At 42.7% G+C, this 1,153,433-nt stretch overlaps 4 protein-coding genes and 1 long non-coding RNA gene across 8 annotated transcripts; 2 read left to right on the top strand and 3 right to left on the bottom strand.

The window, feature by feature from the left end:
* Window positions 1-310,961: 310,961 nt before the first annotated feature.
* On the top strand, window positions 310,962-349,199 carry LOC144258067 (putative tRNA methyltransferase 9B). The gene is made up of 3 exons (XM_077806405.1): window positions 310,962-311,115; window positions 314,408-314,581; window positions 348,178-349,199. Exons 1-3 carry the CDS (start codon window positions 310,962-310,964, stop codon window positions 349,197-349,199), a joined length of 1,350 nt encoding a protein of 449 aa, XP_077662531.1.
* A 19,665-nt stretch (window positions 349,200-368,864) lies between these two features.
* On the bottom strand, window positions 368,865-387,848 carry RFC3 (replication factor C subunit 3). Of its 3 annotated transcripts, none has more exons than XM_077810219.1 (9): window positions 387,683-387,848; window positions 384,525-384,662; window positions 382,413-382,480; window positions 377,966-378,063; window positions 376,380-376,561; window positions 375,851-375,987; window positions 375,631-375,729; window positions 372,195-372,264; window positions 368,865-369,185 (listed from the first exon to the last, which is right to left on the bottom strand). In XM_077810219.1, the coding sequence occupies exons 2-9, from the start codon at window positions 384,591-384,593 to the stop codon at window positions 368,994-368,996; spliced, it is 915 nt and encodes a 304-aa protein (XP_077666345.1). In that variant the 5' UTR covers window positions 384,594-384,662; window positions 387,683-387,848; the 3' UTR covers window positions 368,865-368,993. The 3 variants fall into 3 exon arrangements, with proteins under 3 accessions (XP_077666345.1, XP_077666332.1, XP_077666338.1); XM_077810206.1 differs by lacking the exon at window positions 387,683-387,848 and adding an exon at window positions 387,449-387,673; XM_077810212.1 differs by lacking the exon at window positions 387,683-387,848 and adding an exon at window positions 387,496-387,642.
* Window positions 387,849-439,946: 52,098 nt separating this feature from the next.
* Window positions 439,947-940,443, top strand: STARD13 (StAR related lipid transfer domain containing 13). Of its 2 annotated transcripts, XM_077810186.1 has the most exons (18): window positions 439,947-440,011; window positions 545,836-546,755; window positions 595,560-595,706; window positions 606,659-606,817; window positions 669,757-669,790; window positions 883,705-883,776; window positions 886,127-886,208; window positions 899,372-899,435; window positions 905,508-906,892; window positions 908,883-909,056; window positions 912,623-912,782; window positions 917,699-917,897; window positions 924,843-925,050; window positions 926,209-926,323; window positions 927,169-927,390; window positions 932,637-932,854; window positions 935,974-936,150; window positions 937,751-940,443. In XM_077810186.1, exons 2-18 carry the CDS (start codon window positions 545,997-545,999, stop codon window positions 937,866-937,868), a joined length of 4,293 nt encoding a protein of 1,430 aa, XP_077666312.1. In that variant the 5' UTR covers window positions 439,947-440,011; window positions 545,836-545,996; the 3' UTR covers window positions 937,869-940,443. The 2 variants fall into 2 exon arrangements, with proteins under 2 accessions (XP_077666312.1, XP_077666320.1); XM_077810194.1 differs by lacking the exons at window positions 439,947-440,011; window positions 545,836-546,755; window positions 595,560-595,706; window positions 606,659-606,817; window positions 669,757-669,790 and adding an exon at window positions 767,569-767,737.
* On the bottom strand, window positions 561,724-580,962 carry LOC144261057 (uncharacterized). Its single transcript, XR_013345126.1, has 5 exons — window positions 580,759-580,962; window positions 579,494-579,555; window positions 567,826-567,875; window positions 566,811-566,838; window positions 561,724-562,619 (listed from the first exon to the last, which is right to left on the bottom strand). It is a non-coding gene; the product is annotated as an uncharacterized LOC144261057 (long non-coding RNA).
* A 23,538-nt stretch (window positions 940,444-963,981) lies between the features above and the next one.
* Window positions 963,982-1,026,997, bottom strand: KL (klotho). Its single transcript, XM_077806379.1, has 5 exons — window positions 1,026,239-1,026,997; window positions 979,146-979,656; window positions 975,585-975,853; window positions 970,961-972,077; window positions 963,982-964,319 (listed from the first exon to the last, which is right to left on the bottom strand). Exons 1-5 carry the CDS (start codon window positions 1,026,995-1,026,997, stop codon window positions 963,982-963,984), a joined length of 2,994 nt encoding a protein of 997 aa, XP_077662505.1.
* Between the last annotated feature and the right edge of the window lie 126,436 nt (window positions 1,026,998-1,153,433).

Below are 1,153,433 nucleotides of genomic sequence, written 5' to 3'. Positions count from 1 at the left end.
GTTAGGCACCTAAATACCTTTGAGGAGCTAGGCCAAAGTCGATAGGGAAAGAAAAGCCTTAGCCAAAGGGACTGATCCTTTTCTATTTAAGTGAATGCAAGTTTTGCCTTTGACTTCAGTGAGACCAGACTGGGCCCATAGCTTTATCCACAAAATACTTTTGAAAGACTTCATAAGCCAATTTAAAAAAATACCCATTAAGGATTTGCTCCAGTCAATTCATAATTACCAGCAAGAATTTGTTACTATCATGATGATAAGCTATGTAATATGGACTGTATAATTTACTAATGAAATACCTTCTCCTTGTGACTTTATTGCCCTCTCCTAATAATTAATCTTCTGGATAGATTACAAAGTGACAGGCTGTAATTTTAATGTAATATTTAGAAGATGATCACCCACGTTTAGACATTTTGATAAGGTTATAGCACAGCTCCCTAATATTAATTTTCACCAAAGAGGAATTATCTCCTTATTGCACTTTATCCACCATTTGCTTTATGTCTTGGATTATGTAGCATATTTATTGTAAGACTATGCCAAATTTGCCATTCCAGGGAAATTTTCTGAGTGTCTCTCTTACTCATGATTTAAGATGCAATGACTAATTTACCCTTTAAATATAATGTACAGTAGGGTCCAATTTGGTAGTGAAAAACATGGCAATGATGGCTTCTGAGGGTGTGTCCTCACCACAGGTTAGCTTAGTCCTGGTGAGAGCAGCCACACTGCAAAGCCTGACCTGAGTTAGAATCATAGAATCATAGAATATTAGGGTTGGAAGAGACCTCAGGAGGTCATCTAGTCCAACCCCCTGCTCAAAGCAGGACCAACAACAGCTAAATCATCCCAGCCAGGGCTTTGTCAAGCCGGGCCTTAAAAACCTCAAAGGATAGAGATTCCACCACCTACCGAGGTGTGTCCTCCCTAGTTACTGTGTCCTCATTGGTGCTGCACTCACTAGGGCACATCGCATGGTTCTTTGTGCTGCAATGAATTGTGGGAGAATTTCTCTATCCATCTGGGCACACAGGTGAATTTGTGGCAAGGCACTGGAAGACTATTAGCACTTGAGAGATTTAGCCTTGTCTTCACTGCAAAGTGGGTGGATTATCTGTTTAAGTGAAAGTAGAACCTGAGATCTAACCCTCACCCCCAGCTGGTCTAGCTAGGCTGTGTTGAGAGCATCATTAAATGTTTTTATGTGTGGATGAGAAGAGGGTTAGAGGCAACACACAAGGGGGAGCCTGAGCTAACTCTGCAGTGAAGACATACTCTGATTTTCCAGGGATGATCCACGACACGACACTTTCAGTAGTTTGCGAGGAATAAATTGTGCAACTCCACAATCCCTGCCTGCCCATGAATCCCCATAACATAGCCATATGCAGGAGTGAGTTGTCTTGCTCTTGCAGGAGGGAAGTAGGGCTGGGCAAGGGTTGGAAATGGAAAGAGCCCACCTCCTGCTCCATTACTCCCTATGCCCTATCTAGTAGACGATGTGTCAATGGGCACTGCAGGCCTCACAGGTTAATCCAGGCACTGATTTAGAGCAGCGGGCCCTTCACAGCAGCATGTTTTGTGGCAGAATCTCTGTTAGGACTTAATACCAAGTAGGAGATTATTTCAACTAATCAGTTCCACTCTAGATTGCTGGGCAGCAGCAGCACTCGTGTGGTCAAAAAAGTATTCTTCTATTCATCTGTATTTAACACACTTCAGACATAGCCAGGAAAGCACCTGTAACAATAAGAGCTGAGGACAGATGTTAACGCATATGTTTTCTGTTACAATTTTAAATGTCATACCACTGTAAAACAAAAAGTAATCATGACATGGCCCCCATGGTGCCCTGGTAGCCACACTCCCTATCACAGGGAGGTTTAGGAGAAACAAATATTAGACTGGTGAATCCTAGCTCAGATCTTTAGTGGCATCTCCTCTATGAGAAGGTATTGTGTGAAAGGATCTACAATGATATAGAGGCTTGTTAACTTCTACGTAAAATATGCAGAGTTGCCAACCATCTCTGGACACAAAGGCTACCAGTTACATGATGAGTTACACAGTTCAGTAGCATATCTGTGTGCCCCCACTGCATTCTGCTGAGGGTGACTAACAGCAGGTGTGGGGAGTGGATGAGTTGCTCCTATATCACATCACCTGCTGTGAGGATTTGCCACTCCCACCAGCAGCAAGACTCTCACACTACTGCTCCTAGCTTCATCTATACTGGCTAAAGCAATTACTTGTCTTCCCAGGTCATTCAGAATATGGAGTGAGACTAATTTCTACTCCTCTACACACCTGGAGGTCTGACAACACAGACGGACCCATGTTGCACTCCTTATTCATACAAAACGCCCACTGAGTTTAATGCGATTTTTACCTGTGTAATGCCTGCAAAATTAGGCTCTTACCCCTTTCTGCCTACAGAATTACCGAATTAGGCCCCGATTGTATATACCGCAACACATACACATAGTCCACATTCGCCAATTTATTCTAATCTGTAAAAATAGAATATTTCATATTCTTCTTTCTGACTTTCTCTATATTTGTCCACAAGACACTCTATTATTATGAACACAACTAAGTGCCCTAAATGCAGTAATTTGTTTATGCCTACACACTTTTCAAAGATTGAATTTCTCTCTCTCTCTCTTCCCCTACATATCTACTCATGTATCTGTCTAAATCTATTATGGTAGGGGCTGGTAATACCACTTATTATTAACATTGCCCAATGCTTCCTGTTATAAGGTTGTGTTTTTAGTTGCCCATAGCTGTGCCAAACTTTAACTGTTGGGCTGAAATTTTCCATGCAGGGTCAGGGAGCGGCACAGACAGCTTCAGTGCAAACAGAGCTGTAAACAGGGAAGTTTGGGTGGGAGTTTGTAAGGGGAATTTTGGGGGAGAACTCAGAGCCAGGCCAAGGAACAGAGAGGCTAGTGAAGGGAGTGTGGGGTGGGCTGGCAGTATTTTGGTGCTTGTTGGGGGTTTGTTTTGCTGTGGGTGGTGGTGTTTTGGTTTGGTTTGTGTTTCCCAGACTAACAGGACTTAGGTGGGAAGGCGATGACAGACACAGAGGCAGCAGTGATAGTGACCCAAGTAGTGGAAGACACAATGAAGATGACTGGATGTAGAAGCTGTGGCATGTAAATGATCCTGGAGGGGGTACCTGAAAAGAGTTTCGTCTGCATGAAGTGCTGCCTGATAGAGCTGATGGAAGAAAAGAGCCAAGGACTGGAGATACAGGTGGAAACTCTGGTTGAGTGTAGAAGGGGGTTCAAGCAGATGATGGAGCAAAGACATGAAGAGGCTGAAGGGAAAAGCTCAGACTTGCAGATGGAAGCAGGACCAAAGAACTCTGAGGGGAGACTGCTGGCTGAGGAAAGCGGACAGTGGAAGCATGTGACTAAGAGAACCAGGCAGAGGAAAAGGCGGGCTAATGAATGAGAAACAGAGCTCAGAAACAGGTTTGCGGAGTTGGAAAAGGAAGAAGGGGCACAGCAGGTGGTCACTGAAGGTGAGAGGGCAAAGAAGAAGAGAAAAGCAGCTAGTCCTACAGGAAAAGGGCAAGAGTGAATGGAGATAACAACACCAAATATGAGTCCCAGGAGGATATGGGATAGGTTGCAGAGGATTGCAAGGGACAATGGGAATCAAGAGGACTTGCAGCCAGAAGGAACAGGGGATAGACTGGAGAATTGCACCATCACCAGAGAAAGGCAGGTCTATGTGATTGGGGACTCCTTACTGAGAAGAATAGGCAGGCCTGTAACTAGAGCTGATCCAGAGAACAGAAGGGTATGCTGTCTGCTCGGTGCTAAGATATGGGATGTGGACCTGAGGCTGAAGAGGATCCTAATGGGAGTGGAAAAGAATCCACTGATCGTCCTTCATGTAGGAACAAATGATAGGGCTAGATTCTCACTGGAACGTATCAAGGGAGACTATGCCAGGCTGAGGAAGACGCTTAAGGAAATCGAGGCTCAGGTGATCTTCAGTGGGATTCTGCCTGTTCCTAGAGAAGGGCAACAAAGGTATGACAAGATTATGATGCTCAACAGATGGCTCAGGCACTGGTGCTATAAGGAGGGCTTTGGGATGCATGGCCACTGGGAAGCATTCATGGACAGAGGACTGTTCTCTTGGGATGGACTTCACCTGAGTAAGGAGGGAAATAGACTTCTAGGATGGAGGATGACACAACTGATCAAGACAGCTTTAAATTAGGAATCTGGGGGAGATGTCAAGGTAATCTCCACACCGGATTTTAACATTGAGAGGGAAGAAAATGAAGTAAGAAAGGATACAGCCATGGGTAGGAGAATGGACATAAGGAGGAAGACTGGTATGTACGCTACCCTAATAGGTGATACTGGCGGTAGAATGTCTGTGCCTAATCGGGTAAAGAATGTGAGAGAGGCCAAACAGCAAAAATTAAGATGTTTGTACATTAATGCGAGGAGCCTAAGTAACAAAATGGAGGAACTAGAGCTACTGGTGCAGGAAGTGAAACTGGTGCAGGAAGGGATAACAGAAACATGGTGGAGTAGTAGTCATGACTGGACTACAGGTACTGAAGGGTATGTGCTGTTTAGGAAAGACAGAAATAAAGGCAAAGGTCATGGAGTAGCATTATATATCAATGATGAGGTAGACTGTAAAGAAATAAGAAGTGATGGAATGGATAAGACAGTCTGTCTGGGCAAAAATCACATTGGGGAAGAAAGCTACTAAAGCCTCCCCTGGGATAGTGTTTGGGGTGTGCTATAGACCACTGGGATCTGATTTGGATATGGATAGAGACCTCTTTTATGCTTTTAATGAAGTAAATACTAATGGGAATTGTGTGATCATGGGAGACTTTAACTTCCCAGATATAGACTGGAGGACAAGTGCTAGTAATAATAATAGGGTTCAGATTTTCCTGGATACGATAGCTGATGGATTCCTTCACCAAGTAGTTGCTGAACCGACAACAGGGGTATGCTATTTTAGATTTGGTTTTGGTGAGTAGTGAGGACCTCATAGAAGAAATGGTTGTAGGGGACAACCTTGGTTTGAGCGATCATGAGCTAATTCAGTTCAAACTAAATGGAAGGATAAACAAAAATAGATCTGTGACTAGAGTTTTTGATTTCAAAAGGGCTAACTTTAAAAAATTAAGGAAATTAGTTGGGGAAGAGGATTGGACTGAAGAACTTGTGGATCTAAAGGCGGAGGAGGCCTGGAATTACTTCAAGTCAAAGTCGCAGAAACTATCAGAAGCCTGCATCCCAAGAAAGGGGAAAAAATTCATAGGTAGGAGTTGTAGACCCAGCTGGATGAGCAAGCATCTCAGAGAGGTGATTAAGAAAAGGCAGAAAGCCTACAAGGAGTGGAAGATGGGAAGGATTAGCAAGGAAAGCTACCTTATTGAGGTCAGAACATGTAGGGATAAAGTGAGAAAGGCCAAAAGCCATGTAGAGTTGGACCTTGCAAAGGGAATTAAAACCAATAGTAAAAGGTTCTATAGCCATATAAATAAGAAGAAAACAAAGAAGGAAGAAGTGGGACCACTACACACTGAGGATGGAGTGGAAATTAAGGATAATCTCAGCACGGCCCAATATAAAACAAATACTTTACCTCAGTCTTTAATGAGGCTAATGAGGATCTTACGGATAATGGTAGGACGACAAATGGGAAGGAGGATATGGAGGTAGATATTACCCTATCTGAGGTAGAAGCCAAACTTGAACAGCTCAGTAGGACTAAATCAGGGGGCCCAGATAATCTTCATCCAAGAATATTAAAGGAACTGGCACATGAAATTGCAAGCCCATTAGCAAAAAAATTTAATTAATCTGTAAACTCAGGGGTTGTACTGTATGACTGGAGAATTGCTAACATATTCCCTATTTTTAAGAAAGGGAAAAAATGTGATCAGGGTAGCTACAGACCTGTTAGTTTGACATCTATAGTATGCAAGGTCTTGGAAAAAAATTTGAAGGAGAAAGTAGTTAAGGACATTGAGTTCAATGGTAACTGGACAAAATACAACATGGTTTTATGAAAGGTAGATCGTGTCCAAACAACCTGATCTCCTTCTTTGAGAAGGTAACAGATTTTTTTAGACAAAGGAAACACAGTGGGTCTAATTTACCTCGATTTCAGTAAGGCATTTGATACAGTTCCACATGGGGAATTATTAGCTAAATTGGAAAAGATGGGGATCAATATGAAAATTGAAAGGTGGCTAAGGAACTGGTTAAAGGGGAGACTACAACAGGTCACACTGAAAGGTGAAATGTCAGGCTGGAAGGAAGTTACCAGTGGAGTTCCTCAGGGATCGGTTTTGGGACCAATCTTATTTAATCTTTTTATTACTGACCTTGGCACAAAAAATGGAAATGTGCTAATAAAGTTTGCAGATGACACAAAGCTAGGAGGTATTGCCAAGACAGAGAAGGACTGGGATATAATACAGGAAGATCTGGATGACCTTGTAAACTGGAGTAATAGTAATAGGATGAAATTTAATAGTGAAAAGTGCAAGGCCATGCATTTAGGGATTAATAACAAGAATTTTTGTTATAAACTGGGGACGCATCACTTGGAAGTTACAGAGGAGGAGAAGGACCTCGGAGTATTGGTTGATCACAAGATGACTATGAGCCACCCATGTGATATGGCCATGAAAAAAGCTAATGCAGTCTTGGTATGCATAAGGTGAGGTATTTCCAGTCGGGATAAGGAGGTGTTAGTACCGTTATACAAGGCACTGGTGAGACCTCATCTGGAATATTGTGTGCAGTTCTGGTCTCCCATGTTTAAGAAAGATGAGTTCAAACTGGAACAGGAACAGAGAAGGGCTACTAGGATGATCCGAGGAATGGAAAACCTGTCTTATGAAAGGAAACTCAAAGAGCTTGGCTTGTTTAGCCTAATCAAAAGAAGGCTGAGGGGAGATACGATTGCTCTCTATAAATATATCAGAGGGATAAATACCAGGGAGAGAGAGGAATTATTTAAGCTCAGTACCAATGTGGACACAAGAACAAATGGATATAAACTGGCCATCAGGAAGTTTAGACTTGAAATTAGATGAAGGTTTCTAACCATCAGAGGAGTGAAGTTCTGGAACAGCCTTCCAAGGAAAGCAGTGGGGGCAAAAGACATATCTGGCTTCAAGACTAAGCTTGATAAGTTTATGGAAGGGATGATATGATGGGATAGCCTAATTTTGGCAATTAATTGATCTTCGACTATTAGTGGTAGATATGCCCAATGGCCTGTGATGGGATGTTAGATGGGGTGGGATCTGAGTTATTATAGAGAATTCTTTCCTGGGTGTCTGGCTGGTGAGTCTTGCCCACATGCTCAGGGTTTAGCTGATCGCCATATTTGGGGTCAGGAAGGAATTTTCCTCCAGAGAAGATTGGCAGAGGCCCTGGGGGTTTTTCGCCTTCCCCTGCAGTGGGGGGCATGGGTCACTTGCTGGAGGATTCTCTGCACTTTGAAGTCTTTAAACCATGATTTGAGGACTTCAATAGCTCAGATATAGGTTAGGGGGTTGTTACAGGATTGGGTGGGTAAGATTCTGTGGTCTGTGTTGTGCAGGAGGTTAGACTAGATGATCATAATGGTCCCTTCTGACCTTAAAGTCTATGAGTCTTGAGTTTTTCTCAGGTTGAATTTTGAGGGGGAAAATTTCAGCAGAAGGGTTTAGTTTTTTCCAAGAATAAGGCTAGGGAAAAATACATTGTTTTGCCCATGTTAAAAACATTTAGCAAAAGATGTAGCACTCCCATACTTTTGATAGGGCCTTTATATTTGACAGGTGGGTAGCCTTGGTTTCTGGGATGTGCCATTTGCTATTCCCAGGAAAATCTGCCCAAATTTGGCCAAATTAAAAGCCTTTGAAAAATTGCAATTCACACATGCTCAGTAGAAACTTCTTAGATTTTAGCAGCTAAATTGCCCAAAGATTCCAGCCACACTGGGATACTCTAGCTGATCACTGACCAGGATTTTCCCTGCAATTTCAGCTTGGGCTGCTGCAGGCCATGTTGGGTCTGGGTACCTGAACTGAGAGCAGGCAGCCTGTCTCTCCTGCGGTCTCAAAGACCCTCCAGGTGCATATAGGAAGCAGGAAGCTGCCTGATTTGAATGCAAATGGGGCAACAGCTGGACCTGTGGGCGGTGGGGGAGAGAAGGGAGTAGATTGGCACAAGAAGCCTATGCGGGAGGAGAATGGGTGGCAGAAACTGGGACTGTCAGTTGGGCTGAGGGAGAGCAGAACTGGAAGCTGAGGAAGGAAATGGGGGGAGCACTGCAAGCCTGTTGATGGGAGTAAGACAGATTGGATGAGGATCTGGGAGGTGATACTGGGGCTGGCTGGGCAAGGAGATTGGGAGTGAGAACCATCAGGTAAGGAAAGGAGGAAGATCTGTTGAGTTGCTGGGGTGCAAGGGGAGAACTGGGACTGGCTGGGCAAAAAAGACTGGGACATGTAGCTGAAACAAGGCACACCGAAATTGCATGAGGAGCCCAGGGAGAATTGGGATTGGGAGCACAGGTGTGGGATTGTGAATGAAGTCCAGAGTGGGGAAAGAGAGACAGATGAGATGAAGACTCAGGAATGGGGAAACTAGGACTGGGCAAGGACACTGGCATTAGAAGTGGAGGGCGACTAGGAATGATCTGAGAGTCCAGAGGGGTGAAACTAGGACTTGCTGGTCAGGAACCTAAGAATGGGAGAAGAAGCCTGCAGAGTGGAAACCAGGACTGACTAGATGAGGAGAATGGAACTGGCATGAGGAGCCAGGGGTGAGAAAAATACAGGACTGGGATAAGGACAGGTTGGAGGGAATGGGGCAGAATGGGTCATACTTTGGGGGGGGGATGGGCAGAAGAGTCTATGCTCATTAGAGTGCAGGCAACACCAGAATCTGGAATGGAACCTAAGATTCGTGAGTCTTGCCATTCCTCTGCTATCAGCAAATATCAATGAAACCCATTGGGAAAGTGTCCCATCCCACTCTAGTGCTGGTCCGCATACAGGATGACAATCTATTATTGCAGTGTTATTTAATTAGCTCAAGTGGCAGATGTCTGTGTGGTCGATTTAAAGGTTCCAACCCTGCTGATCACCCGTGAGTGTCAATGTGTTGCCACTTGATGGCATTTCAGTTCTTTCAGTTTGCTTTTTTTAAACAGGAAATTACACACAAAAATATGTTAAAATAGCATTGTTAAGGTTGCAAAGTCAAGCACTCAACAGCTAAGAAATACTAAAATTAAGGTTGCCTGCACTCTGAAAAATAAAGTCCTGGGCCTCTCAAATTGGGCACCCAAATTAATGGAAATTCTTTACTGTAATCTCTCTATTCCTCAGTTCCACGTCTGTACAATGGCATAATAATACCCCTTCATCTTATGAAGGTGTTGTGAAAATAAATCAACATTTGTGAAACTCTCAGATTCTATAATGATGAATGTCAGAGAAAAAACCATGAGAAAATTAATAATTCTGTCTTCAGAGCAGGGTTTAAAGAGTGTGCAGTAAATAAGGCCCAGGGACACACACTAAACAATGTGGATAAAACAAAATATTGAATAACTGCTCATCAAGTGCTTTGGATGAGGCAGGGGTCCTGTGGAAAAAATAGGATGTGATCACGGAATTGAAGATTGATATATAAACATAAGGGGGCTAAATTAAGGTTCCACAGGCAACTTGAAATCTGGCATTTCCTAACTTTTGAATGCTTGACTTTGCAACCTGAATAAATGTTCTTTCAATGTAGATTTTTGGTATGTGATTAGATTAGATAGATAGTGTGACAGGTTTGGTCACAGATACCCTTTTGGGACTGTCCCCTGATGTACCTCTGAGCCCGTTTTCCCTGCCAGCTTGGGACTTCCAGAACCCTGTCTTGTTGAGCCAGACATGCTAGCCTGCTGCAACACAGACCAGGGTCTGGTCCACACCGCCAAAGCTGCAGACTTAACTGAAAACAGCTCAGCAGCTTACCTGTCTCCAGCGCCCAGACACCCAGTTCCCAATGGGATCCAAACCCCAAATAAATCCGTTTTACTCTGTATAAAGCTTATACAGGTATATTCATCAATTGTCCGCCCTCTATAACACTGATAGAGAGACATGCACAGCTGTTTGCTCCTCCAGGTATTAATCACTTACTCTGGGTTTAATAATAAACAAAAGTGATTTTATTAAATATAAAAAATAGGATTTAAGTGGTTTTAAGTAATAACAGACAGAAGAAAGTAAGTTACCAAGCAAAATAAAACAAAACATGCAAGTCTAAGCCTAATACATTAAGAAACTGATTACAGATAATATCTCACCTTCAAAGATGTTTCAATAAGCTTCTTTCACAGACTAGACTCCTTCATAGTCTGGGCCCAATCCTTTCCCCTGGTACAGTCCTTGTTAGATCCAGCAGACATCTCAGGTGGTAAGCAGGGGTTTTCTCATGACTGGCAGCCCCTTTTGTCCTGCTCCACCCCCTTTTACAGCTTTGGCAAAAGGTGGGAATCTTTTGTCTGTGCTTGTCCCCACCTCTGCTTCATCAGTGGAAAAGTACAAGGATTAAGATGGATTCCAGTATCACATGACATGGTCACATGTCACTGTAAGACCCCTCATCTCCATTCTTCCTGGGCTGGCCCACATGTACACAGAAAGGTTTGCATGTAAATAAACCATTTACAACCAATTGTCCTAGACAATGGGAGCCATCAAGATTCTAAATCACCATTAATGGCCCACACTTTGCATAATTACAATAGGACCTCAGAGTTATACTTCACATTTCTAGCTTCAGATACAAGAATTATACATGGCTACAAATAGGAAGAATATAGTCAGTAGTTTATAACCTTTGTTATGATACCTTACAAGAGACCTTTTACATAAAGCATATTCCAGCTACCTCATATTCACATTCATAAACATATTTCCATAAAACATATGGAGTGCAACATCACAGATAGATAGATAGATAGATAGATAGATAGAAATAATTATGGTGACTTGTCTAGAGAGTAAATAAGTGTATTTTATATCCAGCAAAGGAGCCAAAGTCGTTACTGTAAGCCAAAGAGATTGCAGTCAGAAACCTGGAAGACAGAAAGGTTGTAGGCTTAAATCCAGTATGACCTACTTCTCCCACTCTATGACCTCAGATAGGTAACTGTACATGACTTCCCAGGGTCTCAGTAAACTTTTAGCTGTGAAATTAGATTTTTTTTAAATGCAGATTTTCATTGAAAACCAAAAATAGAATCTGAATCGAACTTTCTAAGGTAAATAAATCAGAAAAAAAAAAGGAATATGCCTCATAACATCAATGTAGTTACAGACCAATTTGCCACAAAGAAATCACTGCTGGCTGTAATTTACCATACAATCCCCAGCCTCTGAGCAATCCCCCCCAGCCCCCCCCCCCCCGCCCCGGTCACAAAAAGATAAGGAAATATTTTAAAATGCTTCTGGAATCTAGACGTGCCAAAGTAAAGACAATCATATTTACTTGTGCTGGGTGTTTTTTGTTCTTCAGCTAACCTTACAGACCCTTAGGGCCATGTCTTGGAAGGTGCACAGTCCTGCAGGAGTTGCGGTCACTCAGTATGTAACAAGAAGCATCCTTCCCCACCAGACCATAAATTTCAAATCTATCCTGTTGATAGCTTTTATATTATTGGTTTGGTTCTTAAGGGCTAATCTAGCTTCTTCATGTGGTATGGTTCCTTTTCCATAACATTTTATTCTATGAACTTTTCTTGTAACAGTGTCATATCATTAAATTCAATACAGCATCCTATGGAGAATCCTGTTAAAGATCTGTCAAACAGTTCTTTCTCTGTTGTGCCTTTGGGGCTGAGCTCAGAACATCAGTGCTACTCAGATGTAGTTTTGATGTTTTAACACATATTCTAGGTAAACATAAATTACCAACAGGTGTAAAAATGGCTCTAGAATATTGTACAGTGCAGTCAGAAGGATGCATTCCTTCCTGGAAATGTAACATAACATGCAAATGTGAATACACTCCAAAACTGCAGAATCTAAATATTGTGTCCATCTAACCTGGTATCTTGTCTTCTGACAGTATCTGGTGTCAGATGTTTCAGAGGTAATGAACAGAAAAGGGCAATTTATTGAGTGATCCATCCTCTATCATCCACTCCCAGCTTCTGGCAGTCAGAGATATAGGGACACCGTAAAGTTGTGGCAACTCACCTCTTGTAAGCACCTCCTACTGGCCGGGTACACGCCTGCACTCTCTGCTTTCGTAGTGCTCTCTGCTGGCAGTTTCTCTTTTCAGATGGGTTTTCAGTGACTCAGCCCTCCAGCTGAGACACTCACAGTCTGTATGTAAAACAAGCAGAAAACAACCCCCTTCCAGGGTAACACAATCCAACAAATGGTTGGCACCTCCCCGAGTTCCTCAGTCCCATCTCTGGGCCTGGGTAAGCACTTACCCCTTTCTAGAGCTCCAAAAGAAACTTGTGGCCAATGGCTGAGGAGGCAACTCTGCCTGTGGCCAGTGAGGGGGACCCAGGCCCGTCCACTACTCTGGGTCCCAATACAGGGAGTCTACAACTAGCAGCCACCTGCTGTTTCTTTTACTATTGTCTATGACTGCATTCCCTGGGCCTCTTCCCACTCTGTCCCATCAGCTTTTTGGTTCCCTGGCCCCTTCTCTGTTTAAGCAGGGTCTCTACCAGGCCTCCTTGCCTAGACAGTCTCTGTCAATCTCTCTGCCTTGTTCTCTCAGGGTTCTTTCTCACAGGCCCCTTCACCTAGAGAGCTTAAAACAGTCTCTGGCCCTTCTTGTCAAAGCTCTCTCTCCCAGGCCTCTGTGCCTGGAGAACTGCACAGTCCTATCCTTACTTAGGCAAGGTTTTGCCCCAGTCTCTGTACCTGTGGAGTCTCGCAGCCTTCTACTCCTTCTGGTCTCAGCCAGCGACTGCTCTTTCCAGCTGCCGCAGCTTCCTCAGACAACCAGGAACATCATGCTTCCTCCTCTGGTTCCAGCCAGCAACTGAGCTGTCCAGTCCCTGTACTGATATTGGCATAACTATGTCTTTCAGGGGTGTGAAAAATCCACACCCCCAAGAAGTGTTGCTATGCCAACCTAATTCCCGGTGTAGACAGTGCTCGGTCTATGGAAGAATTCTTCCCTAGACCTAGCAATTGCCTCTAGGGGAGATGGATTAACTACAGTGATAGGAAAACCCCTCTTGTCACTGTACTGAGTGTCTACACTGAAGTGCCACATTGGCACCACTGCAGCTGTGCCACTGTAGCATTTTAAGGGTTGACATAGCTGAGGGGAACAAGAAGAATGTGTCCAGCACTGGTGCAGCTGTTCGGTGAGGCAGAGTGGGAAGGGAAAGCTCCTTGCCTACTCTTCCCCTGCCTTGTGCATTCATGCAGTGGCTGGGCACAGCTGAGCTCTATGTTTGTACAGGTAAGTAAGAGGGAGTGGAGTAGTGGAAACAGCTGAAAAAAATAATTGATTATATAAGTACATATAGACCAGAAAAACAGAAACAGCAAATTATTGTTATACAGAAGAAAATGACATCCATTCTTTGGGACAGACAAGGTATAATATCTTTTGTTGCAGAAGAGGTCACTTGAAATGAAGTGGGCAATTGGGGGTTAGATTGCTATGCATAAAATTTGAAGTGGGCAATTAAGCGAGGCAAGCAGCCTGGTGTGTTGTTACAAATTGTTGTAATGAGATATAAAACCAATGTTCCTGTTAAGTCATTGGCTTTTGATGTTTAGCAGAGTTATGAATTTAAGTTCTCAGGGTTGCCTTTTGAAGGTGTTGTTGCAGTTACCCTCTAGAACTTGAGGACAAGTATTGAAAGATCAGATATAGAGTTATTGCTTTGTGAAAAGTGTTTGTCCATGGGTGATATGGTGTTTTTGTCTTTTATCATTTTTCTGTGTGAATCCATTGGAGAGCGTAGTGATTGCCTGGGTTCACCCACATAGTGTTATTGGGGCTTTTGATGCACTGCATGAGGTATACCACATGTGTAAAGCATGTGGCGGACCCATGAATTTTAAAAGGCGTGTTATGTGGGCTATGCACCATCATAGCAGTGGAGATACGTCTGCAGATTTTGTATCTGTTGTTCTGGCAGGTCTGGCGCCACTCTGCTTTCTTCCAGACATAAAGAAGAGCTTTATATAGTTTGAAAGTTTTTATCTTTCACAAATAAAAGATATTATTTCACCAACCTTGTCTCTCTCAAACATTCTGGAACAAACACAGCTACAACAACACTGCAATCAATCCTTTAGTCATGTATTTTAATCACACACTTCCCCAAAGCAATACCAGGCTTCATGGCAATCTCCTCTTATTTCATTTATTTGAAACAGTGTCTTACTTATTTTCAGTAAAGCATAAATATTTGTTTGGGGGTATAAATGTTATTCACAGAACATCAGAGAACCATATAAACAACAATTCCCTGGCAGGAACTGGTAACATTAAGCTTTTGCCAGGAGGGGTCACTGAAGCAAACATTGCTGACCTATGTGTAACAGGGTTAAGGGGAGGTGATTGTAAAATGGGACCCTACCCCATCCTAAGTTATCTCAGTGGGACAAGAAGCAAACCATTTCTCACCATCCCTACATGACCCAGAAGAACAGACTGGGCATGGTTTCCCACTTGTGGGAAAGGGTGCCACACTAGTAATTCCAGGGGACTTCCCTCCCTCTCATCTACCTACCGAGGCTACACTAGCAAGGCATTGCCTGCTAGGTCCCCAGAACACTTGGGGATTGGGTTTAAAGTCGCAACCCAGTTACTCCTGGCACTTGAGGGATGTCACAGCTGCTCTTGAGACCCAGGAATGGGCCTGACTACTGAAGACTATGGCAAGGGAGCGTCCAAATCACCTTGCCCTCTCGTCACAGTACCTCCTCCCCAGCGTCAGATCCATCTGTGAGGTGAAGTGCTCCCACCCAGTTAGTAGATAGATTCCCAATAAGTAACATACTCCTAACTGGGGTAGTAGTTTTATCTTGAACTAAATTGTTAAAAAGGACACACACATAAAACACCCATAGGCGCCAACTCTGTGGGTGCTCTGGGGCTGAAGAACCCATGGGGAAAAAATGGTGGGTGCTGAGCACCCACTGGCAACTCCCCATCAGAACCTCCCCCTCCCTTCTGCACCTCCTGCCCGCCAGCGGGCCCTGCAGATCAGCACCTCTCCACACCTCCCACCTGCTGCAATCAGCTGTTTCACAGTATGCAGGAGGCTGGGAGGGAGGGGAGAGGAGCAAGGACGTGGTATGCTTGGGGGAGGGGGAGAAATTGGGTGGGAAGAGGTGGGACAGGGTGAGCAGGGCTGGGAAGAGGCGGGGTGGGAAGAGGCAGGGCGTAGGTGGGGCATTGGGGAAGGGATGGAGTGTGCGCGGAGCACCGCCCGGCACTTTGAAAAGTCGGCGCCTGTGAAAACACCAAATAAAAAAACCCAGCTTTATCTTTTTCAGGAATAGTTTAAAAATGGAAGAAAACTTGTTAGCAGGTTTCAAAATATACTAAGCAGTTGAAAGGTTTTAAAATATACTAACGCAATCCTGACACTATTTCCCAGATGAAAAGACATACTAAACTATTTATTCTATCTGTCTATATAACCTCCCTCCCCCTTTCCCCACACATACTTTAAACGGTAACTCTCTTTTCCATGGGGTGGTGAAACTTGGCTCTTCTGTTTGGTAGTGCCAGCTGGGGTGTGTGATGAGGATAATGCCCCGCTCCCTGAGTTATGGCTTCACTCAGAGTTCCACACAAATTATCACAGCAGCGTTCAGACCACCCCTTTTCTTCTTTATTGTGCAAGCCCCAAATCTTCCCCTACAACAAAGACCCTGGTTCAAAAGGTCACTAGATGTTGTTCCACAGTGAACGAAGAAGACCCGCTTCCCAAGCGCGTGAATGAGCTGGTTGAGTACTCACCAAGGGAGTGGCCCACTCACCACCACCACCACTCCCCGCACTGAAGCGTCAACTGAAAAGGAGAGAAAGAAAAAGCGATCTCTGAGCACTGGCCTCCCCCGCCTACAGCAAGGATGGGGCTGCCTTTGTCTCAGGCTATACACAGCTCATGCAAGTCTTTGCCTCAGGACTGAACCGGACAAGCTTCTCTAGAACCAGCTGAAGTTACTGCACAGGACTCGCCGCCTTCTCCATGGACTCAGGGCTTGCTCTGAACGCCTCCAGGTCACGGCTAGTCATGGGTCCCTGCATGGCTGGTCTTAGGGCAGTATGGTGGTGGTGGTGGGTGTTACTAAGCTCCCGTAGTTCATCTCCTTCCCTGCTGCTCCTCTTACTCTCCTCAACTGGGATCTCTGTAACCACACTCTATAGGCCCCTCCTTTCTCTAGTGCTGTTGTTCACTCCCTTCTTCAGGGTCCTTCCCTGCTGGGTCTGTCTCCTTGTTCACAGTGGGTTTTCCACTGTCCTCACAGTGGGTTTTCACTGTCCTTTCCATTGACCTTCCCCTTTGTTCCACTCTTTGGCTCTCTCTTATACTTGTCACTGTGTCAGTATGCAGCTGTCCTCCAGTCTCTCACACTGTTTTTATACTCCTTGCTTCCAGCCACCACTCCCTCACCCTACTTGGTGCTGCTCCCTGTCCCCCTTTTCCCAGCAGATACTGAGGCTAGCATCCAAGCTGGGGCTCCCTGATTTGACCCAGCTGATTGGTCAATCAGACTGACTTAGGGTACTGGCTACTTCACAAAGGCACTGTTCTGGAGCTCTCTGATTGGCCAGAGGTCCTGTCAGTCCAGCTACAGACTCCTCTTTGCCCCTTACCATTTCTCCTGGTATGGTGAGGGGACCAATGAACCTTCCCAGAAATTTTAGTAGGGGGCTAACTGTCTTACATATGTCTCTAATGCTTCTTCCAGGAACTGTTTCTCCTAATGAAAATTAAAAGCTTCTAGCCTGACCTACAAATGCTGTCACACAGGAAAGGAATGAGCAGATTAATGGAAGTTTTAGTTACTCTCCTTACTGCTAATGGCAGCAGATAAAGTGGAGGGAACATGCAAATTGATTAACAGACCCTTGGACATCTAGACACCATTGCAAACCAGTAGGCAACAAAAAATAAACTGTTTTACTGAGAAACTGCTGATTAATAAAAGCCCCAGTCCAGTAAAAGACATGACCCAGAGGAAAAGGAGGAGGCTAGGTAGCGAGTAGAACAGACGATATTTATGCATGACTAAGAATTTTAATCACAGAAGCATAAATGACAAACTCAGGATCACTGGCAATAAAAATAGTTGACTTAACAAATGTTAGGCAGCTCTTGTCAGAGGAAACAGTTCTGAGCATGAGCCTAATTGCGTATTTCAGATCTGTACAAATTAACATTTTTTAAAGCCTTGGATATTCTCAGGTGATTTTCTGGGTAAACATTTACAGTTTTCCAGGTCCTTTCAGTGAATCATTTATTATCAAATGTTAATTCCTCTGTTTCAGAAATTATACACTGGAAAACAGAATATGAAACAGAATAGAAACCAGAATGCAATAATTTGTCTTCAGAAATGAGACAAAAAACTTGACAATTAACGCAGTACTCTATTTTGGGTGCTCATGATGTTAAGTGTATTTCTTATATAAGTTCTGTTGTTTGAACAGTTCCTAGGGGCAAACATCTGTCTATGTGAAATTTTATTAAGAAAACAGCTTCATTTAAATCTTCAATCAGAACCCCCTCATGCAAATGTGAAACAGTCAGGGGAAAATCTTAGCAACTAGGTGGCTCTAAATTGACCCATTTTTACTTTTCAGTCAACTCAGGAGTAGTTGTAACACACAGTTCAATATCCATTCAAGCATAGTCATTTTCCTTTTTAAGACAAAGTATCAGAGACATACCAATAACTTAAAGCCTGTTCTATGCTCTGACTCAGCATGAAGAAAAGGAGGCGTACTTGTGGCACTTTAGAGACGAACAAATTTATTTAGCTTTTGTGACCTACAGCTTTTGTGACCTACAGCTCACTTCATCTTCACATCGACCAATGTGATATATGCCATCATATGCCAGCAATCATAGAATCATAGAATATCAGGGTTGGAAGGGATCTCAGGAGGTCATCTAGTCCAACCCCCTGCTCAAAGCAGGACCAATCCCCAACTAAATCATTCCAGCCAGGGCTTTGTCAAGCCTGACCTTAAAAATATCTAAGGAAGGAAATTCCACCACCTCCCTAGGTAACGCATTCCAGTGTTTCACCACCCTCCTAGTGAAAAAGGTTTTCCTAATATCCAACCTAAACCTCCCCCACTGCAACTTGAGACCATTACTCCTTCTTCTGTCATCAGCTACCACTGAGAACAATCTAGATCCATCCTCTTTGGAACCCCCTTTCAGGAAGTTGAAAGCAGCTATCAAATCCCCCCTCATTCTTCTCTTCTGCAGGCTAAACAATCCCAGTTCCCTCAGCCTTTCCTCGTAAGTCATGTGTTCCAGTCCCCTAATCATTTTTGTTGCCCTCCGCTGGACTCTTTCCAATTTTTCCACATCCTTCTTATAGTGTGGGGCTCAAAACTGGACACAGTACTCCAGATGAGGCCTCACCAATGTCGAATAGAGGGGAACGATCACGTCCCTCGATCTGCTGGCAATGCCCCTACATATACATCCCAAAATGTCATTGGCCTTCTTGGCAACAAGGGCAAACTGTTGACTCCTATCCAGCTTCTCATCCACTGTAACCCCTAGGTCCTTTTCTGCAGAACTGCTGCCAAGCCATTAGGTCCCTAGTCAGTAGCAGAGCATGGGATTCTTCCATCCTAAGTGCAGGACTTTGCACTTGTCCTTGTTGAACCTCATCAGATTTCTTTTGGCCCAATCCTCTAATTTGTCTAGGTCCCTCTGTATCCTATCCCTACCCTCCAGCGTATCTACCTCTCCTCCCAGTTGAGTGTCATCTGCAAACTTGCTGAGGGCGCAATCCACACCATCCTCCAGATCATTTATGAAGATATTGAACAAAACCGGCCCAAGGACCGACTCTTGGAGCACTCCACTTGATACCGGCTGCCAACTAGAAATGGAGCCATTGATCACTATCTCTTGAGCCCAATGATCTAGCCAGCTTTCTATCCGCTTTATAGTCCATTCATCCAGCACATACTTCTTTAACTTGCTGGCAAGAATACTGTGGGAGACCATATCAAAAGCTTTGCTGAAGTCAAGGAACAACATGTCCACCGCTTTCCCCTCATCCACAGAGCCAGTTATCTCATCATAGAAGGCAATTAGATTAGTCAGGCATGACTTGCCCTTGGTGAATCCATGCTGACTGTTCCTGATCACTTTCCTCTCCTCTAAGTGCTTCAGAATTGATTCCTTGAGGACCTGCTCCATGATTTTTCCAGGGACTGAGGTGAGGCTGACTGGCCTGTAGTTCCCAGGATCCTCTTTCTTCTCTTTTTTAACGATGGGCACTACATTAGCCTTTTTCCAGTCGTCCGGGACTTCCCCCGATCGCCATGAATTTTCAAAGATAATGGCCAATGGATCTGCAATCACATCCGCCAACTCCTTTAGCACTCTCGGATGCAGTGCATCCGGCCCCATGGACTTGTGCTCGTCCAGCTTTTCTAAATAGTCCCAAACCACTTCTTTCTCCACAGAGGGCTGGTCACCTCCTCCCCATGCTGTGCTGCCCAGTACAGTAGTCTGGGAGCTGACCTTGTTAGTGAAGACAGAGGCAAAAAAAGCATTGAGTACATTAGCTTTTTCCACATCCTCTGTCACTAGGTTGCCTCCCTCATTCAGTAAGGGGCCCACACTTTCCTTGACTTTCTTCTTGTTGCTAACATACCTGAAGAAACCGTTCTTGTTACTCTTAACATCTCTTGCTAGCTGCAATTCCAGGTGTGATTTGGTCTTCCTGATTTCACTCCTGCATCCCCGAGCAATATTTTTATACTCTTCCCTGGTCATTTGTCCAATCTTCCACTTCTTGTAAGCTTCTTTTTTGTGTTTAAGATCAGCAAGGATTTCACTGTTAAGCCAAGCTGGTTGCCTGCCATATTTACTATTCTTTCTACACTTCGGGATGGTTTGTCCCTGTAACCTCAATAAGGATTCTTTAAAATACAGCCAGCTGTCCTGGACTCCTTTCCCCCGCATGTTATTCTCCCAGGGAATCCTGCCCATCAGTTCCCTGAGAGAGTCAAAGTCTGCTTTTCTGAAGTCCAGGATCCGTATTCTGCTGCTCTCCTTTCTTCCCTGTGTCAGGGTCCTGAACTCGACCATCTCATGGTCACTGCCTCCCAGGTTCCCATCCACGTTAGCTTCCCCTACTAATTCTTCCTGGTTTGTGAGCAGCAGGTCAAGAAGAGCTCTGCCCCTAGTTGGTTCCTCCAGCACTTGCACCAGGAAATTGTCCCCTACCCTTTCCAAAAACTTCCTGGATTGTCTGTGCACCGCCGTACTCTCCCAGCAGATATCAGGGTGATTGAAGTCTCCCATGAGAACCATGGCCTGCGATCTAGTAACTTCCATGAGTTGCCGGAAGAAAGCCTCGTCCACCTCATCCCCCTGGTCTGGTGGTCTATAGCAGACTCCCACCACGACATCACCCTTGTTGCTCACACTTCTAAACTTAATCCAGAGATACTCAGGTTTTTCTGCAGTTTCATACTTGAGCTCTGATCAGTCATACTGCTCCCTTACATACAGTGCAACTCCCCCACCTTTTCTGCCCTGCCTGTCCTTCCTGAACAGTTTATATCCATCCATGACAGTACTCCAGTCATGTGAGTTATCCCACCAAGTCTCTGTTATTCCAATCACATCATAATTCCTTGACTGTGCCAGGACTTCCAGTTCTCCCTGCTTGTTTCCCAGGCTTCTCTGCCATGTACATTGGCCAAACCGGACAGTCTCTACATAAAAGAATAAATGGACATAAATCAGATGTCAAGAATTATAACATTCAAAAACCCGTCGGAGAAAACTTCAGTCTCTCTGGTCACTCGATTAAAGACCTAAAAGTGGCAATATTACAACAAAAAAACTTCAAAAACAGACTCCAACGAGAGACTGCTGAACTGGAATTAATTTGCAAACTGGACACCATTAAATTAGGCTTGAATAAAGACTGGGAGTGGATGTGTCATTACACAAAGTAAAACTATTTCCCCATGTTTATTTCCCCCCTACTGTTCCTCACACATTCTTATCAACTGCTGGAAATGGCCCACCTTGATTATCACTACAAAAGGTTTTTTTTCTCTCCTGCTGGTAGTAGCTCACCTTACTTGAACACTCTCGTTACAGTGTGTATGGTAACATGTTCTCTGTGTATATAAAATCCCCCTACTGTATTTTGCACTGCATGCATCCAATGAAGTGAACTGTAGCTCACGAAAGCTTATGCTCAGATAAATTTGTTAGTCTCTATGGTGTCACAAGTACTCCTTTTCTTTTTGCTGATACAGACTAACACAGCTGCAACTCTGAAACCTGAGTCAGCATGATTATTCATGGGAGCTGAAAAAACAAACACCGCACATTAAATTGACATTTGTAATTGAAGTGAAAGGAGAGAGTTTCCATATATTACAATGCCGATGGAGTGCTTTCTCTGGGATATAAAATGAAGAGAATCCAATAAAGGTATGAGAACATGGATGAGGCTTCCTTCTTAGAAAATCTAATCTAAAGAATGAGGTGAGTCTTCTTGACTCATCAGGTTAAGAGAGAGAGGATATGTGATAAAATGGATAATGGAAGTGCTAGGTATGTTACATCTGAGTGGCCTGATTCTCCATTGCCTTTTATTTTGTGCAGTAAGTAGAGCTGATAGGAAAATTTAAACAAAAATGAAATTTTGATGCAAAAGAGGAACAAAATGTGTGTGAAAAATTTGTGCACAGGTCCAGCACAAGGTCTATGCCACATTTCATAAATTTTCAAAATTGGGCTAAATGAAATCCAGACTCTGTAAGAACATAAGAATGGCCATACTGGGTCAGACCAAAGGTCAATCTAGCCCAATATCCATCTTCTGACAGTGGCCAATGCCAGATGCTTAAGGGGGAATGAATAGAACAGGCAATCATTGAGTGATCCATCCCCTGTCGTCCTCTCCCAGCTTATGGCAAACAGAGGCTAGGGGCACTCAGAACATGGTGTTGCATCCCTGACCATTCTAGCTAGTAGCCATTGATGGACCTATCCTCCGTGAACTTACCAAGTTCTTTTTTGAACCCTGTTATAGTTTTGGCCTTCACAACATCCATTCCCCTCGCAACAAGTTCCACTGCTTGTGAACAGTTTTGTGAACTTTTTTCTATTTTCCAATCAGCTGAAGTAGTCATTTATACCTGTGCACAATGCCAAAACAGAAAGGTCGTGTTTTCCACTCACTTTCCCCCGATGTTGCTGGATAAACAGGATGAAGTGAAATAGAAAAATCAGGCACTTTAGCTGTAATTTGAGAACAAAGAACTTTCCTAAATATCAGAAAGTTTAGTTTTTTAAATGAAGTAGAATTTATTATGGATGATGGGGAAAATCCCTGGGTATAAGTGTCTGCAATGCCATCAACTTTAAAGCAGTTGCACCTGATTATATGTGAGGTGAACTTAGTCCTATACTTTCAGAAAGAATTTGCAGTTTTTACTCATTAGTGTGGAAGCAACTGATACAATATAGAATCATAGAAATAGAGGCCTAAGAGGGACCTTGAGAGGTCATCAAGTCCGTTCCCCTCCACCCCGTGCTGAGGTAGGTACAAGTAAATCTAGGCCATCCCTGACAGGTGTTTGTCTAACCTGTTCTTAAAATCTCCAGAGATGGGGATTTCACAACCTCCCTTGGAAGCCTGTTCCAGAGCTTAATTACCCTTATAGTTAGAAAGTTTTTCCTAATATCAAACCTACATCTCTCTTGCTGCAGATTAAGTCCATTACTTCTTGTCCTACTTTCAGTGAACATGGAGCACAAATGGTCCCTGTCCTCTTCATAACAGCCTTTAACATGTCTGAAGACTATTATCAGGTCCCCTCTCAATCTTCTTTTCTCAAAACCAAACTTGCTCTGTGTTTTCAACTGTTCCCCATAGGTCAGGTTTTTTAAACATTTTATCATTTTTGTTGCCATCCTCTGGACTCTCTCCAATTTGTCTACATCTTTTCTAAAGTGTGGCTCCCATAATTGGACGCAGTACTCCAGCTGAGGCCTCACCGGTGCTGAGTAGAGAAAGACAATTACCTCCGTTCTCTTACATATGACACTCCTGTTAATACAGCCCAGAATATTAGCCTTTTTTTCCCAAATGCATCACATTGTTGACTCATATTCAGTTTATGATCCGCTATGGTCCCCTAGATCCTTTTCAGCGGTACTACCACATAGCCACTTATTTCTCATTTTGTAGCTGTGCATTTGATTTTTCCTTTCTAAGTGTAGTAATTTGCACTAATCTTTATTGAATTTCATTTTGTTGAATTCAGACCCAATTCTCCTATTGGTCAAGGTCATTTTGAATTCTAATCCTGTTCTCCGAAGTGCTTTCAACCCCTCCCAACTTGGTGTCATCCATAAATTTTATAAGCACACTCTTCACTCCGTTATTCAAATCAATAATGAAAATATTGAATAGTACCAGACCGAGGACTGACCCTTGTGCGATCCCACTAGATATGTCCTCTCATTTTGACAGTGAACCATTGATAACTACCCTTTGAGTGTGGTTTTTTAATCAGTTGTGCACCCACCTTATAATAATTTCATCTAGACCACATTTCCCTAGTTTGCTTATCAGAATGTCATGTGTAACTGTGTCAAAAGCCTTACTACAATCAAGATAAATCTCTTCTACTGCTTCCCTCCATCCACTAGGTCAATAAGCCTGTCAAAGAAGTAAATTAGGTTGGTTTGGCATGACTTGTTCTTGACAAATCCATTCTAGCTATTTCTTGTAACCCTATTATCTTATAGGTGCTTCCAAATTGATTATTTAATAATTTGTTCCAGTATTTTTCCCGGTACCAAAATTAGGCTGATTGATCTCTAATTGCCTAGGACCCGTTTTGTTCCCCTTTTAAAGATGGTGTCTTTAAAGATGGTTCCTCGCTCTCGACTGGGGAGGGAGGCCACTTCGCCTCACTACAGGCAGACAGCAAGTAACAGTCTATAGGGGAAACTCTGGCCCTCTGGGTAGGGCAGGACCACAAAGAGTCTTTAGCCTGCAGCCACCTGGCTGGGGCAAACAATAATTCACAGCTTGTAAGGGAGCTCTGTCCCTCTGGGCGGGGCAGAGCATAGTCTATGGCTCCACAACCTTCTGGCTGGGAGCGAGCCCAGAACACATCCCAGGCCTTCTGGCCAAAAAGAGGGGGTTTGGCCTTCATCCAAGGGTGGGGTAAGCGGCAGAGCAGGCAAGGAGACCTGGCCCACCATACTCCACTGGGCCCCAGCCCAGGGCCCTAACAGTGGCAGATGGGTCTGCCACTGGGTCAGCAGGGATCCTCCCAAAACACGCTGACTCACTCTCCAGCAGCCGAACTGGGCTAAAGTCTGGTTCCCCTTGGCTATTTCCTACTACAGTCTGGGTGTAGGGCTCCATAGTCCAAAGATCTTCTGTCTCCTCAGGATACTTGGCTGCCGGCAGTCCCCACAACTCCTCAGGGCATTTGTCTGATTATGGTCCTGGCAGCTCCTCAGGATACTCGGCCGTCTCCTCTAACTGCAGGGCATGGCTCCACTTGGGGTTTGGTCCGGAATCCTGCAAAGATCTCCGCTCCCTGGAAGAGATGTCTGCTCCCTCCGGTGGTCCAGCCCCAACTGAGCTCCAGGGCTTGTCTTTTATACTTCCGATCCTGTCCCAGGACTTCTAGTGCTGAGCGTGGAGCGGATTCGGCTCCGCCCACCAGGGGGAGTGTAAAGGTGCCTCACGCTCCAGTTCAGAGGGAGGCCACTTTGACTTGCAACAGATGGGTATTATGTTTGCCTTTCTCCAGTCCTCAGGGACCTCACCCCTCCTCCATGAGTGCTCAAAGATAATTACTAACAGTTTCAAGATTGCTTCAGCAAGTTCCTTAAGTACCCCAGGATGAATGTCAATATGCCCTATCAACTTTAATATATCTGGTGCAACCGCTGCTGGGATTCTGTGTCCAGTTCTGGTGTCCATAATTCAGGAAAAATGTTGATAAATTGTAGAGAATTCAGAGAAGAGTCAGATGAATCATTAAAAATTAGAAAATGTTCCTTATGGTGATGGACTCAAAGTGCTCAATCTACTTAGCTTAACAAAGAGAAGGTTAAGGGATGAGTTAATGATCTACATGGGAAACAAATATTTAATAATTGGCTCTTCAATCTAGCAAAAAAAGCTGTAACAGGATCCAATGGCTGGAAGCTGAAGCTGGATAAATTCAGATTGGCAATAAGGCATACATTTTTACTGGTGAGTATAATTAACCACTGGAGCCATTTACCAAGGATCGTATTGGATTCTCCATCACTGACAATTTTTTAATTCAAGCTTGGATGTTTTTCTAAAAGATATGCTCTGGGAATCATTTTGGGGAAGATCTATGGGCTGTATTATACAGGAGGCCAGACTGCATGGTCACAATGGTCCTTCTGACCTTAGAATCTATGAATGTACAACAAGCATGGCTAAAAAGCATAGTGTGTCAGGCCAATGCCTGCGGTGATGCCACTGGAAAAGCCACATAGCCTTGAGTTCTAGCACACAGTACCTCTCTGGGACCAGGGAGCCAGAAATAGGTGATTTAGAAGAGAAATATCCCTAACTCTTAGATGTACATTCACCTCTACAGATGAGAAGCAGCAAGTCCCATGAATAGGGTATTGGACTAAGAAACAAAACACTTACAGTCCCATTACTGACCTATGGTGTAATCATGGACAATTAATTTCAGTTCCCTGTACCTCAGATTCCTCATCTTTAAAATGGGGTAATTATACTTACTCTCCTTCATAAAGTTCTTTGAGATTGATTGAAGAAACCCACCGTAACAGCTAAGTAGTAATTCTAGCTATCCTTTTGTATGAAATACTGTACTGAAAAAATTAATTCTTTCAATAGTGTGTTTTATATTTTTGGAGAAGAGAGAACTTTAGAGAGGCAGTAGAGAAAATAAATGATTGAATAAATAATTAACAGAATATATAACAATTGTATAATGGTCTGTATACTACAGGAGATGATGAAATCTTGATAAGACAGCCTCAGTCACGCTCCAGATGACATCAGTAGCAAACTCCCATTGATTATGTGGCACCAGAACCGGACCCACAATGAGGTATGTAGCCCGCTTTTGCAAGTTACTGCTGCCAAGCATAGCAGTAATTTGCAATGTGTTTTTCAATAGAGTAGAGACATCTGATGTGTGGGTAGCAAGAAAATTAACTGCATTTGGCCTTGACTTCTCCCACATTCTGCCTTCAGCATCTTCTAAGCCTCCCGTGGTTGTTTTCTATGCAGGCTTACTGCCATAGGTTGAGTGATAGGAGCACACCATTTAGGTGTTTTCATTCATATAGTGGGTGTGCTTAAGCAGCTGCTTTTGCCCTTAATTTGTTTACCACTTATTCATTTTTCATGCACCCAAGTCTATTTCTGTACTAACTTACTACAAGACATATGGCCCTTTCTGGCTGAAATCCTAGCCCCAATGAAGTTAATAGGAGTTTTGCCATTGAGGTCAGTGGAGCCTAGATTTTACCCTCTGTCTTTATCTCATCTTGTGCCTAGTACTCTATCACCCCACGTTACTTTCAGACTCTTCTGCAATACTCAAGTACAATGGACAGAGTCCATTCTTACTAAGTCAAACCCTTAGCAGGTCTTAAAATTGTGCTATATGGTGATTCATCCATTGCCATTAGGTGGGGAAAAACAAAACAAAACCAAAACACATTTTAATGACTAATTTGCATCTCATGATTTTCAGATTATTTTCAAAATTACAATATTGTTTTTTTCTTCTAAAAACTCCATATTATCATCTGAATATATAATTGATATACATGGCCTGCTAGATACATAGCCATAAATATGTTTAAAATCATTATACAGTTAAGAATAAGGGTCAGTGACATAGGGGCAGCAGGGAGCTGGAAGCTATTAACTTCAACAGGAACGAGACCAGATAATTTCCAATGAGGAACATGTTTTTTTTTATTCCAGCCTCTTATGCTGTTGGGCATATGTAAGAGACTGTAAAACAGCTGCCAGTACACTTTAATTCAGATTCGATGGCCATTGAATTTAACGGGGCCAGGATTTCACCCTTGGATCATGGGAGGAATATACCGATTGCATACTTTTATAAATTCCAATATCCAAATATTGGGACCCTCAGAAATATTAAGTCTATTGAAATCTTAATTCCAAATAGCCAGAAAGAAACGCTTCATATCTTATGCACTCTGCCAATGTTTTGAACAAAACCGATGCAGATTTCCGTTATGAAGCACATTTCTCTCTACCATTATCTAAAACTGATAACATGTTCTTTATCTTTTCAAATCTTTTTAAACAGTTAATGCTTTTTACCACCAATATCCTGTTAACTGTGACTTCATCACTGTGAAATGCTGATGCAGTTATAGTTCACTAAACTGGAGCAAAAGGCCAAGTGCTATTGGCATTAGATAGCATATAACTATTTAGGTATACTAAACAATGACCCTTGGTAATTTGTTGACTCTAGGCAACTGAGACTATCAATACAGTTTCAGAGATTAGGCTTCAGTTACTGCATCTGGAACCAGTAATAAATTCAGTGAAGTGGCTTTTATAGTCATTGCAGCCAGAGATTAAAATCCCTGCTATAATAAAGACTTTACTAGCATCTAAGACATTTACATTAAATTGAAATTATCCCTAGGTCTCATGTTGTCAAGGTTCCTCCCCCACTCTGAACTCTAGGGTACAGATGTGGGGACCTGCATGAAAAAACCTCCTAAGCTTATCTTTACCAGCTTAGGTCAAAACTTCCCCAAGGTACAAAATATTCCCCCCCCCTGTTGTCCTTGGACTGGCCGCTACCACCACCAAACTAATACTGGTTACTGGGGAAGAGCTGTTTGGATGCGTCTTTCCCCCCAAAATACTTCCCAAAACCCTGCACCCCACTTCCTGGACAAGGTTTGGTAAAAAGCCTCACCAATTTGCCTAGGTGACTACAGACCCAGACCCTTGGATCTTAAGAACAATGAACAATCCTCCCAACACTTGCACCCCCCCTTTCCTGGGAAATGTTGGATAAAAAGCCTCACCAATTTGCATAGGTGACCACAGACCCGAACCCTTGGATCTGAGAACAATGAAAAAGCATTCAGTTTTTTACAAGAAGACTTTTAATAAAAATTAGAAGTAAATAGAAATAAAGAAATCCCCCCTGTAAAATCAGGATGGTAGATATCTTACAGGGTAATTAGATTCAAAAACATAGAGAACCCCTCTAGGCAAAACCTTAAGTTACAAAAAAGATACACAGACAGAAATAGTTATTCTATTCAGCACAATTCTTTTCTCAGCCATTTAAAGAAATCATAATCTAACACATACCTAGCTAGATTACTTACTAAAAGTTCTAAGACTCCATTCCTGGTCTATCCCCAGCCAAGACGACTACAGACAGACACAGACCCTTTGTTTCTCTCCCTCCTCCCAGCTTTTGAAAGTATCTTGTCTCCTCTTTGGTCATTTTGGTTAGGTGCCAGCGAGGTTACCTTTAGCTTCTTAACCCTTTACAGGTGAGAGGAGCTTTCCCCTGGCCAGGAGGGATTTCAAAGGGGTTTACCCTTCCCTTTATATTTATGACACATGTATATATGCTTTAATTAAAATTATGGTGGACATAATCATTGTTGCCAGGTCCCAATGCAAATCTCCGCGTTCCTGTATTGTCAGATACTACTGCAGCATCATCCATCCGCACTTCTTCTGGGTCCTCCAGAGATCACTCTGCAGATCCAGGTATGTTCTCAGGTAAGGAATGAAAACTGGTTGAATTGGAGGTAGGATAAAACATTTGTAATTAAAACATTAAGGATCTAACACATTTATATTAAAAGTCTTTACTAAAAAAACAAAACTATGTTGTGGCAAAACAAGTCTAGCAAGCTCTAGTACAGGTAACATAATAGAAAGAAAAAGAGGACAGCACTTAAAAGCCAAATCACTGCCTCAAAGGGAGAGAGAACACTGCAAACATTGCAAGCAAATATTGAATCAAATGAACTGAAAGGGAGCATATTAATGAAGCTAAAGCAACACTGACTAAATACTGAACTCTCGTTATGAATGACCCTTATCGCAATACAAGATCAAACATTTAAACAGCATTATGTGGGAACAAATGTAACAGGAGACACCAAGCTAGCATTCATTGGTATACATTAGATAAGGAGACATAGACATTATCTATCTTACACAGACTTCACATTCACACTGTATGATCAATAGTCCAGACTGGTGTTGCATGGGGAAAAGCTGACTGACTGGGGCCAAAGTTCAGAGTGTAAGAGCGTATATTTCATTTAAACAGGTTATGATGATGGAAATCCCACACAGAATTTTCTTAAAATGTAAGCTAAAGCCCTGTACTTCCCTATTGTAAACGATGTAACAGAAGACCACAAAGACAATCCTTGTACCATATAGGCATTACATAGTATATTAGTCCTACTGGTGAAAAAAAATGCAGACTTGCAGTTCATAGCAGATGTCTTGCTCAAATATGAGGAGTCTTACCATGTTCATCATTGGCTCCATTTCCTGTCCTTGTGTTTGTCAGCATCTGTATCTGTCCTGGCAACTCAGGATATTATTAGGCAAACTAAGAACACCCGCAGAGGCCTTAGGCTCTCAAAGCATCGATATCACTGTCACATTTCAAAACCATCAATTACATTAAAAAAACTGCCTCCTTCCATAGTCACAGCAGGGACCCTGATACCAGCTATTTAGTGCTGGTATCATCATCCCCACTGTACAAGTCACACTGGGTCACCTTATCTGTCTAAATGGCTCATGCATCCTTCACTGGCACCTGAATTGCTTATGCAAGGGATGCTGTACTGTTGTCTAGTTATCTTCAAGGAACTTTCTATAGCCCCAAAGTGTGAAAAGTTCTGACTGGATTTGGATACTGCACGTCAGTGGACAGAAAAGCAATGCAATATAAGCCGTTCCACAGAGGTACCCAACGGCAGTGCATTTCTGCCATGCTGTGGTAAACCAGTTTCCTAGATGTTTGGCAGCATGCTGACCATACCAAGAACTCAGAGGCAAGCACAATAGGTGCTCCCAGTAAAAACAGTCACAAATTTCGAATACGTACGAGGATTCCTATACAGGGGCTGCCAGAAGTAAATGGTGCAAATATCCTAGACATATTTGCTTTATTTGGCTTACACACACACACACACACACACACACACACACACAAAGATAATCACAACATTTCCCAACCCAGCACTTAGGAGCAGTCCCATCCAGGTGGATGAAGGTAACAACATCCCAGTAAGAAAAGGAGTACTTGTGGCACCTTAGAGACTAACCAATTTATTTGAGCATAAGCTTCCGTGAGCTACAGCTCACTTCATCGGATGCATGCATTGGAGCTGTAGCTCACAAAAGCTTATGCTCAAATAAATTTGTTAGTCTCCAAGGTGCCACAAGTCCTCCTTTTCTTTTTACGAATACAGACTAACACGGCTGCTACTCTGAAACATCACAGTGTAACTGCTCCACTCTGTCCTCCCACCTGCAGGCCACAGCTATGTGCTCTTGTTGCAGTTACTACTGGCCACCTGCAGGCAACAATGCATGCTTCTATCCAGCTTTCAGGCCTTCCTTCTCAAGCCCCAACCCCTGCTCTCAAAACTGCTGTCTCCAGCCTGCTACTCCAGCTCGCTTGCAGCCTGTGAGGCTGTCCTGAACCCAGTCCCCTCAGACCTCAGGTTGTACTTCCCTTTTCTGTGCTGGAAGGCCTATGGAGCCCTTTGCTGGCAGAGTAAGAGTGCCAGCAGGATCATTACAATATGACTACAGCACCAGTATCCTCCTTTATGAGGTGCTTTGATACCCTAACTACCTAAGGCATAAAGAAAAGGAGTACTTGTGGCACCTTAGAGACTAAGTTCTTGGTATGGTCAGCATGCTGCCAAACATCTAGGAAACTGGTTTACCACAGCATGGCAGAAATGCCCTGCAGTTGGGTACCTCTGTAGAAGGGCTTATATTGCATTGCTTTTCTGTCCCCTGAGGTGCAGTATCCGAATCCAGTCAGAACTTTTCACACTTTGGGGCTATAGAAAGTTCCTTGAAGATAACTAGACAACAGTACAGCATCCCTTACATAAACAATTCAGGTGTCACAAGTACTCCTTTTCTTTTTGCGGATATAAACTAACATGGCTGTTACTCTGAAACCTACCTAAGGCATGTTTCACAGTATTGCTTGCAAAGGCCAATGCACCTCAGCAGACTGTATTTTGGTTGATGTGGCAGATATGTTATGCTGTGACAGTTGCACATATCACACACATCATTTCATTAGGTGTATGTTTCATAACAGAAAATCATTACAGAGTTTGGCACTGTTAATAAGCTCAACAATGACATCAATTAAGGTTAGGACTTTCAATGGAGCCTAAGGGAGCTCAAATGCTTTTATGTAATAAAGCTATCACATTACTAGTAGGAGAGTGCTACGTTAATATCTGTGGTAAGCTGAATATGCACCATGTGAAGCAGACATTTCCAGAAACCTTAGGAGACTCAGAGTGCTTGTTAAGTTAATAAAAACGCTATGCCTTCTCTCCAATCAAACGACTGCACAGAGCTTACTAAATCTATCACTGTCACTGAAAGGAATGTGATAACTTAAACAACTGGGGTTTGGGCTTTTTGGGGGGGGGGGTGTTGTATAAGGGAAAAACACTGTATCAAACACTATCCAATTCCCCCCAAATTACTGTTAGGAGCAGTGTTGCTGAAGAAGTTATGATCAGTGACCTTTATCTTTGAACACAGTGATGTTATATAAGAACTGAAGACAGAGCTGCATGTAGTGAACCAAATCCAGATCTGGTGTAACTCCACTGCTTTCAGTGGAGTTACAGCAGGCATGGATTTGCTCCTGTATGCAAACATTGGTCATTTAAGTGGAAGCCTAGATAAAGTCAGTGCTCTGTGGTAATATGCCAGTCACTGACAAGATTGGAATCTTCAGATTGTGGGGAATGTCTATTATGATGGCTACAGCATAGAAATTTAGTAATATGTGCGTTTTTCTTTAGTCACTTGACTTCATTCTCCTCTCATGCACAGTGGTGTAAATCAGGGGTAAGGTCATTGGAGTCACACCAGTGTAAAACCAGTATAATTGAATGGAAAAACAGGGCTACTGCATGTAAAAATGTTGTGGTCTCAGTTTGCACTGCAACTGAGCAGAGCAAGAGTTCTAAACAATGATAAATGTAAAAGTCAGTTACACTGGTGTTTCTAGGCTGAAATTTTAAAAGACGAGTTCTTAACGTTAGGCATCTAAATCTGTATTTAGTTTTTTAAATATAAATAGCCATATTTTCAAAGGTATTCACTTTAGGCACTCAGATTTGAAAATTTGGACCATAGTCTCCAGAGCATCACTGAGGCTAGAGATGTATTTTGAGTTTCTCATACTATTCAGAATGTGGAGCTCATTTATAAAAAATTATCATGCTACCTGACACCTTTTGAAAGGCATGGCACGTGTATTGTAGTAAACAAAGCAGGCATACATTAATTGGTTTGTTGATAATTAATAAAGCTGACAGATTGGTTGCTGACGTAGATTTAGGGCACACTCTCATCAACAGGTATAACTTTTAAAAAAATCACAAGTACTAAAGCCAAACAAATAAATATCTGGTTTTAGTCCTGGGTTGGATGTTTGAAACTTTAACCAAATGAAAAGGGCACTCAAAATTCCTTTTACTAGAGTAAAGAGTTTACAGTAACTGTCCCTTACCTAGTAATCTACAGTCTTGAAACCTTAACCACCAGTCTTTCAGCAAAGTTGTATTTTATGTTTGTTTGTTTGTTTGTTTATTTGAATAGAAGCACAGTGAAGTTAACCCCTCAATTTCAGGAAATCCTCCAGAGAACAGGCAGAATGTTATGGCTTTCTCATTTGCCTTTAATTTGTAAATGCATTGCTTCCCTAGTGTTCCCCATGAACTGTAACAGCATCCTTTTGCTAGAATTGTTTTGGTTACAGCTGACCCATTGCTTCTGTTAGATAAGTGTTATTCTCTTTACAGTGGTTTGTGTTAACATAATATTCTCTATGGATGGATTTGTGCCTCATCCTGAGACCCTTCACAGCAATGCTAATCATCTTGGTTTCAGTAATTTAATTTAAGCAATCAACAGCACACAGACTCCTTGTGGTAACAACTGTAACGTATTGTCTATTGGCTGTGTGTGTCAGTGCTGTAGAATGTGCTAGGGAATATCTAACCCCTTGCTAAAAGTAACTCAGCTGAGTTATTTCATATTTGAATGTCCTCAAACTATGAAGTCAATGGAAGCTGACTGTGCTCAGCATCTCTCCAAATTTGGCAGTTAGCACTTATAAGGTCATCTCTACTACAAATTGAAATGTCATAGGATTGACCTCGCTGCAGCACCCACCAGGAAGCAAACCTAGGCGTGTGACCCTGCAGTTTACCTGATCTGAGGATAACTACTTATTCAGAAATAAAATGTGTATAAAAATCTAATAATATAAGTAGAGGCATGCAAATACAGTCTTGTTCAATCTCATGGGCAAAAGGTGATTTTAAATGTTGCAATGTGTCCAGTATAAAGGAGTGTTGTATAACTATATTTGTTCTCATTATTAGCTTGCTAGTGATGGCAGGCAACCAAAGTACGTTTTATGGCTAAACGTTTCCCCCCTCATCAACGGTTGATTGCAAAAGTCACAAAGGAACATAATTATTATTGCAGGTTTTATAAAGGTGCATAGCTTTGTAGTACACAATGATAAGGAAATGGATGTAAAACAATAAGAGGGCTTAACTCTTTGTTGCATCAGTAGAATTTACTGATACCAAATAATGCAAAATTGAAATTACAAATTAATGTATGCTACATTATAGTATACAAACCTATTACAAACACTATGACTGAGTAATTTATTAAATAATACCAAGTAACTCAAACAAATACTGAAACTTTTACCATCAATAATACTAGCAGAATTTACAAGGGCCAGTTTAGTGCACAGAATTAGAGTGGTTATGCTCTGTTACCTGCAAGGTGAGGGCAAGTTCAGTGCTGACCCCGCCTGGAAGTCTTCTGCGGTGTGTTTAGCAAAACTGCAGAATGCATTTCCTTTCTATTGACTATCTGACTGGCCTGAGTTCTTGTTTATGTGCTAGCATCTTCCTAGATTCATTGATGACCGGCATGGTCATCCATCAATTATTGCACGGCTTCTTGCTCACATAATTATAGATGGTGGGTGTGGATCCATCACTAGCTATGGCAAACATCTTAGTCCTCATAGGCTCTAACTCAACCTCATAGGTTGAGCTGTGAATTTAGGAACCACTGGTGCAGGTTAATATGATGTACCAGTACATCACATTCAGAGCTATAGCAGGATACAGTTGTGGAGAATGAGGATATCTGTATTTCTAATTAATTTATGTACCTCAGTTTACCTACTAGATATTATTGTGTCTGACTGCATGGATTTAAATCATTCTAAAGGGACTGTTAGGAAGAGCAAACAAGAAACAAAGCTATGATAGAGAGAAAATACCTCCAAGCCCAAATGGACTTGCTAGAGGTGCCGTGGTTATCAAACAGTGGGACTGCAACCCAGAGATCTGGTCTAAGAACAGTTGAACTGCAGGGCTCCACCCTTTAGAGAGGTGAAAGAAGCCAGGCCTGTCACCTGAGGGGTGCATTCAAGTTGGAATACCAAGGAAGTCTAAAGCACCACTCACCCTGTAACCATGGCAGCTGCCTTTTTCAAAAACCCTAAACTTAGAACTGTAACCAAGTTACTGTGCTCTGTGTGTGTGTGTGTGTGTGTGACCATAACAGAGATCCCCTAATGGGGGTGGCTACTCCCAGAGGAGAAGGACTACTGGCCCACATCGTCAGCCTGAGAGGAAAGTCAGGCGAGGGGGTATGCTTCCTGCTTGGGGATGGGGAGAGGAGGCAAAGGGCTTGAAGTCAGCAGCACAAGCAGGAGAGCCACCCTCTTACAGTAATAACAGCGACGTTCTGCTGTTACTGAGTTCATGCCTGCAACATCATTTCAGGGATTCTGCCTGCTTATACTCACCCACCACAAAGGAGTCTGCAAGTCACCCAACAGTATTCTGCCTTTACATGGAATATGTATATTAACACAACCTTTCTTATCCACACTTGAGCAACTTATTATCATAACCATCAGCCATTGTGGGATATCTACTGTAATCATGCTGCTACACAAAGCCCTGTCCCTGGATTCAGCAGGGTTTGCAATTCTCTTTCCATTCACAGCTACTATCACATATCTACATGCATGCAAAATTATTAGGCTAACAATAAGAATACTCTTGTAGCTAATGCACTGGCCTGGGATTCCTGAAGCCAGGGTTCAGTTCCCAGCTCTGCCTCAGACCTGGTGTGACCTTGGACATTCACTTGGTTCCCAGCCATGCCCATGCTTCACTTGAAGCATGTGAATGGTCTCACTGAGGTCAGTGGGAAAGTGCTGTGCGCGCACTAGTAAGAAAAACTAGGGAATAGCGTAACAGGATGCAGCCGTACTTACCAGCAGAAATAGAGGGAGGTACAGCAAGCAACAGCCAGGTGTAAAATGACCACTTAGGAATACAGCTGCTTGTCTCTACCAAATTTAAATAGTTAACCACCAGAAAGCCATGCTAGAAAAAAGTCCCCTTAAGAGGTCAACCCTGAACTAGAGAGAGTTAGCAGGGATGAGGCAGTCATGAAAGAAGGTATGTTTGGGGAGCGGGGTTGTTTCTGTGTCTCAAGGCAACATGTCACAGGCATGTGAATCCATATTTAGGCAGATTTTTTTCCCCAGAGGTACTGAGTACCAATAGTTACCATAGTCTTCAATGTGAAGTTTGAGTGTTCAGCACATCCGAAATTCATACACTTAACTGGATGTTTAGTAAGGATTTTAGAACCAGATCCACTAAGGGACCTAGGCATCTACATCCTGCCGCCTAATCCTGTAGATGCCTAAACTCACTTGGCACCAAACTTTTTGCTGTAAAAGTCCCTATGGCACCTAAGTTTCTGCCTCTGGGCACATGCACTGGTGCCTCACTCTAGGTGTCCAAATGCCTATCTCATGCCTCATCCCTAGCGTGATCCTCTAACTGGGAGGAGATAGACATTCCCCACCTATCTTGCCTGTGGGTCTGAGCCAGTAGGTATGCTTAAGGCACACCTAACTCCACACAAAATGGCTAGAAGCAGAAGGAGGCATCAGACTTCCTTGTAACCTTTAGCCCAGTGATTAGGTTGATCACCTGGATCTGAGAGACCCCAATTCAATTCCCCTCAAACATGGATTTCCTACCTCTCAGTTCAGTGCCCTAACCACTGGCCAGTAGAGTTATTCTTTATGTAGCCCCCTTAATATTTAATTATTTAATACAAAGTATAATAGCATCAACAGGAAAGATTGAGAAAAGCCCATACCCCATAATCCAGTGGTTAGGGCCTATTGATTAATTTTGGATAATTAATGTGTTGAAGGAAATTGCGATCTGGTTGCAGACAAACAAGCAGCAAGAGGCTAAATTCTTCAATTAAATTATTTACTTCCAATTAGTCACTGACCTAGACAAATTAGAGGATTGGGCCAAAAGAAATCTGATGAGGTTCAACAAGGACAAGTGCAGAGTCCTGCACTTAGGATGGAAGAATCCCATGCATCGCTACAGACTAGGGACCGAATGGCTAGGCAGCAGTTCTGCAGAAAAGGACCTAGGGGTTACAGTGGATGAGAAGCTGGACAGGAGTCAACAGTGTGCCCTTGTTGCCAAGAAGGCCAATGGCATTTTGGGATGTATATGAAGGGGGATTGCCAGCAGATCGAGGGATGTGATCGTTCCCCTCTATTTGACATTGGTGAGGCCTCATCTGGAGTACTGTGTCCAGTTTTGGGCCCCACACTACAAGAAGGATGTGGAAAAATTGGAAAGCATCCAGCGGAGGGCAACAAAAATGATTAGGGAACTGGAACACATGACTTATGAGGAGAGGCTGAGGGAACTGGGATTGTTTAGTCTGCGGAAGAGAAGAATGAGTGGGGATTTGATAGCTGCTTTCAACTACCTGAAAGGGGGTTCCAAAGAGGACGGCTCTAGACTGTTCTCAGTGGTAGCTGATGACAGAACAAGGAGTAATGGTCTCAAGTTGCAGTGGGGGAGGTTTAGGTTGGATATTAGGAAAAACTTTTTCACTAGGAGGGTGGTGAAACACTGGAATGCGTTACCTAGGGAGGTGGTGGAATCTCCTTCCTTAGATATTTTTAAGGTCAGGCTTGACAAAGCCCTGGCTGGGATGATTTAGTTGGGGATTGGTCCTGCTTTGAGCATGGGGTTGGACTAGATGACCTCCTGAGGTCCCTTCCAACCCTGATATTCTGTGATTCTGTGACCTCTGTTCATGGGCATGTTTCAAACCAACCACAGAGTAAACAAACCAGAACAATGTTGGTGAAGCTAGTTTAGTCACTCTGTCTGTTGTGAGGTTTCATCTCGTGTAGATGTTTTATGGATAGATTTGTGTGCAGAGATAAGCTGCATGTGCTGACCCCCTCTTTTTGGTACGAATGCATGCAGAGTGAGCAAATACATCCTGGGCGCCTAGCACTACTTCATATGTGACCTGAGACTCATCTCTGAAACTGATTTTATTATGGTGTAATGGCACTGACTAGAGTGGAGTGATGGTGGCCTTTTGTATATGAACCTTTATTGCTTACACCTGCGGTGGCTGATAGGCATATGTTTTCCAGATAATAAGCCACTTGGATTTGAGAGACTGTCAACATAAATGGATTCTGGAGCTCACCACCTTTGCCATCCCACCCATGGGGCAGGTGTTCCCACAGCCCCTTGTCTTATCTGATGATTCCCAGGTAATAAAGATATAATGATCTTTTTGCATGAAGAATAAATCTAGTGCTGTCCTGTTCCTGTAAAGAGGAACATCAAAACACACAGGCCTGGATTACCCTCTCCCACAGTAATACCCACAGGAGGAGGTAAGGCAGGGAGGATCATCTTGCAGAGTTTCCCCCAGCTCATTCTGTCAGGGTGGTGGTTGTCCATATTTGGAGTGAACAGGGGATTCACTATAACCCCAAGCCCCACTCACCTCAGGAGAGATCACGGAAGATGCTCTGGGCCATAGGCTTCTGTGAATCAGGGTGGGGCAGGCTAGGGTTGCCAACCCTCCAGGAATTAAAGATTAATCTTTAATTAAAGATTATGTCATGTGATGAAATCTCCAGGAATATATCCAACCAAACGGGCAACCCGGGGCAGTCCCACCCCCACCCTCTGTCTGGGTCCCTGATAATATGGCTCCATTACAACCATGCTGCCAGAGCTTCTACCTTGTTCCTGGAACTCCTCTCACTTACCCAACACAGAGGGAGTTCCATCCTAAAGGTAATACAGCATGATGAAGTCCTCACTCAGGCAAACTCTGAAGGACTTCAAATAGTTTTGCTTCAGTGAGGGAGGACATGACTGGTCCCAATAATATTTTATAAGTGGTCTGATTTGGAGGGGCCTTGTAGTAGTCAATTAAATGACCCAGCCAGTCATCATGCATCAGAGTACATTTTTTCAAACTTTTATTTAAGCATAAATAAAAAGGATACAGAGTCTTTGAGCCTAATTATCCTTTTACTTACCCCTATATAAATGAGGAGTTATGCTACTGAAGTCAATGTAGTTTCACTAGTATAAAACCACTGAAAAATGAAAGTCAGAGGAGACTCAGGCACATTGTGTCAAGTTAAATTATAAATAGTTTATGTTCAGATGAGGGGAGGAACTAAGGACTGAGGTCTGCGTTTGGCAATGCAACACACAGATAGGCCACTGGCGTGTCAAGACCATTGCCTATCATACTGACCAAGATTGTCTCATTGTTTCCATGTACTCCCCATCAGTCTGTCTGTATCCATCTGTTGTCGCTTCTCTTAGACTATAAGCTCCTGGAGGCAGGGACTCTCTCTTTGTTTTGTGTTTGTACATTGTCTAGATCAACAGCATCCGGGCCCATGACTGGGACTTGTAGGGGCTATGGTTATACAAACACAGCTGCTACAACTAAGAGTGCTGGGGGTGCTGCTGCACCCCCTGGCTCGACGTGGTTTCCATCGTATACAGGGTTTACAGTTTGGTTCAATGGCTCTCAGCACCCCACTACAAAAACTGCTCCAATGCCATTGTATACAGATAAATAATAATAACAATTTACAGCCGCTCATTTAGCCCCAAACATAGGGCTAACTATTGGTTGAATATTGCCCGCGTGCAGATGTTGTGTAGGTCTGGAAAGCTTCCAGCCATAGGCCTCTCAGAGCCACATCTACCACAGCCTGACCTGCCTGACAGACAGAGGGCTATTCAGAATCCCTTTTTGCTTGCAGTTGTGCTCATATGTAATACATTTGTGCAATCTACAGTGGACCATCCCAACAGGAGCTAGAACTGGACAGTCCTCAACAGCACTACATTGAATAATAACATTTGGAATTTCTATAGCACCTTCTCTCCAATGATCTCAAAGTATTTAATATTCATTCACGAATTTAGCTCACTGACCCCTGGCTGATGAATAATATTAGTCTTATTTTACAGAGAAAGAAACATATACAAAGCTACAACGCAGTTCTTTTCTGAGTCTGTAAAAATGGTATCCGTGGGTTCTATATTTATCTGTCCAATGAGTTCCATATCAAATGTGCTCAGTTTACAAATAAAAACATGTTTTTCTAACTAACATCCCTGCAAACTCAACCTGGGATTTGAGAGGCAAGTGTGATGCTTTCCTTTTAGTATATTAGAAACAGCAATATAAGCCCTGAAGGCCATAAGAGGCCCTTCATATTTGAAGCCCTTTGAGCCCTGTGCAGCTTCATTTTTCTCCCACAACTGGACCTATTGGAACATAGCAAACAATTGTATTGACAATACATAAGGAGGAATAGAATCCAGTTCACAGCCATATATCTGCGCTGCCTGTGTGGGGTTAAAAAAAATAAAAATGTATTTTTATTCCAAACTTAACAGATAGAATTCTGCATACACACTGGGAGCAGATCTGTTGACTAAGAAGGTGCCATTTGTACATAGCTGCTTTTGAAGGTAGAATACTATATTAAGTGGTTTGTGCAGAGTCCCACACAAAATGGGAGTCTCCAGATGCCCAATCCTGTACTTGTACCCCATGATTGTCTGTGCTTGCTAAAAGAGAGAGAATATATCATTAAAGAAAGAATATGCTTGACATTACGTTTTTATTTGGTCACTCACAAAGAAGCAGCTTGGTTTGCCAGTTACGTTAGGACTCTTTGAATGGTAGTGTCACTACACCAACAAGTGTGAACAAATTGATATATAAAACAGGATGGGACACATAAACAGGGGAATCTCAAGTAGGAGTAGAGAGGTTATTTTACCTCTGTATTTGGCTTTGATGTGACCACTGCTGGTCAAGTTCTGGTGCCCATGATTCAAGAAGGATGTTGGTGTATTGGAGAGAGTTCAGAGAAGAGACATGAGAAGGATTATAAAACTTGCCTTAGAAAGACTCAAAGACTCAATCTATTGAGTTTAACAAAGAGATGGTTAAGGGATGATTTGATTACAATCTATACATACCAAACGGGAAACAAATACAGTAGAGCCCTGTTTAACCGAGCCTCCATTATTCGGCTCTCCATATTAACCAAAGCATCAGCTGCCCACAGCTGATAGTGGCAGGGTTCCTGGTGACAGCCCCAGGCGGCTGGGGCTCCCACTGACAGCCCTGGGGAGCTGTGGCTCCCTTTGACAGCTGGAGCCCTGGCTTCCCATTCTCTGGTTTATCTGGATTTTTGGTTATCTGATCTGGCCCCAGCCCCAGCTGGATCAGATAATTGGAGTTCCGTTGTATTTAACAATGGTCTCTTCAATTCATCTGAGAAAGGTATTACCTGATCCAATGGCTGGACATTGAAGCTAGGCAAATTCAGACTGGAAATAAGGGGTAAACTTTTACTGATGAGATTAATAGTCCCTACTGGCCTTGGAACCTATGAATCGATAGGTATGAGGTTGGGAGTTGGCAGAAGGCCTAAAAGAGACAAAATCAGCCTAATTTTTGGAAAGAAAGGCTCTGAAGACCTGGAACAAACCATCTCTATGAAATTATATCTTTTTATAATCCTACTTCTGCAAAAAATAATCTCTGCATTTAGAAAAAGATCTCTGCAAATAGAATTTCTATTTATTAACTAACATTTCTTTGTTAAGAAAACAAGAAAAGTTATTGAAATGTACATGGAGCGGACATTTTGTCTCATGAGCAGAGTTCCAATGCTTTGATATAAAGCATTACTATTTCCTCAGAAATCTATGATGCCTTGTCTAGTGTTCATTGATTAAAAGGGTTTAATATAAGAAGCCTTTCCTTAAGTGCTTTCCAAAATTATTTTGATAGCAATCTGCTGTTGTGACATCAATCACACGTCTGTATGATGTGGAATAAGAGTTTGAGGGATTAATCTCCAAGATTAAGATACCTGGTATGATGGAAGGAATTTTACATTCTTCGTACTATGCTTAATAATCTAGCCCAAAGTTTTAAGTGAGTTTGATGATCTTTACGTAGTTCTGCAAAACTGCAGTCCATTGTAGTGCCATTACACAGCTCTGGTTCTGAATAATCGAGCTGAGCAACCTTCCTCCTAAACTGACTGTTCTTCAGATGTGAATTAACTCATAGCACTACAATAAAGTTTTGTTATGAGTGTTATTTTAAATGTGTTCGGATTAAAGCTGCCATCTGATAGCTGCTAAATCTGGGTGTAACTGGGGCCAGATTCATTCCTGCATTAACATACATCATCATATGGACAGAGAAGAAGAAGTTTGTGCCTCCTCTGTGAAAGGGCTAGCAGGAGCCAGCGTGGCCCACTAGGGTAGTCCTGAGGGCTTTCCTAACTTGTGCTCCTGTTTCACTGGGCCCAGTATTTATAATAAGGCCCCCTTTCTCATGTGGGATACCTTCACCCACTCTCTGTCCTGCTCACAGCCTTCCCAGAATGCCATCTAGGAGGAGACAGAGGTCCCTGGGTCTATGGGCATTCTCTGGGAGGAACTAACACGAGAAGGGCCACAGGACAGTGTTGAATCAGGCCCCAGGGGTTTTAACATAAGCTTGTGAGTCCCAGTACAAAATGTGACCTTTGAAAACTCCCCTTCATCACAATTAAGGATTTGATACAAGAAACCACCTTTTTGGCTTCTTGAAAATCCAGATTTGCATTTTTTGGTCAGTTTCACCAGCATTGCAATTTTTTTTTCCAAACACAATAATAATAGTGACTCATGCTGCAGCATTCCAAGTCTCGGGCTCTTACAGCATGTCCATAAACCAATAAAAGTGAGTGACTGTGACTGAATACGGGGCAGGGCAGTTGGAACATTACGATTTTCTTCTTTATTGGTAGAGTTGATGTTACAAATTAAGATCATAGTAATATGCCTAGCTTGAGGGTCATTAGTAAGATACACATTAGTCATTTGCTTTTAGCCTGTGTGTCATCTCATGCAGCTAACCCTGGTCCAAACCCATCCCCCCAAGCTTGGCCCAGCTGCCACATTCCAACACATTTCTGTGACAGGCAGGTTATTTTGAACCTTCATTTTCTATTAAAAGAAATAGATAGTATTCAATACTTCCAATCTGCTCTTTTTAAAGTAGAAGCTGAAAGCTCACAAAGGCCTAGTTACAAGAGAAAAAAGTTGGAAAGAAGAGGCAGCCGGGCTGAAAATCCTGAAGGGGGAAAAAGGGTCTTGAGCGAATGTATTTAAAAAAAGAGACTGTCAGCACTCAGGCTCTCTGGTGGCTGGGTCACTTAGAAATTTCATTTTCTATCAAAAGAGAATTGAAAATATCTTCTTAATGGAAAATGAAATTCCTTAATGCTCTGGCAACCTGAGAAACACAGAATGAATAGCTAGGCCAAGGCCAGAGGGAGAAATACCAGGAACCCTGGACAGGGCCAGATTCTGGAAAGAGCAAGGATGAAAACACTCTCCATTGCCCTGAATCATTTGGTACATATTTTCTCTACTGCTCTTAGTATCCTCTTACAAAGTTTCTCAAAGCAGGATCCTCCCGCCCCAATAAATCATATTCAAAGTAACAATCCCCACCATCCCCAAAACAAAACAGAGTTCCATTGAAGGAGCTAGCCAGAATTCAGAAAAGATTCATTGCATGAGTTCACAGTTTGGAGGCCATGTGTAGAGATTGTTCATGCCAGAACTAAGGCAGATTTAGAGCTCCAAGCAGAGATATAAAGTACCTGTCTCAGGTGGGGAGCTGAGCTCTCTACCCTCCTTTACTAAATCAATAACGCTAGTGTCATAAATACAAAGGGAAGAGTAAACCCCTTTAAAATCTCTCCTGGCCAGAGGAAAAACCCTTTCACCTGTAAAGGGTTAAGAAGCTAGGATAACCTCACTGGCACCTGACCAAAATGACCCGTGAGGAGACAAGATACTTTCAAAGCTGGAGGGGGGGAGAAACAAAGTCTCTCTCTGTCTGTGTGACGCTTTTGCTGGGGACAGAACAGGAATGGAGTCTTAGAACTTAGTAAGTAATCTAGCTAGATATGCATTAGATTCTGTTTTCTTTAAATGGCTGAGAAAACAAGCTGTGCTGAATGGAATGGATAGTCCTGTTTTTGGTGTCTTTTTGTAACTTAACGTTTTGCCTAGAGGGATTCTCTATGTTCTGAATCTAATTACCCTGTAAGGTATTTACCATCCTGATTTTACAGAGGTGATTCTTTTTCTTTTTCTTCTATTAAAATTCTTCTTTTAAGAACCTGATTGCTTTTTCATTGTTCTTAAGATCCAAAGGTTTGGGTCTGTGTTCACCTATGCAAATTGGTGAGGATTTTTATCAAGCCTTCCCCAGGAAAGGGGGTACAGGGTTTGGGAGGATTTTGGGGGGAAAGACGTTTCCAAGTGGGCTCTTTCCCGGTTATATATCTGTTAGACGCTTGGTAGTGGCAGCAATAAAGTCCAAGGGAAAAAGGAAAATAGTTTGTACCTTGGGGAAGTTTTAACCTAAACTGGTAAAAATAAGCTTAGGAGGTTTTCATGCAGGTCCTCACATCTGTACCCTAGAGTTCAGAGTGGGGAAGGAACCTTGACAACTAGAGTTACAACACACCCACGCAATCACACAAGAAAGCCCCTTTGCACAGCTAATAAGGTATCCAATGGCAGTAGTCCCTATGCTCCCCCAGGGAACAAGCTAGTAATAAAGGAATGGAGAGGAATGAGGGTTATGCCCAATCCCATGAGGGTGAAACAACCTGTTCCATTCTAATAATGGAACAGATTGCACACACACCCATTTACAATGGCAATACCAAGCAAACCTGTCTGCCTAAGACATAGTCTGTCTGGTGATCATCCAGGGGCAGGGCAGCTGTACCATGTCTGGGATTGGGGTGGGGAGAGGGTGGGAAAGAGTCATTTTGATCACAAGACAAGAGGACGTTTTGTACTTTGTGACTAAGTAAGCTGACACTAAAATCGCAGCTGACTCATAGCCCGGATTTCTCATCCAAACAAAGCCCCGGATCCTGGCTAAGTGCTCAGTCCAACATAGTTAATGACAGACCAAGGCCTAAAGAGTGTATGCTCTAAAAGGGAGATGTAACCAACAAGTGGGTGTATGGAGGACCAGGGGTGCATGCAGCAGCAGGAGGGAAGGAAAGATCAAGGTAACACAGTAATAGGATGCTTCAGCATCAGCTACCTGCCAGCACAATTCATGGTATAATAAGCTGCTGTTGTGAAAATATGAGGGGTATTCTAGGCCCAACAAGGGATAAGATTTTACTAAAACTCTAACAGTTAATTGAGCTCACTAGTTGTGTCAAGTAATCTATGGTTTACTCCCACTGTAGTCACCGTTCATTTTTAACCCTTCGTTAAACACAAGAGAAATCAGCTGAAGCATTTAAAACTTAAAAATTAAGTAAGGCTTTCATTGCAACAGTTTCCCTGTCCCTGTATCATCATGTAGTCATTTATCGTCTTACAGTGGGAAATCCCCTTGACAATCTTTTTAAATGGCATGAACTGTTCTTAAAAGAAAACATTCATTTAGATCAGTGGTGAGCAACCTGTGGCCCACGGGCCACATGCAGCCCGTCAGGGTAATCCGTTGGCGGGCTGCGAGACAGTTTGTTTACATTGACCATCCACAGGCACGGCCGCCCACAGCTCCCATTGGCCAGGAACGGCGAACTGCAGCCACAGGGAGCTGCAGGCGGCCGTGTCTGCGGACGGTCAATGTAAACAAACTGTCTCGCGGCCTGCCAGCGGATTACCCTGACGGGCTGCATGTGGCCCGCGGGCCGCAGGTTCCCCACCACTGATTTAGATGGTCTGAGCTGTTGTAGCTGTTGAAATCCAATCCAGCTTTCTTTAAGACAAACGTAGGAAGTGGAAGGAAGAGCATAGAACAGCTAGCATATGCAACTTCTGTCTCTGATGCTGACTATCACAGGCAACCCAGCCACTGGAGAAACACAGAAGCAGCACATGGTCTTATTAGCTAGCCTGAGTATGTTGACACTCCAATTAAAAACCCGTGATTGGCCTGTGCCAGGTGACTCAGACTAACAGGGCTCGGGCTGTGGGATGTTTAATTGTGATATAGAGAGTCTGGCTCGGGCTCCAGCCAGAGCTCTGGGAACCTCACAGGGTCCTACAGCCCAGGCTCCAGTCTGAGCCCAGACATCTACACTGTAATTAAACAGCCCCACCGCCTGAGCCCCATGAGCTCGAGTCAGCTGGCATGGGTTTTTAACTGCAGTGTAGACATACCCACTGAGGCTGAAAAACTTTTACCAGAGACAGATTGTCTAAAGCATTATTTTACCTGGTCTTTCCGGTCCCAGGCCTGTTGCAAAGCGAGGTATTGTCTTGGCCAGTTAAACCAAATTCTTTTTGGACAGAAGGAAAAAAGAGAAAGAAGGAAAGCAGAGCGATGAGGTAGGGGGAAGAAGCCACTAGTCAGGGAGTGGGAGACTGCAGGAACTGGGGACACAAATCCCAAGTGTTTAGGATTTAGCCAAGCCAATGGAGTCTATGTCATCATTGGAGTTTTTTTCCTGGCTCAGTCTGATCAGGACACCTTGCAGGCCAAAGATGAAGGCCCAATAGTTGCGATAGATCCCTGGAGATGGTGGGGACTGCACCAGTGATGATGGTGAAAATGGCTCCTTCCAATCTGCCTATCCTGCTGTCTCCATTTTGCTTTTTCAGTGACCCCCCTACAATATTCAATGTCCAAAAAGTGGTTGCAACTCTGTTCTATTAAAACTAAACTAAACATTGACTATGAACATTTTCTCCCATTTCTTGGATCTTTCAGCTTGTTATGTCAAGCCATGGCTTTACCAGGAACCATGGAAACCCCTTATCACAGGGTTTGAAGGGTTTTTTTTATTTTTTTGGTTTTTGTATTTTTTAAATGTAATCCAGTTTATAACTAGTCTGAATATTTTGCTTACTTTATAGCAACTTTACATGATGGGTTGAGTTGGACTTTAGCTACTTCGGGCAACTCAACTATAAGCCTCTTCCCAGGGCCGGATTAAGACCTTTAGAGGCCCTAAGCACTGAAAAGATTATGGTGCCCCCCTATATGTAATTCAAAATAAAAACAATACTATACTGTAAAGTAAAAATTTATTTTTTGAAATGAAAAAACTTACATGTATGCTGAAATTAAAATAGTTTCTTTCTAGATTTTCTGATTGCAAAATTCTGGATAAGTTCATTGAAGCTGACTCGATGAAGCATGTCCGCTTCCATATACAATAAGGGGGGAGGGATAGCTCAGTGGTTTGAGCATTTGGCCTGCTAAACCCAGGGTTGTGCGTTCAATCCTTGAGGGGGCCATTTAGGGATCTGGGGCAAAAATTGGGGATTGGTCCTGCCTTGAGCAGCAGGTTGGACTAGATGACCTCCTGAGGTCCCTTCTAACCCTGATATTCTATGAATAGGAAAAGTGAATCAAGTCTGTCCTGATACATTGTTGTTCTCTGAGAGTTTTTTATTCTTTTCAGCTGAGAAAAATAGTGTTCTGCAGAGTAGTTAGTAATCATCAGTGTTAGAAAAATACATAATGCAATCTCTACATTTGGAAATACACATTGTATTCCGTCTTTCAATATTGTGTCATGAAGATCAATGTGACTGAATTTCATTTTTCCTGTTTCATTAAACTTTGCACGCATATAACAGTGGAACTGCCGTACTTCTCCACAGAGATTCAGGTTCAAGTCAACAGGGTATGAGTCAACTAGCTTTTGGGAACCTTGTGAATATTGTTCATCAGATAAGTCCATATCATTTAGAAAAGAAAATCTACTTGATACTTCTTTGTACACTTCACCTCTCCTCTTCATATGAGTGTATCAATTATAATGTAGTAAGTAGTAAGTAAGTACGTGAAATTTGTCTCTAGGATTCAATGCTGTTTCTGTTGTGGGGATAAGTAATAAAAAGAGAACAGAAAAATGGGGGAAGAGTGTGTAGTGGAGTGTAAGGAAGTCTAACAAAGTTCTGATTTTTCCCATGATGACTACTTCGATGTTTTTTTTTGAAATATCAAATTTTTTCAAAAAAAACCCCACATCTCTTTTTTTTGTGCCCCCTGCTTTGCTGGTGCCCTAAGCATGTGCTTAGTCTGCCTATTGTGTAATCCAGCCCTGCCTCTTTCCAACATCAATTAGTAATCACAATAATCTCAAACCATTACATGTTTGAGTGTACTCACTGTACCGTCCTTTCTTTCAGATCTTCCAGGGTTTTGATGGTTTTTTAAACTGGAACTTTAACCTAGTTGTCTTTCAAATGTTTGATAACTCCAGTATTCCAAGAAGGTCATTATTCTTGGTTGCCTTTCCAGTGGTAATTCAGTGTTCCCATCTCCTGCCTCTGTCAGATGACAAGAAACTTTGCACACTTTATAAACTATCAGTAAATATACCTTTTACATTAAAGTCATTAGTTTAGGTCCACTGCAGTATATAGCATTAGCATTTGCATAGCATTAGTATATATCATCACTCTTAGCAACTTGTCATCCTGTTGGGACACCAACAATCTCTTAATAATTTGCCCTTTATAGACTGGATCCTTAACATAAAGAGTGACCAAGACATTTCTTTCTGGAAACCTGTTTTTAAATTCTCATTAGAAGTTTTCAATGTCTCTTGTCGCTAAGTACTGCTTATCTGCACATAAGACACAAAAGAGGCAAGGGGATTGTTCTTGTATGTCTTAGTCCATGTGTGTGCTACATAGGTATGTGACTAGAATTATTGATAGACATTTAGTGGAGGTTAGTGATAATCACATGCCTCTTCATAACCCCTTCTGGCACTGCTGAAGGGAGGCACACAAAGTTGTTGTTCATGTGGGCTTGCAAACATATTGCCTGCAGTTCTGAATAATTCCTCTGAATGTACATCACCTGAAGTACATTTGAAAGCCATTTATACCTGCCAGAGTTTACTTTTGCTGTCGTTATCCTGTATATTCTTGTTTCCACTAAGTGCTATTGCCCTCAAAGCAACAGTCATAAAGCCTGTGCTAAAGCAAATGACAAAAGAGATTCAATGCTGTCACAGCCATTATTTTTCATGACAACAGCCAAATGATGCTACCATACATACGGATGTAAGCAGGATCTGAATGAATTCTCCACTGACAGCTAGCTGGGGGTGGGGGAACAGATTTCAGGAGCAAACTGTATTTATATGAACACATCTACTCTGCTTAGATATCCAGCAGATAAAGCAGTGTTGCTCAAAGTAATCAACTTTGGCCGGTGTTGGGTTACAAATCACTTTAGTATTGAATGCAGGGGTAGTGAAATTCTGTTACATGGGCCACGGGTGAACAAGGGGCTTGGGGAGGCTAGCCCCAGCTGGCCTGCCCCTTCTGTCCAGGGTCCTGCCCCTCTCCCGCCGGAGCCCAGAGCCTCCCCCACCAGCCCCAGGCCACCCGAACACCCCCTGCAACCCCAGAGATCCAGGCGGGCAGGGAGCTGTGCGCAGCCCCCAACCCTAGCACAGCGGACGGTGCGGAACTCAGCATCCCCAGGCTTCAAACACCAGGCAGGCAGGCAGGCAGCATGAGCACTGGCTCCAGCTGCCCGGAGTCCCTGCCTGCAGACCCTCCACCTGCCCCAGGCCAGTGGGGAGCCCGGGGGGTGGGTCATGGGCTGGGGGTTTCTCTCAGCCTCCACACCCCAGGGTTTCTCTCAGCCTCCACACCCGCCGTGGCTCCCCACAGCTGCCCAGGCTCGCCCACCAGGCTCCATGCTGGCCCGGGCGAGGGTGAGGCCTTGGGGGGAAGAGGAGGGGAAGGGGGCAGGGTTTTTTTAAAAAAGTGGGAAGGCCCTGGCCCCTAGCTCCCCTCAGTTCCAGCACCCTGGCTCAGGCCCCGGCCACAGGGGAAGGGAGATATTGTTGTTGTATGAATAAAAGGGAGCAGAACTGTGCTTAACCTGCCTCAAATGAGGGGGTCACCCTCAGCTGAAAGGACCTTGTTAAGCCAGGGGCTCGAATGCCAGAGCCCTGTGAAAATAAGAGGGGTGGGGAGAGGTGTCCCAGCCATGAGGTGTGGACTTTCCCCAAGGGTCCCTGGTCTGGTTTAACCTGTTCCTCTCCACTGTTCAAAGAAGAGCTAAATAGGCTTCATGAATCATAGAATCATAGAATCATAGAATATCAGGGTTGGAAGGGACCCCTGAAGGTCATCTAGTCCAACCCCCTGCTCAAAGCAGGACCAATTCCCAGTTAAATCATCCCAGCCAGGGCTTTGTCAAGCCTGACCTTAAAAACTTCCAAGGAAGGAGATTCCACCACCTCCCTAGGCAACGCATTCCAGTGTTTCACCACCCTCTTAGTGAAAAAGTTTTTCCTAATATCCAATCTAAACCTCCCCCACTGCAACTTGAAGCCATTACTCCTCGTTCTGTCATCTGCTACCATTGAGGAGCCTCTTTATTATTTTAAATGCTCAGTCGAAGCTGAAATCAGTTGTGGTGGGACTGTGTTTCTGCCCAGCCTTCTAAGAGCTAAAAATTACTGGGAGACTGATGTGCAGAGGTCACAGCAGAGAGGCAAGTGAATGAGTGGCTGGTAAGGTGGTGAGCAGAACGAGTAGCTGGCAAGCCAGCAGAGAGGAACTGCAGCTGGCAGGATGGCCAGCAGAGAGGAACTGCAGCTGGTGGGGCAGTCAGGTGGCAAGAAGCAGCAGCTGGCGGGGCGGCCAGGCGGTGAGGAGCAGCAGGTGGCGGGATGGCCAACCAAAGCAAGTGCTCAGATTGCAGAGCAAGCAAGGTGCCTTCTTCCACAGGTGGGAGGTGAACTGTGATGCGCCTCACACAGATGCGCCTCTGAACCCTGGGTCCTCTTGGATCAAGGACAACCACTGTGAGTGGGGTATAGTGAGCGAGCAGAGGGGCACATAAAAAGAACTTTTAGTTGTAAAACTCAAGAACATGAGGTGGAAGACACTGTCCCACTCACTCTAGGGTGGGTGTCCTGTTCACAGTTTTATGATTATGAATCCCGCTTGTGGCATTTCCCTAATTAATGTCGGGTGACTTCCCTCCTTTCATTAAAAGTTTCCTTTCTACACTGAGACTCTGCTTACGAATGCGGAAATATTGCCTCTCAGAGGTGCCCAGGGGTGGTGTGTAATTTTCCCAGGTTACTGGGTGGGGGCTCGAGCTGGTTCAGTGTTGTATTGTTGAAAAGGAACCCCTAGATATTGAACCCTGCCCTGGTTGCTGCCAGCTCCACCTGGCAGAAGTGTTTCACGGATATCACTAAGTCTCCTGCCTGTGACTAGAGAATATGAAAAGTAAAGGAACAATACAAGACAGTTTAACACACAGGCCAAATGTGTCATCCACTCCATTAGCAGTTGCCCACCTAGACAATAAGAGCCTGCTACTGCTACAAGCTAATGAAGTTCCAACTTTAGCTCTCGTGGTAAAGATCTGATTCTGAATATCCTGGGTTCTATGCCCACTGGCAACCTATGAGGGACAGGAGTTACTAAAAGGGAAGAAAGAAACAGCCTCAAGTATTTATGACATGTAGTTCTTAGGTTTGTCGCTATCATTAAGTCATTTTCTAGCTTTAGATGTGTCTACCTAGCCCATGATGAAATTGCATTTCTACACCTCTGTTTCCCCTTTGAAGTAAATCCACTGTCTTCCCCAGGTGGAGAAGTGATATAGGCATTGGGGATTTGGCCCTCTGGCTAAGGAACTACAGGAGTCCAGCCCCTTTTGGGAATCAGCCAAAATACAAACACTATTAATGTAAGAATTCACACATGCACTAGCAGGCTCAATAAGTCCTTCTGCCACTTATTAAATAGCCTTTTCACTGGCCTCCCCAGACCATTCAGTACCTTGCAAGACTCAGCTCTCTATCTCATGGTGCAGCAGTTTCTTCCACACCATCTCCAGGGGGCTCTTTCTTCTCTGGGCTCTAGCCCTGAGACCATATACCACAAACAGGCTGTCTGGCCTCAAACTCTGCTTCATTCCTCACAAAGCCACTTGCTACCTTGCCTCCTTCTTAAGACCTCTTAAAAGTCTCTCCAGTTTACAAACCCCTCCCAGGGTCTTTCTGTGGCTCCAGTTACAAGCTTTAGCTCATGCAGCTCTCACAACAATGCTACAGTCTCCTCTTTTTGTGTGACTAACTTTTTTATTGATTTTCACAAAGAAATAGATAATGCAAAGTACAAAAACCATAATTGACCCATGGCTTGTATATGTTTCTGAATACCACACACTTCATGGGATCTCCAGTAGACCAGACAATACAAAACCAGACCACGCTACAAAGACATAACATATTAGGGAGAGGGCAACAGTAATGAAATAGGAGTAGACATCCATGAATAGGGAGAGGACCATGGGAAAGAGGGGAAAAGAGAAGAGGTTCAGTGGAATGGAGGTCTGGCATTCTTTGAGCCATCTCAATATTTTTTATCCAAACATAGCTAGACACGGGGTCCAAATTTCTTCAAATTCATATAATTGCTCTTTCATACTGAGTCCAGGTTACTTCTTATAATTCCTAGGAGGACTTCTGTCAATCACATAATCTAGGACTCTCAATACCCTCACCAAAGAGGTGGGCTAATCAGGCAAGGACGGGCTGAGCTCAACCCTTTTAAAAGGCTCACTTCCTCTGTGGTGGTGGTGTTATGGATTTGGGAGCTGCTGGGACTCATAATTTTATCACTGTGCTATGGGATGCTCCCATCTGAGCACAGTTTGATACCTGCTTGACTTTTCTACTCTTTTTTTTTAATCATCCTTTGTGGCTACTCAGTGGTACCAAAAGAAGCTTTACCAGTAAGCTGACTTTCCAGTTATATCATACTGTCCTTGATTAAACTCAGTCTGTATCTGAGACTCTTATCCAAGGGGATTACTTGACAAATGATAGCTGTGTCTCACTTCTGCAACAATTCCTTCAAAAGCCCACAGGATTTAGATGCAAAAATTCTAACATGGATGCACTGCAGAGGAATCTCAGAACTATTGTTCAGCATGTGCACCACTCATTGGCTCTTTTTTCTCCAGCAATTGAAAACTGTATTTTTACCTTCTGATGTTATCCTGATTTGCTAGTATACAAGCTGATTATATTTCCCTTGTATTTTATGTAAATGCTGTTATGTGCATATACTTTTAGTTATGCAAGTGAAAGATTTGCTTTACCTTGCATTCTTCAGTGAAGGAGTACAAACACCAAATTCAAACAGCAGATAAAACAATATCTATGCACAAAGCCCCAATATCTATGCCTTTTCTAGGTTGGAATGGTTGTCAGCTACAGTAAAACCATGGACAGATTCTGCAAAATAAGCCAATAATGTCTCTCTCTGTTCAGCTCATCCAGGGTTTAGTCTGAGGTTTGATCCAAGAGAAGTGCTACATTTGGAGAAGAGCCCGTATCTGGGGATTTTTTTCATTTCCATCAGATGTAAAAGAGACCCAGTGTGCTGCCAGATGCAGTATAGGTCCTGGCTGACAGCTACTCCAGATGTCTGAGGTTGCACATACCACACCACCAACTGTATCTTTGAAAGACCTGTTCAGTCTGGGAGCCAATGCTTCATATGTTGCAGAAACACTTATACTTGAAAAATATTCTCTGGATGGCATAAGGTGCTTTGGTGCCAAATAGTTTAAAAGCTCTCTAAAACATATGTGCGTTACTTTGCGCCGAGGCACCAAGTCCAGTACAATCATTTCAGTACAATGTTACGATGGTAACTGCTTCAGAATGATTGAAACTATTTTTCTTTTTCATATGTCTTTGAAATAGCAAGTTGCTGTCTGGCAAATGAGTTTGGTTTCATAAAGCCTGAAGGAAAGGTGGGAGAGACAGAAGGTGGGAAAGGACTTCTGACTAGAAAACCACTAGGATTAGCAGGGGTCTGATGGAGAAGCTGGACACTAGTGGAGCTGAAGCAACACTGTTGCAGTCACACGTCTTTCACAGCTCTTGATGTCTTCCAAAAATATCCCATATACATATTACAGATGTTTTAATGCTGCAGAAAAAAGCAAGAGCCTCCTTCTTTGCTCTTCTATTGATCCATTTTTTATAACTGGGACATAGGACTCACTCACAGTTCATTACATGTATTGTCATATGCAGCACAGTGTACTTTTCTGTGCATCTTAAGTACTTGCATTAGTGCTGATGTGCTATTTCCTTCTCTTATCACCTTTCAGATGTCACACTTCACTATCTTGAGCTACCTCTATAGCTCACCTCTGATCTTCCACTGCACAGCTGTCCTCTTTATTTCCTTTCTCTAGTTCTGAATGGTTCCTCTGTACTGTCACCTTAATCAGATCATCATCTACAACTGAGAGCTGATAGCCAAATATACCATTTCAGGGTTTGTCACTCTGTGCAGTGGTCCTTACGTGTTTATTTTTAATTGAACACACTATTAAAATGTTCAGATTTTTTTAAAAAAAACCCTCTCATATTTCAGCTTGCTCTTTCCATACTAACAGATTTTCTCTCTCTCTCTTCCATATATATATACATATTAGTTGAGCTGGTAGTAACCATACCAATGATTTTGATATTTTGGACAGCTGTGGGTACTGCATAGTATATGATATGCTTCTAGCAGCAGCATCCTGCATTCCACTAGAAAGCTTTTGGATGCTGTGTGACAATGGGAAGAATGCCTTTTTTACTCTTCTTTCCCTCTCCCTCTCTTCACCTGGTCTTATTAGCCTCCCTTGGGGTCAGCACTGGTAGCTGTAACTCTTTCAAACACACACCACAGCTGTTGGCCAGTACCTTAATGCCTTAGGCTACCCTGAGGACTATTTCTCTGAGACAGTGTCTAATGTGATTGCATGTGTTTCATTCCCATTTTTTAAAAAAGCCTTCCAACTGATGTACTGTGACCTCTGTCTGTTGCTTTCATGTTCAACTGAACCTTGTAAAAGTCTGTTTTTTGAGCGAGAACTTTTATAAAGCCTGTTTTAATTTTTTTTTCCCCGCATCCGCAATGCTTCTACCTGTAGCCAGCTCCAGGGCGCCCCTCTCTCGAAGTGTCTGGCCTCAGGCAGCTCTCTGCCATGACTTATGTTTAGCCTTCAAATGCGAGTGGAGCTACTCTGTGGTTAGTGCAGTGACAACATTCAACTGTTACTTGTACTTTTCCGCATTTTAAAGGTTGTTTTTAAAACAATAACCTTTAAAAGAGAGTCAACTCACTTTATCGCACCAGGTCTCCCAGCACTTGAATTATTCCTCTGTATGCTGGGGCCTACAAAATGCTAAGTCTGGCTCCCTCTCTCAAACACACACATAGACTTACAGCAGCTAACTGGTTGCATGAACAGGAAAGAGAAAGTGTAGAATATGCAGAAGAAATATTCCTACATCTTTGAAAAATGAAAGTCCATTAATTAATCAGCACTAAAAGTGATTACCTATTAGCAACCGCCCTGATTCATGTCAGCCCAAGTAGGATTATCAAACATATAAATGGAATTAGGGATTAAATACAAAGGTCCTGATTCTGCCCTTAGCTACGCTGGTTTTACAGTGTTATAACTCCATTGACTTCAGTGGGGTCACTCTTAATTTAAATTTCTGTGCATTCAAAACATATGAAAAGCCAGAATTAAAAACCAAATGTGCACCATTTTGCTCCAATAGAAGTCATTTGAAAACCCCTATTGTCATTCATGGAGACAGACTTCCATGCTACATTTTTAGATTTGTGAGATGTGCATGCATTCATTGTGTTATCACGTCCTGGATTTTCATTAGAAAGAAACTGCATGCAGAAAACAGGTACTTATGAGTAGAGCTGTGTTGATCACTGATTTTTCATTTCACTGAGGCAAGGTGAGTGAGGAAATATCTTTCATTGGACCAACTTCTAGTTCAATAAAAGATATTACCTCACCTACCTTGTCTTGCTAACATCCTGGGATTGCCACGGCTACAGCTACACTGCATACAACAATGCAAGTTTTTGTTTCATTGGCAGTTCTGAAAAAATTGAAAAAAAGTTTCAGTTCATGTCAAACCAAAACTGATTTTTTTTAAAAAAAATTTTGGCATACCAAAAGCATTGGAAAAACTTCATTTTGGGTTAATGGAACTTTTTGTTCTACCTGCAATGAAACATTTCATGTTGGGCCACTGTTAAGCTTTTTTAAATGCAAAGAAAATGAAGGACTAGCTTCACAAAACTGAGACAGAGGAGGTGGTGCCTCCCTCCCACTTGCAATCATTTAACCTAGTGGTTAAAGCAGTCACCTGAGATGTGAGAGAGCAAAGTTCAAATCCCCACTCTAAAGCAGGGCCTAGCACCCACCCATTCCCCCTCAGAGGGAAGTGCCATAATCACTAGTCTAAAGCGTTATTTTCACACACTCTCTCTCTCTCTGGCCCAATGACTACTCAAGTGTTTTATACAAAATGGAGCAGCTTCAACAGGAGAAACTGAGAGAGCCCCGTTAGAGCTCTGCAAATCTGCGGGTGTTCGCTTTATATCTGCGGGTGTGGACATCTGTGGACCATTTCTGCGGATAGCAGCGCAGATGTGGATAGCAGCGCGGAGCCAGTTCGCGGAGAGCCGTGCTGGCAGTTGTGGGGAGCCTAGGTCCCTCCACCTGCCCTGGGTGGAGGGTCTGGGGGGCAGGGACACTGGGCAGCGAGGACTGGGGGGCAGAGACACTGAGCAGGAAGGCGGGGGGGGCAGGGATATTTGGCAGGGGTCCTAGGGGGCAGGAACACAGGCTGAGGGCTGCTCGGGCTTCCCGCCCAGGGCAGGTAAAGAGTCCGCCACGGCTCCGCATAGCTGCCTGCCCATCTCTTATCATGGTCAGGTGGGTGGCTCTGAGCCGCCCCCTGTCCGGAGCTGGGTCTGGGAGAGTTGTGCTGGCAGCTATGGGGAGCCTTGGTCTCTCCACCCACCCTTGGCGGGGTGGCTGCGGGGCAGGGACACTGGGTGGGGGCCCAGGGCAAGTGGAGGGTCGGCCGCAGCTCCCCACAGCTGCCAGCATGGCTTTCCCAGACGTGGCTTCAGCTGGGGGGACGGCTCGGAGTCGCAGCCCAGCCACGGTAAGAACCGGGCAGGCAGCTATGCAGAGCCATGGCAGACTCTCCTCCTGCCATGGGCAGGGGGCCCGAGCAGCCCCCGGGCAGCTCCACAGGTCTCCCCCTCCCCCAAGACAGGCCAGCGTGGAGCCATGCAGTGCCACGGTGCACAGGAGGAGCTGAGAGAGGCTCCCGGCCATGTCCCCGCCGCCCCTCGCTCCCCGCCCAGCCGAGGGCAGGTGGAGGGTCCACAACTCTGCTCCGGCTCCCCACAGCTGCCCACGCGGCTTTCCCTAACCATGCTCTGGTGGGGGGGTTGCCTCGGAGCGTCAGCCTGGCCCCCAATGTCCAGCCCTGCAAATCCGCGGATATCTGCAGATGCCTGCATCCGTGGATGCGGATATCCGCAGATAATTTTTGCAGATCAGATGCGGATACACCTTTGTGTATACACACAGGGCTCCCACATACCCTATAGACTAGTGGTTAAGGACAGGAAGACCTACATTCAAGTCCCTACTCCAGAAGTGAGGGCTCTAACTACTGGGCTAAAAGTTATATGGGAAGCACCATTACCTCATCCTCCTCCTGTTTTCTGAGTGGTGCCTCAATGCTCTTGTGAATTTAGGCTGAAAAAAAATCAAAATATTTCTGAAGTTTTCTCTTCTCATTTCAACCCAAACAGGTGGCCAAAATCTACATAAACTTGCAAAATTTTTCAGTTGACTCAAATCTGTTTTTCGGCAAAAAAAAAGTTTTAGCAGAAAATTCCGCCCACCTCTACCTATGAGTGCAATTTTCCATTTTCCAAGCACAAATGTCCTTTTGTACAGGTCTTTGGAAATCTGGAGAATTCAACAAATGCATGTGCAGATTCTTCACAGACATCCAGTGTCCAAAGTACGGCTCCATATGTCAATGATGACATAGTCTATTATCATTCACTGCGATTCTGGTTTTCATCTGGACTGATCCCCTGCTTTTAGTATTCCCATGTCAACGCTTTATGTTGATACACAGCATTATTGACAAAAATGACATTTTGTCTTAGCAAATGTGCATAATCTGCTAGTCAAGATGTCTTAAAAACTAATCAAAAATGCCTACAAAATATTCCTGCTTAAATTTTGATTTTTTAAGAAATATATTTCCCAACTGTTGTTCTTTGATTTGTTATATCTTTTAGGAAAATAGAAAGTATCAGTCCTTAAAATCTCACCAGCATTACCATTAACTTACATAACTTAATCATCCTACATTTCTGTGGTAATTGTTTGCATAATATAAACAGCAGAGGTGATCAGATAACACAAAAAGTGATTCACTAATACTTTTATGCAAATAAACATGAAGTTCATTCTCCTGTTATTTATGGGCTCATATTGTTTGCCCTTTGGAGAATTAGGATGGATACCAATTTATTCATTCAAATTGTTGTGAATACTGAAAGTTTCAGGAAATTGAAAAGCATAAGTGATTATTGGTTCATGAATTTGTACGGGAAATGCCTGTTTTTCATTATTAGCTGTTAATTGCTCTCCTTTTTAAAAAGTTTGTCCTCCCGTCTGAGAGCAGAAACAACATCATGTTAAATTGGGTGACCAATTAATTGGTGTGAAAAGCAAATAACTAAATTGAACGGTTCTCTAACAACCCATAGGCTGAAATTTCTTCATATAAACTGTGCAGCAAATACTCATGGAAGATTAATATATTCTTAGAAATCACTGTCATCTTGTAAACAGTAAAAAGGGCTAAATTCCTCTATTTTACTTGCAGTGAATAATTTGACCAGTTTTAGGAAAAGGCCTGACTATGATACAACATTGATTGTACTGTATCTGCCTTTTCCCCAAAGTAGGAAGTCAGGTAGTTACTCCACATCTTTTATGAAGGAACCTTATAAATCCCCTCAGTTTCCCACCAGTTTTAGTTTACAAACCCATCCCTTTACCCAGCTTTACAGCTGCTCCTTTACATCATAGGAGGACTGGACACAATTCTGTCTGGCATGCTTGGTGCTCTAAGGATTCCTTTCATCGTCCTTTAAAATTCATTTTCTCTTTTTCAATATTCCACTTCAAGCATCACTCAGGCATTTTATCAAAATGTATGATTTCTCTGTTTTTGTTGACAGGAAGTTTAAGCTTTACCATCTCCCGTTACAAAGATTTTTATTGAAGCTTTGAAATTGTTATTCAGTGAAGTGAAGTGGTAAATCTGTCCTCATCCATGGTGTGTTCAGACTACTGACTGGAACATTTTGGCTGACATTATTAAAAAGAAATCTAACCCCAATCTATTTTATTTTCAGTTTTCCTTATCTCCAGTGATGTATGAAATTTCTTTTAGGTTATTACAAATCTTCATCCGAATTTTTTTTTACCTTGTCATGCTGAGGCAGTCCTCTGTTATGTTGCTATTTTCACTAGTGCAAGATCATGACCTGAAGCTTGATACAGTGAACACATTTGCCTGGCTTTGGAGCCAAGCACATTTTTTGCTCCAATGAACCCCCAGCAATACGGTGCTAAATCTTGGTCCCATTGACGTAACTGGGAGTTTCGTCTGACTCAGAAATTGACCCAAGGTTTTGTTGAGACAAAGGGCATGATCCATAAATCGTGTAAACTGACTTTGATGGAGCTCTGCTGATTTGTGCTGGCTGAAGATCTGGTCTGAAGTGTTTGGAACTTTGTCCGTAGCCTTTCTAAACTATTTGTACATGAGGTCTCTACTGTGTTTTTCAGACATAGGCCCACATTTGGGGCAATTAGGAGGCAGATCACCCAGCAGCAGTTCAAGACTGGGGTGTTCTCCACCTGTGGGGGAACATCTTACCTGCCCTTGGCATATTGCTGAGTGAGGGGAGTCCCAGCTAGATCCTGACAGGATGGAATATGGACCCCTGGGTGGTATATCATATGACAATGGGGGCTATGGTCTGGTAAAGTTTGAGAACCACTGCTCTAGGAGGCAGTGAGCATGTAGTCATCTTCCCGAGGGGTCACCAAATGAAATTAATAGGCAGCAGATTTAAAACAAACAAAAGGAAGTATTTTTTTCACACAACGCACAGTCAACCTGTGGAACTCCTTGCCTAAGGATGTTGTGAAGGTTAAGACTATAACAGAGTTCAAAAAAGAACCAGATAAGTTCATGGAGGATAGGTCCACCAAAGGCTATTAGCCAGGATGGACAGGGATGGTGTCCCTAGCCTCTGTCTGACAGAAGCTGGGAATGGGCGACAGGAGATGGATCACTTGATGATTATCTGTTCTGTTCATTCCCTCTGGGGCATCTGGCATTGGCCACTCTTGGAAGACAGAATACTGGGCTAGATGAACCTTTGGTCTGACCCAGTATGGCCATTCTTATGTTCTCTATGCCTAGCCACCTTCACTGACCACTGGGGGGAGGGAGGCTGGACTACTGCCCCACCCCTCCCTGCCCAACTAGTACCAGCAGCAGCCCTAGGCTTGCATAGTCCTTAAGTAACCCCCGTGGAGCTGACTTTGGTTTCTGGATGTCTGTGCTAATAATTCAGGGAGAGGCATGTTGTCCCCGGGAGGCAGGGGACCAAGGGCAGACTCAGAGTCCTGAATGCGAGACAATTGAGAGGCAGATAGGGGAGACACTAATTTGAGTGAGAGAGGTCTCTGTCAGCTCAGGGGAGTTACTGCAGCATGTCCTTGCAAGGTCACCAGTACACCTGCTCAAAGGAGGAAGATGAGAAAGAGAAAAGGATTAAAGTGAGAATGATTGACAGGTTAAGCCTAGGGAAATGAGTTAGCCTAACCAGTGAGGGAGGTTCTCCTGATAGGCTCCTCAGGGGCTGGCCTATCAGGAGATAGGAGAGGCGGAGGTTGTAAGGAGAGGAGGAGCCAGCACTGAGGGGAGGACATGCTTTCTGGTGAGCTTGGGAGTCCTATGCCTGCATGCAGGGTCATCCCTGAAAACTGGCCTCCAGATACTTGGAAGCAATAGTCCTAAGCTTGTTCTGGTCCCTGTTCATGGTAGCTCTTGGTTTATAGGGTTCAGATTGGAAAGCTCCCATTTAGTTTAGGACTAATTTTGCCATTTGCTCTCTAGCTAAAGCAGTTACCACGTGGCAAGAAATACTTCTTATTGCTTGATCAGGAGTTCCTGCTTGCTCTAATCTACAGTTGGGCTTTATAGAATAAGAAATTAGGATTTTGTCAATTATTTGTCTATAGTCTGCACCTGTTCCCTGAGTCCCTCTATGGGGAGACGTACCTCAGTGGCAAAATCAGTAAACGTTTGGCAGTGAAAATTCTACATGACCAGCATAGGATAGTGTGGACCTCAACTGAGTCCCCTCCTACAGCTGCTGAGGGAACCAGACCAGGATCTGAACCTGAGGCTCATCCACTTCATGGAGACTGTGAGTGCATCAACTCTTAGTTAGGTAATCAGGTCCATAGTGGATAGGTTCTTCCAAACAGACTGTATAACTTGCTCTCTGCTACCACTGAACACACCACCCTCATCAGCCAGCTAGAGCCCCAGCATAGCACATGTATCAAGGTGACCTTATTCCCCTCTGGCGTAAGTCACAGGGTTGGGCACCAGTGACCCTCAGAGTATGCGTTTGCATTGCTAATTAATGTTCACCTTTTGTTGAATACAATTACCTGGTTTGATATATTGTTTATGTCTCTGTTATTTCTTGGGAGTCCCCATATATGAGGTGGCTGGTTAGAGGGTTAGACAAGAGTTAGAATTTTTTTCCTTTCCAGCAGCACCCCTGGTACTTCCACAGAGAAAGAGTGTGTGTTTGTGTATTGGGACAAGATGAAGAAAACTCTCAGCTGAGGCTGGAGGAAGGACCCAAAGGAATCCATTGCCTCTCCGTCAAATCTACAAGAACAGTGGTCCTAGAGGAGGTAACTGGGTAGGATAAGGGCATTACATTTATGCTCAGGGGACAGGTCACCTCACAGATTAGGGAAAGTAAGAGAACAGGATTTTACTAAGACATAGCTGGTGAAATCAGTAAAAATGAGAGAGGAAAAAAACCCTCTACCTCTTCCAAAATATTCCTAGATCCAGTCTCTACACATGCCTCTTTCTGCAACAAAACTCTCTATAGCTCAAACACTGAATGCAACGTGGCAGCTAATTAGGTAATTATAGTTATTGTCAAGAATAGAACCTGTTATTGTTGAGTGACTGTGATGATGCGAGACTCAAGTGTGTGTTGTTGGCTCAGTTTAAGAAAAATGAAGATGCAAATGAAGGGAGCTTGTCTGGTTCAGATGAAGATTTATTAGTGAATACTTTTCTCCCTGGTTTTGGATCATTTCAGTTATTTTTCCCTGCTAAAGCATTTAGCCAATCATTTTTCTGTCCTTTTTACTTTGAGAGTATAAATGTAAGAATTGAATTTCATTTAACAATAGAGGAGTTTCTCCTGTCACTCAATCACTTTGTGTCAAAAGTTTTTTAATATCTTGCCCTTCCTCATTGAGTTCAATGGATGACACGAAATGGCCCAGATAGTCTGGCCAAAGGAAAGAGGTATCCAAACTACAGCTCACCTGAGGCTCCACAGCACCATAAGCAGATGCAATTTTGTGTTGAACTGACTCAAATCAAAGCATTTTGATTTGGTTCAAACAAACAGAAATATTTCAACAAAAAATATCAGAGTAAAACATTGTGACATTTAACCGAAGTTTTTTGAAAACTTATCATTCCACATAAGATTGTGATATTTCAACTTTTCCCCCTACATTAGAACAAAAATAAGTGTTAAAATATTGGAATTTCGCACAGGTTGGAAATTCAATTTTTCATTCAGCTCTAGTCTACGCTCCCTGTCCTTGCACTCTCCACAAAACAGTGAGGAGTAGCCCACACCAAACCCCTGCCTTCAGCCGGCTGAGGGCTTGCCATGGCCAGGAACACATTTCACCCCATCAAAGGGTGTATCAGTGACTGTGTTTCCTCTGAAATCTTGGAGGCACAGTGAGTGCCTCAGTCACTGTACTGCTGGGAATTTCCTCTGGGCTGGTGCATCTCTATGCTTCCCACTAGGATGTGCTCTAATTTAACACCACAGTTTAGTGTTAAGGGGCCGCTAACAGGGAGTTTTCAGAGGGAGTTCTCCAGGTGAAGGAGGAGCAAATAGGGGACCCTTGGGATAAGTGGCTGTCTGTAGTGTGTGTTTGTGTTTGGGGGTTACGTGCTGTGTGCTGAGCTTGTGTTTGTTTGTTTGTTTGAAGGACCATGTGCTGTGGCTGGCAGTTGGAAGCTGTGAGCTTCTAAACAAGGTTTGAAATCTAGAAGCCTCTGTTCATTGGCTGAGCCTTAGTCAGGGCGTGGGGCTATCAAGGAGGCCAGGGCTTTATAAAGCAGTGAGCAAACGACGAGGGAGCTTTGCAACCAGGGGCCGCTAACAGGGAGTTTTGAGAGGGAGTTGGGAAGGGGGCAAAGTACATTTGCCATTCTTTAAAACCTTTACACTAAACTATAACAACTTCTTGATTTAAACAAAAAACCCACCATTAACCAAGGTAATGGTAGGAGAAAATGCAGGCAGAAGCCCAGCAGCAGAGTTGGGGCTATCCTGTTTATTGCACTCAGTGTAGCATGCATGATTAACGGCCCTGTGGGCGGGTGGCATATGCGTGCATTCGGTGCAAGGAGTGCCTGGCCCTCAGAGACCATGTACAGGCTTTGGAGGCCAGGGTGGCAGAACTGTAGGAGCTAAGGGAGGCAGAGAGGTATGTTGATGAGGCTTTCCGGGACACTGTAGATTTGTCCCACCTCCAGTCAGACAACCCCTGCGTCATTAAGGAGGATGAAAGGCCCAGAGAAAGAGCAGTCAACGGGAACAGAGGGAAATCTTCCCATAGTTGGGACCCTCCTTCCAGATGATGTTGGGGTATCCTCTCATACTGAGGTTACCTCTCTGGGGGAGGGAACTCCAGTCATTAGGAAAAGGCAGGTGTTCGTAATGGGAGATTTGATCATTAGAAACCTAGATAGCTGGGTTTGTGATGACCAGGAGAACCGTATGGTGACTTGCATGCCTGGTGTGAAGGTTGCGGCTCTCTTGAGGCATCCAGATAGACTTATGTGTAGTGCTGGGAGGAGCCGGTGGTCATGGTACATGTAGGTATCAATGACATAGGGAAGGGTAGGAGAGACGTCCTGGAGGCAAAATTTAGCCTGCTAGGAAAGAGACTGAAATCCAGGACCTCTATGGTGGCATTCTCAGAAATGCTTCCAGTTCCACGTGCAGGGCCAGGTAGGCAGGCAGAGCTTCAGAGTCTCAATGTGTGGATGAGACGATGGTGTAGAGAGGAGGGATTTAGATTTATTAGGAACTGGGGAAACTTTTGGGATAGGGAAAGCCTATACAGGAAGGATGGGCTCCACCTAAACCAAAGTGGATCCAGACTGCTGGCACTTAACATTAAAAAGGTTGCAGAGCAGTTTTTAAACTAAGAGACGGGGGAAAGCAGATTGCTGCAGAGGTGCACGTGGATTGGACAGAGACTTCTCAGAGGAGAGTCTATTGATAGAGATTCTCTAGTTTTAGTCAGGAGGAGGGGATGAAAGAGGACAAAGTATGGGCCAGATCAGACGAGAAACATGCACCTAAAGAATCTGACACATCAGAAAAGGGCAGACAAATAAACAGTGACAAGTTTTAAAGTGCTTGTACACAAATGCTAGAGGTCTAAACAATAAGATGGGTGAACTAGAGTGCCTCGTGTTAAAGGGGAGTATTGATATAATAGGCATCACAGAAACCTGGTGGAGTGAGGACAATCAATGGGACACAATCATTCCGGGGTACTAAATATATTGGAAGGACAGAACAGGTCATGTGGGGGGTGGGGGGCGGCAGGAGTGGCACTACATGTGAAAGAAAATGTAGAATCAAATGAAATTAAAAATCTTAAATGAATCCACATGTTCCATAGAATCTCTATGGATAGTAATTCCATGCTCTAATAAGAATATAACAGTAGGGATCTATTATCGACCACCTGACCAGGACAGTGATAGTGACGATGAAATGCTAACAGAGATTAGAGAGGCCATCAATAAAATAAAAAATTCAATAAAAGTGTGGGATTTCAATTATCCCCATATTGACTGGGTACATGTCACCTCAGGACGAAATGCAGAGACAACATTTCTCGATACTTTAAATGACTACTTCTTGGAGCAGCTGGTACAGGTACTCACGGGGAGGGGGGGGACTCTTGATCTAGTCCTGAGTGGAGCGCAGGATCTGGTCCACGAGGTAATTATAACAGGACTGCTTGGAAATAGTGACCATAATATAATAACATTTAACATTCTTGTGGTGGGAAGAACACCTCAACAGCTCAACACTGTGGCATTTAATTTCAGAAAGGGGGACTATGCAAACATGAGGAGGTTAGTTAAACAGAAATTAAAAGGTACAGTGACTAGAGTGAAATCCCTGCAAGCTGCATGGACACTTTTCAAAGACACCATAATAGAGGCTCAACTTAAATGTATACCCCAAATTAAAAAACACACTAAAAGAACTAAAAACGAGCCACCATGGCTTAACATCCATGTAAAAGAAGCAGTGAGAGATAAAAAGGCATCTTTTAAAAAGTGGAAGTCAAATTTTAGTGAGGTAATTAGAAAGGAGCATAAACACTGCCAATTAAATGTAAAAATGTAATAAGAAAAGTCAAAAAGGAGTTTGAAGAACAGCTAGCCAAAAACTCAAAAGGTAATAACAAAATGTTTTTAAGTACACCAGAAGCAGTACATTAGTACACTGCTAAACAACCAGTGGGGCCCCTGGACAATCAAGATACAAAAGGAGCATTTAAAGACAATAAAGTCATCGCAAAGAAACTAAATGAATTCCTTGCTTCAGTCTTCATGGCTGAGGATGTTAGGGAGATTCCCAAACCTGAGCTGTCTTTTGTAGGTGACAAATCTGAGGAATTGTCACAGATTGAAGTGACACTAGAGGAGGTTTTGGAATTAATTGAGAAACTTAACAGTAACAAGTCACCGGGACCAGATGGCATTCACCCAAGAGTTCTGAAAGAACTCAAATGTGAAATTGCGGAACTATTAACTATGGTTTGCAACCTGTCCTTTAAATCAGCTACAGTACCCAATGACTGGAAGATAGCTAATGTAAAGCCAATATTTAAGAAGGGCTCTAGAGGTGATCCTGGCAATTACAGACCGATAAGTCTAACGTCAGTACTGGGCAAATTAGTTGAAACAATAGTAAAGAATAAAATTGTCAGACACATAGAAGATCATAATTGTTGCACAAAAGTCAAGATGGTTTCTGTAAAAGGAGATCCTGTCTTACTAATCTATTAGAGATCTTTGAGGGGGTCAACAAACATGTGGACAAGGGGGATCCAGTGGACATAGTGTACTTCGATTTCCAGAAAGCCTTTGACAAAGTCCCTCACCAAAGGCTCTTATGGAAATTAAGTTGTCATGGGATAAAAGGGAAGATCCTTTCATGGACTGAGAACTGGTTAAAAGACAGGGAACAAAGGGTAGGAATAAATGGTAAATTTTCAGAATGGGGAAGGGTAACTAGTGGTGCTCCCCAAGGGTCAGTCCTAGGACCAATCCTATTCAACTTATTCATAAAAGATCTGGAGAAAGGGATAAACAACAAGGTGGCAAAGTTTGCAGATGATACTTGTCAAGGTTCCTTCCACACTCTGAACTCTAGGGTACAGATGTGGAGACCTGCATGAAAACCTCCTAAGCTTACTTTTACCAGCTTAGGTTAAACTATTTTACCTTTTGCCCTTGGACTTCCACTGCCACCACCAAACGTCTAACCGGGTTTATTTTTGAGAAAGGTTGTTTGGAAACGTCTTTCCCCCCAAAATCCTCACCAAAACCTTGCACCCCCCCTTCCTGGGGACGGTTTGATAAAAATCCTCACCAATTTGCATAGGTGAACACAGACCCAAACCTTTGGATCTTAAGAACAATGAAAAAAGCATTCAGTTCTTACAAGAAGAATTTTAATAGAAGAAACAGTAAAAAGAATCACCTCTGCAAAATCAGGATGGTAAATACCTTACAGGGTAATCAGATTCAAAACATAGAGAATCCCTCTAGGCAAAAGCTTAAGTTACAAAAAGACACACAGACAGGAATATCCATTCCATTCAGCACAGCTTATTTTCTCAGCCATTTAAAGAAATCATAATCTAACGCATATCTAGCTAGATTACTTACTAAATTCTAAGACTCCATTCCTGTTCTGTCCCCGACAAAAGCATCACACAGACAGACCCTTTGTTTTTCCCTCCTCCCAGCTTTTGAAAGAATCTGGTCTCCTCATTGGTCATTTTGGTCAGGTGCCAGCGAGGTTATCCTAGCTTCTTAACCCTTTACAGGTGAAAGGATTTTTCTTCTGGCCAGGAGGGATTTAAAGGTGTTTACCCTTCCCTTTATATTTATGACAATACTAAAATGCTCAAGATAGTTAAGACCAAAGCAGACTGTGAAGAACTTCAAAAAGATCTCACAAAACTAAGTGATTGGGCAACAAAATGGCAAATGAAATTTAATGTGGATAAATGTAAAGTAATGCACATTGGAAAAAATAACCCCAATTATACATACAATACGATGGGGGCTAATTTAGCTACAACTAATCAGGAGAAAGATCTTGGAGTGATCGTGGATAGTTCTCTGAAGACGCAGTGTGCAGAGGCAGTCAAAAAAGCAAACAGGATGTTAGGAATCATTAAAAAAGGGACAGAGAATAAGATGGAGAATATCTTGTTGCCCTTATATATATCCATGGTATGCCCACATCTTGAATACTGCATACAGATGTGGTCCCCTCATCTCAAAAAAGATATACTGGCATTAGAAAAGGTTCAGAAAAGGGCAACTAAAATTATTAGGGGTTTGGAACGGGTCCCATATGCGGAGAGATTAAAGAGGCTAGGACTTTTCAGCTTGGAAAAGAGGAGACTAAGAGGGATATGAAAGAGGCATATAAAATCATGAGTGGTGTGGAGAAAGTGAATAAGGAAAAGTTATTTACTTGTTCCCATAATATAAGAACTAGGGGCCACCAAATGAAATTAATGGGTAGCAGGTTTAAAACAAATAAAAGGAAGTTCTTCACTCAGCACACAGTCAACCTGTGGAACTCCTTGCCTGAGGAGGTTGTGAAGGCTAGGACTATAACAGGTTTAAAAGAGAACTGTATAAATTCATGGAGGTTAAGTCCATTAATGGCTATTAGCCAGGATGGGTAAGAAATAGTGTCCCTAGCCACTGTTTGTCAGAGGGTGGAGATGGGTGGTAGGAGAAAGATTACTAGAACGTTACCTGTTAGGTTCACTCCCTCTGGGGCACCTAGCATTGGCCACTGTCTGTAGACAGGATACTGGGCTGGATGGACCTTTGGTCTGAGCCAGTATGGCCATTCTTATGTAAATATGCTAAGGAAATACCGGTTGTGTTTTCAAATCTTCAGAGTTGACACCATAGGATAAACCAACCATAAATGTTGATGAGAAAAAAATATATTCGATAAGGGCACAGAGCCATATATGATTTATCTAACATGAATAGCCCTGTGACGCTGGCAGACCAGGTACCTAGGCTCCTCACTGAACAGTGACAAATGCATAGCTGGAAATCACTGTGGCTCACTTATAAGAATTTGTTTAGTGTTTAGACTTTATGAAAAGCTTGTGAGTTGCTGCATGTATTAATCGCACTTATACTATCTATATCCCTTGTTAAAAGGTAATATTTAAGTGTTTGTTTGTAACCATAACAGTGTTTGCTATGAAACTGGAACCCCCCTCTCCCCAAGTCAGGAGAGAAGCATTAGCAAGTGTGAAACACTAGTTTACAACAAGAGGTGTCATCTCCTGCCCCAAAAAAGAAGGCCTATAGACACCAGATGAACCCTTGGGGAACATCAGTGGACAAAAGACTTTGTTGATTGCTCCCTCCATGCCCATGAAGAGCGGCTGCACACAAACCGTCATTCCATCACAATTTGAACACTGGGGGATGGGAATAACAATCCTTGACCAGAAGGAACTGTATCACTATGCTACTTGGAATTTGGAGAGGGCAATATTTCTAATCATAAGCAAGGATCCCCAAGCTCCTTAGCATGGGCTAGGCCTAAAGGACATATAGAGTTTCCACATTACAGCAGCTTCTATTACTTTTTGAAACCTAAGACTAATTAATTTGTGTATGTACGTTTACCTGCTTCAACCTTGTAAATAACTCTCATTTCTTTTTCTTAGTTAATAAATCCTTAGATAGTTTATTACAGGACTGGCTACAAGTGTCTTTGCTGACAGAGCTGAAGTACTACTGACCTGGGGTAAGTGACTGGTCCTTTGGAACTGGAAGTAACCTGAATATTACTGTGATTTTTGGTATAAATGACCATCTACCACTAAGCCCAGCTTGTCTGGGTGGCAAGATAGACTGGAGTGCCCAAGGAGACTGTCTGTGACCCCCTGTTAAAGGCTGTTATAGTGCTTGAGGAGTTCATATTTGACACTTGATTGGTGATTTAATTATAGAACATACAACCAGTGTGGGGTTTGAGCCCTGGTTTGTAACAGTCTGCCCTGAGATTTGGACCCACATTCATGAGCCACTCCAGACAGCTTGATAAGCCCCACTGCCTGGAGTACTCCCAGGAGGAAAGCAAGCAGAATTTGGCCTATAATTTCCATAAACACTTTTTGTATTTAGAGATGGGTCCATGATCTCTTTCCCTCAGATCACTGAAAATAATCTCCTAAGGAAGCACTGGCAATTACTCCATATAAAAAATATATTGAGCAGATGTTTAACTTACACTATAATGAAATAGTGCCAATAGTTCACTTCTTGAATTTTTTGTTGTTTTGTGAGGATCGAGTGCCCAATAGCTATAATTGCCTATTAAAAATGGTCATATGATCAAAAGATAGGATTGGTCCATAGTGAAGCTATGGGGGCACTTAGAGCCAAATGCTTCCCTCACCTTCTAGGGTGGAAGGGAACAAAAATGGACAGAACAGGGTAACAGTGGCTTTGCAGCATGCTTGCCTCTCTTCCTCTCCTCTCTCTGTGTTCAAAGCAAGGAATGGGCTCTGCATGTGAGGAAAGGGTGTTCCAGGGGAGAGGGAAGCTGCTCTCTGAAGCACTGTTCTCCCCATTGACACTACAGAGATTTACAATGCAAATTTCTGTCAGCGTTAATTTATGCTGGTCTCCACATTCCTGAGTGACACCATCCCTGAGGCACAGCCAGATTGGGAAGTACACTGGAAGCAGGGGTTCAGCTATGAAAACAGGATGGTAAGGAAGTACTGCAGCGACCAGAGTCTCCATGCAAATGGCCTTTACATTCTCCCAAGAGCTGTGGGTTTTGCGGGCTGAGTTCCCTTGTCAGTTCTGCGGTGGGGCAAGGCCCAAGAGAACAGTCAGTCAGAAACTCTGAGTCCAAATTCACTGATATTACAGTCTTTGGGGGCAAGTCACTTAGTCCAGGATGTTAAAAAATGGGGGAGAACGGAGGGTGCCTAAAGTGAGTGTAAAAATAAGTGGCCTGTTTTCAAAACTCCCCTCCAAAATTGCAGCCCATCTTTTGCTAGCACTCAGCAGCTCCCATTGACCTTCAAAGGGAAGCATTAAAAATCAGGGAAGATGCTGGCTGCACAACCTTAATTCTGTGTATGCATTACGATTAAGAATATGCATTATGAGAAAAGGCCACATCCTTGGGTTTGGTGCAGGACCAGTGTGGAGGTGGGGGAATAGTGACACTGAGCTGTGCTTTGTTCTGCATTTTGTAAAAAGGAAATAATAGTACCGCAAGCTCAGAGATATTGTGTGAATAAAATCCTTTGTGTTCGTGGATGCTCAGATACTACCCCCTAGAAAAGCTTAAAAAGGAAAATAAAATACCTTGTCCAGGGCAGGTTTTAGGTGGTGTGCATGAGGCATGTGGGTCACAATAATAATATCTAGTTCTAATCTTTTCATCTGTAGATTTCAAAGTGCATTCAGTGAGGCAGTATGATTATCCCCATTTTACAGATAGGAAAACTGAAGCACAGACAGGTGACTTCCTTCCACCCAGCAGGCCAGTGGCAGAGCCAGGAATAAAACCCCCAAGACCCCACCCACACTCACTCCTCTCCGCCCCTCCCCACATCGCTCACCCTTACGGCCAGTAAAAAGGGGAGGGCATATCCCTACCGCTTTTAGAAGACATGGGTCCATGGCCCCTTGGTGCCCCCCCACATTCCAGTGCCCCTGCATGACAGGTGAGAAGCACTGGGAGGCATTGATGGGGGGCTGCCAATGGGTGCCGAGCACCCACCATTTCCCCCCCCCCATGGGTGCACCTATGAAGCCCTGAGCACTATGGAACTGGTCTCTATGCCAGGCTCTGTGGGGCCAGTATGGATTGAAGATTTTGGGGTGGTCTTATCTGGCCCTCAGAGGCAGCAGATGTACCTTTGTCCACACCCCACTCGGTTTCACTAAGAAGAGATCTAGTGCAGGTGATCATATGGCCCAGTACGTGATCATCCCCTTTCAATGGGAGATAGGCACCTAAATACCATTAAGGATCTGGGCTCTAAACCTTAAAGCTGTGCAAAGGGAGTCTCAAATGCTACTGAAAATTCTCTATCCCTTACACTGGTGGAAGCGTTTTAAATACCTGCACATAGTATAAGACAGCAGAAGATCAGGTCTTCTACAGCAATAACTGTGACTCTCTCAAATTGAACTTGAGACACTGCAGAAGTGTGCTTGGACCCTTGCAGTTTATTATTGTAACTTCGAGGAGTGTACCCTGAAATTTCCATTTGCATACTAATAAATGCCTTCAGGTAATACAATTTATTTATGCCTTTTTGCATAGAAACACTCAGAAACTTCATACATAGTCATGCTGCATTTAAGGAATGCATCACTAAACTTCTAATTAGGGCAATGATATTTTCCCAAAAGATTTTTTAAAAAGCCTAGGGGTAGAAGAAGCCTATACGCTAGTGTTTCTGGGAATGTAAATGTGCCATGAGGGCTCCACATGAAAGTGGAAAATGCGAAATACAATGGATGAAAGAAAATGAATTAGAAGAACTTTTCTTGCAGTATTATCTGCTTACATGACAGCAGCAATATAAGGTGGCAGAAAAAAGGTCATAATTGATTTAGTGGCTAGACGCATCAATGCAGAAAAAGATCACAGTGATGCAAGTGAAACCATGCGACAAACTTCCAGAAATGCATCAGGACTTGAAAGGAAACAGCAAATACCACCTGGAGCATGATAACCATATAAACTGAAGCAGACAACACAAGAACATCATGATCAGAAAGTCCTGGACAGTTATCCGCAAGTATCATGCATTGAGATTTAAGGGGGGAAAAGCATTTAGAGACAAACCACCATCATAGGTGGGCATTTGAGGGAATTACAAAACATCTCAAGATTTTAAAGGTTCCTCATATCCAATAAGCTACCACATTTACCATTTCCTGGTGGTAAAGGTGTATTGTTTATTTACTAGAAGGCCTGAATCAATTCCCCACCAACATTTATGCTGGTTGGCGATGCCCATATGGATACTGAGGGCGCTGAACGAATATGCGGGCTTGGATTTTCAAAGGGATATAAGAGAGCTAGACTCCCAACTCCCATTGAAAATGGGGCACTGTTAATTGTGTTGAGACACTTTCCATGTCACAGATTAACTTTCCCATACTTCCTTATGCCGTGTGCACAGGTGCACACACAAAGAGCCGGCTGATTGGGGGTAGTGATCCAACACAGCATGAGAGTCAGAAATTGAGACATGTCACCCAATGGCACACTTTGAAATTTAATTCTATGCACATTATCAAAATAGCAGGAAGAAAACTAGTGTGGAATATTACTGCAGTTCTTAGTTATGGTGTAGAGCCAACATTCTGTTTGCACTGTGGCTTTAAATGTAAGAAGTCTGTCTGCTAGAGGGCAGGAAAGATTCAAGAGGAAGGAATGCTCTGCTTTCCCTTTCATGGGGTTTGTAAATGTATGCTTTGTTAGTTATTTTCCTTAAGCAAAAATAAAAAAGTCAAAGACAGAAAGTATAGGTTTTGATCTTTGTGTATGTAAAATATGATAATGTACCCAGCAAATCTACTCATGAGTCATTTCAGCATCTCCTCCCTCTTTTCTCCTACCCTGGCTTTAAGAATATATTCTTGTTTCCAAATGACAATGTATAAAATGAGGTCTAACAGTCACTTTTTCCTTCTTTAAGTGATTTAAGAAAAATACAAACCTGTTCCTTTTGAAAAACAAATGGGAATCACCCAGGTAATGCTACCAGTGGTCTCAAACAGTAGTCTCTGGATTGCCATATCAGATGCTGCTTTTTAGCTTTGCTCTCTGAAAGGAGGTGCTGTCCCCTTAATCCTGAAGCAGCCCCCACTTCCCAGCTGATCACACACAGAAAACAGATTAGTGGAGGTGGGGTGGTGTATGTTGGTGGCCAGGACTGCAGCTCAGGAGACAACAGCAGTTATGAATATAATTTCTGTTTTCCCCACCACAAAAACATCTCCAGGTTGGAGGGTTAACTGCTTCTGTTTCCCTCCTGACTTCTCTGGATAAGTGGAACCAGCAGGAGGTATTATTTTGTTTTGCCTTTAAGTCGATTCAGTAATATGATCCACTACTTGAACTTTTTTTCCTTTAGATTTTTAAAAGAATAACCCTTCAGGCCCAATATCAAAATGGCCTTGGTCCCCACAAAATACTTCTCAAATATGAATTGAGATATTACTATATATGAAGATTCATTAAAGTGGTTGTACTGCTGAAAAGGATCTGAGGTTTATAGCGGATCCTAAATTGAATGAGAGTCAACAATGTGATGCAGTTGCAAAAAAACACTAATATCATTCTGGAGTATATTACCAGGAGTGCTATATGTAAGACAAGGGAGGTAATTGTCCCACTCTACTCTGCACTGGTGAGAGCCCAGCTGTAGTACTCTGTCCAGTTCTGGGCACCACATTTTGGGAGAGATGTGGACAAACTGGAGAGAGTCCACAGGAGAGCAACAAAAATGATAAAACCTGACTTATGAGCCATGTTTACTCTTGAAAAAAGACTGAGGGAGGACCTGATCACATCTTCAAATATGTGAAGGATTGTTATAAAGAGGACAGGGGATTCTCCATGTCCTCTGAAGATAGGACAAGAAGAAATGGGCTTATTCTGCAACAAGGGAGATTTAGGTTAAACGTTAGGAAAATATTTCTCATTATAAGTGTAGTTAAGCTCTGGAATTCACTTCCAAGAGAGGTTGTGGACTTTTTAAAGAACAGGTTAGACAAAACACTGTCAGGATAGTCTAGGTTTACTTGGTTCTGCCTCAGTGCAAGGGGCTGGACTTGATGACCTCTCAAGGTCCATTCCATCCCTACATTTCTTTAATTCCATGCTTACTGCTCTGAAAGCTGTTAGGCAGTCTTCTCTCTACCTCTTATAGGAAAGGCCCAATGCTATAGCCTCTGTTGTTGTATGTCAGACATCTTCTTAGGAGAACACTGGGCCAATCAGACTTTCAGCCTGTTGAAACAAATACCTGCATGTTCTTCAAATACTTGTAGATTGTTATGATGCCTCCTCCTACTTACTGAATTGGTGGACAAATTAATCATTTCACTCTTATCCTTGAGAAAGACTCTACGCTTTCTTGCTGCTTTTCTCTGAACTGCCGTCAATATGTCTAGGCTTGCCAGAAAGGGAGAATTTGTGGTTGCTTACCTGGAAAAAGTTTCCCTTCTTCAAAGGCATAGATCCACAGATCTTCAGTGTGGGTCATCGCCTGTCTATAACTGTAGGGGACAGAATCAAAGCTGATTGGACGGCTGACATGGACAGCTGACAAGGAACCAACCTCCCAATTCCAGAGCACCCCTCAGTTTTGAGAGGTTTCTAAAGCTAGCCCTACTGGACCATGAAACAAAAAACGAATCTCTTGCCCTGCCTCAGCACCTTACAAAAATTCTCCTCAGCAAGAGAACATTATGAACAAGAAAAATTTAACTGCTGCAGAGGACTTTAGTCATAAGTGAAAGATCTTTTCTTTTCAGGGAGTGCCAGATCTGTGGGAACTTTCCCTTCTTCTAAGGGATAAATTTGCAATTAAGCGACCACAAATTCTCCCATTCTGTCTCAGGGCTAGGTCCACAGATCCTCAGTGTGGGATTTTCTCAGAAGTGACAAAATTCTCAGGGAGGGAACAAAATAATATCATTGAGAGAAAGGATTCTCTTACATCCGATGAAATGAGCTGTAGTTCACAAAAGCTTATGCTCTAATAAATTTGTTAATCTCTAAGGTGCCACAAGTACTCCTTTTCTTTTTGTGGATACACTAACATGGCTGCTATCCTGAAACCTGTCTTACTCTACGGAATCACCAGTGTACAGAACCCACCTGCCAAAGGCTATGTTGGCTGAAGACAGTATCTATCTTGTAAAACTTGGTAAACGTATGCACGAATGATCATGTTGCAGTTTTACAGATTTCATGCCCTTGTCCTTTATCCAGGGCTTTGGAGCAGAGCCTGGAGCTGTAGCGTGGAGTGGCTTCAGAGCAGCGGAGCTGCAGGTTTTTGCCTGGAGCTGGAGCAGAGCTGGAGCACAGCTCCAAAGCCCTGCCTTTATCTTTCATGCCCCTTTCTCAGCCCATGATGCCACCACTGCTCATACTGAGTGAGCTCTGGTGCAGATTGGAGGATTGATTCTTTGGTGTGTACATGTCAGCAATGCACTAGTGTATTCATCATGACACTGATTATTTTGATGTTTTAGCACTGCATTTTCTTGGATGAAATAAAACCAGTAGGCTGTTTCTTACTACTTTTCTGATAAAACTTTAAGGCTCAGCTCACATCCAGCAAATATCATAGGTTTATCCTTTGGTTAAGAAGGATGTGGACAAAAAGGCAGGCAATGAGATCTTTTGTGCTCAATGAAAAAAATCAAATTTACTTTTGGAACAAAGGTGGGATCCATTCTCAAACCATCTTATCTTTGTGAAAGATGCTGCAGGATGGATCAACTGGAAAGCCCCCACACTAATACCTTTCTTGCTGAAGTGATAACTATCAAAAAATTTTGATAGTCAAGTAATAATGAAATGGATTTCATAGTTTCAAAGGGTACCTGCATTAAGGCATCGAGCACAATGTTCAATTCGAGACCTGAGCTCTATGCACCTTGGAGGACAAAATAGCTGAACTGCTATAATGAAGTGATATATGTCCTTATGGTGGGAAATGGAAGATTTTCTAGATACACATACTTTCAAGGTATGATATCAAAACCATCTTGTGGAAGCTCCAAAACACAGGACACTTTGGCTACATGATGATGAATGTCTCTTTCAACACCAAACTTTGAATTCAGACCAGATCCTTGAGTGAGCCCTGCCTGTTGATTGTTCTCCTAGATGCTATCAGAGTTTCAATGAGACCAGCAGAGTAACCCTTTCATTCTAGAAACTCTTTGAAATGCAAAGCTGCTGTATTAAACTTGCTTTGATTTTGGTGAAGAATTGGACACTGGGATAACAAATCTGGCCTTGGATTTAGGAACAATGTGGGCTCCACTGGCATGTTTATGAGGTTGGGAAACCACTAAGATCACGTCTACTGCCTTCTTTCTGATCCTCTATTTATCCGGATGATGGACACTGGGGGAAAAAGCATAAAGTAAGTCCTTTGGCCACTTGAGTAACAGGAGATCTATCCCTAGGACTTCTGGCTCACTTTTTTGAACCTTCCAGTTTGCCTTGGATTAAAAGAGATCCAGCACCAGAAACCTTAAGTTTTTGATGATCAGTCAGAAGGATTTGTTGTGGAGAATCCATTCCACCTGATAGTTTCTTTCTGCTCCACCAGTCAGCTTTCGTCTTGCTGGTTCCTTTGATATGCAAAGCCCTGATAGATCATAAGCAGGCCTCTGTCCACTGAATTTATAATGCTGCTTGCTTTTGTACAGTTCTTGACCTTGAAACCCTGAAAATTTAGATATACTATTGCTGATGTGTTGTCAGTCACTACCAGACTATATGACCATTTGGCAACACTGGGCCAATTCTTGAAGAATTGCCCTCAGCTCTAGAAAATTTATGTATTTCTTTCATTCCAAGGAGGACCATGTCCACTGAACTCCTGACTTCTTAGAGAACACTCACCATCATTCTAGACTGGCAACTGTTATGACATACCTCTCTGGCTCAGTCATGGCCATCCTTCTCTGGACTCATCCACCAGTTTGGGGATTTCAGCACAAGTGGCAGAATATTCACTTTCCAAGATGAAAAAAATTCAGAAAATGATGGGGGGGAGGGGAAGACGCAGAAAACTCTGGAGAGTTCTCCTATACATTTCTTGCCCAAGGCAGTATCCCTATGCAGGACACGATCATCCCTAGAACTCTCATCAGGGTGCTTGCTGACATCTTTGGGCATCTCCTCACTGATCTTGTCCCATCTTTCAGCTGACAAATATTTTGTGGGCCTCTACCAACACTCAGAGATGAATTAGGCACTGAAATGGTTAAAGACTACTCTTTCTAAAATTTACTATAAATCCATGTTGTTGCAATATTTGGATCATTGACCAAGTCTCTCTCGTGGACCCCTCCTTGGACAGGGCTCTGTCTAGAATGTCATCCAGGAAAGGTTATATCTGTATCCCCTTTTGCCCGAGAAAAGCCACTAGAATGAGGACTTTCATGAACACTCGAGGCACGGATGATGTCATAAGATAATACTTTGTACTGAAAATGATCAGTCCCATGAGTGAATAGCAGAAGTCTCCTGTGCATCTGGTGAACTGGTACATAAAAATAGGCCTCCTTCAAAACAAATGACCACCACCATTATGGACTCCACCTTGAATCTGGTCCTTCTTATGAACTTGCTCATGTTTCTTAAGTCAAACACCACTCTGTCCTCTGCAGATCTCTTGTGTACCAGAAATAAGAGTGAGTAGTAGCCAGAAAACATCTCTGCCTTGGGAATTCTCTATTGCACTGATTCACAAAGGTGATCTATGGTCTTTAGCATATTTTGCTTCTTTTATGGATTTAAGGATAGTGAATAAGGGAGAAATGATCATTTGGAATCTTTGAAAATTCTATGCTGTACCTTTGTCGAAGCATACCCAGGACCCATCTATCTGACATGGAGGGAGATCCTTGAATTTTAATAGTCTTCCCCATAGGTGTTCCTCATCAGAACTCTGACCATAGTTAGGCATTGTTTCTAGTGTTAGAATTTACATTGTGGGAAGACTGGTCTCTCCCCTTTTCAAGGTTAGGCATGTTTCATTTGTCTTTGTTGTAGTTTCACCTTCCACACTTAGAGGAGTAACCATAAAAAGGATATGTAGACATGTAATAAGGCCAGGTTGTCATTTTCCTGAATTTGGAGTTAGGAAGATTCTGTAAGGTCTTTTTTGGATGTATCTGAGGATTCTACCACCACTTTGTCTAACAGCTCCCCAAATAACTGACATCCTGAATATTTTGAAGCTGTTAATGTGATTTTTACCTGTATATCAGCCTTGCAGGCTCAAACAGAGGTACCATCTGGTCACAGCATTGGAGGCCATTGCATGTGCTGAAAAAAAAAAATCAAAACAACTCTGGTTGCATCAGTTATGAATTCTGAAGTCACTGAGATTTTCTTTAACTCTGAAACTAACCATGATGATTCCTGCAGTCTGGCTGCTAAATTGTCAGGCCAGGCCAGTACTGCTCTTGCAAAATATGTTCCTGCAGCAGAAATCCTCAGAGAGGAAGACACAGCCACAAACATACAGTGCAGGGATATTTCCATTCTGTAATCATTAGGGTCTGTGACGGGGTTTGACTCACCACCACTGGCACCTCACGCTGGGTGCTCCAGGAATTAGCTCTGTCCATCATGGAGCACCTTTTTGTGTGTGGTGCCTTTCCCTTTGTCTGCTCTGCTGCTTTGGGGACCCACATTGCTCCCCGCTTGGCAGCATCCTCTTTAGGACACTGCCCTCTGGCAGTGCCCACTGCTCCGGTCTCACCCCCTTCCAGGGGTTTGGTGTTATCAGCAGTCTTTGATCTACATGAGCTCTAGTGGTCAACTGCAGCTTCAAAGTCTAGCCCCTTTTTCGCAGGGGCCAGCCACAGCCTGTGTCAGACCACGCTCCTCCTCAGCCAGATGTAGTAAAAGGGGGTGACCCAGGCCCACCCACTACTCTGGGTCCCAACCCAGGGACCATCTAGCAGCAGCCTCTCTGCCCTCCTTCTCTCCCCTTGTCAAACTATTGTCCCTGGGCCGCTTCCCCTTTGGCCCTGTGCACCTGCTCAGCCCTTTGTAGCAAGGCCTGCAGCCTGGGGTTTTCCTTGGCCGGAGCTCCCCAGCTCCTTCCACCCTTCCCCAGCACTGCTCTGTCCAAGGTGCTACCTTTCCGCTCAGGAGCCTCCCTTACCAGTGAGGGAGAGACTGCCCTGCTCCCTAGCTGGGCAGCCTTTATATAGGACCTTGCCTGGTTCTGATTGGCTGCTGGTTCACGCAGCCTCTCTGGCCTGGTTCAGCCCTTTTCTCAGGGGGTGGGGCTCTGCCCCACCACAGGGTCTTTCAGGAAAATGTTGCCTTTCATTGGGATAGCAGCATCTTTAATGAGTTCTGAAACTGCCCCATCCATTTTGTGGAGAGAAAATCTGCTTTGTCATGGTGCCTATCATAGGATTTTTTGGCACGCCTGAACAATCTCAGTCTGTCAGTATTTCCCCTTTGGCTTGAATTACTTTTTCCAAAAAGATATGAAGGGGAGTGTGAGATTCAGATTTTGACTGAATTGGAAAATACTTTTTTTTGTAATTTCTGTATCAATCACCACTTCGTTGTCCTTTAGAATCTTTTCTAATGGGCTCGAACAGAAAACCCGGAGTATCTAATCAACTTCCATAATATTTCAAATGATTGGGTTGGAAAAAGGGCCTCTTGCTTTGCTTCATCCTGTGATTCAGACTCTGAGAATAAGAATTCATGTTCCACTTGTGAAGAAGATCCTGACTTTCCTCGACCTTTTTTCTGTCTTGGATTTAAATTGACTAGATTTTCTAGCCTTCTTTTCTTTGGTAATGCCCATGAACATGCTGAAAATTAATTAAATGATGATGAAGCTGAAGAAGAACCACTCACAAACAATTCTATTCCTCAACTGTTTGTTCTTTCCATATACGAAAACCTTGTGAGCAGACTGTTGGTGATGGGTCGGAGGAACTGCTAATGCAGAAGAAGGGCCAGTTTTCTCCTACGTTTCTGAGTTAATTTCTTGAACCCCTTTTCCCATTTTTAAATGTATACTTCATAGGGAAGGTGGGGATTTGGAACTTGAGTCAGACGAGGAATCCTGCAAGCCTCTTCTGCTAGCAGGTTTCTCTTTATCCTTTCCCTTTTTGAGAGTGGATAGCATGCCTGTAAGGGGACACTGTAGCTGTTGCAAGGAGTTCACAAGATGGCAGCCACTGAGGTAAACACACTTTTCATGCCAAATCCAAGAGCGTCCTAGCCCAAGAGGAAATTTCTTGCTGAGATGGAGATTCCCTTCTCCCCTCCAAGCAGAATTCCTGACTTCCCCTGGGGCTAAAGGAAGTAGAACAATTTGTGCAACAAGGGAAGAGAGGGTAGGATGATGAAACGTGTGCTGCAGGAAGGCTCATTTCCAAAACGGTCTGACTGGCCACGTCTTGCTCTGTCTGTGCTGTATTTAGCTGATCCTGCTCATGGTTTCCCTTTGCGGGCCTGTTGCCTTTGGCTGTACTTACCTTCTGAGGCCAAAGGGCTCTCTTAATATGTCCACTGTCCCTCATGGCATTCACAGCCTGGCTATCAGACTTGCTGTTGGTGGGGAACTGTGGCCAGGGTAGGGCAGCCAAGTGAAACCTTTCCAACCTGGCGGATGAGGTGACCGGAGTTCACAAGGCACAAGCCTCTCCTTCTGCACCCTGGAACAGGAATACAGAGCAGGAGGAACACAACCTCTTGGTCTCCTGTTTGGACCTTTTTCCACCATCCTCCTTGCCTAGTACCTGAGCAGTCGGGAACAGGGAAGAGGGGCACTGTGGTAATTCCAGGCATGAGACAAACTGCCTCTTCAGGATTATTGTTTTGTTTTTTTAATGCTTTCGTGCAGTAGGTGCTGGATCCCCCTGACCTGCCAGTAGCTACAGGAGGAAGAACAAAACTGATCAGCAATCAAATCATTTTTAATTCTGCTCCCTACAGCTGCAGACAGGTGACAACCCATACGGAGGATCTGTGGATCTAGCCCTGAGAGACTTCTATTAATTGTTGAAATCACAAAAAAATTAAGCATTTAACAATTTTAATTTTCACAGTTTCAGGAAAATAATGGGAGTTAGAGCTAGGGCAGCACTGACAGTGGGTTGCAGGGAGCTCCCTGTTCTAGCAAGAGGCCCAAGATATCTGGGTGCAAGGGAGGCTGCAGTCCTAGCAGTGAAACAGAGACCAGGCCACAAGGAGGACGACAAGATGCCACAGCTCTGCAGGGGCTGCCACCCTGCTGCTGAACAGCTCCTGCCTGGGGATAGCCCCCACACGCCCAGCCATGAGTGACTGAGTGGGGCTATGACAGTAGGGCTGCAGGCGGTTCTCTGCATGGCCGTGGGGCTGGTGACCCCTGATCTTTATGGGGGAAGGCCCCCGCTTGCTGAGTGTTATCAATGGATTTTTTAAATCGTGTGTGTGTGTGAGAGTGAGAGAGAGGTGAAATTGATATTTACCAATTACTAACCCTTTAAATCAAATCAATCCTACCAACCCTAAATACATCAATATTTTCCTGGGAGTGTGGTGCCCAAAGCTGAAAACAGTAGTTGCCAGAACCAACAACTTCCTTGCACCTTGCCTCTGCATATGCAATCCCAAATCACTTGGCCCATCCCTGTCACACTGCATTGCAAGTTTGTCTAATTTGCTATACTTCATAATTCCAATCTTTTCTGAAGAGCTGCCCCTGTGTCTGCAAGTGCCTCTTATCTTGTGTGTCTAAAATCTCTAGACCAGAAAATATCTTCATATTTTTGACAAGTACAGTGCAGAGCACACTGTCAGTACATAAAATAAAACAAGTCTTTCACCACTACTGCTTTCCCCCCCTCACACCAAAATCTTTCAGATTTTCCCTCTGATTTATTTGATTTTTCCAAGATGAATCTCAGCTTATTTTTGCCCTTTGTTTCAAATCTCTGAAGGTCCCATTCATATAATTTCTGTATCCATGCTGTACTTGTGGCACCTTAGAGACTAACCAATTTATTTGAGCATGAGCTTTCGTGAGCTACAGCTCACTTCATCAGATACATACCGTGGAAACTGCAGCAGACTTTATATATACACACAGAGAATATGAAACAATACCTCCTCCCACCCCACTGTCCTGCTGGTAATAGCTTATCTAAAGTAATCGTCAGGTTAGGCCATTTCCAGCACAAATCCAGGTTTTCTCACCCTCCACCCCCCCACACAAATTCACTCTCCTGCTGGTGATAGCCCATCCAAGGTGACAACTCTTTACACAATGTGCATGATAATGAAGTTAGGCCATTTCCTGCACAAATCCAGGTTCTCTCACTCCCTCACCCCCCTCCAAAAACCCACCCCCATACACACACAGACTCACTCTCCTGCTGGTAATAGCTCGTCCAAACTGACCACTCTCCAAGTTTAAATCCAAGTTAAACCAGAACATCTGGGGGGGGGAAAAACAAGAGGAAATAGGCTACCTTGCATAATGACTTAGCCACTCCCAGTATAGAGACTGGGAGTGGCTAAGTCATTATGCAAGGTAGCCTATTTCCTCTTGTTTTTCCCCCCCCCAGATGTTCTGGTTTAACTTGGATTTAAACTTGGAGAGTGGTCAGTTTGGACGAGCTATTACCAGCAGGAGAGTGAGTCTGTGTGTGTATGGGGGTGGGTTTTTGGAGGGGGGTGAGGGAGTGAGAGAACCTGGATTTGTGCAGGAAATGGCCTAACTTCATTATCATGCACATTGTGTAAAGAGTTGTCACCTTGGATGGGCTATCACCAGCAGGAGAGTGAATTTGTGTGGGGGGGTGGAGGGTGAGAAAACCTGGATTTGTGCTGGAAATGGCCTAACCTGACGATTACTTTAGATAACCTATTACCAGCAGGACAGTGGGGTGGGAGGAGGTATTGTTTCATATTCTCTGTGTGTATATATAAAGTCTGCTGCAGTTTCCACGGTATGTATCTGATGAAGTGAGCTGTAGCTCACGAAAGCTCATGCTCAAATAAATTGGTTAGTCTCTAAGGTGCCACAAGTACTCCTTTTCTTTTTGCGAATACAGACTAACACGGCTGTTACTCTGAAATGTATCCATGCTAGTGTTCTGCTGCACCCAGTTAAGTATCAGCTGTGAGTTTAATTAATGTGCTATTAATTGTCCTTTCCAGATTATTGAAAATATTAAGGGTGGGCCTAAAACAAATTTCTATTACCCGAGTTGACAATTAGTTTTTTTTGATACTCTGCTGCTATCGCATCCCTTTTCTTATGGTCTTTCTGCTAGTTTTCAGTCCACATGACAGCTAGGTCAATCTGAATTAATTCAGAGTAAGTTTAATGAAATACAGTATAAGTGCTTGACACATCATATATATATATATATATATATATATAGATTCTATAAATATCTATTGCTTTTTCTCACCCGCTGCTTCAGCAGAGCTATCAAAAGAATCATGTTTGTCTGGCAAATCTATTTTTATAAACTTACTTATTGCTCATGGTTCCATTATCACTGGAAGTTTAATGTTTTTGGGGCCTGATTCACCATGTTACTCCAGTTTTATGGAAGTGGTAACTCCACTGAGGCAATGTAGTGGAGAATCAGGCCCTTTAATTATGGGATTTGTTCCATTATTTTGCTAGGTTTATATTTTTTCTATTTTATAATATCAGATAAATGCCTTAGGCTGGACTCTTAGAGGTGCTGAGCAGCCACAGCTCCAACTGAAACCAATAGGTTCTGCACATACTTGGCACTCTGGACGTTCATGGATCCTCAGCTGGTGTAAGTTGGTGTTGCTCCAGCGAAGTGGGAGTTTGCTCCAGCTGTGGATCTGGCCTGGGAAGTGCATATCTAAATAATTACTGAACTCCTCAGGTGGTTGAAACCATCTGACAGGAGGCCTCTTTTCCCAGGAGAGGCATAAGGTGTGCAGTAAACAATGTCCGAGGAAAGCACTGTCTGTCATGTTAAATTACAGGCCCAATAATAGGGCTATTGCCATGAAAAAAAGTAAACAGGATTTCTTCCTATGGGTATCTATTGGTAATTCTAAATTTGAATGCCTTCTACCTCTGTGACTGTTACATAACCAGACAGTTTTGAGTACTGTATGTTACTCTTGATTGTGTTATTTTTGCATGTGAATTGCTCAACCGTTTCACTTTTTAATTTGTTTACTTGTAGTTATATTTAACCTTATTGTTCTCAGTATGTGTTTTAAGGCATGACATGACATACAATCATTTCCTTCAGAAAGATGGACTTTTTACCTGCTGAAAACTTAGGATTCCACCCCCAGCTCTGTCTATTTAATGTGATTTTAACTATTCATGTTGTTTCAATGCTTTATTTCAGTGACTTTCATTGTGACCTTCCATTCTTTTCTCTGTTTGAATATTAAGTGAGTACGTATGTTCATTTATCTACGGGAAAACATTTTTAACAGATGGGACACCTATTTAAAAATTACAACGGAAGATTTGAAATAACAGCATGTAATAGCCTCCAAATCTGTGAATCTCTTCCTCCCTATCAAGCATGGAATTAGAGATATGATTTAATTTAGACCACACAATTCTTATTTATTTTGATTAGACATATGAAAAGGCACCTCCCCAAATCTCTGGGGTAAGATTTTCAAAGGAAGGAAAGGGTAGTGAGGCATCCAATTTTCACTGAAAAAAAATCAATGGCCTAGTTGCCATTTGTGACTTTCTAACTCTTTCCCAGCTGTCTTGCCAGGTCTTAAAATCACATACAAAATTATACAACTAAGCATCTGAGTCATCCACACCTCTTCACAAAAAAACAATGATCATCAAATACCAACAAGCAACCAGTACTCCATAATACCTCAAACTATACCCCATCTCTTCAGCACTCTCATCCAGCCTCACAGCCTGGGAAAACAGCCCTTGTAGTATGCCTTGAATGAAGGGCAACACAATTCAGGCTATTTTGCACCGAAGGAGGGAGGGATTTTGTTCTACTAAAGAGAACTGAGTGCAACTATGGCAATGATTACAGACGTAGAGAGAGAGTCACTCAATAGGCAGGTCCCAGACCATATAGAGCTTGCTAAATTAAATCTATCCCAGAAACTAACCAATCATCAGTACACAGCACACCAGCTATATCATGTACACCCAGTAAGCCAGGCCACTTAGCAGGTAAGCAGCCATGTCCTGCACCAATTTCAGTTTTTAAGTAGTTTTATTGTATTGTATTAGAACGAGCTAGGGTCTATTTGCAGCCAACCTTCACACCTGGTGCCAATGAGAGGCTCCCATGTGTGGCTCTGGCCAAAAAGACAATGCCTCACATCACTGATGACTGCCCTCTGACCAAATTTGATGGTGATCTGAGGGCTCTACACTTCACTGATGAGGCTGCTGCAGATTGGCTTGACAAGCCTTGCATTCAGTAAGAATAGATTTATGGTGTATCCTCATGAAGACCCCATTGTACCAGTCTGATTTTAAAGTGAGGAACAATTAGAGATGACAGAAAAAAAACCCAGAAATATTTGGAAAAATGTTTCCCATTTTTCTGATGTTCCATATGGAAAAAATGGGGAGTTTGGGGGAAATTGAAAAGAAACTTATGAAATATATTCTCAGAATTAATAGTGAAAGAGGAAGGAAAGGGGAAAAAAGAGCTATGCTAGCATTTCCAAGACTACATTCATAACTCTATTATATTATACTGGTACGTAGGATCGCTAGTTCTTTCTACAGTTATGACACCATATATGATAATGCAGTGCTAAAGAGTCTACTATTGTGACTATAAAGTTTGGATATATATCCAATTTTACTGTTGGTCCTTAATGTTGTACTCTGCTAACTACATTATAGGAAGTTCCTTTTTCCAAGCTTTTTCTCTAGAAACATGAAATTCTTCTGTATCTGCATGATAACGTTAGGTCAAGTTTATTTACATACTATTTCTGAGCCCAAAGGGTATAACCTTCCTTTTTGTCTAAACAGTATCGATGTTTTCCATTTTCAACATTTTCTACTTTTCTCATATTTGACAACAGGCAAAAAATACAATTAAACACCTTTGTGTGTAGCTGAAGCACCATCCCCAATATTAGCAATATATTTAGCATTATTACTTGATTCCAAACTAAATTTATGCTTATTTATTTAATAAGCATACCAAAATGCGCTAACTAAAATGATATGTAATACATTTTTCATTCTTAAAGAATGAAACAACATTTAGTTTTTGATAAGCAAGTAACTATTGCAGATATTTCAATTTTTTCCCAAAATTCAGTGGTTTTTTTCCCCCCACAGAAACAAAATTCTTTCCCCCCATGCCTGCAAAATTTCCAGAAATTTTGAATCTCTCGGCACAATCCCTCCCTAAGCAGGGTAGCGCTGCAGCATGCCCCATTCAGAATTATGGATAACTGTCCTAATCTTGCCCATGGTGTTCAACCAACTAATGCCATTAGTTACTCATGTAACTTTTTGCATTTGTAAAGGCTTTCAGATCAATTATGCTGCACTATGATGGACCATTCTGCCCTTGGAAGGAATATTGTATCTATCAGCATATTTAAAGCCAAACTGATGTCTTCATTTTTTAATGTTATGTTTTTAAGTGCAGTTCTATCCTGAAAAATGACTATGTAAACCTTTAGAGAGAAAAGGTAAGGTAATATCTTTTATTGGTCCAACTTCTGGTACTGAGAGAGACAAACTTTTGAGCTTACACAGAGCTCTTCTTCAGGTCTGGGAAACTTACTCAGGGCAAGTCTACACTACAAAATTAAGTTGACTTAAGTTACATGGATGTACAGCCACCGCAGTAATAAAATCGATTTTTCATGGCCACACTATGCTCTTTCTGTTGGTAGTGTGTCCTCACTAGGAGTACCAATTTAACAGACAGTGTGGGGCATTGTGGAGACTGACAGCTTGGAGCCCCGCCACCCTGGGGCTTACAGATGGAGGTGGGGCTTCAGCTGTCATCTCTGGGGTGGCAGGGCCCCACCAGGCTGATTCTCAGAGCCCCACCACCGTGTAATTGGTGACTTACATCAGTGGGAGGGACATTTTAGTGTAAACATTTACAGAGTTAGTCAACGTAAGCTGCATAGGTTGACCTAACTCTGTAGTGTTGCACAGGCCTCAGCATCACAGACAAATACCAGATGGAACAGATTGTTTAGCATAAGTAGTTAACACATATTTCAGGACACAATTCAAGGTGAAGTGGCCCATTAACACTCTTTCATTCATAGGGAGTAAAGGAGTTGTGGGGGTTTCAGCAGGTTATAGATTGTTGTAATAGTGATCCAGGGGATTAAAATATCATTGATGTATTGCAGGCATATCATTGGTTTCATGGTGATTAGTTCAGAAATTCTTCTAAAGGTGACCCATGAAGAGGTTGGCATATTGGAGAGCCATCCTAGTACCCATGGCTGTACCCATGGTTTGGGCAAAGTGTTTGTTGTTGAATGTAAAATTGTTATAGGTGAGAAAGAAGTGGATGAGTTTAACAATGTATTTGGGGTGGATATCAGAGTGTTGTCTATTGTCTTGTAAATATTTGAGGCAGGCAGCTATGCCATCATTATGAGGGATTTGGTGTGTAGGGAGGTGACATTGATGGGGCAAGGATGGTGTTCTGGGGGAAGCCTGTTGTGTCCTGGAGGAAGCTGGCCTTTGTGTTGCGAGTGGTTTGAGGATGGTTTTCAGGAGTCCCAATATTCTTCAGTGAGAGTGCTGTGGCTAGATATGATGTGTCTGCCTGGTTTCCCTTGTTTGTGTATCTTGGGAAGCATGTAGATGGTTCTTGCGGGGAGGGGGGGATTGTAGACTCTCTTGGAGTTGTTTGGGGAAGGATTTGATGATATCCTTAAATTCCTGAGTAAATTGTGGTGTGGGGAGTCTTCTTTATAGTAGGTGGTTTCCAAGTTGTCGGTTGGTATTTTTAACATAGTCATCAAGGTTGAGAACTATGATGGCACCACCTTTGTGTGCTGGTTTGATCACTATATGGTGGTTACATTGCAGGGTCTGTGTAGCTGTACTCTTGTCAGTAGAGAGATTGTGGTGGATATGATGTTTGTTAAGAAATTTATAGCCAATATTTTTCCCTGAAGCAATCAATGTAACGATTAAGACTGTGGTGTCATTCACTCTGTGGTGTCCAGTCAGATTATTCTTTTTTCTTATGATTGTCAGTGGGGACATGGTAATTGTGAGTGGTGTCGTCATTGTTGTGAAAGAGTTCTTTAAAAGTGATTACTCTATATCTGATCTATCAGTCCTCATCCTCACAGGAGGCCTGCACAATACTTTCAAAAGACAAGTCTGGGAGCTTAAATTCATAAATTTGCTAGACTAAAAGTCATGGACTGAGCAGAGAAACTGAATTGATGGCCTATTACAACAATTGACAAACACACACCACCTCCCCTGCCCCCGCCACAACTGCTTTGTCTCTCCACCAACACTCCCTATGAGTGTAAGAGTGAGTTAATGGGCTACTTCACCTTGAATGGTCCTTGAAATGTGTTAACTATTTATGCTAAACAATCTGTTCCATCTTGTATTTAGCTGTAACACCTTGAGCAAGAAGAAAAGGAGTACTTGTGGCACCTTAGAGACTAACCAATTTATTTGAGCATGAGCTTTCGTAAGCTACAGCTCACTTCATCGGATGCCATGGTATGCATCCGATGAAGTGAGCTGTAGCTCACGAAAGCTCATGCTCAAATAAATTGGTTAGTCTAAGGTGCCACAAGTACTCCTTTTCTTTTTGCGAATACAGACTAACACGGCTGTTACTCTGAAACCTTGAGCAAATTTCCCAGACTTGAAGAAGAGCTCTGTGAAAGCTCAAAAGCCTGTCTCTCACCAACAGAAGTTGGTCCAATAAAAAGATATTACCTCACCCATCTTACCTGGCTAATATCCTGAGACCAACATGGCTACACCAACACTGCATATGTAAAACTTTCACCTTCTTACTACTCATTTTTGCTACTTTTAGGTATTCAGAATCAGATCTACTCTAATGACAAAAAAAAATTTAATACTTTTCAATCCTGTTTGCCCTGCATCGCCAACACAGTTAAAAGAGGGAGCTGGATTCTATTCCTTCTGAGCCCTGTCAGAATTATTTAAATTCCAATCAGAGCCAATTATAAATTATAGTTAGCAAATTCCAATCACAGATACACATCTACAAACATATGGAAGGCTGTAAGATAAATAGGTCTCAGTGAAGGCTTACTCTATAGACATTGATGTTGCACAGATGTCACCGAAGTCCCAATTGGCCTGAAGAGTTTTTAGCACGAGTGATGATGCACAAGGAAAGAAAGGATCCGGGCTGGCTTTCACACCTCAGGTTGGGCTTACAGGGTTGACAGTAAAGAAAAAGGAGTACTTGTGGCACCTTAGAGACTAAGCAATTTATTTGAGCATAAGCTTTCGTGAGCTACAGCTCACTTCATCGGATGCATACTGTGGAAAGTTTAGAAGATCTTATTATATACACACAAAGCATGAAAAAATACCTCCCCCCACCCCACTCTCCTGCTGGTAATAGCTTATCTAAAGTGATCACTCTCCTTACAATGTGTATGATAATCAAGTTGGGCCATTTCCAAAACACCTTTTTACCATTAAACAGTCAGGAAGATGTTGATACACAAGATGGAATTGCACTATACCAGTTTTATAGTCACTCTTCTCAAATGAACTGCAATTTAATGCACTATTTTTAAGCTACACATTATAATATCCTTACTATGCAAAGCATAAATGTGGAGTGGGTATAGATCCTAGGATTCAGGAAATTTCAGATTGCAAAGTCCGGTTGGGTTTTGACTCTCCACTCAATATAATCTCTTCCTACTATCTTGCATAATGACAGGTTTCAGAGTAGCAGCCGTGTTAGTCTTTATCTGCAAAAAGAAAAGGAGTACTTGTGGCACCTTAGAGGCTAACCAATTTGAGCATAAGCTTTCATGAGCTACAGCTCACTTCATTGGATGCATACAGTGGAAAATACAGTGGGGAGGTTTTATATACACAGAGAACGTGAAACAAATGGATGTTACCATACACACTGTAACGAGAGTGATCAGGTAAGGTGAGCTATTACCAGCAGAAGAAAAATACCCTTTTGTAGTGATAATCAAGGTGGGCCATTTCCAGCAATTGACAAGAATGTGTGAGGAACAGTAGTGGCGGGGGGAATAAACATGGGAAATAGTTTTACTTTGTGTAATGACACATCCACTCCCAGTCTTTATTCAAGCTTAAGTTTATGGTGTCCAGTTTGCAAAAAAATTCCAATTCAGCAGTCTCTCGTTGGAGTCTGGTTTTGAAGGTTTTTTTGTTGAAGAACTGCCACTTTTAGGTCTGTAATCAAGTGACCAGAGAGATTGAAGTGTTCTCTGACTGGTTTTTGAACGTTTTAATTCTTGACGTCTGATTTTTGTCCATTTATTCTTTTATGGACAGACCCTACGGTTTGGCCAATGTACATGGCAGAAGGGCACTGCTGGCACATGGCATATATCACACTGGTGGATGTGCAGGTGAACGCGCCTCTGATAGCGTGGCTGATGTGATTAGGTCCTATGATGGTGTCCCCTGAATAGATGTGGACACAGTTGGCAACAGGCTTTGTTGCAAGGATGGGTTCCTGGGTTAGTGTTTTTATTGTGTGGTTGCTGGTGAGTATTTGCTTCAGGTTGGGGGCTGTCTGTAAGCAAGGACTGGCCTGTCTCCCAAGATCTGTGAGAGTGAGGGATCGTCCTTCAGGATAGGTAGTAGATCCTTGATGATGCATTGGAGAAGTTTTAGTTGGGGGCTGAAGGTGAAGGCTAGTGGCGTTCTGTTATTTTCTTTGTTAGGCCTGTCCTGTAGTAGGTAACTTCTGGGTACTCTTCTGGCTCTGTCAATCTGTTTCTTCATTTCAGCAGGTGGGTACTGTAGTTGTAAGAATGCTTCATAGAGATCTTGTAGGTGTTTGTCTGAGGGGTTGGAGCAAATGCGGTTGTATCGTAGAGCTTGCTGTAGACAATGGATCGTGTGATGTGGTCTGGATGAAAGCTGGAGCCATATAGCAGTCAGTAGGTTTCTGGTATAGGGTGGTGTTTATGTGACCATTGCTTATTAAAACAGTAGTGTCCAGGAAGTGGATCTCTTGTGTGGACTGGTCCAGGCTGAGGTTGATGGTGGGATGGAAATTGTTGAAATCATGGTGGAATTCCTCAAGGGCTTCTTTTCAATGGGTCCAGATGATGAAAATATCAATGTAGCGCAAGTAGAGTAAGGGCATTAGGGGATGAGAGTTGAGGAAGCGTTGTTCTAAGTCAGCCATAAAAATGTTGGCATACTGTGGGGCCATGCGGGTATCCATAGCACTGCTGCTGATTTGAAGGTGTACATTGTCCCCAAATGTGAAATAGTTTCTTCTTCTTACTATGTCTATGAGCTCTTCCCTTCTCCAGGCCTTTCTGATCCAACTCCTCTCCCCTCCTCCTTCTTAGATGACCCCATGACATTGTTTGTGCAGTCTCTCATGATCCTAGCACCTGTCCAATTAACTCTCACAATGCATGAGGGGGATCTGAAAGGTGTTCAGTGAAGGACACAGGATAGGTAACAGCTAGAAGCCAGTTTACAAGGACTGTGCTGGAATACAGAGAAAAAGTTTAACAGAGTGGAAAACCAAAATGTTATTAGGAGGTTGTAAGGAATGATGGATTTGAAGGAGGGAGAGAGTAAATGAATATGAATGATTTGGAGACATTTGAGATCTGAAACCTATTTCAAAAACCCACAATATATGTGCTATTTCTTTTTAATGTCTGCAGACATTCCAAATCAAAGGTGATGTATGCATATTGCATAGTACCAGAGTACTTTTACTTTGTCCAAAAAACACATAGAAATGATCTTCAGGATGGTAGGAGTAGTAAACAAGTGCCTTAATTGACAACTTTGAGCCTAGTAATGCCTCCTAATTCAAGCAAACTCCTGTGCTGTTGTATTTTACTCTATAAGAGATACTGGGCCAAACAGGTTTTACGCTGGGGATTAATTTGTCCTTCTACATACAATACAGTTTTCCTTTTCGTATTCCAACTCTTTCCTTGCAGAGTGCTGTTAATTCCCTTTCATTCATATCAATGGATGAAAAAAATACAAACATTACAAAACAACTCAGTTATTAAAATAACCCAAGATCCAAAAATTCAATTCATTTCCATTTTATAGCTAATATTATAATGTTTATATTAAAATGTCAGCCAATGATCTTGTAATCAAGCAATTGTCAGCTCTTCTCTTATGAGTTTTCACAGACAAAGTTTTGTCACTTTGACAGTGAGAAAAAAAATCACTCTGCTGAAACTTAGCACACAAGGAAGTCTTTGCCTGGCAGCGAGTTTTATTTTTACCAGTTTAATAAAAAAAATCAAATCAGTCATGTTTCAGAGTAACAGCTGTGTTAGTCTGTATTCGCAAAAAGAAAAGGAGTACTTGTGGCACCTTAGAGAGACTAACCAATTTATTTGAGCGTGAGCTTTCGCGAGCTACAGCTCACTTCATCGGATGCATACTGTGGAAACTGCAGAAGACATTATATATACACACAGAGACCATGAAACAATACCTCCTCCCACCCCACTCTCCTGCTGGTAATAGCTTATCTAAAGTGATCATCAAGTTGGGCCATTTCCAGCACAAATCCAGGTTCTCACCCTTCCCCCCCCCCCCCAACACAAACTCACTCTCCTGCTGGTAATAGCTTATCCAAACTGACCACTCTCCTTACAGTGTGTATGAAAATCAAGGTGGGCCATTTCCAGCACAAATCCAGACTTTCTAACCCCCCCCCGGGAACACACAAACTCACTCTCCTGCTGGTATGCAACCGATGAAGTGAGCTGTAGCTCACGAAAGCTTATGCTCAAATAAATTGGTTAGTCTCTAAGGTGCCACAAGTACTCCTTTTCTTTTCGCAAATCAGTCATGTAATTTTTGAAACTCTGAGCAACCACAAAAGGTATTTAGAATTCTCACGCTTTTTTGTGCTTGTAGGAAACAAAAATGACTTGTTTTTTAATCTTCTTTATTCTGGTGAAGCTATTTGGAGGTGGTGTTCAAAAACTATTTTAATCCAGGTAATTTTAAAAAAAAGATATGGAATAAGGGAAATTGTGTCCATCTCTTTTTTTCTTTTAATCGGTTCAAACAACTAGGCCTGAACATGAGATACTGCTTCATTGAGTACAATTATGACACAAATTAACAATTGCACATGCACTGGAAAAAATGGTTCTATTTTAGCTTGAGGCATTAGGGCCTGATGCAGAGCCCACTAAATCAGTGGGAGTCTTTCCACTAAATTCAATGGGCATTGGATCAGGCCCTTACTCATAATAAGCCATACACTGCATATTATATGTGCCTGCTTTTACCATGATTTTTCAACATAGCAATGGGCAGATCAGTTCTTATAAAATAAGGACCAACTCAACCTCCTTCCTTTTTCTGAGCTGTTTTTAAAATTCAGAATAGGCATGCTTATCAGGCAGCTCCTATGCTTTCATCTCTGCCCACAATATTAATGCTGGTTCAAATGCTTTGTAGAAAAGTTTTCCAGGGGAAAAAAGGCTCTCAAAAACAGAACTTTTTTGAAAAATTGTTGACACAATTTTTTTCCATTTTTCCCCACAAACACTTTGGTGACATTTTTGCTAATATTTTTAATCAAAATCATTGTGTTTGAAGTCATTAGAGAATGGTTTTATCTACTGAAAACATGTCTCTCACTAATTTATAAATTATAACTAACTTTATAATTTCTAAGCCAGTTTGGAGAAATATTTTGATAAAAAAAATTTACAGTGTGTGTGTAAAATGAAAATGGGGATATTTTGAACCCAGCAAAATGGAAACAGTTTTGAAATTACTCATGACATTCCCCCCCCCATTTTCAACCAGTTTTACCCAATATAAGCCAACAAACTCATCTTCCCATTGATCTGCTGATGAATGCCCAACGTACCGCTCTCAGCAAACACTCCTTAATCCTGCTCCTTTCAGGCCCTCCCCCACAACATGGTGCTGCTTGCCTCCCCTAGATTTCTTCTAGCTCCTGCTCTTAATTTTTAAAATCTCTTGTGGAATCCAGCAACCTTTTAACTGTAGTTTTACCACACTGCTTTAATTGAATGAAATCTCTTACTTGCACTGCAGGTAGGTAAAAACATCAAGTTCTAGAGAAGGGATCGGCAACCTTTGGCACATGGCCTGCCAGGTAAGCCCCCTGGTTGGCCGGGCCGCTTTGTTTACCTGCTGCATCCGCAGGTTCAGCTGATCGCAGCTCCCACTGGCCACAGTTCGCTGCTCCAGGCCAAATGGGGCTGCGGGAAGCAGCGTGGGCCAAGGGAGGTTTACCGTTTCCCCCCCATCTAAAAGTAACATTCTCTAATACCAGATGGCTATTGGCAATAGCCACTGTTACTTGTTTGGTTAGTAGTCCTCATGCCAGATACCGCTGTAATAGGGCACCATGGTAACAGGCATATTGTAAGAACCTACACAGATGCATGTCTGAGCCAGAAGAACATGGGTTCAAGCACAGTATTGATAATAGGCTACTATCTAATGCTGATGCTTCAATGCAGTAGAATGGAGTGCTCCACTACCAGAATCTGTCAAAGAGCTCCAAAAGGCAGGAAATTTACCAAGAATTATAAAATTAGATAAAATTTAGTTGCAGTGCAGCTACCTATAAGAAATGCAATACCAGATGCTGAACTATATTGTGCCTTTTAGCAAGACTTTTAATACTGTTGTAGTTAAATAAATCAGAGTCCACAATGCCTCTATCCTCCTTGCACTCAAATTCCTTCTGGAGACTCACTTCTACCAGAACACCTATTGGAAATCAGCTTACTGACAATAGCTGGTTTGAGTGTACTTGGGAATGGTTTAAATATGTTTTTAAAAATCATGTTCTCACACCATGGATCCAGTCAACCCGATGACCAATCTATTTGTTATTGTTCTAGTTTTCATCTGTCTCTCGTCTATTTGCACCGTGCCTAGCACATTATAGGTGCTACCTAAAACAAGTGATAAGTAATAACATACTGTGGGGCTATTAACTGTAAACATTTTGACAAACTGAAATGCCATTAAATGTCTCTTGTTATGGTGTATATTGGTTCATAGCAAAGTGTGGATATGAATCCATATTAGTATCACCTATCTGTATTAGAGAAGAATCCAGTTCCCAATGTAGACTAGGGCCCCATTGTGCCTAGCATAGTACAGACATATAGGAAGACAGTCCCTGGCCTGAAGGTTTTACAATCCAACAGCCCCAACCTGCAAAGAGACTTATGCACTGTGACTAGTCTTACTGACACCAACGGGACTACTCAAAAAGCATAACATTTAGTACAGGGCATAAAGGGCATTTAGTCTTAGCAAAATTGAGGCCTATGATAGCCAAAATGTATTAATCTTGAGCAAAGCAGATAATCAAATCCTTTCATTATTTAGAACCCTCACTTCCTTAGTAGCACAAAGTCATATCCTATAATATTTCTCTAACCCTGTAATGACAGCCACAAAAGAGAAAACAAAGGATGGACTTCTCAAATTCCAATTGACTTCACTGGGAGCAGTTAGACTAGTTGTGAAGGGTGAAACCTATGGGATAGAAAGGTTCAGAGCCAATAAGTTACATCAATTGCACCTATGCCATAATTAGTTGGTTTGCAGCCAGATGTGTGGAACTAAGAGGCATCAGGAGATAACTTAATGAAAACTTGGGCCTCATAGAAGAGAGTTCAGTCTGAGGCAGGAACCAGAGTGATTCCTACGATGGGGTCTGGGCTTCAGGGAAATAGATGCTTCAAGGAAACAATCTGAGGGGCCAGTGCTCAGTACCAGAGCTGGGGAGAATACTCCCAAGTAGCTGAGAAAGGAGATTGAAGACAGAGCCCACAGAAAGGGCTGATTTGTTGAGACTTTGGATATTAGTTTACCTCAAGAGGGAGCTGAACTTGATGCTTCTCAGCCAGGATGCTAAATTGCACACAGAGGCAGGTGGTCTACAGTAAGTGCTGTAGGTGTAGACTCCTGCAATTCTGTGACCTGACAAATGTGAATGCATATCATAATGCAATACAGTTATTTTGTGATTTTGAAGATACTTCATGCTCATTTTGGAATTAATTGGAACAATAGAAAATTAATATTTTTCCATCACTTCTTGACTGACAAATATTTGTGGGTGTTGAGGTTCCTTCCCCACTCTGAACTCTAGGGTGGAGATGTGGGGACCTGCATGAAAGACCCCCTAAACTTATTCTTACCAGCTTAGGTTAAAAACTTCCCCAAGGTACAAACTTTGCCTTGTCCTTGAACCCTATGCTGCCACTACCAAGCGTTTTAAACAAAAAACAGGGAAAGAGCCCACTTGGAGACGTCTTGCCCCCAAAATATCCCCCCCCCCCAAGACCTACACCCCCTTTCCTGGGGAAGGCTTGATAAAAATCCTCAATTTGCATAGGTGAACACAGACCGAAACCCCTGGATCTTAAGAACAATGAAAAATCAGGTTCTTAAAAGAAGAATTTTAAAAGAAAAGATAAAAGAATCACCTCTGTAAAATCAGGATGGTAAATACCTTACAGGATAATCAGATTCAAAACAGAGAATCCCTCTAGGCAAAACCTTAAGTTACAAAAAGACACAAAAACAGGAACATACATTCCATTCAGCACAGCTTATTTTACCAGCCATTAAACAAAAGGAAATCTAACACATTTCTAGATAGCTTACTTACTAACAGAAGTTCTGAGACTGCATTCCTGATCTGTTCCTGGAAAAGCATCACATACAGACAGACAGACCGACCCTTTGTCTCTCCCTCTCCCTCCCCCCGATTTGAAAGTATCTTGTGTACTCGTTGGTCATTTTGGTCAGGTGCCAGCGAGGTTCTCAGCTTCTTAACCCTTTACAGTTTAAAGGGTTTTTCCTCCGGCAGGAGGGATTCTATAGTACTGAAAACGGAAAGGTGGCTACCCTTCTCTTTATTTTTATGACAGTGGGTCAGGGACAGTATTCCTGTTCCAAGGCCTGAGGATGGTTAGGTGTGTACAGCTACAAGGCAGACTGAAAAGAAGCTTAATTTCCTACAGACATGACTGGGCCTGCAAGGCTGAATAGCAAATGGCTTTTTTTGTTACTGGATGCTGATTCAACCTGAAATGGAATCACATTAGAGGTTTCTTCAGTGTCTGTATGCAACCGTGGGGGTTGCATTTACATAGTGACCATAGGAAGAATGTCTACAAAGGGAAAAATAAAGCAAGTTAGAAAAGCTAAAGATATTTTGTATTTGTTTAGTTAGTGGGAGAAACCCTTACTATGGTTATAAATTTCAAACCTTTTAAAAATGGTACTGCTTGATGGGAACTGGTGGGGGCTCAGCACCTTTTAAAATCACTTATTCAGGTGCCTAATATGGACTGTGGAGCCTCACTTTAAGCATCCTCTTTTGAAAATCTTGGCCTGAATACTTCCCTTCTATCACTTACCCACATAAACAATTGCTCTAGCTATGACAGATGTTCTATCTAGGATGACAAATGGGAGGGAGAGCTGTTCCTTGCAATCATAGTCCAGAGCAGGGATGGCCATAAGACAATCTTGCTAGGCTTAAAACATCAGGCTATGTCAGGTGTCCTCAATCTCCAACTGCTGCATTACCTCACTTGATTAGTTCCTTTAAAAGAATTCCAAACTATCCCCACAACTCTCAGATAATAGGCCTCCTCGCTATACACAAGCTCCCTCTTCTTCATGTGGAGCTACGAGATGAGAGGCCAAAAGATTCTTCTACCTTTTTACTGCTTTTCCAGGGGCCAAGGTTGGTTTCTGCAGGTGCCAGGTGTATGAGGGAGGTAAATCCATTGATCATATAGCACATCCTCTGAGGGACTGGGCAAATGCTGGGGCCTGCCATAAATCCATGAACTAACCTCTTACTCAGTGGCCTCCTCTGCAAACACATTCTCTTCACACAAACCCACAAAGCAGCTCAGAGTCTGCAACTGCTGGCATCACCAGCACCTGACTCCTGAAACTGTAAAGGTATAGTTTCCCCAGGGTTGCTGGGAGACTAGATGAAAACATGATCATGACCACCCCCTTTCTACATGGGCTTTAGAACTGCTCTTGTCATAAATAATTTGAGAATTATCCCAGATGAAGCATAAACTATAACAAAACTGAATGTGAAATACAGCCTTGTAGGAGGTAATCTTTGTGATGGGGTAGCTAGAAATCTTCAGCCTGGTAAAAGTCAATTTTGTGAAAGTTGTCAAACTGACAGGGTTGGAAACAGCAAACTTCTTTAGTCCATGGGTACAGCACATGTAAGGTTCTCTACACCACACATGCCTCCAGCTTGTGCCAGAGATGCCACCTCTAGCAGCAAGAAGATCATTCAGCAATCAAGCTCACTTAGGTCTTGGCCTCTGCTGTGACTGTGAATAAAGGTACAAATCAGTGTCCATGGTAATGGTATTTTCCACCACATGGACACCTGTTCTCTCAAAACTGGGTAGACATCAGCAGATGGCCATAATGACTCCCAATCACTTCTGACCTGGACAATGTTCAAGTAATGAACTGAATATGAAGGACTCAGTCACCCATTGCCAATCCACTAAACCAGGCAGTCTCCCTGGATCTTTTTTATTCCTCAGAATTCACTAAAATAGCTTGAATACACTTTTTTTTTTTAATTGAAGAGCCCTGGAGTTTAGGCTCTCTGCTGCTTTATATATAGGCCAAAGTGCTTTTCTGCAGGATTGAAGAGGGAATTAATCAGCAAAGTTGACTGCAACCTCCTTCAGAAACAAAATGTTAAAAAAATCAACTACTGTATTTTTATGGTATGTATGAGATTAAGAACTGATTTAGTGCCTTTCAGCATGTGACTCACGTTCCCTTGTAACTTTATATTGCAGATTTTATCTTTCCTCCTTTGATTTTAGTCTTTACACACAAAGAGCCCAGTCAGTCCTGAGTAAAATCCCAGTCTTGCTGATGGGAAAACTCCACCAGCCAGACATGCCACGTGTCATGTAGCTTATGTGACACTCAGGTGTTTGGCAGCCCTGTCATGCCTGCCCACCTCTCAGGTATGATCTTACAGAGACACATCCTCCTTTACAGTTTATGTTTTAACTCAGGGGAAAGTGCACTCAGTTGAGAGCCAGGAGATTGTGGATTCTGGTCTCCTCTTCTACTCACTGGGGTTAGTTTTGTGCAGATCACAACTCTTATTACTGAGCAAGACCCTACACTCCTCCCCTAGGAGTTGGCCCGTATCATCCAGCCATTTTATAAATAAGGTAACAGTTTGTACAAAATCACTTCAGGCAGAACTGTGAATAGAACTAGAGCCTGTAATATGACAAGTCTGATCCACATATCACGCTGGCTTTCAGAATTAGTATGCCAAATCTATGTCCTTTGCTCTAACCCAGCTTTATCCATCAGACCATACTGTGCCAGAGAGTATGCTCCCAGAGCCAGCAATAGATAGGTCTGGTCAAAATTTCATTTTCATGAGTAGTTTAGAATGAAATTACAATTTTTTGGTTCTTTCAAAATTTGTCTGGAGTGTTTGTTATTTTTAAATAGGAGAAACATGAAAAATGGGGGGAGGGGAATTTAGAAGACAAAACAGGTCAATTTTCATTTAGTTTTGTTTAGAATCTTCTTGAAAAAGCCAAAACATACGACAAAAAAATTTACCTCCCCACCCCTGGCAAAAGCTATGTAGGCCATTGCATAAGCACAGAATTGCTGGGGCTTAAGAATGTATCTTCCACCCCTAAAGTGGGGGAGGTCTAGGTTGGATATTAGGAAAAACTTCACTAGGAAGATGGTGAAACACTGGAATGGGTTACCTAGGGAAGTGGTGGAATCTCCTTCCTTTGAGGTTTTTAAGGTCAGGCTTGACAAAGTCCTGGCTGGGATGATTTAGTTGGGGATTGGTCCTGCTTTGAGCAGGGGGTTGGACTAAATGACCTCCTGAGGTCCCTTCCAACCATAATATTCTATGAATGCCTCTGCACCAGCGCCTCCTACAAGGGATCAGATACAGACTGGCTCTGCAGCTCCTGCCGAGTGCCTCTTGCACTGGAGTATTCCCCAGAGGCCCTATATAGCTGGTTTGTACCCCATTTGTGCCGTTACACCTAGTGCAAAAGGGCAGCAGGGCAACCACACATGAGGCTGAGAAAGTCCCTGCTGCATGTGGATCTCCAGAGATAAATGGGTCCTGTATTTATTTTGATTTCTGCTACCTGAACTCTTCCTATTCCTTGCTATTCTTAGATCACGTTGGTTCTAATATTAACTGTAAAGAAAGGTAAACTGCATTCTGCTCCTCCTTTACATATATCAGACAACCACATTGACCTGAAGAACGTAAATGTTCAATGCTAGCAACAAGACATTTCTTCCACCAGCAATGTAAGACCCTAATCAAGGCCTACAGAAGCAGGGAATGCAACACTGTACTACTGTAATGCATCAGTAACACTGAATGCCAGCTGTGCCAGTCAGCTAGACTGATCTTAGACAAAACAGCTAGTAAACTAGGCTATAAGAATCTTTCTAACTTGGATTCAGTTCAGCTATAGACAGAGTCCATGAAAACATCCAACAGCCATCTATTTTTCTTTTCTCATTTTTGTTTGGTGTGTGGAGGGTAGATGTTTTTTTAAAGTTCATTAATATACACCGTACACAGTTATTTACAAGTCACCTTGTTACAGCCTCTGACAATGTGAAATTCCATAAGAATGTTTGAGCACTCTGCTTTATTGCCTTAATTTACAGTTTTCATGTGTTCATTAAATAATGAATCATTAACTATATACACACACATTCATTAATGTGTCACAGCCCTGTTTAAGTCCCCTCCCCCTGCTGGCTATTCACCAGGCTGCTGTGTTTGGGTCCTACACATTGGGCCTGTGTGCTCTTAGGCTTCCCTTGGTCCATGTAGGCTGCAGCTGTCTCTCTACTTAACCTCTCTGGCACCCTCACTGGGAACAGGCTCTGTTTGTTACCCACTTCATCGACATGGGATGTAATGGTTCAGCTGCGCTAAGCACCCAGGAGCTGAGCCCCCATACCCCAATAACTTAAGCACATCCTTTCCTAGAGCTCCACACATGGAGGCATTCCAGTTTACAGTTCACCTATCTAGGAACACATAATTGGAGCATGTGATACACAGACTTTGCTAATGATTCCAAAACTAAAATTCTGGGGTCCACCAAGCAGAGCCAGCACTAGACTCGCTGGGGCCCAAGGCAGAAAGCAGAAGTCCTACCATGTGGAGTAGCAGCCCGGGGCCCTGAGCCCCATCACCCGGGGCTGAAGCCAAAGCCGAAGCCTGAGCAACTCAGCATCACAGGGGCCCCTGTGGCATGGGGCCACAGGCAATTGCCCTGCTTGCTACCTTCTAATGCCAGCCTTGGCTTTCATATGCAGAAAAACATTTGTTGTGGCACAGGTGGGCCGTGGAGTTTATAGCATGTTGAGGGGGCCTCAGAAAGAAAAAGGTTGAGAATCCCTGCTTTAGAGATTACAAGACAGATTCAGACAAAACAAAAAATACACCTATTACCCCCAAGGAGCTTAGATTCCTGGGGCTCTTTGTGCTGGTAGCTCAGGGAGAGGCATGCTGTCCCGGGTAGGGAGGGGGAGCCAAGGCAGACTCAGAGTCTGCTTGGCAATCAATAGGGAGTGAGATGCCTTTCCCTGGGAGCTCAGGAGAAGGGACAAGTCATTTTGGAGCATTCTGGAGCCAGCCTGGGAAAGGGCAGGACTGGCTGTGTGGGGAGCTGGTGAGTTACAGGTCTGCAGGGAAATTGTTTGGAAGAGCCCCCCCATGCCCTGAACTGTGTCCTCAAGCCAGGGTGTCAGGGTTTGGGGATTTTATTACCTGCTTCCCCATGAAATCTGCAGAGGGACTTACCACCTTATCCCATTTGGGAGTCTTTTAGGCTGTACTGAAACCAGTCAGCCACATAGCTAACTGCTGCACAGAAGATATTGTGGTCAGAGGTCAAGGGCCACTACAATGTACTCATACCAATGGGACACTAATTGTACATTTGCTATATCAGGTCATGCGACTGGGGAAATTCACAGGTGTTATCAGCATGGGCACAAATGACCCTGAGAATACTGTATTTATCTCCTGTTTAATATTATTACTGCATTATATTGTATGTGCTTGTGTTATTTCTTGGAAGTCTCCAACTATCTGGCAAGAAAATGGGGTTTACCCTGTGATTAGAATTTTCCTCCCAAACTGCCCTGGTGACCTTGCCAGAAGAACCCAGGCCTGTCCATCAACACTCGTAAGGAGATTGGTACTAAACAAGGTAACCAGATGGATAGGGGAGCACTGCACACCTATTTGCCCTTTTCTACGTCAGTGTCCATACCACTCTGGAGCAGACTTTAGACTCAAGAGCCGCCTCCATCTTCTTTGGCACAGCCTTGATTTCTATTTCTGGAATAGTCTCCATCTGTTTCTAAAATGGCTGGTGAGTAGTGGGAGAGTCTACCTTTTATAAAGTTGCAGTCCCTTCTGTCATGTGACTCCCAATCAGGTGTTCAAATTCCTGCTATCAAGTGATCCATTGCTTAGTTGCCTGCCAGTTTGGGCAAAGTGGTTTAGTGGTCTGGCCACCTTGTTTGTCCAATCGGGCTTCTATTTCAAAAGAAGACTGTCAAGGTTTTATGACCCTCATTGTTAACTCTGAGTTACCACTCTTCAGAATTTCATCCCAAAACTGAAGTGAAAAGACAGCAGAGAAGGCAGACTAGCCTTTCGATTCAATGGAATTTACAGTTTGGCAGAGAGTTCATAAATTGTATAAAGAGTTTCCCAAATTATCACAGTATGTAAAGCTTTTTGAAGATGTAAAGTGCAAAGCTTTATAACAGTTTACATTTTGCTTTCCCCTTAATAAATAGAGTCTATTGTGCAGCCAAAGTGTCAGTCAGCAAATATTTATGAATCAAAACAGGATAACACCAAGTAGCTGATACTAATAACATTAGAATGGAAATACAGCTCCTGTTTGTCGGTCAGCCAAATACTGACCCAGGCCCAATGCTTTTCTTTTGCCAAGACTGCTGAGCTTCGCCAAGCCTGTGATTAGCATTGAAGAGGAATCATGTGCAGGTGCTTTGTCATTCCCTGCCTGTGATATATGGAAGATTACCTGAAAAGCAGGTACCTGGTGATTACTCATGTTCTGAATGCCAGGTTCTGTGCAAGGAGAAGCCAAGTTTCTTGAAAGAGCAACATTATCTGAAAAAAAATCTGAAGAGTGGTTAAGAGTTATAAGTATGTGTGGGAGCTACAAAGGGACTTAGGTATTGAAATGCTGAGCATCACACAGGACTAGAAAAATCACAGGCACAACACTGAGATCCACAAAGCTGAGTTAGGTGCCTAGACTCCCTATACAAGGAATGGGGAGAAACAGGCATCTAAAAATGCAATCCACAAAAGCCAGCACACTAGGCAGGGAGCTGCCTATGCAAGCCAATGGGGGATGCTGATGAGAGGTGTGTGCACAGCCTTGTCCTCTCTTGGAGATAGGCAGCTATGCCTGGGCTGCTTGGAGATTCCTGTTTAGCAACCCACAAATGGGAATCTGCTGCCTGGAGTCAAACGACTTCAGCACCTGAGGCATTTCTTGTGGTAATGACTTAGGCATATGCCTCATTCCACACAAAATGGGTAGAGGAGGAGGTAGTGGTGCCCACTTTATAACTTTCAGCCCAGTGGTTAGAGCACTCATCTGAGACATGAAACCCATGTGCCATTCCCCCACTCTGCCTGAGAGGAAGAAAGGATTTGAACAGCAGTCTCCTACATCTCTGGGGAGTGCTCTCACCACTAGGTTATGGGATCGTCTGCTATGGGACTCCTTCAGTCTCTCCCGTTGAAGTCGCTCCACTGTGGAGCAAATAATGGAAGTGATTGTAGCAGGGGGCTGGATGCTGGGTTTCCCACCTCCCAGATGGATGCCCTAACCACTGGATGACAGTCATTCTCGCTGACTATTCCATCATGAATAAATCATTCATGAGTCTGGGTGTGGGGAAGAGACTATCCCAGAACTCAAGGGTGAAAACACCCTCCAGAGTGATGGGAGTTCCTGCTCAAATCATTTTTTCCCCTCAGGTAGAGAGGAAAGAATTAAAGCTGGCTGTCTCACATCTCAAGTGAGTGCTCTCATCAATGGGCTAAAAAGATAAGGTAGGCACAACCCCCACCTTCTCCTCCCCCGCTGTTCAGATTTTGAAAGGGATCCAATCCAGTAGGTGTGCTCAGAGGCCATCTACCAGGTCAGGCCCCTCACACAAGATAGGTGGCCAAATGCCTATCTCGTCCTTGCACGTGATTTGAGCTTAGGTGGGAGATAGGCATCTGGACACCTGGAGGGAGGCAGCAGCATGCACGCTCAGAGGCAGAAACATAGGTGCCTAGGCAACTTTTACCCTGAAAACTCAGGGGCTGAGTGAGTTTAGCTACTCATAGGGGTCAGCAGGAGTTTTGTGAATTGCTGTGGAGCCAAAACTAGGACATAGGCACCTAAATACCTTTGTGAATCCCACCCTAAAAGTCTACTGTCTGAAGGCTCCTGGAGGAGACTACCCCTGTGCTAAAAGGTATTCAACAGACCCATCCACATCCTGCAGCCTCACAAGAAAATACAAAATTAAATCATAAAAATTCATCAAGTAACCAGGGTTCTCTAGCAAATAGTTTGCTGACTTTTGTTTTCTGTGGATTGGACTAGCATCAAGTATTCTGAAAGGATATGACCAATCTCTCCTCTGCACATTGTTCAAACAGAGGAATGATTAAACAGAACTCATTTTTATTCAAAAGGAGTCCAATGAGTGTTTTAGTTCATATTAAATGGAAAATACAGAAAGTGGAAGAAATACTGTCATCTAAAAAAGCTAAACTTTATCATTGTAGCGATCTCCTTTCACCTCACTCCCAACAACATAGTCTCATTGTTAACATTGCTACCATCTCTGCAAGGTGCCTTGAGCTAATGTGCTAAAGAAGTGCCATGACAGATGGATATGAAATAATAGTTTTAATACAAGTACGGACTTTAAAGTACTATTCACGTTCACAAAACTCAGCCAATCTACGAAGCATTAAACAGACCCCTTTGTAGCTCAGAGTGCTGCTGCTGCCTAGAAATATTTTAATTCTATTAGGTGCAGTGACTTTTTAGCATAAGGCCAGGATTTCACTCTAGGACTCAATGATAGGTATCTCTGCTGAGTCTTAGAGGTTAGATCAAGAGTATCCCATTAGGTTCAGTCTAGAAGTACAAAAGCAGTTGGATCTCTCTGGGACAGGGGGATGGTAACTTGTTTGTGAGCAGCTCACTGTTAGGAATACATCACATGACATGTCCAAATAAAAGAGCTCTCATACCAAATCCTAAATATTACATTCATCCAATCAGGCCACAGATTGATTTCCATTGACCTATAAATTGAAAGTTCTCTTTCTATGAAAATTCCCCAATATTCACTTAAAAATGGCTGTTGTGGTAAACATTTGAGACTCAATGTGTAACCCTTCTGCCAGGTGGTTAATGGCAGCAATAAGGACTGGGTTTAATATTTCTAGGGTCCCTCTTGACAAATAACTAAACTGGCTTAAGCTCCCCCACTCAGAAAAACTAAATGCACCCTTCCTGGGTCCCCCTCACAGGCAGAACTTCCCTACTTAGAAGCACTGGGGGATTGTGTACAATAAGGGATTATTTATTAGGGGAAGAAAACAGACAAACTTTGGAAGATACAGCAACACAGTACAGTAGAAGTGCAGGGTTACAAACACCAGAGTTATGAGCTGACTGGTCAAGCACACCTCGTTTGCAACCGGAAGTACGCAACTGGGCAGCAGAGACAACAAAAGCAAATACTGTAGAGCACAGTACTGTGTTAAATGTAAATTAAATAAAGGGAAAATTAAAAGAAAAGATTTGGAAGGTAAGGAAACTGTCTGTACTTGATTTAAATTAAGATGGTTAAAAGCAGCATTCTCCTTCATAATACAGCTTTGAAACTTTACTAAGTCATGTTCAGTTGTAAACTTTTGAAAGAACCATCGTAACATTTTGTTCAGAGTTACGAACATTTCAGAGTTATGGACAACCTCCATTCCCAAGGTGTTGGTAACTCTGAAGTTCTACTGTATATACAAATAAAGAGTAAAATATCTGCCTCTTCCAGTAACTCTGACAAAAGTCCATCTAACTCCCTTCCCACCTATTGGTGACCATGTTTCACATGTAACAGACTCTTGACCACATCACCTCACTTCACACATGCCCAAACCCACTAGCAGTTTTGGACTGGCCTCCATTTGCAAGGAAGCAGCTTGCCTGGTACCACCTGGAGGTAGCATCAGCTAACCCAGTTTAATGGATTCAGCTTTTTTAATGTCCTGGATAGGTAGGCCCTCACGAGAGCCTACTCAGATTTGTTGTTTTCCTCAGCATCCTCTCACACCAAAGTCCTTAGACTGTATTGTTGCCCCACAATACAAAGCCCCACAGGAGGGGAGTCAAGAGCACTTAGGACCCTTAAACAGAGTCTAGGCTGCTTAAAAATGAGCTCTTTGCCCTCTTTAGGAGCCACCAAAATTCAAGTACATTTATAGGCATGACGACTTCCCAAGTGTCACTACCAGGATTATGGGGAAGGTAGCCTATGCAAATGAAGATCTCTATAGCAGCATTTTCCCCCTTTTCATCAATAGAGGGCTCTTTCCACTCTGCAGTGTCTCATCACAGGACTTTCTAATGTATTTGCTGGAATACTAATGGAGGGCAAATGGAAAAGGTTCAAAGAATCAGAACAAAGTTTCAAAGTAATATTTGTGTAATGTATTCTCAGCTCTTTCCAGTTCCAATTCTGTCCTTGACTCACTGGTCTTGGGAAAGTTACTTAACCTCTTTGCCTCAGTGTTCCCCCATCTGTAAAGTGTGTATGACACTTGCTAACCTGCCTCACAAGATGTTTTGAGGATTCATTAGTTTAATTAACTGTGGAAATGTGAAGAATGACATAAGTGTTAACTATGATCATAAAACTAACTTGGGTCCACCCTCTCAGACATGACATGAGACATAGCCAAATAGGTTGTTATACTCCCTGTAATCAACAGCCTGAGTAATGAACTAGGCTTACACAGTATCCTGAAGCTCTTTGAAGTGGTTTTGCCCCTATTCTTTCTGCTTCTTGTGCCTGACATTCTGTGGCAAAGAAAATACTAGACAGACATTTATTATAGTATCTTTTAAGATCATATAGCCTTTCCCCTCTCCCCCCACTATAATTAACTTGAGTAGTTTGTGTTTGCTGGTACCAAGCTCTCTTATTGTCAACCAGTTCCTTTCAGTCTGGCTTCTCCTATGGTTGGATCCTCTACTTTCTGGATCACGACTGTCTGTAAGTAGACACCTTGCTGATGTAGCCTTTGGCTCTATTGCTCAACAGATGTCTGTGGAGTTAAAATCTCCCACACTGACTCAGAATACATTTTGCTTGCTTGACATTCATTAGATTGCTTTCCATTTGAATATATGTAGGCATGTCTCCTTTATGCATTGCTAAACCACATGACTAAAATAGTTTAAAAAAAGGACTATAGTGAAGATCTCAGATGCTTTGACGACAAGGCTATACATGTGAATAGATAGAAAACTTCCCATAAACATTTACAGGGGAGAAAAAAAAATCACTAAGGACCAAAGAAGGGCTCCCAAGTTTCTGGTAGCTCCTGAGCAAGACTAATTCATATGCTGACTAGAATGTGCTCTATGAGTACTCTCTCTGCTGTTGAGCAGAACTGTATAATTACAATAAGAAATGCCACTTCATATGATGCGTGAATTCTCTAATCTGAGACACTCCCATGCAAAGCACAAGCATAGCAACTCATATGCCATGTTCTTCAGGGGGGTTTTGTTTTGTTTTTTTTAAAAGAAACAACAGATGTTTTCCCATTTACAGCATTAATCACTTTACTCATTTTACAGTCTTCTGTAGGCCTTCATTTTGCTGTAATTCAAAGGAGATATTTTTGTTACAAAAGAAAAAAGGAGAAATATAAGATAATAGTATTCTGGTTTTGTATTTCTGTGAGACCAAGTCATCTATTCAGTCAGATTTTAAAGTCAGAATGGTCCACTATGATCTCACACAGTCTGATCTCCTGTGCTTTAGTTAATCCCTATGTAAAATCAGCCTAAAAATACTTACCTTCAGTACTGCACAAGGGGCATCATCATCAATTTGTTTGTCACACATGTTAAGATCCTTAGAGAAACACTATTCAAGTGCATATCATTATATGGTCTCAATCATATGTACTATATATCCAATATTAAAATACATAAATTATGCAGTAACACATTGATTATAATGCTGACCTATTGTGTTTGGTCCTTATATGGTCTGCATTGCCATGCCTTGCTTTACCCCTGTGAGGCTGTAGTTTCTCCATTTCACAGATGGGGAACCCTGGCACACACTGGCTTCCTCAGGATCACAGAAAATCTGTAGCAGAGCCTGGCACTGAACCAGAGTTGCCCAGCCCTAAGCAAGTGGCCTGACTACTGGACCAGCCTAACAGTTTATATTCCTTATACTAAGATAGTATGGCAGGGACAATAGCAACTCCATATCTGAGGTTGCACTCAGTTGCCCTGCTTCAATAATTTTTGAAAGTTGAGACTAAAGCATTTATTTTTTTTTTTGGCAAATAGTTTATTTGCTGAAAAACACAGTTTCAGTTGTCCTGCAACTATTAGTGAATTTGTGTGGAATTCTGCACATAATTTCAACTGAACCAAAACAAAACGTTTCATTTCAACTGCACCCAACATTGTTTTTCAGTCATTTTTACAAAAGCAAAGGAGCTGCATAAATACATGGGGGGTGTGAAAGGAAGGGAAGAGGACATCCCTTATAATGCTTAGCCCACTTGTGAGGGCAATCTCAGGTTCAATTCCCTACTCTACCTTTGCAGAAGCATTTCTTACAATCTGGGCTCTGAAGTGGGTCTTCAGATTCCCCTATTGAAGCTGTTGCATGGTGTATAAGTAATTAGACATTTGAGCAGAGACTTGAACTTGGATCTTCTATATTCCTTGGTTCAATGATTAGGGATTGTCCTTCATAATGGCAATTTGTAGTCATTCATAAAGACAATGACTAGTCCAAGGACTAGGGAAAGACTGAGAATGATTCTATAGCCTGGTATTTATGGCACTCACCTAGGGTTGCTGGCACAGACGCACTGCCCTAGTGTTTTGTGAATTTAGTCCTTTGCTGTAGTAAAAGTGCCCAAAGCAAAATATTTCAGGTTGGGTCAAAATGAAACACTTTGTTTTGACCCAACTTGAAGAATTTTCAATTCACTGCAAAATTTCAAAGTTTTTCATTTTTGATGTAACAAAAGGAAACTTTGCATTTTTTGGAATTTCTAGTGAACTAAAAAAGTCCATTATTCATCCAGCTCTAGTTAGGCATAGTAAGGATGGGCTTCCACTCCACACTGGCAGAGAAGGAGTTAATTGAGCCCTGGGGAGGCTGCATGGGAAGCAACCCATAGAAGAGGGGCTGTGAAGAACAGCCAATTTGCAGGCCCATATAAAAAGAGCTGCACAGCACAGTAGGGTCAGTTCCTGCTGGGAGCCTGGGGAATAAGGACTGTGTCCCTGGAGGGCAGAAAGACCTGTAAGCATCTTGAACACAAAGCAGTGGCTGGCTATGGTACTCTGTACTTCAAAGCAGAACTGTGAAACCCTCATATTCACCCCCGTCATATAATTGATATCTTACATGGCATGCTTTGTATGAAGTTATGAGATTTTGCTATATGGTTGTTACTGAAATATGTTGTTAGTTTGTGAATCTCTACTGCTAGTTCCCCAGTGACAAGGGTGCTGATCCATTCCCAGGATGTTAAGTGACCAGTAATCAGCAGAGGAGTTGTAAAGGGATTTACAATGCTGTAAGAGGGCTGCACAAGAATCACAATTGGGGATTGCTCAATTCTGTGACTCAGCAAAGCCCACCAGTACATGTCTGGGCTGGTATTTTCTAGACATGTGGACTGAGGATACAAAATAGGGGACAGTGGCATCATGCAGGGGCCTCTCCTCCCCCCACTTATTCTGGAAGCAACAAGAATGCTGGGAAGACAAAAACTTGAACTGAGGAGACTGGTCCCAGGCTTAAAGAGGAAGCCTGTGTATTAAGAACTGCAACCTACCTACAACATCCAGTGGGGTGAAAAAACTGCTTGATCCATAACACTGCTTAGTCTAAATCTTAAACTTTATTCAGATAGCACACTTACCAAGAAAAAAAGTATCTTGGACTTTTGTCCAAGTTTTTCCTTGTGCCTACCATTTATAGATTTTTTTAAATAATTTATCTTTATGTAGTTAAGAAACCTGCTTTATATTTTATGTAAAACAGTGTTTTTTGCTTGAAGTGCTTGGGAAATCTCAGCTCAGTTTACAAAGGCTAGTGTGTGTACTCTCCACATTGAGGGAGGAGAGGAGTGGGTAATAAACATGTCCTGGTCAGAAGGCTGACCAGTGTAAGATTGTACAGTTCTGGGGTGCAAGGCTGGGGACATAGAACATTTGCTGGTGTCTGTGTGATTTGAGAGTGGCTTTGGGACCATTCATGCAATTTAGCTGGGTGTGGGGCTCCACATGTTGTTGTGCTGAGTGATAATAGCACCTGGAGGAGTTTGTGGCTTGTCACTAGAAAAACATTGAGAGACAGCCCAGGCTGGAGAGTTAAAGGGGTACAGTGGTACCACAGTTCCAGGTTGTACCCTGGAGATCCCATGACACTGACTCCTGTGGCTGAGCAGCTGAGGCCTTGAGATGAGGGCAAAGAAGGTGCTGGGGCCATGGGAAAGTGGCCCAGGGAAATAGAGCAGTATTGACTGAGATTACAGAGAAGCAGCAGCAGGCTGCTATTTATAGTCATTGGGTTGAGGCCCATAGTAGTGAGAGTGAACCTGGGTGCCCTCCACTTGCCACTGGTGAAGTGGCTGGACTGTTAGACAGTGATACCGACCTCTGGAAGGGGGAAGACAGATGACTGTGGGGACAGGGAACTGATGGGCAGGATCCCCTGGAAGAACATGAAGAGGAAAGGAGTCCAGGAGAGCTGGCTGTATTTTAAAGAATCCTTATTGAGTTTGCATGAACAAACCATCCCGATGTGTAGAAAGAATAGTAAATATGGCAGGTGACCAGCTTGGCTTAACAGTGAAATCCTTGCTGATCTTAAACACAAAAAAGAAGCTTACAAGAAGTGGAAGATTGGACAAATGACCAGGAAGGAGGATAAAAATATTGCTCAGGCATGCAGGAGTGAAATCAGGAAGGCCAAATCACACTTGAAGTTCCAGCTAGCAAGAGATGTTAAGAGTAACAAGAAGGGTTTCTTCAGGTATGTTATCAACAAGATCAAGGAAAGTGTGGGCTCCTGACTGAATGGAGGAGGCAACCTAGTGACAGAGGATGTGGAAAAAGCTAATGTACTCAATGTTTTTTTTGCCTCTGTCTTCATGAATAAGATAAGCTCCCAGACTACTACACTGTGCAGCACAGCATGGGGAGGAGGTGACCAGCCCTCTGTGGAGAAAGTGGTTTGGGACTATTTAGAAAAGCTGGATGAGCATAAATTCATGGGGCTGGATGCGTTGCATCCCAGGGTTCTAAAGGAGTTGGCAGATGTGATTGCAGAGCCATTGGCCATTATCTTTGAAAACTCATGGCGATCGGGGGAGGTCCCGGATGACTGGAAAAAGGCTAATGTAGTGCCCATCTTTTAAAAAGGGAAGGAGGAGGATCTGGGGAACTACAGGTCAGTCAGCCTCACCTCAGTCCCTGGAAAAATCATGGAGCAGGTCCTCAAGGAATCAATTCTGAAGCACTTAGAGGAGAGGAAAGTGATCAGGAACAGTCAGCATGGATTCACCAAGGGCAAGTCACGCCTGACTAACCTAATTGCCTTCTATGATAAGATAACTGGCTCTGTTGATGAGGGAAGAGCAGTGGACATGTTGTTCCTTGACTTTAGCAAAGCTTTTGACATGGTCTTACAGTATTCTTGCCAGCAAGTTAAAGTAGTGTGGGCTGGATGAATGACTATAAAGCGGATAGAAAGCTGGCTAGATCATTGGGCTCAGATAGTGATCAATGGCTCCATGTCTAGTTGGCAGCTGGTATCAAGCGGAGTGCCCCAAGGGTTGGTCCTGGGGCTGGTTTTGTTCAATATCTTCATTAACAATCTGGAGGATGGTGTGGATTGCACCCTCAGCAAGTTTGCAGATGATGCTAAACTTGGAGGAGTTGTACATATGCTGGAAGGCAGGGATAGGATACAGAGGGACCTAGACAAATGAGAGGATTGGGCCAAAAGAAATCTGATGAGGTTCAACAAGGACAAGTGCAGAGTCCTGCACTTAGGACGGAAGAATCCAATGCACTGCTACAGACTAGGGACCGAATGGCTTGGCAGCAGTTCAGAAAAGGACTAGGGATTACAGTAGACAAGAAGCTGGATATGAGTCAGTGTGCCCTTGTTGCCAAGAAGGCTAATGGCATTTTGGGCTGTATGAGTAGGAGCATTGCCAGCAGATCGAGGGACGTGATTGTTCTCCTCTATTTGGCATTGGTGAGGCCTCATCTGGAGTACTGTGTCCAGTTTTGGGCCCCACACTACAAGAAGGATGTGGAAAAATTGGAAAGAGTCCAGCAAAGGGCAACAAAAATGATTAGGGGGCTGGAGCACATGACTTATGAGGAGAGGCTGAGGGAACTGGGATTTAGTCTGCAGAAGAGAAGAATGAGGGGGGATTTGATAGTTGCTTTCACCTACCTGAAATGGGATTCCAAAAAGGATGGGATCTAGACTGTTCTCAGTGGTAGCAGGTGACAGAGCAAGGAGTAATGGTCTCAAGTTGCAGTGGGGGAGGTTTAGGTTGGATATTAGGAAAAACTTTTTCACTAGGAGGGTGGTGAAGCACTGGAATGGGTTACCTAGGGAGGTGTTGGAATCTCCTTCCTTTGATGTTTAAGGTCAGGCTTGACAAAGCCCTGGCTGGGATGATTTAGTTGGGGATTGGTCCTGCTTTGAGTAGGAGTTGGACTAGATGACCTCCTGAGATCCCTTCCACCCTGATATTCTTGGAGTCTATGGCTACCTAGCCAGAGGGCTAAATGGGGACGAGGATGCTGTGTTTCTGAGAGCTGAGAGAAGAGCCATAAGCAGGAGTAGACAGAGTGCCAGTGTGTAGACTGTGGACACGGGTGTCAGCTTCAAGCTATTTCCCAGCATGACCAGGAGGATGTGGCAGTCTGACGAGGAGGGTTGTACCCTGTGACATAGAACTTAATCAAATTTGCTTGATCGCAAACAAAATAAAGCTATTTATTCTTGGGGTACACGTTTGGGGATAAATCATTCTCTTAAGTAGAAACTCCTCTGGAGGGGCCAGGAAAGCCTACAAGGGTCCCTCTGCTTTTTTCAATTGGGAGCATATGGTGTGCTTCCTCATGGGAAAAACAGATGTTTCTTACAAATCTTGCAAATCCCAGGAAGTCCATGAAAGACATAAAGCCATCACATGTAGGCTCTGGCCATACAGCTCTGCCTCCTCTCCCTTAAGGGACGTTAAGATTAATGTCACTTCCCCAGCACAGAGAGAACTTTGCAGTACAGTTAATAGAGCTGAAGGCTGACTATCAGTATTACTCTGGATTATTGGAAGGGTGCTGAGAGGAGGCAGGGAATTATGTGCAGTGATGTGATTAGATAATGGCATAGAGAATACACTTATAAAGTTTGCAGACAATACCAGGCTGGGAGGGGTTTTGAGTGCTCTGGAGGCTAGGATTAAAATTCAAAATAATCTGGACAAACTGGAGAGATGACCTGAAGTAAACAGGATGAAATTCAATAAGGAAAAATGCAAAGTACTTCACTTAAGCAGGAACAATCAATTGCACACATACAAAATGGGAAATGACTGCCTAGAAAGGAGCACTGTGGAGAGGGATCTAGGAATCATAGTGGACCACAAGCTAAATATGAGTCAGTCTAACACTGATGCAAAAAAAAACCACACACACAACCAACACCCCATTCTGGGATGTATTAGTAGGAATGTTGCAAGCAAGACACAAGTAGTAATTCTTCTGCTCCACTCCATGCAGATTAGGTCTCAGCTGGAGTATTATGTTCAGTTCTCTGTGCCATTTCAGGAAATGTGGACATATTTGAGAAAGTCCAGAGAAGTGTGACAAAAATGATTAAAGGGCTAGAAAACATGATCTGTGAGGAAAGATTGAAAAAATTGAGTTTGTTTAGTCTGGAGAAGAGAAGATGGAGAGGGGACATAAGTTTTCAAGTACATAAAAGGTTGTTACAAGGAGAAGGGAGAACATTTGTTCTCCTTAATGTCTAAGGATAGGACAAGAAGCAATGGGCTTAAATTTCAGCAAGGCCAGTTTAGGTTGGACATTAGGGAAACTGTCAGGGTGATTAAGCACTCAAATAAATTACCTAGGGAGGTGTGGAATCTCTATTATTGGAGATTTTTAAAACCAGGACAAACACACATGTCAGGGATGGTCTAGATAATACTTAGTCCTGCCGTGAGTGCAGGGGACTGGACTAGATGACCTCTCAAGGTCCCTTCCCATCTTACAATTCTATGTGCATGTCCAAGTAGAACAATGTATAGCAGCTATGAAGACACACTGAAAACCATACCCCTATAAGGCCTTGCTTAAGATGAGAGAGACACCTACAAACATAGGCCCTTATCTATGATTGGAACCAAGATAGAACCAGAGCAGAGGAAAGAAAAACATTGAAACTTGCTGTGTCTCAACGTTCCATGCATGCTACATGTTATAGTGCTTAGATTTCCGTTTGCGTCACTGTTTTCCCAACACTGTGTTCCTGAGGACTTCCTGCAGAAATGTAAATTCCCCAGACAGATGGATAGTACAGGCAATTGTTTTCTATGCCATCATTTTGTTGCTTCAGAACACAGCAAAATGCTGACTGATTTTCAATGACTACGAAAAAAAATATCACAGGAGGAGTCAAGATCATGCAACCAGAGCTTACTACAGACAGAAAAGAATATTTTTCCCTATGCTCACGTTTAATCTCACCAAGGGGGGAAAAAACCTGACCTCACATGCTGTAAAGACCTCCTGCATGCCAGTCTTAGCCTGCATTAGTCAGATGCTTTTGTAAACCAGTATCTGCTTCAAATAGTGCTTAAATAATCATGGAAATAATAAAGAAAAGGAGGACTTGTGGCACCTTAGAGACTAACCAATTTATCTGAGCATAAGCTTTCGTGAGCTACAGCTCACTTCATCGGCAATGCAGACTAACACGGCTGCTACTCTGAAACCTGTCATTATGCATGGAAAGACTGTGACCCGACTGTAAGAAACATTTAATCCTCAAAAAAATGCAGGTTCATACAATACTCCTGTACAGGATTTTAAGCACATCTTTCCCCTTACCACTTTTTCCTCCTCAGCCCCATTTAATACAATTTGGTTCCCTCTGCAATATATTATGTAATATTTCTAACAGCATAACAAATTAACTCCATGATTCTTAAGGTCCTGAGTTGCTGGGGAAGTAGACAAAGTCTGTATTTTATTTAATAGTGATGAGAAAATTTTGCAGATTTCTATGAGGAACAGAAAAAAACGGTGGCCAGGCTGTGACATCTTTAATACAAAAATGTAGCCTATCGATGGTGCAGATGATGTGGATCAAGATGGAGCATCATATGCTAGGACCTGTAGGCACACCTACATATCAGTAATAAGGCCAACAACCACCTTCTCCCCTTTATACAAGCTCCTGAATGGTTACCTGAACAGTACTGCAGTACAATAAAACTTTTTGGGGTATGAGGGAGTGAGAGGTCAGTTTGCTTCCTCTCCTAACATGGAAACACTCCATTTCTCCACAAATGCTATAATTTTGCTCCTAGTCATACTATTGTCTGGTTAAAAGAAAAGGAGTACTTGTGGCACCTTAGAGACTATCACCGGAGCCATTTTATCCTACTTATGCAAAGGACAGCAGGAATGGCAGGATAAGTTGCCATTAAGTTATAACGATTGCCTGAGTGTGGGGTTTCTTGGAGGATGGTACCTGGAGCTTTTCTCCTGTCTAACAACCCGATTTCTCTTCGAAATGCTTTACTCCATTGTCAGAGAAAAGGAATAAAGAAATCCCACTGTTGCTTCTGAACAATTCTATATAATGATGTACCATCCGGCCAGCTTGCTGTCAAGCTTAACAGACCACTTTAGGACAAAGGATCCAATGGTACTATATCTGCCAGCATACTGAGAGATTTATTCAGAAGCCTGCATCTTTGTTCAGTACAGATGGTGAGTGTGAATAGTCAGCCAAACCTGTCTCTCCATTGATCATAGCACCATACTAGAGCCTGGCAGGGTTATCATCCCCAATGGCTTCACTTCAAAGTTTCTGTATCAGACAGAGTGCTTCTGATCTATGAAATGTGTCAGGGTTTCGGATTAGAATCTCAGCGCCCCCCTAGCCCCTCCCCCCCCACACACCCCAGCACATGCTTAATGTTAATGGAACTAGTCAGGGACTTAAAGTCAATAGGGCTACCTACCTGCTTAAAGTTAATCATGTTTGTAGCCACTTTATGGGGTGAGGTATAAGTTATATTTTGGCCCTTGATTCAGTTACAATCTAATTCTTTTAAAAAAATGCATAAAAGGGAGTCACTCCAGTGACATCCTCAGTTTTCCTGATCCTCAAGCATTGTAGAGTTGCCAGTCAGGCTCCTGAAATGAATGAATCCTTTTTGAGAGCCTCCTAAAGATCAGCATAGATAGCAGTCTGGCATCACACTCCCTACACAAGGGAAGATCCCTCTAAGGCAGCCGTCAGGGTAAGAAAACAGAATAGGAAATTTGGGAAAAAACTTAAGTCCCCCCCATGACGTGCCTTTGGATCATACCCCAGCACACCAGCCTCAGAAAGAAAGTTGTAATTCTATTGAAGTAAACACTTGGAATAAACCAATTAAAAATATCTGATGTTGTTCACTGGACTAATTTTATATGCAAAGTAAAATTTTAAGTCAGTTTCTGATGAAAGAATAAAATTGCTATCAATAAATCCTGGGACCAAATGATTAGTTACAATGATCTAGTGTATGAAGGAATCTGCTCAGTACATTATTAATCAACCTGTTGAAGAAAGTGATTTTGACTGAGTCTCTGAATTTAAAAGGCCTTCACTAGAAAATTTAAATTCCTGAAGTGATTTGATCTGGTGGGCCAAACAGAAAGAACAGCAGCCTGTTGAATCTGCCCTCTCCAGCTACATCTTCCGCTGTCTCTTGTAAACAGGGCTGGCTCTAGGCACCAGCGAAACAAGCAGGTGCTTGGGGTGGCACATTACTAGGGGCAGCATGGCCGGTGCTGGAATGCTGCCCCTAGTAATGTGTCCCTACCACCCCAGCTCGCCTCTGCCTGAGCACGCCACTGCTGCTGTGCTTCTCCCCCCTCCCTCCCAGGCTTGCCCCGCGTGAAACAGCTGTTTGGCGTGGCAAGCCTAGGAGAGAGGGAGGAGAAGCCAAGCGGTGGCACGCTCAGGGGAGGCAGCGGTGGAGTGGACGTGAGCTGGGGTGGGGAGCGGTTCCTCTACCCCCCCATTACTTCCTGTGCTCCCCTCGCTCACCTCCACTCCGCCTGTTCTCCTGAATGTGCTGCCTCTCCCTCACCTGAGAGGGAGGGAGGAAGAAGCGGAGCGGCAGCATGTTCAGGGGAGCAGGCTGAGCAGAGGTGAGCTAGGGCAGAGGGTTGTGGGGGGGAGCTGCAGGAAGCAATGGGGGGGAAAATGTGGTATGGCCGGGGGAGGAGGCAGGACTGGGATTTGGGGAAGGGGTTGGGAAGGAAGGGAGTTGGGGTGGACCGAGGGGCAGGGCATGAAAAAAAAGCAGGGGCAGCCAAAAATTTTTTTGCTTGGGGCAGTAAAAATCTTAGAGCGAGCCCTGCTTGTAAAGGAGGGCAGTTTAGCAAAATTGTCCAGGCTGCTTTGTCTAAATTTTTAGAGATTCATCAGACCTAAAACCTTTTCACTGAAGGGGAGAAAAAACAAAGGCATCCCCCTTCTAGCAAATTTCTAAAGTATTTATGTTCCCATCTGGAACAGAGATGCTTCTAAAATCCTCAGAGGGGTGAAGCTGCACATTCCATGATTCTTCTGTTTCTAGGCACCATGTGAGCTGGATTAAGGTTCCCAACTCAATCTTAAGTAAAATTAAAGGATCTGAGCTGCCTGCAAGAGAAGCAGCTTGTGTTAGGGAGGGAGAAGAATTCAGATGAAGGGAGGGAAAAGAAAAAACCACACAGGCATCTGGACTGAGAGAAGAGATCATGAAAGAGGTTCTTGGTTTGGAGGTGTATGTAATTTTGGAGGCTGCAGAGTGCTCAAGTACACCCAACTTCTAAGGTGCCAGTAGCATGCCAAGTGTACCACGATGTGGGGGGAAGTCAACTAGTCTTTGTAGGCACTAGCCTTGGTAGATCCCAATAACCACTCAGACACTGTTCCAAGTGAAAGGGTATTTTAATAAGGCTAGCAGGAAAGGGAAAGATTGCAAATACCCTAGGTACAGAGGCTTAAACAATTACAGCTCAAAGTGAGCAACAGTGGTAATTGTTTGGGCTTCTGGGGCACTCCAGTTGAGAGTTAGGGCTCTTCAGACCTAGCATGTGGTGTGTCCTCTCTAGTGCAGTCTCTATTCAAACAACTAGGAGCTTGCAGGTTCCAGGCCAAACTCAGCGTCTTTCATTGGGGCCCTTGCATGCTGGCACCCTGCCCAGCCGGTAATGCTCCCCCATAAGTTCCACACAGACCAGCCTCCAGCTGTAATCTCCAGCAGTCACTGCCTGTTCCACAATCAGCTCTGGTTCAGGACCCTTCTTCCCTCCTGCTCAGGGGAAAAGGGAAATGCAAGGGGGAGAGGGCTGATGGAGTTTTAGACCCCTGTTTAGCAGGACCCTCACAAGTAGAAAGGGAAAAAGTGATCATTTATACTTACTCCTTCCATCTTTCTTCCCCAACACCCCAGAAACACAAACAGGCTAATGGTTCTCTGCCCACTGTCATTCTATTATGTGCAGTGAGGCCCTAATTTTGCAGAATTTGACGTGCTTGACTTCACTACAGTAATCCCATTGAGTTCAATAGGGCTACTTGCAGTTGTAAAGGCATTCACGTGAGCAAGCATTTTCAGAATCAGGGTCTAAATTCAGATCCATTCAATATTCCCAGTGTTTATTATAGAAAGTGTTGAAAATGGCCACTAGGCCACCAGCTGCTGAAGAAAAGTTCAGGGGTCTCCTTGGGGAAACAAGAAGAACATAATATCCTACATATCTTAAGGAACTTTAAACATTATATTCACATTAGTAGAGAAAAGGTATATCTAAGCTTTTCCCTTCTATTTCCATGTCTTTTGACTTGGAATTATTCTGTAGTGCATAAACCCCTGAAAAGAGCTACATACACATAATACATATTATTAATACCAATGAGCTATGTCCAGGTATGTACCTGTATGTTAGAGGGGCAGTTTAAGTGGCAAAAGGTATCAAACCATCACAATGCACTCAGGAAGCTAATGGTGAATTTAATAGCATATGCCCTGTTGTGTCAGATATCTCTCTCTATAACAAACTAGTATAGACACCATCGTTTAAAGTTATTTGAATTTCCTAGAGTTTAGTTGAGCTGATTCTTGAGGGTTTGAAAAGGCCAGGTTGCTCCTCTCTTCCTCAATTAGAGTGTAGAGTTATTCATACTTTAGACACTTACTGATACAAACGGATATCTTAGGAACCCCTTTAGAGTTCCAGAAACCTTTGTTACAAGCATGGGATTGCAATATTGATTTGGCAGTATGCAGCTCTTTTTGCTAGCAACATGACATACAAGAGGATAGGCAGCCCATTTGCTTCCTTTGTCAGCTTTTTTTACACAACCATCTATTTTAACAATTCCTTGGGTAAACCTGGCAGCTGGAGGGGTCAGATGTCAAAGCCTGGATTTTACTATCATTCTCCAGCACTGGCATTTGCTATGGCATTGGCTTATTTCTGGGTAATTTATTAGTTAGGCAATAAGTTGGTCACTGTAGCCTCAGCTATCTAGCCATCTAGCCAAGAACTACATGGCTGCCATTAAAAAAAAAATTCAACATTGTACACATTCTCCTTATCTTTAGGCTAAGTAGTAACTGCAATAGCTCGATAGTGGGGTGTGGTAACTCCTTAGTAATGTACATTTGTTACTACTGACACTGAACACCCCAAACTGTAGAGTATTCAAAGCATACACCCAAGTCTGGATCTGTGTTTGTAGATACACTAGATGCCTGTAAACAGTATAGAAATGGCAGGTGCCCAACATAATACCAGTGGCTTGAGTTAAAGATTAGGGTGTGTCTTTTAAAAAAAAAATAAATAAACATGCACCATACAGTGGAGCCACATAAACCTGATGTTTGGAATTGTTTTTTTCAAATAATTTGAAAGCATTGCAGTGAAGTGCTACTGAAATCAGTGACAGATATACAGCCAATTTTGGAACCCTTCCTCATGACTTTAGTGGAGCCCCAGTACTCACATCAATGTTTTTTAGCATGAATAAGGGATGCAGAATGGGGCCCTAGTAGAGAGTTTTGAAGCTTGAACAAGTTGCACCTATTTATAAAAGACGGTGCATGTCTGTTATGTTGTGCCGAATTTGGTAAGGCTTTGTGAATAAGATATCAGAACTGTGTAAGAGATGCACATTTTCCCCCACACTAGCTTTCATGGATAAATATAAGAAGAATGGATGAAACCTATTTACCCACCTACAAAGAAGGGTGAAGCCCTTGTATGATCAGTTGGGTGTGGATTAAGCTGGTATTCCCAGAGATCAGAAAGACAGAGCCTCTAGAAAGAGGGAGGATCTTGTATTCACTATGGTCACAGCCCTTATTTGACCATGCAGGGAACAGAGGGGGTGCAAGTCACACCCCTTATGGCCCAGCAGAGATTGTGACTCTGGCTAAGATGGAGAGAGGCAAAGCTACACACCTGGTGCTCCCTGCCATGAGCAAATGAGTGGGGAGGGGGGCAGGGGAAGAGTGAGGAAACCTTGCTCTGCTCCGCACTGACTGGCCAAAGTAGCTGGCTGGGCACCTAGATGGGAGAGTGAGATACTTCATCAGAAGGGTGGAAGCAACTTACTCCTCCCCCAGAACAAGGGGGAGCAGGGGAGGACTGTAACTGAGTTCTCATGCATTATCTCTGCCTTGCGGTGTTGCAACTACAATGCCCCCCCTTACTCAGGGCATGGGGTATAGTGAAAAAATAGCCCAAAAGATCTTTATAAAGGTTTCACCCTAGAAGGGGCAGTATGACAGGGCACAACTCACCACTGCAGCACCTCCTGCTGGCTGTCCAAGGAATTAGCACTGCACCTTCTTCTGGTGGTGTCTCACCCACTGTCACCACTGTTCCTGGACCCATGTCACTCCCAGGACCATAGCATCCTCTTCAGTGACACTGCCCTCCAGCTGTGCCACACTCTATATTCCTCCCACTTCCAGGCAGACTTGCAGTCTACTGTCCAGCCACTCCCTTCAGTAGCAAACTGCAGTCCACAATCTAGGCAATTCCTTCAGTGACAAACTGAAGTTCACTGTCTAGCCACTTTCTTCAGTGGCTCCAGCACCCTCTTTGCCCTTGCATCAGGGCCTCAGTCTCCAGATCCCTGCAGCTTACCGGGGCTGTCTTTAGCTCTCTGGGTCTCTTCCTACAGCACTGCTCTGTCCAGGGTGCTTGCTGCCCTCTGCCTGCAAGGCAGCCAGTCCTCCTCCCTTTTCAAGCTCCAGGGAGTGACTGACCCTGCTCTGTTCTGCTTCCCTTCTTATAAGGGCCAGCCTGGCCCTGATTGGCTGCCTCCTGCGCAGCATCCCTAAGGCTGTTTTTAACCCCTTTTCTGCAAGTGTGGGCCAGATGCCCCATCACAGGCAGACACATGGATTTTATAGAAGTACAGCACATAAGCTGTGCTTACAAAGATGGGAAGAAAGACAGAACTCTGAGGTACAAGGACTACCCACTACCTACCTGTGACCTTTTATAAATAGACTGCTCTAGAAAAGGTTTGTGTAGCCTTTGCCTAACTGAGACTGAGTAAATGTGGTATTTCCCCTCTCTTTCTTAAGTAACTGATAGTTCATTAAAAAGCACCCAGTTTTTGGATCTGACTGTTAATTATGGGGAACAAGTGTTGACTGTGTCTTAGCGAAGATTTTCTACCTTTGGGAGAGAAATAGAAATAAGTGGGAAATCATAGTTTCCTTCTTCTTATCCCACCAACTGCGAGTCAGATCATCGTGCAAGTGTCCACTTCCTTTGTCTGCCCAAGGCAGCACTAAGGTCTACTTGCTTACCATCTTTGATGCAATCCATCCCTTGCTTCCTTTAGGTCTCTTTCCAACTACCTTCTCCTGTCATGCTATCTTCACCCAGCCATCTTCATTCATCCTCTGCCTGTGTCTGAACCAGCGAAGGTGCACTGCCTGGATTTTGCCAGCCACCTCATGGACTTTGACTTCTCTTGTAATACTAATTTCAAATTCTCTCTCTTTGTGTAACTCCTCTTATGGTGTGAAGACATCTCATCTTAGACACCTCTAGGTGATGAATTTGCCATCTCTTTATTGCCCATGCTTCTGCATCATACAGCGTTGTGGGGTGCACAATTGTTCTACCCAGTGGGGCTTTCAGTTTCAGTGGTATAGGCTTTTCGTACACAACACATACAATGTTATTCCACTCTTTCAGCACTTCCCAGTCTGGACTGTATCTCACATACAAGCTTGCTGTCTTCCATGACCCAGTCACCAAGGTACTTCAACTGGTCAGTCAGGTTTAGTCTCTCTCCATTAATTTCTATGTCCACTTTCCCTGTAGCACCTCTAGTGACCCACATGACCTCAATCTTAGTAATGTTCCTTTTCATCCCATGCCATCTTAGCTGGTCATACCACTGGGGATCCCAGTTTCCGTTGTTTGCCAATAAGGGCAGGGATGGGAAGGCTGTGATTTTGATCCAACAAAGTATCACAAAAGGCAGATTTTGAGGAGGTCCCAGCTGGTAAAGAGTGAGCTTTCAAGTCCTTGTGGTGCTGGGACCTGGTGACACACGATTACAAACATTTCCATGGGTTCTACACATAGTTTTGTTTCACTTCTTTGGCTCCTTTCATATAGTGCAACACTCAAGAGCAGCCTGCTTGTAAAAGGGTGAGTCTGAAAGTCAGCTGTGGCCATGACTCCACAGTCCTTTCAGTCACTCCATTCTAGAGGGGGCCCTGTTGGGTCAAATACAGCAAGTCTCAGCCCCTCCTGCATGTTTCCTCTTCTCCCCTTGGGGCTCTGTTGCTACAGAGGGGGTGGGGAGAGCAGGGTAAGGGGACCCAGAGTCCCAACCCAGAGGAGGGGTTGTAGTGTTTGCACCACCTGTTGGTCCACCCCAAATTACACTCCCCCCAGGTCTCTTCTTATCAGGCAGGCTCCATTTGGGTTGTAGTCACAGTCTTTGTAGTAGCAGTTTAGTCAGTCTTGGGAGAGGGGAAAACATCCCACTCTTCGGGACCTCTCATGATTTCCCCACTCTGAAGTGGTGGGGAGGGGGGAGACAGGGAAATCACTGCTTCTGGAATGGTCTTACCAGTGCCATAGTCACTCTGCCCACGGCTCCAGGTGTCAACCTCATTTCCTGGTGCAGCCCGTAGCTTCCCCACCTCCCCATCCTCTGGACTGACAGTGCCCTTTTAAAGTTGTCCCTTCACCTGGGGCGTATCTCACAGTTGCTGAGGGGCGAGGCCTCGCTAGCTGGATATTGCTCCATGCCTTGCTCAGGTTTAGTGTGGAGCTTGTAAACCCCATCACACTGCTGCACACCACCGTTCTGATATATCTATGCAGTTGCATATTGATGCCTAGATATCAGGGGAGGGAGTCAGAGCAGATGTGTCATCACTGCAGTTTCTAAAAAAAGAATGAAAGCTATTAATCGGAAAAATAATTCCATTATTACTAAGAAGAATGAAGATTGCAGGTAAAACGCAATTGAAAGCAAATGCATCACCGTGTATTCTGAAATATTCATTTCTATGAACTAAAGCTAATGTTCATTTATATCGACTAAAGGTGCTTTAGATTAATATTGGAAACTTCTATATGAAATGCACTACATTTTAATTATTTCTTGCTTTGCCTGGTATATGAATGTTGTGATTACCCTTGAAAGGATATCACCACGGGTGATTTATGCAAACTCAGTTAGCTCTATGACTCTAACAGTTTCAGTTAAAACAAGCAATGGAGGAAGTATGCGGCTTTCATGTAAGCTGTAGATCATCATTATTTTCAATAGCTAGTATGGTCAGTTTACTTAAAGCATTACCTTTAGTCAGTGTTCTGGAACCAGTCCTTTCACAGAGCAACAAATCACTGAGGGAGAAAAAACTCAGAGATTTGGCACCATGGCCTTAGATTTAGGACTATAATAATGCCATAAAGTAATCTGTTTCATCTGCTGTGCTTTGTTTAGCTTCAGCATATTTTGGCCCACACTTTTATAGTTTGACTGTTAATGGCTGAGCTGGCCAGAGAGTGTATTTAATAGATACAATTTTCTGATTGTGTTAAGCTCTGTATGGTCCATCTCCTGGAACTGTGGGCATTTGGATTTAATTGTAAAGCATTTGTACTCACTGAAACCGAGTTAGTGGAGATGCCCAATTGGCTCATTTATCTCAATGACTTAAGGTATCTGGAGGTCAGAGGTTTTTGTGGTGAATCCCAAATATCCTGTTTCTCTAATTACTAATTTGGCTATGGTCATTTTAAATCTCATCTAGAGTTGGCAGCTCTTTCCTAAACCTAATCCAAAGCCTGTCAGAGTTTGCTTTCCTGGTCTGTGAGGAGCTGTTCTGTGATTTCCTGTACAATGAAAGGACAGGCAGTAAAGCCTGCTTTTACTGGCAGCTTCATTTTAACCCCTATTTAGAAACTCTCAGTTATAACATTTCCTTGCTACTTCAACGTCTTAAACTTGATAAACTTGCCAGGAGTCTCTGGGTAACATTTAATGTGTGCAGTGATGCAGAATACAGGCATCCTCTTCTCTTATATGGTGGTGGAGCCTGCAGAAGCAACAGATCATAGCAAGTGATGCTTTATCTTGACCTCAAAGAACATCCACAACATGCTGGCAACTATCATTTTCACTGTGCCTCCACATTCCTGATGGCAGCTGGATGCTTTGTAGAACACATTTTGAACAGCCCTGTGTTAAGCCAACTGGAGGTATTAGTATTATGCCTGAATGTCAGAACTAGAGTCGAGCAAGAGGACAGGATTCGTTTTGGATACCATTTTATGACTTTTCATGTTGTCTGTGTTTTTCTTATCTGTAACTCCCCTGCCTGAATTTGGGTAAACAAGGTCGATACAGAGGGTCAAACACAGTAGTTCTATCCCACATACAGAGTCTAGTCATTTCAAATTGCTCTCCATGGAGCACTAGACAAAGGCCAGCATGAGCCCAGCTGATTTCTCTTGATGACTCCATACCCAGCAGGGGATCTCCCTCAAAGTCTCTCCTATTCTGGCTTCTACCTGCAGCCACTACTGAGTGGCTGTCTTTGATATTAGGTATTATAGCTACAGCTAACATGAGAGATACTGTTTAAGCAACTGCAACAGTTAAGATTGGCACTGTGCAGGTAGGTGGACCTTACAAAAGGTACAGCAAAAAGTAGAAGGGATTGGAAGGGACACAGTACCCATTACTCATGGGGAGTTGAGAGGGAGGAAACTGAGTGAGAAATCAAGAGACAAGAACAGAGCACAATAGGCTACTTGAATTTAGGAAGAAGTTGGTTTAGGACCAAGGACGAGAGTTGGAGTGTGCGCGCATAGTACTCTCTCTCACTCACTCACTCACCTGGAAGATAATGTGTTGGGCTGGGAGGACAGGTCTGTCTGTGGTGGAGTCCGACCTCCTGACATTTTGTTGGACCCAGTTTAGGCCCTGTTTTGTCTGAATCTGCCGCTGCTTAAACTATCCTCCCTAGATAGATGCATTTTTTGGTTATGCTGCTAGTGTAATTCAGTAAAAGATGGCTACTGATATATTTGTATTTTACATCTGTCTGTAATTTGTGTTCCAGTGTAACTGGTATTAGTGGTATAGAGTGAGTCACTGTGCAAAAACATTTTGTTTTAAAGTATGCCATGCAAAGTGAGGGGCGTGTTGTGGCTGAGCCATGCAGATGGGATTGGGGGCGGAGGGCCTTGTCATTGGCCAGGCAGAAGAGATGCGGGCAGGGAAAGGAAATGGAAATGTGCCCTCCCTCCATTGATTTTCGGGGTGTCAGCATGAGTTAGAGGCAGACAACTGGGCCTACTCACCATTTTGACAATGTGTTCTAGAGGGGTTGGGAGGAAGGATGACAAATATATAAATATATAAGAACCCATATTCAAGAGGTTGAGCAGCAAACACTGCAGTTTATTGAGGATGAGAATCAGGTTGAAACATTATATTCTGAAAAGCAAACAAAAGAATTAATTGAAGAGCAGGCAGATATCAGAAGAGCTGTTTAACAGATAAAACACCAGACTGAATGAGAACAGTGCCATCAAGTTATTAAAGGTAAATGGATCTCCGTTAGTTCCCCCACCCACACAATTTGAAACTTTCTTTGTACCAATAGCATGCACAATGGAAACATATACTAATTAGCAAGACCCCTAGACAGAAGTGAGGGGCTACATTCATAAAGGGACCAAATGAGGCACCCAACCGCCTCTTTATGAATGTAAGTCCGAGATCTAGGTGCCATTTGATATTCACAAAGCCACGCAATAACCTGCTGTCTTTCCCTGTGCATGAATTCCCATTGGTGCCTACGTTTCTGCGAGTGGGCATGTGCAAAGCGACCTTAAGTCCTGACACTGCTGAGTTGCTCAGCAGCCTAGCTCATGCGTAAGCCCCAGTGAGATTCCCCCACGTATCTTCCCTACAGGGCCTGATCTGATAGTTTGCTCAGTGCACCACCTAACCTGCACAGAAGACAGTCAAGGACAAGCAGGTTAGGAATTTGGGGGGCACACAAAGTATGTATGTGTGTCAAATAGTCCAGCACCTAGGGCACTGACATGAGCTGTAAGAGACAGGTTTGAATCCCCTTCTGCCTGATTTGGAACAAGAACTTAGGTCTGGATCCACCAAGGTATTTAGCTGCCTAAGTCCTGTTTTAGGCTCCACTGCAATCCACAACACCCCATTCAGCTGCCGCCTAACCCCGTAGGCTCCTAAGTTCTCTCAGTGCCTGAGTTTTGGTAGTAAAAGTTTCACCTAAGTTCCTGCCTCTGGGCATGCACCCTGCTGCCTCCCTCTAGGTGTCCGGACATTTATCACCCACCTAGCCCCCAGCACAATCCAAAAACTAGGGAAAGACAGGCAGAGGAGCATCTATCTCACCTGCAGAGTCTCATCCAGTGTCATTCAAAGTGTGGCCAAAGGAGGCCTAGCTTTTAACTTTTAGCCCATTGGTTAGAGAACTCACTGGGGATGTGGAGGTTCAGTTCCCCCTTCCCTCCTGCTAGGCAAAGAGAAAGAAGACATAAGTTCAAATCCTATCTTGTAGGCAAGTACCCTAGCCATTGAGTTATGGGATATTCTGCAGGGGGGGGGTCTTCCCTCAATCTCTCCTGCTGAAGTTGTTCTACTTGGATAAATAATTAGAGTCATTGTAACAGGGGGGCTGAATGCTGGGTCTCCCATGTGGGTGCCCTAATCACCAGGCTACAGAGTCTTGCTCGCTGTGACCCAATGACTCAGTAATTGTACACAGTGGAATAGCTTTGCCAAAGTGAAAGAGCTTCACATTGCAATATCCTTTAACTTGGTGGTTCAAACACTTGCCCCAGAGGTGTAGCTGGACCCGGTTCCAATCCATTCTCCCCTTTAGGCAAAGGGGGAATTGAACATGGGTCTCCTAGGTGAGTGCTCTAAACACAGGGCTATAAATTGGACACCGCCTCCTTCTCCAGCCATTTTGAGTGGAGAGAGGCAGAGTCCTAACCCATTCTCACAAGAAATGACTTACATGCCCAAGCTTCCTGACTCCCGGAAAACATGCTGGCTTTGGTGGATTGCATTGTTAGGTGCCTGTCTCTCAATTCACTGTACTGGAGCCCAGGTGCCTAACTCAGGCTTTGTAGATGGCCATGTTGTTCCTGTGATTTTCTAGCTAGCTAAAAGTTAGGCACTGCAGTGCTGAGTGTCACAATGCCTACATTCCTTTCTGGATCCAAGCCTACATTCCTTTGAGGGGCAGGACTTAGGCCACACCCCTCTCCATGCCATTTCTGATTGGCTAGCTTTGGCAGCTCCCTGCTCAGCTTGCTGACTTTTTTGAATGCCATTGTTAGGGGCTTGACTTTCCCCAGGCAGTGCATAGGGAGCCTCATTTAGGTCTCAGGGTTCCACTACATGGCAGAGCGCCTCACTGTCAGGCACTGCAATGCTGAGCCCAGTTCCCCTTTGGGAACCTAGCCTTTGTGTACTGTCCTCTCCGATGCCTCTATCTGGCCCTCAGGGTGTAATAGATGCCAACCTGTGTAATTCCAGGCCAAGCACCCACAGGCATACACGAGAGCGCTGAGTGAATTGTGTCCTGCCTTTGGAACTCAGCCCCCCTTGGTCTGCCAGAACCCAAGCCACGCAGCACTGATTTAAGTTAGACACTTTTGTTGGGACGAGCATTTGGTTGATTGATTTTTGTCTTGTCTTGTCTTGTCTCTTTTATTTTCGCTAATTTATTTTTGGCAGCTGCCATGGTTTAGTAGGTACATTGTGGAAAATGTTATATGGCTTGGGTCAAGTTCATCCTTGGCACAACGTGGCTGAAATCAAGATAGTTACATCAGGGATGAACCTGGCCAATTATGTTTTTAATCTGTGTGAATGCCACTTCTAGCATTTGGTGCTCTAGCAACTGTAAGTCATTAAAAAGAAACAGAGAGACAAGGTGGGTGAAGTAATATCTTTTACTGGACCAACTTCTGTTGGTGAGAGAGACAAACTTATAGAGCTCTTTTTCAGGTCCTCAAGCTCTGAGTAAGCTTGTCTCTTTCACCAACAGAAGTTGGTCCAGTAAAAAATATTACCTCACCCACCTTGTCTCTCTAATATACTGGGAGCAACAAGGCTACAACTACACTGCAAATAAAAATACATATTCAGGGCCAGATCCACAGCTGGTATAAGTCAACATAGCTCCACTGGAATGACACTGATTTACCCCAGTTGAGGATCTGGCCCACAATGCCTGGGCAAGATGACATGAACACTAACTTTTGACTGTTTACCCAGTGTGTCCCATTTAGGTACTATCCAAGTCCTGGACTCTTCCTTTCTATGCCTTAAGGAAATTTTATAATTGCTAGCAGCTCCCACTCTTGTCTTTCAGTACAAAAAAAGACATTTAGTTTGCAGGATTACACAGTATTAGAAAAGTGACATTTTCATTTTTCCTCAAGTTCCATAAAATGTTTGTAAAACATGCCAAGCATTGCTCCCTTGGTTTCTGAATGACAGGTAAGTTATAGTAACTGAAAGGAAAAGGTACAGGTTAGATAACTATTTCTACAAAACTTTTTTTCACTGTAAAATTTTCTAGCAGCAGCTGGTATTTTATTTATCGTATTATTGAAAAGTTTGGGGCTTTCACTCGTCTTTCACCTTTTGCATCAATAAGGGGGGAATGGCGTATATTTGACAAACATACTTCATTTTGTAAAACAATACACTTTCATGGCATTTTTGCGTAATTCTCATTTAACACTAGCATCACAATCCTGGCTGAGATGCCTTTTGTGAATGTTCACCAGGCAGCTGTGTTTGGATCAACACACTAGATTGGAGTGCTCCTGAGCTCCCCAGATGTGGGCACTGTCTTTGGCCTTTTGGGCATACATCCCGGGCACAGGCTGCCTGGTATCCAGGGAAAGGGACCCTACTGTCCAGCTGCCTTTTGTCCCAGTATTAGTGCTGAATGACCTCCTTCCCTGAAGTCTCCCCAGTAGACCAAGCACACCCTCCACCCTGCCCCCAGATACTCCAATTTATAGTTTAACCCTTCAGGAACCATGTGATAGTTGAAGCAACTAACAGGGATTTTGCAGAGGGATTTCTAAACTGAACAAGCTTTACTCAGACAAGTCACAAGAGATACACAGATCTAATATAACAACTGCATGCAAAAAACCTGCCTCAGTTTCCTCACCACTCTTGAGCATTCTTTGGGATTTGGTCAATGTCTTTTCAGGGTCCCAGGACCCTCCTCATTCCTGCCCAGTCTTGCCTTTTTGTTCTGGTTGGTGAGGGCATGACTAAGAGCAGATCTTGTCCTTATATAACTTTCAGTTCCCTCTGTCATGTGTCCCTCCTGGTCAGCCTCCAAGCCTCTTTCTTGTGACCAAAGTCCCCTGACAGATGGTCAGTTGCTTGTTGCTGCCCATCTGGAGTCCTAACGAAATCTGGTTTCTTGTAGCTTTGGCTACACTCTTTAGCATACCCATTGCGTTGCCAGGGTAAAGTCCTTCAATTTCTGTCCAAGATGTAGATAAAAAGACAACAGGGAAGATACAGGACAGTCTTGCAAACAAAATGGTATGCATAAATCAAAATGGGGTTTGTAGTACAATATAGGTACATATAGACATAAACTGAATTGTCAGAACTAGGTTACTAGTTTAGCAGAAAGTAAACAGCACTACAGCACTAACATTAACTCATCGGCCTTGTTTCTTCCTCCAAGCACAATCCTCCAAAGTGTTGTGCAACTCCCACAGGAGACGGACTACCTTCATCTTCTAAGGCCACAACTCTGTGTGGATCCTAGGGATATTTTCATTAAAGCCAAAGTCCTCCCAAGAGGCACTCAGCACCACAGCACTGAAACAATGAATATTCTCCTTGTCAGAACCATAAAAACCCTTATCTTCTACTATCATAAATCATAGGACTGGAAGGGACCTTGAGAGGTCATCTAGTCCAGTCCCCTGTACTCAAGGCAGAACTAAGTATTATCTAGACCATCTCTGACAGGTGTTTGTCCAACCTGCTCTTAAAAATCTCCAATTACAGAGATTCCACAACCTCCTTAGGCAATTTATTTCAGTGCTTAACTACCCTGACAATTAGGAAGTTTTTCCTAATGTCCAACCTGAACTGCCCCTGCTGCAATTTAAGCCCATTGCTTCTTGTCCTATCCTTAGAGATTAAGAACAACTTTTCTCCCTCCTCCTTGTAACAATTTTTATGTACTTGAAAACTGTTATCATGTCCCCTCTCGGTCATTTCTTTTCCTGACTAAACAAACCCAGTTCTTTCAATCTTCCCTCATAGGTCATGTTTTCTAGACCTTTAATCATTTTTATTGCTCTTCTCTGGCTCTTTTCTAATTTGTCCACATCTTTCCTGAAATGTGGCACCCAGAACTGGACACAATATGCCAGCTGAGTCCTAACCAGCGCAGAGTAGAGGGGAAGAATTACTTCTTGTGTCTTGCTTACAACACTCCTGCTAATAAATCCCAGAATGATGCTCACTTTTTTTGCAACAGTGCTACACTGTTGACGCATATTTAGGTTGTGGTCAACTATGACCCCCAGATCCCTTTCCACAGTACTCCTTCCTAGGCAGTCATTTCCCATTTTGTACATGTGCAACTCATTGTTCCTTCCTAAATTGAGTACTTTGCATTCTTCTTACTGAATTTCATCCTATTTACTTCAGACCATTTCTCCAGTTTGTCCAGACCATTTTGAATTTTAATCCTATCCTCTAAAGCACTTACATCGCCTCCCAGCTTGGTATCGTCCGCAACCTTTATAAGTGTACTCTCCATGCCATTATCTAAATCATTGATGAAGATATTGAACAGAACCGTACCCAAAACTGATCCCTGCAGAACCCCACTTGTTATGCCCTTCCAGCTTGACTGTGAACCACTGATAACTACTCTTTGGGAATGGTTTTCCAACCAGTTATGTATCCACCTTATAGTCGCTCCATCTAGGTTGTATTTCCCTAGTTTATGAGAAGATCATACAAAACACTATCAAAAGCCTTACTAAAGTCAAGATATACCACATCTACCACTTACCCCCATCCACAAGGCTTGTTACCCTGTCAAAGAAAGCTATCAGGTTACTTTGACATAATTTGTTCTTGATAAATCCACGCTGACTGTTATTTATCACCTTATTATCTTCTAGATGTTTTAAAACTGATTGCTTAATTAATTTGCTCCATTATCTTTCTGGGTACTGAAGTTAAGTTGACTGGTCTATAATTCCCTGGGCTGTCCTTATTTCCTTTTTTACATATGGACACAATATTTGCCCTTTTCTAGTCTTCTGATATCTCTCCCGTCTTCCATGACTTTTCAAAGATAATCACTAATGGCTCAGATTATCAACTCAGTCAGCTCGTTGAGTATTCTAGGATGCATTTCATCAGGCCCCAGTGACTTGAAGATATCTAACTTATCTAAGTAATTTTTAACTTGTTCTTTCCCTATTTTAGCCTCTGATCCTACCTCATTTTCACTGACATTCACTATGTTAGACGTCCAATCACCACCAACATTCTTGGTGAAAACCAAAACAAAGAAGTCATTAAGCACCTCTGCCATTTCCACATTTTCTGTTATTAATTTTCCTCCCTCATTAAGTAATGGGCCTACCCTGTCCTTTGTCTTCCTCTTGCTTCTAATGTATTTGTAGAATGTTCTTGTTACCCTTTATGTCTCTAGCTAGCTTGATCTCATTTTGTGCCTTGGGCTTTCTAATGTTCTCCCTACCTACTTGTGTTATTTGTTTATATTCATCCTTTGTCCTTTGGCCTAGTGTCCACTTTTTGTAGGACTCTTGATTTTTAAATAATTTACGATCTCCTGGTTAAGCCAGGGTGGTGTCTTGCCATACTTCCTTCCTTTCTTATGCAGTGGGATAGTTTGCTCTTGTGCCCTTAATAATGTCTCTTTGAAAAACTGCCAACTGTCTTCAATTGTTTTTCTCCTTAGACTTATTTCCTATGGGATCTTAGCTACTGACTCCCTGAGTTTGCTAACGTCTGCCTTCTTGAAATCCATTATCTTTATTTTGATGTTCTCCCTCCTACCATTCCTTAGAATCATGAACTCTACCATTTCATGATCACTTTCATCCAAGCTGCCTTTCACGTTCAAATTCTCAACCTGTTTCTCCCTATTTGTCAAAATCAAATCTAGAACAGCCTCTCCCCTAGTAGCTTTATCCACCTTCTGAAATAAAACATGGTCTCCAATACATTCCAAGAACTTGTTGAATAATCTGTGCCCTGCTGTGTTATTTTCCCAACAGATGTCTGAGTAGTTGAAGTCCCGCATCACCACCAAGTCCTGTGCTTTGGATGATTTTGTTGGGGTTTAAAAAAACATCATCCACCTCTTCTGCCTGGATAGGTGTTCTGTAGTAAACCCCTACCATGACATCACCCTTGTTTTTTACCCCTTTTATCGTTACTCAGAGACTTTCAACAAGTCTGTCTCCTATTTCCATCTCAACCTCAGTGCAAGTTTATACATTTTTAATCTATAAGGCAACACCTCCTCCCTTTTTTCCCTGCCTGTCCTTCCTGAGCAAGCTGTACCCTTCTATAGCAATATTCCAGTCATGCGTATTATCCCACCAAGTCTCCGTGATGCCAACAATGTCATAGTTGTGCTTATTTTACTAGCATTTACTGAGTTCTTCCTGCTTATTCCCCATACTTATCACATTAGTATACTGACATCTAAGATACTGATTTGATTTCTCCCCCTAGTTTTGTCTTGTCTCTCCCTTATCCCTGCCATAGCAACCTATGCTCTCCCCGAATTCCGACCATGTTTTTGACTTACCTGTAGGCTTTGGTCACCTGCCCCCTTTGAACCTAGTTTAAAGCCCTCCTCTCTAGATTAGCCTGCTCTTCCCCTTCCTCGATAGGTGGACCCCATCTCTGCTTAGCAGTCCTTCTTCCTGGAACAGCATCCCATATCAAGGAAGCCAAAGTCGTCCTGGCAACACCATGTTCACAGCCAGGCATTCACCTGCAGGATGCATCTATCTTTGCCTGCGCCCCTACTGACCAGAAGGATCGAAGAGAACACCACCTGCTCTCCCAACTCTTTCACCCATAGTCCCAGAGCCCTGTAGTCACTTCTGATTTGCTAAGGGTCATACCTCTCAGTATCATTAGTGCCCATATGGATGAGTGCATGGGGTAGTAGTCAGAGGGCCAGATGATCCTCAACAATCCCTCCATAACGTCTCAGATACTGGCCCGTGGCAAGCAGCATACCTCCCAGGATGCCATGTCAGGGTGACAGATGGGTGCCTCCATCCCCCTCAGAAGAGAGGAACAAACCACCAGTACCCTATGTTTTCCTCCTGGGAGTGGTGGCTGCAATCTTCCCATGGCCTTGCTAACCCTAAAGTGACCTTTGGGCTCTTCCTCTCCTCCTTTCCTTACCACCACCACTACAGCTATTTGTCTTCATTTAGGAACATGTTGGCCAGGAAATGTTTTTCTTAAGTACACAGTGTTTTCCCACCTTCCATGGGACATGGAAGTGCTTACAATGTTGGAAGGAATATAAGGAATAATAGGACAACAGTGTGTTTTGCAGAAGAATTAGGTATGGGATTTTGCTGCTGTGACCTGCGGCATGCTATGATCTGAGCACTATACCAGTCATTGGACTACATCCTTTGGAGCACATATCATTAGGACAGTAGGTCACTGGAGTGCAGGTGGATGCAGCTTTCTTTTCTAATGTAAGACCTATAATTACCCAGAATATAATCTTATAGAATGTGTTTTATACTCATATTTGAAAAATTTGCTTCAAATGTTATCACTCCAGTGACCCAGCGTCCCAGTACCTTACTCTTCAAATAATGTACTTCAGGGAGCAGTGCTTGGATCACAGTCCTCTTTGTTACAACAAGCGGAATGTCATAAACCACAAACTGAATGGTATTCTTTGTTCAGCTACAGCAGGTTTTAGCAATAAGAACAGAGTGCTGGATTTGCTACATGCAGGCCTGTGATATTGTCAGGATATTTTCTATGGCTCAATAAAAAAAAAAAATCATCCCAGTTCTCCTTTCAAATGCACCACAAGAGTGGCTAAAGGTGCTACTTTATTCTTGGTCATTTTAATTTGCACTCTGTTTTTATTTGTATTATAGTATTTAAAGAAATAGAGGAAAATATAACAGTAGACAATGACGACTTATGTTCCAGGAATACTAATCTCTTGTAACCCTCACCTATGGTAAGTGATTAGGATAAGAAACAACAATCTGTTTGTTACTGGCCCTCCTGTGTGTTGCACATTTATTGCAAGTTACATCACATTATTCAATGTTTGTTACATGCAGACTTTTTGCATGCTAAAGGAAACCTGACTTTTCTACGATGACTCTTTATACATTAGGTCCAATATTTTTAACATGATAAATGTTTTTCAATCAGATACGGTAATTTTGTTAGATCAAAGATCACTCGACGATTACTTTAATTATTGCCATTAAAATTAGCTGTGTTTGAAACTCAAATGTTGCTTCCTGTTTAAAATACAGTTTGTTAGTTAACTTTAAAAAATGTTTCAATGTAGTTTGATTTGTAGGATTCATGCTTTATTAATCAAAGAGGAATTACAAGCTCATGAAATACCAGCTAAAGAAGGAAAGCATTCTTCATTAATAAAAGCAATTAGTGATTTATCCAGCTGTGTGACCAAGCAGTCTGGCTTCTTCTAGGAGAGGCCCTTGGCATGTAAATATAGCCTGTTAATTGTAATAATCAAGGCAGGAGACTAAACTCTGTCTGTATTCTTTTAATTGTCCTCTGTTCATAATTAAATATCAGTTTCAGGTTTCAGAGTAGCAGCCGTGTTAGTCTGTATTCGCAAAAAGAAAAGGAGTACCTGTGGAAGTTTCAGGTATACTTTGAAAGAAGATAAAAGTTTGATTTATTCCAAAATCATAGCTTGGCAGAAGCTCAGATTACTCTAGATTTAAACATTTCTAAAAGATGTTGTTAGTGAAAGCCTGTGAACAAACACAGAGTGATGGGACAAAACTCTTCCTAGCATTTGTGTTTCTTTAGTTTCCAGTGTGTGTTCCCACCCTGCCCTCTTTGGTCCAGCTTTTGTGAAGAGACAAGCCAGTGCTATAGTGTACGTTAGAGGTCTCCAACAAGCTATTGTGGCCACATGGCCACACTGTCAGAGTCAAATATACAGCTCAGGAGTTTCCCTTCAGACCCAGACAAGCTGCAGAAAGAACTCCCACCCAGTTGTTATTCAGGAATTCTATTCCCATTGATCCATAAGGCTCAGCTAGAATTTGGGTCAGGCTTCACTGTGATGCATTCAAACTCCCTCCTGGGACCAGTTGTTGGTCCTTGGATCACTATACATGGCTATTTTTAAGTACAATATGGTTTGTCCTGGTGTAGAAATCAAGGCCAGATAATTATTGCACAACAGGTTTCACTAGTTTATGTGTTGATCCCCAAAAACGTTTCTACCACACCATCCAGTCACACACTAACTTTGTAGTATGCAGTGTTGTTGTGGCCATGTTAGTCCCAGGATATTAGAGAGACCTGGTGGGTGAGGTTCCTTGAAATATGTGTTAACTACTTACGCTAAACAATCTGTTCCACCTTGTATTTAGCTGTGACATGCTGATTAAGTTTCCCAGACCTGAAGAAGAGCTCCGTGTAAGCTCGAAAGCTTGTCTCTCTCAGTAAGGGCTAGTACTTACCGTGGCACAGCTGCACCAATGCAGCTGCACCGCTGTAGCACATCTGATGAAGACACTCTAAAGCCGATGGGAGAGAGCTCTCCTGTTGACTTAATCATTCCACCTCCACAAGAGGGGATAGCTATGTTGGCAGGAGAAGCATAGAACATAGTGTTGTCTACACTGTTGCTTAGGTCAGTGTAACTTACATGGCTTGGAGGGGTGGCTTATTCACACCCCTGAGCGACGTAAGTTATAACTAAGTAAGTGGTAGAGTAGACAAGCCCTAACTTTGTTGCTTATTAGAGTGCATACAAACTAAAGAAAAGGGGCAAGGATTTATTAACACAGAAGCCCAATAGAGAACTTTACATGCTAAAAACATCCATATTGACAGAATCCCATCAATTTCAGTGATATCTTAGCATCACCAAGGTGGAACTTGCAGCATACTTGAGTGCTTTCCCTTATTCTTTAAAGTTAATATACAGTTTGTGGGCAACCCAGCTTATCAACTCCCCTGCCCCCTAACTGTGAACCACAGTATACTTTATGCTTTAATGCACCTTCTTCAGGGAGCATTTGAAAGTTACAGGCCACATTCTCTGCTGACTTACATTATGTGCATCCCCATCACAGTGAACTGCATTGGGTGCAAGTCAGCATAAAATGTGGCCCTATACCTTTTACTCAGGCAGACTTCTCCAGAAAGTCACAATCTGTACTTCTGAATACAGTTTCTTCCTAACTGTATTAGGCTTAAAGGGGAAGTGTCCTCAAGCTCTGGGCTAGACAAAATTAATTTAATTAACAGATCTTCAGATAGTAGTTGTCCCAAATAGTATACAAAGTTAGACTACATCACTACATATCTTAAATGTTACTTTATGTACAAATATTTTACAAGAACAAGGTTAAAAGGGACAGAATGAAAAAAATTGATTAAAGCTATAAATGCATATGCATAGACTAAACATTTTATAATACTTTGTTATAGGTCTTTCCACTTCTCAATTAAGTCTCCCATTCATCGTTGAGAAATGAAGGCACAAACGGCTAGATTTTTAAAAGTATTTAGGTTCCTGAAGATGCAGATACTTGTATTTCAAAAGTGCGTAGGCACCTTACTCCCTTCCAACTAGGTTGCCTATCTGCAACTTTAGGCACTCAAATACATAAGAAAATATTTCTTATGCCATACTTCCCACTGTTATGGAGTGTCTCTTTATATTAAAATAAAACCTATTATGCTCCAGCTGGTGAAATATATAGATTAATCTGAAATCTCTAAAAGATTAGTTCTGACCTTCATAGATACAGGTCAAATTTATCCATGAAAGGAAACAACTTAAACGTCTACAGAAAAAAAGCATAAACCCATTAAAGAATAAATTGAATGCACCCAGGCTGAGTATTTCAGATCTCTCTTGCATCAAATTGGATTACAATCAGAGCAAAACATTTTAAAGGACCGCAGCTGCTGGGAAAATAACAGTTATGCGTTGGTTGTAGCTTGGTGCAGAAATGCTCATAATACTATTCCACAGTAATACTATTTACTCGCTTTCCGTACTGAAACACAACCTGACAGCAATCTGGGCAAAGATAATATTTTTCCTAATTGCCTGTTGTGATGGTTTGGGGGACCTACCTATGTTCAACATATGAATCCCAGTTTGATTTTATGCACTTTGTATTGTTATGCCTCATGTTTGCATCACACTTCTTGTGCTAAGGAGAGGGTGACTGGGGCCTGTGCATCTGCTTCTTGAAGGGACAGTCCTTACGGACCATCAACAACTGGATACACCTTGCCCGAGCAGAATAAAGCGTAGCTGCAACTGCAACCTAAGTGAAACCAGTTCTCAAGAGGAGAATGGAAAATCCCATAAATCGGAACAAAGAGACAAAAGTGTCAGTACAAGCCTTTTAAAACCAGAGACTGAGAAGTTCAAGGAAAGAAATACAAATGGACATGCTTGCTGAAGAAGAGGAAACTTTTGATTGCTGGCCCACCCAAAGCTGAAGGACGTTAGCTGTAGGGGCCCATCTTCCAGAGGAGAAGGCATGAACTGGAGGAGTGAGGTCCCGGAGACTGTACTTGGAACTCTGAAAGAACATTGACCCATATCCCAAAGAATATTCAAGAGTGATGAGGAAACTGTCAGGAAATGGCATACAGGTGTATATTGTTTTCCACAGATTTGTATCTCTCTTGTGCTGTCTAAAGATTAGAGTGATTGTTTTAGAAATCCTTCTGAAAACTCTGTGTGTCTATTTGCTTCTACTATCACATGTCTCTGGGAAGGAGCTCTGAGAAGGGTACACTAAGCTACTGGGGAGTCTTGGGAAGGGAGGCCACTCACCCAGAAATAAACCAGAGAGTCCTCTTTCTGAGAGGTTTGTCCCCCGTCCGGTACTGGGGCCAAACTGGGATGGTTTTGTCTGGCATCATATTGGGGATGCCACTCCACCTCGTAAAAAATGAGACACAGACCCCCCAGGAGGCGTGACCTAGTATGCACCATGCATACGAGGTCATGCCATTAGGGGCAGGCCCATGCATTTCCAGAAATACCAGAATGTCAGTATTCCAGGAACATGTGAGTGGCCACCTGAGTCTGGGGAGGGGAAGATGGGCAGCTGGACCATGAGGTCCCAAATCCTAAGAGGAATAGTAGACAGAGAATCTATGCCCAGAGTGAGCCGATTGATCAAGGAAAGACAGAGCTGGAGCCAGTCCAAACAAAAGGAAAATTTAAAAGCACATGGATCCAGCATTGGGAACCAACCACAGCAGTGAGTGTCCAGGGGGGAGAGCTCAAGCAGGGTTTAACAGCTTATAAAAATATCCTGAGGCTCTAACAGAAGCCACTAAACGTTAAAGTCTGGTCCATAGCATTTAGCATTTACTTTATAGCCTGGCCTGTGCTGGAAGTTGCCTGAGGAGGCATAATCCTTCCCCAAACTCTGACACTCAGAGAAATGAACTTGCTATACTAGCCTTTAGGATGCCTGCTGTGTACTCATGTACAGTCAGCTCTGTGGGCTGATGTGATGGAGAGGGCTAAGACCATGGCCGGTCTTCTTCCCCAACACAAAAAAAAATCGTCCTAACTTTTAGGGGCAATTTGTGCTTCTAACAAGGTGCAGAATCTATGCTCTTCACAGTGCAGACCCTGCAGTTGACACTTGCCTTTCTGCAGGCTGCATAGTAGATATGGAGGGCTCCTTGTGCTCCCCCTCTGATATGCAAGAGCCGGGGACAATCTGATCATGTAGTACCAAGTGAAAGTCTTGCTCTGGCAAAGTCTGGACCAAGTGGGCATTACAGTGGTGGGGTATTATAAACTCCATATAGGCCTACATGGGCTGAGAGGAAGGATTATCTGGTGGTTAAGATTTCCTGTGTGGTCTTGGGCAAGTCACTTAATCTCCCTGTGCCTTAGTCCCCCCAATCATTAAAGATGAGATAATCCTTCCTCCCCCATCTGTCTGTCTTGTTTATTTAGACTGTATGATCTTCAGGGCAGGGACTGTCTCTTACTATGGATTTTTACAGTGGGTAGCACGTGGGCCATGATTTCAATTGGGGGCCACCAAGCAGTACTGCAATACAAATAAGTGCCTCGTCAGCTCTCTGCTGGGCTCTGACAATTTCTATCCGGAGAGCAATACCGGGAAGTGACTATGCAACATAAAGAGTTACTTGAAAGCAGAAGTTATATGTTTCCAGGAATGCAGAAGAAAGGCAAGTCTTGTCTGGAGTGTAGAAACCTACGATGGCGTCTGGAATGCACAGACAACCAGTACCCAGAATGGCATAACATGCCCATAAAATTAAATCACAGACCACAACTGGAAATAGTGGGTTTAAACCTATTACGAAAAGACTGTTAAGTGTCATTTTTGTAATCTAAATAATAATGCATTCTACCTTATATTTTATATCATTTTAATAGTAAAGGGAGAAATGATGCATCAGTAGCTATTTTACAGCTGATGGGCATTGATCATATATAATTAAAAATGTTTTCTCCAAATGAAATGGATCTTAAACCAGTGCAAGAGGATGTTGGCATGTTTTCACATGAGGCACTGTTATCGTAATTTTGTTACATAGCAATGCAAGTTACAGAATTAAATGTTAAAGTTACACAGACCAGTGGATAAAGCATTTACCGCAAATGTATCTGGTAAAGTGGGCATGATTTGTTTAAAACATTGCTTGAGCAGACAGAGTAAACAAAAAAGATTTATCTTCAGCTTAACTTCAGTACCCTACTTTAATTTTTTTCTCCCCTTAACTTTTCCCTTGCTGAAATTTAGTGCACAATAAAAGGACCAGATTAGCAACCCTTGGATAATGAAATCCTGTATCCACTATGGCACAATAGATTAAACACAGCAACACCTCAGTCTTTGCTATGCTGTTCCTCTAACAGGATTCAAAAAAATCAAAGGGCCTGATTCTCAGTTCCTCTGTTTGGCAGGAATGAAGGGATTAGGGGGGATGTGAAGGGGAAAGGCAAATGTGACTATAAATTCCCCATAGTCTCTGGCTGTTCTAGCTGTCCTCAGATGTGAATCAGAGCAATCTGATCTTCTTCCCATACCCTTACATGGGCCAAATAAACAGAGGACAGCCTTAACTTAGGGTCTGCTGGCCACACCTCTTCTCTGCCCTTAACACACTCCCCTTGCTGATGGCTAGAGTAGGACAGGTGTAGACCTCTTACTCCAGCTGTACACTGGGAGGAGGCCCCCTGTGCAGTGAATATTCTCAGGGGCAGTGGCATATTAACGCCTAGGCCGACAATTTTATAGTAACAGCCAGAGGCTGCTTCCCCCAGCGTCAGTTTGCGCCCTCTTCCCTGGCCCCGCCCCAACTCCATCCCTTCCCCACACCCTCCCTGCCCCATTGGTCCCCTTCCCCAAATCCCCACCCCAGCCCCGCCTCCTCTCCTGAGCGTGCCGCGTTCCCCTCCTTCCCCCCTCCGCGAACCTGTTTCACGCACAAGCACTAGCAGGGTGCAGGGAGAAGCAGGACCCAGCGGCACACTCAGGGGAGGAGGCGGAGGCGGAGCGGAGGCAAGGTGGAGGGGGGGACACAATTTTTTCTGGGCCTAGGGGCGGCTAAATCATTAATCTGCCACTGCTCAGGGGGGCTGTTTTTGGCCCCCTTAAGGACTCTTATGCTGCCAGAGTGGCATAATCGGGTCTTAGGGTAAGAGAAACAGGACCATAAACTAGAGATGGAAAAGATTTATTAGCTCAATTGTTCCCTAATGTCTGTAATACTTCTGTCAGCTGGTGTAGGCAGCAACAAGGATGGGTTCAGTATCTAGGGGTTCCTCTTAACAACACAAAGTCAGCTTAACTTCAGTACCCAGAAAGATAATGGAACAAATAATCAAGCAGTTTGCAAACACCTAGAAGATATAAGGTGACAAGTAACTGTCAGCATGGAGAAAAGGAGTACTTGTGGCACCTTAGAGACTAACCAATTTATTTGAGCATAAGCTTTCGTGAGCTACTGCTCACTTCATTGGATGCATACTGTGGAAAGTGTAGAAGATCTTTTTATACACACAAACCATGAAAAAATACCTCCCTCCACCCCACTCTCCTGCTGGTAATAGCTTATCTAAAGTGACCACTCTCCTTACAATGTGTATGATAATCAAGGTGGGCCATTTCCAGCACAAATCCAGGGTTTAACAAGAACGTCTGGGGGGGAGAGGGGTAGGAAAAAACAAGGGGAAATAGGTTATCTTGCATAATGACTTAGCCACTCCCAGTCTCTATTCAAGCCTAAATTAATTGTATCCAATTTGCAAATGAATTCCTTCAGCAGTCTCTCGCTGGAGTCTAGATTTGAAGTTTTTTTGTTGTAAAATAGCGACTTTCATGTCTGTAATCGCGTGACCAGAGAGATTGAAAGTGTTCTCCGACTGGTTTATGAATGTTATAATTCTTGACATCTGATTTGTGTCCATTTATTCTTTTATGTAGAGACTGTCCAGTTTGACCAATGTACATGGCAGAGGGACATTGCTGCACATGATGGCATATATCACATTGGTGGATGTGCAGGTGAACGAGCCTCTGATAGTGTGGCTGATGTTATTAGGCCCTGTGATAGTGTCCCCTGAATAGATATGTGGGCACAGTTGGCAACGGGCTTTGTTGCAAGGATAGGTTCCTGGGTTAGTGGTTCTGTTGTGTGGTATGTGGTTGCTGGTGAGTATTTGCTTCAGGTTGGGGGGCTGTCTGTAGGCAAGGACTGGCCTGTCTCCCAAGATTTGTGAGAGTGTTGGGTCATCCTTCAGGATAGGTTGTAGATCCTTAATAATGCGTTGGAGGGGTTTTAGTTGGGGGCTGAAGGTGACGGCTAGTGGTGTTCTGTTATTTTCTTTGTTAGGCCTGTCCTGTAGTAGGTGACTTCTGGGAACTCTTCTGGCTCTATCAATCTGTTTCTTCACTTCCACAGGTGGGTATTGTAGTTGTAAGAATGCTTGATAGAGATCTTGTAGGTGTTTGTCTCTGTCTGAGGGGTTGGAGCAAATGCGGTTGTATCGCAGAGCTTGGCTGTAGACAATGGATCGTGTGGTGTGGTCAGGGTGAAAGCTGGAGGCATGTAGGTAGGAATAGCGGTCAGTAGGTTTCCGGTATAGGGTGGTATTTATGTGACCATCTTGTCATGGACAAATTGTGTCAAACCAACCTAACAGTTTTCTTTGACAGGGTAACAAGCCTTGTGAGGGTGAGTGGGGGGAAGCAGTAGATACGGTATATCTTGGCTTTAGTAAGGCTTTTGATACCGTCTCGCATGACCTTATCATAAACAAAGTAGGGAAATACAACCTAGATGGAGCTACTATAAGGTGGGTACATAACTGGTTGGAAAACCATTCCCAGAGAATAGTTATCAGTGGTTCACAGTCAAGCTGGAAGGGCATATCAAGTGGGATCCCACAGGGATCAGTTCTGGGTCTAGTTCTGTTCAATATCTTCATCTATGATTTAGAGAATGGCACGGAGAGTACATTTATAGTTTGCAGATGATACCAAGCCAGGAGGGGTTGCCAGTGCTTTAGAGGATAGGATTAAAATTCAGAATGATCAGGAGAAATGGTCTGAAGTAAATAGGATGAAGCTCAGTAAGGACAAATGCTCCACTTGGGAAGGAACAATCAGTTGCACACATACAAAATGGGAAATGACTGCCTAGGAAGGAGTACTGCGGAAAGGGATCTGGGGGTCATAGTGGAAAGCCAAATATCATTCAACAGTGAAACACTACTGCAAAAAAAGCAGATGTCATTTTGGGATGTATTAGCAGGAGTGTTGTAAGCAAGATAAGAGAAGTAATTCTTCCACTGTACTCTGCACTGATTAGGCCTCAACTGGAGTATTGTGTCCAGTTCTGGGTGCCACATTTCAGGAAATATGTGGACAAATTGGAGAAAGAGAAGAGCAACAAACATGATTAAAGGTCTAGAAAACATGACTTACAAGGAAAGATTGAAAAAGTTGAGTTTGTTTAAGCTGGAGAAGAGAAGACTGGGAGGGGGCATACATTTTCAAGTACTTAAAAGATTGTTACAAGGATGAGGGAGAAAAAATGTTCTTGTTAACCTCTGAGGATAGGGCAAGAAGCAATGGGCTTAAATTGTAGCAAGGGATGTTTAGGCTGGACATTAGGAAAACCTTCCTAACTAGCAGGATAGTTAAACACTGGAATAAATTGCCAAAGGAGGTTACGGAATCTCTGTCATTGGAGATTTTTAAGAGCAGGTTAGACAAACACCTGTTAGGGATGGTCTAGATCAGTGGTTCCCAAACTTGTTCCACCACTTGTGCAGGGAAAGCCCCTGCCAGGCCTAGCTGGTTTGTTTAACTGCCGCGTCCACAGGTTCGGCCGATCACGGCTCCCAGTGACTGCGGTTCGCTGCTCCCGGCCAATGGAAGCTGCTGGAAGCGGTGTCCAGTACGTCTCCCGGCCCACGCCACTTCTGGCCGCTCCCATTAGCCTGGACTGCGGCCACTGGGAGCCGCGATCGGCCAAACCTGCAGACGTGGCAGTTAAACAAACCAGCCTGGCCTGGCAGGGGTTTTTCCTGCACAAGTGGCAGAACAAGTTTGGGAACCACTGGTCTAGATAATACTTAGTCCTACCATGAATGCAGGGGATTGGACTAGATGACCTCTCCCAATCCCTTCCAGTCCTACACTTCTATGAAAACAGAGCTGGTTTGAGCCCCCACCCAATAATCTGGAAAAACTAACCACTCCTGGGCACCTCTAAGAGGCAACACTTCCCCACTCACAACCACTGTGTCTAACAGAAGGCAAACACAGCATTAATTTGCGGGGGGGGGGGGGGGGGGGGAACAGTGCAATAGTAATTTGAAAGTACACAACCAATATATAATACCCCCACCCACAATATAGACTAACAAAATTAAAGGCCAGAAGAGACCATCTTGATCATCTAGTCTGACCTCCTGCACATTGCAGGCCACAGAACCTCACCCACCCACTCCTGTAATAGACCCCTAATCTCTGGCTGAGTTACTGAAGTCCTCAAATTATGATTTAAAGACTTCTAGTTATAGAGAATCTGCTATTTACACTAGTTTAAACCTGCAAGAGACCCATGCTGAAGAGGAAGGTGAAAAAAAACCCATGTTCTCTGCCAGTCTGGCTCAGGGGAATTAGACTGAGAACAGTAACTTCACACGGGTCACAGAACAGCCATGAGATAGAAACAATTTGTAGTCATTACTGGCCCGAGTTGGATGTAAACAGATGACCTAGAATTAGGAGGTGCCGTTTCATTACAAAATCCTTCAACCATCTAGTCCCTCAGTATATGCAGTTCAGGTTAAATTATACTCTTATTCTCATCAATAACAAATCAGCAGGGATATGTCTGATAGCAAGTACGGACAGCAATCTGTTGAACATACATACCTATCATGAAATTTAACTTTGAAATAGTGATAGACCCAACTCAACACCATTTATCAAATTCCTCTGTGAACTTCAGAGGTTTGACGTATACCTATTCCATATCTCTTCTGCTTTGGAGTTTTTCAACTTTTAACAGAGCACTCACCTGTGAGACCACCTCTGAGCAGCAGGGTGCAGTATCACAGTCCTTTTATCACCCCTAGTGCCCCCTGCAGGCCAACCTTGTTGGGTCTTCAGAGGGTTGACCCTCTGGCCAAGTCACAAAGTACAAATGAAGCCCTTCTGGGGTATTAAGGAGTTCAGTAAACAAACTATCTACCCTCAGTAGGGTCTTCAACCCCTGCTCTGGGCCCTTTAAATTCATGCTCCCAAATAAACCCTGTCCCCTTCTTGAGGTTACGCCACTTCACCTGTGGCAGGCAGTAGGAGAACTCAGACCACCCACTACTCTGGGTTTTAGCCCAGGAATCCTATAAACAACACCCACTTGCTGCTCAATTCAATTAATTTATGCTCCTTCCCTGGACCTCTTTAGCTTCACCCTTACCTTAGGTTTAAGGTTCTTAGGTTCTCTCTCTCATTTTATTTGACCCAGAAGAGCCCTGATTGGCTACCCCTTCTAGCCTTTGGAGGACCAGGTTTCTGTGATTTCCAAAATGGTTGCTCTAGAGAGTCCTTGCTAGGTGACCTTGGGAGACCCACCTTCACTATTCTTTTTTCCCTCAGCTTGGGGTGGGGTATGGCAGAGCAACCAATATGGGATTTTGGTCTAATCACAGCACTGGGAGCCAGGAACTTCTGAGATATAATTCCTAACTTTGACTCCGTCTATTATTATTGTTCTATTTATAATTTTAAAGAAATCATGTGTTTGTGAAGTGCTTCAGAGAACATGCATGGAAGCCATGGAAACCTATCTGGCCTTAAGATTAAACTCGATAAGTTTATGGAGGAGATGGTATGATGGGATAACATGATTTTGGTAATTAATTGATCTTTAAATATTCATGGTAAATAGTCCCAATGGCCTGTGATGGGATGGGGTGGGATCTGAGTTACTACAGAAAATCTTTTCTGGGTATCTAGCTGGTGAATCTTGCCCATATGCTCAGGGTTTAGCTGATTGCCATATTTGGGGTCGGGAAGGAATTTTCCTCCAGGGCAAACTGGAAGAGGCCCTGGAGGTTTTTCGCCTTCCTCTGTAGCATGGGGCATGGGTCACTTGCTGGAGGATTCTCTGCTCCTTGAAGTCTTTAGACCACGATTTGAGGACTTCAATAGCTCAGACATAGGTGAGAGGTTTATCGCAGGAGTGGGTGGGTGAGATTCTGTGGCCTGCGTTGTGCAGGAGGTCAGACTAGGTGATCATAATGGTCCCTTCTGACCTTAGTATCTATGAATCTATTAATCTAAGTTTAAATATAAAGGCTAGATCATGGTATGTAGGCACAAACCTGAACTGGGGGTGATATAGAGCCTCCCAGAGCTCTCTGATGGCATGCTAAAGGACCAAAAACATTGCTATGTCCCTTTAAATAGTGCAGTATACTCCTCCCTGCCCCTCTATGCAACTGGCCAGCTCTGCTGATTTGCCCATGGAGATGGGAGGAGGATGGCTGAAGCCAAGGCTCCACCTATTTTTGTCCCTCATCATATTTTTACCTGAAGTTAATGGATTGCTAACACATGCATTGGTGGATTTTCCTCAAGCATTTGTTCCAGGCTACTAATGGTTGTGATTTATCCTAGGGATTAACATTGGCAATTAATTAACTTGAGGTAAAAAACTCTAGTGAAGACCAGGGCCAGATTCTCAATGATTGCAGTTCATGTGCGCAATACAGGAACCACATGGGGTAGGAGCAGAAGGAGTAGGGGTCGGTAGGAGAGCAAAGATGACTTTACACAACCTTTGTGCCTACTGTATTCTGGGCCCTACTGGGGTCCAACCTGAGGTCACTAACTTACTCTTAGCGTCTCATGGCCCGTAAAATAGCCAGCATTCAGCAGCAGTCTGGTCACATTCTCTCCTGGCCTGCCTTGGCACAATCCCTATGGATTGAGCTGTGAAGGAGACCTGTTGAGAGCCACTACGACAGCTCTATGCCAGAAAGGTGCCATCTTCCACAGAGAGTATTGCCTGGTGACAACAAAAAATTGGATCCTCATTATTTTACCCCTTTCCAAAATCAAAATGTTAAGATGAAAGTAAATTTATCCAGGCGCCCATTGCTATATCACTTCACCTCAGTGCATTTCAATAGGTAAATCTTAGCAATGGAGGAAAAATTGGAACTGACTGGGCACATGGCCTGCAACACACAGTTATGAACTACAATTGCCTATATCTTTAAAAAGTCCAAGCAATAATTTTCTCTGCCACATATGCTTGATGAAGAGATCCCTACGGTATAGTATAAGATTTTTCTCTGCATCTCACTCTTATTATAAACAATTTCCCCCAGATATTTATGGATGTTTGTAGAGTACTATATTCCATGTCTCCATTACCAATAGATCTCTAGCAAATTTCCGGGGCGGTATCAGGCCAGAATTTTCCCTTCTCTTCTCTTTTCTTGAAGGATCTGAAGCAAAATCAATCTCAGATGTTGTGGTGAACTTTACAGAAACGTAAATATTCAAGACTCATTTGTTTTGAGGAAAAGGTCTCACACGCATGGAGTAAGATTTTGTTTTGAGGCAGCATATGAGAAGTACTAAACTGCCTGCAGATAAATACATATATTTGATCACACACTTCATACAAAATTAGGGATTAAGCATACATTCGCTGTAACTGTTAATTAAGAATGAAACACAGATGTCTTTCCAGGCATGCATTTCTATGAGAAAGGAATGTGTGAATCTAATATGCAAGTTATGGTCTTGTGCCCAACAAAAGCTGGCACAGCCTTAATTAGTCTTGTTAAAAAAAACAGTTATGTAAAATCCATTATTATTATTCATGACTATTCTGCTACTTATCAGGCCTATACTTAGATATAGAACTGTGTACTGGCATACAAATTTGTTTTCATGCACTATTCTGTCTATATTTTGTGTATTCTGTGTACAGAATTCTGCAAAGTTACTGTGCGAGAGAATCATTGCCTAGACTCAGATTGAGAGAGAGAGAAAGGAATGGCAGAGCTGTTTATACCTTTTTCACAAAGGTCAATCCGAAGGCCCCTGTCTCCCACTTTGGGGCATAGACAGAGGTGAAAGAAAGTCAAGTGACTTACCAATATGCTGGGGCCAGCTCTGGCCCCAGAAGGGGCGGGGCCTAGGGCAGAAGGGGTGGGGCTGAGGGGGTCAGACCCAGCCCCAGCCCACCCTGTAAGGTAAGTTCCCTCCCCACCAGGGTAGCAGCAGCAGCCCGGGGCTCCAGGGGCTATTTAAAGGGCCCGGGGCTCCCCTGCTTCTACTGCCCCGGTCCTTTAATTAGCTGCCGGAGCCCTGGGGAAGTGACGGGGCTCCAGTGGCTATTTAAAAGACCAGGGTGGCAGAGGCAGCTGGAGCCCGAGCCCTTTAAATAGCTCCTGGAGCCCCCGTTACCCCAGGGCTCTGGGGGCTGTTTAAAGGGCCTGCGGCTCCCCTGCTTCTACCGCCCCGGTCCTTTAAATAGCCCCTGGAGCCCCACCGCCACTACCCCAGGACTCCAGCAGCGGCGCTCTGCAAGCAATTTAAAGGGCCTGGGGCTCCAGCCAATACTGGGAGCCCCAGGCCCTTTAAATTGCCCCCTGGGGAAGCCGGGCTGCCCCAGTATGGTGCACCGGCTCTTGCCAGTACGCCGTACCAGGGTGTACCGGCTTACTTTCACCTCTGGGCATAGATAAGTTAAATGGAAGAAAAAAGTCAACAAGGAATAGAGGACGCTTCAATTGACAGCTAAAGCAAACTCACTGATGAACAATTCTGAACAATGATCTATGTTAATGAGCAATTGGTGTAATTTAATTGAACAAATGAGAGAGAGATTTCCAAAGGTACACAGGAGAGCTAGCCAGCACCCAAGTCCCATGGGCTTTCACAGGAGGCTCCCAAATTTTCTTTTGTGCCTTTGAACATCTCCTATTAAGTTCCTAGGACAGTCTCTACTACAGAGTTTTAGAAAAAGAATTTGTGAGAATTAAAGTTACAATCCAGACTCCTAAGATGTGAAAAGTATTTAATATGCCATTAAAAAACAGGAAAGCAAAAAACCCTTACAAGACATATACAAAAATGTATTTTCCTATCTTAAGTTCCCCATTCTCCTATGGATAATTACCTAACAAAACAGAGCAGCTGTTTCCTGATCCAGTTGTGAGAGGTGCACCTGAAGACCAGATAGTGGTGAACTGAAAATGCAAGGCTTCACCACAGAAGAGAGAGATATGACCTCCAAAACAAAATGGAGCCCTCATCAATACAGTAGCTTAGCTAGGGAGGATGTCATAGGACCAGATCCAGAGCCCACTGAAGACAAGAGAAAGGTTCCCATTAATTTTAGGGGGCTTTGGATCAGCCCCTATTACTTTGAATCAGTTCCTCACCATAAATCCAGACAGCAATTTTGAAGACCAGATGAAGACTCAGTGGTAGGACTCAGTGAAATAGACAGTAGTGAAAAACACACTGCCCTAGAGACAAGTGTTCTTGTTTCCAAACAAGCAACTATTCCCACCTACTCACAGTTTACTTTCTTTATCTCTATGTGAATGATACCTGTGTCTGTACCTAATATTCCTAGTTTACCTAACATTATTATGGTGTCTAAGTGCTAAAGAATCCTTAAATAATCAAATTATCCATCTAGTCTGATGGTAACTGATACTAAGGGTTGAATAATAAATTCTCAAACTAATTAGGAAGTCTTTTAAACAGTCTACAAAATTTAAGCTTTTTGCAACCACATAGTACCTTTTTGAGGCCCAGAGCTGTCAGAGGGTTGATTGTAATTGATAATCCATAAAGTTAATTGTTCCCATATGATTGGTGATCAACCACAACATGAGTGCGTAAGAGCATAGTAATGGATGTTTTGATGGGTTTCTGTGCTAAATGCAATTTGCCTTCAACAAGCCAACTCCTCTCTTCTGTTGGACAGTAAATAAAGATTTAAGCTCTCCCCTAGAGTTTTACCTAGAAAGGGAGAGCATATTTTATATTCTATGTTCAGTTAAAAACCTGGGTTTAACAAAATTCATAGTTTAACTGCACATGATACAGTAATAATACTACTTCATACTTACATAGCACCTTCCATATCAAAGATCCTTACAAATGATTAAGCCTCAGAACACCTCTTTGAGATAAGTAATTATTATCCCCATTTCACAGATGAGAAAATTATTAGTACCACTCCCAGGTGTTTAAAAATCAAGAGATTCACTTAGAAATATTGAGATATTGTTAAAAGAACTGAACAGTTAATTTTTTTATTTGCCTTTTGGTTTTTCATCCTTTAAGGTGAACTTGGGACACATTTTCAAGCTTTTCTCCACAACCATGAGAGCTAAAAACAAAAACAAAATGATTCTCCCATAATTGTACAATTCCAGGAGCTGGAGCTTTAAGAAAAAACTAACATAATGAGACTCACAATAAAATCATGAGGGTTGACAAAAGAAGGCTAATGTAGTGCCAATCTTTAAAAAAGGGAAGAAGGAGGATCCCTGGGAACTACAGGCCAGTCAGCCTCACCTCAGTCCCTGGAAAAATCATGGAGCAGGTCCTTAAAGAATCAATCCTGAAGCACTTGCATGAGAGGAAAGTGATCAGGAACAGCCAGCATGGATTCACCAAGGGAAGGTCATGCCTGACTAATCTAATCGCCTTTTATGATGAGATTACTGGTTCTGTGGATGAAGGGAAAGCAGTGGATGTATTGTTTCTTGACTTTAGCAAAGCTTTTGACACCGTCTCCCACAGTATTCTTGTCAGCAAGTTAAGGAAGTATGGGCTGGATGAATGCACTATAAGGTGGGTAGAAAGCTGGCTAGATTGTCGGGCTCAATGGGTAGTGATCAATGGCTCCATGTCTAGTTGGCAGCCTGTATCAAGTGGAGTGCCCCAAGGGTCGGTCCTGGGGCCGGTTTTGTTCAATATCTTCATAAATGATCTGGAGGATGGTGTGGATTGCACTCTCAGCAAATTTGCGGATGATACTAAACTGGGAGGAGTGGTAGATACGCTGGAGGGGAGGGATAGGATACAGAAGGACCTAGACAAATTGGAGGATTGGGCCAAAAGAAATCTGATGAGGTTCAATAAGGATAAGTGCAGGGTCCTGCACTTAGGATGGAAGAATCCAATGCACCGCTACAGACTAGGGACCGAATGTCTAGGCAGCAGTTCTGCGGAAAAGGACCTAGGGGTGACAGTGGACGAGAAGCTGGATATGAGTCAGCAGTGTGCCCTTGTTGCCAAGAAGGCCAATGGCATTTTGGGATGTATAAGTAGGGGCATAGCGAGCAGATCGAGGGACGTGATCGTTCCCCTCTATTCAACATTGGTGAGGCCTCATCTGGAGTACTGTGTCCAGTTTTGGGCCCCACACTACAAGAAGGATGTGGATAAATTGGAAAGAGTCCAGCAAAGGGCAACAAAAATGATTAGGGGTCTAGAACACATGACTTATGAGGAGAGGCTGAGGGAGCTGGGATTGTTTAGCCTGCAGAAGAGAAGAATGAGGGGGGATTTGATAGCTGCTTTCAACTAGCTGAAAGGGGGTTCCAAAGAGGATGGCTCTAGACTGTTCTCAATGGTAGCAGATGACAGAACGAGGAGTAATGGTCTCAAGTTGCAGTGGGGGAGGTTTAGATTGGATATTAGGAAAAACTTTTTCACTAAGAGGGTGGTGAAACACTGGAATGCGTTACCTAGGGAGGTGGTAGAATCTCCTTCCTTAGAGGTTTTTAAGGTCAGGCTTGACAAAGCCCTGGCTGGGATGATTTAACTGGGAATTGGTCCTGCTTCGAGCAGGGGGTTGGACTAGATGACCTTCTGGGGTCCCTTCCAACCCTGATATTCTATGAAGGTATGGAGATTTTTAAGTCCAGATTTTTAAAGGTATTTAGACACCTAACTCCCACTGATTTAGATAGGCACCTAAATAGCTTTAGAAATCTGGGCCTCCATAACCTGCCTAAGGTCATTCAATGAATGTATGGCAAAGTAGCAGAAGCTAGACATCCCAGCTTCCAGTTACATGCCTTAACCACAAGACCATCTGTCAGGGTTCCCTCCCCACTCTGAACTTTAGGGTACAGACGTGGGGACCTGCATGAAAGACCCCCTAAGCTTATTTCTACCAGCTTAGGTTAAAACTTCCCCAAAGCACAAGTTCTCCCTTGTACCTTGGATTAGGTAAACGCTGCCACCACCAAGTGATTTAACAAAGAATCAGGGAAAGGACCACTTGGAGTCCTATTCCCCCAAAATATCCCCCCAAGTTCTAAACCCCCCTTTCCTGGGGAGGCTTGAGAATAAACAAGATGAGCACAGACCAGCCTTGGGTTTTTTTATGACACTAAAAAAAACAATCAGATTCTTAAAAAAAACCAGAACTTTATTAGAAAGAAAAAAAGATAAAAGAAGCACCTCTGTGAAATTAGAATGGGAGATAATCTCACAAGGCAATTAGATTCAAAACAGAGAATTTCCCTCTAGACAAAACCTTAAAGTTACAAAAAATTGAAACCAGGAATACACCTTCCTCTCAGCACAGAGAAAATCACAAGCCAAAACAAAAGATAATCTGACGCATTTCCTTGCTAAATACTTACTAAGGAGTTGGAGTGCTTGCTTTCTTGTTCTGTCTCCGGCAAAAGCCACACAGAACAGACAAAGCCTTTTTCCTCCCTCGGATTTGAAAGTGTCTTGTCCTCGTATTGGTCCTTTTGGTCAGGTGCCAGCCAGGTTACTTGAGCTTCTTAACCCTTTACAGGTAAGATGTTTTTGTGCCTCTGGCCAGGAGGGATTTTATAGTACTGTATACAGACAGGTGGTTACCCTTCCCTTTATTTTTATGACACCATCTTTCAGAGAGCTTTCTGAAGACAGATGAGATTATAGATTGCCACCTGCTTCAGCCTCACAGGCGAATTTCATCCACGGTGCTTAATTTTTGAGGTTTAAAAAAAACCTAACTTTTCAAATGTAGACTTCATCAAGCACATGTAATAACATTGTATATGTTATCAGATCTATGTCCTTTCTATATCCTTAAGTAGCTCCAGCTCCAAGCCCTACCTCTTTGTATTTAGACACTCATTAGTCTTACTGGGGCATAATGCTTCCAGGAACTCTTGCTGGAAAGGTGCTTCTTTACACAACTCCCCAGTGTGAGGTAGAGTGTATTGGGACAATTAGTGAAGCAATTTTCCTTGAAGGGACTCCAGGAGATTATGGCAGTTTTGAGAGGGGCAATGCCATTTAAATTACTTGAGAATAAGCGAGCACAGAAAAGGCCACTAGCCCAGGATACAGTTATCAAAAGAACTGGAAGTGCTCTCAGATTACTATGATTGTACTGAAAATTTAAAATATTTTTATTTTAAATTTAAGGGGGAAAACTGACAGGAAACAGGCAGTCAAACTATTGAAAAGTAAATTTTTGCTTTTGGCAAAAAGCTTTTGTTACTTTCTTCCTAATCCTACATTGGGGTTGCGTTCTTGAAAAGGGCAATGGATACTGAAACGATGAATACCGAGGAATTTTTTCCCATAAGAAATAATGGAATAAGGGGGGGAATGCATTCACAACTTCACCAAACTCGTCTATGACAATGCTCTTTTCGCCTAAACGGTGTATCTTTTTACAATGACAGGTTATACAGTACATATTTTACACATAAAACACTGAAAAAAATAATGTAGAACCTTACTAACACCGTTCAAACACATAGTACATTTTAATACAGCAAATACAATACAATAAGACAGTACAAAACAGTGTCAATTACACTAAACTTAGGTAGGGGTGGTGGCTGGGTTTTCTTGGGCTGGCTTTTCCGTGGCTGGCTTTTTTGGTTGCAGAAGTCTTTAAAAAGGATTTTATCGATGTCTGCTCTCCTGCATGGCTCTTTGAACAATAGATCTCCTTGTAGCAAGCCACTGCATCATTGACAGCCCTGGAGACTTCGGCAGACCATTCACGAAAAGGATCACCGCTCTGTATGATTTCCATCATCTCATCCAGCAATCCAAAGAAATGGGAGAGATTCTTGGCTTTCTGCCTTACGTCATCGTCATCCTTGCTTTCTTCGGATATCCGTTTTTGGTCCAGCTCAATCAGTTCTTCATTTGTCAGTTGCTCAATGTGAGACTCCAAGAGCTCCTGTACATCATCTTCCTCCACCTCCTTGAAGCCAACATCCTTCACCAACTTGACAATTTCTTGCTTGAGAGCAGGAACGGCATCAAATCCCATTAAGCTGTGGACAGCATCTGGCCATGCACCGTGCCGTTCATACATTGAAAAGTGACCTCTTCCCATGACACGTCAATGTTTTCCATGCCCTTCAAGATGTTGTAGGACTTCCAAAACTCCTTTACACTGGGCTTTCCTTCACCTGCCATCTCCTTAATCAGCATGGAGAACGTCCTCTGTAGGTAATAAGCCTTGAATGTGGCCAGTAGACATATAACCCTTCTGCCCGTCACAGTTGGCAGCAACTAGGGCCGGGTTCAGTATCTAGGGGTTCTGTTCCAATAATACAATGCACAACCAGCTCTAACCCCAACCCAGTGACCTGGGACAAACATATACCACCCCCCTGGGTGACTCTAAGAGGCAATACTTCCCCTCTTGCAAGCACAGAGTCTGAGTGTAGCAAAAGCCTTTTAATAACAGAGAGAAACAATGTGGCATTATGTTGGGGAAACACCACCAACAGGATTCATAACACAAACCATGAGCAAAAACCCACCCCAAGCAAATTGGGTGGTGTCCTTTCCCTTTGGTTCTTGAGTCCAGCAACCCAAAAGTCACTCAAAGTCCAACAACCCCAAAGTCCAGCAATCCCAAAGTCTCTGGTTAGTCCAGAGTTCAAAAGTTCATCTGCAGAGTTTTAACGCCCCCAGCCTGTGTGGAAATGGCCGGGGGCGAGTAAAGGGGCACCTTACATGCTTTAACGGCCAACTGCCCCGGGGGTTTCTGCTGCAGCCTTCACTGCCAGCCATTCCTCTCCAGTAGTCATCCAGCAAGCCACTCCGCCAGCTGCTCCTCCCCAGTAGCTGTCCTGCAAGCTGCTCACAAATATATCTTCAGGCCCCCTACTACTTAACACAATACTCAGTGATTTCAGTTCTTTAGTGATTTCAGCTCACAGTAGGGGAGCCCCAGTGCTGGTGCACCATTCGCCAAAATGAATTCAGCTCTGCAATCTGTAACCAGACTCCTAGTAGAATTAAAATTAGCTCTACTATTACACAGTGGAGAGAGAAGGCAGTACAGTTGGCATTTAAGGCCCTCAGAAGGGACCCATACCACAAGGTACAAATGCCTGTCCCCAGCCTCTCTTCCTTCACTGAGTTGTGGAACCCATGTCCCTTGCCTAGCGAGTGCTACTTAGTTGATGGCGAGTCCCTTCATCATAACAAAAAGCCAAGTACAGTTCCACTGTCCTTGATTCACATAATCAGGATACTAACACTTTATTCTTCCTGCCCCAATAACAGAGAAACTGGGGATCCCACAGCAGCCAAAGTGACCATCTAGGTGGGGTGGGTATGCCTATGCAAATGAGATCACCCCTTGAAGTTCTTTTCCACAACCCACCAAAACTCACCACCAGATATCAGGGTAGAGCTCATCCTGACTCTGCTTACAGATGCATACAGTACTGTACTGTGCAATAGGGGAATGTTAGGTTTTAGTACCGTTATACAAGGCACTGGTGAGATCTCACCTGGAATACTGTGTGCAGTTCTGGTCTCCCATGTTTAAGAAGGATAAATTCAAACTGGAACAGGTACAGAGAAGGGCTACTAGGATGATCTGAGGAATGGAAAACTTGTCTTATGAAAGAAGACTCAAGGCTCTAAAAGAAGGTTGAGGGGAGATATGATTGCTCTCTATAAATATATCAGAGGGATAAATACCGGAGAGGGAGAGGAATTATTTAAGCTCAGTACCAATGTGGACACAAGAACAAATGGATATAAACTGGCCACCAGGAAATTTAGACTAGAAATTAGACGAAGGTTTCTAACCATCAGAGGAGTGAAGTTTTGGAATAGCCTTCCAAGGGAAGCAGTGGGGGCAAAAGACCTACCTGGCTTTAAGATTAAACTCGATAAGTTTATGGAAGAGATGGTATGATGGGATAACATGGTTTTGGTAATTAAATATTCATGGTAAATAGGCCCAATGGCCTGTGATGGGATATTAGATGGGGTGGGATCCGAGTTACCCAGGAAAGAATTTTCTGTAGTATCTGGCTGATGAATCTTGCCCATATGCTCAGGGTTTAGCTGATTGCCATGTTTGGGGTCGGGAAGGAATTTTCCTCCAGGGCAGATTGGAAGAGGCCCTGGAGGTTTTTCGCCTTCCTCTGTAGCATGGGGCACGGGTCACTTGCTGGAGGATTCTCTGCTCCTTGAAGTCTTTAAACTACGATTTGAGGACTTCAGTAGCACAGATATAGGTGTGAGGTGTTTTGCAGGAGTGGTGGGTGAAATTCTGTGGCCTGCGTTGTGCAGGAGGTCAGACTAGATGATCATAATGGTCCCTTCTGACCTAAGTATCTATGAATCTATGTGTACACAGACAGACAGCTGCAGCAGCACAAGAGCCAGCAAACAGAGCTGTAAACAGGGGAGTTTGAGTGGGAGGTCTGTTGGAGAAGAAGGTGTTTGTAGGTATTTGTACTTGTATTGGTACTGGCATTTATAGAGGCTTGTAGGGGCAGTGTGCTGGGAGAGAAGCTGAGCCCTGATTAGGGGGCAGGGCTTCTCTACTGGGGTCCTATAAAGGTAGCCAGCCAGTCAGGCAGCGGCACAGGAGACAGCAAACAGAGCTGTAAACAGGGGAGTTTGGGGGGAGGAATAAGAGCCAGGCCAAGGAACAGAGAGGCTAGTGAAGGGAGTGTGTGGTGGGCTGGCAGTGTTTTGGTGCTTGTTGGGGGTTTGTTTTGCTGTGGGTGGTGGTGTTTTGGTTTGGTTTGTGTTTCCCAGACTAACAGGACTTAGGTGGGAAGGCAATGACAGACACAGAGGCAGCAGTGGGAGTGGCCCATGTAGTGGAAGACGCATAGAAGATGACTGGATGTAGAAGCTGAGGCATGTACATGATCCTGGAGGGGGTACCTGAAAAGAGTTTTGTCTGCATGAAGTGCCGCCTGATAGAGCTGATGGAAGAAAAGATCCAAGGACTGGAGATGCAAGTGGAAATTCTGGTTGAGTGTAGAAGGAGGTTCAAGCGAATGATGGAGCAAAGACATGATGAGGCTGAAGGGAAAAGCTCAGACTTGCAGATGGAAGCAGGACCAAAGAACTCTGAGGGGAGACTGCTGGCTGAGGAAAGTGCACAGTGGAAGCATGTGACTAAGAGAACCAGGCAGAGGAAAAGACAGGCTAGTGAAGGAGAAATAGAGCTCAGGAACAGGTTTGTGGAGTTGGAAAATGAAGAAGGGGCACAGCAGGTGGTCACTGAAGATGAGAGGGCAAGGAAGAAGAGAAGAGCAGCTAGCCCTACAGGAAGAGGACAAGAGTTGATGGAGATAACAACACCAAATATGAGTTCCAGGAGGATATGGGATGGGTTACAGAGGATTGCAAGGGACAATGGGAATCAAGAGGACTTGCAGCCAGAGAGAACAGGGGATAGATTGGAGAATCACACCATTGCCAGGAAAAGGCAGGTCTACGTGATTGGGGACTCCTTGCTCAGAAGAATAGACAGGCCTGTAACAAGAGCTGATTCAGAGAACAGAAGGGTGTGCTGTCTGACGGGTGCTAAGACACGGGATGTGGACCTGAGGGTGAAGAGGATCCTAATGGGAGCAGGAGAGAATCCACTGATCGTTCTTCATGTGGGAACAAATGATAGGGCTAGATTCTCGCTGGAACATATCAAGGGAGACTATGCCAGGCTGGGGAAGACGCTTAAGGAAATCAAGGCTCAGGTGATCTTCAGTGGGATTCTGCCTGTTCCTAGAGAAGGGCAACAAAAGTGTGACAAGATTATGATGCTCAACAGATGGCTCAGGCACTGGTGCTATAAGGAGGGCTTTGGGATGTATGGCCACTGGGAAGCATTCATGGACAGAGGACTGTTCTCTCGGGATGGACTTCACCTGAGTAAGGAGGGAAACAGACTTCTAGGATGGAGGATGGCACAACTGATCAAGAAAGCTTTAAATTAGGAATCTGGGGGAGATGGTTGGGAGATGTCCAGGTAATCTCCATGCCGGATTTTAACATTGAGAGGGAAGAAAACGAAGTAAGAAAGGATATGGCCGTGGTTAGGAGAATGGACATAAGAAGGAAGGGTAGTGTACATACCAGTCTAATAGGTGATACTGGCAGTAGAATGTCTGTGCCTAATTGGGTAAAGAATGTGAGCGAGGCGAAACAGCAAAAATTAAGATGTTTGTACACTAATGTGAGGAGCCTAGGTAACAAAATAGAGAACTAGAGCTACTGGTGCAGGAAGTGAAACCAGATATTATAGGGACAACAGAAACATAATGGAAAAGTAGTCATTACTGGACTACAGGTATTGAAGGGTATGTGCTGTTTAGGAAAGACCAGAATAAAGGCAAAGGTGGTGGAGTACCATTGTATATCAATGATGAGGTAGAATGTAAAGAAATAAGAAGTAATGGAATGGATAAAACAGAGTCTGTCTGGGCAAAAATCACATTGGGAAGAAAGCTACTAGAGCCTCCTCTGGGACAGTTCTTGGGGTGTGCTATAGACCACTGGGATCTGATTTGGATATGGATAGAGACCTTTTTAATGTTTTTAATAAAGTAAGTACTAATGGGAATTGTGTGACCATGGGAGACTTTAACTTCCCAGATATAGACTGGAGGACGAGTGCTAGGGCTCAGATTTTCCTGGATGCAATATCTGATGGATTCCTTCACCAAGTAGTTGCTGAACTGACAAGAATGGATGCCATTTTAGATTTCGTTTTGGTGAGTAGTGAGGACCTCATAGAAGAAATGGTTGTAGGGGACAACCTTGGTTTGAGCAATCATGAGCTAATTCAGTTCAAACTAAATGGAAGGATAAACAAAAATAGATCTGTGACAAGCGTTTTTGATTTCAAAAGGGCTAACTTTAAAAAATTAAGGAAATTAGTTGGGGAAGTGGATTGGACTGAAGAACTTGTGGATCTAAAGGCGGAGGAGGCCTGGAATTACTTCAAGTCAAAGTTGCAGAAACTATCAGAAGCCTGCATCCCAAGAAAGGGGAAAAAAATTCATAGGCAGGAGTTATAGACCAAGCTGGATGAGCAACCACCTTAGAGAGATGATTAAGAAAAAGCAGAAAGCCTACAAGGAGTGGAAGATGGGAAGGATTAGCAAGGAAAGCTACCTTATTGAGGTCAGAACATGTAGGGATAAAGTGAGAAAGGCCAAAAGCCATGTAGAGTTGGACCTTGCAAAGGGAATTAAAACGAATAGTAAAAGGTTCTACAGCCATATAAATAAGAAGAAAACAAAGAAAGAATAAGTGGGACCACTAAACATGGAGTATGGAGTGGAAGTTAAGGATAATTTTGGCATGGCCCAATATCTAAACAAATACTTTGCCTCAGTCTTTAATGAGACTAATGAGGAGCTTAGGGATAATGGTAGGACGACAAATGGGAAGGAGGATATGGAGATAGATATTACCACATCCGAGGTAGAAACCAAACTTGAACAGCTTAATGGGACTAAATCGGGGAGCCCAGATAATCTTCATCCAAGAATATTAAAGGAATTGGCACGTGAAATTGCAAGCCCATTAGCAAGAATTTTTAATGAATCTGTAAACTCAGGAGTTGTACTGTATCACTGGAGAATTGCTAACATAGTTTCTATTTTTAAGAAAGAGAAAAAAGGTGATCCGGGTAGCTACAGGCCTGTTAGTTTGACATCTGTAGTATGCAAGGTCTTGGAAAAAAATTTGAAAGAGAAAGTAGTTAAGGACATTGAGGTCAATGGTAATTGGGACAAAATACAACGTGGTTTTACAAAGGTAGATTGTGTGAAACCAACCTGATCTCCTTCTTTGAGAAGGTAACAGATTTTTTAGACGGAGGAAACGAAGTGGATCTAATTTACTTCGATTTCAGTAAGGCATCTGATACAGTTCCACATGGGGAATTATTAGCTAAATTGGAAAGATAGGGATCAATATAAAAATTGAAAGGTGGATAAGGAACTGGTTAAAGGGGAGACTACAACAGGTCACACTGAAAGGTGAAATGTCAGGCTGGAAGGAGGTTACCAGTGGAGTTCCTCAGGGATCGGTTTTCGGACCAATCTTATTTAGTTGTTTTATTACTCACCTCGGCACAAAAGGTGGGAATGTGCAAATAAAGTTTGCAGAAGACACAAAGCTGGGAGGTACTGCCAATACAGAGAAGAACCGGGATATCCTACAGGAAGATCTGGATGACCTTTTAAATTGGAGTAATAGTAATAGGATGAAATTTAATAGTGAGAAGTGCAAGGTCATGCATTTAGGGATCATTAACAAGAATTTTTGTTATAAACTGGGGACGCATCACTTGGAAGTAACAGAGGAGAAGAAGGATCTCGGAGTATTGGTTGATCACAGGATGACAATGAGCCGCCAATGTGATATGGCCATGAAAAAAGCTAATGCGGTCTTGGGATGCATCAGGCAAGGTATTCCCAGTAGAGATAAGGAGGTGTTAGTACAATTATACAAGGCACTGGTGAGACCTCATCTGGAATATTGTGTGCAGTTCTGGTCTCCCAGGTTTAAGAAAGATGAATTCAAACTAGAACAGGTACAGAGAAGGATGATCCGAGGAATGGGAAACCTATCTTATGAAAGGAGACCCAAAGAGCTTGGCTTGTTTAGCCTAATCAAAAGAAGGCTGAGGGGAGATAGGATTGCTCTCTATAAATATATCAGAGGGATAAATACCACGGAGGGAGAAGAATTATTTAAGCTCAGTACCAATGTGGACACAAGAACAAATGGATATAAACTGGCCATCAGGAAGTTTAGACTTGAAATTAGATGAAGGTTTCTAACCATCAGAGGAGTGAAGTTCTGGAACAGCCTTCCAAGGGAAGCAGTGGGGACAAAAGACCTATCTGGCTTCAAGACTAAGCTTGATAAGTTTATGGAAGGGATGATATGATGGGATAGCCTAATTTTGGCAATTAATTGATCATAGAAACATAGAATATCAGGGTTGGAAGGGACCTCAGGAGGTCATCTAGTCCAACCCCTTGCTCAAAGCAGGACCAGATCTTCGACTATTAGTGGTAGATATCCCATCACAGTCCATTGGGCATGTTAGATGGGTGGGATCTGAGTTACTACAGAGAATTCTTTCCTGGGTGTCTGGCTGGTGAGTCTTGCCCACATGCTCAGGGTTTAGTTGATCGCCATATTTGGGGTCGGGAAGGAATTTTCCTCCAGGACAGATTGGAAGAGGCCCTGGGGTTTTATTGCCTTCATCTGCAGCGTGGGGCACGGGTCACTTGCTAGAGGATTCTGTGCACTTCAAAGTCTTTAAACCACAATTTGAGGACTTCAATAGCTCAGACATAGGTTAGATGTTTGTTACAGGAGTGAGTGGGTGAGATTTTGTGGCCTGTGTTGTGCAGGAGGTGAGACTAGATGATCATAATGGTCCCTTCTCACCTTAAAGTCTATGATTCTATGTGTTCCATTTCACGCCGGTCCTGATCCGTGCAAATGACAGATATGAGGATCAGGGCCAATGTAAATTGGAACACGTTCCCCTATTCATGAGCGACAGATATCTGAAACAGTGGATAAGGGGGAGACTGATACCAGGGAACCCCTGTACAGCTTTTCCTGTCACTCTACACCTCTCTCTCTCTTCATTTGCATCTTGAAATATCGCAAGGACATTTATTTTTTGCCTAGACTATGCTCAATATGGAGAAAAAAAGTTCCATTTGATTCCAGATATCTTGGGTGAAATCCTGACCCCACTGAAGTTAATGGGCGTTTTCACCCCTTATGTATCTTTCTCACCTCACCCTTCCTGTGGGTCAGCTACACTGAGATTAAAAAAAAACAAGGCACAGAGTATCAGAGCCAGGGACAGATGATTTATGCTGCAGGGCTAAAAATTGCACTGTAGAAGTTCAGGCTCAGGTTCTGAGACCATCACCTTAGCATGGTCTCAGGGCTTAAGCTCCAGACCGAGCCCAAACTTCTACACTGCAATTTTATAGCTCCACTCCCTGAGTCAACTGAGCCAGGCCAGCTGTGGCCCTGCTGTGGGTCTTTTATCGCTGTCTAGATGTACCTGTAGGCTCCTCTTTCTGGAATAAATTTTTGTTACATTTTGTTTACGTATTTTATCAAAAATCCTTCAGTGCTATCAGTCAGGTATGGCATTAGACTTCCACCACTGGTGCTTTATCTGTGTTCCATCCTGCTCCAGAATTTTGCAGGTCATCTCTAATCCATGGAAATTTATGAGGATGAAGAGGAGACGCATGGACACCTACTAGCCAATTCACTGATAGTTGAGGACCAAAAATTGTGACGTTCTATTAGGCCATTGATAGAATGGTCTGTTGGAGGAACAATATTTTTCCACCGACCATCTTTGAAACTTTTAAGTTCCATTAAAAAACAAATGTGGAGAATCATAATTGATCCTCACACCAACAGGAAAGCTGTGCCCCATCCCAGAATTGCAAGAGGTACTCAGCAGTCTTCAATATGGGTAAAATTTCCAGATATCTCCATCTCTAATCTCAACCCAAACACCAGATCAAGAGTGTGCCCCGTTGTATGAGCTGAGCCAGAAGACACCTGGGATAGTTCCATGGTTGACACATGCCTATGAAATCCTGCACTGTTTTGTTACCCTCACATGCATAACATCTAAAATTTGGCTTTAAGCTGTCCAAAGAAAGTGCTATGTCTTTTTCTTTATTCCACAATGTGATTAGCAGACTTGGGGTGCTGCAACAACAACAAGCAGGTGGTGGTTTGTATATTTGCTGGTGTTTTATCTGTTAAAAATAAAAGGGAAATGCTTTTTGGCTTATTTTAGCAGTACTGTGCACATTTGTCCCTGCCTTGAAACCACACTACCATGAACCTTTGAATTATGTTGCCTTCAATGCATAGAAGAGATTTTAGGCTGAGTAATCAGGGGGGGGGGGGAGGGGAATCCACAAAAGTATGTGTCAGAATTGAACTAATTAGAGCTGAAAATATGACTTGCAATATTCCCCAGTGCTGTCACCTTTCTGCTTTTCGGGATATAAACCTCTTTAATTGCAAGCCAAATATTAAGGAAGCCTATTGTATTCTGAACATCTACTGTAAACTTCCATGCTAATTTAATCATAGATTTAAAAAAGGAAATGCTGCAGGAAGCTAGTCTCTGACTTACATTTACTTCGAATATTTAGAATCAAAAGGAACCCTTCTCCCGCACTACTAAAATAGTGCACAATATCTAGGGGGAAAAATAAATTTCCCTGCAATATTGCAATATGCGCAAAGGTGAAAGTCACATATTTTAAATTAACAGTATAATGACAACACTTTAGGATAGTTATTTATTTATTTTATTCCTGGTTCCTGTTAGAAAGTTTGGTACTTTCTAGGCATCTTGGTATAAGAGGGTGCTAATGCAATTCTCTGTGATGTTATGGACCAAAAAACAAACAAACCCATTGTCCTAAAGGGCTTCTTAAGCAAGTGGGGAAAGGCTTAACGAAAACCAATGTCTGGAAGCTAAACCCAGACAAATTCAAATTAGAAATCAGACACACATTGTTAGCAGTGAGGATAATTAACTGCTGGAACAAACTACCACGGGAAGTGGTGGATTCTCCATCTCTTGACATTTTCAAATCAAGACAGGATGGCTTTCAGGAGGATACTCTTTAGTCAAACAAGTTATTACGCTTAATACAAGATTGGATCAGACTCTGGCCTTAAAATCTATTAATCTATTTTTCAGCACCCAGCTCAACTAAAGCTACCTTGCCATGAAGAAAACTCTAAATATTGCCTGTTAAGATTTCCATATATTTCTATTGTTTATGAATGTTTTATATTTCAAAGTCTCATCTCCAGTCCTTAGCCCATTGTTCTGGGCCACTGATTAGAAATAAAACACTCTCTCTCTCTCTCTCTCATTATATTACTTACATTTATACAGAATCATATAAGATTAGGGTTGGAAGAGACCTCAGGAGGTCATCTTGCCCAACCCCCTGCTCAAAGCGGGACCAACACCAACTAAATCATCCCAGCCAGGGCTTTGTCAAGCCAGGTCTTAAAAACCTCTAAGCATGGAGATTCCACCACCTCCCTAGGTAACCCATTCCAGTGCTTCACCACCCTCCTAGTGAAATAGTGTTATCTAATATCCAACCTAGACCTCCCACACTGCAACTTGAGACCATTGCTCCTTGTTCTGTCATATGTCACCACTCAGAACAGCCGAGCTCCATCCTCTTTGGAACCCCCCTTCAGATAGTTGAAGGCTGCTATCAAATCCACCCTCACTCTTCTCTTCTGCAGACTAAACAAGCCCAGTTCCCACAGCCTCTCCTCATAAGTCATGTTCCCCAGCCCCCTGATAATTTTTGTTGCCCTCTACTGGATGCTCTCCAATTTGTCCACATCCTTTCTGCAGTGGAGGGCCCAAAACTGGACGCAATACTCCAGATGTGGCTTCATCAGTGCCGAATAGAGGGGAATAATCACTTCCCTTGATCTGCTGGCCATGCTCCTACTAATGCAGTCCAATGTGCCATTAGCCTTCTTGGCAACAAGGCGCACTGCTGATTCATACCCAGATTCTTGTCCACTGTAATCCCCAGGTCCTTTTCTGCAGAACTGCTGCTTAGCCAGTCAGTCCCTAGTCTGTAGCAGTGCATGGGATTCTTCCATCCTAAGTGCAGGACTCTGCACTTGTCCTTGTTGAACCTCATCAGATTTATTTTGGCCCAATCCTCTAATTTGTCTAGGTCACTCTGGACCCTATCCCTACCCTCCAGTATATCTATATCTAGAATAAAAATCTCAGTATTGGAGAATCCAGAAAAAAAGCTTTCTTTATTTGTAAACAGCGAAACATTGACACTTCTCTCTTTTCAGCATTTTTCTGGTGAATATTTAGATTATTTGCTTCAAAAAAAAAATCAGGATTTTGCACAAATACCATCTTTACGCTGTTCCCTGTATTTACAGATAAATATGACAAAATGCCACCCTGGATCATGATTTATTAAAGACCTTTGCTGAGGGAGAAGTCTCATTGTACCAAGAGCTGTGCACTGATATTGATCTTAATTTAAAGTAATCAACAAGGCATTTATTATTTTAGTGTGCACACTTCTGCAGGAAAAGCTACAAAATATAGTTGAACCAGGAATTGAACCCAGGCTGTCTCACACCCACAGCAGTGTCCAGTGTATTAGACCACCCCTCCTACCTTTAACAAGGTCTGCCCTGCCCCCATTATAGCCTTCCTCTGGGGCTCCCCCAAGACTAGATAGCTTGGAAAAGGAAAGGGGTACATCAGAATGCAGAATACTTGTGTCAATCCCCAAAAAGGGAGGACAACAATCTTACTGCAGAAGGACACTTCCATAATACAAGATAGAAATATTTGATGGGGACACTCCCTTTATCTGAAATAGTATGCACCAAGGGGGTTAGTTTAACAGGTGGTGAACACCAACAACTCCACTGACTTCAGCAGGAGCTGCAAATACTCAGCACATCTGGCTATCAGGCCCTAGGGATGTCCGTACTCCTTGATAAAGAATCTACAGATTGCTGGTGGGGAGAGGGGCTGGTACATTATATCACTTCTGAATTAGAATTCAGATACTACACGAAAAAGCACTTAATCAAACCCATTGTCACAAATTAACCTTTAGAAAAGGAGTAGTTTTTATTGTACTGAACAAAAACCCTTCATGAAACGGGGGAAGAAAGTCTGAACCATGATGCTCTAAATCTCCAGCTCAGATTGTGACCTTTGGGTTCTAATTACATGAGAGCTTAATATGACATGTGGCATTTTTTAACCTTTGAGGTTTTATTATAATAAAATTCCTGCGATAAGTTAAAGATGCAGGATTTTACAGGTTAAAAAGCTTTACTAGGAACTTGCATATTCCAGATTTAACTGTCTGCAAGCACCACAGTATGGAGTAGGGAATTACTTTATAATGATACAGACACATGAACTGTTACCTCTGGGTTATGCAAATTATATCTGAGACTGGTGTTTATTATTACCATAGCACTGTTCAGATCTTTTTAGTTAAGGCTGTACATATATTTTTATTATAAAACCTGTTTTTAAAGGCTGAATTATTTTATTTGGTTGTAGAAAGTTGGTCAAGGTGGAAAAATGGGCATGTAAGATCTTAGCCTGAAAGATATTTTTGTTTCAATATGTAATCTAGAAGATCACTGATTTACGACTGCCTTGTGTGTATGTAAACTTCAAAGACCTGGCTGAGGACTCCTATTGGAGCCTGTCCGTACGGCTCATTAATAAGACATGGGAGTTATCCTAGGGGATGAATGCTCCCACAGACTACCAAACTGGTCCAAAGCGTTTTTTTTTTTAAATGAGCTACTTTTTGTACTATATTTAGGATTTCTGTGGAATTTAAATTTTATGCCAAAATTAGGAGAATTCTATAGTATGTTTAAGTGTGTTCTGCACAGTAGTAAAAACATCCAACATTCCATATCTCAGCAGAGTTCACTGTTAGCTGCAGAATGTCAAGATCCCTAGCTTTTCAAAGTGTCATGGTTCTTAAATGATCCTATTAAATTTTTAACACCGCGACTGAAAGAGCTTCTGCCTCCCTGCCAAAAATGAATGGACTGGAAACAATGGAGGACAGACTGTTCTTGAAAAGGTGTCTAAATTATGTAGCTCAAACATTTTCTTACACTGTCATGTAATAGCTTTCTTATCTGAAGGGTAGTTCCTTCCAATACTCTCATGGCAAACAGGTCTGAGGGAATGGAGGCCTGATCTTCAGAGGACTTTCAATGACGTTATTAATAAATACAGCCATAAGTCACAACGTGTATTTTAATAATCCTTTAAATATGCTCCTCAGGAGAATTGTCAGGCTTCATGGCCAACTTTGTCATGAATGTCCTAGAGTATGAACTAAGAGAAACATGAATAAGGAATCTTGTCCTCTATGAAATCTGTGCCTTGCACAATGGCACTCTTTCTATTTTTCATCCTGTAATTTGGAGAGCACAGAGTATTGTTCAGTTTCACTGTTGCTTTCTTCCTGCTCCTTGGGCAATTCTAAAAACACCTGGCAAAGATGTTAAATGAGCCTAACTCCACTCATGATGCTGCTGTCTGGAAAAACAGCCTGAAGCATACACAATAAAGCAGCTTCAACAGCAAACTGCAAACATGGTAAAGGTGGAAGTCAAGGCACTACCCCCAAACGAAACATTGTTTGCATGCGACCTAATCTATAAACAACTTTAATTGGAGAAATAATCAAATAGCCACCATACCTAAGATTAGCTCTAGAATATTCTGCACAGACAGAAGTTTAGAAGTGAAAAGGCTGCATGCAATTAGTAAAACTCATTATGACCTAGCTGTCTGATCCAGTGAGTCAAGTTTTATATAAACTTTCAAGTAGCAGAGAAGAACAAATTGATCAGCAGCCCACAGCTAAGTATAAAAAACGGTTTCCACACAGAGAGTTAGATGTTTGGGGTGGGGGACATGTAATTTTCCATGTAATCCTTCTCCAGGTTAAGCTAGCAGCAACAAGGGCCAGGTTCAATACCTAGGGGTTCCTTTCCATCGATACAACACAAAACCAGCTCAAGCCCCAACCCAGTAACCTGGGGAAATTACACACCATCCCTGTGCACCTCTGAGAGGCAATACTTCCCCACTTGCAAGCACAAAGTCTGAATGCAAAAAAGAAACTTTTAATGGAAGAAGGGAATTCACCCAGCATTAATTAGGGAAAATGCCACAAGTGAGGTTCATAATCATAAAACTGAGCAGGTCACCCACCCCAGAGTGTGTGGGGCAGTGTCTTCTGCCTCATGTTCTTGAGTTCTACAATCAAAGGTTCCTTTTCTGTGCCTCTCTCTGCTCCCTCACCTTGCTTGCTCTACCAGCTGAGCACTTTCGTTGGCTGGCCGCCCACCAGCTGCTGCTCCTGGCTGCCCTGCCAGCCGCTGCTGCTCCTCGCCGCCTGGCTGCCCCCACAGCTACGGTTCCTCACTGCTTTGCCAGCTGCTCATTCTGCCCTCTGCCTCACCAGCCACTCATTTGCCAGCTGACTGTCAGTCACCTTCTGCTGCCACCCACCTCTCTGCTGTGACCTCTGCACAACAGTCTCCTTCAGCTCTTTGCAGGCTGGGCAGAAACACAGTCCCACCAAAAGTGATTTCAGCTCTGATTGAGCGCATTTAAAATAACAAAGAGGCTCCTAATGAAACCTACTTAGCTCTTTCTTTAACAATGGGGAGGAACAGGTTAAACCAGTCCGGAGACCCCTAGAGAGAGAGAGAGAGAGAGAGAGAGAGAGAGAGAGAGTGTCCACACCTCCTGGCTGAGACACCTGTCCCCACCCCTCTTACTTTCACAGGGCTCTGGCATTCAAACCCCTGCCTTAACAAGATCCTTTCCGCTGAGTGTGACCATTTGGGACAGGTTAAGCACAGCTCTGCTCCCTGACATTCATACAATAATGACAACACATTGATAACAGCATTTCACTACCCCTACATTCAAGAATAGATTTAAAAATTTTATTAAAGCTAATGTTAAAAAATTATACAATACATAGATTGGGAAAAGAGTGTCTGTACATCTGGGTATAGTGCTTAATTTATCCACAAATATAGTTAGTTTTTAAAAGTCGTATGATACGTAGGGTACATAATCAGCAATAACCCAAATTTAGGTGACAAGATTTAACAATACAGTTTAGATATTAGAATCTGAATACTCATGAATACATCACTCATGAAAAGCTGTGCAGAGATTTGGTTGTGGACAGAAAAATATATAAATGAGTGGAGATTGTCCCTCAGTAATTGAGAATTAGGTTGGTTGTCCATTTAGAAAATACAATCCATGAGGAAAGTATTTCAGTTACTTTCCTCACTGTGCTTTCCATCGGCACTCCAGCTCATCTCTCCTGGCATTGCCGATGTTCGGTGATGTGTTCTATGGCATCCAACACCATGAGTTGCCACATCAGCCAAGCATAGCATTGACTGATTCCGCATTCCCTCAGCACTTGCCCATTACTGGGGTCACATGTGCCTAAGGCTCCAACAATCAGTGTTTGTATCTGGATACTAAAGTGATTTGTAACCCAGAACCAGCCAAAGTTGACTACTTTGAGCAACACCGCTCTATTTCCTGGATGATAGATTTAATGATTCTAAGGAAGGAAGGAGTGAAAGCAGCAGAATAAGGATAATGGACTTCAAAAAAAAGCAGACTTTAACAAGCTCAGAGAACTGGTAAATCAGGCCCCCTGGGAAAAAAATATAAGGGAAAAATGAGTTCAGGAGAGATGGCAGTTCCTCAAGGAGACAATATGAAAGGCACAACTGCAAACTATTAGATTGCAAAAGTAAGATAGGAAGAACAATAAGAGACTAATATGGCTCCATAAGGAGCTCTTTAATGACCTGAAAATCAAAAACAAATCTTACAAACAGTGGAAACATGCTTAAATTGATAAGGAGTAGTACAAAACAACTGCATAAGTATTTATGGACAAAATCAGAAAGACTAAAGGCACAAAATGAGTTACAGCTGGCAAGGGACATAAAAGGCAATAAGAAGAGTCTCCTCAACAGCCTGCTACCTATATGTCATTTTGTCCTTGGTCCTGCATGATACATCCTTCCACTGACAGTGCTTTACAACAATTAATAAATAATAATAAATATGATTGTGATGTTTTGACCACTGCAAAATCCTACCTCAGCACCTCATCATGGCGCAGTGGTGACCTTGGCCGTCTGACAGCTATGATAGCGGGGCATATGCCCTGTAAGTCTAACCATGCTACAAAGGTGTTGTCCAATCCAGGGAGGGGGATTGCTCTCTCAGAGAAAAGAGTGCTTTTCCTTCTCCTTAGAGGTTGAAGGCTAGCTAAGCTTGAGGAGGTACGCATGCCTGCCTGCCTAGCCAGTGGGATGGCTTGAAGTTAACGGCTAAAACAACACGAGTAAATGGGTCTTAGTTCCCTGCGTGTCATCAAACCGTTCTACAGTGGCGGAGCTGTTGCGGTTCAATGACAAGACAGCACAGAGCTTTAAGCAAGCAAGCGAGCTGGTCTGCTAACGGGCTTCTGCCTGTCAGCATTCCACCTTCCCCTTTATTCTTTCTCTCCCCCTGCGCATTACATTCTCCAACAGATAAAAGGAATACACTGGCTTTGTTTAACATTCTTATTTACCAATTTCTATCTACCGCATTCCTTGCTCTCGGGCCTTGAGCCCAGTCCTGGGAGGCTTCCCACGGTTCATGTCATCTGGGCGAGATTCTAAGGTTCGTGCCCTTGAGAAGAGCTGTGTGTGCACAGCTCCTATACAACACTCCGGGTGTGCCCTGAATGTTGCCAAGCTCATGAACCTTGTATGAATCCTACACGGAGCGGAAATTGAGCGACGAGAGGTTGCTAAAAATGTCACATGCTAGGCCAACATGGAAAAGGACAACCCTTGCTGTGTATACTTACAATTGTAGGTTGCTGGCAAGGGAGGAAACGTTAAACCATCTGATGGAGGAGAAGAAAAGGATAAGATGTGATATCCTCAGTGTCTTTGAAACCCGACAAAAGAAGGAGTTCCAAGTCAACTGGAAGGATGGAAGCGCTGTGAGGCTCAGAAAGGGAGATGGCGCTAGAAATGTTGGAGGATTTGGATTTATCGCCAGTATGGATTGGTCTTTGAAAGTCATATCATGCCAACTAATATCATCACATATTGGTGTGCTGCATCTTCAGATGGAACCAAAAGCTACCCTCAAGGTCATCCAGGCCTACACTCCCACAAGTGCAAGTGAGGACAAAGAAGTGGAAGAATTCTACCGAGAGCTCAAAGGAGCCCTCACGCAAAAGTCCACTTACACTGTCATGATGGGAGATTTCAACGCCAAGGTCAGGCGAGGGAAAGCTGGCGAAAAGTTCATAGGGAGATACGGCAGCGGCGAAAGGAATGAAAGAGGAGAAAGGCTGGTAGCGATGGCAGAAGCGAAAGAACTGTACGTGGCAAACACCTGGTTCAAAAAGAAGACTGCAAGAAGGTGGACGTGGATCATGCCAAACGTGAAGAGCAAGAATGAAATCGACTATATTTTAGTCAATAAAAGGTGCATTGTTCAAGACATCTCTGTGGTGCAGCCTTTCAACACCAGCAGTGATCATCGCCTGCTTAGAGCGAAGTTGATTTTTGACGAAGCGGTGGAAAAAAAGGCGTTACAGATGGCAAACAGGAAACAGCAGCCAAAGACATTCGATGAAGCAAAGCTGAAGAAAGCGATTTCTGGGTTTGACTGGAGCCAGACAGAAAAGTGTGATGAGGACTATAGTATCTTTGCTGACAAGCTGAGACATTGCATAAAAGTAGCTGAAATTGAAAAACTGAAGAAGGCAAAGGGAAGAATCTCGAATGAAACGAAAAGCTTGTTGGAGAAGCAGAGAAACATGAAAAGGAGCTCGGATAACAACCTCGAGTACTCCGTTCTGTGCAAGCTTATACGGCGAAAACTGAAGGACGACTTTGAGAACTTGCGGAAAGAAAAGCTCCTCAAAACAGCTGAATCACACAAGAGCCTCAGGACCTGCAAGCAGGAATTGACGCAATATAGATTGAGCGTAACAGCATTGAAGAACAAGGATGGAGAGATAGTAATCGACAGAGCAGGGATGGAGGAGGTCTGCAAGGACTTCTATACAGAACTGTTCAAATCAAGAATCAACGTCCCTCTCCCAATGCTCCAAGAGTCAGAAGAACGCGTCCCCCCAGTAATCATCAGCGAAGTCCAAAGCGCATTACACCAGATGAAGAAGGGAAAAGCTCCAGGCAAAGATGGAATAACATCAGAAATTATTTCTGCAGGAGGCAAAAAACTTTGGAAGGCCCTCGCTTTAAGATCTAGTCAATATCTTGAAGAAGGAAAAATACCATCAAGCTGGAAGGAGTCAAATACCATCTTGCTGCATAAGAAGGGAGATGGAGAAAATCTTAAGAACTACTGCCCTATATGCCTGCTCTCTCACATCTACAAGCTCTTTACAAAAGTGATAATGAACCAACTCTCACAGAGTCTGGATGAACAACAGCCGAGAGAGCAGGCAGGGTTTCGAAGAACTTTCAGCACTATCGACCATATATTTACCCTTAGCCAGCTCCTAGAAAGAGCAAGGGAATACAAACTCCCACTGTGCATTGCTTTCGTCAACTATGAAAAGGCCTTTGATAGCGTCAAGTTTAACGCAATTAAAGGCGCTCGCAGAGCAGGGCATTAACACGCAGTACATCAGTTTGTTGAAGGAAGCAAATACTGGATGTACAACGGACATTACTCTCTTCAAAACTCCCCTCCGCATCCCAATTGAGTAAAGCAAGGAGATACGATTTCACCAAAACTATACACTGCCTGCCTCAAAATGGTTATGAACAAGATCAATTGGAGGAGCGGTGTCAACATAAACGGAGAACGATTATCCCATCTCAGATTCACAGATAACATCATACTAATTGCCAAAAGCACCAACCAACTGCAGAGCATGCTACGAAGACTCGACAAGAAAAACAGTCAGTTCGGCCTGAAAATGAACCGCTGCAAAACGAAATACATGCGATCAGATGTCTTACGAAAAGCCCGAATAGCGGTAACAGGAGAAGAAATTGAAGAAGTGGAACAGTACATATATTTGGGCCAAGAAGTTAATATGTGCCAAGACCTGAACAGAGAACTCTCGCAAAGGATTCGGGTATGATGGTGTGCATTTAATTCCACCAAGGATGTCCTCAAAGGAAAAATTGACAAGACCACACAAACAAATATCTTCAATTCAACAGTGTTGCCAGCCATGCTCTCTGGCAGTGAAATGTGGGCACTGACAAAGAGAGAAGAACAGCGGCTGTCGGTAGCTGAAAGGGCAATGGAACGAGCTATTTTGGGAATTTCCCTTCTGGATCGCATCCCAAATGAAATGATCAGAGAATGCAGCGGTGTGAAAGATATTGTCATGGAAAGCAGACATAACAAGATGTGATAGGCGGGCCACACAGCACGGCTCACTAACAATAGGTGGACCGCAATCATTGCTGAGTGGTACCCGCGAGAACAGAAAAGATCCCCAGTCGGCCTCGAAGAAGATGGGAAAATGACATTGTTAAATGTTTCGGACGAATGTGGAGGAGAAAGGCAAGAGTGCGAGAAGAATGGCGGACTTGTTGTGATCAGAGCAGTCTTAACAGCTGAAAACCAATCGATTCAGGTGATCAAGGTGATGTTTTGGGTTCCATCTCTGCCTGCTCTGTAACACTGGGGGTTTTGTGCTGTGCAGCTATGATTCAGATCTCTGACACCAGTAGCCTGCCCACAAGTATAAGGTCTCACCCTGGCTCTCACTAGCCTAGGTACACTTTGAAGGGTGACACCAACAGCCTTTCCAGTTCCGGGTCTCCCTAAATATGTCCTCCCCAAGCTCTTAATAACCAGACACTCAGACTATTCCCCTCTGGTTTGTCACCCCCAAGGTGTGAAACCAGCCCCCGCAGTTATCAACTCACTTTGGCACACACACTTCATACAGTTTGCATAACAGAGAACTACTTGGGATGAAAATAAAAAACAGTGTATTTAACAGAAAAATCTCAGATTCAAAGATGCACCCGATGAAATGAGCTGTAGCTCACGAAAGCTTATGCTCAAATAAATGTGTTAGTCTCTAAGGCGCCACAAGTACTCCTTTTTCTTTTTAAGGATGAAATAGTAAGGGAAAGCAAACATACGAGTTACACAGAAAACAAACAAAGATACAGCCTCAGGCTTTACAAGTTCATATTAGATAAAATCTCTTTTCTAATAAGGGTTACCTATTACCTTATAACAGTTTCCAAGTACACTACCTACAGGAGGGATCCACTATTCTCAGACAATCCCCCCAACTTCTAGATGCTCTTCAGTTCAAACCCCTTCCATTTTAAAAGGGCTTGCTCTTTTTTCATCAGTCACCATAATATTCAAAGTAGGGAAAGCTTCCTCCTTGTCTTAGTTTTTGAGGTCTTAGTTCTTTTCAATTTCAAGCTGTTCCCATTTCCTTTGATGGTTCCTCACTGTTTTTTCCTGGGCTGGACAATGGATAGGTGCTTGAAACCAGTCTCGTCTGGTTGGAGAAGTAGTTCCCCAGAGCCGGATTTAGGAGGCAAGTGATCCAGCAATCGCCTGAGATACTGGGCTTGGGGAGCGCCGGGCTCAGATGCTGTTTTTGTTGTTAGCGACAAAAGGGAAAATAGAATGTTTGAAGTAAAAACTTCAGGTATTCCATATGTGGATTCATGTTTCACTAACCTCTAAGAATGTTCTGGACCTTTGTAGAATCTCATGGAACCTTCCGGACTCTCTGAGAACTACATTTTCCTCGAACCTATTAGAATGTTGTCAGCCATGCCCTTGCGGATATATAAGGGGTGGGGCTTTGCCAGTCAGTCTTATATGACAGGGATAAATCATGCAATAAAAAATAAGGTATTCAAAAGTTTAACAAACGGAGGGGGAGCTGAAGACACTCCTCGCCTGTGGCAGTATTTGGTCTAGGGCCTGCCCTGATAGCCCCTCCCTGCCTGATTATTTCACCACTTTTTTGTGAAGTGGTGCTAAAGTCGTACCACAGTTACAATTTTTTATGTATACATACATAACCATAACCTGAACACATACCTCATGACAACTATTACCTTCTGTGCATTACAAGCTTTTCATATCCTCTTACAGTAAAACATAGCATGCAAACAATTGGTTTAACAGCTTATTTTTCAGTGTTTGAACCTTCTGTTCTTCCCTTAGCGTGTCTGGGCCCTGATTGTCACAAAGTGAGGAGCCAAAACTCCATAAGACTGAATGCCTGTGCAAACTAGGTAAGACAAAAGGACAAAGTGCCATCATTTTAAAGTCTAAATTATTGGTACACAAAATCCAGAGTTAACAACAATATAGATCTGGTGAGAATGGAGAATGAAATTGTTCTAGCCGTCTTATCTCTCTAGCTTTGTCAGAGTCAATACAAAATCTGTACATTTCCCCTTGTGGAAGAAAATCTTGAATAATCTGCAGAAGTAACTGGATTTTATTATTTGTATTATGGCAGCACCTATAGAAGCCCCACTGTGGAACCACTGTGCTAGGCATTGTACAAACAGCCAGACTCAGCCTGTCATACCATATGTTTGTACATTGTCTTTCACAACTGAACGGGGCCCAATCTTGAAGTGAGGCTAGTAAGTGCTATCAGAATATAAATAATGATAATGGTAAGGTTTAAAACCTTGATTCAGATGTACAAAACATGAAGGCAATTTGAAAAACAAAATATAAAAGTTTCCACTCTGTGAAAATTAGAAATCCCCAAAACAGAACTTATTTAATGGATTTGACATCAAAGGAGGACTGTTCTGTTTTTCAGTTTTAAATCCATCTCTTAAAAAACTCAGTAACTGCAGACATCCAAGAAAGCATGTGCCAGATTCCCTGCTACCTCTAGGTTATGTTAGAATCCAGTTTTGTTTTATTCCCCATGATTATGATCAGAGCTTTCTTCATGTCTCTCAGGAGATTTCCAATTATATTTCTTGTATTGCACTTTGGGCTACAGGTAGAAGTAAATGATGGAAAGATATGATTTCTGGGGAAAATTTAGTACAGGATATAGAAGGCATAGATATAATAGTTGGAAGCAATTCTTTTTTGAGAATTCTTGATGAAGAAATTCCTACTAAGAAGGGAAAATTCTGAAAAATGAAGAGCTGGGAAGCTGTCTTCCCAGAGCACCACATTAGCATTAGCCTCAGAATTATATAAATATTTGGAAAGGATTTCAAATTCTTTTCAGATTTCAGTGGACTGGTAATAGGCTTAGATTCCTTATGCTGGAATAAAGCGAGAGTGTTAGCATTCTTCCTTTACTTTAGCTTATTTGCCAGCATTTTATTCGTACCTGTTTCTGTCTTCTTCAATATAATACTGCTGTTTCATTCTTAGAGGAGAGGTGTTCATATTGCAGACAAAATACATATATACACACATGCAATCAATACAAAAATCATAGAAGTGACACAACACAAGCTTAACATTATCATTTAGTTTCACTGCACACAGAGGTGAAAGTAAGCCGGTTCGGTCCGGTACAGCATACCAACAAGAGCCGGTACACAGCCGACCGTACTGGCAGGGGGCAGCTTCCCCAGGCCAGCAATTTAAAAGGGCCCTGGGCTCCGGGCAGCAGCCTGGGCCCCTGGCCTTTAAATCGCAGCCAGAGCCCCACTGCCGGAGTCCTGGGGTAGCGGCCGCGAGCCCTGGGGCACCAGTGGCGATTTAAAGGGCCCGGGGCTCCCTGCCGCCGCTACCGCAGTGGAGCCCCATGCCCTTTAAATCATCGCCAGAGCCCCGGGGCACCTGGCCGCTGTCACAGCTACTGCTACCATGGGGCTCCAATGGGTGATTTAAAGAGCTCGAGGCTCCCAGCCGCCGCTTCCTCAGCCAGAGCCCCTGGCCCTTTAAATCGCTGCTGGAGCCCTGGGGTAGCGGCAGCAGCCAGGAGCCCCAGGGCTCCAGCGGTGATTTAAAGGGCCCAGGGCTCCCAGCAGCCACTACTGCAGCAGAGCCCCAGGCCCTTTAAATCGTGATTTAAAGGGCCCGGGGATTTAAAGGCCCCGCCCCTTCTGGATGAGGCCTCGCCCCGCTGCTCAGGACCCCGGCCCTGCATACTGGTAAGTCCCTTAAGTTACTTTCACCCCTTACTACACACCAGTCAGGGTTCCTTTTCCCCACATCTTCTTTGTTATTGTTTATTTAGGGCCCACTCTTGCAACTTGAAATACACAAGCAGACTGCTACTCCTACATAGAACCCCAGGGCAGCCCCAATAGAGACTTAGTTTGTGAGGTCTTTAAGGCTTGGACCTTAACTTTATGTCTGTCTATAAAGTACGTAGAAAGACAAGATGGGTGAGGTAATATCTTTTATTGAACCAACTTCTGTGGGTGAGAGAGACAAGCTTTCAAGCCATACAGATCTTTTCTTCAGGGCTGGGAACCCATAGAAGTTGGTCCAATAAAAGATATCACCTCACCCACCTTCTCTGTAATATCCTGGGACTGACATGACTACAATGACACTGCATATAAAGTACCTAGCACACTGTTAGTACATTCAAATATATAAAACATAATAACAATTCCCACATATAAACTAAGTTAACTTAGAGTTAACGTTGTTCAAATATATTCCATCATAATGGGCAAGCAAATAATAGGCTAAGACAACATTCCCCCCCAGGAAAAGTCTCCAAGCACTAGCCCACTACCATCAAAATTCTCATCCACACCAATACCATCTCTGACATATACACCTACAGTTCAATAATGTTAGCACCTCAGTGCACATATCAAATAGCTGTAAAGAACCTGCTAGTCATCAATACATAAATATCTTTTGTGGCATCTGCTTGGGTAGTGGAGCATCTAATTTTGGCACTGCGTCTATGGTGATAAAAAGCTAAGTAGTGGAAGAGATGTATTGAGTAAAATAAAGCTCCAGGTCAAGAAACAGCAAGATTCTTTATAGAATTTGTTGAATTCAATTAATCCCATACAACTGCTAAAGAGCAAGGAGTTTATCTAGTTCAGTCTATGCCTGGAGCCAAGTAGAAGAAACTCAGAGATTGAGACCAAACCAATTACTTATTAACCAGGTCTAAATTTTCAAGAGACACCGGGACAACATAGAGGCTGCTAGTCCAGGTTTAAAAGTATTGTCACTGTTTTGAGCAACATCAGTAGGCTTGGTGCTGCCCAAAATGTAGGAGAAAACTAATCCCTTCCCCAAAGATCTTAAAGCCTGCATTTTACGCCCACTTTTAGGCCTCTTTACACTGCTAAAGTGGTGTAACAAGGGTTAGTTTAAATGAGAATCAGGCTGTAACATTCTAAATGAGACAGATAATGTATCCGACAGGCAATAAAATGGATGACCATGGTGATACAAGTGATGAGTGTATTCAGTATATCTGGGCCCAATTCACTACAACGGAATTACACCATCGTAAAACTGGAGTGCCCCATTGGCAATCAGGCCACGTCTTATTTACACTAGTATAAATCTAGAGTAATTCCATGGAAGTCTGTGAAATTACACCAGAACAAAAGTGGCATGAGTGATAGCAGAGTGGGACCAATGTACTAATGGAACTGTGGCATTGTGCAATGTGCAAATGTGCTAATGTGCAAATGGAACACTTTACTGCATGCCACTTAGATTTATTATTCTGACCAAGGTATAATTTTTAACCAAACATTTATTTATAAATCTGATTTTTATATACATAAATGTTGGGCTTATATTATCAGTATACAAAATGACACAAAGTGGAACTTTATGAAATAAATGGGGGAAATGTACTCAAATTTCAAATATTTATAGTTAATTGCAATGCTAATTTTTCCAATATATAAATTCAGATTGTGAGCCTCTCATAAAAATGCTACAGTCCAGTTATACAAAAGGAGAATTCTGTTGTGGGTTATTCATAGCCTGAGAAACTAGGTTTTTTATATAAAACAGAATGAACACAACCTTGTCACTTGGTTCTCCTATTCAAACTACACAAATTCTTTGGAGAACTTAGGGTTACACTGGGCTATTGGTTGGTCTAGATGTGAGATCGGAACATATTCAAATGGAGTCAGAAGAAAGTAGAAAAAGACTGGTGAATTGCAACCAGAGATAAGTGAAATTAATAATTTCCATCCCACCTGAAATTTTAATATTTCAACATTTGTTTTCATCCTAAATCAGCACAAAAAATCATAATGAAATTTTTCACAGAATGAAATATTCCCAAAAAACATTTATTCAGAAAGAGTGAAATATTTCACAAAACATTTCAAGAGTCCAAAAATCAAAATATTTTGTTATGTTCAACTGAGATAAAACACTGTTTTGAGTCAGTTCAACAGTAAACTATTTGCCCATTGTGGTACTTGACCTCATGGAAATTGTAGTCAGAAGCCTGAATCCCCCATTCTCCTCTATGGGCCAGGCTCCCTGGCCAGTCTTCATTTCCCTTGATGCACCCAGAATTATGCAACTTTCCTAGTGCACCACACAGCCTGGTCATTGGGGAACTGACATCATGGGAAATGTAGTCTTCCAGGGACCCTGGCCTATAGCAGAGAATCAGGGCCCCGCAAGGCAATACCCCACAAAAGGGAAACAACTTATTGTTTTGTTGAACTGACCAATTCAGGTCAAACCAGCCTAAAACAGAATATTTCATGCCCTTTCTCCCTGATTTAAAAATTTCAACAAAATGGAAAATTTCAGTGCTGCGGAAACTGTATTTTACGTCAGAAGACCATAACAATGGTAAATTTCCATCCAGCTATTATTACAACTAATTGGAACTGGATCTGCCCCAAACAGATGGTTCCCCCAACAAACCATCTCCTGACAAAAGTGTTCATAATCCATGTGCAGTTACTATATGATTCTAATATGTTGGGCCAGATTCACAGGACAGTGAGAGAGTGGGTAAAGCCTACTTACTAATGCAAAAATTTGGAGGAAATTCCATGAGGTTGCTATGAAGTATTCGTCTTCCCTGGTTTTTTTTCCATTGACTTTTCCTGCAGGAAGGCATGATCTGGACCATGAAGATAGAGTTTAATTGCACATTTATGCAGAGTACATCTTCTCTTTAAACAGAATAGTTTGCGGCCAATACACCAATCCTTGCCTTGTCATATCTTTTTAGAATATTTTACATAAGTGTTTGAACTGTATTATGTACAACCACTTTCACAGTAGTTCACCTGAGTCAATACGTAGGCCATACTTATAGGACAGGGGTCTCTATCCTGAGAAACAATGACTCTGAAAGACTTGAGGTCTTGGTTTATACTTAGCTGAACATGAGCTCCTAGAGCTATGCTGTCACTACATGGGCTAATATAATCCCTGGATGTATAAATAGGGGAATCTTGAGTATGAATAGAGAAATTATATTGCTTCTGTATTTGGCACTGGTGCTACCACTACTAGAATACTGTGTCCAGGTCTGGTGTCAGCAATTCAGCAAGGCTGTTGATAAATGCGAGAGGGTTCAGAGAAAGATTAAAAGGATTAGAATCAGGAAACTCAATCTATTTAGTTTAACAAAGAAGGTTAAGGGGTGAGCTGATCACATTCTACACATATTTACATGGGGAACAGAAATTTGATAATAGGCTCTTCAATATGGCAGACAACAGTCTAACAAGATCCAATGACGGGAAGTTGAAACTAGACAAATTCCAATTAGAAATGAGGAATAAATTTTTAACTGTGAGAGTAATTAATCACTGGAACAATTCACCAAGTATCATGGTGAATTGTCCATTACTGGGCGATTTTTAAATTAAGATTGGATGTTTTTCTTAAAGGATCTGCTCTAGTTCAAACAGGAATTAATTTGGGGAAGTCCTGTGGCCCCTGTTATACAGGAGGTCGGATATATGAGCAGAGCAGTCCCTTCTGACCTTAGAATATCTGAATCTATAGCCTTTGACTCAAGAGACCCAGGTTTGATTTTTTATTATGCTACCAATTTCCTGTGTGACCTGGGGCAAGTTGTTTACTCTTTCTGTGCCTCAGTTCCCAGTTAGGACAATGGGGATGTTGTGAAGATAAATACATTATAGTTTGTGAAACTAAAGATACTATAATGATGGGGCCATTTGTAAACAGAATTCATGGCCTCGGGGCTGAACTCTGTCCTCCTCTAAACACCATAGGCTTCTCTAACGCACTGCCCATTTATCTGAGTTGAGTGCTGGATCTAGGATTTAGCCCTTTGTGAACTGAAAAAAGATGGCATAAATTTCAGTGGTATCTCAACATGTGAGAGGAAGAAATCTTGTTATACTGCACTTCATATAGTTCAGTCCATTCAAGACAATCTAATTTATATTTATTAAATGAGACATCATTCTCAAAATGACAGCGTTTCAGCCAAAGACATAAACAATGTTTCTCAAGACATAGGCCAGAAGCAACACAGTGCTTTAAATAATGCTTCCTGTTTTTTTCAGAATCCTCATTCCCAGTTCCTAATGATCTATATAATAGGGAGATTTACTGATATACATTCACAGTGCTCTTCAAGTCACTTCCAAGTGTGAATTAGTTTCTTCAAATAACAAACCTTTCATTTTCACTAGTTACAATGTTGCTTTAGGTAAATGCCTTTTTCAATCATGTAAACATAATATGAAGGTGAGATATTAAAAATCCAAGTTAGACTTTCCAAGTATGTTATCCAGTCCTGAAGATGAAAGAGATCATACCCTAGACTACCAGATTAATATCAAATATGCTTTTAAATGTTTACTCTTCAAATATAACTTATACTGGTAATATAAATTTAAATCAATTGTTTTTGCTAATTCTTTAAATAATTCTTTAAACCATTAATAGTAGCAGGAAGTAGATGTAATAGCCTGGCTCTGGGTTTGATTGGGATATTAATTGAAAGGATTTGAGAAATCAGCCTACAGTAAAGTTTTCTTTGTGTACAAAATGTTGCAATGAACACAAACTTTCGTTCAAAACAAGAAAGAAGCTAAATTGAGAGAGCAAAACCAAAGGGGTTCTCACTCTCTTATTAATAGGCTGAGTGTCAAGAGAGGGGAGAAAGGAATTTGTTTTAATCTCATCTGAGAAATAGCAAACATACCAATTTTAAAAGAAACACATTAGCTTACATTTGAAACTGCCAGTATTGCAAGGACAGCAAACACAGGTAACATCTGTACATACCTGTTGAACCAGACATTCACATTTTTTTAGATTTTACCCCTGTTTAATCCATTAACGCCCCGATCCTGCAAATACTTAAGTATGTATGTGTAGTGGTCTCTCGCTCTCAAGTGGGGAGAGAGGCCACTCCGCCTCACTGCGCCAGGTCGCAGCACCCGGGCCCGGCTGCCGGTGTGGTGTATAAACAGTCTCGAGCTCTGCAGCCCCCTAGCAGAGGTAAACAAGGAACAGCCTGGTGCTCTAGCCCAGCGGCTCTCAGCCGTTCGCGGCTCAAACCCGGAGCCGGAGCCCTAGCGCCCCCGCGGGGCTGAGGCCGGGAGGTGCAGGGCTCCAATCCCCGGCGCCCCGCCATCGCTCTCCACAGGGCTGAAGCCGGGAGGCATGGGGCTGAATCCCCGATCCCTGGCGCCCCGCTGCGGGGCTGAAGCCGGGAGGCATGGGGCTGAATCCCAGAGCCCCGAGCCCTGATTCTCCCTGTGGGGCAGAAGCCCTGAGCTCATCGGCAGAGTTGGGGACATGGAGGGCATTGCCCCCTCCCCCGCCAAACGGCAACACAAGAGCAAGACAGTCCCGGTGGCAGCTCCGCACCTCCCCCCAGTCTTCTCTCCCCACCCTCTGGCGAGGTCGGAGGCGGGAAGCGGGAGCCAGGCAGGGCAGGGCAGCCGCTGCTGTGGCTGGTGCCATGCGTTCCCTCATCTCCTGCTGGTGCCTGGATTGAAGCTGCTCTTCAGCTCCCAGCCCCCTTTGTCCCTGGGGAGGCAGCCGGTAAGAGCCGCTTGGGTGGGAGACCTGGCTCCGTGGCTGGCAGACCCCTCCCGGAAGAGGGACCCACCGCAAGGGAGCACTCCCATGAATCATATCATATCAGGGTTGGAAGGGCCCTCAGGAGGTCATCTAGTCCAACCCCCTGCTCAAAGCAGGACCAATCCCCAATTAAATCATCCCAGCCAGGGCTTTCTCAAGCCTGACCTTAAAAACCTCTAAGGAAGGAGATTCCACCACCTCCCTAGGTAACGCATTCCAGTGCTTCACCACCCTCTTAGAGAAAAAGTGTTTCCTAATATCCAACCTAAATCTCCCCCACTGCAACTTGAGACCATTACTCCTCGTTCTGTCATCTGCTACCACTGAGAACAGTCGAGATCCATCCTCTTTGGAACCCCCTTTCAGGTAGTTGAAAGCAGCTATCAAATCCCCCCTCATTCTTCTCTTCCGCAGACTAAACAATCCCAGTTCCCTCAGTCTCTCCTCATAAGTCATGTGTTCCAGTCCCCTAATCATTTTTGTTGCCCTCTGCTGGACGCTTTCCAATTTTTCCACATCTTTCTTGTAGTGTGGGGCCCAAAACTGGACACAGTACTCCAGATGAGGCCTCACCAATGTCGAATAGAGGGGAACGATCACATCCCTCGATCTGCTGGCAATCCCCCTTCATATACATCCCAAAATGCCATTGGCCTTCTTGGCAACAAGGGCACACTGTTGACTCATATCCAGCTTCTCGTCCACTGTAACCCCTAAGTCCTTTTCTGCAGAACTGCTGCCTAGCCATTTGGTCCCTAGTCTGTAGCAGTGCATGGGATTCTTCCTTCCTAGGTGCAGGACTCTGACTTGTCCTTGTTGAACCTCATCAGATTTCTTTTGGCCCAATCCTCTAATTTGTCTAGGTCCCTCTGTATCCTATCCCTACCCTCCAGTGTATCTACCACTCCTCCCAGTTTAGTGTCATCTACAAACTTGCTGAGGGTGCAGTCCACACCATTCTCCAGATCAGGGGTCCCCAATGCAGTGCCTGCAGGTGCCATGGCACCCGCCAGGGCATTTTTGTGCGCCTGCAGGTCATCCCGCCACCAAAACGCCACCGCCGCGTGTCACCATTTCTTGGCGGCATTTCTGCGGCGACGCTTCTTAACCAGCAGCTGCATTTCGGCGCCCGCCACAGTCTGCTGGAAATAGCAATATGCTATTCCCACAAGAAAGGCTGGGGACCACTGCTCCAGGTCGTTAATGAAGATATTGAACAAAACCGGCTCCAGGACCGACCTTTGGGGCACTCTGCTTGATACCGGCTGCCAACTAGACATGGAGCCATTGATCACTACCCGTTGAGCCCAACAATCTACTCAGCTTTCTATCTACCTTATAGTCCATTCATCCAGCCCATACTTCTTTAACTTGCTGGCAAGAATACTGTGGGAGACCGTGTCAAAAGCTTTGCTAAAGTCAAGGAACAACACGTCCACTGCTTTTCCCTCATCCACAGAGCCAGTTATCTTGTCATAGAAGGCAATTAGATTAGTCAGGGATGACTTGCCCTTGGTGACTCCCAACCAGCACACAGCCCCTAGCTACTCCCTCCCTGCACCCTGAGCTACCCCCTGCCCGCACACAGCCCCCAGTACCCCTCTCCCTGCACCCTGAGCTACCCCCTGCCCGCACACAGCCCCCAGTACCCCCTCCCTGCACCCTGAGCTACCCCCTGCCCGCACACAGCCCCCAGTACCCCTCTCCCTGCACCCTGAGCTACCCCCTGCCCGCACACAGCCCCCAGTACCCCTCTCCCTGCACCCTGAGCTACCCCCTGCCCGCACACAGCCCCCAGTACCCCTCTCCCTGCACCCTAAGCTACCCCCTGCCTGCACACTGCCCCCAGTACCCCTCTCCCTGCACCTTGAGCTACCCCCTGCGCACACACAGCCCCCAGTACCCTTCTCCTTGCACCCTGAGCTACCCCCCTTCCCACACAAACCCCCCTTCCCTGCACGCTGAGCTGGGGGCTGAGTGCAGGCAGGGGGTAGCTCAGGGTGCAGGGAGAGAGGTACTGGGGGCAGTGTGCGGGCAGGGGGTAGCTCAGGGTGCATGGAGGGAGTAGCTAGGGGCTGTGTGCTGGTTGGGAGTCACCAAGGGCAAGTCATCCCTGACTAATCTACCCCTCTCCTTGCACCCTGAACTACCCCCCTTCCCACACAAACCCCCCTTCCCTGCACGCTGAGCTACTCCCCTGTGTACACACTGCCCCAGCTACCTCCTCCCTGCACCTTGAGCTACCCTCTGTCTACACACAGACCCTAGCTACCCCCCTCCCTGCCCCCTAAACTGTTTTCAAACTTTTTGAGTTAAGCCCCTGACCTTTGAGCTATAATTTTTGGTTGCGTTCCCCCACCCCCTCGAACCCAAACAGGCTGGGTGGCCTGCTGAGGTGAGTCGGGGGTGGAGGTGGCACTCCCTCCCTGGATCCCGCCATGCGGAGGTAGCTTGAGACCCCCTGCCCCTCCCAAACAGAATTCAAACTACACCTGTGCCCAAGACCCCTGCCCTGAAGCCCTCCCACCCCCGCTGGGCCCTGGAGTTTTTATAGCATGTTGAAAGGGGCCTCAGAGAGAAAAAGGTTGAGAACCCCTGCTTGAGCCCCCTCGGGCAGGGCAGAGCAGTAAGCAGTCTCTAGCCCAGAGTCTCCCAGCTCAGGCGGCAGCCAATCAAGAGGGTACAGCTCTGGCCCTCTAAGTGGGGCCGAGCATAAGCAGTCTTTAGCCCACAGCATTCTGGCTGGGACAGACAGCAATTAACAGTCTGAGACTCTGGCCTTTTGAGCAGAGCAGAGCAGGGAGTGGGCTTTAGCCTAAGCCTCTTGGCTAAGGCAGCCAGCAAACACAGTCTAAATGGTCACCATCTTGTGACAGGGCAGGCCACAAGCCAAGTCTGGTTTCCCTGGGATAATTCCTACCACAGACTGGAGAAGGGGTTCTGTGGTCCAAGGGTCCTCTGTCTCCTCAGGGTATATATTGCAGACAGCAGTCCTGGCAACTCCTTCCCAGGCTCAGTCTCCTCCGGAGGTAGGGTAGGGTGCTGCGCTGAGCAGTGCAGGCTCGGCGGCAGCAGCAGACTGGAGAGGTTTGTCTCCTTCTGTGGCTCCCATTCAGCTGAGCTCCAGGGCCCTCCCTTTACTTCCAGTTCTGCCTCGGTACTTCTGGCAAGGTGGGCGGGGTGAGTCTGGCTCCACCCACCAGGGAGAGTGCAGTGGTCCCTTGCTCTCAAGTTCGGAGGGAAGCTGCTCTGCCTCATTACAGTATGTAACTTTACCCCTATGAGTCATCTCCCCGCTTAGTCCTCATGTGAGTAAAGTATGCACTTAAATGTTTTCAGGATCAGAGCCATAGGCTCAGATCCAGCAAAGCACATAAGCAGATGCTTGACTTTAACCAGGTAAATATGTCCTTTTAAGCCTGATTTAAGTACTTTTATGAATAAGGAGGAACATGAGCATGTACTTCCAGGCTCAGATTCATAGGCGCCAACTCCGTGGGTGCTCCGGGGCTGGAGCACCCACAGGAAAAGAATAGTGGGTACTCAGCACCTACCGGAGGCCCTACCAATCAGCTCCTCCACACCACACAGTGCCTCCCACTCGCCAGTGATCAGCTGTTTAGCAGCATGCAGGAGGCCCTGGGGCAGACAGGGAGGAATGGGGGCAGGAAGAGGTGGAGCAAGGGTGGGGTGTGCTCGGGGGAGGGGACAGAACAGGTCAGGAAGAGGCAGGGTGGAGGTGGAGCGGGGAAGAGGCAGGTCATGGGTGGGGCCTTGGGCGAAGGAGTGGGATGGGGGTGAAGGCGTGACCCGGGTGGAACAGGGCTCAAGCACCTAGAGAAACCAGAAAGTCGACACCTCTTGCTCAGATTTTAAGCTCTTTGGAGCAAGGGCTTATATTTATCTTCTGAGAAATGGATCTTAAAGTGCCCATAAACCAATATCATGTTTTAATGTCTCAAAAGAGATTGTAGAATATGTTTGAAGCATTTTTCCTTCAAACAAACAGACACCTTTGCCCTTGAAACAAGCATGGAAAATTTCAGCCCAAAAGGAATTTGAGGAAATTAGGAGCAATTAAACAAGGGAAGTTAGCCTGGAAGCTGGAACTCAGCCTGAGCTACAGCATGTGTTCAGCAAAGCATGTTATAATAACCATTAAAATACTGAAGTCAGCACTGCCTCCACACCACCATAACACCGGGTGTAGACTATCAATGCACAGTAATGCCAGAAGTCACTGAGTGAAGCAAAATACCTCAGCATGGGGTTGTTTTAATTAAAGTTGTAAGCAAAAAGATCATACTCAAGAGGCTCATTAAATGACAAGGAGGGGTCTAGACTGACAGATTTTTCTGTCAAGATGTCTACCTGTTTTCTCTGGTATTTTACATATCAAAACATTTTTTCCCTTTCTAGCCTTTGAGCACTAATTCTTCCTATATTTTGACGAAGCTTCCAAGAAAGACAGGCCATTGTAGTTCGCATGCAGTTTCAGGACTCTAATATGCTCTGATGGGTAAAACATTTCTGCTGTCTCACTGCAAGAGACATTTATGAATGGATGGGCTGATAAAGCTTATTATGTGCCTGAGATAGCCTCAGAAGAGCCAGAGAATACAACTGTAGGTGAAAAATGTCTGTTCTTGTGAGGGTTTCTTAGCAATAAATTGGATTTTCAATGCAAAATGTATCTCATTTTATGGAGAAAAAGCAATCAGACCTTTGAGAGTCTACTAGCAGTAGAAAGAATTAGGAAAATAAGCAAAGACAGACAGCATGTTTTCAGAGTCACACAATGCATCAAAGGGAAAATAAATCAGAATCTAATTGAGGCCCAGCCTTCTGTATCTTTTTGTTCTGGTTCACCTGAGGAGGGGAATGCTAGTTTTCTAGTATTAAGTGCTGTGGTAACTGGGACTGAAAAAAATACAGTTTTTATTTATCTCAGTATTAAAACATGTATTTCATTAAATACATTTGAAAATATAATAGTCTCTAGTATTCTAGAATCTTAAGGATAAAAGTCACAGCTACTGTTTATGTTAAAACTTGTTAAGTTGTATCTAAATAGATGGATGTAAACAAAATTATTCTTCAGGGCTTAGTTCTGAGACAACTGCTATTTCTCCTGTATGAAATCTACTCCCTAAGGAGATGCAAATTATTTGGTGGTACTTAATGGCCTTGTGGTAATTACTATGCCATTTGAGTTCTCAAAATTGCAATATCTAGTGTATAACCATGGCATCAAAATTTCATATAGCTGCATCTGAAATGAGATGCTTAGACAGGGAGTTGTAAAATGACATAATTTGATATATATAATTGTAGCATGAATTCAGCTACAAGCCTTAGGCCACCACCAGTTCAATAAGGGATCAGACACAGGTCAGTTAGATGCTCTGAACATTTTATTCGTAGAGAGCTGCAAGTCTTCAGAACAGTTTAGAAGAGAACTGATGCTCACAGTTATACATTATGTACTGATATACTATTATCAGTTATAAATTGAAAATAGTTTTAGCCCAGATAAAGCCAAAGGGAAACAATTTAAAGGTAGGATCAGATTCTGCAAATCCTACGTATGTTGAATAGCATTTATTCACAAGTAGTCCTGTAGGACCACTTGTGTGAGTAAGTGCCATTTTGCATGATTAAGTGTTGCAGATTCTGGCCCTAAATAAAGAGGAAATGGAGATCAAACCAGAATATATTACAGAGTTATTTTGGCTAGTCCCTTATTCTGGCATGGATGAGGGAGCAATCCAAAGCCCTGATTCAAGAAAGCACATACTGAACTCTAAGCACTTGCTTAAGTCCCATTGACTTAGAATTTGAGCACATGCCCAAGTGCTTTGCTGAATGAGGACTCAAATAGGGAGACTGTGTTTCTCATTGCTGAATACAAAGGCCCATTCCTTCTCTCACTGAAATCAGTAGGAGTTTTGCCATTGACTTCTATGGGAGCAGGATTTGGCTCTTACTTCTTACCGCTATATACAAGTTTGCCTGGATTGCACTACATATGTAAGAATAAAAAAATAGTGTTTAACTCCTTGGATCATTCCAATGGCATCTTAAAGGCAGTGGGTGGGATATTACGTTTGTTAAACACCTCACAGCATCACTTTTAAGATAGCACTGGAAAGGACCCAACACATATAGTGGCCTTTCTGATGCCCCAATCTCCTCCTAGCACCACATTTCATATTTTGTGTGCTCTTGGGCTGCACTGCAATCTGAGGCATAATGCCCCAGCTCATAGAAATGTGGGGCTGAAAGGGACCTCAAGAAGTCATCTAACCCATCCCCTCACACTGAGGCAGATTTAAATATACCTAGACCTTCCCTGACAGATGTTTGTTCTTAAAAACCTCCAGTGACAGAGATTCCACAATGTCCCTGGGCAACATCCCTGTTCTACTGCTTAGCTATCCCTATAGTTAGAAAATTTTTCCTTATATCTAACCTAAATCTCCCTTCCTGCAAACTAAACCCAGTCCTTTTTTTTCTACCCTTAGTGGACACGGAGAACAATTGATCACCGTCCTCTTTATAACAACCTTTACATATTTGAAGACTGTTATCATGGCCCTTCTCCTCTCTAAACTGAATATGCCCAGTTCTTTCAGCTTTTTCTCATAGGTCAGGTTTTCTAACCCTCTTATCATTTTTGTCCTCTCCTCTTGACTCTCTCCAGTTTGCCCATATTTATCTTAAAATGTGGTGCCCAGAACTGGACACAGTACTGCAGCTGGGGCCTCACCAGTGCAGAGCTGAACAATTACTTCCTGTATCTTACATATGATATTCCTATTAATATATCCCAGTATGATATTTGCCTTTTTTGCAATAGCATCACATTGTTGCCTCATATTCAATCCGTAATCCACTATAACTAGGGCTACAATTCTTTCATGGAGGTTGCAGCGATCACGGATTATGAGACTTTCCGCAACCTCCGTGACTTCCATAGCAGCTGACTTCAGGGCCACCAGAGCAGCTGGCCCCAGAAGTAGAGTTTAGTCCCAGGTATTTTTGGTAAAGGTCATAGGCAGGTCGCAGGCTGTGAATTTTTATTTATTGCCTGTGATCTGTCCATGACTTTTACCAAAATACCCTGGACTAAATATTAGCCTTAACATAACCCCCAAATCCTTTCCTGTAATATTACCACCTTGCCAATTATTCCCCATTTTGTAATTGTGCACTTGATTTTTTTCCTTCCTAAGTGCAGTACTTTGCTTTTGTCTTTATTAAATTTCATCTTGTTGATTTCAGACCAATTCTCCAACTTATCAAGATCATTTTAAATTCTAAACATGTCCTTTGAATTGCTTGCAACCCCTGCCAGCTTGATGTCATCTGCAAATTTTATCAGCATGCTTTTCACTCCATTATTCAAGTCTCAATAAAAATATGGAATAGTACCAGAACCAGGACGGACCCCTGCAGGACCCCTGTCATAGGGCCCTCAGTGGCTGGGGAGCCTAGTGGCTAGATCATTGGTTAGGGAGGCTGTAGGGCAACTTGACTCCTCCTTCTCCCTCAGGTCCTGGCCCAGGGTCCTGTGTCGCTCAACCCCAAAACAGGGGAGATGGATCTTTCTCCCAGACATGAGGGGGTGTTCAGGGCCTGTTTTCCTGGCCTGCTCTCTATGCAAGTCCTCTTAGTTTGGGGCATGGCCCCGCTAGTCCAGTTGCCCCACAGTTGGGGCTTATCTGTAGGTTCTCCTTGACAAGGGAAAATTTACTTGCCTCCAGTGGCTGCTCTGGCAGGCAGGCATACAGAGATCTCCTGCCTCTTTGCCAGTCAGCCCCTGACTGAGCCAGGCTCCCTTCTTTTCTCCCCCTCCAGGCCTGGTATTGGCTGCAGGAATAACGGGGCAGGGTTAGATGAACCACAGGTGTTTTTTAACCCCTGCTGTGCCCAACTGCAGTCTCTCTGCTCCTTCACAACCCCACTTATGTCCTCCCAGTTTGACAACAAACCATTGATAACTAGTGTTTGAAAATGGTCTTTCAACCAGTTATGCACCTATCTTAAAGTAATTTCATCTAGACTACATTTCCCTAGTTTGCTTATGAGAATGTCATGTGGAACAGTGTCAAAAATCTTACTAAAGTCCAGGTATATCACTTCTACTGTTCCCTTTTATTCACTAAGCCTTGGTCTACACTAGGAGTTGAGGTCAAATTTATTTAACCTTGCACCTGTCCACACGACAAAGCCCTTTTTTTCGACTTAAAGGGCTCTTAAAATCAATTTCCTTACTCCACCCCCGACAAGGGGATTAGCACTGAAATCGGCCTTGCCGGATCGAATTTGGGGTACTGTGGACACAATTTGACGGTATTGGCCTCCGGGAGCTATCCCAGAGTGCTCCATTGTGACCGCTCTGGACAGCACTCTCAACTCAGCTGCACTGGCCAGGTAGACAGGAACTTTTGAATTTCAATTTCCTGTTTGGCCAGTGTGGCAAGTTGCAGGTGAGTGCAGAGCTCATCAGCAGAGGTGACCATGATGGAGTCCCAGAATCGCAAAAGAGCTCCAGCAGGGACCGAACGGGAGGTACAGGATCTAATCGCTGTATGAGGGGAGGAATCCGTGCTATCAGAACTACGTTCCAGTTTTCAAAATGCCAAAACATTTGTCAAAATCTCCCAGGGCACGAAGGACAGAGGCCATAACAGGGACCCAAAGCAGTGCCGTGTGAAACTTAAGGAGCTGAGGCAAGCCTACCAGAAAACCAGAGAGGCGAACGCCCACTCCGGGTCTGAACCCCAAACATGCCACTTCTATGATGAGCTGCATGCCATTTTAGGGGGTTCAGCCACCACTACCCTAGCCGTGTTGTTTGACTACTTCAATGGAGATGGAGGCAACACGGAAGCAGGTTTTGGGGACGAGGAAGATGATGATGATGAGGTTGTAGATAGCTCACAGCAAACAAGCGGAGAAACCGGTTTTCCTGACAGCCAGGAACTGTTTCTCACCCTGGACCGGAGCCAGTATCCCCAAACCCACTCAAGGCTGCCTCCCGGATCTTCCAGGCAGAGAAGGGACCTCTGGTGAGTGTAGCTTTTAAAATACTATACATGGTTTAAAAGCAAGCATGTTTAATGATTAATTTGCCCTGGCATTCGCGGCTCTCCTGGATGTATTCCCAAAGAGTTTGCAAAAGGTTTCTGGGGAGGGCAGCCTTAATCCGTCCACCATGGTAGGACACTTTACCACTCCAGGCCAGTAACACGTACTCAGGAATCATTGTAGAACAAAGCATTGCAGTGTATGTTTGCTGGCGTTCAAACAACATCCGTTCTTTATCGCTCTGTGTTATCCTCAGGAGAGCGATATCATTCATGGTCACCTGGTTGAAATAGGGTGCTTTTCTTAAGGGGACATTCAGAGGTGCCCATTCCTGCTGGGCTGTTTGCCTGTGGCTGAACAGAAATGTTCCCCGCTGTTAGCCATGGGGAGGGAGGAGTGTTGAGGGGGTAGCCACGCGGTGGGGGGGAGGCAAAATGCGACCTTGGAACAAAAGCACATGTGCTATGTATGTAATGTTAACAGCAAGGTTTACCGTGAAAGAGTGTATCCATTTTTCTATAAAATGTGTCTTTTTAAATACCACTGTCCCTTTTATTTCCTCCACCAGCTGCATGTGTTTCAAGGATCACAGGATCTTCTCCTTCCCAGAGCCTAGCGAAGATTAGAAGGCGAAAAAAACACACTCATGATGAAATGTTCTCTGAGCTCATGCTGTCCTCCCACACTGACAGAGCACAGACGAATGCATGGAGGCAGACAATGTCAGAGTGCAGGAAAGCACAAAATGACTGGGAGGAGAGATGGCGGGCTGAAGAGAGTAAGTGGCGGGCTGAAGAGAGGGCTGAAGCTGAAAGGTGGCGGCAGCGTGATGAGAGGAGGCAGGATTCAATACTGAGGCTGCTGGAGGATCAAACCAATATGCTCCAGTGTATGGTTGAGCTGCAGGAAAGGCAGCAGGAGCACAGACCACCGCTACAGCCCCTGTGTAACCAATCGCCCTCCTCCCCAAGTTCCATAGCCTCCTCACCCAGACACCCAAGAACGCGGTGCGGGGGCCTCCAGCCACACAGCCACTCCACCCCAGAGGATTGCCTAAGCAACAGAAGGCTGGCATTCAATAAGTTTTAAAGTGCTGTGTGGCCTTGTCCTTCCCTCCTCCACCACCCCTCCCGGGCTACCTTGGCAGTTATCCCCCTATTTGTGTGATGAATTAATAAAGAATGCATGAATGTGAAGCAACAATGACTTTATTGCCTCTGCAAGCGGTGATCGAAGGGAGGAGGGGAGGCTGGTTAGCTTACAGGGAAGTAGAGTGAACCAAGGGGAGGGGGGTTCATCAAGGAGAAAGAAACAGAACTTTCACACCGTAGCCTGGCCAGTCATGAAACTGGTTCTCAAAGCTTCTCTGATGCGTATCGTGCCCTCCTGTGCTCTTCTAACCTCCCTGGTGTTGGCTGTGCGTAACCAGCAGCCAGGCGATTTGCCTCAACCTCCCACCCTGCCATAAACGTCTCCCCCTTACTCTCACAGATATTGTGGAGTGGACAGCAAGCAGTAATAAAAGTGGGAATATTGGTTTCGCTGAGGTCTAACCGAGTCAGTAAACTGCACCAGGGCGCTTTTAAACATCCAAATGCACCTTCTACCACCATTCTGCACTTGCTCAGCCTGTAGTTGAACAGCTCCTGACTACTGTCCAGGCTGCCTGTGTATGACTTCATGAGCCATGGCATTAAGGGGTAGGCTGGGTCCCCAAGGATAACTATAGGCATTTCAACATCCCCAACGGTTATTTTCTGGTCTGGGAATAAAGTCACTTCCTGCAGCTTTTGAAACAGACCAGAGTTCCTGAAGATGCGAGCGTTATGTATCTTTCCCGGCCATCCCACGTTGATGTTGGTGAAACGTCCCTTGTGATCTACCAGTGCTTGCAGCATATCGAAAAGTACCCCTTGCGGTTTATGTACTCGCCGGCTTGGTGCTCCAGTGCCAAGATAGGGATATGGGTTCCGTCTATGGCCCCACCACAGTTAGGGAATCCCATTGCAGCCAACCCATCCACTATGACCTGCACATTTCCCAGGGTCACTACCCTTGATATCAGCAGATCTTTGATTGCGTTGGCTACTTGCATCACAGCAGCCCCCACAGTAGATTTGCCCACTCCAAATTGATTCCCAACTGATCAGTAGCTGTCTGGCATTGCAAGCTTCCACAGAGCTATTGCCACTCGCTTCTCAACTGTGAGGGTTGCTCTCATCTTGGTATTCTTGTGCCTCAGGGCAGGGGGAAGCAAGTCACGAAGTTCCGTGAAAGTGCCCTTACGCATGCGAAAGTTTTGCAGCCACTGGGAATCGTCCCAGACCTGCAACACTATGTGGTCCCACCAGTCTGTGCTTGTTTCCTGAGCCCAGAATCAGCGTTCCACCACATGAACCTGCCCCATTAGCACCATGATGCCCACATTGTCAGGGCCTGTGCTTTGAGAGAAGTCTGTGTCCATGTCCTCATCACTCTCGTCACCGCGCTGACGTCGCCTATTCGCCCAGTTTCGCTTTGCCAGATTCTGGTGCTGGATATACTGCTGGATAATGCTTGTGGTGTTTAATGTGCTCCTAATTGCTAAAGTGATCTGAGCGGGCTCTATGCTTGCCATGGTATGGCGTCTGCACAGAAAAAATGCGCAGAACGATTGTCTGCCGTTGCTCTGACGGAGGGAGAGGCGACTGACGACATGGCTTACAGGGTTGGCTTACAGGGAATTAAAATCAACAAAGGGGGTGGCTTTGCGAGAAACAGAATGGCCCCCTCAAGGATAGAACTCAAAACCTCAAGGATAGAACTCAAAACTGGGTTTAGCAGACTGTTGATTTCACGGAGGGAGGGAGGAGAAAATGAATACAAAACAAATCTGGTCTATTTCTTGTTTTGATCCACTTCATCTATCTTTATACATCTAGCTGGCAGCAGACTGTGCAGTACGACCGCTAGCCATCGTCAACTCCTGGGTGCTCAGCAGAAGACGATGCAGTATGAGTGCTGGCCATTGTCTTCTGCTGGCTGCAGATTAAAAGTACAGTACTGGTAGGACTGAATCGCCATGAAACAAAACTTAAAAGGGAAATGACTTGGCTGAGTCACTCCCATGTTTGCCCAGGCGCCCCGACTTCATTGAGGTTGGTTAAAAGAACACCCTGGACTACGTCAACGATGGCTACCAGTCATACTGCACTGTCTGCTGCCAAAAGGCAATAAACTGCTGCTGTGCAGCAATGCAGTACTGCGTCTGCCAGCACCCAGGAGACATACGGTGATGGTTAGCTGAGCAGGCTCCATGCTTGCTGTGGTATGGCATCTGCACAGGTAACTCAAGAAAAAAGGCGCAAAACAATTGTCTGCCCTTGCTTTCATGGATGCAGGGAGGGAAGGGGGGCCTGACGATATATACCCACAACCACCCGCGACAATGTTTTAGCCCCATCAGGCACTGGGATTTCTACCCAGAATTCAAATAGGCGGCAGAGACTGCAGGAACTGTGGGATAGCTACCCACAGTGCAACGCTCTGGAAGTCGATGGTTGCCTCGGTACTGTGGACACACTCTGCCGACTACATGCACTTAGAGCATTTGTGTGGGGACACACACAATCGACTGTATAAAAACACTTTCTACAAAACCGACTTCTATAAATTTGACCTAATTTCGTAGTGTAAACATACTCTAAGATAGTTACACTATCGAAGAAAATTATGCAGCATTCATGTTTTCCTTCCCCTGCTTCTTTTCTCTTGTCTCCCATTTTTAGTGTTTTTAAAAGGAAATTCAATGCAAAACAACTATATAAAAGCAAGTTTCAGAACAAAATTAATGCAAATTGAGAATTAAAATTCACAAAAGCTGAGTTTATTATTTTTGTAAACCCCCCATTGGGCTAGGTGCCTCACAAAAACAATTATGGACCTTGTCCCTGCTCTGAAGAACATACAGTCAAAATTATGGTTCCCCCAAGCAACAGTAACTCAGCCACTCAGCACATGTATAGTCATGCATGCATATATTACAACTGTTAGTATAAATAGATCATCTTTATCACCAACCACATTTCAGGGCTGAAAACCAGCGGTTTGGCTTCGCAGGAATAAAAAGGTTGATGCTTGTGCAATACCTCATCACTTGAAGTCTCATAATAGAATTTTATTTCCAGCCTCCTAAGGCACAATGGTTTGCTGGTAGTGTCACCTTCCCACTGTTACAGGAGTGGTTAGAGGAAGGATTACTAAAATAAAATAAAAACAGCATTTTTGAAAGAGGACAAAAAGAAAAGGAGTACTTGTGACACCTTAGAGACTAACAAATTTATTAGAGCATAAGCTTTTGTGAGCAGCAGCTCACTTCATCGGATGCTGAAGTGAGCTGTAGCTCACCAAAGCTTATGCTCTAATAAATTTGTTAGTCTCTAAGGTGCCACAAGTACTCCTTTTCTTTTTGCGGATACAGAGTAACACGGCTGCTACTCTGAAACCTGAAAGAGGAAAAACTCAATTAATTCTTTAAGAAGATTTAAAGAGAGAAAGTATTGAAAATAGGTCACAAGTTTTCTCCATTTGATCAGAGTCGCACCATAGTCCAACACAGCACTACTGAAGCTTCTACATTTAAATGACTACTGGCTCATGCTTTCAGGATTTGGAACAATTTCATCACAGAGACATGTGAAGGAAGAGAACGTACAAGGCCGGGGTGGCTGAAGTTTTGTTTCAGTGAACAAACAGGCTGTTCTCCACAATTTACAAAACAAACTATATTAATAGGCCAACATTTTCAAATCTGATGTAACAGAGCGCTATCTCAGGGTGCACCCCCTTGTGGCACAGCATGGTCCTGCAGGCACCCTGCCCTCAGCTCCTTCATGGTTCTTGCAATTACTTACTCATAGGCCAGAATACTTAAGTAAGAACCCCCGCTGTGGGCCATATTTATTAAGTATTTTTCAGTACACAGGCACTTTTGTCCGTCAGTCCCAAACCTTTCTTCTCCTTGGTTCAGGAGTCCCACAGCCCTCTTCCCTGAGGCCTTCCCTAGTAGGTATTTTTAGTAAAACTGAGCACCTACAAATCATAGTGAAGTCGATGTGAGCTGAAGCTATTCAGCATCTTTAAAAATCAGACCATTTATATTTATAGAGAATCAAAAAATCATAGAAATGTAGGGCTGGAAGGGACCTCAAAAGGTCATCAAGTCCAGCCATCTGCACTGAGGCAGGACCAAATAAACCTAGACCATCCCTAACAGGTGTTTGTCTAACCTGTTTTAAAAACTTCCAGTAATGGGGATTCCATAACCTCTCTTGGAAACCTATCCCAGCAGTTAGCTGCATTTATAGTTAGCAAATGTTTCCTAATATCTAACCTAAACCTCCATTGTGGCAGATTAAGCCTATTACTTCTTGTCCTCCCTTCAGTGGACATGGAGAACAATTGATCACTTTCCTTTTCATAGCAGCCCTTCACATATTTGAAGACTGTTATCAAATACTTCCCCCTCCCTAGCTTCTTATCTGAAGCCTAGGTCCTGATCAACTAAATATGGACCTAGGAGCCCAACTTTGAGCACTCTGCTTTGAAAATTTTGCTAAAATGCATAAATTAGCATATTCTTAACACAAAGTATTAATAAGCAAAAGGGGTTGATACCAGGCTCAGGCCTGGTAACACTGTTTCCAAAGAGATGCAGCAGAACAAAAAGGGATTCAAAGACAGGTAGTAGAAATAACGAAAAACTTGGAAAGATTTCCATTTGAGAGAGACTAAAAATTATTATGATTATTATTTGTATTGTGGTCAGCGTGAAGTCAGAGCCACCTTTGTGCTAGAGTTTACAGTCTAAAAGCAGATTCATAAATTTTGTTTAGAGAGCAGGGCCCGGATAAACAAAGGGACTCAGTGTTGCAGTGCCTATATTGTAAGGGCCTTGAAAGTCACTGGAATCCATAAACCTGAGTGAGGTACCTTGGTTCCCTATACAATGAATGAGGGGGTGGGGGAACAGGTGCCTGAGAATGAGATCCGCAAAAGTCGGTATGCTAGGCAGGCAGCTGCATAAACTACCCAATGGGAAGTGCTACGGAGAGGAAGTTCTGAACCCTGCTCGTCTCACAGAGTAAAGCATCTAAGTCTGAGCTGGAGGGAGGTAGCTATCTCTGTGTGCAGTCCACAGCAGGGAAACCCTCTCCTGGAGTCAGGCGGCTCAGGCATCTATGACATTTCTTGCGAGAATGGTTTAGGTGCCTGCCTTGCTCCACACCAAGTGGCTAGGAGTGGGGATAAAGAGGAGGAGGAGGAGGTGGCCTTCCTGATAATTTTTAGCCCAGTGGTAAAGGTATTCATCCAGAGTGTGGGAGACTCTGGTACAATTCCCCCTTCTCCCTGACAAGTAGGGATTTGAGCAGTGGTCTCTCACTTCTCCGTGAATGTTCTAACTATTATGTACTGTGACAAAGCTCTGTCCTTGCCTCCATGGGTCCCCGTTTCCTGGCAGATTTTGCTAGCCTCAGAGGTTCACTGTGACCCTCCACGTAACCCTTCTCTCTCTAGAGACAAGGGTCATGGTCTACTGAGCCATTTTCATCATAAGCCAGCGAGGGAGGTAAGGAGAAGTTATTCTTCCTTGCACAGTCTCTGTTGTCTCCCAGTCTCAGTGATTAATCAGGGGGCAAAGGTGGGCGGGGGGGGGAGAGTCCGGGCCCACCCTGTACTCTGGGCTCCAGCCCAGGGACCCTAATAGTAACAACTACGGTAGCTGACCTTTTAGAAACATAACATGTACAATTCCCTGGGCTACTTCCCCCACAGCAGCCCTCACTTCCTCAAACTCCACTTCACCCTTACCTCAGGGCCTCCTTCCTTGTGCCTGATATGGTGTGTACTACTCAGCCTCTCCAATTTGAGCATAAGCTTTTGTGAGCTCACTGTAGCTCACAAAAGCTTATGCTCAAATAAATTTGTTAGTCTCTAAGGTGCCACAAGCACTCCTTTTCTTTTGTGAATACAGACTAACACGGCTGCTACTCTGGCTCCTGTTAATACATCTCAGAAGGATATTAGCCTTTTTTGTAACTGCATCATATTGTTGTCTCATATTCATTCTATGAGCCACTATAATGCCCAGATCCTGTCCCAGAGTACAGTGATCACTTGTTTGGAGCCTGCTCCTGCATGGTACTGAGCACTTCCAGAGAGGAGTTGAGTGCCCTCAACTCCCATTAATTTCGATGGGAATTGAGGGTACTCCGCATCTCAGGATGAGGCCCAAACACAGCTCCTGTTGAAATCAGTCACTTTATATGCACTCAGGAATTTGACATGCCAACCACCATGTGGTCCCTCTCACAAACCTATTACACACCTCATATCCACATACAAAAGTGCTCCCAATGGCATCACTACTAGAGCTGTACAAGTCATTGATTTTTTTTGGTTTGGTAGCCAAATTACCCGTAAAATAAAAAAAGAAATTAAAATAAAGAACAATCAGGTTTAAGAACAATAAGGCTGAATAAGGATGGAGTGGGAGAAAGAAAGAAAATGAACTGTCGGCTGTGGGAACTGAAGAACTGAAGAAGGATGAGTGGGAGAAAATGAGAACAATCACAGAGAATTAAAAATAAACCCCACCAACTTTTCATGTCAAAAGCTCACAAATAACAAGCTGATTAACATCGAACAACTCTTCCCAAGTTCTATAGAAAGAGCATTTGATGTTATCATCATGTGTTTTATGCATTTAATAATCACATTTTTAATTGGAACTTGCATAATTTAATATGTACTAAGGTCTACTACTTTACCATTAGAGTCTAATTAGTAAATCTTGGAAAGGAAGGAATGCAAGCTGATGCTTTGCTCAATAAGCTTGTAACAGTGCTGGAAGAATATCCCTAGGATTAAATGCCAAGTAAAACTAAAGCTTTATTAATTTTCAGTGAACTCTGCCACAACATATTAACCATGCAATTATTTTAAAAGCTGAGTGGCGTTAAACTCCCCACCACCACCTCTTACCTCTCCCCCACTTCTCCTTTCACCCAAAGTAACAGAGAGAACCTCATCCCATTAATCAATAATATACTCTCTTCACAACATCCTGGAGAAGGAGCTCTGCTTAAACTTAAAAAAGTAAATGAGACAAGACTGATATTATTAAAATAGGCCAGGCTAATTGTTCAGTGTGACAACCTGAATTCAGACCATCAAGGGAAGAGTAAGAAATTCTCTTCTAGTTAAATTGACTGAAACACTGTGCAACACTGGAAAATAATAAAGCACAATTAAAAGTGAAAGTGACCTGCGGCTTTAAGTACCCAAGTACTGTTTTAATGGAACATGAAGACCATTTAAAGGTCAATGCCTTAGGAACAATCTCCTCAGTACAATTTATAAAAGGAAAATCTCTGTTAGCTTTAAATGGACCTATCTTGTAGTTTATAAAAGTGAAGTGTTCTCTTTTCTGAAGGAAACCAAGAAAATAAATATACAGTACTGAATAGCCCAGTTTTCCTAATGACAGGCTTCAGAGTAGCAGCCGTGTTAGTCAGTATCCGCAAAAAGAACAGGAGTACTTGTGGCACCTTAGAGACTAACAAATTTATTTGAGCATAAGCTTTCGTGGGCTACAGCCCACTTCATCAGATGCATAGAATGGAACGTATAGTAAGAAGATATATATATACATACAGAGAACATGAAAAGGTGGAATTAGCCATACCAACTGTTAGAGAGCTTATTCCTTCACTCTCCCACTTCCCTGATCCTTCTCGCATGAACAGAGAGCAACAATACCCGAAGTCCGAAGGCGCAAACAATTCGATGTTTATTGGGGTGAACTTCCAGCAAGCTTAAATACAAGTTCCTTTTCCTTATTTTCGCATCCCAACTTACTTCCTGTTTGCCCCTAATTTATATAGTAATATTCTTAGCTATACCTTAACCAATCATTCTACTGAAATTTAACCAACCAATCCTAACATATTGTAACATGATTAGCTAACCAATTATATCCCACCACCTTAATTAGTTTACACCCAGCAAAATTAATTATACAGCAGACAGAAACAATCACAGAACCAGACAGAGACCATGCCAATAAACAATAGCAAAGTGAGAACTATAATGACAAAACAATACAGAAATGAGGATTTCACAACTACATCTATAAAGACATAGGAGTTTCCCAGCTGTGTCTATTGATAAGTGAGTTCTTACCAGACAGAAAACTATCAACCTCAATTTCCTTTTACATCTTCTAGGCACTTCCCTTTCTCTGGAGGTGATAGGCACTATCAGGACAGGATTGTATTCCTAACAGCCCAGTAGCACCTCCTTTCAATGTAACTACTTGGGAATGTGAGGATGTGACCGGTCGCTTCCCAGCTTATGGCTGCCTCTGTCGCTTAGCCAAAGGCCTTAGCCTAAGAACAGGGCCTCAGACTGTCACAATAAGAGAAGGACCTTACACTGGCAGACAGTGATTTTGATTCTTTCTTTTATACCTCTAACTAGCCAAGTGATAAGAATACATCTAAATTCTTAAAGTACAGGCCTTTGCAGACAGGCCTGAATATCTATATCCTAACACCAACTGTAAGAGGTATGGCTAATTCCAGGACACACCACACGATCCATTGTCTACAGCCAAGCTCTAAGAAACAACCACATTTGCTCCAATCCCTCAGACAAAGACAAATACCTACAAGATCTCTATCAAGCATTCTTAAAACTACAATACCCACCTGCTGAAGTGAAAAAACAGATTGACAGAGCCAGAAGAATACCCAGAAGTCACCTACTACAGGACAGGCCCGACAAAGAAAATAACAGAATACCACTAGCTGTCACCTACAGCCCCCAACTAAAACCTCTCCAGCGCATCATCAAAGATCTACAACCTATCCTGAAAACTGATCCCTCACTCTCACAGATCTTGGGAGACAGACCAGTCCTCACTTACAGACAGCCCCCCAACCTAAAGCAAATACTCTCCAGCAACCACACACCACACAACAAAAACACTAACCCAGGAATCTATCCTTGCAACAAAACCCGATGCAAACTCGGTCCACATATTTATTCAAGTGACACCATTATAGGACCTAATCACATTAGCCACGCCATCAGGGGCTCGTTCACCTGCACATCTACCAATGTGATATATGCCATCATGTGCCAGCAATGCCCCTCTGCTATGTACATTGGCCAAACTGGACAGTCTCTATGCAAAACAATAAATGGACACAAAAATTGACATCAGGAATCATAACATTCAAAAACTGGTAGGAGAACACTTCAGCCTCTCTGGCCACTCAGTAATAGTGGCAATTTTGCAACAGAAAAGCTTCAAAAACAGACTCCAATGAGAAACTGCTGAGCTTGAATTAATATGCAAACTAGATACCATTAACTTGGGTTTCAACAGAGACTGGGAGTGGCTGGGTCATCACATATATTGAATCTATTTCCCCATGTTAAGTATCCTCACACGTTCTTGTCAACTGTCTAAATGGGCCATCTTGATTATAACTACAAAAGATTTTTCTCCTGCTGGTAATAGCTCTTCTTAATTAATTAGCCTCTTACAGTTGGTGTGGCTAATTCCACTTTTTCATGTTCTCTGTATGTATATATATATATCTTCTTACTATATGTTCCATTCTATGCATCAGATGAAGTGGGCTGAAGCCCACAAAAGCTTATGCTCAAATAAATATGTTAGTCTCTAAGGTGCCACAAGTACTCCTGTTCTTTTTGCAGTTTTCCTAAGACACTCCTAGCAATCAGAGTTTCAAGTCCTTGGTTCAAGAAGAACAGCTAACTATTCTAAATGGCATGACAGTTAGACAAGGGAGGTCTAAGAGTATCGTGCTTGTCAAGTATCATAGTTTCCAAAACCCTTTTTTCTTTGGGCGAAATGATGACTGGCCCAGTACAGATTGGGTAGCGGGTACAAAAAGCCCGTACTTCTCAGAACTCCTACACAGAAAGCAGCAATTAGCTGGTGGACTTCCCTTCCTATGTGTGAGATGGAGAGCACACTGTTGATGCTGGCAGTATTCAGAAGGCATTTCTGGGTGAAACTGGGAATGGCCACTACCTATCCCTTCTGTCCCCTGTGCCTCAGACAGTACAAAGGAGCACTCACAGAGTGCAAGCTACAGCTTTTCTGTAGGAGTTGCAAAGGCCTCTGGTGAATGCACATCCCACAACGCACATCAGGGCATGATACCGGGTCCTGCCCTACCTGGGTACTAATGTCTCCAGTCACTGCACCTCTTTTTCTCAGCCATGTGCACAGCTCTGCATCTAGAACCTTAATTTCATCCCTTCTCCCTAGAGACCAGCTGTCTTGACTATACTGGGGTTGGGACTTATAAGACTAGGACTTGGGGGTCAGAAGCACAAAGATACAGCTGTGAAAATGGAGTATTTCACCTGTATTTGCCATTATACTGCATCTTTCTACTGGAAATAATCCTTCTGCAGTTGAAGTCTTCTCAGTCCAATCCAATCCAATGCATTTTCTCTCCCCTGTGTGAACTCTGGATTACTGTACTGTGTTCTACATGGGGCTACCCTTGAAAATCACTTAGAAATAACCATTAGTGGAGAATGTGGCTGCTCTCTGACTTGGTGTTGTTAACCAAAGGAGACATAATACTCCAGCTGTTCTCTTTTACACTTTTGGCTCCCAAAGAAAACAGTACTTACTGGGAGAGTAGCTAACATGGTGGAGTGTGATGGGTGCAGACTTCTCAAGCAAGGATCCAAGCCTGCAAAGCCATGTTCACATGAGTAGACCCATGTCAAAAACTATTTCTATGCTGTATTTAATGTTTCATTTTTTTTTCTCACCACTTAGCTAGGTGCTCTACAAACACAGGGAGACGCAACCTCTGCCCTGAAAGTTTATAATCTCGTTGACTATTCAGGAGAAGAAGACCTGCTCCCATGAATATCCATTCCCTGTTTACTAGGTTCACAACCTTCTTGATCTTCACAAACCTTGGTCCTGACCATTCAGCTATGTCTGTCAGAAAAAGTCCTTTCTCACACAAACATCCCTATTGACTACAGTGAGCCTTCAGCCATGAGTAAGGACTATTGATCTGAGAAAAGTTTTGCAAGATCAAGTCAGTTGTTTCCTATTATTTAAATCTATATTGAATTTAAAAAAATAAACCTACATTTGTATCTATCTCAAGGGAAGCCTATGCTATGTATTAGCCAGAGTAGAATACCCCATTATCTCACCCCCAAAAAAGCTAGGCTGGCAGAAGCAGCCACTGTACACATAAGGCATAGTTGAAACATGTCTTCAACCATTCCTTAAGAGATGGACAAAATCAGTAGCTTAAGACAGGAGGCCTTCTAAAAATGGATCAGAATTTTATTCAATACATTAGGGAATTCTTTGGGGGTGGTCTTTTAATATTGGAGTTTGTCTAATAAAATTGTTATCCTGTACAATACAGGTTTCATGTCTATCCAGAATCTCTTATTTCTCTCTCTCACTCACTCTCTCTGTTCTCTTTCTTCTGCTTTCACAGTCACTCTGTATTTGTTTTTCATTCTCTCTACTCTGTTCCATTTCATATACTGTGAGTTCATTGGATTGACTCCCTGCCCCTTCTCTGATCTCCCCCCCGACCGCCACAATTTATCCCAAGCAGAATAACACCCTGGCTTGAACTTTAGAACCCAGGATGTTCAAGTCCATCCAAAAATAGACAAAATTCTTTTGTCATTATAGTAAAGTGCCATGAGGTTCTTGATAAGCTATTCGATGGTATTATTGATATTTTAAGATAAAGAATCTCCTCTATTTTTTCTCCAAGTACAGTTCATTCATGGTATATTGAGCATGCATTCTGTGCCCAGACAGTTGAGTATCAGACACAGCTGATCAAATATAACCAACAACTTAAATTCAGCTCAATACTTTTCCCATTGTCTGTAAAGGAAATGAGATTTTTATATATTTTATCTAGGTATTTCTTCTGAGTTACAAACATAGGGATAAAACAGGAAGCTGGGTTGATTTACTTCCATCAAAACTGTAAAACAGTTTGTAACAGGGGCCTGTCTCCGCCCATGTCCTCTTCCCTGCAAAAACTGCACGGACTCCATCGCGTGTGCTCTCAGTGAAACTTTATTTGGATACCCCTTCACCACTATCTCCACAGTTCCCCGTGCTCCTGCCTATTTACAATATTTGATGAGCTTTAGGCTCTCTCAGCAGGACCTGAGGGGAACAGAGGTCTCCCTGTTCTGGGGCCTCTGTATGACTAGACTCAGGTAGCCCTGTTTTTCTTCCTCTCCCCCTACTCTCTCCACCTGTGCTTCCTTCCTGTGCCTCTTTTATCAGCCCTGGGCTGATGGGTCCAATTGAGTTCTTACCCCACCCAGCCCACCAGCTTGATCAGATAATTACCCAATCAGCTTCTCCTTGAGCACTAGTTAGCACCCAGGTGATCAGAGTGCAGGCTCACCTACTCACTCCCTGCACTCTGCCACAGAGCTCAATATACTTACTTCTGTACTAAAACAAGTACCAACCCTTAAAAGGATGGGTGAAATCCTGGCTCAATGGAAGTCAATGATAAAACTTCCATTGACTTCACTGCGGCCAGGACTTCACCCAACATTTTCACTGATCTCCCCAACCACTAATAGCTCCAAAACTACCACACCTAATATGCTATCTTATGGTTCCATATAACACATAAGTATAAATGATGTACTTTTCATCAGAAAACTCCCCACAATGTTTGACTAACCTTATGAAAACAAAAATTGTTTCATCCACCATTAAAATGGTGAGAATAAAGAGTGCACAGCAACACCACACAGCAGTTTAGCAGAGGAAATTGTGAAGAATACCATCTCCAGTTGAAGGGTCAGGACTGTCTTGTTTCTGCTGAAAGTTGATATAACAAGAACCAGACTACACCACTGTAGTTCAACAGTGACCCACAGAGACGTGTGACATTACCAGCACAAATTCCTGTTGCATAAAACTTTAGGAACACCTTTCAATTTTCTAGTGGGATGTGTGCTTGATTTGGTTAGTCTGTGACCTAATATATATATTATAACCTCCCAGACAGGTATGTCTAAAAAACATTTGCAGGCACACCGCAATTTTGCCAATTACAAAAATGCCAGAGTAAGTGGATTTTGGAGAGAACGCCATTCTGTGTTCCCCTTACTTATTCTCAACATGTATGAATGTACCTCAGGCTAGAGGTAAGGGGAATTGCAACTGAGTGACCTTTTTGAGCTACCACATTAATGAGTCAAATGCCTGCATGGATTAGGGTGATCAGATACCAAGTGTGAAAAATCAGGACAGGGGAAGGGGGGAACATGTGTCTAAATAAGACAAAGCCCCAAATATTGGGTCTGTCCCTATAAAACCAGGTCACCCTAACACAGATAGATATACAGGCCAAGACAATAATCACCTCCAGACTTCACAGAGCTTGTCTACAATTGGAAATTTACTTTGTTACAACACGACCTTGAAGATTCATGATAACAAACACAATATTCAAAACTCAATGTAGACAGTTAACATGGTTAACTCTGTGGTTCTCTTTACGGTTTACTATGACCCGCTGACATGGTGGTAAACACAACAACAGTCCCTGCCTATAGGAAGTGCTATGTTGTGTTTAGCATCATGTTAGTTACTGTGACTCCATGGGGTCATATTCTAATGCAAAATACTCTCCTAATGTGAACAAGCCCACAGACAGCAGAGCAGAAGCACTTAGAGAAGAATGAAAAATAAACTACAGAAACATGGCTTTCAGCAGGCAATTTTAGGGCCAGGTTGTGCCTGGCTCTTGTAGCAGTGTGTGGGTGTAAAGGAAGAAGTAATGAGCCTTTCCTTCCTTCACAGCTTTTATACAGGAGCCTGGCGTTATAGCAGTCCCTCTGCACAGTGAGTGCACCCTCCTACTGCCCCCTAGAGTGCAAAGAACTCAAAAGGAAACAGGGAAGAAGAAATGTCAGAATTGCAGTACGCACACGACCCCTGCATGGTGGATAACTGGGGGAGGCATTGGGCTTCCTCAGTAATAATCCTTCTGGCTATTGCGTTGGGGTGGTGTGACTCTGCAGCACCCCAACACATCCCATTCATAAACTACATTATCAGGCCACTTGTGTTTGATCTACACTGGCTTCAAATATTTATTTTCAAGGTGGTAAGAGTCTTTAAAATGAAAGCATTCTTCTCTTTACAATGGACTCTTCATGGCAAACGTATAACATTTATCTTCGCTGTCCCCCCAGCGCAGCAAATGAGATCACCTTGTTCTAGACTGCAACTTCCAAAACAGCAAACTCTCTATAACTTTTCATCTGCCCAGATGCACTACAAAAGAAGAAAAATATATTTTTACAGACAGATGGCTGGAAGGATTTTCCATGAGTGCTGCTACATTTGCACTCACTGTTCACAGAACAGGGTTATATCACACTGACTTGACTACCATTACCTCTAAGTTAACATGAGATATAACAAAGTAGAAGATAGGAGTACAAACCAGCTGATTTTAAGCAGAATGCATAGTAATGATAATATAGGCTATATTTTCTCAGCACCAAGCTACCCTAGGTGCAAAAAAAGTGGGAGGACCATCAGACAGCCATTTATGGTTTCCTGATTCTCAAGAAGCGTGGCCCTGACTCCGCTGACAGCTGGCTATTTCCCGGGGGTCCATACAGCAGATGAGAAATGATTCTAGTGGAGCTCTGCTCTGGTTTCTTCTCCCAGCTCCCACTGCTTAAATTCCTTACGTTGGGATAGCACCAGCTATGGCAGCTCCTCAACGGGCTAGTTTCAGCCAGATTAGGTCCCCTTTGCACCACTCATATGCAAAGGGGACAGAACTGGGGCTGAGAACCAAGCCCACAGAATACACTAGATCTCAACACACTTTGCAAAGGTGGCTAACCATTATTTCCCTCATTTTATGGGTGGGGTAACTGAGACACTTTGGGTATGTCTACACAGTAAGTGGCAGCCCACAGCAGTGAGTCTCAGGTTATGTCTACACTGACATTAAAAATCCGCCTCTGGCTCATGACAACTCATTCAGGCTCATAAGGCTTAGGCTAAGGGGCTATTTAATTGTGCTGTAGATGTTCAGGCTCCGGCTGGAGCTTAGGCTCTAGAACCCTGCTAGGTGGGAGTGTCCCAGGCTCAGACTGCAGCCTGAGCCCAAACATCTATGCTGCAATTTAACAACCCCTTAGCCCAAGCTCCATAAGCCTGAGTCAGCCATGGGTGTCTGATTGCCATGTAGACGTACCCTCAGAGACTGGGTCCACAGACTCAGATGCGCTGGGCTCATGCTACAGCGCTCAAAATAGCTGTGTAGACATTGCAGCTTGGGCGGAAGCTTGGGATCTGAAGCCCACCTCCTCCCTAGGCTTCAGAGTCTGAGCTTCAGCCTGATCCACAACATCTACACAGCTATTTTTAGTGCCATAGGGCAGGCCATAGTCTGTCAACACAGACTCTGAGACTCACTGCTGCAGGCTGCTGCATGCTGTGTAGATGGACCCAAAGAGAAAGAAGGCTCAAGTATGCAAGAATGACCTCTAGTTTGGGTTGCCTCCAGGCTGGATTCCAGACTTCGGACACCCCAGATGTATAATACTAAGTATACAAAGATGGGGGCCCCCAAAAAATGAGAAAATCTGCAACGTGAGAATATCAGGCTTGTAGAGTAAGTCAGCACCAGAGTGAGAAATAGAATCCAGAGTTAGAGCTTGTTGGGAATTTTCTGTCAGATAGAAAAATGCCCTTTTTGCAAATTCAAATTTTTCAGCAGGAAAGGTTCAGTTTTGACTAAACTGTTTTCCTGTGGAGGCTTTTCCTTCCAGGGCTTCCAGAAAACCCCCTCGCTGCCTACAGGGGTGAAAGGTAGAAGATGGGCACAAGAAGGGCACTTGCAGCAAACATCCCTGGAGGCCGCAATATTTGTGTTTCAAGAAGAGTTAAAAGCTTATGAGCAGAGCTGTTTATTTTAAAGTATACAAAGAATGATGGTATTGGTCAAGGAAGTGATTCATAATCTCTGGGCTGGGGCACATGTCATTGCTTGAAACATGAATCTCAATTATTGCTCCAGTCTCCTCCTCCTCCTCTTGCTGCTCCTGCTGCTGCTTTTTATGCCAGTTGAGTGATATGTCAGTATATTAACCTCACTAGTAAAACCTAGCCCTTGAGTGTAATGAAAATCTCTCCTTTATCTGCATATAAAGAAGATTATATTGCTACATTAGCTAACAGAGTCTTCCACTGTAAGCTCTGGTTTAGGTCCTCCTGATCCTACACTGGGATACACACAGGCACACATCTCAATGCAGGTTTGGTGCCTTACCGGGACCCTATCCACCTATATGCTGGTGCAGCACCTAACACAATAGGGCTCCTGATCCTGACTGGCACCTCTTGGCATTACCAAAACAGGAGTCAATAAAGCAATAGTAAATCATATTGAGGAGATATGCATGCTTAATCAATAACTCTTCTTAATAAGTTCCAGTTGTTTAACTTATTGTCAGCATCTCAGTTTGAGGCTGGTGTTAGAATGGGGTTGCTTGGGTGTTAGGGGAGGATGTCACTGAGCTCATTGGCAAAATATATGAAAAGCAGGCTCCGGTAACATGCATAGATAAAGGCCTAAAATTTCAATCTTGTCCACTCATTTTTGGAGGTCTCCAATTTTTGGAGTACAGCATGGGACACCTAGGGGTTGAAGTTCCATGCATGAAGGGCAGGGAGAGAGAAGCAGAAGAAAGCGGGGGCTGGGAGAGCAATATACCGCAGCAATGTGGAGTAGGGAAGAGTATTATGCAGCTGCTCTGAAGGAATTAAAGGAGGAGAGGCCAGAAATGGTAGGAATCAGATAGATGCCATGAGGCCACCACAGTCTCAACTGGGGCAGGGGGTGACTAAGAGATGGAGAAGAAGACTTCCACGGGTTAGATTCACAAGGGGGACTTAGGTGCCTAAAGGAGAAGTTAGGCACCATAGGAGTTCACAAACCCACCTAACCCTGCCACCTAACCCTAGTAGGCACCCAATTTGCCAGTGGTGAAGTCATCTAAATTTCATCCAGTGGGCATGTACAAAGCCATCTAAGTGCTGATGGCACAGAGCAGCTTGGCAGCTAAATCATGCCTAAACCCTAGCAGGATTCTCAAACTAGATGTTCCCCTGCTATGTCCCCTATGGAGCCCAATCCGGCAGGCGTGCACTGAGCTCACCTAACCCATACTACCAGAGAAGAAGGTGATGATAGTGATCCCTTCATACCAGATAGCCCATAGTTAAAGCACTCACATGGGATGTGAGAAACCCATGTTCAAATCCCCACTCTGCCTGAGTAGGAGCAGGGACTTGGGTGTAAGGGTGTGGGGGGGCAGGTCTATATCCTCCTTAGCATTTCATGTGACAGGACTGACCTAGCTTAGGAGCCTAACTCCAGGTGAGGGATCATAGATATGAATCCCAACCAGAGAGAAGGTTCTCCCTTCAGCCTGGAGTTAGGTGTCTAACTGCCTTTGAGGAGCAGAGCTTTGGCCACACCCCTCTACTCAGCATTTCCTACTAGGTAAATTAGGAGGTTCTCTGCTCAGTGTGCTGGCTTCTATGAATCTCTTGTTTAGGTGCCAGAGTAACAGCCGTGTTAGTCTGTATTCGCAAAAAGAAAAGGAGTACTTGTGGCACCTTAGAGACTAACCAATTTATCTGAGCATGAGCTTTCGTGAGCTACAGCTCACTTCATCGGATGCATACTGTGGAAACTGCAGAAGACATTATATATACACAGAGACCATAAAACAATACCTCCTCCCACCCCACTCTCCTGCTGGTAATAGCTTATCTAAAGTGATGATCAAGTTGGGCCATTTCCAGCACAAATCCAGGTTTTCTCACCCTCCGCCCCCCCACAAACAAACTCACTCTCCTGCTGGTAATAACTTATCTAAAGTGATCATCAAGTTGGGCTATTTCCTGCACAAATCCAGGTTCTCTCACCCCCTCACCCTCCTCCAAAAACCACACACACAAACTCACTCTCCTGCTGGTAATAGCTTATCCAAAGTGACCACTCTCCCTACAATGTGCATGATAATCAAGGTGGGCCATTTCCAGTACAAATCCAGGTTTTCTCACCCCCCCACCTCCATACACACACAAACTCACTCTCCTGCTGGTAATAGCTAGGGAGAGCGGTCACTTTGGATGAGCTATTACCAGCAGGAGAGTGAGTTTGTGTGTGTGGTTTTTGGAGGGGGGTGAGAGAGTGAGAGAACCTGGATTTGTGCAGGAAATGGCCCACCTTGATTATCATACACATTGTGAAGAGAGTGGTCACTTTGGATGGGCTATTACCAGCAGGAGAGTGAGTTTGTGTGTGTGGTTTTTGGAGGGGGGTGAGGGAGTGAGAGAACCTGGATTTGTGCTGGAAATGGCCCACCTTGATTATCATGCACATTGTAGGGAGAGTGGTCACTTTGGATAAACTATTACCAGCAGGAGAGTGAGTTTGTGTGTGTGGTTTTTGGAGGGGGGTGAGGGAGTGAGAGAACCTGGATTTGTGCAGGAAATGGCCCACCTTGATTATCATACACATTGTGAAGGGAGTGGTCACTTTGGATGGGCTATTACCAGCAGGAGAGTGAGTTTGTGTGGGGGGGGGCGGAGGGTGAGAAAACCTGGATTTGTGCTGGAAATGGCCCAACTTGATCATCACTTTAGATAAGCTATTACCAGCAGGAGAGTGGGGTGGGAGGAGGTATTGTTTCATGGTCTCTGTGTGTATATAATGTCTTCTGCAGTTTCCATGGTATGCATCCGATGAAGTGAGCTGTAGCTCACGAAAGCTCATGCTCAAATAAATTGGTTAGTCTCTAAGGTGCCACAAGTACTCCTTTTCATTTTGTTTAGGTGCCTAACTCTCCCCATGCCTGCTATACGGTGCCTGGTGCCTACCTTGGGGCTGTGAATTCCATTAGGAAGCAGGGCCCGTAAAAGTAAGCGGCTGCAATGCTCGGCGTTGTGACACCAAACTCCCCCTTGTGAATATCACCCCATGTGAGAGGGCAGGAGCAGAGGTGGAGTCTGGAGAAGAGTTGTATTAGTGGAAATAGGTGAAAGGAGTGGGAAATGTTGAGAAGGCAAGAGGAACTGGAGGTGAGGAAGGTAGGCTGGAGAGGAATCATGGCTTCTCCTGACCACTAATGAACATTGCTTCAATAATTAATTAATTAATTCAATTGAAGCCTTGAAGAAATGGGTGTTTTCCATAGAAACTGATGTATTTTCAGTGCATCAGACTGCAACGATTAATCTGGCTTCTGGTCAGACTAGTCTGTGGTTTTGCAGCCTGCTGTGGCACAATTCTTTCCGTGCTCCTGCCTTGCTCCAGGGGTGGTTGTAATCTGCTACTTGTCTGTACTCATGGCCACTACATTGGTGAGGGTGGAGCCCACACTTCACCCACCCACTTACTTGGGTGGGGAGGAGGGCAACCCTAGCAGTGACATTGTACATCCACTTATTCCTCTACTCAAAATATGGGAAGGCCACATGGAAGGTACAGTCTTACTTATACCCGTGCATAATCATGTAGCCTGGCCTATATTCTAGCCCTTAAGGATTTAGGATGAAATTTGGTCATGGTCACTGTGGGAGGAATGCTATGTTTATTCACTCACTCGCACAGGCATCTGAAGATTACTCACTGCCTTGACCAAAGAGCCTCCCTCCCCCAAACAACACTGCAAGAGCTAACTCACATTTATAAATGACTGTATATACTTTACTGCATTCTCTACCGAACAAATCTTTCATTTTGTCGGCTAATTTCTTTTTAATGTACTGGCTGCTATTATTGCTTGATAGTGATAAAAGACCTGAAGCAATTCAGAGAATTCAAGAGGAAAAAAAATCTTTGTTGGATGGGGGAGCATATTTAATGCATGCAGAAGGTGTTAATTAAAAATCTCTTCATCTGATATTATAGCCCTCAAATCACGAGTACTTTGAGTCCTGAATGTCTCAGTTATCATCGTAGAATATATCTGCCATGGCACCCATTTCTTTCCCCTCAGGCATAAGTATAAAATTAAAAATAGGTATTTGGAACAAGAATGCTTTGATCTAATTGAATTAGTTGCCGGATCAAATCCTAATGTACCCACAATTTGCTGATCTCATCCCTCCCTTCTGGCAAATGATACTAATGGACACTTTAACCTACTAAGAGATTAGCTATAAAGTAAGCTGCTTGTTCAGTGCATGACATATCATCATACTAGTCCCAGCAAAAAGTCAAATCTGCATGTTTTGTAAATGACACAGAAAGAATCAACACCATTAAAATTTGGAAGGTATTTTTGCCTCATGTTTTTCTTTTGCTGGTTGGTGCACACTGCACTGTCTAAAGTTGAAAATCAATTAATTTGGAAATGATTTCTTTTTAATCCCTCTCCTTTGTGGCTCCAATTTCTCTTCTGTTCAGAGAATGAGAACAGTTTGCAGTGGAGAAATGCTAAACATTAAGTCTGAAATCTAATAGAGAGCAATACATATCTGGGTTACATTGAAAACAAAAATATATATGTTTTTCAAAGCAGGAAAATTGTAAAGCAAAAATTGTATATGTGTTTTTTCACCCCAAAGATTTTTACTATGAAACAGTGAATTCTGCAAATGAAAATAGGCACCAGTCATCAGTGGAAGACGCATATGGAATCTGAAATAGCAAAGTAAGGGAACATTAAAAGTTTGGCATAGAAAAGATGGGTGAGTAATTTAAGATCACTCAGGAAGAAGTGTGATTTGTTCATAAAACTGTTATGAAAAAAATTGCTACAATTGTTCCTCTGGTAAATAAAAATTACCATAGCAATTCCATCTTCAAAAAGACATGCATATATTTTAGCTGAGAAAAGTTTCTCTACAATGTTTTTCTCTTATAATGCACTTCTCTACTATACTATTCTCTTTTTCAAATACATTTTATATGCAATCCTATGAGTTTCCTGGTATTCATTTCTACACATTGCTCTTTGGACTGTCCCTTAGCCTTGACCTGAAAGGACTGCCTGGAGCAGGGGTTCTCAAACTGGGGGTCAGGACCCCTCAGGGGGTTGCGAGGTTATTACATGCGGGGTTGCGAGCTGTCAACCTCCACCCCAAGCCCCGCTTTGCCTCGAGCATTTATAATGGTGTTAAATATATAAAAAAGTGTTTTTAATGTACGGGTACGGGTTGCACTCAGACACTTGCTATGTGGAAGGGGTCACCAGTAAAAAAGTCTGAGAGCCACTGGCCTAGAGGATGAGAATATAGCTCAGCCTTCATACTTAATAATCCCTAGTCCTCTTCACTGACACAGTTGAACTGGGCCAGTTCTGACTGTGATTTTTGTGATGTGGACAATTAGTAAACAGTTATTCAACGGTCATAAAGCCATCCGATACTCATTTGTGGGCTGGATTCTAAATGGTGTCTTAGAAGTGAATGGTTTTATAGCCAATTATAAATACCTGAACATATGTGCTTGTACATTCCATATTTTTAAGAGATAGAAGGTGGATATTCCAGATATTTACATAGAGAAGGGGAGCTGCTCAATGTTTGTGTTTAAACACAAAGTGCTAGACTGTTGAATTTAACCACAAGCCCTGAGTAAGTGATGGTGTGGACTCAGACTGTCCAAGGAGGCAACAGGAGATTGAACCTCAGTGGTTTTCAGTATTTATTGACTGGGAACACACCTTAAATTTCTTTAAAATTCTAAGTCAGACCTTTCCAAATGAAAAAGTCTCTAATCTCCATCAGACTCACTTGATATGAGGTTGATGGAAAAGGAACTGAACATCATGGTTGAAAAGTACATCTCAGACAAGCACATAGTGGCAAAGAACAATACTAACATGGTTTGTGATCAGTTCTGGGGAAGCTTTCTCTATAAGCAACAAGAACTTATCCATTAAACTTGTTCATTCAGCTTTGGACCTAGTTCTACATATACCGATGTAAATCCACTGAACCCAACAGAATTTCACCAGCATAAAACTGCTGGATGTAAGAAAGTGGAGAATCAAAGACCGTGTATCTTTAGTATATGGTCTATATTTATCTTGACTAGCTCTTCTTGCATCTTTGTCACCCATGCATATGTCAATGCGTTTCTCACCCCCTCAAACCCTATTACCTGGAATGAAGGAAAAGAGCATCCAAATGGCTCTTCAGGAGTATAGAGGTGACCAGTAATTATTGCTACTGACAGGTCTGAAATTTGGCTCTACTTCAGCAGCTAATGGGAACCTATTTAGTGTACCTGCATCCATATGTTGCCTCCACAAGGTTATTTCAATCTGAAACCTTCTATCCATTCTACGCTTAGTTGATTCAGATGGCCAAAAATATCAGCAAGGTTAACCTACTTAGCACAGCAAAAATCTGTGAGAAAAAATCAACAAACATTGATTCCTTCAACTTGAAGATTATCTCAAGTTCATCTCTTACTTCATAACCTCTACAAGGATCTTTTCTCAATAAAGACATCCTGCTTCTGTTAGATAAGAGCAAGCTCTGATACCCTGCCCCATTTCTCCACATAGAAAGACAAAAGTAGGGTAAAGTATGCGTGCTGATGCAGTTTACCAATTTCCCATTTTGATCAATCTTTTTTTCCCAGTTCTTTGCACATTGTTTTGACCATAAGAGAGTCTCTGTATCAATGCCCTGAGTTACCAAAATGAGCACTGAAACAAACACAAATTTGATTGCAAATGCTCCATCTGTGCAAACAGCAATATATCACTGGTCTAAAGAAGAATTTGTTGCTTTTACACACTGGCATTTGTCTCACGGAACTGGTTTGCTCTGGTTATTCACTTCAGCAGCTCTTTCAATAAAAGAAGGAAATTCTCATCCACAAATCTTATAATCAGCTGAGTGTGGTCACTTATATCCAGTGACTCAATCAACTGAATTGCAAACCTTCTCTCTGATATTGCTTCCCTGCTACCCAGAATTCTACATCATAAACTCAGAGAAATGTAGGGCTGGAAGGGATCTAGAGAAGTCATCAAGTCAAGTCCCCTGAACAGAGGCAGGACCAAGTAAACCTAGACCACCCCTGACAGGTGTTTTTTCAAGCGTTTTTAAAAACCTCACATGATGGGGATTCCACAGCTTCCCATGAAAGCCTATTCCAGAGCTTAACTACCCATATAGTTAGAAAGTTTTTCCTAATATCTAACGTAAATCTCCCTTTCTGTGGATTAAGCCCATCACTTCTTGTCCTACATTCAGTAGACATGGAGAACAGCTGATCGTCATCCTGTCTTTAACAGCCCTTAACACATTTGGAGATTGCTACCAGGTCCCCCCTCAATCTTCTTTTCTCAAGACTAAACATGCCCAGTTTTCTTAACTGTTCCTCATAGGTCGGGTTTTCAAAACATTATAAATTTTGTTGCACTCCTCGCACAGCTGTTAATATGCCCCAGAATGATATCAGCCTTTTTTGCGCTGTATTGTTCACTCATATTCAATTTGTGATCCACTAAACCCTCAGATCCTTTTCAGTAATACTACCATCTAAGCAGTTATTCCTCATTTTGTAATTGTGCATTTGACTTTTCCTTCCTAACTGTAGTACTTTGCACTTGGCTTTATTGAATTTCATCTTGTTGATTCCAGACCAATTCTCTAATTTGTCAAGGTAATTTTGAATTCTAGTACTATCTTCCAAAGTGCATGCAACCCCTCCCAGCTTGGTGTCCCTGATGCTGGTCGACCAGGTGCCAGCTCATGCCAAAGTCCAGGTCCTCACTGAACAGTGACAAATGCATAGCTGGAAACCAGTTTGGACCTGTGGGTTAGTATAAGAATGTGTTTAGTCTTTATGGAATGTTTGTAGGATGCTGCATGTATTAATCCTACTTATAATATCTGCATCCCATTGTCATGCTGTCTAGAGTGGCTAATGACCACGAGTGCCAACTTCAGGGCAGACTGTCAAGAACCAGGGCAGAGACCCCAAACTTGTGATATGTTCTATAATTGGATTTCACCAACACAGCAACAAATGTGAACTCCTAAAGCACTATAACTGTCTTACCATGGAGTCACAGACAGTCCCGATGGGCATTCCAGTCTATCTTTCCACCCAAGCAAGCTGGGCTTAGTGGTAGAGGGTTGCTATGCACCAAAGATCATAAAATATTCAGGTTGCTTCCATCCCAAGAGACCAGGGACTTACCCCAGCTCAATTTGTACCTTAGTGCTCTCACCAAAGACAACGCTTGTAGCCCGTCCTGTAGTAAACTAACGAAAGTTTTATTAACTAGGGAAAAGAAATGAGATTATTTTTACAAGGTTAAAGCAGACAAACATATACATACAAATGAGTTACAGTATATGGTTTTAAAAAGTGATTGTTGTAGTAATCTGGCAGCTCTGAATGTCTTTTAGAGACAGGTTGACCCTAGGGATCTCTGCTTCTGTTTCATAGCTCCAGTCCTATGAGAGTCCAAAAAGCAAAAGAGATGAAAAATTTTCTTGTGAGCCATTTTTATTTCCTTCTCCCAGAATTCAAGCTGATGGGATGTGCCCTTTTGCACATCGCCTCTTCATAGGTGTGAGGGGGCAATTAACAAAGTCTTCGTATTGTGATGTTCACAATGGCACATTTAGTTTTGACAGGGCTTCTTGTTTTGATACTAGAATAAAATGGCACTGTGTACTTTTATTTTTTTCATTTGTAATTGCCCTATTGCCTTTGAGAATAATGGCACTCTATTATTGCATGTGAGCTGCATTCATTTTGTTACATTCCCTAAATTTGTGCAGATAGTATAAGGCCTCATGCAACTTACAAAGGGACAGATTGTTCCTATTTCTTTCAATTACATGAGTTTGAATGTACTGTTCACAAATGAAGACACTTGCATTTTTCTTTTTCCTAATTAGAAAAATTACAATTAATTATGTGGTTTAAAGTATGATGTATTTTGTTAACATACTTCTTTGATTTAATTATCAGTACCATAGGTTACTTTTTTTTCTATTCTAACGTATTCAAAAGACAAGTACATAACACACATGCACACACCCATCCTGTAACGTCTGTTTTTTATTGTGGTTGCTAATTTAGATCCAGATTGTCACAGAAATACAAGTCTACTTGAACCCTCTAAAGCACCCCCACTTTTGATAGCACCCCTACTGGGGGCCTGATCCAAAGCCCACACACGTTTTTTCGCTTGATTTCAACGAGCATTGGATCAGGCTTCAAGTTCAGAACCTCCCTCATGTGCCTGTGCAATTCAGTACTGCACAGCTACATATGCTTGCAACCTTGACTTGCATGTGTGCATCAATTTCTATGCTTACACTGGGCACGTGCAGGAGTGCTGCAACAGTATGCTCTTTCATGGCATGATGATTAGTCATGAACTCCTTGACAGGGCCGCCTGGGGGTGGGGGGGCAAGTGGAGCAATTTGCCCCAGGCCCTGCACACAGGGCAGGGGCAATTTCAGCTGCAATTCGGTGGCGGGTTTTTCAGCCCCTCTCTTCCTCATCGGCGGCACTTCGGCGGCAGTTCAATCACTCCGCTTCAGTCTTCTGCAGCAATTCAGCGGCGGGTCCTCCTGTCCTCTTCTTTCTTCGGCAGCACAACTTGGGTTTTTCTTTTTTTGTTTCTTCACCGCTTGGGATGGCAAAACTAACTTTTCTATGGAAGGGGTCCCCAAAATTGCATTGTCTCAGGCCCCCTGAATCCTCTGGGCGGCACTGCTTCTTGAGCATGATAGATTGCAGGGCCACTCATAGCAGGTCAGACTCTGGTACCAGATATGGGCTGGCTACAGAGCTTCTTTAGAAAGAGATATACCTGATGTGTCCTACATAAGATCCTTTAATGTACTAGTGGCTATAGCTATTACAGTGGAGTCGCATCTTACACAAGGGTTAGGTTCTAAAGTCAGCGCGTAAGTCAGCGCGTTTGTGTATACAACCCTGTACAGTAATGAATAAATGCATAATGTATACAGTAATAATAAAGAGTAGATATGCAAAATATAATTTTACAGTACTGTATTTTTAATTACAGGGGGTTGTCGGGGCTTGATGTTGATCCAGGAGACGGAGGTGACAGAGTGCTTGGGTGACGGAGAACGAGTCGTAGATGAAATGGTTGGCTCTGGTTCAGCTCAAGAAGTTGATTGCGTAGGCTCATCTGCTGCTGGTTCTTTTTCCTTGAAAAACATGGTGATCGGCAACTGTCACTGTTGTCTCTTGAGCTGCTCAAACATTTCTTGATCCAGTCTCAAATCATCTGAAATACTATCTGTGATTTTGAGGCTTCGTTCCATAGAGGGATCTATTCAGAAATTAAATCATTCTTCATTGCCAGATGCAGCTTCACCAGTAGTCTGCACGTTTTTGAGGTTGAAGCGGTTCCTAAAACTGTTAAGCCAACTTTGGCTGACTTTGAATTCCTTCTCATCAGAAGGCTGTCCCTCTTCGGTGGGAGGTTTGAACAGCGTGTAGAGGCTAAGAGCCTTTTCTCGCAATGTGTTGCCATTGATAGGCACACATGTACAGTTCATGTCTTCCAGCCATAAGTTTAATGCCTTTTCAGTCTTCACTAACGTCTTATCACGCACCTGGCTCGTCACCTTAGCAGTTATTGGAGCACTTGATGACATGGCTTGACGAATTTCTCTCTCTCGAATCTTATGGCATGGATGCCAGATTCGCTGCGGCCATATTTACGCCCCACGTTGGAGACTGACATACCGTCTCTCAATCAGTCCAACACAGCCAGTTTTTCCTCCAGCGTTGGAATAGATCGCTGTTTTTTCAGCTGAGCACCAGATGAAGTAGTTGGCTTGCATTTAGGGGCCATGTTGTACGAAAAATATATATCTTTAAACTCTAGAATCACACTCAGCATGGCGAGATGCTCACTATGATAGGCACGCGGGAACTGAGACCAACTGAGGGAACAGCTGATTCACGTCTCCCATCCTACGCTCACGCCGGGGCATACGCTCATTGAGTGGAATGGTGGGCAGAATCTCCCACACTATTTACAGGTATCTTGTTATTTTTCTTTTTTTTTTTTTTTGCCGAGAGCATATAGTTGAATTTGAGTAAGTTAAATGCGCATATGATGCGACTCACCGGTACAACCTCGGGACAGGTATGTTGCACACAGTGCCACCTAGAGGCTGAACATTATAGTACAGTTTAAGCATTCCATCACAACTCACCCTTTAAGTTTTAAATTCCTCCCATTTACAAAATGTACGTTATCATGCTATCTTCAAAGTTCAGTACAGCTCAGTCTGTTAAGTGTCTGTGAATCATATTGGTTTTCTAATTACACAACCCAAATATGTAACAACTTGGTCATCTGACTCTCCAATAGTTACAATGACTGTCTTTGGTTGGTTTGGTATCTTTGAGTCCTCTTCTTGTACTCCATCCACCATCTACAGAGTTTGGTCTGTTGATTGTTCTTTCTGAGAAACAAACTGTAGATGCCGATGTTTTCTCTCTGCTGTCGGTCTCGATAACATGTGAGCTGGAACATAAATACTTTTTCTGTATGAGAGCTGGAGTTGTCTATCCTTTTTCTCCATCCAGTTTGACACAAACAGAGTCACCAGGTTCTAAACCTGGCAGTTCTCCAACTGAGTGACGTCTGTTATAAAAGTGTTTGTAAGCTCCTTTTGCCCTTTTATCCAGTTTGGCTACTGTCTTCATGTCAGGCCATTTTTGAGATAGGTTCTTTTCCAAAGTGAGAACAATAGTTCTGAGTTATCTTCTCATTTTTGCTGATGCCTGGCCACCACACTGACTGATTGGTCTGTTCACAGCATTTAGTTAGTCCTTGATCTCCATCATGGATGAGGCTTAGGATTTCTCCTCTCATTGCATTTCGAATTACTTTAATAATGAGTCCATTTGACTCACTTAATTGTCCACATACCACAAAGTAGTCTCTTATCATTTCCTTATTGTCCTTTAGATATTTGGATCAGCCAGCACTAATGTAACTTAGAACTTCTTGAAGAAGTGTCTGCCAAGGTTGCTTTTTGTAGCTGGTGTAGTCTCTTTTCTGATACTGGTCTGTAGGCATCCACACATCTCCTAACATCATCTTCGCACTCACTGGTAGTTGAGTGTGATGCTGGGCTTCACAAGAGAGTGTCCACTATTACCAGATTTTTCCCAGGAAAGTATTTAACCATTGGATTAAATCTCATTAACATTATCAATAGATGTTGGCATCTCAGTATGAAATTTGATTCAGGTCTTTTCTGTTGATGAGCGTTTATGGTCTATCAGTGTAAAAAAATCCAGTTCACATAGATATTTGTAAAAGCTCTCATATGCCCATGAGCTTGCCAGTCACTCCTTTTCAATCTGTACGTGTGTGAGAACCAAATACAACTGGCTTCCTCTCAGAGCCATACTGTTGCAATAGCACATCCCTTAGGCCATAGCTGCTTGCATGCACACTGACCTTTGTGGTTTTGTTCACATCATAGTACTTGAGAATTGGAGCTGTTGAGATCATTTCTTTTATTTTTTTGAAGACAATTTCTTGATTTGGCCCCCATAGCCATGACTTGTAGGGCTTTAATGGTTCATTCAGGGTTTTTGTCACTGTAGAAAGATCTTGAAAGTATTGACCAAGGTTATTCAACATCCCCAGTATGTGTCTTCGTTCTGTTACAGTTGTTGGTACATTCAGTTCTCAAATTGCTTTTACTTTCTCAGGGCTAGGACTGATTCCATCTTTGTTTATTGTCTGTCTCATAAACTCAATTTGGTGTAGATGGAAAATGCACTTTTCCTTGTTTAGCTTCCGTCTGGACTGACAGATTAAGCTTACAACTTGTTGAGGGTTTGTTATGTTCTGTCAAGGTTCCTCCCCAACTCTGAACTCTAGGGTACAGATGTGGGGACCTGCATGAAAACCTCCTAAGCTTACTTTTACCAGCTTAGGTTAAAACTTCCCCAAGGTACAAATTAATTTTATCCTTTATCCTTGGAATATCCACTGCCACCACCAAACTCTAACTGGGTTTACTGGGAAATGTAGTTTGGACACGTCTTTCCCCCCAAAATCCTCCCAACCCTTGCACCCCACTTCCTGGGAAAGGTTTGGTAAAAATCCTCACCAATTTGCATAGGTGACCACAGACCCAAACCCTTGGATCTGAGAACAATGAAAAAGCATTCAGTTTTCTTACAAGAAGACTTTTAATAGAAATAGAAGTAAATAGAAGTAAAGGAATCACCTCTGTAAAATCAGGATGATAGATACCTTACAGGTTAATTAGATTCAAAACATAGAGAATCCCTCTAGGCAAAACCTTAAGTTACAAAAAAGACATACAGACAGAAATAGTCATTCTATTCAGCACAGTTCTTTCCTCAGCCATTTAAAGAAATCATAATCTAACACATACCTAGCTAGATTACTTACTAAAAGTTCTAAGACTCCATTTCTGTTCTATCCCCAGCAAAAGCAGAGTACCGACAGACACAGACCCTTTGTTTTTCTTCCTCCTTCCAGCTTTTAAAAGTATCTTGTCTCCTCATTGGTCATTTTGGTCAGGTGCCAGTGAGGTTACCTTTAGCTTCTTAACCCTTTACAGGTGAGAGGATTTTTCCTCTGGCCAGGAGGGATTTTAAAGGGGTTTACCCTTCCCTTTATATTTATGACATGTTCTTTCATGAAAAACCCATATAACAAAATATTGTCCATGAACACTGGAACTCCATTTGTTTTCATTAACAGTTCTGCCATCTTTCTTTCGAAAATTTCAGGTGCACTAGTAATACCAAAAAGTAATCTTTGAAATCAAAATCTCCCAAAAGGTGTGATAAATGTCATCAGTTTAGCACTCTCTTTGGCTAAAAGACTTTGCCTGAATTTACTTGAGGCATCCAGCTCAGAGACCACTATAGCTCCTTTCACTTTGGGAAGGAAGTCATCCAGTGCTAGGATGGTTCATCATTGTCTCTTAAGGTCATTTGTACTGGATCTCCTTTCAAAAGTCCAGTATCACTATCAAGTTCTTTCACCTTTTTCACTATGACAATCATGGCTGCCACACTGAGGCTGAAAAGGTTGTTGGTCTTTGATCATTTGATCACATGCACTCTTAATGCATAGTTTTGTCTTCTATGGTGAACTGGCCCATTAAGTTCAGAACACCTCTAGGACTAGTCAAGGCTGTGTCAGATTATTTCAGCTCTGAGAGGGGTTGAAGGTGATTGTAAGTCCCTTCTGATATAACTGTCATGTCTGCTCCTGAGTCAATTTTAAAGTCAACATTCTTTCCATGAATATTCAGTTTCACCCTCCAGGCAGGCTCTGTGCCATCCCATGTGATACATCCCAGAAATGATGGCTCCCTAACTGCCTTAATGCAGCAAATAGCTGCAAAATGTCTGTATTTTGTGCATTTATTACATCTCACACTTTCGGCTGGACATAACTCTCTTGGGCTATGAATTGTTCCATATCTTGTGCATCTAGTCTGAAAGGCTTTGTAATCATCCTTGACTTTGTCTCTCCTTGTCTCAGGGGCTTTATAATATTGACATTTAGCACTCGTGCTGTGTTTGGTTTCTGTTTTTCCAGGTTTGTCACGTTTGTCTTCCTGCTTCACAAGTTCAGACTGCTTTGCTATTTGAGTAGCTGTGTCTAGATTTAAATCTGTCTTTAATTGTAGCTGTTGTCACAGATTCTTGTCTGTAAAACCAACAACCAATCTCTAATATTTTCATGTTTTACAGTCTGACAATCACAGTTTTCTGCCAATGCATGTAAAGCACTGATAAAAGATTCAACAGATTGCCCTGGTTCCTGAATTCTCTGGTGAAAGTACCCCTTTCATAAACCACTTTTCTTGAGGTATAAAGTATGCATCAGACATAGTCAGAACTCTGTCGTAGTAATCTGTGTGACTGTCTTCAGCAAAAGAAAAGGATTTAAAGATATGCTCTGCCTGATTTCCCATAGAATAAATTAAAGACAATTAACTGAATGTCTCCAGTTTCCTTTATAGAGTTTAGTAGCAATGTGAAACCTTGCAAAATGCTGCTTTCCATCTGTCCATTCTGAAGCTGAAGTTCTCTGGGACACTGCATGTTGCTGAGATCCTGCAACCTTTGTTGCTTTTTTTTCCTCTTCTGTTTGCATCCTTTGTTGCTGCTTTCCTTCTGTTTTTGTTCTCCTCTGGCCCCCATTAGGCTGCTCCTAGCAGGTCAGGCTCCTGTACCTGGACTGGCTACAGAGCTTCCTTTATAGAGAAATATGTCCTTCATAATATCCTTTAATGCACTGCTGGCTATAGCTATTACCATTTTAGGTAAGATATCTTATACAGGGCACCACCTAATGGTTGAATATAAATAAAGTTTAAGCATTCCATCACAATGACATATGGCAATAAGGAACATAGCTCATAGAATATGTGGGTCTTTACTTCCTCAGTATTCTACAAAGGTACAGTGATAAACTAAACCAAGAAACACAGGTCTGATTCTCCACTGCCCTTCACTTTGCACAGTCATTTGTACCTGTATAAAATGACCTTGTTTCTAGCCCCACAGCATCTGCTTTGCACTTGAAGACTGCTGCAAAGCAACCAGAAACCCAGCTAGCTGAGGATTCCCCGAGCATGGGTCAGCATAGTGGCTCCTATTGTGCCTAGCACAAAGGAGTCTCATGCTTGATTGAAGCATGTAGGTTCTATTGTAATACAAATAATAAATACCACCACAATACATGGTAAGAGACCAGTAAATGTTTAAACTTGGAATTAAATTTTAAACCTACTTTTTGACCGCTCAGAAACTCGTGTGAAATGGAAATGCTGAGAGGTTCTAAACTTCAGTAGGGCTGAATCTGAATCCTTCCCACACTGTCAAATGCTCTTTAGGCACAAACAAAGCTCTGCCATCCCTGTCACTCCTGGGCCACTCTTTGCATGGTCTCTGTGGTGTTAAGTCACATAAGTTTTCCCTTGCTGAGTAATGTTCAATGGAGGAATTCTTTTGGTTGGCCCCTTTTTGGTGTGTTCCTCCCACTGCCCAATGACACACTTCTGGCTTCATTCTTAACACATATCGCACATAGTTACATTTGCTTTGCTGGATAACTTTAGAGAAAAGGGGTTGTTGAACACTCTGACAAATCTCGGGTTTTGTTATAAATTAATTCCATTTAATAGCTCATATTTTTCTAAGGAATTTGTTTTCAAAGGCATTTAGATTTCTGTTTGTACCTTTGATGGATTTCCAGCTTTCACATCCATATGTTAACATGGAAATAACTTTTGAGTTGAAGAGTCATAATTTGGTCTTTCAGTTTTAGCTTTTTGATGACTAAACGTTGTTGAAGCTGGTGAATGCAGCTACCGCCTTGCCAATTCATGACATTATTTCCTTCTGGGGCATTTTATCATTAGCTTCCCCGAAAGGGGAAAGCTGGCATCCCATATGCTGTACACTACGGACAAAATTCTGTCTGCCTTGGCATAGGAGCACTAGATAACAAAAAAGGTGCATGAGGCCAGACCCAGTAAAGATCTAAGTGCTAGACTTTGGGGCCAGCTGGTTCATCCTGCAGTGCTCCATAGCCCCAAAGAGGCACTTGCAGCTAGGCGTACATCTGGCAGCAGAAACTGGGGGGCCAGGCACAATGTTGTTTTCAAAAGGAGGAGCCAGGCGTATAACAGAGCACACCTCCTTTCAGCCACTGCAGCTCAGCAACCCTGCTCCCCAGAGCACTCCAGAGAAGAACAAGTCCACTGTCCGACTCAACTGTATTTTTTGTTTTTGACTTTTTTACACTATTTACCCAAACTTACCATTTATTTGCAAAATGGAGATTAACAGCAACTAAGTGATTATTGACATTAGCAATCATAAGACAGCTGAATAGTTCCACCCATGCGCACACTTTGAAAGTCTACAAAATTAATGTCCACACACAGACATTTAAATCTGAATTTAAATCACAGTAAAAGACAGTCTTGCCCTGAAGCAGTTTAAATAGACAAGACTGCCAAAGGGTAAGAGAAAGGAAGAACTTATGTTGTTGTCTTGGTTTCTTCATGTCTACAAATCATTTTGCATATTTCATGCAAGGAGACTTTTTAAAAAGAACACAGAAAACAATTCTTTCCCACTTTGGAGGAAACAAACTTGCAGCAGATTTCAGTTCATACATATTGCAAATGTCTTTCCCTGATAAACTTGATCATCAGGCAAACATAATTCCACTTCTGATTATAGTAAGTAGAACTATACTGACCATCAAGACTAAAGTTATAGAGTTATTCTTATTTTAGTTTCAGAGTGGTAGCCGTGTTAGTCTGTATCAGCAAAAAAACCGAATACTTGTGGCACCTTAGAGACTAACAAATTTATTTGGGCATAAGCTTTTGTGGGCTGTCTATAAGCAAGGACTGGCCTGTCTCCCAAGATCTGTGAGAGTGAGGGATCATCCTTCAGGGTAGGTTGTAGATCCTTGATGATGCGCTGGAGAGGTTTAAGTTGGGGGCTGAAGGTGACGGCTAGTAGCGTTCTGTTACTTTCTTTGTTGGATCTGTCCTGTAGTAGGTAACTTCTGGATACTCTTCTGGCTCTGTCAATCTGTTTCTTCACTTCAGCAGGTGGGTATTGTAGTTTTAAGAATGCTTGATAGAGATCTTGTAGGTGTTTGTCTCTGTCTGAGGGGTTGGAGCAAATGCTGTTGTATCTTAGAGCTTAGCTGTAGACAATGGATCGTGTGATGTGGTCTGGATGAAAGCTGGAGGCATGTAGGTAAGTATAGCAGTCAGTAGGTTTCCGGTATAGGGTGGTGTTTATGTGGCCATCACTTATTAGCACTGTAGTGTCCAGGAAATGGATCTCTTGTGTGGACTGGCCCAGGCTAAGGTTGATGGTGGGATGGAAATTGTTGAAATCATGGTGGATTTCAACAATTTCCATCCCATCTACAACCTATCCTGAAAGACAATCCCTCACTCTCACAGATCTTGGGAGACAGGCCAGTCCTTGCTTACATACAGCCCCCCAACCTGAAGCAAATATTCTCCAGCAACCACACACCACACAACAAAAACACTAACCCAGGAACCTATCCTTGCAACAAAGTCCGTTGCCAACTGTGTCCACATATCTATTCAAGGGACATCATCATAGAACCTAATCACATCAGCCACACCATAAGAGGCTCATTCACCTGCACATCTACCAGTGTGATATATGCCATTGTCAAGGTTCCTTCCCACTTTGAACTCTAGGGTACAAATGTGGGGACCTGCATGAAAACCTCCTAAGCTTACTTTTACCAGCTTAGGTTAAAACTTCCCCAAGGTACAAATTATTTTACCCTTTGCCCTTGGTTTTCCACTGCCACCACCAAATGTTTCTCTAGGTTCCTGAGAAAGCATTGTTTGGAAATGTCTTTCCTCCCAAAAATCCTCCCAACCCTTGCACCCTACTTCTTGGGGAAGGTTTGGTAAAAATCCTCACCAATTTGCATAGATGACCACAGACCCAAGCCCTTGGATCTTAGAACAATGAAAAAAAGCATTCAGTTCTTGAAAAGAAACACTTTAATAGAAGAAACAGTAAAAAGAAAAGGATCACCTCTGTAAGATCAGAATGGTAAATACCTTACAGGGTAATTAGATTCAAAACATAGAGAATCCCTCTAGGCAAAACCTTAAGTTACAAAAAAGACACACAGACAGGAATATTCATTCTATTCAGCACAACTTATTTTCTCAGCTATTTAAAGAAAGCATAACCTAATGCATATCTAGCTAGATTACTTACTAAGTTCTAAGGCTCCATTCCTGTTCTGTCCCTGGCAAAAGCCTCACCCAGACAGACACAGACCCTTTGATGTTCTCCCTCTTCCCAGCTTTTGAAAGTATCTTGTCTCCTTATTAGTCATTTTGGTCAGATGCCAGTGAGGTTATCCTAGCTTCTTAACCCTTTACAGGTAAAAGGGTTTTTTCCTCTGGCCAGGAGAGATTTAAAGGTGGTTAGCCTTCCCTTTATATTTATGACAGCCATCGTGTGCCAACAATGCCCCTCTGCCATATACATTGGCCAAACTGGACAATCTCTATGCAAAAGAATAAATGGACACAAACCAGACGTGAAGAGTTATAACATTCAAAAACCAGTCAGAGAACACTTCAACTTCCCTGGTCACTCAATTTCAGACCTAAAAGTCACAGTTCTCCAACAAAAAAACTTCAAAAACATACTCCAATGAGAAACTGCAGAATTGGAATTAATTTGCAAACTGGACACCATTAAATTAGGCTTGAATAAAGACTGGGAGTGGATGGGTCATTACACAAAGGAAAAACTATTACCCCATGCTAATTTCCACAGCCCCTACTGTTACTCACACCTTCTTGTCAACTGTCATCTATATCTGATTATCGCTGCAAAAGGTTTTGTTTGTTTGTTTGTTTTGTTTTTGTTTTTTTCTCCTGCTGATAATAGCCCACCTTAATTGATTAGTCTTGTTAGAGTTGGTATGGCAACACCCATTTTTTCATGTTCTCTGTTTATATATTTATCTTCCTACTGTATTTTCCACTGCATGTATCCAATGAAGTGGGTTTTAGCCCACGAAAGCTTATGCCCAAATAAATTTGTTAGTCTATAAGGTGCCACAAGTACTCCTTACTTTAGTGTAATTAAGGGGAAGGTACAAGATAGATTTTTTTTTTAAACTAAGTTTTCAGTAGTGGTCTGAGTTATGATTATATTGTCTGTTAGGCAAATCTCTTATCAGGATATTGACTTACTCTCCTAGTTTTCAGGCCAGCCAGCCCATATATCATTTGAAAATATATCTGATTAGTTTATTTCTTTAGCCAAAGAGTGAATGAACAGGAAAAAGTAAGAAAGGTTAAAATATTAGTTATTGATTTTTGGCAGGCAAAATTAATAGAGGTTTCTCCTCCTCTCTAGTTAAATCTATGCTCCAGCTAAAGCCCTTCCTTCATTTGGAAAGTGAAAGGAACACGTACAAGTCCTTAGTATTGCTTCTTTGTGTGAACCAATTAAATCAAAATTTTATTCTTCATAGGAGGTTGACTTGGTATTTGGGCTGCTGATCTAAAACGTTTCATTTCATTTATTCTATCAAGGAACTCCTGGCCCAGCTAACAACACTATTTTCTTAGCTTGGGTTTCCAGAGTTTCACAGCCTAGCTTGATATGAGTAGATAAATCATGATTGCATAAGAATCCGAAATAAGATGTATATATTTTAATATGTAGCAAAAAGGAAACTACTGACAAATTTTAATATGTAGCAAAAAGGAAACTCAGTTACCTAGGATCCAGTCATCTTAAAACAAGTGAAATTTCCATAACCTGAACATTTCTGATTTCCTACAAGCCTAATGTGACTACTGACATATACGGAAAGAGCCTTTAGGAAAAAGCTTCTAAAATCTTTTTCAGTTTTTTTTTTCTGGCCCTGGGTGCACACATAACAAAGACGGTGCAATATAACTACTCATGACTTACAACGTTAGAGTCAACTTCATTTTTCTGAGTTATAATAATGAATCACTATTAACCTTCCATGCCTACTCAGGTGAGACCCTTTTCTTTACTTACTTGATCAGTTCATGACATGGTATTGCATTCCCTTTCTTCTCCCTAATTATTGGTTTTATATATATTTTTTAAAACAGCATCAAAACATTCACCATCTAATATCTCAAAGTCCATGCATTCCTACCTGCTTCAAAGTTTATATTAATAGTTTTTCCTCTATAAACAAGATATTACACCTTCTAGGTGGTTCCGATGCGTTTTTTTTTTACCACGGTTTCTGTTATTATTCCCCATGTGGTTTTTCATTTGTATTTTATCATACATTTTCAGTAATTCAAATATTCTGGGTCCAATTCAGTGGTTCATTAATGTTGCTTTGCACTGCACTGGTGGCATAAAGTCTAGTCCATTGTGAGTTTGTATCTGGTATTTCCTTCACAGCCCTTATGAAAAGTCTTTGTTCTGGGCCCCAGTACCTCATTGCATCCTGTCTTTTTTGTGTTTAGAGTAAAAGTATTTAAAGTCACTCTTAAGGTTGTAACCAGATTCCATTACATAAAATCTATTTTTAGCCCCCTTCCTACCCCTCCATATCTTTGACTAGCAACATCAATTTGACCTGACAACTGCTAGCTTTATTCTAAAGACTAAGTAGATTTTTTCAGTGAAGACTGAGGAAAATTCTTCAGACTGTTTTTTGAGTGACTGGTCCTTTAATATAGTCTTGTTTCTTATGTTTCTTTGTGTCCCTCTATCTTAAAAAGTCTGCACTACCCCCAAAGTGGCATTTATGCCATCTGTGAATTGTGGGAGCACAGCCTTCTGAACTGAGTGGGCTGGAAGGAGTCAATGGTGTAGAGCTGGCTTTGATGGTTCTATTCCAGCCATGAGTTTCCCCACACCAGGAGACTCTCTACAGCCTAATTAGAATAGCTTTAAGCCAGATCTGTGTTTACAGAGCAGTGCCTTCTCAGTAGGTTTGCCAACCCTCCAGGATGGGCCTGTAGTCTCCAGGAATGAAAGATTAATCTTTCATTAAAGATTATGTCATGTGATTAAATCAGGAATTCGAACAACCACAATTGGTAACCCTACTTCTCAGAGGCCATAATATAGCCCTATATCTTACACAAACATTCAAATGATAATACATAGACAATGAAGAACTTTCATGGAGAGCTCCATTTACATGTAATGCAGTCTAAGTACCTTACAAGTACAGAAGCTGATCCTGCAGTCTTTATTTACCCAAAGCTTTCACAGAAGTCAGTGGGAGTTTTGCCTTTGCAAGGACTGCAGCACTGTGCCCTTGAAAAGAAAAGGAAGTCACCAAAAAGTGAGCCAAGAGTAGTCAATAATACAACATACAAAATAAGAGGAGACAAAAAGCTTGGTTCTACAGGGGAAGGAGTCTTCATTAAGACCATCACAAATTCAAAAGGGATCAGCAAAGAACTGTCAGAATTGTAACCTATTTATCTTTAATAGAAATTATACCAAATTGGAAATTGATTTTGTTATTTTTTCCTATAAGAAAGGAAAGTTACAAAAAATGTAGTAAGGTACCATCCCATTAGCTTACTGTTCTCACAAACAGTTACAACCTGTTTGTGAAGATGGGTTTCAGAGTAACAGCCGTGTTAGTCTGTATTCGCAAAAAGAAAAGGAGTACTTGTGGCACCTTAGAGACTAACCAATTTATTTGAGCATGAGCTTTCGTGAGCTACAGCTCACTTCATCGGATGCATACCGTGGAAACTGCAGCAGACTTTATATACACACAGAGATCATAAAACAATACCTCCTCCCACCCCACTGTCCTGCTGGTAATAGCTTATCTAAATTGATCATCAAGTTGGGCCATTTCCAGCACAAATCCAGGTTTTCTCACCCTCCACCCCCCCACACACAAACTCACTCTCCTGCTGGTAATAGCCCATCCAAAGTGACAACTCACTACACAATGTGCATGATAATCAAGGTGGGCCATTTCCTGCACAAATCCACGTTCTCTCACCCCCTCACCCCCCTCCAAAACACACACACACAAACTCACTATCCAGTTGGTAATAGCTCATCCAAAGTGACCACTCTCCCTACAATGTGCATGATAATCAAGGTGGGCCATTTCCAGCACAAATCCAGGTTTTCTCACCCCCCCACCCCCATACACACACAAACTCACTCTCCTGCTGGTAATAGCTCATCCAAAGTGACCATTCTCCCTACAATGTGCATGGTAATCAAAGTGGGCCATGTCCAGCACAAATCCAGGCTTTCTCACCCCACCCCCCCTTTTTTTCTTTTTTTCCCCGGGGACACACACACACACAAACTCACTCTCCTGCTGGCAATAGCTCATCCAAACTGACCACTCTCCAAGTTTAAATCCAAGTTTAACCAGAACGTCGGGGGGGGGGAGGGGGTAGGAAAAAACAAGGGGAAATAGGCTACCTTGCATAATGACTTAGCCACTCCCAGTCTCTATTTAAGCCTAAATTAATAGTATCCAATTTGCAAATGAATTCCAATTCAGCAGTTTCTCGCTGGAGTCTGGATTTGAAGTTTTTTTGTTTTAAGATAGCGACCTTCATGTCTGTGGTTGCGTGATCAGAGAGATTGAAGTGTCCTCCGACTGGTTTATGAATGTTATAATTCTTGACATCTGATTTGTGTCCATTTATTCTTTTACGTAGAGACTGTCCAGTTTGACCAATGTAAATGGCAGAGGGGCATTGCTGGCACATGATGGCATATATCACATTGGTGGATGTGCAGGTGAACGAGCCTCTGACAGTGTGGCTGATGTTATTAGGCCCTGTGATGGTGTCCCCTGAATAGATATGTGGGCACAGTTGGCAACGGGCTTTGTTGCAAGGATAAGTTCCTGGGTTAGTGGTTCTGTTGTGTGGTATGTGGTGGTTGGTGAGTATTTGCTTCACTTTGGATGAGCTATTACCAGCAGGAGAGTGAGTTTGTGTGTGTATGGGGGTGGGGGGGGAGAAAACCTGGATTTGTGCTGGAAATGGCCCACCTTGATTATCATGCGATTATCATGCACATTGTAGGGAGAGTGGTCACTTTGGATGAGCTATTACCAGCAGGAGAGTGAGTTTGTGTGTGTGGTTTTTGGAGGGGGGTGAGGGGGTGAGAGAACGTGGATTTGTGCAGGAAATGGCCCACCTTGATTATCATACACATTGTGAAGAGAGTGGTCACTTTGGATGGGCTATTACCAGCAGGAGAGTGAGTTTGTGTGTGGGGGGGTGGAGGGTGAGAAAACCTGGATTTGTGCTGGAAATGGCCCAACTTGATGATCACTTTAGATAAGCTATTACCAGCAGGACAGTGGGGTGGGAGGAGGTATTGTTTTATGATCTCTGTGTGTATATAAAGTCTGCTGCAGTTTCCACGGTATGCATCCGATGAAGTGAGCTGTAGCTCACGAAAGCTCATGCTCAAATAAATTGGTTAGTCTCTAAGGTGCCACAAGTACTCCTTTTCTTTTTGTGAAGATGCTAACCAATAGCATCAGTTATGGAGAATTTGATATGACAATCCCCTCTATTTGGCAGAATTCACTCAATTTCCCATCGTCAACTTGTATATCAAATCCTAGCATTGCAGTCCTTGTGTACCCAAACCCCCCTGACCCAGTGGGAGTTTTGGATGCATAATGTCTACAAGATTGGACCCCTCACAAAATAAAAGTGTTGAAGATCAAATAAAATCATTTGCCTTAGCTTTGTGTACTCATTAATACTCAAGGCTATGTTGGAAGTAGTACAAGAACAAAAAATGGAAAATGGGCATACCTGAATTTATAGATGTAAAGGCCAGAATGAACCATTGTGATCATTTAGTATGACCTGTATAATACAGGGTATAGAATTTCACCCAGTAATTCCTGCATCAAGCCCATTAATTTGTTGTTGAAGTAGAGCATATTTTACCATATCAACAATTCTAAAGACAGCAACAACAAAGTATTAAAAAGTCATTATAGAATAGAGGTAGAGAAAGGAGTTTGGTAATACAGCTCCATCTTATCTGCCTTTTTCTTTGCATGCTTGGAGAAAGTTTCCAGAAGGTTAGAGTGCAGTAAGATTAGAGTGAGAATAAATGAAGAATACCTATGCAGTGTGCACATGAAAATGAATTTCTTGTGTATCCAGAGGCTATAGGAAGAGAGTAATAAATTACCTTCATGCAGCAAGCAAGGAATGCAAAGCTAAAATAAATATGAAGAAAACTAAAGGTGACAAAAAACATTTATGCACAAGACAAAATAATCTTGGTAAATGGAAAGTAATAAAAAAGCTGAAATGTACATTTACCTTGGACAGCTTTTCAGTTTAGAAACTGATGATCATGAGAAAAAAATTATAAAGAAAACCTTGGCTAGATGGAGAGCATTTGAAAGGATTAATTTGGTTCTGAAAAGCAACCAAAATATCCTTTATAAAGGAGGTTATTGAATTAATAGATATTTCGCTCTCACTAAGACATATGGAAGAGAGAGAAAGATGGAAGAAATAATGCAAAAGTTGAACATAGAATGAAAAAAGTATGTTACATATTATACAGCGGAACAGAGAGACAAACACATGGATCAGAGAAAGAGTAGATGACATCACTGGGTCAAATCCTGACGTGCTTGCTTAGTTTTTACCAGCAAAATACCACATTTTTTTAATTGAGTCATCAAGATACACAGGCCCAGATCCTCAAAGGCATTAGGCATATAAATACCTTTGAAGACTGGGTATCAGAGTTAACCATGTGATCTTGTTGCTGTTGCATTGTCCTTCCTCACCCCTTCTCCTCATTATTTATTATCTTTTTTACCACTTGTGTGATGTCTCAAACTAGAGTGTAAGCACATTGAGTCAAGGTCAGGGACCATGCCTTTCTGCTTTTCCTGTGAAGCAAGCATCTAGTATGCTTCTGGATGTTGTAATAATAATAATATAAAATTAGAAGGGATCATTCAAGTTGTACCTAACTGACCAAAGAAAGAATCTCTTAAAATAAGGAATGAAATTAAGAATGAGCAGGGAAGTCAAAGAAATGAACTGAATGAATGCTTTGGTAAAAAGAAAAGGAGTACTTGTGGCACCTTAGAGACTAACCAATTTATTTGAGCATGAGCTTTCGTGAGCTACAGCTCACTTCATCAGATGCATACCGTGGAAACTGCAGCAGACTTTATATATACACAGAGAATATGAAACAATACCTCCTCCCACCCCACTGTCCTGCTGGTAATAGCTTATCTAAAGTAATCTTCAGGTTAGGCCATTTCCAGCACAAATCCAGGTTTTCTCACCCTCCACCCCCCCCACACAAATTCACTCTCCTGCTGGTGATAGCCCATCCAAAGTGACAACTCTTTACACAACGTGCATGATAATGAAGTTAGGCCATTTCCTGCACAAATCCAGGTTCTCTCACTCCCTCACCCCCCTCCAAAAACCCACCCCCATACACACACAAACTCACTCTCCTGCTGGTAATAGCTCATCCAAACTGACCACTCTCCAAGTTTAAATCCAAGTTAAACCAGAACATCGGGGGGGGGGGGGGAGGAAAAAACAAGAGGAAATAGGCTACATTGCATAATGACTTAGCCACTCCCAGTCTCTATTTAAGCCTAAATTAATAGTATCCAATTTGCAAATGAATTCCAATTCAGCAGTTTCTCGCTGGAGTCTGGATTTGAAGTTTTTTTGTTTTAAGATAGCGACCTTCATGTCTGTGATTGCGTGACCAGAGAGACTGAAGTGTTCTCCGACTGGTTTGTGAATGTTATAATTCTTGACATCTGATTTGTGTCCATTTATTCTTTTACGTAGAGACTGTCCAGTAAAAGTAACTTGTAGATGAGATTCTACTAAAATCAACTGTGAAGTACTAACTTTATAGGGATGCCATCATGAGATAGAATGACAGCAAATTAACAATGGTGATGAAACAACTATTCATGTTAATTGTATTTCAAATAATTTATTAGCTTTACCTAAAATTACCACATAATCTTTTATTATATAAGTACTGTCTAAGTATATGTCACTAATATATCAATTGTCTCTGTGAGCGCAACTGCATTGTAATGAAGAATAACTATTTTTTTCTATTTTCTTAAGACTCTTAGCAATAGATATTTGAATAAATGTAAGACAGCATCATTCTAATAAATGACTGTAGGGAAAGTAAGTGTGTGGAGTGTGGAAGGGAGGCAGGGGACCAGAAGTTATTAATCAGTCACCTAATTTAACTTTTTTTAAAAAATCTTGAGAGCCTCCAGGACTATGGGTATGATTCAATCCCCATTAAATCAATGGAGTTTTGTCACTGACTTTAATGGTAGAGGGATCAAGTCTTGTTTGCCATCATAATCACTGATATCATGACAACAATACTATAAACTACATATTATTACTTTATTTTTATTGTAGTGGCACCATGAGTCCTCAATCTATTTGTGCTAAGTTTTGAACACACACAGAACAAAAAGATGGTCCCTGCCCCAAAGAGCTTAAATTATATTCTTCAAACAGGCAAACACTTAAAATATGAGGTACACAGAAGCATATTTTCCACTGGTTTCTTTCAGCGTTTCTGTCATTTGGCTTTCCAGAATCACCCCTTCTTGCAGCGTTGGTGAGATGAAAAGCATTGGATGACAGTTTATAGCTAGAAGATCAACTGGCTATCAGAGAACATTATTCTAATTTCTTACCTGGTTCTAATGTCTTGTGTCTCTCCCCCTCCCTCCCCCACAAATCGTCTCAAGGCAAGGATTTTTTTTCTTTTTTTTTACCACTAGATGGTAGTAATAGGTAGCTGCTTGCCTCCCCCGCCCCCCTTTTTGTTTACTGTCTCTGAGCAGTGATTGAAACACTGATTCCATTTAGAATGTTTGCTGCATTTTATTCAATGATCAAATCATTATCCAGGTACAATAAATCTAATATTCATTGTTTGCAAAATACCCTTTGCTATTCGTTACTAATGCCCTTGTCTATATTCCTACATTCTCACTCACTGTACATGTATCTGCGAGGTGTTTTAGAACAAAGACAAGGCCTGATCCTGCCACCATGACTCTTGGGAGTAAGCCTTTCTTGTCTGTGTAATCCCATTGACCATTTCCTCTTGTGAGTAAATATGGCAGATTGAGCACACAATCTGTAATGGACATTTCAGTACTGATGTGTTGTTTTGGCAATGGCAGTGGGTCCCTCCCTTGATCATCAGTCCCTCAGTCAGACACAAGGCCAGCGATCCTCACTTCTTCAAGCAGTAATTTAGAAGTATGTCCTCATTCTCCCAGCATCTGAGGTCTGACTCTAGCTTGTCTTTCATATTTACCCCACCACACACACACACACACACACACACGCTTTTGTTTTCTTTTTTTTCTCATTGCAACATAGTCAACTACAATAACCCCTTTCTGATTCTTTCAAGGCAAGGCAGTCAAACCCTATGCAATTTGTAGCATGAATGAGCCAAAAGAGGGTGCCCGAGGAGTAGATCAACACTCAGCACCAGATAATGAATGGGTCCGTCCTGTGGCTCCTGTTCCTCCACTTGTGGGCAGGGCCTGAAGTCGCTCAGGCCCAGATCCACAAAGGCAGCACGGTGCCGGAGTCTGGCGTTTAGGCACTGAAGACAGAGTTTTAGGCTCTACGGAGGTACACTGCTGCCTCACGCTAGGCACTTAGATGCCTGTCTCTCCTAAACCCCAGTGTGATCCAGGGGAAAACAGACATTTGCTCACCTATCTTGGGTGCGGGGCCCCATCTGGTAGGCAAGCTTGGAAGCTGCTTACCAGATTGGGTCCCGTTTAAAATCTGAAATCTAAAAAGGAGGAGCAGGAGGAAGAGGTGGCTCCCACCTTGTAACTTTTAGCCCAGTTGTTGGAGAACTCCCCTGGGGGGTGGGAGATCCAGGCTCATTTCCTTCCTCCTCCCCCCCCCCCGCCTGAGGGGGAGAAAGAATTTGAACTGGGGTCTCCCTCCTCTCAAGAGAGTGCGCTAACTGCTGACAATGGGCTATTCTGACATGGGGCTTCTTCAGTCTCCCCTGTTGAAGGTGTTCCACTGTGGAAAAATAATTAAAGAGTGATTGGAGCAGGGGGACTGGACCTTGGGTCTCCCATGTGGGCATGTTAACCAACAGGCTACAGAGTCATTCTCTCTCTCTCTCTGGCTCAAAGAAATAATTGACAAGTACCTGTATAAATCACAATAGGAAAAAATACAATGAATTATACTATATGGTACATGTAACAAAACTCCCATTGGCTTCAACAGGGCTTCGGAGAAGACTTGTATTGCACTAGCCTGGGCAAGCAGCATGATCCTTGCACGCTCAGCTAGCACACTGATTCGGCATTGTCGGGCTGTCATTAAACCCATATTATGGCTCAGCCCTTCGTGTCTCCTACACCCAAAACTGTCAGTGATTTTTAGTGGGAGTTCAGGTGTAAGGAATGCAAAAGTGGATCCAAAGTCTGCTCTGGTGTAAACTGGCACGATTCCATTGAAGCCAGCGAAGTTACTCCATCTAACACCAGGACATAAAATTTCAGTACAGTTTTAGTTTCTAAAAGTATGTATAGGGACACTTCAGGTTCAGTTTTCAGGTATGTTTCAGCTGAGCTTGATGCATATGAGGGCAAAGATGCTGTCAAACTCCCTTTCTACCTTCTGGCATTCTCTGGCCCACAACAAAGCAATTTAACCAATGGTGTAAATTAGAGCAGCTTCAGGAACCCTGAAAGAGCTTATGTCAATGACATCCCTGTAGCTCTAACTTTCACTGGCGCTAGGTGGCTCAGACTCAGAGAGCTGTAAACCATCTTCCTGACAGTCCAACCTCTCCTCTGCACCTGAATGGACCTCATGTAGGTTGGAGAATCTGCCCCTAAATATTCAACCTTAAATTCTGTATTTCCTGACTTCTGATTGTTTATATGTTTAACCTTAACATTGCATTAACAACAGTTTGTCTCAATGAAGTCAAAATTTTACCTTAAATGCACTGTTACTCAAATAGAACTGTATATCATTTCAAACCCTTATCTTCTGAGCACTCTGTCTCAAGTGTAATATTGCTGCAAGAATAACAATTTCATTCCTGGCACTGCCAAGAATTTTGCTGAAAATTAGAGGAAAAGAAATCATAAATTTTCAGTGGCTTCAAATGCAGGAGCAGCTGCATGATTTTTAAATTGGGCATGTTTTGCTCTGGAGATGAAGCATTAATAACACATTTTTTTAAACTGTAAAATTTTCAACATCCTCACTGACTCCCATTGGCATGTAGGTCATCAACATGTGCGGTACTGAATCCGTTTGACACAAACACCATCCCTCAGAAATGAGAGAAAATACAGACAACTTCGGCTGTCTCAACCCTAATATTACTCTTTGCTATTGATAAAGTACAACTAAAGTAGAGTTTAGTGAGCTCTTGTTCACAATTATATCTTGAAGAGGTGTTTTCATAATAATTTCTATATTATAAACTGACTATATCAGATTAAATAACATACATTGTAATAAGCATGAAGGCTCCTCCAATCCTTCGAACATATGTGCACGCCCAACTTCACTCATGAGAGTAGTACCGGTGACTCCAAGAGGCCTGTACATGTGAATAAACTGCATACTATTGGGGCTTAAATTACATAGCCACATAAACTAACATCAAATATCTAATCGGGCATAATTAAAATAATGGTACATACAGAAGATCAATAATCTTTAATTAGAGAGCAAATATTTTTTTAATCCTATCAGTAAAACTAATGTCAAAATCACGTCATTCCTATCCATCAGAGTATGACTGAGTACGCAGATTGTCCAAAGCTGAATTCTGATTCATTGTTTGGGGTTTCTTTATTATGTCACAGGTATACACCAGACAATAAGTATATTCCTCCATGTATTGGTGTTGAAAAGGAATTAAACCCTTGCCCCTGCTACCTCTGTGCTTTCAGTGAAGTCAATGGAGCTATGCCAATATACACCAGCTTCGGAGCTGAGCCCACAGGGTTTCAGAGCTTCAGGTGGTTAAACAGAAAAACAGAAGTGACATGCACTTTAAACAGCCTTACAGTTTTAACTGAAAAGAGGTTTTCTTTCAAATATTAGTATTTTTTGTAAACTTTACATACTTCATTACCATCTCCAAGTATATTCAGTAGATGATAATTAGCCAAGAAGTGTTCTGTGATATTTTTGTATTGATGCAAAACAAAAATAAACTTTATCAGAGAAAATTGTATGATCTTGTGTTTAAGGCATTTGCACTGGGATTCAGGAGATTTGGGCTCAGCTGCTGGCTTTACCAGAGACTTCTGGGTGACCCTGGGCAAATAAATTAAGGCCTGATCTTGCTCCCATTCAAATCAATGGAAAAATTCATATTCACTTTAATGATGCAGCATCAAGCCCTTAATCTTGCCTTAGTTCTTCATCTGTAAAATGGGGACAACACTTACTTTCTCCCACAATGCCTGTCTTGTCTACTTAGATTTGTACAGCACTTAGCACAATGGGGCACTGATCTCAGATAAAGCAAGAGCTGGTCGTGATCATGACTCTTCCAACAGACCATTTTTTTAATAGACAATGCAGCTTCTACAAAATCAAAATTTTCTGCAGAAAAATTTAGATTTTGCCAAAATGTTTCAATTTTCCATCAGGAAATTGAAATAAAATATTTCCTTGCAGGAGAGTTTGACCTTAATCAAAATACTTTGCTTTGCTTGAACTGGCCCCAAAATGTTTAATTTCAAGACAGTTTGACTTTAACCTGTGTTTCCCTACTGTGGAGCATTGCATCATGGGAGTTGTAATTCGAGGCCCCATTCTCTCCTATGGGCTGAGCTTTCTGGCCAGACTACATATCCCATAGTGCAGTACAGTCTTTCCTCTGACTAAGCAGCGTGTACTTCATGGGAATTACATGTTTGCAGGTGCATGTAGTCCTGTCAGGGCACCTGGCCCATGTGGGAGAACGGCAGCATCAGGCAACCTGAAGAACAACTTCATGAGGCTATGTGCCAACATAAGAAAATGCAGTTTAATGTTGTACTGACTCAAAACAAAAGGTTTGTTATTAGAATTTCCTGTGGGATGCAAATTTTGCTTTTCACTCAGTTTTAGTTGAGGCCTCTAGAGACTACTCTAATACAAATAACACTATATCGTTTTAAATGAATAAAATAAAAACACTTTTTAGCAGGCAATCATAGCCAATTTAATTGTCATTTGTTCAATAACATTAATACTTTTTCACTAACATCTTATTAAAAATAAATTCATACTAGAATACAAAAGGAAACCAAAACTCTAAGACTGAAAATGGCCAGTTCTTCTCTGCTGACTGTGTTACATTTCAGTGCATGTTACATTTTGTCTTTGCCTGATTCATGACAGGATTTTCAATGTGAAATGTTCAGTATACTGTAGGGGTGAAGTCTGCTCTCCGTTACAGTGGTACAATCCCATTGACTTCACTGTCAAACCCTGAGCCTTGAATTCCATTCCAGTGACTGTATATATGCACACACTGAAGTCAAACATGGTTTCTATTGAAACCCTTTGGGACATAATTTCAGGAGTCAGTCACAATGCCTAAAAAAGGAATTGTAGTTGTTGTTCAATATGGTTTCCTCCAGACAATTGTCATCATTAATCAAGATTCTTGCTTTCACTGCCAGTGTGGTTGCTTCTTCTGAGTTGTTATTTCAGCAAGATAGAGGACAAAGAAAAGATCATTTTTAAAAATAAATCCCAGGAAAGGTTATTATACCATGTTGTGCTATTGCTTGGAGTGCTTTAAAATTGGCAGCCAGCTGATGTTTTGGATTCAGATTGCCGTGCTAACTCTTGAGAGGGTAGCGATTTTACAATATAGTAAGTATAGCCTGAAGACATAATAAAAGATAATGAATCAATGTGTTCTTACCAGCAACCAGGTCTTTTCCTTCACACTGATTATGAGAGGATGCATTTTCTAAAAGGCACAGACTACTTATAGCTTTGTGATTTATTGAATTGACAGCTCTCTGAGATATTGAATTAATATCTACCTATATGCAGCACTATCACTCATGAGGGCAGATTTTTAAAAGCCTTTTTTTTTATCTTTGATTTGTTGAAATTTGGGTCAGATAACTGACTGCAATACTAGAATACTACTAAAATAAAAAAAAATCAAACACTGTTTTTCACAAGCAGTGACTTTTCTTTTTTATGCCGAGGAACTTCAGAGTATGAGAGATCCTACCAGGTAATCAGGCTGGCTGTTTAAAAATCAATGGATTGATCAAATGGTGGAAAAAATAGTAAGAAGGTAATTGAAAATACCTCCTGCCACTACGGTGTCAAAGGATTCTGTTATAGCAACAGAAAGCGGTGAAAAAGCTCTACTGAAGAAAAGCTTGTCCTGATATTGAAATCCTGTCCTTGCTATTGTAGCTATGTGAGTTGCTTTTGCTTGCTCATTTCACATTATTAGCTATCACACTGAAGGCAAATTTCTAATAAATGGATAAAGCTTTTAGCATCTTATTTAGTATAAACATGAATCTGTGTATGTATAAATCACAAGATAGATCTAAGTTTGAAGAAATTTCTGAAGATGTTACAACCATTCCTATAGGTTTGGTGGTGGGATTGTACTCAGTGACAAAGTTGCTCCCAAATCAATTTACTCATTTATTCATCCCCTGCAAATATTATACAGTGCTGTTACTGATAAGGTCACGCTTGCTTGCAAGGACACCTTCTCTGGGCACATTTTATAATTAAATCTGAGCCAATGGATCATTGACAAACTTTGTATCTTGCCCCTTGAGTTATTCATAATGAGTTTTATTGCAATCAAGAGGATCTGAAATGTAGAAAGATATAAACATTGAGCTTATCAATCAAAGGTGGAAAAGCTGCACTGGATTTAGCTAGGTAATTGCAAATTTTCAGTTTCTTTAACAAATTCCATACAAAAAACTACATTAAAAGAATGTTACAGATGCAAAGTTAGGAGATGATAAAGTGAAAGTCTTTTGATGAAGGGAGAAGAACCAGAAGACAGTCATGCAAAGCAAGGGAAGGCAAGATTCTGTGAGTTAGGGTACGAGTGTCAAAAGCAACAGAGAGGGCTACATAGACTGAGGTCAGTGAGCCGTGAGATTTAGCCAAGATAGGTTGTTCGAGATCTCAGTGAGAACAGTTGTAGTGGACGGAAGACGGAAGAAGTCAAACTGAAGGGGAACTCTGATGGAGCTATAAGATGAGAACTCAAAACAATGACTGTAAATGGTATATTTGATAAGTTTAGAGAAGAAGTAAGCTGAGACAGCAGTTCAGGGCAAAGGTGGGTTTTGGAAGATGGAAGACCACAGAATTGTATTTTGAGGGTAACGGGACAGAAGATAGAGTATTTCAGGAAAAGGGAGAGGGAAGTGGGGGGGAGGGGCACAAAGGGTAGTAGATGAGTGTGCCTGTATTTGATATGGCACCCAGTCAGATGGAGGCAAAGAGCAAGAGAGAAACCTTGGCCTCAGTAGCATGGGCAAATGATGAATTTACCCTCACAATTCTCCCAGAAGGCCAGGAATTGTTATCCCGGTGTCACAGATGTGGAACTGAAGCACCAAGAGATGTAACTCACCCAAGGTCACCCTGGAAATTTGCAATTACCTAGCTAAATCCAGTGCAGCTTTTCCCCCTTTGATTGATAAGCTCAATGTTTGTATCTTTCTTACATTTCAGATCCTCTTGATTGCAATAAAACTCATTATGAATAACTCAATGGGCAAGATACAAAGTTTGTTGACGATCCATTGGCTCAGATTTAATTATAAAATGTGCCCAGAGAAGGTGTCCTTGCAAGCAAGCGTGACCTTATCAGTAACAGCACTGTATAATATTTGCAGGGGATGAATAAATGAGTAAATTGATTTGGGAGCAACTTTGTCACTGAGTACAATCACCCTGAATCGGGGAAAAACAAAAACAGATCTCTTGGGAACCAGAGAATGCCTTACACACAAGACCATTCATCCTCTTCTGTTGGACCCCTGCCTCGTTCACTGCACACTACAATACTTCCGTGAGAATGAGAATTAATAAGACATCCGCCTTACTAAAGAGATAACATACAGTTATTAGTGTGTCAAATTGTTAACAATGATGCAGAAAAGGCAGAAGTGTTCAATAAATATTTCTGTTCTGTATTTGGAGAGCAGGGTGATGTACTTGTATCACACAATAATGAACTGCTTTCCAGTCCACTGGTAAATAAGGAGCAGAATCTAGTAGGGATAAACATTTCAAAATCAGCACACCCCGATAAATTGCACCCAAGAGTCCTAAAAGAGTTTGCTGAGATCTCTTTTGATAATAAGAGATGATAATTTTTTTAAAGATCTTGGAATTCTGGGGAAATTCCAAAAGAGTGCTAATTTTGGCTAATATTCAAGAAGGTTAAGCAGGATCACATGGGTAATTATAGGCCAGTTACCCTGACATCAATCCAGGGCAAAATAATGGTAAAATGTACATGGGATATCAATCAATAAATGTACGATGTGGCTGGAGCAGCGCCCCCTTATGGTCCTTCTTGGCACACTGATGCGAGTTGGGGTCTCCTGAGGATGTGGGAGGAAGTCTCTATCACCGGGGTCCACTGAGGCAAAGTCCAGCCACTGGCTAATTGTCTCTTCAGTCAGATCCCCTTGTAGGCAGAGCTGAGGGGCTCAGCTGCAAACATTTCTACAACCCAAAAGCACACATAACTCAGTAGAGGGTTATCCCCCAGTCTTCTGTGGGCAGGAGGGGCATTCCTGCCCTTTCCTTCAGGCTTGGTTCCCAAACAGTCTCTGCTTCAAGGTGGCTCACTCCTTGGAGTCTCACTGTTCCTCCTCAGTGGCTGCTCTGGCTAACAGGCCTATCTCTGCACCTCCACAAGTGACACTCCCTTTAGGCAGAGAGGCAGAGTTCTGTCCTCTTTCTTGGCCAGTCTGCAGCCCTGAGGAGCTAGGCTCTCTCCTTTTATTCCCTCTCCAGGCTTAGCATTGGCTGCAGGTATAGTGGGGCGACACTATCTGGGCCCAAGGCTCTCCTTAACTGCTTCTCAGCTAATGTGGGGCTACTTTGCCCCATCACACATCCCCCTCATGACCCCATTATGGCTTTCCCCCATACCCCCTGAAAAATCAGCATTCAGGTGGGCTTTTCTGGCCCTGCATTGAACTCAGAAGGAGAAGGGCCGTAGGGACAGATACCACCTTATACATTAGGGGTTGGTGTCCTTCATGGCATGGAGCCAATGCAATGTGGCATAGTCAGTGACAAAGGTAAAATGATTGCCAAAAAGATAGTATCAGAGGAAGTCCATCACCCACTTCACAGTCAATACTTTTTTGATTACAGAGTGAGCCTTCTCCCTTGGGAATAATTTTCTAAACAGGTAGAGGATGGGGTGTTGTTTGTCTTCCACTACCTGGGATAAAGCAGCCCCTAATCTCACCACCGAGGCATCAGTCTGTAGCAGGAATTCGCTGGTGACATCGGAGCTATACAAGACTGGTTCTCAGCAGAGGTGTGCCTTAAGGGTTTGAAAGTCCTCTTCACAAGCATTGGTCCACTAGATCTTCTTCGGGCTACTGTTTGGAAGGAGATCTGTAGGAGGGGCCACAATGGTTGAGAAGCTTGGAATAAACCTTTGGTTGTATCTGGCCAGTCCTAAGAAGCAGCATACCTATTTCTTTGAGGCTGGAATGGGACAATTCCATGGAGCAATTCTGGAGGGCTTAGATCTTATCCAGACCTTATCCCACAAAGATCACACCTTGTCCTTTCCCAGAGTGTACCTGAGGTAGGTTGTCTCATTTTTTGCTCAGCTGGCATTTAGTGGGGTTTGTCGTTAGGCCAGCTGCCTTGAAGAACTAGAGTATGGTAGTTACATGTTTTAAATGGTCTTCCCAGATTTGCCTATGGATCTATGGATTACAACATCTTCTAGGTATGCAGCAACCTACCCACTATGGGGCCAGAGGACCTGGTCCATCAGTCCCTGGGATGTGGCTGGGACCTCATGTAATCCAAACAGCTTTGTCTGAAATTGAAGAAGACCAAAAGGGGTGGCAAAGGCTTTTTTCTCCCAGGATGCAGGTGTGAGGGAGATCTGCCAATACCCCTCGGTCAGATCTAGAGTGGTAATATACTCTGCCTCACGTAGCTGGTCAAGTAATTTATCATCAGAGAGTAGAGTATGCATCAAATTTCAATATGGCATTCTTCTTTCATATGGCTTGGGTAGGTAGCAACGACTACAAATTTATATCTAGATTTGATAGCCAGCACATTGCCGCAGCAGTGAGCTCATGAATGTCCTTCAGGCCCCTGGAGAAAGAACAAAGGGGACACTCAGATATGATGTGCTCCATCGTTTGTGCCTGGTGACCCCAGTCGCATACAAGTGTTTACCTCATTTTCCATTTTAAAAGGGTTTGTCCACACCTCCCATGACATGTCCTGATGTGATTCAATCTGCATCAATCTTTCCAACATAAATCAAAACCCGGTGGTTCCTTGGCAGGGTCAATGATGAGCTCTTTGGTTTTAGTGCTTGAAACACTCCATGTGACTCTCCAATGAGCCTCAGCGTTGAAGATGGATGTAAGGGTCTTGATGCCATTCCTTAGAGGGTTGCAGGATTTTAATCTTGTCTTTGTCGGGTTCTGCAGGTCATCATGCAGCAGGATACTTGCGTTTGCATTGACATAGTTAAGAAAGCAAGTTGTCTGAGCAGCTATCCTAATCTGTGAAGGCTGGATGTGCAATAGGACCAGGAGCCAGTTGACTGGAGTCAATTTGAGTGACCCTGACACTACGCACACAGTGTTATTGAGTTGAGTATCAAGGAGTTTAATGTGACTGCTGTGAGACCACACAGGCACAAAATATTCAGCTGCAGAATATACCAAGGCCATTGTAGCAGTTCATAAGGTCAGTGGACTGGAGCCCTATGATGTTCTGGCCAGTTTTCTAATAAGCGTGACACGAGATCTGACCTTATTGCAGGTTTTCTCGAGGTGCTGTCGAAAGGTCAAACTCCAGTCCAGTGTAATGCCAAGATACTCTGGGTCAGCCACATGGCTGAAGCTCTCACCACAGAACTGCACATCAAGTTTGGGATTAGACATTTTATTGTTCAGATGGAAAGTAGTTACCATGGTTTTTTTCAGGTTAGGCCTAAGTTTCCAGCATTGGAAATAATCACCTATTGTGCTAAAGATCTCGGGTTTGGGTGCAGCTGATGGCATAAAGGATTGTACGCAGAACAGCTAGGGCAATGTCATCCACATACATAAATTTCCTTGAATTTGTCGCTGGTATAACCACGATGTATAGATTAAAAAGTATCAGGGCCAGGACAGAGCCCTGAGGGATGCTTGAGTTAAGAGTTCTTGGTCTACTGACCTGGCCATTAAGATGTACCTTAAAGTGGCGGTCCCTGGTCATCACTGCCAAGAGGCAGATCGTTCGCCAGGAGTGAATGACGCGGGAGATCTTGAGGAGGAGGCCCTGTCTTCAGACGGTGTCGTATGCTGAGGGAAGATCAACAAGGGTGATTCCTGTCTTTGATTTATGTTATAATCCCACTGCAATGTGGCCAGTAAGTGAAGCTATTTGGTCACAGCAGTTCCTCTTCAGGTGAAATCCTGCCTGCTCTGCTGGGAGGATGTCTTCAATAATATCAGATGGTGGAGTAGCGTCTGTTCCATGAGCTTGCTGATGGTTGAGAGGAAAGAGATGGGGCAGTAGCTGGCTGCATCCTCTGAGGATTTCCCAGGCTTCTATAGGGCAACCACTGTTGCCTGACACCAGCTTGTTGGCACTTCTCCGGTTCTGTCATGGCAGTAAAAAGCACTGCCAGCCATTCCCATCCCTGTCTCCCCAAATTCTTGAGAAATTTTGGAGAAATGCCATCAACCCCTGCAGCTTTCTGACTTTTGGTTTCCGACAGCACAACAATCATCTCCTCAACAGAATACGGAGAGGAGAGGAGAGATTCGTCCAGGCATTTTTGAAGGTTTCTGTGGAATTCCTGCAGGACCTTCTGGTGTGTAATCTTGTCTGTCAGCATCTTGCTATTAGAAAGATTAGAGGTGACAGCATTTGTGGTCACCTTTGCCGGGTGTCGCATTACTGGCTGGGATCCTCCAAGTTGCCACAAAAGAGCCCATGCCTTGCGGCCCAAATGGTTGAAATCAAGGCTTTGAACAGTCTCTTTCCAACTTTCCAGGCACGTCGAATTTGAGGACTCAGGAAGCACAATGGGTTTATCTGGGTCACCACTCCTTTCATATTCCCTCAGAAGGGATGCAGGTTCTTTTGTCCAACAGGGGGTGAAAGCCTTGCGGTGACCACACGGGATGTACTTCTTAGCGGTCGATTTTAAGATCTTTGTAAAACTGCTGAAATTTCTAGGTATCGGTTCAAGCCGTGAGATCCTATGTTCTTTCTCTGAATTGTAAGCGGGCCAGTCGGCCTTGTGGAAATTCCAATGCAGCTCTGGCACCAAGCACGGAAGAGGCACTTCCAGACCAATCTGGAGGATATTTGGGCAATGTTGGCTATACAGGAAGTGACTCAGGATGATTCTTGTTGTGGCCAGTGGGATACCTGGGCTGTGACGGGTCACAAAACACAGGTCAGGGTTGTGATATGTTGTCCACCTTGCAGACGGAAAAGATCTGGATGGCTTTGGATCATGGAGTAGGTGGAGGTCTTCGAGAAAGGCCCATTCTGTGATCTGTTCCCTCCTGTGTCATTTGAGCAGTATCCCCAGTCTTTGTGATGGCTGTTAAAGCTGCCTACATAAACGGCCGGATGAGAAAGGGAAGGGAAGATGGGATCAGGCCATATGATGTTAGGTGGCTTGTATATGTTTAGTGTAATGATGTCCCTGATTCTAACTATGTTGATCTCTCTTCCACCTGTCGATGATTCTTCCAAAACTTCCACATCCTCTAATCCATTTTGCATTTACACTGCTAGTCCATGTTTTGAATGGCTGATAGCAGCAAATTTGGTATAGCCATAGATTTTATGTCTGGCAGCTTTATCTTCTTCTTTCAAGTGTGTTCCTTGAAGGGCCACAATGTCAATGTGATGGTCTTTGAGGGTCCTCAAGAGGTAATCCGCTTTTCCCCTGGACATGCCTTCTACATTAAGTTGGTATATTCGAAGGACTGGCCCAACTATTCTTTTTTGGTCCTGAAAAGGGTGGTCTGAGGAAGTATAATCGTTATTACTTTCACTGGGAGGTTGGTAATATGACGTCCAGTGGCCAATTGATGACATTGGTATGTTAGTGAATTTGCACAAAGCACAGAGCACGAAAAACACCAACACTGAACAGAAGCACCACGTGAAGGTTGTCATATTTGCTCCCAATTTGGCATTGACCTTCCTGGAATTGATGCAAATATGATTGGTTCCACTGGGCTTAGAGACCAGCACTATTGGGATCTTTCAATCACTAAACAATTCTGCAATTACTCCTAGCTCTAGCATTGACTGAAGTTCTTGACTCCCAGTTCCTCTTATCCTCGGGGGAAAGGACTGTGGATTTTCTCTGACTCAGTGTTCTGGTTCAGTTTGGATGTGATTGTAAGTTATTCCAGGCTGCAAAGAAAACAAAGTGGAGAAGGCAGTGATCAGCTGCTGGTCCTGGGCCTTCTGTTCTGTTGCTCTTGATTTTGATCATCCCTGAGGGTTTGGTATTGTGGGCCCAATTCAGGTAGGGGGCTATAAAAAGGCTTTATTGAACCTTCCATGGTTTTCAAAGATTCACATGGTAAATTTGCTGGAGTTTCTGTCTGTCTGGTTGCTGGATCTCGTAATTCACAAGCCCCCCTCATGATATCACCTCATCAGGCCCTTGCCAGCAGGCTTGCAGCTTTGACTGTGCACTTGGAAGTAATAAAAGAACCTGATCCCTGGTTTGAAACACCCAAAAGCAGGCCCCTTTACTATAGGCTGCTTCCTGGTGCTCTGGGCATGTAGAAAGTTCTCCCGGGCAAACAAGCCGAAAGCTTCAAGCTTCTCCTGAAAGTTCAGAATGTACTATACCACAGAATGTATGCATCCGATGAAGTGAGCTGTAGCTCACGAAAGCTTATGCTCAAATAAATTTGTTAGTCTCTAAGGTGCCACAAGTACTCCTTTTCTTTTTGCAAATACAGACTAACACGACTGCTACTCTGAAAAATATACCACGCTAGTGGCTTGAGGTGACTGTCCTCCCCATATCTCCCAAATGAGTTCTAAAATTTCTCATGGCTGTCTGCCATATAATAGCTTCAATGGTGAGAAACTGGTGGAGGACTGTGGTACCTCTTGTATGGTGAACAGGAGGGGAGGGAGCAATTGGTCCCAGTGGCAGATATTCATAGCAATGAACCTTTGTAGCATATTCTTTAAAGTCCCGTTGAACCTTTCCACCAGCCCATCAGTATGGAGATGGTGAATGGAAGTTTGGAGGGTCTTTATTTTCAACAGTCAACATAGTTATTTCATTGTCTGGGACACGAAGTTTGTTCCCTGTTCCATTATAATTTCCTAGGGTACCCCAAACCAGACAAGACCTTCACAAGTTCAGAAGTGACTGCTTGGCATTCATAGAGCACAGGGGTATGGCTTTAGGATACTGGATGGTCAGTTCATGTCTACTGTACTGGTAGCCTGCAGGGCACTTTTCAAGGGGGCCACCGATGTTCACTCCAATGCATTCAAAGGGGATGCTCATCAGTAGGAGGTGACCTGGGGAGCTTTCTCTGGTGGTTGGGGTGCCATGAGCTGGCACTCTGGACACAAGGATGTTCCCATATTTTGTACCTTATAGACCATTTTTTTTGGCCTGGAGTCTAAAATTCAAGCCAGTGTTTTCATCCTTCCAAGGTGCCCAATGAAGGGGATGGTGTGGCACCAGCCGTTTGACTGCCCTCCAGTAGGTGTCAGAGTCACAACCAGGATGTGGGCTGTTGGGCCTTATGGTTGGAGCCATGGGGGTAGCCAGGCCTGTAGGTTAGAGCTGAGCTGAGCAATAATCAAAGATCAGGACCATAGGACCTCTGGGGGCATAGTTGACAGCAGAGGATCAGCTGTGCGCTGTGCACTGCCTGTAGGTCACCTCACGAAGATCAGTGATGTCTCCCACGCCAGCAAGGTTCACTGGTTTATGCAGAACTGAGGGTGGAGACTCAGGAAGGGAGCCTTATTGCTCAGGAAAGGTCCTGAGAATCCCTCAAGAGATCCCTAAAGTATTCTCAGTCATTGCTGATAGTAATGAGATAAACGAGGGATGGGGCCAGGCTGACCATCCCCTCTGCCAGTTGGGTCATTTGCATTCTTACAGACAACCATTTTTTCTGTAGAATTTGCATCCTGTCTTAAAGGGACACAGTTAATTTCCACAAGCATATCACGAACAGCGTCCTGAAAAACTGGGAACTAGAGTGTGGTACCCTCCGTTACCCCTTTCTCTGTCCCTGAGAAGTCAGCTGTGTGACTACTCCCCTCTGGGAGGTCAGTTACACAGTTCCTTCTCTGTATCTGTGTTCCAGTCTGTGTGCCTCGGTGTAAAGTTGCTGAATCAGCCACTCTGTCCTGAGCATCCTCTCCCAAGTGACCAGTGAGGGGACATTCCTGTACTCCCCCATTCTTTCCCCAGTTTCCTTTCCTGGGTCCCCCTCCAAGACACATCTCTCTTTGCTCTCTAGAGTGGGATCTCTCCGTCTGTAGAGGGCTCACAGCTAACAACCTGGACAGTTTTCTCATTGACAGATCCCACACCCCCATCCCTTACTGAAATGGTGTTGCCTTCAGCTGCTGTGCAGGAGCTGGTCTCGACTACCCCCACACCTAGAAGCATACTGCTTCCCCCTGCTGCAGAGGAATTAAAAAGACTCTGTTCCATTCCTTTAGCAATTCCTGGGACTTTACCTTTTTCCTCATGTGTCCCAGCATAATATTCTTTCTTGCTGTGGGTAAACACCTTAACAGCCTGAGCTACATGGAAAAAATCATTTCCAATTAACATGTCTATGGAGTTATCATCCACCACATCCACCCACAATTCAATTTCTAAACCTTCAGTTTCTATGTGCACTTTGGCCAAAGGCACAAGAATCCTGAAACCTCCAGCTAATAAAAGATCTGCCATCTGTCCTAGCAGTTTGTCACCTTCTTGAATTATACTCTGCTTGACCACAGAAATTTGTGCACCTGTATCTTCCCACCCTAAGTATTCCTTGCCATTAATCCGGACAACCTTTATGTGCTCCATGCCTGGTTTTGCAGAGGCTAATCCCACAAAACCAGTATGGTAAGTGACAGGCGCCTGAGGGGCTTCTGTGCTCAGGCCAGGGCAGCAGCATTAACATGGACTATTTGCTGCCTGCTTCCTCCCACCACAGGGCACTTGTTCCTCAGGTGATCAGTGGAATTACAGTGAGAGCACCTTTGGGGCTCTCCTGTTTTCACAGGAAATTTGGGATGGTTCATGAGTGGCTGGGAGACCATTCTTGTAACTCAGTTGGGTGTGTCCCTGTCTGTGGATGTCCATGTAAGCGCAGTGCCTACCAAAGGTTTCAGAGTAACAGCCGTGTTAGTCTGTATTCGCAGAAAGAAAAGGAGTACTTGTGGCACCTTAGAGACTAACGAATTTATTTGAGCATGAGCTTTCGTGAGCTACAGCTCACTTCATCAGATGCATACCGTGGAAACTGCAGCAGACTCTATATATACACAGAGAATATGAAACAATACCTCCTCCCACCCCACTGTCCTGCTGGTAATAGCTTATCTAAAAGCCATTTCCAGCACAAATCCAGGTTTTCTCACCCTCCACCCCCCCACACAAATTCACTCTCCTGCTGGTGATAGCCCATCCAAAGTGACAACTCTTTACACAACGTGCATGATAATGAAGTTAGGCCATTTCCTGCACAAATCCAGGTTCTCTCACTCCCTCACCCCCCTCCAAAAACCCACCCCCATACACACACAAACTCACTCTCCTGCTGGTAATAGCTCATCCAAACTGGCCACTCTCCAAGTTTAAATCCAAGTTAAACCAGAACATCGGGGGGGGGGGGGGTAGGAAAAAACAAGAGGAAATAGGCTACCTTGCATAATGACTTAGCCACTCCCAGTCTCTATTTAAGCCTAAATTAATAGTATCCAATTTGCAAATGAATTCCAATTCAGCAGTTTCTCGCTGGAGTCTGGATTTGAAGTTTTTTTGTTTTAAGATAGCGACCTTCATGTCTGTGATTGCGTGACCAGAGAGATTGAAGTGTTCTCCGACTGGTTTATGAATGTTATAATTCTTGACATCTGATTTGTGTCCATTTATTCTTTTACGTAGAGACTGTCCAGTTTGAGGTGCCACAAGTACTCCTTTTCTTTCTACCAAAGGTTTGTAATTTGACATCAGCATCACACGGTCAGAGACAGCCCAGATTGGTGGGTTTGGAGGACATCAGTGGTCCCACTGTCCAGGTCGCACCCCGTCACAATTGTATACACCCAGGGGACAGTGCGAAGTCTGCATTGGCAAACTTCACCTTGAAATTTCCTAATGTCTCAGTGCTTCACTTTGAAACCTTAAATTTCTTTTAATGCAGTTTTTAATGGAATTTCCTCTGAATTTTAAAAGCTGTATAGAATGATGAAAATTGGAGCCCATGTGCTCCTGTTGTTTGACAGTCAGTGATAGAACTCGCCATACAGCAGAATATGTGTAATCGCTAAAGCAAGATCTTTGCCTCATTCCATATACATATTTCTACATCACATGGAAGGAAGCAGGATTTCCACAGAACTCAGCCTTCTTTCATCCTATAACAGGGGACACTGATGTCTTGAGTGCCTCCTACTGCTGCGAGTGGTGCTGCAGTCCTTTTCCTGATACTGGCGCCCCCTGTAGATTATTGACATCACTTGTCAGGTCTTCAGTGCCTTGGCCCTCTGGCTGGGTCATACAGTCAAAATGAATCCCTTTCAGGGTAACAAAAGTCAAAGAGAACTATCTGCCCTCACCAGGATTTTCAGCCCCAGTTCTGGGCCCTTTGAATTCAGCCCTTTGCTCTGGCTTTCAAAAGACCCTTGATCCCTTCTTGGGGTTTACACCACTTTGCTGGTGGCCTGTGGAGGAACTCAGGCCCATCCATTACTCCAGGTTCCAACCAGGCACTCTATAAACAGCAGCCATGTACTGTTCACTTCAGTTCACTGCTGCTGCTCCTGTGGGCCTCTTCCCATCTGGTCCCTTGATCATCTTGTCTTATCTCAGGGTTAAAAGTTCTCAGGTCCTCTCTCTCCCAGCATAAGCAATTGCAGCCAGAACCAAACTCTAGTTTTCCCTTGAGCTACTTTGGACAGAGAGGAGCACCCTTCCCTGACCCTCCAGGCCCAACCAGGAACTAACCTGCTAAGCCTCTGAAGCTCCTTTGGTCTGAGCCTGCTGGCCTCTGATTGGCTTCTTCTTTGAGGATGCTCTAGGCAGGCCCAGAGGACCCACCTTCACTGCTCCTTGCCTGGGATGAGGTACAGTAGGACCGCTTGGCCTCCTTTAAGGAGCCGAAAAGGCCAGGTTCACCCCATCATACATACACACCTTTACAGACTATCTTGCATAGTCCTCTACTTAGTCTGATATTGCGCTCCACCTTTTTGTGTTTACATGTTCACATCTAATAGAATACTAAAACATCTATTCAGTGGAAATTTTCACTCAACTTATATACTCATACATGTGTTGTTCCATGAAAAGCTGGAAGATGGTTATATTCATTTAACATAATCTTAAGTGCCAATGCACAAAGTATGTTATTTAAACCTTTACAAACTAGCCAAATCAAATCTGATTTTCACTAGACCAATGAAAGGCAAATCTATACTTCAGGGACAATGTCCTTGCCAAAAAAATTTTCAGCATCTTCTATTGAGCTGCTAGTGCTGTTCAAATAAAGATTGGGAAAAAATCTCAGCAGCAAAACTGCTTCCTGCTCCCCCAACTCCTTCCAAGCTAGCAAATGGCTTAACACTTTTTTTGTGTGAAACCTTCAAAAAAAAAAAAAATACCGATCGCTATCTGGGAACAAGGATATCAAATTTCAGCTGAAAAGGTAAAACTTTGAAAAAATTATTCATAAGCAACTGAACATTACCCTTTGTATTAGAAATACGGAGGTAACTTTAATGGTAGGTATCAGTGCATGTGCCACCTATAATCCATCATACTGATATTGTCACCAACCACAACAAAGTATCTAGATCAGGGGTCGGCAACCTTTCAGAAGTGGTGTGCCGAGTCTTCATTTATTCATTCTAATTTAAGGTTTTGTGTGCCAGCAATACATTTAAACGTTTTTAGAAGTCTTTTTAGTGTTTTATAGTCTTTCAATAAGTCTATAATATATAACTAAACTATTGTAGTATGTAAAGTAAATAAGGTTTTTTAAATGTTTAAGAAATTTAATTTAAAATTCAATTAAAATGCAGAGCCCCGCAGACCGGTGGCCAGGATCCAGGCAGTATGAGTGCCACTGAAAATCAGCTTGTGTGCTGAAGGCCATAGGTTGCCTCCCCCGATCTAGATTTACAGTGGCAATAGTTAGATGCAGGCATATCCTCTAATAGTAGCATCAACTACTGGTCATCTAATAATGTAATATTAATTGATTCATGTGACTAGCTGGCCATCTATTCCAATTATCTTGTTTTAAGTAAAAATAATGGGTAAGATTCTCTGCTGGCCTAAACTTGTATAACTTTATTGAAGTCAATGGAGCTAGCATGTCTTATGTCATCCGAGAATCTGGCCCTGTATTTGACATTATTATTCTCCAATCTGTGTTGTTGTTGTGATCTTCTTGAGTCCTTATACTGACAGCCAATAGGAATGACACAACCTATTTCAATCCAGTTTCTTGAGATAAAAATATGCTCATATTATACAATAAACACAAACTGTCTTTCGCAGCACAGTATATAATGCAATGTGAGAACAAAAAGAGGGTTCTATCCTGCAAAGAGCAGAATGCTTTCACCTCTCACTCTTGACAGCAGTGGGAGCTGAGGGTGCTCAGCACCACACCGGACAAGAAAGTGCTGATGCCATGATAAAGATCTATGTACAATATAAAAGTTGCTAATATGGTAAGATTTTTAGACCCTGATAGAAAGATGAATGAAATTAATGGGAGTCCTTGAATTGATTACAATAGGCTTTGGATTGGGCCCTTATCAGATAAGCAAATTCCTGCAACGATTTGATTGACTTCATCTCTCATATATGCTCCTAAGAAATGAAATCCCCAGAACAGTAAAAATTAGGCTCAGAAAACATATCGTACTCTTTATGTTGATAATTTTTTCAAAAACTTTTGTAAGATTTACAGGCACCTTTCAAACCAGTTTTACCAGCCATGCAAGTTACATACCTCAAATTTTTTTAATTGTGCTTCAAGCTACAAATCTATTGTTAATCATCTCTCTAGTCAAGTATCCATTCCTGGTAATTAAAGTGTGGTTTTGTACAGTAGATTGAACAGTACACATCTAACAATACACTTCCACTATAAAACAAAGGGTCAAAGTTAACAATGAATGGGCAGTGTCTGTTGGGTGGGGTGATAATGAGCAATGGAGGATTATATGTTAGTGGGGAAGTGACTGGATCCCCAGTTTATTTCCAGACATTCTAATGTTTTGTTTTGAATTGAAGAATTATGTGAAAAAAATGTAACTGTGTTTGGAGCCATTCACTGCATTCCTTTGAAACATATGTTCAACCTTAACTGCTTTTATTTATGAATTTCCCAAGTTTTTGTATGAGCACCAATAGCATCTGATATAAATGGGCATAGTTCCATTGACTTTAATGGAGCTGCAACAATGTACTTTGAGGATGTGGCCTCCAAAGTTTAAGTTGGGTTGTCATATAAGGCAGGAATAGCCTCCTCTGGAAGACCTTTTGAGGCTCAGCAAAGCAGAACTCCATTCCTCCAGATTGGGTAAGTGCATAGGATGGGAGAGGAGGGAGTTATAATTGGGTGCGGGGTGAGGGAAGCGCATAGCGAAGGTGAACAGAGAGTGAGGCTTTTATTTACATTGAAAACTTTAAGCTCTTAAAGTTTTATAGCTAAAAAATGTTAAGCATTTAAAATGATAAAAGACCTGACCTCTCCTGGGTCAGAGCAATAACTCTTTATATTACCCCCGACACAAGCAGCCCAGGAGCAAGGACACAAACTTGGGACCCGATCCTGGATACTTGTACTCAGGTGAGTTGCCCTTATTCATGCAGAGACCCACTGTAAAGGCTGAATTGTGATGACCCTACATAAACCAAAAATAGCAGTAAAAAGTGATGGGAGAGAAAAAGAAAGAAAGATGAGGAGAAAAAGGAAAAAGAAAGAGAAAAGAGAGAACAGGGAAAAAAGAGAATAGAGAAAGACAAAAGAAGAGAAATATACAGAGAATGAAGGATAGACAAGAACAAGGATAGAGAAGGGACAGCGAAGTCCACACATGTGAGGTTAGGACTACTCACCTAAGTAAGAGTTTGCAGTCTGAGCCCTTGTAAATCCCACATGATAGGACAGGTCAGCCACGCAGAATTTAGCCTCTGATTCTGCAACTGCAGGGGAATCCCCTGAATTTACACAGCTCCCCATGGAAGGAAAGGGTCTCACAAAGACACATGCATTTAAAAGACTGGGCCTTACTTTGTTGTCTTTGGTACAGTAGCTTTTTTTTTTTTTTTTTTTTGCAACATCATCAATAAATTTAAATAAATATTGAAGAAATGCTGAAATTGAAACATATTCCTTTTCCTATTCTGGTATATTTGCTTGGTTGTTCTATAAAGAGGATTATATAAAGGATTTACTGTAGGGTTTGTATATTTTATGCAAAAAAGTATATTTCCCTAGACAGTTTGCTTTGTTTCTGCAGATGCTGAGTTTCTTCAGTTTGTTCTTGTGGGTTGGTTTTAAAGGTTTTTTGATGCAAATAGGCTGTTGCTGGAGATAGTCTTCTGGATTTTTTTTACTGCTGTTAGTCAAAGATAATTCTTTCTTTCTCCACACCGGGTTCATGTGACTCAGATTCTTTAACAAATGTACAATAATAACACTTAGTTCATATGTAGCACTTTTCTTCTGTGGATCTCAAAGCACCTTACAAAGACAATGAGTCACCAGGAGAGGTGAAATGACTTGCAGGTCAGTGCAAAACTGAGAACTGAACTCAGGTCTCCTGGCTATCAGTCTAAGAGTCTACCCAATGGACCAGTCTGCTACCAGAAAGGGACCCCTGCCAGAAGAGCAAAGAATAACGCAAAATAAATATTTTTGTCCAACTGGACAGAGAGATAATTCTTCCTTAAGAAGAATTCACTAGCTCTCTGATCACTGACCACATGCACAATGTCACTGTACTATATGCTACAGTTGATTTGCCAGTCCTTTTTACCCTGTGTAGCGAAAAGTTCTGTGGTATTTTGTTTTATGGTGTTCTTTTGTTTTTCTACTTCTCCTGATTTGTACTAACTGTAACAACCTACTTCCTTTATCTTTTTAATGCATTAATTAAACTAATGATCTTGTTTCCTCAACCTATTTTTAATACTCTATTAAAAATAATTACAGCAGTTCCTTGCCATTCTACATTAACTCCGAAAAGCAGGTGCCACAACAATAACTGCTATTAATACAGCCATCACCTTTATATTCACGACTATCCTTTACAGCTTTGAGGAGAATTGTCCTAATGGACCAGGAAAATGCAACTAACACTAATGGAAGTTACATATCAAAGTGGGATTATAGGCCTGATTCTCCATGGTCTTGCATCTTGTGTAGCCATTCACACACATCCAAAGTAGGTGGGAGTGCTACCAACTCAAGAGGGCCTGATTTGCTTCTCATTTCCAAGGATACAAACCAGGAATGACTCCACTCAAAGCAGCAGCATTACATCTGTGGAAAAGTAAGAAGAGAATCAGTTAAAGTTAAATGGCTACAAAAGACAAGAGACATCTGTAAATCAGAGGGGCAAGCCCCCACTCACCAATCATCCTAAACTATCCCTTCGTCACTTCAGTTTTATACTGTGTCAATCTCACAACACTGGCACATAAATACTTTTTTGTGTTAGAAGTGTTATTAGCATACTCAGAACATCTAATGACAGGTTTCAGAGTAGCAGCCGTGTTAGTCTGTATCCGCAAAAAGAAAAGGAGTATTTGTGGCACCTTAGATAAATTTGTTAGTCTCTAAGGTGCCACAAGAACATCTAATATTACATATAATAGAGATATGAGAATATCTGCATATTTTACAAGAAACTCCATGAGGGAAATGTTGCAGATTTTTTGTTGGGGGGGTAGGAGGGAGTAGTGTTTGTTCTTCTGCAAATCTGACCAGAGAATGGCCTGCAAAAACCATAGATCCACCAGATCTACAGGGATCTTCCAGATGCCCCTTGTGCAGAGGCCCTGGGCCTCTAAACTGTTTCTAGGTACCCTGACTGACCCTTGGCTCACTGACAGCATGACTCCAGTGGAGTGCTGCCACCAGGAACTATCATGGGCCCCTTCCCTTACGGATGGGCTGAACACCAAAGCTATGACTCCATTAGTATTAACTTTGGTGCTGAATCCCTGCAAGGTTGTAAGCAGGATGATGCATGGAGAGTACCCATCCGCTTCCTCTCCTCTCACACAGATTCCCATCTCTGTACAAGAGTTTAGACTGGGTGTGACGTAAGCATGGGAATCAGCATTAGGTATAAGAAACATAAATGGCTGCCTCGGGCATTACATTTTTACGGTGGCTCTAGCTCAACTGCTCCTCTCCATAACCAAGACAACTTTTCATGGCCTGGCTGCCCCTTTTAAAGTACCCCACATGCCAGCAGCAACAGCAAGCCAGAAGTTATCATGACAGTGCAGCTCTAGCTCCGCTGTCTCTGGTCAAGATAGTTCTGGGGGGCTGGTCATATTGAGTGATCTTCCACCCTAGTTGTGGTACCCTTGTCACACCCAGGACATCAGAACCCCAAGCACCAGCCTGTGTGGGACAGGGGGAACAATAATATACAATTGACATTCTCCTCCCATCATCCTACACCCTAGGTGGAGATTTGTGGCGTTTTGTCTTCTCTGCTCACAGCCATTGATGGGGTGATCTTGGTGGCTGTCTGGAGGAAGGCAGATCCTGGATCTCCCACATACCTCAGCCAAAAGTTACTTGCAGTTGTGGTGCTTCTCTGAGATCCCTGGAGGTGCATAAGGACTGAGGGCGGGACCGCGCAGGGAACTATAGTGAGAAGAGGCCAGCTTCTCCCACCCCTACTCTAGTACTCCTAGTACTCCCAGAGGAGGGGAAGAGGAGCAAAGTCTGCCCCCAAATCAGAGTGAGTCAGCATGGCGCACTCAGGCCCCAGCCAGCTCCTCCCGGAGACATGTACTACACTAAGGATGGCAGAATCCGGCCTAAGGAGATCCTAAAGGTAAATCTACGGGCCCACGGCGTCAAATGCAGGCATTCCGCTTCGGGGGCCTTCTCCGGAGCCCCTCTGCATCTGCCAAACCCTTCCCGGTCAGGAGCACGTGGAGGGACCCCCCTGCAAGGTTCCCCCGGGTAATCCCCCTCCCAAACACGAAGGCTGGGCCTGCGGCGCCGCTCCAGTGAGTCACAGGACGAAAGGCTCCAATAGGGACCCGAGCGAGCCCGTAACCTAGGAGAGCAGCATTGTTTGGGGGCGGAGGAAGGGCGCCGCGCCACGCCGGGTGAGGCTCCAGGGAGACTGGCCCTGGGAGTGAGCCCCACGTGGCCACTGAAGCGCGCGCCGCCTCCGGACAGCCCCCCGCCCGGGGACGGCACCTGGACCCGGCGCCCAGTGCCTGCCCGGCGTGCGGCAGGAGGGAGTCGGGGTGAGTAGCCGCAGCGACTGGAGCAGGCGGGCCGGGCCGGGCCGGGCCGGGCGAGCCCCGCGCGGGGAGGGGGCCGCTGGCGCTGTGCGGGGCGAGAAAAGGAGCATCACATGAGGGGAGACGCAGCGGCGTTGCCACTTGACTGGCTGCTTGTGCAACGCGTATGGCGGGAGAGGGGAGTTAGTGTCTGGTGCACAAGGTCGGGGGGCGGGTGGGCATAGCCTGGTCCCACCTGAGGGAGGGAGGGAGGGGTGGCCTTGCCCAGCGCTGTCCCACCCCACCGCCGCTGGTGCACGGGAAGCTGCCGAGGTAGTGCCGGGCCGGCCAATTCTAGCAGCCCTTCCAGGGTCGGAGCAGGGGGTTACACCACAGTGGGTGGCATGAAGTTCACCGGAACAGACCGTTGCCCGGGGGAGTTGGAGGGAGCTGGTCCTCCCCTCCGCGCTCGTAGAATAATTAAAATCGCTGCTTTCGACAATGTAAATCAGTTTCCCCCTGCTCCCGCCGCTGGGAAGCCCGCGGAGCATCTAGCCCGCGTTTGCAGAGGAAGTTCTGCAGTTGCAAACTTCAGTTTTACTCAGAAGCAGACCCATGGGCCTTGATTCTCAGTGACTCGGTTCCTGAAAGAAGGGGAAAGGTGCTTTGTAGCTGGGGTCCTCTAGACCTCTCTCTAGTGTAAATTTGCATGTGAGCTGCTTCCTCGGGCCCCTCAGGGGCACGGGAAGAGTAATAGTGCAGTGCCTTCCAGGCATGCCCTCTCTTTGCCCTTGGCCTGTCCCTGACATCCCAGCCGGGAGCAGGAACAGTACAAGAGTGCACAAGGGAGGGGCAAGGCGGTGGAGAATCAGTCCTGGGCAGGTCATCTGAGGTAAATTTCATTCTAAAGTGTAGAGTGCATTAGTGTTTCAGGTTTGCTACAAAGTATCTGAAAGACATTATTTTGCATTTCTTATCTGTCTTAAACATAGCTGTACCAATTTAAATAAAATAGTAAAAACATAATTTGCATCTGGACTAAGAAAGCATATGCTAAATTTAAGAAATAAGCTATCCCAGTAATTTGCATCCTAACATGCCATGTAATCTTATTTAATATTTACTTTGCAGTATTGCATAGAAGCCAGCCAGGTCAGTAACCTATCTTGCTAGGTTTTGTAAAACAATATAGTAAACGGCAGTCCCTGTCCCAAAGAGCTTACAGTCTAAAAGACAAGATGTAACAGTGTGTGAGACAAACAAGCAGGTTAAGGTGCGATGAGAGTAACATGAGGTAACAACAACAAAATCCCACAATAGCATGTGCACAGTTCTTAGTCAGGAGCCACACACACAGTTTCCCTTTCAAATGGGGGATTCAACATTTGGTGGAGTGTGAATTGCAGGTTGGCAGGAGCAGAGCTTATGAGATTGCTGCCCACTGTGGTATCACACCTACCTCAGTCCATTGGTATTTGCTTTTGTAAGTAAGTCAGTGCAGACCGGATGAAACCCCCTTACTCAAGGTGTGGAGGAAAAGGTGGGGAGAGGAAGTGGCTTGTGGGATAGCTCATGGCAACTGGAGCTGTGCTGCTAAGGAGCTGGAAAGGGCAAAGGGAGTTGTGTTCTTATTATTAAGGCACGGATAGCTTGTATTTAACAGCTACGTTATTTTTAGTTAAACATTACATAACACAGCAATGAGAGGCTTCTGTAGGCTTCAGTCTGCCACAGTCTGTGCTCCACCAAATGGTTCAGAACTCCACCTTCCAAAATGGAGGATGACCTTTGGTGTCTGCCACGGCACCTCATGTCTTTACACAACAATAAAGCTACTCCACACAGTGGTGGGACAGGAGCTAGTGTGTAGGCACAGTGCTCCTGTGTACATGATCCAGGCTCTGGTAGATCTCCTGTGTAGAGCTTGGTTCTAGAGGCAGAACATGACAAAATCTTAACCTTAATTATTACTGAAAAATTGCTTACTTTCTCATTTTACCATATACTTATAAAATAAATCAAGTGGAATATAAATATTGTACTTAGTTTTCAGGATATAGTATATAGAGCCATATAAATAAGTCATTGTGTGAAATTTTAGTTTGCACTGACTTTGCTAGTGCTTTTTATGTAGCCTGTTGTAAAACTGGGCAAATATCTAGATGAGCTGATGTACCCCTGTCACATTCTATGGCTTGGGGGAACATACTGTAAGCCCATATTCCTCATTTTCATATAATCGTGATCTTACACATAAAGCATGCCTTGTAAGGTATAAGGGAAAAGGTTATGATCTGCTGAAAGTCATTTCTCTATCCACATATGTATATCATTAATGCATATGAAGTTATGAGAATTGTGTAGTATGGCTGCTGTAAGTTGGGGAATCAGTCAGATATTAACTCCCCAGAGGCAACAGCAAGGAAAGTAACTAATGCCTGGGCAGGGTGTGAAACAATCCATCAACAGCCATTGTCCAGCAAGGGAGCTACAATGCAATGACTCACCTTCATGAGGCCACACCAGAGGAATTGCTCAACCTTGCTGGGTGACGGAGCAATACCCCCCAGGCATGCCTGGACTTTTGTTCTACAAGCACATGGACTGAGGGTATAAAACAGACAGAGTGGACACATACTGGGCCCTTCTCCTGCCCCCACCTATGCTGCAAACAACCAAGATACTGAGAGGAAGACAAGACTCCAGCATAGGAGATTGGCCCAGGTTTAAGGAGCAAACCTGTATATTAAGGACTGCAAGATCCAGTGGGGTGAGAAAAACTGCTTAGTCTAGATGTTGCCCAGCCTAATAGGGTTGAGAGTTTAGACTGCGTGCTTATATTGTATTTTATTTTATTTTGGTAACCACTCTGACTTTTTGCCTTTCACTTAATATCACTTAAAATCTATCTTTGTAGTTAATAAATTAGGGTAGAATAAACAAATTTATTAACTACAAAGATAGGGTAGAATAAACAATCTTTGTAGTTAATAAATTTGTTTGTTCTACCTGAAACAGTACATTTGGTTTAAAGCGTGTCAGAGATTCCTCTCGGGATAACAAGCCTGGTGTATATCAATTTGTTTGTTAAATTGACAAACTCATATAAGCTTGCAGCATCCAGTGGGCATAACTGGACATTGCAAGATGGAGGTTCCTAGGGTTGTGTCTGGGACTGGAGATATTGGTTAGTGTCATTCAGTTGCACGATCCATGAAGCAGCTTACATACCAGAGACTGTGCGTGAACAGCCCAGGAGTGGGGGCTCTCACAGCAGAGCAGGGTAAGGCTGGCTCCCAGAGTCAAGGATTGGAGTGACCTAGCAGATCACTGGTCTGGATAACACCAGAGGGGAACATCACAACCCCCTGGAAGACCTCTGTGTACTCCCAGAGGTACACGTACCCCTGGTTGAGAACCACTGGAGTAGTCTGTGAGATGATGATATGGCCCTTAAAAATAAATCAGTACAGCTAAAAATCTGCCCTCCAAATCATGCACATAAGTCCCATGGGCTTCAGAATTTGGTCCATTGGGTACAGCTTGGTTTTATTTCTATGTCTGTGTTAGAGAAGCTTGAGGTTTCCAGTGAATTTTAATTAAACAAGATACAAGTAAATGATTATTTGAAATTGGTCTCTGTGAGTAAGCTCATATAGACATAAATATTTGTATTGAATTACATTTTTTTAATATTGTGTAGCAGAAAGATGAAATCAAAGCCGAACTAAAGAGGTTAGTGAAACATGACATTTTAAATGGGGTATGGTGATGGTTACAGTTTGCCCAAAAGCTGAAGCAACTACAGTGTTCAGAACATTCGGGTTGGAAGAATATTGCTATGGCAACAAATTACTTTTATATTCACCTAAAGCAAAAATAGATCTCTCTCTCCCTCTGCGGGAAGCACATTTTAAAGTGCTTGAAAGATTAAAGGTGATAGGCAGAAACAGTTGCATGAATATATTTTCATTTTTGTTCATTTGCTTTATATATATTTCTGTATGAATCTGAAATGTAGAAATAATTTAGAGCTAGAAGCATCTTATTGCCAAAATGTAGGAATTGCTTAGGTAAGTGGGGGGAAGGGGAAAGTATAATTCAGACAGAACTTCTCTTCTGACTGTGGTATAACATGTTGGGCTTTAATTTATTAAAAGAAATATTCCCAACAGTCTTAAAATAGAATTTTTGTATATATTTGACAAGACTCTTCTCGCATGACCCCACACAAATTTTTTATTCTAGATCAGCTACATTGTATGTTACACTAGTGGATTTTCTGGCAAGACAGAGATTAGTTCATTTCATCTTTTATTTTTCTTTTGAAAAGGTATCTGACTTTCATTTTTCTGAAAGTGAGCAGCTAGCGGGGCTTTGTGCCTGTGTCTCAAACGGTGAGCCTATGTGCAAGGGGGCAGAGTGGCTGAACAGGAGCCGTGTGTCTCATTAGGAAATACCCAATGTGCAAGAGGCCCTCTGCTGGAGCCACAGAGTTGGCTGTGCACCTTGCTCATCCCATTGGAAGACCTGGCAGAGGGGACATTCTGGTGTGGGCCAGGGCAGACATGGGTATATTGGATACAGGAGGGGGAATAAGAAGGTGTTCTCATGCCCTGGCTATTCTGCATCCGTGCAGTGTCTCAGATGCTATTGCATCAGTTACCCTGGCCCCATCAGCCCCTGAATAGTTGAGGTAGAGGTTGCCTCCCTTCAGTCCCTGTGCTCAGTTTGGATCTTTGTTAGCTGGAGATTGAGGCTGCATGAGGTCTAAATTGAGGTCCAGTCTGGACAAGAGTTAGCTAATTTTGTTTCGTTGGGGAAACAACGAGAAGGAATGATAAAATACATAGCAACTCCTTTAATTGGCTGCGGGTGGCTGTTACTTGTGAATCATGTTTACAATATAGGATAGCTATTAGAACAGAGGCTACTGCTGGATGTGCAGGTAGCAACCACATCAAGAATACTTTTTACCATCTGTACCTGTTAAGGTGAATGGGACCTTCCATTTCATGCTTAGACCAGGTCATGCATATATGTGCCTTTGTCACCTTGAGATTATACTACTGTAATGTACCTTAACAGGGCAAAAAAGTATATAAAGGTCTATTCTCTGTTCTCCTACAGACTTTTTATAGCACTCAGATGGCATGAGTGGGCTGTAAAGGCAGCTCATCATCCCATCAGAAATATGCCTAAAGGATAATGCAGAGTTCAAAAATTCTTCCACAGCCCCATCAACCTTCTAGTTGGCTTGCTAAAAAAGGAATGTTTCTTAGTGACAATGGAACTCTTAGGAAGATCCAACTACTGTAAGTATGTTGAAGTTTGCTCTCAGCAGAGTTAATTGCAGGATTAGGGCCTTTGTCATGTTTATCCATACTTTGTGCCAAGCATATTCAAACAGAAGAGATGGAAAAAGAAACCCTCTAGCTCAGTAGTCTCAAGGAACACCAAAGCAACCTCATGGTTGAGAGACCATGCGCAAAATTCTCCTCTCAGTTACACTAGTGCAAACTCATTGACATCAAATGAAGAGGAAAGGATTACAGAGGCCTTTTAGAGGTGCAGCCACTGGAGGGGGTGAGAGGGACTAGTCTTTTTACATCCAGTGATGACCCTCTCCAAATTGCTGCAGGACTATTGATTCTCACTCCTGGTTTCCCCTGATTTCTCCCCAGCTTTTAGTGTGGTTGTACCATTGCCTTGAATGGGGTTCCACTGGTAGATCAAATGAGAATTTTGACTCTGTCACTAAGGATGGGGGTAGCATAAGCCTCTCATACTCCTCCATCCCATGACCTTTTTCAAAGAAACTGGGATGTAATGTAAGTTCTCTTTTTCTCTTTGTGCCTTTTCTCTCCCTAGAAAAGGTGGTAGAATAGGGGAGGCGGCCTCTGCAGCACATGTACACAGATACCTAAAAGCATAACTAGGGCCCCTCATCCCACTTCGTAAAAAATAAGTGGGTCAGAGTGAGTTATAGACTGATCTTTGTCTATTTTTAATAAATATCCAAGTAGCTTGTATTTACTAGTTTCATCCCCCCATTCCCTCCTACCTAGTTTTGAACAGTCCTCCAAATACTGCTCAGCATTGCTTTTAGATGTTTAGGATTATGGTATTTTGCATGAATATAATTCTATGGGGCTATGCTGCACTTATAGCCTCTTCTACCCTTTCTTTCAGTGTGGGACCCAAAGGAGGATGATACCAGTATGTTCTGGTAACAACTATAGCATTGGCTCCCAACAGTAATAGATTGATGGATGCCTATGATAATCAAATACACAGATAGTGAATTTTCCCGTTTTTGTCAAATCCAACTGCTGTTATTTTATAATAGCAGAAATTATTGTATATTAACTCTACGACCACATTGATAATGCACATGTGTGTGATAGATCTTCTTCTGTATTAGACTTAGATCAGTTGTACTATCAAAGAAAAAAAATCTGCAAAGGTACCATTATAGACTGTTGTTGGGGTTATTTAATAGAATTGCTGCATAAGGGTCTCTCTTTTTTTTTTTTTTCTGTTAAGCAGACTCGTGCAGAATATATATATATATCTCCAAATGCCTTTCTTCATTGCTCTACTAGAAACACAATGGCATCTATGACCCTGTTTAGAGGAAAAAAGCTTCTGTTTGTCTCCTGCTCTTTCTGTCAGCATTCACACAGTAAGTTCTCTAGAAATCCCTGAGGTATTCCAGTGTCAGACCACAAAGCCATTTCTGCCTTTTAGAAAAATAATTGTGTTTCAAGGAACAGAGACACTGGGGAATGTTCCTGTGAAGTAAAGACTTGTAGCAATGCAGATACAGGAACTGAAAGGTTGGTGGGGGAGGGGTAAAAGACTGAAACAGAAGCAAAGTAAAAGGAGAAAATACATATATTCTGATTTTAGTTACTCTTGTGAAAATCCAGAGTAACTCCATGAAGTCAATGAAGTTCGCTGGGGTAGTGCAGATCAGAATATGGCCTTGCATGAAGAAAAGGTGAGCAGTGATCAAGAGAGACAGAAGAAACTCTAACCCATACCGACAGCAGAGTATTTTGGAAGGAAAAATAAATGGGGTTATGAAATGTTCCTTCCTTCTTCCCAAAGTATTAAAAACAATTTGGATCAAATTCAGATCTGAATAAGCAAGTACACATCCTACTGATGTAGATTATTTATTATAAACATTGCAGTAACTCGATCAGGCCTTCTGTGCTAGGGGCTGTACCAACACTTAACAAAAAGAATGGTCCATGCTACAAAGAGCTTACAATCGAAATATAAAAGAAGAGACAAACAAACAGATGGGGGGAGCACAAGGTAACAATGAAACAAAATTGGTCAGCATGATAAATACTGGTCAGACAGTACACCAGCTGCTTAATCTTTGTCAAGTTTTTGTCAGTTTCTCAGAAGAGATGTAAGAAGGGATTTGAGGAGGATAGAAGTTGTGCCTGCTTATAGCAGGGCTGATGTTCTCTCTCTGTCCTAGATTCTGTGCTGAACCCAGTTTTTACTGGGTTCTCTGAGGGGGCCACAAAGGAGTTGGTTGCAGCTCCCAGATTCTGGGGCCAGTTATATACTGACCCTAATGTAGATTAGAGCAGCTTGGGGACTGCAATAAACTTTACTGGTTGGCTATGGCCCGCAAAAGGAAGCTCTGCCAACTTGGGATTGCCAGAGCACAACACTCCAGCTACGCTCTCTTTCTCCCCACCCCTGCCATACACCATCCCTACAGCTGTAGGAGCATTTAATATTTATAAAACAACTATTTTCAGGTTGTTTTTAGTATTCACACTTACAACCCATCTAATCCCACAGCTGTAAGAAAGTATTGGTACAGTGGATAGTATCCGTTCTGCCTGATTTTCTTCTTGTTTACCTCAGTGGAGTTACGCCGGTGTAAAACTGGAGTATCGGTGAGAAGAGAATCAGGCCTAGATTGTCCAGCTCATGTAAACAACTGTGAGGGGAAAAAACAACTCTCTTTTTCTATAACAAAAAAGGTGTTTAGATTTTCCATGCTTCATCTTCCTGAAAGGTGTATTGTTGAATGCTAATCTCTAATTGGTTTAGCTCGTGGGAACCGTTGCCTCTTGAACTTCACATTCTTCATGGATTCTGTGTGACTTTTCAGAGGGGAAGGACACTTTTCATGCTTCACATGAAGAAACCAATAATATGATCTCATCAGGAGATGAAGGCGTTCGAAGTCCAGATTTCCAGTCCCATTGATGCAGAATGTTTACTTGTCAGATCTCGTTTGTTGTCAGTGTTCAAATGCATGTAATTTCTTGCAAGACAGGGTTTTGGAATGTGAGGCCCCAGCAGTAATGAAGGACATTTATATGGTGGTTGAGCAGATAGTATGCTTTTTTTTTTATAAATTGACTTAGTAAAATCAACACAATGCCAGCATTAGTATTCAGATTAAATTTAGGCTTCTATGAACAGGCGGTCATGCAGTCAATTTCTTAAGCAAAATCTTCAGTGTTAGAGTATGCCTCTGGTATCTCAGATATTTCATAAGAAGAGCACAAGGCAATTTTCAGTATGTTGGGAATGTTCAACCTTAGACTGAGATCCCATTTATCTGTAGAGCACACTGAATTCCTGGTATCCTTCTACTCTTTGACTCTTATCTGTTTGTAGCAAAAGTAATTGGTGTATACTTCAACTATTCTTGTCTGACTGCTGCGCATGTAGTTTCTTTAGGTCTTGTTGAAAGCCGGATTAGGAAATACATTACTTAAGAGCAGAACTTGAAACTAACTACTATTAGGATGTCTACACTACAAACAGAGGTGACTGCCACGTATGGAGACAAACCCAAGCTAGTTAGCTCAAACATAAATAGCAGTGAAGCATTGGCAGAATGGGTGGCAGCAGGGGCTGGTCACTCAAGTGCATATCCAGGGTCCTGGGTAGGCTTGTATAGCCCATACTGTCATGGCTTCACTTCTGTTACCATTTGAACTAGCTAGATCAAAGCTAGCTTGAGTGTCTCTCCATGTGCAGCAGTCAGACTTCTGATTGCAGTGTAAACATACCCTTTGGCTGTTATGGATTTTGGATAAAATCCATAAGTCCTTACTCAGGTCCCATGTTGTCCACTATATCTGTGAGTGTGCAGCATATTTGCCCTGCCTTCCAGCCCTGAGGAGCTGTTCTGCAGGGTTCCAGCCATAGGTTGTCTTAACTTCTGCTTGTTTCCCCCATGGTTTTGGCGAGAGGGAATCGGAGGAAGCCAGATGACTTGCAAGCCCTCTCCGTTCCTCACCATTTGAGGAAAGGATGGGCCTGCTGAGTTATCTCGCCCCCTCCAGATTCCCTCTTCCCCAAGCCATGGGGGAAGCCAGCAGAAGTTAAGACAATGGCTTATTAATATCACGTTTTCCCCCCTCCACACTGTGGAACATCTCCGTAGGTGGAAAGGCAAGAGACGCCCACATGGTTGTCTTTTGCCTCCTGAAAATCCCCCAGGATCTTTGCAAACTTCAGGGGTGTGTGTGGTTTAAGTGTTTGGAACACCTCACTACTTCTCTAGGGGGAAAACTTCCCTTTCCCACTGTGAAAAAATTCTTAGAAAACTAAATGTTAACTGGTGTGCACTTCTATTCTAAGTTCATATTGAAAATTCCCAATTAGCCTCCTTTCTGGAGACAAGGAGACATGGTAACACATTAAGGGACCCTGCTTAGGGGAAAGAAGACTCCTCAAGTTTGGATTTTGAATTTCCTCATTGTCATTCCTTTAGGACAGTGGTTCCCAAACTTGTTCCGCCGCTTGTGTGGGGTAAGCCCCTGGCAGGCCCGGCCGGTTTTTTTTTCTGCTGCGTCTGCAGGTTCGGCCGATCGCGGCTTACAGTGGCCACGGTTCGCTGCTCCAGGCCAATGGGAGCCGCTGGAAGCGGTAGTCAGTATGTCCCTCAGCCCACGCCACTTCCAGCCGCTCCCATTGGCCTGGAGCAGTGAACTGCGGCCACTGGGAGCCGCGATCGGCCGAACCTGCGGTCGCGGCAGGTAAACAAACCAGCCGGGCCCGCCAGGGGCTTTCCCTGCACAAGCGGCAGAACAAGTTTGGGAACCACTGCTTTAGGAGGTGGTATTCCCCTATGGAACTAATATGGGGCTTGCCCCCATAAATTTGCATATCTTGATAGATCTTTGGAGGCAAGGACCATCTGCACAGAAGCCTGGTGCCTCAGCACATCTTCCTCCAATAGAGTGGAGGAAGATGGAGTGGAGCTCTTTCATGATTTGTACTGCCAATGCCTCCCCCCGCCGGCCATCTGGTGGGTATACTAGTGAGCCTTCAGCATGGAAAAAAGTAGTTCAGAAAATCTTTGCTTGGTTACAAAACAGAATAGAGAGAAAGCAGCACAGCTGCTATAAATTGTGCCTCTGTAACCTATTAGAATTCTTTGAAAAATATCCACAAAGTAGGGCATAAAAGAACAAATGGATATAATTTTAGCCTTTCAAAAGGCTTTTGATAACGTTCCTCAGAATGGGCTATTAACAAAACTTGTTAGCCATGGGGTGATAGGAGAAGTCTTATCATGGATTAAAAACAGATGGGAAATAAAGTGGAAGTAGGAATAAACTGTCCATTCTCAGCATGCAGTGAAATTAATACTGAAGTGTACCAGGGAGCAGTACTACCAACAGGAGCAGTGTTTAATACATTCATGATCTGGAAATGGCTTTGTGAAAAAGCAGATTCACCGCTAGAGTGGTTGGGTGTAGCATAATGTATCTCTGACAGGCACTCCCAGCTGATGGCCTCTCTGATGGTCCGCCTCGTCCCATGACTTTGCCCTGCAGCCAACCCTTCCTAGGTAACAGCCTCTCAAAAATAAAAGTCTAATATCCTTGTATCAAGATTCCAGATCTGACTCTGAGCCCCATGGTCCTTGCATCCTTCCGACGGGGCTCTCCATCGATCCATATCCCTATCTCAGAGCTTCACACTGCTTTCTCCTGTGGCTGGTAGGGGAACCGAGGCCTTCCCACTATACTGGGTTCCAGCCCAGGGACCCTATAACTAGCAGTCAGCGACTGTTTCATCCAACTCCTTGCTGCTGATTCCCTGGACTTCTTCCTGCTCACCCTTTCTCAGGCCTTCACCCCCCACAGCCTGTCTAGGTTCACTCTTCTTCTCAGGGCTAGGACTGTCAGCAAGTTAGGTAGACTCACACTAGCAGGGCTTGAGCTAGTGTATTAAAAATAGCGGTGGCACACGGTGCCTCTGGCAAAGACTGCGGCTAGCCACCAAAGCTCAGACCCATGGGGTCAAGTGGGCCTGAGCTGCTGTGTTCATTCTGCAATTGTTAGCACACTAGCTCAAGCCCCACTAGCATGAGTCTGTCTACCTGGGCTGGGAGCTTCACTCCCAGTGCAGTATAGACATATTATCAGGGCTGTCCCCTGGAATCCCCTAACAAACCCAGTCCAAAGGTGCAAAACAAACCAATTTCTGCTCTCCTCAGGCTTGGCCCTTCATGCCTCTTAAATGCCCCCTGCTGTTCTTCCACTGAACAACTCCCAGAGCTCTCTCCCTGGAAGTCCAGATCATGCCCTTTTATCAGGGCTTACCGCTGGAACCTGCTCCACTTCCCGGGAATGCCTCATCTCTGTCCTGGCCTCCTGCCTAACTTGTCTGTTCAGGAGAGGGTCCCAGGGCTTATTCTCTCTCCTGGGTTTCCTCCTTGACCCTCCGAGTATCTTTATTCTCTGTAGTCTCAGACAGTGACTGCAGACTCTCCATGTAGCCCTCTGCTTCTTGCTTCCTGTTGATGACCATCATGCACTGTACTTTGTATCTTGTTCATGATTTAGAGTCTCACGCCCTTCCTGGTATTCTTAAACTTTTTAAAGAGTTGCAGAAGAGCTTTTCTTATTTTCCTTCTATTCTTGATGTTACAAGGAAAATTGTTACATTAAGACCTGAGTTTTCTATATAAACACCTCCTTCACTGGTACAGTCGTTATAATTCCAGATGATATGATCTACTGCGTCCTGGGTTATGCATAATTCATCTTTATGCTTGTTAATTAGAAATAAATTACTATTTAATCTGCAATGCTGTGTTAGAATTCTTAATAGAACCGCTTCGCTCTTCCTCTCAGGGCCTTGGATTACATCACCATTTTCAACAGTTGGGCATACTTATTGGAATGTTTTTCCCTTCATTTCATTTGCTCACAGTTCTTGCCATTCCTTCCTTTATCTCATTTTTGATTAGGTATTAAAATTTCAGTTTGCTTAAGGGGATTCCTAAGTCAACTTGTGCATTATCAGTAGCACTTTTTGCCTGTTTGTCCGCCTAGTACAGGTATCCCCACGTGCACCAGGATCCCTGCTAGTACTATAGTTATAGCCAGTTGTGTGCCTTGTTTGGTTGTTAGCAGTAATACTTCATTAAGAATATCATTTCTGCTGTCAGATTTACCACCATAAATTGCCCGCATCCCTGACAAGGAATCAGAGAGGGTGGCCACGGTAGCTGGCCACATATCTATAGCTCAATTTAGTCCTAGCATAATCCCTGTTAACTTTATCTGTCATTATGACTGAGCTATTAACCTTGCGGCTTCCTTGAGTCCAAGTGAGTGCACACAGAAGGCTGTTCCCACTCTTCTTGTTCCATGCTATCTGCATATATTTGGCAGTAGTGTCCCCATTTATCACAAATACATAGATTTGGTAAATATACAAGATATAGCAATCTTCTCCTTTTATTAATTTAATTATATAATTCCATGTCTGTCTCAGGGGATGGTTTTCCAATGATAAAATATTTTCCCATAGCTATAGATTTTGGTCTTTTTCAGTCCTTTCTTTGCATTAAGACGCTTTATCCACTTCTATACAGTAACTCCTCACTTAACGTTGTAGTTATGTTCCTGAAAAATGTGACTTTAAGCGAAACGATGTTAAGCGAATCCAATTTCCCCATAAGAATTAATGTAAATAGGGGGGTCAGGTTCCAAGGAAATTTTTTTTTTTTTTGCCAGACAAAAGGCATTATATACATTTTAAATAAGCAATTTAATACAGGGTATTAAACAGGCTGGCAGCCCCCCTATCAACTCCCCTACGTGCTCCCCCTAGTGCCTACTGCCCGCCAGCGGACCCCACGGATCAGCGCCTTCCCCTGCCTCCTGCCCGTGGCAATCAACTGTCTTAGGGCGTTCAGGAGGCTTTGGGGAGAAGCAAAGACACGGCGCGCCAGCTCCCCCCCCTCCCCTGCCTTCCGCCCACAGCAATCAGCTGGTTTGCGGCGTTCAGGAGGCAGGAGAGGGAGGGGGAGCCTGCGTGCCGCATCCTTGCTCCTGCCTCCCGAACGCTGCACACCAGCTGATTGCCGTGGGCAGAAGGCGGGGGAGCAGGGTGAAGGTGCTGATCTGCAAGGTCTGCCAGCGCGTGGGGTGGTGGGGGCGTAGGGAAACTGACGGGGGCTGCCAGCTGTGGACAAAGCAGACGGCCAAATGACGTTATAGCGGAGCATTGCACAACTTTAAATGAGCATGTTCTGTAATGGAGCAGGGACGTAAGATCGAAACAATGTTAAGCAAGAGGATGTTAAGTGGGGAGTTACTCTACTCTACTTTTGTGGGGAATTTTGATATTTTTTTTGTCCTACCTGACTTCCACTTAATCCCCAACAATCATTATATATTATTAGGGTCATGTTGTTGTCTTTGCAATTGTCTACTACTTTGGCCCAAAAAGTTAAGTCTAGGAGTTTCATTCTAAAAATGACCGGAATTTCACTGGCTGCTATCTGTAGTACACACACAGGTGTAATAATGAAGGCATCGCATGCAATACGCAATGCCTGCGCTTGGATATAGTCTAGTTTTCTCAGATTCCCGATCACGGCTGACCGAAAGGCCTGGTATCTATACTTAGTAATTGCTCTAATTAGAGCTCTGTATCACATTATACCATCATTTTCTTATCCACTCCCTAAAATGTTCCAGAGATACTTTTAGTTAATTCTACCTTTGTACCTTATCTTTAATATTTTCAGTGTGGTCCCTCTCAGTGAGCTTGTTATCAGATATCTCACTTAAGAATTTGTAATTTTTTACTATATTTATCTGTTGGTTATATAGATATAACTTTAAATCTTTTGGATTTTGTTGTGAAGATCATTCCCTAGTTTTATCTGCAAAAAGAAAAGGAGTACTTGTGGCACCTTAGAGACTAACCAATTTATTTGAGCATAAGCTTCCGTGAGCTACAGCTCACTTCATCGGATGCATACTGTGGAAAATACAGAAGACGTCTTTATACACACAAACCATGAAAAAATGGGTGATTATCACTACAAAAGGTTTTCTCTCCCCCCACCCCACTCTCCTGCTAGTAATGGCTTATGTAAAGTGATCACTCTCCTTACAATGTATATGATAATCAAGGTGGGCCACTTCCAGCACAAATCCAGGTTTTCTCCCCCCCCGCACACCCCCCCCAAAACCCACTTTCCTGTTGGTTTTTTGGGGGGTGGGGGGGAGAAAACCTGGATTTGTGCTGGAAATGGCCCACCTTGATTATCATATACATTGTAAGGAGAGTGATCACTTTACATAAGCCATTACTAGCAGGAGAGTGGGGTGGGGGGAGAGAAAACCTTTTGTAGTGATAATCACCCATTTTTTCATGGTTTGTGTGTATAAAAACATCTTCTGTATTTTCCACAGTATGCATCCGATGAAGTGAGCTGTAGCTCATGAAAGCTTATGCTCAGATAAATTGGTTAGTCTCCTTTTCTTTTTGCAAATACAGACTAACACGGCTGTTACTCTGAAACCTGTCATTAGTTTTATCTGTGGAGACCTTGAAGCCCTACCTGTTTCCCCATTCTGTACTCCTTTTAAGTGCATTGTTTTTATGACACTTTCAAGGTTTCTGGTTTTGGTCTATATGGCACAGTCATCGGCAAATAATGTGATCACTAGTCCTCTATTCCTCTCCTTAGGGAAGCCATTTATCATGATGTTGAAGAGGGTTGGGCTAATTATGCTCCCCTGTGGAGCTGAATTTCCAATTGAATATACCTTGGCAAAAGTAACCTTATTTAGACTTTTGCTTACTACACTACAGAGTTAGGTTGATTGTAATGCGGCTTATGTCCACCTAAATACATCAGTGTACACACTACAGCCTTGCTTCTGCCGATGTAAGTGCCCTACTACACTGACATAATAACTCCTCCTCCACAAGAAGTGTAGGGCTTATGTCGGTGTAGCTAGGGCAGACGCAGTGTCCATGTAGATGCTGCGGGTTACTTACATCAGCTGTTGGCTGTCATTCTTGCCATCTTGGAGCTGTGAAATTGACAAGAAAGCCTAGTTTCCCCACTCCCAGCTGAGCTGCTGCCTGATTTCCCTGCTCCCAGCCAGACTGCTGCCCATGCTTCTGGCTTCCAGCCCAGGCTCCCTGCTCCCCTCAGGGAGCCCTGCTGGCCCCCAGATTCCTGGCTTCCTGCTCAGAGCCGGGCTGCTGCCAGTGCTTCCCGTTGAGCTGCTACCCGGGCTTCCAGCTCCCCACTCTGCTGGGCTGCTGCCTGGGCTCCCCACTGGGAGCCCTGCTGCCCACTGAGCTCTTAGCTCCCCGCTTCCTGCTAGGAGCATGGCAGGTGCCCGGGCTCCAGGCATGGAGCTCCCTACTGGGCGCAGCAGGGAACCGGGAACCCAGAGCCTGGGCAGCTGCCATGCTCTCGGTGGGGGGGTGGGCGGGAAATGGGCTCTCAGTGGGGAGCTGAAAGCTCAGGGGGGTGGAGGAGCGGAGATCTGGAGCCTGGGTGACTGCTGTGCTCCCGGCAGGGGAGCAGATGGACTCTCGGTGGGGAGCCAAGAGCCAGGGGAGGAGAGGAAGCCAGGCTCCCGGTGGGGAACCAAGAGCTGGGGAGCAGCTGAGGCTTTCAGTCCCCCACACTGCCCCTCGTAAGTGGTTGGAAGCACTCCTGGTGAGGACACATACCACCAACGGAAGGAGGGTAGCGTGGACATGAACCACCACAGTAATTACTGGGGTGGCTGTAAGTCAACATAAGTTTGTAGAGTAGACATGCCCTTAAGAAGCCCCTTATCTATGGGCAGCACGTGAACCACGGGTTGGGGGAGGCTAGCCCCCAACCCTGCCCCTTCCACCCAAGGCCCTGCTCCTTCTGCACCCCCTGGAGCCCAGAGCCCCACCAACTGCAGCCACTGGGCCCTGCCCCAGGCTGGCTATTGCCCGCAGCCCCGGAGCACCGGGAGGGAGAGTGTGCGACAGTGCCGCTGTACCCCCCCCCAGAGCACTGGGAGAGTGCACGGCGGTGCTGCTGCCTTTCCAACCCCAGGAAGGTGGGCGGCGTGGCCCCAGCCCCTGAAGTCCAGCGGCACTGCTGAAGTGGAGCCCTGGGGGCAGAGTGTGGGCAGGGCCACGCCTGGCTGTTTGGGGAGGCACAGCCTCCCCCACCCGCTGCCCATGCCCTTATCTATCTGTACGTTCTTCCTAGAATACTCATGGAAGCCAATTTATGTAGTAGTCTTTCTCTATAACCCATGTCCAGGAAGTTTACTATAGTGAATTCTTTGGTTCTCATGCTTTTTTATGCTTCTGTCTCTATCCTTACAATGTGGTTAATCTCACTCCTACCCTGTTTTGAACCCATTTTGATTACATCTAGGAACCTGTTTCTTTCTACGTGGACTTCTAATCTCCTTACCATTGTTTCCATGGTTTTATCTAAACATGCTGTGAGTGCAATTGGTCTGTGTGCCTCAGGTCTTGAGTGCAACTTACCTGGTTTCCTAACAGGGATGATAATCACATGTTTCCGGTCTTTAGGTATTTCACCTTATGCTATATATTTTTAGTATCCCTCTCAAGCTTCCTTCGCTTAAGTGTTTAAGCATTTCAAAGCTTATTTTGTCCTTGCTGGTGCAGTGCTTTTGCTCCTTATAGTTTTTTGGTGATCTTTCATATTAAAGTTTTCATTTAAAATAACTGCTGCTCCTCCCACCTCTTCATGATTTCATAATTATCATTAATGAACTTATTTTTCTCTCCCTAATTTCTATCATCCGATCCTTGTCACTACTGACGTTTTGAAACATGGTGCCCAGATTTTCTGCTTTATCATTGTTGGAGCTTGTTACTCCGAATACTGCAACTCCTAAGTTTGGTATTATGAGGTTCTTACTCTTTATGCCATTCATTTTCCTAATTTGTTTAAGTATTGGTATCTTAGCTTTCCTGCAGTAGATTCTCCAGCCTTCTCTTTTTGTCTTTTATATAATCCTTTGTGCAACTGCCTTTTTAAATATTTCATTGTCTTTGCTATTTAAGGATTTTTTTTTGCAGTCTTATTTGCTTTATTCCTTTCCTTAATTACCATTTCACATTTCTTGTTCCACCATCATATATGTGTAAATTATATATATGTCTTTATGATTCCCTTAGTAATAGTCCTACAGAATTCCTCAAAATCTTCATTTATACATTGCTCAGTCACATTGCCCTCACTTCTGTTTCAAATGCATTTCCAGTTTGCTTATTTTTAGATTCAGGTGGGGATATTATCTTCATCTTCAGTATTTCCTTTCCCTTGATATGTAAGTAATGTTAGGAAGTGGTCACTACCAATTCCCTCTTCTTTGTAAATTTTCCAGCTGCATTTACTTGCTATGGTAAGTAGCTAGACGCTATTCCCAGATCCAGGCATGAGACGCTTCCGTCAGCTGTATTGAACCTGGTGAGGGCTTCATCATTTAATATTACTAAATTATTCTCTTCAAAGAATTGCTCTAAACATTTTCCATTTTTATCACTTTTCTTACTTCTGAACAATCTGTTGTGACTGTTCATATCACCACAGATAATGAATGGGCATGTGACATCTGCAGTTCATTCTTTCAGGTCCATAGCCTCTAGTTTCCTGCTGTCAGACTTAAGGCCTGGCAGCTGCACCTGCTCAGTATTCCTGACACCCTAATGAGCCAGCCAGGCTGCCTGATGGACCCGCCCTGTCTGATTGGCTGAGGAAGCCAGCAGGCTAGTTCTTCAGCTCAGCAGCAGCTCAACACACTCCCACAGACTCCCTGTGTTTGTCTCTTGCCCTGCTCTTTCACAGCTCCAGTTAGCCTTGTTCCCATCCTTGCTCCTGCCCTCCTTAGCATCTGGCAATCTTGGTCTGACCCTTGACTCAGAGTCGGACTCAGGAATCCGTCTTGACCTTTGGCACTGGTATTTGGCTTTGAGCACTAGGCTTCACTGCCTACAACCCAGTTTTCTGAGACCTGCATGGGTCATAAACATTATAAAGTCACAGAGACATAGAATTGTTTTGTATCATTATCTCAGTAGCATTATACTCAATATTTAGCTTTTTAACCTCTACTTCAGGGGTTCTCAAACTGTGGATGGGGACCCCAAAGTGGGTCATGACCCCATTTTAATGGGGTCACCAGGGCTGATGTTAGACTTGCTGGGGCCCCGGGCCAAAGCTGAAGCCAGAGCCCCACCACCTGGGGGTGAAGCCGAAGCCCAAGTTATATGTCCTCTGCCTGGGGCTGAAGCCCTTGGGCTTTGGCTTTGGTCCCCCCGCCTGGGGCAGTCGGGATTGGGCTTTGGGCTCCCCCAACCTGGGATGGCAAGCTCAGGCTTCAGTCCCCACTCCTGGGCCATGTAGTAATTTTTTTTGTTGGAAGAGCGTTGTGGTTCAATGAAGTTTGAGAACTGCTATTCTAATTTAAGGTCGTTCAGGCTTTCCTTAATGCAGGTTTCAGAGTAGCAGCCGTGTTAGTCTGTATCTGCAAAAAGAACAGGAGTAATTGTGGCATCTTAGAGACTAACAAATTTATCTGAGCATAAGCTTTTGTAAGCTACAGCCCACTTCATCGGATGCATAGAATGGAACATATAGTAAGAAGATATACACACATACAGACAGGTTTCAGAATAACAGCCGTGTTACTCTGTATTTGCAAAAAGAAAAGGAGGACTTGTGGCACCTTAGAGACTAACCAATTTATTTGAGCATTAGCTTTCGTGAGCTACAGCTCACTTCATCGGATGCATACTGTGGAAAGTACAGAAGACGTACTTGCTCTCCTGCTGGTAATAGCTTATGTGAAGTGATCACTCTCCTTACAATGTGTATGATAATCAAGGTGGGCCATTTCCAGCACAAATCCAGGGTTTAACAAGAACGTCTGGGGGGAAGGGAGTGGTTAGGAAAAAACACGGGGAAATAGGTTACCTTGCATAATGACTTAGCCACTCCCAGTCTCTATTCAAGCCTAAGTTAATTGTATCCAATTTGCAAATGAATTCCAATTCAGCAGTCTCTCGCTGGAGTCTGGATTTGAAGTTTTTCTGTTGTAATATTGCAACTTTCATGTCTGTAATCGCGTGACCAGAGAGATTGAAGTGTTCTCCGACTGGTTTATGAATGTTATAATTCTTGACATCTGATTTGTGTCCATTTATTCTTATGCTCAAATTGGTTAGTCTCTAAGGTGCCACAAGTACTCCTTTTCTTTTTGCACACACGTACAGAGAACATGAAAAAGTGGAGTAAGCGGCTAATTAATTAAGATGATCTATTATCAGCAGGAGAAAAAAACTTTTGTAGTGATGATAAAGATGGCCCATTTAGACAGTTGACAAGAAGGTATGAGGATACTTAACATGGGGAAATAGATTCAATATGTGTAATGACCCAGCCATTCCCAGTCTCTATTCAAACCCCAGTTAAAATGGTATCTCATTTGCATATTAATTCAAGCTCAGCAGTTTCTCGTTGGAGTCTGTTTTTGAAGCTTTTCTGTTGTAAAATTGCCACCTTTAAATCTATTACTGAGTGGCCAGAGAGGTTGAAGTGTTCTCCTACCGGTTTTTGAACGTTATGATTCCTGATGTCAGATTTTTGTATTTATTCTTTTGCGTAGAGACTGTCTGGTTTGGACAATGTACATGGCAGAGGGGCATTGCTGGCACATGATGGCATATATCACATTGGTAGATGTGCAGGTGAACGAGCCCCTGATGGCGTGGCTAATGTGATTAGGTCCTATGATAGTGTCACTTGAATAAATATGTGGACAGAGTTGGCATTGGGCTTTGTTGCAAGGATGGGTTCCTGGGTTAGTGTTTTTGTTGTGTGGTGTGTGGTTGCTGGAGAGTGTTTGCTTCAGGTTAGGGGGCTCTCTGTAAACCAGGACTGGTCTGTCTCCCAAGATCTGTGAGAGTGAGGGATTGTCCTTCAGGATAGATTGTAGATCTTTGACAATGCACTGGAGAGATTTTAGTTGGGGGCTGCGGGTGACAGCTAGTGGCGTTCTGTTATTTTCTTTGTTGGGCCTATCCTGTAGTATGTGACTTCTGGGTACTCTTCTGGCTCTGTCAGTCTGTTTTTTCACTTCAGCAGGTGGGTATTGTAGTTTTAAGAATGCTTGATAGAGATCTTGTAGGTGTTTGTCTCTGTCTGAGGGATTGGAGCAAATGCGGTTGTATCTTAGAGCTTGGCTGTAGACAATGGATCGTGTGGTGTGTCCTGGATGGAAGCTGGAGGCATGTAGGTAAGTATAGCGATCAATAGGTTTCTGGTATAGGGTGGTGTTTATGTGACCATCGCTTATTAGCACCGTAGTGTCCAGGAAATGGACCGCTTGTGTGGATTGGTCTAGGCTGAGGTGATGATGGGATGGAAATTGTTGAAATCATGGTGGAATTCCTCAAGGGCTTCTTTTCCATGGGTCCAGACGATGAAGATGTCATCAGTGTAGCGCAAATAGAGTAGGGGCATTAGGGGACGAGAGCTGAGGAAGCGTTTTCTAAGTCAGCTATAAAAATGTTGGCATACTGTGGGGCCATGGGGGTACCCATAGCAGTGCCACTGATTTGAAGGTATACATTGTCTCCAAATGTGAAATAGTTATGGGTGAGGACAAAGTCACAAAGTTCAGCCACCAGGTTTGCCATGACATTATCGGGGTACTGTTCCTGATGGCTTGTAGTCCATCTTTGTGTGGAATGTTGGTGTAGAGGCCTTCTACATCCATAGTGGCCAGGATGGTGTTTTCAGGAAGATCACTGATGGATTGTAGTTTCCTCAGGAAGTCAGTGGTGTCTCGAAGATATCTGGGAGTGCTGGTAGCATAGGGCCTGAGGAGAGAGTCCACGTAGCCAGACAATCCTGCTGTTAGGGTGCCAATGCCTGAGATGATGGGGCATCCAGGATTTCCAGGTTTATGGATCTTGGGTAGCAAATAGAATACCCCTGGTCAGGGTTCTAGGCATGTGTCTGCACAGATCTGTTCCTGTGCTTTTTCAGGGAGTTTCTTGAGCAGATGGTGTAGTTTCTTTTGGTAATCCTCAGTGGGATCAGAGGATAATGGCCTGTAGATTGTGGAGTTAGAGAGCTGCCTAGCAGCCTCTTGTTCATATTCCAACTTAGGCATGATGACGACAGCACCTCCTTTGTCAGCCTTTTTGATTATGATGTCAGAGTTGTTCCTGAGGCTGTTGATGGTGTTGTGTTCAGCACGGCTGAGGTTATGGGGCAAGTGATGCTACTTTTCCACTATTTCAGCCCGTGCACATCGACGGAAGCAATCTATGTAGAAGTCCAGTCTGTTGTTGCAATCTTCAGGAGGAGTCCATGCAGAATCCTTCTTTCTGTAGTGTTGGTAGGAAGGATTCTGTGGGTTAGTATGTTGTTCAGAGGTGTGTTGGAAATATTCTTTGAGTCAGAGACATTGAAAGTAGGATTGTTAGGTCACCGCAGAACTGTATCATGTTTGTGGGCCTGGAGAGACAGAAGGAGAGACCCCGAGATAGGACAGACTCTTCTGCCGGGCTAAGAGTATAGCTGGAAAGATTAACAATATTGTTGGGTGGGTTAAGGGAACTACGGTTGTGGCTCCTTGTGGCATGTAGCAGTGTAGATAGTTTAGTGTCCTTTTTCTTTTGTAGAGAAGCAAAGTTTGTGTTGTAAATGGCTTGTCTAGTTTTTGTAAAATCCACGCAAACTTCCTCATGGATAGAAGGTTGGTTGTGAAGATGTAGGCATCCGTACTCTTTCCTGTTTCTCTGTCTTGTCCATATGTGCCACAGTTGGGATTTTATTGTCTAGTGTCTCTATTAGCCAAATCTTTTGTATGCATGTTATTATCAGGCTTTGTTTTCATATCCATAATACTTTTAATTTGTACCCATGCACCACTAGGCTATGGGCATTCCAGCTGAAAATAGTTAGCACCATTCTTTTAACCTTCAATGTTTCCTCCACTTAAGAAAATATGAAGTCTTTTCACTGATATGTTGCTTACCTGAATGTACTTTTCAGCACCTTTTAATTATAACTCTAACTTTCTCTGTGTTTTTCCCTGTGTGAGACATCCAATTTATTACTTCAATCATAAATGCAATGAAGCTCTCTCTTTCTGTAAGTAATATGTCCTCTCCTTTTACCCCATTGTCACTCATTACTTCCATCCCATAATTTGTTGCTGGCTATTCCATTTCTCCAAATCAGGTTCTCTTTGTTTTTTCTTTTTTTCTTTTAAGTATCTCCTAGTAACTTCTTCAGCTATAATTAATGACTTGGTGGTTTTGTTACTCACTTTGTCTCAGTACATCCCCCCGCATGCGGAGCTGAATTTTCCTTCACAGTTGCAACATTGTTGTTCTGTCCCTTCCTCACAGTTTCCGTATGAATGTTCACTTCCACGCTTGCTGCTCCACATTTTTACTTTGAAATTGTTTGCTACGTGACCGAATCTTTGGTACCTGTAACCTCTCACAGGAGGAGTATATCCAGAAGAACTGATACGCTAACGTTCCTCTATCTGGTAGCATTCTTCCCTTAAATGTGAGCAGCACAGCTGTCGAGAGAGCTTGCTAGCCCCTCTTCTACTGATTAGCCTCTTGTATGCACTGTTGTTGTAACATGTAGGTCCAAGGATATCAGGGAAATAAGGTAGGAGAGGTAATATCTTTTACCTGTGGGTGAATGCTTTTCACAAAGAGGTTATTCTATATCTGACCCCTGAGTCCTCATCCTCAAAGGAAACCTTCACAACTCATTCAAAAGACTAGCATTGGAGCTTAAATTCATAACTTTGCTAGACACTAAATCCAGTGTCTCTATTCACTCCATGATTTTTATGGCCTAATACCACCACCAGTAACCCACTAACAATCCCCCACCAGCTTCTTCCTACCCCCAACCCTTTCCTCCCTATGGCTGTAGGGGTGTTAATGGGCCACTTTACCATGAATGGTCCCTAGAAATGTGTTTACTATGTCATACCTTGTATTTAGCTGTGACACTTCAAAACTTGGTTCCCAGACCAGTTTGTGGAAAAATACTGACATTCCATGATGGAGTCCAGAGACATTTGGTCTGGTCACCTGCCCTTGCAGTGTTATGGAAGCCATTGTTTACAAGCTGGCCAAAACGCCCATAGGAAGGTTAAGCTATTCCATTGTCTTTGCTGATGGCCCATCAGCCCTGTCTGGCTTCTTCATTGTTGTACCTGAAAGGCTGGCTGTGGGTGTTCTCCAGAGTAAGCACATTTCTGTATGGATCCCTAATATCACTGTGAAGAATATGGGGTGCAGTGTCACAACTTTCCGTTAGGGATTGTCTACACATACAGTGCTGCCATGGCACAGCTGCAGCTCTTAGGGAAGACGCTACCTATGCTGACAGGAGAGCTTCTCCACCTAGGTACTCCACCTCCCTAAAAGGAGGTAGCTAGCTTGAACCAAACTGTAAACCCTGTATATGATGGAAAAGACTTCAAGCCTGGGGGTGTGGCAGGACCCCTAGTTCCAGCACCTATGTGACTGGCTCTAGACAGGGTTTGTTGTCTGCACACAGTGGTCCAGATCCTTAAATAGTGTGGTCTTATGGTGAAAACTCAGTTATTAATTGTGACTGCTAACACCTTACCAGAGGTCTGGCACAGAGTAGGCCTCCTGTAACCTGTTTGGCACACTTGTTTTTTGCAGTGTGGAGAGAATCCCCTAACCAGTTTTGCCTGTCATTCCTGACACCTTTAGTACCACATAAGCCCCAGCTATTGATTTTGGGTTTTTTTTATTTTGTAACTTGAGGAAGCATGTAGGAGGTGCCTATGATGGATCTGTGGAGTGAGAGTAAGGGAAAAATGTGGTAACTGGAAAACTGATTGCATTATTGTTATCATAATAATCAAATTTTAACAGTTAATAAAATACATGCAGGAATGAAAAACAGTTCTAAAACATAGATAAATCAAAGTTTAAATAAAAATGTTTCAAAAGTTTTTAAAAATGGAAGCTTAAGTTTAAATATAATAAAATAAAACAAACCAGGTAAGAGTTAAATATTGCTAGCATTAATTATAAATAACACAGAGAAACTAGGATTTAATACATACATATATATGCTTTATTCAGATATGAGGAAAATAAGAACTATTTGGATTTATGCTAACTAGGGTGGTTACAAAGTTTATCAGTCCCACTGACTCCATATTGTGAACATTCTTCCTCCCTCATCCCAGGGGATAGCAGTGCACAATTGTCTGGGTGTATCATGAGAGTTTACCCTGAATTATCTGGAGTAAGCTGGAGTCAGAGACAGACTTCCAGACAAGATGGACCTTGGTCTATTCTCATATGTCAGTTGCTTTGTTCATAGAAATAAAACTTGCCTGCAGTAGCGTTAGGAGCAGTTGACTTCATTGCAGTTTGGTGACATAATGTGATCTAAATTTAATAATTTTTTGACTGTGCCTGTTAATAATATTGTAGAATATGGTATGTCAGTAGAGAATAACTTTACTCATAAGACTTTTCAATTTTCCAAATGAATAACTTAGCGTTGTAATTAAATGAAAGACACCTTCCCTTGTTATAAAATAATTTCTGTGCCTTCTGAAATGTGGCTTATAGTTAAGGCTTCACTGTGTAATTTATATGCACACCATTATTTTGGACTGGATGGCATCAGAGCTATTCATCCTTATGTCATAAGCCCTATATTGGTAACAGCTAATGGAGATTCTCCTTTGGCTTAAGTGGAAAGGGTCTCTACTTTAGGAAGCGTGGGGAGAAAAGTAACTTTTGTGTCCCCTTTTTGGCTCCCAGGGACTAGTCAGGGAGTTGGCCAGGCGTTGGCATAAGTTATTGTAGCCCATAGCTTCTTTAACCTATGCCTAGTGGCATAAGTCACTGAAGGACATTCTGGCAGCTGAAGACTGCTGGGGCATACAGATGCCATCTTTGCCCAAGGCATATCCTCTGTACTAGGGGCTGGAAGGTGCGTGATGATTAAGTACAGTGGCTCTATGCCCTTCAGTGGTTCCTCTGTGCTGAAGGAAATTGTCTACCAACTTAGTTGCCTTTATGGTCGTTTTGTGTAGGCAATGCAGGAGGCCCAAGATCCGCCCCACTTTTATTGTTTTATTTATTAAGTACAGTACCTTAAAGTACTTTAAACAAAAATGAGGTCCCGTCAGAAAATTCTAAGGTCTGTTAATGCAAAAATGGTGGTTTTGTTTTTGTTTTCTCTTTGTAACACTGTGTCCCACCTGGAACTTCTTGTACTGCATGCATCCGATGAAGTGAGCTGTAGCTCATGAATGCTTATGATCAAATAAATTTGTTAGTCTCTAAGGTGCCACAAGTCCTCCTTTTCTTTTTGTGGATACAGACTAACACGGCTGCTACTCTGAAACCTGAATAGACTGTGAAAGTTATACAGACTTAACCAGCTCTTATTAGGTCATGACATCAAAAATACCCATCTTTCATATCATCAAGCCATTTTCAGTTGCCATGGTTTGATCTAATAGTTATTCTAGGCAATAGCTCTGTAAAGCAGGAAATGATTGTTTTAGCAGAGGAGACATATTTCAGATACCAGGAGGTCTTAATATCTGTCTAAGCAGCAAAGGTTTTTCTTTTTTGCCTGAGAACTCTGGATTTAATGGCATACTGCATGGAACTGGCTCTTTAACATCAAACAGTTCTGAAGTATGTTTCTATACAGGAAGATACAAGTCCCCTTTATACACTAGCTTGTAATTATTTCATTGTCTTTCTTTATGCCAATGAAGAAAAAATTTAAAGGAAAAATGAGGTTTTCTTTTGCCAATGTCCTAACTTCGGCACATAATTTTACTGAATTTCTGGCTCTGTGTGTGCCATATTACCCTGTTAGGGCAAGGGTATAGATTCTAGAATGTAGGAAAGATTGCACAGGCAGAAGAATATACCGTTCTTAGTATTTTGGCTGTAGCCTTGTTTACATGGAATCTTTCCTTGCCCATTTGAAGAGTCTCCTTTATTTTGAGTTTTAAAACTGTTTATTCCAAAAGGCCTTCGTCATGGTCTATTGTAATATTTTCATCTATTTACCCTGTTTTATATAAGGGCATAGAAAGCCACCAGTAAACACACACTGAAGAAATAAATACATTTCCTGATAACTTCTTCTGCAATCCCATAAGTGACACTTGGTTTGATTAGTGAATGTTTTATTGGAACTCGTTCAGAGGCATTCACTTGTCTTGCAGACTTAACAGTGATGCCAGATATAAATGAAAATAATAAAATGTAACATGTAATTCTTTATCCCCACATCTCAATTGAATTGCCAAACTTTTTTTACAGAAATTTACAAGATCATACCAGGGTGGATTTGATTTAAATCAAATTGATTTAAACCATGATTTAAATCACTAGTCAGGAAGATGCAATTTAATCATGGATTTCTACATAAAAGTGCATTCTTGTTGGTTGTTATAACCTTAACACACATTCTTCAAAACTCTGAGATAGATGTAGGTTTCATTTTTAGAAGATACACACTATACATTTTTAAGTGATTTATTCTGAAAACTTTTCAGATTATTTTTACAGCTATATCAGAAAATGAATGATTGTTTGATTATTTCATTTACCAAAGGTAATTGAAGCAGATATTTATGAAGTCATTGGGAGGTGAACTATCTCCAATTCAACAGGTTAATCATTAATATTTGGAATATTTTCTTGTTGTGCTGTATTAGGAGGAGAACATCACTAGACAGACATTTAAATTGTTTCAGTTACCTAAAACAACAATGTTATGGATTTTTTTCTTCAACAGCAAACATATAATATTTTAACAAAACAAACATATGTATTTTTGAATTTTGTTAAACATACAAGTTTTTTAAAATCAAGTTTGTTTTTGTTAAAATTGTTTTTAACTAAAACAGTTACATGAAATATTAAAAAAAAATTAAATTGACAATGTCAGCCAGGTCAACATGAGAAACTTAAAGTATTGGCTTCTGCAGCTAACTCTCAGTCGTCCTCACCTTCATTTTCCTGTTTGTTCATAATCTGGAAAAGAAAAACAAGCTTTCCTGCTTTTTCAGGTCCCAAACAATTTCTCAGTTTGGAATGAATTAGTACAAAGGAAGAAAATATTCTTTCTACACTGGCAGAAGAAGTTACTGCTGTTAAAAGTGAGATTATTACTTCAACAGTCTCTGAATCCAAATGCTTAAGTGACTTTGACCAGTTCACTGGTGCGACTTTCCTTAAAACATCATCAGAAAGCATATATTTCTTGAATGGTTCACCCTTAGCTCTGAAGTTTATTATAGTTGGCATTATGGAGGGATGATTGCTAGATGTCCATGTCATAGCCAACCCCTCTTCTTCAGCAGTTAAGATTTGACCCTGGTTGTGAGTGTTCAGAATATTTGCAAGAAAATGAGCTGGAGATAGTGCTTGTCCCATTCGTTTTTTTAAAGCTCATAATTTAACTCTGTCATTGCATATTTCTCTTTTTAAGATCTCACTCAGTTCCTTCCAAATTTCAACCGTATCAGCAATAAAACAGCAATTTCCCTGCATTTTGTTCAAGGCTACAGAAATAGGCTTCAGGGTACTCAGCATGTGTGAGACATTCCTCTTAAGCCCAATGTTCAGAACTTTGGCTGTGACAGTGCCATCTATTTTTTCATGATTTTGTTCACAAACTGTCCTCAGATTAGGCCAGTTCTTGATATAGTGCTCAAAACAGTCCACTACTGAGTTCCATCGCACGTCTTGTGGGAGAGCTAGCTTGGTTCCTCCCCCTTTTTTCAGAGCAGCTACTGCAAAGTGGTTGTTACGGAAGTATTTTGCAATTTCAACAATATTAGCCTTTATTTCTGGAACACTGAAATCTTTGGCTAGGATGTGCATCAAATGAGCCCTGCAACCGTATGTTATTAGCTTGGGACTCTCTTCACTCTCTTCTTGGATACATTTGCAGCATTGTCTGTGACCAAGCTGCGTACTAGACATTCACATTTTTTTTCCACAGTTTGTTATAGCTTTTACTGCTACTTCTTGTAAGTATTCTGCTGTGTGTGCATTTCCTGATCTATCAATTTTCTGTAAGGAAGGCATTCCGTTCTTCTGTTGTCACACAAGCACATAGAACAGGATCATTGTGGACATTGCTCCACCCTCTAGACCTTTTGCATACTGCTCAATTTCTCTTTCATACACTTTACTGAGCATTTTGCCTGCGACATCTGCTCTGTTGGGTGGACTGTATCCTGGTCTTAATGACTGAAGCATGTTAATGAAGTGTGGGTTCTCAATCCTAAAGAAAGGAGAGTTTGGTGCATAAACAAACTGGGCAGTTTTTTCATGAATTACCTCTTTTTGTAATCTGCTGGTTCTTATCACAAACTTATCTTTGGTTGTTTCACAATGATGGAGATTTCTTTTTCTTTTTGCTACAGGTGATATACTGTGGCTATGTGACGTACATGATGTGACTGAAACACGATCATTGGCAGATAACTCTGAAACTATAGAAAATGATGGTGATCCTGAAGGTGGATAGTCTTCAGAATCCTGTATGTTGAGGATGGATTCTCCTAAACAAAATAAGTCAATGCAGTTATTTAATTATTATTACCATACTGCTTATTTAGTATTACTCATTACATTCACTGATACTCAGTACTACTTTAAAGGTAAAATTGTGAAAGGAAGATCTGACTATTTCAGCTATTTATTTTTTACCACAACTGCATCTAAAATGATAGTACCATAGAGTAACAACTATATTTTTTGCTCAAACATGAGAATTCAAGAATAGTCCAGAAGGAAGTCAAGCAGTCCTTAAGAAAGAAGTATGAAATAAAAAAGTTTACCAACCTAAACATCCTGCATGTTCAGACATGTTCCGTTCATCATCTTCAACGCGGCTTCCTCCTGAGAAGGAACACTTTCATTCGGGAAACCAGGCCTTGCATTTCTTTGTTGCACTGTTGGCATTTTGCACAAATGCCTATCTTACCCACAGATAGAGGAACTTCATTAAAATATTACCAAACTGGGTCTCTCTTATGGCCTGCTGGCATTATAGGTTTTCCCTCCTAGTGAGAGAATGGCATGGTAGATCTCAAATCAGTGACAGCTACACTCAGAAAGACCTCAAGACTTCTGGAATATGCTACTCAAACAGTTTCACTTTTGTTTCTACTGCCTGTCCCTCCCTTCTCACATTTATCTCCAGACTTCTTCGCCTTGTCCAGATCTATTCCGCCCCTAACCATCTTCTATTCATAGAACTTTTTGAAACTTTGCACTTTTAGAGAGAGGTAAGGGATTGACTGTGTATACACAAATTTGCAGAGGACAATAGAGTTGAGGTCTGTTATTTCTCACCTCTCTATTTATTTATTTTATTTTATTTTATTTAAAAACATTTTTGCTGTTAACAAGCATGTTATCTCTGGAGGCACAAATCCACAATTTGAGAACTGCAAAACTAAGCGCATCTGATGGTATCTTCTAAACTGAGCACAAGTACTCCTTTTCTTTTTGCGAATACAGACTAACACGGCTGTTACTCTGAAACCATTTGGTAGATAGAAAGATTAACCTAAATAATCTATACAGAAGCCCCTGGAACCCCATAAGATTGGGTCCCTAATCCATGATCTATTGGAACATTTACAAAACTTTTCTTAAACATTATATGAATATATCGCCTTATGCTATAGAATTAGACTTTATGATCCCTAGTCCACGATGGGATATCTTTGAGGAATAATGTGTCTTAATTAAAACTATCTTTAGGTAGGTTTTTTTTCTCAAAAAGCATTTTATCAAATACATCCGATTTTAAATAAAAAAAATGATTTTTTTTAATTTAAATAATTGATTTTTATCCATCCTGGATGATAGCATAGTTCCTGTTTATAAGGGCTATTTTGTTATATATCAATACATAATGGACCTGATTTTTCATCCCTTTGCCCTTGAGTAAAACTAGTGTAACTCCATTGATTTATGCTTGATTTATAGATTTATTTAGTCTTGTCAATGTGGGAGTACCTGCCAGAGCTTTCATTGTTTTTACACAGTTTCAAAGCTGTTGGCTTGTCTATTTCTAACAGAAATAAAAAATATTGGAAGCGAATTTGCTTTCACAATGTGACTTTGAAAATGATGCTTATTGGCATTTCTGGTTTTATGTAAAATGTGTGCATGTATAAAAAGCCCTTTTCTTTAGCAATAATTTTGGGGGCAAATTGCTCTGTGGTATAAATATAGAATACATACTTTATCTAGCACCCCTACTCTACTTGCTCTACATTGATGACATCTTCATCATCCAGACCCATGGGAAGGAAGCCCTTGAGGAATTCCACCAGGATTTCAACAATTTCCACCCTACCATCTACCTCAGCCTGGACCAGTCCACACAAGAGATCCACTTCCTAGACACTACAGTGGTAATAAGCGATGGTCATGTAAACACCACCCTACACCAGAAACCTACTGACTGCTATACTTACCTACATGCCTCCAGCTTTCATCCAGACCACATCACACGATCCATTGTCTACGGCCAAGCTCTAAGATACAACCGCATTTGCTCTAATCCCTCAGACAGAGACAAACACCTACAGGATCTCTATCAAGCATTCTTAAAACTACAATACCCACCTGCTGAAGTGAAGAAACAGATTGACAGAGCCAGAAGGGTACCCAAAAGTCACCTACTACAAGACAGGCCCAACAAAGAAAGTAACAGAACGCCACTAGCAGTCACCTACAGCTCCCAACTAAAACCTCTCCAGCGCATCATCAAGGATCTACAACCTATCCTGAAGGACGATCCCTCACTCTCTCAGATCTTGGGAGACAGGCCAGTCCTCGCTTACAAACAGCCCCCCAACCTGAAGCAAATACTCACCAGCAACCACATACTAACCCAGGAACCTATTTTTGCAACAAAACCTGATGCCAACTCTGTCCACATATTTATTCAAGTGACACTATCGTAGGACCTAACCACATCAGGAGCTCATTCACCTGCACATCTACCAATGTGATATATGCCATCATGTGCCAGCAGTGCCCCTCTGCCATATACATTGGCTAAACCGGACAGTCTCTACGCAAAAAAATAAATGGACACAAATCTGACATCAGGAATTATAAAATTTAAAAACCAGTAGGAGGACACTTCAATCTCCCTGGTCACTCAATAACAGACCTAAAAGTGGCAATTCTTCAACAAAAAAAACTTCAAAACCAGACTCCAACGTGAAACTACAGAACTGGAATTAATTTGAAAACTGGACACCATTACATTAAGCCTGAATAAAGACTGGGAGTGGTTGGGTCCTTACAAAACCTAAATCTAATTTTCCCCATACTAGTTTCCCCCTACTGTTACTCACACCTTGTCAACTGTTTTGAAATGGGCCACTCTCTCATTACCACTACAAAAGTTATTTTTCCTCCCTTAGTATCCTACTGTTAATTCAGTTGTCTCGTTAGACTGACCTTGATAAGGCAACTCCCATCTTTTCATGTATTTATACCTGCTCCTGTATTTTCCATTCCATGCATCTGATGAAGTAGGTTCTAGCCCATGAAAGCTTATGCCCAAATAAATTTTAGTCTCTAAGGTGCCACAAGTACTCCTCGTTGTTTTTGGCGATACAGACTAACACGGCTACCACTCTGAAACCTGAACAGATTTTGGCTTCAGTGTCTTGAATGTGTGCATAACACCCTTTTTAAAGAGAAATGCTCTATATCTATAGTATAAAGGCATGTGTATAATGGAATGGATTTGTGCACATTCTTCGGAGAATGGGCCAGATTCACAGATTTTTACATTACTTCTGTAATGCAAAGGTTCCATAAACCCAGTTTAACTGGCCTAGAGCAGCACACAGCAGCCAGGGGATAGTGGTTAATATTGCACAACGCTGGCAAAATCTTCCCGAGTAACCTGGCTGGGTACTTGGCTGAGGAACCTGTACGGAGGAAGAAAGTGGATTCCTTCCTCCATGCTGTGGAGTCTTTCCAAAGCCCTTCTGAGCTGAGGTTTCCATAGCTATCTACAGGACCTGAATGCCCAATTTCCATTGGGATTGTGAATCTGTATCTTTTAGGCAACTTTGAAAATCTCAGTCCATGAACCTAGTGCTCCCATCTGTGATATGAAAGGGTTGGAACATAGTTAAGTGATGAATTCCCTCTCCCCAGGCTCCCCTCTGCTCTGTCCTATCCCTTTCTTTTCTATTCCTGTCCCCATTTCTCCACAACAGCACTCCGGGAGCTGCAACATACATACTTCCTTGCTTTGGGAAGGGGTACATTCCTTTTATACAGCTGTCGCCAATCTTAGTCCTTCTCACACACCGGCATTGCAACAGCTACCCTGCATGTGGTCCCCTCCAAATCTATGGAGGGGAGAGCAGGATTTCCGCCATCCTCACAGCTTGGATATTTTGAAGACACAAGTAATTGCTTTTTATTTTAATTACTTTACATTTATTGTGACTGTTTTTATTATGTTGAATAGCACCCTGGCAAGGGCAGAGAAATGTTTTACGAAGCTGTTATGTGTTAAATAATATATGCAGATGGGACCATAGCTATAGCTGATGTAAATCAGCTCCACTGAAGTCAATTTATGCCAGCTGAAGACTTGGCCCATAACTTTGTGGTGAATACCTAAGGCAATATCCATATGTTAGTAATTTTTAGGAGCTCGCTTATAGCTTTACAACGCCTGTAAAATAGAGGGGTGTTGTGGAAATGCTGATAGGCTTTTACAAAATACGTACAGTGCCAGATTCCTTGCTCGGTCATATTGGAATGAAGCCAGAGTAACTGTTGATGTCTGAGTTACGCTGTCAGAGATGAGAATCTAGCCCACAAATGATTGACAACCCTTAAAGCCTAAATATTGGTTTTGAAGTCTTTATGGATTTCCCTTTGAGTCTCTCTCTCTCTCTCTCTTTGTATTGTGATTGTCTTGACCTGGCTCACTGCAGTAATTCAGGGTTTATTCATGGCGCTTCCTCGTTTTTTATCTTTGTCTGAAGATAGTTCTAGAAGTTTTGTTTAGTTTCTCTCAAGGCAAAAAGAAATGCTGCTATCATTTCCTTTGTGTGGTAGAAACCAATGGAGAAGAGCTTCCTTGTCCTGGAGATCTCTAAGGTTTTTTAAGTACTATCTTTCTAAAGCTGAAAGGGTTTGCAAAATGATGATCCTCTTTGTCTGTCTGTTTTCATCCCAACAACAAGGGCCTTTGGGTTATTCAAGTGAATATTTGCAGACCGGTTAAATTCTCGAGGCCTACAAAGCCAGAGCCTTGTGACTCAGCTGTCAGAAGTAATTTTGTAGTCAATATCTATATAGCAGCCACTTGGAATTGGCTGTGAGTGGAGGACAAGACAGTAGGCACATAGGTTGTATTATCAAAGGCAGCTGAAAGAGTGGAATCCTGCAGGCTGTATTTTTTTGCATCTCCTGTCTGGACCATTTTAGTGCTACCGTTCAAGTTCTGATGATCCTTCCTGTGTGGATGTAGGCTGCTTTGTGTCTTCACCTTCTCTGTGCTAGTCTTCCCTCAAGCTCAAGTACTGGCTGTATATTAAATCTATTGTGAAAGCAGTTCTGTACGCAAATATTTGAAGTCCTGTTCTGCTCCTGTTGATGTCACATGGAGTATGATTGGTCCCTAACTTTATCAGTTTTGGCCATGCTGTATATCTTGTCATGTCAGTAAAGTTGTTGAAATTGACTTGAATACTAATTCCCGTCTCTTTTTCTGTGTGCTGGTGTACATCAGAAGATACAAAATTTTCAAGGATAATAGGTCAGTAAGTAGATAGAGCCCAGTGTTTTTTCACAAATGTGAAGCAACATGAAATAAAACAAACAACCTATAAAATGGGGAAAAAACAAAATTCCTGTAGCTTCCTGTTCCTCAGGGCAGGGTCCAGCTTCTCACTCTGGGCATTGGGCCTGGATAGCCTGTCTGCTCCTGTGTCATGACAGGCTGGACATGGGGCAAAATTTAAATGATGGTGGTATGTCCTGGCACACAGGGTTGCAGCACCACTCAGTCAAATTTGGCCTATCCACTCCCCCTGTCATTATGGAGGGGCAGACAGCCCAAACCTAAGCAGTGCTGCCACACCATGGACCAGGTGGCAATACCCAGGACGGGGAGCCAGGCCCAGCCCTGCAGGACAAGAGCCACTGCTGACAGCTGAGTGCAGGATGGGCATGCTCTGAAACCTAACTTGCCCCCCGACCCCATGGCTTTCCTACTCACCCCCGAGGCAAGACTTGACACATTTTCCCTGCAGATCTCCTGTAATAGAAAAAAATCCAACAAAATCCCCCCCCAAATAAAATGAAAAAATTATAAAAAGAATGTCAGCATTCTATCAGTAAGTTTATTCAAATGTGCAGTGCAACTGTGTTCTCGGTTTGCTTTTGATCTTCTCATCCTGAACAAAGCTATTCAGGTTAGTCCACCTTTGATCATTTTGGCTTCAAAACTTATTTTTCACCAATTCTTCCTTTATATTCATTTCCCCCGTTTTGGCCCAGATTCCACAAACACGTACGTGCACAAGTAGTCCCATTGAAGTCTATGAGGCTATTTCATGCCTCAAGTATTTTCACGACTGGGATCCATTTTTGTATGCTGGGGTGGATGGACATAGATTCTAGTTTGATATAACTTTTTGGTTTATTATGTACATTGTCCCAGACACTGTTGTGAGATAAGTGTTCTATAAACCAGTTGAGGACCTGATTCTGCCACCCTTAAGTTAGATCAGTGTTACTCCCAGACTGCGGTGCACGAGCCACAAGTGGTTCTTTAATGTTTCTCCTGCAGCTTTTTACAACACATGTTGTTAAAACACTGTGCTTTAATTATTAATCAATAAAGATGCTTTTACTATGTTATTAGTGCAAGTTCATAACTTAGTTGGTTAAGTTAACTTATTTGCTCTGAGAATTGTGTGTGTGTATATGTGTATGTATATATATATTTAAACAGCATGATGGGAAATATTTAGTTTTTTATATATATAACTAAATATTTCCCCTGTCATGCTGTTTAAATATGAATTGTACTATGGTAAATTCACACTACTGTGCCTCTTTTGGGTAATGTTGATTGCAAATTTGGCTCCTGAACCTCTGATGTCTGAATATCAGTGGTTTGTAACTTATTCTATAAGTAGTCCCATTATTACTGGGCATCAAGAAAGGTGGTAGAATCAGGCCCTAATTAAGTAAATGAATTAAGTGAAATCCTGTCCCTATTGAAGTTAATGGGAATTTTGCCATTGACTTTAATGGGACCAGGATTTCACCTCTAAGATTTATTTTTTTCTAAGCTGCTGAACTTTCTCTTTTCAGTCCTTACATATATTAGATTTCCCATCTTTCATCTTCTAGGTATTTTCCTGTTCATCTTGTTTATATATTTCTTCATACACTTTTCTTCCCTCCCTCCCCGTTTTGTCTGTTGTCAACTAGGCATACTGATCTTTGCTGCCCCTTGGCTACCTGCTCGACTTTACTTTTAGTGTGTATGGTATAAATCAATATTCTAGCAGATAGAGAGCAGAGGTAGCAAGAGAACCTTCGGTAATGGAGCTGTTTTACAAAAGATATATTAAGATGGGCAGTGGTTTCATTTTTAGACTAGCTTATGTTTTTATGACAATTTAAACATAATTTAGACGTCAGGTTATCGACTTCTATTTCATTACTGCTAATCTTAATTGCTGTTTTGTAACTGCTTTGAGTTTCCATTTACTATATGCTTTTGAAAGCTGTGTAATCAAATAAAGCATGTAGTGACGTGTTTATTTAAAACATTTTATTTCAGAAGCAAACAAATGAGCTGTTGCATTACAAAAGTAGCAACTGTCACAAATAAAATACAGCACTTGGTTTGACTAAAGTTGTGCAAACTCTTTTATTATAGAGATGCCCTTTTTAAACTGGTTGTAGGTTTAGCGAGGAAGGTCCATTTCCTTTCTGCCCACCTGCTCACAGGGAAAATATCAGGCAAGGAGCCCCTGTCATCCACCCATGGCTAGAGTAAGAATCAGGGGGGTAGCTAGGGAGTGGGCAGTTTATTTGACCTTACTCCTACATTCTCCAGTAAGTATGATCTCAGTGCAGCCTTCACTATGGAGTTGCTGCTGCTGTCTCCAGAATAACAGCTGTGATCAAACAGAGATCAGAAAACACAGATGAGATTGGGGATGATCCAATAGCATTATAAATCTCTTGTATCCAAAAGACACAGCTAGATTTGTTAGAGGTGCCATATCATCACACGTATAGGGTGGATTAACAAGAACATTGAACAGTATTTGTTTGTAGTAGTAGAACAAGAACAAAGCTGTATCAACAAAGGAAGGCCCTGATCCTGCATGTGCAGTTGTTGAAGTCTGCTGCATGGGTGTGGGAGAGGAAGCTGCTTACCTGGGCAGCTGGCAATGTTTTCTCCTCTTGTTCGCTGCCATCTGCCTCCAGGAAGCAGCTTTAGTTACTTCTGCATGAATCAGGGGCAACTTTTTTTTCTTTCCTTACAGCTGCTCTGAACCCAAGTGAGAGGGCCACAATCCAACGGTAATCAGTCTGGCCGTAGCCCTCTGATAAATAAAGGGGGGTAGCTCCCTTTGGTGGACACCCAGCCAGCCAGTTAGCTGTAAAATCCCTCTTGGTAGCTGTTTCCTACTTGCTTTACCTGTAAAGGGTTAAAAAATCCCCCAGGTTTTAAAAATAATAATAATAATGGGCATCTGACTAAAAGAGCCAATGGGTGGGTTAGAACTTCTTAAAATTGGGAAACAAACTTTCCTTTTGTCTGTTGTTCTCTCTGGGCTGCAGGGGCATGGAGCAGCAATGCTATAAGCAGGAATGCTGTGTAAGGTTTGAACCAGGTATGAAAAATTGTCTTCCATACCTAGAAGGAATCATTTGGATAGGGAATGTTTAGATAAACGCGGTCAGGTTTATTTCTTTATTTTGGCTTGTGGATCTCCTCTATGCTAAGGTGAAAGGGCTGAGAATATCCCACAGGGAGGAATTCCCAAGTGCTCCATCTGGGTCAAAGGGGGTTTTTTGCATTTGGGTGCTGACAGCGTTCATCAAGTCAAGATTAAAGAAAAGCTGTAGCCTTGGGAGTTTAATATAAGCCTGGAGTCGCAAGTATTAATTTTTTAGAATCCTTGCGGGCCCCCACCTTCTGTAGTCGAAGTGGCAGAGTGGGGATTCAGCCTTGACAGGCCCCTACCTATGTGTCGCCCACTCTGTCATCATTTCCCTTTTATGTGTCTGCTTGTAATATTGAGGTGTTGCACAGACATTTCCACAGGGGTAGACTGTTGTCGACACTGGCAATGCCTCATTGTGAACTAGGTGCCTGATCCTGTTTGGGGCTACTACTCCTCTGCTCTTGTTGCACTCAGTTAGATGTGATGGAAGGCAGCACCTTTCAGGATCATGTCCCAGCCAATGTTCCCTCTAATTTTTATGTCCATGTGCGGAATGAGTTTTGTTGTGTGCACCAATATGGAGGTGATGTGGTGGAGCTGGGGCCAACGGGTTTGGACAGTCTGTGGGAGGGGACTCTGGGTGGGGCAGAGGGTTGGGGTGCGGTGGGGGTGTGGGCTCTGGGGTGGAGCTGGGGATGAGGGGATTGGGATGTAGGAGGGGGCTCAGGGTTGGAGCAGGAGGTTGGGGGGTGAGGGCTCCAGCTGGGGGTGAGGGCTCTGGGGTGCAGGCTGTCCTGGGGCAGCAGGGAGAGAGAGGAGTTCCCACAGCCCTCTCTTGCTGCAGCAGCTCGCGGTTGGGGGAGAGCCTCTTCTCCTGAGACGCAGCAGCTCCAGTAGGGCTAGGCCAGGCTGTGGGCGGGGTACCTCTCCCCAGCCATGGCAGCTTCGCCTGGGCTAGGCCAGGATGGGGGGCGGGTGCCTCTCCCTTCCTGTGCGGCCCTTGATAGCCTGCTGCGTGGCCATGCAGCTTAGAAGGAACTTAGGTCCCAGCTAGGTTTGCATAACCTCTCAAAACACACATCCATGTCACATGCGGCAGGGCAGGATATGGTATCAACACAACTATCTTGGAACCCATCTATTATCCACCAAGGCAGCTGTGTTCATCAGGAAGGATGAAGCAATTAAGGCCTGGACTGAAACTTTCATGAGCCAGAGGAAGAGCATTTTCAGCTAAAGATCCTCATCTGTGGGACCTTCTGCTGGATGACATCCAAATGAGCCTAATCCCTTACTGATTTCAGGTCCCATTGCAAAATCCACCTTTGCTCAAAAGCCTTCCTACAATACCAGCGCCTGTGGGGAGGGCAGAAGAAGGAAAGAAAAACATGCCAAGTCTAAGCAGCTAAACCAGAAATGGAAAGTATAAGGATTTATGTAGTACACATTACTGTTTTGTAAGTATGACCTACGTTCTTTGATCCTAGATATATACATTTACATTTAGCTGTATTAAAATGCAAATTGTTTGCTTGTGCCTAATTTACCAAGCAATCCAGATCACTCTGTATCAGAGACGGCCTCCTCATTATTTACCACTCCCACAGTTTTTGTGTAATCTACAGACTTTATCAGTGATGATTTTGTTTTCTTCCAGGTCATTGATAAAAAATGTTAAATAGCATAGGGCCAAGAATTGAGCCTTGCGGGACCCCCCTGGAAACACACCCGCTTGATGATGAGTCCCTGTTTACAGCTACTATTTGAGACCTATTAGTTAGCCAGCTTTTAATCCATTGAATGTGTGACATGTTAATTTTATATTGTTGTAGTGATGGCGTGGGCTCTTTCACCCCCTTGCACAAGTCACAGAACAAACTGGTTTGTAATCCTTGAGTTATCTGAATGATTGCTAAGAGGAGTGTTGGGTCCACATTTCTATCTGAAAATGTCATGTATTGAAGAGCCCTCGGAAATGCAGATTGCATTAGTCATCTCACTAAACAGAGAGCTCAGAATATGAAAAATTCACCATGTTTAGTTTCTTGATAATCTGGTCAGCCTACTTTTGTACATAGGTTTTTGTTTTGTTTTTTAAATACAGGGTTCTATACTAACAACTATTTCAAAGGATTTTTGTATATGTCTCAGACAATTCAAAGGATGCCAATCATGTCACATACTATTTTACTAAATTGACTCACTGTGTTTGCATCTATGCAAAGAGAGACAAGGTGGGCTATTAATATCTCTTATTGGACCAACACAGCTACAACGATACTGCAATCTATAAAAAGACTCAGTCTTCAGTGATCAGAGGCTCATCTTATATTTTCTTCCCTCTAAAGATTTTTTCCCCCCACAAAACATTGAAAATGTAAATGTGGGTTCATTGGTTATTGAAATTTCTTATAAACTTTAATCTTTCAGGTATACTTCAGCTATGCAAAATGCAGATTCTGAGTGTAAATATTGGTGTGGTTAATGGAAATTGCATGCATAAATGCTTAAGTATGAAGCTGAAAACGACTTCCTTTCTTTGTTCCTAGCAGCACAATCCCCTTTCAATGCTTCAGGCTTGATGGGAGAGGGGTGGGCGGGGGAGGGTGTCGGAGGGTTTGGCCATAATGCAGCATGTAAAGAGAGATTTTTTTAAAAAAGAACTGTGGAAGAAAAAGTGCAAAATTCTTATGAAATACAGTTTATTATTTTTAGTTTTTCATTTGTATAAACATGCCCATTTTATAATAGTACAAAGTAGCACTATAGCATTCAATCCAAGATAATCCAATTACTGTTTCACTCTGACATGTCTCACTGTTGTATAGGATAAAAATAAAAGAATCTCAAGCTTGATCATTCTATGGCTTTGTATACACATTTGATCATGTAAATAAATTGTAGGAGTGTATGGAGGTGCCCCCTATTTTCCTGTCCATCTCTTTAATGTGTTGCTATATAAAGTTCTGTACCATCAAAAGAGATTATGAAATTACTTCTTAAAGCTAAAACTATTAATGAAAACACTTATTGCAAACAAATTTGTCAGTGTCTCAAATAGCTGGAACTTGACTTTCTAAAAAGCGGTGTACCACTGTGCAGAGTTTAATTTAGGCACTTGGGGTTTTGCATGACAAAGAATATGATTTTGTAATTTCACAGAAATGCTGCAGGTCAGGCTCACAGCTTGTTCTGATGGAAGTGCATTTTGGGGGGCTTATTTAGTTGGATGATGGTGCCACCAAGCCTCTGCAGTAGTTGCCTTGTTTAAAATTTATATGCCATTTGGCATGCTGCTATCCGGCAATGTCAGAGTCTGCTATAATCTGGGTATTCATTTTTATGTCCATTTACTTGGTATTAATACTCATACTTACTTAGCTGTCCTACAGATTCAAAATGTGGTATTGTACTGACTATTTGGCACTTTGGCATGTTTCTACCCTGCACTCTGCATGGATTTACTGAAGAGGGATTTGCAGAATGGTTTGAAAGACTATATTATATTTTCTCTGCCTACTGGGGGTTGGTTTGTTTTTTGTTCACATTTGTTATGATCTATATGTCCAGAATAGCATCAGCTTTCTCGGAAACACTAAGATTTGTTGCAGTGTCTCAAAGTGAAGTTGAATTATACAAGTCCCTCTGCTGGTTAGGTTTCTGGATCAGGCAGGCAAGGGTTATATAGGCTTGTTAATTACCAATGGCGGCTGCCATTGTGTGTTTTATAAAAATTCTCTTTCGATGACAAATGAATTGGGCAGGCCATCCAATTTTTGTCATAATTGTAGTTAAATAAAATTAGGGTTTCTGTTTTAAGTTTTAACCATTAAACGTCCATAAAACCCCCCGATGATGATAATGATAATAAAATTGGTGATCATAAAATTAACATAGGCGGGGGTCGGGGGGGACACCAGAAATGGTTACTTGTACCTAAGGACTTGTGTACACAGAGCAGTAATGAGGACTACAGGGTTTGATTTCTAAAGTACATGAATGCATTGCACATAAATTGGACTGTACATATCCTGCACTATTGGCTCCATAGTACACTTTAATATAATGCTGTTTTAAACAGTACAATGTTAAAATGCACTACAGAACATTACAAAGAGATTATTCCTTACAATATATACAAAGAGAGAGTCCCCAAATCTCCCAATTTTTGGACATCTACATAAAACTCAAAAATTGCAAAAAATGAAATTAATAAACCCCCCAAAACAGAAGCCCACATATACCAACAGAGGTGACAAACCACATACAGACCTCAGAAATCTTTCAGGGTAGAATAGAATCATAGAATATCAGGGTTGGAAGGGATCTCAGGAGGTCATCTTGTCCAATCCCCTGCTCAAAGCAGGACCAATCCCCAATTTTTGCCCCAGATCCCTAAATGGCCCCTTCAAGGATTGAACTCACAACCCTGGGTTTAGCAGGCCAGTGCTCAAACCACTGAGCTATTCCTCCCCCCGCTCTGAATATATGAATCGTATTTGGAAAGAAACTGTTCCTGCACTGGGACCACTAGGGAGAGAGATGAGTGTTAATACCCATCCTCAAAGAGGCTGAGTTTGGGGGGCCCTGCTGACCCAAGAAGTGAACAACCAAGCTTGGTACCAGATTTTGAGGATCTGCCACCAGCCCAGCCCTCTTTCTGTTGGAAGGAGAGGCAAAACCTGACCCTATTTGCTTAGTGCCAGCCACATGATGCCCCTCTTTTTTTTTTTTTTTTTTTTAACCACAGTCATCTTTGTACAAGCATATTTTTACACTTATATTATCATTTTTAAGACCAGAACATTGCTGGTACAGGTACAAGATAAGGAGAAAAATTAAACAGTCCTAAAAATGCTCAAGGTAATAATACCTATTTAATGGAGAGCAAAAAAGATTGTCACCTTCTCTCACAAAGTAGTAAAATAGCTATGTCAGAGATGTTGGGCTGGTTTTTTAAGTGCATTAGGCCAGCTTTGCACCATTCTGCTGGTACAAAGCTACCCTAAAAACAAATTTACCTGCTGTTGGAAATTTCCCCTGTGTAGCTGACTAGCAGCTGCTCTTATGCCACCTCTCTAGTCAGCACATGGGGGAAGGCGTCTCTGTGTCCTGTTGCCAGAGTGGTTTGTTGAGACCTTAGGCAGCCAGGTCTCGTAAGATTCTGCAGGCTGTTCCAAACTTCTCTTGGAGGAGGGGTGGACCAGTGCAGAGTAGCTCTCGGGTGGGAGGTAAAGTGTAATGGTGGCTTCAGGGATAGTCAATTATTTTTTGCCAAGGTCCATATTTCTTGGTGAAGGTATAGTCAAGGTCCAGACTCCAGAGAAAATAATAATTATTATAAAATAATAAGTAAATAAAAACATTTCAGGGTCCATTGAAAAGCATCTGGCGGTCTGGATTTGGCCCACAGTCCGCCTGTTGACTACCCCTCTTTAGGCTACCTTTGCACCTCCCCATTCTGATTTGTACTAAGTGCTCTTGAGCTGAAGGTCAAGATCTTGCCCAAGATTTGCACCATCCTTGACAACATTCACTCCTGGAACTATCTCCATAACCACAAGCATTCAAATAGTGATAAGAATTTCAATTAACTAATAATTTTATAATCTGGAGGGGACAGAGAGACCTCACAGGTAGCTCTGAGGCAGATAAGAATTGGCATTTTATAAAATTTGGAAAATCATTACATTTGGAAAATCTCTGTCAGTGGAAGATGTTTCTCTAAAAGAGGCCCTGTATCAGAAGGTAGCCCCCTTACATTAACAATCCCAGCCTTTACAGCCCACATTAAGTCATAGTTTAGCTAGTCAAATTGACGTCATTGACCTCTATCCAAAGTGGAGAATTATTTCTTGATTAAGATCAAAAAGAAAAAATCCTACCATTTTATTTAAAAATAATTTCAAGAAATCTTTCAGAAAAATAGAAATTGCAGCACACACAGGAACAAATTCTGCTCTAGATCCAGAAGTCCAACTACAACCTCTCCACACTGGGATGGGGCAGGACTGCATTATAGCTGAGTGGATTGGTGAGCTGGTGAATTGGCGTTTCTGTCCTAGTTCCCCAAACAAAGTGAGGTAACTCAGGCTTTTGGGGGCTTTCATCTCATGAGGACAGTCGTAGGTTTCATAAAACATACATAAGTAAGAAATAATCACATATGAAGACAGCCGCTTATAATTAATCTTAAATTGTTTGATAAGCACCAATTTAATCTCATTTTCAATAATCTTTTGCTAAATTTGGCACAATTTTATGAGACAAATGATCAAGGTGAACTGGTGCTGTGTGCCTCTTAATTTTACTTTTCACCCAGTCCTTCAGAGGAGCATATTTTATTTTGTATAAGGTAATGGTTTGTGTACTAAATAAAGTATTTACATTCTCAAAAGCCCTGCTTATGAACAGCATACAGTCCAAATATAATTGATATTACATAATATATACACCACAGAAGCTGCCTCTTGCTTAGTGACTGCTTAGTTCCTACTAGTTCTCCCCACGTACAGGAACTTTATTCCCAGAATGCCTTTCTGGATTGGGCCTTTACATTTGGCAGAGACAAGCAGCCACAGTTCTAAAGTGGCTATTCTCTAATTAGATGCTGCTTCTTTCTTTCTTCCAGCTGGTAAGTACTCATAATTCCTATTACATTTTCCTCTAATTTTCCTTTTCTTATTCCAGAGGAGAGGGCATCTTTACATGGAATACTTGTTAAATTATTTTGAAATTTCTTGCTTTTTTTTTTTAACATCTAAAGTAAAACTTTGTTTCTCACTTTTACCTGTCACGTACCTATTTTTTTTTTTGTATTATTGTATATTTGTTTGTTTTAATGTGTCTCAAATAGGGAACAAGTCTTAGGATGTTCATCGTTTGAAAGTAAGGTGTGCTTAGCAGGTGCAAACTTGAAAACTTAAACTCCTGCTTTTAAACATAAAATAAACAATACCTTTCCATCACTCCCTTTGGCTGGTATCAGTCTACAAGTTATTTCCTCCTGTGTAATAAACTGATAGCAAACCTTTGAAATGATGTTGCAGGTTCTTCAAGGAACAGTTTCCCTTTTTATTTCTCTCTCAATACATTTGACAGTACATCATCTTCCCCTTGAAATTACCCCCAGCAGAGCATTTCAACTATTTCATTCTGCATTTTTCTGAAGGCATTTTTTTTTTCTACAAGCTCCTATAGCAGTTTGGTTATTATGAAGAGTAATAATAGTAATTAAAAAGCCCTTCTCGTCCAAAGCTCCTTACATACACTAATGCATGTGATTTAATTTTAGGCCCATGAATAGTCCCATTGAATTCACATTCAGCAAGATTACTCTCACATGCAGAATTAAGTACCTATATACGTGCTTACAGGATGGTGATCTTAAGCCTCTGTAACAGCCAAAGAGGAACATATTGCTGTGTAAGAAAGACTAAAGAAAGACAACTAATGGTCATTACTATTTCTCTGTTTCTTTGTATATGCATTTCTAAGGTAGTCATCATTGCATTATCTAAACACCATCACTTACATTAAAAAGAACAATAATGGTCTTCCACGATGGGAAACCACTTCTCCACCCCACTCCTATGCTTTAAGACATTTTCTTGGGAACATAAAAATAGCCATACTGGGTCACACCAATAGTCCATCTTGCCCAGTATCCTGTCTTCCAGCAGTGGCCAATGCTAGATGTTTAAGAGGGTATCAATAGAACAGGGCAATTACTGAGTGATCCATCCCAGCATCTGGCAATCGGAGGCATAGGGACAACTAGAGCATATGTTGCATCCCTGACCATCTTGGCTAATAGCCATTAATGGACCTGTCCTCCATGAAATCCTCTAGTTCTTTTTTGAACCAGATTACACTTTTTGTCCTTCACAACATCCCCTGGCAACGAGTTCCACCGGTTGTGCGTTGTGAAGAAGTATTTCCTTTTGTTTGTTTTAAACCTGCTGCCTATTAATTTCATTGGGTGACTTCTTGTGTTATGTGAAGGGGTAAATAAGATTTCCCTATTCACTTTTTCCACCACACCTTTCATGATTATATAAACCTGTATCGCATCCCTCTTTTTAGTTGTCTCTTTTTTTTTAAAGATGAACAGCCCTAGTCCTTTCAGTTTCTCCTCATATGAAACTGTTCCATATCCTTAATCATTTTTGTTGCCCTTCTCTGTAACTTTCCCAACTCTAATATATCTTTTTTTGAGATGGGGTGACCAGAACTTCATGCAGTAGTCAAGGTGTGGGGTGCCATGGCTTTATATAGTGGCATTATGTTATTTACTTTTATCTATCCCTTTCCTAATGGTTCCTAACATTGTTATGTTAACATTGTTATTTTTTGACTGCCACTGCACAATGAGCAGCTATTTTTGGAGAACTATCCACAATAACTCCAAGATCTCTTTCTTGAGTGATATCAGCTAATTTAGACCTCATCCTTTTGTATATGTGGTTGGGATTATGTTTTCCAGTGTGCATTACTTTGCATTTATCAACATTGAATTTCATCTGCCATTTTGTTGCCCATTCACCCAGTTTTGTGAGATCCCTTTGTAGCTCTTTGCAATCTGCTTTGGACTTCACTGTCTTAAGTAATTTTCTATCATCTGCAAACTTTGCCTCCTCACTGTTTATCCCTTTTTCCAGATCACTTATGAATATGTTGAACAGTATGTTACCCACTTAATTTAGGGCACCCCGCCTATACCCTACCGAGAGCTCAAGGCGTGACCTGGTCAATTTATGGCACCCTGCCTATACTCTATGGGTCTGTGGAAACTTTTCCTTAGAAAGAGCCTTACACAGTTGTGCTCTAAACCTCTATTTGTTATCAACACACACAAATAAATATATATATATATACACCAAGCAAATATCTTATCCTCACCACTCCCTATATACAGACAAATTTCATCTGATGACCAGTCAGGATCCACTCATCTGGGGGTTCCCGGCGATGCCTCTACACATCCCGGTCACGTAGAGGGGTCAGAGTTCCAGCACTTGATGTTGCACTGTCGTCCGGAAATGGTTCCCAAAGAGCATTGTTTTTCATTTACATTATATATGTAAAACCATCACATTATCCCACACTCCTAAATAAAAATTTTAACCAATTACATACTGGCACCTATGTGTCCTTCTTTCTGCCCAAGTTTTTTTTACATTTTATCTTTCATGCCCAGATTATAACAAATTATTAGTTGTGACCTTCTCCGTTTAGGCAGATGGTCAACATAAAAACACTGGTTAGAGCTTATTTTACCATTTATTGAGTCTCTCTCTCTCTCTCTATCGTCCCTAATTTCCTAGTGCCTGGGTGTCTCTACTTTATAACCTTGGTGGTTTTAACACTCGTTAGGGACATTCCTCTGATATGGGCGGGGTGCTTTATCAGCATCAGAACAATTTTTTTTTTTTTTAATTTTACTGTGTACCCCTGGTGAGAACCACTGTTCTAGGTCAAGGCATAGTAATCCAATCTAAAGATGACAAAAGGATGGATTGCTGTGGCTCAGAAGTGCAGAGTGTACTAGAATTGGCTGTGGGTGTCTCCTCTGGTGGTTGTAATGACTTCCATCAGCACGCAGGGATTGTAGTTCAGCAATGATGTTATTAAAGGATTTTCTTAATGGTGATGGCCCTGATTTTGCCACCGTTTCTGACCTTGAAATTATGCTGGGTCGTCCTGTTAAAGTATTGTTTACACCGTGGGATACTTCTGGGGGAATTCTGCACCACTGTGCACACACATTTCATGTGTCATGCATATTTTAAATATTTTTTGCAGAAAATAGCTTCTGCTGAAAAGTTGCTGAAGTTCCACCTTTTGCTCACCAGAGGGTGCTGTGGCACTAGAACAGAGCAGCAGCTCCTGCTAAGCCCCAGCTATGATAGGGAAAAGGAAGAGCTTGCCTTCTTCACAGTGCCTGTCGGGCCAGGTCAGAAGATGGAGTCTATGGAGAGAGAGACAGCGTGAGGCTGCTGTGGGGTGAGACAGGGGCTCATAAGGGCTAGTGGGGGAGAACAGACTGGGGTAGTTGCTGAATGGGAGTAGAGATGCAGGGCCACATGGGCGGGGTGCGTGTGTGGAGAACTACAGGGGGTAAGAGAATGGCTGAGTGGGAGCCCAGAGACACATGGTGACAGGGGCAGATGTGCCTGACCGAATGGGAGAGGCTAGGGGTCAGCCAGAGTCTGCATGGGGACGCTCCCTAACAATCCCTCCCCACCCCCCCAAAAAACCTGTTCCATGCTTTTCCCACACATACCCAACAACCCTTCAAGTTCATACCCTGGCTCCTTCCCAGCAATTACTTCCCTCTCCCTCAGCTCCTCTGTTATCCCTGACTACCCCAATCCTTTGCACCGCTTCTGAGGGGTGCGGGAAATACGGTTCTGTACTGTAGTTTAAGTGAATTATTACTCAGTTCTGTATTAATATATGCCTAGTAAAGAAATCTGTTTGTCAAAAAAAAATTCCTGAAACTTTTTTGTTGTCTGTATTGTTACATACATACTTGCTGACAGATATTTTGAAATAAATTACTAAAATAATTGAAACTGGTGTGATTATATTGTGTTATTTTGACAAATAAAATATGTTGAATTTTGAAGAATTTTGAAATATTTGTTTACAGATTTTTTAAAATTTTTTTGGTGCAGAATTCTCCCAGGAAAAATGTGAGTAAGTGTTGCTGAATTGGACGCAAAATTAGCAAGTCTTAGTCATGAGGATAGGTCTTGAGTGTGAAACACCTATTTATATCATACAATGTTGTATAACGTCAGAAAGCAACACCGATTAAACAATGCTTTTTGCCTTAAAAATCCCAGTTTTTTCTCTTTGTTTATGATGATAACTCATCCCAAGTTGTAAATGGAGATTCAAAACTAACTGAATAATACTACTAAAATTTTATGGTTGTATTTTAGAAAACGAGACCACACAGGTTTCTGAGATGACTTTGTTTGTTTGTTTTTCCCTTTCCGCTTCTTTAGGACTGTTGCACTGGGTTCAATGAGTTAGTGTAGCCTTTTTGTGATGGAGAAGGAGGCAAGCCAGTTGGAGAAGGACCACGTCCATAGAGTGTATGAGAAAATTGCTCCTCACTTCCATGATGCACGCTACAAGGCTTGGCCAAAGGTACAACAGTTCCTTTCAGATCAGGAACCAGGCAGCCTGATTGCTGATATTGGTAAGTTGGGTCCCTGAGTATGACAACTGTTTTAAAAAAAACTATTATTATTTTTTTAGTGTTGATAGTGATCAAAGCGAGGCATGCCTCTTCTCTGTATTAAGCAGTACTTTTTGGCATGGTCAGAGTCAACTTGCCTTAGGCTGCAGGGTTTGAAATGAGTGCTCATCTGCAAATGAGTGTGTTTTGGAGCTGGCAGGTACGCTTTTAATCATCATAGCCTGGCTGCCTATCAAATTTGCCTCCTGCTGCCTGCTCTCCCTCTTTCTTCTATAATGGACCTGCTTCCAGAGCCATCCATACATATGTACAAGCCATGTGGCTGTGCAACTTTTCCCATTACCTACTTGTGAAGGAGTGTACCAGGCCTTTGTGTCCCCTCGCTGGAGGGCCCACGGTTCTACCATACTCTGCCCCAAGAAAGGAGTAGTGAAGATGGGTCCTTCAGGCCTGCCTAGAGAGGCTGCACAGAAGCAGCCAATCTCAGCCCAGCAGTCTCAGCTAAAAGGAACTACAGGGCCTTAGCAGGTCAATAGGACCAGAAGAGCAAGGAAGGATGCTTCTTCCTGGTCACAGGAGCTTGAGAGAACCAGAGGATGGTTTGTGGTAGCATTTGCATTTGGTGAGAAGGAAGAAGATCTGAGAAATTCAGCCCTTAGGGAAGAGTGAAGAAAAAGGGGCTACGTGGGAAAAGGGCCAGGCTAGCAGTAGTGAACTGGAGGCAACTGCTGTTGATAGTGTCTCTGGGTTGGGACCTGGAATAGTGCGTGGGCCCTGATTCTCCCACTGGTGAAGTAGTCTAAGACTCAAGAAGGGGACAAGGCTTAGAATCCCAAAGGCAGGGCAGGATTTAAAGGGCCCAGAGATGGGGCTGAAGACCCTGCTGAAGGCAGGCAGTGTGTTGAACTCTTTGCTATCCCAAAAGGGGCTCATCCATTTGACTGTGTAAGTTGGCCAGAGAGCTTAGCCTCTGAAGACCTACAAAAAAAGGCTGACACCCTACTGAAGGCACCAGAGGCCGGAAAGGCCTGCAGTATCACACCCAGCCATAAGGAGGTACTTGGGAGGTGAATGTCCTGTCACCACTATTAAAGGAAAGTATGAAAGGACTAAATAGCTGAATAATGTTGCAAATAATTTTCCCTTTTTTATTTTAAGATGTTAGTGGATATGAAAAGTTTAATATATAGTATAAATAACTCTGGAATTTGAAATTTTCAATTTTTCTAAAGTTAAAGCATGGACCGTGCCAGGGCAATTTTCCCTATACTGCCGTGCCAATGTGCTTCCATGCCTGCAGGGACAACAGGTGCTGGCCAGCTGGTATTTTTCCACTGTCCTCCTTCATTCTTTAAGAAGTAACATTGTCTACAAGGATGCTAACAGTGATATGGACACCTCCCCATTAGAAACTGAACTAAGACCATGGAAGGATTTCACGTTGACCACCAAACAGGAGTCTGATATGGCCAGCTCATGACCTGTGCTGGATTCAAACTAAAAATAAATAGCTTCTCTACTCCTTTTTCAGATTGCTAAAATCATCTCTCTAGACCCTTTCTTTTTTTCCTTTCAATTCTTAGGGTGTTAATGAAAGTGAAATATCAATAACAATGGCTTGGGCCAAACATGTAATGTCTGATTTTACACAGACTTCTCTACATTGCTCTGTGTGCGTACACTGGGCTTTCTGCTTTACGTGTCTCTGTTATTTCTGAGTGTTCTCATGAATGATTGAGCTAATTTCATAGTGGGTTTTAGTGTATTGTGAACTGTGAAAACATAAGGGATACCATTCCTCTGGGGCCAGAGACCTGTGACTGGCTGGCTGATTAGCCCCACCTGCTGCACCTGAGAAAGAGTTGGAATTTAATTAACTCACTCTTGGAAAAAGAGGGCAGAAGGAAATGGAGAAGAGGATTGCAACAACCTCCAGAAAGCTGAGGGACCAAGGGCTATGCCCTCAGTAGACTGCTATGGGAGCTATTACACAGAAGAATTGCTCCAGGAACCACATGGACAGAAGGGAGATACTGTAGGGTCTTTTTATTTTGCTAAGCCTCTGAGGTGTAAGAGCCGGGAAATGTTGGTTACTGAAGTTACTGGTGTGTGGGACAAACTTGGGGAAAAGGACTACTTGGTCTCCACAGACTTTGAAGGAAGAGTCTGCAAGGTTTTTTGATTTGTTTAAAAACACTTAAAATAAATCAACTAACCCTGCTGGAAACTGCTTCTTTGGATTAATTGAGAGAGCTCAGACAGAATTAATCCAGGGAGTGAGCTGACTCAGCAAGAGCAAAGCCTGGTCTGGTCGGAGGAGGGCTCTATAAAATAGGCCTCATCCTTTTACGTGAACAAATACATAGCATTATGAACCATCAAATTGAATTTTGTCTGTGAAATAAAGAGGATTTGAACTGAGGTCTCCAGAAGTGAAAGGCTATTACATTAACCCAAGGCACTTCACTCCCTTTTCTTAATTTGATCTGTGATTTCAATGACAGTCATTCAAGCAAGAGGTGAGAAGTCACATTTGGTAACTTCTTAGATTTTTTCAAACTATCAGACTTAATAGTATAAGGATTCAGATACCTGAGCCCCAGATGAAAATGTTAGCAGTTAAAATAGTTTAAGTTGAAAGTTTTGTTATATTATTTCAACACAGAATTATTGTAGTGTGGGAAGGCTGTACATCTCTACATCAGAAGCATACAGTTATGAAGAAGAAACTGCAGGGAGATATCAGACAAAGAAAGTTCCAGTTGTCATGGCAACAGCAATTAGCAGCAGATAACAAGGAAACAATGGGTTTCACAGCTTGGTCTGATAGTGATTTAATTATTTAGCCTTCTAATTTGTCTGTTTGTTTGAATACACAGGAATAATTCAAGGCTGTGCTGCTGCCATATGATGCTTTAATACAGTATTTTTGGTCTTTTACAAGCAGAAGTGTAATAGCGTCATAACATAAATGTTATTGATTCTGTATGCCACGAGAAAGCCAAGATAAATGCTCTTTAGCAAACCCATCTCATCACTTAACGTCACACAGCAAAGAACCCACTGTTTGACAGATAGGAACAGTCTGTGCTCATTGTGCTAAAATGATCACAAGCCACAATAAATTCCACTATAATGTCATCTTGGTTTTTTTTTTTTTTTAAATGGGCAGAGAATTTCAAATTATTGAGGTCAGACACTGGCACATTTCATTGCTCATGTCAGGAGAATATTCTCTTGCTTATAGAAACTGAAAGACACTCTTTTTCTCCTCTTTATTTTACTACTTCAGGCTGTGGAAATGGCAAATACCTTCATATCAATTCTCAAACCTATAAGCTGGGCTGTGATTACTGCTTCCCTTTGGTGGAGTCAGCACGAAATGATGGCCATGAAGTAATGGTGTGTCATAGTCTGTGCCTGCCATATCGGAATGAGTGTTTTGATGCTGTCTTATCCATTGCTGGTAAGTTTTGTACATTGGCAATTTCTGTTGGCCAAAATTTCAAAGGATAATCCTGTTTGGAGCTTTTAGGCTGGCTTCACGGTCTCTGCCAAGTATTTTGGCAGAGGGCAACACAAGACTTTGGTGCATATTTCCTTGGTCCACCCATCTAGTTACACCACTGGAAACCATTCCCCAGTTTGCCAATGCAAAATGGGGCTTGCAGTGCTGTTAGTAACTTGCTAGGGTAGGTTTCAGAGTAGCAGCTGTGTTAGTCTGTATCCACAAAAAGAACAGGAGTACTTGGGCACCTTAGAGACTAACAAATATATTTGAGCATAAGCTTTCGTGGGCTACAGCCCACTTCATCAGGTCCTATTTGGGCTTTTCGCAGTGGTACAAATATGAAATGCTGACCACTTGCCCACAGGAAAATATGATGAAAAGCCACTCAGGAGCCAGCAAAGGAGTCTCTGGTTGTCATAAATATAAAGGGCAGGGTAAACACCTTTAAATCCCTCCTGGCCAGAGGAAAAACCCTTTCACCTGTAAAGGGTTAAGAAGTTAAGACAACCTCGCTGGCACCTGACCAAAATGACCAATGAGGAGACAAGATACTGGAGGGGAGGGAAACAAAAGGTTCTCTCTGTCTGTGTGTTGCTTTTGCCGGGACCAGAGCAGGAATGCAGGTCAGAACTCCTGTAAAAAGTCAGTAAGCAATCTAGTTAGATATGCATTAGATTCTGTTTTGTTTAAATGGCTGATAAAATAAGCTGTGCTGAATGGAATGTGTATTCCTCTTTTTGTGTCTTTTTGTAACTTAAGGTTTAGCCTAGAGGGATTCTCTATGTTTTGAATCTGATTACCCTGTAAGGAATTTACCATCCTGATTTTACAGAGGTGATTCTTTTACTTTTTCTTTAATTAAAATTCTTCTTTTAAGAACCTGATTGCTTTTTCATTGTTCTTAAGATCCAAGGGTTTGGGTCTGTGTTCTCATACGCAAATTGGTGAGGATTTTTATCAAGCCTTCCCCAGGAAAGGGGGTGTAGGGCTTGGGGGGATTTTGGGGAAAAGATGTTCCCAAGTGGGCTCTTTCCCTGTTATATTTGTTAGACGCTTGGTGGTGGCAGCAATAAAGTCCAGGGACAAAAGGCAAAATAGTTTGTACCTTGGGGAAGTTTTAACCTAAGCTGGTAAAAATAAGCTTAGGGGGTTTTTCATGCAGGTCCCCACATCTGTACCCTAGAGTTCAGAGTGGGGAAGGAACCTTGACACTGGTAAAACAGGTTTATGTGGGCCCTGAGTTGCAGGGCCAGCATTCATTCAGCCACAGTAGTGAGAGGTGCTGCCAATTTACTAGCAAATGAAGGATTGAGACCCAAAACTTACCATTTTTTCCTGTTGTTGAACTCTTAAGATGCTTACAGGGCTTGGTAGGGAGGCAGGGGCAGAGTTATCTTGCTTTTTAGTTTGTCAGAAGGTGGAACCCTTATCTTTTTGGACATGTGGAAACCCCGTATTTGTACATTCAGATCAGGTAATTACAAGCTGCATGTTTCTATATGCAGGAAGGTGCACATGATAAGGGAACCCACTGGAAAGATGGCACTGATGGCTTTGTACGTTTAGCCAGGGTTTTGGGTGAAGTTGTGGTAACGTTAATTTCTCAGTCGAATTTGTAAATTGCATGAAATAGCTAGCTGTTCAATACTTGACAAATATCAGTCACTACAATATATTGTGAAATTTTAAAATAATCACCAGTCTTCCATCTTTTCATAACCTGCTGTAGTCACCTGCATCACCACCAACTCCTGTCTCCTCTCTGCTCTTAAGGCTTCTTTTATTTTGTTCCTCTACCCTTTTCAGCTCTCCGTAATGGGAGAGGACGTCTGTCCTTTCTCCTGTAACTGAGACGTCAAGTAAGAGTGAGGCGGCAGAAACTTCTATATCCTTCACTACTTCTCCTTAGAAGCTATGGGGCTCTCCTATCTTTGGGGCAATCTTCAGGAAATTACTTAACCGACTGTCCACAAGTCAAATAATCATAGTAAAAACAGGCTTGATTAAAAATAGAGAAATAGTGGAACTAAAACAAAAGATATTGTTTGCTTAGCAGAGGAAGATTTACTTTTCCTATAAATTAAACAAGATGAGACACACTTAGTTTCATTAAAGCACAATTAAATGTGAATATCTTACATCTCTTTAAATCAATCACTGATTAGGCTGACAGCTTCCACTCCCTGTCTCAGAAAGTCTTTCTTTCAGCCTCTTGGGACTCTGGTTTTCAAATCCCAGATCCATGTCAAGTTCTTCGACGTTCAGAGGAGCTTCCAGAGTTCATTATCATACTAGATACAGTGTTCTGTTCTGTGTAGGTATTCATGCTCATCACTCAAGTATCTGAGCACCTTCCACTAGTTTATTAAGCAACATGACGACACATTGTAACATGTTTGTTCTCTCATCCTTTCCTCAGTTGGAGAAGTGTGTGTTGCTTGTGTGTGCAGGGGGGTGTTTTTCTTTGGAAATTTTTGTGTGTGTGCATGTGTAATGTTAACACACGCACATTACGTTATGTTTGTTAGAGAAGGCAAGGTCACCGACATGTGGCTTGCACTTAGAGCAGAAGGTGGTGAGGTTTGTAATGTTCCTTAGTTCCCATGGAAGTTTATTCCACAGTCTAGGGCCAACCCCCAAGACAGCTTTGTCTTCTGTACAGAGTTTTTCTCAAAGCGCAAGTTCTTGGAGTAATAGGATTATGTGAGAATCTCAGCTTCTGGTTGTAACTTTTTTTTTTTTTAAAAAAAAGAAGCTTCTAGCCCACATGGTTGCTGAGAAAAGCTTAAAAACGTGCACTTTAAAGGATCAAAAACCAAAAGGCAAATAAAAAGAACTCCAGTTTTCTTATTCCAATCTCATGATTTATAAGCCAATCTCATGGGTTTTGGACCTGACTCATTTTTATTTATTTATTATGAGCAGTGGGTTTTGGCAATACTGCAGATAGCCCTCCCCCCCATCTCTGAGTCCTATTTGTCACCACATAATCTTCTGAAGATAGATACACACCAGAGGTGATGGTAACCATTTGCATTCCCTATCTTCCAGGAGATTGTTGAGCGACAGGAATAAGGTCTTTCAGCAATGCTAAGGCCAGGACTAGACTAGAAACTTTTGCCAGCATGGCAATGTTGATTAGAAGTAACTAATTTTTTGCCACATTTCTATGCCAATAGAAGCCCTAATGTAGATGCAGATACACTAGCATAAAAGTGCGTTTGCCACTATTGCTTATTTTGCTCAGGGAACTGGTATAACCTACACCAGCAAAAGCGCTTTTTGATTAGTACCATCTGCATCTATATTCAGAGGATTTTGCAGTAAAGCTACACTAGCAAAACTTATAAGCATAAAGTAGATCTAAATAGATTCCTTTTAAAATGCTTAACTCCTAACAGGCAAATCTTCCACAGTTCTTTGCCTGCATTTGGAAAGGTATCTTGTACATTTTCCCCATTTACTCATAATATAATTTTATTCTAGTTTAAAAATCTTCACTGACAGAAACCAGCCCCTTGATCACAGTCACACATACTGGTGGGTTTTTTTGTGATTGTATGCATCACAGTCCCAACCCTGTCCCATTGAAATCACATGGAGGTTTGCCATTGACTTCAACGACAGTAGGATTGGCGCTCATGTATCTCCCCTTCTGTTAAGGAATTATTAATACTGTCTAAATCCACTTGGCATATCTATAGCTGTTTCAAAATGGCTTTATCTCTATCCTAGTGAGATCATGCTCTTTATGAACATAAGAATGGCCACACTGGGCCATTGTGACATTCCCCAGGGTACAATCTGGACTGTTGAATAGCTGTTCCTATCAGTTCTCCAGTCTGGGGTGCCTTTTACACTGCCTCACTGTTAAAGCAACCGCTCCTGGCCTTGCTCACACACACACACACAGAGCTTCTAACATACAAACTACTCCCAACTATACTGCAAGGGTGCTTCAGGTAGCCATTCCTGAATTATATTGGAGAATGACACCAGCAAATTCTTAGTCCTAGACTTGTCCCCAGAAATATGCGTCTTGTACTGCCCAGCTGTTTCCTTCTGTGCAGTACAAGCTCATAGAAAGTATGTCATCTCAGTAATTGAAAATGCTATGCACAAACCATGTGATCTTAAATCTTCTTAGCATATGTGCAACGTGCCTTATCCATCACCGAATTTGGTCCACTGGTTGGATCATTAGTTTCCCTGGCTTGGGCTGGGTACTGATGGGGAGTTCGACTTGAACGCTGATCCATGCGCCCCATTGGGAAACTTAATTTCAGATAACAAACACTTTAATCCAAACACACACTGGTGTAGATAAAACAATAAAACAAGTTTAACTACAGAAATATAGATTTTAAGTGATTACAAGTAATGAGGCATAAAAGTCAGAACTGGTTACAAAGAAAAGGTAAAATGCAAACTAATACCTAACTTACCAAGCTTAGCCCTGGTCTACACTAGGAGTTGAGGTCGAATTTAGCAGCGTTAAATCGATTTAACCCTGCACCCATCCACACGACAAAGCCCTTTTTTTCGACTTAAAGGGCTCTTAAAATCTATTTCTTTACTCCACCCCCAACAAGGGGATTAGTGCTGAAATTGGCCTTGCCGGGTAGAATTTGGGGTAGTGTGGACGCAATTCGACGGTATTGGCCTCCCATGGACTATCCCAGAGTGCTCCATTGTGACCGCTCTGGACAGCACTCTCAACTCAGATGCACCTGCCAGGTAGAGAGGAAAAGGCCTGCGTACTTTTGAATCTCATTTCATGTTTGGCCAGCATGGCAAGCTGTAGGTGAGTGCAGAGCTCATCAGCAGAGGTGACCATGATGGAGTCCCAGAATCGCAAAAGAGCTCCAGCATGGACCGAACGGGAGGTACGGAATCTGATTGCTGTATGGGGAGAGGAATCCGTGCTATCAGAACTCCGTTCCAGTTTTTGAAATGCCAAAACATTTGTCAAAATCTCCCTGGGCATGAAGGACAGAGGCCATAACAGGGACCCGAAGCAGTGCCGTGTGAAACTTAAGGAGCTGAGGCAAGCCTACCAGAAAACCAGAGAGACAAACGGCCCCACCGGGTCAGAGCCCCAACTATGCCACTTCTATGATGAGCTGCATGCCATTTTAGGGGGTTCAGCCACCACTACCCCAACCATGTGCTTTGACTCCATCAGTGGAGAGGGAGGCAACACAGAAGCAGGTTTTGGGGACGAGGAAGATCGCTCACAGCAAGCAAACGGAGAAACTGGTTTTCCTGACAGCCAGGAACTGTTTCTCACCCTGGACCTGGAGCCAGTATCCCCCGAACCCACCCAAGGCTGCCTCCCGGATCCGCCAGGCAGAGAAGGGACCTCTGGTGAGTGTACCTTTTTAAAATAGTATACGTGATTTAAAAGCAAGTGTGTTTAATGATTGATTTGCCCTGGCATTCGCTGCCAGTACAGCTACTGGAAAAGTCTGTTAACGTGTCTGGGGATGGAGCGGAAATCCTCCAGGGACATCTCCATAAAGCTCTCTTGGATGTACTCCCAAAGCCTTTGCAAAAGGTTTCTGGGGAGGGCAGCCTTATTCCGTCCACCATGGCAGAACACTTTACCACGCCAGGCCAGTAGCACGTAGTCGGGAATCATTGCAGAACAAAGCATTGCAGCATATGTTTGCTTGCGTTCAAACAACATCCGTTCTTTATCTCTCTGTGTTATCCTCAGGAGAGCGATATCATTCATGGTCACCTGGTTGAAATAGGGTGCTTTTCTTAAGGGGACATTCAGAGGTGCCTATTCCTGCTGGGCTGTTTGCCTGTAGCTGAACAAAAATGTTCCCTGCTGTTAGCCACAGGGAGGTGGGAGGGATTAGGGGCTCGCCACACGGTGGGGGGAGGCAAAATGCAACCTTGTAATGAAAGCACATGTGCTATGTATGTAATGTTAACAGCAAAGTTTACCGTGAAAGAGTGTACCAATTGTTCTAGAAAATGTGTCTTTTTAAATACCACTGTCCCTTTTTTTTTTCTCCACCAGCTGCATGTGTTTCAAGGATCACAGGATCTTCTCCTTCCCGGAGGCTAGCGAAGATTAGAAGGCGAAAAAACACACTCGCGATGAAATGTTCTCTGAGCTCATGCTGTCCTCCCACATTGACAGAGCACAGACAATTGCGTGGAGGCAGACGATGTCAGAGTGCAGAAAAGCACAAAATGAACGCGAGGAGAGGTGGCAGGCTGAAGAGAGTGAGTTGCGGCCTGAAGCTGAAAGGTGGCGGCAGCATGATGAGAGGAGGCAGGATTCAATGCTGATGCTGCTGGAGGATCAAACTAATATGCTCCAGCGTATGGTTGAGCTGCCGGAAAGGCAGCTGGAGCACAGCCTGCCACCACAGCCCCTGTGTAACCAACTGCCCTCCTCCCCAAGTTCCATAGCCTCCTCACCCAGACGCCCAAGAACGCGGTGGAGGGGCCTCTGGCCACCCAGCCACTCCACCCTAGAGGATTGCCCAAGCAATAGAAGGCTGGCATTCAATAAGTTTTAAACTTTCAAAGTGCTGTGTGGCCTTGTCCTTCCCTCCTCCACCACCCCACCCGGTGCTTCCCTCCTCCACCACCCCTCCTGAGCTACCTTGACAGTTATCCCCCTATTTGTGTGATGAATTAATAAAGAATGCATGAATGTGAAGCAACAATGACTTTATTGCCTCTGCAAGCGGTGATCGAAGGGAGGAGGGGAGGGTGGTTAGCTTACAGGGAAGTAGAGTGAACCAAGGAAGTGTGGGGGGGTTAATCAAGGAGAAACAAACAGAACTTTCACACCGTAGTCACGAAACTGGTTTTCAAAGCTTCTCTGATGCGCACCACACCCTCCTGTGCTCTTCTAACCGCCCTGGTGTCTGGCTGCGCGTAACCAGCAGCCAGGCGATTTGCCTCAACCTCCCACCCCGCCATAAAATTCTCTCCCTTGCTCTCACAGATATTGTGGGGCACACAGCAAGCAGCAATAACAATGGGAATATTGGTTTCGCTGAGGTCTAAGCGAGTCAGTAAAGTGCGCCAGCACGCTGTTAAAACGTCCAAATGCACAGTCTACCACCATTCTGCACTTGCTCAGCCTGTAGTTGAACAGCTCCTGACTACTGTCCAGGCTGCCTGTGTATGGCTTCATGAGCCATGGCATTAAGGGGTAGGCTGGGTCCCCAAGGATAACTATAGGCATTTCAACATCCCCAACGGTTATTTTCTGGTCTGGGAATAAGGTCCCTTCCTGCAGCTTTTGAAACAGACCAGAGTTCCTGAAGATGCGAGTGTCATGTACCTTTCCCGGCCATCCCATGTTGATGTTGGTGAAACGTCCCTTGTGATCCACCAATGTTTGCAGCACTATGTAAAAGTACCCCTTGAGGTTTATGTACTCGCCGGCTTGGTACTCCGGTGCCAAGATAGGGATATGGGTTCTGTCTGTGGCCCCACCACAGTTAGGGAATCCCATTGCAGCAAAGCCATCCATTATGACGTGCACATTTCTCAGGGTCACTACCCTTGATATCAGTAGATCTTTGATTGCGTTGGCTAGTTGCATCACAGCAGCCCCCACAGTAGATTTACCCACTCCAAATTGATTCCCGACTGACCGGTAGCTGTCTGGCGTTGCAAGCTTCCACAGGGCTATTGCCAGTCGCTTCTCAACTGTGAGGGCTGCTCTCATCTTGGTATTCTGGCGCTTCAGGGCAGGGGAAAGCAAGTCACAAAGTTCCATGAAAGTGCCCTTACGCATGTGAAAGTTTCGCAGCCACTGGGAATTGTCCCAGACCCGCAACAGTATGCGGTCCCACCAGTCTATGCTTGTTTCCCGGGCCCAGAATCGGCATTCCACAGCATGAACCCCCCCATTAGCGCCATAATGCCCACATCGCCAGGGCCCGTTCTTTGAGAGACGTCTGTGTCCATGTCCTCATCACTCTGGTCACCGTGCTGCCTACTCGCCCGGTTTCACTTTGCCAGGTTCCGGTGCTGCATATACTGCTGGATAATGCTTGTGGTGTTTAATGTGCTCCTAATTGCCAAAGTGATCTGAGCAGGCTCCATGCTTGCCATGGTATGGCGTCCGCAGAGAAAAAAGGCGCGGAACGATTGTCTACCGTTGCTCTGACGGAGGGAGGGGCGACTGACGACATGGCTTACAGGGCTGGCTTACAGGGAATTAAAATCAACAAAGGGGGTGGCTTTACATCAAGGAGAAACAAAAACAACTGTCACATAGAATGGCCACCTCCAAGGATTGAACTCAAAACCCTGGGTTTAGCAGGCCAACGCTCAACCCACTGAGCGATCCCTCCCCCTGGTATTCGAGGCAGGACTGAATCTCCATTAAACTTTTCAAGGTGCCCCTGACAGACCTCACCGAAACAATTGTTGGCCGTTGATTTCATGGAGGGAGGGGGGAGCAAATGAATACAAAACAAATCTGGTCTATTTCTTGTTTTGATCCACTCCATCTATCTTTTACATCTTTGGCTGGCAGCAGACAGTGCAGTAGGACTGCTCGCCATCCTCATCTCCTGCCTGCTCGCCAGGAGATGGTGCAATACAACTGCTGGGAGGACTAAAGAGAATGACCTGGTCAAGTCACTCCTATTTCAGTCCCTGTGCCCATGTCTGCCCAGGCACTCCTCACCGACCTTACCAAGGCAGCCAAGAGCACCTAGGACATGATGACGATGGTTATCAGGCCTGTTGCACCGTCTGCTGCCACAAGGCAATGAACTGCTGCTGTGTAGCAATGCAGTACCACATCTGCCAGCACCCAGGAGACGTACGGTGACAGTGAGCTGAGAGGGCTCCATGCTTGCCGTGGTATGGCGTCTGCACAGGTAACCCAGGAAAAAAGGCGCAAAACAATTGTTTGCCATTGCTTTCATGGAGGGAGGGAGGGCCTGACAACATGTACCAAGAACCGCCCGTGACAAAGTTTTTGCCCCATTAGGCTTTGGGATCTCAACCCAGAATTCCAATACATGGCAGAGACTGCGGGAACTGTGGATAGCTACCCACAGTGCAATGCTCCGGAAGTCGACGCTAGCCTTGGTACTGTGGAAGCACTCCACTGAGTTAATGCACTTAGAGCATTTTGTGTGGGGACATGCACAATTGACTATATAAAAACAATTTCTAAAAAACTGACTTCTATAAATTCGACCTAATTTTGTAGTGTAGACATACCCTAAGTGAATTCAAAGCAAAGATTTCTCTCACCGCATGCTTATAGCCATTTGACTGGATCTTTTTGGCCAGTATCCCTCCCCCAGTTCAATGATGCTCCTTAGAGATGGGGGGGGAGAAGTAATTTGTGTCCTCTCTTCTCACTTATAACATTTCTGTTCTTTGAGAATCCTCTCCAGCTGGGGTTCAGGCGACAGCAAGTCTGTTTGCCAGTAAATTTCTCACTCACCCTTCTTGCAGCCATTCTTTGGCAGGTTAACCAGGTGATAATCCTTTTTATTATGCTCACACCTGGCAGAGGCGTCATTTTGCTTATTGTCTCTGAGGAACTATTTTGTGCCTGCTTTTCTGAAATTGGAGCATGTCTCAGTAAAGTCATACAGTAGAGTTTTATAATTTTACGTACAACGTTGTCACACATATTTTACCAGGACAATAATGTTCAGCACATTGAGTTTTCAAATGATACCTCACAAGGCATGCTTTGTACAAAATCCATTATAGTCTTGTAAAAGTGGTGAACCTAGAGGTACAGTCTGTCACAGCCATCTAGCCTAGTATCTTGTCTTCTGACGGTGGCCAATGCCAGGGGCTTCAGAGGGAGTGAACAGAACAGGCAATCGTCAAGTGATCCATCACATTGTCCACTCCCAGTTTCTGGCAGTCAGAGGCTAGGGGTTGCATCCGTGACCATCTTGGCTATTAGCCCTCCATGAATGTATCAAATTCTTTTTTGAAGAGTTATACTTTTGGCCTTTAAGGCATCCCCTGACAATGAGTTCCACAGGTTGACTGTGCGTTGTGTGAAGAAATACTTCCTTACATTAGTTTTAAACCTGTTGCCTATTAATTTCATTGGGTGACCCCTGGTTCTTGTCTTATGTGAAGCAGTAAATAACACTTCCTCATTCGCTTTCTCCGCACCATTCATGATTGTATAAACCTCTGTCATATTCCCCCTCAGTTGTCTGATTTCCAAGCTGAAAAGTCCCAATTTTTTTACTCTCTCCTCGTAGGGGAGCTGTTTCATACCCCTAATCATTTTTGTTGCCCTTCTCTGTAGCTCTTCCAATTCTAATATATATATTTAGATGGGGTGACCAGAATAGCACACAGTATTCAAGATATGGGTATGCAATGGATTTATATATGGATGAAACCTTGTTTAACTCTCCTATATATTGAGTTCCTGGACTACTTGAGGTGGGGGCAGTGTTGAGACCAAGCTTTTTCTTTTAATTAAGATATGCCATTTCTTTCCTTTGTATGTAAAGGCAAAGCCATCATGTGCTGCTTCTTTCTCTCTCTCTCTCAGCCAGATACTCTGATAATTTGGAAATAAATAGAAATTACTTCACTATTTGATCAGTTCCCTTGTCCCACTAGGAGGAAAGAAACTGCTGGAATGAATAGCAAAGGGCTTCCCTTAAAGTTAATGCCATTCTATGAAAGCTAACTTCAGTTTAATCTGTCATATTTTTGGCAGTACAGCAAACTAAACAGAGGGCCAGATCCTGAACTGGTGTAAATGTGCCTAGCCTCACTGAAATCAATGGAGCTATGCCAATTTGCACCAGTTGAAGACTTGGCCCAGTGTAGCTAGGAAGACTCTTCTGCCCACGCTACTTTTTTCGTTGGAGAAAGCTTTAAGAATGTTAGCAAATGGGGAAAGATCTGAACGTGTGAAATGAGAGTAATTAGCCTCTCTGTGACAGTGAAATCAGAAGAGTATCGGTTGTGACTCATCGGGCATATTATCACGCAAGCCATGACACTTCTTCTCTGCATGGAAGAGATTGTTAGAAAAGGGATCGCTTTTTATAAAGGGAAAAATTCTCCTGTCAGAGCCGTATTGCAAATACCTGTTGCCTAGAAAACTCTTGTGAAATGTGTTAGTTGTCAATACTACAATATAGAAATCTGCTGAGACGTTCTGCATTAATGGAATCCCATTCTGACATTTTATCACAATGAGGAATTTTTAAAAGCACTCCACTGAAGTTGAAAGGCCTAAAATTAGCTCCACTAGCTGTGGGTGGACATCATATTCTATCCTTTGCTCTAGCTGTCTCTTTCTCTTTCATCACCCTGCCTCTTCACAACCAGGAAGAAGGCATGCAAGGTCTAAACAAAATGCAGCATGCCACTGCTTGTGCTTGTGTTTGTGCTCATACAGAGACCTGCTGCCCTGTTGGGTGGTTGTAAGGACATCCAAGAGAGAGATCTCGGTTGTCATTGTTGCAGCCCAGCTTGCAATGGCAGTTTAAAAAAATGCAAAATGGTTTAAATTACTGTGTGTATTCTAATACAAGTCAACTGTTATTTCTTTCAGGAGTCCTTTTAACGCCTTCAGTGTTCCCTGGGGCTTTCATGGGGATTCTTGCCTGAAGGGCAAGATTCTGATCTCACTTACGTTGGTGTAAATCCATAATTAACTCCAGTGATGAATGCCAGATTTAAACCCATATAACTAAGGCTCTATCAAAATCACAGTCCATTTTGGTCAATTTTGTGATCATAGGATTTAAAAATCAGAAATTTCATGAGTTCAGCTATTTAAATCTGAAATGTCATGGTGTTGGAATTGGAAGGGTCCTGACCCAAAAAGGAGTGGTGGGGGGGTCACAAGGTTATTGTAGGGGGTGTTGCGGTACTGCTCCCCTTACTTCTGTGCTGCTGCTGGCGGCGGCACTGCCTTTAAAGCTGGGCAGCTGGAGAGTGGCGGCTGCTGGCCAGGATCCCAGCTCTGAAGGCAGAGCTGCCGCCAACAGCAGTGCAGAAATAAGGGTGGCATGGAATGGTATCGCCACCCTTACTTCTGTGCTGCTGCCTGCCGAGCTGGGACCTCAGTCAGCAGCTGCCATTCTCTGGCCACCCAGCTCTGAAGGCAGCAGCGCAGAAGTAAGGGTGTCATGGTCTGGTGTTGCCACACTTACTTCTGCACTGCTGCTGGTGGGGCGCTGCCTTCAGAGCTGGGTGCCCAGCCAACAGCCGCCGCTCTCCAGCTGCTGAGCTCCGAAGGCGGCACAGAAATAAGGGTGGCAATACCGAGACCCCCCGCTAAAATAACCTTGTGACATCCCCACCCCCAAAAAAACCTCCCTTTTGGAACAGGACTCCCAGTTTGAGAAATGCTGGTCTCCCCCTTGAAATCTGTATACTATAGGGTAAAACCACACCAAAGGCCAGATTTCACAGTCCATGACACATTTTTCATGGCTGTGAATTTGGTAAGGTCTTATGTCTAACAGCAAGTACAGCATTATACAGAAACCAATGACAAACCCACAGTATAAAGTGGTGTAGGTGACCCTAAAAACAGCCTTTACACTTTTTTTTTTCTTTTTTTATTTCACCATACACTCATGCCTCTCTGCAAACAATTTCAAAAGCTCTACCAAACCAGAGTGGCAGCGTGGTAAACATTGCACAGTTATAAATGATGGTGCGAGGCAGAGAAGAATAAGGTCCCCTCTCTATTCAGAGACCATTCTATTACATAATTTCTCTTTTATTATTATTATTATTTATTGTTAATAGCAGTGATGATGCTTAACTTTTATATGCCCCAATCCTACACATGCTTAACTTTTATCCATGTGAGTAGTCCCAATTGAAGGCAGTGATTCATCTGAAGTCAATGGGAATACTTTACTCAGATGGACGCTCCCACTTCCTGACTCTTGTTTTTAAGAGTTCATCTGTTCCTGCTGCATTTTCTCCTCCTAAAGTCATAATCCTCCCGTTGAAAATTATAATTATTGCCACAGCAACTAATTTTTATATTGCAAACAGGGGATTAAGGTTTTAGGTGAGTAAGAGATAGCAGGAGAAAATGAACTCCTAAACCACAAAATCGTATTTTTATACAAATGTATATTACATTGTGCTCCATCCTCCAGTTTCCAATGTGATATGCTAACATGATGTTCCTAAGTGCAGGAGTTTTAATGGAAGCTCACAGTCTGACTAACGAACCCCGCTGCATAGTCCTCTGCAGCCAACATCTTGGAGTGCTTCTATGAAAGGAAGTAAACCAAGAATCCTATTACTTATTATGGTAAACCCAAAGGACCCAGTCAGGACTGGGGTCCCATTGGGATAGGCATTAAATAAACACAGACACAGGTACGGTCCTTGCCCCACAGATCTTGCAGCCTAATTGGAAGATGGTAGTTGCAGTTTTTGGTGGGACTGGCAGGACATCCCTGCAGTCTGTTGCTGAGGAGTGCTGTCCTTATCAGCTCACACCACTGCCTATCAGTGGAATTCTTGCTAACTGTTATGGGCTAACTGTTCTTTTCTCACTTACACTGGTACACCAGGAGTAACTCCATTGAACTTCTGTGTTCTAGTGTCCCTGGCACTGACAGATCTTTGAAAAGAGGCAAGTTGTAATGGATTTATGAAGTAAATTATAAGTTTACTTCTAGTGGATGTTACACAGGTAGCTCTGCCTGGTGCATCCCAGAAAGCTCGACCATGCTATTAACTAGAGTTGCTGCCTCCTCCTTCCTCTAGGAACTTACATCAATGGGGAACAACTCTATCTCTAAGCTTCCCTATTCTGTTACAAGTTAGAGCATTGTAAAACAGGTGTGAGCCCAGAATCAGGTCTTGTGTTTTTCCATGTTTCCATTGGACTGTCAGTGGCCTGTTAAGCTTTTTTCAATTTAATTATTCATTTTAGATTGTCATTGGTCATTGGTGGTCTTATTACTGCTGTCATGTTGACAATCTATCTTTGTTTCAAATCTTAGCCACATGCACTTAACAATCTGTTACCTGGTTACTAGGGCTTGGCCATCTGTTCCATGTCATTAAGCTAAGTGACAGCTTGTCACTGACTGAGCAACTTGTAAATATGACTGTTGTCCTCCAGTCGCTCACTGCACAGAACAACACAGCTATTGCTTTAGAATAAGGAAACAGTTTTCAGGTTTAAACAACCTTCACAAGATTTCTTCTCAAGTTCATATTGTCAGTCTAGAAGTTCTAAGGAAGCCAAAGCACAGAATTTTCATGGTATAACTCAATAAAATCACTGCCCTGCTGCACAGGGCACTAAAACAGCTCTAGTCTTTACTTGGGCAAAACTCCCATTGACATCAATAGGAGCTTTATCTGAGAAAATGTGGTGACTTTGGAGTAGGTTATGCTAACTGTAAGAAGAGGCAGAGGCAAACCAGGACAAGGGATCATTTTAAATTTTTAGAACTTTATAAGGGGAAACCCCAAAATTGTACCAGGGACATAAATAATATAGAACATTACCAAAGACTTACTACTTAATATGGTTAGATATTTGGCTCTGTGTGTGTGTGTTTTCTCCCTGTGTGCTGTCCCAGCTCTGCGCAGACAGTTGGCACAGCAGACCTCAAGCGAACCGCCCAATGTCCACAAGATCTGTTAAGGTACGAAGGCACCCAGCCAGGTTTATTGTTGACGAGGCATGGGAATAGCACCTGGCAGACTCTACAGGGATACTAAGACATGTATACCCATGACAATGGATGCAACTCAGTCAGTGGCAGTACTTACCACTGCTCGCTAGGCTGGCCAAGGATACTCCCTCTGAGATACATCTTTATACCCTGATAAAAGCAAGTTGCGTACTGTCCTCCTGACTTATCATTTAGGAGGGGTCAATGTGTTTCTGTTATCCTTGGGGAATGTTTTTGTACCGTCCTTAATATCGGGATGTTCTGGTACCACTTGATACCGGAATGTGTTTGCATGACAACTCGTGTACTTAGCACTTCTTAGGAATGTGTATTTCTGCAATATCAGCCCTGTTCTTGCCAGATTCTGGAGCAGGTCCTGCCACAGGCCTCTGATACAAGGGTTTATGTCTCAGGCTCTCTTCCTACTACACTTATAATAATAAACAACTGTAGGTTACCAACACATTAACTGTTGTGAGCTTGTACATGCTGTGCAGTTAGTACCAAATGCATTATTATTAATGAGAGATCACTGCAGAGAAGAATCAGCTTTTCCTCTCCTTGGCTATATGTCCAACTGTCCTGTTCTTTTGCTTCTCTTGGACTTGAAGTGCTCCTTAGATTCAATGTTCTGTGGCTGTACCTCTTTTCATTGCGTTCATCCACAAATGGGGTTTCTTCACGCCTTGGGCCCTCGCTTCTCCATTTAGGCACCTTTGAACTGTTTTCCATCAATAGATGTTCAAACAGTCATTCTCTCTGTTCATATACTTGAGATCCTTTGTGGATGGGCTTCTTGTTTTACTGCTTCCAGGATCTGTTTTCATCTAACAGAACTTTGTGATCAGTTCTCTTTGTCAGCAATTCTATTTCCTTTCAGTTATTTTCCCTTAATACTATTTCTGGTACAGCTGTAGATTTTATTTCCCTTTACTTCCCTTCTCTAACAGTGTCTGCTAACACACCCAGGTATATTTTTGTTTCTGCTTCTTCTGACCTGAAACCTTTCCTATTTTCCTTCTTTCCTCCTTCTCACTTCCTAGTCCCCTACTTTTATTCTCCTGTTGTTTTTATTTTATCACCTCCCCTCCTACCCAGGATCCAGTTCATCCACCAGCTCACATCTCAATTCTTCTTCTTCCCTAGCAGTTTTTTTGTCCAGTTGCCCACCCCAGCTCGAGCTGCCCTTTCATTGGCTGTTTCTCACCCCAGGACAGTGTTCTGTGCTGCTGCATTGCAGGTGCTGGTGCCAGGGTGAGGGTTACTATAAAATGACTGCAGGGTTGCACCCTGCATGGAGAGTGTCGTGAATAATGTTATAGCTGTTTCCTTCCTCACCTTATGCTCCATTTAAAATCCCAGCCCCCTCCTTGGGCCTATCAGTGAGCAACTCAGATTGCTCTCCAGTAACCCCCTCATCCAGCTGATAGAGCAACACTGAAAGGGAGCCACAGCTGTCTGTGTTAAGTACTTACGCTGAACAATCTGTTCCACCTTGTATTTAGCAGTGATACTCTGAGTACATTTCCCAGACTTGAGGAAGAGCTCCGTGTAAGCTTGTCTCTCTCACCAACAGAAGTTGGTACAATAAAAGAAATTACTTCACCCGCCTTGTCTCTCTAATAGACTGTCTCAGTGAGTGTCATTCCAGGCTCACACTTAGCAATAAGCTCTCCTTGTTACAGAAAAGCAATTTAATATGAAGAAAGAACCAAAGGAAGGGAAGTATATGTTTGTAATAGATTTACCATTTGAATCATGAGGTTGCCTCAGTGGGACCAGTCCTGCAGACCTGACTGAGGCAAAATTTCAATTGATCTCAGTGTAAATTTAGGATGACTAAAGATTATGGGATCAAACCAGTGTAAATTCTTTGAGAATAGAATTAAGTAGAGAGAGAGATAAGAGGCTCAAAAAGGATTTTCCCCCCCACCCCAGCTTTTTTTAAACCCAACTCGCTGATATTTTACAGTGGTTACCCCTACCTCCCTGTGACCAGGGAGTCTTTTGGTGATGCTGACTTCACCCCTTTATAATTGCGCTTAACTTTAAACACAAAGTAATCCCTCTGTAGCCATTGTAGCCTGATTCTTAAAGTTAGGCACATGAGTGAGTACCTTGCTGAATCAGGGCCTTAATAAACTGACAGTTTATAATTATAATTGTTTATATTAAGATTGCATCCACATGTGTTAAGTGCTGTCCCCAAATATAGGAAAAACCTAAGATGGCAGGAATTTCACCATCTAAGAAATTTGTAAATGGGTATGTTGTGGGGAAAGAAGTAATTCTTTGGAAAATAATTTAATTTTAGCTAGTAAATTCTCTGCAGTAAGTCATAGGGAAAAATAATAATAAACTAAAATGCCAGACATTCTTTTAATACTATTGTAAGGAGGAAAATGAAATTGTATTTTACTTGGAATCCTAAATTCTGTATCTATTCCGAGTGTTCCTATTACTGGAACTGTCAAAAATAAAGTATATATACAGTCTATAAAAAAGGCTCTGAGATAGTGATTCTCTGATCCTTGAATATTTTCAAATGCCTCCTAAAGGGATTTAACTTTAGTATAAAAATTTACAAAGTAATTTCTGAATACACCATTTTCCTTGCAGTTTAACAGGGTTTAAATTGAATCAGTGACCTAAAATGCTCATTTTGAAAAGTACTGCTTAAAAAAAAAAAAAAAAGTTGTGGATGCTTTCAGTTTTGTTCTTTGAAGACAGCTGAATGGCATAGACAATGTAAGATACACTTTTGCCTTTTCTAAATAATCCCTTTTAGTAGGATTAGTCACAGTATTAAATTAACAGAAGAAGCAATTAATTATATTTTTATGAAGTGAAGAAGAGGAGAATCTTTGAAATGCTGTCCCCCCCACCAGCATTTCATCTCAGAATTACATTATGCATTTTTCAGATGTGAGAAATCTTTTAGTCTTCAATTTAAATGAAAGTGCTGGGATGAACAGCACCCAGTACAAAATTAATTTGGAAAGACTTTTAGATCTGCTGGGGAGAGTTGACACCTGGCTGAAATTAAAAGGAATGTGTAATTTAGAACAACTGTTAGTCTACAAAGAAAGGTGCAAATAGTTTTGTTAATGCAGACCCCTGTCAATTAAGTTTCTGTTTGGCCATAGATATGTTACAGTATACCCTACTTCAATGGGACTCCTCATCCATGCAGGTGTCCACACAAGTGCAACTGTTCACAAGAACAGGATCTAAGTCAGGACAGAATACTTTGGTCCCAAGAAGAGCATAACCAGAAAGTTAGGAAACTTTAGCTCACCCAAATCAAGTAGTTACAGCCTGGATCCACAAAGGTACTTAGGTGCCTAAGTCCCAGTTCCACAGTAATCCATAAAACTCCTGCTCAGCTGCTGTCTAACCCTGTAGGTGCCTAAACTCACTTAGTGCCTAAAGCTTTTGCAGTAAAAATTCCATCAGTGCCTATGTTCCTGCCTCTGAGCATGTGCATGATGCCTCCGTCTAGGCAGCCAGAGACCCATCTCCCGCCTAAGCACCAGAATGATATGTGAACCAGGGGAGGACGGGTGCTCCTCTATCTATCTTGCTTGATTTGGTATGTTGCTCATAGGCTGCCTCTCTCCCCACAGAATAGCTGGGGCAAGGGAGGATCTCCCTTATAACCTTTAGCCCAGTGGTTAGGGTGCTCACTGGGGATATGGGAGACCCCTACTTCAGACCCACCACCCCACCCCCAAATGAGAAGGGATTTGAGGAGAGAGCTGCTACCTCTCAGGTGAATGACCTCACCCCTGGACAATGGGATATTCTGATATTCGGGCTCCCTCAATCTCTCCTATTGAAGTTGTTCCACATTAATTAAATAATTGATGGAATAAATAAATATGAATTTTGCCAGAGAAAGAGGGAGACTCTTTCTATGGTCTGATGGTTAAAGCACTCGCTTGAGAGATAGGAGATCCCTCTTCAAATCCCTTCTCCTCAGGCAAAGGGAGGACTTGAACCCATGCTTGTCCACTTTTCTGCTGAGTTCCCTAACCACTGAGCTAAAGGTTATAAGGGAGAACAGCCTTCCCTAGCTGTTGTGTATGGAGTTAGGCAGCTTCTGAGCCTGCCACCCTGACTCAGGCACCTATCTCGGGAAAAAGAGTGGTTCTCTCATTGGCTCCTGAGGCGGTTCCTGGTCTACTGTGCTGGCTTTTGTGGATCACATTTCAAGGCACCTACCTCTCCCAATTCATTATACAGGGGTCTAGGTGCCTAACTAAGGCTTTGTGGATTGCAGTGTTATTCCTGTGATTTTTCTAGGTGCCTCAGAGTTAGATGTTGCAGTGCTGAGCACTGCAATGTCTAAGTCCCTTTTTGGCTCCAGGCCTTTGTATCTAGATTTCTCCTTCACATTGACTTGTTTGGGGGAATTGTAAAATTCAGTGTGTTCCTACTAGTTCCCATCATGTACTACATGGTGTAGGTTCCTAGCTTTAACCTTTCATACACCGCGACCACACAATGCTATCTTTTTTTCCTAAGGTGCCTGTCACAATGGTATCTAAGCACTGAATAAGTTACAGAGGGCATTGAGTGCCGCAATAGACAAAGAACAAGGTTTTCAAAAGGGACTTGTGATTGATTTTTGGGTACCTTAAAGGGGCTTCGTGTTCCAGAAAGTTCTGAACACATAACCTCTAAAAATCAAGTCCCTTTAAGATGTCTTAAAGTTCAGGAGCCAGAAGTCACTCGTCACTTCTGAAAATCATGGCCAGAATTCTCAAAGCTTCCTCTGTTCCTGGTGTACGAGCTTTTTGTTTTGTTTTTTTGTTTCCTCTTCATCCCTTTTTCTTTGTTTCCTTCTCTCCATTCTTCCCAGTTGTGGGTTACTCCTGCTTGAAGAAGAGGCCATCAGTGGGTGAAGATTAAAGCTCCTGTTGAAACCGAACTGTGTACGCCATAATGAGAACATGCTTTCTCCCAATGCATTTAGACTGTATATAGTAACTAACCCATTGCTATACAGAAAGTTTGGGGCAGCTCCTCACCTGGTGAAATCAGCATAGCTCTATTGACTGTAATAAAGCTGCACCGGCTGAGAGTCCGGACCTCAGTGTTTGTCATTCTAATGCAAACCAGGGCCACTCAGAGCCAGCCAGAGACATCAGCCAGTAAGAGCAGAAGCAAGCAAAGCAGGGACTGGATGGAGGGGGTAAAATGGGGGCTAACTGGGCCACCTCTACCCCCAGCACCCAGAACTGTGCAGGCTTGAAAGACTTCCCCTGCCCCGCACTCTGAGGGAAGTCCAGCCAGTAGGAGCAGAATCAGCTAAAGCAGAGACCTTTGGACACTTAGAGAGCTTTCCACAGTTTTGACTGAACTTTCTCTGCTCTGTACTGTTTGGCTGCTTGCTCCAAACCTCCAAGTCTCTTCACTTCAGATTCACTCTACTACCCCTCTTCCTTTCTTCTCCCCTGCTGTGCCCTCTTCCCCCTCCCTTTTATTTCCATTTAGCATAAACGCCCTCCACACACAAAATTGTGGAACTGACATGACATTTGGTGCCATCACATTGTTCACTCAGCTTGTGTGTTCCACCCCTTCTACCACCACATGTCTGTCTTGTTTATTGATATCGTAAGCTCTTTGGGGTAGGGACTGTGTACTATTCTGTATTTGTACAGTGCCTAGCACAATGAGGCACCACTCTTGGGGTTGGCCCCTAGACACTGCTATCATAAACATATTAAATAATAAATAAACTCATAACTCCATGGTGGGAGCAGAGGTAGAGGCCTTAAACAACTGAGGTACAGAATTTCCTTTAATTATTACCAGTATAGAGGCTATAACACTGTCATAAATATAAAGGGAAGGGTAAACCCCTTTGAAATCCCTCCTGGCCAGGGGAAAGCTCCTCTCACCTGTAAAGGGTTAAGAAGCTAAAGGTAACCTCGCTGGCACCTGACCAAAATGACCAATGAGGAGACAAGATACTTTCAAAAGCTGGGAGGAGGGAGAGAAACAAAGGGTCTGTGGGTCTGTCTATATTCTGTCTTTGCCGGGGATAGACCAGGAATGGAGTCTTAGAACTTTTAGTAAGTAATCTAGCTAGGTACGTGTTAGATTATGATTTCTTTAAATGCCTGAGAAAAGAACTGTGCTGAATAGAATAACTATTTCTGTCTGTGTATCTTTTTTGTAACTTAAGGTTTTGCCTAGAGGGGTTCTCTATGTTTTGAATCTAATTACCCTGTAAGGTATCTACCATCCTGATTTTACAGGGAGGATTTCTTTATTTCTATTTACTTCTATTTTTATTAAAAGTCTTCTTGTAAGAAAACTGCATGCTTTTTCATTGTTCTCAGATCCAAGGGTTTGGGTCTGTGGTCACCTATGCAAATTGGTGAGGCTTTTTATCCAACATTTCCCAGGAAAGGGGGGGTGCAAGTGTTGGGAGGATTGTTCATTGTTCTTAAGATCCAAGGGTCTGGGTCTGTAGTCACCTAGGCAAATTGGCGAGGCTTTTTACCAAACCTTGTCCAGGAAGTGGGGTGCAAGGTTTTGGGAAGTATTTTGGGGGGAAAGATGCGTCCAAACAGCTCTTCCCCAGTAACCAGTATTAGTTTGGTGGTGGTAGCGGCCAATCCAAGGACAAAGGGTGGAATATTTTGTACCTTGGGGAAGTTTTGACCTAAGCTGGTAAAGATAAGCTTAAGAGGTTTTTCATGCAGGTCCCCACATCTGTACCCTAGACTTCAGAGTGGGGGAGGAACCTTGACAAACACACAGGTGTGTAGTTCTAATTTTTTCCTGTAAAGGAGCATCATATACATACGTACTAGTCAATTCCTTATCATTGATACAATTTAGTAATGGAGATCATGGCAGTCATGGATTCTGTGACTTTACCAGACCTCCATGACATCTTCGGCTTCAGCTGTCAGCGCCTGCTGACACTGGGGCCAGAACCAGGGCTGACACTGGGGCCAGAACCAGGGCTGTGCACTGTACCCTCCCTCTCCCTCCGGCACAGCTGCTCCCGTGGCTGCAGTTGGCACCGGAGCCTGGACTGTGTGCCCCTGTCCCACAGCTTTGGGGCTGTGCCTCCTCCCCTTGTGGCTGGAGTTGGGGCTGTGCCCCCACCCCATGGCAGTGGGGCTTGGGTTGTCAGTCTCCCCTAGGGGCTCCAGCTATCATCCCCTCCCCCCACCAGTTCTGCTGCCCGGTTGCAGGCACAGGCTCTCATGAATTTTTGTTTAGTGCTTGTGACCTGGCCATGATTTTAACTAAAAGTAACCGTGACAAAATCTTAACCTTCCTTATCACACTTGTGAATTGTTCATCCATCATTGATGTGCAGCAGCTTCTGAGATGAATCAGAGCAGCAAAGCTAAACAAGTTTAGAACAGAAATTGAATAATACCTTCTGCAGATCAGCCAAAAGGGGGAATTTAATTTATAATTACCCATGCTTAAATTTAACTGTGACACTTGGAACAAAACTCCTACTTAGGAGAGAGACACTGAATCGCTAACCCTCAAGATAGTGGCTAATTTTAGAATGTAAAACACCTTCAGGACTACCCATTTACTTAAGAAATTCAGGGGGTTACCACAGCATGGTGGAGGTGGAGTAGGGCAAAGGACCAGTGAGTGGGTGGTGGAGGAGTAAAAACCACTGATTCATAGAGTCCAGGGTTGGAGGGGACCATTGTGATCATCTAGTCTGATCTCATGTATAGCACAGGCAATAGACCTTCCCCAAAATAATTTCTTTTGAACTAGAGTATATCTTTTAAAAAAAAAATCCAATCTTGATTTAAAATTTGTCAGTGATGAAGAATCCACCTAACATCTCCTCCACCAGTAATCAGGCCCTGCTTTACCCGGCTGCCCCATCTCTTGCCAGGAGCCAGCAGCAGTCCAGTGACAGCAGAATAAGCTATGATGGGGAGAAGCTGGCACAAACATAAAAACATAAGAATTGCCAGATTAGATTAGACCAGACCACTGATTCACCTTGTCCAGCATCCTGCTCATGAGTGATCAGCATCAAGTGCTTCATGGAAAGGTGCAAGGACCCCTACAGTAGGTAGTTATAGAATAAGGAAATTTGATTAGAAATTTTTGTCCTAACCCACAGTGACTAGAGGTTGGCTTATGTCCTGACACATGAGATCAGTTCCAAAACTCTTTGCTTTTGTTTTTTTAGCAGTTTTTATAACACTGGATGCAACTTTGTACAGCTCTGTGCAAGCTCTGAAGGTGCAAGCAGAGGCAGGTGAGTGGTGACAGGCTAGTTCACTGAGAGGGAGGGCTCTTTTCTAGTGGTCATGGGGAAAGAGGCTACACTGAGCAGCTGAGAGGGAGTGGAAGAAACAGAGAGAAGGGACTGCTGCACGCAGGGATACAGAGGAGGAGAGACACAGCAGTATAGCTAACTCACTCCCCTCCCTCACCATAGCACCCTAAGGATGAGCGTGTGTTTTAATGGTCGATGACCACAATTGTTTGGGAAGTTGAATATACCTTTCTGAAAGAGAGCACCTCTGGGATTACAGCACGCTTAAGCACCATGCTGGGATTCTAGTTCAGTACTGGCTGTAAAGTGCCGCCTACTAACGTGCGAGCACCACTTTTTGCAGCACCTAGATTTTGCCTTGACAGTCTCCCATCCCAGAACAGGCTAGGCCCACCCTAAGTAGGTTGTGAGGTCCAACACACAATCAATGGCTGTAGGTAATTTAGGCCCTACACTGTGTTTTCCTCTACTAGACAGTACACAAAAGTTAACCAGTAACCTCTATTCTTCTTTGAGTGCTTGTTCATGTCAATTCCACGGGCACGGTAGCAGGAAGATTTTTTCCATAGCAGCATCCATCGGGTCGGCCTGGGCGCCCCCTGGAGTCATGACTCCATGGTGCTCAATATAGGGCCCTGCCGAACCTCCACTCCCTCAGTTCCTTCTTGCCACCAGTGACGGTTAGCTGGAACGTCCCATAGCCCTTGCTTAAGCAATTGCCTCTATCTTCGTCATTTGTATATAGTTGGTCGTTAGTTTAGAGTTAGTTGGGGGTCTCACCCCCGCTTCTGAATCCCCAGAGCCATGGTATGCTGTGGTCCCCTGTGAGGTCTGCACTAAGTGCATGCCAAAGAGCGACCCTCATGCCTCTTGTTTAAGGTGCCTAGGAGAAGGTCACCAAAAGGACTGTTGTAAAATCTGCTGTGAGCTGCATTCCAGAATTCTTAAAGAAAGGGAACAGCGACTTAAAGTGCTACTTATGGAGGCAGCTCTCTGCCCCTAGTTGGATCCGGGGTCAGGGGACCCCGCTCCCAGCATGTCCTCATGGATGTGGAGTGCCCCAGCACCATCATCCTGGGAACTGGTGCTGAAAAAGGACTTTTCCCGAGATGCTCGGCACCGGAATGGCTCCTCCCGCAACCACTCAGCAGGTAGGCACCGGTCTCACTCACCGGTGGCTTAGAAGAAAAAGAAGCCGGAGAGGGTTCGTTCTCCCTGAGCTGAATCCAAGGAGCCGATGACTGTGAGATCCCAGTCGGGCCACAGCACTAGATCCCCGGGGAGGGCCATGTCGACTCCTGTTGACTCGAGGCCTGCCATATGCGCCGGACCCTAGTGGCCAGCAACTGCCACTCCCCTCAACTCTGGAGGCTTTTGCAGCGGCTCAGGACTTGCTGACTCCTTGCTCAGGACTCCTCCCCCTAGGATGGAGGAGACACCAGCACCTTCGGCACCACCCCACCCCACAGGTGCAATCAAGAGGGAAGCCGGCAAGGATGTCCCAGTGCTCTCCTTCTCCACAGCACCCTCCGACACCAGCTCCTCCAGAGAGAACCCAGTCGGTTCCCAAGCTCCCAATGATTGGTGCCCTGAAGTACGGCTCCTCTGTGGTCTTCCTTTTTGGAGACCTCAGAGTCAGAGTCTGACTTCTACTCCTACCACTCCAATAGAAGCAGGAGCCAGGAAGTCCAGGTCCGCAGTGCAAGAGACGGGCTTACCCAGCATCGTGGCTGCCGCAATGGCAGAATCCATCATAGTGGCCCTTCTGGACTCCCTGGGCCTTCCACCAGAGCCAGACTTTGGTAGTTTGGCCACCTTTATTCCGCCTTCAGCCGAATGACCAACCACTGAGCCGCCACCACCTACGTCAACGGCTTCAGCACTGAGGTCAGCTTCAGCACCATCGTGGCACCGACAGAGGTTCCAATACTGATTTTGACACTGAGTTCGGAGCCGACAGCCCCAACACCGAGGGGCATGGCACCGTCAGTGTCTGCACCTGCTTGGGACCCCCGAGAGTCATGGGACCCCTTGGGTGCGGACAGCAGGGAGCAGCCACCTTTCATGGGGGCCTCCTTCTCGTCGCCGGACAAGGCGCTGGCAGGCACTGCCATAGCCCTGGCGCTTGAAGACAGCAGGGTGTTACAGCATCTGCTGCACCAAGTTTCCCAGGGTCTGGACATCAAGGCAGAGGAGGTAGTCGAGGATTCTGATCCCAAGGTGGATATCCTCACGCCCTCTGGACCTTCTCGTATTGCCCTGCTGCTCATAAAAACCATCGTTGACACAAGCAAGACCCTGGTCTGAAACAGGCCATTTGAAAGTGCAGTTGAGGATGGCGCATCAGAGCGAGATCTGGATCCACCCCGCCTTACCTTTTTGTCCCGACTATCCCCTTTCTACCCTGCATGGTCCCATATTACTTCAGACCACTGGGTGCTCCACACAATAGAGAGGGGAAACTCCATCCAATTCTGTGCTCTCCTGCCCTTCCACCCTTTTTTCTCAACTCTCTTCAGGGACCCCTCTCATGAGCAGGGGCGGTGGAAGAGGATCCTCAGGAGCAGAAGGGTAAGGGCTTCTATTCCCAGTATTTCCTAATACCGAAAGCCAAGGGCGGACTCAGGCTCAGGCTCATCCTAGACCTGCAAGAACTCAACAGGTTTGTGAAGAAATTCAAGTTCTGCATGGTCTCCCTGGTCTCCGTCATCCCTTCATTGGATCCAGGAGACTGGTATGCCACCCTCGACTTGAAGGATGCATATTTTCACATAGCAGTAACTCCGTCCCACAGAAAATACCTCAGGTTTGTGGTGAACAGTACCCACTACCAGTTCACAGTCCTCCCATTCGGCCTGTCAGCAGCATCTTGAGTGTTCACCAAGTGCATGGCAGTCGTGGCCACGTTCCTGCGCAGGCGACACGTACAGGTGTTCCCGTACCTCGACAACTGGCTGATCAAGGGCCGATCCAGGACTCAAGTGGAGATGCAAGTCGCCTTCATAAGAGCATCTTTCCACAAGTTGGGCCTTCTGCTGAATGAGGGGAAATCAACACTGTCCCCAGTTCAGAGGATAGAGTTTGTGGGGGAGGTACTGGACTCAACACAGACCATGGCATTTCTTTGGGAAGCAAGATTTTGAGCCCTTGGCAACATCATTCGAGGTCTCAGGCAGTTCCCTACAACCACAGCAAGGAATTGCGTGAAACTTTTAGGACACATGGCTGCTTGTACCTACGTAGTACAACATGCCAGACTCAGACTTCAACCTCTTCAGTCGTGGCTAGTGTCAGTGTATCGGCCAGTCTGGGACAGCTTGGACAGGATCGTAACCCTGTCTCGCCCGGTACTTGACTCCCTCCTGTGATGACTTGACCCACAGGTAGTAGGTGCAGGGGTCCCCTTCACCAGCCCTCAGCCATCGCTCTCACTAGTAATGGATGGGTCAGCCTTGGGCTGGGAAGCACGTTTGGGAGACCTTAGGATACAAGGCCTCTGATCTCAGGCAAAACTCGCTCTCCAAATCAATGTCAGAGAGATGAGAGTGGTATGCCTGGCATGCCAGACTTTGACAGGGAGATGTGTATCACTTATGACAGACAACACCACAGCGATGTTTTATATCAACAAATGGGGTGGGGGGAGGGTGCACATGCCTCTCCCCTGTGCCAGGAAGCCCTCATGCTGTGGGACTTCTACATAGAGCATTCAATACACCTGCAAGCATCGTACCTCCCCAGAGTACAGAACAAGTTGATGAACTATCTCAGCAGGTCGTTCTGCGGCCACGAGTGGTCCCTTCACCCGGATGTTGTGAACTCAGGGGCTTTCCCCAGATTAGACCTGTTAGCCACGCGACACAACAGGAAGTGCCAGCAGTTTTGCTCTTTCCTGAATCTCAGCCCGGGTTCCATCACGGACGCGTTCCTCCTCCCATGGGGAAGCCATCTCTTATATGCGTTTCTGCCTCTCCCTTTCATTCAAGGTGTGGAGGGAGCAAGCTTCGGTGATGTTGATAGCTCCAGCCTGGTCCCGCCAGCACTGATACATATCACTCCTGGAAATGTCCATGGAAGCTCCAGTCACCCTACCGCTCTTCCTGAACTTATTAACTCAGGATCACAGCCATCTCCAACACCTGAACCTCGAGTCACTGCACTTCACAGCATGGAAGCTCCATGGCTGAATCTGACTAAGCTTTCTTGCTTGGATCAGGTTAGACAAGTCCTCCTTGGCAGCAGGAAGCCCTCCATGAGGGCTACCTACCTTGCCAAGTAGAAGAGATTTTCAATCTGGTCAGCGCAGCACCGTTCGTCCCCAACGCTCACCTCTGTGCCACTTATACTGGACTGTCTTCTCCATCTCAAGCAGCAGGGACTGTCCATGTCGTCAATAAGGGATCACTTGGCCGCCATCTCTGCCTTCCACTCAGACGCAGAGGGCCACTTAGTCTTTGCTAACCCTGTGGTTAGCTATTTCCTTAAAGGTCTTGACAGGCTATATCCGCATGTCCGACAGCCTGTCCCGGTTTGGGACCTCAATCTGGTCCTTTCCAGACTCATGGAACCGCCCTTTGAACCTTTGGCGACGCGCTCCCTACTCTGTCTCTCATACAAGGTGGCGTTTCTGGTAGCGATAACCTCAGCCAGGAGGATGTTTGAGCTCAAGACCCTAACATCAGAGCCCCTTTATACTGTGTTCTCTAAGGACAAGGTTCAGCTCAGGCCTCACCCAACTTCCCTCCCCCAGACGGTTGTCTCCCAGTTTCACATCAACCAGGACATCTTCCTCCCTGTATTCTATCCTAAGCCACACTCTAGCGGCAGGGAGCAGAGGCTTTGCTCTTTAGATGTCCACAGAGCGCTAGCCTTCTACATCGAGAGAACGAAGCCATTCTGGAAGTCCGTCCAGTTATTTGTGGCAGTGGTGGACAGAATGAAAGGTCTGCCTGTCTCTTCTCAACAGATTTTGTCATGGATCATGTCCTGCATCCGAGAGTGCGACAACCTGGCTGGGTTGCCTGCTCCTCCGATCACCGCACACTCCACCAGGGCACAGGCCTCTTCAACAGCATTCATGGTGCAGGTTCCCACCCAGGAAATCTGCAGAGTGGTGACATGGTCCTCCATCTACCCTTTCACCACGCACTATGCGATCGCCCACCAGGCCCAAGACGATGTGGCCTTTGGACAAGCAGTGCTCCAATCAGTGGATGACTCCAAGCCTGCCTCCTGAATTTGGGCTTGAGAGTCACCTGATTGGAATTAACATGAACAAGCACTTGAAGAAAAAACGGTTACTCGCCTTCTCGTAACTGTTGTTTTTTGAGATGTGTTGTTCATGTCCATTCCAATACCCACCCTCCTACCCCTCTGTCGGAGTAGCTGACAAGAAGGAACTGAGGGGGTGGAGGGTCAGCAGGGCTCTATATTGAGTGCCATGGAGGTGCAACTTCAGGGGGCACCGAGGCCGACCCTGCGGCTGCTGCTAGGGGAAAAATCTTCTGGCTACCGTGCATGTGTGCGCACACGCTCCTGATTGGAATGGACATGATCTCACCCTCTGTGGAGAAAGAAGTGGTTAGGGACTATTTAGAAAAGCTGGACGTGCACAAGTCCATGGGGCTGGATGCGTTGCATCCGAGAGTGCTAAAGGAGTTGGCGGCTGTGATTGCAGAGCCATTGGCCATTATCTTTGAAAACTCATGGCGATCGGGGGAAGTCCCGGACTGACTGGAAAAACGCTAATGTAGTGCCCATCTTTAAAAAAGGGAAGAAGGAGGATCCTGGGAACTACAGGCCAGTCAGCCTCACCTCAGTCCCCGGAAAAATCCTGAAGCACTTAGGGGAGAGGAAAGTGATCAGAAACAGTCAGCATGGATTCACCAAGGGAAGGTCATACCTGACTAATCTAATCGCCTTCTATGATGAGATTACTGGTTCTGTGGATGAAGGGAAAGCAGTGGATGTATTGTTTCTTGACTAGCAAAGCTTTTGACATGGTCTCCCACAGTATTCTTGTCAGCAAGTTAAAGAAGTATGGGCTGGATAAATGCACTATAAGGTGGGTAGAAAGTTGGCTAGATTGTCGGGCTCAACGGGTAGTGATCAATGGCTCCATGTCTAGATGGCAGCAGATATCAAGTGGAGTGCCCCAAGGGTCGGTCCTGGGGCCAGTTTTGTTCAGTATCTTCATAAATGATCTGGAGGATGGTGTGGATTGCACTCTCAGCAAGTTTGTGGATGATACTAAACTAGGAGGAGTGGTAGATACGGTGGCAGGTAGGGATAGGATACAGAGGGCCCTAGACAAATTGGAGGATTGGGCCAAAAGAAATCTGATGAGGTTCAACAAGGATAAGTGCAGGGTCCTGCACTTAGGACGGAAGAATCCAATGCACCGCTACAGACTAGGGACCGAATGGCTAGGCAGCAGTTCTGCGGAAAACGACCTAGGGGTGACAGTGGACGAGAAGCTGGATATGAGTCAACAGTGTGCCCTTGTTGCCAAGAAGGCCAATGGCATTTTGGGATGTATAAGTAGGGGCATAGCCAGCAGATCGAGGGACGTGATCGTTCCCCTCTATTCGACATTGGTGAGGCCTCATCTGGAGTACTGTGTCCAGTTTTGGGCCCCGCACTACAAGAAGGATGTGGAAAAATTGGAGAGAGTCCAGCGAAGGGCAACAAAAATGATTAGGGGTCTGGAACACATGACTTATGAGGAGAGGCTGAGGGAACTGGGATTGTTTAGTCTGCGGAAGAGAAGAATGAGGGGGGATTTGATAGCTGCTTTCAACTACCTGAGAGGTGGTTCCAAAGAAGATGGTTCTAGACTATTCTCAGTGGTAGAAGATGACAGGACAAGGAGTAATGGTCTCAAGTTGCATTGGGGGAGGTTTAGGTTGGATATTAGGAAAAACTTTTTCACTAGGAGGGTGGAGAAACACTGGAATGTGTTACCTAGGGAAGTGGTAGAATCTCCTTCCTTAGAAGTTTTTAAGGTCAGGCTTGACAAAGCGCTGGCTGGGATGATTTAATTGGGGATTGGTCCTGCTTTGAGCAGGGGGTTGGACTAGATGACCTCCTGAGGTCCCTTCCAACCCTGATATTCTATGATTCTATGAACCGTTTTCCCCCCTATATTGTGGGTGGTATCTGCACCAAGAAGGAAATGGGGTTTGATCTGCAAAGACCTTACTCATGCTGAAGTCAGTGGTTCTGTGACAGAATGTGCAGGACAGAACTTTTATTTCATATATGGCAACACTTATTCTGTTTCTTTCACTTCCCCTAAACCCTCATTATTCTTATGGTTGAGGACAAAACTGGTAATTTCAGCCAATGGGATTTTTTTTTTTAATTTTAAAACAAAACAAATAAACACCACTTTTCATTTAAAGTATTGGTCACTGTCCTATTAAGACATAAATATATTTCAAGGTCATGGCAACAGGGCCAGATTCTGGCCTTTTGTTAAGGCTCTTTTGTGGTGTTCTGGTACCTTAAAACAACCTTAAAGGTAGCTTGACTAACTAACTCAGGAGTTCCCTGGAAGCATAGAGCTAGCATATCAATTCCTATGCCCCCTGGCTCTTGTGTAGGGAGTGCTGCTGGAGAAAGTGGGGTAGGGTGATTGGACCACTGCTGTGCTCTGCTGATCCATGATTGTCTGACTGGCCCTTTGGGGGTTGGTGCTCCTAGTGTAACTTAAGCAGTCCTGAGGCTTTAAGAGAATGAAGAATCAGGCTCAATGCTGTTTAATTTGGTGCTAGTGGAGGGTGAAATCAGGTTCAAAATGAATATTTATATATCCTTGCCAACAAAGTTAAGAAAGCAAGTAGGTCTGTCTTTGAAACAAGACCTTATTGTAAATTAACTAATATTTAGTTATATGTAGCTTCCCTCTATAAATATTTGAATATTAAAGAAAAAGTGAAATATTTTTTCCCATAAGCAGCCTGCTTTGGGTGGCTGGGAGTGTTCTAATTGTGGTCCCTGACAAGTGTACCTTTGGTTAAAAAGAAAAATGCATAAGTCTCATGAGGATCTGAGATTTAAGTGCAACTTGATGTTATCGTAGGAGAACACTTTCTCTTTGCTTCCTCAGGTTATGCCTTTTTGAATGTAATGAATGCATCACTCAGGGAATTTGAAACTTACTCCTCATTTCCACACACATTCATTGTACCAACACTAAACTTTTTCTAAGCATCTGAAGGTTTTATTAATAAACTGTAACCCTTTAAATGCTACTGGAAGCCTTTTAAATTAAAATGACCATAATGTTTCAATGTCAGACTCTCAGCTATTGCTGTAGAATTTGAGCATTTTTGGAATGGATTTCTGTTCTTCGAGAACCAGTGAAACATACAGGCAGAGTAGCTGAATAACTAGATGTTGAAAGAGCCTATTTCTTTAAAGATTAGCTTTTGATCTTCGCATTGCTGCAGAGAAGGTGAATTCATCATTCTTTCAGGCAGTGTTTCCCTATTTTAGCTTGATTCCATGCTGTTATTCTTTTCATTGTAGAAGTGTCTCTTTTTTTCTTTTCTCTGAGGGAAAGCAGATCTGACTGGACATTCCTCACCCTGACAGATAAGGATGTGCTGAACATCTAGCTATGCTGCCAGCATTTGTGCACATCCATTTCTGTAAGGGGGGAGACAGTGTTCCCCAGTGAGATGTATAATTTGCATATGGGGGCAGGCACTTCAGCACTATAACCCAAAGTTACTTTATCACCGAAGCTTGAGGTGATAGTGCATAAAAACACAGGCAGTAATTTGTGTGGGCATTTTCACTAAAGAAAATTTAGGGAACAGGTTGGATAAAAATAACAAGTAATACACATGAGCAAAACCATTTCCATACCCAGATCTCATGAAGATGTGCAGTCATAGCTTGTGTTCAGCATCTTCCCCATCACAAATGTTCACAACCTCAATGTTCTGTTTGACTTCTCTCTCTCTCATCTTCCTATATCCAGACTTGCATCAAATTTGGTTGCTCTATCTTGAACAACTTCTTTAATATTAGTCCTTTTCTCTCTGCCACTACTGCTAAAATCCTTGACTGCTCCTTAGTTATACCTTGCCTTCAACGTAAATATGGAATTCATACCCCTATTACCAATCAGCCAAATCCTGAAGTCCCTACTCTATACCAGAATCTGATATCTGTTATTGTCTAGCATGGAATTTTTCCAATATAATTAAGATCAGAATCTGGCCCTCAGTGTTCACTCAGGCAAAATGCTGTGCCAGATCCTGAGCCCTACGCAGGTGGTATTTGGGCACATTTTTTACTGATGTCAGTCAAATCCTGAACTCAGTTCTGACTCAAGCAAAGCTTTTGTGGGTAAAGTCTTTGGGGGATTTGCTCGAGTTTGACTTCAGAATTTGGCCCATCCAGTGACAACTATTTATTGCAACATTCTGTAAATAACTATCCACCCAGACACAGCATAAAGGGGAGACTCGTAGACATAGGAACATTTCTACTGTGCATGCTCATTATGCAATCTTCACATAGTTACGTCTTTGTTTAATCAGAACTAATTTGTTTTCACACTTGGCTTCAGTGAGGACTATGGCCATGTTAAGTTTCAAACTTCAGCCATTTTTTTCAGTAGTGTTGTCTAAAAGAGTGAGATGATAATTTTTTGTGATAGGAAAATGTATTTATTTTTCATTTTCTCATAACTTTAATGTGGCCTAAAGCGTTTTGGATCAAGCATGGAGAATTTCAGCTGTGAAGGTGAATGGTTCAGAAAGTTATGAACATAAAAACAAGACCATATCATAGTAAAATAATAATAATATAGCACTTCTTATCAGTAGATCTCAAAACACTTTACCAATGAGGTAATAAAAATCGTTATGCTACTGAAACTACCAAGTTCTCACTATCCTTTAACTATTGATAATAGCATATATATTTTACTAAATAAAAATAGGACTGTAATTATTCAACAAATTATCTTTAACACTGTGAACTAGCAAGACTAGATGACTGGTAACTGGCTATGGACCCTTTCACTGCTATATCAATGGTTTAAATTCACCCAGAACTAGTAGTGACAGATTATCTTTATTGTATTAGTTGTTCAGTGGCTGTTCAATTACTTAAGCAAAATGAATAGGTGATTTCAGTCCAGTTTTTATTTAACAGGTGTCCACGTCACAATAATTGGCATCCTTGTTTCACTCTTATTGGAATAAATTTATATAGAATGGGTAGACCCTTATTCCTTTAAAAGCACTCTCTTCAGACCACAGTTGAGCCATGCTAACAGGGTAAAAAATAGGGAAGCTACCAGTTTTTTCCTTATTTCATGGGTAAGTGGAACCGCAGTTGCTGTCAATCTGGAACTTGTCACTAGCACCAATACATGCATTTTAATTTCATTGTATTTATAAAATAAATCTGCTCTGAGTTCCTTTCACATATGGAAAGGCTGTAGCATTGTGTAGTACAGTAGAAGACCAATGATCCTTTCCTGGGGTTCAAACCAATGTGTCAGAACCAGTATTTTTCCGTGTTCTATTCATTAGTGACTTGATGGATATTTATTCACTTTATATGTTCTGTTCCAGTGATCCACCATTTTTCAACAAAGGAGCGGCGTGTGCGAGCAATAAAGGAGATGGCTCGCACCTTGAGAGTAGGTGGCCAGATGATGATATACGTGTGGGCAATGGAGCAAAAACGGCGAAAATTTGAAAAGCAGGATGTCTTTGTTCCTTGGAATCCTTCACCACCTTCCTGGACCTTGAGTAACACTTGTTCGTGTGGAATACAGAAATCAATTAATCAAAAGGACAAAAGGCAGGCTTTGAACCAACACTCCGCTAAGTTAGCTGGCACTTTGAAAGCAAGAAGCTCATCTTTTGTGAGGGAGAAGGAAACCATGCAAAACTTATTTGAAAAATCCTTGAGATGGTCTCTCTTTTCAGGATCACTTGATTCAGTATTAGACTTGAGTAATCAGTGGCACCAAAGAGAGCTTAGCACATTTTCCAATTGCAATATTCAGCTGGATGAATCAAACAGGGGAAAGCTTTTTGAACAAATCAGGCAAGGTGGCTTCATGAAGCATATTTCCAACTTGTCTTTGCGTTGTAGGCAGAATTCCGAAGATAAGGCTTCTGAAGTAGCTGTAGAACCAGGGTCACCTATGATATTTCACCCAGTGCCTTTCAAAAGTTGTTGTTCAGAATTAGGCCAGGACACTAAGCAGCCCCCAATGTCTCCAGCTATAATTCATGACTGCAGCAGAGTGTGTTTACCTGACCTGCTTTCCCATCAAAAAGATATCAAACAGCAACTTAAAATAGATTATCACCCAAAACAATCAGCTTTCCACAAACTCCAAAACAGAAGCAAAACAGACAGCTCTCTACAGGATACAGACAATGATTGTTCCATGGCCACACGGAACAAACAGCTGCAAAGGAGTCCAAATGGGGCTTGTCTTAGGTACTACCATGTTTTTAAAGAAGGGGAGTTGGTTGAACTGATTGAACATCATGTTCCTGAGCTACATGTTATTCATTCATACTTTGACCATGCAAATTGGTGTGTGATTGCAGAAAAGATTCATGTGTGGAAGATCTAGGGGAAGATTTTCAAAGGCACAGATGCCTGACTACATTTGAAAGTCAATGGGAGTTCGGTGCTTGGTGTCTTTGAAATCGTCCCCCAAGCTTTTTATCCCCATCTTGTGCTTTGACTCTCTCTGTGACTTTTGTTTCTTTTGTTTTGTACTTGACTGTCACTTTATCATTTTATAGAAACATTTCCTTCTATAATGGTAATTTCAGCTTGGATACATTTTAAGATACATTGGATATGATTTCAGGTTGGATACATTTTTCCAGGGCTTTTTAATAGTAGCTGTCAGTTTTGCTTTTTGTTGTTTTAGAATAGTTAAAATGCATTTATAAGTTTTCCCTGTTGGGATGTTTTTATATGAATATTAAAGATGTTTGTTATTCATTTATAATAATTTATTATCTTTAATGTCTTTTTATATTTAAAATGTATTATGTGTTGGGGCTTGGAGTAATATAAGGCTGATGGTACTTTGAGAAGGATTCATTATTTTATTACAGTCTGCCTATCATTCTATATGATACCTCAAGTCACAGTAGAGAGACAGTCCTCCTAAAAGAAGTACCAGGTATATATAACCCAAGTACCAGAGACAGTAGCTGGGGACACCCAGTCGGATAAGTTTAGACAGCTCATCTGTTGCCCCCTAATTGTCACAGGTAAGAATACAATGGACCTACTCAAGTATATATCACAACATAACCTCCCACCACCACCACCCAATAAATCTTAAATCTGTGTATTTCTCTGAGTTTGACATGTATGTTCAAAACAAAAATCTTCTTCTTCTCTGTCACAAAATCTGGGAGAAGAATCAAGGGAATTCTTAATAAGCCATTTAAATTGCTAAAATGAATGATGATGATGATACAGAAAAATGCTTGGATGACAACAGGTGAATGCAAGGAAATAGTATTTATCAACACTAGCATGCAATCGTTATGCTTTTAAGACTTTTTTCATCTATAGACAAAGTTTTCTACAAGGGAGGTAAGTTTCATTATTCCCGTTTTACAGATAGGGAAACTTGCTCAAAGCCACATAGCAGGTCAGTGGCAAAAATCATCAGTTATTGCTGTCCCTAATGGTCACTGCTTTAGGTGGTTTGTGTTCTTCCTCCAAAGGTTTTCGCTAGTTTCTTTTCTTTAGGTTCTGGAATCACGAAACTAAAAAGTAATCCTGTTTTCTCACTGGGGAAAGACACTGTCATGTCCAGTGCCTTAGGAAATTCTTAATGTGTCTTACTAAGAATTTAGCCTTATGTATGTTGTATCTTAAAGAGTAGTAAAGAACTGTACAGTAATCAATGTTTTTAATGTAACTTTAATTCAATTTGGCTGTAATATCTCTAATGAAATTTTCTCTACTTCCTGAAATAGAATTTATGTAATCTGCAGAGTACTGTGCTACATATTATATTTGCAGGGAAACAGACTGCTTAATCAAATTGATCTCTTCCATCCATAGTGTCTGTTTCCACAATACTGGGCTTTTTCCCATGATGTTAGTACTTTTGTGCAAATGAACAAAAATCATTATTAGCTTCAAAATATAAATACAGCTATAATTATGTTATATCATTGTTCCACAGTGAAAGGATTTTAATAGTTTCCCGAACTGTGACTTTGTAATGTATTAAGTGGCAGTGATGTCATTCTACTTTACAGACTTTCACTAATGTGTCATCCATTTTCCCATTGTTTAACAGATTGTTAACCTGCAGAAAAGCTATGGATAAGTGTGTTTGTCTGGAGCAGCCAATCTCTCCCCTTGAACTCTGGTATTTCCAGAGCAATCTGATCCATTGTTCTCCCAGAAAATGTTCAGTCCTCCCAGACACCAACTAAAGTATCTCATCTTGACTTTCTTCTCCCAGTTACAAAGTTGCACCCTGCTGCTCCTACTAATGGTAGCATCCACCCCAGCTACCAGTTGTCTCCCTCCCTGCTCCAAAATGTGATATGCCACCATCTGAGTTCTAATACTTCTGGTCCTGCTGCTGTTCCTCCTCCCACAGACATGTGCCTGAACCGGACCCACGTGACAGATGGTAGCCAGCTTATCTTAAAGGAATTTTACCTTCTGTAGAAATACTTAGGTTTCTAGCAACTTCTGTTCTTTATGTGTGCTTCTCAGAGAAATTAATTTCTCGAGTGAGGGCCTACCTTCATGCGCATGGTGCTACTAAGAATGTTGATTAGTCAGCCTTAGAGAAGAACAAGAAATAATGACTTTTGGTCCAATGCTGAAGTGGTGAGTGCCTTCGACTCCTATGAAGTCCAGGGGCAGTTTAGGGTACTTAATCCGTCACAAATCATGTTCAGCACCTCACAGGATAGGGCCCTAATTATGTGAGGTTTGCAGTAGAGAAAATAAAAACAGCATTAACATGGACAGAGGAAAAAGGCAATATTATAGGACAATATCCAAACATCGATGCATGTTTCTAAACGTTCGCAAGCCGAAACTGCCATTTATAAAGGAGTGTGTTTTCTGTGGTTACCATTGACAAAGCCCAAGAATCAGTTATCTCAGGATTTACCACTTTATCAGGAAGGCAAAATCATACCTGGAGTTGCAGCTAGCAAGAGATGTTAAGAGTAACAAGAAGGGTTTCTTCAGGTATGTTAGCAACAAGAAGAAAGTCAAGGAAAGTGTGGGCCCCTTACTGAATGAGGAAGGTAACCTAGTGACAGGGGATGTGGAAAAAGCTAATGAACTCAGTGCTGTTTTTGCCTCTGTCTTCACGAACAAGGTCAGCTCCCAGACTACTGCACTGGGCAGAACAGCATGGGGAGGAGGTGACCAGCGCACTCTGGAGAAAGAAGTGGTTCAGGACTATTTAGAAAAGCTGGATGAGCACAAGTCCATGGGGCCAGATGCACTGCATCTGAGAGTGCTAAAGGAGTTTGCGGATGTGATTGCAGAGCCATTGGCCATTATCTTTGAAAACTCATGGTGATCCGGGGAAGTCCCGGACGACTGGAAAAAGGCTAATGTAGTGCCCATCTTTAAAAAAGGGAAGGAGGAGGATCCTGGGAACTACAGGCCAGTCAGCCTCACCTCAGTCCCTGGAAAAATCATGGAGCAGGTCCTCAAGGAATCAATTTTGAAGCACTTAGAGGAGAGGAAGGTGATCAGGAACAGTCAGCATGGATTCACCAAGGGCAAGTCATGCCTAACTAATCTAATTGCCTTCTATGACGAGATAACTGGCTCTGTGGATGAGGGAAGAGCGGTGGACATGTTATTCCTTGACTTTAGCAAAGCTTTTGACACTGTCTCCCACAGTATTCTTGCCAGCAAGTTAAAGATGTATGGGCTGGATGAATGGACTATAAGGTGGATAGAAAGTTGGCTAGATTGTCGGGCTCAACGGGTAGTGATCAATGGCTCCATGTCTAGTTGGCAGCCGGTATCAAGTGGAGTGCCCCAAGAGTCGGTCCTTGGGCCGGTTTTGTTCAATATCTTCATAAATGATCTGGAGGATGGTGTGGATTGCACCCTCAGCAAGTTTGCAGATGACACTAAACTGGGAGGAGAGATAGATACACTGGAGGGTAGGGATAGGATACCGAGGGCCTTAGACAAATTGGAGGATTGGGCCAAAAGAAATCTGATGAGGTTCAAGAAGGACAAGTGCAGAGTCCTGCACTTAGGATGGAAGAATCCCATGCACCGCTACAGACTAGGGACTGAATGGCTTGGCAGCAGTTCTGCAGAAAAGGACCTAAGGGGGGGAAAAAACCTTTTGTAGTGATTGAAAGGCCTCCCCCACCCCCGCTCCCCTGCTGGTAATAGCTCACCTTACCTGATCACTCTCGTTACAGTGTGTACGGTAACACCCATTGTTTCATGTTCTCTGTTTATATAAATCTCCCCACTGTATTTTCCACTAAACGCATCCAATGAAGTGAGCTGTAGCTCACGAAAGCTTATGCTCAAATAAATTTGTTAGTCTCTGAGGTGCCACAAGTCCTCCTTTTCTTTTATCTAAATATGCATTTTCTATATAAGAAAAGATGGAGTTCTTCGAGTGCTTGCTCATGTCCATTCCATAGTAGCTGTGTGTGCTAGCCACATGCACTGGTGCCAGAAGTTTTTCTCTCAGCAGTGTGGAAGAAAAACGCAGTTTTCACTTTTAGGTTGTTTGCAACGAGTCAGAGACAGTTTATTTTCAAGCAATTGCAAGGGGGAGAGTGCACATGGTCATGGCTTCCCCCTTCCTAGGCAGGTCTCCGCCAGGTAAACAATTAGGGCAAGCATTTATGCCTTTTGTTGCATACAAAATGATCAACAGCCAAGTCTTGTTTATACGTATTCCTTCCTGATATCTTACTGTTTTAAGCAGTTCCTGCTACAGTCTGCATTTCATTTTTATCTAACACAAGGTCAAAACAGCATCTCTTACAGTTTTTCCACTCACTTCCCACTCGCCCAGGCCCTGCCGTAAAGTCTCCCGTTATTAGAGTTAGCCTGACTTTTGCTCTATTCCTAAGTAAACTAAGTTGTCTGCGTTTAAAATTTCCTTTATCCCTTTTTCCGCTTTCACAGCAGTATCCTTAGGGGTCTGGCTCTGGTGTCTCCTGGAGTGGCGCCTGCATGGCACGGTATAAAGGGCACCACCGGCTCCCCCCACCTTCAGTTCCTTCTTGCTGCTAGTGATGGTGCTGGAACATCTGCTGCTTCGGCTAGCGTTGTTTCGTTTTCTGTTCTTGTGAACTTTGAAAACCTTTAATATATATATAGTTAGTAGTTTCTTAGTTACCCTGAGTAGTAGTTCTCAACTTTTTGTTAGTCCCAAACAGGACTTGGACGGGGCATGCCCTGGTCCCCAGGCTATAAGCCCTGCAATCATTGCAAACGGCCTATGCCCATTAGCGATCCACATACCAGCTGCCTAAGGTGCTTAGGCAAGGGGCACATAAGTGACAAGTGCCGTATCTGCAAATCCTTTAAACCTAGGACAAAGAAGGAGCGCGATATCCGTCTAAGAGTGCTCCTAATGGAGTCGGCACTTACTCTGGCACCAGAGCAGCAGTCCGACTCTGCACCGAGCACCGCAGCCTCCATGCACAGTGCTCCGTTAGTTCCAAACAAGCCGGCACCAGTCCCTTTCCATGGCTCTGGTGAAGAAGCCGAAAAACACAGGGAGGAGAAGATCTATCTCCTGTAAGGGAAAGGAGAGGGCTGGGGGTTAGCCACCTGTGCTGGACAGCTCAAAGCCCCCATTGGGAACTCAGGCCCCAGCTCAAGTCAAGTGGTGCAGCCCATCCCATGCTTTGCCTGAGACCCCAGATAGCGGTGCAGGCCCAAGCCAGCTTCAGGTGTCATCGACATCTGAAGCTCTTCGAGCGGCTCAGGAGATCCTGACGCTCCCAGTGCTGCCCACAATAGCTCCAGCAGTACCCTGGTCTCAGGGAAAACCTGTGTTAGGACCTGTGTGTATGTCCCTGTCTCAGCAGCACTATTTCCCATTGAGAGGGACATCCCACCAGTGTTCACCCACCCACAGCTGCCAAGCCTCAGGAATGGAGATGCAGGCTCAGTGGAGCCCTCTTCAGTCCCCACATCGGGGGCACCGATCAAGGGACTCGAGGCGTACCTCGCTGGTAGATTGGCGCAGACCCTGTGAGGCACGCGCCACCTGGCAAGAACTCTGGGACCAGCCCCGACCATCTCCAAGGGCCCAGTATGATACCAGGATCGATCGGGCACCAGAGACCACTGATTGCTGGGCCGTCATCACCTATCTCCAAGAAGGAGGTCGCCCTACTCAAGACGATCCGGCAACCAGCCCGTAGTAGCTCCTGGTCCCGTTCAACGTCCCAGTACCAGTCGAGTAGCGGGAGGCATGGATCGCTGGGTATACGCTGCAGATCCACCGAACGCCATCGATCCGTGAGAACCCGACCAAGTCAGTCTCACTCGGACAGGTCAGCTTCGGGATGCAGCGACCAGCACCAGTCGGACAAGAACCTCTGCTCAGCCCAGTCCTGGTCGTCCAGTACCGACCACTCCACTGGTGGCCCCAGCTCGGAGCGTGTTTCCCTGACTGCGGGACAAGCCCCGGTACCGGCAATGCCGACTATGTTATCAGCACCAAAACCTGTCCAATGGCCCCAAGTGCAGTGGCTGGTGCCATGGTATCCATGGAATCCTTGGCGGTTCACCCAACCTTCCCAGGCTGCCTGATTTGTGTCGGGAGCCTCGAAGAGGCCAGCAGCCTCGGTATCCCATCCCCCTCCAGTGCTCAAGGCTTTGGGGGTAAGACCGCACAGGTTCAGGAGGACCCAGGGCAGTAAGCTGCTGGACCACCAATGGACATGGAGGTTCCCGCAGCATCATCATCGCTGGATGAGGCTATCACGGGGCTACTTCTGCCAGTTCCTCAGGATGATGCTGAAGCACACCAGAGACTTTTGAAGAGGGTCGCTTCTAACCTGGGGCTTCAGGCAGAGGAACTGGAAGAGCCCTCGGATTCTCTGTTTGACGTCCTCTGGTCCTCAGCTCCTGCCAGGGTGGCTCTACCCCTTTGTGAAGGGGTTTCCAAAATCACTAATGCCCTGTGGCAGACCCCCTCTTTCCTGGCCCCTATCTCTAAAAGGGCTGAACACAAGTTCTTCGTCCCAACCGAAGGGCGTGAGTACTATTATTCCCACCCAGCCCCTAAGTCCCTTGTGGTTGAAGCAGTTAACCACAAGGAGAGTCAAGGACAACCTGGGCCACCCCCAAAAATAAAGGCTTGAGGAGGCTGGATCTCTTCGGACATAAGGTTTATTCGTCTTCCAGCCTTCAGCTGAGAGTGGCCAACCACCAAACCCTCCTTGGCCGATATGACTTTAATTTGTGGCAAGCCATGACCAAGTTCAAAGGGTCGCTCCCTGAGGCTTCTAAGAAGGATTTCCAAGCGATCCTCAATAAGGGCACAACCACGGCCAGGGCGGCCCTCCAGGTGGCATCGGGTGCTGCTGATGCTGCTGCCCACAACATGGCTTTTGCTGTGTCTATGTGACGAGCCTCCTGGCTGTTTCTCTATGGGTTGTCCACCGAGGCCCAGCAGTCCTTGCAGGACTTGCCCTTTGATGGCAGTGCCCTATTTGAAGAGCAAACAGGCAGCAAGTTGCATGGCCTCAAGGACTCCCACACAACCCTGAAAACCCTGGGTCTCTACGTCCCAGCCCCAGTGTGTAAGCAGTTCAAACCACAGCAGCCTGAGAGCCAGGGTAGCCAGCCTTGGCAGGACCAGCCCCACAAACGAGCCCAGGGCTACAAGCGCCACCTGCCTCCACCCTCTACCCAGTCGGGATCGACCCGCAACAAGCAAGGAGCCAAATGGTTGTTTTGAGGGTGCGCCCGAGAGCAACCTACCAAACTATTCCCAGATCCACCTTTCCCTTTTCCTCCCTGCTTGGGCAGTTGTAACTTCAGACTGCGGGGTCCTCAGCACAGTGGAGCAGGATTATATGCTACAGTTCCTTTCTATCCCCCTTCGCACCTGCCTTCCCCATCCCTTTTCAGGGACCCCTCTCCCGAGAGCCTCATAGCACAGGAGATAAAGTGGTTGCTCCAGCTGGGTGCAGTGGAAGAAGTTCCTCTCGAGTACAGGAACAAGGGGTTCTATTCCCAGTACTACTTGATCCCAAAGGCCAAGGGTGGTCTACGGCCCATCTTGGATCTGCAAGCCCTAAAGATGCTAAAATTCCGCATGGTCTCTCTGGCTTCTATTATCCCCTTTCTGGATCCGGGAGACTGGTATGCCGCCCTCGGCTTGAAGGACTCATACTTCCACATAGTGATCTTTCAAGGACACAGACTCTTCCTCCGGGTTACAGTGGGACCCCCACCACTTCCAGATTACAGTCCTCCCATTCGGTCTGGCGATGGCACCGAGGGTGTTTACCAAGTGCATGTCAGTGGCAGTGGCTTACCTCAGGCGCTGGGGCATCCAGATCTACCTGTACCTTGACGACTGGCTTGTCAAGGGTAGCTCCAGGTCTCAAGTCTAGAGGGATGTTGTGATACTTCAAGCCACGTGCCGCTCTCTGGGCCTACTGGTAAATGACAAAAAGTAAACGTTAGTGCCAGTGCAGAGGGTAGAGTTTATCGGAGCTGTCCTCAACTCGACCTGCGCCAGAGTGTTCCTGCCACTGGAAAGATTCCATACGTTGACGAACTCATCACGGAAGTCTCCGCATTCCCTCTGACTACAGCCAGGGTCTGTCTGTGCCTGCTGGGCCACGTGGTCCACCATGCCAGGCTCTGGATGCGCCCCTGCAACAATGGCTGGGGATCGTCTATTCCAAGTCCCGAGACCCGTGGAAAAGATAGTTACCATTTCCCAGGCGATACTTACCTTGCTGCGATGGTGGACCAACTGGAGGACAGTCCTGGAGGGGGTTCCGTTCGACAACCCTCCTTACTCCATCAGGCAGATGTCAGATGCCTCGGACTTCAGCTGGGGTGTGCATCTTGGCATTCTCTAAACTATGGGGATGCGGTCCCCTGAGGAGGCGTAGTTGCACATAAATGTCAAAGAGCTCCGAACAGTCCGGATGGCATGCAGAGTCTTCCTGCCCCACCTGTTGGATAAGGTGGTACAAATCCTGATGAACAACAGAGCCTCAGTGTTCTACATCAACAGGCAAAGGGGAGCACATCCATTGACTCTCTGCCAAGAGGCATTCCATTTCTGGGATTTCTGCATCAGCCACAAAATCCACCTGGAAGCTCGTCACCTTCTCGGCATCAGGAATATGCTGGTGGACCAGCTCAGCAGGCAATTCTCCTCTCACCACAAGTGGTCACTCCATACAGAGAGAGCCTGCACAATCTTCCAAAGGTGGGGAACTCCCAAAGTGGACCTGTTTGCTACCAGACAGAACAGGATATGCCACCGGTTTTGCTCAAGGCAAAGTCTGAGCAATGGCTTCCTCCTGTCAGGGAGCCTTATATACACATTCCCTCCGATTCCACTCATCAGCATGGCCCTGGCAAGGATCAAGAGAGACAAAGCCCAGATTGTCATGATCACCCCGGCGTGGCCTCACCAGCATTGGTTCAGCACGCTCATGAACCTGACAGCAGCCCCTCTCTGGGCCCCGCCCAACGACTGGACTTGCTGTCACAGGACTACAGTTGGCTTTTACACCCCAACCTTGGCTCCCTCCCCCTCTCAGCGTGGCTGAACCCAGAGGAGTGAACCTGTTTGGAAGGGGTCCAACGGGTCCTCCTGGAAAGTAGGAACCCTCAACTAGACTGACTTACCTGGCCAAGTGGAGGAGGTTTTCCCACTGGTCCCACAGTGGGATCTTAACTTAGTCCTCTCTAGACTCACTGGCCCACCCTTTGAACCGCTGGGTTCCTGCTTCCTTTCCCACCTGTCATAGAATCATAGAATATCAGGGTTGGAAGGGACTTCAGGAGGTCATCTAGTCCAACCCCCTGCTCAAAGCAGGACCAATCCCCAATTAAATCATCCCAGCCAGGGCTTTGTCAAGCCTGACCTTAAAAAATTCTAAGGAAGGAGATTCCACCACCTCCCTAGGTAAGGCATTCCAGTGTTTCACCACCCTCCTAGTGAAAAAGTTTTTCCTAATATCCAACCTAAACCTCCCCCACTGCAACTTGAGACCATTACTCCTTGTTATGTCATCTGCTACCACTGAGAACAGTCTAGATTCATCCTCTTTGGAACCCCCTTTCAGGTAGTTGAAAGCAGCTATCAAATCCCCCCTCATTCTTCTCTTCCGCAGACTAAACAATCCCAGTTCCCTCAGCCTTTCCTCATAAGTCATGTGTTCCAGTCCCCTAATCATTTTTGTTGCCCTCTGCTGGAAATTTTCCAATTTTTCCACATCCTTCTTGTAGTGTGGGGCCCAAAACTGGACACAGTACTCCAGCTGAGGCCTCACCAATGCCGAATAGAGGAGAACAATCACGTCCCTCGATCTGCTGGCAATGCTCCTACTTATACATCCCAAAATGCCATTGGCTTTCTTAGCAACAAGGGCACACTGTTGATTCATATCCAGCTTCTCGTCCACTGTAACCCCTAGGTCCTTTTCTGCAGAACTGCTGCCTAGCCATTTGGTCCCTAGTCTGTAGCGGTGCATGGGATTTTTCTGTCCTAAGTGCAGGACTCTGCACTTGTCCTTCTTGAACCTCATCAGATTTCTTTTGGCCCAATCCTCCAATTTGTCTAGGGCCCTCTGTATCCTATCCCTACTCTCCAGCGTATCTACCTCTCCTCCCAGTTTAGTGTCATCTGCAAACTTGCTGAGAGTGCAATCCACACCATCCTCCAGATCATTTATGAAGATATTGAACAAAACTGGCCCCAGGACCGATCCTTGGGGCACTCCACTTGATAGCGGCTGCCAACTAGACATGGAGCCATTGATCACTACCCATTGAGCCCGACAATCTAGCCAACTTTCTCTCCACCTTATAGTCCATTCATCCAGCTCATACTTCTTTAACTTCTTTCATGGAAGGTTGTGTTCCTGGTGGCAATGACGTCGGTGAAACGGGTCTCCAAAATTAAAGCCTTGACCTCAGAGCCTCCATACATGGTGTTCTGCAAAGATAAAGTTCAGCTGCAGCCCCACCTGGCCTTCCTGCCAAAGGTGGTGTCCCCCTTCCATATGAACCAGGACATCTTCCTCCCAGGGTTCTGTCCCAAAGAGCACAAGACCAGTGAAGAGAGGCATCTCCACGCCCTGGATGTCTGGAGGGCCTTGGCTTTTTACTTGGAGCATACCTGCCTTTCCATAAATCAAACCAATTCCTCATTGCTACAGCGGATAGGAGGAAGGGTCACCCAGTGTCCTCGCAGAGGATTTCCAATTGGATTACCTCGTGCATAAGGACCTGTTACCACCTGGTGGGTGTTCTGCTGCTGCCGATTGTCAGAGCCCACTTGAAATCGCAGGGGTCTTTGGCGGCCTTCCTGGCACACATCCCTATCCAGGACAGCTGTAGAGCCGCAACGTGGTCCTCTGTCCACACGTTTACCACTCATTATGCCATCACTCAGCAAGCCAGGGACGACACTGAGTTCAGCAGAGCTGTGTTGCAATCTACACGTATGTGAACTCCTATCCACCTCCCAGGGGTACTGTTTTGGAGTTGCCTAATATAGAATGGACATGAGCAAGCACTTGAAGAAGAAAAGACAGTTACCTTTTCTGTAACTGGTGTTCTTCGAGATGTGTTGCTCATGTTTATTCCTCAATGCGCCCTCCTTCCCCACTGTAGGAGTTTCCGGCAAGAGGGAACTGATGGTGGGGGGAGCTGGCGGTGCCCCTTACACCGTGCCATGAGGGCTCCTCTCCAGGGGGTGCTAGAGCCGGTCCCCTATGGATACTGCTGAGGGAAAAACTTCCGGCACCAGTTCATGTGGCGAGCACACACACCTAATATGGAATGGACATGAGCACCACATCTTGAAGAACACCAGTTATGGAAAAAGTAACTGTCTTTTACTCCAGGGCTGTCTGATATCACTAGCAAGAAGCGAAATGTTCATGAGAAGCAATTTTGTTTTGTTTTGTTCTACATTTTTCCCAGCTGGATCAAGAGAGCTCCAGACAACTTTGCTACAACGCTAATTGAAAATGGCTTTTATTGCACAGTGGCATGTGACCTTTCTCAGCAAAACAGAAACCAGCTTGAAATGCACAGTGAACAGCAGCCCGATGAGCTTCAGAAATAGCTACAAAGCAGTGGTTCCCAGCCTTTCTGAGCTGGAGCCTCCCACTAATTACAGTGAATTGGCCTGTGACTGTCCCTCCCATCAACATGTTCTATCCCCGCTTCTGTTTCTTCCCTCCTGTTTGGTGCTTGCTCTCCATGAAACCATCTGCTCTTGCTCCCCTCCCCCATTTACTGACAATCAATTAAAACATTTAAAATTCAGTTGTAAAGCAGCTGGGGTTCATGCTCTTCCGCAGCTAGCTAGTCACTAGAATCGGGTAGCACAGAGACAGTTTGAAGTGACCCTCAACAGAGCACAGCATATGTAGTAAGACTTCAATACTAATGCCAGGAACTAGTATCAGAGCAATTATAATCACAGTGGGAACATTGTGAATAACATAGCAAAGGTAATAAATATAATAAAATTAATTGAATTAGGCTAGTTTTAGATGCTACTGTGAGTTGTTACTGAGCCAGAGAGTGAGAGAGAATGACCCTATAGTCTGGTGGTTGGGGCCCTAACCTGGGAGGTGGAAGACCTAGGATCCACTACATTGATTCCAATTGCTCTTTAATTATTTATTCAAACTGGAACAGCTTCAATAGGAGAGATTGAGGGAGCCTTACATCAGATAAGCCCATAGCTCTGTGGTTAGAGCAGGCTCTATGCTCCTCACTGGTGGGAGATGTCCTGTTCAAATCTGTTTTTCCCCAGTCAGGCAGAGGGGGGAATTGAACCAAGGTCTTCCACAGCCTGGATGAGCCTGCGAAACACTGGGATAAAAGTTATCAGGTGGGTATCACCTCCTCTGGCTATTCAGCAAGGAGTGAGGCAGAGCCTAACTCATTCTCATAAGAAATGTCTTAGGTCCCTAAGCCACCTGACACCAGGAGACAGTTCCCAGTTGTGGCTTGCTAGCAGAGACAGGCACCTACCTGAGAGGGGTGAGACTTAGCACTCACCCCTGTCATTAGCATCTCTCCGTGGCCAACTTAGGTGGCTCCCCACCTAGCATGCTGGCTTCTGTGGACTGCATTCCTAGGCACCTACCTCTCCCCATTTGTTGTATAGGGAGTGTAACTCAGGCTTTGTGACACAAATTGTTCCAGTGATTTTTCTAGGCACCTGAAAATCAGATGGCACAACACTGTGTGTTGCAAAACCCAGGTCCCTGTGGTGATCCAGGCCTAAGTGCTTACAGCTATTAAAAAGAGGAACAGAGACACTTACAGCTGATTAAGCTTCTTTCTAATGTCTCGGGGCAGAAGTTCCCCTGGTGAGGAAGAATGGCTTGACAAAGGGCTTGACAAAGCCCAGGCTGGGATGATTTAGTTGGGATTGGCCCTGCTCTGGGCAGGGGGTTGGACTAGATGGCCTCCAGAGGTCCCTTCCAACTCTGTTATTCTATGAATGGAGACACTTTTCTGAGCTGCAAATGGCTCCCTTTTGTCAATGTAGGCAACTATAGATGCATTGGTACCTGCCTACCAGACCTAAGAGTGAGTCTGATGGACCTTACCAGTGTGACTGGAACGATGACTTTGACAAGAATAGCTCAGCGATACAGGATTTAGTTGGTTGTGGTAGGAAACGCTTACCACACCACAGCGGTTGGAAAAAGAGGATACAGAGAAACAGTGGTACTCAGTGCTTTTGAACAAGGAACTTGGAAGTAGAGCCCTGCAGCAAGCTGGGGATCCCACAGGATCTGCTGCCATAATAGCAGGAGCGGGTGGGAGCAGGATTAAAGAATAATCCCACACAAGGCTCTACTTGAAAGTTTTGAAAATGTTTTCCTACGTCTTATGGACCAGCACAACTACAACACTTGTTACAGCTTTGCATCCCCTCCCTTGTGTCCTCTTCAGGGGCTTGATCCTGCAAGATGCTGGGCACCCTAAACTTTCATTGCATTCAGTGAGCATTGGGAGCACTTTAAAGTCTCAAGCCTAAAAGCGTACCTTCCTGTCAATAAAGTCGTTTACATGATACAGCATCCTGTATCTACATCATCCCATTTGTCTCTCACCACATTAAAAACATGCAGCTATTCCTGATCACTCTTTAGGAGTTCAACATATACACTGCATGTAAATGTGGTACAAGCAAATCTGACAAAGGCCTTCTTAATTGCAAATAGACTAATTCTTCAGCCGTGGAAAGCAAAGTGCTTAAAAAAAAATGCTGATTGGCTTAGGGCCCTGAGTGACCTGGCTAATTTTGAGAGAAAATCCTTTGAATTTAATCACAGGAGAGAAAACTCTCTGCATGATTTCCAAGCCCCGTTGAAGTAAATGGCAAGCCTCCTTGATCTTAGTCTTTTTGGAGATGTATAACCAAATTATCATATATTACATTGGTAAATATGTACAAAATATTGCTGCTAATCCTATGGGACATACCCAATAGTGGAAAGTTAATTCCTTATTGCTTGCTAATACATTTATTTCTTTCTACCCACATTAACAAAATATTCAAAGATCAATAGTGAAATGTTTAGAATTTGACATTTAATTGTCATCTTAGCTTTTATCTTGTGAACTGCCTTGTTGCCCTTATTGTTATGATATTTCAATTAGTTTTGTTATGCTGGACAATGCCCCAAGAATGATGGTGAGGAAGAGGGATACGGGGGATTTAATTGTCACTTAGTTTTTATCTTGTGAACTGCAACTTTAGGCTGTTATGGGTCATTGACTGCAATAATTTGGAGGAAGGGGAAGTATACGGCTGATCTGTGCTAACTGTATTCTTTTAGTATTATTCCTGAGGTGAGAAAACACTGTAAGTTGCACTTTCATGATAAAGAGATTGCACTACAGTACTTGTATGAGGTGAACTGAAAAATACTGTTTGTTTGTCATTTTTACAATACAAGTATTTGTAATAAAAAATATAAAGTGACCACTGTACACTTTGTATTGTGTTGTAATTGAAATGAATATATTTGAAAACGTAGAAAAAATTCAAACAATATTTAATAAATTTCAGTTGATATTCTATTGTTTAACAGTGCGATTAATCACAATTAATGTTTTTTAGTTAATCACATGAGTTAACTACAATTGACAGCCCTAATTAAAATTCAAAATGACCCGGACAAACCGGAGAAATGGTCTGAAGTAAATAGGATGAAATTTAATAAGGACAAATGCAAAGTACTCCACTTAGCAAGGAACAATCAGTTGCACACACACAAAATGGGAAATGACTGTCTAGGAAGGAGTACTGCAGAAAGGGATCTGGGGAGTCATAACGGATCACAAGCTAAACATGAGTCAACAGTGTAACACAATTGAGAAAAAAAAAAGGAAACATCATTCTGGGATATATTAGCAAGAGTGTTGTAAGCAAGATACAAGATGTAATTCTTCTGCTCTACTCTGCGCTGACCTGAACTGGAGTATTGTGTCCAGTTCTGGGTGCCACATTTCAGGAAAGATGTGGACAAATTGGAGAAGGTCCAGAGAAGAGCAACAAAATGATGGAAGATCTAGAAAACATGAGGGAAGATTGAAAAAAATGGGTTTGTTTAGTCTGCAGAACAGAAGACTGAGGGGGCTCGGGGGGGGAAGAGAGACATAACGGTGAATAAAATGTTGTTACAAGGAGGAAGGAGATACATTAGTCTTGTTAACATCTGTGGATAGGACAAGAAGCAATGGGCTTAAATTGCAGCAAGGGAGATTTAGGTTGGACATTAGGAAAAACTTCTTAACTGTCAGGGTAATAAAGCATTGGAATAAATTGCCTAGGAAGGTTGTGGAATCACTGTCATTGGAGACTTTTAAGAGCAGGTTGGACAAACACCTGTCAGACAGTCTAGATAATACTTAGTTCTGCCTTGAGTGCAGGGGACTGGACTAGATGACCTCTCAAGATCCCTTCCAATCCTACGATTCTATAATACAGGACACTAATCGGCTGAAAGAGTTTGATTTTAAAATGTAGTTTATTAAATAAATAATTTGACCAAGACTGATGTGAGATACGTCCTCTTCTTTATAAAAGAAGCAGCCTAATTACTATAGGTTAGAAGGCCAGGTGGATAAGAGAAGAATTCATTATCACAAATTCTTTCCAGCACAGGAAATTCAAGATTATTACAGTTCATTGACATAAAGTAATTGGTGTAATTCATCTTGTTGGATAGCGCTCCAGTATGCTTCAGCAATCCTTAATCCTTTGTGCTTAACAGTTTTTTGCCTGCACTAACAATTAGTGCTGTACAAAATTATTGCAGTCAATGACCCATAAGAGCCTAAAGTTGCAGTTTACAAGATAAAAACTAAGATGACAATTAAATCCCCCGTAACCCCCTTCCTCACCATTATTCTTGGGGCATTGTCCAGCATAACAAAACTAACTGAAATATCATAACAATAAGGGACAACAATGGCCATAATGACCCTTCCAAATAAAAAACCTCCACGTTCTCATTCTCCAGTAGGGAGAGGGAGGTGTGGAGTATTTCCAAGGGCCCACTGCAGCAAAAAAGACTTTCCTGCCCAAGTATGTCTCGGTATGGAATCCCACATGGTCTCAGAGGCCAGGTAAGTTGAAGGAAGTGATATCACCTAGAGGCAGGGCATTAAAAAAACTCCATTGCCCACTTAGTCCATCCTGGTAGAAGAGGCCAATGCAGGGCAGGCTTAACGCCCACAATTGCTCAGGCCAGTTGAACATGCGCAGACTGCAACAGCGTCTAAGACAGGCCTACCACTTGCAAACAAAGTTACAAAATTTGAGTCATACACCAATATGCATATGTGGTGGTAGGCAGCTATAGGGTACAGCCTACACAGATTCACTTCAGTTCCATGTCCAGCATGGCTTTCAGCAGAAAAAGTGATACTAAGAATCCTAACCTCATTACAGCTGAGTCAGTCTCAGGAAGTGGGGTTTTTTTTTTTGCCCCAACCTGCCACCAGGTAGCCACCAATTGCCTACGTTCTTGTAGACACCTGAACAAGGAGCTCTTGCATATAGATTTGAAGGAGAGGGTAGTGGCCTTGTGAATCAGTTTAAAAATGGTGATAGAAGATGTGAACAAAAAAGCAGCTGATGGCTGGTATAATCAACAGATCAGAAGGTTTGTTACAATAAGAGAGAGGAACAGATAAGTGGAAGGGGCAGAGCTGTGAAGGACCTTGAAAAGGAGGTCATGAAGCTTGAACTTGATGTGATGGAAAACAAAGGAGCCAGTAGAGGTGGGGGTACCATATGGTGGGGGTACGATATGGTCAGAGCACTATCCCAGGAAGATACCTTAGCAGCTGTGTTATTTATGGACTGAGGAGCATGATATGGGCATCAAACCCAACCAGGAAGCAGCTCCCAACTGCGTGATCACCTTTTTTAACAATGCCATTGTTTCTAAGGAGCACAACCTGTTGAACAACACTGGTCAGGGACAGGCAGGTCCAGATGCAACCTGGGCCCAGCCTCTTGCGAGCCTTGAACATTAAGACTAGAACCTGGGATTTGATGTGGTATTCAATGAGGAGCCAGTGGCATCTAGTGCATGAGGGCAATAGACTCATACCATCCTGTGTTGCTTTGCAGCTCCACTGCTGTATTTGCAACCAGCCAACTCTTTATATCAATTAGGCATTCGCAGAGATGTGCAGCAGTAGTGAGCATGGAGGCCAGGAATGCCTGGCTTCCCGTGGCCAACTTGGCATCTGATAAGGTAAACTATAGCTTTCTGGCAAGAGATGGATGAAAGGTGGTGATATAACTTTGCTGTTGTTTTACCATCCTGTCTTGGCAGCTGTTGCTACTGGGGAATGAAGTGGCAGTTAAGAGTCTATGAAGAACCAAATACTGCAAATAACCATGAGACCAAAAACCCTTCTTAGCTTAGAGTGACATGATTTTTGGGTAGGAGGATTGTATCATGGTTTTGAAGATTTCCTGAGAGTATGTTATTCCATAACTGCCTACAGTGGTGAGTTTGCTGCACCTATCTCTGAAGCAATACAACATCCACTACTAGAGCCTAGATGCAGAGCTGGACTGATCCAACATGTGATTAATTTCAATTTTGAATACAATAATGCAAATTAAATCTGATGTTCTACACCCTGTTCTGTGCAGAAGTTAAAGGGGTTTTTGGATTTAAACATGCACAATGAAACTGACTGATTTCTGAAAAAGCCATGATGTATTAGAACCAATATTAATTATCATACTGTTTTCATCATGCTCTATTTGTCCCTGGAGTAGAAAACAGTTGAAATGTTCATTTTCACAGTATCTACTCTGTTGGATTAATCTAATTCAGTATTGACAACAATGATAAAATGATGGTTCAGCATCTACTGTAGTCATCCTACAAGAAATGAAACACCTTGCACTATGACAATATAATTCTGAGGTGTATTAACAGAGTGTTGCATGTAAGACAAAGGAGGTAATTGTCCCACTCTACTCGGCACTGCTAAGACCTCAGCTGGAGTATTGTGTCCAGTGCTAGGTGTCACACTTTAGGACAGATGTGGACAAACTGGAGTGTCCAGAGGAGAGCATATATAAAAATGATAAACAGTTATGAAAACCTCACCTGTGAGGACAGGTTAAAAAGCTGGGCAAATTTCATCTTGAGAAAAGAAGATTGAGGGGGCACCTGAAAAGTCTTCACATTTTAAGGGCTGTTATAGAGGATTGTGATCAACTGTTGTCCATGTCAGCTAAAGGTAGGACAAAAAGTAATGGGCTTAATCTGCAGCAAGGGAGATTTAGGTTAGATATTAGGAAAATCTTTCTAACTATAAGGGTAATTAAGCTCAGGAATAGGCTTCCAAGGGAGGGTGTAGAATCCCCATCATTGGAGGTTTTTAACACGTTGGATAAATACCTGTCATGGATGGTCTAGGTTTACTTGGTCCTGCTTCAGCAGAGGGCTGGGATTGATAACCTCTTGAGGTCCCCTCCAGACCCACATTTCTGTGATTATTCATCCACCATTTCAATGCAGCTGCTTTCAAGTAAAATGCAAAAGATATTCTGTGCCAGAAACTTTCAGAAGAGGAAGAACAACTTCAGCAACTATATTCTGTCTACCTAAAATTCCTCTGGTAGTTGGAGTTGGAATTGGCCAGGACACTGGAGCAAATCTCTCTTATGCAAAACTGTCATTGGTTCTTCAGTGAACACAAGTGGCAAGAACTCATTTTAAAGCACGCCTCTACTCTGAAAAAGAACTGAAGAAATGGCATTGTGGGATTTTTTGTTTGTCTCCCACTGACTGTCGTCATCAAATTTTCCAGCCTGTAAACTTGGTGTGGGACCTGAAAGTCTAGCTGGGTTCTTGCCTTTTCACATACATCCTTATGTAAAGCCAACTGCGATAAAAAATGAATCCTTTAATTGGTTTCAGCTCCGGCTCATATATCACCAACAAAAGAGATGTTGCAGGCCAAGTTATGCTCCCAGTTACATTTCTGCAATCCCAATGGAATCATAGTTTAACCACCACCATCTTTATTACACAAGGAAAGAATCCAACTGGATTTTCAGATCCTAGGATAAGTTTTGCAGGTGTGACAGTTAGAAAAGCCACTTATAAACTGACAAAAACTACATATGGGAGCTATTAAGGGACAGCATACATGGGATCCCCTCAAAGCCTTTTTACAGTACATTTTCAGAGTAGAACAGTTCTTCAAGGGTCTTCTTAGAGAGTGCATAGATGCACAATCATTAGACATTGGAAAAATCAATTTCATTTCATGGAGCACATGGGTTACTCTCTGTAAGCCAGGTACTGGCTAGACTTAACACTGCTGAGCTTAGAATGTGACCTTGCCAGATATAACTAAAGTCTATAACTGTCTTTCTGGAAAGCTTACATGCTTTCTAGTTAGTTAAAGATGACTGGGCTGCCTTGAAGACGTAAGTGTTCAGGATAAACAAAGTTCTGCTCTTATTTGGCTATTATTACCAAATGCAATGATCATAATGCAATGAAGTAAATGAGAGTTTATTGACTTTGACTACAGCTTGTACAACATAAGTCTCATAGGAGTAGACTATGTTATTAGCAGAACTGTCACTGTTGTGACATATTTTATACTATTTAAGTTCAGTGATGTCTTAGAACATCATGTCTTCTAGTCCATCCTCCATAAACTTCTTATAAAGTGCCATAAACTTTGCCACAAATGCTTCCAGATGATAAATGACTTTGCTGCCCAGTTGCAGTCGGTGCTCATAGAAGGCTGCCATCTGTGCAACCTCTCCTTTTAGTTGCCCATCACAATTATTTAGAAGTTCCAACAAAAGGCCCTAGAAGAGAAAAATATGGCAGTTTTTAAAAGGATGAAATATTTCAAAAACAGGGTAGCATGACAGATACTATTGTTAGGCATAGCATATACTATATTCACTAGTATTACACATGGTATATGTGCAGGTATTGGGAAATTATGTTATCTGAATGTATTGTGCTCTCCCCACAATTCTGTTCACGCAAATCAAGTACCCTACAATACCTTGCAAAGCTAAATTCAGTCAGCTTTGGCATTAGAAAATAGGAAACCTATCAAAGACAAGATACATTAGTGCTCTGCCGTAGGTACAAGCTCAAGAGGTGCCTTCATGCCTATTAGTACCTAAAATGCTGTATCCAAAACAAAAAGAATAAGGGGTATGCCGTGGTACCAGAAAACAAGTTGAAACTGATGGGTAGAATCTTAGATGATGTTAGAGGGTTTTAGCTGGTGAATAGCCCCATTATAAATAGAGGTAGTAAAGTGGTGTATTTTGGTAACATGCCTTAGAATCATAGAATATCAGGGTTGGAAGGGACCTCAGGAGGTCATCTAGTCCAACCCCCTGCTCAAAGCAGGACCAATCCCCAATTTTTGACCCAGATCCCTAAATAGCCCCCTCAAGGATTGAACTCTCAACCCTGGGTTTAGCAGGCCAATGCTCAAACCACTGAGCTATCCCTCCTTGTAAGCTGAACTGAACATGCTGCGAGAAGAGAAGTCCCGGAAGAACTGGTGGTGTATTAACTTTCTTTCCTGTATCATACTGTTTTGTTTGTAGGTAATAAATTGCCTGAGCCTGGTTGTTTGATCTTGAACATTTTTAATACTGAACCACAACTGTAACCAAAATCAATTGGCTATGCTATTCAACACCATCATTTTCCCAGAAATAGCTGAGCAAGTAACATCATGATTTTGAACTCACTCAGTGATCCAGCAGAGCAGAAGTTTTCAAGAGCTATCACATCATTTATCCAATAGAACTAACTTTGAATTCCATAAACACTTGTGGAACATTGTCTTTTCAGAAACTTCTCTCTCAGGATAAATTCCTCATCCTGTAAAATCAGGTGACACAATGGTGCAACTGAACAATTTCTGCCTCACTAACAACAATAGATTAATAAACTGACTGTGCACAACCCCTACTAATGTCATTGCGAACTGCAAGTAAGTGTATAGCCTTGAGGATTCTTCATTTGACAAGGGAAGTGAATCTCAATAGCATTAATCAGGAATGGATGTAAATAAGCTCATCCCAACAGAATGACTTATTTTAAAAAAACAAATCCATGAGAGAGACTACTGCAATACTTCACCTCAAAAATGACAAAGGTCTTAATATTAAAATTTTATATTTGAGGAAGAAGGGGATAAAGCTATTGCAGAAGCAGCTCTAATGCAATAAAAAGTGTAAGAGACAAGGTCAGTCAGCACCAACACGGCTACACCTGGACTGCATACAAAGAGTTTAAGTTAGTTAAGCACTTAAGGACACTGCCAAATATTGGTGTCTTCAAACATGTTAGTAACAAGTATTTGAATTTATCTTTAAGACAGAGAGCACTTGCACAGCAAGACAACTGAAGCTCTCAATGGCATCAACCCACAATAGGGCAAAAAGGACAAGGAAAAGCATAACTGAACAGAATGTGTCAGGAACACGAGTCAGTTGACATGTCAAGGATTTTACCATAATTTAATCAGAGCTTTGTTTTGTCAATATAAATAGAGGTTAATGCTGTTGTTACATTTTCCCAATATTATCTTTAATTTCAACTCTGCCCTCATTTCCTCCAGTATCCTTTCATGCTGACTACACTCCACACTTCCTGCCTGGTTGCTCCATTTGTTTCCATCTCCCATAGAAACTTCTACGCTTGAATCACTGTCCCTTTCTTAAAATGTCACGCTTCCTTCATGAGGCCTCGATACCATTTACACTTACAAAAAAGCACTGACTCTTGAAGTTGACTCCCAACCTGTGTATCACATCTGTTTAGATGTAATGTCTGCCTCTATTTTAGACTGCAAGCTCTTGGATGCAGGGACTATGTCTTCCACTATGTTTTCTCAGCTCTGAGCATACCGTTGGTACTCAAAGAATTATCTTGTTTTAATAAGATATTACCTCCCTTTTTCCCCAATAAATAATGCACCTTGTCTCCCATTTCAGTCTTTCACCTTTGCTATTTCAGGCAACCATCCATGTACCGTACAGGCTGGGACGCTATCCTCCAGGGCAAGTCCAGGTGTTTCAGTGCTGACCCTGTAGGTATTCCTCAATCTTTTTTGCGAGCAGGTGGCTGCCACCTCTAAAATGCTGTGGCAAGAACACTATGAATTATGGAGCTTCCCCAATAACACCCCATAATCAATAGCATATCAGCCACCAGCAATTCAAAAAACATGGGGATGCCTTCTAGCATGCAATTATCAGGTAGAGTAGAAGAGTCCTGTATTTTTTGTTGTGTTCAGCTGAGCAAAATGCAGATTATCTAGTAAACTAAGTAGACACTCTTAGCATTCTAAATTAGTCCAGCTTTAAACCCACTTATCCAGTCCCCAAAACTTGGATAATTCAATCTAACAAAGGCAATCAAGCTGTCACTGGCTTTGGCACACAGATATTATGCAACTAAAAACATTTGTTAAATAAAAGGATTTGAACTAGATAGAGTAGCAAAGACTTCTGGCTCACAGACAATCTGATCTGTGTCTTGTAAAAGCTGGACCTTATTGTTAATGTTGAATTATTTAGATTACAGTTGAACCATGCCTTGTGCTAGATATTTTCCAAAACAAAGAAGAAAACAAAATTTCCTGCCCTCAGGAGCATACAATCTTGTGCCCTGATCTTGCAAACACTTGTGCACATGCTTAACTTTAAGCACTTGAGCTGTCCCTTTGAAGATCCTGAAAACTGTTTTTAAAAAATGTAATTTTAATCCTTTTGCCCCAAGTTTGGATTCTCCTAGCTCTGGTTGAGGTGAACAAAGTAAGTGCTGACGAATTAAATTACCTTCATTATTATCTCAGGAGGAATGCAGTGGGTTAAGAGTTCATAAAGCCGTCCACGAACTTCAAGTAACCTGTTGGAATGAAATCATGAAGTGTTACAATAATGTCCACAAAGCCTATTTTATATTTCTAAAAAACATTTGCTCTGTTATTAGACAATGTTATTGAAACCCCAGACATGGACTGCCAAGCATAATTAAGTTCCCTTAGCCTGAAGCCTTCCTCTAATATTAATCAACCTGAAGTACTCCCACGATGTAAAGTCAGTCTCAATATGCATGTTACATAACTCAGAAGTGGGGAGGGGGTTAATAAAAAAGTTTTGGACAGTAGTTATGATATGCTCAGGATGAATCTGGAAGATACAAGGCTCCAGAACAAGCTGTTCTTGGCCCTCCCCCCCACTTTTTTTTTTTTTTTTTTAACTCTTAGTGTGACTTTTGTCCAAGTTCAATGAGAAGTTGCCACAAAATGATTAGAAATCAGGATTCATTTTTATGTTGCTGGTTTACACCTTTCAGTCATCTTGCCCACATAACTGAAGAATGGCCAGTGATAAATTCCCACCAAATTCACCTCTGGCAATAACTGTCTCTTGATAGCCACTTTGTCTCATCTTATCTGAAGTCTGATACCCAGAAATGCTAGCACTTACTGTAGGTGATTACTGTTTTTTCCCCATCTCTAGATCATACAGCAATGACACAGATGACAGAAAAAAAAAATCTACATTACAAAAGGAAGGTAATTTGCAAAGAGGAATGTGAATAGGTAGAGGAAATAACAGAATAAGCTTGTCCTTTACAAAGAAAATTTATTAGGGACAATTTGATCTTACAGCAGTTACCGTGCCTTGGCATCTGTTATTTTTACCATTATGTCACTTATGTGTGTTCTCAGCCTTGTGAATTGTTTTTTGTTGTTTTTTTTTAAAATATAGTTGTGACTCCATTCCAATTACTGTCGATATCTAATTTATGAGTCAGACTCTTAGTGACAACACAAGAGCTTTCTTCCTTAAAAATTACACCTACAAAAATAAAAGGATTCTTCGCCGAAGATTTGAGGGAGGGCTTGGAGGAAGTTATCCTTTGGTCTCTATATTCCAACAACTTATTGATGTGAATTTTTAAAAAATAAATAAATAAATACACAGATAAAACGGAATACATTAATTTAGGCAAGTTAAATGAGGTGCAGGGAGAAGGCTAGGCACTTGAGTTTAAATAGAATCATAGGGAGCATGCCTCCCATTAGGGCTTCAAAATAGTGCGATTCTATTTCTGCCAGCACTATATCTTTACAAAATGAGCAACTGTTTCCAGTGACCATAAATGCACCAGAGCAACAGAGAACTAGTGCCAACGCTACTGCTCTTCACAGCTAAAGAGGGAAGTTTCATAGTACTATGGAAAAACAACCACCACATCCATCAGCTTCAGCTGTAAATAGCAGTGCTGTGAACAAGCCAGTTTGTTACCTGATACTGTACAATGTTACAAAGAGCTGTTCAGCAACTAAAAATCACATCTACCATGCTGCCTCACTAGGACAGACGCACACACACACTGAAATTATTCTAGATCCAGCAAAACCAAAAATAAGTATCTACAATTCCATTATTCAACTCATTTCTTCCGTGATCCCCAGTGAGTCAATACTATTTTAAAAAAAAACTTTAACTGCATGAATCCAACTGAAAGGGAGCCGCAAAGGAGCCAGTTACCAGTTTTTGTTATTGTGCTTGCTGATGGGTTCATTAATATGTCTGTTGTTGATGGATTTCACTATGTATGCTAGGTTACTACGCAAGCCAGAGTACTGAAGATAATGTTCAAAAATCATCATCATTTGGCTGTCACTCATTTGGTACAAACTACAGAAAGTGATCCAGGAGATGATGCAGCCCAAATTAGAGACATCCTGAAGAAGATTAAGATACGAAAATTTGTGGACGCATTGCATTTGGTGATAGATTTAATTGCCAGGGTAACTGAAGTGTTACATTTCTACTTTGTAAAAAAGTAAAAAATTATATGCTGGAACTCTCAGCAACAAAAGACAATCCTTTTTCCTTATGTCTAAAGAAAAACTTGCCTTAGAGATGACAGATTTGAAGTAGTACATATTTTGGGGTCTTTACAGACAATGCAGAAGAAAAATCAGATCTGTATGCTAGAAACTGCCATTTAATAGATCAGTGCCAGATTCCCCAGGCTATATGGCCTCCACCATTCATATGGTTTCAATGCTTTAATGCCACTCAATGGCTTGATGAAAGAAAAAGAACTGGCTCATTATTGCAATGTACAAGTTTAAATAACTTTACACAGGCATTGAGACAAAAGGGAAAAAGGAGAGTACCCTGTATCAGTGACTGCATCTAAAATGTCATATCAGAATCAAATCCACAATAGTAGTACAGGTATATGATCAAAAAATCTTTTAGCTACCAGGTCTTCCAGGATATATTGCAGTTAGTGGAAATATTGTCATTGTCCTACAACACTGCAGTTGTAGAATATGGGTTTTACCCACCAACTTAATTAAAACAAGCCCAAAGAAGTAAAGCACACTCCAGAACTTTATGCATGTGTTAATGGCTCTAGTAAAGATGCTTTCTTGCTCCATCATGATACTATCTATTGACTTGAAGGGAGACTAGGGACAAAACATTCATAAACAAAGCAACATTAGGCAGCACTAGATGTTTTCAGACTGGTGGTGGTAGTGGCATTTTAACGTATACTAAGCAGAGGACAAACTGAATGGAGCATAAGACCAAGCGAGGGTCAGAACAATTTGAAACACTGGCACAATAATCCAAAACAGAATAAGGAAAATACAGAGAAATTATGTTAGACAATCACAGTAGCAACAGTGTTTTATTTCACTTTAACTAAGAAATGAGACAACATCCAGAAACTAGGACAACTTTATTGTCTAACTCAATTTTGAAGTCTTATATGTCTGTGGGCAAATTATCAGAATACTTTTCCCCAAAACTTCCATATACTTTTGGCTACAAAGCTCAGTCATGATTTAAATTTCATGAGGTAAATAACTTTTAGCTTGTTTACCACTTTATCATTTAGAGCAAAACAGACCAGAACTGGCTTCCAAATTCAGACTAGTGCTACCGAACTCCAGGGTACCTGGTCTGCGTTTATAATGAATATATAAATTCAGCACAATCACATCATAACTGTGTGTCCTGCTTATTTATTTTGTGACAGAGGCTAACTTTATTAGTTTCTGAAATCCAATCTACCCACCTCCGTAGGCTTTAAACCCATTTCCTTTGGATGCAAAGCAGAGGCATTCCAGTACAAAGCTATTAAAATGCCATAAAACATTTAATATAAAACACTTCTTACGCTCAGAAGTACTCTGATACCCTAATAATTTACAGTCAGAACCAAATAGCTCCCACCTACCTCTGGGGAGTCTGCTGACTGACAATAGCATTTGCAGTCTCTCTCAGATATATCTCCCAGTCTGTCTCAGGGATGTCCTGATCTGAAGTGAAAGGATACCTGCACAACAAGTAATCTCTCATATTTTAGTAACAAGCTTAGAGCAAATGTGGTTTTTTTTTTTGTTTGTTTGTTTTTTTTACACAAAGAGTAACCTACATTAGTTTCTCCAGTGACTTACTGCTGAACTCTGCAAGCCTCACACATAAGCAGTGCCTTCCGAAGATTCCTACCAGACTTTTCTGCTAGCCTCCGAGCCAGATCCTGAGGAAGAGTCAGCCCCTCCTTCTTGCACACACTGGACAACACATGACAGATCTAGATGGGAAAAAGGTACCATGACGATATAGCTAACATATGTATTGTAGTTGTAGCTGTCAGTCCCTGGATATTAGAGAGACAAGGTGGATGAGGTCCAAGAAAAGATATTACCTCATCCATCTTGTCTCTCTTTAGTGAAACAGTTCAAAGCCCAAAGACCGTTTTCAGGCTTAAGCATCTCTAGAACAGCCACTGCTTTCTTGCAGAGGTCACCCAGGTATAAGGGAGCAGCTCCAGTTTGCCCAGTCAATGGATACTGTGCATACTGATCAAAGGCAAGTCCTGGACTACAGAGACGGGTCATTTTCTGTAATATACTTTACATACACACAGTCAAAACTTGTCTGATTAAGTTTCTACTGGAGGCTCATTTTTGCTTCCAAACCTACATCTTCAATACTGGGAGCAGGTACTCGCACTGCCAGACATCTGCTTTGAATAGGTGCAATGATTTTTGAAACGGAATTGCAACACAAGATCAATCTGCAGGTGGCCATATACTTCTCCATGGTTCTTCGCAACGCATGCTGAGCATCTTTAGTAAGTTTATCAACTTCTGTCAGCAGCACCACTGCCAGAGGGAAAAAAAAGTTTAAATTATCTTTATTAGAAGAGTTTCACAGTAAACAAAAGTAATTTTAGAAAGATAATGAAGCAAGGCGCACAGCAAGCAAGGTGCAATGTGGTCCCATGGACCACTGGGCTGGGACTCAGAAGACCTGGGTTCTATCTTCAACTGTCACTGAGACGAGGAGATACCTTGCTCAAGCCATTTCATCTTCTACATCTGTTTACCTCCTACTCTTCATCAGTCTTGCCTATTTACATTTTGCTCTCTTCAAGACAGGGACTGTAAGTGCTACTGTGATGCAAATAATCAAATTAGGTTTGAAGGCCAAGACAGTCACTGTACTGCTTATACTATGGCTAATACAGTAGCTAGCTTGTTTTCCCAAGAATTTTAAGAAAGGGTTGCAGCTGAATTTTCTGAGAACCTATGGTGTAAGGAAGTATTAAAGCAAATAGTTTATCAGTACACTCCTTTGATTACAAACTCATACTTTAATTTTAATGAGTGGGGGAGGTAGAAAACCCCTTGTGCTGAACGTAGGAGGCCCTTCCATGCACATTGCTCTCCATGTTTATCCAAAGATGTTTCAAAGTAGTTAGTGGGCATATTTTACTGGATTGTAGCAGATTGGTAAAATTTGGTAATAGCTCAAATTTAATGTTTCCCTGAGAACGGTGAAGAAAATGGTATGGCATATCAAAGGTAGGACCACTAGTACATTATTTCTACTCTATTCTCTCATCTTTCTTGGGTTTGTCTCATTTTTCCTTTTGCGTTTATCTGGTTGTGGGGTTTCTTGGTTTTTGCGAGGAAAGCAGCTGTAGCAATTTATATTTGGAAACAGTGAAGAGGAAAATGGATATCTTTTAGATTAGCAGCCACCTTCCCTCTGTAGTTCTTCCACGTATGAAGTATTTCTGCACTGAACACTTCATACATAGTAGGACAGCATAAAGAAACTGAAAGTGACAAATATATATGAAGGACACTCAGTCCTACTTCATTTCCCTTTGCTACCAATGCCACACGAAATAGGCTGCTACTGATGGGCTGTCTATCAACCATCACACATACATACATCCATAATGGCCACCACTCTCTGACAAAGAAGCATGAAAGGTGACCAAGTTTTGGGAAGGCTGATATGTAGCTCACAGTAACAATAAGCAAATCAAGAGCTGCATCTATGCGACGTCAACATCTTTTGCTACAATCACAGAACTACTCTTCACTGTCAAATACAAACCAATGCCATAAAGAGAGAAATGTCTGAGGCAACTGATGAAGATACAAGGTGGAAGAGAGACATGTTTACTTCTCAAGTACATCTTCAGACCTGGTCAAAACAGTCACAGAACTTTTCTCCTCCAAAGTTTTGGCCCACATTTAACTTGTTTTACTAACCTTTAAAATCTCTTTGAGTACTTGTCTCAAGTTGTTGGGATTGTGCTACTGTCTTCAATAGCTCCTGAATTACCACACGGTCACTGTTTCCTGCATCACTGTACAAAGAGTTCAGATAATTGATTTTGTTAGAACACTTATTTCTTTTAAAAATGCCCACACCATATCTACAGTACATTCTTTTAAGTAGCGACTCAGGCAGTTTGTTTTTTTAAAAAAAGCCTAAAATGTAGCTTTTTAAAGAAAGAAAGAACACAAGATGGACTGAGTTTAGAATTCATTTAATCTTTAATCTGTACATTAAGTGGCTATTGACAAGCTATTGTCCTAACATTTTGAAACTCATACCCTACATAGACTTGCATTTATACGTATGTGGGGAGGGAGACCAGTTAGTAACTGCAACAAATGATGTTTGTGCCTGCATGATTTTAATGTAATGGTATGAGAAATCCGCTTTTAACATCTCTTCTTACCAACAATTTAGGCATATAAATCCAGTATTTCTTGTTTCTCAGCTTTCTAAAAGGTCATTTTGTCTTTGGCAAAAATGCTAAATCAGCCAGTTGTACACATGGCTTTCACTAAACACAAACACTGATTCCAGCATTATGAATTCCTCCACATCATGTGGCCATGGAAAGGGCTAGAGATTTCATAAGTGGAGATCTTGTTCAAAAGAAACTGCAGGTTTAGTGTCAGCTTGAAAGTTTCTGAAGTACGCCTACTCAGCCCCCAACATTGCTTGTTTTCTTTTTATCTGAAATTGTTATAAGAAGGTAGAATCATGGAATATCAGGGTTGGAAGGGACCTCAGGAGGTCATCTAGTCCAACCCCCTGCTCAAAGCAGGACCAATCCCCAATTAAATCATCCCAGCCAGGGCTTTGTCAAGCCTGACCTTAAAAACTTCTAAGGAAGGAGATTCTACCACCTCCCTAGGTAACGGTGTTTCACCACCCTCCTAGTGAAAAAGTTTTTCCTAATATCCAACCTAAACCTTCCCCAATGCAACTTAAGACCATTACTCCTTGTCCTGTCATCTTCTACCACTGAGAATAGTCTAGAACCATCCTCTTTGGAACCACCTCTCAGGTAGTTGAAAGCAGCTATCAAATCCCCCCTCATTCTTCTCTTCCGCAGACTAAACAATCCCAGTTCCCTCAGCCTCTCCTCATAAGACATGTGTTCCAGACCCCTAATCATTTTTGTTGCCCTTCGCTGGACTCTCTCCAATTTTTCCACATCCTTCTTGTAGTGTGGGGCCCAAAACTGGACACAGTACTCCAGATGAGGCCTCAACAATGTCGAATAGAGGGGAACGATCACGTCCCTCGATCTGCTCGCTATGCCCCTACTTATACATCCCAAAATGCCACTGGCCTTCTTGGCAACAAGGGCACACTGTTGACTCATATCCAGCTTCTCGTCCACTGTCACCCCTACGTCCTTTTCCACAGAACTGCTGCCTAGCCATTCGGTCCCTAGTCTGTAGCGGTGCATTGGATTCTTCCGTCCTAAGTGCAGGACCCTGCACTTATCCTTGTTGAACCTCATCAGATTTCTTTTGGCCCAATCCTCCAATTTGTCTAGGGCCCTCTGTATCCTATCCCTACCTGCCACCGTATCTACCACTCCTCCTAGTTTAGTATCATCCGCAAATTTGCTGAGAGTGCAATCCACACCATCCTCCAGATCATTTATGAAGATATTGAACAAAACCGGCCCCAGGACCAACCCCTGGGGCACTCCACTTGATACCGGCTGCCATCTAGACATGGAGCCATTGATCTCTACCCGTTGAGCCCGACAATCTAGCCAACTTTCCACCCACCTTATAGTGCATTCATCGAGCCCATACTTCTTTAACTTGCTGACAAGAATACTGTGGGAGACTGTGTCAAAAGCTTTGCTAAAGTCAAGAAACAATACATCCACTGCTTTCCCTTCATCCACAGAACCAGTAATCTCATCATAGAAGGCGATTAGATTAGGTAGCCCCTTCTCTTTTTCCCCTATGTGGTGATTTGTCTCTTATAGCAGAAAATGTGGGCATGTTTATTTTCTAAATTATTTCAGTGTAACCCACACTAAGAGTGTGGCTCTCTGTACTCATCTAGCTGCTACACCACCAATAGGAGCTTATGATTCTGCTACTGGCTTCAAGCTACTGGCTGCTTTTAGATTCAAAGGTCCCAAGATAATTCACCCCCTGGAGATGTACCCTCCAGGGGTGTCATTACAAAGAGAGGGGAGACTCACAAAACGATAGGGTATAGGGGAAAAATGGATTCTCCAGCAATGGGAAGTTTATCAGTGTCACCATTGTCAAGGATGGCTATTTCAGGTATAGGACTGAAGCCAACTTTCCCCCAAAACCAAAAAACGTAGTGTGCTTACAAAAGAAAACCATGCATTCTCTGCAATGACTTTTTAGATCCTTCTGACCCCATAACTGAGCAGTTGATCCAAATGCCATACAACATTTAGTGATAAGTTCAAAGAATGTATGGATTCCCTACATCAGTGCCAAACAACAAGTGACAGAACCGATATCAAGACTAAGCAAGATGGAGTACAGAGGCTTCTCAGTGCCATATACTTTCAGTGACTCACAAATGCAATACATTTAAAAAGCATACCTCTGTGACTACAACCAATAAAAAAAGTGATATTCATTTTAAAACTAGCTTTTGCTTTGGAACTGGGGACATCCAAATTTCATAATGGAAGTTTTTCATCACATAATATGCAAGTTATGAATCAAATATGACTCCATACGATATCTTAATTTGCATGATTTGGCATTTAAGTCTGGTTTTAAGATGATAGAATTGCTACTCCTTGAAATGATGTATGTCATCATAGATATGTCAGTGGTTTGACAGCTGATGGAATGATCTGTTGTCTCAAGGTTCTTTAGCTCTTTTACGAGCATTCAGGACAAAAGGCACTTTCAATGAGAAAAATCTTATGTTCTAACAGGTTTAGTACCAGTAGGCTTCATCAATATCTCATATAGAAAATTTAGTGCAGGAATACAAAAGTTAACTTATGTTTCAGTTTTCTAAGGTTCTCAGTGATTAAGCTACAATTATTTTAATACAGGTACCTCTCTGCTATAATAAAGTGTCTGGTTAATAATTTCATGGGTGAAGGGGTAGGCTAAGCTTGATGTTATTTTACTGTTTCAGACATTTCAGTGCGAAGATGGTTAGGCAAAGCAGAGTTATAATTTAAGTGTATGTACTGTTTTCTCCTTCTCCATCCAGGGGACTCCATTTAAGAGCATCTGCCCATGGCAAGTTAAGTAACCAGCAGGCAATGCCCTGAGTGTCACAGATGAAATCTGTATAACAGTTTGGAGGAAATAAAACTGCTTTGTTTAACAAACGTTTATAATAGATTTAATACCTGTATGTTTCCACCCCCTTCCTTTAAGTTCATTTTCTCTCTGTTGACCTTTTACTGTGCTCCATATTACTTAAATGTACCAGACTACTTCCCTGGACATGGAGTGATAATTCAATCAGAATTCTATAGGCTGTACTGATACTGACATTCATGAACATTAGTAGAATACAGATTTATATGCTGTTTGTTCAGTAACATACACATAGAAGATACAGATGGCCAATTCAAGACCTACTTATTCAAACTGTTAGGTTTTAGCTCCGATCAATAAAGCACAATGGTAAACAACACTGATACTAACCAAAAAACACTAAAGTAGGGACTGGTATTGTATACATTTAATAGGTAGTCTACATTTTAGGATATTTGCATTTGGAGTAGAATATTTAAATTCGTATATCTACAAGTAGTTTCTAAAACATTAGAAGAAAGTCAACTTATTTGATCAGAAGTCCTGTGGCCTGTGTTATACAGGAGTTCAGACTAGATGATCACAATCCTCCTTCTGACTATATAATCATGAATCTATGAATCAGCAATATCATCAGAGAAACACTAAAATTCTCTGTATTTTAGACCAGAAACACACTTGAGCTTTTTTTTTTTTTTTACTACAAAATATTTTGTATACCATGCTTACTTTTAACTTTAGTTTTTGCATTCTTATTAAAGGAGGAACAAGACAAAACAAAAATCATTCAGGGCCATGTTTTCAAAATTGTCTTAACTTGACCTCTGAATTTGCAGATCCACCTATCTGTAAGACCCAGCACTCACATTTGTATGCACACTCTGCTGGTAAGACAGCAAACTACTCGATTAACATAGGAAATCCAAGTTTTTCATCATCCAAAATTATGTATTTCAAAAACCTGGTCTGCACATTTAGGGCCTAAACCTCCAAACAAAAGTTTTTCTTTAAACAAACTACTTGCTTGAGTAAGAGGTTGAATCCTTAGAAGTCAAGACTTTTTGAAAATGTGGTCATTCAAGTACAATATCTAAATTAAATATCCTTTTTATTATTAACTTACCTTGGGTTAACTTCAAGATGATAATTGCTTGCAATGGTGCTAATTTCAATTTTCTTTTTAGAGGGTGTCTGTGTAGAAAATAAAAAAGTTAGATTTCAAAGCATCTTATTTTAATATTAAAAAAAGTCAATTTTTGGATTTGAAGAATTATAATTGGCAGATCTGGTAGCCTGACAGCAGCATTATGGCAAAAGACCTGGATTTGGGGTTAGGTTCGTACATCTTTCTCCCCACGTGAGTGGAGGTCAGGAGTATTGGGATGTGGTTAAACCTCAAAAAAGATAACGATGGCTGTTTACTACAAGAGTTGATCTACTATCAGAATTAATAGAGATTCTGGACATGATAATGTGCTGTCTCTTTCAAACAATCATTTTAGAGAAATAGTTTGCAGACATCAGGAAGGTTTCCTCTCAATGATTTTTTGGAGGGAAGTGGGGGGACATGGGAGGAAGTCCCTTTATCACAGTATGTAATTACAAATCTGTTATTGATGTAATTTATAAGAACATTTATGTTGCCTCTGAATTTGGATCCAAACTGGTATATTTCTACCACTAACAGGATATGTTCTCACTATGTCCAGAACAGTGTTTAAGTGTATTTCTTCCTATTATGGTGACAATGAATCTCCTCCAATTCAACTGACTTATCAGAAAATTTTTCTAGGACTAATTAGATGGGGTTTTTTTCCCTATAAACATCATAATCTGTTTCTCTTTTCTAGCTGAGTCACAAGGAAGTAGTACAGTTGATGCGCCTATCCTCACACCAATACCCAGAACATTCTACTAGTTTGTTTCCACTGTCATATGCCTGTTCTAACACAGAAGGAAATGACTAGTCAAGCAAGGATACTATAGGTGTAATCGTTACTAAATTATTTCCTTTAAGTAACAGCGATGAAAAAGAAAAACTACCTTGTAATAAGATGTTAGAATCAGTGATAATGCTCTACCTACCATATCAAATATGATATTCAGACCACTGCTGAAGGAATTAAAAAGTAATAACGGGAGAAATTCTATTGACCATACTATGAAATTTTAGTGTTCCTCTGACGATTTTGCTGATTCATACATTCATTATGTAGTCAAGACGACTGTGATCATCTAGTCTGACCTTCTGTATAACACAGGCCATAGTCTCTGAATTAATTCCTGTTTGAATGTTTTTCTAAAAGACATGCTCTAGAGTTCACTCTTGATCTAAAATTTGCCAGTGGTGAAGAATCCACAACAACCATTGGTAAGTTGTTCCCATGATGAATTACCCTCATTGTTAAACATTTGTGCCTTATTTCTAGTCTGAACTTTTCTAGCTTCAATTTCCAGCCAATGGATCTTGTTATATGTCTGTCTGCTAGATTAACAAGATCTTTATTATCAAATATCTGTTTCCCAAGTAAGTACTTAGACTGATCCAGTCACCCTTTAAAACCCCTTCCCAATAAGGACTTTTAATTGATAACACAGCATCTTAAACAATAGATTTCAAGTGGCTGCCTTGTTCCCCGGGCAGCTAATTACTGAAACAAATCTCTTCTCCTATTGAAATTGTCACTATGGGAATGATTAGATAACAAATTATCACAAACATAAATGGGAGAAAGATAACGTTAATGGTTTATAAGTAAGGGCCACAACATAGATGAACTGAATTCTATCAATTGAAAGTTAGTTTAAATTTGAGTTAACATGAAGCAAAAATTCAAGCGCTGGGCCCAATTCTGATCTCAAATACTCGAGTACATTCAAAGTAATGCCAATAAAAGGAACATGAAAGAAATCAACCTCAGAATCTGGTCCTCAGTACTTACTGCTAAGGATATACCCTGCAGTGCAGCCTGGCCACAAAGTGCAAGTGTGAGGGAGACTGACAAACTAAAATTCACTTGGTCAGAGGAAAATGTTCAAGTGACCAATTTTTCAAGTGAGCTTGAACTTTCTACTGAGGTGAAGAAATATGAACATTTTTGAATTTTATTGACTTTCTTTTTGCTATTGTGGACTTCTCTATAGGAACACATACTCAGCATGTTAGTATACAAAAGAGAGGATGTATATATACACAATTACTTTCTTTAAAAAATGCACATGATAAATGTCTTACTGTTATGCTCTGATGTTCAATTCTCAGTTTCTCCACTCCTGCACCATAGAGCTCCCTTAACAAACACATTATCCTGGTCTTTTTTCCAGCTCCGGATGGTCCATACACTAACAGATGAGGGAAGTCACCACACTGAACCTGCAAACAGTGCAATAAAACTAATTATAGTAATGTTTCCCCTATGTTAGGAAATTAACAAACTGCATCAGATGAGGACTTTGCTTACAACATTACTATTAAATAATTTTTCATATACAATTCTACAGTACTTCAGTTTAAAATATAACCCAGAATTAGTGGCTCCTTGAATTTCTTTCTTCCAGGTACACTTCCATCATATATGCTGTGTGCCTCTGAAAATTAAAAATGATGTTTTGTTTTGGTTTTTTTGAGAGAGAGTTTGAAGTACTTTCAGGTATTATATTTGCTCCTGAGACTCCTGCCCATTTTTGTGGTGACACAATCACTTTCATCTTTTTAAAAAAATGTTTCTGTCGTGCTTGTTGCTAAGTGAAAAGCTCTCACAAATGGGAAACAGACTGACACAGGGAAACGGTAAAATTATCCACAAAATAAACTAATAGAGAAAACTATGTCTCTGCTCTCTTTCAGCTACAATATACTATGAGTATTACTTGTAATATAAAGATATTCAAACAAAGGCATAATTTTTAAGTTGAGTGTCTCTTTACAACGACAAAACCAGTTTTTGTTTCTGAGAGCGCCAGTAGTCAGTTTTAAAAATATATTTCACTAATATCTACCTTCAAAGTTAGTTTTAGTTAGATATACCAAGCACAGAATGCAAAGAGTGAATCTAGTAGTTAGACAATCTGGATAATACTCAGGACATCTGGGGGCTTGAACATACATTCAGTTTTGTATCCATGGGTTTTATTCCCATCTTTGACCTTAATCCCTGTGACCCTGACCAAGTCATTTATGATCTGATGGTTTCAGAAGTGCTGGACACCAAGAGCTTCCGTAGATGTCAATGGATGATGTGGGTGCTCTGCATTTCTGAAAATCATACTAATAAATCTCTTTGTGCCTCTTTCCTCCCCCATCTGCTTAATGGTAATAGTGATGGTGTGAGGCTTAATTCAATAACACATGTAAAATGCTTGCAAACCTTTGCATGGAGTGTATTCTAAAGAAGAGAAATGTTTTTTTCCCCTACACATCAGGGCTTGTCTTCACTGCAAGTTAGTTTGAGTTAGTCCATATGAGTTGCTAGCCTAACTCAAGTGAGGGTATGTCTACAGTACTACAGAGCCTATGTCAGCATAGGTATGCCGACACAGCCCCGTGCTGTAGATGCAGCCTACAGCTACAGGAGTAGGTCAGTGTAGGAACATCACCTCTATGAACAATGTTATGTATGTTGACAAACCCCTCTTCCATCAACATAGCTAAACTGGAGGTTTTGTTGGCATAGCTATGTTTGTCAGGGTATGGGTATTTTTTCCGTATCTCAGACCAATGTAGCTATGCTGACGTAACTTAAGTGCAGACCAAGCCTGAGAATGACGAGACTGTGAAACAACATTCAAACACCCAGAGCAATTTGATCAGCAAAATGGTGACTGGATTAGCAGCTTCATTGGATAAACATCTGATGAGTTGTAACTCACTGCTCATCCCCACTGCACTACTAAAGCACAGGAACATCAAACACCATCCCCATCCCATCCCTCCCACATCAGACAAACCAGTTAGAACTCAAGCTAGAGAGATGTGTGTGTAGAAAGAAAGTTGGGCAAAACTTCAGTTGTACCTTGAGCTAACACTGCTGTGAAGACACCACACCAAGGTGCCATCCTGGGTCAAAGAACAGGTGTCATTTTAAATCTGGCTATCAGCTGTTACAATTAATTGTTTGTAAAGCACACTGAAGATTAAAAGAGTTCTGTTTATTGTTTGTGGCAGGGATTAAATGGTCATAATGAGAGCCAGGAAAGTACTATTTGGACTGTTAGCAAATGATTTCCTCATTATCAGTTTTCATATTGGGATATACATTTCCAATAGAGTGACTATATTACAGTGCACAGTTTCTTCCCAGCCAGACTTACCTTTATTCAGATATTGCACTTTTCATTTTGTATTAGCAAAAAAACCGAGGAGTACTTGTGGCACCTTAGAGACTAACACATTTATTGTTATTTGTATTGTAACAGAAGTAAATATACAGTAGTGAAGAGCAGGCAAGTCTGATGTCAACATCCTGCTACCTGAGACAGACCTAACACACAGTTCCAATGAAGTGGGCTGTAGCTCACGAAAGCTTATGCTCAAATAAATTGGTTAGTCTCTAAGGTGCCACAAGTACTCCTGTTCTTTTTGTGAATACAGACTAACACGGCTGCTACTCTGAAACGTAACACAAACTGTAGCTCTTACCCCTTGCTTTAATAAAACAAAGTCACATGCACAAAGAGAGTTTGCAAAACTTCATCTCCTTATTCGCCTCCCTAAGCAAAGCAAGCAGGAACTCAGCACCAATAACTAGAGGGCAGAGTCTGCTCTGTTGGCAGCTGTGCGTGACTGGGAACAGCATCAGACTCTAAGCCAGCACTTAGGGGACAGCAGCCTCCCACCAGTAAAGCAGAGGCGCCTGGCCCAGCCCCAGGAGACGCGTAACACGGCTACCGCGGGGCATGTGTTGGTTTAAAGAGCGCGCCCCCGCTGCCCCAAGGGGATGGGGGCGGTTCCCGTGCCATGCTGAGAGATTTGGGGAGGGGGCCGGAGGGGGGTCCCAGAGGGTGACGGGGCTAGCAGGGAGGCAGGGGTCCTCGCGGATGGGGGAGTACCAGCGGGGGAGGGGGTAGAAGTTGGGCCGCGGTCCTGAGGAGGGGTTTCCAGAGGAGGGTCGCAGGGGCTGCCCCCGCGCGGCCCGGAGGCGAGGGGGGCGGGTCCCTCACCAGGTTGCGGAGCTGGGCCGCCTGCTCGCGGTGATAATCCACCCTACCGAGGGCGCAGGGCCGGTACTTGTCCGCCCAGAGACTCATCGCTGCGAGGCCTAGGCAGAGCGGAGTTGAAAAGCGCGCGCCGCCCCGGCTCTCCCGCTCCCCTCAAGCCCCGCCGAGAAGAGCCGCCCCACTACGGAGGCCGCCTCGGGACAGACCTAACCGACATGCGGAGCGGACGGAACGCACCCAGGCAGGCCGCGAGGGCGGGGTAGGGGAGGAGAGCGAAGGCGCCGGGGGCTCGGAACCGCCCCGCCCAGGCTGGGGAGGGGCAGATCGCTCCGTGCCCAGGGCGCGGCCTTTCCCTCAGGGGGACCCCGCACCACAGCGCAGAACACGCCCCCCGCCCCCCGCCGCCGGGCATCTCACAGCACCGTGAGCCCCCGCCCGGGCCAGCGTCCTAGTGCCGCGAGAGCGCAGCGCCCTGAGCCACCGCAGCTGCCTGCGGCCGGTGCCTCCCGCCGCCCAGCCTGCCTGCCGCCTGCGCCTTGTCCCGCCCCCTGCAACGCAGCACCACTTCCTGCAGCGCGCGGGCAGGCCAAGGTCTGCAGCGCCGCTCTGTGACACTCCCCTTGGCATAGCGTGCCAGTGCCGTGGCATCTCCTCTCCCCGCCGACCGCTGCGCAACACTGTGCCTCCTAACACACCTAATGCCCAAGCCCCCGTTGCCCCACAATGTGACAGATTGCAGCGCTTCAGCACAACATCCCAGTTCTGTGGCGTCGCAACACCACAGCCTGGCACGCTGCACAACATGCTTCAGCTCCAAAACAGTGCCTCTGCATCACAGCTGCAAAACCCCTGCAAACCAGTGCCCTGCCCCACTGCCACAGCACTGATGGCAGCTCCACCTGGATCGAGCACTCTGCCGGTATCAGGAAATGTTCTCACTCATCCGTAAAGTGGTCAATGAATCTCTTACCATTATTCACAACTGATTTCCATCTCTGGGTAAATTCAAGTCATTCCCATGTAACACTATTTTAAAAAATCATCTCCATTTTCTGTGCATTATATACTTTATTTGTTTTGTGCTGGAAAAATTAAGAGCACAAAATCCACTTGAAGCACCAAGTACTGAGAATACTTGTGCACCCACCATCTTTGGAATTAAGTACTTTCCTGTGGTTTTGAACTGCTTCACAATTTCATATGTGACTGTTATTCTCATTAGTTGTATGCAGTGTAGTTGTAGCTGTGTCTGTCCCAGGATATGAGAGAGACAAGCCACGTGGATGAGCTAATATCTTTTATTAGACCAGACCAATATTACCTGGCCCACTTTCCAGTACATCACATCTTCAAAGAGCTGCAATCTACACAACCACCCAAATCACTACCTTAGTTATCTAAATGTTCCTCCAAGGCTATCTAAATTAAGTGGGGGCAGGGATTGTTTGGATTGGTCAGTAATATAGTTTTATCCATCTAAAATAGTTACGTCTATCATATTTATTCTAGAATCTGTTTTAGTTGCATAGTTTGCTATGAATTAGAAAATTCATCCTGCACTGCTTTTCTGCATTGTCACTACGCAAGTCTGAGCTTGTGGAGACAGATGCATCAGTATCCTGTACAGTGCTTCACTCTTCAGTCCCTTTAGTTATGCACAGCGCTCCAAAGTAACCTATTTTGTGCAGGTTTGCATTTTTGGTTCAGCAGTTATTCTCACATGTGGGCACTATCACACATCACTACCTGCTGCTTTTTTACCAAGTTCCATTATGATTTGGCTTTGCATTTTTGTTTTGCTTATGCACTTTTCTTGGACAGCAATATTTATGAGTGATCTCTTAAAGCTCTTTCAGAGCCCTTTGATCAGTTACCTGACTTTTTAATAATTTCTAAGTGATGTGCCATTTCTCTTGCATCTGTCAGTGTCATGGCAGATTTATAATTGCAGATTTTGTAATAATTCCTTATCGGAAATGCCAGTTAGTGTTGTCACAAATCTATTCACTTTTCCCAGCGCAAAGATACTGTTTTTTGTTAACTCATGTCAGCTAACAACTGCTTTGACAGATTCCACAGGCTTCAGAAAGTACTAATGAAAACAAAATCTTTATGAATGAGGTTAGTCTTAAGTATCTAGGGCTCAATCCTGGGAGATAATGTGTCCTATATGGGAGGTGCTGTGTGCGCTTGATGACCACTGAAATCAAGGAGAACTGAAGAGATTCAGCAGCTCTCAGCACCTTGTGGGATCAGATCATTATCAAATTTCTTTAGGACTATATTAAAGTCTTTCCTAAGAAGAAGATGGTGGCATTCATATCCTGATTCAGCAAAGCACTTAATAATGTACTTAATTTTAAGCATGTGCTTAAGTCTGTGATGAGTTACACAAACCCCACACTGGAGTGGAAGGGGTTAAAGGACTATACTGAGCCAGCCAGCCCCACCCCTCCAACCCTGCAGAGCATGCTCAACTGGAGACAGGGTTGAAAAGGAAGCAAGCAGCCCTGATCAGAAGGAGGAGGGTGGGGAGGAGTGTAGACCTATCCTGAAAGGCTCCTGTCAGAAGAGGCTAGAGAAGAATCCCTGAAGGAACAGAACTGTATGCAGAGCTCAGTGGCTGACAGTTTGGTTTCCTTTTTCTTTATCTGTGACCAGAAGCGGAGGGAGAAAAGCAGTGGTAGGAAGTGACCCAGGGAAGGTAGCTCAGAGCCCACCCCTAGACCAAACACCGCTGACCCTCCAAGGGTCCTGGGTCGGAGCCCAGTGAAGTGGGTGGACCCAGGCTCCCCTATCACTGCCTCATAACTAAGTGGACACTAACCACTAGGCCCCTTGGCCCACTGAGAACCCTATTACAAAGTCCATCCTTCTTTTGCAAAGCAGTTAAGCATAGGCTTGAATTTGTAGACCTTGGATAAACAATGCAAGGAGAATTAAGGAATTAGAGGGTAACAGTGGACAAAGAATGAACTCATAAATGGCCTTGTAAATAACTAGGATTACCAACCCTCCTGGTTTGATCAGGAGTCTCCCAGAATTGGACTCTTATCTCCCAGAGGCTACTGAAGCCAAACCGGGAGATTTTAGACTGCTAAAAGTCTGGCAGTACAGCGGGGCTAAGGCAGGCAGGAAGCCTGCCTTAGCCCCGCTCCACCGCGACCAGGAGCCACCCGAGGTAAGCGCTGCCTGGCCGGAGCCTGCACCCCGACCCCCTCCTACACCGCAACCCCCTGCCTCAGCCGTGAGCCCCCTCCAGCACCCAAATTCCCTTCCAGAGCTTGCACCCTGCACCCCCTCCTGCACTCCAACCCCCTGCCCCAGGCTCAGCCCGGAGCCCTCTCACACGCTCTGAACCCCTTGGCCGCAGCCCAGAGCCTGCGCATCCCAACCTCCTGCCCTAATCCAGTGAAAGTGAGTGAGAGTGGGGGAGAGCAAGCGATGGAGTGAGTGGGGCAGGGTCTTGGAGAAGGGACTGGGTGGGAGCAGGGCCTTGGGGAAGGGGCGGGGCAAGGTGTTTGGATTTGTGTGATTAAACAGTTGGCAACCCTATAAATAACATGTAGTTAATAGATAATGAAATAGTAAGAAGAGTGATGTGTGATAAGCTTGCACGTGGAGCTTCGCTTACTAACATACTTTGCAGCTCGTGGACAGTTCATTATCTGTACAGGGATTGATTATAAAAATTAGTAGACCAGTCATAAATAGTATTAAGTGTAAGAGTGTACATAAGCTGATTCATGACTGTGTACATTGGATGTGTGGAATATCCTGTACTCATCGCCTACACTTGAGCCTGATCAATTGAAGTGTAGTTTGATTGTATGCCGGTAAACTTCACTGATGAGTCTGGAGATCAATTGATTCATTGGATTCCAAAGAACTGGACAAAGTGTTCTCCCAGAACTGTATGAGCTGTTCTGGATAAGCCATGTGAAAAAGGTCTCAGAGGGAATCATAACAACAGTTTTGTGTGTTTAAATGGTTGCTAAATTGGGGCCTTAGCACTTTATAGGATTGGACCTGCAATTTGGTGCCCACTCACCGAAGACTCTTAAGCAAAGTAAGTTGTTGGGTTGGGAAGGTCCTCTCATGGATCAGTAACTGGTTAAAAGATAGAAAACAAAGAGTAGGAATAAATGGTCAGTTTTCACAATGGAGAGAGGCAAATAGCATGGTCCCCCCAGGATCTGTAATTGGGACCAACGCTGTTCAACATAGTCATAAATGATCTGGAAAAAGGGCTAAACAGCGAGGTGGCAAAGTTTGTAGATGATACAAAATTATTTAAGATAGTTAAGTTCAAAGGTGATTGTGAAGAGTTACAAAGGGATCTCACAAAAGTGGGTAACTGGGCAACAAAATGATAGATGAAATTCAGTGATGATAAATGCAAAGTAATGCACATGGGAAAACACAATCCCAACTATACATACAACATGATGGGTTCTAAATTAGCAGTTACCACTCAAGAAAGAGGTCTTGGAATCATCGTGGATAATTTTCTGAAAACATCTGCTCAATGTGCAGCGGCAGTCAAAAGGCTAAGAGACTATTAGGAAAAGAATAGATAAGACAGAAAATACCACAATGTCCCTATACAATGCCCACTTCTTGAATACTACATGCAATCTGGTTGTCCCATCTCAAAAAAAGATGTATTCAAATTGGAAAAATGTACAGAGAAGGGTAACAAAAAGAATAGGGTATGAAACAGTTTCCATATGAAGAGAGATTAAAAAGACTGGGACTTTTCATCTTAGAAAAGAGACTAAGGGGGGATATGATAGAGGTCTATAAAATCGTGAATGGTGTGGAGAAAGTGTTATTTAACCCTTCATATAACACAAGAACAAGGGGTTACTCAATGAAATTAATAGGCAGCAGGTTTAAAAACAGACATAAGGAAGTACTTCTTCACACAATGCACAGTCAACCTTTGAAACTCATTGACAGGGCATAGTGTGAAGGCCAAAAGTATAACTAGATTCAAAAAAGAATTAGAAAAGTTCATGGAGGATAGCTATTGATGGACCTATTAGCCAAGATGGTCAGGAACACAATCCCATGCTCTGAGCATCCCTAAACATCAGACTGTCAGAGCTGGGGCTGGGACTGGACAATGGGGTGGATCACTTGATAAATTGTCCAGTTCTGTTAATTCTCCTTGATGAATCTGGCACCGGCCCCTGTCAGAAGACAGGATAGTGGGACCATTGGTCTGACCAACTGTGGCCATTTTTATGTTATTATTCTAAATGGTATGAAGCATTGTGTGGTTTGTGCCTTATTAGTCTTCTGTGTCTTATTTAAGTGGTTTTCAACCTTTTTTCATTTGTGAACCCCTAAAAAATGTCAAATGGAGGTATGGACCGTTTTGGAAATTTTAGACATAGTCTGCGGATCCCAGAGGTCTGCAGATCACAGGTTGCAAACCACTGCGCTAGAAAGACATAGTTTGCCACCAGCTCTTTTTTATTTACATCTGTTTTTCTGATTCCAGTGTAAGTCTAAATAAAAAGGAGTGATTGTGTAGCATGGAATGGTTCAGGGGAGTGTATTGTAAGTGAACAAAAATGCTAGAAAGATATGTAGTACTTTCTATTACCATCAGAACTCACTCCAGTATGAATGCCTTCCCCTATTTTGCTCAACCCAACAGAAAGTTCAAGAAAGTAAAATGTTCTGCTCTGCATGAATAAACTGTGGAAGGTATTTGAAAATAAAGATTTTAATTAGAAATGGCATTTCTGAGCCTCCTGCTGCTGCCAACCATGTTGCAAAAGCAACATGTCATGCAGAGTGAAAAAAAGAGTCTCCATCCTGCAGTCACAGAATTATAAAAAAGTAATGTTTAATTTTGTATACTTTTTAAACAGTTTTTTCTCCTTATTGTTAAAATAACATTAAAGCAAATTAGAACCTTGTTACTGTAAACTCCCAAATACCTTTTCAGCAAGATGGCTGTCACCGGCAAGAGGGCCAAGGACTGCCTTGCTGAAAAGTGGCCTTATTTCTTCATATAGAAAATTGTGCATTACTTTTTGATCTTTCAGACCGCTAAGCTGAGCAAAATGGATTTTCCTTTCAAGTTCAAATATTGTAGTGGATTGTTGCCATTCTGTCAGCTGTCACTCTAAGTTACATCACCCTGGCCCTGCCACAGTGGCAGTATGGCTGCAAGTGAATTGTAGTGTGCCTCAGAGCGGTTGGGCCACTAATTACACAGCACAAAGTGAACCTAACAAACTGACAGCTGTTCTGGTGATAGGCTGATGTCAGCCAGATTGAATGTGACAGTGAAAAGAGCAACATTAGTGGTGCTAGCCAAATAAATATGTAAAAACAGCAGCAACAAAAATATTTTGTCCAAAAAGGCAGCACTTGAAGCAGCACCTGCTCTTTAAGGGCTTAAAAACCAAGAGTTCCTCTTTCACTCTCCATTTGGATAGGTTTACCTCACATCCTTTCACTTAATCATGTAAAGCAAAATAATGAGAATGACAAAGAAAAAAGTACATTTCTGTGCAATGGCAAGGGATACAACAGGGGAGAATTTGCAAAGTGATGTCATCACAGCTGCTGGAAAGAGCATGTGTCCAGGCAGCAATTTACAACAGATGGTTGTGTGGATTCGTGTGGAACATCAAGCCATACCATGTCCTGCACATTTGTCTGCACTGAAGAAGCTTTCTAGGTGCATTGGTTGACATGGAAAAGATTAAGAGTAGCCCTTTGTTAAAAAGAGTTGGGGAGAGAGGATTTAAAAAAATATGTTCCTGTGTAAAGAAGAGGCAAAGCACTTAGAAATAGGAAAAAAAACAGGACAATTTTGCTTCCCTATTCGGGACAATTGGCTGTTTTACAAAAGGTTCTGATTTAATGAGTACTTCTTTGTGTTCTAACTCCCCATTAATAAGAGTCAGGACCTGTTCAGGTTCTCGATTCTCTGGTGTGCCTGGAAAGTGAGAAGAAATGGAGATGGGATATATTTCACTGCTATCAGTAGGCCATGGCCTCAATTGTGTGTGGCTGTGCAAAGCAAATGTCTTTTCTTCTACCATTAGGGACTGTCAAACTATCTGTTTAAGTAGGATTTACTGCAGCACAGTTAATCAGAATAGAAAAATGTAAGGTGACAGTTTAAATTTTGTAAACGTTCAGAACATAAATCTAAACATATCTTTTTAGAACATTTAGAGTTACAAAGCCTTTCTTCAGATGGACTGCAGCTACGTTGACTAAGTGCTTATTTTCTGCTTAAGGTTTTGATAAAAACTATAGGATATTTTGATTCTTAATTTAGATTGTCTCCCCAGAGATCTTCAAGGTCACTGACTAAAAGTTAGTTGTGTTCTTTTATTTCCTTGCAGCCTGCACTTGATAGTAACAGAAGGACAAAGGAAGCTGTGTCCACTCAAAAGGATTACAGGATAGAAAATACAGGTATTCTCTATACCTTAAGAATTATTCAGTAACTGATGCAGGACTCTGTGATATTCTGAATGATATAACTCAGATAATAGGCTTTTGCTGGATTTGTAGAGTATGTGGTATTTTTAAGCTTTTCTGTAGATGAATTCTGTAGATGAATTACCCAATTCCTTTAAAAATTAGAGATTAACAACTGCCACCTAAAGATTGAAATGCAAACACTTTTGACTGCATCTTGGCATATTTCCAAAGATGAACGTATAATGTATGACATAAAAATGAATCCTCTCTTCCATTCTTAAGAAGTATAGTGCTGTAGTCTTGATTTTCCTTCAAGTTTCATCCATTCTGTATGATTGGCAGAACATACTGGTATTCCCTGATCATACTCTCCATACATTTACTAAAATCTAAATGTTTTATGGTATCTAATACATTTTATAAACTCAACAAAACTTCAGGGATTAACAACCTTAATTCCATTTTCCTATAAAATTTACTATTCCTAGTGCAACCAATTATACTAGCAGGATCTCTTCTCTTTGGGCCATAGTACTCTTTCAGGTCTTTTCCCTTGAGGAATGATTACATTTTTGTTGGATCAACTGACATTTAGAAGCTTTTGAATTTCCAGTTTCTCCTGAAACCCTTCTCCATACATGAGAGATTCATTTTCAAAAAGAGGTTTCATCTCAAGTTCAGGGGCAGTTTCAGAAAAATTCACTTTTCTTTCAAGTTCTGACATTTTCTTCAGCATGCTTGGTATTATAGGTTCCAGTCGTGCTTTTATTAAAGTCAGTGACAAACTCCAATAGGCTTAAGTGGGCAGCAGGAGCATACCATTTGAAATCTTGATGTGAAGTTATGCAAGGTGTTATGCTAACCTATCACAATTTGTACCCATAATTTATTTTTTTAGTTAGAAGCTGTAAAACCTCACACTTTTAATAAAAATTCATATATTTGTGTTGTAAATATATGCAAAAACAACAGAATGTGATAGATTATACTGCTATTACATATGTAATGCATATTGCTTGTTTATAATAGTAATGGAAGTCCAATATGTATTAAACTGAACTAACAAAATAATTTTGGAAAACATTTACTAGAGATATATCTGGCTTTGAACTTCAGTAACCAAAATAGGTCAGTACAGAGCACTAATATATAATTGTTGGGAGATTATCACAAAATAATAGATAGCATGAAGAGTAGTAGTAACATCAATACTAATATGGCTTTTCTTACAGTTATGTTACTATAGATGGGAAGTGGAATGAACCACAATCCCAGGGCTCTGATGTTGAGAAGCTTTACTAGCTGAGCTACTAGTCTAGATGATTAAATGAATTTCTCATCTCTCATGTTGTAAATCTCTAGTGATGAATCTATATTGCTACAAAGAAAACTCTTATTTCTACTGCCAGAAAAAAAGGATCCTATGTCAGAAGGTTGCCAAATAACTCCTGAAGGTTCCCATCCTGCAGCTCTTACTTAGATAAAGCTCACTTTGAAATTAGTCAGAGTTTTTCCTGACTGAGGAAAGCAGGAGCAGGCACTGAGTGTTGATAGTACGTCTGTCACTATAGACACGTACTACTCTGCTGTAACACTGAAGTTAAGGAAATCTTTGTCAGACATAGTCCTTTGCATTTAATGACCAGGGCTAAGGGAATGTGTTAAGTATCACTGTCTCATTTCTTTTTGTGCTCCATTTTTCCACTTTACCTCAAGGTTGCCCTAATTTAGGTTTCTCATACTATACTGGAGATTTGGTACATTGGAGTCATTCAGGTACTGAACCTCGTTTGAGAGTCTCCTATTGATTTTAATGGGTTGTATCAAGCATTTATGAATAGTTTGCCAGAAACGTGGGGACCATTTCACTCTTCTTTTTTCACCCCAGATCTCAGTGATTAGAATGATTCAGCTAAAAATATTATGATATTCAGGCCCTTAGAGATTCATTCGGGCTTCAGATATGCAGCAATTAACATTTAGGGTTTTGTTTTTAAAGTGCACATGTGGAAAACTGTACTGGCTGCATGTGGTAGGGGTCCAGGACAGAGTGTGCTTAATATAGGATGGTATGTAAGTGCTATTTGCCGTAGTCCAGCTCTTAACTTTATTCTGCCCTTCTATGTAGGTAGGCACACAACAGCACTTTAGGGGGTTGTAGCTGGCCTGTTTCATGTACCACATGCTGGGTAATAATAGGAGAGGACTCCATTTGTCTCAGACTAAACAGGCTCTTTATTAAGAGAACTATAGAGATGCTGCAACTGTAGCTAGCATTCTAGCCATGGCAGACAGACTGACTTCCTAGAACCTCCTCCAAACTCTTCCCTCCTGCAATCTGTGCTCCTCCTCCAAGTAATTTGCTGCGTCTTTCCTTTTAGCCGTCTTCTGTGCGAACATTTACTTAGTTGCTGGGGCCAAAGGTTACTAGTACATAGTGCACTCTAGGGACATGGGCTTTACCGCCAGCCTATTAGGCCTGTAACTGGATTGACTAAGCCATCCCTCTGACCTATCAGGGCACAACCCACCTAGCCATGGGACTCTGACAATCAGCTGATGCCTCTCTCTGGTCCAGTGTAGTAGGGCCTGAGCCCTGCAGGTGGGCATACTCTTCTGGGTTATTGAAGTCCAAGAAAAACAAAGGCAAATTGTGAACTGAAAACTCAGGGTCATCTGAGGAATCTTTGGTGAGTCCCTAGCCTTCTTCTCAGGGTTTGTGCAGCCAGTCTCTTTTGACTGTCTCCCTGGATCCATTTGTCCCCTTCACTGGGAGGCTTCTCCAGGTAACAGTTCATCTCAGGTTTGGGGCTGGACCCAGGCTTCTCTCCAGGTAGCAGTCTGTTTCAAACTTCAGGTTGAAACCTGACTTCTTTCTCTGGGAGTGATATAGAGCTCTGCTCTCCTCCTTGGTCAGCCCTGAACTGAGCTAGGCCTCCAACTCTTATCTTCCCTCTTCATGGCTTACACTGGCTGCAGATGTAACAGGACGGGATTAGCTAGGTCCAGAGTTCTCTTCTTAACCTTCTTGTCCCTAATATGTGGCCCCCTCAGAGGCCTCATGGTCCTTCAGATATGCTGGTTTTCAAATCAATCTCCCGTTTCTTGTTTGTTTTTCTATTTATGTGGTTTTGGGAAAAGGGCGGGCCTATGGGTGCATATAGCTAAAGGCCCTGTCTCTTAGCTGGAGGGGAGAGGCCAGTGAACCCAGGCTGCAACTGAATACTGGGGAAAACAAATGAAAAGCAGGGACAGCAGTGAAGGTCATAGGGCAAAAATCAGGTAATCAGAGGGACACGGAGCAGAGAACTCCCAACAGTGCCCACTTCTCAAAGATGTTTAAGGAGTCAGTGGACACTGCCCAAAGGAGTTGTGCTCAGAAGCGTGACTGAACAAGGGAACTGAAATAGGCCCTGCAGTCACAGAGTATCTGCTTCCCCTCCTCCCCCCCGCTACCATTCAACTTCCTCCTCCAGATATGATGGATGGCCATCTTGGCTAGCACCAGGAGGAGGTTGATGAGGAGATCCCATGACTTTGTAGTGCCATGGATTGGGTGTGCCAAGATCAGGAGGTGCAGGGAAAAGTGCAGCCAGAACCTCAGTAAGAGGTTCTGGAGGAACTGGAAGAGGGGCTTCCTGCTTGTGTTATTGCTATTGGTTGGGCACTTGTTTTCATCTTATTGCTGCCTTCATTCTACGTCCTGGTGGTCCTTTATGCAGCTCATATACCTTGTTTCTTCTAACTCGTACATCAGGCCAGCTGATGACTGAGGCTTTTTCTAAGTTTTCCTGGTCCTTGCTCTTGGTCTTGTCTGTCTAGGTGTGCGAGCTGTCTGACACTACTCTGAAGCTATCTTAAGTTGTATCTCCATCACTGACCTGAGTCTGTAGCTACTTCATATGCTGTGCATCCCACTGCAGTTTGGATGGCTGCCTTTTGCCATTCCTTTGTGTGCCTATGTGGTGGTTGGATCCAGACTTGCTCACCAGTGAACAGCGACTCTTGTGTTGTAGTGTGCTACCTGTCTAACTTGGTGTTCTTTTAATGCTTTTGTGTCCTATCCATCATTCCTCCGCTGGGCTGGAAAGCCAAGTCTTGTTTCTGTCACAGAAAGCAGAGTTTTGTTTCTTCTGCCTAGGGACCCTGTGCTGGGCTACTTGTATTTAGTCCCTGGGAGGATGTATTGCAATGGTCCAACATCACCAGGTTGGGATCCCTTCATGTCTATTTTACCCTTAGCATCAGTCTCTTGACTGTCTTTATTGCTGACAGTGCCTTCCTGTTGCTTTTATGGTACCCACAGGAACACATCTTATGCTCAAATTTCCATGTGGCACTGAATCATTTGACTACTGCTGCAGTGTTCTGTCTGAGAGTAGTGTGTCAGCTACTCTAGATCTTGCAAAAGGCACCTTCAGTTTCCAGATCCTGGTTCTTGATTTAGGGTCCTCCAGATACTACTGCAGTTTCTGTGACGTGTGCTAATCTACTGTGACTATGTAATTCCTGTCATTAAAAGTGAACAAGTTTGTTCTGAAGTCAGGTTGGGAATTCATGATACTGTGGAGTCTCCATCTGTTGTTGATCACTACTCTCTGTACACAGCTTACACTGTACCATAGGCGCCAACTTCTCATGGTGCCAGTGGGTGCTCGCGCCTCCCCCCGCCCTCTGGGTCCCCCCCCATTGGACCCCTCCCCAAATCCCCACCCCGGCCCTCCCCTCCTCCCCTGAGCGTGCCCCATTTCCCCCTCCTCCCCACTCCCTCCCAGCGCTTGCCATGTGAAACAGCTGTTTCGTGGCGGCAAGTGGTGGGAGGGAGGGGGGAAAGTGGACACACGGCGTGCTCGTTGAGGAGGCGGAGGTGGAGTGGAGGCGCAGGTGAGCTGGGGCGGGGCGGGGAGCTGCCAGTGGGTGCAGAGCACCCACCAATTTTTTCCCATGGGTGCCCCAGCCCCAGAGCACCCACGGAGTCGGCGCCTATACACTGTACCATGTATGTTCTCAGTTGGATAGTCATGCCTGATTAGTAGATACTCTCATTGGCTTGTCCCACATATGCCTGTGTCTCCAGCTGCAAAACATGTATCCATCAGATTATGACAGCTCTTAAATCTTCTGGGATTACTGCTCAATCCCCTTTTCACAGAAGTTGCTATAGGCAGACACCCACCCCAGTCAGGAAGGATTAAAGAGCTCCTCTGGGCACACTCAGCCTCAACCAATGCAGCTGTGAGGCTTGTCAAGCTTGGAGATGGGCTGCTCTTTAAAAGGAAGGATCCCTGTGCAGCGTAGACCTTGAAGGAGCCAGTCTGCAACTCAGAGCTCCCTCGCTTCTGGACACAAAGGTTGCTGACCAGGGAAATGGTTTTATAGCTTTGGCCATCCGGTTCCTATTAAAAGGGCAGGTACTTTTCTTTATTTTCCTCTTTGGCTCCCCAGAGGCCTAGAACCCTGCTTTTTGTGGGCTGTGGAAGCATACTGCTGTTTTGTTTGGACTACTTTAACTTGCTGCCCACCCCGCAAGGGGGCTGACACCTTGAACAGCTTATATGTCAACAGTGCCCACAACACAACAGTGCCCACAATCTCCCCAAGAGGGCACTAGAGAGATATAGCCTACTACCAGGGGTATAAGTGAGTGAATTTTCCCCACCCCTCTCTCCCAAGATATGGACTGGCTACAGAATCTACTGTGGCATCTCACAGGTGAATATATGGAAATCTGTAGGAGCAGATCCTCCAGCAGCCCTTCCCCTTGACATTCGCCAAGCTATGTGTGGTTCCATCACCACCAACCTGGGCAATCTTTGAGTGTACCCTTGGAATCCTTAAAATCCACGTGTCTTTCCCTTGCCCAGTGGAACTACACTGATTCCAGTGTCAGGGGAGCTTTTGCACCATGGGAGGAAGAGGCGGGATTTAACCTTATGAAAATTATGAAGTAACTTTATATACTGCAGTTTTGAAAAACTGCTGATATTTACAGTCTTGGGACAAATTAAAATCTCAGCTGGAGTAATACCATGCTGTGTGAATAGATTGCAACTGATGCTGCTATTTTTTTCATTGTCAGCATTTGACAGCCAGGAGACTATTTACCCAACATTTAAGAAAAGTACATTGTTAACCCTATGGATTTCTGCTGTAAATTGATGGTTGCAGAGTCCCTGGTTTTAAAAAGGGAAAAGTTACTCTATATGTGGCTTTAGAACATGGAATGGCGTTTTTAATATAAAGTGACACTCCCACCTCTTTTACCAACTCTATCTTTCATAAACAGGAATATACTTAGACTCTTGTTATGTATATGACTTAGAACCACATGACATTCTGATTAAAAAATTAGCATTATACAATATCAATAAAGCACATGTTAAATGCATTAAAAACAGGCTAACTGACAGATCTCAAAAGTAGTTATCAATGAGGAATCATCATCGAATGGGGGTTTTTCTAGTGAGGTTCTGCTGGGATCAGTTCTAGGCCCAGTGCTATTGAACACTTTAATCAATGATCTAGAAATACATATAAAATCACTGCTAATGAAATTTGGAGATTACACAAAGACTGGAAGAGTGGTTAATAAGGATGAGGACAGTGAAGACAAACAAAGTGATCTGGATCATTTGAGAAGCTGGGCTCATTCAAATAAAATGCATTTTGGTACATGATGCATCATGCAAGGTAATACATCTAGGAACAAGGAATGCAGGCCACACCTACAGAATGGGGAACTGCATTGTGGAAAGCAGGGACTCTGAAAAGCAGGGCTTAAATTCAGCTCAAAGCTGACTGGAGTAAAGCTGAAGCCCCAGCTCACCCCCTAGGGCTGAAGCCCCAAGCCCTGGTGCCTCCTGGGGAGAAGCCCTGGGCCACAAGGCTCTGGGAAATACTCAGTGAGAATTTAAGCACTGCTGTAAAGGATCTAGGATTCAGAGTGGATCTCATAGAATATCAGGGTTGGAAGGGACCTCAGAAGGTCATCTAGTCCAACCCCCTGTTCAAATTCCCAATTTTTGCCCCAGATCCCTAAGTGGCCCCCTCAAGGATTAAACTCACAACCCTGGGTTTAGCAGACCAATGCTCAAACCACTGAGCTATCCCTCCCCCCCATCTAGGGCTAGTAGTGCAAAAGCAACTCAACATGAGCTCCTAGTGCAATGCTGTGGCAAAAAGGGCTAATGCAATCCTGTGTTACATATGTAACCCTTCTGCCAGGCCAAGTTGATAGCAGCAAGGGCCGGGTTCAGTACACAGGGGTTCCCTCTAATCAAAGCAAATGCAAAACTGGCTCGAGCCCCCACCCAGTGACCTGGGAAAATTTTACACACCCCCTGGGCGCCTCAAAGAGGCAATACTTCCCCTCTCGCAAGCACAGAGTCTTGGTGTAGTAGAGAATCTTTAATAACATGAGGTAAACAACATCAGCATTAAATTGGGGAAACACCACAACTAGTGTTCATTAACCAAACCATGAGCAACGACCCACCCCAGAAAAATTGGGCCGCATCCTTTCCCTCGGGTTCTTGAGTCCCAGAACCCAAACGTCTCTTGAGTCCAGCAATCCACAAATCACCCAAAGTCCAAAAAGTCCAGCCCCAGAGTTCAAAAGTTCATCTGCAGAGTGTTACTCCCCAGTCTGGCTAAAATGTGCCTGTGTGTGGGGGAAAGAGGTAAGGGGCACCTTACGTGTCCTGAAGCTGACTGCCCCACAGGGCTCTGCTCTGCTACGCTGTCTCACAAACGGCTCTGCTCCACCACGACCGGCTCCGCTCTGCACAGCTTGCCGTCTCACAAACAGCTCTGCTCAGCTCGCCATCTCATGAACACACCGCTGTTTCACGAACAGCTCTGCTCAGCTCGCCATCTCATGAACACACCGCTGTTCCACGACCGGCTCCACTCAGCTCGCCGTCTCACGAACAAACCGCTGTCTCACAAACAGCTCTGCTCACTCCGCCATCTCACGAATGGCACCGCTGCACACTAGATCTTCCCGCTCCCCACTACTTGACACAGTGCTCAGTGATTTCAGCTCATAGTAGTGGGAGCGTTAGTGCTGGTGCACCATAAGGCTAAAGTGAATTCAGCACAGTACCTGTAACAAGACTCTTAATAGACCCAAAATTAGCTCTGACATTCCACAGTGGAGAGAGACAGAGGTGCAATTAGTGCTTCAGGCCCTCACAAAGGGGCCTACACCACCAGGCACGAATACCTGTCTCAAGTCTCTCTCAATTCACAGAGTTTTGGAACCCATGTCCCTAGCCTAGCGAGTGCTACTCAGTTGATGGTGAGTCCCTCCATTATAACAAAAGGCCAAGTACAATTCCAAGCACAGTTCCCATAATCAGGGTAATAACAATTTATTCTTCCCGCCCCAATAACAGAGACACTGGGGATCCCACAACAGCCAAAGTGACCATTTGGGCAGTTATGGCCTCATTCTAGGCGGGGTGGGTGTGCCTATTCAAATGAGATCAGCCCCTGAAGTTCTTTTCCACAACTTGCCACACCTCACCACCAGATGTCAGGGTGGAGCCCACCCTGACTCTGCTTACACATAAACAAGGGAGAGAGTAACAGCCATGTTAGTCTGTATTCGCAAAAAGAAAAGGAGTACTTGTGAACTGTAGCTCACGAAAGCTTATGCTCAAATAAATTGGTTAGTCTCTAAGGTGCCACAAGTACTCCTTTTCTTTTTATAAACAAGGGAGTAATCAGTAGGAGCAAGGTGGTGGCATTATAGGGCATTGGTGAGACCAATACTAAAATATTGCATGCAGTTCTGATGTCCATATTTTAAGAAGGATGTTGAAAAATTGGAGAGAGTGCAGAAAAAAGCCACCAACATGATTTGAATTCTGGAGACAATGCCTTACAGTGAGAAACTTAGATTGAAATCTGCTTAGTTTGTCAAAAAAGATCGAGGACTTGATTCCAGTGTATAAGTACCTTAATGGACAGAAAATACTGGGTATTAAAGAGCTTTTGTGATCTAGTAGAGAAAGGCATAACTAGACCGATGGGTTGGAAGCTAAAGTCAGACAAATTTTAGATGTAAGGCACAAATTCTTAACAATGAGTGTGATTAAACATTGCAACAAACTACCAAGGAAAATGGTGGATTCTCCATCTCTTGATGTCTCCAGGTCAAGACAGGAAGCCTTTTTAGAAGATACGCTTTTGCCAAACACAAGTTCTTGGGCTCAGTACAGGGAAAATTGGGCAAAGTCTAAGGTCCTATGAGGTACAGGAGATCAGATGCTTCCTTCTGGCCTTAAACTCCATGAATCTACAGAGGAGGAACCAAATTAGCTCCTTATACTGCAATTGCTGTTATTCACCCATTTCCAGTTTTTAGTGAAATTATTGCTTGTGAAAGAAAAGGAGTACTTGTGGCACCTTAGAGACTAACGAATTTATTTGAGCATGAGCTTTCGTGAGCTACAGCTCACTTCATCAGATGCATACCGTGGAAACTGCAGCAGACTCTATATATACACAGAGAATATGAAACAATACCTCCTCCCACCCCACTGTCCTGCTGGTAATAGCTTATCTAAAAGCCATTTCCAGCACAAATCCAGGTTTTCTCACCCTCCACCCCCCCACACAAATTCACTCTCCTGCTGGTGATAGCCCATCCAAAGTGACAACTCTTTACACAATGTGCATGATAATGAAGTTAGGCCATTTCCTGCACAAATCCAGGTTCTCTCACTCCCTCACCCCCCTCCAAAAACCCACCCCCATACACACACAAACTCACTCTCCTGCTGGTAATAGCTCATCCAAACTGGCCACTCTCCAAGTTTAAATCCAAGTTAAACCAGAACATCGGGGGGGGGGGTAGGAAAAAACAAGAGGAAATAGGCTACCTTGCATAATGACTTAGCCACTCCCAGTCTCTATTTAAGCCTAAATTAATAGTATCCAATTTGCAAATGAATTCCAATTCAGCAGTTTCTCGCTGGAGTCTGGATTTGAAGTTTTTTTGTTTTAAGATAGCGACCTTCATGTCTGTGATTGCGTGACCAGAGAGATTGAAGTGTTCTCCGACTGGTTTATGAATGTTATAATTCTTGACATCTGATTTGTGTCCATTTATTCTTTTACGTAGAGACTGTCCAGTTTGACCAATGTACATGGCAGAGGGGCATTGCTGGCACATGATGGCATAAATCACATTGGTGGATGTGCAGGTGAACGAGCCTCTGATAGTGTGGCTGATGTTATTAGGCCCTGTGATGGTGTCCCCTGAATAGATATGTGGGCACAATTGGCAACGGGCTTTGTTGCAAGGATAAGTTCCTGGGTTAGTGGTTCTGTTGTGTGGTATGTGGTTGTTGGTGAGTATTTGCTTCAGGTTGCGGGGCTGTCTGTAGGCAAGGACTGGCCTGTCTCCCAAGATTTGTGAGAGTGTTGGGTCATCCTTTAGGATAGGTTGTAGATCCTTAATAATGCGTTGGAGGGGTTTTAGTTGGGGGCTGAAGGTGACGGCTAGTGGCGTTCTGTTATTTTCTTTGTTAGGCCTGTCCTGTAGTAGGTAACTTCTGGGAACTCTTCTGGCTCTATCAATCTGTTTCTTTACTTCCGCAGGTGGGTATTGTAGTTGTAAGAAAGCTTGACAGAGATCTTGTAGGTGTTTGTCTCTGTCTGAGGGGTTGGAGCAAATGCGGTTGTATCGCAGAGCTTGGCTGTAGACGATGGATCGTGTGGTGTGGTCAGGGTGAAAGCTGGAGGCATGCAGGTAGGAATAGCGGTCAGTAGGTTTCCGGTATAGGGTGGTGTTTATGTGACCATTGTTTATTAGCACTGTAGTGTCCAGGAAGTGTATCTCTTGTGTGGACTGGACCAGGCTGAGGTTGGTGGTGGGATGGAAATTGTTGAAATCATGGTGGAATTCCTCAAGGGCTTCTTTTCCATGGGTCCAGATGATGAAGATGTCATCAATATAGCGCAAGTAGAGTAGGGGCTTTAGGGGACGAGAGCTGAGGAAGCGTTGTTCTAAATCAGCCATAAAAATGTTGGCATACTGTGGGGCCATGCGGGTACCCATAGCAGTGCCGCTGATCTGAAGGTATACATTGTCCCCAAATGTGAAATAGTTATGGGTAAGGACAAAGTCACAAAGTTCAGCCACCAGGTTAGCCGTGACATTATCGGGGATAGTGTTCCTGACGGCTTGTAGTCCATCTTTGTGTGGAATGTTGGTGTAGAGGGCTTCTACATCCATAGTGGCCAGGATGGTGTTATCAGGAAGATCACCGATGGATTGAAGTTTCCTCAGGAAGTCAGTGGTGTCTCGAAGGTAGCTGGGAGTGCTGGTAGCGTAGGGCCTGAGGAGGGAGTCTACATAGCCAGACAATCCTGCTGTCAGGGTGCCAATGCCTGAGATGATGGGGCGCCCAGGAGTTCCAGGTTTATGGATCTTGGGTAGCAGATAGAATATCCCAGGTCGGGGTTCCAGGGGTGTGTCTGTGCGGATTTGATCCTGTGCTTTTTCAGGAAGTTTCTTGAGCAAATGCTGTAGTTGCTTGTGGTAACTCTCAGTGGGATCAGAGGGTAATGGCTTGTAGAAACTCGTGTTGGAGAGCTGCCGAGCAGCCTCTTGTTCATATTCCGACCTATTCATGATGACAACAGCACCTCCTTTGTCAGCCTTTTTGATTATGATGTCAGAGTTGTTTCTGAGGCTGTGGATGGCATTGCGTTCCGCATGGCTGAGATTATGGGGCAAGTGATGCTGCTTTTCCACAATTTCAGCCCGTGCACGTCGGCGGAAGCACTCTATGTAGAAGTCCAGTCTGCTGTTTCGACCTTCAGGAGGAGTCCACCTAGAATCCTTCTTTCTGTAGTGTTGGTAGGGAGACCTCTGTGGATTAGTATGTTGTTCAGAGGTATTTTGGAAATATTCCTTGAGTCGGAGACGTCGAAAATAGGATTCTAGGTCACCACAGAACTGTATCATGTTCGTAGGGGTGGAGGGGCAGAAGGAGAGGCCCCGGGATAGAACAGCTGCTTCTGCTGGGCTGAGAGTATAGTTGGATAGGTTAACAATATTGCTAGGTGGGTTTAGGGAACCATTGCTGTGGCCCCTTGTAGCATGTAGTAGTTTAGAAAGTTTAGTGTCCTTTTTCTTTTGTAGAGAAGCAAAGTGTGCGTTGTAAATGGCTTGTCTAGTTTTAGTAAAATCCAGCCACGAGGAAGTTTGTGTGGAAGGTTGGTTTTTTATGAGAGTATCCATTTTTGAGAGCTCATTCTTAATCTGTCCCTGTTTGCTGTAGAGGATGTTGATCAGGTGATTCCGCAGTTTCTTTGAGAGCGTGTGGCACAAGCTGTCAGCATAGTCTGTGTGGTATGTAGATTGTAATGGATTTTTTACCTTCAGTCCTTTTGGTACGATGTCCATCTGTTTGCATTTGGAAAGGAAGATGATCTCTGTCTGTATCTGTGCAAGTTTTTTCATGCAGTTGATAGATTTCCACTCCATACGGCTAAATGCAGTGCCTTGCATAATGACAGGTTTCAGAGTAACAGCCGTGTTAGTCTGTATTCGCAGAAAGAAAAGGAGTACTTGTGGCACCTTAGAGACTAACGAATTTATTTGAGCATGAGCTTTCGTGAGCTACAGCTCACTTCATCAGATGCATACCGTGGAAACTGCAGCAGACTCTATATATACACAGAGAATATGAAACAATACCTCCTCCCACCCCACTGTCCTGCTGGTAATAGCTTATCTAAAAGCCATTTCCAGCACAAATCCAGGTTTTCTCACCCTCCACCCCCCCACACAAATTCACTCTCCTGCTGGTGATAGCCCATCCAAAGTGACAACTCTTTACACAATGTGCATGATAATGAAGTTAGGCCATTTCCTGCACAAATCCAGGTTCTCTCACTCCCTCACCCCCCTCCAAAAACCCACCCCCATACACACACAAACTCACTCTCCTGCTGGTAATAGCTCATCCAAACTGGCCACTCTCCAAGTTTAAATCCAAGTTAAACCAGAACATCGGGGGGGGGGGTAGGAAAAAACAAGAGGAAATAGGCTACCTTGCATAATGACTTAGCCACTCCCAGTCTCTATTTAAGCCTAAATTAATAGTATCCAATTTGCAAATGAATTCCAATTCAGCAGTTTCTCGCTGGAGTCTGGATTTGAAGTTTTTTTGTTCCTGAAAAAGCACAGGATCAAATCCGCACAGACACACCCCTGGAACCCCGACCTGGGATATTCTATCTGCTACCCAAGATCCATAAACCTGGAACTCCTGGGCGCCCCATCATCTCAGGCATTGGCACCCTGACAGCAGGATTGTCTGGCTATGTAGACTCCCTCCTCAGGCCCTACGCTACCAGCACTCCCAGCTACCTTCGAGACACCACTGACTTCCTGAGGAAACTTCAATCCATCGGTGATCTTCCTGATAACACCATCCTGGCCACTATGGATGTAGAAGCCCTCTACACCAACATTCCACACAAAGATGGACTACAAGCCGTCAGGAACACTATCCCCGATAATGTCACGGCTAACCTGGTGGCTGAACTTTGTGACTTTGTCCTTACCCATAACTATTTCACATTTGGGGACAATGTATACCTTCAGATCAGCGGCACTGCTATGGGTACCCGCATGGCCCCACAGTATGCCAACATTTTTATGGCTGATTTAGAACAACGCTTCCTCAGCTCTCGTCCCCTAAAGCCCCTACTCTACTTGCGCTATATTGATGACATCTTCATCATCTGGACCCATGGAAAAGAAGCCCTTGAGGAATTCCACCATGATTTCAACAATTTCCATCCCACCACCAACCTCAGCCTGGTCCAGTCCACACAAGAGATACACTTCCTGGACACTACAGTGCTAATAAACAATGGTCACATAAACACCACCCTATACCGGAAACCTACTGACCGCTATTCCTACCTGCATGCCTCCAGCTTTCACCCTGACCACACCACACGATCCATCGTCTACAGCCAAGCTCTGCGATACAACCGCATTTGCTCCAACCCCTCAGACAGAGACAAACACCTACAAGATCTCTGTCAAGCTTTCTTACAACTACAATACCCACCTGCGGAAGTAAAGAAACAGATTGATAGAGCCAGAAGAGTTCCCAGAAGTTACCTACTACAGGACAGGCCTAACAAAGAAAATAACAGAACGCCACTAGCCGTCACCTTCAGCCCCCAACTAAAACCCCTCCAACGCATTATTAAGGATCTACAACCTATCCTAAAGGATGACCCAACACTCTCACAAATCTTGGGAGACAGGCCAGTCCTTGCCTACAGACAGCCCCGCAACCTGAAGCAAATACTCACCAACAACCACATACCACACAACAGAACCACTAACCCAGGAACTTATCCTTGCAACAAAGCCCGTTGCCAATTGTGCCCACATATCTATTCAGGGGACACCATCACAGGGCCTAATAACATCAGCCACACTATCAGAGGCTCGTTCACCTGCACATCCACCAATGTGATTTATGCCATCATGTGCCAGCAATGCCCCTCTGCCATGTACATTGGTCAAACTGGACAGTCTCTACGTAAAAGAATAAATGGACACAAATCAGATGTCAAGAATTATAACATTCATAAACCAGTCGGAGAACACTTCAATCTCTCTGGTCACGCAATCACAGACATGAAGGTCGCTATCTTAAAACAAAAAAACTTCAAATCCAGACTCCAGCGAGAAACTGCTGAATTGGAATTCATTTGCAAATTGGATACTATTAATTTAGGCTTAAATAGAGACTGGGAGTGGCTAAGTCATTATGCAAGGTAGCCTATTTCCTCTTGTTTTTTCCTACCCCCCCCCCCGATGTTCTGGTTTAACTTGGATTTAAACTTGGAGAGTGGCCAGTTTGGATGAGCTATTACCAGCAGGAGAGTGAGTTTGTGTGTGTATGGGGGTGGGTTTTTGGAGGGGGGTGAGGGAGTGAGAGAACCTGGATTTGTGCAGGAAATGGCCTAACTTCATTATCATGCACATTGTGTAAAGAGTTGTCACTTTGGATGGGCTATCACCAGCAGGAGAGTGAATTTGTGTGGGGGGGTGGAGGGTGAGAAAACCTGGATTTGTGCTGGAAATGGCTTTTAGATAAGCTATTACCAGCAGGACAGTGGGGTGGGAGGAGGTATTGTTTCATATTCTCTGTGTATATATAGAGTCTGCTGCAGTTTCCACGGTATGCATCTGATGAAGTGAGCTGTAGCTCACGAAAGCTCATGCTCAAATAAATTCGTTAGTCTCTAAGGTGCCACAAGTACTCCTTTTCTTTCTGCGAATACAGACTAACACGGCTGTTACTCTGAAACCTGCTTGTGAAAGGTTAATGATGGTCAGCTTTGGAGATGGATGCTCTCCAATTACCATAGAGAAAACAATGCAGCACTTGTTGCAATGATGCAAGTTTTCCCAGTCTCTGCACTGCCCCTTCTAACATGCTTCAACCCTGAACTGGAGATACCATCTCTAGAAATGAGAGGGTACAGTCTCTGTGCCCATTCACTCCCTGTCCCCTCTACTGAATGAAGCTGCCAGTTAGTATCATGGTGGTTTCTGTGATGTGGACACTTGTCAAGTGGGGGCAGTCCACTAAAATCCTTTCAAATGAGCTATCAGAGAAATGCTATGTAGGACCAATTGCTGATGTCTAGGTGTGGAAAGGAGCAAAGAGTCTTCTGCCTTCCTGTGTTCCCTGCACAAAGGCCATTGACAATCTCAGCAACTGTGCTCTGGAGGAGTCAGGGAGTGCTCCCTTCATGTCTCTGGGTGCCCAATCCTCCCCAACAGAGAAAGGGAGGAGGCACACTCCAGATTTGGCTGTATTTGTGGACAAATTGGAGAGAGTCCAGCGGAGGGCAACAAAAATGATTAGGGGGCTGGGGCACATGACTTATGAGGAGAGGCTGAGGGAACTGGGCTTATTTAGTCTGCAGATGCGAAGAGTGAGGGGGGATTTGATAGCAGCCTTCAACTACCTGAACGGGAGTTCCAAAGAGGATGGAGCTAGGCTGTTCTCAGTGGTGGCAGATGACAGAACAAAGAGTAATGGTCTCAAGTTGCAGTGGGGGAGGTCTAGGTTGGATATTAGGAAAAACTATTTCACTAGGAGGGTGGTGAAGCATGGGAATGGGTTGCCTATGGAGGTGATAGAATCTCCATCCTTAGAGGTTTTTAAGGCCTGGCTTGACAAAGCCCTGGCTGGGATGATTTAGTTGGGGTTGGTCCTGCTTTGAGCAGGGTGTTGAACCTCCTGAGGTCCCTTCCAACCCTAATCCTCTATGATTCTATGTATATGGAAAGAGGAGCAAGCTGTATTGCACACTGCATGTAGGAGCTCTCAGGGCGGGACTGTGCCTTTGAGGCATGGTCTCTCTCCCCAGTTCCCACTGGTACAGTGTATATTCTCCCTATCTCCTATGCAGGGCTGTAACCTAAGGTTCCCACAGATTCGATTTTGATTTAACTGCTGTCTTAGAGATGGAAGGGTCTACTTAAAGAGAAACTGGCCACAATGTCACTGTGAACTGGTGGGATGACTAAGCAGAAGAAACCATACTAGTAAATTCTGTTCAGCAGGAAACAACCTTTATAGATACAAATCGGACATAAACAAAGAGTGACATAACCAAACAAGGGGACATAAACAAAGAGAGGAACAAATGTAAACTTCCCCAGTATGGGGATCAACCCAGCCCTGCTAGGATGTCTGGGGAAGGCAGCGCACCCTATCACTGCCCTTTGTTATCGAACATCTGTATTAAACAATGAAGATGTAATGACAGGGATTCAATTAATTGTCAAAATAGGTGCTGTAGCTTCAAATGCTTACACATTTCATCTATGTAATCAGTTGCTAAAGAAGATCTTTAACTTTCTGCCATATCACCTCAGAGAACTCTACTCTGCCTGCCATAAATGTAGTGTTAAATAATAGTTTGGTGCCCCTGATTTGTGCTACTGTATTTATATTTCCCCTCCCCCGAACCTCACAATTATCTCACAACTCTGCTAACATCAAGAGAATATTATAAAAATAAATAACAATGTAAAGAAATGCCACAGACGAAAGCTGCAGTGCTTCTGTAGTTTACCACATGAATTTGTGTAGTAGCTATTTTAAATAAACATTTTGTTTACGGAAAGTTTTGAGCGTGGATAATGGAGGCAATAACTTTATTACATAAACACAAATCTAAATGCTTCTGTAATGGCACTTTAATTCTGTAACACTACTCCTAAGGGAAACTGCAGCTTTTTCTGGACCTTTGACCATAGTACATAGGTCATGCCATTGGTCTTGCTCTGCCTGCTTTCACAAGACAGAGATAACATTCTGTTTACAATCATCAGCAAGCAACTCACATCTAACAACCAATTCAGTTTAACCTGAGCAGAGTAATGCGGTGGCATTTTTACAGAACAGAAAGCAGATAGAAATTTAGGTTCTGATTCAGCAAACCACTTCAGCCCATGCTTAAGTCCATCACTATTCAGCAAAGCACTTGTGCATGTTTTACAATGTGCTTGAAGCTAAGCATGTGTTTAAGTGTTTTATTGAACAGGGGCCTACAGTATCTTTAGAATTATTCTAAGCTTTAGATTACACAGAAATGCAAGATTACCTAGTTTTATCAAAATATAGAAATCTGTCGGGCCTTTGGCCCTTCTCAGAAAAACTGCAAGTTAACACGCTCTTTAGAGGATGTGTTGGTTTAGCAAAAAGTGTCCTCAGTTACAGAGAATGGAGATTGTTGATCTCTGCAGGGACACATTATTACAAGAGGTGAGAGAACAGCATATAATTACATCAACTTTTGAACCACAGACAAATTGGAATTACATTTGCTTTACCTACCTATCTCTCTTAAGGATTTATACTGCTGCCCATTAACTGTAGTTATCTGAGCATCTTCTACATAAAATCAATAGTAATAGCAAAGTCCCTGGTAGAGTCACGGCGTCTCTGGCACGTCTCCCTTTTCAGTAGATTTGATTAAGTTATCCTCTGAAATCATTTCTTTACAAAAATACACGTCCTTGTTCCTGGTACATTAAAATAGATTACGATTTGTGTCTTTCATTCTATTGGATCTGTCACAGGGAGGCTAGCCCTTTAAGGAGAGAGAGGTCTTAGCCCCACCTGTGACACAATTAACTGGTAGGGAAAATGGCCTTTGGGATAACTAAGGAAGATTCCTGGATAGCAGGAGAGAGAAGGAAAGATTCCAGAGAAAGAAGCAAGCCCTGGGAGTTGCTGCTCAGGACCCCAAGGAAGCCCAGAGGAGCTGATAGGAAGAGGATGAAGAAAGTCTGGGAAAGATTGTAAGTAGAAGCACCAGGAAGGAATGTAGTGGGACTCATATGTCAAGGAATGGAATATTGCTTGGACTATCCCACAGGCTCTGGGAAAGAGGGCTGTAGGTCTCCGGATCCAGTGAGACAAAGGGCTGTTTCCAGGGCCTGTGGGATAGTCCAAGCAAGAGTCCATTCATTCCTTGACCCAGGAGTCCCCCTGCTCGCCTTCCTGGTCCTCGTACTTTCATCCTTTCCCATTGTGCTGAGCCCAAACACAGAAAAAAGACAATCCCTGCTTTAGAGGACTGTATGCCCCTTGTCTTCGTAGACTATAAGCTCTTTGGGAGCATATATAAGATATGCTTCTGTATAAGTTGCTTTTGCAAGAGGTAGGAATGATTGTATTGCTTGTTTCCTTTGTGACAAAGGCAGTTGTATTTACTACATTTAATTATGGTATGGGAGGGGAAGATGAGTGGTAGTTATGTATATGTTGCACATTTCAATTGGAAATATCACAGCTTCTAATAAACCTGTTAGTACTACAGTGGTAATAGTGGTACTGACACAAAATTCCAACTATATTTAAGATCTGTGGTTCAACATGATTCTGTTAAAGAAAATGCTTCTGTAGATATATACAGGTTCTAATGTTTATGACTTCTGTTTTATTGATCTTTACTTCTCCTTTTTAAAATTTTCTTTGTTCTTCCTACCATATCCATTCCTAGATTCTCATCTGCGAGAAGGTAGCTGACCACAAGGTGGCATAGTTCATCATAGCGTAACTGTCTTGCTGCAAAACCACTGTTTAGCAAGCACAGAGTTACCTTCCTCCCGAGTCTTCCGGTTACTGATTAATTAAAAAGTGTAGCTTCCTCTTTTGCACATAACTCATAGTTTCCTTAAACTAACAAAGGAAAAATATTTGGACAAATATAGGGGTGGGGACATGTTTTGATACAGCCTCTGACTCAAAGACTTTTCTTTAAACAAAATTGGACTTGTGAATAATTTTAAGGGTTTACCTCATTATATTTTCAAACTAGTTAAACAAACTGGAATTTGTTTAACCTCATTTAACATCAATAAATGCAAAACTTGTCCAACTGTTCAGCTTTAGAATACCTTCAGTGGTTTTCTGGAAACATTTTACGAAGTAGAACTATTTGTCATTTAGATATTATTGCATTTTGCCCTGCTCCCCATGCAAAGGCTGTATCTGTGGCCTAGTTTATCTAATTTGAGCAATACAAAGGTAACTGAACATGACTGAATTTGAATGTTCCTTTCTGTTTTTACAACTTAGAGGCATTATGGGGTATCAGTTTACAGATTTCACTAAAATAATTCTAAATTAAAGTCACAGAATAGTATTGTAGTAGGAGTGCAATATACATGCTAAGTCTGTAGATCCCTATAAGAAGGCTGAACAGGAGAGTTATTTAGAGAGGTTAAGTGATGTGGAATAAAGCCTCCAAAAGCTGTAATTGAAAGTGACAGAAACATTAGTTTAGAAACAAGTAACATTTAATCACACAGATTATACAGGTTTCAGAGTAGCAGCCGTGTTAGTCTGTATCCGCAAAAAGAAAAGTAGGACTTGTGGCACTTTAGAGACTAACAAATTTATTTGAGCATAAGCTTTCATGAGCTACAGCTTATGCTCAAATAAATTTGTTAGTCTCTAAAGTGCCACGAGTCCTCCTTTTCTTTTTACAGATTATACAGAAGCATAATTTTGTATGTTGTTTTCTTCAGTAGAATTTACATTGTAATCTGTTGAGACAGTCTATCACTTTTGGCTGTCTAGTTCCACCAGCCTGTCAGAATATGTAAATGGAACAACTGACGTAAGAAGTGGGACTGGCTCTTTCAAAAACTGGCCTCTACTTGAATCACACCTAAAATTGCAGTTGCACATACTTGCGCCTGCATTTTGCAAATGTAAATGCCTGCAGGTCCACCAACACTTGCACATGCCATAATCAAGCATCTGAGCCAGCACAAGCATTTGCACCTGCAAAACCATGCCAACATTTGTGTAATCACAGGTCTAAGAATGTTAAGGGTGCATGATGTGTTAGAAACTATAGCAAGAGTTTTCATAAACTAGATGCAAAAACATATATAAAGGTGTATATATATAAACTGAGGCTGGGATGAGCTGACAGTTTATGAAATGCAATTTTATTTTAGCCTGTCACAGATAGGCAGGAAAAAAACAAATAGGATAAAGTCACAGTTAATGAACATAGAAGAGGAACTGATTATTACAAGTGAACGATTGTTACAAGTGGATCGATTAGCCAGGGCAGACAGAATAATCATCAGTATAACATAGTGGGTCAAGATATTGTAACAGGACGTTGGTCTTGTTACAGCCCTGAACTCTTTAAAACTGGGAGCTGTAGTTGTAGAACAGATGACTAGGAGCATGAATGTGACATTCAGGAAGTCAGATATGGAGCTTCCTGGATAGCAGACAGGAGAAACTTAGGTTCAGGTATCAGGTTAGCCCTAAGGTGGGTGTATTCCCTGTAGCTAAGAAGGGATAGATGGCATGGTGGAAACTGGAAATGTCCTGAGCTATTAGCATCTAGTGTTTTGAGTTTATTTGCTCTTGTTTTGGAGTTCTTGTTTGAAAATAAAGCCAGTCCTAGGAAAGAGTCTTGGATTGAATGGTTGTTGGGGGCTTTATTCTAACTTTCCCCAGCCAATGTCTTTGCCCACCAGTTTACAGGTACAAAGAATTATACTGCAAATGCGACCCTTCCTCTGAAGTCTTTGTCAGTTGAGGATGCTTTGCATCTTGCAGGAAGTTTATATCAACAAGCTATCAAGATCAGGTTCTAAGACAATACAGTGTTCTGGAGGTCAAGGAAATCATTTTACCTTTTGGTGAAGGCATTAAATAAGAGCAGCTTTCAGGAGAGGCGCTTACTAGAATTAAGACTAGAAATTAAACAGTGAATCCAAAATGAGAATGAAACGGCTTGATTATGGCTTTAACATCACCCTCTGGAAGCAACCCTCAACTGATCTGGTGAGGCAGAACTTGAAAGAGAGATTTTATTTCAGGACAGGATTCAGCAAAAGTAGGAGGGGAAGAAATAAAAAATCCCAGTAGATTGAGATCTAGCAAAAGTTAATAAGGATCCAGTATGGTATAATCCAATAGGAGTGAAAGGAGAGAAAAAAGACCCATGATGAATTATTTTGTCTGTATTTGAAATTGATCACAATCTCTTTAGGGCAGGTCTCTCCTCATTTGTTTGTATAATTCCAAGCACACTGTCCCTTTATCCATGATAGGTAATAATAATGCAGTGGAAGTGTAAATAGGGGACTTCCTCCCAGGTGCTCCCTTGTGGTCTCAAGGCAGTGTGCAAGTGGCCCCTCGCCTTAGTTTCCCTGTTGATTCCTCAAATGAGGCTAATTTATTACTGAGTCCCACTACCATAAACCCACTACTGAGTCCCACTACCATATTGGAGATCCTACTTCTGTAAGGGGAAACCACTAGTGGAAAAAAGCCAAGCATAACCTGAGGCTGCTCTAAGTTATCATGGCATAGCCCAGCCCTAGCTCAGACGTCACTGACTCAGATCCAGGAAACACAAAGGTGGTGAAAAGCCATCTCCTAAATCAAGTCCTGTGCTGAGCATAAACGTGGCTGTATCCTGCAGTTGTGCCCACAGTGTCCCAAGCTGATTCTTTCTGATACTATTGATACAAAAGTTTGGTTGATTTGTAGTAAGACTCTAGCAGGGTAAAATTGCTGCTGAGTGGCTTCACCCTTACCTTTCTGACATAATCCAGATGGTTTGTTGTGGGTAATTGTTTCTTTGCTCCAAGGGTTCTCTCCTGCTGTTCAACAATTATCTGAGGCCACTGTGGTGGGTGGCTAGTGAGACAACATGGGATGTGGTGTGTTCAATATGCTGATTGTGTCAGAGTAATGGAACAAAGAAACCAGTGCATTTGGGATTTGGATGAGGATTAGTCTGTGACTTAATCCCGACAAGACTAAAATAATGTTGGTGGGTTGGGCAAGCAACTGGGAGAGTTGGTGAAATTTGTACTGGTGCCTCTTAGAGTAACCACCATCTATACAGGTGTGCATGATCTAGGTCAGGGGTAGGCAACCTATGGCATGCGTACCAAAGGCGGCATGCGAGCTGATTTTCAGTGGCACTCACACTGCCTGGGTCCTGTCCACCGGTCCAGGGGGGCTCTGCATTTTAATTTAATTTTAAATGAAGCTTCTTAAACATTTTAAAAACCTTATTTACTTTACATACAACAATAGTTTAATTATATATTATAGACTTATAGAAAGAGACCTTCTAAAAACGTTAAAATGTATTACTGGCATGCAAAATCTTAAATTAGAATGAATAAATGAAGGCTCGGCACACCACTTCTGAAAGGTTGCCGACCCCTGATCTAGGTGTTATGAGATCCTGGGCTGCTTTTGGATGCTCAGGTGCCAGCTGTGGCCAATGACACTTTTTTTTAATCTGTATCTCGTGTGCAGATGTGTGACACTTTCTCTCTGGTTTGGGCCTTGCCACAATCATCCTCTGTTTTGTCACTCCAAACATGGATTACTGTAAAGCATTTTACATGGAAACATTCTGTTGTCCGGCCATGCGGGTAGAAAGATAGGAGGCAACTGATGTGGTTTAATTAGGCAACATCATTATTCACTTAAAAGATCTGGAAGCACCTGGCAATAAATTGTACAGTGCAGGTTATAATCATTTCCTTAATAATTTCCACATAATCCCCAACCTGGTCCCAGCCATCCCATTGCTGGGACCCTGCCTCCCTCCCATCATGAGGTAAAAGGGGACTATAAAAGCTGTGGGGAAGGCAGAAAACCGCACACTGCCTGGGCCAATCTGCAATGAGGTAAAAAAAATTTCCCAGCACCCAAGTAAAAAAGGGGAACTAGCATAATGCCTGTAGCAGGTCCTGAGGAAACCCTGTCCTTTTGCACATTTCATGGGTGAATGGGTGCTGCCAGCATGATCCAGGTAAAACAGGGCTTCTTTGGGGCTGCACAGGGTATAAATACTTTCCCCACACACACACACTCTTCCAGTCAGGAATGGCAGTGCCCCTTCCCTGACCTGGCCAACTGCTTCCTGCTCTTCCCTGCTCCATCCCTGTAAACTTTCTCCCTTTTCCCCCTCTGCTATTCTTTGTAGTTGGGAGTCCTTAAAGGGGCAACAACCCTTGTCTTCTGTCAGCTAGCAAGGACCCACCACATCAAGCTGCAGTGAGCACATTCAGTCCAGATTCTTAGACAGCCCTCATCACTGTAAGAAGAGCAGTAGGGGCCTCACCTGAAGACTGCTCAGAAACATAAGCTAGCACAGAATGGAGCACTTTACACAAGTGCCTCTAAGAACTGTATTGGATGCCCGTACACTTCTAGGTGGAATTCAAGGTGCTCGTTTTAACCTATAAAGCCCTATGTGTTTTGGGACTGGCTTCATTGAGAAGTCACCTCTCCGTGTCATATGGCCACATGGGGTACTTGAGACAGAGTTTTCTTGTTATGAACAGAAAGGATCTGCTGGTGGGGTCTTACTTGTGAGCAATCCTCAGTTTTGGAATAGACTGCTGTGACATTTCCTGGGGATTCCCAGGGTTGTGATGCAGATCACTGCCACCTGCCAATAGTGTAAGGAGGCCTTGTCTGTGCCTGCCAGGGGTCAGTGTCCCAACCCCACCGGCCACAGGCAACACAAGCACTCCCCTTGAGGCCTAAGCAGACCCTTTCCTCTCTTTACAGGTTAGCTACGGTCAGGATACCCAAGGCTGTGAGGCACGTCGTTACCACCTGCCCTTATCCAGAGGAAATCTTGTCTGTGCCTTCTGTGGGCCAGCTTCCCAAAGTCTTTGCAACCTCTTCCAGTCAGGCTGGCTGTATCGCTCCTTTCATAGGACAGAACAAACTGACAGGATGTGTCCTTGCTGAAGGATCCTGGGCATACCTCAGTACCCCCAGTTATGCCCCCAAAATCCATTGTCTTTACTCAAAAACAGAGCACCGCCTGCTGTTTTTATTTTTTCCTGCAGATCTTCTCTTATGTGAATTCACAACTTCTTCATTAGCGTTATACTCAATAATGCAAATAGACTTACACTGTGAGATACACAATGACCAGCCAGAGAGATAAGTATTTACTACTCCCAGCCTGAACAGAACCAGTTCATCACTTCTCCTGACCTGTCTTAACTTATCTATCTGTCAGGGACTATAGATCTCAAACCTGGGTCCACAGGAGTCTTAGAAGCTAGTAAGTTCAATCTGCCATCCAGCTACCTGATAACAGGGGCTAAGGTAGAAGCTGAAACCCAATAGAGGACTCCAGTCATGGAATCTGACTGGCAGGATGCTGGAGGTCCTGATTGGTCCACAGCTCCTACATAAACCCAGCACAAGCACAGGAAGCTGTCCATACAAGTGGGATCCACCCTTCTCTGGACTTTGTGCTTCCTGCTCCTGCTTTTCTGGCTTGACTTCCTGGTATCCTGACCCAACCTGACTCATCAATCTGTGGTTCTTCTTCGAGTGCTTGCTCATGTCCATTCCATTGTAGGTGTGTGTGCTCACCAGTACCAGAAGTTTTTCCCTCAGCAGTATCCATAGGGGACTGGCTCTGGCGCCCTCTAGAGTGGTGCCTGTATGCCACGGTATAAGGGGCACCACCAGTTCCCCCCACCCTCAGTTCCTTCTTACCTCCAGTGACGGTGCTGGAACTTCTTCTTGCTTTGACAAGCCTTTTCTCTCTCAAACCATTGTACAGACTTTTCTCCTGTAAATAGCTGAAAATTGTTAATAGTTTCCCTTAGGGTAGTAGCTGTTAGTAAGTTAGTTAGTCCCAGACGGCATGCCCCAGTCCCAAGGCTTCAAATCCTGTGACCGCTGTAAAAAGCCGATGCCCATCAGCGATCCTCACAGTAGTTGCCTGAGGTGCCTGGGCGAAACCCATATCAGTGACAAGTGTCGTATCTGTAAAGGCTTCAAATCTCGGACTAAAAAGGAGAGAGACATAGGTCTCTGAGCACCCTTTATGGAATTGGTGCTGGCACCAGCTCTGGAGCTGTCCTGATCGGACTCTGCCTCCAGCAGTGTGGCATCTGTACATACAAAGGTCCATCTAGCCCAGCATCCTGTCTTCCGATACTGGGCTAGATGGACTTTTGGTCTGACCCAGTGTTCTTGTGTTCTAAGGTTAACAAATCTGTTCTCTGATATACCAAGAAATAGGAGGAGCTGTGACCCCAGCATCCTTTGGTGCTAATTGGAGAGGTCAAAAGGGGATTACAGAAATCCCCTGGGCGGGTCTCTATGTAATAATTCACCAAAGAGTGTCATGTGAAGTCTCCACTGAGAGCCAGTAGTGTATTGGTCATCATAATAATTGTGAAATGTATGTACAGATGATATTTCAGGAATTGTGTATCTGTATTGAAAACTATGTTCTTAAAATATTGTCAGGACCAGGACATGGGCAATCTGATATAGTGGTCAAAGCAGGAGTCAGGCTGGGTCAGATACCATGAGGTCATTGTCCAAACCAAGAATCGAGGATCAAGAAACAGGTAGGGTATGCCTTCTGGGCATGCTATAAAGCCCATAATTTCCCAAAGGTTTTGGGGTTGGGGCTGTGTTTAGGCTTGAAGAGTTAGGTTTCTTTTACATATTTGCTAATGAATATTTATTCATCTGTCCAAGTGGGATGAATAGTCCTTTGAATTGTATTATTTGTATTATATATTTCACATTTATGAAATAAATGCCTTATCATTGGATAAACAACTAGAGAGGCTTTTAAACATAAAAATAAATGAGATTTTTATACACATATATCTGAGATGATAAAAGAAAACCCTAATATATATGGCCTGATTCTTCATTTTATTACACTATTTTCTACCAGAATAACCCACATTAAAATCAATGGCGTTACAACAGCATAAAACAGGAATAATACAGTAGTGACAAAAGTCATAACTGACAAATCTGTAATTATGAATGGAGAGGGAGAAATTAGATAAAGGGTTCCTTTGTTTTTGTAATGAACTGCTTCAGCAACAAAGATATCTGTTAAATAGTACATCCAGCAGCATTACATTAGAAAAGTCACTAATACTTTTTATGGGAAGATATCACAGATCATAGGCCAGTTCCTCAGTGAATTTTTTAAAAGCTTGAAGACTGATAATTTCTACTGTTAGCAAAGTTCATCATATCAACTGAAGACCATTTCCCTAGACCTTTATTAACTCATTTGATAATTCCCAAAAGAAAGAATAGATCCACACGGATGGATTCTCAGCTGGTATAAATTGGTTTAACTCCATTAGTTGAGGATCCTTGCCTTAATTTTTGGTTTATTAATTTCACATCCAAAAATATTGTCAAACTGATTTCCCTATAAAGATGTAGCTAGAAGGGAAATCTAGAGCAATGTCTGAACCAGGGGTTCTCAGGACAAATTATTTGGTGGCCTCAGAGTGTGGCCACCAACTCTTGCTGGTGGCTGCTTTCACACTTTTCCCTAAAATACTTAATTAGCTTTAGGAAAAACAAATAAATATGTGCACATACACGTCTAAATCATTGTAATTTATGTATTGCTAGCTAGTAAATCTGTTGTGAAAAGTTATATTAATAAGCATACAAGTATCACTTTTCACAGCAGACTTACTCAGTCCCGGCAAGTCTGGGGGCTAATTAAGCCCTGGATGGGGGGTCAGGGGAGGCAGCAGGGGCCGGGGTGATGGGGGTGGGCAGGTAGCTGGGGGAGGCAGAAGGAGGTGGAGCTTGAAGCCCGTGGGTGTGGGACGGAGCCCCAAGCTGCGCAGCTGGAGCCTAGGGCTGGAGCCTGAAGCCCCGTGCTCAGAGCCTTCTGTCCCACCACCCCAGGGCTGAATCTGGGGAACTCACCAGCTGCCTGCTCCTCCAGCATTGTGCCCAGGTGTCTCCAGAGGTGGGCAGGGCCCAATCTCTAAGCCCAGGCTATTTAAGAGATCGCCCTGCTCCCTAGGTGCTGCTCTGATAGCTGAGGTGAGATAGGGAGCTCTCACTAATTGGGAGCCCCAGCAACCAACATCAAGGCAGTGCATCCAGGAACATGGGGGAAAGGAAGGGGCTGCTGCTTTGCCCCCTTCCAAATCACAACCCAGGAGGCTGTGGCCACAAGAAAAGCCCCTGATGGCCACACATGTGGCCACGGTGGCCACATTTGAGAAACTCTGGTCTAGACAAAAATAAATAAATAAAAATAAATCTTTTTTGCTGTAAAATCACTTTATGTACTCCTTCAAAAGCTGCTATCCAGCAACTTCCCCAGCTGTTTTCTTATATTTTAGTAATTAAATTGTAATCTGTGAGCTGTCTTTTCTTCTAAGTTTTCAGGAAATGCATCTTCATTCTTGTCTTGCACACTTTAAAATGTCCTGCTGTTTTATTTTCAGAATTTGTGGCTTCTTTCAAGGAAATCTAGTTTCCTCCTTTGAACTCTTTCAAACAGAGGAGAGCAGGACACAAAAATAATTTGAAGAACTGCTTCTAAGGCGTTTCATGGGGATGTCAGAGTTGGAGCAGGAGCTGCTCTTTCTCAGTAGCTAGTTATTTCTTGCAGTATCACCTTATAAACAAAAAACTTTCTTGCACGTTAACTATATAAAATGTGCCCCATTACGAAGTCTCAGTGTTTGTGTACTGTATTTAAATCAACACTTATATCATAGTGGTTGAGAAAACAATAGTCTTCCCTCTACAAAATATATACTGACTCCACACCTAAACCCTCAGGCAAGAGCGACAGAGGAGATAGTCAACAGTGTTGGTCTCTTTTGGATCAGTAGAAAAATTAATCCCAGAATCTAATGAAAAAATTGTACCTCCAGCTCCTTGATGTTCAAATCTAGGGACTATTAGTGAGAGTTCCCTATCTCACCTCAGCTGTCAGAGCAGCACCTAGGGAGCAGGGCGATCTCTTAAATAGCCTGGGCTTAGAGACAGTATAAGGCCTTATAAATCAGTCAGTACCTTGAACAGCACCCATAGGCAACAGGGAAGGCAATGCAGTCTTCAGATAGCTGTTCCAGTTTCAGCTCAACAGGCTGGCAGTGCATTTTGGTCCATCTAGCTAGGTTTCGCATGGTCCTGTGAGAGAATGGTCACCACTCACCATGGCCCCACCACATGTAGATTAGAAAAGGTGCTTTTGCCCATTAATGGCACCTGTAACTCCAGAAGCAAAGGGTCCAAAACATACAAATTGTGAACCCCATGGACAAAGGGTGGAAAAACTACTTCAGGCCTCACCCTTACCATACTTTCCAGCTCCTTTCCCCAGACCACTAACATCACCTCAGGCTTGTCTGAATTGAGCTTCGTCTACCTTGTTTCTGTTTGAGGACTGAGAAACCATACATGCCACCATCTTGGTAGCACATAGAATGTAAACCTAATAGATACTGTTTCTCCCCATTGGCCTCACGTATATGTTGGAGGGGAGAGGTGACAGAATAGAACCCTGCAGAATCCCACAAAAAGAGGACTTGGGTCAGATGAGCAATTGCTTGAAACACCCTTTATAATCTCTCAGAAAGGAAGAGGAGAGCCACTCAAGAGAAATATCTATGCACTGTAGGTATAAGAATCTACTGGACTAGAACCTGGGACTGTGGGGGGGGCGGTGCCAGGTGACTGATACATCCACATAACCATTGGAACCTTACACTAGGTTTCCACGGGGGGAACCCCATGAAGCTAGATGCTGTAGGACATACTGCCCAGCAGGCCCGGAGTGGCAGGCCCCCTCCCAGCCCACTTATTGGCCTATGCCAGTATGTAAAGCAGGAAACTATCATCACCAAGAGCTGCCTGAGCAATGACGCAGACAGCCTGTTTGCTTCCACCCCAGACTTTGCCTTGCTGTGAACCCCAGACTCTGGTTCATCCCGACACTGCTACTTGTCTCCTGTCGGCATCTTGGTGCCTCATTCTGACCCTGCTTCTTGTGTTTAGACTGAAGCTTGGTAACTGACCTGTGCATGCAGGTCACCCATGGTCCAGCCCTGACATTTTGCTCAGGCTTCCTTTGCACCCACCTCCCCCAAACCAACCCCCCCACAGAAGATGGAAGAGGCTGGCTGCCTTCCAACCAGAAGTTCCCTGAGGGCCAAGGACCTACAGGACTAAGTTACCCATCTGCACCTGGAGAACCTTACGCTACAAACCCAAGCTTCATAGTTTTCAACTAAAGCACAGACCCTACATGAGCAGCTAGCCCACTCACAGAAAGAAGCAGCTATACTGCGTGCCGGAGCAGACCACCATTGTCTGAACAGGCTCCTGCAGTGTAGCTGCCCAAATGGTTTGATGGGAACCATCGGAAATTCTGCAAGTTCCTGCTCTGACCCAGAATGTACACGACAGACCAAAGGTGGGACTCATAGTCAGCCTTCTCATTAGCTAAGTGTTCAATTGGGCTTCCCCCCATTGGACCAGAACAGCCCAGTGCTCTCTGACTGAGATGCCTTCTTGTGAGCCTTCTAGACCATCTTTGAGGACCCCCGTTGCATCGGCTCTGCAGAGGCAAGGACCAGCCACTTCCTCTGCTGCTTGCTTCCAACAACTTGTGGCTGATGTTGAATGGAATGAGGCAGCTCAATACACCAATTCAGTGAGGAGGTAAAAGATGAGCTAGCCCACACTGAAAACCCTAGAGGCCTTTATTGATCTCACCCTACGCATGAACTCTTAGTTGCAGAAGTAGAAGGAGGAAAGAAGGGGCAGACCTATGCCAAAGACTGTAAACCAAGTCCCGAACCCATGCAGGTTGAAGTCATCCTAGGGTACTTAAGGAACTAGCTGAAGCAATCTCAGCACCATTAGTAATCATCTTTGAGAACTCATGGAGAATGAATGAGGTCCCAGAGACGGGGAAGGGCAAACATAGTATCTCTCTTTAAAAAGAGGCACAAAGTGGACCCGGGGAATTATAGACCATCAGCCTAACTTGGATACCAGGAAAGATACTGGAATAAATTATTAAACAATGAATTTGTGAGTACCTAGAGGATAATAAGGTTATAAGGAATAGCCAGCATGGATTTGTCAAGAATAAATCATGCCAAACAAACCTAATTTCTTTCTTTGACAGGGTTATAGTGAATAGATAGGAAGCTGTAGATGTGACATATCTTGCTTTTTAGTAAGGCTTTTAACACAGTCTCACATGATAGTCTCATAAACTAGGGAAATGTAGTCTCAACGAAATTACTATAAGGTGGGTGCGCAACTGGTTGAAAGACCATACTCAAAGAGTGGTTATCAGTGGTTTTCTGCCAGACTGGGAGGGTGTATCTAGTGGCGTTCCACAGGGGTCAGTCCTGGGCCTAGTACAAGTCAATATTTTCATTAATGACTTGGAAAATGGCATGGAGAGTACACTTATAAAATTTGCAGATGACACCAAGCTGGGAGGGGTTGTAAGCACTTTAGAGGACAGAATTAGAATGCAAAACAACCTTAAGAAGCTGGAGAATTGGTCTGAAATCAACAAGATTAAATTCAATAAAGACAAGTGCAAAGTACTACACTTGGGAAGCAAAAAAATCAAATGCACAACCACAAAATGGGGAATAACTGGCTAAACAATAGTACTGCAGAAAAGGATTGGGGGGGTTAAAGTGGATCATAAATTGAAGATGAGCCAACAATGTGGTGCATTTGAGAAAAAGGCAAACATCATTCTGAGCTGTATTAAAGTGATTGTCATATCCAAGACATGGTAGGTAATTGTCCTTCTCTACTTGGCACTGGTAAGGCCTCAGCTGGAGTACTGTGCCCAGTTCTGAGTGCCACACTTTAGGAAAGTTGTGGACAAACTGGAGAGACTCCAGAGGAAAGCAAAAAAAAAAAAATGACAGAGTTTAGAAAACCTGACCTATGAGGAAAGGTTAAAAAAAACAGGGCATGTTTAATCTGGAGAAAAGGAAACCGGGGGGGACCTGATAAGTCTTCAAATATGTTAAAGGCTGTTATAAGGAGGACTCTAATCAATTGTTTTCCATGTCCTCTGAAGGTAGGGCAAGAAGTGATTGGCCTAATCTTCAGCAAAGGAAATTTTAGGGTAGATATTAGGAAAATAATTCTAACTATAAGTTAAGTTCTGGAACAGGCTTCCAAGGCAGGTTGTGGAATGCCCATCATTGGAAGTTTTTAAAACAGGTTGCATAAACACTTATCAGGGATGGTCTAGGTATTCTTGGTCCTGCCGCAGCAGAGGGGGCTGGACTTAATGACCTCTTAAGGCCCTTCTAGCCCTACATTTCTATGATTCTATAATTTAATGTATTTATTTTAAATAGTTTTTATTATGTGTCCAAACAAAGACAGTTTGTGATCATGTGCTATCATGAACTTCTCATATAAAAGAGCTATTGTGTTATATCATAGCATCATATTTCTTGCTATTCTGCTTTTTCCTGTCTGCTGTACATTTTCCTTTCTAATTATGCTCTCTGTTGTATTTAGTGGTTTCTTACAAGATGGAAAAATGTACTTTTATGTTGATAAACACCTAAGTCATTTGGCTGAATTTTGATTGTTTATACAGCTGAATCCTCCACAAGAAGCCCCTTAGAAATGACACAAAAAAGTTGAATGTGCACTTTGCACAAAGAAGTTAAATGTGTGGTCAATGCTAAACTGTTTAGAACTGGTAAGCTCAGTTTGTTCTTTTCTAATTCAATGGCGATAGTAAGATTTTTGGTTTTATTAGAGTGATGAGTAGGTGGAATCTAGAAATCTTGACAGATGCTTCTATTATTTCTACCATATCACCTTTCTAACGTCTATATTTCTCAGAAACGTTGAAGGCACAGACCTTTCTAGCATCGCTGAGAATTTCACATAGACTACAGTATACAATTGATTTACATCATTAAGACAATTAACTGCACTGTTTGTTGTTTCTGTTTATCATTTAAAATGCTCAAACATTCTTTAAAATGTGACAGTGTATTAAATTTGAGTCTCTCTTAACAAATCCCAGCAGTTTTGTTCCATTCTTCTTGTTTTCAATCTGATGAATCAAAGGCTTGCAACAGCCAATTTAATATGAATTACCATAAGTTATATTGCAATGAACTTTTCTATACGTTACAAATGTGGACATGTACTGGAATAAGAATTACTGGCATAATTTTACATTTTCTGGCTTCTTAAATGGACTACAGTTGTAGTCTTGAAAATAGAAGATGAGTAGGCACAGCAAAATTAATTTAAAGATTTTTCTGTAACCTGAGTGCCAAATTTGTTTCACTAAGGAAATGATCTGTGGACTCATTTTAAAAGTTAAATTAAGCTCAAAATGCTTCGAAAAAAGCAGCAAACATTTTCTCAATCTACAATAAGAACCAAAATGAGTTCATCTTTATTTCCAAGAATGGAAATTTCAGTAGTTTTCTTTTTTGGTTTATAGAGTTTCTCCAAAAATAAAAGTTGGCCTGAATAGGCTATTGTCACTAACAGGACTTTTCTTCATCAGTTCAATAAATAGTTGAGCTGTTATATCATATAGCTTCAGTTTGTGTATTGTACATCTGTTAAAGTTTTGGCAGACTGAGAGTGGCTGTTTAAATAGTCCATATGCTAACATTTCCTAGCTAGTGATTTCATTCTCTGCTAATGATGGAAGAGGAATGGAGCACCAACAGCTAATGGAGGGGGAAAAAATCAATATGAGAGTTGTCAGGCTAACTACAGATGTTTAGTATCACAGACTTATCTCAAAAATATGAATGACACCGAATGTTGGAAACAAAATATCCTGATCTCACTGCAGCTGTCCTAATACCATTGTCAAAGCTAACCTTATGAAATACAACAGATTGTGTAATTCAGTCAAGTGGATTTCACCTGATCGTCAGCACTGTTCGTGTCCCTTGATCCATGTATACAATACTGATTGACATCACACTGGAATTTACTGAAGATCAAGATATTATCCAAAGAAAAGAAAAAAGGACCTGGAAAATGTCAAACTAGGAAATGAGTAAATATTTAGTTACATCTGTGCTATATTATAAAATCACATTTTTTTCCAGCAAACCCTCTGCCCCCTGAACATTTTGGAGGGCTTTCTTTGTTTGCTTTAATGAGACTGAAATATAATTTACATTGAATAGTTCATATAGATTTTTACTTCATTGATTGAACTGAAATTTCTGATTCATAATGTTTTATATATTTATCTTTGCAATATTTATGTTGTAGCCATGTTGGGTCCCAGAATATAAGAAAAACAAGGTGGGTGAGGTAAAATCTTTTTTTTGACCAATTTATGTTGGTGGAAGAGACAAGCTTTTGAATACCTTGCACTAAGTTTGACCACCCCTAGTTTCATTCTCCAGACCTGAAGAAGAGCTCTGTGAAGCCCGAAAGCTTGTCCCTTCCACCAACAGAAGCTGGTCCAAGAAAAGATATTATCTCACCCACCTTGTCTTGCTTAAATATTTATGATTAATAGTAAGGGCAGTGGAAACATGGAAACCCACAGAGTTATGATCAGCATAATACTTATAGTATGTATTGGATGCCTTACTGAGTGTCAAGTTCAGTGGGCACGGTAGATCTTAACTGAATTCCACTGGCTTACATTTAGGGCCTCTATATCCATGCTTGTAAAGGTATCTCTTTAAGGCTATCTTACAACAGTAACCTGAGAACACTAGTACTACTGGTAGGATAAGTCAATAGTATATGAGCTGTAACAAGTGTGAAGTGGGCTGCTGCTGGGGCTCTGCAAACAGAAAAGTGCTGGATTGTTCCTGTGTGTAAACCTGGATTTATTTTACACAGGACAAAATAATCCAAAACACTGAGAGAAGGTTATATAATAACAAGCAGTGTCATACGCTGAAAGAGATCTAGGGGTGAGAGTAGACAGCAAGTTGTACATAAGCTTGAAATGCAGTAAGGTGGCCAAAAAAAGCTAAGATAATTTTGGGTTACATGATCAGAGGTATCACCTCAAGGACAAAGGAGGTGATTGTTCCTCTTCAGATGGCTCCTGAGAGACTGCACGTGCTACAGGTAGTTCCCAAAACCTCAGTGTGACAAATGGGCCTGAGTTAAAACTCTGGCTGGATATTATATGAATGAAAAGGAATTTAAGAGAACGCCTGAACCAGGATCTAGCCCTGAATTTTGCAGCTGCTCCCCCTCATTCTAAAAACACCACATTTTGGTGGGTTCAAAATATTGATCCAGATATAGATCTAAATTTTGCAGCATGGGGACATTTCTGTACCAGCTGGGCACCAAGCCTTTGGAGAGTAAGGTTCTGGAGAGAACAAGGCATTAAAGAACGAGATTAAAACTTGTTTCTGTAGTTTGGCTAGCAGATTACTGAGGAGAATATAACTTGCTGCAAGTACTGACAAGATCTGAATACCAAGGAGGAAGAGAAATTGTTAGGGTGATCCAAGGGAACCTTGGATAACTAGCAGTAATGGGATGAAATACAGCAAAGGAAGATTTGGGAAGATATGCTAACTGTGAGAACGAAGGGCTAGATTCACAAAAGGACTTAGGTGCCCAGTTTAGGCACTAAAGTCCAACATTTAGACATCACTGATGTACTAGTCCAAATTCCCACTTGTGCTGCCAAACTGTAGGCACTGTGGCCAAAAGAGCTAATGTGATCCTGGGATGCATAAACAGGGTAATCTTGAACAGGAGTAAAGAGATTATTTTACCTCTGTATTTGGAACTGGTGCAACCATTACTAGAAAACTGTGTCCAGTTCTGATGCCCACAGGTGATTCGAGTAGGTTTAGAGAAAAGCCATGAGAATGATTAAAGGATTAGAAAATATGCCTTATAATGATAAGACTCAAGGAACTCAATCTATTTAGCGTCACAAGGAGAAGTTAAGGGGTGACTTGATTACTGTCTATAAGTACCTATATGGGGAACAAATATTTAATAATGGACTCTTCAATCTAGCAAAGAAAGGTATAACACCTGAAAGTTGAAGCTAGACAAATTCAGACCGGAAATAAGGCATACATTTTTAACAGTGAGAGTAATTAATCACTGAAACAACTAACCAAGTATTGTGGTGGATTTTTCATCACTGACAATTTTAAAATCAGCCCCCGACTCCCCCTCCCCCCACCCGAGTAGGCCAAGTAGAAATCTGAGGGGGGCACTTGACCCCACATGCCCCCCCCTTACATGTTGCCTAGGCAAGCCTGCGTACCTAGGGTATTTGCACCCGCATCCCTTTCCGTCAGCCCTAGTAAAATACCCTTTCATCTGGCCACGTGTCTGGGTGGTTATTGGTATCCACCAGAGCTAGCACCTACAAGACCTAGCTGCTGAAGCACCTACTCTGCTTGCCTCCCAGCTGTGGTACAGCTGGCATGCTACTGGCACCTGAGAGGTTTGGTGTACTTCTTTTAGTCGCTTTGCGAAAGGAAAGGCCAAACAAAGATTGAGAGAGATTGAAAGGGGAGATGTGATAGCCTGATTCCTTTCACTCCAGTTGGTTTTGGCAGGATTTTATTTGTCCTTTCTGACGGAATTTGTCAGTTCCTTTTCAAGTGGTAGAGAAAAGAAGACATGTTAAGAAAGGAATAGCTGTTTTTATTTTTTTATCCTTGGCTGTGGCCATTTGTTGTATTGAGCTGCCTTAAATTCAGGATGATCCTGATATCATATCTGGATCTTTTCTTTTTCCTATCAGTATAAAAAACTGTAAACAGTTATCTGGAAAATTAGTCCAAAGAAAATATAATCCTATTTGGGGAAAGTTTTGCCTCCCTGGTCCCCAACATTTGAATAAATGCATGCAGCCTTCATTGAAGGGTGGTACTGACACAGACTTGAGAGTTCCCCATTCTTTTGTGATGAATCTTATTGCTACCAGATTTCTACAGTTATGATACTCAGAGGGCAGATGTGCTTCTCTGAGCTGGATGTCTGTGGCTCATTGGAGCAGCTGCAAGAGCTTTTGGCACAATGAAATAAATCAGCACATCTCTGATATTGCATGTCGAAGCTTCCCTGTCGTGGGAAATGATTGCTCCAAGTTCACTCCTAAACCTGCCACAGTGCTGAACTACAAATAGACTCCAGTTTATATTCCCATAGCAGCTTTCCTAGAACTTCAGCCATCTCATTCTGTGTTGCCTTGTTCTTTCAGGCCTGTTTACTTCCAGGACTGTCTCTATCATTAACTGTTTCTCTTCTGATACTACCTTTCCTGTCTTCTTCCATCACTCCCTCCATCACTCTCTAAAACCCTCTTTCCTACCTCTAGGTCTTCCACACCTAGTCATGCACTGTTAGCTTCACTGCCTGTCATTCCCAACACGGATGCCCCACTAATAACTTGCACTTAGAGTGAGTGAGTGCCTTAAGAGTTTCCTTTCACATCTTTACTATTAGGAATGATTTTACCAGGATTCCCATACTAAGTATAGGGAACACTGTTCAGACTGGCAGAACCTTACCTTATGGGGAAAAAGATAAGAGAACTTAAGGGTGTCTATCATACCAATATATAGATTTCATCTGTAGATTCTGAAACATTTTGCAGAGGTGGGTGCATATAACTATAAGAACTGGTTGAAAAGGGGAAATTGTTCACAAAACATATATGACCAGTTTTATCTAAATTTAAAATATTACAGATTTGTTGAGGGGTCAGTATTTTGACCAGCTCTGTACCTCGTTCAAAAATAAGATTATTTTTTCCCCCAAAAAATGTCACCCTGTTTTTTTGTTGACATTTTGAAAACAATTTTGTGGAATCATTGAAATTCAGAAAACCTCATCCAGCTTACATAATTATCCCTATTTTACCGATCTGATATTTATGCTCTGCTTATCAGCATGGTAGTTTAGCAGAGAGGAGTTAAAGACCTGGTTATTTAGAGGTTCTGAGCCCTTACTAGTCCAGTTGAAGTCAGTGAGTAGCTGCAGATGCTCAGCACCTCTGAAAACTGGGACCTAAGTGGTTTATCCAAGGTCATACAGGAAATGGAACAGAGCTGGAACTAAGAGCCAGGACTCATGACTTATGCCCTCCCTCTCTCCCTCCCTCCCTAAATGCAATTCCCATACTCATGCTGATGGTGCTTTCCTGGCAAGGAACGGCAGATTATTTTCACTGGCATCCATCCTAGAAGATGATGTGATGAAGCTGCCCCAGTGCTGCTCTGATATTTAAAACAGTTGTATTCGTAAAACAGGGATCTTTCAAAGTTTTCAGTTCTATGTCCACATTTTAAACTGAGAAGTTTGAAATTTCAAATTTGTTCTCCAATGCTAGCGGACCTTTGTCCTAAAATGAACACACCCAGTGAATTTTTAACAGATCACTCCTTGGAAGATGAAAACTGAAGCCAGTGTATGTTAGAAGGAAAATGAGAGCCCTATTTAGAGTGCTGTTAAAAGTAAGCTATTGTATCTAGAGCTAGCATTGTTATGAGCGCTTGTGTGGCGACTATGAAAGGGAGGCAATAATGGGACAAAAGTCTAAAATACGTCAATGAATACAATTAATAAACTTAAGTTACAATGTGCGAATTAATACAATATTTATTATTAATAATATAATTTGTATTATGTTAGCACATAACAGAAGGTGGAGCCTGATTGTCCTTAGTTCCTGGCCTGAAGAGCTTACAGCCTATATAGGCAAGACAGATAAAGGGTGGGAGAATGGAAATATTATTTCCATTTTACAGCTGGAGAAATGAGGCTCAGAGAGGTTAAGTGATTTACTCAACATCACAGACGGAGTATGTGACAGAGCCAGGAACTAAACCCACATCTCCCGAGTCCCTATATAGTTAGTACCCTAAATATAAGGCCATCTTTCCTCATGCACATATTTAGAATATGGCCATCATGCTAGAACAACTAAGAAATAGGGTAGTTTTGTTTTCTGTGTACTGAACCTTTTTAATTTCTGAGGAATCTGTCTTCTGTACAGATTTCTGGAGAGAAAAAAACGTAAGAACATAAGAATGACCACACTGGGTCAGATCAGTGGTCCATCCAGCCCATTGTCTTCTGATAGTGGCCAATGCCAGATGCTTCAGAGGGAATGAACAGATCGAGTGATCCATCCCTTGTTGTCCACTCCCCATGTCTGGCTGTCAGAGGCTTAGGGACACCTAGAGCATCTTGACAAATAGCCATTGACAGATCAATCCTGCATGAATTTAGCTAATTCTTCTTTGAACCCAGTTATACTTTTAGCTTTCACAATATCCCCTGGCAATGAGTTCCACAGGTTGACTGCATTATGTGAAGAAGTACTTCTTTTTGTTTTAAATCTGCTGTCTATTAATTTCATTGGGTGACCCTAGGTTCTTGTGTTATTTGAAGGCGTAAATTACATGTAATAACTACTTGTTGTCTCAACACCATTCATGATTTTATAGACCTCTAGCATATCCCCCGAATTGTCTCTTTTCCAGTCTGAAGAGTCCCAGTCTTTTTAATCTCTCCTCATATGGAAGCTGTTCCATACCGCTAATCATTTTTGTTGCCCTTCTCTGTCTGTACCTTTTCCAATTCTAATGTATCTTTTTTGAGATTGGGTGACCAGAACTGCACATAATATCTAAAGTGTGGGTGTACCATGGATTTCTGTAATGGCATTATGATATTTACTATCTTATTATCTATCCCTTTCCTAATGGTTCCTAACAGCCTGTTAGCTTTTTTGACTGCTGCTGCACATTGAGTGGATGTTTTCAGAGAATTATCCACAATGACCACAAATTCTCTTTCTTGAGTAGTAGGAGTTAATTTAGACCCTATCATTTTGTATGTATAGTTGGGATCATGTTTTCCAATGTGCATTACTTTGCATTTATCAGCATTGAATTTCATCTGCCATTGAGTTGCCCAGTCTCCCAGTTTTGTGAGATCCCTTTGTAACTCTTCGCAGTCTGCTTTGGATTTAACTATCTTGACTAATTTTGTATTGTCTGCAAAGTTTGCCATCTCACTGACTACCCCTTTTTCCAGATCATTTATGAATATGTTGAACAGCTCTGGTCCTATATCCCCGTCTTTATTTAATTTGGTGAAAGGAGATATGCACTAGTGCAATCTAAGGACGGTAAACCGTAAAGCAGTGGTTCCCAAACTTGTTCCACCGCTTGTACAGGGAAAGCCCCTGGTGGGCCGGGCTGGTTTGTTTACCTGCTGCGTCCACAGGTTCGGCTGATCACAGCTCTCAGTGGCTGCAGTTCGCTGCTCCAGGCCAAGGGGAGCTGCTGGAAGTGGCGGCTAGTACGTCCCTCGGCCCGCACCGCTTCCAGCAGCTCCCATTGGCCTGGAGCAGCAAACCGTGGCCGCTGGGAGCCGTGATCGGCTGAACCTGCGGACACAGCAGGTAAACAAACTGGCCCAGCCCGCCAGGGGCTTTCCCTGCACAAGCAGCGGAACAAGTTTGGGAACCACTGCCCTAAAGTATACTGAATAACTAATGTTTGAATTTTCTTAAAAATTAGTTCTTGTCAGTAAAAACATTATAAAGCCTACTCTTTACTAGAGCTGGTCAGGAATTTTCTGTTGGAATGATTTTCTGATAGAAAATAAAGTTTCCAGAAAATCAAAAATTTCCATTTTTTGAACTGACCCAAAACATTTCATTTTGAATCAGTTTAACAAAACATAAATGGCATTTCGCTATGATGCATTGCCTTATGGGAGATGTAATTTGGGTTTCCGTTCTCTCCTCTGGACCATGCTCCCTAGAGGACTACATCTCCCATAATGCAATATGGAATGCCCTCTGACTGAGTTGCTGGTGCAACATGGAAGTTGCATAACAAGATGCATTATGGGAGATGTAGTCCACCCAGGAAACCTCCCATAAAGCCGTGTGCCTATATAGGAAAAATGCAGTTTAATATTGAACTGACCCAGCCAGAACAATTTGTTTCATGTCAATTCAATAAAATGAAATGGCTGAAACAAAATGTTTTGACACTTCCAAATTGAAATTTGTAGTATTTCCATCAACAAAAGACTTCAACTTTTCAGTCCCAATTTGGGATGAAAACAAATGTTGAAATGTTGGAATTTCCCATGGGCCAGAAATTCTGAATTTTACTCACCTCTACTCTTTTGGAATTAGATGGAATGATATGTTTCAATACTCATTTATGTTATAAGATCTGCTTGTTTTGAGACCATGCAAGTAATTTTAAAAAGATATAGCTCTTCAGTCCAGAAATGATTTTGGCACACAGGCTTTTGATTCAGTTAACAGGTGGCGTGTGGTATTTATGAGCGCAGTTGTTAAATGCTTTATAATGTGAGTCAGAAACTGATAGCTGGCTGTTGAAAGAAACTGAAAGACACTATCATGTTTAAAATGTCACTGAACTGAAGAGAAGACATTGTTCAACTAACCTCATATTTTCTGTTTTATGTAACTGGTTACAGCCAGCAGTCCTCTCTCTCTAAAAATATTTAGTGTCCAAAAGAATACTAATCGTGGGTCCACATCCTGCTCACCTTAATCGCTCACCCCAGTAGTCTCTCAGAACGCATTTTTGTGTGTGAGGTCAATTGCATTTGGCTCTTAGTTCGTGAAAGAAATGGTAGCTTTATAACTGAGTTACTTGCAGAACAAAAAACAAATACAGTCCCGTGTAACTGCTAGACTTAAGTTTCTTTTCTAGGCCGAGTTTGGTGCAGTTCCTAGTCAATAACTGCAAAAATCTGGGGGGAAATGCAACATAAAACTTGTCTGTAATGTTGGCAGTGGTGTATAAAGTGGTAATTAGAAATCAAATCACTTAAATGGTGTTTTGGCTTCTTGGTGATATGAATTTGAATGAATTTTAGACAGACAGGAGAATGCTTGTCCACATTCATAGTCTATTTAGAAAGTGTAATAGAACAAGGTGGTAACTGAAACTTATTATTTTTAGCAGTTAACTATGCTTTTGAGATGTATTACGAGGGTTTTTAGAGGGAGTACTGTATATGCCTTCCATAATTATATTCACTTTCTTTACGAATTGGAGGAACCATTGAAAGTATGCATCACATACCTTATGAAATCATAGGGATTATAAATCATTCCTACTTTAATGGAGTCTATGACTTAATAGCCTACTGAAAAAATGCCAAACAATGTGAAATGACTGCTAAGTCATCTATGTTCATACAGTTGTTCTGTAGGTTTATTTCAACAAGTTATTGTTTAGGTTCTCTTTTGTGTTTTTAAAATGGTAATGCAAGCCTAATTAAAAGCTTTCTGCTAACATTGCATCTGGCTCAATTTACTCAGGCAGCTAAAGTGACATCAGTAGAGCATTACAGGTTGTTGTAGTTCACTAAAAGAAAATTTGGCCTAATATGGCCAGTATTAAACCATTGGTCACATTCACTCTAGGTTTTTGCCAGTTTCTACATAGTGTTGACAATCTGTGCCCCAATGCAAATAATCCCTAATGGGGCAAGGAAATGTAGGGTGTGAGTATAAATTCATCCCTTCTGATTTTTGCCATGGAGGGACTAGATATAGCAGAAAACCACAAATGCAGCTTCCTCTCCTTCCCTTGGCCCTGGCCCTTTAGATGTCCCTTTGTGTCAACTCTGAAAATTTGAAGTTTTTTTGGCTTTAACAGAACGTGATTGAGTGGGAAGAGACCATGATCATGTTTACTAGCAGCAGCCTCCAGCAAACCCAGGAGGAATTAATATTCCTCTATTGCCCACAGACTCAGTCAATACTTGTTTGATTAATTTTTTTTAATTCAGCTGCCCTCTCAAGCTTACCAGATGTGATGGGATTTCATTGGGGCACTTACAGGGTAAAGTACTACGAGCAGCTAAGCTATGCCTGATTGCAAAGGTTGGGGAAAGACAAATAATGGAGACAACACTGGAAGCATTGCCACATGCATTCTGTTTACTCAGAAGCCATTTTATTTTATCGGTAAAAGCCCAGAGGACAAAGTACTGGAGAGCTAGAGGCAGAAAAACATTATTGAATGTACTGCACTGCTCAACCTGAGTAATGACAATGGAATTTGGTGCTAAATTACTTAGTATTTATTTGTATTTCAGTACAAGGAGGTCAGAAGCCTTGCTGTGCTACGAGCTATCTAAACACATAGGGAGACATGATCCCCACCCTGAAAAGCTTAGACTCTCAAACTTTGACTGAGCAAACACTTATGAACATGTTTAACTTTACTTGTGTGAGTAGTCTTTCTGAAGTCAATGGATTTCTTGTGGGGCTAAAGTTATGCATGTGTAAGTATTTGGGGATTGATATTAGACAACTAATGTCTGTAACAATCTTGAAGGGAACAGTAGTAAGTTGACAATTACATAGGTTGGCTGGTGCACAACTTTATCTTAACCTCTCTTTCTGTTTTTAATACACCTCTGCCTTTACCTGCACCCAACTACTGCCTTTCTTAAAAAAAAACAAAATCTCCGCCTCAGTCCATTTTTGTAAAACCTCCCTCTGCCTATTTCCATTTTAAAAAAACAAATTGGAGCAAGTTCACAAAAGAGTAACAAAGATAAAAGGGTCGGTGGTATTGACTAATGAGGAAAGATTGACAACTAAATGTAAAGGTTGGCTAACAGGTGGAGATGTGGTAAATCTACAAATATTTGCAGACTATAAACACCAAGGAAGGAGGGGAATTTAGTATGATACATGAGAGCATAACTAGGGCTAATGGCAGAGGGAAAGACATATGCTGAGTATTAAGAAAAACTGCCTGTTTTTTTATGGCATTAAAAAAATGCCATAAGAGGCATTACGTTAGGGAAATAGTGGCTAGGATGGGTGGAACAAATGTCCTATGGTGACCATCCTGAACTGGCAGGTAGATGGGCTGATTAAGCCATCAGGCTTGCTTTATTTTTAACTGCTAAGATTTTGAGATGATTTTTTGGGATCAATTCCTTACTATGAGTGCTATGGGAAAGTCACTTTAGAATTACTTGTTACCGTGACTACAGCCTACTAATTTATTTGTTGCTGCATTACTAGAATTCACTAATAAATTTACTAATAAATTACAATCACAATCTACTGTGAGGATAATACGATGTTCCTATATTGAATGTACAACTTTCTTGATTTAGAAGATTAGGCTTATTTAGGGCAGTATTCTCCTCAAGCCGTAACCTTGACTTTTGGTTGCTAGGCATTCTGAGAGCCAGTCCACTGCATGACCTAAATCCTCTACATACAAGTAGGAATATCTGATCAGATAAAATCAACATAGTGGATCAGTAAAGATAACACTGAGGATGGTTTAAGAATAAGGTGACTACTAAGGCTTGTAGGTCTTGTATTTTTGCTTGGAATGAATGACTTTAACACTGAGATGTGTTTAGTCTCTTTCCCTCTCAGCATGTTGACACTTGTAAATAAATTTACAAATGTAAACAATGTGCAGATATTTATTCATCATACTAAAAGTTTTACAGCCTGATTTCATATGGCTAATTTATTGTACTGTATTATTATTACATTTTACATCTACATAAGTGTGTTCATATCTTTCCACTCCCTGGATATACGGGAAGGCTTGGCAAGCAGCTAGTCTGAAACTTGTGAATGTCTGTCACTATATACGTTTTGCAAGTTATCTGAGAAACAGTTGATCTAAATTTTGTCAAGGTAAACGGATTCAGAAACAAACGTTACCCTTTACTAACAAACATATAGTAAAGTTCTCTGGGGAGGGCATGGTCAGAGGTATGGGGGAATTTAACCTATGCTGTTGGGGGTAAGAAGAAAAGGGGGGAGATGAAGAACTTTCTTCTGGAGGGAAAACCTAAAAGGGACAGAGCATGGTGGAGAGCTGACAGGGAAGGGAAGGGAAAGGAGGAGGAGAGCGAGAGCGAGCATACTGAGGGAGAAGAAACAAAGTAAGGCCCAAAACTCCAAGTCCATATGCACAGGAAGACCTCCATTTACTTCAGTGGAACTCCATGCAGCACAGGGGTCTGCCCCACATGATTTTGCAGGATCAGGGCGGAAAATTAAGGACAGAAAACATAAACAGGAAAAAACCTAAAGAAAAATACTGAAAAGGAAGATACAGTGCAGCAGAAAGAGGGTGAAAAAGATAAATCTTTAAAGATTTCATTAAAAATGTATGAAAAAGGACAGAAATGAAGCAAAGCCCCAGGAGCCATGGTGTGGCTTTACAAAAACTTACTTTATTAAAAGTAATTATAGTGGTTTAGTTTATGAAAAGAAGCACTATTTTGCTTCCACTTTTAAAGGCGGCATAACCCTTCAGCTTTCCCCTGTAGGTCTGTCTTGACATGAGTAATGAAACATGGGGGAGGCCTTATTTTTGTCACCCTCTGCTGTTGTATGGCTAGGATGATGAGCCGGGCGCTATGGTTGCATGGGGCACCCACAGTGAAGTGCTTTGTGACACTAACACCAAGGTTAATTTGGCACCTCAGTCACAAAGAGCATATGCTGATTGTGACAGGCTCTCAGGGAGGCAGCTTCCCACATGTGCTGCCCTGATCTTCCCATTGGTGTGTTCAGCAAGAAGGGGCTGGCCCGTTGCAAGTCATCTTGTGTGCCTCTGACAGATTATATTTTTAAGCAAGAAAACAAAACCAGGATGTCTTATGGGCTGCTTTATCTTTAAGGACAGCTTGGAGCTGCAACTGCAAGGTAAGAAGTCTCATGCCTGAACTTTAAAACTGGGAGTGTAATTAGCATGTCAGCCTTTAAACACTTTAATGTGCAACTTTACATGACATGTATATGATAAACTGTCTGTATAATAACATTTCCCTGACAAACTATTGTGAATCTTCAGCTGATAACAGTTCTTGCTTTGAAAAACTCCACAAAAGGTTAGCTGTGTTTGTTGTGATAATAAATGTGTAGTAGGAAGAGGAGGTTTCTTTCAGTGAATGTAACCAGTCTAGATTGAAATGACTTCGATTATCTATGCCATTTGAAAATGGTTTTATGTGCAGGGCCAGTCCTGCTGAGGGGGGAATCCCATGGGAGTTGTCAGCAAATGTCAGACTGGTTTGTGTGTGTCTTTGTCATGAGCGGTCATTTGGTGCTTGCTTGTGTGTGAAGAGGGATTAGTTTAAATCCTGCTGTCACAATTGTGTGGCACTGCATTCATTTAGATGAAAAATCTGTTCGTATCAGGTGTTGGCAAGCTGGCCAATTAATAATGATTGTGGCAAATTAGCTTGAGAGATTATAGCTCATTATGATGCAGATTTACAGAAGTCTTTTTATGACAAAATGATACAGAATGTTTACTAATGTGTGAGAGAATTATCCATGGCAGTTAAAAACAAATTACTGCCCCCTTCCCCCCAAAAAAATCCCTTTCTATTTATTTTTTAAATAAATAGGAATTGTTAAATGTTTTTCCTCAGTAGTTCTTAAGGATCCAGTTCTGCAGGACTGGGCAAAAATTCTGAGTCCAAACTTGAGGAGTGTCAGTTTCCTACTTAGAGAATAACTGAAACTGGGGGCAATTTGGTCCTAAAATGTTACTTTATACTTTCTCCTATGTAGTTAAAGCTAATGTGTTGGAGCTTTTTTTGATTTACTAAGTCCTTGATAAAAGCTGAAAGTTATACTATTAAACAAGGTTGTTTTCAATCTTTCCTCAAATAAGTTGCTTTTCCAGCTTCACCCTTCTCTTCTGCCCCTTAACATGTGCATTACACCATCTTTGACTAATCTTTGACTTTGGTCCAAAGTGTTTCCTTCCCATTTATTCGCCACCTTCTGCTGACCACTACAGGATGAACATTTAAACTTTGGCCAAAAGGGAAAAAAAGTAGTAGTTTTCCATTAATCTGAAGTTGGTATTTATGTGAAGACATTCCAGCAGGAGGTGCTGAAGAACAATAAAAACAACACATATTTTCCAACCAGACAAATGCCCCAGTGCTGTGTGCTGCTGTTCTGACATCAAGAGGCACTTTTAATTGGAAGAAGATTCTTATTCTAAAATCCACAAACACTAACATCTACTTAAGGGTAAATATTTAGAATTGTTTTAACCCTGTGTATCACACAAACCACACTACATTTTAATAATGTTAAAATCAAATGTCTTTTCAGCCATTTTCTTTCCCTTTTTTCCACTAGTAAATTAATGTAAACAGCTGTATAAATAATAGAATATATGTTGATATGCGTTGTTATATAACTTTTAAATGTTAATTAAAAAAGTCTCCAAATTGAAGGGCTTCTATAATCCTTATGTTACAGAGTGTTTCTTCTTTATATGAGTGCTCACTTGGGTTCTTTTATTCAATGAATTTGATAGCGTTTTCACTGTCGGCTATTGCTATATACATACAGTGAACCAGATTCTTGGTTACACAAGTGTAAATAAACAAGAACTCCACTGAAGTCAGTGAAATTACTCTGGATTTGTTTCAGTTTAACTAGGATCAGAATCTGGTCTAATATTTCCAGCTGGTATGTGTGCCAAACTAGGGTATTTTGACAAAATAAACAAAGCAGTACTGCAATTATAAACATTACAAATAGAAGGGCTGCCAGTTAACTACAGGGTTGGCAGTTGTTTTTCTAGTTAGAGTTTCTTCCAAAAGAAAAGATTAAATTGAACAGCATAGTTAAAATTCTGCACAAGATTGTGTTCTCTCAGTTCTTTTCCTGGGAATTTCATTTATTGTTAACAGCACTCTGCAAAATCATATTTAATTCTGGTTTTACACCATGTCCGTCACCATTGTATGTGTACCTCACAAGTTATAAAATGTGCACATGCTTATATTTCTTTCTCTCTTCCAGTTTGCAGGGACTGACTTTGGGAGGGTTTTTTTCTCTTTATTTTGTTGTTGTTATTATTGTAAGAAAGTTAGAGAGTGAATTCTGGGTTTTTCTCTGTAAGTGCTGAGGTTCATGATTTCCTAGTTCCTTCTGGAAACAATTTCCAGATTGATGAGCCAATCACAAGGAAAGCTCTGTTACCTGCCCACAGAAGTCTCATTCTTGAAGGTGATAATTGCGTTTTTTCAGTGGCCATCCACTCTGCAAGATAATCATGTGAGATATTTGTGCTAGAAAACCCTAACATGATTATTTTGCAGCATGGATGGGATGTCCTAACTGTGACTTTGACTTCTCAGCTTTCTGTGCAGTATGATATCCCAAAGTGCATTGCTCCACAAATTTCAGGGATGGTTTGTGTGCATATCTGGGCATGCAATCCATCCTGTAGGGATATGCTGACTATGTTTCAGGTGTGGAAGGGAAGTTTATTTTTCTATTGCTGGTCATAGAAATCACCCCTGCATCCATTTTCAACTGAAAAGATTAATTCAAACAAAAATCTTAAGTATCTTTGGGGGTCTTGGACCCTAAACCAAAGACAGCTCAGGTGGGCACTATTCTTCTCCCAATTCAGCTTCACCATTTCATGCAGTCCGGGGACCAGAAATGGAAACGTAGATGCTGTATCACATAAAGGGGAATATTAGCAAGGGAATGAAGAAACCCAACTTGGAACCACCCCATTTCCTGAAGCCTCATAACTCATCGACACTGCAACCTGCCTATACATAATGACACTGCTTCAGACAGACTCTCAGGAAAGGTTTCAGAGTAACAGCCGTGTTAGTCTGTATTCGCAAAAAGAAAAGGAGTACTTGTGGCACCTTAGAGACTAACGAATTTATTTGAGCATGAGCTTTCGTGAGCTACAGCTCACTTCATCAGATGCATACCGTGGAAACTGCAGCAGACTCTATATATACACAGAGAATATGAAACAATACCTCCTCCCACCCCACTGTCCTGCTGGTAATAGCTTATCTAAAAGCCATTTCCAGCACAAATCCAGGTTTTCTCACCCTCCACCCCCCCACACAAATTCACTCTCCTGCTGGTGATAGCCCATCCAAAGTGACAACTCTTTACACAATGTGCATGATAATGAAGTTAGGCCATTTCCTGCACAAATCCAGGTTCTCTCACTCCCTCACCCCCCTCCAAAAACCCACCCCCATACACACACAAACTCACTCTCCTGCTGGTAATAGCTCATCCAAACTGGCCACTCTCCAAGTTTAAATCCAAGTTAAACCAGAACATCGGGGGGGGGGGGGGGGTAGGAAAAAACAAGAGGAAATAGGCTACCTTGCATAATGACTTAGCCACTCCCAGTCTCTATTTAAGCCTAAATTAATAGTATCCAATTTGCAAATGAATTCCAATTCAGCAGTTTCTCGCTGGAGTCTGGATTTGAAGTTTTTTTGTTTTAAGATAGCGACCTTCATGTCTGTGATTGCGTGACCAGAGAGATTGAAGTGTTCTCCGACTGGTTTATGAATGTTATAATTCTTGACATCTGATTTGTGTCCATTTATTCTTTTACGTAGAGACTGTCCAGTTTGACCAATGTACATGGCAGAGGGGCATTGCTGGCACATGATGGCATAAATCACATTGGTGGATGTGCAGGTGAACGAGCCTCTGATAGTGTGGCTGATGTTATTAGGCCCTGTGATGGTGTCCCCTGAATAGATATGTGGGCACAATTGGCAACGGGCTTTGTTGCAAGGATAAGTTCCTGGGTTAGTGGTTCTGTTGTGTGGTATGTGGTTGTTGGTGAGTATTTGCTTCAGGTTGCGGGGCTGTCTGTAGGCAAGGACTGGCCTGTCTCCCAAGATTTGTGAGAGTGTTGGGTCATCCTTTAGGATAGGTTGTAGATCCTTAATAATGCGTTGGAGGGGTTTTAGTTGGGGGCTGAAGGTGACGGCTAGTGGCGTTCTGTTATTTTCTTTGTTAGGCCTGTCCTGTAGTAGGTAACTTCTGGGAACCCTTCTGGCTCTATCAATCTGTTTCTTTACTTCCGCAGGTGGGTATTGTAGTTGTAAGAAAGCTTGACAGAGATCTTGTAGGTGTTTGTCTCTGTCTGAGGGGTTGGAGCAAATGCGGTTGTATCGCAGAGCTTGGCTGTAGACGATGGATCGTGTGGTGTGGTCAGGGTGAAAGCTGGAGGCATGCAGGTAGGAATAGCGGTCAGTAGGTTTCCGGTATAGGGTGGTGTTTATGTGACCATTGTTTATTAGCACTGTAGTGTCCAGGAAGTGGATCTCTTGTGTGGACTGGACCAGGCTGAGGTTGGTGGTGGGATGGAAATTGTTGAAATCATGGTGGAATTCCTCAAGGGCTTCTTTTCCATGGGTCCAGATGATGAAGATGTCATCAATATAGCGCAAGTAGAGTAGGGGCTTTAGGGGACGAGAGCTGAGGAAGCGTTGTTCTAAATCAGCCATAAAAATGTTGGCATACTGTGGGGCCATGCGGGTACCCATAGCAGTGCCGCTGATCTGAAGGTATACATTGTCCCCAAATGTGAAATAGTTATGGGTAAGGACAAAGTCACAAAGTTCAGCCACCAGGTTAGCCGTGACATTATCGGGGATAGTGTTCCTGACGGCTTGTAGTCCATCTTTGTGTGGAATGTTGGTGTAGAGGGCTTCTACATCCATAGTGGCCAGGATGGTGTTATCAGGAAGATCACCGATGGATTGAAGTTTCCTCAGGAAGTCAGTGGTGTCTCGAAGGTAGCTGGGAGTGCTGGTAGCGTAGGGCCTGAGGAGGGAGTCTACATAGCCAGACAATCCTGCTGTCAGGGTGCCAATGCCTGAGATGATGGGGCGCCCAGGAGTTCCAGGTTTATGGATCTTGGGTAGTAGATAGAATATCCCAGGTCGGGGTTCCAGGGGTGTGTCTGTGCGGATTTGATCTTGTGCTTTTTCAGGAAGTTTCTTGAGCAAATGCTGTAGTTGCTTTTGGTAACTCTCAGTGGGATCATAGGGTAATGGCTTGTAGAAACTCGTGTTGGAGAGCTGCCGAGCAGCCTCTTGTTCATATTCCGACCTATTCATGATGACAACAGCACCTCCTTTGTCAGCCTTTTTGATTATGATGTCAGAGTTGTTTCTGAGGCTGTGGATGGCATTGCGTTCCGCATGGCTGAGGTTATGGGGCAAGTGATGCTGCTTTTCCACAATTTCAGCCCGTGCACGTCGGCGGAAGCACTCTATGTAGAAGTCCAGTCTGCTGTTTCGACCTTCAAGAGGAGTCCACCTAGAATCCTTCATTTGCTCAAGAAACTTCCTGAAAAAGCACAAGATCAAATCCGCACAGACACACCCCTGGAACCCCGACCTGGGATATTCTATCTACTACCCAAGATCCATAAACCTGGAACTCCTGGGCGCCCCATCATCTCAGGCATTGGCACCCTGACAGCAGGATTGTCTGGCTATGTAGACTCCCTCCTCAGGCCCTACGCTACCAGCACTCCCAGCTACCTTCGAGACACCACTGACTTCCTGAGGAAACTTCAATCCATCGGTGATCTTCCTGATAACACCATCCTGGCCACTATGGATGTAGAAGCCCTCTACACCAACATTCCACACAAAGATGGACTACAAGCCGTCAGGAACACTATCCCCGATAATGTCACGGCTAACCTGGTGGCTGAACTTTGTGACTTTGTCCTTACCCATAACTATTTCACATTTGGGGACAATGTATACCTTCAGATCAGCGGCACTGCTATGGGTACCCGCATGGCCCCACAGTATGCCAACATTTTTATGGCTGATTTAGAACAACGCTTCCTCAGCTCTCGTCCCCTAAAGCCCCTACTCTACTTGCGCTATATTGATGACATCTTCATCATCTGGACCCATGGAAAAGAAGCCCTTGAGGAATTCCACCATGATTTCAACAATTTCCATCCCACCACCAACCTCAGCCTGGTCCAGTCCACACAAGAGATCCACTTCCTGGACACTACAGTGCTAATAAACAATGGTCACATAAACACCACCCTATACCGGAAACCTACTGACCACTATTCCTACCTGCATGCCTCCAGCTTTCACCCTGACCACACCACACGATCCATCGTCTACAGCCAAGCTCTGCGATACAACCGCATTTGCTCCAACCCCTCAGACAGAGACAAACACCTACAAGATCTCTGTCAAGCTTTCTTACAACTACAATACCCACCTGCGGAAGTAAAGAAACAGATTGATAGAGCCAGAAGAGTTCCCAGAAGTTACCTACTACAGGACAGGCCTAACAAAGAAAATAACAGAACGCCACTAGCCGTCACCTTCAGCCCCCAACTAAAACCCCTCCAACGCATTATTAAGGATCTACAACCTATCCTAAAGGATGACCCAACACTCTCACAAATCTTGGGAGACAGGCCAGTCCTTGCCTACAGACAGCCCCGCAACCTGAAGCAAATACTCACCAACAACCACATACCACACAACAGAACCACTAACCCAGGAACTTATCCTTGCAACAAAGCCCGTTGCCAATTGTGCCCACATATCTATTCAGGGGACACCATCACAGGGCCTAATAACATCAGCCACACTATCAGAGGCTCGTTCACCTGCACATCCACCAATGTGATTTATGCCATCATGTGCCAGCAATGCCCCTCTGCCATGTACATTGGTCAAACTGGACAGTCTCTACGTAAAAGAATAAATGGACACAAATCAGATGTCAAGAATTATAACATTCATAAACCAGTCGGAGAACACTTCAATCTCTCTGGTCACGCAATCACAGACATGAAGGTCGCTATCTTAAAACAAAAAAACTTCAAATCCAGACTCCAGCGAGAAACTGCTGAATTGGAATTCATTTGCAAATTGGATACTATTAATTTAGGCTTAAATAGAGACTGGGAGTGGCTAAGTCATTATGCAAGGTAGCCTATTTCCTCTTGTTTTTTCCTACCCCCCCCCCCCCCGATGTTCTGGTTTAACTTGGATTTAAACTTGGAGAGTGGCCAGTTTGGATGAGCTATTACCAGCAGGAGAGTGAGTTTGTGTGTGTATGGGGGTGGGTTTTTGGAGGGGGGTGAGGGAGTGAGAGAACCTGGATTTGTGCAGGAAATGGCCTAACTTCATTATCATGCACATTGTGTAAAGAGTTGTCACTTTGGATGGGCTATCACCAGCAGGAGAGTGAATTTGTGTGGGGGGGTGGAGGGTGAGAAAACCTGGATTTGTGCTGGAAATGGCTTTTAGATAAGCTATTACCAGCAGGACAGTGGGGTGGGAGGAGGTATTGTTTCATATTCTCTGTGTATATATAGAGTCTGCTGCAGTTTCCACGGTATGCATCTGATGAAGTGAGCTGTAGCTCACGAAAGCTCATGCTCAAATAAATTCGTTAGTCTCTAAGGTGCCACAAGTACTCCTTTTCTTTTTACTCTCAGGAAAGTAACTCTGCCAGGGAGTCTCCACCTGAGAAGCGAATGGCTAAAATGCAACAATCCATATAGGATGGATTAACATACATCAACAGGCACATATACATTCCACAGGGGTGCACTCGTTTAAAAGTATTACATTTAAGCTACGATGCCCTGGATTGGCCTGGAGACTTCCAGAATCAGCATCGTTCTCCCGGTGACTGTTGAAAGCAATCCAGGAGATTTTAAGAAAATGACATTACGTCATGTTGGGGGGAAAAAATCTCCTGGAATATCTTCAGTCAGAGGTGGCAACCCTTGCCACTTTGCCTAGAGTCTCTAGGGTTATTATGGTTCTCTCAGGCTTTACATGGGGGGCATGGCCTCGGGAGGAAGGGGAGGGGCGGGTGGGCCATGGCAAAAAGTGGATGCGCCAGGCCCATCCACTTTCAAAAAGTGGGAGGGCCATGGCCCCCTGGCCTAAGTCTACCCAGGGCCGGTGCAAACACTAGGCGAACTAGGCGGTTGCATAAGGCGCCAAGTGGTTGGAGGCGGCCAAAAGCGCGCTCTGGGGAGACGGTGGAGCGGAAGTGAGCTGGGGCAGGGGGTGTGGGGAGGGCCGCCTGTAGCAAGTAACTGGGGGGGGGGGTGGCGGCGCATAGAAGAACTGCTCCCCACCCCAGCTCACCTCTGCTCCGCCTCCTCCCCTGAGCATACCGCCCCACTCTGCTTCTCTCCCTCCCAGGCTTGCGTGCCAAACAGCTGTTTGGCATGCAAGCCTGAGAGGCGGGAGAAGCAGCGGCGTGCTCAGGGAGGAGGCGGAGCAGAGGTGAGCTGGGGCGGGGAGTTGCCACACAGCTCCCCGGGCCGAGGGAGGGGGTGGTGGGGAGCTGCCGCACGGCTCCCCGGGCCGAGGGGAGGGAGGGAGGGCGCGGTGTGGAGCTGCCAGGGGGGGGCGCCTCAGGGCAGAGAGGGGGGCGGGCACAAGGTGGAAGTTTCGCTTAGGGCGCAAAACATCCTTGCACCGGCCCTGGGCCTACGCTATTCCAGCATCAATGCCACAGACTCCCCAAACCCGGGAGCCATCAACTGGGTCTAGTAAATTCACCGTCTCCAAGATGAACTCCGGAGGTACCTGGAGGAGGCTAAAGAAGCTTACAAATGGTTTGCAGAATGATGATGCCAAGAGCGTCCAGTATTTGCTGGGGGCTAGAAGGTCTGGCTCACTGCAAAACAGCTTAGGAAAAATCAGCCTTCCCAGAAGTTAAACCACCAGTTCGTTGGTCCCTTCCAAATATGCAAACTGGTCAATCCAGTTGTGTTTACGTTGCAACTTCCCCAGTCCCTCCACATACATCCAGTATTCCATGTGTCACTCCTCAAGCCCAATATAGAGAGTCCCTTGCCAGATGGGTCTCAACCCCTCTGCAAATTGGGATTCAGGGACACAAAATATATAGTGCATGAGATCCTTGACTCCTGTTTGTGGCAAGGTTGCCTCCAATACCTCACACTGGGAAGGTAAATGGGAACAATCCGGGGAGCCTGCAACCCATATTCACCCCCCTGAGCTAGTGAAAAAGTTTCACCAGCATCATCCTAACTAACTAGTCCCAGTGGCAGCTCAGAAGGGGGAGTGGTGTAAGGATCAGAGGAAGCAGGTCTAGAACCCGGGGCTGTGAGTACCCTGAATCTCTGACATGCCCTTGTCACCACTAAGGCAGATAGGTAAGTGCCATCTCAACAATCCTGGAAGGTCATGACCTACAGGCAGTCCTATCAAAGTACCCAAGGTCTGCAGCCACCTGATTGGCTTGCTCCTGCTGCATAAGCCAGGAAATGAGCTGGGTTGGCTGTCTGAGAAATTGAGCAGACTTACTATTGCAATCTGCATTTAGCCCTGTTCCTGCCTCACCTCTGCCCTTGCTCCTAGCTCCCACCTTGCTGCCCCTCTGGTTCCTGCCTTTATGCCTTGCTCCTGACCATCAGCTACCATTCCTGGCTCTAACCCTCCAGCTCAGACCTCTGACTTCCACTTGGCTTGACCCTTGGTTCTGGCATTTGGTATTTGACCACAGCTCTGATCCTCACCTTCCGTTTCCAGTTCTGATGCTGGATGTACCCCAGGCTCTGCTGTTTGTTAGCTGACTCTGGTTCGGACCTGGATGCCTGCTCTGCCCACTAGGCCATACCGCCTATGTTCCAGTTCCTAACACTCTCATTGTGTCAATGTACTGGGGAGTTATGTGCCTGTTGGAGATGGTGAGAAGTAGGGTTGCCAACTGGCTGTTCTTTGTAGTGCCTCAGCAGTGGCTGGTGAATATGTGCCAGAAGCCTTTTCTTTTTCTCCATTAGTTAAGCACAAGTGAGCTCCCTGCTCTGGAGAGAGATATGGAAGCCCAGTAAGTGGTATCCTCCCCACTTCCACTTTCACAGAGGTCTTCTTGAGTTCAGGATGGTCAGTGAGGCTGCTGGCAGCCTTACTTGGAGAATTGCATGTGCATTGCATCCACTACCCCCAGACACCCAGCATCCCTCAGACACCCAGCACCCATCAGCTCTCCTCATGTATTGATCACCCACAGCCCTTTACAGAGTTCTTGGCACCACCCATAACCTTGAGTCCTACTCAGAGCCTCTTGCACACACCCCAGCCACACTTAACTAATAATTAGCTATAGTCTGCACCAGGATCCATTTTGTTGGGAGCAGGCAGAGAAGAGGTGGGCAGTGGCTGGTTTTCTGCATCTCCAAGGTGGCAACCAAAATGAAGAGTTGGTCTTCAGCATGGTCATGATGATGAGAAGATACCAGTGCACTTTGCAAGTATTTACTAGTTCTTTCATTTAGAGGGTGTGTGAGTGGGGTTTACGGAAAAGCCTGGCAGAACCAGTATTAACACAGGAGGATACTCCTGTGTGAAAGCATCCCTGTCCACATTGTTAATTTAATAGCAGAACCAGTTGCTGGGGAAAGTAGAAATCTGTTGATATTCCTGCCCTGCCCCCTCTCCAGCCAGGTCTGCTGCTATCCGTGCATCTGCAGTGTTATGTTAAGACCAAATTTTCCATCATTCCAACAAACAGACGTTTCTAGAGTCCACTATTGCCCTTTGTTACCAACCAGCAGTTTGGACAGAAGCATTGTGCCATGCCCTGGACTACCACAAACCACTGACTCCTATTTCTAAAATAATGTTCAGGTATCACTGGTTTCAAAACACCAAAAACAGAACAAAAGTGAATCAATATATTGAGACATGATAGGGTGTGCACCCCACACAAGGCACATCAGGTTAAATTAGGTTAATTAGCCTGTTAGACTGCACCTGAGGGTGAGCGAGGGGGTTGAAAAACTGATTGATAATGGAACCCAGCTGAGAGGGCACAGGTGAGGCTGGTATAAAGCCTGGAAATTAGCAGTAGAAAGACACTCTATGTGAGAAGGAAGGTGTATTTGGGGGCCTATGGAGTTAAGTAGTGTGCAGTTATTCCCCAGGAGGAGGGAGTTTAAGCTGGTAAACTGAGATGGGGGGGGGAGGGAGCCAGAAGCTGTAGGAAGGAGTCTAGGGAAATAGCAACAGAGTCTGGGAGAAAACAGATCACAGTTATTAGACATAGGGTCTCTGGACTGGAATTTGGAATACAGGGTGGGTCCAGGTTCTCCTGCCAGCCACTGGAGAAGTGGCACAGTCTGGGCAGTGAATGGGAAGACTGCCTGAGACAGTTTGTATGGAGAGACTTTGATACCCCAGCATGGGAGGATGATAGAAACTTGGCTGGAGGGCAAAGTCATGAAGAGAGGAACTCTGAGGTGCAGAGAGAGAGAGAGAGAGAGAATGTGGTAGGGTGTGTGACCAAGCAGTAGAATAGGGTATTGGACCTGGAAAGAGCTAATCCTCAGGGTGGCCAGAAGGAGGTGCTCTTGCAGTGAGCAGACCTGTGATATGAGACAATTGGACTGCTGGTATTGGGATGTTGTCATTATAGCCAGTTAGTGCTATTCAAAGCCCTAGTCTCGGATAGGCCCAGTGATTCACCAACAGCTGAGGTAAGTTTTCATGTGCGTCTCTTGCCAGTAACAGCAGATCACTTGAAAATCATCTGAATCAGGTTAAATGATAGTGTTACAGTCCCACCTATCCCAATGTAATTAACATTTCAGGCCAATTTTTTTATCTATTATCTTGGTGTAAGTCTTAGTCAAAAGATTGCAAGAATGTGTAATGTTTTGGTGGTGGTCAACTTTTTCATCTACCTGTCTGTAGACTAACTCCTGGATACTTAGATGTATGTGAGGCATGCAGCTAACTGGGTAGGCCTTCTGCTCACCCTGCTGACTTGCCTGCCACACAAAGCATGCATGTCACAAATGCCCCCTAATTACAAAATAACCACAGAGATAATTGAAGTGAGTGCCTACGTGTGTGTGTGTCATTATGCTGGTATCTGGATTCTGTTACAGGAGTGAACTAATAGTTTTCAGGTGTTACCTTGAAATAAACTATTAGAATAGGGTTTTCAACATAATCTGAAACACAAATATGTCTGTCATAAGTGGTGTCCTGAAATAATAGCAACAGGAGTCTCATTTCACGGATTGCAACAAATATGTTGTTTTTAAAAGCATATGGCTTGACTTGCTGAGACAGCACAGTCTGTGAGCAGAAAAAACAAGGGTGAGGGGGATGTCCCAGGCACTAACTTAGTGGTTGGTGTCGGTGAAGTGTAAGAATCACAAGATGCACGTACAGAGCCCTCCTTGCAGACAGATGCAAGGAGGAGAGGTGTGCTGCTTTCTGAAGCTGTTGGCAAACTGTGCAAGGGCAGGAGAGAACTCACAAGAAGTTCTTGTGAACTATTTGCAGGAGGTAGTGGATGACAACAACAAGATGCTCAACTGTTGAAGATCGAGGGAGGCTTGGGAATTTAGGAGAGAAGCAAAAGATCAGCACAGAGGGGAGGAACAGAGCCATAACAAGGCATTTTAGCACCCAGAGCAAGTGAGCACATTTGTGTCCACAAAGATGCAATGCCTCTGCACAGCTGGGCACTCCCTGGGCAGGGCGGGCTGCACAGCTCCGAGCTCCGTCCCTGGCACACTCTTACCTCTCCCTCAAAGGAGCCCGGCACTGGCTGGTGATGCCCCCTGGAGCCAGCCCTTGCTCATGGAGCCTGGCTGCCAGCAGCAGAGCCAGGAGTACCAGGGTAGTGGTGAGCAAGCACCTCAGGAAGCATCTTATGGCATCTGGGCTCCAGGGGCAGGGGCCAGGGACAGGGGCATTGCCAGCTAGTGCCGGGCTTCAGAGGAGAGGCAGGAGCACATCAGGGCACAGCTCAGAGCTGTGCCACATGGCCTCCCTGCAGAGCAGAGGTAGCCTGGCTCCGGGAGCAGGGCAGGGAGGGTTGCCGGGCAGCCAGCCAGCACCCCGACTCCCACAGCATGGAGAGCCAGGGACCCCAAGAGGGGCGGGCAGCTTCCAATCCACTGGCTCCTGGAAGGAAGTGACTTTTCTTCTTGGAGAGGTGTGCCTGTGGGTGCTCCACTCCAGATGTGGGTGCATCCCTGCACCTTTGCTCGGAGATTTTTACAGCAGTACTCATATCGGTTGTGCATGCACAAAGCCTGGCCCACCCCGCTCTGAGTGTACCTTAATAGTACGTGTGCACAACCGGTCTCCTCAGTTCCTTCTCTTCCGTCCCTATCCTGAGACAGGGCTCAGCAGACTTGTTAGAGACTCTCTCTCCCTTTGTTCATATACCTTCCCTGTTAGTTAGTTACCAGTAGTACTTAGATACCACTTTCCTGTCTTTTTCTCTCTAAAACTAAAATTAAAAAAAAATTTTTCTTTGTTCCTGTCAGCCTCAGCCGCTTCCGACATGCCTGGCTTTAAGCGCCGCTCTAACTGCAATGATGCCATCCCTCTTTCAGATGGCAATTTAAAACGTTTGGGGGAGTCCCACATCTGCCAAAAATGTACCCACTGCAGTAAGCTTAAATCCAGGGCACTTAAGGACAGGGAGCTGAGATTAAAACTCCTCCTTCAGAAATCTTTAGGGTCAGCTTCAAACCCATGTGCCGACTCTGCTATATGCTGCAATCCCACCCTCCACCGCTGCCTCAAAGAAAGACAAAAAAACTTTAAAAAGCGGCACCCGCTCTCACCCACAAAGAGTTCTTCACAGGGCAAGACTTCTCCGGGCAGGTCTACCACCTCCCTCCCGGCGCTTCCCCGTCTGAGCACTTTTGACTTGCCTGGCGCCGGAGGAGCCCAGCACAACCCGCTTGCAGCTGCGGTGGTAGCACAAAGCTCCGGTGCCGAGGCTTCAGGCTTCCAGTTGCCTGCCTCTCTCATGGCACTGTTCGGCACTGCTTCCATCGCGGTGCCGACCCATGTCAACATGCCTGACATCCCTCGCACCCCGCAAGCTATTCTTGCTGTCCCAGCACAGTCACCTGCTGAGCTGGCCAGCAGTGAAACAATGCTCAGGACACCGGTGCAGCAGATTCCTCTCGCACAGCCCTCACCTCACAGAGGGGCTCCAGCACTGCAGTTTACAGTCAAGGGACTTGCTGGTGTCACCGATCCTACAGTCACTCCTACTGAATGCCTACTTCTCTCCAACTGCTCAGTCAGGGTCTGGACAGCCTTCCTCCAGTGATGAGGAAGTTGGACTGCAGGGAGAGTTTTCACCATATCAAATCTCCCATCCTCAGACCCCAATCAATAAAGATCACAGAAAAATTACTTTGTCCTATTCTCAGGAGCCTGCCCCATGGTGTGTAAACCCCTGGATGGCATGACCCAGGTCCTTTCCACCACAGTGGCAATATTGGGCTCCATGGGCATCTTATCCTCAAGACCATGCTTGCTATGCCACCACAGCCAGGCATGACACCTGCCTGCCACCACATCAGTGGAAGATTCATCAGCTGATAAGGGACCAGGCAGCATTGTCACAACTGCAGGATCAGTCACCACCTGCCTCCAACCCAGTAGACCCAGTTATGTCTGATGAAGCCCTACTTCCTCCTCCCCCATCATCTTTGGACGACTTCTCAAAATTTCAAGACCTTTTCAAAAGAGTTGCTAGTGAGTTAAGAATTAACTTGGAGGAGGTTCCTGAACAGCAGCATGAGTTAATGGACATCCTGCAGCCCTCCTCTTCTTCTAGGATTGCATTACCGATCAACACAGCCCTTTTGGAACCTGCTAATACCATCTGGCAGACTCCCCCTGGAAGCCTACCTACCTGTAAGAAAGTGGACTACAAGTACTTCGTCCCTTCCAAGGGCTCTGAATTCCTTTTCATCCAGCGCCAAACTCACTGGTAGTAGACGTAGTGAACCAAAAGACCAAACTCCAGTTTCCCCGCTCCACCCCATCCAACAAGGACAGTAAGCGATTAGATCTGCTCTGACGTAAAGTATACGCATCTTCTACATTACAATTTTGCATTGCTAATTGTACTGCCGTTCTGGCAAAATATGACCACAAAAATTAAAACAAATTCATGGACTTTATTGATGACATTCCAGAAGAAAAGAAACAACATTTATGGCTGTAGTTTCCAAGGGACAAATCATCTCACGTACCGCTCTTCAAGCGGCCCTCGATGCAGCCAATACAGCAGCAAGATCCATTGCTACAGCAGTTGTCATGCAGAGGTTCACAGCTCTCCTCCTCTTCCTTTCCTTGAGAGTTCCAGAGTACCATTGAAGATCTTCCCTTCGACAGTGACAAACTCCTTGCCTCCACGACGAACTACGTACTTCACTCAATGAAGGACGCAAGTGCAACTCTTCGGTTCCTAGGAATTCAAACCCTTATGACCAGAAGGCGACAATATAGATCTCAACCTTACCAGCGTCCACGCAACCCTGCACACACCCAGCAACTCCACAGGTCACATGAGCAACAACAGCAATGGCAGAGACCCAGATATCAGCATCACCATCCCAATTCCTCGGCAGCATCTCAATCCCCTCCGACTAATAAGCAGATCTGAAGCCTTGGTCGAGGGTATGGAAAACAACGTTCCCACTTCAGCTCTTACACGCCAAGTCCCTAATTTTGGACACTGCCTACGACCATTCTCCCATCAATTGCAGAACATTACCACTGACAAGTGGGTTATAGAGGTCGTCACAATTGGCTATTCCATCCCTTTCCTATCCCTACCTCCTACCCACCGAACCGCCCGTTCCTCTTCAGGGACCCCTCTCACGAGCAACTGCTCCTCCAAGAAGTACAACACCTCCTTCAATTGGGAGCAGTGGAACTCGTGCCTGAACAACACAGAGGGAAAGGGTTTTACTCCCATTATTTCTTAACAGAAAAGAAAACCAGGGGATAGTGACCGATCCTCGACCTCAAGTGGCTCAACAAATTTATCAAAAAGCAAAAGTTCAAAATACTTACCTTCACCACCATAATCCCAGCGCTGGAGCAGGGTGATTGGTTTTCAGCCCTCGACCTACAGGACACCTATTTTCATGTGACTGTACATTGGCCCACAGACGTTTCCTTTGTTTTACCCTTGGCTCGACACATTTTCAATACAGGGTGCTACCCTTTGGCCTATACACCACATCCCAAGGTTTTTTCCAAGCTCCTAGCCATAGTCACTGCCTACCTCAGGAGACAAGGGGTCATATTTCCTTACCTCGATGATTGTCTCCTCAAAGCCACAATGCTCAACAAAGCGCTTCGATTCACCCAGCTCACCGTCACTTGCTTCCTATCCTTCGGCCTACAAATAAACAAAACCAAATCCACATTCTCTCCTACCCAGCACCTGGAGTTCATAGGAGCACACCTTGATTCCCAGATGGGATTAGCATCTCTCCTGCTGGACTGCTTCAACAACAAAACTACTGGCCACGAAACTTCGCAACAGTCCTCAGGTCACTGCTCGAGACTGTCTACAACTATTAGGTCACATGGCCTTGTGCACTTTTGTGGTAAAAAATGCACTACTATACACAAGGTGCTTCCAAGCTTGGTTGGCCATGGTTTACAGACCAAATGTACACACTTTCTGAACAAGCTTCTATCCATACTTTTTCAGAGTCAAAGACTCTCTCCTGTGGTGGACAGTTCCCTCCAACCTCTACTCTGGAGTCTCCTTTCTCCAGGATGCTCCATCCCTCATAATGACTACCGATGCATCCCTCACAGGGTGGCGTGCATACATGTCCCACCACACAGTCCAGGGGCTATGGTCTTCAACTGAAACCTCCCTACACATAAACGTCCTGGAACTTGGAGCCATACACAACACCTGCTGTCACTTCCTCCCATTGATCTGGAACTAACATGTATGGATAATGATAGATAACGTCGCCTGCATGTTCTACAGGCAGGGAGGAGCTCGCTCTCACTCGCTTTGCACAGAAGCTATGAAGCTCTGGAATTGGTGCCTTGTGAACAACATCTGGATATTAGCCACTTATCTTCATGGAGCTATGAATACCACAGTGGATGAATTGAGCAGACACTTTCCCTGGGATCACGAATGGGAGATACACGACACAGTCATCCGCAACATATTCAGCATTTGGGGCTACCCAACCATAGACCTTTTCACAACTGTAAAAAACACAAAATGTCCCAAATTTTGCTCCAGAGCGGGACTGGGCAACCATTCCCTGGGAAATGTGTTCATGGTCTCATGGGACCAGGACTTACTATATGTATTTTCCCCAATACCAGTTCTCCACAGAGTCCTGACAAAGATATGAACAGATCGTGCCACAGTAATTCTGATTACTCCGTCATGACCCAGACAACCGTTGTTTCATTCCTCACCAGAATGTTAATTCACCCACCAATTTTGTTGCCCCTCAACCGAACCTCCTATCGCAGCAACATGGCTGATTTCTTCATCCCAACCTGTCCATGCTTCACCTCAAAGCTTGGTTCCTACATGATTCTCCCAAAACGAACTAGCATGCTCTGAGTAGGTTCAAAGAGTGCTCCTACATAGCAGAACACAATCTACTTGAATCATTTATCTCCGAAAGTGGAAGCGATTCACACAATGGTGCTCAACTAAACAACATCCTCCTACTTCTGCACCTCTTCCACTCATACTTGACTACCTATTAGATCTTAAGCGATCAGGCCTTTCTTTCAGTTCCATCAAAGTCCACTTCACTGCTATTACAACTTTTCATGACAAGATCAATGATACCTCTGTTTTGCTCATCCAACCACCAAGCGTTTTCTCAAAGGGCTCCAATCCCTATACCCGGACATTAAACCTCCTACCCCTCCGTGGGACCTTCACTTAAGCATGATAATATTAACTCAACAACCATTCGAGCCCCTAGCCACTTGCTTCCTCTTACACCTCTATGAAAACAGCATTCTTCATAGCAATCACGTCTGCCAAAGGGGCAGGCGAAATAGCAGCTCTCATGGCAGACCCCCCACCCCCTTATACACTATTTTTCAAGGACAAGGTTACCCTCCGACAACACCCAAAGTTTCTTCCAAAGGTGCATTTGTCATTCCACATCAATGAGCCAATACACCTACCAACCTTCTTTCCTAAACCATATGCAAACTCTTTTGAATCCACAGTGCGTATGTTAGATGTACGCAGGGCTTTGTCCTTCTATTTGGATAGAACCAAGCCCTTTCGGAACTCTTCTAGACTCTTTGTCTCCATTGCGGAGCACTCCAAAGGGTCACCTATTTCTATCCAGAGACTTTCAAACTGGATTTCTGAGTGTATCCAACTGTGCTACCAGATAAAGAAAGCTACATCTCCTGCTGGAGTCAGAACTCACTCCACTAGATCTGTGGCTACCTCCATGGCTTTTCTACACAAAGTTCCTCTGGCTGACATCTGTAAAGCGGCCACTTGATCTTCTGAAAACACACTTGTTAAGCATTATGCCCTTACTCAAGGCACTCTCTCTGATACACAATTAGGCAGAGCTGTATCATCTACTGCATTCTTACCAAATCCGAAGTCCCTAATCCTTGAGAGACACTGCTTTTAAGTCACCTGGAGTGGAGCACCCACAGGGACATCTCCTGAAGAAGAGGAGGCTACTCACCCTGTGCATGATATCACTTAAGTATGATAATACTAACTCAACAACCATTCAACCCCTAACCACTTGCTCCCTCTTACACCTCTATGAAAACAGCATTCTTAGTGGCAATCACCTCTGCCAGAGGGGCAGTAAATGATGTTCTTCGAGATGAGTGTCCCTGTGGGTGCTCCACTACCCACCCTCCTCCCCTCTACTTTGGAGTTGGGGTAGCCTCCGTTGTAGAGAAGGAACTGAGGAGACCGGTTGTGCACGTGTACTATGAAGGTATACCCAGAGCTGGGTGGTAGGCTCTGCACATACACGACCGGTACAAGTACTGCTGTAAAAATCTCGAGTGAAGGCGCAGGGACCAACACCTGGAGTGGAGCACCCACAGGGACACTCATCTCGAAGAATGTCAGTTACTGCACAGGGTGAGTAACCTCCTCTTTTCAAACTGTGGGTTGTCCCTACCCCCACAACTTGAAAACCTCTGTGCGAAATGGAAATCAGGGGGTGGAATGGACCACATGTGCCGTGCCCCCTCACACACCACATTTTTCTGCCCTGCAGCTTTGCACCCTGGGTAGCTGCCATGCTTGTCCTGGCATGGTTACGGCCCTGGGGAGGAGAGAGAAACAGAAAAGGGGAAAGAAAGATATAGAAGCAGAGTGGCCCTGGAAAAAGAACCCAGTCCCACGTGTTTGCTACCAAACTGGAGACTTCAGACAACCCTCTCAATCACTGCCATAGTGAGGCACTCAGTTCCTCTTTCCCTACCAACACTACAGCAGAGTACTCCAAAACAATACTGTCTAATGCTTTGCCTACGTGTCAAACTTGTCCTCCCAAGCACCAGTCTACAATAGTGCTACAGAGGAGCACAGTGATGGTACACACACTTGCACACCTGTGATAGATGACATCTCTAATTAGTGAGCTCTGATTTTGCTAATGGACTTACCTGATTGTGAGTTGGTCTTTTGGGCGTGTTCTTGTGATTGGTTGTTAACCTTTAATATTTTTTTAAAGACTTTTTGCTCCATCTTTATCAGTAGCTATTGCGCAGCCTTAAGTTCTGTAACTGCATATAGGTTGTCATGGGATGATGAGGCAAAGTCCAGATGGTTTTATTTCCAGTTATAGGACAGATTTACTTTAATTGATCAAAGGGAATCTAGAAAGCCCTTCACACATAGTTTTAGCTCAGATCACTACAGACAATTTGAATTCAAATAGAAATGTATGAATTTATTGAACATAAATAAAAATAGTCCTCTGCACCCTGCCCCCATCTTTTGGTCACTGTTAACAAAATAATGGCATCCCTTACACAGGCTGGCTTGCTTACAACCAGCAACTACTGCATTTCCACCCCCTAGCGAAAGAGTTTCAGGCATGAACTGATCGAATAACTGTTGCTGCACCATGCCAGGATATGCTGTAGCAATTTCCATCCTGTTGGCAGAGGTTGTGGAGCACACAGCATTGACTGATGGGATTTTTATTGAGGTTATTCTCACTTCAGTTAACCACCTCCCTTCTAGTGTCACAGCAAACTCCTCTCCTTCCTCCTCCCCCTTCAATGTGCAAATGCACACATACTTGTCTAGAAAAAGCTTTTGCTGTCTGTACAATATAACATAACACTTACACAGAGGCACTTTAGTATCTTTAGAGTCATACAAACGTTAGCCTGTTAATGTAGCGATATATTGTATTTCCAAGACTTTAATTGCTTAGGATTTAAAATGAATGGTCTCTTAGATATTGGATGTTATATTTTAAATGAGGAGAAAAGCACTGTTGTAGTGGTTAATACACAAGACTTGTCAGAAGATCTGGGTTCTCTTCCTATCTTTCCTACAGCTTTCTTGTGTGGGCCAATGAGTAAATTTGGTGCCTCAGTATCCCTATCTCTAATACAGGAAACACATCTGTCTCACAGGGGTGTTGTGGGTATTAATTCATTCATGTTTCTAAAGAGCTTTGAGCCTTTCAGGTAAGGTACTATAAGCGTGTGTATGTGAGAACTGTTTCAAAAATGTTGAGTGGTCTCACAATGGGGAACAGGAGAGAATTCCCCTTGAGTTTGACAACCAGTCTGAAAACTTTTAAAATTCCGGAATTTTAAAATGTAAGACACACTTTTGCAAAGATCTTCATAATTCTTCCCCGAACATTTCAGTGATCAAAATGTTTTTAGAAATCTGAAGTTTCTGTGTATCAAACAGAACATGCACAAAGGAGATTGAAAAAAGCATCGAGGGACAAGTTTTACCCAGATACAGTCCTGCTTATCTTTTATTTTTAGTTTTAGTTAAAGGCCCAGATCCTGGAGACAATTTTGAGACATTATTTTTAAAAGAAAGATTCTAGTCTTTATGGTTGTGGAGAAAAGGTTGAAAATTACTTAAATGCACCCTAAAATCTCAGATAACAGAAGGAAAATATAAACACCACCAAAGGTGGGCCTGTAAAAATATATAATTGAGGTAGCCTCTTCTATCCTTAAGCACTGTACATAGGCCACCACTGAAAGGCAACTATTTCTGCAGCGAAACATAGCAATTCTGCACAGTGATTTTTTTTTATTTAATTTTATTAGAAGTTACTTAAGGTAGCCCTCTACAGTTTCAACGGAATAATGTCATGAGTAGTGTTAGTTTGGACAGAAGTTAAGCATGTCATGTTTTACAAAGTCCCTTTGAATCTTTAGTGTCCACATGTGATCAGGACCCTAGTATTTTACTCTAAAAAACAGCATCACTGTCAAATGAACACCATATTGGGCTGTTCTTGTTTTATCTATATTGTGGTAACAGCTAGAGGTCTCGACCAGCAAAGGCCCCTGTTGTCTTAATTACTGTACAACCATATAGTAAATGAGGAGACCCTGCCCTAAAGAACTTAATCTCAAAGACCAAACATAACAGGTGGATGAAACAAACCTGCTGGCACTGGGGGGGTGGGGAAGAGAGGCTGGGATAACAGGACATTTTAGCATAGACTGTCTATGAATTGTTCACATGAATAATCTTGCCCACGTGATCAGGTTCTAACTGATTGTTATATTTGGGTTCAAGAAGAAATTTTTCCTGGTGAGGATGGCAGAGATCTTGAGGTTTTTTGCCTTTCTCCACAGCATGGAGAGCTTGCACATTTAAACTAATGTAAATGGTGGAATCGCTAACCTGAAGCCTATAAATGATTTGAGGACTTCAGTAACTCAGCCAGAGGTTATGGGTCTATTACAGGAGTTGGTGGGTGAGGTTCAGTGGCCTGCTATGTGCAGGAGGTCAGACTAGATGATCATGATGGTCCCTTAGGACTTTAAATCTGAGTTTAAATACACCTTGGTTTAGTGTTAGTTCCAAGGGAAGCATGCCTCTTACAGAATCACCCATACAATTTCCTGCAGCACCTGTTTACTGGAAGTTTCCCATCAATATCCTGTCTTTGTCCCAGTAGTAAGTCCTGCTGAGGTATGTCACGGTGTGAGACTCACCCCTGCGGCACCTCCTGCTGGTCTCTCAGAGAATTAGCTCTTCCAGTTTCTGGAGCATCCTCTGCAGGCAGGGTGTCCCACTGGCCCCCATGTCCCTCCCAGACCCCGATACCCCTTTTACCCAGGGTGCTGCCCCCTGGCAGTACCCCACAGTCTCTGGTCTCCCCTCCCCAGGGTACCCCCACCCACTATCCCCACCTCAGTCTTTGGCTACTGCCAGTCACCACTGAGCCCACACACACTGGGGCGGACTGCAGCGTATAAGCCACTCATCACAGGCAAGGGGAGTTTAGACCTGCTGCATCTGCCTACCTGTGGGCTACCCTGTTGCAACCCCAGTACCCTGGCTTAGGCCATCTGCTAGGCCTGGGGCTTTTCCAGTCTGGAGCCTCCCAGATCCTCTAGCCTTTCCCAGCCCTGCTCCACTCTAGGTACCTTCTCAAGCTCCCCAGCAGCCAGGCCTATCTTCCTCCACAGCTAAAAGAGACTCTGTGCTTTTGGCCCATTGTCCTCTTATAAGGGCCACCTGGGCCCTCATTAAGCCAGCTGCAGCCTGATTGGGGCATGGCCCCCAGCTGAGGCTTTTCTTTCCTTGCCACAGCCCTCTCCCCAGACTGTTTTAAGGCAGGAGTGGGTGACCACCCCGCTATAAGGTCATAGCACAAACTGGTAGGTTATGCAGTGGTGTATGTAGTTCAAGAAGAGTTTATACTCTGCGGTTAGGTACACTTGTTTCTATTCTCAAATTGTCTTCCACTAGCTTTTTGAAAAAAATCCTAAACTAACTCATGCTCATGAGAAGCATCCTCTTTGGGAGGTGAGATGCTGTTATGCCTTACAAATGTAAATTAACTAATCTTCCAGGAGTAATTGATAGAAAAGTAATTTCCATTATCATGACAAACAGTTTTTCAGCACATGAGTAATGACTTCAATTTAAAAAACACTATAAATTGTGTATTAGGGAGCTCCAGATCTGACTGTTATTCACTGTGAAATATAAATGACACTTTTCTGCATCTAGGTGATTATAAATAACACTGCAGCTAGAACAACATTCTTTTTCTTCACCAGTTTGTTGTAATTGACAACAGGAACAAAAGATCTAGGGTTGTTTATTTTTTAATAAGCTAACATGGTGCTGCTTAGTGCACTAAATAAAGGTCAAAATGTTCTTAGTAGTCTCAAACTTTATTAGAGATCGGCATGAACCAAACCTACCACCTCAAAAGTGATGGTGGGTCAAAATCCCAGAATCCATATTTCACAAGTTGAACCTATTTCTGTAATAGGCCAATGGGATCAAAATCCTGATCTGGATCCAACTTTTTTGCTCAGGCCCATCTCTGAACCTAACAGCATTTATTCTCTTTAGGGAATGAGGGGGAGGGGAAATAGGTTAGTTATTCTGAATACGTATTCTGGTGGCATCCATTACGTATGCATGCCCACATACAAAAACAGTCTTTGCGCTGAAGAGCTCAGTCCTCAGAAACCAACCACTATGCCATAGGTAGGACAGAGGAATGCAATCAAAAGGCACGCATTTATATACATTCATTAAAAAATATCCCTGATTCCTCCAAAGTTGAATAATGGCTAGATTGACTTCTTGTTATGGTAGAAGTGGGCGCTGTGAATAAGGAGAGGAGGGGATGAAGGTGCTTGTGGGAGAAGCAAACAAACTGAGAGGTTGGCATCAGGAAATGCAGAGGAGATGTGGGTACCATAAAAAAAAGTTGTTTGGGCAGTTTGTTAACTCAATTGAGCGAATGTGGTACTTCAAATTGTAAAGAGAATTCTAAATAGAGACTAACCAGCGTCAGTGCAAATATGAGCTTTGCTATGTGTGCTTTCTGGTAATGAGACACTTTCCTAGCTTAAACATTTTCACTGCAGTCCGTGAACTAGGGGATATCATAATGTAAGTGGGATATAAAGGAGAACTGTGTTTTCCTAATGATCCTCATGGGGAGGGGGAAAAGGTCATGGATCTAAAAGATCAGCAACAAAATGACTGACTGAATTAGCAACAGAGTAGAAAGCTGTGTATTGTGCATGCTGTGTTGCTTTATAAGATCCCTGCTTTTGTCCCTAATTTTGATCATTTGCATTACTTTAGACCACTGATACTCAGACCTCAGTGGTTCAGGAGCCAAATTAGCAATCAACATTACCCAAAAGAGCCACAGTAGTGTGAATTCATTGTTTTATTTAGTTGAATATTATTCTCACAGCAAAATGACTGACCAAGTATTATTTTATCAACTGCAGTTGGTTATAACATAGTAAAAGCATCCTGATTCATTTAAAATTAAAGAAATGTTTTAATATCAGGTGCTGCAAAGATCCACGGGAGACCCATTAAAGAGCCACTTGTGGCTCGTGAGCCTCAGTCTGAGTATCACTGCTTAGACCTATTTCTAGTGCACTGCAACTTTAGATAGAGCTATATGAATACTTTCAGATAAGGTGATTTGTAGCAGTGTCCATGAACTAGAACAAGTAGCAGAAACATCCTGATGCCATATATCCTCAGACACCCAGAAAGCAACATATGGTGATTAGGAATTTCATGGAAGAAATAGTCTCAGATGACCATTGGAGAGACTTTAACTTGAACAAAAGGGATATTTAGTCCAATACAAAGTTAATGGGACCTTAAGGTCAAGACTTAAAGCCACAAAAATCAGGCAAATTTGGAAATCTCTTTTGAAAGTAGCCAACATATTTTCTGTGGCTGAGACCAAGCATGTCAAATTTGAGCTCAGAAAAAGTATTTCGGGTCAAGTTAAAGTCTTTGTGGTAGGAGTTTATAATCAGGGCTGCCTTAGTCATTTCTTTTCAATCATTGCTGTTATACTTTTTATCCACCCACCCGCCATCCTTACAAAGAGCTCAGACTTTATTAGCTGTTTAATCATTTGAAATCCCCTATTACCAAATGCATTATGAAACCCATGTGTGTCAGAGCATTCAGGTGTTGTTTTGTGTATTTAATAACCTGTCATATTTTAGTCCCTGTAGAAATTACTAGTCAATTGTTTTTCCTCTTCTTAATTAATGTGGCCAAACTAAACATTTCTTTGAAATTAACATCACTGATTCTTTGTCTACACCTGAGATCTAGTGTACAGTCCAGAGACAAAGCAGTTGTGTTTATCCAAAATAAAAGTTGCACTTTTAAGGTCCAATCATGTTTCTCTTGAAGTCAGTGGGAATCCCAGTAAAACCCACTCCCCCGCTTCCCCATTTATCTGAAGGTGGTTCATCCCTGTCTGAGACCTTGCCTTGCTGTGTTGCATAGATCTCATAATGCAATAAAATTAACAGATGATTCAGAGATTTAAAAAATGGTGGTGCGCTTATTAAACTCTGAAAGACATATATAGTCCTCTAATTTACAATACTGCATGCTGTTTTCTTTCCTCTCCCTCTCTCTCTCTCTCTCTCTTTTTTCTATATGCAATTAATGACTACAGGCTTGATTCATTGCCTGGAATCTGCTGGGGAAACAGGAAATTCAGAGTTCTTTAAGTGTGCTCTTGGGCTGACAGCTGTAAAATGACTGGCCTGCTGCTGAGCCAGCTTCAGGGGCTCCCATAGCTCTAAAGGACAAGAATATTTTCTCCTGGATCCAGGCAGTGCAATTCAACTGGAAAACTAAATTGTAATAGAGCAACAAATATCTGAATTTGGACGGGGAGGACAAGCTTAATGCTTGTCTTAATTACAGCACAAAATCATATAGCAATAAAAAAAAATGTTGGGACATTTAATCCACCCTCTGCCAATGCAGGATAGTTCCTGTGACTATAATCACCCCTATATTTGCACACGAGTGCAATGGTGTTTGTACAAAATATTACTTTCATTTGATATCTCACAAGGCATAATATGCTGGTTATTAATATAATTGTATAATGGAGGTGTTAACGTTATATGTAAAGTTTATGAATTCCCTGCGATGTTTCTAGAATATGTTTAAGACAAGATGGCCGAGGTAAAGGTAATAAACAGGTCTGTCCTAGACAAAGCAATGTGGGTTTACCTCAATTTATATATTAGCTCTAAAGAAAGGAATCAAGCTTAATAAGTGGAGATTATCCTGATCCTGAACTCAAGAGATGGAGAATTAACATGTTCCATGCACCCCAGAGAGATATTGGAGCCTGAATCCCCAGGAGGCCTTCCTGACTCTCCCTTTGGGGATATAAGGAACATAGACTCTATCCTTATCCTTCACCTCAAAAGATGAAGAAACCAAGCAATTTGATCTCAGTGATGGGTCCTAGCCAGTAGAAAGATGGAAAGGTGACCGGGGTGTAAAAAATAATCTTGAACAAAGACTTTATCTTGCTAGATTAAGTTTTAGACTTTAGATGTTTTGGACTTGCTAGATTAAGTTTTAGACTTTCACTTCACTCTTATTTGCTTGTAACTATCTCTACCTTTATCTCTTCAACTTGGTATCACTTAATCCCCACTCTTTTAATAAACCTGTTTTACTTGTACTGTAAACCAATTCAATGCTGTGTTTCAAGGGAAAGGTGTGTGTTTACCCCAGTTAAATTGCTAAGCTATGATGTACTGACTCTTTAACAGAGCAGCAAACTTACTATGTTCTGTGAATGCACAGTGGTAAGAGCTGTGCATTGCAGAGAGATATCTCTGAAGAGTTTGGGGGCTTAAGTTCACTGTTACATACTAGGTGAGGTTTGGACTGGGAGAGCCCTGAGGAGTTTGCTGGTGAGGAAAACAGACTGGTGTGGGAAGGAGCTGACACAGTCTAATCACCAGCAAAACTCATTCATGAGAGGCAGAGCGGTAGTACAGTGGCTCATAGCTGTGGGTATCCCCAGCAGCATGTTACAGTTTCCTACAATACACTTTCTGTCACGAGTTCAACCAACATTCATAGATACTAAGGTCAGAGGGGACCATTATGATCATCTAGTCCGACCTCCTGCACAACACAGACCACAGAATCTCACCCACCCCCACCTGCGAAAAACGTCTCCCTATGTCTGAGCTATTGAAGTCCTCAAATCGTGGTTTAAAGACTTCAAGGAGCAGAGAATCCTCCAGCAAGTGACCCATGTCCCATGCTACAGAGGAAGGCGAAAAACCTCCAGGGCCTCTTCCAATCTGCCCTGGAGGAAAATTCCTTCCTGACCCCAAATATGGCGATCAGCTAAACCCTGAGCATATGGGCAAGATTCACCAGCCAGATACCCAGGAAAGAATTTTCTGTAGTAACTCAGATCCCACCCCATCTAACATCCCATCACAGGCCATTGAACCTATTTACCATGAATATTTAAAGATCAATTAATTACCAAAATCATGTTATCCCATCATACCGTCTCCTCCATAAATTTATCAAGTTTAATCTTAAAGCCAGATAGATCTTTTGTCCCCACTGCTTCCTTTGGAAGGCGATTCCAAAACTTCACTCCTCTGATGGTTAGAAACCTTCATCTAATTTCAAGTCTAAACTTCCAAATGACCAGTTTTTATCCATTTGTTCTTGTGTCCACATTGGTACTGAGCTGAAATAATTCCTCTCACTCTCTGGTATTTATCCCTCTGATATATTTATAGAGAGCAATCATATCTCCCCTCAACCTTCTTTTAGTTAGGCTAAACAAGCCAAGCTCCTTGAGTCTCCTTTCATAAGACAAGTTTTCCATTCCTCGGATCATCCTAGTAGCCCTTCTCTGTACCTGTTCCAGTTTAAATTCATCCTTCTTAAACATGGGAGACCAGAACTGCACACAGTATTCCAGGTGAGGTCTCACCAGTGCCTTGTATAACGGTACTAACATCTCCTTATCTCTACTGGAAATACCTCGCCTCATGCATCCGAAGACCGCATTAGCTTTTTTCACGGCCATATCACCTTGGCAGCTCATAGTCATCCTGTGATCAACCAATACTCCAAGGTCCTTCTCCTCCTCCATTACTTCTAATTGATGCGTTCCCAGTTTATAACTAAAATTCTTCTTATTAATCCCTAAATGCATAACCTTACACTTCTCACTATTAAATTTCATCCTATTACTATTACTCCAGTTTACAAGGTCATCCAGATCTTCCTGTATGATATCCTGGTCCTTCTCTGAATTGGCAGTACCTCCCAGCTTTGTATCATCCGCAAACTTTATTAGCACACTCACACTTTTTGTGCCGAGGTCAGTAATAAAAAGATTGGTCCCAAAACTGATCCCTGAGGAACTCCACTGGTAACCTCCCTCCAGCCTGACAGTTCACCTTTCAGTAGGACCCGCTGTAGTCTCCCTGTTAACCAATTCCTTATCCACCTTTCAAGTTTCATATTGATCCCCATCTTTTCCAATGTAACTAATAATTCCCCATGTGGCACAGTATCAAAGGCCTTACTGAAATCTAGGTAAATTAGATCCACTGCGTTTCCTTTGTCTAAAAAATCTGTCACTTTCTTAAAGAAGATCAGGTTGGTTTGGCACGACCTACCTTTTGTAAAACCATGTTGTATTTTGTCCCAATTACCATTGACCTCAATGTCCTTAACTACTTTCTCCAAAATTTTTTCCAAGACCTTGCATACTACAGATGTCAAACAAACAGGCCTGTAGTTACCTGGATCACTTTTTTTCCCTTTCTTAAAAATAGGAACTATGTTAGCAATTCTCCAGTCATACAGTACAACCCCTGAATTTACAGATTCATTAAAAATTCTTGCTAATGGGCTTGCAATTTCGTGTGCCAATTCCTTTAATATTCTTGGATGAAGATTATCTGGGCCCCCTGATTTAGTCCCATTAAACTGTTCGAGTTTCGCTTCTACCTCAGATATGGTAATATCTACCTCCATATCCTCATTCCCATTTGTCATGCTACCATTATCCCTAAGATCCTCATTAGCCTTATTAAAGACTGAGGCAAAGTATTTGTTTAGATATTGGGCCATGCCTAGATTATCCTTGACCTCCACTCCATCCTCTGTGTTTAGCAGTCCCACTTCTTCTTTCTTTGTTTTCTTCTTATTTATATGGCTATAAAACCTTTTACTATTGATTTTAATTCCCTTTGCAAGGTCCAACTCTACTTGACTTTTAGCCTGTCTCACTTTATCCCTACATGTTCTGACCTCAATAAGGTAGCCTTCCTTGCTGATCCCTCCCATCTTCCACTCCTTGTAGGCTTTCTGCTTTTTCTTAATCATCTCTCTACGGTGCTTGCTCATCCATCTTGGTCTACAACTCCTGCCTGTGAATTTTTTCCCCTTTCTTGGGATGCAGGCTTCCGATAGCTTCTGCAGCTTTGATTTAAAGAAATCCCAGGCCTCCTCTGCCTTTAGATCCATAAGTTCTTCAGTCCAATCCACTTCCCTAACTAATTTCCTTAATTTTTGAAAGTCAGCCCTTTTGAAATCAAAAACCCTAGTTGCAGATTTATTTTTGTTAATCCTGCCTTCAGTTTGAACTGAATTAGCTCATGATCACTTGAACCAAGATTATTCCCTACAACCATTTCTTCTATGAGGTCCTTACTACTCACCAAAACCAAATCTAAAATGGCATCCCCTCTAGTCGGTTCAGCAGCTACTTGATGAAGGAATCCATCAGCTATCGCATCTAGGAAAATCTGAGCCCTATTATTATTACTAGCACTTGTCCTCCAGTCTATATCTGGGAAGTTAAAGTCTCCCATGATCACACAATTCCCACTAGTATTTACTTTATTAAAAACATTAAAGAGGTCTCTATCCATATCCAAATTAGATCCCGGAGGTCTATAGCACACCCCAAGCACTATCCCAGGGGAGGCTCTAATAGTTTTCTTCCCCAATGTAATTTTTGCCCAGACGGACTCTGTCTTATCCATCCATCGCTTCTTATTTCTTTACATTCTACCTCATCATTGATATATAATGCTACTCCACCACCTTTACCTTTATTTTGGTCTTTCCTAAACAGCACATACCCTTCAATACCTGTAGCCCAGTCATGACGACTATTCCACCATGTTTCTGTTATCCTTATAATAGCTGGTTTCACTTCCTGCACCAGTAGCTCTAGTTATACAACCCAACTGTTGAGCCTAGGTTAAGTTAGCCCAGAATTCAGTTATTCAAAGAGGCAGAGTACAAGGGAAGCTGTTGAGTTTAACAGATTGGAAAAGAACAGTCAGTATAGTTACCACATGTTGGGACTCCAGGGCCAGTAGGCCTGATTCATGCTCGATTAGGGAAGATTCTCCAGCTGGTTGGAGGCAGGGAAAGGGAACAGTATTTTTATGTTTAAACTGTTCATGAGGGAACAGGGTGGGATCTACAGCTGGGAAGGTGGAGGGCAAATGGAGAACTGTTTGTTTTTTAATTGGTTCAACAATAATGTTTACAGCCGTCCTGGAGGCCACTGTAATAAAAACAAATAATCAGATTGTGCTGCTAGATCAAAAGTTCTCAAACTGTGGGGCACCCCCACCCTTGGGGGCATGACGAGGTTATCAGGAGTGTGCGAGGACCTAAAGGGGGCCATGTCTTGTCCAGCAGGGGAAGTGGATGGAGCTCTGTGCAGGCAGTCTTGGCTGTCAGGACCAGGGTCCCTGGTTGTCTTGCTCCCCCACTGCCGCAGCAGTTATCCTCCTGGGCTGGCAAGGCCAGTGAAGAGACTGCAAGTGGGAACACAAAGACTGTACTCTGGGAGGATTGAGCTCTTCACCCCCTCCCCCAATCCCATCCCTTCAGTGGGGCCCAGAGCCTGACAGGGGAAGCAGACAGGGCTGTGCTGAAGGGCTGGGGTTTGGAGGGGGTGAAGAGATCAATCCTCCCAGAGTGCACTGACTCAGAGGTGATCCTAACAGCTGTGTTTTTTACTTGAGAGGTTTGACAGGTTTTCCCAGGGTGCAACCTGAACCGTGGGACCACTGAGCCCTGTCTTACCAACTTGTGGTATCCCTCTCACACTGTGATGCTGTGACAAGCTACAAACCACTTACACAGACATCCACAGGCAGGGACACACCCAACTGAGTTACATAAATGCTTCTCCCACCCACTCATGAACCAACAATAGGGAGGCTCCAGCCAATTTCTCCCCAGCCTGGTACACCAGAAGTGTACCTTCTTGTACTGATCAGAAGCCTGACCAGTGTAAGCTCATTACTCAGTCTGACTCTCCCTTTATGTGGAGAGGGGACACACTAGCCTTTGTAACCTGAGCTGAGATTTCCCAAGCTCTTCAACCAAACCACACTGTTTTAAATAAAATATAAAACAGATTTCTTAACTAGAGTGAAATGGATTTTAAGTGATAAATAGTAAGCATAGAGGTCAAAGTTGGTTACCTAAGAAATAAAATTAAATTCACAATGTGAGTTCTATAAATTAAGCAGGATTTGAATCAAGCAGTGTCTTACCCTGATAGTACAAATGGGTCACAGATCTTCAATATACAGGCTGGAACTCTCCTTCAGCCCAGGACCCCCTCCCCAGTTCAAAGTCTTTGTCCTCCACACGTGTTTCCAGATGTTGAGTTGTGGGGAGAGTGAGATCAAGGCATAATGTCACTCCCCTTCTTTTATAGTTTATTCCAGCTTGCTGGAAATATCTTTTGCTATGACATGGATCAAGCAGCCTCCATTATATATATATATGTCTCACTGAGACATGTTCATTGTAAACAGTTCCTTGGATAGTAGTTGGGAGTATGGATTCCCTTTAATGGGTCACCAGCATGTCTGGCTATTCCATTGTTGTATCTGAAAGGCTGTGTGTTCTTATGTATGTTCTCAATCCCACAACATATTTCAGTAACATACAGCATAACTTCACATACAATGATAGCACCATATAGTCCAACAGGATATTGATGTTCAACAGATTGAGACTTTTAAAATGATACCTCACAGGGCATAATTTGTACAAAACATATCATAATTATGACAGTGGTGAATATGGGGCTTCCAGAGTGTTGATTTGAGGCACAGAGCGTCAAAGGGGGTATTGCAACTACCATCAAGTCCAGAGAGGAGGTGATTACAGTAGTTGAGAGCTGGCATAAGATGACTAGGGCCTGAATGAGAGCTGTTGTAGTCTGGACAGACAGAAAAGGCCAATAGAAATGTTATACAGGTAGAAGCAGCAAGACTTGGACATGGCCTGGATGTGTGGGTCTAGAGAGAGGGCTGTTTCAAAGATGACACTCAGATTATGGGGTACAGACTGAAGGGATGGTTTAAAAAATGGAGAGGGGAAAGCTCAGTTTTAGCCATGTTGAACCTTTGTCTAACTTTGAGCACAGGAGTAGCCCCATTTACACCATGCTTAAGTTCCTTGCTGAATTGGGGCCCAAATTACTTGAATGACTTTGTACATGAAGACTGAATTCCTGCTCATTTACAAGGTGCTGTATAACTTTGCTCCATTTGTATCTCTGATTTCTACCTGGTCTCCTCCTTGTGACCTACATACTGCCAGCTCGCCTCATTTTGAAAATTCCCTTTGTCTTCTCCCTTTGTCCCTTTCTCCATGCTACTCCATGTAACTAAAGCAACTTCCCTCTCTGGGGGTCTGACACATACTGTGGTATATTCTCTACATTCAAATGCCTCCTTAAAACACCCTACTGTTGTCTTGTCCCTGGAAAGGTACCTCTGCTCCAGTGCTATCATCTGCTTCCCAAATCTGTTCTTTAAAGGGTCAAGCACATGTTTCCTTTATTTGATGTTACCCTCTTTCATTTCCCTTCCTGCTCTATTCTTTTAATTCCCTATGTTTGTCTAACATGCACTGTAAACTCCCTAGGGCAAGAAGCACAGGCAGATTCTCATCCTGACTACACTGGGGTAACTTCATAAAAGTCAAAGGAGTTACTCTGGAGTTACCTTGATGTAACCAGAGGCAGAGTCTAGACCTTTTTTTTTTTCTTTTCCTTTCTGTAAATACATGAATGTGTTTTATGGCAACTAACAATATCAAATCTGCTTCATTTAGAGAGTTTAACGTTGAATTTAAAATCTGCAGAATGATGCTGATCCTGAAAAGTATCTTATTCATGAAATACAGCTACTAACCTACTTCAGTTGTCAAACAGGAGCAGTTAAATAGTTTCAGACAGGCCATTGACAACTAGAAGTCAGATGAGATCTTTACTGTTTAACACACTAACTTTAAATGGAATCTGGGGCAGGCTGGAGAAGCATATATACAATGAAGACTTAGCAATTGACTCATGCAGATCATATCTGACTTCCTCTGGAGCCCTGTCAGCCACCTCAGTTTTTCAAAAGTATTCTTCAAATTTATCTGAGGAATGTAATGGATGCTGAGATCCCTGGATCTGGAAGAAGAGGTGAAGCTACAGGGGTACTGATCCAAGCTTAAGTAATTGAGATCAAAATATTTATTTTCCATTATGTGATGAGCCCCAGAGGTTGTACCTTACATGGTGCTTCAGTTTCATCTGAAATTCAGCTTCTAGAGTGAGCTTGGGTTACTAAACGTAAACTTTCTCTGCACATCGCACCCTGCTGAAGACACAGCATGGCTTCCTTCCAGAAAAAAATGATTTTTAAAATCATTTTATGCTTACTGGACGTGCTGTGAATGAACATAACTGCTCTTTTGTACTGTCAGCTCCTTACATCCCTGCAGGCATCTCTGTTCTATTATGCCCCCAAACTCTTTGCCTCTGCAGATTAGGGGACATTGAAGAATGGTGTAACTCTGTCATTGTGATGACAGCTTTTGCAACTGACACGTACTGATGCCTAGTGATGGTTGGTTTGTATGGAAGTTTACCAGTATGCCCAGGTGTGTAAGCTGTTCCAAAAGGAAGAACTTTATTGTATAATTTTGGTCTTACTCATTGAATGAGTCTCCCATCCTATATGAAGTTCCTGGCACAAGAAGGCCACACAGCCATCTTCCGTGGGGGAAAAGGGAGAGGAGAGGGCAGAGAGGGACATAACACTATGCCATACAATGACTAAATAGCAGAAAGGCAAAGAAACTATCACGACTAAGATATTGTTGCAGCTATTGGCATTAATTACCACGAGGGAGTCAGTATGGTTTGAGGGACACAGTGGGAAAACCATGGACAGCTGGTGATCTGCAGCATCTGGCAACAAATCCATGCCCCTTCTCTGTTCACAGGGTTGTGGAAACCATTCCCTGTACCAACTACTGCTTCCTGCTGTGATCTGTAGCTAAATTTCTTTGCTGTCCGTGCCTGTAGTGTTGGGGTGGTACCGGCATGGGAAACAAGCTGTGATTTGGTACTGAGATACTACCATGATAGATCCATTAAAAATATTTTAAGAGACTCAGTATTGTCCCTTGTCCTCTGTATTACCCACATTCCCTTCAGCCAGGCTTCTTTTGGCTCTCTGTGGTCCTGCCAGCTCTGAGCTGCTGCTGTTGCTGCATAACCAACCATGAGTTATGTAGAAGATATTAGTCTGGGTTCTCCCTTGCTAGTTATTATTATTTATATTAGTAGTAGGGCCTAGAGGCTTCAAGTGAGATCAGGGCTGCGTCATGCTAGTCACTGTGTAAACGTAGTAAAAGATAGTCCCTGCCTTTAAAAGCTTGCAGTCTAAATCAACTAAAGGTGGGTGAGGAAACAGTCCAGGAATAAAACATAGATCTCGGTCCAGTGCTCTAGCCATTTGACTATGCTACCTTCTGCTAGTCCACTCTCTTATGGACATGGGCGCTTGCACTGCTTCCCTTGATCAACTGTTCAACTCTAAGATACAGCTGCACTTTAGCCTACCATTTATTGGGGCTTACAGCTTAGTTCTGGCTATGCACACCACTTCCCCTGCTAGATTGTCTTTGCAGTGTAAATGGGGTAATTGGGTTGCATTTTTCTTCTTCTAAGTATTATGCTTGGTGGCCTGACTGGGGCCCATATGAATATGAAAAATCTCTTTTTGGAGCTTGTCCTGAAGGTTGCTGCACCAAGCATGTATAACTATGAACTACAAATTGACCATGTCATTCAAAACCTTCAGGTGAACTTTTCTAAAGTGCAAAACTGAGTACAGAGGGGGGAGAAAATGGTGATGCAAAGTAAGACCATGGACTTTCAGAGAGAGAAATGCTGGGGCACTACTTCGTTGTGCCCTCCAGAAACACAGGTGTAAGCACAAGCGGTGGGTGCAAAAGGTAATTCACAGAAGTCTGCTACTCAGGGTTTGTGTTGCATTGCTAATGGATGGCAATAGTAACATGGACAAAAATGTACAGGCAATAGGAATAGCCTGATTGTGCGGAATTAGGAGTCCTAGTACAGGTTAGCAGTGCCAGGTCACAGGAAGCTCTCCAGTGCTCGGGAGCAGACACTGGAGACTTGACAGAGGAAACAAAAGAGGTTGCCTGGAAGGGAACATGAACAGAGTGAATAACATCCAGGGAAGATGGGAGCTTTGGTCTGCAAACTGGAATGCTCTTGTAGTTTCCTGACAGAGCTGTCCGCCGTGCAGTAAATTAATGTAGTGACTCATCTACTTGACAGTAACACCCAACCACTTCTGCCTGCAGACTGCAGTGGCAGACTGGCTTGCAATACTGTCCCTGATGGTTTTCTGACAGAATCCTGTTGTCATATACTTCCAGACAGGTGTCTTTAACCACCATGTAGCTTGATTCCTCTGTGATCCCACTGTAATTTCTCACTATGGTTCAAGATAACTTTAGGACATGCCTTTAGGACAAATTTTTGTCAGATAAATGGAGGAATCAAACCCATAACCCACAGGCTTTGCATAATCCCAGGGGCTCTTCCTCTTACATTTTCAAGCATCCAGGCATGGCTACAGCATGCGGTTGGAGCAGGTCATTGCTGTATTATCAAGCAGACACAAACTGCTGCTGAGTGATGCCTTTTTTTTTCTCGTAGGGCTTGCTGTTATAAACTGGATGGACAATGAGTCCGTACAGGATAAGTGGGGTGGGTGGGTGGGTCACCTGATGGAGGCAATTGTGGGCTAATTTTCCAGTGCAAACTTTCAGGGCTCTTGTTCTCCCTTGCCCAGAGGTAGGTCCCTCAAAAATTCCCTCAAAAATATTTGCTCCATAGAAGGGCCCTTCTTTGCAAATACACAGTAGGTACAACCACAATAGGAACAGTGAAAAGTTTGGGACCAAAATTGGCTTTATTGACTTCACTGGAGAGGCCCCCATTTACACCAGGACTGAAGCTGGCTCACTGCGACTTACTAGTAATATACAGGGGAGCTGGTCTGGAATGTGTTGGTGCAACTTTTTTTTTTTTTGGGTGGAAAATGCTGATTTGTTAAAATCCGAACGTTACAGCAACTTACCGGTTTTGACAGGAAGGTTTCACAGATCCCGGATGGAATTTCTGATTAGAGAGAGCAAGTCAACAGTGTGCCCTTGTTGCCAAGAAGGCCAATGGCATTTTGGGCTGTATATGTAGGGGCATTGCCAGCAGGTCGAGGGACGTGATCGTTCCCCTCTATTCGACATTGGTGAGGCCTCGTCTGGAGTGCTGTGTCCAGTTTTGGGCCCCACACAACAAGAAGGATGTGGATGAATTGGAAAATGTCCAGCAGAGGGCAACAAAAATTATTAGGGGGCTGGGGAGTTATGAGGAGAGGCTGGGGGAACTGGGATTGTTTAGTCTGTGGAAGAGAAGAATGAGGGGGGATTTGATAGCTGCTTTCATCTACCTGAAAGGGGGTTCCAAAGAGGATAGATCTAGACTGTTCTCAGTGGTAGCTGATGACAGAACAAGGAGTAATGGTCTCAAGTTGCAGTGGGGGAGATTTAGGTTGGATATTAGGAAAAACTTTTTCACTAGAAGGGTGGTGAAACACTGGAATGCGTTACCTAGGGAGGTGGTAGAATCTCCTTCCTTAGAGGGTTAGGATGATTTAATTGGGGATCAGTCCTGCTTTGAGCAGGGGGTTGGACTAGATGACCTCCTGAGGTCCCTTCCAACCCTGATATTCTATGATTCTAATATCCAGTAGCCCAGTGATTAGGGCACTCACCTGAGATGTAGGAGACCAGGATCAAGGCCCTGCTTTGCCTGATTCAGGACAGAAACTTGATGCTGGGTGTCCCACATCCTCAATAAGAGCATTAGCCAGCAGGCCATACAGTCAGTCTCTCTCTCTGGCCCAGTGCTTATTTAATTATTTATACAAAGCTCCACTGGGAGAGACTGACTATAGCCTGGTTATTAGGGCACTCACGGATGGAGGTTCAAATTACTGCTCCTAATCAGGCAGTTGCAGGGACTCGACCCTGGGTCTCTCACATACCAGATGCATGCCCTGGGCTATTGGCTGTTCTCTGGAGGGTCATTTGCTTACTCACGTTTTTTCATGATAAACTTCAAAAGACTCATTTTGGTTCTAGTGCAGAACAAAAACAAATTGTGAAACCTCAACGTTTTCTATAAAATAGAATTATTGTATTCTGACCACCTCCAATATACCAATCGTTAGCATAACTCAGGGAACACAGCTGCCTGATCTTGCAGCCCTGTCTCACATGAATATCTCTCGCTTCTACAAGTAGTTCAGCTGACTTTAGTGTCATTATCATGTGGATAAAGATTACTCACATGTGGCAGAGATGCAGAATAAGGCTTTGTGCAGTCTGCATTATAGTTATATGGCAAGATTACAGTTGTAACACTATGGAGTGTTAAATGTAATTGTGTATAAAATTGCACAATAATTAAATTGTCTATAAATTGTGAGCACTCAAATCAAGCACAACCATATCTTGCCTGACACCCAAAGTATTAGCTTACTATTGGTGCCATATGGTTGGCTTTTCTGTTTCTCATAACTGTCATTCTTCATCCTTGTCAGCTGCTCATGTAGACTTGCCAGATAATATTTGCACCATAGCCAAAAATCTGTAACAGCTGGTGTAGTACTGGTTAAACACTATAACACTTCAAAGTTTAATGCTCCCATATACATGTTAGAAAGCTGATTCACAGAGCAGATGTTTAGCTTTGTTTTTGAAATTAATTTCACAACTTCTTTCTTGTCAGTTGCTGCCTCTTATGATCAGTTATGCTGCTGCATTCCAAAAGATGAATGAGCTCATCAGAATCCTGACTTTGAGATTTTTAAAGACACCTAAACTAACAGTATAAATATCAGATTTTGTAGACATTTGTTTAAGAATAAGGGACCTGCTCGTGATCATATTGAAGTCAATGGTAAACCTCCCATTGATTTCAATAGAAGCAGGATTGGATCATAAAGACCCTATTCCTTGTAAGATACCATATGCAGACTCTTGAGCTAAATATCTTGTGGGGGACAGGGGATACCCTTGTAAGTTACAAAATAAAATTACAAGAAAAGCCTTGACACATAGCAATACATGTCTTGTATTTGTGGGGGGGAGATCAAGCTGAGTTAGAAGGAAACATTACCATACCATAGCCACATATATATCTCTCACATTTCAAGAATTGCTAGTTAGTATTTACATATGTAAGCAGAGTCAGGATGAGCTCTACCCTGACATCTGGTGGCGAGTCATGGTGGGTTGTGGAAAAGAACTTCAGGGGCTGATCTCATTTGCATAGGCACACCCACCCCGCCTAGATGGTCACTTTGGCTGCTGTAGGAGCCCCAGTTTCTCTGTAAGTGGGGCAGGAAGAATAAACTGTTATTATCCTGATTATGTGAATCAAGGACAGTGGAACTGTACTTGGCCTTTTGTTATGATGGAGGGACTCACCATCAACTAAGCAGCACTCGCTAGGCAAGGGTCATGGGTTCCAAAACCCAGTGATGAGAGAGAGAGAGAGAGTTGGGGGGAGGGTAGGTATTAATGCCTGGTGGCATGGGGCCTTGGTGAGAGTTCTCTATGGTAATTGCTGTGTCTCCTCTCTCCACTATGGAATATCAGAGCTAGTTTTGATTCTAATAGGAATCTAGTTACAGACTGCTAAGCTGAATTCATTTTGGGCTAATGGTGGACTAGCACTGAGGCTCTCCTACTACAAGCTGAAATCACATAAAGAGTTAAAATTACTAAGCGCTGAAATCACTGAGTGTTGTGTCAAATAGCGGGGGACCCTGAAGCTATATTGCGGAGCAGTTTGCGGGACGGGTGGAGCAGCTTATGCGATGGTTGGTAGAGCGGAGCGGCTGGCAGAGCAGAGCGATTTGTGAGACGGCTGGTGGAGCAGAGCAGTTTGTGAGACGGCTGGAGCGGCTCATGGGATGGTTGGTGGAGCGGAGCGGCTAGCAGAGCAGAGCGATTTGTGAGACGGCTGGTGGAGCAGAGCAGAGCCCCACGGAGAGGTGGGGCAATTGGCTTTGGACCACGTAAGGTGCCTCTTAACCCCTCCCCCCCATTTCTACCCAGGTTGGGAGGGGAAGTATCGCCTCTTAGAGGCGCCCAGTGGAGGTGGTATATATTTGTCCCAGGTCACTGGGTGGGGGCTCTCACTGGTTTTGCATTGTGTTATTGGAATGGAACCCCTAGATACTGAACCCGGCCCTTGTTGCTGCCAACTCTGATGGGCAGAAGGGTTACACATAAGAGAAATACTTTGATTCCATTATGGTGTTTAAGTGGATAAATGATTCACAACCCATTTATCTGAGGCCACCAGCTGTGTGGTTAACAAATTGTTGGTTGACTTTTAGTGCACCCATTCAGTCTTGTAGTGAAGGGCAACCAAGGCTTTTTGCAAAAGTCTGTAGGGTCTAGAGAAGGCCTTTCCCTCTGGGATTAGAGGTCATTTGATAAAAACTAATCTTTTAATTTAGTATAGTGCTGATTTTTATGTTGGTGCATTATGGCTCAAATTCTTCGCAGTAAACGTGCAATCAAGTTAGCTATCTTGTATGCAGGTAGTGTTGGCAACCACATGCATACAACTCTAAAAATCTGTGCCCAGGGCCTGATTATGGGCCAAACTGTAGAGGGCATCATTCTGTGTGCTTTATGCATCCACATCGTGCCATTGGCAGAATGCAAGGAGCTGAAACACATTTCTGAATCTAAAAACACACATTTAAGATGAGGTAATAATGATTAAATTGGGAATTCTCTAATGCCGTCTTTTTGGAAATCAGCTCTAATTCTAAACCTGATGAAATCTATGTACCTTCGTGATTTATGCATTTAAGATTTATAGTAAGTGAGGCATATGCTCACTGATGAATTAAACAACCATACAATTTCATAAACAATATGACTTTATGGATAGCATATGTAGTTCCCTTGAGGCTGTGAATTTAAAGGGCTAATTTATGCCTTTGGAAGGGAGGACTCCTTGCATTTTCATCTATAGTTTCTGTCCCCGCCTCACCATCTCCCCAAAGACAAGGATTTTTTTTCTCTTTTTTTCCTGGCAGATGGAGTCACCAATCCATGGATGATGGTAACCAGGAAGAAATAGTTGCATAGTGTATGCTCAGTCTTCATAGTAGGAGATATTTCTAGAAAGGCTGCTAAAATACCTTTCCCTCCCTCCAGACAGAAGCATTGTAGGGACAAGGTGGGGAGGACAGACCACTGGAAGCCTGTTCTCTCTTCTCCAGCAATGAATAATGCGATCCTGCGAGACTGCTTTTCCCCCCATATAGACAATGTCTCCCTATACCTTCCCAGACACAATGGGCTAAAATCCTCTCAGCTGCACCTTCGTGAATAAAAGGAATAATTTTCCCTATGTGTGTCCTCCTGTAGCTGCACTCTCCCCTGCAACTGTTCTTGCATAGGATGCATGCAAGAGTGCATGAGACACTAGCATCAGAGTGGCTGCAAGAGAATGTTACTAACTTCCATATACAGTTCAGCAGTGTTGTTAAGCTTTACATTATTTACATCAGCTGTATGAAACTGTTACTTACAAGAAATCATGTGATACATCCTGCTGTGTCTTGCCATGTGGGATTCATAAATACCAAGCATTCAGAGAATGGATTGTATGTCTTTTGTATGTCTTTTGTTTTGCCCTGCATTGATGTTGTTTTACAGCACGTGGAGACCCACTGAGATGAAATGAAATAAATAAATAAATCATGCATACACATCTCTGGAAGTGGACTTGTATGGTTCTTGTTTTATGCATTCATTCCCACATTTTTATTATATCTTTGGAAATTACTCATTTTGGAGAGTGGATGGAATTATGCAAAAAAAAAAAGGACCTAATGAACTGGATAAAATGGGCAAAATGGAGACTGCACCTGGGGATGTGCATGTCTGGTTTGCATATGTGTGGAATCACAGGGGTTTTATCCTTGGCATTGACCGTAATAGGATTAACAGATTTTCCATTTATTGTAATACAGCATTTTACCCACATTGAAAAGCATTAGCAAGCCATTACAATCTATCTGTAATGGTTGGTGTTAGTTCTTACAGCAAGGGGTATTCCATGTATCATGCCCTAGCTGAAGAAAATTGATGTATTTAAAAAAAAAAAACCTCAACAAAAATAACCCTCTACATTTGCTGAGGAAATAGGGAAGAAATGAGAAAAATAGTCATTTTATGCCCCAGTCCTCCACTGAGAGAGATGCAGGCAGATTCCTGTATTCTAGTGTAGCCCCTTTGACTCCAATGGGCACAAAGATCTGTTCATGCAGTTCTAGGTGCAGAATTTATTCTCTTCTATTCATGTTCATATACTATCTATATCACTGTAATATCAAAGCACAATCATCTGCGTACTGGAGTTTGGTTATTGTTACCTATATTACTTTAGTTCTGGCATGGAGATGGGAAAGGTTGAAGAGGTTGCTGTCAGTCCCATATTGGATGCCAATGCCCTGTGGTAGATGGTCTTGGGTTAGTGTTTTCATAGCTGCTAAGAAAATGGAGAAAAGGGTGGGTGCCCGTATACAGCCTTGTTTTACACCAGTTCAGATGACAAAGGGCTGAAAGGTAGAGCCACTGCACAGGATGGAGGCAATCATCTGGTTGTGGAGGAGTCTTACAATGGTGATAAATTTGCTTTGGCAGCCAAGCTTTGACATGATTTTCCACAGAGCCTCACGGCTGACAAAGACCATAGTTTCACACTCAAAGGAGGATCTACAAACAGCCCTTACTTGCTTCTCTGAAGCTTACAAAAGCCTAGGTCTAACTCTGAACATGAGCAAAACAAAAGTTCTCCACCAGCCAGTCCCCGGTCAATCATCAGACCCAGTAAGGAAGATGTACATTGACAAAGAAGAACTGGAAAATGTAGAATACTTTGCCTATCTTGGCAGCCAACTCTCACAGAGGGCAAACATAGATGCTGAGATTCAGAATCTGCTGTGCCAGCCTTGCCTTTGGCAGACTGTCTCACCAGGGGTTCAACAATCACAACATCAGAACATATCCTAGACTTAATTTATAAAGTGGTGGTAATCCCAACTCTCCTCCACGGCTCTGAGACTTGGGTGACCTATTGAAAACACCTGGAATGCCAGTACCAGCACTTTCTTCGGAAGATCCTCAACATAAAGTGGGAGGATCATTGCACTAATATCAGTGTCCTCACAGAGGCCAACATCTTCAGTGTTGCGGCCCTGATTATCCAGCACAAGCTGAGGTGGAGCGGGCACTGTGTGCGCATGCCGGATATATGCTTACCGAAACAACTGCTGTATGCCCAACTCACCAAAGGAGACAGGAAAGGGGGAGGCCAAAAGAAACGCTTTAAAGACACCATCAAGAGATGTAGCATTGACACCACACATTGGGAGACAGCAGCCCAGGATGGGGATAACTGGTGAAGAGTTGTGAAAGAAGGAATGTCCACTTTTGAGGAAAATCACCTTGCCCTGGTCACAGAAAAATGCCAGAAAAGAAAGGAAAGACAACTGTCACTCAGCAATCGTGGCCCAACCCTGTCTTTCAACACCACCTGCAGTGTCTGCCAACGAGCCTGTGGCTCAGGAATTGGACTCCTCAGTCACCAAAGGACCCATGAAAAATAAAACCGGTGAAAGAGATCATCCTTGACCTCAAGAGGCCGCCGATGAATATCAAAGCACTTTCCTATAGTACCTTAAGCAGTGTGACTAGCATTTGTCATGTGTCAGTTTGGGATCTATTTATCTTACTGTAAATTCTGAGTACCACATAACCTTTTTTATGTTTATCCTCACAAAATCCCCGTGAGGGAAGGAAGTACCATTATTCCCATTTTACTGATGGGAAATTGAGATGCAGAGAGACTAAAGGCCAGATTTTCAAAGGTATTTAGGTGCCTAAAGATGCAGCTATACACCTACTGGGATGTACAAAAGGCCCTAGGCAGGTTGCATGCTCTCTCCTGTGAGAGTTGGGTAACTCAGGTGCTTTTTGCAAAGCACACTAGGTGCCTCTTTGCATCTTCAGGCACCTAAATATCTTTGAAAATCTGGCCCGAAGTGACTTGCCCCAGGTCACGCAGGAAATCTCTGGTGGATTAGAGAAATGAGCCTGAGTCTCGTGACTCCCAGGCTAGCACCCTAACTGCTAGACCATCCTTCCACTAGACCAGGGTTTTATTGTGGTTAATAGCAGTCCAGTTAAAAATATACCATGTGTTGTACAGTAGAAATGAAAAACAGTTGTAAACAAGTTGTTCCAAGCTTTCCCACCAGATAGTTGAGGGTAACTAGCGCTATGTATCTGAAATGAAAGGTGAGGGGGCTTAGTGCCATAAATGTTTTTTTATAAAAACTACAGTAGAACCTCAGAGTTACGGACACCCTAGGAATGGAGGTTATTCGTAACTCTGAAATGTTTGTAACTCTGAACAAAACAATTCTTTCAAAAGTTTACAACTGAACATTCACTTAACACAGCTTTGAAACTTTACTATGCAGAAGAAAAATGCTGCTTTTAACCATCTTAATTTAAATGAAACAAGCACAGAAACAGTTTCCTTAATTTGTCAAATTTTTTTTAAACTTTCCCTTTATTTTTTTATTAGTTTATGTTTAACACAGTACTGTACTGTGGGTTTTTGTTTGTTTGTTTTTTGTATCTGCTGCTGCCTGATTGTGTACTTCCAGTTCCAAATGAGGTGTGTGGTTGACTGGTCGTTTCAGTAACTCTGAGGTTCTACTGTAACTGGAACAGTTGACTTAATATGTTTCCAAGTGGGCCATGTATGTTTAAGAAATGTTAAGGTCTGAGCAGTCTAGTACCATTCTACCATGAACTGGCAACTAAAAATGAAGTAGAAGTAGAACTAGAAATGAAGTAGATTCTGCCACCCTGGCTCATATTGAATAGTAACTGACTACTTAAGTAATCCCTGTAACTATTCATGTAGTTTAGTACTACTCAACATCAGGGTGACAGGTTTGGCCCCTAATGGCTGGATATTCAAAAGCTCTGTACCCAGCAGTTCCTTTTGAGAACAATGGGGGCTGTTGGGTACTCTGTTCTGTAGAGTATTCAGTCCTAACTGGTCAATAGTAAATACAGTTATCACATCGAAGCTTTGAATATAACCTCAGAAAGGTAAATGGGGAACTGGTGCTGGTGGTTGTTGTTGTTTCATTTTTGCAGACTATAGAATCAATTATTTAAATACACTTTTTATATGATATTAGAGACAGAAGATGCTGCAGAATACAGCACCCAACTGAAACCTAAAGTATCTGTATTTCTGGTGCCTGAACATTTGGATTTTATCTATTAAACTGTCTGATTGATTGGTTGAGATGTAGCAAATCAAGGTGATGTGCTGCAGAAAAGAAAATGCAAAGTGTGACTTAAGTAGATTTTACCGGTGGCAGAACATACAGTGCAATGCAGCTTATTGCTTAGTACTGTAGCAAATATACATGTGATTGCAATGCATCATTTTTATTACCCCTTGAAATAAATAGGATTGCAGCCAACTTGTAGGGCTCTACAGACATCTGTGTTCCAAATCAGCAAGTTCTTTTCAGTGCAGTCCAATAGCAAATCCTTCATTTGTGGTTGTTCTGCTGTTTTTCTGTTCTGTTGTTTATGACTGAGAGTCATCTGGAAGGAGGTTTTTCTAGTGTGTAGGTAACCAGTCAATGCTTTTGGATCAGTGCCAAGCACAACACTGCAGGAAATCAATGTCAAACGGGAACATAGTTTTGCATTTCTTGCAGGCTGATAGGCTTTGTTAAGGAAGGTGTTAAGCCTTTTGCCTTGAGAGCCTGAAGTGAAGTTTCCAAACTAGAAAGCACATGCTTAACTTTAAGCATCTGAGTCCTACTTACTTCAGTGGAGCAGATTGTGTGCTTATGGTCAAACATTTGCATAAGAGTTTGCAAGATCAGGGCCTAACTGAAAGTAGAGGTGTAAATGCAGGCAATGCGTTTGATTTGTCAAATGTTTCCTCTTTTAGGTAGCAGTCATGCCACTGGATTAATGCGGGCAGACCCCATTGACTTCAGTGGAGCTCACTGTGGGCACAAGGATCTTCCACACAGATCCAATGGCAGGATCAGGTGTCTTAGATTGTACTTAAAGTGGAAGAGTATATGTATCAGCATACACAAAAAATTCTAACTAGAGGGAAGAAAAAGAGAAGGACAGGAGAAATACATCACAGGTATTCTGTTTGCCTATTGGTCTGCTGGTTTTATACTGCCCATCATGTCTGTATCTGAGTGCCTTCCATGTAAAACAGCAATGGCAAAGTCTATAGTGGACTTCATGAAGTCTCTGGAGGTTACATGCTGCTTGGGGTAGCGTTATTTTGAGGGGGTGGGTAGGTTGGTAGGAATTTAAGGGTAGAAGAGAGTGCCATTACTGAGTGTCATTCTTATGTTGGAAAGGCTTTTTCGAAGAGCAAGATTTTGCAGCATTTCCTATAGATTGTCAGTCTGGATTTGCATGATCTCTGGAAGTTTGTACTGAATTGTTTTTTTGCTTAGAGTATTTTCCCCATTGTATATTTCTTCCCTTCTTATTTAACATAAAAATAAGTAACTTAAAATGCACTGACTAAAAACATTGAAAAATGATTCACACTTCACAAAATTATATTTTTGTTTTGATTGTACTTTAAGAAACTTTTAGCTGAATCTTAACAAGGAAAAAGTTATTGTTGTCTATTTAAATTTCATAAATAACTTGTAAAGGTTTCATTTGGCTGACACTACTTGGCCTTGCCTTAATCTTGGGACTTTTTCTCAAGAGATCTAGGGAACACCCACTGATACCAATGTAAAACATTCAGTGTATTTACCAACGTTTCCACTTGCTTGATCATTCAGGCATGCTTTTACTATGAGGTCAGCAGTGTTGTGTAAGCATAGAATTTATGGGGCGATTTGTACTGTAGGGGAGTCCTGACATGTTTTTGGCAAATACCTTTAGATACCATGGACTGATGCCACTCAGAATTTTAGCTCTGGGATATAATCAGGTTCTAGCATGAATGTGTTGCATTAGAATTCAAACCCTCTGATTGCAGGGAAGATGGGGAAAGGGTTATCTAAACAATAGGTGAATACATCATAGGGATTTTTTAACTGAACACATTTTCCAGTCTGTTAAAAGATTATTTAATCATAAAGCATTTTCCTTTTTGCAAACAACAGTGACAATGTTTTTAGAAAACCAGAGAAATTTATCTAGATGAAAGGCACCGCATACATGTAAGCGACTATTGTTGCCGTGCCCTTTAGAACCCGACATGCAGAGCTAAGGGAGAGCACTAAAAACAAGACTATGGTTAAGAGAGCTGAAATAAGAACACACACACTGTTAGTATGTGAACTAGTGGTAAATGCAGTGGCCTGGATAACAGCATTCCTAGGTTATATTCCTGGTTTTGCCACTGACTTGCTCTATGACCATAGGCAATTCACTTAGGGCCTAATCCAAAACCCATTGAAGTCATTGTGAGTCTTCTTTGACTTTGGTAGGCTTTAGATTATAGCCCTTATTAATCTGTTTGCCTTAATTTACCAATTTTACGTACACCTTATGGGTCCTGTGAGAATTAACTAAGGTTTGAAACCCTTTGCTGAAAGTATATTGGTACATGGGCATATGCAATGCCTGCCACTACCACTGAGCTGCTGTGTAACATGGGGCAAGCAACTTTACCTCTGCATGTTTCTGTTTCTCTTCCAACCCTTTTGTCTTGTCTATGTAGATTGTAAACTCTTTGGGGCAGGGACTGTTTCCTCACTCTATGGTTGTACAGTGCCTAGCGCAATGAAGCCTCACCTTATTTGGGGTCTATAGTGAGACAAATAATCAGGGTTCAAAAAAGACCTCAGGCTTTAAAAAAGAACTAGCTAAGTTCATGGAGGATAGGTCCATCAATGGCTATTAGCCAGGGTGGGCAGGAATGGTGTCCCTAGCCTCTGTTTGTCAGAAGCTGGGAATGGGTGACGGGGTGGATCACTTGATGATTATCTGTTGTGTTCATTCCCTCTGGGGCACCTGACATTGGCCACTGTCGGAAGACTGGATACTGGGCTAGATGGACCTTTGGTCTGACCCAGTATGGCCGTTCTTATGTTATGTTAATCAATACAAGTAAATGTAAGATATCTTTTAATTTAAACAGTTCTAGCAGTACTTTTTAGCAATCTATAAATAAAGCCAATGTTGAGTCTGGAGTGCATTTAGCCCAAGAAGCAATACCAAAGAGGACTCATGCAATGAAAATGTTAATGCTTTACAAAGGTGGCAATCCTAAATATTTATGGAGTTTGTTTCATTAAATGTTTTGGGTTTTTTACTTAGCTTTTTTTAAATTAAAATTTTAATAATTTGTCACTGGTCAAGTATAGGCGAATTACACCAGTAAAGGACAACTATATACCACAATTGGAAGTTTACTATTGTACTATTTCAGGGTGGTGTGCGCAGGAAACATCTCTTTAAATACTGACTTATTGGGGAGGGCTGTGGAGTGAAGGGATCTACAATACAAAAGAAAATGACGAAGGACAGAAAATGCAGAAAGAAATAAGATAAAAGCTAGGAGGAAAAAGTTACTCCAAGAATTTGAGGATCTAACTGTTGTATAAAGATTAAATTAAGGCCAGCTGACCCATGTCCAGGCTGCATGCATGGAAGAGATCTGACTGATATGCCCAATATTGAACCCAAGATATATTTTATACGTCTTGCAGGCTGCACATACAATAGGGATTTTCAGAAATACTCCCTCTATTGATATAACACCCATGAAGCTCCACAGTTGCTAGCAATGTTGAAAGGGCTAGTATAGACCAGGTGTAGGAATTTTTACCACTGTGCTGTCTAGCTTTGTGAGCTATTCCTCATTATAGACAAGGCTACTGAGTCATATAGTTAAAAATTCTCCTCCGTATTGTGATTGTGTGATTTGTTTTTATAAAATAACTTTGTTTTACAGGGTGATTTGCAGGTGAGTGAACTGATAATATAACTGAGGGAAAACACAGTAGCAGAAAAAAATAAATTCCTATTGGGGTTAGACCATCCTCTCTCATAGGAAATAGTATTATAGTTATAAGAAGAACAAAGCTTAATCTCCTTTGACAAACAGCACACAGATTGTTTTCTATTTATACAAAGTAGACCAGCACTCTACAACTGTCTCGAGGAGCTAAATATTATAAAACTAGAGAAACTGGTGTAGTAAAGCTGCCAGTATCAAACACCGTTATATCATGTATTTACAATTCAGCACACAGTTATTAACTATTAATAAGAGTTGAACAATTTTTGGGGAATGTTCAAGACCAACACACTATATCCTATTAAATGTCACTGCACAAAGCATGTGATCACTGTAATAGCTGAATAACGTGATGTGGTTAAACACTAGCAGGACATTTATTTTGCTTCTGAACAACTTTTTTGCCTTATGTAACTATAGTTACTAACTTTACTATTTGCATTTTTTTTGTTCCCGTTAAGTATTTCACATTAAATACCCCCTTCCCCCCAAGAATGGTCATACTGCGTCAGTAAAAGGTCTGTCTAGCCCAGTATCCTGTCTTCTGACGATAGCCAATGCCGGGTGCCCCAGAGGGAATGAATAGAACAGGTAATCAAGTCGTCCATCCCGTCGCCCATTCCCAGCTTCTGGCAAACAGAGGCTAGGGACTCCCGGGCGTGCTGGTTCAGAATCTCAGCTGGTGTAAATTGAAATAGCTCCATTGTCTGCTGTGGCGCTACACGGACTTACAATAGCTGAAGATTTGGTCCATGGGATATTAAAATACAAACCCCTACATTACAATAACACTAAACTTAGGATTTTGAATGCATACAACTTGCCATGGTAAAGTCTTTAAGGAATGTTCTGCACTTAAAGACTTCAGTGCACATTCCCACAGGCAGAAATGTAGGCATCTAGGGAACTTTTACAGTGAAAAAATAGGTGCTTAATGAATTTAGGCATCTACAGGGTTCTGCAGCAGCCAGGCAGGGGCTTTGTGGATTGCAGTTGTATCTAAACCTGGGACTTAAGTGCCTACATTTGGGGATTAGGTGCCTAAATACCTCTGTGAATCTGGGCCTTTGGCCCTGATCCTGTAGTCTTCTCAAGTTGAATTCCCATTGACTTCAACCTGCCTGTCAGTGTCACATAATGCCACCTTTACTGCCCAGGCACTCTTTGAGTTGTGCACCAGGTGGAACTCAGCTGAACCTAAGGATCAAACTTAGATATTTCAAGAGATGTGTAATTTGGTTCATTCCCAAGTTTTGGAATGGGTCCAGAGAACAAGACTAATTTAAGAGATGGAGAGTGTGTTTCTGAAGAGATGGTTTTGAGAGCTTAACATGTTGAGCTGTGAAAAAGCAGTAGCTGAAATGGGATCTAATTATGGTGTACAAATATCGGTGGGGAGAAACAAGAAGTTGGGTGTGAATCTACAGGATAAAGGTAAAACACAGAATTGTAGAAATGTAGGGCTGGAAGGACCTCAAGAGGTCATCGATTCCAGCCCTCTGTGCTGAGGCAGTATACCTAGACCATTCCTAACAGGTGTTTGTGCAACCTGTTTTCAAAAACCTCCAATAATGAGGATTCCTCAGTCTCCCTTGGAAACTGATCCCAGAATTTAACTACGCTTACAGTTAGAAAATTTTCGCTATATCTAACCTAAATCTCCCTTGCTACAGATTGACAATCGCTTCTTGTCCTACCTTCAGAGGACATGGAGAACAATTGATCACCGTGTTGTAACAACCTTTAACATGTTTGAAGACAGTTGTTGGGTCCCCCTCAGTTTCCTTTTCTCAAGACTGGTCTAGCAGGTTACATGGCTCTGAGGGAGCCTTGCCATGTGGACTGCTCTGGGCTGAAGAGCCAGGACTTCCAGAGTCCCCAGCTTCAGGGCAGCATCACCATGCCAGGGCTGCCAGGCTACCTGCCATGGAGCTGGGAGCCCCAGCTCTAACCAGGGCTCAGCTACTGCCTCTGCAGTGGGGAACCTGGAAAGTGAGAAAACCCCAACTTGAGACAGGGCTCTCAGAGCTTCTAGGCTCCCTACCGTGTAGCCATGGAAGTCCTGCAGCTCCAGGTCAGCTCTGCCAGAGAATCACAGGACTGGAAGGGACCTCAAAAGGTCATTTCTTCCAGTCCCCTCACTCATGGCAGGACAAAGTATTATCTAGACCAACCCTGACAGCTGTTTGTCTAATCTGCTCTTAAAAAAACTCCAGTGATGGATATTCCACAACCTCCCTAGGCAATGTATTCCAGTGCTTAACCACCCTGACAGTTAGGAAGTTTTTCCTAATGTCCAACCTAAACCATCCTTGCTGCAATTTAAGCCCATTGTTTCTTGTCCTATCCTCAGAGGTTAAGCAGAACGATTTTTCTTCTCCAGACTAAATAAACCAATTTTTTTTCAATCTTCCCTCAAAAGTCATGTTTTCTAGACCTTTAATAATTTTTGTTGCTCTTCTCTGGACTTTCTCCACTTTGTCCACATCTTTCCTGAAATGTGGCACCCAGAACTGGATACAATACTTCAGTTGAGGCCTAATCATCTTGGAATAGACCAGAAGAATTACTTCTTGTGTCTTGCTTATAATACTCCTGCTAATACATCAGAAAATGATGCAAACTGCTCTGGTGACTGGAGACCCCAGAGTTTCTAGCCTCCCAGGCTAGCTGCCTCCTCCTGCTACCCAATGAGTGGACAATCCAGGGGACGAGCTGGTCCAGGAGTCTGGAAGCCCTGGCCTCCCTACAATGGGGCAGTCCACATGGTGGGGCTGCTCCAGAGCAGCAGAAGCTGGAAGACCATCCCAGGATTTCCAGACTCTTGGGTCCATTGCAGGGAGCCTGGAAGCCCTGAGAGTCCTGGCTGCTACTGACGGGCGTGATTCTTGTCAGTTCTATTGCAGTAGCAATTGACACAAAACACATTCATTTCAATCATTTCCTTTTGGGGAGCACAGTTCCTTCCAGAAATACCATGTTTGGTGTTTCCAAAATGAACATTTTCAGAATTTTTGGTTTGCAGGAAATTTCCAAAAACTAGATTTGGTTCTGAATCAGATAAAAAAAAACAAATTTTGAAATGTCAACATTTCCCACAAACTAGAAATTCTGCATTTCAGTCAACTCTAATATTAATATGTAAAGAGCACTGTAAGGATTATGTAGTTTTTTGTACAGTTCTTTGAAGCTTAGGGTATGCAGTATTTTAAACCTTGCAGAGGCCTTAATCCTTGCATATGCTGGTGCTATATAGGAGAATATAAAGAATATTCCAAAAATATTCTATTTTAAAGTGGTCAAGAAGGGACTGAAGAACACTATCTTCTGTTATACAAAACAACAGACTAATGTAATATTGGCATATTCGTTATTCATTCTTTTCCTGTATTTGCAGCAGAGCAAATAAATGCATTCTGAAGGGCTGTATAGGGCACACACAGCATGAATTTAGACTGTCTTAAGAAATATATCTGTTTACCTTCATTGATTTACCATGCCTTTTATTTAAATCTTTGAGTACTTTTATGCAAAGGGATGTACAATTTCTGGTGGAACTTGTTATATTTGAGTGCAAAGGCTCTGAAAAATATCAGATACATGAGGACCACTTGGAGGTTTGGCTGCCAACCAACAGGCTGAGTAACTATTTCCACTTTCCTTCCGCCCATTTTAAGTAATATATTAATGGGAAAAAATTGTTCAGGTAAAAGGTTAGGCAAAGCATTGTGAAATCAATAAAAATAAACTGATTTATTCATTAGGACAATCTAAATTCATGCTGTGTGTACCCTAAGCAGCTCTCCGAATGGATTTATTACTCCACTGCAAATACAGGAAAAAACATGAGTAATACCTAGTGATTGTTTATGCCAATGCTGCCTCAATGTTGTTGTTCTTTGCTTCTCTAGGGTTTTAGATAGGGTTACCACCTGGCCATTATTTGACTAGCTTGGGCTGGGTTTTTTACGGATTTGCCAGTTGACAGAAAAATAATTTAATCTGCCAAGTTTTTTTTTTATGTGGGTCTAAGGATTTGCATTATCATCACAATGCACTGGGATATCTAATGTTAAAAGTTTCTGTGTCCAGCTAAAGACGCTGCAGTGTTCCCACTTCTGCAGTTTAAGCGATAACAGATCAAAATTGCTGAAAATACAGCAGCTGTCTGCCTACCACCAAGCCTTTGGACTGATGAGAGGAAACTGCCTAGGTGTTGAAGTGGTCAAAAGTGAGCTTTGCATTAGATGCAACCTCAGCTATTCCAGTCTGGAATTCTACAATATTGCCTTTAAAAATAATAAATTGCTAGAAACAGCAAAATCAAATGGCAAATACAAATTCAAGAAATAGACTCAAATGGATTTTCTTTATGTATAAAGTTCTAAAATGTCCACATTCAAGTATATAGTTAAAATATAAAATCAATGCAGTTTGAGGGAAAATAATCTCAGTGAAGACTGACACAAACAATGCAGCTCGGAGAAACACAACCAATGTAAGAAAATTATGTTATCAATCTTATGTATGTGTGTTCTGTCTCCAGATACTATAAGTGGCTGCTGAAAGGGGGGGTTGTGGAGTTGCCTTGTGGTTTAGGGTTGTGGAGGGCTCGCTTTGTGAGGGGATGTGAACTTGATGTAGCCGTCTACTCCCCCTTACCAACGGGGCTGTGCCCCAAGAGAAGAGGCACAACTTTTGGGCCCCTGTGGGGTCCACCGCAGAGTCCTCCTGGACTGTTGACTTCCCCTGCAGCAAGAGGGGAGGGGGGGATGCGACCCGCCCCATCACCCCAGCAACCCTTCTCCATCAGCCAGTGGGATGAGGGGAGGACAACAGCAGTCCCCAGCAGCCAATTAGAGGGCAGGAGACAGCCAGGCAGACTGCAAGCAGGCTCTGGCCTGTGCAGAGCGCCAGTTGCTGGGAAAGCAGGAAGGAGGCTAGCAATAGCCCCATGCTCCTTCCACGTAGGGTGACCAGATAGCAAGGGTGAAAAATTGGGATGGGGGTGGGGGCTAATAGGTGCCTATATAAGAAAAAAACCCAAATATCAGGAGTGTTACTATAAAATTGGGACATCTGGTCACCCTACCTCCACCTGGCAGAGACCAGCTGAGGAGTGGAGGGGAGAGGTCTCCCTGCTGCCTGCCAGGATTACAGCCTCCTGCCTGTAACCTTAGCTTGCAGAAAAGCCTCAGGAGCGGGCAACTAACTGCTCCTGCACCCAGCCTGCTAGCAACAGGAGGAGATGGCCTATCTCTCCAGCCCCTCACTGCCTGAAGCCTGCCTGCCCTGCAGCCAGCCCACAGCAGATCTGGGATTTTAGATCCAGAGACTTGATCTATTACAGCTGAACCTGTGGGTTCCAAGCTTTACAGTCCGCCAGCACCGTTTCAGGAGGGAGTGCGTGGTTAGTCCCTCTCCAGCCACCCCCAGGGAGGATCTGCTTGCCTGCATCAGTCTCCTGACTGCTCTTCCAGAAAAGGAACCTGAATAGTACCCTGTATTATAGTAGGTAGGTAGTTAGGGATTAATTTTGCACTGTTAAGGCACGTTGCACCTGTAAAAGGGCTTTCATCTACCTTGAACATCAAGACCAGCACCGCCAATTCCCAGTATAATAGTGTTTTTCCAACAGCATCTCCTTACAGGCCTGCAACCTGTCCCCACATGCATCACCTGGGTAGCTCAGACATAGGGGACAGACAGAACTGAGCAGGGAGACGCTTGTATTTAGAAACGCTGGGGAAGTGTGTGGTCATGTGACCTAGTATGCTTACTGGCATAGCCTTTAGTAATTAAAAAGCATTATTGATATCTCTCTAATCATGTTAATCATTTACTGTTTTTATTGGTCATATATTTCTCTAATCAAATCCATACAGGAAGTTTATAGTTAATTGTTTGAGTTCAAGTGCAGTAGCCACTGACTTAGCATGGTTAACTCCTTGCCTCGCTGGAAGCACTGCCAAGTAGCTTTATTCTTTAGCACAGCGGTTCTCAAACTGGGGTCTGCAGACTCCAGGTAGTCCTTAGAGACCACACTGGGGGTGTACAAAATATTTTAAAAAACTTTTAATTATCTTACTGCATGTCTGCATTGCCTAATGATTAAAACTGAGTTACTGATAAATCTATTATTTCCGTTTACACAACCTATTCCACAGTGCATGAACAACATGGTAATACTCACATCGCACAGTGGAAGTGGAATATATTTTTACAGTGTGTTAGGAAATTACATTGAAAATGGGTAAGTTTTTAAAACATCCTCATTCTAGTACTGCTTGTTGTGCTGAAGCCACGGACAATGCAGAGTCAAGTAGTAAGAAACAAATGAAGAACAGAAAGTTTGCTGAAAGTTATATGGAATTTAGCGATTGACGACTGCAGTGATTTGTATGCTTACAAATCCTATCAAACGAAGCGATGAAACCTGCAAAGTTGAAATGACACCTCACAACAAGGCACCTGGAGTATCTTTGGATTGCAAAGAGTAAAATAATCCCATACCATTGGAGAAGAACTGGTTCTTCCATCTGCCGTAGAAATGTGGGAAGTGATGGTAAGTGAAGATGCAGTGAAGAAACTTAAGGCCATACCACTTTCTAACGGTATGGTAGGAGAATTGAAGAGCTTTCAAATGATCGAAAATGCCAACTGACTGAAAGCCTACATCCATGTGAACAGTTTGCAATTCAGCTTGATGAGACCACCGATGTTGGTAATGCGGCACAATTATTAGTTTTTGTTCATTATGTTCGGCTGGGATAAATTTTGGAAGATTCTTTTTTGTCAAGAGTTATCAGACAGAAAACAGGTCAGAAAATATTGAAATTACTGGATGATTTCATAAAAGCTGAATCGCTTTGAAGTGTGTTGCTGTTTGTGTGAACGATGCTGCTGCTATGACGGACAGTAGGAGTGGTGTTGTAGCAAGAGTATGAGCCATAAACCCGCAGGTAATTGTAACGCTCTGTAAGTTGCATCGCCAGGCCCTTGCATCAAAGAAAATGGAACCCAAGTATCATGATGTTGAAAATGCAGCTGTGACAGTTGTGATTTTTGTAAAGTTCTAGGCTTTAAATTCATGCCTTTTTGCAAAGCTCTGTTTAGAAATGGGTGAAGGACATGACAAATTATTGTTTCATATGTAAGTGCATTGGCTTTCTCGTGGCAGAGTGTTGGAAAGAGTTTTTGAGCTTCGCAAAGAGTGGCTGGGTTTTCTTTCTGTGCAAAATCCCAAGATCGCTGCAAACTTTTCTGACCCGATATGGATCGCGAAGCTTGCATATCTCGCAGACAATTTTAACTTGTGAATGTACTGAACTGTTCACACAAGGGAGAGATACAACAATACTTCAGGTGAATGACAAGATTGCAGCATTTCAGAAGAAAGTACAGATTTGGAAAATTAGACTGAGCAGTGGAATCTCCTATGTTTCCATTACTGTTCAGAATTTCTGGATACTAAGAGCAAGACAATCAACTGTGTCAAAGACAGGATTGTTGCTCACCTTTCAACTTTGGCAGAGTACTTCAGTATTTACTTTAAAAATATAAACATGGAAGAATATAATTGGGTTCCAGATCCATTTTCAACTTCGCTAAGTCATCTTGCAGAACAGGAGCTGCTCGAACTATCCTGTGACTGCACACTGAAAATTAAGTTTCAGGAACAGACACCTTGCCAATTTTGGCCAACTGATTCCCGGGAGCACCCAGTTTTAGTTACAGAATCAATGAAAGCGTTGCTACCTTTCCCAACAACATATATATGTGAAGCATCATTCTCTGCCATGCCAGCTGTGATGACAAAGTTCAGGTCCCTACTAGGAAGTGGAGAATGATTTATGAGTTTGCTTGTCAACCATCACACCAAGGATAGATAGACTCTGCAATAAGAAGCAGGTACACCCATCTCACTGATATCTGTGAGTACTCTTTTTTTTCTTAAAACATTACTAACAGTACGTTTGTACATGAAGTACACACACACTTTTGTCAATCAGTTTCTCAGTTGGGGGTCTGTGATTTAACATTGCATTTGAAAAGGTGTCCATCACCAAAAAAAAATTTGAGAACTTCTGCTTTAGTACACCAGAAGGAAGAGTTGGGTATCTACCAACAGCACCATGAAATGACCCTGTGTGACTGGAACGGTCCAGAAACTGTGAGGTAGCTCTCTGCAGTTTGCACATCACACAGGTATTAGGCCAGCACCAAAAGGGTGATTACACTGAGGTGTAGGAGAAATCAGAGAAGGGCTTGGGAGTATTTGATCCTCTCGATCCAGTCTTAAGCTAAGATTCAGCATCCCCTTTCTCCTGTTAGGGGAAAAGGGAGAGGTGCAGCTTAGGGCCGTCAGCACAGTCCTGCCTTCAAAACAGTTTGAAACAGGATTATGTTAACACAAACGAGGTACCTTTTTAGTTCATGCTACCGTGGTTTACTTTGGGCCGTTACAGCCCAATATTTTAGTATGTGCTGCACTTCACCTCTCGCCCCTGCACAGTCCATGCTGCAGGGATGTGCAGACCGTTGCTTGGATTACAGGTGTGTGACACATTTCTATTCAGGGCCTCCAAGGGTCTTGTCAGTGGCCTCCAGGGAGGAGAGGACCTGGGCTTTCAAATGTTAAAGACAAGTATAAAAACGTTCTACCTAAATAAAGCTTAAGGCTGTTTTTATACATAGTAAAAGAACAGTAAAGAGCATAAACAATCTGGCTGGTCTTGTTAAGGCACTGGGCTGGGAGTCTGCTCTGTCACAGATTGTGTGTATCTGTCTTGGGCCAGGCTCTGGGTCTCAGTTCTTCACCTCTTGAATAGGGATCACAACATTGCTTTTATCCCAACCTTTATTGTTTTTGTTCATTTGTAAGCTCATCGGGGTGGGGACTGTCTCCTACTACATGTATGTAGAGTGCCAAGCACAATAATGCTGTAGTGGATGGCTAGAGCAGTGCCCCCTTGCAGCACTTCCAGACTCCCGTACGCAGCCACAGGTCTCCCTCATGACAGGGACATGTCTATTTCAGGTGTCCACTGAGACAAGCCCCAGCCCACTGACTAATTATTTTTTCAGTCTCATCCCCTTCTGCATGGTTTTGAGAGGCTTAGTCCCAAAATGTCCTATGACAAAAAGCAAACCTAACTCAATAGTGGGCCATCCCCTCGCCTGCCAGGGGGCCATTCCTGCCGTTTCCTTCAGGTATAGTTTCCAAACAGTCTCTGATTTGTGCATCACTTGCTACTTGGTGTCTAACTGTTCCTCCCCAGTGGCTGCTCTGGCTAGCAGGTCCATCACTCCACAACTCTGCAGGCAAAACTCCCTTCAGGCAAAGGGGCAGAGCCCCATCCTCCTTCATGGCCAGTCAGTCCTGAATTGAGCCATGTGCCCTCCTTTTATTCCCCCTCCAGACTTGGCACTGGCTGTAGGTATAATGGGGCAAGGCTAGCTGGGCCCATAGTGTCTCTTTAACCGCTTCTCTACCGGTGTGGAGCCTCTCTGCCCCTCACAGGGGTCCTGATCTCATTTGGGGCCTCTAGATAGTACTGTAATATAAATACATATATTTTTGATTTTTGCTTCATAGTTATTAATGTAGTGACTTGGAAGTCAATGCCATGAGTAAAGTAATGTTAAACTTTCTTAGAACATGTTAAACATTTTGGCTGTGGAATTCCTTACTAGCTGAAATATGAATGTTAGAATCTGAAAGTCCTGCTAATTAAGATCTAGATAAATTAGTAGACCTCGGCAAAACAGATCTTGAAGGCACAGCTGTACAAGTGCCGAACCAAGATCTACAATCCTAAACAGAAGGCAGACATCTGCAACCAACTTTCTACTGGCTCTGATTCATTTATTTATTGTGAACAAATTATCTGTTGGATTTAGCCTTTTTTCTTTTTTGAACAAGACAAATTAACACAGGATGTAGGCTCTGAAAATACTACTTGATATTCTTTATAGGTAAAGTTCAGCCCTGCTGTAACTCCACTGATGCCTTTTGCATATCTTTATTTTTCAAAATCCATAAGTAACTCTACACTGGCAGACTGAGAATATGTATTCACAATCCAACTTGGACAATAGACAATGCAGCATTTAATATTAGGAAAGCACATGTTAATTTGGGACGCCTTCTCTGTTACTTAGCATTTGCACAAATTCAGTACTTCTGGGGAGGTTTTGCTCTTAATAATTAAAAAATCATGTTTATGAAATTGAGTCTCCCCAGATTTCTAGCAACATTAATAACAGTGGCATGTAAAACTCTAAGATTTATGCCTTAAGGCTGATGTAAAATTTAATTCTAGAAGCTTTTTGTAATTAGTGCCAAGTTGGGAGGGAGATGCCAAACTATCCTGAACACTGTATAAATCTCCGTGTTCTTGCTTTCCTAGGCGTCCTTTGCCCCAAGAGTGTGAATACAATATTTATTCTCCTTATACTTTATGGAGCTGCAGGAAAAAGAGGCACAAATCTCGAAAATGGTCTGGAGTAGTATGAATTTACATTATCGAAAGGAATGAATTTTAACTAATTTCTTGCCTGTGGCTGATTTGTTCATTAATCTTAAACATGTCAGACTGAGAACTCTGGTTATATCAGAAGAAGAAATGAGATACCAAAGACACAATAGAACACAGTGGGGTTGTATTAACCCATCAGCAGGTTGAAAATACTTATTTGGGATGGGAAAATTAGTTCAGGTAAATTAGACAACCCAAATGCTCACTGAGACCTACCTGTTTGAAAATAGTGCATCTATAACAATCAGCCAACCAACCAGTCTTCCAGTTTTATTACTAGAAATGTTCTGCACGGTATGTTCCTATTTTTCTGCCTATAGATCCTGATTCTACAGGAGTTTAAGTTGTGGGGGGAAATCAGAACAGCCTAATGCATTTTTTAAAATTGAGCCCTGATATGACTATTTCACTAGTTCCCTGTGACCCATCAGTACGTAGAGCCAAATTCTCCTCCTGTTGGTTAGCCAGCACTTCTTCTTACTCATTATGCTAATCAAGGTTGTTTCACTTGTCCTCACTTGCATTTATTTGTTTTATCCACACATTTTATCTCCTCATATGTATAGACTGGAAAATTTTTGAGGCCAGGACTGTCTTTTGTGTTATGTGTCAACAGTACCTAGCATAATGAAGCACTAATCCTCGGTAGGAGCCTTTTGACTCTACCATCTGGCACTACTCCACTCACTGAGTTGAAGGAGTAGTGGAAAGGTGGAGTGTGTACATGTGTGTGCATTCATGGAGAATTTGGGCTGGTCCCTACTGAAAACTTACATTGGCATAGCTTTGTCACACTTCTGAGAGACACTGTTAAGCCAGCCTAAGCTTTGGTGTAGACAGTGCTAGGTCGACAGAAGAATTCTTCCATTGACCTAGGTACCGCCTCTCAGGGAGGTAGATTAACTTCAGAGGTAGGAGAACCCTTCCCATCGCTGCAGTGAGTGATTACACTGAAGTACTCCAACAGTGCAGCTGTATCACTGCAGCGTTTTAAGTGTGGACATCCCCTTAGGCCCCTAGCAATCGTAATTCTGTAACACATCTTCTGGTGAGGTGGGTTTGTTTTTCTAGAGGGGCAGCAAATCTCAGGAAGTTTATTTTGAAAATGCTAGCAACACTGTTTAAACCTCCATCCAGCTAAAATTAAATGCATTTTGATCCTTTTTATGGATTGACATGATAGCAAAAATATGCCTTCAGCCAATTTTTTTCTAAACCGCAGAGTGAAACAGTAAATCTGATGCTTTTAGTACATTGACTGAGGATGCTAGAAGAGTGGCTTAAATCACTCATTTTATTCCTCTGGGCAGAGTCCCAGGTCTTTTCTGATTTGCCCTGGTGCTCCCTTATCAGTAGGTGCAGCATCGTTAGTGTAGAGCATGTGGAGCTAAAGCAATTATACAGTTGTTGTTGCCCTCTGGCACTGACAAATCTTCAGCTCCCTTTAGAATGGATGCTACTTATCTGTGCCAGCTCAGGCTAAAGCACTGTATGTGAGTCATCTTCACATCACATCATCTTCAGTTCTGCATTTTCAGAATCTTTTGGTTTAATAAGATTTATATATTTGTATTGGTCTTCTCACTACATTCAAGTCACTAACTAAATATGATTTCAACCATTTTACTGTTTCAAAGACAAATGGGCTTACATTCTTGTTCCTCGCTCTCTCATCTTTTCTCTTTTGCAGCAGCAAAACTTGCTTTTTTCGAAGTGTGCCTGTTCGTTATAACATTTACAGGAGTGTACAACAGAGATAAGATAGTCAGATTTCCCCCCTGGTTTTAGGGGAAGGGATTGTTGAAGAGTTGTGTGGGGTAGTTGGAAGTATTTTATTTTGTTAGTACTTTTGTGGGTAAATAATCTGTAACTAATATGGGCGGTTCGTTTGTTTAGTTGATTCCGTTCTTTCTACCATAGGAGCCTGTAATAGTGACCTGTGCTCTCACTATCCTTTGGGGACAAATTTGGATTTACCCATGATAGTTTATGAATACTGTATCTTAGTCTGGTTATTGTGATGTTTACTAGCACACATATAGTGAGTTAATTTAATAGAAGCGTTATCAGGAACTGCACCTAGACCCAGGAAGGGGAAAGTGGATCCAGACATAGCTTTTCAGCAAGCAATTGAGACAATAGAAGAGCCCTTTGCTGTGATGCTCTGGTGCAACCCTCGACTGAAACTGAGATAGGTTTGCCCAGGAGTGACGTGGTCCCTGCGGGGACAGAGGAGAGGTCAAAAGGCCCAGGAGAGTTAGATACACATGAAGGAGAGACACAGTTGTTTGAAACTGAGAACCCAGAGCCTGCTGAGCAGGGGTTTAGCAGAAGTTAGCACTGCCAGCATCCCCTTAAGGATAGTTAAGTGCTAGATAAACATGTATGTAGACCTTTTGTTGTTTTAAGATCCTATTCTCAGAAGTGCTTTGTTCCTATGGTTAATTAAACATTACTCTGGTTTGAAGAATGTTATTTTGTTTTGGGTCACTATAATCCAGTGCTTACAGAGTCCTAAAACAAAGAACTGTAGGTACTGATCCCAGCTGGTTCTGCCAGGTAAACATGGTCGATACTAGGGTACCATAAGCCAGGACCCAGTCTAAGAGTGGGAGAGTCGTGATTCTCTCATGTTGGAAGTTACCATCTATCTTGCTATAGAGTAAATTATACAGTTGAGTTTCCCTCCTGGGGGAATTCTGCACCAAAAAAATTAAAAATTCTGCGCATAATATTTTAAAATCCTGCACATTTTATTTGTTAAAATAATACAATATAATCACACCAGTTTCAATTTTGGTAATTTATTTCAAAATACCTGTCGGCAAGTATGTCTGTAACAATACAGACAACAAAAAAAAAAGATTCATGAAATGTTTTTTCACAAACACATTCCTTAGTAGGCATATTAATATAGAAGTTTGAGTAATATATCCTGCTCCTCTCAGAAGCAGTGCAAAGGCTTCGGGGAGTCAGGGGTAATGGAGGAGCTGAGGGAGAGGGAAGTAATTACTGGACAGGAGCCTGGGCATGAACTTGGAGAGTTCTTTGGGTGTGAGTGTGAAAGTATGGAACAGGAGGGTTTTTTTGAGGGAAGGGAGGGATTCTTAGGAAGCCTCCCCATGCAGACCCTGGCTGACCCCTAGCATCTCTCATTCAGTCAGGCATATCTGCCCTGTCCCCATGTGTCCCTGCACCCCCACTCAGCCACCTCTATTCCCCTTGTCCCCATGCCCCCCTGTCCCCAAGTGTTTCTGTATCCCCACTTGGCCGCTCCCTCCCCATGTGTCCCTTCACCCACACTCCCATTCAGCCACTGCCCCAGTCTGTTCCCCCCAACTAGCCCTTCTGAATCCCAGTCTCTGACTCCCCATTATCCAACCCCCCCCCTCATATTATATGCCTCCTGACCTGCCACATGGGGCCACTTCTCTTCCCTATCTACAGCTGGGGCTGCTCCCACCTGGGAGTACCTGTTGTCAGTTCTTGTGCCACAGCAGCCCCTGGTGGGCAAAAGACGTAACTGCAGCACTTCTCCAGGAGAATGTGTTTTCTGCTGAGGAAAAAAAAATTCTGCACAGTGGCACAGAATTCCCCCGGAAGTATGACTTGTACCTTCTCCATTACACGTGGGTAATCTAAAGATAGTCCCCTACAACAGAGTTGTGAAAGAAGATATGATTTAATTTACAGTTTATTCATAGACCATCTGTTTTCTATTGTTTATAGTTTGGAGATCCACCATGAAATTTCTTGATGAACTGTGACAAAGTGGGAATTTTTTGTAATTTTTTTTAATTCCTATGTGTGCCTCACTTTCCTCTTACACCTACACCATGCATGACTATCCAGTGGAGAAAAGGATTGTCTGCTCTGAGGCAGAGCAGGAAACATAGATGGGCATGTGTCACCCAGCTGCCTGGTCATTAAAGAACAGGCTGAAACCAACACAAATCAACAGAGGATCCAGCAAGACAAAGACGCTCTGCCTCCAGTGATTGAACAATCCACACACAACAGCAGGAAACCCTGGCAGATGGGACATGTGAACTGAACTGGAGAGCAAAGGGGGAAAAGTGTCAGGTGATGGGGTGGAAGAGCTTCCTTTTGGAGGGATTCAGGTGTCTGGACCTGTGGAGACAAAGAGGGACAGGGTTAGAGAGCCAGCAGCTTGGCTGGCTCATCGAATGCACGCTTGCCCAGGAGGGAGTTTGGTATGACTTTTGCCTTACTTTGCTAACCTAAGCACTATAAGAGTCTGTGTGCTAAGTGACTATGAATGGCTACATTGTTCTGAAAAGGCTGCCTGTGTCACTGCAAATATTCTCTGAGAGCATTGCACTCCGAAGGGTACAGCACGAGCCTCCCACAGAACTCTGGTTTGGCTGCAGTGAGCCATGGAGTCAGACAGGGTTCGCTGGTGTCAAAAGCACGGGCCTGCTCCTGCAGAACTGTGTGCATCCTTAGGGCCCGGCACACTAATGGGTCCTGAGAAACTCATGTCAGGCTACCAAAGTAAGGTATTAGAATATGTAAGGGGGAAAAATCTGGCCCTTACTTTGTATGTTAATGGCACTGAGGTCCTCAAATGCCAGGTGCATGGTGTTTTATATATTCAAAAATGTGAATGATTACCCAAAACCTTCACCAAACTTCCTAGTCTCTGGAGGTCACCTCTCACATTAGGCCTGTATGACCCTTCTGAAAAACCCCTCCCTGCTTACTTTCCTCCGAATTCTACTCCTCAACCTCTTCCCTTTCTCCTTTATCTTTCATCTCATCTGCATTTTAAGATGGGGAAACAATGGATCTAGTAGCCTCCCCAGGGCCACAGTGTATCATGCACTGCCAATTTCCCAGCACTATAGGGTTTCCTCACTCCCTTGTGCCCCAGAATATAGTTATAAGGGGAACCTTTAGAACATGAACAAATCTGAGATCTGTAGAACATGAGGGATCACAAGGGAGGTGAGAGAAGCAGAAGTGGGGATGGGATGTTGGGGATTGAAAGGGAGAGAGAACCAGAGAAGATTTGATTTGGTGAGAGAGGGGAACTATTCTAATGGATCTGAGAAGTTAGACTTTGGTCTGATCAGGGTATGGGTGAAATACGGAGTTAGTGCTTGTATTTTTTGAACAAGTTCACTCATCTCTAATTCTGCCCCTAATATATTTTTTTCTTGGTACCCTTGTACCAGACAGATGAATATACACCCACACGTGACATAATATAACCTACTTAACATTAATGTGTTGTCAACATACTATACCAAGCCAGTAATTCCTGTTGATATTAATTTCATACTTTCATCTGAGATGTGCATTTTAATATATCTCTTAATAATGTAATCAGCATTGCCCTATAACCATACTGCTGTTATAGACATGATCTTCTCTTGAGTAGATACCATTATTGCTAATCACGGTGAACAACAACAATAATAATAAAAAAGCAAAGCACTTTCTGAAGACTTCAGAAGAAACAACTGTCCAGTGTGCCCTGATTTTGCATTCATTGTACACAAAATCTGCAGTTCAAGATCTCCTACTAACCTATTATACAGGTACAAGTTTCTAGTAACAAATGATAATGTGTACAAAATAAGCATTTAAATAACTATCTGATTTATTCTCTTCCTCTCCAATCACTTTCTTTAGAAGTAACTTTCTTATTGGCAGGATCTTAAATTACATTGCTAACTAAAAGGTAGTTACAATTCCCACTTCTACTGGCTGTGCCAGGTACTGAAGTGCAGTCTCTCAAGCCCAGTAAGATTTATAGATCAGAGGCGCTTTGCATTATACATATCCGAACTGTAATAGAAAAGGGTGCAGTGTTATAACTTACTTAGATAAATGCATTGCAAAGAAGAGAAGGTTTTTAGGCTTGGTTTTTAGGCTTTAGAGATCATAAAAAATGACAACATAAATTAAGTTCTGAAACAAACATTTTGGGTCAGGTGCAGAAGCCAGACCTTTTTACTTTTGCTTCAGAGATCAGTGTTGTATTTTGGATGTTCTGGGTATCTAGAAACAAGCTTTTAGATTTGAGGGGTTTGGCACTGGTGTGAGGATGGGGAGCTCTGAGGGTGATACAGAGACCAAAGGTGAGGTTGGGCTTATTGTATATTAGAGAATCCAAACTTTTTAAAGTCTGCGGAAGTTGAACTTTGTACCCATGTAGCAGAGTGGTACTCAGCCCTGGCTGTTTTGCAGCACAGCAACCTGCTCAGACTTCATTGGGTGGATAGCCACACTGAGCTGTTTATTTCAGATCCCTCCACTAACGCCTTTACAGTGTTGTACAACAATATTATGTACATTTGTCTCTTGTATCCTCAGCCCTTTCCCCAGGGCCCAAGAGATCTCCCTTCCTGACAGTCTCCTCTGTGCCACTAGCTCACCTCCCCACCCAACACACACACTTCCTTCGCCCCTTTTTTATTAGTCTTGAGTTAATGGGCTAACTGGCTCTTTAGCTTACGTAGCCTCACCATCTGATTAGATCATTAATTTAAATTACCTCAACCGACCCTCTCCTGGGAACTTATGGGTGGCAGAGTGATCAGAGTGCAGGCTAACTGTAACTGCCTGCACTGAGTCACAACCGAGTTTACTACAACAGAAGTAAATGATGAACAACAATCACCTTCCCAAAAAACTGGTTTCCTTCTGCTGGCTTGTATGGTTAAACACAGAGATACGAGTGACTGGATGAATCAGAGACCTCTGGCTGGCTGTGAACGCACCCTTTTGTTAACATAGCTAAAATAATTTAATCACAACTGCTCACCTAAGACAAAAGGAGTGTTGAACTGAGTGGCTGGAGGTTGCTGCAATTTGTGAGTCATGGGTGGCAATTTCATTTTGGAGGGAATGTAATCAAAGTATTTGGGAAGAAAAAAGAAGATGTGAGTGCTTCTGGGAAGGAGACAGGGAGAGCGTTAAATAGGAATGGGTAGTAGGGGAGGCGGGAGAGGTTGGGGGCTTAGGTGGGGGAGGTGTGGCACCCCTCAACTCTGCCAATGCATCCCAACCCCCCTGCACCCTTCAGCTCTTAGTGCACCCCAACTCCCCTGCACCTCAACCTCTGGGCAGGCCCAGCTCTGCCAGTGCACCCCAACCTTCCTGCACCCCAACCCCAATGCAAGCCCGGTTCTCCCAGTTTACTCCAACTCCCTGATCCCCTGCACTTCACAGCTCATCCAGTGCACCTCAACATTCCACCTCCCATCTCTGCTGGTGCACCCCAACCATCCTGTACCTGAACCCCGCAGCTCTGCCAGTAGACCCCAACCACCCCTGCATGCCAATCTGCCTACGCCACACAACTCTGCCAGCGCATCCCAACCCCTCTGCATCCCAAACCCCCTGTACCCCACAGCTCTGCCAGTGGACCCCAATTACGGTGTACCCCAACCTCCTGTACATCCCACCTCTACTAGTGCACACCAACCTGCCTGCACCCCATCCTGAATGCACTCCTCACTCTGCCAGTGTACTCCAACCACATGGCACCCCAACCACCCTGTACCACAGCTCTGCCAATACCCCTGAACCCTAACCCCCTGAATGCTCCATCTCTGCCAGTACACCTCAACTACTCTGCACCCCACCCTTCCGGCACTGCATACCTCTGCCAATGCACCCCAACACTACATAAAAGCTATTTAATAAGAGTTGGAAGAATATTAATTGCGAAATTGGAGGGTTTGTGGCTGACCGAAAAAAGTACAATGTGGCATTACAAGCTCTGACAACTCAGTGTTTCGTGGAGATGGGGCTGGGGTTGGACAGAGGTCAGAGGATCTTTCTCTCAGACATAAAACAGTCAGTATTTTGGAACAGAAACCTTGTCTGTGATTTCTTTTGCTGGCTCTTCCACAAACTCCACCCTCCAACCGTTGTGAAACACAACTAGGAACACCATTCCACGGTGACCTAGTTGTCCTTTACTCCAGGCACTACAAGTGATTCGGGTTATAGGAAGGGGGAAGTAACAGCAATAGAAATGGCAATAAAAGAAGACTTCAGAGATGTATTCCCTGCTTGTGGTAGGCAAGTCCGGGTGGAGTAGTGGGAAGAGCCCAGGCTGGAGGAGGGAACACATTATATGGATCAGGGACATGGCTGGAGAAGTGTGCCAAAGCAGGGCTGGTAGGGCACAGCTGATGTTGAGGGGAAGGGGGGGAAAGGGAGTGAGGGAGGTGGCTGGATAGCTCACTATGTTAATTGCAGGACATGAGATCTACAATTCCCTAAATGACTACCAAATCCTACCAACATCTGTTCCTTAAAAAAAAAAAAAAAACCCTGGGAAATCCAATGGCAAAAAATTATGTTAGTGCAGAGTTAAGGTTGCTTGGTGGTGTGTTGTCCCTTTGCAGAGTGCTGAGTTGAGCAAAACTTCAACTTCTGAAAAACCAGGAAATGCAAAGTTAAGATTGCCTATGCTCAGCTATGCCCTGTTGTCACACATACCTTTCCTCTGCCAGTTGAGAGGGGATGGAAGGCATGGGGGACACTAACATTTTTATTTTGCCTAATTTTGAACCTCCTCAAACACTGTAGGTTTGAAAACTTGTACAGAAGTTTAATATTATTTTTGGCTCATATTCTGTTTAGCAGAGAGTATTTCAGGAGAAGCAGAGAGAAAAATCTGAATCCACAAGATGCATATGGCTCATGATCTCTTATTGTTGTAGCCCTGATCCCATACCTCCTTGTTCTTTGTCCATCACTTGCTCTGTTTTATAACTAATGTCGAATTTTAAACTCCCTGAGGGACTGGTCACATGATTTGTCTGTAAAATGCCATATACATATTTAAATAATTCTGATAAAAGTCAGTGGGAGCTTGAGTGTGCAAGGAATGTAGAGTCAGGCCCTCAGTCTTCCAGTATGATACGTCTATGCATGGATCTTGAGTATTATATGGGTTTTTGCAATACAGTGAAGAAGATTCAGTCCATTTGGACTGTGAACTAAATTCCACCTTTAGATATTAACGGTATCAGATATGTGTTTGTTTGGCTTTATAGCTAGTATATTTAGTACTGCTGCTGGATAGACATGGAGTCTTCCATGGTAGAGCAGAGTAGATAGTCCAAAAAGCAGAGTGGGTTAGCCCTAGTCATACAGATTTTTCCGTCCAGATAGAGGTTTGATTGAAGGCCAGTCCAGAGGAATTAATGTAGCCTATACTTGGAAAAACTGACAAGCAGCAGCCTCCTTAGATATGTTCCTATTGGGAAGACAGCCTCCTTTGATATGTTCCTATTTCACCACAAGCATAAAAGTCCTTCAGATATCACTACTCATGGTTATGATCATTTTGTATATTTTTCAATAAGAGAAGAAATAAGGAGACACTTCTGTGCTTCACATCTAGAACAAGGCACAAACACATGCTTAAATCTAGCCCCAACTCTAAAGCAAACTCTTGGTTACATAACGACCATGTGCTGTAGCAGTGCTGATGTAGAAACCCATCTCACAGTGATGCTGACACAGAAAAATCTGCATTGCAGACTGGACATAATTTTGTTTGATTGCCACTGCCAGATGTGAGCAGAGTCTTCAGATAGTTGGCAGACTTGTCCAGATATCTCCCCACCCTACAATTTTACCCTAAAAAGAGAATATTCTCATACAGTGTGCATTTTAAGATCAAATTTAAAAAACACTTGGACTGCTGCTTTGATTGACATAACCTGTACATAAGAGGAGGAGAGACTAAGAAAAATAGCTCTTCAGTTTAGAAAAGAGATGATAAAGGGGCGATATGATAGAGGGCAATAAAATCACGAACGATGTGGAAGAAGTGAATAGAGAAGTGTTGTTTACGTTCTTCCACAATACAAAAGCCATGCATCACCCAATTAAATTAATGGGCAACAGGTTTAATACAAACAAGAGGAAGTACTTTTTTATACAAGGCACAATTAACATGTGGAACTTGTTGCCATGGGATGTTGTGAAGGCCAAAATTATAACTGGGTCAAATACAGAAGTAGATAAGTTTATGGAGGATAGGTCCAGCAGTGGATATTAGCCAAGAGGTCAGAGATGCAACCCCATGCTCAGAGTGACCCTAAACTTCTAACTGTCAGAAGCTGGAAGAGGAAGATGGGTGGATCTCTCCAGAATTGCCCTGTTCTGTACACTCCACCTAAAGCTCTGGGACTGGCCACTGATGGAGACAGGGTATTGGGCTAGTTCGACATTGGTCTGACCCAGTAGGGCACTTCTTTTGTTCAGCATTGCCGAATGGATAGGGCACTGGGATGGGACTCAGGAGAGGTGGGTTCAGTTTTGGCTCTGCCACTGGCCTGCTGGGTGACCTTAAGCAAGTCACTTTAACCTCACTGTGCCTCAGTTTCCCTACCTGGAAAATGGCAATAATGATAGTGACCTCCTTTGTAAAGTACTATGAATATTTTTTAATAAAAAGTACTTTATAAAAGCTAGGTATTATTATTGATACTATATTTCCTGAAAATGAAGAATGTACAAACAGTTGTAAAACAATGCTTATTATCCTACAATGAAATGCTAACTCTGTCTTTCAGTGAGCCAAAGCCTGGAAGTAAGTGGGCCAGCCTATTATCTTAGTTACATAGGTGTAAATTCAGTAAGTGAAGTTATTCTGGATTTACACCACTGTAACTGAGATCAGAATCTGGGTGAATTGGAACTTTTTGCTTGAGTAGAAAATGTCTTTAATGAATGAGTACTTTATATGACAGATCGTTAGCTCATTTAAATGGTAACTAATCTATGTATGCTCATTTGATTTATTGGATTTATGGTCTGTATTATGTGACAGGGTCAGGCCAGCTAGCTACAGGAGAGTGATAGAAGGCAGATATATTAGCCCCAGGTTAAGTAGGTCCCTTTTCTCTAGGTCAGGTAACAGGGAAGGTTCCAGAACTTTCTGGAAATAATTAAGGCAGACAGGCTGATTAGAACACCTGCAGCCAATCAAGAAGCTGCTAGAATCAATTAAGGCAGGCTAATCAGGGCACCTGGGTTTAGAAAGGAGCTCACTTCAGTTTGTGGTGTGCGTGCGAGGAGCTGGGAGCAAGAGGCGCAAGAAGCTGAGAGTGAGAAGGCGTACTACTGGAAGACTGAAGTACAAGCATTATCAGACATCAGGAGGAAGGTCCTGTGGTCAGAATAAAGAAGGTGTTGGGAGGAGGCCATGGGGAAGTAGCCCAGGGAGTTGTAGCTGTCATGCAGTTGTTACAGGAGCCACTGTAGACAGCTGCAATCCACAGGGCCCTGGGCTGGAACCCGGAGTAGAGGGCGGGCCTGGGTTCCCCCCATTCTCCCAACTCCCTACTTGATACCAGAGGAGTTGACCTGGACTGTGGGTTCCACCAGAGGGAAAGGTCTCTGGCCTGCTCCCTGATCCACTAGGTGGATCAGCAGAGACTGCGGGGATTGTTCTTCTTCCTTTTCCCCATGCTGGCCAGTGATGAGGCTAACTGAGTGAACGGCAGATTTGAGCCACGAAAGTGGTCAAACTGGGGGCTGCTGTGAACCTCTGAGGCAAGCAAATCTGCCAATAAGTGCAGGACCCACCAAGGCAGAGGAGGAACTTTGTCACAATTAAAAATGTGAAAGATCCAGAATCTAATTGAAATGAAAAGAAACTTCATTTTAGACATTAAGTTTTCTTTATTATACCCACAGGGTTTCTAAATCTATCTCTTTTGAGTAGAATTTAAAGGTTCTCTTGTGTATAATCACTTTTTGAAATTGCTCAAGTTATCTGCTGATTAGGAACATTATGACTTGAAAAATAAAAAGTTTCATTTAATCAGCTCTTAGATCATGACAGGGTTACATAAAAATACTTAGTACAATGTATTGGTTTGCAGGTATCGTAGGCCAAGACAGTCTGAAACTCAAGACCAGAGGCACTAAATACCTTCCTCCCACCAACCCACTTGCTGATTTTTGGGACTCTCTTCATGCTAATCTCATCTTTAGTTTATTTTGTAGCTATTTTCATTATGCAGGTAGCCTTGAAAATGTAAACCAATTACTAGGGTTAAAAGTGTAACATGATCACTTTTCCTAAAAGTCCCATAAAACCCATTTCTGGTGGGGAATCAGACCAATTAACAGATAGCCAGGGGGTCGTTTGGGCTGCTGCTTCTGGTGCTAGGGCAACGACAATCTCCCTCCCTAGCCCCTGGACATCTGCCTGAAACTGAGGCCTGGTCTACACCTCAAACTTAGATCAACATTGCTCAGGGTTGTGAAAAATTCACAATCCTGAGAGTCAAAGTTAAGCCAACCTAAGCTCCAGTATAGATACTGCTAGGTGAGGGAAGCTGCCTCTCAGAAAGGGGGATTAATTACAGCAATTTCTGTAGCAATTGTCCACTACAGTGTTATAGCTGTGCCTCTGTAGTGTAAACATAGCCTGAATTATTTCCTCTGCTGAGGGCCCAGTTTGACCTTCTGGCCACTTCTGGAGGAATAATGGGACAGATTAAGATACTCCTGCTTTCTGATTCCTTCTCTGATAATGCAGTTCCCTCTGTCACCTGGATCACCTACCTTTTGTCCTATTAAAAAGTAAGGACATTCAAAACCTCTTGCTAACAAGATATACAAATTGAAATCTGGGTATTAGATCTGAGTAACATCAATGAGCAAATAAGTTAAAAGTTAATACATAAAATTAGCTGAAGCATTCAATTAAATTTTACTGAAAAATACAGTCTGACCGTATATTATTAAGGAGGAATGAAAAAAGGTAGATACAGTGTTTTGGCCAAATGGAGGCTTTGCAAAGGAGCATTTAGAAATCCTGAAAAATTATATGAATAACTAAAATGCTCCATCTCAGTTAACAGTCCCCAGCCTTTTTAATTATGTTTTAAAAATTCCTTCTATTCAATTAAATCATCATATGAGTCTTTGAAAAAAGACTGGATTTGCATTCTAAAAGTCATATCTATCAAGTGAAAATAAATAATTTTAGACTCCTTTCCACTATATCCTGGAGTAACAGTGAAAAAAGCAAGCTATACTAAAACTTTCTACTATGAACCAATAAAATATTCACCAATAGTCTAATAGTTCCCACATTTGCGGGAAATAGATTCATAAACAGGAGCCAGTTAACGTTGCATGGGAGACTTGTTTTGCAGGCCCAAAATGCTAAAGCTAGTTCTGACTCCATGATCATTAGCTCCAAGACTGTGAAAAAGGCAAATGAGATCCTAGGATGTCTGAGGCAAGGGATTTGCACTAGCCATAGGGAAGTACTAATACCATTGTACAATGTACTGGTAAGACCTCATCTGGAATACTATGTACAATTCTGGTCACCCATGTTCAAGAAAGATGAATTCAAACTGGAACAGGTGCAGAGAAGCGCTACTATGATGATCAGGGGACTGGAGAGCCTTTCCTATAAGACTAGATTAAAAGAGCTTGATTTGTTTAGCCTGAGACGGGATGTGATTGCTCTCTATAAATACATCAGGGGGTAAATACCAGGGAAGAGGAGAACTGTTTAAGCTAAAGGAGAATGTTGGCATAAGAAAAAATGGGTATAAGATGGCTATGAATATATTTAGGTTGGAAATTAGAAGGTTTCTAACCTTTGGGGGGCAGACGGGGGGAGATTCTGGAACAGTGGCGGTAAACAACCGAACTAATTTTAAGATGGAGCTTCATACGTTTATAAAAGGGATTATATGATGTGGTAGCCTTTGATAACAGGGGACTGGATTCGATGATCGAGGATTTAGATTTAGTTGGGGATTGGTCCTGCTTTGAGCAGGGGGTTGGACTAGATGACCTCCTGAGGTCCCTTCCAACCCTGATATTCTATGATTCTGTGTACAGACCCTGGCACAATAGGACTATGATTTGGTTGGTGTTTTGGTGCTACTGCAACAGAAATATTAATTAACTCATCCCCTTATGCCCAGGAATTTTCAGGCTTCTATTCTGTGTGCAGACTGCTTGATAGCACAGTACATTTATTTCTTTACTTAGCCGCAACATAATAAGTTCAGAATCTTGTTGTTTGAGTGACTGTCAGAGCTGTAAGAGTTCATATTTTGGGGATGCTGCATAGCTTATTCTCTGCTTACCACACTCTTGTTCATGTTTCCTACATGGGTCCCCAGTGTTCCTCAGAGAGCCCTGAGAATGACCACAATTTTCACTTCCTAGGGCCTTGCCATCCTGTGGATCACGGTTGGAGTCACACAATATGGGGCTCTATGTGCATCATGACATAAGGCCTCCTGTGGTTCTATCTCAGTATTATGGCTCCACCCCCCTACAACTTGAAGTGGTGCTAGCAGAGAGATGGGGGAGTGATATGTCCCCTTCTTCCCCCCAAGCTCTGAAGGGCAGCTTGTCTCCCCTTAGGAGCAACAGTGTTCATAGCAACATAGAAAATTAGGGTTGGAAGAGACCTCAGGAAGTCATCTAGTCCAATCCCCTGCTCAAAGCAGGTCAAACCCCAACTAAATCATCCCAGCCAGGACTTTGTCAAGCCAGGCCGTAAAAACCTCGGAGGATGGAGAGTCCACCACCTCCCTAGGTAACCCACTCCAGTGCTTCACCACCCTCCTAGTGAAATAGTGTTTCCTAATATCCATCCTAGACCTCCCCCACTGCAACTTGAGACCACTGCTCCTTGTTCTGTCATCTGCCACCACTGAGAACAGCAGAGCTCCTTCCTCTTTGGAACCCCCCTTCAGGTAGTTGAAGGCTGCTGTCAAATCCGCCCTTACTCTTCTCTTCTGCAGACTAAATAAGCCCAGTTCCCTCAGCCTCTCCTTGTAAGTCATGTGTCCCAGCCACCTAATCATTTTCGGTGCCCTCCGCTGGACTCTCTCCAAATTGTCCACATCATTCTTGTCGTGGGGGGCCCAAAACTGGACGCAGTACTCCAGATGTGGCCTCACCAGTGCCAAATAGAGGGGAATAATCACTTCCCTCAATCTGCTGGCAATGCTCCTAGTAATGCAGCCCAATATGCCATTAGCCTTCTTGGCAACAAGGGCACACTGTTGACTCGTATCCTGCTTCTCCTCCACTGTAATCCCTAAGTCCTTTTCTGCAGAACTGCTCCCAAGCTGCTCGGTCCCTAGTCTGTAGCAGTGCATGGGATTCTTCCATCCTAAGTGCAGGACTCTGCACTTGTCCTTGTTGAACCTCATTAGATTTCTTTTGGCCCAGTCCTCCAATTTGTCTAGGTCAGTGGTCTCCAAAATTTTTTGATTGTGCACTCCTATCAATAAAAACTTTTTGAGCATGCATCCCCACTATATGTATAAATAATATATATGTACTCCTGTACTAATATATTATGTAAATTATAAAACATACACAAAAAATAGAAATTAAAAAATGATGAGATAAAGATGAAATAAGCAATATTTTTAAAATATTTTTTTATTTTATTTTATTTGCTCTCACTAAAAAATTTACTATTATTTTTAGTGAGAGCAATGTGATTGAAAATGCTTTATTATTTTTGAAAATCTTGGTTTAACACTTTGTGATGCAGCAGGCGCTCATGGTGGCGTGCGGGGTCTGGGAGAGAGTTAGGGTGTGGGAGGGCGCTCAGGGCTGGAGCAGGCAGGAGGTGCAGAGCACTTACCTGGGGCAGCTCCTGTTTGGTGCAGGGGGTGTGCAGGTGGCTCTGCGCAGTCCAGCACCACCCCATGGCCACGATTGTGGGAGCCACTATTCTGGGAATTGCCCCCCCCCCCCACAGCAGGCAGGACCACCCGGAACGCAGGGACTTTAGGGGCTTCAGGTCCCTGGGCTAAGGGGGCCCCGGGGCCCTGGCTTGCAGCTCTAAAGCCCCTTTCGGAATGTGGCCCTGCGAGCATGGGCCGGAGGACTCAGGAGAGCAGGAACAGCCGCGCAGCCAGCGGCCGGAGAGAAGAGGCACTTTCCCTTTCAAAGCGCCGCTTCTCTCCGGCCGGCTTTGAAGGAGAAAGTGCCGCTTCTTTCCGGCCGCTGGCTGCGTGGCTGCCCCTACTCCTCCACGGGCTGGAGGACTCAGGGCCACCCCCCCCCTTTTTTTTCCCCTCCGACAGTACTCCTGCCGCACTGCCCTTTTGCTCTGGCGGCACTCCTCCTGCTGGACCCCCCAATCAATCATCTTGTGCACCCCTTGGGGTGTGAACACCCCACTTTGGAGACCACTGGTCTAGGTCACTCTGGAACCTATCCCTACCTTCCAGTGTATCTACTTCTCCCCCCAGCTTAGTGTCATCCAAGAACTTGCTGAGGGTGCAATGCATACCATCATCCAGATCGTTAATGAAGATGTTAAACAAAACCGACCCCAGGACCGTCCCCTGCAGCACTCCGCTTGATATCAGCTGCCAACTAGACATCGAGCCATTGATCACTACCTGTTAAGCCTGATGATCTACTCAGCTTTTTATCCACCTTATAGTCCATTCAGCCAATCCATACTTTTTTTAACATGCTGGCAAGAATACTGTGGGAGACCGTATCAAAAGCTTTGATAAAGTCAAGATATATATCACGTCCACTGCTTTCCCCATATCCACAGTGCCAGTTATCTCATCACAGAAGGCAATCAGGTTGGCCAGGCATGACTTGCCCTTGGTGAATCCACGCTGACTGTTCCCGATCACCTTCGCTCGTCCAAGTGCTTCAAAATGGTTTCCTTGAGGACCTGCTCCATGATTTTTCCAGGGAATGTTCCCCTCACCACCTTGGAGAGGCAGGGGTGAAGACAGAGGAGCCCCTCTTCCCCATAGTACTTACCTCAGAACCCAGGGTGTTTTTGCTTGGGTCAGCGGAGTAGTCCACCTACATTTTTCCCCTCCTGAAACTCAGAGAGAAAGTTGGCATGATTTGGGGTTAACACCCTATTGAGATGTATGGGGTAGTTCACACCTCTCAGAGCTAGTTCCCTCTCTCCGCAGAAACAGCTGTTGTTGCATGCTTGCTTCACCTTTTCAAGCTTTTCTTCACAACCATTAGCATAGGCACCGACTGCGTTGGTGCTCCAGGGCTGGAACACCCACAGGGGAAAAATGGTGGGTGCTGAGCAGCTCCCACCATCAGCTCCCCCTTCCCTCCCCCAGCGCCTCCCACCCACTGGCGGGCCCTGCGGATCAGCGCCTCCCTGTGCCTCCCACCCACCACAATCAGTTGTTTCATGGCATGCAGGGAGGCTGTGAGGGAGGGGGAAGGAACAAGGACACAGCACGCTCAGGGAAGGGGGTGGAACTGAGCGGGAAGAGGCGAAGCGAGGGCAGGGCAGGGGTGGGAATGGGTGGGGTAGGGCCTGGGGCAGAGCTGGGGGTTGAGCAATTTGAAAAGTCGGCACCTGTGACCATGAGTACTTGAAACTCTCTTTTTAAAAAATGAAAGGTGATGTTCTGATGAAATCAAATTACTCCAGGATGTGGGTCCCAGGCAAGGACCTTTAGTTCATATGGCCCAGATTTTTAAAGGTAGATAGTTGTTGCTCTGGTCAGCATTGCAATGCCTAACTGATTTAGGATCCTGTCTCATTTTCAGAAGGGATGTAGGCACTTAGGAGCCTAAATCCCATCATCTGTTGAATGGAATTTAGGCTCCTAAGTTCCTAAATCACTCTTGAAAAGGAGATTTAGGCTCCTAAAGCAATTAGGTTTAATGTCTGGCAGTCACAGCCTATTCTATACACAGCTCTTTATACGCTTCCTGGGGATAGCTTTCTGCATCCAGCATCTCTGCAGCTCATGGCTCGCCATGTTGCTGCTGCTTCCCCCAAAGAGCTGGGAAGAAGAGCCCAGGAACTTCCTGATCAGGACCCTTATAGCAGGGGAAAGAGCAGTGCAGTGGGGTGGAGGCTGATGGAAGTTGTAGTGCCCTGTTTAACTAATTCATCACAAATGTCATTGAAGTCAATGGGATTACACGCATGAAGGTTAGTAGTGATGGGACATCTAACATAGTGAACACCAGTGAAAATGAGGTACAATCTGAGAGAACAAACAAGCTAAGAATTACTTAGACAAGTTAGATCTCTTCAAGTCAGCAGGGCCTGATGAAATACACCCTAGAATATTCAAGTTGCTGACTGAGGAGCTATCTGAGCCATTAGTGATTATTTTTGAAAACTCATGAAGTGGGTGAGATTCCAGAGGACCGTAAAAGGGCAAATTTAGTGCCCATCTATAAAAAGGGGCCTAAGGACAAGCCAGGGAATTACAGATCAGGCAACTTAACTTCAGTACCCGGAAAGATAATGGATAAAATAATCAAGCAATCAATTTGCAAGCACCTAGAAGACAATAAGGTGATAAGTAACAGTCAACATGAATTTGTCAAGAACAAATTGTATCAAACCAACCTAATAGCTTTCTTTGACAGGGTCACAAGCTTATGGATGGCGGGGAGTGGTAGATGTGGTATATCTTGACTTTAGTAAGGCTTTTGATACTGTCTTGCATGACCTTCTCAAAAACAAACTAGGGAAATGCGACCTAGATGGAGCTACTATAAGGTGAGTGCATAACTGGTTAGAAAACCATTCCCAGAGAGTAGTTATCAGTGGTTCACAGTCAAGCTGGAAGGACATAACAAGTGGGATCCCGGAGGGATCAGTCCTGGGTCTGGTTCTCTTCAATATCTTCATAGATTGTTGAAATAATGGCATAGAGAGTATATTTATAACGTTTGTGGACTAGGAGGGGTTGCAAGTGCTTTGGAGGATAGGATTAAAATTCAAAATGATCTGGATAAACTGGAGAAATGGTCTGAAGTAAATAAAATGAAATGTAATAAGGACAAATGCAAAGTACTCCACTTAGAAAGGAACAATCAACCATACACATACAAAATGGGAAATGACTGCCTAGGAAGGAGTACTACGGAAAGGGATCTGGGGGTCATAGTGGATCACAAGCTAAATATGAGTCAACAGTGTAACGCTGTTGCAAAAAAAAAAGCAATCATTCTGGAATGTATTAGCAGGAGGATTGTAAGCAAGACACAAGAAGTAATTGTTCCACTCTACTCCGCACTGATTAGGCCTCAGATGGAGTACTGTGTCCAGTTCTGGGCGCCACATTCAGGAAAGATGTGGACAAATTGGAGAAAGTCCAGAGAAGAGCAACAAAAATTATTAAAGGCCTAGAAAACAGGACCTACAAGGAAAAATTGGGGGAAAAATGGGTTTGTTTAGTCTGGAGAAGAGAAAACTAAGGGGGAACATAAAAGGTTGTTACAAGGAGGAAGGTGAATTTTTTTTTTCTCTTTAACCTCTGAGGATAGGACAAGAAGCAGTGGGCTTAAATTGGGGAGGTTTAGGTTGGACATTAGGAAAAATGTCCTAACTGTCAGGGTAGCTAAGCACTGGAAGAAATTGCCTAGGGAAGTTGTGGAATCTCCATCATCGGAGATATTTCAGAACAGGCGAGACAACACCTGTCAGGAATGGTTTAGTTATTTAGTCCTGCCATGAGTGCAGGGGACTGGACTAGATGACCTACTGAGGTCCCTTCCAGTCTAAACTTCTGTGATTCTATGAATTTCACCCTCGCCATATTCACAGAACCCTGTTTCATCATGGAGTGGGCTCAGTGTAAAGGCTTGGAAGGGCTCTCGCTTTTTATCGAGAGCCCCACTAAAGAAACACAGGTGGAAGTCTCCAGAATGTTATGCTCTTGCTGTTCTCCCGTAGCAGCTATTTAGGTCTCTTGTGTGTTGAAAGGTTTAAAAATCTTCATCTGGAAATTTTCATTTAAAAGGGAGTTAGTAAACTACAAACATGTCATAGTACAGTGTGTGCCTTGAGCCCTCTTTTAACATGATTCTATTTCTGCTCTTCCTGCCCTTCTGATTCTCTGTATTTCAGCTCACAAATGTGCTCAGTGCTTAGAAATCAAAAGGAGCTTGGCTAACTAAAAATATGTGCTATCAGACAGTAATGAAATAAGCACAATAGTGTCCCACCGTTCTCTTTCCTCTCTGATTCTTTCAGCTGCCTTTATGTTGCTCTGTTCTTCTCAGCACTTCAGCTACCGATTCTCTGCTCCCCTGGTGTTACTCTGTATAAAGTCAAAGAAATAGAAATGTAAGTCCCTATTCCACAAACCAAACACAGCATGGGTTAAAACATAGCTTCCCCACGCTGCTCCATCAGCAAGCCTGACTTTCAGGGGACTGTTTGCAGAAAGGAGAGTTAAATCCTGTGGTGAGCTGGAGCCGGTTTGCACTGGTTCGTGCGAACCGGTTGTTAAATTTAGAAGCCGGTTTAGAACCGATCGTTAAAGGGGTGGGCAAACCGAGGCCCGCGGGCCACATGCGGCCTGCAGGACCGTCCTGCCCGTTCCGGCTGGGGAGGTTCCTCTGTGAATTTTTACTCACCCAGCGGCACTCCGAGCCTTCGGCGGCGGGCCCTTCACTCGCTCCGAGCCTTTGGCGACACTTCGGTGGCGGGTCCTTCAGTGCCACCAAAGACCCGGAGCAACTGAAGGAACTGGTTCTTCAGCTTCTGGCAGCTCATCACTGGTTAAATCCCCATGTGCATTCCTTCTGTCCCTGGGCTGAGAGAAGGATACCTCTTGGGACTGGTGGTAGTAAATGGACTGAAACCACCAACTCATTTTACAAAGACTACCTACCAACTGGCAGTAGCTCACTACTCACCTGAGGTGGAACTAAACCAGTGACCTTTCCGCTCTGTTGACTGGCTATTTGTTGAGGCTTCCTTCTGCTTCTCTCACTCATAATCCCTCCCTTACTGGCCCTACCCTCCAAAATCCTCTCCAGGTGCCATCACTCCCCTTATATTCTCTTCCTCTCCCTCCAACATTTGCCTTTACTTCCTTTTCCTAAACCCATGCTCCTATGGTGCATTCTCTCTACCACCCCCAGAATATACTATACATTGGTATTACAAGCTCCATATTTAAGGCTGAAGCTAGCTCTCTTTTAAAAGCCTGATTTTCAAACAACCCCCTTCTCCCTTAATTTCTCCAAAAAGAACCCAATTCTCCTGAAATGTTACATGCTGTACCTAAGATATGAGATATGTTTGCTTTTCTGAGAAATGTAGTAACATTCTGACAGAGTGTTAAATTTAAGGTGTTGTGAATATTTAGCTGTACTTTGCTTTTAGAAATTATTCTAATACTGTTTGGGCTCATCATATCTCATAAATGGCTGGGCCTAGAAATCTTAAATATGATTTGGTTTTGTAGGCCATGCTGAGATGGGCCTTTTAGTCTTTTGGGGAGGGGGTCTGGGGAGACTTTAAAAATCTAAAGAGTTATTTTAAAGTACATAAATGTCAATATGTGTAAACTGAGTATCTGACTTCAGCTACTGGCCTCAGCCAGAGATGATTGGAGGGGTAGGGAATGGGTGGGAGACAGGGGGGAAACATAGCAGAAGCCTGGGAAGGGGCATGGAGCAGTGGCTTGGAGATGGGGGCAGGGGACTGAAAGGGACTTGGATGGCTAGGTCCAGGGAAGAGTGGCATAAAATCATGCCTCCCAGTCTCAGAATGGTAGGGGCATGTGTGGAGTCAGGAGAAGAGGGCAGAACACTGAATGGTCATGAAGGGAGGAAACAGGTGACCCCAGCAGCATAAAGGAGGCGGGCATGGAAAGTAGTTGTAAAAACTAGGGTAAATGTAGCGGGGACCTGGGGAGATATAGAAGACAAGAAAAGGCTTAAAGGATTTCCATGTGGATAAAAGTTTCCACTTCCTACTTTATTCCAATCAACCACCAATGTCACCAGCTCCTGTCACTACATAACACATTAGATTAAACAATGCCCGGATCAGGGGAGTCTTGTTTTGATGGTGTTATAACATCTGTTGGAGAAGGATTCCACTCCTGCAGACCTTCTGTGGCAGCTCCTCTTGCATTTGGGAGCTCATTTTTTTTTTTAAAAAAAGGAAATGTATAAACAAAAACTTGGATAGAAAAAAGTTGAGGTTGAAAGTGGGGCTCCAAGGGACCCCAGCTATCACCCAAACAACACTATGACACTTTATTGATAAACGTTCAACACATCAAAAAAAACCCTCAAACCAAAACAAAAAGCCCTACGAAGTCTGGAAATGAACAATTAAGGGATACAGCCAATTTCCCACTGCTATACAATCCTTCATAACTATTTTGATCTTTCTACAGCTTCCCTATGATCAGCAAATCCTTTGTAATTTAGCTTCAAAATGCACTTTTCATAAATAAACTTCTGTTGAAGATTTACTAGATTAAAAATACAGTAGTATGCTACTTGGACATTATAAGCACATGCTTTTATAGGATAGCATGCCCGCCAGCGCCACCGCACTGAGTTAACCATTTGCAAGTAAACCAGTTTTTTGCAAACACATTGATACAATCTTAAAAAAATACATGTTGTTGAATGCTCACTGATATTTTTTTCAACTCGGATCGGGTCAAGAATTTCAAAAGTGATTAGTGATTTTTGGTGCCCAGCATGAGATACCTTAAAGAGGTCTTGATTTTTCAAAATGTGGGTCTCATCAGGCTCCTTTAAGGTGTCTCAAGTTGAGGACCCAACAAGTTGCTTTTGAAAATTTTGGCCTTTATCCATGCAAAGCTACTTTCAAACTAATGAAACGAAAGCTAATGAAAATGTCAAAAATCTATCCATTGAGCTGCTTTTTAACTAAAAATGACTTAAGTGATCTTTATTCCTTTTGGTTAAAAAAAGTCTGTATATAGGATGACAAATACATGCAAAGGTTTCAGCCTTATTTGATTTACAATAGCTAAGGTGCCACAAGTACTCCTTTTCTTTTTGCGGATACAGACTAACACGGCTGCTACTCTGAAACCTAAAAATAGCTAAGTTATACATCCATAAGAAAACTGGTTTACTTGCAAATCGTTAACTTGGTGTAGTGGTGCTAGCGGGCATGCTATCCTATAAAAGCATGTGCTTATAATAAGCACGTAAAATATACAGATGAACACACTAGGATTTTTAATGAATGAAGACTGCATCTGGATTCTTGACACTTCTCAGGCTGGGTCAGGACTTGAAACCATGCAGCTAGTCTCTCTTTTTTATCTCCAGGGAAGAAATTAATTAATTTTGCCCTGCTCTGATGTCAAAATAGGATTAATGACTCTCAACTGCAGGGCTCTGATGTAAGGAATATCTCTAAGGATAGTACAGCACACTGTGTAGTTGCAATAGAAAGATGAAGGGAATAATTTTTCTCAGTGGTAATTTAATACAGTTAGAGCTGCCAAAGCAGTTGGCTTTTGAAAGAAGAATGGTGGCCTTTATATTTAATGATGGTGGATAGGCTCTACTTACAGAAACAACCCTTTTTTTCTTTCCAGGACTTGGTGTCAGTAATTAAATGCATACCAAAGTCCATGGGGTTTGGTGTATATGACTGTCATGTTGATGTCAATGGGAGTTAGGCACCTAAATACCTTTTGAGGATTGGACCCACTTGCCTAAGTGCTTTGCTGAATCTGAGTCTGAATTCTGCTCCATATCATAGTGAACATGTCGAGAAGCCAAAGGAAATGTTGCTCTGCCTGGAGTCATGCTCCCAGGGGTCAGGAGGAGGCCAAGAAGAATCATGGGGCAGGGGTTGGGGGTCAGTGATGTTGAAAAGTAGGAAGGGGCTCAGAGAAGAGCTCCAAAAATTATTTGAGGTCTGGAAAACATGCCTTACATTGAGATACTTAAAGAGCTAGATCTCTTTTGTTTATCAAAGAGAAAGTTAAAGGGTGAATTGATAATAGTCTAAGTGCTCCCTCCAGAGAAAGAAATTTGATACTCTTTAATCTAGCAAACAAAGACATAACAAGTTTCAATGACTGAAAGTTAAAGCTAAAAAGTTCAAACTGGAAACAAGATGCTAGAGTTTAACACTGAGGGTGATTAATCATTGGAACAGCTAGTAAGGATAGAAATAAATTCTCCATCACTTGGAATAAAAATTAAAGAATCAAGTTTGAATATTTTTCTAAAAGATAGGCTCTGAATAACCACAAGTTATTGGGAACAATGTAAGAATGACTGAATGAAATTTTGTGGCCTGTGTTGAGCAAGGAATCAGACTGGATGATCATAACAGACTCTTCTGGCCTTAAAATGTACAAAATATTTTGCATGCAGCTGGTTTACGTGTGGAAAGTTGCATATGTACAAATGGAAGCCAAGATGAGGCTGTGATGGGGTATATCAACCCCACACTGGCAATGCAGTGGTGAACAAAGTACTTTGGGCCCTAGAGGCATACCCTTGCTGGCCATGCTCCCAGTGTAGGGAGCGTACAGAAGGAAGCGGCTCAGCTCAGTCTGGGTTGGCTGAGGACAGCGGCTATGTGCAGCAGGCTCCTGCCAAGAAGCTGCCAGAACTCCAAACCACTGAAGCCAAGCACCCTGACTATGCCACGGGAAGCCAGGCAACCACAGGGACTGAAGGGGACAATGTGCTGCAACAAGCGAAAGAGCTACCAGAGATAGAACGAAGGGTAGGAAGCGATCCGGGGATGCGCTTCGGGATAGGGAGCCCTGTAATAAGGTAACTGGTTTTAAAAGGCCCTGGGTTGGAACCCAGTGGTGTAGGGTGAGCCTGGGTTCCCCTACTCTCCCTACACTTGCTACTGGGAACTACAGCTGCTAGAGAGAGCAGCCCCTGTTCGACTCTTGCCACTGGGTGCTACATCCACAAGAGAGAGCAGACCCCAGTGGACTTCCGCCACCAGGTAATGCTACCGCTAGAGAGAGCGGCGCCTTGTACTTTAGCTACTTACTCCTGCCAGAGGAGCACCTTCTTAGACTCTCACCGCTGGGTACTACTGCCCTTAAGCAAAGCGGCACCTTGGACAACTGCTGGCCCCCTGACAGAAGCCCATTTGAAAACTTGGCCCTAGAAGTCAGCGGACACTTTGAAAATGAGGGCTCAAGAACTAGACACATACTTTACTCAGAGATTCTTTAGTATGGTTACATGTCACCAATATGTGTGGAAGAGATCTCTGGGACAAGAAAACATAGGATCAGAGTTATCCACTTACTAGGAGCTGTATTTAATCATTTCTTGCAAATACAAGGTGTCTTGTCCAACCCCCTCTTCAAGAAACCATTCCTTGCTGCTGGCCCCCTTGCCCTTTTTAGGGAAGGTGATTAAGACAGCAATTTTAGTCAATCCCATAGAATCATAGAATATCAGGGTTGGAAGGGACCTCAGGAGGTCATCTAGTCCAACCCCCTGCTCAAAGCAGGACCAATCCCCAACTAAATCATCCCAGCCAGGGCTTTGTCAACCCTGACCATAAAAACTTCTAAGGAAGGAGATTCCACCACCTCCCTAGGTAACGCATTCCGGTGTTTCACCACCCTCCTAGTGAAAAAGTTTTTCCTAATATCCAACCTAAACCTCCCCCACTGCAACTTGAGACCATTACTCCTCGTTCTGTCATCTGCTACCACAGAGAACAGTCTAGATCCATTCTCTTTGGAACCCCCTTTCAGGTAGTTGAAAGCAGCTATCAAATCCCCCCTCATTCTTCTCTTCCGCAGACTAAACAATCCCAGTTCCCTCAGCCTCTCCTCATAAGTCATGTGTTCCAGTCCCCTAATCATTTTTGTTGCCCTCCGCTGGACGTTTTCCAATTTTTCCACATCCTTCTTGTAGTGTGGGGCCCAAAACTGGACACAGTACTCCAGATGAGGCCTCACCAATGTCGAATAGAGGGGAACGATCACGTCCCTTGATCTGCTCGCTATGCCCCTACTTATACATCCCAAAATGCCATTGGCCTTCTTGGCAACAAGGGCACACTGTTGACTCATATCCAGCTTCTCGTCCACTGTAACTCCTAGGTTCTTTTCCGCAGAACTGCTGCCTAGCCATTCGGTCCCTAGTCTGTAGCGGTGCATGGGATTCTTCCGTCCTAAGTGCAGGACTCTGACTTGTCCTTGTTGAACCTCATCAGATTTCTTTTGGCCCAATCCTCTCATTTGTCCAGCTCCCTCTGTATCCTATCCCTACCCTCCAGCATATCTACCACTCCTCCCAGTTTAGTGTCATCTGCAAACTTGCTGAGGGTGCAATCTACGCTATCCTCCAGATCGTTAATGAAGATATTGAACAAAACCAGCCCCAGGACCGACCCTTGGGGCACTCCACTTGATCTCGGCTGCCAACTAGATATGGGGCCATTGATCACTACCCGTTGAGCCCGATGATCTAGCCAGCTTTCTATCCACCTTATAGTCCATTCATCCAGCCCATACTACTTTAAGTTGCTGGCAAGAATACTGTGGGAGACCGTATCAAAAGCTTTGGTAAAATCAAGGAATAACATGTCCACTGCTTTCCCCTCATCCACAGAGCCAGTTATCTCATCATAGAAGGCAATTAGATTAGTCAGGCATGACTTGCCCTTGGTGAATCTATGCTGACTGTTCCTGATCACTTTCCTCTCCTCAAAGTGCTTCAGAATTGACTGGTTACTGACATCTTAGATAGGAATCCAGGCCAGCTTTAGCACTAAGACTGCACTTAGCAGGAGGTAATTCCTGACTATGAGAGTGTTTTTCAAGTGGGGATAGCTGGCCATTTTGGTCCTGCTGGACGACTCAACAGCTTTTGTCTAACTTAAGTGCAAAACTCAAACTTTTATTCTTTTGCCTGTCTCTGGGAATGGACCATGCAAGGATTCACTGAAACTGCCACTCATGCACATTGTGAAGGGACACGCCCTTGCCCTGGTATGAAGGAGGCTAATGAGCTAATGAGGCACACTTGCAAAGCTTGCTTAGCCTGGAGGGAGATGCGCTTAAAAGGGGGAATCTTACCACAGAAAGGGGCAGTGAATAGGAAGAAGGTTGTTCTACCAGGGAATGCTGGGAACAGAGTGAGTCCAGCCAAGGAGTAGACAGCCTGGTGGCACACTATGTCCAAAGCCATCCTGACGTACGGTAGAACAAGCCCCAGGAAGAGGGGTAGAAGGTAAATCCTGTAAAGGGGCAACAGACTCTTTTAGACTGAGCGTTTAAAGCTGACTCTGTAGTCTAGGAGCTGCCTGAGAGAATGATCTGTGTTCCTGCCAAATCTTCTCTCTCTTGCAAAGGGGAAGGAGGAGCAAGAGCCAAACCCTGGACTGTGGGCAGTAGCCCACAGAGAGATCGCCCCAAAGACTGTCAACCGGGGAGAAGAAGGGGAAACTGAAGGACCATGTAGGGTGACCAGATGTCCTGATTTTATAGGGACAGTCCCGATTTTGGGGTCTTTTTCTTATACAGGCTCCTATTACCCCCCCTACCCCCGTCCCGATTTTTCACATTTGCTGTCTGGTCACCCTAGGACCAGGGGACGCAAGGGGATCCAGGAAGCATGTTCCCTCCCACAAATTGGTGGAGAATACGGGCAGTATTATGCCTGATACAAGGGTTCTAAAAAAAAACAAACAAAAAGACTTGGAGGTAATACAGCTCAGCTGCTCCATACAAGATGGAGCCAGAGCAGTTGTACATTGTGGAAATGCAGCGGCAACAAGCTACGGAACAGCAGCAGCAGTTTCAACACCAGTTGCTGCAGCAGTAGGTTCAGATCACCCAATGACAACAGCTGCTGAGGGAACTGATGACCCAGCAGCAAGAGTTCTGAAAGGAAATGCTCCACCAAATTGTAGTGGCCATACTCCTGCAGGAGTGCCAGAGGATCATGCTTACACTGGAGGGGTACCTCTGCCTATACTAGTGAAGTTCACCAAGATGGGACTGGAGGATGACCCTGAAGCTTTTTTAGTCACATTTGAGAAGTAGAACTGGCAGTCCAGTGGCCCCCCCCCGGAACAGTGGGCCCTAATCCTAGCCCTGTGCCTAACAGGTCTGGCACAGGCCACCTACCATGATCTAGACTTGGAATGAGTGAAGGATTAAAAAGAAGTTAAGTAGGCCATCTTAGACTATCTGGATATTTCAGATGAGATCCACCACCAATGGTTTAGGCTCAAGAGATACCCCAAGGGGGCATAACCCTGCATGGTAGCAAAGCAATTGAAGGAGCACTGCTAGAAGTGGTTCCACTCAGAAGAACACTCACCCAAGCGGCTGAGACCATTGTTACAGAGTAATTATAAAGATATTGCTCGTGGAAGGAAGGGAATGGGTACTAGAGCATTGCCCAGGGACACTATCAGAAGCAGTCAGATTAATGGATGACTTTGTAGAAGCTGATGGGTCACTCAAGGCAGATTCACTGTGAACATCAGCAGGACAAGGGGTCCAGGGGAGAGGGGATGTGAGCTAGCACCTACAGCAGACCCCCACAAGGGACCAATCCGAAATGGGTCCTCCCAGGCAGGCAGACTGGCCTTTGGGACTGAGACAGGCCTAGGAGCACAAGGAGGCCGAACTTGGGGGTCATGCAGCCCGTGGAATCGCCCGGCACTCCAGATGATGGAGGAAGGGCTCACAGATGGAGGTCTGGCCAGCATCCTGCCGTTGGGCCTCCCTAGACCTAGGCAACAGGCTGGTGATTCCCAGCCCAATAACATGCTAGTCTTGTGGGCTGACAGGGCACATAAGAGAGAACGCCCAGTGATGGAATGTGGGTATGCCCAAGGCTGGACAGTAGAAAACTGGGCCTGTAAAAAAAAAACTCCCTCTAAGTTGATTGTACTGGTGACAGTCCAGGGGAAGCTGGTTCAGGAACTCTGGCTGCAGCCAGGTGGTGGTCCAGGCCTCCATGGTGGGAAACGATGCGACTCCCAAGAACATGTTCCAGCTTCAGTGTATCCATGGCAATGTGAAGACCTACCCGAGCCAGCAGTTACAGCTGTTAGCGGTAGCCCATACTGTGATTGTAGGCTGAGACTGGCCTTTTTTCTGGCAGGTCATTAATAGCCAGATTGAGACTGAAAACAAGAACAGGGAGCCAAGTGGCGACCCCAGCTCCCTGGAGCTTGGTAAACCTTGGAGAAGCCGATGCCCCGGGGGAAGGGATGTCCTGACCAATGCAGCCACAGACCCCCTGGGGGAGGAAGAGACAGACCATTGGGACCTGGAAGCCTTCTTTTTGGACAGGAATTTTGTTGAAGAACAAAGGAGTGACCCTACATTAAGCCATGCTTACGAACAACTGGACTCCATAGATGAAAAAGTGACAGTCTCAGGGAGACGATCTGTATCCACACTTTGCACTCAAGAATGAGCAGTTATATCATATCATATATCATATCAAGAAGAATCATCAAACGGGGGTGATGTGGGACCAGCTGCTAGTTCTGCGCTGCTACTGCTGAGCGGTGTTGACATCCCCAGGTGGACATCTGGGGAGAGAAAAGACTTTGGATATTAGCCTGATTCTACTGGCCAGGTGTACACCATGAAGTGAGAAAATATAGTTCCTCCTGCCCAGAATGTCAACTAGATAGCAGCAGAGGAACCCCAAGGTACCCTTGGTCCCCCTGTCCTTGATCGAGACCCCGTTAGAAAGAATTGGGCTGGACATGATTGGACCTCTAGGAAAAAAAACGCCGCAGGGCACCAGTATATATTAGTGATTGTACACTACGCAGCCAGATATCCAGAGGCCGTTCCTCTCTGCTCCCCAAAAGTGACAGCTATATCTCCAGTGCTCTTAAAGCTCTTCTCACATGTAGGATTTCCCCATGAAATATTGTTGGACCAAAGGACTGACTTCACTTCCTAACTGATGCAGGAATTATGCTCCCTTCTGAAGGTCAAGTCTCCGAAGACCTTGGTGTATCACCTGCAGACCAACGGTCTTGAAGAACGGTTTAATAAGACCCTGAAGTGATGTTGAAGTGCTTTGTTAGTGACAACCCCAAGCAGTGGGACCAGCTACTCCCACCACTCCTATTTGCCACAAGGGAGGTCCCACAGACCTCTATGGGATTCTCCCCATTTGAGTTGTTCTACGGTCACCAACCGCAGGGCATCTTGAACCTGTTGTGAAAAGGGTGGGAAGAGCAAGATGTGGGGGGCCTTATGCGCAACCCAATATATCCTGCAGTTAAGGGAGCAACTCAAAAACATGGGGGTGTTCACCAGAGAGAATTAAAAGGCCAAGCACACCCAGGAACAGACTTACAATAAGGGGGCATGGCTACAAACTTTACAGCTAGATGACAGTGTTCTTCCACTAATGACCTCAGCCAAGTCTAAATTAATGGCCTGATGGCAGGGTCCGTTTGAAGTGGTCAGGCAGGTAGGGCCTGTGGACTATGAGATCAGACTACTTGGGAGAAGGAAGGAAACCAAGGTCTACCACATGAACCTTCTGAAATCTTGGGGGGCATGAAAGGTCCTGCTGATAACTCCTGTTTTGGCAGAACCCAAACTGGGGCCCCAGGTGCCTAGTGGCAAGGCCCCAGCAACTGTACCAGGGGCAAAGGGCTCTCCCCTGCACAAAAGAAACAACTGATCCAAGTAATTGGAGACTTTGCCACAGTGTTCTCCAACTTCCCGGGGAGGACGCAGTTGTTCCAACATCACCTAGAGACTACCCCTGGCCAGGTAGTCCAAGAGAACCCTAGATCTTACCCCGAAAGATGTGGGAATGATGCTGGAGATTGGGGGGAGGGGAGGATTATAGAATCCAAAAGCGAATGGAAGAGGCCCATACTTCTGATTCCCAAACCAGACAGTACAGTTCCATTCTGCATCGACTTCAGGAAGGTCAGTGTCATCACAAAATTTGACCTCTACCCAACGTCAAAGGTGGAGAAGTTGTTAGAATGACTGGGACCAGCAAAATACCTAAGCACTATTGACCTGATAAAAGGTTACTGGCAGATTCCCTTATCCTCTTCCTCACAAGAGAAAACTGCTTTCTCCACTCCTTTTGGGCACTTCCAATTTAAGACCATGCCTTTCTTCTCCATGGAGCTGACGCTACCATCCAGCGACTTATGAATAAGATCCTGAACCCCCACTATCAGTACGCTGTGGCCTACATTGATGACATCATCTACAGTCCCACCTGGGAAGACCACTTACAGTATTTAAGGGAGGTGTTAAAAGCCCTACAGGAGACAGGACTTACAGCCAACCTGGCGAAGTGTAAGGTGGTTCTGAGCGAAGTGACCTATTTGGAGTACTGCATAGGAGGTGGTCTTGTGAAGGCAGTGATCGATAAGGTGCAAGCCCTCACAGCATGTCATGGTGCATCCCCCAGACGAAGAGGCAAATCAGACATTTTCTTGGTCTGGCGGGATATTACCCGTGGTTTATCTCTGGCTTTGCCTCAATCACGGTCCCAGTTATGGACCTAAGTCAACAATCCTAAGAAGATCCACTGGGATAGGCAGTGCGAGGAAGCATTCAGAGAACTGAAAGCATGACTATGCCTGGCACCCATGCTATTCATCCCCGATTTCTCTTTGGAATTCATATTGCACTTGGATGTTGGGTTTGGCACCGTCCTTTCATAAGACTTTGAAGGGGAAGAACACCTGATCCTTTATCTAAGTAGAAAACTATTCCTTAGGGAAAAGTTGTACTCCTAATGCAGACTTCTTTTTGTGGGAGACAACCCAACCCCGGACAGTCTTCCCGTCTTGAGGGGTGGGGTATGTGAACGGACATGCCCTCACTTTGGTATGGAGGCTAATGAGCTCCTCTGGGCCTATTCCAGACTAAGGAGGCACATCTGCAAGGCTTGCTCAGCCTGGATGGAGAGGGGCTTAAAAGGACAAATTCCCCACAGAAAGGGGCAATAAACAAGAACGTTGCTTTGTCCTGGAACTGCTGGGGACAGAGTGAGTCCAGCCAAGGAGGAAACAGCTGGGAGACACACCGCACCTGAAGCCGTCCTGACTGACAGTAGACCAACACACCCCGTGAAAGGGCAATAGACTCTGTTAGACTGAGCCCTTAGAGCTGACTCTCTAGGGGCTGCCTGAGAGACTGGTCCTTGTTCCAGCCAGATTTTCCCTCTCTTGCGAAAGGGAAGGAGGAACAAGAGCCAAACCGGGGCCAGTGTGTGGTAGCCTACAGAGAGATTTCCCCCATCCCCAAAGACTATCAACTGGGGGAGAAGAGGAGGTAAATGAAGGACAGTGGGACGCAGGGGGGTCCAGGGAGCCCCTCCCTTCCCATACACATACATATTGGGTGCATAGGGAGAGCCACTGAAACCAGACATTTTCATAGCAGCTGACACAAGCCCTCACTTCTGTTAGTTATCTCAGATCCACCAAGCAGATCTCAGAGAAGGAGCTTGCCCTTAGGCTTGAATCATTGTACTAGGAGGTGTTTATTTCTAGGGTCACCTCTTTATAGAATCCATTATCACTGATGGGAGAGGAGGAGGAGAGACATTACCAGTGTCCAGAATCAGTTTGGAAGTAGGGAAAATTTGTTATGTGAAATGGCACATTAATTAAATTATTGTGTAAGCACCTGCAGATATTTTCATGTAAAGAGCTATCAGAATCTGTTTTGCAGTATGTGTGTGCTATTGGATTTGGAAAGTATCACCAAGACTTTACTTTGTTACAAGCTCTGAATTACCAGGTACAAGAATAATAAAGAATTCTTAAATACTGAACTCAGAATTGACCTGATAAACCTTTGCATTCATAATAACAAGAGCTGGTGTGGGCTTATACAATTTAAAACTAATTGCCCAGCTAAAATCCTCATTATCATATTGATGCATTTCATAAATCAAAGCTCTGCTTATTCAAGCTTTGTTTGCAAATATTGTATTAAACAGTCTACTTCATTTGAGAAATGTAATGTGGTGCCACAAATACTGCAGAGGTTTTAAAAGACCAGTAGTGTATAAACCTGGGAAGTTAAGCTATCATGAACGGATTTAATACATATAGTACTAATGGTCTTGTTCTCTCTGACTTTTTATTGTATTCCTCTTTAGCCCTAACATTTTCCACAATAATAGTAATGCTGAGGTGTGGATACAGGTTTCTACACCGCAGAATACTGCCAATGAGAGGGTTTTTTTTTTTTAACCTGTTGATCTATCTGGCGCAGTAAAGCAAGTGCTCTCTTATTTCAGCTCTCTTCTTTTTTCCAAGTCTGTGGCCCTAATTTACACTTTTTTGACGTAAAAAAATATAGCTTCTTACTAAGAGTCTATTGATCTATTTAGCTGATCCCTAGATATCTTGTCAGATACTACCATATACTATAATATCTGAGTACCTTACAAGGACTATTACAACCATATAAGATCAGTGGTCTACATTCCTTTTTACTTCCCCTACGCAGCTAAGACTTCTATATTTTCTCTTTCCTTTTATCTCCTCCTCTTCCATCTTCTCCTTTCTTCATTCCTCCCCTGCCCCTTCTGTTGTAACTGTGGGAAGGCTAAACTGAAGAAGCAAATTTTATGCTTTGCTCTGAAGGCAGGGAGTGAGATTTATCTTTTTTCCAATTTCTTTTAGAACGGCATTCCATAGCTTTGGGCCAAGGTTGACAAATCTCTCTCCCAGTTTCTTATGGGTTTTACCTTTGAAATTTGACATATGCCTATTCCCAAGGAGCACAAATGTTGAGGAAGATCATCATAGTAAAGAGGAAGGTGATCTCCTAAGTATCTTGAGCCAATTCCATGAAGGACTTTGAAGATTAACAGATAGAGACTTTGAATTTAACCTGATGCCTTATGGGGAGCCCAAGTAGTGAGCAGAGCACTGGAGGGATGTGTTTTTGGAGGCTGGTAGTGTTGCACTGTGGGGGCTGATGCATTCTGGACTAAGTGAAGCTTTTTAAGGTCAATGTGCTCATCCTTATATACAGCCAATTACAGTAATTTATAAGAATGGCCAAACTGGGTCAGACCAATGGTCCATCTACCCAGTATCCTGTCTTCCGACAGTAGCAGGTGCCATATGCTTCAGAGGGAGTGACTAGAACAGGGTAATTTATGGAGTGATCCATCCCGTTGGCCAGTCCCAGCTTCTAGCATTCAGAGGTTTAAGGAGACCCAGAGCATCCCTGACTAACTTGGCTAATAGCCACTGATGGACCTATGCTCCATTAACTTACCTAGGTTTTTTTTTTTTAACATAGTTGTACTTTTGGACTACACAACATCCCCTGGCAATGAGTTCCACAGGTTGACTGTGCGTTGTGTGAAAAAATACTTCCCTATGTTTGTTTTAAACCTTCTGCCTATTAATTTCTGGGGTGACTCTTGGTTCTTGTGTTATGTGATGGGGTAAATAACACATCCCTATTCATTTTCTCAAAACCATTCATGATTTTATAGACCTCTAGCATATTCCCCCTCTCCTCCCCTTCTCTCTTTTTCAAGCTGAACAGTTCCAGTCTTTTTAATGTCTCCTCATACGGAAACTTTTCAATACTCCTAATCTTTTTTGTTGCCCTTTTTTATTGTACTTTACTTTTTTCCAATTCTAATGTTTTTTTTAGATGGGGTGACCAAAACTGCATACAGTATTCAAGGTGTGACTATACCATTGATTTATATAATGGCATTACAATATTTTATGTCTTATCTATCTCTTTCCTAAAAGTTCCTAACATTGTTAGCTTTTTCTGACTGCCAGTGCATGAAGAATGGATGATTTCAGAGAACTATCCACAATAACTCCAAGATTTTTCTTGCGTGGAAACAGATAATTTAGATCCCATAATTTTGTATGTATAGTTGGGATTACGTTTTCCAGTGTGCATTACTTTGAATTTCATCTGTCATTTTCTTGCCCAGTCACCCAGTTTTGTAAAACTCCTTTGTAACTCTTCGCTGTCTGCTTTGGACTTAACTATCCTGAGTCATTTTGTATTTTTTGCAAACTTTTGCAAACACCTCACTGTTTACCCATTTTCCAGATCATTTATGAATATTTTGAAGACGCTCTGGTCCCAGTACAGATCCTTTGGAGACTCTGCTATTTACCTTTCTCCACTGTGAAAACTCAACATTTATTCCTACCCTTTATTTCCTATCTTTAACTGGTTACTGATTCAAGAGAGAACCTTCCCTCTTATGCATGACAGCTTACTTTGCTTAAGAGCCTTTAGTGAGGGAACTTGTCAAAGGTTTTCTGAAAATCTAAGTACACTATATCCACTGTATCATCATTGGCTACATGTTTGTTGACCCCCCACCCCCTCAAAGAATTCTAATAGATTGGTGAGGTATGATTTCCTTTTACAAAAGCAGTGTCGACCCTTCCACTACATATCATGTTCATCTATGTGTTTGATAATTCAGAGTCAGAGGTGGCTGTCTTATTCCATGTCTGTTTCATCAGTCCTAAGAGCATCTTGAAGATACTTTGTCAAGGGCAACATGACCCTAAATTAGCCCACTTTATATAAAAGCATTTTTCAATACAGGAAAAATGTATTCCAGTTTCTAACCAAAGTGGTCAGATCCCAGCACATCTGCTGGGCAACCAAGAAACAAACTTAGTGCAATTCTCTTAACAGTTTCAAGAGGAGAGGCAGTATGTAGAGTAGAGGGTCAGCAGATTCACTCACACACATTCCTAGTTGTAACAAACTCTGTGTCCTGGAATTGTTTTTGATTGGCATTCCAGATGAAGAGCTAGGATTTTAACAATGGTATGGTTATCATTCTGGAGGGAGACAGATATTTTCCTGCATAGCTCATCCAGGGTTCATTTTAAATTATAAGGTACAATTGGTTCATGTGACTCTAGGAACAGTTGCCTTATAGTCCTTGTGCTGGTTGTACAAAAACAAAGCAAAGATATTATAGGGCCATGAATAAAGTGTCTACCATCTTACTTGTTTAAAGACAAAATGAGATATTTTACACTAACCTTCTTTCCCCAAAGTATTCGGAATTTTAGCAATGATCCCACGAGATGATAGTTTTAAGGTAACTCAGATTTTAAGACTAACCCACTGGGAAGTTCCTGTAGCCATACCACTCAAGCCAAAATCTTATGAGTTTGATCCTGTACATCATAAGTAAGGCTACGATTTAGTCATGGAGGTCGCAGAAGTCATGCAATCCATGACTTCCAGTGACCTCTGTGACTTCAGCCTGCAATGCTCTGGAGCTGCAGGGTCACCCCCCCACACACCGCCCATGGAGGCAGGGAGCTGTGGGGTACCCTCTCACCTCTAGAGGCCCCCGGAGCTCCAAGCCACCACGGGCAGTGGGGTACTCTGGGGCTCCTGGCCTCCGCGGAGCTGCCAGTGGCAGGGGAACCCCTGAGCTCGCGGGGGCAGCGGGCGAACCCCCGAGCTCCCAGCTGCCACGGGAGGCAGGGGAACCCCCAAGCTCCTGACCACGGGGGGCAGCTGGGGAACCCCCGAGCTCTCAGCTGCCAGGGGTGGTGGGGGAACCCCTGAGCTCACCGGGGTAGCGGGGAACCCCCGAGCTCGTGGTGGTGGAGGAACCTCAAGCTCCCAGCCAATGCAAGCCCTCGGAGCTGCAGGCGGCAGGGGTACCCCACAGGCCCCAGCTTCTACAGGTGGCTCCTAGCTCCTGTGCAGCTGCCCCGCTTCAGGCGGTGTGGGGACCAACAGATCCCCATTTTGTCCTGGATATTTTTAGTAAAAGTCACAGGACATGTCATGGCTTCCGTGAATTTTTCTTTTTTGCCCATGACCCCTCTGTGACTTTTACTATAAATATCTGTGACAAAACGTTAGCCTTAATCATAAGTGCAAGATAAAATATGCTGAATAGGACAGGGAGTGTATGGGAACTGAAACTGGATTAATAAATACAGTGCTGCATGGCCACTAACTTACTCCTGCCCAGTGGCAGGAGTAAGGCAGAGAAAGACCTGAATAGGTAAGTGCTCTAGTTACATGCTGAGGATCATATTGAAAACCATGTATCCTCAGGAGCCAATTCTCTCCTTTATACCCTGCCTCTTTCTTGCTGTCTTGAGAGTAAGGGATCAGGTAGGCAAGGGGCTTGAGACTGATGTCTGCTAAGTGCAAATCACTATGTCTAGTGCTTAAGTTTACTTGTGCCCCTGCAAAGCTGCTGCTTCCTTTGCTCTACTTCACAACAACCTTTGTCTCCCAGCTGCACATATCATAAAGATTTGTAAGGTCAAGACCCAGATTACATAAACTAACAAGGAAAAAACTTCATCCAGTAAATATCTAGGTTCTCCAAGTAGTGTCAGTGATTGTGTAGGTGTCATTCTTCCCTCTAAGTCACAACTAAACCATTGTTCCAACAAGGCGTTAGGGAGCTGGTATAGCTCCAGTTGAGCTTCCCCCCTTGACCACTGACCAGATTGCTGTGAGAGGATCCACCTGCTCAATCCCATTAGTTTTAAGCCTCCAGAGCTTCAACAAAGTCCAGGCACTGTCCCTGTCTTGGGGTCCTTAGGCACACTCTCCGGGTACAGATCTTCTATCTGGGTCCCCTCCTGAGAGCTGAGATCTTTGCAGTCAAACTGTCTAAGCTCTGTTACAAAAATAATAAACCCTAAATGCATTTCCCTGCTTCAATTTCCTGACCACTCCAGGGCATTCTTTAGGCTGGGATCAGGGTCATCCAGGGTCATTCTGTTGCAGTACGTGGCCTGGGTTCTGAAACATGGAGCCTTTTTTGACCTTGGCCAGTCCATCTCCTGCCCAAAACTTCTTGTGTGTGTCTCTTGAACCTTCCACCTGCTCGTCCTTTTAGAACCTCCTGCTTTGTCACCCCGTCTCTTTGTCCTTCTTGGGGAATTTCTACTCTCCAAACCTCGAGTCCTCTGTTGAGGAAAGTTGGAGAGAACTGGGTTCCCTTAGATCACAGTCACTCTTTTTTGTTCTCATTGAAGTTTGGCTAGTATTCACTTTTGTCCCTGGTTTGAAAGGTAGATGCTTCAAGGTTTGTTAGCAATGGTGGATAGACAGAGAGGCCATCCGTGATACAGAAATGTCATAACTTTATAATATCAGCCAGTATTAATAAATTGTACAGACTGCGTCCCCACAATCCTTGCATTGGCATTGGCAGTGCTGTTGAGGATGTTGTTGTTTTTAGACTGAAACACAAATCCAAGGCAGATTTCACAGCAGCAAGGGTGTTAACATCCCTGACCAAATTAACTTCAAACATGTCTAATGTATGTTCAGCCTATGAAAAATGTCCCTTAAAGTTTAAAGTGGAAAATAGATTCTTTACTTCCTCTGCTAACAACTAAAACTGTTGTGTAGTATACTTGTTGAAGAATGGCTGCTTTGTTCTACTCAAGAGATGGCTGCATTTTGCTGAGTGAGTCATTCATATATATGCCAAGTTCTGTGGTGATTGACACCCTGTGTAGCCCTAATCAAGTCAATCTGGCTGCATCAGGCTTAAATACGCCCAACATTTAGAGCTCTCCCTCTAGACTGGAGATCTATTCTGACTCGGTGAAATGAGTCGGTGGGATTGTATAATTTGCCACAGTCTGTAACGTGCTTTTGGCTATTTAAGGATGAAAGATGTTGTATAGATCTGAAAAACTAAGGAAAAGTTAAAGTTCCTCAGAGGAGAACTAGTATTGCAGCTTTTCCATTTGTACTATCTGTTCTGATCAAAAGCAACACAGAAAATTCTTTTATAATAAGTTCTAATTCATTAGAATTCTCCTACATAATGTTCTGTGTTCTCTTCATGGTTACACTTTTCAGACTAGATTTTCAAATATCTGATTTGTAAATACTGTCAGGGACTTGGATGTCCCAGTGACCTAAATTGTGTGCACACTTAATAGTGGGTGCAAAATTATCTGTAGAACTATGATTGCAAAAAGGGAGAGCTACTGAAATTTGGGCTGTAAAGGCAGCTCTTAAAGTCACTCTCAACACAAACAAAATAGTAATGGAAGTAATTTGGGAAGCTGCTTTTGGTTTCCTTCATGCTGGCTCGAAAGAGCTTCCAAAGGAGTTTCTCAGCCTGTCCTTTCAAAAATTGACAGCAACAAAACCATCCTGCAGTCAACATGAAACTGACTCCAGGTGCTTCAGGTGATAAAGGCAATGTTAGGGTCTGGCATAATATGAAGAATGAGGTCACACTGTATTTTTAGAAGTGCCTGGTATTCCTACCAAGCATGCTCTCTCCCTCTCTTTCTCCCCCTTTTTTTCTGTCTGTCTCTTTCTCTGAATAATTTGGCCAGTGCTTGCAGAAGGCTGTTCTAGCCCCAGGGATTCTCACACATACTTCTGTTGACAGAGTCCTTGTGCAGCAAGCTAGCTGAAATGCCTTTTGTTAAGGATCTATTCACTTCTTTTTCTGTTCTGCCCCAAGACTTGGAGGATCTTTCTGTCTACTGAATTCCTGTTGTTACGCTTATGGAAATTAACTGACTTGAAAAATATGGGGTTATCTTACAAAACAGGTAAAAATATCCTCCGTATCAGAAGTATTCCTGATCACCTAGTTTGTACTGGTCTGTATTTCTCAAATCTTTTTGCTTCATTTGTAAGGAAAGAGAGTTTCTAAGTGAATAGTAGTCCTTAAACAAAGTTACTGTAAAATGGAGACAAACGTATAAGACAGTTTGGGGGTTAAAGCCAGTTATTTAAAAGGAGATGTGTGCTATTGCAGCCTAGGTCGGTGCTTGTTTCATTACTTTAGTTTGTCAGCTCAAGCCTAAGGTCGTTTCATGAAAAGTAAAGAAATTCCACACATTGATCTACTCTGTCAACTTTTTTAACATGCCAACTTTACTGAAAATGAAAATACTAAAATGTACCAATTTAACTAATGCCTGCAGAGATAACATAAGTTATCTATTATTAGAGTTACCATATGAAAAAGTATGCTCATTTGCAATGCAACATTTGCTACAGAAAATAATTCTCTTTATTAAATAAAGAAAATGCAATTGAGAATATGTATATTAGATGTTTTTGTCCATTTTCCCCAGCTTATGGTTAAAACTAATATGTACACTGGTTATGGTCTCCATCCAAAATTTGATGGACTTGAATAAGAGTTTTGGGTGTGAAAGAAAAACAGGATCAGGCCAATATATCATGATGATTGTGACTGTGTGTATGCTTGTACATACACATTTCCAGGCATCAGATTGCAAGACATTTAATATTCTTTAGCATTTTAATTGCGCTATTAAAAATCTCTACTGAATGTAATGTTGATTTGTATGAAGTTTTCTTTAGAAAATAAAATTGAGGCTGCCAGTATAAATTTCTTATTATGTAATGAGTGGTATATGTTCTTATGCTTATTGTATTGCACTTTTTACCTCTTGTAATGCTTCTGTGCAGCTTCTTTTGTGATTTTTCTTAAGCCGCTTTGGGGGCAATCTTAGTTTGATTCCAGTCAATTCAAAGTAGGCTAGCTGAGAAACTTGGAGATAGCGTCTGTTTTGTTTTTCTCCTGGATTAAAAGAAAACAAGCATGTCCTAAAGATTTTTATTTCTCTTCAAAATTTTTACCTACATTAGTGCCTGGTAATAGCAAGCATTAGAATACAGACTTAGGCTCTCCCAAATATGATTAAGTTAATGTCTCCATTCATCAAGGTTTAAGGACCTTTTCCAGCAAGTTTACTATTGCATTTTAGAACCTGTAAGTTCAGATATTCATACCTGTATTACTAATTCTGCTGTCTTGCAGATCCGTTTTGCAGAGCTTTTTATGTGAGTGACTAAAGCAACAGAACTTAGGTTGACTCACCTCTGAATTTCCAGAGATCTGTACGTTAAGATCCTGCAATGGGTGGGCCCTTCTAAATCCACACTCCTGCCAAATATGATCATTGTTTAACCTATAAATGTCTATATGTCAATCCCCACTTACTTGTACAGTAAAACCTGCCTTGGAGATCACCTCTGAAGAGGAACCACTGGTCACGAGCGACTATTTGCAGAGGCCTTGGAACACCACTGCTCTCTGGTGTGCAAACCTTTGAAGAGAGACCACCTCTTAAAAGCGACCACTTTTTGCTAACTCCTATGAGTGGTCAGTCTTGGCAGGTTTTACTGTATTTTGGTCATTACATTCACTCACCCCTGGGGAAGGGAGAGAGGTAAAATATGAAGCTTGGAGAACCACATTCTCTCCTCTCCCCACTGCTTCTCTCTGAAGTACCCTCCATCGCAGCACAGAAAAAGCCCAGTCCTAGGTTCTTCTGTTCTCCCAGTCTGATGATACAAGAACAGGGAGACATTCAATGAAAGTAAAAGGTGGGAAATTCAGAACTGAGACAAGGAAATATGTTCCCTCACTATCACTGAGGCCAAGACTTTATCCAGTCCCTTTTTGAATCTTGCTATGTATATGGCTAGCAAGAATAGCCAGAGCTGTTATACTTGATTCAAAAAATGTGAAAGAGATATTACATGTCATGCTTCAAGACTTAAGCTAATCCCATATGTGCCTACTAGAGGGGTCTCATACATTCCTCTGAAACATCTGGTACTGGCCACTGTCAGAGATAGGCTACAGGATTAGACAGACCTTGGGTCTGTACCATTATAATAATCCTTAGGTGACATGTATGGTAGGGTAGGAAAGTGGCTCATAAGGGTATGCCGTTCATCAGGATATACGGTGCCAGGGGAGTGGAGGGCAAAGATACATCTTCAAATATATATAACAGGGTTTAAAAGAAAAGGAGTACTTGTGGCACCTTAGAGACTAACCAATTTATTTGAGCATGAGCTTTCGTGAGCTACAGCTGAGCTCACGAAAGCTCATGCTCAAATAAATTGGTTAGTCTCTAAGGTGCCACAAGTACTCCTTTTCTTTTTGCGAATACAGACTAACACGGCTGTTACTCTGAAACCTGTCGTTATGCAGGGTTTAAAAGAGAACTAGATAAATTCATGCAGGTTAAGTCCATTAAAGGCTATTAGCCAGGATGGGTAAGGCATGGTGTCCCTAGCCTCTGTTTGTCAGAGGGTGGAGCTGGATGGCAGGAGAGAGATCACTTGATCATTACCTGTTAGGTTCACTCCCTCTGGGGCACTTGGCATTGGCCACTGTCGGCAGGCAGGTTACTGGGCTGGATGGACCTTTGGTCTGACCCAGTATGACCATTCTTATGTTCTTGTTCAAATGAGGAATAAACAATATTCACATGAACTGGCTTAGGGCCCCAAGCAGCACTAGCCACCCCTCGCCCCCCAATTATTAGTATGTGTGGTGGTGGTGGGAATATTCCTGCTCAGGGTCTCCAATGGGCTAGCATCGGCACTGCAGATGCCTAAGGTTAGCCACCTACGTTTGCAAATGTTGGCCTGTTCATCCTGTCTAACCAAGAAATGGAGTGTGTGTACAAGTTGAAGCTTGTATAATAAAGCTCATAATGAAGAAAATGTTGTGCATACATTTTCTCTATTCTTCATATCCTAATCATGACTGTTACAATAACAGTATGTATAGCCCAGCAATAAAATATGCTTGGCCTATGTCCATTGGTTATTTTTGATATGTGCAGTGAAAAGCATGTCATGTGCCAGTTTTGTACTTTATCTGCTTTTCACTTTGACAGTCATAATGCTGGCTTCTATTACGCCTTTTCTCTTTGGCTTGCCACATAGCATTAAAGGCTGAAGCATCCATTAACATTTTGAATAGGTTCTGTTCTGTTTTGTTCTCACATGTGACATCCTGACACACACGTTAAAATGAGGATTATCAATATTTGATCTGCAACAAAAGACATATTACATAAATGCGCCAGTATAAGTGTATCATTGATTTCTGGAACCAAAGTCAGATGTGCATCTCATTTGATGTGTTGGGAATCCACAGACTAGATCTGGGCAGAGAAGATAGCCCTAAGGGTGACTTAAACCAGCCAACTTACATTTGAGAGCTGAAAGTCTATAGTCAGCCTTCCCTTTTTGCATTGCATCTGAAAATGGTTGATTGTATTGTTCACAAGTGCTATAACATTAGGCAGCTCAGAGCAGATCAGGGACAGAATTTCAATTTTAACTCTACATTATAATTTAAAGCAAACCCATGAGTCTATTTTAATGTAGTATCTTCTATCAGTAACCTTTATTTTCCCCTCCACATAATACCAGCTTCAACTAAAAAATCTCAAAGCCCTTAGGGATTTAACAGATTAAAAAAAAATCGATCACACAAAGATATATTTAGATAAGTTTTAAAATACATTGTGTTTACCCAATAAATGCATTAGATCAGTCAGAACTATTCTGGTCTATTGTATGCATATTTAGAGTCAAGATTTGAAAAACATTTCTGTATTTACATCATCTTTCATAGAATCATAGAATATCAGGGTTGGAAGGGACCTCAGGAGGTCATCTAGTCCAACCCCCTGCTCAAAGCAGGACCAATCCCCAATTAAATCATCCCAGCCAGGGCTTTGTCAAGCCTGACCTTAAAAACTTCTAAGGAAGGAGATTCTACCACCTCCTTAGGTAATGCATTCCAGTGTTTCACCACCCTCCTAGTGAAGAAGTTTTTCCTAATATCCAACCTAAACCTCCCCCACTGCAACTTGAGACCATTACTCCTTGTCCTGTCCTCTTCTACCACTGAGAATAGTCTAGAACCATCCTCTCTGGAACCACCTCTCAGGTAGTTGAAAGCAGCTATCAAATCCCCTCTCATTCTTCTCTTCTGCAGACTAAACAATCCCAGTTCCCTCAGCCTCTCCTCATAAGTCATGTGTTCCAGACCCCTAATCATTTTTGTTGCCCTTCACTGGACTCTCTCCAATTTATCCACATCCTTCTTGTAGTGTGGGACCCAAAACTGGACACAGTACTCCAGATGAGGCCTCACCAATGTCGAATAGAGGGGAACGATCACGTCCCTCGATCTGCTCGCTATGCCCCTACTTATACATCCCAAAATGCCATTGGCCTTCTTGGCAACAAGGGCACACTGCTGACTCATATCCAGCTTCTCATCCACTGTCACCCCTAGGTCCTTTTCCACAGAACTGCTGCCTAGCCATTCGGTCCCTAGTCTGTAGCTGTGCATTGGGTTCTTCCATCCTAAGTGCAGGACCCTGCACTTATCCTTATTGAACCTCATCAGATTTCTTTTGGCCCAATCCTCCAATTTGTCTAGGTCCCTCTGTATCCTATCCCTACCCTCCAGCGTATCAACCACTCCTCCCAGTTTAGTATCATCCGCAAATTTGCTGAGAGTGCAATCCACACCATCCTCCAGATCATTTATGAAGATATTGAACAAAACTGGCCCCAGGACCAACCCTTGGGGCACTCCACTTGACACCGGCTGCCAACTAGACATGGAGCCATTGATCACTACCCGTTGAGCCCGACAATCTAGCCAACTTTCTACCCACCTTATAGTGCATTCATCCAGCCCGTACTTCTTTAACTTGCTGACAAGAATACTGTGGGAGACCGTGTCAAAAGCTTTGTTAAAGTCAAGAAACAATACATCCACTGCTTTCCCTTCATCCACAGAACCAGTAATCTCATCACAGAAGGCGATTAGATTAGTCAGGCATGACCTTCCCTTGGTGAATCCATGCTGACTGTTCCTGATCACTTTCCTCTCATGTAAGTGCTTCAGGATTGATTCCTTGAGGACCTGCTCCATGATTTTTCCAGGGACTGAAGTGAGGCTGACTGGCCTGTAGTTCCCAGGATCCTCCTTCTTCCCTTTTTTAAAGATTGGCACTACATTAGCCTTTTTCCAGTCATCTGGGACTTCCCCCGTTCACCACGAGTTTTCAAAGATAATGGCCAATGGCTCTGCAATCACAGCCGCCAATTCCTTTAGCACTCTCGGATGCAACTTGTCCGGCCCCATGGATTTGTGCATGTCCAGCTTTTCTAAATAGTCCCTAACCACCTCTTTCTCCACAGAGGGCTGGCCATCTACTCCCCATGTTGTGATGCCCAGCACAGCAGTCTGGGAGCTGTCCTTGTTAGTGAAGACAGAGGCAAAAAAAGCATTGAGCACATTAGCTTTTTCCACATCCTCTGTCACTAGGTTGCCTCCCTCATTCAGTAAGGGGCCCACACTTTCCTTGGCTTTCTTCTTGTTGCCAACATACCTGAAGAAACCCTTCTTGTTACTCTTGACATCTCTTGCTAGCTGCAGCTCCAGGTGCGATTTGGCCCTCCTGATTTCATTCCTACATGCCCGAGCAATATTTTTATACTCTTCCCTGGTCATATGTCCAACCTTCCGCTTCTTGTGAGCTTCTTTTTTATGTTTAAGATCCGCTAGGATTTCACCGTTAAGCCAAGCTGGTCGCCAGCCATATTTACTATTCTTTCGACTCATCGGGATGGTTTGTCCCTGTAACCTCAACAGGGATTCCTTGAAATACAGCCAGCTCTCCTGGACTCCTTTCCCCTTCATGTTAGTCCCCCAGGGGATCCTACCCATCCATTCCCTGAGGGAGTCGAAGTCTGCTTTCCTGAAGTCCAGGGTCCGTATCCTGCTGCTTACCTTTCTTCCCTGTGTCAGGATCCTGAACTCAACCAACTCATGGTCACTGCCTCCCAGATTCCCGTCCACTTTTGCTTCCCCCACTAATTCTTCCCTGTTTGTGAGCAGCAGGTCAAGAAAAGCTCCCCCCCTAGTTGGCTCCTCTAGCACTTGCACCGGGAAATTGTCCCCTATGTTTTCCAAAAACTTCCTGGATTGTCTATGCACCGCTGTATTGCTCTCCCAGCAGATATCAGGAAGATTAAAGTCACCCATGAGAACCAGGGCATGTGATCTTTTAGTTTCTGCGAGTTGCCGGAAGAAAGCCTCATCCACCTCATCCCCCTGGTCCGGTGGTCTATAGCAGACTCCCACCACTACATCACTCTTGTTGCTCACACTTCTAAACTTAATCCAGAGACACTCAGGTTTTTCTGCAGTTTCGTACCGGAGCTCTGAGCAGTCATACTGCTCCCTTACATACAGTGCTACTCCCCCACCTTTTCTGCCGTGCCTGTCCTTCCTGAACAGTTTATAACCATCCATGACAGTACTCCAGTCATGTGAGTTATCCCACCAAGTCTCTGTTATTCCAATCATGTCATAATTCCTTGACATCACCAGGACCTCCAGTTCTCCCTGCTTGTTTCCAAGGCTTTGTGCATTCGTATATAAGCACTTGAGAGAACCTGCTGTTCGCCCCTCATTCTCAGTATGAGGCAGGAGCCCTCCCCTCCCAGACGTTCCTGCCTGTGCTTCCACCCGGTATCCCGCTTTCCCACTTATCTCAGGGCTTTGGTCTCCTTCCCCTGGACCTAGTTTAAAGCCCTCCTCACTAGGTTAGCCAGCCTGCTCACAAAGATGCTCTTCCCCCTCTTCGTAAGATGGAGCCCGTCTCTGCCCAGCACTCTTCCTTCATGGAACACCATCCCATGGTCAAGACTCCAAAGCCTTCTCTCTGACACCACCTGCGTAGCCATTCGTTGACTTCCATGATTCGACGGTCCCTGCCCTGGCCTTTTCCTTCCACGGGGAGGATGGACGAGAACACCACTTGCGCCTCAAACTCCTTTATCCTTCTTCCCAGAGCCATGTAGTCCGCAGTGATCTGCTCAAGGTCATTCTTGGCAGTATCATTGGTGCCCACGTGGAGAAGCAGGAAGGGGTAGTGATCCGAGGGCTTGATGAGTCTTGGCAGTCTCTCCGTCACGTTGCGAATCTTTTTTAATCTTTCTTAATAATGTAATAGACTAAAGCTGCTCAAGTTTTCAATTTCATCTGTTTGCGGCAAAAATGTTATGAGATGATCTAGCCCTAAATTTTATATGGAATTTTAAATGTTCAGATTGCTTCCACTGTTGCACTCAAAATGCAAGTGTAGTAGCATCAATAAAACCTACCTTTTTGTATTTCAGGAACAGAGAAGATTTGGATCATTTGCATCAATCTCCAAGCATTAAGAATGGTGCTCTGACCATGGTCTTGAAGGAATAATACAAAGACATTTTCTGACTTAGCATGGAAAATAGAGGCTCTCAAGACATCCAGCAATGAAGTGGAATATGACCTCTGATGGATGAAATCTACTGGAATGGAAGCTAAGCTCTCTGAAGAGGAGCAGGTGTCACCTTATTTTATATATGCCACATGTCTGGGGACTTCAGAGGAGTCAAAAAATGCAAAATATGAAACAAAGGTAGAAGACTGCGATTGCCATCTTGAGTTCCATAATGTTCTGCTTGAATCCGAATTGAGTTCTTCATCTATGTCACAGGTAGTAAGCTACACTGAGACATCCTTGGAACCTAACAGAGTTACAGGACATGTTGCTGCTGCTGCTGAGCCTGAAATAAAGCATCTTTGTGGAAAATTACTGTATTCTTCAGGGCACAAACCTAAGGACAGTCCTACACAGCTGCCCTCACATGAGGCATTTCCCTCACCGCTCCTTCCAAGAGAAAGCTCAGCTGAGAAATCAGAGAGGGTTCAAGAGATCAGAGTAATAACACACAAACCAAGTGCGATCACTTTTTCTGATTTTGAATTTTTATCACATAGCGCTAACTCTAAACTCCATATTTGTGAGGTCACAGACACAGAGGCTTCTTCATCTGAAGAGGAGGAGGAAGGTGATCATGATGATGACGTTTTTACAGAGCTGCCACTGTATGGGGCATTTTACAGTGGTCTTTATAAAAGGACTATTCTCCTTGGGAAACAAGATAAATGTGAGCATACCAGAAGCCAGTATGTCTGTCATTTAGATGTCTGCAATGATCACTCTGGAAAGAAATTGAATGACCATGAAAAGGAAGAAAAACAAATGGACATGGTGGTAAGATGAACTAATTTCTTGTTCCAAACAGGCAATCTGTACTTTAGCAGCTTAGTTAATGGGGGATTGGTTATTTTATTATATATTTACTAATGGATTATATTGCTATCATTGGTACAGAGTCAATCAACTAACTGGGTAGTTTAAAGCACAGAATGGTTATAGTTCACTTGAGGAATGCCTTTAATCATATTTTTTCTGGAAACTCACCATAGAGAATATTCAAAAGTTGGGCCTCCATCCCTCTCTGTATAAATGGATCAGGCCTATGTTTTACACGTTACTGCTAAATCTTTAACAGAAAAAGTTACGGGACAGATTCATTCATTTATTATGCTCTGGCTGGTTTATGCTGCTTTGGTGACACAAAGCAGCTGTAAACCCACTTTAACTGGCTTGTTAAGAGGATTTTGCAGCTCCTTATCACTGTCAGAGTGGCACAAAGCAGCTGGAAAGTACCAATGAAATTGGCCCAATATTTTTTATATTAAAAATTGTCAAAAATAAAACTTCCTCCAATCGGCATATAAACATTCTATGAATATATTTTTGATCCTAAGAAACATTCATATTTCTAATAGGAAAAATGGTAATTACACCTGTAGTGCATCCCATGCTACGTATAGGAGTTTCCCTTCATGATTTCTCAAAATAACATAACATGGCATAAGGCCAGTGCAAAACATTATATCATACATTGAGAGTAATAAGACAAAAAGCTTTTGAACCAACCAATTCTATTTCTTCAAACTTCCTACCGGGGTGCTGGAACAATTTGTATAGCGGGGGTGCTGAGAGCCATTGAACTAAACTCTAAACCCTGTATATAATGGAAACCATTTCAAGCCAGAGAGTGCTACAGCACCCCCCTCAGCCCTAGGTCCAGCACTTATGCTTCCTACATTTCCATTAATCTGAGCTTTCAACTTGTGTCATTTTTCTTGTTTCCTTCTAAGGTGGGGAAATTGGCTCTCTCATTTTCCCCTGATGTGGTAAGGCCATACCCTGCACCAGCTCTATAGCTGGTGCAAAATATATCTGCCTGTGCCCTGTTGTGGCTGTGCTAGCCAGCAGTGGAAACCATTCCCAGTGAGTATTGCCAGCTCTAGGGGGCAGAGTTGAGTTTTCCTTGTGGGGATGGAGTATACTGCAACTTTCGTTTTCCTGATTTTTTTCAACAGTTTCCTAAAAGGAAGTAAGAGTAGTGGCTCTGAGGAAGCTGCTTCCCACTTACCATGCACATAGTCAATATCTTATCCATTTACTCCCCTTTGCTGGCCCATAATATATTTAAATTAAAGCAATATCCTCTATCGATTTATTGTGCCATGGATTTTATTATTATTTTTAAAAAACCTAGAGAGGTTTAGGACAACTGCAAAAACATACAGTAATGTGAACCACCTAACAATATTCTTTCCAGCAGAAAGAGAGTAATTACCCATCTTCTCTGGAACTGCTGGAGTATAAAAGAATTTCATAGATGCTTTCCAAGTGAACTCTCAGTAGTCTGGAGAATTAGCAAACAAATTCTTTTATAGTTGGTCACAGACCAGGCATGTGGATCCAAACACGCTGAACTTTGGAGAAGTTTGGTCTGAATCGGAAATACACAGCTATCTCTGTAATGGGAGAAACCAAACCCACAAATTCCAACACTCTTGAACCTTGTGGCACAAGTTAATCTTAAACTGCCTGTTCAATCATACTCTTACACCTCATCCCCCCCTCCCCTTTTCGTTATTAGATCAGTGCCTTTGAAATCATGGTATAGCCTCTAGTACGTGACCTACTGATGGCCACAGCATTTTCCACTTCTGTTGCTCCATTTTTCTCACTGTGTTTGATTCTCCTCTCACTTACACCGACTTTACATCAGAATAGCTCTATTGACTTCTGATTTACACCAGTATAAGTGAGAGGATTCTGACACCATACTGTCTTGAAGACATTTTAAAAATACTCTTGCTTAATTATTTTGAGTCTGGAAGTGTGTATATGATTTTAGCCTCTTTACATCAAAAATATGATCTGTATAATATTTGGCCTTTTCCCTCATCTGCTTGAATTCTATTCCAATGCACCTTGAATCTCATCTTGTTTCTTGGGGTACAATTCTGCACCCGTTGAAGTCAATAGGAGTTTTGCCGTTGACTTTCAGGAAGAAGGATCAGACCCACCACTTGTTTCCATTCTTCTAAAATAAGATTATGAAGGCATCTGTGTGGTCTTATTTATATATTTGCAATATTAATAAAATAAACTGGAACAGCAGTTACAAATGTTGGGAGATACAGAATGTTAGATTTTTATCTATAGTCATGCCTCTGATTCAAATCCAATCCAGTATTCATTTTGAGTGATGTAATACTTTTCCATATTTGGCACTGCTCATCTCCTGGCCTTTACCAAAAGGCCTCTGTCAAATACTGTACTCATCACATGGGTTTCTAGTAATTTTATGTAATCTAGATGATAATAGTTTTAACTGGATGGGCAATTAGTGGGGTGTGGGGAGGAAGAATTAACTAGCCCATTCACTCTAATACTTCACTCAACCCCCAATGCTAGAGGGAAACACGTCCTCCTGCCCGAGCTACTGATGTATCAGTAAATTCAGCTGAAGTAATTGTTTTATCTTGAAGTAATAATAGTTTAAGTTCAGGTTTCAGAGTAGCAGGCCGTGTTAGTCTGTATCCGCAAAAAGAAAAGGAGTACTTGTGGCACCTTAGAGACTAACAAATTTATTTGAGCGTAAGCTTTCGTGAGCTAGAGCTCACTTCATCGGATGCATGCAGTGGAAAATACAGTGGGGAGATTTTATATACACAGAGAACATGAAACAATGGGTGTTACCATACACACTGTAACGAGAGTGATCAGGTACGGTGAGCTATTACCAGCAGGAGAGGAAAAAAAAACCTTTTGTAGTGATGATCAAGGTGGGCCATTTCCAGCAGTTGACAAGAATGTGTGAGGAATAGTAGGGGGCAAAAATAAAATGGTGAAATAGTTTTACTTTGTGTAATGACACATCCACTCCCAGTCTTTATTCAAGCCTAAGTTAATGGTGTCCAGTTTGCAAATTAATTCCAATTCAGCAGTCTCTTGTTGGAGTCTGGTTTTGAAGTTTTGTTGTTGTAATATTGCCACTTTTAGGTCTGTAATCGAGTGACCAGAGAGATTGAAGTGTTCTCCGACTGGTTTTTGAATGTTCTAATTCTTGACATCTGATTTGTGTCCATTTATTCTTTTACATAGAGACTGTCCGGTTTGGCCAAAGTACATGGCAGAGGGGCATTGCTGGCACATGATGGCATATATCACATTGGTAGATGTGCAGGTGAACGAGCCTCTGATTGTGTGGCTGATGTGATTAGTATCTGACTCTTTGCCACTCCATCTAAATGGATGCTTTGACTTCATAAACGTCTGCAGTTCTCCTGTCGTCATTATAATCATTGTTTCATTTTTCTTAACTGTATTGAGATACCCCCATCCGCTCACAGAGATGAAACTCAGTGATTAAGAACTGTTCTCAACCTCTGCTGTTAGAAAGCCCAAGAACTGAGCTTTTTCTGAAAGCTGCTCAGTAAGATCCAGTGACACTCAGTTCAGTTTATTAAATAGCTATGTTGTCACCATAGTCATCTATTCCAAGTCTTGCGTCTTCATTCAGTGAAGAACACTACTGTCTACATTCCAGCTAATGTAAACATATATCGAAATGCAAGAGTGACATCACCGGAATTTAATATACTAAAGGTCATTCCTGTAGATAAAAGGAAAAAGTCAGGCATTGTTGTCATTTAGTTTACTTTATTCTTAGGCCATAAAATAAACAAGGATGCGGTTCATAGAACAAAATAATGGATTGTACATTTCCAGACAAGCTGGTGGAATAACATAGTAAATCTCGGAGAATATATCTAAACATTTAAAAACCTTTGCAGATTTAATGACGCAGGGCTTGTTTCTGACTCTTGTTCCATTTAAATAGGCAGAAATCACTGTAAGAAAGGTTCCAGTAATTTAAAAAAAAAGTTTGTGCAATATTAGCAATAGTGACACGTTATATTAATACTAGATGCTTTCATCATGACTCTAGGTTAGCCCCAGTCCAATGTTTTATTATCTAGTTATTCCCATTATTTTGGGGTAAGGCTATGGAGTGATGTCTTTCTAATGGAAAAACTTTAACAAAGTAAGAGGGTGTAGGAGTACAACCACTATCAATAGCCCTGAAACTTAAAAATAATGTAGCAAACAAATCACCTTTACCATATAGATACATGCCTGCCAAACATAATAGTGTGACTGATATCCTGACTAACCTCACACTACCAAAGTTGGCTATGAAATCGTGATTAGGCTCTATCCTATGGGGCATTCCTAAGTATGTACTTGTGATTGAACTACCCAGCATTAGATGTCAATACTGATCCAAACAGGATAAGACACAGCTTAGTTGCTAAGGGAAAACTAAACTAAAGGCTCTTAATATACAAAGATTTACTATTTATTTCTTATCATGGTAACAAAATATTGGGTGCTGCTTTGCTTTCTTTACCGTGGGCTCCATTGCATAGTGTTGCTAGAACTGTGGTGGTAACTGCTAATAAGCATACCAAGGAACACATTCTGCACCTTATTCACACTGAGTAGCACCTTGCTATGCAAATAATTCCATTGAAATAATCAAATGGGGAGGTACTACTCAGAGTGAGTAAAGGGGCAGAATCCGGCCTTAAGTAGTTGCTGCAGGTGTCTGGGGTAATGAATGTTGAGTTTTTAGCTATGTCATAAATATAAAGGGAAGGGTAAACCCCTTTAAAATCCCTCCTGGCCAGAGGAAAAATCCTCTCACCTGTAAAGGGTTAAGAAGCTAAAGGTAACCTCGCTGGCACCTGACCAAAATGACCAATGAGGTGACAAAATACTTTCAAAAGCTGGGAGGAGGGAGAGAAACAAAGGGTCTGTGTCTGTCAGTACGCTGCTTTTGCCGGGAATAGAACAGGAATGGAGTCTTAGAACTTTTAGTAAGTAATCTAGCTAGGTATGTGTTAGATTATGATTTCTTTAAATGGCTGAGAAAAGAACTGTGTTGAATAGAATGACTATTTCTGTCTGTGTGTCTTTTTTGTAACTTAAGGTTTTGCTTAGAGGGATTCTCTATGTTTTGAATCTAATTACCCTGTAAGGTATCTACCATCCTGATTTTACAGAGGTGATTCCTTTAATTCTATTTACTTCTATTTCTATTAAAAGTCTTCTTGTAAGAATGCTTTTTCATTGTTCTCAGATCCAAGGGTTTGGGTCTGTGGTCACCTATGCAAATTGGTGAGGATTTTTACCAAACCTTTCCCAGGAAGTGGGTGCAAGGGTTGGGAGGATTCTGGGGGGAAGATGTGTCCAAACTACGTTTCCCAGTAAATCCAGTTAGAGTTTGGTGGTGGCAGTGGATATTCCAAGGATAAAGAATAAAATTAATTTGTACCTTGGGGAAGTTTTAACCTAAGCTGGTAAAAGTAAGCTTAGGAGGTTTTCATGCAGGTCCCCACATCTGTACCCTAGAGTTCAGAGTGGGGGAGGAACCTTGACAAGCTATATACAGCGAATACTATTTTCTAAAATTAAATAAAACAATACATGCCTTTGTACTTGGCCTTAAACGGTTTTAGCCTAATTAATATTAAGCAGAGGAAAATCACTGTAAATACAGGAAATTGCTAAAACTGCATAAACTGCACATCAGTTCTTTTATAAATGAAACAAACACTCTAAACAATTTTGTACTGTATAGACTTTAAAAAAAAAAAGGTTTTCCCGCTCTTCCCTTCCCACTCCTCCCTCAAAAGGTACACAGAATCCCTAAAGCCCAAGTGTCAGAGTTCCACAGCTTTAGCCACACCTCTGTTCCCTTTGTGGTCTCTCTGAGTGTACCTCCTCAGGTATCACCCCTTGTGTCTTTATCTATCCTGAGATGGGATGCTCCACTTCTCCTACTCTTAGACCAAGCCCTGGGCTATGGTACCCTGTATCTCAAGCATGTTTACCCAGCAGGCCCATTGGAGTTCAGCACCCATGGTTCTTCTCTTTAGGAGTCTGTGACCAGTGGTATTGATAGTGACCATACAGCTTTCTTAAAGTCAAAGTATTGTTTATTTTAACAGTTGGAACAAAGGATTTAAAAAGTCTTATCTTACCCTAAGACTTACCTACCATTCCTTGATGGTAATCTAGGCAGGACTAACTTCTTCAGATACCAGCAACTGTCTGCTTCTTTGTTTGGCTGTCCTGAACAACTCTCCCCACCCCCTTCTCTTGAAAGAGTGTGTGTGAGAGAGACCCTTTACATGCTGCAGTCTTTTTGATCTTTTGGTCTCTAGGCCTTTTCCTGCCCAGGCATGGTCTCTTAACAACCCTCTTAAATGTTTGCTGAGAAATGGCTTATCGTGTGCCATTCTTCTTCCCTTCCTGCATGTTTTTCTTACAGCCCCCTATTAAACGAAGCCAATATATTCATACAGTACATATCCCAATAACCAGGTCAATGTATAGTATTCATACAATATTACAGAGGTGCTTCACTTCTGTCCACCATGCACATCTCTGCTGCCCCAAATCTGTACCAAACTCTGCCCCTGTTATAATTGTATTCAGTCAGGGATTACAGAGCAACCTTTACCCAATGCTGTAGCAGTTTCTCTGATCCCCATTTATTGTCAGAACAATTTGGGTCATTTTGAAGGGTAGCATTTCACTGTCAAGACACTTGACAGGGTATAAGGTGAAGTGAGTGTTAACGGCCTTTCTCAGGGTAGGCTTTAAAGGTGTTGGCTCTCACTGCAGTATTGGCATAGAAACCCTGTCTGTTGATTTAACTGCTGTCGGAAGGCAGCATGGTCTAGTGTACTGGACATCTGTCTGGAGATTCTGGGTTCTATTCTCAGTTCTGCAACTTACTTACTGTGGGGCTTTAGACAAGTCACTTACTTCATCTCTTTCTACTAGTGCTATGTAGAGCTGCTGCAAAACAGTGCTTGTGACAGAGTGATCCCATTCATTTTCATTTAGGCTTGGTTCTGCCATCCTTATTCTGAGTGGTGTGTTATCTCAATAATCCCACTTGTCTCAGTGGGCTAGCTCATACCTGTACAATTGTGCCTTGTATGTCTCAAATACTGTTGCTGACCCGCTCTGGGGTGAGTAGTAATCTGTTACTGGCCTATGCCAATAACCCCTTCTCCCCCTGTTCCATCTCAGATGTTCTGGTCAGAGCATTGGGGGACTGGAACCAAAGTGCACAGAATCTGCTAACCTGTATGTGGCTGGACTCAAGCTCTGGGGAGGCCATGCAGAGACTGGAGTGGGAGCTGACCTTAGTTCTCCTTATGGCCCTGTTTAGCATGTAAGCTGTGCTGTGATCCAGAACAATGGGGTTAGTCTCAGAGCCAAATCCAATACTTTTATTTACGTGGAGTAGTATCTTGTTCTGTCACTTATTACACTGACTTCAGTGGGACCACTTGTGGAGTAAGGTACTACTGCATTCAAATAAGGGTGGTGGAATCTGACCCAGTGTGTGGTACTCAGGGTGAGTGAAGTGGACAAAATTGGGCCCTTAGAGTGTAAAAACTCCAACTCTGAATGACTCATGGAGAGTCTAAATCTGAATTAGGGTATAAATACCGTAGAACTTCAGAGTTATGAACACCAGAGTTACAAACTGACCAGTCAACATACAACTCATTTGGAGCCAGAAGTACACAATCAGGCAGCAGCAGAGACAACAACAACAAAAAGCAGAGACAGTGCAGTACTGTGTTAAACATAAACTACTAAAAAAATAAAGGGAAAGTTTAAAAAAAAAGATTTGACAAGGTAAGGAAACTGTGATTGTTTCATTTAAATTAAGATGGTTAAAAGCAGCATTTTTCTTCTGCATAGTAAAGTTTCAAAGCTGTATTAAGTCAGTGTTCAGTTGTAAAATTTTAAAAGAACAATCATAATGTTTTGTTTAGAGTTATAAACAACCTCCATTCCTGAGGTGTTCGTAACTGTGAGGTTCTCCTGTAAAGTAATTTAAAATCTGTTGGAACAGTCTCCAAAGGGAAGTGGCGAAAGCCCATCACTTGGGACATTTAAAACTAGATTGGGAATAACCCTGGAAAATATGCAATAAAGAACTATCCTTCATTGGCAGGCAGTTGAAGTGTATGATCTCTCTCTTGGTCTTGATTATCTGATGTCTATTCATTTGGTAGTTCCATCCTGGTACTATATTTAGTAGAAAACTGTCTTCATTATATAATCACTGTTGGGAGACAAAGCCTAATAAGCATTATAGCACGACAGATCATTTTTAGGATTAGACCATGATGGTAAGGGTAGTTCAGATTAAGGCTGATCAAATGGGTCAGGATCTTATGAGAAGGTGTTCATGGCATTGTCCTACATTTTGCCTCTGTTTCATTTTTCTATTTCACAAACACTAAAAAGCTCAACAAATGAAGGGAAAGTATGTAGATAAGAAAAAATAAATTCCACAGAAACCCATGATTCTACAACCATATTCTTTGAAGTTGATTAATGATTCTCCAAAAGAAATGCATTTATCTGTGTAACTTTTGGATATGTTAATCAATTAAACATCTCCCATTTAAAACAAGTTAGTTTTCACTTACAGAGTTGGACCTTTGACAGCAAGTGACCACAGATGAACCATTAAAGGGGAAAAAACCATCAGCATGGGAATAACTAATTCAGTGTAAATTATCTAAATAGGGCAGCAACCAGACCTACGCTTATCATAGGGCTGCCAGTTAAGAGTTTTATTGCCAAAATCTTTCCTTCTCTAATTCAGTTATGCAAGAGGCAAAGCCAGTGGAGATTGGCCAGAGGACCAGGGAGGCACAGGTTCCATGTCCTGTTCCCTCATTTTCTCCAGTCCTATGGGAACTCCGCCTCCTCACACCCCCCATCAAGTTAAAACTCCACAGTTGTTGAGGGAGAATGGCTGCAAGGCCCTAGGGACTCCCTTATGGAAAATAACAATGACTATGTTATCCTCCCTTGGGTTCCTCCTGTGCATGGTGAGTGGATGAGTGTTGGAATAGTAATTGTCAGGGAAAACACGGCAGCAAGATCTGGAAGGGGTGGTGCAACTGTAGGGATGGTTTGGAGGTGTTGGACCTCTTTGAGTTCTTCTCCCCTTTTTATGTGTCTCAAGATTTATGGGATTAGTGGGTCTCCTTCTCCCTTGCCAACTCCACAGGTAGACAAACCTCAGCCACAGCACCTTGGAATGGATAGAAGGAAACTTTCTGAGTTGAAATTTGTGGCATTCATAGCTTCTAGATGTGTTTTTCCCTCACATGGAGGAAGGACTTGGAGGAAAACACTGTGGATTAGCTCACTGGACTTGATCACTAACATCAAAAGCATGTGACTTTTAGAAAAAATAGACACCAGACACATTCTGTTCCAGAAATGGCAGAAACTTTAATTTGAATTTAAAAATTAACTTTTCACAAGTTTCAGAATTCCACACATCTAGTGTGGAACATGATTGTACACAAGGAACATTTCCCCCTTTTGGTGCAATCCTGTTGTTCTCAATACCATACCTGTTCCACAACCGGATATGGCCTATCTTGTGACGTGCTGCTTACTGTGGTCATACAGAGGTGTGGGTTCAAATTTGCTTCTTATTGCAGAAGAGATCAGCAGGACGAATGTTGTACTTAGTCAACTGTTCATCACAAAAATCTCATGCAGTTTGGAAAATATTGATACAGTTGGTAGCAGTATTTCTTGGAGATCCAGCATCATAATATTAAGAGCTTGTCACGATGGAGGTGCAAAGACATACTGTGGCTGTGTAGGAGAGCATGTGCGTACTCCGAATACTGTCTCTCTCTTCTCAATAAACATGTATGGTACCTATTGCAGCTTCTGTATGACAGCTGCCATACAAAGTACAACACATGCAGAAGAACTAATGATTTATAAAATGTGTATGTGTCAAACAAAAAAAAATACACCTTTCTGGGAAGTTGTAGAAACCTGTACCCTAAGACATTAAGAAGACAAATCACATGACTATCTTTCAGAACTCCTGGTGAGGAATTGAAAAAGAACGGCGTTTGGTCATCCACATGCCATAGTTGAGTAAATATCTGGGCTAGATTCTGCTGCCCTTATGCTTAATAGTACCTCACTCTGCAAGTGGTCACATTGAAGAAAATGGGATAAGACACTGCTCAATAATAGTAAGGGTAGTAGAATATGTCCCTATGTAGTCCTGGTTCAGCAAAGCACTTAAGCACATTTCAGTTCTTTTCTAAAATGGGGCCTGTATCAGCACTATGAGTACTACTCATCTAACAAGTCAATTATTTATTATTTAATTATTTATTTACTTATTTTGGAACAGCTCTCAACAGTTTCTTAGTTGAAATACGTTCTTTTGTGCTGTTAGCTTGAGTCTACAAATCACCATCATTTTGCAAGTATCAGTAATCAGTTATCTAAGCTATGATATTTTTAACAAAATTAAAATGCCAAAGAAATGAAGAAAAAAAAATCCAAGAAAATGTAACATGTAGCAACAGAAAAACATACCTATAGATTTTCAAACTGCCCAAGAAGACTGAAGTGTAAAAAGAGTTATTTTTCAACGTGGTGCAGCAATTAAGTAGTAAGGAATGACAGGAGGTGGGATCTTGATGAGTTATGTGGCACAATATGTAGCCCCAGGCTGGGGTTAATGTGTAATAACCATGGCCCTCAGAATTGTTTCAATAACACTATGAATTACCTTTAGATTGTTCATAAGGTTTTACTGTGTTTAATTTTACATCTTTGAGCTGCAGGAGGATTAGGTAATGTAGTTACAGGTGTAATTTGTTTAGGATTTAGCATGTAAAAGGGGTGACCATTTTAGAGGTTTAAAATATTAAGACATTTACATTTGATTTATATTGGAATGTTTCAGAATCATGTTGCTACAGTTCTTGGAAATCAGCTGATGAAAGTGGTGCTGCCTTCTAAAAGCTCTGCATTTCATACACACAGTGATGTAACTGGAACATAGAGGAGCAGTAACACTATAGGCAAATGACGGCATTACTGTATTCATAGAAAACATTCAGAATGTGAAGTACTTGTCAGCATGGTAATATCATGGAATTATAGCAATAAACATGTCCTTTATAAATGTTTGATGGAAATAGTTGTAAACTGTGCAGTGGAAGATCTGTTCAAGTAATTCATTTATCACTACAGCAGAATAAAGCTACAGCTGAGCTGTTTGCCAAATATTTTAACTTAGGCGAACAACCCCAGTAGGATCAATTTCTTGTTTACAATCCTCTGTTTAATCGTTAGTTAATGTCTGGATCAGTGGCCAAGATTCAACAGAAAAATAAAATCCTTCTCAAGTCTTGACTTTGTGGTGGACTAATTACATCAGGAAGAGACATGCTCAGCATAGCATGGAAGCTGGGTGTGTGTGAGAAAAAGAGAATTACAGCTCCAAGATCTACCAGCAGAGAGAAACCTGCAAAAGATACACATTCTCCACTTTGGAGGTTTATCTCCTCTAGAGGGATCCAAGCGTAGCCACAGCAGTGAACATGTGTACGGAGGACCGGCCAGACAGATATCACTGTGAGGTGGTAGTAAGCAGAGAAACTTGTGAAACTAAAGAGAGAAGTGGTCAGCTCCCAGACTACTGCACTGGGCAGCACAGCATGGGGAGGAGGTGACCAGCCCTCTTTGGAGAAAGAAGTGGTTTGGGACTATTTAGAAAAGCTGGATGAGCACAAGTCTATGGGGCCGGATGCACTGCATCTGAGGGTGCTAAAGGAGTTGGCAGATGTGATTGCAGAGCCACTGGCCATTATCTTTGAAAACTCATGGTGATCTGGCAAGGTCCTGGATTACTGGAAAAAGGCTAATGTCGTGCCCAAAAAGGGAAGGAGGATCCAGGGAACTACAGGCTAGTCAGCCTCACCTCAGTCCTTGGAAAAATCATGGAGCAGGTCCTCAAGGAATCAGTTTTGAAGCACTTTGAGGAGAGGAAAGTGATCAGGAACAGTCAGCATGGATTCACCAAGGGCAAGTCATGCCTGACTGACCTGACTGCCTTCTATGATGAGATAACTGGCTCTGTGGATGAGGGGAAAGCAGTATTCTTGCCAGCAAGTTAAAGAAGTATGGGCTGGATGAATGGACTATAAGGTGGATAGAAAGTTGGCTAGATCGTCGGGCTCAATGGGTAGTGATCAATGGCTCCATGTCTAGTTGGCATCCAGTATCAAGCGGAGTGCCCCAAGGGTCGGTCCTGGGGCTGGTTTTGTTCAATATCTTTATTAAAGAGCTGGAGGATGGTGTGGATTGCACCCTCAGCAAGTTTGCAGATGACACTAAACTGGGAGGAGTGGTAGATACTCTGGAAGGTAGGGATAGGATACAGAGGGACCTAGACAGATTAGAGGATTGGGCCAAAAGAAATCTGATGAGGTTCAACAAGGGCAAGTGCAGAGTCCTGCACTTAGGACAGAAGACTCCCATGCAATGCTACAGACTAGGGACCGAGTGGCTAGGCAGCAGTTCTGCGGAAAAGGACCTAGGGGTCACAGTGGACGAGAAGCTGGATATGAGTCAACAGTGTGCCCTTGTTGCCAAGAAGGCTAACGCCATTTTGGGCTGTATAAGTAGGATCATTGCCAGCAGATTGAGGGACATGACCATTCCCCTATATTCGGTATTGGTGAGGCCTCATCTGGAGTACTGTGTCTAGTTTTGGGCCCCACATTACAAGAAGGATGTGGAAAAATTGGAACAGTCCAGTGGAGGACAACAAAAATTATTAGGGGGCTGGAGCACATGACTTACGAGGAGAGGCTGTGGGAACTGGAATTATTTAGTCTGCAGAAGAGGAGAATGAGGGGGAATTTGATAGCTGCTTTCAACTACCTGAAAGGGGGTTCCAAAGAGGATGGATCTAGACTGATCTCAGTGGTACCAGATGGCAGAAAAAGGAATAATGGTCTCAAGTTGCAGTGGGGGAGGTTTAGGTTGGATATTAGGAAAAACTTTTTCATAGGAGAATGTTAAAGCACTGGAATGGGTTACCTAAGGTGGAATCTCCTACCTTAGAGGTTTTTAAGGTCAGGCTTGACAAAGCCCTGGCTGGGATGATTTAGTTGGGGATTAAGTCCTGCTTTGAGCAGAGGGATGGACTAGATGACCTCCTGAGGTCCCTTCCAACCTTAATATTCTATGATTCTATTCTATGATTCTAAGTGAAATACAGGAAATAAAACTTGTGGAACTGGAGAGATAGGGTGCTTGTTTGCCTTCCAGGTGAGGCAGGTTTTGCAAACTTTCGGATCTCAGTAATAGAACTGCAATATATTATAAAAGTTGAAATCTAAATGTAAATTAACAACCTTGGAAACCAGATTTCAAAACAGGAGACCATTCTTGACACAGAGTTAGGTATGCACATTTCAAATGCCCCATAAGTACCATTGAAAGTCAATGGGATTTAAGCCCCTTAGTTACTTTTGAAAATTTTACGTGGATAGCACTAGTTAGCAACACTGTAATGATACCCAGAGTCCTGCAATCCTTCCTTGTATGGAAATCCCACTGAAGTCCACATGGCAGCTTTGCATATGGAAAGAGTAGAGTGAAGGTCAGAAGTGAAATGGCCCCTGTTCTAATTAACCCTTTTCAATGGCTTATACCACCAAAATGTTTTGAGAGCATGATTTTCTCAAGCTTTGTGTCACCGTGCCTCAGTGAGTCACAGCTGAAAATACCAGGACAAACTGCTGAAAAATAGGGCAGACACCCCAAACTAGTGGTTATTTTATCATTAGATTATACCAAGTGTGACAAAGTTCCTCCTCTGCCTCAGTGGGTCCTGTGCTTATTGGCGGATTTGCTTGTCTCAGAGATTCACGGCAGCCCTCAGTTTGGCCACTCTTGCTAGTGGCTCAAACCTGCTGTCCACTCAGCTAACCTCATCGTTGGCCAGCATGGGGGAAACGGAGAACAATCCCCACAGTCTCTGTGTCCCACCTAGTGGGTCGGGGACAGGGCAGATCCCTTTCCAATTTAGACCTTCCCTTCTGGTATTTCTCACAGACCAGGTCAACTCCTCTTGTGTCCGAGTTGGGGGGGATGGGGTGCAACCTGGGCCCACCCTCTACACCGGGTTCCAGCCCAGGGCCCTGTGGATAGCAGCTGTCCACAATGTTCCCTGTATCAGCTGCGTGACAGCTACAATTCCCTGGGCTACTTCCCCATTTCCTTCCCCCAACACCTTCTTTATCCTCACTGTAGGATCTTCCTCCTGAAGCCTGATCACGCTTGAGCTCTTCACTCCTCCAGCAGCACACCTTCTCACTCCCTGCTTCTGGCACACCCCCCTACTAACTGATGGGAGGTCCTTTTTAAACCAGGTGTCCTGATTAGCCTGCCTGCCATAATTGAATCTAGAAAGTTCGTAATTGGCTCCAGATGTCTTGATTAACTTGCCTGTCTTAATTGGTTCTGGCAGGTTCCTGATTGCTCTAGGGCAGCCCCAGCTCTGGTCACTCAGGGAACAGAAAACTGTTCATCCAGTGGCCAATATATTTGCCTTCTACCAGACTCCTGTATCCCACTGGTCTGGGTCTGTCACACAAGCCAGTAACAAAGGTAAACTTGTGTCTCATCCCACTGGTCAACAAGAAGTCAAAGATGCAGTCTCCTTAGGCATTCCAGCCCTAGCTTTACCACCCGGATACTAGACTTTACAATGAGTGATTACTGAAAATCAATTTTATCACATATAGGGTTCTACTAATCCCAAGAAATCAGCCGCATAGCCAGGTCAATATATAACTCAGATCTTATCCAATAATCATGCTGCTGCCAATCCTTTAGTAACTAAAATCTAAAAGTTTATTAATAAAAGAATAGAGTTAAAATGGTTAATAGGTCATATACATACAATAATTGCAATGTTCTTCTATAAGGTTTGTAGCGGTGATGTTATAGACTGCTGGCTTGTAAAGTCTCTTTGGTAACTTCCAAAAGGTTAGAAGGTCGTCAGTCCATAGTTCAATATGCTCCTTTAGTTGTAAATCCACAGTCCAGAGAATCCGAGCAGGAAAAAAGGCAAAATGGAGTCATCCCAGGGGTCTTTTATATCCTTTGCCATGTGCCTGGAAATTTTCTGTTTCAAACAAAGCTCACAGTCCAGTTGTGGAAAGTTTACTGGCACAAGATCGAGTCCAGGGTCACATGAGTATATCATATGACCTTACATGGCTTGATGACTCACAAGGGTTAGCCATTGGCACCTTGGAGGGTCAGGCATCTGCAGGAAGAGCCATCTGGCAGACTGAGTTTCTTCTATGGCCCATTGTGAGAGCTAAGTGTCTTTAATGGGCCATCAATATAAAGCTGTCTAGCCTAGATGTAAATCTCATCTGGTAGGTGTTGCTTAGGAATTCAGCACATATGTAAGATATGTAACATGTAAGATACCAGTGCATAGTCAATATTCATAACTTCAGATACAAAAATGATATGTGCATATAAAAAGGCAGCTAGCAGATGGATTCAGCTGGAAGAAGGGTGGGGGGGGCAAATAGTTCAGAAAAGTTGGAAGAAATAGAAAACATTAGAAAAATAATTTACCACTACATATGGTCTCAAGGTGAACTCTTCAAGTGGTTAGTGATTTTGGGTAGCTCAAATTCAGGATGCTCCAGTCGAGATATTGGGCCTGATTTTCAGAATGAGGATGATCAGCACATTCTGAAAATGTCCTCCTTTAAAATGTCTTGGGTTGAGCACCTAAAAATGGAAGCACCCAGAATCAGTAGTCACTTCTGAAAATCTGGGCCTCAATGTACAAATACTGTTAAGTTTAGCCTTGTGCCACACACTTGCTTATTCATGTGCACTACCTCATAGCTTGTTGCTGTATTAGTGTCCAACTGAAATACAAAGGTCAAAGTTTGAATCCAACTCGGAGAAACAAAAACACTCAGAAAATGTAATGGGTGCCTTAGAATCTACATAGGGCCACACTATTCCCTGCATGGTTACTTGGGTGTGTACGTGAAACCAATGCTTTCTGCATACATTTTGTCATGTGGAAACTGAGCAAATGCAGCAACATCATACCTCTTCCTCCAAATCTGCAGCATATTTTGTATTCCAATGACTTTTGGAAGAACATGGCTGGGCAAGGAAGGTGCAGGCCTTGAGGAGAGCTACTCTGCATAACATTTCCCTACAAACCATAGGAATTGCCCTGTGCTTATTCAGACTCCAGCTCTGCGCATGAAAACCTCCCCTAAGGTGCAGTGTCTGAGGGAACTTAAGCACTAGGACTCTGCACAATGTTCTGTCCCTATGCACATGTGCAGAGATGTGTGCTACTTCCCCACTGACCACGGCACATCTGCAGGCCACTTCCCTCCCCTGCTGGCTCTGGTGGGAGTAGAGTGGAGCAAACCCTGCACATCTGGTAGAAGCATAAGTGGGAAACTCCACTTCAGGAGTGCCAGAAAACTGAATTTCAACTCATAGTGAGGTCTTCTCTCTCTGTAGAAGAAAATGATTTTACCTTCATTTCTTTTCTTACTGATGGTTCCAACTGAGGATGGAGTGGAGGTTAAGGATAATCTAGGCATTGCCCAGTATCTAAACAAATACTTTGCCTCAGTCTTTAATAAGGCTAATGAGGATCTTAGGGATAATGGTAGCATGACAAATGGGATGAGGATATGGAGGTAGATATTACCATGTCTGAGGTAGAAGCAAAACTCGAACAGTTTAATGGGACTAAATCGGGGGGCCCAGATTATCTTCATCCAAGAATATTAAAGGAATTGGCACATGAAATTGCAAGCCCATTAGCAAGAATTTTTAATGAATCTGTAAACTCAGGGGTTGTACCGTATGACTGGAGAATTGCTAACATACTTCCTGTTTTTAAGAAAGGAAAAAAAGTGATCCGGGTAACTACAGGCCTGTTAGTTTGACATCTGTAGTATGCAAGGTCTTAGAAAAAATTTTGAAGGAGAAAGTAGTTAAGGACATTGAGGTCAATGGTAAATGGGACAAAATACAACATGGTTTTACAAAAGGTAGATCGTGCCAAACCAACCTGATCTCCTTCTTTGAGAAAGTAACAGATTTTTTAGACAAAGGAAACGCAGTGGCTCTAATTTATCTAGATTTCAGTAAGGCGTTTGATATGGTGCCACATGGGGAATTATTAGTTAAATTGGAAAAGATGGGGATCAATATGAAACTTGAAAGGTGGATAAGTAATTGGTTAAAAGGGAGACTACAGCAGGTCATACTGAAAGGTGAACTATCAGACTGGAGGGAGGTTACCAGTGGAGTTCCTCAGGGATTGGTTTTGGGACTAATCTTATTTAATCTTTTTATTACTGACCTCGGCACAAAAAGTGGGAGTGTGCTAATAAAGTTTGCGGATGATACAAAGCTGGGAGGTATTGCCAACTTAGAGAAGGACCGGGATATCATACAGGAGGATCTGGATGACCTTGTAAACTGGAGTAATAGTAATAGGATGAAATTTAATAGTGAGAAGTGTAAGAACATGCATTTAGGGATTAATAACAAGAACTTTAGTTATAAGCTGGTTTCAGAGTAGCAGCTGTGTTAGTCTGTATTCGGAAAAAGAAAAGGAGAACTTGTGGCACCTTAGAGACTAACCAATTTATTTGAGCATAAGCTTTTGTGAGCTCACGAAAGCTTATGCTCAAATAAATTGGTTAGTCTCTAAGGTGCCACAAGTACTCCTTTTCTTTTAGTTATAAGCTGGGGACACATCAATTAGAAGTAATGGAGGAGGAGAAGGACCTTGGAGTATTGGTTGACCACTGGATGACTATGAGCAGCCAATATGCTGTGGCCGTGAAAAAAGCTAATGCAGTCTTGGGATGCATCAGGCGAGGTATTTCCAGTAGAGATAAGGAGGTTTTAGTACCATTATTCAAGGCACTGGTGAGACCTCATCTGGAATACTGTGTGCAGTTCTGATCTCTCATGTTTAAGAAGGATGAATTCATACTTGAACAGGTTCAGAGAAGGATGATCCGAGGAATGGAAAACTTGTCTTATGAAAGGAGATTCAAGGAGCTTGGCTTGTTTAGCCTAACTAAAAGAAGGTTGAGGGGAGATATGATTTCTCTCTATAAATATATCAGAGGGATAAATACCGGAGAGGAATTATTAAAGCTCCGTACCAGTGTGGACACAAGAACAAATGGATATAAACTGGTCATCGGGAAGTTTAGACTTGAAATTAGATGAAGGTTTCTAACCATCAGAGGAGTGAAGTTCTGGAACAGCCTTCCAAAGGAAGCAGTGGGGGCAAAAGACCTATCTGGCTTCAAGATTAAACTCGATAAGTTTATGGAGGAGATGTTATGATGGGATAACATGATTTTGGCAATTAATTGATCTTTAACTATTCATGGTAAATAGGCCCAATGGCCTGTGATGGGATGTTAGATGGGGTGGGATCTGAGTTACTAAAGAGAATTCTTTCCTCGGTATCTGGCTGGCGAATCTTGCCCACATGCTCAGGGTTCACCTGATCGCCATATTTGGGGTCAGGAAGGAACTTTCCTCCAGGGCAGATTGGAAGAGGCCCTGGGGTTTTTTCGCCTTCCTCTGTAGCATGGGGCACGGGTCACTTGCTGGAGGATTCTCTGCTCCTTGAAGTCGTTTAACCATGATTTGAGGACTTCAATAGCTCAGACATAGGTGAGAGGTTTATTGCAGGAGTGGGTGGGTGAGATTCTGTGGCCTGCATTGTCCAGGAGGTCAGACTAGATGATCATAATGGTCCCTTCTGACCTTAATATCTATGAATCTATGAAAACTATTGAGTATTTTTAAATTGTAATTAAAAGGTGTATTGATTGCTGCTATGCTACCCCTATTTCTGGGCTGAAAATAGTTGCCTTATACACTGTCCAAATTAAAAGTCTTGCCCAGATTTCAACTAGTTTAAAACTAAGACTTTTAGGCTCAAGACAAGGGAAACCCTCCTCTGGGTTATTCTGGAGACTTCCAGAGATGGGAGCAAAGGACAGAAAATTCTGAGTGGCAAGCACCTGCCTTCGGCATATATTTCCTCCAGAAATACACGTAAGCCATATGTGGCCAGGTTTTTAGAGTGTGTTATCCCTTCTTTGTTCATACTTTCTTCAGATCTTGACATTCCCTGGCATTTAGTCTCCTAGCTAATATGCCAAGTATTTGGTCTAGGCAGAGATTTTTGTTTCAGTTCTGGAGAAGGTCTAGGAGCATCTATTCTGTATTTTTGGAGAAATGTTGCGTGGCCTTAATCTAAATTCTGTAAGCGTGCCCTGATACCATGGAGACAGGCCCCTTTATAAAGGTGTATAATTGTCTATTTCTATCCAAATAATATAAGTTAAATGTCAAAGATTTGCAAAGGGATTTACCACTATAGACTAAGGATCCAAGGCTTCTGCAAATGACTGAAAGATTTAAATTAACTTTTAAAATACTGCTAGAGCTTTCACTAAAAAGTACTAAATTGTATTGGTCTTTTTAAAAACGTTTTCATTTATTGCATTAAAACTAAAGGCAAAATGTGTAGAACCTGTATTGGGGATTGGAAGCGTACAATGCTGTGTAAGGTGGCAGTATAAAGATAGCAAGCAAAAGTGAGATGTGCTGTTTGTCAGCAATGTACCTGACCCCGAGTAGAGACTATAGTGAGTGAAACAGGAGTATCAGTGGGGCTTTGCAGCAGAGCAAATCTGTAGCTGTGGTAAGAGACTACTTCCTCTTTGATTGCAACTGTGACTCAAGATTTATTTACCTCACACTGTACATACATCTGCAATATTACCTGAACTTGTTAAAATATAAATCACTGCAGAGGTGGTAAACTGAAAAGTGAAAAGGCTAACTCCAGAAACAGAAAAGTGTAAAGCAAACACAGTTACCCTGAGGAAAAGTTCTTACTTGTAAAGCTGTAGCAACATCCTTGGTCCTGTACAAAAGACACAATGAAAGCCTTACCTTGGGGAGCATTAATACTCACACTAATAATAATACAACTGAGGTAAAAAGAAAGAGAAGACAAAACAAACTGGGAAATACCCCATACTCTAAACATGACAGTACAAACTCTGAGGTTCATGGTTCCTTCTGAAGATAAGGGAAAAATGCATTATACATGTGCTGAAAACTATTTCAAAACCAAATGTCTGCAAACAAGTCAAAGCATGCATTTCACACATGAGGTGGGAGCGAGGGGGGAGGCAATAGTACAGCTTTAATTAGGGTGACCAGATGTTGCGTTTTTAAAGAGACAGTCCCATTTTTGGGGACTTTTTCTTATATAGGCGCCTATTACCCCTCACCCCCGTCCTGTTTTTTCACAGTTGCTATCTGGTCACCCTACCTTTAATTAAAACTGCTACTGTAATGCTCTAATATAGGTTGGAGCCCTCTGTTTTATTTACATGAATAAAAAATAACTGCAAATTCTATAGGGATGTTTTAATAAAAACCACCAATGCTGTATAATGCTTGATATAAATATATATAACGTTGTAGTGTTTTAATTTACATTAATTACATTATCTTACGTGCAGTGATTTGCAGTTTTGCACAAAGTTCCTCTTAAAAAGATGAGCTTAAATCACATTAGGTTGAAAGCAGATGTCTGCACTAGCAAAAAAATACACTAGAGTTTCTGAAAATAGAAAAGGAGTACTTGTGGCACCTCAGAGACTAACAAATGTATTTGAGCGTAAGCTGCTCATGATCAAATAAATGGGTTAGTCTCGAAGGTGCCACAAGTCCTCCTGTTCTTTTTGCGGATACCGAATAACCCGGCTGCTGCTCTGACACCTGGAGTTTCTGATATTCCCGAGCAAATTCCCATCTTATTCAGAAATTGTGCCTGGGTGCTTGCTTTGTCTTACGCATAAAGGCTTGATCAGGCAAAGAGCTGATGGTGCTCAGCACTTACCACCTCTAATGGGACCCCAAAAGGGAGCTCAGCAGCAGGCTGGATCACATCTAAAATGGAATAAAATAAAGGAAGGGTAAAATTAAGCTGAGTAACAGGGAAAAGCCTCCTGAGAGTACAAATATATAAGGCTAGGCAATAGCCTCCTAAGCAGAGCTGGGCAGAAAAAGGGATTTAATTTCATTAGGATTTTGCTATTCTAAAATTTGATTTTATTCCTATTTGGAATGAAAACCAAAAATTTTAAAATTCTCCTTGAATGGGGATGGGACGTACGCTTATAAAATTTGTGGATGACATCAATCTGATGGGCTGCAAGAACTTTGGAGGACAGGATTAGAATTCAAAATACCTTGGGGTAAATTGGAGAATTGGTCTGAAATCAACAAGATGAAAGTTAATAAAGACAAGTAAAAAGTACTACACTTAGGAAGGATAAATCAGATGCACAACTACAAAATGGGGAATAACTGGCTAAGCAGTAATACTTCAAAAAAGGATAGGGCAGGGGGTTATAGTGGATCACAAACTGAACATGAATCAACAATGTGATGCAGTTACGGAAAAGGCAAACCTCATTCTGGGTTGTATTAACAGGAATGTCATATGTAAAACACAGGAGGTAACTGGTCCATTCTATTCAGCTGGAGTACTGTGTCCAGTTCTGGGCACTACACTTTAAGAAAGATGTGGACAAACTGGAAAGAGTTCAAAGGAGAGGAACATAAATGATTAAAGGTTTAGAAAATCTGACCTAAATCTGAGGAAAGGTTTAAAAAGCTGGACATGTCTAGTCTCAAGAAAAGAAGTCTTGGGGGTAGGGACTGTGTGTGGAATCTGATAGTCTTCAAATATGTTAAGGGATGTTAAAAGAGGGTGCTGATCAATTGTTCTCCATGTCCACTGAAGATAGGACAAGAAGTAACTGACTTAATCTGCAGCAAGATTTAGATTAGATATTTAGAAAAACTTTGTAACTGTAAGGATAGTTAAGTACTGGAATAGATTACCTAGAGCCGTTGTGGAATCCCCATCACCAGAAGTTTTTAAAAGCAGTTGAGATAATCACTTGTCAAGGAGGTCTAGGTAGACTTAGTCCTGCCACAGTACAGAGGGCTGGACTAGGTGACCTCTCTAGGTCTCTTCCACCCCTACGTTTTTATGACTCTAGGTAGGCCTGATTCTTGGCAGGCTGCTTTGGAGCCAGAAACCCTGGAAGCGCTGAAGTCCTCAAGCAGCCCACCAGGCCAGCAGCTGAGGAGCTGGGTGGGTGAGCTGGCAGGAAACTAAGCAGGTTTCTGTTGGAAGCCTGCTTGGTTTCTGGAGGAACTTTGTAGAAATTGAACTGTATCCACAGAACATTTTGATTTTTGACAAATTCCAATGAAAAATTGTTTAGTTGGAATTTTCCAACCAACTCTACTCCTAAAGGAACTGGTAGAAGCACCATCACTTGAGGCTTTTTAACTGTGGGTGATAGTGTGATATTGAATGATCCTGCAGGATGGACTAGATATTCAAATAGGTCTATTGCATCTGTAAATTGCATAATTCTAGCTTATTCCTCCTATTTATAGAAAGATATTGATCACTGGTGCTGTGTGTGGCTCTCTTACCTTCTACAATATGATTTTTGCTATGTATATGCACACATTTGGAGAATGTTGAGGAAATCCTGGCCACACTGAAGTCAGTTTCTAGATATGTGTCAGTTTCTAGATTCTTGCCAGAATTTAGCTCAAAAGGTCCATAAGGGTTTTGTTGTGGTTGTTTGTTTTTTATTTGGGGAGAAGGCTATGATAGGCTGAAATCTTTCTTATGACATATAATAATGAAATATATGCCCAATTCCATAAAGATTGATCAGTATTGACTTTATTATAATCAAGTTGCTGAAGATTTGCACACACTAAATCCTCTTAGTATTTTTAAACCATGTGTGATAAATGAGAGGGGGGATAGTTCCCTTTTGTGGACACCCAGCCAGCCAGTTAGCTATAGAATCACTCTTGGTAGTTGTTCTCTATGTCTGGGGTCAGCAACCTTTCAGAAGTGGTGTGCCCAGTCTTCATTTATTCACTCTTATTTAAGGTTTCGTGTGCCAGTAATACATTTTAACGTTTTTAGAAGGTCTCTTTCTATAAGTCTATTATACATAACTAAACTATTGTTGTATGTAAAGTAAATACGGTTTTTAAAATGTTTAAGAAGCTTCATTTAAAATTAAATTAAAATGCAATTCTTATCAGTTTAGTGTGATCCTTGCCCTTGCTTTTCCTTGCTGAGTTTTCCAGTGTCTGGAACGTATTTGGATATTTTAAGTTGCACGCAGGCTTCCGAGTGATCAGTTTGTTAACCAGCTCAGAGAGGGACAGAGGACAGATTTCTTGTGTGAAAATACCTGTTCACACAGGTATGTGGATCCAAATGCTGGAAGCATTGCAAACACAATTTTCTTCAAACAGTTAAATTTCACTGGCAGGGACGTCCAGCAGGTCAGAATAGAGGCCCCATGATCTCTCTCAGTAGCTTCAAGTGAACTCCGCAGATCTCCAAACTTTGATGCCCACAATTCTGAGCTTTTTAACTGAATGAGCTGCATTTTGAAATCTTCAACACCCATCCACTGAAATACAGACAAATCCAAGTTGCTTTTGCTGAACTTTTCAGGTTTAATTAGAAAAGAAAGCATTGGGCCAAATCACTGGAAATCTTGAAATCTGTCAGAAAATTCTGCCAGTTCTTGCATGTACATTCTAATGTCAACGTCAAATGCAGTGCAGTGTTCCAAGTGGCGTAACAGTGATGTAAGCAGCAAATCAAGACTTAAAAATATCCCAGCACAGTGGTGCTGGAACAATTTTTAAGATGGAGGTGCTGAGCTGCACCCCCTCTTGCTCCTGTCTGCACCCCTCACTGCCCCAGGCTGAGGCCAGCGGGTCACAGCTGGGGGCGGCTGCAGAGCCCCAGGCTGGCAGCAGAGCCCTCCGGACCAGTGGCTGGGACCCAGGGCCGGCAGCGGGCTGAGCAGGCCCAGCGGATGGAACCCCAGCTGGCAGGGGGCAGAGAGCCAGTACCCCAGGCCAGCAGCGGAGCCCCCGGGATTGGTGGCCAGGACCCAGACAGTGTGAGTGCCACTGAAAATCAGCTCACATGCCACCTTTGGCCATAGATTGCCTACCTCTGCTCTATTTGTTTTACCTGTAAAGGGTTAACAAGCCCACAGGTAAAAGGAAAGGAGTGGGCACGTGACCAAAAGAGCCAATGGGAGGGCTAGACCCTTTTAAAATTGGGAAAAAACTTCCCTTTGTCTGTGTGTTGTGGTTCTCCAGGAAAGAGGGGAACAGGGAGCAGTTCTATTGTGAGAAGCTTAAGCCAGATATGAAAAACGATTAGATCATACCTAGAGATTCCTTATCTGAAACCCCAGATATGTAAGGAAATTAGGGAATGTCTAGGAAGTCGTGATTAGGCTTATTTGTTAATTTCTTTTTGACTTGTGGACTCCTCTGTGCTAACCCCAAAATGCTTTTTGTTTTGCTTGTAACCTTTAAGCTGGACCTCAAGAAGGTTATTCTTGATGTTTAAATTTTGTAAGTGGGTTTTTTTAAATCTAGCAAAAGCCTCAGTTCCAGATGTATTTTCCTTCTTTTTGTTTTTAATAAAATTTACCTTTTTTAAGAACGGGATTCCATTTTTGGTGTCCTAAGAGGTTTGTGCATATGTTGTTAAATTAGCTGGTGGCAACAGCTGATTTCCTTTGTTCTTTTTCTCAGCTCTTTGCAGGAGGGGCGGTGAAAGGACTTGAGGGCACCCCACAGGAATAAATCCCAAGTGTGCTTTTCTGGTTTCAAAGGATTTTTTTGCATTTGGGTAATGGCAGCATCTACCCATCCAAGGTCAGAGAGGAACTGTAACCTTGGGAGATTAATACAAGCCTGGAATGGCCAATATTAATTTTTAGAATCCTTGCGGGGCCCCCACCTTCTGCACTCGAAGTGCCAGAGTGGGGAATCAGCCTTGACACCATGGTATTTATCTATTTGTCTTGGTATGACTATTTTCCTTCAAAATAAAGGTCACACTATATCCCAGGGGTAGTCAACAGGCAAATCGCAGGTCAAAGCTGGACCACCTGATGCTTCTAAATGGACCCCAAAATCTTTTTATTTATCATTTTTTAAATTATTTTCTCTGGAGTCTGGACTTTGACTATACCTTGGCCAAGAAATTTGGACCTTGACAAAAAACAGTTGACTACCCCTGCTATATCATCTATTCTAGTCTGGAGAAACAAAATTGTTGTTATATTTGCCCTAACAAAAAGGCATCAAAATGCAAATTTTACAGAAACATATTCAAAGTGTAGTTTCTGAACAATTTAAAGTGCTCTTCTATGTTGAAAATGGCAACTGTTTTATGCCTATGGTCTTTAAAACAAAACTAAATTAATACAATAGCGAGACTGTAACAGATTTCTTCAACGGTGGGCTGATTCTGCAGCCCTGGCTTATACAGTACAGATATTTTTGAATAATACAGTATGTGTCCATGCTCTGGGGATTCAGAAATCTTTCTTTTCCTGAAACTGTAATGCCAGAGGCATCCTATCAGAACAATCAAAACAACCATTCACCAGAAATGAAATCAAACTGAAATACTTTTTTTCCATCAAGGAAAATGTTGGTACTTTTTAGCTCTCCTTTTAAAGTAAAAAAAAAAAAAAAAAAAGTGTGATCAGTGTTGTATTTCTCTGTTTATCATTTGAAAAGCAAATATAAAAACCGTCTGGAAAATAGGATATCCTACTGAGTAAAATAAACAATTTTACATATCCTGGAATATTAGCTCACCCTTCACTGTTGCCTATAATTTTATCAGTAGGGGACTTCTCTTGCTTAAAACTAACATGAAACATGGTATTTGTAACTTCTGAAAGAAACACAGTTAAGATTACAAAAGTTTTGGATATACTACTACAGAAACAACTTAAAAGTGTAAGCCATACAAAGTACATTTTGCATGTGGTAACAATGGGCTAAGGGCCATATCTACATAGAGGAGGATGACTATATCTGCATTTAATATAAATTATCTTAAATTCTGCATTTAAACTGTAGCAGCAATAAGCAGTTGTCTTTGCTGCAGGGTGGGGTGGCAATACAGTACATTAATAATTTTGGGACACGATCCAATGCCCATTGAAATCAGTGGAAAGACTCCCCGGGGGCATGGATCAGAACCTCTAGTAAAAAGCCATAAGAGAGAAAGGGGTTATTTGATTACATAATGGCTGGTAAATTTAAAAGTAATTTTTTTCTGTAGGGAGTCATCAGCCTCTAGAATTCAGTACTGCAGGAAATCATACAGTTAAATACAGCGGCTAGATTTAAAGGTTTGATAATTTTATAACCAATAATGTGCAAAAATAGGATTGTGCAGGGTCAGAAAGAATTTTCCATTTTCCTCAGGCATAGTTCTGCACAAGGTCAAGTGCACTGTGGGATATTTTAGCTTTAATTGGAAGCATCACTAATAAGCCACTAATAAGTTTGAGGCAGGTAGCCAAACTTGATGAAGCATTGATCAGATCTGAGATGGCAAATCCTATGTTCCTGAGGTAGATTATCTGAGGTGCTGAGCACTTCCTGAAGGCACTGAAAGCACTCACCCATTGAGCTCAGAACCTCACGGGATCTAGTCTTCAATCTCTATTGCTTCTTAATTCCTTGGATAAAATTTTGGTGTAGGTATTTCCACTGTTTTCAAGGGAAAGGGAAGTGCTATTCAATAGCACAGAAAGTGCTATTCATGAGTTTCTTATTTGTATCACGGTAGCATCTAGAGGCCACAACTGAGATTATGCCCCATTGTACATAGTAAAAGAGCAAATCCCTTATAACGCTTGTAATTTAAATAGACAAGACAGACAAATGGTGAGAGAGGAAACAAAGGCACAGAGAAGTGGACTGTTGTAGATCAGCGGTAGAGTCCAAACTAGAACTTGAGTGCACTGAGTTTCCTCCCAGTTCTGTGCTATTTCCACTGGACCACCCTACCTCTGTAGTTTGAAAGATTCCATCAGTTCCAATGAATATTATTTCTGTGCCAAAGTACCCAAAATCCCCAAACAAGCCTAACTGCAAAGACAATGTCACTTCTCACCTTTACTGGAAGTCTATTTTAGAATTTTGGAGGTTGGGGGAAATGGGGAGAACCTAGACAGTTAGCTGCTTAAAAAAATATTTGGTAGGCTTTCAACTCTTGATCCTTTGTCTGTTTATGAAAGAAATGCCAGTATGGTTGATTGAGTTGTTACATAGTATAAAGGAAAGGCCTCCAAAAAGGCAGGGAAATAATTACACGAAATATACCCCAATAATACTGGCAAGTGACCTGCAGCCACAAGCTGCTGAGCAGGGTGAAAACACCCCAAGGTCACTTCCAATCTGACCTGGGCGGAGATTCTTTTACAACCCCACATATGGCAATCAGTTAGACCCTGAACATGTTATCACAAACCAGCCAGCCATGCACCTGAGAGGATGCTTGGTGCCATCACAGAGCCCTGGCCCTCACCACCCAATGTCCCATCTCCAGCTGTGACCATCCATGATGCTTCAGAGGCAGAAGGAAGAAATAAACAAACAATGCAGAATAAACAATGCAGAATAAACTGGGGGGCAGGGGCTGGCGGGGAAGAATCCCTGACTGCTGCAGTGGCTGGCTGAAACCCTGAAACATGAGCTTTTAGGAACATAAGACATAAACCAGAAATGAGTCACAGAGCAGCTGAGCCCTGCTCCCTACCATGACAAGCAGCCACAACATACCATAAATAAAATTGTCCAGCTCTCTCTTAAAACTAATTACGCTGTTTTCCCCCACAACTCCTATCAGGAGTTGGTTCCAAAACCTCACCCTTCCGATGGCTAGAAACCTTCTTCTAATTTCTACCTTGAATGTTCATGGCCAATTTAGATCTATTTGTTCTTGTGACAATGCCAACATTGTTCTTTATCTTAAATAGCAGTTCTCCCTGATATTTACTCCCTTAACATATTTAAAGAGCACAATCATATCTCCTCTCAACCTTCTTTTTGCTAGACTAAACAAGGCAAGCTCTTCCAAGCTCCTTGCATAAGGTGGGGGAGGGATAGCTCTGTGGTTTGAGCATTGGCTTGCTAAACCCACGGTTGTGAGTTCAGTGCTTGAGGGGGCCATTTAGAGATCTGGGACAAAAATGGGAGATTGTCCCTGCTTTGAGCAGGGGTTTGGACTAGATGACCTCCTGAGGTCCCTTCCAACCCTGATAATTTATGAATCTATAGGCCTGCCATTACCCTGATCATCCTTGTGGCTCTTCTCTGCATCTGTTCGAGTTTAAATTACTCATTTCTGAACATTATTCCAACTGTACATAATATTCCAAACGAGGTCTTACCAGTGCCTTTTACAATGGCATTAATACTTCTTTCTCTTTACTGGAAATGCCTCATCTGATGCACTCTAGGATCACATTTGCCTTTTTCACATCCACACCACATAGGTGACTCAGTCATTCTGTGATCAACCCACACACCAAGGTCTCTCTCCTCCTCTGTTAGTTCCAGTTGATAAGCCCCAGCCTGTGGCAGAAATTCTTATGACCTTGCACTTTGTACTGGTGAATTTCATTCCATTTCTGTCACTCCAGCCTTCAAGGTGATCCAGGTCTTCTTGTGTAATATTCTGATCCGCTTCTGTATTTACGTTGCCTCCCAACTTTGTATCATCAGAAAATTTCATTAGCGCACTGACTTTTTGTGCCAAGGTCATTAATAAAAATTGTTTGTCATAATCTACCTTTGATAAACTCATGTTGAATTGCATCTCCTTTACAATTTAGCTCCATGAACTTAATTATTCTTTCCTTCATAATTTGTTCTAAAGCCTTGCATACTACTGAGGTCAGACTAACAGGTCTCCAATTGCCTGGATCACTTTTTCCCCCTTTCTTAAATATAGATATATTAGCTATTCGCCAGACATGCACTACCCCAAATAGATTTACTAAAAAGCCTTGCTACCAGACTAGCAATCTCATGTGCCAGTTCTTTTAGTATTCTGGGATGGAAATTATCCAGTTCCCCAAGGTTGACCACATTAAACTCTTCAAGTTTTTCTTCGATCTCAGATTTGGTAATTTCCATTTCTAGACACTTATTTCCATCAGCCATATTGCCTTTATGGATATGTTTCACTTTATCATCATTACTGAAAAGAAGAAATTATTTATTTAGTTTTTGGGCCATACCTAGATTATTTTTAATCTCCCTCCCATCAAGACTCCATATTATTAGCAAGAGCTAATTCATCTTTACTTTTAGAAATTCTCATCTTCTCCCTACATTTTCTAACCTCCATGATGTAGCTTTCTTTGTTGATCTACCCATTTTTCTCTTGCCTACAAGCTCTCTAGTTACTCCTAATAACCTTTTTGAAATGGTTATTCATCCACCTGGGTCTGGAGCCTTTTCCTACCATTTTTTCCCCTTTGCTTGGGATGCAAATTTCAAACAGTTTTTGTATAGTTGATTTTAAGAAATTCTAAGCCTCCTCCATGTTGAAGTCCTTGACCTCTTCTGTCCATCTGACTTCTTTAACTAATTCCCTTACTTTCCCAAAGTTTGCCCTTTTGAAATAAAAAATCGTAATTGAATACCTGGTTTTGATTATCCTTCCATTTAATTTAAACTGAATCAACTCATGATCACTCAATCCAAAGTTATTTCCTACGACCAGCTCTTCTATGATATCCTCACTATTTACCAAAACCATGTCTAAAATTGGCATCACCTCTGGTTGGTTCAGTGACAATTTGATGAAGTAAACTGTCATCTATCCCAATGGTTCTCAACCAGGGGTATACGTCCCCCTGGGAATACGCAGAGGACTTACAGGGGGTACATAAACTCAACTACATATTTGCCTAGTTTTACAGTAGGCTAAATAAAAAGCACTAGCGAAGTCAGTACAAACTAAAATTTCATACAATGACTTGTTATACTGCTCTATATACTATACACTTGAAATGTAAGTATAATATTTATATTCCAATTGATTTATTTTATAATTATATGGTAAAAATGAGAAAGTAACCAGTTTTTCAGTAATAGTGTATTCTGACATGTAGTTTTATGTCTGATTTTGTAATCAAGTAGTTTTTAAGTGAGGTGAAACTTGGGGGTAGACAAATCAGCTTCCTGAAATGGGTACAGTAGTCGGAAAAGGTTGACAGCCACTGATCTATCCAGTAAACTCACACCCAAGAATAACTTGTCCCTACCAGTATTAGTAGCATTTATTCTCTAATCTAGGGGTTCTCAAACTGGGAGTTGGGACCCCTCAGGGGGTCACGAGTTTATTACATGGAGAGTTGCGAGCCATCAGCCTCCACCCCAAACCCGGCTTTGCGTCCAATATTTATAATGGTGTTACATATATTTAAAAGTGCTTTTAATTTAGAAGGGGGGGTCACACTCAGAGGCTTGACCAGGAATTAATTGTCCTAAAACCTACTCAGAATCAAATGTCTGAACTTAGGAAGTAAAAAACTATTTAACTCCTGTTTCTACAGGATTTCCCTGAGTATTTCCATCTCATGATGATCTTATTGGACAAGCCAAGATTTGCAGGTTTATTCAAAGAGCATTTGTACAAATTTTACACTACAAAAATGCAGCACTGGCCTGGAAATTGTGAAAGAATTATTAAAAGTCATGCTTACTGTACATACAAATAAATTTAATTAAAAATATACATTCTAAGTTGTTTTCTATCACTTTAATTACAAGATGTAAATCTCAAATAACGAAAATGAGAGGTCCCTTACAAAAAGTGGATATACAGCTGAACATCTTGAAACAAATATTGAGTGGCTTTTTTTAAAACTATTTTAATTAATTTTGATGTATGCAGTCACATACATTTGATTTTTACTACAAGAGGAAAAGATAGGGATTTGGGTTTTATTTGGGGCATTATCTGTATTGCAGTAGTGGCTAAAGTATACAGTTAAGATCAGTTGTGCTAAGTGCTGTACAATACAGAGGTCCTTGCCCTGAGGAGTTTACAATCTAATTTAAATAACATGGGCTAGATTTGCTGCTGCCAGTTTCTCCTAGGCAGTGTGTGAGATGAGCTGCAAGGGATTTGGGGCTGCCTGATTCTGGGGCTAGTTCTACACCATTCCCTCCCCTTGTGTAACTCTCAGGCTAATCTTCAGTGGCTGACTATGGCTTCTAAAGGGGCCAGGGCCTCCAGCTGGGACACGTCCCGGTTCCTGACACACACCTTGTGTACACCCACTAGGCAGATCAGCCTGTTCTCTGGCCCGTTGCACCCCAAAGGGGCCAGATCACTAAGAGAGAATATGGCCCTATAACTTCTAGTTAAATATGTCAGAACAAAAAAGTTGTCTCAGTTCCTTCAAGGAACGTACAACGTACATATTCTGCTCTGCCTATGTGTGCAGAACTCACAGGGAGTTTGTGTAAATTGTGCCTAAAGAGTCTTCTTCAACCCACATGATAGAGCTCAACTCAATCTCACTATTCATAGGAGCTAGTATATTCTATAACAGAGGTCAATGGTTATTTTTCTCTCACTGGACAGATACCAGCTATGATAGCCAGTGTGGCACTGATCTCGGAGTTTGGTTAAATTTGACATTCATATGTAAAAATATTGTCTAAATTATCCATTCAGATCCTTAAGTATTGCACACATGGAGATGGCAGAATATCTGAATCAAATTACCATAGGGATTTGAGAGTTTTGCCCTGAAACTGAGCAGAATCTCTATAGCCATATATTTGTTCTGACAACTCTCTTCAGTGCCATGAGGACAGTTTGCGCATTCAAGATATTATAGCTTTGATTTTCAGAAATGTGTGTAATGAATATATGCAAAAGACCACTTAAACATATAAGTAGCCATTGTGTGAGCAACTATCCTGCTTATTTGAGAGCATGTAATTGTATTGTACTCCCCCTAGGTTCTTTACTGTCCTGCCAGGGAACATGGTGAGGTGTGGCCCTGCCCTTCTTCACCCTTTGCCAGAGCTGACTGGGTCTCCCAGACCCTCTCCCGTCCCCAGACCATGAGGATCAAAGAGCGTGCAGCCTCCAGCCTCGCCAGGCTGGGCACTCCGCTTTCTGTGAGCTGGGCTCTGCAGAGTCCAGTGGCCCCTAGTGGCAGCCAGAAATTGTGTGGAGGAAAGGAAATTCTGCAAAATTCTGTATTCTGCAGTGGTGCAGAACTCCCCCTTGAGTAACCCTACTTGGAATTATGATTTCTATTTTACATATAGGGAAACTGAGGCACTTAGGGTATGTCTACACTACACAGACTATAACAGCACAGCTCTGTGATATACGTGCAGCCTACACTGACAGGAGTTTCTGTTGGGGTGCGAACATCATCTCCTCAAACGATGTTAGCTATATCAAAGGAAGTTCTCTTTCATTGACATAACCCCCAGTGCACACACATAGCAATGCTGATATAACTTCCAAGTGTAGACTAAGTCTCAGCCTTAAGTTTAGTAGATATTAGCTAAGCCTGACCTAAACTCTACCACTTTTCCTACTCAAGACAAAGTCAGAGAAGTTGTGATATACATACAGCAGGGATGGAAGCTCCAGGAATCCCGATTTCCAGTTGGGTGCACTAAGGCTTGGTCTGCACTGAAACATTAGTTCGAAAGCTATATTGGTTAGACATATGAAAAAACCCACATCTGTAGTCACCATAACTATGCCTACCTAACTCCCAGTATAAATATGCTCTGTCAATGGAATAGTACTTTTGTTGACATAGCTGCTATCACTCAGGGACATGGAGTTCCTACATCAACAAGAAAAATCCCTTCTGTCTGTGTAGGCTGCATCTACACTATAGGGTTATGCCAGTATAGCTATGGCACTCCAGCTATGCCAGTCTAGTCTCTGTGGTGGCAGACATACCCAAATATCTAGCCATCTTTCCTGCCACTACAGGGGACAGGGTGAATTTGGGAGCTGAATTTAGATCTGTCACACTATGGATACAGTTCAGACCAGTAAAGGGTCACCACTTACCCTGCAATCATGGGTGCCTTACAGTGCTTTGCGGCTGTACCTCCCCATTTGGAACACTCACAGCCAGCCTACAAGCATGCAGGTCACCCCCTAAGAGTATGTCTACATTGTAATTAGACATCCGTGGATGGCCCGTGCCACTGACATAGCTACTGTCACTCGTTGGGGGTGGTTTAATTATGCCAGAGGGAGTGTTCTCTCCCGCCATTATAGAGTGGCGACACAGGAGACCTTACAGCAGCATAGTTGCAGCAGTACTGCTATGCTGCTGTAAGGTCCATAGTGTACACATAGCCTAAGTCATTATTCCAATGTATCCAGAACTCTTAATACGCTGAATATACAACACACAAGTTTAATGCCCAGTGCATTATTAGTTTTCCAGTAATATATTACATGACACCTTTTAGAGTATAACTATAGTAATTTGCGGTATATTGGTCATGGCAGCTAAACCTCACTACCTGATACCAGTAAGCTCCTTGGCCTCTGGCACTGGGATGCTCTTAGGGTCACACCTCCCCTGTTACAAAGCTGCAGGAGGGTTAGGCACTAGCTGACCCACAGAGAGCAAGTCAGAGGCACCTCTATCTTGGATAGGGCCCTCCCATCATATTTTCTTTCCCTTAAAAAAGAAACTTGTTTTGCTACCTTTGTCTGTTTACAGTCTCCCAGAGATAATATCACAGCACATCCATATTTTTTCTTAGTTGTTACAAACATTTTGCAGTGACATTAATAACCAGTATCTTATTGAATTTCAAACAATATATTTACTACATGTCATCTTTTAAATAAATATAAGGATACCAGTGTGTGAGGTGCAGTATGCCAGGCCTGAGGAGTTGCTGATGCAGAGTACTGAACCACAAATGGGTCTCCATATCACAGGCCCTAAGAAAAATATGGTGGCTGCTGCTACTCCTGCTCCCTTTGAGAAGGGTAAAAGTGTTGGCAGTTTTTTACTTTCACCTAGGGTGACCAGATGTCCCGATTTTAGTCCTGATTTTTGGGTCTTTTTCTTATATAGGCTCCTATTACCCCCCCACCCCCTCTCCCGATTTTTCACATTTGCTGTCTAGTCACCCTACTTTCACCTCCCCCACCCCAAATCCACAGCGTGGATCATTGCTGCTGCTTCACTGCAAGGAATCCTCACTCCTTCACATACCGGGGGTGGCTCCTCCCTGCATCCCCCGCCCGGACAGACAGCTGGGGGCTCCTCCCTGCCTCCTTCCCGCCCCCGCCAACAGAGCTGGGGGCTCCTCCCTGCCATGCCCTCTCTCCGCACTCCCCGCGAGTCCGGTAGCAACTCCCCGCTGTGCCCGCTCCGTTCTCCCCCGGCTGGGGGCTCCTCTCCACCGTACCCTGCCCCTCTCCCATCCCTTCCCCTTCCGGCCGCGCCCTTCCCTCTCCGCGGCGCCCTCTCCCTTCCGGCCCCCCGGGCTGGGGACTCCGCCCTGTCTCCGCGGCGCGGCGGTTCCTTTCCGGAACGTTAGGTCGCGCTGTAGGGTTGCAGCCGTTGTCTCACGAGACCAACCACCCGGTGGCGCTACCTCCCCACGAGACAGCAGCCTATGACCACGCCTTTTATCACATGACGTCGCCAAGATCTGCGCGCGGGGGAGCGCACACACGCTTGGAAGAGGAAGCAGAAGCCGTAGGAAGTGCGCGCGCACCTGAAGAAGGGCGGTCCCGCCCTTCAGTCGGAGGGGTCGTACGCAAACTTATTTTACAGGGCTGGCTCGAGCTGGAGTTTTCTGGCCGTGCAGGCGTGCTACGGGCTGGGAAGAAATTACTGTTATTGTTCGAAGGGGTTGCACGCGCGGGGGGGGATCCGTTACAGACACTGTCGAGCTAAGGCGCCTATGTGGAAAGGGCAGGGCGGGGCTGTGCTCGGCTGCCGCCTTACTCGCCCAGCGCTCAAGGGGAGTCGTAGTTACAGGCTGTCCCGTCCCCCTGCCCACCCGCCGCCGTGATGCGCTGCAGACGCCGGTCGCCAGGGCTCTCCGTTCGCCAGTCTTGGGGGAATCTGGTCATGGGGGGAGGAGCCCTAAGCGGGAGCCCCGGCCCGTGCTAATGGCGGAGTGGAGCCGCCTCGGCGTGTGCTAATGTGGGGGAGGGGGACTGGAGCCGCCCCGGCCTGCGCTAATGCGGGGGGACCTGGCGCTGCCACAGCCTGTGTTAATGTTCCTGCCTTGTTTTCTCCTCTAGCGCTGTGGTGTTCAGGGGCCTGTAACCAGACAGAACACAGTGTCCCTGCCAGTGTCTTCCACCCTGTGCTCCAGCCAGTCTGTGGGCTGGGACCGCCATGTTTTCAGATGACCTTTCGCAACAGAGCCTCCCACTGGCAGGTCCCTGTTGAGGGTTTCACGTAGTGAGGAACAGGGTCCCCGTATGTTCATACACAACCCTCCCATCGATAGGCAAAAATACTCATGTTCAACCACGTCCCTCTCCTGTAAGGCGGGCACTGAGAACTGCGGCATTCACGTGTGAATGTCCGGCTAATTTCCAGCACCCACGCTCCTGTGCTCATTGCACACGGAGTGATGAACTCAGAGCACAAACTGGCAGTGACAAGGACTCAGTTTTTGACCATGGGCATGACATCACCACCTCTAAACTTCAGATCTGTGGCATGGAAATAATAATACGGCATGTGAGGCTTATTTAAACTATGTTAGTAAAGGTCTTTGAGGTCCTCAGACAGAAAGTACTCTAGAAGTGTGATGTATCATTATAATGCCTACCTTTCCTGCTTCTCTTTTATAAAATTTTTATAGGTAGAACTAGAAGGAAAAATGTCATTGTTAGTTTTCAGTGGACATAAATTAATATAATAAACAAATAGTTCTGCTAGGTCTAAGTCCTGGGTTTTTTAAAATAGAATTAATTTTCAGTGTGCTGTTTATCTGTAGGACAACTTATTTCAATAAAAGTAATTGTTTGCAGTGTTATAGGCATGTTGATCCCAGGATTTTAGAGAGAGAAGGTGGAGAGGTAATATATTTCACCAACAGATATATATATTATATAATATACAATATATATCTGTTGGTGTGAAAGGTAAGCTTTTGACCTATACAGAAGAGCTCTGTGTACCTCCAAAGCTTGTGTCTTTCACCAACAGAAGTTGGTCCAATAAAAGATATTGCCTTAGGTTCACCCACCTTATCTCTAATAAAAGTAATTGTCATTTGAAAGCCATTACTTGGTATTTAGTTATTAAATAATGTTATGAGTGTGTGATAAATGCATATAAATAAATGGATTCAGCACCTTTTTTGGAGCAATTATACTTAGGTGTTACAAGACAGCGTTGGGCCTGTATTACACTAGGTCAACCTCACTGACTTCAGCGGAAAGAAAAGGAGTACTTGTGGCATCTTAGAGACTAACAAATTTAGTCTCTAAGGTGCCACTAGTACTCCCTTTCTTTTTGCAGATACAGACTAACATGGCTGCTACTCTGAAACCTGACTTCAGTGGAGTTATACTGATACGTAACAGAGGAGAATTCAGCCCATAGCATATAAGATCAAACTGATCCCTCTCTTCCTCTAGACCTTTTTAACAGTAATTTTTTATATCTTTGTTAATAGTTTATTAAATTGGAACAGGACTGTGACATAGAGTTCCATAATGTGAAATAAATCAGAGATGTGTTAACAAATATATTTAAGAACATTGTGAGAAACTTGTGTAATTATATTAATTGGTATGCAAAGTAATTACATTTTATTGGTCAAACTGGACAGTCTCTACATAAAAGAATAAATGGACACAAATCAGATGTCAAGAATTATAACATTCATAAACCAGTCGGAGAACACTTCAATCTCTCTGATCACGCAATCACAGACCCCCACCCCACCCCCAGATGTTCTGGTTTAACTTGGATTTAAACTTGGAGAGTGGTTAGTTTGGATGAGCTATTACCAGCAGGAGAGTGAGTCTGTGTGTGTATGGGGGTGGGTTTTTGGAGGGGGGTGAGGGAGTGAGAGAACCTGGATTTGTGCAGGAAATGGCCTAACTTCATTATCATGCACATGGTGTAAAGAATTGTCACTTTGGATGGGCTATCACCAGCAGGAGAGTGAATTTGTGTGGGGGGGTGGAGGGTGAGAAAACCTGGATTTGTGCTGGAAATGGCCTAACCTGATGATTACTTTAGATAAGCTATTACCAGCAGGACAGTGGGGTGGGAGGAGGTATTGTTTCATATTCTCTGTGTATATATAAAGTCTGCTGCAGTTTCCACGGTATGCATCTGATGAAGTGAGCTGTAGCTCACGAAAGCTCATGCTCAAATAAATTGGTTAGTCTCTAAGGTGCCACAAGTACTCCTTTTCATTTTATTCACTGTTAACTGTGAGCTCTATCATTGTGGTACTTTTGTTTCTGTAAAAACTTCAAGAGACTTTTAAGTATATGTAATATATTGTTTATCTTTCTTTCATGTGAGTTGAAAGGTATCAATAGATATTTAATTCAAAGCAAATATGTAGATCTATTTCAGTGTATATTTGAACAGTCCTGAATTCCTTAAGTCCTTTCTTAGATGTTGTCAGAGTCTGAATTTTATGCAACTAACTTCAAAGCCTTACATGATCTCACCAACATCTTTTTTTCTCTCTGTCTTACTCCCTTTAACACCTTTAGGTCTCCCAGTACTCTTCCCTTAAATCTCCTCCTTAGCACTACAGACAGTGTCATATTTCTTTTCTGTCAAACATTCTCTCCCCCTTCATATCTAGGGTGACCATATATCCTGTTTTGGCGGGGACAGTCCCTTTTTTAAGCCCTTTCCCAGACGTACCAAATTTTTTTTTTTTTTTTTTTTTTTGCAAAAGTGGGCATTTGTCCCATTTGCTCTTGCCGACTTGGGGTATGGTGCAGTGCGGTGCGGGGGAGGCAAGCAGAGATGCGGGGGAGGCAGGGTTCCAGCAACAGCCCCTGGGGTGAGGGGGGTTGGCAGGATTCCAGTGACCAGTAACAGCATCGCAGTGGGTGGGCTCAGGCAAGTGGCTGGGAGTGTCTCATTTTCCCTTTGGGAAATATGGTCACCCTATTCATATCCCTCAACTTCAATAATTTTTCCTTCATTTGTTTTCTCACTGTTAAACTTTGAATGCTGCCTCTTAACTGATTTGTTTGCCTTTATATTTTTTTCTCAATTTTAGACTGCAAGATCTTGAGGGTAAGGAATGTCTTCGGTAGGGCACTGTGAATATTCATGATCCTATAGAAATATTAAGAATAATTTGTATGCTGCAAATATTATAATATATACTTAGTAAGAAATAGATTCTAAAGCATTAACGGTTATTAGGAAATGATCAGTAAACTACCACAGAACTTTTCAAACTAGGATTTCTCTGTAAAGTTCTTTAGTCAAATGTAAACCTCAGAATAGGCTTTCCTCATTTCCTCTTGTAACTTATAATGTCTTGTCTTTCTTCATAGCGTGAAGAGGTCCCAAGAACAATATTGACATCTCTTTACTTATTTTCTATTTATATGTAGTATTTTGTAAATTAATTTTTGTGTAAATGTTGTAGACAGCACATAAATGCAATATTAGTTGTATTCCAAGAAATGGTCAATAACTGAAATAATTGCTATTCTAATTTTCTTGCAATCTGCACTATGTCATACTTAAAAAAATTCATATATATGCAGCTGAGACAGTTATACAGATGTATATAAGAGCAATATTTTCAGAACAAAAATCTAATATTACAGTTCCTTACAAGGAGTGTGGGGGAGAGTCTTTAAAGGTATATAGGCAGCTGAAGATACAGATAGTGGGATATTAAAAAGTGCTTAGGCACTTAACTCTGATTGGGAGTGCCTAAATACCATTGACCTGGAGTATTTTGATTGAAATGTTGACACTTCATGGATGTTTTTGGGAAAATGGCAAATCTTTGCTTCTGCTGATTCGTTTTTTCTATGTGTTTTCTCTGATGTTTTTTTCCTGGACGTGGAATACAAAGCTATTAGCTGATAAGTTGGTTCTTCAATTTCTATTTTTAGCACAAGGGAAATCTCGTCTTCACATCTAGAAAGACACATCATGAAGACAGGAAACATGGCACTTCCTATTTACTAACCTAACCAGAAAGCAAAATGTCAAGACACTTTACTGCATAAACTGTTTGCACCATTTTACCAGTTTTACACCAGAAGGGGCTGTATATAGCATGCAGCTATAATGCCTCAGCTTGTGGACTCATTAGCTCACAAAGCTTATGCTCAAATAAATTTTGTTAGTCTCTAAGGTGCCACAAGTCCTTCTTTTCTTTTAGCTCTTATGAGTTATGCATGGTTCGCTGATCACTGTTTGGAGACGAGATTCCAAAGAGAAATGCTCAGGTTCGTTTCCTTGTAAGTATATCTCTTGCATTGATAGTGGTCACTGGAGACAGGGGACCTAATGCTCCACTTAGTTACACCTGTGAAAAATGGTGTAACCGAATGAAGATTCAGTCCCTTGATGTTTATCATCAGGAAAATATAGCAAATCATGGCTAATGGATTGTTCGAAGTTCACTCTGGTTGTATTTGCTGACCTGCATAGGCAGCAAAGCAATAGAACTAGAAGTTACCTTGTGAGCTCCAAATTTGTCATTTAGTTGCATGAGTGAAGCATTCATAAATAGTAAATATAGTGAGCATCTATAATACTGCTGCACAGAGTTCAATGATACATTGTGTTGATGTTTGCATTTGATAATATGGGGCTTTTAAACCCTAAGCCAACATCTCTTCCTACTTGATTTGCTTTTGCAGAGATTTTTGTCAAATTCATCAAAATTTTGAGGCTAATCTCTCATTCACCAGCTAGTTGTGTGGCACTATAATTCTGTGCTTGTGCTTTTTGTTTTACTCAAAGCTGACCATACAGAATCTTTCTGTTCCTTTCAATTTTATTATAATTGATTTAATTAAGATGATTACAAATGTCAGATATTCCTTTTGGTACCCACCATGAAGATCTTTTTCAAGTCATGTTCTTGTGATATTTTTGGTTTGCTATGATCTGAGAATATATTCAGAGCTTTGCTGAATTTTTTAAAGGACTATGTCACTAACATCCCCCACCTTTTGTGAATGATGACTGGTTATATGTGCATTCTTGTGGCCCAAGAACACTTGCAGGAAAATACCCTTCTGTAAATTGGAGTATGGTATTCAATTATATTTCATAGTGGTCATGATGACAAAGTTACCATTTTGCTGTAGTAAGTAATTTTTGATGGAGTGAAGCATAACTGGTGCAGTCTGGTACCTTCCTGAGCAGTAAAACATCTGGGCATTCTTGGTCACTAATTTTGATATTCAGGAGCAATCTAATGTCTCTTGAAGACCATGCCAAGAGAGGTGTGAATGGGCAAAACTTAGAAGTTTGAGTGTGGTGCAGGTGTAGATGGGATGTGAAAAGCAGAGTTCAATTGTTTAAAGGTAAAAAAAAATAGTGGAATAGATAATGCTGATGGGGCATTGGTTCTGAGGTAGCTGAAGATGGGATAACCCAAGAGGATCATTCATATGCTGAACAGGAGCAGATGTCAATAAAGACAGCTTCTCTGGTTGTTCGAATGCCAATTCCATAGCGTGTGTTCACAATGCAAATTTGTCAGCCTGTTTGTGAAATTCACTGTTGCCTGACATCATTGTTTGTTAGAAAGTAAGGATGTTTTGTTGCAAGCAGTGTGAACTGAAGAAAAATATTTTTTATAAAATTGTTAGAACAAAGAAACTTTCTATTTTCTGTTTAAAAAATAACCCCCACATACACTTCCAACCATTGTAATTTTTAAAAAGAAAATTCCTTCACCAAAATTAGTTTTCTTTTTAAAAATCAGAGTTCTTATTTATAGAGTATCGCTCTTTAAAGGCTTTGTGGCTGCATGCTAATGTTTGAAAGGCTTTGCTTACCACCAAGAGAGCACTTCTGGGGGAACTAAGTCACAAACAATGGGGGATTCCTTAAAAAGACCTGGGAATCAGGGACTGGGCTTCCCCTACCCCTTATTTCATGTTACTGCCCTTAAATATAAATAATTAATGTAACTGTATGGTATGTATAAAAGTTCCCTTTAGAAATCTGTTATGCTCATTGTGGAAGTAGGGCTGTCAAGTGATGAAAAAAATTAATCGCAATTAATCGCACAATTAATTGTGCTGTTAAACAATAATAGAATACCATTTATTTAAATATTTTTGGATGTTTTCTACATTTTCAAATATTGATTTCAATTACAACACAGAATACGTGTCCAGTGCTCACTTTATATTTTTATTACACATATTTGCACTCTAAAAAACAAAATAAATAGTATTTTTCAGTTCACCTAAACCAAGTACTGTAGTGCAATCTCTTTATCATGAAAGTTGAACTTACAAATGTAGAATTACATACGAAAAAACTGCATTCAAAAATAAAACAATGTAAAACATTAGAACCTACAAGTCCACTCAGTCCTACTTCAGCCAGTTGCTCAGACAAAATAGTTTGGTTGCAATTTGCAGGAGATAATGCTGCCCGCTTCTTGTTTACAGTGTCACCTGAAAGTGAGAAAAGACGTTTACATGGCACGGTTGTAGCAGGTGTTGCAAGATATTTATGTGCCAGATGTACTTAAGATTCATATGTCCCTTCATGCTTCAACCAGCCTGATGACGGATTCTGTTTGATAACGATACAAAGCAGAGCAGACCATTTTTATCATCTGAGTCAGATGCCACCAGCAGAAGGCTGATTTTCTTTTTTGATGGTTCAGAAATTCTGTAGTTTCCACATCCGAGTGTTGCTCTTTTAAGACTTCTGAAAGCATGCTCCACACCTCGTCCCTCTCAGGTTTTTGATGGCACTTCAGATTCTTAAACCTTGGGTCAAGTGCTGTAGCTATTTTTAGAAATCTCACATTGGTACCTTTTTTGCATTTTGTCAAATCTGCTGTGAAAGAGTTTTTAAAACGAACATGCGCTGGGTCATCATCCGAGACTGGCACAACATGAAATATATGGCAGAATGCTGGTAAAACAGAACAGGAGACATACAGTTCTCCCCCAAGGAGTTCAGTCACAAATTTAATTAACACATTTTTTTTAATGAGCATCATCAGCATGGAAGCATGTCCCCTGGAATGGTGGCCGAAGCATGAAAGGGCAGACGAATATTTAACATATCCAGGACGTAAATACCTTGCAATGCTGGGTACAAAAATGCCCTGCGGACGCCTGTTCTCACTTTCAGGTGACATAAATAAGAAGCAGGCAGCTCCTGTAAATGTAAACAAACTTGTTTGTCTTAGCGATTGGTTGAACAAGAAGTAGGACTGAGTGGACTTGTAGGCTCTAAAGTTTTACATTGTTTTGTTTTTCAGTGCAGTTATGTAACAAAAAAAAATTTACATTTGTAAGTTACACTTTCACAATAAAGAGATTGCACTACAGTACTTGTATGAGGTGAACTGAAAAATACCATTTTTTGTTTAGCATTTGTACAGTGCAAATATTTGTTATAAAGATAATATAAAGTGAGCACTGTACATTTTATATTCTGTATTGTAATAGAAATCAATATATTTGAAAATGTAGAAAAACATCCAAAATATTTAATAAATTTCAATTGGTATTCTATTGTTTAACAGTGCGATTAATTGGGATTCATTTTTTTTTTGAGTTAATCACGTGAGTTAACTGGGATTAATCGATAGCCCTATATGGAAGGTTTATATAAAGCTATTTTGAGCATAAGAGAATGCACTGTAGCCCCAGTTACTTAGAAAATGGTCAGAGAACATCCTCTCTGGGTTTGGTCCTGCTGTCTTCTTACAGGCAAAACTGCTGCTACTGATTGCAGGGTTGGTTTGTATCTTTATACAAAACTCCCTTTGAGAATCTTGGGAATGCGTGAGTGGAACAAGAGGCAGATGTGGTATTGAGTCATTGGAATACTTTCAGTAAGTCATTTATTTGGGATTTTCTCCATAGATCAGACAGAATTTGCCCTTGAATGTTTGTATTGTATTTTTACATATACGTGTATATATAAACACACACACACACACACAGAGAATATGGCATTGGTGTTTTTGATCTAGGGTTCAGTAATTTATTTTATTAGTGAATGACTACATAGTCATACATTACAGTTACATTAAAACAATTGGCTTATTGAAATTATCTGAAGTGAAAAACATGAGACATCAACAAAATCTAGAATTTTGCAACCTTCTCATAACCCAAATGCATGTATAGCTCAAATCAAAAGGCTTTCTAATTTAAGTATGTGATGAGATCTGGCTGCAAGGTTAACCCTGACCTCGGCGTATTCTATAAGAATGTATTCATTCCTTCAGTTTAAGTTTAGATTTGCTGGCAGCCAGCATGCCTATTGCAACAAGCTTCACAGGCAAAATACTGAAATAAATGTTCCTTTTATCGCAGATGTTTTTGCTGAATAGGATTACTGAAGAAAACTAAGCAGCCGAAAAACAGGGTGCAGAACCTTTTCTGTCCCGGAGGCATAAACAGCCATACTGAATGTCTGGAATGTGTTTACTTCTCATTCTGAGAAAATAACAAATTGTTTTGTAGATTATGGGAAAAACCCTCGTGTCTTCATTTCCACCCATGCATTCTCACTGACTGCAGTGGAGTTCTATGTGTGCAAGTGAGCACAGAATGTAGTCTTACATGCTTAATGTTTCTTAGATTAGATTCGCTTGCTGTTCAAAAAAAAACAAAAAAACAAAAAAAACCCCAAACCAATGTTAATCTCTGTTAGGAGACAACAGGCTGTAACTATGTTTTATATTTGGTTGATTATCCAATATGTCTCACTAAGTTTGGTGCAGTTAGGTTAATTCTACATATGTAGTAACTATCTGAAGCATAATAATACATTGGTACTCTTCTGTTCTCTGATTAAGCACAGATCTTATTTTTACTAGCAAGTGATTACATATTTCATTGGTTTTATACTTATGACAGAGGAATGTTTTCCCCCCACATTTAGTGGAAAATCCAGTCGTCACTGTGCAGCCTGACTATTTCAGTTAGGTGGTAGAGAGGCACAGTACAAAGGAATCCACACCCCCAGGCCAATGTGCCTGCTCTTGCTTACTAGTGATGTAAACTTCATGCTCTAAGTGTGCCCACTCCACAGGGCAGATAGCCTGGAAGAACTGCATCTAAATGGATCCTCTGGCCTCTCTCTTCTGTTCCTACACTATGACCAAGCACATACTGGTGTGAAGGGAGGCCCTGTGGAGCTAGGCTCCACACAACATAGGAAGTGTTCTTATATGCCCCCTCCAAAACTCTACACCAGCTCCATTTCCATGAGGCCCTCTGCATTCACAGATATAGTCGCAGACCCTGCTGGACCAACTTGGTTCCAATGAATGGGGAAGATTTTGAGAGCTTATGCAGGGGTGTGCTCCCACCACCTCTGGGGCAGACAATGGACAAAGGCATGTTGTTGACTCTGCCCTTTACCAAAGTAGGGCAGGGGCACAAAGACCACTGAAGACAATCCAGCCTGAAGGCCTGAATAGTAGCTATGGAATGGATTCACTGCTGCTCCAAAGCTTGTGAGGTGAATCTGCCATTTCTCTTGTACTCGGAGATCTCAGGCACCCAAGTCAGTTATCCAGGCTAGGTACTAGGGAGTGGATTTGGTCTTTACGATTGCATTCAGTGCAATGTCTTCTATTACAAGTCCTACTGTGGAAGCTGTATGTACCATTAGTTTTTTTGCAATTCAGCAATAATTTGAGGAATCCTGAGAAAATACATGGGCTATCAACAATTGTTCCAAATGCAGTTTTTGTGCCAAATTCCAATTAGTGGATGCCATTTTATTAACTAGGCCTATTTAGTTTTATCCTATACAATAATGAAAACCCATTTTCTCCTCTTTCCCTTAATTTAATGGACATAATTTAGAGTTTTATTGAACTAGAAAAGAACAAATATTAATGGAGGAATCAAAGACAGTTTTACTTTTTGGGAACTCTTTACACCTTATATTTCTTAGCTCCTTAACTACAATTTCTGCCTCTCCTCTAATAAACTTTATATGAAGAATGCAATGGTTTGTGCTTGGTATTTGTTTAAAAGAAAAAGTAAAATTATTTGTAAAAATGGTTTTAGGAGCATACTATATTAATCAGCTATTGGTACAGTACAGACGCGTTTACGTGCAGATGTCGGGAGTCAAGCCGTCACAACCGAGTGTTAACGGATTGCCGGTTAAGAGGGCCAAGCTGAAATATCTTAAGATATCTATATATACATGCATAATTATCTAGGATTACATACGTATTCACAGCATCCCAAATACTGCAGGCCTATCTGTTAGCGGTGCTTTGCAAGAATATAAATTCAAATGTGTAATCTAATAAAAACATTATTTTTACTACACAGGGGTGAAAGTAACTCAAGACACTTACCGGTATGCCACTGCTGTGGTTGCAGCGTCCAGAGCCCCGGGCCCTTTTAAATCACCAGCCCAGGGGCAGCTTGGTGGCCGAGGGGGGCACAAAAGGGGCAGGGACCTTAAAGTGTTGCAGGGTCCTTTGCCGCGGCAGCACTTTAACGTTGCTGCCCCTCCCCCCCCCGGTCGGCGGTAAAGACGTACAACATGTTTCTGCTCCACACTTACTATCGATTTCTATGTCAGTGAATTAGTGAGCAAATCTGTAGTGCTACATAGCATGTTCCTGTACCGTGTGTTAATGAGTCTCGCTTGTTAAATAGGTAGCGCTGGGAGGTATGGCACTATTGCGCGTTAAGCAGATTCACGCGTAAACGGGTCTGTACTGTAATTGTTGAATAAATACAAAGATGTATTGATTCAAGAGGTAAATACTTACCAAGACAAAGGCAAGGTTGATACGTTCCTCCCAGGACAATAAATCTTGTTTTCTGCCATATTAGTTAATATATTGGCTGTTGTGACATTTAGAATGTCTTAATCAGAAATATCTGTAAATCGTACTCACTCTCTTTTATGGACTGACATCTCAAAAGTAGAGGACTTTTTTTTTTCTCACTAACTTTCTCTAAGAGAGATTAGAGACCCAGAAAAAACATTATTTTATTCTTCTGGATTTTTAATTGAATCTTTGCATGCTTGTCACCTGGATGGTCAATATAGTCTTCATAGGACTCATTGAGGTCAGACACAATTTACTAATTTCTGTATTTAAACTGACTCATTAGTATTATCCTATATCTGATTACCACTGACATATGAGGAAGAAAATTTTTATAAAACCGTTTTGTCAAGTTATATCTCAATAATGATGTCTAGAAACTTCAGATTGGATTTTTCCATTAGATTTTGGTAGACAACTAAATGTGTTTTTTGTTTTTACTTGTTTGAGGCATTTTGAAGAAAATATTCACCCTTTCCTTAGTTTTGTAAAGACAAAGTTATCAAGATGCAAAAATTCAGTAAAATGCAAGACCTTTATTTTGATTTAGAAATTGACTTTGTAGAAGTACCAAATATTGACATTATATCTTGTATAAGACCATCTCAAACAGAATGTGGCATGACAGATTTTTTTTTGTAGTGTCTCTTTCTGCATATATATATTGTGTATTCTGCATATGTATATTATACTTGTCCCTAAAAACAATATAAAAAGTTTAGTAAAATACAATAAAGAATAGTATAGGAATATATCCAAGTAATGTAATTTTGAATAGGTACAAATCTGATTTTCCCTACTGTTTAGGACTTTTGACAGCACTCCTGGAAAAAACATTCACTATTATGAATTATAAAAATATTTAAACTGTGCTTGGAAAAAATAGTGACATTATGTCCAGTTTTCTGTTCTCTGAAGCAAATACTAAATAAATACAAATAGAGCCAAAACTATCTCCCTAAGTAAGGAAGCATGGTTTTCTTGTTAAGACACAGGACTGGGAGTCTGAAGATCTAGGGCATTATTCTTCTCTCCCTTATTCTGGGGCAAATCAGGAGTAACTCCATCAGGGACAGGATAGTTACAGTAGTGTAATACTGCTGTAAGATGAGAATGATTCTCCTAGGTTCTATTTCTGCCTGTGTTTTGTGATTGTGAGCAAGTTACTGTCCTCTCTGTGTCCCAATTTCTAGCCCCCATAAAGGAAATGATTCAGCAAGAGGATGTATAAAATGGGAATAATAATACTTACCTCGCACACAGGGATGTAGTATGGCTTGGATCTTTAATGTTTGTAAGGTACTTCGAGCTCTTTGGAAGGACAGTGCTATTGTGCTGCAAAGTAATGTTAATATTAGTGTGAAGTCTGTTAACATTGACTTGTGAAATGATGCTTATGTGAAAATATATATAGCCAAAGTAAGATGGGTGAAAGAAGAATAAATCAAAGCAGCTCAAGATGGGGAATAGTTTGCACTATCCAGAAGGGGCTGGCCTTGATGACAAGGGAATCCTTCAGCTGCAATTGATATGATTCTTGTAGCCTCATATTTAGAAATGTTTCACGTAACTAACAATTTGAACACAGAAGAACAGGAGCTAGTTTCTCAGGTCTAAGATCCATCACCTTTGCATTGCTGCATCTTCCTAATCTGGTGATTCCCCCAGAGCCCAATTTGCTACCCCCTCCCCCCCACCCACAATTAAGAGTAGTCTAATTTGTGCTCAGTTTCATATTCTCCCTAAAAGTCATTCTGGCAGTTGGCATTCAATGAAGTGCAATAGCCCACCACCATGCCCCCTTCACTGATGTGAGTCATAATGCTAGCATTTAATGGTGTGAATTACTCTTTATAGGCATCTGGGAAGAAGTGGGCCTTTAGGAGTGATTTGAATGAGGAAAGGGAGGGAGACATGGTGCTCTTGGGATTTAAAGTCATTGCATGTATAGGAAGATGGCTGAAGAGGAATAAGCAGAGGGGTTTGAATGGGGATGATGTGGTTCAATAGATGTCCAAAGATGATGATTTTAACAGTTGTGCTTTGATGGATTAAAGACTCCCACATGGAAAGAAGCAATATATATATCAGGGAGGAGGTTGCAACAATCAAGGCAGAAAATCAACAGGAAGTAGAGTAGTGTTTTGACCAGACAGAATTTCAAATTGATGTGAAGGAAAAAGCAGCAAGATTTGATGATAGCCTGGATGTATAGTAGGAGGGAAAGTAAGGAATTCAGGATGACCTTCAAAGTTATGAGTCTAAGTGACAAAGAGAATGGGGATGTTGTCCACTCTGATGGAGAATGTTGGAAGTAGAAAGGGCTTTAGAAATAATAAGGAGGTTCTTCAGGGGGAATTCTGATCTTGAACTGGCAGTGGATCATCCCAGATCATATGTCAGAGAGATATTTGGATGTGCACAATTGGATGGAGTTTGATTGGTCAGCTATAAAGAGCATCTAACACGTGTGTCAACAGGATAGAAATGATAGTTGAAGTCTTCTAAGTAGATGAGGTCAACCCAGGATAGGCAGAGAGTTGATCATGCAGACTTTGTTGGGGTTTTTTGCAGTGTAGTTTAAAAACAAATCTACAAATCATGAAGAGCTTTAATGTTTTCAGACTTCATATGTGTTTGGTTTTCTTTTAGACCCAACCAGAAAAAGGATCTGAGTGGTCAGACTCTATGTCATCTCTCATGAAGAAACTGGAACAATTGAATTTAGATATTGAAGAGGCTCTCAGTGCTGGCTCTTCTCCTTCCAGCACTCCTTCTGCCAAAAAGCGCAAACAGCTGGTAAGAATGCACACCCCATTTATAGAATGTGACTGATTTTTAAAACCTTGTAATTAGATTTTAGTCAAGAAGGGGTGTTCAGATCCAGATTTAGGCTATATTTTGGATATTAGGTTCAAGGATGATCCAGGCTACAGCTCAAGTTCAATAACATTGAAAAATGATGAGCTGTTCTCAGGCTATTGCAGCCCAAATTGGCAGAAATCTCATGTGATCCCTATTCTTTCTGCTTTCATGGGCTGTATTAATAATTCCAGTCCCCTCTGTAGAGGTGGGTTCAGACTCAGATGTGTCAATATGGACACACTTCCCTAATTAAGGGGTTTGAATCTGAGGTTTTGATTCAAGCCCTCCTGCACTTGTAATAGTTTTTGTACAGATCTAACAGCAAGGGAGATGATATCTATCTTGATTAGGGGTATAATTAGTTTTTGGTTTTTATTTGACTTGAATAGTATTTTGTCAATATCTGTGTGAACGTTGTTATGGCAGGTGTCGCTATGTGGTGCTATTACACATAGTTTCCCAATTTTTTTCTTAGTGTGTGAGCATATGTTCAGTCTTTGGAAGACATGCTGTATTGTTGGTAGTTTTTAGTTAGGCAAGACTCTGCACAGAGGCAGGTCATTGGAGAAGCAGCTGGGGAAGTAGCAGGAGAGTCTGGTCTGATTAGAGTTAATTCTTGAGGCAGAATTGGTCTGTGAGATCTGGGCATTGGTGTTGGGCTGAGAAGCCTGAAAGAAGGGTTTGACTGCAATGCTGTTTGTAACCATGCCTCCTATTCTCTGCCTGTGGCCTATATAGTTTAGTCTCCCTGTGAGCTGTAATATTTTGTTTGTTGGGTTTAGTGTGCGGGTGCTGGGTGGTATGGGTAGCCTGTGATATACAGGAGATCAAACTAGATGATTTGGTGGTTGACTGCACAAGTTTTCTTATGTAAACAATACAAAAGAGGATGTCTGATGTACAAACATAAGAGAATGCAGTAGAATCAAAGCAGTGTATAGTAGATGTTGATATCTACACAGTGAGTAGGTGGTATGATTCTCAGCTCAAGGTGACATACTTGCGCTAGCTCTCCTCTAGCTAGCAAGTGCAAAATAGAGTGTAGCCACAGCAGTGTGAGTGGCGGGATAGGCTAGCTGCCCTGAGTACATGCCTAGGGCTTTGAATGGGCAGATACTCAGGGCATCTAGCCCATCCCACAACTCACACTTTCTCAGCTACATTCTATTTTTCATTCACTAGCTAGATGAGAGCTAGCACAAGTATTTCTTCTTTAACTGGGAATCACAACCCAAGCTCAAAATGTAGACATACCCTGTGTTACAGTAAGGAAACATGCTGTTATTTTAAGTTGCATATGTAATTTGTCTTTAACTATTCATCCCACCTGGTCCATGTTTCTTCAAAGAGATCTGTTAATTTAATATAGGCAGTAATTTGTTCTATATCCATTAAATATTTTATTCTTGTCATCTACATTTATGTTTTAATGCTAATTTAATGATTTCAGCTTAGTTGTGTAATCTTTTGCTTCTGTAATGGAAACTGTGTGGCAGATCGATTGTGGATACTTCATATATTTCACTCTTCTTTTGATTGCATAAATTCTGTGAGAGAGGCAAATAGCTGGAATGCTGGTAAAGAAATGTTTTGAGAAAAGTAAGTAAGTGCAGACAATGGGGCGGCTCAGACCTGTGATGGTAGGGAGGGGGTCATTTGATGATGATGGATGGATATGCAGTATACTATTCAGGAGCTGAGAAAATGAGAGAAAATAGGGTTGCATTTACCCTATCCAAGGAAACATCAAAGTTTGTGCTTGGATATAACTCAGTCAGCAATTGAATCATTACAATTTGACTTTGAGCAAAGCCAGTCAATATGTCCGCTATACAGGTTTACACTCCTGCTACAGCACTGGATGACTACACAATTGATTAGTTTTATGAAAGGCTTGAAGAGACATTCGTTGAAATACTAAGTAAACAAAGATACCTTTGTAATTGGGGACCTGAACGAGACAATTAGAAGTGTAAGCTGTCATAAAGAAGTAATGGGAAACAGTGGTCTTGTTTGCAAAATGAGAGAGGAAGGTGTTTAGTGGAATTTTCCTGCTCTAATTACTTTGTCATTACAAACACCATTCTCTCCCAACATTGTAGACATTTACACCCATTGAGGTCACCAAATCAACTATGTAATAAAACAGAGACGAGATGAGTCAGGTAATATCTTTTGTTGGACAGACTTCCACTGGTGAAAGAAACAAGCTTTTGAGCTATGCAGGGCTCTTCTTCAGGTCTGAGAAAGGTACTCATAGGGCAGGCCTATTAAATTAAAATGCTGCATCAGCTCAGCTGTGCTGCTGTAGCGCTTAAGCGAAGACTCTCCTATGCTGATGGGAGAGCTTTTCCCGTTGGCATAATTAATCCACCTCCATTCATTGAAAAATTCCTAACCAGCTCTAATTTTAAAGTTCTTACAGTTTTTTCATCATTAAGTTTTTCCTTTTGTTTCTTCATTTCTTTCTTCTCTTCATTCTGATCTACATGTTCCTATCTTTTTCTCTTATTTTTCCTGTGTCCCTTCCAATCTTTCTACCTTTCCCCTCTTTGGATGTCTCTATTTTCTGTTCTGACAATGCTAAAAATAACAGAGAAACTGAACAAGGAGTTTTACTAGAATATGGAAAACAATATTATCTCTAAAGGTAATCTGTTTCTCTTTATTTCACTGTAGAGCTTTTCCCCAGGCCCTCCCCCCCCCCATCTCTCCTGCTCCAGATTTAAAGGAACACATAAAATCCTATTTCCCTCACTCTTTTTGTTGGTTACCTCCAGCTCCCATACTCCCACCTCCCATTGTACTTGCCCAGTCTCTTCAACAGTCTTCAAGCCATTGAGAGATAGAGGATAAGGATAAAATAGATACCCTGGCAATAGGCCAGCTATGTCAACGGGAGAAGCTATCCCAACCGACATAGCACTGTCTACACTGGGGGTTAGGTCGGTATAACTATATTGCTCAGGGCTATGGATTTTTGTAGTTATACCGATATAAATCCATAGTGTAGACCTGGCCATAGTCTCACAGCTAAATAAAAGGTGGAACAGATTGTTTAGTATAAATAGTTAACACATAAGAGACCTTTCAAGGTGAAGTGGCCAGTTAATACCTATGCAGTCATAGCACAAAAGAGGTGGATTAATAGGTTACAGATTGTTGTAATAAGCTATAAATCCAGTGTCTTTGTTTAGACCATGATTTTTAATGTCTAGCAAAGTTATGAATTTAAGCTCCCAGGCTCATCTGTTGAAGGTGTTGTGATGGTTTCCTTTGAAGACAAGGACTCAGGTCAGATATGGAGTTATTATTTTGTGAAAAGCGTTTGCCCTTTGGTGATATGTAGAGCCCTGCAAATCTGCGGATATCGGTGGACCATGTATGCAGATCAGAGATGGATGCAGATCCAAATTTTATATATAGAGCCATGCAAATCTGTAGATATCTGCTTTTTATCTGCGGACCATGTTTGCGGATTGCAGATCAGATGCAGATACAAATTTTCTATCCACCCGGGACACTAATGATGTGGTGTTTTGTCTTTTATCATTTTTCTATGACATCATCAATGGGCGAACACTTTTCACAAAATGATCACTCCTTACCTGACATTTAGGTACTTCCCCTCAAAGGAAACCTGAACAACCTGCAGGTTCACTGCATTTGGGCTTGTCCAGAATAAAAAAAAACTACATGATTTCTGTCCAGAATGGGTTTGAAGCATTCTCATCAGTGAAAGAATGCAACAACTGGAATGAACTTTGGAACAAAATGGAAACTATTGTGCTCAAAGGCACCAAAGCACCCAATCCAAAAGGTCAGTGTTGGCTTGTGAAAAAATGATGCAGAGTGAAAGAGAATGGCTTGGACACTGAAAGATGTAGGGGAGAGCACAAGGAACTGAACAGACAGATCCAAAGGTAGACTAGACAAGACATGAGTGAATACATAAGGGCAAAATGCACAGAACTTGATTATTACAGACAAATAATACAAAAGGTATGTTCACAGTGGTCAGACTTCTTTCCAAAAATATTCTTTGCAATCAAACATAAAGGATCATGATGGCAAAGTCCTCAATGAAGGTGATGTAATCAAACACTGATGAAGAGATTACTGTGCCAATCTGTATGCTTCATCAAAGCCACTTGCAATACAGCACGTGAGGAGAGAGTATGGAAAGGAGAGTATGAAACAAGAGCTATCAATCCTGCAAGAGGAAGTGATGCACGTTATTATGAAAATGAAGCCCGGGAAAACACCAGGGGTAGACAGCATACAGGTTGAATTGTTAAAAGTGATTTGGTGACTGTTGTATTGATCTTACATTACTCCTGAGGGCATTCTGTGCCAAAAAATTAAAAATTCTGCACACAATATTTTACAATTCTGCAAAATTCTGCAAATGTTATTTGTCAAATAAATGTGGATGCCCCTGCATGGCATTGGGGAGCACAGGCCACTGGAGATCATTGTGCAGCTTCCCCCCCACCCCGGGATATAGACTCAGTAGTGAGGCTGCACCCAACCCTGACAAGGTGCAAGGACCGGGCTGGCTCCAAAACACCCCAGGGCCATGACCCTCCGTGCCAGGTGCACCAGGTGTGGGCAGGCAGGCTCAGCAAGGCAGGATCCAGGTGTGGAGGGGCTTATTATGGGAGGATCCAGGTGTGGGTGAGAGGATGCGGGTGGCTCAGTGTGGGATCCAGGTGCAGGAGGGATCTGGACGCACAGGGAGTTGTTGGAGGGTTCTGGGTGCAACAGTAATGGGACTCTGGAGGGGGGCCCAGGTCCAGGTGGTTGGGGCTCAGCATGGGGGGGTCGTCCTGGTTTGCAGGGGATAGAGCTCAAAAGTGTGGGGGGGCTCAGTAGGGGGTCCAGATGCTGGGAGAGTGGGGCTCAGTGGGGTAGGGATCCAGGTACAGCTGGTTGGGGCTAGCTAAGGTGGGGATCCAGGTGTGGGTGGCTTGTTGGGGTGGTCCAGGTGCAGGGGGAGTGGGCTTGTCAGGGGAGTTCTGGGTGCGGGGTGTGTGTGTGTGAGGCTTAGTGGGAAAGTCTGGGTATGAGGGGGCCTGGATGCACAGGGGTTGGGTGGACAGGGGAGCAGCTCCCTGTACAGGGATCCCTCCCCCTGCAGCTGAGGAGCAATGGATGCAGGAATCACAGGACAGGGGAGTTTGCAGAGCTTCCTACAGCCAGGGGAGAAATCTGGTGGTGGGTGTGACATGGCTCTGGATGCTGTTCAGGGAAAGAGGAAGTCCTGTCCTCCCCAGACCAGGCCGGGACTAGCAGCTGAGCCTGGCACAGGGTAGAAGCCACCCACTGGGTCTTCCCCCGTCCTGACCCCTTCCCCACAATGATTTACCTCTCTGCCGGCTGCCCTGGGCACCTGAAACATACTGCTGGGGAGGGATGCATGACCGCTCTTGGGGCTTCCCTTTGCTTCCCCTTCAGAAAGTCATTTTTCTGCGGGAAAGCAACGAAATCTGTAGGGGACATAAATTCTGCACGTGCACAGTGGCTCAGAATTCCCCCAGGAGTAGTGTCACATGCAAAATTTGAAAGACATTAGCCAGATGATTGGAAGAGGGAATCCTTCTGCTCTTACCAAAGAAAGGCAACACAAGAAAGTATCGTAACAGTCATATTATCGCCCTGATATCTCAGGTGAGCAAAGTACTGCTTTACATAGTCCAGGATCATATGATGCTAATATTAGAAACAGAAGTGCCATCACAGCAAGCTGGTTTCAGAGAGGGATGAAGTACATGTGATCAAATCACTAAAATCTGTCTCATCATTGAAAAATACAGGGATTTTAATGACCCATTGATTATGTGTTTCATTGACTACTCAAAAGCATTTGATATGTCTGACATGACCATGTTTGGAGTGTCATGCTGCCTAGAGTACCTTGCGACCATGAGTGCCTATCTCAGGGCAGACAGATACCCCAACTGGGGGTATGTTCTATGATTAGATTTTACCCAAGTTAGTGGCAAATGTGAACTCCTGGATCATTATAACAGTCTTACCGTGGAGTCTCAGACAGTCCCCTTACAGTCTCAAGTCTATCTTGCCAGTCAGTTAAACTAGATTTAGTGATAAATGGTCACTTACACCAAAATAATCACACAATATTCAGATGCTTCCAATCCCCAGAGACCAGTCTCTGATACCCTGGATCTTACACCAAAGGAACACCATAGTCAATCCTGTAATAAATTATCTAAAGGTTTATTAACTAGGAAAAAGAAATGAGTTATTTACAGGTTAAAGCAAGCAGGTATATACACACAAATGAGTTACTGTCTAAATCCTAAGAGTTACAGAGTTGTAGTGAACTGTCAGTTCAAAGTGTCTTTCAGGCCAGACCCAGGAGGTAACCTCTGGGGATCTCTGGTTTCAGTTTGGTAGCTCTGGCTGTGTGAGAGTTCAAACAGTAAAGAGATGGAAAGTTTTCTTGTGACTTTGTTTTATTTCCTTCATTCAGCTTCCAAGGCCACAGGATGAGCTTCCTTGCACTGGTAGCATTTCCAAGGTGTGATAGGGCCATTAACCAATCCTTTGTGTTGCAATGTTCCTTGATGGCCTGTGTGATTTTGATAGTCCTTCTGGGTTGGGGGTGGAGATGACAATTCCCTTGCCTGGGTTCATAAATTCACAGCAAACACTTTTAAAGCTATAAAGCAAAACTTACATATTTTCTTATAGCATGGAATATTGCCATTACAAGTGAGATTAATGCATGCAGCAACTTAAAAGCATTTCATGGAGTCTAAATACTAAGTACATTTTTAAAGAATAATACCTATTTTGAGCAAAACTGACATACAGGTGAGCTGGTCTTGTCTCCAGTTATGAGTTTGTCAGTTCTTAGCTAATATCTGCAGCCTGGGCAAGAGCTGGCATCTGGCCTGCTCATGTCACATGCTAAATACTGGCAGATGTGGGGATTCTCATTGAATTCATTCACAAGTCTCTGGTTTCAGAGTAGCCGCCGTGTTAGTCTGTATTCGCAAAAAGAAAAGGTGCCACAAGTACTCCTTTTCTTTTCACTAGTCTCTATCCTCAACAACACAGGTGACAGCAAGTGATTTTCCACGGAGCAGTGTGTGAGACAAGGGTGTTTTCTGTCCCCAGCCTTTTCCACATGAACGCAGAAAATATTATGAGACAAGACCTAGAAGTTTGACAAATGGTAGGAGCTGAAATTTTTATTGGTAGACACCTCTTAACCAATGTCAACTATGCCAGTGATGTCACACTCTTTGCTACAACGACTGATGCAGTTCAACAAAAGTTGGAGTATGTAAAAACGGGTGAGGATTAGGGACTATCCCTCAATGAGGCAGAAATGAAATGCATGCATGTTGACACGATTAACAAAAACAAGAAGCAAATGGACATCACAATTAATGGTCAGGTAGTAGAGGCAATAGATTAATTCAGTTACCTGAGATCATATCCAACGAAGAGCCTGTTCCAAAGAAATTGGCAGAAATCTTGGAATGATTTGGCTTCCCTCATGAAAGTTTGGAAAAACCATGGCATCTTGAAATGTACAAAGATTTGATTGGTAAAAACTTCAATTTTTTATATTACAACTTATGCGTGTGGATCGCGGGGAATTAATGGTGCTGACAAAAGAAAATTGAAGCCTGTGAGATGTGGTGCTGACAATGATGCTTGCGTATCTCCTGGACTGAAAAAAAGACAAATGCTTGTGTTAGAAATATTAGTATAGAGAAACAGACCCTGGTGTCTGAAATCAACATCATGTTCGTTGGTCACATCAGGCATAGAGGGTGAGAAAATTATCGTGGAAGGAATGGTGGTGGGTCATCGTAGCGGGAGATGACCAGCGAAGAGATGGATAGATGGTGTGCAGCAGATCCCTGGGAGGGCAGCTGCTGAGAGCTTGAAGCTAGTGATGGATTGAGAAAGCTCCTGAAAATTCCACTATGATGTTACAAATATTCAGATATAAATAAACTGATTTTACTTAATGGGGCAAATCACAAGTACAAGATCTCAGAGGCAGGTAACTGTACTGTATACATAACAGCATGTTTGTTGGAGCGGTTAGTCTGAAGATTGCTCTCTTGAAGATGTGGGAAATTTTTAACAAATGACAGAACATTTATTTTGCACAGCAGATGCTGTCTCAGGAGTATAGCCCATGATATAATCATGTAGTTGAATCAGGCCACTGTTTTGTGAAGTGTCTTTTTTCTGTTAATTGAAGAACTCTGTGATTCTCTAGGTCTTCCTTTCTCACAAATTTATTTCATGAATAATTCTCTGTTACATCGAATTTTTGTGTGGGAGGAGTAAAACTTACTTACCATGTACAGAAAACAATACACACTGCTAATTAATTATATGTAGGATCATGGGGGATGAAATGGTTAGCAGCATTTTTCATTGTTGACAATATTTACATGGAGATTTACATGTAAACTGTGTTCTAAAATTTTAAAATTATTTTTCAAAATAAAATGTTAAAGATTTTTCATTTGCCATGCCCTGTTTTGCATCTGTACAAGCTGCAGGTTGCTGCTAGTCAGTTTCACATGGGGAAATGGCACAGGGAATAGGACTCAGAGTCTGGTCAATAGAAGTATGAGAGGAGGGAAAAAAGTTCAACAGACATCACATTCTTTGCTGAAAAAATTTCTCTCAGACCCTTTTATTTTTTACATGCTGCAAGTACCACCACTCAAAAATGGTCTAACTTTCAGCTGAAAGCTCACAAGTTTTGGAAAACTGCAATTAGTAGTAAAGCTCCTCTAAAACATCTACATTTCCCACCTGGAAAATATTTTTCAGCATTTCTTATATTTGTACATGAAGTGCAACATTAGTGGAAGATACTGTGCATAACAAAACAGCAGCAAAGAAGTTTTGCTGTGCACAGTATCTTCCACTACTGCTTAAACAATTTGTCTAGTTTCCATGTTACTTCCAATACCTTGTGTTTTAGTAGAAAAAACACCAGATTTGAGAACTGTGAATCTCATCTGTGAGTTTTTATAGTCTCATATCAGTCATGAATATAGTACTGATATAGGAAAAACAGAAAAAATATATAGATAGTACTGTCTGATTTTTATTTCAGAGATAGAATTTTCAATAAAATAAAACTCTGCCTTCAAAATATATATTTTTCTTAATTCTTCTCTCAAAATGACAAAGCATTGTACACTAAATTCTGGTCCGTTGTTTTCTTTCATTTCTCCAACCCTACAGCACACCATTCTCCAGCCCCACAAATGTACCAGAGAAAATAATCCATTACTGGCATAAACTAGCAGTAGATTACTGCCCCCTGAAGCCAGTGGGGAGCCAGAGAATGAGCTGATTTTAAGACTCAGTTCTCTCCTAGCTTTGTTCTTGGTGCAGTGTAGCTACATGTTATCCCTACTTATAAGATCAAAGTAAACTTTCTATCTAGCCCTTAATGAATAACTATAACAAATACATATATATTTTTATTTAAAATGCTATTTCACATACAGTTTTAAAATCATCAAAAATCAACCAAATGTGGATTGTATATTAATTATTTATAAACACAAATAACTTTATTTTCATTGCAAAAATAGAGTTGTTGCTGCAGTATCAAAGATTCAGAGTTAAAATAATAAATCAGAAAATGGAAATCTTTAGATTATAGCAATTCATATTAGCCCATTTTGTATTATTTAAGGTAGACATTTTTCAGCAAACACAATAATATATTAAGGCACACACATAACCAGAAAAACTGGAACGGAAGATACTAGATATGTAGGATATGGCTAAGTTAACATTGTTGTTGGAACATAAAGTGTTGCATTTCTTGACTTTTGTTATTTTAAACCCTTAATGTTCCAGACAGATTTGTATTTTTTTTCTTGTATGTTGTAACAAGACAACTAGAAACATTTTTTTAATGTTTGCTGTTGTGACAGAGTGCAGAGAACGAATAGATGAACCTGCACTCTGATCTCTCAGATGTTAATTAAGTTCCCCTGGAGAAATCTGATGGAGGTAATTAGAGAATCAGGTTGGCTGGATGGATGGGATAAGGAGCCAATTAGCTTATCAGCCCAGGGCTGATAAAGAGGAAGGAAGGAAGGAAGTGCTAGAGAGAAAGGGCACCAGGGCTAGTTGAGCTCAGTAACATGGAGGCCTCAAGGGAGGGAGACAGACATGTGTTCCCTCAGGTCCTGGGGAGATGGTCAGAAAGTGCTGTTGGTGCTGTAAATAGGCTGTTGTGGAAAAGGTGAAGGTAACTTAAAAGGGCACAGTGAATGAACAGCCTCTGGAGTCCATGCAGTTTCTGCAGGGAGAGGAGCTATGTCCTGTGGCAAATGGGAATTAAAAGCTGTTTTTGTACTTCAGAATTGCCAAGACTGTCAAATCTGGCCTGTCGTGGTTTGGGGTAGGTTTCTTAGTCCTCAAAGGATCTAAAGAAGTGGATAAGGAGCATTCTTAGTCTCTAATTTGAAGTGGCATGGATGATGATTCTTTAACAAAAAGAGCTTTTTCTCTTAACTGTTTGTAGGATGCTTGAGTTACAGTAAGTGGATGGGGGGGGGAACCCCAATTTTAAACGTAACTTTCCCCTCTCAAAATATCAGGTTTCATTTGCTTAGTGTTTATGATGTCATATGTCATCCTACTAGTTCTCCACAGAGGCTTCTAGAAAAAACAGCGTAGACAAGACCTGAATTTCTAATATAAACAGATGCAAAAAATGAAAATAAAAAAAATAACCTTTCAGGCCTGACTTATACTGTACATCATATAAACTTAATGGACACAATCTCAATTGTATTTTTGTCTTTGTTTGCATTTTTAAAAGACTTTTTATTTTTTTATTTTTTTTATTAAAGGACTCATTTATCCCCTTACAGTCCCCTGTTAAGGTGGAGACAGGCCTTGTTCACAGAGATCATCAGAGAAAGGGAAGCTGTGGGAATAAGAGGGCAGGCTACCAGGATTTAGATGGTTTGCCAAGCTCAGTGTCAACTGGAGCACGACCAAAAACTGAAGTAAGTAGCTATTTTTTATATTACAGCATATTCTGGCTTCAATTCTTTACCACAAGACTTGCTATTTATCATTAAAATCTTCATTGTATTTAATTTAAAATAAAAATACAGTCTATAAATACAATGCATCACAACTGTAAATCTTTTACAATAAGACTGGCAAGTGTTCCCAATACAATATGACAGGGTATTCAAGGTCAAGAATCTGAGTCCCGTCACTATTTTTTACTAGCATGTTATCTGCATTATTTTGTTCATTCACTGTTTAAGAAGACCTGAAGTCTCTTGGGAGTCTTTCCATTGACTTTAACTGGTTGTAGATCAGGCCCAAAATTTGGATCCACATCTGAATGTCCCCAAATTTCAGGACTGTTCAAATCAAGAGTTTTAGTCTGGGCCCATTTCTAATCAATAGTATTAATTTCACTTTGTTTCTTTGCCTGTGAGATGGTATAAGCCCTCATCCAAAGCCTATTGACACTAATTGACTTCAACAGACTTTGGAACAGACCCATAATAAGCTAAGTAGATAGTGATATTTATGTAGATCTATGGAAGGAAAGTAATTCTAAGATCAAGCTCCTAGTTACAAAATAGCAAACCTTTTTATTTGTCCCCTGTAAATTTCTTTGGTGCCTGCAATGGTTAAGACATTCTCTTTCTACTAATGTCAAATAAAATGTATGCATGTAAGATACGTTGCCTAAGGTGTTTTGATTCAAGTAAAGGTATATTGTCTTAAAAGAAAGATAACTATAATATGCCCCTTTTATCCTAGTGTGAAGTTACATAGTTCTCTGTAAATTCTATATTCCATTACAGCTTGAAGGTCTGCCGCTGTCACTCAGACTGAAGTTTGAAACATTGGAGCCCACTTGTTTGTTTGAAATACACTAATGTACTTTCAGACGAGATTCTCGTCTTAGTTAAATAGTTTTCTGCTTCTCTCTTTTGCAGCTGCCCAGCTACTTTAATTTGCTCAAGTTACATTAGATCTCAGAATTCACTAGAGAAAATGAGATATTTGATTGCACTTAATTGTTTTAAGTCAGATGTTCAGGCAAGCACTAATATCTTTGCTTATGTTTCCTCCCTACCAATACAATCTATATAACTTTGAAGTGATGTTACAGTAATTTTGGGTTTTTGTCCACAAGTGACTGTGTGTTTGCGGTGGGAGATGCTGGAAGAGAAGGAATAAGTGTGAACATATCTTATTCTTCTTTCCTGATCTCTACAATCCCTCCTAGTATTGTACTTCAAGGAATGTTGGTATAATTAATACCAAACTCAGAAAACTTCACTGATACAGGTGATACGTACATACAGTGTCAGTGATAACAATAATGTAAGTTAGAATGTACTTACCATTGTTTACAATGAAGTCCCTAGAATCATACAGTTTAGAAATTGAGAAGACTTATTAGATGACACAATCCATCCCCCAAGGTCCAAGTAGAACTCTTCCATACAGTACACTTTTTTTAACACTTGATCAAAGTTCCAAGTGTTTTGCTGCATAATAGCTTACGACATGATTTCTGCAAAATGCTAGTGGTCTTTTTAATAATTCAATACTACTAGCCACTGCTGTAATTTGGACACAAATAATGAAATTTGACTTCGCTAACTTTGTCTGGAGGATAAAACATCTTATTTTTCCTTTCAAAATTAGATTTTAGTTCAAGTGGTCCTTTTTCAGGCCAAGAGGGAAGAATGAAAATAATGCTCTCTAGTTTCAGAGACTCTGTACATCTGTTAAAAGGCTGTTTCTAAAACATTTTTCTGTTATGGTTAAAAGGCATAAAAATAATGTATTTTTAAATGGACATAGCAAAACTATTTACATTAAAAAAGAGGGATTAATGGGCCTGGTTTGTCAATGTATTTCTCCAGTTTTAACCCTACGTAACTCCACTGATTTGAATGGAGTTACATAGGCAGAAAACTGGCATAATGCAGTGGTAAATCAGAGCAAATATGTTTTAGTGCATGAGTCTATTATCTCTCAAGATTGGAGTTCAAATCTTGGAATGAGTCAAAAAGAGTTTAGCTTTCTCAGCCTTCTCCCTATATAGTCCCACACAAATCCCCTACACTGCCCCAAACCTGAAATAATTTTGTCTTGATTTAGCAAGTTCAGCTCAAGAGACCGATGTTGGAAATTGCAAGTCAGGAATGAAATGCATTGGCAGAGCTCTGCAAGGGCATTCTTGTACAATACCTGACACAAGCTAGTGCTGTTAGCCCCTCATTTTCATGACTACAAAGTTCAGTGACCGTTTAAGAACTATAAAAAAGAATAAGTGGCTGTGGAAAATTCACAGTTCATGAACTATATTGTTTAGATATTTTTAAAGGAGCAACAAAAATGCATTGCAACATTTCTGATGAAATACTATTGAACAGAACGTTTCCCTGGCTTTGAGAGGGTTTGTCCTAGAAAAGAGAGCATAATAGTTGTTTTAATGAGACATATCCTAGACACAAGTACAATAGAAGACTTAACTGAAAGTTTCATCATGTTAATTTTTCTCCTCCAGTTCCAATGTATAAACTAATATGGGAAATACTAGTTGTGAGGCACTCAGTGCTTCGCTTACTTCTGTAGATAACACAACTGCGCGTGTGTAGCACACAGTGTGACCAGTAAGAAAACAAGGTTATGAATGCTGCGACCAGTTAGTTTCCTTTAGCTGTAATGCTAGCACTTAGTTAGATACAGTATCACAGTTATCGCTATTCTAACGTTAGGCCAGTGCTTGGATTTCCTTAACCACCTGGTTCAGAAAAAGGAAAACAAAAATGGTTTCTTGCAATGTACTGTGCTGAAAGACTTTCTGCTCTTTTTTTTCTATAGCAAATATCACTATTAATTGTTTCTCTGGAAGACGTTAGTTAGATGATGTTTTAAAAAAACAATTGGTGTTTTAGAGATGTCCACAAGGAGTGTAGACAGCGACATATTAACGCCTAGGCTGACAAATTTCAAGGGGCGGCAAATTTATAGTAGCAGCCAGAGGCTGCTTTCCCCAGTGCCGGTTTATGCCCTCTGCCCCCGGCCCCACCCCAACTCCACCCCTTCCCCAAATCCCCGCCTCCTCTCCTGAGCGCGCCACATTTCCCCCCCCTTTCCCCCTCCTTCACGAACCTGTTTGGCGCACAAGCACTGGCAGGCAGCGGGGAGAAGCAGGACCTGGCGGCGCACTCAAGCGAGGCGATGGAGTGGAGGCGGGGTGGGGGGCAGCAATTATTTCTGGGCCTAGGGGTGGCAAAATCATTAATCCGCCTCTGAGTGTAGAGATGGCTGATGTTATCTACCATTGTTTAGATACGTATAACTAATGATATTGTAACCCACTGGTCAGTGTGTGTTACAGGTCCCTTATTGGCCAGCACAATATTTGCTAAGGTAAACATATAAAATGAGAATTAATATGTGGTGATTTATTTAAATAAATCCTTCTACCAGAATCTGAGGATCTCAAAATGCTTACTGATACTCAGTTGATTCTCACCACATTTCTATGAGGTAGGTAAGTATTATTTCCATTTTACTATGGGGAGGAGGTTGAACCCTCAGCTGGGGGAAGGAAAGCCTGCATTGCTTCTGCAAAAATCTTGTTGCACTCAGTGAGATTTTTGCAGGATTAAGGACTGCAGGATCAAGCCCATTCTCTCTCTGTTCACTTGTCTCCACACATTCAGCATCTGCGTTCTTTCTGTTCCTTCATGCACAATTTTCTCTACGAAACAGAGCACATTGCATTTAATGTTCTACAGCTATTCTGGCATAGGAAATGTCATTTAGGCCAGGTCTATGATAGGAATACTTGGAAATATAGCTATAGTGGTATATTATACCAGGAAAGCGCTCCTAGGGTGGATGTGGCTTATGCTGGCAAAACTACACTCACTGACATAGCTTATTCCAGCATGTTGCACCCCTCCGCGCCTCCCCCTCCCCCAACCTTTGAGCAAAACAAGCTATGCTGATGAAAGCACAGCTTTGTCAGAAAAACGGTGTTTACTTGAGGGGGTTTTTGCTGAGACCGGCCCATTGGTCAGGGATTACCCCTCTTCACACCCCTGATGAACATAGCTCTGATGGCAGAAGTCTGTTGTGTAGATATGGCCTACGAGTGATTGAGGATAGTTAGAGTATGTCTACACAGCCCACGGCAGCAAACCTTTCAGCCCAGGTCAGCAAACTTGGGCTAGCGGGGCTCATGCTGGCACTCTAAAAATAGCAGTATAGACAGGGTTTTGAAGTTGCAACTCAGGTTGGAACTCAAGCTCTGAACTCCACTCCTCAGGCTTCAGGGTTTCATTTTTATTGGCGTGAAGCAAAACAACTGCTGCTTAAAGTTTGTCATTATTTTAATTAATAAAATGAAACGTTCTGTATAGGAAAGTTGCTCCCTGCAAGTTTTTCAGTCTTTCCAAACAGGCCAAAGTTGAGTGACCAGGAAGTGAATCCAAAGGGACATTACATGATTTTGGCACTTTTAAAACTGGATTGGACAAAACGTCAGTAAGTGTAGTGCAGGGAACAATGCCATTTCTGGTAGCGAGAGACACTGGATGACCTAAGAGGTCTTTTCTGTCTCTTGAGTCTGTTTGTACTGGTAAAGAGCTCTCTCTCTGTGTTTTCGGAGTGGTAATTTTAGATTCCCTCTGTACTGAAAAGATCATGTGGTTTCATGATTAGTTAGAATCTTGAATAACTGTCAGTTCCAAGTAAATAAAGTGTGTGTTTTATGCAGTTTTTATAGATGGATTTTTCATGACATTGTTTTTTTCACAAGAATATTATGTCAGGTACTGTAAATGATAGACGCATTAAAGTTGCTGTGCTACATTTCAGGCTTACTGCACTCAGTCTTAGAAATACATTGTTAATTTTCAAAGGCAATTTACAGACTCCGTGTCAACAGACTTGGGGTGTAAGTTGTCAGACTAATTTCTTTTATAAATCCAGAGCAAGAGGTAAACAGGAATGGTACTGATAGATAATATTGTGTATATATGCAAATAAATAAGATAAATAACTTAATTTCCCTGACAGATGACTATATACTGTACTCAATCAAGTGAGCAAAGGAAGAAATTTATTTCCCTTTTCGTTTATTCAGGCACTATACATAAGCAGCTGAACTCGTGTTTCTTTAGATTCAGCACATCTGGTTTTTGACTGGGTGACAAAGGCAATTCTCAGCTGTTTTGTAGCAGCCACAAATAAAGGATAGACTATGGGCCATATCCTGTGAGGTGCTGAGCACATTCAGCTCCTGTTGGTGAGACATGAAGATGCTCACAAGATTGGGCCCTAAGAGATCCTGTAAACACTGGCCTTGTTAGTTGGATCTGAAGATGACCTGTGTGCATACCTCTGGGAGGAAGGTATTGCTACACTCTGTGTCTTATCTGTCTAACTAGCTATCGATATTCTATTTACTTTTGGTCTGCCCCTGTAATTATTTGTTGCCCCAATGTGAGAAAACGGAGTGAGAATGTTCTATCTGTTAATATAGTTTAATCAAAGACATTTCCTCATCAATGTAACCATCATGCATTTTTATTGCAGTGGTCCCTATTTGGGGGCCCAATCCTGTAATCCTTGTTTGCATGGGACTTCAGTGGGACTGCAACATGAGTAAGGGTTGGTCCTTTGTCTTTAACAATAGTTATTTGGAGGAAGAGAAAAGAGGAGAGATTTTAAAGTTAGTACAGAGATTGTTTAGACAAAATCATCTGGGACAGTGGCAATGGTCCTTGCCGGGCTGCACAGGACATTGTGGTGTACAAGAAGCTGTGCATCTGTGTCAGGACCTCTGCTAATAGCAGTCCCGATGCTCCCTGAATTCTGGGGAGCATAAGGACTACTAGCTCCTGCTCCCCACCCTAAGGAACAAGCAGAGACTACTCTCCACACTAGATGACCAGAGAGAGAGGCTAGCACACACAGTGGAGGGAGCAAATGTTCCACTAAGGGATAGAGCAGATTGCACTCCCCACTGCCCATGGAGTAGCTTTTAATAGAGATTGTGCTCCTCTTGCAGAGGTTCAGCTCTACATAAAGGCCACAATCCAGTCCTGCACATAGATGGTATCTTGCAGCAAAATATGGTGTCCTACAATATTTATCAACTATTGCTACCAGTATTCAAAGCTTGCATTATTACTCATTGCAAAGTTGGATATTTCTCTAGACATTTTCTTTCTGTATAAGCCATGTAGCCTGAAGCTGTAGAGGATAGGGAGCTAACTGTAGATGACCAGGGGAAAGAGCGAACAGAACTCCATGGGGGCAGGAGCTATCTGCCACCATCTGTTGGTGAACTGGGGAAAGTATCACCACAGAGTTCATTTGCATAAGCTTTCTACCCAGAAAGCCTCCAAGTGACACTTAAGGGATGTCTTTAGAAATGTATCCAAACTCCAAATTGGTGGGCTATTGAGACTGAACTGAAGGACAAGATTAGACAGCATTTCCTATAAGGGCTAAAGACAGGCCTGGCTGAGTACATTCCTAGACTCTGGGACTACACTAACTACTGACCCCTAACTGTAAGTGGAGTGAAGCAGTGGAAAAAGCGGGGGGGAAGTGATGTGTTAAAGAGATATTTGTGTATTGAACGTTCATGCCCCTGGGTGGCAAATTAAGATAAGACTATGTATCTTAAATAAGACTATGACTAATGATACTCTTGTTATGGGACTTTACTTGTTGTTATTCATATATTGTTGTGTTTTCCGAAGTTGATGATGTGTTCTCTGGTCCCTTAATAAAGTATTTCCTTGTTTTAAACTCAGACTCAGTGCTTGCAAGAGGGGAAGTATTGCTTTTAGGGGCACTCAGGGAAGATACTTAGTTTTTCCCATGTTTCTGAGTGGGCATTCAAGCTGGTGGTGTGTGTTAATTATAAAAAGAACCTGTAGACATTTGAACCTGACCCTTGATGCTGTGGACCATGCCTGGCAGAAGCTTACATTTGTTTGAAGCAACCAAATGTCACAATTGTAAACTTCTTTACATCAGCAATTTCAGTGTTACAGTGATTAACCATCTCATATACAGCAAAAAGTATCTGGTAACTACAGAAGCCCAAGCCTACTGAACTGAAGGACATACTGGTTCAAATTGTTAAAGAGGCCACAAACTAGCCTTTGAACTAGAGCATCAAAATTGTCTCTGATGGCTGTCATCTTGGCCAGCACACCAGGGTTTGAACTAGGCACTTTCAGACTTAAATATGCGAGTGTCTCCAACAGCTTAAGCAAAAGAGCAAGCTCTGTAGCTAGGGGCTGTAACCGAATCACATCCTCTGTCCACTAGGCACAGAAAAGGGTGGCGTAATACACACAGTGGGTTACCTGTATACACAATTGTATAGTTGTACACACTTCTGTGCACTTTCAATGAATTATTGACACTCATACAAAAGAAAAAGCAAGTGCCACCTGGAACCTCAGAGGTGAAGAGCAGAAATTACTATGAAATCCTAATTTGAAACGACTATGCACATTTTAATTACCCCAGTTACCTCTTAAGGCTTGTCTTCACTACCGGGGTAAGTCAACCTAAATTATGCTACTCCAGCTACATGAACAACGTAGCTGGAGTCAACGTAGCTTAGGTTGACTTATTCCCGTGTCTTCACCGTGCTGCGTCAGTGGGAGATGCTCTCTGGTCGACTTACCTTACTCTTCTCCAGTAGCTGGAGTACCCATCTCCCTCCTTGCATTTCAGAGCCCAATCTCCAGCCCAAGTGCGAACTTCTACATGGCTATTTTTAGTAGGAGCCCAAGTCTGTAGACCTGAGCTCTGAGACTCACTGCCTTGTTGTTGTGTTTTTGTTGTTTTTTTATTTTTTTCACGTGTGGACATATTCACTGTTTGTTGTAGGTAACTGGGACCGTAAAATAGCAGAAGTGGAATGTAAATTCTGGGTGGAAAGGTCAACATTCAACCACTAGGTGTAATGTGGAGCTCAGCATCCCATACATGGCATTTAGGATGAGTCGAGCAAACTGTGCTGTTAGATGTTTTCTGTGTAACCTTCTTTCATTTAAAAAAAATCACTTTTTGTTCAGTGTATATAGACGGAAGTGAAGTCTTTTTTTAAGACCAGTAAATACAACACTGATGTTGAATCAGAGAGGAAGAACAGAGAGAGGCTTAAAATAACCAGGCTGGCACAAAACTAGAGAACCCTGGTTTTTTGGTTTTGTTTTTTTTTTTTCTTAAGAGATGGTGGTCAAATTTATGGGTATATTCTCAGCTTCTCCATGTTTATGGCTGTAGTAGCTGCAAATTCCCCATTAATGGCAAATAGCATTGTGGACTCTAACATCCTGTGTGTCATTAGCTTATCCCGTTAATGTCCTAAGAAATGTAACTTGTTTGTTGTTGGTTGACCAAATTTAATCAGTGTGGTTGCACCTGCTTATGCAAAGGTTGAATAATATGGCATGATATCTTAATTGTTTATGTAAACATGAAATTCAGCAAAACAGTTATTCGTGGACGGAGATATCCCTGAGATCTGAGGCCTGATTCAGATCTTGTGCCAGTTTTACACTCCTGTAAGTGATGATAGTCAATCACCCTTTTATTTGTTTATGTTGCATTCTGTATAGATACAGTACAGCGGATAAGGTTGATTGATTGCAAGTACATTGGTATCTGTAGCTCTGCCTCTGTGAGCTCATAAAATCTGTGAGAGGAGCAGCTTTAAGAATGGCTAGTTGGGCTGAAAACCACCCGCAAGTTACAGGAAGTATAATTGATAACTCAGTAGGTGGCACTCTTCCCTCTGAATCAGTGGTGAACCAATGTCCCAGAAAAATATTAAGCAACTCTGAACAGCTTGAAGTGCTTACTTCTGGATGAGATGTGAAATCAAGGCATTGATCTTTAATTTTCAAGAGTTGGCCTTGATTTACATTTAAGAGTAGTTAACACTAGGTCCCTTGCCAAATTTCAGCTCCAATAATCTGCCTACCTATAATTCTCCCTATAGCTTCAGTTAAGTTATTCTTTATATCTTGTTCTAAAAATGCTGTCCCATGGTGGTTGTGCTTTGATCTCAGAAATGATTGCATTTCCATAATGGGTAAAATGATTCTTTATATACAGTGTGTTGAGTGTTTTGAGATAAAAGGTCTTGTACAAACTATAAGCTGTTTTTTGACATTATTACCTGAGATCTTCAACCAATCATAGAGTAAACTTAAATTGCCTATTTAAAGGGTTTTTTTTGGCCTTAAATTTGATTTAAAAAATCCAGATGAAATTTTTTTTTGCAGTTTTAAAACCTAACAGCAACTAAGATATTTGTGTATTTTTTTTTGAGTTCTTGATAGGATATATTTATACCCTTTGTAGATTTTAGAACTATCTTTCTGGCAATGAAATCACTCTAAACAGTAAATTAAAATATTTTTCTTAACTTGAATCGTATTTTCAACTCTTAACATAATATTATAGCTTCAGAGGGGTAGCCGTGTTAGTCTAGATCTGTAAAAGCGGCAAAGAGTCCTGTGGCACCTTATAGACTAACAGACGTATTGGAGCATGAGCTGTCGTGGGTAAATACCCACTTCGTCGGATGCATTTAGTGGAAATTTCCAGAGGCAGGTATAAATATGCAAGCAAGAATCAGGCTAGGGATAATGAGGTTAGCTGAATCAGGGAGGATGAGGCCCTTTTCTAGCAGTTGAGGTGTGAACACCAAGGGAAGAGAAACTGCTTTTGTAGTTGGCTAGCCATTCACAGTCTATAATATTATAGAACTGTTTACCGTATTTTCCCTTTGGTCAGTTGTTGCACTAAAACATAAATGATTAAATGTTTCCCTAGCTCTGGAATGTTTTAGTGGCATCAAATGTTAACATAAATTCTGCACCTTAGGGACATCTGAGACATAATGTGGAAGCAAACGGTATGCATTGTATGGCAACCCTGTACAGTATTTTGAAGAAGTTTAAAGTAGTGTTTAGAGAAAACAAATGTTCTAGATTAACCAGGCTGTGAATCTTTCAGGGCTTAAAAGTCATTTTGGATAGAAGAGGACAGGGGATTACAATGTATTTTGTGCATTGCTTCCTCTTAAATGAAAATTTTGTCAAACTGAGCCTGGTTGTATGGTGTGTGGGTTGCGGGGGGCGGGGGGGGGGGCGGTTTGCATTGTAGAGAAGCAAGTGTCAGAACTTTTGAAACTACAGAAACTAATAATAATTTGGCATTTGTGTAGTACCATCCATGCAAAGATCTGCAAGCACTTAAAAAAATATTAATGGATTTAGATTCAAAATATCCCTGTTAGTATGTTTGTAATACCGGGCTGTATTCACCACAATGGACAAAAAACTGGCATTTCGCATCTCACCCACTATGTGCTTGCAGAAGAGGGAGTTATCTGCAAGGAGCGTGGTTGCAATATTTTTTAGGATGGGTAAAATTTTTTTAAAAATTAGATTTTTTTTTAAATTACACACTTTTGTTTTTAAGAATAAACTTATTTAAAATTTTAACCCTAAATGTTAAAGCCTAAACACACTATAATCTGTTAAAATAATTTAAATGAAATAAAACAATTAATATTAGCCGTACATATTTACTGCCAAAGTTTTAAAGAAAGAAAGACCCACTGATCTGGTGAAAGTCACCAGCTGAGCACCTGGATCCAGAGTTTGCTGAAGTGTTAAACCAGCTTTTGACAGCAGTCTCCTCTACTGCAGGTGCCGGGAGAATGTTTTCTTCATTTCAGTCTATTCAACTTGTACAATTCAATGACTACTTCACTCAAAGTTTAAAAAAAAAAATTGGGAGTAGGCACAAGGAGGAAAGCTTGTTTTCTTCCTCCAATCCATGAATAAAAACTAGGTGTGAGTGGATGAGATCTACTAGTTCTAAAACTGTGAAGGACATGGTGGCCAGAAACGATCTCTGCAATTCACTAACTACAGATAATACTCCCTCTGTTAATAAATCAGTTAGTTTTAAATGCAAAGCATGTTTTGATAAACTTTTTCTTATGATCCTACACATAAGCATTTGCACATTTTCATTGAACTCCAATTTCCTTCCAAATAGAACTTGACACAAATCACAAGTAAAAAAATAATCTAGTAAATAAGAAATGCATAATTCACCATTTTCAAACATAATATAAAATGTAAAAATTAAGAATATGAATAAATCTGTTTCTTTCTCCTCCCTCACCCTCAGGTACGTAGGGCAGACACTAGTTTCCACCATTTATTTCAGTCTTGAGCTGGAAATAGATGTGTACAGATCCTGTGTATTGTCCTGGTTAACAAAAAGAAGTACCACATTTAGTGTAAAGACTATATTGAGTTGTAAATCAGTATGTTTGAATGGTTACCAATCAACGAGAATCAACTTTTCTTTCAGAAAGTAATAAAATTACAAATTCAAATGCATGATTAAAACTGATTTAAATCAAGATTTTGTTCTTTCTGATTTAAATCATAATTACATCAGTCAACCCTGGTACTTTTTCCTTCCTGATCAAAGAAACCAATGGAGTAAATCTGGCCCATGTGGGGAAGGAAAAGCACAGAGTGTAAATTACTGTCCAGGCTCGCACAGGAAAGCTATGGCAGTGCTGAGAATAGAACCTAGGTCTCTTGGCCTTTTAGTTCTGAGCCCAGGGGTGCTGGAACAATATAGTGGGGGTGCTGAGAGCCATGGAACCAAACTGCAAATCCTGTATATAACCACTTCAGGGCACCACTAGTTCCAGCACCTATGTCTGACCCTTAAACACATGATCATCCCTCCCTTCTTTTTGAAGGACTCCTTCTTGCAATGGCCCATAGCAGCAGTGCTGCTTACTGCACTCCTTAGCCATTAGTTCAGAATATACAAAGTACCAAATGTGTTTAATTCTTTGTAATGCCATTTCCTGTTTTAAGGAAGCTACTGTGAAGCAAATCCTGCTGCACAAAGCATTCAGGTGATCTGTCAGAACTGCTTGTTCTTTCCTTTTTCTTTTTCCTTTCCTCTTGAGAAACCAAACAAAGTGGCACCTCCCAAAATGAGGCTACTGGGATCTATATATTTTTAGTTATACAGCTTTTCACTTTCTGTGCATTCAGTACTGCCACACTTTATTATACAGTTAAGGTTGCCAACTTTGTAATTGCACAAAACTGAACACCCTTGCCCAGCCCCCTTCTCTGAGGCCACACCCCCACTCCAGCCCCACTTCTCTCCGTCGCTCGCTCGCTCTCTCCCACACTCACTCTTTCACTAGGCTGGAGGTTGGGGTGCAGGAAGGAGTGAGGGCTCCAGTGGGAGGTGCAAGCTCTGGGGTGGGTCTGGGGCCAAGGGGTTTGGAATGAGAGAGGGGGCTCGGGGCGGGGAGTTGGGGTGTAGGAGGGGATTCGGGCTCCGGGAGGGAGTTTGGGGATGGGATGGGGCTGGGGCAGGGGGTTGTGTTGCAGGAGGGAGTGCGGGCTCCGGGAGGGAGTTTGGGAGTGGGAGGGAGCTCAGGGCTGGAGTAGCGGGTTGGAGGCGGGAGAGGGTGTAGGGTCTGGGAGGGAGTTAGGGTGCAGGAGGGGATTCCGACCTGGGGCAGGGGCTTCGGAGTGCGGGGTATAGCTGGGTGGCGCTTACCTCAGGTAGCTCCCGGTCGGCGACACAGTGGGGCTAAGGCAGGCTCCCTGCCTGACCTGGCTCCGTGCCGCTCCTGGAAGCAGCCGGCATGTCCGATCCCTGGGCGGAGGCATGGCCAGGCAGCTCTGCATGGTGCAGTGCTGCCTGTACCCACAGGCGCTGCCCCCACAGTACCCAGTGGCCACAGTTTCTGGCCAATGGGAGCTGCGGGGGCAGCGTGCGGAGATTCCCTGGCTGCCACTGTGCCTAGGGGCCACAGGGACATGCTGGCTGCTTCCAGGAGTTGCGTCGAGCCAGGGCAGGCAGGGAGCCTGCCTTAGCCCTGCTGCGCCGCTGACCAGACTTTTAACAGCCTGGTCAGCAGCCACCTGGATGCCTTTTTGACCAAGCGTTCCGGTTGAAAATTGGATTCCTGGCAACCCTAGTTAGCATGAGGATACTTAATCTGTCAGTTACTAGTTGCTTGCTCTTCATATGTGTCCAGTGACTTTATAAAAGTGCTAAATTATTCCCTTTGGTCATATAAAATAGAACCACCCCTTTATCACACATACACACAATGTGCACATGCACACAATTTGCTCACTGTGGAAATGCGGGGTAGATTGTGACTGGTATCACCCGTGGGTGTGCAATGTGGTGACAGGCTACAAGAAGATGCTGCTCATGGGAAAGCCACAATTCCAGTCATTGTGTTGTGCAAGCTTTCCAATGATTTCAGGGGGACTTGGATCACGACCTTTAGGGCACAAGGCCCTGTGGAATCTAGCATGGCCAGCAGCCCTAGAAACCTCAAACGAAGAAGTAGGCCATGTCCTCATTTTTCCCTATTCCACTGGCTGAGTTGGCGCAGGGAGGAGAGATGCTATGCTTCAAGGGGGCAGGACGTGGTATGTTTTCACCCTGTTATCAGGATCTTTGGCTTAAAAGCACAAAAGGGGCCTTAAATAGTAGACCAAGGTAGAGAAAACAGAACTACAGTACAGAGCTTAAAAAAAAATACATTTAGACTTTAAAGTAAGCATTTTTTTAAAAAATCACAGTAGTATTCCTTTGTTTTACAGATATGTTTTTTCTTTGGAATATGGCGTGATTTCATTTTAAGTTCAACGAATTTTAAAGACATGGATTCAGCTTACCCACAGTGGAAAATGATTTATTTCCGTGTATTCCATATGGTATTTAAGAAAATTAAGTAGAGCAGAGCAGTAACAAAGAATCTGCTGACAAGTGAAATAAAAGGATTTTTATTCGTCTCTGCTTGAGAATTTATAGTAGGTTGAATTTTCGTTGGATGCATATACCTCTGAGTAAGAATTTGCCTTATAACACTTGGTATAAATAGTGTCATAACACTTCTCAGAGCCTCAACTTATCAGGAGAATTCCAAATTCTTACACCAACTGAAGCACACTTGTTGCCATGCTATCCTTGTAAATATTTTATATTGGCTTAAGGCTCAAGGGCAGATATCTATTTTTAATCTGTGCTTATGAAAAACCCTGTGCCTAAAAAATCTTTTGGTATAAAACATTTAAGAATAGCAAAGTCAGTTGAAAGCCATTTCCAGAAATAGAAATTGTGACACAGCTCTTCTTTTATTAGTTGTTGTGTTAAATGATACTTTGCTAAGCTTCTGTCACCTTTACAATAAATAGCTATTTAAAACAAAAGAATCCTCACACAGTACATTTCAAAATAGCATGGATGTTTGTATTATGAAACATCAGCACACTTGGGTACTTAGGGCAGGTTGTATATCAGCTCTAGTAGCTGGATCTCTTACACTTCCATGTTCTACAGTAACATACTTGTTTTTCCAAACTACACTAGCTTTAAAATCTCTGACACTCCCCAAACCATGAGTTCTGATGACTGGTAAATACCCACAGGTTTGGGTTATTCTTTTAGTTTACCCTAAAAAGCTTTCCTAGATCTCTGCTTTTATTGATTTATTTTCCCCCAATAAGATATTTTTTATCTTCATTTAGATGCAGAACAAACAAAAACTAAACTATTTAGAAAGAATATCAATTTCTGGCAATTCTGGGATTCTAGAAAAGAGTGGAAAATATCTTTGATACATCTAGTACAGTACACGAGACTCAAAACTGAGGTCTTGAACACTTGAGGTAATATCCCATGGCTTTTTAAAAGAGCAGGATGTTAATCAACACTCGGGCCCAGATTTTTAAAGGTATTTAGGCATTGTTCTGAAACAGTGAAATCCCATTTTCAGAGGTGATTCAGGCACTTCAGAGCCTATGGGCAAGTCTACACTCGAGCGCTGCATCGTCACAGCTGCACTGATACAGCTGCGCTGCTGTAGTGTGTCTGGTGAAGATGTGCTAGGCCAGTGGTTCTCAAACTCTAACAGGCTGTGAACCCCTTTCACTAAAATGTCAAGTCTCGCAAACCACCTCCTAAAAATGAATATTTCCAGGGATTTTCTCCTTTACCTGAGTATACATTGTAAAAGCAGTGATATTGGAAATATAAAATTTGTTTTTATGACATGCTTATTACACACTATTATTATTATTATTACAGTATTTGTATTACGTTATGAAAATGGCAACACTCTTCCAAGATCTCACTTTCATAGCTTGTATCACTTTGAATAAGCCCCTTAATAAGGGCTCCTATGTTTCAAGGAGTATCAGATGTGAAACAGCATGAAGGTATTTAAGAAGCCAACTCAGAGTTCCTCCTACACAAGCACTGAGATCTTGACCAGTCCAGGCAAACTGCGCACGTTACAACAAAGCTTAAATTTGTTGTTCATAATAATTTTAAAAACAATACTAGCTGCCTATTTAATTTTAAAAACAGCAAAAAATATCCACCTCCCTTTCCATTCTTATAAGGAATCTTGAAGTTTAAATCACCTCAGTGTGATAAGAAAAGGAGTACATGTGGCACCTTAGAGACTAACCAATTTATTTGAGCATAAGCTTTCGTGAGCTACAGCTCACTTTATCGGATGCATACTATGGAAAGTGTAGAAGATCTTTTTATACACACAAAGCATGAAAAAATACCTCCTCCCACCCCACTCTCCTGCTGGTAATAGCTTATCTAAAGTGATCACTCTCCTTACAATGTGTATGATAATCAAGTTGGGCCGTTTCCAGCACAAATCCAGGTTTTCTCACCCCCCCGCCCAAACCCACTCTCCTGCTGGTAATAGCTTATCTAAAGTGACCACTCTCCTTACAATGTGTATGATAATCAAGGTGGGCCATTTCCAGCACAAATCCAGGGTTTAACAAGAACGTCTGAGGAGGGGGGGTGGAGTTAGGAAAAAACAAGGGGAAATAGGTTACCTTGCATAATGACTTAGCCACTCCCAGTCTCTATTCAAGCCTAAGTTAATTGTATCCAATTTGCAAATGAATTCCAATTCAACAGTTTCTCTTCATCATCTGGACCCATGGAAGAGAAGCCCTTGAGGAATTCTACCATGATTTCAACAATTTCCATCCCACCATCAACCTCAGCCTGGTCCAGTCCACACAAGAGATCCACTTCCTGGACACTACAGTGCTAATAAACGATGGTCACATAAACACCACCCTATACTGGAAACCTACTGACCGCTATTCCTACCTACATGCCTCCAGCTTTCACCCTGACCACACCACACGATCCACTGTCTACAGCCAAGCTCTGCAATATAACCACATTTGCTCCAACCCTCAGACAGAGACAAACACCTACAAGATCTCTATCAAGCATGCTTACAACTACAATACCCACCTGCGGAAGTGAAGAAACAGATTGATAGAGCCAGAAGAGTTCCCAGAAGTCACCTACTACAGGACAGGCCTAACAAAGAAAATAACAGAACGCCACTAGCCGTCACCTTCAGCCCCCAACTAAAACCCCTCCAACGCATTATTAAGGATCTACAACCTATCATGAAGGATGACCCAACACTCTCACAAATCTTGGGAGACAGGCCAGTCCTTGCCTACAGACAGCCCCCCAACCTGAAGCAAATACCCACCAGCAACCACATACCACACAACAGAACCACTAACCCAGGAACCTATCCTTGCAACAAAGCCCGTTGCCAACTGTGCCCACATATCTATTCAGGGGACACCATCATAGGGCCTAATAACATCAGCCACACTATCAGAGGCTCGTTCACCTGCACATCTACCAATGTGATATATGCCATCATGTGCCAGCAATGCCCCTCTGCCATGTACATTGGTCAAACTGGACAGTCTCTACGTAAAAGAATAAATGGACACAAATCAGATGTCAAGAATTAACACATTCATAAACCAGTCGGAGAACACTTCAATCTCTCTGGTCACGCGATTACAGACATGAAAGTTGCGATATCACAACAAAAAAACTTCAAATCCAGACTCCAGCAAGAGACTGTTGAATTGGAATTCATTTGCAAATTGGATACAATTAACTTAGGCTTGAATAGAGACTGGGAGTGGCTAAGTCATTATGCAAAGTAACCTATTTCCCCTTGTTTTTTCCTAAGCCCTCCTCAGACATTCTTGTTAAACCCTGGATTTGTGCTGGAAACGGCCCAACTTGATTATCATACACAATGTAAGGAGAGTGATCACTTTAGATAAGCTATTACCAGCAGGAGAGTGGGGTGGGGAGAGGTATTTTTTCATGCTTTGTGTGTATAAAAAGATCTTCTACACTTTCCACAGTATGCATCCGATGAAGTGAGCTGTAGCTCACGAAAGCTTATGCTCAAATAAATTGGTTAGTCTCTAAGGTGCCACAAGTACTCCTTTTCTTTTTGCAAATACAGACTAACACGGCTGTTACTCTCAGTGTGATAGACATACTTGCTTTGATCTGCTTAGCTCTTGGAAGTCCAGGGGCTGCAGGCTGCTGGCCCCGCACTGCCTGGGGTCCCTAGGGACAGCTCTGTCCACTATTAGGGAATTTTTCCCTGAGAACCCCCTGTAACATTTTGTGAACCCCAGTATGGGAACCACTGTGCTAGGCCAATGGGAGAGCACTCTGCCCTCAGCATAATTATTCCACCTCAGCAAGAAGCGGAAGCTATGTTGGCAGGTAGTTCCTGTGTGGAAGCATGAAACTTGTGTTGCTCCAGGGAGGGAGTGCTCACACCCCTGAGCGACATAAGTTAGGTCAATTTAAGCAGTAGTGTAGACCTGCCCTAAGCCTCATTGACTTTCAATGAGACTTACCCTCCTAGATGCATAAGGGTACATGTACACAGTGATTTTAAAAAAACCACGGCTGGCTTAGCCCAGCTCAGTTGACTCGGGCTTGCGGGTCTGAGGCTCTGGGCTGAAAAATTGCTGTGTAGCTGTTCAGGCTTGGGCTGGAGCCTGAGTTCTGGGACCCTGCGAGGGTGGGGGATCCCAGAGTTTGGGCTGGAGACTGAGCCTGACCATCTATACAGCAATTTTTAGCCCTGCAGCCCGAGCCCCACCATGAACCTAAGTCAGCTGAGCTGGGCCAGCCACATCCATGGGTTTTTTATCCCTGTGTAGATATACTGTAAGTCACTTTGAAAATGGTACTTTAGCCATCTAAATTACTTAGGCCTTGCAATGCTGAGCAGAGTAATGTCTAAATACCTTTTAAAAAGGTCTAGGGCTTAGGTCACTTTTGAATTTGAGTGCTTTTACTAATTTTACCTATTCTATCTTCATACAGTCTCCCATGGTTTCAGATGGATAGGGTATTCTTCTTCACTACTTCTCCTCTTGCTTCCCCTCCACTTACTGACTGGAAACTCTTGTGTTGTTGTATTATAGAGTGATAAATGGTTGCTGTGTCCACCCCAGAAGTGGCTGCAGTTCACCGTGGAAATAAAATGATTCCTCTATATACCCATAAACAGTTTGTTTACGTAGCTTTGCAACCTGAATAATAAATGGCACTGATATAATTTTTTTATCTGGGATCTTAAGTAACTTTTAAAAAACAATGTCGTAGTACCACTATGGTTGGGTAGGAAACGGTTTTCCCATCCTGCAAGAATTTTTGAGATGTGGAAAATTTTTCACATCTTACATTTTTCTGGTTTCCATTTGGGTCAATCAAAATGTTTCATTTTAATAATTCTGAAATATTTCGTTTTGATTTCAACCTTTTTTAAAGCTTCTTTAAAGTCTAAATTTATGAAAATTTCCAAACTAAACGTTGTTTTGACTCAGACAGACACTTTCTGTTTCAGAAATGTTGAGGTGGGATGTTTCAACAATTTAAAAAGAAAAAAAAGTCCCCCGAATTCGTCACGTCGAGATTTGTCAAAACTGACCCTGTTTTGGTTTCAGTGAATTGGCATTTTTGGGTGAAAAATTGGTTTGTTGACAAATTCCCAACCAGCTTTAATTACTTTACCCCAGTGAGGTAAGGAAGTATTGGCCAGGCAAATGAGAAACCCCAGAGTGGAAGAATCAGGGCCATGGCCTCATTTCCCCCTACTGCACTGGCAGAGTCCTTACACAAACGTTAAAGCACAAATTTTAAAGTATCCCTTCATATCGGGGGTGTCAGTTTTTGGGTGCCCAGTTCTAGACACCTAAGCCCTGATTTTCAGAAGCACTGAACCCCTCAGCGGAAGTTAATGGGAGCTTCCAACTGAAGTTAATGGGAGTTGCCAATGCTCAACACCTAGGATGCTAAGTCATTTAGGTGCTTAGACAAGCCCTAAGTGCCATTTTCAACATGAACATTTAGTTCAGAGCAAGCTGGGATGTGGATCTAGTCCACGCTAGCCTTGGGTGCACCATGCTGATGCACTAACAGTTCCGTAGTGCACTTTGATCTACCCCAATTTGAAAAGGGAGTTGAGTCAAGCACACTAAAGAACATGTCTGCAAGGTCCACACAGACAGTTAGTGTGTGACAGGCTCATGAGGTTGATTCACATCCCAGCTTGCCACAAATGAAATGTTCATATAAACAAGCCCTTAGGCTCTTAGATCACATAGGTGCTTTTAAAATGGCTGTGGCTTTAATATTAATTTCAGAAAACCAAACTTATAGTAACAGCTTAATGCATCCCAGCATTTCTGTCTTTCATTGGCAAACTTTCAAATATCAATCGAATTGAAAAATCAAATAAGCTTGTCTATTTGCAGGCCTTATTATACATGATTTATTGAGGGCCTGGATTCTACTCTAGTTTGAGCTGAATATGTGTGACATTATTATTAATTAAATCAGAACACAGAGCTAGGTTTGGGAGCCAAAGGAAGTATGGGCAGGAAGTCCAGTGTGGGTGAGTCATGTCATGTGAATGCATGGCGAGCAATTATTGATAACATTCAGCCAAACCACACTGTTGATTTTGGAAGATTTGGTGTGGGAACTAGAAGTAGAATCCTGATCTATTTCGCATTTTGTTTGTATTTATTTTTCCAATAATATTGTTTTGTTTTTGGCATAAGTGTTTCTTCTCAGATACTTTGTCCTTATATATTTAACAGTTCTTACTAGAACTAGGAGCCTTAAGTACTATAATGCTTTATACATGTGAAGGAGGTATCAGCATTTTTCAGGAGACTTTATCCAGTTTTCTTTGTGAAAGGGAAATTTCCTTTTCGTGGCAGGCAGCCTGCTTTGTAATTTTCGCTGTGTGAGCTTGGACATCTGTCTAGTGATCTTCTGGGAATCCTTGCAGCTTGACATACAGTCTAACTATGTTTAATCACTGCATTTCAAGTGTCTGTAGTGAGTGTGATTACATGAATGCAACTAGTGTTCCCCAGATTTTACTGCTTTGGCATCTGCTCCTTCTACTTCCTCAACCTCACTAGAATCTCAAAGTAATACAAAGGCTATCAGCTTCCAACACTCCACTTTCCAGGAAACTTTTTATTTTAAGTTTCTTTAATTCACAGTGCCAGCAAAATTGAGATGTCAAGTCACATTGTCATATGATCAGTAAAAATCATGTTTCCAGGTTATGAATATTCTTATTGTTGACATAGGTGTCCCCAAGATGTGGAAGCTAATCATCTCTTTAGATTTTAAAACTTACTTTTAAAACAAAATGTGATTGTATATACAACATGGCTTTGATCTGTGGAAAAGGCACTAATTCTGCACCAGCAATCACCAGCACAGTGATTCATCTTGCTTCGTAATAATCATGACACCTGTTCTGTCCCACACCCTGGACCAAATGTATCCTAACTCCTATTCTTAACTGTCCTTGCCTATCCCTATCCTTGGCAGTTGCAGTTACAACAACTGTAGCTTAATTGTTACCTACCATGAGGACATGTGCTCCCATGCCACTTGCTGTGGTGCTGAAGTAATGGTCTTGGTTGCAATCTGTACTTGAAGACTAAGGACCAAAGTCAGGTCTTAGCTGACTGCAATGGGAGCCACAGCAAGTTAGTGGGAGCTGCCTACACATATCCAGGGCAGACTGTATCTCATCTATAGTTGGAAACTATGGATCCTATATACAGTACTGTGAAACTAGCTGTAGCAAACACGACTGAGATGTCTTCTAATTTATAGCTTATTTTTAATCGGCTTTTATACGTACTCTCAGGTTAATGAAACACTATTTTCAGGGAGGATGTAGTTGACAAACTCTGACAAAAATAATATAAATGTCACATTTCATTTATCAAGTCCTGGGGCACATTGTAACAGTGGTCATGGTTTATAGTAAGGGTTCCATTTATATATAATTTACAAAATGGTTAATAGATGTCTTAAGAAGGTTGTAGGCATAGAATCATAGAACTGGAAGGGACCTCGAGAGGTCATCTAGTCCAGTCCCTCGCACTCAAGGCAGGACTAAGTATTATCTAGACCATCCCTGACAGGTGTTTGTTCAACCTGCTCTTAAAAATCCCCAATAATGGAGATTCCACAAACTCCCTAGGCAATTTATTCCAGTGCTTAACCTCTCTGACAGGAAGTTTTTTCCGAATGTGCAATCTAAACTGCCCTTGCTGCAATTTAAGCCCATTGCTTCTTGTCCTAACCTCAGAGGTTAAGAAGAACAATTTTTCTCCCTGCTCCTTGTAACAACCTTTTATGTATAACTATTATGTCCCCTCTGTCTTCTCTTTTCCAGACTAAACAAAACCCAATTTTTTTTCAATCTTCCCTCATTGATCAGGTTTTCTAGACCTTTTATCATTTTTCTTGCTCTTCTCTGGACTTTCTGCAATTTGTCCAATCTTTCATGAAATGGTGCCCAGAACTGGACACAATACTCCAGTTGAGGCCTAATCAGCGCGGGGTAGAGCCGAAGAATTACTTATTGTGTCTATCTTACAATACTCATAGAATCATAGAATATCAGGGTTGGAAGGGGCCTCAGGAGGTCATCTAGTCCAACCCCCTGCTCAAAGCAGGACCAATCCCCAACTAAATCATCCCAGTCAGAGCTTTGTCAAGTCTGACCTTAAAAACCTCAAAGGAATGAGATTCCACCACCTCCCTAGGTAACCTATTCCAATGCTTCACCACCCTCCTAGTGAAAAAGTTTTTCCTAAAATCCAACCTAAACCTCCCCCACTGCAATTTGAGACCGTTACTCCTCGTTCTGTCATCTGCTACCACTGAGAACAGTCTAGATCCATCCTCTTCGGAACCCCCTTTCAGGTAGTTTAAAGCAGCTATCAAATCCCCCCCCCTCATTCTTCTCTTCTGCAGACTAAACAATCCCAGTTCCCTCAGCCTCTCCTCATAAGTCATGTGTTCCAGCCCCCTAATCATTTTTGTTGCCCTCTGCTGGACTCTTTCCAATTTTTCCACATCCTTCTTGTAGTGTGGGGCCCAAAACTGAACACAGTACTCCAGATGAGGCCTCACCAATGCCGAATAGAGGGGAATGATCATGTCCTTCGATCTGCTGGCAATGCTTCTACTTATACAGCCCAAAATGCCGTTAGCCTTCTTGGCAACAAGGCACACTGTTGACTCATATCCAGCTTCTCCTCCACTGTAACCCCTAGGTCCTTTTCTGCAGAACTGCTCCCTAGCTGCTCGGTCCTTAGTCTGTAGCAGTGCCTGGGATTCTTCCGTCCTAAGTGCAGGACTCTGCACTTGTCCTTGTTGAACCTCATCAGATTTCTTTTGGCCCACTTCTCTAACTTGTCCAGGTCCCTCTGTATCCTATCCCTACCCTCCAGCGTATCTACCACTCCTCCCAGTTTAGTGTCATCTGCAAACTTGCTGAGGGTGCAATCTACGCCATCCTCCAGATCGTTAATGAAGATATTGAACAAAACTGGCCCCAGGACCGACCCTTGGGGCACTCCACTTGATACCAGCTGCCAACTAGAATGGAGCCATTGAATCATAGAATATCAGGGTTGGAAGGGACGTCAGGAGGTCATCTAGTCCAACCCCCTGCTCAAAAGCAGGACCAGTCCCCAATTAAATCATCCCAGCCAGGGCTTTGTCAAGCCTGACCTTAAAAACTTCTAAGGAAGGAGATTCCACCACTTCCCTAGGTAACGCATTCCAGTGTTTCACCACCCTCCTAGTGAAAAAGTTTTTCCTAATATCCAACCTAAACTTCCCCCACTGCAACTTGAGACCATTACTCCTTGTCCTGTCCTCTTCTACCACTGAGAATAGTCTAGAACCATCCTCTCTGGAACCACCTCTCAGGTAGTTGAAAGTAGCTATCAAATCCCCCCTCATTCTTCTCTTCTGCAGACTAAACAATCCCAGTTCCCTCAGCCTCTCCTCATAAGTCATGTGCTCCAGACCCCTAATCATTTTTGTTGCCAAAAATCACTACCTGTTGAGCCCAATGATCTAGCCAGCTTTCTGTCCACCTTATAGTCCATTCATCCAGCCCATACTACTTTAACTTGTTGGCAAGAATACTGTGGGAGACCGTATCAAAAGCTTTGCTAAGTCAAGGAATAACATGCCCACTGCTTTCCCCCCATCCACAGAGCCAGTTACCTCGTCGTAGAAGGCAATTAGATTAGTCAGACATGACTTGCCCTTGGTGAATGCGTGCTGACTGTTCCTGATCACTCCTGCTAATACATCCCAGAATGGTGTTTGCTTTTTTTGCATGAGAGGTGTGTTATGGGTCGTTATAAGCAACCAACTGACCTGACTCTTCTGTGTTCCCCATGACACAGGGGAGCTCTCATGTAAGGAAGGGTGTAAGGAGGTAGCCACTGGCTGAGGATTTCCTGGCAGGGTGGTTCTGATGGAATCATACTGGGCAGATTGGGAATCTCTTTCTCATATTGGTGTGGAGTTTCTCACAAAAGCAGCCCCATTCACTTCAGTGGAACTGCTCAGATGAGTAGCTGTTCATCAGTGTGAGTAAGAGGTTCACAGTCTGGCTCGTTGTGACGAAGCCAGGCAGAGGTGCAAGGTCTGAGAGTCAGTGCAGAGACATGTGGCTTTATGAAGATGCTGCTGCCCATTTTATGAGGGGTCAAACTCCTCAGCCAGAATGTTTCAGGGAAACGTCCTAGGAGATCATGTGGCTTTTCTAACCCTAGAACTACACCCAAAGGTATTCTCACAAGAAAGCAAGATAAGGACCAATCATTGGTGAGGCTCTATCCTAGTTTAGTGTTTTCCATGTGAAGTGAACAGTTGTAGAAAACGTTATGAAAGACTACCTTGGCAGAAGACGTGAATGTGAACAACAGCTGGAAATAATGTGAGGACTCATTTCTCTTCTATAAATTAATACATACTATTGGGGACACTGACAATTTAAAAGACATGTCACTCTTGAAAGAGATCAGCAGTATCATTTATGATACAGTATATCATTCAGTTGTTCCTTGATATAGTTATTTTGCAAAGCTAATATTTCCAGCTAGTTTATAGTGCATTTTTTTGAAGGGAAAAAAAAAAAACCCACTGGGCATTCCTAGTGGAATTGCTCCAGTGAAACATTCCAACTGGAGGGAAGGCCGACTTCCCTTATCATCTCATCAGATATGACCAGCACTGTGAGAGCTTCATAAAACATTCTTTACAAATTATTATTAGGGCCCAATTGTGCTAGGTGCTGTACCAGGACACCTCCACCCCCTCAAAAAAAAGAAGGTTTACAGTCTAATTTAAGACAAGATACGCCAAACAGTAGATGAAGTAGGGGTGGCAGGATGAGGGTCGCAGGCACAAAGGTGGTTACATATGTTGACAGTTTCAGAACCTGATGGTCAGGAGACATTTACTTTTTTTTTAATACATACATACAATGGTAAACATACCTCCACAAACCTCACTGGTGCCCTATCTAGCCGTTACCTAGGCAGTGTCCTGTATGCATCGAGGCAGAAGTGGGTCTTAAGGAGTGACTTGAAGGAAAAGATGTTTACTGTATCGATTAGTTTGGGCCTGTTGCCAGTGAGAGTTTTTCTGTTGAATTCAAAGAGAGCAGAATCTGGTCCTCAGAGTGCCTCAGGCTGATAGGAAAATCCTGAACATGCCTAGTGACGAGATGATGGTTTATAATGTAAAACTCAGACACTGCTGCTGTGGGGAGTGCAGGAAAAGTAACTGCTACAGCTTCATTAAGGTCGACTTGCCTTTTCTATAAACAGAATATTACATATCTGAAAGGTTGATATGGCTGAGTTCCCTGAGCTTAGAAAGTCATTTCACTTCAAGCTTTCATTTTTGTCTTTGTTTCCTTGCCTTAGCAAAGTTGTGCCTGGTTAAATCTCCCTACAAAGCAAGTCTCTTTCTGTATCTTTAGTGGTTCATTTCATAAAACCTCCATGGGGTTTTTTCCTGATCTGTCCATCCCAGGCAATAAAGCAGTGGGTGTTTTTTTTTTTTTTTTTTCTGGTATGGAGAAAATTACAATCACCCTCTGCATCTCACCCATTTTGTTCACTACGCTGGCTTCTCCACTTCTACCTCAGTGGCCAGTTCCTGCTTCCATGATGCAGAGCCTCCTAGAGCTGTGCAATCCATGGAGGTCTGTGACTGCAGAAGCTTATATGTATCCTGAGAAGATCAGAGAACTGGAATATGATGGGTCTAATTGAGGCATGTTGTGAACACAGTGGATTATAAAGCCTTTAGGTATGAGGAAAGCAGCTGGCAGGTCTGTCTATTTCTTCAGTCTGTGCTGGCTTGGTTTGTCTCATGGCTCAATTTTTAAATATTTATTTTCAAAGCTCTTCATCACCACCACCTAAACAAAGCAGTTTTTGTGGCACTTGATTTGATTTCTGGACTGAGTTATTTTCCTCCCCTTTAGAACAGATGTATTCAGCTTCTGAGAAAATTCCTTTTATGCAGTCTTTGATTAATGAGTAACGTTGGCTATGTAGTGCTGCAAGGCAACTTATTCAGAGGAAGCTGTTTCACACAAACCAAAGTGAACATATGGTAAAGAATATTTGAAAAGACTTAAAGCAATTAGCTTTAATGAGCTCTACAAACATGGAGAGAAGGGGTGTTTTTATTTATTTATTTATTTTTTAGGATACTGTCAAAGTTTTTATGACTTTGTTAGCTGTTTGTTTTTCTCTTTACCCCGCAAAATAACATGAAGTAACCGCATGGGCACGTTGGGACCTAAATAACCATGTTTATTAAATATACTACCCATGTCCTATACTCTGCACTCTTATTAATGATAACTGCTTGCAAGTTTAACATTATAGTCTGTTTCCTTATAGAGTTAGATCTCAGTCCTGCAGTGAGCACCATCTGCCTACAGGGAACTGCCTGCGGAGTAGAGGCCTTAGTTTTCCTCCATCGTGATTCACTAGTTTATTATTATAGGATTTCTCAAAAGCAGCAGGATGCTGGCATTATTTATTTATTTTTAGAAAAAGAAGAGAAACTTGTGTGAAGGGAAGCGTATGGAAATTACATAGATCTTGCAAAAATTTAATTCAAACAAATTATAAAATGTAGGTCACATTTTAAGCTTACCTACTTTCAAATTGCCTCTTTTAAATACAAAGCGAGCAGAGGAAATAGGCAGAAGGGAGTAGAGAAAAGGAAAATGAGCCAAAGTGATTAACCTGGTGACCCTTCCTTGTGTCTTGAGGTTTTTGTGCGCATTGTGCCATTGTTTGATGAATAAAATTAACATACTCAATTTATATTCAAAAAGAGGTTTGAATTAATTAATTTATGTAGTGCTGCAACACTACACTACTTAAACGTTAAAAACCAAATTGAAGGTGTAAGCTTTAACTTTACAAATGATTTGTTGTACTTATCTTCTGTTTTTTTGCATATTCAGTGCTGCGACACAAAAATGAAGAATAATATTTTAAAATGTAGCCACAGGATTGACTAAGAAAAGAATATCGCTCCCTCTCTTGGGTTTTTGTTAAAAATGGCATATGAACAATTGAACATTGATCTACTTAATAATAGGTTAGCTTATTCTTCAGCTCTCTAAATGCGAAATTTCAATAGAATTATCCCATTGTTAAATGCTTTAAAATGATTTACATGAAGGAAGGTTTTCATTATGTTGGAAAAGGTTTTCCAGTACAAGTTTCCAGGTAAAGCTCAGTTAAGCAAATTGAAGTCTGTATGGTAATTTAACTTAGGCAGATGCAACAAAGACTGACCAGCCCAGACCATCTAAAGTATTTTACTAAGGAAAGTAGTTACAAGCAAATAAGTTAAAATGAAACGTTGAGGTCCTAGCTCATAAAGAATCAATGTATTTGTGGTCTTTAGATGCTACTATAAAACAAATAATAATAGTTAATGATAACCCTTATTTGTACCAGTTTATGTATCTTCTAGTGATATATTCTGCTTTTTGCTGGAATGTGTCGGGCATTCTTAAGAACATAAGAATTGTCATACTGGATCAGACCAGCAGATCATCTAGTCCAAGATCCAGTTTTCAGTAGTGGCCAGTCCCATATGCATCACAGATGATATAAGAACCATGCAATAGGCAAATGTGGAATAAACTGCCCCCCCTACCCGGGTCTCATCCTGATCTCTAATTGTCAGAGATTGGCTTAAATCCTGAAACACAAGGCTTAATACCGCTTTCAAAATTGGCATGATCATTAATAACTGTATATTCTTGATATCCGCTCAATGTCCAGTCCCTTTTTGAATCTTGCTAAATTCTTGGCCTCAGTGACTTCCTGTGGCAATGAGTCCCACAGCTTAATTACACATTGTATGGGAAAGTATTCCTTTGCTCAGTTTTTAATTTCCTGCCTTTTTATTTCATTGACCGTCCTCTTGTTCTTGTGTTATGAGACAAAACAGAAACTCCTGATCAGCCTTCCCTAGACTATTCATTATTTTATATACCTCTATTATGTCCCCTCTTATCTGTCTCCTTTCTAAAGGTGTATCTGCACTCAGGGGTGGCAGGTTTGTAGAAATTTTGGTGGTGCCCAGAACCTGCCCCCACCTGCCCAAGGCTCTGGGAGGGAGTTTGGGTGGGGGAGGAGGTCTGGTGCGCAGGCTCTAGGCTGCGGCAGGGGATTGGGGTGCAGGCTCTGGGAGAGAGTTTGGGGATGGGAGGGGGTGCAGAGGGAGGGGGTGCAGGCGTGAGGGCTGTGGGGTGTGGCTGTAGATGAGGGGTTTGGGGTATGGGAGGGGCTCAGGGCAAGAGTAGGGGTGAGGACTCAGGCTAGGAATGAGGGGTTTGGGTGTGGGGGGGCTCAGGGTGAGTAGGAGTGTGCGAGCTCTGTCTGGGGCTGGAGGGTTAGAGAGGCTCAGGGCTGGGGCGGAGGGTTGGAGTGCAGGGGGATGAGGGCTCTGTCTGGGTCTGGAGATGAGGGGTTTGTGGTGTTGGAGGGGCTCAGGGCTGGGGTAGAGTGTGCAGTGGGGGGTGAAAGCTCTGGCTGGGGGTGTGGGCTCAGGGGTGGGGCAGTGCTGGGGATGAGTTTGGGGTGCAGGCAGGCTGCTCTGGGAGAGGGGCCAGAGAGGAGGACTCCCCCCAGCCCTTTCCCTGCCAGCAGCAGCGAGCTCTGGGGGAGGAGCCCCCCTTTCCCACCCACTCCCCCAGCAGCACACTCAGCCCCACCACTGTCACTGCATGTGCTCCTAGGGCTCCTCTCAGGTCCAGGAATGTCCCTCTCCTCCCCTGTGGTGGGTGCCGGGGGGGTCCTGCGTGCGCCTCCTCCCCTGCTGTTGCCTCTGACTGTAGCCTCACTGGGGGTGAGGGATGGGGCTGCCTTCTTGCTGAGCATGGGGCAGGAATGGTGACTGCGGGCGGGGGTGGCCCTGTGTTGGTGGAGGTTCCCGCCGGAAAGGGGAAGGGTCTGAGGTAGAAGGGCAAGCTCAGTCAGTCTTCCTTGGCAGTCAAGAGGAGGGGTGGAGGGGCACTAGGACCCTATGGCAGCAGTTGCTACAGGGAGTCAGCATGGAGTTTCAAGGAAGAGGCAGAGGCAGGGACGCTCTGCTCCAAGGCCCTGGGGAGGCGCATGGCGGGGGCCGGGGGGGCACTTGGGGGAGGCGGGGGGGCAGCAGGTGGGGCCGGGGGGCACGACACCTGGCCCCAAATATTGGTGGAGCTGGGCCCCAGGGCTCTGAATTTTGTTGGTGCTAAGGCACCACGTGGACATATAACTCACTGCCCCTGCCTGCACTGCAATTGAGAGATGTGATTGCAGCACATGTAGACATACCTGAGCTAGCTTTCATCTAAATCAAAGCTGGTTCCAGTAACAGTAGGAGTGAAGCTGTGGTAGTCTACACGTGCTGCAGTCACACCTCCCAACTGCAATGTAGACAATGCCGTAAGGTAAACAATATAAATCTTTTCAATCCGTCTTAATATTAGTGTGTTTCCAGGCCCATGATCATTCTTGTCACTTTTCTTTGAACCTCCTTCAGTTCTGCAATATCCTTTTTGAGATGGCACCACCAGCACTGCACACAGTATTCCAAGTCAGGCTGCACCACTGATTTATATAAAAGCATTATAATGTTTTTGGTGGTATTCTCTGTCCCATTCCTTATGCATCATAGCATATCAGGGTTGGAAGGGACCTCAGGTGGACATCTAGTCCAACCCCCTGCTCAAAGCAGGACCAATCCCCAACTAAATCACCCCAGCCAGGGCTTTGTCAAGCCTGACCTTAAAAACTTCAAAGGAAGGAGATTCCACCACCTCTCTAGGTAACCCATTCCAGTGCTTCACCATCCTCCTAGTGAAAAACTTTTTCCTAATATCCAAGCTAAACCTCTCCCAGAGCAACTTGAGACCATTTACTCCTCGTTCTGTCATCTGGTACCATTGATGACAGTCTAGATCCATCCTCTTTAGAACCCCCTAACCATTGGAACCATCCTAACATCTTGTTAGCTTTGTGGACTGTAGCCGCACATAGAGCAAAGATTTTCAATGAACTGCCTACAGTGATGTTTCTTGAGTGGATACAGTTAATTTAGAACACTGTCAGGGGCTAAAGTAGTTTGTTTTTTTCCTCCAATGTGCATTGCATTGCATTTGTTGACATTTCTTCTGTCTGTGTCTCAGGAACTCATCAGTGTAAGACCATAGTAAATATATCTGTAAGTTTTAGTTGTACTACATACATCAAATTCTAAGTTTTCAACCTGTTGGAAGTATCAGTTTTTTGAAATGCTTACACAAACATCTACTGTCTGCTTGGAGGCAGTTTTGATACCAAACATATGTTTTTAACTGAGATGTATTTAGATTTCAATTTGGAATCAACCATTTTGTCTCTGTTAGCAACTCTATTAAAATAATTCCAGTGTTTGAAAGTTGCTGTTGTTATCTGAAGGATACAGCATCATGTTCATGGCAGAGCAGTACACATACAAGATGTACTATATAGGGCAACAAGATTGGAATGAATCCAGATTGACTAGACATTTTACTTATTCAAACCTAAAGTGAACTAGTTTTCTTTGCCTTTTACAAACTAGTTTTCTTTGCCTCCCCTGCCCTCCATGAGTACCTCAAGGTTAAATCTTACAAAGATAAAAAAAACACCTGAGGGATAAGAAAAAAGAACACAATTTTTGTAGAGGTGGCTGGGAATTTTCTGTTGAAATGATTTTTTGGTGGGAAATGCAGTTTTTGCAAAATCAAAATTTTTCTGTTGGGGACAATCTAAATGAAAAGATTTTTGGTTCGTTGAACTGAACCGAAACATTTAATTTTGAGTCAGTTCAACATTAAACTACATCTGCCTAAGGTGCCATGGAGACTCAGGGGAATAGTAAGTAGTTTGGGTGTTTCAAGTCCCTATTCGTTCCTATGGGCTGGAACTGAATGATCTTGGGAAGTTGATGCCATATACCCAGGTTTCAGAGTAACAGCCGTGTTAGTCTGTATTCGCAAAAAGAAAAGGAGTACTTGTGGCACCTTAGAGACTAACCAATCTATTTGAGCATAAGCTTTCGTGAGCTACAGCTCACTTCATCGGATCACCTCCAATTACTCCTGTTTCCTTCTGCTTGCATATTTACAGTCTTCAGTATTTCATTAAAATAATTGTCAGGCCCAGACCTTGGCATTTCTTAGAACTGTGTGACTAACTGATTTTTTGATTCACTGGCTGAACAAAAATGTTGAAGAAAAATTCATTTTGGGTTGAACAAAATGTTTCTCAACCTAAAATAAAATTTCATTGGTTTTGAGTTTAACCTTTTAAAATACATTGAAGTAAACTTCTAACCTAAAAGTCATTTTGAATCAAACTATTGAAACATTTCATTTTGAAAATGTTGAAATGAAACTTTTCTGATTCTCCCTCCTCCCTCCCCCTGCCCCAAAAAATTCGGCAAGTTTGAAAAAAACTGACAGGGAAAAAAAAGCTTTGTCTGAAAATTTTTCCCAATTCTAGTTAGGACTTCATCCCAAGCACCTCCAACTACCTGTCCTGACTATAAGAATATCCTTGCAGTAACCTGAAGGGAGATGCTTTCATGTCCCAAAATAGCTCTTCCCCCCAGCTCTGATTCTTTTGTGAAGACCAGAGAAAGTCTTCTCTCTCAAATTTGTCATGATCAGAGCTTGAGACACATTTCTTGAATTAGAGTAAAATAATCTGTTAGTCTTATACTTTGAGGTTGTTCATAATTAATGTTACGTGAATCATAATTACATGTTAACAGTAAGGTTTGGACACTAAATTATTGAAATCTAGGCAGTATATAGTTAGCAAACATTTGAGATGCGATGAGAAGGGGAGCAGAGGTCTATTAAGACAGACTATATGAATGTTGAATGTTCCTTTCTGTCTTGCTCCAGAAATCCCCAGGAGCATGCTCCTATCCTTAACTATAGTAATTGAGAATATTTATTGAGGTAAGCTGTTCTGCTGTGAAAACAAAACACTAAGGGTGTGATACAAAGCTCACTGAAGGCAATGGAAGTCTTTCTATGGACCTTAAAAAGGCTTTGGATCAGGCTCTGTTATAACTGGGTGTTGGAAAGGTCAGAGCCGCCCCTGGAAATGACATGACTATGCAAGAGGAGTAAATGGCATCATTGGTATCAGTGTGTTCTGACCAATAAAACCTCAAACTCCTCTTTTTCCCCTTCCCAACTGCCACTCTCCAACAATACAATGAACCTAGCCATTCAGTGGTTGTGCAGTGTTATGACCGTGGGTTACAGACATTAACCAAATGCATGCACATCCTGTCAATACTTGAGCTTATCTGGCTAACGCTACTTCTATCCTAAACCAGACAGAATGAAAAAATAAGCTTTCAACAGCACTGAAAAATGGAGGAAGCCCTTGTGTTCAGTTCTGAGCTGCAGCAGCCACTCCTCAGGGTCTCCTATCCCACTCCTGTCCCAAGGACTCCTATCCTGCAGCTCACAGCCACTTCTGGACCGCATAGGTGGCAGGTGGAAGAGGCTTCTGACAATTTCCTGGGCTTCTTTCTGCAGCTCCTGGGCTGGGTTGGCTAAACCTGTTTGTGTGTTTTTGGATTAAGATTAAAATAAGATTTTCTTATTGTGGCAAATTGCCGGCACTACTATGATGGGTCCCGCGCTTTCTCTTCTTGTGGGGGGATGTTCAGGGCACCATTTCTCACCCCTGATCTGGGGTATTAACTGTCCCACTAGTATTCCAGAGAAGGGGAGTGGAGAGGGAGGGACCCAGGCCTGCCTTCTACTCCAGGTCCCAGCCCAGGGGCCCTAGGGATAGCAGCAAACCACTTGAACTAGTGATTTACTTCCCTCTCCAGCCCTTCAGCTTATGGGGCTTCCTGCCCTCTCTCTGCTTGGGCCAGGTTTCTTCCAACCCCTTGTGTCTGTGGAGTCCCTTTGCTCTGCACAAGCCGGGTTTCCCTTTACCTAGGGTCTTGGTCTTCTGGCCTGCCGCAGCACTTCTCCAAACTCTCCTCTGCTTCCCTCCAAACTGCTCTTTGCTCCAACATCAAACCACTCTGCTTCAACTCCTCCAACTGTCTGATTGAAGCAGGGGGGGTTTATCAGGTGACTGGCTTCAGGTGCTCTAATTAATCTATAGCAACCTCTCTTCCCTCTACAGGGAATAAGGCTCTCATCATCCTGGGGCTTATATATTTCCCCTCAGTCACCCTCCTGCTGACCTCTGGCCATGCTGTGTCATGTTATATACTGAATACATTTTTACCACTTACCTCTTTTAATACACTTCATAGAACTTCCTTTCCATAACAGTCCCCGACTGATCCATTCACTTCCACCCATCTGTCCATGTCATTCTCATACACCAGACCCCTTGATAAAAACAATTCTCCTCTGTTCCCCCAGCCAGCTGCCCTTGTCTTCCTACTCACTCACATCCTGTAATGTAACCTCTACTGCAGTAACTTTAATGAAAGTCTCTCTAGACTGTAAGCTCTTTGGCAAAGAGACCATCTTTTTATTATATGTATGTACGTATGGGTTTTTTTCATCATCTGTTTCCAGTACAATAGGGATGTGATCCTTGATTGGGGACTCCAGGCACTGTTATAATACAAATTTATGATTGTTATTAATAATAATACCCTGGTGCCAGATGCTTCTTCATTCTACTGTCGCTACCTTGGACCTGTGCTTTGGTCTTGCACATAGAGGGCTTCCACAAGGTGTCCTGGAATGGATTGTGCACCTCGCAAGAGTGCAAAATCACAGCATAGAATCAAGGAAGGAGAAAGTAGTGGAAATCATAGAGATGGGTAGGTTCTGTTATCAACCATGGGGCATGATTATTTGCGATGAAGGTCCTTTGGATAAAGGTAGAAAGATTTTCATTGTCATCTCTTCAGAACCTTTTAAGATTAAGCCAATCCTCATACTGTATACAACTGATGTAGCTGTTTACTTTTATAATTAGTCATTTGCAAATATAATGGGCTTCCTGTTAGAAACCCAGAACCGTTTTAGTTTAGATGCAAGACTTTCAAAAAATAGGCTGGAATAAGTGGCTTCATTTTCAAAATTTCTCAGCACCCCCAAAAGCTCCCATTAAAGTCAAAAGGAGTTTCTGGATGCTCAACACCTATGAAAATCAAGCCATTTACGTATGTGCCTAAATATGGACTTAGGTGCCTCACTGTATGCAAGTGTTTTTGAAAATCGTGACAACAGGATTTCATGTTTCAAATAATTGTGTTAATTTGTAGCTATTATACTTCAGATACAAAGATAAGGAGGGATGATCTGGGGGGAGTAGTTGTCTTAGGGTCCGTCTATATAAATACTTAGTTTGCAGCAAGCTAGCGTGTAAATCTGTCCCACACAAATCTGCCACACACTAGCTGTCCATGTGGACCCTGCTGCTGTGCACTAAAAGTTCCTCAGTGCTTTTTGATCTGGCGTAGATCAAAATGCACTAGGCAACTTCTAGCACACAGCAGGGTCCACTAGGACACTTAGTGAAGGCAGAATTGTGCAGGATAGATTTACACTCCAGCTCGCCGTGAACTAAGTGTTCATGTAGGCAAGGTCTTAATAGCATCTAGTACTGAAAAATGTGGGGTTTGGTCTCCTCTCAATGTCTAGTATTTAGTCAGCAACTCCCTGGTTAAACATTAAGATGAAAATACACATTTTACCCCTAAATCTTTCAGTGAAGAACATTATTATCATGAAGATATTTTCCTGCTATTATGGTTCTCAGTGAAATGAAAGTTAAAAGTTGCTAAACCATGCCCTTTTTGACATGGGTTACTCCAGAGCAGGGGTGTCACTTGCTATGGGGTGGAGGGGGCAGTTGCCCTCCCCCTTCCCCCCCCCCCCCAAGGCAAAGACCTTGATTTGCCTCCTCCCGCACCAGACCTTTCACAGCTCCTGGCCAGCTGTCACAGTGGTTTCTCCCCTAGTCCTGCAGGGGCCACTGTGGGGTGGGTCAGCCTAGGGCACCTAATCGCTGCATTGTCAGCTCTGCCCCCGTCTCTCTGTCAGCAGTGGCGGCAGCAGCCTAGCTTAAAACTGAGCTCAGAGCAAGCCAGCACCTCCCCCCCCCAAGCCCAGCATTGCTCTAGGATGCAACCAGCCCACAGGTAGCTGCAGCGTCAGAGGCACATATTAAATGCATTAAAAACTGGCTAACTGATAGGTCTCAAAATGTAACTGTAAACAGAGAGTCATTACTGAATGGATGTGTTTCCCATGGATTCCCTTGGGGATCACTTCTTGGCCCTATGCTATTTAACATTTTTATCAATGGTCTTGAAGAAAATACAAAATCATCACTGATAAAGTTTGCAGATGACACACAAATTGGGGGAGTGATAAATAACAAAGAGGACAGGTCACTGATTCAGAGCAATCTGGATTGCTTGGTAAACAGGGCACAAGCCAACAATATGTGTTTTTAATATGACTAAATGTAAATATATACATATAGGAATAAAGATGTAGGCCATGCTCACAGGATGGGGGACTCTATCCTGGGAAGCAGTGACTCTGAAAAAATATTTGGGGGTTATGGTGGATAATCAGCTGAACATGAGCTTCTAGCGGGATGCTGTGGCCAAAAGCACTAATGCAATTCTTGGATGAACAAATACGGGGATCTCAAGTAGAGGTAGAGAAGTTTTTTTTTTTTTTTTACCTTTATATTTGGCACTGGTGCAACCGCTGCTGGAATACTGTGTTCAGTTCTTGTGCCCATAATTCAAGAAGGATGGTGATAAATTGGAGAGGGTTTAAAGAAGAGCCAAGAGAATGATTAAATGATTAGAAAACACGCCTTATAGTGATAAACTCACAGAGCTCAATCTGTTTAGTTTAAGGAAGAGAAAGTTAAGGGGTAACTTGATTACAGCCTAAGTATCTACATGGGAAACAAATATTTAACAATGGGCTCTTCAGTCTAGCAGAGAAAGGTATAACACAAGCTAATTGCTGGAAGTTGAAGCTAGACAAATTCAGACTGGAAATAAGGTGAAAATGTTTAATGGTGAGAGTAATTAACCAGTGGAACAGTTTGCCAAGGGTTATGGTGGAATCTCCATTGATAAAATTTTAAAATCAAGACTGGATGGATTTCTAAAGGATATGGTTTAGGACTTATTTTAGGGGAGTTTTATGGCCTGTGTTACACAGGAGGTCACAGGCCTTGGACGCTGTGACTCTTTGTCTAAGCCATACTGGTAAAAGCACATATTTGCTGGTATATATTTTTCCAGCACAGCTATGTCAGTCAGGGATCTCCCCTCCTTACACCCACATAGCTATCTGTGCAGAAGTCTGTAGTGCAGACATGTCTTAAATAAGGACTGCAGCAGCAACACTGGGCACTTGGATCACTTAAGAGGTGTGTACTCCTCACCAAAGCTGCACATCTTCCTTAGGTATTAATGTAATTATCAAAGAAGGCTGAAATGATTCATCTCTTTTGAAACACCAGAAGAAAAATTAAAGAAAAGTTTGTCCAGAGATAAAATATTTAAAAAAGACAGACTCCATTATAAAAAAAACCAAAACCTCTTAGGTCTATTTAAGATAAATATAAACTGGACTAATTCCTCATAGTATTTGTTAGGATGGTTACTTGAATATTATGGGATTAAATACTCTCTTCTGTGATCAAACTTTAGTTCCTGAATAGCATAGCGGGCTGCACAACTATGTATGGAGATGAAATGAAAAATAAAAAATATAAATGAAAAAAGTGAGTTAAATAATGGTGATTTCCTAAACTCACAAATCTAATAAATTCATAGCTAAGGCTGCTTCTCCATTCTTAAATTACCTGGCCATGCCCTACATATTCCCATTCTTTTAATCATTTGAATGAGAAGGAGTCTTGAAACAGTTGATGATCATTGACACTTGATCAGAAACATGTAGGCATAACGTGCTTCCTTGACCCTTTTTTCTTACTGTTGAACCTTGTCCAGTGTAAACATTTAATGTTGTTTCAATTAATATTTTAATGTAATGTCATTCCTTTTCATCAGTTGCAGAACTTGAATGGGGTGCTCCCAGTGACAGATGGGTTTTATAGTTCAGTTCAGATAATAAGCCTCTGCATATTTTCCAAATTCAATTTATACCAAATCTCTCTTAATTCTTAGAAAACGCTGATTGAGTACAGCTAGGAGACTTTGTGCAGGATCACAAGCACTACTTAATCAAAACCTTGTGTGTGCTAGGATATGCAATATGCTTTGGAAAATAAAAGTCTCAGAATGTGTGAAATTTGAGTTAATTAGCAGTGGATATTTGCAGGGAGGTTCTAAAAGGTGCTGGGCTCTAGGTTCAGATATGGCTATCTGGATACCAGACCTTAATAACAGCTACTCTGAGACTTCACTCCTCAAAGACAAGTTGCCAGTTTCAAAGGAGATTCAGGCATCCCCAATTCTTCACTGTGGTTCTGGAGACTCAAGGCCAGAACTTCATCTGTTGTAAATCAGCATCGCTCCATAGATTTCTTCATACATAACTGAGGATCTGGCCCACAAACATGTGTGATGTGATGTATACTCGTCCTTTCTGTGCCTACTAACTGAGCTAACAGAGATGTAGTATAGGTTTTTTCAAACCTAAAATGCCAGGGCTGCTATCACAGCAAGCCACTGAGCATGTCTGGGGTTCTGTGCTAGCAACAGCAAATGTTGCCATCCAGAACTTCCATAAATATAAAAAATTTTCTAAGTTTAATTAAAAGCAATTTTTGCCAGGTGCAAGCCAGAATAACAAGATGGGATCCAAGTTGTAATTACAGTAATGCCCTTTAAACAATGTTTCACATATGCTAGTTATTCCTGGAACGTCAGAATCTAGCTGTCTGGAAATAGTATTAAAATTGAATAACAATAGGTATTTGCTGAGTTCCTCTATCATATTATGAATTATTATTTTTTTAATCCATTGTGGATTGCTCCGTGAGACTAGATGGAGGGAAAACAAATCCTATAATCATTTAAGTGGGACATATATGGGTGAGAAATTGACAGCAACAAAGTTTTTGCTTTAAAAATGTGTGCTCTTTGGACCTTATCTTAATCTGCCATAAATCAGAGCAACACCGATTCACCCCAGCTGGGGCTCTGGTCCTTTTGTCTAATGACTTCTCATACAAGTTAAAGAGGAATCATGGTTTAAATCTGGCTGCTCATTGTGGCTTAAATCAGGTGCTGGCCATTGAGTTGAATTATGAAATGGAAAACGGAGAGGGGGGATATTTGTCTAACAATTTGATTAAAGACTATGAGCTATATCAGATGATAAAACTCTTCATCATTTCCTTCTGATAGCATTTAGTTGTAATCACTGATATACATACAGTATCAACCTGGTCATAGATACTATGCAGTTCATCCAAAATGAGGTATTTTTCTTATATTCTATTTTAAACTTACCCTAATCAGTTACTTGGAATTATATAACCTAAATTCAGTTCAGAAATGTCCTGTGGTTGCCAGGAATAGTAACATTGCAGAAGGGTTGCGGTGTGTTTCTCTAAAGGATCCTTGAATCTTTCTCGGGAAGGTCATTTTGCTCAGCTAAAAAAGGAGAGAGAGAGAGAAAGAAAGATATGTTTATCTGCATTGCAGAGAGGCATAAAATCAGTTGATCACATGGCTTCATCCCCAAGGAGCAAAAAGTATGGCAATAATATGACTGTGTTATGAATACATTGGCCTGGCAATCTTCTACATCTGAGATGTAACGCATGCCAATTTTTTTAAAGCAGTCTAAGGGAGCATTAGTTTTTTCTTCTGATTTGATAAATCCTGTATGCCTTAAAAAAAAAAAAAAAAAAAAAAGAGCGAATAGTTCATGCATATAAATAGGTCTCAAGCAGCTTACAAGGGAGTGTGTGTGAGAGAGAGATCCAGCCAGTTTATGTACAATCTGATGAATAAACTCAACCTTTACTTTTTTGGGGAAGAGTGGGGAGCACAGGCAATTAAAGAGCTCATCACAAATACTTAAGATAAATGTAAGATGTTGGTTATGGTCCATAAAGCACAGGACTTGCCTACCTAAGATAATGTCTCTCTCCCCTTGACGTATTGTAAAAGCTGTGGTCAATGGAGATGCTCAAGCTGGATCCTCATTAAAAGAGAGGGAGCAACCTGCTAGGTGATCTCTGTGAGAGCTTGAGACTTCAGAATTTGCTGCTGCCTTGGACCAGACCACCCAAACCTGAGTATTCTCCAAAAGCCATTTATTTGACCAGGTTTTGGGGCAGGTTGAGGTATGTTAGAAGGGCTAAAGGGGCTACTTTAATTTGTTATATGGCTAAGTTAATTGATTATATATGATTACATTTTGCTGCTGGGTGAACCTGCTTTGCAACTGTAAGTCTAAGTAGTTGTTAAGGTGCTTACAGCTTTTGGTGTGGGCTTTTTAATTATAATTTAAATCTAAAGAAATTATAACAAAGCCATGATCATGCTTTGACGTGTGTAGCATCTTTCAGCTGAGGCTCTCAGAGGACTTCGCAAAGACGGGCAATTATTGTTATTCCCAGTCTACACACATGGAAACTGGGGTTCAAAGAGATCAAGGCTAGTCTTTCAGTGTACCAAGGGCTAGAGTCACAAAGGGGATGTTGATACCCAACTACCATTTTAGGCGCCTAAGTCCTACAATCAAGCACCACTGGTATTCAGAAAACTCCTGCTCAGCTGCTACCTAAACCTGTAGGCACCTACACTCACTTGGCACCAAAGTTTTAGCAGAGTAATTGTACCCTAGGTGTCTATGTTTCTGCCTCTGGGCATGCACACAGCTGCCTCACTGTAGGGCATCTGGGTGCCAAAGTCCCCGTGCAATGCATGAATAGGAGGAAGATAGGCTTTCCTCTGCCTAATTTCCCTGCGGGGCCTGATCCGGTAGGCGTGCTCAGAGTCACTGAGACAGAGAGAGAGCATGTGTATGACTTGGTAACCTGGTGGTTAGAATACTCACCCAGAACGCAGGAGACCCAGCATCCAATCACACTGCTTCGTGATTAGTTAGCAGTGGAACAGCTTCAACAGGAGAGAGTGAGGGAACCCCGCATGAGAATACCCCATAGCCCTGTGGTTAGGGCAGTCACCTGAGAGGTGGCAAATCCCTGTTCTAACCCCTTCTCCTCAGGTGGAGGAGGAACTTGACCTGGATGTCTCCAGCAAGGCAAGTACCCTATACACTGAGCTAAAAGTTATGAGGGAAGCTCCTCCTCCTCTTTGCTTCTTTCAAGAAATGCCTTAGGCACCTAACTCCCAGAGGAATTAGGTTCACAACTGAGAATCCTAAGCAGAACACAGTGCCTCCCTGCAGTTTAGATTTAGACACCAAACTTTCCGAGTGGGGAGAGCAGGGATTAGGACATATCCCCTTTCTTTGGTCTCTCCCAATGGCTGTCTTAGGTGGGGAGCCACCTAGCATGCTGGGTTTTGTGAATTCTTGGTTACCTGTCTCCCTCCATTCATTGTATACGGAGCCTGAGTGCCTGGCTCAGTCTTTGTAAATCCCAGTGGTTTTCCAGACGCCTCAAAGTTAGGCATTGGGGCTAGATTCACAAAGGGAGTTAGTCACAAGTGTCTCAATGGGAGCTGCGGTGCTTGGCACTCAAAAGCCTAATCCAACTCCCTTTAACATCAATTGAAAAACTACTGTTCATTTAAGTGGGAATTGCATTCGGCCCTAGTTGACTTGCCAAAGGCCACACAGCAAGCCAGCAGCAGATCCAGGAATAGAAACAAAGGCTGAAATTTTCAAAGATGCCTATGGGATTTGGACGCCCAATTCCCATTCTGCCCAAATCTCTTAGGAAGGTTGGAAATTTCTTTCCAAGTCTCCCAACTCTGAGTCCCCTGCGGTAACCATAGCAGAAGGCTGTGCTGCCACCCAGGTGTCAGATTATAAACAGTATTGTTGTAGTCATGTTGGTCTCTGGATATTAGAGAGACCAGGTGGATGAGGTAATATTTTTTTATTGGACCAACTTCTGTTGGTGAAAGACACACGCTCTTGGGCTACACAGAGCTCTTCTTCAGATTATAAACTGAAATAGACAGTATATTTTTTCTTTCCATTGTTTTAGCACCCTTGAATTTGTGATTTATTGCATAATTAGATCTTTAAAGTCTTTTATCATAAATTAGGCAGTTCTCAAAATATTGTAATTTACTCTGCACTTATGCATCCAAATCATGCCATGAAAGATTTTTGCCTATTAGACAAAATAACAGTATTGAAGTTGATTTAAGAGTTGGCCTTAGCATATGTTCTAAAAGCTTTTTAAATATGTGTAGCTGAACAGTATTAGAGATATAGGGATGAGAATTGCTTTGTACATACTATGTACAGGTGCACTGACTCAGTTAAGCTTTGCCCTAAAGCATGCAGCTTTTAGCTCTTTTGTTTACAGTATTGGATACAAATATAGTTGGTACTTAAGCACATGCTTAACATGAAGTATGTGAATAGCCCCATTGACTTCAGTTGGACTATTCACACACTTAGTTATGCATATGTTTAAGTACTTCGTTGAATCAGGACAATAATATCCCCCTATTGGGCGCAAGAATTCTCATTACCCAGTATGGCATAAAATTACACAGCTGGTCTCACCTTCTTAGAGTTGCCATAGAATCATAGAATATCAGGGTTGGAAGGGACCCCTGAAGGTCATCTAGTCCAACCCCCTGCTCGAAGCAGGACCAATTCCCAGTTAAATCATCCCAGCCAGGGCTTTGTCAAGCCTGACCTTAAAAACCTCTAAGGAAGGAGATTCTACCACCTCCCTAGGTAACGCATTCCAGTGTTTCACCACCCTCTTAGTGAAAAAGTTTTTCCTAATATCCAATCTAAACCTCCCCCACTGCAACTTGAGACCATTACTCCTCGTTCTGTCATCTGCTACCATTGAGAACAGTCTAGAGCCATCCTCTTTGGAACCCCCTCTCAGGTAGTTGAAAGCAGCTATCAAATCCCCCCTCATTCTTCTCTTCTGCAAGCTAAACAATCCCAGCTCCCTCAGCCTCTCCTCATAAGTCATGTGTTCTAGACCCCTAATCATTTTTGTTGCCCTTCGCTGGACTCTCTCCAATTTATCCACATCCTTCTTGTAGTGTGGGGCCCAAAACTGGACACAGTACTCCAGATGAGGCCTCACCAATGTTGAATAGAGGGGAACGATCACATCCCTCGATCTGCTCGCTATGCCCCTACTTATACATCCCAAAATGCCATTGGCCTTCTTGGCAACAAGGGCACACTGTTGACTCATATCCAGCTTTTCATCCACTGTCACCCCTAGGTCCTTTTCCGCAGAACTGCTGCCTAGCCATTCGGTCCCTAGTCTGTAGCGGTGCATTGGATTCTTCCATCCTAAGTGCAGGACCCTGCACTTATCCTTATTGAACCTCATCAGATTTCTTTTGGCCCAATCCTCCAATTTGTCTAGGTCCTTCTGTATCCTATCCCTCCCCTCCAGCGTATCTACCACTCCTCCCAGTTTAGTATCATCCGCAAATTTGCTGAGAGTGCAATCCACACCATCCTCCAGATCATTTATGAAGATATTGAACAAAACCGGCCCCAGGACCGACCCTTGGGGCACTCCACTTTATACCGGCTGCCAACTAGACATGGAGCCATTGATCACTACCCGTTGAGCCCGACAATCTAGCCAACTTTCTACCCACCTTATAGTGCATTCATCCAGCCCATACTTCCTTAACTTGCTGACAAGAATACTGTGGGAGACCGTGTCAAAAGCTTTGCTAAAGTCAAGAAACAATACATCCACTGCTTTCCCTTCATCCACAGAACCAGTAATCTCATCATAGAAGGCGATTAGATTAGTCAGGCATGACCTTCCCTTGGTGAATCCATGCTGGCTGTTCCTGATCACTTTCCTCTCATGCAAGTGCTTCAAGATTGATTCTTTGAGGACCTGCTCCATGATTTTTCCGGGGACTGAGGTGAGGCAGACTGGCCTGTAGTTCCCAGGATCCTCCTTCTTCCCTTTTTTAAAGATTGGCACTACATTAGCCTTTTTCCAGTCATCCGGGACTTCCCCGGTTCGCCACGAGTTTTCAAAGATAATGGCCAATGGCTCTGCAATCACAGCCGCCAATTCCTTCAGCACTCTCGGATGCAACTCGTCCGGCCCCATGGACTTGTGCATGTCCAGCTTTTCTAAATAGTCCCTAACCACCTCTATCTCCACAGAGGGCTGGCCATCTCTTCCCCATTTTGTGATGCCCAGCGCAGCAGTCTGGGAGCTGACCTTGTTAGTGAAAACAGAGGCAAAAAAAGCATTGAGTACATTAGCTTTTTCCACATCCTCTGTCACTAGGTTGCCTCCCTCATGCCATACTGAGTAATGAGAATTCTTGCGCCCAATAGGGGGATATTATTGCCATACATTATCAAGAGTTTGCAGCATGCTCCCCCTTTCCTAAGCTAAGAATCACAGCTATCCAAAGTATTGCTTGGAAATATAAATTGCAGCTATCTAAACTGCACTAGGTCTGCTGCATGAAGCATTTCAGACTTAACTGTATCTATTACCACCAATGGATGTTGTTGCATTGTGAAATTTGCACTTTCACTGTGAAAATATTAATTTTCAATTATCACAAAAGTTCAATGTCCTTGAACAGAGGCAGAGAGGATTATTTGTAAAACAATCACTATTAAATACTGTATACTATACATCACAAGAGAAAATTGACTTCTGTGCTTATTCTCTTTTGGCCTGGAGCAAAACTAGGTACTTCCAATTGTTTGGCAGTTTCTGAATTTGGTTTATAAGGAGTTCACTTTGAATTTATGAACTAGAAAGACAGTTCCATTTTAGATACTTGATACCTCTATTGCTGGAATACATTAAATTCTGTATGAGGAAGGCGGAGCTTATGAAACCTACAAAAGAGGCAACATGTCATTTACAAAAGAATTGTTTCTTTTAAAATCTTGCATTATTGCCAACTGCTAAACAAACAGGAAACTCCAAGGCAATCAGAGAAAACGGAATACAAATTGAAAGTGTTGTAAAATAGGACTCCAGTAAAGAAATTTCACACTGGTCTTAACATTCATAAAGCCACCCACAAATCCTGCTTTTGTTGGTACATTCAGGGAAGCAGAGATGCTGCCTAATACATCCCCTACAAAAGGACTTCTGCCGTCCAGGGTGTCTTGAGTGATTCTTGGAGAACGAAGATTGCTGCCCTTCAGTGTAGAAAGTGTGCCTCTGCCTGCTGCCAGCAAGCACTTACATTTGTACTGGTCAGCTTGGTCCCCTAGTTCCCTAATTCACACTCGTGTTAATACTACCCAGAGTGAGATTAGCCTTTTTCACAACTGCATCATATTGTTGATTCATATTCAGTTGTGATCCACTGTAATCCCCAGATCCTTTTTAGCAATACTACCACCTAGCCAATATTTTGTAGTTGTGAAGTTGCTTTTTCCTTCCTAACTGAAGTACTTTGCACTTGTCTTTATTGAATTTTCATTGTGCTATTTTAGATCAATATCAAAGTATGTATCAGATAAGATTTTTAAAATGTCATCTACTAGCAAAGTCTATTACAAAGAAAAAGTTAGAAATAAGTGTGTGTGTGTGTGTGTGTGTGTGTGTGTGTGTGCGCACATGCATGGAAAGAGAGATGTGCATCACTGCCTTCTGCAGGATGGAATCAGATCTGCTTAGCTGCTATTCACTCTGTCCCTGATGTTGCTAGGTAGTTTCAAGTGGCCATAGAGTGCAGTATAATGACAACTGTGAAGCCCTACACCCCTATCCACCATGGATTTGTTAGAATAATGTAACAGGTTTCAGAGTACAGCCGTGTTAGTCTGTATCCACAAAAAGAACAGGAGTACTTGTGGCACCTTAGAGACTAACACATTTATTAGAGCATAAGCTTTCGTGGGCTACAGCCCACTTCATCGGATGCATTGAATGGAACATATAGTAAGAAGATAGATAGATATATACAGAGAAGGTGGAATTTGCCATACAAACTGTAAGAGGCTAATTAATTAAGATGAGCTATTATCAGCCGGAGGAAAAAAACTTTTGTAGTGATGATCAAGATGGCCATGTAGACAGTTGACAAGAAGGTGTGAGGATACTTAACATGGGGAAATAGATTCAATATGTGTAATGACCCAGCAACTCCCAGTCTCTATTCAAACCCAAGTTAATGGTATCTAGTTTGCATATTAATTCAAGCTCAGCGGTTTCTCATTGGAGTCTGTTTTTGAAGCTTTTCTGTTGCAGAATTGCCACCCTTAAGTCTTCTACTGAGTGGCCAGAGAGGTTGAAGTGTTCTCCTACTGATTTTTGAATGTTATGATTCCTGATGTTAGATTTGTGTCCATTTATTCTTTTGCATAGAGACTGTCCCGTTGGGCCAATGTACATGGCAGAGGGGCATTGCTGGCACATGATGGCATATATCACAATGGTAGATGTGCAGGTGAACGAGCCCCTGATGGCGTGGCTAATGTGATTAGGTCCTATGATGGTGTCACTTGAATAAATATGTGGACAGAGTTGGCATCAGGCTTTGTTGCAAGGATAGGTTCCTGGGTTAGTGGTTTTGTTGTGTGGTGTGTGGTTGCTGGAGAGTATTTGCTGCAGGTTGGGGGGGGCTATCTGTAAGTGAGGACTGGTCTGTCTTCCAAGATCTGTGAGAGTGAGGGATCATTTTTCAGGATAGGTTGTAGATCTTTGATGCTCTGGAGAGGTTTTAGTTGCGGGCTGCAGGTGAAAGCTAGTGGCGTTCTGTTATTTTCTTTGTTGGGCCTGTCCTGTAGTAGGTGATTTCTGGGTACTCTTCTGGCTCTGTCAATCTGTTTCTTCACTTCAGCAGGTGTGTATTGTAGTTTTAGAAATGCTTGATAGAGATCTTGTAGGTGTTTGTCTCTGTCAGAGGGATTGGAGCAAATGCGGTTGTATCTTAGAGCTTGGCTGTAGACAATGGATCGTGTGGTGTGTCCTGGATGGAAGCTGGAGGCATGTAGGTAAGTATAGCTGTCAGTAGGTTTCCAGTATAGGATAGTGTTTATGTGGCCATCACTTATTAGCACAGTAGTGTCCAGGAAATGGACCGCTTGCGTGGATTGGTCTAGGCTGAGGTTGATATCATGGTGGACTTTCTCAAGGGCTTCTTTTCCGTGGATCCAGATGATGAAGATGTCATCAATGTAGCGCAAGTAGAGTAGGGGCATTAGGGCACGAGAGCTGAGGAAGCGTTGTTTTAAGTCAGCCATAAAAATGTTGGCATACTGTGGGGCCATGCGGGTATCATAGCAGTGCCTTTGACTTGAAGGTATATATTGTCCCTAAATGTGAAATAGTTGTGGTTGAGGACAAAGTCACAAAGTTCAGCCACCAGGTTTGCTGTGACATTATCGGGGATACTGTTCCTGATAGCTTGTAGTCCATCTTTGTGTGGAATGTTGGTGTAGAGGGCTCCTACATCCATAGTGGCCAGGATGGTGTTTTTCTTGAAGATCACCGATGGATTGTAACAATCTCCACAGATAAAATTTAGAAGTCCCAACAACACTGTAAAATAATTATGATATATTCCAGGAAATTCACATCCTACATCTTTAAATGCTGAAGCTGCTGACTTCTTTGTAAGAGAAACTAATCAATAAATGTTCCCCTCACCTTTAAAATTGGAAGAAGCATCCTTAAAGCTCTTCATCAATACTTTACCAAAAAGGTATCCAACCCTATTACATTCCTTTGTGGTATCCAACATGTCTCTTCTTTATGGAAGACGTTGTTGATCATTTTATGCAGTGTTGTTCATAGGCACTGACTTTTATTTTTCCCGGAGAACCCACAGAGTCTGCACTTATGGTGGTGTTGTAGCCGTGTTGGTCCTAGGATATTAGTGAGACAAGGTGAGTGAGGTAATATCTTTTATTGGAGCAGCTTCTGTTGGTGAGAGAGGCTTTGTCTACGCTACAAAGTTTTGTTGACAAAAGGCAGCTTTTGTCGTCAAAACAGTGAATGCGTACACACTGTGATGCAACTTTTGGCAGCAAAAATGCCCTCTTTTGGCAGCAAAATAAGACAAGAGACATAAGACTCTTTGCGCAAAATTTTGGTCGACAAAGTGCCAGTGTAGACACCATGCTTGATTTTATCACTTTGCCTCCAGGAAGTGTCTTACAGCGCCCATCGTGACTGCTCTGGTCAGCAGTTTGAACTCCTCTGCCCTGCAGCCAGGTAAATAACCATCCACCCCTCCCCCTAGAAGCCCTGGGAATTTTTGAAATTCCATTTCCTGTTTGCTCGGTGTGGATATGTCTCATCGCATCTTCCCCGGTGACCATGGCAGGTTATCACAGTAAATGCTCTCCTGCTTGGACCACTGCGGAGCTGCTGGATCTGCTCAGTATCTGGGGAGAGGAGGCTATGCAGTCCCAGCTGCGCTTGAGCCATGGGAATTTTGAGACCTATGGGCAGATTTCTTGAGGCTTGTGCAAAAAGGGCTATGATCAGGACACAATGCAGTGCAAAGTGAAACAGTCACTCCGGTGAGGCATCTAAGACCTGCTGGTTCTATAAGGAGCTGGGCGCTATCCTATGTGGTGACCCTACCTCCACTGCCAAGAGCCCTGTGGATACTTCGGCAGGCATGGAAATGGTGGAAAGAGGACCTAACCCGGAGGATGAAGTCATGGATGAAGAGGTGGAGTTAGACGATGATGTGGAGCTCCTGGTGGGCCAGGCACCCAGGAACTGTTCACTGCTCCAGAGGTATCTAGCCAGTTTCAGCAGTTGCTCTCCGGCAAGCAAGAAGCAGAAGAGATGCTTGGTAAGTGGCTGTAGTTTGTGTAGTGCGGAGGTGGGTTCAGGGTATAGAAATGTACAAGGCTGGCTGTGTTTCTCTGTGCTGGACATTTCCCTGTGCATGATGGAACAGGGCATTGATGCATGTCAAGATTTCAGGGGAGTCCTCCAGAGAAATTTCCAGAAAGGTTTCCTAGAGGTACTTGGCAATCCTCTGCCACAGGTTCCTTGGCAGAGCTCCTTTGTTCCTTCCTCCATTCTTGGAAACTTTCTGCGTCACTTGACAATCACTTGTGCAGGGACCAAAGCGGCACACAGGCGAGCAGCATAGGGACCAGGGTGGAAGCAACAAGCATGTAGTAGATGTGCCCTCATTTCTCTGCTTATCCTCAGCAGTCAGATACCTGCTACAATGATCCTGGCCTGTGGACAAGTGTGGGAAAATTTTAGAATTTTTTCCCTAGTTGGCTGCACCACAACCCTTGAAGAGTGCTGTTTTCCCCGTGTAGAGTGCCCCCTGTCCCCCGCATCCCTCTCCATCGCCAACACTCACTATGCTTTTGTGTTCACAGAGATGTGTGCTTGCCAAGGGTCAGTGAGAAAGTGATTATGTTTCAAAAGGTGTATTTTACTGAAATGTTTCAATGCTGTGTGTAAATTTAACAATCATGCTTCTGTGCATTGTTCCTTCTGCTTCAGCCGATGTGGCCTTCAGGAACACCCATGCACACAACAGAGTGTCTCTGCCAGATAAGCAAGTGTTCAAGATGGAGCAAAGAAGACATATTCCGGGAGGTACTGCACTTCTCCAATGTAGAGAAAAGGGGTCGCAAAGAGTGGAGGGAAGCCGAAAGGCAGGACAGAAAAGAAAATCAGGAGTTTCTTAAGGACGCTACTGAGCAGATGATTAAAATCATGGAGGGAGCAAATGCAGATGCTGAAATCCTTAATAATGCCGCAGACTAAGCAGATGAGTGCCCGTCCTCGCCTGCAGCACGTTCAGAAATCTTTTCCATGCCTCCCCCAACTCTGCCCCCACAGTCCTTTCCTCTTTCCAGGACTTCTCGGTTTCCCCTTCACTCCGTCCCCTTAGACAACTTTCAAAATGATAGCTGGACCTTCAGCTCTGAAACTCTCCCTGCCCTTCCCTGGTACCTCCCTTCCCACCGAGCATCTTTGTGTGTGTTCTTGTTCTTGTTCAATAAAAGCAAAGTTTTTGAATGGTAACTCATCTTTATTTGTTTCCTACAAATTGAGATAGCAGGCACTACCAATACATACACAGGCAGTTTATTCATGTTCTTACTGGAATGTAAGGCCCCAAATATCACCATTACTTTCTAGAAAAACTACACGTAATGTAACATTGCAGCACCAATCACAGAGAGATACATTACTGGTTCTCATTTTCAAAGAGTTGCCTCAAAACCTCCCTGATTCAGATTGCCCCATCTGGGCTCCTCTGATAGTCCTGGTATCTGGCTGATCAAAATCAGCAGCCAAGTGGTCTGCCTCAGCACTCCACCCCTGAGCAAACCTTTCACCCTTAGCATCACAAAGATTATGCAATGTACAATATGCGGCCATGACCATGGGAATATTATACTCATTGAGGTCTAAGCTGCCATAAAGGCATTGTCAGTGCGCCTTTAATCTGCCAAAGGTGCATTCCACTGTCATCCAGCACCTACTCAGCCTGTTGTTGAACTGCTCCTTACTGCTGTCCAAGTTTCCTGTATAAGGTTTCATGAGCCGCGGCTGTAAGGAGTATGCCGGGTCTCCCAGGATCACTATGGGCATTTCAACATCCCCCACTGCAATCTTCTGGTTTGGAAAGAAAGTCCCCACTTGTAGCTTTCTATACAGGCCAGTGTTCCTGAAGATGCATGTGTGTCATGTACCTTCCTGGACCACCCCACATTGATGTCCGTGAAATGCCCATAGTGATCCACAAGTGCCTGCAACTTGGAGTAGTACCCCTTCCTATTGATGTACTCCGTCACAAGGTGGTCTGGTGCCAAAATTGGAATATGTGTGCCATCTATTGCCCCTTCACAGTTAGGGAAGCCCATTTCTGCAAAGCCATCCACTATTTCATGCACATTTCCCAGAGTCATGGTCCTTCATAGCAGGATGCGATTAATTGCCCTGTACACTTGCATTAACACAGCCCCAACGGTTGACTTCCCGACTCCAAATTGATTTGCGACTGACCGGTAGCAGTCTGGAGTCACCGCCTTCCACACAGCGATTGCCCCAAGCTTCTCTACCAACAGGGCAGCTCTCATTCTGGTGTCCTTGTGCCACAGTCCTTGGGCGAGCTCCACACAGTTCCAGGAAGGTGGCTTTTCACATCTGAAAGTTCTGTAGCCACTGCTCATCATCCGACACCTGCATGACAATACGATCTCACCATTCAGTGCTTGTTTCCCAAGCCCAAAAGTGATGGTCCGCCCCTGCAGCTGTTCCGTGAATGCCAAAAACAACCTAAAGTTGCTCCTATTCATATCACACAGCATGTCAGGCAACTGGAAGTCATCTTCAGTTAGGAACATCTTGATTAACTGCACTGCCATCCGCTATGTCTTCATGACAGTTATCAGGACATAGGAGAGCAGTGCAGGATCCATCCCTTCTCACAAAGATGCTGGGGTGCCTAGCAAAGAAGGGCCATTAAAAAATGCCACCAAAGAAAACCAGAAGCCCATGGAATTCTGGGACAGAAAGCAGTGCATCCTGGGACATTGAGCCCAGTCCCAAGAAGTGCCACAATCTGCTCTGCCTTCCCACAAGACCTAGCAGCAGAAGGAGCTGGACTGTGGGATAGGTACTTATAATGCACTGCTCATGCTCTTGATGGTAGGTCCCCAAGTGTGGACACGTTCTGCTGACAGAGGGAGTGAGTGTGAACCTGCAATACTGATTTTTATTACAGGGCTTTTTGAGTGTCAACATAACTTTTGTTGACAAAACTATAATGTAGACAAGGCCAAAGACAAGCTTTTGAGCTTACACAGAGCTTGGGAAACTAACTCGAAGTGTCACTGCTAAATACAAGGTTTGAATAGATTGTTTAGCATAAGTAGTTAACACATATTTCAATGGACCATTCAAGGTGAAGTGGCCCATTAACCTGGGGGTTCTTAGTGGGTCATATATTGTTGTAATAAACCATAAATCCAGGGTCTCTATTCAGTCCATGATTTTTAGTGTCTAGCAAGTTGTGGCTTTAAACTCCCAGCTCATCTTTTGAAAGTGTGCAGGTTCCCTTTGAGGATGAGACCTGATAGGTCAGATATAGAGTGATCACTGTGAAAAGTGTTCACCCGCAGGTGATAATGGTGTTTTTGTCTTCTGTCATTTTCCTGTTTGAGTTTATTCCAGAGAGTAGTGATTGTCTGGTTTCAACCACATAGTTGTTGTTGGTGCATTTAGTGCACTGGATGAAGTATATCACATGTTATGATAAGATCCATGGATCTTGAAAGGTGTGTTGTGGACAGGGGGGGACTTGATCATTGTAGCGGTAGAAATATGTCTACAGGTTTTGCATTTCTTGTTCTGGCATGGTCTGGTGGCACTTTGAGTTGCTATGTCCTGGTCTTTGGGCAGATTGCTTCTGATGATGAGCTTGGAGAGTTTCGGGGGAGTGTTTGAAGACCAGAAGCGGGGGTTCAGGAAAGATTTCTTTCAGGATGGGGTCCCCATCAAGTATGACTTGTAGTGGTTTGATGATACACCGTTTAGGTTCCAGCGTGAGGTGGTAGGTGACAACTAGGGGTGTGTGATCGGGGGGGATTTTATTTCTGTATTGAAGCAGGTTCTCTTAGGGTATTTGGGTGGTCCTTCCATGATGCAATCTACTTCCCTGGTAGAGTGTCCTTGTTTGGGAAGAGCAGTTTTGAGTGTGATAAGGCGTATATCCTGGTTATTCCCCCTGGGGCATATTCCATGGTATCTGAGTGCCTGCCTGCAGATAACAGACTTTTTGGTGTGGTTGGGGTGGATTTATAAAGGTAGGGGTGGATTTTTTGTATATAATTATCTGTAAGGTTCCATTGTTGAAACTGGTCATGGTATCCCAGTTGATGCTGTTGTAGGTGTGTTCCAGAAAGAGTGTAATGGACGGGTGGTGGTTGTCCAGAGGATGAAAATATCATTGATGTCTCTCAGGTATATCATTGGTTTCATGGTACATTTGTCCAGAAATCTACTTCGAGGTGGCCCTTAAGAGGCTTATTAGGGAGCCATCCTAGTAACCAGGGCTGATCCCCATGATTTGGACAAAGTATGTGTTGTTGAATGTAAAATTGTTATGGGTGAGGATTGAAATGGATGGATTTGGCAATGTGTTTCGGGTGGATATCTGAGGCTTGTACATTGTCTTGTAAATATTTAAGGCAGGCAAGGGTCATTGTGAGGGATGTTAGTGTATAGGGAGGTGACACCCACGGTGGCGAGGATGGTGTTCTCAGGGAGGTTGATAATGTTATGGAGCTTGTAGAGGAAGTCACTTGTGTCCTGGAGGAAGCTGGCCCTTTGTGCAGTGGGTGCTTTGAGGATGGTTTCTATGAGTCCTGGTATTCCTTGAGTAAGAGTGCTGTGGCCAGATATGATGGGTCTGCCTGAGTTCCCTTGTTTGTGTACCTTAGGAAGTATGTAGAAGGTCCTTGGGGTGGGTTCCTGGGGGATGTTTGTAGAGTTTCTCTTGGAGTTGTTTGCGAAAGGACTTTAAATTCCTGGGTCAAATATGGTGTGGGGTCTTCTTTGAGTCCTTTATAATAGATGGTGTCAGAGAATGGTCCCTTGAAATAGGTGTTCACTGCTTATGACAAACAGTCTGTTCAAACCTTGTATTTAGCAGGGACACTTCCTTTGAGTTCATTTCCCAGACCTGAAGAAGAGCTCTGTGTAAGCTCAAAAGCTTGTGTCTCACACCATCAGAAGTTGGTCCAATAAAAGATATTGCCTGACCCAACTTGGCACTCTTGATCATTCTCTATCAACCCCTTTTGGAATTTATGGATCTGTTGTAAACCACAGGAACATTTTATTTCCACAGTATACACATTATGGTGGTATCTTGAACAAATCGCAGTGATACAGTGTATTGAACATAATGCCAACATACTAGTAAGAGAAAAAAACGCTTCACTACTAGTTACATAATTAAATACTTTGAAACTGTATTCAGCTTGGGTTCAAATTTAGCAGACAAAGCAGTTCGTGTCTGCCATCCCTATCCTCCTATAACTTCTGTGACTTCATTCACTTGCATTAGCCAAATAGGTCAAGGCCAGAGACATGTGGGTTGATACTAAATCCCACGTGACAAGATCCATGAGGAACAGCATTAACTGAAATGTGCCATGTTAGCCTTTTGAGAAGATCAGTCTTGATAAGCAAGAGTATGGCAGAGTGATGGTGACAGAGAAGCAATGTTTCTGAAAGCAAGACAAAACCACCAAATCAAATACAACATTAGAGCCGCAAGTCACAGAAAGAATCAAGTCAGTTGTGACAGGTATGATGGAAGGGATTAATGAAACCCCTTTTTTGGAGTACTTTCTGCTTATGCTTCTTATACTGATAGCAGGTAGATGTTCCTGATGCACTAAAAGTAAATCCTTGTACTAAATGGGCCTTGGCTCTTAAAACTTGGATCTAGCCTCTATTGTTATAATTTTTGGAAGTTTATGAGGAAGATTATCAACTGCTGAATATCTGCATAATTCCATTCTGTAAATTAATCAAAGAACTTTTTGATGTTCAAACGTGATAAATGATAACTTACTAAAATGGCTGCTCTTCTAGTATAAACTATATTCGCTTTGTTTTCTTTTGATGGCAGTTTTAATATTGTTAAAAATGGTTTTCATCATTGTAGACATTATTAAGATACTACAGAATTTGTTCCAATCGCTCAGACAGAGACAAACACCTACAAGATCTTTATCAAGCATTCTTAAAACTACAATACCCACCTGGGGAAGTGAGGAAACAGATTGACAGAGCAAGATGGGTACCCAGAAGTCACCTACTACAGGACAGGCCCAACAAGGAAAATAACAAAACACCACTGGCCATCACATACAGCCCCCAGCTAAAACCTCTCCAGCACATCATCGGCGATGTGCAACCTATCCTGGAAAACGATCCCTCACTGTCACAGACCTTGGGAGGCAGGCCAGTCCTCGCTTACAGACAGCCCCCCACCCCCCAACCTGAAGCAAATACTCACCAGCAACTACACACCACAGAAACACTAACGCAGCAACCAATCCCTGTAACAAACCTCATTGCCTACCCTGTCCCCGTATCTACTCTAGCGACATCATCAGAGGACCCAACCACATCAGTCACACCATCAGGGACTCATTCACCTGCACATCTACTAATGTATTAGATGCCATCCTGAGCCAGCAATGCCCCTCTGCCAAGTACATTGGCCAAATCGGACAGTCTCTACATAAAAGAATAAATGGACACAAATTGGACATCAGGAATGGTAACATACAAAAGCCAGTAGGAGAACACTTCAATCTTCCTGGACATTCTGTAACAGATTTAAAAGTAGCCATACTTGAACAAAAAACCTTCAGAAACAGACTTCAAAGAGAAACTTCAGAACTAAAATTCATTTGCAAATTTAACACCATTAATTTGGGCTTGAATAGGGACTGGGAGTGGTTGGCTCACTACAAAAGCAACTTTCCCTCTCCTGGAATTGACACCTCCTCATCAATTACTGGGAGTGGACTACATCCCCCTGATTGAATTGGCCCTGTCAACACTGGTTCTCCACTTCTCTTCATGTGTCAGTATAATAATACTTGCATCTGTAATTTTCACTCCATGCATCTGAAGAAGTGCATTTTTTACCCACGAAAGCTTATGCCCAAATAAATCTGTTAGTCTTTAAGTTGCCACCGGACTCCTTGTTGTTTTTATAGACTTTATTGTTACTCTGCTTCAATTATTGCAAACCTTTTTATCCCTCTAATTAACAGGTTATTTAAAAATTGTCACTCTGAAGTCCTTTTCAGCTACATTTCTATTTCATCAAAACTTCAAACACTACACCAGCACTAAACGTTGCCTTAGCTCCCACGTCTCTGCCTCATCTCAATGATGAATACACTAGCTGGCCAACTGTCCCCAGTACATGGCTTATTAAAAACCTTCTATTACATATCTGCATGATTCAGTGGATCAGAATATTTACAAAGTAGTTGTAGGTAGAGGATAAAGAACCATACAAATCTGGTCTTCTCTGACAGTTGATCTGGGCTTGGAGAAAATCTAGGGGAAGAACTTGAAGAAAACATTTGTAGTGGAAAAAAGGTAATAACAATGGAGGCTATGTTCAAGCTTTAAGAGACAAGGGTAATTTAGTACAGGGATTTATTTTTAGGGTATGTCCTTCACCTTACCAATTAAAATATTATGCTAGAGAAAACTGTATTTAGATGTTTATTAATAAGGAACAAATTATTTTAATACATTATTTAATGATAAAATTACCCTGAAGCCTTTGAAATTACATACAGTGACTAACTCTACTTTTGTACTTGCAGGCAAAATTTACAATTTTCTGGATTTTTAGAGCTGAACTTTGAAATGTCCAGGAAGTTTCAATGAACTTTGAATTTGAATGGGAGTTGGACGTTTAACTCCTTTAGGATCATTTAAAATCCTAGCCTAAAATATTAACTTCAATTCCATTTTCTGTTGTTGCACAATGTAAAAAATTCTGCATGCTGCAGATATCTGGATTCTGTGAGACAGAAACCAGGAAGGGCAATGCAATTTGTGTCACTTTGCCACTATAATAAGAAATAATTTTTGGTCTTTAAATTGAACCCTTTGCCAAGACACCAAAAGAGAAACCCACTTCCTTTTATGTACATTCTTACTCTGATTGCTACTTGAAACTTTTCATGAGTATAGGGGAAACAATATGAAGTGGTGGAGTTTTAAAATGTTTGTGACTTCCATTAAAACACTGTCACTTCAATGCTTATACAGAATTGAATATATTTATGAAAGGTTTTTATTTTGATAACATTGCAGAATGCAGGTTTGATCCATGCAGCTAGATGCACACATCTCAATTAGTTCTTTTCCTAAGCAATAAAAGTGCCTTTAGGGTCATCCATTAAAGATGTCTATAGTAGGGTTTTTTTAAATCTTTTTATATTCACCTATGACAATGGATTAAATCCTACATGCCTTTCTCTAGTGAGTAAACCCATTGAACTCAAGTGTACTGATCCATCTAGATTTGACTTTGACAGCTAGAAATTCCGGTCATGTGACTTTTCCACAGCAGCCAGAGTAGTATTAATTTTTATTATTTGTACAGTATCAACAGTGTGCTAGGTGCTTATGTCTAGGGTCCTAAGGTAACCATCTGCCACTGTGATAGCTCTGTCATAAGCTGATATGGAGAAAACATTTTTAGTGCTTGTTCAGGATTTTTGTTAAACGTGGTGCCATGCAACAGAATCTGCAGTGAACAGCACTTGGTTTGGCCTACAGCTGGAAATTTACATGAATTCCATGGATTATGTTTAGGGGATGGGTTTATTTAGGAACCAATGGTTGTTGGTTATTATAATGAAGGTCATGTGGTTCATGATCCATTTCTCTGAGGCTGGTCTAGGGATACCATGGGCCCAGTCCTGCCGTAAATAGTCCCACTGAAGTCAATTATTCACAGAAGGAAGGGGACCAGGGTTTGGTCCAATGGTAGTGTTACCTTCTAGATGGTTTCCCTGACCAGTGTAGAATATGTTCTTAATGCCACATTATTTAAAAACTTTATTTTGAGAAAAATCTTGAGTACAGTAATGTGTTACACACTGTTCCTTATTACTTAGGGCATGTTTCTACCCTCCATTAGTAGCTTCAACTCTCTGTGTGGTGCAGAACAACATGTGCATTGAAAAACTGCCTGACGCTGTTTATACCACTCATTGGAGGGCAGGATGAAATCCTGAGTGACGGACGTGTCTTATAAGTGTCAGAAGATAGTAAGGCACAGATCCTCAAAGGTATTTAGGAATTTGAGGATCTGGGCAAAAGTCCCTTATTTTGCACAACTGTATAGTCCTGATATCTGTTGAGTTTTCTTTTTCTATCAATCTTATAAAAATGTCTAGCAAAAATGCTGATCTGGTGACTCAGTTTTGTATGTGAATTTCTAGATTGCTCCTTTAGAACAGGGTATATATATGTATAGTTTTAAATTAAGGTCTAGCAAACTATTTAATCAATAATATTAACAACAAGCATGATTTCCAGTCTATTCCAAGCAAAGTTAAGTGATGTCCTTCCATAACTATTAATCAACAAGAAAAGTCATCTAACTGTATCATATGCCATCTTCAGACAACGTTACGCTTCATAACTGTGCTGCAATTTTTTTCCATAGAATGTAAACCCATAGAATAGAAAACCCTGTTTTTATTAGCATCAGATGTCAAGTGGGCCTGTCAAAATGCCAGGGTTTATTAGATAACAATGATATTTTTGAGTCCCTATCTTTGTTGAATTAACTTCTTGGCTTTTTATTAAATGTCGAAAGAATCACTTTCATGTTGTACAAATAACCTAATTATTTTTCTTCTTCTTTTGATGGAGTGATTTGCTTGGAATCAGTGATTGGAGTTTGACAGATGTTCTCAAATACCACTGTCAGATTGAAATGTTTACAATTTGGTTTTAAAATGGCTAATAACTAATGAAATTTGATGGGGGAAGAGGGAAGTAAAATTCTTGGACACAACTGTCATTTTTATTTTTGTGAAAGTGGCAGATGAAGTTACAGGATTGGCTAGCATTGCAGAATCATTGTGCTGTTGCAGATTACAATAATCCTGAGTTCATTAGAGTTCCCATTTCGTAGTCATTTTCATTGTCAGAAAAGGCTTTTATGTGACAAGAAGCTTACTAGGACAAAATCTTACATTATTAAATCATCTAATCCAGCTGTACCATGTGGGTTTCATGCCCACACTATTTATGCATGTCAGAAATAGTGTATATTTGAGGAAAAAATCTTTGAGCATGTTGATCTGTTTTCATTGCTGGATTTATATTACTGGTGTTTTCCTCCTATCCATTTCCACATCATTTTAATTGTTTGTTTGCATAACTTATACATGTGAAATTGCTTTCAGGGATATCTTTAGAATTTTGGATTATTCTTGGGGGTTGGGGGGTGCGTCTACACAGTCTCCTTTTCTTTACCTGCCCACACACTATGAATCATCTTTCCTGCTCTCTTTTGCCACATACCCCAAATATTCTTTCCCTGATTCAGAAAGGTGGCTTCAGTGGGACCAATCATGTGCTTAAAGTTATGCCTGTTTTAAAGTATCTTGCTAAACCAAGACTTTTCCCTCTCCTGCTTAGCATGGTCTGGGAAAGGCCTGGCAGCCAGGACTTTGCCCAGAGTGAACTAGCAGAGATCACACTAGACACAGTGGATACAGCTGCCAGTGGAGCAGGGATCAGTGTTCTCAAACCGGAGACCCACCAGGTGAGGAGCTGTCTACTAAATTGTTGGCTGTTCTGAGAGCAGAGAGATAACAGACACACACATGCCAAGTGCTTTAAAACAGAGCTAGAGAATGACCTCCCACTCAAGTTTCCCATATTACACATCCTTTTCTTTTGTAGGAACTGGAAGACCAAGAACTCTGAGTTTTTAACTTAATTCCATAGTGGCCCCAAATGAACTCAGGGCCCCACCCTTGATCATACATTTCTCAGATTCCATAAACCAGACTTTATCAATGTCCTGTGATCATAAAACAAAGCGGGTCTGAGTCCTCTCTCACAGAGGTGAATTAGAAGTGAATCCATTGAGGTCACTGGTGTAAAAGTGGTATGAGAGGAGGACTGAGGCCAATGTCTATCGGAAAACTCTTGGTTTCTGTATTCTGGTTTTTATAGCTCAGGTAAATGGTTTTATCAATGCAAGATATTTGTCTTTGGATTCTATTTAACACTTCCATTTGCAAAATTACTACAGCTGGAGTTGTTAGTGAATTTTCTTCATTATTGAGAAGAGCAGGTGCTGGAAACTTGCACTAATCTAGTCCATGGTTTCTGTGGATTTGATTAGATATTGCCATGCAGTACAGATGGGATGCTAGTGCTCCAACAAATGTATTTTGTTCGACAGTCAGTTATATAGTGCCTTACTATTACAATTTCCATAAATCACTTTTAGTCTGGAAGATTTCTGTTGCCATCTGGGTTTGCTCCAATTACAATTTGCATCTTTTGTTGTATGCTGTTCGAAAAAGACACTGGAAGTTGTTGTAGCCTGACTTTGATTGGAAAATAACTGGTGCCCCTAGGGCTATGTTAGAACACTAAAACTGAGGATGAGGGCAGGACTGTGTTGTCATTTATTTTGATTTATATACTCTGAGAAAGTACTTATTCCTGGACTTAGGTGCTCTGATTTAAAAGCACAAACTAAACTAAACAAATAAAATCTAGCAGACCCGACTTAAACAACAAAGTTAACCAGGTTTCAGAGTAACAGCCGTGTTAGTCTGTATTCGCAAAAACAAAAGGAGTACTTGTGGCACCTTAGAGACTAACCAATTTATTTGAGCATAAGCTTTCGTGAGCTACAGCTCACTTCATCGTACACACAAAGCATGAAAAAATACCTCCCCCCACCCCACTCTCCTGCTGGTAATAGCTTATCTAAAGTGATCACTCTCCTTACAATGTGTATGATAATCAAGTTGGGCCATTTCTAGCACAAATCCAGGTTTTCTCCCCCCTGCTAATAAACGATGGTCACATAAACACCACCCTATACCGGAAACCTACTGACCGCTATTCCTACCTACATGCCTCCAGCTTTCACCCTGACCACACCACACGATCCATCGTCTACAGCCAAGCTCTGCGATACAACCGCATTTGCTCCAACCCCTCAAACAGAGACAAACACCTACAAGATCTCTATCAAGCATTCTTACAACTACAATACCCACCTGCGGAAGTGAAGAAACAGATTGATAGAGCCAGAAGAGTTCCCGGAAGTCACCTACTACAGGACAGGCCTAACGAAGAAAATAACAGAACGCCACTAGCCATCACCTTCAGCCCCCAACTAAAACCCCTCCAACGCATTATTAAGGATCTACAACCTATCCTGAAGGATGACCCAACACACTCACAAATCTTGGGAGACAGGCCAGTCTTTGCCTACAGACAGCCCCCCAACCTGAAGCAAATACTCACCAGCAACCACATACCACACTACAGAACCACTAACCCAGGAACCTATCCTTGCAACAAAGCCCGTTGCCAACTGTGCCCACATATCTATTCAGGGGACACCATCATAGGGCCTAATAACTTCAGCCACACTATCAGAGGCTTGTTCACCTGCACATCCACCAATGTGATATATGCCATCATGTGCCAGCAATGCCCCTCTGCCATGTACATTGGTCAAACTGGACAGTCTCTATGTAAAAGAATAAATGGACACAAATCAGATGTCAAGAATTAACACATTCATAAACCAGTCGGAGAACACTTCAATCTCTCTGGTCACGCGATTACAGACATGAAAGTTGCGATATCACAACAAAAAAACTTCAAATCCAGACTCCAGCAAAAGACTGTTGAATTGGAATTCATTTGCAAATTGGATACAATTAACTTAGGCTTGAATAGAGACTGGGAGTGGCTAAGTCATTATGCAAGGTAACCTATTTCCTCTTGTTTTTTCCTACCCCCCCGCCCCTCAGACGTTCTTGTTAAACCCATGATTTGTGCTAGAAATGGCCCACCTTGATTATCATACACATTGTAAGGAGAGTGGTCACTTTAGATAAGCTATTACCAGCAGGAGAGTGGGGTGGGGAGAGGTATTTTTTCATGCTTTGTGTGTATAAAAAGATCTTCTACACTTTCCACAGCATGCATCCGATGAAGTGAGCTGTAGCTCACGAAAGCTTATGCTCAAATAAATTGGTTAGTCTCTAAAGTTAAAGGTATTAGATGGTTGACCTCAGTCCCAAATACATCTCAACTTTCTCCAACAGCTTTGAAACATAGATAGACCTTGCCCTAATTCAGACCTTGCCAGAGGTAAGCGAGAATTACAAAGCTGAGGGCTCTTTATGGAGAATACCACCAGTACTGACCCTTTTAAACTGAGGAGGTCCCTAGCTTGAGCAGCTCTGCTGATTGCATCTGTGAGAGTATGGCTCAGGGAGAGCAGTGCTCTGTCAAGCAGGCAAGTCTAAGACCATGTAGGGGTTTTATAGGCTGACATAAACTCCTCAGATTTCATCTAGAAGCTCATTGCAGATCATGAAGCGTTGGTGTAATGTGCTCCCAGTGAGACACACTGCACCAAAAGCAGGCGACCACACCGTGTAACACCTTCCATTTCTGCACAGACTCAAGTTTTTGTTCCATTGCTATAGTCTGATCAGGAGATGACAAAATCCTAGATAATAGAAATGGTTTCAGCTCCAGAAGAAGAGGTTGCAACCTTCTAACCAAATGTAAGTGGAAAAGAGTTCTGGCCGCTCCTTGTATCTCCTCATCTAACAGCTTTTTGGGGATCTAACCAGTGATGATATCTCCAACATTGCTTCCAGTTGCTGTCTCCATTTGAGCACCATCACCTAAATCACTGGATTGAGTTTACAGCCAGCTAGTTCTTCCGCCTGTACTGCCTAGGAATTGGGTAGTATCCCTTTAAATAGTTTGTGAGCCCTCTAGAGGGCATCCTTGTCTTCTGTCGCAGAAGCCCCCAGGACCTAACAGAATATCCATGTATATATGTAACTAGGCCGTGTATGTTTGTATGTAGTTAATAAACATGGTTATTTAGAACCCAACTCTGTCCATGTTGTTTAAAAGTGGTTGGGGTTAGGTCAGAGTTAGCTAATACACGTTAATTAAATGTTGTTAAATCTCACTCCCATGCTAAGCTAAACCCAACCTAACCTTGACTACTTTTGCTAGACAAAACCTAAACTGTGATCATAACAGGGCTTTTACAAAGTAAAATTGTCTTGTGGTATTTCCTAGGTTGGGAAAACAACTCCATGATGCCTCACCTAGAAAGAGTGGTTTTTTTTCTAGTGTCAAAATCAGATTCAAGACTCACTGAATTTGTCAGACCACTCTGTTTATTAGCAAAGCGCTTTGCCAATGCACCCAGATATATGTGAGCCTTCTGCCAAAGCTCAAGCTAACTTATTGATACAGATAAGCCAAAGCCAATTTAACATAGGAGACAAAAGGAAGCAGAAACTGACAAATATACATACATATCTTATTTGCATACTAACATTTACCAATCTCCTAGCTCAGTAGAAGCTCTAAGTTAATTAGTTTGAGGACCCATTGTCTCACACTCCTTAATGTTTCTCTTCCTGACAACTATATTTCAACAAACTCTTCAAGCAGCATTTCTTTAATGAATTATAATTTCAATATAATTCATTCTACTTTCACACTAGTATGAAAGTAGAAAATTTAATTACATTTTGTATTTAAGGGAGGAGCTTTCTGATGTTTCAGTAAAACGTGCATATAAATTAAGAGCTGAGGACTCTCTTTTTTTAACTTAAGTTTGTATGGAGTGATCCTCATCAAGGCTGGAGAGGCAGCATTTAATGGATGAGGCAATGTAGCAATTTAGTGCTTCTGAGAGAGCTGCAGATGATTTTCATGTAGCAGGACCAAAGAATGCACACTAGCTTGACAAAGCCCTGGCTGGGATGATTTAGTTGGGGATTGGTCCTGCTTTGAGCAGGGGGTTGGACTAGATGACCTCCTGAGGTCCCTTCCAACCCTGATATTCTATGATTCTAAGACATGGGAATAGCTGCATCTCAAGCAAATTGCGGATTCTGTGAGGTTCTCATCTGGAATCTTTTTGGTATCCAGAAGGATCAGTTCAGTCTTTTGATTTTACATAAATTGGGTGAAAATTAAGCTTATCTTGTCCCCAGGGCCTTTAAATTAAAATTATGGGTTGTACTGACCCAAACAAGATGGTGATGTTTCTAAGTTTAAAGTCCGTTCTTACTTTTGTCATAAAATTATATCCTGAGCCTTTTGGGAAAATGTTAAACTAAAAAAAGAATTATTTCTTACAGGTGTTGTCTCAGAAGCTGAGCAAAGAGAAAGCAGGTAAGTCCATAATCTTCTGAAAAAGACATTCTGCTACTTACAAGTTATACCCTATTGAAAGTTTCTTGAGAAACAAGGTAAACATGTTAAAAGAATATATATCGTGATGGAACATCTGTGGGACTCTCTGATGTTTATACTAGACTCGGGTTCTGTATTTTTTTCAGTGCTGTTGTTTTGGACAGTTTTGTACTATTGTCCATGAACACGGTGTATATATATTTATTTAGCCACCGTTAGGCCATAAGGAAGTTGCAAATTCTGCTACTTTGGATTTACAGCTTGTAAAGTGGGTTCTCAAATAATAAGATAAAATATATATTTCTAGAGAGTCAGTGTTAGTGATGTGGAATTAATCTGGCCTCTTTCTTGTAGCTATTTAAAGTGTATTTATTTTAGCTAGGACTTTATGGGACATTAAGGAGGGATCACTGGCAGACTGATGTGGCCATTAAATATTAATGATACCCTCTTATTTGATTAGTACATAGGAAATTATTTCTCTTGTAATTAATTTTAATTATCTGAGGCACCCAAGTTTATGGCAATAATCATTACATTTGTGGAAATAAATAACTAGAAATCCAAACTCACTCAGTGTGACTACTAGGAGCTAAAATAAAGGTTTTGATATGCATCTGTGTGCATAGAGGTCCTCATTCAGCATGGCACTTAAACATATGCTTAAATCACATTGACTTCATGAATCCAATTGATTTCAATGAGATGTAAGCCTATGCATCAGTGCTTTGCCTAAGTAAGTCCAGAGTTCTTTATTATATTGTAACTGAGAGCAATGAAGAAATGTAGAAAACGGCAGGTGTTTCCAAATGTGATATTAGTATTTAATAACAGTAACAGAATTTTGCAAAGAAGCCCAAAGAATGACTTGGTGAATCCTTATTGTCACATAACCCTATGTCCATTCGAACCCTTTTAAAAATCATGAAGTATGGGATTTCTGGATCTGCACAAATCAGAAAAAAATGAATTTCCTTTACAGTGCAAAGTACAGTGAATATGCAGTACACTCTGATTAAACATAAAGTAATTGTGGATCATTGTTTTAATGATTTTTTCTCCATATTACCCTACTTCTCCTCTTTATCTGGCTGGGGGACTGGTTTGAACAGGTCCTCTAACCCTGTGATCTCTTCTAGTTTAAATTAACATGTGCCCCCGTTCCTTCAGTTCCCAAATTGCATCTTCTGTCTTTCCAAGGGCTATTTTAACTCTGCTAGATGAGGGAATCATTTTTATAGCCAATGTCACCAGTTCAACGGATCAGCTGGCAAAGGTGCTGATTTAGCACAATGGTTGGAATCTGGCCTAGAAAACAGAGGTCTTAATTGGCAGTTCTGTGCCCATCTACTTTACCATTGTGTCAATGAAATGTGATGGTTGTTAATTGTAGTATAATTCTATTATGTTTTTGTGCACGTTAACTTTATCTACTGGATCAATTGTATTTTCAGTAAACAATGTCGATACTTGCCTATGAAAAATAAGTGTACATTATTCTAAAGGTGAACAGCTTCCATCAGATGCTGGTATTGATTTAGTGATGAAATTGATTTAGATTGATTTAGATGCTGGTATTGATTTAGTGATGAAATATTTTCTTCAGCTCTTTACTGAAATATCTACTTGAATCAAAATCTATATGTTGCACTGAAGACTGGGAATCTTAAAGGATTTACATTTTAAACAAAATGGAGTATTTAAACAGCATTTCCAGTATGAAAAATTTATATATCATTAAAATATCATCATGTTTTGATACTTTCAAAAGGAAAAGTGTGTTGACTTTGATTTGAAATTTAAGTTACATTGTAGTAAAACAAAATGTAAAAAGTCAGAATCAAAATGAAACATTTTGAAATGACTGAAACAAAGCATTTCAATTGACCTGAGCTGAATTTTTTCAAATGTTCTAGTTCACAAAAATTTTCAAGATTTTGACATTTTGTCCCAATTCAGGTTGGGAAAATATGTTGAAATCTGAAAAATTCTGTCCGGATGGGAAACCAGTTTCCTACCCTGCTCTGTTATGTACTGCAATACAGTACTTTTTGTTTAATATGGATCTGATCAAAACACAAACACTGGAGTTTCCCTGCCATTGTAAGTTTCCTTATCATTATCCATTATAGGCAATACTTTTTTGTTGTTGTCTTTTAAAGCGGAATATTTTTAAAGGCAAACAGAATTTGCAAAAACCTATATTAATGCAATGTCAAGGTTGTGAATTTAAGGAATTTAAGGTTTGTGTTGCAAAATGTACTTTCCCATAATGGGCATGCTACTTATTAAGGTGTATCTTTAGCAGGTGAAATAGATGGTCAGTTTTTACAGGGAGAGATGTAGTGGGATCTGTACTGGGACCAGTGCTGTTCAACATATTCAAAAATGATCTGGAAAAGGAGTAAACAGTGAGGTGGCAAAGTTTGCAGATGATACATAATTAGTGAAGATAGTGAAGTCCAAGCTGACTGCAAAGCGATGCAAAGGGATCTTACAAAACTGGGTGAGTGGGCAGATGAAATTCAGTGTTGATAAATACAAAGTAATGCACATTGGCAAACATAAATGCCAACTATACATACAAAACAATGGGGTCCAAATTAGCTGTTACCCTCAATAAAGAGCTCTTGGATTCATTGTGGATAGTTCTCTGAAAATATCTGCTCAATGTCAATGTCAAAAAAGCTAACAGAATGTAAGGAACCCTTAGGAAAGGGATAGATAATAAAAAAAATCATAATGCCACTATATAAATTATTAGTATTCCCACACACGCAGTTCTGATCACCCCATCTCAAAAAAAATGTTAGAAAAGTACAGAGAAGGGCAACAAAAATAATGGATGACTAAGGGGAGATATGATAGGTTTATAAAATCACAAATGGTGTGGAAAAAGCGAGTAAGAACTTTTTTTTTTTTTACCCCTTCATATCACATACACACCAGGGGTCACCCAATGAAATTAATAGATGCCAGGTTTAAAACAAACAAAAGAAAGTACTTCTTCATATAATGCACAGTCAACCCGTGGAACTTGTTGCCAGAGGATGTTTGTGAAGGCCAAAAGTATAACTGGGCTCAAAAAATAATTAGATAAGTTCATGGAGGATAGGTCCATCAATGGCTATTAGACACGATGATCAGGGATGCAACCCCATGCTGCGAGTGTCCATAACCCTCTGAAGCCAGGAGCTAGGATGGGATGATGGAATAGATCAGTTGATAATTGCCCTGTTCTGTTCATTCCGTCGAAAGCATCTGGCACTGGCCACTGTCAGAAGACAGGATAATGCATTAGATGGACCATTGGTCTGAACCAGCGTGGCCGTTCTAATGTTCTTACGAAATAGTCTTCAAAAATACCAAACAGCTATGTGCAATCAGCCACTTAATTTTGCATTTCCTGACTGTTTTGTGTTTAACTTCAAAATCCTAAAGTTGCAATAATGGAATTTGTGCATTCAGTTTCTTTAGTGTGTCAAAGCTCTCTTAATAAAAGAAGAACAAAAGCAGAGAAGAAAGTCCCCAAATTTCACCTATCATGCTTATTTCTTTGCACTCCTTTCTTTCTCCTTGACATTCCTCCTCATTCTTTTTCCTTGGTCACCACTTCCACATTCCTCTCATTTTCCCTTTATCCTTTCTTTCTCTTTCCTTGGCCCTTTCCTCCTTATAGATCCCTTCCCTCTTCTTTCAACTTCGGTGTCCCACCCTCCATATTCTCTCCCTCTAGGGTTGTCATGGCCTAAAGAATGAATTCCAAGTAATGCTAGAATTGCTCAGCGGTTCATCATCTTCTTCCCCACCTACTATGAAGCTACCAGTTGTTTAGTAGGGAGTCCTCACTTCCAGCCTTGAATAAAGAAGGAGCTAGTGATCAGAGACAGTGCTACTAGAATACTGGACAGTAGGAGTTTGGAGTGGAAATCAAGCCCTTTCCCTGTCATTGGTTGGCACCAGTGTTCCTCTGGTCAAGTCAGGGGCATACATATGTTGTTTTCCTTGGCCTCTAGTCATCTCTCCACAAAACCACATTTGTCTGTGAGGGGAAAATACTTTTCTTTGTACTGTTTTTCTTTCTTTTCTTTTGTATTTTTTAGCTTTTAAAAATAAATTAAAAGATGTTTGGGATGCCATTTCCTGGAGTTTCAGAGTGAGTTCCTCACAATATGTTTATCAGAACACTTGCAGCTTTTCTTAGAAAACATTGTAACTGCACAGAGTCACTTGGCCCCTCTGGGAAACCTTTTATGGCATACCAGCATTGTTAGAAATGTAGTGACATGTTCAACCCAGAGGCTGCTCGGCAGCTCTCCAACACGAGTTTCTACAAGCCATTACCCTATGATCCCACTGAGAGTTACCAAAAGCAACTACAGCATTTGCTCAAGAAACTTCCTGAAAAAGCACAAGATCAAATCCGCACAGACACACCCCTGGAACCCCGACCTGGGATATTCTATCTACTACCCAAGATCCATAAACCTGGAACTCCTGGGCGCCCCATCATTTCAGGCATTGGCACCCTGACAGCAGGATTGTCTGGCTATGTAGACTCCCTCCTCAGGCCCTACGCTACCAGCACTCCCAGCTACCTTCGAGACACCACTGACTTCCTGAGGAAACTTCAATCCATCGGTGATCTTCCTGATAACACCATCCTGGCCACTATGGATGTAGAAGCCCTCTACACCAACATTCCACACAAAGATGGACTACAAGCCGTCAGGAACACTATCCCCGATAATGTCACGGCTAACCTGGTGGCTGAACTTTGTGACTTTGTCCTTACCCATAACTATTTCACATTTGGGGACAATGTATACCTTCAGATCAGCGGCACTGCTATGGGTACCCGCATGGCCCCACAGTATGCCAACATTTTTATGGCTGATTTAGAACAACGCTTCCTCAGCTCTCGTCCCCTAAAGCCCCTACTCTACTTGCGCTATATTGATGACATCTTCATCATCTGGACCCATGGAAAAGAAGCCCTTGAGGAATTCCACCATGATTTCAACAATTTCCATCCCACCACCAACCTCAGCCTGGTCCAGTCCACACAAGAGATCCACTTCCTGGACACTACAGTGCTAATAAACAATGGTCACATAAACACCACCCTATACCAGAAACCTACTGACCGCTATTCCTACCTGCATGCCTCCAGCTTTCACCCTGACCACACCACACGATCCATCGTCTACAGCCAAGCTCTGCGATACAACCGCATTTGCTCCAACCCCTCAGACAGAGGCAAACACCTACAAGAACTCTGTCAAGCTTTCTTACAACTACAATACCCACCTGTGGAAGTAAAGAAACAGATTGATAGAGCCAGAAGAGTTCCCAGAAGTTACCTACTACAGGACAGGCCTAACAAAGAAAATAACAGAACGCCACTAGCCGTCACCTTCAGCCCCCAACTAAAACCCCTCCAACGCATTATTAAGGATCTACAACCTATCCTAAAGGATGACCCAACACTCTCACAAATCTTGGGAGACAGGCCAGTCCTTGCCTACAGACAGCCCCGCAACCTGAAGCAAATACTCACCAACAACCACATACCACACAACAGAACCACTAACCCAGGAACCTATCCTTGCAACAAAGCCCGTTGCCAATTGTGCCCACATATCTATTCAGGGGACACCATCACAGGGCCTAATAACATCAGCCACGCTATCAGAGGCTCGTTCACCTGCACATCCACCAATGTGATTTATGCCATCATGTGCCAGCAATGCCCCTCTGCCATGTACATTGGTCAAACTGGACAGTCTCTACGTAAAAGAATAAATGGACACAAATCAGATGTCAAGAATTATAACATTCATAAACCAGTTGGAGAACACTTCAATCTCTCTGGTCACGCAATCACAGACATGAAGGTCGCTATCTTAAAACAAAAAAACTTCAAATCCAGACTCCAGCGAGAAACTGCTGAATTGGAATTCATTTGCAAATTGGATACTATTAATTTAGGCTTAAATAGAGACTGGGAGTGGCTAAGTCATTATGCAAGGTAGCCTATTTCCTCTTGTTTTTTCCTACCCCCCCCCCCCCATATGTTCTGGTTTAACTTGGATTTAAACTTGGAGAGTGGTCAGTTTAGATGAACTGTTACCAGCAGGAGAGTGAGTTTGTGTGTGTATGGGGGTGGGTTTTTGGAGGGGGGTGAGGGAGTGAGAGAACCTGGATTTGTGCAGGAAATGGCCTAACTTGATTATCATGCACATTGTGTAAAGAGTTGTCACTTTGGATGGGCTATCACCAGCAGGAGAGTGAATTTGTGTGGGGGGGTGGAGGGTGAGAAAACCTGGATTTGTGCTGGAAATGGCCTAACCTGATGATTACTTTAGATAAGCTATTACCAGCAGGACAGTGGGGTGGGAGGAGGTATTGTTTCATATTCTCTGTGTATATATAAAGTCTGCTGCAGTTTCCACGGTATGCATCTGATGAAGTGAGCTGTAGCTCACGAAAGCTCATGCTCAAATAAATTGGTTAGTCTCTAAGGTGCCACAAGTACTCCTTTTCATTTTGCGAATACAGACTAACACGGCTGTTACTCTGAAACCTGGCAATATTTTATGAGTATGAATATTGTAAATAACGTTCTGCACATTAAATATGATATACATTAGGAGAAAATATTAAATACTGGCAAGTGGTGAATAAGTAAAGGGATGACTTGGTATTCCTGTTCTACTTTCTGATTTATTTCCCTGATATTGTATGCTGTGCTATAAGAGTTTCCACTTCTAAACAACAAATCTAAACTTTTGAACCAAACCCGCCAAAATGATTTTCAAATAACTTAAACAGTAAATTGGAGGATACTCATTTCCAGAGGAGGAGATGAGTTTTCTCCAGCTTTGGAGTTCACATTTCTGTACAGTTGTGAGTGCATGTTCCTATACCACAGTTAGCTACAATAATTCAACTTGCATTTGCAGCCCTGGCAGCTTTTAATCGTGTAGTAAAGTAGCATGGCCAAAATGTTCAAACTTCCCATACTTAGACACCCAAGTAAGGGCCCAGGTTGTCAGAGGTATTGAGTAACTGCTACTCCCATTGACTAATAGGAGATCAGCATTCCTGAAAAAACAGGTCACTTATTTAGGAGGCCAAATTTTCAGATTGGGCCTGTGTAATTTTGTGGCGCTAAATTAATGACTTCTTATTAAAAGTTGTAACCATGCTACAAATGTTGTATAATGAGAACATCAGTTGCTTCCTGAAATCTTCTGTCAACTATATTGTTGCTGTCATTTCATAGGGGAGCTGCTTGTCTGCCCTGCTGGGATATAATTGCCGTAATAAAATAGCCAACAACAACAAAAGAGAAAATATATTATGGGGAGAAAAATGAATATCCATTTTGACAGACCCATCATTGTTCCATATGATAACAAATTGCACTTTGATTGTTCTTAACAGTACCTCTTAAGAAAACTATTTATAAATGAGGTTTTGGGTGGTGTTGAATGCTGCTTAAGAAGAGTGACATAAATAATAGTTTGTAATCCACTAGTAAATGCCTCTCTAGTAAATGCCACATAGAAGATGATGTTCCTCTAACTCAAGTACTAGAGGTCTGTGCTGGAGAAATCAAAGGTCCTGGGTAGAGTTCTACAGAGAGAGGTACAGTAATTCCATTTCACAGAGGATTCTAATATTCTGAAACTTTGTTTCATTCCAATTCAGAACAAAAGCCTCAAATTTTGAAATTCTCTGCAAAACACAAAATTCTTGGGTCTCGGACTTGGACAGTCAGCATGGTGAGCTTCCCCAGAACTGGAACCCCAGGAAACCCTGAGGTCCCTAGAACCCATGCAGTTTGTATTATTATTACTTACTGTTTTCAATCTAGCAGTGCCTAAGGGGCTCAGCCAAAGATCAGGGCCCTGCTATGCTAGGCACTGTAGGAACATTTATCGAAAAGACAGCGCCTGTCCTAAAGAACTTAAAGTGCAAGTTAAAAAAAAATAAGTAAACTATTTTCTTAAATAATTAGCAATTAAGTTTTCAAACTCTAAAAAAGTATGTGTGGGTGAGGGAGAGGATTGGGGTGACGATAAAACTCAGCAACAAAGCTGGTGCCATAGCCCAGTAATGTTCATATCCCCTGGATCTGTCTATGAGCCAGTGTAACCCACACACCTCCTGCGTCTGGTGTTTTGTCCCCTCTAGTGACACCAAGAACACTTAGAGATTAATGACAGGTTTCAGAGTAACAGCTGTGTTAATCTGTATTCGCAAAAAGAAAAGGAGTACTTGTGGCACCTTAGAGACTAACGAATTTATTTGAGCATAAGCTTTCGTGAGCTACAGCTCACTTCATTGGATGCATACTGTGGAAACTGCAGAAGACATTATATACACAGAGACCATGAAACAATACCTCCTCCCACCCCACTCTCCTGCTGGTAATAGCCCATCCAAAGTGACCACTCTCTTTACAATGTGTATGATAATCAAGGTGGGCCATTTCCAGCACAAATCCAGGTTTTTTCACCCCCCCCCCCCCTCCAAAAACCACACACACAAACTCACTCTCCTGCTGGTAATAGCTTATCCAAAGTGACCACTCTCCTTACAGTGTGTATGAAAATCAAGGTGGGCCATTTCCAGCACAAATCCAGGTTTTCTCACCCCACCCCCCACCCCCAGCAGGAGAGTGAGTTTGTGTGTGGAGGGGGTGGGGGGGTGAGAAAACCTGGATTTGTGCTGGAAATGGCCCACCTTGATTTTCATACACATTGTAAGGAGAGTGGTCACTTTGGATAAGCTATAACCAGCAGGAGGGTGAGTTTGTGTGTGTGGTTTTTGGAGGGGGGGGGTGAGAAAACCTGGATTTGTGCTGGAAATGGCCCAACTTGATTATCATACACATTGTAAGGACAGTGATCACTTTAGATAAGCTATTACCAGTAGGAGAGTGGGGTGGGAGGAGGTATTGTTTCATGGTCTCTGTGTATATAATGTCTTCTGCAGTTTCCACAGTATGCATCTGATGAAGTGAGCTGTAGCTCACAAAAGCTTATGCTCAAATAAATTGGTTAGTCTCTAAGGTGCCACAAGTACTCCTTTTCTTTTTTTAGAGATTAATGAGTCTGCTCTATAGCCTTAGCTAAGGGAGAGTTGGCTTTTAGCTCATGCACTAGAGGCTCATGCACTAAGCTTCAGAGGTCCCTGGTTCAATCCCGCCCGCCAACAACCAGGGTCTGTTGGTGTTACAAGTGGGGGCTCATCGGGGATATCAACTGGGAAGTCTCTGAAGCTCGGGATGCGCTTCCTCAGCTAGGGGAAGTATGTAACCTCCATACCTCCTGGGTGTGGTGTTCTGTGGCACCGAGACCACTTAAATGCCCCTCTGCCATGTACATTGGTCAAACTGGACAGTCTCTACGTAAAAGAATAAATGGACACAAATCAGATGTCAAGAATTATAACATTCATAAACCAGTCGGAGAACACTTCAATCTCTCTGGTCACGCAATCACAGACATGAAGGTCGCTATCTTAAAACAAAAAAACTTCAAATCCAGACTCCAGCAAGAAACTGCTGAATTGGAATTCATTTGCAAATTGGATACTATTAATTTAGGCTTAAATAGAGACTGGGAGTGGCTAAGTCATTATGCAAGGTAGCCTATTTCCTCTTGTTTTTTCCTACCCCCCCTCCCCAGATGTTCTGGTTTAACTTGGATTTAAACTTGGAGAGTGGTCAGTTTGGATGAGCTATTACCAGCAGGAGAGTGAGTTTGTGTGTGTATGGGGGTGGGTTTTTGGAGGGGGGTGAGGGAGTGAGAGAACCTGGATTTGTGCAGGAAATGGCCCAAATTGATTATCATGCACATTGTGTAAAGAGTTGTCACTTTGGATGGGCTATCACCAGCAGGAGAGTGAATTTGTGTGGGGGGGTGGAGGGTGAGAAAACCTGGATTTGTGCTGGAAATGGCCTAACCTGATGCTCACTTTAGATGAGCTATTACCAGCAGGACAGTGGGGTGGGAGGAGGTATTGTTTCATATTCTCTGTGTATATATAAAGTCTGCTGCAGTTTCCATGGTATGCATCCGATGAAGTGAGCTGTAGCTCACGAAAGCTCATGCTCAAATAAATTGGTTAGTCTGTAAGGTGTCACAAGTACTCCTTTTCTTTTTGCGAATACAGACTAACACGGCTGTTACTCTGAAACCTGTCATTAAAGATTAATGTGTCTGCTATAGGAGCCAGTGGGCTTTTAGCTCATGCACTAGAGGCTCATGCACTAAGCTCCAGAGGTCCCAGGTTCGATCCTGCCCCCAAAGACGGGGTCTGTTGGTGTTACACCAGTACTTGCTGTGCTAAACATAAGGTTCTTACATCATTTAATTTTTCAAGGCATAAGGTCCCTCTCCATACACTCTGTCTAAACTAAAATAGTCTCCTCCAAAATAGCCCTGCTCTACCACCACTAAAGGCAATCCATTCCCTTATCAGAGATCCAGGATGAAAAGATGTGGCTCTTGCCATTAGAAATGCTGAGTACAGAGACCTGTGCGGTATGAGCAAGAAATCATAACAGAAAGAAAAAGGAGAGCGTGGAGTCACTTGAAAGAAATTTTCAAAGGAACAGGCAGCCCTACTGAAGCCCCTGTGACTTTGTTCCAACCTTCATGACCGCATCTGTGTTACTCCTCTGGGCAAGTCAGAGCACCTGTTCTGTGGAGGATAATCACGGATAGACGTGTGTGTCTGAGTGAAGGAGAGGGATGCTTCTCGTCTCCAGCCAAAGTATAATCATCACTGGATGAAACTAAGCAAGCTAATTTCTCCCAGTATATCTCCTAGCAGCAATTATTCTACTCAGCTTGAGCATTTTGGTTCCTTAATGTATTTTAAAGTTATCACTAAACAGCACAAGACAACAGTTAACTCAAAGCACTCTAGACTGTGGATAAAGGAAGCAAATTTACTCTACTGACAAAATAATGAAGTCATCTTAAGAGCTGACAGAGCTATTTTAATGATGTCTGAAAAACTAAATATAGCAGTTTATAGTCATATTTGCTGATGCAGGGTAATGTAGTCTCTAGCAGCAAGGGGCTGGCAGAGAAGATGGTGCACTGCAGTAATACAATGAAATCCTTACATGACCTTGGCCGTTTGTGAGATGCTCTGTGGATAGACGTGTTCCCTTGACTGATACATTATGAGATACGAAGAGAAGCAGATGTTAAAGCCTTATGGCTTTAACAAATGGCCTGATCCTACTTTTCCAGGCAAAACTCCTCCAGGTGACTTCCAGGATAACTCTCACTGAAGAAATAGGGGCTATATGGCATATCTGCAGTTATATATGTCATGCTGTAAAAGGGACCTGCTGCAAAAAATGGGCCTTATCCTGGGAGATACTAGCACCTGCAACTTTTATCGGCCCTTAGTGGAAACTGCAGGTGCTTGGCTCAACTCAAGATCAGGCCCATTCTTTTCTTCAGGTCCTTCTGACTACATGCACCTTGCGCTTTTCAGTGGTACAAAGCTTCATGCTTACCGAATATGCTGTGGCTTTACTGCAGTCCCTGCCCCAGGGGCACAACATAGCTGCACTGTCCCAAGGGCAGACCAGGAATAAGACAGTGACTCAGAGCCACAGTCTATTCCGCAATTTCCCCCTCACTCCAGTTGGGGGAACAAGCCCTATACTTGGTGCAGATTACTTTCCCTGCCTGGCTGGTGTGCTGGGGAGTAGAGCCAAGGCTCTGCCCGCTACCCATCCACTCACCTGTACAGGAGAGAGAGTAGCAGCCCCCATAGACTTCTTACTCCTCCATGCTGTAACCCACAATACAGGTAACCCGTGCAAGGAATGTAAGGGAGCTACTTCCACCCCTTACTGCCCTGCACAGGAGGGTGTCTAGGGTCAGCATCTAGCCCTAAGTTATTGTGAGAAAAAACATTGTACCAGCACATTTTATAGAGCTCGGGACAGGGGCACCGTGTGTGTTCCGTAATCAGAACCAAAGCTGAGTACAGATCCCCACTAGCGCTGGGTGACGTTCACACAAATAGTTTATTCAAGGAAAAATGCAGATTTATTGTAAATAAACAACCTCATCATCATCATCATCAAAAAGGGAGTAAAAACCCCCTCAAACAAAATAAAATGAAAAATGGGGAAGGGGGGGATATTTCAGCAGGAACGATGTTTTATTTGACCCAAAATGAAATTTTTTTTTGTTTGTTCATTTTGGTGAGAAAATCTGAAAAGTTTCCACTTAGGGTCAATCCGGAATGAAAAATCAGTTATTTGCTCAGCTTTGCTCCCCACCTGAGACGGCGTGTATAAACCTCGCACCAGCTTATGAGCACCCCCACTGCACCACAACTGCAAGACATCAGGCCTGGTAGGAAGATGTAAAAGGGAGAAGTTCAGCTGCAGAGCTGGGAGGAGAGCAGACCTTCAGCCCTCGGCTCCTGGAGAGGAGCTCAGCTGAGAGCAGGGACTGCTCTTATGACTGCTGCCTTTTGGAGCCCACTTAGGGGAGATGGGCCTCATGCTGAATAACGATTGCTTCAGAAGGTTACCAGTGACTCATCTGTAGGTGCCGAGCAGGGCTACAGCCTGCTGGAGAATCTTTGAAGGAGGACAGTCCTGCTGTGGGCTTGTCAGTTTTCTTTTGGACCTTCGATAACTCCGAAGGAGCGGACTCCCATGGCACTCTGCCAGTGGGCTGAGTCTCCTGCAACCAGACCATGATGTTGACTGCCCAGAGATTGAAGACCTAAGGCCAGGAGAGTGCACAGTGGTGTAGTCGAGTGGGAACACATCCGAGGGCCGGGCCAGTATTATTAAGCACCAGCAATATTGTAGTTGAACCAGAAGGCAGCCTGGTCCCCCTACCCCGTAGTTTCCAAGCCGCCTGGGGTGCTGGAGGGACGCACTCACCCATGATGGGCTCTACATTGTGGGCTTGGCCCTGCTCGGCTCCACAAAGCTTCAGAGCTAGTAGTGGGGCCCATCACAGCCAGCGTAGGTACATTGCAATCCCACCTCATCCAGGGCACTGGGCCCTTTTAAGCAGGGCAAGGGCTCAGCCAATCCTTCCCATAGGGGCAGCAGCCAGCAAGAGGGAGTCACTTGCCAGCTCTGGCTCTTCCTCTAACCAGGTCACATGAGCCACCACATCAGGGCAACTCAGCTCTGGGGCTGACTGTGTGTGGGGGTCCTTGCACTCTGGAGTGGGCAAAGGTAGGTGTGGGTCAGTCCGCTGGGGATCAGAGACTAAAGGTTGCTGAGGCCGCAGCTTGTTACTGAGCATGGGACTGGGGTGGCAGGGCAAGCTGCAGTGAAGAGGTTGGCAGGAAATCTTTCTGGGAAAGTCACAAGCAGGGTAACCATAGAGCAGTCAGGATAGGCAGCCAGAGCTTTCCAAAGCTCCCAGGACAGCTTTCATTTTGTTTCTCTCTGATCCACATAGGTTTGGTGGCTCACCTCCTGTAAGTAAGTAAGTGTGTGTGTGTGTAATTTTTTTTTAACCAGACACCTCGTTATTTCAGATAACCTACATGTCTGCAGACATGCCCAGTTTAGCCAAGGATTACTGTACTAGAAGTTCAGTATACAAATCAAATGTGAATAACAATTCAGAAGAACAAAAATTATTAAGAAAATCAATATTTTAATGGTGTACAGATTTAGGACTACACTGCTGGAGTGTAGGGCCCTCTCATGCCCTTAGGGGGCACTCTAGGAGGTGTACCCTATGACATCTCCCCAGTGACGTCTCTGCTCATCCAAATAAGCCTGTGCAAAATTCTGCTCTTGTTGATGTACTGGACTGAGGTCCATTGACTCTTAAAAAACAAAATGTGAAGAATGTGGTATCCTAAGATATTGCAGTTCATGGAAAAAAGATGGAGCAAGTTATAAACATGAATTTTTATTGTCTCAATTTTAATTTGGGAATTGTGCTTGTTTCTGTGGAAGAACACAAAATAACCTGATCAAGTAGTCTATGATGGAATCCTCTAAATATTACTTATGAGACAAAACCTTCTCCAGCAGTGAAACAGTAAAATTTCACAAAAATGAAAAGGAGGACTTGTGGCACCTTAGAGACTAACAAATTTATTTGAGCATAAGCTTTCGTGAGCTACAACTCACTTCATCGGATGCATTCAGTGGATGAAGTGAGCTGTAACTCACGAAAGCTTATGCTCAAATAAATGTTAGTCTCTAAGGTGCCACAAGTACTCCTTTTCTTTTTGCAGATACAGACTAACATGGCTGCTACTCTGAAACCAGTAAAATTTCAGTTTGTCCATCCTACCTACTAAAACTCGGTGTCTTAGCAAATGACTGTCTCCTTTTCACTAAGCTGAAAATAAATTATAACCATAGTTCATTTCTATAGATCAGTTAACACATTTTCAATCAAAAAGGAAAATATTTGGAAGACTTGTATCGGGGGAGGGATAGCTCAGTGGTTTGAGCATTGGCCTGCTAAACCTGGGGTTGTGAGCTCAATCGTTGAGGGGGCCGTTTACGGATCTGGGGCAAAAATTGGGGAATGGTCCTGCTTTGAGCAGGGGATTGGACTAGATGACCTCCTGAGGTCCCTTCCAACCCTGATATTCTATGGTTCTATGAAAAACAATATATATTAGACAACTTGAAATTAAGGTATTGTAAACATTTTTTCTACTTTAAATCATTTTTGCTTAGAGCTGCCAACGAGACTTTGACACTTAACAACTGATAAATGAGAGAGGGATCCGCTACTTCTCTGGAGGCTTAAAAAAAACCTGACAAGAACATTGCTGTAAATGACGATCTAATGTAGGTTGATAAACTGCTCTTAAGCTTGCCTCTGTTGGAATTAGGGGGTACAGTCTTACAGCAAGCAGCATCTGACATCAAACTTGGGCTGCAGCGTGATTTTATTCTGATGTCTGAACAGTTAACAAGGGTTTTCAACATAGAGCCATAGAGCCTTATTTACACCTGAACAACCAGTTCTTCTGGAGTAGTGTTTTCCCAGGTGTAAATGAAGGGAGCAGAATTTGGCAGTTTATATATTCTGTGCCTTAAGGTAACTTTTAAACAAAAATAAACGGAATCATTTCATGATATAAAATAAAACAATGTAATCTTGTATATCTGTTTTCTATTTAAAGTACTGTAGTTCTTTCCCTCAACCTCTCTGATAGATATACTGTAACAATCCATTGTTAGACATTATTGCACTGGGCGAGGTGTCCTGATTCAAATTTAATTCAAAATTAAAAGGGGGTTAACGGTATTTACACTTACAGGCAATTAGTTAACTCCGAAGTGTTTTTTAATGGAGAGTGAAGGCATTTTTTAAATGAGAGGGAACTACATGGAAGAGTATGGTCATAGCATTGGCCTTCTACTTCTGTAATGAGCAGTTCATGAAGGTCATAGTTCAAATAAATTTGGTGATCCGTACTGGATGACTGTTTCCACCTCTGACAGGTTAGCAGGATTATCCTTTTGCTTCATCTAGTTAATTTCTGCTAACTCCTTGAGGCAGGTGTGAGATGTCAAATTCCATCCGGAATATAATGGAGGTAGGGGGTAGCTTTCGGAAAGGACATTCGGGTCTAGTACAGCTGGATGCTGAAGTAAGAGCCTTAGGGCAACCAAACCTGGGAAGATGGCTTAGTCTGGAGTTCATATTCAGTTCAAGTTATTTTTGGTAATAAATCCCAGGAAGTAGGTAACTTTTGACCTTATACAAAAGGCGTGACCTTGTCGGAACAGAATGGTGGATTACAGTGGGAGAATCCCCAAGCAATATGGCACAATTGGCAGCTCTGCTCAGAAGCTTGTGAAAGGTGTCACAGGTGCTAGAGGTAGTGGAAACTTCCTTTGAATGAGGAGGGTGGAGGTGCATAGTGAAACCTAAATGTACTATGCACAGTACTAAGCATGGGGGGCGAGGAGAGGCGGGGGGGTGGGAGGAAGTTGGAGCTTTGGGGAGAAGTCAGGAATACTGCCCTGCACGGGGGGAGCAGGAAGAGTTGGGGCAGAGGGGGGAAGTTGGGGTGTTGGGGATGGCAAGATTTGTGCTCTGCATAGGGAGTTGAGGCATTCAGGAGCATCTGGGCAGCAACACAGCATGGAAAGGTTGGGGTCTGAGGAATAGCAGGGGGAGTGGGGTGGGTGCACTGCATGGGGAGCAAGGGGAACTATTGGGTCTTGGGGAGGGGGTGTTGGAGAGCTGGCTCCAGGCTGGTCCCAGCCATTCACATCTCTCTTGCTGAGGGTAGCTGCTCCCAGTCTCTGCCCATCACTCCATTTCCTACAGGCTACCCCAGCTCGATCCCAGGCATCACAGCAGCATGCTCCAGTCCCTCTAGGTTCTGTCCCCAGGAGCCACAGAGCCCGCCCAACCTGAGTGTGCAAAGCAACTTGCTTAACAACAATGCGCTGGAGCAGAAGCATGGACCAGTCCTCACAATATTTTCAATGTGGGGCGCTAGTCTCCGTTCTCTCCCCCGTTCCACCGCCCAGGCAGGATGAAGCAGACACAAGACCTGCCCGACTGTGCCTGGCTTGTCACAGTGTAATGCTAGGGTAATGAAACCCTCGGCTGGGTTGTGAGTGGGAGTCCAGGACCTCTTGATCTAAAAGCATGAGCCTCCATTGCTTGAGGTAGAAAACTAAGTCCTGTAGCTCAAGGGCAGAAGTAGACTCAATAACCTCTCTATACAGTGTAGCCACTAGAAGGGGACAAAGAGCTGTAAAGTATTAACATGGGTTACACACGTTCAGCCAAAGAAGTGCTGCTTCTAAAAAAAGCAATGGGCATTTTTTTTAGTAGGTTTTTACCTAAAATATTATACAGACTCTGCCCTTCCAGTTGTTGTGTATTAGATTCTGTCCAGGCCAGCATGCATCTCTGATAGAAATGCACTAATAGTTACTGATGTTTATTGAGCACTCTGCAGCAGAAGGCAGGAACAAATTAGTAATCACCTCAGTGCTGTCAAAGCACAGCTGAAGGCAGCAGTACAGAGGTGCTGCAGCTGCATGCAAAATAGAAATTCATCCCCAGTGTACAAGCCCATTGAAGTGAATGGATTTTCGTCAGCTATGAATGTGGCCCGGTGTTTTATGAAGAGAGAGCAATAAAGAAGGGCAAGTTCAGGAAAACTGCGGACAAAACGGTGGGGATGTATCTGAATCATCCAGCAGGGATCTGAAATTGTTCACTCCATTCTTGGTGAGGTGTCAGCTTTTCAATGTGGGAGGAGGGAACATAAATGGCTTCAGGCTTTTATTTGAAATATGTTTATACTAGGTGCATACCTACCCGAAATATTTCTTGGTTCTCAAGGACTTTGTTATATAAGGCCAATATATATGTCAGGAGAGTTTATTTTAAAGCACAAGCCTGCATCTGCCCCGATATAACTGCACAAAAGCCAGTGGGATTTATGCTAGGGGTGAATTTGGCTCAGTTTTAATCTTGATTTAAAGTTAAGCAATATGATTAAACATTTTAAGATTTTTGCTCAAGCTGTCAAGCATATGCTGTACAAAACCTAGCTAAGCTTGTTTGCCATTATAACCTTTCAGTACCAATGAAGATTTTATATGTGTGATGGTTTTATATTGGGTAACTTGCACACATCGGCTTCTGGTGGGTTATTTGTTTGCTCTTATAAAAATCAGATCACAGGGCCCGATCACTTTGTCCCCACCCTCGTTATCCTGCCCCAAGGGAGTTTCCATAAATGGAGCTGGCCCTTCTTAAGTAAAAGGGGAAGGCTTTCATCAGCTGCCTCCATCACACCATCACCCCTTTCCAGAACCCTGGGCCATATTCAGGAGGCTAGTTTTCTAGCTTCTCCCTGCCCGCAAGAGTAAATTACAGTCACTTCTCTTCTGTTCATGCCATGCATGAATGCAGTGTTCATGCTGAGACCTATTGACTTATGTAATGTCATTAAGCTATTTTTCATACGATCCTCTCTCCCCTTCTTAACAGAGTTTAACATTTATTCTTTCTTAAAACTACTGTTCACTGAACTGTTGTTTCACTGAACTGTCCACCATGATGCATAAATTAGTTAAATGCACTATTTAAATGTTTCCTTCCAATATGTCTTGTAGTCCCTAACATGAGTCTGGGACTTCGCTGTATTTGGGATTTCGACTCTGATCCTCCCACCAGAAACATACATGCTTAACGTTGCTCATGGGATCAGTCCCTTTGATTTCAGTGGGACTATTTTGCGTGTAAAGTTAAGCACGTGCTTAATTGTTTGCAGAATTAGGGCCTTAATTAATTGTGAATATATTTTGCAGTTGGTTCCATTCTTAGGATTGCCACTCCTCCTGGCTTGGCTGGGAGTCTACCGGAATCAGCCTCAATCTCTCAGTGACTATTAAAAGCAATCCAGAAGATTTTAATAGGCCAAAAGTCCAGTCAGTGGTGCAGCGGGGCTAAGGCAGGCTCCCTACCTGCCCTGGTTCTGTGCGGCTCCTGGAAGCAGATGGCATGTGTGGCTCCTCAGCTCAGGGGGCAGCCAAGGGGTCTCCACGGGCTGCCCCCGAGCACCAACTCAACAGCTTCCATCAGCCAGGAACCACAGCCAATGGGAGCTGCACGGGCACTGTCTGCAGGCAGGGGCAGCGTGCAGAGCCCCCTGGCCCCTCCACCTAGGAACCAGACAAGACAGCTGCTTCCAGGAGCTGCCCAAGGTAAGCACCGCTCAGCTGGAGCCCTCACCCCGTCCCTCACCCCATCCCCTGCTCCAGCCCCGAGCCCCCTCCTGCACCCCAACTCCCTCCCAGAACCTGTACCCTGCACCTCCCCCCACACCCCAACCCCTTGCCCCAGCCCTGAGCCCCCCTCCTGCACCCAAACTCCCTCGTGGAGCCTGCACCCCAACCCCCTGCCCCAGCCTTGAGCCCCCTCCTGCACTCTGAACCCCTTGGCTCCAGCCCAGAGCCCCCTCCTGGACCCCAAACCCCTCATCCCTGGTCCCACTGCAGAGCCTGCACCCCCAGCTGGAGCCCTCACCCCCTCCCACACCCCGAGCCCCATTCTGCACCCTGAACGCCTCATTTGTGGCCACATCCCAGAGCCTGCACCTCCAGCTGGAGCCCTCACCCACACTTCCGCCCCGCACCCCAACTCCCTGCCCTAGCCCAGTGAAAGTGAGTGAGGATGGGGGAGAGCAAGCAATGGAGGAAGGAGGGATGGAGGGAGCAGGGGGCAGGGCCTTGAAGAAGGGGCAGGGCAGGATCTGACCTTGGAGAAGAAGTGGGGCAGTGCAAGGGTGTTCGTGTTTGTGCGATTAGAAAGTTGGCAACCTTACCCATTCTACGCTTTTAATCAGCTTTTCTTAACAATAAATTTGTGCTTTCCTTTTAGTTTCCATTTAGAATTAAACTTGTATGTGCTAAATTTCAAACATGTTAATATCAGACTATCGGGAATTTTCCCACAAGCTAGAGTGACACTGATTGATACCTCTCCAAATTAAAAGACTGTATAAGATGACAGTCCATTTCCTGGCTGTAATTTTATTGTCGCTTGCTCAAATGTTTAGATGGTAATAGGTGTAAGGATTTCTGCTAACATGAAAGGCAATACTTACTGCTAATGTATGATTACAAGTGATGTGCAATTAAGAGTCTTAACACTGGGATAACACTTCCCAGTGATATAGTGCTTCCCTTTTAGAAGATATGAAAATACAAAAAGTGCAAGCATCACTGCAGTTAATTAGATTGGGTGAGCTGTTTGTAAGACATTTGATTATTCATTTTTAAAAATATCTGCTTTGATTCTGCAAACCAATTTATCTTCTGCAGCAGTAAGGAGTGTGTGAAAACCAGAGGCTCGTTTCATTAGACAGCCTGATTCAGTGCCCATTACAGTCACTGGAAAGACTCCCACAGAATTAGGTGGGAGTTGGATTAGCCTCTTAAAAATAAAGTAGAATTCATTTAGATCTGTAGAGATATTAAAATAAAATCTTCCTTGAGTTCACAACAGTTCAGAATGGAATAACTACTCTATTTCTCTAAGAGAGAATGTGAAGCTCAGGAACGTAGATGGGGTGGGATCTGAGTTACACAGGAAAGAATTTTCTGTAGTATCTGGCTGATGAATCTTGCCCATATGCTCAGCGTTTAGCTGATCGCCATGTTTGGGGTCGGGAAGGAATTTTCCTCCAGGGCAGATTGGAAGAGGCCCTGGAGGTTTTTCGCCTTCTTCTGTAGCATGGGGCATGGGTCACTTGCTAGAGGATTCTCTGCTCCTTGAAGTTCTTAAATCACGATTTGAGGACTTCAATAGCACAGACATAGGTGAGAGGCTTTTTGCAGGGGTGGTAGGTGAAATTCTGTGGCCTGCGTTGTGCAGGAGGTCAGACTAGATGATCATAATGGTCCCTTCTGACCTAAATATCTATAACTTTTTACTTCTTCTGATATGCAAAGTTGTTTTAACAAGCTTTTTAATGAAAAATTAAAAGGAGACTGTTAGTTTAATAATTTATTATTATTTATTTATATTATTGTGATGACTAACGTTCCAGTCATGGATCAGGGCCCTGTTGTGCTAGATGCTATACTAACATAGTGAGAGACAGGCCCTACCCTGAAGAGCCGACAGGTTAAGTAACCATTAATTCATTATTGTCTTTTTGCTCCAACAAGGGTGAACCCTAAAGTATTAACATTTGTTTCTAATTTCAACGCTTAAATTATCTGTAAAATACCTTTTTCGGAGCCTGTAGCAAAGGACACGCTGGTTTAAAGAGGACATTTAAATGGCAGAATAAGGCCTCTGTCCTACAATGTGTTCCATGCTTGGAGACCTGTACCCACACAGAGCTCATTGCAGGATGGAGGACTAAGCTGGCATTGATCATGCTGGCAGCCCCCTCTGAGTACTGAGACTCTGGGAACTTTCTCAACTGTTCTGCCATCCTTTCATGCTCTTCGCCTGGTGTTTATTTCCCTGTTGTGTATTGTCTGAATTGTCCACTGTGATCTCTCTGGGGCAAGGACTCTGCTTGTGACAGTTATTGGTACAGTGCCTAGCACAATGGGACCCTGATCCCTGCTTGGTGTCATTAGGTGCTACCTTATTAAATAGTAAGGGAGCTATTCCAGGGCAAACTGGGAGCTGATGTGAAGCACTGGAAGCTAGACAGCCCTAGATTCAGATTCCCTCTGCCCTATTTACTGATGAATGAGACAAAGGAGTCTAAGTTACATGCTGATGAGCCTAACAAGGGGTTGGAAGGTTATAAGCTAAAGTAAGGGGTGACTTAGTTTAACTTGTGCCCTTCTTGTAGTTGCTTTTTTGCAACATTCGTCTCGTTTGGCCCTGCAGTATGTGTGTTGCACCAGCTTAGACTCACCACCAACTTGTGGACCACTTGCAGAGGAGTGGGGGTGTGTGTGTGGAGTTTTCGTTGGTGTGATGTACATGTGTAGGGCCCAGAAGTATATGTTATATTAGCATAGACTTACTTAGACTCCGCTCTTAATTAGGCCCCTGGAATGCTGTGGAGAAAATGTGCTCAGCCTTCAGGTATTCACTTGAAAGGGCTTCACTTTATTTGTGTACACAGAATGGTTTGGTCTGGTGCAGGGAAAATGTTTTCTTTTCCATCTGCTTCCTTCCCTTGGGCTTGATCCTGCTCCTGCTAAAGTCAGTGGCAAAACTCTTATTGACATCAGTGGGTGCCAGATCAAGCCATTTAACAAATACTCTTCTAAGTGAGGTTACAATACAGCGTACATTCGGGGTGTGGTGTACATATTGCTATCCTTTTAAAAATACAGAGTCACTTCTGTTTGAATTACTGGGTTTCTCTAATGATTATTCTTTTAGGTGAGCCAGAAAAGAGACTTCTGTTCTTTGGCTGGAAACACACACCTACTTTGGACGCCTTTCTTCTCTTTCCCTCCTCCCTTGCGCCTAAAAGTAAACAAAAAGCTCTCTCAGGGAAAAATGTATGTTTGGACTAGGAACTGAGGCAGCTGAGATTCAGCTAGTTATTTTTGATTGCCTCTTAGTTGTGGGGTATGGGGATCAGATACGGTCAAGATTTCCACTGCGTTCCAGATCTGTTTTCCTCCTAAGGTTAGCAGTCTGCTAGTGTGATTTCCCGCGCCCCCTCCCCCCTTCCTCAGCTTTTCCCACAGTCAGTAAGACTTATCTGACAATGGAGTTAGTGTCAACTGTCCAAAACTAACTAGGAGATATATTCCTTTCATCACTCTTGTGCTATTATTGCTTATCAATGACACTCTCTAACTTAAGTGACTGTGGTTAATTTACAGGCATACAGGGCCAAATTCATGCCTGTGGTAGCTCCATTGATTTCAGTGACATTATGCCCTGTGTGGATTTGGCCCAAGGTGTCTGAGAGACACAAGTGGTAAGAATGTGCTAGTAACAAAACCAAGAGTAGTGAAGACACAGAAAGCGAATAAGAAGCTAAGAGCTGTGGCAGGGTTCACATTTCAGAGTTCTGGAGTATGCTGCTGCATTATGGAGTTTAGAGTTTGCGGCTAGTGTTGCATAAGAAAAATTGTTCTTATTTAAAAGAAAAAAAAGTCCAATGTCCAGATTTTTTAAAAGTGTCCTACTTAGTAAAGGCACAGGAGATTTTCAAACATGCCTAAAGGATTTCAGAGAACAAATTCCGTTGAAAATTATTAGGACTTGTGCTTCCAAATCCCTGCTTAGAGGCTTTTGGAAATCTCCCCCATGATGCAAAACCAAACACACATAAGCTGGAATTTTCAAATGAGCCTAAAGGAGTTAAGTACTCCAATCCTATTGAAGTTCAATGTGATTTGGGCACCTAACTCCCTTACCTGCCTTTGAAAAGTGCAGCCTTCATATTTCTGATTAACAGATACACTTAAAAAAATCTATGAAATGTAAAATCAAACATTTCAAAGGTTAACAGCTAACCTGTGGTTTGCAGTGTAAATATCCAGAAATGTACCCAGAGCAGCCTGTTAGTCTTGTGTGCAAAAATCTCTGGATTGTTCACATTTCCCACTATAGTATTCATCCTTGTTTTCTGTGTACTTCTAGGCTACACGTCTCCCTTCTTACCCTCTTTCCCTGCCTATCCTGCAACTCCAATCTTCAGCTACCATTCCAACCCACGCTTCACTTTCCTCTTCCCCCACTTTCCACTGTCACCTCCCAGCCTTCTTGCTCTCTCCGTTCTCCCTTAGTCCAGTGGTGTCATTCTACCATCTTTCTTCCTTTTGATCCATCCTCATTTTCCTTGTCATCTCCTGCTTCCATCCTACATCTCTGTCTCCTTCAGAACTCCACTCTCACTTTCAGTTCCTAATTACATCCCCTCAAGAGCTCCATCTCCAGAAGTGTGCCCTAAAGCAATATAGCACATCCCATCCTGTTTTCCCATCAAAATAATTTCCCTGTCTACTCTCAGCTAGTTAATACAGCTGTCCAGTGTCCATGTGGATGGTGGCTCTTTATATTGACTGACTGAGGATTACATGACAGATTTTCAAAAATAAGTGCCTAAAGTTGGACTTCAAAGTCCCTATTTCCCCTCCTAAATAAGTGACCTGATTCTCAAAAGGGACTTCAACAGGAGTTGATGGGCATTAAGGACTTTTGCAAATGAGGTACTAATTGAAGTGCCCAAATATGAACTTAGGAGTTGAATGTTGGGCACCCATTTTTGAAAATCTTGGCCAACGTGCCTGGCCCAGGTATTTTCAGACCTGATGTACAGAGGTGGGGACATTCTGGAGTCACTCTTTGCAAGTAAAAGATGAAGCACTGTCAGAAACTGAGGTATCACAAGAGGAAGTGTTGAAACAAACTGAACACTTTAATTACAATTAATCATCAAAACTAGATGCTTTTCCTCTAAGAGTTCAAAGATGTTAAGAGTTAAATGGTTGTGCTGCTAAGCAAAAATATACAGTAGAATTAGACTTCAGTACTATATGGGCCAGTGACTGTTGTATCTATTTTTCTAAAAGAAATGCTGTAGGTGTGTAACATACCAGAGTACAATCCAGACTGAGCAGCTGTGTCACCCCTTCTCTCTAACCTGGGGTGCCCTTTACAATGCCTTGCTGCTATACCCTCTAGTCTGGACTGCTCACAAACAGCTCCAGCATGCAAGTCACTGCAAGCTATGTCTCTCTGTGTGCTGCAACCAGCCAGCCAACCACACTTTTGCTCTTACCTACCTTGTTTATACTGCAGGATGACCCCAGCTCTTAGATTTCCCCCCAGAAATGTATGTCCTGTACTGCCCAAACCTCTCCTGGACAATACAAGTTTATTTGAAGTCAGTTATTGCTTTAATAGAAATAATATATACATAGTTGCCACCCTAAATGGAGTTTCTCAGATATTTCAATCTAAACCCACTGGCTTAGGGGTTTAATAACAAGTTTGTTAACTACAGAGAGATTTTAAGCAAGTACAAGTAATGAGGCATAAAAGCCAGAAATGGATGTGAGAAAAATAAAGATAAAACACAAGAGGTGCCTAATTTAAAAAACTAAGCAAAACTCAAAGCAAAGTTTTCTTACCACATGCTCTCTAGTCTTACTGACCAAACGTCTTAGGTCAGGACCCTGGACCGCTTCTCCAGTTCAGTGGCTGCTTCCTTTGTCTATTTGGGTGCAGTGAATCGACGGACAGAGAGAGAGGGAGAGAGAGAGAGGAGGGCTGCCTTGGGGTATTTGTCCCTCCTTTTTATAGTGTCAGTCCCCCTCTTGGAAAACATTTCCACCTGAGATTCAGAAGACAGAGTGTACAGGGAAGGATGTTCCCTGCTGCTTTTTTCCTCATCTGTTAGAGCTTCTTTTGTTTCCCTTCCTGCTTGATGACCCTGTTTACTGCTTACATGCAAATTAAGCAGAGCACACATTCATTTGTTTGAGGCCGGCCTGTTTGCTAACCTCAGTTTGGAACAAGTTAAGAATATCATACAGTGGGATCTTATAACTTCACATACAATGTTGCCATACACATTTTATCAGGATCATAATAACCATCAAATTATGAATTTTCAAGTGATACCTCACAAGGCATACTTTGTACAAATATTATTACAATAGTGTGTAGAGTGTGGACATGTGTACATTCTGTCACAAGATGATTCAGGAATTACAGACCAAAGAACCTTCTATTCATTATCAGGTATATTTGCTGAAACAATTAAAGAGAGCTATCAAACACCTAAATCAGGGTGATAGCTTGGCTATGAAAAAGAACATTCCTTTCATAAGAATAAACAGTAGATGTAACCTACTTAGACTTTCCAAAAACGTCTTCTAAAAGCACTCCCAAGAAGCTATGAAGGAAACTAAGGAGTCACAGGGCGAGAAGGGAAGTTTTGGTCATGGAATAGAAACCAGTTAAAAAATAGAAAACAAAGTATAAATAAATAGTTTTCAGCATAGAAAATGTTTAATAGTAGGTTGCACAAAAGACCTTTACTAGGACAAGTATTATTTAAATATTAATCACCTTGAAAAAGTAGTGAACAGATGGCAAACACAAGATTTCTTAGCATACTCAAGGCTAGGGAGGCTTGTGAGAAGCTTCAGAAGAACCTAACGAAGTTAGGTGATTGGACAACGTGAAAGCAGATGAAATTTCAATTTTGATAAGTGTGAGGTAATGTACAGGAAACATCTGAACTACTCATACACTAATTTCTTAATGAACTGCTGCCATTTAGGAAAAAAATGTAGGCATCATTTTGGAAAGCTTAATTAAAACAGCTCAGTGAAAACATCTGCTCAATTTGCAGCCTCGTCTAGAAATCAAATAAAATAGCAAGTTACATAAATACTAGAAAATAATGTGGAGAATGTTATAATGCCGTTATATAAGTCAATGGAACTACGCCCCTCTGCCTTTCAATACTGTATTCCATTTAGTCATCTCATCTCACAATGATCTAGGAATATAAAAGGGTCAGAGAAAATGAGATGCGTGGAAAGGCTAGAATTACTTTGGTTAAAGAAAGAATGAATCAGAAGTGATGTGATAGGATGCTCAAGGGTGCATCCAAGGAAACAGATCAGTCTGGATTTGGAAGCTTTGGTACATGCCTTCAAGAGACACCCTGAGAGAGATCAGTACAGTCAAAGGCAATACTGTTCATACATAAGGTGTGAAATCCTGACCCTAATGAAGTCAATGGGAGTTTTGCCATTGACTTCAATGGAACCATGACTTCACCCAAAGGATGGGATTTTCAAAAGCGCCCAGCATTTCGCCAACTCTGCTCTCATGGAAATCAATGGCAGCAGAGTTAGGCCAATGCTAAGAGCTTCAGTGTTTGCATTATTTACAGGGCCAACATGTGTTAGAGGAACCACCCTTTTATTTTCATATTCTGAAGAAAAAATACTGAAAGTTAACTAAAAATGTTCAGCAATCTAGGCAGGAAACTTGGTTACAAGTAATAAATAAATACATATATTTGTGACCTGTTCTGCTTGAGATCTACTACAGGCCTCTGAGTCGGAGACCATGGAGTCTGCAGGTTTGGGGGTGGGAGAAAGAGAAAATATGATTTCCTCTATTTAAACCCTTCAGCCCCATCCCCCTTCTCCGAGGAAATGGCTGGCTCTTTTTCCTTCCTGTTACCCCATAGGTGAGTTTCAAATTTACCTCAACAATTAAACATTGTGGGTTCTTTCCTTCACATACCATGTGCATTTTAGTTGGATTCAAAGACCATTCCTCCTTTTACGGGGAGTTATCAAACAACTGCTTCCTTTGGACCACAAAGGTAATGGCTCAGTAGCCTGCTCTCTCCTCCTGGTTCAAATGCAGTGTGCTGAGCCATTATACCTTAACTGGTCTTGGGACGGGAAAGAGAAAAAATGGTAATAACTAATATAATTAGAAAAATTCTGGCTTGAGAGGAGATGCAAAGCTTTGGAGCAGGGCATATGCTTCTGATAATCATTAGGAAGGCAGTGAGCTTGGGTTTCTTCTTCGAATGCTTGCTCATGTCGATTCGATTCTAGGTGTGTGCGCGCCCACATGCACAGTCGTCCAAGATTTTTGCCTTAGTATCCACAGGGGTTAGCTCTGGCTCCCCCTGGAATGCTTTGCTCATACACTGGTATACTAGGCGCAGCCGACCCTGCACCCTCTCAGTTCCTTCTTACCGCCAGTGACGGTTGGTCAGAGTGCCTCATCTTGCACTGCAAGAATGTTAGACAATGGGCTGTAAAGAACAGCTATCTTCTTAGTATATAATTTGTAGGCATTTGGTTAGCCATTAAGTTAAGTGTTAGGTTAGTTTGGTAGTTAGAGTCCCGGCTGGGACTTCACCCCAGAGCAGGGCATGCCCCGTTCTCTTGGCTTCAAACCATGCTTGTCATTCAACAGTCCGATGCCTATTAGTGACCCCCCACAACAGCTGTTTGAAGTGCTTAGGGGAGTCCCACAGAAAGGACAAGTGCAGAATCTGAAAAACTTTCACCGTAGAACCCAGAAGAAGCGGAATATCCACTTGAGGGCACTCCTCATGGAGGCTGTGCTTCATCCTGTGTCGGAGCCCTCCCGCTTGGACCCCATGCTTGGACCCCGTCGGCATCACTGCAGATCATGCCACCGGCACCAGGCTCCACCTGGCACCATTCCCCCGGTCCGATGCCTACGAAGTGGCACCAGAGGGGAAAGGGGCTTTAGTCAAAGGACCTCTGTCAGGCCATGTGCCTGCCCTGGGGCTTCAGGGGGGTCCTGCTGCAGTTGGACCCCTCAACCCAGTCAAGGATCCGCCTCCGACTCCCAGGACCAGCAGGGGACTCTGGCTTCTCCTAGGGCCTTGCTGCCCAAAGCAGCCCCCAGCGGCTAAGGAGCGAACAGTGTGACCGGCACCGCGATCACTGCTCCAGGCTCCAGACTCTGCTAAGACCCCAACATCTAAAGGGCAAGCTGGTCATGGGACTGCCCCATAGGACAATGAAGAACCCTTTGTCCCTGGACTGCAGGTGTAGATCCCCGATCTCTGCAGCCTAGGACCCTGGCACTGCACCTTGGTCTCCAGTCAGAAGGCCCAGGTCACTGACACCACGCTTTCCCCCCCACAAGGCATGGGACACCGTAGTCGAGGCCCTGGTCCCTGTACACCCAGTACTGGCAAGTTTCCTGACAAAAATCACTATGGCACAGGTCACCTTTGCCTAGACAGTCTCCCAGACATCGGTCCTCACCGGGGTGGGATCGCTCCCCATCATGGCACCAGTCTCTGCCTCCCTGGTACCACTCATCAGGCAGACACCAATCCTCACCCTTATCTCACCAGTCACTGACCAGGGTCAGTCAGCAAACAGTCCTCGATGGCCCCGCCTTGGTCACCGGAAGGGCAATGGGCGGAGTCAGACTGGGATTTCATAGAATATCAGGGTTGGAAGGGACCTCAGGAGGTCATCTAGTCCAGCCCCCTGCTCAAAGCAGGACGAATCCCTAATTTTTGCCCCAGATCGCTAAATGGCCCCCTTGAGGATTGAATTCACAACCCTGGGTTTAGCAGGCCAATGCTCAAAGCACTGAGCTATCCCTCCCCCCAAAATAAGACCAAGGTTTCTTTGCTCTCTACAGGAAGGAAGTAGTTTTTCATCCCAGATGGGACTTGAACCCACAATCTCTGGCTTCAGAAGCCAATACCTTCTCCATTAAGCCACTGGGCCACTATATTTCAGCCCCTCACCAAGGAGGGGTGATTCGCTGCCAATCTGTGAGACTCGTGCGGTATCTGCAGTGGTGGCGTTGCAGCAGGGACAGTGGCCCACTCAATGGCCATACTGGAACCAGTGGGGCGTAACCATAATGCAGGTCTTATATTCCCTCCAGTCTTCCCTGAGTGCCTTGGACAAGCCGCCTCTGGCACCGGCGTCAGAACACGGTACCGAATCCGACATGAAGGCAGCATAGCAGGCTCCAACACCTAAGGAGCCGTCCTCAAAGGAAGGGGAACCCGTCCCTCCCCCGGCAGTGCAATCGTTGTCTCTGGATGAAGCGGTGGCTGGTCCCTCCCAAATGGGCAGCCCCCCGATGACTTCAAGGAGCACCAGGCTCTCCTTAAAAGAGTGGCTACCAATTTGAACTTAAGAATTAAGGAGTTCACGGAGGAGTCCGACGACCTCTTTAATGTTATATCCTCCTCCACCCCAGCCTGGGTCATGCTGCCCGTCCACCCAGGGGTCCTTCAGATCGCTAAATCGCTGTGGCAGACCCCCTCTTTCATTTAGCCTACTTCTAAGAATGTGGAAAAGAAGTATTACGTCCCTGCAAAAGGGTTCAAATATTTGTACACACAACCTCCAGCAGCGTTACTGGTCATGTCCGTTGTTAATGAAAGGGACAGGCAGGGCCAAGTCAGTGGCACCCTGAAAAACAAAGACACCAAGAGGCTGGATTTGTTTGGCAGAAAAGTTTATGCGATGGCCAGCCTGCAATTTCGGGTGTCTAACCACGAGGCCCTGTTAGGCAGGTATAATTTTAACCTGTGGGACTCCCTTAACAAATTCAATGGGGGCCCTCCCACATGAGCGGCCCAGGAGTTCACTGCTTTAGTGGATGAAGGCACAGCAGTGGCGAGAGGACCCTCCAAATGGCCTGGGACACTACGGACTCAGCAGCCAGGGTGGTCGCCTCTGCAGTGGCCATGAGGAGGAGGCCATGATCCTAGGAGATGCAGTCCACTATTCAGGACCTCCCATTTGAGGGAGTGGGGCTCTTCTCTGAGCTCATGGACTTGAGACTCCACGGCCTTAAAGACTCCTGTGCCACTCTCTGCTCCTTGGGCCTCCATACTCCTCAACAGGCCAGGAAGCTGTTCCGCAATCCGCTTCCACAGTCTAGGTTAGGATTTGATAGAATAGATAGAATATCCCAGGCCGGGGTTCCAAACACACCCCTGGAACCCCGACCTGGGATATTTATCTACTACCCAAGATCCATAAACCTGGAAATCCTGGGTGTCCCATCATCTCAGGCATTGGCACCCTGACAGCAGGATTGTCTGGCTATGTAGACTCTCTCCTCAGGCCCTACGCTACCAACACTCCCAGCTACCTTCGAGACACCACTGACTTCCTGAGGAAACTACAATCCATCGGTGATCTTCCTGATAACACCATCCTGGCCACTATGGATGTAGAAGCCCTCTACACCAACATTCCACACAAAGTTGGACTACAAGCTGTCAAGAACACTATCCCCGATAATGTCACGGCTAACCTGGTGGCTGAACTTTATGACTTTGTCCTTACCCATAACTATTTTACATTTGGGGACAATGTATACCTTCAAATCAGCGGCACTGCTATGGGTACCCGCGTGGCCCCACAGTATGCCAACATTTTTATGGCTGACTTCGAACAACGCTTCCTCAGCTCTCGTCCCCTAACGCCCCTACTCTACTTGCGCTATATTGGTGACATCATCATCTGGACCCATGGAAAAGAAGCCCTTGAGGAATTCCACCATGATTTCAACAATTTCCATCCCACCATCAACCTCAGCCTGGTCCAGTCCACACAAGAGATCCACTTCCTGGACACTACAGTGCTAATAAACGATGGTCACATAAACACCACCCTATACCGGAAACCTACTGACTGCTATTCCTACCTACATGCCTCCAGCTTTCACCCTGACCACACCACACGATCCATTGTCTACAGCCAAGCTCTACGATACAACCGCATTTGCTCCAACCCCTCAAACAGAGACAAACACCTACAAGATCTCTATCAAGCATTCTTACAACTACAATACCCACCTGCAGAAGTGAAGAAATAGATTGATAGAGCCAGAAGAGTTCCCAGAAGTCACCTACTACAGGACAGGCCTAACAAAGAAAATAACAGAACGCCACTAGCCGTCGCCTTCAGCCCCCAACTAAAACCCCTCCAACGCATTATTAAGGATCTACAACCTACTCTGAAGGATGACCCAACACTCTCACAAATCTTGGGAGACAGGCCAGTCCTTGCCTACGGACAGTCCCCCAACCTGAAGCAAATACTCACCAGCAACCACATACCACACAACAGAACCACTAACCCAGGAACCTATCCTTGCAACAAAGCCCGTTGCCAACTGTGCCCACATATCTATTCAGGGGACACCATCATAGGGCCTAATAACTTCAGCCACACTATCAGAGGCTCGTTCACCTGCACATCCACCAATGTGATATATGCCATCATGTGCCAGCAATGCCCCTCTGCCATTTACATTGGTCAGACTGGACAGTCTCTACGTAAAAGAATAAATGGACACAAATCAGATGTCAAGAATTAACACATTCATAAACCAGTCGGAGAACACTTCAATCTCTCTGGTCACGCGATTACAGACATGAAAGTTGCGATATTACAACAGAAAAACTTCAAAACCAGACTCCAGCGAGAGACTGCTGAATTGGAATTCATTTGCAAATTGGATACAATTAACTTAGGCTTGAATACAGACTCAGAGTGGCTAAGTCATTATGCAAGGTAACCTATTTCCCCTTGTTTTTTCCTACCCCACACCCCCTGTTCCTCAGACGTTCATGTTAAACCCTGGATTTGTGCTGGAAATGGCCCACCTTGATTATCACACACATTGTAAGGAGAGTGATCACTTTAGATAAGCTATTACCAACAGGAGAGTGGGTTTGTTGGGGAGGGTGGGGAGAAAACCTGGATTTGTGCTGGAAATGGCCCACCTTGATTATCATGCACATTGTAAGGAGAGTGATCACTTTGGATAGGTTATTGCCAGCAGGAGAGTGGGGTGGGGGGAGAGAAAACCTTTTGTAGTGATAAACATCCATTTTTTCATGGTTTGTATGTATAAAAACATCTTCTGTATTTTCCACAGTATGCATCCGATGAAGTGAGCTGTAGCTCACGAAAGCTTATGCTCAAATAAATTGGTTAGTCTCTAAGGTGCCACAAGTACTCCTTTTCTTTTTGCGAATACAGACTAACACGGCTGTTACTCCGAAACCTATCTTCAGGTTACACCCTCTCCCACAACTTACCCCTGGTGCGCTTGACCTAGGCCAGCCTTAGTATGGTCCTCACTGCTGTTGCTCTTAGGAATTGTTCAGCCCGCATCGAAAAATATTATTTTCAATCCCTAGAGAGAGAGTGAACACAAGTATTTTACAGCTTTCATGGCTGAAGACTGATGTCATGTGAATATAAAGGCAATGCCAACAAAACGTTGCCTATACCAATGAAGTCCTGCAAAAGGAAAATAGCCGTTTTTGCCCCCTACATTCCTCCTCACCCACGCACCACACACCCAAAATTTCAGATTATATGTATGAGCCTACAACAAAATTATGATCTGCTTCAGTGATTTCACTTCTAACATTGAAATAATTTTATATTTAATGTGGTTACACAGTAACATGTCCATGAATTTATAAAATGTATTATCATACATGCCTCTAATATACCCCAGAGCCTAACACTCTGCCAGTATCTATGTAATATATACCTGTTCCCCAGAAATTCGACCTTGAATGAGACTGTGTGTGTGTTTGTGTGTGTCCCATTCCCTGAACACACATGCACAAGGTAAAGAAAACATATATAAAATAAAGTTGAAGAAGCATGAGTTTTACTGTCACAAACATGTTTAATGTTTCAGTTCACAATTATTTTTGCTTTTGTTGGCTTTCACCTGGCATGCTGATAGATAGCGATTGCTGGACCAAGATAGCGATTTCTGGACTAATATCTGACTTCTCCTAGCAAACTTTTTTTCCCCTTAATTCTTCTGTCATGGTCTCAAGGACAGGCTTGCATGTTTGTATGTCTTCAGCTAAAAAGTTAAACATGCAGCATGAGTCACAGTAAACCATTCTCTACTAAACCTTAAAAAATAAGACTGCAGTTGTTATTGCTGACTTGTTAATATAACACAGACATGGACATTTCCTGGTTATTGTAAACAGTGAAATGCTTTTGGAGTTAATGGAATACAGGTGCTGTTTGACGCTACCAAAATGTTCTCACAGAAACAGACATATTTTTGGATGGAAAGAATTGTAGATTGACCTAATCCCACCTCTTCTTCACAGCATGAATATCCTGTTTCTCAGTGGGACTAGACGGATATGTTAAATGTCACCAAATAAGCATCCATCATGCTAGCAAGAACTGCTGTAACACTTAGCCTGCTAAATCATATTGTGCTGTGATCCCAGATATCACAGATGAAGCTGGTTCAGAACTTGCCTGGGAAACCTACATGAAGTGGTTGCAGGACATTATGTTGGTAATTCAGTAGGTGCCAGTCTTCACTTTGAATCTCTATTGAATCAATGTGTAACTTGCTGATAAGGGTTTCTGTACAGCTGGAGCACAGATGAAACATAAAACAATTTTAATGTAGTCAGTAGGGGTCCTATAGTACTTTATATTTGTAGGGATGTTAGCTTGGGTGTTGGCCAAATTCCAACTCTGGTAATTATACTGTGCTTACCTAAAATGCCCTCTGCTGTTGCAGTTGGGTTCCTCACTTTTCATCCTAAAATGTTACGTAGTGTTGCTTTGAGCTGTTAAACTTCTGCCATGCTCCTCCACAGACATGGCTGCATTTGAGTGTTGGTTGAAGTGATTCCTGTGCAATGTGTACTTTCGGATGAAACGTGCTCTGTAAATGTCCATAATTTGTAATATGTAATTATTTGGCGACATTTCCATCAGTCAATACCCTGATTACTGGACAAGAGTGTGTGTATGTCTGAGAGAGGTTCTTAAATTTGCAACTAAACCAAGTTGGGCTGCAGTTGAACTGTACAGTTGGAACCTGTTGTTGGCAATGGATATGTATTGTAGAGTAGACCAGGATACATGAGGGTTACCAAAAAACTCCTGGTGGCAAACAAACTCCTGATGACTCTGAACTAGTGTCCAGACAACTGATTGTTACAATGCCAGTGTCATTGGGGTGAAAAATCCCAGTTTAGATAAAGCCCCAATGTGTTATTAATAAAGTTGCAAAAAAGGGAGATGTAATTTAATATAGCTTGTTTTTGTTAGGCAACTAATAGAGAATAAATGAAGTCAAGAAGCCGGAATGGAAAGGAGAGAGTCAGGTATGAGTTGCAGACGACTTTCCATGCTGACACATTTCTCATTTCAAGATAACTGCTCATTTTTTCAAGAACATTAAGCACATCAAATTTGCAAACTACTTAATGCATTTTTCAAGGATACCAATCCCCATAACCAAAGTACAAGTATCACTGTCTCACCCTTATATAAAAACTCCACTTTAGTAACAAACACATGTGCACATGTTAAATATATTTCACCTTTCCAGACAATTGCCCAGTCACTGAAGGATGGATTCTTCCTTCCCCATCCCCAGGCCTTTTTATACCTGCACTGTACAGCATACAAGAGCGTCGCAAAGGGCATTTTAACAAAGAAAGTGAGACATATTTTAGAAAGTTGAGAGCTTTTAAGGAAATCGTTCATTTTGTCTGTTCCTTTTCCTCTGATAACTGATGGGGACTGACAGGTTTACAATGATTGCTGTGCTGAGGATGTTCAGGGAAGATTTAAATTTACCTTGAAGTGTCAGGCTTGCTTTCCCAGTATCCATTCACATTGTTCTATATGGTTAAAATATTATCCATCCAATAATCTTCCCCTGAAGTTCACCATCCTACCTCTTTTCTCAGTCATTGTGGACAACACTCAGGCCTATAACCTGCGTATCACCTTCACCTCACACCTTTCTCTAGGTCCTCCTATCCAGACTGCATCTAAATCTTGCCAATTCTTTTTGCCTAACATCTTTTAGTTATAGCCCTTCTTGTCCATTCACACAACTAAAACTAGAACTGGCCAGAAGCTGTAATTCCTGTTGAGTGGGGAATTCTGGAGGGGATACAAAAAAAGTTCTGAAACAGAATGAAAAACACAATTTAGCTATTTCCCACAGAATGGGAAATCTGAAGTTTTTGTTCAGGAAAAAGTCAAAATGACATTTTGTTCCAACCTGTTGGAAAGTTGCTGAGCTGGGAAGCTTGAGAGCTTGGGAGGTGAGGCTTCTGGGGAGCCTGAAAGCTAGAGAGAGCCAGGGAGCTGGGAACAATTTTCTAGAAAAATTGAAATTTTTCCATGGACAATTTTCATTTTGCAAGAAGTGACTTTTCTGTCAGAAAATCATTCCAGTCTGGTCCTGCTCATATCCATTCAGAATGCTGCTGCAAAGATCATTTTCTGAGCCCATCACTTTGATCCTGTCACCCCTCTCTTTGCACCCCTCTACTGGTTCCCTCTTCTTTGTCACATCAAACACAAGCTGCTACTTCAGTTTTAAGACTCTTCATGTCTTATCCTCAACCTATTTACCATCTCTCATTTACTATCTAATTTAATATAGAAATGAAGGAAATAAATTCTCAAATTGCCTACACACCAATACTAGGAGCCTGGGTAACAAACGAGGAATTGGAATTGCTCATTTATGAGCCTAAATTTGATCTAGTTGGTATTACTGAAACCTGATGGGATGGTTTGCACAACTGGCATGTTAAAATCAATGGTTCTAACCTATTTAGGAAGGATTGAATGTGCAAAAGGGGAGGGAAGTGGCACTCTGTCAAAAAATGGCATTACCTGTTTCCAAGACATTGAGAACTTGGAAGAAAATGACCTTGAATGCTTATGGATCAATGTCCTAACAGATTAAATCACAAGATGGGGTATTAACTGGTGTCTGCTACACACCACCAAATAACAGTAGGGAACAGGATGACACCCTCCTTATATACCTCTCTATAATGTGTAGGAAAAAAAGCTGTATAATCATGGGATACTTCAATTTGAGTGACATATAATGGACATCTTATGCTGCCTGTACTAAAACATCCTTGGAATGTCTAAGGATTATGGATGACAATTTCCTAATTCAGGAAGTATTGCAGCCAACATGGAGGAATTCTTTATTAGACCTTGTCCTCACAGAAAAAGAGGAACAGATCATAAAACTAAAATGTAATGATAGCTTAGGTACAGGTGGTCATGACTTGATCACATTTATAATGTGGAAGCAGAATAAAGTCCAGACCAGTAATATATAAAACAATACACACATGGGGATTTAAAGGGTTAGTTTCAAAAGAGGAAAACAGTTATGATCCAAATCATCTGGAGGAAGAAAAATATGAACAATAATTGGGAACCATTTAAGAACATCTTACTGGATGCTTCAAAAGCCACAATCAAGGAAGAAGGTTGTACTAGTTTTAAAAGCTACTTGATTTATAGGGAAAGTGAAGACCGCTATAAAAATATATAACAAGTGGAATAAAGGGGAAGTTGATAGTAATGAATATAAACCAGAAGTAGGAATTGTATAAAATTGATAAGGGAAGCAAAAGGACACAAGGAGAAATCTATGGCCAGCACAGTTAAGGACAATAAGGAATTTTTTAAATATATCAGTAACAAAAAGAATCCTGACAATGGTATTGGTCCATTACTAGATAGAAATGGTAGAATTATTAATAATAATGCAGAAAAGGCAGAAGTGTTCAATAAATATTTCTGTTCTGTATTTGGGGGGGAAAAAACAGATATAGTCTCATCATATGGTGATAACATTCTTTCCATTCCACTAGTCTCTCTGGAGGATGTTAAACAGAAGCTACTAAAGTTAGACATTTTAAAATCAGAAGGTCCAGATAATTTGCATTCAAGTGTTTTAAACTAGCTAGCTGAGGCACTCATTAGACCATTAATGTTGATTTTCAATAGGTCTTGCAGCACTGGGTAAATTCCAGAAGACTGGAAAAAGGCTAATGCTGTCAGAATTTTTTAAAAGGGTATACGGGATTACCTGAATAATTATATGCTTATTGCCTGACGTCGATCCCAGACAAGATAATGCATCAGCTGATACAGGACTCAATTAATAATGAATTAAAGGAGGGTAATGTAATTAATGAAAATCAACATGATTATGAAAACGAATCCTGTCAATTAACTTGACTTTTTTTTTTTTGAGATTACAAATTTGGTTGATAAAGGTAATAGTGTTGATGTAATATACTTTGACTTCTGTAAGATGTTTAACTTGATAGCCCATGATATTTTGATTTAAAAATATGATATAAAATTAACATGGCATACATTAAATGGATTAAAAACCAGCTAAATAAAAGATCTCAAAATGTAATTGTGAACAGGGAATTTTCATCAAGTGGGTGTGCTTCCAATGGAGTCCTGCAAGACTTGGTTCTTGGCCCTGTGCTGTTTAACTTTATTATCAATGACCTGAAAGAAAACACAAAACCATCACTGATAAATTGGAAGAGTGGTAAATAATGAAGAGGACAGGTCACTGATTCCGAGCAATTTGGATTCAAGCAAACACAATGGGTTTTAATACTGTTAAATGTAAAGGTATACATATAGGGATAAAGAATGTAGGGCAGACTTGCAGGATGGGGGACTTCATCCTGGAAAACAGTAACTATGAAAAAGATGCGGGGGTCATAGTGTATAATCAACTGAACATGAGCTCCCAGTAGGACACTGTGGCCACAAGAGCTAATGAGATCCCGAAATACATAAAAATGAGAATGTCAGGGGGTAATAGTGAGATTGTGTTACCTCTATATTTGATGCTGGTGCAACTGCTGCTGGAATATTGTGTTCTGTTTGTGTGCTCACAGTTCAAGAAGGGTGTTGATAAATTGTAGAGGGTTCAGAGAAGAGCCATGAGAATGATTAAAGATTTAAAAAAATGCCTTGTACTGATAGACACAAGGATCTCAATTTATTTATCTTAAAAATAAGGTTAAGAGTGACTTGTTTACAGTCTGTAAGTGCCTACATGGGGAACAAATATTTAATAATGGGCTCATCAGTCTAGCAGAGAAAGTTATAACATGATCCAATGGCTGGAAGCTGAAGCTAGACAAATTCAGACTGGAAATAAGGTCTACATTTTTAACAGTGAGGGTAATTAACCACTGGAACAATTTACCCAGGGTCGTGGTGGATTCACCATCACAGACAATTTTTCAATCAAGACTGGATGTTTGTCTAAAAGATCTGCTCTAGGAAATATTTTGGGGAAGTTCTAGGGTCAGTGTACAGAGGTCAAACTAGATTGTCACAGTGGCTCTGGACTTGGAATCTGTGAAACTCCCACTTCTAGTCGGCCCCTGATCCCAGCCTCTATCACCCAGTCATTAGAATGAAGGTGCTTGTCTGAATTTTTTTTTTCCCATGCTGCCTTTCACATGTGGGAGGTTCTCCCTGTGAACATCCGCAAAGCTACCTCATCATGCTCCTTCAGATCCCTCCTTACAGCTCTCCTTTGTTGCCATGCCTACAAGAAATTTGACAATGGTTAAGCCACTGGTGTGTTGAGACCACTGCCTGTCATGCTGACCAGTATTGTCTTATTTTTCCTTGTGCTCCCTTGTAGTGGAACTGGTGAATTTTGGGGCAAGTAGGGCATAGCAGAAAAAATTATGCCCACTTGCCCCCAGGGGATCACCCACACGTCCAAACATGGAGAAGGGGAGGATCAGCCCTAGGAAAGTTGCCCTCCTTTGCTGCCAAGGGCCTTTAATTACATTGGCAGCCAGTCCTGGGCCAGCCTGGACCTCCTTCGTATGATCCTCGTCCTCTTCTCCTTCTGTTGCGTTTTCTCTTACTACCACCACCTCCTCCTCTTGCTCTGCCTGGCAAGGCCTCCTCCAGCAGCTTCTTCACCTTCACTGCAGCACGGAATTGCACAGTCGCAGACAGCTGAGCCCAAGAGAAGGAGAGAGAGTCTGCCACCCAAGCCAGTCCTAGCGGCTCTGCAGATACCGCAGCATGGGGCTTGGGCAGTGAATCCAAAACTCCACTTAAAATCACCTCCTGTGATCTTGGAAATCATAACTGCATTTGCCACGGGGGTGTTGGAAAGAAACACCCTGCCACTAAATACAAATCACAAACATAGCAAATTTACTGTGTTTTTGGTCAATATTTAGTTACACACACACCAGTGGGGGGCGAGCAGTAGAAAGTAGGAAGGTTTTGGGTGGGCAAGAGTAGCATGGTGAAGGAGGGAGAATGCAAAGGGAATAAGTTGATGAGTGGGTAGAAAAGTGTAAAATAAATGTTGATTTTACTTTGGAAGGGCGGTATCCCAACACCCTGTATACATTAGCCGCCACTGCTATCTTATACGTCTGTGCCTATCTGTTGTCTCTTCTCTGGTACTTAGATTGTAAGGTCTTTGGGACAGGGACCATCTTTTTGTTCTGTGTTTGTACAGCACCTAGCACAGTGGAGCTCTAGTCCATGATGAGGGCTCCTAGGCACTATGGTAATACAAATTAATAATAGTAACTGGATTCTAGACCTGCACTTACAGTGTGGTAATTATGAAGGAGAGTCCTGCACTATTCTTTTATGCTAGTGGTACACATACCCCTAGGGACAAGCAGAGGTCTTCCGGGGGAACATTAACTCATCTAGATATTTGTCTAGTTTTACAGCAGGTTACTTAAAAAGCAATAGCAAAGTTAGTACAAACTAAAATTTCATACAATGACTTGTTTATACTGCTCTATATACTATACGCTGAAATGTAAGTACAATATTTATATTCCAATTGATTTATTTTATAACTATGGTAAAAATGAGAAAGTAAGCATTTTTTTCAGTAATAGTGTGCTGTGACACTTTTGTATTTTTATGCCTGATTTTGTAAGCAAGTAGTTGTGAAATGAGGTGAAACTTGGGGTTATGCAATACAAATCAGACTCCTGAAAGGAGTACAGTAGTCTGGAAAGGCTGAGAGCCACTGTTTCATGCCATATACAGAAGAATATCTTTATTTCCCAGAGAAAAAAGAGTTGGAATGAGGGAGATGGAGCCTTGCAAAAGAGTTAGTGTGACATTGAAGTGCTCCACTTCTGAACAAATGTAAAGCCTATTATACCACCTGTGATACAGCATGGCCAGAGGGCAGCAGGAGAGTGTTAGAAGGGAGCCTTATTCCCTGTAGAGGGAAGAAAGTTTGCTATAAATTAACTAAAGCACCTGAAGCCAGTCACATGATAAAACCCCCCTGCTTCAATCAGACAAGAGGAGGAGTTGAAGCAGAGTGGGTTGGTGTTGGAGCAGAGAGCAGTTTGGAGGGAAGCAGAGGAGAGTTTGGAGAAGTGCTGCGGTGGGCTAAGAAGACTAAGACCCTAGTAAAGGGGCACCTGGTTTGTGCAGAGGGAGGGCAGGAAGCCCCACAAGCTGAAGGGCAGGAGAGGGAAGTAGCTCAGGGGAAGGAACTGCTAGTTCTAGTGGTTTACCACTATCCCTAGGCCCCCTGGGCTGGGACCTGGAGTAGAGGGCGGGCCCAGGTCCCTCCGTCTCCGCTCGCCTCCTCTAGGACACTAGTGGGGCAGTTAATACCCCAGTTCAGGGGTAAGAAATGGTGCCTTGAACCCTCGCCCAAGAAGAAAAAGTGTGAGACCCGTCATAGTAGTGCTGGCAATTTGCCACACACCTTACTCAAGTTGAATAGTGCTTTACTTTGCAAGAAGTCCCCTTTATCTCAAAGAGGCAATGTGTAGAATGAGATTAATTGCTGTAAGCAAGGGTGACAGAATTTGGCCCTTAATTGGTGAAAATCAGCAGATTGGGGATTTTCTTTACTCAGCTGTTGGCAGAAATGAATTATAGAATTGTAGGACTGGAAGGGACCTCAAGAGGTCGTTTAGTCCAATCCCCTGCACACATGGAAGGACTAAGCATTATCTAGACCATCCCTAACAGGTGTTTGTCTAACCTGCTCTTAAAAATCCCCAATGATGGAGTTTCCACAATCACCCTAGGCAATTTATTCCAGTGCTTCACCACCCTGACAGTTAGGAAGTTTTTCCTAATGTCCAACCTAAACTGCTCTTGCTGCAATTTAAGCCCCATTGCCTCTTCTATCCTCAGAGGTTAAGGAGAACAATTTTTTACCTCCTTACTGTAACAACCTTTTATGTATTTGAAAACTGTTATCATGTCTCATCTCAGTCTTCTCTTCTCCGACTAAACAAACTCAATGTTTTCAATCTTCCTGTAGTAAGAGGAGGCCCTGAAACATAAATTCTTGTATCAGAGGCCCAGTCTGAGGCCTGAAGCCTGAACCAAAGTACTTCCAGGCAGTGATAAACAAAGCTGGGCTGTGAGCCAGAGGCAGGTCCCACTCACAGAAGTTGGCAAGAAAAGGTTGTTAGAAGCACATGCACACACACACGGACACACAAGTGCTAATGAGAGGAACTTGTGCAAAGACGGCAGCAGAACACTCAACAGACATAACAAGGAACAGGCAGGTGCATCTTAAAGACAGGGTCAAAAGGACAACATGATGGATAGATTCGTTTGAACTATGATGAGTAATCTGTCCTGCAACGGTATAAAAGTAGGTCCCAGAGTGCATAGCTTTGTCCAGCTTAGGGGGCAGTGGAGTGTCCCGCCACTGACTGAGCTGTGTCCAGGGAGCACAAATCTGTAGTATGCCCTGTATAGTCTATAGGGAACTATTACTGTGCTTCGTTTGACAATAAACCTGGCTCGGGTTCCTTCGTACCTTACTAGAGCCTGTGTTTTTGGGGGGGTTCTCTTCGGGTCTGCTGTGTTAGCTATCTGCGCAGAGCTGGGGAAGCACGCAGAGGGAACACGCACGCAGCTGACTGTTATCATCATCGAACAAGAGTGGAGCACCACACCAGTAGCTACCGACAACACTTCCATCACAGGTCATGTTTTCTAGACCTTTAATAGTTTTCTTTTGCTCTTCTCTGGACTTTCTCCTATTTGTCCACATCTTTCCTGAAATGTAGCACCCAGAACTGGACACAATACTTCAGTTGATACCTAATCAGCTCGAAGTAGAGTGGAAGAATTACTTTTTGTGTCTTGCTTACAACACTCCTGCTAATACATCCCAGAATGATGTTTCCTTTTTTTGCAACAGTGTAACACTGACTCGTGTAGCTTGTGATCTACTATGACCCCCAGATCCCTTTCTCCAGTACTCCTTCCTATGCAGTCATTTCCTATTTTAATGTGTGCAACCGATTGTTCCTTCCTAAGTAGAGTACTTTGCATTTGTCCTTATTGAATTCCATCCTATTTACTTCAGACCATCTTTCCAGTTTGATCTCAGATCATTTTGAATTTTAATCCTATCTTCTAAAGCACTTGCAACCTCTCCCAACTTGGTAATGTCCACAAACTTTATAAGTGTACTCTCTATGCCATTATCTAAATAATTGATGGTATTGAACAGAACCGATCCCTGCGGAACCCCATTCAATATGCCCTTCCAGCTTGACTGTGAACCACTGATGATTTCTCTCTGGGAATGGTTTTCCAACCAGTTATGCACACACCTTATAGTGGCTCTATCTAGGTTGTATTTCTCTAGGTTGTTCATAAAAAGATCATGTGAGATTATCAAAAAGTCAATCTACTGCTTTCCCCCTATCCACAAGGCTTGTTACCCTGTCAAAGAAAGCTATTAGGTTGGTTGGACACAATTGAAGTGATCCTTTTCCAGAGCTTTGAAAGGTGAAATGGAAAGAGATGGAGATATAGGTGCTAATCTCCAGGTCCAAAGGGCAAGAGAAGCTGTTTCACAGCTGACATATGTATCAGCTGGCTCCCTCCCATAAAAACTACCTTAAAAATTTGGTAGAAATGTTTCAGCTTCTATGTGAGTGCATATGTGAATAACAAGCAAGGAGAGGATACCGGGGAACAAGCTGGGCTATTTAGTGATTGCAACAATGACTCATGTCTTTGTCCGTCCAAATGGTTTGTTTAGATGTAGACCCACACTATAAAAGAGGTCAGCTATCCATGAGCTCTCTGCACCTTTGACGTAACCTAAAAATACCAAAAAAGCCATATCCAAACATAACTAAAGTTCAGCAACAAAATTCACTACAATGTGCCATCAGCAACCCAGTTACCTCAAAAGCTTCAATCCAGTTCTCCCTCCAACAATTTAAAAAGCTTCAGTGTTCTACACCCAACTCCCCTCCCCCATAATGTCGGCATACTGTAAACTGGCAGTACACCAGTAGTAACAGCTGAGCCTTTGGAGGATCTATGCTTTCATGATCATTTACTAGGAATTGATTTTTCTCCACTGCTTTCTTATTTCATACTAAAACAATACAAAAGTAAACAAGTGGGTGCTGTATCCCCATAATATAATACCCCAGGGTGTTATAATTGTACCTCTGTATCTGATGTATTTTCCCCTATAAAAATCGATCCTATTCTATAAATAAATTTAAAAGTGGTTATTCAACTACAAATCTTGGGTAACTGGTAATAACAAAACAGTAGATGGAAAGTGAAAAAGCAGCTTTACTTTTGTTTTGTTCTATCAGAAATTTGCAAATAGCAAGCCGAAGTTTTATCATATTTTTCCACTCCTTGGACCTGAACTTGCTGTCAGTGAGAGTTTTGCCATTGACTTCAGTTTGAGCTGGATCAGGCCCCATAACAGAAACTGTAACTTTTTTTTTTTAATTAAAGAATACTCTTAGTTTGAGGGCAGATTATCATCTCATGCTGATTATCCTGGCATCTAGTTACCATGGTGATTGGGGGTACTATAAATAGCTATATACCTAAATTAGATCTTTTGTGCCACAATAACAGCAGAACAGAGCTGCAGTTATAGCATGGTTCTTCACCCATGGCATGTAAAAGGTTGGGAGAAGACTGACTAGAAGTTTAAAAAAAAATGAAATAGTTTTCATTCCTGTATATGTTTCATTAGCAATAAGCAAAGCCAAATCACTGTGTACTAGTGCAATCTACTCTAGGGGCAGCTGGGAATTTTCTCCTTTTCTGCTCATCATGTACTTTTATTGAATAACCACAAATTAAACCATTTTGGAATGACTAGTACCAAGCAGCTTAAATGCTGATTCAGTGGAAAACGTGCCCCTTTTTCTCTGGCTAGGTTATCTGGCTTGTTTTGGAAAATGAAAAGTGTTTTATGCTGTAGACACAGTAGCATTGATCTGTTGTCTACTCATTCATTCTAATGTCTACTGCTGAAAATTAAGAAGGTGGTGAACCAAAAATTTACCTCCTAATCATGTTTACTAAAATCATAACAGGAAGTGGGGAAAAATGTAGACATATGAATTGTCAGTTACAAATGCACTTTTTGGAGCATCTTGGAGCATGCTTGCAGTATTATTGCCAGCAAGTTAAAGACGTATGGGCTGGGTGAATGGACTATAAGGTGGATAGAAAGCTGGCTAGATTATTGGGCTCAATGGGTAGTGATCAATGGCTCCATGTCTAGTTGGCAGCCGGTATCAAATGGAGTGCCCCAAGGGTCGGTCCTTGGGCCGGTTTTGTTCAATATCTTCATAAATGATCTGGAAGATGGTGTGGATTGCACCCTCAGCAAGTCTGCAGATGACACTAAACTGGGAGGAGAGGTAGATACGCTGGAGGGTAGGGATAGGATACAGAGGGACCTGGACAAATGAGAGGATTGGGCCAAAAGAAATCTGATGAGGTTCAACAAGGACAAGTCAGAGTCCTGCACTTAGGACGGAAGAATCCCATGCACTGCTACAGACTAGGGACCGAATGGCTTGGCAGCAGTTCTGCAGAAAAGGACCTAGGGGTGACAGTGGACGAGAAGCTGGATATGAGTCAACAGTGTGCCCTTGTTGCCAAGAAAGCCAATGGCATTTTGGGATGTATAAGTAGGGGCATTGCCAGCAGATCCAGGGACGTGATCGTTCCCCTCTATTCAACATTGGTGAGGCCTCATGTGGAGTACTGTGTCCAGTTTTGGGCCCCACACTACAAGAAGGATGTGGAAAAATTGGAAAACATCTAGCGGAGGGCAACAAAAATGATTAGGGGACTGGAACGCATGACTTATGAGGAGAGACTGAGGGAACTGGGATTGTTTAGTCTGCGGAAGACAAGAATGAGGGGGGATTGATCGCTGCTTTCAACTTCCTGAAAGGGGATTTCAAAGAGGATGGATCTAGACTGTTCTCAGTGGTAGCAGATGACAGAACAAGGAGTAATGGTCTCAAGCTGCAGTGGGGGAGGTTTAGGTTGGATATTAGGAAAAACTTTTTCACTAGGAGGGTGGTGAAGCACTGAAATGCATTACCTAGGGAGGTGGTGGAATCTCCTTCCTTAGAAGTTTTTAAGGTCAGGCTTGACAAAGCTCTGGTTGGGATGATTTAGTTGGGGACTGGTCCTGCTTTGAGCAGGGGGTTGGACTAGATGACCTCCTGAGGTCCCTTCCAACCCTGATATTCTTTGATTCTGTGCCCTTACGGTAATTGTTGATATAGGTGAAATATATCAAAATTAATCCCTTTTTTACAATCAGATTACAGCCTACTTTCATTAAAGGGACAAGGGGGGTGAGGTAGTATCTTTTATTGGACCAGTAAACTGAAAGACAAGTTTTCCAGCTCAACAGAGCTCTTCTTTGGGTCATTGAAGGGGTAATATCTAAATATGCTGGCTACTGAATGGGAAAGTTAATCCACATTTTTGTCCCCCTGCTGGGTATACAAGCATGGTATCTGCTTTTGCTGCTGATCTCCCTCCTTCCCCACTCCCCCATCAGCAACAGGAGCATGAAACAGATGTGATTCTTGTCAGATTCCCTGCACCCTACACAATTGGGAATAGTCTTGTTAGTTTCATTCTGTTGCTGCTCATGGAAAGCTATAAGGTGGAGTACAACTCCAGGAAGATAGCACTGCATTGGTTTAATTTTGATTAACATTTATAAAGATGATTTCATTAACACCATAAGGGCTAGGAACATTTTGAACGGATTAAATTGACATTTTAAAAGGACAATTGAAATATTTCTGAAACTGATCAATTAAACCCTGTCATTCTTCCAGGAAAGTTTCTGATTCACCAAGAAGTAGTGTTTTTTTCAAGCCCTGAATTTTAACACTTTCATTCACTTAAGTACAATTTCCTTTTGTGTCCTGTTGTGCCCCTTTAATTCTTCCACAGAGTGCTGGCCCCCCATTTCTTTTACAGCTCTTCATTAAGGGCTGGGATTTGAGGCTTGCTTTATTGGTCAGAAGGTTAAACTGGAACTACAGTAAACTCCTGATTTAGCTTTTTGAACAGTAAAACAACCCACAAGTTTATCTAGGAGGAGCTGCTGAAAAAACAAGGAATAGATTGTGGTGAAGGTATCGGATACAAACATCTCTCTACTCCCCTTTTGGTCACCTTAGAGAGTAGCTGAAGAAACAAGGACTGGTAACAGACAAGACATCTGGACATAAAAGAAGATGAGATGTAAATGGTGTGGGAGGAAAACCATTAACAATATTTGGGGGCGTTGAATGACTATTTGGAGTAACAAGTTGGTAAAGTGATACAGAACATTTCATATCTAGGTTATGGTTTCAAATCCAGCCCATGTCCCTAGTGACCCTTGAATGGCTGCTCAGTATTCTGTGGGGAATGAATTGCTGATGTCAGTATAGTTCCAGGAACCCCTGTCACAAAGCAAACATCTTACGTGGCACACACTTTTATTGGCAGTATCAGTAGGAAAACAAATTAAATGGGCAGAGAGGCAGAAGCATCCATCTTCCCTAGAAGCTGTCTCCCAATCTAGGTTCAGGTGCCTGGGGGCTTGGAGTTGCAGAAATCTGTATGGCTTCTGTCTCTGCTCTACCATTACTGTAGATGAAGTTGGGACTTGACAGTAGAGGGACCTTATACAAACAGTTCTCTCAGGATTATAAGGGAAAATACAGAAAAACTATTTCAGAGCAATACTGTATTAAAACGTAAAGCTCGGACAGGAATCCAGGCAAATCTCAACTATTTTTTGAGACACCAGCCCTATGCAAAAACTTCTGCACAGATCATCCTTGGATTGTTAAAACTAATTGAGCAGTAACACCGGCTCCATCTGTTTGTTTGCTTTTAGCCCCCAGTCTCTGAGTAAGGCTGATATAACAAGTTCTATTTTGATTTACACTACATAGGGATCCCTGTTAATGTTCAATGTGACCGCTTCTTACCCAGCTAGGTACCTGGTATAGTGCAAGGCAGGAGTGCCAGAACAGGCAGGGCCCCATCACTTTATCCCAGCCATAAGGGCGGGCGATGAGGGATGGGGGAAGAGACGGTGCAGGAGCAGGGCCTTGGGGAGAAAGGGAGGCGGCGCTGCGGAGGCAAGATGTTTGGCTCAGGCACCGGTGGTCCCTCCACTTTTAGTGAGCTTTCACTGCTCCTGGTGCAGGGCACTCACTTTAGATACCACTAATCCAAGCGTTGGCACTGATGCACAGACATAAGAATTTAAGAACGGCCATACTGGGTCAGACCAATAGTCAATCTAGCCCAGTATCCTGTCTTTCGACAGTAGCCAATGCCAGGTGCTTCAGAGGAAATGAAAGGAACAGGTAATCATCAAGTGATCCATCTCCTGTCACCCATTCCCAGCTTCTGGCAAACAGAGGCTAGGGACATTTCATAGCATGATTTTGCAACAATGCTCATCCTAGCTAATAGTCATTGATGGACCTATCCTCCATGAATTTATCTAGCTCTTTTTTGAACCCTGTTATAGCTTTGGCCTTCACAGCCTCCTCTGGCAAAGAGTTCCACAGATTGACTGTGTGTTGTGGGAAGAAATACTTCCTTTCGTTTGTTTTAAAGCTGCTGCCTATTAATTTAATTTGGTGACCCCCCCTAGCTCTCATGTTATGAGTAAATAACGCTTCATTATTTACTTTCTCCACACCATTCATGATTGTATACATCTCTATCATATGCCCCTTTAGTCTTCTCTTTTCCAAGCTGAAAAGTCTGTTTTATTAATCTCTCCTCATAAGGAAGCTGTTCCATACCTCATCATGTTTGTTGCCTTTTTCTGAACCTTTTCCAATTCCAGTATATCTTTTTTGAGATGGATGGCCAGATCTGCATGCAGTATTCAAAATGTGAGAGTACCACAGATTTATATAAAGGCAATATCGTATTTTCTCTTATTAGCTATCCCTTTCTTAATTATTCCCAATATTCTGTTAGCTTTTTTGACTGCCACTGCACATAGAGATCTTGGAGTCATTGTGGATCGTTCTCTAAAAACATCTACTCTTTCTTGAGTGGTAACAGCTAATTTAGACCCCATTATTTTATATGTATAGTTCGGATTATCTTTGCCAATGTGCATTACTTTGCATTTATCAAAATTGAATTTCATCTGCCATTTTGTTGCCCAGTCATCCAGTTTTGTGAGATCCCTTTGTAACTCTTCACAGTCTGCTTTGGCCTTAACTATCTTGAGTAGTTTTGTAACATCTGCAGATTTTGCCACCCTACTGTCTACCCCCTTTTCCAGATCATTTATGAATATGTTGAATAGTACTGGTCCCAGTACAGACCCCTGAGGGACACCACTATTTACCTCTCTCCATTCTGAAAACTCTCTATTTATTCCTACCCTTTGTTTCCTATCTTTTAACCATGAGAGGACCTTCCCTCTTATCCCATGACTGCTTACTTTGCTTAAAAGCCTTTGGTGAGGGATCTTGTCAAAGGCTTTCTGAAAATCTAAGTACACTATATCCACTGGATCTCCCCCTGGTTCACATGCTTGTTGACTTCCTCAAAGAATTCTAATAGATTGAGACATTTTACAAAAACCATGTTGACTCTTTCCCAAGAAATTGTGTTCATCTGTGTCTAATAATTCTGTTCTTTACTATAGTTCAACCAATTTGCCTGGTACTGAAGTTAGCCTTACTGGCCTGTAATTGCCAGGATTGTCTCTGGGGCTTTTTTTAAAAATTGGCATCACATTAGCTATCCTCCAGTCATCTCTTCAGAAGCTGATTTAAATAATAGATTACACAACCACAGTTAGTAGTTCTGCAGTTTCACATTTGAGTTCCTTCAGACTCTCCAACACAGTCATAATTAACAAAGGTTACAACTAAGGGTATGTCTACACTAACTGCTGAATTGGCAGGCAGCGATTGATCCAGCGGGGGTCGATTTATCATGTCCAGTCTAGATGTGATAAATCGATCCCCGAGCACTCTCCCCTCGACTCCTGTACTCCACTGCTGCTAGAGGCACAGGCAGAGTCGACGGGGGAGCGACAGCAGTCGACTCACCTTAGTGAAGATACCGTGGTAAGTAGATCTAAGTACGTCGACTTCAGCTACGTTATTCACGTAGCTGAAGTTGCATAACTTAGATCGATTTCCCCTCCCCTTCCCCCCCCCCCAGTGTAGACCAGGGCTAAAAGGACTACTTGCATTGGTTCAGAAAGGCAGAAGGGCTGCCCCCTTCTGCCTATCTCCCTCAGGCTTTGTCCCTGCTCCCAGTGAAGTGGGGAAACAGGCAGCCACTGGTGCTCTGCTAGGGGCCAGAGAAGGAAAGGGGCTGCAGCCACTGGAGTCCCCAGCCACTCGATTTTTCTGGCTGTTTGGTCTGAGGGAGTCCAGGACCTGAAGCTGCTCCCTGGATGGTCAGGGGCTAAGGGAGGTGAGCCCCCTCTGACCCTGTGTACCAAAGGAGTGGCTGCCTGAGTGAGGGTTGTGGAGGAGGCAATCCTGAAAGTGGGGTGTGGGAGGAATGAAGAGGGAGGGGAGGAAAAGGGATGGGGAAGAGGGGAAGGAAAACGGTGCTGGGGAGAAGTGATAAATTTGAGCTATGCCAGGCAGTTGGTACACTCACAAAACTAGAAGGGAACAGTGGTTGCCAACCTTTCTTTGAAGCAGAGGTCCAGGAGAGTGGGTGAAGGGCTGACACCCCCACCCCCTTGGTGCATGGTCTTGGGGAGTAGGGGAAGGGCCTTGGAGCATGGTTTCCTACATAGGGGAGTCCCCTGAGGAAAGGAACAGAGGACACTGTATGAAGGTGGGGATGCCTTGCTGGTGCCATCCCATCATGGCTATGTGGGGGTGTTGGTGGGTGAGTTCTCCCTGCCGGTGGTCTGAAGCCCCCTCCCACGCACAACGGGCACCTCTGTTGGGGGTGGAAGTGAGGATCCCCGACTCTGAATCCTCTGGCATCTAGTGGCCGAGCCCTCCCTTCTGTTAGGGTATGTCTACACTACGAAATTAGGTCGAATTTATAGAAGTTGTTTTTTTAGAAATCGTTTTTATATATGCGAGTGTGTGTGTGTCCCTACAGAAAATGCTCTAAGTGTATTAAGTGCATTAACTCAGCGGAGTGCTTTCACAGTACCAAGGCAAGCGTCGACTTCCGGAGTGTTGCACTGTGGGTAGCTATCCCACAGTTCCCGCAGTCTCCGGAAATGAGATTCAAAAGTTCGTGGTTCTTTTCCTGTCTACCTGGCCAGTGCATCTGAGTCACAATGGAGCACTCTGGGATAGCTCCCGGAGGCCAATACCGTCGAATTGTGTTCACAGTACCCCAAATTTGACCCGGCAAGGCCGATTTCAGTGCTAATCCACTTGTCAGGGGTGGAGTAAGGAAATTGATTTTAAGAGCCCTTTAAGTCGAAAAAAAGGGCTTCCTCGTGTGGATGGGTGCAGGTTTACATGGATTTAACGCTGCCAAATTCGACCTAAAGTCCTAGTGTAGACCAGGGCTTAGCCTGCTGTGTCCCAGGAGTAGTGGCAGGTCCCCATTACATGGTTGGGGGGTGACCCCTGCCACTAGCACCCCAGCAGGCAGGGGCTCTGGTGGTGGGGCTGTGGCAGTGCAGGGAGCTATGGGGCCCTGCTGGGAGGGAGCCCAGGACCTAGCTGGGGTGTGTAACAGGTAAATAGAACCTCCTGGAGGTGTTTCAGCCGATCGAGTCCGGTAGTAAAGACCAAAAATGCTCTCAGCTGGGGCCAGTTCCTGCAGCTCTTACTGGGACCATGCGAGCTGGCCGGGGACTGGTGCTTGGAAGTCTCTGCCAGGCTTCGGCCGGGGGCAAGGCTCCCTGCGTGGCCATGCAGCAGCCAGGCTCCGGAATGGCCCGCAAGGACGGGGCAAACCTTCGGGAGTGATCCGCCCTTCGCCGCCGAGCCTGGCGACAAGGGGCTGCGGGGACAGCCAGGCGGGAAGGCAGCGAGAGGAAGAAGAGCGCGGAGCCCCTGGTGCGCTGGGAGGGGAGTTGCTGTGGGGGGGGATAAGTTGCTGTCCAGCTGGCCCGTGCGCTGGGGCGCTCCCCGAGCGGGGCCGCGAGGAGCCAGGCTGGGGTCAGCGCCCGCGGGGAGACAGGCACAGGTTAGCCGAGCCTCTCGGAGCTGCAGTGACACGGGGGGACGCCGCCGGGTCTGACACACACACGCCGCCTGCCGCTCCCGGTGCCTGGCCGCCGCCGCGCGTCCCGGGGCGCCTGAGCCGCAGCCCGCGCGCGCGGAGCCGGACCTGCCGCGGGGAGTCCGCGGCGATGTGGGGGACTCAATGATGAGCGGCCAGCGCGGGTCTGCCAAGCCCCAGCTCCGGCGGTCGTTCAGCGAGCAGCTGCGGGACTCCACCGCCAAAGCCTGGGATTTACTGTGGAGAAACGTCCGAGAGAGACGGCTGGCAGGTCAGTCCCGCGAGCGCACTGCCCCCCGCGGGTAGGAGTGGGGGTCCCTGCCCTGGCTCTCCTGCCGGAGCAGTGCCCGCTTCCAGGGGGGTCCTGTCCCGGCGGCGCCGCTGCCGCTGCTCAGGCAGTCACCTGTCTGGCGGCTCCCCCTGTGCAACAGCAGCTCTGTGCGGGGCTCGTACAGCGCCGTGTGCGCCCTGCACCGCGGGGCATTAGTGCGGGCTACAGCTGTGGGAGCGGGGTTTATACAGCCTAGTGGCCGTGCCCTAGTGCCTTAGCCAGCTGTGAGTAGCGTGGGTGTGCATTAGTGCCTAATACAGCCATGAGTGTGTGTTGTGTTCACTAGTTTTGTGCTCTAGGCAGCGCTTTGTGTGCCCCCTGAGCAGTTGAGTGTCTGTCCTCTGTCCAGTTTTGGCCTGTGTCCCCTCCCTATGGCGCTGTGTCTGCATATTATACACCCACGTCTACAGCTGAAGCACCGAAGTACTCTTGCTCCGTTTTTCAGAGTAACAACAGGAGAGTGGGTTTGGGGTGGGGGGAAACCTGGATTTGTGCTGGAAATAGCCCCCCTTGATTATCATACACATTGTAAGGAGAGTGATCACTTTAGATAAGCTATTACCAGCAGGAGAGTGGGGTGGGGGGAGAGAAAACCTTTTGTAGTGATAGACACCCATTTTTTCATGGTCTGTCTATATAAAAACATCTTCTGTATTTTCCACAGTATGCATCTGATGAAGTGAGCTGTAGCTCAGGAAAGCTTATGCTCAAATAAATTGGTTAGTCTCTAAGGTGCTACAAGTACTCCTTTTCTTTTTGCTCTGTTTTTGTAACTTCTAAGAGTTCCTATATGTGACAGCTCTCAATTATTGATGGCTCTTTGAGGTACTATTAGCGAACCAAGCAGTAAGAAGGGAGACAGATCCCCATATGGAGGAGGCAGGGAGATCCATCCCCTGGATGTTACAAAGCCAGAGCAGGTCATGAGGAGGACAATCCGCTCCCATGCCCTTCCTTACCCACAGTGGGGGCAGTGTCCCAGTCATAGAGAGCGTTGTGAGCTCTACCTCAGCTGGCTAAGCAGGTGGGATTCAAAGCAGGTGGAAACTGAGGGAAAGGTTTTTGTGTGTGGATGGTAGGGGGTTAGGGTTAAAACGTGGGTACGATCCCTGGTTAACTCTGCAGTGAAGACATACTCTGCAAGGGGAGACTTCAAAATTACCAGATCCAAATTAAGAAGTAAACTGCCCAATTACATTCCAACATCCACCCATTATATTTCTAATTACCTGGAGGATGGGGGACCTGGGGCCAGATTTTCAAATGTATTTAGGCACCTAATGATGTAAATAAGCTCCTAGTGGGATGTTCAAAAGTTCCTAAGCAGATTAGGTGCCTGACTCACTTTGCAATCTGTCCGCAACTTTTGACACCAAGATGCCTTTGAAAATCTGGCCCCTAGAATTTTAATCTCCTCAAATAAAGTCAGAGGAGATTCAATAAATCACCCCCTTCAGGAGTGATTCGCGTCATATTGAGAACAAGATGGCAGTAACATGTTGATTTTACAGATGTAAACAGATGATTAGTTAATTTTTATAAAACACCTTGAAGATGAAAAGATCTAAATGGCACCAAGATAATTTTATGAGCACACTAGGTAACTAGATACATTATAAATGCAAGACGAATGTGTCAAATGTAATGAAGATTAATTTGCAAAACATGGATTCTTCAACTATATTCTATTGTCTTGTAAATCGTTTGAAGGACACCATCTAGGACTTTGTAACATGCTGGTATTGGAGTATATAGGGCACATTTTTCTAATGTAGGCATCTAAATTGTGCCCACAAAATAATTGTCCACAGGTTCAAATAGTTAAAATAATGGATACAAATTACATGCTTGGTTTTGAAGACTTAGTACAGAATATTTGGATATGGCAAAGAACTGGTATTTGTGGAGTAGTGTCTGGTTGTAGGTAAGGACACAGAGCCCCAGAATCCTATTTGCTTATTTCTAAACTTGATAGTTCTGAGAAAGCATAAAAATAGAGAATATTAATATCTCCTTACATGTAATCTGGTTAGCACTTTGTTAAAAGCACATACCAGCAGGGCATTCAGCTGGGACACTGGGTTAGCCATCTTCTGTCAAACAAACCTCAACTACTGCTTGAGTGAGCAGAAGGCCTGGGCAGACTGCCACAGAGCAGCAGCCGACTTTTTAAAGGAACTTGGATTAAAATTGATGGAGTCAGGTTTCTTAGCTAAAAAACCCTCAAGTCCTGGCTTAATGCATTGCTGTAGTTTATATGTTGTTAATACCATTATAATATGCTGGTGAGTTTGTGGTAAAGGTGCCCTTTATCTGATTACATGGTTCATTTGACAAGATAACAAAATGTGTACAAATAATACCTATGGAGTTAGCAGATTCCAAATATATCCTGCTCCTCAGATGGTTTTATGTCTCTTGGCTTTCTGCCCTTGCATTTGTATTTATTTGTCTTTTGTGTTTATCTTAGTCTTGGCCTCTGTGGTCCCAGTAAATATCCCTGTGGCCTCTCTCTTCCACTTCCATTAATGAAAGGCATAGAATTTAGGCTGGTCTAAATACCTCATTATTTGCTGGCTGGCTAATCAGCTGGCCATCTGTAGTAATAAATGAGATCACACTGAGGTGAACAGTTGTCCAACTTTCCTTCTTTCCAAAGCGGATATTTATGCTGTAGCTCTGAATGACAATCACACCAGCAGTCCTTGACAGTTAAGTAGGACTTCAGAAGAATGACAGAGACAGGAAGAACACTTTTAACCCTTATCTTACTGGGTTTTTTTTTCCCCCTGACTTCCAGCTAAATGAAACAGTTACATAGCAAATCATCATCATTATTATCAGTGAAAGTAGAAGAGGTTTGGGGGCTCTTATGTATTTACTCCTATGTCTTACTCTACCTTTTCACCCTTTTATTTAAGGCTCAAACATGGGCCTCACAGGGGAGGAGAATGTAAGGCACTCTTTCTTCCCTGAATGGGCTATTGGTATTAACATATGTTGTAGGGGAAAGCAGTTGCTACTCCCCCTCCCATGCAGTTAGCTAAGGAGTGGATGAGCAAGAACAGGGAGTGGACAGAGTGTTGGCTCTACTCCCCTCACTGCTTGGGCCAGCCCAGCTGGAGTGCTGTGCACTAGAGGGGGAAGGAAGCTATGCTAGGAAGAGGCTTGTTTAGTGTTACTCCCCTACACCCCCCCCCCCCCGCCCACTTGAGCAAAGGTGATTAGGAAGCAATGTGTGACCAAGAGTAATGCTCTGGTTCCTACTCTGCTTCTGGTACTGGACAATTATGTGGTGCCCCTTATTCAGGCTGGATTGCAAGTTGCAAAACCAGCTCTTACTCTATTTTTCTGTTCCACTGACCCCGACTTGTTTATTAAATTAGTGAGTATACTTAATATAATGACTTAAGTGGTGCTTTTAGAAGTTTATGTGCTTTTTATTATTCTTACCTAGGCAGGTCATGTTCAGGTAAGATTCTTGTTACGCTAACATTTTCATTTGACTGTTTAGAATTCACTAACAGATTCCTTCTCTGGTGTGACTTTGTTATTGTCAGTGTCAGTCCAAGACTGGAAAAATAAATTCAGTCATTACTTTTGAGAAGGTTATCAAATACACTATTGATTTGATGATCTAATTTTTAAAGACCATCTGGTACACTGGAATTTACTCTGAAGACAATTCAGTGGAGAAGTTAAGCCCTTATGTAGCACCTGTTTTAAGTCCCATTGAAGTCCCTGATCACTGAATTTAACCATATGTTTAAGTGCTTTGCTGGATTGGGCCTTGATGATCAGGTTGTCCAAAAGACCATATATAGAAAGACCTTGGATAGTTTTAACCTGGCTGTAAATCTGGACCATCAGACTACCACATTTGAAGAATGACTGACTGAAATCCATTGCTTTATGGATTTGAGTGTTTTTCTTCACATCTTGAAACTCAGTTATATTGATTTAAAAAAAACAAACAAACTTATGATCCTATAATGCTTACTGAAATCCTGACTCAAATCATGATCACCTGCCATTGTAAAAGTTATAGTAATAATAATAGCTTACATGTATTTATTCAGTATTGTAGCCATGTTGGTCCCATGATACTAGAGAGACAGGGTGGGTGTGGTAATATCTTTTATTGGACCAGCTTCTATTGGTGAGAGACAAGTTTTCCTGCTTCCACACAGTCTCTCTCACCAACAGAAGCTGGTCCAATAAAAGATATTACCACACCCACTCTGTCTCTCTCAAATTTATTTAGCACTTTTGTTTCAGAAGGATAACTTGTATGCAATTGAAAAGTGCTATGCACATTCTGGCATGCTATAAATAATTACATCCAAAAAACAAAACAAAAATATTGTTAATGTTGCAAAGTTAAGCACTCGAAAGTTAGGAAATGTCAAAATTAAGGTTGTCTGTGCAACCTTAATTTGTCCCCCGTTGCATATGTATTATGATGCAGTCTTTAGTTACATCATCCCGTACTATATTTTCCCCACAGACCCCTTGCCTCTGTCGGTGCACAGGACAGACAGCGCTTACTGAATGAGCAGCTATTCAGTATTTTACTTTCTCCTCATTGTTCGCAGATATTATTTACTGCATGCTATTCAAACGCTGCTTTGAATACAGAATTATTAATTTCCTCATGGGCTTTTCTGTGGTGCTCATCCCCATAGTATCTGAGTGCTTCACAAACATTCATGTATTTAGTTTTACAATATCCCTGTGGGGCCGGGGGAGGGGATAATTACCCTTATGCAGGTAGAAACTGAGTCACAGAAAGATTAAAGGTCAAAAGTGGCTACTAATTTTGGGTGCCAGATTCAAAATACCTAATATTTCAGAGTATGTAGTTTTATATAGCACTTTATATGGTCAAAGCAGAGCCCCCATTGACTTCAGGTGCAGCTGCTGAGCACTCAGCACGTTTTTTCAAATCAGACTCCAGGATCTGAAGTTGGTCACCCAGAATGAGGAGCACGCAATTTGGGTTGAATCCTACAAAGGCACTTAAGCGTTGCAACACTGAACGTCATGGTGCCTAATTTTTTGGTGCCTGGAAAATCACAGCAGCAACACTGCTGCAACCTACAAAGCTGAGCTATGTGCCTCCGTTCCCTGTACAGTGAATGGGGAGAGAGAAGCACCTAAGAATGCGACCCACAAAAATCTGCACACTATGCAGGGAGCTGCCTAACCTAGCCAGTCTGCTCACTGTCTGTCTCCACACAGACTGGCTGGAGGAGGGGTGCCACCTGCCTTGTAACTTTTAGCTCAGTGGTTAGAGCACTCACCTGAGATGTGGGAGACCCAGGTTCAATTCCCTCTCCCTGGAAAAGCGGGAGAAAGGATTTGAACAGGGCTTGCCCACTTCTCAGGAGAGTGCTCGAGTTACTGAGCCATGGGAACGCCTGCTGAAGCTGTTCCCCTGTGGATTAAATAATGAAAGAGTGATTGGGCCAGAGAGAGTGACCGAATGACTGCAGTCCAGTGATTAGGGCACCCACCTGTGGGGCAGGAGACCCTGGGTCAAGTCCCCCTGCTCCAATCACTCTTTCATTATTTAGATGTGTTCAGATCAGACCAGTTGGGCAAAGTAGGCAGCCAAATACCTGTCTGTTGTTAAGTTTTCTCGCCTAACCTGTCCCTGTCCTCCCCACCTGATGCTCATCATCTCAGCCCCAGTTTCCTTGCCACGCCTGTCCTAATCTTGCCCCTTTCAGGCTCCTGGACCCAACCTACTCCCTCTGCTGCCTTCCTCCTTCAGGTCCAGCTCTTGTTCCTCCTACATTTGAGTCAGACTGCTTCCTCCACCACTGCCTGGGCACCAGTAGGTAGAGCACTGGAGAGAGTGAGTCTCCCTTCTCTCACTTACAATGCCCCTTGCTACAGCAGCCCAAAGCAGTAATCACAGGCAGAATCCTTCTCAGCTGTCCTTCCCTGGGCTGGTGCATGCTCTGTGCAAATGAAATCTTTGGATAATTTAGCTGCCGAACTGCAACAAGTCCTTACTAAGTCCGTGGCTGCTGCAATTTTTCAACAGCTCAACTTGGTCAAATTTGGGAAGCTTCTCGTGGAAACAGCAAAAGGCGCTTCCCTGATGCCAAATTTCAAGTCCTTATTCCAAAGCATGGATGTACAAGAGCTTCTCTGTGAAACAGCTGTAAGAATGCTTTTAACATGGGCAAAACATTTTTTTCTTTTTCTCTTGAAAATGGCTGAACTCTTTTTGCTGAAACTACAAAAAATTAAATCAGCCTGAGGCAGTCACCTGTCACAGAAGAGTTTAGCCAAGTTATAAGTAACTGAAAACAGGGAGATATCAGGCAAGTTTGACTATAAGCATCATTATCAGCTCCACCTGCAATAATCTAAAAACACTTTAGACTCTGATTTGCAACTATATGTATCACTTCAATCACCATTGAAATGCAACTATCTCAGGGATGGGATAGCTTAGGATAGAAAGCATAATTTGTCCAATTGACTCTTTAGTAAAGGTTTAGGAATAGAGCTGGGTGGGAATTTTGCATCAGAACAGTATTCCAATGGAAAATGCCCTTTTCACAAAATCAGATATTTCCATTGGAAAATTTTTATTTTTTGTCAGGAAAATCAAAGTGACATCTCCCTGGCTGCTCACCAGGAAGGATCTTATCAATTTCACATTTTGCCTGCATGGCAAAAGCAAAACTGAAAAGAGTCTTCCAGGCAGACAGCTGCTGCCTGGCTGGGGGGATGTGAATCAGGCTGAGTGCCCTGGTTGGCTCCCTGCCCCGCAACCTGGCTACCCCTCCAGTGGCAGGGGTCGGATGGGGGAAATGTGGAGAGCCTTGGCACTCAATCTACATCGGCTGGCCTGGATGGCTCTTGTCATTTTCATTTTCTGCCTACAGGAGGAAAGTGAAGTTGACAAGAGCCTTCCAGGTGGACAGCTGGCAAGCTGAAAAAGTCAGTTTTGGTTCTCTTGAAGTGCAAGTTTTCTGGAATTCCCATCTCACAGATTTATTTTTTAAAACACATTTTGTCCTGACTCAGGGTGTTTTTTATTTATTTTTGTTAAATGAGAGTTTTCATGGGAAGGGACTTCCATTTTCCAGCCAGCTCTGCTTAGGAAGGCAGAAAGTAATTACCCTTTGGAATTTGGCACATCCATAAAGACAATGCCCCTTGTGGTTGGTTTGTTCTGATTACTGCAAGTGACCAGGACCTTTGTTTTGTATGCTGATAGTACCTCTGGCAGTAGTGGTTTCTAGCACCAAGTTGGGGTGCTGATTTGTACCATCTCAAAGGGTAGCATGCCTCTTAAACTGCCAGCATCACTTCCTGAATTATCTGGAAGTCTCATACATCTATGGAGCAGGCCCAGCCACGCTGAGGTGTTAAGGATGCCTTATAACTGTTACTTATCAATTAAAATTAAGCAGTTATGAACTTTGAGGGAACTGATTTATAGGTCATATGTCTCCTTTCAAATACAGCTCTGATACAATATGAGAGCAGCATACCTGCAGTGTAGGAATGCTATGGCAGCCCAAAAGAAGTTGCTGCAGATCTGGTACCACATGAGCAAATGTAAATTGGTATAGTAAACCCATTGACTTCAATAGAGCTACATTAGTTTACACTAGCTGAGGACATGATTCATGGTCAATGTTTATATTTAACATCAGTTAAAGAATATGGTGGTGTGTAACACATTGTTTTCCTTTTAAGACTTGTTTTAAAGAACAAGAGAATGCACCTTCTAATTTCTTTTTAGAAAAAATGATTTCAAAAACAATTTATCTTACTGATTAATACCACGATATGTTGAACATTCTTTCTGGCATTTTTCTGTAGCAGTTTCCAATGTAGTAAACAAAATCTGTGATTATAAAAAAAAAAAAAAATCACATCCGAATCACACAAATTAAAATCTGGGCACTCTCCTGTGTAAAATTAGTGAGATTTGGCCCCTGTGCCTGTAGACAGAGAATGCAAAGACGGATTTTCCAGTATGCCATTACAGTTTGTTACAATAAGCACATATGGTCTGATTTTTCCAAGAACCTACATTGACTTCAGTGTTTAGTTGTACATGTTCAGTGCCTTTGAAAATCAGGCCAACAGTGGTTATTTTAACATTGCCTAGGGAGTCTGAGGGTATGTCTACACTACAAAATTAGGTTGAATTTATAGAAGTTGGTTTTGTAGAAAGCGTTTTTATACAGTTGATTGTGTGTGTCCCCACAGAAATGGTCTAAGTGCACGTAGTCGGCAGAGTGTGTCCACAGTACCGAGGCAACCGTCGACTTCCAGAGCGTTGCACTGTGGGTGGCTATCCCACAGTTCCCGCAGTCTCCGCCGCCCATATGAATTCTGGATAGAAATCCCTGTGCCTGATGGGGCTAAAACATTGTCGCGGGTGGTTCTGGGTATATATCATCAGGCCCCTCTTCCCTCCCTGCATCCATGAAAGCAAGGGCAGACAATCGTTTTGCGCCTTTTTTCTTGAGTTACCTGTGCAGACACCATACCACGGCAAGCATGGAGTCCCCTCAGCTAACCATCACCGTATGTCACCTGGGTGCTGGCAGACGCGGTACTGCATTGCTGCATAGCAGCAATTTATTGCCTTTTGGCAGCAGACAGTGCAGTATGACTGGTAGCCATCGTCGACGTAGTCCTGGGTGCTGTTTTAACCAGGCGCCTGGGCAAACATGGGAGTGACTCAGCCAGGTCATTTCCCTTGTTTCGTCTCGTGGCGATTGAGTCCTACCGGCAGTGCACTGTCTTTTAACCTGCAGCTAGCAGAAGATGATGACTAGTCGTCATACTGCACCATCTTCTGCCGAGCACCCAGGTGTTGATGATGACTAGCGGTCGTACTGCACAGTCTGCTGCCAGCAAGATGTATAAAGATAGATGAAGTGGCTCAAAACAAGAAATAGACCAGATTTGTTTTGTATTCATTTTCTCCTCCCTCCCTCTCTCTCTGAAATCAACAGCCTACTAAACCCAATTTTGAGTTCTGTCCTTGAGGTTTTGAGTTCTATCCTTGAGGGGGCCATTCAGTTTCTCGCAAAGCCACCCCTTTGTTGATTTTAATTCCCTGTAAGCCATGTCGTCAGTCGCCCCTCCCTCCGTCAGGGAAACGGCAGACAATCGTTCCGCGCGTTTTTTCTGTGCAGACGCCATACCACGGCAAGCATGGAGCCCGCTCAGATCACTTTGGCAGTTAGGAGCACATTAAACACCACACGCATTATCCAGCAGTATATGCAGCACCAGAACCTGGCAAAGTGATACCGGGCGAGTAGGCGACGTCAGCGTGGTGATGTGAGCGATGAGGACATGGACACAGACTTCTCTCAAAGAACGGGCCCTGGCAATGTGGGCATCATGGTGCTAATGGGGCAGGTTCATGCGGTGGAACACCGATTCTGGGCTCGGGAAACAAGCACAGACTGGTGGGACCGCATAGTGTTGCAGGTCTGGGATGATTCCCAGTGGTTGCGAAACTTTCGCATGCGTAAGGGCACTTTCATGGAACTTTGTGACTTGCTTTCCTCTGCCCTGAGGCGCAAGAATACCAAGATGAGAGCAGCCATCACAGTTGAAAAGCGAGTGGCAATAGCCCTGTGGAAGCTTGCAATGCCAGACAGCTACCGGTCAGTTGGGAATCAATTTGGAGTGGGCAAATCTACTGTGGGGGCTGCTTGATGCAAGTAGCCAACGCAATCAAAAATCTGCTGATATCAAGGGTAGTGACCCTGGGAAATGTGCAGGTCATAGTGGATGGGTTTGCTGCAATAGGATTCCCTAACTGTGGTGGGGCCATAGACGGAACCCATATCCCTTGGCACCGGAGCACCAAGCCAGCGAGTACATAAACCACAAGGGGTACTTTTCAATAGTGCTGCAAGCACTGGTGGATCACAAGGGACGTTTCACCAACATCAACGTGGGATGGCCAGGAAAGGTACATAATGCTCACATCTTCAGGAACTCTGGTCTGTTTCAAAAGCTGTAGGAAGGGACTTTATACCCAGACCAGAAAATAACCGTTGGGGATGTTGAAATGCCTATAGTTATCCTTGGGGACCCAGCCTACCCCTTAATGCCATGGCTCATGAAGTCATACACAGCCTGGACAGTAGTCAGAAGCTGTTCAACTACAGGCTGAGCAAGTGCAGAATGGTGGTAGAAGGTGCATTTGGACATTTAAAAGCATGCTGGTGCAGTTTACTGACTCAGTTAGGCCTCAGCGAAACCAATATTCCCATTGTTATTACTGCTTGCTGTGCGCTGCACAATATCTGTGAGAGTAAGGGGGAGACATTTATGGCAGGGTGGGAGGTTGAGGCAAATCGCCTGGCTGCTGGTTATGCACAGCCAGACACCAGGGCAGTTATAAGAGGACAGGAGGGCGCAGTGCGCATCAGAGAAGCTTTGAAAACCACTTTCATGACTGGCCAGGCTACGGTGTGAAAGTTCTGTTTGTTTCTCCTTGATGAAACCCCCCGCCTCTTGGTTCACTCTACTTCCCTGTAAGCTAACCAGCCTCCCCTCCTCCCTTCGATCACCGCTTGCAGAGGCAATAAAGTCATTGTTGCTTCACATTCATGCATTCTTTATTAGTTCATCACACAAATAGGGGGATAACTACCAAGGTAGCCCAGGAGGGATGGTAGAGGAGGGAAGGACAAGGCCACACAGCACTTTAAAACTTATTGAATGCCAGCCTTCTGTTGCTTGAGCAATCCTCTGGGGTGGAGTGGCTGGGTGGCCGGAGGCCCCCGCACCGCGTTCTTGGGCATCGGGGTGAGGAGGCTATGGAACTTGGGGAGGAGGGCAGCTGGTTACACAGGGGCTGTAGTGGCAGTCTGTGCTCCTGCTGCCTTTCCTGCAGCTCAACCATATGCTGGAGCATATTGGTTTGATCCTCCAGCAGCCTCAGCATTGAATCCTGCCTCCTCTCATCACGCTGCTGCCACCTTTCAGCTTCAACCCTCTCTTCAGCCCGCCACCTCTCCTCCTGGTCATTTTGTGCTTTCCTGCACTCTGACATTGTCTGCCTCCACACATTTGTCTGTGCTCTGTCAGTGTGGGAGGACAGCATGAGCTCAGAGAACATTTCATCACAAGTGCGTTTTTTTTCACCTTCTAATCTTCGCTAGCCTCTGGGAAGGAGAAGATCCTGTGATCCTTGAAACACATGCAGCTGGTAGAGAGAAAAAAGGGGATAGTGGTATTTAAAAAGACACATTTTCTAGAACAATGGGTACACTCTTTCACGGTAAACCTTGCTGTTAACATTACATACATAGCACATGTGCTTTCATTACAAGGTCGCATTTTGCCTCCCCCTCCCCCCAGCGTGTGGCTAGCCCCTTCACTCTCCAGCGGGAAACATTTCTGTTCAGCCATAGGCAAACAGCCCAGCAAGAACAGGCACCTCTGAATGTCCCCTTAAGAAAAGCACCCTATTTCAACCAAGTGACCATGAATGATATCGCTCTCCTGAGGATAACACAGAGAGATAAAGAACGGATGTTGTTTGAACGCCAGCAAACATACACTGCAATGCTTTGTTCTACAATGATTCCCGAGTACGTGCTACTGGCCTGGAGTGGTAAAGTATCCTACCATGGTGGATGGACTAAGGCTGACCTCCCCAGAAACCTTTTGCAAAGGCTTTGGGAGTACATCCAGGAGAGCCGCAAATGCCAGGGCAAATTAATCATTAAACATGCTTGCTTTTAAACCATGTATAGTATTTTAAAAGGTATACTCACCAGAGGTCCCTTCTCCGCCTGGCAGGTCCGGGAGGCAGCCTTGGGTGGGGTCAGGGGGTACTGGCTCCAGGTCCAGGGTGAGAAACAGTTCCTGGCTATCGGGGAAAAATGGTTTCTCCGCTACTTGCTGTGAGCTATCTACAACCTCATCATCATCATCTTCCTTGTCCTCAAAACCTGCTTCTGTGTTGCCTCCATTTCCATTGAAGGAGTCAAACAACACGGCTGGGCTAGTGGTGGCTGAACCCCCTAAAATGGCATGCAGCTCATCATAGAAGCGGCATGTTTGGGGCTCGGACCCAGAGCAACCGTTCGCCTCCCTGGTTTTCTGGTAGGCTTGCCTCAGCTCCTTAAGTTTCACGTGGCACTGCTTCGGGTCCCTGTTATGGCCTCTGTCCTTCATCCCCTGGGAGATTTTGACAAATGTTTTGGCATTTCAAAAACTGGAACAGAGTTCTGATAGCACAGATTCCTCTCCCCATACAGCAATCAGATCCCATACCTCCTGTTTGGTCCATGCTAGCGCTCTTTTGCGATTCTGGGACTCCATCATGGTCACCTCTGCTGATGAGCTCTGCATGGTCACCTGCAGCTTGCCACGCTGGCCAAACAGGAAATTGAAATTCAAAAGTTTGCGGGCCTTTTCCTGTCTACCTGGCCAGTGCATCTGAGTTGAGAGTCTTGTCCAGAGCGGTCACAATGGAGCACTGTGGGATAGCTACTGGAGGCCAATACCGTCTAATTGCGTCCGCAGTACCCCAAATTTGACCCAGCCGATTTCAGCGCTAATCCCCTTGTCGGCGGTGGAGTAAGGAAATCGATTTTAAGAGCCCTTTAAGTCAAAAAAAAGGGCTTCATCATGTGGACGGGTGCAGGGTTAAGTCGATTTAACGCTGCTAAATTTGACCTCAACTCCTAGAGTAGACCAGGGCTGAGTTGGGACTTGATACAATGTCTTTGGACATATCTTGTGCAAACTAATGTCTTTGTAATTGTAATATGCATCATAACTTCCATTGCCATTATACCATGAAAAATACAACTGAATGTCTCCTAATCAAGGTAGAAATGTATAAACATCTCATTTCATTGATGGTGACTTGGTGAAGCTGCAAGTAACGTGCAATGGGAATGTCTGAGCATTGTTTTTCTCTGCAAGCTCTTTTTAAAGAACATTATCTTTCCAGAAGTGGTATTATGAAGTCAGTACTTCCATGTTTACATTATTTCTGGCTAATAAAGACATCAGTGTGAATGAATCATGTTCTGAATTTTAAAAGCAAAACATATATTAACATATATATCATTATTTGACAAAGGAAATAGGTTACAGGTTTTAGAAATATATGTAAGTGCAAAGGGAGCATTCATAACAGAGTGATGACCTTAAATGAATTTGCAATGGTTTCCATCTGAGCTAGTCTTTATATTATAATTTTTCTTCTTAATTAAGACCTTTGTGTGCAGTGCAAATGAAACAGATTAACCCAATTAAAGTAGCTCAATAAAATCACCCAATTTATTTTGAAAGACAATTTCATTGCAGGGTCATTTTTCAAAATGAGCCTCGGAGATGTGTACAGAAAACCTGCTATTTATCATGATGGATTTTGTGTACCTACCCTCCTATGACTAGTTTTGAAATGATACCCACATGTTAAGGAAACAAACCAAAGTCACTGTACCTCCACTGAGAGAGTGAGAGTACAAACTCCCATTAACGTTAATGGGATTTACATGTTTAAATCCCCCACATAGCAGTGGGAAAAGATTTCATTGTTAAAGACAAAAGCTCTGAAAGATGATCATAATTCAGTCTGAGGTGTTTCTGGGAAGAAAAGAAATTACATTTATGATTAATCCTTTGGTGAGGTGTGCCAGAGAATTTCTGTGGGAGTCTCAATCATGTCAAAATTGAATTGTATGTTAATGCTAGGAGTTTGTTTAGGTGGTGAAAATAATTTTTAAAATATAGGTATCCTTTATATCATGTATGTAATGCCAATACTGTATTAAGTAGTGATGGGCAGACTGCCCAAAGATATAATGGCTGTCCCTTCCAGTACCCCACAACAATTCAGTTTCCCCAAACTACACTCCTCTCTTTCTCTCTCTCTCTCATCACAGTGAGTTAACACCAATGAGTAGCAGCCTGAGTCTGAAAAGGGGGAGATGGTGGCAAAGTGTCATTGCATCAGCCATTCTAAGAATATCTCTGCCTTCCCACTCCTGATGCTACTGTCTTCTCATGACCCCAGTGGGTCTGATTCTGTCAGATTTTCTGCACTCTGACTTCTGCTTCCTTTCCCAGGTTCTCATTGGCTCTGGTCCCCTCTTATCCTTCCCACTCGACTGCTAAATTTGCTAGCATCACTTAAAGACACAAGAAAACAAATATTTATTTACAGAAATAAAGTGACATAGAAGCCAATCTGCTTGAGTATTTCTGTGCCAGCCTGGGATTTTACAGAGGGCATGATTCCCAACCATCCCAAAATTCACAGTACCATTCTAACTTCTACATACCCACCCCTGCCCTGCGGGCTCCCTTGTTGCTCCCACTTTTGGGGTTTGGACTGGCTCTGGAGAGTCAGCAGGAACTCTGAAGTTGACAGAGAGGCTCATTTTATTTTCATATCTCCATGAGCCCTACTTCCCCACTTGAACATTTATTACCTAAACAAATTCCACACATTGAAACACAAACATCACAAGAAGCTATGCTGATAAGATGGCAAGTTGGTCGGGATTGTAAGACTGGGATATTTTAAATCACAATCAAATTCTACCCAATTGTTATTTACAGAACTTCTTTGATAAATGTCAGTTCATTCCAGAGGTTGATAGTTCACTTGCTAAGCTGTAGCATTTACCCATAAGCATTTCTGGCAGATAGTATGAATAGCCATTTATAACTGGGTCTCTCAAGGGTGAGACCTATTTTGGTATTTTTGCCACTGACTTCCTGTGGTTCTCCCAACATCCACTGGGTTCTGGGATGGAATCACATCTCATTTCCCAGTAAATAAATCTCCCTCTCCCCACTGCCACTCTCCCAGCTCTCCTAGTGAGGGGACATTCTGGGCCAACGTGTAAAAGTTGTTACTTGGTCAATATGCTAAGGTAAGGGGTATATTGATAGAGGCTTATGGAAGGCACACTGTAAAAAACTTAAATTATCTCCAGTGTATCTGAACACTAAAGTTTATAACATATTGATGTACTATCTTTTTCCAGAAAAAAAACTAAGAGCACATATTGATTTCTATACTGTCACTCAAATATTTTTCCATTATATTTAGGAGCTAAAAATAGATCAGTGGGAATGTACAGTTTGCAGAGTATTGTGGTTGTCTGGTATTAAACAATGACAATCTTTTTCATTCAGACTCCTTCCTAATATTGGTCATGGCAGTCAAAATCTACAGTTTTCTTACCTGAGTGAGATTGCTAGATGTTACTACTTCCCTTTCCCAGACGGGTGAAATAGAGACAGAGGCCTTGTCTAATCAAGGATGTTTTTGAACTGATAATTCACATTCTATGTAGCTCCACCAGTTGTAGCACCAGTGGAAGCTATTGTGTAGACAAGGCTCAGGCATTAGATGAGACAGTGGAAAAATCCACCTGAGCCCTATCTGTGCTACAGCCTCCATCCTGTTAACACCAGTGGAACTACACTTTTGGGGAATTCTAGGTCTAAAAAATCCTAGTGTAGCTACAACAATAGACAGTCCATGCTAACTGCCTATAACAGACTAGCCTTCTCTACACTGGGAATTTTCAGCCATGTGTGACTAGTCACCAGTATAAGCTGCACCAATGAAAGCCCCTAGAGTACATAGAGTAAACCACAACTTACCCTGGTACAATTGACCCCTACTGCAAGCCAATGCACATCTTGTTTTATAGCAGCTACATTGAGGGTTTGCACCAATGCAGCTTCACCAGTGGCTGAAATTGAGGCAAATACCCAATATAAATAATAGGTGATTTGTGGGAGAGTCACAAAGGGTCAAGTGCCCCCCAGCAGCCCGCCCAGGTGGGAAGATCAAGGGGCGGGGCCAGAACCTCTTCCAGCCATGCTTCCTGGGACGCTGCCTGGTGCAGTGCAGTGGCTGAAGGGAGAGCACCTGGTTGCAGCAGCAGCAGGCTGCCCCGCCCAAGCTCAGCTTCTGGGGACAGCGGCCAGCGAACCGGAACCCCACCAGGGCCACATTAACTCTCCTGTGGGCCTGGGGCTATTAGATTTTGTGGGGCCTCTGTATACAAGTTCTGACATTGCACTCCATATGATTTTATGAAAATATGCTAATGAATGTGAGTATAATGTAACTGGAATATGCTTCATGCAAAAGGTCTCTTGTAAGGTATCATTACAAAGCTTATAATCTACTTAGTGTGGGCATCCTATTTGTATAAATGTATCATTCTTGAATCTGAAACTAGAAATATGAAATATAACTCTGAGGTCCTATTGTAATTATGCAAAGTGTGGGCTATTAATGGTGGCCTGGAATTTGATGGCTCTCATCAACTAGGACAGTTGGTTCTAAATGGCTCTGTTTACTTGCAAGCCTTCCTGTGAGTCAGGCCAGGAAGCATGAAGGCTTGGGGTTTCACAGGACATGTGACCACGTCACCTGGTACTGAAATCCATCTTAAACCTGGTGCTTTTCCATTTACAAGGAGGGGTGGGGACCCAGAGAGACAAAAGATTCCTGCCTTGTGCCAAAGCTATATAAGGGCGTGGAACAGAACAAAGGAGGTTCCGGTCATGAGAAATCCCCTAGTTACCACCTGAGCTGGAGCTAACAAGAACTGTATCAGGGGAACGGATTGGTCCCAGACTAGGAAGGACTCCAGTCTGTGAAAGAAACTTATTGGAACATCTCTGAGGGTGAGATTTAATCTGTAATCAGTTTCTTAATGTTTTGGGCTTAGACTAGCGTGTTTTGTTTTATTTTGCTTGGTAACTTACTTTGTTCTGTCTGTTGTTACTTGAAACCACTTAAATCCTATTTTTTGTACTTAATAAAATCACTTTTGCTTATTAATTAACCCAGAGTAAGTAATTAATCCTTGTGGGAGCAAACAGCTGTGCATATCTCTCTATCAGTGTTACAGAGGGTGGACAATTTATGAGTTTACCCTGTATAAGCTTTATACAGAGTAAAACGGATTTATTTGGGGTTTGGATCCCATTGGAACTGGGTATCTAGGTGCTGGAGACAGGAGCACTTCTTAAGCTGTTTTCAGTTAAGTCTGCAGCTTATGGGATGTGGTTCAGACCTGGGTCTGTGTTGCAGCAAGCTAGCATGTCTGGCTCAACCAGGCAGGGTTCTGAAGTCACAAGCTGGCAGGGAAAATGGGCTCAGAGGTAGTGTCAGCACATCAGGTGGCAGTCACAAGGGGGTCTTTGTGACCGAACCCATCACACAAGTCTTTTCCTAATTTAAAACAAAATGACCATAATTATGGCATCAAAGCTATTAACGCTATACTAAACTTGCCTTTTAATTAACATAAAGCCGGTCTGTGGTTACATTTCAGTCTTAAAACATGAGTTAAGTTAATTCAAAATAGCCTACTTCTTACCTTAGAACAGCTGGTATATTAGTTTCTTTCTGGGAGGGAGTCTGGGTGCAGGAAGGGGCTCCAGGCTGGAGCAGGGGATTGGGGTGCAGGAGGGGGTGCAGGGTCTGGGAGGGAATTTGGTGCAGGATGGGGTTCTGACCTGGGGCAGGGGGTTGGGGTGCAGGAGGGGGTGTAAGGTGATGGTTCCAGCTGGGAGGCGCTTACAAGAGGCGGCTCCTGGCTGGTGGCACAGCAGGGCTTAGCAGGCTGCCTGCCTTCCATAGCCCCACCCTGCTCCCGGAAGCAGCCGGCTGCTGGCACGTCTCTGCGCACCCCTGCTGGGAGGGGAACAGCATGTCTCTCTGCGCTGCCCACAAGCACCTCCTCCGCAGCTCCCATTGTCTGGTTCCTGGCCAATGGGAGCTGCAGAAATGGTGCCGGGGGTGGGGGCAGCACATGGAGCCACTTCGCGCCCCCGCCAGGGGCCACAGAGATGTGCTAGTAGCCGGCTGCTTCCGGGAGCAGCCTGGGGCCATGCAGGCAGCCTGCCTGAGCCCTGCTGCACCAGGGCCCCACCTAGCCCGTGGCCCTGGGCTGCAGCCCCAAAAGCCCCTGCATTAATCCAGCCCTGCTCCTCCCCCCTTCCCGCCAGCCAGGCCGCAGGCTCTCTCACAGCCAGCTATCCTGGAAGCGAAGCCCAGTGCGGGAGGCAGCGTCCAGGAGTGCTCTGTCCTGCTCCCTGCCTGGCTTTGGATGCCAGGAAGAGCAGCTGAATGTAGCGGGGGTGGGAGGGCAGCGCAGTGGGAGAACAGAGCCCCAAGTAACGTGGGACAGGGAGAGCAAGGGGGGCTCAGGCTGGGGGCGGGGCAGGGGGAAGACAGGTGGGGAGGTCACGTGTCCTCCATCATCTTCCCACTTCCTTGCTTTCCACAGTACAGTAGAATCTGATCTCAAATTGAAGGACTGAGTGAATCTTAGTTTTGAAGTGAATTCTGTCTCATGTCACTTTGGGTTAAAAGGTAAATTAACTCTTTACAGTGCTTACTGTATTTCTCATTTTAAAAAAGAAGCCATTGTTAAAGTTTCTGAATACTTATATTATGTGTTATTTGCCAGAGAGACCAGAATGGTTTTACTGAAGAGGTGAATGTTTGAGGTACATATGTCTTCCTAAGCTTTCTCTGTATTTTGTATCACCTATGCGTTTCTTGCTATTCATCTTGCTTTTCTTATTTTTCTACCTAGTGTTGCCAATTTTTGTGATATGTGTTTCCCCTAAAACCCCAGCTATTGGAGTCATGTGATTATGTGAGTCTCAGATTTCATCTAAAAAAAAGTTTCTAGCCATCGTGGCTGCAAAGAAAAACTGGAAAATGTGAACCTTAAGGACTCAAAAAACACACAAGGCAAATAAAAAAATCCAACATTTATTTTATAATATCTCATGATTTTTAAGCCCATCTCATGAATTTTGGAGCTCCAGTCATGTTTTTGGAATGCTTGGGTTTGGCAATATTGCCCTCCTAAAACTAATAAAGCACTAGTAGTGGTCTCTCTCCCCCAATAGTTACAGGTTTGAAAAAGATGTAAGTATTAGAGGCAGTTCAGCTGGGCTCGGAGCATCAGCAAGAGCACTACACTTCAGTGGCTCTTTCACCTGTCCTCCTTACAGCTTAGATATGAAACTGCCTTCACCTGATCCCATTATGCCTTGGAAGTGCAGGGTATATTGTAATAATCTGAGACCACTGTCGTAAGTAACAGTATACATGCAGCAATCAGGATCATGTAAAATTCATGATTGTTGGCTCTAAAAGACCTCCACTAGGTCAGCTGAAAGAGCAATTCAGCTAATTTAAGCAGTAAACAATTTTTACATGACAGGTTTCAGAGTAGCAGCCGTGTTAGTCTGTATTCGCAAAAAGAAAAGGAGGACTTGTGGCACCTTAGAGACTAACAAATTTATTTGAGCATAAGCTTTCGTGAGCTACAGCTCACTTCATCAGATGCATGAAGTGAGCTGTAGCTCACAAAAGCTTATGTTCAAATGAATTTTTACAGAGTTACTCTGCCATTCCTTCCAGCAGAGGGCAATAATATACATGAATATCTATAACACAATAGGCATCACAATACGATGTGCTGGATTGCCCATTACACTGAGGTTTTGCAGTACAAGAGGCATAGCTGAGGGAGTCAGGTACACAGAGTGACATCCATAACTCTGAACTTCTCTGATTCTGTAAGTACAAGTTAGAAAGTTTCATTGCACTGAGATTTATGCATGTAATTCCCAGTGCACTAAGCTAAAAATCCATGCGTTAGTGTAGCTTTGCATGTCATGGGACCAACCTTTCAGAAGTGCTGATATCTCCTGATTTTTTTCAGAGGTTATATACACACTTAGCTACATTTCTGCATAGGGAATTACAAAAATTATGTTAGAAGGCACACACAAAAAAAGTCACAGCAAGAAGGTGTAATTGTTTATGATTGAAAGTTGGTAATCGCCATTGAGCTTCATAATCCATTTGTTAGCACACAGCAGTAGGGTTTGGAATTTGTCTTATTCCTGCACATATCTGTCACTGGCCTATGCCACTCTAAACCGCACACACACAAAGTGTGTCCTCTCTCCCCTCTGTTATAAACAAGTCAAGAGGTCTGTATTTTCCTGCAGACCATTTATATCATTCAGGAAGGAACATTATTCTTTCGGATGGCTGGTCTAGGATTAGTACTTAGAAAAGTTCCCAGATTCTAAAACCATTTCTGTTGATCCAACAAAGTGTCCCTAACGTGGCAGAATTTGAGACGTTGGACCTTAAAGTCACATCATTCTCAGTGAGAAGTTTTTATTCTTTCAAGTCTTGAGATTATTTTGACAGCTAATCTCTCTCCAGCTTCTATCGTTAGAAATTAATGCTTCCATTTTAAAAAATTCTTTACGCCAGAAGCACTTCTGTAGCACTCATCATAATAGCAACATTTGAAGGATGGAATTCGAACTCTTCCTTCAAATGGTCTAAATATGTTATTTTCAAGCAGTTTGTAAGATGGTAACTGCTAAACTTTTGTCTGAAGATGCTGGGTAAAATTTTCAAAAGTGCCACAGGGCCAGATTTCTAAAATGATTTAAATCAGTACAATTAGATAGTTAAGTGATTTTGAAAATCCCACTAGGTGCCTCTATTCTCCTTTGGCATCTAAATACATTTAAAAATCTGGCCCTGAGTGACTTGGGAATCATAGCATCATAGAATATCAGGGTTGGAAGGGACCTCAGGAGTTCATCTAGTCCAACCCCCTACTCAAACCAGAACCAATCCCCAACTAAATCATCCCATCCAGGGCTTTGTCAAGCCTGACCTTAAAAACCACCTCCCTAGGTAACCCATTCCAGTGCTTCACCATCCTCCTAGTGAAGTTTTTTTCCTAATATCCAACCTAACCCCCCGCCCCTCCTGCAACTTGAGACCATTACTCCTCGTTCTGTCATCTGGTACCACTGAGAACAGTCTAAATCCATCCTCTTTGAAACCCCCTTTCAGGAAGTTGAAAGCAGCTATCAAATCCCCCCTCATTCTTCTCTTCTGCATACTAAATAATCCCAGTTCCCTCAGCCTCTCCTCATAAGTCATGTGCTCCAGCCCCCTAATCATTTTTGTTGCCTCTGCTGGACTCTTTCCAATTTTTCCACATCCTTCTTGTAGTGTGGGGCCCAAAACTGGACATAGTACTCCAGATGAGGCCTCACCAATGTTGAATAGAGGAGAATGATCATGTCCCTCGATCTGCTGGCAATGCTCCTACTTATACAGCCCAAAATGCCATTAGCCTTCTTGGCAACAAGGGCACACTGTTGACTCATATCCAGCTTCTCGTCCACTGTAACCCCAGGTCCTTTTTTGCAGGACTGCTGCCTAGCCATTCGGTCCCTAGTCTGCAGCATTGCATGGGATTCTTCTGTCCTCAGTGGAGGACTCTGCACTTGTCCTTGTTGAACCTCATCAGATTTCTTTTGTCCCAATTCTCTAATCTGTCTAGGTCCCTCTGTATCCTATCCCTACCTTCGAGAGTATCTACCACTCCTCCCAGTTTAGTGTCATCTGCAGACTTGCTGAAGGTGCAATCCACGCCATCCTCCAGCTTGTTAATGATGATATTGAGCAAAACGTGCCCCAGGACCAACCCTTGGGGCACTCCGCTTGATACCGGCTGCCAACTAGACATGGAGCCATTGATAACTACCCGAATCTAAGTTCCCCTTTCAAAAGTGACTTAGGCACTATTGACTTTCAATGAGACTTAGAAGCCAAAGAAGCCAAATGCTTTTGAAAATAGGACTAAAGTGCTTTTGACTGTTTTATCTGCTGACACAAATTTAAGATGATATACTTTATCATTGTCTTCTATTATTAGAATGAACATATTACACCTCCATCTCCACTGGAAACCTAGAGACCAAGCCTTCCAATGCAGTAGAGGTTTTTATTTCTAGGCCCAGTGACAAGATAGCAGACTTTAACCCTATCACTAGCCATTGCATATAGCAGTGCTTTTTAAACACTGGTCCAGGACTGAATATAGCAGTCCTAACTTTAGATTCCTGTCAAGCTATTTTTACAGCTGTTGAATATCATATGTTCACTCGTTAGCAGGTTTTAGGTCTGGAGGTTTTAATCCATCCTTCTAATAAAAGGATCTGCATTTCTTCCACTTCATTTTGGTGATGACATCTTACAAGTATTTTGGAAGTGAGACCATTTATTATTCTACCTGGTCTTATTGTGTGTCATTCTGTATACACTGAGTGATTTACTATCTGATGTAATTGGCAGAGATCCAGAACACTTCCCTAGTTTCACACCTGTCATAGGCTGCCCTCCCGCGGTCACAACATGACAAGTGCATCTGCCTCAATTCCCTCTTTTGATTCTCCAGAAATCATCCAAACAGTCGTTCCTGACTATCTGTATCCCCTGTGGGGTTAATTTATTACATAAGCCCCATGGACATAAATCCCTCAAACATAGTCCAGAATTCAGCATAGTCGAAACAGTATATGTAACACACCAAGTAGAGCTCCAGCAACTCTAATCAGAACATCAGAATAGCATATTGAGTCAGACCAATGGTCCTTCTAGCCCAGTATCCTTTTTTCTGACCGTGTCTGGTGCCAGATGCTTCAGAGGAAATGAACAGAACAAGGCAATTTATTGAGTGATCCACTCCATGTCTTCCAGTCCCAGCTTCTGACAGTCAGAGATTTAGGAACACCCAGACCACTGGGTTGCATCTCTGACCACCTTGGCAAATAACCATTGATGGACCCATCCTCCAGGAACTTATCCAGTTCTTTTTTGAACCCAGTTATACTTTTGGCCTTCACAACCTTAGCAATGAGTTCCAAAGTCTGACTGCATTGTGTGAAGAAATACTTCCTTATGTTTGTTTTAAACCTACTGCCTATTATTTTCACTGGGTGACCCCAGGTTCTTGGGTTATGTGAAAGGCTAAATAACACTTCTGTATTCACTTTCTCCACACTATTCATGATCGTATAGACCTCTAGCATATCCCCCTGAATTGTCTCTTTTCTCAATCTGAACAGTCCCAGTTTCTCAATCTGAACCTTTCAAAGGGAATTAAAATCAATAGTAAAAGGTTCTATAGTCATATAAATAAGAAGAAAACAAAGAAAGAAGAAGTGGGACCGCTAAACACTGAGGATGGAGTGGAGGTCAAGGATAATCTAGGCATGGCCCAATATCTAAACAAATAGTTTGCCTCAGTCTTTAATAAGACTAAAGAGGATCTTAGGGATAATGGTAGCATGAGAAATGGGAATGAGGATATGGAGGTAGACATTACCATATTTGAGGTAGAAGCGAAACTCCAACAGCTTAATGGGACTAAATCGGGGGGCCCAGATAATCTTCATCCAAGAATATTAAAGGAATTGGCACAAGAAATTGCGAGCCCATTAGCAAGAATTTTTAATGAATCTGTGAACTCAGGGGTTGTACCGTATGATTGGAGAATTGCTAACATAGTTCCTATTTTTAAGAAAGGGAAAAAAAAGTGATCCGGGTAATTATAGGCCTGTTAGTTTGACATCTGTAGTATGCAAGGTCTTGGAAAAAATTTTGAAGGAAAAGGTAGTTAAGGACATTGAAGTCAATGGTAATCGGGACAAAATACAACATGGTTTTACAAAAGGTAGATCGTGCCAAACCAACCTGATCTCCTTCTTTGAGAAAGTAACAGACTTTTTAGACAAAGGAAACGCAGTGGATCTAATTTACCTAGATTTTAGTAAGGCATTTGATACTGTGCCACATGGGGAATTATTAGTTAAATTGGATAAGATGGGGATCAATAGGAAAACTGAAAGGTGGATAAGGAATTGGTTGAAGGGGAGACTACAACTGGTCCTACTGAAAAGTCAATTGTCAGGCTAGAGGGAGGTTACCAGTGGAGTTCCTCAAGGATCGGTTTTGGGACCAATCTTATTTAATCTTTTTATTACTGACCTCGGCACAAAAAGTGGGAGTGTGCTAATAAAGTTTGCGGATGATACAAAGCTGGGAGGTATTGCCAATTTAGAGAAGGACAGGGATACCCTACAGGAGGATCTGGATGACCTTGTAAACTGGAGTAATAGTAATAGGATGAAATTTAATAGTGAGAAGTGTAAAGTCATGCATTTAGGGATTAATAAGAAGAATTTTAGTTATAAGCTGGGGACGCATCAATTAGAAATAACGGAGGAGGAGAAGGACCTTGGAGTATTGGTTGATCACAGGATGACTATGAGCTGCCAATGTGATATGGCCATGAAAAAAGCTAATGCGGTCTTGAGATGTATCAGGCGAGGTACTTCAGTAGAGATAAGGAGGTGTTAGTACCATTATACAAGGCACTGATGAGACCTCACCTGGAATACTGTGTGCAGTTCTGGTCTTCCATGTTTAAGAAGGATGAATTCAAACTGGAACAGGTACAGAGAAGGAAGCTGTTCCATATCCCTAATAATTTTTGTTGCCCTTCTCTGTACTTTTTCTAATTCTAATATATCTTTTTTGAGATGGGGTAACCAGATCTGCATGCAATATTCAAGGTGTGGGCATACTATGAATTTATATAGTGACATTATTATATGTACTATATGATTATGTATTCCTTCCTAATGGTTCCTAACATTCTATTAGCTTTTTTAACTGCCGCTGCCCACTAAGCAGATGGTTTTTGGAGAATATTCATGATATCTCCAAGATCTCTTACTTGAGTTGTGTCAGCTAATTTAGCCCCATCATTTTGTATGCATAGTTGAGATTGTTTTTCAATGTGCATTACTTTGCATTTATCAACACTGAATTTCATCTGCCATTTTGTTGCCCAGTCACCCAATTTTGTGAGATCCCTTTGAAACTCTGTCTGCTTTGATCTTAACTATCTTTCGTGACTTTTGTATAGTCTGCAAACTCTATCACCTCACTGTTGACCCCTCTTTCCCAATCAGGTATGAATATGTTGAACAGCACCGGTCTTAGTACAGATCCTTGAGAGATCCCATCATTTACTTCTTCATTATGAAAACTAACCATTTATTTCTAATCATTGTTTCCTGTCTTTTACTGATCCATGAGGACCTCCCCTTTTACTCCATGAGTGCTTACTTTGCTTAAGAGCCTTTCGTGAGTGATCTTCTAAAAGGTTTTCTGAAAGTCCTAGTATAATATATCCACTGGATCACCCTTGTCCATGTTTGCTGATCCTCTCAAAGAATTCTAATAGACTGGCAAGGCATGATTTCCCTTTACAGAAGCTATGTTGACTAATATTATGTTCATCTATGTGTCTGATAATTCTCTTCTTTACTATAGTTTAAACCAATTTGCATAGTATTGAAGTTAGGCTTACTGGCCTATAATGGCCAGGATCGCCTCTGGAGCCTTTTAAAAAAATCATCACATTAGCTATCCGCCAGTTATCTGGTACAGAGACTGATTTAAGGAATTGGTTACATAAAACAGTTAGTAGTTTGCAATTTCATATTTGAGTTCCTTCAGCACTCTTGGGTAAATACCATCTCATCCTAGTGACATTGATCAACATGTTCTAAAACCTCCTCTGACACCTCAATCTGGGACAGTTCTTCCAATTTGTCACTTAAAGAAAGAGGTTCTCCCTCACATCCTGTGCAGTGAAGAACGATGCAAAGAATTCATTTTGTTTCTCTGCAATGGCCTTGACTTCCTTGAGTGCTCCTTTAGCATCTCAATCATCCTATGGCCCCACTGATTGCTTGTCAGGCTTCATGCTTCTGATGCACTTAAAAAATTTTTTTTGCTGATAGTTGTCTTTTGCTAGTTGCTCTTGAAATTCTTTTTTGGCCTCCCTAATTATACTTTTACGGTTGACTTGTTAGAGTTTGTTCCTTTTATATTCCTCAATAGGATTTTATTTCCCATTTTTAAAGAATTTCTTTTTGTCTCTAATGATCTCATTCTGTTGGTTAGCCATGGTGGCATTGTTTTGGTCGTCTTACTCTTTTTCTTTAAATTTGCAGTATCCCTATTATGGCGTTTTAAAAAAGTTTCCATGCAGCTTGCAGGCATTTCACTTTTGCGACTGTTCCTTTTAATTTCCATTTAACTAGCTTTCTCATTTTTGTATTGTTCCCCTTTTTGAAGTTAAATGCAACTGTGGTGGGTTTCTTCTGTATTTTCTCCCCTGCAAGGTTGTTAAATTTAATTACATTATGGTTGCTGTTACTGAGTGGTTCAGCTACAGTCACCTTTTGGACCAGATCCTGGGTGCCTCTTAGAACTAAATCAAGAATTGCTTCTCCCCTGGTGTATTATAAAACTAGCTGCTCCAAGAAGCAGTCATTAATGGTGTCCAGAAATTTTATCTCTGCACCCATCTTGAGGTGATGTGTTCCCAGTCAATATGGTGGTAGTTGAAATACTGGGTTTTCTGGGTTTTTTTGTAGCCTCTCAAATCTCCCTCATATTTCACAATCATTGTCACCATACTGGCAAGTGGTCTGTAGTATATTCCTACTGCTAGACCGGGGTGGGCAAACTTTTTGGCCCAAGGGCCACATCTGGGAATTGAAATTGTATGTCGGGCCATGAATGCTCACAAAATTGGGGTTAGGGTGCGGGAAGGGGTGAAGGCTCTGGTTGGGGGTGCGGATTCCGGGGTGGGGCCAGAAATGAGGAGTTCAGGATGCAAGATGGGGCTCTGGGCTCTGGCAGGGGAATGGGGTGTGGGGGGCTGAGGGCTCTGGCTGGGGATGTGGGCTCTGAGGTAGGGCTGGGGATGAGGGGTTTGGGGTGCAGGAGGGTGCTCCAGGCTGGGATCAAGGGGTTCAGAGGGCAGAAGGGGGATCAGGGCTGGGGCAGGGGGTTGGGGCATGGGGAGAGGCTCAGGGGTGCAGGCTCTTACCTCAAGCGGCTCCTGGAAGCAGCAGCATGTCCCTTCTCCGGCTCCTATGCGGAGGTTCGGCCAGGCGGCCCTGCACGCTGCCCCATCTGCAGGCACCGCCCCTGCAGCTCCCACTGGCTGTGGTTCCTGACCAATGGGAGCTGTGGGGGCGGTGCCTGCAAATGGGGCGGCGTGCAGAGCCGCCTGGCCGCACTTCCGCATAGGAGCCAGAAAAGGGACATGCTGCTGCTTCCGGGAGCCGCTTGAGGTAAGATCCTGCTCCCTGGCTGGAGTGTCGGAGTGGGGCAAGCCCCAGACTCTGCTCCCCAGGGGAGCCCGAGGGCTGGATTAAAATGTTTGGTGGGCTGGATCCAGCCCACGGGCCGTAGTTTGCCCACTCCTGTGCTAGACTCATTAATCAAGTATGGAATTTCTGTCCATAGAGATTCTGTAGTACTGTTAGATTAATTTAAGATTTTTACTATATTTGACTTTATGCTGTCTTTCACATTATCGTGCGACTCACACCAGCATGACCCACTGTGTCATTCCTGTATATTTTGTACCCTGCTATTATAATGTCCCATTGATTGTCATTGTTCCATCAAGTTTCTGTGATGCCTGTTATATCAATATCCTCATTTAATACCGGGCACTCAAGTTCACCCATCTTAGTATTTTAACTTCTTACATTTGTATACAAGCGCTTACAAAATTTGTCAATATTTAGCTGTCTGCCTTCGTGTGATGTGACTGAATGGGACTCTTTTTTGTTTGACTGTTTTGCAGTGCTACCTGTACTTTATCAATTTCTATCCTTTTACCGGGATACAGAGTATCCCCTTTAATAAATTCTCCCCAGCGGATGTGTCTGTCTGAACCTTGTGCTCCTCCACAGCTGTCGGCTTTCCTACAGCCCTTAGTGTAAAAATTCTTGTACAACCTTTTTAATTTTACATGCACGCAGTCTGCTTCCATTTTGGTTTAGGTTATAGGCTTTTCCTTTCCCAAGAAGTTCAACCCCACTTCTCCAATAGAGCTCCCATGACTTTCCTTACATTGCATTTTTAGCTTTCAGTTCTCTCTGACTTTCTGGGTTCTGCTTTCTCTCTGCTGCACTCAGCCTACAGCCCTCGCCAGTCTTCTCTGGCCATGGCTCCCTGGCTCAAGAAGGATAGCTGGCTAGCCCCTCCTCTGGGCTTCCTAGCCCTCAGCCTTTTTCAGCCTCCCGCCCAGTACTGACTTTGGCTCTTGAAAGTTAGCAGGACAGTCCCACCTCTGGCTTCCTGATGATAATTCCTCCCTCTTTCCAGGGAGGGCCTGCAGAGAGCTTTCTACTCTGTGCAGCTTTCCCTGAAGATCATGCCCAATCCCTTGACTTCCCAGGCACACTCCCCTGCTCTGTTACTAACTGACTGACTTTCACCCACTACCCTGACTCACTTGGTCTCTCCAATTCACCAGTTCTCCGTGGGTGTCAGTGTCTGTGCGTTTTTCTCATTTAGAATCTCTCTGGTCCTTTATAGCACCAGTCACTGCCCCATCTGGTTAACTGGCCAAACTGGGAACACCTGTTCTGGCACAGGGATGCTGGACTGGCTTCATTTACTGTAGTCAACCACCCCCTGAGAGCCTCATACTCTGTTTTCAGTCAAGGAAAAGGTACTCTAGAACCAAATATGCCTGCAGTAAATATAACAGTGTATAAAGTTATCATAAATCTATGAAGGATATAAACAGAAATCAAACTCACCCCACCTGGGTAGCACACGGTGCACATGATGCCTATTAGCACCCACTCAAGCCTGGATGATTAGCCTTGCTGTAAGAAGAATGTATGAGGAAAATATGTTCAGCAATGGAACCGAACTCAAATGTGTGATACATTTTGGAATTATAAAAAGAAAAGGAGTACTTGTGGCACCTTAGAGACTAACCAATTTATAGTCCACTTTAATCGAGTCTATGCTTGGCATTATCTGGATGTTATGGGTTTGTACTTAGCCTGCTGCCGTAACAATTTAGGACAAAAAAAAAAAAAGAGATGATCTCACAGAGAAGTTCTGCCAGCTCCACAATGGTGCATAATTTATATTTGGATTGTTATAAATGCTACTATGGGGTACCAAAGCGAGGGCCCAGGTCTGCCGCTCTTACTCAGTTAAAACTCCCACTCACTTCAGTGTTTGTTTAACTCCGTGGGAGTTCTGAGTAAGCAATCCTTACATTACTCTAGAAAAATGACAGCAAGTTAATGTGGCCCTGAGTAGTATAAACTTCTTGTTGACAGAAATCACACTTCAGTACAGCAAAATATAAGTTTCAGAGGGTGCCTAAGCATCCAGGGCAAATAGCGGGGTTGTGAAAGCTTCATCTTAAGTTGCCCGGGACTCCGAGAAGTCTGTTGCATGTGCTATGGCCCTTTACTGTAGAGTCTACTATATGCAGGGGCATGAAGCTGATTTTTTTTTTAAATATATCCTTTCAATGTGACTCACATGCCCACTGATTACTACAGTTACCGCCGCCCCTCCCAGTCTGGATGGCATGATCTATATTAACTTATCCAGAATAATTGTGTAGTAAATTCTTTGAGGCTCTCAGCCTTCTCTGCACCATTTTACTACTAAAGAGGAGCATATGGTTCAGAATATGTAATCTATGCCTCACTGATTTGTTAGTCTTAAATGTTTTCTTTAATTAATCATAAAACAGATTTTACAGTCTTACATAAATAAACCAGTTCTAGAGTGAGAGTTCAGCTATTGGATTTTTAATAAGGCAGAAGCTTGTGTTGTTTAGGCCTTTGGAAAGGCTACAGCTGGGAATGCACTCAAACAGATGGATGCTGACAAGTCTGTGAACTATTCACACCATTTTTAGCAAATGTTCTGCAGCAACCCTAAATTGCAAATGCTACTTCAGAAACAAACATGGAATTTCCTTCATCAGGTACAAAGCATGAAAGTGTGACTTTAAAATAATCTGAGTTGAAGATATGATGATATCCATTCGCAGCTCAAGAAGCAATGCCCTGATAAGTATATAATCAGGCCTGCTTTCCACAATAAAGTTTTTGAATTGAGAACAGACAGCAGCAGAGGGTGTTTGTAGATGTAATGAAGTGAGCACTTTCCACAACAGCTGGTTTCACTTTTTTCCTCCAGACACTAAATAATCTCCATCTGTAGAAATCACTGTTTAGAGAAAGTGAGCACACAGGCTCAGAATAACTGTATAAAGCAGCTGACACAGAATAAAATTAGACCATAATGGAAGGTGCTAGAGGAATTCATGGGAATGATGAGAAAACTGATGGGAAAAGGGCTGCTTTGTGATAATAGAATTCATGGCTTGTACTGTGTCTTCCTATGGCAAAACCAATGGGAGGCACAAAGTATTTCCTTTTATCTGGCTTAAATGTGTAGTCTTTCAAATTAATTGAATGCCATCTTGTTCTTGTATCATGAGGTAAATGGGAGCACGCAATTTTTCTTCTCTAAGCACTTCATTATTTTATCTACCTCTATCAAATCCTCTCTTATTTGTCTCAGTTGAGCTTTTCAAAGCCATGCAAGGGATCAAGCCTCCCCGCTCCCTTTGAAATGAAAGGGATTTGTATGACCAAAGCCTGTAGTCAGCTTTGAAAATCTTAACTCCTCTCTAAGTACACAGTCAGTCTTTTCTGTCTCTCCTCAGACAGAAGTTTTGCCATGTCTCTGATCATTTGTGATGTCCTTCTCTGAAGCTTTTCTGTTTCTGCCACACGTTGGTGTCGGCATTGCCATTAGGGGTGCCAGATGTCCAGTTTTTAACTGGAAAGTCTGGTCGAAAAGGGACCTGTGCAGTCTCTTGTCAGTGCTGCTGACTGGACCCCAAAATCTGGTTACCACAGTAACCGCAATCCGCCTTCACAACTGGGAGGGTGGGAAGAGTAGCTGCTGGTGAAGGAGCTCAGCTGGTGGAGAGAAACTTAATCTGAGGAATTGGCTCCAGGCTCTGGCGCAGAGGTAGGTACTGGCACTGCCTGGGAATGGGATCCTGACAGCATGTGGCGTTTGAGGAGTGGGGCCAGTGGCCGGGCTTGCCACCCATGACCACCTGTCACACCTTATCAACCTCCTGGGGCCCTGACTCTCTCCGACCCCTCGCTCCACGGACTGACCTCCACCCTCTGCTCTGCTGTGCCCGGATGGCTCCCGGCCTCTCTCCCTCCAGGAACTGATACTCCGCTCTGCCCCACCATGCCCCAATAGGACAGGCAGGCAGGCTCTGCATCAGTTCCTCCCAGCCCAGCTCTGCAGGTAGCAGATGAGTCCCAGGGGAGGGGATAGCAGTGAGCAATGGTTGGGCCTGTAGTGTCTGATTTTGAAAAATTAGAAAATTGGCAACTCAAGTTGGCATGTTCTGTTTTTTGCCCACTTTCTTTCCTACAAAAAGCATTAAAATCTCCTTCAGCAGTTAGAAATGTTGGGCCAAATTGTGCTGTCAGTTACATCAGTGGAGTTACTCTATATTTTCATTAAAGTTAATAGAGATATTCTGGATTCTTTTAGAAGAATGGTAGTTTATCAGCCTGGGTTGCTTCGCAGTATCACTTCTGAAGGTAAGGAAGCTTTGGTTTCATAAAAGAACAGGAGCAAATAGCTTTACGTTAATTTTTCAAATGAATATTTTGGTAACTACTGTCCCTCCCCATAATTACTGGCTCATTAGTGTGGGCAAATGCTTTTATTTCAATACAAAGTTGATAACTTGATTATGGCCCCAGTTAAGCAAAGCACTTAAACACTTGTTTAAACATGTGCCTAAGGGTTGACTCCACGAAGGACTTAGGCATTGCAACACTGAGTGTCATGGCACTTAATTTTTAGGTGCCTAGTAAATCACAGGAACAACACAGCGATCCACAAAGCCTAAGACAGGTACCTTGGGTCCTATACAATGAATGGGGGGAGAGAGGCTCCTTAGAATGTGATCCACAAAAGCCAGCATGCTAGGCAGCACCCTGCCTCAGCTACCCAATGCGAGATGCTGTTGCGATAAGTCCATCCTGTTCTCAGAGATAGGCAGCTAGCTCTGATAGTGGTCATAGAATCATAGAATATCAGGGTTGGAAGGGACCTCAGGAGGTCATCTAGGGGTTGGTCCATGAAGAGCAACCCCTCTCTTAAGGTGCTATACTCCTCGTTGTTTCTCCTGGCCTCGGTGCCTATGTAGTTTCTTGAAGGAATGAGTTAGAAGCCTGCCTCACTCCATACAAAGTGGGTGGTGGAGGAGGAGCCTATCTTTGCCCAACTGAGCTGAAAGTTATAAGTACTCACCAGGGTGTAGGAAACCCACATTCAATTCCCTCCTTTCTGCTTGATGGGGAGAAAGAAGGAGACCCCTGTTCAAATCCTCAGATGCATGCACCAATCACTGAGCTGTGGGATAGCTGGGAAGCTCCTTCAGTCTCTCCTGTCAAAGCTGTTGCATTCTGGATAAATAAAGAGCAAGTGGACATATGTGTGTGAATAATTTTGTAGTCTAGTGGTTAGGGTACCCACCTGGGAGGTAGGAGACCCTGTCTCAAGTCCCCCTTGATCTCAGCATTCTGATTTGATTTAAATAGAAATAAAAGGAATGCTGGAATCTAGGTTAGAAAAATAGTACACTAAGTAAAATTGAGTCTGGGGCATCCATTTTGTTTGATAGAAATATGTAAAATGTATAATTACAAAAAAGAGGGTCTAAGCTGTGTTTTTCATAAGCATCCTAAACAGCAAGGATAGCAGGGCAAGTGTTACTGACCTCAGCACAAAAAGTGTGCGTGTGCTAATAAAGTTTGCAGATGATATAAAGCTGGGAGGTACTGCCAATTCAGAGAAGGACCGGGATATCATACAGGAAGATCTGGATGACCTTGTAAACTGGAGTAATCGTAATAGGATGAAATTTAATAGTGAGAAGTGTAAGGACATGCATTTAGGGATTAATAAGAAGAATTTTAGTTATAAGCTGGGGACGCATCAATTAGAAATAACGGAGGAGGAGAAGGACCTTGGAGTATTGGTTGATCACAGGATGACTATGAGCTGCCAATGTGATATGGCCATGAAAAAAGCTAATGCGGTCTTGAGATGCATCAGGCGTGGTACTTCCAGTAGAGATAAGGAGGTGTTAGTACCATTATACAAGGCACTGGTGAGACCTCACCTGGAATACTGTGTGCAGTTCTGGTCTTCCATGTTTAAGAAGGATGAATTCAAACTGGAACAGGTACAGAGAAGGGCTACTAGGATGATCTGAGGAATGGAAAACTGGTCTTATGAAAGGAGACTCAAGGAGCTGGGCTTGATTAACCTAACCAAAAGAAGGTTGAGGGGAGATATGATTGCTCTCTATAAATATATCAGAGGGATAAATACCAGATAGGGAGAGGAATTATTTAAGCTCAGTACCAATGTGGACATAAGAACAAATGGATATAAACTTGTCATCAGGAAATTTAGACTTGAAATTAGACGAAGGTTTCTAACCATCAGAGGAGTGAAGTTTTGGAATAGCCTTCCAAGGGAAGGAGTGGGGGCAAAAGATCTATCTGGCTTTAAGATTAAACTCGATAAGTTTATGGAGGAGATGATATGATGGGATAACATGATTTTGGCAATTAGTTGATCTTTAAATATTCATGGTAAATAGGCCCAATGGCCTGTGATGGGATGTTAGATGGAGTGGGATCTGAGTTACTACAGAGAATTCTTTCCTCGGTATCTGGCTGGTGAATCTTATCCACATGCTCAGGGTTCAGCTGATCTCCATATTTGGGGTCGGGAAGGAGTTTTCCTCCAGGGCAGATTGAAAGTAGGCCCTGGAGGTTTTTTGCCTTCCTCTGTAGCATGAGGCAAGGGTCACTTGCTGGAGGATTCTCTGCTCCTTGAAGCCTTTAAACCATGACTTGAGGACTTCAGTAGCTCAGACATAGGTGAGAGGTTTATTGCAGGAGTGGCTGGTGAGATTCTTTGGTCTGCATTTTGCAGGAGGTCAGACTAGATAATCATAATGGTCTCTTCTGACCTTTCTATCTATGAATCAAGCAGAAGAGTGTGCATTAATGCTGGTGTGGTAGGGTTGCACAGAAGGTACCAAACTGAGAGGGATTATAAAATGGCTGGAGTGAATTCTAGATGAGATACCGAAATCCACTGTTTTAAATCTTTGGATTCTAGGTCACCATAGTGCCTTGTATGAAGAGCTCTCGCCATAACACTCTTTGTGTTGCTTTCTCTTTAGCAAGCTTTGTGACGCTGAGGTTTGGAACAATTATCGCCCCTTTTATGGAAAGGATCAGTTGGTGCAGTTGTTAAGTTCCTTAAAACAGGGAGAGGTTTAGTGCTGGGCCGGATCAGGCAACATATGGGAGGAAATAGGACAGTCTCCTGAGACAGATTAACTTTTTGTCAAGGCATTTTATTGAAAGTTTGGAAAACACACAGGTCATTAATTGAGTCCAGATTTAGCTACTGCAAATAGTGCAAAGATGCAGCATGCCAGATGCTTTCCCTTACTTGTGTTTTTTTTACTACAGTTTCTGTTTATGGATGTTTTGATTACGTGACATCATTGCTTTAATATAATTCATTGTTTTATAATGGAACTCTTCTCTCTTGATTATTTTTTGCCATTAGCTGCATGTGTAAAATTTGTAAATCAACACAGTTTAACTACAAAAATAATCAGCACTAAGAACTGAGTGGGAAAATAGCTTGTAGATCAAACTCCCTTTAATTGTAAATGAGGAAAGTTTTGGGAAACAATGATCACCCTTAAAGCTAGCATATTTCATTATTCCTCCCAAGTCCTCTCAGCAACAGTGTTGGCATTTTTTTTCCTATCCAAATCATGCTAGTGTAATAAGAAAGCTGAAGACATTGAGCCTTGGAACAGCAGCCTGAAAAAGATGAATTGGCTTCCCAGCATGGGCCACAAAACAGCAATGCCACCCACACCAACATTTCAGTGTCTTTTCTGAGGCTCTTGGGAAGGTATGATATGCATCCACCAGCCTGACTCCAAGCCCTTTCTGAGTCCCCTCTGTGCCTTCAGCCCAACACTTCCTCAGCCTTGGCTCCTCAAGTGAAGGTTGGGGCCAAGGTGGGAATTTGGCAGCAGAATCAGCTAAGCTAGTCACACTTCATGCAGAATAGTAGAGAGACATCAGAAAGGGAGCCTCCATGCTCCTCCAATTTGGGCTCCACTCAGTCCCAGGAAATGTAGGCATTCCCTGTTCTCTGTCCAGGCAGTCCTGAACTGGGCTACAGGAGCTAGAAAGTGTAGCTCAATATGCAAGGAGAAATTTTTTTCCAACTGCCGCTTCTTCCAACGTACTCTGGGCATCTTTCACATCAGTAACAAAGGACCGGATCCACAAAGGGACTTAGGCTTTGCAACGCTCAGTGTTATGATGTCTAACTTTTAAGGGCATAGAGAATCACAAGAAGAACACTGTGATCTACAAAGCCTGAGCTGGGCACCTACGCTCCCTCCACAACAAATGAGTAGAGATAGATTCCTTAGAATGCGATTCACAAAATGCAACACCCTAGGCAGGGAGCCACTTAAGCTAGCCAATGGGAGATGCCAACGAGAGGAGGTGACCTAAGCCCTGCCCCCCTTACAGAGATAGGTGGCTCGCTGCAGCCTGGACTTAGGCGCCTATCTTTGCTTGTGATCAACTAAGTGGGAGAAGATGGGTACTCTTCTTCCTAAATTGCATGTGCCGCCCAATCTGGTAGGCTTACTCAGAGGCTACCTAACTCCACACAAAACAGTCATGGTGGGGCAAGAGAAAGCCCTCCTTTATAACCTTTACCCAGTGATTGGGTTACTGACCCAGGCTACGGGAGACTCCTGGTTCAAGTCCCCCCTCTGCATGTTGAGATCTGCCACCTCTGAAGTGAGTGCTCCAATGACTAGGCTATGTAGTGATTGTCACTCTCCTAACAATGGTATTGGTCTACTACAAGATGAAAATGTGGAATTGTTTATATTAATGCAGAGAAGGTGGGAGTGTTCAATAAATATTTCTGTATGTAGTTGGGGAAAAACAGATGATGTGTCATATCACACAATAATATTCTTTTCATTCCACTAGTAATCTCAGGAGGACGTTAAAATCTCAGGAGGATGTTGCACATCTTTAAATCATCAGGTCCAGATAACTTGCATCCAAGAGTTTTAAATCAGTTGGCTGAGGAGCTCATTGGACATTAATGTTGATTTTCAATAAGGGAAAACTGGAGTCTGGAAGAAAGCTAATGTTGTGCCAATATTTTTAAAAGAGTAAACAGGATGACCCTGGGAATTCCTGGACCTTGATTCCAGGCAAGATAATGGAGTGGCTGATATGGGACTCAATAAAGAATTAATGGAAGGTAACATAATGCCAATCAATATGTCTTTACAGAAAATAGTTTCTGTCAAGCAAATGATATCTTTTTTTTTAATGAGATTATAAGTTTGGTTGCTAACAGTAATCGTGTTGATATTATAGACTAACTGTTTTGTGTGGAGTTAGGTGGTCTCTGAGCACGCTTACTGGATCAGGTCCACATGCAAGTTAGATGGAAGAATGCCTGTCATCCCCTGGTTTGTGGATCACTCTGGGACTTAGGCAGGAGATAGGTGCCCAGGAACCTAGAGGGAGGCAGATGTGCATATGCCCAGAGGCAGTAAACTAGGCACCTAGGGAACTTTTACTGCACAAACTTAGGCATTGAGTGAATTTAGGTGACTACAGGGATAGGCAGCAGCTGAACAGGAGTCTTGCGGCTCTCAGTGGGGCCTAAAAACTGGATTTAGGCACCTAAATCTGGGCAGAACCAGATTAATATTTTGTGTGCTGCAGCACCTGGATCGTGGCCCTGCCCTCCACTTCATCTGTGCTCCACCCCGAGGCCCCACCCCTGCTCAGCCTCTTCTCCCGAGACCATTCCCGCCATTCACACGGTGGGAGAGGGTGGAGAGGAGTGAGCGGCAGATAGGGCCTTGGGGCAGAGTGCAGGCAGGGCCTCAGGGGGAAGAGGCCGAGCAGGGGTGGGGCCTCGGGGCAGAGTATGGGTGGAGTGGGGGGCGGGGACCTTCTGAGTGTGGGCTTGGTGCCACAGCACCATTGGTGCCATTGTAAACCCAGTACTGAATCTGGGGCTTAGGTGCGTAAGTACCTTTGTGCGTGTGGGCCAGAGTTCCTACAGGCCAAATGTGCCCTCAGCAACACCTCTGCCACCTACTGGCTCCAGATTATGCTTCTAGTGACACCTGTTAGATGTAAGTGGGTTGGCACAGGTGTTCATGAGGGCGTGGTTCAAAACGAGTGGGGTTGCATAGTTGTAAGTGGAGGTATAATTTAACTTGCAGATGAAGCTGTATGGCTGACAGGTGCGGGGGGCGGGGAGGGAGCATCTTTTACTGGCAAACTGAGCCCATTTGGTATAGGGGTCAGTGAGACACAATGAATACAAAACCCTATGGTACCATATTTACAAAGTCATTGTCAGGGTAGACCCATACTTTAATGGATTTAATGGATTTAATCCGGGATTGTACCCATTTATTTCATTCCGTCTTAGTACTGTTTAAGGACCCTATTCAACTAAGCATTTAAGCATATGTTTAACTCCCATTGACTCCAACAGGACTTAAACACATGCTTAAAGGTAAGCTTCCCAATACCACCCGCACAACATGTTTAAACCTTGCACAAATAATGTATTTGATTATTTTGCTTCTTTTTCCATTTGCAAAATGTTTATTCATTCAGAATTATTTGCTCTTCTTTTTCCTCAGCAAGTAATTCTTGGTCTGTAGATTGTTTGTGAATTCCATGTTTCAGAGTAGCAGCCTTGTCAGTCCGTATCTGCAAAAAGAAAAGGAGTACTTGTGGCACCTTAGAGACTAACAAATTTATTTGAGCATAAGCTTTCGTGAGCTACAGCTCACTTAATTGGATGCATGCGGTAGAAAATACAGTGGGGAGATTTTATATACACAGAGAACATGAAACAATGGGTGTTACCATACACACTGTAACGAGAGTGATCAGGTAAGGTGAGCTATTACCGGCAAGGGGGTGGGGGGGGAACCAACCTTTTATAGCGATAATCAAGGTGGGCCGTTTCCAGCAGTTGACAAAAACGTGTGAGAAACAGTAGATGGGAGGGGGGGGAAATAAACATGGGGAAATAGTTTTACTTTGTTTAATGACATATCCACTCCCAGTCTTTATTCAAGCCTAATGTAATGGTGTCCAGTTTGTAAATTAATTCCAATTCAGCAGTCTCTCGTTGGAGTCTGTTTTTGAAGTTTTTTGTTGAAGAATTGCCACTTTTAGGTCTGTAATCGAGTGACCAAAGAGATTGAAGTGTTCTCCGACTGGTTTTTGAATGTTGTTATTCTTGACGTCTGATTTGTGTCCATTTATTCTTTTATGTAGAGACTGTCCAGTTTGGCCAATGTACATGGCAGAGGGGCATCGCTGGCACACGATGGCATATATCGTATTGGTTGATGTGCAGGTGAACGAGCCTCTGATAGTGTGGCTGATGATGTGATTTGGTCCTATGATGGTGTCCCTTGAATAGATATGTGGAGAAAGTTGGCAACGGGCTTTGTTGCAAGGATAGGGTCCTGGGTTAGTGTTTTTGTTGTGTGGTGTGTGGTTGCTGGTGAGTATTTTCTTCAGGTTGGAGGGCTGTCTGTAAGCAATGACTGGCCTGTCTCCCAAGATCTGTGAGAGTGATGGGTCATCCTTCAGGATAGGTTGTAGATCCTTGATGATGCGTTGGAGAGGTTTTAGTTGGGGGCTGAAGATGATGGCTAGTGGCGTTCTGTTATTTTCTTTGTTGGGCCTGTCCTGTAGTAGGTAACTTCTGGGTACTCTTCTGGCTCTGTCAATCTGTTTCTTCTCTTCAGCAGGTGGGTATTGTAGTTGAATTCCATAGAATTCACAATTCACTCTCTATTTGTAGTCACCTAAGTCACCTGGTATTGTTTTGGTTTTCTGGTTGGATTACTTATGCAACAAACATAAGAGCAATACAGACTTCGTACTAAATATTGTAGTGTAAATTTCAAGATTCACAGTTCACACTGTTGGTTAGTTGTTAGTCTATCTGAAGTTTGCTTTCTGCCAGTATTGGAGCTAACAGCTCATTTTTCACAATCATTTACTACTAAAGCTGAGCACTGGAATGTTTGTGGAAAATGAATTTGCAAGAGTTGCAAAAACTTGTATTGGGATTTGCTTGTAAATCAAAACAAATATTAATGAATAGCTTTTGTACTATTCGTCACTTCTACTAAACCTCGCCCTGGAATAATCAAGTCTAGGAGACAGAGGTTATCTCTGTCTTCATGTTGTTAAATCCTGGACCTCTCTGATATTGTTAACGAGGGTGCCAATTAGGGACAAAGTGATGATGGGATTTATGATGTGAATCCTCATTCACTTCCAAGTGGGGCCTCCTTTGAGCCAGGGTGGCAGCTGAAAAGGGCTGTATCCCATTTATAATCTACTGGAACTCTCTAATTCCTAAAATCACTAATGTTATTTTAAAAGGCTATTTCCATATCGTTCACGGGTTTCATGGCAAAAATTACTTCTCACCACATGATCTTTTGCTAGTAAGCGGCAGTAGGTTTATTTTAAAAACAGTATTATAGCAATATGAGCTTTAAAGGTTTTCAAACAAAATGTCCAGGGCTCCACGTATATCTACTTTGTCACATATCATTATCAGGGCCAGAGTGTTCAGCACTTAACAGGATCAGCCCAAAATGTCTAATTCAGTTGTTAGATTCTGATTCAGCAAAGCACTTAAACGCCTGTGTAACTTTACGCACTAGACTGCAGGGATTGCAGCTTCCAGCTCCCCTGGGAGTATGCAGGGACTAACAAGTCCACACCCCCATGCACCAGCCAGCAGACCTAACTGACGATGCTGGGGGTACTACAAGGACGTGTGGTTGTGAGACTGCGTGGTTGGGAATTGGCCAGTGTTCCCTCTGCATCCCCCCTTGCTATGGGCTATGGCTGTAAACCACAATGGGGCCCAGAGTGATTATCTTTATGCTTTTATGGCCTAGCAATATACTCATTTCTAGGTTTTGACATGTATGGGCTGGTAAGCTTGGTGCTTTTCATATCCCCTTATTGGTATAAGCTGAGTAACTTCTTTTGTTCTCTCACGGGCCTTAGGGCATGTGACAAGGAGCCAATGAAATGAGTCAAATCAGGCAGTTGCAATTCTTCGCTCCCCCTGCCGCCTGCCTTCCCCCCCCTCTCACCCACCTGGTGAGCCTATAAACACATCACCCCTAGGCTGAGTCCTCATCTCATTTAAATTCCTTGCTTGCATTAGAGATCCTTTCTGTGGTGTGGCCAGGGCATTAATGTTCTTCTAATCAGGGCATATGTTTTATAGCAGTATTAGCTTTTAAACATGAGGTTCTTAGAATACAAATGGATAATCCTCTGATATTAGGACTGGAGGGGAGATGAGAAGTACTGTACGATTCAGAAGCCTCCTTGGTTGATTTGAGGTTACTTAATCGTGTCTATGAGCCTCATTTTCATGCAGAGAAAAGGCCTCGCACAGCAGTATTCATTTTACAAACTCACTATCAGACAGTTTACACCGCAGTTGCCTTGTCTCCAAAACACATCAATATTGTGCATTCCAGTTAGACCGTACTCTGGTGCAATGCTCTACTGAAGTGACTTCTTTACCTCTCAGCTGTGTTGAAATCCTTAATAAACTATTCCTCCCACCTCCTACCACCCCCAATAAAATTCAACTCACAGAAAAGCGGGAGGAACAGAATAGCCTTATGAAGAGGTTGGAAGCTGCAGTCAGGCAGAGTAAAAAGTTTCTGGCTGCTGCAGGGTTCCCACTGCTTTTTGCCATGTATAAACTAGCCTCCAGCCTGCATTAATCCTAGCTCAGCTCTCAAAGGAACTCTACTGTTCAAACAGTAAACATTAAGCAATGAATTGCTTCTGATTGTAAATGCAGTATTTACATGGTCAAGGTTTAAACAGGTAGCCACCTAGGTTATCAAAGTGGGAGCGCTAGTCACAAACGCAGCTATGCTTTAGGGGTTCATTTATCTCCCACAAAAATGTGATCTGAATTTGAAAAAGGTTGCTGCTTGCTGGTGCTTTATAAACTAGGTTGTAGTTTTATTTTAAAAAAGAGATGCTTATAAGATGTGTACCAGGTACTAGATATGACCAAAATCTCTCAACTCAAATGTCCTACTACAAATAGAACTATACAAAAAGCAACAAACTAACAGAAAAAGTGTGCATGTCTTCAGTGACTTGAAAGTGGAGTTTTGGAGTTTCCGGCTTGTTATGATTTCATGTTAATAACATCTGTGCGGGTAATTTGACAAGGAAACAATGAGGTTCTCATGGTATTAGTGCTTTAAAATTAAGAGAAATCATAGTTACGATTTAATTTTAGATGTGACATAACATCTCAATGTAAGTAATAATTGAGGGGGAAAGACGTTGCAGCAGTAAGATCACATGGTTATTCATTTGTTGTACAAGAACCATAAATTCCATGCTAAAAAAACTTCTACCACCTAGGGCACCATACTCCTCTCTCACACTGAAAAGACTGGGAATACTATAATTGTGCCTCACGTTAAGCACCAGCATTCTAAGGCCAGCCCAAGCTACAGGACAGGAACGGATTTATAATCTTACACTAACTGTATGCTCAGAAAGTCTGATTGTAAGTGGAGACTTTAATCAAATATAATTTAGAGTTTCTACAGTATATTGTGTGATGTGCTCTTCACTCCATTACAGAATCCTGTGCTGAACAAAATGGAGGCAGATTTCCAGTGCTGGTGATGACTGCTCTTTAGTTATGCATTCACACATGCAAAGAACACCCATCTTTCAGTATGGGGCAAACCATAATGTGGCTTTGTCAGATTCATTAATGCTTAGATACTGTGATGATAAGCACATTAGAAACACCATGCTGTCCTTAAATAAATGTTTAAGCTTCCCGCATGATTTTCTAAAGAACTACAGCATTGCCAAACCCAAGTGTTCATCCTGGGCGATGTAGTCCAGCTGTGGCACTCATCACATAAGGAGAACTGAGACATGAGGCAACCGAATGACAATTCCCACAAGGCAGTGTCATGGCATTTCCAAATTGAAATATTTCAGGTTTTGGCTGAAATTTTTCAGTTTTGCATTTTCAGTTTTCCTATGAAAAAATCCCCATTGTATATATGGGAAAACTGAGACAAAGAGAGCTCAGCAACCCATCCTATGACCCAGTGGCAGAGCTGGGAACAGAACAGAGGTCAGGTCTGGTTCCCCAGCCCCTGGATCATGCTGCCTTCCAAAAATCTGTATGTTTTATACCTGTGCAGAAGTTCTGTAGGTTACTATGCAACCTTTGTATAGTACAGCAGGAAGTTTTCAACTTGTGACCAAATGTCCAATCTCATTAAACTGTGTATTTAAGAATCAGTCTACAGAATTTGCTTTGGGGTGTTAATTAACGTTGAAATATAATTGTTAGTATGCAGTAGCTTTCACTTAGAGGATCTGTGGTTCAGGGTGCTCTTTGTACTTATTCAAAAATAAACACATGAGCTGATAGTTACATTAAATGGCACACAGTTAGAACAAGCTTTGCTCTTCTAGTGCTCATAAATGGAAATATGGCAGCTCTAAACAGAACACTGGAGGGACAACTAACTCTGATTTCTTTTTCTTCTTTAATTGGACCACTGTGTAAGGACTGGATTGTAACCATACGATGTAGTCTGAGTAGGGTTGCCAGACGTCTGTTTTTTTTACCAGAACACCCAGTCAAAAAGGGACCCTGGCAGCTCTGGTCAGCACCACCGACCAGGCTGTTAAAAGTCCGGTTGGTGGCGCAGTGGGGGCTAAGGCAGGCTCCCTGCCTGCCCTAGCTCTGCGCAGCTCCTGGAAGTAGCTGCCAGGTCCTTGTGCCCCTAGGTGCATGGGTGGCCAGGGAGGCTCTAGGCTACCCCCACCCCAAGTGCCAGTTCCGCAGCTCCCATTGGCCTGGAACTGCAACCAATGGGAGCTGCGGGGGCAGAGCCTGTGGGTGCAAGGGCAGTGCATGGAGCCTTCCTGGCCGCCCATGTGCCTAGGTGCTGCAGGGACCTGGCTGCTGCTTTCTAGGAGCCATGGTACGCACTGCCAGGACCCTACACCCCGCATCTGACCTCCCTTGCCCTGATCCTGAGCCCCCTTCAACACCTGAGACCCCTCATCCCTGGCCCCACCCCAGAGCCCACACCCTCGGCCCAGAGCCCTTTTCCGCACCCTGAACCCCTCACTTTTGGCCCCACCTAGAGCCTGCACCCCCAGTCCAGAGCCCATACCCTCCCACACCCAACCTCCAGCCCCAGCGAGTGAGGGTGGGGGAGAATGAGTGATGGAGGGAGCGGGGCCTTGGAGAAGAGGCAGGGGCTCTGGGAAGGGAACGGGGCAGAGGTGTTTGGTTTTGTGCTATTAAAAAGTTGGCAACCCTAGGTGGGAAGTGGCAGCTGCTCTCCCTACCATCCGGGTTCTAGTGCTGGGGGTAGCCTACAGGGAAGGACGAGGCTTGTTATATCTCCTTACTCCCCTGTGTAGGTGTGCAGCTGGGCTCATCATCACAGAGTCCTAAGTGAGGTTGTTTCCTAGTTGTTACACATTGACATAGGGCCGAACTGTTGCGGGGTTTTTTTTATGGTTTAAATTTTTTGTTAAACTGTTTTTTTGTCCTTGGAAAATTAATGAGAAATGAGCTATAATCACACTGATGGAAAAAGTTTCTTGACATTTTAATGAAAACTGAAAATCCCTATGGGATTTGAACTGTATGTTTTGAAATATAATATATAGCGATTTTATCCAGTAGGCTTCATAAGGCTCTGTGATTAGCATCTGTGAAGTTGCATAAGTAATATGTGGCTAAAAGAAAACTCATATTTTTTTTAATAAATGTAACATAAACATACTGAGAATAAAAAGGGAAAACAAATACAGACTAGACTATAGAGCAGTGATGGACTAATCAAACAATAACTCTTCCAACTAGCAGTGATATCACTTTGGGTAAATAGCATGAATATTGCTGACATTCAGGAGTATTCAGAACACATATTATCCAGGGTTTCTGGGATCATAACTCTACCTAGCTAGGGAAACTGGCCGAGTTAAAGGAGAGCTAAGCATTGCCGTCTCACCCAGCTGCAGCTGAGCCCTTCTTGCTCTTCTGAACTCCACACGACAAGGAAAAGTGGTTCCCCTTCTCTGGATGTGAAAGAGTAAAATATACCCAGGCCTATTCCACAGTGTTATTTTTTTTCTAATTGAATGTCAAGTCTTTTCTGTGACTCTCCAAAGGTTCCTCGGTCCTTCATGAAAACAGAGAAGGAATGCAGCAAATATTGGACTGTACAGACCGCTCCAGGTATTGGTTATGGTCTTGGGGTCTTTCACTTCTAAGACACTGGTTTGAATGTCCGTAGTGTTCCCAGCTCCAGGCAATCCAAGGACCCAGCTGCTCAAACTCCTATCCCTGCATGGTAACCCTAAGTCAACCATTAATAAAATACAAAATATCAATAAATTATAACATGCCAAAAACACTCCTAGAATCTATTGTACAGGATGAGAATTAGTGAATAATTTGCGGTGACATTCATTCAGTGGCAACACATGCTACCTCTTCCCCAAAAATCTCAGTAATTATTATGGGGGAGTAGCTATATAGGGGTTGAGGCGATAGAATCCACAGGTGCTGGAATGAGAGCTAATCTCCTTGTGCCCCTCATACTTGGAGGGTCTTAACCACTAGGAATGTGTAAGTGCAGATACAGCCTCCATAGTGGCCTATTTAAAACTGGTACAGAATCAACTGTGTGATGTGCAGGTAATCCAGAGCCCACCTGCATGCCTGACGTCAGAGATGCCTTCACTTCATGCTGTGTAAATATAATAGTTCTACTGCATCTGGGGCTTTCCACAGCCCTCCTGCTGTTAGGTGAATTCCAAATAAACAAATTTAGAGGGATGGACAAAATGAGCTGTTTATAGGCCTTTTCCTTTCTAATTTCTGTGGTTCAATGAAATTGCTTTCCAATTCTGTGAAGCTGCTCCCTATGCATTAGCAGTGCACATGCTGGAAACTGTCATGATCACAAAAATCCATGTTAATGATTCTCCTCCTTTAGACATGAGCTATCCCTTATGGTAGGTAGTGAACCAAATCATTGATATTTACAGACATTATAAAAAATTAACTGACACACAGGCTAACCCATTCCATACACCACATGGCATATCGTTTTTTGAATTACTCAGACTTGTTATCCAGATGCTAACAACAAATGGCAGCAGTCTGCTTCCATGTGATTAAACACAGAGGGAATGTGATGCTTTGCAAAAGCAAATGGCTGGTTTTTAAGAATATCTAAAAAACAATGTGCCCATGTGTGTATCAAACAAAAAAATACTTGTTTGGGGAACCAATAGGATGAAACATTTTTCCTCATTTGGTAGCTACTTCTCAGTAACATTAATTTTAGGGATTATTTCATTTCTGTTAACTTCTGCTATGTGAATGCTGCTAAATGATGTTTTCATTGGAAGGATTTCATTTGCTCTGGTGCTGGTTGTACTAGGTGGTTGTTTGGATTAGACAGCCCATCTTTAAACTTCTTTTTTTTAGGGAAACTATGTGGTATGATGTTAAGAAAATTAGCATGTGCATCTTCTGAAGAAATGAGTAGGCAGCTTTGTGGCAGAGAGTGGAGGAGGATGCAGTTTTCCACAGCTTTGCATGCTAAGGAATTTTGCAGCTAAAATAGGTATTCCTAGATGGTGTGTTTTGTTTTTTCAAACTCTCCTATCACAGCTCTTCAATGCTTAGTCAGCTCAGAAGCATGCCATTTGTATTTGCCTTCAGCTTGTGTGGGATTGGAAATGCCTGAACAGACTTCACTTTCCTCTGTAAGGCAGACTGTGTACTTCCACATTCTTTACTTTGGCTGATTGGCCCTTTTAGATCATGTGAGGGGAGCTGGAATCCACAGTTATAGCTTTTGCCACTCCTTTTTCTTTTTAAAGCACTTGCTCTTTCCAGCTTCCTTGGGCTTATTGCCTCTCTTTTTTTCATTTTACTAATTAGAATCTAGAATAACCATACAGGGGACCAAAGCAGTGATTTTTAAAGGGGCAGAGATGTTTAGGCAGGTGTCCAGAACTTCAGGCTCAGGCTGTTACTATCTGAATTCCATGTCACCTGAGGGCCAAGAGATGTACTTACGATTTGATCAGACTACGAGACGCTCTCCATACAGGATGAGTAGGATTCTTGCACGCCGTCAGCTACTAACTAAAATTCAGCAAGGTGAGTTACTGAATCTAACTGGCTTCTAACTGTTAACATAATGTCCGCAGGTCAGCTTCTGCATCCTAAAACTTTAGTTAATATTTGAAACTTCAGTGTTTACCTTTCTGTACTCTGAACTGAGTCTAACAGACTCAATTTAAACTAGTCAGTGACAGCATTCTACTGCTAGGTAATTTTTTTTTATATTCACAGACCAGGAACATAAAGATTCACAGCAGTGTGTGATCAGTGACTTAACTATATTGCCTTTTAATCATAAACTACTATGTAACTTAAATGTGGGCAAGGGACTGAAATTTCTCTTGTCTAATTGCTTGAATGTCATGACACCAGGCTGTGTATAATTCTACTACACGTAAAACCTATACATGTAAAACATATTATGTATTGTACAAATGATCAATTTTACAAAACTGCTTAAGACTGCAAGAGGGTTAGAAAAGGGCTGCTCTGATGAGACTCTTCAGAAAAACTCATGTGTGATTGTCAAAGAATTATAGAACTTCTGTCACATGTATTTGAAGATAATTGCTGGCTTGTCTTTTTGTCACTGTTTATATATATATCTATATATATATCTATATTTATCCAGCAGCCACTACACTTTCCTTAGAATGTACAGTGTTAGGGCTAAATATATACATAGCCTCAAAACAAAGCCTTTGGCCTGTGTGCATTTTAAAAGAAATCATCTTCCAAAGCTCCCTAGAACAAATGAGAAAAACATGACTTAAAAGCCACCTGGGTTAATTTTTCTAGGTTAAACTGAAGCTTTTCATTATATATATATATATATATATAAATATAAATATATATTTATAAATATATAAATATAACTGAAGCTTTTCATTTTCCAAATCAGATATAGACCTACAGTCATATAGAAAGAGAATGCTATGTATTTTTCACCTGGGTGAAAAAATCTGGAAGATGCATAAAAAAATGTTAATTCCTGTCTAGTTCCTGCTAGCTTACACCCAAGGTATTGCATTCCCTTAACTAAAAACAGACAGAGTATTGTTAGCTACCCTATATTACTCTAACATTACTTACTCTCAATCCCCAGAATATAATGTAGAAGCTAATGTGAGTCTCTGCATATGAGCAGTTAAAACGGAGTGGCCAATTTAATTTGTCGCTTTCAAATGTTTTCTGTGTCAGTGGCTGTGGAGCTCTGGAAAAAGGTCAAGGATGCAATTATGAAAACCTTATTGTATTTATGAAGGAACAATACATATTTCATTGCCCAGTGTTTGATGAAAGAGATTGTTTCTGTGGCAATTAGGAAAACTCAGTTGTTTGCAACAGAGTTTCAGGACCTGGTGATGTTTGAAGGATACTGGCTCTAACTGAAGCTCTGATATCAGGAAGGATATTATGTCATTCCATATACCCTCAGTCTTGATTGAATGCAAAGAAAAGACAATTTTTCTCCCTTTGGGTTTATTTGAGAATACATGTGGCACAGTATTAGACCCAGCTTAATTTTCAGGAAGGGGCTACAGCATAGGTGCTGGTATTAGGGGAGCTGGGGATCCTCCCGCACCACTGACTTGAAGTGGTTTGCATCATATACAAGGTTTACAGTTTGGTTCAGTGGCTCTCAGCACCACCACTATACAAATTGTTCCAGCACCTCTGAGCTACAGACAAAATTATTTAACAAGACACCCTTATCTGTCTTTCTGACTGTATGACTTTCCTCCTCTAAACCTATATATGTGCCTAGAGTGTGTGCCGAGATAGCAATGTGTGCGTAATGAATACATATAATAATGGTCTACGTTTTCAAAAGTAACACGTGATTTTGGGTGCCTTCGTTTTTGGGTAGCCAACACGGGACACTTAACTAGGGACCTGATTTGTAGGAAGTGCTGAGCACCCACCCTCTGAAATGAGGTCCCTTTTAAAGAGTCTCCAGTTGGCCACCCAAAAATGGAGGCACCCCAAATCACTCCTCACTTTTGAAAATTTAGGCCATACATATCTATCTAGATAGATTTCAGAGTGGTAGCCATGTTAGTCTGTATCAGCAGAAAGAACAAGGAGTACTTGTGGCACCTTAGAGACTAACAAATTTATTTGAGCAAAGCTTTCATGGTCTAAAGCCCACTTCATCAGATGCATGCAGTGGAAAATACAGTAGGAAGATATATACAGGTGAGTCACATCATACGCGCATTTAACTTACGCGAATTCAACTACACGCGCTCGGGAAAAAAAAAGAAAAAGAACAAGATACCTATAAATAGTGCAGGCAATTCCACCCACCGTTCCACTCAATGAGCGTATGCCTCAGAGTGAGCGTGAGATGGGAGACATGAATCTGCTGTGCCTCTCATAGTGTGAGCATCTCGCCATGCTGAGTGTGATTCTAGTGTTTAAAGATACGCATTTTTTGTACAACATGGACCTTAAATGCAAGCCAACTACTTCATCTGGTGCTCAACCAAAGAAACAACTATCTGTTCCAATGCTGGAGGAAAAACTGGCTGTGTTGGATTTATTGAGAGACGGAATGTCGGTCTCCAGTGTGGCGTGTAAATATGGCTGCAACGAATCTAGCTTCTGTGCCATCCAGATTTGAGAGAGAGAAAATTTGTCAAGCCATGGCATCGAGTGCTCCAATAACTGCTAAGGTGATGAGCCAGGTGTGTGATAAGACTTTAGTGAAGACTGAAGAGGCATTGAACTTATGGCTGGAAGACATGAACCATAAATGTGTGCCTATCGATGGCAACACATTGCGAGAAAAGGCTCTTAGCCTCTATGCGCTGTTCAAACCTCCCGCCGAAGAGGGACAGCCTTCTGATGAGAAGGAATTCAAAGCCAGCCAAGGTTGGCTTAACAGTTTTAGGAACTGCTTCAACCTCAAAAACGTGCAGACTATTGGTGAAGCTGCATCTGGCAATGAAGAATGATTTAATTTCTGAATACAATCCCTCTATGGAACGAAGCCTCAAAATCACAGGTAGTATTATGGACGATTTGAGACCGTATCAAGAAATGTTTGAGCAGCTCAAGAGACAACAGCGACAGTTGCAGATCACCATGTTTTTCAAGGAAAAGGAACCAGCAGCAGATGAACCTATGCAATCAACTTCTGGAGCTGAACCAGAGCCAACCACTTCGTCTACGACTCGCTCTCCGTCACCCAGGCTCTCTGTCACCTCCGTCTCCTGGATCGATGACCCCGTAATTACCCTCCTGTAATTACCCCTATAATTAAAAATACAGTACTGTAAAATTATATTTTCCATATGTACTCTTTATTATATACTTACATTACTGTATACATTTATACATATTACTGTACAGGGTTGTATACACAAAACCATGTACAGTATACTGTACTTTATGGGCGATTTAAGGGATTTTCAAGGGTAGTTTTCACTATTCGCAATTTTAGCCTTACGCGCTGACTTTAGAACCTAACCCCTACTAAGATGCAACTCCACTGTATATATACAGATAACATGAAAAAATGGAGGTTGCCATGCCAACTCTTAACGAGACCAATCGATTAAAGTGGGCTATTATCAGCAGGAGAAAAAAACCTTTTGTAGTGATAATCAGGATGGCCCATTCCAAACAGTTGACAAGAAGGTGTGAGTAACAATAGGGGGAAAATTAGCATGGGGAAATGGTTTTTAGTTAGTGTAATGACTCATCCACTCCCAGTCTTTATTCAAGCCTAATTTAATGGTGTCCAGTTTGCAGATTAATTCCAGTTCTGCTGTTTCTCGTTGGAATCTGTTTTTGAAGAGTTTTTTTTGTTGAATAATTGTGACTTTTAGGTCTGTAATTGAGCGTCCAGGGAGGTTGAAGTGTTCTCCAACTGGTTTTTCAATGTTAAAATTCTTGACGTCTGACTAGTGTCCATTTATTCTTTTGCATAGACTGTCCGGTTTGGCCAATGTACATGGCAGAGGGGCATTGCTGGCACGTGATGGCATATATCACATTGGTAGATGTGCAGGTGAATGAGCCTCTGATAGTGTGGCTGATGATGTGATTAGGTCCTATGACGGTGTCCCTTGAATAGATATGTGGACAGAGTTGGCAACGGGCTTTGTTGCAAGGATAGGTTCCTGGGTTAGTGTTTTTGTTATGTGGTGTGTGGTTGCTGGTTAGTATTTGCTTCAGGTTGGGGGGCTGTCTGTAAGCGAGGACTGGCCTACTTCCCAAGATCTGTGAAAGTGAGGGATCTTTCTTCAGGATAGGTTATAGATCTTTGATGATGCTCTGGAGAGGTTTTAGTTGGGGGCTGAAGGTGACGGCTAGTGGCATTCTGTTACTTTTTTTTGTTGGGCCTGTCCTGTAGTAGGTGACTTCTGGGTACTCTTCTGGCTCTGTCAATCTGTTTCTTCACTTCAGCGGGTGGGTACTGTAGTTGTAAGAATGCTTAATAGAGATCTTATAGGTGTTTGTCTCTGTCTGAGATATTGGAGCAAATGTGGTTGTATCTTAGAGCTTGGCTGTAGACAATGGATCGTGTGGTGTGGTCTGGATGGAAGCTGGAGGCATGTAGGTTAGTATAGCTGTCAGAAGGTTTCTGGTATAAGGTGGTGTTTGTGACCATCACTAATTAGCACTGTAGTGTGCAGGAAGTGGATCTCTTGTGTGGACTGGTACAGGCTGAGGTTGATGGTGGGATGGAAATTGTTGAAATCATGGAATTCCTCAAGGGCTTCTTTTCCATGGGTGCAGATGATGAAGATGTCATCAATGTAGCACAAGTAGAGTAAGGGCATTAGGGGACGAGAGCTGAGGAAGTCATAAAAATGTTGGCATACTGTGGGGCCATGCAGGTACCCATAGCAGTGCCGCTGACTTGAAGATATACATTGTCCCCAAACGTGCAATAGTTGTGCGTGAGGACAAAGTCACAAAGTTCAGTCACCAGGTTTGCCGTGACATTATCGGGGATACTGGTACTGGCTTGTAGTCCATCTTTGTGTGGAATGTTGGTGTAGAGGGTTTCTACATCCATAGTGGCCAGGATGGTGTTTTCTGGAAGATCACCAATGGAGTGTAGTTTCCTCAGGAAGTCAGTGGTGTCTCGAAGATAGCTAGGAGTGCTGATAGCATAGGGCCTGAGGAGAGAGCCTACATAGCCTGACAATCCTGCTGTCAGGGTGCCAAAGCATGAGATAATGGGGAGTCCAGGATTTCCAGGTTTATGGATCTTGGGTAGCAGATAGAATACCCCTGGTCGAGGTTCTAGGGGTGTGTCTGTGCAGATTTGTTCTTGTGCTTCTTTCAGGGAGTTTCTTGAGCAGATGGTATAGTTTCGTTTGGTAACCCTCAGTGGGATCAGAGGGTAATGGCCTGTAGAATGTGGTGTTAGAGAGCTGCCTAGCAGCCTCTCATTCATATTCCAACCTATTCATGATGAGGACAGCACCTCCTTTGTCAGTCTTTTTGATTATGATGTCAGAGTTGTTCCTGAGGCTGTGGATGGCATTGTGTTCTGCACAAAGATAGAGAGGCAGCATATCCAGTTGTTTAAATCATGGGTTGGGACTTGAATTCTAATCCTGTATCTACAATTTACTCACTGGGTGGCACTGGACAATTCATTAACCACTCTGCCTCATTTTCGCCATCTATAAAATGGGGATAACATTTAACTACTTATCTTCACAGCGAGCTTTGAGAATTCATTTTTGTACCATGTTTTGATGTTAAGTGTTACAATTAATTGCTAATTTATACATATATTTTTAGAGAGTCAGATCTACATATTGGATTACTAGGAATTTATTACTTCTCACCTCCAATCTTTTATGTATAGGATTCAGGGTATATATTCTTTTGGTTGGATAAGTAATTAGCAATAATGAATTTATATGCACATGTAGAGGTGAGAATAGGCTGGTATGTGTACGCCAGGCTATATGCATGCAAATACCTATCCTCATAGTCCCTAAAAATCATTTTGACTCTATGGTTTCAATTATTAGGAGCATATTTACATGTCTGGAGGTATCTTGAGACGTATGCTTCTATTGGCCAGACATGTCGCTATAGCTGGCCTGCAGTTTGGATAGTCAGCTTGGCTATTCACCCTGTAGAGAATCCAAGAAACCTAGAAGAGTGAGAGGTTAACCACTTACGTTCTTACTGCAAGTGCCTTCTCTTCAGTTCAGTTCCTCCTACAAACTCACTTCTTCTGCAGTGCCCTCAAGAAGTGAGACAATCATATCAGTACAAATCATTTTATTAATAATGTGAACAAAAACAAGTCTAGCTATTACACTTCTCACTCTTCTAGGTTTCCTGTCTACATTCTATGTGTCACACGGGTAGCCATGTTAGTCTGTATCCACAAAAACAACAAGGAGTCCGGTGGCACCTTAAAGACTAACAGATTTATTTGGGCCTAAGCTTTCATGGGTAAAAAACCCACTTCTTCAGATGCATGGAGTGAAAATTACAGATACAGGCATAAATATATATATTGGCACATGAAGAGAAGGGAGTTACCTCACAAGTGGAGAACCAGTGTTGAAGGCCAATTTAGTCAGGGTGGATGAAGTCCACTCCCAATAACTGATGAGGAGGTGTCAATACCAAGAGAGGAAAAATTGCTTTTGTAGTGAGCCAGCCACTCCCAGTCCCTATTCAAGCCCAAATTGATGGTGTTAAATTTGCAAATGAATTGTAGCTCAGTGGTTTCTCTTTGAAGTCTGTTTTGTGAAGCTTTTTTTGTTGAAGTACAGCTACTTTTAAAATCTGTTATTGAATGTCCAGGGAGACTGAAGTGTTCTCCTACTGGCTTTTGTATGTTACCATTCATGATGTCTGATTTGTGTCAATTTATCCTTTTACGTAGAGACTGCCTGGTTTGGCCAATGTATATGGCAGAGGGGCATTGCTGGCACATGATGGCATATATCACTTTGGTAGATGTGCAAGTGAATGAGCCTCTGATGGTGTGGCTCGGTCCTTTTCTAGTGACACCATCATAGGACCCAACTAGCCATACTTCAACCAAAAAACCTGAGGATGAGATTCACTGCTGTGTGGAGGTCCTGCGCAAGGACTGTGCCCCATTTAAGTCCTATTTTGAGGTCTTTTGCTGTAGGATTTCACCCGATTGATGATGATTAAATAATGAAGTTCCACAAGACAGTTTAACAAGAGAGTATCTGAAAGCAGATCAGGAGATGATGATGCAAAATGGAAGTCATAGGTTGCTTACTGTGGCCCCCGGTTCAGCAAAGCACTTAAACACATGCTTTACTGCCATTGATTTCAGACTTTTTGCTCATGGGCTTTGCTGAATAAAGATGGACTTAAACATGGGTGTAAGTAGTATGCTGCACTGGGGCCTGTTTGAGTATATACCCTCTACTTCTTGCTCATGTATCTTCCAGTTCTTGGATGATAAACAAGGCTTGACCTTGCATTAGTAACCACTGAGCATTTTAGATCTAGGATGTTTCTTAAGGTCAGTTTTTCCAATAGTCCAAGAAATTATTTATAGAGCAGTATAGGGAGCACTCAGAGCTCTCATTACAGGATATGAACCTAAGCACTAATGTAGTGTAGTAATAATAATAATAATTTCAGATACTTGATCCGTCGCTCATTAATAACGTGCACTTTTGCAAATGATGCTGAATTACTGCTTGGAGAAGTCCACATTAGGTTACTACATCCTTGCTGCCATGGCATTGTGTGGTGCAGTTTTTCTTCACCTTTTAAAGATATTTCTTGTGCAGAAGCATTTCTTTGTATTTTCTTTAAGGTGTTAGTTTAAAGTAAACAATATGGTTTATTCCAAGAATTAACCCACTTAGTAATTCTACCACTAGGGAAATCAAACAAACTGGACTGTCATTTAAATTAGATTATACTTTACAAGTCCCAGATATCTGGTTTGTTTTCACCACCAACTCCTTGAGACAGACTGTGGTGGTGGCCTGAGAGTGTGAGTAGTGATGAGCTGCCTGATATTAAGTCGGCTTTTTCAAAGTGTAATCTTTAGATGATTTATTTTCCCATATAACTCTGTTACTTTCCATGCTGCAGGGGAAGCATGCTTTGGCATAAAGCAACAGGGTATAGCATGTTTGGTCTGGAATATTTATTCAAACTGACTGTGCCATAATTGTGTGAGAATTCATTAATGATTACTCATGTTCTCTTTAAAGTAAATAAGGTGGTGGCTGTCAGTAACTCAAATGAGGAGAGTCAGAAAATTGTCATGATTTCAGAGCCTTTCACTAAAGCCACTGCACAATAGAAAGTAAAAAACAGAACGATCTGTCAAACAGAATGAGTAAAATTAAGGTCACACACTGGAAATATGAAGTCAAAAGTATTGAATGCCCAGAGATAATATAGGTAGAGTTAGAAATTTAGGGCTAAATTCTGCCCTCAAGCAGCCATGCACCCCTGTCAGTGAAATCTGTCCACGTGTATCTGCAGATTGAATCTGGACCTTGGACTACACATTTAGTGCAATAAAAGAGTAATAATACTTTTACCTACAATAAGTAATACCTTACTTCATGAGTAGTTCTAATGGTTTCAATGACCTGGGGTAGCATAAGAAAATCCTTCATAAGAGTGATCTCATACTGTACATTTTGAAAGCAACATTGCAGTGCAACACTCTGCAGATGATTATAAAATGTCATACACTGTAAGGCTTGGTATGAAACTTTAACAAATTGTCAGTGTCATGTAAATACACTTGTGTTTGCCTGCTTTGTGGGGACAGGAGTAACATTAACGACTCCAGGTTTCCAGTCTGAAATCTTGTCGTTCTAGGTAAGGTTAACACAATGTTTTGCTCTTCTCAAGCTCCTCCCTGTACTCTGTGGCTACACTTCCTTTTTGTGGCATTGGTATTGTTGACACATGGGGAAGGATTCATTATCTTGAACTGCCACAAGCAAATTATAATACAGTATTATAATTCATCAAAAAAACTATGCTAAAAGAATGTTAAGGTTGCAAAGTCAAGCGCTTAAAAATTAGGAAATGCCAGAATTAAGGTTGCCTGTGCAGCCTTGATTCAGCCCCCTATGCTGTGTTTTGTATTCACTTCAGAGTTTGGATAGTGTGCATAAAATAAGGCCTCGGGTCACACACAGAATATAAAAAGAAATATTGAATAACTGAACGAAGCTGTGATCCTGTGGAAAAAATACATTATCATGTAACAAAAGACTGTATTATAATCCATATGTACAAGGGAGCCAAATTAAGGCTTTACAGGCAACCTTAATTCTAACATTTCTTAACTTTGCACCTTAGCAATTTTTTAACTTAGTTGTTTCAGTGTCATTTCTTTTTTCTTTTTTTTTTTAATTGAAAACAGAAAATCCATCATGTGGAGCCATATTTACCCTCAGTTTGGGTCACTGTTGGAATTCAGACCTTTTCATCCACAGCATAGACCTCCACCACTTGAACTAATGGAGTAACTGGTAGCAATGTTAGGTTATTGTCATCTATGTGGCCCAGTCACTAGAGGGAGGATGAGACACACTTTGCCAGTAGGTTTAGCAGCTATTTGCTGACAGCAGAAGAATGGTAAGACTGAGGACTTGTGGGTTTAATTCCAGGTTCTGTAGGGGAGTGTGCTCTAGGGGTGACAGACCCTTCTGCCCCTTTGTCACAAGCCTTTCTCTGTCCCACTCTGCTCTTATTCAACCACCCATCGCCATCCCGTCCTCCTCCTCCCCCTCTTCTCCCAACCTGGCCTCTGCCCCTTCCTACTCTGCTCTTATCCAATCCCCCCTACACTCCTCATCCCCCTCCTTCTGTTCCTGTCCAGTCCCCAACCCCCTCAGTTCATGTTCGCCTCCCTCTCTGCTCCTCCTTTGGTTCCTGCAACTTCTCTTCCCCTTCGCCCACCCATCCTGTCACCTTCTGTATTCCAGTCTGGCCGCTTTCTCCTCCTCCTGACTGTCTGGGCGCCTGCAGCAGGAGCATTGAAAGCATGGGAGAGACAGTCTCCCTGCTCTCAGTTCCGCTGCTTGGCACCACAGTTTGTGTCAACAGTGCATTGTAAACCTGGGTCCGTGGAACTTGTGCTTGTGGAGTTGGTGTTTCCAAGCCTGTGCTTGTGCATCCCTACTGCATTGTAAACCTGGGATTACAGTTGCTGGACCCAGTTCTGGCAGCCATGCTAATGCATCCACACTGCACTGTGCAGACCTTCTTACTCAGGTTTATGGCTTGTGCTGTACCCGCACTGCAAAAAGACAGGGCTTGGAACTGAGCCACAGTGAGACTTGAGCTCAGCCCCTTGGGTAGGTCCACAGGCCTGGGTCCTTAAGGCTTGCTGATCTGAGTCAGAAAGACTTATGTGTGGAGGGTTGGGTATAAACTTGAGTCTGAGCCTGGGTTTTCAGTGCAATATAGACAAACCCACAGTAGACCTCAGTTAGTGGGAGGAGCACTTATGGGAAAAGTTCTGCTCAGCCCCTCTAGCCCCAGTCCCATCTCCAAAAGATGGAGGCAATAGAACTTCTCAATGAAACGTTTGTAAGAATTTTTTTAACACAGCAATACGTTGTTACCTAAATGTGTTCTCAGAAATGGTTGAACCACTTTAGCTGAAACTTTCTCAAAAAGATTCAGTCTGCAGCAGATATCGGACATGGAATTCCACCCAAAACTATAAGCAATTGAAAATAAGGCCAAACAGTACGAAGTGTTGAGAAACCTTAACTGGTGTCACTACCTGTACCACATATAGTAATGTGAATAGTTAGAATTGTCAAATTGCCAAGAAATATCCAAGATAGAAAATAATTCGCAGACTGTCTACAAGATATGCCCTATCTCTCCCAGATCTTATACGCTTGATGTGGAAATTAAAATTCTATGGCCTATCTGCTGTGCTGGAGATCAGACTAGATTATCACAATGGTCCCTTTTGGCATTGGAATCTATGAACATATATCAAGTGTCAGTCTTTAGTTTTGCTGTTAGATTCAGATTAAAACGGGGGATGAAATCTTGGCCTTATTGAACTCAATGGGAGTTTTGGCAATGACTTTAACAGAGCCAGGATTTTACTTGTGGTCTGACGGACTAATGTAAGACATTTTTATTTTGAAAAATGTTATGATCTGTATAGTAGCAGTTATCTGTTCTATCTCGGTGAGTCATGAAGATTTTAAATTTTGAAATTCACACTACTGTTATCCTTTGAACCACCATTATGAAAAGCAACATATGGTCCAATAAGTGAAATATATATGCTGAAAAAGTGAATAATTCTGATAATTAATTTTTTTTATTTTAAGATTAAAATTTAAAGCAAGTTAAGTCATTGGGGCATATAAAATTATATAGAAGTAAAATTAGAAATTGCACACAAGGATACCTTCATTAATTAACTGTCATTTTTGTTACCAAGAGACACTTTAATGTTGTAGTCTAATAAGCTCAGGCTAATTTCATCCTCATTTATACATAAATCCTTGGAAATGAAGTTCAGTATTTGTACCCTGAGAACCATAAATGATGATTAAAAAACTCTGCAGTTTTATGTTGCAGTGAGATATCATTTTCCATTCTGGGCAATAGATCCTTAGTTCTTTTGGGGGCAGAAGGGGTTAAGTTTGGCTCTACATCTAATAACTGAAAGTTGTTGATAGCATCTTGCTGCAGTAAGTCTTTTATCTTACTTCAGTTGTGTAATATTAGTTCTTAGATTTTTAGATTCATGTAGGCATTTATGCAGCTAACGAAGAAGGCATCCAGAGTTACTTCAGATAGTATAAAACAATTTTCAGAAGGGATATAAATCCTCATGCCATAGAGCATAGGCCAGCTAGTAACTAAAAGGGATAGATAGAAACTTCTCCTGTGGGCAGGTTGTTCTATAAATGTCCATTGTGGTGTTTGTTGCACCTTTCTCTGAAGCATCTGGTACTGATCATTGTTAGAGACAGGATACTGGGGTAGATGGACCATGGGTCTGATACAATGTGTAGCAATTGCTACACTTCTAATTTACACACCTACAAATAGGTGAATATGGGCAGTTCCAGGCCCTTTCCTGTTCAATGAAACCTCATTGTTTTGTTTTATAAACATTTGTAGACTGGTACATTTCTGTTCAAAGGAACTGTTGCATTTTCCTCCCTTCCCTCTCCCGCTCTGATCCCAAGTCAGTTGTACTTGCCTAGAGCACACAGGGAATCATCACAGCCAGTGTCGCTAATATATATGCTACAATAGTCTCATTGTTACTTTTTTTTTACAACCACATTGAGCTAGATTGTCTTGAAACTACTGAAGAAGAGGCAGCATGATTCAGAGAATTTAGGAGCATTAATGCTTAGTTGAAAAGTATGTGCATGACTCAGTCCCGAAACATGTTGTGGCTTTTCATTTCAGATCTTTTACTGGGATTGGGCTGGTTCAGTCTACTTGGGGAAGAAAATCATGGAATGACATTTCAGACTACATGGACAGACACACACACACACACACACACACACACACACAAACTAAACTTACTCCTTCCTAGTCCTTCAGTAAGTATACTAAACGGGGAAAAGCTTAGTTTTACGTATGTGCAGTTCAGTATGTCAAAATCATCATCATGTGCCCAGTGTGGAGACTGACTGTTTAAAAAAATCGCATTTTGCCATCCTCTCTGTTTAACCCTCTGTGAAAGAAGGATTCAGTCCTGTAACTTACTTGAATCTTCTTCTATAATTAAATAAAATAAGGAATAAATCCAGGGGTGAAAGTAAGTCTAGTGACTTACTTGTATGGGACTGGACTGGGGCCGGCTCTGGCCCCCGGAAGGGGTGGGGCCTTGGGTGGAAGGAGTGGGGCTGGGGGAGGTCAGAGCCAGCCCCAGCCCACCCTGTACCGGCAAGGGCCTCCTTCCCCCTCCCTGGGGTAACAGCGGTAGCTGGGGGCTCTGGCAGCAATTTAAAGGGCCCAGGGCGGTAGCAGCGGTCGGAGCCATGGGCCCTTTAAATCATCCCCAGAGCCCCGCCACCACTTCCCCAGGGCTCCGGCAGCAGGGCTCCGGGGACAGGACTCCGGCCTCCACTACCACAACAGGCCCTTCAAATCGTCCCCGGAGCCTGCCAGAGCCCTGGGGAAGCAGCGGCGGGGCTCCAGGGACAATTTAAAGGGCCCAGGGCTCGGCCGCCACTAGCACCCTGGGCCCTTTAAATCGCCGCCCCAGTCCCGCCGCCGCTTCCCCAGGGCTCCGGCCTTGGGGCTCTGGCAGCAGTTTAAAGGGTCGGGGCCTCCAGCCGCTGCTGGGAGCTGCAGGCCTTTTAAATTGCACCTGGGGAAACCGATCCACCCCGGTACAGCGCACCGGCTCTTGCCTGTACACCGTACCGGGGCGTACCGGTTTACTTTCACCTCTGAATAAATCATAAAAGTGTCCATTAGTCCTAATTTAAAGAGCTAGAAATTACATACCTTTAGGGCTAGCTGCTCTCAGTTTCAATGGAACATTCTGTGGGAGGAAGAGCAGTATATAACTCTTATCACACTGAGCACCATTGTCCCAAAAGATGTATGATTTTTTGGCTCCATAATATATTTTGAATTTACGGAAACATGCTACTTGTTATTTTATTTAATTTGTTATGTCCAATTCTAAATCACTATATTAGAGAGTGGCTTAGGAGTTTGAAAGAAGGGGTGACACAAGTGGGGATGCTTGAATTTACCCCAGGACCTGTTGATGTCTTCTTCTGTGTGTGTCTTCCTTCCTTTTTCAGTGAGGTTATCCTTGCAGTAGAATGTTGCATTCTCCTCTCAAAGGCAGGAAGTCTCCTTGGAGGCGGTGGTGCTGCTTTTACTGTCCAAAACATGGGGGAGCTTGGAGAATGGTGCAGTTAGGTTGCACTTGTCTGTTCCTCTTTACATACCAGAATTGCCAACTCTGTGGAACTTGTAGTCTCTGCTGAATCCCAGGGTTTCTCTCCAGGCCTCCAGCAACTTTCCTTCCACACCCTGACCCACACCATCCACATATGCACTTGGTGGCAGAAATTGGGATGGAGATGGTCAGGCCTAGTGTTTGTAGCTGGAGCAGTCAGGCCTAGTTGTCAGAGCAGGAATAAGGTGTCCAGAGCAGCGTTGGAGTGAGGCTGAAACAGGACTGGGAGCAGAGCTGGAGCAGGTTAAGACCCAGGGAGACTGTTGCCACAGGCAGGCAGGAGAGAGTTCCAAGCCCTGGAGTGACACTGAGCAGACTGAACTGCTGTTCCTCCTGTGGGGCTTGTATGCCTTGATCTGGGAGGCACGTGACTATTTCCAGGCTTGTGCATTGGCTGGAGCCTGGCAGAGGAATGACTCATCACCTTACACTTTGGGCCAGATCTTCAGCTGGTGAAAATCAAAGTAGCTTTATTAAAATCAGATTAATGTTGACTTACATAAGCTGTTTCTGGGGGATGTTGCCCATACCAGGTCGAAACCCACCTTTTCATCAGTTATCGGTTTCTAGAGACACGAGTGTAGCAATTAACAAATGCAGAATGTTGACTGGCCATTATAGCTGAAACACTTCATGGAATAGATGAGATTTTTAGGAGTCTTTTCAAGGAGAACTTGGCAGCATGGTGCTTTTCTTGGAAAGCCATTGCAGATATATGACAAAAGTCTGGAATGGTCAGAAAAAAAGAGAAACATGGGTATGATGTAGGGAGCTAGATGGGTTTTAGGAAGCAAGGAGGGCAGAGCTTCAAGAAGGGAGAGCAAGGCCAGAGAGGAGGAAAAAGAAGAGCTAATCTTGGAAGCTGGATTTTGGATGTATGGGGGTGGTAAAAAATGGGAGATGGAAGCCAACGAGGAAGAGGTTACACTAAAAATTCACTTCAGCAAACTTCAAAGTGAAAATCACAGGACCTAAAAAAAAGGCTGAATTTAGGCATGAAATTTGAGACTCCGAAGTAGAGCTATCAAGCGATTAATCGCACTGTTAAACAATAATAGAATACCATTTATTTAAATATTTTTTGATATTTTCTACATTTTAAAATATATTAATTTCAATTACAACACAGAATACAAAGTGTACAGTACACACTATATTTTTTTATAGTGCAAATATTTGTAATAAAAATATACACTTGATTTCAGTTACAACACAGAATACAATGTAGATGAAAATGTAGAAAAACATCCAACATATTTAATAAATTTCAATTGGTATTCTATTGTTTAAAAGTGCGATTAAAACTGCGATTAATCGCGATTAATTTTTTTGCGTTAATCGCATGAGTGTACTGCGATTTAATTGACAGCCCTACTCCAAAGTAAAGTCATATGCAAGGAATGCCTGATTCTGATGGGACTGCTGCCACTTGATAAAATATTGGTTAAAATGTTCAAATGTGGGAACTGAATGTTCTAAATCTAAAACCCCATTAAGTATCTAAATAAGAGGGCTGATATACAGAGATCCTGAGCACCCACAATTCCCAATGAAGTTACTGTGAGTTTTGAATGCTTATCACCTCTAAAAAAAATCCAGGCACTTTTACTATCTGCCAACACCCAGGTTTGAAAATCTTGGCCTTTTTTTTTTTTTTTTTTTAAAGAAAAACACATTAATTAGCTCCTTTGCAGATACAGACGTGGAATACAACACGTGGTTGGGAAAGGTGCCAAGGATGCACGTTGTAAGTAGGCCTGGATGCATACTGACACTAAGCTTTGCTGCCTCACTGAAAGTTCCAGGTCTGCAAAGCACAAAGCCCTTCTGTTCTAAAGACTTACCTGATCCTGCAAGGTGCTAAGCACCCTCAGCTTCCATTGAAGCCAATGGAATTGAGAGCACTCAGGAACTCTTGGAAGGTCCTTAGCACCTTGCAGGATGGAAACCTTTACTGGGTTTTTCTCTTTCTATTGTAGATAACTTAATAGCAAAGTGAAATATGAAGTAAGAGACAGTTTCCAGCAGTTTAATTATCAGAAAGCATTTTTACCAGAGCAAGCTGGTCCCTTTAAGAGTAGGTGCCACCAGTCCAGGTAGCTCTGGGGCTTGGCCCTTTAAGGCAAGGGAGTTTTTAATCTCCCAGATCTCCCTTGCCTTAGCAAGCCAATCTCTAGTACCACCCAGGCCTGCAACACTTGCTCTGGTACAGCATTAATAATCCAGGGTGAACAAAAACCAAAGGTTTGTGTTCTATCTCTGCCTTTTAGGACAAATGCTATAAGCAGTGTTCCTCAGGGAGACCTGTTCTTTTTTCAACACATTCTTGTGATGTTGTTGTTTATAGAAGACAATGCTATAGAAGACACAGACTACAGAGAGTCTCTGCCCCAAAGGCCTCAGAATTTAAACATTAATATTTCAGCAAGAAAAGGAAATGTCTTACCATAAAGTAATTTTTAAATGTTTAAATCTTTTGGGGGAAGTTTTCAAAATCCAATGCAACTTGTCTCCATGAGCTTCCAAACGTTATTGAATAAATTCAGTAGTAAATTCTGTTACAGAGCAATATTGGTTAGTGAAAAAGTCTTTCATTACTTTCATGTACACTCGGAGTCTGAGCTGACTGAATTCACGTTAGCTAAAGTCAGCAGCAGCCCAGTCCTCCTTCCATTGAAGTTGAGGGCAAAACTCCATTTCACTTAAAGCAAAATCCGGGTGTACCTCTGGTTCCCAGACTTTTTGAAATAATTAGAGTATGTTGTATCTCCTAACGATCATGTAATTAACAAGAATCCTTTCAAAGTATTTTAGTCCAGATTCTTCTTGAGGAAGGAAAAGAAAAACTGCTTTACAAATTCAGATCACATACAAGCTGTCAGGAATCCATGGAGCTCCCTTTGTAGAAAGTTGTTGTGAAGGACATAGAACAGTTACATCTTTAAATAGCAGAAGATGAACATTTAGGGCTAGATCCACAAAGGGAACTTAGCATCTCAACTCCTGAGTTTTAGGTGCCCTGCCACTTAATAGAACCCACTTCCCTGACTTAGGTACCCACCCACGCTATACAATGCCTGGGGAGAGTCGGGCACCTAAGCATGGGATTCACTAAAGCCAGGAAGCTGAGCAGGAAGCTGCCAAAGCTAGCCAATAGGTGCCTATGCCCACCTCTCAAAAGAAATTAGGTGCCTAGCTCCGGGAAAGAGTTCAAGGCTGTGAATCCTCTGTTCTGGATTCACAGCCTTGAACTCTTTCCCGGAGCTAGGCACCTAAATCAGTTTAGTCTTTTTCAGAAAAAAATTAGGACAAGGAAGCAGTACCCCACTCCCAATAGTCCAGTAGTTAGAACACTCACCTGCTAAGTGGGAGGCCTGGGTCATATCCCCTCTGCCTGATTTGGAGCAGAGACTTGAATCCAGGACTTCCAGTGAGTGCCCAACCCACTGGGTTAGTGGGTATTTTGAGGTGGGGCTTTTTCAACCTCTCCTGTTGAAGCTGTTCCACTGGGAATGAAATATTTCAATATTAATTGGGCTGGAGAGTGAAAATGACTTTATACCCCAGTGGTTAGGGCACTAACCTGGGAAGCCCACGTTCCAGTCCCTGTTCCAGTGAATATGAACAACAAGGCTGTGCTTTGTGCTGAGCATGCCTTCCCGATGAGGCCCTGCAGGCAAGACAGGCAGGAAAACACCTTGTTGGAGGATCCTGCTGGGGCCTAGGCACTGAACAGTTTGATGTTGTCAGGACTTAGGTGTCTTTGCCCATGCAAACCAGCAGAAATTTAGGTGACTACAGGGTTAGCCAGAATCAGAGCTGCAGTTTTTGAGGATGTAAATTTTGGATATAGGTACCTAAAGTGGCAGTTTAGCACCTAAATCCTTTTGTGGAACTAGCCCTTAGTTTTTTCTGGACTTCCAGTAGGTAGGAAAGTGGCAGACACAAGAGAACAGGACTCATCTAGTGGCAGGCAATGGCTTGTTTATAATGTATTTGGCAAACCTGAGTGTTTTGGGGTTGTTGTTTTTTAAATTGCAACTGATGGTAACAGCTGAATATGTAATCATCTGTAACTTCAAAGATAATGTTTTTCTCTTCCTAAAAATACTTTTAGAAGGGAAATAATTTGAAATCCAAGGCCAGTGTTTGGCCACATCTGATGAGAGAGTGTACCTGTCCCTGTTTTCAAAATCTCTTTATGGCTGGTTTTATGTTTACGAAACCTGCCTGGGGTCTTTGGCAGTTTTAGAAAAATCTAAGTCTAGTTCTACCACCCTTATGTAGTATTGCTGTGGGCCTGATCAACAGTTCATTGAAGTCAAAAGGAGTTTTCCCATTAAATTCAGTGGGTTTTGGGTCAGGCCCTCTGTGAAAAATTAAGAGTGGCAAAATCAGGCCCCATGTAAATAAGGAAGAGGCCACTTCAAGCCTGTACTACAGTGAAAATTATACAACCGGGCAAAAAGCAGAGCCATTGCAGGCCAGGCTGTATTCCACATCACTGTCTGATTAATGTATCATGCATCTACTAACTCTAGTTGTGAGTCATCCCCTCTGATGGAGCCATTCTTCATTCTGTGTTTCATGTCAAAGTCCAAAACTGTCTTCTTTCCTTTGTCCAGAAAAAATGAAGTTCTAGTAAGTGGTGGCAGTTAAAATGTAATGTGAATGTTAGCCAAGCACTTCAGAATATAGTATCTTTGCATTTTGTGCTTTTTATTCATCCATGAGTTATTTAAGGCCATTCCTCTCTTTTTCCAAATGAGAAGCAGACTGTTCTCTTAGAAAAGGATTTTTCCTCCCTGCCTGTCAGTAGCTTACAGTCCCGACTTCATCAGTGAAAGAATTCTGAGTGCAAATGAATTGAACAAAAGGGGAAACAGGCCTGCATTGCATTTGCACAGCTAGTGCACAGGGTTCTGTCTGTTCAAGGAAGAATGATCCATTCATAAGCTGCTCCATTTTGAAGAAAAAAATTTCCTGTGACATTTTAATTCTCTTTTGTGCTGAACCATTTTTAGATTTTTTTCTGCTGCCACTCATGTCAAATGCTTTGTATCTTTCAGTTTGAGCTGAATTGCATATTATGAGCTCAACACACTCTCAAATAATGGCAGCGTTATTTACTGAATGTCTTATTATTTCTGCTGTTCTGGGATTTAATGGTCAGCTCATCAGTACTGTCCTCTGAAGGAGAAGAAAAACTCTTTCAATTACTGTAGGCCTGTAAAACAAATGACATATTTTAAATGAAAATTATAGCTTGTAATATTAATTTCCTGTGAAATGATCTCCTACTAAAAGCTGTTTTAGGAATAATAAAAGCAGATGCCCCATATTTGAAGGCAATAATCTGCTTCCTGACATCAACGCTGGAATTGTTTATCGTGATAAGAGAACTGGATTATTGCTGAGGAAATTGAGCCTGTTCTGTCATGTGGATTATATGTTAGGGCCTAGTGATTCAAACTGCTGAGCACCTCTTGTGTGCTCCATGGGAGCTGAGGACAACAAGAACTTCTCTGGAAGTGCCCAACACCTCAGAGTTTTCAGTTCCTGTTTCGAGGCTGGATTTTGTAAAATGTGAAAATGAATGAATAACATAGATCTCTTGTCCATTCTCTTGATACGTACATGGCTCCTTAGTGATTAGTTCGGTTCCCATCTTGGGCCTGTGCTACTCAGAGACCACCAATGGGATCAGGGATTGTGCAGAGGCATTAAGCCTCCCCCAACTTTCTATACTCTTTATCCCTTCTTCTCAAAAAGTGTGCTTGTCTCATTTGAGATTATTTAAAACCTGAAGGGGGAAATGGGGATCTGGACCCTCTTCTAAGCCCCCCACCTGTGCTGCTGCTGTAGAGAGGGAACTAAATACAATGTTAAAAGAAATTGCACACAGTGTGTGTGTGTGTGTGTGTGTGTGTGTCTGGGTTGGTTCTGCCTGCCCAACGAAAAGGTGTGTGTGTGTGTGTATATAGAGTGGGGTCCCATGGTCAGATAGGGGCAGGGTTTAGAAGTTAAGGCAGCTGCATTTGGTGTGGGTATCAGGATGGGGTTTCGGAAGGCTGTAGCTATTCAGAGTGCAGAGACTTGCCTATTGCACACTTGGAATTTGCAATGAACTGGAATTCTCTCAGCCAGCAGGATGCAGGGCTGCTGTACAGTAACTGACCCAGCACTGTTTCCCATTTATGTAGTTCATTTACAGAAATATCCTACAGAATTTAACAGGGATAGAGCCAATACAACAGTACAGGAATTAAACTGATTTCCATAAGCATTAATATTTGTGTAAAGTATAGCATTTAATTCAGAATTCTATCATTTTAATAGTATTTTTAAGCCATCCTGCAGAGTGTAATAGATTTATAGTAGCCAAGCAGAGTGCAAGAGTAAGAGAACAGAGAACACATCTTAGTATAACATTAATCCCGACAGCGGATCTGCTCTGTCTTTTTCTGACAGAACTCCTGCCTTCACTTTGCTGGCACCTGAGTAAACTGGTTGCTATAAAGCTTTGCTCATTCACCCACCAAAAGCAGCTGGAAAGGAGGCCCCTTGAATTATACTGGCAAATGACTCCCAGTGCCTTTGAGGTCTGCCAGCTACACAGCCTGCCAAGTGTGTGATGTGTATGGAGAAGAATACCATGGTGGGGTCTCACACACACACTGCTTTTAGAAAATGTTAAGACTGCCTTTATAATTAATTCTGAGGGTGTTTCTTGTTCACTTGGCAATCATGGGACTTTGGGGTAGCAGACATCATAATCTTTGACATCAGACCTTTCAGTCCAAAATGCAGTTATTTCTTCACAAGTAAGAACCATCAAGGTTGTTACAAGTAGGAGGGAGAGAAATTGTTCTCCTTAACCTCCGAGGATAGGACAAGAAGCAATGGGCTTAAATTGCTGCAAGGGAGGTTTAGGTTGGACATTAGGAAAAACTTCCAAACTGTCAGAATAGTTAAGCACTGGAATAAATTGCCTAGGGACATTGTGGATTCTCCATCATTGGGGATTTTTAAAAGCGGGTTGGACAAACACCTGTCAGGAATGGTCTAAATAATACTTAGTCCTGCCACGAGTGCAGGGGACTGATCTAGATGACCTCTCCATGTCTATGATTCTTTGAAGTTATTTAAGTAACCATTCCTTCATCCCTTTCTGTAAAGCAATACTACCATATTAATCAGAAATAGCCCAGAGCTCTAAAGTAGCACTATTGTAAACAGTAGTGTTTTGGACCACAGCTGTAGAAAGCTGGAGTACTTTTGTATAAGGATCTGCACTCTCACTTGTTGCTAATGGACCACGGAGCCCAGGGATTTACATACTGCACAAACATATTATACAAATAAGACACCTTCAGCCAATCATAATGTATGAAATTGCGTAAGTGAGAAATAACGAGAGCACACTATGCTTCAATTGGCTGAGACCATCCCATTTACTAGAACTGAGTACCATTGAAAAATTACTTACATTTCAAAATGTAGATCTACAGACTCTTAACCACTTGGTCTGGCAGGACTTTATAGCTTTGTGTTGCTCTGGCTGACATTCAGAGCAGAAGTAACAGGCTTCAGGAAAACTGCACACAGTAAAGGAGGAGAGGGAAATACAGTGAATCACCTATGGAAAATTTCAAAATGTCACTCTGAATACAGATTTTTAAAGGACAAAGATGCAACATTTTTACAGTTTTAAACTATATGTATATATAAACTGTGTATATATATATGTAGATATAGATATAGATGTGAATAGATATGTATATAGGGTGTGTGTGTGTGTGTGTGTATATATAGATAGACAGATAAATGTATATATCTGTGTAGGTATATATGTATGTGTAGATATATGTGTGTGTATGAAGCACAACAAAAATGGTACGAAAGTAAATGTCATTCTTCCTCCAACACAAATGAAGCTGATCATTGACAATTGCTTGGTAAAAGTTGTCTTTCACAGATTATTTTATTGAAACAATATGAAATAGCAAAATCACAGAGCATGTGCCTTTAAACAAGTGTTTTGTAGAAGTGTGCACCATCCATTTAAAGTGAATCAAAACTACAATGCATACATTTTAAAGATAAGTATTTATTATTGACTATATGTAGCAGCTGGAAAATTATAGCAAATTTTAATTATCTTCAGAAAACAAAACCCTCTTGCCAACAAGCTGGTTATTATCATGCAGCTGTCATATGCTGACATACACTTTCAGCTCACATGAGGCTCAGCTGTTTTAGACAATCATTGTAAAATGCAGACTATATTTACAGCAATGATCATTTCTTGTTAGATGCTTAACTGCTAATGTCATTCATACTGAATTTGATTTCACATCTTTGTTTCAGTTATAATTAAGTTATACAAAATAATGATTAATGTTTCTGTGATAACAGGTACAAAATGGTGGGGAACAGGACCCTGTATGAAAATACTATTTTGTGACTCTTTACATAGCTTCATATAACCGGCAAGCAAAACACCATTTTCACTGTGGTTAGGCTTTCAACCAGTGTATAAATGAATAAGTTTTATTTTCAATTTTCAGTGGGGATTACCACTTCTTTTTCCTGTCCCAGCAATTCATTGTTTGCCTAGATTAACAGAATTCTTTAACTCTCATAAATGATCCTTGTAGTAGAAGATTTCAAGAGATTTCAGCCTGACCTCGATACCTGGGAAGCTACTAGAACAATGTATAAAACATTCAACTTATAAATAGCTGGAAGATGAAGGGATGATCGCTAGCAGCCAGCATGAATTTACCAAGAACAAATCATGCCAGACCAACTTGATTTCCTTCTTTGACAGGGTAACTGGTTTAGTGGATAAGGGGAATGCGGTGGACATGACATACCTGGACTTCAGCAAGGTTTTTGACACAATCCAACATGATATTCTCATATGTAAACTGGAGAAATGCAGGCTCAGCAGAACTACCATTAAGTGGATACATAATTGATTTAACAACCACAAACAAATAGTAACTATCAATGGAATGATGAGGGGTTGGAGGGAGGTCTCAACTGGGGTTCCACAGGGATCTGTTCTGAGTCCAGTGTTATTTAATATCTTTATTAATGACCTGGATGTAGGAATAGAGAGCACACTGATAGAGTTTACAGATGACACAGAGCTAGGAGGAGTTGCCAGTACTTTGGAGGATAGAGCTAAAATTCAAAGGGATCTTGATAAATTAGAGAACTGGGCTATAGGCAACAGAATGAAATGCAACAAAGACAAATGTCAGGTGCTACACTTAGGGAAGAAAAACCAAATGCACAAGTACAGAATGGGGGATAACCGGCTTGGCAGCAGCACTGCTGAAAAGGATCTGGGAGTTGTGCTAGATCACAGCCTCAACATAAGTCAGCAATGCGATGCTGTTGCAAAAAAAGCAAAAGCAATTTTAGATTGTATTAACAGAGGCATAGCATGAAAGTCATGGGAGGTGATAGTACCGCTGTATCCGGTGCTGGTTAGGCCTCAGCTGGAGTTCTGTGTCCAATTTTGGTCACTGCTGTGTAGAAAGGATGTGGAGAAACTGGAAAGGATACAAAGGCAAAGATGATTGAAGGGATGGAATGCAAGCCATCTGAGCAAAGGCTGAAGGAAGTGGGTATGTTTAGTTTGGAAAAGAAAATATTAAGGAGGGATATGATAGCTGTCTTCAAATATATGAAAGGCTACCATAAAAAAGATGGAGAAAAGTTGTTCTTTTTTGCCACAAAGGGCAGGACAAGAGGCAATGGGTTTAGATTGAATCTCAGTAAAAACTTCTTAACTGTAAGAACAGTAGGACAATGGAACAGATTGCTTAGGGAGGTCATGGAAGCTACTTCACTGGAGGTTTTCAAAGAGAGCCCAGATAGCTATCTGTCTTGGATGGTTTAGATCCAATAAATCCTGCATCTTGGCAGGGGGCTAGAGTAGATGACCCTTGATCCCTTCTAACTGTATGGTTCTATAATTCTATAAAATTGTTTTGTTAGGACCATGGATATTTCAAAATTAGATGCTATGTTTTTGTTTCACAGTTAAAAAGAGGTTGAAAATTCTTTATCAGATTTATATGCACTTCAAAATCAGCAGCACCTTCAAACTTCTTCAACTGGGTGTGCTATAGAAATAATGTAGGTTTAATAGAACACTTGTCAACATACGTATTGTGTGATCCAACTCCCAATAAAGTTAATGGAAAGATTTCCTGTAAACCTGATTCTCAACTTCCTGTGCAATGTAGCTGTGAAATGTTACCACACTCATTTGGTAGTATTTTTTGCATTCACTTTGTATAAGGGTAAAGATGGGAAAATCAATTCACTTCACTGTGAGTTAGTTCAGACCCTCACTGAGTGATCTGTTGCACTCTGGGACTAGAAGGATGTAATACATCCTGAGGGCTGGACTCTTGATATTCCAGAGGTTTCCATAGATCTGAATTTAAAAAAAACAAAACATCCTACCCTACATACCTATGATTTGTTTATTGATAAATTGATTCACTTTTGTCATTAGTTTTTGATCCTGTCTAATTATGAACTCCCAAAAACACAGCCTTTAGAGACATGGTTCAAACCTTGATTTTAAGTTAGAGGCAGGTGAAGTTGAATTTAGTCTTGTCCTACTTACTAATGGAGGATTGGTTTCATATGAAACTGTCACCATCTCTAAAGACTACTAAGATACCAAGATTCACAGGGGCAACGTGAGGTTTATTTAAATAGTTTAAATTGTTTTGAGATCCTTTGATGAAGGGTGCTATAGAAGTGCAAATTATTATTATTATTATTATGATTTCTTTGTGGATTTTTTTTTTGTGATCTGTGCTATAAAGGATAATATACTTGATTTAATATTACCTAAGGGGGAAAACATAAGATTTGTATCCCTGATGTTTCCTTTTCTCTACAATTTTGCATTTAATTTACCCAGGCTCCACCCAAGTCAATGACATTGTTGTTTCCATGGCAGTTGCCATAGCTCATTTGAAGCCCCAGTGATGGTATATCATGTATCTTGGAGCATTTCTGAGACTCAAAGGCACCCACTGGCATAACTCAGGAAAGCAGAGAAAAACCCTTCTCTGAAGAGCATTGCTATAATTTACAGGCCTGTAAATTGTGCTGAGGCGCTACAAGCTGTGACCTCCTGTGTGCAATCTGATGTGCAGGAAGTTGATTTGATTGCAATCTTGCCTGCTCGGATGCTTCGGTACAGTTTATAGAAATTACTGAATGATTCTCTTCTGCATCACGGCTCTTATTGCTCAGTTTAAAGGATCTACTGTGACACGAACCCTCCCTTCAGGGGCAATAAACCAACAAATTCTTTAGCATTGATTAGCTTTCCTTTCCTTTATCTAATGTGGAAAAAAATCTATGAGAAATGTTTAGATTTCGAAACAGGTTCTTGTAAAACTCAGAACCTGGAAAAAACTGCACTTTACTTACTAATCTTTGGTTAGAGTTTTACACCAACCTGAGGTAGAAAACGGAATAAAACCTGCAGGGTAGAAATCTGCTGTGCAGCAATGTACGCAGGGACTTCAGTGGAACAGCATATGTTTTTCCAGCTTCTTCACTGAGGACAAGATTGTCCTCAGCCTAACTCAGACAGGGTGGGCATAAAGGGCCAGATTTTCAAAGGAATTTAGGTCCTAAAAATGCAGATGGTCACCTAGTGGGATTTACAAAAGTACCTGAGCAGGTAAGACACCAAATACCCATTGATATTTGCATCTTTAAGCTCCTAAAGACCTTTGAAAATCTGGCCCTAGGTTCCTCCCTGCCTTTCATGCACCCTGCACAAAGGCAAACACAACCCCACTCCCTGTGTATGTACAGGGGACGGCTCTCTGCATGAACTCAAGGGATGCAAACCACCCCAAAGAGGGAGAAGCTAGGGCCATAGCCCCACCCTGCCATAGTTGCCACAGAGCTGGCTGGGCATACTAATGGGAGTAGGCTGCACCATCTCAAGGGGTACTGCACCCTGCATTCTTCACTTTTACGCCATAGAAGCCAGCGTTGACTGTCAGTGAGTAGCACAGCTTAGCCCTAAATCTGTGGTTTGGCATTTATTTAATGGCTCAGTCTCTTAATTTTAACCTGCATGCTTAACCTGCAGCAGGATGTTTCACACAAAGCCAGCAATGCTGGAGATGTAATTAGTGTCACAGGTGTGTGGAGGGGGCTGTGTTTACAACAGACATTTTTCTTAACATTTCTCACTGTTGCTACCACTGGTTCCACTCCAGCAGCGGTGCCAGTAGAAGCAATGGAGGAACACTAGTGTGGACCAGGCCAGCCCCTGGAGTTTTAACTGCTGTTCCATCGCTTAATGCTACTTAAAACAGGTCTTGCCAACATAGTACTTAATGTGTTGGTGGTGACCAGGGGCTGGTTTGCACTGAGGCTCATGACATTCCTGCCACTGACATAGTTGCGCTGCTGGTAACGATGGTGGGAAATTGCAGGACAAAAAGTCTAGTGTAGACCAGCCCTGAGCCTGTGTGTATGTATGAGAATGAGTGCGTTGGGATTCCATGTTAGTTGGACTGTCTTAAAGGCTAGTGAAATGCCACCCTAGTAGCATCACACAAGGATAAAGTTTAACTTGTAGTCAGGATGCAAGATATTTTTAAAACTTACTTCTGTTGAATATATAGTTTCACATCTTTTTGGTCTTTAGGCTAAGCTTATCAATTTAAAATCTTAAAGCATTACATCTAGAGACTATATCCTGCTCTGGCAGTGGCGCAAACTCTGGCATCGGTGTCTTCCATCTGTTAACGTCTATGACTTAAAACACAACTCCTGCTATTTGTTATATTTCTGGGACATTGGACAGAAATAGAGCTGTTAGTGTGAGGGGATACAATTACTATGGAAAGGGGTATAAATAGGATTTGGAACATCACTTTGTAGGAACACTTGGAATAATTCCTCTGTGGGCATTTCTATGTAGCAAAATATGATGAAAACAGAGGAATGTATATTGACTCTGAAACATTGTTCAGATACATTTGTCTCTGTAAGCTGGTTATAGTTCCCATAAGTCGATACAAATAAGTGCAGTGTATTCACAGAGTTTGAATTATAGCACTGTATCCCAGCCTGAGGAACGGCAGACTAGTCCAGGGCAAAGGAGCAATACAGGAAGGGTGGGGAAGGCTGCATGATGCCACATCTGCCTCACCCTACTGAGCAAACTTGCTCCCAGCATAAACTTAAAGAGGACTGCCCTTCAGTGCACTTCCCTCCCTTAATCTGTGGCTACACAGAAGGCTAGGGAGCAATTAATGCATATACCTACATGATGGAACAATAACCATCAACCCAGTTTCAGCTCAGCTGCGAAAGTATGTGTGGCCCCGCACCACCAACCACTGAGAGATTAATTTACTTTCCCCAGCCACCTTTAAGCTCACTGCTACCTTTAAGCTCACTGCCCTGAGCAGCATGTCACCTAGAGAGTAAGGAGGAGGGAGGAAAAGCCCCGCGGTCCAGACCATCAAGGTAAGAGAAAAGTTAGAGGGTGGCACCATAGAGAGCAAATGGAAAAATAAGAAAGCAATGGAAAAATACACAGATGGGGGGAAAAAAGACATGGGAAAAGAGACCAAAAAAAGGGAATAAGCATAAGAAGGGAAGACTAAGGCAACAATTCTGGGGAAATGAAGTAAGGCACTGTGGATTCTTGCCCATCTGCCATGCCACTGCAGAAGGATCAGGCACTCTACCAGGAAATAGGGAACTGCTGAATTAGACATTGTTTATGACCGAAACATCTGACCATTAGCAATGGGGAGTCACGCTTAAACTGCTACTACCTAGTCAACAATACAAATAGGTCTCATAGTTTGAATAAGGACTAGTACGTGCAGGTCTACCATGCTGCCTGGAGAGTACACAAATAAGAGAGTGAGCCTGGATGTTTGGCTTTTTTCTTTGAAAACAGGAAAGTTTGGAGATAAAAATATGCATCTAATTATTGCTGGCTACTCCTCTTTTCACATGCTTCTGCAACAGTTCCTGTCTTTGGGACAAAAATTAACACAAACCCCAAATACCTAGAAATAATTATTGATTTATTTTTTCTAGAGAACACTTAAAATACTGTAGCACACTGCTTATATGTGACCAGTATAGTTGGTTTGCATGAATTTTCCTGACCAGATAAATAATTTTTACTGTTTGCCACTGTTGCTTTTCATAACTTGAGTCATTCAATAAAAACCCTACTGAAATATTGGCTAAAATAAAGGGATTCCATTGTAATCTAGAAATACTTATTAAAGCCTGATTAACTTTGGACATTTCTTACCATATATAAAACTAGAAGTACTTCCTACTCCCTAGTAGAAATGGTAATTTACCAAAGTAGAAATGCAGTAATAACAATGCTTTGCACTTACAATGTACAGTGCTTTATATTTTGAAAGCTCTGTGCAACTCTGAAGGCCTGATTTTCCAGAGGTGCTGGGCACCCACAACTCCCCTTGAAGTCAGTGGGAGCAACAGGTGCTCTGCATCTCTGAAAATCATGTCCTTACAAATTTATTTTCACAGTAGCCATATGAGATAGTTACTGTATTACCCCACTTTAAAGAGTGGTTAAGAGACTTGACCAAGGAGATATGGTAATTGACCATGAAAGTGAGAATTTGCACTGAGGACTTCCTAGTTCTCTGTCCAGTCCAGTAGACCACATTGCTGTTCTCGAATAGATAACTGACGAAAAAGAATAAAAGAAAGAATAGAACACATACTTATACAGTGCCTGTCATTTGTAAGCTATCTTGCAACTCTTTACAAAGTAATTAGTTAAGGTAATGCAATAACTGTGACAAGTGTGGCAGCTGTTATACACTTTTGAGGGAGGGTGTGATAAGGCAAGTAATATCCTACATTCATATATTAGAACCTGGTTGATTGAGACAGGCCTGAAGTACCCTGGGACTTTGGTATTTTTTGTACTTGATACTTTGGTGTTTTGGGGGCTCTGGTACTTATGGTACTTTCTGAAAAGTTCCATAACATCTAGGGCTTTCACCTGAACAGAAATCAGAGATGAGCTGAAAGGAGCTCAGTTAAACATTTCATCTGAAGCAGCACTGGTAAAATGCAGCTCCATCTTGCACTGATTACAGTATTAGCAATGGCCTGGAGTTGAAGGACCAGTCCATTTAAGCGGTTTAAGTCAGTGTAAATTCAGTGAAATCAATGTAGTGTTGCCACTTTACACCAGCAGAGGAGCTGACCCAAGTGTTGGTGTGGGACAGGAACTCATGACTGTTTAGAGAAGAGACCACCATGCTACCCAGGGATCTATGCTCAGTGGCTCTGATTTTTCCACTACACTGCACTTTGCATAGATATAAATAGCCACCAAAGGTGCTGTGCAGAGAAAAATAAGGCTACTATATTTATCTTATCTATTTCACACATTGCTGTCTCCATTTTTCATAGAAAAATAATTAATTTAAATGGACAACTTAAAAGATTTGTGTTTAAAAACTGACTAAATTACAAACACAGCAAGATTATTCATGTAACAAACTTCTGCTCTGTTTTCTTGTACAAAAATCCAATCCAGTCATGTCATTTTCACTGTTGAGCCATTCTCAGATCATCAGTTCAGCATGTTTATCCTCCCTTGATGCATTTGTAATACATTGGTGACTGAAAAAATACAGTTCATTAGTGTTGGAAAACAGTCTTTTTTAAGGCAAAGTCCATCATTCTTATCAACGGTTCCCTAGAAACTGGCATTGCTAAAGGATTAGATGGTTCATTCTGAAATACAGATCATATCTTTTTATTAAGAATTTCTTATGGATATTGAAGCTGTAAAGTTAACATTTCAAGACAGATTACTGGAAGTGAAACACATTGTGGACAGGCAGAGGAAAGCCAAAGTCTTTTTGGCTCATTCTTAAAGAAACACATTAGAAGTTATAGGGTTGCAGTAAGCCAATAACTTAACATTGTAGAGGCCTTTATAATACATGGGAGGAAAACAAGTTTACGCCTTTTATTTTAATTGCTTACCTCTCTACTAGTCTGATTTTTCTCCTGCCAGTTTGCTTTACATCCTTGCCTTATCACACCCTCCCACAAGAATGAATAACACTGATTTTGGCCCTATATTTTACATCTGTCTACAGAGATAACTTTCTGTGATTGCCATTTTCCACATTGGAGATATTTTTTCCCTTCCTTATCACTCTACATTTATGCTACCTCTTCCAAATCTCCTTACAAAGTATGCTAACAAATGTTTTTGTAGTTGTCTGAAATAGAATTGTGAATGCATAAGATCACTGATCTAGGAATAAAATGCTGTTTAGACATAAGCATCACATAGGAAGCATTATTTTCATTTAACTGTATACGTGTTGTTTGAGCAGTTTATAGAATACCTATATTTTAATTGGTTGTTCAGAGGTCTTGTGAATCCCTTGTACACCTCCTCCTTTCCATTCTCCTACCCCCATCCCATACCCAGGAGATGGAAATGTACCTTAAATTGTCTCAAAAATTTTTTAAAATGGATTTTTTTTATCACAAGTCTAACATAGCTATATAGCACTGTGCTACAAAAGCACAAATTAGACAAGCATGGTTGCCGGCACAGTACCATAAATACTACTCCAGAATCAATGCTGTTGTTGCAGCCAGGTTGCAGGCTTGCACGTAGCCGGAGAAGGAGGGGGCTGATGCAAGTTGGGAAAAGCTTCCCAAAGGGTAATGGCAAACTCCCCCTGCTTGTGATTCAGGTGCTACCAATTCTGAAGTCCCTGGGCCTGAGAACAACCTGTCATAATAGAGGTACCCACAAAGGGTAGGTGTGGTATTGAAACAGCTAGTCTGCATTGGCCAGCTACAGGCCTATGATTGTAGTGCTCCACAGAATCATAGAATCTCAGGGTTGGAAGAGACCTCAGGTGGTCATCTAGTCCAATCCCCTGGCCAATCCCCAGTTTTTGCCCCAGATTCCTAAATGGCCCCCCTCAAGGATTGAACTCGCAACCCTGGGTTTAGGAGGCCAATGCTCAAACCACTGAGCTATCCTTCTAGGCCCAATAAAGCAAGACTGTCAGTGAATGGGTACCTCTGCACAGATGATATCTCTCAGCTATGCAAACCCAAGACACAAACACAGCATGCCCTGAGTGGGAAGCCGTCACAGCGATTTTCCTCTGTGGATCAGGAAGTTGCTGTATGAAAGAAACTGCCTGTTGTAAACTTGCTACCTATGTAACCCTCGCAAAATTGCAACAATAAAACAGTAGTTGCTGGAGTGTCTGTTAGTCCCCAGAGGGATGCTGCCACTAAAGTGCACTGCTTCGCAGCCCTACTTACTCTCTGTAAAAATAATTTGTCTACTCTTGCTGCACTCAAGTACAACATGGGGTGTAATGCTGCAGGAACCAGGGCACTCCCCGCTCCACTTATGCCTCTCCATCTCTGTTCCTCTGCAGCCCCTGGAGCTTGCTTCTCCATATGGGCTGCAGAGGAGGCTGCACAACTGGTGCTGACTGTGGAGTAGCATTTACTCCATGCAAAACTGGCTGTGGGGAGATCTGTAGCTGCCACAGATTGCTCTGCATCTTGGTATGGAGCTGAACCCTAGATGTCGTGTTGGTGGTCTCTTCAAATTCTGAGTCAGAGTTACTAGGTATGGTATCCATTATAAACTCACTCTGTTATATTAGTGAATATCATTGCATTGCATATGCACTCTCTCAGTGCTGTCCTTGTTAAAATTCAGCTTCATATTTCAGTTGTAAACATGATCAAGTTTCCATAGTAATTGTTAATGCAAAAGACACTGCACAAACACCTCCTTGGAAGAACTGTGAACTAGGCCTCTTTAATCTGATTCTCTACAAGTTTTGCTTGAAAATCAGAGCAGGTTTTCTTTTCTTTTTTTAAAAAACTAATTAAAAGGGTGCTTTAGCCCAGCACAAGTGACAACTTTCTTTTGCTTCTCAAGTGACGCATGAAGAAAAGCCAAGTCATAGTGACCTGAAATACAGATTAAGTGTTTATTCAAGAGAAAGTCTTTAAAGAGAAAAAACGAAGGTGCAGAAGTGGGATCTGCTTTGTAACTTGTATTTAGTTGACATGGCTGGCTGGCCTACAAGTTTAGCGTCAGATTGTGATACCATTATTCATGTTGTCTAGCATTTTACCAACCCAGTGTTCCATTTACTGCAAAGGATATACTAGTGGAGTTACATACAACTCAGTGTGAGCAAGGGCATGACAATCCACCCTTCAGTGGTTCAATTTAAAGCATTTGTATTATAGTAGTGCCTGGGGACCCCATCTCCACTGTACTAGATGCTGTATACACGTATTGCAAAATATGGTCCCTGCTTTAAAAAGCTTACAAAGTAAGGCCCTGATCCTTAATTTCATGCACTGTGTGTAGTTCCACTGAAGCCAAAAGGGGCTACTCACAGTGTGTAAAGTTAAGTACATGCTTAAGTCTTTGCAGGATCTGGGCCTAAGTATAAGATTAGAGACAGTGATGGATTCCAAGGCCAGAAGGGACCATTGTAATCTGTTCAGACCTTCTGCATAGCACACACAATACAACTTCCCCAAAATCATTCTTAGAGCATTCCAAGTCAGTAGGTGGATACAGCCAACACATAGGAGGAGCCCAGGGTGACAATGAAATGTGTGTCATCAGCAAGTAAAAGCAATCTGTTTCCTATAGCAGGGCTTATGATATGTACTTACAGTGTATCTCTCCTTTGCTAAATACTTCAACAAGGTAAAAATTAACTATCAGGTAGGAAATATGTCTCTTATGTAAGAAACTGTACTGAATGGTTGTGTGAATGGATAGTAAATTTAGGCAGCCAAATAACCTTAGCTCCACCCTGTAGTGATACCATGAGGGAGATAATATGAAAACAAACTAACGTGTCTTTAAAAATTAAACTACAGGCTCTGAAGTACCATAATCATAATTGTATAGTTATTGCGTAGTGTCACAACAGGGCAGAGTTAAGGCTGGTTAAATGCCTTAACTGGGCATTTCTTACTTCAGCATGTTTGGATTTCTTTTAAATGTAACTTTAACTCTGACTTTCCAAGGTTTCTAATATGATGGTTGAGTTTGTAACAGTTACACCATTAACGATATATACTCTTAATCTTAACACCGTCTTATTACATTCTTCCCTCACCCTGAAAATTAATGTCTGCACTAAGTAAAACTGTACTCCTCTCTTTAATAAATAGCCCCAGAGGCTGCAATGAAAATCCGGGCCCCATTGTGCTACCTACTGTACATATTTAGCTGAACAGGCAGTCCTATGCCCAAAGAGTGGTCTATAAACATATAGCCTTTCCACTAATCATGTGTTAATCAGCAGAGCCTTTGATTCTGTGTAGTCAACATAATGGGATTGCAAAAGCTGTGTGTGCCAGTCATCCCACAGCAGGGGTAGTTATGAATGACCTGCTTTTCCATTGTTTCTAACTTGTGAGAGTATCCATTACGTAGCTAATCAGAGTTAATTTAGCAACATTTTTACTTAGCTGCTAAATGGTTAAGCTCAAGCTGAAGTCACTCATTTATCATGGAAACTAGATGCTAAAGGTTATTGTTGCTGTGTCATTTTTAATTATGGCAGAACAGATTTTTAATAAATGGTGATAGAAGTAAACAGAAATCGATAGAGAAAACTAAGGATTGAATTAGACCAAACACATTGTTTAACATCCCGCAAATTATTTGGGTGGTAGCTTTCTATAAGCTTTCACTCTTCAGATGCTGCAGAAAGATTCATAATGAAATCCTCATTTCCAAGTCCTTGGTAGTATATCCTATCTTTGCCATCTTATTAATATTCACAGGATGAAAGAAATATCTAATATAATATAAATAACTACCGAGCCAAAGTGCATTTGAGGAAAGAGACAAAAGTATTGATTTACATTATATGATTTTTGCTGATCCTTTATTCTATCTTACCAGTCACCACAATTAAATTGAGGGTCCCCTCTCTTATCTTTGATATATAAATAAAAGTCGTATACCATGTATTGACTTTTTTAATTGTGAATGAATATTTGATATCCCAGCTTCCACAGTACTGCAGTAGTTTTCAAGGAAAGAAAAGAGCCTTTAACCTATTCAAATCCAACCAGGGAGGCAGTGACAGAAAACTTACCATTTTAATGGCTGTTTGGTGACTTGTGTGGAATGAGTTTTGTGGTCTCACTCCAATATGTACTGGGCAGGTGTCCACATCACAAAAATCACCACAGCTGGCACTAAACCCACCCATATGATTCTCAGTTTGAGTGCAGGAGACATGAGCACACTCAGCACAAGCCATCGTAAGGCTATGAATATTACCGGTATTCAGATGTCTGGGTGCTTAATAGAATGGAGTTGTTGATAGTCCCACTAGAAAGGCCAAGGACTGAACTGGGCATCTCAGATCTTAAAATGGTTAATTGTCCCTAATATCCTGTATTGCTGTAGCTAGCAGATAGCAAAACTTACTCTGCATTAAATTTCCAACTTCAAATCCTCATAACTTTAAAACTGGATTTTCTTCAAACTTGGCCTATTCCTTAGATCTCAGTGAAATCTATAAAAAAAATTTCAGCAATTATTGAGTTTTTTGTGTGCAGCTTTTAGGGAAAACTGTGTCTTATTTTTCCATTCATAGTTCAAGAACAGATTAATTGTTTGAGCTTTTACATATATGCACAAATATCTCCTCTGGGCTGAGATTAAGCAGATAAAGTTTCAACCCCAAAGGAATTAATCTGACAGGGTTTCCAGCAACTGTAAAAGAGGGTTAAGCACTTAACTGCTTGATCCTGAGTTCCAAATTATCTTCAAAGCTTTTTACAGACAATAGCTAATCCTTACTCCACACGTCAGTGCAATTCAGTCTGTGAGGGGGGTCAGGCTGCACAGAACTCATGCAGGCAAGGTCCTTTGTGCCACAGATATGTGTTTTGTGGGGCGATCGATCTTCAGTAATATGAAGAGGGGCCTTGGGATAGGTAAGAACAGAGGCAGGGACATAGGCTATGTACACACTACAGCTTACATCAGTATAATTACATTGCTCAAGGGTGTGACTAAACCACCCCGAGTGATGTAAGTTACACCAACCTGAGCGCCAGTGTGCTCAGAGTGCTATGTCAGTGGGAGAGTGTCTGGCACCAACATAGCTACCTCCGCTCGCAGAATTGTGGCGGCTGGAGGACCTAAGTTGACAGGAGAGCTCTCTCCCACTGGCTTAGTGTGGCTGCACTAACAGCACTACGATGGCACAGCTGTGCCGCTGTAAGCTCTGTAGTGTAGCTAGAGCCTGAGTGTGGCTCTGACGTTATGCAAATCCACCTGCCAAATCTCTCTGCTGAGGCACGATGGTATGGTACCAGGGGGCTCCGTTAGCTGATGAGGGCGGGGGCGACTCCTTAACCTTTGAAAGGAGAGAATACAGTTTCCGGACCACTGCAGAATACCCCTCACAAAGCCCTTTCATTTAGGCTAAGTGCAGAGAGAGAATTGCCCCAAGCCACAAAGGGAGTCCGTGTCCGAGCCAGTGTTAGAACTCAGGAGTACCTGGGCCTCAGACCACTCCTTTCTCACTTGCTCTTCTGAGTCAGCTGCACTAGAGTGGTGGGTGAAGCTGTTCCTGTATGTATGGATAGTGTGTACATTTGTAAAGCAGGATTGTCTGTGGTGAAAGATGGAAGATGTGTTCTCTCTTCCCCCCACCCGCACCCCCAAAAGAGACCGCTTCCCTATTTAGCAGGCACAAGTAATGTAGTGTTATGTGCAAAAAAAAATACATATTTTTGAAGTGCCCTCCCAGAAAATAATCTTTTATTTCCAAAGCTAACATCATTCGTATAGCATACAGTTCAACACAATGAGCACATTAGCGACATTGGTGTAAAAGGAATAGATACTAGCTTGAAAAATGCTGTATGCATCTTACTGGCGTTTTCTTTGAATTTTGTTGGAAAACTACCATATAGATGTAGATAGATATGAGAGAGCAAGAATCCAGAATGCAATTATTACAAATCATGTAAATGATAAAGTATGCTCATAATACTACCTTTTAAATGCATGAAAGTATTCTCTGTAAATTAACTAATAGAATTCCTGTGATTGGGGAGCAAATATGAGTCAACACACTTTTCTTGTCATATGGAAGATAGCGGGCCCAATTCTCCTCCAGTGTAAATCTGGAATAACTTTGGTGAAGACAACAGAGTTACTCCAGATTTACACCAAGAGCAGAACTTGGTCCAGAGAATCTACCTCTAGGTAGGCAGATTGACAGTCTCACTTGTCTTGTATGTAAGAAAACGAAGCCAGTGAACTGCTGTCTGGTAGAATTTAAATTCCATTTTTGTTGGCTCATTTCAGAATCAATATTTGTGTCTCAGTGCTGCCCCCTCGCCTAGGCATGAAGCATTAAACTGTGTGTATGTTTCATTACTAAGTTGCCATAAAAATGAGTAGCTTGAGGGCACTGGGTTTATTACTGGTATCCCACTCTGTTTTCATTTACTAAATGACATTCTGAAAGCTTCTATTCTGAACATAATCACCTTAGGGTATTAACTGAGTACAACTCTGAGTGATTCAATTATTGCTGAATGTCAGTCCCTTCCCAGAACATAGGGCTTAGCACGTTAACAGCATGTTTTATGGTTCCCAATTGTTCTCTTTTCACTCATCAGGTTTTCTCATGAACGCTCTTGGGAAAGATAGAATTTGCGGCTACTTTTTAAAAAACACGGTATCTGTTTGCCCCTTTTCGCAGTAACCTACTTCTCCAGATCAGTGCATATAGGCTGCTGGCAATATTTTTAATTTAATTTCTTTGCAAATATCTTTTCCCCAGATTAAATCTCTGCATAGTTTCTGTAAAGCAAGCTTGCAGCAATGTACAGGGCATGGGTCCTGTCCATAAGGATTGCAGGACAAAAATATGGTCTTCACAAAGCTTTCTTCGAGACAGATATAAATGAGTGCATCACCTTCACAGTTTTGCTCTCCCTCCAACTACTTTCCACTTAATTCCTTGTGACACAAAGCAGTCTGAAAGAGGAGGTGTAAACCCAAGAATTCCAGAGTGGCTGCACAGGCTACAGTTTACAAGTGAAAGTTGCCAGTTGGTTTGCAAAATTATGATATTTGAGAACTGAAGGTTGAAAGGGAGAAGAGATCCTTGATATATGCTTCCTGAAATGCCTTTGGAGTTGAATATTTTAGCAGGTGTTTAATATTTGATTTTGCACAGGTTTCCAAATTTCCATGTGCATGGTATCCCAATTTTAGCAGGCATTTTCTAGTCAAAACAGCACCATCCGTTCTGCTGTTTAATTGTCCTGTAATTAAGAACTTATCTTAGCCATGAGTCAAAATCTTGAAATTTGCAGATTAGTCAAAGGCGCTAATAGGTGGGAATTCCTGGTATTATAAACCTCCTCTCCCAAGGAGGCAACATGACTAGACTTCCCCTCACCCCAACCACCACTCTTCAGCTGCATAACCCCATCACCAGAACTAACCCAAGAGACTCTTGGATCTAAACCTCTCCTGGCTGGCTAACCTACAGAAACTCACCCACCACATTTCTGAGCCCTTCCCCCCCCCCGACAGCTACCAAGCTCACTAATTATTCCCCTTCACCATCTAACACCGCAACCATCTCAGTTCAACCCTGTAGAAGGGGCACTGTCACCTCTTAAGCACCCCCTTGCAGCAGAGAGTGACTCTGCTGAGGTCTGCCTCAGTTTTCCCCCTCAGTGGGGTAACAGTGAGGTCATTAAACAGCCAGTCAAGGAGAAGTCAAACACTCAGCTTTACAGTACTATATGTCCCTTTAACAAAGCCTTTTGAAAAGAGCTCTTATACAGCTGTTTAAAGGCCTTACGGGAGAGGCCAGATAAAACTTAAAAGTCCCCCAAAAAAAGTCTCTAGGTTCCAGCAGCAGCTCCTTCTGCAGTAAGGCCTCAGGCTTCTCCACTCCCTGGAGAGTTCTCCAGTCTTTCCCCAGTTTGCTAAGGGTCTCTCCCAGGACACCCTGATGGAAAGCATTTGCAATCTTGCAATGATATTGGATTATTCCTTCCTACAGGAAGTACTTTGCACTGGTCTTTATTGAATTTCCTCTTGTTAACATCAGCCCAATTCTCCTATTGCTCAAGGTTGTGTTGAATTCTAATCTGTCCTCCAAAGTGCTTGCAACCCCTCACACCTTTCTGTCATCCCCAAATTTTATAAGCATACTCTCCGTACCATTATCCAAGTCATTAATTAAAAATATTGATTAGTACAGGACTCAGGACTGACTCCCTGCAGGACCCCATTAGATACACCCTCCCAGTTTGACAGCAAACTATTGTTAACTACTCTTTGAGTATGGTTTTTCAACTAGTTATATACCCACCTTATAGTAATTTAAGCTAGACCATGTTTCCCTAGTTTGCTTATGAGAATGTCATGTGGCACTGTGTCAGAAAGCCTTCCTAAAATCAAAATCCATCATGTCATGCTTCCCTCCAACCACTAAGTCAACAACTTTGGCAAAGAAGGAAATTAGGTTTGCTTGGCATGATTTGTTCTTGGCAAATCTATGTTGTCTATTCCTTATAACCCTATCATCCTCTAGGTGCTTACAGATTGATTGTTCATTGTTCCTGTATCTGTCCAGGTATTGAAGTTGGATTAACCGGACTAAAATTCCCCAGGTCCTCTGTGTTCTCCTTTTTAAAGATGAATACTATGTTTACCCTTCTCCAGTCCTCCGAGACCTTACCCGTCCTCCGTGAGTTCTCAAAAATAATTGCTATTGGTCCATAATTGCTTCAGCTAGTTCCTTAAGTACCCTCAGATGAATTTCACCAAGCGTTGCCAACTTGAATACATCTAACTTATCTAAATATTCTTTAACCAGTTCTTTCCCTGTTTGGATTTGTGTTCCTTCCCCATTGTTGTTAATATTGATTTTGTTGAGTTTCTGGACACCATTCATGTCTTTTAGTGAAGATTGAAGCAATATAGGCATTAAACACCTCAGCATTCTTAATGTCATTAGTTATTCGCTCTCCTTCCTTGCTAAGCACTTTCCTTCATCTTTCTTTTGCTCCTAATGCATTTAAAGAACCTTATTATTGCCTTTTATATCCCTTGTTAAGTGTAACTCATTTTGTGCTTTAGCCTTTGATTTTATCCCTACATATTTGTGCTATTCTTTCTTACTCCTCCTTAGCAATTCATCCATGTTTCCACTTTTTGTAGGATTCCTTTTTGGATTTTCAGATAATTAAAGAGCTGATCATTTTGGAATAAAGGAAGCTTAAAACAGCATCGTTTTAAATCCTAGAGGATTTTCTGCTTTTCACATCCCAGCCCTTAATGGGGGACGATAAGAGATTTAGAAGGGACAAGAAGAAAGGTTTATGCAAAATTATGGACATGCCTGGAAAAGGAGGGTTACTTGAGAGCTGATGAGTGCACAGACTGGTGCTGATCCAAATCTCCCTGTGGTAATGGACAGAAATCCTAACTTGAGATCAAAATGAAGGATATCAAGGGGTTAATCATAGCAGGAACCTCATGTATGCTCCTTCAGAGCTACTTAATCATGTCAGATGCTGTAACAGCCAACTATTATTATTTTATTGTTTTGTATACTTGTTCACCAGGGCCTGCTTACGCTCCATCTCCCTGCGAGAGAGTGTTAATTAAATGGATGATGGCGACATAAAAATGTCAAACAAAAATCATGGCATTATCAAGGCACATGCTAAAAATCCCTACCCAGTCATCCAATTTGTTCTGCATCCCTTCCTTCTTTGTCCATACTGACACCTCAGATTGGCCAAGGTCCCAAAGGGACTCAGTCTTTTAAAATCAGGGTTTCATAAAATCAAAGTGTAACCGTGCCTTAGTGGGTCACAACTGAGGATGCCAACTTCAGGATGAACTGCAGAGAAATAGGACAAACGCAACCCAGAACTGGTAATTATTCTTTTATAAAATACACCAAACCAGCCACAAAAGTAAACTCCTGGCTTACAAGAAAACAAAGGCAGTTTCCTCAGGCATTTCAGTTCTTATATCACCACCAAAAACACTGGATTCAGAGACGAGTGGTTCTTTACAACCAGTCTCATCAAATAATAGGTTCTTTTGATCCCAAAGGACCAGCCACACACCCAGGTCAATATATAACTTAGATCTTACCCAAAAAATCACTCTTGTGCCAATCTTTTAGTATCTAAAATCTAAAGGTTGAAAGAAGGAAACAAGGAAAGAAAGAAGGAGAGAGTTTGGTTAAAGGAATCAATTACATACTGTCAGGGTTCCTTCCCTACTCTGAACTCTGGGGTACAGATATGGGGACCCGCATGAAAGACCCCCTAAGCTTATTTCTACCAGCTTAGGTTAAAACTTTCCCAACACACAAAATTCCCCGTATCTGGGATTCAGTATGCTGCCACCACCAAGCTAGTTAACAAAGAATCAGGGAAGAGACCACTTGAAGATGTCTTCCCCCAAAATATCCCCCCAAGCCTTGCACCCCCCTTCCTGGGGAGTCTTGAGAATAAACAAGATAAGCACAGACCAGCCTTGGGTTTTTAGGACACTAAAAACCCCAATCAGATTCTCAAAAATAGAACGTTATTAGAAGAACAAAAAAAGATAAAAGAAACACTAAGATTAGAATGGAAGATAATCCCACAGGCAGTCAGATTCAAAACAGAGAATCCCTCTAGGCAAAACCTTAAGTTACAAAAAGACACAAAGACAGGGATACACATTCCCTCCAGCACAGCGAATTTCACAAGCCAAAAACAAAAGAAAAGCTAACACATTTTCTAGCTAGATTACTTACTAACTCTATAGGCGTTGGATTGCTTGCTTTCTTGATCTGTCCCCAGCAGAGGCATCACACAGACAGACAGACCCTCCCCCAGTAATGGCAAAGTTCTTGGTTCAGGCCTGTAGCAGTGAAGGAATAAACTGCTGGCTTAATTCAAGTCTCTGGAGGACATCCTCAGCTTGGATGGGTCATTCAGTCCTTTGTTCAGAGCTTCAGTTTGTAGCAAAGTTCCTCCAGAGGTAAGTAGCAGGATTGAAGACAAGATGGAGGTGTTTCCAGGGCCTTTTATAGCTTTTTCCATGTGGCGGACATCTCATTGTTCTTACTGTGGAAAATTACAGCACAAGATGGAGTTTGGAGTCACATGGGCAAGTCACATGTTCATGCCCAATTTCCCTTAGTCATTGCAAGGAAACCATTACCTACACTCCAGACAGCCTGTTTACATGACAGTGCACTCAGTGTAGATGGGCATCTCCCATTGTACATTGTCAACCAAGTTTTTCTTGATGAGCCACTTAATTTGAACAGTCCCTCCAAGATGTGCTGGGCATTACCTTTTGGGCGTTACCCCAGGAGCAAACATTTGAAATCCAAGTATAGAGCTAATGCTTATAACTTCACATACAAAAATTTATAGATGCATTCAGATAGCACAATTCTAACCAGCAAATCATAACCTTTCCATAGACACCTGTGATGAGGCAAGGCCAGATGGCTATAGAAAAGTCGTGGGAGATAGATATATTAGCTCCAGGATAAGTTAAATGGCAGCTGCTCCAAGTCAATTATGACACCCGGGGCCAATTAAGAACTTTCCAGAAGGCAGGGAGAATGCTAGGTTGATTGGGACACTGAAGCCAACTAGGGGCTGGCTGAAACTAGTTAAAAGCCTTCCAGTTAGTCAGGTGGGTGTGGATGTCAGGAGCTGTGGAGGGAAGTTGTGTTGTTGGAGAGACTGAGCAGTACACATCATATCAGGCACAAGTAAGGAGGCCCTGAGGTAAGGGTGAAGTGGAGCTTGAGGAAGGGGGGGCTGCTGTGGGGAAGTAGCCCAGGGAATTGTACATGTCATGTTTCCAAAAGGTCAGCTACCATAGCTGATACTATTAGGGTCCCTGGGCTGGAGCCTGGCGTAGAGAGTGGGGCTGGAGCCTGGTGTAGAGAGTGGGGCTGGGCTTCCCCCTTTGCCCCCACTCCAGTTAATTACTTTAAGACTGGGAGACAACAGAGAATGTGCAAAAGAGGATAGCTTCTCCTTACCTCCCTCGCTGGTTTATGATGAAAATGGCTCAGTAGACTGTGACCCTTGTCTGTAGAGAGAGAAGGGTTACGCGGAGGGTCACAGTGAGCCTCTGAGGCTAGCAAAATATGCCAGGAAACGTGGGACCCATGGAGACAAGGACAGAGCTTTGTCACAGACCTCACTTGACAACATTTGTACAAGATATGCTGCAAATATATAACAGTGGTTGCAACAATGCTCTATTGTAATCAGATAACATCACACAAGGGAAATAAAATAATTAGGGCTGTTGATTAATCACAGTTAACTCATGCAATTAACTCAAAATTAATCAGAGTTTTAATTGCATTGTTAAACAATAGAATCCCAATTGAAATTTATTAAATATTTTGAATGTTTTTCTACATTTTTCAAATATATTGATTTCAATTACAACACAGAATACAAAGTGTACAGTTTATATTATTTTTATTACAAATATTTGCACTGTAAAAATGATAAACAAGAAATAGTATTTTATATTCACCACATACAAGTACTGTAGTGCAATTTCTTTATCATGAAAATTCAACTCTCAAATGTAGATTTTTTTTTTGTTACATAACTGCACTCAAAAACAAAACAGTGTAAAACTGTAGTGCCTTCAAGTCCACTCAGTCCTACTTCCTTTGAGGTTTTTAAGATCAGGCTTGACAAAGCCCTGGCTGGGATGATTTAGTTGGGGATTGGTCCTGCTTTGAGCAGGGGGTTGGACTAGATGACCTCCTGAGGTCCCTTCTGACCCTGATATTCTGTGAACTGGAATATGTTCTATGCTACATATGCCATGTAACATATCTATGTAAAGGTTATGATCTACTGAATCTATTAATCCTATTTGTATGCATGTATCATTTTTGTATTCGAAGTATGAATATTGGCCGTGTACTGGCTTGATTTCTAAATAACCTTAGTAGAGCATTTGGTCAGTTCCTAGAAAAAGAAATTTGCAAAGTTAAGTGCCCAATCAAGAAGCACTTAAGGAACAATGCATCTTGGAATACTCCAACCCACATAAGAAGTCTTCCCAGAGACAGTCGAGATACCATGTGGGCAATGGCTTCTGTGTGTAAAAACTGTGAGTCATGCATAGAGATGTGACTTGCTCAGGTGACTCCAGAACTCCATCTTGGAACTGGACTTCGCATCAGAGAGAGGAGGGGGTCTCCATCCACAAGAGAGTCTATTTAAGCCCGTGGGGGACCCCTCCATTTTGTCTTCAGCTGGCTAAGGAAATAGCCTCTCCACCCCCAAGGACACCTGAAAGAAACTGGAACAAAGGACAGTAACTACAAGGGGTGTGAGTGCTTGCTGGACCCAGACTACAAGGAGGCTAGTCTGTAAAAGATTACTGGAACTGGTGAGGATTTTTATCTGTATTCAATTTGATTAGACATAGACTTCTGTATTTTATTTTGCTTGGTAATTCACTTTGTTCTGTCTGTTACTACTTAGAACCACTTAAATCCTACTTTCTGTATTTAATAAAATCACTTTATCCTTATTAATTAACCCAGAGTATGTATTAATACTTGGGGGGGAGGGACAAACAGTTGTGTATATCTCTCTATCAATGTTACAGAGGGCGAACAATTTATGAGTTTACCCTGTATAAGCTTTATACAGGGTAAAACGGATTTATTTAGGGGTTGGACCCCATTGGGAGTTGGGCTTCTGAGTGTTAAAGGCAGGAACCCTTCTTAAATTGCTTTCAGTTAAGCCTACCAGCTGTTGGGGGATGTGGTTCAGACCTGGGTCTGGGTTTGCAGCAGGCTAGCGGGCCTGGCTCAAACCAGGCAGGGCACTGAGGTCCTAAGCTGACTGGGCAGGAAAGCAGGAGCAGAAGAAGTCTTGGCACATCAGGTGGCAGCTCCCAAGGGGTTTCTGTGATCCAACCCATCACATTCTGCTCTGTGTTATGTGGATGCCTTAGGGGGAGTAAGTACAAGGATCCTCTTCCATTGTTATACGAAAGGATCAGGGCAGGAACTTCAGCTATTCTCACAAAAGCCATCCTCCTGTAGTGTTCAGGAGGTCAGCACCATTGCAAAATCCATCCTAAGGCCTGCAGCAGAGAAGCTACGCTCACATGGAAGGCACATAGTAATGGAGCTCCCCGCCCCCACTCCTGCGCTGCCTACCTTAACAGGAGAACATCTGGCACATAAGAGGTTGTACCTTTAGGAATCTGGCATTTCAGAAGATTGTATGTGTCCAATGCAGCATGTTTCCTGATTTCAAACTCACATGGCTTCTTAACTCAAAACTCACATTTTGCTTTTTAAAAAGAAGAAAGCATGCACATGCCTGTGTGCACCATTAAGGATACTGCTGAAGTATCCGGAAGGAAGGATGGTCTAGCAGTTAGGGCAAAGGCAGGGACGCAGGAGAACCAGGCTCAATTCCCTGCTCCATCCCAGACTTGTTGTGTAACCTTGAAGGGCAAATCATTTCATCTCTCTCTGCTTTAGTTCCTCATCTGTAAAATGGGGATAAGAGCACTTTCCTACCTGAAAAGGGTGTTGTGAGGATAAATACATACCTGAGGTGCTCAGTTACTGTGATAATTGAGGCCACAGAATACCTAAGATAGATAGAAATATAACCTGTATGCACAACTGCAGTATCAATATTAAAACATCCTAAGTATTCAAAATGAAAAAGTCAATTTATGTACTCATTTAAACTTGAAGTTGGTATGTTTGGTTAACAGTATCAACATAATGAAGATTCAAAACCATCATGGCTGGATTTGCCCTTCACAGTTAAATTGGGGTAGGGATGAAAGCTTGCTGGCTGGAACTCAAACCAGATGAGACTGAGGTGATACTGATCAGAAAGGGAAAGCCCTCCAGGGACCTTGCAAAATATACAACTGCTTCATCATCTGCTGATCTGGAGTCCTGGGGTCTTATTAGACTCATCGTTATTCCTAGACTTGCAAGTTGCATTGAGCACCAGACTAGCATATTTTCACTTATGGGAAAGCAAGTGCTCTGCACTTCCCCTCTCAGATGTGGATCTTGTCTCCATCATTCATGCCATCATAACCTCTTAGCTGGCCTTCAGAATCTCAATCTGTTCCAACATGCAGCCACCATCTTTTGAATGGGGTGGGCCAACAAGAGCACATAATTCATGTTGTAGACATTTGTCTGCCATCTGAAATGCAAGGCACTGATTACCATATACAAGGCCCTAAATGGTCCAGGTTACCTTATGGACCACCTTACCATCCTCAACTTCTCTATTCTTGCCCTGAGTTTCAGCATTCTGGCTATGTCTACACTGCCCCACAGTTCGGACTACGAGAGGATGAATATTAGAACGCACCAAAGTGCTGCTCTGTAACTCGCCCATGTGGACACTGCAGGTGCAAACTTAAAGGTCCCCTGTTCTCACTAATGTAGCCTTCTTCAAACAGGACAATGTTGTTGCAAATGAGGGACTTTTAAGTTCGCATCCACAGCATCCACATGGGAGTTGCAGTGCAGCACTTTAGTGCATACTGCTATTCACACGCCCTGAATTTTAGGGCATTGTAGATATGCTCTCAGTGACCCAGGAATGAAGTTTCTGAAGGCCGGACACATGGCATTCTCATTGCCAGTCCTCAGGGCTGGCCCTAGGATTTTTGCTACCCCAAGCAAAACAATTTTTGGCCGCCCCTGCTTTTTTTCTTTTTTCGTGCCCCTCTGCCCCAACTCCACCCCTTCCCCATATCCCTGGCCCTGCCTCCTCCCCCAGGCGTGCCCCACCCCATTACTTCCTGTGGCTCCCCCCCCTGCAACTCCCTGCCCTAGCTCACCTCCACTCTGCCTGCTCCCCTGAATGCACCACCGCTCCGCTTCTCCTCCCTCCCTCTCAGGCAAGGGAGAGGCAGCGGGTTCAGGGGAGCAGGCAAAGCGGAGGTGAGCGAGGGTGGGGAGGAGCGCAGGAAGTAACGGTGGGCGTAGAGGAACTGGTCCCTGCCCTAGCTCGCCTCCGCTCCACCACCGCTGCCTCCCACAAGTGCGCTGCAGCTCGGCTTCTCCCTCCCTCCCAGGCTTGCTGCGCAAAACAGCTGTTTGGTGCGCAGCAAGCCTGGGAGGGAGTGGGGAGAAGCGGAGCGGCGGTGGCGCACTCAAGGGAACAGGCAGAGGCGGAGCGGAGGCGAGCTGGAGCGGCGGGGGCACATTTCTAGGAGCGCCAGAGCCGGTGCCGGAATGCCACCCCTACATATGTGCCACCCCAAGCACCTGCTTGTTTTGCTGGTGCCTAGAGCTGGCCCTGGCAGTCCTATGCCTCAGGTGTTCACTCCCTGCACACTTGTAGAAAGAGCTGTATAACAAACATCTTTGCTTAAGCCTTCCAAAATGATTAAACTCCTAGATGACTTGTCAGATGAAAAGCTGCAGGTAGAAAGTGAACATGACACTTTGTTAAAGTCTCAGTTTAAAGCTTATAGAAGAGTGCTACTATGGTAAAGGACATCATATAGATGTCTATAATAGTAATGACTGTAACTCTGATTTGCAAGCCACACTTACAGATTCTTGCATCACTACTTAGCAATATTGAACAAAGTCCCAGATACTGCTGTATTCATGATGGATGTGTTTTAAAAAAAAAAAAATTCTGCTGCCATCACTTACACATGTGCAACTGATGGATTCGGTGGGATTGAATGGGTATAACTGAGGGCAGAAATTGACCCTTACATTTCTTAATGATGATACAATAGTTATGTATTTTGTTTAATGTTCATATTACTTACTTCAGCCAGATTAATGTTAATTTGTAGGCTTTTTGTTGGGGACAGAAAGAAGAGCTAGATTCTTAACTCTGTCATACAGGTTGATTCAAGTCCATATTAACAGTTGATCAGTTGATCTGGATGTATGCAAGTGTAACTAAGAGCAGAATCTGGTTTGAGCTCTTTAGCACAGAATGAAAATAGGTATGTTTAATTATACCCTATTAACATAAAGGGTTTATTTTTGTGAATTGGGCTTGTTTTATCATTTGCCATAGTCTTAAGTAGGGATGGTTTAAGGCTCATTCACCATGTGGACTGACCATCTGCGCTCAATAATTGCAAATTCACTTCCAATATTAATATACTCTTTATGTGTTCTTGCATGTCTCTGAAATGCCTTAGGCAACTGTTCCTCCCTCATATGGAAAAATCACAACAGCTGTGGGATTCACAAGGACTTCAGTGCTTGTCTTTTGCTCCATTTCTGGCAGCAAGCTGCTAAGTGCAAACTTTCCACACTGCCTAATAACTGTAAACCCATTAAGTGTAACTTCGGTGACATCAGAAAAATAATTTTCTTTTAAAGAGCCTTAATTGGATTACATAGTACCTGAACACCTGTGCTCATTCTTAGGGTCCAGGCTATAGTTTTGAGGTACTTACAAGTCAATAAGAGATAATGACGCAGATCCTCATCTGGTGTAAATCAGCGGTTAGCATGAGCTGAGACTCTGTCTCAATATTTTTAGACCCTTTTCTAAATATATAAATGTTCATGCAACTTCCTACATCTTTATTCTGCTAGCAGATTAATCAAACCTAGCAAATAAAAATTGACCATCTTCACAAATGGAGTTAAGACAGTATTATATTTATTTGGACTTTTAGATCTTTTGATGAAGTCTCTCAAGAGAGACTACTAAGGGAATTTATTACTCATGGTCTAAGAGACAAAATAATGTCATGGAAATGAAACTTTCTAAGATGGAAAACAAAGACTAAGAATAAATGCAGTTTTCATCATGGCCAATAGTTATTAACGGAGTGCCCCAACATTCTATGTTAGGACTAATGTCATTTAGTATATTTATGAATGATCTGGAGAAAGAGTGAGCAGCGAAGTGACAATGTGTGCAGAGGACACCAAATTATTAGGTGGCTCAAGACCAGAGAAGACTGAGGAACTTCACTGGGACGTAACTAAGCTAGGAGAGTCGGCAACGGAATGGCAGATTAAATTCAGTGTTTAGAAATGCAAGTTAATGCACATTTGAAAGGAATAATCTGAACTACTTTTATACCTAATCATTTCTAATTTATCTGTAACAAATAAAGTTTCTGAAAATGCATCAACATAGATTGTATACTCCAAGCTTGCCAGGTGCTGTGCTCCTCCAACTCCTATTGAAGTCAGTTTGTAATATTATCTCTCAATAACATATCCCAATAATGGCCTGATCCCCGGAAATGACCTCAGATGTTCAGCTGCCAGGTCTCTCTACAAACTTTTGCTGGCATAGCTCTGTTGGTCAGGGGTTTGATGAGGTGTGATCCTGATCCACGTAGCTATGCTGGCAAAAGCATGTTGAAACAGTTATCCCAGCAATACTGCACGTTTGCCAGTATAGCTTATTTCATTTGAGGGGCTGGAATAAGCTACACCAGCAAAAGACCAGTTTTGCCAGTATACGTTGCATCCATACTTGGAGCACTTTGCTGGTATAATATATAAGCATAGCTGTACTGGCAAAGCTCCTAATGTAGACCTGTCCCATGTAATCCTGAAAAGGGTCTGTTGTAAAGGCAGATTTTGTTGTTGGTTGTTCTCATTGTCTTCAAAAGGAATTGAGGGTACCCAATTCTCCAAGGAGGCATTTAGCATACTGCAGGATTGTGCCCATAGATCATAAGCTCCTTGGGTTGGTGTCCGTTTGTCTGGACAGTACCATGCACACACAACTCTGTGCAGATATAACAACTTGATGTTCCAGTTTTCTGGGCATGGGGAGCGGCCTGTTTTGTTGCTAATGGGTTGGTTTGATAAGATTTATTTGGGGATCTTGTTTCAATTACTGTTTTCTCCAGCCACCCACCTTCACATGCCCTGTTTATTTGCTATTTTTTTCACCAGGAACAGTGTATCATGTTCAACCTATTATTGTTTGAATTTTTGCAACATGTCATTTTTGCCCTCAAGTTATTTGTGACTAAAGTCCCATTCAGTCATGTGTGCAGCATCTGACCTCCTTCTACATCCTCCAGCTGTTCTAGTTCTCTCCCATTGCCCGAGGGTTCTCATCTGCTTCCTTCTTGTTTGCCTTTGCAGCCTCTCTTAATGTGATATCCCCTTTTTTGGCAGTCCATCTGAGACTGCTATCTTTGAATATATTGTTTACATTCTTCTGATTCATTGGTACCTATTCTTTCCCCAATGCACATACTCTTCTGCCATTGGATACCAAAAAAACATCCTCAGGAATCTTCCCAGAAGGTCAACCCTCACTTCAATTATTATGCGTATGTATTGTTACTATAGTGCTCTGCTGAAGCTGGCTCAACCTGCTCTTGTTAAATCCTAACTATTTTTACACCCTCCTTGATGGCTGCAGTAGCCTTATATAATTAGTTCAAAAGGAATCATTTATTTTAAAAGTGGCCAATTACACATGGCTGCTCATTCCTTAAAATGTGTCTTGTCTAGAAAGGGGAGCTTCTTTAATACCAGCTGCACCATACTGTTATATTCTCATCCAGAGCACCCTTGAACCTTCCTGCACATATGAGAGTAGGTGGCTGCCAACAATGTGTCATGCTGTTAGTATGGAAATGTTTAGTGCTTGGAGAGAACATTTCTTGTGTCTTCCTGTTTCTTTGGTTCTGAGAATCCTGGTTATGAAAGAATATAAGCTCTTCACGGCCTCTAGTGGACAACAGTTCAAACTGCAGGTATCTTTTAACCTATAAATGGATCTGAGGGAAAACTGGGTGTCACCAGTACACATTTTTTCTTAATATTATTTGATCATTGTTATAGCTGATTGATATAGGCTCCCAAGAACATAGGTCTCTCAAATAACACTAGAAGATAAACGTGGGGGTGGGAGGTGTGAAGGGCATTTCGGGTTGCTAGTATATGTGAGATATGCCATCATGTGCCAGCAATGCCCCTCTGCCATGTACATTGGCCAAACTGGACAGTCTCTACGTAAAAGAATAAATGAACACAAATCAGACATCAAGAATTATAACATTCAAAAACCAGTCGGAGAACACTTCAATCTCTTTGGTCACTCGATTAGAGACCTAAAAGTGGCAATTCTTCAACAAAAAAACTTCAAAAACAGACTCCAACGAGAGACTGCTGAATTGGAATTAATTTGCAAACTGGATACAATTAACTTAGGCTTGAATAAAGACTGGGAGTGGATGGGTCATTACACAAAGTAAAACTATTTCCCATGTTTATTCCCCGCCCCTCCCCCCGCTGTTCCTCAGAACTTCTTGTCAACTGCTGGAAATGGCCCACCTTGACTATCACTACAAAAGGTTCCCCTTCCCCCCCCTCCTCTCCTGCTGCTAATAGCTCACCTTACCTGATCACTCTCGTTACAGTGTGTATGGTAGCACCCATTGTTTCATGTTCTCTGTGTATATAAAATCTCCCTCCTGTATTTTCCACTGTATGCACCGATGAAGTGAGCTGTAGCCATGAAAGCTTATGCTCAAATAAATTTGTTAGTCTCTAAGGTGCCACAAGTCCTCCTTGTCTTTTTGTAGTATAATCTATATCATTACAAGAAAATTCTTTGTCACCACTTATGAACCTGAAGGGATGCTGAGAATGAAGTCTTGATTTCCTTTTGATTATTGTCCTTTAACTGCCAGGTGAAGATCAGTGCTATAAGCAGAACACTGGCAACGTCCAGTTCAACTTCTACGTTTTCAGTACGTAGCACATAACAAGGCTTATTCTGCCTTTTCACTTTTAGATTGTCCACAGTTTATAACAGCAGTGATTACAAACACACCAGAGTATAAATGGGGCTTACTGACAAATATTTCATGAGAGGTAGGAGGAACTGTCTCTGCATGTCATTGAAAACACCTTGGTTTAGTGTTAATAGTGTTACGTTGGATAAGCCCATTAGGTTACTCTACTGGGAACAAAGACTGTACCTGAAGAACTGATGTGGGATTAAGCCAGTTAACATGATGGCACCTGTTCTCTTCCTTGTTTTTAGTTGTCTATGGTAAAATAAGAGAAAAGTTGTTATTAGCCTGTAAGTCTTTCCTTGGGAGAATCCAAAAAGGTATGCAAAGATAAGGGCAGAAAGAGAAAGTTGTGGTTAATTTGTGTGCTAAAGCCAGAAAATTGAACAATGGTCTGATACAGGGAGAACACATTCTAAATTTAAGTCATTATAATTATCCTGTCTACCCATATTTACATGTATATGAGATTCTTTGAGAAGAATTTATAGATTTTTTTTTTTTTAGGGCAAACCCATAACTTCGAGCTGAACTAGACCATATCTTTTAGCAATACATCCAAGAAGAGATACTAGAAATGCTTAACTTGTCATTTTATCATGGTGAAGGGTGTAGCGTCAGTGTAATTTAGGTACAAGTTAATGGTAAATGCACTAAGGCTAAGGAAGCTGTGTTTAAAATTTAGTTTTTTATGCACTATAGGATTGCTATATTTTCTAACTGTGGATCACACAAGAGGCATTGGAGTTCGAAGTTATTCCTTGTCTTCACACACCAATTTCAGTATCAATATCCATTATCATAGTGCTGAGGCATTGGTTTAATGCAAATTAGAGGAACGAGTGCCACCTACTAGGTCATCCATCCCACTTTTTGCAATACTTGGCTTTTCCATTGGAGGTCTTGTGGTCAAGTCTGCCCCTCACTGCCCCTGTTTAACTTATAAAGTCAAACAAGCTCCCCTATATGACAGTAGTTTGGCTTCAGCATAGTTGCTCAGGTTTTCTATAAAGAGGAACACTAGGTGCCCCTGAAATTATTAGAATATTATTCTCGGTTTCAAAAGCATTTCTATTTCCTAATGCTTAAAATGGAGTGTTGACCAATAAAGTCTCTTATGGATTGTAGCATTGGGTACCGTGTCTATGGATTGTGGTTCAGCTGTCTATATTAGGTACCTATATGACCCCCATCATCCAGGTATCTGAACATTCCACAATCTTTAATGTATTTATTCTCACAACATCCCTGTCAGGTAGGGAAGTATTATCCTAATTTTGCAGAGGGGGAGCTGAGGCACCGACCGGTTAAGTGACTTGCCTACACACAGGAAGTCTATAGTGGAGCAGGATAATGAGTGCAGGTCTCCCACATCCTAGCTTATATCCTAAATGCTGGACCATCCTTCCTCTCTCCATTGGCTGTGGAATATTTGGTAGTTTAAATTTTTTTTCTAAAGACTAATTTTTGAAAGTAAAGCTACAGTGTGAGCTTTTAATGCCATCAAACTTTTTAGAGAGACAAGGTGGGTGAGGTAATATCTTTTATTGGACCAACTTCCCGTGTTTGACTTCCTTTTTTCTTCATGTCGTGGAGTTTGCATTTCAAACTGCAAAATTCTCTATGTTCCATTGTTTGCAATGTTCCAAAAATCAATGGTAGCTATAGAATTTTACAGTCTGAAATGGAAACTCAACAAAATGAAGAAAGAGGAAGTCAAACTTAACAGGAAGTTGGTACAAAAAAAGATATTACCTCACCCATCTTGTCTCTCTAAAAAGTTTGATGGCATTAAAAGGCCACGTTATAATAAAAGGCCCCTCATCCATTTTTATCTCTTTAATATCTAATATCTTGGGACAACATGGCTACAACTACACTGAAAATAAAACGTTGTGACTTTCCCAAGAGTGAAAGGTGACATGAGCAGGGAAAGGCTAATGTGACCTGACGTTCTTATGGACATCACTCCTGTTTGTGAAAATCTAAGGTAGGAGAGTGATATAAATGAAGTAAAATCTCCCTGCGCCTAACTGTTCATACAGCTCTTCAAACTCTTTCCCCAAAGGTTCTTTCAGTCTGTTAATGTTTAGATTACGGTGAGGTCTTGTAAGTTGGCTGTAGCAGTTATAAATGATGGCATGACACCTATTTCTGTAGTTCTAGAGTATGTAGTTAAGTTTTTTTTAAAGCAAGACTTATTTTAGATGAAACATCTTAGTGAAAATCAATACTTTTCTGGTGCTAGAGCTCGGTCAGTTTTTTGTTTTTCTCTTTAAAGCAGATTGAAAGGAAAACTGAAAGATCATTGAAAAAGAAATATAATTAGCAAATCTTTGGGGGGAGGTGTCTGAATGCATGCTTGTGATTGAAGAAAACAAATATGTCAATAATATAGATTACCAATAAAAATCAAATATTCTATTAGTTTGTGAAAGGTCATACCACAGGCATAGGAAACTTTGTCTACCTCCAATAAAATGCAGAGGGTCTGCAAGTAATGTAATATTTTGTTTTAAAGAAAAGATCATAAGTTATGAAATAAGCACACACCAAATTCCTTTCCTATGTCTTCAGTCAACATGAGTTTGGAGGAATCACTCATTCACTGACAACTAGAGCTGGGCAGGAAATGGTTTTTCCATCCTATGAAAATTTTCAAGATTTCAAATATTTTCCTGTTCCACATCGGGATGAAACTAAGATCTTTCAAGGTTTTTTCCACATGTGTGCATACATTCACAAAAAAGAGCAAGTCCCAGCCCAGAATAAGTCAACTGGGATGGGGGAGATCCAGGCTGGAGTCCCTGCTCAGCCTGATTCAGAGCAGGGACTTGAAGCAAGATCTCCCACATCCCAGCAGAGTGCCCTCAATAGTGGGTTACTATGGGGTTTTGGTCTCCTTCTATGGTTTTGATTAGAAATTCCATCCTGGATTTCAGAAACCTTTCCAATGAAAGCTCAGTTGAAATTGGAATATTTCCACAAAAAGTTTGTTTCAGCTAATGGATATTTTTTTACAGAGAAATATTTTGTCAGAAAATTCCTAATCGGCACTACTGGTAACCCAGACATTTGTTCTCCTCTTACAGATGCTTGTTTAAAATAAACCCATGATGGGATCATTATTACATCATAAAGTTACAGTGTAAGCAATTTGTCAGAATGAATGTTTATGTGATTACTCTGTCGGCAGATTTTCTCTTTAAAGACTGAAGTAGGACCATGTTCTCAAAGAGCAAGTATTTTCCTGTTTTTATACGTAATCTCTGTACGTGATGAGTTGTTTCCATGAAAATCCATGCTGAAATCTCTCAAGGGCACATGGTAGTTTCCAGTTGGTGAGAGTTCTTAAAGAGGTCCTGTAAATTGTTAGCCTAGCTCAGGGTTGCTTTTGTCATAGCAGAGGGCGGTAGGTCCTATGTGTGTGGCAGTATTGTGAAAGCTGAGATTTTAATAGGATTATCAAGTTGTGAGAGGGGAAGAACCGGAAAATGTTGGTGTCATATAGGTTCAACGACTTCTCTATTAGGATTATGAGTGCAACTGAGTAGCTGATCTTAAGCAAGCAGTATTGGTTCCAGTCTCACTAAGTATGATTAAGAACTTTTAAAAGCAAGTACAGTACACTGTTAGAGCTGCCATGGAGTATTTAGGGCCATGCATACTTCAGATCTGAGTCCTGAAGTGCTGAGCTCTTCCTGCAAGGGGTTTAGCAGTCTAGAATACTTACTAGCCATAATAAAAACCTTTCTGCATTGGAATTTATGCTCTGGAAATATATTTTGATCACATCTTAAGGAAATGTTTGTTTTAAGATACCATAAGTTCTGGAGCTCTTGACTAGATAAGGCAATGCCATATTTATTTATATATGTATTAATACACAATACTCCGGAATAGAGTAGACTCATTAGATAAATAATATCAAATAATTTACAGCCTGAGGCAGCAAGAAGCTACTGTTAAAAATCAGTGTTTAGGGATATTGCACAATCAATGATGCATCATTAACTGTAGTTCTGCTGTGGGTGGAGAATGAGGAAATATCAGCATGGGCTATGATCTGCTCAGATTTCGCAAGAGCAGGCTATCGCAGTACTTGGTGCAAGCATCTCAAAGAAAACCTGAGGTGCTACTGTTGCTAATTCATGAGGCGGCTACTTTTCTAGGTAGCTCTGAACTAATGTCCAGTGGGGTGTTTAGGGAGCATTGTGCTTCTACAGGTGTTGCAATTGGACAGCTACTTCAGGCTATTAAAGGTCCCCCAGTACTTTGTGCAGGAGTAGGAGTAATTACATTCTGACTACCTGTATTTCCCTTACGGTTTAATTTGGATACATTGTTTTTAACTTCCTATCCTACACTGTTGTGCAGCATTGCTGCATATGGTAAATAGCAGGCGTGTTTCACACCAGAGGCAGCTTCACTTCAGTGGTAGAAGAAGAGAATTGCATATTGTGTGTTAATTGCTTTAGGATGACTGATGATGATATATCAGGCTTAAGTTTTAAGGTTTATGATTGGTGTCATCACACGTTTCATTTGCATATGGCTCTTGAATTCCAACTTTCCTCACAATAGAAAAGATAACTTTACTAGATGCAGTTTCTTGGCAACTGCAATACCATGCCAGCCCCTTAGTGCATTGGGGTCTTGAGGACAGATGCTGATGCGGAACTTTTTTGTGGTGGTTTTTAATTACTGATTTTCATGACACCCAATTAACTTTTTGCTGTGAGCAAGATATGTTTATCCCCTTGAGCAAACCAGAAATTAACATTTGAATATGTACCTTCAAAAATGTTTGAATCATACAACACTTCCAAGAGTTTTTGTCCCTGAGCTCTGTAGAGCATTTGGATCAGCTCACACAAATTATTATGCTCTGACATTTACAAATTAAACTAGCTCATGTCATTTAAATACCTTAAGTGATATTTTAGGCCCTGGGAGCAGGGGTTCTCACAACAAATTTTTTGGTGGCCACCCTGACCATTTTTCCTAAAATACTTTAGGAAAAACAAATAAATGTGCACATATACATGCCCAAATCATTGTAATTTATTTATGTAGGACTTTATTTTTATTATTGAGTTTGGAAAAAAAAGAATGTACAGTTGTCTCTGTTCTTTACTGGACCTAAACAGAACAGAAGCACAGATAAGGTGCATTGCAAATTCTTGTCTTTTTTCTTATTGTTTCTTTTGCTTTTTTAGTTGCTTTTTTTTTAACGAACACAAATATCACTTTTCACAGCAGACTTACTCAGCCCTGTCAATCCTGGGGACAAATTGAGCCCTGGATGGGGAGGTGGACACAGAGGCAGCGGGAGCCAGGGGCAATGGGGCACTAGGGAAGGCAGCGGGGGGGAGGGGTAGTGACCTTGGGGAACAGAGCCCAAAGCCCCGTGGCTGGAGCCTGCCACCCCAGGGCTGAAGCCCAATGCCTCTGGGAAGTTGGGAAACTCACTGGCTACCTACTCCTCCAGCTTTTGTATCTCCACTTCTTTGCCCCTGCACCAATAACCACCCAGAAGGCTGTGGCTGCAAGAAAAGGCTCCTGATGGCCGCATGCGAGAAAAGCTGCCATAGAATTTACTTACAGTTTTACTACATTCTGCAGTTTTAGTGACTCATTTTGTGTATCGGATGTCTCTGATGGAAGTGGTTTGCAAATCTTGCAGTCTTGTCTCTTTTATTTTAGCAATCATGCAGGCTTTGCGGCAGTAGTTCTGAAGGATGATGTGTAAAGCAGAGAGAAGCCATTTAACTTTCATATGCCAGACTCAAGCTGCTGAATTTAGAGTTAGAAAACATTTATATTGATTGGTAAAGGGACTACATGTGACATAGAGATATGCCAAAAAAAAAAAAACCACCATGGGTTCTTTTTTTCCCAGCAGGACAAATAATTGAAAGGCACAAATTAATACAGGAAATCAAAAATGACAGAGGTCTTGAAAAAATGTGGAATATTGGCAAGGGATGTGTTGTGCATACTTTAATCCTTCACAGTACAAATTTTATAATATCAAAAATGCAAATGCATCCCAGTTTATATCTCCTTATCTAAAGTAGTACTGTTGTCCTACTTTACATAGACATTGAGACTGTGAGTGATTTAAAAAAAAATCTAGCTAGCTCCCGCAAGAGCCCTCTGGCACAATAGTGCTGTTAGTTGATGGGAGCAGGGAAATGGGACCTTTACCCTCAGCTAAGGGGAGGGAGGTCTGTTATGACTGGTAGCCAAAGACCCATATTTTCCTGTGAAATTTTTCAGCAATGTTCAGTCAATAATCTCTACTTGACTGTAAAATTTGAAATGAACATGATGGTTTGATTTTTAATCAAAATTTTCATTTCAACCGAGTTTTCGAAAACCAAAACACTTTTTTTCAAAATTTCAGATTTTGTCTCCCACTTTCTTCCCTTTTTTCTTCTTTGCTGGTGAATGTGACAGAATGTCTGAAAGATGCCTCTATTTTCCAGCTCCCCTTTTTGCCCCCTTCTTCAACTCTGTAGCTTTTCAAAACTTCTCCAACTTTGGAAAAGTTAGAATGGAAAAAGGTAAAAAAGAAAGGGAAAATTGTGTATTTAGGGGGAGGACCCCAAACTGTAGATATTTTTCATTTCTTTGCATTCAGTGGCAAAAAGAAACAACAAAAATGTGAAATTTTGAAAAAAATTGTTTTTTGCAAACTGAAATGAAAGGTTCTGTTTTGTTTCAAAATGTCCAGTCAAAATGTAATCCAGAATTACCTTTCGTTGTGGAGAATTTCATTTTCAATGAAATCCCATTTTTCCACCACTAAATTTTTGGTTGATAAATTTCAACGAGCTCTAATATCTGCCTCATACTGTAAAGGTGATACACAACCTCTATTTTCTACTGGACTTGTATCTTCTCCTGGACTCCAGTGGACAGGAATCAGTGTAAACTTCAGCTGGCAAGAGATACATTCATTCTTCTTAGCTGCTGACCTGTGCAGTGAGCCACATCTTCATCACCTCAAGCTTGAACTATTGCCATGAGCTTTACCTTGGACTGATCCTGAGGACAACCCATAAACCACAGCTGGCCTTTTAGGTAGAACAGACCAACAAAGCATAGTATACCAGTGTCCTGCTCTGTACACTATCTGCCAGTTAAGTTCCAGTTTCATTTAAAATCCTGGTCCTCATTTGCTAGAATTATAAATTAGTGAAGAACAGGATTTCAGAGGCCACCTCTCATTCTGCACCTAATCACAACAGCTACATTGAGTAGATGCTGTTTACAGAGGCCAGATTTGAACTGGTGGGTAAGGAGGCAAGCTCAGAACATTCTCAATTGAAGGTCAGTACCCAGTCCTGGGTGTAGACAAAGGATGTCACAGTATGGGAGCAAGCCTTTAATCTGCTCTGTTTTAACATTAGTTTTTTAATTCTGTAAATATTATTCCAATGGGTATTTACTACTGATTGGTCTCATGTATGTAACTTCAAGTACATTTTAAAGGTAAAGCAAATAATTTTAATCAGTCCCATGTATTTTGACAGATAATTATTGCACACACAATGGCCCTAGAAAGTTTATTAAAAAGGTTTTTCTTTACATCTACGAATATGGGATAGGGATGGTGTTGCCTCCCTTCAATATATGCACTACTCCATCATCATGTTATTGGCATGGATCAGCCAGTCCATCCACAGGAGAGCCCTATAGCTGCAGCACTTCAAATCTAAATCACAGCTTTTTGGACCAGTGCCCTCAGCACTTGTCTTATGGCTGCCTACTGACAAAGCAGTAGCTTTATCAGGGGATGCGTGGGGGGGCATGCAGGGTCATCAGCCTCCACCAGATTTGCTGCTTTGCTTGTACTGAGCATGCTTACATGGACCAAGCATGCTCAGTAACACTGCTGAAGCCTGGTGCCCTCACTCCTCCCCCCACACTATCGGCAGGCACGGGTTGTCTCCTAATTTTCTACCAAGCCTTCCCGGAAGATCAGTATGTGAATAGGTGCCTGGCTTAATGGTTTCCAAACTGTGGTATATGAAGCACTTACTGGTGGTTCGTGTAGAGCTTACTGGTCCCAGTGTGCTGGCTGACCTCAGTTTCCATCTATGCAATCATGTTCAAGGAGACTAAAAAAACCTTAAACTCTTAGAATCATAGAATATCAGGGTTGGAAGGGACCTCAGGAGGTCATCTAGTCCAACCCCCTGCTCAAAGCAGGACCAATTCCCAACTAAATCATTCCAGCCAGGGCTTTGTCAAGCCTGACCTTAAAAACTTCTAAGGAAGGAGATTCCACCGCCTCCCTAGGTAACCCATTCCAGTGTTTCACCACCCTCCTAGTGAAAAGGTTTTTCCTAATATCCAACCTAAACCTCCCCCACTGCAACTTGAGACCATTACTCCTTCTGTCATCTGCTACCACTGAGAACAGTCTAAATCCATCCTCTTTGGAACCCCCTTTCAAAGCAGCTATCAAATCCCCCCTCATTCTTCTCTTCCGCAGACGAAACAATCCCAGTTTCCTCAGCCTCTCCTCATAAGTCATGTGTTCCAGTCCCCTAATCATTTTTGTTGCCCTCCGCTGGACATTTTCCAATTTTTCCACATCCTCCTTGTAGTGTGGGGCCCAAAACTGGACACAGTACTCCAGATGAGGCCTCACCAATGTCGAATAGATGGGAACGATCATGTCCCTGGATCTGCTGGCAATGCCCCTACTTATACATCCCAAAATGCCATTGGCCTTCTTGGCAACAAAGGCACACTGACTCATATCCAGCTTCTCGTCCACTGTAACCCCTAGGTCCTTTTCTGCAGAACTGCTGCCTAGCCATTCGGTCCCTAGTCTGTAGCGGTGCATTGGATTCTTCCGTCCTAAGTGCAGGACTCTGACTTGTCCTTGTTGAACCTCATCAGATTTCTTTTGGCCCAATCATCTAATTTGTCTAGGGCCTTCTGTATCCTATCCCTACCCTCCAGCGTATCCACCACTCCTCCCAGTCTAGTGTCGTCTGCAAACTTGCTGAGGGTGCAGTCCACGCCATCCTCCAGATCATTAATGCAGATATTGAACAAAACCGGCCCCAGGACAGACCCTTGGGGCCCTCCACTTGATACCGGCTGCCAACTATACATGGAGCCATTGATCACTACCTGTTGAGCCCGACGATCTAGTCAGCTTTCTATCCACCTTATAGTCCATTCATCCAGCCCATGCTTCTTTAACTTGCTGGCAAGAATACTGTGGGAGACCGTGTCAAAAGCTTTGCTAAAGTCAAGGAATAACACGTTCACTGCTTTCCCCTCATCCACAGAGCCAATTATCTCGTCATAGAAGGCAATTAGATTAGTCAGGCATGACTTGCCCTTGATGAATCCATGCTGACTGTTCCTGATCACTTTCCTCTCCTCTTTCTTAATAGTACTTCCATAGAAATGTGGCAATGTCCATCATGGGCCAGAAGCAGGGTTGAATGCCAAACCTTCAACATTGTAATATATAGACAGCTACTACTTGAGCTAAAGGGCTACCTATAGCTGCTTGTGGGTAATTCACCTACTATTGATCCTAACTGAGTGGAGGGCAAATAGGGTACATCAAACAGTGGATTACAAACAATTGCTGCAGTTTCCACAGGGCCATTCTTCAATTGCTAATAGAGGTAGTTTATGCAATAGGATTAGGAGGGAGAGATGGGCCATCAGACATTCTCTCTGTGGAAAAAAGTGATCTACAGTATGAAAAAGTTTGAGGCCTCTGGTCTAGCTGAATTTATTTTTTCATTCAGACTATACCTGGTGGCTAACATAGGTCTCTGCAGTAATTCTTTGTTTCAGTAGCACTTTCTCTTGACAGGAGTTGGCGAAAATTAAGATATTGTAGAGTATTGATATGAACTGAAGAGCTGATTTATTTTGTCCTTTGGCGTATAGGCTGTAGTGCTAATTAAGTGGTAGCACATACTGTATTCTGTTATTTGTTAAGCATTGATAATGTGTTCAGTGCTGCACAAGAAAAGTAAAGAGAGTCTCTGCCCACACTGAGTCAATATGATGGTAAGGGTTCCTTGCAGCTGGAGCTTCCAGCATATACAGTATATCCTCTGGTTTAATCAATCTTGTTAGTGGTAGGGAATAAGAGCATATCCAATATAATGGCTGTCAAAAGTACTTTGCATTGTATGTGTAAATTTATCTCTTAAGAACGGCAGCCTCTGATTCTGAGCAGATCATTATATAATACAATTCACTGAAGCAGTGTATTTTGCCATATCCTCCCACTGGAATAGAGCAGAGTGCTGTGCTACATTAATTAGTTCCTAAACCTTGAAGGTCACAATGATCTGGCCACTATTTTCCAGTATTAGTGATTTTAATACATGATTGACTTTCATGTATACACCATTAAGAAGAAGAATTGTTTTTCAAGTTTGAGATGGAGCAGCAGGTTTTTCCTGTAGTATTTGCCATAGTTGTACAACCAGTGTTTAAAGGGATGATTTATAGAAAATCCAGCTGTGAGTTTTCGTTTCTTCAAGAGCAGGAGGCGGGACTAGAAACCAACCTAAAACCAAGCAGAGCATTGATCAGACGAGAAATGATGTAGAGCACAGCCCCACAGACAACAGCTAAGCATCGTGGAAACATTAGCTGGCAAAATAACGAGGAGGAAGCTGCACTCAGTGACAGAGAAGCCATCTGTCAGAATCTGAGAAGCAGGTTTCAAGAAACCAGAAAATGAAGTACAGAAGAAAATGATTTTGGTTCAAAGGTACAGTGAAGTCTAAGGATATTTGTAGACAGTAGTTTAAATATTGTAGTAAGGGTGTTTAGTACAACAGTTAACACTGTTTTGAGGAGCTTTTCTGCTTTGAAAACAGTCCTGTCTCCTTCGTAGCCTATCTTTTACTTAAAAGGTTTGAATTACTTTAAAGATGTTAAGAGGCTTATCTGTTTGAGATGGCTTGTTTAAAAAAAACTTGCAAACAAACTTTCAAATTGCTAGTATCCTCCACTTCAGAAGGGGGGATTTTGTTTAATTAACTGAAGGTCACCTCCTGTAGTGAACAGGAATTATTTTGTAATCTTTCTGAAAGGCATCTTTGATGAAAAGCTTGCTTGGTCCCAGATGTGAGCTGAAGGGGGTAGACAAGAATACTATTGTTGGAGAGGAGGAGAGAGTTCTCACCCAAATAACTATAGACTAACTAGAACTACAATGTATAAACACCTTGGGCTAAATTCTGCCCTTATTTATATTGGTGCAAAATCAGGAGTAAGTCCACAGAAAACTATTCCTGATCTAACTCAGGGTAGAATGTTGTTCCACATTTCTTAAAGCAGAAGAAATCCTATAGTGCTTCACAAAATATATTTTACTGTTTACAGAGGACTTGCTTAAAAACAACAATCAGAATATTTTTAAAATGCACGTTGCATAGCACCTTTTGTCATATGTTACTGAGAGCTTCCATCCCTCGTATGAAGCACTGTATATGATGTTGTAAGCAATTATATTGTTTGATGTTGATACGCTTTCAAATAAGGCTTGCACTATTTGCACTAGGTATGTGTTCCATTCAATTTGGTGGTTTATGTTTGGTCTGGTCTGCCTAATTCCAAAAGGTTTTTGAGGCTCCAATTTGGAATAATAAGGTTACATTAGCAATAGCAGAGGTGCATGAAAGTTCCAAGCAAGACACTAGGAAGCTGTTTTATTTGGAATTTGACAATTCTGTTACAATTTGTACAGAAAAATAACTTGTTGCAATAGTTCTAATGTACTGCCTGCTCCATGCCAGTAGTGGAAGCGTTGGCTGTAGACTTAAAAGAAGAAAAAAAACACTCCAACATTATGGCCCAATATGGATGACAAAACATTGTAGCATGTGTGGGAAAATGGCTGCAGTCCAATGTCTGGAATCATTTATCTTCTGGTAGAGTCTGGAAGATGACTGTTTTATGTATTTTACAGAAATCCCTGCTGATTGATTTCATTTACTTAGGGGGAGGGGGCACAAAGACTGATTATCAGGACAAATGGAAAAAAAGTGAATCCTTTACAGTAACCCTGACATCCTGTTCTGGTTAGGTTTTTGGCAGTTTTAAATGTGATCTGACCATCCCTGACAATCATGTGGATCTTTCTGTTGGTTTCTTAATTAAATGTCATCTTTCTCCTCTTCGTTTTGGGTCTCGACAAGCCCATCTTTCACTAGCTTAGCCTTTCTCCAGCAGTGCATGGGATACATTTTGGAAATTATTGCAGAAGTCTGGAGGAAAGAGAAGAAATGGAAATTGATAACATTCTACATAGCCTATTGTGGGAGTGCCGCATACAGTATGCACAGCTGTTTGGAGAGATAGGCGTGAAATACTTTGAGATAGGTGGTCTGATTTCCTATGCATGGAACAAAGTCTGTTTTCAATATGCAAGGATTTCTTAAATAGCTGCATTACACTGTGGCAATCCCATGCACTGAGATGATACAGGCCAATACTGACATTTGTTAAAATAGCCATAATTCCTGGTTTTTCTTTATTCATTTTAGATTTTGACAAGCATCCTAGAAACAACTCAGATTCACCTTAACATCATTTCTTTGCCACATCTTAATGTCTTTTTATTGATGGTGCTGTCTGCCTGCCTTCCTGGTATTTGCATTTAAGTCAATTGTTCCCACATCATAGTTTCCTCGCTTGGCTCTGTCCCTGCTATACAGTCACAGTGTGGGTTATATAGCAGCCAGATCCATAGGCACTTGCTCTAATATCACAGGAATCCAATGCAAACATTTTTATAGAATGAAACGAGAATAGGAGTTGAGTGGAACATGCACTTACTCTGAGTGCTGCTATTTTCAAAGATGAACAAAAGTAAAAGTAAAAAAAAAAAAAAAAAGCAAAATCAGCCTTTTTAAATGTCAGTGCTATTTTATTTTATTCTCAGTAATCTCACCACAAGGTCCTCTGCTAAAGTATACCTGGCAGGAAAGAAGTAGCAAAACAGAAGGCTGGGGAAAGAGTGAAGTAGTGGATCGCCCCACACACACTCAGTTCCCATACATACCCATTCAAACCATTCAGGAGGCTATAGCTTGGGGGTGGGGGGGAAAGAGAGAGAGAGAGAGGAAAAGCTCCCACCTTCTTCCTACCCCAGAGAGGAATAGGGGGCTTCATATATTTATCAGGCACCTACTAGCTAGAGGTGGGACTCCTAAGGAGTGTCCAGAAACTGCACCCTGATAGGGATCCCAGAGTGTTGGCCTTGGTCCTCTTTCTGTCTGTCTAGATTCTGTCACTCTGCTACCCAGGTGCCTGGGGAGTTCTTTATCCAGGTGCCTTGGATAACTTACCCCCTCTGTCTGTCTAAACATTTGTAACATGCTTATTATTACCAGTTAGTCTCTTTGTTTGCTAATATGATTTTATGTATTGACCTCTGGATACTAAGTTGATTTCTTTGGCTAGTAGGTGTCTGATCATTATTTTCCAGCCCTGGTTTAATATATACTGCCAGATTTTCAGCACTGACTTCCATGGAGCAATGATAGTTTACACTGGCAGAGTATAAATAGAATCAGAGAAGTTTAGGCTGGAAGGGACCTCAAGAGGTCATGTAGTCTATTTCCCCCATCCTGAGGCAGAGTTAACTATACCTGCATTGATAGTTTTTTCCCTTTATGAGTTTGGGTTCATCTTCACCTCATCCACTGTTGTATTAATTTTGATGGAATATACAGGGCCGTCCCTAGCAATTCTGGGGCCCTGCACAGCCCCCCTACAGGGGGAGCCCCAGGCCTCTGCGGAGCGCGGTGGGGGCAGGCCCCAGGCCTCTGCCAGGGGGGAGGGGCTGGCTGGGGGGACAGCTGGGAACCACCCCACAGCACTCACCGGTGGCGTGGCTGAGGCCGGGTTGCTGCACTCCTGCTGCCGGTGAGTGCAGGCCTGGCTGCAGAGCTCAGGGGAGCGGGGACAGGGAAGAGGCGGGGGCCCTGGGCAAGAGCTGGAGCAGGGGCTGGAACAGCACACAGCTGCACAAGGCACCAGGAAATTTGGTGCCCCAAATTTCCTGGTGCCCTACGCAGCTGCGTACTTTGCGTATGGGTAAGGATGGCCCTGGGAATATATAGGCCCAGCGAGACACAGGTGTTAACGTGACCCTGTAACTGTCCAACCTTGATTTAACAGATGACAACAACTTGTAATCTTATACCCCTATAGACACGCGAGCCAAAACAAGTGATTTCCAGGCCTGTGCACAATTAGTAGGGTTGAAAATCAACACAGAGAAAACTATGAGAATGAACACCCAACAGGGGACTTTAATAATACTTTCTAGGACTAACATAGAAGAGTTCTGATATTTCACATATTGGCCTCATTATAAGTACAACAGCTGAAACAGACAAAGACATTAAAGCCTGAACAGTGAAAGCCAGACATGCTTTCATAACTCTAAAGCCAATCTGGAGAAACAGAAAACTTGCCTTGCAAATTAAACTTTGAATCTTTTAACACCATTGTAAAGTTGGTCTTACTATATGGCACTGAAACTTGGAGTCTTATTAGATCCTTACTATCTAAACTCCAAGTTTTCATAAATGCTGCATATAGAAATCTTCCATATCAGATGGCCAGAGAAAACAAACAAACAAAGAACTCTGGAAGAGGATGAAACAGAAACCAATAGTACAGGAAATTTATGGAACGAAAAGAGCTAGGACACACATGGAGGCAAGACAAGAATAACATAACAAGATAGGTGTTGGACTGGATCCCCGAGGGCAAGAAGTGACAAAGTAGATCAAGGAAAACATGGAAACACACAACAGAAATAGAAAGCTATCAAAATGATATGGGAAGAAGCTAAGACAGCAGCAGGAAATCAAATATGGCAAGTGGTGGAGAAGGCCCTATGTTCCACATGGAAAAGAGAAGCATAAGAGAGTAACTGTCCAACATTAAATTTTTTTTAAACCAGGTTCAGGTTTTGGTATACGGAGATATCAGCATGCTTAGTACCATGGCAGACAGAACCACTAAAAATCTTTTATACCTTTTACTGAAGATACAGAAAAAGGGAGGAAAAGGTTAAAGCATTTGAAATGTAAAATGTTAAGTAAGGTTTTCATTTTAACAACATCCCTTGTTTTCTTTTAACTGTGGAGAGTCTTTAGAAAGAAAAAACCCTTTATCAATAGTCTCTTAGATGGGAACCACTTGCCCTATAGGAGGAAAAGAGAAAAAGTTAGTTAAGATGTTTGAGGTTGTTGTTAAGGTTTGATCCCGTTTCCTAGAAGACAAAACAAGACAAACACCCAAAAGAGAGGAGAAAAGAACAGCAAAAATAGAAAATGAAGCTTCTGTCTCTGGTGTCAGAGTAGCAGCCATGTTAGTCTGTATCCGCACAAAGAAAAGGAGTACTTGTGGCACCTTAGAGACTAACAAATTTATTTGAGCATAAGCTTTCATGAGCTACAGCTCACTTCATCGGATGCATGTAGTGGAAAATACAGTGGGGAGATTTTATATACACAGAGAACATAAAACAATGGGTGTTACCATACACACTGTAATGAGAGTGATCAGGAAAGGTGAGCTATTACCAGCAGGAGAGTGGAGGTGTGTGTGAAACCTTTTGTAGTGATAATCGAGGTGGGCCATTTCCAGCAGTTGACAAGAACATGTGAGGAACAGTGTGTGTGTGTGGGGGGGTATAAACATGGGGAAATAGTTTTACTTGTGTAATGACCCATCCACTCTCAGTCTTTATTGAAGAGTCAGTTAATTGTATCCAGTTTGCAAATTAATTCCAATTCAGCAGTCTCTCCTTGGAGTCTGTTTTTGAAGGTTTTTTTGTTGAAGAATTGCCACTTTTAGGTCTGTAATTGAGTGACCAAAGAGTTTGAAGTGTTCTCCAACTGGTTTTTGAATGTTCTAATTCTTGATGTCTGATTTGTGTCCATTTATTCTTTTACGTAGAGACTGTCCAGTTTGTCCCATGTACATGGCAGAGGGGCATTGCTGGCACATGATGGCATAAATCACATTGGTAGATGTGCAGGTGAATGAGCCTCTGATAGTGTGGCTGATGTGATTAGGCCCTATGATGGTGTCCTCTGAATAGATCTGTGGACACAGTTGGCAATGGGCTTTGTTGCAAGGATAGGTTCCTGGGTTAGTGGTTCTGGTGTGTGGTTGCTGGTGAGTATTTGCTTCAGGTTGGGGGGCTGTCTGTAAGCAAGGACTGGCCTGTCTCCCAGGATCTGTGAGAGTGATGAGTCGTCCTTCAGGATAGGTTATGGATCCTTGATGATGCGTTGGAGAGGTTTTAGTTGGGGGCTGAAGGTGATGGCTAGTAGCGTTCTATTATTTTCTTTGTTGGGCCTGTCCTGTAGTAGGTAACTTCTGGGTACTCTTCTGGCTCTGTCAATCTGTTTCTTCATTTCCGCAGGTGGGTATTGTAGTTGTAAGAACACTTGATAGAGATCTTGTAGGTGTTTGTTTCTGTCTGAGGGGTTGGAGCAAATGCAGTTGTATCGTAGAGCTTGGCTATAGACAATGAATCGTGTGGTGTGGTCTGGATGAAAGCTGGAGGCATGTAGGTAGGCATAGCGGTCAGTAGGTTTCCAGTATAGGGTGGTGTTTATGTGACCATTGCTTATTAGCACTGTAGTGTCCAGGAAGTGGATCTCTTGTGTGGACTGGTCCAGGCTGAGGTTGATGGTGGGATGGAAATTGTTGAAATCACGGTGGAATTCCTCAAAAGCTTCTTTTCCATGTGTCCAGATGATGCAGATGTCATCAATGTAGCGCAAGTAAAGTAGGGGCATTAGGGGACGAGAGCTGAGGAAGCGTTGTTCTAAGTCAGCCATAAAAATGTTGGCATACTGTGGGGCCATGCGGGTACCCATAGCAGTGCCGCTGATTTGAAGGTATACATTGTCCCCAAATGTGAAATAGTTATGGGTGAGGACAAAGTCACAATCCTAGCCACTATGGATGTAGAAGCCCTCTACACCAACATTCCACACACAGATGGACTACAAGCCATCAGGAACAGTACCCCGATAATGTCACAGCAAACCTGGTGGCTGAACTTTGTGACAATTAACTTAGGCTTGAATAAAGACTGGGAGTGGATGTGTCATTACACAAAGTAAAACTATTTCCCCGTGTTTATTCTCCCCCTCCCACCCCCACCACCACTTAAAAGTTTGTTTATAGAGCAAGACACCCACTCCCCTAAAATAAAGTATTCTTCTGCCAACATCTAAGATGGCTACTCTTTACAAGTGAAATGTTTTGGAACATATTGTACCCGTACTTTGGGCACATCATCACTTTATCGCAACCATTACTTGACTAGTTAAAGTTTATCCTTTTGTGTTTCATGACATAGTGTGGGGAAAGGATATGACAAGGGGTAAGAGTTACAGCTTTCTCTTGTTTTCTTATCAGGCTAAGGCAAAGAATTATTAAAAACAGACAAGTTGAGTATACTTGTAAAACATGACTGGGCTGAAACCTATGTAAACTGTGAGATCTTATGTAATATGCCACTGAATCTCTTTGTGTATGAAATATATGGCAACAGCAAAGCCATTTCAGAAAGGAAATCTCTGTATGAGGTGGTTTGTTGTTTTAGGTAGTTTGTTTGTTTAGTTTTTCACTATAAAGTACATGTACGCATGCTTTTATAAGTGTTAACAAGAATCATGACATTTTCTTATCTTATGAAAAGGATGACTGTTTGTGAAACTTTAAAAGCTCCAGTAAACCTTTACAAGTTTCCCCAATCTACCAAGTTTAGTAAATTTAATGGTGTTAAGTCGATTACCACTCAGTATGAACTAGGGTTGCCAGTTTTTGGTTGGACGTATTCTTGGAGGTTTCATCACATGACATCATCTTCAATTAAAGATTAAATTCCAGGAGACTCCCGGACAATCTGGAGGGTTGACAGCCCTTTGTCTGAACATTTAGTTAAAACTCATGCATAGATAAAGTAGGCTTTGTATATTATGTGATCATAATCTTCACAAGCAAGACTTCCAGCCAAACCCAATGGTAACCCAAGGTTTCTTAAACTCAAAAGTAAGGTCATCTAATGAAAAGTGCATTGGTATAATATTCAGGCCATCCAAGCAGTTGGTTTTTGCTAGGGCATTGCTTTAATTAAACAACCAAAAAGTTAAAACGGGATTCTGACTTAAACAGGAATAAGCCAGGAGAGTTAGTATTAAGGTTCAGTTTCCATCCGTTGCAACACATTAAGACAAGTTAAAAGCATCCATTATTTGTTTGAAGAACTGTTCTATGGTGAGGCACAAACAGGGATTGAGGTTAGGAGTCCTGAATTTTCTAGCTTTTGTGTTTTTAAATCAAATCTTCAATATTGTAACAGCTTCTACTAAATCTGTGTATGCAATGGGTGGCTGAAGGCATTGCTAATGAGATACAGCATTTCACCTACAGGTAAAAAATTTCCCCAGGTCAATGGAGCTGGAAGGGATTACTGGTTGACAGCTGTTGAGTGGTTTATGAGAAATGAGTTGGTGGTTTCAGCCTAGCCCCTAATGGATGGGGGCTCCAAATGACTAAATCCACTATCACATGAGCAGCCTTGTTAGCAGTCTTGGCAGAAAGGCCTAACAGTGAATGGGAAGGAAGACTGAACTAACCTCTCCCTATTAGAGATGGTCCTTCATGCCAAGCTTGGAGTAGCTCACGAAAGCTTATGCTCAAATAAATTGGTTAGTCTCTAAGGTGCCACAAGTACTCCTTTTCTTTTTGCGGATACAGACTAACGCGGCTGCTACCCTGAAATTTGTAAAAGAGTGTCAGTGGCATGTGTCGCTGCCTGTGCTCTACTTGATCTGATTAGAGGATGGAAGCTGCCAATCCATTGCCTTCCACGAGCACTAAATTAGAACATTAAAAAGTGTCATACAATTGTCACATCAGGCCTACTTTCAGGGGGGTTTTTGGAGGAACCACCGCCTCAATCGCCTCTCACCACCTCCCCGCTGAGATGGCTGAGCCAGCAGCTGCTTCTTTGAACCTCCCAGCAGAGCTGCCCTGACAGCTCAGTAATCCCAGCAATAGCTCGGCCACTAGCCAAACCTCCCTCCCAGCTCACTAAGACTGGATCTCTTCCCCCCCCACCCCGTGCTCCTTGGCCACCAGCATGGCCCTAACCCACCATACCTCCAAAAACTCCTCGCAATCCCCTCAGCCAGTAGCTTCTCCCTGAGTGCTGCCTTTAGCAGCCCCTCTCCCTTCCACACAGCGGCTGCAGGCTAGATATGTCAGTGCCCCGCTTCAATCCTCTCCCATTCAGTACTCCTCCATTCCTCTAACCACTACTCCTTCCCCCCCCTTGCTACCTCCTCCTGAGACCCCTGTCCTGCCTACACCCTCCCTTTACACTCTCTCCCACCCACTGAGCTCAGACCCCAGGAAAGGGCTTTGCCTCTTCTCCCAACCCAGTTGAGCATGTCGTGGAGCCATCACTCCTTCCTTCGTGTCTGCCCCTGGCAGGGATTCATAGGGCTGTCATGGAGTCAAAGGGGAGCATGGCGCCCTTTTTCCTTTGAGAGGAAAATGATGATAATTTGCTTGTTTGGAAAAGCTGGACATATCTTTGCTTGCTGTAAATGTGTATGCTCCCCCCAGCAGCTAGTGAACTCAAGCAGTTTTCAAATAAGAGGATGCTGTGTAGAATAGCAGAAATGAAAGAGCTATTTATGCAGCTCTGTCCTCTAAATTATGAAGAAATCTGAGCTTTATCAGAATCTGCAATCTCTTAACAAGGAGTAAGAATTACAAAATTTAAATGAAAATTATGATGTGTATTTCCCCTGTTTTTCTCAGCCAATGAGCACAGAACATAGGCACATAATAATGTTTAACACTTATACAGTGCTTTACATCTTCAAAGGACTGTAGAAACTTGACTAATTAGTACATATACCATATTAGCATACGGTTAGTAATCAGATACAATTGCCAATCTTTTCATTACTGAAACCTCTGAAGAAGAAAGACACTATTTTATTTAGTTTGTTGTCATTTATATACCCAAAGCTACTATTCCATATGCTAAGCTAATCATTTGGGAAAATACAGCCATTCTGCACTTCAGAGAATACATCAAAAAGTACCAGAACCAGTTAACTTAATTTTTTTACCCTTCTGAAAATTAAGGGCCTCAACCAAAGCCAATTAAAGTCAATGGTAGTATGTCCATGAGATTTGTATCAGGCCTTTTAAAAAGAGCTAAACTGCTTTATTTGAAAAAAAAAACTGTTAAAAATCATCATCCTTCAAAAAAATCAAGCCATAAAAATAGGGTCCTGAAAATTAAAAAAAACACTGCCAGACCTTTAATGCAGCCGTAGAAACACCATTGCTGTAGTACATTTATATTATTCATCCTAGCTTCTTGACTCAGATTCAGCAGACAGCTATAGTGCTGTCTTAATTCCACAGGCCTGGTTGCTATGACATCAAAATTAGAAAAATATCTGTCAGCTCCAGTTGGCTGAGCACAGACTGGGCTTTAGTTGGGTGAACATGAGGAGTAATTTAGGGAGTCATGAGGAGGTACCCAAAGAGTAAAAATATTCTCCATGGTTTTTTGCTTAAGTGGGTAAGGAATTTGGAACATTATTGGGTTTACATTGCTGGAAAACCTGGACTTTATTTAGTTGTGTCGAGAGTGGAATTCTGTATGTCTAAATTGGAAATCTCCACTTCTGCTGAAAGATGCACATAGTGACGTGTGAAATATATTTTGCAAACAATTCTAAACTAAACTCAAGACTAGAGATTAAAAACACACTGTGGGCCAGATTCTGTCATCTTTACTCATCATGAATAGTACTTTACTCTGTGAGTGGCCCCATTGAAATCAATGGGATTCCTCTTGGTATAAGGTTTTAATCTTTAATAGAGTGGTAGAATTTAGACTTTAATTAAAATCAAAATAATGTGCCGAATATAAGTATTGTTGGCCAAATTCTGTTACCATTCACACCCGTGCAAACAAAAGCAGAATTTGTCCATACGTATATTACACACACACACACACACACACACACACACACACACACACACACACACACACATATATTAGGACTGTCAATTAATCACAGTTAACTCGTGCGACTAACTCAAAAACTTAATTGCAATTAAAAACATTAATCGCGATTAATCACAGTTTTAATTGCACTGTTAAACAATAGAATACCAGTTGAAATTTATTAAGTATTTTGGATGGTTTTTCTACATTTTTATATATATTGTAATCTGTGTTGTAACTGAAATCAACGTGTATATTACTTAAAGATATTAGCACTAAAATGATAAACAATAGAAGTAGTATATTTCAATTCACCTCATTCAAGTACTGTAGTGCAATCTTTGTCATGAAAGTGCAGCTTACAAATGTAAAATTTTTTTGTTACATAACTGCACTCAAAAACAAAACAATGTAAAGCTTCAGAGCCCACAAGTCTACTCAGTCCTACTTCTTGTTCAGCCAATCGCTAAGACAAACAAGTTTGCTTACATTTACAAGAGATAATGCTGCCCTCTTTTTATTTATAGTGTCACCAGAAAGTGAGAACAGGCATTTGCATGGCACTTTTGTAGCTCGCATTGCAAGGTATTTATGTGCCAGATATGCTTAACATCCGTATGCCCCTTCATGCTTCTGCCACCATTCTAGAGGACATGTTTCCATGTTGCTGATTCTTATTATAAAAATAATGCATTAATGAAATGTGGGACTGAACTGTGGGAGAATTGTATGTCCCCTACAGTTTTACCTGCTTTCTGCCATATATTTCCTGTTATAGCAGTCTCGGATGATGACCCAGCACATGTTGTTCATTTTAAGAAGTCTTTCACTGCAGATTTCACAGAACGCAAAGAAGGTACCAATGTGAGATTTCTAAAGATAGCTACAGCACTCAACCCAAGGTTTAAGAATCTGAAGTGCCTTCCAAAATCTGAGAGGGATGAGGTGTGGAGCATGCTTTCAGATGTCTTAAAAAAGCAACACTCCAGTGCAGAGAATACAGAACCCAAACAACCAAAAAAGAAAATCAACCTTCTGCTGGTGGCATCTGACTCAGATAATGAAAATGAACACGTGTCGGTCCAAACTGTTTTGGATTGTTATCAAGTAGAACCCATCATCAGCATAGACGCATGTCCCCTGCAATGGTGGTTGGAGCATGAAGGGGCATACAAATCTTTAGCGCATCTGGCACGTAACTGTCTTGTGACACCAGCTACAACAGTGCCATGCGAATGCCTGTTCTGACTTTCAGGTGACGTAAACAAGAAGCGGGCAGCATTGTCTCCTGCAAATGTAAACAAACTTGATTGGCTGAACAAGAAGTAGGACTGAGTGAAGTTGCAGGCTCTACAATTTTACATTGTTTTATTTTTGAATATGCAGTTTTTTGTACATAATCCTACATTTGTAAGTTCAACTTCCATGATAAAGAGATTTCAGTACAGAACTTGTAATAGGTGAATTGTAAAATACTATTTTTTTTACAGTGCAAATACTTGTAATAAAAAATAAATATAAAGTGAGCACTGTACACTTTGTATCTGTGTTGTAACTGAAAGCAATATATTTGAAAATGTAGAAAACATCCAAAAATATGTAAATAAATGGTATTCTATTATTTAACCGTGCGATTAATTGTGATTTTTTAATCATGCATTAATCATGATTTTTTTGATCAATTGACAACCCTAATCTATCTAATATGTTTAACAGAATATAAAAACCCAAACTTTCAAATCCTATCCATATTCTTGGTTAAGCCTCTGGTGCTTTAATAGTGTTGTTGGTTTTTTTTTTTTTCCAATTGTCCACTGTCTGAAATCATTTTGAAAGAGGGCATTAATTTTCACTGAAAGCAATTATTTTCCAACGTTGCTTCATTTCCAGTAAAAAAATGAATGACAACAAAGGCAACTGAACAAAGTATAACTTGGCTAAAATTTCATAAAATGCTCTTACACAAGAATATATCAAGCCTGGGAAAATGTGTTCTTTTGTAAAAACATATTTTCCTTTGAAGCCGTTGCTAGTTGCAATAGGTCACATAGCATATCAGTATGTGTGTGTTTTTATATAAGACAGAGCTTTTGATCTAATTGGAAGTGTGTGATGTCAGAGTCACCGTGGCAACTACTTTCTTATTGTCAACGCTGATTCCCCACTCTGGCACTTTGAGTGCAGAAGGTGGGGGCACGCAAGGATTTTAAAAATTAATACTGGCCACTCCCAGGCTTGTATTAAAGTCTCAAGGTTACAGTTTCTGTCTGACCTTGGTTGGGTAGATGCTGCCACCACCCAAGTGCAAAAAAACCCCTTTTAGAACCCAGGAAGGCACACTTGGGAATTCCTTCCTGTGGGGTATCTCAAGCCCTTTCACCCTCCCCCCACCCAAGGAAGAGCTGAGAAGAAAAACAAAGGAAATCCACTGTTGCCACCAGCTAATTAAACAAGATGTGCCCAAACCTCTTAGGACACAAAAATCCAATCCTGTTCTTAAAGATACATTTTATTAAAAACAAAAAAAGAAAATACATCTAAAAACTCAGACTATTGCTAGATTTTAAAAGGAACCACTAATAAGAATTAAGCATTAAAATAACTTTCCTGAAGTCCAGCTTAAAGGTTACAAGCAAAACAAAAGCACCTGGGGTTAGCACAGAGGAGTCCACAAGCCATAAAGAAATAAGAGAGAAACCTAATCGCATCTTCCTAAACATTTCCTGATCTACTTACATATCTGGGGTTTCAAATGAGTAGTTTCTAGGTATGATCTGGTGATTTTTCATACCTGGCCCACAGCTTTTTACAGCATAGCTCCAGCCCTGTCTGCTCTGTCCCCTCTCTCTGGAGAACAACAACAGGCAGAAAAAGGGGAAGTTTTTCCCAAATTTTAAAAAGTTCTAGCCTTCCCATTGGCTCTTTTGGTCAGGTACCCACTCCCTTCCTTTTACCTATGGACTTTTTTAACCCTTTACAGGTAAAGCAAGTAGAGATCATCTATTAACAGGGATTTTATAGTTAACTGGGTGTCCATAAAAGGGAGTCTTCCCCCCCCTCCCCACCATTTATCACACTTATTGATGTAGAAGAATATACAATCTAATTCAGCGTTGCAGCACCTTACACATTCTTCTTTTTGAGAAATGCTTTCATCTTTTCTGGACTCTAAATAAGATCATTCCTCTGAGGTAGAAAAACATAATTCTAACACTGAGTCCTTTGGAGTTGCTCTTTGTGGTATTTTATGAACCTGACGAAGATTAATGTATCAAAAGTATGCGTTATAATGGAAAATATATTTATATACTGATTTCTTATAATTCTACTTCTATACTTTATACAGTCTTTCATCCAAAGATTTTAAAGCTCTTTTAATAATGCCGCACAGAACCCCTGTGAAGTAGGTACTTTATATTACTCATTTTACAGATGGATAAGCTGAGGTTTAGAAAGGTTTAAACATGTCCTCAGGTTACAGAGTGAGACTGGTAGAGTTGTGAATACAGCCAGTCTTGGTGACCTGAATCCCAGCTCCCTGCTCTAACCACAATGGGCCACTTCATCTTGAATGGTCCGTTGAAACAAGTGTAAACTACCTATGCTAAACAATCTGTTCCACCTTGTATTTAGCTGTGACATTCTGCGTATGTTTCTGAAGAGCTCTCTGTAAGCTCAAAACCTTTTCTCTCTCTCTCTCTCTCTCTCTCTCTCTCCAACAGAAGATGATCCAATAAAAGATATTACCTCACCCACCTTGTCTGTCTAACCACAAGACTCCTTCTTTCCACTTATGCCTAGAGGTGTGTCATACCAATTCTTTATTTATTAATAATATTATGGTGTGCAAAGGCCCCAGTTAGGATCAAGGTCCCATTGTTGCTGTACAAACATGTAGGAGGACTTGGTTCTGCCTTGAAGAGCTTACACGGAGCACAAGTAAGTGTGATAAACAAGAGGGAGGAAGGGGGAAGACATGGGTAACAGTAATAGGTTTATGTGAGTACACAGGCCAGTTAAGTGCAGAACTTGGTGGTTCCAATTTGTGTAAAATACTATTTGGTTATTTTGATTTGCTTTTAGTATTTTTTTCTTGGTTTTGGTTGTATTCATTTTTTTCTTTTTTGCCTTCTGTCCTGGCCCAGCCACCATTAGACAGTTGATTTCTGGTAGGCATCACAGCAGAAGGGAATGGGAAATTCATAGATTTTCAGGCCAGAAGGGACCACTGTGGTGTAGTGTGACCTCCTGTATAACAGACAATAGGACTTCCCTGAATTAATTCCTGGTTGAACTAGAGCGTATCTTTTAGGAAAGCCTCCAATTTTGATTTAAAAATCGTCAGTGGTGAAGAATCCACTGCAACCCTTGGTAAGTTGTTCCAATGGTTAATTACCCTCACTATTAAATATTTGCATCTTATTTCCAGTCTGAATTTCTCTATCTTCAGCTCTTAGGAAGGAGCGTATAATGACTTTACAGATTAATTTAGGGAGGGTGCCCCATGCACAGGAGGCAGCATGGAAAAAATCACAATGTTGGTTGTGAAAGAGTAAATAAATGTAAAAATAAATGTTTAGCCAAAAAGAAATTATTTCTATTCAAAGCTAAATGTGGTAGAGGAACTGGAAACAAAGAAAGCATAATCGTATATACAATCTTAATATTAACAATTTACAAATTATTACAATGGTTTTATTTACACACCATCGAAGAGTGCATCTGGTGAGAACTGGTTGTCAAAACACAGCAGAAAAAACAAGGCTCAACATCTCTAGCATTCTTTAAATAAAATCATTCCTGGCAATTACACATCCTATTAGTTATTATCTAAATATTTATCTTCAGCTAAATTATGAGAAGTGCACAGTCAGAGAGAGAACCCACACTCTTTTTACTGTATGCCTTAAAGATGGAATTGTGCTCAGCCAAATGCTTGATTTCTGGTTTTCTTCTGTATTTTGTTTTCATGGATAACACTGAAAAAAAGAGAGAAGAAAGACTGGGATTGATGGCAAGCAGTGACAAAGACACTGGGTCTGAGACTGTGGCTTTTAAAGGCTGTTTGCCATGCTAAGTCAGAGACCACAATATGAAATCATTTTAAAAATATTTTGGCTTAAAACAGCTCAACAACAAGCTTTCCTAGCAACGGGGTTCAGCACAGTATAGATCATTTTTCTACAAGGCAGTTGCAGATTTTACACCAACTTGTTGGGACAACTCCTCAGCTGGGGTAAATTGACACAGCTCCATTGGCTGCTGTGTAGTTGAAGCCCAGGCCCATTGTAATTAGCATTATTGTACCAAGTGTTTGAAAAGTCACCTAAATTAAAGATGGGATTGTATTGGAGAGGCAGTAGGGTCTAGGGGCTAGGGGACTGGATTGGGACTCAGAGATCAGGCTTCTTTTTCTGCCTTTGATAAGTCTCTGCACCTTTGTTTTCCCTCCCATCCTTTGTCTGCCTTACCTATTAAGATTGTAACCTCTTCAGGGCAAGGACTGTCCCTCACTATTAGTACAGCACCAGCACAATGGGGCCCTGATCCCAGTTGTGGCAGCTGGGTACTGCTGGACTACAAGTAATAATATTTGTGCATATTTCTCCCCTCACCCCACAAAATTTCAGGGGTAACTCGATTTCACTAGCTGTTCTGTATACTTTTCACCTGCTATCAGTGACAGATGTGCGTCCTGCAGCCTTGGGCTGTGGGGTGGTTGGTAGAGTGGGGAGAGAGTCCCTTCTGCTAGGATGTTGAGTGGTTGATTGGGGAAAAGGGTCTCCTTTAGTTCTTTACATGGGTGGGTCTCCCCTGACTGCTGGTGGTGTCCTTTAGCTGACTTGGTGCGGGGGCAGGTAGCAGTATAGGTCGTCTTCTGGGCTTTTTGGGATGGGGCTCAAGGGTCCTTCCCAATAACTGGCTCTTTAAACTCTTGGCTGGGGCTGGGCAGGTGAGAATGGGGTGGGGGTGGGGAGAGAGAAGAAGTGGGCTGCAGGACTCCCATTCAGGGCAACTGCTGTTCAGCTCCACCTCCTCTTTGTTTGTATTAGAGTGGCCAGCAGTGTGTGGATAGAAGTGTGAGGACAGCATGGTGCATCTCACAGCCACCCCAGCAGCACTGCTGGGGGATGCAGGAGTAGTGTGCTCCTAGGAGCAGCTGCTGTGAGTATGGCAAAAGCAGGACCAACCTATAGCTCGGCATCTGCATGCATGGGTAGCAGTTGGTCTAGTTCCAGCCTTAGAGAGGACTGAAAGTCAACAATCTGAGCTGACACTAGCATTTTTCGGCAGTCTCCAAAACAATTCACCCATCCAACAAGTGTCACCAGCTCTTCTCCTCCATGAGCACAGTCCTGTGCAAATGGTTGGCCTAGGGATTTTGGGGTTGGTGAACTGACTCTTTGCAATCCAAGCCTGTCAAGGTTCCTTCTCCACTCTGAACTCTAGGGTACAGATGTGGGGACCTGAATGAAAAACCCCCTAAGCTTATTTTTACCAGGTTAGATTAAAACTTCCCCAGGGAACAAACTATTTTACCTTTTGCCCTTGGACTTTATTGCTGCCACCACCAAGCATCTAACAAATATATAACAGGGAACGAGCCCGCTTGGAAACGTCTTTTCCCCCCAAAATCCTCCCAAACCCTACACCCCCTTTCCTGGGGAAGGCTTGATAAAAATCCTCACCAATTTGCATAGGTGAACACAGACCCAAACCCTTGGATCTTAAGAACAATGAAAAAGCAATCAGGTTCTTAAGAAGAATTTTAATTGAAGAAAAAGTAAACGAATCACCTCTGTAAAATCAGGATGGTAAATACCTTACAGGGTAACCAGATTCAAAACATCGAGAATCCCTCTAGGCAAAACCTTAAGTTGCAAAAAGACTCAAAAACAGGAATCTACATTCCATTCAGCACAACTTATTTTTCAGCCATTTAAACAAAACAGAATCTAACACATATCTAGCTAGATTACTTACTAAGTTCTAAGACTCCATTCCTTTTCTGTTCCCGGCAAAAGCATCACACAGACAGAGAGAACCTTTGTTTCTCCCTCCCTCCAGCTTTGAAAGTATCTTGTCTCCTCATTGGTCATTTTGGTCAGGTGCCAGCGAGGTTATCCTAGCTTCTTAACCCTTTACAGGTGAAAGGGTTTTTCCTCTGGCCAGGAGGGATTTTAAAGGTGTTTACCCTTCCCTTTATATTTATGACAAAGCCAAACTTAACTGACTCCTTTTACATTAAAAAGGGTATGAGTTGATGGGAAGGATCTGCAGGTTCTTGCAGAAATGGAACCCACAGCTGCTTGTTCCTTTTCACCATCATAATCGGTTTAGATACATTTACATTTTCAAGGTTGGCTGCACAAGGAAAAGGGCTAGAATTTTTGTTTGTTTGTTTTTTAATTAATGAAAGCTGAGGTTATCTGTCCTTCATGGGACTTGCAATCTTTAAACCAAGATTGGATATCTCTAACAGATATGATCAAGCTCCATCTGAAGTTATGGGCTTGATGTAGAAATAAGTGGATGAGGTTCTATGGTCTGTGTTATGCAGGAGCTCTCACACTGGGGGTCGCGAGGTTATTACATAAGGGTCGTGAGCTGTCAGCCTTCACCCCAAACCCTGCTTTGCCTCCAGCATTTATAATGGTGTTAAATATATAACAAGTGTTTTTAATTTATAAGTGGGGGACACACTCAGAGGCATGCTGTGTGAAAGGGGTCACCACTACAAAAGTTTGAAGACCACTGGAATAGAGGATCATAGCCTTATGCTAGCCTCCTAGTTTCCAAATGCCTGGCACCATGGTATGCGAGCGCTGATAGAGGAGTCACCGGGGAAGAATTTGGTCGGAGCTGATCAAGCACAGTGAATAACTAGACCACTGTACAATGGTAAATGTTACTCTGATAAAATAGCATTTGTTTTAGTATAGGCTGTTTCACTGATATCTTTTAACATTTTTATTAACACTATATACCCTTATAGCTCATTTACTAAAAGAATTATAAATTTATATGTGTATGTATCATTTTAAAATACATTAAAATGTGTATAAAATCAGTGAAAGCTTTTAGACCCTGAAATGTCTCTTGGCTTTATATATTACTTCATACCACTGCATATATTCAACCTGAGCTGTTGCAACCTTGATCTATCTTTGAGACAGAACGGGTTAGGACTATTACACGTCTTGCAAGCAAAACTAATATTTAATAATAAGGAATGACCCATACATTAAATTGAATGATAAAGTCAGAGAAGATGTTGTGCTGAGCTTCTTCATCTCTCTGCCACCATTATAGAGATACAAAAAATCATAACTTGGGCCTAGGCTTTTTCACACTGTAAAGAAACAGTTTAATTTTGAAAAATAGCAGTTTTTCTATTAATGAGGTTATGAAATTGTCAAAGGGTCTCTAAATTGTATGGGTCCAAATCATCAAAACATTGTATCCATTTTGGCTGCCTGTCTTTTAGAGGTGCTGACTGCCAACCACTAAAATTTAACTCTTTGGAATTGCAGGTTCTTTGCTCTTCTGAAAATCAGCCCTTAAGAATCTCAACTAGGGGACCCAAAAACTGCATCACCCACCATTAGTGGACACTTGTGGAAATGTATACCATAATTATGAAAATGCCTAGGAAATGAGATACAAAAAACTATATTGAATTAAAATTAAGCTGTAATTCTACAAAATCAATGGAAATCAACGTCTCAGCATTGTTTTGCCTAAACATTAGTCCCACTAAAGTATTACAATGAGGGACATATTTTGCACTCACATATGGCAGACAATCTTGTTTTAAATCTGTTTTAGATCGTGCAGACTCAAAATGGATGCTATCTAATCTGTACTTTGCTCATTATCATATTCTGAGAGCCACAATACACCTGGGATGCCAAGTGACTTATGAGTCAAAGTCCTAATTTCAAAAGTAATTTAGGCACTTAGAAGCTACTTAGCCTCCTAAGTCACTTAGGCACTTTTAAAGATTTTATCCCTAGTGTATTGTGTGTCTAAATCGCAATGCCTGTGTCTAAAATTAAATTACACACATGGAGAGGCACTATGTCTCACTCAATGTTCAAGTAGAAAAGCACCAAAATCATTGTCAGGTCTCAATTAATAATAACTTACATGCATCTTTTACTGAAATCATGAGATTTCAGGGGAGAACTGTTTCAGCGAAGAATTTTCCCATCTGTTTGTAAAGGCTGGCACGAGATAGTGTCCAGGATCACAATCTGTGATATTTTCACACCAGACAATTGTAAGTTACTGATGAGAACACTAGTAAAAATATAGCTGTGTTTATTTTATTATTTATCTAGAGAGACTTTTACTGTATTTTCACAATATGTGCAGTTATCATTGCATAATCCACAGGGGGCAGGAGGTTCCCCTGGAGAAGAGAACAGTGAGCACCAACATGAGATGTATGAGCAATGCCCTGTACTCTCAGGGTGCCCTGGGGGCATGCGCTTTGAACATCATCAGAACCTGAAAGCTCAAAGCATTAATTTAAAAAGCTCCTTGATGCTCTTCTCTGAAACCGACAGCAAAATAACCTTTCTGAATAGATGAGGATAGTGATACAAAGAAAGACCATTGTTATTCCATTAGGAAACTTGAGGTGGATTAAGCTACATATTTCAAAATTCAACTCAGCTCGCTGTGTATAGTGGTTTGTGGAATTTTCCAGCTGTAGAATGTTCATACATAACAAAGACATGGGTGAGTGAGGAATTTAACTGACAAGCTGCTATACTATTTGGTTTTTATATAACAATGTTTGTACAAACACAAATGCCTTACTGAGAGAGTCACACATACTAAGCTAAAGAAAGAAGGCTGGGTTAGAGCCCACAAGGGTGAGTCTAAATGTCTCCAAATATTGGACATGTGCAAAATTTGAATCTGAATCCAAATTTTGCAAATGTCCCCTGTCTTTACAGTGATCAAACCAAAACCTTTGACTCATACCCCTCCTTTTCACCCCTCCCCCCGAATCAAGGTGTTTCATATCTGGAGTCAGATCCACATTTTCCAGTTTGACCCCATCACTAATGTGAAGGCAACGCTTAAATAGAGATGATTCAGTTACTTCAAGTGGGAGTGGTGGAGGGGCCCAGTCACAAGTTGAAGAACCACCCTCCCTACCGAACAGTTGTGAGGAGAGGATAAAATGTATCCAAAAATGGAGTGGAGGATTAGGTGGGTCTGAGATCACAGTGGAGTGAGTTCATGAAAGTTTTTGAAGACCAGGGGATTTTTTAATTGAATTAGAAGTATGAGAAACCAATCATGCTGACAGAAGACAGAAGTGGTATGATCCTGCTTCCTGGAAAGAGAAGGGTGTCATCCTGTTTAGGGGCTAGGGCTTTCTAAATCCTTGTGGATTCCTAGCAAACACTGACATATCTAATAGTAAAATAATCTTTGCTAGGAATGACAGAAAAGAAAGGGTCTAAATACCTTAAGAATCACTAAGTGGTTATAGATCAATCTAGGCAGTTATGAAAAAAAGATACACATTTTAATTCCTAATGAAAGCCCACAGGGTAGTAGCCCAGTAGATGTGGGTCAGGAATAACCTTACTCTTTAAAATTTCTTAGGACTTGCATCTTGGCTTGTCCCGTCAGATCTGTCCCTCTCCTGGAGGCAAACTTGCCTTGGCCTTTAGAATATAATGGTTGGGAACTCCAGCTGCATCATCCTTTCATGGGTCTGCTGTGTTCAGAGCTATTGTTCCCAGCTTTGGGCTACTCCTGGGGAGGTGACAGTCAATAAATACCCAAAGCCAACTTGGGTGCAGCACACCCATTGTCCAACATATGGCTCCTCTCAGCTTTACCCTGGTGGCCCAGCTGAAGGGATCTGAAACTAGTTTGTATGCTCCTATCTGTACCATGAACTGCTTACCAGTGGATTCACGCTGACAATTAGGGAATGTGCTCCTGTGGAACACAAGGAGGCTTTCTCCTGGAGCTCTCCCTTTAGGAGGTGGGTGGGACACTACTGCCAGCTTACTGTGGGTGCTGGCTCTCTCCCAAAGCCTGAGGTGCTATCAGTGCATTTAGTCCTGCTGCCCTCTCCAAAGAAGGGCTTAGGCTGACCATCTTATCCCATTTAAAGGGAGCAGAGTAGTCTGTCTTGATCTCTTTTTGGCTCCCAAATAGCAAACCTTTCCTGACACTGTCTTCTTAAGTGTTCCTAGCATGTGCCCTATTGCCAAGTGTCTGATCCAGGCCTTTGCACTTCTCCCATCCCTCCCTCCCCGCCCCCACACAAATGACCATTGACCCTTCAGATCAGTGCAGGAGGTGCAGATCCTTTTAATGAAGCTAATTAAAACTCTACCTTCCTTCCGGAACTATCTTAGGACATAGCCAAAGGCTTTGTCACAAATGAAGTGGAAAACAACAACAGGGACAGTTGTCTCTCTTGTTTTGCTTTGTAATTTACCGCAAAAAAACTAGTCCAAGTCTATTCATTGCACACATAGTTATATCACTAGGACAAGCTGTAAATCAAGTCAACAGGTATAAAGGAAAGGAGCTAATTTGCTTCATTGGAGGGCAAGAATTGTGTTCAGAGACACTCAAGCCCAGCATCCGTGAAGTGAAATGTGGTAAACTGCGCCCTCTCACATGTTTTGAGGTAGATCTATTGCATACTTTGCAGAGGACAGATGATGTTATCTTTTCATATGTGACATTATCTAAAACCTTGCAAAGCATACTGGGCATTTTTAAATGAAAGAAAACAAAAAGAAAAGGAAGTGGGGAGGTGTGGAATCTCTATGCTCATGTTCTAAAGGTCGTTTGGGAACTGTGCCGTTCTGCTCAGGCTCTTAGTTGCAAGAAACACTCTAGAAATAGTAACACCACCATGACAGTATAATGATAATTAGTACTACTGTAGTATAATATGAATAATAACTAATTCAAAAGACTGAAACTATTCTTCCATTCTTTAAATCTCAATGTCTTTAAACAGTTAAATGGCTAATATGAGGGAGAAAGCAGTCCAGGAGAGCTGGCTGTATTTTAAAGAAGCCTTATTGAGGGTGCAGGAACATACCATCTCGATGTGCAGAAAGAATAGTAAATATGGCAGGCAATCAGCTTGGCTTAACAGAGAAACCTTCGGTGAACTTAAACACAAAAAGGAAGCTCACAAAAAATGGAAACTTGGACAGATGACTAGGGAGGAATATAAAAATATTTCTTGGGTGTCCAGGGGTGGCCAAAGCACAATTGGAGTTGCAGCTAGCAAGGGATGTGAAGGGTAACAAGAAAGGTTTCTGCAGTTATGTTAGCAACAAGAAGAATGTCAGGGAAAGTGTGGGACCCTTACTGAATGGAGGAGGCAACCTAGTGACAGATGATGTGGAAAAAACTGAAGTACTCCATGCTTTTTTTGCCTTTGTCTTCTCAGACAAAGTCAGCTCCCAGACTGCTGCACTGGGCAGCAGAGTATGGGGAGGAGGTGAGCAGCCTCTGTGGTGAAAGAACAGGTTAAAGCAGTGGTGAGCAACCTGTGGCCCATGGGCCATACGCGACCCATCAGGGTAATCTGCTGGTGGGCTGCGAGACACCTGGTCACCCTAATCTCTTTATATGTCTAAGCTGTTCTTTTTGTATGGTAGGTGGTAGTTTCCAAGGTATCAGAACCTAGAAAGATTAACTTAGTACAGTGTATAGTGTGAAGGAGCTAAAGCAGTGGTGGGCAACCTGTGGCCCGCAGGCCACGCGTGACCCATCAGGGTAATCCACTGGCAGGCCATGAGACAGTTTGTTTGCACTGACTGTCCGCAGGCATGGTCGCCTGCAGCTCTCAGTGGCCGCAGTTCGCTGTTCCCAGCCAATGGGAGCTGTGGGAAGCGGCGGCCAGCACGTCACTGCGCCCATGCCACTTCCCTGCGAACGGTCAATGTAAACAAACTGTCTCGCGGCACACCAGCAGATTACCCTGATGGGCCGCAGGTTGCCCACCACCTGGTTAAGGACTATTTTGAAAAGCTGGACTTGCATAAGTCCATGGGGCCAGATGCAATGCATCTGAGGATGCCAAGGGAGTTGGCTGATGTGATTGTAGAGCCATTGGCCATTATCTTTGAAAAATCATGGTGATCCGGGGAAGTTCCAGATGAAAGGAACTACAGACCTGTCAGCCTCACCTCAGTCCCCAGAAAAATCATGGAGCATGTCCTCAAGGAATCCATTCTGAAGCACTTGGAGGAGAGGAAGGTGATCCGGAACTGTCAACACGGATTCACCCAGGGCAAGTCATGCCTGACCAACCTGATTGCCTTCTATTATGAGCTAACTGGCTCTGTGGATATGGGGAAAGCAGTGGACGTGATATACATTGACTTTAGCAAAGCTTTAGATATGGTCTCCCACAGTATTCTTGCCAGCATGTTAAAAAGGTATGGATTGGATGAACGGATGATAAAATGGATAGAAAGCTGGCTAGGTTGTTGGGCTCAACGGATAGTGATCAATAGCTCAATGTCTAGTTGGCAGCTGGTATCAAGTGGAGTTCATCCTGGGGCTGGTTTTGTTCAACATCTTCATTAGTGATCTGGATGATGGGATGGATTGCACCCTCAGCAAATTTGCAGATGACACTAAGCTGGGGGGAGAGGTAGATACGCTAGAGGGTAGGGATAGGGTCCAGAGTGACCTAGACAAATTGGAGGATTGGGCCAAAAGAAATCTGATGAGGTTCAACATGGACAAGTGCAGAGTCCTGCACTTAGGACGGAAGAATCCCATGTACTGTAGAGGCTGGAGAATGACTGGGTAATTGGCAGTTCCCCAGAAAAGGGCCTGGGGATTACAGTGGACTAGGAGCTGGATATGAGTCAACAGTGTACCCTTGTTACCAAGAAGGCTAATGGCATATTGGGCTGCATTAGTAGGAGCATTGCCAGCAGATCAAGGGAAGTGATTATTCCCCTCTATTCAGCACTGGTGAGGCCACATGTGGAATATTGCGTCCAGTTTTGGGCCCCCCACTGCAGAAGGGATGTGGACAAATTTGGAGAGAGTCCAGTAGAGGGCAACGAAAATGATTAGGGGGCTGGGGCACATGACTTAAGAGGAGAGGCTGAGGGAGAGGTTTATTTAGTCTGCAGAAAAGAAGAGTGAGGGGGGATTTGATAGCAGCCTTCCACTACCTGAAGGGGGATCCCAAAGAGGATGGAGCTTGGCTGCTCTCAGTGGCAGCAGATGACAGAACAAGGAACAATGGTCTCAAGTTGCAGTGGGGGAGGTCTAGGTTGGATATTAGGAAAAACTATTTCACTAGGAGGGGGTGAAGCACTGGAATGGGTCACCTAGGGAGATGGTGGAATCTCCATCCTCAGAGGTTTTTAAGGCCCGGCTTGATAAAGCCCTGGCTAGGATGATTTAGTTGGGGTTGGTCCTGCTTTAAGCAGGGGATTGGACTAGATGACCTCCTGAGGTCTCCTCCAAACCTAATCTTCTATGATTCTATGAGTTGTTTGTAAATATACAGTTTGAGAAGGATTTTTCTTTGCAAAAAGCAGATTAAAAGGCAATCATTATTATCCATGAACTATCTGTAGTTCTTTATATATTTAACTTGTTTTTCAATATATGAATATAAATAAATACCCTATTTAAAGCTAATTTCAGACATTTTTACTCATGTTATGTAGCAACTGTGACAAAGCTCTGTCCTTGCCCCCGTGGGTCTCGCGTTTCCTGGCGGATTTCGCTAGCCTCAGAGGCTGACTGTGATCCTGCACATAACCCTTCTCTCTCTAGAGATAAGGGTCACAGTCTACTGAGCCATTTTCATCATAAACCAGCGAGGGAGGTGAGGAGAAGCTATCCTTCCTTGCACAGTCTTTGTTGTCTCCCAGTCTCAGTGATTAATCAGGGGGCAAAGGTGGATGGGGGAAGCCCGGGCTCACCCTCTACTCCAGGCTCCAACCCAGGGACCCTAATAGTATCAGCTATGGTAGCTGACCTTTTAGAAACATGACACGTACAATTCCCTGGGCTACTTCCCCCACAGCAGCCCTCACTTCCTCAAGCTCCACTTCACCCTTACCTCAGGGCCTCCTTCCTTGTGCCTGATATGGTGTGTACTACTCAGCCTCTCCAACAGCACAACTTCCTCCCACAGCTCCTAGCATCCACACCCACCTGACTAACTGGGAGGCTTTTAACTAGTTTCAGCCTGCCCCTGATTGGCTTCAGGTGTCCCAATCAACCTAGCCTTCTCCCTGCCTTCTGGAAAGTTCTTAATTGGCCCCAGGTTTCTTAATTAACCTGGAGCAGCTGCCATTTCACTTATCCTGGTACCAAGGATTTGTTTAGCCTGGAGCTAATATATCTATCTCCCACTACTTTTCTATAGCCATCTGGCCTTGCCCCGTCACACAACTTACTCTTTGAATTGTCTCATTGAGTAATGCACTGCCCAGTATCAGGCAAAAAATGTCTATTGTTCATAGTGCAGTTTTTGAGGGATGATTATCATCTTGTCCTCTGATCTTTGGTATAATCATGGGTTAACTATTTAGAATTGCGATATATGCCTGTCACAACTTTTTCCCTTTTGCAGCAGACCTAATCCAGTGCATCATCATGTCTTAAGTGGAGTCATGGTTACACAAAATCCAAGCAGCCTCACAGGGAAGGAAACTGTTTAATAAACATTAAATCATTTGATGAATGAGAAAAGTTCTCTTCTAAATTTAACTTAAAAGTATATTCTCATCTTTTTATTTGCCCAGAACATACTCTTCTGGTTCCAGAAACTCAGAGTAATATAAATCTCTCATCCATACAAATTCACAGTCATATGGCATAGGCAGAACTTTCCTATGAATTAGATTAAATGAGAGTTAACTATCTTGACTCTGCAGATGATGTTACCCTCCAGCAAACCCTTTCAAAATGTGATGTTGGGTAAAATGTGACCATTTCCATCAGCATCAATGTAAATGTTGCTACACCAGAATTTGTTAGTTATAGGAAGGGAGAAGGAATGCAGGGTAATGTTTGCAGAAAAAGTAGATGAGAATTTTACTAAATTTCTGCTGAATGGCCACAGATGGGGAAATCCAGAAGTAGATAAACGTAAGGACTGGAAAAGTAAGCAGTATTGTCCAGCAGCAGCTACTGAAGACTGTTCAGCTGAAAGATCTATCTCAGAACAGAGCTGGAACTGTATCATAAAAAATGTCTACTTGTGTATAGATCAGTAAATTTGCCACCTGGCTGGTTTTAAACCAAATCACCCAGTTCAGTCAGGTGTAGCCTACTAATGTATTTTTTCAGGATTGTTTTAGAGTTCCAGATTTGTCTAAGAATAAATATTAATACAGGGTGATTATTTCAGAGCTCTTGGATAAAGCCAATTATTTTGCTAAGTAAAATGAAGGATCTTAATTTTGGGGAGGGCTAAGAGTCCACCCCACTTTTTGAACTAGTAGCATTATGGGAAATTAATAGAAGTAATGTCAGCCCAAACTCTCCGAGTTAGATGACTGTAACAGGTTTGCATGTATGATAAGTGTATATGTCTAAGAGCCAGGTAACCAACCAAGGAAAGAAGGCTCCAATGTCTTGATAGTCTCTGATGCACCAAACTCAGAAGCCAGTCACTAGTATAGATGAAGAAAAGAAGCTGGAGAAGGACCAGTTGTCAGGAACTATGAACCTGAGTTCCCTCACCTGAGCCTCCTGTTAGCTGGCTGAGCCCTTAGGCCAACTAATGAGCCCAGCTGGGCTGAGGCAGAATCACCTGATTGGTCGGACCACCCAATTAGCTGCACGGAGCCTACAAGTCTCTGTTTAAGTTCAGCAGCAGTGACAAATTGCTAGTTGCTTGACACAAGTGCAGCTGTGATTGCTCCTGTGCCTTTCCTGACCTAGTCCTGTTCTATGCTTGGTTTCCAGGTCTAGCTCTGACTGCACATGCCTTATTCTGTGGTCCTAGTTGAGGAGTATAAACCATTAGTGGGAGAGATGTGGATATGGAGACCATGAAACTGCATTTGGAGGGACAGGAGTAGAACCAAGAAATAGGGAGTGAAACATTGTGTGGAAAGCAGGAGGGAAGTGGAGGGGGATGTTGTTTAGAAAATGCACCTCTTTTGTCCATGACATGGTGCTCTCCTTGTAGCCTGAGTTCATCAAATACTTATGCTTAAAGTTAAGCATGTACTTACACTTAAATTCCATTGATTTCAGTAGGACTTAAGCCTGTGCTTAAGGCCAGGTTCAGGAAAGCATCTCTTTTCAGGACAGCATTTAAATATGTGCTTAACCCCTATTTAAGTCAATGGGATCTAATGTATCCTGAAGAAACAAGGTTGGATTTAAGTGCGTACTTAACTGCATTCCTGGATTGGTGGTGAGGGTGAGGGCCAGACTGTTATCAAAAATTTTGTAAAATACTCAAAGCAATAAAGTTATAATAAGTGAGGTAGAAGCTACAAGCGGAGAGGACAATTTAGTGCCTAGATGCTGGATTTATCTGATTTATGGCTTACCAGCCATGTTTAAAGCAGTAGTGCCAAATAACATCATCTTTAGAATTACTTGTATGCAATGCGTCTCTGGGTAGTCACTGTTAAGAATGATGTAAAAACCAGGAATGTTTCATTCCAGAAAGATTTAGACATATTTCAGTGTACAATGTGCAACTCATTTTCTTAGTATAGCTACATAAATGTAGGTTCTGTATGCGCCACTAAATCAGGACATATATGTTGTATGAGATTTAGATGTATTCAGAATGTATAATGCTTTTTTCATAATGTTGTATTTGTACGTATAGTTTTCTATACTTCACTTATTTGAGAATTTCATTTCATAGATTTCTCCCAGGGAACTAATTTAGTTGGAAAATAACAATGAATTTGCCTTTTGGATATCATAGTGATGGGTATGTTACAGATAACTAGGTAAAGACTCTTAATTGGGATAATATTTACATAAATTCTATTTAACAGGGATGTATTTGGCTGGTGCCACCAGGTTACATGGAATTTAATCAAACAATAAAAATTGGTAAAATTCTAAGCCTTGGCTTTTCAATGCAGAAGTTGTCAAAAAAAGAAAAATATGACATGCAGTGAATATCCTCTTGTTCTTACTTTTTATTCAGTATGATGTATTACTGCATTATAAATCTTTGAAGATTTTTTTAATGATTTCTTCTCTTAATTTGGACAGCTACATAATTGGGGTGCGAGATCAGCCACAAGAATGCAATCAGAATGATTCTACTATACAACAAAGTTCTACTTTGTACTTTTAGTTTAGAGCAGAGGGAACAATTTCATGTGGTCACAGTCTTTGCTATCACAATAAAAAATGAATATTTAAGACTCTTATAGTATTGATCTCCAAACTCTTTGCAAACATTATTAATTAATTAAGGCTCAAAATGTCCCTTGTGGGTGTTGTGATGCCCCTTTTATAGAGAGAGTGAGGCTCAGACACTTAGTGATTCCTCCGAAGTTGCAGAGTAAATCATTTGCAGAACCTGGAAAATGCCCCAAGTGCTCTGAATTCCAGGCCTGACAACTAACTAACCACACAAAATATAAGAGAAACGCATCCACCCAGATCAATGCCGATTGTAAAGCAGCCATAGACATGGTGGATCCAAGCACTGGACAACTCCACCCTGCATAGAAGGATAGCATCAGAGCATATTGCCCTCCTCATAGCCCCTGTGCTGTAACCCTCTGGGGGCCCAACACAGGGAGAGTAGCCAGGAAGAAGGGGGCCTGGCTGGGAAGTTGCTGTGGCTGACTTGCCCCAGCTGCCTTGACCGGCCACTCTTATTTATGCAGGGGACTTGCCCAAGTCCCCAGCAAGCCTGGAATGGAGGAGTGCATTGTGGCCATCTTCGCCCTTCCCATCTTCTGCCTCTCCTTTTGCCATCAGTACAGACTACCAAAACCAGAAGATTTTGTTCTTACTAGTACCTAGTATGTCTCCCATTGATGTCAATGGAGGTTTTACCATTAACTTTAATGAGAGACCTGGACCCTAGATATCTGTAATAAGACAAAGGTTAACTATCTGAAATATTTACCTGTCCTGCTTTGCCCTTCAATCCAAAGTTACCTTCACGATGAAATAACACATGAATCAGTTGCAGTAAAGTTTCTATTTTTATTCTGAAATAAAGCAGTGACGATTCAGGTATACACAGGTCAAAACAAAACTCTATAAATACCTTTTTAATGGTGTACGTTTCTATTCATCTTATTATTTGGACTCCTGCTAAGTCCCTGATTTAATTGTTCTTTGCAAGTCCCTCTTGCTGATATTCTGAGGCCCTGCAGAGGGGCAACCTACCTTAGAAATGGAACAGAAAGTTAAGAGAAAATTCAAGCAATCTGGCTGGTTAATGGGCACACCATCAACTTCCTAAAAATGATCTGTCTGTACTTTTTGAAAATGCATCTCCCATAAATAGAATGTGTACCTATTTCTCCCCCCGTCCCCACCTTCCAGTTTATAATAGGATTAATGTCCTTGATATGAAGCATTTCCTGGGGATTAATAACCATTTGAGGGTTAATGACCTGAGGTTGTGATTTAGGCCATCAACTCCTCCAAGCTGCTCATTAATCCCTAGGATATGCACTATGCTTCAGTCACCATTGCTTAAGTTAAGTATTTCCTCAGCATCTCCTAAGAACAATATTCATTTTAAGGCATTTCCTCTGAAGAGGCCTAGAAGTTGGACATTTGTTTATCCTTGTGTTTTGTTAGGAGAGAGTTCACAACTGCTTTTACAGCTACCTATATTACAAGTTGCAGCATTTATTCATATTGGCACTATAATGATGGGCACATTAAAAATGGCTAAAATAGATTATTAAATTGTGCATGGAAGTATTAACATCTACTTGTTTTAACTGCTGACAATCTCATAAACTAAATTAAAACAATAACTTCCCCATCCTAATTTTAGTAGATGGTGCATTTCAGATTTACATTTATGGATCTTACCACATCCTGCTAAATTATCTCATCATTCTGGCTGCAAATGATGTCCCAAAATGCGGAGCTGTGTGAAGGTAACAACCAGGGCTGGTGTTAGGAGGTAGCAATCAGGGCAGTTGCCCGGGGCCCCATGCCACAGGGGTCTCCGTGAAGCTAAGTTACATCATATCTACAGAGTCACTGAGGGTAAATGTAATGTGAATATTACAGTAATTTAATCTTAAAAAGTGGAAATAAATCACACTAAAGCAGAGGTTTTTAAGGTATGGAGCATGACCCTCTGGGAGGGAGGAATGTTGCAGAGGAACATTTTTGGGGTGGGAGGATGAGCAACAATGATAGGCCACTCAGGCTTCAGCCCCAGGCAGTGGGCTCAGACTTTGGCTTCAGCCCCAGGCGGTAGGAGGTGGTGTGGGGTCCACTCCTTAGTTTCTGCCCTGGGCCCCAGCGAATCTAACATTGGCCCTGGTAACAGCATAATAGAAAGTGACAGCCTGTAAAAGAAGTGAGATGTCATATCCAGATCAGATTCCTCCTATCCTATACAGTCTTGAACTAGAGATGGTGTTGTGGTTATAAAGCATGGTACTACAGTGGAAGTGTACTATACAGGACATATTTGCTGTTTGGATATACATACTTGTGAGCAGTAAACTTGTTTTTATTTCTGCTTATCAGCAAAAGATGATAGTTACTGTTGGTTATACTTTTAGATAAAGATCTTTCCGGATACAATTGATAGTTGTATAGCTGCAGTAGTTAAGCCTACCACTTCTAGAGTTCATCATCATATTATTAGGGCTGTCAATTAATTGCAGTTAACTCACTCAATTAACTCAAAAAAATTAATCGTGATTAAAAAAATTAATCGTGATTAATCACAGTTTTAAATAATAGAATACCAATTGAAATGTATTAAATATCTGTGGATGTTTTTCTACATTTTCAAATATATTTATTTCACTTACAACACGGAATACAAAGTGTATACTGCTCACTTTATATTATTTTTGTTACAAATATTTGCACTGTAAAAATGATTAACAAAAGAAATAGTATTTTTCAATTCATCTTATACTAGTACTGTAGTGTAATCTCCTTATCATGAAAGTGCAGCTTACAAATGTCGATTTTTGTTTGTTTGTTAGATAACTGATTTCAAAAACAATGTAAAACTTTGGAGTCTACAAGTCCACTCAGTCCTACTTCTTCTTGTTCAGCCAATCACTCAGACAAACAAGTTTGTTTACATTTACAAGAGATCATCAGCATGGAAGCATGTCCTCTGGAATGGTGGTCAAAGCATGAAGGGGCATACAAATGTTAGCATACGTTAGCATATGAATGTTAGCATATCTGGCACGTAAATACCTTGCAATGCCGGCTACAACAGTGCCATGCGAATGCCTGCTCTTACTTTCAAGTGACATTGTACACAAGAAGCAGGCAGCATTATCTCCTGCAAATGTAAACAAACTTGTTTGAATGATTGGATGAACAAGAAGTGAGAAATGTTAAACATGAGAAATGTTAAAACTTGGCACTCCCTGGCAAAATTCATCACAACATTTGCAATGGTTGGTTTCCTGAAGAAGTTCCTTCCTAGGGATTAGAGCTTGCAAGTGACAATATTTGTTAAGTGGACTTGCAGGCTCTAAAGTTTTACATTGTTTTGTTTTTGAGTGCAGTTATTTTTTGTACATAATTCTACATTTGTAAGTTCAACTTTCATGATAGAGATTGCACTACAGTACTTGTATTAGGTGAATTGAAAAATACTATTTCTTTTGTTTTTACGGTGCAAATATTTGTAATCAAAAATAATAATATAAAGTTAGCACTGTAACTTTATATTCTGTGTTGTAATTGAAATCAGTATATTTGAAAATGTAGAAAATATTCAAAACTATTTAAATAAATGGTATTCTATTATTGTTTTAACAGTGCGATTAATTTTTTTTAATCGCTTGACAGCCCTAATTATTATTTTTATTGAGGTAGCTACTGCTCAGGGACCCCAAGCAAGATCAGAGCACCACTGTGCTAGGTACTGTACAAGCATATAGTAACAGACAGTCTCTGCCCAAAGAGACTACTGTCCAAAGTTTAAGATAACATGAACCCGCAACTGCAGAAGGTGTAACAAACAAACTGAAAAGAATGCGGGAGGAAGGACATCAGTAACAGTTATAGGACTGAAATAGACAGATTCACATCAGTTACATTGTTTCTGTATAAATTATAAGAGCACTGTGCATCAGCCCTTCAGTCACATTATACCCCCAGTCACATTGGGATCTGCAGCATACATTGACAGATGATTGTGAGATATCAAAGCAAACTGTAAAGTCTAGAAACAAAAGACTTGTGGAAAAAAGGGATCCCTTACTCTCTAGGGTTATAAGAAGATGGGCCTTAAACTCAACACTAGTCTAGAATCAAACCAGTTTGGCCTGTGCTTTAGACTAGTGTCTTTGGCAGGGGAAGCTCAACATCTTATAGGGAAAAGGAAACACTTCTCTGGCAGTTTTTAAAAATAAATGTTTCAAGCAGCTCATAGGTTCAAAATATTTTTTAAAAAATCCTTGGGTAAAATGTATGTGGGGCACTGAGTCCAGGAGAAACAGTGATACATGCAATGTATTTATCACAATAAATGTGATTCGTTCATCATGTGGAAGGCAGGTAATTGAGGTTGAGAAGATGAATTGGAGAGTGGGGAGTGGATGAGGTGAATGATGTAAGTGCTTATTTCATTGCTTTTTATGGTTTGCATTGGTGGGTTCTGAGGTCTAGCAACCCTAATTCAAAGTTAATGGCACGGTTTGTGTGGGAATATATACTGTCTACATACAATACTTAGTGCTTATATAGTACTCTGCATCCATAGATCTCAAATCACTTTGCAAAGGTGGGTATGTATCATTATCCCCAATTGCAAATAGAGAAAGTGAGACACAGAAACATGAAATGGCTTGGTTAAGGTCACATCGTTTAAGGCAGATCTCTTTATCTCTAGAAATATACACTTGTCCTGTGTATACATTTAAAAATATATATGCAACCAAACTACATGACAAAATGATAACTATGCATTAAGGACCAGATTCAGCAAGATAGATATAAGCATATGCTTAATTTTAAGTATGTGACTAGTCCCACTGAAATCTGGTAAGTAAAATCACCCACTGTTCTGAGGCCCCTGCAACAGTGAGGCATAAAGAGGTGTGTTACGGACAGAGCTCCAGCCATAAGTGCTGAACTAAGGTGCAGGGGGTGCAGCAGCTTGGAGGGACTTCCATTATATACAGGGATTACAGTTTGGTTCAGTGGCTCTCAGCACCCATACTATAAAAATTGTTCCAGTACCCCTACTCCCATTAGCTGCATACTGCATACTCATTAGTTCTGAATTTCCTGGCAGTTACTGGGTTAAGAGAAGCCCTTAGCATCATTTAACATAACTTGTAGGTGTATGAATAAAGTTTTGTTTGGAATTTCCTTTTTAAGGTCTATTGAGAATTTAAATGAGAGCCAGATGATATTTTTCTTCATTGAGAAGACAAATGAAAAACATTATGAGAAATGTTAAAACTTGGCACTCCCTGGCAAAATTCATCACAACATTTGCAATGGTTGGTTTTCTGAAGAAGTTCTTTCCTAGGGATTAGAGCTTGCAAGTGACAATATTTGTTAAGTTTGTCTGTTCCTGGTTATGAAAACCTGAATCAGCAAATAGTGACTGGAGGAAGTGTTCTGATATATATTCGCAAAAAGAAAAGGAGTACTTGTGGCACCTTAGAGACTAACCAATTTATTTGAGCATAAGCTTATGCATCCGATGAAGTGAGCTGTAGCTCACGAAAGCTTATGCTCAAATAAATTGGTTAGTCTCTAAGGTGCCACAAGTACTCCTTTTCTTTTTGCAAATACAGACTAACACGGCTGTTACTCTGAAACCTGATATATATTATACCCTGAGACTAGTGTGTGTTTGTCTGCACTACCGTGTAAGCCCAAGGTTTGAACTCAGGCTCAAGTCATAGAATCATAGAATATTAGGGTTGGAAGAGACCTCAGGAGGTCATCTAGTCTAATCCCCTGCTCAAAGCAGGACCAACCCCAACTAAATCATCCCAGCCAGGGCTTTATCAAGCTGGGCCTTAAAAACCTCTAAGGATGGAGATTCCACCACCTCCCTAGGTGACCCATTCCAGTGCTTCACCACCCTCCTAGTGAAATAGTTTTTCCTAATATCCAACCTCGACCTCCCCCACTGCAACTTGAGACCATTGCTCCTTGTTCTGTCATCTGCCACCACTGAGAACAGCCGAGCTCCATCCTCTTTGGGACCCCCCTTCAGGTAGTGGAAGGCTGCTATCAAATCCCCCCTCACTCTTCCTTTTTGCAGACTAAATAAGACCGGTTCCCTCAGCCTCTCCTCTTAAGTCATGTGCCGCAGCCCCTTAATGATTTTTGTTGCCCTCCACTGGATTCTCTCCAATTTGTCCACATCCCTTCTGTAGTGGGAGGACCAAAACTGGACACAGTACTCCATATGTGGCCTCACCAGTGCCAAATAGAGGGGGAAAAAATAACAGATGGAGAACTCAGACGCAGAGAGGTTAAGTGACTTGTCCAAGATCACACAAGAAATCTGTGGTAGACTAGGGTATTGAACCTACATTTCCCAAGTCTTAGCCAAATGCTCTAACCACTAGACCATTCCTTTTTCTACCCCCCGTTCCATCTACAAACAAATCATGCTAACTCAGGGCTCAACATAGGGTCCCAGGACCCCCTAGGGTGAACAGTCCAAGACTCAGTCAAGCCGGGACCCAGAGTTCAAGCCTTGTTGCTTTGCGATATAGACACAGCCTCTCTGGACTCATGCTCTGGGAGTCCACCAGAAATCTCTCTCAGTCCCATGGGCTGACTTTCTTTGTTTTCTGGAGAGTCAAATTTGGTGGACAGTCATGTTTTCCCACACTGCACCACAAACAAAGGGCTAGAATGGCCACATTTTGCCAGGGCACTAGGAAGTCTGGAATATAGGTGGTTGGACTTGGACCCACATAATGCTGGAGCCCCAGGTTGAGACCCAGGGTTCAACAATTCCTAAACTGAGGTTACAGATGAAAGCAGATGCTCAAGCCCTAGGTTAACAAATCCAGGGGCTGGTAACCCTGGGCTTATATTGCAGTGTAGACATACCCTTAGGCTATGGTTTTTTCAGAATCAATTTTTAATCTTCTTTTAGCAACTGCCTTGATTTGTGGCCTGAGGAGGCATAAGGGCAGAGCCTCCTGTCTGCCACCCTTAAAATCAGTAAATCCAGGAAAGACATGCAGAAGTCAGGGTCAGTCAGTCAATGGAACATCATATCTGGAATGTTACCTTTTGGACAATATGGTGCTTCTGGAAGAGGCACATGTCCCCACACGTTCTGTCATGCCTGTAAATAGATGGAGAACTTGTACATATTATGATGTCTTGGTCATAGCTTATCTCCAGATGACTGGAGGATAGCTAATGTGACACCAATTTTTTAAAAAAGGCTGCAGAGGTGATCCTGGCAATTACAGGCCGGTAAGGCTAACTTCAGTACCAGGCAAATCAGATGAAACTGTCATAAAGAACAGAATTATCAGACATGGAGATGAACACGATTTGTTGAGGAAGAGTCAACATCGCTTTTGTAAAGGGAAATCATGTCTCACTAATGTATTAGAATTCTTTGAGGGGTTCAACAAACATATGAACAATGGTGATGTAATGGATATAGTGTACTCACCAAAGGCTCTTAAACAAAGTAAGCAGTTATGTGATAAGAGGAAATGTCTTCTCATGGATCAGTAACGGTTCAGAGACAGGAAACAAAGGCTAGAAATAAATAGGTCAGTTTTCACAATTGAGAGAGTTAAATAACAGGGTTCCCAGGGGACCTTTACTGGGACCAGTGCTGTTCAGCATATTTATAAATGATCTGGAAAAAGGGGTAAACAGTGAGACAGCAAAATTTGCAGATGATACAAAATTACTCAGAATAGCTAAGTCTAATGCAGACTGCACAAAATTACAAAGCTGGGTGACTAGGCAACAAAATGGCAGATGAAATTCAGTGTTAATAAATGCAAAGCAATGCTCATTGCAAACATAACACAAATTAAACATAAAAAACGATGGGGTCCAAATTAGCTGTTACACTCAAGAAAGAGATCTTGGAGTCATTGTGGATAGCTCTCTGAAAACATCCACTCAATGTGCAGCGGCAGTCAAGAAAGCGAACAGAATGCTAGGAACCATTAGGAAACAGATAGATAATAAGACTGAAAATATCATAATGCCACTATATAAATCCACAGTACGCCCACACCTTGAATACTGCATGCAGATCTGGCCGTCCATCTCAAAAAAAAGACTGGTACTTTTCAGCTTGGAAAAGAAACGACTATGAGGAGGATATGATAGGGATCTATAAAATTGTGACTAATGTGGAGAAAGAGAATAAGGAATTGTTATTTACTACTTCACATAACACAAGAACTAGGGGTCACCAGATGAAATTAATAGGCAGCATGTTTAAAACAAACAAAAGGAACTGTTTCTTCACACAATGCACAGTCAACTTGTGGAATTTGTTCCCAGGGGATGTTGTGAAGTCCAAGATTATAATAGGGTTCAAAAAAGAGCTAGATAAGTTCATGGAGAACAGATCCATCAGTGGCTATTAGCCAAGATGGTCAGGGATGCAACCCCATGCTCTGAGTATCCCTATCCCCTGACTGGCAGAAGCTGGAAGTGGACAACGGGGCATGGATCACTCAATGATTGCCTTTTTTGTTCATTTCCTCTGAAACACCTGGCATTGGCCACTGTTGGAAGACAGGATACTGGACTAGATGGGTCACAGGTCTGACTTAGTGTGGCTGTTTTTATGTTCCAAAAGTAAAAATTTGCCAAAGAAACAAGGAGTTGCAATAAGTAATTTACTTTTCATAAAGCCAGTAGAGCCCCCACCGCCACCCTGTTCCATGTAAGGAGTATTGTGGGGAGAGAAGAGAGCACTCCAGTGATCCTGGGAGCACAGCAGAACAGTTCTTGGGGACTGTTCTGGCCCCTTTAAGTTAGAGCAGCCCCATGAATCGGAGAATATGTAAAGATGGCTAGGAGCTCGTGCTCAGCACAGCCCCGATTCAGTCTAAAAAATGTATCCTCACAATATCCTCATGGCATAAGCAGCTATTGTTGTTCCCATTTTTATTTTTCCTAAGTGAAAAAGAAATTAAACATTTTCCCCAATGGTGCACAAGAAATCAGCGGCAGAGATGGGAACTGGATCCAAAACTTCTGAGTCCCAGTACACTGCCTTAACCACAAAACCATTTATCTTCCCCTCTTTAATCACACCATTTTAAAACTCGGCAGAATTATATTATCAGGCAGATTGCCTTTCATCCCTCCAATCCACTGTAAATTTATTTCCAACTTTTACTGCCAAAATACAGTATGGCATTATAATTGCATGCGTTCCTTCAGTGGGGAGCACAAAGCAGCTTCTGTTCAGTAGGAGTACGTTCCAAACCCATCAGCAACATACTGCGAGGGCTGGAGAAAATCGGGAAACATATTCTGAAACTGAGTAGACCGTAAACACTTCATTTTTCTGAATTAGGCGCATAACTTCTGTGACTCTGCTGGGAGGGATGATGGATGTTCCCAAAGCTGGAAAATATTGATGCTGATCTCTGTGTAACCACGTAGCACACGCTGAACAAGCAACAAGTGTTAAAATGTATGCGTTCCAAAAACGCTGTAAAGTCTGGAGGAAATATTTCAAGCATGCCCTTGGGCACTCGTGTCAATATTTATAAAAGCTCATGATCTTTATTTATTTTTTTACTGAACTAGCCTTTATCTTGGATTAAACTAAGCCAAAGCTAAAACTCTTGAACATGTAGTGACTTTTTAAAAAATCCGTTAGTGACTAATTACTAAATTATTAGAAAGCAGAACGTAGATCAGAATGAGTCATTAAACTTGTACCAATAGAATAGGTTAAATAGTTCCATGTACAATACATCTGTCACAGGAAGTAAACTTTAAGGGTTTTTTTTTTTTTGGTGCGTGTGTTTTTTTTTTTTTTAAAGTACTGCAGCACTAGTTTAACTATGGACCAAATGCCTCAGTGGCATGGAGCCCTCAAGAGGTCTGCAGCATACTGTGACTACAGCCATGGAAGACAAATGCAGAGGAACTGCCTCTGAGGTGACCAGAAAGGTATTAAGTGACCATGCCAACTTCTCTGTCTATTCATCTTAGGTAGCGGTATGGCCCCCTGTCACTGTAGTAGCTGAGCAACTTCCAATCTTTAATGCATTTATCCCCTTCCCTGTGAGGTAGGGAAGGACTGTTACTCCCCTTCCTCCCCCGCCATTACCTATGGGGAGCTAAGGCATAGAGAGAATAAGTGAGTTGCCCAGGTTCCCACAGCAAGCCTGTGGTGGAGCAGGGAATTGACTCTTGATCTCCTCAGTCCCATGCTAGCACCCTGATCAATGGACCATCCATCTCTTTTCCTGATGGTGCAATCCGTAAGCTCTGATAGGGACACTTTGCCCAGAGTGGCATATTTTCAATTCTATTTATCTCTTATTTTCATTGCCTTTTAATTGTTTTTAAAATATTTTATGGGGAATATCTGATTGTTTAAGATGTGCGCAGCCCTGGAAATGTAAGTGCTCTAATTATACACAACAGAAGTACTTGCAAGGGCAGTGTCAATGCAAGCTTCTGCTGGCTGTTCTGCCAACATACCTCAACCTTTACATGCAGGGAACACTTTTAGGCAAGAGAAAGTCTATTCAGTGCTTAGCTCTGCTGGGACTACCACCAAAGGTGCCCATTGTACTGGCACTGCCCATGACTGAGACATTTATCCTTTGGGAGAAAGACTGAGACTATGAAACTGATTTCCCATCACTCCCTAACAGGCCGTGAGATTATATTGGGTGTGAGCAAGCAAACTAAACGTACCAGGGTCTGTATCCCTTTCCCTCACATTATACTGCTAGAGATACTTGCATGAAAATAGGATCTTTGTGTCTTCCTATTTCTACTTCCCCTCCTGTTGAGCCCACAGAATCAGTTTACTGCACCTTCAGGGGGCAGCCACTGGCAGATCTCCATCCTTCCTGATGTCTTCCCCGGTGGTAATACATGCACATTGCTGAAGGGAGGATCCAGCTGTATGGAGCGATGATTGCAACACCTAACTTTAAAGTGAGCTTGTCCATGGTGTTTTGGCACAAAAGCAATTTATTTCTTTTCTGCTCATAGTTAAAAAATAACAGTTACCAAGTGTTCTGTTCCTGGGTGGTGAGAGAATTAGTTCTTTGCTAATTCTGCTTTATTGCTGGCAGTGATTACTGGCAAGTAATTAAAGAGTTCCTATGAATCTGGCTTCCATGTGTTGCCTTGGTGTAACAAGGCTGAGAAATGAGAAGTGTCAGTGTAACAGATACTCACAATTTTTCTGAATTTAGCAAAGGCATACAGGGCACAGTTACTCTATTGGTGTTTTAGTGGCTATGAATGGATCTAAATGAGGTGCAAGTGGGAAACCCTGAATTTATATAAAAGTTAGAGATTTAGGAGTCTGTTCTCATCTTTATAGGAGCCTATAACCCGCACTGGTTGCCTTTAAAAGTATCTGCACATGAGTATGGAAAGGAGACTAGAACCTTTAGCCAAAATGCTAAAACCATAATAGCTATAACTATGGTAGCTGACTAGTCTGTTCCCCATTTGCAAATAGCATGGATGGGTGAAAGTTTATGCACAGCCTATGTGTGGCAATCATATTAGTCTGAGTATTCACTGTTCATATGTATTTCTGTGTAAGCAGCTGTTGTATCAAACTTCAATTTCCATGACAAAAACAACTGAGCAAACAAAACTGATTTATGTGAAGACAAATGCTAGAAATTTTCTAATTTAAACTTCTAGCTCCTGAGTTTCAATTGACTAATGATGATATTCTGTTTTGTACCCTAGTCTTAGTCCTCACTTGTTGGGTCAGCATTTAGATATATAGTTTCAGAACAGTGTAGAATATATCTAGTACTCCAAATCTTGTAACCCAACTCTGACTTCCCTTCGTCATCCTATGTTAGAGTCCAAGGGCCAGGTTTTTAATGGTATTTAGGCACATACAGACACAAATAAGCACCTAAATAACTTTAAAAATCTGGCCCTAAAGCTCATCTTTTTTATCTTAATAGGTAGTTTTTAAAATCTACTCATAATTAAGAGTAAGGTCTGTGGTCAATACTGAGATGAAGTGATGTGGTGGATGGCTAAGGTTGTCTCTGAGTTTCTAGTTCACAGCATAGTTGTATCAGGTCAGTGTCAAAGTTCCTTTGGTAACTTAATTGAGTTATTTTGGAAGGGTTAATAAAACAACCTCAATTTGGATTTTTCGAAGCTTTCCAACATCTTGAACAACACACTCTTAAGGCTGGGTTTTTTGTTGTTTGGTGTGGAAGAGGGAGAATTTTTTGGTATTAGTGATAGTTAACCTCAAATTAAAATGAAAGGAATCTAAGATTTTGCCTGGAATTATATTAGTAATGAAATAGGGTCACATAATTAAAGGCTGTGGACTAAATTATTCTCAAACTTACTGTAGTGTGACTCCACTGACTAGAATGGGGTCGCACAAACAGAAAAGAGGGCAGAATTTAGTTGACAGCCATTAATTACATGACTACACACTATATCTCCAATAACACAATCCCAGGCAAAAACAGAATGGTTCTTTATCTTATACACACAAGGCAATTAAGGTTGTGTGCTCAGTTGTAACTTAGGCATTTCTTGACTTTGTAGGGCTTACCTGTGTAGCTTTAGGCCTAGTCTACATCTAAAACTTAGCTTGACCTAGCTATTTTGCACATAGGTATGAAAAATTGACACCCCTGAGAGATGTAGTTAAACCAACTGAGCTACGGTGCAGACACCACTTCCACCGACCTAGCTAGCACCTCTCAGACAGGTGGATTTACTACAGCAATGGAAACCACTCCTTCTGTCTCTGTAGCAATTGTCCACACGATGGCACTGCAGTGGCCCAGCCGCAGTGCCATAGCTATGACACTGTAGCACCCGTAGTGGAGCCACCCCCTTACTATTACATTAACATGGGCTCTGATGCTCGTAAAAGAACTCCCATAACTTCTATGGGTGTTGGATCAGGCTTATAGCTTTATTGGGTGTTTTTTTCCATTTAATATTTAAGTTTAATCTTAGTGTTATTGGTTTTTCATTTCTTTATGTATTGATGAGAAGATACTCTGGCAGTTCTGATTAGTAATACAAGTACAGTAAATAACAGCTGAAACACAACTGTTAAACACTGGTGTGTGTTTGATGTTTAATCCTCTCAGAAACTAAGAAAAAGGCAGTCATTTAAATTAAGCAGATGTTCCCTAATTATGTTAATTTAGGTTTTTATAAATTATTCTCCACTAACAGTCTTGGGGCATGATGAAATGTTAATACTGTAGATATAATTTAATGGTGATAATGACAGCTCCTGTAGACAGTATAGTGAGTCCGAATCAGAGAGAAATCATGTGGCTGCTTTCGTACCAGGGATGTCTTTCAGAATCTAAGGTGGCTGGATTGCTTATTGATGATAGGCTTTTTAAAAATAATGGCTAATAAAGGAATACTGAACCCTAATATACAATGCCAGATACTCAGCTGGTGTTAATCGGCATAGTTCCATCGACTTCAGTGGGGTGACGCTGATTACACCGGCTGAGAACTCAGCACCGCATGTTAAATTCACACCAGCTGAAGATCTGTCCCTCTGGCTTACATATTGTAGTTCTTCCTTAAGTGCCGTTTAGTGTATCTTTTTCTTATACTGTAAAGTACCTTCCATCTTACTTGACACTAGACAAAATTAATTAATTGAATATTAATTTATGATAAACAACTGATTTTGTTTATGTTTCAGAATAGCAGCTGTGTTAGTCTGTATCCACAAAAAGAAAAGGAGTATTTGTGGCACCTTAGAGACTAACAAATTTATTTGAGCATAAGCTTTCATGAGCTACAGCTCACTTCATCGGATGCTGTAGCTCACGAAAGCTTATGCTCAAATAAATTTGTTAGTCTCTAAGGTGCCACAGGTACTCCTTTTGATTTTGTTTATGAATTCCTCAGACTGTAATCTAAAATATTATCTGAGTTCTTGACATTTAATATAAATTCACAGTGTGAAGACCACCTCATATGGATAAAGCATTTCTCTGACATATCTGATTGCCTACAAGTAATTTGCATATCTACAGACCAATGATGTGTATAATCAGGCAGTAATTAATATGGTGATAAGAATTTAAATTACACACTTCTTCCCTGGGTAATTCGAAAGTTAAGAACATAAGAATGGCCATACTGGGTCAGACCAAAGGTCCATCTACCCAGTATCCTATCTTCCGACAGTGGCCAATGCCAGGTGCCCCAGAGGGAATGAACAGAACAGGTAATCATCAAGTGATCCATTCCCCGTTGCCCATTCCCAGCTTCTGGCAAACAGGCTAGGGACACTATCCCTGCCCATCCTGGCTTATAGCCATTGATGGACTAATCCTCCATGAACTTATCTAGTTCTTTTTTGAATCCTGTTATAGTCTTGGCCTTCACAGCATCCTCTGGCAAAGAGTTCCATGATTGACTGTGCGTTGTGTGAAGAAATACTTCCTTTTGTTTGTTTTAAACCTGCTGTCTTTTAATTCATTTAGTGACCCCTAGTTCTTGTGTTATGAGAAGGAGTAAATAATACTTCCTTATTTACTTTCTCCATACCAGTCATGATTTTATAGACCTCTATCATATCCCCCCTTAGTCGTCTCTTTTCCAAGCTGAAAAGTTCCAGTCTTATTAGTCTCTCTTGAAAAGGAAGCCATTCCATACCCCTAATCATTTTTGTTGCCCTTTTCTAAACCTTTTCCAATTCCAATATATCTAAGATGAGGGATGTATAAAGGTGGATCTGAATCCCCTTGTTTCTAACCTCTTACTAAACCACGTAATTTAGATAAAACAGAGTTATCTGACCTGACTTTGGAGATCACTGTGCTTTGTAAACTGTTTTCTTGTCACTGCATATTATGGGCTGAGACTTTCAAAGACGCCTAGCAGAGTTCATTGCCAAAATCCTGTTCAATTTCAGTGGGATTTAAGTGCCTAATTCCTTTAGATTCCTTTGAAAATCCCCTCCCATATCCATTTACTATATATCTCAACACAGGGATTTTTCATCTAGCTGGGGAATCTGCATAATAAGGAAGTCTCCTAGGCAACCAATTTAGACCTAAAGGTACTTGAAGACAATGACTGATGCTTGATGGGGATGATATTTCCACTTAGTTGGGAGGCCTTCAGGTAATTTAGTGTTTTTGAGGTCTTTGATTGTGTCTCACTTCCATACGGCTTCTAACAGTTGCTCTTCTAACAGTTGTCTTTAGCCAGCAGTCTCAGAGTGCAGTGGAGTAACGTGCACAAAAGCCTTTCCTACAGGAGTGTTAGCAATTCTCCCGCTCTTGCATTATCATTCATTCATGAAGCCCCATCAGTTTTAACAATAGTAACAGCACTAGGGTAGATCCCATACAGGCATATTTTACTACTATCTAACCATGATCTAGGTCCGAGAAGGTCTAGATGAGAGCATGGTAAAAACAAGCAAACAAAAACAAAAAACAAACGAACGCTGGACACAAGTGTGTCCCCTTTAAGCAAATTCTGCATGGCCTATTATGGGAAACAAAGGAATTGTCACACTGGGTCAGACGAATGGGCCATGCAGTCCTGTCTCCAGTAGTGGGAAGTATCAGCTTGAGTGTGTGTGTTTATCTATATCTATATATATGTGTCTGTGCATATATAGATATAGGTATAGTTAGTGCTGGGAAAGTTTTGTTGTGTGAAACATTTTTGCAGGAAAATGCAGATTTGTTGACACTGAAACATTTAGCAAATTCATGTCAATTTCACCAAATTGTTTTGGTAAAAACAAATATGAAAAAATCAAAACTTTTTGATATTTTTGGTTTGAAACTACTCTTTCTTTCAAAATTTCCATTTTATTTTTAGTTTAAAAACAATCAAAATATTTTAAATGGTCAAAATCAAAATGAAACATTTCAATTTTGTTGAAACAAAATGTTTTGTTCGAAACCAAATTTATTTGTTACTTTTTGATTTGCTAAAATATTTTTTTTAATTGTTTTCAGTTTGACCCAAAACAATTTTTTTTACTTGTCTGAAAAATCCATTAATTGCACAGCTTGGTATAGGATAACCTGCCTGGAAAAAATTTCCCCCTAGTCCCATTACAGCTCCTAGCTGAGTTCCCGCTCTTGGCTGTCCACCAAATTACTGTGAGGGGAGGCCAATCTTCTGGATCCCTGCATGTTTTAAGCCTCCCTGAACCTGAACAGAATCCAGTCACTGCCCCAATCTTCGTATCTCTAGGAACACTCTTGGGGTTCAGACCTTTCATATAACACCCCCTCCTAGGTGCTGGAACCTTCTATCCAGCTGCCTAGCCTCTGGGCTTAGTGCTGACCCTTCAGACTCCTGCATTTCTTAAATACAACCTCTCCCAGAATCCTACCACAGGTGTAAACTTCTGGGCTACAGTTTTACTCTTTCAGGAGGAATGTGGCAGTTGTGAGCCATATAACACATAGAGGCACTTTGCTCAGAAGTCTTACACAATTGCTGTTCTATGCTTAACAGATAAAGCCCAAGGAAGTACATATCGTACAAAATAACAGCTATTTCCCTGCCTCAGTTTCTTCACCACTTCAGAGCATTCCGTGGGCTGGAGTTAGTACCTACTGTTCTAGTGCACATTTTGTTTCATGTGCTAAAAAACATGGTGTCATAATGTTAGCTACATATTTACATTCGTCACTGTTTGTGGCTAATTTATTATATCATTCATTGTTATTAAGTATTTCACTTATTCAGTGCCTGGTCAAAGACACGCTTGTGTGGAAAGCTGAAAAGCATATGATTCTGTTCTTGCCCATAACTTCATGGGTGTCACTCTCTAAGTCCCCTCTGAGAATCCTTCTGTAACCCAGTGGGTGGTCACCTGGTTTCTCTTGTTCTGTGTTTGGATAATTTCCCACTCTCTCTTCTTCCCCCTGTCTTCAAGTAAGAGGCAGAAGTACCTTGTCCCTGCTGAGCAAACCCACGGAGCATAACAGTGAACAAGTAGTCCATAGATAAGTACACCCCATTATCTGCAGTTTGCTGTGTACTTGCTGCAGGTCTAGTCAGCAAAGGTAGATTCCACATTTACATAGGCATTCAATGACACAGCCATTTCATAATACCCACTTCACGAGATCAACCAGAATTAATAAATGTGTATAGATTCCCAAATCGCCACATCCCCCCTCCAATTACTAGAGGTTGTCTTATACCCTGAAGCATGAGTTTATATCCCTTCCAAAATGCTTGATGTTTTTTTCTACATTCCCTATTAACTCTGGACAGTTTTCTTATCCATATAATATACAACTTTTCTTTTTTTAAACCCCACTCAGCTCTTCAGCTCAATGATGATCACAAGGGTCCCTTCTGGCCTTGGAATCCATGAATGTCTGTACTGTGGCAATGAGTTCTACAGGCTAATTGTGCACTGTGTGAAAAAGTATTTCCTTTTATCAGTTTGACTTTGACACTTCTCACTTTCGCTTAATAGCCCCTTGTCCTTGTGTTCTGAGGCAGAGTGAATAGAATTTCCCACTCTACTTCTCTATATCATTCATTATTTTGCCTACTTGTATCATGGTCCTCTTTTTTGTCTCTTCTCTAAGGTAAACAGCCTCAATTTTTTTCAGTCTCACATAATATTGAAGTTTTTTTCCATATCCATAATCATTCTTGTTGCCCATTTCTGACAAATGTGAAGGCCTACAAAGCAAAGAATTGTTGACACTGTTCTTAAGCTTGAAAGGATTTTTATAGTGACATTTAAATTATTTTCAGCATCAGTAATTTAAAAAGCCTTATTTTATTGTACTATTACTGGCAGCACAATATTCTGCAGAAAGCATTTATGATCTATTAAAATCATGCTTTGACAGCTTTATTTGTTCCCCACTTGCAAAGCATAACCTTGGTTCTAACAGTAATTATACAACAGAATACAGAATCATAGAATATCAGGGTTGGAAGGAACCTCAGGAGGTCATCTAGTCCAACCCCCTGCTCAAAGCAGGACCAATCCCCAATTTTTCCCCAGATCCCTAAACGGCCCCCTCAAGGATTGCACTCACAACCCTGGGTTTAGCAGGCCAATGCTCAAACCACTGAGCTATCCCTCCCCCCAATATAAAATCAGTTGAATACAATTCTGCCTTTGAAAACCTTCTTATCTGGATGTAAAGAAGAGTGGGCACTATGGTGTAGTAAAACCATATACATTTCAATCTATGCTTATGTTTTGTTTTATTTGTACTAGAATTGTACTGTAAATGGTAATTTTACAGGTTCATCACCCAGTTACCACTGAATTATTGTTGGAAGCCTTATGGGAAAGCCTTGTAGAATAGAATTTAATAGGGATAAACCATTAGGGTTCTATGGAAATGACTGTAAAAACTTAAGTAATTTAATAGAGAATGATATCCTTTGTGTAGAATTTAAAAAAATCTTATAGATAGAATTTAAAGAAGTATATCCCTGTCATAGAATTCTATAGCATAGTTTAAACATTCCATAGAAAATGTAACATTCTTTATTAAGTTGTATGGGGCTTTCCTATAAGGGAATCCTGAGGATCTTTTTATTTTTCCACAATCAACACCTATGTGATGGGAAGGAGGGTGGGCTAGAGGATAGGGTGCTATTCCAGCATTTAGGAGACCTGGGTTCAAGTCTGTGTTGTGCCACAGACATCCTGCATGAACTGGGGCAAGTCATTTGGCTCAGATGGCACTTGAGTTAAATTGGAGTTAGGCACCTCGCTACCTTTGAGAATAGGGGCCTGGGTGGTCATCCCCAATTGATTTAAATGGGAGATAGGTACCTAACCTGTTTAGGTGCTATTAGAATCCCTCTAAGCATCTATGTGAATCTTTAGGTACCTCAATAACTGAAAACCTGGCCCTCTGTGCCCCATTTGTCCTGTAAAATAGGGATAATAATACTTCGTTACTTCACAGTCATGTTGGGAGGATAAATACATTAAAGATTGTGAGGAACGGACGCCTGGATTCACAATGTACTTAAGTGCCTAAATCTGTGTTTAGGTGACTAAATCCTAGTTTTGGCTCCACTGAGATTCACAAAACTCCCACTGAACCCTCTAGGCAGCTAAACTCACTTGGTGCTTAAATTTTCAGGGTAAAAGTTCTCTCAGCGCCTAAATTTCTGTCGCTGAGCATGAGCTCTGCTGCCTCCCTCTGGGCATCTGGACACCTATCTCCCACCAGAGGTCCAGAGTGAATCACAAACCGGGGAAGATAGGCACTCCTCTCCCTAACACAGGTGTGAGGCCCAATCAAGTATATGAGTGCAGAGGCTGCATACCTGGTCAGGTGCCATTCAAAATCTGGGCGAGAAGAGCACCCACCTTATAACTGTTAGCCCAGTGACTAGTCAATTTCCCTTCTCTGATTGAGGAGAAGACAGGATCTCAATAGGGGTCTCCCACATCTCAGAAGAGTGCTTTAGACAATTGAGTGGCCTCCATTTTAAACATATCAGTTGCTACTCCTGAATAAACTGGAGGTGTCGCTATTGAATGAATTGCTTCTGCAGTGCCATGGTTGTTTCTCAGCCAAAGGCATGAGAACTCAGGACCAAGAATTAAATGTGTTGAATGCATGACATTGCATCAGACTTAGCAAGCAGAAATACCTATGCGCTGTAACTAACTTACTACTTTATTTCCAAGTTTGGGATGTTAAGGGAAGGCCTGTTCTTTCCATGAAGCCTGCGTGTAACTGCCAAAGGGATTCTCTTACAGTTATTCATGGAAAAACTGGCTCCTGTCTAAAAACTTGATTTAAAATGTTAAAAGTTGCTAAATAACATGCTTTAAATCCATTAAAATTAGATTTAAACGAGGTCAAATATAATGGGTAAGGTATGTTGTTGTTTTTTTAAATGTTAAGAAAGTAAATGAGCATGAGTGATGGTGATGGCAAAGAAATGAAAATCAATTTAGCCTACTGGAACCATAAATTTTATCAAGCACAAGCAAAAGTGTGTCAATAACACACTAGGCAAGGTGATTATGTACCCCGTTATTGCTCCTGTTCATTATTGCAGTTTGGTGGGTTGCTTCAGTGAGTACCGCAAGGTTAAATAAAAGTTGTAGTAGGAATTGAGGAGAAAGTGGAGAAGCGGAAGAGACAGAGGTGGAGGATAGAAAAGAGGAAAGTGAATAAAAATGTTGAGAGAAGGGAATGAAGTAGCGAGACCTTGGTAAGCAATATTAATGGTCTATGATGCAGCACTGTTCAGAAGTCCCTCGCAGAAAAATGAATTAATTCGGGTTATCTTTTCATGAGAGGGTACTGTTCTCCAGGAGAGGGATTCGGGAGCTCTCCTGCTCACTTTCACTCAAAGGAGGAGCAGTCTGGGGGGGTTAGTTTTGTTTGTTTTAAAGAGCAGAGAAATTCAAATGTAATGACTGGTGCCTAGGTGTCATGGAGGGTTGTGATAGGAGAAGTCTTTCACCTGTATGTCAGCTGTTCCTTGTAGCATTGGTTGATACTACAGTGTCAAACTACCAAAAGTAGTTCCCATCGGATAGCTGTTTGGTGGCCCTTTTGATTGATGGCACTCAGTAAAGAAGCCTAGGATTGATGGACCTGAAGAGTGATCTATCCTCTCTTCCTAGAGTCAGACCTCCTAGAGCAGAACAGAGGCATACTGGTGGGACAGCACAAAGAAGCTTTCACTGTCATAGCTGGAGATAAACTCCTCTGTTATTCCACAGAACAGGTGTAATTCCCGGGGCTGAACACTTAGTGACAGAATTCCCTTTTCTGTCAACATACGAACTTAGCGAAACTTGTTTCCTGTCAATTTGCATGATTATTTCAAGTTCAGTTCTTTTGAAAAATAACATTAGCTACATATTTACATTCGTCACTGTTTGTGGCTAATTTATTATATTATTCATTGTTATTAACTATTTCACTTACTCAGTGCCTGGTCAAAGACACGCTTGTGTGGAAAGCTGCAAAGCATGTTATTAATGGATTCTCTGCAGAATATAGAGTCGAGTAAATGAGCAGAGTTCCCCTCCCCCCATCACAGCACACATATGTGCGTGCGTTCAAAACTCCTGGAGTTCCCTTTATTCTCAATCTGGGAATAACCAAATATAAACCATAGCCTAAGCTTCCTCGTTGCTGGCTGGTTGTTTCTAAGCGTGTCCCCTGCAAGCCCTCCTGCCTTAGTTCTTCCTTTCCAAGCAAGGGATGTGCAAAACCTTTTATACTGGGCATTCGAGCTAATGAAACTCCCCTGGCCTCGCATAACTCAGCAGAATTGCCCTCTCTCTCCTTCGTAGCACCTGCCAGCCTCTTACAAGTAGCTTTTCTTACAGAGAAATCTACATTCTGGAAAGAATTTATTACAAAAACGGGAAAACTTCTGGCTTTGTTTCCAAGGAAACACACCACCCTATTTCCAGCCTTTAATTTCTGTTGGGTATCTGATTTATTCTTACTGCTATGCAAGGTCCCAGGGTTCCTTTGTCTTTTTCCTGTCTGGCTTTGATCCTCTCTGCCTTTTGAATATAGCACAGCTGCTGCAATCTGGGTCTCACACCTGCGCTAGTCAATAGATCAGAGGCTGGATGTGGGAATAGAGCTGGGCCAATGCTGCAAAACATTGTTTCTATAAATTTCCGTTGACATTTTTAAGGAATTCATTGTAGCTCTCTGCTCGCCCCTTCCCAGAGGAGTCTTCACTAATATTAGAGCCAATAAATTAACAGAACTAGGAAATTTTAAGCAAATATTAAAGAATATTCATGGAAAATGAATGTTAAACCTGCTGTCTCAGAGCATTTTCACAAGGGAGCTTATTCTAACCATTATATTAATCCAGTGGTGGAACTGGGCTGTACTAGGGGATAGATGATATATTGGACTACATATTCATCCAGGGGGAGGGAGGGGAATAAGGACTCCCCCTCGGCCTCTGCAGAGGAGTAAGCAGGTGCTGCATGCCTGCTTACATATCCCTGGAGCAGATAATGGGGGTGGCTAGGAGGAACAGGGAATGGTGAATCCTCAGCAACACTGGCCGGTGCAAATGAGCCAGTTTGAACAGTGTCATAATATGCTGCTGGGCTGGGTCCAGCCACCACCAAATTATCACCTCTTCCCTGCCCAAGGCAAGAGAAAAGCAGCGGAGGAATTGCAGAGGCTGTCTGAGTTCTAGTTTCTCCCCAGGGCTGCTCCTGGGGTGGTGCGGTTTATGCAACCCTTCTTCAGTGCTGCATCGAAATTCACAGCCCACTGTGTCCTAGATGATCGTCCACGCAGACTATATTTGGAATACTTGCACCAAGCTGCTCACCAAGGAGCAAGAGACCAAGAAATGGTTCTGCCAATCTTTCTGGGTAATGGATGCATTCAAGAAAATTGCAATCTGCATGTAAACAATTTGCAAAGAGAAAGAAAGGCAAAATTCACTATATTAGTTATACCTTGCAGACATTCATCCATCTCTGCTTTAGACCACATGACCTTCACTTGGGCCACAAGAAAATTCCTGGCAGACCACACTTGGAGTAGAAACTCAAAAACAGATTGAAATCTGAGAAGCCCATAGGGACACTAGCTGCAGATTTCTCCATTACACACAGTTTCTTCTTGTTGTTCTTCCAGTGCAGATGAAACTTGACTACGCAGCTGTTGTGAGTTGTGAAATATATTTTCCAAGAGGATCAATTAATTTGTGTTTCATGAAACTGTATTTAACAGACCAAGAAAGTAACAGCCCTTGTCTTTTTTCCAAATACTGAACGAAAATATTCTGTCACACTGGAACATAATAGAGAGAGTGCACTTTCAGCATGCAGATGTGCAGCAAAAAGAGCCTTGTTTTATGTTCTTTTGAATAGTTGTATGAACTCAGTGTACTCGCAAAAGCTTTTGGGGGTTAGGGGGCTGTGACATGAATTAATGTCAAAGCAAATGAAGTAAAATGACCAGGCAGAGAATCAGTTGCAGGCAGTGATGAGCTGCCAAAATCTTAACAACGGGTTCCCTCCTCACCCCACGAGAGGGTCGTTGCCCTACCCTGCCCCCCTTGACTCCTGCCCCATCCAACCCCCCCGCGTTCCATGATGCCCCCCCAGGACCCCTGCTCCATCCACCCCCCTCCCCTGTCCCCTGACTGCCCCCAGAACTGGGCAGGAGAGTCTTGTGGGCCACTGTAGTGGGTGCCCACCCCACCCCTAAGAGCCAGAGGCACCTGCCGGGGAGCAAGGTGGGGAGTCCCGGCGGTCCTTACCTGGGGCAGCACCCAGGAAGCATCCAGCAGGTCCCTCTGGCTCCTAGGGGCGGGGGAGCGTAGCTAGGTGGGGAGCAGGGGGGGCGGCCGCTCCCCCACTGATCACATCAAAAGTGGCATCTTAGGCGCCGACTCCCTGGGTGCTCTGGGGCTGGAGCACCCACGGGGAAAATTTGATGGGTGCAGAGCACCCACCGGCAGCTCCCCATCCTGCGCCTGGCCCCAGCTCACCTCACCTCCGCTCCGCCTCCTCCCCTGAACACACCGCCCCGCTCTGCTTCTCCGCCTCCCACCCCGGCTTCCCGCGAATCAGCTGTTAGACGGGAAGCCAGGAGGGGGGAGGGCTGAGAAGCAGGCCGCGGCTTCCCACTCAGGCCGAGGGTGGCGGAGGTGAGCTGGGGCAGGGAGCGGTTGCCCTGCGTGCCTCCTTCCCCGGGTTCCCTGCTGTGGCGCAGGTGGTCCTCCTCGCGCCCCCCAGCCCGAGCTCACCTCCGCCTCCCTGGGCCTGAGCGGGAAGCCGCCGCTTGCTTCTCAGCCTGCCCCAGCTTCCTGCGTGAACAGCTGGTTCGCAGGAAGCCTGGGGGTGGGGGGCGGAGAAGCAGAGTGGGACGGCGCGTTCAGGAGAGGAGGCAGAGGCGGAGCCGAGGAGAGCTGGGGTGGGGCGGGGAGCTGCCGGTGGGTGCTCTGCACCCACCAAATTTTCCCCTTGGATGGAGTCGGCGCCTAAGGCGCCAGTTTTGGCCGGTTAAATTTAGAAGCCCTTTTAGAACCGGTTGTCCCTCGTGGAACAACCGGTTCTAAAAGGGCTTCTAAATTTAACAACCGATTCTAGCAAACCGGTGCGAACCGGCTCCAGCTCACCACTGGTTGCAGCACTGCTGATGATCCTGTACATTGCAGATCTGTTATTGACCATCCAATTATATTTGGGAAATTGTGCTTTCAACAAGCAGGCCTTTTATCCTGAATTGATATTTCTGTAACAACTACTGGTGTGAGTCAGTATTCAGAGGAGCAAAAGGGTGTCTGGGTCACATACTGTACTGTATATTCAAATATACACGTTTTCCCAAGCAGGCTGTTCAATGAGCTTCAGTAGGCCAGATTCAATTGCTTTGACCAGAGTTAAACCAGGGGTGAATTTGGCCCACTGTTTGCAAGATGGAAACTATGCACTTCAGTATGAAACAGATTTACACCTGGTTTTAGCATTCATGGTAGGACATTCAGAAGAGCAGCAGAGTCTGTTTTTGTTTTTTTTCTTTTTCCAGTCCAACCACCTCTGTTGTCTTTAATAGACATTGTGGGGGCCAGATTTTCTATCCTGGCTGCTTAAATTGTATCTACAAAATCTGCACGTGCCAAACCCTGGTGTTTGCACTCTCAAGTTATATGGCGACAGGCATAGAAATCTACTCCCTGGAGCCAACATGCATCCAGATTTTGCAAAAGCACTGGATATGCTTGCCTGTCCTTTGGGGCCCTTATCCTGTACATATTTCCACACACGGGTAGTCCCCCCAGGCTTGGTGGGAATATTTGCATCGTATGGTTGCAGGCCTTTATTGGTTCTTTGCCTGAAAAGAGGGTCCTATAGTTGATATTATATTTTTGTATTAAGACTTTAATTTTTCATTGCTACTTAGCACTCATACAGAACAGATCAGCCCCTCCCACACTAAACGCTCTGGAAGGGGGCCCAGGTTGTCTGACCAGGTGGGCAGGGTTCTGCTTCCTCTCCCCTCCCTCCCCCCACAAGAGAGTAGGACCTGCCCACAAACCTGGCAGATGATCCCCTGGGTATGACGGCCAACCCTGTGAAGAGGAAGAGGCCATCGCTATTCCTCTGCTCGGGCTCTGGTCCCTGGTGTGGCTCCCTGACAGCATGTCTGTATTGGAGCTGTGCTGCCAGAGCCTGCAGTGGCTCTCAGGACTCCTGGAGAGCTCCATGGAAAAGGAAATACTCCCGAGTCTGCGTTTCCTTTCCTTGGTAAGGTATGTGGGGCCAGAGGAGGGATGCTGTGTGTTCCCTCTGGCCCGACTTCCAGCCTGCCCAATCTCTCCTCCCCAACCCCTGAGCATGCAAAGCGCCCTCTGTAGGGTCCCAGTGGAGAACTGGAAACAATGCCACAGAGCTTATCAGTCCTCTGGGTGGAGACAGTCGTCTCTAGTATTGATCTAAGAGTGATGATTTGGCCCATTGTGCTTGAAATCTCCAAAGTGTTGTGGGTATGTTTCCTAGACATCTGTTTGTTTGATGCCACGTAATAATAACAGTTAAATTTAATAACAGTTAAATTTAAAAGTGTTATAGGCACTCAAAAGGAACATTAAATCCTCTTGTTTCTTCCTTGTAATTAAAATAACTCCTGATGCAAAACAGCACAGTGTGGATCAAGGATGAACCTATTCTCCTTTCTCTTACTCTTCAGAAATCGAAGCAAAAGAAGCGTGTGACTGGTTACGAGCTGCTGGATTTCCACAATATGCTCAGCTCTATGAGGGTATGTTGTTATTATTTCTATTCCTTCTAAAGTGTATTGGGCATCTCAGCAGACACAGACCTGGTCTAAAATGTTTACATCTACAGCGTTGCCAACTGTTTTGATTTGTATCCTGAATCTCGCAATATTTTGTGTTTTTTCTTAGAGTGCCAGCTCCTGGAGTCATGTGAATATGTGAAAATCTCAGCTTTCATTTTTTTTAAAGTACGTTTCTAGCCCTCATGTTTGCAGAGAAAAGCTTGAAAATGTGGCCTGAATGAGCCCCAAAGTTCAAAAACCAGGATGTAAATAAAAAGAACACTGATTAATTTTTAAGACCAGCTGATGATTTTGGGGGCCCGACTCATGATGTTAAATGCTTGGCATTCACAATAATGTATCCAATGTCCTGCTTCTGCAAATTACTCTGCTCAGACAAATCCCTTCACGTGCACAGAGCTGCTTGCGGATCACAGCCTAAATTTAGACATAACTTCTAGTTAGACTTATCATAATGAGTGAATTGGGAGGAACAAGGGAGGAAAGGAGAGACAAGGAGGCTGAAGATTCAGAGCTCAGTTCTTTTAACACACTGATGGGAGATGGGACACTCAGAAATCCAAGAAAGAAAAATAATTGTTATGGAAAAGAAAACACAAAATATACAAAAAGAAAAGGAGTACTTGTGGCACCTTAGAGACGAACAAATTTATTTGAGCATAAGCTTTCATGAGCTACAACTCACTTCATCGGATGCATGCAGTGGAAAATACAGTAGGGAGATTTTATATACACAGAGAACATGAAACAATGGGTGTTACCATATACACTGTAACGAGAGTGATCAGGTAAGGTTAGCTGTTACCAGCAGGAGAGGAAAAATAACCTTTTGTAGTGATAATCAAAAAAACCCCAACCTTTTGTCGTGATAATCAAGGTGGGCCATTTCCAGCAGTTGACAAGAATGTGTGAGGAACTGTAGGGGGGGAAATTAAACATGGGGAAATAGTTTTACTTTGTGTAATGACACATCCACTCCCAGTCTTTATTCAAGCCTGATTTAACAGTGTCCAGTTTGCAAATTAATTCCAATTCAGCAGTCTCTCGTTGGAGTCTGTTTCTGAAGTTTTTTTCTTGTAATATTGCGACTTTTAGGTCTGTAATCATGTGACCAGGGAGATTGAAGTGTTCCCCAACTGGTTTTTGAATGTTATAATTCTTGATGTCTGATTTGTGTCCATTTATTCTTTTACGTAGAGACTGTTCTGTTTGGCCAATGTACATGGCAGAGGGGCATTGTTGGCACATGATGGCATCTATCACATTGGTAGATGTGCAGGTGAAAGAGCCTCTGATAGTGTAACTGATGTGATTATGTCCTATGAACATATCTATTCGGGGACACCATCATAGGACCTAATCACATCAGCCACACTATCAGAGACTCATTCACCTGCACATCTACCAATGTGATATATGCCATCATGTGCCAGCAATGTTTTTTTTCTCCTGCTGATAACAGCTCAACTTAATTGATCACTCTCGTTGTAGTGTTTATGGCAACACCCATTTTTTCATGTTCTCTGTGTGTGTATATGTATCTTCCTACTGTATTTTCCACTGCATGTATCCAATGAAGTGGGTTTTAGCTCACGAAAGCTTATGCTCAAATAAATTCGTTAGTCTCTAAGGTGCCAGAAGTACTCCTCGTTCTTTTTGCTAATACAGGCTAACACGGCTGCCACTCTGAAACCTGTCACCATGCAAGACACAGTAATCTGTGTGCACCCAAGTCACTTTTCATTACAATTCTCAGTTTCCAGCATTTCCGTCTTGTTTTTAAATTTCAGACTAATATTTGAGGTGACTAGTATGGTCAGCTCACTTCTCGTGTTGCTTGAGTTACCCTTTGTTTAAACTCTTTGTTATTGTGTGTGCTAACAAAATAATCAAGCCATTTTTACTGCATGGTAAAGTCTGTCTAGCAAATATTTCACTAACTCGCTAGGATGGAAGTGGATGGCCTACTGCCCATGTAGATGATGAAAGTGTTGTGGTAATGCTCAGATCTCATTTTGGGGGGATAGTGATCAGGTAGAAACTCTAAGCATCTAATATTTTCTTATAGCCAGAGCCAAACATATTGCTCTCTGTGGTTCACAGAACCGTCAACTCCCCTTTTAATATAAAAAATAAAATAATGTGAAGTGACCAAACTAGCTCTGGATGTCATACAGGGAAATAACGAAGGCCAAGTTAAATAAGCGATACACCATTTCTGCTGATAAAACACATGCAGTGCATCTTTGAAACAAACTGTTTCCATTTGAATAAAACGTAGTTGGTTTAATGCTACGTCTCCTTTTTACAGATTCCCAGTTTCCTATTGACATTGCATCTGTAAAGAAAGATCATGACTTTCTCGACAAGGACCTTGTAGAACCCCTTTGCAGGTAAATAACATCCACTGTTTCTTTTTTTGGTATCTTAAGAACGTTTGTGGATTTTTGTTTTGAAAGTAGTGGCCTAGCCTAAGAGATGTTTGTTTGTCCTTGTCAATTAAATGGGCATAATCTGTAGTTTTTCCAAAATAAATGCTAGAAACCTGGATTCATTTCTCTCCCAAAAAATCCTACAGCAGGGGCCAGTTTGCTTTCTGAAAATTCACAAGATTTAAAAAGGGCCCAAATCTATCAGCCCATCTCATCAACTGGAGTGAGGCTGGCTGCTTTTTGGAAAGAACAGTGCCAGCAAACCCAGCATAAATTAGGGATCTGTGTGTGAGTAACACATGGGTAACTCTGCCCCTGACTACTACAAACCAGCAGAAACCCCATTGCCCAGAACCTTCTTCCCTCTGACAGCAAGGATGGCTCGCGTGCTGCTATGCTGCTGTTGGCTCCCTGTTGTTATTTAATTGTAGTACTGCAGCACCTAGGAGCCCTAGTCAGTGACCAGGACCCCATTGTGCTAGTGTAACACCAACAGACCCTGGTCATCAGCGGTAGGATCGAACCTGGGACCTCTGGAGCTAAATGCATGAGCCTCTGCTGCATGAGCTAAAAGCCATATGAGCCATATGAGCAGACTCATTAATCTCTTTCTCTCTAAGGGTATGTCTACTCTACGAAATTAGGTCAAATTTATAGAAGTCAGTTTTGTATAAAGCGTTTTTATACAGTTGATTATGTGTGTCCCCACACAAATGCTCTAAGTGCGTGTAGTCGGTGGAGTGTGTCCACAGTACCGAGGCAACCGTCGACTTCCAGAGCGTTGCACTGTGGGTGGCTATCCCAAAGTTCCCGCAGTCTCTGCCGCCCATTTGAATTATGGGTAGAAATCCCAGTGCCTGATGGGGCTAAAACATTGTCGCGGATGGTTCTGGGTACATATCGTCAGGCCCCCGTTCCCTCCTTCCCTCCGTGAAAGCAAGGGCAGACAATCGTTTTGCGCCTTTTTTCTTGAGTTACCTCTGCAGACTCCATACCATGGCAAGCATGGAGCCCTCTCAGCTAACCATCACCGTATGTCACCTGGGTGCTGGCAGACGCGGTACTGCATTGCTACACAGCAGCAGTTTATTGCCTTTTGGCAACAGACAGTGCAGTATGACTGGTAGCCGTTGTCGACGTAGTCCTGGGTGCTCTTTTAATCAGGCGCCTGGGCAAACATGGGAGTGACTCAGCCAGGTCATTTCCCTTGTTTCGTCTCGTGGCGATTCAGTCCTACCGGCAGTGCGCTGTCTTTTAATCTGCAGCTAGCAGAAGACGATGGCCAGTAGTCATACTGCGCCATCTTCTGCCGAGCACCCAGGAGATGACGATGGCTAGCAGTCGTACTGCACAGTCTGCTGCCAGCAAGATGTATAAAGATAGATGAAGTGGCTCAAAACAAGAAATAGACCAGATTTGTTTTGTATTCATTTTCTCCTCCCTCCCTCCCCCTGTGAAATCAACGGCCTGCTAAACCCAGTTTTGAGTTCTATCCTTGAGGGGGCCATTCAGTTTCTCGCAAAGCCACCCCTTTGTTGATTTTAATTCCTGTAAGCCATGTCGTCAGTCACCCCTCCCTCCATCAGGGAAACGGCAGACAATCGTTCCGCGCCTTTTTTCTATGCAGAAGCCATACCACGGCAAGCATGGAGCCTGCTCAGATCACTTTGGCAATTAGAAGCACATTAAACACCACACGCATTATCCAGCAGTATATGCAGCACCAGAACCTGGCAAAGCGATACCAGGCGAGTAGGCGACGTCAGCGCGGTGACGTGAGTGATGAGGCCATGGACACAGACTTCTCTCAAAGCACGGGCCCTGGCAATGTGGGCATCATGGTGCTAATGGGGCAGGTTCATGTGGTGGAACGCCGATTCTGGGCCCGGGAAACAAACACAGACTGGTGGGACTGCACAGTGTTGCAGGTCTGGGACGATTCCCAGTGGCTGCTAAACTTTTGCATGCATAAGGGCACTTTCATGGAACTTTGTGACTTGCTTTCCGTTGCCCTGAGGTGCAAGAATTCCAAGATGAGAGCAGCCCTCACAGTTGAGAAGCGAGTGGCAATAGCCCTGTGGAAGCTTGCAACGCCAGACAGCTACCGGTCAGTCGGGAATCAATTTGGAGTGGGCAAATCTACTGTGGGGGCTGCTGTGATGCAAGTAGCCAATGCAATCAAAGATCTGCTGATATCAAGGGTAGTGACCCTGGGAAATGTGCAGGTCATAGTGGATGGGTTTGCTGCAATGGGATTCCCTAACTGTGGTGGGGCCATAGACGGAACCCATATCCCTATCTTGGCACCGGAGCACCAAGCCGGCGAGTACATAAACTGCAAGGGGTACTTTTCAATAGTGCTGCAAGCACTGGTGGATCACAAGGGACGTTTCACCAACATCAACGTGGGATGGCCGGGAAAGGTACATGACGCTCGCATCTTCAGGAACTCTAGTCTATTTCAAAAGCTGCAGGAAGGGACTTTATTCCCAGACCAGAAAATAACTGTTGGGGATGTTGAAATGCCTATAGTTATCCTTGGGGATCCAGCCTACCCCTTAATGCCATGGCTCATGAAGCTATACACAGGCAGCCTGGACAGTAGTCAGGAGCTGTTCAACTACAGGCTGAGCAAGTGCAGAATGGTGGTAGACTGTGCATTTGGACTTTTAAAAGCTCACTGGCGCAGTTTACTGACTCAGTTAGACCTCAGCGAAACCAATATTCCTACTGTTATTTACTGCTTGCTGTGTGCTCCACAATATCTGTGAGAGTAAGGGGGAGATGTTTATGGCGGGGTGGGAGGTTGAGGCAAATCGCCTGGCTGCTGGTTATGCACAGCCAGACACCAGGGTGGTTAGAAGAGCACAAGAGGGCGTGGTGCACATCAGAGAAGCTTTGAAGACCAGTTTCATGACTGGCCAGGCTACGGTGTGAAACTTCTGTTTGTTTCTCCTTGATGAAGCCCCCCGCCCCTTGGTTCACTCTATTTCCCTGTACCCTAACCATCCTCCCCTCCTCCCTTCGATCACCGCTTGCAGAGGCAATAAAGTCATTGTTGCTTCACATTCATGCATTCCTTATTAACTCATCACACAAATAGGGGGATAACTACCAAGGTAGCCCAGGAGGGGTGGTGGAGGAGAGAAGCACCAGGAGGGGTGGTAGAGGAGGGAAGGACAAGGCCACACAGCACTTTAAAAGTTTAAAACTTTAAAACTTATTGAATGCCAGCCTTCTGTTTCTTGGGCAATCCTCTGGGGTGGAGTGGCTGGAGGCCCCCCCAACACGTTCTTGGGCGTTGGGGTGAGGAGGTTATGGAACTTGGGGAGGAGGGCGGTTGGTTACTCAGGGGCTGTAGCGGCAGTCTGTGGTCCTGCTGCCTTTCCTGCAGCTCAACCATATGCTGAAGCATATTAGTTTGATCCTCCAGCAGCCTCAGCATTGAATCCTGCCTCCTCTCATCACGCTGCCGCCACCTTTCAGCTTCAGCCCTCTCTTCAGCCCGCCACTTACTCTCTTCAGCCCGCCACCTCTCCTCCCAGTCATTTTGTGCTTTCCTGCACTCTGACATTGTCTGCCTCCATGCATTCATCTGTGCTCTGTCAGTGTGGGAGGACAGCATGAGCTCAGAGAAATTTTCATCACGAGTGCGTTTTTTTCGCCTTCAAATCTTCGCTAGCCTCTGGGAAGGAGAAGATCCTGTGATCCTTGAAACACATGTAGCTGGTGGAGACAAAAAAAGGGACAGTGGTATTTAAAAAGACACATTTTATAAAACAGTGGCTACACTCTTTCATGGTAAACCGTGCTGTTAACATTACATACATAGCACGTGTGCTTTTGTTCCAAGGTCGCATTTTGCCTCCCCCCACCGCGTGGCTAGCCCCTCCCTCCTTCCCCCTCCGCGTGGCTAACAGCAGGGAACATTTCTGTTCAGCCACAGGCAAACAGCCCAGCAGGAACGGGCACCTCTGAATGTCCCCTTAAGAAAAGCACCCTATTTCAACCAGGTGACCATGAATGATATCTCACTCTCCTGAGGATAATACAGAGAGATAAAGAACGGATGTTGTTTGAACGCCAGCAAACATACACTGCAATGCTTTGTTCTACAATGATTCCCGAATACGTGCTACTGGCCTGGAATGGTAAAGTGTCCTACCATGGTGGATGGACTAAGGCTGCCCTCCCCAAAAACCTTTTGCAAAGGTTTGGGAGTACATCCAGGAGAGCTTTATGGAGATGTCCCTGTAGGATTTCCGCTCCATCCCAGACACGTTAACAGACTTTTCCAGTAGTTGTACTGACCGCGAATGCCAGGACAAATTAATCATTAAACATGCTTGCTTTTAAACCATGTATAGTATTTTAAAAGGTATACTCACCAGAGGTCCCTTCTCCGCCTGGCAGGTCCAGGAGGCAGCCTTGGGTGGGTTCGGGGGGTACTGGCTCCAGGTCCAGGGTGAGAAACAGTTCCTGGCTGTCAGGAAAACCGGTTTCTCCGTTTTCTTGCTGTGAGCGATCTACAACCTCATCATCATCATCTTCCTCGTCCCCAGAACCTGCTTCCGTGTTGCCTTCATCTCCATTGAAGGAGTCAAACAACACGGCTGGGGTAGTGGTGGCTGAACCCCCTAAAATGGCATGCAGCTCATCATAGAAGCGGCATGTTTGGGGCTCGGACCCGGAACGGCTGTTTTCCGCTCTGGTTTTCTGGTAAGCTTGCCTCAGCTCCTTAAGTTTCACATGGCACTGCTTCGGGTCCCTGTTATGGCCTCTGTCCTTCAAGCCCTTGGAGATTTTGACAAATGTTTTGGCATTTCGAAAACTGGAACGGAATGCTGATAGCATGGATTCCTCTCTCCATGCAGCGATCAGATCCCGTACCTCCCATTCAGTCCATGCTGGAGCTCTTTTGCGATTCTGGGACTCCATCATGGTCACCTCTGCTGATGAGCTCTGCATGATCACCTGCAGCTTGCCACGCTGGCCAAACAAGAAGTTGAAATTCAAAAGTTCGTGGGCCTTTTCCTGTCTACCTGGCCAGTGCATCTGAGTTGAGAGTGCTGTTCAGAACGGTCACAATGGAGCACTCTGGGATAGCTCCCATGAGGTGTGTGGGTTACGTTAGGTGCTGTATAAACACCCAGTTGCAGATGCTCACAGCTCCACCCTTGCCAGAGAGTTAATGTGTTTCTGTTTGTGTCGCTTTTTGTTCTTTGCCTGCAGGGAGTGTACCACACACAGCTTCTGCTGTGCCCCACCCTAATCCCTCACCTGCTGCGGAGCACCTATCTTGTGGCAGTCCTGGAAAAGGACTTTGGGTGGGGCAGGGAAATGACACTGCAAAGGCACTGACTGCTCCCCTTTTCCTTCTCCCGTGCTCCATTTGGCCTGGGTTCTGCTTCTCTCCAGCTGGGTGGGTACAAGGGAGTATCAGGCCCGTAATAAGGCAGGGTCCACTACATGAAACTGCAGCTTTCATAATGTCAGTATCACATTAAGCCTGGAAGTGATTCTTGGTTCCAGACATCTTAAACCCACTGCACATGGGGTGATATGCATGCAAGGAGTGATGAGTCTGCGGCAGGGGACTTCAGAGCAGGCTTTGGGAGAAGCCAGTGGATGAGGTCCCTCAAGATACATCTACACTCGAGCTGGGGATGGAATATCCATCTCGGGTAGACGTACAGGCACTGTCAGGCTAGAAATAGAAGAGTAACTGCAGCGGCACAGGCGGTAGGATGGGCCAGCCACCCTGAGTACAATCCTGCCTGGAAACCGAGGTATTTACCCAGGCAGCTCACTCTTCACACTGCTCATGCCACCACAGCTACACTTCTCTTCTCTTTTTAGTGCTCTAGCTAAGTCAAAGCTAGTGTGTGTATGTCTGTCAGAGCTAGAAATTAGATCCCAGCTCGCGTGTGGGTGCACTCTCAGTGAATCCTATTCTCCATAGTGCAGGGGAGTGTGAGCGGCTGCAGACCAGCGCCCCTGCTGTTCCAGAGCCTGGTAGAAAGGATTTCTCCTTCCACTCCCTATTGAACCCTGCCTCTGTCCACCCACAAACACACATAAATCAAGCCCACTACTCCAGTTTGGCATGAAGGAAGGCATGTTTCAGTATAATCCAGGGTCAAATCTGGGGGGAAAGGTTAGTGGTGCTTGTCTACTCCACCCACAAAATAAGCTCTGCTCATGAGAGTCACCAAAATGAGATGCTGCTCGCAGTAGATTACACAGATGTTCAGCATAAGACTGTGCTGCTCTCTGAGCTCCATTGGGCTCCTTGAGCTTGGCTCTCCATCAGAGGGGCTTGAATGTGCCCATGGAGTCTTCCAGGCTCCTATATCTAGGTTCATTCTTGATTGAGGGGAGAAACAAAGTGGTGGTGGTATCACCCAAATGCCACCTATTTGTGGCACCAAAACATGGCCTCACTCACAGTAAATTATGCAGGTATATGACCCTGCCTCTCCTTTCTTACATGAGGAATGAAATAGTTAACAGTGCTGACATTTAAATTATGATCATTGGGCATTTGAGTTAACACCTCACTGAGATGAATGAGTCAGTTCATTTACAGAGCTGCTGTTCCGAGCTCTGTGCAGACTCACAAAAACATCCATGCAGAGGTCACACCCTGCTCATATTTTTGAGGATTTGTTTGCAACCGGAACAGTTAGAGACCTTTTTTGAAATGGAAGATGAGATTCTGGAGAATAAGGTAGCAGCTGGCGAGGTGTGTCGTCGATCCACCATAACGTTGGGCTGTGTTCTGGACTCTGGTATAGTCCAAGGCCTGCACCACATGGTTATATTTAAAGGTTATGGTTTTAATTTGCTCTGTATATTATTTTAACCAGAAAATAAAAAACCCACCTGTTTTTTCACAGGGTTTTTTGTTTATTTTTTGTTTGTTGTTTGCTTGTTTTTATCCAGTGGTCCCCAAACTGTGGGGCATGCCCCTCTATGGGGGCACAGAGGAACATTCAGGGGCTGCGCAGTGGGGCCCAGGCCAGCCCCCATGGGGAGACGGGGTGGGAGCGCCACCCAGCCCCACTCTGCCCCCAGACCAACTCATCCCCAGGCGCAGCTCCACTCCATCCCCTGCTCTGCCCCCAGCGCAGCTCCGCCTCCAGCCCCAGCTCCACTCCGCCCCCTGCTCTGCCCCCTGCTCTGCCCCCAGTCCAGCTACGCCTCCAGCTGCAGCTCCACTCCGCCCCTTGCTCCGCCACCAGCCCCTGCTCTGCCTCCAGCCCCAGCTCCACTCCGCCCCCTGCTCTGCCTCCAGCCCCAGGTCCACTCTGCCCCCAGCTCTGCCTCCAGCCCCAGTTCCACTCCACCCACTGCTCCATCCTAGCCCAGCTCCACCCTCATTCCCTCTCTATCCCCAAGCAGCTCCATCTCTAGCCCCAACTCCTTCCCCATCCCCAGTTCTGCCCCCAGCTCCACCTTCAGCCCAAGCCCCTCTGCTGTGGAAGCCTTGGCTGTGCGTAACGGGGGGAGGGGGGCAGACATATTCCATTACTGCTAAGGAGAGGGGAGCGACAGAAAAAGTTTGGGCACCACTGGTCTAATCCATAGTTGTATGGGGAGAATAACACTGTATCTACCATACAGGCAGGGGCAGAACCATTATTCTGTCAAAGGTTAAATTGTTTGGAAGGATATCTTTTCAGATCCCAGATATTCATTGTAATATGATCAGTTCTTAGTTGAGAGCCATTGGGTGCATCTGGCTGTCAATATTTATGTCCCATGGTCCATTCATAGACACACATTTCTGACAAGTTTCTATGTTAAATTCGGGCAAACGGAACCTTGCTGACCCATAGCTGTACTTAATTTCTCCAAACGGAGAGGCCTCATACCCAACAAGAGATCATTACTGTCAATATTTTAATTGTTATACTGACCTAGTGGGACCTCTGAGGGACAGGGGAAGGGTCAGTTTTTACTTCCCCGTATACGGTGGCCCATATGAATGAGTGTGCTCAACGGGAACAACGAATTGTGCTGGCAAGTCACATACTTACAAGCATCTGTATTTTATTAGCTATCTAATCACATTTTTCAAAACTATGCAATATACTCTAACCCCCCCCCCCATAGCTTATCTGACCACCGTAGGCAAGCTCCAGACCCTCTCAGTGGTGTGTGATGGCTGGAGCATTACTACAAGATGCATGCTGGGGTGTCATGTAGGCAACAGCTGGAAAACAAAAAGAGTCAACTATTATTTGTATGTGCTGAATGTCCCTCAGAGGGCCCAATCTCACATTCCTTAGACACCCAAAACTCCCACTGACTTCAAAAGAATGCATGACCAAGCCTTTAGACTGATTAGTGAGATATTTAACTCAACTATATAGGTTTTTCATTTGCAGTGTAACTTTGAAGCTGAATTATCAGAACAACGCTTTAAACTGAGCAGAGTTTGAACTCTGAACCCTCTCCAACAGATTTTTACCGCTCAAGCTTAGGCTCTGAATTTCTCAGCTTTTGTGGACAGAAGTCAGCCCTTTCACCTTATTTTAACAATGTTTTTTGTGTTATAATATAGTGTAAAAGAGAATATGAGAGACACCACAAAGAAAGCACTTCTCTTATAGGGTAGCTAGTAGCAACCTCTATTCAGAAAGCCTAACACTTCACATTTTATAAATTCTAGTGATTTTCTTTTTGAGCTAGTCTAATACCTCTGTTGTTTGCAACATGCCTTTGAAATTTGGCAGGGGGAAAGCCCTCAGGTTAGAGAAGTACCTTTTCTTCGTCCCATGAAATTTTATTCAGGCGTTATTGAGATATAAATGGTACGAAATCATCGTTTCCTTTCTCTCATTTGCATTCCTGAGGCAAGATTTGTCAGATAGCCAAAATGGTAATTGAACATGAACATTCTGTGGCTGGGCCTACTTCCAAAGCAGCAACAATGGGCACTGATTTGGGAAGATGTTTGAACTTTCAGAGCAGCTGTTGGAGGGAAAGAGCCAGGCCAAGTTCCACCTGCCTTCCCCCTAACTCATCACATGGCTCCAGGGGCCCAATGGTGGAGCAGGATCTCTCTCAGCTGATGTGTTCTGGGCCTGGCTCTCCCCAACCAACTCCTGGACCCACCACCTGGCTCCAGTGGACAGTCCCTCAGTGAGAGATAACAGATTTCTCCTGCTACTGCCATCTGAAATTAGTCCTATCGCTCAAGTGGCATAAGTATATACTTCAGTGGTGAAAATTCAGCATTCAAACCTTGCTTGTGAGGCATGGTGGAGGTGTTACAGCTGTGTGTAATACTCTGTTTTTACCTTTTTCCTTTAAAAAAACTCTAGGAAATAATGTGCAAATAAACTACTTTAAAAGAACATTATTTAGGTTGCACACTCTAGCACTTAAATGCTTGACTTTGCAACCTGAATAACATTCTTTTAACATATTGTTTTTCATGCAAATATATTGAACAAGTTTTTTCACATGTGTGCAATTTTTGAATCTTAGACCACTGTTTAGGCCCCTAAATAAGTGCCCTTATTTTCAAAAGTGTGAAGCACTCACCAGCCCCTATTGAATTCAATATTTTTAAACTGGGGTCATTCATTCTTTACATAGTTATTCTCTATTTCATAGCTTGTAATTGCTCCAAGGGGAACTATATATAGATTATTATACTGGTGAGGATTTTTTAAATGTATATTATATACTCAATACTCTACGGTGTTATTACAGAATTCCGGATTTTTTTAAAACTTGGGTTTTGGGGAAAAAAAAGCTCAATCCAGTTCCCATTAAAGGCAATAGACAGGCTCCTAATAATTACAGTGAGGGCTGAATCAAGCCCAAGGCACATACAGCATATTGTAAAGTCTAAATACCTCAATCTTCTATGTTAGAGCTCCTAGAAAGTGCTGGATTGATAACACTGGAAAACTAAATCTTGTGTTTAGCCATTGAACAAGTACAGCAGGGTCCTTGGCAGTGCAAGCTTTCCCGCACCACCTCTGGGGAGAACCTCACTCAGGGCAGGTCTGTACCACCAGTTAAGCTGTGTAACTTAAGTCGCTCAGGGGTGTGAAAAAGCCACCCCCTGAGCAATGCAAGTTACATTGACCTAAGCACCATCCGCACCGCTCTCCCGCCGGCATAGCTTCCGCCTCTCAAGGATGTGGAGTAATTATGCCGACAGGAGAGCGCTCTCCCATCGGCCTAGCATCTTTTCACCAAACGTGCTACAGCAGCACAGTGTCCTCAGTGTTCAGTCCTTGGCTCCTATGCAGAGTCTCCTATCACAGGATCAGCTGTCCTCCTCCCATAGACTAACTCAAAATAGGAGGCTAGGCTGCTGGCAAAGTTTCCTGCAGATCGTCCCCTTGAGAAGTCACAAGAGTTTGGGGGACTGAGTTCTCTCAAATCCGTGTATCTTGGAGATAAAGGTGTCACAGTAAAGGGTGCCCCAGATCTGCAGGGGCATAGGTGGCTGACCCCTCCATGCTATTCAATTGCACTTAGTGCCTCCTGGCAACATAGCTTCTGCATGACCTTGGTATGCCATTGGCTGGGTTCCCCTGCAGCTGCTACGGAGCAGCTGCAGCCCAGACCCAAATGGAGTTAATACAGTTCCAAGCCACTTTAAGGATGTCTGAGGATAATCTGGAAGGCTGTTTAAGTGGGACAATAGGCCACCCACTGGGCTTCCAATTACACGGCTTCTGCTGTACGATATTGTTATTTATTTATTAATCACTGTTTGGTGCTGTGCATGTCACAAAAGGAAGACAGTTCCTGAGTCTGAAGAGCTTACAGTATAAAAGACAGGAACAACAAATATTGAATGCGTAGGTACTGTATCAGAGACATATGATGTTGATGATTCAAATTGCGCTGCCATTGTGCTGTGAAGGACGCATTAAATTGACGTCAGTGTTGCTGTTTTTATAGTATGATTTGCAAGCTTTCCCCAAATTCTGTGCAGCTTTCCTGACAAGTGTTTTGATAAATATTTTTTAAAAGCCCAACCATCCTGAGCTAAACTCTGGATTGTTTATTTGGCATGGATTTTACTGTCTTTCCTTCAAGCTCAGATGTCATGTTTTGTTAAAGTTCTAAATATACAGCCCTCTCCCATGACTTGAGGCAGTGACATGAAAGTGTAGGTAGCATTTCAGTGGCCTCTCTCTCTTTGATCAGGACATCAGTGACAGTCTTTTTGTCGTCAGAGCCTTTTGTTTCTGTGAAGGTTTAGCTATCATTCACATAACGGATATAAGCAGATGGGGAAAGCTGTCTGCTGCCATTGGCACATCAACAGCATGTGAGAAGTTCAAACAGACTGGATTTAATTTCAGATGCCAGTAACAGGAAAACTAATAAATCTGATAATTGGTCCTCTAATTTCACCAGCAGAATCTTTTCACCATATTGGAAGAACCCCAGAAAGCATGTCATTATTTTATAGATGGCTAAATCTAAAAGCAGGGGTTGAATTCCTGGTTCCTATTAGAAGGTAGTTCTGTGTTTTGATGGAGTGGGTTCAGAAAGCAGTCATGATAATACTGTAGCTTTCTCTGTCTCCAGTCCAGCTAAGTAATGAGATCAACTCTTCCGCTTCAGTACTGAAATAATCCTTGTGTTCTGATAGGGTCAGTGAAAAACGAATTGCTTTTTTTTCATTGTTTGTTTGACCAAATGATTTCAGTATCTTTCCACCAGGGAGCTGGAGGCCCTTTTTAAAATATTGAGACAAATTGTGCCTTTGGTTAGACCTGAGCAATTCCATAGAATTCAGTGGGGTACCTGAATATAAGCCACTGTCTGTAGGATCCTACTTCCCCTTCTCCCATGTATAATTATTTGCTCATTTGTTCTTCAAGTGCATATCACATTGTACTGATGGCAAGGAAAGACTTTGCCCCTTGAATCTGGAATGTTTCCTCTTTCTACTCCAATTTCTCCTCTCCATCAGTTGCAAATAGGTGATAAGCATAGGGCTCCTTTTTAAAGTATTTAGAAAGTTGCTGGCAAAATCACCTCTTGAGGTGTGTAGAGACACAAAGCTTACGCTGTCCCTCGGCTTTTCAGCAGATACCTCTCCAGTGCCCATTCTCTTGCTGACTTCTGGAGTTAAAGATTGATGACTTGATTGAGGTGCTGAGCAATTTCAGAGAGAATTGCACATTCTCAGTAGCGCTGAATATCAGGTCAGGCGTTCACCTCTAAAAACTTGAGTCTCTCAGTGAGCTACCTGGTTCAGCCACACAGAGAGATGAGCTGATTTTGCAGGAGTGTACTGGCTTATTCCATTTTGAAGTGATAATAACGCCATAGCAACTTTATTTAGATAGGCTCTAAGTGCTAGGCTAGTGAGTATAAGTGGGGCATGGTGACAGCTCCTCCTCCTCCCTCAATTTTTCCAAGAAAGGACAGACCTGGCGTAGGTGCTTAACTCCAGGAGAGGGTTCACAGCTGTGAATCCCAAGCAGAGGGAGGCACCTTCTTTTAGGTGCCAAACATCCTTTAAGGGGCAGGGCTTAGGTGGCTCCCCAGTCAGCGTGCTGGCTGTTGTGAATCCCATTCTTAAGCAACTAACTCTCCTATGCAGTGTATAGGGAGCCTGGGAGCCTAACTCAGGATTGAGTATTCTTCTAGGTGGCAGGGTGCCTAAAAGTTAGGCTTTGCAATTCTCACTCTAAGTCCCCTTTGTGGATCTAGCCCTAAATGCCTAAAGTGAGGAATCAAATCTTAAATGCACTTTTTGTGGTTCTAATACATCCTTTGGGATCTCATAACATTCGTTAGGGGTTTTAGAATGATAACATTACACACACAGTGGGCAAATCACATTTTCACTCTGTGCCTCATTTAAGCCATCTGTAAAATGGGTTTAATGATCTTTATAGCCTTTATAAAATGTTTTGTGGTGTGTGGATAAAGAGCTAGGCATTAGGTAGTGACAGCGGTGACATGCCCTTCTGATTCACAAGTCTGTAGCATGGAGCGAAATAAGTGTAGTGAATCCTGCTGTGTAAAGTTACAACTCCACAAGCAGGTGAGAGGATCTTTTGAAATCATGAGAAGTCATGCCCTTGAATTAGTGGGATGCTAATCTTTGGATTTTTCTTTACCTGTAGACGACTGAACACATTGAACAAGTGTGCCTCAATGAAACTCGATGTGAACTTCCAAAGGAAAAAGGCAAGTAAACATTATGAAAACCTCTGGGCTTTGTTCTTACCATTGTAATGAGAGCTCCTGCAATCAGGCCCCAAATCAGGAAAGCACTTAAGTTTAAGTTAAGCATGTTTAACTCTAAGCATGTGTTTAAGTGCTATCCTGAATAGGGATAGGGTTTCCTGATCAGGGCCTTTAAATATGAATTAAAAATAAATAGCTGTGAATAGTACAGCAGGGTCAGTGTTAAAAGACTTACATGGACACAAGCAGTAATTTAAATGTTATATATGTTCAATTCCAGTCAAGGGGAAAAGGGTATTATGCCTTGGTATTATAATGTGTTGTCACATTTGCCCATATCATGTCATCACATAATGGAAAATCCTTCCAGGAAAAAATGGAAGCTTCTGTATAAACAATAGCTTTCCTTATTTCTCATGCTGACTTACTACCAGTTAACAATATGAAAATAAACCATGCCGTACTTACAACCTCTTTGTATAACACAGGCAATATTTAAGGCTCAAAGGGTTTCGATAAGGAATGCAAAAAATGCTTATTGATTTTTAAAAAATTGTGATGGCTCCAGCATAACAGTTGAGCTTTTTAGTTTACTCATGACATTGGCGCAGGGGCACTTTATAAGCAACACCATATGATGGAAATCATTGGTTCTGAGAGATATCGCTATATATCACTTTTTCCCCTCAGAGTGTTTGTCTAACGCTTTCGAAAACTGCCCATATGAGGTGCTCCTCTTGATACCACTGGCAGTTTAATCTCTTTCTATCCTGCTGTCTGTGCAAAGGAATTCAGACAGAAGCTGTCCGGACATTTTCTTACCTTCTATTCATACCAGATTGTTCTTGTGTGCGACATTCATCAAACAGCCTGTCCACCATCCTTTCTGGCCATTCTCTTCCAAACTGTGTATACGCCAGTGAGGTCCCATCCTTTTTTCCAACTTCAAACTTGCAGGGGTTTTCCTGCCTTTGATAAGTGTATGTAACCTTCATGTTAAATCCCTGTTCTGGTCTCTCTAGAACAGAGAGTGCCAGTCCACCAAACAGTGTGGCGGCTTTATGATGTGGACAAATGTGTGCTATAGGAAGAGACTCAGCTCATCCAAATTCATTTTAGTGTTGAAATACACACCCAAGTCTCCATTGGTGAAAACCTAATGTACTAAGCCCACTGCACCATTTCGCTGCTTCAGGTGGTTTCATTTTTCTTATTTTTATCAAAGACATTGCAGCTTAAACAAGAGAGGGAATAGAAAAAACAAAACATGGATGAACACTGGCTATGCTATTTAAAAATTGTTGCAATGTTACTTCCTGCCTTTTTCCCTGCATCCATTCCAGATCAGCAAAAGGGAAAGTGGAGATTGGCAATTTAGGGTTCTATTCACAGGGGGTGTAGGGGTTTCTGCACCACCAAAATCTGTGTAGATGCAGTTCGTCGCTGTGCCAAACCTGCCAGGTTCAGTGCAGATGCCTTCTGTCCTCATTTTTTGGTTAACTTAAAATTCCCACCTCTCTCCTCTCATCCTAAAACATTCAAGGAGTGGCCAACTGACCCCTATCACTTCTTGGGGTCTTTGGTGAGTGGACAACTGGCCCTTCTTCTTCCCCACCCCCACAACCTTGCCTCTTCAGAGGCAGAGACCCCCACTCTTGTGATATTATTGCAAACCCCATGATTTTAGGTGGTGGTTTGGGGGTGGGGGTTGGCTTTTTTTTTTAAAGCTGCTCTTTATGTCAGGAAGAGACAATGATTTTCTCACTATCTTTGTTGTTACTGAAGATAGCCACCATCTCCCATTGTTCTGAATGGAACTGAACTCACAGGCTTCCCTTATTTAGCATGGCCACTATTTCCCTACAGCCTTTACAAGTGGAAGTGCCCTTGTAAACTTAGCCACCATTTCAGCGCAACAGAAGCTAGACAACCAACGCTCAATGTAAACTCGTTCCCCCATAGGTGTCTGAGGCAAGAGAGGATGAGAGAACAGGAGAATGTGGAGGGGCAGGGAATGAGAGTTGGGCCAGCAGGCATGCAGGATGACTGGAGCAGAGGAAATTGTGGGAACAAAGAAATGTGAGGGGTGGGAAGGAGGACTAGAAGTCAAAGTAATATTGGGGCCTGGGTGGGAAACTGGGGACGGAGAGACTGGACAATAAGAATGCGTGGAAGAGCTTATAATTGAGTCTCCACACAACGACGACAGATCTGGGAAATGTTCCTGTGGTCTAAATGCTGTCTGTACAAATAGCCTTTACAATAAGCTGTCTTACTGGAACACAAAAGCAGCCTACTATTACCCGGTTCTGAGGTTCAACATAACGTTTTGCACAGTTCTAGTCTGCAGCTGCTTGACAGATTCATGAAAACACAGCTAAGCAAGCTGCCAAACAGCATTATCGGGAAAGCTAATCTGGGTGAAAGCTTGTTCCACTCACTCTCCCCGCCTCCACCGACCCAACCACACATCACTCGAAGAGATACATATGCCATGTGGGGGATTTAGTAATTCAGTTTCCATTAACTTCAGTGAGATTTGCACAGATAAATCTTCGTATATTGTGCTGAAAATATTCCCTTAAGTGATTTGGACAGACAAAAATTAGCCTTTGGATTAGCTGCCTTCTGCAGGAACCTCTCATGAGGAACCAAGGTGACATTACAGAATCAAAATTTTTGTGGTTTTGATTTTTCAAGGAAAGTTGACAATTTTCCATAGAAAATTTCAACACGACAAAACTTTTTCTCATTTTCATTGCAAAGTTCCGGGAAGAAGAATCCATTTCCCAGCCAGCTCTAGTTAGCAAGTAATCCTGGCTCTGTTGTAGTGGGATGTGGAATTCGTTCTCCACCACTGTTCATGTTCATTGTTCATCTCTAGCCACTGTTTAAAAGTATCTTTAAGCTTTTTGTCCTCCAAAGGATATTTTAGGTAGAAACATTGTTGGCTTCATATTTACTGCCCTTTCCTGTTACAGTCCCCATCTCCCTTAATTCTCTTGCGCATTGTTTCCACCACTTTAGCTTTATTTCTTTGGGTTTTAAGACAAAGGGACTAGACCCTCATCTGGTGTAAATTGTCATAGCTCCAATGACTTCAATGGAGTTCTCACAATTTTTACCAGCCGAGGATCTGCCCCAATGTCTTTTATTATGTTTGCAGTGTAGCTTACCATTTTATTATTGTGTGGTAGAGGGCCCTCAGCACCTAGGCAGTGGACTGCTTTATAATGGGAGATGAAATTCAGTGTTGACAGATACAAAGTAATGCACACTGGAAAACATAATCCCAACTATACATATAAAATGATGGGACCTAAATTAGCTGTTACCACTCAAGAAAGAGATCTTGGAGTCATTGTGGATAGTTCTCTGAAAACATCACTCAATGTGCAGCGATAGTCATAAAAGCTAACAGAATGTTGGGAATCATCAAAAAAGGGATAGATAATAAGACAGAAAATATGATATTGCTTCTGTATAAATCCATGGTATGCCCACATCTTGAATACTGCGTGCAGATGTGGTCATCCCATCTCAAAAAAGATCTATTGGAATTGGAAAAAGTTCAGAAAAGGGCAACAAAAATTATTAGGGGTATGGAACGGCTTCCATATGAGGAGAGATTAATAAGTTTGGGACTTTTCATCTTGGAAAAGAGACAACTAAGGGGGGGATATGATAGAGGTCTATAAAATCATGACTAGTATGGAGAAAGTAGATAAGGAAGTGTTATTTACTTCTTCTCATAACACAAGAACTAGGGGTCACTAAATGAAATTAAAAGACAGCAGGTTTAAAACAAACAAAAAGAAGTATTTCTTCACGCAGTGCACAGTCAACCCATGGAACTCTTTGCCAGAGGATGTTGTGAAGGCCAAGATTATAACAGGGTTCAAAAAAGAACTAGATAAATTCATGAAGGATAGGTCCATGAATGGCTATTAGCCAGTATGGGCAGAGATGGTGTCTCTAGCCTCTGTTTGCCAGAAGCTAGTGTAACCCACACACCTCCTGGGTGTGGTCTGTCCGCTCTAGTGGCACCGAGACCACTTAGAGATAAATGAATCTGCTATAGCCTTAGCTAAGAGACATATGGCTTTTAGCTCCAGAGGTCCCAGGTTCAATGCCAACGGCCGGGGTCTGTCGGCGTAACACTGGGAATAGGGGATGGATCACTTGATGGTTACCTGTTCTGTTCATTCCCGCTGGGGCACCTGGCATCGGCCACTGTTGGAAGACAGGATACTGGGCTAGATGGACCTTTGGTCTGACCCAGTATGGCCGTTCTTATGTTCTTATAAAATAATGGTTAAAATATTTAAAATATCTACCCTAATGTTTTTTTTAAATATTTCCGTTGTGGCCCTAGTAAGGCCATAATATGTGGATTTTATAAGTGCCTCCCTTGTTTTCAGTCCTCCTCCCCATGAATTCCCCCTTCAGTAACAACTGTCACACAGAACCAGAAGGCATAGCTGTCAAACAGTCCGTCCCTTTTCCTGCAGAAAAGATGACCAAAACAGGACCAGCGGTTTCTAGCTCTTTTTCTAGTGCTTCTCCAGCTGCTTAATTGTTTGTTACCCCTAGCTGCAGAACTTAGGCATTTACTCCTGTGAACTCATGTCAGCTGTAGAAGAAATGTGTGCTACTTGTTATACATAATATAGAAATGAATCAAACCAGCTTTTCTGGTTTAGCAGCTTTATTTTATCTTACAGTTTGGACAAGATCTAAAATTGATGTGTCAAGCTTTAAGCGATGGTCTAGCAAAAGCTTACAACAACAATATGACTTTAGGGCGATCTGCCACTTTACTGATTACATCACAATGCACATCTTTCAAACTTCAGTTTTATTTAAGATGTATTTTACAAATTATTTTACATTTTCTAACTAGATTAAGCAGCCAGGTTCTAGATGGGAGATAATACAACTTTACTATCAGAATGGCATATAAAAATACTGCTAAGAATAGATTTTTAAAATGAGAATTTTCCAATCCCAAAATAGTCTTTTTAGTTTATGCCTTGTTTTAGTCTGACAGCCTGTTATATTTTACTGCCTTACTGCTGCTTCCAGGAATGAGGGAGTATAAGACGACTGTTTCGATGTCATATAGGTGAAGTTAGTTTGTTCTACTTTAAAACAACTGTACAGGAATAGCTTGGTATGGGACTGGTTCAAAGTCAATAGAAAGACGCTAATTGACTTTAGTGGGCTTTGGCTTAGTGAGTAGTGAGCTAAACAAAAAACTGCATGGCCCATGCTGACAGTGTATCAGTTTTGTCTGGGACAACTGAGTAGCAGAATCTCATATTGACCTTTGCATCTTTTTATTTTAATGATTTTTATTTTATTTTATTCAGTTACTACATTGTTGCCATAGTTTATCGTGCTTGGTATTTTATCTCTAAATATTTGTTTTTGTCTAGAGGGTATGTGTGTATAAATGAACAAATTTAATTGAAGACTTAATCTTCCTACAGGTTAATTCAGATGATTAATAGGTTTTCCTGCTGCCATTGCAAATATCTGTTTACTTCTCACAGCAAAACAAAATATAATGGGGCGATAGTTTGCTTGAGGTATGCACATGGCCCTATTACTGTAGCATCTCATAACCTCATAATCTTTAATGTATTTATCCAGCCAACACTGCTGTGAGGAAGCCCCTCCCCTGCCCCCGTATTCTTAAAAAACTGCTTAGGCCGCAATCCTGCATTGCGCAGAGCGCAGGCAGACTGCTTGTGCCTGCTCAAAGCCCCGCTGAAGTCAACAGGCCCTGCATGGGCACATAGTCCACTCGTGAGCTCTATAAGGCAGGAACAGGGCCTTATTCCTTCTATGGTAGCATGTTAATTGCAGAGTCTTTGCTCTGGAATGAGAAAGGCTGCAGTAAAAGAGCTGATGATATCCATTATGCTAAGAACAGACTGCAGTCTTCTAGAGCCATGTTGCCATCTATGGCTTTCACTGTATGAGCAGAGGATTCATGTTTGTTACAATGTAATCAGAAAAAGAAAGAAAAGTGCTGTGTTGAACAAAGTGTAACATGCTGTTTTCCAGAGTGAAGACTCAGATGAAGAAGACTTCTGTGCCATCAGTAATAAATGGACTTTCCAAAGGACAAGCAGAAGATGGTCTCGGGTGGACGACATTGACACTTTGCTTCACCGATCAGATAGACATGAGTCTTCAGGGGACATTAAAATGAAAAACACCCCTAGCAGTGAGAGCGTCCTTACTGATCTGAGTGAGCCTGAGGTCTCGTCTATTCACAGCGAGAGCAGTGGGGGAAGTGACAGTCGGCATCAGTCTGGTATCAACAGCACTATCAGGGAGATATGTGACTGCTCAGGACAGCATAGTATAGAAAACACACTTACACATTACACCACTCCCATCAGCTGTACCCTCTCCGAGATTCCAAAGGAGATCACAGATTACTCCTGTAACCTTAAGAATGAGAAACCAACACGAACGAGAGCCAAGACCTTTCTAAAGCGCATGGAGACGCTAAAGCCTAGAGGTGCACACGGAAAACTAAAGGGTGTCTTAGAGATAAGCGGACCTATTCTTCAACATGAGCCAAAATCCTTAAAGGACATGCACTATATGCAGATAGTGAATGGAGACCTCCAAAACTTAACCCAAGATGCAGCCAAAAGAGGACTTTCCTTTTCTGCCAAGTCCAGCAGTGACAGTAGTCAGTCAGAAAACAGCAGCAGTGGCATGAGCACACCATGTTTTAAGGAACGCAAGTGTTATGAAACAAACAAGCGAGGTGGTATGTACCTGGAGGACCTGGATGTTCTTGCTGGAACAGCCCTGAGACAAGTAGACGAAAACCGTAAAAATGAATTTCACTCCCAAGAGAACCTGGTTGTGCATATTCCCAAGGACCACAAACCTGGAACTTTTCCAAAGGCACTTTCCATTGAAAGTCTCTCACCTACTGACAACAGTAATAGTGTAAACTGGAGGACAGGCAGCATCTCTTTGGGCAAACAGAAGTACTCTACTCCTAAAGAGCCCAGACTCATGGCTTGCTGTCCTAAAGAAAGTAGAGTTAGTATTTATGACAATGTGCCAGGTTCCCACTTGTACGCCAGCACTGGAGACCTTTTGGACTTGGAAAAAGATGACCTTTTCCCTCATTTAGATGACATTTTGCAGCATGTCAATGGACTTAAAGAGGTTGTAAACCACTGGTCAAAGGATTTACAGCCAGAGCTGCAAAGCAATGATTTATTGGTTGGGGAATCTGCATCGCTGCCATTCCAGTCACCCACCCAAATCACATTAGACTTTGAAGGGAACTCTGTTTCTGATGGTCGTACTACACCCAGTGATATGGACAGAGATGGAACATCTCTCAATGAATCAGAAACCACTGGTATTAGGGACAGGAGAGACTCTGGTGTAGGGGCATCTCTCACCAGACCAAACAGGTTGGTAGCATAATTCCTTAAATAATTCCTTCTGTTTTTCATTATTAATGGGATAGGTTGTGAAAAACGATATAATAAAGCAGGGGCACACTATCTGAGCATTGTGAACAGGTGTCAAAGGGTCATGATCACCCTTCCTTGCCCATATTGCTAAATTGGGAGGGGGGACCCAGCTAGATAAAAAGGTGACTTCTAGGAGAAGGGGGCCCTGGTATGAAAAAGGTGCAGAGTCATCGTAATAGAGCAAACTACAGTGCACACTTTCTTCCACAATGTATTTTAGTTAAAAAAACATGGTGTCATATTCACAATGGGATGTATATTCAAACTGGCCTCTAAAATGTGCCCATCAATTTGTGCAAACAGAGGCAGGCACCAAATTTTCATGCACAAGATTAGAGTCCGCTTTGAAAAAGTGGCCCTGTGCTCTTATGTAGAAATTACAGTTTTCCCCAAAGCCCGTCCTAGTTGGTTAACACCCAATGTATTTGTTAATGGAAATGTAAGGCTGGACCACCCTGAGTGACACCGAGTGTTTGGAAAATCATTTTGCATTATTAATGAATTTTGTGAATTTGAGAGAAGAGGCTCGGTTGTGCCCTGAAGACACAGGCCTGAATAAGGGACTTCGTGAAGCTGCACTGCCGGGGGTGGGGGTGTCTGAATGTGCAATGGGAGTGTGGCTGCCAGGCATGGTGCTATGCACTCTGTGCTCCAAGGCCAACCGCTTCCATGTGCTCACCCACAAAGGTTCCACTGGGCCATTGTTTTTATTTTGTTTTCAACAATTAACATGAGAAATCTTTGAAATCTCCTGTTTGTTCTTTACAGCACTGGACACCACACAAAAAATCAAGCTTTGAGATACTTGAGTTTTATTTATACCCAAACAGCACCCTCTCACACCTACCTTTGCTTTCATTTCTGTATAGTTCTCTTAACACTGAAAACTCACTCAAGTGACACTTTTCAGAGTAGCAGCCATATTAGTCTGTATTCGCAAAAGGAAAAGGAGTACTTGCGGCACCTTAGAGACTAACCAATTTATTTGAGCATAAGCTTTTGTGAGCTACAAACCACTTCATCGGATGCATTCAAGTGACACTGTACATGCCTATGAAAGCATCATTGGTTACCCCACAAGCACATGAGGTTTTGTCAGACATGGCTTCAGTTAGGCAGCCTTTGTCCAACCCACAAAGCAGGGGATACAGTTACTAACTAAAACATATCATGTGGGAGAGGCTCCAGGAGGCAGGAAAGTGAATTTAAAAGAAAAGATACCCACATACTCCCTACAGATTATGGAATGTATACCTGGGAACTGCTTACTAAACACCGTGTACTAAAACAACTGGTCACGAAAAGAAAGAAACTTGGCACTTAGACTATTTTGAGGGACTCTTATGCTATCGCTTACATTCTGGTATCAGTCATTTGAATTACTCTGGATTTATGCTGCTGTAACCAAGAGCAGAATTTGGCCCTATGTATTTTGATCTATGGGTAAAAACACATACAGATCCAGATATGCGTTCAAAGGGCTTAACACTTCAATTACTTACAACCAGCCATATTGCTTACTACTGTGTTGAATTCCACATGAGACTACTCACATATTAAGCACATGCCTAAATGTTTGCAGAATTTGGGCCAAAGTTCATACCTTGAAGAAGAAATGCAAAGGAAATGCAAATGAGTTATCTGCAATAGTCAGTATATAAAATGAGTCGGTATATAAAGGAAGTATCTTGGGTCAGATTCAAAGCTCGTTAAAATCAATTGGATTCTTTCCATTAACTTCAGTGGGCCTTGGATCAGGCTTCCTAGAGCCTCACAGAAGCTAGGCACTGCATTCTCTGTCCCCAAGAACAGTCCTTTTCACAAGAAATCACTGATTTTACATTGACAAATACTGTATATCATCACATTTTTCTTAATTGTGGCACTGTATAACTTCATTTTCCTTTCCTCCTTTCTTTTGCTGAAGGCGATTACGCTGGCATAGTTTCCAGATCTCTCATGGCCCGAGCCACTCCGCAGCATCGCTACAGCTCAGTAATCAATCAGCAGCCCAACTGAATCTACTGCAGAAATTTTCCTTACTTCGCCTTACTGCCATCATGGAAAAATACTGCATGTCAAACAAACATGGCTGGACATGGTAAGTGCATTATGTGTCTCACAAAACAGATATATTTAGAAGGAAATTGTTTCCCCCAATTATATTATTATCATTCCACTAACCTAGCCCCTTTCATCTGAGAATCAGAAAGTGCATTTTGGTCCATAGTTATATAGTGAGTCAGTGGCAAAGCCAGAAATAGAACCCAAGAGGTCTGATCCACCTCCCTGCTCTAACCACTAGACACCCACCCTCTCTCTAATAGCAGCCAAGTACCAGAAAAATAAACAAGAAGAGTAGGAGTGAATAATTACAAAGAGGAAATTTTAAAATAAGGTTCTCTAAAACTAAAGTTGTGGTTTGAAAGAAGCAGCTTTCATCAAGTATACAAGTTTGTTTTTGTTGTTTTTAATATTAAAAAGAAGCAATTAGCAGTGGGTAGGTGGAAGTCATCTAGAAAATATTATTCTCCCATATACGCAGAAACATTAGTCTAATAATGATAATAATAATACTTCACAGTGAGACAGTGCTTTGCACCTTCAAAGCACTTTACAAACATTAACTAATCCTCACAAACGCCTCTCTGAGCTTGGCAAAATAATTAAGGTATCTCCAAAGATACAGATGGAGAAAGAGAGATGAGAGAAAGCTAGAGTCACAAAAGGACTTAACTCCCACTTTAGGTGCCGAACACTAAAATGTCAGCACCACTGTTCAACTGCTGGCTAACCCTGGAGGAGCCTAAAGGTCATCGGCATCTCAATTTCCACCATTAAAAGTCCCCTAGCTACCTAAGTTTCTGCCTCTGGAAATGCACACAGCTACCTTAGTCTAGGTGCCCAGGTTCCTAGATCCTACAGGGATGCTGCAACTAGGCATTCCCCTGCCTAGCTCAGCTGTGGGGCCCAATCCAATAGTATTCTCAAGGCCTGTCTAATGCACCACAAAACACACAGCATGAGGCAGGGGGGTGGCAGCCTCTTTTATAAAATGTATCCCACTGGTCAGGGAACTCAGCTGAGATGTGGGAGACTCTGTGTCTATTCCCCCACTCTGCATGATGAGGAGAAGAGCTGTGCATTTGGTTCTCCCACCTCTCCCAATAAGTGTGCTAGCCACTGGGCTATGGGGGATCCTGATATAGGGCTATTCCTCAATGTCTCCTGTTGAAGCTGTTCCACAGTGTACAAATACATAAATATTCAGTGGGGGAGTGAATGATTCTATAGTCCAATGGTTAGGGCATCCGCAGAGAGGTGAGGAAACCCCTGTTCAAATCTCATTCCCTCAGGCAGAGGGAAGAGTCTCCCACATCCCAGCTGAGTGCCCTAATGGGTAAAGGTTAAGGGCTTTTCCTCCAGCCATTTTGTAGCAAGTTAGGCACCTTTCTTGAAAGAAACCTCCAGGAGAGGGTTTATGGCTGTTGATCCTAAGCAAAGATAGGTGACTCCCTCCAACCCAGAGTTAGACGCTAACTCTCTGAGCGGCATGGGATTTAGGACATACCCCTCTGGTCAGCATCTGGTATTGGTTGGTTTAGGGAACTCCCTGTTGAGCGTGCTGGCTTTTGTGAATCCCAGTCTTAGGGTCCTAACTCTCCCTATGCCTTGTATAAGGAGCCTTGGCACCTAACTCAGAGCTGGGGCAGGGTGCCTAAAAGTTAGGCACTGAAATGCTTGGCATTATAATGGCTAATTCTCCTTTGGGAATCTAGCCCTAAGGGACTTACTCAGGGCCACAGGAGGAGCCTCTGTATCAGAGCTGTGATTAGAACTCAGCAGTTTCTGGAATTTGCTGATTTGCGCAAAGGAGCTCTCTCCCCTGACAAATATTTTCAATGATCACGTAATTGATCTGTAAGGCCCAGATCCACAGAGATACTTATATATGTGTATATATAAAGTCTGCTGCAGTTTCCACGGTATGCATCTGATGAAGTGAGCTGTGGCTCACGAAAGCTCATGCTCAAATAAATTGGTTAGTCTCTAAGGTGCCACAAGTACTCCTTTTCTTTTTGAGAGATACTCAGCTGTCTAAAACCCAGACTTAGGCACCTAAGTCCCATTTTTAGGCCCCACTGCCATTCACAAAAATCCTGCTCAGCTGCCGCTTAACCCTGTAGATGCGTAAACTTACTCGGTGCCTAAATTTTTGCTGCAAAAGCTCCTTTGAAGCCTAAGTTTCTGCTGCAGAGCATGCATGTTGCTATCTCACTCTAGGCACTGTATGCCTGTCTAACCCGCAGAGCAATCCACGAAGGATCTCACCCATGGAGCCCAGTGCAGTAGAGGCCATCTACTGGATCAGTTCCCATTCCAAATCTGTCTGGATGAGGATGAGCATGTGGTGGTGGTAGCACCCACCTTAAAATCTTTAGCCCAGTGGTTAAAGCACTTACCCAGGTTCAATTCCCCTCTCTTCCTGACAGGGAGAAAAGATTTGAGCAGGGGTTTCCCGCATCCCAGGAGAGTGCTCTAGTCACTTGGCACCTCCTCCTCCAGCCATTTTGCGTGGAGTTAGGCACCTGCCTCGCTCATTCTCACAAGGAATGACTTAGGTGCCTAAGCCTCCTGACTCCAGGAGAAGTGTTCCTGGCTATCGCAACCAGAGATCGGAGTCTCCCTGCAACCCACAGTTCAGCATCTATATATGGGGGAGGGGGCTTAGAACACAGTGCTCTGGTTGGCATCTAGGTGGCGCCCCACGTAACCTGCTGGCTTTTGTGGATTGCATTCTTAGGCACTTCTCTCTCCCCATTCATTGCACAGAGAGCCTATGCACCTGCCTTAGGCTTTGTGGATCTCATTGGTGTTCCTGTGATTTTCTAGGTGGCTAAAAGTTAGGTGTTAGGTTGCTGAGCATCACAACACTTAAGTTTCTTTTTGGATCTGGGCCTAAGTTTTCATGCTCAGCATTATAGACAATTGGAATTACAAGTAGCTGTGATGTTGTTTTCCATACTCCTCCAGTGGGTCATTTAGATCCAAATATTAACTCCTTCTCACACAAAATTCGAAACCTCCAGCCATGTTTATCCATGTTTTAACACTACTGAAGCAAAGATTCCCACAAAAGGGAATCTGGCCTTTTGGTCTCTTTTCCACCATCATTTATGGGAGAAAGAAAGTTCACCAAGTTTAGTTAATCTACTTGACCAGAAATCAATTGAGTTACATCAGGGATGCATTTGCCACATAATGATTTCTCTCTGTAATTTATTACTGTAAATTACTGGACCACAGAAATGCTAAATCACAAAGCTGATATCATAGAAATCATGGGACACATTAAAGAAATGAACTTGCACTCTTTCAGATACATCTTCCACTATGTTTTGTTGTGCTGCTCATGCCCGTCCATGCCAGATATTTTGAAGGCAAGCATACAGCCACAGGCAATCTGCTGGTAAAGGCTCTCAAGAAGACCATAGCATGTGCAGACTTTAAAGGATTCATATATCATGTATTAGAAAGGAAACTTTTATTCAGCTGTCTTTACCAGTTATTCAGCTGCCGTCAGATTTACTGGCTTCCCTCAGCAATGTTAGCCAGTAGGATCATGTAAGTACTCTCACAGTTTAATGCTAATGGTGTGAATTCCAGGTCTGTACCAAAGTTCATGAAGAGGATGAAAGTTCCTGACTACAAGGACAAGAATGTCTTTGGTGTGCCTTTGATAGTTCATGTCCAGAGGACGGGGCAACCCCTTCCACAGAGCATGCAACAAGCATTGCGCTACTTACGCAGCAATTGTCTAGATCAGGTATGGACTTTACATTCCTGGCTAAATTTCAAAGGGTTTTTCCATAGTCAGGCTATGCATCAAGCCAGTTGAAATGGTTTTACTGTATAAACATTTTACTTTGCCAGCCCACATCAATGCCACACCATTCTAGAGCACTATGCAGGTTATGGTAGCACTGGACAATGACTGACATATTACTAACACCCATTTTGTTGCTGTATTACTCGCTATCCAAGGGACATAGCTATTATACCTTTATTGTTCCTCCCCTAAAGACAGAGCTCTATGTATATGTACATACATAGCAGGGGGTAGAATTAGATGACCTCCTGAGGTCTCTTCCAACCCTAATCATCTGTGATTCTATGATACATGCTCACAGCATATATTGTGTCCAGAGAGCTCAGAGAGCAAGTTGATGTTTTGTTCTGCATTGCAACAATGCTTGCCCAGTTTTAACATTGGAGCAGCATGTTTCCCACACGCCCCCAGGCCCACTTCTGAATTTACCAGAGTTTCTGCTTCTTGCTCTGCTTGTGACATTGTGCTTGCTGCAGGAGTGGATCTGTTGCTGTGGGAATGGCCTAATGAGAGTTTCGGCACTGTGGGCAGAAATGGGAAGATAACTAGGGGCAGGGAGGAAATCATACCACAACTCTTTGTAGCTAAGTTCTCATTCAGCGCCCATCACCATGGTATCTGGGCTTGTATAGTGAGAGTGAAAGAATTGGGGAGCAGAGAGCAAGGAGGTGAAGCAGGGCTGGATTAAGTAGTGGAGTTGGGGGAATGGAAATATGTATAGGAGAGCGAAAAGGAGAACAGAGGGAAGGGAAGGGAAAGGGAACAGAGAGCAAAATAGAACAACAGAGACAATTGGGAGAATGATGAGTAACAGTGGAAGAAAGTAGAAAACAAAGGAAAACAGGACAGAGACCAGAAAAAGAAAAAGCAACAGAGAGAATCAAGCTGGCCAGGAACAGCATCTCTTATGACACGTTCAAGTTTCTGCTTCAAGAGGCCACTGGAAGGTGTCCGAGCAATAGGAGAAAGCCAGCTCCACTCTCCTAATGGTAGAATTGAGGAAATATTAAATAAAAGGTAAAGGTAGAGGGAAGGGTTTAACATCAAACTGCTTCCAGACTGTGAACATTTAAAAACATATTTGTGCAGAGACTTGCACGCAAACCCAGATACAGGATTTCAAATGTTCTGTTAATTCAGCTTCTGCACTTGACACCTCCTCTCCTTATCCCATCTAATTCAGAATCAGCTAATGTCTGGCCACTGGATTCGTTAGAGACCTAAGCAGCTTCCAGCACTTCCCTGTACAATGGCTAATTAGAGGTATTTCATTGTGCGTGTAGGGAGCCAGCCTAGAGCCCTGCGCTTCTGGGTCTGCCACTGCATGTATTTAACAGAGTTGCAGTTGTTTATATAATTGTAAAGTATGGCTATGGGCACTTGGGATAGTTGTGACTGTTCTGAGATGAAGTAAGGAAATCCAGGCCATTAAGGATTGAAAATGATTATTCAGATACAACCCTGACAAAGAGAAGTCTCTGTACCTTTCTTTGTTGGCTGAGCTTTTATTTCTATCCTACATCAACTGTGCACTTGCAGAATAGACTATCCACAGCACATGAAGAAAATAAAGAGAGTGGGATAAATTAATCTCTAGTATAAATCCGTTGGTGTCTGTGTGTTTATGGATCCCTTGTAGTTACAGGATACATCTCTAATACTGGTTTCAGAGTAGCAGCCGTGTTAGTGTGTATTCGCAAAAAGAAAAGGAGTACTTGTGGCACCTTAGAGACTAACAAAGTTCACGAAAGCTTATGCTCAAATAAATTTGTTAGTCTCTAAGGTGCTGCAAGTCCTCCTTTTCTTTTATCTCTAATACTGAAGAGAGCCTGAAACACCTGCTTTTATGAAACCAAGAACTACCCTCTCTTGATGAATTGAGCATTTTTCCAAAGAAAGGGAAATAGGAGTAACATCATTACACAATAGTAGAGATTAGCAGTAACTGAATGTCAGGCAACAGGAGATTGTTTTGATGATATTTGATGTCTGACCTCCGGTTCTAGAGTAGCTGTGAATTTTTAAAGGTTGTTTATGCCAGCAAGGAGCCTTTGCCCCAAACCCAGAGGTTTTGCTTCACATTTGTCCAGCACGCTGCAGAGCTTTATACTTTGAACAGAAACAATCGTGGCCATGAGTCTAGTATATTCAATATACCAGGCTGGGTGAGGATTCAAAAGGGAGAGAAGAAATGATGGACAATCCAGATGAGAAGAGCCAGACGCTTCCTTGTATTTAGCTTCCTTGTATAATCCTTGTATAGGATTGTATAATCCTTGTATAATCCTTGTATTTAGCTTCCTTGTATAATCCTTGTATAGGATTGGGCCAAAATAAATCTGATGAGGTTCAATAAGGATAAGTGCAGGGTGCTGCACTTAGGATGGAAGAATCCAATGCACCGCTACAGACTAGGGACCGAATGGCTAGGCAGCAGTTCTGCGGAAAAGGACCTAGGGGTGACAGTGGACGAGAAGCTGGATATGAGTCAGCAGTGTGCCCTTGTTGCCAAGAAGGCCAATGGCATTTTGGGATGTATAAGTAGGGGCATAGCGAGCAGATCGAGGGACGTGATCGTCCCCCTCTATTCGACATTGGTGAGGCCTCATCTGGAGTACTGTGTCCAGTTTTGGGCCCCACACTACAAGAAGGATGTGGATAAATTGGAGAGAGTCCAGCGAAGGGCAACAAAGATGATTAGAGGTCTAGAACACATGACTTATGAGGAGAGGCTGAGGGAGCTGGGATTGTTTAGCCTGCAGAAGAGAAGAATGAGGGGGGATTTGATAGCTGCTTTCAACTACCTGAAAGGGGGTTCCAAAGAGGATGGCTCTAGACTGTTCTCAATGGTAGCAGATGACAGAACGAGGAGTAATGGTCTCAAGTTGCAGAGGGGGAGGTTTAGATTGGATATTAGGAAAAACTTTTTCACTAGGAGGGTGGTGAAACACTGGAATGCGTTACCTAGGGAGGTGGTAGAATCTCCTTCCTTAGAGGTTTTTAAGGTCAGGCTTGACAAAGCCCTGGCTGGGATGATTTAACTGGGAATTGGTCCTGCTTCGAGCAGGGGGTTGGACTAGATGACCTTCAGGGGTCCCTTCCAACCCTGATATTCTATGATTCTATGATTTCACTGTCAGATCTAAGGGCAGCTTTACCTCTGAATATAAACATAATCCACCAATGTGCACACAGTGCAGATTTCAGTTCTGTAATTTCTACATATAAATTCAGATTGCAAACATCACAGATATAACTCACTTATATAACTTTTCCTAGACATAAGAGAAAAATCTCAAAACCACTATTTGCAATCTGACACTGTATTCCACTTACAAACTAATACACAGCATGCACAGAACTACGTACAGTTTAATTTACGAAAGCCACATCATCTCTATATTAATCATCAAAACGTTTCAGTATATGACCATTGAACATGGAAGGACTTCAAGAGCATCCATTAATTGTTCAGGATGAGGATGGAGCTACATGGGTCTTGGAATGGAGGCTGCAAAATTAAGCAAAAGATGTTGCATGACTGAACTGCATATTTAGTTCCTTTCATGGTTGGAGCTGGTGGGTGGGATATGCTGTCCAGTAACCTTGACTCCAAGTTAACAAAACAAATAACTAGCTATACACAACAGGCAATGAGGAAGCAAGCTTTATAATTTAAAGCCCAAAATATGCCCACTTTATTCTTTTTATAGATTTTCTCAGTATTTCACCTCTTCTCCTATAAACTGAAGAAAAACAACAGGAATACTTCCCAAATGGAACAACAGAAACTCACTTGGGAATAAATATGTGGTTCATGCTCAGGAATTCACCTCAGGGGAATTCCACTTCCGAGAACTACTGTGAAAGGACAACACTGCTGTGAAGGCACTAACAGGGCTCATTTTAAGAATCACCACTTCCTTCAGAATAGAAAGCAAACAAGATAAAAATGTATCTTGGGCCTGGGCTACACTGGGGATTTCGAACTAAGGTACGCAACTTCAGCTATGCTATTCACATAGCTGAAGTCGAAGTATCTTAGTTCGACTTACCTGGTCGTACTCACGGCAGTGAGTCGACCGTGGCGGCTCCCCCGTCAACTCCGCTTACTCCTCCTGCCGAGGTGGAGTACAGGCATCAATTCGGGGATTGATTTATCACGTCTACACGAGACGTGATAAATCGATCCCCAGTAGATCGATCACTACCCGCTGATCCGGCAGGTAGTGAAGACATACCCTTAGTCTCTACACAGATAATCCATCTGTGGCCTCTGCTTTGTAACTGCTAGTTTTTTCAGTGGAATTTTAGGAAACTTCGGGGAGCAGAGAAAAGGAAGGGGAAAAATAGATTTAGCATCTGGGTGTTACTCCTACCAGGATGTCTCAGTCTCTTGACATGTAATATATTACTTAGCTGAAGATCCTAGCATTTTGTTAATCTTCAAAATAGATAGACATTATAAGCCAGATTCTCAGCAAGGGTAAATCAGTGTATCTCCATTAAAGTCAACTAGTTCTGCCCATTTACGCCAGCTAAGGAACTGGTTCACAATTTTTAGGCGCTATCATACCCACATACATTCTGACCTTTTGGTGTGTGATTTGGTATAATAGGGAAGAATTATTAGGTGTTATAGTCCCACAGCAAGAGTATGTAGCTATTTATGTTTTCTCTTGTGAACAAGTCTACTGGCATTTCCATTAATGTAAGAATCTAGCAGTTGCATGAAATCTTGTTATCTACAATAGTAAAACAAATAACACAACTTCCTCAGTAAGCAAAGCCTCTTGTAAGAAATACTTGAAAGAAATGGCTGTTTAACCAACCCAACGTGGCTCCTGGTTTAGGTGGGTCTGTTTCGAAAATCAGGAGTGAAGTCCCGAATCCAGGCCCTGCGTCAGATGAACGAGAGCTCCCCTGAGAACGTCAGCTATGAAGACCAATCAGCCTACGATGTGGCAGATATGGTAAAGCAGTTTTTCAGGGACTTGCCAGAACCTCTTCTCACCAGTAAGCTAGGAGAAACCTTTCTCCATATCTATCAATGTAAGTAAAATGATGGTTATTCTGAATGTTACTGAAGTGTCAACCGTGGGCCTAATTCATTCAGTTAACTTCAAATGCTTTGGATCAGGCAAAATGTGATTGGTGCTGTACACAGCACAAAATAAAGACAGTCCCTGCTACTAGAGGCTTTGGCTGAGATTTCAAAGCTACCTAATGGGATTTGGGCATGCAGTTCCCGTAACTGTCATGGAAATTGGGTGTCCAAATCCCACATGCAGCTTTGAAAATCACAGCCTTCCAATCAAAAAGAAGCACCCAGAGAAGATGAGATAGATGCACAGGGAAAGCCGGAGGAGGAAATAACCTGAAACAGTTTATATTATAATATCATATTTTTTTTAAAAAGTACTGACTCACTTCATCTTGGTAAAAGTCTTTTGAATGTGGAGAGGATGGCGGCTTGGCCTTAAAAATGAGAACATTAATATGAAATGAATTTTCATGAGGATATAGCTTTTGAGGGTTTGCATTTTCATTATATCTACTAACATTTATATGTACTTTAGTCCCGTAGTTTAGATCCCAAACTTAAGTCCTGTTAAGAGAGCTAATAGGGGAAGAAAACCTTAAGGGATTTTTCTTTTAGTTTCATTCCTCAGCAATGTCTGAACCTCAAACATATCAGAAAGATACCAGTGAATGTGAGCCAGAAAGTGAAACTGACCGTTCTAGTCTAATTGTCCAAATTAGGCGGGGGAGTCAAAAGTAAACAAACAGTGGAAATAGTGAAAAGTAAATTAACAACTTAAAATGTTCTGTTGTCGGAATTTCAGGTGATACTGATAAGAGAGAAACCATTTTAAAATACCGTATGAGCCCAGTTTTCAGAAGTCTATCTAAGGTACCCGTATGCCCCCCCTCCTTCCATTACCATAGTATCTGAGCACCGCACAATTTTTAATGTATTTATCCTCACAACACCCCTATGAGGCATGGAAATACTGTTATCCCTGTTTCACAGGTGAGGGGCTGAAATGGAGAGAGACAAAGTGAAACACAGTGAGACCAAGGTCACACAGGAAGTCCGTGGGAAGCAGTGAATTGAATCTGAGTCTCACTAGTCCTAGACTAGTGACCTAATCGTTGACCCATACTTCCTCTCTCTGCTTTCATGCCCAGAAGCTGCAGGGTCACACTGAACTTCAGGCACATTTCATAGCCTTTATAAAAAGCACCTGTAATTATTTGCACCAATAAAATTGCTCCCATAATTACTTGCATCACCAAAATAGCAGGCTAAGTAGAGGATATATCTAATTCCAGGGCCATATTTTATGTTCTCACAGTGACCTTTTAATAAAAGTATGTGTTATAGCCATTGTTTGATGAAAACTGGGAATGCTCCTGTGTTAACACAGGAGGGAAGGCCAGTCAACTGTCACATCTGAATGCCCACGTCTCTAAAAAGCACATATGAGTGTGGAAACTCATATAAAACTACAAAACCAATAAAAAAAAAATCTCCTTTTAGGATGTTGCTAGGCCTTGTAGGAGCTTCTGTTTTGGGGAAGTCAGATGTATTTTATTTATAACTAAAGCCGATCCCATAATACTCTAGTACAGCACATAGAGAAAAGATTTAAAGAAGGAAGTTGTGATATTCCACTTTATGGATCAGCCTTTTACCATATTCTTGTGGTTATAAAATGTCATTTGAGAAAATGATAGTAAAGCCTCCATGTACAGTATATATAGGGAATAAATTAATTCCAGGGCATAGTAAGGCTAAAGAGCTTAAGCCTGTACTGCTGTGAGAAGAAGAAATGGCTCTAGGAAGGATTTCTTTGCACTGTGTGAGTAACTTTAAGGAGCTCACAAGGACTTCCATATGGATTTGTTTAAAACAAAGCAGTAACAGGGAAACAGGTGGGCTTTCCTACATATTGAGAAACAAAGTTTAGATTAAAAACAGGTAGGATTTTTTCCTCCGTACATTCAACAACATTTATATTTCTCTGCTTCAGTTAGGACTGGACGAACCAACCTTTCTGGATCAAAAAAATAAATAAAAATGAACAGTTACTTGAGTACCTGTGATAGCTCATAAAGTGTGGGGTTAGATCAGGGGTGGGCAAACTATGGCTCACGGGCCGTGTCTGGCCCATCAGGCCTTTTAATCTGGCTCTCGTGCTCCCATTGGGGAGCAGGGTTCAGGGCTTGCCCCACTCTACATGTGCTGTAGCTCTGCGCAGCTCCCGGAAGCATCGGCATGTCCTTCTCCAGCACCTACGCATAGGGGCAGCCAGGGGGCTCTGCGCGCTGCCCCCACCCCAAGCGCTGGCTCCGTAACTCCTATTGGCTGGGAACCCTAGCCAATGGGAGCTGCAGGGGTGGCATCTGCAGACGGGGCAGCGGGCAGAGCCACCTGGCCACACCTCCACGTAGGAGCCAGAGGGGAGACATGCTGCTGCCGCCGGGAGCTGCTTGAGGTAAGTGCCGTCTGGAGCTTGCGCTCCCTGACCCCCTCCTGGACCCCAACCCTCTGCCCCAGCCCTGATCCTCCTCCCGCCCTCCAAACCCCTCAATCCCAGCCCGGATGGTTATAAACTGTTCAGGAAGGACAGGCAGGGCAGAAAAGGTGGGGGAGTAGCACTGTATGTAAGGGAGCAGTATGACTGCTCAGAGCTCCGGTACGAAACTGTAGAAAAACCTGAGTGTCTCTGGATTAAGTTTAGAAGTGTGTGCAACAAGAGTGATGTAGTGGTGGGAGTCTGCTATAGACCACCGGACCAGGGGGATGAGGTAGATGAGGCTTTCTTCCGGCAGCTCACGGAAGCTACTAGATCGCATGCCCTGATTCTCATGGGTGACTTTAATTTTCCTGATATCTGCTGGGAGAGCAATACAGCGGTGCATAGACAATCCAGGAAGTTTTTCGAAAGCGTAGGGGACAATTTCCTGGCGCAAGTGCTAGAGGAGCCAACTAGGGGGGGGCGCTTTTCTTGACCTGCTGCTCACAAACCGGGTAGAATTAGTGGGGGAAGCAAAAGTGGATGGGAATCTGGGAGGCAGTGACCATGAGTTGGTTGAGTTCAGGATCCTGACGCAGGGAAGAAAGGTAAGCAGCAGGATACGTACCCTGGACTTCATGAAAGCAGACTTCGACTCCCTCAGGGAACGGATGGCCAGGATCCCCTGGGGGACTAACTTGAAGGGGAAAGGAGTCCAGGAGAGCTGGCTGTATTTCAAGGAATCCCTGTTGAGGTTACAGGGACAAACCATCCCGATGAGTCGAAAGAATAGTAAATATGGCAGGCGACCAGCTTGGCTTAATGGTGAAATCCTAGCGGATCTTAAACATAAAAAAGAAGCTTACAAGAAGTGTAAGGTTGGACATATGACCAGGGAAGAGTATAAAAATATTGCTCGGGCATGTAGGAATGATATCAGGAGGGCCAAATCGCACCTGGAGCTGCAGCTAGCAAGAGATGTCAAGAGTAACAAGAAGGGTTTCTTCAGGTATGTTGGCAACAAGAAGAAAGCCAAGGAAAGTCTGGACCCCTTACTGAATGAGGGAGGCAACCTAGTGACAGAGGATGTGGAAAAAGCTAATGTACTCAATGCTTTTTTGCCTCTGTCTTCACTAACAAGGTCAGCTCCCAGACTGCTGCGCTGGGCATCACAAAATGGGGAAGAGATGGCCAGCCCTCTGTGGAGACAGAGGTGGTTAGGGACTATTTAGAAAAGCTGGACGTGCACAAGTCCATGGGGCCGGACGAGTTGCATCCGAGAGTGCTGAAGGAATTGGCGGCTGTGATTGCAGAGCCATTGGCCATTATCTTTGAAAACTCGTGGCGAACCGGGGAAGTCCCAGATGACTGGAAAAAGGCTAATGTAGTGCCAATCTTTAAAAAAGGGAAGAAGGAGGATCCTGGGAACTACAGGCCAGTCAGCCTCACCTCAGTCCCTGGAAAAATCATGGAGCAGGTCCTCAAAGAATCAATCCTGATGCACTTGCATGAGAGGAAAGTGATCAGGAACAGCCAGCATGGATTCACCAAGGGAAGGTCATGCCTGACTAATCTAATCGCCTTTTATGATGAGATTACTGGTTCTGTGGATGAAGGGAAAGCAGTGGATGTATTGTTTCTTGACTTTAGCAAAACTTTTGACCCGGTCTCCCACAGTATTCTTGTCAGCAAGTTAAGGAAGTATTGGCTGGATGAATGCACTATAAGGTGGGTAGAAAGCTGGCTAGATTGTCGGGCTCAACGGGGTAGTGATCAATGGCTCCATATCTAGTTGGCAGCCGGTATCAAGTGGAGTGCCCCAGGGTCGGTCCTGGGGCCGGTTTTGTTCAATATCTTCATAAATGATCTGGAGGATGGTGTGGATTGCACTCTCAGCAAATTTGTGGATGATACTAAACTGGGAGGAGTGGTAGATACGCTGGAGGGGAGGGATAGGATACAGAAGGACCTAGATGACTTGGAGGATTGGGCCAAAAGAAATCTGATGAGGTTCAGTAAGGATAAGTGCAGGGTGCTGCACTTAGGATGGAAGAATCCAATGCACCGCTACAGACTAGGGACCGAATGGCTAGGCAGCAGTTCTGCGGAAAAGGACCTAGGGGTGACAGTGGACGAGAAGCTGGATATGAGTCAGCAGTGTGCCCTTGTTGCCAAGAAGGCCAATGGCATTTTGGGATGTATAAGTAGGGGCATAGCGAGCAGATCGAGGGACGTGATCATTCCCCTCTATTCAACATTGGTGAGGCCTCATCTGGAGTACTGTGTCCAGTTTTGGGCCCCATACTACAAGAAGGATGTGGATAAATTGGAGAGAGTCCAGTGAAGGGCAACAAAAATGATTAGGGGTCTAGAACACATGACTTATGAGGAGAGGCTGAGGGAGCTGGGATTGTTTAGCCTGCAGAAGAGAAGAATGAGGGGGGATTTGATAGCTGCTTTCAACTACCTGAAAGGGGGTTCCAAAGATGATGGCTCTAGACTGTTCTCAATGGTAGCAGATGACAGAACGAGGAGTAATGGTCTCAAGTTGCAGTGGGGGAGGTTTAGATTGGATATTAGGAAAAACTTTTTCACTAAGAGGGTGGTGAAACACTGGAATGCGTTACCTAGGGAGGTGGTGGAATCTCCTTCCTTAGAGGTTTTTAAGGTCAGGCTTGACAAAGCCCTGGCTGGGATGATTTAACTGGGAATTGGTCCTGCTTTGAGCAGGGGGTTGGACTAGATGACCTTCAGGGGTCCCTTCCAACCCTGATATTCTATGATTCCTGCACCCCAAACCCCTCATCCCAAGCCCAGAGTCTGCACCCCCAGCTGGAGCCCTCACCACCACCCCTTGCACTCCCCGCATACTCCAAACCCCCCAGCCTGGAGCCCCCTCCCCCGCACCCAACCCCCTACCCCAGCCTGGAGGCCCCTCCTGCACCCCAAACCCCTCATCCTAGCCCAGAGCCCATACCCCTGCCTCAATCCGGAGCCCCTTCTCATACTCCAAACCCCTTTGCTCCACCCCAAACCCCTCATCCCTGGCCCCACCCGAGCCCACACCTCCAGTCAGAGCCCTCATCCTTTCCACATCCCAACTCCCAGCCCGGAGCCCCCTCCAACACCCTGAACTCCTCGTTTCTGGCCCCACCCCAGAGCTCGCACCTCCAGCTGGAGCCCTCACCCCCACCTGCACCCCAACCCCCAATTTCGTGAGCATTCATGACCCGCCATACAATTTCCATACCCAGATGTGGCCCTCAGGCCAAAAAGTTTGCCCACCCCTGGGTTAGATAGATACTTAACTTTGGGAATTTGTGTTTATATGCATGTAGTTTACTTAATCACCAAAATTGGGGTTGGGAAGGATTCTTTTCCCCATGACATACTGGCAAGAACTTGAGGAGCTGGGACACTTGAGGAGCTGAGTTGATATATCCAGAATGGTTGATTTCTGTGATTGCAGGGGGGTGAGCATATCACAGTTCAGATTGTGCTCAGTTACCCTATACTTGGCATAGCAGTGGTTTATGTTACTCTGATTAACCAAAACTCCCAGTTAACTGAAGTGAAGTCCCTCAGGGTTGTATTGTGTTCTTCATTATGTGCCAGAATCCAGGAGGGAGGGATGACACATTACACAGACTTACCAAAGATTCCTCTGAGTTTTCTGAAGGTTTCCTGTGTCCCTTGCCACCTCTAGAAAGTCAGGGTTGTACTATATCAATTTGCCATTTTTTGTCTGAAACCTGTTCGAATAAAGTGCTTGCGTGAGCTAAGAGACAGAACTTAATAGCTCACTGTTGCATCAATGGTAACTCAGGCTTTGCTCTTCTTTCATAGGGTTATATATAATGTATTAAACACCCAGAGGAGTTCCAACCTGAGGAAACTTATGGAAGCTTTAGAAATGATTCTGTCCAAGATGCTATAAAAGCATATCCATTACTACTTTCATTAAACTCTTCCTAGGTTCAGGACATAAGTGCAAGCATTTTCCCAAGCGTTCCTAACGCTTTTTGAACTGCTCTCCCAAGGGCAGAAAAATCATAGAAAATAGCATTTAATGCTATGGCACGAAGTACTGTTCTCACATCATAAACTCTAAATGAAGTATGATCTCCTTCTTAGAGAACCATCTCCTCAGGGACAGAGAAGGGTAGTAAAATAGGCCAGACAGGCTATGCACTATGGAAAGATAAAAAATATAATAGAGCTTAAAAGTTTGGACTCAGTCCTCTTTAGTACAGGTAGGTATTCACTTTCCAAAACATGGAAAAGTAGGATCGAGCAAGCTCAGAATATGTAAGAAAGAAAAGCTCAGGTTTTCATAGTCTGACATTTAAAAGGTTTTCCCCCTCCAAAAAAAGTAGTCCCCACAGTCCAAGTTCCTGTGTTCACTTTATCATGTTCCAGTGTCTTTACAAGATGTTACGATTAATCCCATTGAATGACACTTGATTTTCCTCAGATGTTCCCAAAGAGCAGAGACTTCTGGCTGTGCAGGCAGCCATCATGTTGATGTCAGACGAAAACAGGGAGGTTTTGCAGACTCTGTTGTGTTTCCTGAGTGACGTTTCCTCTGTAGAAGAGAATCAAATGACTCCAATGAATGTTGCTGTGTGTCTGGCCCCTTCCCTTTTCCACCTTAATATATTAAAGAAGGAAAGCTCACCAAGGTAAGTAACTGTCTTGGCTGTCCCCTTATCTTTTACAGAAAGGGCTGGAGTTTAAAACTTAAATAATATTTTGTTAGCATGAAACAAAATGATGCTTTTGATGTTTAGACCAACATTTGGGGTCAAATTTTCAAAGGTGACTGTTGAATATTGCACCTCAAGATTTGGGCATGCATTCTTTGAGAAGGCATTACAGAGCCAAAGGGGCATTTACATATTAGAGAAAGTCATTTAATTCTTGCACAAGTAAATGCCCATTTTCATCTGTAAATTCAGTGGGCGTGAGTATGTTTTGTAGGGGTAGTTTTGGCTTTTGAAGGCACCGAGCCTGATTCTGTTGCCATTGGAATCAATTGGACTTTTGCCATTGACTTCAGTGTGCAGAAGATAGGCCCACAGAAGATAGGGCAGGGCTTTTAACAAGCACATTTTCAGTGCATGGTACAAGGTTGCAGGCTCACAATTCCTGTCAAAGTCAATGGGTGTGTTGTGGCTTAAATCCTGTGCAACCCTAAACTTCACCCAAATCATTATTAAAAGAGGCATCATGGAAAGGAGAGATAAGCATGGAATGCTTGTGTTCTAATCCCAGCTCTGCCAATGACTCGCTTTGTGTATACTTGAGTAGCATTCTGCTAACTGGAAAATGGAGCTCATTTCAGGCCATGTTCCTGTGGTTCATAACATGGTGAATATAGATTAAACAGGGCTTAGATCCATCCAAACATTGGTGGCCCATCTAAATGTCCCCTCTGCATTCCCTTCCCATCCCTGCTAAAGATATTACTATGATCATATTTTGAATCTGTTCAGGTATATGGGTCTGGAAAAGTCTCCTTGTAGCCAGTCCCTTGCCAAGCATTTTAAATGATGACAGGGTAGAATACTGGGCATATTTGTTGAGGGTCTGTTGAACAATGTATCATATGCAATATACAGCATCTTTAACCATTCCTGCTTTTAACTTTGGCTTGAGTTAAACACTTTTTAGGTAAACACTTTTCTCCTTTGGAATCAAAAAAAGGTTTTGTATGGTCTGAATGATCTCTGAGAAATGTAAATGTAAAAGGATTTTCTCTGTGGCCAGGAGAACATTGTGCCATTATGTTTACTTCCATATTAAAAAGATGGTACCTGAGACACTGAATTCAATTACAGAGTAATACAGAAAAAATATGCAACAGGAAAGCCAGATCAGAAGGACCTCAGTGAAAACCTGGCAGCTACTCAGGGACTTGCACACATGATAATAGAATGCAACAAACTTTTTGAGGTGAGTGGAAGACTCAGCATTATTCATGGAGACCACAGTACATAATGGAGCAGCCTTTGAAATATTTACAGTTTAGACTTACATTTCCGCTCTCATTTTAGCTTAGAGGGCGATGGTTCCTAACTTATTTATAAGCTTGTTGCAGCTGAAGTTTATTTCTCATTTCTTTATGACTGTCTCCTTCTACCTTTTCAGAGATGCAGGTATTAGCACCATTGGTTTATTATCCTTGGGGAGTTTGCAGCCCAAAATTCTGGGTTAACAAATTTTACTTTATATCAAAATTTGTTGTTTTAACATTGAATTAGTTATATGCTTTTAGTATCTTACTTTTAAAAAAACCCAAAAGGGAGCTTACATACTTTGTTCTGTATGTAGTGTAACAAAGCTGCGGTTGCCTAGGACTACACAGGTTTCGGGGTGGCAGCCGTGTCAGTCGGTATTCGCAAAGAGAACAGGAGGACTTGGGGCACCTTGCTGAACTGCATGTGCTGCCACTTGCCATTTCGGAGATAGAACTTGTTTCCTCCTGCTCCAAAAGTCCACACTAGTCGTCTTGAGCTAAAGGAGAATCGTCATTAGCACTAAAGGGCTTTTGACGTACAATGGAACAGTCTGATTCCATCCAGTAGAGAGCTGTGGTACACAGACACATTGGCTATTTCATTTTCATATCTTGATATCTCATGATTAACAGTAGGCACAGATAGCAGTGGGTGTCTGCTTTCATAGATTCATTGTGCTTGTGTGCAGGATAATACATTGTGCTAGAGATTGCTTCTCTTAAAGGGCAGTTCTCAAAACAAGCCTCTACCTCTAAGTTTTACCTGCTTTCTTTGGAACAGGTCCCCCATGAGATGGCAACCCAATCTCGGAATTCCTATGTGGAGGCTGAAGTGCATTGTCCAACAGTGGAGGAACTAGGAAAGCAAATGGATGAAGAAGGAGGAAATTACCAAATGTACCTTGAAAGTCTGATGCAGAACCTTCAGAAAGAAGCAAAAGAGAAATTCAAAGGATGGGTCACCTGTTCTAGCATAGAGAACACAGAACTCGCCTACAAAAAGGTAATTTCAAGAGATGTGGAAGAAGTAAAAAACAAAACAAATTTAAAAAAAAAATCTAATCTACCCATTTCTACCCATAGGACCCACTGGTTCATTACATGGCTGAATAAATGCCTTTACTATTTTTTAAATCTTCTACAGGCAGGTAAAATTCTTTAGGGGGGAAAAATCCTGTTAAAACTTACTATATAAATAAATAGTTAATAGAAATGTAACATGGCAGTGATCTTTGTATGATATTCCTGGAAGTGGGCACACAGAAGCCATAGTAAGGTCTCAAACCAACAGGCAGAGGAAGTGATAAAGCAAACCATGAAAAGATAGAGAGAAGAAAAGAGGGAAAAATAGATTGTATTACTTGAGTGAGTTTTTTGAGAAGGGGATGGGTAACATTCCTGGCCTTCTCCTTCTCCTCCTGCAAACAGGTTACTGGAACACAGTAGAGAGGTTTGCGAAAGCTTGATGAGATTTGGAAGGTGGGGGGTGGAATACTTTGTTAATGTAGATACAGTATAGCTTCCTGCCTGTTCTACCAGGGTAGTCCTGCACAGTTGTTGTGAAAATGTTTTATCTATGATTTTAGGATAATTTTATCACCACTCTATTCAGATGGAGGCTTTCCCCATTACAACAAGGGGAAGTTAATATTAACAAAGAGGAAGGAATGCAAGCCAAAATAGGGAAAAACAGGTTAAAGAATATATAGATAAGATAGACATATTCAAGTTGGTAGGGCTGGATGAAATTCATTATAGGACACTTCAGAAATGAGCTGAAGCAATCTTGGAATCAAGAAGGAATTCACCCAAGAGTTCTGAAGGAACTCAAATGTGAAATTGCAGGACTACTAACTGTTATCTGTAACCTATCATTTAAATCAGCTTCTGTACCAAATGACTGGAGGATAGCTAATGTGACGCCAATTTTTAAAAAGGGCTCCAGAGGTGACCCTGGCAACTACAGGCCAGTAAGCCTCACTTCAGTACCGGGCAAATTGGTTGAAACTATCATAAAGAACAAAATTGTCAGACACGTAGATGAACATAATTTGTTGGGAAATAGTCAACATGGTTTTTGTAAAGGGAAATGATACCTCACCAATCTACTAGAATTCTCTGAGGGGGTCAACAAGCATTCAGACAAAGGAGATCCAGTGGATATAGTGTATTTAGATTTTCAGAAAGCCTTTGACAAGGACCCTAACTAAAGGCTCTTAAGCAAAATTAGCAGTCATGGGATAAGAGGGAAGGTTCTCTCATGGATTGGTAACTGGTTAAAAGATAGGAAACAAAGTGTACGAATAAATCATCAGTTTTCCGATTGGAGAGAGGTAAATAGTGGTGTCCTCCAGGGATCTGTACTGGGCCCAGTCCTATTTAACATATTCATAAACGATCTGGGAAAACAGTGAGGTGGCAAAATTTGCAGATGATACAAAACTACTGAAGATCGTTAAGTCCCAGGCAGACTGCGAAGAGCTACAAAAGGATCTCACAAAACTGGGTGACTGGGCAACAAAATGGCAGATGAAATTTAATGCATATTGGAAAACATAATCCTAACTATACATATACAATGATGGGGTCTAAATTAGCTGTTACCACTCAAGGAAGAGATTTTGGAGTCATTGTGGCTAGTTTTCTGAAATCATCCACTCAGTGTGCCGCAGCAGTCAAAAAAGTGAACAGAATGTTGGGAATCATCAAGAAAGGGATAGATAATAAGACAGAAAATATCATATTGTCCCTTTATAAATCCCTGGTACACCCACATCTTGAATACTGCATGCAGATGTGGTCGCCCAATCTCAAAAAAGATATATTGGAAAAGGTTCAGAAAATGGCAACAAAAATGATTAGGGGTATAGAACGGCTTCCATATAAGGAGAATCATAGAATCATAGAATATCAGGGTTGGAAGGGACCTCGGGAGGTCATCTAGTCCAACCCCCTGCTCAAGCAGGACCAATCCCCAACTAAATCAAAAAAGATAAAGCGGAACCAATCCCCAATTTTTGCCCCCAATCCCTAAGTGGCCCCCTCAAAGATTGAACTCACAACCCTGGGTTTAGCAGGTCAATGCTCAAACCACTGTGCTATTCCATATCCCCAAATGTGGGGGATTAATAAGATTAATAAAACTGGGACTTTTCAGCTTGGAAAAGAGGCGACTAAGGGGGGATATGATAGAGGTCTATAAAATCATGAGTTGTATAGAGAAAGTAAATAAGGAAGTGTTATTTACTCCTTCTCATAATACTAGAACAAGGGGCCACCAAATGAAATTAGTAAGTAGCAGGTTTAAAACAAACACGAGAAAGTATTTGTTCATGTAACGCACTGCCAAACTCTGAAACTCCTTTGCCAGAAGGTGTTGTGAAGGCCAATACTATAATGGGGTTCAAAAGGGAGCTAGATAGATTCATGGAAGATAGTTCCATCAATGGCTACTAGCCAGGATGGGCAGAAATGGTGTCCCTAGCCTCTGTTTGCCAGAAGCTGGGATTGGGTGACAGGGGATGGATCACTTGATGATAATCTGTCTGTTCATTCCCTTTGGGACACCTGCCATTGGCCACTGTCAGAAGACAGGATACTGGGCTTGATGGACCTTTAGTCTGACCCAGTATGGCCATTCTTATGTTCTTATTAGCAATTATCTTTGAGAACTCCTGGGTAAAGTCCAAGAAGACTTGAGAAGGTTAAACATAGTACCTGTCTCTAAAAGAGGGAACAAAGAGGACCTAGAGAATTATAGACCAGTCAGCCTAACAATCAATTTGTAAGCATCCTAAGGAAAATAGGGTTGTCAGGAATAGCCAGCATGGATTTGTCAAGAACAAATCATACCAAACCAACTTAATTTCCTTCTTTTGCAGGGTTACTGGCTTAGTGGATTGGGGGGAAGCATGACATGGTATATCTTTGATTTTAGTGAGGCTTTTGATACAGTCCCACATGATGTTCTTATAAGCAAACTAGGGAAATATGGTCTAGCTGAAATTACTATAAGGTGGGTGCACAACGGGTTGAAAGACTGTACTCAAAGAGTAGTTAACAATGGTTTGCTGTCAGACTGGGAGGGCGTATCTAGTGGGGTCCTGCAGGGAGTCAGTCCTAGGTCTAGTACTATTCAATATTTTCATTAATGACTTGGATGGCGGAGTGGAGAGTATGCTTTTAAAATCTGACACCAAACTGGGAGGGGTTGCAAGAACTTTTGGAGGACAGAATTAGAATTCAAGATTACCTTGACAAATAGGAGAATTGGTCTGAATTCAACAAAATGAAATTCAGTGAAGACAAATGCTCAACTACAAAATGGGGAATGACTGAGTAGGTGGTAGTACTGCTGAAAAGGACCTGGGGTTATAGTAGATCACAAATTGAATATGAATCAACAATGTGATGCAGCTGTAAAAAAGGTTAATATCATTCTTGGCTATATTAAAATGAGTGTTGTATGTAAGACATGGAAGGTAATTGTCCCACTCTACTTGGCCCTGGTGAGGTCTCATCTGGAGCACTGTGTCTGATACGGGGTGCCACACTTTAGGAAGTATGTCAACAAATTGGAGAGAATCCTGAGGAGAGCAACCAAAACGATAAATAGTTGACAAAACCTGACCTATGAGGAAAAGTTAAAAGAGTGCATGTTTAGCTGTGAGAAAAGAAGACTGGGAGGGGGGAGCTGTTAAGGGCTGTTATATAAAGGACAGATTTCAGAGTACAGCCGTGTGAGTCTGTATCCGCAAAAAGAACAGGAGAACTTCTGGCACCTTAGAGACTAACACATTTATTAGAGCATGAGCTTTCGTGAGCTACAGCCCACTTCATCAGATGCATAGAATGGAACATATAGTAAGAAGATATATATATATACATTCATATGTGAATCTATTTCCCCATGTTAAGTATCCTCACACCTTCTTGTCAACTGTCTAAATGGGCCATCTTGATTATCACTACAAAACTTGTTTTCTTCTGCTGATAATAGCTCATCTTAATTAATTAGCCTCTTACAGTTTGTACGGCAAATTCCACCTTCTCTGTGTGTGTGTGTGTGTGTGTGTGTGTGTGTGTATCTATCTATCTTCTTACTATATGTTCCATTCTATGCATCCAATGAACTGGGCTGTAGCCCACAAAGCTTATGCTCTAATAAATTTGTTAGTCTCTAAGGTGCCACAAGTACTCCTGTTCTTTTTATAAAAAGTACTGTGATCAATTGTTCTCCATCTCCACTGAAGGTAGAAAAAGAAGTAATGGGCTTAATCTGCAGCAAGAGAGATTTAGGGTAGATATTAGGAAAACCTTTCTAAATATAAGGGTAGTTAAGCTTTGGAGTAGGCTTCCAAGGGAAATTGTGGAATCCGCATCATTGGAGGTTTTTGAAACAGGTTGGATAAACACTGGTCAGGGATGGTCTAGGTTTATTTGATCCTGCCATAGCACTGGGGCTGTCACTTCCAGCCCGACCTTTCTATGATCTTGGGCTCTCTGTGGTTTTCTCCGCACTACAGAGCTGTATCAAATAACAGAACCCAAGGGCTAAGAGCAGATTTTTTGCTATAAAAGCTATTTTACTACTTTTGGGGCCCCAGAAAGAACAACCTTTATCCATCCAGACACAAGAATGAGTCACCATGTCAATTACTCTTGAAAATTCTTATTAATGCAACTCCACGGTTTAGCCAAAAGGGCTAATCCTCTATGCACAGCATCACCTCAGATTGCCCAAGTGTTTCAGATTGAACATGGGACTCTTTCAGGGCAATCAGAGTTTCGGGTACTGGGCCAAGAAATCAGTCTTATTCTAATCATATTGTATATCACCTACCCTTTCTTCAGCCCCTCTTACCAGCTATTTTTCAAACATTCTATGACCTCTTCAGGAAAAATCCCACGTTCCACTTAATATCTTTGAGGTAGGAACTTTGGGCCGAATTGGCATCTCAGTCCCACCAATATAAAGAGAGTAATGCCAGTGCCATTGGAGGAGTTCATCCAGATTTACGTTGTTGCGAGAACAGAGTTTAACCTACTGTCTCATTTTTCTGTTAAGTGTTAGCACATGTAGATTTCTATATACACAAATAACATTGAACACGCCTGTAAATGTAAATGCTGTGAAACTTCATCTTAAACTTGAGCTCTGAGTCCTCACCGGAAATTCTTTAAGCCGTCCACGCCGAGAACATATTCATAGATCCAGCTTTTCCATTTTTTCTTTATTGTTTACTGAAGGTTGGGGATGGCAACCCACTCAGGCTTTGGAAAGCTTCAGTGGAAGTTGAAGCGCCTCCATCAGTTGTACTGAATCGAGTTGTAAGAGAACGTCACCTTTGGGATGAGGACTTCTTGCAATGGAAGGTCGTAGAAACTCTGGATAAGCAAACAGAAATCTACCAGTATGTATTGAACAGCATGGCACCCCATCCTGGCAGAGACTTTGTAGTTCTAAGGTAAACTTTCTAAAGGCAACCTTCTAGCCTCTGACTTCTCCACAAGGAGCTTCTGTTATTAGAAAGATCTGGTCTTATATAGCTTTCTCCTTAACGTTTATACACTAAGTATACTATGTCATCTACATACAGGCTGTAATATTTCATTTCTCAAAGTGCATTTAAAACTATGTGCTTAGAGCATACTGATCTTTTTCTCAATGACATTTGAGCAACAGTCTTACAGAACCCATGTATCAGAACATAAATATTGTTCATTCCTTAGGACAGGTGTCTGAAAATAGCTGCTCTCAAAATAATGCAGATATAACCCAATTGTTTTTTCTCCTGCTTTTGCCATGCTGTTTGGAGAATCGTGAATATCTCATTTTCTTTGAGTTTGATGAGCCAGCTGTTTAGTAGAAAAAATACTAATACCTTTAAGTCAAGGTTACGAGATAACATTTAAAGTTGGAACATTTGTAGACCAAGAAATGCTACCATTTTTTAAAAAAAGCTAAAAAGTATGGAAATGAACTACAAATGGAAGGTAGATCCATATTCATATATCCTCCCTGTTCATGCAGCATCTCAAATAAATGTGTGTGTGTATATTGGACATTCCAAAAACAGCCTTAACTCTGTTCATACACAACCGATAAACAGAAAACCCTCTTAAATGCACCCGCCCTTTGAAACCTTAATGGTTGGTTCTTGGCCCACTCATCAGGGCAAAAAGCTGGAATGCTGTGTAGAAAGATTTCAGCTACAGAAGAGCTGTCCCTAACTCAGCCATCAGCTGTTGAATGTTTCCTTTTGATTGATTGTGTGCATTATTGTTCTGGGCCTCTGCTTTCTCTTATTGGAATGATATTCCACTGAAGTGATATGCAGCTTTGACAAAGGAAATGATCCAGCAAATCAGAATTGCATTAGGGAGAAAAATGATGGAAGGTAATAGAAGAGCCCAATGAAATATAATTATCTCAATATATCCCTTTTATTGTTAACTTTTGTATTCTGTCACAGAATAACTTGCAGACATTATTGGTATAAAGGAAAGAACTACTGGAATTCCTAAGAGAAGTTTAAAAATACTTTCTGTAATTTCTTTATGATCAGAAAATATTAGACCTTACATTACACATTTTCCTTTGCCTGCCCAAGATTTACTGACTGGGCTAAATTCCTCCCTGGCATAACTCTATGAACTTCATTTCATTTACACCAGAGATTAATTTGGTCCACTGTGGGTTTCCCTCCTTGCCCCAAGAAGATTGTGTAGCAGCAGTTGGGGAGGTTTTTAACCGCCTTTATTCTGGGTCATATTATTTTCCTTTCAGTTCACCATACGTCACAGTGTTTTATGTTCCTGAAACACCCACAGTGCAGTCACATCAATCAAACAAAATCTTGAGAAAAAGTTTTCATTCTCGTCATTAACCTAGCCAGGATGGCTCAGCAACACCGTTGTATATCACTGGCTGAAATATATATATCAAAAAAGGGAATCCTGGCTGGTTTATGATGCATTGAAAACAGGTAGGAGAGACCAAGCAGTAGGCTTGTTATTTACAGCCTTTGATTTGAGGCTGGAGCTATGTTAACCAATCAGATTGCCTGTCCTAATTAATGCACCTTGATTGGCAGCAACTGAGTTCAGTGAAATTATTAACCTCTAGAGAAGTGAGTTATTCACTGTACAAGACTGCTAACTTCCATCTCGCCTTCAAAATGTTCATTTTACACTTTCTAAATTCAGGGCTATCATTGAAAGGTATCAAAATGTTTCTAAAGATGATAAATGGGATATGTGGAAGAACGCATATGTCTGACTTTATGTTTTGGAATGAATGTGAGCCTTAGAGAAGGAAAATATTGATAGACAGTACTTTGCACTTATATAATACCTTTCATCAGAGGATGTCAAAAGGCTCAACATTAATTGATCCTCACAAGTGCTGTAGTGTGATCTCTTTATTGTGGAAGTGCAGAATTTTTTTTACAGAACTGCACTCAAAACCAAAACAATGTAAAATTTTAGCACCTACAACTCCACTCAGTCCTGTTTCTTGTTCAGCCAATCACTAAAACAAACAAGTTTATTTACTTTTAGGGGAAATCATGTTGCCTGTGTCTTATTTACAATGTCTTCTGAAAGTGAGAGCAGGCATTTGCATGGCACTTTTGTAGCCAGCGTTGCAAGGTATTTCCATGCAGATACACTAAACATTTGTATGTCCCTTCATGCTTCAATTTGTAGGTGTTAAAGTTTTGCATTGTTTTAGTTTTGAGTGCAGTTATGTTAAAAAAAATCTACATTTTTGTATGTTGCACTTTCACAATGAAGAGATTGTACTACAGTACTTGTATGAGGTGAATTGAAAAATAATATTTCTTCTGTTTATCTTATTTACAGTGCAAATATTTGTAATAAAAAATAATAAGTGAGTCTTGCACACTTTGTATTCTGTGTTGTAATTAAAATCAATATATTTGAAAATGAGGAAAACAAAAAATATTTATAATAAATTTAAATGGGTATTCTATTATTAACAGTGTGATTAAAACTGCAATTAATCGCGACTATTTTTAATCCTGCGATACGTTGTGATTTTTTTTAATCGTTTAACAGCCCTTCTTAAAACCATGAATCTGTGAATCAACCAGACTTTCAGAGTCTAGCTCTTGCTTTCTGCTCTGCTCAGAGCTTTCGTTCTTTCTCTAAACGTGATACTTTCTTTCTTAAAAAGAAAAGGAGTACTTGTGGCACCTTAGAGACTAACCAGTTTATTTGAGCATGAGCTTTCGTGAGCTACAGCTCACTTCATCAGATACATACCGTGGAAACTGCAGCAGACTTTATATATACACAGAGAATATGAAACAATACCTCCTCCCACCCCACTGTCCTGCAGTGGGGTGGGAGGAGGTATTGTTTCATATTCTCTGTGTATATATAAAGTCTGCTGCAGTTTCCACGGTATGTATCTGATGAAGTGAGCTGTAGCTCACGAAAGCTCATGCTCAAATAAACTGGTTAGTCTCTAAGGTGCCACAAGTACTCCTTTTCTTTTTGCGAATACAGACTAACACGGCTGTTACTCTGAAACCTTTCTTTCTTAAATGTCTTGTGACAGGACATGGAGGACAGATTTGCCAAAGGGAGTGTGCACACTAGTGGCCATCTCTGTGGAACATGAAGAAGCTCCTCTGATAGGAGGTGTACGAGCAATTGTGATGGATTCTCAGTATTTAATAGAGCCTTGTGGCTCAGGAAAATCCAGACTGACGCACGTCTGTAGAATTGATCTGAAGTAAGTACCATATCTGCCGAGAGCAGATCAGTGACATCCCGTCAATAAACCAAAAATCTCTAAGCTTAGTTCAGCAGGGTTAGCCAAGAAAAGGCAGTTATGTGTTCCTAGTAGTAATACAAGAACTGTACTATTTCCTGTATGCAGTCAGTGTCAGTAGTTTATAGGGATTTAATGCATTTTCTGAAATAATGTTACTTTTAAAAGATGAGTGAAGCAAGATAAGAACTAAAGTGCTGTTCTCTTCCTGAAAATGGTACCTTCTTCCTGAACAGATCTGCTCTTGGTACTTATTCAGGGGCATAGCCTCTCACATTAGTGACAAAAATATGGCTTTACTTCTGTTTACTCCTGTTAGACCTGCAGTGCTAAGACCGTGAGAGACAGATCCTGTTTCTTAGTGTGGTTCATTAGCAGCATTGTTTACTAAGTTCTACCCAGTTATGTTTATGCAAAACTACTGAAGGTCGTGTGGGTTTGCACTGGGGACTTAGTCTGAAAATCATGGGGCTGCCCATGAGCAAGTGGGGATCTAACTTGGCCTGGAGAACTGTTATTGGTTATGATGTATAAAAATGAAAGAACCAGATTGAATTTGCAGGGATGGCAGTTACAAGAAAACAAAAAATTTCTAAGCCAAACACAGTAGAAATAATTGAGAGGCAAACAGAGAATCCCAGTATGCATTTCTGCAGAATCACATTTTATAGCAGAAAGGCTCTTTTAACATACAAGAAAAGTCTATGGTAGCGCCATCATAGTTCATTGTTCAATGTAGGGTTTATTTCCTGCAGGTCTGGCAATAATGGAGCACAAATTGTATTCTACGTAGCTTTTTATACTGGGCTTATCACCATAGTATCTGAGCACATTTCAATAGTACATTAAGCAACGTGACTAACATCTGTCATGTATTTGTTCCCTCATGAATTGTTTGCAGTGGCATGTTTATGGTTTTGGATAATTTTTAATATATCACAATATATTTTTAGATAAGGCAAAGTTAAAGAAATGTTGCACTTGGAGTGGAAGGTGGTGAGGTTTGTGATGGTCCTTAATTCCTGGAGTAGTTCATTCCATTTCTTGGACCAGTCCCTAAGAAAGTTCTGTCTACCATACATTCAAGCTTTATCCTTATTGTGGAGAGTTCAATTGTCCCAGAGGAGCAAAGCTGTCAATGACACGCTCCATTATGGAGCTTTAGGAGATCTCTTAGATACCCTGGGCCACTGTGCATCTTGAAGATAAGGCCTGAGACCTTAATTCGATAATCCATGGGCAGCCAATGTAACAATAAGAGGACCAGTTTGATGTGTTCACAACAGCCAGCACTGCTGAGGGGGAGAAATAGTACCTGCCAACCTCATCTTTCCATCCCACGGATACCACTGTATAGCTGACATTACCATAAGAGTGAAATGTAAATTTGAATATAGCACAGGAGAGTCTTCAAAGTTCACTGGTGATGGTAGTGATGATGATAAAGCATATCAGGTTCTTCAACAGCACTGTGGGATTTCAGTGAGGCTGGGGTATCACATGGGAATCCCACTCCTATGAAGCAGTTTTTCAGTAATTTTGTTTTCTTTCATTTCCTCAGAGGCCATTCCCCAGAGTGGTACAACAAGGGCTTTGGACATTTGTGTGCATCAGAAGTTGCCAGGATCAGAAACTCATTTCAACCTCTCATTGCTGAGGGACCAGAAACCAAAATCTGAGGAAATATTCCAGGAATGTGTGAACCTAAAGCAGAGTATGGTAGACAGCAGAAAGACCCAAAGCAAAGGTTTGAGTAAGGTTTTAGCATTCTCTGTAATAGAAGTCTGACCTGATGTCTGTACAGTGGCAAAACAGGGATTTCACAGGAAGGCCTGCTCGTTCCAGAGACTTCACCCACCTATTGCCCCATCCCTTGTATGTTAATTTCAAATACTGAAGTAAACCTTTTTTTAAAAGCTTTTATCATTGTTACTTTAAAATTAGACTATTACCATTACTTGTGTGTTGCAAAATTCTGCTATTTAAAAGCTTCTAAGAAGCATATTTTAATTGTAAATAAACCATGTACAGTATGTATATACTTATCTATGTATATTATATATATATCTATATATGTATATGTAAAGTAATTATTTTGTATATAATTTAGTGCTTTCTAGAAGAAATCATCTGCATCAGTTTTGACCTTATATGGACCTGTTCTTGTTGCTTGTTTCTCAGTGTTTCACAGCTACATAAGCTGTGTTTGTTATTATCGCAAGGCTATGTGACATAATCTGTGTGATATCTAACAGAAAAATGGATGATTGGCTGTTCTCGTTTTTGTTGTGTGTGGGGGTGTGTAAACTACAAGAAGGTACATAGAAATAGATGTAGGGAGTTTAGAGGGGATAACTGTGTGTTTAAAAATAATGAACGGCGGTTCACTATCACCAAAAAACACTAACATGGACATTGTAACTGGTATGCACATTTTGAAGACCATTTACAATAAGCTGTAGGAAGTTTGTGACTATTCCGTGATAGCTCTTGAAAACTTGTCTGTTGCCTTAAACAACTAAGTAAGTATTTGCAGTTAGAGGACTTCACCATTTGTAGTAGTAAAGCGACTTCCTCTATTAAGTCTAGGGCAGTTCAAAGGAATGTTGCAGATACTGAGGGTAACCTTAACTGTTCATCTGGAGTCAAACTGGCAAGTTATTAAGGGCCACCACTCTGAAACCTTTCTTTTAGATTTCTGGCTAAGTGTGTTCTTAGGGAGCTGTTCTTTCCTTCTTCTGTCAAGATATTTAATTGTTAACCAAAGTCCAAAGCAGAGTTTCCACCAGAGATGGACCCAGATGTGCAGCTAAATATCACACCTTTACATATATTTTCACTATAAAAAGTAACGAATTCTTGGGAAAATAGCCTTTTTGGGAAGTGCGAACATTTTCATTTTATGCACTGCACTGATCTTAGCTGTGGCACCCATTCTGCTTCTGTTGACAACAATGGGAGCAGGAGAAAATCTACTGGACCATTTCATTTTCAGGGACTAAGTGGAAGAATGCTTTAAAAATGTTTGTTAGCTATGATACAGGGTTTTTGTTTGTTGTTTTTTTTTAAACTAACATAAGATCAAAAATGTAATTATATACATGACTCCGTTTAAAAAAAAGCACAGGTCTATTAATACAGCACTCCTTCATTACTCAGATATTTGTTCACCTTGACTTTATTTATTGCTGCATTAGCCAGTTTGGTCATTCATAACCAGTGTTTTAGTTCACTTCTTTAAATGAATTCTACCTACATTTATTGTGAGTTTTAATCTATGAGATTTATCATCCTACTAGTAGCTACTGAGATTTATATCATGATTCCGTGGTGCTGGAGTAATGGCTTCACACAGTGACTCTGCGAGTACTTTGAATCTGCTTAGATTACATCTGTTGTGTTGTGTTTGTTGTCAGCAATGTGCAATTATATTATTAAGAAGTATTAGAGAGATATGAGTACCGAGATACCTTCATATGCCTCCAGATATCATAAGACAGCTGTATGCCACAGTAACCAATCCTGCCATTCTGACTTGTCATTTTCCAGTGATGGTGGTTCAAGAACATATGATTTTCCATCCCGGATTAGATCACTGGTGAATCAAGATCAGTGTCCTGCTGTCAGCTGTTATCACTACTGTAAGATTCAAGAAGGCATGCCCCCTCATAAGGCACATAGCCACCTGAGCAGTATTTTACATGGAGAGGGACATTTTTGCTGTCTCCGAACCCCCGGCACAGCCTATTCCCTGAAGCATGAGAGTTCAATGCCCTTATCGTACATGAGCTTACAGAAGTGAATACAAGACTGCCTGTGTATTAATCAACACAGAATTATCCAGACACTGGAAACAAATAATTTGTGGAAGAGAAATGTAGCAAACGAGAACAGGTTGTCTTATCCGGGGATAATCAGTTGGAGGAGTTGCCAAAAGCCCCCTATTATAATTACAAAAATGGTAGAGGACCCCTCCTGGTTAGGGGGGAGCAGAAGCTTTGCAGCTGTACTTGCAGCATCTCTTAGCCATATACTGATTAAATACATTTTCTTTTAAAATGTGCCTTAAGGCACATGTCTACCAGTCAGACACTACAGTATGTTGTATTAAGTGTTATGCTGCCATTTGGAATACAATATGACAACCACATTTTGAAATATTATACTCATATTAATACCTCATATTTTTACCTCATTTTTTGGTATCAGTCGTAGATAAGTAATTGCAGAGGTGAATAAATTTGCATACATTAAAGCTTCAGAGTTCCTTTACCTCTGTGTGTTCATTATTTCTATGTTGGAACTGGAAACAAACCTGGAGCAGCTCCCTCCTGGCCAGTGCTCACACACCATGAGAGCTACAGTGATGTGAGCCTTGCTAGTGGAATGCCTAGAGGGCTTCAGTACCAGTGAGTCTAATGTCTTAGGTTTCTCAGCCCTTACACAAAATTATGGTGATTTTCCCGCCCCCTCCTCTTCTCCCCATAACCATTAACCCAGTAGTTAGAGCACAGTGTTGAAGTCCCCACCCTGCCTGATGTAGAGCAGGGACTTGGATCTCCCACCTCTTGGATGAGTGCCCTAACCACTGGGCTACTGTGTCATTCTTACTCTCACTGTGGGACCATGAATATTTAATTACTTATACAAAGTTGCACAGCTTCAACAGGTGAGATTCGCCCAGGATGTCAGAGCCCTGGCTGTCAATGCCCTAACCGCTGGGCTAAAGGTTATAAGGGGGACCCAACCATTTTATTGTGAGAAAGCACCCAGGCCTGTAACTCCAGCAGAGGGCTGACGGGTGCAAATCCCACCTAGAGGGAAGCGCTTCCCTCCAGCCTACTGCAGGGCTCTAGATTTCACTAAGTGGCAGGGTACACAGCGAGGGCGGAGCATCAATCCCTTTAAAGGACAGGGATTTTGCCTCATCCCCTCACCGCCACATTTCCTAGTAGCAGCTCTCTGCACAGCATGCTGCCTTTTGGGAATCCCGTTCTTGGGCACGTAACTCTCCCCTGCAATGTAGCAGGAGCCTGATTGGCTAAACATGGGGCTCCATATTCCACTATGTGGCAAGGCAACAATGAGGCTAAGTCCCCCGTGGATCCAGTCCTAAGAATCTTAGGCTGCATCTGTGCTTTAAAATACAATACTCAACCTTGCAGGTAACCAAAGAACTCCTCTTATTAATATGTGTTCCTGCCACCTAGGGCTGTCAAAGACCTAGGGCAGGCAGGAGTGGAGCTAAGGAAAGCGTTGGAGGGACAGGGCTTCATAGGAAGCAAAGTTCCAAGCCCCACAGAGGTTGGCCTGACACAGATGTCTCACCTCTCCTGCTTAAGATGCTGGATTAGGGCCCCACTCTGACTTCCCTTTTTTCACCACGCCATGCATGATGGTAGCACAGCCCCTGCTTGCCCAGGCTGCAGGTTGTTGGCTGCACTCTTTGACTTCACCAAGAAACATATGGGATTAACTAATGTTGCTTCTCATTGTTTCGCTCACACCTGCTTCCTCCCTTACTGGTTTCCTCATAAATGCCCTTGCTTTCACAAGATACTGGTATAGCAAAGGTGCTAATGATGTGAATGAAGTAGACGCATCCAGGATTAAACACTCCATAGGAAGTTTAAAGTGCTATGCAGGGAGTCATTAAGGATTTGTGGGAGTTAAAACTATCATGTCTGTTGAGCCTTTAGCCATTTCTCACGGCAGGTCGACATTGCCACTTAAGTTGATCTAACGTATGTCATTCAAAGGCCCCCCCCCGAGCGACACAACCTAAGCACTGTTCACACCAACGCTAAGTCAGCAAGAGACACTCTCCCGCCAACATAGCTTCCGCCTCTCACGGAGGTGGAGTAATTATGCCAATCAGAGAGCGCTCTCCCGTCGGCATAGAGCGTCTTCACCAGACCTGCTACAGCGGTGCAGCTGCATTGGTGCAGGCAGCAGAATCAGTGTAGGGTTTCCTCGCGTAGGCCTGCCCTCCGCTTCCTTTTTATTTTAGAGGAGCTCCACGCAAGGCAGGTTGAGGGCCAGGACACATTCCCAGACAATGTAGTCTAGGAGTTTCCCTGGTATAAAGGTCAGGGGCTGGGGGAAGAAAAGGGGCATAGAATGTGCTTAAGCACTTTGGCCCAGCTCCTCAAAGTAGTTCGGCGCTTAAATATGTTTGAGGGGCTGGCCTTTGATCTTCCTGAGTTTTAGTTGAGTCCTAAAGGCGGGGGAGAGGGGGGGGGGTCACAGGCCAAAGACAGCTGCAGCTTGGAACACAGCAGCAGTGCTGTACCTGACGTCTTTGCCTGAGCAGTTTGTTGCCACCTCTATTTAAGAAAACAGTCTTGTGTACAATTTGTAAATAACAAAGAAAATACCTGATTCTGCATTACCAATTTCTGCTGCAAGCAGGGAACCAATCTAACAAGCCCCCAAAATCTCCTTCCTTGGCGCCACAATATATAAAGCCTCACTATGTTATCTTCACAGCAGCAGACACCAGCCAGAGTTCATTTTTTGTAAACAAAACATGAGAGTCTGCAGAAACACAACAAAGCCAATCACAAAACCCTGCAATTGCAGACGCTGCAGTGCCTTTTGCACCTGTTCACAGCTGCTCAAAGAAAACACTGAAATACAGCTCATACAATAGGCACAAGTGACGATTTGCTAGCACTTGCCTGACCCCCCTTGCAATTTATGGGCATAAAGTGGCTGAATGGCCATCTGTCCCTCCTCAAGCAGTTCCTACTCTTTTCTTGAGCATGGTAAGAATGACTCCCTTTCCTTGACAGCCTGCATGCCAAATTAGTGTTATCAGTTTTAAAAGGGGGCACCATAGATCAGTGGCCCTATCAGCAGCACCTGCTCATCCCACTGGGCATGCAGAACAAGTGCTGGCTAGGTGCTTACTTACAGCTTTACACTGAACAAGCCTAAACCAATCATACTGATGCAAAATTGGGCCTTTTCCCCTCTATCGCTTGTGTAGCATAGGTGCAGTATGTGGATTGGCCTGTTGCACGCAATACCCATGTCGCACGCAATACCCAATACCCATACTAACTTTATACCCATGTTGCCATTCTCAAAGAAAGTTCCCAGTGAGCCGATGGGAGTTTGACCACAGCTGAGCACGTTTGAAAAACCTCACAACACCCTTTGACTTGGCAAATAAAGTGACTCCAGCCACTCAGTGTTTTAAAACACATTTGCACTGCTTCTTGGACAGAGCTGACCTGTCGGGGGAGGAGGGGAAAGAAAGGCTCTACACGGCTCCCCTGCTTCTGACACAGCAAGACCAAGCTACAATGACCAGCGAGAGGGAGGCATAGCAAGGGTGTCAGAAGTAAGCAGGACAGGCAGGGAGTGAGCCCTCGCTGCATGAAATAGGAAGGGAGGAGAGTACGAAACAGACAGTAGCCTGTCATTGGAAGGATTAAAAAAAGTCTCAGCTTCCCCCGCCACCCATTCATAGAGTTACCATGTTTCAGGTTCCCAAAAAAAAGGGGAGGGGAGAAGAGCTGGGGAGAGGAGGAGGGGTACAGTTGGGGGAGCTGGAGTGGGTACCTGTGGTGGTGGGTACTCACTGGGGTGCATTGTCACTCACTCTCACAGTGGCAGGGGAGGTGGCACAAGCCTAGGACACAGCCCCAGCCGTCAATCAGTGTAACCCTACAGAACCCGCTCCACAGGGCTAAGAGCCTGGGCCTGGGTGGGCGGGATCCTGCAGCTGTGGCTTGCAGGGGACTGGACCAATCAGTTGTAGATGTAGGGTCAGGACCAATCAGGAAGCAGACCAATTGGGGGTCTGGCTGAGCGGCAGCTTGTCTGCTCTATAAAAACCCTGGACATTGCCTGTTATTTGGACAAAGAAAGGCAGCTCAAAAAAAGAGGCTATGTCTGGGAAAAGCCGGACATATGGGAACACACCCCATTCAGAGCCGGAGTGAGGCAAAACAGGGCTATAGACCCACCATGACATGGGCCTCCATGTGGTCCCTCTCAACCCATTGCCCCAACCCTGCCTAAGTTATGGTTGCCAGATGTTCAGGTTTTGACCGGAACCCCCGGTCAAAAAGGGACCCTGGCGGCTCGGGTTAGCACCGCCTACCTGGCGGTTAAAAGCCCAGTGCGTGGTGCTGCAGGTCTAAAGCAGGCTAGTCCCTACCTGTCCTGGCACTGCGCTGTGCCTCGGCAGCTGCCAGCAGGCCTGGCTCCTAGGCTGGGGGGGCCCATGGGGGCCCCGAGCACCAGCTCTGCACTCCCATTGGCCAGGAATCAGGACCAATGGGAGCAAGGGGGTGGTGCCTGCGTGCAAGAGCACAGTGCAAAGCCTCCTGCCCTCCCTACCGCCCAACTAGGAGCTGGACCTGCTGGCCGCTTCTGGGGCACAGCGCGGAGCCAGGACAGGCAGGAAGCCTGCCTTAGACCCGCTGCACCACTGACTGGGAGCCGCCTCAGGTACGTTCACGCCCCCCAAACCCCAGCCTCGAGCCCCACACCTGGAGCACCCTCCTACACCCCAAACCCCTCATCCGTGGCCTCACCCCAGAACCTGTACCCCCCCCTTCACCCCCAACCTGCAGCCTCCTGCAGCATGAATCCCTCGGCTCCACCCCCCCCAACCCAGAGCCCCCTCCTGAACCCCCAACTCCCTGCCCCAGCCCAGAATACCCCTCCTGCACGCTGAACCCTGATTTCTGGTCCCACCCCGTTACAGCTCTCACCCCTTTGTGCATCCCAACCCCCTGCCCCAGCCCAGTGAAAGTGAGTGAGGGTGTGGGAGAGCGAGCCGGCGAGGGAACGTAGTGAGCGGCGGCCGGGAAGGGGGTGGAGGCTAGGGTGTTCAGTTTGGGGCAATTAGAATGTTGGCAACTCCCGCTGAAGTGGCGATGGCAGATGGCTGGCCCCCTTCTCAGAGGGGCAGGGGCAGCAGCATGGGTCCCCTTAGAATCCTGGAGCACTAACACAGGCCTTCCGCGTCTTCAGAGCATGTGGGGAGCCCCTTTTTCGCTGCGCAGAGGCAGAGTGGGCACCAGGAGAGGCCCCGCCCCTTACCCCACAGCTGGAGTGTCGCTGTTTTGGGCTGAGCCCACTGCACTCCCTCCCGCCACCCACACAACTCTCTGTTTGGGTGGGGTTTCCCCACCCTACACAATGGGGCTGGATCTTAACACTCACACCTTTGCTCACACCTGCCCACACTAGTGTTTCAGGCTCTCTACAGACTCAGGCAGACATCAATGCCTTGCTTATGATAGCTTTACATTCCCAAGCTTCTCGCTGCAACCGTGGGGGCAAGTTTTCATTTTTACAAGGTTAGTTTCTGAGCTACTGAGCTTATCACATTACTGCAGGGGCTGGAACGCAAGCACAAACCTATACCATCTGCATATTAATCTTCTGCCTTCCTCCTCTGCCCCACCACTTCATCATTTCTTGCCCCATTCCAGCTCAGACAATTTAGTTTTCAGCCCCCCCTTCTTCCAAACCTTCCCCCTTCTCATCCTCTGCCACCAATTCTCATCCTGACCCTTCCCCAGCATTTCATTTTCTACACCTCATGCCCCTTGCATTAATTCTCAGACTCACACACACTTAGAAGAAGTCTGCTACTCTCCTCCTCGCAGGGCTGAGGAGTTTCTGGTAGTGGCTTTTCTTCCCCAGCCCAGTGCCCAAATCTTCACCGCACTCTTCAGATTTGAGAGCAGCAGCGAGCCAGCAGGGGCAGCCTCAACCCTCAGGGTAGGAGAGAGGGTCCTGCTGGGAGCCAGACCAGGTGCTTCAGACCCAGCAAAAACAGCTGCTCCTCAGCTAGCTGCACCACCAAGAAGAGCTTCCAGCTCATGGCAGGGGGCCGTGGAGAGAGCATTAGCTGCTCCTTGTGCTGAGGGACCAGGATGGTACACAGAACCTGGAGCAGCTCTGATTAGCTGCCCTTCCCCAGCCTTCAGCTATGCTTCATTATTGCACTAGTGTGACTCAGAAACGTACACACCGAAGTTTGTCTATCGTGCCAAAAAATAAAAATCTGGGCTTGGAGGGACTTTGTTTGCCAATGGGGAGGAGATGAAAGTAGTTTTTTATATAAAACAGAATATGCCCATCTTACACTGTTAGCATGTCACCAGAGCAGTATGATATGCAAAGCCAGTCAGCCACCGGAACAATGCACAAGTCTGGGCCCCCAGCCCCTCTCTGCCCTGTATTGCTTGCTGCACTATCCTCTTACTCATTAAGGACGCCAGTTGTACAGCTGCTCCACCTGCAAAATGGCTGCAGCATTGGTCCCATAACCAGAGTAGAAGGCTTTTTGTCCCTTCTGCTTGGCTTTCCAGCTTCCCTGACTCCTTAAGGATCAGCTCCCTTTCCAACAGGTACAGGGAAATAGAACATTCTGGTCAGACCCCTTCCCTGGGCCACTGCCCACCAACAGCACAACTGTTCCCTGGCCTGGCTCAGGAACTGAACTGAAATCATTCTGCTCATTACACCTAAGCTGCTGCTCCAAACTTGGGCAGAGAAGAGGAATATGTGCAGTTCCCATAGCTCCTTCCTTTTCTCCAGTAGCCACGCTGCCCTTTGGCAAGCCACGTGGAGGCCAATGGGAGCTGCGGGGGTGGTGCTTCCAGAGCCTGCACCCCTTTCCGCATTCCCAACCCCGTGTCCCAGCCCGGAGCCCCTCCCACACCCTGAACCCCTCATTTCTGGCCCCACCCCTAGTTGGAGCCCTCACCCCCTCCCACACCCCAACCCTCTGCCCCAGCCTGGTGAAAGTGAGTGAGGGTGGGGGACAGCAAATGATGGAGGAAGGGGGAAATGGAGTGAGTGGGGAGCAGGACAAGGGTGTTCGGGTTTCTGCAATTAGGAAGTTGGCAATCCTACCCGTGGACCTACAGCCAGGACCTTATTCTGCTGCTCTGACTGCACTGCAGCGTCCCAGCTCAACAGGGAGTGAGCCACTCATCTACGCTGGCCCTTATCTCACGCTCACACTGGTGGTACCTGAGTGCCTCTATACCACATGCAGTGTCCACAGCACAGCCATCACATTTCACAGCCCAAAGTGAGTCTCCACCTGCCCTCTCTTTCCCTCCCGCCTTGCCCTCACTGTGAGCCACCTCCCAGTGTTGCCAAATCACATCCCAGGAAGCTTGCTTAGCACAATCACCGTGACAAACCTGGCACTCAATCAAAAAGATGTCTGGAGGCTCCTCTACATCTGAAATGACTTGTTGGCGACTCCAGTTTCCTGCTCCTGGAACTCACTGAGTGTAAATTTGAGAGTTACAAGGTAATCCAGACTGCCTTGAAGTTTTTTGTAGAAATATATATCAAATAAATGTTCTGGGATTCTCTTAAAAAACAAACAAACCTGTCATGGAACCCAGAGCAACTTCCTATTAGCAATAGCTGCTGGGGTGGAGCTGCATGCTCACCATTCTGTCTGAGATAGGGGGACAAAGCCTGCTCAGGAGAGTGTGTTTGTTTTATTAATAATCTAGCTGTAGCCAGAAGGCTAAGTATAGTTGTCATGATTGGTGCTAGCGGTAACATTGAGCTTCGTTCATAAAAAGCCCTGGCTTGCAGTGGCTGAAAGCTACCTAGAAAAATGAAGAAATGTGTATGATACTTTCTTTATGTGCAGAGTCCCGGACACAAATATAACTGGATCAGAGCTGTTCCTAGAGAATGATGACAGCTAAATGTGTCTAGTATGGAAACCCCATCACCATGAAACAGGATGAAGAATCTTGTTCGCTAAATGTCTGGAATGTTAAAAGGCATCAGAAGACAGAAACAATAACATAGCCAGATGGAAAAGGTTGCTCATATAATGACCAGGTTTATCTGTTTGGAAAACAGCTACTCAAAGACTTCAGAAGAGATTGCTGCTGTCTGAGATAACTGAGGTAGATTATTGCCTCCAGCAGCATCCGCCACAACAGCTTTTCTATCAGTTCATGGAGCATGGAACAAATCCTCACAGAAAGCTCTACACAGTTGCCACCAAGGTTAATCCACAGCAGGACAAAATCTCAGTGTAAAGTCACAAAGGTGCTAGCTCTTCAGTCAGACGACTGAACTGGGATCTGCTTCCTCTGCAGTAGCTTCTAAAGAAACAAGACTATTTTCCCTCTGCCAGTGCAGTATTTCCACGGAGACCAGACAAAGCTTTTTGATTCTTATGAAAACAACAAGAGCACAAGTTTAGAGCCTCCTTTTGAAAATGTGGTCCCTGAGCCTTAAACAGACAGAGACCTAACTACCACAGGGGCCTGCTCTGGCTTGATCTGCTGGTACTCCTTGGTGATACAATTATAGAATCATAGAATATCAGGGTTGGAGGGACCTCAGGAGGTCATCTAGTCCAACCCCCTGCTCAAAGCAGGACCGATCCCCAATTAAATCATCCCAGCCAGGGCTTTGTCAAGCCTGACCTTAAAAACCTCAAAGGAAGGAGATTCCACCACCTTCTTAGGTAACGCATTCCAGAGTTTCACCACCCTCCTAGTGAAAAAGTTTTTTCTAATATCCAACCTAAACCTCCCCCACTGCAACTTGAGACCATTACTCCTTCTATCATCTGCTACCACTGAGACCAGTCTAGATACATCCTCTTTGGAACCCCCTTTCAGGTAGTTGAAAGCAGCTATCAAATCCCCCCTCATTCTTCTCTTACGCAGACTAAACAATCCCAGTTCCCTCAGTCTCTCCTCATAAGTCATGTGTTCCAGTCCCCTAATCATTTTTGTTGCCCTCTGCTGGACGTTTTCCAATTTTTCCACATCCTTCTTCTAGTGTGGGGCCCAAAACTGGACACAGTACTCCAGATGAGGCCTCACCAATGTTGAATAGAGGGGAATGATCACGTCCCTTGATCTGCTAGCAATGCCCCTACTTATACATCCCAAAATGCTGTTAGCCTTCCTGGTAACAAGGGCACACTGTTGACTCATATCCAGCTTCTCGTCCACTGTAACCCCTAGGTCCTTTTCTGCAGAACTGCTGCCTAACCACTCAGTCCCTAGTTTGTAGCAGTGCATGGGATTCTTCCGTCCTAAGTGCAGGACTCTGCACTTGTCCTTGTTGAACCTCATCAGATTTCTTTTGGCCCAATCCTCTAATGTGTCCAGGTCCCTCTGTATCCTATCCCTACCCTGCAGCGTATCTACCACTCCTCCCAGTTGAGTGTCACCTGCAAACTTGCTGAGGGTGCAATCCACGCCATCCTCCAGATCATTAATGAAGATATTGAACAAAACCAGCCACAGGACTGACTCTTGGGGCACTCCGCTAGATACCGGCTGCCAACTAGACATGGAGCCATTGTTCACTACCTGTTGAGCCCGATGATCTAGCCAGCTCTATCCACCTCATAGTCCATTCATCCAGCCTATACTTCTTTACCTCGCTGGCAAGAATACTGTGGAAGACCGTATCAAAAGCCTTGCTAAAGTCAAGGAATAACACATTCACTGCTTTCCTCTCATCCACAGAGCCATTTATCTTGTCATAGTAGGCAATTAGATTAGTCAGGCATGACTTGCCCTTGGTGAATCCATGCTGACTGTTCCTGATCACTTTCCTCTCCTCTAAGTGCTTCAGAATTGATTCCTTGAGGACCTGCTCCATGATTTTTCCAGGGACTGAGGTGAGGCTGACTGGCCTGTAGTTCCCAGGATCCTCCTCCTTCCCTTTTTTAAAGATGGGCACTACATTAGCCTTTTTCCAGTCATCCGGGACTTCCCCCGATCGCCATGAGTTTTCAAAGATAATAGCCAATGGCTCTGCAATCACATCCGCCAACTCCTTTAGCACTCTCGGATGCAGTGCATCCGGCCCCATGGACTTGTGCTTGTCCAGCTTCTCTAAATAGTCCCAAACCACTTCTTTCTCCACAGAGGGCTGGTCACCTCCTCCCCATGCTGTGTTGCCCAGTGCAGTAGTCTGGGAGCTGACCTTGTTCGTGAAGACAGAGGCAAAAAAAATCATTGAGTACATTAGCTTTTTCCACATCTTCTGTCACTAGGTTGCCTCCCTCATTCAATAAGGGGTCCACACTTTCCTTGACTTTCTTCTTGTTGCTAACATACCTGAAGAAACCCTTCTTGTTACTCTTAACATCTCTTGCTAGCTGCAACTCCAAGTGTCAAAGAATCAGCTTCCCTTCGACAAACCTGTATTTACAGTGGTGGCCACAAGAGGGTGGAATGAGACACCATGGGTGTTTTGTTTTAATCAGGCCATCCCCAACTCCCTGAATAGGAAAGCTGCAAAGAGTTTTTTCCGTGACCACTCTGGTGCCTAAGGAATTGCACAGCTTGTGGGCCTATGTTCGTTTTTAATGATTTTATGTTTTGGGATTAATGTTATTCTAGCGTAGTGTATGGCTCCCTGAGCATTTTGGCAGGGGAACATGGGCTGTCTGGGGACAAGATTATGCCATGGCTAAGGAACAGGGAGTAGTCAGCAGCTGAAGGTGCTCTTCCCAGCTCCATCCTTGGTTCTCCATGTGCTCTTGGACAAGTCACAAACTTTCTGCACTGTATTTATCCCAGCTGTAACAGGTTGGATAAATGACACATCCTACTTGTTAAATCATTTTGATATCTACAGCTGAAAAGCGCTATTGCAAGTGTTCGCTGCTGTTACCAATATAAATAATTATTGCAAATAGGCAGCAGGTTTAAAACAAAGATGAGGAAGTATTTCTTCACACAATACAGCGTCAGCCTGTGGAACTTGTTGCCAGGGGACGTTGTGAAGGTCAAAAGTATAACTGAGTTCAAAAAAGTATTAAAGTCAATGGAGGATATGTCCATCAAGGGCAAGTAGCCAAGACAATCGGGTGTAACCCCATGATCTGGGTGTCCCTAAACCTCTGACTGCCAGAAGCTGGAACTAGACAACAGGGGAGGAATCACTCAATAATTGCCCTGTTCTATTCATTCCCTCTGAAGCCTCTGGCAGCAGCCACTATCAGAAGACATTGGGTTAGATGGACTATTGGTCTGACTCCAAATGGCCATTCCTAAGTTCTTATAAGTAAAAGAAAATTAAACAGCCAACACTGGGATAAACTAAAATCAACGTAAACTCTAAAATACCTCCCCCTGCCATCACTGTAAATTTTGCCTGAATCTTTTTCAGCGATCGCTCCATTGATTAGAATAGAAATACACAGATTACTTGATTCTTTGAAAAAACCATGCAATTTCATCTTTTCAGTGCCTCATAAATCGCACCCTGTAATTAGAGATAGGAGATAAATAGCAGAAGTACAGGAGTACTGTAATACTTTTAAATTAAGTGTGTCCTTGACAGTGTCACCTGTGCATTTATATAATGATTATGCAGCATTAATATGAGCAAGCAGATACAAGGAGAAAATAATAAAAGCTAGGTTGTATTTTTTCTTCCTATCCCATAATAATATGTCAACAGAGGAATGTGCATGTGAATAGCAAACAGAATCAAATGTATGCTGAGCAGTGCAAGATCCATCTAGCTTACTGTATTAAAAGTAAGGGAAGGCAATATCCGGTCACATATCCTGCAGCAATGTGACCGATAAATGAGTTACAAGTGTGTAAAAAAAATTCACAAACCTCCATTAGGAATAGATTTAAAGGCTCAGTTAGTCCTGTCAGGGATCACAACACTGGCAGTTACTTCACGGGTATTTATTTTCTTAGCTTTCAGAAATAAGAAACATTCACTCCCAACTGGAAGAATGACTGGGGGAGGAGAGAGAGTACCCTGCAAGATTAACTAGCAACAACTACTCACACTTAACTGTAGCTAGCGCTTTAACTTCTAAAATAACCCTTGTGACATTCCTGCAAGATGGGTAGGGATTATTTCATAACTGGGGAAGCTGAAGACTTGCCCAAAGGCAAAAGAGGAAATAGGAGTCCGTGTCAGGTTGGAATTAGAACTCCAACATTCCTCATTCATAACTCAGACCATTAGGCTACACCTCTCCCAAAGGATGTTGAAAAACTGGAGAGGCTGCAGAAGAGAGCCACAAAAATGGCTCAAGGGCAGAAAAAATGCCTAGTAGTAAGAGACTGCTCAATTTGTTTTCTTTTTCAAAAGAATATTGAGAGGTCACTTGATTGCAGTGTATAAATACCTCCACAGGGAACAAATACTAGATATTAAAGGGCCCTTCAATCCAGTGGAGAAAGGCATAACAAGAACCAATGGCTTGAACATAAAGCCAGACACATTTAAATGAGAAAGTAGGCATGAATTATTAATAGTGAGAGTGATTAACCAACTGGAACAAACTACCAAGGGAAGGAGTGGATTCTCCATCTCTTGGAGTCTTCAAATCCAGTTTGGATGTGCTTTTCTGGAAAAAATGCTTTAGTCAGACAAGTTGTTGGCTCAGTACAGGGGTAAATGGGTAAAATTTAATGGCCTGTATTATACAGAGAGTCAAACTAGATGACCTCATCATCTCTTCAGGCCTTAAGCTTTATAATCTAAGAAGGGTCTCAAGGAGACATGCACTGCCTGTGAATGGTAGAGCACTAAGCCCATTCCAGAAGACAGAATATTGTTCCTGATCATTCACAACACTCTGTAGTTTGGGAGAACCCGATCATTTTGCCAGAATTCACTGAGCTTTGGCGGGATTTAAGGTGGCCTCCAATAAGCGTTTGACTCTTGCACTGTTAGAGAAAAGAATTTTGTTAGTCTATACAAAACTTTAAAGCTCAGTTCCCACAGTTCCCCCTTTTGACACAAGCAGTTAGAAATATTCAGGGTCTTGTGGGTTGTTTCTGTTAGGAGGAGAAACTGATGATGGAGTCTGATTGCCCCAAAGAAATACCTAAAAATGTACATAAAATCCTGTTTCCCCGAACACAGTAGGAATCAAACAACAGGAGAGAATTTCTCTGTGTGTTTCTGTGGTGTTTGTCTCTCGCTCTTGTGTACACACACACACACACACACAAACACACTTGCTCAAACAATAACCAGCCTCATGCATGTGCATTCAGCCCCCAATTTATCCCTTCCACTTACATAGCTCAGATTCTTAACTAGCCTTACGTGTGGTCTGTGTTTTGGGTGATTGTTTCAGCTCTCTAGACTATTCCATAAAAGGAGCTTAGCTGCTTTTTATATTTATCCTAAATAATGGTTGGCTCTTGTGCCCACTCGTTTCAACACGGTTTCACCCAACCCCCATGATAACAACACAAATATGTTTATAGTGATCTTTCCCTTCCACTTTTTTAAAGGAAGCACTAGTTTTTAGTACTAGACTGGAAATAGATTCTAAGCTGCAATGGTGTGAATTTGCTAGTCAAGAATCACTTAAAACAGCATCCCCATTTTTAGAGGCTAGGTGGGGACTGTCCCAGGAAAGTGATGCAGCAATCTGACATACTCCACAATAGTAACCATACAGTTGTCCACAGCAAGAATTCACATTTGGAAGCCAAACCAAACTAATTCAAGAAATGTATTTCCAGCCTAAATTTCACCACATTCCCAGAGCAGATGGCTCCATCCAACCCTGGGTAGCTTACTTAATGCAGCAAAAAAAACTTCGGACAGCTTTATCAGCCCCATATCAACCAGCACCCACCATCACAGCTGCCACCACACCAACATGCTAGCACACAGGTATTTACTATTACACCATTGGTCTCCTTTGTCCTGAAAGACTTGGGAATTCCACAACCTCCTTTGGAAACCTATTCCAGAGCTTAAATACCCTTATAGTTGGAAGGTTTTCCTAATATCTAAACTAATTCGCCCTTGCTGTGTATTAGACCAATGACTTCTAGTCCTACCTTCCATGAACATGGAAAACAATTGACCATCATCCTCTTTATAATAGCCCTTAACATATCTGAAGACTTATCAGGTCCCCTCTCAGTCTTCTTTTATCAAGACTAAACATGCCCCAGTTATTGTTGTGTTTTTTACATTTCCTCATACGTCAGGTTTTCTAAACCTTTTATCATTGCCATTGCTCTCCTATGGACTCTCTCCAGTTGTCCACAACCTTCCTAAAATGTGGTGCCCAGAACTGAATACTTTGTACTCCAGCTGAGGCTTCTCCAGTGCTGAGTACAGGAGGACAATTACCTCCCTTGTCTTAAATACAACATTCCTGTTTATACACACCAGAATTACATTAGCCTTTTTTGCAACTGCATCACATTGTTGACACGTTTTCACTTTCTGATCCCCTATAACCCTCGATCCTTTTCAGCAGTACTACTGCCTAGCCAGTTATTCCCCATTTTGTAGTTGTGCATTTGCTTTTTCCTTCCTGAGTGTAGCACTTTGCACTTGTTTTTATTGAATTTCCTCTCGTTGATTTCAGACCAATGCTCCAATTTGTCAGTTATTTTGAATTCTAATCCTGTCCTCCAAAATGCTAGCAACCCCTTCCAGCTTGATATCATCCACAAATTTTAAAAGCATACTCTCCACTCTATTATCCAACTCATTATTGAAAATATTGAATAGCACCGGACCCAGAACAGATTCATGCAGGACCCCACTAGGTACATCCTACCAGTTTGACAGCATTCTGGGGAATAAATCACAGCCCTAATCAACAGAGCTATGCTGGTATAAGTTTTAAGTGTAGATGAGACCTAGTGTAGAGGCAGCTATGCTGGCAAAAAAGTGCTTTTGCCAGTATAGATTATTCCAGTCTGACAAGCAAAATAAGCAAAAGTACTTATATGTCAGTATAACTGTATCTACACTACGGCTTTTGCTGCCAGAGCTATGTAGCAAAAAAAATAAAATAAAATAAAAGCATTATAATGCATCCGACATAGCTATGCCAGCAAAATTTAAGGTTAGATCTGGTCTTAGTCATTGGCAATAGCCCCCAAAATGCAAATTACTATTAATGTTGTTTCAGAGTAGCAGCCGTGTTTTCTTTCTGTATCCACAAAAAGAAAAGGAGGACTTGTGGCACCTTAGAGACTAACAAATTTATTTGAGCATAAGCTTTCGTGAGCTACAGCTCACTTCATCGGATGCACGCAGTGAAAAATACAGTGGGGAGATTTTATATACACAGAGAACATGAAACAACGGGTGTTACCATACACACTGTAACGAGAGTGATCAGGTAAGGTGAGATATTACCAGGAGAGAAAAAAACCGTTTTGCAGTGATAATAAGGTGGGCCATTTCCAGCAATTAACAAGAATGTGTGAGGAACAGTAAGGGGGGGAAATAAACATGGGGAAATAGTTTTACTTTGTGTAATGACACATTCACTCCCAGTCTTTATTCAAGCCTAAGTTAATGGTGTCCAGTTTGCAAATTAATTCCAATTCAGCAGTCTCTTGTTGGAGTCTGGTTTTGAAGTTTTTTTGTTGAAGAATTGTCACTTTTGGGTCTGATAGTGTGGCTGATGTGATTAGGTCCTATGATGGTGTCCTCTGAATAGATATGTGGACACAGTTGGCAACGGGCTTTGTTGCAAGGATAGGTTCCTAGGTTAGTGTTTTTGTTGTGTGGTGTGTGGTTGCTGGTGAGTATTTGCTTCAGGTTTGGGGGCTGTCTGTAAGCAAGGACTGGCCTGTCTCCCAAGGTCTGAGAGAGTGATGGGTCGTCCTTCAGGATAGGTTGTAGATCCTTGATGATGCGTTGGAGAGGTTTTAGTTGGGGGCTGAAGGTGATGGCTAGTGGCGTTCTGTTATTTTCTTTGTTGGGCCTGTCCTGTAGTAGGTAACTTCTGGGTACTCTTCTGGCTCTGTCAATGTGTTTCTTCACTTCTGCAGGTGGGTATTGTAGTTGTAAGAATGCTTGATAGAGATCTTGTAGGTGTTTGTCTCTGTCTGAGGGGTGGGAGCAAATGCAGTTGTATTGTAGAGCTTGGCTGTAGACAATGGATCATGTGGTGTGGTCTGGATGGAAGCTGGAGGCATGTAGATACGTATAGCTGTCAGTAGGATTCCGGTATAGGGTAGTGTTTATGTGACCATGGCTTATTAGCACTGTAGTGTCCAGGAAGTGGATCTCTTGTGTGGACTGGTCCAGGCTGAGGTTGATGGTGGGATGGAAATTGTTGAAATCATGGTGGAATTCCTCAAGGGCTTCTTTTCCATGGGTCCAGATGATGAAGATGTCATCAATGTAGTGCAAGTAGAGTAGGGGCATTAGGGGACAAGAGCTGAGGAAGCATTGTTCTAAGTCAGCCATAAAATGTTGGCATACTGTGGGGCCATGCGGGTACCCATAGCAGTGCCGCTGATTTGAAGGTATACATTGTCCCCAAATGTGAAATAGTTGTGGGTGAGGACAAAGTCACAAAGTTCAGCCACCAGGTTTGCCGTGACATTAACGGGGATACTGTTCCTGACGGCTTGTAGTCCATCTTTGTGTGGAATGTTGGTGTAGAGGGCTTCTACATCCATAGTGGCCAGGATGCTGTTTTCAGGAAGATCACCGAGGGATTGTAGTTTCCTCAGGAAATCAGTGGTGTCTTGAAGATAGCTGGGAGTGCTGGAAGCGTAGGGCCTGAGGAGGGAGTCTACATAGCCAGACAATCCTGCTGTCAGGGTGCCAATGCCTGAGATGATGGAACGTCTAGGATTTCCAGGTTTATGGATCTTGGGTAGGAGATAGAATACCCCTTATCGGAGTTCTAGGGGTGTGTCTGTGTGGATTTGTTTTGTGCTTTTTCAGGGAGTTTCTGGAGCAGATGATGTAGTTTCTTTTGGTAACCCTCAGTGGGATCAGAGGGTAATGGCTTGTAGAATGTGGTGTTGGAGAGCTGCCAAGCAGCTTCTTGTTCATATTCCGACCTATTCATGATGAGGACAGCACCTCCTTTGTCAGTCTTTTTGATTATGATGTCAGAGTTGTTTTTGAGGCTGTGGATGGCATTGTGTTCTGCACAGCTGAGGTTATGGGGCAAGTGATGCTGCTTTTCAAAAAAAAAACTTCAAAAAACAGACTCCAACAAGAGACTGCTGAATTGGAATTAATTTGCAAACTGGACACCATTAACTTAGGCTTGAATAAAGACTGGGAGTGGATGTGTCATTACACAAAGTAAAACTATTTCCCCATGTTTATACCCCACACTGTTCCTCACACGTTCTTGTCAACTGCTGGAAATGGCCCACCTTGATTATCACTACAAAAGCTTTTTTTTTCTCCTGCTGGTAATAGCTCACCTTACCTGATCACTCTCGTTACATTGTGTATGGTAACACCCATTGTTTCATGTTCTCTGTGTATATAAAATCTCCCCACTGTATTTTCCAGTGCATGCATCCGATGAAGTGAGCTGTAGCTCACGAAAGCTTATGCTCAAATAAATTTCTTAGTCTCTAAGGTGCCACAAGTACTCCTTTTCTTTTTGTTAATGTTGTGGCAGTAGAAAACTAACTAACAGGGTTAATTAAAAATTATCCTAAAAATCCTGCCACTAAAGCTTTACATAGGGCACTAAAAGGCCCGTACTCTTTTTGTTGTAAACAGGAAACTGGCAGATGTACAATTAAAATAAAGTTTGCAGTGTGTGATGTACAGTAAGTTTGATTCCATTTCTAAGTGAGGGCATTGTCCCCCTCCTGGAGCTGCAAAGCAGGGGACTACAACTGCCATCAGGCCCTTCCCCATTGCACTTTCCTTTCCCCTGGTCGGGTAAGAAGGGGAAAGATCCTCTTGAACTTCCAAAGCCAGAGCCTTGGAAGTTTAAACAGCAGCCACATGACAAGCAGAGAACTGGAAAGAAACTGGAAGCAGGAACAGATGCAGAGCTGCACGTGGAACAGGCTGTGACTGCCGGATATTACAGCTAGGCAGGTCTGTGTGGGACTTACAGGGGCCCAGCAACTGCTGGGCAGGGAGCCAGAGCCGAGAGGCCCCAGTGAGAGACAATACATGAGCCTGGCCTGGAAACCTGCAAGCACTTATTTGCTAGAAATAAAGACTGAGCTGGAGATGGCACCCCAGGCACTAGGGCTGAAGAGCCCTGACTCTGGATTGGACTGGCCCTGTCACCAAACGAGAGCTGCTATTGCTCACTTTGAACTGCAATTGTTGAAGCCTCTGTACCTAGGGTATCTGCAATCTGTCCCTTTCCTGCCATCCTTAGTAAAAACCTTTCCCTTAGCCATGAGTTTGGGTGGTTATTGGGACTCACCAGGTCTACCTCCTACAAGGCCTCGCTGCTGAAGCACCCACAGTGCTTGCCTCTGAGACGTGGTACACTGGGAATGCTACTGGCACCCGAGGGGCTTGGGGTACAGAGTAACTCCAATAATAGCAACAACATAAATACAACATATACTGCATACATTTTGAAAACACTTTCTATTAGCATTCATTCTTTACAGCCTGCCCCAGGAAACAAAAACAGCAGATTTCCACCTGTATCACAAAAATATTTTGGATCAAAATATAATTTCATATTTTACAACAGTGTTTGAGCTGTAACTTTCAGTAAATTGGCAATAATGTACATTCTATTAGCACAATTAAAAACATGAGCATATGCATTTCACACAGCCTATCAACAACTATCTCAGGTGCAAAAGCTTGTTAATTTTCAAAACTAAAGTATTATGCTATGTTTAGATCTCACTCTATTTTTATAATAGTGTTCTGTTTGTTTAAAAATTAAAATCTGGTTGCTGTCCCGTCATGGCACAAGATACTATAGATGCTCTCTTCACAGAAGAGTGCTAAATCACCATTTACAAATAAATATCAAAAGCAAAAAAATTCCATCTGTACTATACCCTGATTACGGAGGAGGAGCTGAATCAGTCTGCAGGAGCACAGTGCAGATGTTGCGCAAGACTTAGGGGAGAGGTGTCCAATCTTGGACCATTGAAGGGCCATTTGGGCAATTTTCAAGAAGTCTGAGAACTGCTCCTAATGTCCATAAAATGAAGTAGACTGCTGAGTCTATACCCTGGCATGTGCTCTACCAAATCAACCTGTAGTTTGCCTGGGCCACCGCTCCATGTTAAAGGTGCGGAATTAATTCACTCAGATTTGTACAGTGTTCTGAAAAGGTAAAGCACTTTATAAGTGCTTATTTGGTCTTATTTGGCCAAGAACTTCCCTTTGGTCACTCCTATCTTATTTAAAAAGAGATTGCTCAGTTTTAAAACAGCCTGCACATGTACTGAAGTAGATAGGATATTGTGGAAAATATTTCTGCATATATTTATATTGAATCCATGAGGTCAGTGTTCTTCAGGGGTATTTAAAGTCAGTTTTGAAAGTAAGAGCACAAAAGGCTGTATTATTTCCACAGGTGCTAGCAGCATTATTGTATGGGATAATGTTTCTCTTACGTCACTGTAATGAATCCCTGATTTACTTACCCTAGATAGTCAGTAAGCACCATTAGAAAACTCAACATTTGCCACTCACCAACTACAATATCTCCTAATCTAAGTATTGGAAGAACCTGCAATGGTTGCAGATATTTGATCAGTTCATTTGGTTTAATGGTGCTCAGCCTCTACTGATTTCAGGGGTGCAAATTTTCACTATGGTGATTTTTAAAATGGTCATCACAGCATGGTCATCTGGCAAAACGCCAACCTAACCATGGAACTCTAAACAATCCTATGCTTAGAATCATAGAATATCAGGGTTGAAAGGGACCTCAGGAGGTCATCTAGTCCAACCCCCAGCTCATATCCACCTTATAGTCCATTCATCCAGCCCCTACTTCTTTAACTTGCTGGCAAGAATACTGTGGGAGACCGTGTCAAAAGCTTTGCTAAAGTCAAGGAACAACACGTCCACTGCTTTCCCTTCATCCACAGAACCAGTTATCTCGTCATAGAAGGCAATTAGATTAGTCAGGCATGACATGCCCTTGGTGAATCCATGCTGACTGTTCCTGATCACTTTCCTCTCCTCTAAGTGCTTCAGAATTGATTCCTTGAGGACCTGCTCCATGATTTTTCCAAGGACTGAGGTGAGGCTGACTGGCCTGTAATTCCCAGGATCCTCCTTCTTCCCTTTTTTAAAGATGAGCAGGACATTAGCCTTTTTCCAGTCGTCCAGGACTTCCCCCGATCGCCATGAGTTTTGAAAGATAATGGCCAATGGCTCTGCAATCACATCCACCAACTCCTTTAGCGCTCTCAGATGCAACGCATCCGGCTCCATGGACTTGTGCATGTCCAGCTTTTCTAAATAGTCCCGAACCACTTCTTTCTCCACAGAGGGCTGGTTACCTCCTCCCCATGCTGTGCTGCCCAGTGCAATAGTCTGGGAGCTGACCTTGTTCGTGAAGACAGAGGGGAAAAAAACATTGAGTACATTAGCTTTTTCCACATCCTCTGTCACTAGGTAGCCTCCCTCATTCACTAAGGGGCCCACACTTTCCTTGACTTTCTTCCTGTTGCTAACGTACCTAAAGAAACCCTTCTTGTTTCTTTTAACATCTCTTGTTAGCTGCAACTCCAGGTGTGATTTGGCCCTCCTGATTTCACTCCTGCATCCCCGAGCAATATTTTTATACTCATCCTTGGTCATTTGTCCAATCTTCCACTTCTTGTAAGCTGGACTTAGTCCAGTCCACACCAAACACATTTATCCTATCACTACTTGTGAGAAGACTTTATACATTCTTACTATGTCTAGTCCATCCTAAATGTCTTGCTCTGTATAAATGCAGTTTAGGAATTAGGTTGTTTTTTTTTATAGTGCAGGTGTTATTACACTTTGGTGCAATCAGTGACGCAGATAAGGGGAACAGACATGTCCCCTGCCATCTTTTTGCGACTCTGTTTATGTCCCCCTCGATGTGAATGCAGCTTTCATGCCTTCTCACTTCTGGCCTCCCACTGCCCCCAACATTTCAAAATATGGCTTCGCAAATGACTAGCTCAAGATAGTAACGCATTGATCATTCCTAGGTAGTGAAATAGCTGCATGATAAATACACATTTTAAATAGCCACCCAATGGGGAAGAGAGTAAGAATATAAAATACTTGTTTTGGATTAGGATTTTCAGAGGTACTCAGCATACGCGCACACACACAATGCAGTCAGTGAGAGCTGCACGTGCTCACCGACTCTAAAAATCAGGCCCAGTATTTATTATTCTAGCATAGTTATAGAAAGGAAAATTAGCACATCGATATATTTGGCCATGTATATATTAAATATTGTCCTTCTCACCATCAGCTGAGTTTTCCACCTGACACCATGAAATAAACTATATGTTAAATATGTAAATAGGTGACTCTTTACAATGACATGGAGAAATCTATATAGCTCTCCATATATTCAGCAAGAACCATCTCTTTGTATTGCAGTCCATGCAGTGCCATATGGCAGCAGGTAAACGTAGAAACAACACACAGTAAAATTTTAAAATATATTCTCCTTCAGCAAACTTTTCCAGGCTAATATACATTTTCTATACTTTATCACCTACACAGAATTTGTCACCTGAATCCTCATAGCAAAATATATATATATATATATATATATATAAGTGCAAATGGAGACTATTGTAAGTCTGAAACTAAAATACAAACGTATTAATCACTATGATTGAACAATAACTATTTTCTATTTCTGTACATAACCTAAATAGGAAAGAAATGTAATCTAGTTTGCAAATGAAAGTAGGCATGTTTCACATATAAATTTCAATTTACAGTAGATAAACATTCACATTCAATACAGCAACATCAGCTTCTGCTAGATAAACTACTTATAATTGACACAGAGCATATTAGATTAAAAAATACTCTCCAGTGATGAACATAACTCATGTGGCAAAACGGAAATAGAAGCATAAACACATCTGACGACAATGCAAACACGGAGATAGAGAAAACAATCACTGTTCTGCATTATGCACAGTGGGCTCCTAATATACTGATTCATAAGTCAGATAGGCAAAATTACCTTAGGGCTTTTCCAGTCTCTAATTTCTATGATTCTATTAAGAAACAATGTTGCTTTGTGTGTGTGTGTGTGTACTAATTTATTCCATTGAAAGAGAAGGGAAAGTCGCTCATTTCTGGATCTGAGTGCTATCAACGCCTGATCCAATTCCCATTACAATCCACGGAAAAGACTCCAATAGGAGTTGGGTCAAGCTCTTAGAGAATAGATAAGTGAGCTTTAAAAGCAAGGGGTGCAAGACTTAAATCCTTGGCAAACAAGGCAGCAGGTTGCCAGGGTAGAAGTGTGAAATTTAAAGGCTTAAAGCCTCCAGACCCAACATAATTCAAACTCAAACAAAGCCCTTCCTCAAATCATTCCACAGTTTGCTAACCAATGGGAACCTGGGAAATGGTTAATTGCCAGTTTTGTTTTTCAACGTTGGGGGAAGGCGCACAAGTAGGAGGAAAAGGTTCTTGTTACTAGGTGGTGGCATGGGAACATACTGCATTTGCCCCCTGCACCCCCAAAAGACATACCTTTGCTGTGCTTGATAACAGGAAAATGTAAGTGCAGTTCTCCCATTTGTCAACTGGGAGCACCCCATAGCCTTCACAGTTACTACTCTCCCCCTTCACCAAACAAAAGACCCTTTAATCCTCTTTAACTCTCCCTTATCTCCAAGGCATGAACCCTACCCCCAGTGCTTAATTTGTAATGGAAGAGGTGCGGGGGCTCAAGCAATTAGGTGCCAGGGTTCAAGCAATTTTTTTTACTTTCATAACTGACGCAGCAAGCCAAGAGCTAGCGGGGCTATGAACTGCCACACCTAGAGGTGCTGAGGCTCAGCCCTGGCATAAATTAAACACTGCCTATCCCCTTGCCAGGAACCACCTTTACGGCCCTCTAGACATGAGTCAATTCCCCTTGCTGCTGTTTCCCGTTGGATTCTTCAGGTTAGACACAGCAAGGCGGAGCTGGATCATGCTCCACAGCTTGGAGCCACAGCAGTAGACTGGCAAGGTGACAGCACCAATGGAGACAGAGCAGGCAGGGAGTGTGGGTCCAGCAGCCTCCTTTGCAGTTAAGTGATTTACCCAAAGTCACCAGCACAGCAGGGGAAAAAATCCCAATCTCTTCACTCCCTGTCCTCTGCTTTAACAAGAAGACTCTCCTTTCCCTTTTGGTACAAATAGTTGTTGAGTCTCTACTTTCCTGATCATTTAAATTATGTGTTTGTTTTGTATCAGGTGCCATAACACCTGGTTTGGGGAGATAGTTTCTTTTGTTTCCCATCAATCTTTCACCCTGAGAACTCCACACCTGTATTTTTCCACTACTCTAGGTCTTAAAATAAAACCAAAACCAATTTACATCTAAGTTAACACCTTTGTTTGTGTCTCCACCATCAGGCTAATTGTAGGCCTTTTTTAAAAATACCCTTAGAATCATAGAATCTCAGGGTTGGAAGGGACCTCAGGAGGTCATCTAGTCCAACCCCCTGCTCAAAGCAGGACCAAACCCCAGTTTTTGCCCCAGATCCCTAAATGGCCCCCTCAAGGATTGAACTCACAACCCTGGGTTTAGCAGGCCAATGCTCAAACCACTGAGCTAACCCTCCCCCCCAAAGTGGAAAAAATCTGCCCAAATAAAGGGCCTCAATCAAAGTCCTGAGATAAATTTGATGACAACAATCAAGGATCTGTCATAAACCAAAGGTATTAAAACACAGAGAAGGATTTCAGGGCCCTATGTTCACAATCCATTTTCAACTTCAGTGCTTCACAGTATTACACAGTGCAAATGGTTCCCTAGTATTAAAGTGATTACAACCTTGTGTGCCATTATTTCAGAATTCCCAAGGGAATGCAGACGGAGGAGTAGCGAGTGCCGTATGCGAAGGGGCAGCACTATTTATACCTTCTTTCAACCCTCCTAGAGTAGTAAATAATGAAGAATACAGTAACAATAAAAGCAAAAAATATAAAAGATATAAAAGCTAATAAAGATTTTCTGGTTTGGAAAAAGTTGCATTCAGGGCACAAGACAAGCATTTCTGGACACAGTCTATCAGGAGTTTCTGAACTGGGAAAACCATTATTGTCAATTATCTCTCTGTAATGTTTCATGGAAGGCTTCGGCTCATACTGATTAGCAATGTAACGATAGAGGCCATATTTGGGAGCAGTCCTGTCATTGAAAGAATAGACAAAATATCCCCGTAGATTGACATTATCCAGGGTGTATGCTGCAAAAGAAAACAAAGGGGAGGGGAAAGGAAAATAAATCAGTTATTAATTTATTTAAGAACAATGCTGTGTTCTACTGTATGTTGCTGAGGAAGTTCAAAGCCAAACCCAGATTTGAACTCATCTCCATAGAGAGGGAAGATAGATATGCATACATACATTAAGAGGTTATCATTAAAAAGTGAGCATTTGATGACAATTACCATACAGCGTGATCACCACACAATTTTTCCTTTTAATTAAAATATAAATGGTCACTCTGGGGTAACGGTTGGCCTATTAATGCAGATATGGATCTGTTTGTATAAAACAAACAGTAGTATACCCATGCACAGACATAAACTTATAGTATAAAATATAATTTGTATGGTCAATGAATACATCTTCATTCAAGGGAGTGAAACCTAGGACATGGAATCCATCACAGAATGCAGCCAGTGAAATTATCTTTTTAAAGGCATGACAAAAGCAGTTTTCATAATTTTCTGCCTGATATGTTGTTTGGGGGTTGGGATTTTTAAAATTTTCTCTGCTTACCCATGCCCCCAGCAGTGAAGATAAATATGGTGAACACAATCAAGCTCTTTACACAGTGCTTCCAAATGGCAAAAGGGGAGCGTCACATCAATCACTCCTGCTTGTGGCACCAGGAGAGCATACACACTAACATGACAGGTTTCAGAGTAGCAGCCGTGTTAGTCTGTATTCACAAAAAGAAAAGGAGTACTTGTGGCACCTTAGAGACTAACGAATTTATTTGAGCATAAGCTTTCGTGAGCTACAGCTCACTTCATCGGATGCAACATGAGGGGAAGGGTGGAGTTGGAATAGTCAATGTAACCTTCCTCAACTGGTATATCCTGCTCCATAACATCAGAAATCATTCCAGGACACGCTATGTGTATCAACCCCATCTCCTCATATTGCCCTGTGATTTTGGACTGAGGTGACCTGAGTCATTAACTGAGTCAGTAAGGTACTTAAGCACAAGTCTAGCTTTAAACACATGAGCAGACCCACTGAAGTCAAGTTAGGCATGTGCTTAAGTACCCTGCTGAATCAGGACCTGACACACATGGACTATTCAGCTGACATCATCTCACAGTGTATCTCAACTCTCAGAAGTAAAGTTATGAATGTGCACAAGTGTTTGCAGGACAAGGCTCTTACTGAAACATACAGGCTTCTTGGCAGCAGGCTGTGCAGCTGGCAAGGAGAGTCAGACTGGAGTGAGGCAATTAGTAAGGCTGGTATGTAACGCTGGCAGTAAATTGCCCCTTAGCACAGGCCCCATAAACCCCTAATCTGCCTCTGGCCTCCTTGACCCTGGTTCCAGCCCCCCTGACCTCCTACCAACCAGTGGGGAATTCACTTGGCAGCTTCCCTATAACCAGCGTGTGGCTCCCACTCTGCATTTTGCATCCCAATGACGATGGATCTCAAAGGCGGGGAAGCAGCTGGCTGCAGCTCATAACCTATGAGTCACATAGGCTATGAGCTGCAGACCGCTGCTTCCCCACCTTTGAGATCCTACTTCCACAGAAGGTGGAACTTGAGTACAAACCTCTCGTGCCTTATGTGATGCCTGCGGTATCTCCATATAACTCTGCAAGGGGGAACATACAACCTAGAAACCCATATAATGCAGTAACCACAACACCACATCTCATCTGCCTAAGGGAAATGAAATCCACTGGAAATACCTCAGGCATGTAGCTCTTGGAGGCATGATCTGGTGCAATATTTAACATAAGAACAGCTGTACTGGGTCAGACCAGTAGCCTGTCTACCAACAGTGGCCAATGCCAGGTGCCCCAGAGGGAGTGAAAGCTAACAAATAATGATCAAGTGATCTCTCTCCTGCAGTCCATCTCCACACTCTGACAAACAGAGGCTAAGGACACCATTCCTTACTCATCCTGGCTAATAGCCATTAATGCACTTAACCTCCATGAATTTTATCCACTTCTCTTTTAAACCCTGTTATAGTCCTAGCCTTCACAACCTCCTCAGGCAAGGAGTTCCACAGGTTGACTGTGCACTGAGTGAAGAAGAACTTCCTTTTATTTGTTTTAAACCTGCTACCCATTACTTTCATTTGGTGGCCCCTAGTTCTTATATTATGGGAACAAGTAAATAACTTTTCCTTATTCACTTTCTCCACACTACTCATGATTTTATATACCTCTATCATATCCCCCCTTAGTCTCCTCTTTGCCAAGCTGAAAAGTCCTAGCCTCTTTAATCCCTCCGCATATGGGACCCGTTCCAAACCCCTAATAATTTTAGTTGCCCTTTTCTGAACCTTTTCTAATGCCAGTATATCTTTTTTGAGATAAGGGGACCACATCTGTACGCAGTATTCAAGATGTGGGAGTACCATGGATTTATATAAGGGTAATAAGTTATTCTCCGTCTTATTCTCGATCCCTTTTTTAATGATTCCTAACATCCCGTTTCCATTTTTGACTGCCGCTGCACACTGCATGGACGTCTTCAGAGAACTATCCACGATGACTCCAAGATGTCTTTCCTGATTAGTTGTAGCTAAATTAGCCCCCATCATATTGTATGTATAGTTGGGGTTACTTTTTCCAATGTGCATTACTTTACATTTATCCACATTAAATTTCATTTGCCATTTTGTTGCCCAATCACTTAGTTTTGTGAGAACTAAGTTTTGTTATGTTTTGTGCTGTTTGTACGAGAGTATTCTCCATCCCAATGTGCTGTTCACAGGCTGCACTGTGTCACTCCTTACAAACACAGCCGTGTCCTTCAGTGATCACCGGGAGGAGCTTGCCCATTTACAGTGGCAAGCCTCTGATATAGGCCTGTGGGAGGACGGCAGGGGGGTCAAGCAATCCACTGGAAATAGTAGAGGTTTAGCTGTGGTGGGGCAACTTAGAACAACATATAAAAGCAGGACAAATGGAGCAGTATTTAATTTAGCTGGGAGAGGAAAAAGCTATTCCTGAAACACTGCGCCGATTGTCTGATGAATTTGGTTACTTTACCTGAAGCAGATATTTTAGAATACTGTGTCTCAAATAAAAAATATTTTGCTTTTTATTCAGATCAACAGCAAGAATATTATTTTCTACTTGATACAGCAAGATCAAACCCAAGGCCGATTTGGCAGCTCCCTAGGAACCAGAACCCGTGGTGCGTAGAAAGGGAGAAAATGCAGTCTCCCTCACTATTGATACGGGAGCGTGGCCAACAGACCCTACAAATCCCCATATGCAATCTATTGTGAGTCATGCTTCTTCACAGACCACACCTGCTTATTTAAAAGGAGGTTAGTCACAGACTGTCTATTAGAAATCTATGGGCTGAATTTGGATCATGAGATGTATCTTGTCCACCCTGCGATACAAAGGCAGTAATTTAGCCGAAAAAAAAATGCTTAGTAGATAGATGACTAGTTTCTGGATTGATTTGTATCATCAAGCCCATTCAATCATGCTAAATTTAGCCCTGTAAATATATTCCCAGGTGACAGACTGATTTCCAGGCTCACTAGACTAAGCAATCCAAACATATGGAAGAAAACAATAAACACTACAAAACCTCAAAAATCACAATTTAAATTTAAGAAGCATCTTCTAGTTTTCTGAACACATGACTGAGAGCTAGTAACTCCTGAATTCTCTTCCTGGCTCTGAGAATAACACTCTCTGTGGCCTTGGGCAAGGTGCTTAACCCCTTTGTCCTAGTTTCCCCAACTGTAAAATAAGGTAGCAATATTTACCTGAGGGCTGTTATAAGAATTAATTAGCTCTGTTTGTAAACCTCTGAGGATTAAATAATGCTACACAAGTGGTAAGTATTATTATTTATTTGACAGAGATGTGCTTACACATAGTACAAGACACAGAAAAACATAGCCCCCACCTCAAGAATCTTAGGGCCAGATTTTAAAAAGTATTTAGATGCCTAGCAGGCTTTTCAAAATCATCTATAGGCTAAATGCACAAAAGGAGTTAGACACTAGAACAGGGACTTAGGCACCTAGGTCCTTTTGTGCATTCATGACTAGGTGCCTAAAACTCATGATTTCAATGGATATTAAGTGCGTAGATGCTTTTAAAAATCCCACTAGGCCAGGGGTGGGCAAACTTTTGGCCTGAGGGCCACATCGGGGTGCGAAACTATATGTAGGGAAGCCTGTGCCTCCGAAACAGCCTGGCCCCCACCCCCCTATTTGACCCCTCCCACTTCCCGTCCCCTGACTGCCCCCTCCTGGGACCCCCCGCCCCAAACTGAGCCCCCCCCAGGATTCCACCCCCTATCTAACCCCGCCCCCGCTCTCTGTCCCCTGACTTCCCTGACCTATCCAACCCTGCCCTGTTCCCCGACCCCTGACCGCCCCAGAACCACCGCCGCCCCTAACAGCCCCCTGTCCCCTGACTGCCTCCCGGGACCTGCTACCCAACCCTCCCGCCCCACCGCTGCATGCACCACCACCGCCCCCTTACCATGCCCCTCAGAGCAGTAATAGCTTGTAGCCCCGCTGCCCGTGTGACGTCATAACTGCGTGGGAGGGGAAACAACAGGGGAGGGGCGGGTGGTGAGCCTCCTCAACTGGGAGCTCAGGGTCTGAGCAGGACAGTCCCACGGGCCAGATGTGGCCCGCGGGCCGTAGTTTGCCCACCTCTGCAGTAGGCACCTAAATACCTTTAAAAATCTGGTTCCTACCTCATGGAAGCACCACGAGTTTTGGAGGGCTCTGAATGAGGAAGAGTAAGGGAATGTCTACACTGCAATCAGCATGGTACCAAAGCCACAACAACACGAACTTCAGTGTGGTCTAGCTGTCCAAATAAGTACCCAGGGTCCCAGGCAGGATCCTACAGCCCACGCTGCTATGGATTCACTGCAGCTAGTACACACACTTGCTACATTAAAAGCTAGCTCAGGTATGTCTAAACATGGTGCAATCACATCTCCTACTGTAGTGCAAACATACGCTGAGAACTCATTTCAAGCATATGGACAGTGTGGAAGAAAACATGAGACTCATAGGCTTTATGGTCAGAAGGGATCATCATTCCCATCTAGTCTGATCTCCTGTACATTGCAGGCCACAGAACCTCACCCACCCACTCCTGAAATAGACCCCCTAACCTCTGGCTTAGTGAGAGAAGTCCTCAAATCATGATTGAAAGACTTCAAGCTACAGAGAATTCACCATTTACACTAGTTTAAACCTGCACTGGACCCGTGCCCCTATGGTGACCAGATGTCCCTATTTTATAGGGACAATCCCGATTTTTGGGTCTTTTTCTTATATAGGCTCCTATTACCCCCACCCCCATCCTGATTTTTCACACTTGCTGTCTGGTCACCCTACGTGCCCCATACTGCAGAGGAAGGCGAAAAAACCCCAGGGTCTCTGCCAGTTTGTCTGGGGGTGGGGAGGAAATTCCTTCCCAACCCCAAATATGGCAATCAATTAAGACCCTGAAGTGTGGGCAAGACCCACAAAGCAGATACCTGGGAAAGAATTCTCTGCAGTAACTCAGAGCTCTCCAAACCTAGTGTCCCATCTCTGGCCATTGAGGATTTTTGCTACTGGCAGCCATTGATGGGCCACATGCTATTGTAGGCAGTCCCATCATACCATCTCCTCCATAAATTTATCAAGCTCAATCTTGAAGCCAGTTAGGTTTTTTGCCTCCACTTCTCTCTTAGGATGGATGTGTGAAAGCAAGTGTAAGGTATTGATGGCAAGGGCAAGTTTTAACTTAATACAGAGAGCAAGGGGAGCTAATACAGAGATGTGAAAATGGGGCTTCTGTGTTGTGACTGGAAAGATAATGTGTGTTCTGGAGGGACAGTGGGAGTGATACCCTACATGACACAATCACATGAAGAGATAAGGGAATGCGCAAGTGTTTTAGCCAGCAGCAAAGACAGGACGGACCGAATTTTTATAAATTGTGGAAGATGTCGTGGCAAGACTTGGTGATGGCCTAAATAGGCAGGGAGAAGGAGAAGGAGGAATTAAAAGTGACCCCAAGATTGAAAGCATGAATGACAGGCAGGATGATGGTGTTGTCAGCAATCACAGAGAAAGTATTAAGAGTTTGGTTTTGGCTATGCTTAGCTTGAATTGAAGACAGGCCACCCAAGATGGTGTGCTGGAGAGACAGTCAGATATGTAGCACTGGTCAGAAATAGTACGCAGAGGTAGACTGGTGAATTGGTGTGAGGAGAGGACATCACCCATGAATAAGGTGTAGGGAGAAAAGGAAGGGACCGTGGACTAAGGCCCGTGGTACTCGAACACAGAGGGGAAAGAGGAAGAAGCACCAAAAGAGATAATGAAAGGAGTAGTCGAGGGGTGGGGAGGAGGGTAGGAATCTCATGAGCAGATTTTGAAGCTATTCACACCAGTTATTTAAAGATATATTTTTCCTCTTCTGCTTTATTAAGAACATGTGGAAGTAGTTCTGTCTTCCTACTGCTTAACAACAACAGTAGATTTATGTACCATAGAATAAGTTATCCATTATAAACTACAGCATAACTACATGTTAGATGCTGTTAGATGCCAATTTTTTTTCCCAGTCATATGCTTTGCCAAAATTTATGCTAGTACTTTCAGTGTATAAACTTTTCATGGATTCCTTACCTTTTAAAGCTTCATTGATATAATTTTGTATATAATATACTCTCAGTTTATCTTGAACCATATTCTGATCATCATCAATTCCATTGGCTATAATATAAACTGGGACATCCCCATACTTGGATTTAACCCACTTGAGCATTTTGCGCAATCCCCAGGGCACCACTGCGGCTCTGCTTGGGGAGTTCAGCCATGTGATGTCTTTTATCATTTGAACTTGAAGATAGTGATCATACTTCAGTGCATCTTCTTTTTCCCAGTCCACAAGAACAGTAGTGTAATGACTTAAGGCAAAAAAATCAAATGAGCCTTGGATTAATTTCTTTTCTTCTTCAGAGAAATAAGGCAAGTGAAAATTGTATAAATCAATGCTGTTTCTTTGGTGAAGCCATTCTCTCATCACATGTGGATAGTCACCATTCCCAAAGATGGGCTCAGCAAGCCAGCCAATGTCAAATTCTAGAACTCTATCAGCAACTTCTTGGTCATTTTTGGAAAAAGGACAGGCTGGCTCTACCCAATCAGCTTGCAGAGCTATAGATATTTTACCTTTCTGAAATCTTCTAAATTCTTTGTCATACAGGTGCCAGGCTTTAGCATGGGCTTTCAACAGATTATGCCCTGCAGAATATGTCAGGTTCCTCACATAGGGTTCATTCATTGTAATCCAAAATTTGACATGGTGGCCAAGAGTTCTGAAGCAGAGCTTGGCATATTCAACAAAGGCTTGAACTGTCTCTGGGTTCTCCCAGGCTCCATATTTGGCTAGCACAACCGGAAGCCCTTGGTTCTCAGCCATAGGTTGCCATAAAGCTACAACAGGAGTTATATTAACTCTGAGAAGTTCACTAACAAAACACTGATAATAGTGCAGGAATGTGTGGTTGATTTGAGACAGGTTACCCAAAGGGAGAATCAAAGACCATTTCAAAGAAAAATGAAAATGTGTGACATGCATTTCCTGCAGCAACGAGATCTGGAGTCTGATGGCAGCAAAGTCAACACAGTGACGCTTACGTTTTGGGGTAACAACTCCATCAACTTTAATAAGCTTCTTCGTGTGGTGAACATCCCACACATATACATTAGTGTCAAGGAATTGGGAGGGGGTTGTGTCTACCTAAGAAGGGAAAAGAAACACACAAGATTCAAATTGTCAGTTCTGATTATACAGAAAATTCATAACCATCAGACAAGGTTTATGAAAAGATAATTACAAGTAGACTATTTCTTTTAATTGATGCTGCCTCCTAAGATGAACACATTTTTCCTTTCAGCATCTCCCTCATACATCTCTAATTAGGGTGACCAGGTGTCCCATTTTTAAAGGGACAGTCCCGTTTTAGGGGACTATTTCTTATATAGGCGCCTATTACCCCTCACCCCGTCCCGTTTTTTTACAGTGGCTATTTGGTAACCCTATCTCTGATGCCATCTCTGACTCATATGAATGAATGCATCTTAATATTGTAAGGTCAGAAAATGCCAAATATATGTAGCACCTTCACCCTACTTTTATAAAAGGCAGTGTACTAGCGTATGCCTTCCGTTTACACTCTCCCCACAACACTCAGTTCTGTGAGGGAAATCAGGGGCTGCTCAGGGACAAAAAAGCAAATCCAGAGAAGGATAATACAGCAAAGTGTGTACTCATTTTTAAAATAATTTCTTTAAAGTTTAAAAGGCTATATTTTAGGGCTACTTGTACACTATAAATTACCATAAATAAGCCTTTCTTTTTCCTCTAAAGCGGAACAAAATAAGTAATAAATGAAACATGAAGAATTAAACAGTTTCCTTATTGGAACCTGTGATAAAAGAGAAATATGTCTCTGAGCTTGATTTTCAGCATGAATACAACTGATGGGAAAGAATTTTGCTTCTTGCTAAAGAAATGTCCTTTAACTGCACTAGCATATTGAACTAAAAAGTGTCATTCCTTCGCTTTGATGACATGAAATTGGTTAAGATAGCATGCTGTTTATTTCTGAGTGATATTTTTGCTCTGATATCAGAGTCATACCAACGTGCATCTCTCCAACAATAAGCAAATTTTCGACAAATCTTTTGGGCTTGAGAGCTAGAGAATACCTGTATTACCCACTGAAATCAATGAGAGATATAGATGCTCAGAGTCTCACAACATCACATCTTTATTTTTTAATAAATACTATGATAATACAAAGGACTCTAAAGGGAGGGAAAGAGTTACTTAGAAGGTTTTATGATGTGTATTATTTTTTTCTCCTTCCTAGTCCAGTTTACCTTTCAAAGGAAAGACCCAAACTATTGGACACAGTTCCTACATATACATCTGTCTATGTCCACTATTTTTCTTCTTAAATTAAGCCTCTGAGCCTAAGTTTCCCTGTTGGACCTTTTGTTTCAAAAGCAGGGTCAGCCTAAACCCACTGTTGAGCCTGTAACTGAGACTGTAAAATTGTGCAGAGCAGCTGCAGATCACTTGCTGTTTTCTCTGGAGAGGTCAGTGTTGTGCTTACAGAGGAAAGCAATAAAAAACAGCACGTCAGAGGGAAATTGCTTTTCTGGAGAATTGTTCCTTGTAGATTACTAAAGCATGCATTTCCACTAATACTGTGGGAATGCTATCAGAAATGTTTTTCCACTGTGATACATCTACAAATCATTCTACCTCAGCCTTACAGCACAAAATGTTTGAATATCCTTTTGAAGTGAAAATATCCAGAGTCTGAAGGGTTTTTTTAAGTGTCTTGAACTAACAGACTCAGTAACTTTACAGCTGTTATTGATCCCAAAGGTAGCAGTGCCATTTCCAGTCTCAATTTATTTGGGACCAGAAGGACAAGGATTGCTGAATTTTCTTAAAAATCAATGCATCAGGCAAGGAGGTTGTAATGTTTCTCAATAGTGTGAAGTTAGAGCTTACTTTTAGGATAAGAAACAAAAAAAAGCTATGCTCCAGCTCATAGGTGCTGGAACTAGGGGTGCTGCTGCACCCCCTGGCTTGAAGTGGGTTCCATTATACACAGGGTTTACAGTTGGTTCAATGGCTCTTAGTACTCCCACTATAAAAATTGTTCCAGAACCCCTGCTCCAGCCTTCAGAAAGTTTCTGTCTTTGTGGAAAATCTAAATTAAAAATTTTGCTCTTGGATCCAATCGGAGAGCTGAATTTTACATTACATCCTTATTGTGGCTACAGGAGCCCTGAAGACAAAACAGTATCTGAGAATTATACAGTCACATTTTCAAAGAGACCATAACCTGTCTATAATTTTTGCATGTGAAATGAAGGCTTTAATCATGAAGGGTTGTCCGAGGTAACAGATCTAGCTGGAGAAAAGAAGTGAAAGCTAAGAAGAGGGACTCAGGTTGGTTGCTACAAGTGGGCAGTGATGCCGCAGAGACAGAGGCCACACTGCACTGCCTGGCAAATGAGGAGCACAGCAGAATTGTCCATTCCTGTTTCAAAGGTATTTCCCTGTACACTCTCTGCTTTTTTTTAGCACATAATGTCACTAACAATAATGCTGTAATGCACATGCAGAAAACATGAACACATTGGGAACAGAACTGAGCAAATAACAGACTTTTCAGTTTGGGGGCTAACCAAAAAAACCCAACCTATCGGGCCGGGGGGAGGGGGAAGCCCGGTTCAATTCAAATCAAAACAATTTTTTTTCAAAATTAAAAAAAAAAAATCAAACCTCCCACCCCCCAAAAACCTCTTAAGTTGACTTTAAACAATTTATTTTTGTTTTTTCAATTTGTTTTGGTCATTTTCAGGTGTGGTTTTTTTAACTGGGCAAATTTGAAAACAAGATTCCACTTTGAAACAAAAAGCTAAAATGAAATGATTCAATGTTATTGAACCAAAAGATTTTCACTTTTTAATTTTTTTCCCCATTTTTGGGGTGTGTGTGGGGGGGCAAACTATTCACCAGATTTGACCAAGATTTGCAAATAGTTAGTTTCACAGCCCTGAAAAATGCATTTTTCTGTAAAATTCCTAATTGCCAAAAAAAAGTGAGCGCAGCTCTAATTAGGAATGGCCTTTAGAAAACATGCGTAATGATGGTTTCATGACTTTTAGCATTTCCAAATGCAAGGGAGGGTATATTTAAATAAATTTCTTGCCATTAAAAGGAATCGATTTGGATCACAACAACCGCATATGCTGCTGTTAAAACTATGGAGATAAAAATGCCACTTGCAATATTTGCCATTTTCATATATTAGTACCTTTGTGTGGAAGTGTTGAATTTAGCAGATAATTATCTTCCAAAATGAATTTGAAAAAGAATGTATTTTTGTTAACTGAACACATAGTAAGTGATCTAGGAAGATGTACATTAGATCACATTTTCTGTTTTTTGTTTATGTGGTGTTTGTTTTTAGAAAGTCTGTTATTTATGATATTTAAATTTGGATCCACTTTCATGGTCACATTTAGGATGCCCGGTGAAAGCTGGGAAGATATTCTGTAAAATGTGCAGCTTTAATAAATTGGTGTTCCCACTACATCATTATGGTAACAGACCTTATATCACCCAAGTTAAAATGATTATATACTTGCACAATACAATTATTATATACTTAAAGAACAGTTTGGTTGGAGCATCTATTGACTTTGTCATCAGCCTTACCTGAATGTAGTTATCAACAATTCCCCAAGCAAAGTCGCAGGGAAATTTCCCATCTATGGGTTCATTCTCAGGCAAAGGCGGGAAGCCATTTTTCTCTATTAGCTTTTGGTAGAACAAAGCTGAAGACTTTGGCAAAAACTTCTTGTCATGGCTTTGAAAATCAACATAAAATAATCCACGTCTAATGCTGTATCCTCTATGCCATTCAAAGCCATCCATGAGGGACCAAACGGTGTACCCAAAGACATCAACTTCATCATATCTGATGGCTGAGAAGAAAAAAAAACAAGATGACCTCATATTGTTCATTTTTTCCAGATAGAGTATACCATTTAAAAAAACGATTCTAGTATTTGAGCAATGCAGCAGGATAAATAAATGTCTTAAGGCTTGATTCAAATTCCATTCAGTGGAACTCCTTCAATTTACTTCAATGGGCTTTGGATCCAACTCTTACAGTTTACATCCAAGAAGTTATATAGAAACAAAAAAGTTACTCTGAAGCAATTATCATGAAAAATTTAACACAACTTTTTGGTGTTTTTAGGGATTTGCATTAACTATCCAGGCAATGCAGGTGGCAGTGATAATGCTGATGAGACTTTATTCATTCGATTTTACACACCCCCTCACATCTGTGATGAGAATACTATTTTCTGGTATAAATATCTGGCACCTATTAACCCTCATACCTAAAGTAGGTGGAAAGCCTGTTACAGATGTACCAGCATTACCATTGTTGTGACAAGTTCCACTGTGTGATTTAATCTGAGGTTTACAAATGGTTTGCATTTCTATAGATATTAAACACTTAGAATCAGCAAAATGTTCTTAGAGAGGGTGCCGATTCAACAAAGTTCTTAAGTGTGTGTGTTTAATTTTAAGCACATAGTTAAATCTATTCCTATTTAGCAAAGCATTTAAGCACATTTTAAAGTGCTTTGTTAAACTGGGGCCTGTATCAGTATCCAGCACAATTTAACTTCATCACTCACCACCTTATGTAAACACAAATTGGATACCTATTGAACTTAACATTACACAGCCTAGTTACACTGCCAACATTTTACACAATCAAATGTCAAAGTGTTCATATTTCCTAGTTTTACAAATGTATCTCATTACAATCAGATATGAGGGGCCAAACTGATTCTTGATGTAGCACCGTTTGAACCAATTAAACCAATGGAATTATAAAAGAGATTAATTCGGCTGTCTCTTTAATTTGCCATGATAAACTCACAAAGAAACTAGAATATTTCTTTCCCTAAAGATTAGTTCTTTTCTGTTTGACAAACACTGATTTTTTTAAAAAGCCCTCCACATTTACACAACACTTGCTGCTCTAACAGAGTAAAAGTCAGGGTGGAGTCACGTTGTTAACTAGCATCAGCAAAAATTTCTCTTAGACTAGCATTACACTCCTGCTGCATGTCAGCAGAGAGAGCTTCTACATTGCTTTTCCGGCACACCAAAAATTCTCCTAAAATCCCTCCTTAAAAGTTTGGTGACTTGTGCCATGTTCCCTGTGAGAATTGAGTTAAAAAAATTTGGAAGCAGGAAAAAAGTCTCAAATACAATGTAAGCATCAAGCAGTGCACATGCCTTATCGAGTAACCACATGACTTATTTATATTACTTTTATCTTCTTTCATACTTTCCCCTGCCCCCATGTACAATCTTCAGGGCAGGAACTATATCTTTACTTGTTTCTGTAAAGGGTTGAGCAAATTTTTGGCATTCCAAAATAATAATACTTCTTGTTATTTATTATGGATTTCTTGGTGACCGAGTGGCAAATTGAAAGGGAAAATATAGTCTATAATTTAATATGTTGCCAGTAAGCCCTAGTCACACTGAGAATGCAGATCTATGTATATATATCAATAATTTTATTAAACTGAATAAACAACACCTTTTTGTTAACAAGAATATGACTATGTAGTTTCCATATAATGCCACATACACCTCTAACACATTGTACATGCAATAATTAATAACTCTAGTACACACTATCCCCCAGATTTTAGATACAACATTGGCTTGCATGTTAATTCAACTTTTAGTTTAGATGTAATAGTGAGGTGTTTCCAAAGCAGCTGAAACAAATGTAGTAATTCCAGGATCTTTTATCCCGGTTGAGAGGCAAATTGAAATCATCTGCACTATACCATTAAAGGAAAATTCCATTGTAACATGAAAGTTATTTAACCTGAATGAATAGTTTAATTCAGCTACTAATATTGTAAAAACCCTTGAAGCATATAACAGAGAAATAAACCAATTATGACAAGTTTTGTAGTAATAGAAAGTACAGTATAATAAAAATAATCATTAAGGAGGAAACAGGGAACAGTTATCCCAAAAACTTGTTGTTGAGAAGCCGGACTGAAAGAACCTACAGTACTTTGCCATTAAAGAAGTATTAGAAAATGGGACGGGTCAATGTTATAAAGTAAGTTGGGGGGGGGGTGTCATTTTTTTAATTCTAGGTTAACAATTGGTAAAAAAAATTAGTTAAAATAAAATAATTTTACTTAAAACTTCAAAGGCCTGATTCTCAGACCAGTGTAAATCAGGATTAATTCCACTGAAGTCCACAGAATTAAACTGATGTAAGAGCAGAATCAGACTCTAAAACTACAGGAGAACCCCATTTATCCAAGCCTCCATTATCTGGCTTTCCATATTAAGCAAACAACCAGCACACACACAGGATCATTGCAAAGCATTAAAATGTAGCCTCCTTCTTTATTTATAGCGTACACAAACTGTTACTTCTAGGAAACAGTACAATACCAGCTTTTTAAAATGCAAAAACGATAAACTGAAGCAACTCAAAAATAGTACAGTATTGCTGTTGTTGCAACTTAAAACTATCATTTCTGCATTCTTAGAAACTGGATCTTTTTACTAGAAGTAACGGTTCATGTACGCTGTAAATAAAGAAGGGGGGTATGTTTTAATGCTTTTCCAGGAGGGGTCAGCTAGTTTAAAGCAACTCTGCATTTTAAAATAATGGTTAGAAAGCTCTTTGCCCATTCTCTGGATTATCCAAATTTTTGATTATCCGGGGTGTGTGTGTGTGTGTGTGTGTGTGTGTGTGTGTGTGTGTGTGTGTGTGTGTGTGTGTGTGTGTGTGTGTGTGTGTGTGTGTGTGTGTGTGTGTGTGTGTGTGTGTGTGTATACACACTCTTATTCAGCTAACATATTAAAACTCCTCACTGGAGTTTTCCTGTAATGATTCCAAGCAAATCCCATTGATAACTAAACAAACAGCACTTCCTCTTACTGAAATCAATAGAAGTTTTGCCATTGGCTTCAAGGAGAGCAGGACCAGACCAACAAAATCCCATCCATATCTCACTCATTAAAAGACTCTTGTCAACCACTGATAAAAATGAACCTAACTAACTGATTTGAAGTCTCATTTCATAGCAAAAGTCTAGGTAAACATTAAAGACCAAAATTAAGTTTTGGAGCATTTGTTTAATGAGCTTTAGTGGGATATTTTCCATAAGTTTTGTCAGGAGAATAATATTAATTTGTCAACAGAGCTACCTTTTAAAGTTTCCATAATGAACTTCTTGAGATAATAAATATATTTGGCATCATCTCGCTTGGTACTACCAGAGACAAACCAGCTGTTCTCCACAATGAATATTTTGGGCTTGTTATATTCACGGCTTATCCAATAAAGGAGCTGCCTCAGGCTTAGTGATTCCACCTGATGGAACTTCATCTGAGAATCCAAGAGCTGGAAACTCAGTGTTGCTCCAAAAGAAAGAGCAAAAAAGTCAGCTGTTCCCTTGATGTACTTCTTCTCTGCGTCACTGAATTCAGGCAGCAGAGATGAGAGGTTATTTTTCATGCTCTGAGGGTAATCACCATCAATAAATATGGGTTTAGCAAACCAGCCCAGCACAAAGTCAAGGGATTTTTGACATTCTTGTATGTCTTGTTCAGTCATAGCTTGAGGTTTTATCCAGTGGGAGCTGAGGGCAATGGACACTTGGCCTCCTTGAGTTGGACGAAAATGATCATTGTAGAGATGCCAGACTTTGGCGTGGGCCTGTTGAGAAGAAAGACTACAATGAATGCATCAGAAATTCTGTCTTGAATAACAGAAATGCAATAGCATATTCACTCACTAATGTTCCGATTTGACTAGCAATGCCTTATCCTCACATCCTTAGGCTAAGTCTTATTCCCTTCTCAGTGATTTATGATTGCTAACTTCTATTATGCTAATCAGAGTAGATAATATTACACTGATCCAAGAGCTTGTTTTAGAAAAGCAGCAAGATCTGCTTAATTTGGTGTATATTCCATGCACTGAATATAATGCTGGTTTTTCTGATCTTTTGAAAAATAGTGTTTTAATTTTACAGTGAAACCTGGTTTTGTACTTACCTACTGGTATGAGTGAAACTTCGGCTTTTGGTTTGAACACACATAAAAGAGAAAGGTCATTTTCTCTGATATCATTACTTTTTAAAGTTTTGCTGGTTTTAAATTTTATTAAATTGGTAACAAATTACACCTTACAGTATTATTGGCATCATGAGATTTCAAATAGTTAAAAAGTAAGAGTACATTTTAAAAATGTATTTGAAAAAACATGTTTCAGATTGTATTTTACATTACAGGAGTCTTAGCTTGTTTATCACTGTTTTAGATTAGATGTGTAGAAATTGTCAAAAATTACGTTATTACGTTTTTAGACAGTTACAAAGAAAGGCAAAACTAGAAAAAAAGCTATGGTAACTTCTTATCTGGAACTGCAGAAAAAATCTGGAGGTCATACATTTAGCGGTTAGAGCTGGGACTGGTGGTCAAGAGAATGACTTCAAAACTCTGCCATCTCTGTCCTATATAAAATCTTTTAAAATCTTTTATTTCTTTAATTTATAAATGAATGAATAAATTAAATCTGACTTTTCTTGTTCAAAATAAACTGGAGTTTTCAAACAGATTCTGAATCATAAGGTCTGATTTAAAACTACGCATAGAATCACGAGGATTTGGAAGAAGGATAGACATGAGCAGGAAGAGAAGCCAGTGCCCCTTCACACCCATTATAAATGGGTTTAAGGCTACTAAATTCAGATGGTCAGGAATCTCATAACCCCCACATCTCAACCCCAGCCCCCAAACACACACAGAGACACACCCATTCTCTCTCTGCACCAACCTATTCAAAGCCAAGTAGGAGCCCCATTCTACAACATGCAGGAAATGCAGAGACATCCACGTATAGCCACTGTTTCCAGCCCTTCCTCAAGATTTAAATGATACAGAAGGCCTTGCATCTCCATCCTGATAAATGTATCACTGATACATTGATAATTGCTTCTCAGTTTCATTTTAATCCAGAATTATCATTCACAGCTTCCAGTTGCAATGAAATGCCAGATTTATTAAGAATTAATTGTTTACATGTCAGATTGTCATCTCTATTGCCGTAAGAGATAAATTTATAAAACATGATTAACTACTGAGGAAAAATTGAAAATTGAGAAATAGTAACTCTACTTCAAAATCTCACATACAGACATGATATCTGAATTGCAGACTCACAAGACAATTTTGCCATATTCTGTAACCCCATCCTGCTGACAAAAGGAGAAAACAAAGAAAATACCATGGTGTCCCGCTGTCTGGAGTGGCTCACTACCATGAGCCTCTCAGGGTAGACTGTCAAAAACTGGGCAGACACCCCATACTGATGGTATGTTCTATAATTAGATTTCCCCAACCCAGTAACAAATGTGAACTCCTGGATCACTATAATAGTCTTAACACGGAGTTCCACACAGTCCCTTTAGGCTCTCCAGTCTATTTTGCCACCCAGGCAAGATGGACTATGTGATAAATGGCCACTTACACCAAAAATGATAAAATATTCAGGTTACACCTGTTCCAAGTGACCAGTCACTCACCCGGGTTGATTTGCATCCTAGATCTCACACCAAAGACAATGCTAGGAGCCAAGTCTATAGTAAACTAACTAAAGGTTTATTAGCTAAGAAAAACAAATGAGAGTTACTGAGAGGTTAAAGCAGGTAAAAATATATGTACATGTGAGTCACAGTCTATAACAGTGGTTCTCAACCTGTAGCCCCCAGGCTGCTTGCAGCCCAATGAGCACACAGCTGTGGCCCATGTGACATCCTAAGGGTCATACAGATCCTATATGTATTGTGTAGATACGACCCACATAACACAGAGGACAGCCCACAATGTAAACAGGTTGAGAACCACTGGTCTATAATTTCAAAAGGCAGCAGAGATGTAATCTGCCAGTTTCCCAAAAGTCTTTTAGGGCTACCCAGAGTAACTCCAGGGATCTCCATCTTCTTTTCTGTCATTTTTCCCTGTTAGAATCCAAACAAAATAATTTTTCATGTGTCCATATTTATAGCTTCTTTTCACAGAAACTAAGCTGACAGGACAGCCTCCAGTGTGTCCTTTCTTTCATGATGGGGAAAGAGGAATGTACTTAGAGACTTTGATCTCACACACAATGACCATATGCTTTCCATGCACAGGAATTTGCACTTTCCTGTTAAAGTTCTTCATTTGCATTACACAAGGGTTTTTTCTCATTTGATGGGTTACTTAGTTACAGGAGTATATACAATGCAAATGTTTGCTATTACATTGTAACAGGGTACAGATAAGAGAAAACAATGCTTGCAACATTCCCCCAGTTTTTCATGAAGTTTAAACACAAAACACATTCTTATACATTTTAACATCTACTTTGAATTATACTAACACACGAGCAAACTGGCTTGTATTACCTCCTCCATAAATCCCCCTACGTTTCCTCATAATAGTGGTACCTATTCTCCCCATGTGACTCATGACCCCCATCCCACATCCCTGACCAGACACCTGGAGACACTCACCATGCATGCTCCCAAAGATACATGACTTCTCTATGTCAACGGAGACCCATTTCACAATCCATGTTCAAATACCTGTATCCCCGTATGTGCTGTCCTTCTGTGTAACACTGTCCCCTCCAAGGTTGTACAGGGAGTGGCCCAATATGTCCTGATCCTTTCCCTCTAGGGGAGCAAAACAGATGCCTCCTTCAGATAAGCACCAATTCCAGAGGTGCTCCAAGGCTCAAGCTCCCAACGGAAAAAAATAGGGGGTGCTCTGAACCCACAGAGCCAGATTAATCTTTTGTGGGCCCCAGCCTCACCCCCCCCACACACTCCACTTGTGTTCTGCCCCAAGGCCCCACACCCACTCGGCTTCTTCTCCCCGAGGCCCAGTCCCCACTCAGCCTCTTCTCCTCCAGGCCCTGCCCACACTGCACCCCAAGGCTCAGGCCCCCAACCCTGCTCAGACCCTTCCCCAAAGGCCCTGCCCACCTTTGCATGGGGGGGGGGAAGGGGCAGAGAGGAGGTACTGGCAAAACCAAAAGTCAGCACCTGTGGTCCTGCATCTTCATATCCACCTATCTCAAAACAAAGCCAAAGAGGTAGGGACTTCTTCCAGCTCAATCCTTTCTTCATAGTAAAGAGGGGAAACAGGCGCTGGACAGTTCACCACTGGTGAAAAAGAAAGTACAACAATGGCCACCCACTAACATTTTGAAAAAGTTGCATTTATACAACAAATGCCTGCCTTCCACAGTTTGCCTGGGTAAAAGGAATGAGACTGTTTTTGTGGCCAAAAATCCTTACACAGAAAATAACATGCCATACATTCATTCTAATGATTATGGACGGAGTGCCAATCAACATTACTGGAGTATTTGGGAATAGTTTGGTGTATGGAACTTTGGAATTTCTGTAATTAAAGGCTTCTGGAGATAAAGCTGCAGGAGGCCAGCGACAGAGCAGAGACAGCTGGTAGTAAATGTCTATTTGTTCCTTTGTCCTTATTTGACCTCTCAACTCCTGATAGTGTAGCAATGGCAAGCAAAAACTAACCTATGGTTCATGCAATTCAGTTCACGGTTGAATGCAATTAAGACCACCAAAATCCACTATTTACTTGTATTAACTGATACTTCTACTGAGCCTGGTTTGCCTAGGCATTTTCGAGCTGGTTGTGCAGCTTGGCATGAGCTTGGGTTGATCTGGAATGTGCAGTGATCATACCTGTTATATTTTGGCTTGGAAGGAGGTGCCTCACTAAAATGGACTTGTTACAAACTGGCCCCCTGACCCACTATACAGTTACCAGTCTGTTGCAAGTGGACCCAATCGCTGGGTTCCACATGCTTTCAAGCCACCTGAGTCTGGATGTAGTCTAGTCACCATTTCTTGCTCTTGGACTCTAAGGCTCACTCCCAGGTTCAAGCCTCTAGTCTGATACCTTTTTTGAGGGATGTGAAACATTCCATCCAGCCACCCTAGACCCTGAAACCTCTGAGCCCTCCAGTTACTTTCAAACACTCCCTCAGCACCCCATCTACACTGAGGGCACTCTGAGCTTAGTAGTTTAACTCCTTCAGGGACAACATGGCAGGGCAGCAAGGAATATGGGGTTAGCAGGGGAATTTCTTAACTACAGTCACTTTACTCTTAAAGTAGTTGAGAGTTACAGCTCTTTGAAAATAACAAAAGCCCTGAGACACACCCTCCCTTAATCTGAGCTCACCCCTTCTTGTGCACCTGTGGTTCATCAGTGTTTCAGGCATGGCAGAGCCCCTCCTGTCCTCTCTCTCCATCTCCTGCCAGTCCTTACATAGAATCAGAAACGTAGGGCTGGAAGGAATCTCAAGAAGTCATCAAGTCCAGCCCCCTGCACTGTGGCAGTATCAAGCTTAACTACCTTTATAGTAGTAAGAAAGTTTTTCCTAATATTTAATCTAAATCTAAATCTCCCTTGCTGCAGATTCATCCCATTACTTCTTAACCTACCTTCAGTGGACATAGACAACAATTGATCACAGTCTTCTTTATAACAGCCCTTAACATATTTGAAGACTTATCAGGTCCTCCCGCTCCAGTCTTCTTTTCTAAAGACTAAACATGCCCAATTTTATTAACCTTTCCTCATGGGTCTGGTTTTCTAAAAAATTTTCATTTTTGTTGCTTTCTGATGGACTCTGTCCAATCCTATCCACATTTGTGGTGCTGAGAACTGAACACAGTACTCCAGCTGAGGCCTCACCAATGCCAAGTACAGCAGGATAATTACCTCCCTTGTCTTACATACAACACCCCTGTTAATATATTCTAGAATGATATTAGCCCTTTTTGTAACTGCATCACACTGTTGTCTCATTCAGTTTGTGACCCACTGTAACCCCTATATCTTTTTCAGCAGTACTACCACCTAGCTAGTTATTTCCCATTTTGTATTTGTGCATTGATTTTTCTATAGCAGTTTAAGCTTGGGCTTTAATTGGGTGAGCATTCCCTGTGTCAGTGGAGTGGTATGCCGTTCAGTCAGTCCTGGGGTGGCTGAGAACATTGGCGCGTAGCTAGTGCACAGCTCCTGGATCTGCTGTCGCTGCATACGCCCAAGGGTCATGGAGAGGTTCACCTCTTCCACACCACCAGCACTTTTTCCTTTGTAGTAGACACTTTTAGGCTACTTAGCGTTATCTCTTCCCTGGGCTGTAAACTGACAAACCTTTAATTTTTTGGAATAAAAGGGCTTTAGAGAATTAATATGGTACACCTTAGGCTTTTGGTTTGAGGTGGGGAATACTATGAGATAATTAACAGCTTTCAGGAGCTTTTGGACCATGAATCGCCCTTTTCATGACGCTTTCATTTTATGGGCCTGGAGCGCCTTTAAGACCATGACCTGGTTTCCTACTTTGAAGGAACGCTCTCTGGCATGTTTATCATACCAGGCTTTTTGCTTTTTTTGAGCATTTTTTAGGCTTTCTTTAGCAAGGGCTAAAGAGGTTCGGAGGATGTTTTGTAGGTTGGTTACAAAGTTCAGAATGTTAGTTCCTGGAGAAGGTGTAAACCCCTCCCATTGCTGCTTCACCAACTGTAATGGCCCCTTAACCTTGGGGCCATATACAAGTTTAAATGGTGAAAACCTTAAACTGGGATGTGGTACAGCTTTGTAGGCAAAGAGCAACTGCTGCAACACTAGGTCCCAATCATTGGAGTGCTCATTTACGAATTTACGTATCATGGCCCCCAAAGTTTTATTAAACTTTTTTTACCAGGCCATTTGTTTGATGGTGGTAAGGGGTGGCAACCAAGTGATTCACCCCATGAGCTTCCCAAAGGCTTTTCATGGTTCCTACCAGAAAATTAGTTCCTGCATTTGTAAGGATGTCGGAGGGCCAACCTACCCTGGCAAAAATGTTTGTTAGTGCCTGGCACACACTTTTAGCCCTGGTGTTGCTTAGAGCTACTGCTTTTGGCCATCAAGTGGCAAAATTCATGAAAGTCAGTATGTACTGCTTTTCTCTGGGTGTCTTTTTCGGAAAAGGACCCAGAATATCCACAGCTACTTGCTGAAATGGAAGCTTAATGATGGGGAGTGGCTGGAGAGGGGTTTTGACCTGGTCTTGGGTTTTTTTACTCTTTGGCACACCTTAAAAGACCAGACATAGGTAGAAATATCCTTGCCCATTCCCTCCCAGTGGAATGACTTTTCCAAATGGTTTTTGGCTTTGTTCACCCCAGCATGGCCACTAGGATGATCGTGGGCTAAGCTCAAGAGCTTTACCCAGTACTTAGTTGGAACTACCAACTGTCTCTGAGAATGCCAGTCTTCCTGGTGTCCCCCAGAAAGAGTTTTTTTGTATAAAAGTTCCCTGCCCGGGCTGCAGGGACGTGGCGCCGGCCGCTTCTGAGAGCGGCGCGGGGCCTGCGGCAACATGGGGGACAATCCCGCTGGCTGGATCCAAAGCCCTGAGAGACTGGATCTGGCCTGCGGGCCATAGTTTGCCCACCCCTGGTATAAAACATACTTCAGAATTTGATACAGCCATATCACACTCTATCAGAGAGTTCAGCAGAGTTATGAGATAAAATTAATTTAAGAATATATACCAGTCTGCCTACTCCCCAGGATTCCTGCCCCAAATAACCGAGATCTCCTAAGGTTTGGCATTGGCAATACACATCATTCTGTGCAATTTTGGTATCAATCTCTAGGATTATCCTAACAATATCTATGTTATCCTTACATGGCAGATCCAGAATAAGAGTTTAGGGCCTCCTGACTCCCAGGACCATGCTTATTCCTCTAGACCAGTTGTTTCTCAACCTGGGGATAGCGATCCCCAGGGGACACGTGGGGCAGGTTCAGGGGAGTCACAAGCAGGGCTGGCGTTATGGGTTAGGAAGCAGGGCAATTCCCTGGAGCCCCATGCCACAGGGGTCCCGTGAAGCTAATTTACATGTTTCAGCTCAGTGCCAGAGAGGGCTGAAGCGCAGAATCCCAAACTTAAGGTGAGGTAGGGTTGAAATTTTTTCTATTGTGGTGGGGGGGAGGTTCCACGATTTTTTTTAAAGTCCAAAGGGGGACACCAGCACAAAAAACTGGAGAAACACCTGCTCTAAGACCATGTTGTATCAATTTTAATGGTGTTTTCTGAACCAAGAACAGTGTGCTCTTCATTTCACAAATAAACTGTGCTTGCCATGCCCAAGTGACATATCTGTATTTACTCTCTATTTGCATGTTAATGAAACTCTGCATAGTAAAGTGTTACCAAAATTCATTTAGCAATACAAAGAAAAAAGATAACTGGAAAAGACATGCAAAGGATTTTGATTACTGTAAGTACATTAGGTGGGTGAAATTCTGTAGCCTGCGTTGTGCAGGAGATCAGACTAGAGGATCATAATGGTCCCTTCTGACCTAAATATCTATGAATCTTTGAATCTATAGCTAAAAAAAAATTCATTATCCAATCCTAGGATCAGAAGCCCCTTTGAAACGCATATAATTATCAGTATGGCTTGGGAAGGAAGAAGAAAAATGTAATCTGTGTTTTTCCTTACCATCAAAAGGAAGGATGTGCCATCTTTAGACCCAGAGTGAAGTAGGTTTTATCTATACAGTCTCTGAGCTGACATAACATTCCCTCTCAGGAGAAGATGACAGCCCTAGCATAAGTATAAGGGACAGATATGGCTATTAAAAAGCTACGCTATTTCTTCATATTTGGAAACTGCCAACATAAAATATTCTATATGTAAATTTTAGTACCAATTTGTGAGCCCTTGTTATGGACAACATGTCAGGCATTTAAGATTTTTATTTTTCTTCTCTCTCCTATTACTTCCCATAAATATCTCTTGGTCTACTTCTTTATTAGAACAAGGTGAAGTACTTTGCACCAGACAATTACCAAACAAAATGTAGTTTTGTTCTAAATTACAAAACTTCTTCTTCTAATTGCAAATATCGGAGACCAGAATTAGTTTTTTACAAGTATGTTTGGTATTTGATGAGTGTTTTATGTGAACCTATTTCAGCCTCTGACAGGGTTCTTGCAACACGTTTTTTAGTGGCCTCAGAGTGCAGCCACCAACTCTTGCTCTGACATTGACACTTTTTCCTAAAATACTTGATTAACTTTAGGAAAAACAAATAAATAGCACATAGACACATCCAAATCATTGTAATTTATTTATGTAGATTTTTTTTTGCAGACTCAATAAAAATATTACTGTGAAAAGTGGTATTTGTATGTTTGTTAATATCACTTTTCTCAGCAAGTCCCAGGACAAATTAAGCCCTTGATGGGGTCGGGGAATGGAGGCAAAGGCAATTGGGGTCCGGGGCACTGGAGGGGTGGGGATCAGCACCCAGCGTTGGTGCCTGCTGCTGCGCAGCTTGGACTACAAGTCAGCACCCGGGGTCAGTGGCCAGGACTGGGGGTTGGAGCCCGCGGCAGGGGGTTGGTGCCCAGGGCCAGTGACTGCCGCTGGAGTCGGGGATTGGTGCCCGGGGCCAGCAGCTGCTGCCGGGGTTGGGCTAGAGATTGGGATTGGAGCCTGCTGCCAGGTGGCCAGGGTTTGGAGCCTGTACTGAAACCCCATGGCCAAAAGCTGGGGCTGCCTGAAGCCTGCCTCCCAACCACCCCACGGCTGAAGCATGGAAGTGTTGGCTCTTCCCACTACACAGATCAGGGTTCTAGTCCCTGAAGAAGCTCACACCTGCTTTTATAAACCCCCAATGACAGAGATTCCACAACTTCCCTTGGTAACTTATTTCAACACTTCGCTATCCTTAGAGTTAGAAAGTTTTTCCTAATATTTAACCTAAATATCCCTAGCTGCAGACTAAGCCCGTTACTTTTTGCCCTACCTTCATTAGACATAGAGAAGTGATCACCATCTTCTTTATGACAGGTTTCAGAGTAACAGCCGTGTTAGTCTGTATTCGCAAAAAGAAAAGGAGTACTTGTGGCACCTTAGAGACTAACCAATTTATTTGAGCATGAGCTTTCGTGAGCTGTAGCTCACGAAAGCTCATGCTCAAATAAATTGGTTAGTCTCTAAGGTGCCACAAGTACTCCTCATCTTCTTTATAACATCCCTTTGCATATCTGAAGACTTATCAGGTACCCTCTCAATCTTCTTTTCTCATGACTTAACATGCCCAGTTTCTTTTGGTTTTTTTAACATGCCCTCCTAGATCTTGTTCTCTAAACCTCGTATCATTTTTTTGCTCTCCACTGGTCTCCAATTTGTCCATATTTTTCTTGAAGAGCGGTGCTCAAAACCAGACACAGTCACAGTACTCCAGCTGAGGCCTTACCAGTGCCAAACAGAGTGAAACAATTATCATTCATGTCTTAGATACGCCACTCCTATAAATACAACTCAGAATGGTATTTGCCTTTTTTGAAACTGAATCACATTGTTGGCTCATATGCAACATGTGATCTACAATGACTCCCAGAACCTTTTCTGTAATATTACTGCCTAGCAAGTTATTCCCCATTTTATAGTTGTCCATTTGATTTTTACTTCCTAAGCATAGTACTTTACACTGTCTTTACTGACTATGGTTAAACAGCAAAAAATAAAGATCATATAGTCCCTACTTTGTAAATGTTGATGTTTGTATTGTATATATGTGTCATGACAACATGGATTCTTCTGTTTGTATACAAAGGACTTGTTGAAATGTTCTGATTATTAAACTACCAGGTCCTTTTTAATGTAGTTGATACGAGGAAGCCAAGTTTTCAAAGAGCTGGTGTAGGAGTCGCTCCTAGAGTTATTATTTTTCCTGCACTGCAAGTACTTTCCAATTTTTTTTATTTATTAATCCAGCAGAAGCGTATTAGTGTTGCACCACTATACTGCAACAACAGCTTGAGCAGCCAAGAAAAGAAACTGTAGTAAAGTTTGACCTTAATTTGGAACAGTCTTCATCCAAATCGAGAAGTGCATACAGTGGGGCAGGACAATTGATTCGTTGGCCATATGATGGCAATAATTTTTTTTTCAAGATTTGATTCCAAAGCATACAGATTTGAAGACACTCCCGTCCTATACAAATAAAACCAAAAGCTAGTTAGCCATTTCTCTATCACTAAGCCTTGCTTAGGTTGCCAGTTTATTTATCCTAAATAGTGTTTCAAAGGTTCTGAATGGAAACTGATATTGTTTTAGGAGATGGGAACTCTTCTTAGAAATATTGTTAATTGGCTGAGGTTCAGACGTGCTGAGTCTATCCACCTATGCCACTGAACTCAATGAGAGGTAGAGGTGCTCAGCGCTTTTGAAAAATCAGACATGTGGCTTATAACTAAGGCTACGTTTTAGTCACAGGGATTTTAAATAAAAGTCACGGACAGGTCATGGGCTGTAAAGAAAAATTCATGACCCATGAGCTGTCCATGACTTTTACTAAAAATACCAGTGAATAAAACTTGGGGGGGGGGCTGCCCAGGGGCCCCACAGGTGCTGGGGGAGGGTGGCCCAGCTGCTTGGGGGGTGGGGGAGGGCGGTGGTGAATGGCAAGGACCCCCACTGGTGCTGGGGTGGGAGTTGGCAGGGCCAGCAAGCTCCCTACCTCCCCAACAGCAACAGAGCTTGGGTGTGGGAGGGGGCAGAGGATTGGGGCACCGGATGGGATGAGGTGGGCTCTGGGCGGCGCTTACCTGGGGGGCTCCCTGGAAGCAGCGACATCCCTCTCGTTTAGCTGCCAGCCAATGGGAGCTGCGAAGCCAGCACTCTGGGCTGAGGCAGCGCGCAGAGCTGCCTGGCCATGCCTCTCCCTAGCAGCTGAGCAAGGGGGATGTTGTCACTTCTGGGGAGCCCCCCTGGGTAAGCACCACCCAGAGCCTGCCTCACCCCATCCAGGACCCCAACCCCCGTCCCCTCCCACACCCAAACTCTGCTGCTGGGGAGCGCGGTGGCCCAAGACTGCCCCAGGAGCGGACAGTGTGACTGGCACAGAGGCTGCCTGAGCTGCCCCTCAGCCAGGCGCACGGGCCGCTGCAGAAGTCACAGAAAGTCACAGAATCCATGACTTCCCTGACCTGTGACCAAGTCGCTGCCTTCTTTATAATACAGCAGGCCAACATGTTTCAGGTTTCCTTCTTTACTAGTCCTCCATATATGTAATCTCTTTTGGAGTTGAGTAGGCATTTATGAGAAGAGAGTGTACCTCTGCCACGAGGCCTTTACCACCAAAGAAGTTACAAAATATTATTTCAATTTTGGCTAACACTCAGAGGAATAAGTCTTTTTTTATGAAGCACGTATTGTCTGAACTCAAGGAATTGGCCGGGGGGAAAGCCTATGTTATCTGTTTAATTTACTTGAGTGGCACAATTTGTCTTTTGTGCACTAGTACAAAGTACAATACTACGTTTTGAATTAATCAGAAAAACAGCGTGCTCCATTTTTACCTAGTAATGTGAATGGCTTTCTGTGTAAGAGTGCATATGTGCGTATACATATATCTAGTCAAAATTGGACTGTGCAGCTAAAAACTAAATATTCAACTAAGTCTGAGAGATCCCAGTCCTGTCCCCATTTTCTTTCTCCTGCTGAAGCCACACAGGGCTAGCTTTAGGGCACACTCTGTTCCAGATAAGTGTTGTGATTGTTTTTTGGAGATCTAAAACAGAATGAGGAAACATAAGGGGAAATGAAGATCTGAAACAAGTAGATTTTTCACAGTTTTATAGTTTATAAGATCCTTAGCCAGCGAGTGGGGGCCATGTTGTGCTCTCAGTTACACCAATGGAAATTTGACGTGAAGGAAGGCAGTAGTTTGTTGTGTATTCATGCAGCCTGAAAAACATCATGGATGCATACTGCTATGGTGCAACATGCAAATATTAAATCACACAGTACAATTATAATTTGAATAATGATAATAGAAGTTATTCAATGATGAAGCATGGCCTAGTGAATAAAGCCCTGCACTGAAACTCCTAGCTCTGCAACAGATTTCCTGTGTGACTTTGGTTGAGTCATTTAACTTTCCTGTGTCTCTGCTCCCCATTGCATAATAGGGATAATAATGCTTCTCTGCCTATATGATGTCATGAATATAAATTCATTGAAAATATAGCACTATAGTGATGGCAGCCATATTGATACCTAGCTGGATAGGGATCTATGAATTAGCGGATATATTAAAGGGGTAGGGTTTAAAGTGAACAATGAGATGTCTCTAATTTATGCTCAAATAAATGTGTTAGTCTCTAAGGTGCCACAAGTACTCCTTTTCTTTTTGCGGATACAGACTAACATGGCTGCTACTCTGAAACCTCTAATTTCTCGGTAATTGATTGAACTACATATCCAATAGTAACAGAAATTTTCAATGAGATTTCCTTATAAAGCAACAGCAATGTGACAGCAAGACAGTATCTGTTTTTTCCATAATTTATCTCAAAACTTAGATGTAAGCACATTTTTGGTACCTCCATGAAACTCCTTCCACAGCTGAAAGACTAATCAAGGACATCTCTGGTCTAAATACTAGAGAACAAATATCAGGGGGTAGCCGTGTTAGTCTGTATCTGCAAAAACAACAAGGAGTCTGGTGGCATCTTAAAGACTAACAGATTTATTTGGGCATAAGCTTTCGTGGGTAAAACACCACTTCTTCAGATGCATGGAGTGAAAATTACAAATGCAGGCATTATATAATGATACATGAAGGGAAGGGAGTTACCTCACAAGTGGAGAACCAGTGTTGACAGGGCCTGACATCTGAAGAAATTCCTCAAGGATTCCCTAGTTGAAACAAAACTTTAGTTGCACCAGTGATGCTGCAGCAAGCTGTTCAGCTGGTAACTCAATAACTACCTACGTGTCCATATGCCAATAAAAACCAATAGGAAGATCCGTATGGGTCAGGGCCCTGAGGGCTTAAGCAGGCAGACATGGTGCTGATCACCCCACAACAAAGCATAAAATTCACACCCCTGAGAGACATAGTTAAGGCAACCTAAGCCCTGGTACAGACACTGCTACATCAACAGAAACATTCTTCAGTTGACCTAGCTACCACCTCTCAAGGGCGTGGATTTAATACTACAGCGATGGAAAAACCCATCCCGTCACTGCAGCAAGAGTCTACGCTACAGCACTAGAGCAGTCTAGCTGCAGCACTGCAGCCGTGCTGCTATAGCGTTTGCAGTGTAGACATACCCAGAGGTTTGAGCTAACAGGGAGATTAGCACTTCCACACCCATCACTCTAGAGAACCATCTGGCACCAGTTATACACTTTTCCAACAGTACACGGTCAGCCTTCTATAGACACTGTTTTGCACAGGAATCTAACTTTTATAGAAGCTAAATGCATAGGGAACAAGAAAACTAGAACTCATTTATTTCCATATTTTCTTACAGTCTTACTGGCAAGAAGGGATCCCTGGAGAAGAGGCACTTTGAAAGAGAGGACAGGCAACCTCGATTTGTAGCACAAAAATTTCTTTAAAATTCTGTTTCAATAGTATCTCACACCAGCAAGGCTCAAATGCATCTCTCTCTCACACACAAGTGGGGATAAATATTGGAGAAATAGTTGTGATTTTATGTGTATATTGTGGAAGTCTAATTTTAAAGACAGTATTGGGATGTGATTTGTAACCAAATATTACAAATATATTGAACATTTATTACCAAATGATCCACTGGTAAGCCTTTGGGGGTTTCCTACAGAAATTAATCTCTCATCCGTTAGTAGCCTCGTAGATTATTGGAAGAGAAAAAATACACCCCCAAATTAGAGTAGGAGTCACAAAATATATGGGATGTTATGGAAAAATAAATGTATCAAGTGCATTTACATAGCAAAATAAAGGATATCCTTAGCTATTTGGTTAACATTTATTAAATATTTAGGATATAATTACCAACAAAAAATAAATTTAACACATTTCTTTAAAATAATGAATATAATAGGCTAGAACTTTGGTCTGCTAATATGAGTGAAGACAGAACTATCTATCTATTTATATGTCAATTTAAACAAACAAACGTGTCATAGGCTGTATAGAGAGGATTGTCTTGTAACTTATAGAACCCAGTCAAACAGAAAAAATTCACAACTGTGTTGTTGCATAATATTTCTCTAATCAAAACAGTGATAGGTTCATTTTCAATCAGTTAATATTTGTATTTCTTCTATTTGTATGGTAAATTTCTCATACTTCCTAAATAAACAGCTTTTAAATAAAAACAATGCATATGGAAAAATAATTGCTACAGACCCTGAGTGAGAAAGGGATGGTGTCTCCAACTCTCACCCACAGTCAAGGAACTGGAGTACTTGTGGCACCTTAGAGACTAACCAATTTATTTGAGCATAAGCTTTCGTGAGCTACAGCTCACTTCATCGGATGCATACTGTGGAAAGTACAGAGAATCTTTTTATACACACAGACCATGAAAAAATGGGTGTTTACCACTACAAAAGGTTTTCTCTCCCCCCACAAACCCACTCTCCTGCTGGTAATAGTTTATCTAAAGTGATCACTCTCCTTACAATGTGTATGATAATCAAGGTGGGCCATTTCCAGCACAAATCCAGGGTTTAACAAGAACGTCGGGGGGGGGGGGGGGTAGGAAAAAACAAGGGGAAATAGGTTACCTTGCATAATGACTTAGCCACTCCCAGTCTCTATTCAAGCCTAAGTTAATTGTATCCAATTTGCAAATGAATTCCAATTCAACAGTCTCTCGCTGGAGTCTGGTTTTGAAGTTTTTCTGTTGTAATATCGCAACTTTCATGTCTGTAATCGCGTGACCAGAGAGATTGAAGTGTTCTCCGACTGGTTTATGAACGTTATAATTCTTGACATCTGATTTGTGTCCATTTATTCTTTTACATAGAGACTATCCAGTTTGACCAATGTACATGGCAGAGGGGCATTGCTGGCACATGATGGCATATATCACATTGGTGGATGTAGTGATAAACACCCATTTTTTCATGGTTTGTGTGTATAAAAAGATCTTCTGTACTTTCCACAGTATGCATCCGATGAAGTGAGCTGTAGCTCACGAAAGCTTATGCTCAAATAAATTGGTTAGTCTCTAAGGTGCCACAAGTACTCCTTTTCTTTTTGCGAATACAGACTAACATGGCTGTTACTCTGAAACCAGTCAAGGAACTGTGTCTTAGAATTTGTTAGCAATTAAAAATTGTGTTTGAATCAAAGTCAAACTTACTGGTTAGGGAGAGCATGATGCTTTAAACCCTGAAAGACCTTCTGCAGTGTGGGCCAGTCATCCCACTAGCAGGCCAGGAAAATAATCTAAAAGGACAAAGCACACTAACTGCATGCTAGCCTATGGCACATTACCACTCTTGATGAAGCTAAAGTGTAATTGTACCTGGGAAAGAGAATCTCTTAGTTACTTTAATCCAGATTTTAAGGGGATCCCAACAGAAAGAATTAATCTGATAGTGTCCATATAAGAACAGCAAGAAGAATCACATCAATGACCCGATCCACAGGCTGCTGGAGCTGGTTTGGCCTCTGCAGTGAGTAGTTATCTACACACGAACTTGAACCAGTTTAGCAAGTGCAAGCAAGTGCAAACTCTCTTGTGCACACTCTTGTTTTGGTTTACCTTGAAACTGATCCGTGTCAACTTTAACTAAACTGAAATAAGATTGGAATGGAAATAAGAAAAGTGGGAGGAAAGGACAAAACTGACACATGCCAGCCTGACTGGAGGCCATGATTTAGCCCTACTAGTTATGCATTTCCTTAAATTCAAGCAAGAGGATGTTGTTTAATCAAAAGCTAAATTTTCAGTGTTACAACAAAGGATGTCACATACCTTATGTCAACTTTAGTTCAGAGGCAACAGCACTCTGAGCAGGGTTAAAGGCTTAAGGCTTTACCAAAGGCTATTACCTTTCAGAAGCATTTGACATGCTATCTTAATACAAAGGGAGTGATCTGGCTGTTAGAAGACTAAGGTAATTTTATTACATTGTGCAAACACATATCATGAAATATTCCGTATTTAAAATTTAATACCAGCTTGCAGAATCTTGTTACAGACCACATGCCAGGCACTTGAGATTTAAAACCTTTTTAATTTTCTGTTTTCTTCTTTATAACTTCCAAAATACATCTATTGCAATATCTAAGATGAATTAGATTTGAATATTCTATCTAGGAAAGGAACTGATGTGCTGAAGAAAAAAAATATTTATCTTCTAACAAAGAGAAATTGTGACAATTTGCATACTGCTTATGCTACAGAGAGGAGTGTAGTAGTCATTGATCCAAACAAAGGCCTCAGCAGGACCTGGGAGTTACTGATGATGGCACAAAAAGGACAAGAGGTTCCAGGCAGTGGTGAGCTGGAGCCGGTTCTCACCGGTTTGCTAGAATCGCTTGTTAAATTTAGAAGCCCTTTTAGAACCGGTTGTTCCACGAGGGACAACCGGTTCTAAAAGGGCTTCTAAATTTAACCGGCCAAAAGTGGCGCCTTAGGTGCCGAAACCATGGGTGCTCAAGCCCTGGAGTACCCAAGGGGAAAATTTGGTGGGTGCAGAGCACCCACCGGCAGCTCCCTTGCCCACCCCAGCCCCAGCTCACCTCCACTCCACCTCCTCCCCTGAACGTGCCACCCCGCCCTGCTTCTCACGAATCAGCTGTTCGCGCGGGAAGCCAGGGCGGGCTGAGAAGCAGGCTGCAGCTTCCTGCTCAGGCCCAGGGAGGCGGAGGTGAGCTGGGGGGGCGCGTGGAGGGCCACCCGCACCGCAGCAGGTGACCCGGGGGGGGGGGGGGAGGGGGCGCGCAGGGGAACCGCTCCCCACCCCAGCTCACCTCCGCCACCCTCGGCCTGAGCGCGAAGCTGCCACCTGCTTCTCAGCCCTGCCTTCCTGCCGAACAGCTGATTTGCGGGAAGCCGGGGGAGGGGGTGGAGAAGCAGAGCGGGGGAGTGCATTCATCGGAGGAGGTGGAGGCAGAGTGGAGGTGATCTGGGGCTGGGCACAGGGTGGGGAGCTGCTGGTGGGTGCTCTGCACCCACCAAATTTTCCCTGTGGGTGCTCCAGCCTCGGATCACCCAGGGAGTCGGCGCCTAAGGTGCCACTTTTGATGTGATCAGTGGGGGGAGTGGCCGCTCCCCCCTAGCTACGCTCCCCCGCCCCAGGAGCCAGAGAGACCTGCCGGATGCTTCCTGGGAGCTGCCCCAGGTAAGCACCGCTGGAACTCCCCACCTCGCCCCCCGGCAGGTCCCTCTGGCTCTTAGGGGTGGGCACCCACTAGGGGTGCCCACGAGACCCTCCTACCCAATTCTGGGGGCAGTCAGGGGACAGGGGAGGGGGGTTGGATGGGGCAGGAGTCCCAGAGGGTGGGGGTGGACAACAACCCCCTCGTGGGGTGAGGAGGGAACCCATTGTTAAGATTTTGGCAGCTCATCACTGGTTCCAGGCAATATTACTATTATAAAGTGTGCCTTCTTTTAACTGTAGGGTGAGAACAAAAGTAATCAACTGTCAATTTTTTGACTGCATTTGTTAATTTTCTTTTATGTTTAGTAAATACTTAGCACATTTTGGGCACATCTGGAAGCTGCGCCAAGTGCTTGGCACATGTGGTGGAGGGGAATCAGTAGGACAGTAGGCTACTGGAGTCCAATTATTGAACAGCGCTCTATAACTCCTCACCCATCACACTGTCACCTCTGACATCACAGGAGGAGGGAAGGATGGAAGGATCCACCCTACCTACTCACACCCTTTTGCAGAGCACCCCGTAGAGCTGAGGTACACACAGCAGAAAGTTTATGCACCCCAAGGAGGTCTTCTGAAATCCTGTTCCCCTTGCAGATTGGAGCTTCACCAGCCACACGGCCCGCAGAGGACATGATTTTATTTGGGATAGTTGTGCCTACATAGCATGGGCAGAGTCTGGAGGGAGGGGCATTGCATCCCCAAACTGCAAGCCTCAGGCAGGCAGGCAGGCAGGCAGCCTGAGTGTGCAATGTAATGAGTTCTGCAGAGGAGACAGGAGACTTCTCCCAGCTTGTACCCCCTGAGGCAGGGAGTCAGAATTTTGTTTTGACAGGTTTCAGAGTAACAGCCGTGTTAGTCTGTATTCGCAAAAAGAAAAGGAGTACTTGTGGCACCTTAGAGACTAACCAATTTATTTGAGCATGAGCTTTCGTGAGCTACAGCTCACTTCATCGGATGCATATCGTGGAAACTGCAGCAGACTTTATATACACACAGAGAATATGAAACAATACCTCCTCCCACCCCACTGTCCTGCTGGTAATAGCTTTTCTAAAGTGATCATCAGGTTGGGCCATTTCCAGCACAAATCCAGGTTTTCTCACCCTCCACCCCCCCACACACAAACTCACTCTCCTGCTGGTAATAGCCCATCCAAAGTGTTTAGAGAGTTGTCACTTTGGATGGGCTATTACCAGCAGGAGAGTGAGTTTGTGTGTGGGGGGGTGGAGGGTGAGAAAACCTGGATTTGTGCTGGAAATGGCCCAACTTGATGATCACTTTAGATAAGCTATTACCAGCAGGACAGTGGGGTGGGAGGAGGTATTGTTTCATATTCTCTGTGTGTATATAAAGTCTGCTGCAGTTTCCACGGTATGCATCCGATGAAGTGAGCTGTAGCTCATGAAAGCTCATGCTCAGATAAATTGGTTAGTCTCTAATTTTGTTTTGAGTGATTAACAAGTGATTAAGATAAGAAAGGGCTATGAGAATATTTCCTTAAGTTAAATGATCTGTTCCAAGCTTGGTGAACTGCAAAAAGTAAATACCCTAAATGACAGAAAGTAACTGTAGATTTTTCTACAATTGTTAGATTCAAGAGGTAGTAAGAAAGTTACTAATATCTTTTTTGAGAAGATAACTGATTTTTTAGACAAAGGAAATGCAGCAGATCGAATCTACCTGGATGTCAGTAAGGCATCTGATACAGTTCCACATGAGAAATTATTAGTTAAATTGGAGAAGATGGGATGAATATGTGAGAACTGACAAGGAACTGGCTGAAGGGGAAACTACAATGGGTCATACTGAAAGGTGAACCGTCAGGCTGGAGGGAGGTTACTAGTGGAGTTCCTCAGGAACCAGTCTTGGGACCAATCTTATTTAACATTTTTATTACTGACCTTGGCACAAAAATTGGGAGTGTGCTAATAAAATTTGCAGATGACACAAAGTTGGGAGGTACTGCCAATACGGAGGAGGACCAGAATATCATACAAGAAGATCTGGATAACCTTGTAAACTGGAGTAATAGAAATGGGATGATATTTAATAGTGCAAAGCAAAATGTCATGCATTTAGGGACTAACAAGAATTTTTGGATAAGCTGGGGACTTATCAGATGGAAGTGACAGAGGAAGAGAAAGACCTGGGTGTATTTGTTGATCACAGGATGGCTATGAGCCATCAACGTGATGCAGCCATGAAAAAGACTAACATGGTCCTGGGGTGAATCAGTAGAGACATTTCAGGTAGAGACAGGGAAGTGTTAATATCATCTTACAAGGCACTGGTGAGACCTCATCTGGAGTACTGTGTACACTTCTGGTCTCCCATGTTTAAAAAAGATGAATTCAAACAAACAGGTGCAGAGAAGGGCTACTATGATGTCTGAGGAATGGAAAACCTACCTTATGAGAGGAGACAAAGAGCTTGGCATGTTTAGCCTAACCAAAAATGGCTATGAGGAGATATCATTGCTCTCTATAAATACCTCAGAGGGATAAATACCAGGAAGGGAGAGGAGTTATTTAAGATAAGCACCAGTGTAGACCCCAGAACAAATGGTTATAAATTGGCCATCAACAAGTTTAGGCTTGAAATTAGGTGAAGGTTTCTAACTATCAGAGGAGTGAAGTTCTGGAGTAGCCTCCCAAGGTGAGCAGTGAGGACAAAAAACCTAACTGGCTTCAAGACTGAGGCTGATAAGTTTATGGAGAGGATGGTATGACAGGACTGCCTACAATAGTGTGTGGCCCATCGGCAACTGCCTGTAGCAAAATCCCCAATGGCTGGAGATGGGACACTAGATGGGGAGGGCTCTGAGTTACTACAGAGAATTCTTTTCCAGATATCTTCCTGGTGGATCTTGCCCACATGCTCAGGGTCTAACTGATCATACTAGTGGTCAGGAAGGAATTTTCCCCAGGTCAGATTGGCAGAGACCCTGGTGGGTTTTTTGCTTCCTCTGCAGCATAGGTCATGGGTCACTTGCAGGTTTAAAATAGTGTAAATGGTGAATTCTCTGTAACTTTAAGTCTTTAAACCATGAGTTGAGGACTTCAGTAACTCAGCTAGAGGCTAGTGTCTTAACAGGGCTGGCCCTGTGGGTGGGCGGTCTAGGAGGTGGCCCAGGGTGGCCCGCTAAAGGAGGGCTGGGTGCAGAGTTTGCCTGATTCCTACCTGACCTGCTGAGAGCCAGCTTGGCTGGCAGAGGCAGGCAGGTGGAGCAGCAGCATGTGGAGTGGAAGGAGGGACACGAGCTGAAGGGGGGCAGTTGGACAAAAAGCCAAACCAGGTGACTTCTCCAGAGCAGGGTTGCCCCTCCTTCCCACTGCTCCACTGCCGTCTGCAGCCACCGCTGCTCCTGTCCCTGCTCCCTGTTCCTCCCCGGAGTCCCTGGCTACTCCACTGTAGGTGTGGGTGATCGCCACATGCACCAGTGCCGGAAGTTTTTCCCTCAGTGGTATCTGGAGCGGTGCCTGCATGGCGCAGTATGAGGGGCGCTCCGACAGTGGGGAAGGAGGGGCAGGTCATGAAATGGACATGAGCAACACATCTCGAAGAACACCAGTTACCAAAAAAGGTAACTGTCTTTTCTTCTTCAAGTGTTTGCTCGTGTCCATTCCATTGTAGGGGACTCCCAAGCAGTACCACCAGAGGCAGGTAGGAGTTCATGGACATGCTGATTGCAACACAGCTCTGCCAAATCCAGCATCATCTCTTCCTTGCTGGGTGATGGCATACTGCTCATGAATGTGTGTACCGAAGACCACATCCCAGCCCTGCAGATACCCTGGATAGGGACATGCGCCAGGAAGGTCGCTGAGGACACTTGAGCCCTAGTCTAGTGGGCCTTCACTATATGTGGTGGCTCGGCCTGAGCCAGCTCATAACAGGTCCGGATACAGGTGGTGATCCAATTTGAGATCCTCTGTGAGGACACTGGGAGACCTTTTATCCTGTCCACTGTTGCGATAAAGAGCTGGGTCGACCTGTGGAAGGGCCTAGTGCACTCCAGGTAGAACGCTAGGGTGCGCTAGACATCCAAAGTGTGTAGCCACCTCTCCTCATTGGTTGAGTGCGGCTTCAGACAGAACATCAGGAGGAAGATATCCTGATTGACATGAAAAGGGGACACCACCTTAGGCAGGAAAACTGGATGAGGTGGCAGCTGGACCTTGTCCTTGTAAAATACCATATACAGAGTCTTCAAAGTGAGGACCTTAATCTCGGATACATGCCTCGCCAAGGTAATGGCTACAAGGAAAGCAACTTTCCACGACAGATGGGAAATGGAACAAGAAGCCAGAGGCTCAAAGGGCAGGCCTGTGAACTTAGAGAGGACCAGGTTGAGGTCCCATTGGGGAACTGGTTCCCAGACCAGCGGGAAGAGCCTTTCGAGGCCCTTTAGGAACCGGATAGACATCTCTTGCGAGAACACCGATTTGCCCTGGACACACGGGTGGAAGGCTGATATGGCTGAGAAGTGCCCATTGATGGAAGAAAGCGCGAGGCCTTGGTGCTTTAGGTGGAGCAGGTAATTCAGGATGGACTGTAGAGATAACTGGGTCAGGGAGATTCTACACTCAGACGCCCAGCAAGAGAACTGCTTCCACTTTGCCCGGTAAGTCACTCTGGTGGAGGGTTTTCTGCTTTCCAAGAGAACCTGCTGTACCTGACTAGGGCAGGCCTGTTCCCTCTGGGTTTAGCCACTCAGCAGCTAAGCTGTGAGGTGACAAGAGGGAAGGTTCAGGTGCAGGACCTGACCATAGTCCTGTGAGAGTAGGTCCAGGCGGCTGGGCAGTGGCCAGCCATGGGGCAGCCATGGCCAGAGCCATGAACATGCGAAACCAATGCTGGCGAGGCCACACCGGGGACTCATGCCTTATCCCTTTTGATTTTTGATAGGACCCTGCTGATCAGTGGAATCGGCAGGAACACATACATCAGATCCCCTACCCATGATAGGAGAAAGGCATCAGAGGGGGCACCGCTGCCAAAGCCTTGGAGAGAGCAGAACTGATGACACTTCCTGTTCAGTCTGGTGGCGAACAGGTACACTTGGGGAGACCCCGGCTTCTGGAAGAGTGCCCAGGCAACCTCCAAGTGGAGCAATCACTTGTGGTGAGAAAGAAAAAGGACCTGCTGAGTGTGTTCCAGACGCCGGGGAGATGCAAAGCTTCCAGGTGGATCACGTGCTGGATGCAAAAGTCCCACAGGCGGAGTGCTTCCTGACAGAGAGCCAACAAGCACGCTCCCCCTTGCCTATGGACATAGGACATCGAGGCCATGTTGTCTATCAACACCTACAGCACTTGACTGGACAACTGTGGCAGGAAGACACAGCAGGCTAGGCAGATGGCCCTGAGCTCTCTGATGTTTATATGCAGTGCCAGCTCCTCTGAAGATCATGTCCCCTGAGTCCGCAGTGTACCGAGATGTGCCCCCCAACCGAGGCCTGAGGCATCCGATATCAGGGAGACCATGGGTTGTGGACTCTCAAACGGCACTCCTTCCAGCACCCACCTTAGGTTGGTCCTACCTTTGGCAGGATTGTGACGACCTTGTCCAGGTGATCCCTAGATGGGGAATACTGTCGCTAGCCACAGTTGAAAAGGCCGCCATCTGAGCCTCACACGGTGAATGATGTAAGTGCACATTGCCATGTGACCCAGAACCAGGCCATGGTGAGTGGGTGCGTGGAAACACTGGCAATGAGATCTGACATCGTCCTGAATCTGTCCTGCAGCAGAAAAGCCCTGGCTCGGGTAGAGTCAAATACCACTCTGATAAACTCTATCCTTTGGCCCTGGATCAACATTGACTTTTGTTCATTTATCAACAGGCCCAGAGCATGGCACGTGGCTTGTAGCATGGTGACGCTGCGCTGGACTTGGGTCCTAGAGCTGCCCTTGAGGAGCCAGTCGCCGAGGTATGGATAAATATGCATACCCCAATGTCTGAGATAAACCGTCACCACAGACATGCACTTGTTGCTGTTGCTAGGCCGAACGGGAGCACTGCAAACTGGTAGTGTGTGATCTCCACCGTGAAACGCAGAAAATGTCTGTGTGAATACTGGTGTGTGAAAGTAGGTGTCCTTCAAATCGAGAGCAGTATACCAGTGTCCCGGATCCAAAGAAGGAATGATGGAGGACACGCTCCATGAGGAGCACTCTTAATCTTATGTCCTGCTCCTTTTTTGTCTTGAGCTTGAAGAGCTTACAAATGTGACACTTATTGCTGATGTGGGCTTCTCCCAAACACTTCAAGCAACTTTGATGAGGGTCGCTAATCAGTATAGGCTTCCGACAGCGATCACAAGGCTTAAAGCCTGGGGAGCGGGTAATGCCTCATCCCAAGTCCCGGAGGGGACTATCTAAGCTATCTACAACACTAACACTCTAACTGTTAAGAAGACAAAGCATTACTTATCTAACTATTTACAATACTAAGATAAAACCACTGGGTAAGTAAGTGTTTGCTGAAACAAGGAGACATTCTAGCACCATCACTGGTGATAAGAAGGAACTGAGGGTGGGGGTGCCGGCAGCGCCCCTTATACTGAGGCATACGTGTCACTCCAGAGGGCACCAGAGCCGGACCCCTACGGATACCACTGAGGGGAAAACTTCTGGCACTGGTTCATGTGGAGAGCACACATACCTACAATGGAACGGACATGAGCAAGCACTTGAAGAACTGTGTTTAGTTGGAAGTTTAGGTTGCAACAGGACACATTTCATCCAGCCAAAATCTTAAAAGCACAGAAATAAGAAGGTTTGTGCATTCTATAGGCCTTGCTAGAGCCCTTGGCATTAACTATCTGTATGAACCAAAGGCTGTGAACCAAAGTAGTCTTGGCCTTGTCAGAACAGTAAAACACCAGGTATTGGCTAACCAAGGGAAGCACATTCCTGATGGAGAGGATGGTACAAGAACACGCACAAGTAACTACATAAACAAATTCCCAAGATATTGTACAGGAATGCATTGACCCCAGCACAGAAGTAAGGGTGGCATGGTATGGTACTGCCTCCCTTACTTCTGCACTGCTGCTGGCTGGGTCTCCGGCCGCCCAGCTCTGAAGGCAGCGCAGAAGTAAGGGTGGCAATACCATGACCCCCACCCTAACATAACCTTGTGACCTCCCCTGCAACTCCCTTTTGGGTCAGGACCCCCCATTTGAGAAATGCTGGTCTCCCCCAAGAAAACTGTATAATATAGGGTAAAAAGCACACAAAAGACCAGATTTCACAGGGGGAGACCAGATTTCACGGTCCATGACGCATTTTTCATGGCTGTGAATTTGGTACAGCCCTACACATATGGCTTTTACTTCAATATCCGTCAGGTACGAAAAAAGCAATATGCACCCCTACTTCATCAAACTAGCACTCTAATGCAAAACCTTAACAATTACCTCATATGCTTTTACACCAACAGATCAGCACATCTGACTGCCACACATGCTATGCATCTGAGAAGTTATTCTCTCTTTATGGTCCTGACGTCACCCAATTTGCCATCAAATCTGGCAGGTTCACTTAAGTGCACATCTTTACTGTTATGGCTAAAATGCTATAAAATGTTCCATAGACAAAGACTCCCAATATTCTGGGAATCAGCAAGCGAGAAGCAACAATGTAAACAAAGGATTGGTCCCCAAGCATTGTAGACTTCTTTTTGGCAACGGGAGACAATACAGTGAAAAACTGCCAAAAGGCATGATTGTTAAATGTATTGTTTTCTCTGTAGCAATTCTTTTCTCAAACTACTTAAAGGAAATAGGACTGACCTATTTACTGCTGTTGAAAAGTGGAGGGGAAGGACAGCCAGCACTGGTAAATGTGGTAAGAAGTAGAGGGTTCTAGTCCTAGGAGGAGAAAACAGTACTATGATGGAAGGGTTGTTGGTTGGTGGAGGGTAGTGGCATGTTAGCCAGGTAATGGAAAGTTGGCAGAAAGAGCATTGAGCTTGGGCTGATGCAGGAGCCAGTTGTCATTGTACATTACTGCTAGAAATGGGCAGAGAATGGTGATTCCATTTCACAGATTATTTCTAAATTAATTTTTGTACCAATTTTGAATGAATTTGAAAGTTTCAAAATTCTCTGCAAAACAAGAATTTGAAAAAAATTGCATTTCAATAATGGGAACATAGGACTGGAGAAAACCTCATGGGTCATCAAGTCCAGTTCCCTGGTGTCACAGGCAACCCCATCAGATAACCCCATTCAAATGTATCAAGCTCCATTTTAAAACCAATTAGGTTCTTTGCCCAGACTACTTCTATTGAAAGGTTGTTCTAGAAATTCATTTCTTTGATGGTAGATACATCCTTCTAATTTCCATCTTAAATTTACTCATGGCCACTTTATACCCATTTATTCTTGTGCCAGCACTGTCTTTTAGTTTAAATAGCTCTTCTCCATCCCTTTTGTTCAGCCCCATGTTTCATGTTGAAATGAAACAGTTCAACCTTTTTCAGCCCAGTACAGAAAAAACCAGTAGCAGCTAGTTTGATTGGAATTTTCACTGCATCACTTAGTCCAGGCAGGGAGAGGCCAGAGAAGGATAGGAGTACTAGTGACTGACAGATGTAAATAAAGGCCAAACAAACAAATAAATAAATAAATAACTCCCCATAGCAGAGATGGAAGAAAGAGTGGTGGGGAGGGGGAAGGTGAAGGGGAGGTAGCTGCTTGCCACGCAACGAGGTGATGCTCAAGTATATGGGAGAACTTTGCAATAGTGACAGGTCAGTCAAAGGTGGCTGCCTGCCACCACTGTGAAGGGGGCTCCCAAGTGCACAAGGGAAAGACTCCGGAATCAGTGCCTCTGGTCCCACCTGCAAAAGAGGCACCCAGAGGTACCGTGGAATCATAAAATCATAGAATATCAGGGTTGGAAGGGACCTCAGGAGGTCATCTAGTCCAACCCCCTGCTCAAAAGCAGGACCAATTCCCAATTAAATCATCCCTGCCAGGGCTTTGTCAAGCCTGACCTTAAAAACTTCTAAGGAAGGAGATTCCACCACCTCCCTAGGCAACGCATTCCAGTGTTTCACCACCCTCCTAGTGAAAAAGTTTTTCCTAATATCCAACCTAAACCTCCCCCACTGCAACTTGAGACCATTACTCCTTGTTCTGTCCTCTTCTACCACTGAGAATAGTCTAGAACCATCCTCTCTGGAACCACCTCTCAGGTAGTTGAAAGCAGCTATCAAATCCCCCCTCATTCTTCTCTTCTGCAGACTAAACAATCCCAGTTCCCTCAGCCTCTCCTCATAAGTCATGTGTTCCAGACCCCTAATCATTTTTGTTGCCCTTCGCTGGACTCTTTCCAATTTATCCACATCCTTCTTGTAGTGTGGGGCCCAAAACTGGACACAGTACTCCAGATGAGGCCTCACCAATGTCGAATAGAGGGGGACGATCACGTCCCTTGATCTGCTCGCTATGCCCCTACTTATACATCCCAAAATGCCATTGGCCTTCTTGGCAACAAGGGCACACTGCTGACTCATATCCAGCTTCTTGTCCACTGTCACCCCTAGGTCCTTTTCCGCAGAGCTGCTGCCTAGCCATTCGGTCCCTAGTCTGTAGCTGTGCATTGGGTTCTTCCGTCCTAAGTGCAGGACCCTGCACTTATCCTTATTGAACCTCATCAGATTTCTTTTGGCCCAATCCTCCAATTTGTCTAGGTCCCTCTGTATCCTATCCCTGCCCTCCAGCGTATCTACCACTCCTCCCAGTTTAGTATCATCCGCAAATTTGCTGAGAGTGCAATCCACACCATCCTCCAGATCATTTATGAAGATATTGAACAAAACCGGCCCCAGGACCGACTCCTGGGGCACTCCACTTGACACCGGCTGCCAACTAGACATGGAGCCATTGATCACTACCCGTTGAGCCCGACAATCTAGCCAACTTTCTACCCACCTTATAGTGCATTCATCCAGCCCATACTTCTTTAACTTGCTGACAAGAATATTGTGGGAGACCGTGTCAAAAGCTTTGCTAAAGTCAAGAAACAATACATCCACTGCTTTCCCCTCATCCACAGAACCAGTAATCTCATCATAGAAGGCGATTAGATTAGTCAGGCATGACCTTCCCTTGGTGAATCCATGCTGACTGTTCCTGATCACTTTCCTCTCATGTAAGTGCTTCAGGATTGATTCTTTGAGGACCTGCTCCATGATTTTTCCAGGGACTGAGGTGAGGCTGACTGGCCTGTAGTTCCCAGGATCCTCCTTCTTCCTTTTCTCCAAGAACCTCACTAGGAGCCTCTGATGTGCAGATCAGACTTAGAGGATCCAGTGGTCCCTTCTGGCCTTAATCTCTATGACTCTGAGTAGGCCTATGACATTCCCTGTCAAGAGACTCATGCACCTGCTGGAGACTGTCGGGCTTGTTGCACAAAAGTGGTGCTCCAAGTACATATTTGATGGTGGGCAGGAGAAATGGGTAACAGCCAGCTGATGGAATGACTGGCCATATACCCTTCCTTAGCTGCTAATAATGAAGAGGGTCTGAGTTAGGCATACCAGCATCGTATCTTGTAAATATTCCTCCACCATCCTCTCTGCTGCAGCAGCATCAGGCTTCTGCTCCTCAAGATGGAAAGAAACAGTGTGACCACTTCAAATCCCCCAACCTCTGCCAAAAGGACGACGACGACCTTTTGCTCTCTCCCTTGGTAGAACCCATGTCGTACTGCCCTCTGCTAGTGTTGCCTCCTGGTGGTGACAGTGTCTTGAATCACCCCATCAATGACATTAGCCACCATGTCTTTTAGGGTGTGACTACCTTACAGTCAGAGGTGTGACTGCAGCACATGTAGAATAAATAAAAGCTACCTTGGGTAACTAACACAACAATTATCAATGATGCCATGGCAGCAAGGGTGGCAGCACAAGCTGTTTTTCCACCTGGAGCATGCCTGCCTCCCTGTTCTCTGATGAGAGGAAGGAAGGCAGGCATAGTACTTTTGAATCAACAGTCTAGATATGTTGCTATCCAGTTATGCTCCTTCTCCCAGATGTCTAAGAGATGGTGATTTCCCAGAAGAAAAGACCACGACTCCCACCAGGGATTCCCCACTCTGTTTCTGGAACATGCGTCTCAGTTCTCTCTCCAGCAGACACAGCAAGGGAATTACTTGGTTGATCCCTGTGGTCTCAAAATGTCATAGGAGGTTGGTTAACTTCTTCATGAGGAGCCAGTGGGTGGGTGAAGTTTGGAGGCTGGTGTTCATCTGTACATTCCTGGGCCCACAGAGCTGGAATCCTACCATTGCTTTTCTCTGCTCATACAGACTTTCCATCCTGTAAAAGGTGGAGAGCCACCTGCTCACCACCTCCTACTTCAACTGGTGGCAGTTTGAGTGACTCCTGTAGCTCTCTAAATTTGTAGTGCACTTAGACTAGCTGAAGTGGCCACAGAGCTTCCTGGCCATTGACAGCAGCACCTGCAGCCCTGTATCACACCCCTCCCAGGAATTCCCTCACAATGAGACTGAGGCAGTGAGCAAGACAAGGGACAAGCTGGAAGCAATCATCACACTCTGCCTTTGTGATGTCTACTCCATTGTCCATTGCCAGAAACCCAGCAGAGAGGTCCAGGGGCTTTAGCCACTTGGTGACAGCACACCTTCTCTAAGATGTTTCTGGAGGTGTGCTGTTTTTCAAGGCCCCACATGCAAAGCATTGTGGGCTGTTGACTGAGGGTATACATATTGCAAATGCTGTTGCTAATCAATCTGCTGCTGCTCACCCAGTAGATCATAAACAGTCATGCAGTCACTATCTGATCACTGGTACACATGTTCATGGGCAGATGCGCCCTTCCACCTTCAGTTACCCAGTCAGCCCTACTTCACTTCTCACAGCAGTACACAGACCTGGAAATGCATTTTTAGGAAAAGAGGAGTGTCTAAGGTTCTGCCATCTGCAGACAGCTGCAGCCATAAGGTGTCTGCAGCCCTCATCCTCCACATGGGAGAAAGGAAATATGTCCACAGCCAGCATCCATACACATTCTGTAACCAGTGTCACAACGCTAGGGTGGCTGCAATCATATTTTTGCCCCTTCTGAACACTCTCTCCTAAGCTGTCAAAATCATGGAAATCACAGGTTGCGCCAGCCTCTGCTCCGTAGAAGACCCAGGGCCTGGCTGTTTCTCTCTGAAGCTAACCTATTTCAGTACGTGTGCTCTGTGATTGAGTTCCATGTGTGCCAGCATGCCTGATGTCCCCAGCCTTTGTGGTGACAGCCCAGCCTGAACCAATGTCTGCATAATTGGCAAATGGCACTGATACTCTCTCCAGTATCAACTTTGAAGTGCTTGCAAACCCAGGAGGATATCTATTTAGTGCATTTTTCAGGAGAGATTTGGGGGATTGTAGCTGGCGACAGTTGCTGCTAAGTTACATGCTGCCTAGGAGCACTGCCTTCCCCTCTACTGTTCCCACCAAAAACCTCGGCCAGCAGAGATGGAGTCAGTGGTTGTCCTCTCATCTGGGAGCTGTGACTATAAACCACATCCTTTCCAGAAAGGAATGAGTGGGAGCAGTGGAGCTAAGCTTAAGAGGAAGCTAATGGTCTCTGAGCATAGCTTGCTGGTGGTCAGCCTCCCGATCAGAACCTGCAACCTGCTAAACTAACTGGAGATACACGAACCTCCTCCACCTCCTAGTATTGCTACGTCCCTCAGCCTGACTAGTCAATTGTGCCTCAGGGAAATATTCCTTTTCAGAGGAGCTGTCTGCCTGGGGCAAAGTGGATTCTGCTAATTCCTGTTCCTTATGAGATTCTGGTTTCACTCCCTGGGGTTCATGCTGCAGAGCTTCCACAACCCTTTCTCCACTGAGAAAGCCAGAAGTCATCTTTCTTTTTCCCAACCCTGAACTGCTCCATGGAAGAACATTGCTTCCGAGCAGCCGCGCACTGTTTTGAGACAGGCATTCTGAGAGGGATGGCACAAGTTCACCACTGCTCATCCTACAAGCAGTTTCTGAAAATGTTTTTGCCCTCAAACTATTGCTGTTTTAAAATTCCTCTTTTCATCTTGGAGGATAGGATGATGGGGGAATGAAGGCAGGCAGGCTCCTGAGGTGAAATAAATAATTGAATAATTACGGTCTCACACAGCAGTCATGCCACCAGCCAACAGCTACAGAGGCGAGTTAGACAGTATCTACTATGCCAGAGGAATTCTATCCTGACAGTCCTCAGTCTGCTACATTTCTTTCACTAAAGAATAAGATGCATCAGTCTGCAACTTCAAGCAAACAAAGTAAACAGTCCTGCTGCAGCAACTCACACTGGAACTTCACATGGGTAAACTGAACAAATGTGAAACAATGTGTTCTCACTCAAGGAAGGAACACACAAGGCAACATGTGCCTCTGCCATGTACATTGGGCAAACTGGGACAGTCTCTATGTAAAAGAAGAAATGGACACAAATCAGATGTCAAGAATTATAACATTCATAAACCAGTTGGAGAACACTTCAATCTCTCTGGTCACTCGATTTCTGATCTCAAAGTGACTATCCTTCAACAAAAAAAACTTCGAAAACAGACTTCAACGAGAGACTGCTGAATTGGAATTAATTTGCAAATTGCAATTAACTTAGGCTTGAATAGAGACTGGGAATGGTTGATTCATTGTAAAAAGTAACCTATTTCCCCTTGTTTATTCCCCCCTCCCCCCCGTTCCTCAGACGTTCTTGTTAAACCCTGGATTTGTGCTGGAAATGGCCCACCTTGATTACCATACACATTGTATAGTGAGTGATCACTTTAGATAAGCTATTACTAGCAGAAGGGTGGGGTGGGGGGAGAGAAAACATTTTGTAGTGATAAACACCCATTTTTTCATGGTCTGTGTGTATAAAAACATCTTCTGTATTTTCCACAGTATGCATCCGATGAAGTGAGCTGTAGCTCAGGAAAGCTTATGCTCAAATAAATTGGTTAGTCTCTAAGGTGCCACAAGTACTCCTTTTCTTTTTGCGAATACAGACTAACACGGCTGTTACTCTGAAACATGTGAACAGAGTGACTGACACACTACATTGTAATGGAATTTTTCAACAACAAGGTGAAATAAAACAGGAAACTCAGAATGAAATTCTAAAGTTGGAACAAAATGAAGTGGTAAAGTCAATGCAACTCAGTTTTTAAATTTCACTTTATTCCAAATTTTTGTCAAAATTGAAATGTCTCTGTGAAATGTTTTGATTTCAATGAATCAGAAAATTTTGATGAAAAAGATCAATCACAATTTTTTCAACCAGCTCTAATTCCTATATATCATTTTGGGAGGAGAGGAAGTGTCAGAAATCTGAGCAAGGGGTAGCTGATCTGATAAAGGGCACCCTGAGCCCTCATGGATGCAGTTAACACAGCTAATTGGACAGAGGTCATTGGTTCTGCCAGACTAATTAACATCAGGGAGGCCAATAGCAACATTCCAGATGCTTTGGGACCAGGAGACCTGAAGATGGAGCCAGCCTCACCTGTGCCTTAATTAATTAATTGTTTCTCTGTCTGTGGGGCCAGGACTAACTGGGGGTCAGGTGATAGTTTAATGAAAAGCTGGGTCTCATAGAAGAGCGGAGAGAGATCTGTCTGGGGAGTGGGCAGGCTTCTGTGGATGGCCCTGAGCCATTGTCATCAATCAGGTGGATACCCCAGGAAAACCAGTGCTCTATGGCAGAGCAGTGAGAAACCTCAGGGAGAAGCTGGGTTTCTGTAGAAGGTCTTGGAGTAGCGTCTTGAAGAAATACGGAAGTCTGGGATCTATCCCAGAGCCAGGAAGGTAGCCGAGAAGGTAGTCCAGACTGTGAGAGGGACTCCAGTGGAGTCCAAAGCAAGGTAGAAAGACCCTTTCGTCTGTTTAGAACTACTGTTACCCTGAAAAGGGACTGAGAGTGACCCAGACAGAGGACTGAGCCATATGAATCGCAGAGAGAAAACCTGGGTGAGGAGAACTTGAAGCAGGAAGTGCCTGCAGTGCCATGTACAGCCAGCAGGTGATGCTAAAGGACACCCATTGCCCACTACTTACCCCCAGAGAAAGTTCCCTTCACACTCAACACAACAGAAGGGGAGCAGAGACCTCTCAGGAAGTTGGCCCTCTCAGTAGAAGCCCTCCTGTTGGTGTAGACAGCATCTTCACTGAAGCACTGCAGCTGTGCCACTGCAGCCTTTGAAGTATAGACAAGCCCTTAGGCTCCTTTGAAAAATCCCAAAGGCCAAATACCTATGTGCTCATATATTTTGATGAGGTGAATAGACTTACCATTTGATGACACATCATATGCCATTTACCCTTTTCTTATGGCTGGAGGGTGGAGTCCCCCTTCAGGGAGGCTAGCCCCGACTCTTCCCCTTCAACCTATCTCCCCACCACCACCACCGGAGGAGCCCTGGGCTGGCCGGAGAACCAAGCACCCTCCCCACCTGCCCGGAGGAGACCCAAGTCAGCTGCACCATGTCCCTTCAGACCCCAAAACTGCCATGGGGAAAAGCGTCTCTGACTCTTTCCAGAAGAAGCTTTTGCTATGCCTCATTCAGGTTCCGGGGCGGCCGAGGAGGCGGTATTTGCTACTCAGATTCCTGCATTCATCAGTAATCTCTCTCTCTTCAGGGAGATTATTTATGAAGCCGAGAAGCTGAGTACCAAATACCACCTTCTCAGATGCCCCAGAACCTGCATGGGGCATAATAAAACAAAAACTTCCCCCACAAACCCCGCAACTGGGGTTCCGGCAGCAGAGCCTCCCCTGGCCTATTATACCCACTACCTATGCCTGTTCTGTTTTTCAGATTGTTTGGATCTCCCTCCCTTTCTCAGAGTCTTGAACTGGCAATGATGAATATGATCAATCACATCTCTGCAATCCAGATCAAGCGCAAAAATCTGAATCTTGGCCTTTAGCTCCACCACCTACACTGAAGCTCATTAAATGATGAGTCAGACTCACCAAAATCATAAGATTATCTTCAAAATCTTATGATTTGTAAGCCAAAGTCATGGTGGGGTTTGCCAGCTTTCTGATATTTTTTTGCCTTTGGGGAAGGCCAATTGCCCCGAATTCCGTTTTAGGTTCAAATGTCAAGCTTTAAAAACACATCACACATGCAGGCCTCCTTGTTTGCGATTCAGAGGGGAATCCACTTACCAACACATACTTCTAAGTCTGCCTCCTCCACTCTACTTTCTCCTGACTCCTCATAGGATCAGGTCCTGTTTCCTAACACATTCCTCATGCCGTTTTCCTCACAGTCTCACTATCAGCACCTCTGCATGCTTCTGTCCCCTGCCTGGCTTTCACACGGCCACCAAGAGGCCACCATTTTGTAAATAATGAGAGATGCTGGCCACTTTAGCTCAGGGCAGCCTCACTGTCACCTACAAAAGGTTAAAGGGATAGGGGGACCATCTTGCTGAGGGCAGCCTGTTGCTATGTTTATAGTTGAATAAGATATAAAATACGATGCCAACAATACAGTAAAGTACATTATAATGATAAAGGGCCCAATCCAACATTAATTTAAGTTAATGGGTTTCTGGAATTGACCTTTTTGTAAAGAAAATTAAATTGAAATCTAAGTAAGAGGATACTCATCTGACTACACAACGTATTTCAAACCAACTTTCTCAAAAGAGAACCAATAATTGGCATGGGACTGGTGTTTGCAAATACTTGTGGCTTAAGACAACACAATCAGAATAATGAATCAGTGACCAGGTTCAAGAGTTACTGGGGCTGCTTTTAAAATGAGAATTTTTAAAAATGCTAAAAGTTAAACAAATTAGGTACACTTTGCCCTTAGCGCTGGACAACAACTGACTTAATGGAGCTGCTAAATACACAGAGCAATAACTGAAAAAGAGAGCTGATTAAAAAATAGCTCTGAAAATTACCGTGGACTTTTATCAGATAATACCATTGACTAGCTACCAAAACCAGATTACCTTTTGCTGTTTTCTTGAGAAGGAAATGAATATTCTTATCTATTCAACTGTAAAAGCAAACATTCTATATTGGGATGGACATGTAATGATTCTAGTGGTGCCAAAGTTTCCTAACCTTTGCTAAGGACATTAAGCTGTAAATAGATTTCTAGGTTGACTTTTGGACTTACAAAATAGCAAGGCATTTCCAGAAAATAATCTCGCCTGGCTGATTTTAAACTGTCCTGTTGCTCTGTGCTGTGGCGGTAAATTGGAGTAAAACACAAGTCCAAGATCAATGGCTATGACAGCCTTAAAATTGGAGAAATGATTGTCTCAATTTCAGGGAATGCTGGGAGTCTCAAAATTAATTTATGTTCACTAGAGCTGGTTGAAAATTTTTTCAACAAAACACTCTTCCATTGGAAAAACATAATTCATTGAAATGCGGAAACCTGTTGATTTTGACAAATTTCCATCAGAAACCTGCCTGATTTCCTGACAGCTTTTGGACCTCCCCTGCAGCCCACCTAGGAGGCTGCCACAGAGCCAGAACCCCCAGGCTCCCCAGTTTGAAAGCCAGCTAGCTCTCTGGTAGTCAGGCAGCTGGGGGACCCAGCTGGCATGGGAGGTGGGAAGCTGTTGGAGCCCCAGCCAGGTGGCATGCTGCAGATCTGGGGTTTCCGGCTCCCAACCTCCAAGCCTCCTGACTCAGTCCAGGGATCCCGGGGCTTCTAGGCTCACTGTTTGCCTGCCTGTTTTGAAATGATCAAACAACATTTTTTTTTCAAATAAATGTTTTTAATAATCTTTGTTGCACAGAGAATTTATAAATTTTTGGTTTTGTCTGAATTGAAACAAAAACAGATTTTGAAATGCTCCATGAAACTGAATTACAGCTGGGCAGAGAATGGCAATACACATAGAAATGAAGAGCCATGGGTTTTGCATGTCAGAGAGGCAATGTACTTCAATTTGGGCAAATTCAGAAATGCTGGAAGGTAGTTATCAAGGAGCAGTGCTGGACCAAGTTATGCCAGTTAAAATTCAAAATATCTCCATTGACATCAGTGCAGATATACTGTGTAAAACTGGTGTTAAGCAGGAAAAGAATCAGTTCCAGAGTCTGACCCACAGTATTTAATTTACAATTCTTTTGCCCACCCACAGAATGCTGAATCAGTGCAAGTTATACTACGTTACCAATTATGGGTGAGATTCACCAGCATCGTCTGGCTGCTTTGAGCTGCTCAGACAACACAAAGCAGCCATAAATCTGGTTTAAAAGGCAAATTAAGCCTTTCTTACGACTGTCTTGCCCTGCTGAAGCAGTGTGAGGTGCCTCGAGCATGCCCATAAATCTGATCCCCATATCCAGTTTTATGACCAAATTAAATCAATGACTAATGTACATCATCTTTGAATTTCGCTCATTGAATCCAACTCCTACTGATGGTACCCTACCTCTCACCAGCCTACCCTATCCCTGCAAGAAAAAAAATACTCTCAACACCGGTTAACTGCACACATGTATTATTTTGGCCATATTTCAGGTTAGTGCGAAGCAATAGTTGAAGCCAGGGAAAATTCACCTTTTGTTTCTCGTTGTAGATAGATTTGTGAAAGGAAGATTTTATAACTCAGTGAAAACTTTATAACTTTACTGAAGGAGTTAGTGTTGTAAAGAACACCGAGGGCCAGATTCTGCAAGTTACACCAGTATAAATCCAGAAGGACTCCTATGAGTCCATCAGTGTCTCTGGGCCCAATTGTGATTTCATTTCCACCAAAGCAAAAAAGACATTAGAATCAGGCCTCCATAGGTTTAAATCCTGCGTAGGAGATAAGGACACCAAATGTCTTTTACCCCAGAGTTCCTGTATAGCTTTCTGCTAAGATGTGCTGAATAGAGATTGCTCTTCTCTTCGTCATAGCTCACACAGCTTTGCTGTCTTCAGTCAAGAAGTAAAGGCAGGAATTACAAAATTATAAATGCTATCAAATTAAGCTATCAATTTCACCCTTTAAAAACTGAAGTTGGTTTTTATTCCAAACACCCGGACAAAAGTACAGTTAGGGATTATTCCCACCCTTTACCTGGAATACTAGGGAAAATTTGTGAAAATAAGGAGAAATGTAAAAATAAAAATTTGTACAACTATAGAGTAGAACTGTGCATCTCATGAGGTATTTAAGGAGCACTCTGTAGAAGTATTCAAGTCAAGAAAGCAGCCACTCTTGCAGCCCTTAATCATAACAGCAGGCCCACAGCCCCACTATTTCCAATGGGACTACTCCTGTGAATAAGGGCTGTGGGACTGGGCACTGGATCTTGATCAAATCCCACTGAAATTAGTGGGAGTCTTTCCATTGACTCCAGTGGGTTTTGAATCAGGCCCTCAAAAGTACAATTATAAAGAAGTAAAGGTTCTGAGCTACTTGATTGAAGTGTAAGTACCAAGAGCAGGGCCGGTGCAAGGATATTTTGCGCCCTAGGCAAAACTTCCACCTTGTGCCCCCTCTCCTCTGTCGTCCCCCCCCCAGACTCACACACAATTGACACAAAGTATTAGCAAAATAATGCAGCAGCAATTGCCAGAGTTTTAGATCTGAAACAACTCAACAAAAATAGTTCGCCTCAGTCGACAATCTCCAAAAACTAGTAAACATAGCACTATAACCAGCCTGTCAGGCTGCGCGTGACGAGGAAAATGACGTCATTGCCACTTTGTACCGTAGTGAAGCAGTACGCTTGTCCCACCCACCCCAGACACTCTCCCCAGATCACAGCCCTCCCCAGAGGCCCCCCGCACACAACCCCCCTGTCTCCCCCCGGAGCCTGGCAAGGCACACAGCGTCCCCCCCACATCCCCCTAAAACTCGGACCAGCGCACTCCACCTCGCTCCACAGCCCCCTCCCCGGCTGGCTTGGCCCGCTGGTTCCCCACCTCGCCCCCAAAGCCTAGTCCAGCACACAAAGAGCCCCCCAGCCAGGCACACAGCCCCCCCCCACCCTTCACAGCGCCCAGCCAGACATGCAGCCCCCCTCCGCCTTCTCCCTCCCCGGCACACAGCACTCCCCCTCCACTTTCTCCCCCCCCCAGCCCTGCTCAGCAGACAGCACCCTCCCCCAGCACACACACCCCCCAGCCCTGCCTGGCACATAGCTGAGTCCTGCTCCCGTCTCCAGAGCATAGCATGCAGCCCCCTCCAGCCCAGCTCACCCGCGCCTCAGGCTGGCCCACGGGACCCTGGCCCCGACTCCAGAGCTTGGCATACAGCCTCCCCACCCCCTCATTTCTCCCCCCGGCCAGCCACGCCACACCGCCCCTCCTCCCAGAGCTTGGCACACAGAGTCTCCCCCCCCACCCCCCCCGAACCCACAGCACCAGCAGGCTCCTGCCTCCCCACCACAGGGCAGAGCCCCCCGGGCAGCCCATGGAGCCCCCTTCCGGCAGCCCAAGCCTTCCTCCTTGTCCCCCCCCTCAGCCCTGGTGCCCAACGCTCCCTCCCCGCCGCCCACCTCACCTCCTCAGGTCCGGTGGAGCCGGGGCTGGCCAGGGGGCTGGCACCTGTAGGGGGAGAGGTGGAGGCAGAGCGATCAGCGGGGGGGGGGGAGGGGCGATCCCAAGCCCATACCCTTCCACCTGGCCACCTCCTACCTGTGAGCTCATCGCCGCTCATCCCACCGGAGCCCTTTTTGGCGCCCCCAAATCTTGATGCCCTAAGCAGCCGCCTAGTTTGCCTAGTGGTTACACCGGCCCTGACCAAGAGGTCCCTACCACTCTATCATCTTCTATTAGATTAACATAGAAAAGGGTATCAACAAAGAGCAAACACCTTTTGACTTTCAGTCCTTCAGTGCCGAGTAAAGTTTTAGGAAGGATTCTTTTGGTGACTATCCAAATGCCCTTTATCTTTATTAAACTGCAGTTAACCAATAGTTCACTATCTTCCTGGCAGTGAGCAGAAAATATCCTATCCAATATGTACCAATGTCAAACTAGAACTTTGATCTTAAATAAAAATATTGGCACTGCTTACATAGGAAAGCAACAACAGAGAATTTACACATTGAGTTTGAATAGCATTTCCTTTTATCTCTTCAAGTTCTGATCAAGACATAATATGCCTACAGTTGAATGACATCCATTTAGAGCCTAAACTTATCACTCTTGCACACCTTGAATAGCATCTTACTTCACAAGTAGCCCTAAGTAGTAGAGTAATGTTAGCAATTGTGGTACAACTGGGACTTTATTTACTCAGACTGAGTATTTGAAAACAACTCATTCTGTGAATGTACTGTGCAATCATATGCTTGGAGGACAAAATGGGATTACTTTCATCCTTTCTGCACCAGGTATTTACAGTTGATTTTTATAAAAATACAGCCAACCCAAGAATTCCTGCCTTTTGTTTTAGCACAGTTTACAACTGAACTCTTACTTTTTGTTTTTAATTTTTTTCATTCATGATAAAAGCTTCAAAGAGTCTCTCACCTCACAAATGGTAGAATTTGTGATTATATCAGAACCACCTACATCAAGAAGATTACATTATAGGAAATCATGATGTCTAGTCTGAATTCTCTATACTGGTTTAATTATACTTGTTCACCATCTCTGACACTTTAAAGCCACATGACTCAAAAGATGAGTGATTAATTTCCATTGAAATAAAATATTTGCAAACAAATACTATCCAAGAAGAGGAGAGGAAAAGATATTAAAAGCTAGAAATTAGATAATTTCTTATTTGTTTCCATTTCCATTGTAACTGGTAATATTTAAAAAAAAGGAAGGGGAAAATCTGCATGATGTGACAAAACAGGATTATTTACAGTTGCTCCTTGTTAAAAAAAAAATCTGTTAAATGTATTTCTACAATAACTATCAGGTGTATTCACCTCTAACTGGGCCAAGTTCTGCTTTCAGCTATTTCAGAATAAATAGATCAATTGACTTCAATGGACCTACTCTGCATTTCCAAGTGAAAACAATGTGGTGCACCGACTATGCATTATTCTTATTTAATATAAAGGAGGTAGTGTGCATGCACTGAGAGGAGAAAGTTCCTAGATTTATAATTGTTCACACTTTTTAGGGTTTAGTGTTCAATGGTCAAACCCCAAAAGGTCAACACCTAAGCACAGTATTTATCCAGGAAAAGGAGAGGAAAGTCAGCATCCTGTCTGTGACGTGACTGGTTTCTAGGCAGCAGCTCCTCTCCACTTCTTAAAGAAATAAATGTGTTCTTTGATTTCTGAAAAAAATGCAGTTTATATTGTGCAAATTGGCCCAAGTTCAATGCACAAACAATTCACTTGGATCAAGAAACAGAAAAAATGTATTTGCAGAAACAGATCATTTCTCTGATTCTTTGAGGAGAAAGGGGACCGGCCACCAATACTCTAGTCACTCAGTAAGGGGACACGAACTCTTCTCTTCCCTATCTGAAGGATAGTGTTGCCCCTTTTCAATTTGAGGGGCTCATCAAACTTCAGGCCCTTGAAGGTGTTCCAAATGGAAGTATAAACTGATAATGGAATCTTATATTTTCTTTGATGCAATCTTGTTTATTTACAAGGAATGTACAAGGTCCTGCTTCTCCAAATGCAGGAGGAACTAGAATCAAAACAATAGCTTCTTAGGCCTAGTCTACACTAGAAAATTAGGTTGGTTTAACTATGGCAGTCAGAGACAGAGCTGGCACTAGGCATAAGCAGACTAAGTAATTGCTTAGGGCCGCGAGCAGCTCAAAGGGCCCCACGTTCGCTTTTTTATTATGTGTTGTGAGTGGCGCCCCCCCGAGTTTTCCCACTTAGGGCCTCCAATGAGCTAGCACCACCTCTGATCAGACATGTGAAAAATCCACACCCCTGAGTGGCACTGTTTAGATGACCTCAGTCCTCATGTAGACAGCGCTAAGTCGACAGAAGAATTCTTCTACAAACATAGCTAATGCCTCTTGGGCAAGTGGATTACCTACGCTGACAGGATAATCTCTCCTGTCAGCGTAGCTAGTGTTTACACTGAATCACTACAATGGCGCAGCTGTGCCACTGTGAAGTTTTAAGTATAGACATGCCCTTAGTTTACAGTCCCAAGCCTCCTGAGTTAACACTAGACCCAAAAACCCTCTCTCTAGCTTTTTTCCAGGGTCATACACCATGCTCACAGGCTGTTGCTTGGATTTTTTGCTTCTTACCTCTGAGTCTGTCTCTGTTCTGACTGTCTTCGTTTCTGTATCTGCACCCCAGTTTCTCCCTCTAATCTCTCTCTCTCTCTCACACACACACACAGTGGAAACCTCCGGCTACACATGCTGGTTTGTCAGGTGTGGTCCCTTAACCGTCTCTTACAACGATCTTAAGTGAAGGGCGCATTTACACATCAGTTTTAACAAGGTTCTAACGCGGCCCATAACAAGATTTAATCCAGCTCATAAAAACAGGATGCATCCTACATTTGTCAACTTTCTACCATTCTGTTTTCTGACTGTAGACTTGAGCGGGTGTCAACTTCTATGGATTCAACCTGTTCTATTCAACTTCTTTTGTTAATAAAAAGGCACATAATTGTACCTATTTCTTACCCAGTTTTGGAGTCTGAGACCAGTCAAAAACAAAGCGTTAGCTTAAGAAAAATATTCATTTTCCCCAGTACCCTAAAACTAAGGGCCAGATCTTCAGCTGGTGTAAATCAGCATAGCTGCATTGACTTCAGTAGAACTATCCAGTGGTTTGTTTCCTACATACACTCACAGAACAAAAATAATCTCAACTATACTCACCTACATTATACATCTTCCTTACTATTTATTAGTCATACAAAATGTGCCTTATTTTATCAATTCAGAATTTGAAATGAGGCTACCACAAAGAGCTCTGTAACTAGTGAGTGGACATTTATAGAACATGTTATGACGCTTTCCAGCAGTACCCGGGGTTGTGAGGCACCTTGCTAATACCTGCCCTTAACGTGAGGAAGCCATAACTGTACCTTCTGCTGGTCAGCTCTCCAACTCTACCTGACAAGGCAACACAAGCATGCACCTCTAGGCCTAGGCAGGCCCCACTGTCTTTCTACACGTTAGCAATAGGTACACTGCAATCTCCAAGCTCTCTGAGCGTATCCCTGGAGGGCCCAGCCCCTGGTCCACTGGACACTCACAGAATTCCCAGATCCACCATTCCCAAAGGAGTAGTACACCCCTGCTTACCAGATTGACCTCAGGATCACAGCTCCGTTCAACTCACAGCACTTAGATTTGTTAATAGTGAAATCAAGTATAAGTTTATTTAACAAAACACAGAGACTGAAGTAATAACAAGTAGAAGTATTGGAAACAAATAGTTACATATAAAATAAAATCATAACATGCATTCCAGAACCTAGACTTAATTAACTAGATACTTTCATGTCTTGTAGAGTAATGTTCACCCAAAGTCTTTTCAGTGTTTTACAGACAGTCTAGCTGGGACCCTTCTTTCATATGACAAATACGCTGTTAGCTTGTCTCCTCAGTGAAGGATACTGTGTTTTTCTGTGCATTTCCTGACGTACCAGACTAATCCTTTGATCTTAGTCATAAACAGGATACTCCTCTGCTATTATGTTTCTTCCTGTAGATTTTCTCTCTTGTAGATTTTGCAATTTTTTGACTGACTTTTAGCTTAGTGTGCATATAAGCTTCCATTGTGAGACATACAATGCACAATACACATGTGGCCAGACAGAGAATTAAGCATCTGTTACCTCCTGCCTGAAAGGAACATGTCCAAGTATGTCACTTCCCAGATACCTGCCTTAACTCCCAGACCTTAAGAATATACTTTTTTTAGTATAGCTACATAATTTCTAAAATATTATCCATACATACATTTCACAATGATAAGGATGACCAGTGGGCTATGGACTCTCAGTAGAGACCTCACATGCCAACCTTTGGTTATGCAGCTATTTCACTTAAGGAATCCCTGTAAAAATCTTTGTACCCCTCTGTGCCCTCTGGCAGTTGGCACTGAGAAGTCCCTGTGTCGTGCGTGCTTATATTTCTATCCAAAATTAGCACCTGTGCACATGCAGTTTCACTAGCAAGCACTTTAACATTTTCAACAGGTGGTGCTATTGGACAAATCCTACAAAGGTGACTTCTATAGGAGATGAAGTTGCCTCAGCACTTCACAGGAAGCTCACAGCATTTTGCAGGATTGGGCTCTAAATCATGAGAACTACTGTGCACCTAAAAGAGAGCACAAGAAGTGGTAGGTTGGCCAGGGGTTATGACAATAAGCATTCAAGTGACTATGCAACATGATTAGGCACATCTTTAGGCACCTAAATTTAAGCAACGTATTTATGCTTGCAAGAATTCATGATGTATTTTAAAAGTTCTCCATTTATAATGTTTCATTCCACAATTCCTTCATGTCAAAGTATGGAACCATATACTGGATTTTCAACATTATAAAATTTTTTTTTTAAATTGTCACCTTTGCACTAAAGTTCAAAAATTGAAAAATGTTAATCGCAAAGCAGAAAAAACAGTGACTACATAAATTAAAAAGTTCAAAAAAAAAAAAAAAGAAAGAAAGGTAGCACATATAACAGTTAAAAATGAACACACAACCAGACACATTCAGACCCAGGTAAATGCACAAAATTCCACTGACTTGTTAATACCAACCCTGAATTTGACTCGCATTCTAATTATTATCTGATTACTTATTTAGATAATAAATAACTTATCCTCAGAAGGAGTTCAAAATCCACATTAGTATCTGTGGGATTTAAAGGATTTGAGGGACATGAATTAATACTTTATGGTAATCAACATTCTGTAAAACGCATCAGTATAAAGACTTGCACAAGCTTCTTTTTGCTCATAAAGGTCTTTGTTTGAATAAAAGCAAAAAAGAAGCTAGAAACTCTGTACATATTGTAAATTAGGGGATAAATGTGAAAGGACATATATATTGGAGAGGTAGGGTGTTCATCTGTTGATAGGCAAAGAGTTGAGAACAAAGGAGTTTTTCTGAAGATATTCAGCAAGCTTGATTTCACTGGGACAAGTAAGGAAGGAGAGGTAGTAGCGGAGAGACTCAGGAGGTCAGTCCGTGGAGACAGATCAGATGACATGCTGGGACCAGGGGAACTGGGACCAGTTGGGGAGAGAGACTGGGAACAAGGAAGAGAACTGGTAATGGCTGGACATTGGACTGGGAGCAGAGTAACTGGGAATGGAAGCAGGAGGGGAGCCTGGCACTCAGACAGGAAGACTAAGGGGGAGACTAGTGTGGGCTGGGCAAGGAGACTTGGATTGGGATGAGAAGCCTGAGGAGTGGAGACCTGGACTAGAGTGAGGAGCTGGGTTGTGGGTAGAGACAAGACTGACACAAGGATAAACTGGACTGGATGGGGCAGAAGGGGTCAAATTTCAAGGTAACAGACAAAATAATCTGTGTCACTAGCAGTGCTTAATATATGCCAAGGCTTGCTAGGGCTGAGCCCCGGCACCTCTAGGCTTGGCAGTTCATAGCCTCAGCAACTCTGGGCTTGCCGTGTCAGTTATGAAAGTAAAAAAAAATTGCTTGAGCTCTGGCACAAGTTACATTACAAATTAAGTACTGGCCACTAGTCAAAGCCTGGAATGAAACCCAAGATTCTTGAATCTCACCACTGCTCTGCTGTCAGCAAATATCCATGAAAACTACCGAAGAAGTGCATGTCTCATCCTCATCTAGTGCTGGTCCACAATGAGGATGACAACCTATCAATGTTACTCAGTTAATCAGTGACTCTGTTAGCTCAAGTGGCAGTGGTGTGTGTGTGGATTTAAAATCCCCTGCTGATGATCCACGTGGGTGTCAATGTGATGCTACATGATGGAGTTTGGGGACGGGAGGAGTGTTTCAGTTTGCTTTAAAAAAAATTAGAATTTTACACACACCTGTGACAAAAACTGTGTTAAAAGAACATTATTAAGGTTGCAAAATAAAGCACTCAAAAGTTTTGAAATGCCTGTGCAACTTTAATTCAGTCCCCTTATGAGTATACATTATCATATGTTTTTAAAAATCACATACTATTATTTTCTACAGGACCTTTGCCTCATTCAGAGCACTGAATGGGATGGTGCTGCCACACATCTTCCAACTATTGCAACAGGGGGGTGGTTTATTCACAATCCTAAGCAACATAAATTATGCCTGCATAGGCTATTGTGTAGACATAGCGCTAGCTACTATAACACGGGGAGGTGGAGTTCCTTCAGCGATGGAAAAAACACTTACGTCGCTGTAGTCTCTGTCTACACTATGGTACCATAGCTATGCTGCTGTAGCACCTGTAAAGTAGACATGGCCTAACACAAAAGAGGCACAAGTACTGAAGGGAAAACAGAAATTTTCTTTGTATCCAAAGATTAATATTAATTTGTGCTAGGTACAATGAACTTTGTACTTTGTCAGTGAAATTAAGACAAAATTTGTAGGTACTTTCCTGAACTCTGATTGGCAAATTGCAAGTGCTTCTGCCAGATACAAAAATTCACAAATATGACCCAACAGGTAAACTATACAACTGGCCATTTGTATAACTGGTTAGGAAATGATTTTTTCTTGTTCAATATTGTCACAAAAATGCAGGTGAGAAATAAAAAAAAAAAAAAATCTCCATTTTGTTAAAGTTTTGTCCAGTCAAGAAAACATTCTGATGGAAAATTTTCAACTAGCTCTGTCATCTACATTAATCTATGAAAATATTTTTCTCAGAAATATTTTACCACTATACCAAATATTTCCACTGAATCTTTAAAAGGAGATGCTACAAGTCAACATATCTGGATGTTTCAATTAACACAATTACACAGATAGAATTGAGTCTACAGATCTTTTGGAGCACAATATGTAACTGTTCTACAGTGTATTAATGAATGAAATAATGTGAGGCTTAGTTTAATTTATTTTCACGAGTTAGGGTGGACCGTAAATGCAAAGTGCATCCACAAGTTGCTGTGTATAGACATCGTTAACTAACGAAAAGATAGCGTATCACCCAGCTCAATGTAATACGATATATATTTACACAGTACCAAGTCATGTTTTAGCTTAATTTACTATTTTATTTCAGTTTTGTAAGAGGCTTTTGCTACACGTTATTTGAGTGGAGAAGACAACTACATCATTCCATCACGCAGACATACGGCGCTGAAACTTTTTTTAATATTGCAGATGGCATAGTCTGAATTTGCAGATTTACTATAGTGGCAATTTTAGCAAGGATGCCAAATGTATTTCATCTTCTCTGGTGGATGGCAATGAATTCACAAAGTCTGTGCACCACACAAAAGTTCAGAGGTGGATAGACATTGGGAAGATGAACATTATCTGCAAGCAATCTACAAACATGTAGAACTCCACCTCATCTCCTTTGCCTGCCTCTGAATCCCATTCATCTACTCTAGAAAATATCCCCTCTGTCTCAGTAAATCCCAGTGTAAGATATTTACAGATTTCCCCCAACCGTTCTTAGGGTAGGCGTACATCGTTTGCAATGCTCTTCCTGGGAGCCTCCTTTCTTCCACGTTTCTTCGATCGGCAACTCCTGCCAGGCATTTCCCAACTTGGCCAAGCCCCCGTATCACTGCCAGTGGAAATCTGCACTAACAAATCTGACTGTGTAAACCCCAGCTCCTGAGCCGATTCCTCGGTGTGTGCAAGAGACAGCCCCTTTTCCCTCTCTTCCCCTCCACTACCCACTCACCCCCGCTTCTCTCCCCTGTCCAGCCACCGCTCCTTCCCAGCTGCGGGAGGGATTTTCTCTCCTCTCCAGCTCAGAGGCGGGCTCGGAGAGGAGACTGAGGCGCTTTCGCCTTCTCCCTCCATCCCCACTTGTGGGGCAAACTCCTTGGGCGGCCATCCAGCTCTGCACGCCTCGCTGGGAGTGGGCAGCACCCCGCCCCCGCCCCATCCCTCCCTCCCTAGGCGTCTCCTCCCCTCCATCCCCTGCCCGCCGGGCGCCCAGCCCGTACCTGCAGGAGGTTGTGCGCCGCCCTGTAGCCCAGCGGCGGGCCGCCCTTGACGCCCGGGGGCAGCCTGCCGGTGGCGTAGCCGTGCCAGGCCACCACGTAGGGGTTGTCGATGGTGAGCCAGTAGCGCACCTGGCCGCCGAAGTGCCTGAAGCAGAGCTCGGCGTAGTCCCGGAACAGCTCGGCCAGGGCCGGGCTGGCCCAGCCCCCGTAGGCGTCCTGCAGGCGCTGCGGCAGGTCCCAGTGGTAGAGGGTCACCACGGGCTCCACGCCCCGCTGGCGCAGGCGGGCCAGCAGGCGGCCGTAGTGCGCCAGGCCGGCGGGGCTGGGCGGCGCGGTGCCGTTGGGCAGCAGGCGCGCCCAGGCCAGCGAGAAGCGGTAGTGGGAGACGCCCAGGCGCCGCAGCCCCTCCGCGTCGCGGAAGAGGTTGTTGTAGCTGTCGCTGGCCACGTCCCCGCCGGCGGGCGCCGGGGGCTGGCGGGCGCCGGGCGGCGCCGCCCGGTGCGCGAAGGTGTCCCACACCGAGGCGCCTTTGCCGCCCTGGCGCCAGCCCCCCTCGGCCTGGTACGCGGCGCTGCCCGCCCCCCACAGGAAGCCCGCGGGGAAGGCGTCGTAGAGGAAGAGCTCGTCCTCCGGGTAGGGCCGGCGGGCGAAGCGAGCCCAGGTGCCCGCGCCTTGCCCGGGCTCCCCGCGCAGCCGGCGGCCGCCCAGCAGGCAGAGCAGCAGCAGCAGCAGCAGGTGGCGCGGGGCCGCAGGTGACATGCTGCCGGGAGGGCGGAGAGGGGACGCGTGTGAGCGCCTGGCTCCCGCCCCGCAGCCCCCTTTATCCCCTCCCCGCCCCGCGGGTGGGCACGGCCATTAATCATTACCTAGGTGCTCAGCGCCCTTCGGCAGCCTCGGCCGGGGGGGGGGCGAGCTGGGTGCCCGGGTGGCCGCTGGGCTTCGCCGTGACTGGGGGGGGTCCCAGGGTGCGGGGCCCGCGCTGCCAGAACAGGGAAGGGGACGGGGAGCAGCTGCCCCCTAGGCTCCAACTCTTCTCCCCTGAGAAGCAGCGCGTCGGTTTGTCTCTTTCCCTCCCCTGCACCTGGAGCAAAGACCCACCAGCGCTTCAGAGACAAACGCTGCGGGACCCATGGCAGAGGGCGGTTGTGGCCTGGGTACCTAAAACGCCGTGTGCTGCCTCACTTTAAGCCCGCGCCTTTGAAAACGAGCCCTGTGCTGCTGCCGCCTTGCTCCGCTCTCTTCTCTGGAGAGAGCCATTTAAAACCACCTCGGGGTGTTTTCTTTGAACCGATTACATGAATGATTGCTGGAGCGCAAAGGCAGGTGAGAAATAAGCTCCGGCTCCTGCGGAGCAGTATGGCATACTGTACTGGGGAAGGAATCTCTCTGCACCCTCACGCATAAGCCCAAATCTGACTGGGGAGACACTTATTTCTGTATTGTAAGGAGAGTGATCACTTTAGATAAGCTATTACCAACAGGAGAGTGGGTTTGGGGTGGGGGGGGTGGGGTGGGGAGAAAACCTGGATTTGTGCTGGAAATGGCCCAACTTGAATATCATACACATTGTAAGGAGAGTGATCACTTTAGATAAGCTATTACCAGCAGGAGAGTGGGGTGGGAGGAGGTATTTTTTCACGCTTTGCCTGTATAAAAAGATCTTCTACACTTTCCACAGTATGCATCCCATGAAGTGAGCTATAGCTCAGGAAAGCTTATGCTCAAATAAATTGGTTAGTCTCTAAGGTGCCACAAGTACTCCTTTTCTTTTTGCGAATACAGACTAACATGGCTGTTACTCTGAAACTTATTTCTGTGTTATCAGCCCCAGGCTTGGGATGTGACAGCGAGCACGCTTTTAAATGCAAAGCACTGATGCAGAATGGGTTTATTGGACAGAAGTGAGGAGTTTCACCAACTATAAAAGTCAAAATAAAACAGTCTTCAAGAAACTTTTTAACAGGCGTCTAAATGTCAACTCTTCCAGAGCTCTTGAGACAAATGTATGATTAAATTGCCTTTCATGGTCATTTTTCCACCTGTGCGCATGGACAATTAGGAAAGAAAGGGGGAAAGTACAATACCATCCTTTAATCTTAGTTCCAACAGTGGAAAAAACTGACTGTGACGAATTAAATGTTGGCATGTATTTAAGACTAGCGTATGCTGCTAACTGGAAGGCTGTACTTTGACTCGTTACGACCACAAGCTAGAATCATACCGACAATCACAGACAATAGAAATGGAAATGACTTATAATGCCCTGGAGTTACAACCCCCTTGCAGTACATTTACATACAGCACTTTGTCTAGCAGTTTTAAATGTCAGAGGCACAGCGGCATTAACATCCTATAGAAAATTACCCTAAAATAAATGTATCCCACGTTTTTCATGGTACAATATCAAGAGTCATCGCAGCTGCGATCATTCCACTCATGCAATAAAAAATTAATTGACCAAAAACTCTACACTCTCACACAGGCGTATACTAGTTTCTGGGTGGCCACCCACAGGCAATATCCTATTTTCCTTTCTGGAGGGGAAGACTATGGTATATGGTTGTTTGCTGCATGCAAAAACGTTTCAATTAGAAATGCCTCACAGATCTTCACAGGGCAAAATCCATCAAGCAGCGTATTTAAGTTTAATGATTTTAGTCACTCCCTTTAATTGCTTGTGTGAATGTGATATGTGGACTGTTTCTAAAGGTCAGGTTTCAAATGGCTACTCTTCTTATCTCATTTAAACCAAAAAAATCCGACTAGAGCAGTCAAATAAAAAAAAGTTGAAAAGGCCAGTATTTAAAATTCAAATATTGGGACATCTAAAAGCAATATGCATCCACTAGAGAGGCTGATAACTAAAGATAGATGTTCCCAGGAGATAAAGTTATTATTTAACTAAAGAATGAAAGTATTATGATAATTTAACTATTTTTAGAAAAATAATCATCTGCAGGGGGGGAAAGGCAGGTAATTGCTTATAATTCATTGTATCTTAAGCAGCAATTGCTGCTGAAGCTGGAGGTTTTACTTATTTTTCAGGTTGGTTCTAACCTTTCACAAGCAGGACAGACCATTTTACTTGGCTTTTGATAGTGTTCCATCTTTTTCCCCTTTGCACTGATTAGACTTGAAAGGGTTTGTTTTCTTTGTTTTTTAAATATAGGAACCCATATTTGTCATACTGGATCATACTACTTCTCCATTAATTCTGACTAATTTATTCTTCTGTCAGATGGCTAGAGCTTTAAGTTGATGGCTGTACAACGGCAGACTGTACCCGTTAATGCTGTGTGCAGGAAATTTATTAAATGGAAGCAAATAAGAGTGTAGGTAGGGGTTGATACTGTGATGGTGGTTAATCAGCTGCAAGGAGTGTATTTCCAGGCTGATAACCAGACAGTAGCAATACAATCTGATCAGCTGAATAAATTCGACTCCAGTTCAATTAAATACAGCAACAATTGTGGTTCAAACGGGGCAATACAAAACAATTCTGGGTTTGTGCTGAGTAGCACCTAAAAGGTTTAATCAGTTGCTCCAGCAATAAATTAGGACTGGACACCAATGAAACATTTCAGTGCAAAGAGCAGTTTAATTTTTCTGGTACTGTACTGTGAAAATACCTTGTTTGTTGGGTGGTCTATGAGTTTTGCATTACTTTTAAACATGCTCTTTTGTGTAACATGCCATGTTGCTGTTCTCTGTTTTTTTCCTATGAGTTTACTGTTTAAGGAAGAGAAACATATGATAACTATCACTGATATTAAAGGTAGTGACCAGAAGCTCCAGTTATACTTGGGCCCTTTGTGCTGGGTGCTGCACAAAGACATGGTAAGAAACAGTTCCTATTCTGAAGAACTTACACCTCAGAACTGCCACGGACTTCACTGTGTAATGAGTGTAGAATGAAGTTCATTCAGCTACTGATCAAGGTTCTTAAATCTATCTAGTTTATCCCATACCATGATATCGGAGTACCTCACAATGTTTTTAATTTATTTATCCTCACACCATCGCTGTGTTATCGCTTAAACAGTTTTGCATTTCTTAAATAGAAGATTTGTAAGTCATCTTTGTAACTAAACTGTGCTCAGTGGTAAAAGTAAATCAAAATAGGAAAGGGAACTCACGTGTTTTGGAGGGTGTTGTGTCTGGTCATGACATCAGATCATCTTGAGGTGTGGGATGCAGCAAGAAGAGGAGACTGCGGAGAAGAGAAGAAATGTATCTTTAACAAACAAGCCCACAGCCATCTAGGTAAAGGTGTGGAGCTGTGCAATAGCGCATCTCTGAAGCTCCCCACTCCCTTTCCAGTAAATCCCATTGTATATATTTAACCAGGAAGGAGACTCTGAACTCATATAGAAAAAAATACAAATGGGGGAGGGGAGGGGTTTCCCTTGGAGAATTTTTAAATATCGGATGCGACATTTTTGAAGATGTTTCACGAGAGCACTTTTATGAAAAAGGCAACACATCTCATATAGTTCCAATGACAACTATATATTCTGTTAAAAAAAAACAACAGTGAGTTTTCACCACTAACATCTAGGCTCCTGTCAGTCATGCACACTTAAAAATAAAAACCATGACAGGTGTTAGTAGAAATGAAGAACAGAGACAAAAAAACAGGGAAGGTTATCCTGCTAGTCTGTGCATACAATGCTGGGCTCATTCCCATCCACAACTAGATCTCTCAACCCCGTTCCTCTTTTTTGGTCATGTCCCCTGAAAGCTAAGTTAACGGTTACATATTTCATTGTAATATTTTGACACAAGACTTTCTATATAACAGTGCCTTTTTTAAAAGCTTTCATTGTCTTCCAGATTTTCTCTTTTCTTTTCCTTCAATTCATTCCTTTTCCCCTCTCTTACTCCTATATCTGTCTTTCTCTTTTCATTAATCTTTAGTTTTCTCTATGATTAACTATTAGTTCCCCCATGCTTTTTCTATTGGGCTAGTCCTCTTCCTCCACCTCTTTTATCTTAATTTCCTTCATTCCCCCCACCATCCTCTCAATTCACACACACATATATATCCAGTTCATCTCATCCCCTTCCCATGACTCACAAGTAGGGTGTGAGAATGGAATATTCAGAGTGAACATAGTTCTCTCGATCACTCTCCCATTCTTAGCTTCCCATCTTCTCCTCCCACCCCCTGTTCCTATCTTCTGTCAGGCCACATCCTACTTCCATCTTCAAGTCTCTTGCTCCAATCTCTTACATTTTCCCCCAGTCACTCCTATTTGATTCCATCTCCACAAAGGATGAAAGAACTGACATGGCTGTTTTATTGCCTCTAGGATCTAGCTAGGTCTATCTTTTCTTCCAGAGAAGAAGGTAAGGCAGTATCAAAATGTGTCCCCTTCCTATGCTCTGGCCCTGAATGGGTGAGGAAGTCAATAGAGGAACAGATCTTCCTCTAGAGAACAGAAGATTGGTAGAGAACTTTTCCTGACTCGGACCTCTTGTCTTCTCCTGTCAGGTTCAGCTACTATTCCATCTATTGGCAGGAAGGCTGAGGACCTCAGAAGCTCTAGCACCTCCTTATGCTACTAGTTCAGATTCCTTCAGAGGCCTCACTTCACCAGCCAAAGAAGATGGGAAACTCTGTGGGACAAAGTCCCAGTAAGAGGGAGAATGAAATGAGCTCTCAGTTTGCTTTTAATAGAGCAAACTGTACTCTGCCATTCTCCCGTTTAATTTCAGGTTGAGTTGCACCACCAACATTTTGAAACCAGTTAGGTTTGGTCCCCAAATACTACTACAAAAGCTTGATTGTGTGCCACTGATTCAGTTTAGAAGTGACAACACTCTAAAAGTACCTCAGGTGACCTTTCATATAAGAACAGCATCCTTATTTCAGGTATACCTGAAACACTTCAATTCACTGTTGACAGTCCTAATCTTTCAATACTGCTGGCCAGGTGCCATGTCTACTATGATAAGTAAGATCCACAAGGTTTAAATGAATAGATAATGTTGTCTTACTTAGTTACTATTAAAATGAATGCAATGTAGAGTTTTCAATATAATTTATGTCTGTAAAATTCTGTCCAGACAAACAGTCTATAGATCACTTTCTGCAGGGAGACTGATGAGAACTGCTCTTGCTGAAGTTACACAGCAGGACAAGTAACTGCTAGGAAAATTCATATTTATACTGAGGAACTGAATGATAACATAGGTCAAGTACTTGTTTCTTGCTGGGTACAGCTCATGCAAATATTGGTCCATTTTACTATGAAAGGAAGATTTGGTTCAGCAGGAATAAGTATGGTTTTAAAGTATAGTAGCATTGTGTGTATTGCTGCAGTAAATGTTCCATTCACGTTTTCCTTCTTAACAAAACTACATTCAGGGAATTATATAATTTTAAATTAAATTGGGCTGACACTTCGTAAACATCTAATTTTAAACTATAATGCACTGCACCTTAATACATGTACAAAGAATTTGTATGGCTACACATACAAACATAAAATCATTATATTCCATTATATCTTGTTAGGCACTCAATGGCCTGAAGGCATATGGTGCCCGCTAATAAATATAATTCTTGTATTACACGAAATATTTTAAACCATTTTGATTGATTATCAAAAACTATATCTGAGTCTGAAACAGAATGAAGTACAGTAGCTACTATCCAGCATAATTCTGTAAATCAAGACCTTGCAAAAGCAAGGGCAGAACAGAAGAGGAACCTCTTAGTAAGACTGTCCTCTTCATGCATTCTGTTGCTATCAATCCCATTCAGATCTGATATTCCACCATCATTGCTACAATTATCTGTCCTCTTCTTTCATCTGTTGCAATTCTGTGAAGTATAGTGACTTGTGGGGATAACAGGGAAGGGCTGTGGAGGATCACTACATCGAAGGCTGTAGATAGCAGGTGGCTGTAATGTTCTAACAATTCATGAACATCTTGCCCGTATCTGATTATTAGTCCCCTTTACCCAGCAGTGAAGTCTAGAAATCTTTGGTATCCATATGCCTGTTAGCAAACCAGTATATTTGGTCTGCCTTTGCAATAGGTGGGAGAGAAGACCCAAATCTTGGTTGCATGAAGTGATGACAGGAACTTGGTAGAGGCATATTTGGTACACCCTTAGTCTCAAAACGCAAGCAGAGGATTAAGTGTCTTGCAGTCCTGTGCAGGTTCAACTGTGGTTCTAAGATCAGCAGGGAGACGGAATTGGGCAACAGTTTTATTTCCTTGTCGATATTCGCCAACTCTGGACAAAGATGCTGTCTAAATCCTGCAGCATGGTAGAAGAGGACACTTCCACAAAAATAAACCTTTCATTTAAAGTGAGATAAAATAGACGGATGCATGTTCTAGATTTAAGATACTCAGCTTAATATTTGACAAGACAAACCTTTTAAAATTTTTCCAAGATTTCCAGACTTACAGTAAATGCATCTACCATTGAGCTAAACCACCTAAATCTAACACCTACTAGGTGTCAAACTTTTAATTAAATGCTCTTTTATATATGTCCAAAATATAATCTGTGCAGGAAGTTAGCTTGAAAAATGCACTGCATTCTGTATGACTGAGTTTTATATTTGCACAGATTTATGGAAGAATGTACCCTTTAACAGTTATAGTGTAGGTATTGCTCATCTGAGTCTAAATGAAAAAAAATAAGTTATATTTCTCTTTGAGGACAAATACTTTCACATAAATACAATACACCCACAGAGAGAAAGATGGACCATGATGAAAAGCAGACCATTCGAAACTCGCTTCATAGGAGACAAGATCAAGATGTCTCTTGAACTTAAGAAGTTTGTTACCGTTACTCATTGTAGAGAAACCCATACAGTTGGTGAACATAGAGAAAGGATTCATTATTGCCACAAAGAAAAGGAGTACTCCTTTTCTTTTTGCGAATACAGACTAACACGGTTGCTACTCTGAAACCTGTCATTATTGCCACACTTACTGTCAAGGTAACAAAGAATCAAGATTTTTCTATAAGATTTTTCTATCTTTTATGTACCAAGAAGTACAAGAGATTTTTTTATTGACTTAACTAAGCATCTATAGAACGTGCCCTTAAAGTGGATTTTCACATGTGCAATTCATGGCCATACATAATGATTGATTGATATTACTCTTTTCAGTATTAACTTTGTGACCTGGTAGCAGATACCCAGCAAAGTTAATTTTGTCTTTTATGATTAACTTTGCACTTGAACTCATGTGGCCAGATCATCAGCTGATGTAAATAAGCATAGGTACATTGAAGTCAATAGAGGTACACTCATTTACTCTATCTGAGGATCTTGGCCATGTGTCTTTTTATTATTTCTGTTTTTGGTTCTCCTTCAAACTTATATTTCATTAAGGATTTAAAAAGCTGATCAACTTATTAAACATTTTTACATGTTTAGCACACCCTTCTACATTCTATACCCATCAGCATAGTACCTGTGCATCTAACACATTTTCCAGAATTTGAGATTATCATGCTTTTCAGCTGCTCCAAATATTCTTTCTTTAAAGTAAAATGAAATGTAGCATTGATATTTGAAGGTCCTCCAAACAACAATAAAACACAGAAGAGTAAATAACGAGGTTCTTTGAGATGTGTGGTCCCTATTTGTATTCCACTGTGGGTATGTATAGATGAATAGACTGCCCATAATTCCAGAATATTGATGTGCATCCAGTTCTCTCGGGATATACAAGTCCTTTTGGCATGTGTCTGTCCATGCGGGCTCCCCAGCCAAAAAGGGAGACATCTGTAATGATTGTCTTGTCTGGTAAGGGGAAAATGAAGGGAATGCCCACACATACTTGATGGGGATCTTTCCACCAGAGTAGGGATGATGATACCTTGGTGGGAACTGTTACTATGATGTTCATGAACCGTTTGTTGGTGAGTACACTCTTTGAAGCCATGCCTGTTGGCAACAAATGTGGAGTCTGGCAAATTGTGGAACATAAGTGCATGAGGCCATATGTCCCAGGAGAGAAAACAAGTCCTGATTGGTGTTCCAGGGTTGTGCATGAACTGATCTATTATTGTCCATTGCTTGGAATCTTTCCATCAGTAGAAAAACTCCTGCTGTGACTGAATTTAGGGTTGCTCTGATGAAGTCTATAGTCTGTGTTGGAGTGAGACTTTTCAAAGTTTACGATGATCCCTAGGGAAGAGAGGAGATGAAGCATTAATGAAATCAACTCATAGGCTTCTTGATGTGTCTTGACAATGAGAAGCCAATCGATGAGATAGAAGAAGCTGGTGAAGTTGTCAGGTCTGATATGGGCTGCTATGACCAGGAAGACATCGGAAAAGACCATATAATCTCTATGGATAGAAATTCCATGCTCGAATAATGACTATAACTGAAGGAATATACTACTGACCACCTGATCAGGAGGGTAACAGTGATTGTGAAATGCTCAGGGAGATTAGAGAGGCTATAAAAACAGAAAACCCAATAATAATGGGGGATTTCAACTATCGCCATATTGACTGGGAACATGTCACCTTAGGACAGGATGCAGAGATAAAATTTCTGGACACCATTAATAACTGCTTTTTGGAGGAGCTTGTCCTGGAAACAACAAGACGGGGAGGAGCAGTTCTTGATTTAGTCTTAAGTGGCATACAGGATCTGGTCCAAGAAGTGAATATAGCTGAACAGCTAAGTAATAGCAATCAAACTGTAATTAAATATAAAATCCTTTTGGGGGGAAGGGGGAATACCACAGAAACCCCCCACAATAGCATTTAATTTCAAAAAAGGGAACTACACAAAAATGAGGAGGCTTGTTAAACAGAAATTAAAAGGAACAGTCGCAAGTATGAAATGCCTGCAAACTGCATGGAAACTTTTTAAAAACACCGTAATAGAGGTTAAAATTATATGAATACTTCCCGCGTTGTTCCCCCCCACACACACACAAACACTAAGAGGACCAAAAAATGCCAGCATGGCTGAACAAAATAAAAGAGGTGGTTAGAGACAAAACGACATCCTTTAAAAATTGGAATTCAAATTCTACTGAGCAAAACAGAAAGGAACAAACTCTGGCAAGTCAAGTGTAAAACTATAATTAGGCAGGCCAAAACAGAATTTGAAGGTTAACTAGCAAAAGACAAAAACAAAAAGCAAATAATAATAATAATTAAGTACATCAGAAAAAAGAAGCCTGCCAAATACACTGTGGGGTCACTGTAAGATCAAGCTGGCAAAGGAGCACTCAAGGAAGACAAGGCTGTTGCAGAGAAGCTAAATGAATTCTTTCTATCAGTCTTCAGTACAGAACTTGAGATGGAGATTCCCACACCTTAGCCATTATTTTTAAGTGACAAAACTGAAGAAATGTTCCAGATTGGGGTATCAGTAGAGGAGTTTTTGGAACAGATTGGTAAATTAAACAGTAATAAGTTACCAGGACCAGATGGTACTCACCCAAGAATTCTGAAGGAACTCAAATATGAAACGTTAGAACTACTAATTGTGGTATGTAACCTATCCCTTAGATTAGCCTCTGTACCTGATGACTAGAAGATAGCTAGTGTGGCCCCAATTTTTTTAAAAAGGCTCTAGAGGCAATCTTGGCAATTCCAGGCTGGTAAACCTAATTTCAGTAGCAGGCAAATTGGTAGAAACTATCATAAAGAACACAATTATCAGACACATAGATGAACACTATATGTTGGGGAAGAGACCACACGGCTTTTTGTAAAGGGAAATTATGCCTCCACAATACATTGGAATTCTGTGAGGGGCTCAACAGCCATGTGGACAAGGGAGATCCAGTCAATACATTGTACTTGGACTTTTGGAAAACTTTTGACAAAGTCCCTCACCAAAGCAAAGTAAGCTGTCATAGGATAAGAGGAAAGGTCTTTTCATGGATCAGTAACTGGTTAAAAGACAGGAAACAAAGGATAGAAATAAACAATCAATCATTTTCAGACTGGACAGAGATAAATAGCAGGGTCCCCTAAGAATCCGTGCTGGGACCAGTGCTGTTCAACATATTCATAAATGATCTGGAAAAGGAGTAAACCGTGACATGTCAAAGTTTGCAGATGATACAAAATTACACAGGATAGTTAAGTCCAAAGCAGACTGTGAAGAGTTACAAAGGGAATCTCACAAAACTGGGTGACTGGGCAAGAAAACAGAAGATGAAATTTAATGTTGATAAGTGCAAAGTAATACACATTGGTAAATATAATCCCAACTATACATACAAAAAGAAGGGATCTAAATTAGCTGTTACCACTCAAGAAAGAGATTGTGGAGTCATCATGGATAGTTATCTGAAAACATCTGCTTTACGTGCAGTGAGAGTCAAAAAAAAAAAAAAAAAAGTAACAGAATGTTAGTAACCATTAGGAAAGGGATAAATAATAAAACAGAAAATATCATAATGCCACCACATAAATCCATGATGTGCCCACATCTGGAATACTGCGTTCAGTTCTGGTTGTCCCATTTCAAAAAAGGTATATTAGAATTGGAAAGGTACAGAGATGGGCAACAAAAATGATTAGAGCTATGGAACAGCTTCCAGATGAGGAGAGGTTAAAAAGACTGGGACTGTTCAGCTTGGAAAAGAGATGACTGACAGGAGATATGATAAAAGTGTATAAAATCATAAATGGTGTTGAGTAAGTGAAAAGGGAAGTGTTATTTACCCCTTCTCATAACATACAAACCAGGGGTCACCCAATGAAATTAATAGGCAGCAGGTTTAAAACGAGATAAGGAAGTACTTCTTCACACAATGCACAGTCAACCTGTGGAACTCATTGCCGGGATGCTGTAAAGGCCAAAAAAGAATTAGTTAAGTTCACGGAGGATAGGTCCATCAATGACTATTTGCTAAGGTGGTCAGGGACACACCCCCATGCTGTGGGTGTCCCTAAACCTCTGACTGCCAGAAGCTGGGACTGGAGGGGAAGGGTGAGGATAGGTCACTAGATAAACTGCTCTATTCTGTTCATTCCCTCTGAAGCATATGGCAGTGGCCACTGTTGGAAGACAAGCTACTGAGCTAGATGAACCATTGGTCTGTCCCAGTATGGCCATTCTTTTGTTTTTATGTTCTTATGGCCCCTTCCTCCACACCAACCAACATTAAGTCTATCCCCCACTTCCATTCCCACTATTACCCCACTTCTTGCTGAGGTCACTTTCTCCCTTGGATTTTATCATCATATCTTGCTGCCTTTTCAGATTTTCTTTCAGCTTACCTGATGAATAGTTGATAACAATCTCTGTTGGATCAGTACAATCCCAGGTTTGCAACACCCATCTCATGGAACTAGAGTCCTGGTCAATGCCTCGTTACTGTGACATCTAGTAGGGTCCTTACTGTGTTCCCTTACCCTCACCCAGCACTGGAGGAAGGGCAAGTCTTTGAGCAGCCACCACATTTATGGGCTGATCTACACACAATGTACACAACTAGATTAGTTTAGAAATGGATATTGTTAAATTGGTATAACTGGTATAAAGGTGCTTATATCAGAAGAACTCATTTCTGTATATTTTGTGGAATAAGGTCTACTGATGATAGAACTTTTATATTAGTATAACTGTCCAAAGTAGGGGATTGCATTAGTTTAACGATAGCCATTTTAAACCAATATAATTAAATTGGTACAAAATTTTTTTTTAGATGAGCCTTGTATTCAGAACAGGAGGAATGGGCAATGGTGAGATCATAGCAGCTTTTGAAGCTTTGTAAATCACAGTTTGCTCATCATGAGATTCCAGATGAGTTAATAACACATAATGGCTCACAATTCACATGTGGCACATTTTGGCGATTCTTATTGATATATCAGATCAAGCATACTACATCAGGCCTTTACTATGCACAGTCACGTGGGTTAGGAGACAAGTCAGAACAAACAGCAAAGCACAGAAGAGAACAAACCAACCGAAGGAGGATACTAGCTCTTTTTCTTCAGGACATTTAGGATGCTACTGATTTTGCACCTGTACTGACAGATGTAACACAAGCCCATTTAGTCACTGACAGTAAAGGAGCCAAACAGAGACTTCAGGTAGCAGAGCCACCTCAGTGGCTGAAAAGGGCAATGCTGATAGCACTGTTTTAAGAACAAAAAGTAGCCATGTGCTCAGAAATTATTACAGTTCAGACACAGCAGTTACTGACTGGTTGTATAGGTTTGTAACTGTTGTTAGGTATTATACTATACTTGCATTTTATATATTTTATGCTTGAAAAGAGAAGTTGTATTTAGCCACTGACCCTGTGTTGAGCCAGGAGCATGGTCCTTGGTAACCCAGTCACAGGACAAGTGAAGGATTCAAAACATTCCATTGTGACCTTCCTGATTGTGAAGTTCCTGACTAACAGCAAATCTTCATCCACAATTTCCCCAGCATCCCTGATAAACACGTGCACACCATGTCCAAATTCTGCAATCATAAGGAGTAACTCCCCTGAATTCAGTGGAGTTATTCCATGTTTACAGTGGTTACTATGAACTGAGAATTTGGCCTCTGACCTTGCCAAATTACCTGTTCTCAGCCCCCAATACACACACACACACATACACACAGAGCTAGTATGACAAAGGAATGCGAAGCAGGTGGAGGTGGGAAGGTTGTACATGTCGTCTTGGGTCTTGTAGCTCGTAGGCAGTGGAGAAAGGGATTTGAATGATTGTAGAGAGGCCCAGCTTTGCTAGAAACGGACCTGAGACTGATAATGAAGAAGAAAATATCCTGCTCCAGAAACCATGATCTTGATCAAGTCTTCTGCTTTTAAAAGCTTCAGGCCTTAATAGATGACCTGTTCAACTTAGATTTAGTTTGCTCAGATTGATAGCTCCTTGGGGCAGATCTTTGTACACATCTTTGCATTATGCGTGTGAATAGTGCCTAGTACAACAGGGTTTCAATCCCTAGCTTATGGCCATAAGGGACCTATAGGTTAATGCAATACAAATAATATATAATATTTATAGCTCTTCCCCTGAGATGTGGCATAAGTCTCCTCCCTTTTCTCTCCCAGGTGCTTAGAATTGCTAATGTTTGCAGTGGCTTGTAGGTCCTCAAGTCTTTATCTTGGTGCCTGGTTCTTTTATTCACGGTGACCCCTCACTGGGCCTGATATTGGGTGCTGTCCTTTGAGAAATCGCTGATAATACTACTACTGGAAAGTAGTGTAAAGCCCAGGGGCCAATAAAATAAACAAAACAAACTTCGGCAAAGGAATGACACACCAATAATAATGGTATAACAAAGTGAGGAACTTTATGAGAACGTGAAAATAGGATTTGAGGAAGGAGGGGGTTAAGGCTATCTAATAATTAACCAACATTTATAAATAAGCTAATTCTCCAGCTCCTCACATTCAGACTTTTCCCCTGAGTGGGCTTGGGTCCTCTCCTGACTTCAACCAACTCACTGGTTTCCTTGGTCTGGAATCCTTCTGGGATCTCATCTGGTCAAAACTGTCTCTAGATCCTAGTCACTGCAGTGCTGGAGCTGCCTGATTCCTCCAAGGAGAGTCTTAGGGGGTACAAACTCCCTTCAGGGAAGTAGTAATTTAGCAGAGCCTCCCTGAGCCACGTTGTCTCTCTCTTAGGGTATGTCTACCTTGCAATTAAACACACATGGCTGGCCTGTGCCAGGTGGCGCAGGCTATGGGGCTGTTTAATTGCAGTGTAGATGTTCAGGCTCGGGATGGAGCCCAGGCTCTAGGACTCTGCAAGATGGGAAGATCCCCACATCTACACTGCAATTAAACATCCCCTTAGGTTGAATGCCCTGAGCCCAAGTCAGCTGGTACAGGTCAGCAGCGGGTTTTTAATTGCAGTGTAGACATAACTTAAATTCCAAACTCTTTGTCAGTCTGCCCCTTCCCCAATTAACTTGCTGGACTGCTCAGCTGGATCACCCTATTCAGACACCTCCCTAATTGCACCTAGCAGGGGGTTCCAGTTTCATCTCTTCCCTGCTGCCTCCAACCAGGCTGGGGATAGGGTCACAGGACTTTGGTAGCCATCTTAGTAGTAGTGCACCCTAGAGAGCAGAGCACTAGAACCTGGCAAACCCCAAGTGGGGATTACACCGTTCAAAGAGAGTCATGGACTCCTTGGTGGTCTGTCTACGCATTTGCTATACTTCTGCTAATCTACTTCTCTCTCCTCTTCCCTCTCTCTGTTCTTCATTCATCGCTCCTCTTTTGTTCCCCCTTCCTTCTTGTTGCTCTGATTAGTCCGTAACTTAGGGGTAGGTTATGCATTTAGCCCTGCACAAGTGCAGTGCATTAACTGCGTGGCCTGAGGAAGCATTGTGCCTTTTCCCCTTGTTCTGAGAAAGAAGTTAGTTAGGTCCAGATCAGCAGTGGTACTCAAGTCCCATTTTAGGCACCTTCGCAAGCCACAAAACTGCTGCTTGGCAGCTGCCTAACACTATAGGCACCTAAACTCAGCACATCAGTTTTTGCAGTCCCTAGATGCCCATGTTTCTGCCTCTGGGCATGTGCACTGCTGCCTACCTGTAGGCATCTGGGCACCTATCTCCCACGTAAGCCCCAGAGTGATTCATGAACCAGGGGACAATAGGCATTCCTCCACTTAACTACATGCCACTGGACTACGGGATATTCATGGGGGCAACCTCAGTCATTCCTACTGAAGTTGTTCCACTTTAATTAAGTAATTGAATAATTAAATGGGCCAGAGAAAGAGTGAGAATTATTCTATAGCCAGTTGTTGGAGCATTCATCTGAGAGGTGGCAGAGTCCTATACGAATCCCTTCTCTTCATCGGCAGGTGGCAGTCTCCCACATCCCAGGTGAGTATCCTAACCACTGGGCTAAACATTATAAGGGAGGGCCTCCTCCTCCCTACTCCAGCTGTTTTGTGTGGAATTAGATGGCCTCTAAGCATGCCAACTGGACGTTGGCCCTTGCATGCGAGTTAGTTGGAGGAACAGCAGAGCATGTATCTTTCACTGGTTTGTGGATAACAACCAGAGATAGGCACCTTCCTGCAGCCCAGACTTAGGTGCTTATCTCGGGGAGAGGGGTAGGGTTTAGCACACACCCCTCTTGTCAGCCTTTCCTGTTGGGTAGCTTAGGCATTCTCCCAGCCTAGTGGGTTGCATTTTGTGGATCACATTCCAAGGTGCCTGTCGCTTTCCATTCATTGTAGAGGGAGCCTAAGCATCTGACTCAGGCTTTGTGGATTGTTCCTGTGATTTCCTCGGTGCCTAAAAGTTAGGCATCGTGACACTGTGTGTCACAACACCTCAGTCTGTTTGTGGATCCTTTCTTCACCACTACCCTTCCAACAGTACAGCTTATTTCCTGTCTTGTGCTTCGCCAGCATGGTGCAGGTGATGGAGATGGAGATACAACTCTGCCCCTCTCAACCCCCACGTTTACAGGGAAATATCTGGAGAGCAAGGGGTGCACTCTGCACCCCACAAGACCTGGACCCAAGATTTAGGTAGGTCTTGCTCAGCTGATCAAGAGGAGTGGGGAGTCTTACTACCCTGCTCAACCAAGTAAGTCACAATCTAGGCTTTTTGTAATTTATCAAATAACAAGAAAGAACACAAAAGGAACAATTATGTGTTACGTAATCACCATTCTGTTGTATTAAAGGCATTCATTTTTTCCTGCCTGTGGCCATGACATTTGTCTTTTCCTTTCAAAATGTTGAGTGAATTTACAAGTGACTTTCAATAAGAAATTTGTAGTAATTTTCTTTTTTCTAAAATAAATTTCTTTTAAGGAAAAATAACGTCTCCCACATTCATTATAATGGAAGTCCTTTTGCAAGACACATTCTGCCCAACACTTTTACTTACAACAAAAGAGTAAATGACGTGACAGATTGCAGTTTCTAGTCAGCCAAACAGCATTACAGTCCTATTCTTTTCAATAGCTTAAGACACTGCAAGGAATATTTTACACAAACTTTTTGTTGTTGCTTACATGTACAAAAGACAAACTAAAGTTATATTTGTGCTTTTTCTAAGAGTTTTTTTTTATTATCTTTTTCTGTTTTAGCCCCCTGACCTAATGGATCAAAGCATAAAATAAACAAGGCTATGTCCACTGACAGAAAAGAAGCGTGTTTGCAGAGAACTTTGACTCGATTCAAACTAATGCATTTGCCAGCAGTTTTGTAAACTTCAGCCATCTGTTGTTGAGTTTTGGAAACCATGATTCCCTTTTACATGGAATAAAAGGTGCTAAATTTAGATGCTATTTAAGAACAAGACAAGCTATCAGGGTGAAAACCTTGAGAAACAGCAGAAGCAATAAGTGAAGATAGCTCTGAAAAAATTTAAGGTGTGCAGCCTAACAACATCACAACACGTAGTGGGGGTAGATTCTCCTCTTACACTGGTGTAAATCAAGAGTAATTTAATCAAAATTGATATAGGTGTCAAATTGATGTGGAATTAGAATGAGGCCCATAGTTTCTAAAGATATCTGCCTGAAGGATTAAATTCTGCTCTCAGTTACACTGGCATCAATCTAGAATAACATCACTAACTACACGATTTGCACTCGTGTAACTAAAGCTGCATTTGGCATAAAAAGTTGTTTATGTCCTCTGAAATAATGGCAAACATCCAGACTGACAGATATATTCAATGTTTTGGCCACCTGAAAAGAATTGGTTGGTTAAATGCAATAGTTTGTTCTATTTCTTTTCACAAATCATTCCTATTTCCTGCATGTTTTAAAAAAAAAAAAGATTTCAGATAATTCTGTCATTCAAGTACCTTATCATCAACTACAATGAAATTTATCTGTTTCCAATTATCAAAATGTATTGCAGAGCACATCATCCTTGAGAACGGAAGCTGATAACTTTAAAAATAAAAATATAAAACTTACAGGAACAACAAAAAACACAAATGAGAAAAGCATTTTGTTTCCTTTTGGTGGATATTCTGTGCAGAGGATATAGTGGCTACATGATATTCAGCAAACAAACCCTCACACCTTATGAGACTTGTGCCTGACATCGGGTTTGGCACAGGTTTCAGTGCTGATTTGTACTCCATGATTTTTTAACCAAATTCAAATATCTATGTGTCTTTTCAACTTTCTCTCTATGCAGTTCTGTTTGTTTTGTTTTGTTTCGTTTACCAAGTACATCAGGGGAACAGATAACTTGGGGTGGGGGTTAGCATTAAAAAATAAGAAGATAATAGCTGTTGAAAAGCACTTTAATGAGTAGTTTGCACTATAACTCAAGTTGTCCACTTTTAATAAAGTGAAATAAACAAACTTCTGTTCCAAACTCAGTGTTTGTTTATTAATGAAATCCCTAAATTTTGAGGGGATGCTAAAGCCCTCATTATCTATATCCATGTACATATAAAACAAATTGGTCATTTAGGTTATCATGCAAGTATAACCCCAGAGTAACTCCATTAATTTCAGCAGAGTTTTAAAAACCTAAGAATGGCCATAATGGGTAAGATCAATGGTCCCTCTAGCCCAGTGTCTGGCCTTCCGACATTGGTCAATGCCAGATTTTTCAGAGAAAATGAACAGCACAGGGCAATCTTTGAACTCCCCATCCCATGTCCTCGAGTCCCAGCTTCTGGCAGTCAGAGGTTAGGTACAGAGCATGGGGTTGAACCACTGACTATCTTGTCTAAATAGCCATTGATGGACCTATCCTCCATGAACTTATCTAATTATTTTTTGACCCCAGTTACACTTTTGGCCTTCGCAATATCTCCTTGCAATGAATGTCACAGATTGACTGTGTGTTGTATGCAGAAATAGTTCCTTATGTTAGTTTTAAACCTGCCACATATTAATTTCATTTGTGACCTGTAGTTCTTGTGATACGGGAAGGGGTAAAAAACACTTCCTCATTCACTTTCTCTTTTCCAAGATGAATATTTCCAGACTTCTTAATCTCTTCTCATATGGAAGATGTTTCATTTCCTAATACTTTTTGTTGCCTTTCCCTGTATTTTTTTTCCAATTCTAATATATATTTTTTGAGACGTGGTAACCAGAACTGCATGCATTATTCAAGGTGTAGGCACACAATGGATTTATGTAGTGCCATTATAACATTTTGTCTTATCTATCCCTTTCCTAAGGGTTCCTAACATTCTCTTAGCTTCTTTGACTGCTTCTGCACATCAAGCAGATTTTTTTCAGAGAACTATTCACAGTGACTCCAAGATATCTTTTTTGAGTGGCAACAGCTAAGTTAGATCCCATCATATTATATGTATAGTTGGGATTGTTTCCCAATGTGAATTCCTGTGCATTTATCAACATTGAATTTCATCTGCTGTTTTCTTGCCCAGTCACCCAGTTTTGTGAAATCACTTTGTACTTCTTCCCAGTCTGCTTTGGCCTTAATTATCTTGAGTAATTTTGTATCATCTGCAAATTTTGCCACTTCACTATTTACCCCTTTTTGCAGATTATTTATGAATATGTTGAACACTAATGGTCCCAGTACAGACCTTTGGGAGAACCACACTATTTACATCTCTCCACAGTGAAAAATGACAATTTATTCCCACGCTTGGTTTCCAGTCTTTTAACCAGTTACTGATCCATGTGAGGACCTTCCCTCTTGTCACATGACAGCTTAGTTTGCTTAAAAGCCTTTGGTGAGGGACCGTGTCAAAGACCCCTCAATTTGTCACCTAAAAAGAATGGGTCAAGTGTGGGAACCTCCCTCACATCTCCTGCAGTGAAGACCAATGCAAAGAATTAATTTAGCTTCTCCCCACAATCATGTCTTCCTTGAATGCCCCTTTAGCACCTAGATTGTCCAATGGTCCCACTAAAAGTTTGGCAGGATTCCTGCTGATTATGTACTTTAAAAAAATCCCTTTTTTTGTTTGTTTGTTTCTTTTGCTAATTGCTCTGCAAATTCTGTTTTGGGCTGCCTATTTATACTTTTACAGTTGACTTTCCAGAGTTTGTGTTCCTTTCTATTTTCCTCGGCAGGATTTGACTTCCAATTTTTAAAGGATTTCTTTTTGCCTCTAACTGCCTCTTTTACTCTTTTGTTTAGCCATGGTGGCATTTTTTGTCTTACTTTTTTTTGTTTTGGGGTATACATTTAATTTGAGCCTCTATTATGGTGTTTTTAAAAAAGTATCCATGCAGCTTGCAGTACTCCAGAGTTATACTGTTGTTACAGAACAGCATGTGGCCCACTGTGTGTGAGTACATTCATGCAAACTGTTGAAAAACCCAGAAAAACACAAATCAGAGTTTTAACAGTCTTTTCTGTAGAACCAGTATAAATTTGACCCCTGTTGTGTCTGTGTGGTGAGTTAAGAGAACAGTCGATAGGGCTTACCTGCTAAACAGGAGGAATGAGTTCTGACGATCATTCCTTGCACACCCAAAAATCTTGTTGAAATTGGGGCAGCACAATAGTCAGACCATGGGTCTCCTGACATTCCCATCACACTCCCTCATTTCAAAGGCATCAGACTGAATGTTGTTGTAAATGTGCAATAGTTAATAAGATTGTAAGCTCCTTGGGGCAGGGACCAACTTTTTTGTTCTGTGTTTGTACCGCGTGTAGCACACTATTATCCTTGGTCATGAGTAGGGCTCGTAGGTCCTATGGTAACACAAACAGAAAACAAAAATACAAAAAAGTATTGTAACAGTAAATGTTTTAAATATTACATTCAATAATTTATTTATTTTATTACATATTTTCATATTTTAACTTGGTTAACTAAAGATTTAGCTGATGTGAAAGTGATAGATGCAACGATACATGTCTGTTGTGATTACATATGCCATCCTCTGCCCCTTCTCCAGAGACTGTCCACACTAGGATCAAAGGTGTATTTTTAAAGACTGTTAGCTAACATGTTTTAACAACCTAGTACAGACAGGGCATGTTGTGTTTTAACACATTAGTCATTCAATGTGAACCCTAGTAGAGAACTTAGAGTTCACCTTGACCAGCCAGCACCTGTTAAAATCCAAAGACAGAAGATAGTGGAGCCACCACCTACCATGGGGTATAATCACTTCAAGGACAAAATGACCATTCTTGGAAATCTGCACAAACAATATGACAATGTTCAAAGCATATGTCTGGAGCACAGTTAGGGCCTAATCTTGAAAGAGTCAATAAATGTTGAGGGCCCTCAGCATCTTGCAGCCTCTAAAATATACTGATCACTTTTATTAGTCCAAAACTAATTTTGTTGGACACTGCTGTCACGTTTTAGGGTTCAACCTAGACCAGTGAGAGGTTGTGTCACCTCTTGCCTTGTAACCTCAGGTGCCTTAAATGCTCTGCTGCTGTGGTTCATAGCCCGGATACCAGCAGTAGGCATGCTGCAGTTCCCTGAATATCGGTGTGCTGTAAAGCCCTGGTTCAGCACTCTGACCTCAGCAGAATCTACAACAAAACAGACCCACCCTGGTTACCACCTGCCTGGGTTATTATGTGCAGGGTGACCCCAACACACCCTCAGTCCCAAATTTACCCAAAACTTTCTGCCCTGAAATGTCCAGCCCTGTCATGGAACGTTCAGAGGAGTAATATGGTCTGTTGCTTCCTTAAAGAGGCAAAAGCCCCCAGCAGCTCGTTGCTTTAACTGGCGTTAACAATGACTTCAATGCAAGCACAGCGCTGGGTTGGTTTAGTTTAAAAGTAAAACAAAAGGTTTTAACAAAAGAGAAAGGTTTTTAGTGAGTTCAAGTACAAGGCTAAAGTCAAGACAAAATGGGTTACAAGCAAATAAAAGTAAAATACACTTTCTAGTGGCTAAGACTTAACTCAACAAGCTACAGCCTTGGTTCAAATAGATTTCTTACCAATTTTTTTCTTTATAGCCATGGCTGACTCTCAGTCAAGATGTTCTACAGAAGTACAAGGTGCTGATTTCCCTTGCCTTCCTAGGTGAAAGATCTAAGCAGGTTTTTTCAATTATATTCAGTTTCCAGAGACTTCAAACCCTTGGTCAAATGGCCCAGCTTTCTCAGCTTGCAAGAGCTCTGTCATCCAGGGGTGGATTCTAAGATAGCTTCTTCTCTCTCCTTATATCTTCCCAAACTCACTCTTTTGTCCCTAGACTCAGGATGACCTCATGCTGTTCTTCCAGTCCTATGGACTTCCCATCTCCCCGCTGATTTATAAATGTGACTTCCATTGTTTTGGTCACACCTGGACTAATTTTGTTGGAGAAAGTTAAATAGCAACTTTCCCACATGTCTGGAGGAAAAACCTGTTTCTCCATGTTTGGTCACAAACTAAAGAATAATATCATTGAGTATTCAAAATTTCACATATAGTATTAATATATCAGTAATATTAATTATCAGTGTGTCATTAGCTTTCATAAAAGACTTTACCTGATACACTTTTATAATACACTAATATTGTATACAATCAGTTGCGGCAATCACTTACCATTTGAGGTTTAGACTCCCCGTCTGTATAATCCAAAGGCTCTCTCTCCCACTCACTAAGTTGGTGGCTTTGTTTACCTTTTATGTAAACATACTTTCATTGTCTGTGCCTGACAATCAGGCTGGTCAGACAAACAAATACACATTCCATTGTCCAGGGCAGCCTGGACTTATACATTGCTTGCCAGACACATTTTAAGAATGTAATTCTAGCACATACCTGTAACTCTTTGTACAGGCCCTGTACATACATCACATAAGAATATTAATGATCAGTGAGTTACTAGTTTTCTAATGTTATATACCCAAAAGGTGGCATGTAATATATCATGACAACAGTGTGTTAGGTGTAATGAGTATGTAAGGCCTGATCAGAGTTGTTCACACAGATTAGTGAACCATCAGTGGGCCATTGTGTCACAACAGCTTAGGAAGTGCAACCATTTCCCTTAATGTTTTCATCACAATTCTAATTTCCTATCTAACTGAGTGGAACAGTGGCACCATGTACTTTAATATATTCCATAATATGCAGTATCAGTCCTTGCATAAGTTGCTTCCTGCAGCTGACCTGCTATTGCAATAAATAGCACTGAAGATCTATTTATTTTAATGGAACTTAATGTAAGAAATGTAGTAGAGCACCCTATTCCTGCCATTGTGTTGTTCAGCAAAGGGATAGTATAGTGCACAAGAAGAGGTTGGTTTTATAGTATACAATAGGATTGCTGCTTCATGTAGTTTTCTTCTCCTAATGTTTATCCTACCATAGCTTATGTTCAGAAAGTTGCTACTCCTAAGTGTAAATACAGTTCACTTACCACTTGCTAGTTGCAGCATATGCTCAGGGCAAGAATAGAAGGGACACTGACAATTCACATTCCAAAGTGAAACAAATACCTTCCCACCCCAACTCAGACAACTCTAATCAATAACCAATACTGATTCTTTATTATAACAAGATTTACACAGTGCTTCTCATGCTGGAGGTACTATATACATAGAGTAACATTAGTATGCAGCTACATGTGGAGTTCATGTAGGGGGAGGTGGGATCCAGCCAGAAAACACACTGCACAACCATGAAGGGAGATAAAAACTTTGGCCAAGTTCCATAAGATCTTTAATGTCATCTCAGAGCAGTAGTACTGAATATTTATATAATTATGACACCTGGTGGCCTCCATCAGGATTAAGGCCCAATTATACCAGGTACTATAAAAATCATACAGCAAAATAAAGTCCCTGCCCCCAAATAATTTACAATTCAAGAAATCAATAGTCTAAAAATAAATACCATAATCTGGGTTGATTTGGCTCCAGGCTATTTGGCACAGGAACACTCAGTGCCATGCAAGAGGCTCAATCCAGCGTCCATTGAAGTCCGCAGACAGATGCCCCTTGTTTTCAACAGGAATCAAATAAGACCCAGCGTGCACATTCAGTGAGACAAGGATTCGGATTCTCTGCTCACTGAATAATCTACAAAAAGAAAAGGAGGACTTATGGCAACTAAACTAAAACCTCTCCAACTAAAACCTCTCCAACGCATCATCAGCGATCTACAACCTATCCTGAAGGACGACCCATCACTCTCACTGATCTTGGGAGATAGGCCAGTCCTTGGCTACACACAGCCCCTCAGCCAGAAGCAAATACTCACCAGCAACCACACACCACACAACAGAACCACTAACCCAGGAACCTATCCTTGCAACAAAGCCCGTTGCCAACTGTGTCCACATATCTATTCAGGGGACACCATCATAGGGCCTAATCACATCAGCCACACTATCAGAGGCTCGTTCACCTGCACATCTACCAATGTGATATGTGCCATCATGTGCCAGCAATGCCCCTCTGCCATGTACATGGGCCAAACTGGACAGTCTCTATGTAAAAGAATAAATGGACACAAATCAGACATCAAGAATTAGAACATTCAAAAACCAGTTGGAGAACACTTCAATCTCTCTGGTCACTCGATTACAGACCTAAAAGTGGCAATTCTTCAAGAAAAACCTTCAAAAACAGACTCCAACGAGAGACTGATGAATTGGAATTCATTTGCAAACTGGATACAATTAACTTAGGCTTGAATAAAGACACGAAGTGGATGGGTCATTACACAAAGTAAAACTATTTCCCCATGTTTATTCCTCCCCACCCCCCCCCCCCCCGCTGTTCCTCAGATGTTCTTGTTAACTGCTGGAAATGGCCCACCTTGATTATCACTACAAAATGTTCCCCTCCCCCCCCCCCCCCCCCGCCTGCTCTCCTGCTGGTAATAGCTCACCTTACCTGATCACCCTCGTTACAGTGTGTATGGTAACACCCATTGTTTCATGTTCTCTGTGTATATAAATCTTCCCACTGTATTCTTCACTGAATGCATCCGATGAAGTGAGCTGTAGCTCACGAAAGCTTATGCTCAAATAAATTTGTTAATCTCTAAGGTGCCACAAGTCCTCCTTTTCTTTTTGCGGATACAGACTAACACGGCTGCTACTCTGAAACCTGAATAATCTACCTGGCAGACTGAAAGAGGTGGAGATCACTTTAAACAATACGCATTGTGTCTACATAGCCCTGCTTTATTCAAAGTGTCTATTTGCTATGCAGCTAAATTATCCATGCACAGTTCAGACTTACCTTCCTTCTGAACATGGCTTATTTAATGCTATCATTACTAAACATTTACTGCACATGCAGAAAGTGTGATGGTCAGTCATAAGCTAACCAAAATCAGGGTTCATTGGAACATTCAAAGACACTACTTAGTCAGAGCTAATGCTCGCCCAACTTTCAACACCCAGCCATGTCAGCTCTATAGTTGTTCAGAAAAAGGTTGGCAAGGTTTGTATTTATTTATATTAGAGGATAAAGTGTGGGGTTTTTTTCACCTTTCTCATACTCAAAAATGGATTTCAAAATATCAATTTTAGACAGAGAACAGGCCTGGGAAATGTCAGCCTGATACGTGAAAGTCTGAGAAAGTTATGAGCAATTCAAAACAGGATCTCTTCACCTATGCAGAACCCAACTGGTGGATCTTATTTCAGGATCTGGAAATAGTTTGGGTTCTTTGCACACACAGCAGCCATACTGGTTTATAAGCCCCTGAGATAGAAAATAAAGTTTAAAGATATATATTGCATGCCGTGCACCCATGTGATTTTAAGGATTAAGGAAACAAAGTGAAATTTACCACTGTGTGACCTATGCAATACTTAAGTTCTCCTTAAGCCCTCAAAATAGAATCATAGTGCTAAATTCTCTCCTAGAGTAGCTCTCTTGAAGTGATTAGAGTTAGATGAGCAGAAAATGTGGCCCATAGATTTTAAGACCAAATGGGACCACATTCTGATTATCTAGTCCAAGGGTGGGCAAACTTTTTGGGCCGAGGGCCACATCTGGGTGGGAAAATTGTATGCAGGCCAGAGCAGGGGGTTGGGGTGTGGGAGGGCATGCGGTGTGCAGGAACCAGCTCAGGGCAAGGGATTGGGGCAGAGGAGGGGGCAAAGGACAGGTGCAGGGTGTAAGAGGGAGCTCAGGGTGGAGGATTGGGGTGCAGGGGATTGGGGTGCAGGAGGGGTGAGTGGTGCAGCAGGGGTCTCAGGGCAGCGGTTGAGATGCAGGAGGGGTGCAGGATGCAGCCGGGGGGCTTAGGTCAGGGGTTGGGGTGCAGGGTGCAGGCAGGGGGCTGAGGGAAGGGAGTTGGGGGGCGGGGTGCACAAGGGGTTCATGTTCCAGCCCGGCACTGCTTACCTAAAGCAGCTCCGGGGTGGCAGTGGCGCACACCAAGACCAGGGCAGGCTCCCTGCTTGCCTGCCCTGGCCCCATGCCACGCCGGGAAGCGGCCGGCACCACATCCCTGTGCGGCCCCTAGGAGAAGAAGGAGGGCACAGGGCTCCACGCGCTGCCCTTGCCGCGCCTCCAGGTACCTACCCCAAATCTCCCATTGGCCACGGTTCCCTGTTCTCAGCCAATGGGAGCTGCAGGAGGTAGTGCCTGGAGGCAAGGGCAGTGCCTGGAGGCAAGGGCAATGCACAGAGCCCTCTGCCCCACCCCCGCACCAGGCCACGGGGCCTATGACACCATGTGGGGGCAAATCCTGCGGGCTGGATCCAAAGCCCTGATGGGCTGGATCTGGCCCGCGGGCCGTAGTTTGCCCACCCCTGATCTAGTCTTGAGAAATCTCCCAATGTTTTCAGTAGTATAGGGAATTATTCTTTGCTATTAGGCAAGTGAATACCGTCAAGCCCAATATTCAGAAAGACCTGAAATCTTAAAGACTCTGTGATGATGAATTTACAACTTCCTGTGGTAAAATGTTCCAATTATTAATAACCCTCTTAAAAGTCACTTCTTACCGGCAATTTTAATTTTTGTAACTTTAACTTCCAGCTGTTGAATCTTGTAATTTATAGACTATGATCAAGTTGCCCTTTAAAAACAGAGCTTAAAGGGAACTTAAGTTGTGCGTAAGTCTTGTGCAGGCCCTCTGCACGCGGACAAATTTCACCCACTGAGAAGACGGCAAGCAAGGGGAAATATGGAATGGCAAAGTAGTGGGTTTATTCCAGAGTGATAGTAGAATGATAATTGCTCCTGTAATCTCAAGCAATTACAGATCTTGAAACACAATTAGGGTTTCTAATATTAAAGTTATTGTAACTACACTCATGATATTTACACTGTAGCCAAAGTATGTGTTATCATGAAAACATGATGGTATTATATCTAATGATCAGTATTACTGCAACAACTAATTCATTCTTAGTTTTTCTATAAAATATAGTTTTTTGATTTTTTTTATGTTTGCATATTTCTGAAATTCTATTTAAAATGTTAAATGTATGGTGGGAATAACAAGTAAGATTTGCTTTGATTTTTCTAGAAGTATCACTTTAAAGGTTCTTCTTATAAGGCCAATGTGGGGGGAAAAAACCTGAAACAAATGGAGATCCTTTATAAATTAGAACAGCTCACCTTTGCTATAACTAAGATTTGGTAGAACTGTAATATTAATCAGACTGAAGAGCAGAGGAAAGTATTTAAATGGTCAATTTGTATATTAAAAATATTGAATGGTGATGGACAGAATGTTAGGAGAAGGAGAGAGAGGAGGAGGAAGAGAAAGAGAAAACTTCTGGAAGAGAAAACTGAGGGAAAGGAGAAAGAATTGGATGGAAGAGAAAGAGACAAGGAGGAAAGGGAGAACTGGGAGAAACAAGGAGAGTGCAGAAAAGGAGGAGAGATTTGGTAGAAAAATGGAAAGGAAAACTAGGGGAGGGAAAGTGACAAGACAAAAAAGAGGGGAGAGAGAAAATGGGCCAAAAAAGGTCAGAAATATTTTAACCATAACACTTTTTGGCATCTGGGGAAATGCAAAACAGGAGCTCAGGCAGTTACAAAAGTGTGCTTTCCAACCAGAAAGTTGGCAACCATTGCCATAATGAATAATGGTTAAATAATGAATCGCCCACATAAACAGTCTCATATATTCCAAGACCATATTGCATGAACTACTTACTGTGCTTTACAATAATGAATTAAGCCTTACAAACTTCCCTTTGAAGCAAGCATCATAAGTAGTCATTCCACAGAACCCACGGGAAACTCACGGGACACAGAGTTTTAGTGACTAGCCCAAGATCACACAAGAAGTCCTTGGCACTGCCAGGAACAGAACTTGGATCATCTGACTGATGGTCCTGTACTTTAACTGCTAGATCATGTTCAAACTCTAGAATGATCATTTAGAATCATCGTGGTACAACAGAAAACACAAAATGGTAGACAATCTCATCAGTTAACCGGGCTAATATATATGCTTAGAGTGTCCCTTCTATAGCAGCAGCTATAATAATTATCTTCTAAAATTGATGCTGTGTGACAAGTGTATAGCAAATTAGCAGCATCAAAAGCTTAATAAGGTTGCTAAGCAACGTAGCTTTGCATCATTCACAGACTGATTTGTATAAAGTCACTCTAGAATGACTTTGATGATTGCAGCCTTTCTCCTTGATTGCCCATTAGGAGTAGGAACTGTAATTTGGGGTTGCCACCTGCCTGTTCTATTATTAGTAAGACAATTTCTTATTCTCATTCTCTGTCCTGCAGACTGCACCCAAGATAGTGGTGTTTGGGGAGAGCAGGGAGAAGAGGAAATTTCAAGCTGGAATCAAATTGTCATGTTTTAAGGTTCCAGCTGGAAACCTGTTACTTTGAATGTAGGAGAGGTACTGAGCGTTTGCCATTCCCACTGAAGTCAAAACAACTGTGGTAGCTCACCACCTTTAAAATCAGGCCATGTATGTGTGTTTCCAACTCCTGATGACCTATGCTGGAAGATGGCTGAGATAGATCAAAGAAGTGGGACTTCTTTGCATACCAAAGACAGAAAAGTTTTCTAAAACAGATGGTGGTTATTTCATGTTTTAGAATAAACAGTATATCATACTTTGTGACTGTTGTACCTTACTTATCCTCACTTTGGCTCCCTTCTGAATTTTGCCCTATGAATTCTATTGAGCATGAGTTTTGTGTAACTGCAACCATGGATCATTACAATTAGACTCCCAGGCAAAACTGAACAGTTGCTTGAGTCTCCCAAAGCTTGAGTTCACTAAGAAATATGAGAGTGGTAAGTATGTGAAAGAAGAAAATAGGATTTGTGAATAGTTATATTTGACCAGGAAAAAGATAAGATTAGTTCTCTAGTGAACGTATGAGATAAGCATCATTAATTCTTTCTAAAAGCATTGTCATAAGGTCATCAAGATCAGCAATAATATTTTAAGTTCTTCCTTCTTTAGGACAGGGACCACATTTTTGTTTTGCATGTATACAGAGATACCCTAATCTCTGACTGCTGCCTCTAAACAACCACCAGAGTATAAACAATAAGTAATAACCTTAAATGGTGGAAACCTGGCAAGAACATCTAGTCTCATTACATTTTTGAGCCAACATGTAATGAGAGATTATTTGGATGAGATTTCTGTTATATCAAATCATTTCTGCATACTACCTTCCAAAGGCAGAAAACCCAGAATTTGCATTCGTAGTTACATCAGGATACACATTGCTTACGGAATTTTCACTGACTGCAACAGCCTCATTATTTTTGATAAAACATGCCAAATGGATGTTATGCCAGATGTTGACCTGGCAGATCTGTATGAAAATATTAAAGAAGAATCAAAACTTATATGCTTACAAAATGTCAGTATCAGCTTTACTAGTTCTAAGATGGGTTAGTCAAGTGGTAAGGACTAGAGGCAAATTGAAAAGCAAGAAAGAGCTGGTAGCCATAGTAAAGAATCTGCTTAGAGGTGATCCAGGAAGATATTGCTATTTACTGCTTGACTTGGAAACAGCATTCATGTTCTGCACATCTTACGTTGGAAAAAACTGCTCAGCATGTATCTATCAAACAATTTTAATGGTTTATGTATCATCCATTGCTGTGGTATCTAGAAATTTTTAGCATAGCTGTGCTCACCCTCTGTAGGGAATGGGTAGGATAAGGTGGTGTTAAAATTATCTGTTTTAATCAGACCAGCAAAGAGCATTTGGAAGGGCACCAGATAGCACATGATATCCAGTCATTTTCACCTTTTGAAAACCAAAAGAAACTGATAAACATGGTTGGATGTGGGATACATAGGATTCCAGAACTATGGATTAATGCTCAGCTAGCATAAAAACCTGTTTTGATTTACCTGAAGCATCCCAAGACATAGGGATTCATTTTAAGATCTGTATTTTAAGAAATCATATGCACATTGTGCATAAACTGCATGCTCAAATCATCCACTAAACGTATGACTGCTGGTTTGTGTGCACAAACACAGAATATGCATACATATTAGACATTTATTTACACCCATATATTTCTGAAAATTTAGGTTGAAATCCCTTCAGATATTGGGGAAAACTAGATAGACAGCATTAGAAAACCAAACCCTAACTTGGAGACTCTTCAAGAATGCCCCATATTCAGAATGGAAGTTAACCAAGGAATTCTTGCCTTGGTGTAGTTCGCTAAGGTAAGTTTATAGGGCTTGATCAATGGAGGCCTTTCCACTCATTTCAGTAGGTTTTAGATCAGTCCCATAACCCTTTATATTGTTATATATAGGTTCTAAATCTATATAGAAACTAGCTTTGCTTGTGTTTGGGATAAAAATATGCTTCATTGCTTCTATTTGAGGGACAAAGATGATGGTTTGCTCAAATTAAAAAACAAAAACCACAGACCTCCACATTTTCTATTTTTTCCTCTGTTTTCAACTGTTTCCCTTCTTTTGTACAACAAACAGACAAAAGTGTGGGAACCACATACACACCTGTACCCAAATACTGGATTGGGGAAAGCTGTAGACATGATATATCTTGATTTTAGACGTTTGACATAGTTCCATATGACATTCTCATATGTAAACTAGGGAAATGTGGTCTACATGAAATTACTAAAAGGTGGGGGTAAAATTAGTTGAAAGACCATACTCAAAAAGTAGTTATCAATGGTTAGTTCACTGTCAGACTGGGAAGCCATATCTAGTGGGATCCAGCAGTGGTCAGTCCTGGGTCTGGCACCGTTCAATATTTTCATTAATAACTTGGATAATAGAGTATACGTATGTTTGCAGATTATACCAAGCTAGGAGGAGATGCAAGCAAGCACTTTGGAGGATAGGATTAGAATTCAAAATGACTTTGAAAAATTGGGGAGCTGATCTGAAATCAACAAGATGAAAGTCAGTGAAGACAAGTGCAAAGTACTACACTTGAGAAAAAAATCAAATGTACAAATGCAAAATGGAAATAATTGGCTAGGCAGTAGTACTGCTGAAAAGGATCTGGGGGTTATAGTGGATTACAAAATGAATGAGTCAACAACATGATGCTGTTGCAAAGAGGCTAATATCACTCCGGAGTGTATTAACAGGAATGTCATATGTAAGAGATGAGAGCTAATTGCCCCACTCTACTCAGCACTGGTGAGACATTAGCTGGAGTGAAGTGTCCAGTCGTAGGCACCACACTTGAAGAAAAATGTAGAAAAACTGGAAAGAATCCAGAATAGTAAAAATGGTTTAGAAAACCTGACCTATGAGGAAAGGTTAAAAAACAAACAAACAAACAAAGAAAGAAACAAACTGGGCATGTTTAGTCTTGAGAAAAGAAGGCAGAGAGGACATAATAGTATTTAAATACGTTAAGAGCTGTTATAGAGAGGATGGTGACCAATCTTTTTCCATGTCTACCGGAGGTAGGACAAGTAATAATCAGCACTAAAGGAGATTTAGGGTAGATATGAAGAAAAACTTTCTAACTAGAAAGGTCATTAAGCACTGGAATAGGCTTCCAAGAGAGGTTGTGGAATCCCTATCATTGTAGAACAAACACCTAGAAAGAATGGTCTTGGTATATTTGGTCTAGGGTGACCAGATAGCAAGTGTGAAAAATCAGGACAGGGTTTAGGGGATAATAGGTGGCTATATAAGAAAGTCCCAAATATCAGGACTGGCCCTATAAAATTGGGACATCTGGTCATCCTAATTTGGTTTTGCCTCAGCACAGGGGTAGCGGGTGGATTAGATGACCTCTTGAGGTCCCTTCCAGCCCTACATGTCTGTGATTCACTATTCTAATTTTACTACTTAACAAATGTAGCATTGAAAAACTTCCTTAGGGTTGGAAAGCATTTTGCCTGAGGTTGAATGCATTTAATATTTTCTCTAAACACAAATTCCATGCACCTGGTCTATATACAATCAGATATTATATAGATATGAGAATATTTATAGTTAAATTAAATAGGCTACTTCTATAAAAGATACAAACCTACGGCATAATACAACAATTAACTAACATGGGGTGGGGGAAAAACTTCCTCTCTGGATAGGTTATTGCAAAACTCTCCATTATGTAGCTTTTTGCACATTTCCTAAGCATCTAATACTGGCCACTGTTAAGGACAGGAGACTGACCCAGATTATCTGATCTGGTATGGCAATTCCTATGATTCAGAAATGTTCAGTGCATGAAATTTGCTAAAAGCTGCTACTTGAACAGAGATATGCTGGCCTAAAAATAGAGATAATCATTGCAAAAATACACCTGTCTACCAACTCAGCTAGGGCCATTATCTTCATTGGTTTTTTTTATTTTTATTTTTGAACAGTTATTCTAAACTAGAGTAAAATGATTTTTAAATGGTGTTAAACAAGTCATTCAGACAGCTTTCTCCTAAATGCAGTCCTTCTCATTGGTTTCTTTGTATTTGTCCAGTATCCTAGATGACAATGTTCTTTCTCCCTTTTGTCCAGTCCTTTATTTTTTATCACATCCTTTTCTATTGATGTATACAGAAAAGAAATACAAATTCACAACTAAAAGAAGGTAACACTGGCAACAAGAAACACCATGTTGCCAGGAGCACTGAGGCAGATTCAATGTACTGTAGGTGAATTAATCCTGGTAATATTAATAGTTTACATTCAAATCATACCTACTATCAGAACAATACTAATGGTAGAGAAAAATAAAAGAGCAAGAGACATAACAAATAATGCTGTGGCAATTAACAACAATCCCAGCACTGATTACAAGGAAGCTTTGAGCAGAGAAGCTTGCAGCTGGAGATAAAGAGGTGGGGAGGAAGGTATATGCTGGAGCTCAGCCATATGCAGAAGTAGCTTTCTAGGTGTTCTGGATTGTCCAGCAGATGTTGCCTGCTCTGAAAGTTGGTGAAAAGTCAGTCAATATGCTCCCCCTGCCCCACCCATAAGTTACTGTTATTATTTCTTTGAATTTATACAGATTTTGAAGTCAGAAGGGACCATTACATCATCTAGGGTGGACACCTATATACCACAGGCCATAGAATTTCACCCAGTTACCCATGCATTGAGTCCAAATACTTGTGTCTGACTAAAGCATACCTTCCAGAAAGGCAGTCAGACTCCATCCGAAGACATCAAGAGATAGAGAATCCACCACTTTGTCAAGCACCCTGACTCTTAAACATTATCTATAGCAGCAGACACCCATGCTATGTTCTGGACCTAACTGGTTTGCCCAGAAAGATAATCACCCCAGCCCCAGCTTGATCAGTAGCTTGAGAAAAGAAATAAGAAAGATGAGCTCCCATAAATAACTTTATTTTCAACAGTTGTTCCATTTGTCAGTGCCAAAATACAAGTGTATATTTTGAAGATGCAAACTGCACCCACAAAGAGGGAGATGCCCATCCTGAAAATCTGTCCAAAAAGGTATTCTTTGAAAATGTAACCCTGAACTTGTGTACAGCTGTGACTCACTGAGAAGCCCAATCCTTTTGCCATTGACTTCAATGGCAAAACTCCCCAGTGACTGCAGTAGATGGAGATGGAGCAGTTCCTTAGTTAGCAGCAAGCCTTCTAACCATTCTCAAATCTGTTCTCAACCAACAGCCTTTTATAGTGACAGTAAAGTATACAACTTATTTTAAAAAAATCAGTCTAGCTCTGAAATATTCTGAAGGCTCAATTGTAAATCTTGTACACATAGTACCAATATTTTACTGTTCTGGGACAAATCAAATAAAAGAGTACAGGCATTTTATTTTTAAGTGTAAAATGTGTTTGCTGAAGTTAAAGATTAATGTGACGACAGTAGTTCAGAATTCCAGTAATCACTGAAGCTAAACATACCATGTGTATAGGGCTTGGAGTTGTTTTTCTCAGTCTTGTCCCAGTTCACTGATCACAAATGTATAAGGAACTGTAGAGCTATCTCGTCTTCAGGTCAATCTTTGTTGAGTCCCTTAGGTGTTTCCTTTTGCTACTTCAGGTATGTTTCTTTCAGATTTTACATTTTTTTAAAATCACATTGAAGATAGGATTTCTTCAACATATTGAACCTCAGCCCATCCTCAAGGAATCAAGCCGTTAAGTCTTTATGGCACTTTGCTACAAAAATTATTTAACATGCATCTAACATTTCCATTTTGTGCTATTCTATAATATTTCTTTTTCTTCTTAACACAGGCTTTTCAAGATTTAAAGACTTTGATAACATTTCCATCATAAGATATATATTGCAAATCGTAAGAGTAATTTTATAAGTGAGGCTAGACAAAATGGATCTAGTTAACAGTTTCATTTTTTCCTATTCCTTCATATATAGAACATATAAAATGAAGAGTCATAAATAACAAAGAAAATTAGTTTCCTTTTGTTTAAAATTAACAGACCAGATCAGGCCTATTTTATACACAGAGATGCAAAAGAAATATTGTGAGTTTATTAATTGCAAAGTATAAAAGAACAGGAGAGCTAATTTTTTCCTGTGACCTTGTACAAATCTAAATTTGTCCTTCTTTGTCTGGAACTACATATTGGGGGGAATTAACTACTCCAAGTTACCCAGTGGTTCCCTTCAGGTAGTCATGGAAAATGTATAACAATAACAGCAGCAACAAATAAAACTATTGACTTCTACAGTACTTTTCAGCTGAATATTTCAAACATTAAGCCTCACAACATGCTATTATTCCAATTCTATAAATGTGGAAATTGAGGAAGAGTGATGCTAAACTACAAAACAAGTTAAAAACAGAGCAGGAAATAAAGCCAAGAATACCTGACCCTAACCGGTAGACTCCATTCCTAAGTCCTTTAATTTTGCTGTTAAACTCCAATTTCCTAAATAGCAGAAACTAAACCTAGATATATGGGAAGAGTTTCCCAGTATTATAACCCGGCCAGTCAAAAAAACATAGCTTCCGCCTCTCGTTGAGGTGGGGTAATTATGCCGAAGGGAGAGCGCTCACCTGTCGGCAGGGTGTGTCTTCACCAGATGTGCCACAGTGGCTCAGCTGCTTCGATGCAGCTGCACCAAGGTAGCATGATAGGGAAGCCAAGCTTTCAAGCTACACAGAGCTCTTTCTTCGGGTCACAGTAGGATGTATACAAAATAATGAAGGGAAGATAAATCAACAGCTACGTGTCCCCTCTCCTAACAGATGAAAAAGGCAACAACTTTAAGGAATTTAAAAGTAATAAAAAGAAATACTTCACAGAATTAAACTGTGCAACTCATTACCACAAGTTGGCATTTAGGACAAGAATTTATTAAGTTCTTTTAAAAAATGGGGGGGATTAGGCATTTATATGGAGAGAAAATAGCCACAGTTACATCAGACAGGGGGTTTTGGATGGGATATAAACCCTCATGCTCCAGGACAAAAGAGAACTGCTAACGGGCAGATTAGAAAGAAATTTTACCACAGGCAGGTTATTTTATATTTCTCTCTGTGAGGTTTCTTGTACCTTCCTCTGAAGCCTCTGGTACTGGCTTGTCAGAGAAAAGATACTGGGGACTAAATAGACAGCTAGTCTGATTGGGTATTCCAATTTGAAGTCAATGGAGCTTCACCACGAAAGATGATGATGATCATGATTTATGATGGCCCTGCTATGCACTGGACACTTTCCCAACAATCAGGAAGACTGGTTCCTGCTCTGAAGATTTCACAATCTACAGGGGAAGGAGAAGAATAGCAGGCAATGATATTGTGATGTATTTGGCCCAATGTTTTACCCAAGTTATTCAATACTATCCATTAAATCAGATAACTGCACTTCGTTAGGAGGAAAATATGCCCATTCTTTGCTTTATAAAATTACCCCTATCTCAGATTCATGTTCCCAGATAAAGCAGGCTCAGGCCATAAATGCCTGGCAGAGATTTCCCTGCTGCAATGAAACTCCCTGTTGGGCACAAGTATCCTACGGAGGGGGCCTGTGTCCGTGCTTCTGCTACCACCAGGCATAGGTGATATGTAAGGGGTATGTAAGAGCCTGGAGGAGCTCCACTTTAGCCCCAAACTTGGACCAAACCTTTACTGAGGTTTAAAGAAAGAGGAACTAACTTTTCCATTACTATACTTCATTTTTGTGTTGTAGCCTGAATGGGAGCTATGCTCTCATGAAAATCTGGCCCATGAACACGTTTTATGGTAAGCTTCTGATCTGCTATAGTCTTAGATAAACATTATCACAGGATCAAAAAAAAATTGTAAAGGCTAAAGGTAAAAACATTCTTTTAAATGCCAGACATTAAAAATTATTTTAATTTGATAAAAAAGAAAATGCTACAGCTAATTATAAGCAAAAATAGAAAAGATTCAGGTTACATATAGAAATCTATAGACAAATTGCAAGGATTACAATTTTTTTAAACAGATAATAAAATGGAACTAATAAGCCATGTGCTCATTATCGTCCTGACTACTTTGCACATGTTGTATTTCTTTTGCTCTCTGTATTTTTGTCTCCTTAAATTGAAAGTTCTTTAGGGCAAGAACTGACTCTTCCCATGTTTTTGTACCTCAGTAAGTTGGGGCAGAGCCTCTGAGCACTAAGTAATTTTAATAATAATGCATCAGTTGTAGCATGCAATATAGAAGACTATATGTCTCAGGTTTGAAAGCCCTCAGCACCAAGAATTCCAATTGACTTCACTAGGAGTTCCAAGTATGAAAGGCTTGGAGAACTGAGCCAATAGCAGAAAGAACTTTACTTCTCATTGAATGTATTTTCAATTAAAGTTCTTAATTTTAATACTTCAGATGTTTCAGCGCTAATTTTCTGAGGCATTCAAGGTATTTCAGTTGAAAAAAGAAAAATAATTAATATGCCCAGTTTAGTTTTCCAGTTTCTCAGATCTTGTTTTCTTATGTTGCTTCCAGAAAAATGTAACTATTAAAACAGATTAACAATAATTCAGCAGCTGCTCTTAAATTCCCTTAGTAACAAAGACAATCATGAGAACCCAAAAAATTCCATTTTGCTGTGCTATTATGCAGGCCAGTAAAAAATATCCTGCCAACTGATATCAGGCTTTAATTTTTCTAAGGGACTCTAACTACGTTGCAAATCCTGCCATCATGTACCACCATTTAGTCATTATTAGTAATATTTGTAATGCTTTGGGGTACTACAGATTAAACAACGTACTCAGTTATACCTGAAGTTCATGGTAGAACAGGTAACAATCCAGACCTCCTGAGTCCCAGTCCAGAGCCTTAGCCACAAGACTGTCCTTCCTCGTTATTCATTTTGGAGCCATATAAGTTCCTCATTAACTCAATGACAACAACATAGGATAGGTAATGTACAGTACCATGCCATAGTCTCGCATGCCTAAAGTAATGCTTTGAACACCACAGAGGAGCTCCCCATTAATGACTGGCAAACCCAACGGGATGAAAAACATGGGATCCACAGACCTATCCTCTGAAATTTTGCCCAAAACTTGAACCAGAACATTTTTTTAGGTGTAAAGAAAAGAAAAGAAAAGAAAAAAAAAAAAAAAAGAAAAAAAAAGAAAAGAAAAGAAAAGAAAAGAAAAGAAAAGAAAAGGAAAACTTACTAACTTCTGTATTACTGCTATTTTTCAGTTGTTCTTCTCTTTACTTGTAAGTGGCAATTAGGACTAGACTCAACAATGCCCAGGAGAAGGTGAGAAAGGCTGTTTTTGTAGTATATCCAGCCCGAAAATCAGAAGAAAGAACCAGGAATCTCACAAGGAAGCCTGATCTCCAGAGATTTCTAGCCACATTTTGCAGAACCAAGAGATTTGGATAAAGTCTGGGTAAGCATCCAAACTTGTGATGGCTTCTCTGACAAAAACCAAACCTTGTGAGATGTCTATCAATCTCAATACAGAAATAAATATGGAAAATCTTCTGTGAACGGACTGTCATTCCTTGTGATTAAAATAACCTAGAGAACACAGGAAACTTACCTGTAAAGTATATTTCAATATAGGAGCCTGAGACACTATCCGCCTTTGAAGAGAAGTGAGCAGCATACTGAATTCTTAACCTTCAAAATAAGAAAAGACTCATAACCCATTGGCTAGTGAGTTTTTGAAAACAGCAAATATACAGTGGCTTTGCTTATAACAAATAAAAAGTCCCTGTGATATTAACCCTTCGGACGTTAGTATGGATGTGCTTGTCCTCAGCATTTTTCATATTTATTCATTCAACTTTGTAGAAGCCCCTACCCAGAACTGTAGGTGCAGACAGATATGTCACATACATTCAAAAATTCAGGAGATTAAAATTACCATAAAGCCCTCCCACACCAGTACACATGCTTCTTCTTCCCAATAACCCTTGGAAATTAACAGCCTCCAGAGGACATCCATCTGGCTACTAACTATCTTCCAAAGAATTAAAAACAAATTAAAAAGTTGACATTTTGTACAGTAAAAGGAAAAATTAGCTCTCTTGAAACAGCAGAGATCAAACCATGTTCAATTTAGTCATACTGTTTGGAAGGGAAATCTTTCAGGTTCTCTGACATTGGATCAGTGTTTGCAAAACTCATCATGCCCAGCTGTGTAGAGGCTCCAGTTTGGGACCTGCATTAAATATTTTGGGGCTCAGATTACTGCTGAAACTTGTTGGTTATCTTGAAACATGGGATCTGCTTGCATGGACAAGTTGCCTCTTTCAGTGTTGTGTTTAGGGCAGCTTTGATTTTCCATAGGTTCAGGGAGCGCTTGAATTTAATTCCTATCAATAGTAATCTCCAATGATGGAGCTATCCTGTAATAGTGCTAGCTAGAGCCAGGTATGAGTCAAGCGAGGTGTATTGTCAGATTCTCTACACAGCGCTGCCAATGCTCATTAGTTCTGACTTACAAAACTGCTATTATTCCAATCCTGGGACCCTGCTAGGCAGAGGCTGCCAACTGTTTATGAGGCATGGACAAATAGGCACTGGTGCTGGAACTAGGCGTGCTGCCTCACCGCCTGGCTTAAAGTAGTAATAAATACCAAATACATGGTTTCCATCATCAGCACCCCCACTATAAAAATTGTTCCAGCACCTCTGCAAATAGGGTCTTGCCCAACCCGTTTTCAGTTGACACCTAACAAGATTTAAACTCAAATATCCAGAGGTAAAAGATTATCACAGCAGTCCACTGGACGACCTAATTTTTAGCTGACACTGACCCTTTCAAATCCAAATGTATAGTGTATTTTACCTTTCACCCTGATTTATATTCTCTCCTTTTAGAACTTCTCCTTTAATAAAACAATCTTTGGGATGCATTTGTTTGATATGTGCAGTTTAGGTTTATTCCACCTATTACTAAATTAATAGACCACCATGCTGTTGTTATTATGCTGGGAACGGGGTTTTTTTTGTTTTTTCCATACAGATTAATAGATTCCAAGGCCAGAAGGGACCATTGTGATCATCTAGCTTGACTTCCTGTGTAACACAGACAACAGAACCTCCCCCAAATCATTCCTAGAGCAAATCTTTTTGAAAAACACCCAATCTTGACTTAAAAAAATGGAGAATCCATCACTGCCCATGGTAAGTTGTTCCAATGGTTAATTACCTTTAAAAATGTATGCCTTATTTCCAGTCTCAATTTATCTAGCTTCAGCTTCTAGTCATTGCATCATATTATACCTTTCTCTGCTAGATTGACTAGCCCATTGTTAAATATTTGTTTTCATGTAGATACTTACAGACCGTAATCAAGTTACCCTTTAACCTTCACTTTGTTAGACTAAATAGATTGAGCTCTTTGAGTCTATCGCTATATGGCAGGTCTTCTAATCCTTTAATCATTCTTATGGCTCTTCTCTGGACCCTCTCAAATTTATCAACATCCTTATTGAATTATGGACCCCAGAACTGGACATTGTATTTCAGCAGCAGTTGCACCAGTGCCAAATTCAGAGGTAAAATAACCTCTCCACTCCTGCTCAAGATTCCCCTGTTTATGCACCCCAGGATCGCATACCAGCTCTTTTGACCACAGTGTCACACTGGAAGCTCATGGTCAGCTGATTATCCACCATGATCAGAAATCTGATGAGGTTCAATAAGGATAAGTGCAGGGTCCTGCACTTAGGACGGAAGAATCCAATGCACCGCTACAGACTAGGGACCGAATGGCTAGGCAGCAGTTCTGCGGAAAAGGACCTAGGGGTGACAGTGGACGAGAAGCTGGATATGAGTCAGCAGTGTGCCCTTGTTGCCAAGAAGGCCAATGGCATTTTGGGATGTATACGTAGGGGCATAGCGAGCAGATCGAGGGACGTGATCGTCCCCCTCTATTCGACATTGGTGAGGCCTCATCTGGAGTACTGTGTCCAGTTTTGGGCCCCACACTACAAGAAGGATGTGGATAAATTGGAGAGAGTCCAGCGAAGGGCAACAAAAATGATTAGGGGTCTAGAACACATGACTTATGAAGGGAGGCTGAGGGAGCTGGGATTGTTTAGCCTGCAGAAGAGAAGAATGAGGGGGGATTTGATAGCTGCTTTCAACTACCTGAAAGGGGGTTCCAAAGAGGATGGCTCTAGACTGTTCTCAATGGTAGCAGATGACAGAACGAGGAGTAATGGCTTCAAGTTGCAGTGGGGGAGGTTTAGATTGGATATTAGGAAAAACTTTTTCACTAAGAGGGTGGTGAAACACTGGAATGCGTTGCCTAGGGAGGTGGTGGAATCTCCTTCCTTGGAAGTTTTTAAGGTCAGGCTTGACAAAGCCCTGGCTGGGATGATTTAACTGGGAATTGGTCCTGCTTCGAGCAGGGGGTTGGACTAGATGACCTTCAGGGGTCCCTTCCAACCCTGATATTCTATGATTCTATGATTCTATGATCCCCAAATCTTTCTCAGAGTGACTATGTCCCACAATAGAGTCCCGCGTCCTGTAAGTATGGCCGACATTTTTAGTTCCCAGGTGTATACCTTTATATTTAGCTGAATTAAAACACAGTTTGCTTAAGGCCAGTTGATCAAGAGATGCAGATCATTCTGAATCAGTGGCCTGTCCTCTTCATTATTTACCACTCCTCCAATTTTTGGGTCATCTGCAAACTTTATCAGCGATGATTATATTTTTTTCCAGATCATTGATAAAAATGTTAAATAGCATAGGGGGACAAGAACAGAGCCCTGCAGGAGCCCACTGGAAACAGACCCACTTGACCATGATTCTCTATTTACAGTTACATTTCAAGACCTATCAGTTAGACTGTTTTTAATCCATTTACAGTACGTCATTCTAATTTTATATCTTTCTAGGGTTTTTTTTAATCAAAATTATATGTTACCAAGTCAAATGCCTTACAGAAGTCAACACTATTATCTTTATGAACCAAACTTGTAATTTCATAAATAAATATATCAAGTTACTTTGACAGGGCCTATTTTCCATAAACCCACATTGATTGGCATTAATTACATTAAACTTTTAATTCTTTATGGAGTCCCATATCAGCCACAGTATGGGTTTTCCTCTTCCCAGCAAAAGTGGGAGGCATTATGCTATTTTATTTCAGTGAGAAATAGTCAGGAGTTCTGAGGGAAGCAATATCTCCTACCTGTGAGCCCAATACAAGGGTAACAGGATGACATTTAAAGGCCTGTGATACACAGGTCAGACTAGAGCTAATGCTCTCTTCTGGCCTTTAACTACATGAATCTATGAATTTGTCTTGTGGAAAAGAAACTTGTTTAGGGGAGCAGCTGGCATCACTAAGAGAGGAGACTCGGGATTGTTAATGGTGAAGTATGTCTGCATTTTCAAACAACATTCATTTTCTATAAAAAATATAATAAACAAAAGCTGCATAGTCTACATAAAGTGAAAGCTTTTGTGTAAGGGGATAAGGTTATTGACTGTTCTTTAATCCTTGCTCAAGCTTTTTTGTACAGTAGGCATACAAAGTGTTTAGTCTGTACCTCATAAATAAACACGATCTTGGCTGTTTGTAGTTCACACAAACAAGGAGACAGTGAAGTAAAAAAGGATCAGACTCTACGTAAAAAAGGATCAGACTCTATCTAACTGCTGGATGTTGAGGTGTGAGAAATTAAGGGCCTGATTCTGTTTGCACACGGCTGTAACTTCATTTGCTTTAAAGGAGTTACTGCTAGGTTCCAGTGGTGCAAGGTCAGAATAAGGCTCCAGGGATACATATACACTTGGAAAATTCACACATGCAGTTCTCCACAGGCAGCACCAATGGTAGAAGCTATAACGTAGACAAGATGCCGGCATTTTAAACACTGTATTGTCTAACTCTTGGTAGAGCTGCACCCTGGTTTACATGCCTAACCCTCAAGAACTTCACCCAACCTTCCTTGGCTAAGAGGCTGGTGTTTGCAATACAAGGTCTAGACAGCTGGGGATCACACTAAAAAGAACTCTTTTTGGGGGCAAGATTGTGTTCCTTTCTGCAACAAACTAATTAAAAACATGTGCCCGTGTGCATGCGCACACATACACACGCACAAATTGAGAGCTGCTATTTCCTGGTGCATTTGTTACATAGGTTTATTTTTATATTTGTGAATAATGTAAATATATATATTACTTCCCATTCCAGGAAGAGGCTCTCTTTTAACATATAACTTTGCCACTATGCAAAACGTTGCCATCAGTTTCTACCAATATCCACCCTCTAGCACATCACTATGGCTCCTTGGATGGTTGGTTTAATTGCCTCTTTCTCATTTAATTAATCTCCATTAACTGTGTGTTCTTTTGAGACACAGAATGAAAACCAGTATTTCCTAGTAATTGAAGACAATGAAAAGAGAAATTTGAAAGGCAATTTAGAGGTATAATAGGGTTTGAGCACAGGACTGGGAGTCAAGACTCCAGGGCTTTCATCCAGTCCCTTCCACTGGTGTGTTGTATCCTAAAAAAGGCTAAGAAGTAAACTTTAGTATGGAGACATGAGAAATCTGGGGCACAACTCCACCAAGAAAGTCTTGCTCTATAAACTTGTATGTTTTTAACTGATGAGCCCTTGACTAGTTCTGGTTCATACCACCATTTTGAAGCAGTTGAAGTCCTTATGTTTGGAAAGATTCAACTAAAAAATGGGATCATGTAAGCAATCTGTCAGCCTTTATAACATTCAACAAAAGTCTGGCCATTTTATGATGTTATCAGATCTCCAAAGATTGGTGCAGGACAATAGGCTCCACAAGACCTCCAGGAAATAGTGTACCTCATATATGGAGAGAAAGAGAGAGAGAGAGAGAGAGACATTCATTCCAAGTGAAATCTGGGTTAGGATTTCAGCCTCCATCTTTTGAAATCAATTATCTTCAAAGTGTTACAGACAATTAGTTTAAAAACAAACAATTCGGGAAATTTTTAGAAAAAAACCCTCTAAGTTGGAGTGAAGGTGATACATATGTATCAATATTTAAGGAGGATGTGGGGAGGTGTGGAGAATCTTAAAATAACAGTCTTTTAAAAAAGTTTCAGAGAGGCAGAAAACCCATAGTTAAGGTTTCACTTTAAAAAACACTGCAAATTAATGAAAGTAGCCAAAGCAGAATAAAGGCAACTAAGGAACTCCACTTCCTTCCTTCCTTCACTCAAGCTCATGCAACAATCTTACACCCACACATCATACATTTTCAACAGCATAAACTGTGGCAGGGACTCCCCTCTCTGATAGTTACCTTCACACTCCCACCCCTTGTCTTGGAGGCGAGAAACCAGCATTTGGGGTAGGAAGAATTCATCCAGAAATCACTTCTGCACCTCTATCAAAATATAAAAAAATCATCTTTTCCAGCAAATCTATCTAAACACCCTTTCAGCTTCAATTGCTCAGTCAATGATCTGGGTGCCTCCTTTCCACCTGGGGGTCTGGCTGATTCTCACTTGTGATGCAAGTTTATAGTGACACAGACTGCTCCCTGATCCTGTCCCTCTGCCCTGGGCTCAGACTCTCAGCCCACAATGTCCAGCAGAAGCATGTGCCATCTCTGACAACCTGCACAGCTCCATCTCAGAAGGCATCTGCATCCTCCAGTTGGAGGAGATCAGGCCTCAGGAAGAAGAGGTGGAATTTCCTGCCAGCTCCCTAGAACAACCAGGACTCTGGGGACAGAGGACTGCCCTATTCACACAGTTGGTATCAGGAATAGGGGCTACCTCACTGTACTCTCCCATATGTGACATATTAACATATTTGCAACAGCCACATACTCTACTTCTTCTCTAGAAAGAACCTTGCTAAGTCACAGGACTAAGAGTAAAGGCATGTCTCCATGAGCACTTACCGTGTGGCAAGCTGGCTTATAAATCTACAGAGCTCTAGTCTGCCACACACTAAGTGTCCATATGGACCTTGCTGATGTGCATGTTAAATCAGAGTGTCCTAAAGAACTTTTAGTGTGCATCAGCAGGGCCCATACAGACACTTTGTTGGTGGCAACCTGGGGCATAAATATACTTCACACTAGCCTGCCAGGCACTAAGCGTTTGTCTAGACAAGCCCCTGGTTCTCATTGAAATGCTGCATTCTGTTCTTACCTCCAACCACTGTACACAGGAAAAGCAGCCTGTGAAATTAAAAAAAACACACACTTGTGCAGCTGTCGCTTTACAGATTAACTGAGTTATGATGAACATTTGCAGACACTTGAAACTTTCACTGTAATGTTTACTATAACATAGTAGATGGTGATAAGGATCATATTCGCCCATCACGTTCACCCCCATATATTAGCCATCCTAGAGAAGGGTCTAAAACAAACCCCCAGATCTGAGCACACATCAAGCTTGAGGTGTTAAAAAAAAAATCAGATCTGGATCTGAAGGTGAAAGAGTCACCCTAATTTCATTTCTGCAAAGTATTATTCATAATGTAATTCTCAGAAGCCTTGCTCAGGATTGGGGCCCTCTTGTACTAAGGAACTGTGCCAACATATAGAGAGGCATGGTGCTAGCCCTCTCTTCTTGATAGTTAATGGTTACTACTGTCCTTCCACAGAGCTATTTATTCATCTTCCCTCTCCTTGGATTCCAGAGTTCTATTTTTGTCCATGTTCCTATTCTGGAGGCAGTGCTGCCAGGAGGAATTAATATTTATCTTATTCTCAACTAAAACTTAAGATAAGTGTGTGCCTGACAGCCAGGCCATGGATCACAACATGATTATGCATGAACTACAATACATTTATCTCATCATCTTGGCGGTCTGACGTGCTACATGTGAACCACGTGGACCAAACTTACCTTTTTCATTCCCCTTCAAAAGTAAAGCCAAACTGACAATGGATTACAGAGGCCCTGTCTTCCCACAGTCCACATGCAGATCTTCCTCTGCTGCAAAGAAGTGCCGTCTTTGTAGCACAGTGACCTTAGATTCCATGAGGAAAGGGAGAGGAGAGAACAGGGAAGCAGGGAGAAGCAGCGAGTATGGAATCACTGAACATGTAGGGCTACATTAGGTTTGCTGCAGAGTCTTCTCCACACTGTGGAACCTCCACTTTAAAAAATTTCTAGGGCCAGGGAATGGAGACTTGCTGCCAAGGAGCTCTGGGGTGGGCAAAGGACCCCAGAACCAGGCCAGGGCCTCTGTAAAGGTGGTTACCACCATCAGGTACCTGAAAGCTGAATGAATCAATAGAGGAGAAAGTCCCTATTCCCTAACAGAATGATCTAGAGAAAATTGCCTGAGCTGAACCCACTCCTCTCCCAAGCCTCCTTCCTGCTCCTGCTATTTTTCTATGGGAGGAGCCAGTCTGGGATATAGGACAAATGCAGGACTGCAGTAGTGTGTGTGTGACTAGCTGCCTCTTCTTACCTACTGGGCCTATTGCTTTCTGAGCAAGCTAGTGCTCCCCAAAGCATGGACTAGTTACTTTTCCCTTGCAGAGTCCAATAAAATGTGACCCTGATTTAAGATGTCTTGTCTTTCAGCAATGGAGAGACTAATGATTTAACTGTCGCTACCAAGCTTTGAAAAACAAGTGCTGAGAGCTAGGACAGTGAGTGAAGGACAAAAATACCTTAATGAAATGACAGTGCCGATTTTAGTTTCATACGGCTTTCAGTCACATCTTGGGAAACGGACGGTGTTGTCATCTAGACTCTTGTTCTGGGATAGATGAGGTTAGGACAGGAGGAGAGACACTGGAAAGTCTGAAGAATGACAACAGTGATGTGAAGAGAAATCTAAAGATAATTAGAGGCATTTAAGTTTATAAAATACCTGCACTTCTAAGAAGCCATTGGAAGACATCTGATTCGTACTACTGACAGATCATTTTGTTGCTTAGTGACGGTTTTAAGTAACCTGATGCATTACTAAACAACACGTAATTCATTTAAAAGTAAGGGATGCTACCCCCTCAATACCCCTGCCACAGACACACACACATTTATAGCGTCAAAAAAACCAGAAGATATCTTCTTTTAACTCTTTTGAGAGTTTGGCACTCCTGAAAGAGAAGGGCAAATTGTGTTGGCATCAGTCTGGTAATCTGATGCACTGCTCAGACTCCTGAAGTTTACCTTGCTGTTAAGAGAAGCCGCCACCTCACTAGGAAGAAACTAATAGGGACAGCAACAATGAAGCAAGGTGACATTTTAAAGGATTTGTTTTAATTAAACAAGTCTGCAACAGAAAGAAAGCTGGTTCTAATCAGCTAGCAAAGATCAAACATCAGGATAATCACAAAACACCTCTCTCTTTATTTTAAATTAGTTGTGTGAATTTAATGCTCATGAAAATTGCCCAGTTGATTGAAAGGACTGGAATGCAGATGTAAACTGGTTTCAGGGAAGTTCTGGCTCTGTCATTCACCACCAATGACTTTCACTGGTTTGCTAGGAAAACGTTGTTAAATACACCTAGACTGTTACTATCCCCTCTGATCAGTCAGGGAAATGTTATTTAAGTCTAGATAACAGAGCTCCCTTTTTCCAGTGATTGCAAATTTTGAGGTTTTTGCGGTGGGTTACTTTCCTGTTGAAAGAGATAGGTCGCACAGACACAGTATTATCTGATCCTCTATCTTAATTCACAAAATGTACTTAAAGCCTCTTTACCTTGAGCAAAGATGTAAAACCATCAGCACACCAGGCAGTCCACTGACATAAAATCCACCTAAGACACCACTGTGTCCAGCCCATTTTCCCCAATATTAAAACTTGCCAATGTGTGAGATAAGCAATAAAGATGTAGGACAAATGACCAACTTGCAAAGCACCTGTATTTTGTGGGCATCATACCATAACTGACAGATTATAATTGTTTTTAAGGAAGCCGTGACCAAGTGAGAAAAATCTGTTTTATTTTTTATGAAGATAGTACATGTCTTGGTGTGTGTTTATGACGGGTTAATAACTATGGAGTTAGATCCAACGGGTATGTTAAAGGATCCAGGTACAAAAGTAGAACAATGTCCTAGATAAGGAGCATCCCAACACACACTCAGACACAGTAACCAGATTTACAGCTGCAAAAAGGGAACTCCTCAGCCCCAACCCTGGTACACAGCTGCTTTGCCAAGGCTGAGAAAAGAGACATCAAAAGGAAGACAAAAACACTAGAGGACCCCAGGACCTAGGCAAGGGGTGGGGGATTGAGTGAACAGAGGCTGCCCAGCGAGTGTCAGTGAAAGCTGACAGGCTGCCAAGGGAAATGCTGCAAGCAAGACCGTCTGCTTCTCCCAGCCAGAGATGGGGGTTAGCTGGGCTGGGGGAAACTCACAAAACCTGGCAAGGAATGATTATGGTGCAAGACAGACCCAGGCATATTGGTCTGCTGTTATTTTTACCCTTTTCTCTGTGTGCTTTGTACATCTGGGGAATGAATAAATAATGCTTTGTTTTGAAGATACTGGATTTGAGTCACTTTAATCAACTTGCTGGTCACAGGCCCCTGGAATGAAAGGGCTTACAGGTGCCAAGCAGAGATGGCTTGTCATACAAACTTCATTGGAAAACTGGGGGCTGCAGCTCAGAGATCCTGTCTAAGAGCAGTTGGACCACATGGTTCCACCCAGAGTGAGGTGCAATAAGCGAGGCCTGTCAGCTCAGGTGCATTCAAAAGGGACTAAGAGGGGTTTAAAGTACAGTTTGCCCAGTAACCATGACACGTTTTCTCACTATGTGAACTATATAATCCCATTTTTAATAAAGGAAACTGGAAAAACAAAGATCATAAGGAGGCAGCAAGATTCAAACCCTTAACCTTCAGTTCTCCAGCACAGACTTCTACCTCTTCAGCTAAAGAAGTAACTGCTAGCTCTTACGGGGACCTGCCCCCGGGAGGAGACTTGACACACACTTTGCCAGTGGGTTACACAACTATTTGCTAGACAACAGTGGACTGTCGGAGGTCAACAACAACAACAGAATGTTGGGATTCTTTACTGGCTTACAGAGGGGAGCGTAGTCTAGTAGTCAGAGCAGTAGCTAGCAATATGCTAGCCAACCTCATAGACATGGCACGTTCATTCTGAGAAGTAGCGTGGTTGAATGGATAAGACTTGAGTCTGCCTGACATGACCTTGTACCACCTCTCAGTTATGCGCAGGAGATGTATGAGAAATACTTGTGGACGGGGTTGTCAATGCTTGGAAATGCTGAGGCTAGCAACAAAGGTTTGACTTTGGTTGGTGTGGTTTAGTTATTTACTGGAGCTACTTGCCAACGTCAGGCAACGTTTCAGGCTGAGTTTCAACAAATCAGTTTTAAGGCAAAGATGTCAGCTAAGATAACCATGAGGCTGAACACCAGAGAAGCAGACTTAAGTATATTCATAGCAAGGCTCAAGCGTCAACCCAGGTGTCATAATTCCCACTGGATGGTAAAATAGTACTTCTGAATCACTGTGCTGTGCCAGTGTGCACATCAGAGTCTTTGTCCAAAGTGCAGGGAGGTTACTTATCCAACTTACTTTAAGCATTATGTTAAGATAATATCTGAAGACAGAGCTGCTGGAGGGATGCCCAGAGTCACTGCTACTGGACCTTTTCTCTTAGTAAATGTTCCATCACTGGAAACAATTTTCCTCTAATAATAAATAAACTCATCTCCTTTTCCAAGGGGAAAGGTTACCTCTTATAAAACAACACTCATTCACTGCTGCTATCAATTTTAATTCTTGAAATGAAGAAAGAACTGCTCACTGTTAGTTACAGTTGGTGAAATTGGCTATGTATAAACCCTTTGTAACATGCAAGAGTTTCTTTGGTCCTGTAAAAGGAAGCCCTAGAAAAATAACCAGGAGATCTAGCTGCCACTAAGTACTATGTATTTAAAGTGGTGGTGGGACACCTCAATAGCATCCTTTCTTCAAAATGGCCAGAGATTTTTAAACTTCCTATCTACAAAAAGGCAGGGTTTGGGAAAGATTCTTTTCTTCTCTTGAGCAGAGAATGCCAGTCACATTAAAATGTATAAAATTTTGGTTGAGTCTTATGATACAGACAAATGTCCACTTTAGGATTATGTTGAGACCATCACATGTATTGCTTGGGACCTGTGCAGCATTTAGACCCATGTTTCCAGAGAAGAAAGAGTAAGTGCATTACTGTCTCCCATTCTTGATATGTGAACAGTTGGTAAATAATGTAAACAACCCAGAAATATCCATCCCTGTAGAAGTTTTGTCATAGCCTTTCTATGCCACTCTATGAGAGGGGGGTTCCTGCTGAGCAGACTTGGCTGCAAAAGGTTTTTCAATGAAAACAGTGAAATAACTTCCACAATAGTTTTCTCAAAATATATTTTCCTTTTTTTGACAAGCTGGTTCAAATTTTTCAAAATGAAAAATACCTTGGACAAAAAAGAGGGGGAAACGACAGAAGTATTCATTATTTTTCCACCACCTCTACTGCTGAGTAAAGTGCCACTCCCTTGACAACCGGGGCTAAGAACACGGGGACGTCAGCTTGAGCAACATCATGTGGAGAAAGACAGTACGTCCAGAAATTGTACCAATGTCTCTTAGATGGCAGAGCAGAGCTCTACCACTAGGGTATCAAACCAGAAGCAGTTACCTGTCTTCGTTAAAAACAAACAAACCTGAAAGGAGGTCTCTGAACTATAGTATAATCTGTTACTGATAAACTGTCTTCATTAACCCAATGGCAGGCGGGACTCACATTATGAAAATCATTTAAGAAAATTATCACAGGCATTTAAGGGAACAATTAAAGATAAAGTGAAGCCTGGAAAGAATAAAAGCTACATTTTCAACTAATTTCTTCTTTCAGCTGCAACCATTTGGGACACACTAACATAAGCACAAAAACTCCAGAGCAGGTTCATTTCTTGCAACACTAACATTTTCACTCAGTACAAAATACTTAACAGGTTATGTTTGCCAACAGTCCATTTATATTATTCTTACTGCTGCAGTAAGAATAATATAAATGGACTGTTGGCAAACATGAAAATGATAATCCTCGATTACACAAGTGCACGAAATACCAAAATCAGTGGGCATCAAAGGAGGATAATGAGCTAAGGGAGGAAAGCAAAAAAAAGCTCCTCCCAGACAGCACTTCACTAAACTAATCTTACCACTAAGAAAAGGCCAAACACTAGAAATGGTCTCAAGCCATAAAACTAACATCAGGATCCAAACTTCTCCAAAACTTGAGGTGTGGCTTGGACCTAGAGCTCCAGTTTGGGCCCACCTCTGCTATAATCCCTAATTTATGTAGACAGAAGCCTTCCCCTGCTAACAGGCAGATAGTGGATTGTTGTACCCTTTCGGGGGGGGTTAACATCACAGTTTACTTTGGATTCCTGTTTTTTCCATCTGCTCATAGGACCATTGTGAATTGGCTAGACTGGCAAATTTGGACCTTGAATGATGCACATTTCTTTACATGGCCAGCTCTGAAGGTTCTTGTAATATAGGATAGGGTTAGTTCTAGTTCTTTCCCATGTACTTAGAGGTGAATGGCTTTGATGATTTGCAAGGCCAAGGAAGTACATAAGAATGTTATCATTTCTTGGATGCCATGTTCTTTGTTCACGGATGGCTGCCAGGTAGGTACGATATGTCCCAAGGTACCGGTCATATTCAGTGGGAAACTGTGTGTGTGACTGAGTTGAAAATAAAGTTCTTGTTTCAACATGAATATAGAATTACACAACATTCACATTTTACATTCACATTAAGTTTGTGCTTTGGAATTTAGTATTCTCCCCTTTCTGTGGTTCTTCTGAAGGCCCAGCACATTTTATTAAGAAAGGACTTTATTGCAGTGAAGACTGATGAATGCTGAAGCCAGGATGAAAAAACATTTTCAGGGAATTATTGAAGAAACAATATTGTAATTTTCACTGTATCGTTTGATAACCCATGAAGTTCACCTGGAAACTACTGTTCTTTTTAATACCTGATCTAATATTCCTCTACTCCCCAACTACAATCAAAGGGGTATCCCTCCTACACCAACTGTTACATCCAATTAAGAAAAAGACAGCTGCTTTATACCATACCATGCCATTCTCTGTTTGACAAGGCATATCACTAGTTCTTTTTTGATATCTCCCAACGCTGGCACACCCCTCACAAAGTAAAATTTCAGCCTCTCTTTCTGACATCTCCTTGTGGATATCTAGCTACCAACTCAAACTGAATGTGACTAAAACAGAGCTCTCATTCCTCCCCTTCACCTCACTTCTCAATCAATGTGGACACCACCATAATCCTGTTACTCAGGCCCTAACCTGAGCATCATCTTCAACTTGGATCCTCTCTGTGTCCTCACAACCAGGCTATGTCTAAATCTTGCCCATTCTTGCTGCATAACATCTCTAAGATACATGCTCTTCTAGCCATTCACACAGCTAAAACTGCTATCCAAGCTCTAATCTCACTTGTTGATTACTGCAACATCCTTCTTTGGCCTTGACAAATGTGATTTTGCCCTGCTTGTATCCATTCAGAATGTTGCTGCAAAGATCATTCTCCCAGTCCATCACTTCGACCATGTCACCCCTCTCTTTGCATCCCTCCACTGGCTCCCTTTCTCTATCTCATCAGATATAAGGGCCTTCAAAGTCAATCCACCCTACCTATCATCTCTCATTCACTGTTGAGTTGTTGAGGCTCACCTCCAGTCAGCCCATGATGCCAGCCTCCATTGTCCATGTTACATTTTCAAACAAACACCTGTGTACTTTCTTCCACCCTGCCCCTCACGCTAGGGAGGATCTCTCATAAACATCTGCTAAGGTACTTTATCCACCTTCAAACCCTCCTCCTCTGTGATGCCTACAAGAAACTTGACAATAGCTAGGCTGCTAGTGTGCTGAGGCCACTGCCCATTGTGCTGACCAATACTCTCATTGTTCACTTGTACTCCCCAGTCTGTACCACATGCACTGACTTTGGGAGTTCCCAGCAACCCCAGGCCCCGCCCTCACTCTTCCTCTCCCCCCAAGGCCCCACCCTGCCTCTTCCCACCCCCGCTCTGCCCTTGCCCCTTCCTGCCCTGCCCCACCTCTTCCCACCCTGTTCTGCCTCCTCCCCCGAGCATGCTCTGCCCGCTCCCTCCTGCATGCCGCTGAACAGTTGATCACAGCAGGTGCTGGGAGTGAGGGGGAGAAGTTGATTGGTAGGGCCCACTGGCAGGCAGGAGGCACTGGGTGGGAGGAGTTGATCGGCGGGGCTGCCAGCTGGTACTGAGCACCTACTATTTTTTTTTACATGGGTGCTCCAGTCCTGGACTACCCACGGAGTCAGCACATTATGAACCGTAGAATATCAGGGTTGGAAGGGACCTCAGGAGGTCACCTAGTCCAACCCCCGACTCAAAGCAGGACCAATCCCCAATTTTTGCCCCGGATCCCTAAATGGCCCCCTCAATGATTGAACTCACAACCCTGGGTTTAGCAGGGCAATGCTCAAACCACTGAGCTATCCCTCCCCGACATCTAGATATGGTCTGTATCCATCTCCTGTCTCTTCTCTTATACTTAGATAAGAAGCTCCTTGGACCAGGGACCATCTTTTTGTTCAGTCTAGCCTAGCACAATGGGGTCCTTGGATGCTAGGTCTTCTAGGCAATACAGTAATATAAATAATAAAAGTAATATTCCTCCCACAAGCAGACCTGCAACATAAGAGCATCCTCTTCCCATTAAGAGGGCAGAATTAAGGAGAGGGTGACAAAAATAACCTTAATCTGGCAGTAGGAGAACAATGTATTTTATTTACAAGTTAAAAAATGTATGTCAGCCTAGGACTTCACTTTTATCACCCTGGACTCCTTCTGCTCCAAAAGCAGAAGCCCTTACCACAGAGCTAAAGGATATAATCTCCATTAATTATTAGCAGTATAAAGCCACTGACATGGGTGAGTAGTTCTGGGTCTAACCAATAGGCAGTAGTTGCAGCTATATATATATATACACACTAGCCAGTACGTTATACATACATACATATCTACAGTGCTCAAACACAGTAGGGTCTGCTGTCAACCCTCTCTGGAATAGAGCACATTGACTGTCATTCCCAGGAAGAGATTAAGAGGGCCACCAGGGGATACTATGCATCTGACCTGGAAACCAGAGCTTTTAATATATAGTATCTTTCACTGCAGTCTCTCAAGTTAATTTAGAACACATTGCCCTGAATGACAGAGGAAATATAGTATATTATTGTTCTTTTACAGCATAAGGATTATAAAAAAAATACAGGCTCTTAATCCTCTATTAGCCACTTTCTATATTGTGCAGACAGTGAATCATCCATTCAAAGGAGGAACTGACAAGAGAAGAATTATAGTGGTAGGAGCTGTCACTGAATACCTGCTGGGTGATAAATCCACTAGGAGTTTTCAGTTTCCATGCTCAGACTTGAGGAAAAAATATAATATAAAGCACACAACCTAGAAAAGCACAAGATGCCTCATGACCTGGCCTTACCCAATGACATGGGACATTTCTGTCATCGACATGATAAATTATATATAAATATGCTTAAAAATATGTTGAAAATATACTAATAAAACATGCATGATATTCCATAAAACTATGAATTACATAAAATTCAGTATGCACCATAATCTTGCTAACTTGCATTAATGATTGGGAGACCAATGGCAAAAGACTGAATTTTACAAATTAGTGAATGAACAAAATTTAAAAAGCAAGGACATCATCATAAAATATACTTTGATGGTGAAGCTTAACTTTTACCAAAGGTGAAATAGAGTTACGAAGTCATAGCAACGTGAGACTTCATCACAGTGCCCATTAGCACCATGCCAGTCCAAAATGAGTACCAGATGGATGACATAAGAAGGGGTTGTTGGAGTTGCAAGTCATCAATAACAGCATCTTAGTCTTGGGTCATTCTAAGGAGGAAGATGATGTGAACTTGTATTGTATTCAAGAGTCATGTGAAAATAGTGCATGCCTCAATGCAAAAGGAAAAGCATTATTTGCATTCCAGAAGTATTATTTAACACCAGACATGTAGAGCACATGCAAAGAGAGTACCAGTGAAATCTTGCTGATCTTAAAACACAAAAAATAAACTTACAAGAAGTAAGCTCATTCTCCACACTCCATTCAACTCTGCCTCACTACTTATTCTGCCAATAAGTTTCAGAGCTGGATTTTTTTTCTTGATTGTCAGGGGCCACACCAGGTAGGACCAGCTGCTGGCTGGCTCCCTGACTAACTTCACTACTATGCAACCAATGAGCTCAGCTGCCCTGCTTTGGAATTGATGGAGTAGCCGCAGCCCCTTATTGGCGGCTGGTTTAACAGGCCTGCTTACAAGCCTGACCCCACAGCAGATCAGTGGTTTCTCAACACATACCACACCCACAGCTGTGCTTGCCCATGTTCCAACCCTGGTCCAGCCTGCTTCCATTCCCAGCTCCTGCTCTGCTCCAGCCTGTTCCCCTCTTGCTTCTGCCTTTGATTCCTGGCTTATGACTCTGGCTGACCCTCCGGCTCTGGCTTTCAGCTTCTGTTTCTTCTGTATTGATCCTTTGCTCATTTCTGCACTCTGCCCACCCTGGGCCCAGCTTTAACCAATAGGCCAAACACTCATTTCAATGACTAGGCCTGACCAGCCCAGTCGGCTACAGTTTGAGCAGCCCAATATAAAGGCTAGAGGCCCACCTCAATGCCATGGATCCCACTCAGGCCAATTTTTCCCTTGCAGAGCTGGTGGGAGCTATCTGAAACTTGCAGGTGCCCATCCTGCAGGTGCAGAATACAGCCCTACAAGCCAAGATAGCTTTGCCAGCAAACCTGGCTCTGGCCTCCTGGGAACCAAAGGTGACACTGCCAGACAAGTTTAATGGTGATCATGGTCACTTCCGAGGTTTCCTAAACCAGTGCCAGCTCTTCTTCTTGATACGCCCCTAATTATTCCCCACAGACCAGCCCTGAGTAGGGCTCATCATTAGTCTGCTCACTGGGGAGGCCTCAGCCTTGGTCTCCCCTCTTGTGGAACAAAGGTGTCGATCAGCTGCCCAATACACTGCCAAATTCTGTTGTCTCTCTGCTGACAGAGAGTGGAATGAGGCGGCACAATGTTATCAGTTTCAGACTGGGCTGAACAATGATATAAAAGACATGCTGGTGCAAGTCAAAGCACCATCCCATCTCAATGACCCGATTGGCCTATGTATCAGAATTGATGACTGCCTTACCAAGCAACACAGTGAACAGGGCCCAGTCCCTCAAGCCCTGATGACACTCTGTACTCTGACCTCACAACAGCACCCCCTGCTCCAGGATACAGAATACATGCCCATCGACTGGCCCATCCATGCCTGTCTGAGGCAGAGAAGCGTGGATGGTGAACTTCTGGCTGTGCCTGTATTTTGGGAGAAGCAGACACATTGCCTTGAGATGCCCTATAAAGGTCAGACCAGCTTTGGGGTTGGGAAACACCAAGCCATAGCCCCAATAAGGGGGCTTGGGTTGGGCCGATCCCTTTCCCCATCCAGAGATTCTTGATTTCCACCTGCCTGTCAGGACAGAAGCAACCACGAATCCATGCTTGATGCATCTGCGACTGCCATTGCAGCTCCTACTCCCGACAAGTCCAACGGTCCACCTGGAGGCCCAGGTTGATTCAGGGGCTTCAGGTAATTTTATGGACCAGGATGTGGCTAAGGCCCATGAGATCTTTGTTGTGTGTAAGAATTCCACAGGTCAGGTGGAAACCATTGATAAGTTGCTTCTGGCCTCGGGGCTGGTCGCCCCGCAGACTTTCCCCTTAGGGGTCAATACCCTCCAGGGGCACCAAGAGAACCTTCAGTTTGGGTTGATTTGGTCATCCTACTTTCAGCTTGCTGTCCATGACCCTTGTATCTGTTGGGGAGCAGTAAGGGACGGTATGTTTTTGCTCCAGTGAGTCAGCCTGCCTGAGGACATAGAGAGAACCACTATCCTCTGCAGCTCATGTCATCATCCAGGGATTCCCTGCTGTGAAGGAACAACCCCACCAGAGTTGGGTGAATGCCCAACTGTCCTGTTGCTGTCATTGAAATCTGTTGCAAGTACTATGACCTTGCAGTCATATTTGACAAGGGAAATTCAGACACCCTGCATGTGCACTGGAATTACAACTGCCCAATTGACCTTCAGCCAGCAGCCAAAATTCCCTTTGGCCACATGTACACCCTTTCTGAACCAGAGCTCCAGGCCCTTTGTGTCTATCTACAGAAGACATTTATCTGGCCATCCACCTCTCCAGCAAGGCCTCAATTTCCTTCATTAAAAAGAAGGATGCTTTCCTGAGCATCTGAATTGACTACTGGGACCTCAACAAGGTAACTACTCCCCCTCATTCATGTACTCCTAGACTGATTATGCTCTGCCCGTATTTTTATGAAGTTAGACCTCCATGGGACCTATAGCATGGTGTGGGCGTGAAAAGATGAGTAGAAAAAAACCGCCTTCCACACCCAATATGGATACTTTAAATACCTGGTCATGTCATTCAGTCTGTGTAATGCTTCTGTGACCTTCAAGCACTTTAGGGGACATGCTGGATCAGTTCATTATTATCTCAATGACATCCTTATTTTTTCAAGTGACCAAGCACAGCACAACCTGCACATGTGGAGTATCTTATAAAGGCTTTGCCAATGCCGCCTGTATGGCTAGCCAGAGAAATACTAATACAACCAGGACATAGGAGCATCTCCCAGCTACATCATCTCCCATGAAGAACTGGCCACGAACCCATAAAAAGTGACAGCCATTGTTGACTGGCGGTCACCCAGGGACATCCAGGAGGTGAACCACTTTTTGGGCTGTGCCAATTTCTATAGATAGCTCATTAATGGTTTCTAAGAGCTGGTTGCCCCATTCATTCACAGCCCTTCTGCAGGCCTGACCTCCCACAGCCTAGTCAGTTACACTAATGTAAATACCTGACCACAGGAACTGAACTGATTCCACCCACAAGGTTCACACAGTCCAGTGAACAGCCCTTAGATGTTACAGCTTTGTTACTGCCAACCTGGGTGAGAATTCCAAAACTCTGGATCTCTGAAGGTCAAAAAGGATTTTGCCAACACTCAGTCAATAGAATTTGGGTAATAAATATGAATCATAGAACTGAAAGGGACCTCAAGAGGTCATCTAGTCCAGTCCCCTGCACTCATGGCAGGACTAAGTATTATCTACACCATCCCTAACAGGTGTTTGTCTAACCTGCTCATAAAAATCTCCATTGATGGAGATTCCACAACCTCCCTAGGCAATTTATTCCAGTGCCCAACCACCCTGACAGTTAGGAAGTTTTTTCCTAATGTCCAACCTAAATCTCCGTTGCTGCAATTTAAGCCCATTGCTTCTTGTCCTATCCTCAGAGGTTAAGAACAACCATTTTTTCTCCCTTCTCCTTGTAACAACCTTTCATGTACTTGAAAACAGTTATGTCCCGCTCTCAGTCTTCTCTTTTCCAGACTAAACAAACCCAATTTTCTCAATCTTCCCTCATAGGTCATGTTTTCTAGACCTTGAATCATTTTTGTTGCTCCTCTCTGGACTTTCTCCAATTTGTCCACATCTTTCCTGAAATGTGGCATGCAGAACTGTATACAATACTCCAGTTGAGGCCTAATCAATGCGAAGTAGAGCGAAAGAATTATTTCTTGTGTCTTGCTTACAACACTCCTGCTAATACATCCCAGAATGATGTTCGCTTTTTTTTTTGCAACAGTGTTACACTTTTGCCTTGTATTTAGCTTGTAGTCCACTATAACCCCCAGATCCATTTCCACAGTGCTCCTTCCTAGACAAGTAATTTCCCATTTTGTATGTGTGCAACTGAATGTTCCTTTCTAAGTGGAGGACTTTGCATTTGTCCTTATTGAATTTCATCCTATTTACTTCAGACCATTTCTCCAGTTTGTCACGATCATTTTGAACTATAATCCTATCCTCCAAAGTATTTGCAACCCCTCTCAGCTTAGTATCGTCCGCAAACTTTATAAACATACTCGCTATGCCATTATCTAAATCATTGATGAAGATATTGAACAGAACCGGACCTAGAACTGATCTCTGCAAGACCCCACTCATTATGCCCTTCCAGCATGACTGTGAACCACTGATAACTAGTCTCTGGGAATGGTTTTCCAATCAGTTATGCACTCACCTTATAGTAGCTCCATCTAGGTTGCATTTCCCTAGTTTCTTTATGAGAAGGTCATGCAAGACAGTATCAAAAGCTTTACTAAAGTCAAGATATACCACGTCTAATGCTTCCCCCCCATCCACAAAGCTTTCTTTGATGGGGTAACAAGCCATCAGGTTCGTTTGACACAATTTGTTCTTGACAAATCCATGCTGACTGTTACTTATCACCTTATCTTCTAGATGTTTGCAAATTGATTGCTTAATTATTTGCTCCATTATCTTTCTGGGTACTGAAGTTAAGCTGACTGGTCTGTAATTCTCCATGTTGTCTGTATTTCCCTTTTTATTGATTGACACTATATTTGCCCTTTTCCAGTCTTCTGGAATCCCTCCCATCTTCCATGAGTTTTCAAAGATAATTGCTAATGGCTCAGATATCTCCTCAGTCAGCTCCTTGAGTATTCTGCGATGCATTTCATCAGGCCCTGGTCATTTGAAGACATCTAACTTGTCTAAGTAATTTTTAACTTGTTCTTTCCCTATTTTATTCTCTGATTCTGCCTCATTTTCACTGGCATTCACGATGTTAGACGTCCAATCACCACCAACCTTCTTGGTGAAAACCTAAGCAAAGAAGTCATTAAGCACCTCTGCCATTTCCACATTTTCTGTTATTGTTTTCCCCCCTCATTGAAAATGTCCTTGGTCTACCTCTTGCTCCTAATGTATTTGTGTATATTTGTATATTTTTAATGTATACATTTATGTCTCTAGCTAGTTTGATCTCGTTTTGTGCCTTGGCCTTCTAATTTTGTCCCTACATTCTTGTGTTATTTGTTTATATTCATCCTTTGCAATTTGACCTAGTTTCTACTGTTTGTAGGACTCTTTTTTGAATTTTAGATCATTGAAGATCTCTTGGTTAAGCCAGAGTGGTCTCTTGCCATTGTTCCTATCTTTCCTACGCAGTGGGATAGTTTGCTCTTGCGCCCTTAATAATGTGTCTTTGAAAAACTGCCAACTGTCTGCAATTGTTTTTCCCCTTAGACTTGCTTCCCATGGGATCCTACCTACCAACTCCCCAAGTTTGCTAAAGTCTGCCTTCTGGAAATCTATTGTCTTTATTTTGCTGTTCTCCCTTCTACCATTCCTTGGAATCATGATCTCTACCATTTCATGATCACTTTCACCCAAGTTATCTTCCACTTTCAAAATCTCAGCCAGTTCCTCCCTATTTGTCAAAATCAAATCTAGAACAGTCTCTCAAGTAGCTTTCTCCACCTTCTGAAATAAAAAATTGTCTCCAATACATTCCGAGAACTTGTTAGATAATCTGTGCCCTGCTGTGTTATTTTCCCAACAGATGTCTGAGGAGCTGAAGTCCCCCAATACCATCAATTCTTGTGCTTTGGATGATTTGGTAGTTTTTTAAAAAAAGCCTCATCCACCTCTTCTTCCTGGTTAGGTGTTCTGTAGTAGACCCCCTACCACGACATCACCCTAGTTTTTTACCCCTTTTATCTTTACCCAGAGACTTTCAACAAGTCTGTCTCCTATTTCCATCTCAACCTCAGTCTAAGTTTATACATTTTAATATATAAGACAACACCACCTCCCTTTTTTCTCTGCCTGTCCTTCCTGAGCAAGCTGTACCCTTCTATACCAATATTCCAGTGATACATATTATCCCATTCTGTGATGCCAACTTTGTCATAGTTGTGTTTATTTACTAGCATTTCAAGTTCTTCTTATTCGCCATACTTGTCGCATTAGTATACAGGCTTCATACTTCACATACAATAGCGTGATGTTTCTTACGGTTAAGAATGATGCAGCTTTGTAGACTGATGCATCATCCCTGTAGAAATCAATTGCAACATCTTGTATTTATATAATGTCCTTCACTGTCTGCAGGGTCTGAACACTGTACAGAGCAAAACACAAAACATAACATTATTAGTGCTTGGGAACAATTAAAATCTATTGTGTGAGGAGGTTTGCCTGGAGCTTGTTAGAGTAATCCCCTTGAAGAGACTTTTTGTTGTTGTTAGCTTTGTAACAAATTAAAATAGATCTGTTCACTTCTGTCATTTAGCGGAACCTCAGAGATCAGTAACATGACAACTGAGAACATCTGGATATATGCTGAGACTGGCTCTGTAGACAGTGTAGGTGTAGCCGCCTTTGTCAAAAGAAAACAAAATTTCAAGGCACCTCTTGGTGATAATTCAGCCTTGGTTTAGAATTTACAATGAGAAAAAATGAGAGTCACTTTCTTCTGAGCTGTGTTTGATGTAATGGTCACTGCGTTTCAGCAATGAGGCTAAACTAGTACTTCAAGCAGTCTCTTGTCTGGCAACTTCCCAGCAATCATGCTTCAACACAAAAAAAATGAAGACAGTGATGACAGAATTTGACTATGGGCAAGAGAGAGCCTCACTCATATTTAAAAGTACTCCACTTCTGGTCAGTGGGACGAGTCACCAAGTAAAATGCTACTGAACCACAGTAATGGGTATCTGGCCCTTTCAGATTTTCTGTTTGTAAGCACAGTACAGACAGTGGAAGAATATGATAAACACAAAAAAGTGATATCAATAAGAGAAATATGAGTTGAGGTAACAGTATAGATTCTTGAAAAAGAACATTCAAGGACTAACCTCATCTTTCTGACCTCCTGGTGCACAATTCCCCTTCCCAATCTCAACAAGTACCTTTCCTCTGCTGCCAACCCATCAAGGGAAGAGGTTGTCTCATATGTGGGGCTCTGTGCTAGGTTTGGCCAAGGTTTTCTTCTCTTCAAATGTTACAGCTTTGGTTTGTGTCATGGTATTACCATGGCTTCAGACAGTAAATATTTGATTGATTTTGAACCAATGCCAGAAAACCCACCTTTACTGTTCAGGGATCATTTTCAATAAGAAGTGTGGTTACTGGTACGCCCTGATTGTACTCACCACTTATATAATCCCCGTTGAAGTCAATGGAAAGAATACCATTGTCTTTCCATTGCCTCCAGTGGGCATTCCATCAAGTCCTTAGGTGTCAAAGGAATGTCAGGGATACAAGGCAAACAGAATGCCTAGCCTAATAGTCATTAGACCACTATCTAGCCATGAAAAATAAGAAGAGATTTGTGAGTGAAAAAGTGTTTTAAATGTTCATATTCTAGACAGTCCATCACTTTCTCTAAATACTATTATTGCCACCTAGCTCAAACATTTCTTTTAATCAATATCTCCTTTATAAAGTGCTTTGAGACCTATTGCACTGGTTGGAATTGCTCTGATTGCCCCTCAGTGGTTTTTCCTGTAAAAACTTACTAATTCCCTTGATGTCATGCTGTTCATCATATACAACTTGTTAGGGGCTTATTCTTTCACCCGCTTCCTTCCCTGGTCCTTCTCACATAAGCAGAGAGCAACAATACCCGAAGTCCAAAGGTGCAAATAATTCGATGTTTATTGGGGTGAACTTCCAGCAAGCATTATTCCAGTTTCCTTCCTTAGTGTCCCCCTTCCCAGCTCTGATACCACAGAGCCTTACCTGTGTGCCTGTTCCCATTCTCCCCCTTAGCAAAACATGATTCCAATTTCCCCACCCCCATTCCCTGTTCCCATTTCCACCCTCATTTCCTGATTGACTGTATAGTAAAACTTAGACTGCAAACTATATAGTAAAACTTGAGTTCTGCTTAGCTATACCTTAACCAATCATTTTACTGAAATTTAACTAACCAATCCTAACATATTGTAACATGATTATTTAACCAATTATATCCCACCACCTTAATTAGTTTACACCAGCAAAATTAATTATACAGCAGACAGAAACAATCACAGAACCAGACAGAGATTATACAGACAAACAATAGGGAAATGGGGACTACAATGATAGAACAAAACAGAAATGAGGATTTCACATCCCAGCTATTGATAAGTGAGTTCTTGCCAGACAGGATGCTATCAAACTAAGTTTTCTTTAACTCTTCCAGGCACTTCCCTTTCTCTGGAGGCGATAGGCACTATCAGGACAGAACTGTACTCCTAACAGCCCAACAGCACTTTATTTCAATGTGACTAGTTTGGAATGTGAGGATGTGACTGTTCGCTTCCCAGCTTATGGCTGCCTCTGCTGCTTAGCCAAAGGCCTTAGCCTAAGAACAGGGCCTCAGACTGTCACAGTAAGAGAAGGCCCTTACACCAGCAGACAGTGATTTTGATTGTTTCTTTTATACCTCTATAACTAGCCAAGTGATAAGAATACACCTAAATTCTTAGAGTATAGGCCTTTACAGAGAGGCCTGAATATCTATATCCTAACACAACTGTGTAAGGGTAGCACTTGTGATCACAAGGAAGAGAAGGAACAAATTAATAACACTGCATTCCCTACACAAAAGAACGCTCCACAGATGCTACAGATATTTTTTCAGTGGTCTCTTATTGTTCTGCTTGTGTTGCAGGACTAATCTCAAGAATGAGGGAGGAGGTGTGGGGGAAAGAGGGACATCAGAATTGAAACAGCTTGCTCCCATGCGCACACATACAGATTTCTCGGTGGCAGTCAGCCTGCCTTTAACAATCACATTTATAGCGTGAGCCTACAACTCCCACTGAAGTTCACGCAAGTTTTGCCAGGGTTTTCTGTGGGAGCAGGATCAAGCTGCTGAGGACCTCATGTAGCATTCCAAAAACATGGTAATAATTGCTTTTCTATTTTGAAATAGAAATTGGAATAGTCTGCTTGAAATCAGTTTCCACTCCTGGTTGCTGATAAACATTGTTTATAACAGAACACAAGAAAGAAAATCCATCAAGATACAAGTACATCTCTAGCTCTAGAACGGTACATTATTTTGGGGTGGATTAAACTGGGTATCAATTTAACAATTCACAGAAAAACTTTATCAATGCTAATTGGACCAGGTAATATATATGAGGAGGAAGCAGTGCTGACATCCATGATGGTCTGTGGGACCCAGGGACTCCTTAATGCTAACTGGCAGAGGACATAAGATGTACAGGGATCCCCTGGGTCTCAGGTCTACATAATAGGGTGGCATGTGAGGTCTCTGCCAACAGCCAGTAATGCACTAGTCATCCTAATCATTGTAAGGTTTATGTACAGACATTTAAGGAATAATGTATCTATACCAAAAACTGTGTTCTTAAGGTATGTGACAAATCTACTATGAAGGAACACACAGCAGGAGGGGCTCCCGTTTATGACTAAGAATGAATTAGTCTGGTATATCAGGAGAATTCAGAGTCACACCGTATCCTTCACCTAAGGGACAAGCTGCCAGCAGTCTTGTCTTGTGAATGAAGGGTTACAGCCAGCCTGGAAGTCTTTGGATGAACTAATCTTTATGGGACAGCAGGTGTATTATGGTTTTATTTTTACATGTAACCATTCGTTTCCAATATTTTTACTTGCTACGTCTCAAATGACTAGGCTTTGTTAAATAACAGTGAAAACAGGTATAAATTTAACAAATCTAAATGCTGTGAGTTGAGGTGATCCTGAGGTGAATCTGGTAAGCAGGGCTGTACTGCTCCTTTGGGAACAGTGGATCTGGGAATTCTGAGAGTGTCTAGTGAACCAGGGGCTGGACCTTCTGGGGAAGAGGGGGTACTCAGAGAGCTCACGGGTTGGAGCGCGCCTATCACTAACCTGCAGAGAGGCAGCACAGCCTGCACAGGCTGAGGGGCAAGTGCTTGTGTTGCCCCTGGCTGGTGGAATAAAGGAGCTGACAGGCACAGACAAGTTTCCTCACACTAAGGGCAGGTGGTAGCAGATGCCTCGCAAACCTAGGAAGTGTCAGTCTGCCATCCACACAGCTTCACCTTGAGGTTTCAGTAGACTTGGCTGGAGAACAAGAAATCCATTTTGTGACACCTTTCAAGGTTTTGAAATTCTCTTGTGTTACACATTGGACAAGAAATGAAACTGTGTTGAAATGTCCATTTGTGGATCAAAAAGGTCAAGTGTTTATTTGAATCTCGCTCTCTCCGCCCCCCACAACTGGGGAATCCACCCTGGACCTCAGAAACCTTACCATGAAAACCAATACATTCACACTAACTGTTTCATCTTTGATAAAACTGCATTTTTACCAAAGGGGGAGCGGGGGGAAGTAGGTTTTCTATTGAACTGACCCTGGGGGATAAGATAATCAAAGAAGTGCAGTCAGTTTGCTCAGGACCGTTAACCTGTTTTAAATGGAAGTTTGGTTCATTATTCTGCAAAGCGAGAGAACAGTAGACCCCAGCCCGCGTGTGCACAGTGGAGTCCAAGTGTAACCCTTCTGCCCGTCAGAGTTGGCAGCAACAAGGGCCGGGTTCAATATCTAGGGGATCCATTCCAATAACACTGCAAACCGGCTCGAGCCCCCACCCAGTGACCTGGGACAAATATATACCCCCCCCGCTGGGCGCCTCCAAGAGGCAATACTTCCCCTCTCGCAAGCACATAGTCTGAGTGTAGCAAAAAGTCTTTTAATAACAGAGAGAAACAATGTGGCATTATGTTGGGGAAACACCACCAACAGGATTCATAACACAACCCATGAGCAAAAAAACCCACCCCAAGCAAATTGGGGCATGCCCCTTTCCCTTTGGTTCTTGAGTCCAGCAACCCCAAATCATCCAAAGTCCCAAAAGTCCAATGACCCAAAAGTCTCTGTCCCTGGTCAGGGCAGCACCAGAGTTCGAAAGTTTATCTGCGGAGCTTTACCTCCCAACCTGGGTGGAAATGGGACGGGGATAAGAGGCACCTTACATGATCTGAAGCTGACCGCCCCACAGCTCCATAGGCCTTCGCTCCGCTCCGCCAGGCGCCCCACGAACTCCTCCACCAGCCAGTCCACAAACTGCTCCGCGTCCCACCAGCAGCTCCCACCGACCTACAAACTGCTCCACCAGCCTGTCCACAAGGCACTCCAGCCGTCCCGCAAACTGCTCCACAATATATCTTCAGGCTCCCCCACTACTTAACACAATGCTCAGTGATTTTAGCTCTTAGTCAGTTCAGCTCTTTGGTGAATTCAGCTTGTAGTAGGGGAGCCTCAGTGCTGGTGCACCATTAGCCCAAAGTGAGCTCAGCAGCCTGTAACTAGACTCCTAATGGAATCAAAATTAGCTCTGATATTCCACAGTGGAGAGAAGAGGAGGTGCAATTAGCATGTAAGGCCCTCACCAAGGGGCCCATGCCACCAAGTATTAATACTTGTCCCCAGCCTCTCTCTCAATTCACAGAGTTTTAAAACCCATGACCCTTGCCTAGCAAGTGCTACTTAGTTGATGGTGAGTCCCTCCATCATAACAAAAGGCCAAGTACAGTTCCAAGCACAGTTCCCATAATCAGGGTAATAACAATTTATTCTTCCTGCCCCAATAACAGAGACACTGGGGATCCCACAGCAGCCAAAGTGACCATTTGGGCAGCTATGGCCTCATTCTAGGTGGGGTGGGTGTGCCTATGTAAATGAGATCCACCCCTAAAGTTCTTTTCCACAACTTGCCACACCTCACCACCAGATGTCAGGGTGGAGCTCATCCTGACACTGCTTACACAAGTAACAATGTTTATTAACTATTCACAACATGCAAGGCTTAGCGAAGTATACACACACACACACACACACGTATTGAGGCAGGGCTTCTGAAACAGATGACAGTGAGGGTCAATAGGACTTATTAGCATACAACTTAGCATAACCAGCTTTCCGGTGGATCTTTCCAAATCATCTGCAGGTACAGTGATCTGCTCCAATATGCCACCATTCCTGCAAGCACGGTCCCACCCTCCAGAAAGCCATAGACCTGATCCAAAACTTATTAAATGGAAACCTTTCCTATAACTTCAGTGAGCTATACTTCAAGTCGTACATGAAGATCATAACTACAGGAGCAGCTATGAAGACAGAGAGATTGAAAAAAAATTATGGGTAATATGTAAGACATTCTATATGATACTGTTTGTGAATGAGTTTTTATAGAGGTGATTTTTAATGTATCTTAACCCTTTACACACGTCCTCTGGGCACACTCAGGGACACTTATTTTAAAGGCAAGTCCAATAAGTTTCTCATACAGACTACTATTCATCATGGGATGTATCTGGTGCCCCTTTGGCATGAGATGGACTGGGCAGCTCCTGGGTGCTATGGTATCAGAGCAGAGGCAAAACTCCAGCTTTATATTAGACTCGGAAACTCCATTCATTTTTCTCCCTACTTGGCATTCAAATTAGGAAGGGAACTTCATCTGTATGGGAGAAGTCCTTTTGCACTGCAATTTGCAAATTTCTTTGGATAAAAGTCATTCAGACAGCAAAGAGGACCTATGATTAATCAGTTTACTCATCTAAAAAGTTCACACTATAATGAATGAATCAGTTTTCAGAGAAATTGCCAGGAACAGATGATTTAAATCCTCCAGGATTGAGTATCACACGTCATTTAGCATCTCATGTGCAAATCTCTTATGAGTCACATGCACCATCTACACAGACTTTTTTTTTTTGTGGTGCTTATCTCAGTGTATTGTGTTCAGTTTATCTTGTTTTAGTCTCACATCCACAGCAGCGCATGGTTACATTCACAGTGATGTCTGGCAACACAGCCCCTCATTACTTCCAGAACACTAAGACAAGCCATAACTTCCTAGTGACCTGCACAAGCTAACTGAAGACAGTGGAAAAGTCGATGGTGGATGAAGTAAGAGAGAGTTCTCATGGTCATAGCCTGGTTTGCAGTACAAAATGAGTTGTACACGAGGTCATGTCCATTACACAAGAGCATTGTATTTGTCCAGGGTTTTTTAAAGAATAATTCCCATCACCTAACAAAAGTAAATTGCTCGCCTAATTGTTTTGTGAACAGGAGGGACTAATTGCATAGGCTAGAGTCAGAAATATGTGAAATAGACATTACACAGGCTTCCCAGCACACATCTGCCAATGCAGCCCAGTTCTGATGTACATAAGGCACAGTTATATTGCCCCTTTACCAATAAGATTCTAGTTCTTCACACAGGCCCATGCAGACCCGGGGGGTCCCCTAGCATATCATCTTGAAGGCTGGTACCTATATATGCTCTTAAAACTTATTCCTGCAAGGTGCCAAGAGTCCTCAATTCAAGGGGAGTTGGTGCTCCACCCCAGTGGGATCAAGCCCTTAGTTTAGAGTATTCCAGACATTCCATCAGCACCATGCTTTCAGGTTAAACAAAGCAATTTATGACTTTGGATTGGAAAAATATCAATAGGATCTTGTATCAGATTTGCTAAGCTTCATTAAAGAATAAGGGACATGGGGGTTTGCTACTATTTAGTTTGCTACTATTGCAGTCCCCAGTGTCTGGGTCCTTTAGTATAGTCTAGTCTTTAGTGGAAAGCTCTAATTTACATCCAGCTGCTGCGACACCAAGGGCCATTCCACCAGATGGGAATAGCTGGGGCACAAAGGTAGCCCCCTACTAGGACTGAAAGTGCCTTCTTTTGAGTTTGGACAGCACCTGGCACTTTGTGGGTGCTACTGAAAATAAATACATAAAATAATAAATGAATCTTTACTAAAGTCTCAGAACCATCAGTTTTCTTATTTTGTGTTTTATACACTTACTTTGTGTGTTTTATACAGCTCGGTCACAGATACCTCCTCTAAATTTACTCTGTGGTATTTTAATACATTTCTGGGGGCTCTTGGAGAGAGGACAATTATATCAATGCCTACTTGAAAACCTACGTACTGTGAACAACAAATCTAAATGTATAACCAAAAAACTCGAAATGTCAAATTTCTGTAAATATTCCCAGCTGTGACCACACTTCCACAAAAAATCAGAATGGGCAGATATGTCAGCTAATGTCAAAATCTGAAGATGAATTGAGAAGATTTAGACAAAGAGGCAGAACAAAAGCACTAATTCCCAAACCCAGTGCAGCCTAAATGAAGCAGAAAAAGAGGAGTAATCCCATACAGAAAAGAAATAGGAAGCAGGATTTCAATGTAGCCAAAAGGAACATACCTGAATACAACCACACATCACAAACAGTTCATAACACCATCTCCTCACTCATCATGCAGAGAATTCTCGTGGAATGTTACCACATATTTTATATAAACCATTTCACACACACACACACACACGAAGGTGAAGAACTTGTACACCCTTAATTTCTGCTGGAGAGGTTGTGAGCCACTGTTGCACACAAGTTCTGGGACTTCTCATGGATTCAGATATGCTGGCCACACATATACAATCCCCTAAAAAGTGTCTTTATTATACAGTTTGATTACAAATTCAATAGACTCTTTTCTTGGATAGTCACCCTCACTCCCCTAAAAACACTGCAAATATAAAGAATAGCACATAAAGCATCATCGTGTTATGACTCCCCCCCCCCGCCACCCCCCAAAAACTACAATTAATGAGGCTGAACAAAATGCAAATTGCAGCCCAGAACAAACAATACTAGGACCAATATGAGGTTAGATTGCCTTTAGAGATATACTAAACATGTGAGAAAAATAAACAATTTCCACCCAAGCACATACATATCACCATTGTATATTAACTGTTAAGTGCCAACAACCTGTGCAGTGCCATACAAGTCAAGGAGTTCAGAATCTAGTAGACAAAAAGACAGAAAAGACAAGAGAGTGGGAAATGCAAAGAGGTGCATTTGAAAAGCTGTCTTCAAACAACTGCAGATCTTAAGGCACTTTAAATAATTTCACTCAGTCCCTGAAAAGACATGGTCAGGAGGGCCCCATCTTGGTGTTTCAAGTAGAATTGTCCAATGCCAAGATCATCAGAGCTTACAAGTTGAGGCCAAGAATTTAACCAGATTTAAAAAGTAATTGGATACTTCTGTGAACAACAATAGCAGCCTGTGTTGTCATAATCAATTATGACAAATTTTGGAAGGATATTAAATTTCATGCTTAAGGGATCAGGATGAGACCTACGCGAGTGGCAGATTATCCCACCTTTGCCTAGTGTGGTGTTTTACTTTCCTCTGAAGCAGCTAAACCTGGCCCCTCTCAGAAACAGGATACTGGACTCAGTCAACTTTAGTTTTGATCCAGTATGGTAAGTGCCTATGTTCCTACAAGTATTTTATGCTGCTGCTAAGCTTTGTGAAACCAGTGCTCTCCGCTGTGCTGGAGAAAAAAGTCTATATACTTTGTCACTAAAATATTTCATGGATCAGATACAAAATTACCCAACTCTTACTATTTAATCTGTCATACTATCAGGATCATAACCTGTATAATTATGGAAATTATTCAAATATAACAACTACAGCTAGTGATAATGTATTTTATATCACTTGCTGTTACAGTATTAACAACGTGTTACTTAGCAACTGAACAACATCAAAGCTTACAACATATGAAAAAGGTAGAGGAAGTAAAAGTACATTAATCTTTTCTTCCAAATGTAAAATGTGTGATGCTGGGAATCAGAAATTTTTTCTAACTGACAATCTCTCTCTTGGGTTTTATACAGCCACCCATCACATAAAATCAATGGCAACAGCAGAGTCCTTAGTGGCCTTCATGGAGTCTCTGGCTGGTCTTCCTTCTGGGGGTAAAAGCCCTGCTTAGGACATGGTGGGTTGGAAGGTTGATTTGTTTATTTCAGTTCTCTCCTTAATTGTTTTCCTTTCAGTCTTTAGTATTATACACAAGCTGGCTTACTGTAAAGAAATGTGCCCATGTGCACACACACCCTACTATTTTCTAGATTTCCTGGATAAAATAGCCCAGGTGGTATTTTTTAGCTATCTTCTGTGCTTCCATCATTCATTACCTGCTTTCTGAATCTTTTTATAGGGCAATGTCAAAGCCAAACTTTGAGTTATTAAACTGGAAAGACTCCATGTATAAAAATAAATTTGTCCTTTACACACACACACACACACACACACACAAAAACCCTATTAGAAGACACTAAGGCCCCAATCTTGGAATCTGATCCATACACCTAGACCTATGCAGCTGTGCAGGGCCACATTTACTCTGATGAGGCTCCCCACAAGCATTCAGGTCCACTCATGCAGATCAGACTGCAGAATCATAGTCTAATATGGTACAAAAACCACACATTGAACATCAACTTGTGAATGAGTAAATGAAACCCAGATTACATTTAAGGTTTTTGGGCAGGGACTCTCCTTCATCCTGTGTTCGCAGAGCACAAAGCACAATGGAGTCATGACCTGGTTGCCCTATGGGCACAATGGGAATATACATGATAAATAAATAATAATTTTAAGATAGGCTATGTTGTTCAGAAGTTTGATGAATTAGTGTTTCAACTCTTAGAGTGAGGGTTCCACTTAAGATCATACATGAACATTAGTTGGGTGGTCTCAGTCCAGCCTATATCACAAATGCACAGTTTGGCACAAGTCAGCATAGCTATCAGATAGGAGATGCCCTCTGCTGGAATAAGCAAGCTAGGAATTGCAAACTGAACAGAACTCTGTGAAAGAGGTTGCACAATACAAGCCCATACAATACATGGCTGTAGGCACTGTGGTTGCTGTTGCTTTGATAAGCATAAAAATTAACATTCACTCCAACAAAAAAAAAATTCATATTTATGACCCTAAGTGATAGGGAGGTAAAAATCTTAATTCCAGTGACAGCTAGAAACACTGATACTGTAGGTGATGCACAAAGATAACTATTCTTCATTAACTCAACAGCAACGTACTTAAACAGCTACTCATTTTCCATAGTGGGTCTTAGTTAAGAAATTTACAAAAGCATCCAGATGTTTAGTGGATGTCATGCACTGTCAGATTTTATTAAACCCATTTAAGAATCCTATACCTAAAGAGACTGGCATAAACAGATGGGAAACCACCCCATTTCCTAAACACCAGAAATACTGCAAGAAAAATTAAGGCCATACTGCTTTAATAGGGGGTGCCTGGAAAGTATAAAAACATCCAATAACGTGAATGGTACAAGAAGTTCTATTTCTAACAATACATGGATACACTTTTTTAAAAAATGTCCTATTATCTGATGTTAGTGGCAAACTTAAAACCAAGGTTCCAGTAAGTTAATCTACTCTCCTCTGCAAAGTTGGGTTGTATGTATTTTACAAGGGTTGCAGCAGAGAACTCAATTTATTTTTAATAGTGCGACAGGCCGTCCACTAACCTGTGTTGTTTAAGAGCTTCTTAGAGGATGGCTGGGGACATATTTATCATCATCCAAAGTTGCACTCTGATTGCTGGCTTGGACCTTTTCCATAGCATGCACCAGCTCACAATGATGCACAGACAGAACCTCATTACTCAAAACAAATGAACAAAATCTCTCTCTCTCTGACCTCATTAAGTTCAATGGGTGAGGGAGAAAAAATAAAAAGAGAACTTCCTTTCTTTTTTTAAAGAGAAAGCCCTGCCCTTCCACCTGTGCATTTTTAAGTGTTTTATTTTTAATATAAAAGCCACACAGATGTTGGTGCATTTACAGTGAAACCTATAAACCTACACTTTGACACCTGAATGCCTGAAGTCATGCTCATAAACATAAGGGATATGATTTACAAATGTGTTGAACAAGTGCAGCTTTCATGGAGATCAAAGGGAGCATAGGGTGCTCAGCACTTCTGAAAAATCAGGCCACTTTTGTGTAGGTGCCTGCCACTATTCATTTTGGGGCCTAACCTTCACGCAAGCATTTTTCAAAACATTGGCCTCAGGGTTTCAGCAGTGCTTCAATTCCAGGTGACTGGGGGGGGGCGGGCGGGGGGGGGGGGGGGGGAAGGGGAGAGAATCCTCCTGCTTTTACTGAAAAGGGCTCTCTAGAGTTGTCTGTTTCCGGCACCCCAAAGAGCTCTCTTTAGTTTATTTTCCAGTCAAATCAGAAAGATAAAATGTCACGGTGACAGGTGCCACTCACTTCTTGAGCACCTCCTGCTGCATCTAGTACAGCAGGCCTCTTCCTACTCCTAGCACCCCTTGTAGAGCATCAGCCTCTTTAGGCAGGTGTTCAGTGGCTCAGCTCTCAGACCAAGTCACGCACAGTAGGAATGGACAAAGAAATGAACCCCTTCCACAGAGGTCCAACAAAAACTATTTCTGTGCCCTTATTACGGTCTTCAGCCCTGTCTCTGGGCCCTTTGAGTTTATCCCCTTTCTCAGGCTTTTAATAAAGAGTCCAGCCAGAACAGTCAGTCTGTCATCACCAGGTCTTCAGTCTTGTCTCTGGGTATTTTTATTTAGACTTTTAAACCAGCTACATCCCCTTTCTAGGACTTAGGATTCCAGCACTGGCTGGCAGAGGGAGAGGGGGCAGGTCCCAACATAAAGACCCTATACACAGCAGCCACATACTGCTCCCCCCAGTTCGCTGCTGCTTTTCCCACACAGCCCCCTTCTCTTCACCCTTACCTCCAGGCTGAAGTTCTCCAACCTTCCTCTTCATCACAGAATGCAAAATATCACCAGAAACCATCTTCTGATTCTCTCTCAAGCACCTCTGACCAGCAAGAGGCACCCCTTCTTGCTCCCCTGGTCCCACCAGGAACTGACTTGTTCAGGTCCAGCAGCTCCTTTTATCTGAGCCTGCTGGGCTCTGCTGGGCTGCTTCTGTGCAGCCTTTCTAGGCAGGTCTGGAGGACCCAATTCCACTTCTCCTTCCTGGAGCAGGGTGTAGTAGGACCACGGGCTGCCAGCAGGGAGCCTCAACAGGCCAGGTACAGCCTATCACAGTCACACTGACTGAACGGACTGGGGAGGACCCTTAAAACTTTCAAATGCATGGAGCCTGAATCTCCTTTCGCTTACACTGATGTAAATCAGAAGTAATGTCATTGAAGTCAGTAGATTTACACCAAGGTAAGACTGGTTTAAGCAACAGGATAATCCAAACAATGTATCCATAGATGGATATTATCCCAAATCACCTTTGATATTTTTATGGCTGAAACTGTAGGGTAGGAGAGCAAAGATGGCCCAATGGTTGAAAACTAACCTGGGACTTAGGAGACGTAGGTTCAATTCCTTACTCTGCCATAAGGCTTCCTGTGTGACCTTAGTCATGTCACTTGGTCTGTGTCTCAATTCCCCATCCATAAAATGGGAATAATAGCACTTCCCTACTTCACGGGGGTATTCTGAGGCACTCAGTGCTGGATCCACAAAGGGACCTAGGTGTTGCAACATTCAGTGTCATGGTGCCTGTAACACACAGAGACCCACAAAGCCTGAATTAGGTACCTAGGTTCCCCATACAATGAACTGAGAGTGATGTGTGCCTAAGAATGCAATCCACAGATGCCAGCATTGATTGCAATGGGACTTATGCACATGCTTGAATGCTTTGTTGAATCAGGGCTTAAACTGGGAGCTGCCCATTTTACCATCTTTAATTTTTATAAAAAAAGAGAGTGAGAAAATTTGCTGCTGAGTAACCCAGTTGCTAGCAGGGCTTGAAGGAATAGACGCTTGAGGGGCAAGGTATCTAACAGTGCAGGGTTTTACAGTTTAACAACTTTAAAGAGACAGAGAGAGAGAACAGGTTAGAAAAAATTAACAAAAAAGTGTTTTTAGCTTTTTCACTTGTTTCCTCCTCATTTCATAGGAACTACTTTGCAGAGTGGAAAAATAAATAAATAAATATAGTGTAAATCCCCATAAAACTGCCTTTTAAATGTGTGTTTTATTTCTTTAGATTTAACATTAACAAGAATGTCCCCATACAATCATTGAGTAATAACCAGTCAGCATAATCAATACTCAGATACAAATAAATTAATCCCGTCAGGCAGCAACCTGGAATAAACCAATAGAGGTGACAATAAAATTGGGAAAACTCCAGAAAAACTTCTCATCTGTGAATCATACTCTGCAACATGCCCTCCTCCCCCCCAACCCCCACATTTTTTTAAAATTGTTTTTAAAAGTCAAATTAATTATTCATATTATAGTACCAGTAAACTACTCATGGAGTGCATTAGTAGGCTATTGGTGCAATTATTGAGTTATTGGCCTCAATCAATCCAGGGCTGGATTAAGGCATAGGCACTACAGGCCCATATCTAGGGCCCCTCCGTTCCTGGGGTGTGCAATTAAGTCAGAATTTAAAACAGAAAGTCTCCATCCCTTATGGTTGTGAAGAAAATCTTGACAATGTGACCCGAGTGTACCCAGTTCAGTGATGATTGCCTGAATCTGTAGAGAACCAGAAACAGTAGCTCTGAGAGATGCCCCATTCATCCCAATGTTAACTCCAAGACTGCTAATCTGGGAGGTCATGCCAACACCAACCTAACAGAGGAGAGAGAGAGAGAGAGAGAGAGAGAGAGTGTGTGTGTGTGTGTGTGTGTGTGTGTGTGTGTATGTATGGCAGGGGGAGGTGAATGTAAACAAGCCCTTAGTTCTCACTGGCTCACATTGAAATGCTGCATTCGTGTCTTACCTCCAGTCACCGGGCACAGTTAGGAAAAGCAGCATGTGAAATTAGAACACATTCCACACTGGTACAACTAGTGTTGCATGCCATCCCCATTACAGTTTACCTGAGTTACCACGAACATATGAAACTTTCATTGTAGTGTTTGCTGTAACAGAGTAGCAGGTGCCAAGGATCTCGCCCATCACTTTTGCCTCCATATAATTAGCCAGCTCAGAGAAGGGACTGAACCAACCCCTCAGATTTGAGCACACTTGAACTCATCACAAAATTCAGTCTGATTTTTTTAATGCTTCAAACTTCATCTGTACTCCATACCTGCCAACGTCTGAGAGCTAGATAACGGAGCATTTGGGGAAGGATGCACAGTTAAATTCCATGTAAATACATTGGAGTAGGGAAGCTTTTGAAGGGACACAGTAGACTTTTTCCCCTCTTAAAAATAGGGACACGGCTCCTCCTGCCCTTTGTAAGGATAATTGAGCTGCACTGGCTACTGGTAGGAACGGAATGAAAACACCATGAGAGAGCCATGGAGGATAAGCTGAGAGGATGTGCTTCTCTTTGGCTTCCACTGCATATGTGCTGAAATCCCGGGGTTTGCATAAACATGAGCACTTAAAGAATTTATAAATGTATTAGATTAGATACAGAAGTGCAAGATGTCCCTCCAAAATATACCTGGATAAATGCAACAGGATTCCTGCCAAGCTGCCGCTCACAATGAACAAAACAGGAAGTACAATTGTTGCCATAATTTCAGACCACAGAGAGAAAAAAATTATCAGCATTCAGGGGAATTAAGAGAAAGTCTTAGCATTTGAAGGGAAACTTTGGTTCATTTTTTCAGATCTTCCCACATGAGAGAGGATGTAGAGATGAAATCAGCTTTCTAAAAAGACACCAGTGAAGCAACAAATCTGTACTCTGCCCTGCTCAGAATAAAATGATAGCAAATAAAATATATAGCTTTGACCAACTGTTGAAATCAGCAAAGATGAAACAGAAGGTTCTGAGTACAGACTGGAGATGAATTAAGTGTCCTGCTTACAAAATCTTATGTTATTGGAAATCAGAAATCTGTCACTTATGTTTGCTGAACTTGCTGAATTTTTGGTGATGTGTCTGACAAGATTTTGTTTTTCTGCTTTCTGAACTCAGTAAGTGTATGGACAGGCACTTACAATATCCCGAGACTGTAGAATATGGTGTTATAGATAATGTCATTATATTTAATTGGTGAAATTTGTTTCATATTTGCATATACATAAGTGTGTCTGTATCTTGCTGTTTAGATCTATCTGTACTGAAATATAAGAAAGAAAGAAAGAAAGAAAGAAAGAAAGAAAGAAAGAAAGAAAGAAAGAAAGAGAGTGTAACCCAGCTTCACAGCTCTGTTGCCACTTTTAGTGCCTGTTACAAATGTAATTATCTTCAGTAGCCAGACTATCCAAGTCATGTTACTGCATAATTAGGGGCTCTTCTGGTTTGTCATTATGGTAGGCTAAATAAGATTTTTTAAATGGCTTGATCTTATCTGTTGTTTTCTACTGCGTCATCTGAACTTTCTTGGTGGCTATTAATAGGACAATTAATAAAAAAGGAAACATTTTGTTCCTGTTTTCCAGTAATAACTCTTGCTAATTTCCATTGCAAATAGTTTTCCTCAGGCTTTGGAAAAAAGCATTGCATTGATAAGAAGTCATTTATTTCTGTGAATAGCAAAGCCTCTACTTTACAGCTGATAACAAACAAGTAAACATGTTTCTTCAGGGAAAAAAACCCCTAAAATGCTTCAAAATGACCTCTGATGCACAAGCTGACTTTGATCACGGATCTGAAAGTGGCTGTCGCCCCCCCCCGGCCCCCCATAGCAGAATATTGGCTGAGGCTCAGGACAGGGGAAAAGATCAGACTTGTTTACAGGCACTGATGTACCTAGCGACTGAATACTATGCATGCAACCTAAGGCCATGAAAATAGAGCAGCAGGCTTGAGCCTTGAGTAATAGGGTCAAACCACAATTAAGCAGAACTGGCCCACAGATATTAGGAGGTCATTCAAACTCTTGGCTCTGATGGAGACAATTAGTAAAACCAGATCTACTGTTAAAGCAGGCTGAAAATGCTGTCTTTTCATGAACAATGAGATGTTCTAGCATTTCGTGGCTAGAAAAAATACTTGAAAAACACTCTACTAAGCATTATTATTCGTAGAGAAGGGAAAGACAAGGCCCAAAAAGTGACCTGCCCAAGGTCAAATGGCACAACTGGCAGTAGCATGCATGTATCCCAAACTCCCATCCCAGGGCCATATCCACTGGACCTATACTTCCCTCCTTTACACAAAGAGTAATAACGATTTTGAAGAATATATTCCAGGAAAGTAACAGGTTGGCTTTTCAGAGTGTGAAGCACATCATTACAATGGGGACAATATAATATTCCCTTTTAATTGGCCAAGGATAGGCAAATGGCCAATTTATAATTCCAGATCTGGCACCATCTGACAGTATTTTCTGTTCACATGTATTTACCCAAACTGTAAAGTCTGAGATTGGGAGCAGCTCATTAGCTAACAAAGAGGTCTCCTTTTCTGGTAACTATTATGATGAGATGGCATCCTAATTAAAATATTGATCACAATAGACTCATTATGAATACTTTTAATCTCTATAAGAATTTCACACAATATAAAATTTTGCAAGAAAACTTACTATTTATGCAGATATCACTCTGTTAACAAGTCATACACATTGTAAATAGGCCCATCCCACTCCTTGACCTCCATAGAATTGGCCCAATAGTTGTAAAATGAACCTTTGCCAAAGATTATGCTCAGTAGTAAAGGCTGATATGGTGAAAGCACCTGTCAGAAAGCAGGTATAAAAAGGGGACAGAGTTGCCACAGGCCATGAATGTGCTACAAATACATTAACAGAGGCTCTGTCACAGGGTAGCTGGTCCCTGTGGATAGACTAGGCTCAGCAATCCTAGACCAGAGCATGGGAATCCAATCCAGTCAATTAAAGGGAGCTGGACTACACCTGGACCGATAAAGGGCTGCTCGTGTGCAGATGGAAGAGGGATTGATTGAAACAGGCTTTGCCTGAAGAGGGAAAGCGATAGAGGAGTAGAACCATTTCCTGTAGTGGGTCCCCTGGAGCAAGGTGCTCAGAGAGACACAAGCAGGAGAGCTTCTCCTGCCAACAGAGCTACCGTGTCTCACGGAGGTTGTTTTATTATGCCGATGGGAGACCTCTCTCCCATTGGCAAGAGCATCTTCGCTGTGCTGCTATAGTCCTTGTAGTGTAGACTAGCCCAGAGGCAGGGAAGTTGCTACAAACTTTCTTTTAGTGATGGAGTTTTAACTAGAGCTCTGGGAGTCCCTCTAGCACAGTGTTTCTCAATCTTTTTGATACCAGGAACCAGCTTGCTGCTTTCCTAAACTGTGTCAGGGAGATATCTGAGACAAGCACTGGGCCACTGACCAATCACTGAGAAACAGTCTAGCACATCCCTTCTGTGGAAACCTTAATTCTGAATTTTTAGGATGATCAGATGAAGATCAGGAGTAGAACTGGGTGAATAACTGATTTTTTGATTTTCCAGCAATTCTGAAAAAAATAGAATCAGGAAAAAAATTGCTTTTGGTTGAACCAAAACATTTTTCAAAATGTTTGTTGAATCAACAAGTAAAAAAAAGTTCTAGATTGAACTAAACATTTTGTTAGACCCAAAACAAAACATTTAAATTTTGAGCAATTTTTAATATTTTTGAATTTAGAAAAAATTGACATTTCTAAACGAAAATCATTTAAAATGGAAACTTAAAATATTTCATTTAGAAAATGTCAAAGTAAAATCTTATGATTTTGCCATAATTTTTTATTTAGCTCTTTGTTTTGTTTTTCAAAATGAACAATTCAACACAAACTCCACAAATTTGTGAAACATTTTGCTGTCACCAAATCTGCATGTTTTGCCAAAAAATAGTTTTGGCTGAAAAAAATCTCACAGGACTAATCAGGAATAATTTCAGGTTGGTATCAGATACATTCTCTTTCATTGGGAGAGTATATGCTGCTTTTATGGGGATGATTTGGCAATCTTTTCCATCTTTAATTCCTATTATCCCGGGATGTCAGTCTTTTGTAGCTCATGAACATCATTTTTTTGTGGTTTAATTCCCTTTGTTTCTTCAGAGAAAAAGGGAAAAGATAGACAAATGCTGGGGCTTTGGGGATGAGATTGCTTCTGCTCTAAGATCAAGATGCAAAACTGCCAACATTAAAAAGCAATATTTGAGTCAGGTTTGGCCCAGAGCCAGCCATGCTTCTCCCATCCACCCCTGAGATTCAGGAATCTGTCCATTTTTCTCCCACACACCACTTCACTAATTTTTAGATGAAATAAAAACTGGATCCCTCTCACCTCCAAAGTACAATAAGCAACACCTGTAACAGAGCTGAAACAGTCTCTCTCTGCTCCTGTCCCTCCATCCCAGACTTGAGAAGGGGAGTCTACTGCTGGTCCTTGGCTCTGTCTGGCTGTTAGAGAGGGAATTGCCAAATAGTGCTTGTCTGTTTACTTGGATTCCCTGTACTGGAGTCGAGGACAAAGTTCTCCCCTCCCTCTCATCACCTGAGTTCAATTATATAGGTGCTTGCAACACAGACTGGAAAGAACACTTTTGTTCTCCAACCCCTCTTCTCTCTTGGCCTGAAGCCTGCTTACAAGCAATAACTAAAGATAAAAGTCCTGAAGCTAAGTGTGCAGGACGAAGTCTTCTTTTCATACACAATGTGGTTATTTTAAATTGGCTTCTCTGCTTGGTTTTTACTAATGAGAAATTAACCATTTTCCAGTTACCATTGGGCATGACCTATTCCCTATGTTGCAGGCATGTGAAATAAAATCGTGGTGATGTACAATCAGAATTGTACAAGCAAGAGTGCTGTGATATTGTGCCACACAGAAGGATGCATCTGATGAAGTGAGCTGTAGCTCACGAAAGCTCATGCTCAAATAAATTCGTTAGTCTCTAAGGTGCCACAAGTACTCCTTTTCTTTTTACAGAAGGATGTACGACAGTTTGAACAATAATCAACACTAAGGATCAGCAATGAGTCAGCTGACCGGGATGAGGGCAGTCTGGCTTAGTGGCTGGGGTCAGAGCCATAGTCAGTCACTAGGAGCCAAAGCCAAGGGTCAAAACCAGAGGCTGAAGCAGGAGCCTGAGCAACTAAGCTTCACGGTGCCTCCTGTGGCATGCGGCCATAGGCAATTTCCCTGCTTGCTACCCCTTAATGCCGACACTGGTTTTTATATGCAGAAAACCAGCTATTGTGGCACAGGTGGGCCAAGGAGTTTTTATAGCATGTTGGGGGGGAAGGGGGGCTCAGAAAGAAAAAGGTTGAGAACCCCTGGCCTACCCCATACTCTGCAGGATACATTTGTGCCAGTGAGCAGAAAGAAAATACTTGTTGTCTTTACTGGCCGAAATGTGACATATAGAAGTTTTATCAGCACCTAACACATCTTTGTCCCACCTGCCCATCTCTCTTACAATCTTTCCCCAACTCCCTCACTCCAATCATGCAAGTTCCAATCCCTCTCACCGAACCAGAAAAATAAATACCCATTTTAAACAACCAAATTAAAATATATTTTTAAATAATATATTGGAACCACCAAAGCCTGCACATAAGAAACCTACATCATAGCATGACCTTATCTTCCTCCAATCTCCTGACACCAGTTTTCTCCTGCTTCCACTCTAAATAGTCTCTGTAGTTTAAATTTTGTTGCAAAAATAATACCTGGCTGACATAATGCTTTTCACCCATAAATCCTCAGTATTATCATTATCCGTGTTTTACAAATGGGAGGACTACAAAATAATGACTGTTGTGGAGAAAGTAGATAAGGAAGTGCTAGTTACGTCTTCTCATAAAACAAGAACTAGGGGTCACCAAATGAAATAAATAGGCAGCAGGTTTAAAACAAACAAAAGGAAGTATTTTTTCACACAATGCGCAGTCAACCTGTGGAACTCTTTGCCATAGGATGTTGTGAAGGCCAAGACTATAACAGGGTTCAAAAAAGAACTACATGAGTTCATGGAGGATAGGTCCATCAATGGCTATTAGCCAGGATGGGCAGGGAGGGTGTCCCTAGCCTCTGTTTGCCAGAAGCTGGGAATGGGCGACAGGAGGTGGATCACTTGATGATTACTTGTTCTGTTCATTCCCGCTGGGCACCTGGCATTGGCCACAATAGGAAGACAGGATACTGGGCTAGATGGACCTTTGGTCTGACCCACTATAGCCATTCTTATAGAGAATTAAGTGATTTGCCCAAAACTTCAGAGCTTGTCAGTGGCACAGCTGGAAATAGAATTCATTCTAATGCCCTCTCCACCAGATAATACTTTTTTCACAGGGTCTTCAGGGCAGTCACTATACATTTTTAACTTATTTGTCAGGCATTTTGCATGCTGTTGGGTGTGGTATAAATAGGAAATCATTACGAGCATGAGTTTGGAAATACACATTACTTGATGCTCATCTCTAATGTGGTCACCCCAGACTAAGCTGATAAAACCTTTCTAGCACAGCAGGGGGAAAAAACAACAAATTTTTAAATAGTGAAATAAATCAATGTGGAGCGTAGATGTGTTTTTATTAACTTCAGCTTGGAGAAGCTGTGTTCTCCACTGGCAACTGTTACAGGCAGTGTTAAAAGTATGCCGAGAGCAACAAAAGCATTTGGGAAAAGGGTGATCATCTTATTTGTGCACATATATTCCAGAAGAGCCTTTGGAGTTGATCCTGCTGAAATGTATCTTGAAAGGGCTTTCAGTTCATCACCTAAATCACTCGCATCAATATCGCGCATGTCATCATGTGTCAACACTGTCTCTAGTGCCCTACATTGCTGGTGTAGCTCGTCTTCAGGTATAGTGAGGAGTTTTGGAATATCGTACAACAGCCCAAATATACTGCTGTGTTCCTTGAGATTCATAAAATGTTCTTCAACTAACTGTACTGCACAATCCAGCACCTGGTTAAAGAATTCAACTTTGAATTGTTGTTTGGGGTCTCTTACGGGATTATCCCGTGCCTCATAATCAAAATGTCTTCTTCGGTGACTCTTGTATTCTTGAATGGGTGGGAACATAGCTTCAGTGTGAAGTTCCTCTGCCAACTTCTGTGCACTCTTCAGAACGTTTTGAAATCCCTCATCTGACCGGTAAGACTGTGGGTATGACTTTGCTTTGTCCAGTTGTTCCATTGCTCCAGATATATCAAGGTCAACACCTTGGAGTTTCTTGAGTATTTCAAACAGTATGTCATGCCACAACGCTAAGCCAGACTGAAAGTTGAAGTTATGTATGTTTCTGGTGATTCCATTTTCCTCTGCCACTGTTCTCCCATGAACAGTTCCTCTCATAGCATTATCCTCCATAATGGCAACTATGCATCATCTATCTTCCCAATTTGGTGTTTGATAGGCTTCATCGCCTTCACTCGACTTTCCCATCATGTGGCACTCAGCGGTTTCAGTGTCAGAGAGGATGTTCCCAGATGTTGCTTCAAAATTTGCCATCGATGAGTTAATGCAGAGAAAAATACATAAATGCTTTGAATTACATTAAAAAATTCAGCAGCCTCACTAGAAGCTGATGCTGCATCATCGATCACCACGTTCAATGAATGAGAACTGCATGGGACAAAAAAAGCAAGAGAGTTTAACTCTCGGATCCGTGTCTGCACTCCTTTGTTCTTTCCTCTCATGTTGGCACCATTAGCCCTGACCTCTCATGTCAGCTATTGCAATTCCCATATCTTCCAGCTTTTTAAGAAGCACATTTGTCAGACCGGCTCCTGTAGTATCATCAATGTCAATAAATTCTAGAAAATGCTCTCTGACAGTCACCATTGCAGGGACATTTTCACTAGGTTCTGTTGTTGTTACAAAACGCACCATTAAAGTCATTCGTTCCATATGGCTGATGTCAGGTGTGCAATCCAGAATAACAGAGTAATATCTTGCTGACTTCAGATCTGCCACAATCTTCTGTTTGACTTTTGTTGCCAGTAACTGTATGATCTCATTTTGAATTGTTTTTCCAAGGTAGTGGTATGTGTACATTTCTTGGGTGGTGACTCTTCTTAGATGGTCCTGGAGTACAGCATCAAACTCAACCATCAGCTCCACAATTTTAAGGAAGTTTCCATTGTTTGGCACATACAGCTGATCTGAAGTGCCACGCAGTGCTAGTTTTTGGGTAGCAAGCATTCTCACAATGGCAATGAGCCTTTTCAGAACATTTTGCCAGTAAAGAGACTCTGATGCAATCTTCTCTTGATGCTGATCATCTATGGTGGCCTTTAACCTTAGTCTCATCTCAAGCTCTTTCCACCCATGGAATGCTCTCTGGTGCTTTGCTGCCTTCTCATGGCATGCCAGATTTCTAGTCAGATTTTTCCAGTCCTTTGTTCCTGTAGAACCCAATGTGACTGGAACATTAGACTGGAAAAGTTTGCAACAAAAACAGTATGCAGCATTCTGGGTTTTTGAGTACATAAGCCATGACCTCTCCACTTTGTCACCATTGGGGATTTCATGCCAGTAATGTTTTGGATGGAAACTTCTATTTTCATGGTCTTTGGGGAACATGAAGTTTTTCACTTGCTGTGGCCCACGCAGTACAAGGAAGTCCCTCAGGCTGCTGCTCAAGTGGGTCCAGAGTCCTGGATCATCTAGACTTAAGGAACTAAACTCAGCAGCAGCTGTTTCTTGTGCCTCCACCACACTCTTCTCTGATTTACACTTTTCTTCAGGAATGTGCATGGTTCCATCCATTTGAGATGGAGATATGGACACTACAGTAGCTGCCAGGTCACCTGCACTCTGACTAACTGGGAGATCAGGCATCTCCTCACCACTCACATCCTCACTGGGGCCAGAAGGCTCACCGTGAACATTTGTGTCTATGTATCTCAGGAGAGCTCCTTCCTGCTTAGATAGGAAAGCTTCTTTTGCTTGCTTGCTTGCTTTTTCTGAATGCTGCCCCAGAGGGGCGTTTTCTTCTTTCACTCATGACTGCTGTTCTGTGCCAGCTATAGTGGCTCTCAACACTCAATTGAAGGGGACAAATAAGCAGGCTGGTAGCAGGGCCGGGAGTGAGGGAAGATATCAGCATCTTAAGGGCCTAACTGGCTCCTACTACTTCCGTTGACTGCCTGTTCTCCTCAAGTGGGTTCAGGGAAGCAGAAGGAAACAGGCAGCTCCCTGTGAAGCTGGTGTTAATCAGTCCAGGCTCCTGGGGGTGCTAGAGAGGTACATAAGAGGCTCCTCCTCCTCCTCTCTCCCTGCAGCTCTTGCTGCTTTCTGTTATTCCCTCTCACCTTTTCTCCTGCCTGCCTGTTATGTCTCTTGTGCCCTCCTTCCTCCAGCACAGCACTCCACCATCTCTGTGCATCTAGAGCAGAGAGAATACATATGCTCCAGCACCAGACACAATTTTCTACACTCTGGGTCCTAGTGGCCCCTCCAAGTCTGGCACCTGAGGCGGCCGCCTCAGTTCGCCTCATGGTAAGGCCAGCCCTGCACCTAGGTGAAAATCCCTACTCCGTACTCAGATATTAGTGCAATATTGACTCTCAAAGAAGCGTGTCACCTATGAAATTGCCAGCACACTCCCTGCAGCACCTGAGTTTTTTCAAGAGCTCTCTAACTAGTAACCCATACTGATATTGCGCAGCTTGTGAGATCTGATAAGATCACAGCTCGAGTTGATATAACTGCTGTGGATATGTATGCATGTAGGAGGGATGGAGATATCTACTGCGTGGATTATTGTCAACGTCTATTCGGGAAGGGATCCTTAATCAAGGCTGATGTCATAATACACTTCATCTAAAAGGAGAAGCAATACAGAGAAGAAACTGTAAACCACATTGCGTTTCTCGAGTTATGACTCCTTTCCACTGGTACATACGCAGCCACACGCTACTTATGACTCATTTATTATTTGTTAAAAACTGACCGTGTACTCAGAACTGAATGCAGGACAGAATACGTGATCTTTGCAAGGACCTTCAATGGAAAGGTAACCTGTGGGGCTACTCAAAATGAGTAAGGGCTGCAGGAGGCAAGTGTTCAAACAGTACCAGTTTATAATCACATTCACTATTGTGGCTGCCACAAACATTAAATAATAATATTAGCAACAGCAGCTCTTAGCTATCCTGTAAACTTTAATTCTAAGAAACACTTGGTAAGCTGTTCTCTTCCTTTAAGTATATCCCAGTGCAACATGAGTTGCTTTACTTTAATAAAAGGACCTTATGTGCTTGATGAAAACATAGCAGAGCTAGGACTGCTGTTGCTACGGCTGCTAAGCAACGTTACTACCTTCCTGTCTATTCTTGCATTACAGCTTTGAGTAATTATTCTTTCATGTAACCTTTATTTTTCTGTCACTCATGTTCCATAGCTGAACATCTTCATAACTAAACCAAAACCCTCGATCCAAATGCTTCTCGTATTTGAGGAAACAATTCCCCACTGTCTGTAACTAGCTGAATTGGAAGCCTGGATCCAAACATCCCCAGACTTAGAGGAAGTTCAGGTCTGCATCTAGATCTGAACTTTGTGGCATAGGCCACCTCTACTCATAACTTTCATCATTTTTTATTTTCATTTATAACAATATATAAAAAAAATTTAAAAGCACACAACCTGGAATCCAAGTGCCTTTGCCAAAACTTAAAAAACAGATCACTCCACTGGCCAAACATTCTGGCACCTCTTTTCGAAACAGGTGTTGGGCTATTGCATTCTCATTCCTAGGGGGAAGGTGTTTCAGTTATGCTTATTACACAATTGGAATGTAAGAGTCACTGCTGTACGTGGTGGGGAGCATTGCTCCATCTGCTTCTGCTGACATCTCCCTTGTAATAGAAATGAGAACACGCAGCTCTACCTCACATCCTTTGTGATCCTGCCCAGGTATTAATCCTCCTGAAGGTCAGGGCAGTTAAAACTTCCCAAATCCATACAAATCAAAAGAGAAGGTATAAGGGCTTCTGGGAAGCGTTTACTTGGATGGCTATTTTGGTTGGCAAGGTTCAACAAGTGAAACCAAGCCCTGGCAACGCAATGCCAAACCCAAATTATTGTTACTGTTGAAGCAATATGAAACACAACAATTAGGTTCACTCAGTGCTCAAGTCATGCCAGAATGCTATAGAACACTGTCCCAGCACTTTTTTGGGGTGCTGGAACAGCATTCCAGGGGCAAAATCATGCATTCCGGCACTACTTCTTTTAGGACTTGAGCACTGGGTTCACTTAGAACTTGTAACATCCTGAACAGTACACACCAGGTACAAACTGTTCATGTTAGCTATTTGTTACCTGATTCACCACATTTCTGGCATACTGCATTGCAATTTGAGTATTTTTCATCACGGTTTCTCTATACACAGTATTTAAGATCACAAAACACAGTAGCTGCAATGAATTCCTTGAAAATTTAAGCTATGTATAATCACAAGGTTTATTTAAAAAATTGAATTTTGAAATTGCCTCTTGTTTTCCAACTCAAACAACTTCACTAAGTCACATGTCTGTTACTATTAGCCAGATCAGGCCAACGGTAATAAAGTTATATCTCTAGGAATGTAGTATTTTAGCTTGCCAGTGGCTTTATATTAAATTTTTGAATTATATGATCACAATACTGTACAGTATAATAACCACTTGTAAATAAAATGCAATTAAATTCAAAATATTAAAACATTCACTGGCATTTGTTAAAATGCCCATTTTCATTTAATTGTACCACCTGTGATACTGAAAGGTGTATAGAAAGTACACATTGACTCAAAATAAATGTTCTTCCTACGTATTCTATTAATCCGGCTCCCCCGGGCCATGATTCAAGGCTTTAAGCATGGGTTCCAGCAGACATGCCTCTTGTCTAACATGTTGGAGGAGAAAGATGGATCTGTGGCAGGAACGCACAGCCTGACGCTTAGATCCGAGTTCTCTTCCCAGGTCTGCTATGTGACTTTGGGAAAGTTGCTGAATTTCTGGATCCTGGTGTTTAGGTAGAGGCAGCACATCCTCCAATAACAGCTCGCCGTGGTAGAGACGAGACGAGACGAGGGAAGGTGCACATACCCACTGCATAGTCAGGCCTTCAGTATTTCAGCTCCAGCAAGTGCACTTTGACCATCCATCTGTCTCACCTCACAATCTGGTAGAGTTTTTAAGGTCTAAACACCACCAAAATGCCATATGCCGGCACACAGAGTGGGCGGAGGTCGTGGAGGATGTTGCTGTGGGTGCATGTGTATTGTGTGTGTCAACAGGAAGGCACCCCCAAAGCACAAGTCCCTGTGCAGATGCACATGCCTAGGCTGTTCCTGTTTCAGCTAATACTTTAAACTAATTATTATAGATCCATTAAGATAGCACCAAGGAAAGAAAATATGTATAAACTCTTGAGTGAGAGTTTCAGTAGTACATTGCTCTGTATATGTGTTGAGAACAATGGCTGCAGAAGCACTGCCAATATCAACAGCAACAGAAGTTGGCTTATTCCAGAATTGTACTATCCAGGCAGGCATAACCATCACATTTTAAATCTCTGTTTTAACAAATAAAGCCATTGCTTTGTTTCCAAGAAAATAAAAAGCTATATAATTTCCAGAATTTTGGTCTGATCCTAGCAAATTACACGTTATAAATTCCCAGTGCTTTGCTATAGCAAAAGATATGTAAATAATAATGCATTTATCCAACACCTTCTATTAGAGGATCTCAATGCAATTTATAAACATTAATTTACCCACACAACACCCCTTAGTCAGGGGCATATTCACTTCATCAAGTTACTGACTTACACTAAATCAATATGTCAGGTGTAAACTACTGTAAGTGTGTTCACATAGGGGCTTCCATCAGTTTCAGTATATTGATTTTTAAAATAATTTAGGTTATGTACACCAGGCCCATGTCTTCCTAAGTGTCTGAGCACAACACCTCGCACAGTGGGGACCCAATCCTAACTGATCCATTGGGATGGTACCACAATACCAATAAAATAAATAAATAAATAATAATTTGGAAAAAACAAATGTAACTGGGAAAACTGTATTATTGTTCAAGCAATGGGCAGAGGATTTAGAAAATAATTCTACCCATGGAAATGTGATTCTTTATGTAGAGCAAGAAATTAGAAGTCCCATCCTCAATTCCCACTGGTTTAATTGGGAGTTTAAGCAGTTCCGCACCTTGCCGGATTGAATCCCTACACTTTACACCTCATATCTAAGTCTAGTTTTTAATTATTGCTATGCACCAGTCACAGGAATGCTACACGATGCACTCTAATGTACATTGGCCTCTGGGCACCATGAGGTCCATTAGGATAGACTAGCTTTGACCATTTTTTCAGCTAGCTCACTGAACGTTTCTATTGACTTTTCTGTGGTTAAGTTTTGGCAGTAACTAGTACACGTAGTAGCAGTGATTGCTTTCCTGTTGCATACAGCACAAGACTGTGAAGGCTATTTCATTATGACCTTAATTTTATAATTGCCTTAAAATTCAATAAGAGTAGAATTTTAATCAAAATGTATTTATGTGGGATTAACCAGGCAACAAATGCAAAACTTCTATTACTTGGGTTTAAAAATTCACTAAATATGTCTTCATGAATATCTGAACAACATATAACAAGTTCCCTAATAAAATTAGCTCTATCTTGAATACAAAGACGTGTTCAATACTAGCAGTTAAACATGTATTTACAGAGGCCTGACACATAACATATGTAGCGTATGACTAATCCTCCGCTTTCATCTTTTAATAATCAGACCATTAACACACTGTAACCCCCGTAAATCTAAATTTTAAACCATTTTAATTGTTAACCTGCTTCAGTACAGTATGTACATTGACCAGTAATCTTCCTATCTACTTAAAGTCACTGAAAATAATTTGGTCTACTAGAATTAGGAGGGGTTCAGTGACTGGCAATGCGAATGGTTAGGGATATGGACAAACTTTCCTATGAAGAAAGATTGAAAGGATTGCGACATTTACATTAGAAAAGAGGAGAATGAAAAAGGAAATGATAAAAGTATACAAATGAGTATTATAGAGAAGGTAGATGAGGAACATCTACTCTCCTAGGATACATTTTTTTAAGTGCCAAAGTGATTTAGGTACTTACAACCCATTTCCCAAAAGTGGCTTAGGTATTTAGGAGCCTAAAACTCATTGAAATTGAGACAACAGATTAAAATAAATTCCACTCACCATCTCAGCCACTGCCTGCAGCTGGTATTCACCACACAATGCCCGCTCTCTAATCCCTCTGGGCCAGAGCCCAAACCATTCCCGGAAGTACAAGGATGTCTGATATGCTGGGGATGCATGAGTAGCCACCCTAACTTTACCCCAGAGCTCCCACTCTTGTGGGAACTTTGTCTTTAGAGATGAATCATAAAGGGACAAATGATCATGGAAGGAGACAGACAGACAGGTGGTGTTAGGTTTCCAAAAAACAATCATTCTATATTGTAGACAACAAAAGAAATATGCAGCTCTCAACTAAATAAAACAGCTGTTGGCATTTCCCTGCCCAATGTCATGACGAATCTTGAGCATTCTTTGGGCTTAAGACAGAGTCCTCTAAGGAGTCCAGGATCCATGCTCCTGGACATGGCTTCTTCTCTGAGTCTGTCTCCATTTCACTCTCCTCTACAGCCAGTTTCCTTCTTCCTGGGCTGGTCTCACAGTTAAAAAGGACTCTTCTGCTACAAAAGCATGCTTGTCTGTTCCTCTCCTCGGCCCAAGCTTACTGTGTCTCAGAGTCCCCCTCCGTCTCTTCTGCCACCCGCACTCCAAGTCTCTCAGGCTCTGTATTTTTTTAAGACTCAGCACTAACACCTCCTTTGTTCTGTTGCTAATGGATTTTCCATTCTTCAAATGCCAGGCCCCCACCAAGTGGTAGGAGAAGACTGGTTTCACCTAGGATATGGTCACACACTGTCCTAAAGTGCTCCCATTTGAACAGGAGCCATCAAGGTTTAATGACCCTCCATTGTCCCAGCCTGGGATATGTATAACACAGCCCTGCTAGCTGGTGGAGGATTCCACATATACTGAGGCATTCAGTAATACAGCTTTGTAAGATCAGCCAGAATTCATAAGCTGTACACAAATAGGCTCCCAAATCATTACAGTGTCTAAATATGGATTAAGGTACCTAATTTTAGGCACCCAAGCAATTTGCCCAAATTGAAACAGGAAGTCTGTGATGGATCTGGGAATAGAAACCAAGTCAAAATGCTGTGATGTTTAGATGTTGCTTGTAATTATTAGAATTGGGAGCACTGGGAGTTGGGAGTCTGAAAGGACAGGAAACAGGAAGGAGGGGGGAGGAGTTGAGAGGCTGGGAGAAAGCTACAGAGGGTGCAGCAGCAGCTTGGTAACAAGGTTTCCACTTTGAAAATAAAGTCCTGTTGAAGCTTGTTAGTACCTTGCCTCGTTGATACAACATTTTGGCGACAAGGATGGATCTTCTGTCTCCGAAGACACCTGCACCCTTTCTGCAAAGCCCAGGTGAGCCTCCAATTGCTTTTACTATGTGGATCCATATGTTTGAGATTTATCTGCTTGCAATCAGTGCTACAGATATTTCTGAAGTAAGAAAGCATGCTCTACTAATCCACTGCCTTGGAGCAGAAGGGCACCATATATTTTACACTTTTCCAGGGTGCAGCAGCAGCTTGGTAAAGAGGTTTCCACTTTGAAAATAAAGTCCTGTTGAAGCTTGTTCGTACCTTGTCTGGTTGATATGAAAGATGCTTAAGTCCTACTGAAAGCCAATGAGACTTAGGAGGCATCAGAATTTCCCCCCATATTACTAAACTTCCTCCGTTAGTAGTAACTGGAGTGGTTGGTTGTTTTTGAGATTAACAAAGTAGGGAGCACCATTTTTCTTAGAGGTATCTATAAACCTTGCTCACAGCTCTAAATCAAGGGTTTAATGACCACTTCTCCCAACCCAGCACTTAACATAATGCTAAAACCTTCACTTGTATCTTAATGTGAGTACACTGGCTCTGCATTTACAAGTAAAGGTAAATGTCTTATGGTGGGTAAAATAGCAGAATTTCTTTCTGTTTAGTGGCAATTGGTGTAGAGGATTACCTGTTTAGTCAGAATATGTGGATGGCTGCACTTTGAATTTTGGCCTAAAAATATTTACAAGAGTGATCAAAACCGTGTATTTTCCAACTGATCTGAAGTACAACAGCACAACGAACCTTGATCTGGTTTGTCAGATGAATATGAGTAACATATGGTTTTTACTGATTCAAGTTAAACTGAATAAGAACATAACACAGAATAAGACCTGTTTTAACCATAAAAACAATTATTGGAAATCATTCTTACATACTGCATATTACTGACAGGACTGAATGTCATTTGGGGCCAATAATCAACCACTATTTAATCCTAGTGTTTACAACCATCATGAGGCTAATGGTTTAAAATACAGACTCATGAATATAAAAAATGTATTGTGGAAGGTGAATGAACTAGCAGAATGGAACAGTACAAAGTGCTCCAATATATGTGCAATAACTAGGACATTTTAAATTCAAAAACAATAATAAAATCCGTAAGAGCTGTTATCAGAAAAACTAGGTGGAAACACCTTGTTTTAACTGCATGTTTTGCTCTTTAGTGACATGGCCTTGTGGTTTATTTATTGTGAATTAGTTGCTTGCAATACCATGTGGTGGTTAAAAGTCCAAAGCTGCTTTGGGTTACAGACACATCACAGAGCAGGAGCAACAGCAATGTTTCATTAGCAAAGAATGAAGCTGAATGCAGGTTAAGTTGAACCAATGGGACTTTATTAAACCCTGTGCACTGCCCTATCCATGTGGCTGAATTCCTTCCACCTGACTCCGCCAAGTCCTTGTTCCCAGTGTCCTGTCAATAATAGTCCCTCCAGGGAACGTGAACCCTCTGACGCCAGTTCCCCTTATCATGATACATCTTCCTTATTTTATAAACATTTTAATATAAACATTTAAAACAAATAATTGATGCCCCATGTCCCTTTGGCCAGAGGTTGCTAGCACAGAGTTGGATTCTTGTCTTTACAACACACTCAGCTGGTTACCAAGTTTCTGAGATAGTTTGGTCTCCTCAACAGGTGACCACATCAGAAGTCACCTGTCTAGCAAACTATTTGTCTGTGGAGTCTCCTCCATCCTAGATGTTTCATTGTTATTCTGTTCTGTGATTATCTCTGTAGGCTCTCTCTGGGTGTTGTGTCTGCTGGCTTTTTAGTGCCACCTGTTCTTTTGTATCATTTGTCTATCTTGCATAGTCACCTTATTATGACCTAGGTGCCACTGTGCCCCTTACAACATCTTCAGTCTGCTCTTTCTGGTATTTCTTTTATGGCTAGATCCTCACAGCAGTGCCCGTCTCCAAGGCCAGTAGATCTTTGGCTGATCTGTCATACCCTAGTGCCTACTTTCTTTGATTGTTGGTTATCTCCTCTCAGAAGTATCGCCTTTCTTCTGGCTGCAACAGGTCTTCCCTCATTGGTAACAGGGTTTGGATCCTTTGTCCCATCAGTGCCTGCATTGGATTGTTTTGGTACCCCAATGATGGGGTGTTCCTGTGCCAAAAATGCTAAGAAGGAGTCTGAACCACAAGGAACAGCCTCATGTAACAGTCGTACCTGTTTTCACAGCTGATTTTACCTTACCATTACTCTGTGTGTATGCTGGAGAGGTGGTGTGGTGGTCAAACGCCCATTTGTGTGCAAATTCCTTGAATGCTTTCCAGGCAAATTATGGTCAGTTGTCAGTGAATACAATGTGTGGTATGTATGTGACAAAGTGGGTCTTCAGTTTGCCCACTTCTTGTATCACGCAGGGCATTGATATCACAAAACTTTGAGTAACAGTCCACTGTAACCAAGAACTACTTTTGCTTGAAAGTAAATAAATCTGCTCTCACCTTTTCCCATGGTAATGTGGGCAACTCATTTGGTAACCAGGTCTCTTTCTGCTGGTGGTTCTCCTGCTATCAAGGAACAGAGTTGTGTACTCATTCCCAGACAGTAAACAAAGTCTTGAGCCCATTAAAGACAGCCGTCAATGCCCAGGTGCAAAGCATGTATATTTTGCATGACATCCTTGTTTCTCTTAACAGAAGTTGGTTCAATAAAATATATTACCTCACCCACTTTGCCTCTCTAATATCCTGAGATCAACAGGGCTACAACAACACTGCATACAACCTATAAGAACTTGTCTTTTGCCTTCTGGCCATCCTGATAGTATTGGTCTCCTGACTTCCTGTAGTTGGATGTCCTTTTCACTAGCCTCTTTGATTTTCAGCAGCTTTGCTGCTGAAACTGGGAGATAAGACACTGAATCCATTAACATGCTGCACTAATACCCTTCACCCAACTCGCTGATGCTGGGTATATATGACCTGCTCAAGGTGTCAGCTAACACCAGTAATCATCCTGGACAATATCTGATCTCTCCCTGGTAGCACTGGAAGTGCATCAAAATGCACTGCAGTCTCTTTGGAGCACTAAGGTGGCGCTTTTCCATGATTGTCTCTAAGGGGTTGTGGTCTCATTATACTACTGTTGAGTGGCCATAAAATGTACTGATGGAGTCACTCCACTCCAAATACCATAGCCAGAACTCTCTTTCTATTTGGATTAACTCCTGTTCAGTCTCTGACAGGGCTCTGTTGGGAAAAGTGATCAGCTGCTCTGGCAAAAGTGCTACACTTAATCCTGTCTCCAGTGCAGCACACTAGAGTGTCAGTGTATCTCCAGTCTGGGAGTACTTCAGAAAAGGGGCATCTGTTACCTTTTGTTTCAGCATGTCAAATGTTTACTGTTGGAAACCTGCCCAATTCCACTCAACGTCCTGCCTTGTGAGCTAACATATGGGTTCCGGTTTGTTTACCTGCTGTGTCCGCAGGTTTGGCCAATTATGGCTCCCACTGGCTGCGGTTTGCCGCTCCAGGCCAACGGGGGCTGCAGGAAGCCGTAGCCAACACATCCCTCGGCCCGCGCCACTTCCCGCAGCCCCCCATTGGCCTGCTGCGGCGAACTGCGGCCAGTTGGGGCCGCGATTGGCCGAACCTACGGACGCAGCAGGTAAACAAACCGGCCCGGCCCTGTAGGTCACGGGCCAAAGATTGCCAATCCCTGTACTAGATTATGTAGTGCCTCTGTACCTTTCCTTGGTGGTAAGCACACAGGTTCCTCTAGGGAGTCTACTTCCAGTCACAGCTTTTCTTCAAGGCAGTCGTCACCTCTGAAAACAGCTACATATGTTTTAAAAATGATCTCCATTTTCCCTGGGACCCCCCTTTTTTGCTTCTTCCACTGCAGCTATACAGTTCTGATGCTGCACCCTGATGAGATCCAGGGCTTGTATGGCAATATTCCCTCTGAGGAGTCTGTGTGGTGCTTACCATCCACCACTGCACACTATAGTTAGTACTGTCTTATTTTTTGGGTAAATTACTAAGAGGTCACATTTTCCTATGGACTGCATTATGCTCTCATTGTACATTATTAGCATGCCTCTGCTCTCTGTAGTGGGAGTGTTTGGTTCCTATTCCCCGAGAAATCACACTGCAGGAAGGCCCACTATTCAACTGAAATCACAGAACCTTTCCCTATTAACATTGCTGCATAGTCAGAGGATGGTATTGTCCCTTGTTGCTTTCCTGTCCTGAAAACCTGAACCTGATGAGCTCTCAGACTAAAGGAGAGCGCCATGATATCATCACCACTGTGATGTGCCACTGCCCTTTTGTACAAGCCTGACTGAATCTTTCTGGGACCTTCCTCTGCTCTTGCCCACACTGCTAAAATGGTTCAACTTGCCACATTTCTTGCAATGCTGTCCTAGTGTGGGGTACTTCTCCTTTACCTGCGCATGCTGTTTCCCACAGTAAATGCATCCCACTACAGGTATGGAACTCTGGCCACCTGCTCTCCTTTGCTATTGTCTCACTACGTGTTCTTCTGAGACTTTTATCCTCTCTCTTGAAGCTTCAGCTACAAGCCCCATGTGTAAGCATCTGTCTAATGTGAGATTGCCTTTCTGGTAGTAATCCCAAGTGCTGCAGACCATCCTGTCCCAAATCTGGGAGTCTGTCAAGTTCACAAAATTGCATGTAGCAGCCAGTATGCTTAAGGAAGTAACAATAGTGGTCTATCTCCTTGCCTCACCTTCAGTTGGCATCTAGTGAAAAAAACCTGTGTCACTCCATGGTTAGGTCCTAGGATTGCTGTGAGGCTTGAGGCAGTGGTGAGCTTCAGAGTGGTGCAGACTTCTCTGGGTTGTTCCTGGTAAAGTAACAGTTTTAGTTTCCTGCTGTTGTCATCCTCCTGCATGCCAGGTCTCTGGACAGCTTAACCTCCTCTTTTCCCTGGGTCCATCACTGGACTAGATTTGTGTCTGCAGGTGGCTTCAGACCAGGAACTGCAGAGAACTCACAGCTCAGATGCTGCCACTATGTTTTATTTATAAACTCTGAAGCAGAATGCATTTTAAGTTGAATAAGTGAAACTTTATTAAACCCTGTAGATTGCTGTGTCCATGTTGCTGAGTTGCTGACACCATAACTCCCCAGTTCCCCCTTAAATAACAGTCCCTCCAGGGAACAAGGGCCCTCTGACTCCAGTTCTGGTGATCGTAATGCAAGTGAGACAACTCCTGTCACCAAGGCACAAAGCATTTGGAGCATTGTGTCATGCAGACCTGCGCTAAGCAGGGTTAAGTAATGACTGTCCAGCTCTACAATTGTCTGTGTAGGTAGAATACTGTTCCTGAACAGGTTTTGACATTTGATGGGGCACATGAGCCTTTAAGACCAAAATGTGATTGGATGGCTCTCTATGTTGCCTGGAGAAATGAAGATCCTTTGCTGCTTGAAATTAGGTGATGGTCTTCCAAGAGACAAGCTGGTTTGTAATGTTCTCATGTCAACATCTAGTCCAAAGACCGAAATCCTCAACTGCAGCTAGCAATGTAGGAAGACTCTTTGAGAGTCCTAAGAGATGGAGAGAAGAGTTGAGTTTGTGTATTTTGATCTGATGCCTTGTCAACATGTATGTTGACACCTCCAGGCCAATGAGTCTGGGCCACCTCACTACTTTCTCCAACAGCATCTCAGCCACTCTATTATGAAACCTTTGGTTTTCAGTGGTCTGTATGAAAATCCATGGTGGCATTGGCTCCGGTTTCACATGGTAAGTGTAGGAATTCCCGAGGGGGTCCTTGTTTTGTATTTGAGTTGGGGAAATGGACACACCGCTGCCGGTTATCTTCTCTGTCGGTACTCTTGGATGAGTGGAGTGAGCTGGGCAGATGAGAAGAGCTAGCACAGGGTTTGTGTTGTCATCCAGCCAGATGTTAGAAAAGCAGAGTGCATCTGGAGACTTACAGACAATGAGATTGTGACTGGTTTTCTGTCTGTTGACTGCTGATCTAGCAGTGATCAACACACGTTTGAATTCTTGGGGCTTCTTTGCATCACTTTCATTATTGTGTGTAGTTGCTATTTATTACCTGGGTACAGTTCACAAACCTCTGGTGTTATAGGCTTCTAAGGTATATGCCATCTTTCCTAAGGTTGTTCCCTCCATTTAGAATTTTAATAAGTGAGGAGGATGGTGCAATTGAGTGAGGGCTGCTTCCTGTGTGTGCCAGAGGAGTCTGCTCCTGGGTGGCATTGTCACCTGGCTGCATGGCAAAAGGAGATAGAGCTGGCATAGCCTGGCTCAGAACGGGTGGTGGTGGGGTGGAATAAAATATGCATAATGAGGCTACACAGTGACTAATGCAGCCTAGAAGGATAACCATCTACAAGCATTTTGAAGGTATAAAACATTAAAGAGGAAGAGGCTTTGTTTGAGGTAGACCTAAGAATAATGGGATGCAACTGAGGAAAGGAAAATTTAGGCTGAATATTAGAAACCATCCCTGAGAGATATGATGTCACCATCCAAAATAGCTAACCGGCACAAGTCAAATATTTAAAACCATGGACAAGTGGCTAGGAGAATTGTAGGGCCTGAGAGGGCTAAACTAGCAGTGTAGCTTACTAGATATTTTCCTATTTTAATTGCAATAAAACACATCTGAGTTAAATCCAAAACACCAGTGAGTTCCCAGAGAGTTATTCTCAGAAAGACTCATAGTGAAAGCGGTGGCGCTTTAGCTGTTGCTCAGCAACACTGAGGATTAATGTTTGTAAAGTGCTCTGAAGATGGAAAACACTCAGTGTTTAGTAAATTAATATAAAAACTGTCCTAACAGTGGGCTCTATGAAAGGATAGAATAATCCCTCCAGAGAAGTGGCAGAAGCAGCATCACTTCACACATTTTAAACTGGCCTGAACAATACTAAAGAATATGCTGTAGGGAATGATTCTGCATTTGCCCCCAGGCAACGAACTAGCTGACCTAGCACCTAGCAAGTGTTTTCTGTCTCTAGTTTGTAGCAGCCTTTCCTGAGGTTCAAGCAGTGGAGAAGATTATTCTAATTAGATTTTCTTTATAACTAACAAGTGAGATGTATTGACAGGAATTAAGTGTATCATTCACCTAGTAAGGCTGGCAGCTAAATGGAGACTATTAGTTACATATTCTCTAGGATTAAAATGTACACACTGGAGAAGAATGCAGGGTCATCTGATTTTTCTTAGTAACCAGTACAAACTTACAAGCCTTTTTCATTCTCTGTGCAGTCCTGCTCACTGGTGGGATGTCACCCAGCACTGGTCAGAAGGAATCCCTGGTCATTAAGAGCCAATCGGAATCCAAGTGTAACGCCAACAGACCCCGGTTGTCGGGATCGAACCTGGGACCTCTGGAACTAAATGCCTGAGCCTCTACTGCATGAGCTAAAGCTGTAGAGCAGACACATTAATCTCTCTCTCTCTCTCTCTCTCTCTCTAAGTGGTCTCAGTGCCACTAGATGGGACAGAACACCCAGGAGATGTGTGGGTTACACAAGCAGGGGAACAAAGGAGCAGCTTCTGTTCTTTTCTCCTCCTCCCACCATGCAAAAAGCAGCTCTCTTCCCCACCTCCTGTCCACTTAGGGCTCAACTCAGGCAGGGGAAGCAATGCCTCAAAGGGCTGTGGAGCCAGCTTTACAGGCCCTTGTAGAAGTGCTTTCCAAACCAGGGAACTGAGTGCAGTGCAGGCACAGGGCGAGGGAGAGGTTGGGGAGAGAGATGCCCCACTCCGCTCCTCAGTAGGACCAGCTTACTACCACTCACCTGTTCTGATGCGTAACTCACTAAGTGCCTAATGATCATCATTGTGACTCAAATCTTATACATCCTTACACCCTCTGTCAAGGTTCCTCCCCCACTCTGAACGCTAGGGTACAGATGTGGGGACCTGCATGAAAAACCTCCTAAGCTTATCTTTACCAGCTTAGGTCAAAACTTCCCCAAGGTACAAAATATTCCACCCTTTCTCCTTGGATTGGCCGCTACCACCACCAAACTAATACTGGTTACTGGGGAAGAGCTGTTTGGATGCGTCTTTCCCCCCAAAATACTTCCCAAAACCTTGCACCCCACTTCCTGGACAAGGTTTGGTAAAAAGCCTCACCAATTTGCCTAGGTGACTACAGACCCAGACCCTTGGATCTTAAGAACAATGAACAATCCTCCCAACACTTGCACCCCCCCTTTCCTGGGAAATGTTGGATAAAAAGCCTCACCAATTTGCATAGGTGACCACATACCCAAACCCTTGGATCTGAGAACAATGAAAAAGCATTCAGTTTTCTTACAAGAAGACTTTTAATAAAAATAGAAGTAAATAGAAACAAAGAAATCCCCCCTGTAAAATCAGGATGGTAGATACCTTACAGGGTAATTAGATTCAAAACATAGAGAACCCCTCTAGGCAAAACCTTAAGTTACAAAAAAGATACACAGACAGAAATAGTTATTCTATTCAGCACAGTTCTTTTCTCAGCCATTTAAAGAAATCATAATCTAACACGTACCTAGCTAGATTACTTACTAAAAGTTCTCAGAGTAACAGCCGTGTTAGTCTGTATTCGCAAAAAGAAAAGGAGTCCTTGTGGCACCTTAGAGACTAACCAATTTATTTGAGCATGAGCTTTCGTGAGCTACAGCTCACTTCATCAGATGCATACCGTGGAAACTAAAAGTTCTAAGACTCCATTCCTGATCTATCCCCGGCCAAGACAGAATATAGACAGACACACAGACCCTTTGTTTCTCTCCCTCCTCCCAGCTTTTGAAAGTATCTTGTCTCCTCATTGGTCATTTTGGTCAGGTGCCAGCGAGGTTACCTTTAGCTTCTTAACCCTTTACAGGTGAGAGGAGCTTTCCCCTGGCCAGGAGGGATTTCAAAGGGGTTTACCCTTCCCTTTATATTTATGACACCCTCAAAGGATTGTGGGATATGTGGGTCATGGGACTATCTATCTGGACTTTTGTATGTCACAAACCAAAAGCAAGCTGATAGATTCATAGATTTAAGGTCAGGGAGGATTACTGTGATCATCTATTGATCCTGCAATTAACAGGCCCCAGAATCTCCCCCACTAATTCCTGCATCAAGCATAACCACGAGGGCTTGGACTAGAGCACATCTTCTAAAACATGTTTTCACTGCTGTGTTAACTTGAGTGACCTACTTTTGAATTTCTCCTCTTGCATTAGCCTAGTCCAAGTGTGAGTGGCAACACTGAAATAACACTGGCGTTACTGTGTCCACACTGGCACTTCACTCACTCATGTGTAGCGCTAAGACTTCTGAGGCATAGCCCGTGTTTCTTATCACTGCTGTAAGCTGAGCTGCTAACGCTATGAATTCTTTCCCAATGGACTGTGAGAGCACTTGTCTGTCCTCAGTGGACACACCAGAGGAATTGTAGGAATGCATTGGAGGACTAGCAACAGTTGAGTGGCAGTAGCCTGTACTCACCTTTCACAGTGTTTATGTTAGCAGATAACCAATTGTGATCACTGGAGCTGAAGCCTATACCCTCAATGGGGCAGCCAGCTTGAGTTAAAAGCACCACCACACTCAAATTAAGGTGTTTTATGTAGACAGGACTCGAGTTAGGGGCAAGTTAATTCTGTAGTGAAGAAGTGATTGACCCCATCATTAGTTTCATAACTAACCTGTAGCTCGTAATCAGAAGTAAGGCTTTGGCTAATGATCTTAGCCCTGGTCTACACTAGGAGTTGACGTCGAATTTAGCAGCATTAAATCGATTTAACCCTGCACCCGTCCACACGACGAAGCCCTTTTTTTCGACTTAAAGGGCTCTTAAAATCAATTTCCTTACTCCACCCCCGACAAGGGGATTAGCACTGAAATCGGCCTTGCCGGGTTGAATTTGGGGTACTGTGGATGCAATTAGATGGTATTGGCCTCCAGGAGCTATCCCAGAGTGTTCCATTGTGATCGCTCTGGACAGCACTCTCAACTCAGATGCACTAGCCAGGTAGACAGGAAAAGGCCCACGAACTTTTGAATTTAATTTCCTGTTTGGCCAGCGTGGCAAGCTGCAGGTGAGTGCAGAGCTCATCAGCAGAGGTGACCATGATGGAGTCCCAGAATCGCAAAAGAGCTCCAGCATGGACCGAACGGGAGGTACGGGATCTGATCGCTGTATGGGGAGAGGAATCCGTGCTATCAGAACTCAGTTCCAGTTTTCGAAATGCCAAAACATTTGTCAAAATCTCCAAGGCCATGAAGGACAGAGGCCATAACAGGGACCTGAAGCAGTGCCGCATGAAACTTAAGGAGCTGAGGCAAATCTACCAGAAAACCAGAGAGGCAAACGGCTGCTCCAGGTCAGAACCCAAAACATGTCGCTTCTATGATGAGCTGCATGCCATTTTAGGGGGTTCAGCCACCACTACCCCAACCGTGTTGTTTGACTCCTTCAACGGAGATGGAGGTAACACGGAAGCAGGTTTTGGGGACGAGGAAGATGATGATGATGATGAGGTTGTAGATCGCTCACAGCAAGCAAGCGGAGAAACTGGTTTTCCCGACAGCCAGGAACTGTTTCTCACCCTGGACCTAGAGCCAGTACCCCCCGACCCCACGCAAGGCTGCCTCCCGGACCCGCCAGGCAGAGAAGGGACCTCTGGTGAGTGTATCTTTTAAAATAGTATACATGGTTTAAAAGCAAGCATGTTTAATTATTAATTTGCCCTGGCATTCGCGGCCAGTACAACTACTGGAAAAGTCTGTTAACGTGTCTGGGGATGGAGCCTGGCCAGTCATGAAACTGGTTTTCAAAGCTTCTCTGATGCGCACCGCGCCCTCCTGTGCTCTTCTAACCACCCTGGTGTCTGGCTGCACGTAACCAGTGGCCAGGCGATTTTCCTCAACCTCCCACCCCACCATAAACGTCTCCCCCTTACTCTCACAGATATTGTGAGGTGCACAGCAAGCAGTAATAACAGTAGGAATATTGGTTTTGCTGAGGTCTAACCAAGTCAGTAAACTGCGCCAGCGCGCTTTTAAACGTCCAAATGCACATTCTACCGCCATTCTGCACTTGCTCAGCCTGTAGTTGAACAGCTCCTGACTACTGTCCAGGCTGCCTGTGTATGGCTTCATGAGCCATGGCACTAAGGGGTAGGCTGGGTCCCCAAGGATAACTATAGGCATTTCAACATCCCCAACAGTTATTTTCTGGTCTGGGAATAAAGTCCCTTCCTGCAGCTTTTGAAACAGACCAGAAGATGCGAGAGTCATGTACCTTTCCTGGCCATCCCATGTTTATGCTGGTGAAACGTCCCTTGTGATCCACCAGTGCTTGCAGCACTATTGAAAAGTAGTGCTTGCAGTTTATGTACTCGCTGGCTTGGTGCTCCAGTGTCAAGATAGGGATATGGGTTCTGTCTATGGCCTCACCACATTTAGGGAATCCCATTGCAGCAAAGCCATCCACTATGACCTGCACATTTCCCAGGGTCACTACCCTTGATATCAGCAGATCTTTGATTGCATTGGCTACTTGCATCACAGAAGCCCCCATAGTAGATTTGCCCACTCCAAATTGATTCCCGGCTGACCGGTAGCTGTCTGGCATTGCAATCTTCCACAGGGCTATTGCCACTCGCTTCTCAACTGTGAGGGCTGCTCTCATCTTGGTATTCTTGTGCCTCAGGGCAGGGGAAAGCAGGTCACAAAGTTCCATGAAAGTGCCCTTACACATGTGAAAGTTTAGCAGCCACTGGGAATCATTGCAGACCTGCAACACCATGCGGTCCCACCAGTTTGTGCTTGTTTCCCGGGCCCAGAATCGGCGTTCCACCACATGAACCTGCCCCATTAGCACCATGATGCCCACATTGCCAAGGCCCGTGCTTTGAGAGAAGTCTGTGTCCATGTCCTCATCACTCACGTCACTGCGCTGACGTCACCTACTCGCCCGGTATCGCTTTGCCAGGTTCTGGTGCTGCATATACTGCTGGATAATGCATGTGGTGTTTAATGTGCTTCTAATTGCCAAAGTGATCTGAATGGACTCAATGCTTGCTGTGGTCTGGCATCTGCACAGAAGAAAGGCGCGGAACGATTGTCTGCGGTTGCTCTGACGGAGGGAGGGCGACTGATGACATGGCTTACAGGGTTGGCATACAGGGAATTAAAATCAACAAAGGGGGTGGCTTTACATCAAGGAGAAACAAAGACAACTGTCACACAGAATGGCCCCCTCAAGGATTGAACTCAAAACCCTGGGTTTAGCAGGCCAATGCTCAACCCAATTCTCAACCCACTGAGCTATCCCTCCCCCCGGTATTTCAGGCAGGACTGAATCTCCATTAAACATTTCAAGGTGCCCGACAGACCTCACCGAAATGATTGTCAGCCATTGATTTCACGGAGCGAGGGAGGGGGGAACAAATGAATACAAAACAAATCTGGTGTATTTCTTGTTTTGATCTACTCCATCTATCTTTTACATCTTTGGCTGGCAGCAGACGGTGCAATAGGACTACTAGCTATCTTCATCTCCTGCCTGCTCGCCATAAGACGGTACAATAGGACTGCCTGCAGGACTAAAGAGAATGACCTGGTTGAGTCACTCCTAATTTAGTCCCTGCGCCCATGTCTGCCCAGGCGCTCCTGACTGACCTTACCGAGCCGGCCAGGAGCACCTCGGACATGACGACGATGGCTGTCAGGCCTATTGCACCGTCTGCTGCCACAAGGCAATGGGTTGCTGCTGTGTAGCAATGCAGTACTGTGTCTGCCAGCACCCAGGAGACAAACAGTGACAGTGACCTGAGCGGGCTCCATGCTTGCCGTGGTATGGCATCTGCACAGGTAACTCAGGAGCAAAACGATTGTCTGCCGTTGCTTTCAGGGAGGGAGGGCCTGACGACATGTACCCAGAATCTCCCGTGGCAATGTTTTTGCCCCATTAGGCACTGGGATCTCAACCCAGAATTCCAATGGGCGGCGGAGACTGCAGGAACTGTGGGATAGCTACCTACAGTGCAACACTGCAGAAGTCGATGCTAGCCTCAGTACTGTGGAAGCACTCCATCGAGTTAATGCATTTAGAGCATTTTGTGTGGGGACACACAATCGACTGTATAAAAACGATTTCTAAAAAAACAACTTCTATAAATTTGACCGAATTTCGTCGTGTAAACATTTACTGTCTTAAGGCAGATGCCTATAAGTAAAGGTGCCACCCACACTGAGGGTAATCAATGTGTGAGTATTTACAGACTTTGAGCCATTATTTGTTAAAGTAATACAAGACCATATGGGCCACTGTAATGTTGAAACCACTTAGCTACAAATTGACTCCAACAATTAAAGAAGGGGGAAGGGGTGTGTTGCCGGTAATCACCATAAATTGTTATGTTCCCACTTCAAATTGTTTCATCTTTGCAGAAATCATCTACTAAGAATATGAGCCGCCATGAACTGAAAGCTATAGGACTATAGTTTGCTTCTCACTCTTTGGGTGAAAATGTTCTCAAAAGCATTTCAGTGTGTTTCTGAGATGTTAAAACACATGGTCAGGAATTTTAGGAAAATATTCCCGCAGGTGCTACTGCTAAATCAGTTCCATTGGAAGGTAGCTTCGATGGGAACCCAAATGTAAACAAGGCTCTGGTGGCTTTCAGCTTTTTTACCACCTGTCTATTAAATTTGTTCCTTGAGTTCTATTAAGTGCTGGAAACCACCCATGCCTTGTCTACACCAGGGCTCCCCCTGAGTCAGCTGAATTGGTGACTGAACAAGGGGGGCATTTCTAAAACCCATAGGGTAGACCTAGACAAAGCCACAGAGGAGAAGGAGTAGTCCAAGTTCCCAGCTACATTGGGCTCTTTTTGACACAGAGCTGAAATTACTGACACATCTGAACTGTCAGTTGCCATCCAACTTCCCAGTTCAGGAATGTACTTACACCTAAACAAACATGGAGAGATATCCTGCATCTTCTGCCAATCAATTAATTTCTCTCCCAACAAAAAAGTAACCGACCCCTGGAGTTCTGTCTCTGCTGACTGCTCAGAAGCTGGAATGCTGACTATCGAGATTTGTGGTTATATACTGAGCACACTACCAGTTCAAATGGCACGGCTGGACAAATAGCCACACTACCACAAGGTCATGATTCAGGCAAGCAAGCAGCCTGGAACTCAGAATCAGAGTGGTTTGGTAGGAAGGTTTCTAGAATGAGGCAAGGACCAGAGATTTAGCACCTTGAACCACCACAAAATAGATATTATGTGAAATATCATGCTGGGCCTATACTTTTCAGAACAAGTGGCTATCTCAGAATGCACGTATCTCCATGGTGTGAGTCATACACATTACACTGATGGAGCATGACCTGATAGTGCAGTCCTTGGTTATCAGAATTAGTAGTTAGGATTCTCTCTCTACCTTGAATCAACATCAACATTCAAATTCCCAAGTGCCCAGATTTCACCATCAGCAAACCTGATGGATGTGCTAGAAATGAGTTTAAGACAGTTATTTAAACTTAATTAGGAAATGAGGAGCAATTCCAATAAATCAACAAGGTTTTTGTAAACCCGTGTAAAGATTACTAACAGAACAGTGCACAGAGGCTTATAATATGACAAGGTATGTTAATGTTCATACCAGTCCTGGGAGGATATAAAATGCTGTAAACATACCACATATCACCATTATAAAACTATTTCATTCACTATGATAGACTTATTAATACTTGTAGAATAGTATCTTGTTTTACTGAAAGCTTTTTGTGGTATACAAACATGCAGTGATGCAAAACAAGAACTCAGTATGATGCATTATATTTTGAAAATAGCTTCAGCTTATTTAAATAAAATGTTAATGTACGGACAGGATAAATCAATAAAAGCCATTTTCAGAGACGGTCTCTTAGTAACCACAATAACTCACTTGCCATTGTTTTTGTCCCACCTGCACATTGTGCATTGTTTGGGGGGTAAATAATGGCTTGTAAAGGCTGTTGAAGGATTGATAACAGATTAGGATTATCCAGAATAAAAACACACAGTAATTCATGCAGCTGCAGAGGCAACACATTTACTGAACTACTCCAGATAAAAGTACGCATGTGACTAAACCAGCCGACTGCCAGTGTGCAGTGCTTTACATTATCCCCTTTTAATAGTCGAGTTCACTTCCTGCACTCTTTATCCTTCCATCGTCTGCAAAATAAAACCAAGCAATGCAAATCTTTGGCAAACAGTGCCAGGGTAACATTTTTAGTGCTGGGTGTAGGGAATTAAATGAGCAATTTTACCTCTACAGTTCCTCACTCAACCCTCTGAAATCTGGGGAATGCTTTGTTGGAAAAAAGTTTGCACTCAACTTTAGTCCATGAGTTGGCTGATTAGGGATAGACCATGAAGTTACAGTCCAGGCTGGATAAGATGCAGCACGTAGGTGGGATGCCTCTGGAGCAGGTAAGGGATGGAACTGTGACTCAGTCATAATTCTCGCCCTTGTCCCACTTTACTCTAGGGGAGGCAGTAATTTGCTGCTGGGGTCATCATGCTGGTTGGTACCAGCAGCAACTTATGTCTCTGCACTGGCCTAGCTGTTCTGGCTGGTATGCCGTGGGTGGAGACAAGACTCTATCCATTTCTGAGAGGCGAAGGTATCAGCCCTGCTGAAGCTGCTCTTCCCCGGGACTTGGGCACGCCAGGTACATAGCTCATGAGGAAGATCATGACATTCCCTTACCCTCTTGAATGTGGGACTAGGGCAAGGGTAAATCTTGTCCTTAGTCAGCATGATCCAGGAAGTAGGGCACTAGACTAGGAGACAGGAAACTTGGGGTTTGTTCCTGGCATGACCTTGGTCAAGTCACTTCATCTCTCTGTGCTTTGGTGTTGCCCATGTTACAAACAGGGACAATAATCCCACTTACCTACCTTTCTAAAGCACTTTAAGACCTCTAGATCAAATGCACTATTTAAAGAGTAATGATGATCATATTAGCCACAGAAGCTAACTCCTTGAAAGTCGTGTCATTTCTGATACGGATATAGTCCCTTTAAATTGTATTTGCAGCACTAGCATCAGACTTGTATCCTAGCACCTTGTGGCTGCTAGTGTCCAAAATAAGTCATGCAGCTGCCACTAGCCAGCTCCCCCCCGCACCCTCGCGCCCCTCTTCTACGGTAGGTTGATCGTATTTTGAATGTGAAAAAGTGTAACAATCTCCAGTGCTTGAAAACTTAGCACCTTTGAAGTCGATCATGAGAAACATAAGAGCTGCCGTACTAAGTCAGACCATGGTCCATCTTGCCCATACCACAGCTCCAGGGGGAGTGTACATAACAGGGCAATTATGGAGTGATCCACCCTTCTCTTCCAATCCTGGCATTCAAAGGTTTAGGTTCATGCCAGGCATGGGGTTGTATCCCTGACCATCTTGGGTAGTAGCCATTGATGGACCTATCCTCCATTAACTTATCCAGTTCTTTTTTGAACCCAGTTATACTTTTGGCCATCACAATATCCCATGGTAACAAGGTCCACAGGTGAGTTAGAACATAAAAATGGCTATACTGGGTCAGACCAAAGGTCCATCTAGCCCAGTATCCTGTCTTCAGACAGTGGCCAATGCCAGATGCCCCAGAGGGAATGAACAGAACAGGTAATCATCAAATGATCTATCCCGTCGCCCATTCCCAGCTTCTGCGCATAGTTACGCATTGTGTGAACAAGTATTTACTCTCGTTTGTATTAAACCTGCTGCCTATTCATCTCATCAGATGACCCTTGGTTTATGTTGTGTGAAAGGATAAATAAAACTTCTCTATTCACTTTTTCCACACCATTCATGAATTTAGAGACCTCTATCATATTCCCCGCCCCCGAGACATTTCCTTTCCAAGCCAAACAGCCCCAAACTTTTTAGTCTCTCCTCACATGAAAGCTGTTCCATACCCTTGATCATCTTTGTTGCCACCTTCAGAACTCTTGGGTGAATACCATCTGGTCCTGGTGATCTTCAGAAGGTCACAAATCTTGTCAATTTAACTGACATTTTAATAAAATTTCATCTAGTACTTTTCTCTCCTTACCGACTGGTTTCAGATCCAGATTATAGCCTCATTTTTCTCAAGTGCCAAAAGAAGATCTAAAGATGTATCTAGAATCACAACCATTCCCCATTTCTCCCACTTATGGTGAGGCTTATAGTGTGGGTGGGTCAGGAGGCTTGTAGTTATAAAGGTCATGTCAATTGATTCCCTCCCTTTATACTCGTTGACACTCCGGTAATGATACCACGTCCTGGCCTGTGTTGAAGATTTTAAATTTACAGGACGATGGGAAGCTTTGTAAGTATCCCACACAAAAATCTGTGAACTCTGAGTTAAGGTTGCTGGCCTGCATAGCTCAACAACTCAAACCATAAAAAGCAAACAAATCAGCAGCTATGCGCTATGCCCCACCCATCAGTTCCCTTTATCAACCTCCTTTATACTCCCCACACTGCCTCATGCTCACCCTGAACCATGTGTGTCCTTAAATTCCAATTTGATTACAAGTATTTGTTATACATTAATGGTGTTCCATGATCTATCCAAGGTTGATTCAACTTTCATAAATTACACCGTACATGGTTTTGCACTGGTATGTGTAAATAAGTGAGCTGCAAGCTATGTTTTTCCTGTGATGTTTAGGTAAGCTTATGTGAATGGGTGATCTTTGTTGTTCATGGTTATTCTAGAGCCAGCAATTAGAGAAAAGCAGTGGATCTGATATGTTATACGGATAGTCTGAGTTAAGACTAAAAAAAAAAAAAATTCGAAGTCCAACTTATAACGCATCTGTGACAGGTTTCAGTTGGTCCACCGAGCCGCTGGGAGGTGGTGGGGAGCTACTGCCTCACCAGCAGGCCTTGGTCACACCTTTCTGTCACTAGGGAATTAGCAGAGGGGGGTGTGCCGACCAGAGCCAGTGGCGCGCCCCTCAGGCAGGGGGAGCACCAGCAAGAGTCCGTGGCGTTGTTGGGATTCTTCTACCCAAGGCAGGTTGGCCTGGGTAGGGGAACACAGGTCCACCCAACTCCACTGCTTTCCAGCCCCGGGCCCTGATAGTGGTGGGAGAAGAGGGTCCCACCACTGGGTCAGTGGGGGGCCATCCACAACATGCTGATCAAATAGACCCACTGCACTGTGCAGTTCTGCCCCTGGGCTACTTCCTACCTGGTCTCTCGAGCAGGTCCCTTTGGTCCCTCCAGCTCATCGGGGTATTCCACTGATGGCAGCTCTAGCTCCAGCTCCCCCTCTGCGTCAGGCTCACGATGGCCCGGGTTACTGCCTGGCTCCTCCAGTTCCTCGGGGTACTCGGCGGCTGGCAGTCCTGGTAGTCCCAGTCCTTCCTCCAGGTCAGGTTTCTCCTGGCTTGGCAGCAGGGTCTGGAGGGAACAGCCAGCAGCCTGTGTCCGTCTCCCTCCCTGGTGCTGCCCTGACTGGGCTAAGGGCCCCACCCTTTGTACTTCCTATTCCACCCCTCCGCTTCTGGGGGTTGGAGTAAGCTTGGTCTGGCCCCCTTCCTCTCAGGCTGAGAGAGTGGCTCTTTACCCTCTGGTTCGGAGGGAAAACATCCTTATCTATGGAGTCACCACCAAAACTTCCATAACATCCATTGTAGGACACTTCATGGATTAGCTTGTTCCTATTAATTTTCTCTAGGTTCAGAATGGCCCTTCCTCATTTCTACTTTTTCTACATTATCAGTTGGGGCCAGTTGCTTCAGTTTACCAGTTGCTGCATTTCTAACAGGCCTCTTGCCTCAGCATGGAGGCCCTGTATGCATCATTACAAGTCGTAGCATTTCTGGTTGAAAAGGACAAGACTCTGCACCCCTCCCTCATTTTGTTCAGAAATGGGTCATTCTTCATGAGAAAATATTAGTCAGCAACTCCCAATTGTTTAAAAAAAAAAACAAACCTAAGAATTTCTATAGCACTCATCACCACATCTGGCTTCCTCAGTTATAATTAGTGAGGAAAGGCCTGTGCAAAGAGAGGACATCTTACCTTGCATTTAAAGGTTACAGCCCATGCCAGACTGTTCCTTACTGTATGTTTCCTAGTATGTTCCTCTCCAGTACCTTTCTAAATATCTCCATGCAAGGGGCTTCTATAATTAGAACAAATACAGTTAACTCATCGACTACTATGGTTTCCCCTTTTTTTCAAAGCAGTCCTCCAACAGCCTGTCTAGTATGATTTGATTTAATATGGGGATTATTTTATCTCCAGTGGAGCAAACGATCAGCATTTTCCACCCATTCCCGAGCGGTCTTTACAAGTTTATCTTACTCACATCCTTGTATTTTGATTCAGAAGGAGTGAGATCAAAGCAGGGAGCAGAGGCAGCACACTTTCAAGATTAAAAATTGGCCAGAGGTAATCAACAGAGCAAGTAAATAGCTATTAAACAGTCTAAGGAGCAGTCTAGTCTCATGTACACATTTATGTTGCTGTATGATTCCTGCCGTTCTTGCCCTTCCTCAATTACACAAGCTGGCTCGGGAGATTATGCCTGCCAGTCACACTATTTCTTGTTCCCACTCACCCCCGTTTTAGTTCTTGTACCTTGTTAACAATGATTACAGGATGTATTCTTCTGGTAGCAATAAGTATGCCTTGTGGTTTTTCATTTTTATTTAACAAAACAGGCCAGAGCTTTTTTTCTTACAAATATAGTGGCTAACCATGTAAAGACTTAATGCAGTATTTGACTTCACTGGAACTCCTTAGCCTAGTAAGCATTATGCCCAGTAGCGAGCAGCTGCCAGATTGAACCATAGTGTTTAATCCCCACCACTAAATATTATAGTATGTAGATGGGGCTTTGCGATGGGAATTTCAAAAGTGCTCAGTACTGGTCTGGTTTCCCCGCCATTGAAATGAGTGGTAAAACTCCCAATGATTTCAGTAGGAGCAGAGTTAGGTCAATACTGGGCTATTCTGAAAATTATTTGCTTGGTGTTTATGTCATGCCAGGTATAACTCAGTTCCTTAACATTGTTTAATGTTTCTCAATATTTTATACAGTAAATGAACCCAAAATTGTGTCATTAAATATTGGTGTCGTACCATGTACTGAGCATAATAATGGGACTGGAAATGAAAATAAAAAGGGGATTATCCTTGTTATTTCCTGGGGAATTTTATACATTTTTGTTTCCATTTTGTTGGCAGTTAAAATTTTAATATGGAAAAAACATACATTTTACTAAAAAAAATTTAAAATGTGTCATTTTATTAGATTTCATTGTAGCTTTACTTTTAAATCAGTGCCTTCCCTCCTCCCTCCAACATACTTGGGACATCATGCATCATAGTTTAAAGCCATTATCGTCTTGCTCTTGGAAGTTCATTTCTGATCCATGGTCATTAGGCTTGTCCCATGCCTTCAGCTTGTCAGAGTCACAATGGTTACAGCTCCTTGGTCCGCACCTTTGCCTGAGATATGGCCAAATGCATCTAGAAACAATAAAATGTAGGCCTCACCTACAGCATGGGGGACTGTATCCTGGAAAGCAGTGAAAGGCACCTTATGGATTGTAGTGGCCAAGCCACTGAACATGAGCTCACAGTGGGATACCATGTCTGAAAGGGCAAATGCAATCCTTGGATATAGAGGGGGGGAATACTTAGTACGAGTAGGGAAGTGGTATTACCTCTGTACACGGCACAGGTGAGACCATTACTAGAATACCAGGTCCAGTTGTGGTGTCTATGCTTCCAAAAGAAAGCTGGGAAAAAAATCAGAAAATTTTCATAGAAGTCACAAAAATTATTTGAAGACTGAAAACATGTCTTATAGTGAGAGACTTGAGGAGCTCAAACGACTTTTCAAAGAGAAGTCTAAGAAGTGAGTTGATCATTGTCTGTGGATCGTGTGGTGTGGAATTCCACCATGATTTCAACAATTTCCATCCCACCATCAACCTCAGCCTGGACCAGTCCACACAAGAGATCCACTTCCTAGACACTACAGTGCTAATAAGCCATGGTCACATAAACACCACCCTATACCAGAAACCTACTGACCGCTATACTTACCTACATGCCTCCAGCTTTCATCCAGACCACACCACACGATCCATTGTCTACAGGCAAGCTCTACGATACAACCGCATTTGCTCCAACCCCTCAGACAGAGACAAACACCTACGAGATCTCTATCAAGTGGTCTTACAACTACAATACCCACCTGCTGAAGTGAAGAAACAGATTGACAGAGCCAGAAGAGTACCCAGAAGTTACCTACTACAGGACAGGCCCAACTAAGAAAATAACAGAACGCCACTAGCCATCACCTTCAGCCCCCAACTAAAACCTCTCCAACGCATCATCAAGCATCTACAACCTATCCTGAAGGACAACCCATCACTCTCACAGATCTTGGGAGACAGGCCAGTCCTTGCTTACAGACAGCCCCCCAACCTGAAGCAAATACTCACCAGCAACCACACACCACACAACAGAACCACTAACCCAGGAACCTATCCTTGCAGCAAAGCCCATTGCCAACTGTGTCCACATATTTATTCAGGGGACACCATCACAGGGCCTAATCACATCAGCCACACTATCAGAGGCTCGTTAACCTGCACATCTACCAATGTGATATATGCCATCATGTGCCAGCAATGCCCCTCTGCCACGTACATTGGCCAAACCGGACAGTTTCTACGTAAAAGAATAAATGGACACAAATCAGACGTCAAGAATTATAACTTTCAAAAACCAGTCGGAGAACACTTCAATCTCTCTGGTCACTCGATTACAGACCTAAAAGTCGCAATTCTTCAACAAAAAAACTTCAGAAACAGACTCCAATGAGAGACTGCTGAATTGGAATTAATTTGCAAACTGGACACCATTAACTTACGCTTGAATAAAGACTGGGAGTGGATGTGTCATTACACAAAGTAAAACTATTTCCCCACGTTTATTCCCCCCCACCCACTGTTCCTCATACGTTCTTATCAACTGCTGGAAATGGCCCACCCTGATTATCACTACAAAAGGTTTTTTTCCTCTCCCTGCTAGTAATAGCTCACCTTACCTGCAGTGTGTATGGTAACACCCATTGTTTCTTGTTCTCTGTGTATATAAAATCTCTCCACTGTATATTCCACTGCATGCATCCAATGACGTGAGCTGTAGGTCACGAAAGCTTATGCTCAAATAAATTTGTTAGTCTCTGAGGTGCCACAAGTACTCCTTTTCTTTTTGCAGATACAGACTAACACGACTTCTACTCCAAAACTTGAGGAACTGTGATTATAATCTGCTTCTGTGTCTGGAAGCAGATGGAATGATCTGGCACGCCTGATACTTGTTTACAAAACAGACCAGTTCACGTCTTTAGTTCTCATTCTTTTCTTATACGTGTGGTCTTGGTTTCGAAAGGATAAAATATTTAGTAACAAAACAAATAATCACTTTCTTCTAGGAAAGAGACTTTAAACAATAAACTTCACAAAACTGCTCACAGTATGGCTAAAAAAACAAAACAATAAGTGTTAGAGCTCATCTGACTCTAGCTTATTTTTCACTGGGCTTTGCTAAATGGCCTTTCATGTCCTGGCTTATGTTAGTCAGAGCTCTGCTATGCATGTGAAATCAAACCACCATTGGGCTGATTGAAGCTAGAGTAGGAACTAGAGGATCAGCCTTAATTACATCTTTGAAAGATGAAACAGCTTCCACAGCCATGTCAGGCATGTCTCAGCCCTGCTTACTCAGACAGCAAATTGAGAGGCAGAGTAAGTCACTGTAATTAGATGGCCTCAGTTCCCTTTATTGTTCCCACAGGAGGTGTTTACAGAAAGAAGCAGAAGAAGTTGGGAGGCCAAACAATTTAGTATTAACAGGTCAGCCACATTCAGAACCTTGCCCATGAAAAGGATAGGCAGCATTTGTGAAAGTTTGTCACCAAATTATTTCCTTTCTAGGGGTGACTTCATCTGTAGTCTGAGAATTTGGACTGTATCTCACTTTCTGGAAATATTAGAGGCAATTCAGACTTGTCCATGAGGTTGCAGGGCCAGACACTCCCTTTCTACCCTCACATCAGCTGACTATTTCAAAAACTGTATGAAAAGATTACATTCTTCTTTGTGTAACCCTTCTGCCAGGCCAAGTTGATAGCAGCAAGGGCCGGGTTCAGTACACAGGGGTTCCCTCTCATCAAAGCAAATGCAAAACTGGCTTGAGCCCCCACCCAGTCACCTGGGAAAATCCTACACACCCCCTGGGCACCTCAAAGAGGCAATACTTCCCCTCTTGCAAGCACAGGGTCTCAGTGTAGCAGAGAATCTTTAATAACATGAGGTAAACGACATCAGCATCACATTGGGAAAACACCACAACTAGTGTTCATTAACCAAGCCATGAGCAAAGACCCACCCCAGCAAATTGGGCCACATCCTTTCCCTCGGGTTCTTGAGTCCCACAACCCAAACATCTCTCTAGTCCAGCAATCCAAAATAATCACCCAAAGTCCAAACAAAATCCAGCCCCAGAGTTCAAAAGTTCATCTGCAGAGCGTTACTCCCCAGCCTGGCTAAAAATGTGCCTGTAAGCATCTCACGAACGCTCCGCCAGCCTATCCACAAACAGCACCACTGCACTCTAGATCGTCCGGCTCCCCACTACTTGACACAGCTCTCAGTGATTTTAGCTCTTTAGTGATTTCAGCTCATAGTAGTGGGAGCCTTAGTGCTGGTGCACCATAAGGCCAAAGTGAATTCAGCACAGTACCTGTAGCGAGACTCTTAATAGACCCAAAATTAGCGATGACATTCCACAGTGGAGAGAGACAGAGGTGCAATTGGTGTTTCAGGCCCTCACAAAGGGGCCCACACCACCAGGTACTAATGCCTGTCTCAAGCCTCTCTCAATTCACAGAGTTTTGGAACCCATGTCCCTTGCCTCGCGAGTGCTACTTAGTTGATGGTGAGTACGTCCATCATAACAAAAGGCCAAGTACAGTTCCACTGTCCTTGATTCCCATAATCAGGGTAATAACAATTTATTCTTCCTGCCCCAATAACAGAGACACTGGAGATCCCACAGCAGCCAAAGTGACCATTTGGGCAGCTATGGCCTCATTCTAGGCGGGGGGAGTGTGCCTATGCAAATGAGATCAGCCCCTGAAGTTCTTTTCCACAACTTGCCACACCTCACCACCAGATGTCAGGGTGGAGCTCATCCTGACTCTGCTTACATTTGTAAAATAATTTAACACTGCCAACTTACATCTCTATCATACCCTTGCACCATGAAGAGATCTCTGCAGAGATAGCTGGAAAATTTGTCTTGTGTGGGAGAAACTACAGGGGAGGGTCAGAAATGAAATCAGGTGATAAATTTGCCATTCTGCATTCTAACTCTTGCCACCGTGTGGGACATTTGGGATACAGCTAGCTGGAAGGAAAAATTAGTAGTGAGAAAGAGATAAATCAAACGGGAGAAGAGAGGAATTTCTGATTTCCCCTAAATTAGTAGTATTAATCCATTCTGAGATTACCACTTGGAGCACCTTCCTGACAAAAGATATTTCTGCAGAGGACTGAAGATCAAGACCATGATGCTTTGTAGAAGTGTTTGCCTAGGTGACAGCTTTACAGATGGAACACTTCTTGGTTCAGGAACATTCTATGTGCCAGTTCACTTTTGTTTTCAATGAGCCCTCTATATAGATTCCCCTGATGGCAGCCAGGTGATGCTAGGAGTGAACCTACTCCTGGTAAGCATTTAGATGTGAACTTCTGGTATCTACTTTCATTACATACGCCATGGTCATTGAGTTGTCTGATTGAACCAGGATATGCTCCCTCCTCAGGTGAACCCAATGAGTCAGCCTGTGCGCTCACCTCTCTTAGGAAACTAATGCTCATGATCTGACTTTGACAACATTACTGTGTATTGTGGTGCCCCACAATTATGCTTTCTCCTGCTCACCCTCTTTCTCTGGCTGGATCTGAGTGATGGCCATCAATTTCTTCATGATGCGTTCAGATATAGCTGGGAGAAATAACCCTGAGCTGGAGAAGCAGGGCTGGTTGTCCTTGTCAAAGTACCAGCCTCCTTTTTTTGTCTCATGCTCCCATTTGGATCTTAGCCCACTATGGTAGAGGATTATCCTCAGCACTTGTGCTCATCATCACATGCAATAACTGGAGAAGTGAAGACAAACATCTCTAAGAGCCCAGTATCATTGTGGGAAGGAAAATCAAAAGGATGTCAGATTCCTTGCCAAGTGACTTGATTACTCACTTAAGAATCTGGGATAGGACCGAGGAGCTTTTCCCACTGTAGGTGGATTCAACTAGGAAGGGGTTTGAGGGAATTATTGGGCCGAGGCTCACAACATGCCTTTAACTGCAGACGATGGTCCCAAGAGCAGAAGAGGAATGGGCTTGTGGACATCTCTCTGCTTTTGTGGGGGAGATGGACAGTTATCAACAAGCAATCCAGGAAAGGATATACAGGCTGGAAGCTATCACAGCAGAATTCCCCTTTCTGTGGCTTCTATTCTCCTCTCAGATAACTTGCTCTATGTAGTGTCCTTCACCAAGGGGAGAGGGTATGGAAGAAGGAGCTAAGTGGGTGCCCTCATTTGGAGACCAAATTCCCCTACATTTGGCCACCACAGGTAGGGGTGCGGTAGCATCCCCTGGCTTGGAGTGGTTTCAATCATATACAGGGTTTACAATTTGGTTCAATGGCTTTCAGCACCCGCACTATACAAATTGTTCCAATGCCACTGACCACAGGAGAGTGAGGGGAAAGGATTTTAGTTGCAACTGCCCCAACTTAACAAATTAATAAAACTGGAACACTGAATCGTTGCTCTGTTTGCACCACTGGAAGCAGAGACTCATGTGTGGTCCAATGGGATGGGGCTAAGCTCTCGGACTTTATGGACAATTCTGAATTGTCTCCACTACTTAAAGGTGGAAAAAAAGCAGCCCAAATATCAGGATCAGAAATGTACTCATTTTATTAAATTAGAAATTCATGTATAGGTCCCGAAGTTGTGAGAACTTGCAATATTTGAAAGACTGCTTTCCAAGAGTTGGATTTGACAGTTCTTATTTTTCGACACCCAACTTTGCTGTAACATTTTCCAAAGCCAATGCTGCTCTCAGAGTGTTTTTAGGTGCAGAAAGGTGCTTAAATGAGCTCCATATCAGGGTCAGCTGCCTCCCACCTGCCCCCTCATAAGAACAGCCATACTGGGTTAGACCAAAGGTCCATCTTGCCCAGTATCTTGTCTTCCGAGAGTGGCCAATGCCAGGTGCCCCAACGGAATGAACAGAACAGGTAATCATCAAGTGATCCATCCCCTGTCGCCCATTCCCAGCTTCTGACAAACAGAGGCTAGGGACACCATCCCTGCCTATCCTGGCTAATAGCCATTGATGGACCTATCCTCTATGAACTTATCTAGTTCTTTTTTGAACCCTGTTATAGTCTTGGCAGTGGCGTAGCCAGGTGAAAAAAACAGTGGGAGCAAAGATAAAAAAGGCGCCACCCGCTAGTACTCACCCGGGGGCGCTCCAGGTCTTCAGCAGCACTTCGGCGTCAGGTCCTTCACTCGCTCTGGTCTTCAGCACCGAAGGACCCCACCCCCACCTCCCACCAACGCAATGCCACCGAAGGACCCAATGCCGAAGTGCTGCTGAAGACCCGGAGCGCCGCCGGGTGAATAAAAATTTAAAAGGCGCCGAAGAATTAAAAAGCGACTTCTGCTTGGTGGGGGAGCGGCTGCAGCCCCGTTCCCCCCATAGCTACGCTACTGAGTCTTGGCCTTCACAACATCCTCTGGCAAGGAGTTCCACAGGTTGACTCTGCGTTGTATGAAGGAATATTTCCTCTTGTTTGTTTTAAATCTGCTGCCTATTAAATTTTATTTGGTGACCTTTAGGTCTTGTGTTATGAGAAGTAAATAACACTTCCTTATTTACTTTCTCCATACCAGTCATGGTTTTATAGACCTCAATCATATCCCTCCTTAATGGTCTCTTTTCCAAGCTGAAAAGTCCCAGTCTTATTAATTTCTCCTCACACGGAAACCTTTCCATACCCCTAATAATTTTTGTTGTCCTTTTCTGAACCTTTTCCAATTCCAATATATCTTTTTTGAGATGGGGCAACCACATCTTCATGCAGTATTCAAGATGTGGGTGCACCACAGATTTATATAGAGGCAATATGATATTTTCTATCTTATTTCTATCCCTTTCTTAATGATTCCCAAAATTTTGTTAGCTTTTTTGACAATCGCTGCACATTGAGTGGATAATTTCAGAGAACTATCCACAATGACTCCAAGACCTCTTTTTTGAGTTGTAACAGCTTATTTAGACCCCATCATTTTGTATGTATATAGTTGGGATTATGTTTTCCAATGTGCATTACTTTGCATTAATCAGCATTGATTTTCATCTGCCATTTTGTCACCCAGTTACCCAGCTTTGAGACATCCTTTTGTAGCTTTTCACAGTCTGCTTGGGACTTAACTATCTTGAATAGTTTTGTATCATCAGTAAATTTTGCCACCTCACTGTTTACTCCTTTTTTCAGATCACTCACGAATATGTTGAATAAGACTGGTCCCAGTACAGACCCCTGGGGGACACCACTATTTACCTCTCTCCATTCTGAAAACTGACCATTTATTCCTACACTTTGTTTCCTATCTTTTAACCAGTTTACTGATCCATGAGAAGCCCTTCCCTCTTACCCCATGACTGCTTTGTTTGCTTAAGAGCCTTTGGTGAGGGACCTTGTCAAAGGCTTTCTGAAAATCTAAGTACACTATATCCACTGGATCCCCCTTGCCCACATGCTTGTTGACTCCCTCAAAGAATTCTAGTAGATTGGTGAGGCATGATTTCCATTTACAAAAACCATGTTGACTCTTCCCCAACAAATTATGTTCATCTATGTGTCTGACAATTTTGTTCTTTACTATCGTTTCAGCCAGTTTGCCCAGTACTGAAGTCAGGCTTACCGATCTGTAATTGCTGGGATCACCTCTGGAGCCCTTTTCAAAAATTGGTGTCACACTATCTTCCAGTCCTTTGGTACAGAAGCTGATTTAAATGATAGGTTACAGACTACAGTTAGTAGTTCTGCAATTTCACATTTGAGTCCCTTCAGAACTCTTGGGTGAATACCATCTGGTCCTGGTGACTTATTACTGTTTAGTTCATCAATTTGTTCCAAAACCTCCTCTAATGACACCCTCGTGGTCAGGGGTGTCTCTGCAGTGCTCTAACAATTTCTCCCCTCTCCAGGGCTCTCCCATTACAATCTCACAGGCCCTTTGGGCTGGGTTGCAATCCTGGGTCCTTTCTGGCCAGGCTTTTATTTCTTTTCCATTTTCCCAATGCAGCGAACCAAAGCTGAAAACAACATTACCCTGCTAATCTCAAGCTCTGTTCTGACAGGTCTCTCCCACACAGTTTACTGCCAGGTTTCCTACCTCAGGCAGCCTCAGCAATTCTCAGACACACACCTTAACTGCAGCTTCCTGTTGCATTTTTTGGGGAACTTCCTGATCCAGCCCAGCTGTGGCTCCTTCGCAGTCGGGGTTAGTTAGCCAGAGGCCCTCCAGCCCATAAGGGCAAGTCATCCTGTTATAATCCCTTTTAAAAAACACAACACATTTCCAGGTTTTTCCTCAGGAATCACAAGGAATAGGAGAGAACAGGGCCACATTCACTAAACTAGATTTAAAAAAATTAGGAAGTAAACTTTTGTTTTAAAAAGTAACTAGCAGTAAATTTACAACTACAACCATGTGGGACATGTTTTGGAAAGTAATGCAGGTCATGTGCTTGCATACTCTAATGCCAAAATGTTTTAGTGACTCATGCCATGGTTTATAGCTGTACTTAACACTTTACGCTATCTGATAAACAGCTTCAGAAGTTCCAAAACACAACTACAATTTACAGTGGCATTGAACTCCAAATGGCCTCTTGGTCGAATTTAAAGAAAGGAAAAAGTTAGATGAAGGAAACATGTAATCAGTTATAAACAATGCTAATAGGGTATAAATCCTCAGCTGCTCTTCTAAATACATTGATAACTAAATCTGGGTCCACAGATACACTCAACAATGCCATAAGCCCTGCAAGAGCTAACGAGCGTCTCCACTTCAAACTAATTTTTTGGTATGTATGTAAATTATTTAATTTATTCCAGCAACACTTGGTACACAATTTGCAGAACCAGCTGTGAACTCTCTTCTCCCGCAAATATTCAATAATCTGTTTAGAGGTTACTGCTTTTGACGGGACTTCCCTTTCTTTGTTTTTTTTTTTTTTTTTTTGCATTTTGGTGAAATGTTTATGAGTTTGGTAAATGAGTTTCCCTTCACTGTTTAAAACGGAGAGAAACACATTCACTTTGTATACTTTCTTTTTATTGTCATCAGCATTATCAAGGATGTCAGCATAGGTTTGTAAACTGTCACTTACGCTCCAGCTGTTGGGTGGTTTGCAGCGGCAGAGGAGAAAATAAATATTGCCAGACGTAAAAGTTCTCTCATTTAGAATTTTCTGTCACTAAGTAGTGGATTTAATTCCCTTTCCTCCTCACCACCATTTCCCTACTCTTTTAACACACAACCAAGTTCTAATTTGCTTTTGGACAACATCCAAATGCACAGCCAATTCTAACACTCGTAAGGTTAGATACTTGAGGTTGTCCCTTTAAATATTTAAGCTTACAATACATAATGCTTCACGGACTGTAGAGTGAGTCTTCCTTCATGGTATTCATAACAATACTGAAAAAATACTGCCAACATTTTAAAGAATTATCCTTGTCAAGGTTCCTCCCCCACTCTGAACTCTAGGGTACAGATGTGGGGACCTGCATGAAAAACCTCCTAAGCTTATCTTTACCAGCTTAGGTCAAAACTTCCCCAAGGTACAAAATATTCCACCCTTTGTCCTTGGATTGGCCGCTACCACCACCAAACTAATACTGGTTACTGGGGAAGAGCTGTTTGGATGCATCTTTCCCCCCAAAATACTTCCCAAAACCTTGTACCCCACTTCCTGGACCAGGTTTGGTAAAAAGCCTCACCAATTTGCCTAGGTGACCACAGACCCAGACCCTTGGATCTGAGAACAATGAAAAAGCATTCAGTTTTCTTACAAGAAGACTTTAAATAAAAATAGAAGTAAATAGAAATAAAGAAATCCCCCCTGTAAAATCAGGATGGTAGATACCTTACAGGGTAATTAGATTCAAAACATAGAGAACCCCTCCAGGCAAAACCTTAAGTTACAAAAAAGGTACACAGACAGAAATAGTTATTCTATTCAGCACAGTTCTTTTCTCAGCCATTTAAAGAAATCATAATCTAACACGTACCTAGCTAGATTACTTACTAAAAGTTCTAAGACTCCATTCCTGATCTATCCCCGGCCAAGACAGAATATAGACAGACACACAGACCCTTTGTTTCTCTCCCTCCTCCCAGCTTTTGAAAGTATCTTGTCTCCTCATTGGTCATTTTGGTCAGGTGCCAGCGAGGTTACCTTTAGCTTCTTAACCCTTTACAGGTGAGAGGAGCTTTCCCCTGGCCAGGAGGGATTTCAAAGGGGTTTACCCTTCCCTTTATATTTATGACAATCCTGTTTCTCCAAATAAATCTATGGTTAGTTCTAGAGATCCCCACCATACAATGTAGTATTTAGGAAACTCCCACACTCCCACTTCAGAGATCACAGATGCATATTTTTAATTGATGGTATTGTGTAGCATATAAAGTGAAGTGTTCTACTGCAGGGAGCAATTCTACATTGGAAAAGAGATTAACTGAAAGAGTTAGAAGATATTTTCTCTCTCTACCTTCTATAATGCTAGATAGTGTACTACAATCCACAATGGGATATCCAGATGTTTAGCATCCATCTTACATGATGAAACAAAAAAATGAACTGTAAGAAAGCATGACTTTCTAAAATATGGAGTAAATACATGACTATATTTAACTGAAAATAAAGTTTCAGATTAAATATAATGCAACTGTATTGACATACTATAAATTAATCTTAAGGGTTTAATTGTACTGTATTGAAAATCTTCCACAATTCAACAGTTTAAAACACCTCTAAAAGAGCTGCAATTGTAGATGAAGGCTACCCCAAAGGCATATGCAAGTGATAAAATATGGTCACATTGTCTTTGTAGGATGGCATTCACAAATGGAAACACATTTGAAGATGAGTGCAGAGCACTGGACTAGATGACCTCTCAAGATCCCTTCCAGTCCTATGATCCTATGATGCTTTGATTCAAAAGAATCCACAATAAATCAACCTCTCTCACCCCTCCTTCCATTTTATTAGTTTTAAAAATGGGTGCATACAGTTAGAGACTCATTTTCTTGCACCATCTACTGGGTTTTAGCCGTAACTGCAGTCCAAATGCTGGCATTCTTGGTTTCCTAGTCTACACATATATTGGCATATGGTTCCTTAATATGTCTTTATTTTCCAATCAGACTATGCATTTTCCTTTGTTTGTTGTAAATTATTGCAATACATTTTCTTTGGTATACAACTAAAGAATTTGTGTCATGCAATTTTTTTTTTTTTTTTTTTTTTTTTTTGCAATTCTCTCTTTTCACATGTATATATTTCTCCTCCATGCTATTGCCATTATACTATACGCAGATGAGACAATATTTAATGGAATCCAGCCACTTGTGCTTAGGTGATTGATGCTGATTATAAACACTCACCCAGCGTTTGCTATTGTAGCTTTTTCTAGATTGTTTACCTGTCTACACATTGTTTATTTTTAGGGAAGGGTTGTCCTGGTTTCCGTCCATCTGTACCTTGGGCACCTGTAGGATCTCTTTCTGTGCTTGCTCTCATGTGATACATTTTCAATATTACTGTTACACAGAAGCCCCTGAATAAAAAAATTACTCCTTTTGTTATCTTGACCTAACATGCCATTGCATTTTGTTCATATACCACAACACTGTTGTGTAAAAAGAAGCAACTAACAAGTATTGGTTTGAACAAAATACTAAACTGATCTGTATCTTCCAAATATTTATACATCACAGCATCTCAATTCCAAGATTTAAAAAAATTCTCAAAAATGTTGATGCTCAGTGAGCCAGTGACACTAAGAAAACCAATAACTGCATCCAATATGCCATGTTAACTGCTGCAGAACAGTCTTAAATAATAGTTATAATCCTGGATTTACAGGTATTTTCAAAATCTACTCTCACTATGTCAGATTTAAGTTCCACATTCTTACATTCGAAGTCCTACACAACTGTGCACTCCCTGTCGTTTCCTTATTCTCCTCACTCATCAAAGCTCACAAACTGCATCTCTAATTTCTTGTCCTTCTCCCACTCATCTCTGGGCTCTCCTCCATTTGGCCCATATACCTGGAACTCCTTCCCTAATCTGACTTTTTCTCCTTCCTAATACACACCTCTTTCAAAAGACCAAATACTCCTAAACCTACCTTCAGAAGAGTGTTAAGCTAGAACTAGATGCTTGAAAATCTCTACCTGCAAATTTGCAAGTTTCTAGTTTTGAGGGGCTTGGTGATTGTTGTTGCAAATTAACAAGCCACTTTAATGAATCACTAATAAGCCATCTGCCTAGCCTGTTTATGGATTCATTAAAATTTCCTTTCCAAACACTACACTACAAATGTGCACATAGCTAGTCTATGTAACTAATGTTCCTATTACAGTTTTCCTTAACTTCTCCCAACAGCCTCCACCATGCGCTTCACTCATCTGTGCCTTTAAGACCACCCGAAAGTTTTTGCAACAGGGACTGGCCTTTACTGCACATACTATACATACATCACCCAGTACTAGTAGGAATGATCCAGATCCTTTTGGACTACTGTAATACCAATAATAAATCCAAATGGAAAGTCCAGCCCAGACTATAACAAGCTGACTGGACCAAATGTGACAATAGTGGGACAATGGAAGTTTTTAGTCCATGGAATAAACTTTGCTAAAAATAAATAAATAAGCACCCCAAGATAGCAAAACCCTTTAACTCCAACATCTGACAAGCCAACCTGGTGCAAAAATATCTCGTATGTATGCATGAATGATTGACTTCGCTTTCTGACAGCTGGTCCGCAGAGAAGATAAGGGATGAACCGCTACCTTCAGCTACGTGTGTTCTTCATAAAGTGGGAGACGACTGTATGTAAGGATTGGAGGAGTGAGGGATCTAGCCCCAGCTGCCTCTATGTGAGATTTGTACACTAATTACATCTGTTGCCTGCTAATCACTGATTCATTACACTGTAAAAACTCCAGGAATAGCCTTGCCTGTACCCAATGATCCTTTGTATACCAGGGGCTGATACTATATTAGTGGAGTGAATAGGCTTTTTGCTTTTTGGAAATCCAGCTGTGCATTTGACTGGCGTAACAGTTAACTTCAAAATATAGAACCAGTGCTATATGATGTATATAGTCTACAGCCTGCAAAGCTAAACAGGTAACACCCCTTACTGGAAAGAGAAGAATACATCAGAAGATAAATCTACAGAAGACATCTACACCGTGGCCTTTTACTTAAGATAATGACCTCCGACCACCTATTGACTGCACAGTAATATGGCAAAACCTATTTAAGTGTGTGGTAAGAACTGGCCTTTGGGGCCTGCAGAACCCACATCTGTAGAGGCACCAGTGCTGATGCTGGAGTTCCTCTAAATTACCACCTTATTTTCAATTTTGTTACGAAGGGTGTGCTTCTAGAGCAGAGGTGGGCAAACTACGGCCTGCAGGCCTCATCCCGCCCGCAGGACCACCCTGCCCAGCCCCTGAGCTCCCAGCCGGGGAGGCTACCCCCAACCCCTCTCCTGCTGTCCCTCCTCCCCTGCAGCCTGAGCTCACCATGTGGGTAGCGCGGCTCGCGCCTGTCCACCTCCCAGGCTTTCCAATAAGCCTGTTCTGCCACTCTGAGGAGCCTAATAAGGGGGCGGGGGGTGAGGAGGGGGCTGGATAAGGGGCAGGAGGTCCCGGGGGGCAGTCAGGGGACAGGGAGTGGTTGGATGGGGCGGAGGCTCGGGAGACAGTCAGGAGACAGCGAGCAGAGGGGTTGGAAAGGCGGTGGGTCCTGGCGGGAGCAATTAGGGACAGGGTCCTGGGAGGGGGCGGTCGGATAGGTCAGGGGTCCTGGAGGACCTGTCGGGGGCAGGGGTGTGGTTAGGGGTTGGGGCAGTCAGGTGACAGGGAGGATTGGATGGGGGTGGGGTCCCTGGGGGACAGTTGGGGGCGGGGGGTCCCGGGAGGGGCATTCAGGGGACAAGGAGTAGGGGGATTGGATGGGTCGGGGGTTCTGAGGGGAGCAGTCAGGGGGGCGGGAAGTGGGAGGGGATGGATGAGGCAGGGGCCAGGCTGTTTGGGGGGGCACAGCCTTCTCTACCCGGCTCTCCATACAGTTTTGCAACCCTGATGTGGCCCTTAGGCCAAAAAGTTTGCCCACCCCTGTTCTAGACCTTTCTGTTGCAGGTATCAGCTTGAAATATAAACAAATTTCTGGAATTGAAAATTTGTGGCTGTGATTTTTCCTTAAATCCCCTTATAGCTGCCCAGGGACTGAGTTAAGCCTGGGACCGTTAATCTGAGACAGAACCGAGAGTGATTTGTGACTGTGCATGTGGGGTTCCCTGGGTGCAGTCAGCTTCCTACCCCAGATGTTTACTTATTCCCACATCTAAACTGGCTTTACTGCTGAGCAGCCAAAATAGCCTCTAACCAGAGGGGCCTTGTCTACACTAAGAAATTCTTTGATACATAATTCACAGGCAGCTCCATTGATGGTAGCAAGAGTGGAAGATTTAGCATAGGAAGGGGTCAGACATTTATTCCACCATAATGTCTAATTCTACCCAAAGTTTCCATCATTATTAGCAGCAATGGAGTTGCACTGATGAAGAATCCAGATTTTGCCCATGTACGGGTAGCAAAGTAGGGACAGCTCCATAACGTAAAAGACCTGCGGTCTGAGGAGAAAAGTAGGAGCAAAGACTTCGATATTTGTTAACCCCAGCTCTGACAATGACTGAGGGCTGTATAGAGTATCTCAAGCACTCGGAGAGATTTCCAAAAGGCACAAATGAGAATTAGGTTCTCAACTCCCATTAACTAACTGCCTTTTGAAAAATCTCCCCCATAAGTTACTGCCTTAGCTCCTCCCTATCTGTATAATCACTCACCTAGCCCATACGGGGATGCTATGGCAATTAACTACTTGCTTGTGAAGTACTATATACGAAAGGGTTAATTCTGATTAAAGAGAGCTAGAGTTAGGTCAGGAAGGAACCAAGGAGAGAGAGTGGAAGAAATGGGGAACCCTTGAAGGACAGACTTAAGATGCAATGAGTAAAAAGGACAGACAGTACAGAAGGAAGAAGAAAATGTAAACAGAGAGGACAAGTGGGTGGCCTGGAGACAGTGGAGGTGACTATGACAGAAAGAATGAAGAGATGCTGCTGTTAATAAAAAAAAAGACGAGAGAGAGGGTATGGAGATGGACAGAAAGGGACAGACCTGGAAGGGGAGAAAAGAGGGGTAAAGAAATAGAAGATAGGAAGATGAAAAAAAAGGCACTTTTATGTTGTATTTAGTTACACTTCTTTATGTCATTGAATTGTCCTGGCAGATATTTTGGGCAAAAGAGATGGGATGGCTATTTTGAACATTTGATTTAATATTGCTGGATACTCTGGAGTCTATGTTACATGATTTTATGTAACACAAACACAGCAGTAGGTGCTGTACAGACAATTGGGAAGAGAAGTTGATAAGGTTGACAAGGGGTCGGTCCTGGGGCTGGTTTTGTTCAACATCTTTATTAATGATCTGGATGATGGGATGAATTGCACCCTCAGCAAGTTTGCAGATGACACTAAGCTGGGGGGGAGGTAGATATGCTGGAGGGTAGGAATAGGGTCCAGATGACCTAGACAAATGGGAGAATTGGGCCAAAAGAAATCTGATGAGGTTCAACAAGGAAAAGTGCAGAGTCCTGCACTTAGGAAGGAAGAATCCCACGCACTGCTACAGGCTGGGGACGAACTGGCTAAGCAGCAGTTCTGCAGAAAGGGTCCTGGGGATTACAGTGGATGAGAAGCTGGATATGAGTCGGCAACAAGGGCACACTACCAAGAAAGCAAACGGCA

Source organism: Eretmochelys imbricata, chromosome 1 (assembly GCF_965152235.1).
Source record: "Eretmochelys imbricata isolate rEreImb1 chromosome 1, rEreImb1.hap1, whole genome shotgun sequence".
NCBI classification, from domain to species: domain Eukaryota; kingdom Metazoa; phylum Chordata; order Testudines; family Cheloniidae; genus Eretmochelys; species Eretmochelys imbricata.
Note: the sequence above shows the minus strand (reverse complement) of the source record. Positions and strands in the feature narration are given on the sequence as shown.

Coding starts and splice junctions, on each gene's coding strand:
- LOC144258067 (XM_077806405.1), top strand. CDS start 310,962: ATGGAGAAGGAGGCAAGCCAGTTGGAGAAGGACCACGTCCATAGAGTG. Junction 311,116..314,407: donor CAGCCTGATTGCTGATATTG/GTAAGTTGGGTC, acceptor TTACTACTTCAG/GCTGTGGAAATGGCAAATAC. Junction 314,582..348,177: donor TGCTGTCTTATCCATTGCTG/GTAAGTTTTGTA, acceptor GTTCTGTTCCAG/TGATCCACCATTTTTCAACA.
- RFC3 (XM_077810206.1), bottom strand. CDS start 387,535: ATGAGTCTCTGGGCGGACAAGTACCGGCCCTGCGCCCTCGGTAGGGTG. Junction 376,562..377,965: donor TACTCAAAGAGATTTTAAAG/GTTAGTAAAACA, acceptor TCCCTCTGGCAG/TGGTGCTGCTGACAGAAGTT. Junction 369,186..372,194: donor CTCCTGAGATAATAATGAAG/GTAATTTAATTC, acceptor TTTCTCTTCTAG/GGCCTTTTGTTGGAACTTCT.
- STARD13 (XM_077810186.1), top strand. CDS start 545,997: ATGAAATCTACTGGAATGGAAGCTAAGCTCTCTGAAGAGGAGCAGGTG. Junction 595,707..606,658: donor CCAAAAAGCGCAAACAGCTG/GTAAGAATGCAC, acceptor TTTTTATTAAAG/GACTCATTTATCCCCTTACA. Junction 936,151..937,750: donor GTCTGTAGAATTGATCTGAA/GTAAGTACCATA, acceptor TCATTTCCTCAG/AGGCCATTCCCCAGAGTGGT.
- KL (XM_077806379.1), bottom strand. CDS start 1,026,997: ATGTCACCTGCGGCCCCGCGCCACCTGCTGCTGCTGCTGCTGCTCTGC. Junction 975,854..979,145: donor CATTATGGAAACTTTAAAAG/GTAGCTCTGTTG, acceptor TTTTCTTCTCAG/CCATCAGATATGATGAAGTT. Junction 964,320..970,960: donor TATCAATGAAGCTTTAAAAG/GTAAGGAATCCA, acceptor TTTCTTTTGCAG/CATACACCCTGGATAATGTC.